Source organism: Sminthopsis crassicaudata, chromosome 1 (genome assembly GCF_048593235.1).
Source record: "Sminthopsis crassicaudata isolate SCR6 chromosome 1, ASM4859323v1, whole genome shotgun sequence".
NCBI lineage: Eukaryota > Metazoa > Chordata > Mammalia > Dasyuromorphia > Dasyuridae > Sminthopsis > Sminthopsis crassicaudata.
Genome location: NC_133617.1, coordinates 672345577 through 673442378, shown reverse-complemented (window position 1 = coordinate 673442378; position 1096802 = coordinate 672345577). Strand labels below are relative to the sequence as shown.

The following is a 1096802-nucleotide window of genomic DNA, read 5'->3' as shown; positions in this document are numbered from 1 at the left end:
CTTGCTAGCTCTCTCTGTTTGTTATCTTCCAAACAGCAGTCAAACACAGCTCCCTCATAGCTAGAAAGTGCTCATCAGAGCTCAGCCCCACAGGAGTTATTCACAGCCTGAGAGACAATTTCTGCCCCCTCCCAAACACCTTAAGGAAACATCCAACCTTCACCTACCATGTGTTTTTCTTCAAAGTTGTTAGGTTCATTTTCAGATTCATTACTACCCTTCTGTACCAGAAATGGGGCAGGAGAAGGAAGGAAAGGGGACAATTGAGAAATGCAGATTGGGAGAGGTTGACACTAAATGGCCATTCTTCCTGGGGACTAGCCTCTGGCCCTTGGACCCCAAATTGGCTTAAATTTCTCCAGAGGATTCCTGTTCTCTTACCCTTCTCCTAGGTCAATCTTATTTTCCCCTCCCGCCACCCTCCCCACCAGAAGCAGAGTCTCCAAGATCCCATGCCTTCCTCCCCCCTTTCCTGGCCCTTACAGAGTCTTTACATCCCATGGGGTTTGGAGGCAAGTGGCTGTCTCCTCTGATCAGCTTTGACAGCTGTGGCCTGGTCTAGGCAGGAGGGCTAGCTACCACCTATGAGGTCATAAGGACTTACTGACAGGGACTTTGCATTAACTCAGCTGTGTCCTCAATCACAACAAATTCCTTCCCCTTCTCCCCACCCTTATGAAATGGGAAGCTTCTGATTAGAGTCAGACTCTTAGTAGAAGAACAAAGGCCCAGGTTGGACATTGATCATACAAGGTGCGGGCTGAGGGGAGGGGGAAGAGATCTGACTCCAAGATGCCTCTTTAACGGGGCTTTAAGATTCTGTAAAGTTGAAAAGCATGCACTCAGAAATTAGCTGGCTGTCTATTGCCACACTAACTCCATTCCCTTTCGTTTAATGGCTTATTGCAAGGTTCCTAGACTTCTTAGGTTTCAATAAAGCTTTCAAGAGCTCTCTCCTCCCTTCATCTTCATCTTCCATCATTCATGCTCTTCTCCTGACCCCTGTCTCATGATGAAATGGCCTTACTCCTCACCAAGGAGAAGAGGATCCTCTACTTTAAGTGATCCCACCTCATTTCTTCTGATAGATTGTCCCCTCTGTTGTCCCTAGTAGAGTAGATAATCTCTATCTACCGGTTCCTTCCCTACTGCCTACATACATGTCCAGGACTCCTCCATCCTGAAAAAACACTCGATCCACTCTTGCCAATTATCCTACATATCTTCAGCCCTTTATATTAAACTGAAAAAGATCTACGATAGATTCCTCTACTTTTCCACACTCTTCTTAACCTCTTACATTCTGGCTTTTGATCCTATCATTCCACCAGTATTCTTTCCAAAGTCACCAATATTCTTAATTGCCAAATCCCATGGCTTTTCCTGATCCAGCTTCTGTTGACTTCCAGCCTTGCAACAGTCTTAACAAAGAATCTGCCACATTTTGAACTTTTGGAACAGCATACATTAGTCCTCTTATTCAATCTTGCAGTTCCCACAAATTCATTCTTTCCCATTCTATGAATCCCTCAAAGAGATCTTTAAACTGCTATACTCTGTTAACATTGAACAACAATTATATCAGATGGCTTCTGGAGCCTTTTATCACACATCAAGGAATCAACCCAGACCTCTCGGAAACATTGAAAGTCAGAAAACTGTTTTATGTGAGTTACTTCTTAGACACACCCCACATCTCATCCTTGCAATGAAAGCATGGATCATCCTGCTGAGGTTCTCTCTATCAATCCTTTCATCTTTCAGGCCCTGTAGAGTAACCAGAATGTTCAACTGAAATAAGATGACCTCAGCATTGGGCCCCCACTTGCCCCTATCCTATGAGCTCTGCCACAGAAGCATAGATCTGGTATTCAGATATCAATCACTTCCTGACTTGCTGCTTTGCAGTGTCCTGCCATATTTTCTTTTTTTTTCTTTTTCTGAGGCTGGGGTTAAGTGACTTGCCCAGGGTCACACAGCTAGAAAGTGTTAAGTGTCTGAGACCAAATTTGAACTCTGGTCCTCCTGAATTCAAGGCTGGTGCTCTATCCACATCGCCACCTAGCTGTCCCTGCCATATTCTCAAAAAGGTCAAAGGGAATTCCAAACAACACTAATTCTGGAGGTAGTTGCTGCATCCAAAATGAATGAATAAATGAAAATGCACTGAGGATACAAATACAAAAAAGTCCCTTCTCTCAAGGGAGCTTATGTTCTAATTGTTATCTGACACTTCATGAACTTTCTTGGCAAAGAATGGAGTGGTTTGCCATTTCCTTCTTGTTTAAAAGATGGGGAAACAGAGGCAGAGTGAAGTGAATTGCCCAAGATCACACAGCTGGTTAAGTATCTGAGCCATATTTGAACTTAAATGAATCTTTCTGATTCTAAGTCCAGTGTTCTAACCACTGCACCATCAAGCTATTCTTTATATTCTAATAAAGGGAAATAACACTGGCAATGAGAGAAAGGAATTTTCTAAGGTCTAGGGAGTCAACAGAGATGGTGGGCTGAACTATTGGTGGAGAATTGTCATGGCTTTTTCAGAAACAAGGTAGTTGTGATTTGATTACCATTCCAAAGCCAAAGGGGGAAATGAAGATGGGATGGAGTTAGTGCATGGCGGTATGACAAGTACATGTGGAGCATGGTCTGGGCAGACTTGGAAATAAAGTGAGTTAATTAGGCCTCATTCACCTACTCAACCAACCAGGGGCACTCAGCCCCAGGGTAGTAGATTAACTCCCATACAGAACAAATAGGAAGCTCTGGGGGGCTGGTCCAATCCAGAGGGTGCAGTTCCAGAGCCACAGCATCTATTTAGGTCACAACCCATCAATATACCAAATATGGAAATGTTATTCCTGTCATTCCAGCTGCCCTGTGATAGACCGTGAAGGCATTTTCCTTAAATATGGTTTCTAAAATGACTGGGATTTGGTGAATCACTTTGGATCCATTCTCTAACACATGCTGTCCATCTTCACTGTCACTGCTCTAGGAGATCCTGAGTCCCAGGACGTGGAGCCTCATGTCTTTAGCATCTGGGGTGACTTCTGTCCTCAACTAAGCTCCGTTTCCTAAATCGGAATTCCAATTGAAGTTCCCTTTGGAAATATGGCACACCTTTGTATTATCTTGAATACATCTCTCACTTCCCAATGAGCATCCAGGTCCTGCTGGTGGTACTCTAAAAGCTGATGGGATTCTTCCCCTATCCTTTGTCCTTCTAAACAGAATGGTATTTGCCCCGATCCTATTTTTGACAAGTTTTCTTCAAGGTCCTGTCCTTATATCTATATGATCAGTGGAGGACTCTTCTCCTTTGCTTATTTGCCATCCCTCCCCTATTCTTTGAGGGAGGCAGTGAAAAGTGCAACTGCTCTGGAGTCCACCTTTCTCTGACACTTAGCATCTATGTAACCAGGGAAGGTCATTTAATCTCCAAGGTCTTCTGTTCCCTCATCTGTAAAATCAGGGAATCAGACTAGATAACCTTCCAGATAGATCAATGATCCATGAGCTCAAAGATCAATTTGGAGCCTATTTTCTCTGTAACAACTAGCATTTATATAGCCCTTTAAAATTTGTAAAGCACTTTACATATATTCATTCATTTAGCCATTATAACAATCCTGTGGGGTAGGTGCTATTATTAAATCAGGTTATTAAATAAAGCATTTATTAATTACCTACTATATACCACTGTGCTAAGCCTTGGGAATACAAAGAAAGTCAAAAACAAGACCAAGCTGCAAAAAGCTCAATCTGGTGGGATAGAAAAGGGGATAGAAGGATCATAGACACAGCTGTATACAAACAAGCTTTGCTGTTTGGGATTTTTGGAGTTTTCTTAGCAAAGATACCGAAGTGGTTTGCCATGTCCTCATTTTGCAGATGAGGAAACTGAGGCAAACATTGACCTGCCCAGGGTCACCTAGCTAGTAAGTGTCTAAAGCTGGATTTGCACTCATGGAGATGAGTCTTCTTGATTCTAAGTCAACTACTCTATCCACTGTGCCATCTAGATGCCCACAAACAAGATATATGAGGATAACCTGAAATTCATCTCAGAAGGCATTCAGTTAAGGAAGACTTCACAAAAAAGGAAACTAAGGCAGGGTTACACAGCCAGTATGGTCTGAGGTAGAAGTAGAACTCCAATCTTCCTGACTGAAAACCCAGCACTCCATCTAATGTCACATGGCTAGCTCACAACCAGTCATTTCCTCCATTTCTTCTCCCTCCACCAGTGCCTGCACCACTGCCTCATCTCTATCAGCTAGAAATCTATGATTCTGCAGATCCTTACTCACTTGTTCTGTTTTGACTTGCTTCTGTGGGTTATGCTGCTCCTACCAGCTTCTGGAGCAGACCCTCTCCCTGTATTCCAAAGGAGATGATCATTTCCCTTTTTCACTGATTTCTAGCATTATCCCTGCATATGCTTCTTGCATTCTCTGCTGGCCAATATTTGCATGTACATCAGTTCAGAGTTCAGAGTCTTCAGATCATGCACAAATGTGGGGGCAGTCGAGGACTTCCCACATTCCCGATCTGAGAACAATCTGATTTTAAATAAGACCACTCCTCAATTCACTGCTGACTCTCTTATGGTTTCTGGCCTCAGGATAAGCCTGTGGAGGAAGCTTCTGAGACAATAGTAATAATCTGGTCAATGAAAACTAAATTCTTTCCCACCCATGAGCCACAGAATGAGCGTATCAATGCTAAAAAGCTGGATAAGTGTGTCTCCTTGCCTCTGTTTCTCTGCTGAAATTCCCTTAGAATTCCAGCCTACTTTTGTAATGGCGTTACAAATACTTTGCCCCTTGACTAGGAAAAAAAAAAAAATAAATGTAGGGACAGTCAGAGGAGCTGCCCCTTTACTGCTCCCCAGGAGGGCCCCCATTTTTTCTGACTTAGTAGCTAAAGTACTTCTGTAGTCATTTCATCCTGCCTTTCTCTGGAATCTCCTTCAGGGGAACATGGACCTTATCCTGAGAAGATTTCTTGGCTTGGGCTAGTTTGTGGCAGGTTGAGACTGAAGCATCCAATTTTTTTTTTCCTTCACTCGTCAGTCTGTGCCCATGAATTCTTCCATTTTTTGGAACTGACTTTTCTTCATAAAAAGATCAATTTATCTTCTATCACTATCAAGAATTTTTGAGTGATCAACTCTCTCTAGTACATACAAAACCAGAATATCTCCCAAGCTTATCTTATTACTAATGATCATAGGTAATTCCAATAATTATAAAAAATTCTTTCCCATGATTTTATAATGTCCTTAATTTTATATTCTGAATCTATTCTTAAATTTCTGATTGGCTTAGAGGTAACCTGGGGATAATAGAACTGGCCAATGGTCCTAATCCAGTGCACCCAAGGGGCAAATCCCAAAGTTTATTTAGGGTATTCTTCAGGCCTTGATTCTCTGGTGTCTAAACTGGAATCGAAGGGAAGTTCCAGTTAATCTGGAATACTAAATAAGTACTTCTCAGACACAGCTACCATGTGGGCTGAGAAAGTGGGACTAGAAATAAACATATGGTCACTGTGGAAGGATATAGTTTTCAGGCCTTTCTCCAGACCTCATAAACTTGACTGTAACGCCCACCTCCGGTCTCTCCCCCTCCAATCTGTACTGCCAGATCCATCTTCCTTCTTTTTTTATCCAAAACTTATGGCCTCAATTTGTCTAAAACAGAATCTTAACCCCCCACCCCCAAGCCTGCCCACCCTGCCAATGTTCCTGTCAACAGCATCTCCCTCCTTTAGCTACATAGGCTTGAAGATTCAGCTGCAGAAACACTGGTTTTCTACAAAATGCCTGGCAAACGGTTGACTAGTCTTTGAAGACAAAGAAAAGCCCCTAAAGGACTCCCTTTTGTTGGTCAGAATAAGGCTACAAACAGTCTGTCCCACATAGTTGGGAGCCCTCTACTTCCAGCAGCCAAACTGATTTGGGAAGAGTTCTGATGGTTTCAGGGAGGTGATCAAAGACATTTTTTGATTATGTTGCACTTATGGGATGGTGAGGAGTCTAGAGTCTTTGTCTCTTCCTGTAAAGTCCAATAAAGTTTGTTGGTGCTTCCTAAAGGATGGACTTTGTTGAGGGGGACTGTCACCTAAAATGTTGGCTCTTTTGTTCTACAGATTGTTGGATGGCTCTGGCCTACATAAAAGGGACCTATAGTCAGTCCCATTTGGCTTTCTCTTTCCCCTTTTTTCCTTTTACTCAAGTATAGTAGGTATCTTGGAGGTAAGAGAAGAAGCTCCTGCTGGAAGATTCACTAATGGCTGGACCAAAGAACAGTGTGCTTGAGCCCACCTGGCCCAAAAGGTTCAGAACTCCCCCTCTTTCCCTTTCTTGGCTCACTGGATAGCAGTGGTGAAATATTGAGAGTTCCCAGAGGATGGAAGGGGGTGTCTGCCGGAATTCGTTTAGACCCCCGAGGAACAAGGCCTGGAGAAAACCCTAAGCAAACTTTGGGATTTGTCCCTAGGTGCACTGGATCAGGGCCATTGGTCAGTACTATTATCCTAGGTTATCTCTAAGCCAATCAGAAAATTCCCTAGAGCTGTAATGAGGTCTTTTAATTCTAAAAGTAGACTCAGTATAAAACTAAGGACGTTATAAAATCATGGAAAAGACTTGTAAGAATTGGAATCATCTCTGCCTGAGAGGAGAGGTTCTGAATGCCTTGGAAAGGCAGTATCATAAGCTTCTGGCCTCCAGTGGGGGCAATAATGGAGAGGAGAACGTTGGAGTCCAAAATAAATGATGTTCATGAGCGCTGCATTTCTAGCACCCCCTCCTCCCGAATAGTCTCTTCCCTCTGGGTTTGGAGGTATCCACATTATGCTGGTTCTCCTCTCCCTAAATACTTTGTTTCTTTTGTGATCTCACCGTCTTCTCCCCCCCCCCAATCCCTTATTGTGGGTGTTCCTTGGGGGTCTCTCTTTGGTCCTCTGATCTTTTTTTTTTTTTTAGTCTTTTATTTTCAAAACACCATGGATAATTTTTTAACATTGACTCTTGAAAAACCTAGATGGCAAGCAATCCACTATATGTTAAATATGCTAAAATATATGTGAAATCCAATACATGCATACATTTTTTTTAAGAGTATCCCATACTTGATGGGATGTACATTTTATTTTTTTCTTATTTTATTAATTTTATAATTATAAATTTTTTGACAGTATATATGCATGAGTAATTTTTTTTATAACATTATCCCTTGTATTCATTTTTCCAAATTATCCCCCCCCCTCCACTCCCTCCCCTAGATGACAGGCAATCCCATACATTTTACATGTGTTACAGTATAATCTAGATACAATATATGTGTGTAAATCCAACTTTCTTGTTGCACATTAAGTATTAGATTCCAAAGGTGTAAGTAACCTGGGTAGATAGACAGTACTGCTAACAGTTTACATTCACTTCCCAGTGTTCCTTCTCTGGGTGTAGTTGTTTCTGTCCATCATTGATCAACTGGAAGTGAGCTGGATCTTCTTTTACATGCATACATTTTCATATCATTATCTTGTTGCACAAGGAAAATCAGATCAAGAGGGGAAAAAATGAGAAAGAACAAAATGCAACAAAAGAGAGTGAGAATGCTGTGTCGTGGTCCACACTCAGTGCCCGCAGTCCTCTCTGGCTCCCTCCGTCACAAGACCATGGGGCCTGAATCACCCCGCTGCTGGGCAGAGGCACGTCCATCACAATCGTCCTTCCTTACCCTGCCCCCGACATCGGCGCCCTCTCGGGGACGCCGGCTGCTGTTGGGAGAGTGGGAGGGACTGGACGCGTGCCTGCGGAAAGCAGGGCTCACAGACGTAAGGGGGCTGCGCCGCCAGCGGCCCCAGGTCAGCTCTCTTCCACTAGGCGCCCAGCTCCCAGGAGGACTTCAGGGTCCTCGCGGAGAGAGCCCTGGCCCGAGGGACCGAAAAGGCCCCAGCCTGGCCTCTGTTGCCGGGGCAACCTTCCTACGAGATCAGAGATATAGGCCCGGCTGGAAAGTGAGGGGGTTTAGATTAGATGACTTCTTCCCGTGCAGGGCTGCCCCCCCGGACATGCCCGCTTGTTCCCGAATGCTCACGCAGGAGGCGCCCGCGAGCTGTCTCCCAGACCCAGCCACGAGCAGGCCTCTGCGTGCGGCGGAATAAGCCAAAGGGGGTGACTGGGCGGGGGAAGCCCCAAGACAGCACCGAGTCGGGGTGAATGACTGACAGCCGGGACCAGGGCGCTCACAAGGTTGCGTTTTCTAAAGAGGCTTTCCTGCGAACGAAGGAATGATAAAGCTCGGCCGCGTAAAGTCGGGGTCAGGTTTCCCGCTCAGAGGACTGGGAGAGACTGGGGGCAGGAGGACCGCGCCGGGGAGCGGGGCGGGGTCAGCGTTCCGGGGCACGGACCTAGTGAAGAGAAGTGACCGGCGGCCGCCAGGGGGCGGCCCAGGACAGCGGCCCGGCGGGGCTAGGAGGGGGAGGGGCGTCCCTGCTTCCGGGCCCAGCCGCCGAGGTCCCGCGTTTTCAGGCTCTGACCGGGCTGGCAGTTTGGCGTCGGGGCCCGCGGTGTTGATTGCCGTTACCCTTGGGAAGGAGTTGCAAGGAGGAAAATTTAGTCACAATGTCGAGAGAATTTTCTTCACAAGCGAGTGACCCGGAGATGCGGCGCGCCGCCGCGGATCCCCTTCCCGGGGAGTCTGGGGCAGAGGCCCGGCGGCCCCTCGTGGGACCCCGGCGTGGATGTAAAAGGCCGGGCCGCGTGCTCCCGGGGCCACTGACGGAGATTCTGGGCCCCGCAGCCGGCGCCCGCCGCTCCCTGCTCTCCCCACTCCCCGTCCGGCCGCCTCTGCCGTTCCGGCCCAGCAGCGGCTCCCCCGAAGCCCGCGGCCTCAGGGACCTTTCCTTTCCCTCCAGTCTGGAGTGAAAACTGGGCTGGGGGAGTCGGGGACGGCGGAGGGGAGAAGTCCTCCCCCACGGGCAAACAGCGCCAGGCAGGAGGAAGCGGCCCCTCTCAAAGGACGCTGCGGCCGCAGGGGGAGGGCGCTGAAGAGCCCTCTAATAACCGCAGTAGAATCTGAGCAGTGCCCCCAGAGAGGGGACTGAGGGCGGACCCCCAAAGCACTCTCCCTCTCTTTGTTGTGGCTTGCTTGCATTTCTTTCTTACTTTCCCCCTTTCTGATTTGATTTTTCTCGTGCAGCAGTTGTATAAATATGCACCCCTCTATTGGATTTACATATATTTTTGCCATGTTTAACATATATTGGATTGCTTGCCATCTAGGAGAGGAAAATTGGAACACAAGTTTTTTCAAGGGCCAGCGTTAAAAAATTATCCTTTCATATGTTTTGAAAATTAAAAACTTCAATAAAAAAGAGTCTGTGTAGTGTTTTGTGTTACATCAGAGATGTGGACGCCTTTTGGATCAATAATCAGAAGAAAGAATAACCAACGAGAGCCCGTAGCCAAGGAATGCCGGGAGACCTAGAGGAGGACCATCCCCTTCCCCGCTATCCCATTACGGGAATTCCCTTTGGATAAAGACAGACACAAGACCCTCACAGCCGGACTGATGGCTGTGTTCAGCACGGCGCAAGTGAATGCTCCCCACAGCGAGATAGGGAGCACGGCAAGAGATGGTCCAAATGACTGCTCATGAAAGAAAGACCCATCAGCCCAAATCTGAAACTCTCTCATCCATCAGGTTGGCAAAGATAAAGAACAGTGAAAAGTGGCAGTTATCGGAGTGCTTGTGGGAGGTCGGACGGCTACGCTGGTACATTGTTGGTGGAATTGTAAACTAGGCAACCACTCTGGTAAGTTATATGAAATTAATTACACTCCAAAAGTCACTAAACTGTACATATCCTGAGCCAGAGACACCACTGAGGTGTGTACTCTAAAGAGTTCAAAGAGGAAATAGATTCCTCTAGGCAAAAATAGAGAGAGAAGCACTTTTTGTTGTGGCAAAGAATTGGAAATAGAGTACCTGTCAAGTGGGGAATGGCTGAGCAAACTAATGTATGAAATGTCACAGCGTGTTTTACACCTTAAGAAATGACAAATAGGAAAAATTCAGAGAAATTTGGGAAGAGTAAAAGGTACAGAATCCAGAGATCAGTTTGCATGGGATCCACAAAAGAAAAACAGCCTTGAAAGACTGATCTCGTCTACACTGAACATCATGACTTCAGAAGCCTAAGGAAGAGGAGGACACGCATCCCTTGACAGACAGGTGATGCGCTAGAAACACCTTGAGACGGACATTGTCAGATGTGCTGATGTGCTGAAAAGTTTTGCTTGATTCTACATATAATGAGGTGAGAGCTTTTTTCAGGAGGGATGACTTAGTGATAGAGATGCCGAAGGAAAGCAGCATCAAGGAAATTTACAGAAGAAAAGAAAAAGTTCAAAAAGGAACAAAATAGACCGGTTTTGTTACTACACAAGAGGACCGCATATGGAATGGTAGAGTTGGGTATTGTTTGGGGATTTTGTCGTTGTTTAAATCGGGGGCAGCTAAGTAAGGAAGTGTGCAGAGCCCTGGATCTGGAGTCAGGAAGGCTCATTTTCCTGAGTTTCCTGAGGACATAATTTAAATGACCTATCCTCTTCTGCCTTTGTGGGGAACTTGATATTTAGAACATTTTCTTTTACCAATATTAAATCTATCTACAATGTGGTGAATATCTATTCTCTATATTCTCTGCTGCCTATGAACATGCCCCAAATCTACTCTATATTTTAAAAAATATTCTTCACTTAAGCCTGCCATCCCCTCAAGCTATCACCCTGTGTTTTTCCTCTCCTTAACAGGCCTAGAAAAAGCTGACTACACTTTTTGTTTCCCTTTCCTTACCTCCCACCCACTTCTGAAAATCTTGCCATCTGGCTTCCAGACTCACTTAGTGGAATGAAACTGCTGTCTTCAGGATCATCAATGATTTTTGTAAATTGCTAATTCCCTTTCATTCTTCACTTCTCTGCAGTTTTCAATACTCTTAATAAGTTAATTAGGCAGCTAGTATTTATTGAGCTCCCATTATGTGCCAGACACTGTGCTAAGTAGGGGGGGGATACAATCTCTCTCTTCTTACACATACTCTTCTTCCTTAGGTTTCATAAAATTAATGTCTCGGATCTCCTACTTGGCCCACTATGCCTTCTCAGTCACTTCTGCTGGGTCATCATTCATATTTCTCCTTAAGCAAAGAGATATTGGGGGCAGCTAGGTGGTACAGTGGATAGAGCACCCGCTTTGAATTCAAGAGGACCCGAGTTCAAATCTGATCTCAGACACTTAACACTTTTTAGATGTGTGACCCTGGGAAAGTAACTTAACCCCAGCCTCAGGAAAAAAAAAAAAAAAAAAAAAAAGCAAAGATATATTTTAGATTTCTGTCTTTGGCCCTTTTTATTCTCCAGTTATCTCGTTGCACAAGGAAAATCAGATCAAGAAGAAAGGAAAAGAAAAACTGAGAAAGAGAACAAGATTCCAGCAAACAACAGAGAGAGTGAGAATGCTATGTTGTGTTCCACACTCAGTTCCCACAGTCCTCTCTCTGGGTGGAGATGGCTTTCTTCATCACTGAACAAGTGGAACTGGTTTAAATTTGAATCCTCTCATTGTTGAAGAGAGCCATGTCTATCAGAATTGGTCATCATATAATCTTTATTTATTTATTTTTGTTTATTTAATTTTTATTTTATTTTATAATTATAACTTTTTTTTGACAGTACATATGCATGGGTAATTTTTTACAACATTATCCCTTGCACTTACTTCTGTTCAGATTTTTTCCCTTCCTCCCCCAACCCCCTCCCCCAGATGGCAGGCAGTCTTATACATGTTAAATATATTACAATATATTCTAGATACAATATATGTGTGTAGAACCGAATTTCTTGTTGCACAGGAAGAATTGGATTCAGAAGGTAAAAATAACAGTTTACACTCATTTCCCAGTGTTCCTTTTCTGGATGTAGCTGGTTCTGTCCATCATTAATCAATTGGAATTGGATTAGCTCTTCTCTATGTTGAAGAAATCCACTTCCATCAGAATACATCCTCGTACAGTATCATTGTTGAAGTGTGTAATGATCTTCTGGTTCTGCTCGTTTCACTCAGGATCAGTTGATGTAAGTCTCTCCAAGCCTCTCTGTATTTCTCCTGTTGGTCATTTCTTACAGAACAATAATATTCCATAACATTCATATACCATAGTTTACCCAACCATTCTCCAATTGATGGACATCCATTCATCTTCCAGCTTCTAGCCACTATGAAAAGGGCTGCCACAAACATTTTGGCACATACAGGTCCCTTTCCCTTCTTTAGTAGTTCCTTGGGGTATAAGCCCAGTAGTAACACTGCTGGGTCAAAGGGTATGCACATTTTGATAACTTTTTGGGCATAATTCCAGATTGCTCTCCAGAATGGCTGGATTCTTCCACAACTCCACCAACAATGCATCAGTGTCCCAGTTTTCCCACATCCCCTCCAACATTCATCATTATTTGTTCCTTTCATCTTAGCCAATCTGACAGGTGTGTAATGATATCTCATTATGCATTTCTCTGATCAATAGTGATTTGGAACAGTCTTTCATATGAGCGGAAATAGTTTTAATTTCATCATCTGAAAATTGTCTGTTCATATCCTTTGACCATTTATCAATTGGAGAATGGCTTGATTTCTTATAAATTAGAGTCAATTCTCTGTATATTTTGGAGATGAGGCCTTTATCAGAACCTTTAACTGTAAAAATGTTTTCCCAATTTGTTACTTCCCTTCTAATCTTGTTTGCATTAGTTTTGTTTGTGCAGAAACTTTTTAATTTGGTGTAATCAAAATTTTCTATTTTGTGATTAATAATGGTCTCTAGTTCTCCCTTGGACACAAACTCCTTCCTCCTCCACAAGTCTGAGAGGTAAACCATCCCATGTTCCTCCAATTTATTTATGATTTCGTTCTTTATGCCTAAATCTTGGACCCATTTTGATCTAATCTTAGTATGTGGTGTTAAATGTGGGTCCATGCCTAGTTTCTGCCATACTAATTTCCAGTTTTCCCAGAAGTTTTTGTCAAATAATGAATTCTTATCCCAAAATTTGGGATCTTTGGGTTTGTCAAACACTAGATTGCTATTTTTATTCACTATCTTGCCCTGTGAACCTAACCTATGCCACTGATCAACTAGTCTATTTCTTAGCCAATACCAAATGGTTTTGGTGACTGCTGCTTTATAATACAGTTCTAGATCAGGTACAGCTAGACCACCTTCACTTAATTTTTTTTTCATTACTTCCCTTGAAATTCTCGACCTTTTGTTGTTCCATATGAATTCTGTTGTTATTTTTTCTATGTTACTAAAATAGTTTCTTGGAAGTCTGATTGGTATAGCACTAAATAAATAGATTAGTTTAGGGAGTATTGTCATCTTAATTATATTCGCTCGGCCTATCCAAGAGCACTGAATGTCTTTCCAATTATTTAAATCTGTCATCATATAATCTTGTTGCCATGTACAATGATCTCCTGGTCCTGCTCATTTCACTCAGCATCAGTTCATGTAAGTCTCTCCAGGGCTCTCTGAAATCATCTTGCTGGTCATTTCTTTTTTTTTTTTTAATTTTATTTATAAATTTTTTTGACATTATATATGCATGAGTAATTTTTTTATAACATTATCCCTTGTATTCATTTTTCCAAATTATCCCCTCCCTCCCTCCACTCCCTCCCCTAGATGACAGGCAATCCCATATATTTTACATGTGTTAAAATATAACCTAGATACAATATATGTGTGTAAATACAATTTTCTTGTTGCACATTAAGAATTGGATTCCTAAGGTATAAGTAACCTGGGTAGATAGACAGTAGTGCTAACAGTTTACATTCACTTCCCAGTGTTCCTTCTCTGGGTGCAGTTGTTTCTGTCCATCATTGATCAACTGGAAGTGAGTTAGATCTTCTTTATGTTAAAGATATCCACTTCCATCAGAATATATCTTCATACAACATTGAAGTGTACAGCGATCTTCTGGTTCTATTCATTTCACACAGCATCAGTTCATGTAAGTCTCTCCAAGCCTCTCTGTATTCCTCCCGCTGGTCATTTCTTACATCTGCTGGTCATTTCTTAAAGAACAATCCACTTACAGAACAATCCATCAGTTGGAGAATGGCTGAATAAATTGTGGTTTATTTATTTCATATTATTAATATAGAATTAATTCCACTATTATTAATTCTATAACATTCATAAACCATAATTTATTCAGCCATTCTCCAGCTGATGGGCATCCACTCAATTTTCAGTCTCTAGGCACTACAAAAAGGGCTGCCACAAACATTTTTGCACATGTAGGTCCCTTTCCCTCCTTTATGAACTCTCTGAGATACTGATTCATTAGAAACACTGCTGGGTCAAAGGGTATGCACAGTTTGATAATTTTTTGAGCATAGTTCCAAATTATTCTCCAGAATAACTGGATCTGTTCACAACTCCACCAACAATGCATCAGTGTCCCAGTTTTCCCACATCCTCTCCAACATTGGTCATTATCATTTCCTGTCATCTTAGCCAATCTGAGAGGTGTGTAGTGGTATCAGAGTTGTCTTAATTTGCATTTCTCTGATCAACAGTGATTTGGAACACCTTTTCATGTGACTACAAATAGTTTCAATTTCATCTGAAAATTGTCTATTCATATCCTTTGACTATCAGTTGGAGAATAGCTTAATTTATTATAAATTTGAGTCAATTCTCTCTATATTTTGGAAATGAGGCCTTTATCAGATCCTTTGGATATAAAAATGTTTTCCCAGTTTGTTTCCCTTCTAATCTTGTCTGCATTAGTTTTGTTTATACAAAACCTTTTTAACTTTATATAATCAAAATCATCTATTTGATGATCAATAATGATCTCTAGTTCTTTCGTCACAAATTCCTTCCTCCTCCACAGTCTGAGAAGTAAACCATCCTATGCTCTTCTAATTTGTTTATAATATCATTCTTTATACCTAGATCATGAACCCATTTTGACCTTATCTTGGTGGATGGTGTTCTGTGTGGGTCCATGCTTAGTTTCTGCCATATTAGTTTCTATTTTTCCCAGCAGTTTTTGTCAGATAGTGAATTCTTATCCCAAAAGTTGCGATCTTTGGGTTTGTCAAGCACTAGATTGCTATAGTCATTGTCTATTTTGTTCTGTGAAGCTAACCTATTCCACTGATCAACTAGTCTATTTCTTAGCCAATACTAAATGGTTTTGGTGACTACTGCTTTATAATATAGTTTTAGGATCAGGTACAGCTAGGCCGCCTTCATTTGATTTTTTTTTTTCATTAGTTCCCTTGAAATTCTTGACCTTTTGTTCTTCCAGATTAATTTTGTTATTTTTTCTAGTTCAGTAAAGTTTGATTGGGAGTTTGATTGGTATAGCACTAAAGAAATAGATTAGTTTAGGGAGTATTGTCATTATTATATTTGCTCGGCCTATCCAAGAACACTTGATTGATTTCCAATTGCTTAGATCTGACTTTGTGTGGAAAGTGTTTTGTAGTTTTACTTATATAGGTCCTGACCCACCCTTATACAGTTCCTGACTTTCCCTTCAGCCCTTATATTTCTAATCCAAAACCTAGCTCCTACTGTAACTTGCACCATCCCATGGGCATCTTAAACTCAATGTGTTCAAAACAGAATATATCTTTCTCTCTATATCCATCCACTCCTCCTATTATGTCTATCAAGGGTGCTGTTATCCTTCCAAATCTTTCAAGTTCACCACCTTGCAGTTATTATCTACTCTTGGGTTTGCCTCATGTCCCCTGTCCAATCAGCTTCCAGATCTTGGTACTTAATACTTGTTTACTGATGGATCGATCTCTCACATCTGACCTCTTCTCTCCACTCACATGCCAGTTCAGACTTTTATCCCTCTCTTAGGCTACACCAAAAGCCTCCTTAATTGATCTTCCTGCTTCCAGTCTCTCCTCTCCCCAGTCCAGCCTCTCCCCAGCTGTCAAATTGATATTTCTAAAGCACAGGTCTGGTAATGTCAAGAAGTCTCAGTACATCTCCATCTTCTCTAGAATAAGATACAAACTCCTCTGTTTGACATTTAAAGACCCTTACAGTATGTCTATCTTTTCAGAATTATTTCAAGTTATTCCCACTCATGAAACTTATGTTCCAGACAAACCGGACTGTTTATCGTTCCCCATAAAGAGCAGCCTATCTCCCACCTCCATACTTTGGCACAGATTGTTTGCCATGATTGGGACATTCTCCCCCCTCAGCTTTATTTCTTGGAATCCCTGACTCTCCAAAGTTGAGCTCAGATGCAGCTTTCTACCTAAAGCTATTTCTGATCCTTTCCCCAGTTATTAGTTATCCCCTCATCCCCACCCAAATAACTATTTAATTTATTTACTTCCTTGTGTATGCATCTCCTCTGCTCCAGTAGAATTTAAGCTCTTTGAGCTTTATAACCAAACTCTGAGTTACAGTACTATTTCTTGCCTACTCTCTCTCCTAAGGCCTGGTGTGGTGCTTTGCACACAGTAGGCACTTAATACTTGCTGAATTTGAGCTCGATTTTCTTTAATGGGCCCTTCCAACTCTGGCATTCTGGGAAGAACATCCCCTCTAGTTGGTTCTTCTCACCCTTCCTGTCTGGTCTGGGGAACTTTCCATTTGGAGGTGCTGAATTCTGGGGCTGCTCTGTGCTTCTTCATTGCTCTCCTGTCCTTAATCCCTGGTTCCCATCTAACCCAGGTGCTAGAGCATCCCCCTCTGTGAGCATACCTCGGGACCAAACCTTTCTTGGTCAATTCCCTCCAGCCTTTAAGGCCCAGAACAAGAGATGCTTTCCCAAGCATCTCAGCCTGAGATCTCTCCCTCACTCAGTGTTTCTGGTATCCTCAGAACCTTCCTAAAGACTTGTGCACCAGCTCGGTAACTGCATAAATATATGTGTATTGGATTTAACAAATATTTCTGCCATGTTTAACATATATTGGACTACTTGCCACCTAGGGGAGGGGGTGTGAGTAAAGGGGGAGGAATTGGAACACAAGGTTTTGCAAGGGCTAATGTTGAAGAATTGTCCGTGCATGTTTTGAACAATAAAAAGCTTAAAAAAAAAAAAGAGCAAACCGAGACAAAAAAAATGCACAGATGCCCTTTCCTTCTAGCCTCATGTGCCTCATTTCTTTGCTTCTCCAGGTCTTGACACTAGGATTCATTTATAATTTATAATAGCTGAGATTTGTACAGATCTTTAAGGTTTGCAAACTTTTCCACACACATTTCATTTGCTCACAGGATTACTGATTTAGAGCTGGAAGAGACCTTCAAAGGTCATCTGGTTCAAGCGCCTCATCACAAAGGGGTAAAAAAGCAGAGTATAATTCAGGTGCTCTGCCTCTTCCCACATCACCCACTTCTGGGAGGTTGCATTGTTTGGGCTGCCTTACCCAGAGAAAGCTTTTCTGGGCCAGGAGCCAGGAGCCAGCTGTAACAACTGGTGATATTATGGCCCTGGCTCCCTGTGGCCTCCTGGTCACAACAAAGAATGCTGTCATCTAGGTATCCTATCCATTATATAGAAATTCCCCTCCTATGCCTCTACCCTTTTGATTAAAGTGCAGAAAGGCCATGGGTTTGGATTTAAAAAAAAAACAACTTTATTTACAGAAATTACAAAATAAACCACAGGATACATTATTTTTTCAGGAAGACTGAATGCTCCCTCCTCCCACCCTTAAAATAACTTATATAAAAAATTAAAACCCCTAGGACAGAAAGGAGGGATTAGGAGTTGGGCCCAGAGCTGGAAGCACCTTTGATGTGCAAGGACCGGGGAGAGCCTGGCTCCTCTGTTTCCTCCCATTTGGGAACTGCCTTCCTAATAAACCCTTTGATCTTAGATCTGTAGCATCTCTCCTTTTGTCAAATCCACCTCCCCAACCCCAGCCCCTCCCCTCCCTCAGGGTTTCCATTTGACACTATTGGGTGAAACCAAGCCAATGCCATAATCTCCTGGGCACCCTATGCTCCCAACATTCTGCAGCAGCTTCTGACCCTGGGCCAAAGTTGTTGGGAGGTAGGGTTGTTATTACAACCCATGGAGATTTAGGGGAGAGATAACAATGTTTGGATTAGAGAAATGAGGTGATTTGGGGGTTATTGCAATGTTCCAATATACATTTGCTTGGGTCCTGGGACTAAGGCCCTGTGCTATCTCCTCATCTCTAATTGTGGAGTTGGGTTGTTTGGGACTCAGCCCTCAGAGTGATGAAGTTGTAGAGTCTACCACTTCCCGGCCATTACATACGGTAGGGACAAACTGGGAGCCAGAGCCTACGGAGAGAAAGCAGAGAGGTTAGTGGTGGGGACAAGGCGTTTCATGAATCACACAGGGCAGGAGAGAGCATCTACTCTCCAAGGGGGTGCTTTCTTGGGCTCAGAGGAGTCCTCTCTATGGTGAATTTCAGGGAAGGTTCAAAGGGTCTTTAAACTAAGGGTCTTCTGCTACAGAGACTTCTCTCTTTTTAACTCCTTCCTTTTTTCTGTTCTATTCTCAGTGAACAATCATTCTATTTTTCCCAAAAAATAAAATTAAATAAGATCACAATATGGTGACTTGAGAATGTCTTCAGAGTTCAAGAGAATAAAGGAAAATGAACTGGAGGGGAGGGGACATAATGGGCCTGAAGGGAGAGTGGGTATAGATCACGTTCTGATGGGAGACTGGGATTCAGGAATGAGGAATAACCTGTGCCCTAAGGAATACATATGGGAATTCTGTGATGATGGGAGGTGGGAGGAGGATGGTCTGGGATTGCCAGGAAGTCCAGGGTGCACAGACTGACCGTGGGAGATGCTGGAGCCGGCAGCTGTGACACTGAAGCGGCTGGTAGGTGCTCGGTGGCTGACTACGTTCTTCTGTGGCTGGAAGAGGATGATGTGAAGCTTGGGGGTAAAGAGGCAGCCCAGGACCACGGAGCCACTGAGGCTGACAGACACACACATGGTTGTGGTCTGCACCTGGAGGGAAGGACCAGGAATCAGGGCTTCTGTGTTGCAAGCCTCCCTGCTTCCTCCACTCCCACAAAGACTACCCATCTCACCCCTTGGGATCCCGCTATAACTTCAAAGTTAGAAGAGATTTTGGAATGTAGAATGCTATAATATTGTTCTCACTTATAAAGGAGCATGTGAACAGAGGGTCAGAACCCAGGGAGTTTGCCTGGGATTGCAAGATCTAGAAACAATGTGGTAGGAGGTCAATGAAAGGAATTAGGTGTTAGTCTAAAGAAGAGAAGGTTTAGGGGGTCATGAAAGCTGTCTTCAAATTGCACATGTGTAATATATATATTGGATTACTTGCTGTCTGGTGGGGAAGGGAGAAAATTGGGAACACAAGGTTTTGCAAGAATGGAATGTTAAAAACTGTATAAAAAGCCATTATTTAAAAAAAAAAAGAAATAAAAGAAAACTATCTTCAGTATCTGAAGATTGTATAGAAAAAGGGTAGGAGGAAGGAGGAGGAACATATCACATCTGTGACTGGGAGAAAATCTACATCATAAAAAGACCAAACTGACAGCAACTTTGATTACATAAAATTAAAAATAATCTGCGTGAACAAAATCAATTTAGAAAAAACATCTCTGCAAGGGTTACTGGAGCCAGCTTGGCCAGGTTTGCAAGCCCCAATTGCTCAATTTTCAGTCTAGACTTCAGAAAGGGATGGACAAAATGCTGATAATGTAAATTAAACTTAAAAGTGTGTCCTACATACATTTTCCCCTGAAGAAGTGTCTGGCAAAAACGTTTACCAGGACACTACTGAAATGGTGAAATGATAAAAGCCTGATATCATAGATATAAAAGGAACCGACACAAACCCATGATTTAAGAGCCATATCCAAGTGTATAAATGATCAACGGATATGAACAAATGATTTTCTAAAGAATTTCAAGCTACGACTGACCATGGGAAACCATTCTCCAAACTGTTAAAAATAAAGAGAAATACATAAATAAAAGTAAAACAACTCTGAGGTCTCATCCCACTTCCTACACATTAACAAGGGTAAAAAAATTTGCAACATTTACACAAGTTCTCAAAATTGGCGTCATCCTTGATCACTGAAAATATCCAATCAATCAATTGCTAAATCCTGTCATTCTTCCCACCGAAACATCTCTTGCATATGTCCCCTTCTCTTCACTCACACAATCACCGCCCTAGTTCAAGCCCCTTTCACTTCTTTCCTGAAATAATGAAATAATCCGCTTTGTCTCTTCCGAATTCAATCCATCCTCCATCCTCTGAAAATGTCACGCCCCTATGCAATAAATTCTAGTACTTCCCTCTGACTTCTAGGATCACACATAAACACATCTCTGTGGTGTTTAAAGAGCTTCACAATCTAGCACCTTATCTTTCTGGTCATCTTGTTCAATACTTCCTGCTGCATCCTCTGTGGAGCAGTCCTACTATATTTCTCACACAATCTTCCCTCTTCTTTGTTTGGATCTTACCACAGTTGCTCCCATACCTAGAATGCTTTTTTTCCCCCTTAACCTCTTCTTTTCAGAGAATCCTTGACTTCCTCAAGCATCATCTCTTGGAGGATGACTTTTCTGGTCCTCCCTCTCTACCCTCCATATGCTTCCATATCCTCATTTAAAGCTACTTTCCATCTATGCTATATTTATTTTTCATGCACCAATTTTAATGACAATTTTATCTTCCTATTAAAATATAAGCCCCTTGAGGATAGGGACTATATTTTTCCTTTTTCTTTGTATTCCTAGCACTCGGTAAAATGTCTGGCATATAGTAAGTGCTTAATAAATGTTTGGTGATTGATTATGGGAAAGCAGGAATACTAGCACTCTGTTGAAGCTTTGAACTGCTACAACATTTCTGGATAAAAATTTAGAATCATATGAGAAAAATAACTGAACTATACATATTTTTAAACTTGATATTATTAGGCATATACCCAAAGGAAGTCAAAGACAGAAAAGAGGAGATTCTTTGCCTCAATTGCTGTCCAGCCTTAATCACTGAATGGGTTGTTGCCTCAGTCAAAACTGAGACCTGTTGAAGACTTTAGCTTAAAAAGCCCAAGGTTTCCCACTACATCCAGGTCCATCTTCAGTCGTCTTGATTTATATTCTGCCACTGGACCCAGATGGCTCTGGAGGGGAAAGTGAGGCAGGTGACCTTGCACAGCCCTCCCTCACTTAAATCCAAGCCACTTGCATGTCATGGCTTCACTTCCCTGATGTCATAGCCATCTTCAAGAATGAAGGACAAACAACAACAAAGGCAGAAACAACAAAATGTTCAGAGCAACACTTTTGTGGTAACAAAATACTGGCAAGAGTGACCTTTGATTAATTAGAGAACCAAACGCACTATGGTATATGAATCTTATGGGATATTATCATGCCATCAGACATGACAAATATAGGAAATGAGAGAAGCATGGGAAAAGTTGAATGAACTTACATAAAACAAAAGACTCAGAAGAAAAAGAACAAGGTACACAAGAGCTGTAACAATATAAACGAATACAAATAAACTGAACTCAAAGTTAACTGACGAAAAAAGAACTAGATCAATGATGGTCCAGGAGAACAGTTCATCAAATATAGAGCCTTCCTCTGAGCAGAGCTGGGAGAATATAAGTATAGAACACCATCAATATTGTCAGATGCGGTCACAGGGCCAGTTTTTGTTTAGCTGTTTTTCTTCATATAAAGGAGGGTTCAATGCTGATGGGGTGAGGGTAGATCCAGAAATAACTGATTTGAAACCCAAAGAAATAAAAAATGCTATATTTAAAATAAAAAGTATTATAGAAAAATAAGAGAAGAAAAGGGAGAAAGAAAGAAAGAAAAAAAGGAAGGAAGAAAAGCAGGAAAGAAGGAAGAAAGAATGAATGAAAGAAAGGAAGGAAAGAAGAAAAAAGGGAGGGAGGAAGAAAAGAAGGAAAGGATAGAGGGAGGAAGAGAGGAAAGAAGGAAGGGAGAAAGGAGGAAGAGGTAAAGAGGTAGGAAAAGGGAAAGAAAGAAAAAGAGAAAAAATTCAAGAAAAAGAGAAGGAAAAAGAAAGGAAGAAATGGAGGGAATAATGAAAAGAGGGAAGGAAAAAAGTAGATGAGAAAGAAAGAAAAATAATTGAATGAAAGAGAATAAAAAAGAAGAGGGAGAGGAAGAAGATGGAAGGAAAGGGAGGGAGGGAGAAAGGAAAGGAGAAACAAGGAAAAAAGCAAAAGAAAAAGAGAAAAAAGGAAGGAAAAGAAACAAACATAGGTAGGGTAGATAGGTAGATAGACAGACAGATAGATCCAGTTCTGCTTGGTGCAAGAGGGCAGAACTGGAACCAGGGAGGATCCAAGAGATCAGGAAAGGCAGATTTCAACATACGAAGTTAGAATTTCTTAACAAGTAGAACTATAAATCACAAAGAAACGGGCAGCCTTGGAGCTAAATAGTGAGCTCCATCACTAGAAGTATTGGAGCAGAGTATTTGTCAGGCATAATGTGGGAGGGCTTCCTGAATCAGACAGAAATCAGCCAGATTAACAATGACCTGGGACACTGAATCAGGGTTTGCTAAGCACTTTATAGCCTCGCACCCCCACTGTGAGACAAATGCCATCAGCAACCCCATTTTACAGATGAGGCTGCCCAGGGGGCTTGAGTGACTCGGCTATGTTGCACAACCGTGAGAGACCAGCAGGGAGGTTTGAGCTCCACTAGCTCCCCAACTCGGCTGGAAGAAAGGTCCCTTCCAACTCTATTGTTCTGGAGCGAGACATGACCTTCCTTAGTTCTAACATGAAAGAGCCTAGGGGTCAGAAGACTTGCATTTGAGGTCTAGTTCTAAGGGCTTCTCTGAGACTCACGTTCCTTGTCTAACACAGGCAGGCTATCACATGCTCTTTCTATATTATAAGGTGGTTTTGAGGAAAGTGCTTTGGAAAACCTAAATGCCGGGACATTTGAGTAAAACAGAAAATTGTCAATTGTCAGCTGGAAGGGGCCATAGACATGGCTATATCCTGTTCGTTTTTAGAGATCTGTATGCAGGTGTTTGGGGGCAGTTAAGTGGCGCATCCCAGGCTTGAAGTCAAGAAGATATAAATTCAATTCCAAACTCAGGCAATCACTAGCAGTGCGACCCTCATCAGAAAAATGAGCTGGAGAAGGAAATGGCCAACTCTCCCGTATCTCTGCTGAGAAAACCCCAAACGGGGACATGAAAAGCCAGACAAGACTGAAGTATTTAGACCATCAGAAAGACCTTTCTGAGGAATAAGCCAGTCTTCCTGTACAAGCTTCTTTTAGAAATTGGTAACAATAATAATATCTGACCTTGACTTGTGATTTTAAAATTTGCAAAGAGCTTTTGTATTTTAGTTCACTTGTGTTTTAAAATAACCCGATGTAGGGAGGTGGTGATCTTATCTCCATCTTCCAGGCATGAGGAGTGTAAATAACTCACCTGTGATAAGAGCCAGGTAAGTGCCTACAGAGACCTGGAGCCCGGACTCCCATCACCGCGCTAGGGTGTCAGAGGTAAAACTGACTGTGACATTTAGGGTTGGGATGGACCCCACACATCATCTAGTCCGACTGTTCCATTTGACAGATGAGGAAACTGAGTCCATCCAAAGCCCAGTGTGGGGGGCGAAGGAAGCTGCTTTGAGGGGTTCCTGGTCATGATTTTGTTCGGGCAGAGTCTGCTGTTTGAGTTAGCAGTCAGAGAGAGCAGTGTGGGGGCAGATGGAGGAGGAAGGATTCTAGAAATTACCTGTCCATGCTGCCTCCTCAAACAGGCCCACAGAGGACTGAAATAGCTCGGGGATCCCTAACTTCCCTCCTCCAGCACGCACTGGACTTAACTAGGATTTAGACCTCATCTCAGACACTTAGCGGATGTGGGAAGCTGGAGACATCGCCTGGCCGCTCCGGCCGGAATTTCCGCTTATATAACATGGGGGGGCGGGGCCTTTCCCCTGGCGTGGTTCGCTCTGCCTGTGGGACCCTCTGCCTCCCCCGCTCCTTTCTCTCACGCTCCTCCTGTTTCTGGGTGCCCCTCTCCCTCCGGGTCCCAAGCCGGGCCCTAGACTCGGCCGCGGGGGAGGGGGACACAGCCGATCTCGGAGTAGGAGCTCCTTGCGGACTGGTCCTCATGCGTGTCCCAGACGTTGGGCTCGCGCCTGGCCGCAGCGACCGTTAGGGAATGCTTGTCCACTGGCGCATCTGGCATGAAAAACCCTGGGCTTGAGTTCCAGAGCTGCCAGTAGCTGTGAACACCTCCCCACCTCACTGTTTCCCTGGCTTTCCTCATCTGTAAAATGGGGATAATAACACTCGTGTGGGAAAGTATGAGGAAAAAAAGAACCCGGATGGGCAATGATCAGGATCTACAGATGGGAACTCTCTTCGCTTCATCCCTCAGCACCGGAACCTTGCTCCCGCCGTCCCCGACCCCTCCTCTTGTTTCTCCCCCTGAGGCTGGGGTTACGTGACTTGCCCAGGGTCGCGCAGCCAGGAAGGGTTAAGCGTCTGAGACCACATTTGAACTCGGGTCCTCCTGAGTTCAGGGCCGGCGCTCCATCCAGGCGCCCCTGCCTCTCCCCCCCTCCAGTTGGCCCCTTCTCCCACGCCTTCGGCCTTAGTGGGTCCCCGGCAGCGTGACCCTTCACCCCGCTCGCCTCGGTGGCCGCTCCAGCACCTCCCCCGCCCGCGGCCCGGCCCCTTACCCGGTAGTCGCTGGAGGTGACGTAGAAGATGGGCAGGAAGGCCAGCCAGATGATGCACGTGGTGTACATGGTGAAGCCGATGAACTTGGCCTCGTTGAAGTTCTCGGGACACTTGCGGGTCTTGAAGGCGTAGAGCGTGCAGAGCGCGATGAGCAGCACGTTGTAGGCCAGGGAGGCCAGCATGCTGGAGTCGCGGTGGTTGCAGCGCAGCGTCACCACCTCCCGGCGCTCGGGGCCCGTCTCCTTGCCCGTGCCCGGCGCCTCCACCAGCAGCCACACGCTCACGATCAGCAGCTGGCCCGAGATGAGGGCCAGGCAGATGGCCACCTGGGAGGCGGGGCTGATGAAGCGCGGGCGCCGGGCCCCGTCGCGGGCGCCGCCGCCGAAGATGCGCGCGATGCGGTTGGTCTTGGTGAGCAGCGCCGAGTAGCAGACGGAGAAGGCGGTGCCCAGGCCGAGGCGGCGCAGGGCGCACACAGCGGTGGAGGGCTTGGCGATGAACACGAAAGTCATGGAGTAGCAGAGCAGCACGCCGGCCAGGAGGATGTAGCAGAGCTCCCGGCCCGACGCCTTCACCACGGGGGTCCCGTTGTGGCGCACGAAGACCCCCAGCACGAAGAGCGTGGCCACGAAGCCCAGGCAGGAGATGGTGACCGGGCCCAGCGCCCACGCGTCCCCCCAGCGGATGTACTCCTGGGGCAGCTCGAAGCAGCCCGACAGGCTGGCGTTGGGCCAGTAGCCCAGGCCGCAGTCGGCGCAGGTGAACTCGTCGCGCAGGTACTCGTAGGGCTGGCACGGGATGCACAGCCAGCAGCAGACGTCCCCGGGCTGCACGCTCTTCATCTCGTTCTTCAGGCACGGCTCGCTGCAGCGGGACGCGGGCAGGCCGCCGGCCGGGCTCGAGGCCCACGGGATGAGGCCGGTGTCCAGGCTCAGGCCCTCGGCCCAGTAGCCCACCTTCCGGTAGCGGTAGCGGCCGCCGGCCGCGCGCAGGTACGTGAAGATGTTGTAGCGGCCGATGCCGTCCCCGAAGCGGTCGAAGCGCACCTCGTTGTGGGTGTCGGCCGGGCGGAAGGGGGCTGCGGGAGAGGGGGGCAGGGGGGAGAAACCAGGGACCTGAGTCCGGAGCTCAGCGCCGCCCGCGCATCCCTAACCCGGGCCGGGCTCCGCCCTCCTGGAACCCAGTTCTGGGCCCCTCCCAGCTCCAGACCCAGCCCTGACTCTAAACCTGAGGAACCGAGTCCTCCAGAGCCCAGTTGTTTTTTTTTTCCTGAGGCACTTGGGATAAAGTGACTTGCCCAGGGTCACACAGCCAGGAAGTGTAAGTGTCTGAGGCCGGATTAGAACTCGGGTCCCCCGGACTTCAGGGCTCTAACCAGGGCGCCACCTCGCGGCCCCAGGAAGCTGTTTGAGGGGTTCCCGGCCATGATCTTAGTTGGGCAGAATCTGCTGTTTGCCGTAGCTCATTGCTCCTAGTTCCCAGACCCCCCAAACACAAGCCCAGACCGGGATAGTTCCGTTACGGAGCCATAGCCTCGATCAGCCCAGGCTGCAAGCCGCAGCTCCCACCTGGCACCTAACGTGTATTTCAACATATTTTACAAGTATGGGACTACCCGCCATCAGGGGAGGGGGGAAAGGTGGAACAGAAGACTTTGCAAGAGTCAATGCTGAAAAATGATCCCTGCGTAGTCAATACGCGCGCATTTTGTCAATAAAAAAGCTTTAATAAAAAAATAAAAACTTACCCAGTCTCCCAAATGACTCCATACCGACACCCCGCCCAGCCCCCAACACAATCCCGGCTCTAATGTAGCACTAGCTTCATTCCCAACTCGGGTGTGTATCACTTCCTACCTCAATTTGCTCATCTCTAAAATGGGTATAATAGTATTGACTCTGCTTGGAAAGCTCAAATGAGAAGACATCCACAGAACCCTTTGCCAACTTGAAAGCCAGATTGAAATGGCAGCTGTCGTTACTTCTGCCTCTGGGCAGAAAAGATGAAGCTTTTCTTACTTTCTCCCGCTGGCCCTTCAGCTATCTGCAGACTGACTGGTTCTCCCTGACACTTCTCTCCTCTGGGCCAAACACCCGCAGTTCCTTCGGGGATCCCAGCATCCACGGGCTCCGTATTTTCCGCAGGCTGGCCTCTTCCTCCGGTGGGGTCCCCGCGGGTTAGTCCCTACCCAGGACCCGACGCTTGGGATAAATAGCAGACTTCTCACCTCTCATCCGGGCCTATCAATGCAAACTAAGCTCATTCGTTAATTATGTTAATTAATGCATCTTTGGTGACCCGCGTCTCGCGATTATTAACAATAGCTAGCATCTGTAGAGCACTTTAGGACTAACAAAATGCTTGCAAATAGGATGCAAAGCGCCCAGGCAGGTGGGAGCTGTGATGGCTTCTGTCTTACTGACAGAGATGGGAGAGGGGTCAAGTGCCTGATTTGGCCTCGCACAGCTAATCTGAAGACAGATTTGAACCTGGCTTTTCTTGACTTTAAGCTTTCTGTCCACTGTTCCACCTCTCTGCCTACGATTGAAGCTTATATTGAATTGAAACTGATCCAGTTATTTCTACACTTTCTGAAATCATGATCTCTGTCTCATTATTATTATTATTATTATTATTATTATTATTATTATTATTATTATTATTATTATTATTATTATTATTATTATTTTGAGGCAGCTGGGGTTAAATTAAGCCCAGGGCGAAAAAGCTAGGAAGGATTAAGTGTCTAAGACCATATTTGAACTCAGGTCCTCCTGACTTCAGGGCTGTTGGGTTTACCCACTGCGCCACCTAACTGCCCCTTTCTGTATATTAAAAAAAAAAAAATTAAATAAATTTAAACTGGGAGAACTTCAGGAGATATGGACTGCAGATGGAGACTGATGTTTCCATACCCTGACCCTAAATCTGGTCCTTCACGCCAGCCAGCACCAGCTTCTCCTCTGGATATCCCTCCAGGTTCACCCGAGCCTCTCACACCTGGAATCCAGAATCCTCCCCTTTCTGTCTCAGCAGCCCCAGGGAGTGTTACTGATTGAAGGAGGGAGTCTTGATCAGTAAATGTTTAGTATGGTTCTTGTTGCCTAGGACCCTCTTGTCTTCATCCTGAGCTTAGGAGGGGGAGAATCCTCTATTTTAAATGTTTTCCATGGCTCAAGTCAGCTTGAGCTCCCCTCCTCCAGACCTCCCTTTTTAGGTTATGATCACATTTCCGAACACTCTTCTCCATCTCTCTACTTTCCAAGGACAGAGCTGTGCTTTGAACCTAACAGAGAAGTTATTTCTAATCTTGCCTCTGCCATTTACCTGAGTGACCTGGGACAAAGCTCTTGCCTTCGCTTTACCCCAGTTTCCCCCATCATTGAGACATGACAAGACTAGCCGGATATGTTTTCTGTCACTACCTAAGGTGTCCTGTTAGATAGAAAGTAATCTTCTCATACCTCTGGATGGAAGTATCCATATGGAAACCAAGCCATCAGACAGACGGTCATCCCTGCCATTCAACCTCCAGTGCTTATCTAGCTCGGCCTTTGGCTCAGTGTTCCTTGTACTTGACTTTTCATTCCAAACAAACTGGCCCCCTTGCTAGCTGTCCTGCCTTCCTCTGTGCTTTCTTTGTGTGTATTTAGGCAGGCTATCCATCTCTTACGCACAGGCCGTGTGGCTTAGGAGAAACGGTGCTGACTGGGGATCAGACAACAGGCCCCTCGGCCCCTATTCCCCTTATACATTTTATCACTTCCGTCAAACTCCAAACCAGACGATAGGCCCTTAGTATGGTATAATTATATCGTGGAGATATAGGTACTAGCACACATGTAACAGTAATTGGCTTACCTTGGATTCACCTAAACTATTGCTCAATACTACCAATTGTGGACCTGGGCTGAGGAAATGACTTCTCAGACCAGTGATGTGGTCAACTGCAAAGTGAAATTTGAGTAAGATGGCCTCTTAGATTCCTTCCAGGTCTGTACCTAGAACTCATTCTTTCCTCTTCTCCATACACTGAAATGTTCCCTTCCTTCCAGGCCCTCCTCAGGTGGTATGGGAAGAGTCATTCTCCATCTGCTTTCAGTACTCCCAAGGTTATATTCATTCCATGTGATACTACAGAGTTCTCCTAATAGCATCACCTGAGGAGGGCCTGAGAAGAAGGGAAAATTTCAGTGTATGGAGATAAGGAAGGATTGAGTTCTAGATACAGATCGGGAAGGAATCTCAGAAGCCATCTTACCCAAATCTTCCTCTTTAAAGCTGACTGTTCTCCAGTCAAGGAAAAGGCTCTCTCCTTCCACTTTTTTCCTCACATTTTGTCTAGCTCTCCCCTACCTCTCTCCCCACCCCCATCCACTCACATTATATCCTCCACTCCATTAAAATATAATTCCTGTGAAAAGTAACCACAACATTTAAAAAAAAACATCTCTGTATCCTTAGCACCAGGTCAGGGTATTGCACACAGTAGGTACTTAATAAATGTTGAAAAATGGAATCAACACATTACCATCAAACTTGACGTTGAGCATGAAGTCTTTGTAGAGCCGCTTCCCGTTGACTGGCCGCATGGCGTCACAGAGATGGGTCGTGTTGGGACACAAAGCCTGGTGCATGTTGTGCAGGCTGTGAGCCATGGCATACACAGCATTGACCACAAACATGATTTTGGACTCCTGCTCGAAAGGTCCCGTCTTGAGCGAGTGGCCCCCGCAGTCCCGCCGGCGGAAGCTGCAGCCAAATTTCTGCTCCCAGAATTCTCTAAACCAAGGGTTCCGGCTGTTGTTCCACGGATCGAGGGCTCGAAAGTAGGTGGCAAAGTCACTGATGGGATAAGAGGCCAGCTCGATGGTGAGGGCCCCCTCTGCTGCTCCCTCGTTGCCGGCTACTACACTTTCTAGGGCCCCCCAGCCATCACTGGCCACCCAGGTGAAGGAGGCATTGAGGCGCTGGGCAGCCGCCAGAAGCTCCCGGGCATCCTCTGAGCGAGCAAACACCACAGCCACGCGGGCACTGGGCTTCTGCATCAGGGCCCGGACCACCCCCTCAAAGGCAGCCCTGCTCATGGCTCGGCCCACCTTCTCTGAAGTGGCCACGCAGATGTTGCGGGCTCGGGCTTCCAGTTCAAAGGCCTCGATGCCAGTCTCCCCGTAGTCACCCTCTGAGGCCACGGTAGAGACGTAGGTCCAGTTGAAGAAGCGGAGGATCTCAGCCATGGCCTTGGCCTGGTAGAAATCTGGAGGCACCGTGCGAGCAAAGTAATCATAACGAGACTTGTCGCTGAGCTTAGCGCTGGTTGACGCATAACTGATCTGTGGGATCTGGAAAAGCCGGAGGAGGTTGGCTACCTGGAAGAGAGAGCAGGGGACAGAGAAGGGTCCCCAGAGTTTCAGACTGATGATTTATTTGATACCTGCTGGGGATCAAACTAGGTTCCTAGCTGACTCACTCCCTGGAAAGGACCTCCCAAGGAATCTCTCCATTCCTTGGACACATGGCTTGTGGCTCCACCCTTCCCACCCTGCTTCTTGAGCTTTAGTGACCTGCTCTCACCATCACTGCTCTAGCTTTTCCTCATCCAGGTCCTTCTCACAGTCCCAGTTTTATTAGCAGGACTTAGCTCTCCCTCCCCTAGAGCCACAGGGGTCTTGCTTCTTACTCTAGAAGTCTGACCCCTCCAGTGAGAGACTAACTTCTAACCTTTTCTTTCTCAGTAGTTGGCTAGAAATGAGCAATCTAAGTGAAAATCGCTGAGTCAGAGTCACTCTTGTGACCTCATAGATGACCCTGTAACCCATTTTCAGACTAGGCCAGAGATTCTTAAACTAAGGTCAAGAAGACGGCTGAACCATCATCTGTCTGGAAGTCATGGGAAGTCTGCTCTCTGTAAGGGATGGACCTGGGGTGGTGGGCAAGAGCCTGGAGGTCCTCATAATTTCAGGGAGGAGAGGGCTGATTTGAACCAAGGGTTGATCTTCCCTGAGGTAGGGGGAAGGACCAGTTTAGCTCTGGAGATCCCTGAGCAAATCCACAATGGAGATTTTGGGTCCCTTAGAGTCTGGGCTGGGGTGTGAGATGTTGGGCAGCTTCATTTCCTCCTCTTCACCCCATCTTCTCCCTCTCCTTCCCACAAGTCGACACAAAAAAAGAAAAAGAAGGAGCCAGAAACAGAAGAATCAGAAAAGGCAGAAGAAAAAGAGGTAAGCATCTTGGAGGAGGCAGGATTTTTGCTTTGAGTTGGATAGCCCGAGGGAGCAATAGAGTGATTAGGAAAGAGGAAAGAGAAAAGGCTTATTTGTTTTAATTAAAAAGACTATAACAGAGATTTGGGAGAAAAGCTTAAAAAAGATTGATGGAGAATCCATAACAGAGCTTGATGGGATAAGGGCTGGCCAGGAAAAGAAAAGGAAGAGGAGAGAGGGGAGAAAAGAACAAAAAAGTAGAGGAGAGAGAGAGAAAAAAGAATGGGAGGAGGCAAGAAGGAAGAGAAGAAAGAAAAGAAAAAAGGAAAGCTGGTGGAGAAAAGTGGGAGGGAGAAAGAAGATGGAGAGCAGAGAGGGGCAAAGGGAGATGTGAGTTAGGAAATATAGAAGAAAGCACATAGCTGCCCTCTTCGATTCAAATTGCCAAGCCAAATACAGTCCAGGATATTGAAAGAACTGCTGGATGTGATAGTTAAGTCATTAAGAACTGTCCATGAACTTGGATTTTGTGAGCAGCTACAGGACTAGAGGAAAGCAAATACTCAGATTTGAGAGAAGGGAAAAAAGAATAGAGCACGAAAGCTTTGGGCAGTGGAGGGATAGACCGTATAATTAAAGGATTAGTTTGGGAATATCTGGAAAAGAAAGCAATGAAAGCCAATAACTTCAAGACATCGGACCAAAGTAGGCTCATTCCCTTTTTTTGACAGAATAATTGGACTGGCAGATCAGGTAGTTGTGGTCAACTGATGATTGACCTTGATTGGACAAAGTCTCTTCCAGACAAGATAGAGAATTGTGGGTTAGACAACAGTATAGGTAGAGTTTGAGCTGATTAAATATCTGGACCTAAAGAGGGTCCTCAGGAGTCAGGAGTCCAAAGAACTCTACTGTTATCCATCTGGTCAGCTAAGGATCCCTTAGAGCTGTAGAGGAGGCTGGTGTCTAGAGCAAAGGATGTAGAGGTTTTGCTCTCAGCAGAGCCTATAGAGAATTGTGCAAAGCACCACACACAAGGAAGGATGTTTTAACTAGCTGGAGGAGCATAACTAGGGTTTGGGAGGCTAAAGATCATGTCACAAAAGGATTGGTTGAAGGAACTGTTTGTCTAGGAGAAGAAAACCCTTGGGCCCAGAGAGGAAGACATGACCCTTATTTTCAAGTATCTGCAACCCTGTTACATAAAAAAAGGCTCCATTTGATTGATTTGTTTGAATCTGGAGGGAAAACTAAAAGTAATGATTTGAAAGTGTAAAGAGGCAGTTAGCTTCCTCCATGGGAAGGGAGAACTTCTGAACAATTAGGGTCTCCAAAGGTGAAATGGATTGTCTCCAGAAATGAGTTTTTCTCCATTTGAAATCTTCAAGTGACAAATGAATGACCCTTGTTGGGAACGTTGCATAGAAATTCTTGATCAGGTCAGCTATGAATTTGGGCTAAGTGCTGTTTAAGGATCCTTCCAGGTCTGAGGAGAGAGAGAGAGAGAGAGAGAGAGAGAGAGAGAGAGAGAGAGAGAGAGAGAGAGAGAGAGAGAGAGAGAGAGAGAGAGAGAGAGAGAGAGAGAGAAGAGAGAGAGAGAGAGAGGAGAAGAAAAAAGAGGAGAAAAAGGAAGAGGAGAAAATAGAAAAGAATGGGGAAGAAGAAAAGGTGAAGAGAAAAGGAAAAGGAAAAGAATGGGGAGAGAGACAAGAGACAGGCAGAAGAAAAGGAGAGCGAATAGGAAGAATGGGGAGGGAAGAGGCAAGGGAAAGGAGAAAAGAATAAGAGGGGCAGGAATTGGGGAGAAGGGAAGCAGAGGAAGGAGGAGAGAAGAAGACCGGAGGGCAATGAGATGGGAGAAGCAGAGATTGCAGAGAAGATAGGGCCGAGTTAGGGGAACGAAGAGAAGGCTTAAGATTCGTGCATCCCGGCTAAGTTGGAGGCTCAGGACCGGGAGAAAGACCGCCTTTCCCCCTCTCCTCCAGGACAAGAAGACCGAGGCCGCCATCAAGATCCAGGCCTGGTGGCGAGGCCTGCTGGTGCGCCGGACGCTGCTGCACGCCGCCCTGAGAGCCTGGATCATTCAGTGCTGGTGGCGGGCTGCGCTGGCCCGCGCCCTGGACAAGCGCCGCCGGACCATGCTGCTGCTTTACTCGCGCCAGGAGGGGGCCGTGGTGAAGCTGCAGGCCCGGGCGCGCATGTGGCGCATCCGCCGCTGCTTCTGCCGGGCGCGGGCGGCCGCCTGCATCATCCAGGCGTACTGGCGCTGGTACGCCAGCCGGCACCGCAAGCTGGAGAGCAACCACACGACGGCAGAGCACTTGGAGATCGATATAAAGATTCTGGTTTAAAAATTCCGGGGCCCTACGGACTGGGGTAGCTGGGGGGGGGACCCCGGCGGACTCACCTCTTTCAATAAAGAGTATGCACTGGACTGGTGTGGCTCAGCCGCCCGCTCCCTTTCGCCTCTCCTCCTGGCCCCGGGGAGCTCGGGACCGGGCAAGGACCTTGGAGAGAGCCTCTCGTCGGAACCAAAGTGGAACCAACGCCAGAGAGGATCTGCCCAGGCAGGTCGCGGGGACCTGGGGTCCCTGTCCTCCTTCCCGAGGGAAGATCCCCACCCATTTCCCCGCCCTTCCCCAGCCTTCTCTCTTAATTTATAGGAGACTCCTTCACATCTGCCTCTTCCTCCCCCAGCAGAGTAAGTCCAGGAATCGTGGCTGCCCGCACTTGTTTCAGTTAGGAATTGTCCTCTTTCCTTGGCTTTTCTCGCTCCCTTCTGCCTCAGCTGTACTTTGCACAACTACTGCCCGTCTTGGGGTGGGGCCAGCCGGGTTTTGGGGGTCTGTCCTTGGCAAAGGACCACCGCCTGGTGGGGTGCCTTAGGGACTGGACAGCTCCAGCTGAGAATGAGGTAGCTGGCGATGAGAGGGGTGGGGGCAGGGAAAGAAGGGGAAACCCTGGTCCTGGACCCTGTCTCCCCAAGGGCCAGAATGGCAGATGGTAAGAGCAGACAAGACCTCAGCTGGGCCTGCATTGGCTCACCCGTCCCCAGGGGCCTCCGAAACAGGATTTCCTCTTCAAACCTTCAGACAGAGCTAGATGCTGAGGGAAGGAGAAAGGGACTGTATGCATGTGTGCGCACGTGTGCATGTGTGTATGTGGATGGCCTGGCCGCCTCCTGCACATGTGGGTGTACCTGCTATAAGGGTGTCTTCCCACGCCAATAGCTCCCCTTATATCCCAACCCTCTGCTTCCTACTTCTGTCCCGCCCACTCATCCTATCCAGGCATCTGTCGACCCATCTCTCCACGTTTCTGTCTTTGTCTGGCCCTTCTTTCTGCTTCCATCTCTAAACTATCTTCCCGTCTTTGAGTCCGTCTCTGCCTTCCGTCTCAGCTTCCTCTGGGAAGCCGGGTCTCTCGCTACCTGTGTCTGTTTCTATTCAGAAGCATCAGTGGGATACTGGAAAAAAACACAGGGCGGAATGTCATGAAGACTGGATCAAATCTTGCCCGAGACACTAGTTCAGTGACCATTGGCAAATGACTCCACCTTCGGAACCTCAGATTTCTTCTGAAACTTGGAGAGCCTCCGCCTCCCAAGCTGGTTTTGAGGATCGGATTCGGTCCATTTTTCTCTTCCTGGTTTCCCTTTTTTTTTTTTTTTTTTTTTTTTTTTTTTTTTGCTCTGCCCCTGTGTCCTACAAGCTCTACTGCTCTCCTCTCCCTCCCGCCCCAGATGTTTCTTGCCGGGTCTTTCCGTTTCACGACGAGTCAGGCCATCTCGATCCCTAGTTCTCCGGGTCTCTCACTTCCCTGTTTTGCCCCCATCCCTGTTACCGAATCCTGCCCGCTGAGTCTGCCTCCTCACCTCCCCTTCCACCGCACCCTTTGTGTCCGTGTGTCTGTCTGTGCGTGCTTCTCTCCCCCTCTCTGTCTCCATTAGGGCTGTCTAAAAATGAATGGGCTCTTCGGAAGCTCTTCCAGCAAAGGCTACGAGCAGCTCAACCCCCCCCCCCCCCATGTAACGGGAATGGATCTGACTAGATGCCCACCGAGGGAGCTTCGGGAGGCTGACTGCGCTTTCCCTTCTCCGTCTCGTCTCTCCGAGCGGGCTCTCGGTGACCCGCTCTCTCCCGCTCTCCTGCACACACGCTCCCTCTTCGCCTCGGACTCCTTTTGCTATTTGTCCTTCTACCTCCTTCTCTGTTGTGGCGTTTTATTGTCTCTGTCTCTGTTTTGTCTCTGTCTCTGTTTTATTGTTTCTGTCTCTGTCTCTTTGTTTCTGTCTCTATTTTACGGTCTCCGAGTCTCCCGGGTCCGCGCCCCTCCCGCGCCCGCCGCTGCCCTCGCCCCCGGCCACGACCACTCCCCCCCTGCCCGGACCCTCCTCCCCGCGGACCTGGATTGAGACGTCGCTGTAGGAGCCGCCGATGACGCCCGTGATGGCCGTGGGCGGCTCGCCGTGGATGGCGTAGGAGCCGTCGGGGCACACGTGGCGGGAGCCCGGGGGGCCGCGGCTGAGGGAGGCGCGCACGAAGTCCAGGGCCTGCTCCAGTGCGTGCGTGTCGGTGGAGCAGCTGTCGAGGATGTGGGCGCCCAGGCGCACGCCCGGGAGCAGCCGCGGGTCGCCGTTGATGCGGTCCAGGGCGAAGAGCATGGCCTCCAGTCGCTGCACCCCGCGCTGTTCGTTCACGGGGCCGCCGCACTCCCCGGTCCCCCCGGCCCCCGGGACCCCTTTCTGGTGCACCGGGAACAGCCCGCCCAGAACTAGGTCCCCCGCTAGGCTTAGGGTCTTCTTGCCTGGGCTCCCAGCCCCCGCCTCGCTCCCACCCTCGGCTCCCCATGGCAGCCGGCAGCAGCAGCAGCAGCAGCAAAAGCAGAGCTGGCCCCATTTGGAGGGCACCTGACCGAGGCCCGGGATGGGGCCAGGGAGAGGAGACAGAGGAAAAAGAAGGGACAGAAAACAAAAGGAGGAGAGAAATGGGGAGAATAAAGGGAGAGAGAAGAAGTGCAGGAAGAGAAAGGGAAGAAAGGAAGGGAGGAAAGGAGAATGGGGAGCAGAGACGGGAGTCAGAAGGGAAGAGGGAGAGGAGAAAAGATAAACAAAGGAGAGAAAGGGGAGGTGTGAGGGGGAGGAGGAGAGGAGGAGAAGTGATGGGAGAAACAGGAGGTAGGGTGAGGAGAAAGGAGAGAAAAACAGAAAAGGGAGGAGAGAGAAGGAAGATGAAACAGGTAGGCAGGTGGGGAAGAGAAAGAAGAAGGAGGAGAAGAAATAATGAAACGCTAGAGGAGAGAAGACAGAAATGAGGGAAGAGAAGGAAGATGGGACAAAAATTCACTGGGAAAGAAGGAAAGAGGACTTTAGATGAAAGTGAAGGAATAGGAAGTAGTGGGTTGGGAAAAAACCTAATAGGCTAGAGTGAAAAAAAGACAGGATTAAAAGGACTGGGAGAGGAGAGAAAGAGAACAGCCCTGCAGAGAGACAGAAACATGGAAGCTGGGTGAAAAGGAAAACCCAGTGGGCTTCCCCAACACTCCCACCTCACATATTCAATCACACTCAAGAGAAATGAGAGTTTGTCCTCCCTTCTGTGAATCCAGGACCACAGGAAAAACAAAAACAAAAACAAAAACAAAAAACCAAAAAAAGATTATTCATCAAGCTAAAGGGGTGACAGTAACTGGCTTCTGATCTATTTCTTGGGGTCCCATTTCTTCCTCTTCCCTTCAGTTGAACACTATGTGGTCCCTGATCTTTTCCAGGGGCTGACATGATGGGGAAAGAGAAAAGTGGGGAGAGGGAGAGAGAGAGAGAGAGAGAGAGAGAGAGAGAGAAGAGAGAGAGAGAGAGAGAGAGAGAGAGGAAGAGAGAGAGAGGAGAGAGAGGAGAGAGAGAGAAGAGAGAGAGAGAGAGAAGAGAGAGACAGAGAGAGAAGAGAGGAGAGAGAGAGAGAGAGAGAGAGAGAGACAGAGAGAGAAGAGAGAGAGAGAGAGAGAGAGAGAGAGAGAGAGAGAGAGAGAGAGAGAGAGAGAGAGAGAGAATTTCTCAACTGGCCTGGAAAAGCTAAGGAGACAAGGCCTTGGTCAGAAGTGGAGGGTAAATGGTACAACATTCTTAGATAGCTGGTATAAAAAGCACAGCCTCTGGTAAGGACCTCACCATAACCTCACTGTATGCTGAGAATTCCTAATCTGTGTGATTCAGTGTCTGGGCAATGCCTAGGCAGAGGCTCTTTGAAGAAGAGGAAGAGGGCCTGGACAAAGATGGATGAACCCAGATGGCTTTCCAGTATCATATGGTCCCCTTCCAGTCTGTTTTTGCTGATAGATTCCCAATAATTGATGGGAGTGGGGAACGAGACAGAAATCAGGCATTTCAAGCTCCTGTATAGTTGACTGCTATGGCCAAGTGACTGCATACAGGTGTATATGGCTGCCTGTGGACTTACAGGTGGGTGTGTCCATATGCGTTTGTGCATGTCTTTTTCAATGTGTGTGTATGTGTCGGATTGTGGGTGACTCAGGTCAGAAATGTGGGAGAAGTTGGTTAGTTCCTATACTTTCCCTGAGGCACCACAAAAGCACCAAAGGCTGGGGCTAGGTCCTGTCTGTTACCCTCAGGTAGAAGGGCGGGGTCGGGGAAAGGAGATGCTGTTTCAGTGACTCAGTTTCCTCAGCCCAGCAAACATCCCCACCTGTTCTCTGGCTCCTCTCCCCTTACCCCCCCCCAAACAATTTTGCGGGAGAGTTCTTTGTCACCAGCACTCACACACAGCTCTCCCTACTCACACACACAGACTTCTTGATGCTCACACAGTCTGGCAGCTACATGTACACACACTTCCCTGGAAAGTGTCACCTTCCCATGGTACATGACTCTGGAAGCTGAGGTCCAAGGGAAACGAGGGACTTGTTCAGGGCCACCTGGTTGGGCTTGAAATGTTCTGACAATCCACCCCAAGGTTTCTGACGTCCCCTAGGGCCACCTGTCCTAGCTGTTGTCTCCTCTGGCTCAATGGGGAGCCTCATCTCTGCCCCCCATTTCTATATACGGGGTTAACCCCCTTCTCTCCATAAGAGACTATAAGACACTGTGAGGATCCAGGAATAGGAGCAGAGACAGAGAAACGGAGGAGGCGGAATTAGAGACTCTAGAGACGGGGATCCAAAAGGGGTGACAATCAGAGGAGGGGGGAATGGACGTGGGGGAGGGGGAACAAGAGGAAGGAAGAGAGACGGATGGGGGAGAGATAAGAGACAGAAACCAGAAGTGGGAGACAGGGAGGGGGGTTGAAAGGACAAGGAAGAAGACAGAACCGGGGATGTGGGGGAGAGGCTCAGAGACGCTGACGGGGGAGAGGTGGCCTGAGAAAACGGCAGAGACACTGAAGGGAGACAGAGGCAGTGATGGAGGGAGCAGCTTGAGTCAGAGCCCTGAGGTAGAAGAGGAAGGCAGGACGGGCTCATCCTCTCCACCTTCAGGGGCTCCCGGGACTGGACAGGGCGGCCTGCAGGCTCGCCTTACCTGCCTCGGCTCGCTTCGGAGACGGAGCTCAGCTCGGCGGCGGTCTGGTTCTGGGCTCCTGGCTTCCCGTCCTGGCTCCGGCTCCGGCTCCGGCTCCGGCTCCGGCCCGGGCTCCGAGCCGCTCTCCCGCCCGCCCAGCTCTCGCAGCCGCTTTCATTCCCGCCCGCCCCGCCCCCGGCCCCTCCTCCCTTTCCTCCCCGCTGGCTCTGCCCGCTCCGTCACTCCTCAGGCCCCCCCTTTTCCTCCCTTCTCCCCCCTTACCCTCTCCAACCGCCCCCCACCCTCCCTTTCTGCGACTTCTTCTCCTCTCCCCCCTCCCGCCCCCCCGCTCGTTGCTCCTCCCTCGGGCCCCAGGAGCGGGCCGCCACCTCCCCAGCCCTCCCCCTCCGGAGCTGTCCGGGCCCCGGTGCTGAACTCCTAGCTAGCCCGGCCGGCCGCGCCTTTGGAGACCTGCCCAGGGAGGGCGTCCCCGAGTGCCCCCTCCTCGCTCCGGACCCATCCCTCAATCCCAGCCTGGCCACTTTACGTCCTCTGGCCCTCAGCACCAGGGCCTATGCTCCTGCCCAGTGGCATTCCCCTCTCACTTGGAGAGCAGCTGAGGGCGTGGGGTCACTCCCTGCGCCCCCACAGCACCCTTTCCCCGTGCCTTCCCTGGAGGGTGAGCTTCAGTGACCCGTAGACAGACAGAAAGATGCCCCAAGTCTCAGAAAGCCGGGCCGGGCCCCTCTGTCAGTCCATGGGACTCTTCTTTTTATCTGTAAGTGACTGTGCAGGTGGACGCCCCACAGACATGTTCGGAGGCCCGTGCTTTACCTCTTCTGATAATGTGATCCCGAGGCGTTCCCGGGACACCCGTGTCAGTGCTCCACGAGCTTCTCCCTGTGAACTGCTCCCGCTCCCAAGGTGGGCCTGGCCGTGCCCCAGCCTGCAGGTGTGCCCACACACGCAGGGACACAAATGTCTGTCCCTATGTGTGTGAGCCGAGGGCAGGGAGCCATGGCCCCGCCGGCCTCCTCCTCCACCACCAGGCAGCTTTGCTTCCAGGAGCACTACTCCATCCTTGTCCAGGTCTGGGGTGGGGAGAGGAGGGAGCAGAGGAGCACTTCTCTCACCTTTCTTCAGCTCCCCCAGCCCGAGAATGGGGACCCAGGTTTCCCAGGAGACAGCTGGGTGGCAGAGCAGCCTTGGGATGGGAGTAAGGTAGGAAGCTATAGAGGAGGAACCCGGGCTTTCATGTGCAAGAGATTAGCCATATTCTGATTGGCTGTAAAGAGTAGAAGTTTCAGGGATAAAAATTTCCATTATATGTTAAAAAAAAAAAAAAGCCAAAAAACTACACAAGAAAGTATCCCTAGACTGTCCTGTAAGGTAATGAGGTCTTCCCACAAAGCCTGGATGACCAATCGCCAGTAACAGATTCTGTTCAGGTTTGGGTTCACTGAGAGGTTCCATGGGTCGCTTTCCACCCAGAGATCATGTGCTTCTGTGGAGGGAGGGACTCGGAGAGAGCCAATTTGCCTCAGCTGTGGGGTACCTGCTAGGGGCAGTAGAGATGGGAAGCCCAGGGAGGGCAATAACTGAGAGGAGATTCTTGACTCTCCTCCCCTCCCCCAGAACCTGTCCAATCCTCTCTCTTCTGCAGGCAGAGGACTTAGACTGCTCTTAGGCTGTCGATGCCACACCAAAGGGCATCGGGCAAATGGGGCAGAGAGGATGGGGGAGCAGAGTAGTCATCCCATCATCCTGAGCACAGAACCCCTCTTACCAACAGGCAGATCCAATGCTGCCCTTCCAGATGGGGGCCTCATAAATGTGCCAATGGGCACACAGACACGCTAATGGGCACACAAGATGACCCTAGTGGACAACAAAATGCCAGTCACCTGGGGAAACAATCATGCTGATTTGGGGGCCATTTAAAGGTGGGGTTCATTCCACCCAACTCCCTGTTTCCCTAAGTCATAGGAGAATAGACTTATAGCCCTAAGGGACTTAAGAGCCCATGGATTACAGATGTGGAAACTGAGGCAAGAAGCACCTGACTTGCTAATGCTTGGACAGATAGAATCTGAAGTCAGGCCGTCCTCTTAACTTCAAACTCAACACTGTTAACTACACCCTGACACCAGGACAAAAACCCCAGACCAGGAAGCCTTGCAGCAGAGGGATGAGACCCCTAAGCCCACCAGAAGCAGCTGGGGAGAGTGGCTCCTGCTTGAGTCCTATGGATAAAGCCCCCGGGGTTAAGGAAGTAAAGAGCTAGCACACAGACAGACATACACCTGAGACCCTTGAACTAGGAAGGCACAAGCCACCTGCACTCTAAGCCCTCAGGAAATGTCTGTTCCACACCAGCCAGCCCCAAGTGTGTGGGCGCTGTCCCACCAGCTGTAGGGTGTCTCTGATACCAGTCATTAAATCATAGTGGGGTGCCTGAGGGGCCTGAAAGGCAGAACATCCCCAGTAGCCCAGGCTGGGCCTTCCACTCAGACATTACCTCTCCTCCTAAAATGGCCCCCCACCTACTCCAGAAGTATGGGTCTGAGACTAAAGGACACAGAAGGCAGACAGTGTGGTGCAATGGTGAGGGTCTATCAAGGCACTTAGGTTCATGGGATACTCCTTGTGTGACTCCCCAGGATCTCAATTTCTTCTTCCATAAAATCAGAGGGCTGGACTAAATGGTCACTGAAGTCTTCTGTCTCTGGATCTACAACCCTTAGAAAACAGCAGGGGACCCCAGCCCCCTCCCCATGACAGTTCTGGCAGTGAGTTCCTGCCTTCCACCGGGAGATCCTGGAAGTGTCGTGTCCCTCCAGTGCAGCCCTGTGCGTGGTGACCCTGAGAGAACTGGCAAGAGTATGATTGACAGCAATCCTCAGGGGTCTTGGGCCAGTAAAGAAATCTGCAGCTTGAGTCTGAGTGAAATGAAAATCATCTGCTTTATTCTGGATCCTAAAAGTCCCAATGTGAGTCTGAAAAAGAGACTGATGAGGGAGGGGCAAGGAGGGAAGAGACTGTACTCCCTCCAGCTGGCTGGGAATAACAGGCCAGGGAGAGAGGAGAAAGAACAGAGCAAAGAGCTCGGGGTGCAAGGGACCAAGATAACCCCCAGCCTGGTCAGCAGGTGGCAGCCCCACGGGGTCAGCTGGGGCTGCACTGGGCCCCAGCCCTCAAAGCGAGAGTCTAGGGGAGAGGGGTGAGAGGCAGGCCTGGCCGGGCCAGGTCAGAGGTGGGGAAGAACGAATTTGATCAGTTCCTCTTTGATTAAGCCCGAGGAGAGGGGAGCTGAGAGGCAGAGGCCTGGACCACAAGGGGCACCTACTCTTCATCCTTCTCCGGGGTGCTGGGCTCCTTGGCCCACTTGGGCCCGGGGGGCTCAGCCTCATGGCTAAAGCGAAGGTCACCCGAGGCTCCTTCTCCCTCCAGGTCAAGCTCTTCGAAGGAGGAACCACTGGCCCCTGACTCGCTGTAGCTGTGCTCGCTCCGGTTATCGGCGTCATCCCAGCCGCGACCCGCCACACCGGGGGACAAGGTGGCGGCCGAGTTCTCACGGCTCCCGGGGCCCGCGTCCAGACTGACAGAGCTGGTATCACTCAGCGTGTCAGCTCCTGGGGCAGGAGGGAAATGGAGAGGCTGGTGAGTGGGGGGCCGGGACACGGCACAACCCGGGATTCCTCTGAGGAATCTGGGGCTTCCTGAAGGCAGGACTGAGCCCACCTGAGAAAGTGTCCAGGCAGAGGATCAGTACAAGTGGGAGAGGGGACAACTCCCCCATTGCTGGACAAGACCTATGAAAAAGAGGTGTCCCCTCTGCATTACTATCAGCCAAAGTATTTCTGCCCCTGTCATCGAGGGAGGGAAGGGAGAAAAGGAGGGAGGGAGTGCGGCCCTCGGCTAAGCTGGCCTACCTCTTGGTGTTAGCCATGGTTCCCTGCATTCTCACAAAGCCCCAGCTACTCCTCCCAGCTCTTAGCTGATGAACCTGGCTCTTTCTTAGCTCTAATGTTCTCTTTGGCCCTGGGGAGTGTGGGGTGGAAGGGAGAACAAAGGCACACTGAGAGTCCCCACCTTCTCCCCGATACACTGTTATTTTGCCGAGGGTCTAGGGAGCAACAAACCAGAGATGTCCCCTGGTTAAAGATGGTGCAGAGAAAGAACATAACTGAGCTGGCCATGCACGGGCCCCTTAAGAAGCTGGAATCTGGCTGTTGAGAAACAGAGGCAGCAGGCCCATGAGACTTTTGTGTCTGGGAGAAAACTAGGGAAGAGATTTGGGACCCTTTGGCCCGACTTGACCTCAGACCAAGGAGCACAGGACGTGTCCCCTGAGAGCTAGAGTAGGAGAGACCAGTCAGTGCCCAAAGATGTTATCTTTAAAGCCTCAGCAGCAGCCTGTCCCCTCCTGATATCCCCACGGCTCCAATGCATCCCTTAGATTTGCAATCCCCAAAAGGGGCTACCAAGACCAAGAAGCATGGGAGTTCCCTTTCCCCCAACCTGGAAATCCCAGTTAAATTGCCATAAAGGGCACTTTCTGCTCCCTAGGATGAAGCACCAAGGCCTGACAGGCATTCAGGCAGCAGGTAGGATCGAGGAGGAGGAGGAGAAGGAGAGGAGGGAGGGAGAGCTAAGAGGCCCTGGCTAGTGGTGCTCAAGGAGCAGCAGGGAGGTGTGGGAAGGAGCGCTCCCCATATCCACATGTCTCACTTCTAGTTTTTTTATCACGCTGCCTTGTCTAAAAATTGGCCATCTTTCCCTTTTGTGGGGAAGGCTACTGGATAAAAGGAGAAAATAGGAAGGGGAAGGGGGAAGCGAGTGCCCCCGGCCTTACTCTAGCAGAGGCAGAGACACATGGGGAACGGGGAGCTGCCTTTTCACCGCCACCTCGGCCGGGTGCCTAGCCCAGGTGTGGGAGCACTGGGGAGGTGAGAGGTTAGCCGTATTCAGTGAGCATTGATGCTTTCCTGGTTCTCCGTCTCCATGGTGATGGTGACAGAGCCCAGAGCCCAGGCGCTGCTGGGGGTGTAAATGCTCAGAATTTCGGGCTGGTCTTGGATTTTTGGTTGGTCTTGGTTAGAGCTCTGTGGTAGATCCAGTTGGAAATCGGGATGGGATAATGGGATGGGGCACCCCTGGATCCGATGGAAGGTCAGAATTAGGGTTACATTAGCTGCTGGCTTGGGATCTTATTGGAATCCTACAGGGTTGGGCTCAAAAGTCAATGGCATATGCCGACTGACCACATAAAATGACTCTGCTATTCTGAGACCCCATCGGTTCTGAAATGCCAGTCAGACCTCCTGGGAAGGCAGTGCCTTTCCAGGTGATCTGAACTGTGGGGGGGGGGGGAGAAGAGATCTGTGGGGGCTAAAGGGGGTCCACTCATCTCTGGGTTAACTTTTCCTACCCCCGCGGTGCCAACGGATTGCCCCCAATGCCAGGATGTCCCATGGAGATGGGCAAGGTAGGGGCAGAGACTGGAAGGCTCTATCTGTCTCTGGAGCCCGCCTGGTCCCTTTCCTTCTCTCCTGCTGGTCACCCCCTACCCCCCACTCCCATCCCAGGGGCCCAAAGATCAGAAGACAATCTTTCCTCAGCCCTGAGGCAGGACACCCGCTCATCAGCAGCAACACATGTCTCTTTAAATAATAATTAGCGCCCCTGGGGGCCAGCAGAGCTGGAGTAGCTGCCGAACTCCCTCCTCTCCTCTCAGGGCCACAGACCAAAGGAGAGCAAGCATTTGGAGAGAGGCAGAGGAGGGGGAGGGGGAGGAGGAGCAGTTTTCTCCAGTCTTATTAAACTGTCATGTCCTTCCCTCCTGCTCCCTCCACACAGGCTCTCCTGGGATCTGGGTGCCAGGGGAAGCTGGCAGCCAGCCAGTTGCCCATTTTTCACATCCGCCCCCACCTTCTGCCCCACCCCCAGACCCAAAGATCTCAGGCAAATGGGGACAGTGTCTGAGCGCTGATGGGGCCGACTCTGCAGCTCCAGTTCAGGTCTAGGGGGCCCTGGAGGAGTGTCCCAGGCAGGGGCGCCGTTCTCTTGTGCCCTGCCTCCTTTGGGTGACACAAATCCCCTCCTGTACCCTGCTTGTGTCCCACCTACCCCTGTGGCCATCACAGGATCCTCAACCTATGGAGTCCCCCTTCTCCCCGTCTGCCAAGGGTGAGGGTGTCCCAGGAGAAAAGGGACATGTCTTTGAAAGGGAGAAGCAAGGACTGCATCTCCCTTCCTCTCCCCCCGCATATCCCTCAGTGATGGAGTGAGTAGGGGCTGGCAAAGTCTGGGTCTGATTCTCAGGCCTCACGCCATAACAATAAATAGGCTAAGAAAAGGGGGTGCTTTGAACTCCCCTAAGGACTGTCCCTACCCCCAGATTCCTGAGCTGCTTTTGCTTTGATAGGAGCTAGGGACCGCGATAGGAGGGACTGCTGTATGACAGTTTAAGCAGTCTGCAGGGTTCCCCTTCCCAGCTCACTTCCAGGAGGAGCCGGGGAGAGATGGGTCAAGCGAGCCAGCAGAGCCAACCCACCTCGGGGCAGCCACTCGGGCCCTGGCACTCTCTCAGCCTTAGTTTTCAGGAGGGGCCCCTGTGTGTCTGGGGAGGACCATGGGGCCCCGGGACCTGGCGGCCAGACTCCTGGGCCTGCTTCATTATGCTGGGCACGTGCCACCTCCACATTCTATCTGCAAGTGCTGGCTCTTCTTCCCTACCTGTTTCCTTCAGACAAGGGGCAGAAAGAACCACTTCCCGTGCCTGTCTCAGCCATGGGGTGTTTTAAGCAGAAGAGCCCCCGGAGGGAGCCAGGGAGCCTTTTCCCTTCACCCTTCTCAGCCAGATTGCCAGAGTTCCAGCCGCTACTGGAGGAACACAAGGGTCACTATTTAACCCCTAACCCCACATCCAGGCTTTCTCCTGCAGCCCGCTTAATGTGCAATCAAATATTCATCTCCTCTCCCGGCACTAAATAATACATCAATGTAATAGCAGTGAGAGCCAGCTAATCACCCCCTTTCACCTCCTGTGTCCCAGCCATGGGGAGAGACAGGCGGCGCAGGCCGGGCGCCCACCACACGCTGCGGGGTGAGTGGCACGCACCTGGCAGTCGGGAGACCGAGATCCCGCCCAGGGGTGGGCAGGATGGACCTTGTCAGCACGGAGTAAACCCATGTGCCCTCCATGCCAGGGGGCCAGAGAGAAATGGGGGAAGGGGAGAAAAGGGCGTTAATGACAGGCTTGTGGGGGGATCTCGGCCCCCGAGGGAGCCTGGGGGCCGCAGCCAGCTGGAGGGGGGAAGGCAGAGGAGGGATCAGAGTGCCAGGCAGTCCCTCAAGAGCCCTGGCAGGCTGTGTTTGGGAGAAGAAGGACTGGGGGGGGGGGAGGAAGAATGAGGGTGGGTGAGATTGGAAACTCACGACTCGCCCCAGCCTCTCCTTATCTGCTCTCATCCTGAGGTCTGCTCTGACCTTGTGCCATGTCCTATGCCCACAGCAGGGGCACCGAGGATCTCGAGGCCGGTTTGAGGGCACTGTCGGACTGGGCTGTGCCCCAGGGAGGTAATTAAGTGGCAGATGAACCTAATTGTGTTAGACACCGATCCCTGGGGAGCAAGTCACTGTCTCTGCATCCCCCCTTGCACACACTCTCCCCTGTTTTCCCCAGTGACCTTGGCAGCCGAGGAGCCACGCTACCGGATGAGGATGATGGGGGTGATGGCTACAGACAGAACTTTCTGCCCCCTCCGGCAGGAGCCCACGCCTTCTCTTCACTATACTCCTGCTCCCTCCAAACCCCAGCTCTACTTAGCTGTGACCTCTCACGGGTCACAAGATGAGCTGCTTAGGCTTGGCCCCTCGGGTCTACTTGGGACTGCCAAAGCAAATTTCTTGTTCAGGCCAAGAGGTCACCACCCAGACTATGCTAAGGACTGGGGTGAGGGGAGCGACCTTTGGTCCAGTCCTTTGGGTCTGAGATAATGGTCGGCTAATCCCACACCTTCTCCTTCCCTTCCCCCAAATGGAGCAATGGACGGTTGTTTTCCCAAGGTGCCTGAGGGGCATTAGCTGGGCTAGGACGGGGATACAGGCAGGGCTATGCCGGGAAACATTTAACAACTGGCTTTCTGAAAATGTAAGACGCCTTTTCATTTTAATCTGCATTATTATCGTTCCTCTCTCCTTTTCCTAAGTTGAGCTTATTTGTAGTGAGGGCCAGTTTTGGAGATGTGAATATGAGGAACTTAAGCTTAACTAAGTCAGTCAGCACAAGCTGATTCCTCTGGGTGGATGCTACTGCAGACTCTCTTGATGGCCTGTATTCCCAACTATGGGCCCCTAACAACCAGGACATGATCTTCCCCTCTTTTTTTCCCAGATCTGGAAGTCAAACACCTACTGCTGCTGCTTCTTCCTTTTTTTTTTTTTTCCCCTGAGACTTGCCCAGAGTCACACAGCCAGGAAGAGTTAAGTGTCTGAGATCGGATTTGAACTCAGGTCCTCCTGACTTCAGGGCTGGTGCTCTATCCACTGCGCCACCTAGCTGCCCTAAGTACCTACTTCTTTAACTGATTTGGATCCTTGGAGGCCAAAGGGTCAGGCAAGGGCCCAATAGGGAGGAAAATTAGCCCTCCCTCCTCTGAGTCCTCCAGGCGACGGTGCCCTATTTCCTTGCCGGCTTAGGTCCCAATGCTCTTGAATGTTGCTTTCAGTGGGAAACTGTTCTTGACCAGGGCGCTTGCGGAATCGGGCACTTGTCCACATTGTCAGTGTGTGGCTGGCGGTGCTTTAGGGTTCAGCATGTATGTCTGCCTTGTCTCTCCGAGAGCCCCCGCTATGTCTGCTCCTTCCTCCACGTCCCCTCGAGCGCATTGCGCACAGCTGGGGACCCAGGCAGCGGCACCTGAGGCAGGGAAGGAGCAGCTCCCCTCCCCCCCACAGGGTACCTGTGACATCAGTCTGGGCATCATCGGTCTCGGCAGCTGCTCGGCTTTTGCGTTCTGTCTCCTTCACCTCAGGCACATAGAAGTCACCCTGACGAGCCAGCGGGCACACGAAATGGATCTGGTCCTGCTGGTAGATCTCCAGTCTGGGGTGGGCACAGAGTTTCCGCTCCTTGGGCAAGGGGAGGAAGAAAAAAACGGATTGAGATGCCCACAGTACCAGCCTGCAGGGGGGATGTTGGGGGCGATGAAGCACAGGGAGAGGTGACAGCTTGGGGGCACAGAGAGAGACAGAGATGACCAGTGGGAGTGGCGTATTTGGGAACTGGACTTACTGGTGCCACGGAGGGCCTTCTGAGTGTGAGGTAGGTAGGAAATAAAAGTAACATAAAAGAGGAGAAACGAAGAGCATCAGGGAGACATTAAAGACAGACTGGAAAAGCAAAGGGAAGGTTTGAAGGGGATACGGACAAGTAGAGAAGTGTTATTATAATTTTGATTTAATATTTTAAATATTTGACTTAACTTTTAAAAACCTGCCAAAAAAAACTCAGTTCAGTTTCTCCATCATCCTCTTTTTTTTTGTTGTTTATTGGATACTTGATGTTTGTTCAATGTCTGAGCCAGAAAGAAGCTGGGCGGTTTGAGACATGCTTTTGTCACTTCCTCTAGTCTGACCTTGGCAAGCGCCTTCCCCCCTTGGGCTCAGTTTCCCCCTCTGTATACGAAAGAGTTGTCAGATACAGCCTTTGCAGCTTCTTCCAGTCCCCAAGATGTATGAAGTACAGAAGCGACTGATTTTTCTGGGCCTGTGAGGCAGCCACCCTAAGCCCAATGTCTCCCCCTACCCCATGCCAGCCCACGAGGTATAAGGGGCTCAGTTAGGCAGGAGGTTAAAGCCAGGAGGTTCCAGAAGCCCCATTTCTGGAGACCTCTGTGACCTGTAGCCACAGCACCCACACTGCACAGAACAGAAATCTCAGAAAGCTTCTCTGGCACTGCCCCTGCTCCCCCACGGGCACTGCTCAGCATTGGCAGGAATGGTGCTCCGTGGGCCAGGGGTCCTCAAGGTTTCACCCCTCCCACAGAGATGTTGGAAGGAGGCGCAGAAAGAAGCCGCGGCCCTAGGAGTGACTGTGCAGGGCAAGGCCAGCAGCGGGCTAAACGGGCCTACTCTTCCCAAGATGTGCCAACAGCCCAAGACAGGAAGCAAAGAGGTCTCTCCTGCTCCCAACCCTGCAATCGGGGGGGCTGCCGGCCCCAGCTGAGCTCAGTGGATGGGAGAACATCTAGGGAGACCGCCGAGAGCGCCCCGCCCTGTGCTTGGGGGCCTGCCTCACTGGCCTGGGTGGGAGGATAGTGGCTCCTCCAGGAGGGGACCAGAGCAATCCGGAGGCTGGCCTGGGGAAGAGCCAGCTTCTTCCTGCCTGGGAGGACAATTAGCCTGTGGATCACAAAGAAGATTACTGGGCCGGCCTCGGTGCTGTCAGCCTGGCATGCCGAGTTCCACAATGAGCTATTTTTAGCGGCCGCACTCACTTCCAGCTCCCCCAGAGCCCCCTGCCCCGGGATGAGGGGAGGAGGTCCTAGCCGGGGGAAAGGGCCGCTCCCAGGACTCCGTTCCTCACTCTGGGGCCAGAGGCAAGGGAGAGGGAGCACAGGTGGATTTCTTCTTTTCTGGGGAGAGAAAGGAGAGGAGATCTGATCCCTTCCTCTGCTTGATCAAAATCTTTCAAAGAGATCAGGCCTACCCAGGCTGGGCGCGAGGCCCTTTGCAGCCTATTCTATGGAGCCTTGCCCAGGCCCTTGGGGGAGGGCCCCCTGAAGCACAGGCCACAGTGCTGAAGCCCACTCAGCTCCATCCAGACCCACATGTAGGAGCTGCCTGAAGAGGAGCTGCCCAGGCCCTGGCACTTGGGAGTGGGGGGAGAGGAAACCCCCTTTCTCAGCCACTGATCTTTACCCTTTTCTTGCCGGCTGCCCTTCCCTGGAGAGGGGAGTTCATCACCTGCTGTGGAAGCCCTGCTCAGAAAAGGAGAGAGTGAGAAGAGAGCTAAATGATAGTTGGCCCTTGCCTCATCAGCAGGAGGTCACAGCGGGGGAGGGTGGGACAAAGAAAACAGGCATGGCTGACCCCCTGAGGTCCAGTTAATGACTGACCTTCTCAGAATCTCTGGCTCAGCCCCGGGCCTCCAGCTGGTGCAAAGGGCAGCAGTAGGCAAGGCAGCCCCACAGCTGGAGCCTGAGACAGAGCTGGCGTGATGGTGCTAATCCTTCAAAAGGCCATGTAAGGCCCACTGATCAGTCTGGGTGTTTGGGGACAGTCTTAGAGGCTGAAGCTCCCGCTTCCCATCCCCCAGTACCCCCCAAACTCAGACCATCCCGCTCTTCAGAAAGCTCTGAGGACATGAAGGAAGCATAACCTTCTGTTATCCTCTCCCAGAGTCCTGCCAGCAGGGATGGGCTACCTTGGGTTACTTCCCCTGTGGTGACCCCATACCACCTGCTCTCCCTTAACCCCCTTGCTGGCAAGTGGGGGGAAATTCTGTGGCTGCTGAGCACATCTGCCTGCCTGGGAGAGCCCAGGCTCTGAAGTTGTTCACTACGGAGGGATCTGTTGTCATGGAAACCGCATCTTCTATCCTTCCCGTGGCTTCCATCTCAAAACCATCAGGGATAACAGAGGAACAGAGAAGAGAGAAAAAACGAAAGGCCTGGCAGGCCCAGGCCCAGTCTCTCTCCCTCCCCTTCTCCTTGGATCCTTTCAGGCAGCACACATGGGGAGCCCCTGTTCTCCTGGCCCCCCTTCCTCTGTGCCGGCATCCCCACCTCTGGCTTGTCCCAGCCTGCAAAGGGGGGCCCTAGAGGAACTTTCCCTTCCTGCCAGGGCTGCCCCGACACCCTGGTCCTGCTCCTTATTCTGCCCAGGGAGCCGCTTGTCAGAATGTGGCACCGAACTAATTAAAATTTCATTTACGGCTCAACTGAAATCATTAAAACACAAGCCAGGTCCTGTCATAATTTACACTCGAGGGGAAGGAAAGGAAGAGAAGATGTTAAAGATATTTGTTCTTCCTGGGTACCAGCCTTGGGAGGATAGCAGAAAGGTGAAGCTAAAAGGGGGTACAATGCCCCCTTCACCTGCTGGCCCTCGCCCCTGAAAACCTGACCACCTCTTCTCCCCAGAGCCCGGCTGATGAAGAAATAGCGTCTGATCCAAAGAAATAAGCAGCTGCTCGCACACACAAGGAGAATGAGGGCTCCAGAATCCTGCCTTTGTAACTCTGGGCATGTCACTCAATCTCCGTAGGCCCCGACACCAGCCCAGGGTCACCTACAGGTCAGTCAGGACCTAAAACGAAGGCAGGCTGGCAGTTCACGGCTTAGAGGGGGGCAACTCTGCCTGCCTGTGCCAAGGTGTGGGGCTGTGGCCTTGGTGCAGAGGAAAGGGGAAGGTGAGGGTTCAAGAGAGATAGGGATGTATGATCTCCCAGGCCAGTGGAGGAACTCTTCCTGGGTCATCGATCAATTGACTAATTAGCTGACAAGCATTAACCGAGCAATTTATTATGTGCTGCATGCCAGTTACCTGAGCATTTGGGGCAGAAACAGTCCTTATCTCCAAGAGCCTCATGCTCTAACAGAGGAGAGAGCTCAGGCATCACTAGGAACATACAAGAGTGGCTGAAAGGTCATCTTGGAAGGAGACCCTTGTAGCTGGGGAGAGGGAAAATCCTCTTGGAGAAGGTTGGATCTGAGCTGAATCTTGGAGTACTCCAGGGGTGGGCGCTGGGAAGGGGGGCACTGGAGGTTCAAAGGCACCGGTGGAAAATCGGGCAAGTCGGCCTGACTGGCCTGGAAGGTAGTGATAGGCCAGAAGCCTGGGAAGGTGAGCAGGGGCTAGGTTTAAAGAGCTTTAGAGACCCAAAAGAGCAGGAACAGCTGGCTGTGGGGAACAGGGGAAGGGACGTGTAGGGATAGGATCAGGTTACTCTAAGTCCAGGTGAGAGGTGCTCCCGGACTGCATGGGGAGGAGGCTGATCTGAGAAGAGACAAGGGTTCAGGTCCAAGAGATGCTAGGGAGGAGATGGAGAGGGAGGGGAGGAGGAGGGCCAAGGCTGCAAACCTGGAAGGATGGGGGTACTTGTTCTTGGTGGTGTCCAGAAAGTCTGGAGGGAGAACACAGATGAGAAGTTCTGGTTTAGATGCTCTGAGTGTGAGAAGGCCACAGAGTGGCCAGCAGGCAGCTAGCTGACAAAGCAGCACTGGCGCCTGAGAGAGATAGGAGGGCCGGGGACAGACATCGGTGAATCCTCTACACAGAGATGACAGAGAAAACCATGAGAGTTATCAGAGAAAAGAGGAGGAAAGGTGCACCTTCAGCTTCAGGGGGACCAAGAATGGTGCACTCAGGGCCGAGCAGGAGAGATGAGGAGGCTGTGGTCCACAGGAGTTGCTGAAGTGGTCAGACCCCAGCAGAAGGTGGGGCTAAGGCTGAGGCCTATTTCTGCTACCTGCCTACAGACTGTCCAGGGTGGTAGCTCTTGGGGACCTCAAAGAAGGGCAGTCCCTGGGCCTCGGAGGGTGGTCAGTAAACCAAGCCCCTCTTGGTGACCAAGTTTTTCCTTCCAGATTGCTGGCTAGGCCCTGGAACAGATCTTGCTGAGGACCCTGGGAGCTAAGTCCCCAAAGGGAGTGTTTTTCACTAACAGGAGCCTTAAGATCCCAAAGGGAAAGAGGGAGGAAGGATGACAGAGAAGGAGATGGCAGGGTCACATCCACAAGTCCACTGGGCTGTCCTGAGTGTTCTCAAGTGGTGCTGAAGAAGAATCAGTCACAAGCAGCTAGGTCAGGGGTTAAAGGAAGAACACTTTCCTCCAAACTTGAGGAAGTCCTCATGTTGTCCCTAGTGCTAAATCTGCCTTCCTCCCATCTCATCTTGGAGCAGAAAGCCTGAGCAAGGAGCCACCTAGGAAAAAGATGACGGGGACTGTGTCCTTGCCCACTCTGCCATGGTGGGAGTCCCTGGGCAGCAAACCACCCAGCTGGTAAGCAGCTGTTGCATTCTACCCAAGGGTGGTGGCATTTCAGTAGTGGGTGAAGTGATGCACACTTATTTTTAATTATATAGAGAGACCCTGCTATATACACGCCCCCACATCTCCCCAACACACAAGGAAATGCACAAACACACCCGTGCGCACACGTGGGGGTACATGTCTGGGCATCCCGAGAGACCCTCTGTGTGACATGTGCAAAATGCCACACCTCAGCAGGGGGCTGCCTCACAAACACGGCACATCCTTATTATCCTCCCTACCCTGGGAGCTTCTGTCAGCTCCTCGCAGCCCCACTCCCAGTGGCCACCAGGCCCTTGCTTGTCGGGGGGAAGCGGCTGGCCAAGTTACAATTAAACAGCTTGAAAAGCCACATAGGAAATGGGAATGACGTGTTAAAATGAAACACTTCCCATCACCTCCCATCTTAATGCCCCTCTGCAGGGCAGCCCCAGACCAGGTGCCGTGCCCAGTGCCGGGAGCACCAGAAGGGAGAGAGAAAGATGGGGGAGAGAGAGCAGGGAGTGATGGGAGCAGCGTGGTCATGGAGATGAAGCTGGCAAAGGAAGGGGAGAGGTAGGTGAGAAGGGAGGAGACGCAGTTGAGGTGGCCGCCACAGAGATGAAGGGAGAGGGGAAAGCGGAGGCAGCAAGGCCGGGCGGAAGCCGCTGTGCCAGGCCGAGGGGCCCCACCTCCCAGTTTTTCATTTTCACCTCAGAAAGGCAGCTTGCCATGCAATTTACACCTCCGTTCGACCTCCTAGAGTTGCCCAGAGCCCAACTCCCTTAGAGAGCCTGAGGAGGGAGAATGGAGGCAGCTGTGGGCTAGGGAAGAGGGGGACACCCCCGTTTCAGATGCAGCCCCTCAAACTCCCAAATGCCAAGAAGTTAGAGGAAGGGTGGGGAGAAAGTGAGCCGTGAGCCTGCTTCTCCCAGCCTCCAGACAGCCTCTCAGGCACAGAGCCTCCCCTAGGCCAAAGCTCCCCCTACTCACTGCAGAGAGCCCCACAGGCCACAGCTTCCTGAACCCCCCAGAGAGTTGCCCAGGGAGCCAAAGGGGCTAAAGGCAGGGGACTACAAAGGGAGGGAGGCCGGGAAAGGACTATGGTTGTGATGGACCTCAGCAGAGACCCCCGGCTGAGCTTCAGGGATGCACGGCTCATGGGAAGCCCCCTTACCACTAGGAAAACTGTGTTTTGGATGTGCTTTTTAAAAAAGGCTGCTCTCTCTCTAGAAAGTTCTGTGAGCAGCACCGTTGTCCCAAATGGCAGAGGCGTTTCCCTGGAAGGGAAGACCCTGTGGGCCAAAGTGATGACTAACATCGGCTGTGTCCTTTGAAGGAGAAAGGACCTTGGGTCAGCTGAGCCCTCTCATCCTGTGCCTAGGCTGACGGAAAAGTCGCTGATTGATTATCCAGCAGAGGGAAAAGCTGTTCTATGCAGATGGAGCCATGAAGCAGAGTAACTGGGAACCAGGAGAGGAATAAATGCCAGCGGGAAAGGACAGGTGGGCAATTGGGGGGAGAGGGAGCAGGGGAGAGCAGGGGCTGAGCTTCCGGTGACAGCATCAGTGCTCTCAGTGGGTGGGGCGACTCTGGGCAGGGAACAAGTTCCCTTTCCTGGGCCTCGGTGTAACCAGCTGCATCATGAGGCGGCCGGGCCCCTGACCCACCCTTGTCTGGGGATGCACTTTAGGGAGGTGAACCAAGGCCAAGCAAGCCCAGGAAGCAGGAAGGCACAGCACCTCTCTGCTGGGACTCTAATCCCAAGGCTATGGGATAAAGTTATTGCAAATTTCCTTATTTTTGTAAGCTGCCTGATCGTGACATTAACTGTTGTTCATCTGGGTCCCCACTGCAGGCAGACAAGCCACATGTGACACGGGAACAAGCCCCCTGCCGCATCTGGACAAGTGAAGATGGCCAAAGACTGATGCTAGCAGCCCCTAGAGTAAAGAGGTGAGAATCAAGTTCAGCCATGAGCAATGAGGTACGTGGGCCTGTTCCAGGGAAGATGGAGGGAGCAGCGGCAGGCTGCCCGATGCTGTTCAATGTCACTGCGGCAGGAAGTCTCCAAGGGAGAGGCACGAGGAGCTTGTCTGGCCTCGGTAACTTGCACAGAAGGGCAGGCTCACCAGGGCAGCAAGTTGGGAGGGAGAGCCCAGAGGACAGTCAGGAACCAGAGATCCTAACAGAGCAGAGCAAGGGCAGAGGCTAATCCGAAGTCCCCGACATTTTCTTTGCAGTCTGGTAAACCCTAGAGACGACCTTGGAACAATGCTTTTAAATAACATAAGTAAATAGTAAGTTCCAGCTAGGAGTTAGTCCCAGCTAGGAGTTAGTCTTTTTATTTTCAATCCTAGATTATGGATTCTCTAAATTCTATCCATGGACCCATGGCGACCATTGACCCTGGGCTGAGCACCTTGGTCTCACAGGTGAAATTCAATAAGGGTAAATGAAGTCTCATCTTGGATTCAAAAATCTAATGGCCAAGTATAAGCAGCTTGTCTGAAGCAGGAACGAGGAATTTTCATGATTTGTGGGCACAAATCACAATAAAAATGACCAGCATGCTCGGGTGAGCCTGTACTCTGTGAAAAAGACCTGAGTCCCAAGACTGGGAAGACGACGTCCCTCTGGAGCCGGGGCCATCATCCCTTTTGGGAGACACACTAAGAGGCCGCTGCTGAGAGGAAGAATTCCCAGGAGGGGAACCAGAAAGGTAAAGGGCCGTGAGCCCGTGGCAGTGGAGGATCGGTCCCAGGAGCTGGCGCTACAAGCTACAAGAGAAGCTTCAGGAGGGAATAAGGAAGAGGATGCTGGCCACTTGCCAGCATCCCAATGGCCACCTGCCACGTGGAAGACAAACTTCCGCTTGGTGCCAGAGAAGAGGCCCAAGAGCAACAGCAGAGGTGCAAAGGGGCAATTTAGGACCGAGAAGGGACTAGTTTCTTCAGTCAGAGGCATCCAAACATGGGCCAGGTGACCTCCGGCCGGGCGTGCTCCAGCAGAGATTTCTCCTGGGTATGGGTTGGACTTGTTGGCCACTGAGGTCCCTTCTAAACCTAAACATTCTGAGCTCTGTGATTCTGGAACTAACTGAAGGGTCTAAGAGAATAGGAAAGAAGGGGGCGAGCCTGAGAGCCAGGGCGGAGTGTGGCTAACAAACTCTGCATTAGTCACTGCGTGACCTGGCTCTAGTGATGCTGTCCATAAATCATTGAACCTCTCTGGGCCTCAGTTTCCCTATATGTGAAAAGTCTGTTTTGGACAACCACTAAGGTTCCTTCCAGTGTGGGCTGAGCAAGGGAAAGAGTGGGTGAAGGGACAGGCCGTGGCAGAAACACCAAGGAGGCTCTGGTATTACTTTTAGTAGGCAACTCTTGATTGTTCAATCAGCAAATCAATCAGTAAACATTTTTTAAAGACCTACTATGTGCCAGGCATTCTGTTAAGCACTGAGGATACAAAAAGAGGCAAAAGGCAACTCCTTTCCTTCTTGGAGCTCACAATGGGGGAGAAAACAAGCAAACAGAAAGGTACAATATAAATAGGAAATTATTAATCCAAGGAAAGCTCTAGAATTAAGAGTGGGGTACAAAAGGACTCCTGGGAACATGAGATTTTGGTTGCAATACAAAGAGAGCCAGGAAAGCCAGGAGGTGAAGATGAGAAGAGTATCCCAGGCATGGGGGATGGGAGTTTTGTTCATGGGGCAGCCAGGGGGCCACTGTCATTGGATCCAAGAGAATGTAGTGGGGGACTGAGGTGTAAGAGCATGGGAAGAGAGGAAGGGGCCAGCTCATAGAGGCGTTGAATGACCAACAGAGCTCCCTGGAAGTGACAGGGAATCTGTTGACAGTTTGTGGGAGTGATGCGGGGCTGACAGGGGAGTGAATGGTCTCAGCCATGCTTTAGGAAGATCAGTTTGGTGGCTGCATGGAGGATGATGGATGGAGGGGAAGACCTGGAGCAGGCAGATCCCCGGCAGCTCCTGCAACAGTCCAGGCACAAAAAGAGAAGGGCCTGTGCCAACTTCTCAGTGGGCACATTCAAGAAATGTGGCAAAGGGGAAGTGGACAGACCCTGGCAACACTGTGGATATGGGCAGCGAGAGAGAGGATGACTCCTAGGTCTTTGAGGCTGAGGAACTGGGGATATGGTGGTACCTTGATCAGTAACGGGGGTAGGGGATTGGTAAATAATGATAATGAGTTCAATTTTAGCCCTATTTAGCTTCAGATGTCTCCTGGGCATCCAGTTGGAGCCGTTTGAAAGGCAGTTGGAGACATGAAATTGGAGGTCAGCAGAGAGTTTGGGGCAGGAAAGGTAAACTTGAGAATCATCAGCATAGAGGCGATAATTAATTCCACGGGAGCTGATGAGATCACCAAGGGGAGCAGTGTAGAGGGACAAGAAAGGAGGGCTGGGACAGAGCCCTGAGGGACACATATGATGAGGTGGTGGGATCTGGAGGAGAAGCTAGCAAAGGAGAGAGGGAAGGAGCAATCAGATCAGTGGGAGAACCAGGAGGCGTGGTCTGAGAACCTAGAGAAGAGAATTTCAGGAGGACAAAGTGATCAGCAGTTTCGCAGGCCACCAAGAGGTAAGGGAATGAGGATGGAGAAAAGGCCCCTGGATCTGGCAACTCCGAGACTCTCCATCACTTTGAAGAGAGCAGTTTGGTGGAAGGACAAGATCAGCAGCTGGGCTGTGAAGGGTTGCGGCAAGAGCAAGAGGAGAATTATATGTGGATGGAGGAGATGTGGGCACTTATGGGGGCAAGAGGGGAGGAGCCAGCCGATGGGAATGGAAGGGCAACTTACTGGGGGAGATGGGTTGGAATGGGATCCCTTGGGTAGCTCGAGAACAAGGACAGAGGGGATCCCTCTTTGCCCACTTCCCTCTGTACCAGTCTGGCCTAACTTGGGGCTCATGTCTGTGCTCCCTGCTGGGCTGATTACTACTCATACTCTGGGTGCCCGTGCTTTCTCTGGGCCGGGACCAAAGGGGTGATCCACTCCTATTACCGGGCTTTTCATCCAGAGGGGGAAGGACACATGGCCAGATAGCAGTAATTGATGATACCTGCAGACTCCAAAGCGGTTCTACTCTGTCTCTCACCTTATAAAACCTCCTCATTAGGCGCAGTCAGAGGGATGGAGGCTGGTTTACCCCAGACAGGAGGGGCCGCTTCTCTGCAAGGTCTCTGTGTAAGGCCTACAGGCAGTGGGTCAGCGTAAATGACGTCAACACCTGTGGGCCGCCCACCGGCCAGACTGTTCGCCTGCACATTGCATTTCAGGTTTCAGCGTGGCTCCACTTTGTGACCCCCAGAATGAGACCCATCAAGCAGCGGGGACATGCACACGCGTGTAGCTACCGTGTACAACTCTGCTCACGGGGCGTGTCTGCCTCTCCCTCAAACTGAAGGCGGATCATCTAGTGAGAAACTTCCTCTTGCAGATAGCCCCAAACTTGCCTAACAGGAGGACACAGCGCCAACTAGCATTAGGTAAGGGAGACACGGGAGACAAAAACGAGGGCCTCTGACTGGGAGGGCGGGATGTGGAGGGGTGAGAGAAGAGCAGTGTTTCCTGGGACCTCCGTAGCTGCCATCTCCCTTCACAAGCCAGCCCCGCACCAGGGGCCGGGCAGAGGGGACACCTTCTCACACCACCTGAAGTCTCATCGACCCAGCATGAGTGAGGTCTCACTCCCCACAACACTTGGGCGGTGACAGAGCCTCTTCTCTCCTGCAGCTCCCAAGCAGGTGTTAACTCTACGCGGTCCATGCCCTGGGACCGGGAGGTGATGGCTTCAATCAGCCAGAAGCCAACTGCGTGCTAATTTGCTAACCCAAGCCCTGGCTTGTTAAAGATGACTCTCATTCAATGCCCAGCACCCAGCTAGGTGGTGAAGAGGATGGAGTGCTGGGCCTGCACTCATCTTCATGAGCTCAAATCTTACTTCCTAGCTGTGTCGGCCTGGGCAAGTCACTTCTCCCTGTTTGCCTGATTCCTTACCTGTCAAATGAGCTGGAAAAAGAAATGGAGGAAGCCTCTGGTATCTGCCAAGAAAACCCCACCCGGGGTCAGGAGGAGGCAGACCAATGAACAACTGCACACAGACACAAGGGCCCACGCGCACCACTTGGAGCTCTCAGCCCTGGCACACGGGGCACAAGCCGGCCCTCACCTCAGAGAACAAACTCCCCTGCAGAGGGAACGCCGGGCCTGCACGGGAGGCCGGGTCAGGAAAGCAGTCCCAGCCTCTGCTTCTGGCGCAGCTCTGCGCCACTTTCCCCTTCATTTAACAAGCAGGGATTCACTGAGCTCTCATTACGGGCAAGGATCAGATAAGAAGCCCACGGTGCTGGAGTTCTTGCCCAGAAGGCACTTACTTTCTGTTAGAAGATAACAGCTTGTAAACAGGCACTTGTGAGCAGACTTGAGGAGAGTCGCCAGTGACCAGAGGGCATGGGAAAGGCTTTCCTGAAGAAGGGCCCAGAAAGGCTGGGGAGACCGTACTTTTGCTCTGAGGCAGAGATGGAATGCCAGGACCTAGGGCCAGAGAGTGGGCCACAGAGGCCAGGAAGGAGCAGAGATGAGAAAGAAGAGGGCTGGTGAGTGAGGCCGGGGTTGGGGGCTGGGCGCTATGTGCTGCACCATGGCTGGGTCATCCTGGCTGCTGGGTTCTTGGGGATCTTTTGGGGATCCTTCCAGACAGCTGACTGCTCCCAGCATGCCCCAGGGGATTCCTAGGCCCAAACCCTCTTGCAGGAGGCCATTCCTGTCCCCTTCCCTTAGCTCCTTCAGTCCAAGGCCAGGACTCCTCCTTCCAGCTCTTCCTCAAGTCTTCTTTCTCCTTTTCCCTTTTCTCTACCCCCCCAGATGGTTCCATTAGATTAAGAAGGCGCACAGAGGCCCAGAGAGAGGCGCAGGCTGTGCGGCAGAGCTCAGGGAGCAGCAGAGGGACTGGGGCCTCCTCAGGCCTCTCCTTTCCCCATTTCCACAGTAAGGGATGGAGAATCAAGACAGGGAGAAGTAGGGGTGGCCCTGCCTCCCCTTCTCAAAGAGCAAAGGCAAATACTCAAGGGCCTTTGACTTCAGTTCCTTCATGTTGGTTCCTGGATCTGAGGGTCCTCCCTCCAGGCTCAGCAAGTGTTCCCTGGGACCAGAAGCTAACAAAAACCATGTCCCGAGGAGCCAAAAGAGAGGCCGGATGCCAGAAAGCCCCCCCCCAAGATGGCGGCTGGTCCTGGTCAGGGGGAACTCCCTGCCTCCCTGAGATATCCTGTGTGCATCCACAGACCTGGGAGCTTCCTGCTGGCTGTCTCCAGCCCTGACTTGCGGATCAAGACTACACAGATCTCATGGACTTTTCCATCTTCAATGCGCCTGGGGCTCCCTGGGGAGGGAGTTTTCAAAGAAGTGACATCACTACCTAGAATACCTAAAAAGTCTTGAGAGCTGGGAAATGTGGCAGAAGTATCTAAAAACCAGACACTGGAATGGCCTTGGACACACTTCCATTCCCATGGCATTTTCACAAAAGGCCCGCACTCTCCCAGCTGGCCCTTCACATACACAGTGCCCAGCATGGCAGAGACAAAGGGCCTGTGCCATAGGTGACCTGTGGGCACATCACAGGGTCAGGGCAGGGGGAAAGCCCCCTTCTGCCACCGGCCCCAGCTCCCCAGCAAGGGCTTCTTAGAGAACAGAGAATGGAGAAAAACACAGACAGATCCCTTCTGCCCAGCTCCCAGAGATGACTCGTCATGGGAACTTACATTTGGGCCTCCAGGTACCAGCCAAAGGGAGAGGGGTCTGCCAGGAGGATTTTGCGACATACCAGGTGGGCCACCCTCCTTGGTCTCCCCGGGCACCCTGCCATCCCTCTCCTGGCCATTTACAAAGGGACGGCCGAGAGTGCTCAGAGCTTGTTTTCTTGAGGCCAGGAGCCTGGCACGCACACTGGCACCTCTGGGTTTTCACAAGAGGGGGCCCAACACCAACAGTTACCTTCTCCCCCCCTCACATTCTGGAAGATATTTCAAACCGCTTTTTGTTCAACAACCATCGCTAACCTCAGAGGTTCTGCCTCGCGCCCACGAGACTGGCAGGGACGGCAGAAAAGGAAGATGATAATGTCGGGAGGCCCTGGGGCCACACCAATATTCGTATGCATAGCGGTAATCAGTGCAGGCATCTGGAAAGCACCTGGGAGTTGTGCCCCCATCTCCTGAGCCAACTATTCTAGCACTCTATACTCTGGGCACCTGGGTGTGCCGGGGAAGCCGGGAGGACACACGTTCACATCCGGCCTCAGACACTTGCCAGTGGTGTGACCCTAGACAAGTCACTTCGCCCTGTTTGCCTCCGTTTCTAGAAGTGAGGTGAGCTGGAGAAGGAGATGGCAAACTGTGCCAGTGTCTTTGCCAAGACAAGATTGAAAGGACTTGACAACAGAGGTAAAAGAAAGAAGGTCCCACAAAGACAGAGCCTGTTTACAGTAGCCCTTTTCATGAAGAGGCCCCAGTTCCTGAGGAACGCCTGGACAAACTGTGGAGGACAGAGCCTGCAGAGTTAATGAGGAACGAACCTCCCTCCCTCCCCGTATGCTAGGAAGACCCTGCTTGAGGTGAGTAAGACCTCATCTGTCCTGCTGACTGGATGGCGGGGCCATGGATGCCAAACTTCCCCTGAAGGGAAAATTCTGGCTCAGATGTTGCCTCATTTCTCAACTGGTGTCATCACTTGGGATTTCTGTGACTTCTTCAGCAAGTCTGCTCAAGTCCTTCTATGCCCTGACTCCTGCCACCCATAAATGCCACCCTCAGCTCTTGGCACTCAATAAATACTGGCTACTGAGTGTCAGAATATGATTGTCATAATAAATGACAAAGGGAACCACTTCAGACTTTGCTATGGACTGATGCAGAGTGAAAACCAGGAAAAGAGTTTATACAATGACAGTCATACAGAGAAAAACATCTTCAAAAGATTCTATTATTCTGATCACTGCAATACTAAACCACTGATGATGAAATCTCCCATCCTCCTGCAAGAAAGAATGCATCTAAAAATGCAGGTTTGGGGAGATGGCCAAAGAGAATCTGTGAGGCTGGACTATGCATGATTGTTGTGGGGGAGGGGTCCTATTTTTTAGCTTGCTTTGAATTGTCCCCTGAGGAGGACCAGTGAGAAGGAGAAATAATAAAAGCATGTAAAAATAACTTAAAAAAAAAACCCATTGGTTTTTTAGATTGGGGAAACCTTAACAGCCTTGCCCCTACTTCATTTTCCATTCACACTTTGTCCCGGCTCTCCCTCCAATAGCTCCAATGACCTGTCTTCTGAAGAGCCTGGCCTCTTGAGTCCACTAGGTTGGTCCAGCTCTGGTCCTTCTCTTGGTGACTATACCCAGAGGCCATTGGGGTTCTTGCTAATTGAACCCCAGGAATCACATCGTGCAGATCACAGAAAGAACAAGAGAGGGAAGACAGGGAGCAGCTGTCTATTCCTCTGCCAACTTCAGAGTAGCTGGAGCTTCCCAGTCAGAGGATGGCCCCCCACAGATTCTGGCTTCTGGCTTCTGGCTGGGTTAGTGGGAGAGGAGGAGAGGACTTTAAAGGCTGCCTTCTGCTGAGGAAAACTGTTTGATGGGGCCCCCTTGTTAATCAGATAATGGTCCGGGGGTCTGGAGAGACAGGGAGCTGATGGCGGCCCAAATCATGATGGATGCTAAGGAACAAAATGACACTTTTGCCAATGAGACCCTTGGCTGACACTTAGTGGGACTGAGCATTGGATAGCTCTAAGGTTCCAACCGGACAGGGTTCATTCAGCACTCCCAACCCCCACCCCAGGTTGCCGTCATTATGTCCGGTCAGTTCAGTCACAACTGACTCTTAGTGACCTGTTTAGGGTTTTCCTGGCAGACACTGAAGTGGTTTACTCTTTCCCTTTCCAGCTCACTTTATAAATGAGGAAACTGAAGCAAACAGGGTGAAGGGACTTGCCTAGAGTCCCCCCAAGAGGAAGCATCCAAGGCTGGATTTGAACTCGGGAATCCGCCTTCCTGACTCCGGGGCAACTTCCCCACCCCCTCCACAGCAGTCCCAGCAGCAGCTGGAGGACAGGGCAGAAGCCTAGATGGCAGCCCCAGTCTCTCAGCCTGCTCCCAGCCTGCCCCTCTGTGCTTCCTGTTTCAAGCCTGCCACAAGGCCAGACAGAGGAAGGCAGCCTACCTTGATATACGCGTCCAGGGCGGGATGGACCCTGTGCACAGCCAAATGGATGGACAGCGCTGTGGTGTAGGGGAAGACGGCAGTCACGACGTGGCTGGGAGCTGGGAAGGAGAAGATCTTAAATCCAAACTTCTGGTAAAGGCGGATGAGCTCGGGGGATGGCGACTCTTCCCCCTCGCTCAGGATGCTACCCACAGCGTAGCGGCACTTCTCCGGAGGAACCTGCAAGGAGAAAGCAGGGTTTCAGGTGCTTTGCTCACAGACAGTGAGGCCAAGGTACCCAGCAAAGAGAACAGAATCAAGCCTCACGCTGCACTAACAACAGCCGGCCTCAAAGCTGCGCTTCACCCCCCATCTTCCACTGCAGCCTCCAACGCAGAGGAGCGGTTCAGAGGAAGGAAAGCAGCATCTGTTTGTTGTGTGCGGCTTTGTGCCAAGGACAGTGCTGGGCCTTTTACAAGTATTTTCTCACTTGGTCCTCACAAGAACTTGGAGGTAGCTGCGATTACTTCCATTTGACAGCTGAGTAAACTGAGGCAACAAGAAGTTTAGCCAAGCGTCCCTGACTCCAGGGCTCTGCCGACCAGCTGCCTCCAGACCTAGTTTGCAGAGGACACTGGTTTCCCATTGTCAGTCAGGAGACACCTGCTTCCCCAGCCTGGACACATGCAACACTAGGAGTCGGATCAGAGATGGCCCAAAAGAGGAGGAGGGAGGGAAGGGCGCCCTGGGAAGCAGCCCCTCCTGCCCAAGTCCCAAGTCTCGGAGGGCCGAGGCTCTGCCGCCATCCAAAGCCAACCGGCCGGCCTGCAGATGGGGTAAGAAGCTGGAGCCAACAACCCAGAGAAAGATTCCCTCCCTGCCCCCAGCCTCCCCCCCACTCTAAGGAGTTCAGAAAGCTTTGCGTAGAGCCAGTGGCTCAGACCCCGAGTCTGACAGGAAGGAGAACCTGAGGAGACAATGGCTCAGAGACATTGAAGGAAGGTACCAGACAGGGACACTGACAGACTCATGGAGGCGGACGACAAGGCTCAGAACAAAGCCATCTCTTCAGATGAAGGTTATCAGCTTAAAGGTTGAGAACTCAAAGGTCTTTCTTCAGTCCCTAGCAGTTTCCTCTGGGAGCACACTACCCCAGCAATCTCCAGCCCTTCCCATTGGGGTCTCCAGGATCCTCATGTTTTTTCTCCTCTCATGTCCCCAGCTTCAAGCTCGCTTGCAACCTTTCTGATGGGAGCCCCATGCAGACAGTGTGACTCAGTCCCATTGTCCTTTCTCGTAGTCAATCCCTGTTCCATCCCTTCCTGGATAAGGCAGACAGCATCCTCCCCCCCCCCCCCCACCGGCTTTCCATTTTCTGATTCACCTTCTGCCTCCTCAGCTTCTCTGAGATCATCTGGGGGCTAAGCCCACGAGCCTTCCCAGCCCTGCTTTAGGGATTCCTCGTCCCTATTTTGCACCTGACAGGACTTTGGAATGGGGCTCTCCTCTAACATTCCTAATAGGTCAAAACCTAATAGTTTCCCCCCCCAGACTTCCCATGTTCCCATGACACAAAACTGTCTGCAATCCTCCTCAACTACTCCAGCAGGCTCCCGTTCTGGGGGGGCTACTCCGCATCCCCTCCCAGCTCCATTCTCCACTTCCTGTCCCTTGTCATCATGGCAGCTCAGACTCCTAACCGCCTGGGGCAGGGAAGCTCCAGCCCTCACTCCTTCCTCTGGAAAGCCCAGGTTTTTCTGTAGCTTGCCTCCATAAGCCTCTCCCAGATGGCCTGGAATGGAGCCATCTATGCCCTAAATCACCGTCCCACACCCAGCATCCCTCAGCTCTGGTCTGAGCCCTAGCTTGTACCCACTCTACCCCAGTGTCCCTCTTTTCTCCCACAGCGCCCACCCGCGCCTCTATTTCTGGGGCCCCAGCCCTCCAGGAAGCCTCTGGACTCGATAAGCTTGGTTCTGAGCCCTGCCATATGCCTGCAGCCACCTCGACCCCCTCAGTCCATGTTTTCTCTCCCAGAGTGACGCCAGACCAGGCCATATCACCCAGGGGACGGACTGGATGATTCGGCTGGCTCGGATGCCCCAGAGGGCCGTGCAGTCAGAGCTGCGGGCACTAGAGGGAGCATCGGCTCCTTCCCAGTCACCTTCAGCCAGAATAACCACAAAGCCTTCTGCTAACCTGGTGCAGACCTCTAGGCCTCAGAGGCCCAGAACAAATGCCTCCATTCAGAGGCTCTGAGCCATGCTTGCCCAGGCTCAAATGGGCTGCGAGACTATCCCAGGCTGAGAAGTAGGGCTCTCTGGAGATCCTCCCCCTGGGCACTCCTGAAGCTGCTCTTCCATCTATTAATCAATAAACGTTTATTATGAATTACACTGGCTGGCACTCAGCGGAGCGCTGCCCTAGAGGGACAAAGCCCAGGCTTAGCAGATGCTAAGGTAGGGGTACGGGGGTGCACAGGCAGGATGCCTGGCACCCCAGCAAGCCCCAGGACAGGCTGGCCCATCCTTCCTAGGCACCTCGGCTTCTCAGAGAAGGCCACATCAGGGATATTACAAGGGCCAAATTTGTTTCCCAACTGCGTCCTCCAGGAATCTTGGACAAATGCTGAGCCCATTTCCTTGAGGGCCAGGAGCAGACTGAGCCTAGCAAAATGGCCTCCTAGGAACATTCCCTCAAGCAAAGGAAAAGTCAAGGAGCTCAAACTATAGTCCATCAGAGTCTTTTTTGCTCCAGGCTCTGACTTTATTTTGGCACCAAGGGGACAGATCAGCTGGTTTCCTCCTATGACAAGCTTCCCCCTTGCCCCAGCCTGAGCACAGACACACCTGGAGGTCTGCTATGGCCCAGGAGCATTAAGCCTTTTCCCCAGGAGAAGGCCCAGGCAGGAGGAGGGGCGCCCCTCAAGCAGAGGCACTGCTGACTGTTTGCACAGCTGGGCAGCTCCTTGGCCAAGCTGGAATCAGAGAAAGGGCATTCGGGGCCTCAGGACCTCGGGTTTGCCAAAGCTGCCTGAGAGCATTTGCTTGAATTCCCACCAGAATTAGAGGGGAGCTCCAAAAACCCAGCCACTACCTCAGGAGGGGGTGACAATTCACTCCCCCAGAGCACCCCTTGTCTTCCCAACAATTCTGGGCCAAAGCGTCCCTTTCTGGCCACAGCCAGAAATGGAGGCCGCAGGGCCCTGCCCAAGGGGAGGCCTCCTCCTGGGTCCCATCTATCTATCTGGAGAAGACACAAGAGACCTCTGACCCCACAAGACAGTCTGAGGGATGATGAAATTGAAACTATTTCCACTCATATGAAAGTGTTTCAAATCACTATTGATCAGAGAAATGCAAATTAAGACAACTCTGAGATACACCAGTCAGATTGGCTAAGATGACAGGAACAAATAATGATGAATGTTGGAGGGGCTGTGGGAAAACTGGGACACTGATGCATTGTTGGTGGAGTTGTGAAAGAATCCAGCCATTCTGGAGAGCAATCTGGAATTATGCCCAAAAAGTTGTCAAACTGTGCATACCCTTTGATCCAGCAGCGCTACTACTGGGCTTATATCCCAAGGAAATACTGAGAAGCGGAAAGGGACCTGTATGTGCCAAAATGTTTGTGGCAGCTCTTTTCATAGTGGCTAGAAACTGGAAAATGAATGGATGTTCATCAATTGGAGAATGGTTGGGTAAATTATGGTATATGAAGGTTATGGAATATTATTGCTCTGTAAGAAATGACCAGCAGGAGGAATACAGAGAGGCTTGGAGAGACTTAAATCAACTGATGCTGAGTGAAATGAGCAGAACCAGAAGATCATTATACACTTCAACAACAATACTGTATGAGGATCAATTCTGATGGAAGTGGAAATCTTCAACATAGAGAAGAGCTAATCCAATTCCAATTGATCAATGATGGACAGAATCAGCTACATCCAGAAAAGGAACATTGGGAAATGAGTGTAAACTGTTTGTACTTTTGTTTTTCTTCCCAGGTTATTTTTACCTTTCGAATCCAATTCTTCCTTTGCAACAACAACAACAAAATTTGGTTCTGCACATATATATTGTACCTAGGATATACTATAACATATTTAATATGTATGGGAATGCCTGCCATCTGGGGGAGGGGGTGGAGGGAAGGAGGGAAAAATTCAGAACAGAAGGGAGTACAAGGGATAATGTAAAAAATTACCTATGCATATGTACTGTCAAAGAAAATGTTATAATTATAAAATTAATTAAAAAAAAAAAAAAAAAAAAAAAAGACAGTCTGAAGAGATTAACTCCAGGAAGTGCCTCAGCAGGAACAGACCTGCTTGTGGTTTCCTCCAGAGGGAAGACATTCTCTTCCCTCCCTGCCCCACCCCCACGGACTTAGCAACTTGGTCCTACCTACCTTCCCAAACTGGGAAAATGGCTGAGCAGGCTCACCTAGGAGGAACAGACACTTTGTCACCTGCCTAAAACCCCATCCAGCTGTCTCCTCTCCTCTTCTTTGAAGTAGTGGGCCACCTGGCAACTGCCCCTCAGCACAGGCCAATCACAACTTTATCACTAACCTTCGGGGAGGAATGCCCCTGGGGGGGGGTTTAGGATTTCTGGGCTAAGAAATTCCCCTCGGAATCCAGAGCACTGACCCTTAAGCACAGAAACCACTTTTTCCTTCTCTTTTTTCTATTCATTCATTGATTCTTGGAAAGGAGGTCAGGGCAGCAGAACCCCTACCAGAGAGGAAGGGGGGTGAGTTCAGACGTGAGGATTGGCTTTACTCCTAGAGAAAGGAAACCGAGGGAGGGCTCATCCCCAGCTTTCTTAAAGGGCCTCATGTCCACTGACCCCTAGATTCCTGTCTAGTTCTACCCTTGATGATAATAATTTCAAGGTTCTCCCAAAAGGTCAGGCCAGTGGTTAAGAGGCCTTCTGCCCAGGGAAGGACCCAGTGTCCTATTGGTTTGACACGTTAGTCAAGTTCCAAGAGGTCTGGGAATCCAAGGGCGCTAAAAGCCTCAATAGTTCTTAGGATCCAAGCATGTCTCACCAGATGTTATTTATTCCACAGCTGTCTGGTCCTGACTCCCTGACCTCTGACCTCCTTCCTTTTCTCTTTCCCTATCACAGTCAAGGCCCAGCCTAGGGAGATTCCCCCAAGAAGCAGGGCAGAGGGGAAGCAGGCTGGAGGCAGGTGCCCAACCCCTCAATGAAGGAGCCCTGATTAAGTGATACAGGCAATCCCTGCCCTCAAGGGGGTTACAATCTAATGGGATAGATGGCGCACCAACAATCATACACACAAGATGTTGTTGTCAAGTCATGTCCGACTCTCCGTGACCCTACTGGGGGCTTCCCTGGCAAAAACACTGCAGTGGCTGCCATTGCTTTCTCCAGCTCATTTTACAGAGCAGACTCCAGGGGGAAGTGACATGGCCAGGGCCACACAGGGAGGGACTCAGGAAGAGACTGCCCAAGAGGTATATAAGATAATGGGGGGGGGGTCTTGGAGGGAAGGCACTCCCATTAGGGACTTCTTGCAGAAGGAAGCCAGGAGAGGAAGATGAAGAGGCAGAGGATTTCAGGTATGGGGAAAGCTGGTGACACTGCTGAAGAGCCAGAAAATGGGGGGCCAAGGAAAAGCCTCTTGGATCTCAAAGCTGGGGATTCTGGGGAATGAGGGACTGGCAAGGCAAGAAGGGGCCAGATTAAAAAGGGTTCTGAATGCCAAGCAGAGGGTGTGTATTTGCTCCTCAGGGTGACAGGAAGTGGCAGGAGTTTGCTGAATCCTGGGGGATGATGGGTAGACCTGTACTTTAGGAAGGTCTACGGGACATGTGGGTGGGGGGACCTCTCAATAGGCTACTGTGGTAGCCCAGGTCAACAACTCAATAAACAGCTATGAAATCTTTCCCCTGTCCAAGGTACGAGGCAGCTGGGCTGCGACACCAGTCATTCTGGAAATGACTTCACAGGTCATTCAGCAAAGGACATCATCCCAAAGGATGGAGCTGGCCTGGGTATCAGACAGGTGCTGGGTGCTCTACTGCCTGAGCACAGAGCCTACGCTGACAGTGACGTGTGCTGTGAAAGAGGAGCAGAACAAGAATTCCAACTCTGCTACCTACCACCCGGATGAGCCTGAATCACACTTAAACCACTGAGTCTAAATCTCAATAAAATGTAATTGGATAAACCTTATTCTGCACAGCGAAAACAACACCTGGAATACCTACTTCCACGGTACGTCAGTGTGAAAGCACTAAGTGCCTGCGGACTATTACCACCCCTTTATTTCAAAGTCAGGGAATACAAAGTTTTGCTATAACAAATCCCCTTCTCTTCTCTTTTCTTCCCTCCCCAAAACTGTACCTCTGGGTCTCTGGAAGGATCATGGGGATGTTCTCAGCATCTCCAGGAAATAAGAGGCTACCTCCAGGTAAAGGAAGAGGAGGGGTCAGAGCTCTGGATTATGAAACACTAGCTCAGCTACTCAAGGCTCTTTCATTCTTCTGAAGGAAAATGGGCACAAAGGGACAGACCAGCTCCCCGAGAGCGTCAGTTAGCAGAAGGGCATGCGTGCTTCTCCCCTGTGGCACTGAAAACACCCACAATCCATGCTCAGGGAAGGGTCAGCTACAGAGCAGAGTGCCCTCACTGCGCTGGGGGGAGAGAGCCCGGAGGGGGAGTTCAGCTTGCTTCAGGAAACCCAATTTGAGGCCTAAGGAGGGCAGCGTTGGTCCCCTCTTAGTGATGATACCACCCTGGACAGCTTCCCCACAGAGGGGGAGGAAGCCAGCAGAAGCAGGAAGCTGGTGGGTGGCCCAGAGGGGGGGGGGTCAGGGCCCAGGTGGCAGGCCTGTAAATAGCCAGGAGAGCCAAATCCCGCCTCTGGCCCACAAGGTAAGGTGAGCCGAGCTAGGTCTCACCAGACCTTACCTGCCTCAACCGGCAGCGCTCCTCCACTCCAGGAAGGTTGCACAAGGCCCAGATGGGCACTTAGCAGCCCCTGGGTCCCTTCAGCCCCAGGCTCAGGCTTATGGGATGGAATGGAGGGGGTGGGTAGAGACAGGTGTGTGGAAGAAAGGGAAGGAAGGGGGTAGAGAGAATTCTGTCCTAGTTGGAGGCCAGAGCCCTGGGTCTTATCTCACTTAGCAGGCTAGCCTTAGGGATTTTGCTTTGTTGTTGGGCCTAGAGTAGGGAGAACCTGAGTTCAAATCTAGTCTCAAACACTTATTAGCTGCATGTCATGTAAACTGTCTGCCTCAGTTCCCCCATCTGCAAAATGGGGGCAGTAATTGCAATTGTGAAGATAGAATGAAATATTATCCACAAAATGCTCAGCATAGTGCCTCGCACATAGTAGGCACTTAATAAATGTGTGTTCCCATAAAGGTTTGCAAGGGTGAATGGTGAAAATTATCCATGCACATATATTGAAAATAAAAAGCTTTAAATAAATCCTAAATCAATTAAATAAATAAATACATAAATGTGTGTGTTCCCTTCCCTCTGGGGATGGTAGCCCCTGGTTTTCAACTGGTTTTAGCTTGGCCCTCCTCCGCTTTTCCAGGCAGTAGCTCTCCCTCCTCTGAAGCCATTTAGAAGAGGCTTGGCTGGCAAACCACAATGTCTGAGGGCTCAGGGAAAGATGGCCAAGGAGATTTAGGGCACTACTCTGACTCTCCCTGGTGCCCTCAGGGACCCAGCCCACCCCTCCTTCAGCCAGAGAGCAGGTCACTTGGGGGAAGGGAGATGGGGAGGCCCGAGTCCTGGAGGAGAGTGGAGAGCAAGGTGACTCTAAGAACTCATGCTCCACCAAGTCCCCGTCACACACATGCCTGAGCGAGAGCCAGCTTCACCCAGGGCAATGTGGCTGAGTGCAAGAAGTTTTCCTACCCACAGGCAAATAAAGCTTTGTGCTAAACACACACACACACACACACACACACACACACACACACACACCAAAAACAAAAACAAAAAAGGAGAAGGCCGGGACACAGCCCTCACCTGCCACATCCCACTGCTATTTAAGAGAATCACACAGCCACTTAGGGCCTCAGTTTCCCTTTCCCTCCCCTCAGGCCCCAAGGCAGCAAGGCCAGTGATTAAGGCTGTAGAGCCTCCCCTACCACATGAAAGGGCTGGTCGTGCCCGCCTTCCAGTGCCACCTGTAAATGGGAGGGAGAGGGAAAGAGGTGGGCGGAGTCTGTGGGAACCTGAGAGGGAGGAGCCTAGGCCAGCAGCCCTGATTCTAATGTAGAAGGGCACGGGGCCCAGGCGTCTCTCAGTCCCTCAAGGAATAGTGCAGTCTGGCCACCTGCCTACCCCAACCAGTGTACACCGGGCTAGCCCACTCTGCTGAGACAGCCTCAGGCCCAAGGGGGGAGAGACAGACAGAGGGACAGAGGCAGAATGAGACAGAGCGAGACAGACAGAGGGACAGGTGGAGAAAATAAGAAACAGACAGAGACAGAGGCCAACGTCTAACAAAAAGGACGGGCTTGTTAAGAGTCTAGTTCAGGGGTTCTTAACCGGAGGTTCACAGACTGCCTAGGGAGATTTCAGGAGGTTCCAGAACTTAAATGAGAAAAAAAAAATTTACACCTTTACTCTCATTAACTTCTAAAACCAAACTTGAGAATTCCCTTCACTATCCACCAACATTATTCTGAGAGGGGCCACATCCTTGGATGGAAGTCTGCTCTGATCCAGATGGAGCTCTGGGACCCAGTCACGTCACCCTCGTGGCCGCTACCTAGAAGGGGGCTGGTCCTCGCCAGAGAAGCTAGCCTTCATTCTGTGACCACTTCTGAGGGGCAGAGTGAGGCAGGTTACAGCTGGAGGCTCTTGTGAAGCCATATTTCCCCATTTCCAAGGCTGCAGATCCTCACCAAGGGAGCAGGGAGGATGATTGCCGGCAGTCCCGCCTCTTGGAGTAAGTAGGGTGAGGGGTGGATACTGAACGCTCTGGACTATGCCAGAGGTCGGCTCCTGACACTCCCGGCAGGAAGGGGTCCTGAGGAGAGGGTCTCTGGCGCTGAGGTCACCTGAAGGGTAGGTGCCACAGGGTCATCAAGGCTTGGCTGACTCACAAGAAGGATTCAGATGCCTTCTGGGACAGGAAGGGCTGGGATCACAGAAAATTTCATCTGTCTCCAACTGAAACCTGGCCAGTGGGATTCTGTTTTATTTCATTTGTTTGGGGAGCTCAGGCAAGGGGAAAGGAGAGTGGCTTAATATATTTCTCTTTTTTCTTTCTATACATGGGGATGGACAGAAGCCAGAGCCAGAGAAGCAGACCCAGGCATGCCTTGTTTAGGTTTTTGGGGGCCTAGGAGGAAGGGCCAGGAAAAGAAAGACAAGAGAGGAGTCCGACTTCTCTGCCCTAAGCTAAAGAACTGGGTCACAAGGCCTTGTGTGGCCACTCAGAGTCCTGTGAGGGCTGGTGCCCAAGCAAAAAAAGAAGTCTCCTCCTGCCCTTAGCACCATCTGTCTTGGCTGCTTTCATGGTGTCTGAGGCGTGGTGAGGTCATGATGTCTGGGCCACAGGACCCCACACGACCACTGCTGGGTCTGTCTGTAACCTCAGTTCTTGCTGGGGCCTTTTCCTTCTCAGCGCTGCCATGTGGAGTTTCAGGCTGACAGACTTGTGGGCTAATAACAGGTGGCCCCTTCCCCTCTGCCCCTTCTGCTTTGGCCAAGGTGGCTCTTTTTAAGGTTCAAGTTGCCTTGGGCCAGGGCCTGACCCGGGCAGGGTGAATGGGAGCCCAGCAGCGTAGGTGGCCATTGGTAAGGAAGATTGCCCAACTCTCCCTCCCCAGAAGGTGGGCGGAGGAGGGGGGTCCCTGGCACCCGGGAATTTCCCATTGATCTCCGGACAAGAGCAGTCTGGCCCGGGCACAAAGGCAAAGCTCGGGAGTATAGCAGATGGAACCACCACCGCCTGCCAAGTCCTTGCCACCCATCAGAGGTGGAAACCTGAGCCGGGAATTCCAAATCCTAGGCTCGGAGCCAACTCTGGGTGTGGGGAAAGAGTAGCCTGAGACGGGCTTGGGGAGCCCTGCCTGCTGAACTGAAAGCTTCGAGATGCCAGCACACCAGGCTGTGGGCTGCACCTCCCCATGCCACCAAGGCCACGTTGGAGGGCCCTGACTCACTCCCCAGGAGTCCAAGCCAGCCAGACGCCTACAGAGGGCCAGGTGGCCTGCTGGCCGGCCCCAGGGCAGCGATGTTGCTCAGCCAGTCAAGCATCCTGGGTAGCAAGGGCGGCGTGGTTCATCCCACTACCCAGCCAGGTCCAAGACGACAGGTGAGGGGGCACAAGAAAGGCTATGCTAAAGCACACATCAGGGGTAAAGAGAAGGAGGGCATCCAGAATGGGAGGATTCTGATACCCACCTAGTGGGAAAGGCTGGCACTTTTCAAGCTCCTATTCCCAGCCCCCACCAGCTAGTTCCTATGTCCAAAGGACTTAGCTCAGAAAAGGGAAGAAGGTACAAAACGAAGGAAGCAGAAACATACAAATCCCAGCCTTACCCCCAGCGGGGTACATAGCTGGGACAGGGCAATGGAGAGAGCCAGGAGGGTATGGGTGTGAGAAGGAGTTGTGGAGGTACCAGAAGTGGGTATGAGCCAGCTCTTGGAGGCGGCAGGAGGACTGCTCATGGAAGGCCTAGGCCAGGACACAATCTCAAACCCATAAGGAAGCCTCGCAGAAAGCCCAACACTCAGGCAGGCCCTCAAAGCAGTGCTGGCAGAACCAAATCCTGGGTTCAGGAAGAAGCAGGAGACCCCCCCTCCCAGCAGCTCCCCCAGCTCAGGCTTACCGTAAGGGGGTTGTCATAGTAGACCCCAATGGAACTCAAACGTGGAGAGATGCTGCAGCTCTCCGTGAACAAGCGGCCCGACTCCTTGTAGGGACCCACATGGAACTTGTAGGCCAGGGTGATGTTCCGGATCGGGGGAGAGCCCGCACTCACTACGACATCTTCCAGAAGCCCAGAGTACACAGCAAAACCCAACAGGGTCAGCAGCAGGGTCAGCACCAGGGCCGCAATCAGGCCCAGGAGCAGGAACTCCGACATGGCTTCTGGGCCCTCCGCTCCCGAGAGATGCTGTAGAAGAAGAAAGGGCCAAAGGACGTGAGGGAGGTGAGTGATGGCAGTCCCCTGCCTCCAGTCCAGGCAGCTGTGGCCTCCCTGACTCTGGAGGCCTCAGTCCTTGGGCCCGCCACAAGAAGCTATGAGCCAGGAGGAGGAGGAGGGGCCAGGACTGTTTACTGCTGGCAAGATGACCCAGAAGGTAGCAACAAAGGGTGACAGAAGCCACAAGCCTCCTTATTTCTTAATCACAATCACTGAGGCTCTGAAGGCCAGAGTGTCATCACATCATCCTCAACTTGAATCACAAGGAAGGCAGTAGGACTGGCTTCAGGGAGGGAAACCTAACACCCAGTCAAGTGACAACAGTGCCCAGAGTGATGGTGGAGCCCAGAGGGAACCGGCCTCTGTGCCCTTGCCACAGGCAGGCCGGCCAGCAAAAAGGAGACCTGGCTGTCATGACCTTCGGCTGTGGGAAAGTCTCCCCACCTCCCATCAAGAAGGGGGTGGGAGAGGATGGACTCTCAGCTCTCAAAAGACTATGACTCTCAAGTCCCCCTTCCTAGTCCTGTGGTCAGAAACACCTGGGGCTGCTGCAGTCAGAAGAGGACCTAGAGAAAGGAGGCAAAGACCCAGATACCTATTAATAACAAGGATGCTGGGAGACACAACACCCCAGAGAAAAAGCTTTCTGCAGCTCTAATTATGATGATGATACTTTACTTCTCTGCAGCTCAACTTTCCAGCACTCTCAGCTCTAGAAAAGAGCCACAAACCAGGCAAAAAGAGAGTCTACTCGATACCCTATTTCCTTTAATTTTACATGGGTCAAATAAGCTTCACCCTCTGTTTTTTGAGCCCACGATAAATTAGAAAGCAAGAAATCAGAAGGTGGCTGCAGCAAACAAACGTACTGAGAGAAGTAATAACTTGTCAGTGGATGATGCCGAAAAATAAAAAACTTATAAGTTAACATATTTACTATGTATTGGTCAACCTGCCATCTGGGGGGAGGGAAAAATTGGAACAAAAGGTTTTGCAAGGGTCAATGATGAAAAATTACCCATGCATATGTCTTGTAAGTAAAAAGGTATAATATAAAATGTGGTTTTCTAAATCAATAACCTGCAGGGATCCTTATATACAGTTTTGTTGGTCTATTTCTATGAATCTGATACCACTGGTTTAAGAGGGCAGGATAGTTAAAATTTTTGATCCTGAAAGAAAGTAAAGCTGAAGCCATTTAGAAAACCTGGCTATCAAGGTCTTACTTCTTAGGAACTGTAGAGGTTTCCTGTATAATTAAAGAGAGTAGCACTGGAAAAAACAAACAGGTCTTAGACTGAAGAAGACTTTGAGTCCCACTCTTAATAGTAAGAGTTACTTATGAAACTTACTAGTTGCGTGAATCACCACTATTCTGGCTCAATTTACTCATCTGTAGAACAAAACCAGCGCCCTTGCTCTGCTCTAACACCCACTGCGGAGCGATGGCAAAGTGCTCTAACACGGGCACAGCAAGACACTCAGGGTTACAAGGGAGTTTGGTGACGACCTCATCCTGACTCTTTATTTTCAGGGAATGAGCAAAAAGAAGCCCAGGTTAGTGGGCCAGTCAGGACCCAAAGGTGGCAGGAAGGGTTCTCCCAGCTCCGAATCCAGAACACTTTCTACCCGACTGGAGCTACTGCCAGCAGGGAGGCAACGGTTATCAATCAACAGAAACAAACCCTCAAATATAAACCAAAGGTGGTCTTAGGACACCACCATCTTACTTCGCACAATCACGTGTTTCCATTCAGGTTCTCATGGATCTCAATTTCCTTTGGTTCTTTCAGCCCCTACCCAACTGTGGCTTTGGCGCAGCCTGCTGTTCTCGCTGCCGCCACAAGCCCCGGCTTCCAGAGAGCCCCCGACCTCAGCGACCATGGTGCAAAACCTCAGAGAGCCCCATTTCCGAGGAGTCCCCAGCAGCTTCCTTTTACCTCCAAAGTCCTCTCCAGGTTTCTGTGGGTGGCTAACCTCCGGTCACCACTGATTGGCTCCTCCACACTTCAGGCCCCCTGAAGCCATTGGTTCCTCTCACCCCAACCTCGCTCCAGCCTCCTGGCTCCCCCCCCTTGCAGGCAGCCCCGCACTTCCTGCAGGAGAGAGTGCCAGTGACTGGGGCCATCACGGAGAGAGCTGCACAGCAGGAGAAATCCTCGGTGGCTCCGTGGTTACTCACCCAAAAATCACCAAACACTCAGTCCGTGGTCTCTGGCCCGCCTGGGCCAGCCCCCCCCCCCCCAAATGCAAGGAGGACTACGTGCGCACAAGTCCGGGCCTCGTAGTGCAGGGGCAAACGGGCCCAACGCCTCCGGGGGTTAATGGCTTGAAGCTATTTTGCTACAGGATGACTCCCACCCGCCACGTTTAGCCTTCCGAGGGGTGGGAGGGAAACGGGGCACAATTCAATCAGAGCCCTAACTCTCGAGCACGGTTCGAATCCCACCTGTTTGTCACACAACACACACACACCCACCCACCCCTCTCTCGGACCTCGGGATTTGAGTTCCCTCAGCTCTGAGATGAAGCCCCAGCTCTGCGGGACCCACAGCCCCCGCCTGGCGGTGCTTCCTGCTGTCCCCCCCGCTGTGTTAAGGGCCACACAGGTGGGGAGATCCCCTTTTCTGGCACAGCTCCAGGCACCCCCGTACCCAGAAACAAGCGCCCTCCTGTCCCGGGCTGCTCTTACCGACGAGGGCTGCGGGCCGGCGTCTGCCCACACCAGACGGAAGGCCGGGCCTGCACATGCGAGGCTGCGGCCGCCCTCAAGCAGAGCGCCCCTCCATCCCCCCAGGCCTCGCTGCTACTCCTCCCAGACAGCTGGGCTGCCTCGGGCCGGCGGCGGCTTCCTGGTTCCCCGGGATTCACGTGTGCGGTGACAACAGCAGGCAGGAGAGGGCGTTCCCAGCTCTTAAAGAGCCCCGGCCTCCAGGAGAACTTCCGAGGCCGTCAGAGTTGGGACTCCGCGCCGTCCTGTGCCTGGGGGGACGGGGGCGGCCGGGAGGGACCTTCCCGCGTTAGGGGCTCACTGCCGGCGGCCCGGGACTCCCGGCGGCCCGGGACTCACGTCCCGAGCAAAGCTTTTCCAGTTTCTGGCAGGGGGGACAAGACCGGGAGAGATGGGAAGGGAAAGCGGGCTCCGCGACGGCGAACCCGGGCGCCGGGAGTGCGGGGAGCTCCCTGGGGGTCAGGGCGCCGCCCTGGAGACCCCCCCCCCCCGACCTGGGCCCAGCCGGCGCCTCCAGGATGCGGAGGGCTCCAGAAAACTCTCCCCAGAGCGGGAGGGTGTCAGCAGCGTGGCGGGATTCTCATTGCGGCCCTTTTCTGGGGGGGAGGGGCGCCGAACGCTGCCTGGTGTGAAGCGGCGCCAGTCCAGGCCCGGTCTCCCTGAAACTATTCGCTCCCTGCTTCCCTTATCTCCTAAGTATCTCGGTGGGGAGAGCCCAGCTAGTATCTCCATCATTCCAATGCGCCCCCTTGGGTTGGGGAGGAGCTACAGAGGGGCAGAGTTATATCTGAAAAGTTAATGTAACTTAATTCTCCTACGGAAAGGCGACTTTCTGCCCCCCATCCTATTTCTGGGGACCCTGGAACTTCCTAAAGCAGCAGAAGATCCACAAGTGATCACACCTTGCGAACGTGCAGAGAGACGGGTGAGAGGCTGGCTGGGAGGGGCTTAGCCGGACTGGGATTTCTCCGGGGCCAGGCCTTTCTGGGTGTCCCCGCGCTCTGCGCTAAGTAGGCGCCTAATAAATGCTGACTGACTCCTTGGGGGAGGGAGGGAGGGACGTGTACAGAGCAGAAGCCCCGGAACCAGGGTCAGCATCAGTTTAGTCCCCTTAAACCGAGGCCGCCTGATGCAAATTCAAAAGGCTTGCTCTCGGGACCCCAAAACTGAAAGAAAAAACCCGACCACGAGCGCCCCAAAGGGTGTTTTTGCAGATGGGGAAACTGACTGAGGGCTGCACTCGCGCTAGTCCCAAGGTCACCAGCTCCCCTTCTTGGCTTCGCCCCCCGTGGGGATACCTCTCCAGGCCATTTCTGGGGGGGTCCTGAAGACCCTCTCCCCCATTAGCCGGTAGCCCAAAGTCTCTAAGCAGGACGAGGACACGGGGGGGGGGGGGCTGTCTGTTCTCTTTCCCGGTCTCCAGGCCTCGGGGGTGGGGCTCGGCAGGGGACCCAAGGGCTGAGGTAGTGATACCCCTCCAGCTTAGGGGCTGTCTGAGCGGGGGCGTTGGGTGGGGCCCTACGAATTCGCACGGCTGGCCCATTCTGCGGAAGGGAAAACTGAGGCCCCGTGGCTCGCTCGGGGCGGCCTGGAGAGCGCGGAGGGCGGGAAGCCAGGGGCTAGACTCCCCGCTCGCAGCGCTGCCCCTGATCCCGGCCCCCGACTTCGGCCTGCGCCCTCCCCCCGGCCCGTCCTCGCCTCACCTCGGCTCCCTCCCGGCCCCGCGGTCGTTCGGGGGTCGGCGCGGGCAGATCCCGGGGCTGAGGCAGCCGGAGAGCCGTGCGCGCCCCCGGGGCTGGCGGGCAGGCGGGCGCGTGTCCGGGCCGGCGCGAACGCGCTGGGCGCCCGGAGAGGGGAGGGCGCCCGCGGTCGGGAAGCCGGGCGACGGGGAGGGGCGGTTGGTGGAAACCCGGGAAAGGCAGGGGGGGTCGCCATGGCAACAGCCCTCCCCTCCCCCCGCCAACTCAAGCCGGGCCCCGCCCCTCCCCGCCCAGCGAATGAGGTCGGGGCTATGGCCTCCAGACGGCCCGGGCCGGGGGAGGAGGGGAGCCCTAGCAACATACGCCTGTGCCTACCTCCACCCCGCCCCGAGCCGCGGGGAAGGGACCCGGAGGACGGAGGGGTTGCGGGGGGTTAGGAGGGGAGGAGACGGGGAAGAGGAGCAGCCGTTATCTCCTCCCAACCCCACTGTCCCCCGGCCGGGCCGCCCTCCGTGCCCCGCCTCCAGTGATGCTCAACTTGCCTGGCCTTCCCGGTGTGGCGCAGCGGTCCCTCGCTCGTGCCCCCCTCAGGACTCCCATGGGGCTCTGCTCGGCCAGGGCAGCAGCCGGGGCCTGGGGCTTCCTGCACGCAGGCAGCTCGGCCTGGCTCCGTGCATCCGTGACCCCGCGGTGAGCAGGCACTGCCCGGCACGGGTGCCCGGCCCTGGTAATGAGTGCCCTCTGCATGCGGGCGAGGCCCGAGGGGAAAGCATGACCGCTCGGAGGGTGACTGGTCCCCCGCCGGGAGTAAGCGCCCTGCGCCCGGACCTCACCTCGAGCCCCCCCAGGGTCCCGCCCTGTGCCCAGTTTTAGTGGAAGGTAGTGAGAGAAAAAGGGAGGGGGAGGCGCGAGGAAGCCCTTTTAGAAAAGGTGAAAATAAAGAAAATGGGGAGGGATCCGCAGCCATCCGGAGCAACGGGAGAGGCGGAGAAGCAGGGTGAGGGGCCAAGGGGGAGGGGAGCGGGGAAGCGTTTCCGAGCCCCCATTCCGCTGATTAGTATGAAGTCGCTCCCCTGTCCGGGCGCAGCTGTGGCGGCTCTCTCCACGTAGGGCTCCTCCTTGTGAGGGAATGGTCCTCCCTCTCTCGTGTACAGTCAGGGCGCTTAGGGAGGCCCGGACTGGTAAGTTTCTCTTCCTTCCTCCGCCAGGCCGAAGGATGGAGACTTGGGGCTAGTCCGGCTCAGAGCGGAGGCAGAGCCTGCCCCAGGACAGGAAGCGGGGAGCGGGCGAAGCTGAAAATGTGTCCCACAGGCCCGACTTCTGTACATGGAGCCCGCTGCCCACCGCTGTTGGCGAGGCAAAGGTTGCGTCCGGGGTCCTTCACTTTCCTATTAACCGGATTCACACCCACGGGGGCAGGGATCCCAGCAGCCGTTTGGCGGGCCCTCTGGCCCTGCGGGGAGCTGGGCCGCACTTCATCTCTGGAATGCTGCCCCTGAGCGCCGGCTCCAGGCCTTTTAAACTGCTCATCTTTCCCTGAAGCAGACTAGCTGGGGCAGTAGGGACGGCTCCGAGGGTCGGTGGTGGAAGGCCACTGTAGGCGTATTTAGCACTTAGAGCCAGCTGGGCAAGCTAGTACCTAGAGCATCCAGAAGAATGACTGCCCTGCGCTGCTTGTGTAAGCCCTGTGCAAGCCCCTTAATCTGCGCGAGCCCACCGGTAAAGTAGGAGCAACATGGCGGCTGCCTTGCAGGTAGGTGGGTCACATGAGGCAATGTTGCCAAGTAGTTTGCAAGCTCTTAAGCCTCTGACTTGACCCTCCTCCTCCTCCTCACCAGCTCCTCCCAAGGGAATGGGACCCTCCCTCCCCCCTCCCTTTCCTTTGCCAGGCCGCGACTGAGCCTTTGATCCTCTTCCATCTTCTGGAACTTGCTGCGCCCATCAAAGCCTCTCCCCTTGCCTGGGTTCCGTTCCTGCCAACGTTGTCTCCCTGACCTCTAGTTCTTTCATTGCTCAGTGTCCAGAAAAGGCCGTCTTCCTTGGCCACCTTCTGCCACCGCTGACCCCCCCACTTTGTACCAGCCACGATGGACCAGCTGGCTCCCAAACTCCCCACGCCGGCTCCCACTTTGATGACTTGGTAAATATCTTCCCATTTCACCTTTGTCTTTTTCTTTTTAAACCTGTTTAAAGAGGTTCCCCATCCTCATGTCCCCATTGCTCTTCCTACCTCCCCAGAGCACTTTGTATGGCTCCTTCCCTTGTCACCCATCCCCTACCCTGGATCACACTCACCTATGTATTTCCTTTGTAAAACCTGAGGGCTGGAGGGCAGGGACTCATTTAAAAAAAAAAAAAAAATCATTGTATCTTTAGTACCTAGCACACAGTAGGCATTTAGTGACCACTGATTAAGTGCATGAAGGAAGGAATATTGATTCCCTCTAGCAGCTGTGGGTTGGAAAGCCCTTGTGTCCCCTGACCCCTGGGTCACTGGTTAGACCCTCTTAGCAAGGAGCTTGGGTTCTCTGGGTCAGAGCAGCTGTCGGGAGGGCAGCCCTTTGGACGGGCCACAAGCTCTGCCCAGTCTCCCGTGGGTTTCCTTTTTCACAGACGGTTCCCAAGAGGAGCCTCCTGCAGAGCTGCCAGAACCTCAGGCTTCTTCCCTCCTGGCTCTCTCCTCCTCCGGGAGCAGCGAGGGGGAGTTAGGACCTAAGCCCAGGAGGAGATCTGGGGGTCCTGAGCAGCACAGGTTCAGGGATATCTTCCAGATGCTGCTGCCGCCTTGGCTTTTCCCTGCTTACAAAGGCTTACCCAGTGGGAATCCCACCATTTATAAGCACCGGCCCCTGAAAACCACCAGAGGGCAGCCAGAACTTCCTAAACCAAGTCTTCCAAATGCCTGCACCCAACACCCCCTGCTGCTACCCCAGACCTTGGGGGGGACCATTGAGCAGGCAGGAGCCCTTCTGTACCTCAGGGCAGGTGCTGCTCTGGGCTCTGGGAAGCAAGGGGTCTGCCTTCTGTGTTAATATTTGGGGGGCCTGAGCTCACAGATGCCAGGCCACCTTCTGGGACCGGCCTTGTGCTTCGGCCTAGTCTCTCACTCCTTAGCCCTGCAGCTGTTCTTCACACCCCTCTACATTCACTTTCATGCACTTTCCACAGCCCAGATTCCACTGCCTGATGCCCATGATGTTTTCTGGGAAGCCAGCCAGCCAGCCCTTCTCCCCCCACAGGGCTGCCTTCTCTTTGGTGTCCCAGCTTCCAAGCCATTGTCTGTCCAGACAAAACTGACTCCAGAGAGAGCTGCCTTTTTTTTTTTTTTTTATTTTAAATTTTATTTTACAAAAGGAGAAAGAAAACCGATAGGCAGTTATACTGACTTACAATTGTTCTGTTTGCTTTTTTAAAAAAAGTGACATGAAACACAAGTAAAAATAAATACGTCATAGAAACGACCAGTTGTCCATCTCTGGAGCAGGAGACGTCCTGCCTTACAGAGAGAAGAGGGAAGCACATGATCATTCGTGCGGGACAGCCGGCCCTGCTACAGAATCTCTTCTTTTTAATCCCCAAAGGCGGACCGCAAACTAAGATGGCATCCAAAGGAAAAGAAAACTGAAAATCAAAGCCAGGTACTGGGTCCCAAGTGCCTCCCCACCCCTACCAGTGGTGTGGCTTTAGTGGTTGTCCAGTACATTCCCCTCTCTGCCTCCCTTGAACCTGGTCCGCTGATTAGTCCTACCCCACCCACCCTCAGTAGATGGTGCTCATCAATTCAAGTTATAGAAAAAAAATGTCAGTCCTGGGGGCCAGGGGCAGGGTTCTTCTAAAGTCTCCCTACCCCCCATGCTGTTCATATCCTCCTAAGTGCAGTTTAATGAACATGTCCAGATTGGTCAGGCTACACTCTTACAGCTACTAATGAGTCCTAGGTTACATCACAGTATGAGGTCCTGAGCAATATACTTTTACCCTCAAAACATCCTTATGGAAAGACGAAGGAAAGAAAACATGTCACTTCAACTGCTGTAAAGACTAATCTGCCCCTTCTTAAAATGACAAATCACAAATTATAGGACCTCTTAAAAAAAAAAAAATGTTCACAAAGGCACTGGGCCAAGGCCAGTGGATATCTTGTTTTCATATAGCCGAGTGCCCTAATTTTGGTTTGAGGGTTCGTGAAGGGTAGAAGTTACAATCTGCTTGGCCAAGAATTTAGTAGTTTTAAGATGCAGTTGTCTCTGGTCTAGGGCAGAGTAATGGGACAGGCACATCCAGCACTATGCCCTTAGGCAGAAAGAACTGACAGCAGGGAGAAAGATGGAATGATCTTCCAGATGAATACCCTTAGGACCAGTCCAGGGCTAAAGCCTTGGGTCCGAACCAGGGGCAGATTACAGCCAAGTCAGAGAGCTTCCTCTCTGATCCTCTGGAGAGATGGAACTCGTCCTGGCTTGGGTCAGGCGCCTGTTTTCAGGGTGTTTCAAACTGGTGACTGAATGGGGCCAGTTTTCTTTGTGGGTATGACTTTGCATGAGAAGGGAAGGCTTTGCCCACCAAAGGGAGAAGTTGGGTGTTATCAGTCATTAAGAGAAATTGATAGGGTTTAGGAAGGTCATAGCCATGGAAGGTGAGGAATGGGCTCTTTTCTCAGATGAAGAGAAGAGAGGAATGTCAGGTCCGTATCGGACATTCAATTAAAAGACACGACTCATGCTCAAATAGTGCATCTTATGTTATTAACAGGATCCAACAAAAGAACCTGGGTTCTTGGCAAGGTTCTGCTAACATTACTTTAAAGGTAAGATCTAGTAAATTCCCACCAAGAGAAATTGTTAGTTTGGTTCACTTTTTCAACCAGGAAGCAACATTGGACTTTTGAAATGTCTAGTTTTTCCCCAATCCATGCTCCTGGATGAGGGAAATGTGGGGAAATAATGGATATAGGGTATGAATTAGGGGTGTGCGGAAATCACCTTGAATTTTTAGCTAGAAAGCAGTGTCTGACTGGGAGTTATCTCTAGCAGCTTAGATGTTACTGGAAACAGTACTCATATTTAAGGAGTACAGAAGCCAAGTTAAGTCAGAATCAGAAGTATATTTGCATTGGATGGATCTGCTCTGGAACACATTTATTCCTTTTCCAACTAATACATGAGCCATAAATGTTGGTAACATCTGAACCAATTCAAGACCACAAAGACATTTTAAAAAATGGAAGAGTGTAGTTCAAATCCAAAGTTAGTTTCACTACAGTTTTCTTGTGCCCTTATGAGGAAGAGCAAAATCTGTAAGCAGCAAATCTACAATAAACCAGATGTATATGGTTTCAAAGGCTTAAAAAAACAAAACAAACAACAACAAAAAAACCCCACCCCAACCCATAGATGTCATCAGCCTAAGAATTACCTTGGATACACTACCTTCTTTTACTAAACAATCTGGACAGTGAAAGCTACTGCCATTTGTCCCTGCCTTAGTGAAAGCAGGCAAGAATATGTTTTTCATGGCCTCCATGACACCATCTGCTTCCCTCACATACATATACACAAACATACATGACAGACATAAACAGAAAGGCAGCAGTAAAGACAGGGTTTTTTTTTCTTTTTTTTTTTTTTTCTAAAAGTCATTATAAAACCCTCAGAAACTCAGATCCCTCAACCATCCCACTTTCCCACAAAATCCACAACTGTAATCATCAAAGGTGGCCGCTTTGAGCAAGACCAGCCTCCCAAAGCTTTGGCCTTCAGTGATGGAGCAGGTATATGTGACTGTGAGAAGTAACCCCTGGTATTGCATGTGAGAGGCAGCAGTTAAGTGCCCCCCCATTACAGCCAACCTTGTGAAACCATGCATGACCTGGCAAATACCAAGGGGTCTTGTACTTCTACGAGCATCAGTTTCTTATCTTGTAGAGGGATCTGTGATCCTGGTCCCTGTGCCAGTTCCACCTCATTAGCCTGTCCACCAACTCTAGTGACAAAGTGGTGATACAATCAGTGTCAGTGGACATGCAAAGAGGCAGTAGGAAAGACAATCTCTCCTCCCAAAACATAACTCAAGACCCTTCCTGTTATTGGGTCTTTGGAGCCACTAGCACAGATCAGGTAGTAAATGAACCCAATGGGTCCAGATTAGTTCTCTTCTACTGTGCCAGTTTAAACCTGAGCCTGCTCCAACGGAGCCCTTCACTGTCAACTCATGGGAAGTGTCTGAAAGAGAAAACACTGGTTTGAACTGCTATTCTTAAATTAATCAAAAATAACTTGCATAGCTAAACTGTAGATCTAAGGCTTCTATGAGTAGCAGAGTTAGGTATGTCTGACAGAATGCCTATGAAAACAGAGAAAGCAAGCTCTAAGGTTCCACTTTTGGCATTTTTAGACAACAGTACGTACATGTGCACTGGTATATATGCACACCTCCCTATCATCCATCTTCTCTTTTTCCCCTTCGGAATTATCCAGCACACCTAGTCCTTTGAACGATGAAAACAGTGTTTGGACAGAAAATTCACAAGAGATCTCAACTCCTGGGGTCAGTGTAGTCATAATCTCCTCAAAAAGCTGGAAGGAGACAGAAATGACCCACTATAAGACATGGTCATCAGCTCCAGCTGTCCTCTGGGAAAGCATGTCAGGCAAAGGCTTTTTGTCTGGCTCAGCCTTCTCACCTCAGCTGTTGACAAAATCTTAGTAACTCAAAAACCCAACACCAATCCTAAGAAAGGCAGCATTCATACTTAGACACTGTCACTAGGAAAAAGTCATTCTGGAATGACCAACTGGCTTCTAAAAATGGAAGTCAAACCCTGGGATTCAGAGAAGGGGAGAAATGGTGTTATCTGTTCCTTCCCACTGGATATACTTTAGGAGCTGGCAATATTCCTTATCCTGAAAGTAAGTTTATGTTCCCCTCCTTCCAAATTTACTATCAACAGTAGACAAGCCATGAGGAACTTAAAAGGGCAGCCAATGCTCCAAAGCCTTAAGTTACTTTCCTTTCCAGGAGTGGAATACACTGGAGGTCTCAAAACCAGGACAAATGTTACCAACCTTCTCATTTTGCAGCCAATTTCATGTTTCCACACTAATCTTAGGAAATCAACACCTAGAAATGCATTGGTCCTAACTACAGTCTATACTTTGGTCAAATCCTCTAACTTCCATCCAAGACTGATTCCCTGTCCATATAGTATTTCTCACAGACAACCAAAGGGTCAGGGAGACCTTAAAACTCCCCATCCCCATTTGCTTCCTATCTTCCCCCCCCCAAATCCCTCCCCTAATGTAAATGAAAAAAAAAAATGAAAACCCCCAATAATAAATAATTGCCTTCATGAAATAAATTAACATGGAGATTTCTAATGGAGGAGGGAGCAAAGACATACCACTAGGCCAGGTAGTTGGGGGTTCAGTCTTATAAACTCTCTTGAGTTCCCACTGATCCCACCACTGAGGAACTCCACATATGGCAGTGAATCTTCCCTCCTTACCACCCACTCCCTCACAGGATACACACACAGCTTCCCTTTGGGAAAGCAACAGCTGCCCAAAGACACAGACATGTCAAGGAGAAACACAACCTGGCAATGTGTAATCTTTGTATTTTTCTTCAAATTCTAAAGCAAATGCAGCACTAAGAATCTGCATCTCAGACAGTGGGTCAAACCAGGTCTTCTCAGTCGCCCCATATCTAGATGGAAATAGTGAAAAGGCAACTCTTCCAACCCTGAGCTGAGTCCCTTCTATTTTACCCACTGTTCAAGCTGGAAAGAAGCCACTACTACTATTTATTTCACTTAAAATTTCAAGTTCTCCCCAGCCCTTATTCCCTAGAACCCTCCTTTCCTCCTACCATGCTGTCTGTCTCTCTCTCCCCTCTCTCTCTCTCTCTCTCACACACACACACACACACACACACACACACCCCATCTGGCTGAATTCCTGCTCCATCCCTAAGAAATGACCCTATTTCACATGGGGATCTCAGTCTACTCTCTGTCCCTTTTGCTTTTGTTCTCCACCCACCCACCCTCTTGCCCTCCCCAGACCAAGCTAAATCACCCAGTAAGGCAGCTCTCTTGAGAGGGCTCCCAAAAGCCAGAAACTGGATGGAAGCCTCCAGACATAAGCCAGAAGAACCAATCTTCACATGGACTCTCCATTCAGTCAGGCAGACAGCACAGGTTGGAGAGACAGGGAGAAAGGCAGGATGTTCTATCTCTGGTCCCCAGTCCTCAAACTCCCTCCACTGTAGCAGTATGGATTTTCTCCTTCCTTGCTAAACAGCACAGAACCCCTGATATTTAATGACAGACAGCCCCTGTCTGCCTTCTCCCTTTATGGGCCCTATCTTCAGAGCCCCAGACTTTGCCTTTCAATCCCAATGGGAAGCCCATTGGGGGGGCCAGAGTGAGGTGAAGAGGGATTCCCTAGCTATTTCCCTGTGATTTCTATCACATCATCGTCCTTGTCCTCGTCTTCATTGGAGCTGCACCCCACCTCTGAGACTTCGTGGGAGTCAAAATGAGGCACCTGGGACCGTAGGAGACTGCCCGCTGGGTACCCCGAGTGGGGCGACATATAGCCTGGGTAGACGGACATGCCCCGGGCAAGGCTGCTGGGCAGAATGGTGGAGGGAAAGGGTGCAAACATCCTGGGCTCGGGCAGGAGAGACTGTGTGAAGGGGAGCGAGTAGCTAGGCAGCATCCCCGTCACAGAGGGGTTTAGCATGAAGGAGGGGACACTGGCAGTGGCTGAGGTAGCAGCAGAAGAAGAGCTGACTGGGCCAGCTGGCAGGAGGGGGTCAGTAGTCACTGGGAATACCAGCGGGGAGTCTGCCAGCAGATTGGGCAGCTGGTAATAGGAGGAGCCAGTACCCATGTAGAAAGAGTTCCCCGCCTGGGGGGTGAAGGGATGGGTAAGGTTGTGGTTTAAAGAGACTGGTGGCATGGCAAATCCACTGGAAACTGGGTACCCGTGTTCATACGGCTGCACGGGGGCTGGCAGCTGGCACTTTTTGGGCGGCCGGCGGGCTGGCTCCTCTGTGGCAGATGGTGAGGCCGACTTGCGCTTGTTGCCCCGTAAGTCCAGTACTGGGTGCCCATCACTGGGCTGGCTGGTGGCCGGGAGGGAGAGGGCCAAGCAATGGCTCCCTAAGCGAGGCTCAGGCCCTCGAGCCGTCCCAGGGACTGCGTTACTGTCTGTAGACCGGGTTGGGGGACCGGAGGAGACGGGGTTGGTGCTAGGTGAGATGTGATGAGTCTCTCGAGCAGCTGCAGCCTCTGCATACTGCTGCAATTCACTGATGATCTCAGGGCTGTCGGGGGAAATAGGTCTGGCCAGCTCCTCTGTGTTGGGGGGTTTGGGCGATGAGGCACTATGTCTGCCATTGCTTGTGGACTCTAGAGATGGACCCTGGGATCCTGAGAGCAAAACATATCCAGGAATTAGAGAGGATACAGAGAAACTGAGTGCACTCGAAGTGCTCGGGCACAAGGATCACACCTACCCTGGACTCGAGGGAAAGGGCCAATTTGCAGTGGGGGTGGCTCTAAATCTAAGATCAATAATCTCTTCATTAATCTCTGCTACCTGGTCTCAAAAATCTTCTAAAAGTCTTCCATACATATTGAGTATCCTCATACATACTGAGTGCAAGGCATCACAGGCCCTACTTCTAGGGCAGAAGCCACTATACCTGAACCCTGGGGCTAAGTTAGATTCAATTTTTTCCCCCTGAGGCTGGGGTTAAGTGACTTGCCCAGGGTCACACAGATAAGAAGTGTTAAGTGTCTGAGCCCAGACTTGAACTTGGGTCCTCCTGACTTCAGGGCTGGTGCTCTATCCACTGCGCGCCCCCTACCTGCCCCAGTTAGATTCATTCTGACCAGGCTTATTTCTCTTTGGGAATGAAGAGAAAAGAACGGTCAGAATGTGACTTAGTCCAATAGTTAAGAGTAAGAGGGTCACACAGGCACCTGAGGCAGCTGTCCGGCGATCATCAGCCTTTGGTTTTCCAGTTGTCCTGATGGCAAAAATCCTCCCATCACTGGTCCGGATATATGTCCCTGAAATGGACAAGAAGACTAGATAAAACTGCCATGATGTATCTATGACATAAGATGTTTGTGAAGTAGTTAACAGTGCCAGGACCATAGTAGGACCACATACTTAATAGCATGTTCCTAAACTTTAAATTCTTGTCAGTACAACACACCGGGGACAGGGTGTTGGGGGCAAGGGTGTGCCGAAATAGAAAATGGGCCAAGCCACTAAAACTCTGCAGCATTAAGACAAAGTCCAGGTCTCACCTTGACTGGCTTGGTGAGGGGGTATGGGGAAGTCATTATTGGAGTTCCCCACATTCATCACAACTCCAGACCCTATCCCTAATGCTGTTTTACCGCCATCACCCACTTCTCAATCCTCCCCTCCCTGCCAGCGAGAGAGGTCTGTGCTCCATTTGCTTTTTTAGTTTTCAGGACTCAGGCTGAACTCTCCAGAAAGCTCTACAAAATGGATAATGCACTGCCCTTTGTGCTGTGCCATGAGACTCATTTTGGAGACCCATGTGTTTCCCCCACTAGGTTCAGCAAGAAATGAAAATTTCCTTGCTAGAACTCTGGGAACTCATTGGAGTTGATCAAGGTGACCTGATGGGCCTTGTCTGAAATATTCTCCAAACCCAGACTACAGACTACAATCTTATTCAAACTTTTCATATCCAAAATTGTTTGATTTCCTTTAGCCCATCCTATTTACTCAATTCCCCACATCCTCCCCTAACTTGGGAATGGCATTAGCACCAGAGGCAGCTGGTCTACCCAGACCCTAGGCTCTCACCCTTTGTCCCACGGATGATATGAATGCTCTCCCCAGCGCTGATTCTTGCCTGCACATCTGTGGAGCTGTTTGTTCCAGGAATGACAATATCTGGTAGATAAACCAATACCTGAGGTTATAAAGTTATATATCTAGACTAATTCATATTGATGGTTGGGAAAGCTAATTTTTTTCTTCTTGAGGGAAGATGATCACTGCCATAGAGGAATCTTACACCAAGGCGATCTCAAAACCCATTACTCCCAAGAAGGCTATGTATCTTGACTGACCCCATTTCAGAATTTTTTAGTATTTTCTAAATTCAACCAGTACTTTATACCACACAAATAATTATGTACCAGCTTGTATTTTTCATTTCATAAATGTGCATAGTGAGTCTCAAAAGTGGGGAGTGAGTGAAGGATGAAGTCGGTTTTCTTACATCCTTTGTAAGACTCAACAAAGGACTGAATACATAGTAAGTACTTAATACCCATGGAAGGAAAACATGAGCCAAGCGAAAAGGGCATTCCTGGGATTGTGCCCGAACCACTGACCTGTAGTAGTAACAATCTTCTGCACAAGGACCCCTGCACGCTGTAAGTAGTTGATGGGGAAGTTAACTGCTGGGTTGGATGCGGAGGCGGATACGGCGCTGCCCAATGGGACATGCCGGGGCATCATGGGGATGGGGGTGGACTGCACGGGGCGGACACTGGCCACAGGCTTGTCATCGCCTTTCAGGCTTGGCCTCCTGAGAGAAGATGAAGACCCAGAGGTAGTCAACATGAAAGGCTGGTCTTACTCTTGCTTGGCTGGGTTTCAAGAGTCCCTTCTAAATAGGATGCTCTAACTTACTTGGAGGGACAACCTTTGATAATGAAAACAGATTAAGAACCAGAAGACATGAGTCTATGCCTGGCTCTTGCTTTGGGGCCTTAATTCATTTGGCCTATTTGAAACTTCAGGCTCCTCAGCAAAAAATAATCCTTACTTCACAGAAGTATTATGATCATTAAATGGAATTAATGTGTAAAAGCACTTTGAAAACTACAAATTATTACATAAATACAAAGTGCTTTGCTATTCTCTGAGCTGCTGATCGTTCGGTACCTGGCTAGGGACATACTCCCTCTGACACAGAAATTAGGAAAGGAAGAAAAAAAACAGTACTAATATCTTCCAGTTTACCCATCCACAGGGATTTTTTCAGTCTTCAGTAACATCTAACAAGCAAAAGAAAACTACTTCCTAGCCCCTCTCTCCTTTGTGACAGGGGCATAATTGTCCCAAGTAGGACATTTTTTTCATCTGTCCCCACCCCTCCATCACACCAACTTCTTCATATCTACCTGCTACCCCTCCCTCCCTGCAGCAGGATTAGATCAAGAGACCAGGTTAATGGCAGGTTTTTCATCACATATATTGAACAACTGAGGACACTTTTCAACATAGTACCAATTCAGTTACCAGCCATATCCCAGAGCTCACAATCATTAGGAGGGACTTGCAGTGCCTGGCCAATCCAAAAGGGAAAAGGAAAGAGGGGTAGAACACAGGAAAAGAGGGAGTAGAAAGGGAAAAGAGAAAGAGAAAGAAACTTTCAGAATCAATTTAAGCACTAAGAACTAGATGTTCTAGAAATGATTTTGGGGGGCAAGGGGAGATGTTAGCCTCAAATGCTGAGTGGAAATAGATATTTCTCCACTAACTAATATCCATGTAATATTACTGTAAGAGAATGTGAAAAATTATTTTTATAGGTTCTCTTTTCTGGGTCAAGGTGTTTTGATGGTTGAGTTCTACCTACCTATGTAGCAGGTAGTAATAATTACTAAGTTGAAAATTATAGAATATCAAGAGCTAGAACTCTGGAAATCACCTAATTACAATAAAGATGAAGTTGAAAAAAATATATCTAACTTCTTGAATATTTAACAAATGGAAAATTTGTTTCCACAAACTATATGGGAGTACTATATGCTCACCATGCTCAAACACGAAACACTAGACAGGATAAATTACTGGACTGATTCAGTAGAGCTTATCAAAACTGTTTTTCCATTACCAAACACAGACAGGTGAGCAATTAAGAGAATATAGGTATTAAAAGTTATATACATGTTCCAGACACTGGCCTTATATAGTTACTGCTGGTTGTGCTGTAGCGTAAATATTGGTACCAGTGCTAAAGGAGAACCTCTGCCCATAATCACCAACCTCCTGTCTCAGTGACTGAAGCTCAGCAATAGTGGCCAAAGAGCATCTGCTTGTGTAATTTGTCATTTAATCATTAAGGTGAGGGGATTGGCACAGAGGGTCTCGAGATCCTTTTAGCTCTGGATCTTTGATCCTATGGCCAGCCTGTGTTTTGAGCATCCAGCCTGGAGTCAGGAAGGAGGAGTCCCATTCAAATCTGGTCTCAGCTTAAGTAGCTATGTCATCCTGGGCAAGTCAACCTCTGTCTCAGTTTTCCAATTTTCCAAATGGGGATAATAGCTCTCTTCAAGGATTATGGTGAGGATCAAAGTACTTAGCTTCAAGGTGCTGGGCACATAGTGCTAGCTCAATATCAGCTATTACTACAATCACACAATTTTGACCATCTCTCCTTCACAATGTTTTAAAAAATGAACAGATATGAGAAACTAAAGACATATTTGTGTCCCATGGAAAGCAACCTGGCATTGGAATGGGAAAAGCCTATACTTAAGAGTCACAGGGTGTAGGATGAATTCTCACTTATGGGGAGCAAGTTATGTCCTTTCTTTGGCCCTCAGTTTTGTAGATTGATGTTCATTATGGTCCCTTCCCATCTCTCAACCCTGTGATCACTTCTCCTGTAAAATAAAACTACAAACTGAAATAAGCACTAAAAAAGAAAGCAGAATCCCAAACATTTTTTGAATGGATGCAGCTTTTAGCCTCTCATTTTGGTTACACAATATATTACTATTTACCTATTTCAAGCACAAAGGTGAAAACGCAAACAATTTATGCTTTAGATACTTAAGAATTACTCATTTCTAAATAATGGGCATAAAATATATGAGCCAAAGCACAAAGAAATGATAAATTAATGTTTATGCTTCTAGATACTTAATTATTCGTTTCAAAACACTTAATGGGCATAAAAATATATGAGCCAAAGTAAAGAGAAAAATACATCAATGTACACTTTCTGAAAAACCTTAATATTATAAGATAGTCATCCACTTAGAAAAAATGGAAAACACAAAATATATTAAAATTAACAATTTATTTTTAAGTCCCAAATTATTCTACAAAGATATAATGAACGTGGCTCCAGTTACTTTCTCTTAAAAATTTGACATTTTTCATGTAAGAAACTTTGAAAATAGCAACAAAAATGTACGAAATCAGTAAAATTCCTGAGCCCATGGATAAGGAGAAAGTCACTATCCTGAATATGCATCAATGTAATATACCAAACTGCAAAAATGGGCAGTAGATCTGGTTACTGAATAGGAAGGTGAAAGTTGGGAACCACATTATTGTCTGAAAATGAGAAAAGAAAACATAACTATATTATAAAGAACCTTATCAACAGATGTTTGAACAGTTCTAGGTGTTATGCCCAAGTAAGTCTGTATACTGTGCTCAGATAGAAACTCTTATATCCAATAACCAGCTTCCCAGCATAGCTCTTGAAAGATTTGGACTCATTTAGGCAAATTGCCACTGAGAAGGCAAATTATATCAGTGATGTTACATCAGGGTAATAAGGTAATAATAATAAGCACATATGAAAAGAAAGGAGTTCCAGTTTCAGCTCATGTCAAAAAAAACTTTGAGGAAAGCACATAACTTCATTTCTTGGGACCTAGAGACCAGAAATTCAAGAAGCCCCACCCTTCTTCCCTTTGCAATAACATAAGCACAAACTGCTTGAACAATTCTGCTAAATATACACAGTATTCTAACAATGAAAAGTGTAATCTTAAAAGTTGTTTTGTCTTAAGGTTCAAAGAAAGAATATATTAAATCATGGTGGTAGCTCCTGGAAGCCTCTTAGATTAGGAGACTTACCAGTTTCTCTGGCTGAAGGCAGGGATACTGGTCAGGCTCTGGTCGCTGGCAGGATAATACTGAGCATAGGATGGACGCGTGTAAGGGACAGATGCCCGCTTCTCCTCTTCATAGCTTTTTTTTGCAGCTTTTTTCTCTGCCTTGGTCAACTTGTGCTCCTTGCGATCCAGGAGCAGCGATTCATGCTGGAAAGGCTCCTGCAGAAAGGGAGGTTTACACACTTCTTCCTACACAACTGACCCCCAAAGAGCACACAAGTTCCCCACAGTGTAATGTAGCTTATTGTATTAGGAGTGATGCAAAGGGAAGACTTATGAACTAATGCATGATGAAGAAAGTACCAGGAATCCTTCTCCCCTTTCCTCACCTCTCCCCAAGATTAAAATGTGAATGGAAAGAACAAAACACTGAAACAATGCATAACAATCAAGTTTAGTCACAGAGAAAAGGAGAAAAATCTTTCTGCCTTGGCAGAGGCAAAGGACTAAGATTATGACACATTCACTACACATGCATCAATTCTGTGATGGCCATTTTTTTTTTTTTTGAGGGTTTGTTTTTTTCCCCCTAGGCCTGTGGGACAAGAAACAAGGAAGATATATCTTTAGAAATGAAGATATAAAAACAAAAAATAACAAAATGTTTTTAAGCAGCTGGGTCTGTCTTTCAAAAGTATAAATGAAAAACTACTTCAAAATAGAAATGAAGTTCTGTTTTCTCCTACCCATGGCAATTCTGAGTAAGAAAAAAATGGATACTTTCTGCCACTATGACCCATACTCCTGGGATACAGGGCAGACGGGGAAAGAAGAAAAATGTTATAGAGGGAGTCCCATTTTTGCTTTCTACACAAACTACCACCACCACCACTGGAAAAAGCAGGATTAAATCACAAGTTCCCGAGAAAGGAGGGTCTATGTATCCTCTTTGCCACCCTGATGCCAACACAGTGTCTTATATAAAAGTCAATGTTTGATCATTGTCTGATGAAGCAGACTGCCTTGGGCAATAGAGGCAGAAATTTAGAATGAGCATATCCACTCCTCAAGGAGTGTTCTTTTTTTATATATCCTTTCAGAGGAGTTCATACACACCTTGGTGATGAGGTGAGGGTATTTGAGACAGGCAAGCTGTAAGACAGAGTCCTTGATTTTATTCATGTTCAGTGACAGCTGGGCAGGGTCTGGCTCCTCTTCCACAAAATGCAATAGGTTCTCTACCTCCCTCCGAGTAAAGTTTAGTACTGGATTTAAATCATCCACCACCCGATCTGAAAAGGGAAATGACATAAAGTGTGTCAGGGAAGCAAGCTAATAAATTGATTACAAATGCAAAATCAAAGAGCTGAAGTAAAAAAAAAAAAAAAATTATTTTTTTTTTTAAATGGCATCAATTCAAGAATATTCTACACTAGAAGACTAGAAGAGTAAAAGGAGGTACTATTTAGGACCAAGATTATAGGGAATCCTAAGTCTGAGGAAAGAAGCTGAAGAGAAACTCACATGCCAGTATGGCATCAATTGAATAGTTCACCATCAATAATTCAACAAATTAAAATCAAAGCCCTGCACAAAAGGGCTTTAAGGCCGAGAAGATAGTATTGGTGTAAAAAAGACTGTAGACTTTCAAAGTTCAAAGCCAAAATTCCCATATCCTCCTTTCCCTTCCCCCTACCTTTGACTTCCTTGCATCCTCTAGTTCATGGGTATCATGCTCTTGGTATTCATATGGTACAGCTGGGAGGGGACCCACCTGACATGCCCTGCTTGGAAATCTGCCGGTCATAGATTTTCTTCTCCAGTGTGTAGTCAGACACCAGGCGGTAGATATGACAAGGCTTCTTCTGCCCATAGCGGTACACCCGGCACACTGCCTGAGCATCGTGACAAGGGTTCCAGGAGGCATCAAACACCACAACTCGGTTGGCACCAATTAGATTCACACCCAAGCATCCAGCTCTTAAAAATACAAGTCAACAAGCACCAGACTCATCTACAGAATATTCACTTATAAAGGAAATTTGCACATCAGTTTTCATATTGTTTTTGCCACTAATAGCCCTTAAAACAGCATTAACTACTCTTGTCCTGTGGCACTCACGTGCCATAACATCCTAGTTCTCTGCTGCACCTCAGGAAAAACCACTGTCAGCATGTTACCAGAATCTGGACTGTTCTCTAATCCTCAAGTGTTTTTGGTCCTTCATTTTCAAAGAGAACCAGTGACATCACAGGGGATGTGATATGCATAAATTGGGTGTCAGTGGAGCAGAGTTGGACAAAACTGTCAGTGCCTCGCGGCAGAACAAATGTCGAGGCCATGGCTGCGGAGGCCTACCTATGGTCTAAGAATTCCACAACACCCGCTTCAGCCATCTTCATGGTCACCAGAACAAACTCTTCTCATTCACCCACTCCTCGGAGGGAAGTCTTCCCGTGCCAGGGCAGACATTCCCATAAATCACCAACGGGTCTGAGGCTTGTAGCTTACCCTGGTTTAGCTGGTTTGCTGAGATGGTTTGCCAAGGTGTGGTCACTGCCCATGTAAACTTCTTGGAGCCACAAATGCGAGTCAGGTGACTTGGGAAGCCCCACACCAAGAGTGCCAGTCCTCTTGAACACCCCAGACATTTCCCCCCCTTTGTAATGGCCAAAGACAGTCTTTGAGTGTGGGTATATGGAATAACATACCACTACTTATTCTAGCAGTCTTTTAAAAACACTTTTCTATCCATTATCTCATTTGCTGGTGTAAGGTAGGGGAAGCAGGTATGGCCATTCTCAAGAAGTTTCCTCTGGAATTTAAGAAACTAGATACTTCCATTAGACCTCTCATGAAAAGGGCATCATTACAAACAACTGTTCTCTCCCTCCGCCATAATCTGTACAGCACCTTCTTTCTTGACTCTCCAACAAGATGATATCCTCTTTATGTTCTTTTCTTGAACTGAGGACCAAAATAGCTGAGACAGATATTTAATAGATGCCCTAATGGTGACCCTTTCAAGCAGAAGTGTTTCAGAAGAGAGTTCAAAAAAGGTTCTATCCCCTGCTAAATTCCCTTCAACTGCCACACCCCAAGACCCTACTCACCTTGTAGAAAGAAGGAAGAGCCAGACGGAGCTGTTGTTGGGATCATTAAATTGGTTGATAAGACGCTCCCTTTCAGAAGCCGAGGTGCTACCATCTAGTCCTGGGAAGGAAATGGCAAGGACTTTGATACCGAGCTATCATAAATACACAGAGACTATACTAAAATCTTTCCCATCCAGCAGAATTTCAGGTATTATCTCGTTAATGGACAGATAGATACACTCAATAGGAAGAGACAAGAGAAAATTTTTCTATGTTTTTAAGAATCTTAAGAGTGAAAAGCTAACAAGAAAATAATGTTCAGCATAGAACTCACCTAGCCAAGAAAAAAAATGCAGTGCCCCCAAGACCCAAAGGTACTCAATGGAAGGTTCCTATTCTCAACCCTAATGTCAAGGCACCCATTCCCACTGGCTTCCTGAACATACAGTGGACAGGCAGTCTCCAAGTTAAAAAAAAAAAAAAAAAAGAAAAAAAAAGAGCAGCATGTGGTCAAGTGAAGGACATGTTAAAAGTTGGCACAAAGTACTTGACACAAAGCTGTAGGTTCAAGGCATCCAAGAAAAGGAAGGGAAATCAGTATAAGCCAGAATTACATGGCAGTCAGTCAAGAGTCATACTTTGGTGCTGATTCTAGTAAAATAGACTGGGATCCAGAGGGTGATGGGCTCTAATTAATTGGCTCAAGTGTCACATTAATCTTTTCTCTTAGTAAAATGGATAAAAGAATGTTGACCGGGGCTGGTAAATTACCAGCTCCAGAACTAGGAAGCTCTATGCAATTACATATCATGACATTGGTGCAGGACATTATGGGAGGGAAAATTAATCACAGACCAATAAAATATTAGAACATAGATGTGCAAGAAGATACTTCTAAAAAGTGAAGAGCCCTACTTTAGCATCCAAGGTTCTCCATAATTTAGTTCTAACCTTTCTTTCATGCTTTTTTTTCTCTATTTTTTTCCCAAAAGAAATTTACTGGGTTTGCTGGTACACCCTTATAATCCAAGTTACTGGGGAAACTGAGGTTGGTGATCTCTTGAGCTCAGCAGTTCTGAGCGACGAGGTTCATGCATCAATATGCTAAGCCCCTGGGAGCTGGAGAGTGGTAAGAGACACCAGCCTGCCTAAGGTCAGAAATGGAGGTGAAATGTTGATCAGTAGTGGGATTGGCCTATAAGAAGTATCTGTACATTTAGGCTGAATAAGATGGGGGAAAAGGGGGAGAGAAAAGGAAGAAGGAAAGGAAGAAATAGTAATTTCCTCACTTGTTCATACTATTTTTCCTGCTTCAGATAATCTCTTTTCATAGACTAATAGGCTTAGAGCAGGGAAAGGACCTTAGCAACTATCTGATTAGATTCCATTTTACAGCTAAAAGACTGAGGTTCAGAGAGCTTAAAAGACTTCTCCCTAAGCTAATACAGGTACTGGCAGAAGGGAAACTTGAATTCAGATTTTTGGACTCAAGTCTAAGGCTATTTCCATTGAACTCAAACTCTACTCTTTGCCTACCTACCTACTCCCTCTAATCTTTCATAATCCAATGTATTTCGCCCTCTTCCATGAAGGCTTCTCTGAATGCTGCCCAGTGATCCCTACCCCCTAGAGTAGTCCTTGTCTATATCTCTCATGTAATATTTAAATATAATGCCCTCTATGATTAAATTCTTATGCCCACATTTTTTTATATTAACTAGATTGTAAACCCATTAAGGCCTGGCATTGTTTTATATTCCTTTTGGTTTGTCTCCATAGTATGGTGCTTTGCACCATGTATCTTGCCAATAGCTATTATTAATACCTGGATGCTGAAGTGAGCATAAAAAAAGATAATGAAGAAGGAAAGAAAAAAAAAAGGATGAAAATACCATTCTAACAGACATTCCCCACACTGTTATCTGATCAAACCAATAGGAATGAACTCACGATAATAGCTGAGGTTTCGAATCCAGTTCTGATCTCCTTGACCATCTGAGCCAGGCAGGCAGGGCATTATTCTCTTGGCCAGGAACTCTTCAATGACAGACAAGGTGGAAAGACTCTGACTGAAGAGAATAACAGGTCACCTCAATAAAACCTGCCAAAAGTCATTTTGTCCAGAAGCAAAATATTCCTCAAAGTTTTTGTAGATGTTCTCTGCTCTTAAAAATAAATGAACCATCCTAAAACACTAACACAAAAAGATCTCTGGAGCGAGCCTCTTCTCAGCCAAGAATCCATGAATACAGATCATATTTAAGACTAAAAAATATTCATTTCATATCTGTACAAAATTGTCAACTTCAAATCTATAGTTCAGAAACCAAAAAAAAAGCTTCATCCTTGTTCCTTTGTCTCCTTCTATTCATGCATCATCAAAGAATTCTGCAGTTGGGTACCATGAATGGCAGATGAGTATGCAGACAAATCAGAACTCATTATGGTGCTACAAGCAACCTTGTAAACCCTTCAAGGAGAAATAGAAGTCTTACTGCCCTGAAGAAGGTATTTGTCTTTCTCAACTCTGCAGTCTACAAAAGGGGGCCAGAATGCTTTTCAAAAACAATATTACCCAATTTTACACTTATCTGGCATGGATATAACTCTGCTCAAGACAGATTAAACCAAAAAGCTGATAGTTTACAGTCACATTTAAATAGTTATTGATGTCAGGGCAGCTAGGTGGTGAAGTGGATAGAGCACCAGCCTTGAATTCAGGAGGACCCGAGTTCAAATCTGGTCTCAGACACTTAACACTTCCTAGCTGTGTGACCCTGGGGAAATCACTTAACCCCAGCCACAGGGGGAAAAAAAAAAAGCAAGAAAAAATAGCTATTGATGTCTGGTTCTATCATTAAATTATACAATAAAATATTTTATTAAATTATGATGTAATACAATGGGAAAAAACTTTAGATTTTAACTATCATTTTTTCCTTAAAGCCCTTTCTGGGTAGTATTAAGAGCTTCCAAAGATGAAGAATTGGAAGCTGTTTAAAAAAAAAAAAAAAAAAGCAAGTCAGTCAACTCCTATGAGGGCCACTGTGGTCCTCATATCTTCAAGGATAAGTCTTGTTATAGTTGAATAAATGAGACCCCTCTTTTAAAAACTTCCTTGAGAAATAAAGCCATCGCTAGAGAAATATCCAAATGTCTAAAACTATGGAAAGTTCTACAGCTTCTTCTGAAGAATTATAATGATAAAGGTTAGCTCTAAGGAAGAGATATAAGAAGACACTTCCTGCTGCACTTTTGCATTGACATATAGGCCTACCAGGTATCAGCTATTGCATATAATGTCATATTTTTTTTTCAATGTGTTCATTGGTTGTTTTTTCCCCCCTCTTTTAAAAAATTCTTTGTTATTATAACATATAATTATAATTATAAGGGATGAGTCTCTGTATAGGGAAAAGGGAAAGGACACTGGAGGAAATTAACATGATAAAACAACAAAAGATTGAATAAAATGAAAAAAAAATTATGCAGTGGGTGAGAGGAAGTGACATCTGTCTCATTCTAATTGCTTTATTTCCTTTGGAAATATGTGAAATCTCACCAGGTTTTTTGGGGAGTAGCTAATATTCTTACCTGAATACAAGGATCTTGTCCCCAAGTTTCACACTTTCTTCAATTAAATGGAAGAGCAGCACCATTTTGGGTGAGTTCTCCAAGACACCTGTCTGATAATCACATAGGATGTCCTTGGCCTAAAGCAGAAGAATCAACAGATCAGAACAGTTCCAAAGCCAGTTTATTTATTTTTTTCTTATATATATATATATTTTTCTTTTTCTTGAGGCTGGGGTTAAGTGACTTGCCCAGGATCACACAGCTAGGAAGTGTTAAGTGTCTGAGACCAGATTTGAACTCAGGTCCTCCTGAATTCAAGGCTGGTGCTCTATCCACTGCGCCACCTAGCTGCCCCCTATTTTTTTCTTTATTAAAGCTTTTTATTTTTCAGAACATATGCCTGGACAATTCTTGGACATTAGCCCTTTCAAAACCTTGTGTTCCAATTTCCTTCCATTGCCCCCACACTCTCTATTAGAAGGCAAGTAGTTCAAAACATGTTAAACATTGTAGAAATATATGTTAAATCCAATATATGCATACATATTTATACAATTATAGTGCTGCAAAAGAAAAATCAAATCAAACCAGTAAAGAGAGAGAGAGAGAGAGAGAGAGAGAGAGAGAGAGAGAGAGAGAGAGAGAGAGAGAGAGAGAGAGAAGCAAAATAAAATGCAAGCAAACAACAAAAAAAAGTGAAAATGCTATGTTGTGAACACACTCAGTTCCCATAGTCCTCTTTCTGGGTATAGGTGGCTCTTTTGATCACAAGATCATTGTAACTGGCCTCAATCATCTCACTGTTGAAAAGAGCCACGTCCATCAGAATTGGTCATCGTATAGTCTTGTTGCCATGCATAATGATCTCCTGATTCTGCTCATTTCACTCAGCCTCAGTTCATGTAAGTCTGCCTCCAGGCCTCTCTGAAATTATCTTGCTGATCATTTCTTACAGAACAATAATATTCCATAACATTCACATACCTTAACTTATTTAGCCATTATCCAAATAATGGGCATCCACTCAGTTTCCAGTCTCTAGCCACTACAAAAAGGGCTGCTCCAAACATTTTTGCACATGTAGGTCCCTTTCCCTCCTTTGGATCTCTTTGGGATATAAGCCCAGTAGAAACAGTGCTGGGTGTCAAAGGGTATGTACAGTTTGATAACTTTTTGATAGTGGTATCTCAGAGTTGTCTTAATTTGCATTTCTCTGATCAATAATGATTTAGAGTACCTTTTCATATGACTAGAAATTTCAATTTCTATTTTTCTAAGTTTCAATTTCTTCATCTGAAAAATGTCTGTTCATATCCTTTGACCATTTATCAATTGGAGAATATCTTGAATTCTTATAAATTTGAATCAGTTCTCTATATATTTTAGAAATGGGGCCTTTATCAGAACCTTTGAATATAAAAATGTTTTCTCAGTTTATTGCTTCCCTTCTAATCTTGTCTGCATTAGTTTTGTTTGTACAAAAGCTTTTTAACTTGATATAATCAAAATTATCTATTTTGTGATCAATAATGATCTCTAGTTCTTCTTTGGTCAAATTCCTTCCTCCTCGCAAACTATCCTATGTTCTTCTAATTTGTTTATAATCTCATTCTTTATGTATAAATCATGAACCCATTTTGACCTTATCTTGGTATATACAGTGTTAGATTTGGGTCTATGCCTACTTTCTGCCATACTAGTTTCCAATTTTCCCAGCAGTTTTTGTCAAATAGTTAATTCTTATCCCCAAAGCTGGGGTCTTTGGGTTTGTCAACTATATATATATAAACTATATTTGTTACTATAGTCATTGACTATTTTGTCCTATGAACTTGTTATTGCACTGATTGACTATTCTATTTCTTAGCCAATATCAAATGGCTTTGATGACTGCTACTTTATAATATAGTTTTAGATCTCGTGCTATCTTCATTTGCATTTCCCCCCCCATTAATTCCCTTGAAATTCTTGACCTTTTTTTCTGCTAGATGAATTATGTTGTTATTTTTCTAGGTCAGTAAATAGTTTCTTGGGAGTTTCATTGGCATAGCACTAAAGAAATAGATTGGTTTAAATAATATTGTCATCTTTTTTATATTCACACGACCTATCCAAGAGCAGCTGATATTTTTCCAATTGGTTAGATCTGACTTTATTTGTGTAGAAAGTGTTTTGTAGTTTTGCTTATATAGTTCCTGACTTTCCTTTGGCAGATACATTTCCAAATATTTTATACTATCGACAATTATTTTAAATGGAATTTATCTTTGTATCTTTTGCTATTTGATTTTGTTTATGATGTATAAATGCTGTATGTTAATGTTAATGATGTATAAAAATGCTGATGATTTATTTTATATCCTGAAATGTTGCTAAAGTTGTGGATTATTTCTAATAGTTTTTTAATTGATTCTCGGGGTTCTCTAAGTATATCATCATATCATTTGCAAAAAAGTGACAATTTGGTTTCCTTATTAGCTATTCTAATTCCTTTCATCTTTTTTTTCTTATTGCCAAATCTAGTATTTTTAATATAATATTGAATAGTAATGGTGATAGTGGACAACCTTGTTTCAACCCTATCTTATTGAGAATGGTTTCAATTTATCCCCATTACATATGATGCTTTTAAATAGATGCTACTATTTTAAGGATAAGTCCATTTATTCCTACTATACTCTCAAGTGTTTTTAATAGGAATAGATGTTGGATTTCATCAAATGCTGCTTCTGTATCTATTGAGGTAATCACATGTTTTTTGTTAGTTTGGTTATTGATATAGTCAATTATGCTAAAAGTTTTTCTAATATTGAACCAGCCCTGCATTCCTAGCATATGATCATGGTGTATTATCCTGGAGCTGACTTTCTGTAATTTCTTTGCTAAAATTTTATTTGAGATTTTTGCATCAATATTCATTAGGGAAATTGATCTATAATTTTCTTTCATTGTTTTCATCCTACCTGTTTTGGTATCAGTGCCATGTCTGTGTCATAAAAGGAATGTGATAGTTCCCTATTTTTTCAAATAGTTTATATAGTATTGGAGTTAATTGTTCCTTAAATGCTTAATAGAATTCACATGTAAATCCATCTGGCCCTGGAGATTTTTTCATAGGGAGTTGATTAATAGCTTGTTCTATTTCTTTTTCTAAAATGGTACTATTTAAGTAATTTATTTCCTCTTCTGTTAATCTGGACAATCTATATTTTTGTAGATATTCCTCCAATTCACTTAGGTTATCAAATTTATTGGCATAAAGTTGGGCAAAATAACTCCTAATTATTGCTTTAATTTCCTCTTCAATTTGATTTTTCTCTTCTCTTTTTCTAATCAAATTAACTAAAGATTTATCTATTTTGTTAGTTTTTTCATAAAATTAACTCTTACTTTTATTTATTAATTCAATAGTTTTTTTTTTTACTTTCAATTTTATTAATCTTGCCTTTTATTTTTAGAATTTCAAGTTTGGTATTTGATTGGGGGTTTTAAATTTGTTCTTTTTCTAGCTTTTTTAGCTGCAAGCCTATTCATTGATCTTCTCTTTTTCTATTTTATTCAAGTAAGCATCTAGAGATATAAAATTTTCCCTAATAACTGCTTTGGCTGCATCCCATAAATTTTGGTATTTTGTCTCATTGACATTTTCTTGGATGAAATTATTAATTGTATCTATGATTTGCTGTTTCACCAATTCATTCCTTAGGATGAAATTATTTAATTTCCAATTACTTTTTGGTTTATTTTCCCTCTGGCATTTTATTGAATGTAATTTTTATTGCATCGTGATCTGAAAAAAAAAATTCATTTACTATTTCTGCCTTTCTGCATTTGATTTTGAGGTCTTTATGTCCTAATATATGGTCAATTTTTGTATAGCTTTCATGAACTGCTAAGAAGAAAGTATACTCTTTTTTTGTCTCCACTCAATTTTCTCTAAAGATCTATCATATCTAACTTTTCTAGTGTTCTATTTACCTCTTTGACTTCTTATTTATTTTGTGGTTTGATTTATCTTGTTCTGAGAGTGCAAGGTCGAGATCTTCCACTATTATAGTTTTATTGTCTATTTCTTCTTGCAGCTCTCTTAGCTTTTCCTTTAGGAAGTTAGATGCTATACTATTTAGTGCATATATGTTTAGTATTGATAGTGCTTCATTGTCTATACTACCCTTTTGCAAGATATAGTTTCCTTCCTTATATCTTTTAATTAGATCTATTTTTGCTTTTGCTTGATTTGAGATCAGGATGGCTACCCCTGCTTTTTTTTACTTCAAATGAAGCATAGTAGATTCTGCTCCAGCCTTTTACCTTTACTCTGTATGTATCACCCTGCTTTAAATGTGCTTCCTGTAAATAACAAATTGTAGGGTTCTAAGCCAGTTTATTTATAAGCAATAGCCACCCTTGTATCAAGATACTTTCTAAATGCTAGTATTCTTGCTATTATTTGGCAAAAGGTAAAAACTGCTCCCCTGTCTCCATGAACATTTCCTCCCCAAACTAACACTGTATCACCACCTATCACCTAATTATTCCCCCTCCATGTTCAACTTGTCAGCGCATAAACACTTATTAAATACTAATGATATGAAAAGCATAGGAAAGCTGTCTCACTGCTCCTTATCCCTCTTCTTTGTCTTCCCCATGACTTCCAGTGCTCCATCATTTCTGGCCATCACTCTGGTCCTACCTTCAATTTCGTGTGGTGAACAAGTTCAAAAATTTTTATTTACCTTGAATCGGTTATATTCCTGTTGTTTTTCTTCAATAGAAGTTAACTGCTTTGAAGACAAAGACCATTTTTTGTTTGTCTTGGTACCTCCAGAGCCTAGCACATCATCTAGCATTTCAAAGCTGCTTACAGGTAAAACAAAGGGCCTTTGTCCTCAAAGAGCCAACACAGAGATCAGAGAGAGAGCAGTTTTTCTGAACTCACCCATTCATAAGTGACAACTTGGTTGGCTCGCTCCTGAAAGGGGTTGAAGCCGCCTACCCCCTGTAGGAATTTGCTGTTTGTTGCCTCTCCCCCTGAAGATACCAAGGTGCTGCCCTCAGTTTTGACTTTAATTCCCTGGGTCTGGCAGCGGGCATTGGTCCCAGCTGTGCTGAGGTCATCTACATCCAAGTCCTGTTCATTGGCAAGGTTCTCTTTCTGAAGGGCTTCATGTAACACATCAGGATGATTCCAGATCTGAAGTCCATGAAAAGAGATGAGTAATGGGAAGAATTAATTCTCACCTCCTACCATTTCTCCCTCCATCCTCTCTATCCCTCAAGCTTCTGCTGGCCATATGCATGCGCGCACACACACATATATGAGATGAAAATGAAAATTCCTTTTGATTAAGTAGTTCTAGTTCCACAGTGTAATTCATAGAAATGAGAGATATGGAGGGACATTAGGAGAAATTTTAATGATATAAAAACAAAATATGATTTTTAAAAAAGAAATGATGGGGGCAGCTAGGTGGCGCAGTGGATAGGGCACTAGCTCTGAATTCAGGAGGACCCGAGTTCAAATCTGGTTCAGACATTTAACACTTCCTATCTGTGTAACCCTGGGCAAGTCACTTAACTCCAGCCTCAGGGGGGGAAAAAAAAAGAAATGAGAGATTTGTTCTCAAGGGATTTGTTTCTTTGTTTAGTCTATAGACAGAAAGCTGGAATCAAGAGCTAAAGTTTTGTTGCTGTTTGTTTCACTCTGGGACCTCTGGAAGCTAGATATTCAGTGACTAAGAGTCTCCAAATGTAAAATCAGATCCATTTTTGAAATGGTATGAGTGAGTAAAGGATTTCTGCTCTGGGAATATTTTAGATTCTAATATACATATGACAAAGAATTCTGTGCTATTTTTATTTTCTCGTCACTGATATGAGGCTGCGAGGACTGACTGCTTGACAAATTTCTTCTGAACCTCACACCCACCTATATTGTTCGATTTGGCTAAAGCAACTTTTTGATTTGGGTAAAGTAACTTTTCGTGGGAAATAAAACACAATGAAACAGCTCAAGCTCAACTGCTCGCATTGGTTAAAATGAAAAGGTTTTCTTCTTGAAGACACCATTGTGTTTCTCACAGGGACTTCTTAAGTCTCTGCCTTTTTTCTTGCTTTTAGGACTTCGGAGAAGGTTTATCTGACCTTGCACTGTCCTCAACTCTCAGAGGTAGAATCAGCCTAAAGCAAATTCCAATCCAGTTGAATGCAGAGATAAGTGAAAAAAACAAACAAACAAAAAAAAACAAAAACAAAAAACACTGCCCAGCCTTTCTAAAATATGAACTCATCTAAATCTCCCTGTTGTTAACACCAAAGACTGGACAGCAGCGCCCCACTTGTGTATAGAGGGAAAGCCAGACTCACAAAGGGGATATGATCTCTCCAGGGTTACAGCAATTCACCACTGGGAGACTGGCACTTGGAAACCCCTAACCTTCCAGGCCTGCCTGGTCACTAGGCAGTGGGGTCTCATTTTACTTTGCTTTTTAGTAGGCAGACACTAGAGCAATGCAATAATCTTAACATCCCAGTGACACTAATTTCAATTATATCTTCCTAAAGGGCTCTACTTTTCTTACTCCCCCTACTCACCTTGCAGCACACACAGAATGCCTTGAGAGGGTTGAGCCCCAGCCAGCCACTGTTGCCAGCATCACGGAAACGATTCATGAACTCTGTGTACAGAGCCCGTTGAATTTTGGAGAGTCTCACTAGGATTACATGCTCTTCTTTGTATGGAAGCTGTATCTTCAACACACTGTGGCCTCGCCTAGAGAGGCAATGCCAAAAGCAAAGTGAGAAAGCAATAGGAGAAGGTCATGGGCTGACATAGAATAAAAATTAAATATTCATAATTAGTTCTCCCTTTAGGGACCTTTATGATTTACTGTGGCTATTCATTAATGAGCTCTAAGTTGCCAAACTTGAACAATTTATCACTTCAGGGTAATGTCTTGACTTGGGCATGAATTACATTCAAGTGAGACAGAGTTGCATAAGGTTGTCGGTTTCTGTCTTCCTGAGCCATGAAGTCCAGGGGTAAGGCAAAAGTCAAGATGTCTGGCAATGGCCCGAGATGCAGTGGATGACCCTGATGTCTTCAACATCTGACTAAGCTCTAAGCACTCTACGGTACCTGTTTTCGCCACATTAATGGCCACTGGAACAAATTATTCTCATCTATCCATTCTGCTGGCGGAAGGTAGCCATCCCCCTAACTTACTGATGGGTTTGAGACCCCTCAGTTACCTTTCAACCTACTTTAGCACATCTTCTGAGATGGCTTTTACTGGGAGGTGGTCACTTGAGTATGCAACAGTTTCTTGAAGCCACAAATGAGAGTTGGGTGATAGGTGGTAAGCAGCTCTGAAAAGGACTTGGCAAGCCCTCACACTAACCCTCCATATACCTCCTAACATTCCATATACCTTGATGATATAAATGATATAATGATTTGATATGGTGATATAAATAAAAGATATGATATAAATGAAAGAAATACAAAAAAAAAAAATCCTCACACACACAGTTTAGATTCTTTGCAAGAATGTAAGGCAATGAGGCTGCTACTGACTCAAAGTCAATTAGTAAATTAACTGCAAAGATGAAATGTATAATCACAGCCTCCTGTTCTCCAAGTTGCTGTTTTCAGTATCCATGACACAAGAGCATGCACATTCCTTTTCCAAGACTTGTGATCCTACTTTTCCTTCTATTAGGTTACACTTTCTTCCTTTTTTCCACCTAGCCTTAATCCAGACATTCTTTAAAAGCTGGTCAAGTGCATGTTATGCTTCTCTGGCTCCACAGCAATTAACACACAAATAAACATTCAATTAATATTTGTGGATGATGGAGATGGTGAAGATGACAGCAGGATGATTAAAAAAAAACCCAGGAGGGGAGGAAGATTCTGGGAAGATGATGGAGTAGGTCAGAAAATTTCAAGTTCTCCAGATTTCTCCCACAAACAGACAAATTTGCACCTCAAGGCAAATACAGACTGGTAAAAAAAAAAAAAAAGGAGATAGGGTAGAACAGGGTTCCTCCTGAGAAAACCTAAGAAGACTGGCCCCAAAACAGGTTTAATAAGTGAAGTGCAAAACCTCTAAGGTAGCTCCCCAGAAACAGCCAGTGGGAGCCCTGAGGCTACCTGGGTTTGGTGGGAGACTCAGTCCAAACCACAGAAACTTTCCTCTCCTAAACAGCCTGAGGAGTTGGGGGTCCAAGACCAGGAAGACTGGAAGAACCTCTACTGATTAGGATCACTATGCCCAGCTGTGTTGCTAAAATACTGTCCTGGGTGAGAAGGAACCAGAATGCCTGAAAAGTGTAGAAGCCGTGAGGCAGGGATGCTGCTGGCTGCAAATACTTGCAGGAGTGTAGAGCTTTTGATGAACTGGCAAAGAAGAAAGAACCTAACCACAGAAACTTACTATGGGAACAGAGAAGATCTGGTTTATCTTCAGAGAAGGATATAAAAAGGTAAAATTTTAAAAAAGAGAAAAATGACTCTTCTATTCTCAAAGTAAAGTTAAATGGCTATCTTCCCTGAAAGAATTTATAGAATTCAAAGACTTTAAAAATCAAGTGAGACATCAATTGATTATACGATATCAATTCTGATGGACATGGCTCTTTTCAACAGCAAAATGATTCAGGCCAGTTCCAATAGCCTTGTGATGGAGAGAGGACTATGGAGACTGAGTATGGATCACAACATAGTATTTTCATTTTTGTTATTGTTTGCTTGATTTTTGTTTTCTTTCTCATTTTTTTCCTTTTTGATTTGATTTTTCCAGTGCAGCATAATTGTGAAAATATGTATATGAGATATGTTTAACATATATTGGATTACTTGACATCTGGGGAGGGATTGGAGGAAGGAGACAGAGAAAAAAGATTTAGAACACAAGATTTTGCAAGGGAGAATGTTTAAAACTATGCATGTATTTTGAAAATAAAATAAAAATGAAGTGAGAGATTTTGAGAAAAAACTAAAAAAAAAAAATCAAGAAAAACAAGATTATTAAAAAAAAAAGTTAACCAACTAGAAAAGGAGATACAGTGTCTTTAAAAGAAAAAAACAAAAATTTATTTGAAAATTAGAATTGGGAAAGAAGAAACCAGTAAAGCTGTAAGAATCCAAGAAATAATAAAATGTAAAAAATGAAAATATTGAACAGACTATGAAACATTTTATAAGAAAAACAACAGATCTGGAGAACAGATAAAGGAAAGAAAAAATAAGAATAATGAGACTACCTGAAAGCTGTGACTAAAAAAAAAAGAGCCTTGAATAAATGCAAGAAATAATCCAAGATGAATTCTGATGGAAATAGCTATCTTTGGCAATGAGAGAATCCAATTCAGTTCCAATTGATCAGTGATGAACAGACTCAGCTACACCCAGCAAAAGAACACTGGGAAATGAATGTGGATTGCTTGCATTTTTGCTTTTCCTTGCAGGTTATTTTTACCTTTCTAAATCCGATTTTTCTTGTGTAACAAGAGAAATGTATAAATATGTACACATATATTGTTTTTAAGATATACTTTAACATATTTAACATGTATGAGACTGTCTGCCATCTAGTGGAGGAGATGGATGGAAGGAAGGGAAAAGTTGGAACAGAAGTGATTGCAAAGGTCAGTGTTGAAAAATTACCCATGCACATATGTTCTGTCAATAAAAAGCTATTAAAAAGAAAGAAAAAAAGAGAAAGAAATAATCCAAGAAAATTGTCCGGAACAGAACAGAAGGTGAAAGTAGAAATAGAAAAAATCCAAGAGATCCTATGTGGAAAACATACAGGAATATTATTGCCAAATCTTGAAACCACTAGATCAAAGAGAAAATTTTGCAAGAAACAAGAAAAACATAATAGAAAATTTAACATATGAGAAACAATATCAAAGATTAATTTCAAAGAACTCACCATGGACAAAACATTTATGTTTTTTTTTTTTTTTTAACATGGAAATGTATACCAAATGTTTAAAATTGATATCAGTAACTGAGCAGTGCAAGAGTGGGGCAGAGTTGAATATGATCTGACTCTAAAAAGTAAAACTGTCTAGTATAAGTGAATATATATGTACACAGATATATGTAGATAGATATATGGATGTGTGTTATGTGTATGTGTATTTATGTTTAACTGTAGCCTATTTGGGAGAAGTTGGGCAGGGGAGGAAGGGAAAAAAAAGAAGTAAAAAGTGCGTAGCAGAGAACAAAAGAATAACCTACAAGGAAGCAAAAGAAAGATGGACATTCATGAATATAATCTCTTCTATTATAAATGCTTTCTTGAAATGGAAATTTATTGTTATATATTTTGAATCCTCCCTACTTTCTTGCTGGACATATGACAAAGTTTTGTTTTTTGTATAAATTTTTCTTTTCTTTCTTTCTTTTTCTATTTGTTTTTTATTTTGTTAAACAAACAAACAATCCAGGAGGCTTCTTTAGATTTCTATAAGTTATACAAACAGTTTAGAAATGTGAAAATCATATCATGTGATACTACATTATGGGATAAAAGAAATTTTTACTCTAATGAAGTGCAATGGCGGTCTAATATGTACCAATTTTCCCTTGGCATAAAAAGTATGTATTCCTGGGGGGAGATTCCTACTAACCCCTAGTTAGTCTCATCAATAAGCCCACAAACTTTGTCAGCTCATCCTCTTATGAAGTTAGACACAATGGGGAAATGTTACTTCTGTTTTTGAGGAACTGGTACTACTAGTCCCAGGACACAAGCAGATTAAGTGTTTATCTGTATAACTGGTTTCATCTTTCCAATTTTGCTGCCTGGTCACTAAGTATGCCTTCCATACTCAAAATAAAGTATCAGGAATCCTCTTTAGGAAGCCTCTAAAAGGAGTGGCCATAAATTTTTTTTTACATAAAAAATTTTACATATTTTATTTTTACATAATTTTAAATTTTAAATTTTAAATTTACATAAAAGATTGCTTTTACATAAAAGCAATCTCAATTTCTAGAAGTGTGAAGACTCTCAAAATGACTCACCTCTGCACAAATCCTTCCAGGAGGCTATGAAGAACATGGCTTCGATATCGCATGAGACGAACATCCTGAGGAGTACTGTCAATACACTGCCCATTGAGAATGGGACGCTCAAACATGTTGCTGAACTCCTGCCGAGTACCTAGGAAATCAGGGCGTACAAAGTCCACCATACACCAGTACTCAATGAGGTTGTTCTGGAGAGGGTATCCAGTCAACACCACCCGTCGGCGAGACCGGATATTTTTTAGGGCCTGGGATGTACTGGCATGGCAATTCTTGATTCGGTGCCCCTCATCACAAATCACTACATCAGGGCCAGGGCGAGAAAGGGCCTTCTCAATGCCTAAAGTGAGAAAAAAAGAAGCCCCAAAATCAAAGGTTATTCCTTTTTTTCAGCACTCTGGAGAGAAATTACTTTGTGAGAAAAATGAAAAAACTAGAAAACAATACAGGAACCTTTACACCACTTGTGGAAGACAGACAACACAAACACTCCATTCTCACTCCAGCTTTTAAACTTCTTTTTAGGAGCTGTATTCTTCCCTCATTAGAATATTAGCTCTTTGAGGATTGAGGCTCTTTTATTTCTATTTATATTTGTATTCCCAGAGCTTAGGGCACCGCCTGACACAGAGTAAATGCTTAATAAATCCTGGTTGACTTCTATGTTTGGTTTCATGGAATGTCAGCTATATAATTTTCATAGCCAATATAGTTTCTCAGCAAATTTGTATTGGCTATAACAGTAAAATTCAACATACCTTCTTTAATCCCCCAGTGAATAGATGGCAGATAAGGATTTATAATATGCTAGGAATGGTCCCCAAGATTAAAAATGGATTCTGACCAAACCCAACATAAGCAATGGATACAGAGAATGGTGCCCTGCAGCTTGTCCCTCCAGGCTCTTGGTTATAAGACAATCTAGAACCAAGAGGTGAAGGCCAGAAAGTCAATGGCTTTTGTAACCTTTACTGTGCTCATCCTACTTCTACCAGGACATTTACAACCCTAAGCTCAAGCTCAAAGGTCTTAGCAGATGAATAGATTCAAGACACTGAAATAAGCTTGAAAGACACTGAAATAAGGCCCTCCCTGACCCCAGCAAAAGCCTCCAAAAGAAGCTGGCTTTGCATGTAAAACAACTTTGCTCTTGTGGGCTTCTCAAGCTTCTTCTCAGTAATTTTTCATCATCCCCACTCAGCAGATCTAGAAAGTTACAAGACAGTGAAGGGCTCTCCCTTCAAACTATGTAGCTGGCAGGTCAGCAAACCCCGACCAATCCTCTCTCCACTAGGCTACCCAACACCTCAGCTTCGGGGCAAGCACTCCCATTTACTGATGACACAGGTCATAGAGACCAACCCACCTTTCATGAGCTCTTGTTGTCGATCCTCCTCATCTAGGTCGATGATTACCGGACAAGCAGGTTTCTTGGTTTTCTTCTTCCTACCTGTAGCAAAGGATTTCTTCAGGGAGAGGAGTCGGTACATTTCATACCCCATCAGCAGCACCCCGCCCTCTGACACCCAATCAGTCACCACCTTAGCACGAGCAGCCGTCGTCCTACAAAAAGGAACAGACAGAAATGACTACTGCTTTTTCAGATTCCCCAGCAGCATTCACCAAAACAGACACCTACAGAATAACATTTATTTTACATCTATGACTCTAGAATGGCAATGACTTCAAATATCATCTAATACTACACACACACACACACACACACACACACACACACACACAGTCAAATGCTCAAAAATCTGTCCTTCTCTCTCCTATCATTCCTCAAGATATACTATTACTGAAGCGAAGCCAGGTCATTTAAAAAAGTAAACCAGTAGGCACAAGGACATCCACTAAACATTAAGAAAATCAGCTATGGAAAAATCCCAGGCCACAATATAAGATTCCCTAGATAATACCTAAAAATAAAATGTTATCTATGTCAGAAATAATAGTACATCAAGTGGAGAGGTAGAGTATCCAGCAAAGGTCAATAAGTAAGCATTAAGACAATTCTAAAGATATGCATCCTTGTAATATAACAAGGACTGGACACTAATAATGAGGTATCTGATCTTAGAAAACAGTAAGCAAAATCAAATCACAGTTACCACTATACAATGAAAATCTGCTAAGACAGACAGACTTTGGCTAAGAGACAATGGACCCACTTGGAGCTTCTGAAAGATGGGAATGTACCCACTCCAAATTTTTGTTATTCCTACAAGGTAGAGGAAATTCTCTAATATTATTCATGAAAAAACAGGTGTCCTAACAACTTTTCCCTTCTCACCTAAGTTTTAGAAGCATTGATATCCTTTTTCTTCTCCCTACCCCATATCTCACCTATCTCACCTTTTAAGACACCAATAATAATTTCTTTCTTTCTTTTTCTTTTCTTTCTTTCTTTCTTTTTTTTTTTTTTTTCTTTTTTCCTTTTTGGCTAAGACAGTTGGGGTTAAGTCACATAGGGTCACACAGCTGGGAAGTGTTAAGTGTCTGAGGTCACATTTGAACTCAGGTCCTCCTGACTTCAAGGCTGGTATTCTATCCACTACGCCACTTAGCTGCCCTAGCCAATCATAATTTCTTGAAAGCTACGCTTTTAGCTAAGGCTAGAATTTAAGCCAATTCCAATAGAAATGAAATTAATCTCAAAGAAGAGCTATATCTACATTGAACATATGAAAAGGAATTTATTTTAACCAATTGAGGGAAAGGACATGCAGAACATGAAGCAATTTGATTTTGGTCCTTACATTGAATCTTTTCCTAAGACAAATGTTAAATTCAAAAATTAGCACATATAGGAAAAGTAATGGCATGTACATTTTCCGTTTATGGTATTCCCTTAGAAACACTAACTACTACAAACCTAAGAATCAATCAATACGCAATTAGTAACTACCTATTCTGGACTAAGAATTCTGCCAGGTAAATGCAAAAGCAAGAAATTAAAGAGTTTCTGTCTGCAAAGAGATTATATTCTATAGGAATATGTATACATATAAGTACATATAAAATATAAATATGAGATGATTTTTGGGCAAGGGACTATCATTATTGAGCTGAGATTTGAAGGAAATTAGGAATTCCAAGAAGTGAGGGGGGAGGACGTTCCAGGCATGGGGGGCAAACTGGACAAAGGTGAGGACCCTGAAGAGAGAACACTGTAAGGAACACAAGGAAACCATTTGCTGTTGTTGCTGTGCCAAAGGGTGAAAAGGGAATGAGTGTATAATAAGGCTGAAAAGGCATGTCAAAATCAGGCTGGGAAGGGCTTTAAATGATAACAAAAGAATCTAACTTGATGGGACAATTTTTAAACCTTACTGAGTAGGAAAGACAATACCTATGCTTGAGAAATATTGCTTTGTAAGCTATGTGGAGACAGATTGGAAAAAGCAGGCGACAAAATGAAAATCATTTAAAGCACAAGTACCAAAAGAGGCACCAGCAGAGAGAGCCTACAGTTACATAAGTTTTTTGTTTTTTTAAAAACCAAGAAACCTGGAATAGAATAATTCAATTTAAGAATAGAGTGGCTAATTCTCTAATTGATAAACCGTCAAAGGATATGAGCATACAATTTTCAGATAAAGAAACTGAAACAAGAAATTGAAACTACACAACTCTCAGATTGGCTAAGATGACAGGAAAAGATAAGGATGAATATTGGAGAGGATGTGGGGAAAACTGGGACACTGATACATTGTTGGTGGAACTATGAACAGATCCAACCATTCTGGACAGCAATTTGGCACTATGCCCAAGAGTTATCAAATTGTGTATACCCTTTGATCCAGCAGTGTTTCTACTGGGCTTATATCCCAAAGAGATCTTATAGGAGGAAAAGGGATCCACATGTGCAAAAATGTTTGTGGCAGCCCTTGTTGTAGTGGCTGGAAACTGGAAACTGAATGGATGCCCCTCAGTTGGAGAATGGCTGAATACGTTATGGTATATGAAGGTTATGGAATATTTTTGTTCTGTAAGAAATGATCAGCAGGATGGTTTCAGAGAGCCCTGGAGAGACTTACATGAACTGATGCTAAGTGAAATGAGCAGAACCATTATACACAGCAACAACGAGATTATAAGATGATCAATTCTGATGGACATGGCTCTCTTCAACAATGAGATGATTCAGACCAGTTCCGATGGTCTTGTGATCAAAAGAGCCATCTGCACCAGAGAGAAGACCGTGGGAACTGAGTATGGCTCACAACATAGGATTCTCACTTTTTTTGTTGTTTGCTTGCATTTTATTTTCTGGGTTTATTTTTCTTGTACAGCAAGATAACTGTATAAATATGTATGCATATATTGGATTTAACATATTGGACTACTATGGACTACTTGCCATCTAGGGGAAAAAGATAAGGGAAGGGGAGGAGAAACTGGAACACAAGGTCTAGCAAGGGCTAATGTTGCAGAATTATCTATGCATGTGTTTTGAAAAATAAAAAGCTTTAATTAAAAGCAAAAACAAAAAAGAATAGAGTAGCTAATATACAAAAGAAACAAAAGGAAATTAGGATGGAACATATGCAAACAAAACACTGTTGAACATCAGAGTCTCAAGAGAAGTTGAGACTTTTGTAGTATCTGACTGCTGGATGAACTGAATTTAAAATAAAAGTATGTTGAGCAAATAAATAAAATGAAAGGAAAATTAGGTAAAAAAAAAAATTAGAGACCTACTTGTGCTCATCATTCAGAATGTGGACTTTAAAGTAGCGTGGTTGAATCTCTTCAGGTTTATAGTCAGCGGGTAGAGCTTCAGAAGCTGGCAGCCACATGTTGAATTCTGCCAGCCAATTCTGAAGAGTGTTTACCTGTCAAAAGTAAAACAACAATGAAAGAGGAAGGGCTGACTTTATTATATCTGATATGTTGATATGCTTTGTATTTTCTAATAGCCCCTATGATATGCATCTAAAAAATGAAAGTGTTTGAAGAATCAGTCCTTTTTCCAAAGAGGCCAGTTCAGTTGAAAAGATATTAAAATTTGTGGTGCATCTTTTTTTTAATTATACTATAGAGATTAGCACGTTCAGGTGCAACACAAGCAATTAAAATACCTGCTTATTCAAGGTACGAAGCTCTGTAAGTGTTGGGCAAAGGTAGCAGATTAGAAGGAACTCATTTTGATGCTGGCACATAGTCAATGCCAAACATAGTTAAACTAGATTTAACCGGGTCCTTACCGGTACAATAGCAAGGACAGTCTTGGCTTCTGTATGTCGGAAGAGGACATCTAAGAAGGAGATCACCTGTAGAGTTTTCCCCAAACCCATGCTGTGAGCCAGAATACAGCCAAATCCACTGCTGGTTTTAAATCTCTCCAGGGATTCCACCAAATTGTCATATAGGAATCGGATTCCACCAATCTAACATAGGACAGAAAGGAATCATAAGAACATGAAATGACAAACAACATAAGTGACAAATTGTAGAATTTGGAGCTTTCTTTTTTTCCAGGGCAATGGAAAAACAATGTTAAGGCAGTAAGTATTAGAACAGACATTTGGTGTCTGTAATCAACATTTCATAACCCTTTCAAGCAGACTCTTGCTAAGAAGCAAAATGGGAGAGATGAAAGCTGAAGTTCTAAGCCAGAAATTTATGAGTTCTGTGACATTGTCACATCACTGACCTCTGTGGATCTCAGTTTTCTCTTCTCTAAAATGGGAATAATAATAGCTCTGTTAAGCATCTCAGGATTGCTGTGAGAATACCAAAGGGGAAAAAATGTAGGTACAATAAAGTGTTATATTATTATTGCTGATAATTAAAACAATTTACAGAGGAGGAGTGGTCTTTGAGAAGAACACCAAAAAGTCAACCTTAATGAGAGGACAACATTCATTATTAAAGCACACTTAAAGATGTACTAGGATTGAACTTAATCTGGAGCCAGATAATCTGGCTGGACCCCAGCTCTGCTGTGCACTAACTACCCTTTGTGATTCTGTATTAGTCATTTAACAACTCTGGGCCTCACTTTTCTTATTTGTGAAATAGGGAGGTTGAAATAAGTGAATTTCCATGTCTCTCCCTTTCCATATTCCATAATTCTGAATATAAAATTTTAAGTTTGGAAGGGACCCTTGAGGTCACTGATTCCAACCTCCTACCCAAAGGAGAAATCCTTTCTAAAGAATTCCTGGCATAATCAATTCAGTTACCAGTCTCAATTCTCAATACCTTCAGTAATATTATACTTGACTAATCCATTGGGAAACCTATTTCATTGATAGGTAGTTCTAGTTAGAAATTTCTTTTCATCTATCTAACCAAAACCTGTCTTCCTGTAACTTCTACCTCTTGCTTCTAGTGGAGAAATACAGAAAGTCTCTACTCTTTCCTATACAGGTAGGCTCATTAAATATTTTTAAAGATCTATTCACGTCTCTTGAAGGAATCATCAATAAGATAAAGCAAACTTCCCAACTACTTTTCTCAGGGAATTCAGGCTATTATTATACCTTATAGGATTTTCATTCAAATCTATTTAGCAATAAGACTAGAAAATGAGTCAATGGTCAAATCACAGTGATACCGCATCCCATCCCACCCCTCTTTTCCCTCAATTATTCCTGAGGCTTCTCATCTTATGAATCTTAGATGAAATTTTAGAAGATCAGCAGAGAAGGGATTTTCTATACAACTCCCAAGTGCTCAGAAAGTCTCCATTTATTAAAACAACAAACAAGCAATGAGCAATATCAACACCAATGAGAAGCCCTTGAAAGGAAAGGAGAGAAAAGGATCCCAAGACTTCCAATACCTGATGAGGTTTCACTGCACGTGCCAACTGTGGAGCTAGGAAGATATTTTCCTCATTGGGTGGATGGTTGATGTTGACAATGACCTGCCCCATAGCATCTGACTGATTTAAAGCATCATTCACATGGGAGCCACTGCTCTCCTCTGTGGCATCGCCATCCCCTTCATTGGCAGAATCACTACTGTCCACAATTTGAAGGGCCTCATCCTCTCCGGAACTCAGTTCGATCACTTCTGAGATACCAGGAAAGATTTAAAGGGATTTCAGTGATCATTTCCAAAACACAAGAGGATAGAAACTTTGCTCTGTTTGCTGTAATTCCTGAAAACAGTAAAGTCAATTTTTCCTTTCTCTTACTTCAAGTTGAAGCAATGATGTAATTCACATGTCAATCAGAGGATAAAAGAGAAATGTATATAGTCAGGCCCAAACTATGGTGGGAAGTGGGAGGGTTGGGAACCTCATTAATTTAGATATCTTGCAAATGAAGCATAGGAAGTCAAGACTAAGAGAAACAAAATACTTCTTACCATCTTTAATGCCATGGAGTATTCCCTTTGTCTCCTCCTCACTGCCACTGCTGGTGCTATCCAAACAAATAACTTCTTGAGCTAAGACCTGAGGGGGGAGCTGGGAAGTATCACCTGCTCGTAAAACAATTTCCTCTATGGAAAAAACAGAGTAATGGTTGGGGACGAAAGTCAGTTGATTAAAACAGATTTCTCTGAGACACAATTCCCTTGTTTTTGCCTCTTTTTACTAGTTCCATTGCTATCACATTAGTATGTTTTCATCACCCAATGGCAATATCTGGACCAGATCTTGTCACACTATTTCAAATCTCTATCTCTAAAGAGATTCTTGATTGTTGATGATATTCAACTTCCCAGGAGAAGTGGTAATAATATTCATGTGAAAGAAAGGTCTTCAGACCCAAAATTATAGAGGGAAAGTTGAGGAAAATCTCAATTTGGAAGATATATTTCAGTGTCTTCCTGGATGTTTTAAAGGGTTTATTCAGTCGTTTTAGTTACATCTGACTGTTTGTGACCCCATTTGCGGTTTCCTTAGCAAAATTACAAAAATGATTTGCTATTTTCTTTTCTAGTTTATTTTATAGATGAGGACACTGATGCAAACAGAATTAAATGATTTGTCCGGGGTCATACAACTAGGAAGTATTTGAGGCTGGATTTGAACTCAGTTCTCCCTGACTCCAGGCCTAGTACTTTATCCACTGTGCCATCTAGTTTGTCATTTTAAAGGTTGCAAATCCAAATAATTATTTCAGAAATGTTGATTAATCTTAAGATGCCTCAAAGTCTCCACTACATTTGAACACTTTTCTCTAAACTGCTGTTAACTACATAATCCCTTTCCCTCTGATTTTCTGGACCTCTTCCTGGCATTTTCCTTCCCCCTTTTTTCAATACATTTTTATGGTTGTCATCTTCCCCCAATAAAATGTAAATTTCTTAAAAGCAGAATCTGATTTGTTCACTTATACTTAGAAAGTACAGTGTCTGGCACACAATATGTATTTACTATACGATCTGTCTGTCTTTTCTTTTCCCTATCCTATAATCCACAAAGGACATAGGCTTTGCTCAGATCTCTACCATTAGAGAAGTAGAAACCTCTTTTAAAAAGGGGACAGTGAGGGTAGGATTTAATGCCTTAAAATTATGAATTTGGTCCAGGCATTCCTAACTTAGTTTTTAAAAGAATACTTTCATAAATGTATTTCACTATAACTTATTTCCCTTTATAAGTCTATGTATTTTATTTTAAACACTTAAAAATATTATTCTGGGAAGGGTCCCTTAGACTTCACTGCCTTGCCAAAGTGTCCCTGACACACAAAAAGTTAAGAACTCTTGGTTTAGACATAATTAATATCATGCCATCTTTTTTTACCTGGAAGGTACTCTAGTGGTACAGTAGGGATTGGAGCAGGATAGTCCTTCCTTTGCTGTTCTAGCCGTTTTCTTCTCTCCAATTCTTCCTGTTGAGCTGCTTTGGTGACTGCCTCCAATTGATCCTCCCGTAGCAGCTTTCTAAACATTCAAATAAATAAGAGAAATAATTTTAGTTATACTAGTAAATTCAACTAAAACAACTTTATGGCAAAAGGATATTGTGGATGTAAGTGAAAAATAAGGAAAAGAAAAGATTATTATATTTATTGTGTAGTTTCAAGACAGTGTGTATATTCCCTAGTAGGCTAAGGAATGGAATTTGGTAATCTAATATTGGGGAAATCATTGAATCCCTATACATTTCATATTATTTAATTATAAGAGAAGCCCACACCTTGATAAGCCTTAGCAGATAGGCAGATAAGCCTCAGATATACTTCATATGATTCAAGGCTATCATTTTGACCACAGAAGTGAAGGTCTAATAGGATGAGGGAACCTCTCAGAGTTCTAGAATTCTTTTTAAATGCTAAGCAGAAAAAAAAAATTGCACTGGTTTCCATCCATCATTAAAGCCCAAGACACTGTTTAGCCACGAGTAACACAAAATCCTAAAAGATCAAATCAGCACGGTGTAAATTCTGGCAGGACCTGCTAATGTCGTAAAGGCTTTAAGTACAGGGCTAGTAATGATCCATATGTTTGTTACCCAAGACCCAGCCTAGCTAAATCTGGAAAGGTCTCTAAAAGGACACAAAGGTGATACATTTTTCAGAGATGGCAATCTTCAGAAACCAAATTTTATAAAGGACTTATTGTCTGAGTTGAGGAGACTACCTCCATCAATAAAATTAAATTCTTGAGTTACTGACATATCTAGGCTACATGTTCTCATGTCATTTGGTAACGAGAAAGTTAATTTCCTTGTCTGCTCTCTTTAAAATCTCTTTAAAAAAAGAAATCAAGACACATGAGGAGAAATTCACATCCTAGACATTTTTCACCTATTCTCTGTTGCCTCATATTAGGTTTTTGATAATAAGGATATGCCTATATTCCCCTGCTATGATTAAGATAAATTCCTATCACATCAGAATTTTTTGGCAATTAAGGCCCAATAATTGAATACATGTCTTGGGATTACTTGAAATATAAATTAAGATCCAGATTGAAAATACTGTCTATAAGTTTCTCTTTCAGCAGTCTGAGAGATACTTGCTTCATGAATAAGCCCAATATTAATATTACTAAGCAACATCCGTCACAGAAATGAATTTGCTATGTAATGCAATAGGGAAGGGATTGGGGGGAAGCAATAAACAGATGATGCTTATTATATAACTATCTCTATCTTATCTTAGATAACTCACCTTATGTTCCTCCTCATATGGGAAGGTTTCTGAGCCCTCTTTTTTTTGGTGTCCTCAGAGGTCAGGTTCTTGCGCTGGTTCTGACCAAGACGCTCTGCCCTTTTGCTCTGAGATGAGGTAGTTGAAGTAGAGTGCTGCCATTCCCCATCTTCCTCAGACTGGGTATGTTCAGTGCCATACATGCCTTCTCTGGACTGGTCTAACAACAAAGAGAAAATAGAGTAGATGTTATGGACCAGTTTCTACTTGACCCATACAAAGTCCCTGAAGCTCAGGGAGGTGGTGGAAGCTACAAGTACTGGCCTAGAAGTCTCTGTATGACAGTTAAACAGATTATGAGAACATCAATACTGATCTTGGAGCTTCTCCTCAGAGATAAGCACCATTCAAATAAAAAGTTTGCTCTAAACTGTGACACTGGAATTTTTCTGATTAGCAGAATAAAATATGAATTGGAATATCGTAATCTGGTAAAAAGTAGCCAAATTCATACATCCACACCCATAGTCCTTTATTTCAACCTCCAATGACCCTTAAGTTACATAGATACTTAGTGCTTTGCAAAGATCAAACATTCAGAAACCATCTTTGTGGCTTCTACCTCACACCCCAAGTTGGTACTCTAGTTCCTACTGTTGGACCCTACATTCCTGACTGGTCAGAGTTCTGTATAACTAGACAATACAGATGCATCACACTAGTGCTCTCTGGTCACTCCCATGCCATGCTGCTCCCCACTTAGCAACTTCCACCACCAGTTATGGGAACAGTAATCAAATCAATGCTACCATTTCTGGAAAGGTTAAAGTTAAATATCCCCAATCACCACAGAATTCCATTCACCAATCCTTGTGATCCTTATCCAAACATCTTTTCCTGGACCCCACTCCTCTAAATATACAAGAAATGTCTTCCCCTAATCAAATATAAAGTCCTTAAGGCTGAAACAAATTAAAAAAAAAACAAAAAAAAAAAACTCCTTAAGGCCAAGGACTGTCTTTGCTTTTCTATCTCCAGTGTTTACAATTGTGCCTGGCACAGAGCAAGCACTTAATATATGCTTTTTTCATTCATTCACAACTTATCCAATACTTGATTATGTACCTAATAATGGCTTACATTTAAGTTTTGCATTATCTTTGATCTTCACAATATCCATCAGCAGTCCAAATGATTACTCCAATTTACTTTTTAAATTCAACTTTATTTTCCGTTCCAAATTCTCCATCCCCCCCAGTAAGAAAGCAAGAAAAACAAAACCCATTATAATTATGTATAGCAATGCAAAACAACTTTCAGTATTAGCCATGCCTTGCCCATGTCACCACCCCAAAAGGAAAGGAAAGGTAAGAAAATATGATTCAAACTTTCATTCTGATATATCAGTTCTCTAATTACAGGTGGATAGCATGCTTCATCATGAGTTGGACTCATGGCTGGTCACTGGACTGAACACTGAAGTTTTAACTAAGTCTTTTTAAAAATTGCTTATCTTGGGGCAGTTAGATGGCTCAAGTGGATAGAGCACCAGCCCTGAAGTCAGGAGGACCCGAGTTCAAATTTGGTCTGACACTGAACACTGCCTAGCTGTGTGACCCTGGGCAAGTCACTTAACTTCAATTGCCTAAGCAAAAAAAAAAAAAAAAAAAAAAAAAGGTTGCTTATCTTTACACTACTGCTTTAACTATGTGAACTGTTCTCCTGATTCTGTCCACTTCACTTTGCATCAGTTCCTAATGGTATTGATTTTTTTCTTGAAAACATTCCTTTCATATCTTACAGCACAATAGTATTCCTTAACATTCATATACCATAACTTATTCAGTCATTCTCCAATTGATAGACAACATCTCAGTTTCCAATTCTTTGTTACCACAAAAAAGAGCTGCTATAAAATATTTTTGAACATATAGGTCTTTTTTACTTTCTTTGATTTCTCTGAGGTATATATCTAGCTTCAATACTACTTTGTCAAAAGTAATAGAACCTGTGTCTCTTATTTAGTCATGAACTCTTCCCCTTTCTGTAAATCTGACAGCTAATTTTAATCATGTTCTATGACTTTGATTATGTTGACACCATTTATATCTAAATCACGTACCCATTTTGGTTTATCTTCATATACAATGTGAAATATGAGTCAGTGTTTAGGTGAATTTTAAGTTGAGATTTTGTCAAATGCTCAGATCTTTGGGTTTATCAAACATAATATTCCTGAATATAATGTTTGCTTCTGTATGTTGCGTACAGGATACTTAATACTGTATACTTAATTTATTCTACTGAAACTTTTCTGTTTCTCAGTCAGTACAAATACAATTTGTAATATATATTTTAAGATCTGGTACTGCTAATCTCTTTTCCCTCTCCTCTCTGTCCTTCCTCTCTCTTCTCTCTCTCTCCCCCTCCCTCCCTCTCTCTTTCTCTCTCATTTTTCATTGATTTCCTTGATATTCTTAAACTTTTATTCCTGTAATGAATTTTCTTATTTTTTTTCTAGGTCTATAAAGTAAATCTTTGATAGTTTAATTGGCATGAAATTAAACAAGAAAATTAATTTGGGTAGCATTGTCATTTTTATTGTATTAGCTTGACCTACTCATGAGTAATTAATATTTCTCCAGGTAATCAAAATCTGTCTTTATTTGTGAAGAGTATATAATTGTGTTTATATGTTTGTTGTGTATTTCCTGGTAGACAGAATCAAGTTATTTCATATGGTCTGCAGTTATTTTAAATGGAACTTGTCTATCGCTTTGTTAGGTTTTGTTAGTAATATAAAGAAATGATGATAATTTGCATGGGTTTATTTGCTATCCTGCAATTTAGCTATCTTTGTGATTTTGATTAGTTTTTCAGTTGACTTTCTAGATTCTCTAAGGAAGCCACATCATATCATCAGCAAAAAGTGATGGTTTTGTTTCCTTATTTCCTCAATTTCTTCTCCTTGACATTACTATTGTTAACATTTCTAGTACAATATTGAATAATAAAAGTGATAATGTACATTCTTGCTTCAGTCTTGATCTTACTAATAGCTTATCCACATGTGCTTGTGTGCATGTTTTGTTTATTTTTAATTATAGCTTTTTATTTACAAAACATATGCCTGGGTAATTTTTCAACACTGACCCTGTAGCAGTTATCTTGCTGCACAAGAAAAATTGGATCTAGAAGGAAAAGAAAAATTCAAGCAAACCATAATAGAAAGAGTGGAAATGCTAGGTTGTGGTCTACACTCAGTTTCCACAATCCTCTTCTTGGGTGTAGATGACTTTCTCCATTACTGAACAATTGGAACTAGTCTGAATTAATTCATCATTTTAGAGAGTCACATCCATCAGAATTGATCACCATATAATCTTGCTGTTGCTACGTATAATGATCTCCTGGTTCTGTGGATTTCACTCAGCATCAGTTCATGTTAAGTCTTCTCCAGGCATCTCTGAAATCATCCTGCTGATTGTTCTTATAGAACAATAACATTCCATCACATTCACATATACAATAACTTATTTAGCCATTCTCCAACTGATGGGCATCCATTTAGTTTCCAGTTTCTTGCCACCACAAAAAGGGCTGCCACAAACATTTTTGCACATGTGAGTCCCTTTCTTGCCTTTATGATCTCTTTGGAATACAAACCCAGTAGAGACATTGCTGGTTCAAAGGGTATATATAGTTTGATTAACTTTTTGAGCATAGTTCTAAATTGGTCTCCACAATGTTTGAATTCTTGTATGTTTGGGGGCAGCTAGGTGGCGCAGTGGATAGAGCACCAGCCTTGAATTCAGGATTCCCCCTTTCCCTCCCCCCATTCAAATCTGGTCTCAGAAATTTAATACTTCCTAGCTGTGTGACCCTGGGCAAGTCACTTAACCCCAGCCTGGGGAGGGGGAGGGAAGGAGGGGAAATTCTGGATTCTTGTATGTTTTTAAAAGAAATGAGTGGTTTTTTTGCATTTATGGAAATAATCATGTGGTTTGGTTGTTTTGTTGCTAATGCTGTAATTTATGTTTATAGTTTACCCAATATTGAATAATTCCTGCATTCCTAGTAAAAATTCAGCCTGCTCAAAACCTATGATCTTTGTGGTAAATTGCTGTAAAATCCCTGCTAGTATTTGTTTAAAAATTCGGTCTTAATAGTCATCAGAAGAATTGGCCCATAGTTTTCTCTGTTTGGACTTTCCTTGATTTAGCTATAAAGATCATATTTGTGTCATAGAAGAAATTTGGTATGTTTTCTTTACCATTTAAAAAATAGTTTATATAATATTAGAATTAATTGTTCTTTAACTATCTGATACAGTTTGCTTGGAAACAGATCTAGATTTGGGTTTTTTCCTCATTCAGGGAGTTAATTTATGGATTACTCAATGTCTTTTCCCTAAAAATATGGGTTTTTTCCTCATTCAGGGAGTTAATTTATGGATTACTCAATGTCTTTTCCCTAAAAATATGGGTTTTTTTTTAGTATTCTTATTTCTCATCCTGTTAATTTGGATAATTTGTACTTTGGGCTTATTACTATTTTAAGAACTAGGAAAATGAAGCTCAACAAGGATTAAATGACTTGTCCACCTGACTATGATTCAAGTTTCCTAATTTCATATCTAATGTTCTTTCCCACAATACCATGCTACTTCTCACCAGAGTCAAACCCAAAGATTTTTGAACAGTGGAACTTTTGTAATGGACTTTGTAAAATATCCACTATATATAAATTGCTGAAGAAAAAGATAGTGTAGCATGATACAAAGAACAGTAAATTGGGAGTCAAAATTTCTAGGCTTCAATTCTTTTACTAGCTAGCTATATGACTTTGGATAAGTCATTAATCTGTTCAACTCTCGGTATCTTCATTCATCTCTCTTTTTTTCCCCCCCTGAGGCTGGGGTTAAGTGACTTGCCCAGGGTCACACAGCTAGGAAGTGTTAAGTGTCTGAGACCAGATTTGAACTTGGGGGGTCCTGAATTCAAGGCTGGTGCTCTATCCACTGCGCCACCTAGCTGCCCCTCTTCATTCATCTCAACAAACATTTATTACTACATGGATACTATGAGCAAAGAAGGTAAATAAATAACTGACACAAGGAAGTGTAAAGTAAGCTCAAAAATGTAGTATGGGAAATTTAAAAAAAAAGGTTAAATAACTTTCACTCGTGAAATGGTAGTAGTTGTTCAATCATGGTCCATCTCTTTGCCATCCCATTTACAATTTTCTTAGCAAAGATACTGTTCATTCTCCAGTTCATCTTACAGACAAAACTGGGGCAGAGTTAATTTGCCCAGGGTCACAAAGCTAGTTAAGTGTATGCTGATAAATATATGAGGCTGGAACTGAACTCAAAAAGATTAGTCTTCCTGATACCAGGCCTAGCATTCTAGCCATTTAGCAGCTGCTAGTGATGGGCAAAATTTTATGAGGAAGGTGGTACTTAATTTGGCTCTCAAGGAACAAAGGGAAATAAAGTAGGATGGGAGTTCATTTCAAGCCTAAGGATCAATTATGTGATCAAAGTACAAGATCAGACTCAAAACAGGCCATTTTGAGTAGATCATAGGAGTGAAAAAAACAGTAAAAGATAAAGCTAGTCACCTAGACTAGAACCAAACTACAGAGGGTTTTGAATATCAGCATTTTATCTTTGACTCAGGAGGCAGAGGGAAGCCACTGAAGGTTTTTTAACCTCTATTCTAATAACCATGTCACTCTTAAACTCAATAAACATCAGTGGCACTCCCTCCTCCCAGGCTCTTAAAATATAAGCTCTTCCCAATCTGGGTCCAGGTTTATTTTTCTAAGGTGATATTCAATATTCCTCCTCAAAAATTCCATGGGACAACCAACTGAATGGACTTCCTGTTCCTCTAGAACCTACCATTCCATCATCTGCTTCCTTTTCTTTGCCTAAGCTGTCCCCACTGCCATGCTTAGAATGCTCTCCTTTTTTTTTGACCAACTCTTAAAGCTACTAATTGCCTTTCAAGTCAAGTAACACCTATTACAACTAATATATAGGGGAGGATTTGATTATCATCTCTACATTCTGTGTACATACATACATAGACTCCTGGATTTACTTATTTGTTAACTATCAACTATCAAGCAAGAACTAATTCATTTCTATATTTGTATTCTCAATGTCTAGTATAGTGTTTGATACATTATAGCATTATGGAAGCTTAATAAATGCAACTTAGTTACTTGAGTGAATGATTTAACCAGAATGTCATTATTAAGATTATATGTTCATTGATATGGAAATTATTTTGGAATATGTGAGAAGAAAATGGAATCCTAGATTTAGAATCAAGATGGATCCTAATGTCATCTACTCCACCCTCCTTCATTTTGCACATGAGGAATGAAACCCAGAAATGCTGTGATCTGTCCAAGGCCATACAAGTAGTTAAGGTGGCCAGGATTTAAGCCTCAGTGCTCTGACACCAAACTCAGCACTTTCCCCAATGTACTGGGTAGTATACTATAGGAGTCAAAGCGCAAGAAGAAAGATTCATATTAGGTTAAAAGAGATGAGGGCCTGATTGAGAGTGACTACAGAGAGAGAACAGAGAGTTAGGATACAGGAGATACTGTGAAAATAGAGATAAGATATGTAGGCTTCAGTAAAGCACAGCTAGGATTGTAACAATATAATAATAATATTAGAAAAAGGGAAAATTTTGGAGTTCATTGTTAAAAAGAATGTGTGGGACTAGATCTTTTCTTGTCATTTATTCTATTCATCTATGAATTCAAATCAATTCACAATTACTAAGTGTACCATCTAATAAAACACTGCTATGCCATGGAGATAAAATAAAAATGTCAGACAATAATTATGTATAAAAATGCAAAGAGGAAGACAGACTTAAAAAAAAAAAGTAGTATCTCAGTTGAGCCATGAAAGAGCAGTTTTAACAAGTAGGGTGGAAGAGCTCATTTCCAAGTACAAGTGATAGTATGAGTAAAAGCACAAAGGCAGCAGGAGATGAGAGTGGGGGGTTGACTGGAAGGGAATAGTACACTACAAGATTGGTAAAGTAGGCTGGTGGCTGATTATAGCAAGACTTGAATGTCAAGATAAAGAATTTATACTTTATTTGGCATGTAAATGAAGAATCACTGAAAGTTCTAAATTTATAGTGTCAGGAAACTATATTTAAGGGCCATTTTATACACTCAGATACTACCAAAGGGATATCAGAAACTCAAAAGACAATCTTCCATGAAGTCTCTGGAATGAGATAAAATTGTAAAGGTCACATGCTGCTGAATACAATGATTTCTTGACAGGTCCTATAGAATTGGGATGAGTGCAGGAGGACAAACTATCTATCTGGCTGTTATTTTGGCAGTTTCCAGTATGTTTTCCCACTTCCCGATAGTTAAAAAACTTCTCCAGAGGGTCCCTCCTGGCTATTCCATGAACAAGATACTCCATCTCTCAGTTTTTGGAATTCTCCCTGGCTGTTCCCTGTACCTTGAATGCTCTTCTTTTTCTACTCCAACTACTGACCTCTCTGGTTTTCATTAAACCAACTAAACTCCCATCTTCTATAAAATTACTTCCCTAATCCCTTTTAGTTTCAGTGCCTTCAGTCTCTTAATTGTCTCCTTTGCTTCCTGTATTTAGCTTGCTTTGTTTAAGGGTTGTCTTCCCCATTAGACTGTAAACTCCTAGAAGTAAAGGATTGACTTTTTTTTTTTTTTTTAATCCCTAGCATTTAACACAGTACCTAATTTGCAATAAGCAATTAATGTTCATTGGTTTTCTTCACAATCTACCTAATCCCAATCCCACTGTGCTCTCACAGACACTTCTCAGGTAAGATTGTCTTTTGGGAACTTTTCAATTATTTGTTTCACTCTTACTCTGTGCAAGAAGTAGCAGCAAAGTAGAGGGGACACAATTATAGATTTAAAATCTGAACCACCTGTTTTCCAATTCCACTTTACTAGGCTCTTACGAAAAAGATGATCATCGGTAAAAATGTTCACCTCTCTGTTCTTAGTTACTAAGACTTATTTGCTAAGGGATATGATCTTTGTATATGAGTTCCCATATCAAGGAAATTACAAATTAACCTACCCAGGACATTATATTCAGGGTGGGAAATACAAAGATGAAAAACAATAGTTCAAGGGGGTAGGTAAGAAATATTTGTGTGATGTCACACAAAGGGCTAAAAGCACAAACTGTTTTTATAAAATACAATTTATAGCTGGAGGTTGGAAGGGAATTAGTAATCCTGACCAGTGGTGTTAAACTCAAATAGAAATACAACCTTCAGATGTATATTGACTTAGAAGACCATATGCTAAATATTATTTGTGTTCTATTGCATTTCTATTTACTTTATTAAATATTTCCCAAGTAAATTTTAATCTGCTTCAGTCCACACTCAAACCCACTCAAGTGGGGTATCTTCAACAGATCTAGATGTGGGAGAGAAGAGTAGGAAGGGAGAAATAGGAAAAATGGGCAAAGGCAAACAAGATACATTATCAGGTCTCTATCATATATCTATTCCTAAAATAGGAAGACCAGTTATAAAATCAAGAAAATAACTGTGACTCAATCTTCACCAGCTCTTTCCATTCAACAATTCTAGCACAGAAGATCACCTCCATGATTGATCACAGAATCATAAATTTAAAGCTGCCCAGAAAAGGGCCTCAGCTGCAGCCTGGCTTGGAGGGTATAGAGTTGACCCCAAGCCAGGAAGATTCAAATCCTACTTCTGAGAGATCACAGTGTAGTGATCTGACAAATTTTTTAATCTTAGAGTGCTCCCAGGAAAATCTCTTAATGCTACAAAAAGTAGATGGGTTTTATCAGGGGTCCTGGAGTTCCTCCTTCAGGGGAGACTCCCTATACTAATGAAATTTCAGGTCCAGCAAAACAAAGATATCCGAAGTCTGGCCCACAGCAGATCATAGGATTCAGAGATGGAAGGAACCTTAGAAATCATTTCATCTAACTCTTTCACTTCATAGAGAAGTAAATTGAAATGATAACCATCATAACAATATGTAACATTTACACAGTACCTACTATTTGCCAGGTACTGTACTAAATACTTAACAAATATTATCTCATTTGAAACAAGGGGAAATTACTTGCCCAAGATCTGAGAGCAGGGCAATCAGATCAGAATGGTGATATAAAAGATATAGCATAAAATAAGAACTGTAACGTTACAAAGAAAATAAATTATATTGAAATGGACCTCCAGAAATCTATTCATATATTTCTTGGAACCTTAGGTTAAGAACCACCGACAGAAAATAAAGATCTAGGATCTAAACTCAGGTTTTCAAGAATATAATCTTTGCTTTTTTATACAAAGGAAAAACAAAAGACTTATCTTAAAAATGCTTATGATGTGAATGGAGGGCTGATTTCAGCATTATGGATAAGTAACTAAGGAAGGCTGTAATGATACATGGGGTTCTCATAATACTACTAATGCTTAAAGTGATGGAGTGGAAGTAAAAGACAGTAGGAAGCACCTAGATTCTAGATAGTTAGCACTGGCATCCTGCAAAGGGAGCTAACTTCATCTTTCAAATATATCCAAATGTTGTATGGCAGGAAAAAAAGGAAACTCCAAAACAGAACTGTGAGACTTTCAGATAATTCTTTTCCAGTTCCATTTGAGTTATACTCACCACACTTCTCCATGAAATATAACAAGGGAGAGAGTGAAAGGCTGTTTACTTAAAAAAGAAACTAGTCATTCCTTCAGGTCATTTGATAGTTTAGGATCCTCCCACCCAGCTTTAAGTAAGAGATAATACTTAACAAATGTTACACAATTCATTTGTTTATTGCTTACACTTTCCTACTTGGCCCACTTTTGTTAATCCCTTTCCCTTCTCAGAGGAAAGGCCATCAGATTCCTCCTCCTCACAGCTAGTAAATATCAGACACCCCTAGATATTCAGAGACTTCAAAGAAAGAGGGACAACCACAACCAATTAACTACTTTCACCTAAATTTTTAATCTGGATGCCAAGTGCTTTAAAATATAAACTTAACTTATGTTGTGTGCGCCACATTCCAGTGTGAGCATGTGCTGTTTCTTTCTTTACATTCTGCTTAGCTCAACCCCAGTTTCTTCAACCCCAGTGTTTAAGACTCCCATTAAATGAGAACTCACTATTCTGGGGCATCTTTAAGGGTTAGGAAGTTCTTTTCTAATGGTACTGAAATATACTATTGTTCCTATAATTTCCACTGATACTAGTTCATTTTAGGGCCAAAAAGAACAAGTCTTATTATTCTTCTAGAAATGAAATCTCTCCAGTTTCTTCAAAGGACTCTTGTAGGTCAGTCTCTTAGAACCTTCACCATCTTTGCTAGGTTGGCAATATTTTTTATAAAATGTGGTGCCTAACAAGATTAGAAGGGAAGCAATAAACTGGGAAACCATTTTTACAGTCAAAGGTTCTGATAAAGGCCTCATTTCCAAAATATATAGAGAATTGACTCCAATTTATAAGAAATTAAGCCATCCTCTAATTGAAAAATGGTAAAGGATATGAACAGACAATTTTCAGATGATGAAATTGGAACTATTTCTACTTATATGAGTCTTCCAAATCACTACTGATCAGACAAATGCAAATTAAGACAACTCTGAGATACTACTACATACCTGTCAGATTGGCTAAGATGACAGGAAAAAATAATGATGAATGTTGGAGAGGATTCAGGAAAATTGGGACACTGATGCATTGTTGGTGGAGTTGTAAAAGAATCCAACCATTCTGGAGAGCAATCTGGAACTATGCCCAAAAAGTTATCAAACTGTGCATACCCTTTGATCCAGCAGTGCTACTACTGGGCTTATATCCCAAAGAAATACTGAGGAGGGGAAAGGGACCTTTATGTGCCAAAATGTTTGTGGCAGCCCTTTTCATAGTGGCTAGAAACTGAAAAATGAAAGGATGTCCATCCATTGGAGAATGGTTGGGTAAATTATGGTATATGAATGTTATGGAATATTATTGCTCTGTAAGAAATGACCAACAGGACGAATACAGAGAGGCTTGGAGAGACTTACATCAACTGATGGTGAGTGAAATGAGCAGGACCAGGAGATCATTATACACTTCAACAATGATACTGTATAAGGATGTATTCTGATGGAAGTGGATATCTTCAACAAAGAGAAGATCTAATTCAGTTCCAGTTGATCAACGATGGACAGAATCGGCTACACCCAGAGAAGGAACACTGGGAATTGAGTGTAAATTGTTTGCACTATTTTTTCTACCCAGGTTACTTTTACCTTCTGAATCCAATTCTTACCATGCAACAAGAAACACACATATATTGTATCTAGGATATACTGTAACACATGTAACATGTATGGGATTGCCTGTCACCAAGGGGAGGGGAGTAGAGGGAGGGAGGGGAAAAATTCGGAAAAGAAGTGAGTACAAGGGATAATGCTGTAAAAAAATTACCCATGCATATATAAATATATATATATATATATATATATAAACACTTTAAAAAATAAAATAAAAAAATAAAAAATAAATAAAATGTAGTGCCTCAAAAATCAATATTGTATTCTACATGTTGTCTAACAAGGGTAAAGTACATCAAAACTAGCACCTTCACTGCATAGGCCACCATACCTTTTTTGATACAACCTAAGATTGTATTAGGTTTGGGGAATGCCATATTAAGCTATTGCTTAAATCCAATACAAACCACAGAACTTTTTCACAAGAAATGCTATATGGGCATGCTTCTTTAATTTCTATTATTATGAAGCTGATTAAAATTTTTTTAATTAAAATTTTTTTAAGGGTAGAACTTTTCCATTTATTTAATTTTATCTTTTTATTCAGCATATTGTTCTAGTCTACCATATTTTTTGACTTATCACCCAACATATTAGCTGCTATTTGTGTCATCTAGAAATCTGGTAATCACATTATCCTTCAACCATGGAAATCATGGAAGTAATGTAGATGTCAGAGGCAGATCCCTGGAGGGCCATATAACTAAAGCCCTATATTCTAGCTGACATCAGCACATCAATGACTACTCTTAAGCCCCATCTTTTCTCATCTCTTTTTCAGGGCCAAGTTGGGTTATTCTAATTATACAACATTCAGTTTGGGTTATTGTGGTTGTTCTTTTTATTTATATTGATGTAGTCTTTTTCGTGTTCATTGTTTCTTCCATCATATTCATTTAGGACAATTTTTTTCATTCATATTTCAGCTTATGGCATTCTCCTGTTTTTAACTCTTTGCCTCCACACATGGAGCCTTTCTGTTTCTGCCTTCTTTGTATGTAACGTGCCTAGAAATGGATTTTTTGGGTCTAAGGATATGGTTGTCATAATTACCACTTTAAAAAGCATAATTCCAAACTACTTTCCAGAATAACTGGACCAATTCACAACTCCACCAAGGTATACTGTCTTTCTGAAGAATCTTCAACATTAACTATTATTATGTTTTTTGTCATCTCTACCAAATTGCTGGGTGTGAGACAAAACTTAAGTTGTTTTCATTTACAATTCTCATATTATTTAGTGTTGTTAATCATTTTTGTTTGTTAATCATGTTGTTAATAATTCACAATTTTTCTTCTCATGATTCTTGGGTCTATATTTTTTTTAGAACCCTATGAGAAATATGTGATGACAACATTTTTTTCCCTAACAAAAGCTTCCTTCTTCTGATTCTAGTTGCAAAAAGATTCATATAAAACCTATTTTCTCTTTTTGGGTCACTTCTATTTCTGGTTTGATTAAGAACTTTCTCACAGTCACTGATATAGTGACTTTTGCTAAAAAGATAGCCTTTTGCTATCAAAAAAAAAAACATTATCACAAAACAAATTTCCATAATGGCCATCTCAAAAGAAAAATTGTCTCATTCTACATTTTAAGTCCTTCACACCCTTATAAGAGGAGAGGGATAATATGTATCATTATTAGTCCTTTAGAATCCCAGTTGGCCAATACTTATTATCAGAGGTCCTAATTCTCTCAAAGTTGTTTGTATTTTACCTTATTGTCTTTGTCATTTTTCTCTTTCTGTTCATTTCAATTTGCATCAGTTTTTATACAAATTTTCCTGAGTCTCTTTAAAACCATAGCTTCATTCTTTCTTAAAGGAGAATAAAATGCCAAGACATTTCATAAGTTGTTCACCCCTTTCCCCAATTTATGGGCACTCCCCTCAGATTTCCATTTTCTGACACCACCAAAAAAAAAAAAAAAAAAAAAAAAAAAAAAAAAGTAGATACATTTTTAGAGTGTACTTTATTTACAACTATTCCCTACCTGAATTCCCCTTTCCCTCCAATTTCTCTATTGAGGGAAATGTGTTTTTGTATACTTAAGTCTGTGTGTGTATATTCTTCAGTCCTCTGACCAGTTTAAAAGTGCCAGCTGCTACTCTGCCCCATTCCCTCCTTATTTGTATAGATGTAAATTTGTATACCCTAATTGTGAAAGAATTTTATTGAATCTTTCTTTCCCTTCCTTCTACTGTACAACTCTTCTCTTTCCATTCTTCTCTCAAGATCAAGACATGACAGAACCCAGGCTTTGTCTAATTAGTCTCCCTCTATGAACCCTGATAATAGGGTTCAAAGGGAACACATGTATCATTTGTATCGTCTCCATATATCTGAATGTAAGCAATTTATCCTTCAGTCTTTTATCATTGATGTTTAAAAGAAAAAAAAAACAAACTGCTGACATCTCTTAGAATTTGAAGTCAAAGTGGAAACAAAAATAATTTACTGGTTACTTCCCCAAAGTTTCCAAATGAAATGAAAATTCATTTTTACTTTTTTTATATCTCTCCTATTCCTGTGTCTTAATGCAAAGTTTCTCCTCTGCTCTGGAAGTCTTCTATTTCTTGGAAATCCTCAATTTCATTTTTCTCTCTGGAGTGTTATTCTCAATTTTGCTCAAATTATTCTAGGTGGTAAGCTCATGTCCTTTACCATCTAGAACATTGTATTAGGCTCCTTCATCCCTAGCTACTAGATTACATGTGATTGGGGAGAGGGATTGCCTTTTTTTTTTTTTTTTTTTGTATTCATATTCCTACCACTTAGCATAGTGCCTGGCTCAGAGCAAGTGCTTAAAAAATTCTTACTGGCTGAAGTGATTCTAACTAGGTTCCTTGGTTTTTGAATTCTTTCTTTCTGGTTGCTTCTAAATCTTTAATTTGGAAGCTCTGAATTTTGGTTATAAAATTTCAGGAAGTTTTCATATGGGGGCTTCTTTCTGGAGGTAACCAGTAGATTCTTATTTCCATTTTGTCTTATGGTTCTCAGAGATCTGCGCAGTTTTCTTTTTTTTCTGGTTCTAAGAGGTCTGAGCAGTTTTCTTTTAAAAATTTCTTGAAATAGAATGTCTAGGTTTGTTTGTTTTTTTTTTTTGGTTATGATTTTTAATGGTTTAAGAATCTAGTGATCCTTCATATTCTGATTGAAGTGGATATCTTCAACATAAAGAAGATCCAATTCAATTATAGTTGATCAATGATGGACAGAAACAGCTATACCCAGAGAAGGAACACTGGGAATTGAGCATAAAATGTTTGCACTATTGTATTTCTACACAGGTTACTTATACCTTTGGAATCCAATTCTTACCATGCAACAAGAAATTTGGTTTTACACACATATATTGTATTAAGGATATACTGTAACACATTTAATATGTATGGGATAGCCTGTCATCTAGGGAAGAGAGTAGAGGGAGGGAGGGAGGGGAAAATTTGGAAAAGTGAATACAAGAGAATCTTGTAAAAAAAAAAAAATTACCCATGCATATGTACTGTCAAAAAAAATTATAATTATAAAATTTAAAAAAAAGTAATGTAGTGATCCTTAAATGTTTTCTCTTTGATCTATTTTCTAAGTCAGTTTTTGCTATATTTTTCCAGGGGGAGGGAGGAGGGTTTCAGTCTTTTGACTTTGTTCTAACATTTCTTGTGTCTCATGGCAACATTATCCTCTATTTGGCCATTCCATCTTTTAGGGAATTTGCTGTTTGGACAAAATTTTGTGCCTCTTATGCCAAGCTATTAATTTCCTTTATAAGTCTTTCTTCCATAACTCAGATTTCTTTTCCAACTTTTTCCTCTGGCATGCTCATTTCATTTATAAAAAATCTTTAAAAACCAAAAAAACTATTGGTTCATTCATCTCTGCCAGGAATTCTGGTTGAATTTGTAATTTATGCCCAAGCTGTGTTTCTTTATGAGGCTTTGCTTGTAAGTATTTTGGAGTCATCTTGGGTATGTGTCTTGGATGTCCCTGTCACATTTTTCTTTTCTTTTCTTTTTTTTTTTTTTTTTTTTTTTTTTTTGTTGCTCATTTTTCCAGCCTTCTTCTGGACTTCATATTAGAACCAATAGGATCTAAGGGATAGCTTCGGCTGGGGATGTAAAAACTTTCACTGTTTACAATATGGTCTGGTTCAGGGCAAAGTCTGATTGCTACTTGGTCTGAGCTCTGCAAGTTTCTGACCTGGATTTGGGTCTAAACAAAGTAGACCACTGCTAGCCTCAGCCATTATCAGCTAGCTGGGAAGTCCAGCTGGTTCTGATGACACATTGCAGTATCCTCATTGGTCTAGGATCCTGGTTTTTATTATTCCACTGCAGGCTTCAGATGGGGCAAAGAGTCAAGAGCTGAGATCTTGCTCTGCTCCTCAGATCTGAGTCATGCTACTGCCTAGGGACTCTTCCCTACCAGAATACCATCCCTAGGGACAGGTCCTTTACTCAGTCTGCTATTGATCTATGGCCTCATACTGAGTAGTAAGTAATAAAACCACCAGTTGACACCTATTCCCTGATCTTGTACGGATAGGAACCTTTCTCTTGGTCTGGTGCACAGCATCTATGTACTTTAGTGCTTAGCTAAATGAACGACTAATTCAGACCCCTTTTTATCTGTCACTCTATGCTGAATTGTGCTGCAAACATGATTCACTGTGACTTTTGTGGATTTCCCCCATCAGGATTTGGTGCATTTTCTACAACTATTTGGAGCAGGCTTTTTTTTTTTTTTTTTGACAGGGGAAGAGGGGGGGCGGGGTAAGGAGAGAAAAGAGTTAGGGAAGCTCACCATATTTCACAAAATTGGGATATATACACACACATACAATCCCAAGGCACTTCTCAGGCACCATGATTTTTCAAAGCTCTCTGACAATAGTTCAGTAATCATATCTGCCAGAAACCTGGGTTATATTTTGTCTAAGCTTCATGATTTTAGCTCACTTGTGGCAGGTAAGTGTTCCTAACATTTCCTTTCTCCTGGGTTCAGAAACCCTATATATTTTGCCCTCATCATCTAAATAATAATCATCATTGGGAAATAAAGGTTTTTTGTTTTTGTTTTTAAAATTTTAACTCTCACTTCATTTGGAATTTGTAACAATTTGGACATAGTATGTGAAATTCTTTCTGAAAGAAAAATTTCTCCTTTCTAGAAAAATAAGGGGAATACACTTATTATTTTAAAAAAAAAAATTAATTGAAGTACACAAATTCTTTTCCAATGAATCCTATGATTATATAAAGGGAAACAAGCTCCATATACTCATATACTTTCAATCTAGCCAGTATATGATTCATTTATGTTAAAGAATATTGATGAAATCTTCATGTTTATGACCGTCATGTGGGCTCTAATTTGTAATTTTTCATTACTTCATTTTATTAGTAAACAATTATATCTTATTTTATAAAATTAAACTTTTCACTAAGTAAAATTAAACAAGTTCAGTATTGCAGAAGAGTTCACTTTTACTATACTTTGTAAAGGTCAAGTAATACTCCAAGTCAAATATCAGCATGAAATTTAAACCCAACATTCTAATGCTTTTGATTTTCTAATCCACCAAATATGCTCATATAATGCCCAGAAGAGAAAATAAAATCTTCCCTTTAAATGGCAAGAATAAAGTATAAAGAGATGGGGGGGGAGGGGGAAGATTTCATCAAGGAAAAAAAAATGAAAGCACCCATGGTTAGTTATAACTGACCATATTTCTTTCAAGTCTGGATTAGACAAAACAGTATTTTTTTTTTGGTCCCAAATACTCATGTGCTTTCTCTATCCAGGCCCCACTGCTACACATGTTAGTGACTAATGAGACCCATGTTACATAAACACTTTAAAGAGCACTTACATAAGCCTCTGCAGGAATGCACTTATGAACACTAACACCTCAAACTCCAAGAGGCAAACTGTTGTCTATTATCACAGAAAGGGAACTCCAGGCCATTTATTTTAATTACAAGATACAAATATCACTAGTGCTTATACATTTTTTTATTTTTAAAATACCTTTTTGGCTTAAATTTTTTTCTTTATTTGAAAACACACAAAAGTGCATTTATGTGTAAAATATAGAACACAAAAAGATGACTGTATGACACTGTGGATTTCTATTCTATACTTCTTTTTAAAAATTTTAAAGCACATAATAAATTCAACCTGTTATTTTCAAAACTATCCTGCTTGGTTGTGTTTCCTTTTGTTCTCATCTGTGCATTTTTTCTTAAAACCTCCTCCTCCTCTTCTTTTTTTTTTTTTTTTTTTGGCGGGGGTGGGGGTGGGGGGAAACACGACCCTATCTCCAGAGCTGCTTTTTCTCTCTCCAAATTGAAAGGAGAAAAAAACAAACAAACAAACAAAAAAAAACCAATAAGCATGATTAAGGAAAACAAATTCATATACTGGCTATATATGAAAATGCCTCTTTCTGCAGATCTATCACCTCTCTGTCAGGAGGCGAGCAACATATTTTATCACAGGTCTTGTGGAGGCATGGTCAATTATTCTGCTTGGTCATTTTTTTGACTAAAGTTAAGTCTTTAAAAACATTTTTTTAAAAATGATGTCATATAAATTTGCTAAGGTTCTGCTTACTTCATTCTGTATCAATTCATATTTTCCAGGACTGAGATCAGCTCTTTCACCATTTCTTATAAAACAATGACATTCTATTACATTCATATACCATATTTGTTCAGATATACAATGATGGGTACCTTCTTAGAACTTACCAGTATTTACTTCCCTCTTAGCCCCCCCCCACACCTTTATCTCTTAAAACCCATAGGAAAGAACCAATCTAACCCCAATTCACTGTTTTGTTTTTTAATTAACTCTCTTCTAGAATATTGAGAGAAGTCTGAAAGGAATAATTATTCCTTCTCCCCCATTAGAACATTAGCCTCTCATCATCATATAATCCCTTCTAATTGCTCAAATAACTTTGACTTTTCTAGATTTCTCTAGACTGATGTTTGCATTTCAAAAGTTTGAAAAGTCTAACCTCTCACAAGGAATTTTAGAAAGTACTCTATTCTAATAAAGATATATTTTTTTCTAGTTGTGAAGATTATACTCAACTTTTCAGGGCAAGTTATTTTTGGTTATAAGTCTACATTTTTTGTTTTGAAGAATTATATATTCCAAAATAACCTCTCATTCAAAGTAGAAGCTACCTGATTTTGCATAGTTTCTTAGTACTTGAATTTCTATTTGGCTTCTTGAGGTACTGTTTCTTTGATTTTCAAGCTCTGGATATGGCTATGACATAACTGGAACTTATTCTTTTAGGTGGTAATAAGTGGATTCTTTTCACTAGTTATTTTGTTTTACTTATTTCTTGCTTTCTCACAAAGCCAATTATTTGCTATCTAGTCTAATTTGATTTTCAGGAATCTATTACTTAGTAAGATTTATTACTTTATGTTCTAAGCTCTTTATTTTAGTTTCAATTTTTCCCTCCAGAACTTTTCTCCCCATCCTTTTCCTTTTCTTTCTTACTTTTCAGATATTCATATAGTTCTGATAGAAAATCCATTTTTTTCCCTCTTGGGTCTCTGCTTGCCATTTTAATCCAGTTACTCTCTTCCTACAAGGTTGTATTTTTGTATCTTTGGATCTCTTGATTATTCTTTATATCAGTCTGAATCATCTTGTGTTTACTCCTCTCCAGTTTACTCACTTTCTTTAATTGGGAATTTGTTTCAGGCCAAGTTATGCTTCCTGCTGCTCTCCTAGGGAAAAAGGTCAGCACTGCTTTGTCTCAGACTGGGTCCATAGATACCTGAATGTACTCTTTCCAAGGAGACATCTCTCTGGATGTCTATGGTTCAGAATGCTAGATACTCTGGGAATCCCTGGTCTGAGCAATGCTGCAACTGCCTAGATTGCTTCTGCTCATGGTCATTTCTCTAAGCTTGCTGCTCTGAGTTTCTGACCATCCTAAGGAATTCTGAGGAACTCCCATCTGTTACATTTGCTTCCAAATTTGAATGAAGCCCCGCTGGTTATAAGTGAATTTGGTTCATCTCTGGTCTCATGGAAGGCTCTTGTCTTTTTTTTTTTTTTTAATTGAAGCTTTTTATTTTCAAAACATACAAGGATACTTTTTTTTTTTTTTAACAGTGTCCCTTGCAAAACCTTGTGTTCCAATCCCTCCCCCCAGATGTCAAGTAATCCAATGTTAAACATGGTAAAAATATCCAATATATGCTTACATATTTTTACTTGCTGCACATGAAAAATCAGATCAAAAAGGAAAAAGAAATGAGAAAGAAAATAAAATTCAAGCAAACAACAACAAAAGTGAAAATGCTATTTTGTGATCCACATTCAGTTCCTACAATCTTCTCTCTAGGTGTAGATGGCTCTCATCACCATGAGATCATTGGAACTGGCCTGGATCATCTCATTTTAGAAGAGATGTGTATCAGATTTGATCCTCATATAGTATTGTTGTTGAAATGTAGAATGATCTCCTAGATCTGCTCATTTCACTCAGCATCAGTTCATGTCAGTCTCTCCAAGCCTTTCTGAAATCATCCTGTTGTTCATTTCTTACAGAACAATAATATTCCATAACATTCATATACCACAATTTATTCAGCTCTTCTACAATTGATGGGCATCCATTCAGTTTCCAGTTTTTTGCCACTATGAAAAGGGCTGCCACAAACATTTTTGCATATATGGGATCTTTTCCCTTTTTTATGATCTCTTTGGGATACAGATCCAATAGGGACAAAACTGGATCAAAGGGTATGCACAATCTGATAATTTTTTGAGCATAGTTCCAAATTGCTCTCCAGAATGGTTGGATCCATTCACAGTTCCACCAACAATGCATCAGTGTCCCAGTTTCCCACATTGGTCATTATCTTTTCCTGTCATCTTAGCCAATCTGACAGGTGTGTAGTCATACCTCAGAGTTGTCTTAACTTGCATTCCTTGATCAATAGTGATTTAGAGCACCTTTTCATAAGACTAGAAATGGTTTTAATTTGGAAGACTCTTGTCCTTTCTGGTGGGTTCCCTTTCCTATCACCTATAGGTTTCTGGCTACCTCTGTGAAATTTTAGAGTAGAACAGATCATTTCATATAGTTTCCCAATGGATTTTTTAAACCATAATCTATCTTTATTTTTCCCATCACAAATGGGACAAATACATGTTGTGTAGCATAAAAAAAAAATCCTTAGAAGAGTCAGGATACATTCATTCTAGTTTCAGCTATGCATAGATTAATGACCTTTGGCAAATCACTTCACTTCTTACTTTCCTCCTTTGAAAGGGGGAGGGAGTTAGATTAGATGACCTCAAATCATTTCCAGCTCTTAAAAAAAAACAACCCATGATTTTATGAACTACACTACCAACAACATCTGCCCCCTTATTCTTCCTAAGTACCAGAGAATATGACGACTGCAAATGAAGGACTGGCCAAATGTATTCCCTTCACAATGACAGCTATACAAGCTAACAACTCCTTTAGAATCAAACATGTAATTATAAAAAAGAAACAAACTAGTTATCATTAAGCATTTAAAGGTGACTAGGGCTGGTATCAATTAAATCCAAAGAATGAAAGAACAAACTCACTAGGAGAGAGTATTATATTTGGAGCCAAACTAGGATATGAATTCTTGCTCTGTTATTTATTACTTCTATAACCCCAACAAGTCACTTTCTCTTTTTGGGCTGCTCTTCATCTATAAAAGGAGAGAGGTTAGAATTAATTATCTCTAAGGCTTCTTCCAATTCTAAATCATATTATCCACTAAATGACTTCTGCTAATAATAGCAATAGTAGAAGCAACTCAATAGTTTAAGGTTTTCAGAGTATATATCATATATTATCCCATTTGTTTCCATAAAGCAATGCCTATAAGAAAGTTTTTTTTTTTTTTTAAGTGACTAAGAAAGAAAAGGTTTCTCAGAAGTAAGAAATGAAAGTAATTCACAGAGGGAAAGAAAAAAAATTTTAAATGATGGAAATATCTGACACATTAAATACAAGAAAAGGTGATGTTTTATCTAACATTAAAATTATCTAGGACTAACTTGGTCACAATTCTTGTATAATATTCTATATTCCTAAAAATATCAGAAACTTAAGAAAAGTTGGAGCAAAGGTACTCAGGACACACTAAGATGCTGTTGGTTAAGCAATAAAATAGCCCAATTGCTCTGAAAAACAATTTGGCATTATGTAAGTCACTAAATTTTTACTTGGAAATCTTAATACTCAATATATATTCCAAAAAAGTTGAAGATAGAAAGGTTTCATGGATACCTAAATGCCTATTTATAGTAGTCCTTTTTCATGATGGCCAAAAAAAAAAAAAAAAAAAAAAAACACTTTAAAAATTAAGTGCATGGCTATCAATAAGGGGAGAATTATAATATGAGTGTGATAGAATATTATCTTGTTTATAACATTTATTATAAGTTACACAAGTAAGAACCAGGATAATGAAATACATGATGACTATAATAATGTAAAAAAAAAAAAAATACTAAAAGGCAGGCAAGTTGAGATAAATTATTGCAATGACTAATCTTAGTTACAGAAAACTGATGATGAAATACACTCTTATTTTCAATAAACAGGAGAGGAATGTTGATGTAATGAACCTTTTTTGGTTAGTTTTGCTTACATTTTTTGTTATTGCTGAGATAGTTATATTAGAAAGTTAAAGTTTTATCATAATAAAAGGTTTCAACTTTTTTTTTTTTAAATAAATGAAAGCTGAAGATAGATAAGATATTCAAAACTGAGGATTTAAGTAAAAGACACTTCATATTAACAGTTTGCCTTTGATAGCTGCCAAACTTAGATCCTTCAGAAATCCAGTAATGTATTATCTGAGATGTCTATCAAAACTTTCAACAATGGTTTAAATAGGTTTGTGTTAAAAACATAAACAAATACAAGAAGGCAGAGGCAAATCTATATTGTCAAAAGACCATAAGGCAATGATAGGATATCTAAGGCAGGACCAAAGGGATGAGGAATAATATAAAATGATAGTATTAAAGCCTGGCTAAGAAAGGGAATGCTTCAATTTTATCTATCTTTAAATTTCCAAAATTCTGACAAAGTGGGCACTTAATAAATGGTTTTTGATGAACATTTATTAATCATCTACCACAGTTTATTCAGAAAACAGCAAACGGGATTTTTCTTGATGTAATCAGCATTTCAAGTTTCAGAAAATACCAACAAGTCTGAAGGGCTTGAAAATTAGCCAAAAAAAAAAAAAAAAAAAAAAGGAAGGAAGGAAGGAAGGAAGGGAGGAAAAGAAACCAACAAAAGCCCAACTAAAGAATGCTCTGCTTCAAAAACATATAATGATCTATTTGGAGAAATAAAAAATTCCAATTATAGATCCTCACTGGAAAGGAGAAACCTACAAAGCAGGAATATCAAAGGGAAATAGTAAATTGTAAACGACTTTGTAACATGATCTAAAAGCAAAGGGGACCAATTCAATTTTCAGCAATACAATGAAAGGCCTTTTTCATCATGGAAAAAAATATAGCTTATCTTCCACTCACTTCTAATCAAATAGCAATGCTATATAGGATACCTTACCATAATTTCTACAAGTCGATAAACTGAAAGTATTTCAGGGGTGATAATTACTAAAATATCAATAAAATCTGAGGGAATTAAATGTGAATGAAAACAAGCATATAAATAGATGGAAGAAAAATAAACCTGATGGTATTGAAAGAATACTGGATGTAGAGTCATCAGATCTAAATTTGAGTTCAATTTCTGATACTAATTAGATGATGGCCTTGGACAAATTAATTTCCTTGAGTCTGTGTTTTCCTGGTCTGATGAGGAAAATATTACCTAATATTACCTACTTCATAGGTTTGATGTGAGAAATATGCTTAGTAAATCTTAAAAAACATTATAGACATATTAAATGGCTATTACCATCATCATCACTGTTGTGGTGTTGGCTAATTCTAGAATGTTAGGGCTAAAATAAGCCTGAGAGATTAGAAATAATCTAATCCTAAAGGCAAATTTAGAGGTTAGAAATCTATCTATATAGGTCCCTCTCTTCATCATCCCAAAATTAACCAAGGGTTCTCTAGATGAATTCCAGTTTCAATCTGAAGTCTATAGCATACTTCACTTCACCTCCTTTATCCCCAAATAACTCTTCACACCACTGGCTCTATTGACTGGGTAATTCATCCTTTTTAAGAAAATTATCCCTAATTTAATTTCCTTTGGATGAACAATATGCTCCATAAGGAAAAGGATTTAAATCTTATAACCTTTCCCCAAAGCCCAGCAGATTACACCACAAAGAGTAAGCTTAATAAATGGTGAATAAATGAATTTCAAAATTCAAACAAAACTAAAAGTATAAGAAGACTTTATCATGAAAAGGACATGTAAGCAGAGGGAAGCAAGAATTTCAAACAATTGCAATCTATTCTCTTCTCAACTTCCTCTTGTCATATCACTGACATAACCTGAAAGCAACTTGAAGAAGTTCCTTATTAACTCCATGGAGATGCCATAAAAGCTTCAGAATAAAAAACTCAAGAGTTGGAAGCACCGTTAAAGATTCAATCTCTCAATTTACAGATGATAAAATGGAGAGTCAAGTAGTCAATTAGGAATTAAAATCACTGAATTTAGACCCAGAAGGTACTTAAAGATCATCTAATCTTCTCATTTTAAAGATGGAGACACTAAGCCATAAAAAAGTGATGAAAAGTGACTTGATAAAGCCTATACTGATAAGAAGTAGCAGAGCCAGGCTGGTCCTGTGACTCCAAGTGTGACTGCTTTCTTCTGTAGCCCTTGAGCCCTCCTAAGAGAACTGCTGTCATCTGAGTTTACTGGCCTTACTCACTTTGGATATTGTGTGTGTGTGTGTGTGTGTGTGTGTGTGTGTGTGTGTGTGTGTGTGTGTATAATGTGTAGGGTTTAAAAAAATTTAATATACAAAAATATCAAGATAGAATAAAATGGTCAAATTAGGAGCCACTGAGGGGAGTGCTTACCATACAGTGGTATGCTGACCAGTCTGGTAAAACAGGAACTAAAATTTCATTTTGTAACTCACATTCATCCAAATGAAATGAAGTTACATATGATGTAAAATACATCTAATAATTCAATTATTAAAAGCATTTTTCCACTTTAGACTTATATAAGAAAACTGAAAATTAGCTTCTTTTTTTTTCCATCCTCAATTTCTTTAGAATTATTTGTATTAGAATCACTTAATGCAAAAAAGTCATCCATCATGATTTCAGAGAGGCCTAGAGAGACTTACATGAACTGATGCTAAGTGAAATTAGCAGAACTAGGAGAACATTTTACACAGCAACAAGAAGATTATGTGGCAATCAACTCCGATAGAGTTGGCTCTTTTCAACAATGAAGTGATTCAGGCCAATTCCAGTAGACTTTCAGAGAGCCATCTGTATCCAGAGAGTGGACTATAGGGACTGAATGTGGATACAACATAGTATTTTCACCTTTTTTGTTTTTTCCTTTTTCCCCCCCTTTTGATCTGATTCTTCTTGTGCAGCATGATAAATATGGAAATACATATAGAAGAATTACACATGTTTAACATATATTGGATCACTTGCTATCTAGGGAAGAGGGAAAGGGAGGGAGAAAAGTTTGGAACACAAGATTTTGCAAGAGTGAAAAGTAAATTCCCCTCTCTAGGCCTGCAAAATGGGAATACTATTTGAGAGATGATTATCTTTGTCTTGCTTGCCATATGTTTTATTTTATAAACTTATAAACTTATAAAATAAAAAAAATGTGAAAGTATTACTAAGATTACTAAGTATTAAATAGAAATAGGATTTTTTTCCCTAATTAGATCTTCCCCTATTTATGCATGACAAGCCAATTCTTTCCCTCTACGTTTTTCTTTACCCTCTCACCTTTAACCTAAAAATAATGAGAACTCAATCTTTTTATAGCATATTAATCAAATATTATTAAAAATACACCATGGGATGAGATTTACTTTGAACAAAGCACTTTTCCAACAGTACTGTGAAAGATGTTAAATAACTATTATCTCCCTATTTGAGATGAAATGCTGAGTGCCTGTTATACAGAGAATTAGGGCCTGAGAAAAATCCAAACTTTGGCTCCTGATTACAAATTCAGAATTCTATTTATTCTACCATGCTATGTCTCATTTGCTTATTGTGGTCACTAATGCACAAGATCAAGAAAATGGATGCAAGACAGAATTTCTGATGTCTTCCAAATATCACCTTTACAGAAAAATGGGCAGGCATCAAAGCTATGTGGATTGATAAGTAGGGCATACCAAAAACCTGCAAAAAGTTCAAGATGATATATAATGATAACTACCATCATACTTATGGCATTAGTTTTGTTCTGCATTCTGAGGGTGGTAATGTTTGTTTCTAAGAGGACTAGTGAGTGACATTTTATGACAAACTAGGAAAGAATCAGAATTCCTGAGATAAAGGTAGAAGATAGAGAAGGAGAAGGGTGTATAATTATTCAGGCTGGTGTTTTGAGGGATCTTATATTTGGGGGAACTTCTTGAGTTACTGCCTGGCTTTCTAAGTTAAGGTAACAGGATCTCAGAATCCCTTTTTGCCAAGGTACAAACAGAAATCAAGTCTCAAATCCAAAAGGTAACAATGAAAATCATATCAAACCATTTCTTGCTTGTCCTCTCACTGAAAAACAACTAGAAGCTCAGATGACACCAGGCTCTAGAATTACACAACTAATGCGAAAGAATCCACTGGATTCTATACCATGAAATGAGATTTATTTTAAACAAGCAGTAATTTTGGTGTTGGTTTCACTTTAGGGACAGTAACAGTTATACATATATGCTCACTCACTAGACTGTTAACACCACCTGACCCTAATGAGAAGAAAGTGGATTGAGCTGGTTTACCTTTCCCAACTTGAGTTCCCTGTCAAATAAGTGCTGGATTTCATGGCATACACAAGTGTTTCCTCTCTTTTGTTGTGTTTTCAATTGTACAGTTCTTTAAAAAGGAATATTACTCCAATGAAATGTGCAAAATTTGTAGCTCTTAAAAAAACACATTTCAAGGATCATTAGAGATATTGCAGTAAAGAAACTGTTTCATTTCAAGGAACATTCAAAGGCACAGTTAAAACTACTGGTTTCACTGAAATGTAAAAGAAGGTGAGGTAGATAATTTTTTTTTTTTTTAAAGAAAATACTACCACACCAAAACCTGAGAAACTACTGCTATGAAATAGTCTAGTTAATCCTCAGAAAACAAGCAAAAATCTTTGGACAGACATGGAAGTTGAAAAGGTTATTATTCATTCTTCTATAATGTAGTATAGGCTTCTTGAAGCTAGAAGAATAGCGAGATTAATAAAACAAAAACAAAAACAAAAAAACTAACCCACTGATTACTGTTTGTTATGAAAGAAAAAATTATCATAGGGAAGACGACAGAAAAATTAAAGTGCTGTAATTTTTACCAGTAAAACTCACTTTTTCATGTAAGTTTATACCAAAACTTTTGTTGGAAGTCCAGATAAACCTATACAATCGAAACATCTTCACCAGATTGTACAACATTCACCCACAAAAATGTCTGGGTACTTTTATTTATAGTGAGCCTGGAATTCTTGCTCTATTGAAGGAATAGAAAAGCACCCAGAGACAGAATACTACAATGTAGCCTTGCATCATGTAATATTTTACAAAAGGTTAGGGAATTTATCCATTAAAAAAACAAAAACACTTCACTGCTTCAATGGGAAATTTTCATGATTTAAATCCCATTAAAATTCTATGGGCAATAATCAAAGCTAATTTTTTTTAAACAGACTGTTTTGTTAAAGGCATGCCCAATAATGTCCAATGTGATAGTTCTTTGAGAGAGGAAAGAAGTGGTAAAAGAAAATTCAGGTGATATAACAAAAGATAACAAATTATTAAAATGTATAATAGGATAAAACTGGTTTCATAATAAATCAAAGAACGATAAAATATGTGAACTCAAAGCAAAATTGTGTAAAATAGGTAATTGTTGCGAAAAGCAGGACATACTGAATATTAAGTTTTTTTAAGATATAAAAGTTGTAAAGCTTATTGTTGAAGTAAATACCTTTAATTATTTTACTCTGTCCAAATTAATTTGCAGACTACTATATTATTTCCAAACTTCTGAAAATGACTGCTAAGTCAGGTACCATTCTCACTCGTCTAAACAGCATTGCTCCCATTTTCATTCTCTCCCAATTTAAAACACCACACGTTAAAATCCAAGAAAGCTAAATCCTACCTGGAAACTTCTGCAACTCATCCAAAAGTAGCATACTGCAGGCACTTAGTTGACTGAAGCTGATTCTGAGACAGAGAAGAAACTGCCAATGCTCTCACAGAAAGGGTTAAAGTGGTAATAAACTCCACACCTCTTCCCAAATCAGCAGTCCTTTAGGAATTATCTCCAGACTTAAGAGTCAAGATCTTGTTAACTCTGTAAGCAAAGCTAAATATTGGGATCATCTCATTGTAGGCAAGAAGGGAGGAAAGGCAATAATTTCTTGGTAATTTCCCTCTATAGTTGTCCAGTAGGAGGAAGAAGAGGAGAAAAAAACAAACTGGAACTAAATCCAACTGCTGAATATTCCTGGAAATGTTCAGAAATGTCATCTGAAATTGTACTTTCCCCACCTGGTGTTCAATACAGAAAGGAATAAAGCTGTACCAAAACTCACTCCATGCTGTCTGAGCAGGATCACTCTTATGTAACTAGTTAAATGCATCTGCGTGGTGCTCAGCTGGAGGCCTTACAAATAATAGTGTCAACCTGATCTCTCTTTCCCTGCCCTGCTTATAAGCTCAAATCAGCAACACAGCCTAAGGTAGTTGGGGAAACCAATCACCAGCTACCAAAGCAGCCCGGTTTATGTTAGTTAATGATCCATAAGCTGGAAGATGACTAGGTCCACCCCAATAGAAGGGATTAATTTAAAAGGCAAAGTAATGAGAATGTGTATAATGGGGAAAGAGCAGTCATATCTCTTTTTTCCCCTCAAGCTTAAATTAAAGTTGGACACTGGCATTCAGATCAGATCCCATTTTACCCAGGCTGCAATCTACTTCACCTGGTGGCAAAGACCTAGAATATAACACAAATCCTCAGATCACTATTCAAACTCTACTTTGACCTGTGCAAGGGAAGCTACAAGAAGAAAATGGGGCTATCATTATACCAATGGAGAAAAGTGTGAGAGCAAAAAAGTTGAAAATTATTATTTCCCTTATATATAATCTGAAATGATAATTCTATAAAGTGTTCCTATCTGTTCTGCTACAGAGGAAAGAAATATTATGTGAATAAACAGAAAAATCACCAAATCTCAAAGATAGATGGAAGAGACCTACAGAACCCAATCCATACTCTAGTAAGAATCCCTTCTACACAGGGCAGCTAGATAAGTAATGATTAGAGAACCAGTCTTGAAATCGGGAGGAATTAAGTTCAAATGTAGTCTCAGACACTTAACACTTTCTAGGTGTGTGACCCTGGGCAAGTCATTTGACCCCAATTCATTCTGGGGAAAAAAAAATCCCTTTTACACCAAATCCAATCAATTTGCTGAAAAACAATCAGCATGAAAGGAAGCTCACTCTTTTCCTAGCAGTTCACTCCACTTTTGCAACTGTTAGGAAGTCATTAGGAAATGAAGTTTTTTCTTATTTCAAATCTAAATGTGCCTTACAAAATAAACCCATAGCTTCCTCTGACCAAGTAGAACAAGTCTTGACCTTTATTCCATGGGATAGATACTCAATTAGTTGAAGATTATTATCCTCAAGCTTTCCTCCAGGCTAAAGTAATTGTCCTCAAGGTATCTTCATAGTATGAATTTTGCTCTGGGATGCTCTCTAGTTTATTTTTTTCTCTCAAATCAATATGGCTAGTATTCTAGTTCAACCCCTCTTCAATCAACAACTCAACTACTGAAATAGTCTAATATCAAGTTCATTTCCTTTTCTAATTCATCCTTCACTCAGTTGTCAAATTGATATTCCTAAGGCACAAGTCTGACTATATCATTCCTCTGCTCAATAAACTTTCCAGAATCAAATACAAATTCTTCTGCTTGGCATCTAAAGTCCTTCACAACTCAGTTCTAACCTACTACATCACTCTCCTAATTGTCCTCTGGCTATAGATGACCAGTATCTTTCCCTAGTTTCTCTCTTGGGCTCCAGGCTTATGAATCACTAAATCAAATGTCTAGTGGACACTGAAAACTAGATGTCCTTAGGACACCTCAAACTTAACACATCCATTAATGGAACTCATTACTTTTTCCTCCAAACCAAAATTTCCAAGATCAATCCATTATTGGATCACATATAATCCTTTTATTTGACCCAATATCAACTATAAAGCTCAAATATGCCTCTATTATCTCTATAGATTCAAATACAAAATATTTTGTTTTGGAATTTAAATCCCTTCATAACTTAGTTCCCTTCTTATCAGTCTTTACATTCCATCTGCCCCCTCCCCCCAACACTGTGTTCCAATAACACTAACTTCCTTGCTATTCCTCCCACAAATCTCTGCATTTTGACTGGTTACTCTTATGCCTTAAATTCTCTCCTTCATTTATCTCAAGATTTCCTTGGCTTACTTCATGTCTTAGCCAAAATTCTATCATTTACAAAAAGCTTTTCCCTAATCCCTTAATGCAAGTGACTATCTTCAATTTTAAATTGTATGCAGGCTGTCAGTACAGAATTGCTTGCACAGGGTCATCACCATTAGACTGAGAAATCCTTGAGAGCAGGCACTATTTTTTGGCTTTCTTTTTATCCTCAGCATTTAGTACAGTGCTTGCCTGACAGCAGACACTTATAAATGTCTGTTGACTGACTAGCCCTGTGCTCCAAAAGTTCCTGTACATTCCCCTCCCAACCCCTTTCTTTTACCTTCTTCTTGCCTGATTCTTACCCTCTCCCTTTTGGAACCTGATGTTCATTTATAAGTTGATGCTGAGCAGGGTTTTTGGCTTTTAACTAACTTGTAATCCAAAGATAATTGCTAGAAGACCTTCACAGTAACTTTCCCCCCCCAAAAAAAAAATCTTCATTCTTCCTATACTTCTTATTCTTACCTTATTCCATTCTCTTTGTATTTACTGTTTCCTTCCCTGAAGCCCACAAAAACTCTCAAATTTACCTCAACATTAAAAAATCTCTCAATAGCACTTACTATCTACCTCAGACATTACTGTGCATTTTCCCTCCGTTGTGCACATTCTCTCCAGCTAAAATCCTAGTTGACTAGTCAAGTCAAAGTCAACAAATATATATATATATATATATATATATATATATATATATATATATATATATATATATATATATTAGGTACTTACATTGTGCCAAGCATTGTGTTAAGTCCTAAGGACAAAAACAGTTTCTGTGCTCAAGGAGTTCACAATTTAATAAGGGAAATAACCTATAAACAAATATTTATATACAAGATATACAGGATGAATTGTAAATAATCTCAGAGTATTGACACTAACACTGAGGGAGACCAGGAAGAACTTCTTGTAAAAGGTAGAATTATAGCTGGGACTTGAAGGAAGCCAGGAAGCCTGAGGCAAAGCATTGCGGCCATGTCCCTGGAAATGCCTGCAGTCAGATGAAGTGTCTAGTTTGAAGAACTGCAGGAAGGCCATCTGGGTTGCAGATTATATATTGGGGTGTAATGTAGAAGACTGGAAAGTCGGGGCAGGGGTGGGGGTGGTATGAATGCCAAATAGAGGCTTTGACAATTGATCCTGGATAAGGAGCCACTGGAATTTGTTGAGTAGGGGAAGTGACATGGCCAGTGATTAATTTTAGGAAAACTGCTTTGGTAGCTGAATGAAGGAAGCATTAAAGGGACAGACATAATTCAAGCAGATCAACAAGATACTGAACTGTTCACAGATGAACCTGGCCTGTACCAGGTGGTAATAGTGTCAGAGGAAAGAAAGGGGCATATTCAAGAGATGTTGGAGAAATAAAATCAATAGGTCTTGAGCAACATATTATGTTCTATTATGACCCCCGCCATTAGGGAAAGCCCCTCTGGAGAAAGGGGGATACAGAGCTCCTTGTAGCTCTTGTATTCTCCCAGTGGATCTGTGGTGCCTTATGATCCATGGAGGGATGCAGCTCGAAACAAGTAGTCCCAGCCAGGGTGCCCCAGTTTACAGCTTAGGAAAGGGGCCACAAAAAGGTCCCTGTTTGGGTCAAGAACAAGCTCAATTCTTTGGATCCCCATCAGGAAAGATCATGCTGGCAGCAATCAGGTAGTAATGTACCAATCACACTTTAATAAGGCATAGAGAGTACAGAGGCAGAGAGTGCAGAGAATGGGGTGGGAGACAGAGGCAGATGGCTCCAAGAAAAGACAGAGAAGGGAGAAGAGCTCACTGTCACTGTCAGCAGAGTTCGGAGAACTTGGGCTGCATGGACCTGTGGCAGATAGAATAGTACTCAACTCAGGGTTTGGAAGTCTAATTCTTATAGAGTTCCAGGGGTGCCAGAAGACCCAGCTCTTCACTCTTCAGCACCTTGAAGTTTGCTCATTAATATTAATATCTTCTAGAAGTTATCAGTGCTGCCACTTTTCTCTAGCTTTATTGTGCCTATCTGAACCTGAGGAGCCATTACTGGAACAGAAGGGCCACTCTACTGGAGTCTAGCTAGCTTCTCCTAATTTAATACATAGTTTTTGGAAATGGCTGTAATTAATTTAGGAGATAGTTTTGGGCAACTGGGTACTATGTTTCCCTTTACAATCCTTGGTTCCAATTTCCTATTTCTTGCTATCTTGTACTTGCTACTTATATACCTACTTATTACCAGTGGGATGGGACACAAGGGAGAGGGTGGGCAACATAACAAGATATAATTTCAACACAGATTTGATATAAGGGGTGAAAATCTGAGGAGTTGAGGGTGATACCTAGGTTCTGAGTCTGGAGGATAGTGGTGTCATCCTTAGAATGCTTAGTAGAAAGCTTAGAAACAGGGATGAGGGTGGGTAATGAATCTGGTTTTAGACATATTGAGGTTAAGATGTACAAAGGACATCCCATTCAAGATGTCTACTAGGCAACTGGAGCTTAGAGAGCCTGCAAGTCATCAATAACATAGAGATAATCTTTCAATCTATGAGAGCTAAACAGATCACCAAGTGAAATAATATAGAGGAAGAGGATTCAAGACAGAATCCTGTAAGACACCTACTACAGTGAGCTGCTGAATGAGTGGATAAATATCCATTAAAGGAGATTGAGAAAGAGTGATCTAGAAAGTCAAGTCATAAAAACCCACAGGAAAAAAAAGGAGTATTAAAAAGAAAAAATGATCAATATTGTTGAAAGCATAAAGTTAGAAATCAAACTGCATAGAATTAAGAAGAAAGTAAAAGAAAAAAAAGTGAAGGCAATGAATATAGATAGATGGCCTTCTCAAGAAACTTAGGCAAAAAGAGATCTAGGAAAATAACTAGCAGGGATGAATGGATGGAGAGGATATTGAGGATGAAGGAGATATGCACATATTTGCAGGCAATGGAGAAGTAGTCAGTGGATAGGGGTGTGACAGAGGAGAAAAACTCTTGGAGAAGACAGGATGGAATGGAATCATTTGTGAATAAAAAGGGACTAGCCTCGATAAGAAAGATCATTTCTTCATGTGAGATGTGAGATGAATGAAGAGATAGTGGTAGAAGGCATCTGGGTGATGTGAAATGAGAAAGGGGGAAAGGGAGCATTTTGTGGATGGCTTCAATTTTTTTTTCAGTAAAATATGAAGCAAAGTTCTCAGCTGGGAAAGTGAGGAAGAGGGGAAATGACAGGAAATTTGAGGAGGGACAAAAAAGTTTTGAAGAATTGCTCTGGTGAGAGGAATAGTGTGTCAATGAGGGAACCTTAAGGATTGTCTAATGGGGTAAGCATTACTTCAAATTATGTAATATAAATCTGTAGTGTACCTAAGTTAACAGAGTTGCAAGATTTTCTTCAACCTACATTAAGCAGCACATGTATAGGTATGAGATAGTAAAAGTGGTTTAAAGATGAAACTTGGCAGGGAACCCTTAAGGACATGATAAGGGAGTAACAGACTCAAGGAAAGTGGACATTGTAGAATTGAACTGGTTCATTTAGGAGTAAATATGGAAAAAGAAGAGTAGGTAGCTAGTGCAGGAATGATGGCTTGGAAGAGAATGAAGTTCTTTTTTTTTTTTTTTTTTTAAATTTTAACTTTTTAAAAAAATGTTTTAATAGTTTTTATTTACCAGATATATGCATGGGTAATTTTACAACATTGACAATTGCCAAACAGAGAATGAAGTTCTGAGGGATCAGAAGTTACAGTACGGATGAAGAACAGGTTTTGTTGTGGTAAAACAGAAACAGAAGTTGAATGACAAAAAATTATGATCTGAAAAGGAGATGTCAGTGAACATCAAAGTAGGACATTTATGGATGATGGCAAGATCAAAGGTATGAACATCTTTGTGTGTAGTTAAGGAATGGTGAAGAAATGAGTCAAGGGAAATAAGTAAGGGAAAGGACTAGGAACTTAAGGCATCTGAGGGAGAATCAATATATGTGTTGAAATTAGAGGGAAGGATTTGAGGAGGAAAGAATGACTGAGTCAGGAAGTGAACTCACTGAGTAAAGAAGGGGATGAAACAGTTGTCTGGTAGACAATAGATATAGAATTTTGATTGGGTGAAAGACATGAATTGAGCAAATTTCCAAGTAGGAGAGAGAACTGAGTAATAAGATAGTAGGAAATTATAATGGGGAACAAGGAGTATTCCAACTCTCACTCCTCTATCAGTAAGTGGTGTGGAGCAAATGAAAGTGTAGTATGTACTGGAAAGGATGCCCAGGGAAACTGTGTAATTAGGAGGGAGGAAAAGATTTAAGATAAAAATAAATCTGTTGCCAAAGAAGTAAGCATTTGAGAGCACAATGTTAAGAATGGGTAGCTTTGGGATGGGAAGTTGGGGATGGTGTAGGTAAAGGGGAATGGGAAAAAGGGATCAGGTAGAGGGAAATGGAGTTTGAATGATGATCCAAAGGGTAAGATTCAGGGTTCAGAATCATTGGGATGTGGAAGGTTAACAAGGAAAAAATATTAAATTGTTAAACATTAAATGAGATTTTTAGATACATCCACAAATCCCTGGGTTTTGTTTTTAATAAGTTTTTATTGATATTTTCAGTTTTTATATCACAATATACTATCTATTACACTAGTATCTCACATATTGTTCATCATCCCATTCCCCAAGAACTATCTCATGATAGTATTTTTTTAAGAGAAGAAAAAACATTGCAGCAAAATATTGAAAAAATATAGACATGTGCAATGTTGAACATTTATGGATCTTCCTCCCACCTCCGTAATGAGATTGGTTGGATATGTCTTCTACTCTCTCTTCAGTCAAACCCAAAAGTGAATAAAATAAAATTATAAAGATTAAGTGGGATCCACTTGATCTTTATAATATTGTTATATTCACTTCTAGGTTTTTGGAATGTCATTTTTTCCATTTCTATTCTAGTGATTACTTGTATATTGTTTTCTTAGCTCTGCTTACTTCACTCTACATGTATTTCTGTATTCATCACTCACATCATTTTTAATAGCATAAGAACATTCAGTGACATTCACCACAAAGTATTTAGGCATTCCCTCATTGATGGCATATACTTTGTTTCCAATTATTAACTATCACCAAAATACTGCTACAAGTATTTTGGAATATATGAGATTGTTTTTCTTATCAATAGCCTCCTTGGTGTAAGAGACCCATAATGGAACCTTTGTATCTTGCCACTGGACCCAGATGGCTCCAGAGGAGAAAATGAGGCTGGTGACTTTGCACCACCCTCCCTCACTTACATGTCATAGCATCACTTCCCTGATGTCATGGACCTCTTTTTTAAGGAAAGACAACAACAACCTAACTCACAATTTTTCTCTCCTCATAGTAGAAGACGTCAACATACATTTTGACTTTTCCTAAAACACTCTCATCACTCAGTTTCACAGCCTACTCACTTCTTATGGACTACTCTTTACCACACCTTAGCTGTACACTTTGATCTTGCCACAAATGTACCCTCTTACCATGTTCAAGAATTACCACCTCCATGTTCAAGAATTTTAAATCCCTTTATCCAATCATAAGTTACTGCCTCTTTTCACTTCTCCCTCTGCCTTTCTTTGAAAAACTACTCTTACACCATTACCTTAAATTCCGTGATCTCTAAATTCTCTTCCAGGTCTTTTCTCCTGCACAAGCTATTCTTTTCTTGACATCTTGATAAATCAATTCAATTCTACACTGTTCTCTTTGAAATTCCCAAACATCTTTTCATATCACTGATTAAGCCTGGCCAAGGCTCAGCCTTGGATCCTTCCTGCCATTTGTTAACTTCACTCTTATATTTACTGAATAAAGGTGGGGAAACCCCCCCCAAAAAAAAAACCTAAGCCCTTTACAAATTTATATTATAGCTCAACTAGGCCCCTATAGCTGCAAGGCAATCCTATTATGCCTCTCTTATCAACCTACTCTTCTCATTCTCCACAATTAACCTCATAGCTTCCCCCACTTATTCACTCAGCTCTAATTCCTTTAATTTCTTTTTCTTCTCTTATTGCTAAAGCTAACATTTCAAATACCATGTTGAATAATAGTGGTGATAATGGTGAAACCTTGTTTCACCCTATCTTGTTGGGAATGCTTCTAGCTTATTCCTATTACATATAATGCTTTCTGATGGTTTTAGATAGATGCTATTTACCATTTTAAAGAAAACTTCATTTATTTCTGGACTCTCTAGTATTTTTATTAGGAATGGATGTTGTATTTTGACTAATTCTTTTCTTCTTCTATTGAAATAATGATTTTTTTTTTTTTTTAGTTTTCTTACTGATATGACCAATTATGCTGACATTTTATGATAGTGTATATTTTCTCAGTTCAGCTATGAAAGGGAGAAGCAATATAGGATAGTAACTTGAGGGGATGTAAGAGTTCAAGTGAAGGGTTCTTTTTTGGTTTTGTTTTTGTTTTTTAAAGGATTAGAGGGATTTGGTGACATTCGAAGACAGCAGTGAAGGAGCCAGTGGTTAAAAATTGGTTGAAAAATTTTGGGGTAGGATGAGAGATTATCAAAAGGACAATCTTCAGGTGAAAATGGGAAGGGCAAGGGGTTGCTATAGTCAAGAAGGGCCATCTCATCCTCCTAAATTGGACCACAGAAAAAGAATATGGGGAATGAGGCTGAGATGAATTTTGTTGTTGTTTGATTGATTTTTTTTTCTTTCTTATCCCCCCCCACCCTTTTGATCTGATTTTTCTTGTGCATCATGATAAATGTGAAAATATGTTTAGAAGAATTCCACATATTTAACCTATGGATTATTTGCTGTCTAGAAGAGAAGGGAAGGGAGGAAGAAAAATTTGAAACACAAGATTTTTAAAGGATGAATGTTGAAAACTATCTTTGCATGTATTTTGAAAATAAAAAGCTATCATTTAAAAATCTTTAAAAAAGAATAATTTCCTTCAAAAGGTTTTGGGAAGATCAAATTAAATGATACACATACAAAATATATACAGAATAAATATGAAATAATTTTGGGAGGAATACACCAAGGACAGGGAAGGGAGGTTACTGAAATTTTTCATATAAAAGACTGATGCTTAAACACCAAATATTCAGAGTTCCTTTTAACCTTTCTCTAGATTCTTCCACACAGTTCACAATTCTCCTCTCTGCCTCTTCAGATCTCTCAGTTCAATGATTATTATGGTTATCACATCCAACCTCTACATGAATAGAAATCACTTCGACATTCTTGCCAAGCAGTCATCTTTCCTGACTAAAGACCTCTCCAGTGAGAATAAACATTTTCTAAACAATCTGAGTGGTCCCAAAGCACAATTAATTGGCTGAGACAGTTCTTTTTCAGAAATTAGCTTCTCTGAAACTTTCACTCAATGCTAATAGGCAGTCTCAGGACTTTTGAAAAGCGTGATGTCTAAGTAATCCAATTAGTCATCTCCTAATTGTTGAAAATTACTGAAAGGATAGAATTGAAGTTTTTTGGGTAGGCTGAAAAAAAGTTTCTAACCAGCTAATCATAAACTATTCATATCATCAGAGACTGTAATAAATAAATTTGGGGTAAATAAAGGGTGTATTGCTTCTTGTGCCCATCCCCTCAAAAAGGAGCCTCAAGAAGTGAAACAATGAGCCAGTAAAATTACAAGAAACAAAATGCTCAATTGAGGCTCAACTGGTTAAGGCAGAGAATCACGGATTACTTAGAAAAATCATTTAACCCAATCACTTCATTTTACAGATGAAGAACTTGAGGACATGATGGTAAAGGATTTTTGGTCCAAGATCACAAATCAAGTTAGAGGCAAAAAAAGTATTAAGCATATCTCCTAATTCCTACTAAAAGTAGAAGATCTTTCCACTATACAAGGCTGCCTTTATGGTTGTTAAAGCAGTAACAATATTTTCTATCCACCTCACCAAAAACTATTTGATCAGAAGACACTGGCAGCATGAAACCTCTTTCTTTTGTATCCCTGTATTTGTATTAAAAAAAAAAAATACTTTGCTGTGATCTCTCCCTATGAATTTTTAAAAGAAACCGAATAAATAAAATATATCAAGAATTTTCTGGAATAAAATATCTACTTAAAATATGCAAAAACAAGAAAGGGAATTCCTCTACTCAGAAACTCCAAATACTTACCATTTTCATCAAGCAAATCTTCCTCATCATCCCCATCATTTCCCTCCTCCATTGCCTCATCTTCCTCCTCCTCCTCCTCCTCCTCCTCCTCCTCCTCCTCCTCCTCCTCTTCCATATCCTCCGGCTCCAAGTCTGGGTCCAAGTCTGGATCACTCCCTGAGATTGACTCGTCTGACATGGCTCCCAATAGTCCTCACTGTGCATTACCTACTCATGGTCTACAGTGGGACAGACCTATGGGGAAAAGTAAAGAAAACAAGAAAAGAGCTCAGAATTCCCAATTCTAAGGCATCACAAGCTCACAATAACCTCATCTAGAGGCAATGCACCAACAGACTGAATATTCAGAGAATAGTATTTTCAGTTCCTCTCTTAACCAATTCTGTCCCAGATTCTTAGTGTCTATCATGCCCTTTTATTTCATTTTTAAAAAGGTTTCTTGCCTTTTATTTGTCAATACCTATCACCCCAACTGAAACCTTTTGTTTTTCTCTTAAAACCTCTTTCTCCAACTGAAATCTTCCCAGAAACAAATAAAAACATTTCAGCAAAGACCGAAGATATAGTTACTATGACTAACCATGAGACACAGAGTATTCCATATTTCATATCCATAATTCCCATTTTTCTATGTGGTTTTTAAAAAACTCAATTCTCCAAGACTGAGACAGTTCACTATAATTCATCAAGTTTCACTGCTTGTGTTATTATTTGCATTTATCAATCCCTTTTAAATACCAAGCCTTACACATACAAACCATGCCATTCCCTTTTAATCTCCCTACCCAGTTAAAGATTATTATATATCTGGACAATCATTCTGAAGTTTGGGGTTAGGGGAGGGAGAGAAAAGAACAAACAGAACAGCAGAGACTTGCAAGAACAGATTTCCTGAAGAAACATATAAAAAGCCTCTTTCCACTAGTGTTATAGCTGTTTTATACAATGCCCCCTCCACATGTTTACACTTCAACAGTCTCCATCCTGTACTTGAGAGATATTACTTCAATTTTTTTTTTTTTTAACTTAAGTTCTATTTATTTCAGGTCCCATCTCTTCTTATAACTGTAGACTTCAGTGTTTCTTCTACTTTTCTTAGCCCTTAATTGTGACTACCTCTCTTTTGATATTTAATCTAGAATACTAGAATATCAAATTATAGTAACAGATGTCTAAACATATAGATTTTTTGTCCTTTTTCTTTTCTCTTATAATCTTTACTTTTATTAAGGTCATTATTTTTCCCAGCAAAAAAATAGCTGAGATAGTCTTTTTATAAGGATGTCACTTCCTAACAAAACAAATACAATATGGTTGAAATATTTTAGGCTCAGATTAAAGCTGAAACATAACTTTTGAGTTTCCTTAGGAAAAAATGGAGAAATTAGAACAAGTTGGATATATCACTTCCCCCCCAGTTAAGTGACTTGCCCAGGGTCACACAGCCAAGAAGTGTTAAGTGTCTGAGATCAGATTTGAACTCAGGTCCTCCTGAATTCAGGGCTGGTGGTCTATCCACTGCTCCATCTAGCTGCCCCAGATACATTACTTTTTAATTAGGGAATCATTTTAGAAAAAATAAAGACAAGTTTACGACACCTAAGATAAAGATAAACAGAAAATAATTATGGATATGAGAGTGAACTGTCTGGCCACCAAAAAAAAAAAAATCAGTTTTTCAAGAGAAGCAAACAAAGAACATCTGTGAAGTGATTTGGTAATAAAATATAATAATAATTACTTCCATAAAACATCTGTAAAACGCATTTAGGCAAAGAGATGAAAGCTCATCTATAAATACAAATTAATGTTCTATTATATTCCAGAGTTACAAAACAGATTTTTAAATCTCTTGGCAAGGGTTCTTTCACATGTTTTGGGGTCCATTTGTGGCTGTTAAAAAAAGGAAAAAAAAATTAAATACTAACAGCTTTGGATGCAGAATCAGCTTCTAAAATATTTGTATGATGATAAGAACTTGCTATAAACTGATTCATGTTTGGAACATAAGAATTACTTTGTTTTGTCAGCAATTACTCCAAGAAAGAATAAATATTTTGCTTTCAGAGCAACTATGTTGACTGATTATGGAACAGATGATTGTGGACTAGATTTTAGGTAAAGTTTTAATTAGCCTCTACATACACATAATCTGAATGGTGATAAAATTTCAAAAGACATTTTAGTGTGCTGAAAAGATCATATGCTTAAACTTCTGTGGGCCTCATTTAAATAAGAGGACTTGGTTTGGCCTAGATAATGCTGTAGGTCTTATAAACCAAGTAAACCAAGGCTTCTACATACTCCACAAATGAAAGAAAGTGCTTTTAGCCTACCATCCTGGCCTAGGTAAAGCCCAAGACACCTTTTAGATAGGTGCAGATAACTTTCATCATATTGTAATAAATATTGCATAATCCAGAACATACAAGGCAGCATAAAAGACAAAACTAATACACACAAAATGACTCAGCCTTTCTCATTAACCTGGGCCTTCAGAACTACACTTTCAGAATGGGAAAAACTATCTTTACTGAAAACAGCAGAAATATTCAAGCCATTAGGCTGTCCTCTGGCCAACAGAACTAAGAGGAGTCTTTGAACTCACTCCACTGTTTGCCTTACTACTTACATATTGAACTAAGAGTATACATTCAATTGTTCTTCCTAGATGAATGTTAAAAAAAAAAAAAAAAATACAGAGCTTGTAGCTGTTGCTCTCTAAGATATCCAAACAATAGAAAAATAAGAGTTTATGGGGAAGGGAAAAGAAAGAAAATTAGCATTGTAGCATTCGATATTGTCCACCATGTGCCATGAACTGTACCAAGTGTCTTTCACCAATGTCTCATTTAATCTACACAAGATAGGTATTATTGCTATCCTTATTTTTCAGTTAAAAAAACAATTTAGAGATAAAGTGATTTGCCCAGGGTCATACAGCTACTAAATGTCAGAGGCAAGATATGACTCAAGCTTTCTTAACTCCAGATCTGGGGCTTTATTTACTGAACCACCATATGCCTCTTTATATTATTAATAATAACATGAGCAAAAATACCATTAGTCCTTCCCTCCACAGGAAAAAAAAATAGGGCCTGATGACCAAGACCTAAAAAGCCTAAAAGTGATCACCTATTAAGTGATCACCTATTTGAGATCAGATATCCATTTTAGGATTTTAGGAATTTAGTAATTTCCACTAGTTACATGCCAACTAGATCCAACTGCCTTCTATCTAGCAGTGGTTCTCAAACTTTTAAAAAATATTTTTATTGTATTAAAAAGGTTTTGTTTCTGTAGATTATATTTACATTTACCACATTAGAAATAATTTTGAATTTTTAGACCCTCTGAAAGAGGTTTCAGAAACCTCCCAGGATTCTCTGGGCCACACTTTGAGAACCACATTTTGAGAACTAATTTAAGAGAATTCCTTCAATTTGAAGAGCTAGAAAAGTGATCATATATGTACCTCATCTTAAAAAACATCTATATTTCTGAACAAAATTATGTGAATCACATTTAGTAAATTAACTACTGTAGAGTACTAGTTTGGTAAAGTTTTAATTAGCCTCTATATATACATAATCTGAAAAGTGATAAAATTTCAGGATTCATTTTAGCATGCTGAAAAGATCATATGATTAAACTTCTTTGGGCCTCATTTAAAAACAGGGGACTTGGTTTGGGAGAAAGAATCCAGAAGTGAAAATAAAATAAAATTGAATTAAAAAATAAAATTAAGAAAGGATCAGAGATTAAACTTGTAATTGCACTTACTTAGATACCTCCTAGTGAGGATTTTCCTCTACTAATTGCAGGTCAGTATCTTCTCTGCAATTTAAGAGCACAGAGAGGTTAAGTTTCTTGACTAGAGTTTTTGTTAAGTTATTTGTCACTTCACTACACTATACTGCCTCTCACTAAAAAAAAAAAAAAAAAAAAAAAAAAAAAAAAAAAAAAAAATTATTATAGTTACAGGACATTCTGCTTTGCTTTATTACAGTGCTGTAGTTAGTAGGCATATTGTATATATTGTTTCTATTTAACTTGGAGTTAGTTTATGAAAATCTTATCTTATTTCTCTGAATTTCCTTATAACAGTTGTCTCTTATGGACAGTAATATTCCAATTTTAAAAGATACAATTAACTACAACAAGGCAGACGGGAAGATCAATCATAAAAAATAAATAACAACCACTGAAAAATTATAAAGAACAAACATGGCTTCAAAGAGGAGATATGAGAGAATATCTTACCTGACCCCTTTAAAAGTAGAATATAGTACTGGGGCAGCTGGATGGTGCAGTAGATAGAGCAAGAAGGCAAGAAGACCTGAGTTCACATCCAGTCTCAGACATGTAACACTTTCTAGCTGTGTGACCCTGGGCAAGTCACTTAACCCCAATCATTTCAGCAAAAAAACAAAACAAAACAAAAAAGTAGGATAGTACCACAAATGTGATATAGTGACATTTGCATAAATTCATAATTTTTATGTTTTTCTTGTCTTTTTTTCTCTGTTTTTCTGTTTCTCTTGAGTTCTGTTTTTTGAAGATCAAATTTTCTTTTTCTTTCTGGTGTTTTCAATAGAAAAAATTGAAAGTAGTCCCTTCCTTCAATGAAGATGCATCTCCTCCCCTGAAAGATGATAGTCTTACGGAGTAGTTGATTTTTGGTTGTAGTCCCAGGTTCTTTGCCTTCTAGATTATGATATTCCAGGCCCTCCTATTTATTGTATAAGCTGCCAAACCTTAGGTAATATCAACTATTGCTCCTTGATACTTTTTTTTTTTTTTTCTGGCAGCTTACAATATTTTTTTCCTTGAGATTACAAGTTTTACAACAATGTTTCTTGGGGTTTTCCTTATAGGATGATCTCTTTTCAAAGGTGAACAATGGATTCTTTCAATGACTATTTTGCTATCTGGTTCTAGTATATTAGGGCAGTTTCCTTTAATAATCTCTTGAAGAATGTTATGTAGGCTTTTTGGGTCACGGCCTTCACATAGACTAATAATTTTTAATTCTCTTTCCTGGATCTATTTTCCAGGTCGCTATTTTTCCAATGAAGTATTTTATGTTTTCTTTCATTTTTTTCATTCTAAACTAAAAAAGGTTTGTTTGAGTCTCCTTTTTCTCCCCTTTTTGTTGTTTTCTCTTTTTTTAATGTTTACACATGTACATTAATTTAAAAAAATACATTTCTTTATTAACCATGTGATAAAAAAATCCACAAAAGAGAAAAACAGAGAAAAAACAAAAAAAAAAAAAAAAGGGGGGGGGGAAACTGAAGATAGAACGTGTTGATTGATGTTCGGTCTCTATTGTTCTTTCTTTAGATGCAGATGGACTTTTCCATCCAAAGTTTATAGGGATTGTCTTGGATCACTGAACTGCTGAGAAGAAGCAAATCATTCATAACTGATCATCATACAATCTTGTTACTGCGTACAATGCATTCCAGCTTTGGTTCTACTTGTTTTGCTCAGCATCAGTTCATGAAACTCTTTCTAGGCCTTGCTAAAATCAACTTGTTCATCATTTTTATAGGACAATAATATTCCATTTCATATATCATAATTTATTCAGCCATCCCCCAACTGATCTATTAAATTCTTTGCTACCACAAATGGGGCTGCTACAAACATTTTTGCACGTATGGGTCCCTTTCCCTCTTTTATGATCCCTTTGGGATATAAGCCCAATAGAAACACTGCTGGATCAAAAGGTATGCACAATTTGATAGCCTTTTGAGCATGGTTCCAAATTGCTCTGCAGAATGGTTGGGTCATTTAACAACTCCACCAACAATGTATTAGTGTTGCAGTTTTTTCACATCCCCTCCAACATTTATCATTTTCTTTTTCTGTCATCTCAGCCAATCTGACAGGTATGCGGTGTTACTTTCGCTAATCAATAGTGATTTAGTGCATTTTTTCATTGACTTTAAATAGCTTTAATTTCATTATTTGAAAATTGTCTGTTCATATCCTTTGTGTTTGATTGATTCTTGATGTCTCATAGAATCATTAGCTTCCATTTTCCCAGTTCTAGTTTATTTTAATTTTATTATAGCTTTTTATTTACAAAACATATGCATGGGTAATTTTTTCAACATTGATCCTTGCAAAACCTTCTGTTCCAACTTTTCTCCTCTTTCCCCCCACCCCTCCCCTAGAACACAAGTAGTCCAATACATGTTAAATATGTTAAAGTATATGTTAAATACAACATATGTATACATATTTATATAGTTATCTTGCTGTATAAGAAAAATTGGATCTAGAAAGAAAGTAAAGAAAAAACCTGAGAGGGAAAACAAAAATGCAAGCAAACAACAACAGAAAGAGAGGAAATGCTATATTGTGGTCCACATTCATTTCCCATAGTTCTCACTCTGGGCGTAACTGGCTCTGTCCATCATTGATCAATTACAACTGAATTGGATCTTCTCATTGTCGAAGACATCTACTTCCATCAGAAGTGGATATATCCTCATATAGCATTGTTGTTGAAGTGTAGAATGATCTCCTGGTTCTGCTCATTTCTCTCAGCATCAGTTCATGTAAGTCTCTCCAAGCCTCTCTGAAATCATCCTGCTGGATGATCATTTCCTAGAGAACAATAATATTCCATAACATTCATGTACCACAATTTATTCAGCCATTTTCCAACTGATGGGCATCCATTCAGTTTCCAGTTTCTAGCCACTACAAAATGGGCTGCCACAAACATTTTTGCATATGGGGGTCCCTTTCCCTTCTTTGAGATCTCTTTGGGATATAAGCCCACTAGTAACATTGCTGGATCAAAGGGTATGCACAGTTTGATACCAGTTCTAGTTTTTAATGTATGATTTTCAGTTAGCTTTTGTATTTCTTCTTTCATTTGATTAATTCTACTTTTTAAGGTGTTTCTTCAGTTGAATTTAAAATTTTTTTTTCATTTGAGCAATTGTATTTTTTAAGGAATTATTTTCCTTTTCTAAGCTGACACTCTTATTGCATACCTTTCTCATTTTCTTTTCCCATTTTTTCTCCTACTCCTCTTACTTGCTTTTTAAAATCTTTTATGAGCATTTCTGAGAAGGCTTTTTCAGCTTGAGACTAATTCATATCACTCTTTGAGATCTCCCATGTGGATATTTTCTCTTTTTCTGAGTTGGTGCTTTGGTTTCCCCTGTCACTATATTATATATATATATATATATATATATATATATATATATATATATATATATATATATATATATATATATATATATATATATATATATATATATATATATATTAATATATATATATATATTTCTTTCTTTCTTTTTTCTATTTCATGACTTTTATGGTTGGGCTCTGCTCCTGTGGTAAAGGGGGTGCTGTCCCCCAAGCTTCCTGTGCAGCTCTGAGCCTTTGCCTTTGACTACAGGAACCCCCTGTGTTTGGTGTTTTGCTCACAACAGTGGAGAGGGCTACCTGCTCTTTCCAGGTAACAGCCTGGTTTCCTGGGTTGGCAATTTGCATTTCTGGGCTGCCTCACTAGTCTGCTGTTTCTGAGAGTCAAAATCTGTTATGATTAAGACCGTCTCACTGGCTTTCCTGAACACCATTTGGGCTGGGCTGAACACCCTTTTCACCCCAATGAAACTGACCTTTCTTGAAGTTCTTCCAGTCTATCTTTGAGCTCGAGAATGGTTTCATTTCTTTTTTTTCTTTTTTCCTGAGGCTGGAGTTAAGTGACCTGCCCAGGGTCACACAGCTAGGAAGTGTTAAGTGTCTGAGACCAGATTTGAAAGGGGTGGGGGGGAGAAGAGTCCTGAATTCCAGGCTGGTGCTCTATCTACTGCGCCATCTAGCTGCCCCCAAGAATGGTTTCATTTCAACAGACTGTTCAGAGGTTTGGTTGCATGTGCTTTTCAAGGGAAACTGGGAGAGCTTGAGCAGTTTCCTGGTTTCATTCTGCCATCTTGGCTTCAATCCCGGAATTCTTTGTCTTTAAAAATCATAATTTGTTATATGGGGTGGCTCCCTGGAGGAAGGAAGGAGATATACTGGGGAAATTTTTGGTGTTAAAAATGTTCACAAGAAAACAGATAAGCTAGGCAATATTGATTTGAACAAGTTAAATTTAATATACCTTTTTTAAAAAAAAAAACAAGTTGTATGTAACAGATATTCATGGAGTCACACAAAGTTTTCTTTTTCTATTCTATGTATGAAGAAATAATCACTTTTGTTTATGATTGTCAAATTCAAAACTTTTTTTTTGCTTGATAAAAAAAAAAGAAAAAAAACCTTATCAAATTACCTATGCATATGTACTGTCAAAAAAAAAAGTTATAATTATAAAATTAACAAGTTTTTTTTTCTTTTTTAAAATTAATTTTATAATTATAACATTTTTTGACAGTATATATGCATAGGTAATTTTTTTTTTTTTTAACCACATTATCCCTTGTACTCCTTTCTGTTCCGAATTTTCCCCCTCCTTCCCTCCACCCCCTCCCCTAGATGGCAGGCATTCCCATACATATTAAATATTTTATAGTATATCCTAGGTACAATATATATGTGCAGAACCGAATTTTGTCATTGTTGTTGTTGCAAAAAAAGAATTGTATTCGGAAGGTAAAAATAATCTGGGAAGAAAAACAAACAAACAAAAAAAATGCTCACAGTTTACACTCATTTCCCAGTGTTCCTTTTCTGGATGTAGCTGATTCTGTCCATCATTGATCAATTGGAATTGAATTAGCTCTTCTCTATGTTGAAAATATCCACTTCCATCAGAATACATCCTCATACAGTATCATTGTTGAAGTGTATAATGATCTCCTAGTTCTATTCATTTCACTCAGCATCAGTTGATGTGTAAGTCTCTCCAAACATCTCTGTATTCCTCCGGTTGGTCATTTCTTATAGAACAATTAATATTCCATAACATTCATATACCATAATTTACCCAACCATTCTCCAATTGATGGACATCCATTCAGTTTCCAGTTTCTAGCTACTACAAAAAGAGCTGCCACAAACATTTTGGCACATACAGGTCCCTTTCCGCTCTTTAGTATTTCTTTGGGATATAAGCCCAATAGCAGCAATGCTGGGTCAAAGGGTTTGCACAGTTTGATAACTTTTGGGGCATAATTCCAGATTGCTCTCCAGAATGGTTGGATTCTTTCACAACTCCACCAACAATGCATCAGTGTCCCAGTTTTCCCACAGCCCCTCCAACATTCATCATTATTTGTTCCTGTCATCTTAGCCAATCTGACAGGTGTGTAGTGGTATCTCAGAGTTGTCTTAATTTGCATTTTTCTGATCAATAGTGATTTGGAACACTTTCATATGAGTGGAAATAGTTTTAATTTCATCATCTGAAAATTGTTCATATCCTTTGAAAATTCAAAACTTCTTAAAAATTCTAAAATGGTATCTGACTAACAATTATGGCTAAGTATAGTGATCTTAATCAAAAAATAGGGGAGATTCATGAAAGATAAAATAATTTATCAAATAAAACAAAAAAGCTTTTGCAAGAACAAGATCAATGTAATTAAGATAAAAAGTGATGCCTATAGGGGAAAAATATTTGCATCATCATGTCTGAGGGGATAATAGCCAAGAGATGTTTGTATAAGAACATGCTCTATGCTCAAAAAGTTTTCAAACTGTGCATACCCTTTGACCCAGCAGTATTTCTGTTGGGCATTTTGGGATAGTGGATGCCCATCAGTTGGAGAATGGCTGAATAAGTTATGATATATGAATGTTATGGAATAGCATTGTTGTGTAAGAAATGATCAGGAGTATGATTTTAAAGAAGCTTAGAGAAACTAACATGAACTTATATTAAGTGAAATAAGCAGAACCAGGAGATCATTATATATGGCAACAACAATATCATATGACAATTAATTCTGATGAATGTGACTCTTTCCAACAATGAGATAACTGATGCCAGTTCCAATGATCTTGTGATGAAGAAAGCCATTTACACCCAGAGGGAAAGCTGTGGGAACTGAATGTCAATCACAACATAACATTCTCACTCTTTTTGCTGTTGTTCACTTGCATTTTGTTTTCTTACTTATTTACTTTCTTTTTTTGATCTGATTTCTCTTGTGCAGCAAGAGAATTGTATAACTATGTTTATACATATTGGATTTACTATATATGTTAACATGTTTAACATATATTAGATTTGCTTGCCATCTAGGGGGAAAGGAGGAGAAAATCTGAAACACAAGGCTATGCAAAAATCAATTGTCAAATTACCCATGCATATGTTTTGAAAATAAAAAAAAAAGAAAAGAAAAAGAAAGAGGTGTAAATTAGTCCAACCATTCAGGAGAACAATTTAGACTTGTGTTAAAAAAAAAAAAAAAGTTATGAATATGTCCATTCCTATTTTAAAATGTTTAACATTTTTATTTTCCCCAGTTACATGTAAAATTATACATACATATATATATATATATATATATATATATGTATATGTATATATAACTTTTGACTTCCAGATTCTCTCCTTTTTTCCCCACCCCACCCCCATTAAGGAAATATATGTAAAGTTACACAAAGGATTTCTATAAAAGTCATGTTGTGAAAGAAAACCTAGATCTCCCTGCCTTCCCCCCAAACACACACACACACACACACATACACACACCCCTTATGGAAAATAAAAGTTTAAAAAAATTATGCTTCAATCTGTATTCAGACATAATCAGTTCTCTAAGTATGGACAGCATTTTTTATTATAAAATCTTTAAGAGTAGTCTTGGATCATCATATTGCCGAGAAAAGCAAAGTCATTTATAACATTGCTATTACTGTTTACACAGTACATTTCACTTTGCTGGAGTTCAAGGAAGGCTTTCTAGGTTTATCTTGTTTTTTTTTTTTTTTTCTTCTGAGGCTGGGGTTAAGTGACTTGCCCAGGGTCACACAGCTAGGAAGTGTTAAGTGTCTGAGAACACATTTGAACTCGGGTCCTCCTGAATCCAAGGCTGGTGCTCTATTCACTGAGCCACCTAGCTGCCCCCTCTAGGTTTTTCTGAGAGCATCCTGATGCTCATTATTTCCCACAGAACAATAATATTCCATCATAATCCCATACAATTTATTCAGCTACTCCCAAATTGATTCTTTGCTCTGAGAGCTGCTATAAATTTATATATATATATATATATATATATATGTTCTTTTCCTTTTTAAAATGTCTTTTGAGATTTAGTGTTACTGTTAAGTCAAATATTATGTATGATTTTACAGCCCTTTGGGTACAGGTTCTTATCTTTGATTATTTATCAATTGGGGAATGGCTCTTTTTTAAAAAAATAAATTTGACTCAAGTTTTGCTTACATTTGAGAAATGAAGCCTTTATCACAGAGAATCTCCCCTTAACCTCACTATTTCCTCTCTTATCACCCTCTTTTCTTTCCATATCCCCTTTCCCTCCTAATTTCCTGCAAGATGAGACAGATTTCTACATCCATATTGAATGTGTTATTCCTCTTTGAGCCAAATCTGATGAAATTAAGATTCATCCACTCTCCTTCTCCTCTCCCCCTTCCAAGCGTCCACTATAAAAAAACTTACTTTATTATAGTTACTTTATAATGATCCATCTCTCCCTTTTCCATTCTCCTAGTACATTCCTCTATCATGCTTTGCTTTTATTTTTTAAGATCTTATCCATTCATATGCAACTCATACCTATGCTCTCTGACTATATATATATATATATGACTATATATATATATATATATATATATATATATACCCCCTTTTAACTGCCATAATAATGAGAAAGTTCTTATGAGTTACAATTATCATCTTCCTATATAGGAGTATAAACAGTCCTTATTAAGTCCCTTTATGATATCCCTTTTCTAATTACCTCCTTATGCTTCTCTCCTAGATCCTATAACTGAAAAATCAAATTTTCTTTTAGCTCTGGTCTTCTCTACTTTATTGAATATCTGTGTCTTTTTCCCTGAAGGATTATATTTGTTTTGTTGAGGGCAGATAATTCTTGGATGTAATCCTAGTTCCACTGCTTTCCTAAATAGCATATTCCAAGCCCTCTGATCCTTTAATGTAGAAGAAACTGCTAAATCTTGTGATTCAGCCTGTGGCTCCACTATATTTAAATTGTCTCTTTCTGGATGCTTGCAATATTTTCTCCTTGATCTAGAGTTCCAGAATTTGATAATAATATTCCTGGTAGTTTTTATTTTGAGATCGCTTTCAAAAAGTTAGAGTGAAAGGAAAGAATAAACAATGATTCTTTCTATTTCTTTTTTATCCTCTGGTTCTAGAATATGAGGCAGTTTTCCTTGATAAATTTCTTGAAAGATGTGCCTAGGCTCTTTTTTTGATAATAGTTTTCAGGTTGACCAATAAATTTAAAATTATTTCTCCTGGATTTATTTTCCATGTTAATTGTTTTTCCAATGAAATATTTCATATTATTTTCTATTTTTTCATTCTTCTGGTTTTGTTTGATTGTTTCTTCAGTTCTCATAAAGTCATTAGCTTCCATTTGCTCAATTCTAATTTTCAAGGAACTAATTTTCTCAGTGAACTTTTTGTACCTCCTTTTCCATTTGACCAACTTTGCTTTTTAAGTCATTCTTCTCGTAAGTTTTTTTTTTTTTGTATTTCCTTTTGAACTATTTTCAATTCTCTTCTTCAAGTTTCCTCTATTTTGTTTTCAAAATCCCTTTTGAACTCTTCCATAGCCTAAGACCAATTTTTATTTTTCTTGGAAGCTTTGGATATAGGAGCTTTGACTTTGTTCCTCTGAGTATGTGTGTTAATCTTCCTTAGCACCACAATAACTTTCTATAGTCAGAATCTTTTTCTGTTATTTGCTCATTTTCATATCCTATTACTCAGCTTTTAGTTGTTCATTAAAATAGGGCTCTGTTGCCGGGTGCACTGTTCCAAACTTCAGCAGTTTTGTGCAGCTGACTATATGCAATCTTTTTTGCCCTTGATCTCTAAGGAGTGTCCCCACTCCACTGTGGCTGTAAGTTCTAGTGTGCTAAAGAAACAGAATCCTTCTTCAGTGATAGTAAAGAGACCTCCTTGTGAGCTGAGGCTTCCAGAAGCTGCCTAGCCACAGCTGTCCATGCCCACACCTGATCTGCTGGTTTCCCAAAGCCCTCTCATTCTACTGACAGACCTTTCCTACTGATCTTCCAAGTCATCTTCAGTGTCTCTGGGCTGAGAGGTCTAGAAATCCCCAACTAGAAACTGCCACTGATTCAGAGGCCCCAAGGCCTATTCCTGCTGCTGACACAGGGACAGGGGAGGGGCAGGAGCCAGAGCTGGGGCTAGTACTAGGTCTGTGCTGGCAAGGCACAGGACTGCACAAGCTGTACTACACACGCTGGGCTCCTTCCTTCATGATGCCACAGACCTTTCCTACTAACCTTCTATGTTGTCCTCAGCTGGAAAGTTGTTCCACTCTTGACTTTTTGTGCGTTCTGATGCTCTAAAATTTGCTCAGAGTCATTCTTTGAAGGAATTTGAAGGACAGCTCAGCAAATCCCCTCCTTTAACTCTGCCATCTTGGCTCCATTTCATATGTTCATATCCTCTGACCCAAAGACCCTATTGCTAGATATACCCTTAACAAGGTCAAAGATAAAAAGAAAGACTACCTATACATTTAAAATATTCATAGCAACACTTTTTTTTTTTTGTAGCAGCAAAAAATTAAAAATAAAGAAGGTACCCTTCAATTGAGGAACTACTAAATAAATTATACTATATGATTAAAATGAAATAGTATTGCATTAAAAAAATACAGAGAATAGAGGCAAGACCACAAAGAAACATAGACAAATAGAACCGCTTGGAAAGCTACATGTTGAATTCATATTTAAAAAGAAAAGCTGTACATAAAAGGGATCTACAAGTTAACATACAATACTCCTTTTTTTCTGTTAAACTGTTTTTGGAAATATTAATTTTATTAAATGTTTGTTAAGTCCAGAATTTTAAAAAATTGAAAAATAATCACTGCATTAAAACAAAACAAAAGAAACAAAACAATGACTATCAAGTACTCAGATGCATGAGAAAACTTATATAAGCAGAACCAGGAAAACAAGACTATAATCATGCAAATAAAAAAAAAGAAAAAGAAAAACCAAACACTGTATAATTATAATATCCAATCTCGACTCCACAGAGGAATTGAGAAAATGTACCTCATTTCTTTCTCTGCTGAGATATAGGACTTTATGTATATGGATACAGCTAATATGGTAATTGGTTTGGTAAACTATTTTTATCTTCTAATCTCAGTTCTAAAAGATGGCTTGCTAAATATGAAGGAAAAAAGGATACATTTGGAAATGAAGGTGATGTAAAAACAAAATATATCAATAAAAATAAGATTAAAAAGGTATTAAGAATGGAAAAATTCAATTTTGATAGAAATATGAATAAATAGACACACTTACAAAAAGTGTTGTTGAGACAATACGTTGTTTCAGGATTATTAGAGAGCAAATTGGCAAAATAAAGGAAAAGATACAAGAACTTATTAAGCACTTACTATGTGCCAGGCACTGTGCTAAGCACTGGCAATACAAAAAAAGAGGGAGAAATGCTCCCATTCTAATGAGAAAGACAACATGTAAAAAAATTTATACATATAAAATACATACAGTGTAAAGAGGAGGTCTCTAGCAGAAGGTGGGCTCTGAGCTAAATTATGAAGGAAGTAAGGGGGAAGCAGAAAGTAAAAGTGAAGAAAAAGAATATCCCAGGCACTGGGAAAAACCAGTGAAAAAGCACAGAGTGGGAGTGTGAGGAACAGTCTCATTTAGACTACAGAAAGAGCCAGAATAAGAAGGGCTATAAAAAGCTAAAAGGGATTTTATGTTTTATATTTGACCTTAGAGATAACAAGAAGCCATTAGAATTTGCTATTGGGTAGGAACTGGGGAGAGAATAAGGCAGGGGGACATGGTCAGACTTGTGTTTTGGCAACTGAATGAAGCATGAATTGGAATGGGGAGAAACTTGAGACAAAGAGACCAATCAGCAGGCTACTGCAATAATACAGAGGTCAAAATGATCACCATTCTACACCAGGGAGGCATATGTGAGTGGAGAGAATGAGACATATGAAAAATGTGAAGTTAAAAAAACTTAGCAATAGATTGGATGCATAGGTTGAGTTCTAATAAGAAGTTAAGTTTGATACTGAGGTTATAATCTGGGGCAACTGAGAGTGGTGATATCCCTGACAACAACAGGAAAGTTTGGAAGAGGGAAACAGGGTTTTGGATTGAAAGATAATTCTGTTTTTGGACATGTTGGATTTAAGATGTCTATAGTACAACAAGTTACAAGAATTCAATAGGCAACTGGTGATGAAATACTGAAGATCTAAAGAGAGGTTAGGACTGGATTTAAAAAGATAAAAAATTCATTGGCAGAGGAACTCATAGGAATTGAGATTATCAAGAAAGACAGTAGAGAGGGAGAAAAGAAAAAGGGCCCAGATTTGGAGCCAGGTGGGACGAATCCTGCTATTGTCTTTTACTACCTCTGAGACTTTCTCCTAGTAAATTAATCCCTATGGGTTTCTCCTGTATATAATAACAGTGTTGAACTTCATGAAATCAAAATATCTTTCTCAATTCTATATCTACAATCCTAAAATATATCTAATTAAGCAAAAATATTCAAAGCTACTTTATTATTTAAAAAAAATTTTTGATAGCTTTTGTATGTATATTGCCTTAAGCTACCCTCTACATATTCTCTTCTCCCACCTACCAAAGACCCATCTCAATATTTTTTTAAATAAAAAGAATAATTAAAAAAAGGGCAAAAACCAATTGTTACATTGAAAACATTTGTGATACTTTGCTACCACTGCTACCTCTGCAAAAGAATGAAGGGAGGTCTTCTCTTCCATTTCTTCTTTGAAGCCATGCTTCTCGTTTGTAATTTTGCAACATTTATTTTCAATTGTTTCAAAGTGGTCCTTTCCCTTTATGTTTTTGTAGTCATTGTATATATTGTTTTTGTATCAATTCATATAAGTTTTTTCATGCTTCTCTGACTATATGTCAATCGCTTGTTTTTTCTTACACCACAGTAATTTATTTCCTCATATTCACACATCACCTTTTGTTTAACCATTCCCCAATCAATAGGTAGCTATACTTTGTTTCCAGTTCTTTGCTACCATAAAAAAAGTTATTTTATTTCTAATCAGAAAACCTGGCCTCAATTAACAGGCCTAGTAAGAGGAAAAGAATGAATAAGGTGTGGTATCACTGAATTGTGAAAAAATAAAACACAAAGAAATATGGAATGATTTAAATGAAGTGATACAAAGGAAAGAGAATTAAAGCAAAAAACATACTGGTTATAATTACACAAAAACAAAGCAGCAAAATGTTATAGTATACATAAAATTAGAAGAGATATAAAGTAAATAAAATTTTAATATTTGTTCAAATTAAAACTACTTTCTTTTATCAAAATGCAAATGACTGTGATTTAGTTCTGCTTTCTTTTGAGACAAAAATTTTAACAAAACTATTTTCCAAAAGAGCTGAAAAATTGTACAGCACGAAGAGGTATTGTGTTTTTCATTTGATCTTGTAAAACTGAAGTTCTTAGACTCTATGAACCTGTTGTTTTTAATACTTTAATATCGAAATTTAAAATTTTTGTTTTCTTTATAACATTATGTGATATGCATGCTTTATTACTATTTTATGCACTTGAAAACATTATTCTGGGAAGAGATTCATAAGCTTTAATCACACTGAGAAAGGGATCCCTGACACAAAAGAGGTTAAAAACCCTTGCTGGAGAGAAGTACACATATCTCAATGAAATCATGTATCCATACAAATATAAAGTGGCTACAAATATTAAAGTGGCTTCTTATTAGTATTGTTTAATAGAAACAATGACAGAGAATTACTCATAGTTGACATATTCTTGTCTTCTGACATGAAATGTATTCCTGAAAACTTATAATTAATAAAACCAAATCCTCTCAGTCTCCCAATATGTAAAATGAGTAGTTTGACTTCAACCCACTGCTAAATTTTTATAACACTCCTATTAAGGATGCTTTTTCACAAAGGAGAATACTTCCTCTTTGATACCAAAATAATGTTTTGGAATGCAACAAATTACCCCTTAATTTTCTAATCTGCAAACATGAATATTCCTGTATAAGGTTTTCTCAAATCAGTCCATTCCAATAGAATACCTAAGCAATGTGTTTAGGCATATAGTTTTCTTGTGTCTGACATAAACAAAAGCTGTCTTTTTTGGCTTTACCAATACTTGGGCATTGATTGAGCTACTACTTGTCTATTTATAAACACAAGAATATACTTTGGATTCCATTTCCCCAAACCATAAAATAGATGATAATGCTTAGTCACTCACCTTTCTTCTAGGGGTGCTATAGGCATTAATTGTTAACTAATAATAGTTTCTATTTGTAAAGTGCTACATAAAGGCTAAGGAATGGTTTCTGGGTTTCCTAAGTATTATAATAAAGCTGCCATTTACTTCAAAGCAGAAACTTAATTGTACCTTTAAACAATTAAATGTACTTTTGGAATTAACAATAAAATGCTTTGAAGCTGAAAAGTCATGTAGCATTTTTTAAAATTGACAAATGAAAAAAAAAACAAACCTTAGTTGGACAGAACTTAATTTTGACATTAGGATTTTTTGGGGGAAGGAGTGCATCTTAGTAGCAACTGATAACATGAATTGGAAAAAAAAAATGACCACTGATGATTATTAGTGGGCTAAGCACCTCCAAATAAGTACTCATTCTAGTCTCATAAAACAGTTATCTATCCCACTCTCCTCCAACTCAATCCCTTAAGCTATACATTCTAGTAATTATAATCAAGAGGTTCTATTGGTGATTGGTCAAATTATGAAGTCAAGAAAAAGGAAGAGTGAAAGGAAAAAGCATTTACTATGTGTTGGTAACTTCACTAAGACATTTGTAAATATCTCATTTGATTGTCCAACAAAGCTGGAATGATCCTCATCTTAGATGAGGAAACTGAGGCTGACAGAGGGGAAGCAAGTTGCCCAGGGTCACAGTTTGGAATTGTCTGAGGCTGGATAAGAACTTAGGTCTTCAAGACGCCAAGCCCAGTCCTTTGTACACTGTGATACCCCCTAGACCCTTCAAAGTGATCAACAAAGAGAAAAATGGGAATGCCGACACTGACATCAGAACTGTAAAACAGCCATGGTTAGAGGGGGACACAACAAACTTTCCTACCTATCACTGTACTAAAAGCAAACACCCAATGAAAAGCATCTCAGTACAAAAAGTGAATAAGAAGTTTTACCCTGATAAAGTACTAAATGCTCCAAAGTTAATTAGTAGCAAATGATTTTCTAACTCTCATATTCAGGGAGAAACAGCACAGGGTTAAGCCACCAGAGGGTTAATTGAACCCCTAGGACTTTTGCAGAGAAATGATGTACAACACTGTTCTGGGGGAAAGGAACAGGGTGGCCTTATAGCTAGCTCTCCTTTCCTTCCCCTCAGTTCAGTCCCAGGAGCTTCCCAGAATAGTCATTGTTGATCAGGTCTCATTCGAGCTTCTTCTGGAAGAGATTCAGGTCTAACTACTGAGGCCCAGATCAATGACCAAAAATGAACAAGCAGCAGAGAGAAAATAAAAACACACCAGCTTGCCTGCCCTGCTTCCTCATGAAGCTCTGACCCAATTCTGAACATTCTACCAAGGGAAATTATGTAATCTATCTGGACCACAGCCTTCTCTATTATCTTGTGGCTGGGTTACTAAAGCTATTCCCAACTTCTCTCTCTCACAGACATGCAAGGTTTAAACACCATGTAGACTGTATATGAGACACAGGCTGAACCCATCTAAATTATTTATTAGAATAAAGAAGTGACAAATGAATATAGGCTAACAGAATTGGGAAAGAGAAAAGAGTCCATTAATAAAAGCCAATACAGTGCATGAACTGAAATGATAAAATAAAATGGCTAGGTGAATATCACACCAAGGTTCCTTTCATTTCTAAAAGCTCTAAAATTCAAATAAAGCAAAACGCATTTATTAGGCACTTATGTGCCAGGCACTAAAGACAGAAAGAAAAAAAAATGAAAACAGTCTATGTTCTCAAGAACTGTATATATGAAGTAAATGCAAAATAAATGCAAGATATTTTAGTGGGATGAAAGCACTAGCAGTTGGGGGAATCAAGAAAACTTAGATGTAGAAACTTCCCTAAACTTCAAAATGAATTAGAGATTCTAAGAGGTAGAGGAAGTTTTAAGAAGAGAATACATACTAGGGATTGGGGCCAGACATCACAAAAACAAGGAAACAGGAGAGTCTCAACTGTGAGTAAGGCTAATTTGGCTACATCACACAACAGATTAAGGAAAGTAATACATGTGTTATAAAGCTGGGAAGGCAGAGGAGGAAGAATCAACAAAATGTGACAACTAAGTGAAAAATGTGGAGCTCTGAGGTGGAGGGTATGGACGAGTGAAGAATCAAAGATGAATCCAAAGTTACTACTCTGGAAATGTGGTGGTGCTTTCAACAGAAATAGGGAAATTCAGAAGAGAGAAGGAAGAAGGAAGAGTTCTTTTCTTGTCATATTTAGTTTGAAATCCAATTCAAATGTCCAAAATACATTTGGTAATGCAGAGCTAGAGTTTAAGGCAGAAATTGGGGAAAAATCTAACAGTCAACTGCACATAGATCATTAAATCATGGAAGCTGACAAAGAAGGGTATATGGAGAAGGGTAAGAAGGAAACTCAGCCAAAAAAAAACTCTGAGAAGTAGGAGAACCAAGAATCTCAAAAATGCAGACAAATGAGAATAATCAAATGGGAAGGAATTTAATCGTTTCAAATGTTGCAGAGAAATCAAGAAGAATGAGAAAAAAAGATTATCAGATTTAACAATTAAGAATAAACCATACATATCCTTTGATCCAGCAGTGTTTCTATTGGGCCTCATCTCAAAGAGATCTTAAAGGAAGGAAAGGGACTCACATGTGTAATAATGTTTGTAGAAGTGCTTTTTATAGTGGCAAGAAACTGGACACTGAGTGGATGCCCATCAATTAGAGAATAACTAAATAAGTTATGGTATATGAATGTTATTGAATATTATTATCCTGTAAGTAATGTGCAGCAGAATGATTTCAGAGAGGCCTGGAGAGGCTTACACGAACTGATGCTAAGTGAAATGAGCAGAACCAGGAGATCATTGTATATGACAACATCAATATTATAGAATGATCAATTTTAATTAATGTGATTCTTTCCAACAATAAAATGACTGATGCCCGTTCCAATGATCTTGTGATGAAAAGAGCTATCTACAGCCAGAGAGAGGACTGTGGGACTGTGTTTTTTACTTGCATTCTGTTTTCTTATTGATTTACTTTCTTTTTTGAATCTGATTTCTCTTGTGCAGCAAGAGAATTGTATAATTATGTTTATACATATTGGATTTAACATATATTTTAACATCTTTAACATATATTGAATTGCTTGCCATCTAGGGAAGGAGGTGGGGAAAGGAGGAAAATCTGAAACACAAGGCTATGCAAAGGTCAATGTTGTCAAATTATCCGTGCACATGTTTTGAAAATAAAAAGCTTTATTTTTTTAAAAAAAGTATCATTGATAACTTCAGAAAAAGCAGTTCTATTGAGTGATAAAGGTTGAAAGTCATATTGAAAAGGATAAAGAAAAATTGGAGGGACAGTGTGATAAGAAGCCAAGATAGCAGAGTAGTAGGAACCAATATGATGAGGTTCCTGACAAACTTACTCAAACCGACGTAGAAAATGCAACAGATGAAATTTGATGGGGAAATAAAAGAAAATAGCACAGTGAGTCATTCTGCTAGGCTCAGTCAGCATTAGGGACATAGAGAAATCTATGACCCTGGGACACAGGCTAATGAACACATCTTATGCAGAATGAGGCTGTGTACCTATATAAACAAAAGGCCCAGAATCATACAGAAATACTGCAACCAAGACAGATGAGGTTGATCATTGGTCACCCACAACTCAGTTCCGAGTCATGGATCAAGGGTGGACTTTGAAGTGGATCTGCTCTCACCTACCATTTTCTCCCCTTTCTCCCAGGAAAGCAGTGTGGTGTGGCTCAGATCCTAGGATCAGAATAGGGTCCAGTTTCTAGCTTCTAGTCCACTCTAAAGACTAAAGAAGGAAAATCAGGGCAGGAATCTCAGATCACTGAGGAACTTCAGGTTCTGTCACTCAGAACTAGCAGAAGTTCCCAGCTAACTGATAATGCTAAGTCCAGTAGCATTCTACTGTTGCTCAGACTCAAATCCAGGTCAGAGCCAAACCCAGAGCTCTGACAAGCAGATAGTAATCAAGACTTTGCCCTAAAGCATATCACCCAGGGAATACTGAAAGTTTGCAGGTCCCAAATTTGAGCTATCCCTAAGATCCTAGAATAATATTATCCACTACCCTTAAAAAAAAAAAAAAAAAAAAAAAAAAAAAAAAAAAAAAAAAAAAGTAACAAGATCAACCCAGATCTTCCCTCCAGAAGTACAAAGAGCCTGGCTCTAACATCAATTCTAAAATCAAGGAGAAGGCTGGAAGAATGAGCAAAAAAAAAAAAAAAAAAAAAAAAAAAAAAAAAAAAAAAAGAGAGAGAGAGAGAGAGAGAGAGAGAGAGAGAGAGAGAGAGAAAGAGAGAGAGAGAGAGAGAGAGAGAGAGAGAGAGAGAGAGAGAATGAGAATTCCACCATTACAAAAAAGAAACTATTATAGTGGCAGGAAAGCTCAACACACAATTCAGAAGAGAATGACTCCAAAACAAATACAAACAATGCTTCAGAGTAAAACATAATCTGGGTAATAATTAAATTAGAATTCCTGAAAGAGAGAAAGCAAGAATTTAAAAATGTTTAATAAATGAAATGAAAATGCTTGAGGAAAACTTTTGGGAAAAAATGAGAGCTATAGAAAAAAGAATTGGAAAGAAAATTAACAGAAATGCACAACCTTGTTGGGGGGAAGGAGAGAAATACTTACTGAAAATTCAGATGAACCAGAAAAACAAACAAACAAACAAACAAACGATTTCATGAGAAAATGGGAAAAAAAATTTAAAAAAATTTTTTTAAATAGAAAAAAATGCAAAGTATCTCGTAGCAAAAACAGCTGACCTGGAAACAAGTCAAGGAGGAAAAATTTAAGAATCATCAGACTACATGAAAACCACAACCAAAAATAGAGAATACACATCATATTTCAAGAAATTTAAAGAGAAAAAACTGCCTAGGATCTCTTAGAAAAAGAGGACAAAGTAAAAGAAGCAGAAAGAATATATTGCTTACCTCCTGAATTAAATCCCAAAATGAAAATTTCCAGCAATACCACAGTCAAACTTTAAAGATCACAATTTAAAGCAAAATATTGCAAGCAGTTAGAAAGAAGTACTAAGGAGCCATAGTTCAAGTTCAGGGGCTGCCCATCCAGTTGGGGAATGGTTAAGTAAGTTATGGTATATGAATGTAATAGAATATTATTGTTCTGTAAGAAATAATGAGCAGGCTGACTTCAGAAAGGGCTGGAAAGTTATATGAACTGACGCTGAGTGAAGTCAGCAGAACCAATAAAACTAATTGTACTCAGTACACAATAACAGAAGGATTATGTAATGATCAGCTATGATAGACTAAGCTCTTTTCTTCAATAAAGTGATCCAAGACAATTCCAATAGACTTGGGATAGCAAATGCACTGAGTGTGAATCAAAACATGGAATTTTCAGCTTTTTTTTTTTTGGTTTGCTTTTTCTTTTGCATGGTTTTTCCTTTTTGATCTGATTTTTCTTGCACAACATAACAAATATGAAAATATGTTAAAAAGAATGGTACATGTATAACCTGTATCAGATTGCCTGCTATCTCTGGGAGAAGAGAGGATAAGGAAAGAAGAGAGAAAAAAATTTGGGAGACAAAATTTTACAAAAAGGAACGTTGAAAACTTATCTTTATACATATTTTGAAAAAATAATACACCATTAAGAAAAAAATGCATTTCTCTCAGGGAAAGAGAAGGATTAGTCCTAAGCAAAATAAACTAAAAGGAGATACAAAAATATTTATAGATTTTTTTTTAAATAGCAAAAAATGAAAATCTGAGGAGATGCTATTGTAACATCTTGTAATGAATGTAATGAAGATCTGTCTTGCTTTACAACACATGATTATAAGATAGGTTTTTATTTTTGCATTCTCAGTTAGTAGAGGGAGGAGAGAAGGAGCAAAGCAATAAAAAAAATAAAGGAAAGGAAATGAAATAAAGGGAAAGGGGAAGGAAGGAAGGAAGGAAGGAATAAGGGGTGAGGGAGGGAGAGGGAGGAAGAGAGAAAGGGAAGGGAGAAAGGGAGGGAAGGGATGGAAGGGAAGGAGAAGAAGGGAAGAAAGGAGTGAGGGGGGGGAAAGAACTGCATTCTCAATTGGTGGAAGAAGGAAAGAAGGAAGATGGCTAGGGAAAACATGGGCATGTGTATAGGCAGATAGGCAGCAAGAAAGGAACCAAAAAGGGAAACAATGAAGACAACTGTGAGGAAAACTTGATGCAAGAGGTAGGGCCAGATACACATATTGGCCTTGATAAGAAGGATCACGAAGAGAGAATGAAAGATAATTTCAAAGGGGGTGTAAAAAATAGAGAAATGAAGAAGTTCTTTACTCTGTGACATTAGGCACAATCCTCAACTGAAAGGAAGGGAAGGAATGGTGTTGGTAGCCTGAAGAGAAAAGATTTGCAATGATAAGAAAAGAAGGGAAGCAATAAATTTGGGGAAAAAAATTTATATCCAAAGGTTCTGATAAAAGCCTCATTTCTAAAATATCTACAGAACTGACTCAAATTTATAGGAATTAAACTACTTCCAACTGATAAATGGTCAAAGGATATAAACAGACAATTTTTAGATGAAGTTAAAATCATTTAATCATATGAAAAAATGCTTTAAATCATTATTGATCAGAGAAATGCAAATTAAGACAACTCTAAAGTACCATACACACCTCTCAAATTGACTAAGATGAAAAGAAATCATAATGATGAATGTTAGAGGGGATGTGGGAAAACTGGGATACTAATACATTGTTGGTGGAGTTGTGAACTGATCCAACCATTCTGGAGAGCCATTTGGAACTATGCCTATCAAAGGGCTATTAAACTGTGCTTATACTTTGATCCAGCTTTGTCTCTACTGGATCTATATCCCAAAGAGATCATAAAAAAGGGAAAAGATCACATATATGCAAAAATGTTTGTAGAAGCCTTTTTGTAGTGGCAAGGAACTAGAAACTTAAGTGGATACCCATCAGCTGGAGAATGGCTAAATAAGTTATAGTATATGAATGTTTTTGAATATTATTGTTCTGTAAGAAACGATCAGAATGATATTTTCAGAGAGGCCTAGAGAGACTTACATGAACTGATGCTGAGTGAAATCAGTAGAACCAAGAGAACATTGTACACTAAGCAACAAGATGATTGTATGATCAACTCTGATGGACTTTGGCTCTTTTCAACAATGAGGTGATTCAGGTCAATTCCAATAGACTTGTGATAGAACAATCTACATCCAAAGGGAGGACTATGGGGACAAAATACTATTTTCACTTTTTGGTGTTATTTGCTCATTCGTTTGTTTGTTTTTTCTCATTTTTTCCCTTTTTTCTTGTTTTTTCTTGTGCAGCATGATAAATGTGGAAATATGTGTAGAAGAATTGCACATATTTAACAAATATTGGATTACTTGCTGTCTAGGGGAGGGAATGGGGAGAAGGGAAGGAAAAATTTGGAACACAAGGTTTTTCAAGGGTGAATGTTGAAAATTATCTATGCATATGTTTTGAAAATAAAAAGCTTTAATAAAAAAAATTGTTACCCTCTTTAAGTTCACCCAGAAAATTAGAGAGTTTGAAGGAATCAAACACCAAGCAAATGTGAGCCAAAAAATCACCCTATGAAAAAAGAACTATTTACAAAAACAGGACAAATAAGATCACAGATAAAAAGGAACTTAAAAGTTATCCAGTGTAAACCACTCATTTTATAGATGAGGAAATAAAACACCAGATATGTTAGATGACCTGACCAAGATCACATAGACAGATTCCAATTTTCAAATACCATAGAGCAGAATAAAATCCTTTTAAGTAAGGCAAAATTTTAATCAAGTTCATAAGTTCATATTTCAACAAAATATGCTGTTTTTATTGTTAAACACACACACACACTCACACATCCCTAACTTGCATTTCTACAAATTTCTACAAAGGAATTTTGGGAGTAATACAAGATAAGTCTGTTATCCTAAGAAATCAGTTTATTTAGATCATGTATCATAGATCATTTTGGCAGTCGAGCGAAGTCTATGGACTCCTCCTTTGAATAATATTTTTAAGTGAATAAAATAAAATACAAAGATTACAAATAAAACCAATTAAATTAGTGTTATAAAAAGCTATTTTAATAACTCACAGACCAAAGTTAAGAATTCCAGATTTAAGCTAAGTGTTCTCTTCCATCATTCATATGAAGATCCTTTGTAAACAGTGGGAAAGGGTAAGGTAAAAAAAATAATAATGATAATGATTTTAGTAAGACAAGAAGGAAGATTTTAAAGGGCAAGTTAATTTGCATGGATAGAAAAACAAAAAGAGAAATGAAAAGGATGTCACAAAGAAAAAAATCCTCAGATAATCATAAAATTTTAGACTTGGCCATCTAATACAACCCACATCCCAAAAGAAACTTACTATATCACAACTGATAAGTAGTCATCCAAAGTCTTTCCTTAAATATCTCAAATAAGGAAGAAGAAAGTCTCACCACTTCCAGAAAAGTTGCCTATCCTACTATGTGACAGTTTTGTTAGGGAGTTTTTCATAAAATCAGCCTAAATTAGGTTCTTTGAAAAAATCCCACATGTAGAATTATTGGAGATTATCTGCTTAGCAAAAAATTAAAGAAATTATCAGATACCCAATAAAGTTTGTCTCATTTGGGCAGATTCCATCATAACACAAAACATAAAAATTGTTTTACCAGTTCATCAGCAAATATCACGTACAATGGAGTAAAAGGTTTACTTAATACCATCAACACCAAATCTTTCTTGTGCCATTGACATACTTTACTAGACTACACTTAAGCATTTAATCTGTGGCCACAAAAAAAAAAAAAAAAAAAAAAAAAAAAAACCAAAAAAAAGTTATTTTATTCTGTAGATAGAATAAACTATTGTAATTCAGAAATTTTGACCTCATTAGCTCAAAAAAATCCAATGCAAAACAATAATGAACTCCTTACAATAACAATTTTGCTTTTTAGGAATGACGAAAATGAACAGTACAAACTAGCACTTCCAATATAAATAACAATCTCAAGAGAAAACTTTTAAAACTGAACAAGTATTTATTGGAGAATTAATAAAATTCTAATATTTTAGATTATTTATATAGTCAGCATTCCTAAGATTCATTCTCATGCGGACATTCTCCCTATATCTAAAGCCAGAATAAAAATGTGCAATGAAGGAAAAAGAGATAAGTATTGCCCCCCCCCTCCAAAATAAAAAAAGAGAGAGGAGTTAATTCTCTTTCTACTAATTAGATACCACTCAAAAAGAGAGTTTCACTCTGAAGATGAACAAAAGAAACTAACAAAGTTAGTGGTAGTACTTGCAGATTATTATACAACAAGGACTACTGGCAGCAGTAACTCATCTTTATTAATCCAATAGTATCTGAACACTCCACAGCATCTCCCAGCATTCAGTCCTCTTCATTTCACTATTTAACAAAAGCTTTGGAACACAGGAAAATCCATAATAAACAATTTCAACAGTATAATCTATTAACATTTACTGACCCCTATTATTATATGTCTATTTTAAATTAAGTTCACCTGCTGTATATTATTTGACACTTACTTAGATGGCATAAAACAAAAAAGCTTAAGTCTAATTAGGGATATAATAAGGTTTCATTCTTTATAATGAATCAAATGTAAGGATTATTGAAATAATTGTATACTGAAAAATATTCTTGAGAATTACTACTCATATAAGATGATGAAAAGTATCCACCCAAATTCATAATTCCCTGCACTACTATTAGCATTAATAACAAAATGTATCATTTTGCACAAGTATTTACTCTGTAATTAAGGTTTTCCCTTATTCTGCCCTTAAGACTTTGAAATCAATATTTGCAAAAGGAATTCTAAACATAAGAACAGCAATCATGAGAAAAAGAGACCAACAAAGAGAACTCCCAATGTCACCTTTTAGTGTTAGAAGAAACTTTGGAAGTCGACATACAGACTCACTAAAGTGTGTGCCAAGAAAGACCAAGTGAAGAAGAGTAGAAATGTCCTCTTGCTAAATATATACACTATATACAGGGAGAACAAGGTTAACTCCTAGTCAGTAGGAGAAAAACAGAGGTCAACACTTGTCAAACTATTCAAATTAACCCAGTATTCCAAAACTCTTTTTCTTGAATCAGATGTAGAAAGACTTTGAAGAAAGTACCTCCACTGTTAAAACAAATTTCAATCACTATCAGAAAACAATGGGAGATTACATGAACTATATTCTTTTGGCATTCAATACTCTTCCATTTAAAACAAGCCTCCTTTAATTAAGAAAAAAAAAATAATACACTTCTTCATTAAGCTGGAAATTCTGATGACTCATATGCTGGTTTGCAAAGCACCTGCAGGCTCTGGTGAGAAGATGGAGATGGGTAGCTAGAAATATAGTAGCTTCTTTGGCTCTACCGTCTTAGTTTGGTTCTTGATTCTCTTCTATTTATTCACATAGTAAGAAATTATTTATACCTATCTCTAAGATTGGGGAGGGATTGTGAGGAATTTAACAAAATACTCAGAGATGGTGATCACTATGCATATTAGCTAGCATAGTGCCAAGCACTTTACAAATATTGTCATTGTGTCCTTTTAACAACTTAAGGAGATAAGGCAGTTATTTTTCCACATTTTATAGAGATGAAATTGAGTCAGAGGTTAACATATAGGGTTCACACAAGCTAGTAAGTGTTTGAAATTGGATGTGAACTCATATCTTCCTGAGCCTAGGTCTAGAACCCCATCAACTATGATACCTAGCCATCTACTATACCAACAAGTTTGATATGAAGAGTAATATCCATAACAAAGTTTTAGAATGCTAGTAATTATCTCTTTCATCTCCTTTATTATTAGGATAGAATCTATTATTTTTAGCTCATTACGATCTGTTTTACTCGATAAATTAATATTTTATATATATATATATATGTATATATATATATATAAAATACTTGGTAAATAAAGTAACCTTTCTTCACACATGAACAAAAAGAATCTTAGAGAAGCTGAATCATGCCAAGAGTTTCACGTGACACTACAATAATTCTTACACCTTCTCTCTATGCATGACTTTTAACTTGGGGCCCTATTGTTTAATCTCCCTAGATAGGTGTTTATTTTTGGTTAAAGAATCATGGATAACAAATTCTACATTTTTAGTTATATCTAACCAAGGAATTTAATACTAATGAACTCTGTTTACATGTAGAGAACAAAGTACAATGTTAACTATTTCCTTATGTAACACTGGGACAAATGGTTTCAATACTTTTGAAGCTATTCTTGTCCTCAGATTTGCCAGGATTTCCAGAAACTAGACATTACTTTCCCTGGCACTTCTCAGCAATCTCAAATCAAAGGATTATCTTTAAGATTCAAACTAGGAGAAATCTGTGATTGGGCCAAAAGAATATGCTATCTGGAGATAACAGACTTATAAATGATACCATAGAACTAAATCTTGAATCAATTACTTATTTCATTTTCCACAAGTCAATCTCCTTAGGATTGTCTGTGCATGACAGGAAACAGATGACTTTACAATGATCTGAAAATAACACTGGGTATAAGAAATCATCTGGGAGCATTACATACTAAACGTTAGCGGCTAGAAAGAACTCATGATTAGTTTCAGACTAGTCAGTAACCACTCTAACTGCTGCATATGCACAATAGGCCTTTTTCTTCTAAGAATAAGAAGAGTTAATTCTTTAATGCTCTACATACAACAAAAAATAAAAATTCAGATAACAAAATAACTCTTGGAGCAATTACCACAACTTAATTACTGAGCCCTAATGAATCTTTGAAACAAACATGTTGAAAAGAAAAACAGTGTTTAACCATAACATAACAAATAGAGGCTTAACCTATTACCCATTTAGCTAACATCCATATAATATAAATTCTAGCATGAGGCACTCATCTCTTTTCTGCTTTTTCTCTGTGGTAAATGCCAACGTCTGGAAAACTATCTTGTTAATGAAATCAAATTTGCTCCCAAACTGCATTCCTTCCCCAGGTACCTGATTTAGCTTGAAGACTGAAAGAAATGGTTCTATCAGAGGAAAAGTATCAGGTGACTGGTTTTTTTTTTTTCATGGTCAATGAAAATTGATGGCTAAATATTTCACCATCAGATCATTAGCAATTAGCAATGTTTAATTAGCAAGGTATCTATCTATTTAAAACAATTTTTCTGTGGCACAGTTGATTTCAATTACATATGGTCATATCCCTACTTAAGCTTGAATGATTCCTCATCTAAGGCCCAGTAGGCTGAACTCTATTCCTAGGCAACTAACCTTTTGCACATTCATTGAGGCTCAATGTTCTATCCTGAATTTATAAAAAACAAAATAAGTTGTTCCAAAATTGAGCTGAAACAGGCCAGGCCAACAACTCTGAGCATTCCTTGCTACTCTAAAGAATGAATAGTAAAAAGAGCACTGGATCAGGAGACAAGAAATTGGATTCTAATTTTGGAGAACAATTTGGAACTATGTCTAAAGGAATATAGAATTGTGCATGCCCCTTGATACAGCAGTGTTACTACTAGTTTCCTATCCCAAATGGGAAAGAGCCTACATGTACAAAAATATTCATAGCAGCTCTTTTTGTGGCAGCAAAGATTTGGAAATTGAGGAGATATCCATCAATAGGAGAATGGCTAAACAAATTGTGATATATGAATGTAATGAAATACTATTGTGCTATTAGAAATGATAAAGAGGAAGATTTCAGAAAAATCTGAAAAGACTTACATGAATTGATGCTGAGTGAAGTGAGCAGAAGCAGAATAACACTGGACACAATAACAGCAACACTGTGCAATGATCAACTATATCTGACTTAGCTGTCCTTCAGCAATACAACATCTAAGATAATTCCAAAAGACTCATGACAGAAATGCTAACTACATTCAGAAAAAGAACTATAGAGTCAGAAGCATACTATTTTCACTTTTTTTTCTTTCTCTTGTTTTTTCCTCCCCTTTGCTCTGATTCTTTTTTCACATATGTTTAACATGATTGTACATATTTAATGTATATCAAATTGCTTGCTGTATTGGAGAGGGGAGAAGAAGTAAAGAAAAATTTGGAACTCAAAATCTTATAAAAATAAATGCTAAAAACTCTTTATATATAATTAGAGAAAAAAATACTATTAAGTGGGGAAGGGGGAAGAAAAAGAAAGAAAGTAAGATTCTAGAACCAACTCTATGTGATCATAGGCAAGTTACAGGACAAAAGCTGTAAAGTTGATAAAGTTGGTCTGGATCAACAATGTGCTAAATAAACTCAAATACAAATGATCATTGCAGGGCACATATTGACTTAGATAACCCAAATCAGTATTTATTCTGTGCATTTTTATTTCTTTTATTAAACATTTTCCAATTACATTTTAATCTGTTTCTTGCTATGGTCCAGTCTAGCTCCTCTGAAGGGCTCAGAATAAGTCCTTGTCAGAATAAGGAAAGGTCCTGGCCCCACATTGGGAGCCAAATGTAGCGAGCTATCGTCTCCAGAAGCTGCCAGATCGCTCTCTGGGAAGAGATCTGCTGTGTCTACTCAAATCTCTCAGATTCTTCTTCCTGTAACGAACCATTGTCTCCAGGCAGTTGCTGTTAACTCTTGTCCAGAGAAGTGACTTCCCTTCCTGCAGAGAGCCCCGTCAGGCCTGATGTAATGCAGAGACTTCTCCTCTTCCTGGAGTGCTGTCCTCCAGCCCTTGTCCTTCCCCAGTCCAATCTGCTCTCCAGGCCCAATGTTGCCTCTTTTATCCTCCCAGAAAATGGGCGTGGGATAATGCAAGGGCTTCTGGGAAGAACCACTTCAACCAATGAGCTTGCTCCTTCTAGGATTCCTAAGGTGTAAACTCCCTTTACAAGTCTGAGCCAGAGAACTGTCAAGTCAACCTGAGTTCTCACCTTGTAATTGTCCAGACAACCTGAGTTCTCACCTAGTAATCCTAACAATTTCTGGCTAAGGCTCAGCCAGGAGCTATGACTTTGATGCCTTTGGTCTAAATAATAAGTAATTAAAGTCTCTTTCAGCCAGCTAGGTGGCACAATGGATAGAGCTCTCAGTTCAAATCCAATTTCAGAAACTTTGCTATGTTACTTTGGGCAAATCACTTAAATTCTATTTTCCATAGAAGGAAATGGCAAAACACTGCAGTATTTTTGACAAGAAAATTCCATGGACAGAGGTCCACAGGTTCACAAAAAGTCAGATACAAATGACCAACAAAAAGTCCCTTTCAGGCAATCTCAGATGCCTTTGATCACTGGGCCCTGAATCAGGAAGATCTTAGTTCAAATCTATATCTAGATACTTATTACTCTTTGTGTAATTCTGAGAAGAATAGACCAAATACTAAAAACAGTCACAAAGAGAACAACTCCTTTAAATAAGCATAATTGAAAACTAACTCAACAAAACAAATACATAAAAACTAGAACTGGACAAATGGAAAAGGAAGTATAAAACTTCAATGAGGTTTTCAACTACTGGGCAACTAAAAAGCTAATGACTCCAGGAAACATCAAGAAAGAATCAGACAAAATCAAAACAATGAAAAAATACAAGAAAATGGGAAATACCTAATTGGAAAAACAAATGACCTGGAAAATAAATCCATATGAGTTTATTGGAATACCTGAAAATCATATTATTAAGATATTATCAAGAAAAACTATTGTAACATCCTAAAACAAGAGCATAAAATAGAATGGAAAGAATCTGCTGACCAGTTCCTAAAAAAGCTTCCAAATAAAAACTCCCAGGAATACTATAGCTAAATTCCAGAGCTCCCAAGTTAAGAAGAAAATATTACAAGCAGCAGAAAGAAACAATCCAAACACTGTGGAGCTATAGTCAGGATAAAAGATTTAGCAGCTTCTACACATTAAAGAATCAGAGAGCTTAGAATGTTAATAGTCTAAAAAGAAAAGGAGCTACTAGGATTGCAACCAAAAATCATCTATTGCAAAACTTAGTTATCACCCTTTAGGGTGAAAGATAGAAATTTAATGAAATAGAGAGCAAGGTTGAGGAATGTCCTGCCAAAGAGCAGTATAAGGTGCTCGATATTATTTTAAATCTCAGCCTCTTAAGGTAACCACAACCTCCCACTGCTTGAGTTCTTTAAGTAGATGATATTGTGTAGCCCACAAATAATGTAATAAATATCCAAATATTCTTTGTCAAAAAAAAAAAAGAAAAAAGTTTTTCCACCTGAAATAGAGGACTTTCAAGCATTCCTGATGAAAAGACCAGAGCTGAAAAGAAAATGACTTTCAAATACAAGGCTCAAGAGAAGCATAAAAAAGTAAACACAATAGAGAAATCACAAGGGATTCAATAAAAGGTTAAATAGATTATATTCACACAAAGGAAGATACTTGTAATTCCTAAGAATTTTATCATTATTAGATCAGTTGGAAGGAATATACACAGAGAACACAAGTATAACTTGACTATGATTAGATGACTTAAAAAAATTAAGGGATGGGAAATAAGAATAAACTGAAAGACAGGGAAAGGGAGAGGTAGAATTGGGATAATTATCTCACATAAAAGAAAATAAAAAAGAACTTTTACTCTAGAAGAGATCTTTGGGGGGAGGAAAAGGCAACGCATGAACTTTATTCTCACAAGAATTGGCTCAAAGAGGGAATAACATACACACTTGGCTATAAAAAATCTATTCTGCTCTATTTAGAATTAGATGGAAAGGAAAATAAAGGAAAGATAAATTGGGAGAGGTTGTGACCATAAGCAAAAGACTTTTGAAGAAGAGAAGGGTAAAAGGAGAGTGAAGGATAAACGGGAAAAACTAGATTGTAGGGAAAACACAGTAATCATAACTGTGAATGTGAAAGAAATGAACTCACATATAAAAAAGAAATGAAAAGCCAAGTGGATTAAAAATAAGTCCACAATATGTTGTTTCCAAGAAACACACTTGAAGCAGACACATTTATACACACAATAAACATAAGAAGAATCTAATATGCTTCAGTTGAAGCAAAAAAAAAAAAAAAAAAAAAAAAAAAAAAGGTAGCAATCATGACCTAAGAAAAGGAAAAACAAAAATGGATTTAATAAAGATAGATAATCACAGAAACTACATTTTGCTAAAAGGTACCACAAATGATGAAAAAACATCAAATTTCCTTTCTCAGAACTCAATATATCTAATTAAAAAAAAAAACAACAACAACACAAGAAATTAAGAAGATAAGTAAAATTTTAGAAAAGTTAAATTTGATAGACTTCTGGAGAAAATGAAGGGTAATAAAAAAGTATATATATTTTCTCAGAAGTATGCAATATTTTCACAAAAATGAACAACGACAGAATAAAAACCTCACAACCCAATGGGGGGAAAAATAGATCTTTTTCAGATCAAATGCTATAAAAATTACATTCAATCTAAATATCTATGCACACTTTTCACTTTTTTGCTTTTTTCTTTTTTGTACATTTTCTCTTTTGTTCTGATTTTTTTCATAACATGACATATGGAAATATATTTAAAATGATTGTACATGTATAATCTATATCAGATTGCTTGCTATCTGGGAAGGAGGAAGAAAAAATTTGGAACTCAAAATCTTACAAAATTTAATGTTGAAAACTATTTTACATGTAATTAGAAAAATAAAATACCAATAAGAAAAAAAAATAAAGAATGAAATAAAATAATAATAAGCTATGGAATCACAGATTAAAAAAAAAAAAAAAAAAGAGGATTCTGGGAAGATGGCAGAAAAGGTAAGTGAATTTCAGACTCTCTAGATTTCACCCAGTGCAGAACAGGTTTGCTCAAGACAAACATACACTGGTGAAAAATCAAGAAGACTTGAGGCAGAACAGAAGGGGACCTCTTGGTACAACTCAAGGAAGTCTAAAGAGGACCCCTAGTCCTGCAATTAACCAGTGTGAAATGCAAACTCTTCCAGGTTAGCTCCACAGAAACACCAAGTGGAGAACCCTGGGGCTAGCTGGGTTTGGTTGGGACCTCAGCAGAATGCATAGACTTTCACCTCCCAGACTGCATGTAGAGCTGGAGATCTAAGTCCAGGAAGACTGCACGAATCTCTGCCGATAGGAACACCAGGCCCAGCGGTATTGCTGAAATAGGTCCTAGAGCAAAAAGGAATCAACATTGGTGAGTGCAGAAGCAATGGGGCAGGGCTGCCCATACTTGTACGAGGGTGAATCTCTTGGTTTTGAGTTCCAGGCCAGAGGGGAGAGCATTTTTGTTACAAAACCTTTTTAATTTAATATAAATTCTTCTCTTATCTTGAAATCTATCAAGTAGAATAATCCATGTATTTCTAATTTGCTAATGCTATCACTTCATATCCAAGTCATACCTAGTTTCTGCTAAACTGTTTTCAGTTTTGTCAGCAATTTTTGTCAAATTAGTGAGTTCTTGTCCCAACAGGATCTTTGGGTTTATCAAACACTAGATAATTATGGTCATTTACTGTTATGTATAGTATAGCTTATTTATCCCAGTGCAAAATGCTTGGGACAGTATCCCCTATGCCACAGAAGCACAGCTTTATAAAAATGAGCAAAAAACAAAAAACAAAAAAAGAATCCTGACCATAGATAGCTATTATAAAGACAGAGAAGACAGGCCAGAAGAGGCCAACAGTGTCAAAAGGCTTGTATGCAAAAACACAAAGGGAAATATCAATTGGTCTCAAGCCTAAAAAGTCCTCTTGGAAGAGATCAAAAAGAATTTAAAAAGAGAATTAGAAGAGTTATTCAGGAGAATAGGTAGAGAGAAATTGGAAAAAGAAGCACAAAAATTGACTAAAGAAAACAATTTCTTTATAAATAAAATTGTTCAAATGGAAAAGGTACAAAAGCTAACTGAAGAAAATAATTCTTTAAAAATTAGAATTAGACAATTCGAAGTTAATGATTATGCGACATCAAGAATCAGTCAAATAAAATCAATAGAATGAAAAAATGTTTTGAAATTGGGAAATATCTCATGGGAAAAACTACTCGCCTGGAAAATAGATCAAGTAAAAATAATTTAAGAATTGTTGGACTAACTAAAAGTCATGATTAAAAAAAAAAGTTTGTATTGTTCAAAAAATGATCAAGGCATACCAATCAAACTGCCAAAACATTACTTTATAGAGTTAGAAAAAATAATAACATCAAGGGAATTAATGAAAAAAAAAAAATGCAAAGAAAGATGGCCCTGTCATACCAGACCTAAAACTATAAAAGCAGCAGTCATTCAGAATAGAAAAGAGGGCAGAAACACTAGGGAAAAAGCTAAGAAATGGGAGGAAAGGTAATGACAAGGCAGTGGGTGGAATGGGTTAAAAAAAAATACTAAGAGGAGAGAGGAAGGGTAGTAGGTGATAAGCTAGTGGGTAGGGTGAGTAAAAAACAACAACACAGAACCAAGGAAAGAGAACTAAAGTATATTCAGGGGAGAATATAGGATGGAGGAAAACATAGAGCTAGTAATCATAACTGAATGTGAATGGGATGAACTCTCCCATAAAAAGGAAGCAAATAGAATGGATTAAAGAACATAATCCTACAATATATTATTTACAAGGAACATTTTGGACACAGAGAGATAGATACATACAGAATGAAGATAAAAGGCTGAAAACAGAATGTATTATGCCTCAGCTGAAGTAAAGTATTCTAATGAGGGCCCTCAATCTTTCCCCCATAGAATCAGACAAATCTAACCAAAATAAAAAATAAGCAGGGGTCATCGAAATCATGTAGTACTGGCTAAGAAATAGAATAGTGCATCAGTGAAATAGGTGAGGAGGTACACAAGAAACAATAATCAATGACGATAAATCCAAAGACTCAAGCTTCTGGGATAAAAATCCCTATTTGACAAAAATTGCTGGGAAACTTGAAAATACAATGTCAGAAACTAGGCATTGATCAACATCTCACACCCTATACCAAGATAAGGTCAAAATGAGTTCATGATTTAGACATAAAATATAGTACTATAAGCAAAGTAAAAGAGCAAGGAATAGTCTATCTGTCAGATGTGTGAAGAAGGAATTTATAGCCAAAGAAGATCTAAAGGACATTATGAAATACAAAATCAATAGTTTTGATTATATTCAGTTGAAAGGTTTTTGCAACAAAAACCAATGCAGTCAAGATTAGAAGAAAAAAAGAAAGCTGCAAAATAATTTTTATAGCAAGTGTTTCTGATAAAAGCCTCATTTCTAAGATGTATAAAGAACAGACTTAACTCAAGTTTATAATATAAGTCATTTCCCAAATTGATAAATGCTCAAAGGATATGAACAAATTTCAAATGAAGAAATTAAAGCCATTTATAGTCATATGAAAAAATGCTCTAAATCATTATTGATTAGAGAAATGCAACTCAAGACAATTCATAATCTCTCAGATTGGAAAAGATGATAGGAAAAGATAATGATAAATGTTAGGAAATGTGGGAAAACTGGAACATATGTGGGATTGTGAAATGATTGAATTATTATAGAGAGGAATTTGAAACTATGTCATTTATGGTAATCAAACTGTACACACCTTTTGATTGATATAGTATTCCATAATCAGATCCATATCCCAAAGAGATCATAAAAAAGGGGAAATGGTCTATATGTTAAAAAAATATTAAGATCAAAGAATATTTAGTGGCAAAGAATTAGAAATCTAGGGGATGCCCATCAATTGGAGAATAACTGAACAAGTTGTGCTGTATGAACATAATGGAATTACTACTATTCTATAAAAAAGTGATGAGGAGTTCAGAAAAACCTGGAAAGATTTACATGAACTGATGCTGAATGAAGTGAGCAGAAGCAGGAGAACATTTTACAAAAATAACAGCAATACTACTATGCAATGATCACCTATGATTGATTTAACTCTTCTGAGCAATACAATAGACTGTTAAAACAAATTCAAAAGACTCATGATGGAAAATGCTATCCACATATCTTCAACATAAAGAAGATCTAATTGACTTCCAGTTGATCAGTGATAGACAGAAACAGCTACACCCAGAAAAGGAACACTGGGAATTGAATGTAAACTGTGTGCACTACTGTCTTTCTACCCAGGTTACTTATACCTTCGGAATCCAATTCTTACCATGCAACAAGAAAATTGGTTTTACACACATATATTGTATCTAGGTTATACTGTAACACATGTAAAATGTATGAAATTGCCTGTCATCTAGGGGAGGGAGTAGAGGGAGGGAGGGGAAAATTTGGAAAAATGAATACAAGGGATAATGTTGTAAAAATAAAAAATTACTCATGCATATGTACTGTCAAAAAATTATAATTATAAAATTAATTTTAAAAAGACAAAAAAAATGCTATCCACATTCAGAGAAAGAATTGAATGCATACTAAAGCATATTATTTTCACTTTTTTTTTCCTCTTTTTGTGACATTTCCCTTTTGCTCTATTTCTTACACAACATGCCTAATATAGAAGTGTTTACATGATTACACATGTATAACATATCAGTTTACTTGCCATCTTGGGTGGTAGGATGGGAGAGAGGAAGGGGAAACTCAAAAACTTATAAAAAATGAATGTTGAAAACTATCTATATATAATTGGAAAAAATTAAATCCTATTTATCCAACAAAAAAAATTGTGAGAAAAGCAATTTCCAAACTTAAAAATTAATTAATTAACAAATGGAAGATAATAGCTTTTTTATAGTTTCTAGAACTTCCTGGCACGTCCTTTTGGTTCTTCTTCAAGCAATGGTATTATTTTTTATTGTTTACAGACACCTTTTGATGATATAAACTATAAATGCTTTGAATATAAAGTACATAAACATATTACTGATCATGAGCCCAGTTCTAAGAGTCACTAGTATTCTCATTCTGTAGCAATAAATATGTGATGCCTTCTGTTATATAAGGTGGAAGACAAGCTTGTGTCTGAGAGAAGGCTGATTAAAAACTGCCAGTAATACACGAACTTCTGTGAAGCAGTTGAGCCAAAAATTATGGAACTTACTCTGCTGCTTTCCAGTTTTTCAGAGAAGATAAGATGAGGAGGCATGAAGATGAAGAAAGCAATGACAATGATGATGACAATGACAAACTTTTGCCCCTGATTTAAAGGCATGTAACCAATTATTCCCTACCTACAAAATAAGTATACTAGGAATCACTATTTTAAAACTCCAATTTAACTTTAAAATGACACCTCTTTTGAAAAATTCTATAGTATTGTGATCATAGCACTAAAAAATTATTAGTAAACACTGCAAAACTTAAATTGCTCATTAAAAATTTGAAAAGTCAGGATTTTACTTAATGAGACCTCATTTTTATTTTCTAGGTCAGAGAATCAATCATCTCCCTCAGTATTACATATAATGTGGCCCTTAAATAATTGAATTCCACTACATGAAGTTCATTTTGTTAAGGCACAGAGGATTCACAGCAAAGTAGAAGAAATATTGTCTCTGAAGTCAGAAGCCCTTGGTTCAAATCCCATCTCTTACATTTGATGATTTGTTTAAGGTATACCTTAATCTGCCTGAACATCAGTTTCTTTATCTGTAAATAAAGGTAACTTAGAAGATCTTTGAGGCACCTTCTAGATCTACATTAAGATTTTTATTATAATAATCCTTGCCTCAAAAAGCTTACTATATATATATATATATATATATATATATATATATATATATAAAACAAGAGGATCTGGTGAATGACATAGTTGAACATGATAAGGTCAAAGGAAAGACAGTGAAAGTGTTTTAGGGAAATGGGAAAAGGAATTTTCATTTTTAGCTAAAACCAGGAACTCATTCCTACTAAAAGAAAGGCTTCATGAAAAAAGTGGAATCTAAGTTGGCCCTTTTAAAAATAATAATAATAAAAATAACTTCTGTACTGATTTAAAAGAGCTCATTTCTGGAGGAAGCATTGAAACGTCACAAAACAAAACAAAAATTTAAACCCAAAGACCAGACAAGAAGTATTCTTTACAGGCAGCATAGCTAAAGGATGTTGATGTAATAGTGTGTGTAAGAAAGGAGCCAGAGAAAGGAAGTCAGTGAGGACAAAAACAAACAAACAAACAAACAAACAAACAAAACCTGGTAGTCCAATAAATTCAAACAGATTTCCCCAAAGGGTATCCAAGATATAGGGATGACTAATATTCTCTAACACAGGTTGGAAAACTTTTTCTGTATTGGGCTAGATAATAAATATTTCAGGCTTTGTTGGCTAAGAGGCAAATTCAAGAATATTATGTAAGTACTTATATAACAATGTGCCAAGAGGCAAGGTTCAATAATCTCATATAGGTGTACTTATTTAATAAAAGAAAAAATTTCTGAATTTCCAAAATTTTTTTTCAAGAAATTAAAATAATAATTAATTATGTATATTTTTGGTAATACAGAACAACTAGGAGATGAATGGAATTATTTTAGGAGGATAACATCTTGCTTAACTGGGGTTCAAAGTTAGTGTTTGTTCCTATAGCAGGATTGATTGTGTTTATTTGTTTATGTATTTGTAATAAGAGATGTCATCTATAATGAGATTTTTACATATTTCATATCTTTAACCAAATCTATCTGTATAAAAAGTCATGTTTAAATACTAATGCCAAATCACCTACCTATGGTTTTAATTGAATAAGACACACACACACACATATTCATCTCTTGGAAAGGCACTTATAGAATTCTATTACAATTTATACTTGCCTTTTAACATGTTATTTATTACATTGTGGATTAATCACTTCCAATTGAAGATTAGGTGAAAGCTCTTCAATGGCAGTTAAATGGTTTTTCAAATAAGGAAATTTCTTTTGCCCATGTGTTGAGGTCCAAAAAAATGCAGGCTTTTGGAGCTATAGTTTGAGTTCAGAAAATATATGTGCTGCAAATTTGTCTGAGAATGGAGGTCAATCTTGAATTCTATTTCTGAAACACCTGCCTCTGATAAGCAAGTTTTCACTTTATTTTGCTAGAACACATGCTTCATTAAGTCCATTCTACTTCTTAGCCATCTCTCCACTATATGTAATTACCTTTTTGCTTGTACTTGAATTCCCAATGCTTAGCATAGCACAGTACCTAGCACATAGTAAGGGCTTTTAAAATGATCTAATTATCTTGCCTTACCAAGACCACATTATTGGTATTTTTCCAGCTCTTCTCCAAGAAGCAACAGCAATGAAGTTCTAAGGCATTCCTAAATGAGAAGCTACAGTCATAGGGATTACTGTATTTGGAAAAAATAAAGAGAAAAAAAAACGCATAATAACCCCTTGAAAGTCTAACACAGTGCCTCTTCCTTATTCCTTCCAACCTAATTTTTTTAAATCGCACTAGTATTTAGATTAGTTTCAATACTTATAAAGAACATACTGACGCTTTTTTTTTATAACCTCCAATTATAATCATAATAAAATTATTCAACACTCCTGAATAGGAAAAGCTGCCAAAATGCCCTTAAAACATGACTGGTTGGTTGCTCTTTAAGATGTTGCCAGAGGCACATGTTTATCATAGAAAATCAAAACACCTTACAAACATCCAAATTAAACAAATATTGCATCTCACAGAAAAATATGAAACAATCACAAATGGTCAAAAACAAGACAGATATCTTCTATCTTTTGATAGTATCATCAGGTCCCAATATCACTAGATTAATTCATGTTCTTAACATTATTGAGTTTGTCTATGAACGTTGCCTCACCTTAACCAGCTCTTGCACCATCTTGGGATGCTTCTAGCCAAATCCACTAGCATTTCAAATACAAAAAATCCTTTGCCCTTCTAGAAAGTTAGCACTATTGATAGCATGAAATAGATGCTCAGAACAAAGATCAGTGGTATTTTAAAGGTAATTGTCAAATGTTTTGCCTAACTTAATGGAGTTGGGGAATGAAGATAAGGAAGAGAATCTAAAAATCAAAGTTTCAAAAACAAATGTTAAAAAAAGGTTTAAATGGAGTTAGAAAAAAAATAAAAATATTAACTTTTAAAATAAAGACAAACGTCTACTACTTAGGATATTTGTTAACAAGACAGATGAAAAGTCAAGCCACTTAAGCATGACCTATCTAAGCAGATTCAAACGTTTCCTTTGCAGATTATACTTTTCAAACAGTGATTGATCCTACCTGTACTAAAACTTAAGATGCTTAGACAAAGACAAGCAGTTAAAATGAGAAATAAGACCATTTATTTAGTGATTACTAATATCACAGTACAGTACATCATATACAAATACAAGCAAAGCAGTCCATGCTCTTTACATGGCAATGGGAAACATCACAAAGCAAGCTAGAAAATAGAGAAGGGTTATTATTCTCTAGGATACTGCTATAGAGAGGAGCAGGAGGGAGGGGTGGGCATAGGAAGGCTGGGTCCTGACAACACAAGCTGAAAACTCAAAGGCAAGTATTCCAAGAGTAGAGTTCAAGGTTGAAGCAGTGGGACAGGGAATAAATGCTGAAGAGGACAGCCAGGGTATGAACAGCATAGTGAGTAGGTCCTAGGTCAATCTATTTAGAAGCTTTCTTTCCAAACTCACTCAGGGCCATCATCAACTAATATTAAATACTTGCCACAAGTAGGACCCTGTTCTAGACACTGGTGTGGACACAAAGGCATGACAAAATCGAAGAAATATATAGGAGTTCATGTCTCAAAGCAATTTAAGACAATCTATCTGGGCCTATAGGGTACATATGAAAATGATAAGCAGCAATATTGGAGGAGTTGTAATGCTTTCACTATCAATAATAAAAAACAGCAGAAACATATACATAGTTTAATATATCCATTTCCACCTGCTATCTTATTTGATCCCACAACCACCATGTGAAACATGTAACATTTACAGCCCTGATTTATGAATGACCTCAAAGAAGTTAGTCACACAGCTAGCTAGTCATGAACCAAACCAGGAAGAGTTCCAACTCTCCTAATTCCCAACCAAGAACAATAAAGGCTTACCTTGCCTGATAGCAATCAGTCAGAGGAAAAGAGGAAGGGAATAAATATTTATACAGCATTTACTATGTGCCAGGAACTGTGCTAATTTTACACTTTTACAAATAGTATTTTCTTTGACCTTCAAAATAAACCTAGGTATTATTATCATCCTCCTATTTTACAGTTGAGGAAACTGAGCCAATATCAATTAGTTTAGTGACTTACCTTAGGCAGGCTTTGAACTCAAATTTTTCTGACTCTAAACCCAAAACTATAATCTAACTCTGGCACCAGCTATTTCAGATGAAACAAATAACACAGTTTGTACATGAAACAGGATAAAATAGAAATGGTTCCATGGGACTGTAGCAGCCTTAAGCTAAAATTTCCCATCTGAAAAAGCCTTATAAGTGGACAACGGAGGATGAAATAAGTAAAACTGATTAATCTAACTTTATTAAAGCAGATTTGGGAGGACCCCCGCTTATAGTAGAGTTTGATTATAACATCTCAAATGCTGGTTGGAACAACACTTTTGCAAGTTGTACTCTTGCTAGAGTTCAGAGAAAGAAGCAAAGGAGGGTCAAGGGTTGACTGGGCAATTTGACCAGAGAACTATTTATGAAAAAAGTACATCTTTGGCCTAAGTCTTGAAGGAAGAGTGGGACTTGGACAAAGAATACAAAGTTGATTCCAGGCAAGAACATCTTGGACTTAATATGACCTAGATGGAACAATATACAGACCAATTCGGCTAAAAGAGAGGGTGCATGTAGGAGTGAAATAATAGGAGATAACACTGGAAAGTTACAATGAGAACAAAAGAATTTGAATGCCAGGCTAAGGAAACTTTATCCTATAGCCAAAAGGCAGCCATTGAAGATTTTTAAGGAGGAGGCTGATAAGTATAGAAAGGGAAGCAATTTCTAAAATAGAGAACTGACTCAAATTTATAAGAACACAAGCTATTCTTCAATAAATAAATGGTCAAAGAATATGAATGGACAACTTTCAGATGAAGAAATTAAAACAATTTCTAGTGAAATGAAAAAAATGTTCTAAATCACTATTGAGTAGAGAAATGCAAACTAAGCCAACTCTAAGGTATCATTTCATACCTCTCATTGGCTAAGATGACAGAAAAAGATAATGATAAATGTTGGAGGGGATGTGGGAAAACTAGGACACTAAATACACTGTAGGTAGAATTGTAAACTTTGTTCCAACCATTCTGGAGAACAATTTGAAGCTATGCCTATCAAACTGTATATACCCTTTAATCCAGCATTGTCTCTAATGGGTCTGTATCCCAAAGAGATCATAAAAAAGGGAAAAGAACCCACATGTACAAAAATGTTTACAGCAGCCATTTCTTGTAGTGGCAAGGAATTGTAAACTGAGTGGATGCCCACCATTTGGGGAATGGCTGAATAACTTTTGGTATATGAATGTAATAGAATTAATTTTCCATAAGAAATAATTAGCAAGATGATTTCAGAAAGGCCTGGAGAAACTTACATAAACTGATGCTTAGTGAAGTGAGCAAAACCAAGAGAACATTGTACACAGTAACAAGATTATGTGATGATCAACCCTGATGGATTTGGCTCTTTTCAACAATGAGGTGATTCAGGCCAATTCCAAAAGACTTGTAATGGAGAGAGTCATCTGCATCCAAGAGACAGGACTCTGGAGAATAGATGTGGAACAAAATACATAATATTTTTTACCTTTGTGGTTATTTGCTTCTTTTTCTCATTTTTTCTCTTTGATCTGATTTTTCTTGTTCAACATGATAAATATGTAAATATGTTTATAAGAATTGCACATGTTTAACCTATACTGGATTACTTGCTTTCTAGAGGAAGGAGAAAAATTTGGAACACATGGTTTTGCAAGGGTGAATGTTGCAAACTATCTTTGCATGTATTTTGAAAAATAAAAGGCTATTATTATAATAATTTTTTAAAAAAACAAAAAAAGAAAAAACCTGAGGTGTTATAATTTTGACATTTGCATAGTAGACGAGATTACTTGAAAAAATTTAACAGAAAACTTTGTTTAATGAGCCTATAATTATTAATATTAAGAATAAAACAAAACACATATATCCTTGACAAAGATATTTGTTAAATCATGAAGGATGTTCAAACCAATCCATACTTGAAGGGGAACTCACTATTGATAACTAAATCATCCAAATGAACCTGTTAGCAGATGACATTATTATAACCATCAAATCCCAAAACATTGCAGAGCAACCTGAAAGAGATCTCTAATCACCTGAAAGAGTTTGGCTTAACTATACACACAAGAAAAAGCAAAGGAAGAATAATGCCTACTGTTCAAACTATGCATGCAATCAAATGGTCAGCTACTTGTAGAGCTAGTCCATTAGCACATTAATCTTTAATAGTACAAGTAGACAACGAAGTTAGCTAAACTAGCTTACATTCTAATCTTTTTAGGAGTGAAAATTAAAGGGGCTAATTCTTTCTCATTCTTTCTGTAGCAAGAACATTCATCTTTCCTCTGCTATCATGTAAGCATTAGGATCACACAGCACCTTAGATATCTATTTCAACTCTTCCATTTGATAAAAATAACTGAATTCCAAAGAAACTAAATTATTTGTCCAAAATTACTCAGAATAATTTAGTATTCCAACTAAGGCCAGATCATGTTATCTCTAAGTGGCTCCCTAAAGGAGCTTCCATGATAGGATATTTTGCCTGTAGGATAAGAGAATTCTGATTTGGCATTTCAAAATGTCTCCAATTTCTCTTTACCCATCAAAGTCTAATTATACATTACTCATCATCTATATTTCAACTACTCACCTCCTTCACTGTTCCCCATACACAACAATTCATTTCCTTCTTCTGTGCCTTTATATAAGATATCCCCTTATTTTTACCTCTTGGAATCTCTAATTCCTCTTTAAGGGCATCTCATGTACCAAGTTCTTTAAGACCTTGATTACTATTACTCCCCATACAAAGAACCTGTAATTAATTTGCATTTATTTTGTATATTTATTTGTAATTACTTATATATGGTTCATGTTGTTTGCTCTTTCCTCCTCCAATAGAATATAAACTCCTTGAACTTCAGACTATCTCCTTTTCGTTTTTGTATTTCTCACAGTGTCTGACATATAGTGGATGCTTAATAATTTCTTCTGAATTAAAAAGAATTAAAGGGAATAGACTGGATTGCCTTTGGTGAACTTAGTTTCTTTTAATGAACCCAAGCTTCTCCCTGAAATAATACCATATCTTTTTGACACTAATATTCTTCTAATGATATATGGCTGTGAGTCATGTAATATAATAATCTCTGCAGAACTGAAATACAGGATCACCAAATGGGCAATGGAGAAGCAAATGGTGTGAGCAGGATACAATACATTACAAGGTTAAAGGATTTAATAATCAGAGAAATATATACCTGAGGGAAAAAAAGACAGGAGAAAAGTCATCTAATGAGCATGACAAATGATGGAAAACGCATATGCTTCACTGCAATCTATGCAATTTGAAGGGAAATAGTTGAGTGGATTCCTTGTTATAGATTTAAGAAAAGATATAGGAGTAGCAGCATAGGCTGGGTAGACTGAATGAATAATTTGCAAATTAGCAGAATGAAAGGTATACTCACATATAGTCTCATAGGAATACTAGGATATACTTTTGAGGGAAAAATTAGAAGATAAAAGAAAGAAAAAATGAAGTTGGGTTGGGTTTTTTTTGAGCATATATAAATAAGATGTCCTTTCCCTAATCTGACCATATGTCCTTCTACCTCTTATTTTCAGCTGCTTTCTGATTTGACTTGTCTTAAAATTAAAAAAAAAAAAAAAAAAAAAAAAAAAAGCTTTTTGCATCACTGACTCAAATCGCCACTCCCATCCATATACATCACCAATTGAAGTCTCCTTATAACAAAGGAGAGTCACGCTTACAAATCAAGACATTTTTCTGTCTGAAAATCTATGCCTTATATCACAACCAAAAAAATGCAGCTTTGTGCCATCATCTATCCTGTGAAATTACAAAAGGCCACTGCATTTATAAAATGAATCTTTCAATGTTATTTTCCTTATATTACTATGAGAATTTATCATTTGCTTCTCTGCCTATCCAAGACCATATCCTGGTCAGCCATTTCATTGCTCTCTTACCTAACACGCTAAAATCCCTTATTCACATGACCTTCTACCATATCTTTCATGTCAGTGGTTAACCCTGGGTCTTTCCCATTATTTACTTTCTCTGTTCCTATAGAAAGATGACCTGGTTGACTATAAATTTAAACTATCTAAACTCAACTGAGCCCTCAAAGTTCCTATGAAATTTGTTTTTATTTCATTAATTCCCTTTGATATTCCCTATTATGGCTGTTCCAAACCTTTTCCACACTCATATAGCCTATCTAGCTTCTTCATTCCCTCATCTACCACTTTGCTAAGGAGATAGGGACTATCCAGCATGAATTCCCTGGGCTGTTCTTTTTTTTGGGGGGGGGCTGCTGTTCATACCTCAAAATTCCATTACTGCAACCACACTTTTGTCATTCATTTTTGCTTCAGGAATAAGCATCATTCCTCTTAAGAATAGTATTAATCTCTCCCACATCACTGAACTCTCTTCTGCCTATAAACACACTGACAGTTAACAAAAACAAGTATTCATGTCCATTAAAAAGCACAAATATAATTTGCCACCATCTTTCTTCTCTTTATTGAGAAATGCTACAAAGGAATCATCTGCTTTTTCTTCCCCCACTTCTCATCACTGGCTCACTCAGCCTCCTGCAATCTTATTTCTATCCCCAACCAATCCTTTACTATAAATGATTTTTCCAAGGTAATCAATGATCACCTTGATCAATTTCAGATAGCCAGTAGGTATTGGAGGGAAACTTACAACTAAGTTACTTGGCTTCAAGTTAAGCTCTCTATGTACCAGGTTAAGGATTGCTGTTATTTGTTATAAGTTAAATATGTATCCTTTTAAACATATTTCCATATTTGTCATACTGTGCAAAACAAAACAAAAAGTGAAAATACTATACTTTAGATCTACATTCAATCTCCATAGTTCTCCCTCTGGATACAACCCAAACCTAATAGAATTATCTTGGATCACACTGTTGAGAAGAGCTAAATCTATTATAGTTAATCATCACATAATCTTGCTGTTATTGTATACAATGTTCTGGTTCTGGTCAATTCACTCAGCATCAGTTCTTGCCAGGTTTTTTTGAAATCATAGGATTTGTCATGGGATAAAAATTACAATCATTGCTAACTAATTATGAATTTTAAAAAAATTTGTCATAAGAAGGGATTCATAAACTTCCTCAGGCTGCCAAAAGAGCTGTAAAAAAGGTCAAAAACCCTCATATTATGCCATGTTTCCTCTCACTTAATGCAATGTCAATCAAAATACAAAGGATTTCTTGATATATTCCTCAGGGAATTCCAGTTCAATGAATGAATTAATTAAAAGCAATTTTATGTTTTTACTATATGTATCAAGCACTGGAACTACAAATAAAAAAACTAAACACAAATCTCAAAAAGCTTCTATTCTATTTTTGTGTGTGAGGCAACTGAAGTTAAGTGACTTGTCCAGGATCACATGATAGGATGTCTAAGGCCAAATTTGACTTTTAGGGTCAGTCTTTCATCCCCTTCGAGGAATAAAATTTCTATTAAGGGAAGAAGATACTTAGGAGGAATAGTGACCGGGGAAATGTGTTTTGGTCCGGGAAGTTACAGAGGTAAGTGGAGCCAGAGGAAGCAGATGGTCTATACTTACCAAAAGCAATGGTATAATTGTTTGGGTTATGGTTCCTAGAAGAAGAGAAGTGATGAGGAGGGGAAAGTGCATACTTTATGATTGGGCAGAAACTCATTGTCAAACAGGAAAATAAAGAACTCTTAAATGTCTTAAGTCTTCAAGTATTTACTTTCTTTTTTCTTTCATGTTGCTAGAAAACCATCATGTGTTATGTACTTTCTATCACTCTTTTCCTCCCTGCCCTAACATAAGATTAATATAGACACAGAAAAACTGAAGATTTAAGAAAATTCAATTTGCATTTTCCTCCCAATAAGCAACAGCAAATATATCACAAAAATCAGTCAAATATCAAGAGTATAGAAAAGAAAATTATGAAAAATTTTAAAAACTCACAAATCCACCCCTTACTCCAGTTTTTCCTTCCTGCAAAGTCCTATAGCAAAGGAAGAAAAAAAAAAAGGGGGGGGGGAAGTGGTAGCAAATGGCAGACAATAAAATGTGAGCAACTCCTTACCATAGGCATTGGTGAGTAAAGGTTACCACTCCGATCTTAAGTCATAAAAAAATATAACAACAACCGACTAAAAGATAAAAAATAAAAAGGTATGGCTCAGACCCTAGGACAAAGCAGGGTCTCACTTCCAATATCTAGCCCACCTGCAGAGGAATAACAAGGGCTGAAATTCAAAGTCAAAGGAGTCTAAAATTCTGCTTCTCTGAACTAAAAGAGCTTTCCAAGTTTTGGCTGATGAGGTGGAATCAGCAGCATTCTACTTTTGCTCAGAAGTAAACCCATGTCAGGAACTTGCAGAGCACAGACCAGCCATAGATCAGAGAACTCTGAAAGCAGTAAAAGCTTTCAAATTCCCAGCCTGTCCTGGAGATCCTGGTATAATAACACACCACTCAATATCCCAAGAAAGCAGCAACAGGACTAGCCCTAACATCTTGTCTGAAGTCAGGAAGTAGGCTGAAAGAACGAGCAAACAAAAAAGAACCCCACTACAATGACAGGGAAATTCAACACAAACATTGAAAAGAATGATTCCAAAACATCTGAGTATTGCCTAACAGAAACAAATAGCTTAGACACAAAATCAACTAGAATTCTTGGAAAAAATGAAGCAAGAATTTTTTAAAAGAGTTTTCTCTAAAAGAAATGGGCAAGTTTGAGACAAAAATTGGAAAGAAGAAGAGTTATGGAAGAAGGAATGGACAAGAAATTAACAAGTTTGGCAAGAAGTATAAAATCTTACCCAAGCAGCAAACTCTAAAAATTCAAATAGACCAAAAAGAAGCCAATGATACCATAAGGCAATAAGATATTAAACACAATTAAAAGGCTTTTTTAAAAATAATGGAAAAATCAGGTATCTTTCATGGCAAAAACTGACCAGGAAAACAGATCAAGGAGGAAAAAAAAAATATATCTAAGAATCACTGGACTATAAAAACTATGACCAAGAGCTTACACATAATATTTCAACAAATTTTAGAAGAAAACTGGCCAGATCTCTCAGGACCAATTGGCAAAGTGGAAATATTAAGATCCCACTGGTCAGATGCTAAAAAGCAGTTCCCTAAATGAAAAAATCCCAGAAACATCAAACTCCAGACCTAGTCAAAACAAAATACTGCAAGCAGCCAGAAAAAATTAATTCAAGTACCAAAGAGCTACAATCAGCGTCACAATTTCACACTATAAAGGAGTGGAACATTTGGAATGATATTGCAGAATGCAAATAGTATCATCATTAGGGTTCATAGAGGGAATCCAATCAGACAAGGCCAGAGAATAGTTCAGTTACATCTTGCTGATGTTAGAAAAGAATGGAAAAAGAAGGGGAAAAAAAGGTGAGGAAAGGGTAGAGAAAGGAAAAGGAAATTAGGGAAATTTTTCTCACATGAAGATGTACAAGTAAACATCTATATAATCAAGGAAGAGGAAATGAAGGAATACAGCTGACACAGGAAATTCATTAATAGCCAAAAGGAAGAAAGAATATGCATATATACACTCATGCTCTCACATGCACAGAGTACAGATATATACTCATTCAACAGGTTTATAGGAAGGAAAGTGAAGAAGGGGGAATTAGAAAGAAAAGAGATTAAGAAAGGGATTAGTTGCATCGTTGGAGGAGTTGTGAAAGGATCCAACCATTCTGGAGAGTAATCTGGCACTAAGCCCAAAGAACAAAAAAATTGTGTATACCCTTTGACCCAGTAGTGCCATTACTGGGTCTATATCCCAAGAAAATCATAAAGGAGGGAAAAGGCCCCATATGTGCAAAAATGTTTGTAGCAACTCTTTTTGTGGTAGCAAAGAACTAGAAAAGGAGTGGATGCTCATCAATTGGGGAATGCCTAAATAAACTCTGGTACATGAAGACAATGGAATATTATTGTTCTATTAAAAAAGATGAACAAGCTCATTATAGAAAGGCCTGGAAAGATTTACATGAACTGATAGTGAGCAAAATAAGCAGAACCAGAAATACATATAGTAACAGCAAGAATGTGTGATGATCAATTATGAAAGGCTTGGTTCTTCTCAGTGGTTCAGTGATCCAAGGCAGTCCCAATAATCTTTGGATGAAAAACACTATCTGCATCCAGAAAAAGAACTATGGAGACTGAATGCAAATCAACACAAATTATGTTCACTTTTTTTCTGCTTTTTTTTTCTTCCAGTTTTTTTTTTCCTTTTGCTCTGATTTTTCTCTTCCAGCACATTTCAAAAAGCTAAGCTTACTACAATAAAAATACAATACAATAAAATAAAGAGATTAGTTTAAGCAAAACAAATTCTAAGGATGTATAAAAATATTTATAGTTCTTTTTGAGATGACAAAGAATGGGAATCTGAGTGTCCATATATATATAATGTGTGTGTGTGTGTGTGTGTGTACACACACACACACACACACACACACACACACACACTTTTTTTTAAAAAGACATGCCCCAATGATAAATTTTGTATCACTTAAATATACATATTGGTAAAATATGTATTTTTCTTGCTTCCTCAATGGGGGGAAAGGGAAAGAAGAACCTAAGAGTAAGGAGAGAAGGTGATATATTAGAAAATTAAATAAAATTTAAGTAAATCACACAAAAAAAAATAAGACAAGAAAATGAAAGATTGTACTTATCTCAATGTGGAAGAGAAATTACTTTTTATATGTAGCAAATAAAAGAAATTTCTCCTTTTATGACATAGACATGGTACTGATACCTAAACCAGGTAGATTGAAAACTAAGAAAACTATAGACCAATCTCCTTAATGAATATTGAGGCTAAAATCTTAAATAAGATAATAGCAAAAAGACTTCAGAAAATCATCCCAAGGATAATACACAATGATCAAGTAGGATTTATACCAGGAATGCAGGGCTGGTTTAATATTAGGAAAACTATTAGTATAATTGACCATATTAATAATCAAATTAATAAAAACCATATGATCATCTCAATAGAGGCAGAAAAAGCATTTGATAAAATCCAACATCCATTCCTACTAAAAACGCTTTAAAGTACATAAATAAATGGACTATTCCTTAAAATAATAACAAGCATATATTTAAAACCGTCAGTAAACATCATATGTAATGGCGATAAACTGGAACCTTTCCCTGTAAGATCAGGAGTGAAACAAGGTTGCCCACTATCACCATTACTATTCAATGTAGTACTAGAAACGCTAGCCTTGGCAATAAGAGCCGAGAAAGACATTCAAGGAATTAAGAATAGGAAATGAGGAAATCAAACTATCACTCTTTGCAGATGACATGGTGGTATACTTAGAGAGCCCCAAAGACTCTGCTAAAAAGCTATCAGAAATAATTCAGAACTTTAGCAAAGTTGCAGGATACAAAATAAATCCACATAAATCCTCAGCATTTTTATACATTACCAACACAATCCAAGAGCAAGAGATACAAAGAGAAATTCCATTCAAAATATCTGTCGATAGTATAAAATATTTGGGAATATATCTACCAAAGGAAAGTCAGGAATTATATGAGCAAAATTACGAAACACTTGCCACAAAAATAAAATCAGATTTAAATAATTGGAAAGACATTCAGTACTCTTGGATATGCCGAGGGAATATAATTAAGATGACAATGCTCCCTAAACTAATCTATTTATGTAGTACTATACCATCAGACTCCCAAGAAACTATTTTAATGACCTAGAAAAAATAACAACAGAATTCACATGGAACAACAAAAGGTCGAGAATTTCAAGGGAAGTAATGAACAAAAAAATTAACTGAAGGTGGTCTAGCTGTACCTGATGTAGAACTATATTATAAAGCAACAGTCACCAAAACCATTTGGTATTGGCTAAGAAACAGACTAGTTGATCAGTGGCATAGGTTAGGTTCACAGGGCAAGATAGTGAATAAAAATAGCAATCTAGTGTTTGACAAACCCAAAGATCCCAACTTTTAGGATAAGAATTCATTATTTGACAAAAACTGCTGGGAAAACTGGAAATTAGTATTGCAGAAACAAAGCATGGACCCACATTTACCACCACATACTAAGATAAGATCAAAATGGGTCCAAGATTTAGGCATAAAGAACGAGATCATAAATAAATTAGAGGAACGTAGGATAGTTTACCTCTCAGACTTGTGGAGGAGGAAGGAATTTGTGTCTAAAGGAGAACTAGAGGCCATTATTGATCACAAAATATAAAATTTTGATTACATCAAATTAAAAAGGTTTTGCACAAACAAAACTAATGCAAACAAGATTAGAAGGGAAGTAACAAATTGGGAAAACATTTTTACAGTTAAAGGTTCTGATAAAGCCCTCCAAAACATACAGAGAATTGACTTTAATTTATAAGAAATCAAGCCATTCTCCAATTGATAAATGGTCAAAGGATATGAACAGACAATTTTCAGATGATGAAATTAAAACTATTTCCACTCATATGAAAGAGTGTTCCAAATTAACTATTGATCAGAGAAATGCAAATTAAGAGAACTCTGAGATATCATTACACACCTGTCAGATTGGCTAAGATGACAGGAACAAATAATGATGAATGTTGGAGGGGCTGTGGGAAAACTGGGACACTGATGCATTGTTGGTGGAGTTGTGAAAGAATCCAACCATTCTGGAGAGCAATCTGGAATTATGCCCCAAAAGTTATCAAACTATGCATACCCTTTGATCCAGCAGTGCTACTACTGGGCTTATATCCCAAGGAAATACTAAAGAAGGGAAAGGGACCTGTATGTGCCAAAATGTTTGTGGCAGCTCTTTTTGTAGTGGCTAGAAACTGGAAAATGAATGGATGTCCATCAATTGGAGAATGGTTGGGTAAATTATGGTATATGAATGTTATGGAATATTATTGTTCTGTAAGAAATGACCAACAGGAGGAATACAGAGAGGCTTGGAGAGACTTACATCAACTGATGCTGAGTGAAATGAATAGAACTAGGAGATCATTATACACTTCAACAATGATACTGTATGAGGATGTATTCTGATCGAAGTGGATATCTTCAACATAGAGAAGAGCTAATCCAATTCCAATTGACCAATGATGGACAGAATCAGCTACATCCAGAAAAGGAACACTGGGAAATGAGTGTAAACTGTGAGCATTTTTTTTTTGTTTTTCCTTCCGAATACAATTCTTCCTTTGCAACAACAACAACAACAAAATTCGGTTCTGCAGATATATATTGTACCTAGGATATACTATAATATATTTAATATGTATGGGAATGCCTGCCATTTAGGGGAGGGGGTGGAGGGAAGGAGGGGAAAAATTTGGAACAGAAGGGAGTACAAGGGATAATATTGTAAAAAAAAAAAAAAATTACCTATGCATATGTACTGTCAAAAAAAGGTTATAATTATAAAAATTAATTTTAAAAAAGAAGGAAAGAAAATTTTAGGGACAAGATAGATGTGATTATATTAATGAAATTATATATAAAAACTATAGAAAAATATAGTCAAAATTAGTCAAAGGAAAGGAAGAGAAATACTGTTGTCTCCAGAAGCTGCCGATCGCTCTCTGGGAAGCGATTTGCTGTGTCAACTCAAATCTCTTGGACAGATTCTTCTTCCTGTAGTGAACTGTTGTCTCCAGGCAGTTGCTGTTAACTCTTGTCCAGAGAAGTGACTTCCCTTCCTGCAGAGAGCCCTGTCAGGCCTGATGTAATGCAGAGACTTCTTCTTGAATCCTGGCTCTGAATCTCCTCCATATATTATTTTCATATATATAATTGAATATATATATAGAAATATCTCTCTATATATATAGAAAAAATTCTTCCCTTCCTACAGAGAGCCCCGTCAGGCCTGATGTAATGCAGAGACTTCTCCCATCTCTGGAGTGGTGTCCTCTTTTATCCTCCCAGAGAATGGGCGTGGGATAATGCAAGGGCTTCTGGGAAGAACCACTTCAACCAATGAGCTTGCTCCTTCTAGGATTCCTAAGGTGTAAACTCCCTTTATAAGCCTGAGCCAGAGAACTGTCAAGTCAACCTGAGTTCTCACCTTGTAATTGTCCAGACAACCTGAGTTCTCACCTAGTAATCCTAACATCTCCCCCTTTCTTTTGATTTAGAACATAGGATAGTCATGACCTTGAAACATAAATCCATCAATATGGGAGGCATTACACAGAATTACACAGATTACATAAGCACATAGTAACATACTAACATAATACATGCTAGAAGTATATAACAAATAACATGATCAAATAATCATAAATTGAAAATTTATAAATGTCCATAAGTCCATTGTCCGTTAGTCTCATCTTGTGTTAGGAAATCCAATGATTCCTGCTGGTTTTAAAGTTCTTTAACAGTCTTTTTATTAGCCATGCTCTTTCAGTGCCAGATGTTTCTTAGATTTTTTCCTTTATTTTGAGGTCTTTCTCTTTGTCTGTCTCTCTCTGATGGACAAGGCGAACACGACTCGTTGGCACCCACCTGATTCCTTCTCCTGCTGAAGAAATACAAGCAAACCCTCTATCCCAGGCAGTTAACCTATCTAATTACCTTCTATTTTCTAAATCTCTTCTCATCATCTGGCAATTACATTGGAATTGTTTGCACTGGACACAGCCCTGTTGGTTTAAAAGGCCTGTATTCTCCCCAAGTGTAATCCATTTTTGCAATCTGATTGCCTTTTGGCTCACTTATTAGGTAATCCCTTTCTGCCATGTAATTGCTTTTCTGCTGGTTGATTAAATCAGAGTCCTGGCCTTCTAAAGGTTCTTTGGGTGTAACATCAGCTGCCATCATGCCCCAAGTCTTTTTTGCCTGGGGCCCTGGACCTGGGCCCCTCATCCCATTTCCCTGAATTATTCTACACTCTGATGCCCAATGGAGTCCTCTGTTGCATTTTGGACATGGAGTTTTAGGTCTTCTTTCACCCTGTCTTCTCACTGTACCTCCATACCTACACTGAGCTCTTAGATGCCCAATTTTTCCACATTGAAAACATCGCCGAGTTTCTCTAGAAGTCCCTTGCCAGGAGGAACCCTGTCTTTCCACGTTCATCATCGTCTGGGTGTAAAAAGCATTTGTTCCCACTGTAGCACAGCGTCTTATGATCTCCTCTAAAGGAGCATCTTTGTCTAATCCCCATATAATTATTTTGCAAATCTCATTGGCATTTTCCTTAGCCAGATGTCTGGTCATTATTTCTGTAGCTGCATTTTCTCCAATAGTTCTTTTGACAGCAGTTTGCAAACATCCCACAAAATCTGCAAAAGGTTCATTGGGACCTTGCTGTATTTTAGTGAAAGCCTCTCTGCGATCTTTCTGTCCAGGGAGGACACCCCAAGCTTTTATTGCAGCCTTAGCAATTTGTTCATATATTGTCATGGTATAATTAGTCTGTTCTGAATTCTCTCCATACCGACCTTCACCAGCCAAGTGCTCAAAAGTGAATTGTGTGTTAACTCCTATTTCCAAATTGCATCTGACTTGAATTTTACATAATTGATGAAATTCCGCAAGCCATAATAAATTTTCTCCAGGTTCCAGGCATGTCCTTGCTATGGATTTCCAATCATTCGGGGTTAGGACTTCATAAGACAAACCATCTAGTAACATTTTAACATAAGCTGATGTAGCCCCATAAAGGGTACAACCTTTTTTCAAATCTTTAATTTTATTCAAATCTAAAGGTGCATATTTTCTCCTTTTATGGCCTACAGAGTCAATCTCTTCAATCACAGGATATGCATGTATAAAATCACTTATATCCTGTCCTTCTCTCTTAGCTTTAACCAATGCTTTTTCTAATCTTGTCATAGGCTTAGACTGCTTCACAGACAATTCTGTTTGTGTTTCTGCCTCTTCCCCTCCTTCTTCCTCCACCTCTGAAGGTGGGGTTGATGTGGGCCTGTCAATAATCTGCTCTCTAGGTAGGGTTGAAGCTTCTTCAAGAGAATCATACCCTAATTCCTCATTTAAATCCTCTTGCTCTAGGGCAAGATCTTGATCTCTCCTTTTTTCTTCACACTTCCTCCTCTGTTCATTTTTAAAACTTTTCCTTCTCCTACAACTTGCTTGATAGTTTAAGGCTAATTGAACTATGTTGTAGATATAAAATACCTCTGCAGAAATTGAACGAGGCCCATTTTTTGCATGAAATTCTTTCATTTCAAATCCCACTAGCTTCCATTTATCTACATCTATCTTTTCTTCCTCTAAGAACCAAGGGGATGTGCGTCTTAATGCAGCCAAGAGTTTAGCAATCTGTACCCAGGTTACAAGTAAACTCTGCTCCTCAATTATCTTGATTATACTCTCTATAGTATATATATATATATATATATATATATATATATATATATATATATATATATATATATAAATTTTCAGAAAAGGAAGAATAAATTTTAAAATCACTTTGCAAAATGAACAAATGAAATGAAAATTTTAAAGAATTTCATATTACCATATCTCACACCTATCAGAATGGGCAGAAAAATTAAAAGAAAGGAAACAATTTTTGCCAGGGTTGAAAAGAAACAAGCAATAGCAAAATCAAAGAATATTTTAGAAAGAAAGATCATTTACTTAATATTTACCAAGCACTGTGATGAGCATAAGGAATACAAATAAAAGCAATCAAGATAGTCCCTACCTTGAAGAAGCTTCACTACTGAGAGAAGGTTATAAAGGGAAGGGAAGGGGAGAGCTACAAGAATATGATTTCCCAGTAAAGAAGTAAGGTGAAAGTGAGATTCCCAAGTCTCAATAAGATCTTTTAAAAACAATTTCCAATATGGCAGTACAAATAAAAATTACAAAAATAATCAAACCTTTTGTCTAATAATTCTATTTTAGAGATAATACTTACAAAGTATTATTAAAAAACAAATAACTATCTGTTCAAAGATTAAAAAAAACTGAAAGCAAGTTTAGACATATAACAATAAAGTAACATTTAAGTTATGATACATTAGTGTAACAGTATCAAAATGTAAAGTATAAGAAAAGAATAGAGTACTCAATAATTACAACTGTAAGACCCCCCCAAAAAAAGATTGAGAATGGTCAGATGATAAAAAATTCTAAAGGAGAGTTAAGTGATCTAATGGCTACTATAACATTTTATGGATTGAAATTAACTTATACAAATGTAAAATATTATAAAATAAGTTTAATTGATTTTACTGATTTAAGCATGTTTTATTATAACTTAATAGTAAAAGCCCATAATCTTATACATTGCAGCCAAAGTAATTTACCTTAAACACAAATCTGACATGACTTCTATTCAATCAACTCTTTGGCTTTCCATTGCATTTGGGATAAAATATAAATTCCTTTTTTTAGCTTTTAAAGCCCTCCAAAACCTGACAATAATCTGTCTTTCCAGCCTCTCTAGACATTAGTCTTCTTCTTGTATTGTCATTCAGCCGAATTGCCTCTCTTTTCTGATCCTCAAATATTCCCTCATCTCTATGCCTATGCTCCTGTCATCCCATATGCCTGAAATGCACTCTTGTTAATTCTACCTCACAGAGTTCACTCTCTTCCATTAAGGTTAAGCACAATCCTCTAAATAAAGTCTTTCTCAATCCATACAATTGGTCATGTCTTCCAGCCTTTATATTTAACTACTCTGTATATATTGGAAGGTCTTTCCTATTTTTGTACAGTGCTTATCTGACATCATAGAATTCATACTAGAGAAAAACTTTATGAATATAATAAAAATGGGAGGGCCTTCTACTGGAACAGCATGCTTGCTTGGCATCAGAATATCTATATTGGGGAGACCTCCTGAATATCATGAACATGGGAAGGCATTCTATGTGAATGCCCAGCTTAAGCAGAACCAGAAAATTTACCTTATGCGTGAAATGAGTGATAAGTCTTCTGCCAGGACAAATAATGCACTCAACATAAGATGTTTATACTAGAAAGAAATAATAAAATACTTATACCTACATATGCTCCAACTTTCACATTTATATAGTCCTAAACTTATTTTTCCAAATCCTGGCTCTAACATTCAACTCAAGAGCCATCCAGGGAGTCTTTCTAGTCCCCTGACTTTGCCTAGAAGTTTCCATTCTAAGATTAACATTCATCTACTCTCCATTCATCTTATATGTTCTGGTTTAAACATGTTTCCCTGGGAGTAGCTAGATGGCACAGTGAATAGGTCTTAACTGTGGGACCTTGGGACAAGTCACAACCCCAATTACATCTCAAAAAAAAACAAAAAAAAAAAACCCAACAACAAAGATTAAAATAAAATAAAATAAACACGTTATCCCTCTCTTTACAATGTAAGTTTCTTGAAGGCAGGATCTGTTTTTGCTTTTTTCTTTATATTCTCAGCAAAGTAAAGCACATAGCAAAAGCCTAATAAATGTCATTTGTTTGATTAAATGTTTATGCTGTGAATATTTTTTATGTACTTTCTGTATTCCCCATTAGAATGTCAGCACCTTGACAGTAGGGACTGTTTCAGTCTTTGTACTTATAGCAAGCACAAAGCAAGAGCTTAATAAATGTATGTTGAATGGTTAATTGAGGAAAATGAGAAAAAAAAAGTGGAAAAAAACTAATAACTAAGAAATAGGCCAACAATGTATGTGCCTAAGGATTTCAAAATTTAAGACTTTCCAGAAAAGTTAAGTTTTATGTAGACAAACAAGTCAAATTCCACAGCACAGATTCAAATTCATCGGAAATGTTTCCTATATAGTATACTGAGATTTCCTTCAAATTGAAATATGAAATATTTCCAAATGCTTCTCAAATTTTACTCTCTCTCCATTTATATTCATAATTTCTCAGAAATTATTTTTGTCTCTATGTTACATAGTAAAACCACTAATATAGCCACAATTTTGCTTCTACTAAAATTCTCTCTCATGCTTTCATTTCCTCTCACCTTTACAAATACAACTTCCTTCTCTGTTGCATCTCAGTTCTGAGTAGAAAGGAAATGTCTTTGTTGATGCAGTTGGGAACCAAAACGAGCTTTCTATCTCTCACTAGTTCATCCTTTTATGTACAGAAATATTAATTCATACTACAATGATTCTTCAGTGCTTTCTTTTAGCTATATACTCATCTGTTGTTGAGGTTCAACAGTTTTCATTTGTATCCAACACTCCCTGATCCCATTTGAGGTTATCTTGGTAAAGATTCTAAAATAGTTTGTCATTTCCTTCTCCAATTTATTTTTCAGATGAGGAAACTGAGGCAAAAAAAGGTGAACTGACCTATCCAGAATAACACAGCTAATAAATTTCTGAGGCCAGATGTGAATCCAGGAAGATGACTCTTCCTGAATCCAGGCCCTGGGTTCTATTCACTTTGCCACCTAGCTACCTTACTCATACTCATACCCTTTGCGTTACTGTACATATGACAGGATCCTTTCTCCTCCAGTAGCTACAGCCAGAATTCCAAGTCTATTGATTAGAGAAATGCAAATTAACACAACTTTGAGGTATTACTTTCACATCTCTCAGATTGTCTAAGATAACAAGAAAAGATATTGATAAATGTTGGAGGAGATGTGAGAAAACTGGGACACTAATACATTGTTGGTGGAGTTGTGAACTGATCCAACCATTTTCGAGCGCAATTTGGAACTATTCCCAAAGAGTTATAAAATTGAGCATACTCTTTGATCCAGCAGTGTCTCTACTGGGTCTGTATCCCAAAGAGATCATAAAAAAGGGAAAAGGACCCACATGTGTAAAAATGTTTTTAACAGCCCTTTTTATAGTAACAAGTAACTGGAAAGTGAGTTGAGGAATGGCTGAGTAAGTTATGGCATATGAATGTTATGGAATATTATTATTCTGTAAGAAACGATCAGCAGGATGATTTCAAAGAAGCCTTAAGAGACTTACACGAACTGCTGCAAAGTGAAATAAGCAGAATCAAGAGAACATTGTAGATGGCAACAAGATTATGTGATGATCAACTGTGATGCATTTGGCTTTTTTCAACAATGAGGTGATTCGGTCCAATTCCAATAGATTTGTGATGGAGAGAACCATTTGCACCCAGAGAGAGGACTATGGGAACTGAATGTGTATCACACCATAGGATTTTCAGCTTTTTTTGTTTGTCCTTTTTTTTTTTTTTTTCATTTTTTTCTTTTTGATATGATTTTTCTTGTGAAACATGATAAATATTTAGAAGAATTGCACATGTTTAATCTATATTGGATTATTTGTTATCTAGGGGAAGGGGGAGGGAAAAAGGGGGAAAATTTTAGAACACAAGGTTTTGCAAGGGTGAATTTTGAAAATTATCTTTGCATGTATTCTGAAAATAATTTATGGCCAAAGTCTACAAAAGTATGATGGTGGCCATAAGATCTGTGCAGGACCATTCCTTAACAGCCACAAGTCAACCACTAGTAATCTAGATCCCCATACTAGGATCTCTCCTTTCATGGGTCTGGACCCCTCCAAGCTCCTGGATACATAGCCCATTAACCCCTTCAATGAGTAAAAAATTACTAACTACAATCTTTCCAATAATATGGAGGATCACCAGACTTTACTATCTACCCTTCCAACACACTCTAAGAATCACTGGGCCTGAAGCTGAACTCTCTCGTATATGTTCACTGCTCCCCAGTTAGAATGTGAGATCTCGGGCAGCAGAAACCATCTGGCTTTTTCTACTCATATTGTGCTAGCCACACAGTGAGCACTTAAAGGATTTTCATTTTTGAGCTACATGGATAGTGTCTTGGACCTCTAAAAAAAGGAAGAGGCCTCAAACCTTACTAGCTATATGACTCTAGGCAAATCACTTAACCCCTCTCAGTCTCAGTTTCTTCATATCTCAATTGGCAGTTCTGAGGATTTAATGAAATAGAAAATAGAAATAATGAAAATAGAAAATAATAATTTAATTTATAATTTATAAATTTATAATTTAATTTAAAATAATAATAATAGTGAATATAATGCTTTAAAGTTTGCAAAATGCTTTATATATTTTATTTTCTATCCTATTCCATGTTTTTTAATTCAATTCAATAATCATTTATCAGTACACTGACTTCCAACATGATTACTATGGGAAAAAATTCTCTCAAGGTGTCTAACCTTGAAGAAATGGACTAGGAAAAAAACAAGCAAATTAGTGTAATACTATCAACTTCTCAAAAAAAAATTCAAAAAGTATTGTCTCATAGAAAAGTATAATTTTCAGATATTAAAGACAAATATATTCTTTTATACAATATCTAGTTCAGAAGTACATTGTATAAAAAAAATAAACCCTTTGGAAGATGACAGAATGGTACCCAGTTTGGTCTCCAAAAACAATGAATGCTACATCCAAAGATCTCAAAATATAGATATCTTATTCTGAATTACATTAAAACCTATTGAGAAAATCATGACTTCAGAGAACTAACAGTAAAGCATCACCAAGCAGAGAAATGGGGATAAGCTGAAGATATGGAATGAATCATGCATTTTTAGACAAGGCCAATGTATTGAATGGTTTCTGCATAATTATATTTTGTTACAGTGAAAGGTTCTATAAGGAGATGTAGTTATAAAGAAATGAAAAATAAGAAATTTTCATATATTTTTCTATTACCCCCAAAAACTACCCTACTGGGAAATTGCTGTCAAAAGACTGCATGAACAACAACCAAAAAAAGGCAAAGAACTCCCCCTTCTTTCACAAGAATATAAAATGTTTGCCATTTCAGTCATGTCTGACTCCTTATAACTCCATTTGGGGTTTTCTTGGCAAAGATACTAGAATGGTTTTCCATTTCCTTCTCTGGCTCATTTTAGAGAAGAAACTGAGACAAACAGGCCAGTGTCACATGGCTGGTAAGTGTCTTAAGGTCACATTTGAACTCAAATAGATGAGTATTCCTAACCTAAGACCTGGTGCTCTATCCACTAGGCCACCTAACTTCCCTATTTGCCAAATTTTACAGACAGCCAAGAGAAATTAAGACTCTTGTGTAAGAAATGACCAGCAGGATGATTTCAGAAAGGCCTGGAGAGACTTACATGAACTGATGCTGAGTGAAATGAGCAGGAGCAGGAGATCATTATATACTTCAACAACAATATTATATGATGATCAATTCTGATGGACATGGCTCTCTTCAACAATGAGATGAACCAAATCAGTTCCAACAGAGCAGTAATGAACTGAACCAGCTACACTCAGAGAACGAACTCTGGGAGATGACTATAAATCACTACATAGAATTCCCTATTTTTGTCCACCTGCATTTTTTGATTTCCTTCACAGGCTAATTGTACATTATTTCAAAGTCCGATTCTTTTTGCACAGCAAAATAAGTGAATGGATATGTATACATATATTGTATTTAACTTTTACTTTAACATATTTAACATGTATTGGGGAAGGGGTGGGAGGAAGGAAGAGAAAAGTTGGAATAAAAGATTTTGCAATTGTCAATGCTAAAAAATTACCCATGCATATATCTTGTAAATAAAAAGCTATAATAATTTTTAAAAATTAAAAAATAAAAGTTATTATTAAAAAAAAAAAAAGAAAAAAGAAATTAAGATTCTGTCTTGGGTTCTCCTTTCTCAAAACATTCTCGCTTGGTGATATCAGTTACTCCCTTGGGGTTTCAATTAATATTCTCATGCAGATAACTTATATATATATATATATATATATATATATATATACTCATCTCCAATCTCTCGAACTCCAGTCCCACATCATCAGCTGCCTGTATAACAGCTTCTACCTTTCATTAGCTATAACATGACCAAAATAAACTGATTAACTTTACCCTAAAACCTGCCCCTCCTCCAATATTGTCCAGATATCCAGGTTTTCAACTTCAAGTCATCCTTAACTCTTCTCTCTTTTCATATCCAATCAGTTGTCAACTCGTCATTTCTATACTCATGTCTTTAGCATCAATTCCCTTTCTCCCAATTGCACATGACCACTACCCTTACTGAAGCACTCATCACTTTTCTGTTTATTTTAATCAATCAATAAACATTTATTAACACCCCCATACTAAGCAATAAGGACACAATAAAAAGGAGGAAAGAGCAAGTCCTTGCCTTTAAGGAACTTACAATTTAATGGGGAAGACAACATACAAAAATATACAAAGCAAGCTATATATAGGATAAATAGGAAATAATTAACAATGAGAAGGAATTAGGATTAAGAAGAGTTAAATGCTTCCTTTAGAATGTGAGATTGTACTTGTGATTTTAAAATAAGTCAAGGAGGGTCAATAATTTAAGGAGGAAGAACATTCCTGGCATGATGGAGAATGCCTGGAACCAAAAGAGACGGAGTGTTTTATTTATGGAACACCTAGGAGGCCACTCCCTGGATCAAAGAGTATTTGTTGGGGAGTAAAGTGTAAAAAAGACTGGAAAGGTAAGAGAGGGCTAAATTTTGAAGGTCTTTGAATGTCAAACAATGCACTTTAATTGTTCATAAAACAAAAGGAAGTTACTAGTTGATGAAGTAAGGCAGTGCTACAATTGGGCTTTCACTTTAGGAAAAAGCAGTTGAGTGGTTGAAAGGAGGATGAATTGGAATGGAGAAACTTTTGAGGCAGGGAATCCTACCAGAAGATTATTGTAATAATCAAGGCTTGAGGTGATGGGCAGCTAGGTGGTGAAGCAGATAAAACTTCATGCCTCGAGTCAAGAAGTCTCTTCTTTCCGAGTTCAAATCTGGCCTCAGACATTTACTAACTCTATGATCCCAGGCAAGTTACTTATTCTGTCTGCCTCAGTTATTACTTTATAAACTGGAGAAGGAAATGGCAAATCACTCCAATATCTTTGCCAAGAAAACCCAAAAGGGATCACACAAAGAGTCACATACAGCTGAATAACCCAACAATAACAATGAGGTGATGAGAAAAATGTCAGTGTCAGAGAATGGGGGAACATGTGAGTGATGTTGCAAAGACAAAATCAGGAGGCCTTGACAACAGCTTGGCTCTTGTAAAGGCTAAGAGATATAAGGAATCCAGGCCAAGCTGACTACTAGATTGTGAACCTGAAAAACCAAAAAGATGGTATCACTCTCTACAATATAGGAAAGGGGGTGGGGAGAGGAAAGATAATGAATTGTTTTAGACCATGTTGAGTTTAAAATGTCTACTAGACATCCAATTCAAAATGTCTAAAAGAAAGAAATGTGAGATTGGAAATCAACATAGAAACTTACTTTGAGAATCATCATTAAATCCGTGGATGCTAATGAAATCATCAAGTAAAGTAATATAGGAGAAGAGATGAGGATCCAAGGCAGAACTCTGACAGACCCCTATGGATAGAGAGCATGATCTGAAGGAAAATCTAACAAAGAAGACAGAAGGAGCAGTTAGATAGGCAGGAAGAGAGAGTGATGTCCCAAAAGAGAGTATCAAGATGGAGAGACTGATCAAAGTTTCAAAGGCTGATGAGAAGCCAAGAAGAATTAGGATTGAGAAAAAGGTCATTGGATTTGGCAACTAAGAGATCATTAGTAATTCTAGAGAGAGCAGTTTTCATTGAAATAATTAAATCTGGTTAAGAAGAGAGTGAGAGGGGGCAGCTAGGTAGCACAGTGGATAGAGCACCAGCCTTGAATTCAGGAGGATCTGAGTTCAAATCTGGTCTCAGACACTTAACACTTCCTAGCTGTGTGACCCTGGGCAAGTCACTTAACCCCAGCCTCAGGAGAAAAAGAAAAAAAAAAAAAAAAGAAATGTTAAGAAGAGAGTGAGAGGAGAAAAAATGCAAGAATCTAATGTCGATGGTATTTTTGAGAAGTTTAGCTACAAAGAGCCAAAGATATATAAGATGATAATTAGCAAGCATGGAAAAATTAAGTGAATGTTTTTTTCCCAGCATGGGAGAAACATGGGCATTTATTGTAAGCAGTAAAAATCCAGTAGTTAGAAATTAAAAGTGATAAAAGATGATAGAGGGCAATCTATTCAAAGAAATAAGATAGAACGTAATTATTAATAAAGCCACTTTATCATGTGAGATAGGTTGAGAAGGAAAGACTAGAAAAAGGTACCAGAATAATAAAAGATGAGGAAGAGGGAAGAGGGAATTCACCTGAATGAACTAATTTTTTTTCCTGTAAAATATGAATCAAAAGTTCTTTTCTTTGAAAGTATAGGATGTAAAAAGTTTGAGGAGAGATGAGAAGGTTTGGAGGAAACCCTGTGGAGAGTGGGATAGTGAGTTGATATAGGAAATAAAATAGGATTGCCTAGTGATAGCAAGGACCCCAATTGATGCTGTGAATTGTAAATTTGTTGTGGATCGAATCAGAATAGTTTTGTGAATTTTCTCCACCTTCATTCAATATAGTACATGTGCAGTGTAAAAGAGTGAAGGTAACAAATGGTGAGAATGATTCAAAGCTGAGGTTTGGCTGGGAAGAATCAGTGATATGATAGAGCTAGAGATTACAAAAAGGAAGAGCAATGTAGAGTTGAATTGGTTCACCAGTGAGACAAGATAAAGAGAGAAGTGCCTAGGAAAGGGGAAATAGCCTGGGAGAGAAGTGAAAGGTCAAGGGATTGGAGATTTTAAAAAACCCATATAATAAAGAGTAGGGTTGTGTAAGGGAAGGCAGAGGGAGAGGTAGAAAGCCAACAGATTTTGACCAGAAAAGAGGATTTCAGAATTCTTGAACATGAAGGTGGTCCATCTACAGGTGATAGCAAGATCAAAGACCTTTGCGTATGGCTGAGAAGTAGCTCATAAAAAGTGTGAACAGGTTAAGGAACTAAATAGTTAGGATATCTGAAAGAAAATCAATATGTATATTCAAGTATGAGAGCAGATGTTGGGGAGAAGAAAAATTATGTCAGCTATCAAATTCACTTAAGAAAAGGAATGACCTGGGGATCTGTGGACAATAGTGACCAAGATTTTGATTGGGTGGTGGATATGAATAGCATGAACCTCAAAAGAAGAAACATTACTAAATGAGGGAAAACCTAGAAGTAGCAGTAGGACATGACACTATGAAGGTATGGATGTGATCTTCCAGCCACCTAGAAATAAAAAAGATACAAATGCTATTTCTAACTAAAATAGGAATCCATAAATGGTAACAATTTCAAGAATGAGCAAAATATCTTTGTTGTTGTGTTGTAATATCTTAAATGTAAAAGTTTCTCTTCATGTTATAAGGCAATGTGGTATAGTGGAAAGAGTGCTAGGGTTGAGGTCAGGAGAGATCTAGATTCAAATCTCAAGTCCAACATTTACTAATTATGTAAATATGAGCAAATTACTTCTCATCTGAAATTCAAATTTCTAAATTGCAAACTGGAGACAATATACATACTACTTACATCCCAGGATTAAGTTTATAAAACTTAAAGCAATATGTAAATGTGAGTTATTATTCATTTCACATAAAAAATTCACCAGAGAGCAGGTCTGATTTATATCTAAGAAATAGGTTAGTTCCTTTAGAACCACTTCAGACTCCTATTCATTTCATTCATCATTTTTTAAAATCTCTAGTTCTAATATTATACCTAGTATGGATAATTCATAGTCCTCTATTGAAGTACATGCATGTTCTATTCTCCATAAATGTTCTATCAGAGAACATGGAGAACAATCAAATTAACATATAATGAAAAAGAATGAGGAATCTGCCCAGCACTGAGCTTTTCCAAACAGGATGAAAGCTAGAATGACACTACCAACAAAACTAAGCTGAATTAAGAACCAGATTAAGAAGTTACAGAGAACAATTTGCTGCATGGCATCTCAGTGATGTTTTTGCCAATGAGGATGCTCATTCTTCCTAGACATGCAATTGATGACTTCTCCATAAAAACAATCTATAAAGGACCCACAAGAATGACAATAGAAATCTCAATATGGATCATTGCCACCAAGAATTAGATAGAAGATAGAAAAAAATGATCTTCCCAATCGTTTGATTAACATTTTTTATGTAATTCGATCCAGAATTAGGCAACTCCCTTCATTAAATCAAGCTATCTCATACCTGCATATTTGATCACCATGAGACTATAAATATTGTATCATTATTTTCAGTATGACTAAAAGAGCTCAGGAATTTCCTCCAAGAAGGATTCTGAAGCTTTTAACCAAAATGGAACCCCAAACCTTTCTTTAAGCAAGGCAATATTCCCAGATAATAATGTAACAAATAAACTAACATTTGGAACTTCTCAGAAAGAGAGAATGAACCTTCTGGATGGGAAGTGAAAGATGTTTTAAACAACTTGTGTCCTCAAACACAAATTATCAATTTCTTCAATTGTTATAACTACATTCAGTCACAAAGTAGAATTTCATTTTACTGTATGACACCATTGATTAGTTGACACAACAACAATAAAAAAATTTTCAGGTTTACATTATATGTAGCACAATTAATTAAAAGGTAAGTGATCTTCAAAAAGCTTAATTTTACTCCTATCATTTGAAAATAACTTCTAGGGGGCAGCTAGGGGGCGGCTAGGTGGCGCAGTGGATAGAGCACCAGCCTTGAATTCAGGAGGACCTGAGTTCAAATCTGGTCTCAGACACTTAATACTTCCTAGCTGAGTTACCCTGGGCAAGTCACTTAACCCCGGCCTCAGGGAAAAAAAAAAAAAAGAAAGAAAGAAAGAAATTGAGAATGTAATTACTCAAAGACAAAATATACTAAGAATAAAATCTTTGCTTAATGCATTAGCACTGTGTATGAGATTATACTTTACAGCAAATAGGCAGACTGAATTATAGCAATGCAAAAAACAACTTTGTGTTCACACAGGGAATTATAACTTCATATTTCCTATATAGATTTTAAATGGATAACCAATTTTAACTAAAGAAAGAAATATTCTACAATGACAAAACTTCTAATTCTTAATAGATTTTAAAATCTATTTCTTTTTAAAAACTCTCTTTGACCTTCAACTAGTTCAGAAAAGGGAAATAAACTAAGAATTGTTTTTTGAAAGTCAGGAAAACTACTATCACTAAAACAGTTACACTTTTACCAAAGCATTAATAGAAGCAGCTATGTGTCACAATATAGAGAGAGCACTGAGCCTAAAATCAGGCCTCAAATGCTTACTAGCTACATCATTCTGCACAAATAATTTAATCTAGGTCTGCCTTAGTTTCTTTAACTGTACTTTACAAATGGAATAGCACACAACTCCCAAATTGTTGGAAAAATCAAATGAGAAAATATTTGTAAATAGTTTAGCATCTTGCCTACAAATAATAGGTACTTCGTAAATGCTTCTTCCCTCTTTCAATGTCTCAAGAGACGTGTCCCCAAAGGGATGACAAATGGTCTTATCTCAGTTTCATATATCTACAATTCCTATTAAACAATAACCCAGGCTCTACACTGACACTCTGGCCCAAAATTAATTCAGAAGATACAAAGTAGCTAACTTAATTTTCATAATATTACTTTCAAATTTAACCTAGTTTCAAGACTCTTGACGATGTAGGATCCTGAGCTAGTCATTTAACCTCTTTGCCTCAGTTTCCTTATCTGTAAAGTGGAGATAACAACATTACTTACCTCATAGTGTTATGAGGATCAAATTAGTTAATATTTGCAATGTGCTTAGCACAATGGTAAATAACAGGTACTCTGTTCCTTCCTTTTCTTTAGGAGTTTCCCTATGAGCATAAATCCACACACAGAAATATACTTTCAAAAGCTTACCCCAAAATTTTGATGAATGGTATCTCAGGATTAAGTTGTTCAGATACTTTGGAACAAGTCTGGAAAAATCAAATTTTGGGGCTTGCACACTATATCTTGTGAAACAGCCTCTCAAAGGAAAAATTATCAGACACAAACCCAGTATGTTATTTAAAAGCATCTAATATTACTGGGTGTTGACAAACTACTTTGAAAGTTACCCTGTGGAACCAAAATGATAATCAGCATGATTCAAAGTTGCAATCTCAGAGATGAATGATGGGAAAACATAGTTTTGTGTCCTTCTGCCTGCTGAGACTTTTTAAAACAATGATTATATAGAAACTCTGAACAATGTTACCTGGCTATGTCAAGATAGGTTTTTAAATTAAAGTTTGGATTCTGAAGAAGCAAACAGAAATCTATATAGAGACTGAACTCCCTGGAATTCATGAATACAGAGTGGCCAGTTTTGATCGTCATCCTTCAATAACAAACAATGGCTGCATCAGTGAACAGAAATTATGAGTCATTCAACTCCAGAACAAAGGAGGAAAGAAAACAGCCAAATATCATCCTCAGAAACAGGCATTGAGACACATAAGAGAAATGAGTTACTAAAAACGGTACAAACATCAATACCCCAGTTTTAATTTGGGGCACAAAGTTAAATAGTTAGCATCGTATTTTCTGCCCAAGTTTCCAATTCAAGCCACCCCTACATCATCACCCTTACTGTAATCCTTCAAAGTACAGTTCTTCACCATTCGCTCTCCATCAATCCACCTAATAGATTTCTCCTCTGTTGGCTCTCTGAGCTTCGGTGACTCCAACAGGTTTGAATGATCCACTCCACTCTGAGGTCAATTCAACATAACCGGATACCCATACCGCACGTCTCCTCCTACGCAGATATTGGGCCATCTCCCAGAGAACCCCAACCTCCCCAAGCTGGTCCCCCTTGCCCCCATCTCACCAACAACCACTCCACTGTTCCCGTACTTTCGTCTTCCATAGCGGGCCGGCTAGCCTCTCCCTCCACGGCCTCTCCGCCACTTTGTGTCAAGATGACTTTCCTCTGACCCACCGGAGCCCCCAAGAACTTTGCTCCCGGACCGAGCCTCCTCGGGGCTGCAGCCATTGGCCCCTCTCCGCCCTCCAGCCCCGGGCCCCGGCGGCCTCCATCCAACTTGGCCTCTCCGGGTCCCTCCACCGCCCAGTCTCACAGACGCGGAGTCCCTGGAAACCCTTCCTCCGAAGCGGGAGACGCAGGAGTCCCCGTGCAGGGGTCACCGGAGCGCTCCAGACACAGTCCCCCGCCCCCACGACCGGGGGACCCCAAGATCAGCGCCATCCCGAGGCCCCCCCGCCCCGGCACAACCCCTCCATCAGCTTAGTCCCCACAGACTAGAGAAAGCCGCCCCGGGAGGCCCCGTCTCACCTCCCCACGCCGGGGCTGAGCTGTCCCCGGCCGGGCTGGGCCGCGCCGGGCCAGGCCGGGACTGGTGAGCCGGGCTGGGCTAGGCCGGGCCGAGCCGCGGCGCGCGGAGCTGCGAAGGCCGCGGAGAGCTGCGAGGGACGGCGGCGGCGGCGGCGGGGGGAGAGGCCCGCCGGGCCCGGGCGCTGCTGGCTAGCTCCCTCCGGCCGCGCGGCGCCTCTCCTCAGTCGGCGGCGCTCGCAGCCTCCGCTCGGGGTCCGCGCCAGAAACCTTCCCCCTCCCGGCCGGCGTGACCGCCAGGGCCCCCCGGGCGGGAAACAGGAACCTCCGACAGGAAGGTTCCGCTGAGGAAACCCTACGCTCCCCCGCCAGGGGAGACAAGGGGAAGAAAGGGAGGGGGAGGCCCACAGAGAACGCGAGGAGGAGTGGGCTCCGAGGGAGCGGCCAGGCCGAGGGGCGCAGAGCTGAGTGGTCCGATTCCAGAGGGGCCGCCTCCCCGCTAAGGCCCCCAAGCCCAGCTTCGAGCCTATTACCCAGCGCCCAGGGGGGCGACCCGGGCTCGGGCTGGCGGCGGCGGCGCTGCTAACAATGGCCCACATTGCTGCAGTCGGGGGCCGCCGGCCCGGGTGAGGGGGCGCCTCCAGACACCCCCAACTTCGGCGCGCTACACGCGGGCGGTGTGCGAGTGTGTGTAGTCATTAAAAATACGTCCGCGCAGAAGAAACAGATTCTGCACTTTGTGTGTTTACATGTGCTTTTATTAAAATATATATACACAGGTAACTCAGGCTCTGCAAAATATACACACAGGTAACTGAGGCTCTGTACTTCATGCATGTGTAATGTGTGTTTATTAAAATATACGCACACAGGAAACAGGCTCTGTACTCCATACTTGTGTATATGTATGTTTTATTATTTTTCACCTTATTAACCCTATTAACCATTACATTAAAAAATGTTCCAAATCACACTTTAGGGTGACCTTTATACTAAAACAGCATTCAAGGTGCCCCTTGCACAAGAACTGGCAACTATAATGGAAAAAGGAAACAGTGAATATTGGAAGGACAATGGAAAGCCAGGTACCCTAATGCTCTGTTGATGGAAATGAGAAAAATCTCCAACTTTTCCAAAAAACTTTTGGAATTTTTAGGAACAAAAGTCACTAAAACTGATAATACAGTTTGACTGAAAAATCTCTCTAAACATTCTTGGAGGAGAAAGAAAGTCCCCTATTTACCAAAATATTACAACAGAACTTTCTGAAGTAGCAAAGAACTGGAGTCAAAGTGTACACCAATCAGATGAGGAAATATCTAAAAAGTTCTATGAATGGAATGTAATAACATTGGGCCACAAGATATTAACTAATCAACAAGTATATATTTAGTGCTTACTATGTAAAGCACTCGATAAACACTGACAATTTTAAAAAGTAAAAACTGTCTTTTCTCCTTTAAGGAGCTTACATTCTACTGGGGAAGGCAACATGTCTGAATCAGAACATACAGATTAGACAATCTCAGGAGAGAGAGAACTAGAAGAGATGGTGCTTTAAAAGCTTTAGTCTTAGAAGAATACAAGGACTCCAAAAGGAAAAGTATTTCAAGCTCAAGAAGAATGCAAAGACACATAAGTAGGATTTGAAATGGCTGTGAATGAGCAGCGTCAAGTAGATCAGCTATACATAGCTGGACTCTAGAAATGTTTGGAAGAACTTATAAAGGTGGAAATATAGAACAGACCAGTTGTAAAAAAAAAAAAAAAAAAGTACTTTACAGATCCAGAACATAAAAGAGACCCACTAAAGTTTATTTATTTATTTATTTATTTTTATTCTGAGGCTGGGGTTAAGTAACTTGCCCAGGGTCATACAGCTAGCAAGTGTTAAGTGTCTGAGACCAGATTTGAACTCAGGTCCTCTTGAATTCAAGGCTGGTGCTCTATCCATTGTGCCACCTAGCTGCTTCCCCACTAAAGTTTATTGAGTTGAGTTGTTAAAAGCAGGTTTAAATTATTTTGGCATTTGAGTAAAAGGATGGTGAGAGACTTGAAACAGATATAAACCAATTAGAAGGCTGTTGTAACAATCTAGCAAGAGGTGAAGAGGTTTTGAACTAGGGTATTGCCTAGGTGAATAGAGAGTAGGGGACATAAAGAAAATGGAGGGTTGCCCCTAATTTGTTTTCAAGGAGTAGGAGAGCCTCTAAGCTTCACATTGGCTAGGACTCTGGGAGAGGACAGAATTATTATTTTTTAAATTTTTACAAACACTTTATGCATAGGTAATTTTCCAGCATTGACAATTGCAAAACCTTTTGTTTCAACTTTTTCCCTCCTTCCCCAAAATGGCAGGTTGACCAATACATGTTAAATTTATTAAAGTATAAGTTAAATACAATATATGTATACATATCCAAACAGTTATTTTGCTGTACAAAAAAAATCGGACTTTGAAACAGTGTACAATTAGCCTATGAAGGAAATAAAAAATGTAGGCAGACAAAAATATAGGGATTGGGAATTCTATATAGTGGTTCATAGGACGACAGAATTATTGAAGAAACTACCATCCTATGAGAGCTTATAAAAGACTTCAGAGTCTACTTTTATGCTTTTAATTTTTAAATTTCCCTTTGTACTGTTATTCTGGATTGCTGTGAGAGAATAGGAGGAAGGCTGAAATGTTATCATTTTGGCATTCCTGAGTAGAACTATTGTAAGAGTTCTGTGTTTTCTGTATCCATTTATGTGCTTCCTGTGAATTTGCCCTTTCTGTTTGAGGAAACAAAGACTAAGGGGCAGCTAGATGTTCTAGATGTCCAAATGACTAGAGAACTAACCCTGAAGTCTAGAGGATCTGAGTTCATATCTGACCTCGGACACTTAACACTTACTAGCTGTGTGACCCTTGGAAGTCACTTAACCCCAATTGCCTCTAAAAAAAAAAAAAAAAAAAAAAAGGTTTTAACTGATGCTGAGCAAAAAAGCAGAACCAGGAATATATTGTACACAGTAATAACAAGAATGTGTGATGATCAACTATGAAAAACTTGGTTCTTCTCAGTGGTTCAGTGATCCAAGGCAATTCCCAAAAAACTTTGTGTAGGAAATGTGATCTGCATCCAGAAAAAGAACTATGGACATTGAATGAAAATTATCACATGATACATTCACTTCTTTTTTCTGTTGTTTTTTCTCTCCCTCTTGTTCTGATTTTTCTCTTTACATGATTCATAAAGCAATGTGTATTTAAATTTTTTTTTTTAAATCCCATGCGCAATATTCATTTACTCCCTTAATAAGTACGTATATGGAATGTAGGGAACACTTTTTTTTTTTTTTTTGGCAAGGTAATTAGGTTAAGTGACTTGTCCAGGGTCACATAGCTAGTAGGTATTAAATGTTTAAGGCCACATTTGAACTCAGATCCTCCTGACTTCTGGGCAAGGGCTCTATCTACTGCTCCATCTAGCTGTCTCTCTAGGAATCACTTTTTTTTTTTTTTTTTTTTTTTAATTATAACTTTTTATTGACAGAACATAGTCCTGGGCAATTTTTTTACAACATTATCCCTTGCACTCACTTCTGTTCCGACTTTTCCCTTCCCTCCCTCCATCACCTCCCCTAGATGGCAGGCAGTCTTATACATGTTAAATATGTTATAGTATATCCTAGATACAATATATGTGTGCAGAACCGAACAGTTCTCTTATTGCACAGGGAGAATTGGATTCAGAAGATAAAAATAATCTGGGAAGAAAAACAAAAATGCAAACACTTTACACTCATTTTAGGGATCACTTTTTACTAATATCTGTGAAAACTTAAATATGAGCTTTGAATATTTTCCCAGGATAAATTCTGGGGGGATGGGGGATGGGAAGAGAGGAAAATCAAATAATCTTTAGGGATAAAACTCCAAGTCTGGACATGGGATATGGAAATTGGGAAGTCTAGGAGGTCCCTAAGCTAGGAGTTAAAATAACTTTAATGAAGGCACACAGCAGGAAAAAAAAAATGAATGGGAGACTGGGATGGAGCAAAGAAATTGAGACAATCCCTATGCTAAGGTAAGGGAGCAATATCACTCAATAAGTAACAATCTCTGAGAGCCTGAGAGCAGCTCAGGGAGATTGACAGATGCCCCCAGAGTATCCTGATAGTTGCTGGTGAAAAACAATCTTATAGTTTGGGAAAGAGTTAGAGCATACAGCAAAAAGCATATACAGTTATTAAGTACTTGCTATTATTTATATGCCAGGCAATGTGCTACATAAAAATATAAGCAAAGATTATCCTTGCTCTCAAAGCCCCCATTCTAATTGGAAAAGACAACACAGAAAATGCTGAAAAGGAAAATTTATAATTAGGGGATGGGGTGGGGCAGGGTGGTAAAGTCTGGAAAATGAAGAATAACTGTTCTGAGCCTTTTCTCATCATGGGGAGGTTCCAGGAGGAGTTTGCCAATGAGACAAGGAGGCTAGGGATGAAGGCTTGGGATAAAGAGTGCTAAAGCAAGGTCTATCATGGCTGCTAGGGATGAAGGCAAGGGATAAAGAGTGCTAAAAGCAAGCTCTATCATGGCCTCCAGATTCCAGTTAAATAACTATTCAATTCAAGAATCATTTCCCTTAACTATGTACTCCTCGGTCTTATTCTAGATACTAGAGATACAAAAATAAAAATCAGAACCAGTCCCTGCTCTCAAGGATCTTAGCGTGGGTATAGATAGATGTAACAGGTATGATGTTGCTGACATATGTACTCTAGCATCTTGCTAATGGGGAGGCAATACCAAAGCTTGGCTACTTGGTCCCTGTGAGGTGGGGCTTTGACAAAGATTAGTGAATGGATTGGAAAAAAAGTCACCCACTCAGTAGAAGTCAAAGTCTCTTATTTCTGTCTTCCTCTCTTTGAAATGTGTGATTGGAGACTCCAACCATTTTCTCTTAGACTTTCAAATGGGGAAAAAGGAATGTTTCTCCCCCCAGTGGCAGATGTAGCAGCTACACAGACATGGCAATGACAACATATGCTTGTCACAATGAGCATGACACTAGATTCTCAAGGCCCTGACTGCCTTCTCTGCTCAGTTTCTTTCCCTGAATATAGATGATAGTCGATCTTGAGGAAGATGCATGTTTTCAGCCTCTATTGCCCTGTTGTGAGCACAAAAGGTCTGGAATCCCAGAATCAGGTGTTACCTAGCTGGAGATGATTCTTATTGTGTATGAGGAATAACAAGCTCCTCTGGCTGGGGCACAGTATGCTCAAAGAGGAATATTATGTGATTTGAAAGATAGTTTGTAATCAAGTTGTAAAGGATTTTTAATGCCAAAATATCTTAGAAGCAATTATGAGACATTGGAGTTTATTGAGTAGAGGCATGAAATGGTCAGATCTGATCTGAATTTTAGGAAAATCATTTTGACAGCTTTGTGAAAGATGGAATGAGGTGAGACTAGAGATGGAGAAACTAATTAGGAAAGTATTCCAATATTCTAGAGAAGGATTTGAACTAGGGTAGGGGCAACACAGAAAGAAACAGATGCAAAAGATCTAGAGAAAAAATGATAAGATTTGGCAAAGTATGTGAGTAAAGTAAAACTTGGAAGGTTGACAGCATCCTTGAGAAGAAACAATGAGTTCTGTTCTGGACATGTTGAGTTTGAGATGCCTAAAGGACAGCCAGATCATAGTGTTTAATAGGCAGTTAAGTCATATATGAACTGAAAAACTTGATAGACTAGGCACCTCTTTTTAAATAAATATCACCCTTATAGAAGGAAAGAAGGAGAGGAAACATGAAGAAACAGGATTACTAGATGAAAAGGAAGGAAAAAGAAGATACTTATGGTGAATGATCTCTGTTTTCTCAGTAGAGTATGAGATAAGGTCTTTAGTTGCAAAGATTGGGGGGGGGTTAAAAGTAATAGAGTTTGAAGGAGAGGAGACAGGTTTAAATAGCTTCTGTGGAAAATGGAGTAGAGAATTAATTAGAGACAAATAAAATAGCCTTGCTACAAGGAGGGTGCAATTGAGATTAGATAATAAACATTTGTAATGCCCCCAGACAGCAGTTATATAACTTGGTCTAGCTCTTTTCAGCAGTAGTACAGGAATAGAAGCAGAAGAGGCAGATGGTAGAAGTATCAAGGAAGAAAAGATTGAAGAGTAGAGGAGAACAGAGTTTTGAATGAGTTAAATAAAGGGTCTTACCTGACAAAGGGGTGAAAGTCAAACTGGGCAAAGATAATAGTACAGGAAATTGCTGAGGAAGAGAGACAATAGTGTGTTTAATACTAAATGTTTAACAACCAACTTGGGGGAGTGGGAGGCAAAGAATGTGACACACTCACAAATTTAATCTGCATTATTAATATTTTCTCCATTACTTTCTTAAGTCTAGAAAAGGAACAAAACAATAATCAAGTCCCAGTCTGTAGCATTTAAATTGATAACAACCAGCTCTCAAGAACTGATTTGAGCTGATCTCATCAGCCTTCTAAGAAATAAATTTGAGAGTTTTTGATTATAGAAGCAGAAAAAAATGACATAATGGGGACCAGAATTTCTCACAATTGAAGTCATTCTATACTCTGTCACAAGAATGGTACAGCAGCAGAGCAGGAGAAACATATATATATATATTTCTATGCTGTGTCTGAAAGGCTTAGTTTAGTTTTAAGCTTTAGTAACTTCAGAAATCCCAATGTCACAAACTTCTAAAAAAAACTTACTTTGAAGGTTTAGCTATTTACATTTGTTTTTTACTTGTTTGATTTTGCAAATTTGAATAATTTTAATTTTTTTTCACAAGTTGGGGTTCCCCGCCCTCCCCAACACACATATCTTATCTGCAACAGTGTTTGATGACATTTTGTCAAGCTGGTAGATAGGTGGAAGTCATCCTTTATTTGGCCATCTCAGTCACTTGATTTATTCAACTTTTTCTTTGGGATAAGGGGGAATGGCAAGGAGAAGATCACATCAAAATCATCATGTATATATCCAAAATTCATTCTTTGGATAATTTTAAATCTAGAATTATAGATGCAATTCTTTTTATCACTAAACAGCAGCTGATGAGAAATTTTACCAAGTTTGAAAATTGATAGAGCAACATATGGCATAAGATGTTACATTTTAATAAAGAACATATCAATATTTTAAAATTGTAAATAATTAACCTTTAAATTTTTTTTGAAGTATTGTATTTATATAGTTCTGAAGTTCCTAAATATTAAAACTACACTTAGACTTTGGAGAATATCTTCCTTACAACAATCCTATGAGGTTAATAGTGTAGTGTAATAAAGTATTATTATCCCTATTTTACAAATGGGAAAAACTGAGGCTTAGAAAGATTAAGTGACATTCCTAACACAACTAGTATATGTTACATCTGGCATTCAAATTCAGTTTCTTTTATTTCAAAACTTTTTGTAGTATTATATGTTTGCCACTTCTCACTTTTCCCTTAATATATAGCTCAACATTTGATTGATGTTGGCAGTACAGAGGGCCAAAAAATATACCCTAACTCCCAGCTTCCTAAACTATAGTTTGCAATCCATATAGGATCTTCAAAGTGAATGTGGAATTGGCAAAATTACAAGTTATAATATCAGTATATGTTTGATGTATAAATCTATTTTATAAATACCCAGGGTTAAATAAAAATGTCTCAGACAAAAAGTTTTAAAAATCCTACAATAATGGATCACTGGGAATAACTAAAATCCTTAGAAGTTTTTCCTTAAACACACATACATATACACAACACAGACATCCCTTTGTTCTGCCAAATTGCTCCATTTATATACTTACCACAGTTTTCCTTAATTATTTGTCATCTGATACCTGTACCTAATTTGTCATCATCAATGACAACACTTTATTAAAGAAATCTGTGATCTATTAAAATAAACAGTCTCTCCTATTAGATTTGATCAGAAAACACTTTCTTTACACCAACCCTAAGAGGTAAACAGTTAAACCACTATTACTCCATTTTACAAATGAGGAAAACTGAGAAGTAGTAAGTGAAATAGTAAAAAAAATTGATTTGTGTAAGCCACCAAGGTTTGCAAATTAGTTGCTTTTTTAAAGGAGAAAGTAAAAGATTTTCAAGAATTGCGAAAGATTAGGACTTCCATATTCAATTAAAATAAAACATGAGCAAGGTTCAGTCTTGATACAAAGATACAAAATGACAGTTTCTCACCTCACAGTTGATAATCTATTAGGGAGATACAATATATAAATAAATAAGTTTAAAATGTGTGATAATTGCAAGACAGGAGATAATGTGGGTAGGGAAAAGAAAAGGAGAGATGTAAATAAAGCACTTTGGTTAAAACTTAGAAGGGAGTGAAAAAATTAGCTAGGGAAACTCAGAAAATTCTGCACAATTTAGATCACAAGTAAACCTTGAAAGAAGGAAAGGATTCCAGAAAGGTGAAGATAAGGAAAGAATGCATTCCAGACAAGAAGGAATGGCCCACGTGATAGCAGGAGACAAGTCAAGTTTAGCAAACAGCTAGCATACAAATTGGCTGGAATGTAGAGCAACATAAAGGGAAAGGACAGAATATGAAATAAAGGGGGAAGGGAAGGTTGGAGTCATACTGTGATAAGCATTAAATGACAAGTTTAGGAGATTATATTTTATTCTATAGTCATAGAAGCCAAGTTTTTTGAGCAGCAGAATGAGTTAGTCAGTCAGTCCTGTGCCTTAAAAATATTATAATGGCAGCTCTGAGGATGATAGAATGGTGAGAGAAAGTCTAGAAGAGCAAAACCGATTAGGAAGCTATTACAATAGCAGCCATTTCCTGACTTGTACCCTTACATTATTAGTGCTCCTGCCAAGTCTGGGAACTCACCTCTACCTTTGGAATCCCTAATTCACTTCAGATTTTAACTCAAGGTTCCCCCTTCTGATGTCATAAAAAATAGTCCTGGAATTAAGAGTTAGAGATACTGGGTTCAAATCTCATTTCCTACATTTATTACCTATGTAACCTAAGGCACTGATTCTCTTAGGGCCTCCATTTTCTCATCTCTAAAATTAAAGGGTTGAATTAAATTAATTTGATGGTCCTTTATAGTTCTAAATCTAAAATTTTGTAATAAACTCGAGGGGCTGGGATTGTCAAGGGAATTTTTTTTAAAGGATAGAAGAGACTTAAGTATATTTGTAGCCATGAAAGGAGGCAGGTAGAGAGAATGATCAAGGGAACAATCTCTCAAGAGTGACAGATGAGGAGATCAAGGGCACAACTAGGAGGAAAGAGTGATTAGTAGTTTCAAGAAGTCCAGAAAAATCAGAGATTGAAGACAAATGTTGATTAGATTTAGCAATTAAAAGGTCACTGCCATTTTTAAAAAATGTAGTTTCATTTTCAGTAGAGTGAAGGAGTTGGAAGTCAGAGGACAGAGAATGAGGAATAACAGGTAAGGAAATGGAGACTGTGGGTGTAGATGGGTGGATGGGTAAAATTCAAACAGAGACCAGGGCTTCTAAACCATACATAAGAATTCCTAAGGATGTTGACTTAGAAAACCATATATTAATATTATTTATATTCTACTATAGTGTTATTTATCTTGTTACATATTTCTCAATTACAGGGTTTTAATTTCATTTTAGCCTACTGGAAGTCTTGCCAGATGCAATGCAATCCATGGCTGTGTTTTTAATACTTCTGGTATAGATGTCTTTCTAGGAGTTTAGTACAGTGAAAAGAAGGCAAACTTAGTTATGTGAGAATCATTGTGAGGTAAAGAGAGGGATATTAGCATGGATTTTAGAAGTAGAAGGCTCAGAGTTAAGTCCTGGCTCAGACACTTAGCTGGGTGATTTGGGGCAAGTCATTTGTCCCCTCTGAACCTCCATTTCTTCACCTATAAAGGAAAGAAGGATACTTGCAAACACTATTTAAATATGAGATTGTATTCACATCAGTAGTAAAGCAAATATAATATTGGGAAAATATCAGACAGAGCAGCTAGATAGTTCAGTGAATAGAGCACCTGCCCTGGAAGTCAGGTGGATTAAAACCCAGCCTACGATACTTAATTAGATATGTGACCCTTGTCAGGTCACTTAACCCCAATTGCATTGCCCCCACAAAAAAAAAAAAAAAAAAAAGAGTATTCAAAAGGCTCCAGATTGATTTGCTACCTTTTTTTCTAATCTGAAGCTTAGTTCAATTTTTCATCTTTATCAAATACAAGTCAGTATTATAGACCCTACTTGGGTCTATAAAATAAAGGGATTGGAATAGATAGTTTCTATCCTATCCTACATATGAACCAGTCAATATGTATAATACATATTATGTTTCTTAAGTTATGACCATTAAATACCTAAATAGTGCAATATCTATCTATCTATCTATATCATATGTAGGAGGGAACACACAGTGGAGTCTGAGTAAAGATGAACTTATTCTCTGGACTCCTTGCTAAGGGATGTGACCTGATATCAGTTTTTGGCTGGTTCTCATGTGACTTGAGACTGTGTCAAAAATAATAACAAAAAAAGTCACAACTACGCCAGTCTTTAATAGGTCATAAAGAACTATGAGAAAGTCCCATCTTCCTCTCTTGGATAGAGACCAAAGCCACTGGTGTTCTTTCCGTATATGTACAGGCCAGCATTTACTTGGACTCCCAGAAAGGCAAGGGAAGTTATTTCTTTCCTTTTTCCTTTCTCCTCTTTCTTTCCTGCCCTTATTGCCATGATAACTGCAGCTGTCACATAATAATAATTAAAATGTGCTTCTTTAGTTATGCGAGCCTGAAGTGGGACTTCAAGCCCTAATTGCCACTTTTGCTTGGTGATCCTTTCCCCAATATAAGTCACAAACCAACTATCTTTACAGATGGACATTTTCAGCTTTGGCAGTTAACTAGTGAATTTAAGGGACCAAAAGCTGGTGGCCCAGTCACAAGCGAATCTGACAACTTCTTGGAAGAGATGACTGCCACCAGGTGGATGCTATAATTATGAAAGGGCCAAGAAAGCCCAGGCCATGCCTGTCTGGCCAGAAGATCTAGACTTGTGAGTTGTTCACATGTTACAGATCCAAGATAAATGTGAAGTATCTATTTATCAACCCAACAAAGTTGTATTTGCTTTTCAGAAGAGCATAAAAGTAAGGATGAGTTACTGTTCTATATTTAAATTATCAATGCACTCTTATGCGTCCTTTGTATTTTAAACATTTCCTTTGGAAATAAATAGCTATCGTATTCCTAATATCTATAGGTACACTTTTTTTTTTTTTTTTTTTTTTTTTTTTGGAGAGAACCTTGCTAATCCCATTTAGGGGAGACCCTAAATATTTGCCATACCTAAGTGTTGTTTGAGAATTGGCTACTCACTCAAAAAGAATGTCTTCCCTAAGCCCACTGACCATGTTGAGGGCCTCAATCAGAATCGATTCCAGACTTTTGGCCTGGTCTCATTGGAGGGTGCATATAATCTTCAATGCTTTCTGGAGTAGAAGCTACCTTCATCTGCCTAGTTTTTCATCCATCCCTTTGAGATTCCCTTCTCTAGGACTCCTAAACAGAAATGCCCATTTGAAGCTGGGGACCCAAGCCCCATTAAGCCTGTATTTTCTTATAGGACGGGTATTTGAAGGAAATGGTCTTAGACCTCAGTTCTCCTAAAGAGACATTTCAGGTGTGGAGGAGAATTGTCTTCAGAACAAAAGCAAATAGTAAAATCTCTTGGACCCTTGAACATTGTTTCAGGGATCAGATCTTTACAGTGGAGAAGAGGTAAAAGGTGGGTGGTGAATGAGGCAAAATCAGGGCCAAGGAGCTAAAACACTCATATATACACACTGGGCATGGAATTCCCCTCTTTCTACCTCTACTTGGCAACAAAGGTGGGACTCTGATTAGTATCTTTGCAACAACAACACTGCACACTCTTCCTGATGTTTCTTGCCCTTTGTGGCTTCTTCTTTCTCTATAGTTACTTCTTTGGGGATTGAATAATCTTGGTATATAAGAGTTGGGAGAGTCCTTAGAGACTCTCTAAATCCATCCCTTTCTTCAAGTCTCAACTCAGGTGCCATATTCTCCATAAAGCATTACCCAATCTGCTAAATTGAAAGTAACCTTCATTCCCTCTACTTTTCAAAGCATTGTGTTTAAATCTTTCTTTTGCACTTACCCCAGTCTCTTTTGTAACATCACTAGGGAGTATTGGTATAGCCTGGTCAACTTACATTATTTTTTTTTCCCCCTGAGGCTGGGGTTAAGTGATTTGCCCAGGGTCACACAGCTAGGAAGTGTTAAGTGTCTAAGACCAGATTTGAACTTGGGTCCTCCTGAATTCAAGGCTGGTGCTCTATCCACTGCATCACCTAAACTTACATAATGTTAAGACATGAAGACTTGATTAGACTTTAAATCTTCCCACTAAAAGTGTATATATATTCTTGCCTTATTTGGGATTTTGAATCTGGTTGAGGAGATAAATAGTACCAAGGCTTCAGGTACTTGGTTGGCCCTCCAGTTAATACATTATTAGGGATGGTTGTTTAAATCTTAGCTACTATCATTGCACACTTGAACCTAGATTTTAAGAGAAATCAGAGGAGGACCAGAGCTGACAGGGTAAAAGGAGCTGAGCTTGGCTGAGCTGAGTACAGATCTTTGTGATATTAGAAGTGAGAGAGGGATTATACTTATAATGGACTTGAGAAGCCTTCCTATCTGTACAGCCCCCTAGGGAAATCTTCAACCCCAGATGTGAAAACTATGGAGAGATCAGTGACAGCAATGAAACAGTTCCTCAAGTAGACCAGATGACTGAGAAGACAGTATTCAAAGGTTAGTGGGAAAAAGACAAAAAATACTCAGCTCAATCTCTTGAAAGTTTCTTGTATAACCACTTGGGAAAATGTATGAATAAAGTCAGGAGTCCCCTAGCATTAAATAAAAAGCTGAGGCCAGCTGCCTAGCTGCAATCTAAGCAAATCTCATGCATGGGCAATCTCTCTACCTCCCCTGGCAAAGGTTCTTTATGAAATCTGAACTTCAGAAACTCCAAGTCCCACTCTATGAGGTGTCCATGAGCAAAAAAACTATGTGTTTGGCCCATAAAACATTGCTCCTCCCATTTTCTCACATTTGGTTCACTAAAAAAAAAAAAAAAAAAAAAAAAAAAAGAAAGAAAGAAAGAAAAAGAAAAAAATTCAGGGATCTTATAATACAAACTTACAGTTAAACATATGTGCTCAGGAAAATTATTTAAGGTGATATAAATGTATTTTATCTGCCCTCCCATCATCTCAATTTAGTCAAAGAAAATAATCAACACACTTAGAATGGGCATAAAGAATGAGATTATAAATAAATTAGAAGAACATAGGATAGTTTTACCTTTCAGATCTGTGGAGGAAGAAGAACTAGAGATTATTGATCACAAAATAGAAAATTTTGATTATATCAAATTAAAAAGGCTTTGTACAAACAAAACTAATGCAGACAAGATTAGAAGGGAAGCAATAAACTGGGAAAATATTTTTACAATTAAAGGTTATGATAAAGGCCTCATTTCCAAAATATATAATTGACTCTAATTTGTAAGAAATCAAGCCATTCTTCAATTCATAAATAGTCAAAGGATATGAAAAGACAATTCTCAGATGAAATTGAAACTATTTCTAGCTATATGAAAAGATGTTCCAAATCATTATTAATCAGAAAAATGCAAATTAAGACAACTCTGAGATACTACTATACACCTCTCAGATTGGCTAGAATGACAGGAAAAGATAATACTGAATGTTGGAGGGGAGGTGGGAAAATTGGGACACTGATACATTGTTGCTGGAATTGTGAATGTATCCAACCATTCTGAGAGGAATTTGGAACTATGCTCAAAGAGTTATCAAACTGTACATACCCTGTGATCAAGCAGTGTTACTACTGGGCTTATATCCCAAAGAGGTCTTAAAGAAGGGAAAGGGACCTGTGTATGCAAGAATGTTTGTGGCAGCCCTCTTTGTAGTGTCCAGAAACTGGAAACTGAGTGGATGCCCATAAATTGGAGAATGGTTGAATAAGTTGTGGTATATGAATGTTATGGAATATTATTGTTCTGTAAAAAATGACCAGCAGGATGATTTCAGAAAGGCCTGGAGAGATTTACATGAACTGATGCTGAGTGAAATGAGCAGAACCAGGAGATCATTATACACTTCAGCAACACTATATGATGATCAATTCTGATGGATGTGGCTCTTCAACAGTGAGATGAATCAAATTAGTTCCATTTGTTTAATAATGAAGAGAACCAGCTATGCCCAGCAAAAGAATTCTAGGAAATGAATGTGAACCACTACATAGCATCTTTACTCCTTCTGTTTTTGTTTGCTTGCATTTTTTATTTCCTTCTCAGGTTATTTTTACCTTATTTCTAAGTCAAATTTTTCTTATGCAGCAAAATAACTGTATGGATATGTATACATATCTTGTGTTTAACATATACTTTAACATATTTAACATGTATTGGTCTACCTGCCATCTGGGAGTGGGAGGGAGGGGAAGGAAGGGAAAATTTGGAACAGAAGGTTTTGCAAGGGTCAATGCTGAAAAATTACCCATGCATATATCTTATAAATAAAAAGCTATGATAAAAAAATTTTTAAAAAATTAGAATGACACCTTTTTGGATTTTAATTAATCAACTCTCAATCTTGCTCCAAACATTCACAGACCAATACACTGATGGTAGAGCATATCTACCATGCTAGGTAAATTCGCATAAAAATTAAAGTAAGTTGGATACATTTCATTTATTTAATTTGGAGTGAGGAAAGTCAGGAAAAAGAAGATTAGAAATAACTATACCCTCTACTTTCAAAGAGGGCTACTGCAGTAACATTTTTGAAAATGCACAGGAAGAAACATGGCAGTTGAAAAGAAAGCACAAACAAGCAGGACAGCTTATGCCATGAAATGAAGAACCATAGTTTTGTGTAATCTTTTTAGCTTTTACTATGTACATAGAAATGCATTGTGTGTATGTGTATCTAAGTTGAAAATTTTAAAAAAATCAAAGTAAGCCAGATGCTTTGGCTGGAAACTAAGAAATGAAACAAGCATTTCTCTTCCATTTTTGCTACTCATTGGCTAAGAGGGAAAATCAGGAAGTGAATGTTTGACAGGAAAACTGGAAAAATTGTTTTCATGATGGACAGATGCAAGAAGAAAAAGAAGAATCCTGTCGACTGAATGAGAACTTCTCATGAGCCTCAGAGTCACTTCTTTAACATTCTTTACCCTGTGCCCACATTTCTGTTTTTATCCTCAGCTTCTTCCTAATTGTTCATCTTGCTAATCAGGAAAGAGTCCCATTAAATGTGTTAACAGGGTCTGGCACATGTGCAGAGTGCCTCTCTTGATGTCTTCTTATGTAAAGATTCTGAGAAGACTTCTTCCAGGAGAGTCATGATGGAAGTCCCTGAAGAGACTCCAGAGCATGTGTATACATTTCTAGTCAGCTAAATTCTAGGCAGCTAAAAATGTGGGTTAGAGAAGATTCTTTGGTTGCAGAGGCATTTTAAAAAAAGGCTAAGTTAGCCTCTGTCCTTTCCTTCTGACTAATTCTGTTCATGATTGGGCTTTGCCTGTGATGTACAATGAAATACAACACTATAAAGGGAGAGAATTTAGTTCCTTCTCCCTACCTAACAAACCACGTGGCCTTGAAAAATAAACATCTCTTGACCTTTGTGCTTGTTCCTTCCCTTTCTAGGTAAAGAGAATAGAGTCTCTAATTAGGAGAATGAGGGTCTAGACTTCCAGTGTGTGGATTCTGCAGCCAATTTTTTTTCCTTCTTTTTTTTTTTTTATTAATTTTATATATAACTTTTTTTGACAGTACATATGCATAGGTAATTTTTTTTTTTTTTTTTTTTACAACATTATCCCTTGTACTCCCTTCTGTTTGAATTTTTCCCCTCCTTCCCTCCACCCCCTCCCTAGATGGCAGGCATTCCCATACATATTAAATATCTTATAGTATATGCTTGGTACAATATATATGTGCAGAACTGAATTTCGTTGTTGTTGTTGTTGCAAAGGTAGAATTGTATTCGGATTCTGCAGCCAATTCAACATTCATGGCCAGAGAAGTAAGGGTTAGTCTTGGGATCCGATCCAATGATAGCAGAGGAAAAGCCTCCTCTGATAGTCATGCTACATCTGGATATGAACTTGAATCCAGGTTTTGTGACTTCAAAACTCGATGTTTCAACATGAAACATATGGGGAAATGTTTAAGATGATTGTACATGTATAATTTAAATTAGATTACTTGCCGTGTTAAGGAGCTAAGGGAGAAAAAATTTGGGAAATCAAAATTTTACAACAAAATGAATGTTGAAAACTATCTTTACATGTAATTGGACAAATAAACTACTACCAAAAAGAAATTTAAAATAAATAAAATAAAATACTTCCTGGATAACACACACACACACAAACCTGATGATTTTCCTACCACATTTCTTCCTCTATTGAAGAATGTTAATGATGATCTATTTTTCTCATAAGGAAGATCATTCTATTATTGAACTTCCCTTATCATAAAAGGTTCCTATTTGTGTAAGATCAAAATTCAGAATAATTAGGATAGCTCTTTTGTGTGTGGGACTATGGGGGTCATTTCAGGGACCCCATATAAGACCTAATCCTATTATCAAAGGGTCCTTCCCTGGTTAGCTCCCTTACATTTGTAAATTCTTATTCTTAGTTTTGCTTTCTTAGGACCAAGAGGATGAATTCTGTCCCCTTTCCATAGAAGAGCCCTTCAGATATTTAAAAATAGCAATTATGTTACACAATCTAATCCCTAAAGAGAGAACTTTTAGAAAAAGGAGGGCCAAGGAGTCATGAGCCAAATATGGTATCTCTCTGCCTCCTTGTCTGTCTGGGTATCTGCAAATGTTGTACTGTGTCTTAGAAATGAAGGGTTTTGTTCTACTCAATAGCAAAAGAAAAAAACTTGGAGTTTTCCATGGAATGGTACATGCTTGAGAGACCACGTACCAGACATATTTTGCAGTCAAATTTCCCAATTTGCTCTTTCAAAGTCTGGGTGACTTTGACATTAAAAAGATTGGATTTAGTGTGTCCAATTTGTAACATTGAGGTTCATAAACATGAGAGGAACTCCTGAGCCTGAAGCCACTGTGTAGATGAGGGAAAGACACTATCTTTCCTAATGCCTCTTATTAAGCTGATCCTTCCTTTCTAGAACCTTTCCCTGAAGTATCTGGAAAGAACCTCAATGGTAAAACCTTCTGCCCAGCACAGGAGTCCCTCCTATGGCTCTCCTGAAGGTGGTCATCTAGTTTCTGCATAGCCACTCAATAGGAAACTCATCACCTTAACTGGATAATTCTATTTTGAGACAGTTCTGATGGTTAGAAAGTCCTTTCTTAGACTGAATTAAATCAGTGTCTCTGAAACTCCAGTTTAGGACTCTTACTTTTTCTGTGTACCAAATAAAACATGTCTAATTCCTCTTTTCCATAGCAGACATTTGCAGACCCATCAATATGTCTCTAAACATAGTCCCCTCTTTACTTCTTTAACTTAAGCCCTTCCGAGAGGTAGCATGCGATGGGAAAAGAAGGAAGAAGTTGCTCAGAGGATCATGGGATCAGTATAAGGAAACTTTAAGATCATTAATCAAACCCTTTCATTTTACTGATGAGAAAACTATCAGTCAGCCTATATCCCCAAAAAATCTTAAAAGAAGGAAAAGGACCCACATGTGCAAAAATATTTGTGACAGCCCTTTTTGTAGTAGCAAGAAACTGGAAACTGAGTGGATGCCCATCAATTAGAGAATGGCTGAAAAATTGTGGTACATGAATATTATGGAATATTATTGTGCTGTAAGAAACGATCAGCAATGATGGACAGAATCAGCTACACCCAGAGAAGGAACACTGGGAAATGATTGTGGACTACTTCCATTTTTGTTTTTCTTCAGGTTATTTTTACCTTGTGAATCTAATTTTTCTTGTGCAACAAGAGAACTGTACAGATCTGCACACATATATTGTATCTAGGATATACTTTAACATGCTTAACATGTATAAGACTGCCTGCCACCCTAGGGGAGGGGGTGGAGAGAGGGAAAGGAAAAGTTGGAACAGAAGTGAGTGCAAGGGATAATATTATAAAAACTATCCATGCATATGTTCTTTCAATAAGAAGCTATAATTTAAAAAAAAAAAACAAAAAAAAACAACGAACAATCAGGAGGATGATTTTAGAAAGACGTGGACAGACTTACATGAACTGATGCTAAGTGAAATGAGCAGAACCAGGAGATCTTTGTACACGACAACATCAATATTATCCGATGATCAATTCTGATGAATGTGACTCTTTCCAACAATGATATGATTGATGCCAGTTCCATTGATCTTGTGATGAAGAGACCATCCACACCCAGAAAGAGGACTGTAGGAATTGAATGTGGATCACAACATAACATTCTCACTCTTTTTGTTGTTGTTCACTTACATTTTGTTTTCTTACTTATTTACTTTCTTTTTTTGATCTGATTTCTCTTGTGCAGCAAGAGAATTATATAAATATATTTATACATATTGGATTTAACATTTATTTTAACATGTTTAACATATATTAAATTGCTTGCCATCTAGGGAAGGGTGTGGGAGGAAGGAGGAGAAAATCTGAAATACAATGCTATGCAAGGGTCAGTGTTGTCAAATGATCCATGCATATGTTTTGAAAAAAAAGGAAAAAAAAAAAGGAAAACTGTCAGTCAGTGAGTCAACAAGCATTTATTAAGCATCTAAAAGGTACAAAGTGCTAGCTAATAGCTTTGCCTTTCTTTATAAAGAAAGGCAAAGGATGGTTCCTCCTCTCACAGAGCTTATAGCTTAATCAGGAAAGTAACATGCAAACAATAATATAATATATAAAAATTATAAATAACAACATATAAACAAGTTATAATCAGAAATATTAGAATTTATCAACAAAGGGAAGGTATTGGCATAAAGGATGATAAGGAAAGACTTCTCATAAAAGATGTTGTTTGAGCTAGGACTTTAGGTAGGTAACTTGCCCAAGGAATGACTGGTAGCAAAAAGCAGAGTTGGGTATGAAGATGAGACTATGACTCTATATTCCAAGTTCTTTCTACTACACAACGACTTGAGTACTAGTCTTGATTGCCACTAAGCAGCATTGTGGTATTGAAAAAAGTCCTTTACCAGAATAGTGTGTCATAATAAGAGCATTGGATTTGAAGTCAGAGGACCCAGGTTTAAATCCTTCTCTGCAACTTTAATAACCACCTTAAACCTCAGCTTCTTCATAAGCTTATAATACAATTCTGCAAAATGTTTGTTTTAATGAGGTTTAAATATCAGCCTTAAAGAGTATGAGAGTTTGAGAGTGAGTGTGAGAGTATATGTGTATGTGTATAGTCTTGCCTAAATTGAGGAACATAAAAGCATTTAATTAATTTCTCACTAATAATAGTTATTTGGCTTTCTTTCATAAATTTGTATATTAGATGACCTTTTACCTTCATATTATTTCTACATAGCATTTTGTTTTCCCCAATAACATATAAAAGATAATTTTAAAATTCATTTTTGAAAAAAATCTTGAATTCAGGCAATTTCAATAAACTTGGGATGGAAAATGCCATCCGCATCCAGAGAGAGAACTATGGAGACCAAATGTAACTAGAAGCACATTCTTGTTTGTAGTATGTTTGTTTTTTATTTGTTTTTTTTGTCCTTTTCATGGTTCCCCATCTTTGGCCTGATTTTTGTTGCACAACATGACAATTATGGAAATATGTTTAAAAAGATTGCACATATTTAACCTATTTCAGATTTGTTTCCTGTTTTAGAAAGTGAGGAGATAAAAGAGGGATGGAGAAAATTTTGGAACACAAGTCTTATAAAAATGAATGTTGAAAACTATTTTTATATGTATTTGGAAAAATAAAATATTGAGAAAAAATTGAAATTCTCAATTTTCTTTATTCCTTCCTCAGCTTCTTATTCCCTGAGATAGTAAGCAATTTGATATATGTTATATATGTGCTATCACCACTTCATAGTGTTTTCAAGAAATGACTAAAATTTCTTTCTTTTGCTGATAGTCCATCTTTTTTTAAAAAAAAATTGTTAAACTCAACTTAGTAGAACATGCAATTTGAGGAATAAACCAATCTTTACCTTTTGAAATATCAAATTTCATTTTGTCCTTTGATTTATCATAAGCAAAGAGAAGTCTTGAATAAAGTGAATGGGTTTTCCTTTGTATATGAAGAACTTTTTCTTGGCTGGCTGTTATATTTGTTGTTTGACATTCAAGTTTTGAAGTTTGGCATCATGACATTTCCTGTAAGTTAAACATGGAATTTCCTTCTGTGGTTCTTTATGAATTATAGTTATCTGCATATTTTGCCCTTTGTTGTTAATGCTTCTAGAAAACTTCATTGCACAAATTCCAAAAATAAAGGATATAAATTAGTGTAAAAATTAACACTCTCAAGGAAAAAAAAAAGTTTTGAGTAATGATGAAAAATCTCTCCAAAACAGGAGATTCTCTGAAAAATAGAATGGCATATTTGGATCCAGTGTCCTGGAACATAAGAGTACATAGATGGAATAATGTATAAAAAGACTGAGTGGGAGGAGGCCATGTAATGAATACCTTAAAAGTCAGACAAGATTTTATGTTTGCTCCAAAAGATAATGGGAATCACTGAAATTTTTTGAGTAAGAGGGGAACATGACCAGATCTGTGCTTTAGGAAAACCAATTTGGCAATTGGATGGTAGATGAATTGGAGTGGGGAGAGATTTGAGGAAAGGAGACTAATTAAAAGGCTATTGCAATAGTCCAAGTATGAGATAATAATAAGTGCCAGTACCAGCATGTCAGTTGCTTGTGAATGGAGAGAAGAGGATATATATGAGAGAAGTTTTTAAGGAAGAAATGACAAGTCTTAGTAATAGTTTGGGTATTTGGGATGAGTGTGAGTGAAGAGTTGAAGATGACAGTGAAAGAACATGGATGAAGATCCAGAAAAAGGGATTCTGAAGAGTTGTCATACAAGTTGAAAGATGACTAGGAGAAAGCAGTGCTACAAAAACTTAGCGAAGAGTCAATATCCAGGGGGTACAAGGGAATCAACAGTGTTAAATTAAGGCTCATAAACTCAACTAGCATGACAATTGAGAAAAATCCATTTGACTTGACAATTAAGAGAAAAACTTGATTACTAACACAATACTAATACAATAATTAAGAGTAACCTTGAAAAGAGAAGTTTCAGTTGAAGTCAGACTACAGATGGTTTAGAATTGAATGAGAGAGGAAATGGATATATTAAATGTAAAAATCTTTCCTGAAGAGCTTGGTCTTGAAGGATAGAAGAGATATAGGATGATATAGACATGATTGGATTAAGTTAGGGTTTGTTTGTCTTTTTTAAGTGTAATTAAGACTGCCCTGCCCTATGCTAGGTCAAAATGGGTGTTCTTTGAAGAGACCAGAAAAGATATCTTTAAATTTAGTTTCTTCCTCTCTCTTCTCTTCTCCAAGAGAGATTTTAGTTCTTGCCACAAGGGGAAGCAAAAGTTAGAGGTCAGAGGCTGGCCATTCTGCTCCTTCTCAAAGAGAGGAGATATTTGTCTAGAATTATATTTATATCTTCCCAGTTTCTAGTAGAGAAATCCTGACAGAAGTCTTGTTAAGGAAATAGGTGAGGAAGAAGATAGAGAGTAACTCTGAAAGAGAATATCATTTCAGTGGGCAGAGAGTTACTGCTATGCAAAGGGGAGCATGGCATGGCATGTTAAGTCCTCTGCAAGGACTGAGCTCCAACTTGGTTCATTTTATGGCTAGAAGTTGGGGGCAGTTCTTGATTGGGGCTGGGTGCAGCCTGGGCTGGAATCAGAATAGAAAATCTTGGAATTGAATGGGTGTCTCTGGACTAATCTCCAATTCAATGGGATTAGAATCTCCAACTCTAGACTCAACTAGCCTCACCTAGATAACAGAGTGAAGCTGTTTGTCCTATTTCCCTTGGGCGGGGTCTTTTCAGAGGTCAGAATTCAAGGAGATTTTTTCCTTGAAGGAATTTCAGAGTGAGTGTTTTGGAGTCCCCCTTTCAATTCAGGGCTCCCCTCATCAAAGAGAATGGATTTTTCTTATTTTTCCTCTCACCAACTTCAATCCAATCCCCTACTGCAGACCCAGTAATTGCCACTCTAACATTAAGGAAAAGAGTTCCATATCAATAGACTTTGGAGCTGAGAGTTACATAAGACTAGGGGAGAAATGGATATTTTTGACAAAAACAAACTGTGAGGTAACTGTGGATAAGGTGGGTCAACTAGTGGTCAATCATGGAGTCACTTCTCTCAGCCCAGGCCTACCATTAAGCCAATCCTCACACAAATTTAAAACAGGATTCAGTAACTCAATTTTTATCTACTGTAATAATCTGTTAGGAAACTGATACTTAAGCCTCATTAGAACATAAAACAGGTTGCAGTTCTACTAATTAGGAACTTTGCATTTTACCTCTTCTCTGTATTGTCCAAACAATTCCCACTACATATCTGATTGATATAAAAGTCTAGTTTGGGCAAATCTTTGTCGATGACGGTCCTTTTTTGATGCAGAAATTTCACCTACTACCAAAATGAGTTTCATTTATTGGACCTAGGATTCCACATCTCCAAAATTCAAGATCCAGCCTGGACACATTGTCCAGGAAAGGAAACAAAAGTAAAAGAGGCAGCCGGAGGTTCAGAAGGAAACTCATGTAACTGAATCTCTGTTTCAGAACCTGGTAGAGTATGTAGAGGAGAGAGCATAGGCCATTTCCTCACCTTGTAATAGGAAATCCAGTATTTGCCATCTGCAGAGTTAAAAGAAGAGAGAGGCTAAATAAAAGGGCCAAGTTGAAGGGTTGCTCCCTTTTTGTGAACCTATTCCAGTATTAACAACTGCTGCTAATAAGGGGCCTTTGTTACCTAAAAGTGCAAATCTTTTAGCATGCTTCTTTGGATACAGGATGATTCAACAGTGCTATGAATGCAACAAGACAAAATTCTATAGGAAACTAAACCAAAGATAATTTTAAGTTTAGAGTTTTTGAAATATGGAACAAAACAATAGTAAAAGTATATATAAAACACTCTTCCTAAAACCAATTACTAATTTAAGTTGATTAAAGGTGAACAAAGAGATATCTCTGTTAAATGGATTAAACAAAAGAGCAATCTCACTTTAATTTGGTCACAAAAAAGGATAAACTTTCACTATTGATTTCAGTTTCAGAGGCTTAAGATACCTCTTTGAAATTTCTTCTATCCAAAGCAGATTAAGTAGATCTTTGATTAAAATGAGATCAAGGATTTCAGGTCATATCAACACTCATTTATTAAGCATTATGTGCCAAGGACTTTGCTAAATGTTAGAAATATAGTCCCTTCCCTCAAGGAATTTACATTCTAATGGGGGGAGGGGAGAGGAAGAGGGGAAAGAGAAAATGTTACATAACAATACCACATAACAAAAAACCCTTCTTTTCTATTCTCATGGTCCTATTATTTTTTTCTTTTTCCTCCTACCAGTTCTTGCTTTCCTCCAATCAGCATCTGCACATAAGTATATTCCTTAATCCCAATTACTTCTGGGAAACATAGCTTATAGTTCAGATGAGAATATTGTCAAAATATTATTTCTTGAGATTTTTTTACTACAAGTGAAATTTTAATGCGATATGCTTCCACTAGGAGAAAACAATGAATGAAAATCAAAATATCACAAATAGATCTAGACAGAGTTAGAAGAAATCTCAGAGGTCATCTTTTTTAAACTCCTCACTTTACAGATGAAAGGATTAGGATATAAAGGAATTAAGTGATTTCTCCACCACCACAGAAGTAGTGAGTATTAAATGTAGAATTTGAAGCCAGGTCTTCTGACTCTAGAGTCAATGCTCTTTCCACTCTATACTCTGTTACAGAATCTGGTTATAAATTTATAATTAGTGGCAAAGGGGAAAGTGTTTGTGAGTTGCTGACATTTTTGAGCAAAAGACGTATCTACCCAGATCTGTGTTCTACCTTTGTGCTGACTGAACAGGGCTCAATCTTAAAGGCTTACCAAAAATAATATTTCTATATGGCTTCTTTCCTTACCAGATTTCCCCTAGGAACATCACAATTTAGCTAATTTCTAGAATCTCTAAATTTGTTCATCTATTAGCAATCAAGAAAACCAATAATCATTTTTGAACATAAACATTTATTACCAAAAAAAAAAAAAAAGGACAAAAAAAGATACAAATGAGACTTAGACCTGAGTTCAGTGCTGAGGAACATACCAATAGTAACATCAATAAGAAGACCCAGTTTTGCACTGAGTGCACTGCTGTCCCAAGCACAAAAGTACACCATCCTGTTGGATGGTTGCTCCACCTATTCTGCTATCCCTGCTCCTGCAGGTGCCATCGATCATCTCTTTCAGCTGCTGCTATAGATTGTTGCCTTAGCAATTGTCATCTGCTCTTGCTATTTATTGCTTCTGCTGACAGCAGTCTACAATTCTATAGTCTCATGAGAATGGCCTCAGTGAAAACTACTTATGCCTAAATCTGTTATGAAGACAAAAAACCTTCCCTTTTGGTTCCCATGAGCTGATTCCCTTTTCCAACAATTCCTGCTTTCCTCCAATCAATATCTGCATTCCATGTTTTCCTTAATCCCATTTACTTCTGGGAAATGTAGTCTTTTAATATCCTCCATTCAACTCATTTAAGTGTCTGCTCCAAGGGTAGGAGTTGGGGGACGGATGCACTTGCATAAAATAGTTTAGCTTAGCAGTGAAAGAAGCATTGGAAGGGGAGGAATTGAAGGTAGAAATATTTGTTTGGGGGTTACTGTAATTATCTGAATGAGTGTGAAAAGTTCAGAGAAAGGAAAGTAATGATGTAGATCGAACCTAAAGAAAACTATTCAATGTCTGTGCCCAAATTTGACTTCAGAGATAGATCTGAACCAAAAATGACAACATAAGAACAGCATTAATATTAAGAGTTTACTCTATAGACAAAAGAAGGAAAATTCAGGATATTGACTAATAATGCTTTTGGAACTATCCAGACTAGGAAAAATCCCCCTTTTTCAGCAGCCAAAATCAAAGAAACTAAAGATTAGAAAGGCAAACTACAAAGTAAAATTAATGTTGAAATGGTTAAAATTTATAGCTATAAACTATTTATGCGTAGGGATCCAAATTTTTTATAATGAATAATTTCATAAAAGCTGTTATTTGTTAACAGTGTGAAACAGTCAAAAAAATGAATGAAATCTTAGGTGAAATTAAAAGTTGTTCGGTCATTTCCAATTTCTCATGGCCCCAATTTGGTGTTTTCCTGGCACAGATAATGGAGTTGTTTGCCATTTCCTCGTCCAGGAAGAGAGAAGGAACTAAAGCCAACAAGATAAAGTGACTTGCGTAGGATCATACAAATAATATTTTTGAGCTCAGGGCTGGCACTCTACCTACCATGCCATTATGCTATCCTTAGATTAAGAGAGATGAATATAAATACAGAAAGAGGGAGATGATGCTTCCCTGGTCAGATCATATCAGCAGCACTGTGTTCAGGTAAGGGTGCCACATTTTGGGAAGAACAAGTGATCAACTGGAAAGCATCTTGAGTCAATGATCAGCATGATGGACAGTCATGAGGTCATGATGTAGGAGGACACTCACATTTAAAATCAGGGAGGCAAGTAAGAAGACAGAATGACAGAAAAGAGATAGAGAATTGGGAAAACAAAAATTATACCAAGTGTTAAGAAGGGAATATCATAAAATATTAGATAATCCATAATGAGACATGTCATTGAAAAGAAGGAAAAGAGGGTAATGGGAGGGGGTATTGGTTTTAGCAAGAGGAGTTATTGGTGACCCAAAAGAAAGATGTTTTAGAAGAATTTATATTGGAAATTATGAGGAACTGGTTATAGTGGATATAGACTATTTTTTAAAAGTAGATGATCAGGATAGAAGAGATATAGGACAATAGTTTAAGGGACTCAAATGATCAAAAAAGACTTTTGAGGTAGAAAAGATTTAAGAATGTAGGCCTCAGCTCAGAAGATCTTAGAGAGAGTTGAAGAATGATATGAGGGTCATATTTGTTGCCAAGAGCTCCCTTAAAAGGAAAAAAAAAAAAACAGGAGAGCAGAGCAAGGAAGAGCTATCCCATACCAGTTAGGTCAGTCTGCCTGGCTATAAAATATTCCTGAAAAAATACATTGCAATTATTTTGTGGTTCATAAAATAATTAATCTTGTACAGACCTTGTGGAGTCTAGAAGAATGTACTCAGTCTATTAACATTATCAAAAAAAAAAAAAAAGACTCTGGGAAGGGACGTTGGATAATGATACATATGAAAAAAGATTTGGGTAACAATTCAGATGATGAGGAACCTATATGTTGATATCCTTTTGAGAGTCAAGGAAGAGTCTTAAGACTAACTTATGTACTTTATATGATCTATATATTTGTTCTTCTATATGCAAATTCAATATGTAAGACATGTATTTTCTTTTTGACTTTCTACTGATCTGTAGTACTATCATACTGATCACCTTGCCTCTCTACCAGTTCAATTCCCATGCTTCCTTGTCAAATGGCTAATAAATTTGTACTGTGTGCTTACAGTGTTTCCCAGCCATAGTTGACCTCTGTGCTATGAAGAACACAAAAATAGGAGAAATTATATTCTTACTAGACTCAGGGGAAAAAGTCCTGAGCCACTTGCAGTTCTCATGTGGATATTATACACTTAGATATCTGCTTTTGTACTATGTATCTGAGATATTTCCCTGTGATTATATGTCAATTAGTATTTATAACATATACCCATAGATATTATCTATGTACATAGTGAGATTTTTTGGAAAATACATTTTAACAATTGTTGAATCTAAAACATTTCCCACAGGGCTGTATGTGAGTTCTCAGCATGATGACATTATCAGGTGAGAATACTGACTGTTAAGGAGACTAAACAGGATAGATAGATGGTTTTTAAAGTGTTTCAAGAGCTTTATAGATAACTGGATCGAAACAGTAAAATATAAATGCACTCAAGCTAAAGATTGTCAATAATGCTCTTCTTGTCTATCTTTTAGACTACAAGGATGAGGCAAGAGCAGACTGTTTTCCACTCTGCCTTGGAGGGTCTCACAGGGATGTCACTGAGACAGCAGAAAGAATTGCACAGTAAACTTTCACCATTCATCAATTGCAAAGTGTTCTATACACTTTCATTTTATTCATTTAAAGGGAAAAAGGAAAATTAGATGATCAGTCCCTTGAAAATAACACTTTTTTTTTTAAGTAAATGTTTTGCTATCAGATTTATGTTTCAGAAATGTCAAATGTATCAGTGAATTTAGGGCTGTCTATGCTCCTAAGTGGGGCAGCTACCTCTCTTTACCTGCTATTAGTTTATTTGTTTCAATCATTATCATCTGGGGTTCTATAAGAATAATATTTACGCAAACTTAAGGAGTAGGAACAGAAAAATTGAGTAAGAATAGCAAGAGTTAATCAAGGATGAAAGATGATAGAGAAGAGCAAAAAATTAAATGTGAAAGGGATTCAAAAGTAGATGGGAGGATATTTTTAAAGAACTGCTCACTGACTCAAGATCAGATAGGAAAGAAAATGAAACTACAGCAGGGACTCAGGCTGGATGTTAGGGATAAATCAGGGTCATAGGAAGGATTTATTACCTAGATTAACTCAATTATTTTACATATGAGAAAGCTGATTCATAGAGATGTGATCTGCCTAAGGTCACAGAGGCAAAAATTGTTACCCATGAGATTTGAACCTATCTCTATTGACTCCAAGGCCAAAATTCTTTTCACTTTCTAAATGAGGCAAAATTTACAAGGAGCAAATTGAAAGAGAAAGGGGGTAGAGGAGCTAGAAGAATAGGAGTTAGTGATCAAAGAGAAGAATTTCAGAACTTGTAGGTAGTTCCAGTTCCTACATAAAGAGCTAAGATCTAGCTTTTGGTACTATTGCCCCTATTTCAAATACCCTTCCATTCACTCTTTCCTCTTCCTATCTAAATCCTATTCATACTTGATAGTTCACAGCTTAATTAAGTAGGGCAACCTCCTCAGGGATTACTCCATCCTGTGAGACTGGAACATTCTGAAATCTCTGAGCTCTTAGAATCTGCTACACACACTTTACACCTTGGGGCTCCCCACACCAACCTCCACCCCACCTCCACCCTGAGCCTAATAGAGCCATGATTTCTCCTCCTCTTGTGTCCTCCACAGTATAAATGTCAGCTATGGCTGACCCCCTAGTAGGCGAACAGTATACACTTATTAAGTGACAAGGAAGCTGTTTGGATGGTGGTTGTTGTCCTTTGTTCTTGAAGAGGACCCAAAAAGACATCACTATATGAGTCAAGTTACAGTGTGTCCAATGTGAATGATCAGACCAGCATGAGCTTGGAATGCTCTGTCCCAGGTCAGACCCAAATAGTCCCTATGAACAGGTGGCTTCTTTAACTTCACACATCTCAAGTTTCTCCTGGGCTAATTTAATTCTGCTTTGCACAGCACCTTCTCTGATAAAGGCACCCCATGATGGATGGTCCTGTGCCAGCGGCTTCCATGTCACGCAAACAATCTGAAGTTATTAAGAAAGATCTTGAGAGGTGGTTAAAAAACTGACAAGGGAGCCTGGTAGTTGTGAAAGGAGAGGGGAAAGATCAGCCTACATAGGTAACATTTATGCCAAAGTCAAGGCTTTTATAGTTTGGAAATCATAACCTAAAGGAGACACATAGTTTGATCCCATGTATTTCTTCAAGCAGAGACTGAATGCTGAACTCCTTGGAGATGCTGCCTGGGATACTGAACAGTTTAGGGATTGAACTGGATTTCTGAGGGGATATCTACTCTGAAATGGTGTAAATGTGCAATTCTTCCCTGTTCCATATATATTTGGCAGTAACAAATGAAAATTTTTGCTGCCTTCTGTGCTCTAGTGGGAAAACAGTTAATATAAGTGTTGTATTAACATAGGCACCCATTAAATTTTCAGAGTTTTGGCCAGCCAAGTAGCTGGCTTTGCACACCCCTTGCCACCATTAAAGAGCCACAGCTAGAACAGGTGAAGAGTTTTGTCCTAGGATACTGACATTCAGTTGATCACTATTCATTCTTCCATTCACTCAGTCACAAGTATTAAGGGTTTATTTATATGCCAGATGCTATGCTAAGAATTGAGGACACAAAGAAAGGTGAAAATTTGGATGTTGACAGCATTTGAAGTCTTTTTTTCAATAGCATAGAAACAAGTAAGCTGAACACCCTCATTAGTAAGAATTAGTTATGATTGGAAGCTATCAAATGATGTACTTCTTTCCCATCTTCCCTAGGGACCACATCCTGAGTGAGTTCCTGCCCTGATGCTGGTTTTTTGCCGCCTCTTATATTTATACCATTTAACTGAATTTGTATTAATTGATATGGCGGCATGTTTTATATGTTTGCCCCAGGAACAATAATTGCTAATTATAGTTCTGCTTGCCACCCCTGTCGACCTTTCAATTCAACAATTATAATTAAAAGCTTATTTAGTGTTAGGAGTTCTTATTTGTGCTAGGAGTTTGGCCAGAAATCACTAACCAATAAGAAGCAATCTTAGATGATTACATAAGAGAAGGAAGAATAATCAAATAGGCATAATCTCTTAGCAGCAGAATATACAAGCAAAAAAAAAAAAGGTTATGATGTAATCTGCTCATGGAAGCTCAACATCAAGAATCTTAATCCCCTTATTAATAGTGCTCTTTTGCTTTTAAAATTTCTTTATGTAACTTGTATTTACTTTGACTTTTCTATGTCTAGAGTGTAGGTCCCCAAAAGGGTAGAGACTGTTTCCTTTTTGTATCCAGTGCCCAATAGAATGCTTTCTACATGGTAGAAATAAATGCTCTGTGGATTGACTTGTAGAATTGAATTCATAACAACCCTAAATCACAGATTCTGCTTTTTTCTTATTATGACTTCTAAAGCACTCTGGCATTATTATGTAAAAAAAAGTCTTCTAAGCTCCCCAGAGAGCTCCTAGATATACAACCAGCTATTATATTTTCCTATGATATCAAATATTAAATCAATTAAATTTTTTTCTTAATTTCACATTTCAAACTACTTGATTTTTAAAAATGGATATAATAAATTTTATACATTAATTTCAATAATGTCCTATCTGTGCTTTTTTCTGAAGTTCCCATTATTATTTTCTCTGTATTTAGAAAACTTTTATGATAGCTTTTTTTTTTTTACTGGCATCACTATTGTATATCTTCTTCATTATTTGTATATTTTCATACTTTTCTCATATATGCAAAATTTTAAAAATAGTAAATCCTACCCCCCTTATTCTTCCTTTCTTCATTAATACATTCCTCCTTTCACCTTTTACTTCCTTTTTCCTTTCTTAAAACTCTCAGAACAGAACTAGATCACCCCAAGTCCCTGTTTTTAAATTAACTCCCCCAAATACCCTTTGAAGATATTATACCTCCAAAGAGCACATCATCATCATTAAGCCCCTTTCAGTCATTGAACCAAATTTACCTATCAAGGTTACTCTGGATTGTTGTGATTGTATTCTTTGTTTTTTTATTTCCACAGCTTCTTATTTTAAATAATAGTTTTTTATTTTCAAAATATATGCAAAGATAGTTTTCAACATTAATCCTTGTTTCAAACCTTCCTTCCCCCACCCCAGACAGCAAGTAATCAAATATAGGTTAAAATGTACAATTCTCTTATACATATTTCCACATTTGTCATGCAGCACAAGAAAAATCAGATCAAAAAGGGAAAAAAATGAAAAAAAAAAAAAAGCAAGCAAACAACAAAAAAAAAGGTGAAAATACTATGTTGTGATCCATGTTCAGGCCTCATAGTCCTCTCTCTCTGGGTGCAGATGGCTCTTTCCAGGTGATTGTATTTCAAAGCTCTTAATCAGTTCTGGTCTTTTCATCAGAAATACTTTAAAGTCCTCTATTCCATTTAAGATACATATTTTCCTTTGTAGAATTATATTACCTATACAAGGTAAGTTATTATTAGGTGTAAGTTTAGCTCTTTTGCCTTCTGGAATATTGTATTTCGAACTTTCCTCTCATGCATAATAAAAGCTTACAGGTTCTTGTGAGATAGTGATTACCGTTCCTTGGCACTCAAACTCCATCTTTCTGGATATTTGCAGTCAGTATTTTTTCTTTGATATGAGAGATCTATATTTCGACTTCAATTTTTCTTGTCTATCTTACCCTCTGGAAAATTTTCACTTATGATTTCTTTAAATACAGGATCCTTAATTATATTATTCATGGTTTTCAGGAAATTTGATTTAAATTATTTCTCTTTAAGCTGTTTCCTGGTCTGTTGTTTCTATATAAAATAACATATCTCTGTTATATATTTTTTCAGTCTTTTAATTTTGTTCTAATATGTCATTGATTTCTTTGTGGTCTAATTTAGTTTTGAGGGAGTCTATTTTTTGGGAACAGTTTACTATTTTCAGATTAAGATATCCTTCCAAATCTTTCCTCAAAAGCTTTTATTTAATTTTTTTTTTCTAATTTCTTGTTTCATTTCTTCTAGGGAAATCCATTTTCCCCATAAGTCTATTTCAGTTGTTTAAGAGTTATTTTCTCTCTTTTTTGGTGAATCATTTAGATTTAGAATCATTTTTTTCTCGATAATATTTTGTTTTTCCAAAAATATATAGTTATAAACATTCATTTTTGTTGTTCATATTGTTACATATTTTTCTCCCTCTCTTATCTCCTTTTCCTTCCCAAGACAGCAAGCATTTCGATATAGGTTAATTCTTTTAAACATATTTGTCATGTTGTGCAATAAACCAAAAGGGGGAAAAACTATAAGAAAGGAAAAGCAAACAAATAACCTAACAAAAGAAAAAAGAAGTGAAAATACTATGCTTGGATCTACATTCAGCTTCTATAGTTCTCTCTCACTGGATACAGATGGCACTAGAACACATTTTTTTTTTTTAACATTAGTAATTGTTTTCTATAATTTATTCATGAATTCAGCTTTAGTTTCTTGAATGGAGCTTTGTATCAGGGCCAAAGTCTACCCTTATGTTCAGCTTTTGTCTCTTGGGTTTCTGTGCTGATCTCTCTTGGGTTTCTGTGCTGATCTCCCTGTTCCGAAGTTTATTTCCCCTAGATCTTCCATAATCAAAGGGCTAGCTCTTCATATTTCTCTGGCTTCTCAGGATAGAGTATTAAAGACACCAGAGCTTCTGGGTCTAGAGTAACTTCATGGGTGCACTGGGCAGCACCATGCTCATTGCTTTTCTATTTTTCTCATGTGTTTTCATTTTAAAGTTCTTAGTCTGTTCTGGTCTTTCCCGACTCACAAACCAGCTGTTTTTCTAACATATCTAATGAATTGCCTTTAAAAAAAATTTATTCCAGTAAATTGACTCTCCATCATCCAACTACTCTCCATCAATTTTTTTTTTCTCATCCTTCTTATATTTGGTTATTAAACATTTTCCAGTACACCACTGGGGCTAGGCAAGCTGCCTTTTGCATTCTCATCTGATCTATAAAATTGTATACTTTTTCTGTATACCCTATCAATTTCTAATTTATGTTCTATTGATCTGTGTACCTGTCTTCTCTTCCCTTCTGTACCACAAACTCTTTGAGTGCAGGGAAATCAACAAATGTTTGTTAAGAACCTGTAAAACTTGCAACAAAACATACTGTTGTTTTTGATGCAAAGCTAGATATGACTTAAATCCTGCTCTCAAAGAGCTTAAATTCAGGAAGGGGGAAGGAGCAAAAAGGACAAATAATTATCATTTGGGGTCCAGGAAAAAGGTACAAAAACTCTGAAGAGGAAAGATTCACTTTCCCTTGATGGAGCAGGGAAAGGTTCATGGGAAAGGTTGGATCTTGAAGAAAAAGTGTGCCTTCAGCAGATGCAGATGGGAGGATGCTGATGACAATGGGTATGACACACGAACAAAAAGACACAAAGATTGTAAAAAGAAAGGCTGAGAAAAGAAAATTGATGGACAGTGGTTCATTTTAACTGGAATGTAGAACAATGGGGGATAATATGAGAAAGTGGGAAAGATACTTGTAGATTCCAAGATTTTGAATGCTTAAGTGGTAAATTTAATCTTTTCGTTTAACAATGGGAAACCACCAAAGCAGATTGTAATTGCTTAATAAATGTCTGTTGTATGTTTAACCTATATTGTATTACTTGCTGTCTCTAAAGGAGGGGAGAGGTAAGGAGGAAGGAAGAAAAATATGGAACACAAGGTTTTGTAAGGGTGAATGTTAAAAACTATCTTTGCGTGTATTTTGAAAAATAAAGTTATTATAAAAATAAATATCTGTTGAATGATAACTGTTTACTCTGCCCTCTTGAAAGTTACTGCAAATCATAACAATGGTAATTCATATTAATATAATTTTCAATGTTTTCAAAGCACTTCTCTTAAAACAATCCAAAGAAGTGTATAATACAAATAATTTTATTCACATTTTAAAGACAAGTCCACAAGTATTTATTAAGCATTTACTGTGTTTTGGGTAATGTGCTAAGTTAAAAAAAAAAAAAAAAAAAAGCAAAAGGCAGTCCCTGCTCTCAAGGTCCTCACAGTCTAATGTGGAATCAGCTTACAATTACATTAACTATGTACAAACGGTAGATATATTGCACCATTGAAGATGATTTCATAGAGGAGGCACTAGCCTGAGATTTGAAGGAAACCAGGGAAAACCAGGAAGCAGAAGTGAAGAGGGAGAGTGTTTCAGGCATAGAGGATAGCCATTGAAAATTCACCAAGTTGGAAGATGAAATGTCCTATATGCAAAACAGCAAGGTCAGTTTGACTGAATTATGAATTATTGTGTAAGTACTGAAAAGGTAGGAAGGGCCACATTTTGAGGGCTCTAAAAGTCAAAAAATATTTTGTATTTGAAAATGGAGATAAAAAAGAGCTACTGGAAATTTTTGAATAGGAGGATGACATGATTAGACCTATATTTTAAGAAAATTACTTTGATAAATAAGTGGAAGATGAATTTGAGTGGAGAGAGAATTAAGACCCGGCAGACTATTTCGATAGTCAAAAGAAGGCAATGAGGGACTTGTACTAGGATGAATCCAGTATCAGAAAAGAAAAGGAGGGCATAGATGAGATGTTCTGAAGATAGAAGATAAGTCTTGGCAATAGATTGGATTTGGTAATATGGCAGAAACTAGGAATAGACCACCATCTCACATTCTATTCCAAGATAAGGTTAAAATGGATTCATGATTTAGATATAAAGGTTTATACCATAAATAAATTGGGAGAGCAAGGAATAATCTACCTATCAGATCTTTGGAGAAGGAAGAAATTTATGGTCAAAAAAGAACTATAGAACATTATGAAATGCCCAATGGATAATTTTGATTACATTAAATTAGAAAGTTTTCGCACAAACAAAACAATGCAGTCAAGATTAGAAGGGAAGCAGAAAGCAGGGAAACAATTCTTACAGCTAGTGCTTCTGATAAAGACCTCATTTCTAAAATAGAGAGAGAATTGGGTTTATATCCCAAAGAAATCATAAAAAAGAGGAAAGGACCCACATGTGCAAAAATGTTTCTGGCGGCTCTTTTTTGTAATGGCAATGAATTGGAAATTGAGTGGATGCCCATAAATTAGGGGAATGGCTGAATAAGGTGTGGAATATTATTGTTCTATAAGAAATGATGATCAAGCTGATTTCAGAAAAGGCTGGAAAGACTTATATAAATTGATGCTGAGTGAAGTGAGTAGGACCAGGAGAGTTGAGTACAGTAACAGCAAGATTATGTGATGATCAACTATGACAGATTTAGCCTTTCTCAGCAATGTGGTAATCCAAGACAGTTCCAATAGACTTGGGATAGAAAATGCCATCTGCATTCAAAGAGAGAGAACTATGGAAACAATGTAGAACTTAGCATTTAGTGACATTAGTGATACAGTATTGTCACTTTTTTGTTTGTTTATTTGTTTTTTCTTATTTTCTTCCCCTTTTGGTCTGATTTTTCTTTTACAATATGACAAATATGGAAATATTTTTTAAAACAATTGTATAAGTATAATCTATAACAGATTGCTTGCTATCTTAGGGAGGGGGAGATAAGGAGAAAAAAATTTGGAATATAAAATCTTACAAAAATGAATATTGCAAACTTATCTTTATATATATTTGGGGAAATAAAATACTATTGAGAAAAAAAAAAACAGATTGGATTTTGGGGGGGGGTGAGAAAGAGTGAGGAGTTGAAGATGATAAATAGATTCTGAGCCTGACTCAGAAGTGGTGACATTTTCAATTATAAGAGGGGCGTTTGGAAGAGGAAAAGCATTGAAGGAAAAGATAATAAGTTCAATTTTGGATGTGTTGAGTTAAAGATATCTATGATACATCCAGTACAAAATATCTACCAGGCAATTGAATTTGCCAGACTGGAGGTTAGGAGAGGGGTTAGAGCTGGACAAGCGAGAACTATTTGCAGGAAGAGGATTATTGAAGTCATATGACCTAATGAGATCTCCAAGAAAAAGCCTAAAGAAGAGAAGGTGAGAAAATAGAAGATTTTGATTACATTAAACTAAAAAGTTTCTGTACAAACAATACTAATGCAAACAAGATTAGAAGGGAAGTAACAAATTGGGAAAATATTTTTAAAAGTAAAGGTTCTGACAAAGGTCTCATTTCCAAAATATATAGAGAACTGACCCTAATTTATTTTTTTTATTTTTTTTTTTTCTGACCCTAATTTATAAGAAATCAAACCATTCTCCAATTGATAAATGGTCAAAGGATATGAACAGACAATTCTCAGATGATGAAATTGAAACTATTTCCACTCATATGAAAGAGTGTTCCAAATCACTACTGATCAGAGAAATGCAAATTAAGACAACTCTGAGGTATCATTACACACCTGTCAGATTGGCTAAGATGACAGGAACAAATAATGATGAATGTTGGAGGGGATGTGGGAAAACTGGGACACTGATACATTGTTGGTGGAGTTGTGAAAGAATCCAACCATTCTGGAGAGCAATTTGGAACTATGCCCAAAAAGTTATCAAACTGTGCATACCCTTTGACCCAGCATTGCTGTTATTGGGATTATATCCCAAAGAAATACTAAAGAGCGGAAAGGGACCTGTATGTGCCAGAATGTTTGTGGCAGCTCTTTTCGTAGTGGCTAGAAACTGGAAGTTGAATGGATGTCCATCAATTGGAGAATGGTTGGGTAAATTATGGTATATGAATGTTATGGAATATTATTGCTCTGTAAGAAATGACCAGCAGGATGAATTCAGAGAGGCCTGGAGAGACTTACATCAACTGATGCTGAGTGAAATGAACAGAACCAGAAGATCGCTGTACACTTCAATGCTGTATGAAGATGTATTCTGATGGAAGTGGATATCTTCAACATTACGAAGATCCAACTCACTTCCAGTTGATCAATGATGGACAGAAATAACTACACCCAGAGAAGGAACACTGGGAAGTGAATGTAAATTGTTAGCACTACTGTCTATCTACCCAGGTTACTTATACCTTCGGAAGCTAATACTTAATGTGCAACAAGAAAATGGTATTTACACACATATATTATATATAGGTTATATTGTAACACATGTCAAATGTATGGGATTACCTGTCATCGGGGGGAGGGAGTGAAGGGAGGGAGGGGATAATTTGGAAAATGAATACAATTTTTATAAAAAAAATAAAAATAAAAATAAAAAAAAAGAAGAGAAGGTGAGAATATCAAGGTCTGGGGGGGTAAGCAGTGATCCAAAGATAAATTGCATATCTGGAAAAGAAAGAACTCCCACTCCAACATTCTGATCACTCATTGTAATGTCAGTCTTCTTGGTTCCTTATTCTTAGAATCATGGCAGTCAGGTCTCATCCTTCTACAATGGTGATAGAAATGTCACTGGGATCCTGAGTCTTCCTGAAGACTTTCTTATTCCCTTTTGTCATCCTATTATGGAAGAAAATTAAGTTGCCCTGGAACAATTTACTCTCTACAAAGGCATGTCTGCTCCTCTTCAAATCATTATTTAGACAAGATTGGACTACAGGATGAGATCAAAATTTATTATTTTTAAATACAACCCTGGGAGATGATTTTCTTTGCTCTCAGCTTTGGATAAAGCTATAAAGCTGCTCAAACAGAGAGAATATTAGGTAAATACAAATGTGATGAGGACTGGTGCCGACACAGATTGAGCATCCAACTGATAATGGAGGTGGGTCAGGGAGCTCACTTCCTGGAGAGTTCCTGGAATGGAATGAAAAGGAACGGAATGGAAGGGGAAAATCATTTATGTAGCATCTGCTATATACCAAGCAACATTCTAAGCATTTTATAGATATTATCTCCCTTTCAAGAAACTCTTTAAGGTAACTACTGTTATCATCCCTATCTTATAATAATACACATCTTATAATAATAAAGTGTCAGAGAGGACTAGGGAGATTGAATGTGAATCTGAGCATAACATTGTCACCTTTTTTGGTTTATTTGCTTTTTCTTTCTCATGGTTTTTTTTCCCCTTTTGGTCTGATTTATTTTAAAAAACATGACAAATATGGAAATATCTTTTAAAATGATTGTGTGTAATCTATAACAGATTGCTGTCTTGGGGAAGGAGGAAGGTAGAGCTGGAGAAAAAATTTGGAATACAAAATCTTCAGGTCTTTTTGACTCCAGGAAAGTGCTCTATTCACTGAACTGTCTCTCTAATGAAAATGTCTTGGAGAGTCTATGGAGTACATAGAGATGTCCTATAACTGGTTCCAGTATGGTAACTAGATGATTAGAGAATGCACCTTTCATCTGACTTAATGTTTAGAACTAGGGACATCTAAAAAAACTTAACAGTATATCAGTCAATAAGCACTTGACTTAGTGTCTTCACTGTATTCTCTGCTCCGGTAATTTGATTTCTTTGCTAATAGAGTCTGATGAAAGTCAGTGTTATAAGGGGAAAAGCCTTTGGATCTTCTTACCATCAAGATTAAGTGGCCCTGAGAAACAGGCCTCTGACCTTGACCTTGCATTTGTTCTCTTCTACTTTTGATGAAAGGATTGGAAAACAGGTATCCCAGTATTCTGGTGTGAGGGTTTTGCAGTCCCCTCCACATCAGTGCACAAAAGAATAAGAAATGACTTTCAGGAATGACTTTCTGACAGCTCAACAGTTACTGAGATGAGGGTACATCCAGAAGACTTAGTGAAACCAATAGCACATAGGAAGTGAGCTAAGTTTGAGCCCACACATTTAAAAAAATTTTTTTTTGTGGCAAAATGTTTTATTTTTATTTGTGCCTTTCTTTGTAGTTACAGGGTCTACCATTATGCATGAGATACAGTGAGTTCTTTTTTTTTACATTTGTTTTTTTTTTTTATTATAGCTTTTTATTGACAAAACATATGCAGAGGTAATTTTTCAGCACTGACCCTTGCAAAACCTTGTTTCAACTTTTTCACTCCTTCCCCTTACCTCCCTTCCCTAGATAGCAGGTAGACCAATACATGTTAAGTATGTTAAGGTATATGTTAAACACAATATATGTATACATATATCCATAGTTATTTTGTTGCATGAGAAAAATCAGACTTAGAAATAAGGTAAAAATAACCTGAGAAGGAAATTAAAAATGCAAGCGGACAAAAACAGAGGGAGTGGAAATGCTATGTTGTGGTTCACAATCATTTCCCACAGTTCTATCACTGGGTGTAGCTGGTTCTCTTCATTATTGAATAGAACTGATTTGGTTCATCTCATTGTTGGAGAAGGCCACGTCCATCAGAATTGATAATCATACAGTATTGTTGTTGAAGTATATAATGATCTCTTGGTCCTGCTCATTTCACTCAGCATCAGTTCATGTAAGTCTCTCTAGGCCTTTCTGATATCCTCCTGCTGGTCATTTCTTACAGAACAATAATATTCCATAATATTCATGTAATACATCTTAGTCAGCCATTCTCCAATTGATGGGCATCCACTCAGTTTCCAGTTTGTGGCCACCACAAAGAGGGCTGCCACAAACATTCTTGCACATACAGGTCCCTTTCCCTCCTTTAAGATCTCTTTTGTAGTAGAAATCCTCCTGGATTCAAAGGGTATGCACAGTTTGATAACTTTTTGAGCATAGTGCCAAATTGCTCTCCAGAATGGCTGGATGTATTCACAATTCCACCAACAATGCATCAGTGTCCCAACATTCCACATTATCTTTCCCATCATTCTAGCCAATCTGAGAGGTTGTCTTAATTTGCATTTCTCTGATTAATAGTGATTTTGAGCATCTTTTCATATGTGAGCCCACACTTTCAAGAGTTTGAGGTGAGATAGAGCAAAGAGTGTGTGAGTGTCTGTGTGCGTGCATGTGTGTACCCCATCCCCACCCTCCATAAATATTAGGGCAGAATTGTTTATAATTCTGTTATGGCTTTATCTTCCAAGCAATTATCCCTTTGTAAAAGTTAATCAATATTAAGTGGTTAAATGGAAGTTGGACTTTAGTCACAGACTCCTAATAATGGGAGAAACACAGTCAGTGGGGGAATCAATCTAATGGCAGTAGAAAGGAGAAAACTTCAAGTCCTTTAGGGAAACATTTGTACCCGGAGGGTTAGTCTGGAAGAAGGAGGTCAGAGAATATTTGCTATATGAAATATTAATTAAGAATCATAGAAATTATTCTAAAAACATTTTTGTCATTTTTTCTCAATTGCAAAGATAGAAAAGATTATCAACAATTCTATCTTCCAAAACACGTATTAGAAATAGGAAAGGGAAATATTACTTAGAACTCAATAAGCCTAAAACATTTGGAAGTATGGGAGTCAGCAATAGTAACATCAAAAGCAGATGTCAATTATGCTAAAGAATTACTAAACTGTTTATAGCAGCTCTTTTTTTGGTGACAAAGAATGGAAAACTGGAGAATCTCTGTCAATTAATGGCTGATCAACTTGTGATATATGGTTGTAATGGAATACTAATGTAATATAAGAAATACCATGAATTTCTTATATTATATTAGTATTCCATGTAAAATATTAGCACTACTGTCTATCTACCCAGGTTACCTATACCTTCGGAATCCAATACTTAACATGCAACAAGAAAATTGGATTTATGCACATATATTATATCTAGGTTATACTGTAACACATGTAAAATGTATGAGATTGCCTGTCTAGGGGAGGGAGTAGAGGGAGGGAGGGGAAAATCTGGAAAAATTAATACAAGGGATAATGTTATAAAAAAATTACTCATGCATATATAATGTCAAAAAATTTATAATTATAAAATTAAAAAAATAATTTCATGGCAAAAAAAAAAAAAGTATTCCAGATTTCAGAAAACCTGGAAAGACTTATGTAAACTGAAGTGAACAAAACCAGGAGAACACTGTATATAGTAACAGCAATATTATATTATAATCAACTGTAAATGATTTAGCTATTCTCAAAAATGGTCCAGGATAATTTCCAAGAGCTTATGATTAAAACTGATATTTACCTCCAGAGAAAAGACTGATAAGAGTCTGAATGCAGATCAAAATATGGTATTCTACACTTAAAAAAAAATTGTGGCTATTTTTGGTCTGTGTTTTCTTTCACAATATGATTAATATAGAAATATGTTTAATGTGATTGCTTATCAAATTTCAAATTGTCTATATCAAATTTCTTACTGTCTTAGGGAGAAAGAAGAAGAGAGAGAATTCAAAACTCAAATTTTTTAAAATGAATGTTAAAAATTGTTTTTATAAGCAATTGGGAAAAAATAAAACATTTAAAATAAGTAAATACAAACTAATAAAATAACAAAACTATTTTAAAAAGAAGAGAATTATTATAGATCCTGTTGCTATAATTTATAGATGTGGAAAATACAATGAATAGATCCAAAAATATAACCTAGAAGGAAAGAGAGCTCTACACCTACAAGCAGATGTTCAAAAGAACAAAAAAGATTTTCTATGAGGACATAAATATCTGAAATGAAGTGAGAGATTTTAAAAAATGAAATAAGATTCCCAAAGAAAGGATTGGAACAAGAGTAAGTTTCTGTGAAGTAATAATCATTTCCCAAATAATAAGACTCCCTAAAACTAGAATAGACTAAATGTAAATCAATGATTCATGACAATGAGAAATATTAAAAACATAATCAAAAAGTAAGATATATGCTGTAGTAGCAACTGACCTGGAAAATGGATCAAGAAGATATGATTTTTAAGAATCATTTTACTCCCTAAAAAATACTGAATGAAATATTTTAAGAAATCAAAAATGAAAAAGTTGGAGATCAGAACCAGAGGTCATAGTGAAATAGATACATCAATTATCTATTGAAAGAAAAAATATTGGGGAAAAAAAAAAAAAAAAAAACTATTGAAAACTTCCAGAAAGAAAGTGCAAGAACCAAGAAACCAGTGTCAGAGATTTGAAATACTATCTCATACCTCTCAGATTGGCTAAGATGACAGGAAAAGATAATGATAAATGTTGGAGGGGATGTGGGAAAACTGGGACATTGATGCATTGTTGGTGGAACTTGAAATGATCCAGCCTTTCTGGAGAGCAATTTGGAACTATGCCCAAAACTATAAAACTGTGCCTACCCTTTGGTCTAGTAATCTCACTACTGTGTCTGTATCCCAAAGAGATTTATAAAAGAGGAAAAAGATCCACATGTGCAAAAATGTTTCTAGTATTTCTTTTTGTAGCGATGAGGAATTGGAAATTGAGTGAATGCCCATAAATTGAGGAATGACTGAATAAGTTATGATATATGAATGTGATATTATTGTTTAAAAGAAATAATGAGCAAGTTGATTTCAGAAAAGGCTGGAAAGATTTATATGAACTGATGCTAAGTGGAGTGAGCAGAACCAAGAGAACATTGAGTACAATAACAGCAAAATTATGTGATGATCAACTATGATGGACTTAGTTCTTCTCAGCAGTGCAGTGATCATCCTAGATAATTCCAGTAGTTTTAGGATAGAAAATGCCATCTGCATCCAGAGAGAGAACTATGGAGACTGAATGTAGCTCTAAGCATAAGAGACTGAATGTGGACCTAAGCAGAATATTGTAAACTTTTTTGTTTATTTCTTTTTCTTTCTCATGTTTTTTCCCCTTTTGGTCTGATTTTTCTTTTACAATATGACAAATATGAAAATACATTTAAAATGATTATACACGTACAATTTATAACAGGTTGCTTGGTGTCTTGGGGAGGGATGAGTAGAGGAAGAGAGAAGAAAAAAGTTGGAACTCAAAATCTCACAAAAATGTTAAAAACGATCTTTACATGTATTTACTATTGAACAACCAAAAAAAGAAACCATAGTCACACAGCTTCTATAAAACAAACATCATGGAATACAAAATTTTTTGGAATACAATTTTCTAAAAGAAAAAGATAAAATTATAATCAAGAATAATTTAGTATGCAAAACTGATTATAATCCCACATGAGGGGGTGAAAAAGACTGGTAGTAGAAAGAGGAATGTTGATCAGTTGCTGATTAAAAGACCAAAGTAGAAATGTTGATATATACACACAATCAATTAGCATTATCTAAGCACCTATGTGCCAGATACTGTGCTAAGCACTGGGGGTACAAGGAAAGGCAAAAGAAAGTTTCTGTTCTCAAGGAGTTAAGAGTCTATTGGGGGGGGGAATATAAAAAAAACAACAATAAATGTACAAACAAATTGCATACAGAATAAATTGGAGATAAGCAAGAGAGGGAAGTCAACAGAATTGAGAGGAAGTGAATTGATTTTGTTCTGATTGGTTTTAAGGAAGGAATGAAAAGGGAAAGTTTAAAAAAAATCAGAATTGTGGGAAGAAAAAAGGAGAATGTAGAATTTACTTTTTCTCAAAATGAGTATGAGAAGAGTTTATAGATATGATAGAAGGAAAGGGGGAACAGGCATTAAGTGAATCTTACTCCTCTGAACTAGACAAAAAATTAATATATAGAAATATTTCAAACTCAATAATCAAAGAGGGAAAATTAGAATGTAGAAAAGTAAAGTAAACTTCAATTTCAGAGGATGGAGCCTTGAAAAAAAAGACTTAAAATAGAGAAAGAAAGAAAATAACTTGAAATTAAGATGGTACCTATGAATTGGGGAATGGCTAAACAATTTGTGCTTTATCAACTTGGAACTAGGCCCAAAGGGGTATAAAGCTATGCATACTCTTTAACCCAGTAGTGCCATTACTGGATCTGTATCTGAAGGAAATTATAAAGAAAGTGAAGGGCCTATATGTGCAAAAATTGTAGCAGGTTTTGTTGTGGTGTCAAAGAACTGGAAAATGAATAGATGTTCATCAATTGGAGAATGGCTGAATAAAAGTTATGGTATGAAAGTAATGGAATATTATTGTTCTATAAAAAATGATGAACAAGTTGATTTTAGAAAGGCCTGTAAAGACTTATATGAACTGATGCTAAGCGAAACAAGCAGAACTGGGAACACATTATACACAGTAACAGCAAGAATGTGCAATGAGCAACTATGAAAGACTTGGTTTTTTTCTCAGTGGTTCAGTGATCCAAGGCAATCCCAATAAACTTTGGATGAAAAACACCATCTATAACAAGAGAGAGAACTATGGAAACACATATATGTGTAAATTAACATATGCTATGTTCACTTTTTTCTTCTTTTTTTTCTCCCTCTCATGTTTTTACCATTTTGTCCTGATTTTTCTCTCCCAACATGATTTATAAGAAAATATGAATGTACATGTATAATTAGAAAAAAAACTATACTTAGCTCTTAGGTGGGCTATACATATTTTTTAAAAGGCACATTAAAAAAATTATGTTTAATGAATGTGATAAACATTGTTACATTGTAAGAAATCATGAAAGAGACATTACAAGAGGGACATTTTCAGAAGTACCTGGGAAGATTTGTCTGAACTTTTCCAAAGTGAAGAATGAAGTTTCCAGTAGAATAAGTTATATGAAAACAGCAATGTGATAAAGATTAAGAAGGCTGATCAAAGAAAAATGACCAACTATGATTCCAGAGCATGATGTTATAAGCATCCTGCCAGAGAGAAGACTGATTCAAGATGCAATCAATCAGCATGCATTTATTAAGTGTTTTCAGTTTGAAAGACGAAGTGCTGAGTATACAAAGAATGCAAAAACATGGTCTTTTCCCTCAAGGAACCTATATTCTAATAGAGGAGGCAATATGAAAATAGCACGCATGCATACACACACATTTATATATATATATATGCAAGAGAGACAGAGGAGGGAGATAGAAAGGGAGAGAAGAAGGGAGAAGAGAGGGAGGAAGGGAAGGAAAAAGGGAAGGAGGAAGAGAGGGAGAGAAATGGATAGAAGGTATTAGAGGGAAAACATTAGCAGCTAGGGATGGGGGATTCTCATGCAGAAGGTAGGATTTGAACTGAGTCTTGAAGGAAACCATAGGCTGCTAAGTGGGAGTTATTCCAGAGATGGAGTACATCCAGGGCAAATACACAGGAAATCAAGTATCACGTGAGGAAAAGCAATTTGGCCAGTATGTGTCATTAGATAATATAGTATTGAGGGAATTTGGATTTTTTTTTTTTTATATTATTCCCCTGCTCCCAAATAGACTCTTAACTCCTTGATATAAGATATAAGAGAGATGCTAAGTAATCATGGATAGAGTGCCAGATCTGGAATCAGGAAAACGCATCTTCATGAGTTCAAAATTTGGCCTCAGACATTAGCTGTGACCTCCTAAGCAAGTTACTTAATCCTGTTTGCCTCAGTTTCATCATCTGTAAAATGAAATGGAGAAGAAAATGGCAAACCATTATAATCTCTTTGTCAAGCAAACCCCAAATAGGTCATGGAAAGTCAATGACTCAACAATGAAAACTCAGCTTTAAATGCTAAACAGAGGATTTTTACATTTGATGCTAGAAGTATAATAGGGAATCAGCAGAATTTATCGAGTAAGGGAATAACATGGTTTGACCTGCACTTTAGAAAAATTACTTTGGCAGATGATTAGAGGATGGAATGGAATGGAATAATGAGAGATTATAGAAATAAGAAAATTGGGAATTAGGGAGGATTTGTAGGGAAAGATAATGAGTTCTGCTTTCAATGAGTTGAAGTTCAAAATTCAGTTTGAAACAAGCTAGATTAGTTAGAGAGTTAGAAATGTCCAATAGTCAGCTGATGATGTGGGACTGAAGCTCAGGAGAGAAATTAAGACTGGATATACAATATTTAGATCTGGTAATCATTTTAATAGAGATAATATAATGAACCCATGGGAGAGCTGCTATAGTCAACAAGAGAAAATTATAGAGGGAGAAGACCAACAAAAGTGTTTTGGCATATGGTACATGTTAGTAGGCTTGCCCTGGATGAAGGCTAACAAAAGATTCTTGATCAGACATGTAGGCGGAGAACCAACAGAAAGCAGTGAACTGAAAATGCAAAAATAGAATTCAAGAGAAGAGGGTGATGAACAATGTCCAAGGTCACAGGGAGGAAGACTGAGAAAAGACCATTAAATATGGCAATTAGGAGCAGCAGTGAATAGAATGCCAGACCTGGAGAAAGGAGGACATGAATTCAAATCCAGCTTCTTCAGACATCCTAGGTAAGTCACTTAACCTCCCACCCCTGCCAAAAAACAACCAACAAAAGATCTGACAACCAATGGATCATTGGTCATTTTGGAGACAGCAGTTTCAATTCAATGATGAGGTTGAAAATTAAACTGTTGAAGTGAATAAAAGGAGAAGAGTAGAGCTAACATAGATAGTTTTTTCCAGGATTTTAGCTGATAAGGGGAAGAGAGATATAGAATAATAGCTAGTGATGATGGTTTGGATAAATGATAGTTTAAGGATAGAGAAAATATGAGCATATGGTACTTGTAGGGAGCAGAGAAAGAGCCAGTGCATTGGCTAGATTATAACAAGTCTGCTAGAGAAGACAGGATGAATAGAACCAAGGATTCACATAGAGGGATTTCCCTTGGCAAGAAGCTATTCATGTGAGGTCAGGATGAACAAGAAGATAATAGGAAATGATGTTTGAGTAATATGAAATGAGGCATAGGGAGATCTTGGATAATGACCTTAATTGTTTTCAATGAAATATGAAGTGAGGTCTTCAACTAAGAAGGTGAGGAGAGGAGGGAGATATCTCAGGTAATGGCCTTAATTGCTTTCAATGAAGTGAGGTCTTTAGGTAAGAAAAGGCATCGAGAGGTTTAAGGAAGAATGAAAAAGGGGTTTGAAGAAATAAAAGGAATGAAAAATCAATTAGAGAGGGATGAAAGGATTATTTGTAGCAGTGAGGACCAGTTAAAATTTGTAGTGGATTCCATCAGCAGTTTTGTGATTCTCCAGCCCTGTTCAGCAGCTCAAGGCAGTGTATGATAAGAGTAATTAATTTAAGGTTGGAATTTATCAAAGCATGATCAGCGATAGGAGATGCAGGGGGAGAGAGGAGAGGTATAGAGTATAGTGTGGAACCTGAACTAATTCAACAAGGTTTGAAATTGGAAAAGGAGTGTGTGTAGTCAAGGTAGGGATGACAGCCAGGAAAAATTGAAGGTTGGAAGGATTGGAGATCACATTGAAGACAAAGGATAGAAAATCTTAAGACATAATACAACAAGAAATATGGAATGCTAAAGTTTATTATTCCATAAAAGAATTTCAAAATTTATGAATGTAGAACAACAAAAATTGTAGATGATGACAAAATGATTAGTCTAAAATCATTTCTGGGTGTCATTGAAGTGGAGTGGAGAAACAGGTAATGGGAATTAAGTAAATTGAAAAACAGGGAAATAAGGACAGTTGAGGATAATCAATATATAGATTTGAAATCTCATATTATAGCAAGAATTAGGTAAGAGAGAAAGACTTGAACAATTAGTGAATTCATTGAAGAAGGAAGAAGATTGTTCCTGGGGATCAATAGATTAATGATCATTAAGATTTAGTTTGGGTGATAAATTTGAAACCTCAAAAAGAGGAACTGTGGTAAAGAGGGAGGAGAGGAGTCAGAGATGGTGATGGAGGAGAATCTGAAAGTAGCACAGTGGGGAACAAGAAACATTCTAACATCATCTTAACTTGGTTGAGAGTTATGAATGAAAGTGCAACTACTATTGGAAAGAATGGTTAGGGAATGCATGGTCATTATCAACAAGTCTCAATGAGCAGTCCAAAAGGAAAGGAATAAGGGAAGGGGTTAAAAAGAAAATGATTTTATAGAACTGCAAAATGTGTCAAACATTTTCAGATATGGACATTATATTAATTCGTTTCACTTGATCATGATTATTTGTTACTTTTTTTGGGGGGGGAGGCTTAATAATGATAAGAGGAGAGGGCTAGCACCAGAGAGGCTATTCCTAAAAGATCATTGGATGATTTTTCTTACTACATGGCAAAAACAGAAGGAAATTCAGAAAGGAACAGACAAAAAGGACAGAATTTAGTTTTGAAAAACATGAGTTTATTATTGTACACTTTTTTTTTAGAATAACAAGCTGTGCAGAATAGATATTTGTGGTTTCATATACATCCTTTTTATGTTCTACTTTATATATGAAAATATTCTCTCTTTTTTGGTGTTTGTTAAATTCAGAATAAAAAAATAAAACTTCTAAAAGGCAACTCAACTCAGATTAAGTGTATGATAAATTATCCCAGAGAACAGATAAAGAAACATACTTCCTACCTTCTCGGTAGACAAAGGGGTGGGGAGGATACTACAGGCATATTGCAAGATGTGGATACTGTTGCTTGGCTGCCATTAACTTTTTCTTTAGATAGTTATTTTAGGGGAAGAAAGGAGATACAGTGGGTAATGTCTGCATAAAAGCAGCTATCAGAAACTTCTATACTTAAAAAAAATCAAAATAAATAATGAAAAAATTGAATAAGGTATTCTCTAATCTTACAATCTGATTCCAAAGTTCATGGAATGAAGAACAGAAAGAGAAAGAACCTATATAGCCCCAAAGCCTGCCAAAGGCCAACAAACTAGGAGGAGTTTGGATTTTTCATCCATGGAAGGTCAACCAGACTAACAGTGAAATTGGAGTTCCAACTTCATGAGACAGTTCAAGGAATGGAGATGTTAAATATGAAGAGGAAAAGACTCAGGGGGAATATGATTAATGTTTTCAAGGATGTTAAGAACTGTGAAGAGCAATGAGACTTATCCTACTTGATCCCAAAAGATACAACTGGGAGCAATGGATGAAATTTATAGAAAGACTAATTTCATCTCAAAATAAGAAAATCTTTCCTAACGTTAAGAGCTGTCTGAAAACAGAATGAGTTGACTTAAGGAATAATGAGTTTTCTTCTCCCTCAAAGTTTTCTACAAGCAAAAAGTGGATGAGTGAACTGTATAAGATAATTGTGAAGGGGTTACCCATCAGGGTAGGTTGAACAATGACCTCTGAGGTCCTTTTCAATGTTAAGATTCTATACATCTTTAGGAACAGTGCAGCAATCCAGTGGTGATCATAGGGCCAAGTGCACTTTCCCCCCAACATTTCAAAGGTATGACTCTCTACCCCCATGCTCTTGACTCTTCACCTTGCCCAAGCATGCACTATTTTGACCTGAGAAAGTATCCTGGGGAGAGGCAGTCCTTGGTTCCTCCAGGGCCTAGAAGGGCTTTATTTAATTACCAGGTCCTCAGTGGCTTCTTTGTTTAGCATTGAGTGTAGCAGGAAGCCTTTCCTCCACTTGGGGACCCCTTTTCCATAGGGGTGAATGGCCAGCTTTGTGACTTCACAAGGCATGACCTCTGTGACAGGCAGGGTCCTGATGGACATGGCAGCTGGCCTCCAAGAGGGTGGGGATGACCGTCAGCTGGCAACATGTGAAACATCATAGAGCCTGCCCCTGGAGGGAGTACCCGTGAGCCTGCCCCATCACGGTAAGAGCAGATGACGCCCCCTCCTATTTAAAGAACCCTTGAGAAAAGGAGAAGGCACAGAAAGCTTGATCTGTCCTCTCTCTAGCTTTAGCACATAAACATTACCCTTTGGTCGCCTGGGGCTGTCATCCATCTTTGGCTTTCAATGTCCTCCTTTTTGTCCAGCTATCTGTTTAGCTGCCTCTCTGGAAAGATAGGTCCGTAGGAAGCCCATGGTGCTGCTGGCAGTTAGGTATGGAAGCCAGTCATGGCTAAGGGACGTCCTACTAGGCTTCAGCAGGCGCTCAGAGCCAAGAGACAGCATTTGCCCTTCTGCATCTCTCTCTCCAGTCCATACCTCTGTGTCTAGTAGGTCCATTGTGACTGCAATGTGGAGAGTTGCCATCTCCACCCAATGCCCATGCTTATTCTTATTATGACATCACAGATGACCTGTTGAGCAGCCCCTCAGGGGAAGCAGGTGAGTTTCTGACATTCACCATCATGGCTCCCACTCAGGTTGCAGCGGAAGGCATGTGTCCTAGGGGAGCCTGGGAGGGGTACTCCTTCCCTGGGAGTCTCTTCCTGAAGGGAAGGGAATGACAGGGACCTGAGCCTGTGGGGATGCATCCATAAGGGTCTTGGTCTCTAGGACAGGGACAGGCCTTGACTCTGAGAAGCTCTGGGAAGTCATCCAACCCTACTTCCCATTTCGATCTGATTAAGTGATCTTATTTTAGGCCCTTGCCAGCACATAGGCCTTTCCAGGGGATCTTAGAGCTCTGGCCCAAGGATTGTGGACTTAATTAGGCTCTTTGATAACTTAAAAGCAAAGTGTTTTGTCTTCTGTCCTGTCTCCTGTCCTAAAATCAGAGCCTTCTGAGCCAGACTGACTGCAGGAAGTCCTCATTTTCTTGCTCTCAAATGGTTCTAACTATATCTTTGCCATAATCTCTGGCACTCTGTCTTCTCCAAGATCAGATTCATTTGTAGGCACAGTCAATTCACTCAGAATTAATCATTAGTCCTAGAACAGATAGCTCAGATAAACAAAACCCACAGCTAATTTGTGGTGGTAAGAACATGAACTTTGAGTCAGGAGGTCTAGATTTGAGTTATAGTTCTGATATTAGCTATATGAGTTTGGGCAAATGATCTTACCCCTCTGAGTAACAAGGTACCCATCTGTAAAATGGGTGATAATAATATTTGTACTACCTATCCAGGGAATACTCTGAGGAGAAATTGCTTATGAATCTCAAACCACCATAAGAATATGTGATTGGATTTAGAGAAAGAACTTATCTAGTCTAAAAATCCTTTCATATTTTTATTGTTTAGTCATGTCCAACTCATAACTTCATTTAGGGTTTTCTTGGCAAAGATACTGTAGTGGTTTGCCATTTTCTTCTTTAGTTCATTTTATAAATTTTATAAGTAAACTGAGGTAAACAAAGTCAAGTGACTTGACCAGGATCATACAGCTAGTATGTATTTGAGGCTAGATTTGATTTAGGAAGACGAATTTTCCTTTCTCTAAATCCTGGCTTTCAATCTACTACACTATTTAGCTTCCCCAGTCCTCTCAGATTGAGGAAATGAGACCTAAGAAAAGTTAGAGAGATTAAACTCATTCAAGCCATCACCCCCAAACTTTAGTTTATTCAATAAATAAATTCTAATCAAAGTCACATCAGTATAGAGAATTTCCAAATAATTTCTGTTTATCCTTGGAATGCATTAAAAATTGTTTTTGAAATTTTCTTCCTTGCTTCTGGCTTGGTTCAGGAGAGTGAGTCTGCTTGGATAGGATCAGAATACAGGAAGAAAGAAAGAAATGTTCTAGGGGCAAAGTAGGGCAAGCTAAGTTTTCAATGGCTTTGAATAAAAGTGAATCCATAAGCAAATAATTGAGAACTAGCCATAGTGTCAGGCTTCTCTTTCGATGAACCTTGTCCACAGATACCAACAAAGGGGATCTTCCTTCTGATTTCTCTTCTTATTCTGGGTCAGCAGTGATTTAAGAGGGAAAGATAGAGGAGAAGAAAAAGAGCCCCAATAATGCACAAATGAGCCCATTATATCCTTTTAAACTAAAAAGTTGACTGATATGGCTTGTCTCATTCATCCTGAAACCCACTGGGACTGGGGGTGATTTCATTCTCCCCATTTTGCAGGTGAATGAACTGAGGCCCTGAAGGGTTAAGTGAGTGGATCCCTTAGTGAATCAGTGGTTGAGCATTGCTGAATCAGAGAGTTCCACTGAGCATTAAGGGGTAAGTCTGGGAACCAAAAATCAATGGATCTCCATGATCCATTGGAGATGGGTGATCTGACCATACATAAGTGGAATGGGAGGAAGCAAATAGGTGATGCTGAAGACAAGTGGGACCAAGAAAGCTGATGTATTTGTGGGAAAAGCTGGGTTGCTCCCAAATCTTAGGGTTAATCTGGATAAATAGGATCTCCCATTGGAGAGGGGCGCTCTAACCATAAGTGGGAGGGAAAGAATAGGTGACACTGGGATCAAGTGGGACCAAGAAAATTGATGAATTTGTGGCAGAGATTGGGTTGTGTCCCAAGCTTAGACCAATTTGGGAAAATGGGATCTTCTGAGTCCCAGAGGGCTACAGAGGCAAGGGATCCTCCCTCTCCTAGCCTTCTGCAAAAGAGGAAAGATTTACTTTTGGCAGGATGATGGCCAGTTCTGGGCAACCCATTTTAGGAGTGATGCTGGAAAGCTCAAGAACAGAAGGGTACAGGGGTGGTGAGAGAGCTGGAAATCACACCCCATGAAAATTGGTTGAAGGAACTGAGTATGTGTAGTTTGCAGAAGGGAAGATCTAAGGGAAGCAAAAGGCAGCATCAAAGTGGAAAAGACACTGGATTTGGAGTCGGAGAACCTACAAATAATGAATTCTGGCTCCTTGGATGATCTTGGGCAAGTACTTTCCCTTTTTCTTGGTTTCAGTCTAATCTGCAAAATGAGGGATTTGGACTAGATCAACCCAAAGATCTAGAGATCCTAAAACCCTAATCATTTGAAGAGCTGGATCCACAGCCTTCTGTTTAGATGCAGAAGACAGGATTAGGAACAGTGAAAAGTTATACGAAAAGATTTAAACTTACAAAGAAAAAAATCTTCTTAAGAATGGAGAGGAGAAAAGGATTAAATAAAGGAACTCTGGCAGTTCACCTGGGACCCCCTTCCCAGCTCCTGAAGGGCCCGAGGTGAAAGTGGGAGGAGAGCAGAAATGAGAAAATAAAATAAAAATAAAAGCTAGCATAGTTCTTCTTAGTTTCTGAAAGAAAATGTGCCGGGCCATATAATGTCTCAGGCACTAAAAACAAACAAGTTGCCATCCACTGTTCCTATTTTTCTAGATGGATGGAGGTCATAATACTAGAAAGGATATGTTTTTCTCTGGCTTAGATTTGCAAAGGCAGGATTGTTAATGGGAACTAAGGAGTGTGAGCAATCTGAGAAGTCTCATTTAATGAAAAGCAGATGGGATCCTTGATGAATATGGTCTCTCTTTTTTGCATTTCCTTCTTTCTTTAGTTGGGCTGGAGAGTTTCCTGGCCAGTGGGGGAGTTGCTATAGATCGAGGGAGCTCCTAGACTCTAGATCTGACTTTACCACTAATATTCTTTTATTATTTATTATTACATCCTTTATATATAACATATTATTAAATTATTATTATTATTAATTTCTTGTTAATTAGATAAACTCCTTTCCCTCTCTGTGCTTCAGTTACCCCATTGGAGAAATGAGGAGATAGGGCTAGGTGACGTTCTCTAAGGTCTCTTCTCCTCTCACCTCTACCTTTATACCTTCTTTTAAAGTACAACTCATGCTTTTTCTGATTGCCACACTAACCCATGTTTCCCTTTCCTCATTTCTGAAAACTTTTACATGTTGTATATTTGAGAAGCAGTGTGTATATTTGAGAGGGCTTGGGTTCACAATGTAACTGGGGAAGTTGTTCGACTACTTAGTGCTCCAGGCAATATCCCTCAGTCCCCATCCTAAATTGGAGAGTATAAAGATTTGCCTGGATAAAAAGGATTTATTCACCAAGTGTTTCCCATACCAGGAAATCACAGGCCTGGTCTCATTAAAGCTATTTTATAGTCACTTGTTTTCTTTAATAGAATGTATTCAAAGGCAGGGAGTATTTAGTTTCTGTCCCTGATTCTATAGTAGGCATTTAATAAAAGCTTTATTGATTGGTCAATCCTATTAGGGAGAGAATGATGAATAAGACACAGTCCTTGCACTCAGGGAGATCACAGTTCAGTAGAGGAAATCTGAAATGAATACATGTCAGTCAGCCAGCAGACATTAAGTACTTTACTACATGCCAGAAGAGGTGCTAAGTGCTGAAGATACCCAGAAAGGTGTTAACAAGACTTCCCCTTAACAAGTTTACATTCTAATGAATGAGACAACATGCAAACAACTATGCAAACAAAATATATACAGAGTAAAAAGAAGGTTATTTCAAAGAGAAAACACTAGCAGCAAGAGTAACCAAGAGATGCCTCCTACCTTCACATAATTACAATGCAAAATAAAAATGTAATAAATGCATTAAAGGTGCAAATAGTGCCAAATAAAGAGGAAGGAAATTTTCAGGAGGAAGTAGCATGTGAGGTGGCTTTAGAAAACTTCCATTGTCAGGGATCTGAAGACATCCCAAGAGTGGAGTGAGTAAAGTCCTAGAGGTTAGAAAACACAGGATATTTGGGGGGAATAGTAAATAAACCAGTTTAGCTGAAATATAGAATAAGTAAGGGACAGCTAGGTGTTCAATTATTTTCCATGTCCAACTCTTTTTTTTTTTTTTTTAATAATTTTTATTTACCAGATATTTGCATGGGTAATTTTACAACCTTGACAATCGCCAAACCCCTCCTTCCAATTTTTCCTCTCTTCCCCCCTCCCTCAGATGGCAGGTCGACCAATACACGTTAAATATGCTAGAGTATAAATTAAAAACACTATATGTATACATGACCAAACAGTTGTTTTGCTGAACAAAAAGAATCGGCATGTCCAACTCGCCGTGATCCCATTTAAGATTTTCTTGGCAGAGATTCCCAAATGATTTGTCATTTTCTTCTCCAACTCATTTTACAGAAACTGAGGCAAATACAGTTAAGTGGCTTGCCCTGGATCACACAGCTAGTAAGTGTTTGAGGTGGATTTGCATTCAGATCTTCCTGACCCATGCCAGACACTCTATCTATTGTATCCCCTAGCTGCCTAGAGCACTGACCCTGGAATCAGAAGGACTCATCTTTGTGAGTTCAAATCTGCCCTCAGACACTTAATCCTATTTATCTCAGTTCCCTCATGTATAAAATGAACTACAGAAATGGCAAGTCATGCCAGTGAATCTGCCAAGAAAATTCCCCTCCCCCCCCAAAAAAAAAGGCTCATGAGTCAGATACAGCTGAAAAGGTGATTGGATAAAAGAATATGTAAAGGGGAGTAAAGTGACCAGATTAGACTGGAAAGGTAAGATGGAGCCAGATTGTGTCATGCTAAGGAGTTTAGACTTGCCTTAGTAGTCAGTCTGGAGTTACTTAAGAAACCAATTAATAGGCTCCTGGCAGAATGGCAAGGAAGACCTAAAATTGGGTGGTAGCCATGGAAGAAAAACATACTGAGGAAGTAGAATCACTAAGATTCTGGTTGAATGTAGGAGGTTAAGGAAAGGGAAGGGTTCATCATTTCCATCAATTCTAGTGACCTGCTTTGGTGAATGGGAGGCGGAAGAACCAGGAGCTTGAGAGGAGGGCACAAGTTTAAGGGAAGAAAGATAATTAGTTCCATCTGGGACATGTAAAGTTTGGGGCACTGGCAGATCCCCAAGGAGGGGTATGTAGCTCTCAATTGGAAAAGGTTTCTCCTCCTTCTTGGCTCTAAGTCAAAGATATGAGATCCTGGTCTGGTGCCCCCACAAGAAGAAATTGTGTGAATAGCTGGGATAAGTTGAATTTACCTTGGGCCTTCCAGAAACAGCAAAGGGTTAAAGTTTGAGTGATATACTGATTTCCTTTGCCTTTGGGCTGGAGTCTCCAGAGGCAGACCAGGAAATTGGCCTGGGATGAAATGACCTAAGATATTGAATTTCTTCTTTTCAGGACCCAGACTAAGGGCTTGAAAGGACTTTGCAGCTGTCTAATGCCTAATGTCTAATGGCTAATGCCTGTTATTTTAGCTGTTAAAATGTAGGGGGGGGGTAAATGTAGGAGGGACAAGAATTATTAACTGTCTTTGAGATTTATCCTGCCAGGTCAAGGGAGATGGGAGAGGAAATTCAGAACGTAAATAATGGAACATAGGGAGTTTAATTAATAAACATTTCTTAAGTGCTTCCACTAATGTCTTACTCAGAAATATCATCATGGAGGTGACTATTTTCTCAAGGGCTATTTCAGCTCTGATAGGCCCAAAGAAGCTGGAAAGGCCTTTAGCATAGTACTCCCAATAAAGTTCTGAACCACCAAATTGGCCACAGGGTGCTGAAATTTTTGGTCAAAGCAATGCCCAAAGATCTCTTATTAAAAATAGAGAGTTAGTATTTACATTGAGGGCAACATCTAGTAATGTGCTAGTAAATGTTAAGCATCTGCTCTTTGAAAATGTGACATTTTAAGTTTAATCTACACCTGTTAACATTTTCTCCTTCACTTTCTTAACTGAACAATCAACAAAACAATAAATCAAGCTCCTATTTGTTGCATTTGCTGATTTCTGAATTGTAAATGCTCACACAGAAAAATTTAACAATCAGCCAGCACACCCCTGGGCATTCCTGTTTCCTCACCAGGTGAAATTACCAGTCACTGAAACATTGAGAGAATTACTTTCCAAGTACAAAATTATGGGGGGGATGCAAAATTTTTTAAAAACAGGCTCTGTTCTTGAGGCTTTTAGTCCAATGAGGCAGAGGAAGATGGGAAGAGGAGGCTACCCTAACCCAAGGACAAAGGAGAGCAAATGCCATAAGAAAATTGTAAAATAAATGAATGGTCTCAGCTAGAGGAAAAAGAGTATAAGGGAAGAATTCACAGATGATTTAGCATCTGGCATAAGCTTTGAAGGGAGGGAAGAGGGAATTACAATTCAAACTCCCTTCCTCACCTCCCCTCTCCCTAATAAACATTTCATGAGAAAAAATCAAGGATTCTTAACTTTTTCTGCATCATAGATCCCTTTGGTAGTCTGGTGAAACCTACGCCACTACTGAGGATAATGCTTTTAAATGCACAAAAGAAAACCAATTACGTTGAAATACAATAATAACTAATAAACTTTCATGGACTCCAGATTTAGAAATCCATCCTAGGAATAGGAACAACAAGAGCAAAACAGAGACAGGAGAATACAGGACAAGAACTGGGGGGGGGGGAAGGGGACGGTAGCCCTAATTTCTCACCTGTGCTTCAAACCTGTTTTTCCTTTTGGACTTTCCAGAATGCATGTGTCTTCTAGGTATTTCAAATTCAGTATTTTTTTAAAGTATTTATTTAGAATTTTAATTTTCCTCAAATACATGTAAAAAATTTTAACATTAAAAAAATTGAGCTTCAGACTCTTTCTCCCTCCACTTCCCCCTTATTGAGAAGGCAAGCAATTTGACATAAGTTGTATATGTGTAGAGATGAAAAACATATTTCCATATTAATCATGTTGTAAAAAAAAACATAGACCAAAAAAATCTGCAAAGAAAAAGTTTTTAAAAAGTATGCTTTCTGTATCCAGACTCCAATAGTTCTTTCTCTGGGGATGGATAGCAGTTTTCATCATAAGTCCTTTAAAATTGTCTTGGAAGACTGTATTGATGAGAATAGCTAAACCACTCACACTGTTATATAATAACAGTTATTGTTATATAATGTTACTGCTTCATTTTGTATTGGTTCATGTAAATCTTTCTAGATTTTTTTGAGACATCTTGCTCATCATTTCTTATAGCACAATAGTATTCCATCATAATTATATACCACAGTTTGTTCAGTCTTTCCCCAACTGATGGCTATCCCCTTAATTTCCAATTCTTTGTCCCCAGAAAGGAACTCTGCTACAAATATTTTCAAACATATAGGTCCTTTCCCTTTTTGTTTTTATCTCTTTGGGATACAGACTTATCAGTGGTATTACTGGGTAAAAGAGTATATATGGTTGTATAATGCTTTAAGCATAGTTCCAAATTGCTGAACAGAATGGCCAAGCTCAATATTTCACTTTTTGTTGTTGTTATTTCTCTTTTTTTGTTAAAATTATTTATGGGGCAGCTAAGTGGTGAAGTGGATAGAGCACCAGCCCCTAAATCAGGAGGATTTGAGTTCAAATCTGATCTCAGACACTTAACACTTCCTAGCTGTGTGACCCTGGGCAAGTCACTTAACCCCAATTGCCTCAGGGAAAAATTATTATTTTATTTTCCCTCCGTTACATGTAAAAACAATTTGTAACATTCATTTAAAAAACTTTGAGTTTCAAATTCGTTCCCTTCCTTCCTCCTCTTCCCCTTTTCCTCTCAATTAAGAAGGCAAGCAATTCGATACTGGTTGTACATATGTAATCATGGTCAAAGGCAAATTCAATATTTTAAAAAGAGATTATTATGTCTCCCTACCTGCTATTCTCTTTCCAATTCCCCCAATTTCTGCCCCTCTAAGTCACCCAGGTTTGAAACTTTCATGCCATCTTCAATTCCTCATTCTCCTTCACCCCCCAAATATCTTATCTTGCCAGTCTTGTCATTTTTCCCACGACAATATTTCCCTTTTCTGCTCACATAGTCACCATTCTAGCTCAAATTCTCATCACCTATGACCTGGACAAATGCATGGTCTCCTAAATAGCCACCCTGCCTACCTCAAGTGTCCCCCCTCTCCAAAGCTCTCTCCATAGAGATCTGATCATGGCGTCCCCTTCTATATAAATTCTATTGGTTCTTTATTACCTTTAGAGTCAAATGCAAACTCCTCTGATAAATATTTAAAGCCTTTTACATCCTGGCCCCAACTTGACTTTATTATGTGAGACTCTCCTCCATATGTTCAACATCAAACTAGTTTTATTACTTATTCCTCAGATGCAATAATTGCTTTCTTTTTGCTCATTTGCACTAGCTATACCCCATGCTTAGATTGCATGCCTTCCTCATCTCTGCTTCTTAGAATCACTGGCTTCCTTCAAAACACAGCCAAAGTGACATTTTCCACACAAAGCCTTTCATTCCCTAGCTTCTAGTACTTTCCCCCATCCCCTCAAATCTTCTTCTTTATTTTCTTCTATTTTATATTCTATTACATATCTTCTATTTATTTTATGTGCAATCTGCCTTCCATAGAAGGATGGCCACAGAAACCTTTATGTGAAGGCACTTGTTTATTGTATGAGAAGCCTACCCTGTATTTTCTAAGTTCCTATAGTCTTGCTTTTGTGGATGAAGCCAGTTATATCTATATTGCCTTCTGATACAACATAAGCTCTTTGAGGACAGCGATTGTTCCATTTTTGTTTTCGGGTATGGGGTGTCTGGCACTTAGGAGGGACTTATTTAAATGCTTGATTATTGGTTAATTGATTAATTGGTAATTTCCAATTTGGCTAAAATGATAGATTGTGAGAAGGGAAGTGTATGAGATGACTGGTCAAGTAGGTTGGAACTAAGCAATGGGTGTTAGTGGAAAGAGCCATGGCTAGAAATCAGAAGATCTGATTTTTAGCCCTAGCTCTGCTACTTACAAGCTGTGGGTCATGGGAAAAAGTCCCTTTCCCTCACTGTATCTTAGTTTCCCCCAGAATGAGTACATTGGAGTAGTCAGGGGTTAGCAAACTATGCCTACTTCCTCTTTTTGTATGGCCAGTTAGGTAGGAATGTTTTGTTTTGTTTTGTTTTGACATTTTAAAATAAAGTTTTATTGCATTTGACAATGTAAAAAAAAAGCCAAAAACCTTAACTGTACAAAAGCAGGCAGCAGACCATATTTGGCCCTTGAGCAGTACTTTGCTGACCCCTAGATTAAATGTTCCTTCCCCAAAGGCCCCTCCATCTCTGATATCCCATGGCTCTATGAAATGCTGGAGTTAAAAGACAAAGCCATCTGTGACAAAAGTTCAGGAAGATTATGAGTAATGAATTATCTCAAACTCTTCTCTTGCTCTATCCCCAACTACAAATATTTTGGCAAAGGAAAATGGCCCTTTTTATTGTGGTCCAATGTAGGCTTGCATAAGAAACCTTAAAGTCTCTCTGAGTTCATACTCAGTAACTGCTGTGGTGCTCTTAACCAAATTAAATATCAGACTCCAGAGAGCAAGAATTATATCCATACTGGGGTGTCAGCCTTAACCTGGTCACTTGGGAACTGGGTGTGTGGGGAGCGAATAGACAAAGACTTAGGGTATGGAGAAATATTGGAACATTTGAAGACTCAGAAAACAGCATCCCTCCCCCTGCCCCAAGGCATGTACCAGGATGTGTGGCCACAAAGCAGAAGGAGGAGGGAGGGAAGTGAGCTGAATCTAGGACTGGAGCCCATAAAATTGGGGCCCACGGTGCTTTTGAGCCTGGAATTAATCTACTGAAAGACTTTTTAAAAAAAGAAAGAAAAGAAAGAAAAGAAAAAAATCTACCTCAGTCCTAGTATGCTGAGGGAAATGGAGATAGGACAGAAAGGGGAAAAAGGAAGACTATTAGAGGAGACTCAGGATAGAGTTATGGTTATGTTTAGATGGCTAAGTGCACCCTGGAGCATTGTTCAACTCTCCTGTGGTTCACCTACAGGAAAAAGCCAAATCTTGCAGGGCCTTATCTAATCCACCAATAAACATTTATTAAGCACCTACTTTGCTCCAGGCTAATTTGTGTTAGTGTTTTTGTGCTGAGGTGTCAAATGGATGAATATTTATGGATGAGTATGTTAGTGTGTCTGTTTCTATAAAAACATAACTATATATCTGTCTGTGTAAACACTCATATATATTTGCATGTATCCCCATGTATGTGGCTCTACATGTATGTCTTTTATTTCTGTTATAATGGATATATCTATATCCTGAGACATGGTTTCCCCAAACACACATAGATACATTTTCCTTGCTTTTAGGGCATTTTTCTCTTCTAAAGACAGAGGGATTTCCATTATAATTTATAGTTTTCAAATCTATTTCCTTCTCAACCCTGATACTAAAATTATGTGCCTGGCTGTGTGCTTATATACCCATATACACCCACCCCACCCACATACATACATACATATATATATATATATATATATATATATATATATAAAATCAATAAATCTGGAAGGTAAAGACCCTTAAGGTGAAAAAGGAGATTCTCTGCTTCAATTTCTATCTAGCATCAATCACTGAATAGGTGCAGCCTCAGTCAATCTGAGACCTGTTGAAGGCCTTAGTTGTAGAAGATCAGGGTCTCCCATTTCATCCAGGGCCATCACCAGTCGTTCTGATATATATAGCTCTGGAAGGGAAAATGAGCACAGCCCTCCTTCACTTAAATCTAATTTACTTGCAAGTCGTGGCATCCCTCCCTGATGTCCCTTAGAGAATCAGGGACAAAGAGCAATCTGTGTATGTATATCTCTATTTTAAAATATATGTATATGTGTACATATACACACATACATACATGCTTGCTAGGGTATGTGTATATATACACACCTATACATTTATATATGTATGTATGTGTATTATACCCCCCCATACAATCATGTACATGCTAACACTTTGGATAGTAATAACTCAAGGACAATGTGGTAGAGTAGATAAAGGACTAGTCTCAGCCAAGGGTTATGAAGACTCAGGTTCCAGTGCTGCTTCTGAATAACTCTTCCTGCCTCTGCTCTTAGTTTTCCTCATTTACTTTAAAATTCAATTCATGGAGCCAGGAGGACTTGAGTGCAAATGTAGACTCAGACACTTGGTTATATAACTCCAAAAATTCATCTACTACCTCCAAAAAAAAATCATATGCAATTCAAAACCTACTTCCATAAGAGGAGCTCCTTATCTTTAGTAAAGGGAGGCTGTTTCTTGGATGAAGGTTGAAGGAAGAACCCTGAGAAAATAAGCAATTGTATCTGTTATCTAAAACTAACTAAGGCTTCTAGGCATTTCTTCCTGGGATCCTTCCTTCCCTAGAGCTCTGTGTCTGCAGATTCGCTCTCTTTTTTTCCAGCCATAGGTTTGTATCTAGTATGTCAACTGTTCCTTAGGTTTGGGGGTTTCCTCACCGAGAAACCGGCTGCCTCTAGGATTTCTGAAGGGTAACAGCACCATCCAGGGGCCATTAGAAATAATGCAAGGTACTTAATTACTATGCAAAGTAGATTTTCATCCCTCCTAAGCCTGCCTGACATAGGGATATTTATTGCTCATGTGACAAAATTTCTCAGAAATCTATAGCTCCTCATCTCTACTCTGGTCCATGCTGTGGCTCAGATTTCCCAGATAGAGGCAGTATCATGAAATCACACAAACTTGCTTTTCATACGATTTCATTTTAAAGATGGTTTGTCAAGAGATCTGACTCTTCTCCCTTTCACCTCCCTACCCTTTTTTTAGACGAGGAAAAGGAAGCACAAATAAGTTGTCACCTTCCTGAGATCACCCAGATAACAAGTACCAGAGATGATAACCCAGGACTTCCAACTCCAAATCCAATACTCCTTTTTTTTTTTTTTTTCCCCCGAAGCAGTTGGGTTTAAGTGACTTGCCCAGGATCACACAGCTAGGAAGTGTTAAGTGTCTGAAGCCAGATTTGAACTCGGATCCTCCTGACTTGAGGGCTGGTGCTCTATCCATTGGCCACCTATCTGCTGTTGCCCCCCCCACCCCATGCTTCTTCTGAGACACAATATTTCTGGTAACATTCCTAAAGACCCTCCCTTATTGCCCCCCATTCTCCTTAGTTTCAGTCATTTCTGCCACATGGAGGCTCTCACAAGTTTAAACTCATCTATGCAACTTAGATTTCGACTCTTCTTTACAATTCACCAGTTCTCTCCTCTGTTTTCTTGAGAGAAGTAACACAAGGATTCAACCATTCTTTTACAAACTGAGAAATTGAGACTCACAAAGACGTGACTTTTAGGTATCACACAGTTTAGTAAAGGTCAGAGTTGGAATTCAGAGTTGAAAGAGAACTTTGAGATCACCTGATCCCACTGTTCCCTACTTTATTTTTTGGGGTGTGCCTCCCTTTTTATAGATAAAGAAACTGAGGCACAGAGGTATAAATTGATTTTCTCAAGTTTACACAAGTAGTGAATTTCTTCTAGCACGAGTATAAATGTGTATGTGTGTGTCTGTGTGTGTGTGTGTGTGTGTCTCCCTCTGTGTGTGGTGTATCTTTAAAGTTTGTAAAGCATTTTATAACTATTACCTTGTTTTATTTTCAGGATAACCTTGGGAGGTAGGTGCTATTATTGTCCATATTTTACAGATGAGGAAACTCTATCCCACAGGTTAAGAGATTTGCTCAGGTTCACATAGCCAGGAAGTGTTTTTGAGGTCACACTTGAACTCAGAGCTTTCTTACTTTTGATCCAGAACACACTATTCACTTCTCCACTGGGCTTCAAGGCCAAAATTAAAAATCAAATATTCTTTTTTCTTTTCTTTTCTTTTCTTTTTTTTTTTTTTACTGTATCATTTTATATTTAATATACACAATTACCAAGACTCCATAGTCTTTTCCCTCCACAAAAGCAAAGGATATTATTTCAGTTTGGCAAAACCATGTTCTGAGAATGACAAAAATCAAATTTTCTTAGTCCAAATCAAGTGTTCTTTCCATTATATCAAACTGCTTTATAGTTAATGGCTAATTAGTGACTTGGCTGAATTGCCTTTCCCAGATATATTTGATTTTAAAAGAAAATGACCAGGAATAACTAATATTTAACCCAAAGTAGAAAATCAGTAATAGTGGACTTTGATGGTATGAAGAGGTATTTGTGAATGGCTTATTAACATCGTAATTTTATAAGTGTTTTTAACTTTATTTAAGTACTTTCCCTATCTATTATCTCATTTCCCGTTCCAAAGTTTACCCTTACCTTCATGAGATCAGTAAGAAGACAAGAGATTATTATACCAATTTCACAGAAGAATAAACTAAAGCCTAGAATGGGGTCACTTTAGTTTACACTGCCTTTAAGTGGCAAAGCTGGGCCTATGTACCTCCCAGTCTCCTAGTCAGAGTTCTGTTTACTGCTATGTTCTACTTTTATCTTTGCTTTCTTTTTTCCTTAGCCAGACTGCTCCAGGTGACTACAGTCAGTTATTTTTTCCCATGTTCAGAGTTCAACCACTATATTGTCTAGAGTCCTGCTGATTATCTGGCTCAACAAATCATAGTGACTGTTAAGAGCCGGGAATTTAGCAGTTCCTATAGGACATCTATTGATCCAAGAGACATAAGGAAAAAAATTTTCTCAGAGAAGTAAAAAAGGATATGAATTACTTGCTGTTCAGTAGTTTTAGTTGGGCTCATTTTGGGGCAAAGAAGTGGTTTGCCATTTCCTTCTTGAGCTAATTTTACAGATGAGGAAATCCTCAAAAACAAAACAAAACAAAACAAAACCCTCAGGGTTAAAAGACTTGCTCAGGATCTCATGGTCAGTAAGTATCTAAGGTTACATTTAAACTCAGGTCTTTTCATCACCTAGAAGCCCATAATTATTTATATTTCCATTTAATAGATACTAAATGTCCGAATATGAATGTGTTCCTAAATGGATATAGTGGTGTACATGCCTATTAATAATATCACAGTGTTCCTATAGTGCTTTAAGGTTAACAGGATGTTTTCTTTACAACAATCCAAGTAAAGTGCTAGGATTATTATACCCATTTTTTAGATTAGGAAGCTGTCTCAGAGAAGTGAAGTGATTTATAACATATAGACATACAGCCAGTAAGCAGGACTTGAACAGACACCTGATCACAGGGGAATGTCTCTCTCTACTATTTCATTCTCATGCTATTTGAGTCAATAATTGTATATTTGACTCCCACTCATAAGCTTCTTCCTGACCCTGTGGAAATATGAGGTGCTATCAAGGCATTAACAAAGAAAACTAGCAAATCTCTCCCCATTAGTTTTGATTCTAGAATGAAAATAATCTTAATCCTTCTTTTCCAAGATTTAAATGAGTTCTCCCCTCTTCAAATTTCTAACAGTACTTGGATTTTACTTTACTTTTTATTTTTTTCTTGAGGCAATGGGGTCAAGTGACTTGTCCAGGGTCACACAGCTAATAAGTGTCAAATGCCTGAAGTCAAATTTGAATTCAGGTCCCCCTGACTCCAGGCTGAATGTTGGCTTTTGTCTTTCTTTTGTAGTTGTCTTACCTTGTCTTACTAATGTCACATACTTGTGTGATCTTCTCTTGATCTGCTTTAAAGTATGTAAATCTATTAAAGATAGGGATTAGTAACAGCAATAATAGCTAAAATTTTATATAATGTTAACTAGGAGCCAGGCTTTGTGCTAAGCACTTTGTAGTTATTGTCTCATTTGTTAACTCTGGAAGGTAAGTGCTATTATTATCCTCATTTTTTTACAGCAGAGAAAACTCGAGGAAAATAGAAGTGAAAGTCTTGTTCTTTAGTCTTCTCAGTTGGATTTCATTCTTCATGACTCCATTTGGGATTTTCTTGGCAGAGATACTGGAAGGGTTTATCATTTCCTCCTCCAGCTTATTTTACAGAAGAGAAAACTGAGGCAATCAGCAATGTCTGAGGATGGATTTGAATTCGATCTTCCTGGCTCCAAGCCCAACACTTATCCATCACACCACCTAGCTGCCCGTGTATATTATATTTTATTATGTTATGCTATATCCAGCTTTGTACCTTTACTGCTTAGCACAGTGCCTCTAGATAATTTATGTTGGAGGAGGAAGGAGTAGGGAGTGAATTCTGGGCCTAGAATTTTGTCAGAATAGAGAATTCCTAGTGTGGAAACATCATACAGGATGTCTCTGTAACCTACAGTCTCAGCCATTGTATGCCTGGCATGTAATAAGCACTGTATAAAATGCTAGATTTCTTAGAGATAGTCCAATTTCTCACACAAGTAGTGAGGGTCAGGTTTCAATTCAAAGCCAATTCTTTCCACTAGATTAAACTGCTTTAGTTAACAGTTAAATAATGATAGATGGTGCAGCAGTTAGAATGCTGAACACTTAAGCAAAACTGAGTTCATCTCAGCTTCAAACATTTACTTAATTCCATGACTTGAAGTGGCAAATCACTTAGCACTCAGCCTCAGTTTCCTTATCAGTAAAATGGTTATAATAATAGCACCTACCTCCCAGAGTTGTAGTAAGGATTAAGACAGGTGCTCGCTCCATAAATGCTAGCTATTATTGTTACTTAATTAATTGTTATTTCAAGGATTGCCACTAGGGGGTGAACGGAACAAACATTTATTAAATACTACTATTTGCCAGGCAGTATGCAGAGTGCTGTATACATATCTCATTTGAGTTTCCCAACATCTTTGGGAGGCAGGTACTATGATGTAAGCGGCAAAACTGTATGTAAATTGTTTTTTTTTTAATTTGGCTTTTTATTTACCAGATATATGCATGGGTAATTTTACTGCATTGACAATTGCCAAACCTTTTGTTCCAGTTTTTCCCCTCCCTCTCTCTACCTCCTCCCTCAGATGGCAGGTTGACCAATACAAGTTAAATATGTTAAAGTATAAATTAAATAAAATATATGTACAAAAAGAATCAGACTTTGAAATAGTGTACAATTAGCCTGTGAAGAAAATCCAAAATGCAGGCGGACAAAAATAGAGGGATTGGGAATTCTATGTAGTGGTTCATAATCATCTCCCAGAGTTCTTTCACTGGGTGTAGCTGGTTCAGTTCATTCCTGCTCTATCGGAACTGATTTGGTTCATCACATTGTTGAAAATGGCCACATCCATCAGAATTGATCATCATATAGTATTGTTGAAGTATATAATGATCTCCTTCTTGGTTCTTTTCATTTCACTCAGCATCAGTTCATGTAAATCCCTCCAGGCCTTTCTGAAGTCATCCTGTTGGTCGTTTCTTACAGAACAATAATATTCCATAACATTCATATACCACAATTTACCCAACCATTCTCCAATTGATGGACATTCACTCAGTTTCCAGTTTCTGGCCACTACAAAGAGGCTGCCACAAACATTCTTGCACATACTGCATGTAAATTGTAAACTCTAGTTTACAGCTGAGGAAAATAAGGTAAGCATAGGTTAAGTAAATCAAACAGCTGATCCCAAGCCCAGCCTCTGTCCCCTCCATCATCTAGCTGTCATCAGAGAGCTCACGCTTAGATAAAGCATTTATGGTGGGATTTGACATTTAAGGGGGAGGGTGATTCTGGGAGGCATTTTTAGGAAGGGCTAATATGTTACATTTCATTAAAATGTTTTACTTCAATTAGCCTCTGAGACTAACTTGAATGAATTGAACTCATTTTTTACTTTGTTGTCTTATTTTATTAGGCAATTAGGTGCATAGTTGATTGAGCAATGAGCATTGGGCCTGGAATCAGGAAAGCCTGAACTTTTATATACATATACATACATATATGTGTGTGTGTATACATGCACACACACATATATATTTATACACACATATGTTCAAATAATTACTGTGAAACCAGGCACTTAATTCTTTTTTGTTTCAGTTTCCTTAATTGTAAAATGGAGATAATAGCACCTAGCTCCCAAGACTATTGAGAGAATCAAATGAGGTAATATTTGTAAAGTGCTTAGCACAGTGCCTTATTAATAAGTGCTATGTAAAAGCTAGCTAATCTTTTTCTTCTTCTAAACTTCCCCCATCCAACCCCTCAATTGAGCTTAATGGACAAGGAGTTATAATAATTTCACAGATGCAAGAACTTAAATGACTTGCCCAATATCATACAACTAAATAGCACTTGAGCTTAGGCCCTCCTAATATCAAAGCCAGCCCTCTACTTGTATTTTAGATTATGTCATGTTATGTCAGCTAGGTGGTACAGTGGATAGAGAATAGATAGTACTAGACCTGGAATCAGGAAGATGAGTTCAAATCTAGTTCTTAGACATCTACTAGTTGTGTGACCCTGAGTATCCTGATTGCTTCAGTTTTCTCAATTATAAAATAAGCTGGAGAAGAAAATGGCAAACCATTCTTGTATCTTTGCCAAGAAAACCTCAGAAGAGGTCATGAAGAGTTAGACGTGACTGAAATGACTGAACAACAAAATATTATATCAAATGATATTGTATTGTTATATTATTACCATATTATATCTGCCCAACATACAGTAAGTATTTATTTAATAAATGTTTGTTTATTTGAATAACAATAATGATAAATTACATTTATACAGTGTTTTCTCATTCTTTTGCTTCCTGGATCTCCAGAACAAGCCCAGAATAGATAGTACAAATACCCTTATCTGTGCTTTACAGAGAAGAACACAGATGCTCAGAGAGGAGAGGAGATACACACACATCAACATCATACATCAACAGTAAGATAGGCAATATAAAAGTTATTATTCCCATCTGAGGCTCAAAGAAAGTGGCTTGGCTCTGAGACTAACTTATGTTAGCTTAAGCAAGTTCCTTTCCATCTCCAAGCCTATTTCCCCATTCATAAAATGAGTGGATTGAGCTGTATGATTTCAGAATTTTCTTTAAATTCTAATATTCTTTAAAACTTGACCCACATACTAAATTGGGCATATAGTCCATTGAACTATAATGGTTCCTGAATCCACTGCTTTTGTAGGAAAAGATAAGACTTTAAACCACATCTCTATGAATCATTGCCTTTTTGATTGTTTTGGCCCCTTCATTGGCTCTCTATCCATTATATTTGACTGTTTTAAAGAGTCAAAAATCCTAATGGAGCAAAAACCACGGGGACTATTTTGAAACAATGCTCACTATGTCAGATATCACTGAGAATCCCCCAAATTGGTAAACCAGGTCCTTATTGGGCACTTATCATGTATGAGGCAGGACTTGGTCCTAGAGGCATTTACTCAAAACTAGGAAATTTGGACTCCTATTATCTGAGAAATCTGCTCACCTCAAAGCTAAGGAGGAAAAAAATCGATGATAGAATAAGGAATGTCAGAGCTGTCATAAGATCTTTTACCAATTCCACCCCAACACCCTCCTTTTGTTGGGGGGACTAAAATCTAGAGTGAACACATGATATCCTAGGGGTCACTCAGTGGATAAGCGGCAACTTCTGATTGCTTTGCTTTCCCATATCTGTTTCCCCATTTACAAAATAATCTTTGCATTCTGTACCTCATAGCCATTAGTTAAGTGAATTTGGATGAGTGACATTTTGTCAGAAAACAGATCCAGGAAATAAATTGACTTGTGCAAGGTAAAGAATCAGTGGCAAATCCCAGGCTGGTACTTGGTTTTCTTGACTTCTTGCCTGGCAATCTTTTCCAATGTAGATGGAATGAGCAGTAGTATCAGAAGTCCTACATTCATTTCTTGCCTCTGAGATTTTTGACCTGAGTGACCTTTAATAATTCTCTTTGGCTGCCATTTCCTCCTTTATAAAATGGGGAGTTGAAGAAATGTTGCTATGGTGTAGGAAATGATGAGCTGGTTGATTTAGAAATATGAAAAGACTCAGATATACTAAGGAAGGTAATTCTAGAGAAATAGATGAGAGGAGAAATTAAGCATAGTATGGTCTTACATATATATATATGTAAGAGAGCATATGTGTTTATATGTCTATGTTTATAAATATATTTGTATATGTATCTATATTGACGTTTATGTGTAACTTATATGTGGGAGGGGGGGAGGAAAAAATAGAGTAAAAAGTACACATCAAGAACCAAAAGCAAGGAACCTGGGAAAAGCTAGATAGCTTCGAAAACAATGTTTATTTATTATATGTTTTCTTGAAATGGAAATTTATGGTTTCATATTAAGTTTTCTCTTTTGGTTTGCTGTGTATATGGTAATTCTTTTTCTTTACTCATTTTGTATTTTAGTGTAAATTTAAAATATATCAAAACATTTAAAAATTACCAAAAATTTAATAATTTCACCAAAAAAATGAAGGAATTGGGCTGGCTAGCCACTTCATTCTGTAAAGTTATTATTCTATTATAGATCTATGGTTTATAACTTTGTATAGTCAAATAATGATAGCTAGCATTCATATAGACTTACTAAATACTTTGCAAATATTGTGTTATCTTCACAACAACTCTAGAAGTTAAATGCTATTCTTATCCCCATTTTACAGAAGAGGCAGACAAAAGTTAAGGGACCTGCCCAGAGTCACACTGATAATAAGTGTCTGAGGTCACATTTGACTTCCAGACTTCAGATCCAGTTCTCTATCCACTGTACCATTTAACTGACATCCATTACCCTTTGTGAAATGAATGGAGGGGCCTCGGGCTCTTGGAAGACTATTTCACTGGGGTAAAAAACTCTTGGCAAAATCCAGCAAAATGGAGAAGCTTTGAGGATAGGCCAGGGCTGGGGAAACTTTTTTCTGCCAAAATACATTTGGATATTTATAACATCATTGGTGGGCCATATAAAAGGATCAACTTACAGAATTCAAGCAGTGGGAGGAACATCCTAGTCAGATGAAGAAAAGCTCTTTATCAAGAGTTTGGGCCACAGAACTTCATAAGATGGTTCAAAATAGAATTTGGCCCCTAGTCTTGTGTGGCCCCTTTCTACTATCAAACTGGGAGTTGAAGTAGAAAACACAGGCAAAAGAGTTACAAAGATCTAATCTCATAATGCTCTCAATGTGTGTTCTCTGTACAAATACCAACTTGACACATTACCCTTGAAACTAGAATGTATCTGTATCACCATTCTTTTCTTAATTTTAATTTTTTTATATTTGTATTTTGAGGAAATCAGGGTTAAGTGATTTTAGCCCAGGGTCACAACAGCTAATAAATGTCTGAGGTCACATTTGAACTCAGGTCTTTGTGATTCTGGCTGTTGGGCTATCCACTGAACTACTGAGCTGCCTTCCCTTTTACCCATATTATGATTCTGTTGAGAATGAAGTTAGGAGTTATAAGGAAGTTAAAACTTGGGTGAATGAGAGCTCCTCTTTGGAGAATTCCCCTCCCCCCCCAAAAAAAAGAACATTGATGGAGTTGGTTTCATTGTGTATACAAAGGAAATAATAAACATCATTTTTGAAGATATTTGGTCAACTCTTCTTCTAGGACTCATGTTTAATACAAACACATAGATTATTGTAAGAGTAATTATATCTCATAAGATACCATACATTGCAGGAGATGAAGAAGTAGAGGAGTTTTAAGACCTCAAAAAGAGGTTCTCCAAATTAAGCCAACTAACTAGGTCCCAAATCCAAACAAAAGGATTGTTTATTGAGATTTTCTTAGTCTCTTTTACTGGAGCCTCTCCTAGATCACATTTGTTTTCCCATCAGTGTCCCACAGAATTCTGTTCTGGACCCTCTTCTCTTTTCCCTCTAATCTACTTCTCTTGGTGATCTCATCAGCTCCTATAGATTTAATTACCATTTCTATGCTAATAGAATCCTCCTCCCGATTTATACTCTCCAGTGGCCCCCTATTGCCACCAAAATCAAACACAAAAATACTTGTTTAGCATTGAAAGCCCTTGATAGCCTAATAGCTTCTTCCCCTTCCAGAATTGTAGTATTTTATTCCTGAATACATACTCTTCAATCACCCGTGACAATGATCTGAGTATTGCACAAAATAGGCTTCTGGTTTGTTTGTTTATTTTTTTTTTTTCCTGGCTAAGCCCAATGCTATTGCTCATCTCTACTTCCTGACTTCCCCGGCTTCCTTTAAATCTCAACTAAAATACCATCTTTTATAGGAAGCCTTCCTCAATGCCTCCTAATTCTAGTGCCTTTCCTCTTAATTATTTTCTCTTGATCTTGCACATAGTTTGTGCATATGTGTTTGTTTGCTGTGCCCTATTAGTCTGTGAGCTCCTTGGGGGCAGGCACTGGTTTTTGGGGAGGTTTTGCCTTTTACTGTAATCTTCAGGGTTTAGCAGTGTCTAGCACATAATACTGGAATCTCTTCAGTCTCTTCAGTGAAATGCAAAGCAATATGAAAGATATTGGATCTAATCCAGAAAGACAAAGTGGATAAAACACATTTCTCAAATTAAATGGATCTCCTTTTGTATTAGTAGATGTATGTTGAACAAGTACTGCAGAGAAAGAATGAATAGAACTAAGGAGTTTGTGACTGTCAGACTGGATGTATTTGGGAAATTAAGTACTATTACCTTGATTCAGATTATTTCCTATAGGAACTTCTTCACTGTCACTATTTTCTTAAAAATGACAAATAAATCAAAGGAGAATAAAAAGATACATGGTAAGTATAAGTAACAATGAATTAGATATAAGTAGTGGCATAAAAGAAATAAATTCATAAAATTTATAACAATGTAACAGAGTAAGTAGCAAGTTGGGAATTAAAGCTATGTTTTTTGACTCTGAAGCCAATTTCCATTCAAACATTTCACCTGAGAAGGTGTAGGATGGATGTGGAACAATGGATGGACAGCCTCAGTTAAAATAACAATAAACAACTCAGTTTTCTATATCACTGTGACTTTTATCACAAATAAAGTAGGTAAAAGGAGAATTACCAGAAACTGAAGTTCAGAGGTCTGAGGTCACACAGTTATTAGTTATGGAAGATGGGATTTCACTCCAGGTATGGAAATACATAGTCTGGTACTCAGAATCAAAAAGTGGACATCCTCTATGGGGGACCTTCAATAAAACATTATATTGGATAAAATTTCAGGAAAACAAAACATGAGACAAAAATAAAATAGAATGAAGTAGTGTGGATCTGTTACAACCTGTTGAGATAGAGGGAACGCACACCCTGAGAAATCACATATCCACCATATTCAGCTACATTTAGGGACAGGGCAGGGGATGGTGAAAGCTATGTTGGAAAAACCATTTGCAATCAAAGCGTGGAGAAAATCAAAGGGAGCCCTTAGTTATTTTGTCTTTAGCTGAGTGATGGAGAGAGAGAGAGAGGGTCTAATACTCTATTATCTTGTGTTGCTATCTTGACTTTGTTTCCTGTAGATTCCCCCTAAGCTTTTGACTTGCTATTTATGCCTCTATTATTGGAAACAGTTTGGCTTTGTGCTTTGGACTATGCTCTGATTTCTCATTGCCCTCTTGGAACTTGGCCTTAGGATCAGACCCAGGGCCTTATCTCCTCCAGTTTGTTAAATTGAGACTAGCATCTGTTAATCCCACCCCATCAGGTGCTGCTCCTCCCTTCCTTCCTGTCTTCCCTCAAATCCTGGGGTAGCAATGCATGGCACCTGTACAGTATTAACACTTTCACCAAGAAGAGGGAGAATGTGTTTAATGTGGAGAGCACTAAAGGAAGCAATAAAAAAAAAAAATTGAAATGGACCATGAACTTATAGTTTGTGTAAAGCTCCCTCCCCCTCTACCTATTCCTTTTTGCTCTGGAGACATAGAGAGAGGTTTGTTTTCCATCATGGACTGAGGAAGTTTTCCTTTGGACCTTCCCTTAGTGAAGACACTAGGGAAGAAAGTTGGTTTTTTGGTTTGCTTCCTACAAGGGAGTATGAGTAATGAATTTTCATTAGGAGCCATAGGAGGACATCAAATGTTTGAGGACAGATCAGCTAGGGACCTGCTTATAAAGAAGGCATAACTAGGAATCATAAGGACAGAATATAGCTTACAAACCCAGCATACGGAAATGCGCAATGGAAGCTGGGATGCTAGACAAGGACTCAACTCTTTAAATTCATCTCCACGCCAGAGTACCCACCCGCTAGCTAAAGAGAGAGACTGAACTCATGATTTCTCTACAAGATTCTAGAATCTGAAAGAGTTTGGGTCCTAAATTAGTTGGGGGAAGAAGTTAAGAGCTCATTCTGCACTGACTGATAGTTTTTTTTTTTTTTTTTTTTTTTTTAACTTCAGTTACAATTTTGTTCTTTGTTAGAACAAATTTGTTCTGAATGTTAGTGTGGTAAGCTACTAAAAACCCTGGCCTCAGTAAAATTCAGAATTTCCAAATTTTTGGCCTGAAATGGGCAAATTACTATGGAAAGTTCTCATCACTGAAACCCAAATTTGTGCGAGTCCACAGAAAATGGACCACCATGAAACACAGAAGCAGGAGGTGATTCATTCCAAACAAAGCAGTCTTTTCAGAAGCAACTTTCTGTATTCAGTTGGTTCCTTAGCTGATTAAAGGAGAGATCAAAGTCAACACCAAAATGGAAGGAAAAAAATTATATTTTATATATAAATATATATACATAATAAGATATAAAGGATATAATTATATCTGCTTTAAATTGATCTCTTCAAGCAAACTCTGGAAAATGAAAATGGATAAAAGTAAAGACTTTTCCTTGCTTACCATTTCTTAGAGAAGTTTAACTAATACAAAGTTTAGCTAATATAGTTGCCAGAGGCAACTTGAAAACTTGAAAACTACTTCAGTTTGGAGTCACTTAATTTCTTTAATATGCAGGGATTCATGGCAGTGAAGGGCAATCCAGGTTGAGAGTACAAACTCATTAAAAAAATATTAGGAGGAAAGTGACTGATGATTATGAACAGCAAAACCTTAGAAAATAGAAAAGGAATAGAAGGGAAAATGAGTATAAAACAAGTTTGGTATAAGATTCACCTAAACCAAATTATCCTGAGTGCATTTATCATAGAGAAATGTAAACCTTAGAGATTGCCTTGTCCAACTAGGAAGGAGGACAACAAATAGATATAAATGAAACATATCTGTCACTATTTTTATAATTATCTATTATTTAAAAAAAAAAAAACAACAGTAGGAGAACTATTTGGACTCTCCCACCTCTGTACCCAGAAGGATACTGGAGACAGCTTATCAACTCTCAAGAGTTATAACTGATGCTATGCCACTGAGCACTTTCTATTACTCAACTATATGAATGGATTTTGTAGATATGAATATTATCCATATTGATGTAGATTTCAACACATACATGCTTGCTTATCCTCTGCTCTGGTCCACATTGTATAAATTTGCTGCAAAGATTTTTTACAACATGTTAAAGGACTTCTTTACTTTCACTTTATTGTTTGTTGAGTGTTTTAAAAGCATTTGATTTGATAGAAGAAAAAGTCTACCTTTAAGGCTTTCTTTCAACAATGCATGTATATACCATTCGTAGATCAAAATTATTCAAGAATTTTTGGGAGATTCTTTGGAAGCAAAATAAATGGTTTTAGTGACATTTTGATGACAAATATCTAGTAAAAAGGAGAAAGTAATACTGAACATTTTATAGTCTACGAAGCGGTCCTCAAACTTTTTAAATAGGGGGCCAGTTCACTGTCTCTCAGACTGTGGGAGGGCCGGACTATAGTAAAAACAAAAGCTCACACTCTGTCTCTGTCCCTCAGCCCATTTGCCATAATCCAGCCGGTTACATAAACGTCCTCAGTGGGCCGCATCTGGCCTGAGGGCTGTAGTTTGAGAACCTCTGTTCTACTGGAAGAGATCCTTTATCACTCAAAATAATTTGAGTATGAACATAGGAAAAATCGAGTATATGAAGAAGATTTATTAGCCATATTAAGGCCTACAATTAGATGAATAGCCTATAGAGATTCTCTCTCTCTGTCTCTCTCTCTGTCTCTCTCTGTCTCTCTCTGTCTCTCTCTGTCTCTCTCTGTCTCTCTCTCTCTCTGTCTCTCTCTCTCTCTCTCTCTCTCTCTCTCTCTCTCTCTCTCTCTCTCTCTCTCTCTCTCTCTCTCTCTCTCTCATCTATTTGCCTTCCTGTCTTGGATAGATAGGAGAGATTGATAGGTTGGGTCTAAAATTAAGCAGGAAGAGAAATTGCCTTTGGGAATTTTGCCCCATTTTTCTTTTAGAATTAAAGGCTTATCTTTTTAATTTCAATATTCCACTGGTACTGTGTAACTGTGATTCAATCATTCAGTTTATCAATCCACAAGCTTTTATCACATATCAGGCAAAGTGTGAGGTGCTAGAGGTAAAAAAGATAAAATGGAGAGTTTATATGTTATAGATGGAGATGACATTTGTATGTATATATATATATGTATATGTATATATATATACAAATAAGTGTAAGGTAATCTTTTGAAGGGAAGGAGGGTGAGTTGCAGAAAAAAATATCAGAAAATATAGGAGGCATATAAAGAAAACTAGGGGTTCTTTGATGTCAAGGGGAGGTAAGAGTGCATTCCAGACATGGGGAAGGAGACTATATGAGGGAGAGGAACCTGTACAAAGGCACAGGGAAGGGAGGTAGAATGTTATGTTAGAGAAACAACAGGCTATTTAGGCCAGACAGAAGTGCAGGAAGGGAATAACATAATTAACAAAGTTGAAAGGTTAGTGGGAGTTGGGCTGTGAAGGTCTTTAACTATCAAAGAGGAGTTTGTATTTTATTCTAGACTTAGAGATGATAGAAAACCAATGGAATTAATAAAGATCAGACCTATGTTTTAGGAAAATTATTTGGAGCAGTACAAGGACTAGAGTGAAGGGGGCAGGGAGGGCTATAGGAGGTTGTTATCACAATTGTTCAGGCAAGAGTTGATGAGTTCTTGACCGTGGGTGGTAGCTGTGTGAGTGAAGTGCAGGGAACAGATGTGAGATGTTGTAGAGATATAGTGGACAAAAGGCACAAAATACTCACCGCTGAGTAATTTAAAATGTGAGCGTAGTGTAGTGGAAAGGATACTAACTTTAAAGTTAAAGAACCTTGATTCTGACTTTACCTCTAATTATTACTACTGGTGTGATCTTTAGCAAATCACTCTATTTTCTAGGGTTTAGTTTCTTCATCTTTATATTATCTCATCTGCTCCTCACAATAACTCTGGGTGACAAATGCTAATTATTATCCCCTTTTTACAGTTGAGGAAATGGAGGCAAAAAGCAAGTGACTTGCTAGGATCACAATTAGGAAATATTAGAGAACAGATTTGAACTCCTGTCTTCCTGATCTAGGACACCCATCTCCTATGCCACATAGTTGTCACATTGTTAAAGAGAGGGATGGCCTCTGAATTTCCTTCTAGCTCCAGAGCTATGAATCTATGAACCTGTAATACAGTGCATATTAGTAGGCTACAACTTATCATGAATAAGAAATTTCAAAGAAGAAACAGAATAAAAGATATCACCTATGAAATGTATGATTAAAAATAACATAAATAGGCTGATCATGTCATGAAAGTGAAGACCAGTGGATGTATAGTGTGTTCTCTTAGTATCCTGGACATTCCAATCAGTTCAGCCACATGGCAAGGAGGAGGGCCCTAGACCACAGCACAGAAGAGGCCAACCAGTCTTCGTTCTAAACCATAACTATGCCCACCTCAGCAAGGCAGTGAAGGCATAGTGTCCCAGAATGAGATAGTATCGAGACACTGCACTTTCTACTTTTGTCATAGTCAGCAGAGTGAACCACATTTGTTACTCTGCTCGGTCTTCCATTATGGCAAGTAAATGCCTATCTTCTACATATCCCTATGGCATTCTACCACAGATTTTCTTTCAAATCATTCATGACTCTTCTGCTTTTTAAAAAAAATAATAGGTTTTCATTTTTCAAAGTACATGCAAAGATAGTTTTCAATATCAAAATCTTGCCTTCCAAATTTTCTCCCTCCCCTTTACCCTCCTCTAAACAGCAAGTAATCCAATATAGGTTACATACGTGCCGTTCTTCTAAATGTATTAATGACTCTTCGAATTCTAAATCCACCTAACTGTACTATGGTTTCTCATCTACATCTCTTAAGATTGTTGAAAAAACTTACTAAGAGACTTATCTACAGTATTTCCCTAGATCTATCAGCCTGGAAACTTAAAAAAAAAAAAAAAATTTAAGTAATGAAATGAGTTCAGTATGACTTATTCTTCTTAAAAAAGGAATGATTAATATCCTCTCTTGTTATATCTCACCTTCATTTCCGGATATTTTATTCCTCCTACCCAGGAAGCTTTCCCCTGTAATCAAAAAACCCCCCAAATTTAAAAGTAGTTCAGCAAAACTAGCTAACTGTTCCACACACATAGTCCTTATCTTTTACAAAGAAAGGAGGCAGCAACTTTTTTCTTCCTTTATTTCCATTACATTATTACATTATTTAATTAGTTTGATTTACAACCTCCTTCCTTCCTTCTTTCCTTCCTTTCTTCCTTCTCTCTCTCCTTTGCTTCTTTCTCTCCTTTCTTCTTTCCTTCTCTCCTTCCTCCCTCCCTTCCACTTTCCTTTTTCTTGGTTCTCTTTATTCTTCAAGCTTCTCCTTTCTTCAACAATTACATTCCAGTGCATTTTTGCCACACAACTTCTTCCCCAGTTGATGGACATGAACTTTATTTTCATTTCTAGGCTACTACAGAATTTTCTTTTCTTTCTTTCTTCTAAGTTTCTTTTAAATCTTTTCTTTCCTTTTTTCCTTCCTTCTTCCCTCCCTCGATTCCTTCCGTCTTCTCTCCCTCCCTTCCTTCTTTCCTTCCTTTCTTCCTTTCCATAATTCCAAAATTGCTTTCCAGAATGACTGGACCAATTCACAGCTCCACCGGGAAATCTTTTTCACTACAAATTTATGAGCTCTAGAATGCATGTATTATTTTCATTCTATTGAAGGGGAAACAGGATGAACAATGTGGCCAGGATCGAACAGCTAGTCAGAGCGGGAGGCAGGACTGGGAGCACGTTTTTTGGGGGTCCTTTAGGACATCCTGTGAGGAACTAGGGAATTGCACCCAGATTCAGGATTTCACCATCCAGGAGATGTGGGTGGAGTATTTTTAACCCCGAGCCAGAGTCCGCCCTCGGTTGCATAAAACTACAATTCCCTTGGGTCCGTGCGGTGATGGGCGGGAAAGCGCTCTTACGTGTCAAAGGGTCGGAGAAAGGAGTGGAACCGGAAGGCCTGCTGGGAGAAGAGCCGAACTCCATTTCCCAGCAGCCTCCGGGCCTGGGATAAGAGGAAGCTCTTATCTCCTCTCCGCGCGCGCGCGCGCCGGAGGCACGTAGCGTGGGTGACGCGTAATATGTGGGCCGCTCGGAGCCGCGGTCGCACCGTGTGTGTGAGTGACTGAGGGAGTGAGGCACTGAGGAAAGAAGGGCGGGAGGGAGGGAGGGGAGACTGCTCGGCGGGGGTCGGGAGTGCTGCGGGAGACCCCGGGAAGGTAAAGCTGACGGCTGGGGATTGCCGGGGGAGGGGATGGGGCGCGCGCCCGGGGCGGGCGGGAGAGGGAGTCAGGGAGCGCGCGCGGGGCGGCGGCGGCGGCAGTAGCAGTAGCAGCAGCAGCAGCAGCAGCCGCGGGGGGGAGGGGCGACACCTGCACTGCCGGAGGGGAACCGGTGCCGGGGGCTCGGTGTCACTTGGAGCCGGCCTTCCCTCCAGCCTCGTGGGGGCGGGGCCTCAGCACTCCCTCTCCTCCCTCAGATCAACCTTCTCCTTTTCCTTCCCGATATCTTCTTCTCCCCCCCCCAAAAAAAAAACTTCTTGGGGAGTACCCTCTCCTCTCGGGAAGTAAACCTTTTTCTCTTCCTGTCCTGATCACTCTTTTCCTCTCTCCTCTTCCCTACCTCCTCTTTCCTGCTGTCTTCCCACCCTCTGTTCTCTTCCTCCTCCCCTCCCCCCGCCCCATCTTCCTTTCCCCTATGGGGTGGAGTGGAGGGGCATTGTTTCTTCCCTCTCCTCCCTCGAAATCCTCCCCAGCGTGTACGTGATGTGGGTCGGGGGGTCCATTTTCTCCCCTTTCCTACTAATACCCGCCTCCCACACGGCTTCCAATCCCCTCGGTTGGGACCGATTGTCTCTTCCCACGTTTTCCCCTCCCCTCCCCTCCATGACCCTGTCCCGCCTCACTCCTGGACTAGGATTGGGGGAGGAGACGGGGGAGGAGCCGAGGGCGGCGCTTCCTGGTTACTTGTCTTCTCCTCCTCCTCCTGGTGGGCCGGGAGTGCTGGGCAGCTTAGGTGGGTAGAGTTCTGTAAACTGCTGTGAATGGAAACAAACGAAATCCCGAACGAAATCCTCCGGCTCGGGTCCGCAGAGGGCTCCACCCTTCTTAGAAATTGGCCATCTCCAGCAATTTTTCTTTCCCTGTGATTCCTTAAGAGGTCTTGAGTTTAAAATGTGTTGATCAAGTTGTAATTTTTTGTTGTTGTTTTTGGAGGAGTGATTTTGTCAGGTGCCTTGAATTTTCAGTGAGGCATTATTAATGAACGATGCTCTTACTAAAGAATTATACTAGTGACAGCTTCCCTTGTTTTAGTCTTTATTATATGCTAGCTGAAGCATTTATTGGTTGTCTCAAGCCTGTAATTTTGTTCTTTCTCTAGTTTGTTGGATGTTTAAATGTTTTACTTCACGTTCATTTAAAAAGGAATTGAGATTGAGTATTTTTCTATGTATTTGTGCTGTCAAGATCTGGACTTGGTGTTTGGAAATGAAATGCCTTCACTCGTTTTAGTTTGCATTGGAATTTTTGAATGTTGGGGGTAAGAGAGGCAAAGAATCTTCTATTTTGGCAAGGGTATAAAAACTAATGTTCTACAGCTTTGGGATCGTTTCTGGCACAGTAAATGTCTCTTGATGTATCTCTCCATCATTAAAAAATAATTTTATGGCAAGTATAATCACATTAGTTATCAATTGTTTTGAATTTACAACTACTTATTTCCAAGTTCATTGAATTCAATGGAATGGAATTCCATTCAATGAATGAAAATGAGATGGATTTTTAAAGTTGAGATTTAATTTGTGGGTTTTAAGTGATTTCATGGTTTTAGTGATTTGGAGCCCCACTTCATCCCAAGTAAAACAACTTGTAAAATAAAGATCAATTATAAATGTGATATTTTGCTTATCTTTAAAATTACCATTAGTTGGATTTTATATAAGGTGAAACAACTAAACAAATGTTTTAAGTTGGGTATTTTGAATGGACAATAGTTTTTTTCCTTTTTTAGGGTCAATAACATTTAGCTAAACAGTTGCTCCTTGGTAAGACAGGTTTGGGGATATCATTTAAATATTTTATATGTTGCAAAGGGTCAGGCTGACTTTTTTTTAAAAAAGGAAAAACCTAAAGGATCATCTAGGGCAGTTAAATGGCACGGTGGATAGAGCATTGGGGCAGAAGTCAGGAAGATCTGAGTTTGAGTTCAGTCTTAGCTGTGTAATCCTCAGCTATGTGAACCCGGACAAGTCACTTAATCTAGATTTCCCTCTCTATCCTCATCTGTAACATGAACTGCAGAAGGAAATGGCAAACCACTGTAGTGTCTTTGCCAAGAAAACTCCCAAATGCTGTTCAGAAGAGTTGTTCATGACTAAAACAATGACAGCAAAGAACCATCTACTCCACAATTTCAGTCAGACCAGAACATCAAGAGAAACCCTGCCTTTTGTTGAATTAAACCATGAAACAATGTATAAGTGAGGCTTAACTAAAGAGAAGAATATTAACTTGACACAGAATCAGTTCTGTCCATGGCTTAACTATTGAATAGTGCTGGAAAAACCAATGTGGAATATCCACTTAGTTTTTTTTGTGGTTCTATTTTTCTTCTGTAAAATAGGTAGAACAGTTCTGGTCATCCTGCAGTGCCTTTCTCAAGGGGAGTTGTGAGCAAGGCGCAAGTAGAATTATAAGGCAGTCTCCTCATCATGGGATCCCAGATTTAGACTGGGAAGGGACCTTAAAAACCATCTAGTCTATTTTCATTTTGCATTTGAGAAAATTGAAGTCCAGTAGGATTAAGCAACCTGCTGAAAAACACATAGGTAGTAAATTCTAAAATTGGAAGTTGTAGCCTAGTCCGTTGACTCAAATCCACCACTCTTCTACTGTATGAGATTGTCTTGTGGTGTCATGTTTAATAATACAGCAGTGCTCAGTTTACTCAAAAAACTAAGAATAACAGCACTAAAACTTTAAGGTTTGCAAAGATTTGAAAATTTTATCTCATTTTATCCCTGTGATAGCACTGGGTGCAATTATCTCCATTTTACAGATGAGTAAACTGAGGGAGACAGGTTAAGTTTGACCCTTGTGCAGGGTCATACAACTAATAAGGGTTTTGAGGCCAGTCAACCCATAGGCCTTCTTGACTTCAGATCCAGTGTTCTTTCCACCTTATACCTCCATGGCATTCTTACTTATTTTATCTTATTTCATTCAGTTTTAGATAATATTGTTCAGTTTCATTTTGGAATCTTAAGTTCATGTTCAGCTTTTTTTTGAAAATCCTTTAAAGATTTACCTTAAATAAAATAAAATAATATAATATACAGTATTGTTATGGAATAAATGGTATAAGAATATCAAAACATTTATTAACTTGAAGAAATGAGTTAATGAAATTCATATACCTATTTTTGGTGAATTCCCTTCTTGGGAATGATTATTAAATATAGCTCTATAGTGTGAAATGTGAGTATATCAGGGTATAGGAAAATTTAATTTGATCTTTGTGTATTTATTGTATTTTATTCTTTTTAAAAAAGAAAATCAAAGACATCTGTTTGAAAAAACTTTAATAAATCCAAGTGCTTTTTGATCAGTACAAAATGTTCACGTAAATGTTTGGAAAATATGATTTAAATATGTGTTTGTTATATAAATCCATTTCTAAGTGATATGTTAGAATTCCTTTGTAAATAACAAAAGCTTATTAAATTAGACACGTTTTAGTAGCATATCTTCTCTTACAGTGGATTTACCTGGCATGGAATTAGTTACATATGAGCATTGTTTTCTACTCTGCTATCAAAATTTCACCCACCAAACAGTTATTTCCAAAGTTAAAATTATTGCTGAATATAGATTAATTGGAAGTTCTAACATAATTGTTTGCAAGAATTTCTGGAATGCTTTCATGGATTTACATATACGAGTCCTTTTGTTGAATTGTGTTTTTTTTTTCCCCCTAGAAAATTTATATTGACTGGATATCTAATTGTATGTTCTAGCTACTTAAAACCATGAAGAAGCAGCTTCTTATCAGATTAATTTTTACCATTTACATACTTTACTATTTTCTCTGTACTCCCATTTTGGCATAGAATCATGTTGAATGTGATGAAAACAGTTGCAGGAGAATAGGTTTGGTATTATTTAAAAATAAATCAAATTTCTTTTTTTAACTCAAATATATTGTAGGGTTAATGAGTGCATATGTTTGAGAAATCATATGCATGTTGGAAGAATTTAGAATATTAGTTGATAAGTTCCATGGTTGGTTTTCTATGCTTTTTGATGAAGGAATGATTGTTGTTGCTCAGAAAAACTAGAATCCTCAAGTTTGATTCAACATGTATTTATTAAATGCATACAGCATGCAAAGTAGGTAATGTATTAGACATTGGGGAGACAAAGACAAAAAGGACAACCACCTCATGTTTCATGGAGCTTGCATTGTACTTGGGAATATGGTAGTTAAACAGATACAAGATAATTTCAGGAAGGTGAGATTATTTACAACTAGAGGAATCAGGAAAAGCTTCCTATAGGAGGTGGCAGCTGAATTGAGCTTTGAAGGAAACCTAGGGATTTTAAGAAGGAAGAGATGAGAAAGGAAGGCATTTCAGATAGGGGGGAGACAGTCTGGGTAAAAGAAGTCCCAAAGGAAATGGAATGCCAAGTTTGTCATCTGCCCAGTGAGTCTTTGCCACAGAGGTCATGTTTTGAAACTTCAGAAGTTGTTTAAGGCATAGAAGTTTGTTTTGGTTGTGCCTAGGATGCTCTGCTGATCAATTGCATGATGCTTTTCTAAGGTAGTTTCCTTTCCAGTAGGCTGAATATATTACAGCTAATAGGAACAATGCAGATAATAAGGTGCCTCTTAAGTTAGCAATTGCCTTACAATACTGGAGTTAGCATCCTCTGGGATCATTCCATCTCTCTTCCTTATCTTACTATCAGATATAATTTATAAATTGTAAAGACTGTGAAATAAGCCTGGTGTATATACTCTGAAGCATAAAAGAGGTTTGTGAGAAAATAATAGAGTATTTAGTCAACAAGGAAGATAGTTTTTGTAATGTTTAAAATCTGCTGGAATTTAAATTCAGAAGTTGTTAGCTTGTTTAAAAAATTTTCCTTTTGAAATGATTTTCCAGTGAAAATTCATATTGAGAATTGATATTAAAGAAATTCTGCAGAAGGAATGCTTCTATATATAATTCAAAGTTAGGCTTTTTGGTTTTTTGGGTTTTTTTGGCTGAGGCAATTGGGGTTAAGTGACTTTGTCCAGAGTCACACAACTAGGAAGTGTTGTGTCTGAGGTCAGATTGAATTTAGGTCTTCCTGACTTCAGGGCTAGTGTTCTATCCATTGCGCCACCTAGCTGCCCCAATTCAAAGTTTTTTTTATTTTTTATTTTTTTTATTTTTTAATTATAGTAGGATACAGTATGATGTTTAGGTTTATTGCTGGTTCAATTGAAAATTGATTTTGTGGCAAGTAAGTAATAATCCTACACCAATCTGGTAAGATTTGTACAAGTAGTGTCAAGAGGCAGTCTGGTTTTTAATTTTAATTGTTAACCTACTTATTTCTTTGACCATAATTCAACATGCTGTTTAGTTGTATCTTCTCTGGACTGTGAATAGCTGTGAAAAATCAACCAGATGTTGACAAGTAACTGGGTGACTTAAAAAAACAACAACAAACAAACACAACCCAAAGACAAGCAACCAAAACAAAACCATGACATTCTTTTATTTGTCTTTCATTTTATTATCATCCTTTTCTTTTTCTCCTTGGGAAGAAAATAACACTCTTATTCTTTTCAAGATTTAAGTTTGTTTTATTTCCCCCTTACTTTTCTGATTTCCTTTTCCTGTTTTCTTACTCTTTCTTACTATTGACCTTCTTTGGAGAGCTTCTCTTTTGAATGAATGAAAATTGTTTTGAAATTACTTCATAGTTCTGTGCTTCTTTTCTTTCATATTCTGAATTATTTTCTCCAGAAGATCTTCCAACTAAAGAGAGATTTTGGTGAATTGTCTGTGTTCAAGTTTTTAATTTGTCAAAACTTTTTTTTTTCTCTTCTATTCAATTTAGTTATAGTTTTTCCCTGGTAATTTTAGCAACTTATTGCAGTGGAGGAGATTATTGGCTATGTTATTGGCTATGTCTGCAGTCATGTCTTACTTCGAAGTCATGACTTAACTCTCCTGTGTTTAGAATTTTGACTTAATCTAATATCTTAAAATTTTTTAAGGGGATGAAAGGGGAGGGGAGAGGAATAGAGACAGGAGAAAGTGATAGAGAGGAGAGTGAATTGAGTGCATTCTAACTAGAGACTGTTAAAATGAAGTATTTTTGCAAATGAACTTGAAGCCCATCTTTCCAGCTGTGACACTAGCTATTTGATATTAGATTAATATCTCTAATTTTAATTTTCCTTTTTTTTGTAAAAGGAATGAATGAGTAATATATTTACTAAATGCTTATTATATACAGAACACTGGAGATACAAATAGAAAATTAAGACTGTTTCTGTTTTTAGGGATAATAACTTGTGTCACCTACCTTATAGGATTATAGTGTGGATTAAATAAGACATGCAAGCAAAGCAGTTATTAATCTTTTGGAACTTCTTTTTAAAACTCTCTAAATAGAAAGCTTATCACTTTTTGTGGGTTTTCTCAATATCTTGCTCTTTAGGATTTTATGAATGATTCCCTCTCTGTTTGGGTACCTCTTTTACTTTGACTTTTATTTAGGCTAAAAACAGTCTTTCAGTTGTGAGAGTGACTCAAACTCTTCCTCAATGCTTCATCAGTAACCATTCTAGATGGGAACATTATAGTGTGAATATTTCCTGGATGCCATTGTTATGAGTCTAATAATCTTGGCTGCATTTGTTTTTTATTGTGTGTGTGTTTTTTTTTTTTTTTTTTTTTTTTTTAGTTTCTGTATCTCATTCCCTTATATGCTACACCACTTCCTAGGTCTAATAGTGATGTTAGTATTTTGCTTATATCATGATAATGCAGGTTGACTTTAGTTATGAGTTATCTATAAAAGATTGGACCTAAAAAAATTCTAGCTTTTATTAGGGAGTAATTTTGTTATTTGTTTTTAGTTGTTAATTCTTCATTTTGTGAAAAGATACCTTTTGAGGACCAAGTTTAATGAATATAGATATTTTTCTTGTTTCCTAACAAATTATTAAATAATATTTTACAATTAACATTAATTACTGTTTTTTATTTTATCAGTAGAACTTCTGAGCAAAGAGTAAATAAAACTTCATTTCTTCCAAATAACTCTTCAAGTATTTAACATGTACAATTTTCAGTTTTTATAATAAACAAGTTATATAGTTGGATGGTTATTCTCATTCTACAGATAATTTTTTATGTATGTACCAGTTCTCTTGAGTGGTTTAACTGTGATGTCAAAGAATTGTTTGAGTTAATTTAGTATTTGAACTCTTGACTTCCAGTATAACTTTATTTAGATTATGCATTTTTTAAATAGCATGATAATTTCAAGAACCTGAAAAGATTTTTCTGGTCTTAGAAATAAATATATGATATTGGATTACTTACTGTCTAGGGGAAGAGGTGAGGAGAAGGAAGGAAAAAAAAAATTTGGAATACAAGGTTTTATAAGGATGAATATTGAAAACTATCTTTGCATGTATTTTGAAAATAAAGTTATTAAAATAAATACTTATGTGGATAAAAGAATAGAAATCACCTCATTTTATGGTTAGAGAATCTATACATGTATTGCTATGCATAGGTTCTCAGATTACTGAGTGCAGGTTAGATATATATTTTATTTAAGCTTAAATAGGGAGTTAGCTAGCAGACAGAAATAGAACCCAGATTTTCTCATGACATGACAGTCATGTGTGACTCTTGATGGATCATACTGTCCATGGGGTTTTCTTGGCAAAGCTAATGAAATGATTTGCCATTTCCTTCTCCAATGGATTAAGGCAAACTGAAGTTAAGCATATTGCCCAGGAATTACACAATCAGTAAGCATCTGAGGTCAGATTTGAATTGAGATCTTCTTGACTCAGGCCTTGTGTTCTATCCATTTTGCAACCTAGCAAAATTGTAAACATGTTATACAGTATTGTACTTAGAGCCTTCCTTATTTTTAACTTCAATTGGAATTAGTGAAATATAGATTAGTATGTGAAGAAAATCACCCTGATGATAATATAATTTTTGGGAAAAGCTAGCTCATCTGATATATAAAGATGTATTTGCTTGCTTATTTGAATTCTACTTTTATAATCCAAGTCAAAATATTTTAGGGAATCGATGGTGTGATCATCTTTTATTTTTTCTCTCAACTCCACTGTCGTGTTCAACTTCCATCTCCCTTTACTCATTCTCATCATGAGCATTCTTGGAAGGGAATAAAAAATAGACAGTTATCATGGAATATCTACTTATTTTGTTTTTGTATCTAAAGCAACCATAATTTATTTTGCTTTGTGTGGCAGGTTCTCAAACATTTTTCTTTGGATTGCTTAGCTAAGGTGAAAACATAAACAACAAACCTTCCTATCTAATCTGCTGGTGTTCTCCTGTTCCAGGCCTGGTACTTTTTTTACCCTTTGATACTTTTGCTCATAGGTTGGTGATAGGTTAACTTTTCTGTGGTAATTCTGAGCACTGTTCCTTCATCTCTGTTCTGAGAAAGAACTGAAGCCCTCACCAGTCATTTACCTTAACTTCCTACTTTTAGAATTTGGCCAATTCTATGTCCAACTCTTTTTACTTTCCTAGGCCCATATTGACACTTGAGCCATCAATATGAAGAGAAATAGAGAGGGAGAGAGAAGAAAGGTCTTGTTAGAGGCTTGCTTTCCTGTTGTCTCAGATATGTAAGGCAAGGACATTCAGAGGGTTCTTAAATATTTAAGCCATCTTAAAAATAGTTATATCTGTCATACTTTTTTATGGAAAATCAGTAGATGTGTTTCTTATCTGTAATGATGTTTTTCTGAAAAACCTCAATGTAATCAAAACTTTGGATTGGTTTTTGAATTAAAAAAAGCAGAAGTATTAGAATTGGAAGGTACTTTAGAGATCATCTAGTCTAGTCTTAATTATGGTGAGAGATAACTGAGGCTCAGAGAGAGATGAAATATATGTAAGCTTATAAAATTAATGGCAGAACAGGGTTCTCCAATCTAGTACTTTTTTCTACTGTACCATAAATGGAGTTATCTAAATTGGCTGAAGTATTGATTAAATCAGTGGGAATCCTAACAAACACCTTTGTCCATTATTTTGGAGAAATGTTGACGTACTTTTTTGGGTCTATGCTCATTTGTTATATTCTTGCTTCCATAGGCCAAGCCATGACTTCAGGATCAGTGCACGTGGACTCCAAAGCTGAGCTCACTACCTTATTAGAGCAGTGGGAGAAGGAACATGGCAGTGGGCAAGATATGGTTCCTATCCTCACCAGGTAAGCCCATTTAAATGATTTCAAGGCATTCTTTGCAAAAGAATTGAAAAGTAGAGGTCAAGCCAGAGAAAGCTTGTCATTTGAACATTAGATTGGATTCACTGAAGCATAGGGAAATAAAACAAGTTTGTTCTTAGTGGCAAAGCAATAAAGGGGAGATTCTTCATTCAATCAATGAAGAAATAATATATAAGGGAGAAAGAGGAAGGTAGTTTGGGCAGATTTGCCTCCTTCCCCTACTTTAGCATTTATTAAGTACTTACAACTTCCGTTAAATACATTAGTTGTTGGGTTTTGTCTTTTTTTTTTTAGATTTCAATTTAATATTTTATTTTTTCCCTAGGTACAAGTAAAACAAAGTTTGACACTTGTTTTTAAAACTTTGAGTTCCAAATTCCCTCCCTTTCTCTTTTCCCAGCCCTACTTCCCTCATTGAGAAGGCACGTGTGAAGTTATGCAAAATATTTGCACAAAAGTCATATTGTAAAAGAAAACATTTCTACCTCCCCTCCCCAAAATTCCCAAAACTTCAAGGAAAAAAAAGTGAAAAATAAAGTATGCTTTAATTTGTATTCAGGCACAATCATTTCTCTTGGTATGAATAGTATTTTTTAGCATAGGTCTTACAGAGTTGTCTTGGATCATTGATATACATTGGTTCTAAAGGAGAATGGAAAGATGTTTGCTGTAGAATATTTTGTGGAAATGGTGAGTAGATTACAAATTTTAGCTGGGAAAGAATAGAAATTCAGAAGAAGGCATAATGTTTAGCTCCATTAATGTGATCAGCTGATTGGCATGTATCTTTGAACACCTACCATGTGTTCAGCTTAGTACTAGGTGTTGTTTATTAAAAAATGGGTAAACCAAACATTTCTTTCAGGGAATTGAGATAACATACTTGATATAATATAAAATTGTAACAGTCAGGAAATAAGACAGTAGATAATCAAGTTTTAAAATTATGTCTTACTGATTATAAATGCTACTGCAGTTAAGAGACCTTAATCAGGTAAAAAAAAGTCACATCATTTCCCTGAGTCTCACTTTTGATATCTGAAGAATGAGAGGATTGAATTAGATCTTTCCAAACTCTAAAATTCTGTGGCTGGAGGAATCTGATAGCAATATAGTAATAAAATGGTATGTATTTATTTATAAAACAATTTTTTTCCCCAGCAGCCCTGTGAGGATAGGTTGGGTTAAGTATGTCTTATTTTTATTTTTAGATGAGGATATTGGCTCATAGAGGGGAAGTGATTGCGCATATTTGTAGTTGTCAGAAATAGGGTTTTAACTCTCTAGTCTTCTGACTTAAGTCTAAAACTTTTTTCATTATACCATTCTGCCTTTCTAGTAGTCAGAGAAGGCTTTGTAGAAGAGGTCTGGAGATGTGGTTGGAATAGGTTTGAGGTTAGGAAGAAGGTAAGCCATATAAGAGGAAATATAATACTATTAAGATGGGAGTGAGCATGGTTTATTTATGAGTAACTAGAGATTACTAGGTAACTATAACAAAAATTATGTTTGAGAATAATAGGAAATAATATTGGTCAGTAGAGTTGCATATGATTATAGGAGGTCCTTGAAAGCCAAGCAGAGGACTTTAGAGTTGGTGTAGTAGAGAACTGTTGGAGGATTTTGAGTCTATGATGAAAGGCAGTTTTTAAGTAAGGTTTAAACAGTGTGGCAACAGTACAATAAGATTGATATAACAGGCTGAGCCTAAAGTAAAGGAAACTTGCCAGGAGCTACTGTAATAACAGGTATGAGATGACCTAGACTGGTGCTAGTGGGACAAGATAGTCAGAAATTGTAATGATGCTGAGATAAGAACTCACTGTTTATTTTCACAACCATTTACAACTCTTCTGACTAACTTTCTTTACATTTGTATAATTTGTTTGCTTTTCTATTATGTTTTTCCAAACAGGAGAAATTTCTTTTTCTGCCAATAGTTTAGTATCCATTTATCTATAGCTAATCTAAATAGTGGCAAGAAGACCAAGTAAAACCAAAAGAAGACATTCTACTAACTAAAACTCTTCAACATATTTGGATAAAGCTATATAATGAGTAGTATTGGGATGAGATTGCACAATAACATTGGGTTTAAGTGTTTTTTTGTTTGTTTGTTTGTTTTGAGAAGACCTGATGTTTCTTGGTATAGGAACTTCAAAATGAACAAATACTCTCCCAATAGAAATAAACATCTGCTTTGCAACTCATACTTTGAGATGTATTATAGTTTATAGTACTGGCCTTAGAGTCAGGAAAACCTAGTAATAAATGTTTATGTAATAATTGAAGTTTTGCAAACTCCTTTAGATATGCTATTTTATTTGATCCTTCCAACAGTCCGGTAAATAGATGCTATTTTTGAAATCCTCATTCTATAGGTGAGGAGACTGAAGCCACTATTTATTTGCCAGATTTATAGTTATAGAGACCAGTGGAACTTTTCAGATTTTTAGAGAATACAATACTCATCTAAATCAAATCTTTTGGGGCAGATTTCTTTGTCAATTCTTTGTTAACAGTGGATAAAGGACTATAAAATAGCTCTTGAAAAGTGTAATTTTTGTAGTGTAACAGTTAAGGATAATTTGTAATCTCTGAGAAGCAAAATGTTCTGTCTTTTAACATATAGAGAGCTGCATCTTAAGGAGTGGAGCAGGAAGTAGTGATATTTTATCTGATCATTGTAAATCCTGCATATTTTGCAGACAGTAATCATTGGTTTTATAGTAGGAAGAGAGGTAATCCTCATAGTTGTTGGCCATTCTCTTTATATTTTTCTTCAAAGTCCTACTGACAAATGTTGGACAGTTTTTTTTGGCTACATTTATATATGTTTCTTGTCTGACATATTCTTCACTAAAGTTTCCTGAGTTAATTTCCTAAGTCAGGGTATTGGTGCTAAGACATAGAGATTGACAAAAAATATTCTTGGTGCTTGGTAGTCTTAAGGAATTAAAACTCTGTGGTTTACAATAAGCTTCTATACTGATTGTCCATTAAAGACCAATAGTTATTCTCCATAGATTTTGTCATAGAATTTTAGAATATTACTGCTGGAAGGAACCTTAGAACTTAATGCTGTTTTTCTCATGGTGTCCACTAATCTCTCCAGTCTTCAGTTTCACTGGTTGTACTGTTTCCCTTCCTTTCCCAACTTGACTTTGGCAGGCTGATTCATTATATTATGCTCTGTTCTTGAGTCCTGTGTTTCCTTATCCTATTTTTTTTTTCTTTCCTGAGGCAATTGGGGTTAAGTGACTTGACTAGGCTCACACAGCTAGGAAGTGTTAACTATCTGAGCCCAGATTTGAACTCAGGTCTCCCTGACTTCAGGGCCTGGTGCTCTATCCACTATGCCACCTAGCTGCCCCTCCTTATCCTATTTCTGATCATGTCCTGCCAAGGCCCAGTCTTGTATTACTCCCCCAATTTGTCGTGTCTTCTATTCTTTGTATCTGAAGAGAGCTAAAAAAAAAAAACTATGCTAACTTAGTCTACTGCAGATTTATGTTAAATATTTTCAATTGGGCTTTTACTACAGAAAGGCAGTTCTTTTACACTTAGCTAATTAATTCAGATCCCATTTACCACAGCACCTTTTTCAAACCTCATTATTCCTCAAACTTCACAAATTTTCTCCTTCCCTCACTTTCTTAGTTGAGAACTTTTCCTGATAGTTCATTGAAAAAATTGAGTTTTGCCTAAGCAAGAAGGACCCTGTCTTCATGTGAGGAAAGGAGAGGGGAGAGAGAAGCGTCTAAGTGAGGTGAAGTCAAGAGAAGAGGGAGGCGTAGGCAAAACTCCCCTATCTGCCCATATATTCTCTATATCCTCTTTTCTGCAGTAGATTGTCCCTTCTATTATCTTCTTTCTTTCATTTTTGCTTACTCCTTCCTTTTGTGACTAAATTCCTTGAGAAGCCATTGACAATTAGATCTTCCATTTCTTTGTCTTTCACTGTCTTCTTACTTATAGTTTGACTTCTATCCTCATCTTTCAGTTGAAACTTTTCTCTTCGAAGTTATGGTTAATCTCTTGCCAGATCTATGGGCTTTCCTCAATCTTTATCCTTATTGACCTATCTGTGGTCTTTGGCACTATTTCCTTTTCTGAATTTCCGGGTCTCACTTGTTAATCATGGTGGCCCTCAGGGCTCTTTCATAAATCCTCTTCTTTTTTACACTCAGCATTTTTCTTGGTGCTCTCATCATCTCTGGATGTAATTATCATGTCTGTACAAATGATTCTCTGATCATTTTGTCTAGCTCTTACCTCTTTCCTGATTTCTAGTTTTAACATTTCCAATTGCCTATTAGACTTCTTGCACAGATATCTTTTTTTTTTTTTAAATAATATTATCCCTTGTATTCATTTTTCCAAATTATCCCCTCCCTCCCTTCACTCCCTCCCCCCCCATGACAGACAATCCCATACATTTGACGTGTGTTACAATATAACCTATATACAATATATGTGTGTAAATACCATTTTCTTGTTGCACATTAAGTATTAGCTTCCGAAGGTATAAGTAACCTGGGTAGATAGACAGTAGTGCTAACAATTTACATTCACTTCCCAGTGTTCCTTCTCTGGGTGTAGTTATTTCTGTCCATCATTGATCAACTGGAAGTGAGTTGGATCTTCTTTATGTTGAAGATATCCACTTCCATCAGAATACCTCTTCATACAGCATTGAAGTGTACAGCGATCTTCTGGTTCTGTTCATTTCACTCAGCATCAGTTGATGTAAGTCTCTCCAAGCCTCTCTGTATTCCTCCTGCTGGTCATATCTTACAGAGCAATAATATTCCATAACCTTCATATACCATAATTTACCCTCCAATTGATGGGCATCCATTCAACTTCCAGTTTCTAGCTACAACAAAAAGAGCTGCCACAAACATTTTGGCACATACAGGTAGGTCCCTTTCCACTCTTTAGTATTTCTTTGGGATATAATCCCAATAACAGCAATGCTGGATCAAAGGGTATGCACAGTTTGATAACTTTTTGGGCATAGTTCCAAATTGCTCTCCAGAATGGCTGGATTCTTTCACAACTCCAGCAACAATGTATCAGTGTCCCAGTTTTCCCACATCCCCTCCAACATTCATCATTATTTGTTCCTGTCATCTTAGCTAATCTGACAGGTGTGTAGTGGTATCTCAGAATTGTCTTAATTTGCATTTCTCTGATCAGTAGTGATTTGGAACACTCTTTCATATGAGTGGAAATAGTTTCAATTTCATCATCTGAGAATTGTCTGTTCATATCCTTTGACCATTTGTCAATTGGAGAATGGTTTGATTTCTTATAAATTAGGGTCAGTTCTCTATATATTTTGGAAATGAGACCTTTGTCAGAACCTTTACTTTTAAAAATATTTTCCCAATTTGTTACTTCCCTTCTAATCTTGTTTTGCACAGATATCTTAAAAGCATCTTAAAATTCAACATGTCCAAAATAAAAGTCATCTTTATTTCTCCCAAATCCTCCCTTCTTTTTAACTTCCTTCTTACTCTTGAGGGTACCATCATACTCCCAGTCATTTAGAAGTGCAACCTATATGACATTCTTTTTAAAATTTTACTTATTTTTAATACACACTGCTTTATGAATCATGTTGGGAGAGAAAAATCAGAACAAACAGAAAAACCATGGGAGAAATTAAAAAAAAAAACAAAATAGAAATAAAAAGTGAATACAGCCTGTATTGATTTACATTCATTCTCCCTAGTTCTTTTTCTGGATGCAGATGGCATTTTCTGTCCAAAATCTTTTGGGATTGCTTTGGATCACTGCACTACTGAGAAAAACCAAAGCTTTCATAATTGATCATCATCCATTTTTGCTGATTGTGTACAATGTATTCCTGGTTCTGCTTGTTTTATTCAGCATCAGTTCATGCAAACTAGATGTCATCTTTGACTCCTCACTTGCAATCTGCACCCTTATGTCCTTCTCCCCCCCCCCCCCCACATATGTACATAGACTATTGCAGTAACCTGATTGACCCTCTACCTCAGCTTTTTTCTGCTCCATTCTATCTTCCACTTAGATACCAAAGTGATTGTCCTAAAGAGCAGGTCTGATCATGTCATTTCTTGACTTAAAAAACTTCAGAAGCTGCCTATTGCCTCCAGGACCAAATATAAAGTCCTTTTTTTAGCTTTTAAAGCTCTTCACAACTTGGGCCCCTTAATCTTGTATTTTACTTTCCTCCATGTATTCCATGAACTAGTGACACCAGTCTTTTTGCCATTCCTTTGAAACTTCATTTCCTGACCTTTGTCTGTGCTTAATTTTTTTCCTTTACTTCTGCTTTCTGGATTCCCTGATTTCCTTCACATCTCAGGGAAAAAAAAATCTGCCTTTTATTAGATGCCTTTCTACCTTTTACTTCTCTCTTTCCTCTGCTGAGGTCTTGCCCCTGATATTCCTCCATATCTCACATCTCACCCTATATGTTTTGCTTGTATATAGTTTTTACATAGTAGTGTTTCTTCCATTAGAGAGTGAGCTCCTTAAGGACAGATAGTTTTTGCCTTTCTTTGTATCTCCAATGCTTAGTATATAGAGTAAACATTTAGATGGTTGACTGACTTTAAATTGCTCAGGAGTTGGTACTTGACCACAGTTTTCCCTTTCAAATACTGTGATCAAAATTTTGTATATCTAGTGTTGGAAGGGGCCTCAGAAACCATCTAGAACAATTGTTCCATTTTTTAGATGAGAAAACAGGCCCAGAGAGATGAAGGGACCTGATTAAGATCACACAGGAAGTAATAAATAAAAGCAGGATTTGAACCCAGGTGCTTAGATTCCAAAAACCTGTCAGTCATTCATTGCTCTTTCTACTCTACCAGGTTGCCTCCTGCTTTATCCTATTTCTTGCTGAATCATCATTAGTAAAATACTGAAACTTTACCCCCTTCTCCACCATATATATAAAAAAAGATAAATTGAATAGACTTTTTCTTTGTTTTTTTTGATCTACTAAATTACTATGAGTAATAGAATTAAGAAAAAAAACTTTTAAAATTAGTTCTACTAGTAAAAATGTGTAAGCACTATTAATAATAAGAATTAGCATTTATTTAACAGTTTAAGGTTTGCCAAGTGCTTTATGATTCAGTGGATAGAGTGCTGGCTCTGGAGTCAAGAGGACCTGAGAAACTAGTAGCTGTAACTTTAGGCAAGAGGAGAAAACCATAAATGCAATCATGGCAGGTTAGACATGATTGAAACGATTCAATAGCAACATTTTATATGTTGTAGCACCTAAATACATCTATTGCTTTAAGGTTTGCACTTTGTCTATGTTATTTTATTTGATGTTCATAACATTTTAAAATGAAATTATTATCTCCATTTTACAGAGTAGAAAACTGAAGCTGAGGAATATTAAGTTGAGTTATCTTGACTCACACAACTAGTAAGTGAGGAGGTTGATTTTTGATCTCAGGTCTTCCTGATTCCCAGTCAAATCTACATTTCACTATACCAACCAGTTTAATGGTAGAATCAGTTCATTAAAAAAGACTTTTATGGCTTTCTTGCAGCATCATGTAGTTATGATATAGTAGTAGATGTAACTAATTTTTTACTTGAGTTATTATTTCCTAGAGCTAGAAGTGAGTTGATTTACATTCAGTCTCCATAGTTCTATCTCTGGATGCAGATAGCATTTTCGATTTAAAGTTTATTAGGATTGCCTTGGGTTCCTGAATTGCTGAGAAGAAACAAATCTTTCACAGTTGATCATCTCACATTCTTGCTATTATTATACATAATGTTATTATTATACGTAAGGTATATGTGTGCATATTTGCATATGTAATTATCCAAAATGTATTCCTGGTTCTACTTGTTTCTTTCAGCTTCAGTTCATCCAAATATTTCCAGGCTTTTCTGAAATCATCCAGTTAGTCATTTTTCATAGAACAGTAATATTTCATTACTTTCATATACCATAACTTATTCAGCCATTCCCCAAATGACAGGCATCTACTCATTTTCCAATTCTTTGCCACCACAAAAAAAGCTGCTACAAACACTTTTGCACATGTGAGTCTTTTTCCCTCCTTTATGGTTTCCTTGGGATGCCAATAATTGCAGGTATTATAGTTTTTGTGAAGAAAAAAATCTGTATCTATTAGGAAGTTAGCAAAACTTGTTTGGATTGGCTAAACAGAGGTCAGTGTAGTGACTAGTGGAAAAATCATGGGTATTCATTGGAATTTGAGAGTTAAGGCTCATGTAGTAGATAGAGCATAGTCTACCTATGTTATTTTGTTCCTTACTGACTCCCTTGGTTGTCAGAATTTGGTAACACTCTTGGATCATAATTTGAAGATATTGTGCTGAGAGAAGTAGGAGGAATGGATTAAAAAGGGTCTCAATGCATTATGTTATCTAAAACTATGGAAGTCTGAATTCCTTTTTTATCTGTGGGTCCAGACCAGTTAGTGTGGCAATTATTGTAGAGTTCAGGGTTAGCAAGCCCTTGATTTCTTATCTTTTCTAAAGAGGCTCAATTGAGGTTTGAATTTCAAGTGTTACTTTACTATTCTTCCTCAACTTAAATTTTTTTTTTTTTTTCTTTTGAGGCTGGGGATAAATGACTTGCCCAGGGTCACACAGCTAGGAAGTGTTAAGTATCTGAGACCAGATTTGAACTTGGGTCCTCCTGAATTCAAGGCTGGTGCTCTATCCACTGCGCCACCTAGCTTCCCCAACTTAAAATTTTTTAAATGGTAAATTTGAAGTTTTTTTTTTAACCTCAGAAAAATGTGATCATTCTTAATTTCTGGTTGCACTTCTGGATCTTAGCTTGTGATTCTTTTTTCCAATTTGCTCCTGTTCTTTCCTGATTCTTGGAGTTTGCCCCTTATTTTTCTTTTTTTTTGTAAAAATGATTATTTGAATGTGTTGCTCTTGCTTTATTGTTGTATTAAAGTGGTTTGGACAAAAACCCCCTGCTCTTATATGTTTGCTTCAGTGCTATAATGCTTGTGTTTGAAAAGAAGCGACAAATCTTGCTTATGTCTCACTGTAATGGTAGGCTAATGTTTTATGAAAAATATTCACATATATATATATATCAGGAAATTTCCCCTTTTCCTATTTAGGGGCTTTCTTTTTACAAATGTGATTTCAATCAGTCAATAAGTTTAAGTTCTTGCCATGTTTCAGGCACTGTGCTTGGCTTTAGGGATACAAATAATAAGAATGAAAAAAATCAGTACTCTGAAGGAGCTTATGTTCTAATTGGTTGACTGCTTGTCATAGGGGAAGTTGCATTTTTGGTGTGATTGTCAGTTTATGACTAGAATGTTTTTCTCCTTTTGTATTAGGATGTCAGAGTTGATTGAAAAAGAAACTGAAGAATATCGTAAGGGAGATCCAGATCCATTTGATGATAGACATCCTGGTAAGATCTTTTTCCTGATTTCTTGTGTCTTGATCATTGTAATATAAGCAACCTGCCGATGGAAATAAATGTTGCATATTATTAAATTGCCTTTCCCAATTACTTTGATTAGTTTATATCAAATTCACATGTTGCCTAGTTTGTTTCTGAGGAAAATGGGAGTGTCTTTAGATTTTTGCAAAGTTTCTAGAAATCTTGAAATATGGTAAAAATGAAGGGAGAAGAAAAATAGTAAATTTTTTTGGGAAAAAAAGCATGTGTAATGCTTAACAGAAGCATGTTGTAACCCTTTGAAGGTAGGATACCTTTTACAGCTCAAAAAGCATTGTTTAGAAACTTTGCTTAACCTGATTGGCTCATAAAAGGTTCATATTTGATTTATGTAGAAGGATGTATGAAAAATTTTAAAATTTGTTTTTTGTTTTGGTTTTTTCCCCTGAAAACCCCAAAAAATCTGTGCAGTGAATTTCCCCCCACATTCTTTGTTTTTCCCCCCATAAGCTATTATGCTTTTTAGATAATGACATTTTGAATATTTTAGGGTTTGGTTAACTTTGGCAACAAAGCAACCATTTATTCTATAACAACATTAATTATAAACATTAAGTGCCTACTGTGTGCTAGACATGAGGTTGATACAAAGTTTAGATAAAATATTTTGTGACATCTGCTGTCATGGCATTTGTCTCAAGAGTGTAAGATGTTACTATAATGTACAGTATTGTTACAGAAAGTCTAGCAGCATCCTTGGGATATAGTGCAAAGACTGCTGGCCATGAAATTCAAGAAACAGTCCTGAAACATGGGCCTGATTCTGCATAAGCCACTTAGTTTCCACAACTCCCATTGGACAACAATGAGAAGGCTAAACTGAATGATCTGTGATCATGAACTTACAGCTCAAAATCCTAGGCATTTAGAGAGGCTTTGCAAGAGAATGTTGAATAATGTAATCTAAGTTGTGTAGTTGGTGATAGATCCTAAAAGAATGTGCATATCTCTTGACTCTTTAGATTCTAAAGCTTTCTCTGCTAGATTATACTGTTTATAGTAATTTTGGTTTTTATTTTGGGCTAATTATAATCCACTATGGCACAGTGGATAGAGTTGGTAGGCTTGGAGTTAGGAAGATTCATCTTCCTAAGTTCAAATCTGGTCTCAGGTACTTCCTAGCTGTGTGATCCTAGGAAATTAGTTTTATCCTATTTTTGCCTCAAGTTCTTCATCTGTAAAATGAGCTGGTGAAGTAAATGGTAAGCCACTCTAGTATCTTTGCCAAGAAAACTTCAAATGGGGTCACAAATGATTGGACAGGACAGAAAAGACTTAACAGCAAATTGTAATGGAACTTCACAATTCCTCCCTTAGTATGTTGCCAAATAGTGGTAGCATTGGTCAAAGAATAGATAGATTTCAGTGACATTTCTACTAAATGCTCTCACAGTAATTCAGTCTGATGGTATAGATCCTGAAGTTTTATTAGTTATAGGGAACTTCATTGCTGTTTTTAGAGGCAGGTAGGTGATGCAAATGGACACACTGCTGGACTCAGGAAGACCTGAGTTCAAATGTTGCCTTATACAGTTATTAAATGGATGACACTGGACAAGCCACTTAACTGCTCTTTGTTTCAGTTTCCTTACCTGTAATGCAGAAATAATAATTCCTATCTCTCAGGGTTGTTGTAACAATAAAATTTAATAGTGTTTGTAAAACACTTTTTAAATCTTAAAGGGCTATATATTGCTAACCATTGTTGTTAATTGCTGTTGCTGCTGTTGTTTTCTCTTCCATTGCCTAGTAGTTAGAACTATTGACTATTAACTTTTTATTATCATTTTCCTAAAAGTCTCAGATTTGGGAGAAATTTAAATGCAGAATATAAGTCTGGTAAATAGAATGCTAGTTGAATTAACTCATTAAACATTTTAAACGTGTCTACTATGTGCAAGTAATATTTTAGGGTTTGGAGATACAAAAAAAAATAAAACTTTCTTTTCCTCAAGCCGCTTACATAATATTATTATTATATTAGAACTGGAAGGATTTTAGAGGTTATGTTCTCTAGTTCCAACTCATTTCATTAAAAAAATTTTTTTCAACTACAAGTAAAAACAATTTTTTAATTTTTTAAAAATTGCGTTCTCAATTTTCTTACTCCCTATTCTTCTCATTGATAAGACAAGCAATTTAATATAGGCTATCCATGTGCAATCATCCAAAACAGTTTTTCATATTGGCTATTTTGTGACAGAAAACAAAGACAAAAAAACCCTTAAGAAAAACAAAGTTTTAAAAAAGTATGCTTTGATCTTCATTCAGACTCCAATCAATTCTCTCTCTGGAGATGGATAATTTTTTTCATTTTAAGTTCATTTGTACAGTCTTGGAACATTGTATTACTGAGAATAGCTAAGACATTCACAGTTGATCATCATAAAACATTGCTATTACTATTCTCTTAGTTCTACTCACTTCACTTTGCATCAGTTCCTAGAAATCTTTCCATGATTTTCTGAAAGTATCCTGTTGCTCATTTCTTATAGCATACTATTCTATCACAGTTATATGCACCACAGCTGATTCATCTGTTCCCTGATTGATAGGGTAGCCTCTCAATTTCTGATTCTTTGTCACCACAAAAAGATCTGCTCCAAATATTTTTGTACAGATAGATCCTTTCCCCTTCCCCCCTTTTTAAAAAATCTTTTTGGGATGCAGACTTAGTAGTTGTATGACTTTGTTAAAGGGCTATGCATGATTTTATAGTCCTTTGTGCTGTATTGTTCTGTATTGTTCTTCAGAATGTTGGATCAGTTCATAATTTTACTAACAATGCTTTAAGTTCAGATTTTTCCCATATCCCTTCCAGTATGTTATTTTCCCTTTTTTGTTATATTAACCAATATAATAGGTGGGAAATGGTTCCTCAGAGTTATTTTAATTTGCATTTCTCTAAATTATTAATGATTTAGACCATTTTTCATATAACTATAGATATCTTTTATTTCTTCTTTTGAAAATTGCCTGTTCATATCCTTTGACTATTCTATAATAGCTTTTTATTTTTCATAATACATGATAAGATAGTTTTCAACATTCACCTTATAAAACCTCGTGTTCCAAATTTTTTTCCCTTCATCTCTCCTCCCTCCTCCTCTAGACAGCAAGTTATCCAATATAGGTTAAACATGTGCAATTCTTCTAAACATATTTCCACATTTGTCATGCTGCGTGAGGAAAGTGAGATCAAAAGAGAAAAAAATGAGAAAGAAAAAACAAGCAAACAAATAATAACAACAGTAAAAAAGGTGAAAATACTATGCTTTTATCCACATTCAGTCTCCATTGTTCTCTCTCTGGATATGGATGGTTCTTTCCATCACTAGTCTATTTATTCTTTGACTATCAATTGTGGAATGACTTGTATTCTTATAAATTTGGTTCAGTTTTCCTTATATTTGAAAAATTAGGCCTTTATCAGAGAAACTTTCTGTAAAATATTTTTTGTCAGTTACTCTGTAAACATGGTTCTGACTCTGCATAAATCACTTTATATCCACAACCCCCCCACTAGACAGCCATGACAAGTCTAAACTGAGTGATCTGTGAGTAGGTCCTTACAATTCAAAAATTCTAAGCTTTCAGAGGCTTGCAAAAGAATGTTTTTCCTCTCTTGTTTATTTTTTTTTTCTCTCTCCTTTCACTGTGTCCCTCCTAAAAAGTTTTGCTTCCTTTGCTGCCTTTCCCATTTTGCCCTTTCTTCTTTCAGCCTTCCTCCTCCTATTTGCTTTCCTTACTACTTTCTTGTATAGTGAGCTAAATTTCTGTACCCAACTGAGTGTGTATTCCATTCCCATTTTGAGACAATTCGAATAAGAGTAATAAGGCTCAAGTGTTGTCCATCACATCCTAAACCCACCTTCCTCAACACTGTAAAAGCTCTTTTGCGCTTTTTATGTGAGAATTTATCCCATTCCAATCTCTCCGTTACCCCTTTTCCCAGTGCATCCTTCTTTCTTCTTAATTTAATTTAATTTAATTTAATTTTTTTTTAGATGTCATCCCATACTTGATATGAGTTCATAGGATTTTCAGTTATCCTTTTCCCATGTAGAAATATAAACAGTTTATCTTTTTGAATCCCTTATATCTTCTCTTTCATATTACCTTTTTTATGCTTTCGTTGAGTCTTGACTTGAAAGTCAAGTTTCCTATTTAGTCTTTTTATCAAGAATACTTTAAAGTCCTTTATTTCATTAAATATATCTCCCTCCTTTCACCCATTCTCCCCTCTACCTCCACTCCTCCACCAGAAAGGATTATACTGAGGTTTTCTGGGTATTTATTTCTTGGTTGTAATCCTATCTTCTTTCCCTTTGAGAATATTATATTTTAAGCCCTCCAATTCTTTAATGTAGAAGCTGCTAAAGCTTGTGTTATCCCAACTGTAGCACCACAATATTTGAATTGTTCTTTCTGGCTAGTTGCAATGTTTCTTCTGTAACTTGGGAGTTCTGGATTTTGTCTGTAATATTCCTAGGGTTTTCATTTTGATATGTTTTTAAGGAAGTGATTTTTAAAATCATTTAATTCTTAAATAATTTCTCTCTGATCTGTTTTCCAGGTTATTTTTCCAATGAGATATTTCCTATTATCTTTTGATTTTTATTTTGTTTGTTTCTTGATACCTTCCAATTGCCCTATTGTTAATTCATAAGGAATGATTTTGTTTAGTGAGATTTAATGTCTCCATTTCCATTTATACAATTCTAGTTTTCAGGGATTTGTTTTCTTCAAAAGTAAATTTCACATCTTTTTTGATTGGTTAAAATGTGCTTTTTAAGAATTTGTTCTCGAGTGAATTTTGTGGTGTTGTAGCGTTTTAACTTATTAATTTTGGAAAGTGCACTTTTCGTGTCTCCTTTTCCAAGCTGTTGATTCTTTGTGGCTTTTTGCCATGATTGTCATTTGTTTCCTTCATTTTTCCTCTAAGGATCTTATTATTTGATTTTGAGGAGCTCCTTATGAAGTGCTTCCAGGAATTCTTTTTGGGCCTGAGACCAATTCCCATTTTTCTTTGAAGCTTTATATATAGCTGTTTTGATTTTGTTGTCTTCTAATGAGTTTATGTCTTGATCTTCTTTGTCATCATAGTAACATTACCAGCAGGTTCTTCTTCTTTTTTTCCTTTTTGGACTTGCTCATTTTCCCAACTTATTTTTTTGACATAACTTTATGTTAAAATTGGACACTGGTCCTGGGATAGAGGGGTACTGTCCTAAATTTCAGGTAAGTTTTCAATTCTTCCAAGGTGGTATGATTCTTATAAGGGAAGATGTAGTCAGTCACTCTTCTTCTATCCTATAGTCTAGATTGTGAGTGGCCACAAGTATTCTTTTCCATCTTGCAACTGTGACTAGGATCTCCCACTGCCCTGTGGCCATATACTTTAGTGTATTAGTGCTCATCCTCATCCTGGGACTGCTACTTGTAACTCTATTTGGAAATGTGCTGGGATTCTGCACTCAGTGTCAGTGAAAGGTCTCTCACAGTCTCCTGACCAGTTGCTTGATTCCCTTGTTATCTGTGGGTTGAGAGCTCTGGAAATTACCACATTTTATGCCATCGTCCCCCCAGTTTGCTGCTAGCTTATACAGCCTGTATCAGTTGCATTTTACTTTCACCCCAATGAGGCAGATCTTTCCTGTTTATCTTCTAAGTTGTCTTGAATTGGAAAATAATTTCACCTCATCCTTTTATTTGTTCTCTTGTTCTAGAATTTGTTTTGAGGGATTTAAAGTTGTTTGGAGGGGAATTTGGGAGAGCTCAGGTGAGGCTCTGTCTTTATTCTGCCATTTTGGCTCTACCCCCCTGAGTCTTCTGGCTGTTATTTCTGTTGATGAGGAAGGAGGAAAGAAAGTTAGGAAGTCTCCATCTCATTTTTAAAGAGAAACTGAAAAAAGGGAGACACAGCTAGTAGACAGCACCAGCTCTGGAGTCAGAAGCACCCACCATTTACTAGAGTAAATCTAGCCTCAGACATTTACTAGTTATGTGACCCTCGCAAGTAATTTTATTTCAATTTTTCTCCTTTCTCCCCCCACCCCCAAAAGAAAGAAACCAAGGTATATAGAAATTTTGACTTGTCCTATGTCACAGAAGTAATAAATGGATAAGACCAGGATTTGAAGGCAGATTCCGACTTTAGATTGGGACCCCTTCCCATTGTTTTATACCTTCCATTTTTTAAAATTGAATTTTGTGAATAATAGGAATAAAAATGCAAACTATGAAAGAAAAAGTAATTTCTTAACCATTTAATTTTTTGGCATTTTTGACATTGTTAGTTTTATTCTCAAGTACAAGTAGATTGATTAGACATTTTGAAATGGGAGTACCCAAAAGATTCATATTAGACCATTTTGACTAGTTTTTTATGTAACTTTACAGAAATGAAAATACATTTAGTTGATATCAGTACATGCCTCAGAGTGTGATGAGATATGATCAAAATATGAGAAATGGAAAAAGGGCAGAATATTTTTTCTTTTAAAATTTTAAAATTAGTCATTCTGTTAATTCTGTTAATAGTAATAAACATGAAAGCTTAGTTTTTTAATTTGTAAAAATTGAGTCAGATTAAATGATCTCAAAGGTTTTTGCATTTAAAAATATTTTGTTTTTGATTTTTATTTTCTCTAATACACTTTTGTGACTTACATTTATAGTCAATAACAAAACTTTACTCTTTGTAGCTTCCAATCTTCTTTTTTTTTTTTTAAATTGTCAGTGAGGTTTTGTCATGTTGAGTCCTAAAAGGAAACTAAAATGATGGTCTTTATTAAACTAAATAATTAAATAAATTAAATTAAATTTTAATTTAATAAATTAATAGTGATTATTAAAAGTAAAAAAAAAAGCCACCTTTTTTTAAAATCTTAGTTTGGGCATATTTAGGGGAAATTAGATGGCACAGTGGTATAGAACCCTGGGTCTGAGGTCAGGAATATTTGAGTTCAAATTCAATCTCAGACACTCACTGTGTACCCTGGGCAAGTTACAACCTTTGTTTGCCTCCATTTACTCATCAGGAAAATGGAGATAATAATAACACATACCTCTCAGAGTAGTTGTGAAGATCAAATGAGATAACATTTGTAAAATGTGTAGTATAGTGTCTGATGTACATTAAAAATAGTATGAATTATTATTAATTATTATTATTACACATAATCTAAATCAACAGCTTGTTCTTTTTTGTCCATACTCAAGAGTGTAGATAAGAAAGTCATATGTCAGTGACTGTTATCTCTCTAGAACTTGGTGACCAAATTAGCTGGTGATTTTTTTGGAAATTTTTTTTTCCCCCCTGAGGAAGGATAGTCATGAAATTAGCCTCTTCTTCCAGTTGTATATTTTGTGCCCCTCCAAAAGTCTCTTTAACCTTGTTTTAACCTAGTATTTGGCTGGAGGATTTAAATAATTTTTTTTAAAGTCGTATAATACAGCCTCCTCAACTCTATTTTTTGTTAGACCAGAATTTATAAGATCGTAGATTTAGAGCTGTAATGGAATCCTGAGCAAGACCTTGTCCAACTTTCTTATCTTACAGTTGAAAAAAAATCAGAGACCCAGAGAAGTTATATGGCTTGCCCAGAGTCACACAGGTGAAATAAGTGAAATAAAGTAATATTTGAATTCAGATTCTCTGATTCCACATTTAGTACTGGAAAAATAACATGGTACACTTCAGAAATTTCCCTTTAAAATACCCTTTTTCTCTCTCTCTGTCTCTCTCTGTCTCTCTCTCTCTGTCTCTGTCTCTCTGTCTCTGTCTCTCTCTGTCTCTCTCTCTCTCTCTCTCTCTCTCTCTCTCTCTCTCTGTCTCTCACTTTTTTCTGCTTCCTTTCTTCCTTGAATTCCCAGATAAAATTTCACTTTCTATAGGAAACCTTTCCTGATTCTCCTTAATCTATTTTCCTTTCCTCTTTTGGTCTTCTCCACTTTATCCTGTATCTATCCAGTTTGAACATAATTGTTTGCATGTTGTATTCCCTGTTAGAGTGTGAGTTTTAGAGCAATGATTGTATTTTGCTTTTGTACTCCCATTGCTTGATATAGGGCCTGGCAGTGTGACCCTAATAAATGTTTATTGAATTGACTGACTATAAATTACTTCTGAAATCCAGTCAAATTTTTTTTTTTTTTTTTTTTTTTTTTTTTAGTTTTCTGTTCTAACCCCCCCATCTCTTCTCCTCTCCCTGCTTTCCTTTAAAAAAAATTTTTTTATCACTATTCTTCGTCTCCTTCCAAGATTCTGACTATGTAGAAGTAAATGGAATGGCTAATTCAAACCTTTGTTACCCCTTTTTGTTTTGCAGGGCGAGCTGATCCAGAATGTATGTTGGGCCACTTATTGAGAATACTCTTCAAGAATGATGATTTCATGAATGCAGTAGGTTTGCTTTTTATTTTTTCTTTATATTATAGTCAACAAATGTTATAATTTTATTATCTTTTGTAATCAATTTACTTTATCTTAGTGACTTAGCTTGTACCAAATGGGAATTAGAGGGGATGGATTTGTTTTATACAATGCTAGTTTATTTGGAAGAAAAGTATTAAATGAGTTTCCCCGGTAGTAAATTTATACATAGTTTTTTGCTTTTTGCTAAGTTATTTTCTCATTCATCTTAAAATTTATTCATCCCAAGATTCTTTTTTAGTTTGACAAGATGTTTGATTTAAGCATGTGGGTATCTACATCACTTCTCTATTCCTGGGGTTACAAGGTAAAGAATAGTGGAGGAAGTGTGGCTCATTGTAATTGTTTTTTAAGAGTCGATATGTTTTTGTAAAAGCATTGACCTGAAAAGTGTCAAAAGATTTTTTTTTTTTCCTTAATAGTGCCTTGTTTTCAATAATTATTTATTTAACTTTTTTGCCCTGTGATCTGTCTTGTGAATTGGAATTATGCTATACTGCAAAACAAGAAGTTTTAGTCATTCTATCCTTTTTGTAAATCTGTTAATATAAACTTATTTGGAATTCAGAGACCCTGGTTGTTGTTGTTGATTAGTCATTGCCAAGGATCTCTTGATATATAGTCTTCTAACACTTATATATGACATTTTTTGGTTTTGTTTTGTTTTTTTTTAATAGTTTTTATTTACCAGCTATATGCATGGGTAATTTTACAACATTGACAATTGTCAAACCTTTTGTTCTAATTTTTCCCCTCCTTCCCCCCTCCCTAGATGGCAGGTTGACCAAGACATGTTAAATACGTTAAAGTATAAATTCAATACAATATATGTATATATGTCCAAACAGTTGTTTTGCTGTACAAAAAGAATCAGACTTTGAAATAGTGTACAATTAGCCTGTGAAGGAAATCCAAAATGTAGGCGGACAAAATTAGAGGGTTTGGAATTCTATGTAGTGGTTCATAGTCATCTCCCAGAGTTCTTTCGCTGGATGTAACTGGTTCAGTTCATTATTGCTCTATTGGAATTGATTTGGTTCATCTCATTGTTGAAAATGGCCAAATCCATCAGAATTGATCATCATATAGTATTGTTGAAGTATATAATGATCTCCTGGTTCTTTTCATTTCATTCAGCATCAGTTCGTGTAAGTCTCTCCAGGCCTTTCTGAAATCATCCTGTTGGTCATTTCTTACAGAACAATAATATTCCATAATATTCATATGTATATGACATTTGTGATAACTGAGTGGGGAATTTCTCTTTTACATGATTGGCCCATTTCTCTTGTATGTCCTATTCCATAGTTGCTTAGTTGACATTTTTAAAATTATCTTTCATCATGTAATTTTTTTATCTTTATAAGTATTTCATGTTATTATATTTTGAGGGCACTGTTGTAAAAGATGTGTTTTCTCAGCTAACTTCTTCAATGCTGTAGACCTGAATGCAGCCTTTAGTAATTGAAAGGTTAGGTTTTGATGAGAGTGTTCTATCATAGTTTTTTGATGGAATTTATTACAACTGCCTTAATTTGCCTACATTGAATTTCTAACTAATATTATTCCTTTACTTCTATTAACAGTTGGTGAATGCATATGTGATGACAAGTAGAGAGCCTCCTTTGAACACTGCTGCTTGTAGACTCTTATTAGATATCATGCCTGGGCTGGAAACTGCTGTTGTCTTTCAAGAAAAGGTATCAAATTTAAAGAAAGGTGTATAACTTGGGAATTTCTAAAATTCTATACCATTATGTTCTTTATAATGTACACAGATTTTGCTTGACAAAATCTGTTGCTTTAATGTTTTTAGACATCTTATTTCAAAAAGTTATAAATTTAATCTTAATAAGACTACTCATGCAAACAATTTTTGGGGGGGAGGGGCGAGGCAATTGGTATTATGTGATTTGCTCAGGATCACATAGCTGATAAGGGTAAAGTGTTTGAGGCTAAATTTGAACTCAGATCCTTTTGACTCCAGGACCAATGCTCTATCTACTATGCCACCTAGTTGCCTAAAAAAAATCTTACGGTAAACTAAACTTGTTATTTGTTTTTAGGGGAAAAAAGTATATTGAATATAATATTATAGTGTCATTCTATTATTTAATCTTGAAATTTTTTTTTCTGTATAGTTTTTTCTCAGAATTTATTAAGTTTTGCAGTGTGCTATACAAAGAATATTTCGTTTTATTTTCACAACACCCCTCAGAGTTAAGCCCTTATAATCTTATTATTCACATTTTACATATGTGGAAACTGAGGTAGACCAGGTTATGATTTGCCCAGAGTCACACTGCTAGTGTGCATGAGTGCCAATGTCTTCCTACTTTAGGCTCAGTGCTCTTAATCAGTATTTTTTAATTTTTTTTTTTTTTTTTTTTTTTTTGGCTTCATATAAGCCTTCCCATAATTCTTTGTGTTTTTCACTATTTTCATTTCTTGTATATGACACATTAATGTTCCTTTATTATATCATATTATAGTTTAAGCCACTTAAATCACATAATTCTTAGTCATATGCTTTTTGCTAGATTTTTGCTAATACAAGTGATATGAGAAATATTTTTATACAATTTTTTTTTTTGAAAAATATTTTTATACAATTTTTTTTTCTATCAGTAATATCTATAGGATATAGTCTTACTAGTGGAATTATTGGATCAAAAGGTGTGAAAAATTTTGTAGTGCTTGTATTACATGTTGCTTTCCAAATGGATTTCACCAATGGTGTATGTTCATAATCAGTATAATATATCCGTTTTTATAAGACCATGCCAGGATTAAATTTTATCATTTTGACTATCTTTCTAATATAATCTGAATGTGGTATCTGAGTTGTTTTAATTTTTATTCTTCTGACTCGTAAAGAATTTGAACACTTTTTATGAAGTTTTTAAATGTTATTGATAATTTGTGGAATTTGTAATTATTTTGAGGATTATCTGTTCTTATCATTTGTGTAATTATCTGTTAGAGAAAGAATTACATTCATAAATTTCTGTTGTTTTCTTATGGATTTTAGCTCTCATGAAGTAAGCTATGCTCTTTCCAAATCTAGTTCAGCTCATAACTCCCTGGATTCCTTTTGGACCCTCACTTTTATGTTTACCCCTTTTCAGTTCCCTTTTAGTTATTAATCTTCCTCTGTTAGTATAAAAACTTCTTGAGGGCAAGGACTGTATTTTTGCTTATATTTGTATTCCCAGCACTTAAAACAGTGCCTGATATATAGTAACTACTTAATAAATAGCATGTTTGTTTGTCTATCAATCATTACAAAAATTCTGATGATAGACTTTGGTCAAAGTAGACAGGTATTTTATCCTAAATATTCAGCTATTATTATCTCGAAAGCAAGATTTAAATTTGGGTCAGATGAAGCAATCTGAAAATCTCAGTAGTAGGCATAAATTAGATGAATGTATTGACAGGCTTTCAAGTAGACTAAATGACACTAAAGTGTCTTAGCAAACAGTTCACCTCTTGGTCAAATGGTGATAGCAGCCAAATATAATCCCAATTTGAATTATAAACTTGTTTCTAAAATCATCTGATGAAGTTTGGTTGGAGTTATCACCTCATAAAAACCAATTTAAAGAAAGTTTGGCAAGAGATTCAGCTAAGCAAAATCATCCTGAAAGCATTTAAAAATGAAACTGGAAAGAAGACAATACATTAATTAAAAAGATCTGCAAAGATTTTTTTTTTTTTTATAACACTTCTCCATCAAGGGAGTAATTATACTTGGGACTTGAACATCCATAACTCCAGATGTGCTTATAGAAGATGTAGAAAGTAGCACTGAAGAGAATAAAGATGGGATAAAGCAGCTGCTGGAGACTGTATGATCATGAGGACGTTGAAAGATTGATTCTTACAGTATTTGAAGAGGGAAAGATACAAAAGGCATAGGAAAAATTTCTGTCTTCAGTACCCCCGAAAAAAAGGTGACTAAGAAAATCTACTTTCCCATCCATACAAACCTTTTCTTTTTTCTTTTTTTTTTTTTTTGGAGGGGGGGAGGAGCTGAGGCAATTGGGGTTAAGTAACTTGTCCAGAGTCACACAGCTAGGAAGTGTTAAGTGTCTGAGATCAGATTTGAACTCCATTCCTCCTGACTTCAGGCTGGTGCTCTATCCACTGTACCACCTAGCTGTCCCATACATACCTTTTATAAGAATAATCTATAAATGCTTTTAAGGGCATACTTGAGGAGGATATTAGCAGAGGTCAAATAGGCTCTTATAAGTGAAATTCCATATTAGACCACATATTTACCATCAAACAATTGATTGAAAGATGTGACAAAAGCAAGAATCCATTGTGCTTATTGATTGTTGACTGAAAAACATTTGATTCATTAGAGTAAAATACCGATTTAGACTCTTCCAATAAGATATCCCTCCTGCATACCTCAAAAGTAAGCAAGTTTCTTTGTAGGTGAATTCATCTCTGTTAAAAACAAGTGCAACAAAAAACTGCCATTTTTGTGTTTTGCTTTTGTAATGGAGGTTTTGAGCACAAAGTGTAAGTCATAGGAGTATTCCTTTTAGATGAGGTCCTCCATTCTTTTATTATTATTATTATTATTATTATTATTATTATAGCTTTTTATTTACAAGATATATGCATGGGTAATTTTTCAGCATTGACAACTGCATAACCTTTTGTTCCAATTTTTCCCCTCCTTCCCCCTCTCCCCCCAGATGGCAGGTAGACCAATACATGTTAAATGTGTTAGAGTATATGTTAAATACAACATATGTATACATATCCATATAGTTATTTTGCTGTATAAGAAGAATCGGATTTTGAAATAGGTCCTCCATTATTCTTAATAGACTTTGTTGGTTGTACTGTTTATATTAAATTTTGGAACACTGCAGCAGAATCTTTTAGATCAGATTCACCCCTTAAAAGAGTTTAACCCAATCACTCACAGAGGAAAAAAACCAATTAAATGAAGTGTTCCTGTTGTCCAGACAATGATTTACATTTAGACAGTCTAAAGAGCTCATGCTTTTTGATCAAATACTACAAATGGGCAATGAGTTGGGCCAAGAGATAAACTAGTAGAGAGTATTGGATTGGATATCCTATTAGAGTCCTTAAAAGAACTTTGTCGTTTCCCTTGGAACAAAGGGCTACCTGTTTAATTGTTTCATTGATAACTTTTGTTTTTACAATGCCCTAATTTCCAAATCTATCTCTCTTCCTTCCCCTGCTTTGTGGGGAAAAAGGGGAGAGGGGAAAATGAAAGGATAATCATGTGGCAGTGAAGACTTAATTGAGACTGAATAACATGATTTGGAGATGGTTTGGTAGAGTAGAAAAAGCAATGAATTTAAATTCTGAAGAGAACTGAGTTTGAAGCCCACCTGCTTGTTTGATCATGGAGAAATCCCTTAGAAACTTCAGTTTCCTCATTTATAAAATAGGGGTGATAATATCATGTACCTACCATACAAACTTACTGTGGATATTAAAGGAGCTAATTGTGTAAAATGCTTGGCACATTAGATTTTTTCCTTTTTTTCTGGTCCAGATCTCTGATTTCACTGATGTTAAGAACTTGTGTTATGCAAATTCATTTCATTAATGCAGATCAGGAATTGGCCTGTAATTTACATATAGTAACTGATAGTCAAAAGTCATGAACTTTTAAGTGACTTGCCTGTAAAGACATAGTTTGTGTTGGGGCAGGATTTAAAGTCTTTCTGTTATCCATTGCGTCATGCTTTTTGTCAAATATTAGAGGATTATCTATGTGTCAGCTTTTGTTGTTACTTACTTAGTGAGCCTAATCACATGCCAGTATGGCTTTCTTCAATAGTCTTAAATCTGAGAATAGGAGCAAACATAGTTGATGGTCATTACCAGAGTTAAAGATTGTGGAAATATAAGTGGCAGAAAAACAAGGGAGTAAGGGATTTGGGGATAGGCAGTATGTAGCTGAACCAAGTGTGTGGTACAGAAATGATGAGGGGTCACCATTTAATAAAAAAGCTGGAGAGATCTCTAGAGCAAAGCATAGTTTATTGTACATTCTCACCCTTTCTAGCAATCTAAGGGAGGAAATGCCTCCTGTAGGCAGGATTAGCACCTTTCCTCCCTAATGCAAATACTACCTCCTCCCACCAGTGACACTCATCCTCATTGGCTGAGAGTCTTACATTCTAAACTCGAGATCTACCCATGAAATTCAACTTGACCAATAAGTACATAGTTGCCCATATTTGACTGAAATAGGGAAGAAATGATGTCATGGGAGGATAGCAGGAAGGGGACTCAATTATGCCCTTGACTCAATCCTCAAAAGTCCTTGAGGCCTATTCAAACTCTGAAGTAGATGAAGCCTTACTCGATTTTCACAACTATCTTGAAAGATCTCACCTCATCTCATTCACAAGGACAGTGGGACCAGAGGACCGGTAACTGATGGGATGGAGAATCTTGAAGATATAATGAAGACAGTGTGAAGTTTAGGGAAAGTGGAACTGGGTAAAAAGTGGAAAGAGAGGTTTATCTAAGTTGGGAATTCAGGTTTTAAGATTATGTAAATGGCACAGTTATTAATGATGCTGAGTAGAATGTAAACTTCTTGAGGACAGAGGTTGTTTTCATTTTGGTTTTGTATCCCCAGACATCTAATACAGTGGCTGACACATATTCATTGCTTTTATCAGTGCTCATTGAATTGAATTTAAGGTATTTCCATTTCTGTAGATAGTGGAGGGTGGAATAAAGATTTTCCCTGAGAGTTGGAGTACAATGAACTGGCAGGCTAAGAGTGTGCAAGGGAAAATCACTGTATTTTAAAGTATTGTGACAAGTGTAGCAAGGAGCTCTCTTAGAAAGGAGGTTATAAGCGCTCTAGAGGTCAGTAGATTATAGCACCAAAGATATGGACTGGATGATAAAATACTCCATGGAGTCAGTCTCAAAAGAGAAGAGTTTTTATAGTAGTGGCAGAATTTGGGTCTAGAAATGAGGGTGGTTTGTAAGGAATTTGAATACTGATGCAGTATTCAATTCTGATGTCAGGAAGCATGAAGGAAGGCGCAATCTACAGAAGAAAGAGTAGTTTGATCTTCTAGAGAAAGTCAGGTTATGAGTGTCAGAATAGAAAAGTGAGAGAGAAAATATAGGGAAGTATTCTAATTACAGAATGGTTGTTCCAGAAGTTGTAGAGGAACAGGAAGATAGAAGAGACTAGGAACTGGGAAGGGATGGGGCTAAATGGGAATGAGAATGTGGACCGAAGTAATCAGGAAAATAGTTTTGACCTTAGGCTTTGACCCTATAATAATATAGGGTTTTGGGGAGATAATTAATTTGTTACATCTAAGGCAAAAGAAGATCCAATTGTTTGGCTTTTTTTCCATGCTCTAAGGTCTTGTGATGATGGAGAGCCATGTGGTGTATATAAAAGGCCTAATGTATGTCTATATTAATATTTTCAAGCATTTTCTCCAAACTCCAGGACGCTAGGTTGGTGGGGACTTTATCAGGGTGAACATTGTAATTGCTTAGGGTTGTAAATGGATTTGGGGGCAGTCACTTGGTTATAAAATTTATTTTTAGGAGGCACATGCCATTTTTGTATGTCTTTAGTGATGGTGATCTTTCCTTGGGGCAGTCCATGTTTTCTTTTGTTGTTTCATGTATTATGTGTTAACTAATCATGATAATGACTGGAAATTGTTCAGAAATGTTTTTTTAAATATTCAAGAATTTCAAAATAAAGTATTCCAATTTGTGGGTGATGATCTGAGTAAGGAGAGGGAATTGGAAAGAAAGGAAATGAGAAAAATTCAGAATTTTATCTAGCTGAATTCTGAAAAAGGTATACCTTCTGAATTGTTCTTTTTCCCCCTTAACTATAGGAAGGAATTGTTGAGAACCTCTTCAAATGGGCAAGAGAGGCTGATCAACCCCTGAGGACTTATTCTACTGGACTATTGGGAGGTGCTATGGAAAACCAAGATATTGCTGCCAACTATAGGGATGAGAACTCACAGCTGGTAATGACCAGATTGAAATGAATTTTGTATGGAGGTGGAGAAGGCTGATGATGCTTTGCAAATAGAAATTTCTTCCTGCCATTTAAATGTGATGCAAATGTCTCCCATTTGTAATTGGGCAGGTGGGATTGCTGCTGTGCTTGTTTTGCAGTTGTGGTGGTATAGATGTCTGCTAGTACACTGCTCTTTGCTCTTACCTTTTTTCTTTATTGTCTTATGTGATATACTTTCCTGAACTTTTCAGTATTGTGTTCTTTATCCTAATCACACATCTTTGCTTGCTCTAAGCATATATTTTGTCTTTTAAATAAATTACTTATCAGGCTGAGGATTTTTACTAGATCTTTAGAAAGAAATGCTTTGTTTTTGTTTTGTTTAAAAAAAAATAAGTGCAGGAATCATCTGTCACTTTGTGGGGAGGGGTAGGCAAATTTTAAGTAGTGTGGGAGAAAGGTTGATTTGTATAATGTCATTAGAGATGTTGAACCTATTTCAATACCTATTTCTAGTGCTATATGGACTTTGAAAATAACAGGTGAAAGTTGTTTGAAAGTAGTCACAATTTGTTTTCATAGGAATTACTTAAATAGTTGCTAATGTGTCTGATATCTATTTGGATACAATGGTATGACTTGCTTGGTTCAAATATCTGTAATCAATAATTAATATATAAGTAGGTATATTGATTTCTTTTATAAAATCATATATATTATTACATAAGAAATGAGCCACTCTTTTTAATCCTTGTCTTTATTGGATCCTGTAGAAAAATACATTTTTTCTCCTTTTTGTCAATACTTTATGCCTTCAGTTCAGTAATAGTTTGGCAGATGTTAATTACTTTTGCAGCTAAAGGTAAAGGCTCTCAAGGAAGGAATAGTCAGGGAAGTGGGAAATAGATGGGACTTGATTCTGATTGTAAGTAAAATTTTTAAGCCAACAAAGATAATACAGTTTAATTTTATTTATTTGTGGTCATGAGATTTAGGTCTTTTTTTTTTTTTTTCCCTCATTAAATTCTAGGGTTGCAGAATTAAGATTGCAGAAAAAGGCAGTGTTCAGTTATGTTGTTTACTTTTTTAAATTGTGTTTCCAGGTGGCTTTAGTGCTTCGGAGACTTAGAGAACTACAAGTACATGAAATGACTTTACGGCAGGAAAATAAGCGTCCCAGCCCTCGAAAGTTGTCTTCTGAACCACTGTTGCCACTGGATGAGGAAGCAGTTGACATGGACTATGGGGAAATGACAATGGATGGAGAACAGGAGGAGCCCTCCAGGGATATGGAGATTTCCTTTCACCTTGATTCAGGCCATAAGACCAGTAGCAGAGTGAATTCAGCCACCAAACTTGAGGATGGAGGATTGAGAAAAAGTAAAATGGCAAAACAGGGTGACAGAGATGGCTTCAGAAAGGCTAAACAAAAGTTGGGCTTCTCAACCTCTGAGCCAGAACGCATGTTTGTTGAACTCTCTAACAGCAGCTGGTCAGAAATGTCCCCTTGGGTTATTGGTACTAATTATACCCTTTATCCTTTGACTTCTGCTATAGAACAACGACTTATTCTTCAATACTTGACCCCACTAGGAGAGTATCAGGAGGTATGTATAGAAATATAAAAAGTTTTTTTTTTTTTTTTTTTTTTCTCTTTGAGATGAGTTTTCTGGTTTTTTTGGGGGAAGTGAGTTATAGTAAGAATTACTGTTGTGATAAGATGAGACATAAATTTTTCTGAACCAAATTAGCAAATTAACAAATATTTTTGTTGTATGTGTCTTTCCATTTTGTTGTTGTTCGTTATAATTTCTATAATAATAAATGGTGATAATTTCTTGAATTATGCCTCTTTCTGAAGAGCCTAAAGGGCTTCATTTATATTTTCATCTTCCTATGGAAGAATAGAAAAAGTAGGTCAAGTCTTTTATCCCTATAGGATGAAGCTGATGTTGGGAGGATAACCTTAAAGGATTTTTACTCTTTTTGTTCTTTCAGCTGCTTCCCATTTTCATGCAGCTTGGATCACGGGAGCTGATGATGTTCTATATTGATTTGAAAAGGACGAATGATGTATTGCTCACCTTTGAGGCCCTGAAGGTAAATTGTCGTATATCAAATGTACTGGATAGATAAAATTGGTTGGTATATTTATCATTTCTTTAGGCAGCATGTACACTATATTTTCATTGTATATATCTACAAAATCATTATTCCAAATGGCTGTAGCATAATTGTAATGACAGTGTTGTGACAATAACAAAAATTGCTGAAAAATTAATACTTATCAGACAAAAGGGATGATTACTTTTAAAAGTACTTTGAGTTTATTTGATTTATTCTATGTATTCTGTCTTTCTTGCATACGGTAGTTCTTAATAAGTTGTTGAATGAATGTCTCCTCCATAGATCAACTCTTTAAAAGTAGAGATCATTTTTTTTTCTCTTTTATAGTGTTTAGTACAGTGTTCTAAACATTATTTCATATAAGAAGGACCAGAATTTAAGAATACCTCAAAGGAAGGACTAGGCCACAGTTAAAAATACATTTCTTGAAAAAACAGAACAAAACTATAAAGGCAAAGAAATTAGATAATAGGATGAAGATTTTTACTTCAAAGTAAAATTAGAACACATTTGCATCAGTTGACTTTCTTGGTCCTTCTAGTATTAGAGACCACCTTCCTTCTTGACATCTTAAAATGTCAGTTCTTCAAAAGCCAAAACTATTGCTTTTTGTTTTTGTATTGCCAGTATTAATTGTTGAATTGAGTCACTTCTTTCCTGCATTGAGTCAGAGTAGTTAGAAACCTAAAAATAAAAGACTAATCAAGATTAGAGAAGAAATTAGAATCATAGCTTGAAGACCTTAGGGGGGCATCTTTAGTTGTTAGGTTCCATACTAGGTACTGAGTTGGTACTTAACAGTTCTCTAGCTCAGAGTTCACACATTTAGTTCACATTTAAAGGAGTTTACACCTTTAAAAGGAGCTAGCTCATTGGTTGTAAAGGAGTTCCCACAAGCCCATTCTCTGGGAGGATATAAGGAGCCAACATTGAGTCTGGAAGGAGGCAGTCTGGAAGAAGTTAGAGTCTGGATTGGGTCAAGGACAAGACTTCCCAGGAGAACTTCAGGGAAGCTGGAGGAGATTCAGAGCCAGGATTCAGGAAGAGGAGGATTGGAGATTCTACTGTGGTGCTGACTGAGGACACTTGGACAAGAGCAGATTCACAAGAACTAAAGGAAAAGCCTGCTCATGGAGATTCACAACTAGGATTGACTTCTGGGAAACCCACAATCCCACACTCTTGGAGGCAGAGTCTGATTCATTTCCACGTCTACCTTTGCTGGAGGCTCCAGAAGCCTCTCAAGAAACCTGTTCCCAGAGAAAAGGATTTACAGAAAAGAAACCTCCTCCCAGAGAAGGATTATAATTGAGAGACAAGAGAATATAACATTTAGTTATTGACATTGAATGGAAATGAAAGAATATACATAGACATATGACAGCTTGTTTATCGCTCCCCATTTCTTATGAAGTCCTTTTGCCTTTAAAATATACTGCTGCTAAAAAAAAATAGGTGTTACTTAAATGTTTTTTGATATTTGCTTTTTATATGACAATGAAGATCATTATTAGATAAAATATCAAATAATGTGAAAAATCAGTTTTCTTTTTTTTTTTTTTTCCTCTGAGGCTGGGGTTAAGTGACTTGCCCACAGTCACACAGCTAGGAAGTGTTAAGTGTCTGAGCCCAGACTTGAACTTGGGTCCTCCTGAATTCAGAGCTGGTGCTCTATCTACTACGCCACCTAGCTGCCCCTGAAAAATCAGTTTTCAAAAGAAAAACAAAAGGACTCTAATATGGAAGTTAGAGGGGAATTACCTTTGTTCTAGAGGCAATGGGTAGAAGCTATGGAGAGGCAGATTGAGACTGGATAGCAAGAAATCATTCTTATCCTATTGGAATGCCTTAAAGTAGAATGTGCTGCTTGGTAGAAAGAGTGGAATCCTCCTCCTTGGAGGTCTGCCAGCAAAGGCTAACAACCACTTGCTGCATGTATTACATGGGTATTTTTTTGAGGTATGGGTCGGCCTGTCCAACTTTCTAGATTCTGTGATTCTAGGACTCCTAGGCCACATACCTGTTCTGCCATTGAACAAACTCTGTGAACCTAGGATGTTCTCTTTATCATAGATCTACATCACAGTATAGTGGTGCCATTATTTTGCATTATAAAATTTGGGATGATGAGCCACTATAATATAACCAAAATAGTGGGACAAAGTTTGGCTTGGTTATATTGCTGCCAGACAAAGGGGCTGTTTTATTGTGAAACTCATTTAAAAAGCTGGAACCAGTTATATTATATCTTAACATCAGTAGAGAATTTAAAAATGAGATGCCTCCAACTATAGAGAAAATGTGTTTTGTTCTTTGCCATCCAATACGGTAGATATTTTGACAGCTTCTCCAACCATGTTGGAATCTCAGGATCCTAGCATGCTGCCAGTACTAGAGAACAAAGTGAAACTGACTGCATGGATCCATGGCATATGGAGGTGGGGAGGATTATTATTTCTAGTGCATTCTCTGAAGACTCAATAAGGGCAGAGGATGAAAGGTATTCATTGGAAGCTATCTAAATAATGTTTAGAATACTGTGCAAGGCACTGTGGGAAGATTAAAATTTTAAAAATTAATAAATAAGAAATGCTTGTAAGAAGTTAACGAGTTCAGGAACAGTTATTCAACAAGTATTCTATTAAATGCCTACCACTTGTGTATACAAGGAAGGCATTGGATTAGAGCCTAGAGATCCATAAATAAAACTTGGCAGACTTTTCCTATATGGAGTTTTATATTTTGCTATGGAGAATATGATTTCTATACAGATAAATGTGGTACAGCACAGAGAATAATGGTATAGAGTAAAGATCAAGATGAAGTGATCCTGAAATACTTTAGAAAGAAGAGAAAACACTTTTACATGCAGAAGTAATCAGGAAATACTGCATAGAAAGGGTGCCATCTGACTACAGACCCTAAAGGAGTCAAAGGAATATGAAAGTAAAAATGAGCAAAGAAGCATGTTATAGGCTTGGGAGATGGTCTGGGTGAGTATACCAAGGATAGAGGAATCTAAAAATCCTCCATTTTCAGGGGCTGCTGGTTATGGGCTAGCTTTGGCTTGGTTGGAGGAAGGTCACAGTAATAGCTCTATCTTTAGAATTCAGGGATCTCAGGGCCAAAGTCCTCAGTTTGAAGGCCTCACTGTCCAGCTGTTCTTTGTGGCCAACTACAGTAGTCAATAATGCCATGAACACTAAGGTCAAGAAGACCATGCTGTCAGCCTAATATGCTGGAGAACTGTGGGCCTGGAGAAAAGAGATCATAATAATAGCTGAAGTGCTTGAAGTTTTGTCAAGAGTTTTGTCATCCTTTCATTCAGCCTTCAAAACAGCCTTTCCAAAGAAACTTTCTTCTGTAGTTCTTCAGCACTTCCTTGCATAAGTCTTTATGGGAGCCAGCTGCTCTTATATTTCTTGATTAAAGTTCATAGTTACACCCTTGAATGTTAAAGGGCCATGGTACTGACTTGATCATCAGGAAAATGGAGCCATTCCTTTTTCCTGCCCATTTCTCTTTTGGGGGAAACCACCCTGAGGAGGCAGAGCCAGGAAGGAAGGAAAGTTAGGAGGGGAACACAAGGGTGCCGGTGGACCTTTCAATGCAAATGTTAAAAGAGTTTATTTATGCAAGAAACAGTAGTTTCTTGGGAAGTAGTTTTCTGGGAAGTAGTGCAGTAAATGGGCCATTTTGTCCAAAAACAAACCTGAACCTCAAAAGTCTGTTGTAACTAAGAATGTAATTGTGGAGCTGCTAGCTCAGGTGCATTTCTACAGAGGATTACAAAACGAAGTGACATACACAAATGATAACTGGCATATTAGACAGAAGGCTTTCTTTTTTTAGTTTTGTAATATACAAAGTAAAAAGAGCTGCTCACTTACCTTTAAACTCCAGAAATATTCATTTAACTTATGTAACTTAAGAATTAATTGTCCTAAATTGTGCAATGAATAGAATATTGGCCTTTAAGTCAGAAGAAACTGAGTTCGCATCCAGCCTCAGATACTTAACACTTACTAATTGTGTGACCCTGGCAAATCATTAACCCCAGTTGCCTCTCAAGACCCAAACAAATGAAAAAGAGTTACTGTCATTTGTACTTCATTTTCCAGCAGCAACAACAAAATAAAACTTTTTTTCAAAGTGTTTTTATAGGTTCTCAATTAATCCTTACAGGGACCCCATAAAGCAATTAGAAGGAATGTAATTATCCTTAGGTCTCTTCAGTTATAGTGTGATGTAATAGAAAGAACAGTGAACTAACCAACACTGAACTAAGATTTCAGTATTCATAATTGAACATGTGACTAAAAACATCTTTAGTGATAAGAATAGGTGTGCAGAATTTGCAGTTTTGTAGTTTGTTATTTAGAAAGCTTGAGCCTTGGTAATAAGGAATATGAGGATAATTAGTTGAAAATAGGGAAGAAATAGCCTGTTTCTTTTTTATTTAATAAGTGTTTGTTGAATTTGTTAAAAAATTTTATCGGTATTCATCATTAAATGCAGATTCTGTCTTGGTTCAGAAATTGTTGATTATTTTGTATATGGTGACTTGAAGCTAAGAAGGTGTGGCACAGTGAAGGGCTGTGAAAGGCTACCTCTTTAGAGTATTTGGAGTAGTCAATCCTTTTCAGGTTTCTGCAAGGCCAGAAATTGGGAATTGTGTCATTTTCTTTTTCCCCACCCCTGTGGTGGACCACAGAACAGCACAGGTAGCTTGGCATTAGATAGGGGGCTTTTTACAGGACTGATAACATTTTTGATGGGGCCTGTGTTAAAAATGGATTTCATTTGAGTCTTTTTAAAAATTACACTCAAAATTAGCCTTCTCTCTTTCTCTGTCTGTCTTTGTCTCCTCTCTGTTCCTTTGTTTCTGTCTCTGTCTTACACACACACACACACACACACACACACACACACACACACACACACACAAATCACCCACCCATCCTTCTATCCTACAAAGCAAGAAAAACAAAAACTGCTAAAACCACGTATAGTCAATTTCTGCATTTGCCATATCCAAAAATATGTCTTAGTCTGTATTTTGAATATCATCTCTCTGTCATGAAGTGGGTAGCACATGTTTATTATGAGTCCTCTGGGATTGTGATTGGTTATTGTGTTAATCAGAACTCCCAAGTCTTTCAGAATGCTTTGTCTTTTGTAATATTGTTTTTGTTATATAAGTGATTCTGATTCTGCTCGTTTCACTCTCCATAATTTCATACAAATCTTCTTAGGTTTCTCTGGAACTGTTCTTTTGATTTTTAGAGCATAATTATATTCCATGATTTGTTCAGCCATTCTCTAATTGATGGGCATCCCCTAAATTTCCATTTCTTTACCAGCAAAAAATGGTTGCTGTAAATATTTTTGTATGCATGAGCCCCTTTCCTCTTGACCTCTTTGAAGTATAGACATAGTAGTGGTATTGCAGAGTCAAAGGATATGCAATTAGCTTTTAGGGCATAGTTGCAAATTGTTTTTCAGAATAGCTGAATTAGTTCACATTTCCACTGATAGTGCATTAATTTATTTATTTTCCCACAGCCCTTTTTAACATTTGTCATTTTTCATATTTGTCCATAACCTTGCCAATTTGGTTAGTCTGAGAGGATATCTTAGGTTTGATTTAATTTCTGTTTCTTTAGTGATTTAGAACACTCTTTTATATGACTATTGATATTTTAGATTTCTTCCTCTGAAAATGACCTGTTCATATTTTTTGACCCTTTATCAATTGGAAAACATTCATGGTATCTTCAGATTGTAAGGATCCTCAGAACTGAGCTAGTTTTGTGTGTATTTCTGTGTTTTTGAGTGGTAAGTCTCAGTGTAATTGAGACAACCCATTCCATTTTTAGACAGAAAAGCCCTTTAAATATCTATTTGTTATTGTGAACTTTTATTTATTGATTACAGTTTAACCTTTGGGAACCTGAACTTATTTTAAACTTTAGCTTTATTGATACTATTCTTATAGATCTCTTTTACTCTTCTTCATCTTTTTAAGGATATGTGTTCATTGGTAAGCTCCCAGTGTACTGTCTTTGGCCTGTTTAAGATGTTTCCTTCCTCCTCAATGGGAATCAACTACTTGTTTTGGTAGAATTTTCATTTCTGAGAATCTTCCATCCCTTTTGAGCCGTCATACATTTGAAAATCTTAGGTGATGAGGTTATATTCATCTTTTGTCCAAGACATTTCCACTAAGCTGGAAGTTACTGGAGATGCTTGTCAGGAAACTGAGGCAGGAGACTGATTTGAATGTGATATATTCTCCTCTTAGATATTAAAAAGGAATATGGATTATGTCTTATCTATGTTTGTTTAAAGTTCTTTTAGGAGCCACTATGGTTCAATAGAAAGGATATTAGATTTAAATTAAAGGCTATTGTATAAAACACAATCAAATATTTATAGGCATCCCAGTGGCTAAAGTACCTGGATTCAGGAAGTCCTGAGTTCATCTAGCCTCAGACTGGGCAAAGAACTAAACCTTTGTCTGCTGAGTTCAGTTCCTTCATCTGAAAAGCAAAAATTATAATTGCACACATCTCTCAAGATTGTTGTGAATATAAAATAAGTTAATATTTGTAAAATGCTTTGCAAATTTTAAAGTGCTATATAAATGCTGGCTGTTATCATGATTATTATTGTTATTATTAAAATCAGTTTTTCTGGGGCTTCATTTTCCTCATTTGTACAAAAAGGGAGTTGGACCAAATGGGTCCAGTTTCCTTTTTAACCCTAAATCTAATGTTTTGTGATCTAGCATAGCACTATGAACATTATATACTTAATAAGTGTTTGTTGAATTAAATTGAAGCCTTTGCTACCATTGCTTTCTGAAACAAATAGTTAAATTCTTGGTTTTCCCAAATTAGATACATTAAATTTAAAAAGTCAGTTTCTGTCACATCTTTTTATAAAAGCTATAAAAGAAAAGTTTTCTCTCACTATGTAAACACCTAAGTTGTAGCCTGGGTGCCTTTGTCTGATTTTCAATTTCCTAATTTGAGTCAGTTTTATCAAGTCTGGCATTTGGGTCCATGATGATTTTGCTCAAGGCCTAAATTGTAAGATTGAGAAGTAGAGTATAGTCTTATACCTAAATACTAAAAACATTGCAGCCTACAATGGTACCTGAGTAAACTTTTTCCTCTGCATTATTCAACAAATTAAATTAAGAAAGTTATTAGCTGTTAATAAATAACTGTGACCTTTGAAAATTTTTTTCCCTTAGTTACATAAAGGCAGATGTTATCTGTTATTCTTATCTGGGAAGAGTAAAAGAAAATAACAGACAATATTTTTTGCATTCATAATGTGATATTGGAAAGACTTCTTAAGAGTTGAATGAATTGGAACTATAATTAGGAAGAAAGATTTCACCTTGTTGAATGTATATGTCAGATTTGATGCAAAATCCATAGGAAATTGAGAGTATGTGGTCTCTCTGAAATGGATTCTTAATAACATTAACTACATATGTATACTTGATAATTGTTGTAATTGTTTATTTTAAAATTAATTTTCCTGATATCCTAATATGGCAAAGGACAGTAGATTCATTAGTTGCTAACACAGTGGCAAAGATAGCTAAGATTAGTATATATACTGTTTATTATATTAAATGATAAAATGGGAAGATTGCCAGACTCCTTTGATTCCTTGCTTCATGAGACAGTAAAATAATTGAACCATAACATCTTATAACTGTGTAAGCCTTCTTATTATTAGTATCTGTTATCTCATTCTCATAGCAACCTGTGAGTTTAGTTGCCTTGGGAAAAATATTATGGTATTTGGCTTCTATTTGGGACAGGAAATTGGAATCATTATCCTATTCAAAGTTGTATATCAAAAGTGAGAACTTGTGTGTTATGTGGCCTATTTTGTTATTTGTTGAAGAGCCTTATATTAGTTTCACTTGGTCCATGCTAACTTTTGCTCTTTTTCTTCAGCACTTAGCATCACTTTTGCTACACAACAAGTTTGCCACAGAGTTTGTTGCTCATGGAGGTGTACAAAAATTACTGGAAATTCCTCGTCCTTCTATGGCTGCTACTGGCGTATCCATGTGCTTATATTATCTATCTTATAACCAGGATGCCATGGAACGAGTAAGTACAGGGTTCCCAAATATATTGTGATAATTCTGGAGGATAGGTTTTTTTTTTTCTTTTTTTTTTTTTTTTTTGACTATACAAGCACACTACAAATAATTTAGTAAATGTTGAGGGTATAATGGGGAGTTGGATTATAGCAAAAGAAGCTAAAGTATAAAATACTTGGCATTATGAAGAATTCCAGAACTTTCTGAAAATGTAGTTATTAATGAGGGTGAATATATGAGCTGCTTAAGTTCATATAAATATACATTTGCTTCAATAAATAGAAGACATTTGAAGTAAGGGAAAAATAAAGGAGTTAGGAACTTTGGAGTTTAGGCCAAATGCCTCCTGTCATATTAACAGCATTCTTTCTGTTCTTCTGAATACTTTCTTTTAAATTCTTATCTTCTATATTCTTAACAGTCCTGACCGATGTGAATTTATTTTAGGATGAAGAATAGCTCCCAGATTTCTGTTCCCAGGTAGTTTGTTTTAAAAAGATCCATGAAATGATTTTTTTCAGGAGAAGATAAACTTAAGGCATTTCAATAGTTTTGTCTTAAAAGGCTTCATTTTAAGTAATCTAGCTAAGCAAAACAGTTGCAATTAAAAAAAACAATACATTTTTAAATTGTCTGTAGTGTTTTTAGACAATTTTCTGTCCCCCCTCCCAATTTTTACTTTTCTAATTCTGTAGTTTTAATTTTTTTGTAAAATGGTGGTGCTTGCAAAATAACTGTATGGATATGTATACATATATTGTATTTTACATATACTTTAACATATTTAACATGTATTGGTCTACCTGCTATCTGGGGAAGGGGGTGGGGGGAAGGAGGGGAAAAATTGGAACAAAAGGTTTTGCAGTTGTTAATGCTGAAAAATGCATATATCTTGTAAATAAAAAGCTATAATAAAAAAAAAATTTGTGAATGGCTAAAAAAAAAAATGGTGCTGCTCAATAATACTTGTAGCTTTATGAGTCTTTGTACAGATTTCTCCATAATTTAGGTGAGGCACTATAAGTATACAGGCTTCCTTTTTATTCTTTACTTGATACTAGGGAAGAGAAGTGTAGTACTCTATATAGTGCTTTAAAATTAGCAGAGCCATTTTACATATGAGGAATCTAAGACTCAGAGATGTTAAGTGCATTGCCCAGGGTCACATAGCTAGAAAGTGTTTGAAGTGGAATTAAAACCAAAGTCTTCACACACACACACACACACACACACACACACACACACACACACACACACACACACACACACACAGAGTTTCCTCAACTCATAAAAATTTATTTAATCTATAATGTTTTTAGCATGTAGAATTCTAATAATGTTATAGCATCTAAACATCATTTATTTCTTTGTGAGATTACATTCAGACGTTCTGCTTTGAGATGCTAATAGTGTATCTCCTTCATGGCAGCCATGGTGATAGGAGTAGGTGTCTCCTCCCAGGCTATTGGTGGTGGCTCCTTTGGTCTAAAATGGAGACTTCACCACATTGGGTTCAAAGAGCAAGAATGTAATTTATAGTGATTTGGAAATTGAGAGGTTGGGATAAGGGCTCTGAGATAAAGATAATAGAGGAACTAATAAGGTGAAGTGTGGGAGCAGGTGACAAGTTTATAAGTATAGAAGAAGAATTGGATCTTGCTTTACTTTTGGGTATTCCTCTTTCCCTTGGTAGCAATGTGGTGAGGCAATAAGAAGGGAATGCAAGGAAGAGTATTTGAGGGTCGACGTGGTTGGATCAGATTTCACCTTTCTTTATATTCTAGGATAAGAAACTTGAAACTCCTTGCCTGAATAAGTCTCAATTTGTAGCAAGTATAACGATTTTATTTGATAAAAGATTTCTCATGTTTTATCTTTGTTTCACCACATATCTTTTCTTGGCAGGTCTGCATGCATCCCCACAATGTTCTGTCTGATGTAGTGAACTATACCTTGTGGCTAATGGAGTGTTCCCATGCATCAGGATGCTGCCATGCTACCATGTTCTTCTCTATTTGCTTCTCTTTTCGTGCTGTCTTGGAACTCTTTGACAGGCATGATGGTCTTCGTCGTCTGGTCAACTTGGTGAGAGCTAATGCTTTTGTTTTGGAACTCAGTGGAAAGTTTTTTTAAATTGCACTTCTCATTTTTTTCCTTTCCATGAAAAGGAAAGGAACCATATTTTTGGTTAATGGAAGATCTGGTTCTTTATCATTCAAGGTGTTTCAGTATTGGTTGTAGAAACCTATTCTTTCATGTACAAGTTTTACTAAATATGAATGTTTCTTATACCAATAAATAATGAATAGACTTTAATCCCAGATAGGCCCTAATGGAAGGCTTTTGTTTGGATTAATTTGTAATTTCCTTTTTATTCATATGTAAGCCTGAGTTAGGGATTAAGAAGAATTGAGGGTTGTTAGGTGAGGATATATTTATTAGTACTATAGGATATTTTCTATGAGTGGCCTGTTAGTTTATAAATAATAGCTACTTTTTAAGATCCACACAAACTATCACTAACTGTGTAAACTTTCCTGAGTCAGGTCTTATTAACACTTTAGTAAGTGGTGACTGGATAAATCACTGATAATGATATATAGCTTTGGTGGATCCACAATTTCATTGGTATGAGTGTTGTTCTACTAGCATATACTGCCACTCTTAATCCTCTCATTCTGTGTGATTTGTACTCATCTCCTTTCATAAATCATCCATAAAAGTCCCGTCCACTATGCTGAAAGCTTTGCTTTAGTTTTTTTTTTTTTCTTCCAAATAATTTGTGGATAACCAATGTTCTCTCTCCCACTCATGATAACATGTCTGGGCCTACCTCCTTTTTCAGTCATCTATGTCCTTGATGTTTATAGTTTTTATCTTTTGTGTGTGTGTGTGTGTGTGTGTGTGTGTGTGTGTGTGTGTGTGTGTGTACATCCTTCTTGGTTAATGTATTGTGGCCTGTTCGTATCCACCATGCATCTCTGTTTTTCTTTGTTTCCCAGTTTTGATTCTTCTAAGATCATGATGTTATTTATTCTTAGCAATACATATACCAGGGTGTGAATATTGGTGTTAGATAGAATAAGTAATAGTATTAGAAGGGAAAAGATGATTTCTTTTCTCAAAAGGAATTACTATTACTCAGTATAGGTTTGGTATCTCCAAAAAATCCAGTTTTGTACCTGGGAAGAATACATCTATTGTAATTTCACTGTCTTGAGTATAATATTTTGCATCTATGAATTAACAGTGTTAAGAAAGTATGTTGAGGGGCAGCTAGGTGGCTCTGTGGTTAGAGCACCAGCCTTGAATTCAGGAGGACCTGAGTTCAAATCTGGTCTCAGACCCTTAACACTTCCTAGCTATGTGACCCTGGGCAAATCACTTAAGCCTCAGAAAAAAAAAAAGAAAAGAAAGAAAGTATGTTGAACTTTTATGTTTTGAAAGTCTACTTACCAAAAAGTTAAAAGTTTTCCATTTCTTCCTGCTTTTCATTTTCTGTTGTCCTATTCTGTTCTCTCTACCTCTCTTCATAGATCAGTACCTTAGAAATTCTAAACTTGGAAGATCAAGGTGCTCTTCTGAGTGACGATGAAATATTTGCCAGCCGCCAAACTGGGAAACATACCTGCATGGCACTTCGAAGGTACTTTGAAGCTCACCTAGCCATTAAGTTGGAACAGGTGAAGCAATCACTTCAGAGGACAGAAGGTGGCATTCTTGTCCATCCACAGCCACCATACAAGGTGAGCCAGGAGTGAGAAGGGCTTATTATATACTTTCTTTTAAAAAGTGCATCATGAGTATGAGATACTTCAGTATGTTTTAAATATCTCAAATCAAAATGGAGATCATTAAAATGGGGTGGACTATTTTTGGCTTTGTCTTAATCCAAAAATACCTGTGCTTTCCAGAAGCAAAATATGGATACAGAATTTATAATCTTTTTTTTTTTGACTAGCTTTTTCAGTCTCAAAATCACTTCAACAGGGGATAGGTGTTTCATGAATTTCTGTTTAAAACATTTTCAAAACAAATCAAGTCCCCAAATCAAGCTGGTCACAGATAGAATAAATGTTTTCTGTAAAGTGACTAAATATTTTTATGAGAATATGTGGTGACATAATGGGAAAAAAAAGTGCCAGATCTGGAGTCTGTTCTTTTCTCGTCCAGTTCACTGGGTGATGGACCCTAGATAAATTACTTAATTACTATAGGTTTTGAGCCACTTGTCTATAAAAGAGATTATTGCTTGCCTTCCTTCCCTACCTCATTGGGTTGTTTTGTGTATCAAATGAGACTGTACATAAAAGTGCTTTATTATATCTATATATCTATTTACCCTGGACTTTTACTAATTGTAGGACTGTGGAATTTAAAAGATCTTATTTCATTTTTCATTGCTAAAACTGTCTGATTGATAAAAGCATCAGAGAATGTGAGAAGATGATATAATTCTTAATGATATGATCTATTTTCTCAACATGTAGGCATGTTCTTATACTCATGAGCAGATTGTGGAGATGATGGAGTTTCTTATAGAGTATGGACCAGCTCAGTTATATTGGGAACCAGCTGAAGTCTTCCTCAAACTTTCTTGTGTACAACTCATGTTGCAGCTTATCTCCATTGCCTGCAACTGGAAAACCTACTATGCAAGGTGGGACTGGAGAGTTACTCCTAAAGTTAGATTTATCTTTTCTTAAAAGATCTCATTGTTTGGACCAGGTTAACAAGGAAGACATGAAATAAAGTGATGTAAGGGACTTGTAATTCTGCCCTTACTCTTCCCTATCTCATTGAATTAAAAAACAAAACAAAACAACACCCATCTCCTTTACAAACACTTGTAGTGTTTTGCGCACACGGAATACTATATCTAGATTTGCTTTTTACTTGCAAGGGAAGACATAACCAAGCAGAACAAGGTCCAGAAAAGGGCAACAAACAAATGAAGCAAATGGGGGATTAGTACAGGAAAATGATTAAAAGAAACTTCTTTTTTGGAAGAATGGTGGCTAAAGAGAGAGGATCAAAATTGACAAAATCATGGAAGTTATTTTAGGAGGATGAAAATGGACTTGTTTGCCAGATCTCAGAACCATAAAACTTAATATTCAGAATAGATTTTGTAGCAGTTTCTTAAAGTTATTTGTAATCGTTTATCAATAAACATTTATTAAGTGCTTATCATGCCAGGCATTGTACTAAGTGCTGGGGATATAGTAAGAGGCAAAAGACAATCCTTTCTCTCACAGAGCTTATAGTCTAATACTTGAAATGTTAGGACAAGAAAAAAGGAAGTGTGTTCATTAATGTTGGGATTAGTCAACTCTTGGGATGTGTTATCCAAAAAGTAATATGAGCTAAAAATATGAGGATGATCACAATCTACTATGACATTTCTTATACATTCTTTTGGCTATATTATACTTGCTATTTTGCCAAGTTTCTTTGTCTACTTTTTTTAGGAATGATACTGTACGCTATGCTTTAGATGTTCTGGCTATTCTTACTGTTGTACCAAAAATCCAGCTGCAGTTAGCTGAATCAGTGGATGTGTTAGATGAAGCTGGATCCACTGTCTCTACTGTAGGTAAGTTGAATTTGTGTTTTTTTTTTTATCAGTTAATCACCATGCATTTATTAGATATATATCATATACTAGACATAGCATTCAATCCTAGGGATACCAAGACAAAGACGAAATAACCTCTGTTTTCTAGGAACTTGTATTCTGTTGGGGATGGTAGCCCAAGGATGGGGAAAGACAGCACACATATAATCATTAAAAGTTAAATACAAGATAGTTTAAAAAGGACACTGGCTGTTGGGAGGATTAAAAAATGTTTCATGAAAAGGTAGCACTTGAACTGAGCCTGGAAGCTAGTAATAGTTCTAGGAAAGAGAGAGAGTGTTCCTGGCATGAAGGGATAGCCAGTACAAAGGTCCAAAGAGAGGGTTTAGTTTGAATTTTTTCCCTCTGTTGGTTGGTGGCCTGTGTGCTATTCTGATTTAAATTTCCAAGTAGCCATGATGAGTCTGTAGTTTGTGCATGGCACACAGTGTAGGCCTGCTACAGAAGCACTGGATGGATCAATTGATGTTTCCTTAATAACATGAAGGTGTTCTTAGGATGTTCATTAGTAATAATGCCCCACTGTGTTTTTTTCACCCATACACATTTTTCTTTGAGACTGTAGGGTAAAGGGTTAAAGAGAATTTCTTTGAAATACAGGACATTTAGAAACCTTTAGGAAGAACTTAATATACTTTTGAGGCATGTTACAGAGTTAGGGTCTCTGACATCAGGTCATATGCTGCTACTCACTATCCATATGTCTGAACAAATCATTTCTCATGTGAGCTTGATTTTATTCACCTGTAAATTAAAGTTAGCAACACTTTTTATAGCTTCCTTCCATGTTCTTATAAGGTAAATTCTTTGAAAAACTAAGGATACAGAAGATATGAATTACTGTTGTATGTAGCTTACCATGCTTCTGAATACCATTCTAAAGACCACCTGAAGTGAGTGACTATGCCCTCACTCTTTAGGTTATTTAACATAGATTGAATCTACAATTGGAATTTCTGTAGCAAAGAAGAAATATCTTTGTTTTGTGATTTGAAAATTCAAGTTGTTTTCTACAGTATTAAAGCAAAATTAACACAACTCTCAGTCTGTTGTTGGTGTTCCTCTGAATCTTAATATGAGTATCAATTTGAAATATTGGGGAGAAAAGGATAAAAACATTTTGTTTTCTCCCAAACAGGTATCAGCATCATCCTGGGAGTAGCAGAGGGTGAGTTCTTTATCCATGATGCTGAAATTCAGAAATCTGCTCTTCAGATCATTATCAATTGTGTGTGTGGCCCAGATAACCGGATCTCTAGTATTGGCAAGTTCATCTCTGGAACCCCTAGGCGAAAGCTGCCTCAGCCTCCAAAAAGCAGTGAGCATACGCTGGCCAAGATGTGGAATGTGGTACAGTCCAACAATGGTATCAAGGTGCTCTTGTCATTGTTGTCCATCAAGATGCCCATCACTGATGCAGACCAGATCAGAGCGTTAGCGTGTAAAGCCCTAGTAGGACTTTCTCGCAGTAGCACTGTCCGGCAGATCATCAGCAAGCTGCCTCTTTTCAGTAGCTGCCAGATCCAGCAGCTGATGAAGGAACCTGTTTTGCAGGATAAACGCAGTGACCATGTCAAGTTCTGCAAATATGCTGCTGAGCTAATTGAACGTGTATCTGGAAAGCCCCTCCTTATTGGTACTGATGTCTCTCTTGCACGGCTGCAGAAAGCAGATGTGGTAGCTCAGTCTAGAATCTCTTTTCCTGAGAAGGAATTGCTTCTTTTAATCCGAAATCATCTCATCTCCAAAGGGCTGGGAGAGACAGCAACTGTCCTCACCAGAGAGGCTGATCTACCCATGACTGCTGCATCTCATTCCTCTGCCTTCACTCCCGTCACAGCTGCTGCTTCCCCTGTTTCTCTGCCTCGTACCCCTCGCATTGCCAATGGCATTGCAGCCAGACTAAGCAGCCACACCAGTGTAGCTTCCTCTGCCTCATCTGTCCATTCTCAGTCACGGCCTCCACAGGGTCCACTTGCCCTGCCTGGCCCTTCTTATGCAGGCAGCTCCCCTTTGATTGGCAGGATCAGTTTTATCAGGGAGAGACCATCACCCTGCAATGGCAGGAAAATCAGAGTGTTACGGCAGAAATCGGACCATGGCGCCTACAGCCAAAGCCCAGCCATAAAAAAGCAGTTGGACAGACATCTTCCTTCCCCTCCCACACTGGACAGTATCATCACAGAATACCTTAGGGAGCAGCATGCTCGCTGCAAGAACCCAGTTGCCACCTGTCCCCCCTTTTCTCTTTTTACCCCTCACCAGTGTCCTGAGCCAAAACAAAGGCGGCAAGCGCCAACAAATTTTACCTCGAGGCTAACCCGCAGAGCAGCCTTTCCAAAGTACGGAGGGGTAGATGGTGGGTGCTTTGATAGGCACCTCATCTTCAGCAGGTAAGAAAACACTTTTAACCTCTTAGGGAAAGGGGGATAATCTTCAGATTGTAAAACAAGCATTATGAGCCTAGATTAGTCAGCCTAAGTAGTTGTTTTTTAGCTGAATTTTTTACAAAGTCAACATACTTGTGTGACTATCTGTGAGACCATATAGTAATTCTAGGCTCCTTGTTATGTTGTTGATATCTTAGACATACTAACTCTGCCATGTCAGGACTACTGATTTCTCTAGAACCTATTGTAATGAGCTGTCCTGAACTTTGCCTTCCTAACTTGTTTCTTGTCTTGGTTCATATTGGTTTTTATTCTTTTCCATTAAGAGTTGTCATATGAGTTCTGGAATAGTTTTTAAAATCCCCCAAGCACTAATTTAATATATAAATTATTTGTTTTTGCTTAACTCTGAAAATGACAAGTTTTTTTTCCTTTCATTTAAAATGGAAATTTTAAAAGAAATCAAGCAAGTTTTTTTGTCATTATAAAATTTAAAAGTTTAACTATTCAGGAAACATTCTGACTATACCAGCTCTATGCCTCAAACCAATGTCTCAAGTTTCTCTCTGTTTAATATAGTTTGTCTCAGTTTTCTTTTCCTTAGAACTTTTTGATGTATTGTGGCTGATGAATCTGTGTTTTTTCTAGGTTCCGTCCCATTTCAGTGTTTCGGGAAGCAAATGAGGATGAAAGTGGCTTTACCTGCTGTGCATTCTCAGCCCGAGAGAGGTTTCTAATGCTTGGCACGTGCACGGGGCAGCTAAAACTTTACAACGTGTTCAGTGGGCAGGAAGAGGCTAGTTATAATTGTCATAACTCTGCCATCACTCACCTTGAACCATCCAGGGTAAGGCTAAAAGCCTTCCTGCCAAGATCTGATTGTTTTTTCATTGTTCTCTTCTCATTGTGGAAGCCATGTCAGTAAACTTTTATTAGTTGTGTTAGTAGATAGGGAAATAGAGATCGCTGTTGTGATTTCATAAGTATAGGGTGCTCCCAGGTAAGGAAGCTTCTTCTCCCAGTGTAGGTTGACACCTTCACTGTCACATTTGCTTCCTAGAGTTGTGTAGAGCATTGACAGGTAAAAGTGACTTACACGGAATCAAACAACCAATATGTATCAAAGGGGGGCTTGAATCCAGTTTTATTCTAGTGCCTCAGTACTTGATATAGGTAGTAAAATTTTCTGATTCTCTTGCAAAGTTTTGTCCAAGTGGAATTTAAAAGTTACTTGGAAGAAAAATATTACATAATTCCAATTATTACTCTTCTCATGGTGTGAGTGGTTTTTCCCCTCCAAAATAGAAAAGATAAACATTATCAGGAAATCATTATTAGCCCTAAAGGTAACCCACATTTTTGAGACTACCTAAAATAAATATTCTCAAATTGTCAAGTTCTTAGAAAGTGCCTTCAATAATAGATTTATTTTTTATTGACCAATACTACAGACATGATTTAAAGGAATATGACATGATTTAAAAGGAAGTGGAATAAATTTGAAAACTTTTTCTTTTAAATGAGAATGTTTTCCTTCCTCCCCAGAATGTTTTTAGTATGATTATTACATATAAGAAGATTGGGAGTGGATATTATTGTCTCAGGAAGTTTAGTTAAGTCTTTCTAAGGTCATTTTGTGAGAATATAGTTATATCATGTAGCTTAGTTGTGTTTCTAAATCTAATAGGAATTGTCTGTTCTCTGTTGCTTTATAAAAGTAGGCTAGAAATGTATTTTCATAAAAATATTTTCCTATGTTGGTTGTAATGAATTAATGTGTAAAAAGCACTTTGCAAACTTAAGTTCTATGTAAATGTCAGTTAACTATTTATTAGTTTGTTATTGTTACTTAACTCAGATTTCCTCTTTTAGGATGGATCTTTATTGTTAACATCTGCCACTTGGAGCCAGCCCCTCTCTGCACTCTGGGGATGAAATCAGTGTTTGATATGAAGTGAGTATACACTTTGTCAGCCTGGTCTCTATGCCTTTAAAGGGGTTAATAGGAAAAGAAGAATATTAGTTGTTAACTACTTCTGAATAATCTTTAATCCCCTAAATTTTTAGCTTGATGGATAAAGGAGGAAATTTACTCTCTTCTTTCATTCCAGAACTGTTTTTTCTCAGATTGAACCTACCATTGCAATGTTTAATGCAGCGTGGTGTAGTGGAAAGAGTGCTGGAGTTGGAGTTAGGAGAGACCTGGGTTCAAATCCCACCTTTTGACACTTACTTTCTGTGTGACCATAGGCAAGTCACTTAGCCAACCTGAGTTTCAGTCTCCTCAAATATAAAATGGGAATAATATCTATATCACATGATTATTATAGGGTTTCAAATGAGATTATAAAACACTTTGTAAACCTTAAAATGCTATTTAACTGTCAATTCATTATTCAACAGCAGTCTTTTCCCCTTCCCTCTCCCCACCTCAGTCAGCTGAATAAGGCACGTGTCACACCTGTTTCCTATACGAACTTTTAGCATGGCAGTTGGCTATCTTGCTGCCTCTGCACATGGGTAGTTTAATGCTTGAATAAAAGGACTAGAGTTCTGCTAGGCTTTTTCATAAAAAGTTTACTTCTTTTACAGGCTAAGACCTGTTATGTTAGCACTTTTATTTTACTCAGACAAATTAAGGTAGGTCTCTCTTACTAGACTTTTTTCCAGATCTTCGAATATTTTCTTGTTATCTGTGGGAGTTAGTGAACTTAAATTTAAGTTTAGTTGTGTAGGAACTTGGGGAATTAACTTGGTTACAAGTTTTTAACTTAACCACTGCAAGGATCAGCTTCCAGCAAATATGATATATCTGCTACTTATTACTTGCCTGCAGGCATTCCTTCACAGAAGACCACTACGTAGAGTTCAGCAAGCACTCGCAAGATAGGGTCATTGGCACAAAAGGGGATATTGCCCATGTAAGTACTTTTGATTTCCTAACTTTACAGCTTATCATGTACTTGTGTTTCATATAAGATGCTTCTGACTGGAATACTATACTTAGGCTATGGATCTAAGTGTAATTAGAAAAGTAGTTCTAGGCTGTATAAGAAAAAGTTAAAAACTGAAAAGCTGACATTTTCAAAGAAAAGGGGGGGATTCTTTGGGGTGCTTTTTCCCCTTTCTTTATAGCACAGTGCCTAGCAGATAGTAAGTGCTTAATATATATATATATATGTTTGTTGATTGTGTAGGTTAAATATGTTGGCATTTAAGCTGCTGTGAGTATTTGGACATTTTGCTTGAATTAAAGTTCTATTTGGGGGACAAATATGTTATAATATTTCAAGGAAATCTTATATTGTCCATCTTCCTTCTCCCCAAAGAGAGAGAAAATCCCACTCTCCCCTCTAATGAATGGTCAATAGTCATTCATTGAATAGGAAAAGGGAAACATGCCATGTTTCCCTGGCAAAGGGACACAATGTCCTTTCTCTAAGATGGTGATAGGAATAGAGAATTTCTTTCTACTTATCTTGAGGGCAAGCTTGACTCTTTTTTTTGTTTTCTTTTCATTTTTCTTTTGGGAAAGGGATCGCCACTGAAAAAGCCATTTGTTATATTTTAGAATTTTAGCAAAGATATAAATTGGTTTCTTGTTAATGGCAAGTTGGGAGAACTTTGGGGTTTTAAAAAACTTGTCAGAAATGAGAAGTTAAGAAAAATTGAGTTTGCAGATCTTTTTGTTGTAATTTAACACATGAATCTGATATATCTTCCTCACTCCTCTTTTTTTTTCTCCAAAGATTTATGACATTCAGACTGGCAACAAGCTGTTGACTCTCTTTAACCCAGATCTTGCCAACAACTACAAGAGGAACTGTGCCACGTTTAATCCTACAGATGATCTAGTCTTAAATGACGGGGTCCTCTGGGATGTCCGCTCTGCACAGGCTATACATAAGTTTGACAAGTTCAACATGAACATCAGCGGTGTTTTCCATCCTAATGGACTGGAAGTTATTATTAATACTGAAATTGTATCCTTTACCTTTAATAGAACTTCTTTAGTTATAAATCCTTTAAAGTTAAGATCTATTTATGGTACAGAAAGCTGGATGCCATTTTTTTTTTTTGTTTTTTTTTTAAACTAATATCCATTTAGTTCAGTTTTGTCTCTTGTACTGTTTCATAGGCTGAGTGTGTAATGTGTTAGATCTGGGAAACAAGTGAAAAAATCTAGTCAATCATCCAATGATTTTTTGCAAATGTGGAGTAATTGTCTTGTATAATACAGCAAAACTTATATAAGTGATTTGATTTTTAACTTTTTTTCTATTACTATCCAGATTTTAATTAAGGCTGAAATACTGCTTTCAGCAGTGTAATTCAAAGGAACTTATTAAAGCTGTGTTGTGCCTAAATTTTTTAAAAAACAACCTTGCAAATATCTTCAAGTTACCATTGGCAAACTGTAAGAAATAATTCAAGCTAGAAAAGTACAGTTTTCATTTTTTAAAAAAAAATACATATTTTTAACTTATTGCTTGTAAACTCTTTAGAAAAAATCCAACATGAAAAACATCTTTTAAAATTTGCATCTGAGAAATTAAAAACTGAAATTCATGTTACATGTAGGTAATCTTCTATCGTTTTGAGGGGCCCTTGAGCCTACAGAGAACTTTGAGAGATTTTTAATAGCTGATTATGTGTTTTTGCTACATTACTGGAAAAAATGACTAAACTTTTTTTTTTTAATTTCCTTTTCTTATTGAGCTACAGTGAAGTTTTATTTCAAATATATTATTCTTTACATAACAGATTAGAGGAAAAGTCATCTTTTTTTTTTGATAGTTCTTTTGTGTACAGGAATGTAGATTGAGATACTTTCCTCTGATTCAAGAAACTATATAACATCTGCTTAATGTTATGAGGTGGCTCTTGGTCTAGCTTCCAACTTTTCCATGTATTTTTACCATCATTGTTCTGGTAACATGGAAAGGAGTTGAGAACCTTCACTCTTTAGAATCAAAACTTAGAAACTAAGAAATAAAACAAGCTTTGTTGACTTTTACCCATGGATCTTAGAATACGTTTAAGAAAATAGTTTTTATTGGAGTTTTTCCTTCACTACTATTCTTTCAGTGGGACCTTCGAACTTTCCATTTGCTTCACACAGTCCCAGCTTTGGATCAGTGTCGCGTGGTTTTCAACTATACGGGTACAGTGATGTATGGAGGTAATGAACATAACTTTTCCATTCTTCCTCTTCCTGTCTTTCTCTCTTTGTCCAGCTGCTAACCTTATTCTAGAATACTGTGTAGTTTTGCTCTTGGAATATTTCTTTCCTCTACACAGAAAAGCATTTGGAAATTCATGAAGTAAAGTACTTTCATAAGACAGCAGGATAGAAAATTAAAACTTTTTTCAAAGTGCTGATTTAATATACAAATTGTAATGCTTAGTAACGGGACTCAAAGATACTAATTATGTGTAATAGTGATGTGAAATCTCTTGGAAATTAATTTCCAGTCTTGGTGTCTTCTTTACCTTCTGTAAAACTTATCTTTATAATTCACTTTCTACTTAACAGTTTTATGATGTTAGAGAACATTGGTTGTACTGCTTAAAACATTTCAGCAGGGGAAGTAGACCAGTCAAGTGAGGAGAATATTATTTAAAGACAAACTATGTAGAAATGACCAGGAGAATATATCCAGAAGAGTCATAACCAAATATAGTGGATATTCCATCAATATGGTTATTTAAAAAGATAATATTGTCTGTACTTAAGATTAAATTTAAATTTTGGGGTGGGTGGGGCGGTTTCTCTTCTCATAAACTAGCTATGCTACAGGCAGATGATGAAGATGACTTAATGGAAGAAAGGATGAAAAGCCCCTTTGGGTCATCTTTCAGAACTTTTAATGCAACAGACTATAAGCCAATAGGTAAGCATGAAAACCCATAGTCTTCAATATGCATGTTTTGTGGGAAAATGTCACCTTTCTCTTTTTTTTCTTAAGAGGACTTTAGGTATTTATCTATTCCTGGAAAACACAAACATACGCACATATGCACGCACACAGGCATGTGCATTACCATTTTTTTCTTCTTCTTTTTTTTTTTTTTTTTTTTTTTTTTTTGGCTGAGGCAATTGAGGTTAAGTAACTTGCCCAGGGTCACACAGCTAAGTGTCTGAGACCAGGTTTGAACTCAGGTCCTCCTGACTGCAGGGCTGGTGCACTATCCACTGCGCCACCTAGCTGCCCCTTACCATTTTGTTTTTGCAGTTATTTTGGTTCCGTATGAAAAAATGACTAACTCATAAAGAGGGAGACATGTCAAGTTTGTTCCAGCTTTTTTGTTTAAAAAAAAAATATATGATGCTTTTGCTTTAAAAAAATCAAGGGGAGGTGGAAAATGGAGCTTAAGATTTCTGAAAATATGTTGAATTCTTTAAAAGAAAGAGAAACCAATAACACAATTCCCTGAGTTTTGCCACATTCTGTTTTCTAGCTACCATTGATGTGAAACGGAATATTTTTGACCTGTGCACTGATACCAAGGACTGTTACCTTGCTGTTATTGAGGTAAAGGATGCTTAGAGGAATATATATTATCTAGATTGGAATTTATTCAGAGTATTTATAGTTGATTCTTTTATGCTATATTAATGTTATGCTTATATTGGATGATATTTGAAAAGTGTGTTATCAGTGTCTTGCTGTTATCAGATATCTTGAGTGGTCCATCTGTACCTGTTTTCAGGTACAAAATCATTTTTTTTAGAGGATGGATGGTTGGGAGGTGAGGACGCATTATGTCTGAAATACTCAATATAGGAGGAATGTATCATATAGTTTTCTCACTATAACTTAGAAAAAATATCTAAGGTTATCTTTATCAAATCATCAACATTGTAGTATCAAAGTACAGGAGAACTGGTGTGTGTGTGTGTGTGTGTGTGTGTGTGTGTGTGTGTGTGTGTGTGTGTGTGTGTAAGTAATTGTGATAGCACCTAAGCCTTCTTGTACTGCTTTTCCCTCCTTTTCTGTGCTCTAGGTATATTATAACATTTGCAGTCTGCTTAACAACATTTATTATTACAAGCATCACTTATTTTGATTGACACAGGGAGGTAATTGAAGGAAGTAGGTCAAAGCTGAAACAGATACCTAACTCTACGGTGCACTGACTTCATATTTTGTGGGGTGGATTTTAGAATCAAGGCAGTATGGATGCCCTGAACATGGACACAGTATGCAGGTTGTATGAGGTGGGCAGGCAGCGCCTGGCAGAAGATGAGGATGAGGAAGAAGATCAGGTGAGTGGATTTTATTGGAATATCTTTCTTTCAAATTTAAAAACATGGTGAGAACCATTATTTTTTATTGCTAAAGTATTTCATGATGATGGTAGTATTCCTTTTTGGAAGTCTGATTCAATCTAACTAAATTCTGTTATAACCTGTCGTCATTTTTTAGTAATTGAACACTGTAGTACAAAAATTGAATGAAATTAGTCATGGTTATTATAAATCTTAGCTGCTAATAAGAGATAACACTTTTAAATTCACATAGGTTAATTTGTACACAGTGATGTTATATAATAAAACTCAGCTTCTGTTACAATAATTACCCATGAATAACTGTCTAGTTGATGTTTTTTCTGGTTTGTTCACATACAAATAATGTTATATGAATAGTATTGTTACCTTGTATTGAGAAATAACAATTAAAATTGCTCAGATATGATGTGGTATGATCCAATTGAATGTCTCAGTATTTGAACATATTTTCTCAGTATTATGGTAAGTAAACTTTTTCATTGAAGTAGTAGCTACTAGAGAGTTTCTTGATGTTTTGGGGAATTAATGAAATATTTTATGTGGGGAGCTATTTCTGAATTCTGAATTCAATCTCAGTCATCTTTGACCTTCATCTCTCTTCTCTCCAATCTATTCAGTTGCCAAAATCCTATCAGTTATCTTTCATGGTATCTTATGTTTATTATATCTTGGCCTTTTCATTTCCTCTGCTTCTAGCATAGGCTTTCAGCGAGGTTTGTTACCTCACACCTGGACTGTTTTCATAACCACCTCACCAGGTCTCCCTGCCTCTAATTTCTACTTTCCAATATGTCTTTTACACAATTGCCAAAATATTTGTTCCAATGCATAGGTCTAATTACATCATTCCATTGCTTGAAAACTTTTAGTGACTGCCTAGTACTTATGGGATAAAATATGAATTTCATACATTGGCACTTGAGTATCCTCTACAGTTTCCAACCTTCCTTTCCATTGCTATTTTACACATTCTAATATTTCAACCAAATTGTGCTATAAGCTATTGACTTATACCTCTGTTCATTTTCATAGGCCATCCCTCATATATTTATTGAAGCCCTTCATTTCCTTTAAGACCCCACTCACGAAGCTTTCTTTGATTCTTCCATCTGAAAGTGACTTCTCCTTCCTCTAATTTTCCATAACATTTATCTGGAAGTTCTCATTTGCATTTATCATATGTTGCCTTCTGTTATGTTTTTTTGGATACTTATATCTTGTTGGAGTATAAGCTTCTGGAGATTAGGCTTTGTTATTTTAACATTTTCAATACAAGGCATAGGGCAGTATGTATAGCAGGCACTTAGATGTTGAATTGAATTTTAAAATTAGGAATTGTTTTGGTAATATTTTTAGGGAAATTGACATGGCTGTGGAATGTTTGGGTATATATTTTATAGATCTGATATTTCTTGGCAATGTGTGCTTTGGTTTCTCATGATTGAGAATTTTAGTATTTTTTTCCTGCAGCTGTTCTTGATGTATCATATTTTCTTCCAGAAAAAAAAAAATTTCCTATGTATTATACTTTATCTTCTCAAAGAATAGTATATTTCTTAAGGGATAAATAGAACATTTGAGAATCAGTTATCTATTGAAGATTTTGACCCATTGGTTTTAAGATGAGAATTTCCCTTGTTACAAGTTTATGTAGCACGTGAGGTAACATTTTGGTCAATCTGAGGTTCATTTCCTATTTTTCATGGCGTTTTCTGTCCTCTCTATCCTATCCTATCCATCTATCCACTTATCACTATCTTTTCTTTTTTCTTCTTCTGTGCTGCTTGCCTTATCTGTCTATCTTATCTGTCATGTTTAGCCTCAAATAGTGCCTGTCATATGTACACAAGTTAATAAATGCATATTGAATTAAATTAAGATCTTGTGCCATTTTTTCCCCCTGGTTTGTTTTAAGTGGGCACCAAAAAAAGACATAGAGTAGAGGAAAGAGAAGGACAGAATCACACAATACATTACTAACAGAGTTAGAAGGAACTCTCACTTTTTAGCTGAGAAAGCTCCTTTCTTACAAGGTTAAGTGAATACATATTACGCTTTTGCTAATATAATATTCAAATATTTGCCCTTTATAATCTGAAGCAGGATGTGAGTATTTTGCTTGTCTTTGCATTTTGATTATTCCTTTAACCCAGGGAGATCAGAATGATTAATTATCTAAATATTTAAGGAGTGCTTTCTCTTCAACTTTAAAATGCTATTGCTAGGGGGCAGCTAGTGGTGCAGTGGATAGAGCACCAGCCTTGAGTTCAGGAGGACCCGAGTTCAAATCTGGTCTCAGACACTTAACACTTCCTAGCTGTGTGACCCTGGGCAAGTCACTTAACCCCAGCCTCAGGGGAAAAAAAAATGCTATTGCTATTGGCACTCACAGTTTGTGTTGCTCTCAAGATGAATAGCAAGTGTTCCCTTTTGTTTCATATAACATTTTCTTACTGGTTTCCATACGTCTTGTCCAAGATGGAGATTTTTGATTGATTGTAGAATGTCTCTCTCTTGATTGCAAGTGCAAATTATTGCCCTTCTCTGGGTTAGAGCAGAGCCTTATTTAGGACTTGAATGCATAGGTGGAACTAGTCCAGTAGCCCAAACCAAATTATTTGGTTTCTTTCTGTGTGAGCTAGGTGCCTCAGCTCAGAGATGCCACCATGGCCAGGCCCACAAAACTCTTTTCTTTATTGGTCATTTTTGCTTTTTACTTTGGTATAAAAAAGTTTTCATTCATTAGGGAACTAAAGTGAATATGATATAAAAGTACCAGTAAAATACTTAAAATTAATAAAATAAAACACATAGTGCCATATACATGTATTTACTATAAATAATAAGAGAAGGAATTTCTATCCAAAATATACAGGCTTTATATACTCATGTTTTAGCCTGAGTCATTTATCAAATGGTAGCAGCTGTTTTTATGCTGCTGGGTTTGTTATGTATTAGAAAATATTTGTTCTCTAACTGCAGAGCTTAAATGAAAAAAAAAAAACACAAGGTACATTGGTTGGATAAGTCCTAAAGCTGGTTGTTTTGAAGAAGCACCAGGGAAAAGGTCAGGTGATCTGACTGGCACCATAATTGTCTAATCATTTGCCATCTTACTATTAAAATCTTAGCTTCTAGAGTTCCCTTGGAAAATCATTTAGTTTTTGCTTTAGACATTTTTTGACAGAGAAAACATACTGAAAGAAATGAGCAAATTGATCAGAGATTTAGTATAAATAGTCTACCAGAGTAATTTTAACTCATTAGGCCTTGTGTGTGGGACCCAACAGTAGCAAGTCCTCATCTGTTTTAGAATATTAGCCTGTTTGTTGAGTATCACAATGTTGCATATTATATCTCATAGAAAGGACCTTCATTTAACAAATTCAAACTGTATAACACTATATGCCTTCTGAATCATTATTCTGTCACTATTTTGAGGCAACATAGCAACTAATTACATTTTGGTGCTTTGGGATTAGGCAAGGTAGAAGACTATGTCTGTAGGGGGTTGGGGTGGGTGGCCACATGAGAAACTCAGTAATGTTATTGAGTGACTAAAACTTAGACTTGTTAAAAGAATAGTACCGAGCTGTTCTTTGCTTTGGATAAATTTCATAGTAGTACCAAGATATAAACAATACTTTGGATTCATAAATTTTATCAGTGGGGATGTATCACAGAAATTGTAACCTTTCTATGCCATCATATCCTATGCAATTTTTTTTTTTTTTTTTTTTTTTTTTTTTTTTTTTTTTTTTTTTTTTTTTTTTTGAGGCTGGGGTTAAGTGACTTGCCAACAGTCACAGAGCTAGGAAGTGTTAAGTGTCTGAGATCAGATTTGAACTTGGGTCCTCCTAAATTCAGGGCTGGTGCTCTATCCACTGCGCCACCTAGCTGCCCCCTATCCTATGCAATTCTTGACTGTTTTCACATGCATTTTCTGGAAGGGATTTAATTATTCTACTGGAGGTCTTACTCTTGTTCTTTTTATATCTTGGGGCTTAACCACCATGTTACTGAGGCTATTTGTTTTTGCTTTCTATGTGAGTTTCTACCTCCTTGTGTAATCACATGTTCTTGTAGTATTTTTAATGCATCTTAACTTTTGTTGGTACACATATACTTTACTTAAATGTATCATATGTCTTTTAAGTTATTTTTAACTTTAGTTTTTTAATAATCAAGGCATTGCATGATTTATGTTTCTGGGAGAATATATTTGCATTGGAGGTGAGATTATTATACTGTTTTTTAAGTCCTCTAGAATCATTTAATACACAGTTTTCTAAATTCAAGCTAATCTGATTTTTTCCTTTTATTTTCAGTTCTGGGTTCAGGCTATTACTTGTTTTTGAAGCTTTGTAGTGTTGTAGAATTCAGTGCAATTGGCACAATGTCATCAATGGATCAAATCTTTGACCTCACAATCACTGTTTGGATTTCATGCAAGACTTAATCTATTATCTAGAAATAGAATAATTTTATTCCATTAAATTGGTGAATGCCTTTTGTGAACATCTATCTGCTTGTTTGATACTTTATGTAGTCAGTATTCAGCAGATCATTGAACAAACTTATAGTTTGTGATCTCTGCAGTCATCTGTTTAGTGTATTGTCTAATTTTGAGGTTTGCATGAGACATGGTATAAAGAGAAGGCTCTTGTGTTCCTTATACTTTTCTTTTATGTGAGCATAAAGATGTGATGATTGGTTTAAAACAAAACAAAGCTGCAAAAACCTAATTTTATTCCCCAATACCTCCCCCTTTTTTATTGGTAAACAAACCAGTTATGATTCTTTTTGCCTGCTGAGCATTTTTAATGTTGTGGGCGTTCCTTATTACTTTTTTTCTATATGTATTATTTGTCCAGGCCCAGCTCTTTTTTCAGGTTTTATCTTCTTGAGTATTGTTGCCATTTCTTCTCATAGTACATCAGATAATGGGATGCTAGAGAGACTAACTGGGCCAGTTGTATCTTTGTTGCCGATAACAATAATAACAATATGTCTTTTATATGTATTCATACATATGTATGTATGTTTCATTTTGCATCTTTTCTCTTCTAGTTTTATTTACAAATGTCAGCATAATTTGACTCACTTAAGGTTGTGCTAAATTTCTCTTAGGACTCATTTTCTCAATATTTATTTATATGTTGAGACCATCCTCAATAGGTTTGGTAGGTTTCTATAAAGTTTAGCAGTTTATCAAATAGTCTACTAGTGTTGCTTTGGGATGCCACATCTCTGCTAGCCTAGGAGATTTGCTGACTGAAATGACTTCTGGATTTGTTCAGTTTGGGCCTTGTAGTGAATGTTTTCAACTGGTTAAGATTTTAAGTAACAAATGGCATTAACACTTGTATTTTTTTCATTTTCCAAATTGTTGGCACAGAGGCACAATTATTGCCTTTGAAAACCTTGTAGATCTAAATTACCAAATGCCTGTGTTCACCTTTTTGAGAGATCTGAGTTTGCAGTCTTTTCATAGTAGGTGTTTCCAGTTATATTATAGATGGCAATGTAGTCGTGGTTTAGTTCCTCTCATGGTGTGTCAGCTAATAACTCAAAGATCACATTTTAAGTATAGTTGAATTAATGTGTATGCTGTTACAATATGATTTTAGTTCCTCCTGTGTTTTCTTTCCTGCCAGTCTGTTATCATTAATTTAGAAGAGGTCCATATAAGATCTTCTGTGATTTTGTGTTATATTTTGTAGGTTGGTGTAGCTTTTATTTCCTTCTTTCCCATCTCTATTCTGTCTTTTCCCTCTCCCTCTTCCCCCCTCTTTCAATAACTACAAATTTTCTGGCTACTGATTATAATTTCAAGAATATGTTTTTTAAAAGGCTATAGTGCTTATAGCTTTTTGTGATCTCTGCAGTCCTCTGTTTAGTGTGTTGCCTAATTTTGAGGTTTACATGAGACATGACATGGTATAAAGAGAAGGATCTTAAGTTCCTTACACTTTTCTTTTATGTAAGCATAAAGATGTGATGATTTGTTTTAAAATAAAACAAAGCTGCAAAAGCCTAATTTTATTCCCCACTTTTTTTGATGAAAAAAATTTTCTTTCCCACCTTCTATCTGTTCCAATTGAAAAGAACAAAGAATAACAAAACTCTTTTTAAAAACAAAAATACATTTTAAAGCAAAACAGATTTCAACATTAGCCATATCTTATATATATAATCTCATTCTGTACCCTGAGTCTATCACTTTTCTGTCAGCACATAACACCGTGCTTGTCATATGATAGACACTTAATAAATGTTTATTGATTGCTTGGTTGATTGTCAGGAAATGGGTAGCATGCTTCATCTCTGAGATCATGGTTGCTTGTACATTGTGTTGAATAGAATTCTTAAGACTTTTAATCTTTACAGTGTTGGTGTTATATAAATTGTTCTCCTGGTTCTTTTCACTTCTGTCTTTATAAGTTTAGGTCTTCTCAGGTTATTCTGAAATCATCTTTTCCTTATTTCTTACAGCACCATAATATTTCATTATAGTCATATACCAAATTTGTTCATCCATTTCCCAATTATGGACAATCTTTAGTTTCTAATTCTATTTCTTTGCTCTCACCAAAAGAATAACTGTAAGTATTTATACATATGATTTCCTTTTCTCCTTCTTTAATTTGTTTGGGGTACCAGTCAAAGGATATACTCAATTTAGTAGCTTTTTGGGTATAGTTCCAAATTGATTTCCAAAATGAAAGTACCAAACTCCAGTTCTAGGAAGTTGCAATTCTTTGATTTGAAAAAAGATATCTCCCATCTCCCCATCTTCATGTGTATTTCAAAAGATAATATGCAAATTGGCCTTTTCATAAAATAACTATTTTCTTTCTATAAAAGTGGGAGGAGAGGTCATATAAAATATTAGGGTAAGGAAGGAGGCTAGTTGAATAAAAGAATACTGTCTCAGAAGCCATTGGACACTGGGATTAGAATGCCTCTCGATAGATTAAGACCCATTAGTGAGTGAAAGTTACAATTATGTTTTCTTCCTCTTCACATACCTTCCCAGATAGCATTCTTTTGAGGGCTCAGAGGCAGGAAAAGAAAAAAGAGAAGGGAACTGATGAATTCATTGTTTTATTGTGAGATGATTAATTATTCTTAGGGAATTCTCAAAGGAGTGAATTGATGAGTTCTGACATCTTGGATCAGGAAGAGAATTGTTTGTCCTTCATTCTTGAGGAGGAGGATCATCATATGCAAGTGAGTTAGATTTAAATGAGGGAAGACTGTGGAGTTGATGCTGGCGTAGCCCCCTTTAAGATTCCTGAAGGCCAACTTTCTGGCCAAAAAAAAAAAAAAGGATTAGAAATGCCTTGAGATGCAAAAGAAGGTCTCCAAACCCAGCATCTGCTAAGGAAGAATTTTAAAGTCAGGTGTGTCTAGAATGTGGACAGGTAAAAGCTTTTAGTTTTCCAAATTCTTGCAGCCTCTCTCTTATCTGTAGAGACAAGATAGTGAGACAAAAGGAGATTAATCGCAGCAATTCATAAAGAATTGTGCCAGAGAGTAGAGCTCTAACAACGATCCAGGCCTGAAGTGGCTTGGATGTCCACTGCAAAATAGGAAAAGAAAATATCTTTTACCTTTTCCAGAGTTCCATTCAGTATCCAAATTATGTCTAGTTTTCAAGGATTTTTGTCAGGGAACCAAAATGATGAGGTATATACCTCAATAGGATTAATTGAGGTCTAGTGGCAGGATTGGGGTACAGGGAGTCACATGGAGCTCCCCTGCAACCCCTTAGGATTCGGTGCAAGGATACAAAGTTAAATCAGGTCTAGTGGTGGCGACAGTCCCCTGTAAATGAATTTACAGGCCCAAAAACCTAGATTGATAAAAACAAGGTTTATTGCAAGGTTTGGAAGCAAGATTAAAGTCTGGTTAGTAAAAGGCATTAGATAGAGGAAGATATATGCTGAAAGCGGCGGGACAGAGAGTCTCTGATGCAAAGCATCTTTGCTGGCATCTTTCAACTCTCTGACTAGGGACAACTCCACTTAGGCTGTTTTTATCTGCTTTAAGGAGTCTAGGGAAGTGGGCAAATTCTTGGTGGGCTTTTCAGATAAGGAAGAAACTGTTTGGGGGAAACCTGAGCAGATAATTGGGGTTGGGTTATCTGAGCAGATCATTAGAATAGGGGCTGAAAACCCAAGCTAGCTCAGATCCAGTGGGGGCTGGGTACAAGCCCAAACTGACTCAGATACATATCTTGTAAATCAAAGGTCAGTCCCAAAGGAAGTTGTACATCAAACAAGGAATCTTAAAGGGAATTATGCCCGCATCAGAGTTTATCAGCCTCATTTTCTCCTTCAGAGCCATTTGGGTTTAGCAACAAAATATAGATCAGGATGATGATCCTGGATGCAGTGGGACACCTTGGCCTTTTTAAGCTAGTGTCTTTAACAGGTCTCAGTTTGACTGAGGCAACTATCCATTCAGTTATTAAGGTTGGGTAACAAATGAGTTAGAAAATGGCCTTTTTTTTTAACTTGGTCCCAAAAAATATCAATCTGGGAGGGGAAGACCTTTGAATTTTCTGGCCAAAATAGAAATGATTGCTATTTACTTTAACACTGAACTATCAGGCCACAAACATTGACCAAATGGTGATTGATCTATTGTTGGCCAATCAATGAGAGTCACAGTGATTTGGGTTGAAGCAACTTGATCCTTAAGAAAGAAATCTAGCCCTTGAGCAAAATTTACAATTCCATTGGGTAGAGCACCTGTAGTAAGAGAATGGAAAGGAAGAAAGAAGGAAGAAAATATAGGAAAGGTGAGGTGGGTGCTCTGAGATTGGCAGTCTGCTTAGGGTGTCAAACTTTGAACAAGTGAGCCTCTTTTATGGAGTCTCTTTAAGTACTTTCTAGTTATACAAAGTGAAAAAGATACCAAATGTTATTGCTTGCCCTTACCTTCAGGCAGTCATTTTTAAAGGTGAGTCACCTTAATTTTATGAAATACTAATTTGCATGAGTCTGATGATTATTAGTAGGTCAGCTAGCTGGTGCCATAATGCCTGTAGTCAGGAAGACCTGAGTTCAAATCCAACCTCAGACACTTACTAGCTGTATAACTCCAGGCACATCACTTAACCTCTAATTGTTTGGGTTTCCTCATCTGAAAAATGAGGATAATAACAGCACCTATATCCCATTGTTGGTGTGAGGCTCAAATGAAATAACAATTGTAAAGCTTTTAGTATAGTGCCTTACACATAGTGGGAGATATGTAAATGTTAGCAATTATTATCACAGTATTTTATGAATGTTGATTAATTTTTTTTCTCCATATTATCAATTGTCTTGATAATAATCAGCTTTCTTAAGTGTTATTTGAGATTTCTTTGGATTATAGATGGCAGATAAAATGTCATTGATTTAGGTCTTTTGTAGTATTAGCTGTTTAGTACTCTTCTTTTCCTGGGAAGTGTTGTTAAGAGTAGGCTTCAAACTAAAAGTCAGTCCTGAAATCTGTTCCTTGATGGTGAGCTGCTTATGCCCCTCTAAACCCTTTACTTTCTTGCACTTTGATTTATGACTAAAGAGCAGATGTGTATGTGGGGTGTGGGGATGAAAGTAGAGGTAAAGGGGGGATATATTTTGAACAAAGCTGCTCTTTATAACTTAGGTTTGATTGAGTCACATTGGCAGTTATGGGAATTTGTAAAGTGTATGACACTCAATCACATTTCTCTATTCTTCTGTGGCTACCATAATCTTGCCACTTTCTAAGTCCCTCATCTCTTTTGTTTATGACTGGCGTGCCTTTGTGCTATATTTAATAGCTCTAGACTGGTTGTTTTCATATGGATCTTTTACTATTCAAAACTTTTTTTTTTTTTAACCAAATATAAAAAAAAATTTTGTGTTCTCAGATGTTAGTAGTTTGACTTTGAACATTTGTTCATTTTCTGTGGTACAGGAATTGGAGGTTTGAGTGATCTCTCTTTGCATGTTCACTTATTATTTTAATAAATAAAAAATTTAAAGTGTGAGTGACCCCCTGCAAACCGACAGAATGATAAGATCAGAAAATAACACTATATTTTAATGGTTATCTTTTTCCTTTCACTTTAGATTTTTTTTTTCCTTTAAAATTTAATGATTTGAAGCTCAGAATGACTTAGCCCTAGCACTATGGAGTAAGCTAGTACTGTTTTCTCATTATACATGAGAAAATGCATACACAATTTTAATTTGGAATCAGCAAGGCATAAGTTATCCCAGAGGTCATATGCCTGCAAATCTGAAAGGTAATTTGATTGAAACATAAATAAGTAGATTACTATTTTTGATTAAATCTAATTGAGACTACAGCTGTTTCATAGTCAAGTCATTAATTTTGACATTGACATTTAATGAAAAGAAAAGTTTAAAATGAAAATATAATGCTCTTAAAGTATATACCTCTATAGAAAGTAACAATTATTAAGGTAAGAAGGTTAGATATTTGCTGCCCATAAGATTTAGGCATTTTGAAAAGTCTTCAAGCAGAAGTCATCTAATTATTGTTAAGCTTTTTTTTTTTTTTTTTTTTTTTTAAATTAAACCTCAACAAGAGAATAACTCTATCTTTTCTCCACTCCATTTTGGAATCTATGACACATTGTATGCTGTGTTTCCTGTATTGTGTCCGTCCATGTGTCCTCTGACTGCATAGAAGCGGATGGTAAGATTCTTTACTCCTCTCAATCATAGTCATAGTTCAATATATTTAATCATAGTCATAGTTCAATATATTGTTTCTGATAGGCCAAAATTTCCTGGTAAAATTAAATGTATGGGTGTTAGACATTACTGGGGGAGAGGGGTGGACTGGGGAGGATGCAAGTATTTGGACTTGTAATGAAAAGACGTTTGAGAGTGTTTAACACTCAGAAGCAAATGTTGCAGAAAGTGTATGGAATAGAATTTTTATTTTGTAAAAGACAGTCTGGCTAAGTTAAGATGTTAGGATTAGTTCTGGATCATATATGAAAAAAATAGTCTCATCTTTGCTTCTAGTTCTTAAGGCAGGCTGTTCTATTAAATTTGTTTAATAGCTTGATTTGCCTGGAAAAATAAAATTAATGCTACTTCTGTCAGAAAAGTAGCTATTTAATTTTCAAAGAGAAGAGTTTTTGAATACTTTCATTAGAAACAGATGCTACATCAAAAAAAGAAAAAATATTTATTATAAAATAAATCTTGATTATCTCTATCAACTGTAACTCATTAATAAGCTATTTGTGTTCTTGAAGGAAAATATTTCTATTTAGAAGGCCTCTTTACCAGAGAAGGAACCTTTAGTTGAATGATAGCAAGTGTCTTAGAAAAGGAAGACACATTTGAGAATTTTAAATTTTAAATAAGATCAATAGATGATGATAGTGATGCTAGAGTATAGAAGAGAAATAGCTAAAAGGAAGGAAGAAAGTAAGATTTTTAAAAATTAGATATGTCCCAACTAGGAGCATGTCTGAGGAGCAATTAATTATTGCTCAGCAAAGAGAGAACAGCTGTTGGATTTAAAACGACTAAAATAAACAAAATGAATTTTCAGTTGAACAAATGTAGAGGCAGATTGTGAATTTTGAAAAACCCCTAAATTGGTTAGAACCGATCTCTTCTGATTTAAATAAACATTGCCTCATTGCTGATTTGTGATTGTGAAATATTAAGTACTATTCTACAGATCCTGTTTGAAATGGGTCACATTGGAAATCATTACTAAAGAGATAGATTCTAGCATTTTATATAGGTCTCCATTAATCTTCTGCCCAATTGGACAGGAATTCCAGAATAGAAAGTAGTGGGTCTAGTTTGATTAAAGGAATCTGGAAATCCTGGATATCTATAGACATCAAATATGTTATTTTTAAGGAAGAAAAGTCAAAAATAGATTTGAAGACAGTGCTGAAATAGACTTGTTTTCTCTTAGATACTTTAAAAAAAAAAACTTTTAACACTGGTTTGTTGAATCATTTTAAATTTTACATAGCTAATCCTTAATACTTATTCCCAATATTTGAATTCAGAGCCCAGTTCTATACTTGGACCTGGCGGCAATGTATTGGACACAGATATAAAGTGTTTATATAATAAGCCTGTTTCCAAGTTACTAGAGAAATGCCTTGTTTGACTCATGATAGGGGGAAATCCTGGATGCTGTTTTTTCTGTCTAGCCATTTTGCCAGTCTTTCACTAGTAAACTTTGATACTTAACTATGAAAACTGGATCACTTTACTGCTGCCTTACACTTAGAACAAGAGGGATTCTCCTGAAATCTCTATTAATTTTCTAGGTAAGTTTAGATGAAGTATTTATAAGAGTATTTTGGTCTCAGAAGAGTTTGATTCATAATAGGTATTGTATGTGAGTATTTTAGAAGATAAGCTAGTAATGAATGTTAAATAATTTTTAAAAAGAAAAGAAAAAAACTAATTGTTATTTAAACACTTGAGTTTAGTTGATAAGTGAATGTTAAAAATAATTTAAAAAATAAACTGGTATTGGTTATTTAAACATTTTAGTTTAATTGATAAAGCAACAAGACAGATTTTCATTTGTTCCTCTTACCTCCTTTTCTTATAATTATAACTGATTTCTGTGAGTCGTCTTTGATGGCTACATATAGAATTAGTTAAAATATGGGAAGATGAAATGAAAAGTTGAATTTGTAGTATTATTGAAGGCCCACATAGATCCTTGCCTCATTTCCACCCAAGTTCGGGATTTGAGAATTTGGAATTTTGTCTGCAAAGCTAGGCTTTTCAGAATTACTTTTAGGAATTAGGCTAAGAAAACTAGAGGTTTGTGAATTTCTCCTTACCCAGTTTTCCTGGCTAAACTAAAGATGTTTAAAAATGTTGTGAGATGTTAAATCTAGAAATTTGTCTTACTGAGCTGCTTTTCACAGGTGACTTTTAACATTTTGCTCTAACTTTGTATATTTTCATTTAACTTGGGATTTTGAAAAGCTGGTAATTATTCCATCAGTGCATTAACATCAGGGAACCTTGTTCTTTTGTATGTGCTTGCTTTTTACACCAACTGTTTGTTGTGGTAATAGGGTAAATGCTGGTAAAAGCCACAAAAAGATGTTGGCAAAGAGAGCTGCTTTTCCATCACTTGTAATCTGGTTCTTGTATTGGTTTTTTTTGGTTGGGTTTTTGTTTTTGTTTTTGTTTTTGTTTTTGTTTTTGTTTTTGTTTTTGTTTTGTTTTATTGTGGCTTTGGATTTGGCAAGAGTCATTTTTCCTTGTTTTGATCATTTTTCTTGTGTCATTATTAATTAAATTTCTGGTATTTTTGCAGTGATTTGACTTTACTCCCTCTTGATTCACTTGAGTTTAGTGAATATTTATTGATAATCCACAGGTCATTTTGTGTTCAGTACTCAATGCTCTAGTTCTCAAGCTGGCTCCATAGTTGGTACCATCCAGGAATTAGATGCTTCAGTTTTACATGTGCCATCTTTCTTTGATCTTCATGTGAGAACATATTGCGCTTCCCAGTGTTGTGTTTTTATTTCACCCATTTGGTTACTTCTAAAAATCTGTAAGCTCATAATAATAATTAGATGGTTAAAAACTCTTACTAAAACAAGTTCAGACATTTAGGCATCATAGGGGGAAAAGCAACTAATAAAACTAGTAAATTGTAGTGTGATGAATGACGATCAGAAGCATGTGTGGAGTTTTAAAAATAATGGATATTCTAATTTTCTTGTTTTCTTATTTGGAATTTATTCCTTACCTTCCTCACTTGTGGTTTTTTTTTTGGGGGGGGGGGCAAATTACTGAGAATCATATTGAATGCAAATTACAGCAGAGATTAGAATCCTTTTGCTCTTCCAGTTTGGTAATTGTTATTTGAACCATCCCCAGGACAGAAAGTTTGATGACATTCCTTTGCAAAGTTAAACATGGCGACAAGTGGCAGGATATAGAATTTGCAAAACCCTGGGAGTTTGGGGAGCACGTTGTGCTTGGTTGATGAAGAAAGGGAAGCCTCGGGTGTTGAAATTGTGTTATTACTTGGGGTCTTTCTCCTGCATTGCAGTTATGATAGAATTTGTTGTCTTGATTTATGTTAAAAATAAGTGGGATGTTATAGCTGCATCATATTCAAACAATTGAAAGGATCTAGACTAGGACATTGAAAATGCAGTGTGATCTTGAGAAAATGAATTTAAGTACTAATTTGTTTCTAACTGGCATGTGTTTTCTTGGTTTAAAAAGGCAGAATTTACTTGATTATTGAAAAAATCTTGTTTATTCCTATTCAAATAATTCCTATTTGAAATTTTTTTCCTACTTTGAGGCAGGAGAATAATGAAGGATGAAGGAATTCTCTCTTTCTTTTGACTGGATTTTTGTATGACTATGAATGCCTTGTTTGGGTACTTTTAGGTGAACTGCTGAAGATTGAATAGAGATTGAATTAGCTGGATAAAGCAGTCTAATACTTTGAACTGGGGATCTTTTGGAGGAGATATGTCCCTTCTGTGCTATACTTTCCCATGGGTAGGCATGGCTGGTGTATCTCAGAGTTATCATTTGTACTTTAAACCAGTACTAACCCTGAAATTCATCAGAATTGGGAGTAAGTTACTCCCCAGTTAATTCCCTCATCTTTTACATGCAACATGTTTGGGAAAAGCTAAAACTGATGCTTCTGTCATATATTTGGTTTTGAGGCATTTGTCCTAATGGGAAGTATTGTTTTCTTTATAGGAGGAAGAAGAACAGGAGGAAGAAGATGATGATGAAGATGATGATGACACAGATGACCTTGATGAACTTGACACTGACCAACTGCTAGAGGCAGAGTTGGAGGAGGATGAAAACAATGAGAATGCTGGCGAGGATGGCGATAATGATTTCTCTCCTTCAGATGAAGAGCTGGCCAACTTGCTTGAAGAAGGAGATGAAGGGGAAGATGAAGACTCAGATGCTGATGAGGAAGTTGAATTGATACTGGGAGACAGTAAGTATAGACAGGACTGTCACTCTGATCCTAGGAAGCATCAGAGAGTATTTATTCCTACATGCCAACCCAGATGGAGAGTCAAACATGTCTTCTTTGCTCTGCCCTCAGCTGCTAATCGTACATTTCCCTTGGAGGAAAGGCAAAATCAGCAATCTGTGTTCATTTGCTATCTCAACACCTAACCTGTGTAACCAACTGGCCATGGTCCCTAACCTTCAGAGGACTAAACTTCCTAGATCAGATGGAAAAAGTTTAGTTATTTGTTCCATCTGAGGGGCACGTCTGAATTCATCAGAAGAAGCTCTCATGAACAGTTATTCATTTCTAAAGAGATAAAGTGATAGAGTCCATTGTGTTGTTCTTTTCCTCTCTGCTATTGGCTCCTCCCTCTTAGAAGTGGTGGGGTACATTCTCTCTTCTCATTTCTTTCTGTTCTGCTTAGCACTTCTTCCTCTTTTGCCTTTTTCTCCTTTTCTTCCTTTTGATGAATAAGCCAACAAAGCTTTAAGTAGTAAATTTCCCATTAGGACCAAACTGGATGGCCCTATATGCTTCTGAGATAGGGTTGTCCCTTATCTTTGCTTAGGAGTCCTGTAAAAGGCAGCTAATGATGTAAAATAAGATCATTTTTACAAGTTAGCTGAATTGTCAACACTCATTTAGGGCAGACTCCCATTTAGGCTGCTCACCAGCCCCTCAGTAAGATGTGCACATCACTGGCAGATTCATTCATGCTGTTCTTCTGTTTCGTTGTAGTGCTTCACTGCCCATCTGTGGCCAAACTCATGAATTTTGGGGAAATAATCCCTATGATCTCCAGCGGGTTTTCTTATATATAGTCCAGTCAGCACTTTTAAAGGTGGTAGGTATTATGTCCAGAGAGAAGAGGACACAACACAGACCTAATTAAAGCCAAGCCTCGCCATAGTTGACCTGTTTTTATAATGGATGGGTTTGGTGGTGGAGGGAAAGGTGGTGGGGACAGAAGGGAGGAAATCATTTAGTTGGAAGTGTAATTTAGGCTTTGCCCTTAAACCATGATATAAAGACATTTTCTGGGATAAATCTTGCTGGTTCTGATCAAAAGAATCTAAGACCAACTAGAGGAGACTGGCTTCTGTGTAGCCATTTCCATGAGCCTTTCTTTCTGTTGCTGTTTTAAGGAAACTCTTTTGAGGGGTGGGGGTGGGGGGAGTTGGGGAATCATAACTCCATCTGTTCTACTGAGAGAGTGGAGAGGGCTGTTTATCAGCCTCTGTTTCCTGCACTTGGAGATTGAGATGCCAGGACAGACCAGGAGATGGGGCAGTACTCTGGAGAGACTTTGCCTTGTCTCAGGAAGGGTTCCTATTCAGCAGAGGGTTTTTTGTTTGTTTGTTTTTTTTTGGTTTTTTTTTCTTTTGTCAGAGGACCTGAGAGAGAAAGGAAGGGGTGGGTGAAGCATATCACCATTATTGTTAAAAAAAAAAAAAAATGGGGGGGAACAGGTTCTAGAAACATTTTTGTTGTACTTCCTAAATGGACATGGGGTATAAACCATATCGACATTGTCAATTTTTAATTCACTTAAATGACAAGGGATTAGTGAGGCACATTAAAAGGGGTGGCAAGCAGCCGTGGCGGAGAGTAAAGTCCAGCTCGTGGTGGTGCCAGCTAATGCAAGTGAGTACTGCTTTAATTTTTTATTTTTTTAGTTTGAATGCAAGGCCACCAAAATTTGGGTTTGCCTTGTTAAATTACTTCCTGTTGTAGCTACCAGGGCACCAAGCATTTTAGTTCTGGAACTACTTTCTCCCAAGCCAAATCAAGTTTATAGGCACAGTACTTACGTTGCTGAAAGAGGAAAAGCATCTGGTGTAGAACTATAGCTTAGGAAAGAAGAAGCTTAAATTATCATTCTAATGGGTGCTGGGGGGAGAGGGGAAGGTTGGGGTGGTACAGGTAGAGAAAAGAGTTGACAGTGAGCAGAGAGAATAGCCCAGACTATATCCTTAGTCTCAGCTGGAGTTCAAAGGTAGATTGTGTTTGGGCCACTTTGCTTTTCAAAGTTAGGACTATGCCTTGATTTCAGAGTAAGAGGCTTGGGCATTGCTGTTGTCCTGTTCTAGCTCATTCAACTAGTTAGGGGAATTTGCTTTAGGATCAAGTATGTTCCTAAGACTTGCAGTGTCCTAAGAGGACTTTTCTTGAAATTTTCTTTGGTACATGCTGCCAGGCAATCAGTTTAATCTTAAAAAAAAAAAAAAAAATTAACAGTACAGGCTAAATAGATAGGAAGTCATGTATAGCTTGAATTATATTGATAAGTGTGATGGTAAGGAGGTCTGGCAAAATATTTATATAACAATGTATTTTCAAAGTGTCTTTACCTCTCAAAGATCCCTTAGCTTTGGGTTGCTCTCATTTCTTCATTTAAGAGATCAATCAAAAGTAGTGGGGCTCTTGAAAGCCAGTCTTCTTACATAGTTTTTGAGGATCCACTTCTACAGTATCAAGAATTGGACCAACTCTTTGAACTTCCTCTAAAGGATTATGTCTACATGAATTCCCTTAATTGACTTTTCTTTTGTGTCTTTAGACATCTCTAAAGCTTTGGGGAGGAATGTCAAGTGCTTGGGTATACATGAAATAATAAACTATTGGCCTCCTTTCTCTTCTCTGAGACCCCAGCTTCTTTGTGGCCCTTTTCTAGACTGTTGGAGAAAAGCTTTAGCATATTGATAAGATACCACTAGTGATTTCCTTCAGTAATTTCAGGCCTGTATTTTCTGATCTTCCTTCCTTGTTTTCTTAACTCTTAGGAGATCTTTGCTTCCTGTCCCCTTTGCTTGATTGTGACTCCTCTGACCCAGGGGCAGTTACTTTAGCCATCTAGCCTCGCTCAAGAGCTTTATTGTCTACTTCTCCTGGTCACAGTATGTCTTCTTCTTGGAAGTGATATTTGGGAAAATGTTTTGCTTTAATTGTAATTTCCAAAACAACAACAAAAAATGTAGTTGTAGTATCAGAAAAAGTCTGAAGAATAAAACTTACCTGATCTTTACCCATTTAGAGGCTTTATGTCTATTGAGAAGACAGGAGACAGTATGCTTTTGCTAGTCATCTAGCTAAGATAAGAAGCCATTTCTCTAGTCAACTCATTTCCTTCAGTAGGAATTACAGGTCTTGGTGAAAATTTTTGTTTTCTCATTCATTGATATGCTTTTTTGTTTTGTGAACAGCCAATAAGGGTGCTGAACCAGAGGCAGGCTTTTTCCTCTGTCCTGCTTGACTTCGAATAATACATGACCCCCCCTTTAAGTAGCCACTTAGAACCCAGAAATGTAGAGATAGCTAAGACAATCAGAATTGGCTCCTTGTATTTCCAATCAGTGCTATATAAGAGTGCATTAGTACAGCCTAGCAGATGTGAGGGGAAAAGGAGATAATGAAGCAGGCTATTCATTTTTATATCCATAAAAGATGCTCAAGGGTGTGTCCTAGGTGGGCATGTTTTTTTGAGAGGAGGAGCAAGTCACCAGGAAATCAAACTCCTACCTTGAGTTTCAAAATAGCCTCTCCTTTGGCATTGCTGTGAGATGGGTAATACTCCATAGATAATTGATGTTCCCTTAGGGCTTATAGTTGTGAGTGTGTAGAGGCCATCTTCTTTTAGAAGATGGTGCTGGTAATAAAGAGGCACACTGATGTTGTATCTCAAACTTCTGCAGGGGGAAAAAAAAAGATTTGATGAGTTTTGGATCAAAGGAGGAGTCTTGAGAAGTTTAGGGGACAATATCTAAGTTCCTTCTTGCTACTGATGGTCCCCATGTCCACTACAGAATCTTTAGGACAGGAGAGAGAGGTGACTGAATGAGAAACCAAAATGGAGTGGAATAGTCAATTTAGGAGGAATTGTGAAAATTGGCTCTCTTGATCCAAGCAACGCTGAGGTACGAGGCCCCCCAGTGTAAGTCTTACATCTTAAGAACATTGGGTTGAGTGACATTGTGTTTTCTGTCCCTCAAACTCAAGGTAGGAGTATTAGGATCCCTTGGGCTTGATTGCAGCTCTGTGATATGAAACCTTACAGCAGGTCTGATCTCAGGGCCAGTGCCATATGGCAGGGGTACCTGCTAAAGCTACATGTGGCAAGTCTTCTGGGACCACTGAGTATCTCCTTTTTATTAGGGTTGAGGTTCCCCTTTGGCTGGATAGGTTCTTCAGAAAGCACAAATGTTCCTAAGAGCACAGAGAGGTTAAACTTCCTGTGGGCTCTTTTTAAAGAATACTGAACTGAGATTTCCCAGGGTAGGAGATAGTTGCCAGCAACAGATGTGCTCGCAGCTGCCAACACCATGGAGCTAATTGGTATGTTTTCTCCTTTCTTGAAAATGGTAATTGACCCACTCAGGGAGGATAAAGGTAGACCACAGTACTTTCTGAACATTTCCTGTAAGTTCAACATATAACCTTCTTTTTACCTCCCTTTTTTCTTCTCTGCCTTTCCAGCTGATAGCTCAGATAACTCTGATTTGGAAGACGACATCATCTTATCTTTGAATGAGTGAAGAGTGATCATCATATGGATGCCCACTGAAGAAATTCTATTCCTGGCAGGCAGGAGACCAAATGAGCAGCGAATTCAGAACAAGCCTCCCTGACACCTCTTCTCCCTTCTCTCCCATCCCTGTCTGTGTCCCTATCCCAGGGATATGTTTTTCAAGAACCTGTAGGCTTCAAGCTTGGAGGGTTTTGGCTTAAGCAGAGAATCAGTTGTGCCCAACAATGGCCATTCAATAAAGAGATCAGGGGTTAGGCCCTTTTTCTGCCTTCTTTTCCCCCCACTTCCTCCAGGATGGACAAATCTTTCCCTAAGGAAAAGCCCCACTTCTCTGGGGATATTTCACAATATATTTTCTTTGTACAAAGTTCTTTACTAAAGAACAAGAAATAGTTTTATATAAAAGCAAAAAAAAAAAAATTGCAGGTGTTTATAGCAAAGAGGGTGTGAACTTATATCCACCGGGTACCTTGTCCCTTAAGCTTCATTTCCTTTGGGAGAAAGTGATGCCCAAAGATCAATACAAAGAGGCGTTTTTACACAAGTATTTAAAATGAAAAGGAAAATCGTGGTTTCTTAAATTGATAAGGATTAAGACTATTTTATTATAAATATAATATATGATTTTTTTAAAAAAAAAAAAGTTTTGTTGCCTCACATGTTGTCAGGATGTTGGTTTTTTTTCCTTGACTTGAGGTGCCTTCGTGCCAGAGCTGGGGAAGAAGGCAGGCATTGACTGCTATTTGTCATGTATATGCACACATTCATTCACCCACCCTCATGGAAGGGCAGGCAGGAGCAAGTCCTGGCATTTTGGTCATTGTGGATACCGGTTTTGTGGAGATGAGGGAACTTGTGATATAAGTTCACTCCCTCTATTTTTTTTTTTTTTTTTCATGATTCAGTTTTTTTTTTTTTTTAATCTTTTTTTTTTTTTTTTTTTTCCCCCTTTCTCCTGTGTGGAAATTACAAATCAAAGGCCTTTTTCTTTAATGTAAAGTGTATTTATTTAAAAAAAAAATACAAAATAAACTACAAGTCTGTCTTTGTTTATGGCCTTTTACCTATTCTTTTTTTCAGCAATAAGTGGGTTCTTTACCTCCCAACATAGACAGTTCTTCAGCTCTGCAGGGACAGCAGTGGTAGCAATGTGGTGAGAATCTGTGCTCCCCCCACCCAAGAACTTCACTGAGGCACAGAGCCTGAGTAATTCTAGCCAGCTTCATGCTGCTGTCTGTCTTTTCAGATAGCTACTTCTTAAGAATGGGTATAGAGTGGACCAGTCCCCCTCCCCCTCGCCATGCTTTGGCTTTGAGAAAGTGCCAGATATGGCCAAAGCTAGAGTGGAGCTGGTGCCAGTTGATCCCTGGAAGGTGGGATGGAGAGAGGGTTCCCAGGAAAGGCAGTTGTTAATTCCAAAGCCATAAGACCAGAAAGCGTTTGAGCCTCTGCCTGGATCCCTTCAGTTAGTTACTTATTGGTCACTGTTAAGCTGAGTAGGTGGAATATGGGAGAGGAGCAGCTAAGGGCTGCTTGGGTGCCTTTGTAAAGAATATTTGAAAAGAGGGAATAGGATTGGCCTTATCAGAAAATGGACAGAAGTATAAAAAAAGGTAATTCCCCTTCAATCACAGCTACTTTGTTCTTAGGAGAAAAAGTAAAGAGTTTGATGAGATACTGAGGTAGTGGTACTATGGTTGAAGTGGACAAAGAAATGTTCTGAAAGCCGGAAAAGATCTGGATTCAGTTTCTGACACTGATACATGGCTAACTGGGCAAGTTATTTAAATTCTTAATGCCTTCCTTAGGTAAACTGTAAGCTGTCCGTTGCTGAGAAGTGCCACTTTTGTTTTGTTGGAGGGAGGACTTTTCTCCTTTCAGAGTTCCCCATATTAGTGAAATCACAAGTCCAAACCTTCCCTGTCCTCTTGATCTCACCACTCTGATCTGAGTGCCACCAGTCCTAAGCATCTTTTGATTCCACTACAGCAACAGCTTCTAGACTCCTTCCCCAACTTATTTATGTTGTAGGGATGGGGATAGAAAATTAGGGTTATGAAAAATCGTTTTAAAGTTAAATGATAATTCAGACAGCTGGAATATGGTAGTCCAGGATATATCAATTATCAGGTCCATATTACACAAATAGATTGTGATTCCCAAGAGGATAGCAAAGGCTGAGACACTAGTTTTACCTTCCTTAAAGCTAAAACAGGAGTTCAAGGGTAGAATTTTACCAATTCAACCTTCTCCAACTAACTTCACTAATCTAAGCAGCATAAAATCATCTTCCAAGTTTAGTCACTCAGTTAACACTAAATGTGCCAGGACTATATTAAGTACGGGGGACACAAAGAAAAGTAAGACACTTAAGTTCTAGAAATTGGGAAGCCTACAACCTTTGAGCCAAATCTAGTCTGCTGCCTGTTTTCATATGATCAGGGAACTAAGAATAGCTTTTGCCTTTTTAAATATATAGTTTTATTGTATTTAGAAGTCAGATTTGGATTATAGAACTGGCATTATGCCTGAATTATTATGTTGCTTTGAGTAAGGGTCTTCCTCTCAGCCCTCAGCCATAAAACAAGGGGAATTTGCCTGTTATTATTCTTAAGGTTTCTTCTAGAGCTAATTAAATTCTGGGATTACAATTCAGTGAGAATCTGTAAGGTTCCTTCAGCCAACAATAGGACTTCACTGTGTTTCTGAAATATGGCTGTCTCCGACTGAAACTTGGAAACATCCTTTGGGGATGATAAATGAGAGGCAGTGACTCCCATCGGAAAAGCTGGATTTGGTTGACTTGGCTACAGCCCCTAGAGTTATTCACCTTGGAGACACAGCCTCAGTGAAAGGCTGAATAAACAACTTCCTACTCTTTCCTTTGGTTATCTGAGCTACCAAAAACCCAAGGCCACAAAACTAAGCTACCCATAAAGAAAATACGCGTTTATAGATGTCAGTGTTCTGGTGTTTTGTTTTATTTTCTATCCAGATCTTGAGTCTGACATAGTTTACTTTGTAGCAGCAATAGGCCCCTAGGATTGGGTTCTAAAGATGAGTTTTGATAAAAATCGAGCCCACAGTGCCCAAAAGGACCACTCATGGGACTAAGACAAGTGGGGAGATGGGGAAAAAGGACCTGGTCACCTGAGAAAGGGTGAAGAGGGAAAAGGCTAAAGGGGCCTTTGGTGAGGAGCAAACAAAGAATAATTTGACCCTGCAAAAAAGAAGAGCGGCCTACTTTTTAGTTCAAGCTGAGAAGTGAGCTCTTTAATCCAGATGATACTACAAGAAGGAAATGAGTTTTACAGCATTAATCAAATTCTAGGTCACTCTTCAGCTTGGCAAACTGCCTTGCACTGCCTGCAGGAGATACTGACCGTGTCTTGTCTCTAAGTCATCCCTGTGCTTCTGTCCTAGATCTGGGCTTCAGGCATTGCTTAAGAATGTTACTCTGTTATAGGGTGGCCTTAAGCACCTACCTTAGGAGAGACTTTATATTAGTTTGCTCCTGACCAAAAGGATGGGGACAAAGCCACATCCCTAGGGAGTCAGTTTACTTATCTAGTAAGATGCCATAAGGATCCAGCCAGTCATTAACAGAACACTGATCTGGTTTAAGTATCTTCCTCAAGAACTAAAGGATTCTATTAGGTGCAGCAGTCCAGTATGTGGTCTCATAGCCTCAAGTTCTGACTGAAAGCTCAGAATCCCAGCTTGTCTGCCTGCCTGCCCTCATATTCCCAATTCTCTGCTGAACGCAGCTGCTTCCTAGCTGCCTGCTGAAAGAAGAAAGGCTTCCGGCAAAGAGGTTTGGGCTAGCAGGTTCTCTCTCTAAAGCTGTCACAGTCAGAAATGGATAAATTCTGAAACCTGGGGTTCCTTGGTTATTCCTGGAAAATGCTCCTTGGGATTCACTCCTAAAGGACAGGCGTTAACATGGAACCTGTCTCCTGGTTATCAGATAAACTTCAAGTTTGCTGAAATGAATACCAGATGGCCAAGAGTACTTATCAATCTTTTTGCAATAATGAAACAAAACAAAACAAACAAGCCTTCAGAGCCTCTTCCACTGGAGCTCTCATCTTCCTCGGTGGCTATTTAGCACTCACTTTGTAAAAATTCTCTCCATGATGAGTTTTCTAGGCAGTTAAAGTCTAACATATCTGGCTCTGTCGTAGGATAATTGTTTCTGTGCCTCAATGGCACCTCTATTATAGTGCCTTTTTGCCCCAATATTAATTTTCTATCCTGGATGAGTCTTTGGTGTTTTTCAGAATTTTTCAAAGATGTGAAGATTCTTTCCCCACATGATGGGGAAGGATGCATTCTGAAAGGCTTTTTTTATTCACACAGCCTCATAAAGCTGCAGACCATAATCCTGACTCCAGTCTGCCCACTAATTTGTTCAAGTCCAGCACCTAGCAAAATTCATCATATACATAGTACATGCTGAACTTAAAATGTTGAACTTAACTGAGCACAGCCTATTTGTAAGACTGAGGCAGGTGCTACACTGAGCCTTGTGAAGAATTAAGAGGGAGGCCATGAGCTGCTTTCAAGAGAACATTTAATCACAGACTTACTGACTAAAAAAGATTTTCAGATATCCCCACTCCCAATCAGTGCCCTGTTCCTGTTGCCTCAGATGTCAATTATAAACTGCCAGAAGGCAGGTGTTTGTGTCTCCTGGTGTTTGGCACATGGCTTTGTACACTGCAGGTCTGATTAGTGCCAGCTGACTTGGTTAGAAATAGTTCAGTCATACACAATGGACTGTTTACTGAATTGCTAGAGCCCGTTTGAGCTATATTTGCCATGCCTCCTCTTGTACTCTGGAGTCCTGGGAAAACCCACACCTCCATAGCTTAGAAACTTAGAGGGATCCTATCTCTTAGCAGAAGTTCTTTGTAAGTCAGGTGAGGTTTTGGCCGGACAAGCAAATTAACACACAAACTTTTTTTTTTAAGAGTTTTCTGCTCTTCCCTTGAACCTAATCTTGGGAAAACTTCCTATTCCCTGCAGTTTTATCTCCCTCCCCCTTTTACAAATCAACTGAATATCTACATTTCGATTCCACAACCCAGTCTGCTTCCAAAGCAAAAGTAACCGAGGAAGCTGCTGTGTCTTTGGTCCACATGATGTTCTAGTTTGAAACATAGCCTGAACATGGCAATCCGCCACCTGAAGGACTATACCCACTTCTGCCAGGCATGGATTACAGGACAGTTAAGTGTGTCACCAGCACTGACAGTGCCTAACAGGTTCACCAGTACACTGCCTAAAAAGCATCACCCCCTGCTTTCTTCAAGTTCTTGAAATGAAGCAGTTTATACAACAGCTGAAGTACATCAGAATGACAGCTACATTCTCTTAAAGGCTAGATGGGGGAGGGAACAGCAGCTTTTTGTTTTAGTGGTTAAGACACGAGTCTTTGTCACAGTTCCAGGGAAAAGGGCCCAGAGTATACAGGTTTTCCTGTAGATTAGATAATTAAGTTTCAGTACTGGCTTTTTGCATGCTCTGTGCAAGTCACGATACCTAAAAGTTGAGGTGGAGATATCGCAGGCCCAAAAGTAGATCAGGCACTGATCCATCTCTATTTAAGAAGACGGAACTTGGGGGGGAAAAGCTGTGTGTGCGGAAGGGACATCTGTGCGATTAGCGGGAAAACCTCAGAAGGCAGGGAAGTGCCACATGCTCCATTACTTCAAAGGAAACTTCATTAAACCAGTACACTGCACAGGGTTAAAAATTGATCCTTGGACAAAGGCTTTACTGACAACTTTCCATACAGTTAGTTAAAAAATAAAATACAGAACACACTGGAAAGTGTTTCATACATTAGAAATCAATAAAATGGGAATACCTTCAAATGGGCATAAAAAAAAAAATAATTGAGTTTTGGTGGAAGGGGCTCTGGCCTTCACCAAACCAACCATAATAACTGGGCAGAAAAGCCAAACCGAGAGCAGAATTGGCTTTAAAAATAACTGTTTTCATGACACAAAGAAAACACAAGATTGGGAAAAGCCAGGTTTTGGCTAGGCAGTGTCTCTTACTATAACTATCACCATATGCTCTTCTTCTAACTTCCCCAATGTCCTTAGAGCAGACTGGAGGTACTGCTGGGAGAATTCACAGGGAGGGAAGGCATAGAGCATGCCCGTGTTGTCTCTGCCCTTGGTCCCTCCCACCGGCAAGCTGATCACCCCAGCAGCCTGCTTCTGTTTCAAGTATGAGACCAGATTCCTGAGAAGCCTCCGCTGCAAGCCTGGCTCTACAGCATGGGTCCCCTCGGCTCCAGGCCCTCCTGGAGAAGCTTGAGTGGCCAAAAGTACCACGTAACCATTGGGGCTTCCCTGCTTGATTCTCCGAGTGACCTCATCCAGTTTGGGCTGGTCTAGTCGAAGTCTTTGGGCGATCTTGAGCTGGGTCAGCTTGCTCCCTGAAGCATGGTCTTTGAGGAGGCCACTGATCACTCCCAGGTCCCCCTCTAGAATGTGCATACAAGTGGGGAAGCAACTATTTTTCAACACCAGGAGCCCGTTCCAGCCCAGTTGCAGGGTCTGGGCATACTCAGACAGACTCTTTAGCTTTTTGGTCTCCGGTTTTGGCTCTTCGGCGGGTTTCGCCTCCGTCTCGCTGGTTCGATGATTGCGCTCGCTGTCCCTCTTTTTGCCCTGGTGAGAGTCTGGTCCCCGCTCCTCGGCCCCGTGCCGGTTGTTGGGCAGGGAGTTGCTGGGCTCCTTCTCTGGCCCAGGCTCACTGGTATGGTTCTCTCTCCGGGGCCTCTCTGGGCTCCGATCCGAGGGTGGCCCAGAGGCTTTGGTTCTGCCTCTCTCCTCATACGGGGAATGGGTGGTGCGGCCGTGGTCGCTGGATAAGCTCCTCCTCTTTCGCCTCTCTTCCCAGGGCTTCGGCAGGCTCCTGTCGCCCTCGCTGCCCCACCTCTCCCCACTGCGGCTGCGAACCGAGCGGCTGTAACTCTCCAGGCTATTCCGGCGGTCTGTGCTTTTGGAAGGGCTGGCCCAGTCGCTCTCCACAAAGCTTCTGTCACGGTCTGAGTAGAGAAGGTGGGGGGGAGTCCTGTCTCGGACCCTCAGGTCAGCCTCCAGGTTTCGGTGCCTGCTGTAACCCTCTGGGAGTAGCTCGTAGTGCACCGGGAGGGGTGCAGCCTGGCACTGCTGGGGGTATCGTGTCTCCTCCGCTTTGGCGAAATCCACGCGGAGCCTCCTGTCCGGTCCCCCCAAAGGAAAGCCCCTCATTTGCACACAGGCAGCCTGTGCCGCATCCAGGCTTTCATACTGGATATAAGCAAAGCTGTCCCCCTTGACATGGTCAATAGTTCGAATGCTCCCAAAGCGGTCAAACTCCCGGGCCAGGGCAGCCAAGGAAGTATTGGGCCCCAGGCCTCCCACCCAGAGGCGGGTAGTGGGGTTAGCTTTGCCGTAGCCAATCTTAATCGGGTTGCGCCCCACCACCCTCCCCGACATGGCCACCTTGGCCCTGTGAGCCATGTCCAAGTTCTGGAACTTGAGGAAGGCGTAGGCGCCCCCCTGGCCTCTGGCCGGCCTCTTGATCACCACCTCCTCGATAATGCCGTATTTCTCAAAGGCCCTCCTCAGCTCCACCTCGGACACGCTGTGGTCCAGGTTGCCGATGAAAAGGTTGCGAGTGGCCCGCTGGTCGTCCTCAGGCATCAGGTCCTCCTCACATACAGCCGGGTACCCGTAGGGGCGCCCTCGGTCATCGTACAGCCCGTAGTAGTCCAGGGCCCGATCCCGGGAGAGGCCCACGGCAGCCGCGGCGGCTGCTGCGTCCAGGGCAAAGGCTGCGGCGGCTGCCGCGTGCCGAGCCCGGGGCTCCCGCAGCGGGGGCGCGCCCACTGGGGACAGGGAGCGCTGCTTGTACTGGTAGCTGCTGTGCAGCGGCAGGTAGCCCAGCGTATCTGCAGGGGCAGGGGGCCCGGGCGGTGGCGTGGTGGCGGCGGCCCCGGCGCTACTGCTGCTGCTGCGCCGGCTGCTGCTGCTGCTGCCTCGTAAGTACACGGGCTCCACCTTGAGCGGCCGGTCATAGAGCAGGAGCTGGCGCGCTCGGGCGTGATGGCGGGCATCGCGGGCGTCCTGGGGGTGTCGGAAGTTCACATAGGCCACTCTGCCCAGCTCCGGGGTGTGCGACAGGCGCAGGCTGATCTCGCCGAAGCGCTTGAACTGGTGGAAGAGGCGGTCCTCCAGGTGCTCGGCGGGCAGCGCGGGGCTCAGGCTGCTGATGAGCAGCGTCTTGTACTCGGGAGGCGGCGGTGGCGGGGCGGGTGCGGGCGGCGGCGGCGGGGCCGGGGTGGGCGCGGGTGGCTCAGGGAGAGGCGGCAGCAGAAGCAGCGGGGACGCCCCGGGGGACGAGGCGGACGCCGAGCCGGACTCGCCACCAGCTTTGGCACGGCCACCACCGCCCCCGCGGCCGCCGCTGCTGCCCGCACGGTGGTTGGAGTCCCCGGAGCCTCGGCCATCGCGGTGGCTGCTGCTGCTGCCGCTGCCGCCACGGGGCTTATCACGGGCGCGGGCCGGGGCCTGGTGCTTGGCGGGGCCGGAGCCGGAGCCGGAGCCAGAGCCGGAGCTCTTGTGCGTGGCCCGCCGGCTCCCGCCGCTGCCTCCGCCCGAGTCGGGCTCCCCGCGCTCCCGCTCGCGCTCCCCGCGCTCGCCGCGCTCCCGCTCCCCGCGCTCGCCCCGCTCCCGCTCCCGCTCCCCGCGCTCCCGATCCCGATCCCGTTCCCGCTCCCGGGGCCGCTTCGCCGACGATGACGACGACGACGCCCCGCGGGCCCCCGGGCTCGAGTCGCGCTCGCTCTGCCGCTTCATGGCGCCGAGGCCGGCCTGGCCTGGCCGGGCCCCCTCCCTCACAGCGCGACCGGGCAGCGGCGCGGGGGCGGCGGCGGCGGGGCCGGGGCTGGAGCAGGAGCTGGAGGAGGAGGCAGCGCCCCCCGGGCCGCCATCTTGGACAAAAGGACTGAGCGCGGCCGCCGCGAAAAGGCGGGGGAGGAAAAGCGCAGGGAGGAAGGGGAGGGGACAGGGACAGGGACAGCGCGGCTGCGTCATCAAGGCGCGCGGCTCGGAGGCCGGGGGAAGGAGGAAGGAAAGGAAGGCGGGCGGGCTCACGTCCGATGGGAGAGCCCTCCGCCCTTTCGTCACTTCCCCCTAACCTTCCTGGGCCCCGACTCCACTCTTCAGCGGCCGGATCGTGGTCTTTAGCGCCACCTTTCGGCCAGCGGGTGGAACAGGTAACCTGCTCGGCTCGGGCTTTGTCCGTCAGTCACCTTGGCAGGCGGGGAGCTTGGAAGATGCACCGTTGCGGTGCTTCGTCGGGCCGGCTAACAGCCCCCTAAGTGTTTTGCCAGTTTGATCCTCAAAACAATGATCGGACATATTAGTTCTCGGTCGTGTCCGACCCTTAGTGACTCCATTTGGGAGTTTCCTTGGCGAGGTTTGCGTTTCCTTCTCCAGCTCATCATGCAGATGAGGAAACTGAGGCGATTACACAGCGTCACCCAACTAATGTCCGAGACCCATTGGAATTCAGGTCTTCCCGACTCCAGGCCCAACATTTTATCTACTAATTGTTATCTACTACTCGGAGACATTTAAGGGTGGCTTCTCCTCAGACCCTTCCCTTCCCCAGGACCACGGCTGAAAAAGTGGCAGGGCTCCCGCGCTCTGTGGGAAGTGTCTGCAGGGGGAGGGAGTAGCCGCCGGGGACTGGATCCCTAAGCCTCGAGCTTTTCCTCCGCTCCGCGCAGCTCGCTTCCCAGGATGAAGCCCTCCTGGGGCCGGGGCCCCGGCCTCCGGAGCTGTCCCCACGCTGAATCCCCGGCGCGTCTCCCTCCAGTGCCGCCTTGTGCGGGAGCCCCGGCAGTGCCGGGCGGGGAGAAGTGGCTTCCCGAGGCCACTCTGCTGCGGCAGGGCAGGGATAGCCAGACTTGCCGAGAGGAGCCGCCTTTTACCTTTGGGGGCCCTACGGGGCGTTCTGGAAGAAGACATCTGCTTGCCTGCTCTCTCCCCGGTGCTGCTGGGCTGACCGGGTGTGAGGAGAAAGTGCCTAAGGAGCCCTCCCTGCCTGCCGAGCCTTAGGGGTCCTGATCTCCAAGAACTGGGGAATTCAGCTGGGGGCAAAGGGACCGTGGAAGCAAAGGGAGGCTCGAAGGATCTCCGGCACATCTGGGCAGCTGGGTGACTCCGAGTCCCCGCGGACTGCTCCGATGCCCACTCTCCTACTATTCTTGCTATCCATCACCACCCGTTGATCCTTCCACCTCCCATTTGACCTTTTTCTGTCCCGTGGCTGGCATCTCTTCTGGATGTTGATCACAACCCTTCCTTCCGCACAGTTACATGTAGAGGAGGATGATCTGCTTCCGATGGTCTCCAACTTGGGAAGCCTGGAGGATTCAACTAAGCCCCCGTTCACTTCCTGAGGGGTAAAAGAGCCCTAAGGTCATGGCACTTTGGGACATCATCTACCAATCTGTTTGATGAATGTGGAGATTGAAACCCAGAGAGGTTAAATGATTTGTTTTGTCACATACACAGCACAGACAAAATTCCCACCCAACTCCTTCAACTTTTTTGTTGCAAATGTGTTATCCTATGAGATCTTCCAGGAGCCATCAGAGCTCGTGAGATAATGGAAGTTTGTGCTTCGAAAAGCATTAAAGGACTAGACCAAAAATACTGCACAATTTAAGACAACCCATCATATCTATTTTGTCATTTGGTTCTCTAGTTTATAAAAAGCCTGAGCCCATAATGGAAGTAATATTCACAATTTATACATGTTAATAGACTTAACCACAGTCATACAAATTGGTGGAACTTGCTGGGCCAATACTGCCAATAAACCCAACTGCAAGAATTCCTTTTTTTTTTTTTTTTTTTGAGAGGCAGGGTAGCCTCAGAGAGGCTAAAGAAATGGATTAAAATGTAATTTTGGATTGTGAGACTACTAATGAGGACAGCTCAGGGACAGGTTATGAGTTGTCTGAAGTTTTCTAACAGCTGTGGATATCTAGCAGGCAAGAGCTTCCCCCTTCCCATCAGCTGGTCTATCTGAGCAGAGTTTGCTGAGAAAATAGAAAATTGGAAGGTCACTGATAGTAAGTGAACTGATGGAGACTGTAGTGATGAGGTTTACTGACACCATTGGATCAGCTATTAGGAATAGGAAGAAGGGGCAGAATGGAAGGCCCGCCCCCCATCCTCACCAGACATCTTAACAATCCAGAATTCTGGTTCTCAACTTTTCAGAGGGCAAGCTTCAGGTTCAGACTGTGGTTTAGAAAGGGGAGAATACCACTTGCTCTGTAGGGCTGCTGTGAGAACCAAATGAGAAGAACCAGCTGATTTGGAGTACATGAAGCATGACTGTTGGACATTACTACTTTAATCGTATGAGGTATTTTTGTAACAGTGCTTGTTCAGTTTGTCATGTCCAAATCTTCATAACTGTACTTGGAATTTTCTTGGCAGATACTGGAGTGATTTGCCATTTCCTTCTCCAAGTCATTTTAGAGATTAGGAAACTAAGGCAAAAAGTGACTTGTCAAGGATTTGAGGTTGAATTTAAATTCAGGTCTTTCTGACTTCTGGCCCAGTGCTCTATTTGCTGCACAAGACTACAAACCTATCATGGCCTCATTTATATATATGCATTTTACATTTTTTTTTCTCCTGTGAGGCAATTGGGATTAAGTGACTTGCCTAAGGTTCACACAATTAGGAAGTGATAAGTATATGATCACATTTGAACTCAAACCCTCCTGATTTCAGGGCTAGTGCTCTATCCACTGAGTTATGATTCCTTTGAAAGTAGTACTTGTGTACTTTACTCCAAATTGCAGGGATGGTCTTTGTCCCTTGAATCACAAGAGTATATTGTAGGAAAAGTTACTAAAGCTAGTAATGACCCAGAGCTTTCTTTGAAGGGTTCAATTCAAGATAGTTTGAAACTATTTTCTGGCTGATCTCTAGTCCAAGCTCTACAAATTTATTGTAATGGGAGACTGAGAAAAATACATATGGTTTAATATAAGTTGTTTGTGCTTCTGAGAATCTCAGAGCTTTTCAGCCATTTAGGCATATACAAACAATCAAGTTTGTCTCTAAACCCCTAACAAGTTCCCAACCACTGAGAGAACATGGGTCACAAACCCTAAATCCACCCACCACTTCTCCTAGGAAACTACTCTTTGAAGGTATAACAATATTTATATTTATAAAAGAGAAAACCTTTAACATTTCCAGTCTTCTTGTTAATCTTATCAGTAATGGGAGTTTTTATCTCTTAGGGGCTGATCCTGGGGTCCCCTCATTATATCCAGACACACATTCACTGGAAGGTATAAAAATCATGGCAGCAGATGACCTTCAAGAGCATATGAGAGGAGATCTCTTTCAGAAGAGAAAATGAAGCTGTATAACATGGAACACAACAAGGACTAGCTCACTTACAGACCAACAATGAACCAGTTTGGTGACAAGACCAAGGAAGAATTAATTGAGATGACTCTGGGTTACAAATCATCTTGAAAGAAAACTCAAAAATATTAATATTCATGAAACCAAGCTCGCAGAGCAGCTGACTTGAGAAAGTATGGTTACAGCTTGCCATGTTTTCACTTGTGAGCAAGCAGTCTGGTAGACTGCAGTTGAAAGCAGGAAAATGTGTTTATTATGGGGCTTTATCAGTATGTCAAGGAAAACAGTGGCATGCATTCTGAGGACTCGAAAAGAATGTAAGTAAGCACAAGGCCGAATTTATCTATTGCCAATGATACTGGTCTTGCTTACATTTCTTCAGGTGCTGAGAAAACTCTCTAGAATGCTTTTATGAGACCTGTCTTTGTGGCCCATCAATGCTCGACAAGATAGCTTCTCATTTCTAGAGCTCAGGGCCTCTATTCCTCACTTAAGGAACTCATACAAGAAAATTGCACAAAGGTATTGAAAAAGAGGGATAAAGTACAAATGACTTACTGCTATGGGTCATTAGTCATGGGGGTCGGTATAGCTTTGAAGCAGAGATCAAGCACAACAAATATTGGATTTTCAAGAATAACTGGGAAGAGAATTGGGGGAATTCAGGTTACATGCACTTAGCTGAAGACCCTGACAACTGTGGTATTTTAACTCAGGCCAACCACCCAATGGGAGTCTCAGAAAAGGAGTCAAGTGACATTTTAACTCCTATGGGATTATTTGAATTTTACTTTTTTGTGCTCTTGTTTTCAGAACAGAAGGAATCATATTTCCAGTACTGTCTTCATGATGGATTCAAAATAAAACTTTAGCTGTTATCTTACATGTGACTCAAATTTTACAAACCTAAACAACACCGGTCTGATTTTTAATCTCTAACAGAATATATAAAATGAAAGGACAAGTGACCTGTGGACATTAAACTTGCAGGCATAGCAAGAATTCATGCTAGTATATATTTCTGTCTTGTCCATAAGAATCACTTGAGAGATTTTGTCAAAAGTCTTGCTGAAATCTTATTTGCAACCTTGGCCCTGTCTCCTAGTTCTATTAAAAAAAGAGATGAGGCTAGTTTGTCATGACTTATAATTGAGAAAGCTATATTGGCTGTTTTGGTCACTGCCTTCTAGGTGTTCCCTAAACATTTTACATTCTTTTAATGGTGATCTTTAATCCCTAGAAAAATTCTAGAACAAATCAATCAAATTCACTAGCCTGTATGTATTCTGCAGATTACATTCTCTTTCCTTTTTTGAAAACTAGGACACTGCCTTTCCTCAATACCATAGTGCTTGTCCAGCTTCCCCAGAATAGAAAGTAACTAAAAATTCCCTGATGGAAGGATAAAAAACAACAGCATGGCTCAAAAGAATGAAATAAACATCAAAAGAAATCAGGATGGAAACATCAGGCTCTCCAGGATGATAGATCATCACTTAGCACTTCCAAACCCCCCCCAAAAATCCCAAACCAAAAACAAACTCCCCCAAAACCACAACCCAAAATAAAACCATATCAAAGACAAAGATGGGGCAGCTGAGAGCTGTTCTTTAAAACAGCAGTCTGAAAAAGGGCAGGGTACTTCAAACTCAGATTGTAAGAATATGAAATCTCTAATAAAATGGAGTCTGAGATGAAAGACATGACATGAAAAAAATCATATTAGGAATTATAGTCCTTTTTAGACCTCTATTCTTCACTTAAGGAACTCATACAAGAAAATTGCACAAAGGTATTGAAAAAGAAGGATAAAGTACAAATCACTAAATTTCATAAGCCTGACTCTGGGGGGAAAAAGTTCCTAGTCACATAATTTCAAATACTATACAGAAATAGGAGAAAATCCTTTATATTCCTGGGGGGGAGGGGAATCTCCTCTTCAAATTATTAAAGCAGAATATTATATTTTGAAAAGTTATTCTTGTCTCCCCCCCAAAATTCCCTCACATTTTTGAATTATTTTCTGCATAAATGATAATTATGATTCCTTGAAATTTTCAACTTACTATATATACATAGTGAAATATATTACATTTTCCTGAGAGGGCAGTATAGAATAAAATGATTCATTTGGGGACAGACTCGGAGGGGCACAATCTGTTTTCACTTTGTATCAATATCCTACTTTTGGGCCAATTATTCAACTGCACTGTGCTCAACACTTGACTAATCAGAACAAAGACAACAGAAGGTGATTGAGATTGAGACACAGGCTCACAAGTATCTCTTATTTTTTGCTAGAAAAGCCGGGGCTTTATGAACCATGGATACCATTAAAAAAAAAAAAAAAACAAAAAAACGCCTCACAAACCTTTCAATGTATTTTTCCAGGGTCTGGGCTTGTACTGGCCTTTCTCAGAAAGCTTCCTCCTGATCACTGCTGAGTCTGCTTTTTAGCATAATGGGCTGCACAGACCTCTGAAATTTGGGGGCAGCTTTATCTAATAGAACAAATCTTGGCTAAGAGACCTGGCTCCACTCCTTAATATTTTGTAGAATTCTTTTCTTTTATGGATGTTTTCTTCTCAACATAATGGGTTTAGGTTTGATGATCTCAAAAGTTCTCTTAGTGCAACAATTCATTTTATTCATTTCCCTGCCCCAATAACTTATGGTCCTGCTCTTGAGAGTCAAAGGAATCAAGTAAACATTACAGGGAAATGATGGTGCCTCATACAGGAAAATATGGAAACTACTTCATAGGCAAAAACTGGAGGAATCCAACATTTCTTATTAAAAAGCACCATTTATCTATCATGAACCATGGGAGGTCGAGGTGATAATCAAATCAAAAAAGCTTATTGCAAGAATCCAGTTTCCTGGCAGGCAGGACCAAAACTGGTTAATTGTCTACAACATCTCTGGATATAAAGTCCTTCAACAGAGTCCAGGGAATGGAACTAGGATTTCCATAGTAAAGAGATTTCTTGGATGAACAAACTCACTTTTCTATTGCAGGACAATTTTTAATCTTGGAACTGACTACAGCCCTGAGAGGTCAACTGGTTATCACCAGTTAGCAGGATTTGAACATTCTCTGTTGTACAATTATAGTCATTTACCTGCCCTTCTCTAAGTATGATCACCCTAAGTACAACTCTGATCACTACGCCTCTGTCCCTTATGTTCTAGATGAGACTAGTCATTGGAATCTGGCTCCTAAGGAACACTTTTGTGGTAAAGACAATCTTATCAGAGCCGAGAATGGCATGGACTCCGGCAGCTAGAAAACTAATTTTCTTAAAACTTTAATAAAAAATTCCCATACATATTTGTGAAGTCCTAAATGAGGAAACAACAAAAGAAAACAACAAAATGAAGAAACAGTACAGAAAGAGACGCAATGGAGCTGTAGAACCAGCATCTTGAATCAAGCCCCAGGTTTCAGATCTGACACCATCAGGAGCCCTCTTAAAATAAATTACAAAAAGACTGTTTGGAAACAGATTAAATGTGATTTCTTCTCAGATGCCTACATAGCATTGTGCAAACTAAAGATCAGTCCGTGAACTAGCAGCCTTGGGGGCATATTTGGGCATCAGTTCATTAATTTTGCGTATGTAGTCTGATTTTTCGGCACAGCCTTTACACATTTCACCCCAGTCATCCAGGATCTTCTTCAACTCCTTAACTCTGAGTTTCTTCAGGTCCACTGTGCTCAGGTCAATCTGTTTATCTGGAGGAGGGATGAGGGACATGTTAGTAACTAAGAAGAGACACAAAGCTTTTATCTCCTTTCACTCATTCCACAAACCTCTCTTCTCTTTCACTTCCATGTAGTCACTTAAAAGAAGGTAGCCTTGCCACTTAGCAACAATGTTGTAACAAAGGTAGCTCATAGGTGAGGGAGGAGTAAGAAGGCAATGTTAATTCTCCAAAAAGGAATACTGGTCCCTCACTCAACAGAAACCAGACCTGTTCTGTGGGAGGCACTGAGCTAGAACAATGGTAAAGCCTGGCAGCCAGGACCTCAATACTTGATACTATGTGCTTTTAATAGCCAATAATAAACCGTGGGAACATCTAACTGTATCCTTTTGGCAGCCTTTTTCAGAAGGCCAGGCAATTTCTAAAACAGGACACAAAAGAAGCAACTCACACCATGTTTTGATGCTGTTAAAAGTAGGAAAAATCTCTATCTCAGAAAGAGTACTTTTTGACTTTTGACTCCAAGTGTCAGTCTATGTTTTTATGAACGATTAGTAGTAAGAAAAGGAAAATGATACTCTCAAAGTTATTTAGACAGAAAGACTACTGTGAGATCCAAGTTCTGCTAAAATAAATTAGCTGGTGAGACCATCACTTATGCTAAGACAGATAGTATCTGAGAGAGCCTAGAGCCAGAAAGACTTCAATTTAAACTCAGCCTTAGAAATTAACTAGCTGTGTGACTCTTAGTCAGTCACTTAACTTGTCTTCCTTGATTTTCTCAACTGTATAAAGTGAAGATAATAGCATCTTCCCCTCAGGGAAGGATCCAACAAGATAATATTTGTAAAACACTTGGCTTAGTGCCTGGCACACAGTAAGCATTTAATAAATGCTTCTTCTTTTAAATAAATGCTTGTTTTCTAACTCTGATGATTAAGAGGTAAAGGACAGGTCAGAACTCACCATATTTGAGCTCACAGATTTGACTGTCTTTTTTCTTTAGCTTCTCACAGATCTTCTCAACAGGAATGTGATGGCTAAGGGGTTTGGACACTTCATTGATGATTTTGGTGGCTGCATCACTAGTGGCTCCTATATAATAGCACTGGAGAAAGAAAGAACAATTGCTTAAGAACTTTTACACACATCAATTTCAATAAAAATTACCTCATTGAATAACATCACCTAAGTCTGACAGCAAATCCATACCCAAAGTCTTTTTAAATAGAAGGGATGGAGATCTAAAGATAAAATCTCATAGTCCTCCTTTAGGGTCAAGTTTAGCCATTTATACTTAACACACTCTTTGGTTTTGATTTTTTTTTTTTGGGGGTGGTGGTGATGGTGTAACAATTTTTTTTATAGATACCAATCAAGCAACATTTATTAAGTGCCAAGATGTTGTGCTAAGTGCTAGGAATACAAGGAAAAGTAAAAGACAATCCCTGCTCTCAAGGAATTTACAATCCAAAAGAGGTGACAACATGCAAATAAATACAAAGTAAGCTATATATAGGGTAAATAGGAAAGGCTTCCAGCAAAAGAGGAGATTTAAGTTAGAACTTAAAGAAAACCAAGAAGTCATTAGGTGGAATTGAAAAGGGTTGGCCCATATTAAATAACAGTCAATATTACATAGTCAAACTTTTTTTTAAAGTAGTTTTTAATCTCAAATATTTCTACTTACAGGCTATATTTTATTAGCCTGCTTACTTTATTCTAATATCTGCTTTGTTCTAGGATGAATTTAAGTCACAATCATTCACACTTTTAAGTATCAGATCTCCAAAAAAACCCCACCAAAACCCCCAAACCAACAAATACAAAACAAATAAAAAACATCTCCTTTTCAGGAACTTCTAACTTCAAGATTTTTTTTTTCCTCTTTGATCACAAGAATAAACTCATTCTGACTATATATATGAAAATGTCTTTTTACAAGTTTTTTGAAGTTACAGATTATACCAGTCCTGAATCACTCTAATTTGTATGGTGATAAGTGCTATGGGGAGAAAGGCTGGTTGGGAAAACAATGGAATGCAGATTAAATTCTTTACCACAAAAGGAAAACTTTTTTTATCAATGAGTTTTGCATCAAGACCATCTAGAGAAGGCCATGACATGACATATTACTCACCAAACGGTTTTCTTTTCCTTTTGCATCATTGCAAAATTTCATAAGTTCATTTTCAATGTTGCTTGGGGAGAATGTAACATCTCTGTCCTTAAGATCTTGGTAAAATTTTCCCAGGAAAGAAATGCATACTGTATAAAAAAAAAAGAAAAAAAGAATTATAGCAGTCATACCCATATTGTTCCAAATATCCAGACTTGCCTTCTAAAGATTAACTATTTCTTTTTAATATGTATTAGACTTCCTAATCATATCTGTGGGTACATAGTATCAGGTTTTGATTAATGGAAGAATGACAGACAAAAGCTCACTTGTGTTCTTTACACCATAGCATATATAACAGTTAACCTGATAATCCATGATAAGTATCAAATGAGTTTTAAAATGATTCCTAAAACATAACATATTCACATTTTTAACACAAACCTACTAGAAGGATGTCTTTACCTAAAGGAATGGGTCTCTAGTAGCATTCTAGGTACAATGATATGGAAAAATAAATTTGGGGACAGGGGTCCATTTGGTTGCTTGCTGGTCTGCCTATTACTTAGGATGGCTGTTAAGGGCTGTCTAAACAATGCATCAGAGACCATAAATATTCTAACAGCTTCCTGATGCAAGCATTCATTCACTCTATGCATCAAGTACTTAATGACCAGGTGGCCTGAGTCCTTTCCCGTTCTGGTTTTAGTTTCCTGACTAGCCCTGCAGATTGGGTTGAGTTCTACTCCATTTGCTTATCATATAAAGTACTGGACACTCCGGAATCCACTATTTTTGTAGAAGCCAAACTCAACAAACAGAACAGGCTTATTTAGGCCAGTATTCTCTTGGGTCTAAGAATCAAAGGTATTATAAGATTTTAGAGCTAGAAGATCCTTAAGACAGCAAGAGTTCGGATTAGGAAACTGAAGTTCAGTGTGCAGAAGGGGTTTGTCCATATTCACATTCTTCAATCCACCATTTATTAAGCACCCACAATCAAGGAGCTTGACAGAGAAGAAAGGACATATACCTTAATGATGTAAGTTAATATGAAATATACACAGAGTAATTCTGGGATGGAGGCACTTGTACAAAAGCCTTTGAGATGCCAAAGAGAAGACAGTTGCACGTGGGCAATATGCAGCAGAAAGTCAGTTAGTTGGATGCACAAGGGGGATCATGTGAATTACATCTAGAAAGACAAGTTTGGAGTCAGACCAGGAAGGGCTTTTAAAATAACAAACAGAACAGGCTATATTTAATCTTAGAGGCAATATCAAATCATTGACAGGCACTTCTCAATCCCCATACTTCATATACCACCTTCCACATAAAGTCATTTCTTCCCTAACTACTCTGTACACACACATATGAGTATATAAATATATATAAATAGTGTCTCTCCAGATAGAATATAAGCTTCTCAAGAGTAAGAACTGTCTTATTTTTGTTTTACATCTGTCTTTAGTGCTGGCACACAGAAGGTACTTAATAAAATGCTTATTGGTTCCTGACATGGGAAAACTTATGCTTTATAAGGAAAAGCCACTTTGGTAACTGAGTGGACGATGGATTGGAGGTGGAAGGAAATGGAAGCAGGGAGACAACGCATGAGGTTACTGCAGTTATTGCGGGAAGAGGTGTGAAGAACTTGAACTATGCTGTCATGTGTGTGAGTGGAGAGAATATTCCAAGATCTGAGATCAGTCAAAAAGTCTCCCCAACATGGAATAGTTCAGAGGTCGGCTTTGGATGATGGGCTAATATGGACTGATTCTAAAAAACCCAAAAGTTCTACCACAAGAGGAAAGCTTTTTTGGGACCCAATAAGGATGGCCTTTTAGCTCCTAAGGTGTCAATGCGTTCTTCTGACAGTAGCAGATTTGTGCTAATGCACATATATTCTTTCTAGGAGCCCAACAGTTGTATAATGGATTAAAATGACCTTTTATCAAGGGCCCCATCAAACAATGGATATTCTACACATCACTTTATGATGTTTAAAAAAAAAAAAAAAAAAACCAGCTGCAGCCAGGGCTTCTTAAACTTCTTCGTTCCTTATCCTTTTTGTCCAAGAAACTTTTACATGACAGGCATACAAATCAAACACTGAGAACAAACCCTATTTCCTTGACTCCCATATCGGGTTATGACCCAGTTATGATCGGGCTGTAGATACTAGTCTCGGATATTCGTGTTTTACTACTTAAAGTGACTGACAATTTGGGTAACTTTAAAACTTCAGTTTGGGGGCACCGTTTTGCCAGGGAGGGGGGGAGTTCCCTCCCGTATCTAATTCGGGAAGAAGACAGGATCCGGATTCCCCCACCCCGGGACAGCCTGTCTCTCCAGGAGCCTCGTTCTGCAGATTAAGAGGAGCCGGGCGGAGGTCGGGCTCGGCAGAGGAAAGGCAAGGGGGAGGTTTCCGTTGGTCTCAGGGGGACGATCCACCTCGTGCCGGCTTCAGCTCAGAGGGACACGGGGTATGCGGGGTGAGGACAGCCTAACTCTCCTGGCGTCCCTCTGCTCGCCTATCAGGGCCGGGAGCCCCCACTTTCCTCCCGGCACTGGGCGAATAAGGCGGTCCGGGCGGGACTGGGACGCCCTGGTGCCCTTTCCACACGGGGCGGGAGGAGGCTCACGAGGCTGCAGGGGGAGCCCGCGTTCTTGGGCCTCAGTTTCCCCTTCTGTACAATGGAGGCGGACTCCCCGAACCGCTCTCCTCCCGGCTAAGCCGGCCCCGAGAGCCTCCCTTTTCTCGGGTTCTCCGGTCCAACCCCACCCCACGGGAGGGCCCGGATCCTCGGGTTCCCTTGGGCGGCAAGCCCCGGCCCAGCCTCGTCCCCGCTGTCCCCGGTTAGGTCCGGGTCTCTGTTTCCCTCACCTTCGCAGTCCCCCGGCCGCAGCGCCCGGCTCCCTCCCAGCAGCGCCGTCAGGGCCAGCGCCACAGCCAGCCCCAGGGTGGCACACATCGTCCTGCTCTCGCCGCCGCTCGGACTGATACCTCCCGGCAGCCGGGTCTTCTCCAAGCGCCGGCTCCAGCACCGCCGCGACAGCCCATTGGCTGCCTCGCTACGCTCCTTCTTACGTTCCGCTCTCTCATTGGTCACAGCTCACAGAGCCCAGACGAGCGGCTCCACGACGCCGTTTCTTATTGGCAGTCGCTGTCATCGGCTCTCAGCCCGGGACAGTTGGCGGCCTCTGATTGAAGGAGGGCGGGATGTGGAGAAATTTGGCCGCTTGGCCCATCGGCTTCCCGGAAACGGAATTCTGGTGGGGGCTGCCATCTTGGGGAAGGGCAGCTTGGTAGTTGCGCCCCTCCGTGGAGGGAGGACAGAAGCGGGAGAGGGCAGCTGAGCGAGGTTGGGGCGGGGAAAGAGGAAGTGCTCCTCTCCGTGGGGGAAAAACCTACATCTCTGAATGTTTAGATTTGCCCGTTCCTTAGACCCCAGGCTCATTTTCCATTTTGTCTTCGTTCCTCTCTAGTCCGTCTCCCACCTGCGTGTGCTCTGCCGTAGGCTAATTCAATGACAGTAATTTCAATAAAGCGCTGAGGGCCGCGGCGGATGAAGCTTGTGGCCGGGAGGAGGGAAGCCCTGAGTTCGAATTTAGCTTCGAACTCGTAGGAGCGGGGCGACATTCAGCCACCCGTGCCTCGGTTTCCTTATCTGTAGAACGAGGACAGTAACAGCCCCTGACGCTCCCGGCTGGTTGCGGCCTCCTCGGAGGCCCGGGTTTCTAGTTGCTCTGCACTCTTCCCTTCAGCGAGCAGCCTCCATTGGCTTTTCGGAAAGGGAACGTCACTGTGGGGGCTGATCGAGGACAGAAGCAGTTAAAAACTCAGATCTGGACGAGACGGCAGCAGTTAGGGACACTCAGAAGTGGCCAAATTACTGACGCACCAAATGCCATCTCGAATGAACGGATGGATGCCAGTTTAGAGCAGGGGCTCTTAACCTAAGGTCTGATAAAAAATAAACCGCACTGGGTACGTTTCGTTTTATGCATTAAAAACAGTGATCCGAGAGGGGTCCATGGATTACACGAGAGGTGGGCCCGTGACGTCACAAAAGTTCAGCGCCGCGGGGTTAGAGGGCATTCTCCGGAGATCCGGGCTGGGTTTACGGCTCGGATGCCGCGCTCGTTCCACTTACAGACGCACCCCCGGGAGGAATAAGCGGTCCGGAGTCAGCACCCAGCGAGGAGCCAGAGAGAAAGCGCAGCCAGGCGCGTTCGCCGTAAAGAAAGACTTTCCTACCGCGGTACCGTCCCAGAGTGGGATGGGCGGCGTCGGCGAGCGACAGGCCGGGCGGCCAATAGGCAGAGGCCTTGTGGAGGGAAGTAAGGGTCGGTCCGTCTTCAGCTAAGTCTGCAAGCGCTCCAGAACCGGGCGGTGGTAACCCCCGTCTCCCCGGCGGAGAGAAGTGCCCTGCCTGGGGGAGGGGCAGGCAGAATTGTCACGGGAAGAGCTGTAGGCTCTTTTTCACACTGCTGGGTATTTTTGACTTCCAGATTTGAGAGAATCTGAAGGAAAAGACTAGAAAAAAGCTCACGTGAGATGTTGGCAGGCCATCATTTCTTTCCTCAGTTTGCCACATTAGAAACTGGGAAACTTTCCCGTGGAGTGAAACACAGGGCTCTCTCTTGGTCTGCGCCTCCCAATGGGAGAGCTCCTTTTGAACTGCTTGATATATATTTTATGTGTACTTTTTACATTTCTCTTTTTTCTACCTACTCAGATAGTAGATTTTCTTTGAGAATTGCTATACATGTGCATTGTGAAGCCAGTATTTGGAGGAAGGAGTCAAACCTCAGACAGAGAGTTTGGGGTCTTCCCCAATACTGAAACAGTGATGAGGAGTGAGCTTGGACCTGGATGCACATCCCCTAGCCTAGTAAACTTTAACGGAGAAGGCGAGGAGAGCAACGTGGTGCCCCCTACCCTTTGCCCTCCTTCTTCCCCTCCTGGTGGGGAATAAAGCTGTCTCTGGAGAAGGGTGGGGGGAGCAGCGGTCAGAGATGTCGGAGACAGCCCTAGCACATACTCAGCCTTACCACACTACATACCGGGCACTGCGCTAAGTGCTGGGCCCACATGAAGAGGTGAAACACTTTCTAGAGACTTACATTCCGATAGAGGAAACAGATATAAACAATTACCTAAGAGAAGATTTAGCCAGGATAAATCAGAGGTAATCTCAGGGAAGGTCAGATGCTGCCTTCACTGGCCACTGCTTTAGCCATGCATCTTCTCCTTCCACAGTCCTCATCCAGGTTTTCCCATAAATTCACCACAGAGTACTCACAAGCTAGAAGCTTTTCTGGGAATCCTTTACTATTTTCTGTGGGCACTAGTTACTAGTTAACTAAAAAGTTAAACAACAGTTTGGATCTCACAAATGTTTGAATTCCCTAGACCTTGGCTTAGCAGTGTGCTAATGGATATTCTCTTCTATGGATTTTTGTCAGGATTATAATTAGGATGGAATGATTTTGACCCAGAGTGGATGCATTTTGAGGGGACTAAGAACACTCGTGCCCTTCGAAAGCAGAGAATGAGAGTTGAGCTCAATGGTACCATTGTTCCATCTCTGACTTGCTGGGACGCTCCAGAGGAGGAGTAGGACTCGAGCTCAAGCTCTGGTTCCATCTAGAAATAGAGATGGAAGCCTGGCTCTGGCCCAAACCAGCCGTTACCCATAATGCTGTGAACCCAGATACCTGATCAGTGAGGAAGGTGAGAAAGTGTGTACTGCCGCCTGTATCTGTCTATATTAGAAGGTTGGGATTGATACAGGCTCCTGCAACTCCTTGAGTAGTGAACATGTGGGTGAAGCATTTAGGGTCCTAAACTCAGCTACTTCTCCTGAGGATGGAGATCCAAGACCAGTGCTCTGGAAGGACTGGTGCATCTGACTGATTCTAGGTCATGTCTCACATAAAAAAGCAGCTCATTATTTAGATGTTGGCGTCTTTAGAATGTGAACTCTTTGAAGACCAAGTCCATTTCTATCCATTTTTGTATTTCTGACAATTAGCAGAATGATCTGGTGAAGTAAACCCAGTAGATGCTTGTTGACTGAAAGAGCACTAAGGATCAGGGAGACCGGGTTACCTTCTGATACTAACTCTGGTTCTCTGGTTCCTCCTCTATCGAATGAGGGGTGTGTTGCTCCCATCATTTCATCTGCTGCTTCTAGGTTATGCAGGTTATGCAGGAGAGCATGAGGAAGTATGAGAGTGACAAGATTTCCATCTTCCACACAGCAAAGGAGGGCTGCCAGGGACAAACTCCAGAACTTAGAAATGGAGAGGGAATGAGACAAATCTCTTAGCCACCAGAAACTTGAACTTAAGAGCACACAAAAGTATAGTAGAGTAAAATGGTGACTGAACACTGTTTCAAGTCCGATTCTTTTTGTACAGCAAAATAAGCGTATGGACATGCATACATATATTGTATTTAACTTATACTTTAACATATTTAAAATGTATTGGTCAACCTGCCATCTGGGGGAGGGGGAAGGAGGGGAAAAGTTGGAACAAAAGATTTTGCAATTGTCAAAATTACCTATGCATAAAATTTTTGTAAAAATTAAATAAATTAATTAAAATTTTAAAAAATTTTAAAAAATTTAAAACTCATTTCAGGGATTGTACTTGAAAAAAAGATGGTGACCCAAAAACCTTCTTGGTACTGGGGCTTGCCACTGAGTTTATGTTTCCCCAGCTCCTCAGATGATGAGATGTTGAAAAGAGATGCAGTCTGAGGTCCTTGCCAGTGATAGGGCCATGAATAGAAAAGCATTGAACATCACAACTACTCTATGCTATAAGGAAGCCAGAATTCAGGATTCTGAGTTTTCAGACCTAGTCTGAATAGTGGCAGTAATAAAGTTATAGCGTGTGTTTGTTTATAATGTGTGTGTGTGTGTGTGTGTGTGTGTGTGTGTTTATAATGGAAGGAAATAAGCAAACTGAATTATGCTTTTCCTAAAACTCCTGGGATCAATACTACTTGGATGCTAGTAGAACCTGAGTAAGCGTTCCATATAAACATAGTTAGATGGAACAAATGTGTCATTATACATTGTTGCCTTTAGTGATTCTGTATCAATAGCAAACCACTGAATATACAGTATCCAGGTTAGTCCCTTTGTTCTTGTGTGTGGGGGTTAATTCCATTATATCAGAATCATGGGGCTGGAGTTCAGGGAGTTATAGCAAGTGTTGGATGGCACTTCTTTGGCATTTCCCTTCGTAGGGTGGAGTGCTGACAGTCCCCTTCACTGGGCATGCATCTTCTCATTCTGAAGTTCTCATCCATGTTCCATAAATTCATCATAGAGTATCCACATAGAGAATCCTTATTTATTTTTCATGGTACTCTAACATAAAAAAGTTAAACAACAATTTAGATTTCACAAAGTTTGAAATCATTTCACAAATTCAGTCAAAGTGAATGTGGGATATCTCATATCACAGTCTTTCCTATTGAATAGAACAGGCTAGAAGCTAGAAGTGCCAGCTGGTGGTCTCTAAGCTCTACCATCTTGGGAGATAGGGGTTCATATTCAGTAAGAGTTAAATGAGTCTTCCTGGGACTTCAACCAGTCACGTCCCTTTTCAATAGCAGTTTTGTCTTCTGTAAAAGGACAGTTGGGCTACTTGATCCCTGAGAGGTTTCTTCTAGTTTTAACATTGTCATTAGATTTTGAAAGCTTTGTCAGAATTGATTTCAAGGCCTCTTTCATATCCCTTTTCAAAAATATGCTTGCTGAAAGGGCTAACATTGCCAAGGAATGAGGCTTCTTTGATGCCAGATGTGAAGAAACAACTGACCTTAGTTCCTTGTTATCAGGAATAAAAATGGGAAGGTGCCATATGTCTCTCTTCTCCCTGAAGTATGGAGAAGTTTTCCTATAGTAAATTCCTGGTGTCCAGAGATCCCTGACCATAAGGAATGGGATCTCCCTTCTGTCCTACAACTGAAAATATCTTTTGTATTTGCTCCAAGTGTTAAAAATCCTTAGTTATAGCTCTAATTATCTTTTTCAAGTAGAATCTTGCCTAATGCAAGAGTTTTCTAATTTAATTTCAGCATTTTTCTAGAAGGAGGTAATAAAAAAGGCAATGGAGATAAAGGGTATTTGAGAAAAATGATTGATTTGATTGATTTTAGAAGATAAATAGTGGAAGATACCTCTTTTCCTCTAGATGGTGGTAGTAAACTGTTGTTATGGGGAGGATTTTTACCGGGAGAGGTGAATGTAGTGTATCTGGAAATGGCTGCAGTTTTAAAAATAGTATTTTAGCTATTAAATATACCTTATAAATAATACCTTAATAAACAGGGCAGACTCTTTAAATAGATGTTGCCATTTTCTTTTTTCTTCTTAGTTATCCCCTGCACCATTTGGAACTATATTGCAAAACTATATTGCAAACCTTTTCAAAATCTTGTTATAGATACCCTCTCTTTCCCCAACTTAATAAAGATCTTTCTGCTCCCCTTCCCCACCGCAGGGGAGGGGCTTTCTCTCCATTGGAAGGTCCCTTCCCTCCATCGTCAATCTTGTTGACTTTTGTCTTTGACTTAAAAAGCAAATATTCAATGTAACAACATATGATACCAAGGAAACAGTAATGGTTTCATTGGATACCTAAATTTTGTAGGCAAGTCATTTTCTTCTCTGAGCTAAGGTTTCATTGTCTGAAAATGTGGACAATATTTTTCACTTTACCTGCCTCACAGGATTGTAGGAAAGAAAGTGCTTTACCTATAAAAATTCAAGTGCCTAGTTTCAGGATTATTAACTATGACAACAGTCACAATCAAGGATCAAGTTCAACATATCCTGTAAAGAGGAGGCTTTTAAAATAGGGCTGAGAGATAGATCCTGTCATCATCTCCATACTTCCATTAATCTTTGATCTTTTTATCCAATGTGTATGTGTGTGTGTGAGGGGGAGGGATAGGGAATGGATGGGGAAGGAAATGTTGATCATAACTTGCTTATTCCATGTAATTCTTACATAGATCTTCCTATAAATCCTTCATGGGAGATCCATATAGCAAACTTTACTCACCTTTCCCACAATATTTCATAGATATGAATGTAGCACTTAGATTGTTCATCTGTTATTTCTCGAATGGGTTCTATTACTGGCCCATTTTTTTTCCAAGGCACATGTCCATTATTATGTCATTTCTCATGGGTAATATACAGTAGTAGCTACCTAATTTGATAATGCAGTTATCCTTGGGGGTCACTAGCAATTTTTATTTTTTAGAGATTGAAGTGTTTCATGATCCGTTTGATCAAATGAAACAATATATGCATAGCACTTTATAAATCTAAAATGATATATATGTATATGCAATTACTATCTATTATGATTCTCAGCCATAGAGCATTGCTGGAAGAAAATTGTATTAAAAAGAAGTTTTTGTGGAAGGGAACAGTTTCGACTCATTGAAAGTATAGCATGATTACACTTGGAATCTGGTTCAGTATACTATATACTTATTTAATAGTGGTCTCAGTTCATTATCTATCTGCAGTTTTAAGATACATTTGTTGGACCAAATCAATGGACTGCTCCTTAAACTAGCTGTCACAATATGGACAATAGGTATTTTAAATCTATTCATCAGCACGCTCTAGAAAGTATATTAAATCTCTTCCTCCCTTTCTCCACCTCTCCTTCCTTTTCCCCTCCCCCTTCTCTTTTCTTTCTCTGTGTCTCTTTGTCTCTATCTCTCTGTCTCTCTCATTCTCTGTGTGTGTAGCTAAGGACCAGACTAATAAACTATGTAATGGGTTCATTGGAAAATTGGCCAATAGTTGACATGTTCATGGTAACCAATGATAATTTATTTTTATTATTTCCATAGCCAAACTAAAATAGTACGTCGAAGGAATTTGCTCGTTAACAGGGGCAGGAAATGGACTTTGTTCTGTCATGGCTTTTTAAAAGCTTATTTTATTTTATTTATTTTATTATGATTTTAATGAACATTAACAATATCAAAGCAAAGAAAAGCCAAAAAAGGGAGGGGATGTTATAGGAAACTGTAGGCTTCTGTTATTGCACGATTTCTTGAAAGATGATAGGGCAGCCCAATACTTACCCCATCTTTCAAATGAAGAGAACTAGTTTCCTTTTCCTATAAGCCTGTGCCATTTGCTTCTTGGGATGATGAAACTCCAGGGCCTGGCCTTTATTCCTTTGGCTTTGAAACAAAGAGTCATGAATGAAAGAGGTTTGTAGTTCATTTTCCTTATTTTGTTCTTTTGTTTCTATTTGGATTACCTATACTGGGCTGGGTATGAAGATCTGAATTGAGGTTCTAGGCACAAAAATGTCCTAGAGAGAACTCTCTGGAATCCCAGAGGGAATGAGTCACTTATTTTCCAATTTAAAAATTTTCCAGTTTTTAAGTCAATCTGCCAATCCCCTGAATGGGTTCTCTCCAACAGTAGAGTGCATAATCCACCCATGACTCCTTATCCCTAAGACTTTGGTCCAAGCTTTCTTCCACTGGGGTTCCACCCATTGTTCAGGAGGTCTTTTGTTAGGTCTACAAACATTATAGAACCAGGAAAACAATTAACACAATGACTAAAACAATGTAAATAAGAACAACAAAACAAATGAAACTGATTGTTGTGAAATTATAATGACTAAGTTTGTCAATAAAGATAACATTTAGGAATGCACCTCAACTCCATTTTTATAGCAGTGAGAAGCTATGGTTGTAGAATATGCAAATAAAGTTAGATTTGATTGACCCTGATTAGAATTTTTTTTCTGAAGTTTCTTTTCTTTTTTATTGTTTTCCTTTTTTATCCTTTGTTAAAAGAGATGCCTCACTTGAATGGAATGAAAAGGAAAGATACATGTAATATAAAACAAAATATATCAATAAAAAAACCCACAAAGTTTGTATTACATGGGTCTTAGTAATACAATATTTAGATTCTCCTGTGATTCCTCAGCTTCACATTGACAGCATACTTCCTTTTCTGATCATAGTCTTTGGATATCTCCTTTTATGCTATTTCTTCTAAATCTTCATTGGTATAACTCTAACTTATTTGAACTTACCATATATCTCATCATTGCTCTGAGTCACCTGCAATTTTGATCCTTCAGAGACTGTGGTATTCTATGATTTGTAGTTATGTGGCCTATTTGAGAAGAATATAAATGTTAAAAATATAGGTTTCTGTTTCAGGGAGAAGCCTGAGGTTGTTGAAAGTGTCAGTTTCTTGAATGCAATCCACCCAGTTCTCTTTTTAACTCCATCTATAGTGTCCATGATATACGTACTAATGGAAGGCTTAAAATGCATATTTTCTATACACTATGTATTCTTTACTTAGGTTTCCCCCACTGTGTTTGGCCAAATTCATTTGAAATTTGAGTGGTAGTTGATTTCTTTGGGGGAGGTCTGTAATTTTCCAGTACTCCTCATGTCTATCTCCTGGCTTCCTTAAAGTCTCAGCCTAAGCCCAACCTTCTGCAAGAAGCCTTTCACAGGCCTCTGTAAGCTCAGTAGTTGAGACTACCCCCATTTTATCCTGTATATATCTTATTTGTTCATAGTCATTTGCATGTTGTTTCCCATTACACTGTGAGTTCCTTGAAAGTAGGAACTGGTTTTTTTTTTAAATAAACTTTTCTTTGTATCCTCAGTATTTATCACAGTGCCCAATACATAATAAATATTTAATGTCAGTTGACTGACTGACCATCTTGATACAATCAGTACAATGTCATCTACAAATGAAAGCATCTGTAGTACCTTAATACCTCTATGAAATTTCTTTCACTTGGATTCCATGAACATACACTATGACAGAGACAAACATCTTTGGTAAACCTACATCTCTATGTTTTATGCTTTGATATCTCTGCTCTTTGCATCTATCCTAACAAGCTCTATGGAGGAACAACAGCTCCTTCTTCTCTACTTGGTTCCAGGGAGCATTCAGTTAAATGAACTCTATGTGGCAAAGACACAAATCTTGAATTCTCTGGGCAAAGTTGACCTTCCATCCATCCAGTTTGAGATTGCTGTTCATTTCTCTCTCCTCTTTTTTAGAGATCTTTGGGGATGCAGCAGCCTAGAGTAGTTTATATCACTCAGGCTAGTTGCCTTGGTGGAAGACAGGGGAAGAGTATTTTCTAAACTCCAAGAATAGTAGGACTGATGCCAGATATACTTTAGGGTACTTGGGAGAGGAGAGGTGAAAGTTATAAGCTCCTCATAAATGGATCTACAATGGAAAATAGAGACAGAGCACATGTGTTCCTATAGTCATTTGAAAAGAGACCCTTTGTGTGAGCAGGTGTTTTTTATTTATTTTTTAAACAGGGTTAAAAAGGCAGAAAGTAATCTGGTGTGGAATAATAAAAGAGCTTTAAAACTATGTACCTCTCTCTTAGGACCAACAGCTAGAGAGGTAGTTACCTAGAAGGAAGATAATGAGCATCATCTGTGGCAAAAGAGTTGAACTGTGGGAAGTAGCACAATTGAGTGACTGCAGAAGGGAGAAGACCCATCTTACTGCCCAGGAGTGATAAATTAATGGCATGGTGCCATTAGGTACGAAAGGAATTTGTGATCATGAAGCCCCAGCAAAGCTTCATCAAGAACAAGTCATACCACATGACCTCATTTCATTTTTTTTTTTGACAAGGAGACAGTGTTGTAGATGAAGAATACTGAGATTTGGTCAAATCATTTAACAAAATTTCTCATGTGACTCTCATGGAAAAGAGGGAGAAATGTGGGTTAGATAATGGTATCCCAAGGAGGATTCAGACCTGGTGGAATGGCTGGACCCAAGAGTAGTCATGTATAGTACAATATCAGCTTGGAAGGAAACCATTGGTAGGATGCCTCAGAGTTCTGTGCTCATTGACTCTTGGGAGTTAACATTTTTTTAAAACCAATAGCATGGATGAAGATATATCTGATGTGATTATCAATTTTGCAGATAACCACAAACCTTGGAGGAATAAATAACGTGACAGGCAAAAATTTTAAAAAGTAATTTGACAAACTAGAACATTAGGCTGAATTTAGTGAGACCAAGTTTAGTTGGCTTTGTTGTAAAGTCTTGTTTTTATTGTTGGTAAGTCATTTTTCAGTTGCATCCAACTCTCTGTGACTGCATTTGATGTTTTCTTGGCAGAGACACTGGAGTGGTTTGCCATTTTTTCTTCTCAAGATCATCATACAGATGAGGAAACTGAGGCAAACAGGATTAAGTGACAACTCAGGATCACACAGCTAATATCTGAAGCCAAATTTGAACTCAGGAAGATAATTCTTCTTGTCTCTAGGCATGGCACTCTACTCTAGATGCCCCAAAGTCTTATACTTGAGTTAAAAAACAAACAAACAAACAAAAAAGCAACTTCAAAAACCTAAGACAGAAGAAGCATAGCTACACAGAAGTTTATTTGAAAAAAAAAACAACCTAAAATTTTTTAGCTAATACAAGCTCCATATAAATTTAAAGTGTTGATATAAAACAATCCAAATGGTATAATATTAGGTTCATTGTGAAGGATATTATTTAGGAATGGAGAGAGGATGGTTCTATTTTTTATTTTAACTAGACATTGGGAATATTGTGTTCTGTTTGGGGCATATTAGGGGAATATTGATAAAATGCAGAGAATCAAGAATAGAACAACCAGGATGGTCAAGGGTCTCAAGATTATGCTATATGAAAACTGTCTGAAGCAATTAAGAATCTTTAGGTTGGAAAAAAGATTTAGTGGGGCAAAAAACTGCATCCAAGCATTTGAGGGGCTTTTGTGTGGGAAAGGGATTAGATTTAACTTTGATTTGTCCTACAAGGCAGAGTCAGGAGCGATTGGTGGAACTGCTGGAAATGGAATTTACAGAGAATGATTTTGACTTCTTTTAAGGAAAACCTAATAACTAAAGTCGTCCAAGAGTGGAACGAGTTACTTTGGGAGGAGGGGATGGATTCTATTTCATAGAAGTCTTCAGGTATATTGTCAGGTTAAATATATTCAGATTTGTAGTAGATTCAATTCAAGCAACATTTATTAAGTACTTGCTATGTACAAAGTACAGACACTTGGGATACAAAGGCTAAAACAAAATAATTCCTGCTCGCCAGGAGTTTACATTCTTCTGGCCCAAAATAGCTTCTTTCCTTCCTGTTTGAAATTCTGGGCTATGGTTAATATCAGTGTTGCTGAGCCCACATCATAAGCTGGGAGCAGAGGACAGTGACAGTAGGAGAGTTTTGGAAAAAAAATACTACTAGAGAAAGATCCATATAGAGCAGATATTGAGGCCTTAAAAAGGGACAATGATATAAAGCAAATCCTTACTTTCCTTATAATTTCAAGTCACAAAGGCTATTACAAGTCTCTAAGCATATAATGGACAATTGTGGTAGACATATGGGCTCAACTAGTCTTGTCTTATGTCCTTTGTCTATAAAACCATTCTATATTTTGAAGCCTTGTGAATCTGAGTGCTTTTTAAGGGAAGGTGCCGAATATTCTTAGAGAACTGCTGAAATTCCTGCACTGCTCTAGGGTAAGGGACATTAAGCCAGAGAAGTTCCCAAGGTGTACCCTGGGCCCTTATGTCCTTAGGGAACTTCTGATACAAAGGTTATAATAATTTCATAAAGTTTACTGTAGAAGAAGATCAGGGCAGCTAAGTGGCTCAGTAGATAAGTCTCTCAGGGTTAGAGTCAGGAAGTTTGATTTTTCTGAATTCAAATCTGGCCTCAGACCAAATCTGGCCTTAATAGATGTGTGATGCTAGGCAAATCCTCTCTCTGTCTGCCTCAGTTTTCTCCTTTGTAAAATGAGATGGAGAAGGAAATGGCAAACCACTCTATTATCTTTGCCAGAAAAACCTCAAATGGCTTTACTAAGAGTCAGACACAACTGCAAATGACTAAACAATAACATAGAAGAAGTTGCATGTCTCCAGGCTTTCTGGTTAAAGCTCTAAAAATGAGTTGAACAGGTGAACGTAGTCCCCAAATTCACCAATCAAAAGCATTTCCTTTCATAAACTTTTACCGTTAGTAAACTCTTCCTCCTTTTTTGCTATTTGACAATTATAGAACAGTTGTCATGTGAGGTTTGAGTTAAATGACCTCTTAACCAAAGTGTTGGGATTTTGTGGTCTTCTCTAAACACAGTCATTGAATATTCTAGAATACAGGTTGCTAGGTCTGGAAGTAACCCTGGATCACCCGAACATGGAATCTTAGACATCATCTTCTCTAACTCTCTCATTTTACAGAGGTGGAAACAGAGAATATAAGGAGGGACTTGTCCAAAGTCTTTCTAATAGTGAAGCCAAAATGCTAACACAGGTTTCCTGATTCCTAGGCCAGAACATGTTATATTCCCTTCTAGATTCTCTTGAATTCCTCCATAGGACCCAGCCTTTCCCAGGTAGAACTCTGACATTTCAGATGTAGATTAAACAAAGCATTTTGCATGTCTTCAAAAAAAAATTTTTTTTAAATTCCTCTCCCCCAATTGCCTTTAATCATTTCCTAGATTTCCAGGAACTGATGATGTTGAAGCCACCTCAATGTTGTTACAAATGCTATTCAAAAAGAGAGTTAACTTGATAATGACCAAGTGGCATATGGCTTTCACTGCACAAAAGTTTAATAGATTCATGTTTTTTGCCCAAAAGGGATTGAAAAAGCAGCCCTGGATCACTGTGGCTCTTGACTGTCACCTTGTGGAAATGAGGAATGTTCCAAGTTTCCTAGCAAAAAATTGGCTCTGAAGGTAAAATGGAGAAAAATTACCAGCCCATTAGTCAGCTGATGGCAAGAAGAAATACTGGAGTACAAGGGAAGAGTTCAACTAAAGTCAACTAAAGAAAGGTAGGAACTGAAGGAGAATATGGGAACTGGACTAGATCGTAGATTACAGCTTAATGTTAACTAGATTGTAAACTCTCTGAGGTCAGGGATCAAGTCATTTTTCATCTTTGAAATCACAGTGTCTCAGCACATGGCCCGGCTCTTAATAATATGCTTTTAATAAATGCTTGTTCTTCAGTCGAATTTTTCAAGTCCCTTTAAATTTTGAAATCTTAAGATTCCTATTAGTGAAGACATTGGGAGGAAAGGCATACTGTGACAACAGAAGGGAGAAGTGATTGAATAAATCATAAAATATGAGAACCCAAGAATACTTAGAAGATTGTCTCGTTCATCCCTCCTCTTTTTTTTTCAAAATGGGGAGAATGAGAGGCAATTCCTTGTGAATGGAGCTTTCCTCACTTCTACAATGAGAGTGAGAGTCTCTTCTCCCTAGGCTTTTTGGACAGCATTCTCTCTCAGTCTTCTACCTATCTGACCTCTCCTTCTCAGTCTCCTTAAGGCTTTGTCCTGCATCCTCTTCTCTTCCCTCTCCATATTATCTCCCTTGCTGATTTTATCAGCTCTCATAATCCAGTTATCATCTTTATTCAGATAATACTTTTCTTTTGATCTCCTTTCTTGAATTGCCATTTGTCCCACTGACATCTCAAATTGGATGCCCTGTGGGCAGCCTATATTCAGCATGTTCAAAAATGAACTTGTTATATTTCCTACAAATTTTCCCATTTTCCTAACATTCCTATTACTTTTTTTTTTTTTTTTGGCTGAGGCAGTTGGGATTAAGTGATTTGTCCAGGGTCACACGGCTAGGAAGTGTTAAGATCTGAGCCCAGATTTGAACTCAGGTCCTCCTGGAGAACATTTCATGCTGTATAGGCATCTGGGTAGTCTGAGTATCATTGAGATATTCCTGAAAGGCCTAGGAAGTGTTGGGGGAAAACAAAGGTTATGTTGACTCCTACAAATATAAGAGAAATAGATTTTAGGGCTCTATCCACTGCACCACCTAGCTGCTTCACTTTTCTATTACTCTTGAGTGTACCACCATGCTGTCAGTTACCCAGGCCCACAACCTAGGTGTCTTCTCAATTCCTTTCTCTCTCTCTCACCACCTACACCCATTCTGTTCTCAAGTCCTGTTGATTCTACCTTTGTAACATCTCATCTGTGTCCTGCTGTCTCCTCTGACACAGGCCTTCATCATGTCCTACCCAGGCAGCTACTATAGTATTCTGGTTGGTCTTCCTGCCTCAAGTTTCTTTCTAATCCACTGCTCTGCTGTCAAACTGATCTTCCTACCTCTCTCTCTGATCCCCTATTCAATAAACTCCAATGGCTCCCTATTGTCTTCATATATAACCTGGTTCCCTCCTATTTTTTCCTTTTTTTATACTTCATTCCTATGTCCTCATTGGTCCAGTGACACCGGTATCCTTATTATTCCTCATGTAAGATATTCTATTTCCCAACTTTGTGCATTTTCATGGCTTTCCCTCATGCCTGAAATGTTCTTCTCTGGCTTCCTTCAAGTATAGGCTGAAATCCTACTTTTGGCAAGAAGCCTTTACTGGTCCTCCTTTATGTTAGCACCTTTCTTCTGAGATTCCTTAAAATTCACCATAAAGATGTATGCATACTCATCTATCTTGCTTGTGTGCGGTTGTCTCCCCATTAGAATGTGTGTTTCTTGAAAGCTGGGGACTACTTTTGCCTTTCTTTGTGCCTTAAATGCTTAAAACAGTGTCTGCAGTTAGTAGGTACCTGATAAATGCTTCTTGTTGGAGTTTGGGTTCAAGCCCCGTTCAATGCCAGCGGGTCTCAAACATTACTATATGCACCAGAAACTGAACCCCTGACAGGACAAAGGGCAAAGTGTTTGAGCTCCCTCTGCTTTTCAATATTTCTTTGAAGAATGGAAGATATAAATGATTTCTGGTCCAAGTGTGTCACACAGAAACTGAATGGAACTAGCCCACAGCAAGATGCCTAAACCTGGATGTTGAAGAATAATTCTATTACACTGGGGAGAACAGGGAGGGAAACCAAGCATCTTTATGCAGCTGCAGCCCTTTTTCTGGCAATGACTTCTTGTTTGTTCTTTGTTCTTGAAGACACTATGACCCTAGGGAGGGGATGCCACGACATGCAAGAACATTGGATTTAAGTGAGGGAGAACTGTGCAAGGTCACCTGCCTCACTTTCCCCTCTAGAGCCACCTGGGTCCAGTGGTCAGATGAGAAATCGGGATGACTGAAGATGGCCCTGGATATAGTGTGAGCTCTTGACCTTTTTAAATGGGGGCCTCTGGCAATGATTACAGAGGGCAACAAGGACACAGGTCATTCTCTTCCCTCTATTTTCTAAATATTTCAGCCTCAAGCTAGTTAGACAGGCAGCTCTCAGTTCTCTAATGACAAGTTTTTAGAACGGTGTTCAGGAAGAAAAAGCGGTCTACTTGTTCAGAGAATCCCTTCTTCAAAGCACTCCTCCATTTGTCTGGCCAGGCTGGCTGAAAAGATGGCTGAAGCTTCCACCTCTGCTTTTTTGTAGCTTTAACTTTTCTTTCTTTCTTTCTTTCTTTCTTTCTTTCTTTCTTTCTTTCTTTCTTTCTTTCTTTCTTTCTTTCTTTCTTTCTTTCTTTCTTTCTTTCTTTCTTTCTTTCTTTCTTTCTTTCTTTCTTTCTTTCTTCCTTCCTTCCTTCCTTCCTTCCTTCCTTCCTTCCTTCCTTCCTTCCTTCCTTCCTTCCTTCCTTCCTTCCTTCCTTTCCCTCCCTCCTTCTCTCTCTTTCCTTCCTTCCTTCCTTTCTCTTTCTTTCTTTCTTTCTTTCTTTCTTTCTTTCTTTCTTTCTTTCTTTCTTTCTTTCTTTCTTTCTTTCTTTCTTTCTTTCTTTCTTTCTTTCTTTCTTTCTTTCTTTTCTTTCTTTCTTTCTTTCTTTCTTTCTTTCTTTCTTTCTTTCTTTCTTTCTTTCTTTCTTTCTTTCTTTCTTTCTTTTCTTTCTTTCTTTCCTTCCTTCCTTCCTTCCTTCCTTCCTTCCTTCCTTCCTTCCTTCCTTCCTTCCTTCCTTCCTTCCTTCCTTCCTTCCTTCCTTCCTTCCTTCCTTCCTTCCTTCCTTCCTTCCTTCCTTCCTTCCTTCCTTCCTTCCTTTCTTCTTTTTTTTTTTTGGTGAGATGAGTCTTCTTGGCAGTTTGAGGAAGCATATGGATTGACTCTATCAGAATAATGTGTTTAAGTAATTGAAGGAAATGCTAAATTTTAGAAGTTAGTGAAAATAAAGATGTATTTTTTCGTTATTTTTTTTTTCACATTCAAGTTCATATGACCCTAAGATCTATTCATGGGACTCCCTGCATAAAAACCTCTCATAAGTGGATCTTCAGGGTCTTAGGATACTCAAAGGATTTCTGCTTTGGGGAGCTAAAATTGCTCATTCTTTGCTAGACACCAGATCTATGTGAAGGGTATTCCTATATTTGGTGGCAGGAAGAGTCACTAAAAGACTATTGAAGGAGAATATCTAGAGTGACTTTCATCACAAAGGCCTTGGAGGAAGCTCAGCCACATCCCAATGAATATCTCTCTACTCATAGGGTCAATATCAGGTAATCATCTTTAATTTCACATCACAGCAGTAGAGTGAAGAGGGGAGGGAAAGGAAAAAAAAAAACCCAAACAAACCAAATAGGGGATATTTACATCTAAAATTCACATCACTTATTTGTTGGGTCCAGAACATGCTATCACAATATATACAGTAAATACCTTTGAGGACATAGGTACAAATTTTTTTTTTCTTTTAACTTTGCTTTCCTGTATTGTTAAGATAGGGTTTTTTTTGTAGGATTTTTTTTTAAAACATGACTACACAAAAGAAGTGGTTAGAGGTTTTCTCATTTTAAATAAGCACAGAATGCCAGAGATTAAAAACACATTTACAGGGCAGAGTACCTGTGAGACATCACAATCTATACATTTTTTGCTCAAATTCCTGTACAAATACATAGCATTCAAATGAAATATATACAAAGATGCCTGACAAAATGAAAATCAAAAGATCATATGATCTTTTCAAAGGAATCTCACCTCTGTTTTCCACACCTTCCCCTACCCCTCCAACTTGACTGGTTTGCTGACAGGAAGTAGTTTGGGGATGGGTCCTTTTTACCCAGTTAAATCCAGGAAATATAGGGAAAGGAAAACAATCAATCAGTTATCTGATTCTATTACATACAGCAAGACTAACTGGACCCATTATATACCCTCCATAAATACATGGAATAGGTAGAAGAACCAAGAGACTCATACCTTTGGTGACTGGCTTATCTTTCCATCAGACAGCTCTGTGAAGGAATTCAGAGCTCCTCTGAGACCAGTCAATTTTCTTCTATCCACGGATCACCCAACATCCAGCCCCAGAATCACCCAAGCCCTGGTGAACACTATCTCAGGAACCCCAGTCAGCCAATGAAACAAAGGCTGGGTCAGAACAACCTTTGTCTCCACCTCTAATTCCCTGAGAAGTAAGGTTGACCTCCTTTTTCAGTCATTAATACAATAAGAAACCTCCTTTTGTTTCTGCTCCTTATTCAGCCCTGCTAACTAATGCTACTACAAGAGTATTTTTTTTTTTTTTTTAGAAATTCCATAACTCGTGCAAACAACTGCACAGCAGCCCCTAGTGAAACAGATTTTTCTAAGTCCCTTTCCCTGTTCACGAGAGGGAAGTGGTCAGAGGGGAATGGCATTCTTACTGTGAATATGGGTGCTCATTTTGCAAAAAGATGAGTTAAGCAACAGTCTTTTCTGCTTTGAAAGGGGAAGGGATGAGGGTTTAAAAACTAGGCACCAAAAATGCTGGCAGATCACCCGGCCAGGGTCCAGTATAGTCACAAGGAAAAACAGGGTGGGAAATAGATTTGAACTCCAAAGACACAGAAAGCTTTGCCATGAGCAAACACACTTTGACTCACACTAATATTAACTTCAGCAAATGAAAGAAACATTAAAAAAAAGTGTTGTTCATAGACATTGTTATTTTTTAAAGTAACTTAGAAGCACCCTGATAAAATACTGTTATACCCGTCCACCCCATTTCCCCAAATATTAAACCAGGATGCTGGTTTTCCTGACCTGATTAAAGTTTCTTATATAAAGACACTGTCGTCCACTAGGGCTTCACAGAGCTCTGATGTCCTTTCTTAGGCTGGTGAAGCCATGGAGAACCGTTCTCGGGGCTCGCCCCCCACAACCTTGAACACTGTGTTGAAACGCCACCCTGAACCAGTGGCAGAAGGCAGCAGTGTTATGTGGCTTGGGCTCCTTAGTAATAGGATACCACCTCACCCTACTCCCTTTGCCCCCTCTGGTCCAGGGGACACCATTAATGAGAAGGTAATTTCATTTGCTTGGGGACAAGTTTCTGAAGAAGACAAAAACGTGTACTTCCTAATCCATCCCACCCAGTAGCCGACTGAGCCTGAGTTTCCTTAAGCCTGTTCCAGCAGCCCCGCTGGGCCACCAGTCTCTTTTACACAGAGGTAGTGTTGAAAATCCCTGACTCTGGAGAATGGACTACATTCTAATCGCTTCTGAAAGATGAAAGATTTCCCAGCTGCTGAGACCTAACGGCCCCTGGCTTACCCCAGTAGGACTTGCCAGTGGTGGAAGGACCTGGTGGATGGCAGCCCAGTCAGAAGGAACAGCCGTCTGTGCCCAGGAAAGAACCCACCCCTGGGCCACAAGCGGAGCTTGGCTCTCTCCTTGAGAAAGGTGGTACGGGAAATCTTTCTTACGTGGTGTATCACCCAGCCCTGCTCTCTGATAACTAGACCCTAAGCAACAGTGTTGACAACTGCCCAAGACTGAGCTGGAAGAAGCCTCCGGGAGTGGGGTTGGGACCTTGGGAGCTACCCAATCCTTGCTGGCCCTGCAGCCAAACTGGGGAGAGGCCCTGCCTCCCAGGGTGAGGAAGGTGGGGAGGAGCATTAAAAAGGAGCAAATGTTCAGAGCTCAAACTAAGGGAGAGAAAACTAGAGGAGGCGGCGGGGAGGTGAGTGGAACCACGGGGCCTTCGGCAGCCCCTGTGGAAGGCCAGCAGTATGGCTAAGATGTAGAAGTCAGATCAGCAGAGCTGGGCCAGCCTACGTCAGGCCCAGGAAGCCACATATGCAAACATTCCTGGAAGAGCTGATTTTTTTTTTTTTTCTCATAGTAGCCCCTTTTCTCCTGTCCACAGACCTCCTCTAAGTTTGCCATGTGCAGTCTACACGATCCCTGAATGTAACCACGAGCTTTGCATCTCTATAGCAAAGAAAAAGGTCCCTAGTGCAATGACTACTGTGCGTTTCCAATCCCAGAGGGGCCAGTTTGTGGAAGAGGATGCTTCTGCTCCCCTTCTGGTACTGAGATACTCCAATGTGGCTTCTGTTTGTGCAAGTCTCTACGGCTAAAGGTTACATCCACACACGTCTGTGTGGGCTGGCAACTGCAGAAGGAAGAAAGCATCCACTGCACAGAGGAAAAAAAGGAAAAGAAAGCTCCAATAAAAAATTGAAGAGTAGAAAATAAACTAAAAATAAAAGCAGCAACACTGCATGCTGGCACCATCTCTGTACACAGGCGAAATGTGAGTTCACTGCAGTAGAAGTATAGAATTGGTTTCTCTCTCCTCTGAGTCCCACACCTTTCTAGTTCCCCTCTGGGCGACTTGCTCCTTAGACCTGGAGTAGTTATACGAGTTCCTCTGCTCACAGTCTCCTCCTTGTCTACTGCTCGCTGATGCCGTGCTCCCAGGCAACCCTGGCTTGCTCTTCCTTGATGCTTCCTGGCGGCAGGGAGACTTTTCGATGCAGGGGCCTGTGTTTGTTGTCTTCCTCTTCCAGCATCATCATCCCCTCCTCGTGCTCCAGCGGGGGGTGTCGGGAATGATATGGTTTGGGGGGAAGAGCAGGCGGAGGGTCCATGGGGTCCTGAGGGATCACACCACTTGGGGCGGAGTGGCTTCGGCACGGCTGGGATTTGACCGACTCCAAGACGTCAGGTTCTGAGAGACTGTAGCGGACAGGGAGGTAAGGGGTCTCCAGGTCTTCGTCGGTGTTCCACGCCTGGCTGGGGACAGAGTCCATGGTGTCTGTGCGAGGTGGGACCTCTGAAGAATGCCCAAAGTTACTCTCACTCAAGGAGGACACGCCACTGCTGGCGCTGCCCGAGAGCGTCGAGTTGCTTCCATCCAGTCCAGACTGGGGACTTGTGGGTGATGCAGGGATGGGATGGAGAGGAGACTGTCAGGAATGAAACAAAAAAGGGTCAGTAAAGCCTTGTCAGGCAATTCTGTGGGTCGGCTCATCCGTTATGTGTAGGGTGACAAGTTTATTAATAACGTTTAAAGACATCATCATGGATAATAGCAAACATTTAGTGAGATCCTGCCATGTGCAGATGCCAAATTAAATCCCAGAACACTGAGACCATGCTGTCACTTTGAGAAAGCCTGGCATTTTTACAAGCTTGCAAACTGCCAGCAGTCTACCTCTTCCTAGTTACAGTACAGGGATCAACCAGTAAGATCCACTTCCTTTCTTGTTGCTCTGTCAGGAACTGTGGATTCCATCTGTACAATTGGTGTGCGCTTTGGTAATCTGGCCCTCCGAGCTGTCAGGCAGGGCACTCTGGGGAGAAGATCTGGGCTTCAGACTACTCTGAGCCTAGTGCTCTTTATGAGGCAGCACAGGGCAGAGAAGAAAGGCTCTTCTCCAGTCAGTCTCCAGCAAGGGGGAAGCAAGGTTTACTTGCTGATCACCCAGGGCAGTCCATGGTCATCCTGACTGCCCCGAGTCTGGCTCCCTTTTGGGATTACCCAGTGACCCCCAAGATGCTTCAGCATGACCCACGATTCCATCTGAGTGAGATTCGTAACATTTCTAGGCTAACCCCTCTAAGGCCTCAGTAGGGTTGGGGCACCCTGCTCAGAGCAGTCAGGCAGCCAGCTCTAGTCTTGTAGAACTAGTTGGGAGGTAGATAAACAGAGAACAGGGTCGACTTTGCTCTGCCCTTTTAACATAACGTCTCTTTCCATGCCTGCAAAGGAGGTCCTCCATCCTAGAACATTTTCCCTTTTCTGTTTCTGGGGGTCTCTAGTTCTCTTTAAGGCTGTGTGTTCCTAGATGCTTTTCCAGACCCCCAAGAGGAAGGGAGCTGGGTGTGCAATGGACGGAGGGCTGGGCCTGGAGTCACAAAAATGCTGAGTCCCAATCTGGCCTCGTGTGCTTACTAGTTTTGTGAATCTAGGCAAGGCATTTGACTTCTGCTTGCCTCAGGTTCCTTAATTGTGCAGCGGTGACAAGGACTGCACTTACCTGGAAGGGTAGTTGTGAGGGTCAAATGAAATAATATTTGTAAAGTACGCAGTACAGTGTCTGGCAAATAGTGGTTGCTATATAAATACTCCTTCCCACCTCTCCCTCCCCTCAGAACTACTTTGTATTCAATTAGTGTGTATTTTATTTCTGGACCTAAATACACAAGAGTTAGGAAGACCTGAATTCAAATTTGATCTCAGATACTTAACCAGCTGTGTTCCCTTAGTCACTGAAACTCTGCCTCATTTTCTCCTAATCCCTAAAATGGGGATAAAATGTGGGCAGGATTGCTGTGAGAATAAAATGGGCTAATATCTAACTACTTAGCACAGAACCTGGCATGTACAAGGGGCTATATTAATGCTTTTTCTGTCCCTCCTCCTCTCCCTTTACACAGGGCACATATTGCTTTTCCTCTAGTAGAATGTACTCTTTTGAACAGGAGCAGTTTTCTTTTTGGTTTTAATCAGCGTAGTGCCTAGTACATATGTAGCAGGTGCTTAATGCCTTCATTTTTCAGAAAATAAGTGACTGGGAATGAGAAGCTGAGCTAGGAGCTGACCACAGCTTTTCTGATTGTGAGCACTGAGTTATCTCCACTCTCCCAAGTTCCACAGGCTGAGATGCCCCCATGTTACCTTGCGCAGCGTCCGGGCAGGAAGGGCTGGCGGAGCGTCGCCGAGGGGGTGATGGAAAGCGTCAAAGTGGAGAGCGTAGTGTCCTGAAATAAAAGAGAAATTCATTCTCAATCAGGGGATGTCCCTTCTGTATGCCACAGAATATTATAATCTAGACCTATCCTGATCAGTAGGAGAGATTGGATGAAGCTTGGGGGGCTTTTCCTCCTGTTCTTTTCTGTTTTTTAGGAAGTTTATGGCTGAGAAAGGCCCCTCTTCACTTCCCAGTCCTGAGATGGAAGTGCCCCGGCTCACGAAGGCTATGTCTGGAGGTTGATCTGTTGTCTCAGAGCTGACATGAAGACCTGGGCAGCAGCAGCGGGGACTTTCTGCCCCTTCACTGCTGAGAAATCTGGGCCAGATCACAGGCTGACAGACACCAGGCCTTGGGGAACTCAACCAGAATTTCTGTTGCCTTCAGCTCCAAAGTTGCTTGTGGTTGAGGCATCTGCCTAGTTTGTTGCCCTGGCAAATCTACCTCCGCTGTTCTTACCCCAGAGCACTGGAGTTCTTACCACAGCAGCTGCACTTCTGTCTAATGGTCTGCAGGGGAATACGGCCCATCTTCTCTGCTTCCCTCCATCTCTTTTCCTGCAGGGAAGCTGCTTGCCTGGGCAGCTCTCATCCTTGTGGTTTACTGAGGCCCGAGAGCAGGGACTATTTGGGGGACCTTCTGTCAGTTTTCTTACCATGGGGAAGGCTTCGAGGAGGCACTGGTGGGGCCAAGATGCTCCCCACATGGGCAGACAGCAATGGCAGGGCCTCTCGGGTTCCACTGTCCAGACTCCAGCTACTGGGGGCTGTTGACACAGCTGAAGGATGGAAACAGATGGAATTGGGGTGAGCTTACATTAAGAGATGCACTCACAGACGGATGGGCTCTTCTCCAGCTGGGAGTTGGCCCCCGGATTTCTGAGGTCGCATTGGGCAGCCTACTGAGATTGAAGACAGTGGCCGGAGAGAAGAAATTTGGCTCAAAGGATGGGATGGCATCCAGGGACTGTTAGGGGTTATGAGGACCAGCAACATCCTCAAGTGTGGCGACATTTGATAGATTTTTAAATGAAGGGCAATTGAGAGAAAGTATGGTGACGAACAAGCGGTAGCAATCTAACCCAAGTGGATATTTCCTTCTATTCTGTGCAGAAGAAGAATACAGGTTTTGTGAGAAGACAGATGCTTCCCACCATTCTGTCCTCCCAAGAGCAACAGATCTTCTAAATCAAGGCTTACATGAAAATAAAACTTAGGAATCCTGGCACAGAAGGAGCTGCTTGCTGTTTTTCTAAAACCTCTCACCTGTAGCACTGAATAGGCATAAGAAACCTTTATTTCTGTTGGGTAAGGGCTGGCCAAGAAGATGTGCTACAGCTGCATATGCCCTTTAAAATCCCAAAGTGAGCTTCAGAACTGCACTAATTCCTCATCCTGTGGACTTGGTTTCCCTAGAAAGGCTTTGAGTTCATCAGATACTTTGACAGAAAGAGTCTACAGCTTGGTAGTAGCAGCCTGACAACACAGAAAGAGCCTGCTTTGGATGTCTCTTTGTTCACAGCTTGAGCTAATATTGTCAAATTCTACTGGTCTGTCTAGCCTGGGACAAACTGCTGATAATGATGCTAAAATGTACAATTCCAGTCGAACAAAGTTACTGAACAACAAAAATACTAATACAGGGTCCAGAGAAAGGTCTTTAAGGAGTTTCCCACATGGAATATACAGTAGTGGCTTTGAATTTTGGATAGATGTCTATATTGTGTCTGGGATAATGTAATCTTATGAAGACTTACCTCCACCAGAGGCTCTAGAGTCTTCAATTAGCTAACAATGCCACGTTATGGAATCTACGACCAGCCCAAGGATGGATAAAGGTGCCATTGGGGGCAATGTGGCTTTTAGATTTATTAAAGATACTGGCTCCCTCTGGTATTCTCCTCTAGACCTAACAAGCAGCTAAGGAACCTGGAGCCTGAGAAGTCTGCTTTGTGGGGAACAGGGTGGCAAGTACTATTCCCTCAACCAAGTAGGGAATAGATACTACTGATTCCACCCATGGTGGTCTCGTCGTTGGGGTAGACTTCTCCAAGGATGCCAGAAAAAGACAGACCCACAAAGAAGTGCAACATACTTCTTCGGATCATGGAAATAATTAGCAGCCAAAAGGATCATGGAAACTATTAATATATAGACAAAGAATCTCAAATGAGCCTAAGGGGTTTGCCACTTTGACTCCCTACAGAATAATGAGTTCTCTAGTTTGATTGATGGTGTAGGCAGTGGTCCTCAAACTTTTAAAATAGGGGCCAGTTCACTGTCCCTCAGACTGTGGGAGGGCCGGACTATAGCAAAAACAAAATCTCACACTCTTGGCTCCGCCCCTCAGTCCACTTGCCATAACCCTGTGGGCTGCATAAACGTCCTCAGCTGCCTTATCTGGCCCATGGCTCGTAGTTTGAGGACCCCTGGTGTAGCGTGTCAGGTGAAATGGGAAGTAGCTTCCTATAGGGACCATCATAACACTGAAGTTCCTGGCTGAGAACTAATTAGAAACTGGCTTAGGAAGCTACCATGGGTTAGGCATAAAATTTTTTTTAGGAGAGAACAATGAGAAATCCCAATCCTTCCCTTTTTCCTCATCTACATTTAGTTTATCCTCAGCATTTGCTAAGTTATGTAGCATGCCATCATAGAGCTATCAAAGCAAAGAAGGAAAGATCAAGGTGGGAAGGTCTCAGTCCTACAGCAGGTAATTGGGAGCATTAGAAAGCAGGGTTAATTAGGTTTTTTAGTCAGCTGCTTGTAAAATAGCTTGAAAAACTATTCTAAGGTTTTTGATTAACTACAGGTAAAATTTAAGTCTTGTTTGAACATTGATTTTGTGGCTCAGGATCTCAGAAGCACAGGCCCTACTTTACATGACCAGAAAAGAACTGCATAAGAATAATAACAAGTACTTGGAAGAAAGAAGCTTGTAATCAGAATCTGGCTAATTTTGAGAACAAGATAGTGGAAGGGAATCACTAGAGTCATTTCATATGGAACTTTTCTGGTTGCCTTTTTCTGCTTGAAGCCTTTTAAGCAGTGTGATGGATCTTTGGTACTTGGTGCATAAGATCTAGAACCGAGATGATAAAGGGATTCTATGATGGAATTGTTGAGAGATGTAGAGCTAGAACAACTCTGGCATTTCTATTCAGATGGGAGTTGAGTTATAAAAAGGAACACATTTGTTGAAGTTCCTTTGCCTTTAGCCTAGCTTGAACCATGAGGAAGAGAAGGAGAAGCTTCTGGGGAAAGACAGTGATGAGGAAAAACCTAAAGCTAGCAGGAGTAGGTGTAAGTATTGGCAGCTGGGCTCCCTGTGAGGAGTGCCCAAGAGAAGCAGAAATCTTCGGAAAGGGGATGGTGGTGATAGTGAAGAGAAAAGCATGACCCAGGGCTTGGAAATACAAGACCACTTGACCCTAAAATGGTAAACGAGTAGTAGAGAGGCCCAGGGACAGGCACGGTGGGTAGCAGCACACATAGACAGCTGGGATATGCCCTATTCTCACCAAGAGGCTATAGGAGAGGGAGCCAGGAACCTTGGGAGATGTGTGTATATGTGTGAGGATGATTTCTTACTGACTGTAATAAAGTTGCAGTAAGCTCTTGGTAGCCTCAGCTACTCATAGGAGTACTGAGCTAAAAACAATCCAAATCCAGATGTTCCCCGGGAAAACTCTGGATGGGGCATGAGTCAGTGAGTGTGATTATTGAGAAGTCTCCAAGGTATGAACTCAGGTGCAGAGTATAACTGTGAATCCAGGGCTGCTTTGAGCCATGGGTACATTAGAAAGGGAGTGTTGAAAGGTATGTGAAAGCCTTGACCTGGGCAATAGTTACTGTGGCTTACAGCCATACACTGGTTAGAACACCGATGACTTCAAGGTGATAAGAGTGAAAAAAAAGTTACATCTGAAATTTTCTTTTTGACTGATTATCTAATTTTTTCACCTCAATTATAAATTTCTTTACATGGAATCACTTGCCATCAGCTCAGTCTCAGTAACTCAGTAACTTCCTTTTCTTCCAGGGTTATGCTAATTAGGCTTGGCAGATGAGCCACCCTTTTCTTGCACACTGCCTGAAATCCTGGTTCTTCTTGCTTGTTGGAGCAGCATACCTTGCATATGTAAATTTATCTTCTTCTAAAAGCAAGCAAATCCAGGTATTAGGTCATGGAAAGTTTTGAGCTTATTAGCTTTTCCCCTCTGTGAGGCAGCTGTTTGACCCATTTTGGTTAGATAAGGGGAAAATGAATTTCCCTTATACAGGTGTTCCAAGTTGGTGAAAGATGCCTCAGTCCAAGATAGTCTTCTTGGGTACCTTCATGCTGGACTTTTGACAATCAGGAAGGAAGGTGACTTTTTAGGGTGACCATCCCAGAGTTTTGAAGCTTTCTCTTCCTTCAAAGAGATGTCCTTTCGAGCTCCAGAATCCAGTAACTATAGATGCACTGATGGTCATGGATAGAGGCATTCATGAATTGGTTTTTCTTTTACAGCCACACGAATATCTCTCCTTTAATTTTATTCAAAGAAACAACAATAATGATGAGGAAAACAGACAACACTTGTGGAGGTGTGGAAATGAAAATGCGAGGACAGTTTTGGAGGGACAAGTGCTGATGGCCCTGGGAAAGGGGATTCCGGGGAAGTCCTGACATTGATAGAGAGGAAAAGGAGATGTTAGGGCTTCACATGCTGAGGAAAATATCTGAAGGGCTATGTTGGGAAAATGAGCCATTCAAGTATCCTCTACCCAAAGATAGGACACCCTTCGTACAGGGCCACCCATTCTGACTTTGTTGGCTCCTGGGCCAATCTTGGTGGTGGTGGTGGTAGTGGGGGAAATCCTTTGAGGGGTAACCTTGAAGCTCCTAGATGAATTTAGGGCTGCCTGGAGGGAAACGGCCTGTTCATCTTTCAGAAGTGACCTGAATACAGATGGCTGTTGTCTCTGCCATTCAAATTCAAGCCCCTTACAAGCAAGAGAAAGTTGAAAAGCATGTGAATGCTTCCTTCCTTGATAGGGCCTCTTCTAGGTCACATTTGTAGTTCTGGGGCTAAACCTGAATCCTAGTATGCCCTAATGGGACTTGTAGGGTGTGAAATGGTTCTGTAGGATCAGTCACTACTGTGTTCCATATGTTGAGCCTGTGCAGGCAATTCACAGATCCCCCCTATTCTCTGCTCCAAGTACCTCTGCCTCTCAAGACTACCTGCAAGGTAGGTTTTAGGGAGAGCTGTTGGTCTTGCAAAGGAAAGTTCTTCTGTACACTTTGGGAAGGAGGGGAAGATTATGTGCTGGATTACTATGATTTGGGGGGATGGGGATAATCTTTGATTGGATTGGTGATAATAGACTCAGAGACTACATAATAATAAGATGAAGCACAAAAGCCCATCATTCAAATAGGAGCCTTCTCTTCTGCAGTGTGCAACAGGGGCTGCAGAGTCTGGGAAGGGACATGGTTTAACAAGTTCTCACAGGGACAGGTACTTAACTGGAGAGGCAGAAAAGTGAAGTCCCCCTTTTCATCGGGCATCAGCCTGGGGAACTGGAAGTGGACAGAGGAGTTTAGAAAGTTTAAGAACTAGGAAGTTCTCTTTTATAGATAGGCCTTGCTCTGCAGCTTCTGATTCCATCTATTTGGTATTCCTTTCAGAAGGTATTCTGAGCTGGGTATGTGGAGGTGGGCATAACGGGAAAAGGGAGGCAGGTGCTAAAAATAAGTACTAAGAGAGAGTGCCAGTTGAGAGATCAAGCCTAGGGACCAGGAAGATTCACAAGTCTCAAAATGGAGTTCAGGAATAATGTTCACACAGTGGTTTTTTTTTTTTTTTTAATAATGAAAGCTAGACTCTAGAAATGGGGAGCAAGAAATGGTAGGAGTCTCCCTGAGAGCTAGATGCTCACAATGTGGCAGCGAGAGTCTCTGATGGTTTAAGCTGGAGACATGGGAAGGACTCAGACAAACTTCAACAAGAGCAGTGACACCGGCACATGGTTACATATGATGGTGAGGTCTGCACACATTCAGACACATCCACAGCCCACCCAGAGCTGCTCTAACTGTCCAATGAGTAGCCCTTGGTCTGTCAGTATTCTAGCTGATGGAGTTCAACCATTCTGGGATGGGAACACACTTAGGAAAAAAGAGAACGTGGAGGAGAAAGAATACCTTTTTCAGCAACAGATAGATTGGGGTCACTGCAAGGCTTACAGGGTCCAATCATTTGCTGGAACAAAGCCCGCTGGAAATTGGGAGGCTAAGAGAGGAGGAAAAAGCACAGAGAGGTGAATACCAACAGCCATGAGTTGGTGCAGTGCTGTGGGCTCCAGAATCCGGCAGGCTAACATCAAAGTTTTCACACAAACTCTCAAAGCACCCCAGAAATACCCTTCCACTACAGTCAACTCTTAATTTTTGAAAAATGAGTGAATGACTTTTGGCCACCTATCCTCCACTGTCTAGTAGTTCCCAGGCTACCTGGGAAAGGAGTGGCCCTAAAGACTGAGTATATCCATCACATGCATTGACTACTGAACTTTAAGTGCCTGCTATGGGCACAGAGAACTGAGTTTTCTCTGTTCTTTATCAAAATAAAATCTAAACCTACCTTAGTTCCATCTGTCAGCTGTTAGGATGGGAACTGGGAAGGAAACTTGCTTACACAGTCTTACTCTGACTATCAGACTATAAACAGTAATGGGCCTGCCAGAGGAAAGGGAAAGGGAGTTCTACTTGCAAACTGGATCTCTTTCACCAGGCAGCCCAGGGGTTGTGCCAAAGGTCTCCAGGAGCATGAAGATTTACAAGGGGGGCAGAATAGGGATTGATCTACAATATCTCCTTGTTCAGGTTCTCCAGACAGGACAGCTTAGAGATTTGCAGTTGACAAAGTGACAACCAGGGAGGGAGGAACAGTAGGGAACCAGAGGGCGAGGAGGATGGCACTTTGCTTCAGGGACAGTGACATATCTGTATGGAGGGTCTCCGAGGCCTTCTCAAGCCACAGGGAGCACACCCAGAGTAATCAGTTTGATTGTTTGGCAACAAAGAGAGTCCAAGAGGCCAGCTACACAGATGGATAAATGCATTCGCAAAGGCAAGGACATCTTGGGCAACTAGAACTGCCTGGAACTTTGGTGATCTCATAGATAAGTAAAAGCTGGCATTTATCTGTTGCTGTAGGTTTGCAAATGCTTTACACATATTATTTCACTTAATCCTTACAACAACCCTGGGAGGTAGGGGCTATTATCATCCTCATTTTACAGATGAGGAAATTGAGGTAAATAGAGGCTAAGGGAATTGCCCGGACTCACAGAGTAAGTGTTAAGGCAGGATATGGCTTCCCAACTTCCTGGCCAGTGCTCTATATACCATGCTACCTTCCTGCTTTAATAGTTAAATTCTGAGAACTTTTCCTCAAATATATCTTGCAGGGACATTGCAAATATTAACCAGTTCTACAAAGACCAGAAAAAGAGAATGGCACAGGTGGGCTGCTGTTTAGGAGTTCATTAACAGGAAAGAGTAAAGGCGATGGCACCCTTGGCATCTGTCTGGGACCCCTGCCTGACTCCCCCTACACAGAGCCATGCGCATGCCCCCAAAGTGCAGGAGGAAAGGCGAGTCCCTCCACTACCTGTCCATGCTCCATGACTGCCGCAGGATACATGGCGCTGCTTGGGCGGTCCCTGTGAGCGGGCAGCAGCATCATCAGCTCCCGAGAGTGTCGGTACTTATCTGGCAGAGAGGGAGAGCCTGTAACCAAGCGAGAACAATCACGCACAGATGACAAACCACACACGAGAGGGTCCCAAGGAAGCCAAGCATCCCAGGGGCCTTGACAACTCTCCTGGGTCTCAAGGGAGGATGCTCTTCTTGGGAAAAACCATGGAGGAGTGAAATGAGTCATGGTACCAGGTGGTAATGGGGAGCCCAGCTGGCCACCACTGCGACAGATAACACAATTTAGGTCTGGAATGAGGTCTCAACACTGGCCAGGTGATCGAGTTTTCCATCACCAGAAAGAGAAACACTCAAGTTGGCCTGGTGGCAGTCTCAGTGGGAAACCTGGGGTTCTGGGTCTGCTGATGGATTGTGTCAGGGGCACACAGGAGGGAGACAGAGTGGGTCTACAGAGACAGTATATGACGAGAAAATCATACAAAGAGATGGAAAGACACTTAGACCACACATTCACATGTTCTTTTAACCTTTAAAACAATGCTTCCCACATACTTACCCGGTTCAAAGAACCCTGACCTTGGGTTCCATTAATACCCCGACCCCTCTGGATTCTGACCCCAACCAAGCGGACCTGAGTTGCTACCTGCTTCAACTCCTTGGGTGTTCTGGGATCCCCGGGCCAAGATGTGGGGAGGTTTGTTCTAGGATCACACCCATTAGCAGTATCTAGTGCTGGGCCTGGCATGTTTATAAATTTGATTTATTGCTTCAGCGCTTCCAAGTCAATGAAATCATGATACCAATCTGAGAGCTCTGGGCTTTGAAAATGTGCTTTACAGTTTACTTGGCTCCCGATCGTGAACTCTGAAGAAAAGACTTTTTTCTGCTCCTCTTGCTAAGCTCCCTAGCCACAGCAACAATTCCCTGGAGCCACCGGCCGTCAATGTTAAGTAATAGCTCTGAGGGAGGCCTGGGAATGCTGAGCTCAGTAAGGCACAATTCTCACTGATTCATGTTTCTTGAGCAAACACAGGTATGCTACCTGAGAATCACTCTCAGGAGAGCGTAAAAAATAAATGCTGTTACAAATAACTGATTAGCTTTTCCTGAAATCAGCCTGCTATGAATGGCCTCTCCAATGCTTTGAATGAAGAATACAACTGGAGGTGCACACAGCGCAATTATCATGGTGCCTGATACCTGGGGTTCTCAGAAACCACCCGTGTTAGTTCGGACTGAATGGACCAGCTTCCCCAGAGATAAGATTTGGCTGAATGAAGCCATTCCACCTGTGCTTGGCTGTTTGCCCTGAGTAAATCCGAGTGCCAGCCCTACCCTAGGAAGATGGATGGGGAGCTGCTTCTTTCCCTTGGCACCCTAAGGCCAATACAGAACAGCTTGTGTTCTTTCTCTAGCTGATAGCTGAAATCTGGGGTTGCTGTGGGCAAAGTATTTCCTGTGGGGGCACTATGCCTCTGAAACTCACTGTTCAAGCTTTCCTTTTGTTGAGAATACAATTTGTTAACTGAATTTGGCTTATGATTGATCCTTCCTAATCAATTTCTTCCAATAATCCTTAAGAAATTTCTCATTTTTTTATGTGTGAAAGTTCAGTCTTTTGAGAGAGTAGCTTTTTTTATTTTTTTTAACAGTAGAACAGGAGATATTAATGACAAAATTATTTATGCAAATCAGTGTGTTTGAACTTCAATACCTGTTTTAGGTTTTTGGCTTTTTTCCCCCTTATTCACATTTTCTGAGAAGGTGATGTTTACAAACGGATTTTTAGGAATTTGGATTAATTGATACTATTTCATTTTAATCTATTCCATTATTTCCATTTAGAACTTATTTCCTGAGAACAGAGAAATCTTGGAGAAATTAGAAAGCCCATAGAATTCCTATAGTGTCTTCTTGACCAGAAACTTAGGGCTTCCAAAGTATTATTTCCTGGATATCTGTGCTCTCTGCCCATCTCAAAGGCAGACAAACTGGGCACAGAAGGAAAAGCAAATTTGGGGTCAAATCTTGAAAGGAAACTAAGATGGTTAACTGTGAATGTTACTACAGTTAAGGAATTTCGTGGCGGGTGAACAGAAACTTTCAAATTTTGGCCAAGGAAGATGAGTAGCCAAGTGGACAGAGAATATAAGGACTAAGTCCAGGGACTTGTGTTCTGCTGAGTTAGGTTAGAGAGCTGGAGAAAGCACTGACTTTGTGAGTTCTATCAATGTCCCCAATTTAGTACTTTCATCAATAATGTATTTGTTCCTTGAAAACCCTGAGCATCTTTTGTTTTTCCCTTCATTTCCTTTCTTCCATGGTCATACCTATCATTTTTCCTCAAACAAATATTTTACAGAAGGAAGGTAATGGTAAGTTTCCAGAAACAGCCTTATGCTGAATAGGAGCTTAACTAAAACCAGAACTGTAGCTAATTGATTCTTTGTACCAATAAATGTTTTATTCAGCTAGGCTATTTACCTAGATAAAAATCAAAGGAAAGATAAACTAAAATCTGTTTAAGAACTTGGAAATTGGTCTTCATAAATTTGTCCACCAGAGGAGGCTATTGGCTTAAGTTTTGCTTAAAAAACTCATTCCTTTGATTTCCAAAGCAACAAGAAACCAGCTTGGAGGACTGAGTTGGTGATTTTGGGGACAGATGACCACAGAAAAGGAATGATTAGAAATCCCAGGTCCTCCTTGTGTGTATATTAAGGAGATTATTGATGCTAGACATCCCACGGGGCTTTGCATGTGACTACCCAAATGGAGGATTCTTCTCATTCTTAGCTTAACAGTAATAATTTCTTTGCTACTTCTCTCTTGACCATAAAGGCTTTTGATCAGATTTCTTTTGCATCAATTTTTTTTGGTATCGTTTAGAGACGCTCTAAGGCCCTTGCTCTTTTCTCTTCATTATGAATCACTTATCTTCACAGACTCTACTGGCTGAGTTCTCTCCTCTGCCTGGCCTTCAAAATGACCCTGTCTTCTGATTCCCTTTGCTCCCAATGCCCAGTCCTCCAGAAAGCCCCGGCTACTACACAAAAACAATGTTTCACAGAAGCTCATCCTAATTGAAGACTATGAACTCTGGAAGACTGTTTTAATAACTGAGCAAGAAGTTGGTACCATTATTGACAGTCCCCACTTAGTCAAGCAGCTCAGTCTCTGACACATGAGAAAAACAGGCAATAATGCCTTTAAAACGTCTTTAAAATGTGCTCATTAATTTAAAAAGATGCCCATCCTAGAACCAGCCACAATGTTGGTGTCCAATGAGGGTATGAAGGACTTGGTCTTGTTCCTGAAACTTATCAGGCCTTGGTTAACTTTGCATGGAACTAATTCTACCAAATGAAGCCAATCTAAGGGATCTTTTGTCCTTTAGCTCATGGGAAGGTAGTGTGGTATAGTCAACCCAGGAGAAAGTCCTGGCCATTAAGCTTCCGAGCTGTGGGATCTTGGGCAATGAGAGCTGTTGCACAGGTTGCAGCTCCCCTCTTCCCCCAAGCTTTCCCCTCCCCCCACCCCACCTACTTGGCACCTCTTCACCTCAGATCCCCTTCACATCTCAGCTTTACAACCACCTTCTGCAGAAGACTCTTCCTGATCCTGCCAGCTCTTTGTACCTCATCCTCTCTAGGCTCATTTCATTACCTCATTTATTTTGTATGAGCTTATATATGCCTTTTTTCCTCATATAGAAGGTAAGATTCTTGAGAGCAGGGACTGCTTAGATTTTGTCTTTGTATGTTCAATGCTTACCCCAGTTCCTGGAACATAGTGGGTGCTTAATAAATATTTGCTAATTAAGTTATCCAGATTCTTTGTGTATGAAATGGAAATAATATGTATCCCTTACCTTATAGGTTTATTAGGAGGAAAATAAGCCTTAAAGCTCTCTAAAAATGGGAGTTTATTATCTGGATACCACTCCAATTTATTTCCATAATTCAACAGTCACAAAAGTCACTTAGTTGGAATTAAGGACTACTTCCAAATTAAGGAGATACAAGTTGCTTAGTTTTGATTTTTAAAAATCACAATAAAAACAACTGGATGGTGAGCTTTGTAAGGAGCCCCTGCTTTATCCATTTCCATATATCCTCAATGCTCAGCATGGTATGCATGCATCACCTATCAAAAATGAATTTAAAGATGTTTTTTCTTTGCTTGCCTTTTTTCCTTTTTCTTTCCAAAAGACTTTTCCAATGCGTTTCCTTCACATAGAAGGACTGCAGTGAGATTTGGAAAGGCTGAACATAACTTTGGGTAGACAGAACATCTTCTTAAGGATCGGCAGAACTAGTGATGAAAATTTGTTGTTTGAGTTCTGTCTGGTATAGTTTAATATGTTGTAAGTGCTGAACTCAACTTTTTGCTCAGCAGATGATTTATCAAGGTTTTCTTCTTTTTCAACCGAAAATTCACTTTTTGTTTCACCATATTTCTTCTTAATACTCAACATGTTCCCTTCTCTGTGTCCACAGTTTCCACAGCTATGGATCATAGGATTCAATTAAATCCAACAAACCTTTGTCGGATCATAGATTCAGGAATGAAAGGAATCTTAGAAGCCAACTAGTTCAATCTTACTTAATAGATGAGGAAACTGAGGTCCAGAGAGATGAAACAACTTTTTCAGTCACAAGTGGTAAATGTACCAGAGCTGAAATAAGAACCAGGTTTTTGATTTTGAAGCCAGAACTTTTTTCCAGTATATCATGCTAAAGCTATGGAGCTGCCCAATTAGCCATCTTTAAGTGTAAAAAATATTTCCATGAATTCTTCAGGTTCTCCTTTTAATTTTATCTGTGACTTCCTGGCATAGTGATGGATTATTTCTGTTTCAATCTCCCCTCCTCCCCAGTCTGGACCTTTTTGACTACCGGTTTTATTTCCCAGCCTAATAACAATTATGGTACTCCTCCCTTCCTTGTTTCTGGCATCAGGTCTGGATTCAGGGAAGAGGAGCAGTTAGTTCATAAGTGAAATGAATACTGTGGGATGAATTTGAGTTTTTTCACAAATTCCTTTATCATCTGACTTTATCATCTTCCCTCTAAAACCTGCCCCTCCTAACTTCTCCATTTCAGAATGAGAGAAGCTCAAAATGAAAAGGGAAGACATTTAATTCTTTTCTTGAGCTGATACCTTACTATCTTCCATTAATCAGGCTGGACTCCTCACAGTGATTGTTCTAAGCTTTTTCTTTTCTCCTCAAGTTTCTTGTGATGTGACTTTCCCCCCACCCTTATAGCTAAGAACTTAATTTTGTATTGTATTGGGAAAAAATTAACACTGTTGACATTATTTCCCTCTTCTGCTCTGGTCTCCAATAAAGAGATGGCTTTTCTCTTCACCTTGATTCCATATCCTTTCTCTTAACTGTCTTGTGCTCTTTTCTCTACATTTTCTTGTTTTAAAATTATTTTAATAGTATATTATTTTTCCAATTACATGGAAAGATGGTTTTCAACATTCATTTTTGTAAAGTTTTAAGCTCTATTTTTTTTTCTCCCTTCCTCCCTTACCTCTCCTTTCTCTTAGATAGCAAGCAATCTGATATAGGTTACACATGTACAATAATTTTTTTAACATTTCCATATGAATCATGTTGGGAAAGCAAAATCAAAACAAAAAGGAAAAACCAGGGGAAAGCAAACAAAACAAAACAAGAAAGGTGAAAATTGTATGCTTCTATCCTCATTCAGTCTCCATAATTCTTTCTCTGAGTGAGGATGACATTTTCCACTTTAAAGTCTATTGAAATTGCCTTGGATCATTGTATTACTGAGAATAGTTAAATCTATCATAGTTGATCATTATACAATGTTGCTGTTACTATGTACTAGGAACTCCTGGTTCTGCTTGCTTCATTCAGCATCATTTCATGTAAATCTTTCCAGGATTTTCTGAAACCAGCCTGCACATTTTCTTTTCTTTTCTTTTCTTTTTTTTCCCTGAGGCTGGGGTTAAGTGACTTGTCCAGGCTCACACAGCTAGGAAGTGTTAAGTGTCTGAGACCAGATTTGAAAGTGGGTCCTCCTGAATTCAGGGTTGGTGCTCTATCCACTGCACCACCTAGCTGCCCCCCAGCCTGCACATTTTCTTTTGGTACCCTCCTAAGATACCTTAGACTTAATTATTATCTTAACAGTGACCCTCAGATCTCTGTAGTCCTAGGTTCTCTCCTGAGTTTCATTCTCACATCATCAATTGCTTATTTGTTAGACAATTCAAGCTAGATGTCCCGTAGGCAGTTCTAGTTCATTGTGTCTAAAACAGAACACATTATCTTTCCCTCTAAATTCACCTCTCTTTTAAACTTCCCTGTTCCACCCATGGGGTACTCCTCTCCTAGTTCCCCAGAACCACAACTACAATATCATCCTTTTGTCCTAACTTAACCCATATATCCAGGATAGTAAGTTGCCAAATTCATAATATTTTTTGCAGTTTTCCCCTTCTTCCCTCCATACTACTCAAATAGCTCTATAGTTTCTTTGCCTGAAATTTCTCTGAACCTCAATCCATCTTACAGACAACTTCCAAAGAGATTTTTCCTATGTCTGTTCATGTGACTCCCCTACTACATAAGCTGTAGTAGCTCCGCTATCACCTGGAGGATTAAATATAACTCCTGTAGCACTTTCACATACTGGCCCCATCCAACCTTTTAGCTTTATTATACGTTACTCCTTGACATGTACATTATAATCCAGCCAAAATCAAATTCTTTCTTTCCTCACATGGCACTCCATTTCCCATCTCTATGTAGTTATAGAGGCTGCTCCTATCGCTGGAAGTTCATGGACTTCTTCCTCGCCTCTGCTCTGTGGAATTTCTACCTATTTTTCATCAAGGCTCAGCCCAAGTACAATTTCCCACATGAAGCCCTTCCTGATTCTCCAGCTGCTAGTGCTAACTCTTTAAAATTACTTTGTATAACTGACCAGCAGGATGATTTCAGAAAGGCCTGGAGAGACTTACATGAACTGATGCTGAGTGAAATGAGCAGCTCCGGGAGATATATATGTGTATCTATATCTATATCTATATGTATATATCTATATAGATATATATGTATACTTCAACAACAATACTATATGATGATCAATTCTTATGGACATGGTCCTTTTCAACAATGAGGTGAACCAAATCAGTTCCAATAGAGCAGTAATGAACTGAACCAGCTACACCCAGCAAAAGAACTCTGGGAGATGACTATGAACCACTACATAGAATTCCCAATCCCTCTAATTTTGTCCAACTGGATTTTGGATTTCCTTCACAGGCTAATTGTACACTATTTCAAAGTCCGATTCTTTTTGTACAGCAAAATAATTATTTGGACATGTATACATATATTGTATTTAATTTATACTTTAACATATTGAACATGTATTAGTCAATCTGCCATCTGGGGGGGGGAAGTAGGGGAAAAATTAGAACAAAAGGTTTGGCAATTGTCAATGTTGTGAAATTAACCCTGTATATATCTGGTAAATAAAACTATTAAAAAATAAAATTACTTTGTATCTACTTATATATGTATAAGACCATGTATGAGGATCTATATATATAGTGCTTGGCACCTAAGTGCTTATTAAATGTTTGTTGACTGACTGATTGACTGGAAACCTCAAAATCCTTTCTGATTCTTTACTATCTTCCACCTCTCACATTTTAACAGTTAAGTTTTGTCTATTCCACCTCTACAACATCTTTGCCATCTTTCCCTTCCTCTCCATGCCTATTAGCACAACTCCAATCCAGATCTTCATTCTTCCATCACCTGCACTATTATAAAAGCTTCCTAATGTTGTCCTCCCTGTAATTTTCCACCTTTCCTAAGCATCTTTTAGATAACTGCCAGAGTAATCCATGTTATGTAGAATTATGCCCTCTTGTTCCTCATTCTAAATACCTTTAAACTCCTTAGCCTGACATCTAAGGCCCTTCACGATGTGATTTAAACCTATCATAACAACAACAATCATCATCATCATTACTGATATTTTACTTTGTGACCTCAATGCCTCAGCCAAGCTGGATAGCTGGTTGTGATCCTGTCCTGCCCTTTTCATCTTCCATGTCTTTGTACTTTCTGTCCCCCATGTGCAGTGGGTATAATGGCCCTCCCTTCCCCCCCTCTCTGTCTACTGACATCTCTTTCCTCTTTATGACCTAGTTTCAGTTCCTTTATGAAGTTCCACTTCCTTTATGAATTGTTTTTCCATCCATCCAATTAGAAACTGAGATTCATCCAATATAATATAAAATCATTATAAGAGATCCTTTCTTCCCCTTTCCCGATTCATTTGGCTTGAGTTCTGTTCACTTAATCATTTACTAACAACTATTATAATTATTTGAACATATGTTTCCTTCCTTCTATAAGCCCTTGAGAGAGCAAGGCCTATGCCAGCATCTAGTTCATCCTTTTCTCTCTTTCTTTTCACAGTCAAATTCATAGAAAGGATTGTCTACAACCAAATGCTTCCACTTATCAACCCGATTTCTCCACCTCTTGGAATCTGGTTTCTGACATTACTGCTCGACAGAAACGACTCTCTCCAAGGTTCCCCATGACCTCTTACCTTGAACAGCTTTTCTATATATTTGATCTCTTTGAACACTACTTTTGGACATTACTGCTAACCCCCTTTTCCCTTAGAATCTTTCTTCCCTTGGCTACATGGTTTTAGGGTCTGTTTTCTTCCTGGCAGCCTTTTCTGTTTATTATCCTCTTCTTCTTGACCAAGTAGAGGTATCTAGGCTGGGCTTGCTTCTCTTTTCTCTTTAAGCTCTTTTCCTTAGTGATTTTATTACTTCCCATAGATTCTATGATTTCTATACATCTAATTCTCAAATTTAAATATTTAGCCCTGACTGCTTTGGAACTCAGGTTTGATATTTCCAACTGTTGGTTGGACAGTTTGATCTGTATGTTCTGTAGGTATCTCAAGCTCCAGATGTTTAAAATGGAAGTCATTCTCTCTCAAATCCATCTCTCTCTTATCTTTCTGTCAATCTTCAAATACAATCAGTTGCCATCAATTGTGCCTCCACAGTCATTGTATCATCTACCCCTTTACTGCCACTCACATCCTAGCCTTTGATCCTACTTCAGCCCCTCATCACTTCTCATCTAGGATCCTGGGATAGGTTTCTCTGATTCCATTCTCTCCTCTTTCCAGAACATTTTCCACAGCTGCCTGGTATGCAGTAAGCACTTAATAAATACAAGTTGACTAACATCTGGAAAATTGACACGTCTAAAACAAAGATGACCATTTCATTTCCCTCTACTAAAACAAAACAAAACAAAAACAAAAACAAAACAAAAAAAAAACAAAATCCCAAACCAAAATTTTCAATGGATTCCTATTTCTTCTAGGGCTTGTGTTTCTCAGCCTTGTGCTTCAAGCCCCTCATAACCTAATTTCCAATTACTAATCCAGCCACATTTCAAATTACTTCCCTTCATGTACTTTGTTCCAGTCAAATTAGCCTTTGATAGATGCTTGCCATGTACAATCTGGATATTCACAATGTTCTCTCTCTCATCTCTATGTTTTTGCATGAATCACTTCTTATGTCTAGAAGATATTTTCTTCTAACTTCCACCTAATAGATGCTCTAGCTTCTTTCAAAGCATACCTTAGATGCCATGTCTCACACAAGATTTTTCCTCATCATCCCAGTTATTAGCAATTTCTTCCTCTTGTAATTATTTTGTGTATCTTAAGTAGATGTTGTATACATTATGTCCCTCCAGTAGAATGTAAATTTTTTTTGGGGTAGGGATGTATTGTCTTTGTATTTCTAGGCTTTAGAATACATGGTCAGTTTATTGAATTTAAATGGAATTCTTAAAATCTTGTTAGGCCTATGGATATCAAAATTTACTGCAGCTACTTTACTGTTTATTGCTATTGTTTATTGCTGTCTATTGCTATTTTTCAGAATAAGTTTAAATGAAGAATAATTCTCTCTTTAGTTTGAAATCACTTTCTCCTAATCTGTAGGTCAAATCACATTATTCCATTCATTTCTATTGCCTGGTCTGCTGACCCCCTCAGGGATATATCTTGCTTACTCTGACTAATTTTCATTTCTTTGTAGATGTTTCCATAAAAAGGTCAGGGAATTAAACTTACCTATGGGATCTAGCATCAGAATATGAAGGAGAGCTGATTCTCAGATAGAATATTCACTTAATTAAATGAAAAATTGAGTCGTATTTGGCCAAGTAAACAGTCTTATGTAGATGTCCTTCAGAGATAAGCTATTCTAAATTCAAGAAAGTCCTAAGCACTTGGTAACATTTTCTCTATTTAGTTTTAGCCTTAATTTTGCTTCCCAAACTTCATCTTCTCAAGACAAATGCCTCACTCATTTTAATTCTGCTCTTTCTTGTGAAACATAGAATATTAAAGCTGGGAGAGCTGTTAGAGGTCATTTAATCTCTCAATCTTTAATAGATGAGAAAACAAAGGTCTGGAGCTTTGAGGTGACCTATCCAACGTCACACAGCTAAAAAAATAGCAGAGCTGGCATTTTGAACTTGTCTCTTGAATTTAATCCCAGGACTATTTTCATGACATTAGTTAAAGTAGGCAGACAGTTGAGTTTGCCATTAGTCTAGGCTATAGGAGTGCTGAAATCTCCTCTTATGTGACTCTGATCTGAATGTCTGGCTAGCTCATGTGACTCTATATCAATCACAGCAGTTCAAAGAAGGGTTTGCAGCCAGTATATCATGCAAAATCACAGCATTTCAGAGTTGGACATTCTATGTTCCTAGCTAGAAGAGAGCTTTCCTTTTATGGCTGAGGGAATGGGACTCCACTAGGCTTGAGATGGGATCCCAGAAACTTTTAGTGTTTAAAAACCAACTCATCTCTGAAAGTCAAAATGAATATAATTCAAATCCCAAGCTTATCTTAACAGCACAGCCATAGAAATCAGAAGACTTGTAGAATACTGCTTTCCTGGCTACTCTCCTTATTCACTTACCTCGGGCACTAGGTGGGGCAGAATTCATCATTTGGGATGGGGCTGAGTGGGTAGAGCTCAGACTGGAGGAAGAAGGGCTGGCCTGGGATGAGGATAAAACAGACACGTTGGTGATTGAGCCCTGGTACCTGGTGTTGGGATAAGTGAGCTGTAGGAAGGAGAGAAAGTAGCATGAAAGAAAACTAAGAAATGGGAACTTTCCCACTAAGTTTCTACTTAACAACATATTCATCTTCCTCCATTGTGAAGGGGGATCTCCAGGCTCTCTATACCTCATCTGGGCCAGTGTGGAAGAAGAATGTAATTATATAAGAGAAGTCCAGCTTGTCTAGCGCACATCCACAGATAAGAGGGGAAATGACTCATTCTACTCAGGGGAGTCCTTTTTCTACTTATGATGCTCATGGTACATGTAAAAGCAATGAAGCCTGTAAAAATGCCATCATGAAAGGAGATCTAGTAGAGATTTGTTATCAGTGTGACTGCAGCCAGGATTAAAGTTGGCCAGAAGTCAGAGCCTTGCTTCTTAGGGAAGACGGACTGAACTGATGGAACAGACTGATAGATGTTGTGGGAAAGGAAGCCTGCATATTTTCTCTTTGGTCAGTAATTTAAGGATGGAAAGCTGAGGAATGGATGTCTTTTCTATGGAATCATTACTGAAGACAGAGGGATGCAGAACAGAATAAAGGCTCTTAGGTATCCTATATATTCTACATTTCCCATGATTGCATTATGGTGTTACCTGCATGTGATGGTACATGTCCTCAGGAACCTCTCCCATGGAGCCATCAGGCAGAATCACCATGTTCCCTGTTTCACTGGATGCATGAGAGGAGAGAGAGGATGATGAATGGCGGCCTGATCCCATCAAGTTCATTGGGCTACAATTGAGAGGAACAAACAGGAAAGAGTTATGGTATTTATTTATATAATATCAATAGAATATATTTATATGCATATTATATTATATAATATATTTTTCAATGACCAGATTTGAATCTACACATGGAAGGGAATGTTTAAGTTATATATCTTTAGAGTAAAATATAAATAATTTCCTCATCAGTTAATTATCTCTATGGCAGAGGTCTCCAATCAAATGCAACTAACTGGTAAATAGAAGACTGACAGCTGATCTGACCTTAGTATGTGGGACATTACTAGCAGGGAATCTCATAATATCAAGTAAGCACTACCTTCACCCTGTTGACCAAATTTTATGCCAACAGAGCCTTTGTTTGGTGGAGATGAAGGATAGGTCACCTGCTGAAGAAAAATCTAATAATCTTGTTCTCTGGCTATAAGCCAGAGTCACTGCTCACATTTGGCCACTAGACAAGGAGGGCCACACCTCATTTGCCAAATATGGCAGATGGCAGCCTTTCATTTCTCATAAGTCAGGGAACATTTCTTGCTGTGGGCAAGATACTGAAAAGGAGGTCTTCTGGGGGTGAGTTATGTTTGGGCCTCCCACAAGATGGGTGGGTACAAGATACCCAACAATTTGCCTTTGGAAATCCTAAGTCTATCCAAGCTTTTTTCTTATGGCTTAGGTCCTATTGACACTGCTCCTTTTATGGCCATCCTTTATCCTTTAGAAATCTCCAAAACAGCTTGGAGTCTTTTACTGTGGCGAAGAGCCTTCTAGGTCCAGGGAATCCAGCTACATTCAGACTTTATCCTGACGTTGCTATTACTCTTAATGAGGTGAACTCCAGTTTGCTGATCATATTTATTAGCTCTGGCACCCAGTCCAATCCTGGCAGGTTCTGTTTGGGATTTTGTATAAGTAATGGACATTCCTGGGTCAAGGAGAGTCTGCGGAATTCTCATTCTTTGGGTTCTAGAAGTCCTTCAGGGCAAGAGGAAAGGTTCTCTCACTGTAGATCCATACCTGTGACGATGCATCATCTTGATGGTTTCTGGGCTCATTGGGCTATGGGACACCAGAACAGTCCCTCGGGTTGTATTAGTGCCAGAACATGATGGACTCAGTTTATCCAAACCAGGAAACTCCTGTGAACAAAGGGATCACTAAACATCACTGGGTTGAGGTATGTGAGAGAGGAGATGAGGGTTGTGGTGTGTGTGTATATCAGGATTTTAATAAGGATGAAAGCTTTTAAGAAGTATATTTTGTTGGTTGACAGTCAACTACTTTCCCTAAAAACAAATCTCTTTATGCCCACTTAACTATAGTGTGAGTTGAATAGTAAGCATGGAGTAAGCTGGATATCAATAATTCATCAAGAATCACTTATTTATTAAATAGCTCCTAAACAAGGTGGAAGGACAGGGTTAAAAAGATCATTGTATGAACTGTCTTTTAAATGAAATACTTTTCCTGAGTTGAGCTGTCTGATGACACAGTCATTAGGGTGGAAGAATAGAAACTCTCTGTCAGTAAATTGAAAAATAGCACAGTTTTATTTTCACATAATTAAATTCTTATTAAGATCCCAGACAACTTGGCAAGAAGGACTGACTGCAAAGTCTATTGGGGACTACACATTTGTTTCACATTTCTGCTGTGGTTATGGAACTAATTTCCCCTTGATCATCTGGATTCAACTCTGTGCCCAATATCGGTCCACTTTCTGGTGGTACACACATTTAACCTCTTATCAAGAATAGGACAAGTGGCAAACAATGCTACCCATGAATAAAGGGGATGGCTCTCCTAATCATGCAGCTTAAAGAATTCACATCATTATAATAGCTTTCAGAGGCAAGTGGCCATATGTATTTCTGCATTAGAGGCTGTTTTGTGCAGATTACAAGCAAACAAGTTCCTTCTTCCTCTTGCCACACTGATTTTAAGCATATGAGAAACTCACATGTTACGGGAGAGATTGTTTTCTACTTAAGGAAATCTTTGTGTAGATCCAGTTGTCTCAGATCTACTTTTGAGAAAGTGCTTGCCCTCTTTTGCCCAAGATAATAAATGTGACATGGAAAAAGCAAACCCCACTAATATTTAGAGATAGAATTTATACTTTGTCTATTTTTTTTCAAGTAAAAACATCTCCAGTTCTTTTGGCTGGTGACTATTGTATGAAATGGCCTCTTGTGCTCTCATCATCCTGACTCTCTTCTTGACCCTTCAAAAAGCATAGTGACATACTCTGGTTTGTCTGCGTCTTTCCTCAATAATGTCTAGAACTGAACACAATATGTGATCTAACAAGGAAGAATAGAGATAACTTCTGTCATTCTGAATATTATGCCTCCCTTCTAATTGTCTGTATAGCATTAGCTTTGTGAATGTCAGGTTATGCTGTAGATTGCTATGGAGCCAAAACCCCCAGAGATTTGGCGCATGAAGTTACCTAGTTACTCCTCTCCCCTCCTGTACTTGTGAACTTGATTTTTTTGAGAACCAAGTCTATTAACAGTACACATCTATCACCATTAAACCTGATTGCTTTGGGTTCAATCCACTGTTCAAAGCTTGTAATCTTAAAACTAGAAGAAATTTTAGGGCTCCTCTAAGTTATAAGGTAATAATTTTGGAGGTGTAAGAGAACTTAGAAATCATCTCATCCAACTCTCTCATTTTATAGATAAGAAAATGGAAACTCAGATACGCAATTTCCCCCAAAGTCACAAAGGTACTAGCCAGGATCTCAGTTCAGACTCAGGTCTCCCAACTTCAAACCCAGCATCCTTTCCATTGTAACACTATTTCAATCTGTCAATTTATACCATTTTAAACTATTCTTCTCAGCTGTGTATCTTCAAATTTGACAAGCATTCCTCCATTAAAGTTATTGATAAAATATCTGAGCAACACAGGGCCAAGAACAAATCTCTGAGGTACTACACAGGAAGTGTCCCTCCAAACTGATATTGATTTTCTTTGGGCCTAGCCATTTAACCATTTCTGAGTTCTTCATACTGTATATTGTGAATATCTTGTCATCTTTTCTATAATGATAATACAGGAGGCTTTGTTGAAAGCCTCTTAAAGTGCTTTGATATGTCCCATATAGATGCCCTGGGAAAGTAGCAGATCTTTTTACTACTTATCTTAAAGGTTGAAAAATAACTGCCTTTCTTCATCCCAAAGGATTTTACAAGATGGCTATCTGAACAATCAGGTTGCCCAACTCCACACATCCACCCTAACAAAAACCTGAAATTTTTGCTAGACCATATAATAATCACAAAATCCATTGAGGAACTGCTAATGACTTCTATCCCTGAAACTGCACAAAAAGTCAGTCAGAAGCCCAATAAGAAGAGGGATGCTACCAGCAAGGGTAATGACAGTGTAAGCAGAGAAACCAGTAGCTTCCTGTTACAAGTAATGACTGCAAGTAGGCTGAAAACACATGTAGACACATAAGGTTCTATGTCTACAGGAAGCAAGGGAGGAGAGCTTCTTGAGAAGCTCTAGGGTAGGGACCATGGTAGAGATAAAGAGTGGCTGAATCGTCTGAATTTGTTGGTATCTCTGAAACAATTGCAGAGACTCAAGGGAAAAAAGTTAATTTTCTACAAGGACTATATGAATGCCTAGAAGAAATGAAGGAGAAAATGAAATAAAAGCTCCAAAGAAAAGAATTGGAAGAAGAATAAATGGTTTTGAAAGGAAAAGTGATAAGCCTTATCCAAATTATGAATACCTTACTTGCTACCAAACTAACCAGATTTCCTGAAAGTTAGAATGGACTAAATAGAAATCAATGACTCTATGAATAGACAGCAAGAAATAGCAGGAAAAAAGACTTCTTAAAAAGAAGAAAAAATAAGATATCCAATTTTTAAAAATTGATCTGGAAAATAGAGCAGGGGAGATAATTTAAAAATTACTGGACTCCCTGAAAATCACAATGTTAAACATAGCCTGGATATGTTATATTTTAAGAGATTTTAAATGAAAACTGCCCAGACCTAACAGAACTAGAAGGAAACTAGAAAGACAGAAAGCATCCAGATCATCTCTTGAAAGAAAGCCCCAAAAGAATTCACAGAAATGTCATAACCAAAATCCAGGGCTTCCATGTCAAAGGAAAAATGCTACAAACATCTAGAAAGAAGTACTTCAGATTTCAATGAATCCAATTAGGACCACAGATATTTTGACTGCTTCTACTATAAATTAGTATCCCAAAAGGTAAAAAAGATTGACTTATAACCAAGAATAATTTAATCTGCAAAACTGAGAATAGTCTTAAAGGGAAAAATGGATCTTTAATGAAATAGGAGGCTTATTTTTAAATATTTCTGCTAAAACCAGAGCCAAGTAGGAATTTTGGAATATGATCTCAAGAATCAAGAGAGACCTAGAAAGGCAAATTTACTTCAGTAATTGGAAGAGCAATGTAGCAATCCCATTCTAATAGGGAGAGAAGAAACAAGTGTCCCTTCAGACTTAATATCTTGAAAGGGTAATGAGAAAATTTAAATAATAAAAACAAAAGACCTAGGGACAGATTGTGTTTTCAGCAAAAGATGGAAAGAGAAGGAAGGACAAAAGATATAGATATTGGTATAGAATGGGGAAAGAGAGGGGTAGAACATGCTCTATCTCATAATTGAGATGTGAAAATATGGAGGTAATGGGCACACAAATTTCATTCTTGTCTGAAATGGACAAAGAAGGGTCGAACATACACACAATTTGGTTTAGAAATACATCAGATTGTCAGAGAGAAACGAGCAGAGATGGAGGGTTAAGAGGGATGTAATATGGGAGAGTGAAGAGAAAAAGAAGGGAATCACTGATCACCATTTCCTGGCTCTTCTTCCTCTGACCATTCCTCCCTGGTATCACTTGATGGCCCCTGTGTATCCCTGTCACAATTCCTGGGAACACAAGATGAAATCTTCTCTCCCTCTACTGAAAGAGCTACATTCTTACCACTTCACTCCAAAGTATTCAGTACTCTTTCCTACTTCTTTTCTGTGTCACATTTTTTCCATCTTCAAACCTCTTAAATGAGGAGTGTGATGAAAAGGGTATTTGATGCGAAGTCAGATGATTTGGGTTTGAATTCTGCTATTTACTTTATGTGTGGTTGATTAAGTCACTAAATCTTTCTTGGCCTTAATTACCTAATCTGTAAGATAAAGGAGCTAGACTACATGATTTCTAAGGACCCTTTCTAGATCAAAATCGACAGTCTCAATTTTCCTGTTTCTTCATCTCTCTTTCCTTCCATTTCTTCCTTGAAGCTTTCCCCCATCCTTTCATTCTACTTCATTCTACTATATCATCAGTAGAAAAGAAATATGTTCTTCACATCTTTCATCTTTTCTTCTGGGATGGAGACCAACCTGTATATTCTGCAGAGATATGGGCTACTTTGTGCTGAAAGAAACAAGCAGGCACACTCTCTGAAGGTAACTGTGAAATTGTTCTTATCCTTCATAGTTGTTGAAGTCAGGTATTGAGTTCTGCTTTCTTTTTGTTAGCTGTTTCTACTCTCTGCTATGGAAAGTAATTTGATATACCTGTTTGCCGGACTGAGGGATCAATTATCAGGAACTCCAGTTTGAGATTCAACTTATCTGGGATAAGCCTCCCAGTGCTAACATTCAGTTGCCTTAAATTGCCATTCACTATAATTTTTTCTCCACACTCCAGTGAAAATAAAAGCAAAAAGAAACCAATCCAACTAGACCAAGATCTAGAAAATAGGAGTAAGTAATAAATAGTTGCTGAATTTAATTTAATCTAGTTATTTATCTTGTATCTTCCAGACCAAGAATTTCATATAGTTATTTCTCTGTACCTTGTCCCTCGTTTTTTGCTACTTAAATAATATCTACTTAGCTACTTGACCTCCTATTCCTGCAGAAATGAATAACTGGCATTTAGAAGAGTTGAAATGATTGTGTGTGTGTGTGTGTGTGTGTGTGTGTGTGTGTGTGTGTGAGAGAGAGAGAGAGAGAGAGAGAGAGAGAGAATCTGTGAGCCATCCTACCATTTAACTGCAACTTCCTTGTATCTTTTTATTTCATTTATTGTGAGAATGCCAGTATTGCTATGATTAAACTTCTCTAGGAAAAGCTTAATTTGCAGATCACTGGAGCTCATATTTAGAGTGTTCAATGGTCTCAGGGTCCTATTCTGTGTGACCCCATTTGGGTTTTTTTGGGCAGAGTTATGTGACTTAGCCACAGTCACAAAGCTAGCAAGTGGCTGATGGTCTTTCTAACTCTAGATCCAAAACTCTGTTCACTGAGCCACCGAACTGCCCCATATTTAGAGTACCAACAATGAAGTGGATGTTTCTAAATGAATTGAAAATGGTGTGATTATCAGCACTATTTCCTCTCTTTGGCAGCATTAATTCATCATCACTAATAAGAATGAAAGGAAGCTGCCCAGAACTGAGGACACTTAAATGTTTTCTTTGTCTCATGGTTGGCCACAGCCAAATAGTTTATGAATCTCTTGGTACTCCACACTCTCTGGGCTGGTCCTCAGATAGCAGACATGGTCTGTTGGTGGGACCATGTAAGAACCCTTTCTAGCATGGGCAGAGCTTGGATTCTACAGGTGATTCTTTGAGAATTCAAGTTGCTGCCATACTATAAAGATGGGTTGAAGTAGGACTTTTATGGAGGTTCTGATTAATGAAAAGAGTCTTTACTCAGGTGCCTGATGGAGGAGGTGCTAACATCAACTCTTATCTATCAGCCAAAACTTCAAATAATATGCCCAATCAAGGCACCCATTTTTGCAAAGGCAAAGCCTATTTATTTATAACTATCAACCACTTATTTTTTCTTTCTTATCTTTTTCTTTTAGTGTTATCTCTCATTTTCATTTTCTGCTGTGTATCTATTATAGGATAAGTATTCACGAGGAGATGAGTTTTTCATTCTTTTTTCTCTCTGAATTTGATGGGAGTGGTTACAACTACGCATTTAAATTTCTCAAGACAACTGAATTAAGAGATTATCTTACATGGTAGAGACTGGCTCGCATCATCTGGAATTGATCAATTAGCTTCTTATGTAGAGGGCGCATTTCTGGATGAACAAACTTCTCATGAACTGCTAGGCCCACTCCAAGGACATGGACCTATGTCAAACAAGATGAAAACAAAGATAGTGAACCATTCTGTGAAGCAGGGAAGCTGTCCTCCAAAAGCATGCAGTGACCATACACCTTCCCAATTTCCCAGTTAGGTCACATTCGTTCTTTAGCACTGGCCTAATGTAACTGTGATTGAATCAGCTGGACTCATCTTCCTTTCCAGTGGTATGCTGAGAGGTACCTGTTCCTGCATGAGCTCCTTGAGTTGTGTGATTTTCTCTGCATCCCCTGGGTGCTTGGTAATATAATCTTTATCAAAGAAAGCCTGCAGGAGGATGGAGAGACAGTAGTGAGTGACAACATCCAACAGGAAGAATCCCCTCCTGTCTCCTTCCCATATCTTACATCTCCCCCCCTCCCACCACTCAGTTCTGGGTCAAAGAGTTTTAACTGGCAAGGTTTCTGGAAACATTAAATCAATCAATAAAGGATACTCCAATCTTTAGTCTAGCCTTATAGCCTCCAGGGAAACAGAAGTGCACTCTCACGTCAAACTTTGCCAGAAAATACAATTAGAAAGTCAGTTGAGATACTTGACAGAAACACTTCTCAGAAAGTCCTAGCAGTGATTTTCCTTTTTGGCTTAGGTGCTCCAAGCTCTGAGGCTTCTTCTCCTCCTTGTTTAAACCTCCCCCACCCAGTGGGGTTACTTTTAGATTCTTGGCCAAGAAAAATGGAAGGGCTCTTCTGAGCCTGTCAAGGCCGCTCCTCTGTCAGTCTGAGTGATCACTGTTTGATAGCACGAGGCATTTTGTGGCAGGTCCGGCTGGCCTTTGGAATGCATAGCCAAGACTGGAAACCAGACACTGGGCTCCCTCACAAACAGGGTAACAGACTACTACTGTGCTGGCTCTGCTTCCCGTGTGCCTCTTGGAGGCCATTTAACATTCTTCCATGACTAAATGGTTTGCCAAGTTGTCAAAGAGGAGTGAAAAAACAACAACAACAAAAAAAAAAACCATCTACCCTGAGGACTGAAAGTCCTTTCCTATGACCTGCTCTGCATGCTACAGCAAACAAAGAGGGATGGGGCAGATATGTGGGGGAAGGTCAGTCTTTGGGGGCTATGGTCTCGCTGGACAGCTCTGCAGCTATCTGACTAGCTGGCAAGGGCAAGTTCCTAAGTCTTTGAGGCAGAGAAATAATTAGCCAAGAAATGGCTTAATTAAAACTATTTCTATTGTTGAATTATTGTTGAGTTGAATAGCTAACAAGGATACTATTTCAGGGGCTACACTTTGATTAGTAAGGCCTTTCCTGACCTAGTTTTTTCTTTTCACCTCCTGTGGTTATTGCCTTCCTTCTTTTATTAATCTGTATTTACCTTGATTTGACTTTGTACATATTTATATGAGTACAGTTTATTTCCTCCAATAGAATGTAACAGGAATTATTGAGGTAAGTACTATGTACTCATAAATCTAATAGGTGACTACTGATTAGCAGGAAGACTGGATAAAGTCTGACCTAAGCCGGATTACTAGTGTGATGATATAAAAATAATTTTTATTTCTTTCTTAAGTCTGCCTGGATTTGATGCTTCTGGTACAATTTATCACTATCATGCATCACTATCATGCATATCGGGGAGAACTAATTCCTACAGACTGCTCACCTCCTGGTAGCGGGCAATACCACCGTTCACAGCAGCATCTATGACTCCGTTCAGGCACATGCTGAGCAGGTTTATATTACCATGCATTTGTTTGTGCTGATACTGGCTGATCAGCGTTCGAAGCTCCTGGTTCTTGTTCTCAACAACCTGTATGGCATTTTCCAAAGGGCTCACTTCAACCTAGAAAGCACACAGAACATGGATTCATCCTCTTGATATTGTGTAGACCCCAAACCTGAGAACCAACAAGGAATCTTAGAGGTTGTCTAGAACAATTCCTTGCCCAGTGCAAGAATTCTCCCATTCTAAAAGCCCCGATGAGTGGTTGTCCACCCTGTACTTGAAGATTTAATGTGGGCAGTTCATTACCTCTCAGTGTAGCCCATTCCATTTTAGAAAATCTCTATTTCTTTAGTTGTTCCCAATGTCATAAAGGAAAAGTTATTTACTTCTTAAGTCTAGTTGGTACTGAGAAGCAAATTGGTTGCTCATACCTGTCTTTTTTTGTGGCAATATCTGGCAAAACTTGAATTTAAGCTTCATCTCTGCAATTATTTTGGAATATTATGGCATTTTACATCTCAAACATTAATCATTTTTCCCTTTCAATTTGTAGGAATTTGCAAGTAAGCTTTTTAAAAATAAAAACTTAGCATGAGCAAACACACTGATTCACCATCACTATTTTATGTAAATGAATTTATATATTCATAGATTCCCCAGTACCTTATCCCTCAATTACATTTGTTCAGTACAAAAACACCTTGCTTCAGCAAGCTAGCAGCAATGACTGGGGTGCTGATGCTTGGGATGAAACTGTATCACCTACTGAAGCCCCACTACAAGCAACACATCATTTACCAGCTCTCTTCTCTCTACTTCAAACCATCGAGAGATTCCAGGCAAACTGTGGGTCAGGGTCAGAGTGGTACGCTCAATCCACAGACTCTGTAGAGGACAAAGGAAGGGCAGTGGCAGTGAGGTAGATGGAGTACACTCTGGGCTCAATCAAATGAAATTCACATCTTATTAACAACATTTTACCAAGGAGTCCGAGCAATCCCAACTTCTTGAAAACCTGGGGATTGTCCCTAGTGATCAACTGAATATATCCTGACCTTGCTCCTGATCCTTCCTACCTTGAATTCGTTGTCCTTGTCCTTCGGACCTTTATGGAAAGGCCTGTCATACCGGAACTTCTTAACATTATTGACACGATAAAAGCTTTTAATTCGATCAGGTACTCGATCCATCTGAAGGACATCTACATAATCTGGAATTGGTGTCACTGCATAGATTTGCAGATCTGAGAAAGGTGAAGTTCAAGGAAACATAGACTTTGCGGAGACCAACTTTTGACTGAAAGAAGAAAGATTTGGGGGCATTCAGTCTGGGCGGCTGCTTTTTGTTACAATAAAAGGTATGAAGGCAAAGAAGTATATTTCCCTTGCTCTCCATCCTTTCTCCACAGGGTTTCGGGTCCATAGATAAGTGTAGAAAAGCCTCAAGAGTGGCACAGACCAATGACTTCTGCCCAAAGTTTTTATGTTCTTGACAATTTTGATATGATGAATTAGGCTTAGTTCTAGTGACCACCCATTCCACCCAAGTTCATAATGGTGGTATGCTTTCCAGTTTATTTTAAGAAGAAAGAGTGGGAATGGAGAAATTTTAGAGACATGGAAGAGAGGAAATGGAGAGTAGGTCTTCTTTTAAATTGTTGGTAAACTGTTTTTACTGGCAAGCAATCTTAAAGCAAAATACTGTTTGGAGTCCTTGCTGGTAAAATACCAGATGGGAGGACACTTGCCCTGCCTTCTCTGGAAAAAACCTGCCACAATTTTATCAACTGCCATCTGGCTCTCTCCACAGAGGCTGCTAAACAGTGTTACTGTGTCTGCTGCATGTTCATTCATACCGAAGATTTTCACCATAGGGACAGAACCCCACCACTACCAATCTGCCTTGAAAAGGATGGTAAAGAAATCCTCACAAACAGGAGTGGGAGGAGAATAATTGGTGAATATGCTGGCTGGATCCATGACCCACATTGCAAAGTGCTCTCTCCCAGCCAACTGGGTGGATAACTTAGAAACACAGAGTATGGATGAAATGACTGACTGGTCAATCATATAGGTAAAAGCCAAGCAGCACGGGCCAAGATTTTTTGCCCCAGATATAGCAATGATCATCCATTTTCTCTGATGTTGAGCAGCTACCCAGGGCTAAGACATTGCTGACATCTCTTCGGTTTGGGAGATAATTGTATCAAATGGGAAGTTTGATGAATATAAGTACATGGGCTGCAAACTTGTGTTAGATCATCCAAACTAGAGAGCAGATGGAAAGAACTAAGCCCTGGTTTTCCAGCAACTAATAGCAGCATTTTACTTCTTGGGTTCAAAGGATACACTGGGCATCACATTGCAAGATGGAGTCGTCTGGGTGGTTGGGGTGCTGCATGGCGATGGCATGAGGGAATTCGCTCAGCATCCTCTGTTGAAAGGCTTCCAGCCTCTCATAGTCATGGCCCCGACACACATACTCCTTATTCTATAAAAAACAACAACAACACAGGAATAAGTCCTTTTGCTTCTCTGAAATGTTTCCTTTCATCCCGAAGCCTTTCATTAGCAGAGAAGTGCTTTGTAAATGGATCAGTATCTCACACAATTCCCCCACTAAACCTCACAGATCTAGAGTTAAAAGGGATCAAAGAGCTCATCTAGTCCAATGCCATCATTTTAGAGATGAAAAAACAGGCCCACAGAAATTGCACAGTTCGCAGAAGGTTACAGAGTTACGAAGTGGCAGATGGGAGACTTGAGCCTGGATTGTCTGGCTACAGATCCAGTATTTCTTTTACTACACAATCCTGCCCATCTCACATACTATTAAACTTCAATCAAAATGAACTGATTGCCATTTTCTGAACATGTTCTTGGAGCAGCTTGATGATGAATGAATAGAACACTCATCTTCATGAGTTTAAATCTAGTCTCAGACATATACTAATCTGTGTGATCCTGAATACATCACGTATCCCTGTTTGCCTCAGTTTCCTCATCTGTAAAACGAGCTGAAGAAGAAAATGACAAACTATTCCAATATTTTTTCCAAAAAAAAAAAACTTAAATGGGGTCACAGAGAGTTGGACATAACTGAATAATATAACACAAACATGTTCTATGCCTTCCTGCCTCCATGATTTTGTTTACATCATTCTTTAGTCTGCTCTTCTCCCTAGCTCTTCTCTTTCATTATCCATGGCTTCCTGAAGCTTTTCTTGATCATCCTATGAGGACTTGATATCTTTTTCTGAGCTATCCCTACCTTGCCCCATCCCACCCCACATTTCCCAGTACTTTGTACCACTCTTCTATACTTATTACAAGCTGCTTTTTGGGAGAGTTATTTTTAATTTTATTTCCTCTATCATACTGCAAGCTTCTTAGAGACATTACTATGCTTTATCCATTCCTCTTCCCCTCAGTGCTGGGCACAGAACATAGGGGTACTTAACAAATGAATAACTCAATGAACAAACCATCACTGTTTTAATAAATGCTTCTTTTGGCATCGCATCTTATCAAGTGGCCCTGGCTTGCAGACACGGTTTCATCTTGTTCATTTTGGAAGATGGAGAGGGCTCTTTCTCCTTGTGTTACTTAGGGTCATAGGAAATTAGTTAAGTAATGATTTCTTCGGAGCCAAGGAATGTGCTTCCAAGACCATGCCACAACAATGAGAGATTCATAGAATCTCAGAGTTGGAAGGGAGCTGGGGGGAAGTCATCCAGTTCAACCTAGAATTATACAGAAATCCGTTTTGACAACATCTCTAACAAGTGGCCGTCTAGGATTCCCTTGAAGATCTCCACTAATAGGGAGTTTATTATCTTCTTAGGCAGACCAATCTCCTTTTGGATATTTTCCTTAATGCGAAGCAGAAATCTCTATCTCCAACTTCTATTCATTATTTTTAGATCTGCTTTCTGTATTCAAGTAAAAGAAATCTCTTTTTTACATGAAAAGTTTTCAGAAACTATTATATCCCTTAGGAGCAATATTAAGAATTTCCTATTCTTCAGACTACATACTTCCATATTCTTTCAAGCAATCCATATATGGCATGATATTAAGCCTGTTCCAAATTGGTTGCCTTACTCTGGATGTGCTCTAATTTGTCAAGATTTTTCCTAAAATAATTTCCTAAAATTTCCTAAAGTATCTTAATTACCTCTCAGTTTGCCACTCCCTTCAGAAGTCTACCCAAAACAGGAGGGATCTTTCTAAGACAGGAACCAGTCAGATATTAATCTAGAATCTTACAAATATTTTACAGAAGACATTTCCCAAACCAGCCATTTAGGAGATGTTTTCTTGTGATACTCTTAACCTTGTCAGGACATAGAATTTCCAAACATTTGTCATTTTCACTCAGAGAAAAAGGAGGAATTATTGAAAAGGTGGATCTAGATGACTAAAATGATTAGAACAGAATAAGAAGGAAGAGGAAAATGATGAGGTCGGGAGAAAAGCAGCCTCAATTTATTACTGAAACATGTGAACAGTAAAGTTCACAAAGCTCTTGCTTGATGAATAGACTGCTTCTCTGATTCCTTCTGGAATTTGAAGCTAAGGAAGTTGCACAGTCAATCCTTTCACAGTTATTCACATCACAGATGTATTCTAACCCTTCAGTAGGTACTCTTTAATAAGGCTAAATAAGATAACCAGAAATTCTCTCCCTCTCCCCCTTCTCAAGGGGAAAGATGGTTTTGTTTGTTTCTAAAAGAATAGATAAGTGTCTTTATAAGGATAAGGGAGGCAGACAGTTTGTAGGTACCAAGCTGATGGCATGAAAATAATGGGTTATGTTTGTTCCTGGTGATGCGAATGGCGAAGGACCAATCTAAGCTCCATGGATAATGTATGAAAAACAGGAGGACACATTTTCTAACCTTGGAACCATCAGTCACACGTCTACACTCTAGAGAGCTCCAATGCCTCACAGGCAGAAAATCTGAGCAAGTGCTGCTGTTTTCACTGCATATTCAAAATGCAGAAAGTATGTTCTCTGTGTGACATATGTCTTATGCTGTAATATCAATCCTAGAAGCTGATGAGATGGAGGATACAGAGTGTGCTGAGACCAAGGAAATGTATACACACCATTCAGAATCCCTGGCTTTCGTTTGGCTTGGAGAGGCTCTGGCTAGAGCCTGAGTCTTCTGATACCGTTTGCTGAGAGAATGTGAGGTGTCTTAATCATGTATGGATTCTCTCAAAGCAGATCTGCATGTCCTTACTAAAAAATAATTCACTAAAAGTGGTTTGCAGATGGACATAACCCAGATTCACCCCAGGGTCTGCACTGCACAAAATGAAACAAACCCTGGGAAATGGATTTGTCACACTTAAGTGAGCCTGAGTAGTGTGGAAGCCAGGCTGGGCTATGAGAAACAGATGACATCAGAGCCTTGAAATGGCTAACAATCTGAAATTTCTGAGCAAAATTTGGTTTCTAGTACATAAATTGTGGTGCTAAACATGAAGAAATAAGTGCTAACTAAGCACATTTAAAAAATAGTATTTTCCCCAATTACATGTGAAGACAATTTTTAAGCATCCATCTTAACAAGATTTTGAGTTCCCTGCCTCCATCCCTTTTCTTCTTCCTAAAATGGTAGGCAATGTGAAAAAGGTCATTAAGCATGTTTGTAAAAAAACCAAACAAACAAATAAGCAAAAACCAAAAATGATGAAAAGGACTAGAACTATTTTATTGGGATTTCCGGGTAAGTATGTTGTTTGAAATGCATCTTCACTTAATCTTCCTTTTCACTGGTCTACATCTCCATTGTTATCCTATGATCTATTCTGATGCTTACAGCTAAATAGACCATTTCAGAAATTTTTTTACATGATGCCCATTAGAATGAAAGGGGAGATGAAGTTTCTCTGTTACTTTATTAATTCTTGCCTGCTCTGCTATTAGGAACACGCTGTGGAATATAATTAGAGCATTACTGAGGATTACAATTAGATATGATGTGCTGGTTGTCCCTGTCAATAGCACCAAAGTCAGGCTAACTCTCCTGTTAGTTAGCCATGCAAGGAATGTGGTTACATTGTTTTTTGAAATGTAGTAAGAATTATCGCTAACAAAAGACCAGCTTCACTGTGGATCCAGAAGCTCTTCTATTAAGAATAACCAATGCTCTTTTGCTTATTGACTAGAACTATTCCCCTAAAAATGCAAACCTAAAATAAATTATCCTAGTTGCATCTCTCAGTTATAGGGAATTTCTCATCTTTCTGGGCAGAGAGCTTGATGTGAAAGAGAAAAGCTTAAACTTGAAAGCAGTGACACTAATATCCGATGTCAATGGGATTGATTACATAAGAGAAGCCTCTGGGAACCTGTTCCTGCTGTCTGCCTTGTTTGAGAAGAACCAGACTGTCTTATGGACCAATGCTCTTCAAACTTAATGGATCATTCCCAGGGGTGCATTGGAGACAGCCTAAATGACATTGTTATCAGAATTCAGCATTCACTACAGGCCAGGGCTTCATTGATTGTTTTGTTGATTATCTAGACTTAAGAAAATATTAATAATGCAGATTGAACTTTTAAGTGCATATCTATGCTTTTTTTCTTTTCTAGAGAGTATGGTTGTTAAACATTTATGAGCACATACATATTTAACAATGAAATATTCTTGAACATACACTTCCAACATATGTATATTTATTTATAAATTATATACATACATATATATAGTACTATTAAGTATGTTATAAAGCATTTATAAAAACATGAATTAAAAATTTATTTTACTTAGTAACAATACAAAATTTTCTATCACTAAAATTTAGTGATATACATATAATTTAGCAAGAGTTATGTCAATGAACTCTTGTGGGTCTTTGGTCATTTGAGTCATGTCTAACTCTTTGTGACCCCATTTGAGGTTTTCTTGACAGAGAGAATTTCTTTCTCTAGCTCATTTTACAGATGGGCAAACTGAGGCAAACAAAGTTAAGTGACTTACTTGGGGTCACACCGCTAGTAAATATCTTAAGCTAGATTTGAACACAGGAAGTTGAGTTTTTCTGACTTCAAGGCAGGCACTTTGTACGCTAACTATGGTGCCTCTACGTGCTTGATTAGGGGTAGGAATAGGGCTAGGACCTGTGATTTCATTGGTGCAGGAAATTCTTAGTCGAGGAAAATCTCTCTACCATTGCAGGCTAGCAGAATTTTTTTTTGTATCATTATCTTGTAGAGTTGCCTACAGCACAAGGAAAGTGATCAAATTATTTAGAAATACTTTAAGTTCTAGTGAGACTCTGTATTTACTTACCCGGAGGAAAAAAGGGAACTTTCTTCCATAGAAACCAACTCTAAAGAACTCAGGCTCCAGACGTTGCTGCTCCATAATATTATCATAGTAGGTCGCTTCCATTTTCTGTGAATGGAAAATAAATGAGTTTCACATATACTTAACAAACCATCAGTTTGCAAGTCTTGGTGTACAACCAGTTTTTATAGCACAGAATCTTTAGCATCTTTGGAAGGAAGTACATCACTCACACCTCACATAGAATAATAGCTCACAATTCCACAGTATTTTTACACAAGTGCTTTTCCCTTTGAGGACTGATATTAGGTAGTAGAATACAGGTCATCCATAACCTTAGATGAAGTCATCTTTATCCTGCTTGGTCCTTGGCTGCTCACCGCTCAGCCCATATGGAAAAAAGAAATTGTTTGACAGTTATATAGTTTGAAGTGACTTTCTAAACAAAATTGTTTTTAACCTCAGAAGCTGATTTATGTACTATGACTTAGTTTCTATTCACCACGATAGTAGGAGAGGTGATCCGGTCTCAGCTGTCCTAATTCAGACAGAAAAACTAACTCCAATTACGTTGGTGGACAACGTATGTCAAAATCTTGGTCATCATCACCCAATTCTCCAGGTTTTCTAGACTAAATACACAATTCATTGTTTAAAGTAAATCCAAATCCTAGAATTTCTCTTCTCAGGACCAAAGGGCCTGATGTTAACCTGAAAGGTAGAAGGAGTTGCAGACTTCTATTCTATTCTATTCTTAGCTTCTGCTGGCCTACATTTGGTAGACCCTTCAAAGAAGTGAATCAACTACTTCAATTTCAAAGAGCTGTGGATTTGTTTTTGGTTACTCCTTCCATTAGTTTAGACTAGAACTCCTCAGATCACCTCATAGACAGTCTTAGGCCAAAAACTGTCACCCTACAGACAATCTGGAGGTCTCTCACACTCTTTGAGTTCACTGTTGAGTGAGTCCAAATCTGAAGGCTTTCCTGACTGGCTGAACCTGACTTGCCACAGCCTTCAAGAACCCAGGGTGAGGCTATGGAGTAGAACTCTAGGATAGAAAACAAAAAAATAAATGTACTGTGCTTCTGCAGTCAAGCACACATTTGGGATGCTTGAATGGAAGAAAAAGGTCCTGAGAGGACAGGACATAGCTCTTTGGGTATGATAATGATACTGCCTGAGATTTGTTGATAATTACTGGATACCAGAATTCAAGGCTTGTGCTAACAATAAGAAAATAATTCATTCACCACAGTCTCAAAATCCAAGGGGAATTACTCATTTTGTCTAAAGGGTACCAAAGCAGTTTGCGTTTTGAAGTAGGAGCAAGATTCAGGGGATTTGAAAATTCTTCTATATCACACCCACATTTAAAACAAAGTTTTATGGATGACCTTTTTTTTTTCTTTAACATAGACATTTTCCATAGTCTTTACCATAGCCATCTCCCAGTATCCTGCACCCCATAAATTGTCCCTTTAACACAGAAGTACAGTGAAGCAAACCCAGTCAATGCTGTGGCCACATTTGACAGCACATACCATCTACCAGACTTTTAATCCCTTACTCTGAACTGAGATCAAGGGGAGAACAGGCAGCTTAGGATGGAGGATGGAAGATGGAGCACTGGACAGGAACTAAGAATACAGCGTTCTACTACATGTTTCAGTTGTTCTTTCTGGGTAGTTTCCTCCTCCACAAAAAGTGGTGGCCTCTAAGTACCCTGCCAGCTCTAAAGCTCAGAACTATACAGAGTACTCCAGATGACCACAGCAGAAAAGGGGAGGACAGTTGCCTTTCTTGATCTTGACCATCTTTTCCTAAGTGCTCCTTATGATCATGTTTTGCTTGCCACTATGAAACTAAATTAAACTCATAGTCCAATAAAATCTTCAAATCTTTTTTCAGATAAATGTCTATCTTCCTATTTTGCATGTACATACAAGCAACCACTTTACAAGTATGAGAATTTACATTTACCCCTCTTGAATTTCATCTTATTAAATTTAGTCCAACACGATGGTCAAGATCTTTTTGGATCCTGACTCTTGTCACTTAATGTGGTTACCTTCTCTCTTAATTTTGTGTCATTTGTGAAATGGAAATGTGTGTTTCCTATGCATGGATCCAAATCTTTGGAAAAACTGTTAAGCAGCCTCCCTAATTCCTGCCATCCAGCCTGTGTCTCTCAAAAGTTTGAGGGACTTTGCCAAATGTTTTGCTAAAGTCTAAGCAACTTCTCTCTATAGAATCTCCCAGATCTCTTGGACTAGTAGCCCAACCAAAAACAAACAAACAAACAAAAAAAAACGAGTTTTGTATAGCTTGATATAATTGCTAAAGCATTGAATTTGGGGTTTAGAATACCTGAGTTTGAATCTCACCCAGTTAGTTGTTGTGTGATACTGAGCAGTCAGTTAACTAACACATTTTAGTTTCCCCATTTGTAACATAAGGGATTCTGATAATATTTACCTCACGGAGTTGTTGCAAAGGCCAAATGAATTATGGATGTAAATTTTGTGTACTTCCAAGTGCTATAGAAATGTGAGCTGTTGGTGTTGGTTAAATAATGCTGAATCCAGTGATCATCGTTTACTTTTCTAGAAATTAATTAACCACATTTTTCTTTGGGGGGATTGGGGAAGGAGAGAGAAAGGACTGAAATCAAGCTGCAAAGGCCTATATTTTTTCTTGCATTTTTCAAAACTGGGACATTTGCTCTCCATTAGTCTCGGAGCACCTCTCCTATTCTATGTAATTGTTAAAGATCACTGACAGTGCTTCAGTAATCACATCTGCCAGTTTTCTCAGCACTATGGAATGCAATTCATCTGGCCTGATCATTTGGACTAACTAAGGCTAAGTAGGTACTCTCTTATATCTCTATTTTATGGAACTCTATTGCACTGGGCCTCGAGTATGGAGGACTTGAATTCCACTTCAGCCTCAGACACTTGATAGCTGCGTGATCCTGGACAAGTCATTTCAGTTTCCTTATCTGTAAAACTTCTGGAGAAAGAAATGGCAAATCACTCTAGTATCTTTGCCAAGAAAACCCAAAATGGGGTCACTAAAATATTGGACAAGATTGACAAACAACTAAACAACATGTATCTTGGATTAAAATCCCTATTATCCATTTTTTCCTATCCTTTCTTATCCAAAGATTAATGTCCTTAGCAGAGAAGACAGAACCAAATTGACAAGAACTAATCAGTCCTGTTTCCTTTCTGTTATCCCTTGTCATAATCCATCCATCCATTTACCCTGAATCCTAACTTCTTGATTTCCATTTTCTATGTCTTTATTTGCAACTTGTGAATTGGGATCAAGATTGAGCCTGCGATTTTACTGGTATAGAAAGCTCCCAGGAAGAAACTTCCTTCTGCTAATGAAGGTTACTCCTTATATTTGACAAATGTATGAATAAAAATGATAAAGATGGTGAAATTTTTTTCATGGTCTGAATCTGTGACTTCATTGGTACTAGGCTCTCTTAGTGAAGACATCCTTTCTACCATGGATTAGCAGCTACTTTGCAATTTAATAAATTTAGGGAGATATTCCAGGCACGGAGAGAGGCATTCCCAACAGTGATCACACAGGCAACCAGTGTCATAACCTTGAACCTGGATTTTCTTGACTTTGGAGCCAACCCTCTGTGCACTCTGTCATATTCTCTCTTAATAACAATAACAATGAATGATAATAATAGATTAGTATTTGACTTAAGGCAGATTTTGGACCTAGTTTCTGGAATATCAAATCCAAATTCATCTTTTTCTATTATACTCAATTTTTTTTCCCCTGAAAATGGCCACCCGGGGCAGCTAGATGGCGCAGTGGATAGAGCACCAGCCTTGAATTCAGGAGGACCCAAGTTCAAATCTGGTTTCAGACACTTAACACTTCCTAGCTGTGTGACCCTGGGCAAGTCACTTAACCCCAGCCTCAGAGAAAAAAAAAAAGTTCCTATGAAAATGGCCACCCGAAGAAGGCATTCTTAAGGGTCCTTTTATATATGACGTCTCTTACATGAAGCCATTTCAGCCCACTCCTGGGCATGTTGGCTGAAGTCCTACTGGATGTGGAATCCATAGTGTAATTTGGATGTTGGTTGCATACGGCCTTGTATTTCTGGTTCCGATTTTTAATGTGTAATAATCTTATGTTTTTTACTCTGCTCTATTTCTCACAGTCTATGATAAAATGGGGCTAGGATCATAAAAAATGTTTAATAAAGGAGCATGGAGACTATTTGATTGGGAAATCATTGACAATTTTCTAAAGTAAAACTGCCCGGATTGTGGTACTTTTCCAGAAGCCCGTGTCTGTGGACCGTAGGAGGGGAAGACATATATTCTCTACTTACCCGGATCCAGCTAAGGCTCTGGTAGTCATAGAGACTTTCATACTGACACGCAAGTTCCCGGCAAAGTGGAATCCCAAATTCCCAGCTCTGTAACACAAACAGGAAAATGGTTTCAGGATCACAGGGAATCATATCAAGAAGACTAGGAAGATAGCTTGACATTTCCCAGATAATTGACTCCAAACCTAAATGCAAAGAGCCAGGTGCTTCTTTTTCAAGATTCACATTTCCGTTACAGATGTCTGTCCCCTGATACGGACTATGTATCACCAAGTAGAAAATCAAAGTCTAAGATGCATTTCATGGACTTATCCAGATCTCATAACTCACTCTTTGGGGGGAAAGTAAAGCACAAAATGGGGCCTGCTGAAAACTCCTACTTCAAGAGCCTTGTGGGAATGCCAAATATTACAAAGAAGAGGCAGGCACTGGGGCTGCATGTTGTCATGGTAACGAGACCATGAAAAGTAGCACACTTGGCTCGTGTGTTGGGCTTCAGTAAATGGTGCTTGGTTCTATTTCCACCTTTCTTATGGGACTCTGGGTTTCCTCTTTCTTAGTACTGGAAGTACACTTGGAAAATTTCCCTCAGTTTTCTATTTTCCATTCTATTTGCAATCGCATCAAGGAGAAGGAAAGCACTAAGGACTTCATTTGGGGTCAAGTCTCCCAGAAATCCATCATAATTTCTATCCGTTGAAGAAATTTATGCTCTATAGATAAAACTTACACAGCTAGTTGGAGAAGATATAAATGTGCCAAAATTAGTTACAAATGCCCCCATTCTCATTGACCCAACAAGTCATACATTTGTATAGTGGGCTTTTCCATCCTTAGGTCACTGGTTTCCAATACGAAGTATTCTTTAGTCTCCTCTCAAGCTAGAAGTAGTATTTCCAGACAATGGCAAACACTGGGAAGCCATCCACAAGAACAATTATGTAAGTGCCAGTTAAAGAGAATAGCAAACAAACATCCTGGCCTCCTGAAAGAGCAGTTTTATTGAGCTCACTTATGATTTGAATGATACTTTTCATTAGGTATAAATGGCTTTTCTGGCTGGAGAGTTTAAATAGTAAAGAAGTGAGATGCTTTGTTGCTACCATTGATATTATTCTCTCTTTTTTTTTTTTGCTGAGGCAGTTGGGGGTTAAGTGACTTGCCCAGAGTCACAACGCTAGGAATATTATTCTCTTCTTTTTGTCTAATGGGCATTTGAATTCTAATTTCAAGGCCTGACCCTAAGTCAGCCCTCATAAAGATTTCTAGCAATTATAAAGGTAGCTTAGTAGAAGACAAAGTTATGGAGGGAAATTTGAGATTTGGGGTTAAAATATTAGCGATAGAGCTATCACCTAGGTAACCCTACTAGCTGCAGTCACATGTAGGTGTTTAATGTCAGCCCACATGACTTGCTTCCATATACACTCTTCCTTCTTCCCTGGCTATTTTTTAGTCAAAACATAGAAGAAGCTTTTCTAAAACTCATAAGTACAATCTGATTATTTCCACCAGTTCTGTCAGAAGTCTTTAAAACTATGCCTATAGAGGACTTAAGTGATATTTTATCACATTGGAGGCAAGGTATACAGAAGAGAATACAGAAAAGAGTACCTGCCAGATGAATTGCTGGTTAAGAAATATAGCAATGATAGACTTTAGGCAGGGATGAAGTGTACCAGAGATTGACAAGAATGTATCTGTTGTCTCACAAATTTCATTAGAGAAGCTTTAAACTAAAAGAGAGAGGGAAGGGAGAAAAATGCCTACATATATTCATCAAGATACATACCCACATATAAAGAGAAGCTAGAATATAGAAAAAAGAACAGTTATTCAGATACCCAGAAGTTCAAAGGAGACAATCCAAGAAAGGATCCAGTAGTAAAACACATGGTCTTAGATGTTTATATACAAATACAAAAAGTTTAGGCAACAAGCAAGATGAATTACTGGTCCTTGTACAATGTGGCAAAGTTGACTTTAACAAGTTTCACTGAGAAAGGAGAGACCCATCACTGGAATGTGACCCTGGACAGGTGTATTTTATTCAAAAGAAATAAGAAAAAAGTGGCCTGTTGTAGGGAAAGCATTGCATATTAGGAAGGTATATTTAGGTGAAGAAATTTAGGAAGTTAAGAAGGAAAGCATGGTGGAGACTATTTGGATGAAGATCAATGTCTCTTGGTTCTGCTCATTTCACTCTTTATTATTTTCATGCAAGCTTATTAATGTTTTTTTTAAAGATCAACGAAAGCATCATTTCTTATAGCACAGTAATATTCTATCCACAATTATATACCACAGTTTTTTTAGCCATTCCCCAATTAACCAGCATCCCTTAAATTTTCAGGATTTTTTTTTTTGACACCACAGAGAGCTGCTATAAATATTTTAGAACACATAAGTTTTTTTTTTCCTTTTCTCTTAATTATCTTAGGAAACAGACTTAGTAGTGGTATTGTTGGGTCAAAGGGTATAGGCAGTTTAAGAACTATTTGGCCATGATTACAGATTATTTTCCAAAATGGTTAAATTAGTTCAGAACTACCAACAGTGAATTAATGTAATATTGTTTTAATAACAATGATGAATGACTAAATGATTTTGACTACTATAAACACCCAAATTAATTACAAAGGACATATGAAGGAAAATGGTATTTGCATCTAGAGAAAGAAATGATAAACAGAAATATATATGGAATAGTTTTACATGTATATACATATTTGTATCTAATGGTAGCCCTCTTTCAAGGGAGGGGAGAAAGGAAAAAAGGAAAAAAAGACTTACATGATAACTTCATTATATATATATAGCAAGTAGTACAAAATAGATTTGCAGTCTCATGTATGATTTTTTCCCCTAGTCTACTATGTTATACAAATGCTTGTTTTTATTTCTTAAATTCAGGATAAAATAAGCAAAATAGAAAAAAAAAAAGAAAAACAAACACAAATGATATTGTTATCCAAGCATATTACAGACCACTTGGACAGAAAGTGGAACAAGATGAGAGGCCTGGGAAATAAACAGATCCCAAGTTTGAGACAGAGGCATAATAGAGTGGTGATGGGAAATCTCAATTATCAGATTATATTCTGGAGTTATTTCTCTACCAAAAACAGAGTAACTAATAACTTTTGTAAATTTATAGGGTCACAAATTTAGAGAAACATGAACCCTTGATGTTATCTAGTTTTCACTTTACAGCTGAAAAAAATTGAAGTTTAGCCTTAAGCTACTAAATTGAGTTAGCCTTAAGCAATTTTCTTTAATCATGATGTTATCTTTCAAAAAGTAAAAGAATCAATAGAGTTGAATTCCATTCTGGAATTAATACTTGCCAATGGGGAGTAACTGGTTGCTGGAGTGGCAATGATCAGAACCTGGGTGAGGGGAAGTAACTTACTTTTGAGAGCTTATGATAGAGGAGGAGACACTTGGTATCAGAAGTGCTAAAGTTTAGAATGAACTAAATCATAAAAGCTAAATATAACAAAAAGGTCCTGAATTTTGTTTTATTTTATTTTTTTGCAAATATCAGGGAATAGAGCAAGATCAAAAAAAAAAAAAAAAGATAGGACTATTATTCAAGGACGGTGGAATAATGACCGAAGACAAAGTGAAGACAAAGCTGCCAAATTATTATTTTGCTTCTGTTTTCTCTGCCAAGGACATTGACCTCTGGGCAAGAAAAGACATAAAAATGCTGAATATTAAGCTAATACTCCAGATAATCAAAAAGATGGTGGGAGAACACTTAATTAGTCTTGATGAATTCGTTACTTGACCCAAAATGAACTACAATCGTGGACATTAAAAGAAGAGATGAATGTGATTACTGAGCCACTCCCAATGACTTTGAAATCTCAAGGGGAAGTAGGAAAGGTACCACAGAATTGGGGAAGGAAAAATCCCTCACCCCCCAAAAATGAAAAGAAAATGGGGATGTGCTAACTGTAAGCCAATGATATGATTTCCATTTCTGAGAAAACTTTAGAATGTAATATTCAATACAGATGGCTCTCTTGAAAAGCTCTGGCTATCCATTTGGAATTCTGTAAGAAAAATGACTGAACTGTTAGACCTTGGATGTAGTGATCCCTCCCTGGGCATCTTTTCCATATAAGTCAAAAACCTTTTCCACGATCCAATATAAACCAAAATATTTATAGCAGTCCTTGTTATTTAAAGCATATCAAAGCACTATCCCCTATGGTGGTAACAAAGAACTGAAAATAAAGTGGATGTCCATTAATTGAAGAATGGCAGGAAAAACTCTGGCATGTGAATATAATGGGATATCATACTATAAGAAATAACAAAAGATAAGGAATTTAGAGAAAGATTGGAAGACATAAATTGATGAATGAAATAAGCAGAAATAAGAGAACAATATATCCAGTTATTGCAACAATATAGTGAAAAAAAATCACTGAAAGGAAGAGAAACTCTGAGGTGCTAGAGAAGAGCTCAAGAAACATCTATTCCCCTCACAGCAGAGAGGTGGAGTCTCTAGGACAGTGTACTGCTGGGGTAGCCAGAAGGGTGAAAGGCCTGGATACAATACCAAGTGAGCATCGAGTGAAGATGCTGGGGATATTTACCCTGGAAAGAACATAAGAACTGCCTTCAGATACCTGAAAGTCAAGAAAAGGCGTCAAACTTGTTCTGCTGCATCTTCTTCCACAGATGAGGTACTTGTTGTTTTGTATCAACAACTTTGATATGTTTCTCTACCTGAGTTCTCTTTCCCCTTGGGGTGACTCCTTCCCCATAAGCATTTTGATTTTGTGGCATTAAGTGACTTGGTTTCAAGTTCCAGGAATGGAATAAAGGTTCCAAAGCCTTTTCCTAAAGAATTAATTGGACTTATCTAGTAATTCCTAACTATGTGGTACAGTAGGAATTGTTAAGGTAGGCATTCTGCATGGGTTATATAGAAAGTGTAGCATAAACACATACTGAGAGAGAACAAAGAATGCTGCAAATCCAAGAGGATGAGCTAAGGGATTTGCATTTGTCTCTGAAAACCCAATCTCTAGAGTTCCCTAATGCAAAGCACTGTCAACAGTGGCTGGATGGGCTTTAAAGTTCTTTGCAGATTACTTCTTACTCTGTTTTTTTCTTCCATTCTAATTTTTTATTAACACTCAGGCTGGTCATGATCCTCCTTCATATTCTCTAAAAACTAAGCTGCTAAGTAAGATTTGAATTTATTTGTCTGCGTATTATTAGAGATTAAGATTGGAAAAGATCCTATTACACACACACACACACACACACACACACACACACACACACACATGCCTGCGCCCAACCAGATTGGTTTGTAAATATAGAACTTGCTCAATGATCTTTGCTAATTAAAGGAAATATGCAAAACAAATAATCTAAAACTCACTTATGTGTGCTCCCCCAGACCCTTTTCCCCTGTGAATGCAGTGGTCCACAAGGGATTGTTTGAGGAGGCTTTGGGACTGACTGGTTAGGAAGACTGGTTAAGGAGGAGACAGGTAACTCTGGGCGCTCTAGGTCTTCTGCAGTATGGATAGCACAAGCATGGATGCGAGCTCTGAACAAACACTTTGGTATTTATACTTGATGATATTATCATGGTTATTCTTTCCATCAGTATAGATTATAACCTATTCATGCTTTCTAATCCTTGTTCACTTTTCCCTATAAATATACCACGGAAGATCTATCCAATACTCTACAAATCTTAAGTTTATATAAAAATCCAAAGGAAGTGAATGTTATTTGAATTTCAAGAAAGCTCTTGTGATATCCCTAATTGTTTGTATATATATTATATGTATCCATCCAAACCTAAAGGGCTTTTTGTGAACACAGAGGAGTCTCCTATGTGATGGCAGCACCAAGAATTCATTCTCTATTTTCCATCATTTGGGCAGAAGCCATTCAATTTCAAAAATTTCCTTTTTTTTCAAATGATAGTATTCTTAAAAATTTTTTCCATTAATAATGCCAGAGTCTTCAACCCCTGCAGCTCTCTGGGTTGTCCTGTTTCAATTTGACAAATTTGCTTAAAGATTAATAAGAAGAAAATGTTTCTCAAAGGCACCCAATAATCCCTTTAGCCTGTGGCCCACATCCAACCTGGCCATCTACAGAGATTCAAATTAGCGACACTCTCTCCCAAGTTCACTCAAAAGGAGGAATAGGACAAATAATGAAGCAAGAAGTTTTTTTGGGAAGCTGAATCAACAATATGTATAGTCTTCTAATCCTAGCTAAGTGCATTTGATGGTTCTAATAAAACAAATTAAAGAATGCTGCACCTGGCTGGGACAAAGGTCAGTCTGGAGCTAAAGAGAATGCCAGTCAAGAGGCAACATTCATTTTGCTTTCTTGCATCAAAAATGCATTAGTTTGGATAGCCCACATTTACATTTATTCTTGTAGATTAGAAAATCAAATCACTTCTTCATGGTGCCTCTAATAAATACAAACAGAAGAACTGGAGCCTCTGTATAAAGAGTATCTGTAGTTATCATGGTATAGACATTGCACTGTGTGAGCTCGCCTCTCTCCTTCTCAAACGTGAATCTGGTAGTTCTGCTTTTCCCTCACATTTCCTCGTCCAGGGCTAAGTGTGCTGTCTATCAAACCTTTGGGTGTGCACCCATACAAGTACAAGACACACACACGAATACATGATGCCCCCAACCAAATAACTATCTCCCTTTCTTCCCATTCCTTCCCCCTTCTCTCTCTTTGTCACTGTTTCCCTGTCTCCATCTCTCTTGATGGGAATGTAGTTGAGAAGCCAGGCTGCTAAAGGAGAGGACTGTTAGCGGTAAGGGGGGGGGTTGTCCTTGGGGGAGTCACCCTGCACATAGCACATACCTTCCCTTTGTTGAAATAGTGAATGATCTTTCGGCATAATCCCTCTTTTCGCTGCCACTCAGTTTGGGATGGATAATGTAGGAATTCCCGAAGTGGCCGGTCCTCCCACTGGAGCAATTCACAGTACAGAAGCAGAGTAAATGCAGCCTCTGTGAGAAGACAGAACAGTGTGCCTTCAGCCAGGTAGCTTAAAATGTCTTAATTCGGAAGTCCAAATTATATGTTGGCACACCGGGCAATGCTACAATCAGAAATACACAAATCCAGGAAAATGAATAAGCTCTGTAGATCTAGGAAAACCCTGTAAGGTCAGTCCCTTACATTTTAAAAGATCACAATACCACAGAAATTAGACCCTTTGGAAGGGACTCCAGCAGCCATTTTATCATACAACCTATCCCTGAAAAGGAATCCCCGCTATAATATATCTGAGCAATGTTCATCTCACATGGGGATACAGGAAGAAGATGGGAGAGGAGAGATACAGAGAAAAGCTGTTTGGCCAATTTGGCTTCTGGTGAAATGTCCTCAGTATGTCAGAACCAAAGCTGAACTGGACTCACCTATGATTTTCCCCTATGTTCTCACTCAACTAACAAGCAGTTCCAGTCTTAACAATTAATCCAGGCAGCAGAAATTGTCTTAGATGGCTTACCCTTATTTTTTTAAATTAATTTTATAATTATAATTTTTTTGACAGTACATATGCATGGGTAATTTTTTTTAAACAACATTATCCCTTGTATTCACTTCTTTTCCAAATTTTCCCCTCCCTCCCTCTACTCCCTCCCCTAGATGACAGGCAATCCCATACATTTTGCATGTGTTACAATATAACCTTGATACAATATATGTGTGTAAATCCAATTTTCTTGTTCCACGGTAAGAATTGGATTCTGAAGATATAAGTAACCTGGGTAGATAGACAGTAGTGCTAACAATTTACATTCATTTCCCAGTGTTCCTTCTCTGGGTGTATTTATTTCTGTCCATCATTGATCAACTGGAACTGAATTGGATCTTCTCTATGTTGAAGATATCTACTTCCATCAGAATATATCTTCATACTGGTTTACCTTTCTTAGGCCTGCAGGTGAACAATGGCCACAGACAGACATGGCATCACAGGCCAGTTTTTGTGACACTGTTTTATCCTGGTTCCCCTCCTAACTAGTCGATTTCCCCTTATTTGTCTCCTTTGCAGGATCATCATTATCCTCTCACTTTTATTTCGTGTCCTTTTCTCCCCTCTTCACTCTTGGTGATCTCCTCAACTCCCAAGGGTTCAACCACCGTCTCTATACACTGACTCAGAACTACATAATGAAATTCTCTCTCCTGAGCTCCAATGAGACCCACACTATCTGATGGACACTTCCAATGGATGGTTCTATGAGTACCTCAAATTCTACATGTCCAAAAATATACCATACTATCTTCTCCCCAAGCCCACCATTGAGGCTCCCCAAGTATACAACCTCAGAGGTATTCCTAAACCCTTAACTCTTCCTTAAAGCCCATATCCAATCAGTAGTCAAATTTTGTTTTTCTTGCCTCTCCATCTCTCATATTTGTCCCCTTCTCTATATTCAAGGTCTCTACCTTAGTCAAGGCCTGATTCACCTCTTGCCTGGACTGTTGTAAATGACTTCTTTTCAGTTTCTGATTTTATGTTCTTCCCTCCACTTTTCTCAATCCATTCCTCACACAGATGCCAGCGTAATCTTCCTAAAGCATGGGTTTGACTATGTCATTCCCTGTGTAACAGTCAATAGCTCCTTAATACCTCTACATTAAGATAATCCTCCTTAATTTGGCATTTAAAGTCTTGTGCAATCTAACTCATCTGCTTGTGGACACTTTCTACTCTTCCCCTTCAAGCATTTTACATTCTAGATAAACTGACCTACTTTCTATTCCCCCAGCTTAGCATTTCATCCTCATCTTTGGGCCTTTGTACATGCCTGGAATGTATTTCCTTCCCTTCTAAGAATCCATAGCTTCAGTCTATCAGTGAAATGGAAGTTCTCCTGGGGTCAGTCATTTTCAGTCATATCCAACTTTTTGTGACCCTCTTTGGGTTTTTTTTTTTTGGGAAAAGATACTGCAGTGATTTGCCTTTACCTTCTCTAGCTCATTTTTCAGAAGAGGAACTTAGGCAAAGAGGTGAAGTATCTTGCCTAAGGTCATACAGCTAGTAAGTGTCTGAGGCCAGCTTTGAACTCATGAAGATGTCTTCCTGACTCCAGGTCTGGCACTCTATCCATTGTGTCACCCAGCTCAGGTGTCACCTCTTGATTCCACCTACTTTCTCCTTCCTCAATTTACCTTGTATTAATTTATCTGTTTACATGCTGCATCTCTCTTTAAAACATAAGCTCCTTGAGGGAGGGAACTGATTTTCCTTTCTGTCTTTCTATTCTCTCTCAATGACTAGCTGAGGGCCTTACACATTGCAGATATTTAACAAATATTTGCTCGCTACTAAATATCTACTCATACCAAAACATCTAGCTTTTTTCTCCAATATTTTTGAATAGGATAGGATTTTTTTCCTGTTTGTTGTCAATAAATTAAATGGTGAAATGGAGGTTCACCTTTGAATATGGAGATACATCATTAAAATGTTTTTAGTTTCTCCTTTGATTTCTTTGCCTAATTTATTTGCACAGTCTTTCTTCCCATCTTAGCATCCTCTAATATGATTTAATATTGATTGAGTATTTTATTAATCTTTACTAAGCGAGCCAATCCTTTCCAATCCCACACTCAGCCAGTACTACTGTCTGGAAATTACTCTTTCTCCTTCTTCACTTTCATTTCCAAATAGCTTGGTTTTTAAAATGGCATCCAAATGAAGGGGTGTGAGTGCTTGCTATTGTGTTATTGGGCTTATAGCCCAAAGCGGGGAGTCCCCTGCTCCAAGTGGCCTGAGTTAACACTGATGCCCAGTGCTGAGGCACTGTGCCATCTCACTGAAAGAGGAGAAAATTAGAAGTATTTAAAATAATACCAGAGGAATGATGTGGTTCCCCAAATTCTAGGGGATGACGCATTGAATTAGAGCCACTGTTCAGGATTCTTATTAATTAATCTGACTAACTAACCCTTCCAATTTCATTTGAGCATTTTTGGTAAGTTCCAAAATTGGCAAGGTAATTCTTTCCAAAGTCTCCTGCTCAGGAAACTTGCTTCTCCAGACTAAATGGGATTCTTCTAGTTGTCCAACAAATCATTCTCAGAGGACAGTAACAGTTCCCTTTAGCATCCCTGAGGAAGGTGTCTGGCCAGGATGCTGCTCATGTAACCTCTTTTCTCTCTATTGCCTCCACGCAATAGGGGCTCCATACACAAGCTGAGGACTTCATATGAGTGTCCATGTTTCTTCAGTTCTGACCCTCTGGGCAGGAATGGCAGGCTCTCCTTTTCATGTATCCCTTGCATAGTCCAGCACCTTTTATATAGCTCAGTCCATGCTGTCTAGTTTCTCCTTTTGAAGCAGAAGCTATAAATACCTCCTGTTATTACCTTCTCTTAGTGCTGTTAAAAAGTAGCTTATTTTACTGTCCTAAGAGCCTGGGAGGAAATGGAGGTTTTAAGGTTTCATTTCTGGCCAGTTGCTCTCCTATTCATGGAATGACATCCTAAAATGTACAATAATCTTCTCCTGAGATCTGGAAAATGACCAGAGAGTGAAAATCTTTGACCTTTACAGTGGACTCTGGAACAACACGTTCATCCAAGTTTAGCTTTTGGGGAAAATATTTTATTTCTTCTTTTAGATTTGAGGTTAGGAATTAAAACACAGTGGTAAGGTGTGAAAGACTATTAGAAATCAGATTATGTTATGCTATGCATATAGGGAAACAAAACCGCTCCCTGGGCTTTTAACCAACTTTTCAATAATTTTAACTTTAAATTTTGCAGAAAGACACACACTTGGCATCTCAGGAAATTGGGTAACATTCTCCACCATCAGTTAAATACAGGAATTGTTTTGTTACTAAATGACAGTGGGATCCTCATGAGAAGGGCTGGGATTTTTTTTTAAACATGAGGTTACTGTTTGCTATGAGAATTGTGATTGTATGGTGATTTTGTCAAGCTCTGGATTTTACTTTTTTTTCCCTGGGGGAAAGTACAAAGAATGATTGCTCTCATACAAGTCCAGGGGCAGAGTCACAGAGTTTAGAAGGAAAGATGGAGTCATGATGCACCGGGATGATTGAGGACATCCTTGGGGACACAGTGGGTGGGGCAGCAGAGAAGAGAAAGAACAGATTAACACAGACATTGAGAAGCTGGGGCTGTAGAGAGGTAGTAATGTCAAGGCTTGGGAAGGGAAGAAGTTGGTTCTGCCTTCACTTCATTTCTAACACTGTGCTACTTCCCTTGCCTCTTCCTCTCTCACTAATATGAGATTATGGCTGGGATACCAAGAAGGGGAGTAGCAAAGTGAGAGGAATGGACCCATTGGTCCTTTTACACCCTTCCTGGTGGCTGGAAATCATGGCTTGACTCTTCACCTTCCTCTGTTCTATCCCCAGTTTCTGAGTCTGTCAGTGAGAATTGTCCATGTTTTTCCCTTTGTCTGGGGGTGGGGCGGGAGAAATAGCCAGTACTCACCAGTATAGTTTTCAGCCTGTAAATGCATGTCACACAGTTTGTGGATATATCGGATGTACATTTCCTCTTTGTTGATCTCAGATTTGTAAAAGTTCTGTAAGAGTGAGATGAAATTCTTATTTAGAAGGTTACTGGAATTCTGGGACAAGAAGTCAGTTTCTAAGCTCACTCCTGTGTCCAGTGCAAGCCACCTAACAACACTAGTGGAGTCCTGGTGGGGGTATTCTCACTGAGGGGCATTTACACTGAGAGGTCAGGTATGAGCCAGGAGAAAGAGAGAGGGATGCAGGAAAAGGATATGGAAGAGCTTTCACACGGAATGTTAATTGCCTGTTGAGGAAAGAAAATGTTCAGAACAAATATTCCTTCACTAACAACTCTATTGAGTAGGTCCTGGGGCCTGTGCAGCAGAGCTGGGCTGACAGTTTCCCTGTCCCAGGTGGAAGCATCATCTGTGCAGGTGAGAATATACACAAGAAGGGTTGCTGGTTTTGGCTCCTTCATTTCAAAGATAATGAGCAAATATTTTTTTCCTTCACAAATTATGATAATTACATGCTAGAGAGCATGAGAGAGAGAGAGAGAGAGAGAGAGAGAGAGAGAGAGAGAGAAAGAGACAGAGAGAGAGAGACAGAGACAGAGACAGAGAGAGACAGAGAGAGACAGAGAGAGAGACAGACAGACAGAGAGACAGACAGAGAGAGAGAGGGGAGAAAGAAAAGAAGAAGAGAGATATCTAGGCAAATTAGACTAGACATTGGGAGAAGTGATGATCTACTTACCATCAAGTTAACTGTGCATCCAATCTTCTTATTCTCAGTTTCATCTCCTTTCATGCAGTCCCTAGAAAAGAAAGCTCAAGTGAGATTTTTACAATAGAACTAAAATTCGAGCCTGAATCATCACTGCACAACAACTGCCTCTGCTACCAACCCCCTTGCTATTTCTAGGTCTCTCAGACCACTGGCCAAATGCCCCTCTATAGCTGATCTTGAAGTACTGCTAAACACAAATGTGCACAGCTTAAGGGACTATCAGCCAGGTCTATAAACTTGAAGGCTAAATCCCTGAGTTATGGATAGACAGAGGCACAGATCTTTCAATTAAAGGGACTGTTGACCTTGGCTTAGGCTCAGAGGGGGTCTATCAATCCCCTTTGAGTGTGTTTTCACCAAGCTCTCAATGACTCAGAAAACAGGATTCCTTCCAACCTGTAGGAATAAAGCAAGTAGAAGAAAAGGCCTGGCCTTAGCCACTTTGGTCCCAGAACCAAAGAGAGAGACTTGGCTTTCCATTGATTTGGGCGCAATATAGGAAGACATTTTTATAAGGACCCCAGAGCAGAGCAACATGCCTCTTGGTATCCTAAATACACCAGGAGATCTTCCAAGACGAGGTAAGTGTCCTCTGAGACCCCTTCTAATTCGAAAGTCTGTAATTCTATGACAACTGCAGCCAGCAACTGCTAGAAGTGGTGGGGAGAGGACTTGTTCCTGTTTGAAATAGTTCATTTTATTTAGTTTTAGCTTGTGCCGGGATGCACACTTAGCTCAACCTGACCAAGGCCATCTTCTCCAACATGGCCACCCAAGTTGTTGTCCAATCCTTGCTTAAAGACCTACCTCAATGGGGAGGGAATCCCTACTTTCCAGGAAAGCCCTGTCTGCTTCTAAATCATTCTACTTGTTAGATTGTTCCTCCTTCTTTGAGCCAGGGTTGGTTTCCTTGTTACTTTTACCCATTGCTCCTTGTCTTGATTTCTAGTGCCAAGCAGAATGCTTGTTGGCAGCTATCCTTTCCTCCCTATGTCTCCTTTTCTCCAGGCTCCAGTTCCTTTGCCTGATTCTTACATGGCATGGGTCTCAAGGTCCTCTGGGCTGGCTATTCTCCACTGATGCTTGTAAAATACAGCACCTTGAACCGATATGTGATCAGGACTGAGTCCAGAGGAGCTGTCTTAATACCACTTTTTTTCCCCCCAAGAACCAGATGCCCTTCCTTATGCATCTCCAATCACATTAGCTTGCTTGGTTGCTTTATGAAACTGTTGATTCTTCTTGTGCTTGGGAGCCAGTAAAACCTGCAAATCTCTTTCAGAAAAACTGCTGTCTAGTCACATCTTCCCATCTTGTAAAGCGATTATTGTTGATACCAAGTAGTGACTTTATATGCACTATTGTTAAATTTCATCTTGTTCGTCAATAAAGTACAATACTCTTGCTAGTCAGCATCTTTTGGGATCTTGACTCTGTCATTCAATGTGTCAATTGTCTCCCCTCACTGCCTCACTCTATGAAGGCTTTGTGCCTCCAAATTTGATAAGCATGACATTTTTGCCATTGCTATCAGTACAAATGTTAAATGGCACAGACTCAGTCACATATCCCTGAGGCACTCTACCTGAGACTATCTTCAAAGTAAACACCGACAAATGTTGACTATTAATAATTGCTCTTTGAGTCCAGTCATTCAGTCAGTTAGAAATTTACCTAACTGGTGCAGTACACATTTCCCCACATGAATAGCACAATAAAAATAAGGAAAAAATCCAACATAGGTTGGTCAGAGTCTTTGGTAAAATCTAAGCAAACTATATAGCATTTTCCTGATCAACATCTAGATATTAGAGACCTGTTATTGACCAGAATTCACTAGGCTGCACAAGGCAACAAGCTGTAAATTTGAGGTCTTGTTTTTCTCTAGTTCAGATTGAGTTTTCTTCACATAAAAGACACATGCTGATACAGCACAGTGTTTGCTAGTTTTGACCCAGAAGGCAAAGGAAAGAACAGAAGAAGAGAATTCCTTCAGAGAGTCTATTGAATATCCTCAGGAAAGGAAGAAGCTGGTAAAATGAGAGAGAGCGAACTCAAAATCCCCCTGGTGTGGGACAGTGAGCATCTCTTAAAGCCACCAAGTCTCTGTAGCAGCTTCCACACTGGACATGGCTATCTTTCATCTCTTCTCCAGCTGGGAGACATGGCTATCTTTCATCTCTTCTCCATGGCTGGGAAAGAAGGTAAACATTCCCTCTTCTGGAGGATTCAGCAATAACCCTGACAATGGTGATGATCCCTTGGGGTAGCACTTGTTACCTACGACCAACTCTCCTGTATGTAAAGGGCTGATGACCAAGTGCATGCTTACCCTTCCTCAGATTGCCTTCTCTTTGGCCACTACCTGAGAAAGAGAAATGCTTAAAGCTCTTTCCTTGTTTATTTAGCACTTTGGCATGAATTCTGGTGAATAATTATATTTTTGGGTAAAATGAAGTTAAAGAATTCTAATGAGGCTCTCATTTGTCATGGCTGCTAACAAACGGTAGGCAGAACAGCCTGCAGTTTGTTAAGGGCAATGGCCAAAGGTTTAGCTGTTGTTCGGCTGTTTCAGTTGTATCCGACTCTTGGTGACCCTATTTGGGGTTTTCTTGGCAGAGATACTGGAGTGATTTGTCGTTTTCTTCTCCAGACGAGGAAACTAAGGCAGCCAGGGTCACACAATTAGTTAAGAGTCTGGGGCCACATTTGGACTCAGGAAGATGAATCTTCCTGACGCCAACCCCGACACTCTATCCACTGAGACACCTGGCTGCATGAGACATGTCATTTAATCTCCCCTACTCAGTGTTTTACTATGAGATAGTTACCTGCCTCTGCTCTCCTTGAGGGACTACATAAGAGGGCACACAGAGGAAGTTTTCTGAGGTTAATCTTTTCTGAAGAAATATATTAAGAATATTCAAGGTATTATTTCTAAGGACCCCTCTCAAAGCTGCATTTTAGGTAAATGCTGCTATGTAGCCATAAACAAAGTTCAGTTATCACCAGACAATTCATTCCTGAGCATCCTCTCCACCCCAAACCCCTCCAGGGATGATTGAGTCATTCTTCAGTTATACTCCAGTCCTGTAAGGCCATCTATATTCACACAGCACTCTCTTAAGGACCGACTGCACCAAGAAAACTTTGTGCCTTCATTTTTTACTGTGTCTTTGGACACAGAATCAGATCACACCAGCCCTTTGTTGAGAAAAGCTAGCTCAAGTGGAGCCCTAAGTATCCATTCTGTCCTTTTTTTCCCCAGACTTAGTTCAAGAACCTATAGCCCATATCCCACAGGAAGGAATGTCTAGTACCTGGCAAATAATAGACTCTATTTTCTGTAAATAATTTGAAATTTTTACCTGGTGCTATTTTCTACTTGACCACAATCAGACTTTTTTTTCAACTTGGATGGCTAAACTGAAAAGTGTACTGTTAGTAAGGTGGGACCCCAAGGGGCCTATCTACCATGCCTGTGAATAGCCAAGTAGCACTCGTGTTTACTATTCAGTGCTTTCCAATTTTCCCTCTTATAGTTATAGCTAATGTTTCTTCAGGAACATAAAAATATGCGTCTAGGTTTACAACAAAAGAGAAACTTCTTAACAGTCTCCAAATTTTACAAATCCACTTTCCCCTTTTTCTGCTAGGCTTGAATGTATTCTATCCTTTATTAGTTTGGAATGGGCTAGGTGTTGCTTTCCCCACCAAGTTTAATTATTTTTAATGAGCAAAAATCTATTTTCTATCTCTTTTATTTTCTGACTCTCACAATAAAAAAGAAAAACAAAATCCTTGAAACAAAAAGTCAAGAAAAATGAAACCCAGCATTTTTCTTGTCTGAAAAATGTTTACTTTGTACCCTGAATCTAACTGCCTCTCTGTCAGAATATGAGAACCATCTTTCATGAGTGGCTAGCTATTGTCTTATAGAGACCTCGGGTTGGATTAAATTGGTCTCTCAATCTGAGGGTTCCTTAGAGTTTACCTAAATGTCTTAGATAATTATGGAACTTGAAAGCCAAGACCCCCAAGATCAAGATTCTCAACCCTAGAAACTCAGCAGGTTCTTTCCCCAGATTTGTCTCTTTCTGTTTGTAACTGCTTGGGACACTTCTTGAACATTTTTGAGCACTGGTTCTAAGATTTAGGAAATAGAGCCATTCCCTGATAGCCAGAAGATCATTGATGTACAATTATAGAGATGAAAGTGCTTTCAAATCCTCAGGGAAATCTGTATTTCTATAAGACCAAAATAAGATTTTTAAAAATAAAACCAAAAACCTCTTTGCTTCTCATCAGGTTACCATCTAGACTCTTCTATCATGCCCCAGAAAACTTCATCCTGGAAGACCCCTGTAATTCACAACTCAAAATACCCTTAACCTCTACAGCCCTTCCCTCCAATTGGGTAGCTCCTCCTAGAACTTTCATTTAAGGAGGAAACTCAGGCTAGCTGTCTCTTCATTTCTCACCAAGCTGAAATCTGGACATCATACCCCAAGCGCCAGCATCTCCCCAATCCCTTTCAGCTCCCTTTTCTATGCTGTCTTCCCAGAACAGAATGTAAGCTTCCTGTATTTGTATTCCCGGTGCTTAGCGTAGTCCTGGGCACATAACAAATGTTAATAAATGCTTGTTGTCTGATTGACTTTTGAAGACCCCGTTCACAAATTTTTGTTGCAGTCTACAATTAAGGTCCATTATCCTTCCTTTGGAATGTGCCCATAGCTTGTATGCCCAGATTGCGATGGGAAAACACCCATGAATTTCAGTTACCATGTTTTTGTTTTTCGACCAGTACTCACTTGAATACTTATTTGCTGGATTGAAATGTTTATGGCAAAGCCCTCGACTGTTTCTTGTTTAGTGTCCCCAATGACAGAAAGACTACCCTGCTAGGAGGAAATATTTCTGGGGAGAGATGGAATAGTGACAGAACATGTTGGTTATCATTTCAAGCAATTGACTCAGCAGGAGTGGGAGAGGCAAGGAACTGAAAAGCAATGAGGAAAAAAATGAAGAAGCTTGAAAAATGACCCTGAGAGACCCTTGTCTGGCTCCTAGGCAGAGCTTGGAGGTACCTAAATATAAATGAATGAAAGGAAGACTTGGTCTCCAAGGCCAGGTCCCATTCCTTGATAATTCTATTTATTAGTCTGAAGTATCAAATGATAGAGGTCATGTTTGTGGTTAGGATCCCATTAAGCCATGGGCTACATCACTGAACTACAGGATTTGCTCTTCACTCTCACTTCCAGACTGCCTCTTGGCCACCATTGGTCAATAATCTCTTCCTTTTATGCGGGTTACTTCATTCATTTTTTGGGATTAGTGAAGTGGCACAGTGGCTAATGCACCAGGCCTGGAGTCAAAAAGACTCATCTTTCTGAATTCAAATCCCTCATATTTTGGCATTTTAATATACTTGCTGATGTCTCTGTGACATGCTGTGATGTCCTGGCCTCTCACTTCACCAGCATCCTTGACTTCTAAAACTGGGATTTGGCTTCATTTCATCCCTTCATGGTATGGGCAGATCTTGTATCCCACCATTTCTATCATTCTTCTACCTCTGAATTCCAAAATCCCCATCTCTAATTAACATTATAAGCCTCATTTTACATCCACAATCTAACATTCTTCTTCTGAGGGAAGGGAAAGATATTTTATTATTAGACTTTCAAAGTCAAGATTGATTGCTACATTGATCCGAGTTCAGATGTCTTTTAATGTGTGTTTTTTTTTACATTATTATAGCCATTGTGTAAACTAATCAGCGGTTCTGCTTATTTCATGAGTACATGCAAGTCTTTCAAGTTTCTCTGAATTATTCATCTTTATAATTTCTTATTGCCTGATAATATTCCATGATATTTTCATACAAGAAATTGTTTACTTATTCCTTGATGATAGACATTCATTTTGTTTCTAATTCTTTGCTACCACAAAAAGTGCTATTATAAATATTTTGTATCTTTCACTCTCTCTTTGATTTTCATGGAATATATGCCTATTTACAGCATCACCAGGTGAAAAGATATTAATAGGATACTGATTTTCAGGTTTACTTTGTTATCCAGAACGGTCAATTCTAACAAAAGTGTTCCTATCTTTCCATGGTATCTCCTACATGATATATTTGCATCTCTTATTATTTTTGCCAATCTTATGGATATATTGTTATTTTTAAAATAACTTGCATTTCTTTTATTATATTAATGATGTGGAGCACGCTTTATTATGCTTATGGAACATCTGCATTTCTTCTTTTGAAAATGATCACTTTTGAGCACTAATCATTAGGAGAAAGATTCTTGATCTTATATACTTGTATTTTTCTCCTATATACCCTAGATCTCAGACCTTTCTCAGACATATCTCTTGTGAAGATTTCCCACCAATCAATGGCTTTTTTTTCTTATTATTATTATTTCTTCTCCTTGGAAAAGCTTTTAATTGTTTATGTACATTTGTATGTTGTTTCATCCAGTAGAACACAAGTTTCTTGAGGGCAGAGTTTTTCAGGTTTTTTCTCTTCATTTCCCTAGTATCTAGCATATTGTCTTAATAAATACTTGTGGACTTGAACTGAAGAGATGAGTTTATCCCTGCATACTCTGCACCTGCTTGAATCATTGTGGCATTTCTCATTTCAGCAATCATTGCAGGCTGTGAGAACTACCTCTTTGTCTCTTGTGTCCACTTGTTGAGAAGTACTCCCCTCTGCTCCTGCATATGTCCGCAGCCAAGAGAAGGCGATTGCTACTTGGGGGATGGATTTTATCTCTTTATCAGCAATTGCTACTTGGGGGATGGATTTTATCTTTTTATTACTGTTCATCTTCAGCAAGCAATGTCCTCTTCCTCTGTCTCCCCAAGGTGCCCTTTCCCACTACCTGAGCCCTGCTGAGACAGTAATTAAGGGACTTCACTGGCACTTAGAAGCTCTTTCATAAAGCCTTGCTTGTTACTAGACAGAAGATGGCGATTTCATGAAAAACATCACTATCATGTGGAGACCCAGAACTTTCTTTCTGTGAAGATGCCAAAGCATTGAACTCATGATTTTCATGGTACATAATGAACAAGTATACCCTAGCTGTAGAAATGGACACAGAGAGAAGATAAACTCCACAAAGCAAGCAGTTACTAGGAAGACTGAATAGAACTCAAGTGTTCCTTGTTCTGAGTACACAATTTTGGACCAGATGAGATTTTTCTGCCCATTTATATTCCCAAGGCAATTATGCATTCAGGAAACATGCAGAATTTGCCTTCTCTCCCTGTCCTATTAGACTCTGCTCTCCTTTTCTTCTTCCTCCCAGTGCTCCCCTCCCCACAGTTTTATTTTTTTATTTTATTTTTTTTTACAAAGAGACAGATTACTCATATTCTAGCCTGTTAACCCCGCCCCTCCCCATCACCTTCATGATTTCTACTGATTCCACTATTCATTTCTTTCACTTGGGACACAATTGCATAAGGACCACACAAAGTGCTGGTAGACCTAAGGGGTTATTTTTAGTCATCCCTAGGCTGCATTAACCCTGAAAGAATATGTTTTGTGTGTCAGGAACAGAATCCTGATTGGTGATTTCCATTACTGATAAAGACAGTTCTCTCTGAAGGGCATTAGCCATCATTTTAAAAGTCATGAGATGTTAGCCCAGAAAGGTCAGACTTGTGTTGTAGAAGAGTACCTGTAGTCAAGGAGGCGCTCCATGAGACGCGTGACAGAAGTGACAAATGAGAGGCCTGTTTCTCTCCATGTTTCCTGTTCAATTTTCTCTAGTAGACTGTTGGAGAGAAAAGGACAGCTCATGAGACTGTACTCCACATCCCAGTGAAGCAGCAGAGAGACAGAGGGAGCGCCCATCTCTGGGAGACAGCAGACTCACCAAGTGGAAGCCTTACCTCGGGTAGGGCCCAAACAGCTGAGTTCTACTCCACGCAGCAGGAAGCAAAGACAAGGAGGTTACTAAGCTGATAGCAAAGAATGAAGATCCGCTGTCCTCTCCCATTGCCCCAGAAAAGGTTATAAGCACAAGAGTTGTGCCCTAAAACAGACGGGCTCAGAGCACACCTAGGGGGGACAGTGTGGATCCGAACAGCAGAGACAGAGACAGAAATGGTGAGAGTGCAAGGGATGAAAGAGTAGCAAAAAGAGACCAACAGAGAAAAAGGGAGGGAGAGAAAAAAAGGAAGAAAAGAGGGAGAGAGAGAGAAAAGAGAGAAAGAGAAGGGAACAAAAGAAAGAAGAGAGAGGAACAGAGAGGGAGAGAGAGGGGATAAAAGATAGAGACAAGAGAGAAAGAAAAGGAACAAAAGGAAGAAGAGAGGAGAGAGAGAGAGAGAGAGAGAGGGAAGAAGATAGAGACAAGAGAGAGAGAAGGGAACAAAAGAAAGAAGAGAGAGGAACAGAGAGGGAGAGAGAGGGGATAAAAGATAGACAGGAGAGAAAGAGAAGGAACAAAAGGAAGAAGAGAGGAGAGAGAGAGAGGGAAGAAGATAGAGACAAGAGAGAGAGAAGGGAACAAAAGAAAGAAGAGAGAGGAACAGAGAGGGAGAGAGAGGGGATAAAAGATAGACAGGAGAGAAAGAGAAGGAACAAAAGAAAGAAGAGAGAAGAGAGAGAGGGGGAAGAAGATAGAGACAAGAGAGAGAGAAGGGAACAAAAGAAAGAAGAGAGAGGAACAAAGAGGGAGAGAGAGGAAGAAAAAGGTAGAAGAGGGGAAGGAGAGGAGGGAGAAGAAAAAAGGGAGGAAAAGGGAGAAAGTGAAGATAGGGAAGAGAGAAGAAGAAAGAGGGAAGAAAAAGGGGAGAAAAATAGGAGGGGGAGAAACAGGGGGAAGAGAGGGAGAGAGAGAGAGAGAATGAGAGAACAATGATAGACATATTCAGAGCTATCCCAAGCTAATATTGGCATTACTTCACAAAAAACATTCTGAGGAGTTCTGCACTCCCCTGCTGCCTGGAGAAGCATGCAAGAAGGCACTAAAGAAATGTCCGCTTTGGGAAAGAAGAGGTTTGTCTTAGTCTCTGACACACTGGGTAGGCTAAAGATCAGAAAGCATTTTTCTCATTTTGTGGGAAGCAACAAATCATTCTTCAGTCGTATGTTCTAGGATCTTGTCAGGAATCCAAGTCCTCTCTAACCTTTACAAATCATTATTAATTCTCTGATCTTCAAATGAATTACTGCATAGTATTTATTCAATCAACAATTTGGGAAATTAAATATGTTTACATGGAAAATTGGCTTTGAAAGCTGGCCTCAGAGTCAGAAAGACTCAATTTAAGGTCTTCCTCTGACCTTTAGAGACTTTGAGATTCTGGCTGAGTCACTTAACCTCTTAGGATCTCAGGAAACTCTGGAAGACCATCCCAACTGCAGGGCAGGTGCTGATCTATGGCAGGGAGAGTTTCCTTACATCCTGCACCATTGAAATCGCAGGTCTGGTCCAAAAAAGAACAACTTTTGCATATTTGCTATTTCAGCAAAAGGCTTTCTGGCTTGTAATTACACCACCACTTAAGTAAAGAAAACCTTCAAATTTCAAACCACAAGTGAGATGAGAGGGAACTTTTTTGCTGTAATTGTTTTCTATTTTTCATTCTTTAGGATAATAAAAACAACATCATTTATCACTTATCTTTAAGTGGGAGACCTCAGGGAAAGAAGATCTTTTCTTCTTTCCTAGCATATTACCTGGCAGGATGTTTCCTATTACAGCACAGAGACCAATGAGAAAATCATAAAAACCCTGGAATGTGTGGTCGGATCACCTCTTGTAGATCATGAACCTGAGTCCCAGAGATGGGAAAAGGCCTTACCCATTTAAATTTAAACAGTGAATGGCAAAACTTGGGTTAGAGACCAAAACTTCAAAAACCCAGGACTCGAGTCTTTTTTTTTTTTTAATTCAATTACCAAGGATTTATCTTCTCTCCCTCTAGTTTCCTCATTTCCCATTCTTGACCCCCCACTCCTTCCCCTAAGAAAAAGAAAATCCTTGTAAATTATGCACAAAATAAATCTCCTTCTAGGCTATGATCAAAATGTGAGTCCATTCTAGTGATAGCTTTCTAGCTATCATTGTCTAGTAGCAGAAGTTCCTCACTATCTACAAGAAAGATCCCATTCCTTAGAGGAAGAATTGAAGACCGTAGGCTGGTCTCTCATAGATATAGGACAATAATGCAAAACTGTCCTAGAGAGCAAAGAATCTCTTTCTCTTTAAAATAGAGAGACTTTTTTGGGGTATAGAAATATGAAATAAACACATTTAGCTGGTTAATTCTTATGAGACAAATGCCAAAGTGATGTGATATCGGAAATATAACTAGGCAATTAAGACAAAACAACAATTGTCTTGTATGAATGTTAAACCCATCACATAAGTCACCAGTTGTTGTCTACATTCTATCTAGGTCAGAGGAAGGCCAGTTCCGGAGTCCCCACCCTTATTGAGAGAAAACTAAGATTTTTTTCTGACTGTTTCTGATGTTGAGAATGACCCTGAGCCCGCAAGGGGATTGAGGGTCGACATGGCTTACAGCAGACTGAAGAGCTCCCTGTAGTTCTCATCTCCTTTCCCTTCTGATACCAAGCTATCCAGTTTATCGATTAGCTCAGCTTCCACCTAGAGGAAAGAAGAGATTTCTTAGGAGAGGACAATAGGGAAAAAAATTCAGCCACCATTATGTGGGAATTGTTGTTCCTGGCTTTTGTTCTCTTCGTGGTGTTTTTCGTGTTCCAAACAAACTCCAGTTGGGCCAGATTGTTCCATAACACTACAATACCATGCCCCTGAGTCTGGAATACCACCTGCCCTGTTTATTTCACTGAAAGATGAGACCTATATAAGTGCCAGCTATCCTTTCCCTAAATCAAGGCAAAAAACAAGCCCAGTCTGGTAAGAAAGGCATTTTTAGTTCTCAAAGAAGGTTTTGTTAAGCTGTTTTCTTTCATTTGCAACAATATCCATATACTGTCTTTATGTGAAAAAATAATTTGGCTGGAACCTTATCCTCTTTTACCAGCCAGTCATAAAGGAGAGCTCACTGGGAGACTAATCTACAGCATAATTGCTGACATTAGTTTGTTGTGATTATATGAATGAAGGAGAGAATAAGAGGACCGTGGAACTTCCCATTCAGCAATTCACCTTGAAGAGCCCTCTTTCCACAAAGTAGAAACACACTGGATCTAAAATCTTTTGTGCTGCTGTTATTTATAAGTCAATTGAAGGTGATGAATTTTTTTCCCCAAATTCTAAAAAATGAGGTGCAATAGCATCTCTGTTCACAAACTATTCCTTTCAAGGACATAATGCGCAGTAACTGTTTATTAGCCTTTTACAACACTGAAATCGAAAGAGGGATTGGTCATATGTGAAATTAAATCAAATCTTTCCAATCTTGGGATTATTTTTGACTTTCTTCTCCCTCACCCTCTTATAGTTTATTATGATTTACTATGGTTTACTGAGGAATCTCCTTCTATAACATCTTTCACTTATGTTCCCTCTGTCTTAGTCCCACTGCTCCTCTTCTAGTACATGCTCCCATCCCCTACCCCTATCTCCCCCCCAAAACTGGATTGTTTTGGTAGCCATTTGCCCTGACTTTTTTTTGGTGAGGCCGTCAGGATTAAGTGATTTGTGTAGGATGACACAGCTAGTAGATGCCAACAGTTTGAGGCTGGATTTGAACTCAAGTCCTCTCGACTCCAGTGCTCTATACCTTGATTTCTTGTCTTTATTTCTTGATTTCCTCCAATTCATTCTTTGCATTATGGCCTCATTAACTTTGATCATTCCTCCCGAAATTTTCCAATCCCAAACTGCTTTGTCTCACAATTTCTACATTTTTAAAGTAAATTTCAAGCTTCCTACCTTAGTATTCATAATGCCCCTAGAATAGGTATTGTCCTATTTTTCCAGCTTCAGATTTTAGGCATATACAACTCCAATAAAACTGGACTACTCTCTGTCCTCCTTACATTCATAAACTTTCTAGTCTCCATGACTTTGCTTGTGATATTCCCTATATCTGGAATTCTCTCCCCTCTTCTTCCAACTGAATTTCTGTCTAATTTATAAAGCTCAACTCAAAGGCCAACTACATTTAAGGAAGGCTTTCCTGATTTTCTTCCCTTCTTTCTTCCAGGCATATAAGGTCCTCTTCTTTGGACCTTATGTAACAGTTTGTTTTTGATAACTCTTAAATGCATGAATCATATGTTCTATATTATGATTACATATTTTGGTCATATTTTTGGGACTCATATTGAATGGTGTCAAACCCCAATAGAAACAGGAGCCATTAATTCATACCTAAAGATTTCTGCAGGCTTCCTATTGATTTAATTTCAAAATGTAACATTACCTATATTTTATTGAATTTTTATTTATTTTGTTAAGTATTGCTCTACAGGATTGCTCTGGGTATGACACCTCTACAAGCTTCATGAAAGTAGTGACTGTGTCTTCATCATTTTAATTGTTTTCCAACCCACAGAAGAGAGCTCTATATGTAGTAAATACTCAAGAATTATTTGTTGAATTGAACCTTCACAAAGCTTTTGGAAAGGAGGGTTGTATTTGTCTATTTTGGATAGATATTCCCATTTGCATGACATGATCAAGTACTAGAATACTACAAAGTCTTAATACTCTTGCCCACTTAAAAGAGTTTAAATCTTAACATTCCACATAAGAAAAAAATAAGTGTTGAATGCCAAATTATGAGATGCAACTGGATGGGCAGCCTATTGAACTTGTCCTTCTGTGTGAATATATTGATCAGGTATTGCAGATGAAACAATGAGTTGGACTCAGAATTTAATAACAGGAGACAGTTGGCCAGATTGTATTTGGAAAACAGTACAGTACTTTAACTGATTTCAAGCTTCTCCCTAGCTATAACAACAATAGAAAACTCCCATCTTTTTTTTTTTACATCAATGGTCATGTAGGTGACCCCAAGAATGGTTCTAAGGAGTGATGCATAGTGGTCCCAAGTAGACTGCAGCATCCTATCTAGGATGGCTAAGGTGCTAAAAGTGGCATAAAATATTACCCAGGGTTAGAAAAGGAGATTTGGTAGGGCCTATTTATGCAATAAAGTCTGGAACAATGAATAGTGAGAGTGCGACAACAAGATTTAGATAGAAAAAGTGACACATTTGCTAAATGATGGGGATGGAAATGAATCTACTTCAATATTGCCAGGAGCACAAAATTCAGGAGAGATTTTGGGGAGAGGTCTAGAATTGTAAAGAAGGGAAGACAAACCTCATATCTCCAAAGTAAATATATCTAGGCTAAATGAAAAGGGAATCTATTCAAATCTATCACATTATAATTTGCAATATCGACTAGTTTACATTTATAGCAATTGCTTTTATTCTGACCATTAGGAAAACCAACATTTCTAAAGTGAAATCTTGATTTCCCCATTTATTCTCCACCAATGAGTTTTATATCCCAAAGGCTCTTCCCATGCATCCAGACAAGGTTTTCTAACTACCAGAGTTGCAACCTTAATTTGAAAAATCAAGCTGTGTTTGGTTTGGCGAACATGTTCTGTTTGCGATTGTTTTTTATTCAGGGAGAACTCAGAGGGTCACCCTGATGCAGAACTAAGTATAGCTCAAATTGCTTTGCTCTGCAGTATGATCTATGACAGTGTATAAGAACTCAGCATTGGATTTTACATACAGTAGGAGCTCAGTAAAGCTCTGTTGAATTGAAAAATTGATTGGTGACTTGGATTCTCTTGAAAAACAGTTTTTTACTTTGATCAGTAGACACAGGCTGGTATACTGCAAGAGGAAAGGTTGATGCTAAAGACTGAAAAAATAAATGTCCTTTCCTGAAGAGGCAGTTGACCTTTGACTTTGGATGAAATCAGAGGCAGATGCTGGTCATGGATTATTCTTTTTTGAGTTCTGTGTAGGTTATCCCTTCACTTGCCTATGAACTGTCAAGTCACTACAGAGAAATGAGACCAAAAAGAATGATGAAGGGACAAGTTGTCATTGGAAGGGCAGAAGCACATAGCTTCAGGGGAAATAAAAAATCTTTTTCATAATTGCTATTTCTCTTGACTTCATCTGTGACCAGAATCTTTGTTCAGAGAATCCAAGAAAGCTACCCTTTGGGGATTTCCAGAGATTACCCAGTACATCACTTTGCCTTCAAGTAAGAGTTACTATTGTAGGAGGGTGACCCTCTGGCTCTTTCTGCAATAAAAAACTATTTTAAAAACATATTCTGTAAACCAGAAATTTAATGTAGTATACTTCAGAAAGGATGACAACCTCCCGATACATCATGGGTACTCTTTGTTTCTATTAGTAATCTGGAGATGAAATATCCTCTCTGTCCTCTCCTTGATCACACTTAGGTCTCTTACTTCTTTCTACTCTCAGTCCTAGCCCTTCCCTGCATAAATAAGCTAGGAAAATTAGTTCACATTTTCAAATCAGTCAAAACAAATCAAGACAAAACAAACTTGTGAATAGAGCCTTAAATGTCAAATCCTTATCTAACTGATGGATACCACATAATCTCTCACCAGGGAGCAATGAACTTGATGGGCCTGCCTCAGGAGGTCAGGGTCTAAGAAGAGAGGATCCTGAATGACCCTGAGAAGTTGTCTTACCTGTTTGAAGTTGCCATTTTTCCTCTGCTCCCAGTCCATCATATCATGAAAGATGGGGATCATGATATTACGAACCTCTGGCTGCGGGACTAGGGTAACACCCAGAAAAGGACCGATCATTCCCGGAATAAAGTGAATTTTATGTTCACCTAGATGGCAAAACAATTTATATTCAGTTAACGTCTAATACTTTCCTCCTACATAGGATATAAAATACTAGGTTGTCAATTAACCTTTTGGGCAATAAAAACTCTTAGAGCAAAGCAGATACTCCAGTTAAGAGTATTTGGAGAACTAATTCTTTTGCTATCTAAATTTCATGGGTGAGTTCATTGTGGTTCTGTTAGACATACTATATTTCCCTTCTTGGAAACCTCAAAGTTGTTTCTATGAATTCCCTGAAATTCCAAACAATTTATTTATTCTCAAATCAAAAAGTTGAATAGGTATTGGCTACAATGGACTTTTGTCTTTATTCTCACATAGCATGAAGATGTTGAAACAATTCCAAAGAATATTTATTTCAGACTCAATTTATTTAGCTTGATACTTATTGCTTTCAGCTTTAATTAAAGAAGACCCTACTCTGATTTTGCTTCTGAATGTATGTTATTGAACTGAACAGGTTTAAATTTTGCACCACCAACATTATACAATATACAACATCTTCACAAGCTTCCTCACTCCAACTGAGCATAACTCCCACGCAACTGGGTCATGGCACTTCATTAGTTGTTACTAGGCTGGAATAGAAATTGGGATATTTAAAACTAGAAACACTTCCATGTGACTTTTTTTCATATTTCATACTTTTTCTGAAAAAAGATTGGTCTCTTTATTAAGAAAGATAGAAACATATATACGTAGACCTACCTCAATAAGGAATTAAATCCTTTGGAGAAAGTCTTTTATAAGATTCGAATGTACCAAATTCTTGATTGGAAAAATAAAAGAGCTGTGTAACTTGTTTGCTTACTGTGATTGTGAGTGGAACAGAAAAGAGGCACTTTAGTGTATTTGTCCAGATCATGGCTGGGCTGGTCAACAATAGGAAGTCTTAGTTTTTTCTTTGGACTGTGAAAATGATACCTGGGAAAATAACATTCTAAGAATACTATTGTCACTCTTTAAAAAAAAACTAATGAGGAGCAAACTGGTTTTGTGGGCCTGCTTACAGTGGGGATGACTTTTTATGGCCTTTGCAATAAGGCAAAGAGATCTTATCACTATGTTAGTTTATCTCATAGCAATGAGAAAACATCATTTACATCAACCACATAGCCCCCAAAGGCATGAGGTATCTTCAAGATGAAACTTTATTAACTGTGCACTGAAAAGTTTGATAAATAGTATATTTTGAAAGTTTATCCAGTGAACACATAGTAACAAGATGGTACATCTGTGATGCAGGGGGGAACCTGATGATGGCACTGATTATCTTGAGTTTTTGAGGATTTTAGGACCATTTGGGGGCTAATGTTAATTCATCTATGTCAGAAAGAATTCAGTTGAATGAGAGAAAATTAGAATATTGATGATTGATATTCTGGTTGGTAGCATCACCCTGATATAAGTAAGATATCAGTTTCTTGATTTCTCTCTCTCTCTCTCTCTCTCTCTCTCTCTCTCTCTCTCTCTCTCTCTCTCTCTCTCTTCCTTCCTTCCTTCCTTCCTTCCTTCCTTCCTTCCTTCCTTCCTTCCTTCCTTCCTTCCTTCCTTCCTTCCTTCCTTCCTTCCTTCCTTCCTTCCTTCCTTTCTTTCTTTCTTCAAAATTGTCTCCCTCACATATCGCTCTTCCTAAATTGTCACTGGCCTAGATTTCTGACTATAACAGCTAAGTGACAATAGGAGAGCTTTGTGATAACTTAACCTAAGCTGCTGGAGTCATGTACACCACCAAAAGCAAACTTCACTTGGTAAAGAAGATGGGATGTGTCACCAGGATGACAGCTCTTTTGGCACTCAATCTGGTCACTCCCGATTTTAATAGTGAAAAATTGATGAAAGAATTATCCATAAGCCATTCTAAAGATTCCTATTCTGAACATACTACTTGGGAAAGTTGTAGTAAAAATTAGAACCACAGAAAGGCTGTAGTCCTCTGGAGAAGGAAAAGCTCAAATTTATGAAAAGCAAAGTTAAGTCAACGTTACAGTCAGATCTTAAAGCTTAGCCCACAAAATTCTCTTTTTTCACATTCATGAATTCTGCAGTTTGGTAGCAGTGACCAGAATTGATGGCCTGATTACATTTGGCATATGTAAAAAAATAGTTTCCTATATTTCTTTAGTTTTCTATATTTCTCATCATCTTTAATTAATATGACATATTTACACGGTCTAGACAAATTTTAAATAAAGCTTTAAAAAACAAACATTTGTGTATAATTCTTAATAACCTAATAACCAACTAAGTAATTTCACTTGGAAACCAACCTGGCAGAATTGTTTTATTATTTTCTAATTGTTGGCTTTGTTCTTTTGGCAACTTAGAAGGAATGTAACTCCCAGTTATTTATAGTAGGTAGTGCATTTCACAGCCAGATGTGCTCTCATTGAGTCCTGAGAGCTTCCTACATTAGGGGTTCTTAACCTGGAGTCTGTGATCTTTTAAAAATATATGTTGATATGTGTATTTCCATGTAGTTGATTTCCTTTGTAATCCTACATTTTATTTAGTATTCTTTAAAAAACATTATTCTGAAAAGGGCTTCACTGTCTTTAACACATTGTCAAAGGGTATCTCTTGTCCCAGATGTTAAAGTAGTATTTTATTCCTACATTTTGTCAAGAATTTCCTGTTAAATTAAAAGCTACAAACCCAAGCCCATGACATATGAGTTCCTAATAAATGTATCTTAAGACTAAAAATAAAAACAAAACTACTATCATTAGATCATGCAAAAAATATACTCTTATTTTCTTCTTGTCTTTCTTGACTCCAGTTCTCAAAAATTCAGGCTGGATATTCTTGAGACTAAGTCTAGACTATATTTCTTAGAAAAACTTTTCCACTTTTCCCCCCACTCTTCCCTGGTTAATTAGTGACATTCTAGAAAGCCTATTTTTTTTCCTGTGGATTCCACACTTGCCATAGACTGTGCATACTATGGACAAAAACAGGTAAAAGACATAGCATGAATATTATTTGATTTCATTAATATTCATAGGGAAAGGGACAGCTAAGTGGCACAGTGGATAGAGCACCAGCCCTGAAGCTGGGAGGACCTGAGTTCAAATCTGGTTTCAGACACTTAAACACTTTCTGCTTGTGTGACCCTGGGCAAGTCACTTAACCTCAATTGCCTCAGCAAAAAGCAATATATGTATATGTGTATATATATGTATATATATATATATATATATATATATACATCTATAAATAAATATTCATAGGGAGAGTGATGATTTCTGTTACCCATATAATTTGGTTTGTATAAGACACAGAAATAAAGGAGGAAATAGTAGGGACCTACCTAAGTTCTGCCACATGCTGAAGAGTTCATAAGCCATCATCACTCGCATGTCACCATATCTGGGAAAGATAATACACATTCCACCTATTACAGGAATAAAGCACTCAGCACAGTGAAGTCAGTCGTTAAGCCCTGTTTACAAGCTTTGTAGAATGCTGTGTCTATGGTCAGAAATTCTCACACGTGTTCCTTGGGGATGATTCCATGATGGTAGTTATTTCCCTGACCACATGAAGGAGGTCTCTCATGGAAACATAACCACATCTGGAGCTGTGGTGGTGAGTGAGGGATTAGGACACAATTGTCTTACTTGTCTAGAATCTTCTTCCTCTTGGCTGGAGTGACAATTTCTAACTGGAGGCTTGGTTGATTTATGAACAGGACTGCCAGGCTAAAATAGGAATTCCACACCTAGAGAGTAGGAACAGAGGAAATGTGTGACAGTCTGAATTTTCCCCCCTGGCCTTGTAGAAAAAGCACTTAAAATATCGTCATCTAGCATAGATTTTTGTATTGCCTTTTTCAGGTGAGATTTTTGTTTTTAAATGTCAGTGTCAATCATGGGGACTTGGTGTTAGAAATAGTCAAGGGATCTGAATCAGTTCCTGAAGTTATTCACACGCTAAGTGCCATATAGCACATCCACAGAGGCTTGCTGGGCTGCATTCTTTGGGGGACTGGTAAACACAAGGTATCTGCCTCCTGCCACTGCCTCCTGGTGTAGGAGAAGGTCACAACACATTGGGTCATGAGGTACCAGTGATACTTGGGAAGAAGAGAGGGAATTGAGAAACTAGTCTCAGTTCTGTAGCTCTAAAGGAAGCAAATGAGGATCTACTGGAGAACCTACCTTAAAATCAAAGTCTGTGTCTGTGAAATTCTTGTGCAGCGCAGAAGACAGGTACTGGACAGTAGTGACGATGATACTGCAGGAAAAAATGACAAGGATGGTGTTAATCCAGATAACAGTTACGTGGTAGGGTTCAGTCCATGAAACGCTCAGGAATGGGGCCTGGATCTACATCATTGTGTGACTCACATCCTTTTTCTTGAGACCCAGAATTTAGCTTTCTAAAAGGCTAAGGAGAGAAAAAAAGTCATTCTGACACATTTGAAGAATGATTCTGTGCTGAAATGATCAGAAAGAAAGGTAATCTTAGTATCAGAATAGGTCATTTAAAAGCTCTAAGTCACTAGCTATTTCTCCTTTTTTTTTTTTTAATGGACTTTTATTTTTTGTTTCCATGTCAGGACCGGAATACAATACTAGTCCCACAGATCATATTAAACAAGGCCATTTCTGAGACCAGTGTCAGCAGATAAACCCAGATCAAGATGGCCACATGAATTGCACACAGGATAGCAAAGCAGCCTTAAAGTTTGCAAGGGACTTTCTAATCTCTTTTGAGCCAAAAGGAGAACAGGACAAAAATTATCACACCGATTTCACAAATGAGGAAACTGAGGGTCAAAGAGATTTCTAACTTGACTCATAGTTGATTAGTAGATGACCTTGGAGCTCAAAAATCCTTTTGTGTTTATTTTGCTTACATTTTGCATGCAGTTATCCATACATGTAGGATTCTTTAGGGAATGCTCATGGATTTATAAGTGAAAAGGACCTTTACATCCTCCAATTACCCCATTTTATAGTAGAAGAACCTGAGACACAGAGGGGGCCAAGTACTTGTATCCAAGATCACAGAGAGTGGGGAGCACAGTGGCATTTGGATGTAGGTCCTTTGACTTCAAATATTGAATTTCTAGAACATGAAACAAGAAATGGAAGTATCTTGAAGTCAGGGACTTTGTTTTTGTGTTTGTAGCTCCAGAGCTTAGCATAGGGCCCAGCATATAGCTGACATTCAATAAATAAACGCTTGTTGAACTAAACTGACTTGAACTTCAGTCTTTTAACATCTGATCTGGTGATCTTTTCATCATACCATGATGATAGTAAGTTTTAGTGCCACAGCTCTTTCTCTAAAGATAAGTTAAATGAACATTTAAGGCCAATCTCAAATCATATTCCTCCTCTCCAATTTCAGGTATTCCTGTTTCCTTGACCCATCTCTGGAAGTGGCAAGGGTATAGCTGAGTACAACAGGCAGTTTGATGGCTGGGAAACTTCTCATTTTAAAGGACATATGATTGGTAACTGAGTGCTATTAGGGAAATTACTGCACATAATAGGTGCTCAATAAATGTTTGAACTGAATATTTATTGTGGTTCTAGTCATTTTTCAGCCATGTCTAACTTCATGACCTCATTTGAGGTTTTCTTGGCAAAGATACTGGAGTGTTTTGCCATTTCCCTTTTTCAGATCACTTTGTAGATGAGGAACTAAGAAAAATAGGGTTAGGTGACTTTCATAGGGTCACATAGTAAGTATCTGAGGCTGAATTTGAACGTAGGAAGATGAGTCCTAACTCCAGGCCGTGCTCTATCCACTGTGCTGCCTAATTGAACATTTAAATATTTGTTAAATCTTTTTTTTTCCCCTGAGGCTGGGGTTAAGTGACTTGCCCAGGGTCACACAACTAGGAAGTGTTAGGTGTCTAAGAGCAGATTTGAACTCGGGTCCTCCTGAATTCAGGGCTGGTGCTCTATCCACTGCGTCACCAAACTGCCCCTTATTTGTTAAATCTTAACAGGAACCCAATCTAGTAAAGAAAAAAATGCCAGGGGGTTATTCTCTCAGTAATAAGACCCAACACTGCTACTTTTCAGGGCTTAGCTTCAGTGTGCAAAGGTGTTTCTTTCCCTCTGCCCCCGCCCCGCTCCTTTAGCTATCACAATGCAATCCTATTTAATTCATGGTTTCCTCTGGGCTACTGTTTCTCTTAGCAAGGTTTGGTAGTAGACAGGAGTTGCTCTCTATGAATCCAGGAACTCACTCATTCCTCATCTAATCCTCATCTAATCCTTCATCCATCACTAAGCATGATCAGGGTGAATATTCCATTTATACTTACTTGCTTGTGAGTAGTCTCATCACCATCCAGTCCCGAGGAAATACACTCATCTTCATCAGGTTCCGAAATACACAGAAGATCTTAAGCAGGAACTCCTGGTATAGGAGAAGGTCATAACACGTTGGGTCATTAGTATCAACACATCTACCTATTTTCTTGGGCTCTAGTAGAGTCAATGGTGAGCCCTAGCCACCTAGAGTCACTTTGTCCTTCTGGAATTTTGGCTATCTCCTAACTTTGGGGTAGGTGGCTTCCAATTGATCTAAGTGTGGCCAAAGACTCTTGAGAAGATATGGTCATTGTGTGGGTTGGTCCATGAGCAGTACTTTGCATACTTAGCTTAATGCCCAAAGGTCTGCTGTTGAGAGATATTCCACATGAATGATTTGGGTTTGTTTTCTTTGTCCATCTACTGATGAGCTGTCCCTGGGTTGTACATTATACATTATGCTGCACTGTTTCTCTTATTTTAACTTGTTACCTAAGCCTCAGAATGCTTCAGCAGAAATAAAGCCATAAACCTCCATTTCAGATTAGGAACTTATCAGCAGTTTCTATTTTTCTCCTTGATATTGGAGTTCTATATAAGAGATTGGCTTTTACCATGTTAGTTTAGGGAAATAAAGCCCTAGGGCAGGTAGGTGAAGCACTGTATACACCCCTGAGTTGGGAATCAGGAAAACTCCTCTTCATGAATTCAAATCTGGTCTTAGACATTTACTAGCTGTGTGACTTTGGGCAAGTCACTGAACTCTGTTTGCCCAGCTGCTCATTTGTAAAATAAGCTTAAGAAGAAAATGGTGAATCAACTCTAAGAAAATCCCAAATGGGGTCATGAAGAGTTATATATGACAGAAAAATAACTTAACAAAATGGGTGTCCTTGCAGTGAGCATTGCCATAGACACACATTTTTCAAATTCCAAGTCAAGATCAGATAATGCACTTGGAGAAACTATAGCTTGGATGCCAAGGACTCTACATAAAGCAGCTCCTTGTGCGACAGACATTCCTTTAAAAGACAGGTGAGAAATGTAGCAAATATGAGTAGTTAACCGTATGAGAAGGCTAATGAATCTTGGTGGCTGTACAGCTGGATAATGACAAACGTGGCACCATGTTCTATTAGGGAACTATTCTGAAACACTCAACTTCTTTGTGCTTCCTGCTCTGGAGTTTGCAATTCAAGTTGCTGCAGCCATATAAAGGATAACGGTTAATGTGGCAATTGCCACTTTCCTACTGCTGACATCTTGGAATTGTGTATTAATGAAGGGAAATTATTCTATTAAGTCACTCAGTTACCACTGGGAGAAGTTGACAACCTGCAGTTTGAAGGAGATTATAATACCAGTTCCAAAGAAAAGCCGGATAGCTGTGTCTTCTCAACAATCCTACTTCATTTATTTCTTTGAAATACTAATCTTCTCCCTAAAAACTGGAAGCTAAAGTCAGTTTTCCATTCTTTTGTCTTCTCTAGCCATCACTGTTTAACAACCTAACAGACTGTTACTATAATATCTCGCCTCCTCCTACCTTTAGCTCATCCTTGCTCTGAAAGTTGTCCAGTAAATGTTGAAAATGTGTGTCTGACATCTGACGGAGTAGGGACAAGAGGCAAGACACATATTCTCCCTGTCAAACAATGGGAACAGACACACTTAGCACAGACAATTGCAAGAATTATTTCCCCAAAGTCCACCCAGGTCAAGGGAAAAGGGGTGGGTTTGAAATGGCCCCAATGTCCATGGAAAGATGGTGAAAACTATCAAGCTTTAGTGGTAACTAGATGGTACAGTGGATAGAGTTCTGGGCCTGAAGTCAGGAACCTTATTTTCCTGAGTTCAAATCTGGCCTCAAACACTTCCTAGCTGTGTGACCATGACTAGGCAAGTCACTTAACACTGTTCACCTCAGTTTCCTCATCTGTGAAATGAACTGGAGAAGGAAATGACAGACCACTCAAGTATGTCTGCCAAGAAAACCCCAAATGAGGTCACAAAGAATCGGACATGATTGAAACAAATGAACAACAAAATCAGGTTTTAAGGGAGCTTCATTTTCTGGTAAAGAAGTCTAAGTCTGGGGCAGCTAGATGGTGCAGTGGATGGAGTACCAGTTCTGAAGTCAGGAGGACCTGAGTTCTAGCCTCAGATACTTAATACTTCCTAGCTGAGTGACCCTGAGCAAGTCACTTAACCTCAATTGCTTCAGAAAAAAAAGAAGTCTAGGTCTGCCCAAAACAGGACATTTATTGCAACATAAACAAGATTGGACAGCGTCCTCATATCATAAGATCATTTAAAACTATCAACCCATAATGAGGAAGCATCTCAAGGTGAGAGATTAATGATCTTCCTCACAATTTTTCCTTGCAACAGGTTTTTCAGTTAACACTTTGCATGTATGGGCCTCTTCCCTTATTGTGAGGATTCTCATCCTGCCCCCTGTGGAGCAAAATTTCCCATAGAAGACTTAGACCACAGAGGGCCTCTGTGGTTCCATGGGTTTTCTGAAACTTAAAAGGCGAGGCAGCAATTAGAAAAAGAACTACACAGAATTCTAGAAAGTAGGAAGTTTAAGGGCTCAAAGACTGGAGATAAATAAGAAAGCACTGTGGAATGGAAGGCAGAGAATTTAGGGATAAAAATGAGAGTCCTTAACACTTCTTCAAGTCAGATAAGGCTCAAAGCGGCACTCAAAGGCCAAAATAATGGCAAGTCTGGGGTAGGACAGAGAATGAATAAAATAGCCAGAAAGATGTCTATCCTGGAAGATATGTGGGAAATAACTTCATTGTACATAATTGGTTTTTTTTTTTTTTTAGTACTCTTAAGATCAAGGGAATCTATTCGGATTCAATAGTTTTTGATAAAGAAATACAATTATTGTATATGTTTAAAGTTGAAAGAACAGTGGATAAAGAGTTGGATTCAAATCCAAAAAGTTCTGGGGTCGAGTCCCAACGGGGATGTATACTTGTGGAGGTAGTTTCCTCACTGGGAGTTTCTTCCCCCATGAAATCACAGATCTAGACCTATCTCAAATGAAGCTATATTTGTAAACAGGGCTCAGCATTTTAGTGCTTGCCATATAGTAGGCACTCTTTAAATCTTATTCCCTCCTATCTATGGATAAACACAAAGAATCACACATAAAAAGAACTTTAATAACTACAGTCCAAGCTCCTTGCTTTGGCTCTTTGTGAATATGTTTATAGGATTCCTCTAAAACAAGAGAATTCCTAAATAGAGGTCACTCAGGACACCAAGGGACCCTTTTATAGCAGGTGCTTACCAGTTATAGGCAGAGTGTCTTGTTGCATGAGACTGAAGTTGCTTCTCTTTCTGCCTCTTCCCATCCCCCAAACTCTCTTCTCTTTCCCTGGAATGCTTAGAGTTTAGCCTTTTCCCACAGAGGGTTTAACTCAAGAGATTAATTTTAATCCCCATCTGCCAAATGGAAGACTTTTTAAAAAAAGGGATTGCCAGCAATATCAGTCTTTCCTACTCAGAGCATCAGGAATAAAACGTCCACTCTGGAGCTCAGCAGTGCCAGGTCTTTCCTCCCTTCTGTTTCTCTTCTCCTCCTGGAATCCTACTCTCTCCTGTTTCTGCATTAAATCATATCTGCATGGCTACTATTTTCTAATAATTGTATATTTTTATCTCATCATATTTTTTGCCTAAATCTCTGATGCTCGAAGTTTAGTGACTGACAGCACAGACAGAAGCCAGAAGCTTCTCAACAAAAGCAAATTACAACTGAGCATCATTTTATCTTGCACATGACATTCACTTCTGCTAAGTTAGTATTCCATGATGACATCCAATAGCAGATTAGGGAGAGATTTTCTTTCTCACCCTCTCAGCATAGCACCTGGGAATCTTTCCGAACTGTCTCCACACCTTGGAAAATGACTGAATCCAGAAGTCAATGCCAGAAAGCATCAGGAAATTCAAGAGAGCTTTCCCTATAACCAATCCATTTTTTGTTTCTCTTCTAGAGAGGCGCAAATCTGAAATTGTGACTGGTTTCCGGAAGAAAGAAATGCCCCGTGACTCAAGAAGGAAAGGAGTCATGCTCTGATCAGTCATGCGGAGAGATGGCATGGGATGGAGGCGGTGGTGAGAGGGGTTGGTGAAGGGAATAAAGGTTAGAAAAGCAGGCAAAAGAACCTGATTGTTAGTTACTAACAGTGATTTCGGCTGTGCACTGCGGGCACCGCTGCCCCCTTACCGCCTCCTGAGACTGCGATTTACTCATGATAGTGAGCAGAGTCTGTAAGAGCACATCCAAGAGGCTCTCCACCATCATTTCAACCTCCTCCACTACATCTGCTTCCTGGAGCAAGCAGCAAGAAAGCAAACTGTTAGCATGTAGGAGACGGGAAAAGCCCCGTCGGCAGCACTTACGAAGGTAGTCATGTTAGGCACTGTCTTCTTGCTAGGATGTTCCACACCTGCACTGTGGCTGGGTTAGAGTTAATGGCCAGTGTACCTGGAAAGTCTAGGAGATAAGGGGAAAACCCCCTTAGATGTTTAGCAGAACATTCACACTGAAGACAATCTCAGGGCAGCCTCGTCTTCACTCATCAAACAAGGCAGAGGTGGACAGTTATCAAAGTGGGAAAACAAAAGTCTGATTTTAATCTCTACATCGGTTTCCCTGAAAGAAAAGCTATGAAGGATTTTTAACACTGAATAAAGCAAAATTCAAATGATCAGATCAGCCTCTACCCAGCGATACAATGATTGTTAAGTATAGAACAGTGGCAGATTTATCACTAACAAGCATTGAGGTATTTGGGTCCCTTTCAGGTCTTTCATCTCCTTCTAAGTTTTCTCCTTGGGAGATCCCAACCATTTTCAGTTCTCTGTCTGCACTTACAAACCTCAGTTTGGTAATTAAAGTCCCTCACCATCCAATCTACCTTCAGACTCATTTCACATTATTTCCTTCCACACTACTCTAAGGTGTGGCCTTTTTACTCATAAGTGGCTCTCCATTACCTATCTCTGGGCTTTGTTCTAACTCTTAGGACATGTTTGGAATGCACTTCCTCCTCAATTATGAAGCTTAGAATCCCTAGCTTCCTTCAAGAGTTAGGTCAAATGTTACTTTCTCCATGAAACCTGTCCTGATTCCCCTGCCTCTCTCACATTCTGTCCCATACTCAAATCAGTCTATCTACATTTTACTTACATGTGAGTTGTTTTCCCTAGTTACCTGAATGTATAGAGTTTCCCTTTTGGCTTTGAATAGCCAGCAGCTAGGTGCTTAATAAATGTTTACTTGTTTTACTAATTGCTGTGAGTTGGTCACATCTCTACTTTTCTATCTCCCTTCTTTGTGTGCCATTATCCATATCTGTGTCTTTTATTTCTACAAATAAGATGTAGACCTTATCACCAATTCAAATTGACTTGGGAAAGATGAAATACCCTTCCTTCTCAAGTGCCTACTGGTAATTTTCCTCTTTACAATACACTGAGATTGGAATCATTTTTGGTCCTTCTCCAAGTCTCTCATATTGAATCTTCAATCCTATTGTTAATACTTTAAAATTTTTATACAAAGAGTCTTGTTACCTCTTGGCTAGATCTCCTTGTCCCTTAGAATTTTTCTACTACTGTTTTACTACATCATCTTACTAGACTATAGGCTTCATAAAAGCAAAGACTATTTCTTAACTAAATTTTCCCTTTCCTTCATAGTGCAGCACTATGCTCTCTATATGGAATACACTTAATAACTACTGAATAAATTCTTAGCTATCAATTTGATCATCTCATTCTAATAGCTCCCTTTAGCAGTCATAAGTGACCTACAGCACAATTTTAAAAACTTTTCTTCATAATTCTTCTTTTTCTTCTTTTCTTGTTCTTGTTCTCCACCTCCTCTTCTTCCTCCTCCTCCTCCTCTTCTTCTCTCCCTTCTTATATTTCTCTTCCTTCTCTAACTCTTCCTCCTCCACTTATTTCTTCTTCTCTACATCTTCCTCCTCCCCTATTTACCATTAAAGGGTATGCTGGCTCCTGCCCTAGAATTTCCCTTCTCACCTGTCAAGTAACATTCATGCTACTTCAACTGAATCTGAAGTCCCTCCTTATCATAGTTCATTTCTCTGAATCACCTTTGCCTTCTTTTACTCTCAATGGCTCAAACTCTGTACATTTCCTTCAAATCCTTTTTGTTTCCTCATTCCACTTCTGCCTCAACATTTTCTCTATAGCTCATTCATGGGACCAATGGGTACAATGGGTACAATGGGTACAATATATCAGAGTTTCCATTCAGAGAACTTCAATTTAAAGTGCGATTCTTCCATCAAACTTCCATTGGTTTAATAAAATAATATAATTACCTATAACTGTGGTTATACATAATCTCCTGCTTTAGGTTTTGAAAAAAAAGAAAGGAAAAAGAAAGGAGAGACAGGGAAAGGTGGAAAGAAAGGAATAAATGTTATAATGAAAGCATTATTCTTAAAGGATAGTTAGTTGTATAGTTCATCTTATTTTCTTACATCCCCAGTGAGCCAAGTTTGAATCTTTTCAATTCTCAGCTTGCCTTGTACATTGTGGGTATTCAGTAGTTATTAAATCACTATGTCTCTGCTTCTCTCTGACCTCTGGGCTGTCTTACAGAACTAAAGGAAGATACTTTCTTCCAGGAAAGATTTAAGCAACTTGGCCCAACCTCATTGAAGCCATTTTGAGGGAATTCCTAGGAACTTACCAGAAATCCATAATTAATCTCTTTCAGGAAATACATTGAGAATATCAACATGAGACTTTTCAAGTCCTATAGATAACTGATATAGAGCTGGCAGAGGGAATTTAGAAAGTGACAATCTAATATAGATTTGTAGAAATGGAGTTCTTTTTTAAAGGAAAGAACACACTGTTAAAAATGCCAGAAGGTGTGTGTATGTGTGTACACACCCATAACACAGAGCTCATTTACTCCAGGATTCTCTCATTGCTAAGAGAAGCTCCCTTGAATGAATAATGCGCAGAGCAGTTCTTCTTGGTCTATGTCTGCTCATGGTAAAAACAGATTAGAGCTAGACCAGTGGAAAAGGGAGCCCATTACCAACGAACTGGTCTTGATGATGGAGAAAATGCTGCTGAGGATCCCAGAGCAGATCAGCAGCTCCTTTTGTTGCCTTAGGTGTAAGTGGATATGATGAAGAACCACAGGGAGAAGGATGCGTCTGGATTCTGCAAGAAAAGAGGCAGAGAATCCTAAGGTGACCTTTGGAAGAGGGCTGGCCATTTGTGTTAGCCTTGCTTGCCCAACCAAGCAGACCTAAATGGCTGCAGAAACAAGTCACTTGTGTCTGTAGCTTCCAAACAGGGCTGGGACTGGGTGATGAGTAAGGTTATTTACTTTTTTTTTCTAGAAGAGTCTGAAAGCCAAGCAGACACTTTTGAACATCTCATTTCCTCTGGTGAGCCAATTTCTGTTTTTCCAACAGAAATGATCGACAAACCACCCTACTTCCCTTCTACTCTCATTTTAAACATTGCCTGTAATGAGTGACATGTGGTACAGGGTGAGTCAGGGGAAGAGCTTCTGAATGAAATTATTTCAATGACAAACCCCTAAATTAATAGCACATCTCACAGTGAAAAGTCCATTTAAATAGCACATCTGGCCTTAACTACATTGACTGGATGTGGAGATTTGATGTGAATTACCATTTGTTCATCTCAATCCAGTTCTGAGTGGCCCTGCATACATATCCGCTTATACCCCTTCTCTATTACAGCTGCTAAGCACACAACGATTTCACCTCAATCTGTTATTGCTCTGTTTCAATAGCAATAGACAAAATGAGGGCACATCCTTTGATAATCAGAACAACTAATTGCCAAAATTTGTTCTCCTGCATGAATTTAGATGACTATCTTTTTTTCTTTCTCCTAATATCATTTCAAGTCTCATTTATTCAGGGCATGAAACAGCACATAGAGCCTTGGCTAGGTTCAAGAAACTTGCTTTCTCTACATCGGAGGTTTCTAACCTAGAGTCCATGGCTCCCTAAGGGGTCCAAGAATAGATTTCAGTGTGTCTGTGAACTTGGATGTGAAAAAAATGCATCTTTATTAATCTATAATTAAAATTTATAATTTCCTTTAATTGTGAATGTGACAAATCATTGTTCTGAGAAGGGGCTGATAAACTTCATTTAGACTGCCAAAGGTTTCCATGACATAAAAGGGGTTAATTATTAAGAAGCCCTGTTCTCTAGATTAGCTTTGCCTCTAACTCACCGCTAACATCTGGAAACCTTATTTTTTCCATCTATGAAACGTTGATAACAATATATTCTGTATGTAGTTCACAGCAGTGATGGGAGGTTGAAATAGGATTAGAGAGACAAAAATGCTTCAGAAATAATAATACTATCCCCATGAAAATAGTACCAGCTTCAAACTTCCAAGGAAAGCTAGCTCTATATAGGAAGACAAGCACAGAATATTGTATTTCTGGTATAATTGGGAGGAAGTGTGTGTGGGGGGGTCTGGCACATGTGCAGATGTTGAGCTGGTGCAGACTTGGGGAAAGGAGGCTGATCAGGTCTGTGCATGCGCCAGCTTTATTATTATGATAAGAAAAATGTTTTTACTGTGAAGGTTATGCTGATAACAATTATTTGAAGTATCCTATAAGTTGTTCATGGTTTTTTGTTTGTTTTTTGTTTGTTTTTGTTTTTTACCAGAGAAGGAAAACAGGCGGCTATCTACTGTGCGGGCAATAGACTGAAGTTTCACCACGTCCATGGACTGGCCAATGTGCACCGTACTGGGCATACTCCCCAGAGTCCCTCTCACAAATTCTGCCACCTCCTGCACGGTGAACATCTGCAACAGCTCATCAAAGATAGCGGGGAAAGAGTTCAGCAGAGCAGCCTGCAAAAGGAAATCAGAGATGCTGTTATTGGCAGTCAGGCTGTACATGCTGCTAGCTGGTCTATGACTGTCTATGGTGGCAAGGCTTGGACTGACATGCTCACCTTATCTTCCCTACTGGTTCTGAAAGAGGGCAGTCTATGGGACACGGGAACTACTACTGAGTTCTTCTGTCAGTTAGATGGTATAACTTTTTAAAAAGTTTGTTTATTTTTAATACACATTGTTTTATGAGTTATGTTGGGGGAGAAAAATCAGGGCAAATGGAAAAACTATGGGAGAAGAAAAAGAAACAGAAAAAAGAAGTGCACATAGGATTGTTGATTTATATTCAGTCTCCTTAGTCCTTAGTTCATGTTTGCAGATGACATTTTCTGTCCAAAGTCTATTGGGATTCCTTTGGATCAAAGAACTATTGAGAAGAACCAAGTCTTTCATAGTTGATGAATGCACATTTTGCTATTACTGTGTACTAGTTCTGCTTGTTTCACTCAGCATCAGCTCGTGCAACTCTTTTCAGGTCTTTCTAAAATTAACTTGTTCATCATTTTTTATAGAACAATAATCCATTACCTTCATGTACCACAACTTATTCAGCCATTTCCCAAATGACGGTCATCCACTCCTTTTCCAATTCTTTGCTAAGATGATGTTAACTTTTAATATGAAGTAGAAACAGTGGTCACAGGAGGACAGCAAGACCCCACCTCTGAATGGCTCACTAAGTGATTTCTTTTTTATTAGAAAGATGGGGAAAAGTCTTAGGACTTTTGTAACTATTTTTACACAGCACCCAATTAAGAAAAGATTCCCTTTGTTTGGAAGGCAATCTTGAGTTCCGAGGTTTTGCTCCTGAATAGATTTAGAGATGCGTAAGCCTTCCAAAGGAAGTGGCTGGTGTCAGAAAGGAGACCTGAAGCCGCTCTGTATGTCACAGCTCAGGAGTCTGCTAGCCCCAGGCCGACCATAGTGAACTTGAAAGCTTCTTACTTCTCCAGGAGGAATGAAATTATTTTCAATTATGCAAATAGAAGACTCTGCAAATTATCTCCTTCGCAAGGAATTACCACCACTCTCAAGGGTAAATCCAAAATGGCCAGAAGTTTGGAGTTTTTCAGGCATGAAATTCTCTAAAGAGGATTGTGTTAAAAGCAAATACTGAAATTTCAGAGTTGAATAGAATCATCTAGCCAAAATCTTCATTTTAACAAATAGAGAAGTCAAGGCTCCCAGAGTTCAACTTCATGATGTAAAAGAGTATTTTAGTATTTTTAGTGACTGAGTACAGAGGAAGGTGCAAGTTTTCTCGTGCCCAGCCAGGGAACCCTTCACTACACTGAGCAGCCTTTTGATGGCATGGCACAGTGATTTTGGGGACCCACATGGGAATATTTCCCCAATAATGTCAGGGACAGTGGAGAGAATTCTTACTACCTTCAAAGCCTAGTCAGACCAACTTACAAATTCCCCAGACTTTCTTTATTGGGAATAATTATGGTCATGATGCCAAAGATCTGTCCACATGGCAAAAAAATGGCCATTTGTGTTAGTCCCTTTCTTCTTCTCTTAGGCTTAAGATCTGAGCCCCAAATTTAGAGTAGCTCTTACTCTTAAGGTCTGAGATCACTAAAGCAACTAGAAAGAGGAGGAACACCAGTTCTATAAAGGACAGAGGGGAAAGACTTATGGGATCACCAGGAAGCTTCATTATAGGCTCTCTCATCTATTAAGTGACATTTACTCTGCAGTAAGGCAGGGCTGGCTGGCAAATTATGTGTATGTGCAAATTTGACCTAGAGATTTCTGAGGTTTCTGTTGGGTATTAAGACAGCCCTTGTTCACAAGGGTCATTAGGTACCATATGTCTTGGCTTTCTATCTTCCCTGTTGAGCATAGGGTCCTGTGACAGCAAGGGGGAATTTCTTATTATGGTTAGAACTAGGTCCAAATTATACCAGTGAAAGTTTTCAGACATAGGAAAAAAAGAGGAGGCAAAGAATTCATTGGTATTCCTAAGAGGTCATCACACTCAAGTTTTTGTCCCTGGAAGTATGAACTCTGCTGTGCCTTGTTCACAAGGATGAGAGAGAGAAAATTATATTGTTGAATCTCCTGTGCTACACATGCTTAAGTCATCTAACAGATAAATCAAAGACATAAAGGAAGCTAAGGAAAATTTCAGCCCCAGCAAAACATTATGAGTGGAGGTGATAAAGCTGAATCTCTGCTTATTATCTTGACAGAGCCAAGATGTGGGACAAGGGCATTCCTGAAATTTTCAGAATTAAATTTGCTTTTGCCAGTTTCCTGTATGCTTCCAAAGCTTATTCTCTGGATAAGAGGAGGAACAGTTGCTTTGAATCTATATGGAATGTTGGAATAGCAGGAGCAGATGGGCTGGGGGAGGGGAAAAGGTCACTCAATTCACCCATCTTGAAAGGTATGTAGGAGAGCTCTAACTTACAGAATTAAATGATGACCTTGAGATAGCCCTGCTGTTCTGTGAGGTACAACTGCCAGCTTTGTTCACCTGTCCTCTGAGATGGAGAAGCCTGGGTGGCAATTGGAGGCAGGGGTAACAGAGTGGCAAGTAGAAAACACAATGTAGACTTTTCAGATATTAGATATGACAGTTTGCACGGGTAGAGCTAACTGATCTAAGGTGATGAGGAAAGCTATCTGATTTCTTTTTGGGAGGAATGGAAACCAAATGAACATTTTTTTCAGCAGACTTGCTTCAATGATATATTCATATTGTTAAACCAATCCCATGGTTTTTTTTTATCTCCAACAGAAATGATACAGCAACACAAAAAAGAAAGCCTGAGTGGACTCAGGGAGAAAAGGTCTGTAGAATGTCTAAGGCAGCGGTCCTCAGACTTTTTACATAGGGAGCCAGTTCACTGTCCCTCAGACTATTGGAGGGCCGGACTATAGTAAAAACAAAAGCTCACACTCTGTCTCCACCCCTCAGCCCATCTGCCATAACCCGGCGGGCCGCATAAACGTCCTCAGCGGGCTGCATCTGTTCCGCGGGCCATAGTTTGAGAACCCCGGTCTAAGGCTTTCCAGTTATCTCTTGCTAGAACTAAGATGTGCTGATGCAAGTTCATTAATTCACACTGTGATTACTAAGAAGATTCAAATATCCAATATATTTTCTGCCTGGTAGTCTGGTAGTTGTATGTTAAGTCTTAAGAGTATAAAGAGGTAGAAAAGTTGCATTCATTTTTTAAAAAAAATTGAACTTGTCATTTCTTTGGTATCAGGAAGTTCCATTTAGAAAACTCTCACTACAGAATGGCAATTATTCTGAAACTTGTGTTAGAAGGATGCTGTGGGTCTTGGGAGATTAAATGACTGGTCCAGCGTCACCTAGCCAGTACATATGAGAAGAAAGACTTGAACCCAGCTAGCTCTTTTTGGTTCTGAGCCTGGATCTCTAGCAACAACGTCATACTTCTCTTCATCCATTCTTCTCTAGAGATCTATTCAGCTGGAAACCAATGCATACTATATTGTATAATAAATTGGAAAGTTCTGCAGAGGTACTTCCATTTGAGTGGTAGGAACACAAAAGAAACTCTCAATTATGATTAAAAATCTGGTTCCAGAGCTACATTGTAACTAACCTGTGTGAAAAGGAGTGTTTCAGAGCTTCGGCTATCCAAGCTCAGGACAAATCGGATGGATTGGAAAAGTTCTTGAATACTGGATCGGAATTGTTCTTCTTCCATTCCACAGGTAGCTCTGGAGTAAAGTATTCGAGACTGGACAATGAACTTGAAAAGGTATTCCAAAGCCTTAGGGAAGCAAGAAGAGAGTGAAAATGAAAGCTATAAAGAGAGAAGGAAAGGAAGTAGGTAGTAAAATGGAAGAGTTAGTAAATTAAAATTTGGTGCAATGTAAAATTATAATGAGCAGAATTGTATTTTCTTTTAGAATGTGTTTTCCAAAAGACAATTCTCAAAATGACGATAAAGTTGATTGCCTCTTTCTTATAGGTGAGCTCATCATATGGCTTTAAAACTATTTTCTTGGGTACTAGTATTATGGAACCATGGACTAATATTGGAAATATATGGATAGAAGGAAAAGGCAGAAATTTGGGCTACGTAAAAATTAAATTTCTGCTAATTTCTTTTAATGGGTTTGGGAATAAGCAGCACCAATAAAAATAATGGTAATCTTTCTTTGAATTTATATAGTATTTTTATTTCAAGGAATAAAGGCATCATCTTCTCTTCATAAGAGTAGCCTAGGGTCTGGCAATGGTATTTATATTTTACACTCATGGGCACAAAAATATGGTGAAATGACTTGTTCAAGGATGTTTCACAGCAGGCTGAGCTCACATTCCAGATCTTTCATTTCTCAGTCCAGCTGTTTTTCCACAAATAGTTCATAAACAACATGAAAGATAAAGGCATCTAATTTATTTCTGGAACTAAGCTAGAGTTTGTGATCTCTCTTAATGTCCACAAGCAAAAGGAGACTTTTGCAAAACAGGCTAAAGATGGAACAACAGGTTTGCTTATCCAAAAAAGGGGCAGATTTCCTAAGATAATTGAGACTCTTGGCTGTGATGAAATCAAAGAGACATTAGGAAGAAACTCATCCAAGAAAGGAAGGTTGGAACAGTTGATTGAAATATATAGAAGAAAACTCTATTCTCAAGCTTCTCTATACATGACCTACCTATCTGTCAACGGGATAGCAAAAGAAAATTCAGTATTCTGCTGCTCATACAGAGCTCTCTTGGCACTGGGGACTCTATTGGGGGAAAAATTGCCTTCTATTCTTTTTGGATCAGGAGATTATTAAATTAGAGTCATAGTATAATTTATTCTTTGTTACATGTGCTACAAGCAATCTTTTAACTATTGGCCTGTACAAGCATAGTCAAATTTGTTATTTTCTAACATTGAAGAACTGAAATGAAATAAATATAAACAAAGTACAACAAATTGTATCTCTGTCTAAATGAATTGTTATTTTAAAGAAAAAATGTAAAACCAGTAAAGTCCCCATAATTAACATTAATGGGCAAAAAAGTACTTTGAAGTATAGGATTGTGGAATTATTGACATTTGTTATTCACTTAATTAGTATGATAAAAAAGAAAAATTTGAAAACCCCTGAAAATTTTAGCATAATATTAATTTGTTGTTTTCAATTACTTTTGATAATTTTTCATCTTTAATTTTTTTTACAAGTTTAAATTTCAGCACTCGGTTATCCCTTTAAAATCTGAATATCCTTATCTGATCTGTATTCCATAAGGCTAAGTGAGTTATGCAAATATCAGGCCAACCACCTTCCAAATATATTCAATTTTCAAAAATAGGCTATAAAGAGTATTAAGCTATGAAAGCAAAATTTAGATCATGTCCAGTTTATGAATTGGAAAAGAATACTTTTTTGTTTATAAGGAATAATGTACATTTTCCTGATACAAAGCAAGTGGTATAATGCTAACTGACATATAGTTAAGTTCCCCCCTTTAACATGTTACTTTACAATTAATTTTACCATTGATTATTAAGTCACTTGTGAGAATCAAACTTGGTGAATAGAAACAAGAATATTAAAGACAAAGTTTGCTAAGGGAAATAGTGGGACAAGATCCATATTCTTAGATAATAATATCCCTTGCTTTTCTCCTGGAAGGAGAATTAAAATAACAGAATAAATATGACAATTTCTGAATATCATCAGGAGAATCGATTAGACCTGATGAAGTAACCCCATTTATTAGACACAAGCATGATACCTACCCTCATGGCTTCTTGAATATGGTCCTGTCGAACAAGTTCTGCTGAGCGGTCCATGTACCACTTTAAACAACGGATCAGTTCTCTGTGGAAGAGACACATGAATGTTGGAGTGGCAAAGCTTGAAAACTTGGGGCTGGCAGCCTTTGATTTAGGATCATGTACTAAAGAAGGCTGTCCTATGCAGTGAGCGTTAGAGGCAAGAGGTAGATTTATGATAGTGATGTATAAATATGTGATAGGAAGGATTAGGAAAATATTCTATTGTAGAATTAGTAAACAGGTTTTAAATCAGTAAATTGTCAATAAATCAACTTCAGGGATGAAAATGAAAAGCTTCTCTGACCTTAAGAAATAAAACTGCATTGGTAGATTTCAAGTCTACAGCTGGCCATGGGAGAGATAGTTTGGGGATGGAATAATTTTCCCTTCATTCCCAACACCACAGCATATGAAATGGTTTCCTCTTTTACCTCTTCATAAAGACAGGCAGCATCATTTATTTGTTTATTTATGATGCAGTTGGTTACTAATTTGGCCACAATCTGCCATGCTTTTCCCTCACTGAAAAGGATTTTTTCTTTGTCCCTCTCATATTGGGGTGGGAAATCAGTGGGCTATGAGATACTGGGGGAGAGCCAGACATTGTTCTTATGAGCAGGCATTCTCACCAGACTGTGTGGTTCTTCTGGAAACATTTTCTTATGACAAAGACCTATGACTACCCAATAATGTTCCTGAACTCTTCTGGTTCTTGGAGATAGGACAAAGTCTAGATTTCAAATGCTTTCTCCTTAGGAAATCAAGATACTTTAAGAAATATTTATTTTAGAAAGCAAGATAGAGTAATTTCACAAAGTTTTCGTATTAAATATCATCTGACCTTTGATAACCACTAAATTGGGATTTTGATCCCTTCTACCTAAAAGACAAAAGGCCAAACAAACAAAAAAAACCCAAAAAGATAGTGGTCAAATGGGGCTTACTTGTATGCCAATGCTCCAGCAAAGTGCTTCTGGATGTATGTGTCCATCACAGGCCGAAAATGGAAATACTTGCTGTCCCGGAGCAGATTAATGATGAACACCTGAAGGAGATTACAGAAGAGTATCATGACTCATTAAGAGAATTAAACAAAACCCCTGGAAGGTTATGGGAGTGGACATTCTTGATTTATTTAAGGAACAATGAAACATTAATATTTTATCTACTTGTACTCATAAATATTTTATTTCAGTAATTTATCTCCTCAAGGGCCATGGGTCTCTATCTTTAGACCTTAAACACCACTCTCTTCATCAATGTAATACAGCAGAATGGAGAACTTATAGACAATATCTTCTAACATACCTTGGGATGACTACTTACCAGGGACTGAAAGACTAAAAGACCATATTTTTCAGTATTATCATCCAAAATCACAAATAGTGTATCCAAGATGTCTTGCAGAAACTGAAAGAGTATAAAAAACAAAGGGAATTGGTTTCAAACATCCTACTTCATTTAATTCCTTAAAAAGAAAAGGAAGAATCCAGTACTTTAGCTGGGCAAATTCCTACAAACAATCAGAACTAGTATTTTAAAAAACAACCACAAATTGTGCTGAAAGATAACTTGTGTTATAGAGGTCTTTAGAGTATATGAAGACACTGCATAAAAATATCTTGAGTTCTATCAAGGTTCCCCCTTTTTGAATGAGTGCTAGATTAATTGATTATAAATGATTTATAGTTAATTAAGAAGAAGAAAAGACCTAAAGATATAGGAAACACATATGTGAACAATTTGAAAATGAAACAATGAATTTTTATTAGCCTGAAATCTTGATGGAATTGTGTGTGGCTCACATATTCTCACAATAAATTATATTAAAGCACAGAGTTTGATTGTAAGTAAAAAAAATTCATTCTCATACAAAAAGGTTCAACTTTATGACGTAAGACATAGTATTTTGGTAATCAGAATGTATGTTATCGCTTGGCTATATAATAATAGCTGCTTATATTATGTACTACTTTAAGGAGACTATGCACATTTACAGCAAGAGCTTTTTTAGTAAAAAAAAAATTATGGGACCCAGGGAGGAGGAAGTTGTTAGGAAAAAAGAGCTTCAGGTGAAGAAAGGAGATCTGGTTGGCTGGTTTCTTTTGATCTAGAGCACTTATAGTTCCAATATAGAAAAAATCCTCAACAACAATGAAGGCAGAATATGATAAGAATCTAGAGGTACCATATTCCTATAAAAAAGAACAAAATAAGATGAAATGAAGCTAACATTCTGCTGATCAAAATCTAATCTTAGAATGGCAGTAGGTTCCAGTAAGTTTAACATGAATTAATGATGCCAAACTGAAATCTACTGGAAAGATATACTTCTTTTCATGGTGGAAAATACACACTCCCTATTGCAGGCTTCTTTTTGTGAATATTCCTTCTGTCTTATTGGTTAAAGATATATTTTCTTGTAATGAAAAATATGCCCAGGGTACATGGGAATTTATCTTAATGGCAGAAGTCCAATATGATTCTAAAAGAACTTTTTTTTTTATTCTGTAGGAACTTAAAAAAAATTATGCCCATCTGGTCACTTGGTGGAAATGAAATTCAAAATGAGTTTCCAGCAAGCACTAGAGTAGAAAACAGGTTTTCAAAGTCTGATTTTGACTCAAAGATTTAGAATAAAAGGTTGAATTCAGTCCTATTCGACTGAATCTCATCTTCTTGTGTTTATTTTAATTTTTAATTAAAGTATTTAATATTTTCCCCTACTTATATTTAAAACAATTTCCCATTTGTTTTTAAAACTTTTGAGTTTCAAGTTGTCTCCCTTAAGAAATCACATGTGAAGTTATACAAAACCTTTCTATAAAAGTTATGTTGTGAAAGAAAACATAGATTTTCCACTCTAATGAAAAAAAACTCAAGAAAAATAAAGTTGAGAGAGAGAGAGAGAGAGAGAGAGAGAGAGAGAGAGAGAGAGAGAGAGAGAATATCCTTCAATCTGTATTTAGACACAATTAGTTCCTTCTCTGGGTACGGACAGGATTTTTATCTTATGTCCTTCAGAGTAGTAGTGGTCCATTATACTGTTGCTTCTTGTAATTTTTAAAAAGCATGTTGAAAGTGACCTCCCTATGCCAATTTGGTGCCTTGAATGTAAAAGGCTCCTTGGTTAGAGAAAGAGAGGCAGTGGGACAGAATACAAAGAGCTCTGGGTTTGAAGTTCAAATATTTTGATTTGATCTATCTAGAGCTCCTTCTTAAATACTTATGATCTGGAATAAATCTTTATTCTTTATGAAAAGATAGTGGGACTTTTGGATCTCTACACTCCCTTCTAGTACTAAACATATAAACTTAGTAACTGTCTCAAAGCAAATTGACATTACAGACAGGGATGAATAAGATCTTTTAGGATGCATTTCAGACTCCAAATCCCATATTTAACTTCTAAATCTCAAAACGTATTTCAATTAAAAAAGTATTTTATTAAAATCCATTGTCTAGGGTCATATTCTTAGGAAGGATGGTTCATCTCAGCTTCAGTGAGTGGTAGAGACATTTTTGGAGCCAAGAAAGGACAAGACCTCATTCAAGATTATACATGATTTTTGAAAAGAACCCTAGACTGGAACAGTAGCTTGTTATCATGTTCCCAGTTTTCTCTGGATCAGAAGATGAGAATTATGGCTAAGGCTTCAATTTCAAAGTGATCTGTGAAAAGTGGCTATCTTCACAGGGAAATCATGGCAGTTCATTTGGATCCAAGGTTGGGGAGGGGAAGCTGGGATGGAAGAAGAATAAGGACTATCTGAACAAGTGATAGCTAAGTTAGTTATTTAATTAGCATTTGTTGAGAATAAGAAAAAATGGTTAGACATCTAGTTCTTTGAAGAGGGAGTCTACAGAGCAAGAAGAGACAGTGGTCAGAGAGGAGAAAGGTAAAACAAATCCAAGGCAGCCTCAACACAGAGTACTTGTTTTCCACTGGCCACAGTAGTTTTTACCAGCATTTATTTTGTCATTTGAGAAGGAAACATACAGGACTTCTAGAAAACACAGATAATAATTCAAAGGTTGATTTTAAAAAGCAAAAAAAAAATATTAAGGAGGAATGCACATTAAAAAGAAAGAGCAAATTTGACTAAAAAGCAATCAGCTCTCTCCCCTTTACCTAACATTGTACTCTGGTATAATGGCAATACTGAGAGAAGTTTAAAGGAAATTTTGATGATGACGATTAGAGAGAAGGGCAAAAAGATATGTTTCCTAGCCTTCGATGCTCAAATAGCATGTGCACAATCTCTAAAGTAACGTCAAAGTTAAGGCATTGAGGTAAGACTGCAGGAATACCTTAACAATTTCTTCCCCACTGACATGCCGGAGGCGCCCCAGAATGTCCATGATTCTGTCTGGATAAGCTTTCCACTTCAGCAAAGCAAGGAGATCCACTATAAATCAAAATAACATGCCAAAATATTTATAGCAATATTTTCTGGGTACTGGAACGAAAAACAAAGTTGTTCACCTACTGGTGAATGAGTTGTGTGGTTCATAAGTGGAATGTAGTATAACAAAGGATGACCTAAGTACAGAGGGAGACTTATGAACTGATGTAAGGTGAAATAATTCAAACCAGGAAAACATTATATACAATAACTAAAATTATGTGCCTTAAATGTTGGAGTTAGTGTTTAAATCTTGTTCAAATTCCAATTCTATTGTACTATTCACTACATCATACCCTATAAGTGACAATCAAAAAAGCCAACTGAAAGGCTAGTGCTTACGGTTTGGAGCCCAATTTCAGTTTCTCCAACAGGATGAACATAAGACTTCAGTAGGCAGTGAAATAACTTCAACCCTTTTCAGTGCCTGAGAAGACATCCTGAGTACTGAGTGCATCCAAATAATTCAGTCAATTTGGAATTTGACTTAATTCAATGTGTACTTATTAAATACTGAATCTACTCTGCAGATAAAAATGAGGAAAAAATCTAAATGCCATAAAGATCCCTTCCCTCCTATTTTGTACATCCCCAGTGAAGCAAATCAGGAAATAAATGTAGCTGACAAATCTGACCCTGTTGAAAACCCCAAGTTAGACTGCCAAGAACTTGATGGGGTTAGGTACCCCCAGGTTCATTACCATACCATTTTGAGTGAGTTTGGTGGAGGAGAGCTGCGTGGAGATAGAAAATGTTTCTTTCGTGCTGCGCTGGAAGATGAGGCTGGAAGGAATATTAGGACAGCCGTTGTAATCTTCTTTGCAGCATGGGAGGCCCAGGTAGAGTGCGTGGTTGTTAAATGTACTATTCTCATCACACTGCAGTTACAGAGAAAAAACAAGACATGCCAACTGAGAAGTTCTTCATTTTCAGGTCTTAATAGCAAAATCCAGTTATCCAGAAAATTTAGCTCTTGATCCTCCTCATTATCTTTAAGTCCGATATATTTAGCTTTATGTGTCCCAGAAAGATGGTTTCTTGTTCAAACCTCTTCCAAGCCCACTAGAACTTCTAAGAACTCTTGTGCAGAACACACATATGGTCACAAAGATTACCATTGTTTTTTGTAGAGGGTTACAATTAGTGGGGGATCTCTGGGTGAGGTTTAAGACCCTTCAGCCCAGAGGGAACCTGCTAACAATGTCTGGTTTGGCTCCCCATCTCCCTTAAGGGCTCTCAGCCTTCTGGAGAAATCAAGGGGCAGTGCAACCTGTGTGGAGATTGAGGCAGAGTGATACCAGGTGGAAGAGTGATATCAGGGGGCAAACTACATACAATAGCAAGTTGTTTATGTGGTCCCACATGCATAGGATTGATTTTGTTATGTTATAAAAAGGGGAAAGTCCTTGAAATAAACGGACTCAATTTTTTCCACCATCCTTGGGAGTCCCACCTCATCACTCCTCCACTAGGAAGATATATTTTAATCACTCCGGTGTGGGAGCTCTAGAAAGCAATGATACATTTTGTCATCCCAACTTGGGGTCTTTAGAAAGCAGGACTCAATATTTTAATTACCCCCAACTTGGGAGTTCTAGAAAGTAGGACACAACAGTTTTTCCCAGTAAAGAGACTATTAGAGGTAACCTTAGGCTGTTCATTGTATTTTCAGAGGTTGTATTGCCAAGAACTAAAATTGGGGGTGCTGTAGAGCATATATGCCCACATTAGGGAGCAAATTCTGCTATGGACTCTAGAGACAGATCTACCACGACAATTTGTGGAAAGTTAATAGCACATGGATAATACAATTTCATTCTTCTGGCTGAAACATTGTTCTGAATATATCTGCTTTGTGTGAATGTGCATTTTTTTTAAACAGATCACAAAGCACTTCAAAGAGAAATGGTTTCAAGGAAGTGGTTAACAATGCTGCCCTTGGTTTGGGATACAAAGAAGGCTCTGGTGGATCTGAGGTCTCATACCTTATATACATAGAGCTCATGGATATCATCGGATAGGGTGGTTCCATCATCTCGCATCAGAGGAGTGAATGCAAAGCCAAACAGTTTCTTCTCTCCTTTGTCTTTTGCTATAATAAGAGTCAAGAGATGACTGGTTATTTTTTCCTTTGTTTTGCTTTTCAAATAGATTCCCCCCTCTTACACTATGACAGCTCCCATTCTTTTTTTGTTTTTCAGGCATTTCATGGATTCAGGTATGAAAGTACTCAGGCAATCCTTCACTTAAGCCTGTAGGTGCCTAATCTTTCTAGACCCAAACTCCTACTCTTAATAAAACAGGACTCTGAAGGGCAAGTTAAACAACCACCATAAGAAAAAAATACCCTGAGGAGAAGTGAGTTTCTTAAAGAAAATGAAGCTGGGGATTATCTACTTCAACAGAAGGGCCTCTATATCTGACATCCTAGCCGTGGACCATTACTTCTGAAATCTGGAGGAACAATTTCCAACAATATTATATCCCTTGAGTTTGGTTTCTTGTAAACCTTTCCCCCTGTGCTTCCAGACAGTTATGTACTCATGGAAAAGGGAACCATCACTAGTGCTCTATGGGGAAGCCATTAAGAAATTTTACTCACTAGAACAATGTCTGAATTCAAAGCGCAGGTGGGAGCCCCGGAACCTATCTATAGGGATGGGTAATTTGATGATTTCCCCCCAGCGAGGGCTGTTACTATGGTAGAGGACAAAGGAGTGGTAAGAGGACCTGCTGGGCTCTCCTGAGCCAAGGCTGATGCAGTCCTAGAATAAAAAACACATAAAATCAACATCAAAAGAAAGGCTGCTTGAAGGACAAAGTAAGAAGTTATATCCTATGGAAAAAGCCATCCATATCCAGAGATATAACTAGGGGGATGGAATGCAGATAGAAGCATGCTGTTTTCACCTTTTTAGTTTTTTCTTTCTCATGGTTTTCCCATTTTGTTCTGATTTTTCTTTCACAACAGGACTAATGTGAAAATGATATTTAATGTTATCGTACGTGTATAATCTATATTACTGTCTTGGGGAAGAGAAAGGAAAAATATTGGAACTCAAAATCTTACACATAATTGGAAAATACTATTAGAAATGATTGTTAAAAAAGAAGCTGTATCCTAGACACATAGCTGAGTCCTTGTATTTTTGAGGAACACTTCATCTGGAAATGACTCTTCCATTTAATTCCTACTCCCAAGGCCATCCTACATCCCAAGGGCCAAAAAATTGAGAAACTTTAATTCCCTGGAATCTGACATCCTTAGTAGCAAGTTTTGTAGCTGATGCTAAACCTTTATGCTCACACACTAATAGAATGGTGATTGTTCAGGATGTTAATCTAGGACAGAAGTCACCTAAGTATAGCTGCCTAGCAGACTGAAAGAAAATGGAGAATACTTAAACCCATCAATGTAAACTGCTCATTCTAGTTTAGAAAAGAAAACCTCAAACCATATAGGATAGTGGGACAAGAAGAAATCAATAGCATGGGAGATTTCCTTAGATTAGAAAAAGTCAATTAACAAAAAAAGAGCATCTTTTTCCACTGTTGCACAATGTCCCCAAATAAACCCTCTACTTTGAGTTGTCTCAGTGTAGGGAAACCAAATTCGAATTTATTGTTTCTCTTCTATGGTTGCCTCATCTTTAGATGAGTGACCTAAGGGTGTTCAAGGAGATAGCGGATTTCTTCATGAGGAGGCACTGAAATAAAGTTCTATTATGGGAACAATGAGTTTAAACTCATGATAGCTCCTTATAGCCACAACATTGTACTAATAAACACCTGAACTATATCAGTAGAGCAACAATACTATCTACACTTGACTGAAGATAAAATCCAATTTACTGAAGTCTCTTAAGGAAAAGAGAGCTGAGGGAAGCTTAATGGTTATCAAAGGGAAAAAAGGGGATTGGATGAGGGGAGTAAGGAGTTGTTCTTTTTCTTCACAGGAAGTATTACAAGAAATAATGGGTTCAAATTGCATGAGGGAAGATGTATAGCAACTATTCAGAAGAATTTCTGTAAGGGCTGTGAGAGAATAAACTGGGGAGATTATGGAGTTTCCTTTAGAAATTAAACATTATAACAACAAACAAATACATTTGGGCAGATGACTACCTATCTGGGATGGTTGAGGCAGGGATATGAACCAGGTGAACTGACAGGTCCTATAGTTTATTCCACAGGGCATCCATGCCTTCGACTGTTACGTCATTGGCCACACATACAAGGCTCAAGCATGCTATTAGTTGTTTTCCTTACCTTTAAAATTTCTCCATCTGCATAGAGCACATACATGGTCACTTCGATATTCTTTTGTACACTCTTCCCACCCCTCTCGAAATCTCCCTTTTCCAGGGTTAGGTAGAGGTCATTTCGGATATCACCTGTGGTGAAAGAAAGGCAAGCTTCTCACAAGGAGCAGAAGTCATGGTAACTCATGATGATGACAGAGATCAGGCCTCCCTGTGTTGTTCCTCTGAGACATGTGCCGGCACCCAGTGCATTCCAAGCCAGGGGTCAATAACCATGGACATTCCAGTATCAATGAAGCAGAATTTAGGGTGGTTAGTCATGTTTTCTTTAAGTGTTAATTCATTCTCTGCACTGTGACTTGGATGTAAGAGAACATTCTCCTGGCCTGAAGGTGAATAATCAGTCTAATAAACCCTCCAATAGAACAGCCTAAAATGAGTATCCTACTTAAGCTTCAAACTGGAGGAGATTTTGGAAAGAGTGGGTAATGCACATGCCAATCATCCCTTACCCACTAACTTTTCCTTTCCTTCACTCTGCAAACCTTAATTCAGAGCTTCTCTTACTCTTTGGAAAGGCTGCTCGCAGTTCAAACCTTTCTTTCTCTTGAGCAAGAATACTAAGCCTCCTTCCTGCTGGATTCTTGGCTCAGAAGCTGGTTCCATGCAGGTGTGTCAGGCAGAGGGCACTGGGCACGACTGCCAATTTTTCATCACCTTGTTTGCGAGTGTTCTTGGAGCAGATGATTATATCCAGAAACACAGATGCTAGGTCAATGGAGGCAACATTCTGTCAACCCTTGTGGGCTCAGCTCCTCTAACCTCCAGCCCACTTTACCAGTCTTTACTTGTGTGTAAGAGACTCAGTCTTAAAATTCAAAATGGCCCAAGTAATATGCTTGTCCTTGGGGGGATGCTGATGTAAGGGAAAGCAGTGACAGAATACCTGCTGATTATACATGTAAATACATACAAAATGTTCATATTTAGGCTGTCCTAGCTTCTAAATTTAACACTTAGCAGAGTTTCTTCCACACATTCTAAAAGAGGGCTCATGACTTTCAGGAAAAATAGGCAAGGCAGGAAAAAAAATCTTCAAAGAAAGAAAAAGGCAAATAATAAGAGGTAAGGCAAAATGGAAGGTGAATTAGCAGCTGAGGAAACCCAGTAATGAAGTAATGGAATGTTCTGATAGCAAAGGTGGAACCAATTCAGGCTGTCAGATTTTAATACCTCCCCTCCTCCATTTTCATACTTGGAAAATCAGAAATCTGTTTATTGACTACAATTACAATGAGACAAACGGTGTTTATTGTCTGGCACTTTAAGAACTTTCTAGGTTGGTCATAATTTCTAGACTCCTCTTATATTTTACATTAAAAACTTAAATGTTCCTGCCCCTTTTCTGCCTTGACCACATCTAAAGATTTCTGGACTAATAAGACACGACCAATGTGTTACCTGTTTGTAAGAACAAAACTGCTCTGAGGGCTGAATGTGCAGGACAATCTTATCTTTTCAGAAATGACTTCATTTCTTTGGGAGGGGGCATCCATGTGAATTGGAATCATAGTGCTTCCTATTATTCAGATTATTCTCTGAATCTTTATGAAGTTGAGAGTTGCTGCTTCTCAAATTCACTATTAGGAAATATTAAAACTCAAAACCAGAAAAAACCAGTCCTTGACAAACAGCTGACTTCTCAGAAACTAACCTTAATTTTTACTTAAAGACTGATCATAATGTGGATCTATAAACTGACCAAAATACATATTCATAAACTAACTAAAATTATATTCAGAAACATGTCAGAAACTGACCATAAAATATATTGATAGATCTAACCAGAATGCGTACTCAAAGTGTGCCGATGAGGCATATGCAGAAATGGAAAATCATACAGGTTTAGAAACTGACCATAAGGCATACTCAGAAAACGGATGGCAATGTATTTCCAGAAATCTCATAAGCATTTTCTTGAGCTTGTGAAAGCTAAAATGTCTCCAAGACTACAGTAATCAAATTCAGTTACCCAGAAACCTACAATAAAGGGAAAATTACAAATTTATTTCTAATCGGGTCACTGTTTCAAAATGTAGGGTAAAAGAAGGAAGGAGCTTGTTAGGGAAGAAGCACATAAATTCAATTACCAGTTAAGGCAAAACACCTTTCACTTACTGGTTTAAGATCTTAAAAATTTACCAAAGTGTCAAAAATTCTCTAGAGGTATAATATTTATGTTCTTCTATGCACATGTCACTCTGCGGCAGGTCAAATGGCCTAAACTGTAGATTATCCCTACTTCTTCATCTGCTTCTATTATTTTGTCCCTCCTGACCTCTGCTCAACGACGTCTTTGTTAGAGATTAAATGTGTTAGAATAAAGTGTTTAAATCCAAGGTCTCTGTGGAGCATCTTTAAAGCCAGGAGATGATAATGGCTCTCACTGCAAGGGTCTAATGACACAGTAGGGGATACTCCCAATCATGTGATATGGAAACATCAAAAGACCTTCTTGCCCAAAATATCTCTCCTGTTGTCCTGCCATGTTCCTGAAATTACTATCATTAGAGTCAGGCATTTGGATGTAGGTAAGACATTATTTTCAGACAATGGCATGGTTCTTGTTAAATGGAACAGGACTGACACAGAATGAGAACACTAACCCAGAAATGATTCTTTTCACAAATCACTTATGCTGGGGACAAAAGACAGCTATGTGATGACAGGGACTAGAGAAGAATAACCTGAAATATGGAATGGGACGGGTGAGGGCAGGGCCTTAGACAGACATCAAGCAGGTACATATGCAGCAGGCCCTGGGAACAAGCACAAAGCGGAAGTGGAAAAGGATGCAAGAAGTGTATGAGTGTGTTTATGGAGGGTGGGGTGGAGGAGAAGGGACAGTGTAGATGGACTTCCCAGAATCTCGTGAGTATCTAGCCATTCCCTTTCTCAGAGAGAGATTTTCTCTACAATAACCCAACAAGTGTTCCACCTCTCAAAGAACTTCCATGATGGGCAAGGCACGACAACCTAAGGCACCCATTCTATTTTTAAACAACTCTGACAGTTTTATAATTTTGTGAAGGGTTGGCTCTGCTAATAATCTTCTCTTTAGATCATAATCCCTCCTAGAAACCTGCTTCTTTTCCTAATTTTCTATCATTTCCTTAGACTGGCTAACGAATTTGTGGTACCTCTAGTCTCTCCTTAATCTGCCTCCATTTTGTTCATTACTATGTATATAGTAGGTGCTCAATAAATATTGATAGACAAATAAATGGTTTTCCCCCCAGAACCTCAAAGACAGCTAAAACCTATTTTTCATGAGGAGAATCAGAACAAAACATTCAAGTGACTACGTGGCCTTTCAAAGCTAAACAGCTATATAAGTGATGGCTGTCAACACTACTTCTGTTCATGGGAGGATGGAATTTCAGAGAGAGTGTTAATAAACAACAGCTCTATTACCAGGGCTGTCTATGTTCACCAGTTCATGTCAAAGAAGTTTTTGAGAAGTCTGTCACATATGGCCATTATTAATAGATATAATAATTACAACAGTATAATCTGAATAGGGCTAGATTAAAAAAATGTACTGAAAAATTCCTAAAATCTTTTTTTTTTTTTTTTAAAGCTTACTTGTCACAATAGTTAACAAAGATGAAAATTCTGCACAGTTGATTAACAGTGCCGTGAAGGAACAAAATGGTTATTCTATGAGCAGAGTAATGATAATGGTTTGTTTAATTTTTATGGGCAGAACTGGTCTTTATGAAGATAAATATTGTTATGGCAAGACTAAAGCTCCTAAGCTGCCTATTGTTTTTCTTTCCTATATCCACCTCTGTCGATAATTCAGAACCAGGCAGGTCTAATTTAGGAACTAACTCAGCAATAGTAGATTTTTGCAAGAAGCTTCATCCAGGATATTTTAGATATTATCTGGGTTTGGTTCTCAGGAAGTCTTATCATGGGAAGATCACAGTTACAAAAATTAGGCTCAAGTTCTACACCTCTGCCCCTTACTCTATTACTTTGTACATATCACGTCTCTCCTCAATTAAGTATCTATAATTTCTGCTCTGCTTCTCTGCCAAGGCCTTTGGGAAATGTAGATGAGATAATGCATGAAAGAAATGTCTATAAACCATAATGGTTTCATTAAACTTAGAAATAAATGATCTCTGAATCTGATCAGCAACCTTCTCAAAGAATGCTTACGTAGAACTCATCCCTTGATGTATAGAACAATTTTCCCATGCGGTTCGGTGAAATGCAGAGAAGGCTTCTGCATGCTCTCCAAACTCATTCACTTTCAACCTACAGAAAAGAGGTTAAATACTGGTCTCTCTTCCCTCATCTGGACAATTGGGAGTACAGAAGTGAGTTCAACTTAGCATCTTTTCTTGAGGGGCAGGAAGCAAAGGGAGTAGACTGTTAAATCAGATTGCTTTCTTGGGAAATAATACAGAGTTCTATCTTTTGAGAGTTTAAAACATAGAATCCATATTTTTCCAAATGTTCATTAATGAGAGCTCTCTACTTTAAAAGTCAATTTATTCTAATTAGCATGGTTAACACTGCATGGTTACATTTTGAGGAGGAAAATAGGACTGGTCCTAAACTAGTTTCATCTGTGTAAGGAACTTCTAGGCCCTAAAGTAAATGAGTAACTGAACTAGAGCTTACACCCATGAAAAGAAGTCTGGCTCATTGGGTTAGATGCCTTGCCCAAGGTTACCAGCTAATATGAAGCCAGTTTTCTAGACTTTTAAGACTACTTCTCCATCCACTGTTCTGCCACAAGGCTATAGGACCTTGTTTATTCCCTTCTTGATGCCAAAAAGCCTCAAATTCTCTTCACTTTCCCCTCATAGAGTAGATGAGTGGATTCCACAAACATCATCGAGAGACAGTGGGCAGTTAGGTGGCATAGTAGATAGAATGTAGGATTTGGAGTCAGGAAGTATTGAGTTCAAAATCTGGTCTTATATTTATTATCATCAATCTATTTATCAATCTATAAATCAGGCTATTTAACCTTGAGCAAACTGTCTGCGTCAGTTTCCTGATCTGTAAAATGGAAATAATAATAGCACCCATCTCCTGGGTGGTTGTGAAAACAAAATGAGACAGCATTCATAAAGTGCTCTGCAAACTTTAAGATGCTTGCTGTTATTATTATTATTATTCTTGTTATTAGACATGCCAAATTTTTCTTCAGAGACTTCTGATTATAATCCCATGAACCAACCTGAAGCAGTTCAAGACATCAGCCTTCCTTAGGAGCACATTTGCTAGAAACAGTTCTTTTATGTTATGTGTGTCCAGAAGAATTTGAAAGAATAAATAGTAATGAACTAAAAAAGGCTTTTAGGATATCCTTTTATTCTCTGCTACTTGAGATAAGAACACTGCTCAAACCCCCCTTCACTAAGATGAGTAATTGGTCTGCCTTTTTTAAAACAAAAATCCCTTCATATACTTGTAATTTGTTCTATTTCCCTTCTTCCTTGTGAGTGGATTCACCACAAGGGTGTTCTGAATAGATGAGAAGCCTTTAGTCTTTTCAGCTAGGAACACTCCTCTGGCTAAGATTTACTGAAAGTCCAAAGCTGTCCAAGTCTTCAGGGCTGGGCCATCAGTTTCTCTCGCTGGATCTCTCCCGATAGGTCTTCTAATCTGCCCAAGGTAGGGGAGGTTGGTGAAGGGTGGAGAATGTATATGATTTCCCCCCAATATTGCAATGATTTGTTACCTTCACCAACATTCCATGAAAAAAGTGGAGATGGAGAAAAAGCAAGCAAGCAGCAGACATTGAACAGAAAAGCAGGAACTTACACCCAACTATCTTCATCTCTGCATCAGAAAGAAAGGGGAGACAATGAAGGGATAACACAGAGAGAACAAGAAAAATTAAGACAGAGAGAAAGAGAACAAGAGAAAGAAACATCACTCACAGATCAATGATGAAGCATGCACTTTTCATCAGAGGCTCAGAGTAAGAGGCAGAGTGTACTACTAAGCAGGTGAATAAAGGGAAGGGTATCCTTAGGAAGACAGACACTGCCATGCGTAGGCAACTGATTTTTCAGCAAATTCAGTATACAAATCAAGGATCATTCCAAAGGCAAGCAGCACATGGCCTGGTCCACCCCATATCACCCAGGGAGAGGCAGTCCCCTTTCCTACCCCCCTCCCTAACCCTTCCCCAGGATCAAAGCAATCTTATTCTCTGAGAAAACCTCAGTCAGCAGCTAGAAACCCACACTCAACCATAGGGCTAGTTCAACTGAATCCTTTTTCCTGAATGACAAAGACAGACACAAGAACATTTAATTATCAGCATGATACTTGGCTCATGTCACAACCAAGTTGGAAATTCCAGGGTTAGAGATTAAGCCCAAGAGGTTCCAGAGGAATTAGTAGCAATGTTCTCCAAAGGCACTTCGGGGCCCTGATTCTCCATGAAAGGCTGGAGATCAGAAGTGTTGATGTAGTAGACATGCCAATCTTCCTTAGCACCTCATGGGTGAGCATACGGCATGCTGTTAGTTTTTAGTTTTCTGTATTATACAATATTACATAGAGAAAGAGAAGGTTACTCTCATAAGAAAATGCTGGTTCTATATTAATTGTCTTTAAGTAGATTAGGGAAAAGAGCTCTTGCCCTTTCTTAACCCATGATATTTGTTCGATAAAATGGATTTAATTTAATAAATTTAATTTCTGTAATAAAATACCCTTAAAACAAAATTGATTTAATAAAATAACTATAAAATAGATTTCAAATCATTCATTTCAAGTTATAGTCTTTTAGGTTGATAGTATTAAGAATCTGCAATGAATCCTGGAATGAAGCCACACCACTCAAGAGAGCCTTGTTTATCTAGCGAGCTTAATCTTTCCTGATTATCTTGTTAAGAAAATCTGTAAGGGACCAAAATTTTTGCTATAAAGCTATTAGCTTGTAATGCACAAAAAGATGAATTTAAATATAGGTAAGGAAGAACATAAACATAGAAGCAAAAATGACTGATGGACAGCTATCCCATCAACAAAAGATAGGGGGTTCAGTTAAGGAAAAAATGATTTACTGGAGAAAGTATTTCTAAAACCTTCATTAAAATTAGCCTTTTTAATCAAAGATGATATTCTCAAGGCTATTATTTTCTGTGCCACTATCAATCCAATCGTTTATGGCTCATGATCAAAATTTTCTTGCCCACATTCTCATATCCTGAACAAAGAAGGATGGCTATTTGGTGGTAGGGCCAGAAAGAGCATTTGAAAAATACCTGTCATAATACAATAAAGGTTTTACTGTCTTAATACTGGTGGATTAGACAGTGAGAGAACATGATGTAAGACATTGTGGTATGACTGTAGACTTCTAGCACTATAAATATGCTCTGGCCATAATCCCAATTCTTCTTGCATTTCTTCTGAAGGTGATGTATGACCTTCAATTAACTGCCAACTCACCATAGTTTGAAGATGTGATTCTTTCCTTATCAGGAATTCTAATAAGATTCTAATATTTTCACTTGGTCTTCAAATGATGAGAAAATCGCCTTCACCCACCTAGCCATCATGGCCCCATTTACTGTAATTACCCAGGCTAATTGTTAGGACACTAAGCAGCAGCTCCACTCACTTTAGTGGCCATTTCCTTAAATACCCATTTGCTGCAACTATAGCTATTCACTACTATAAAGCTGTGTTGTATCAGAGGATAGGGGAGAATAACATTCATCTGTTTTACAGTTGTGAAGTGGATAGGAAATCACTGGAATGAGGCTATAGGACAGACAGCTCTATCATCTGTCTATTCCTACTTAGAAGATGATTGCTGGCTCACTGACACTGGGGAAAGGTGTTGAGATGGATGAGTTGATCTGTCATGGAGAATTTGTCATAGTCAGCTTTTCTCTCGAGATAGTTTGAGCATAGTGCTATAATGCCTCGGTGCTATAATGTTTTGCTGAGCTATGGGATCTCAAGCTCCCTGTTTAAGAGGGACTCAGGAGATATGAGGAGGCTAATAGATGGGAATAGGTCCCAATCCTGGTGATAATAATGTGAAAAAAGTATTTTTTCTTTGCCCAGTAGAGACTCATGAAGAAGGGTGTGGAAGCAGAGTAGGCAGATGCAGCCCACTTCCAGGTCTCAGGGTACTCCCAGCTTTGCCATGACTAGGCTAACTCTAAATCTCCAATTTAACTGACCCAAGAATCTATTTCTCTTAGCAGGTACAGTTTGGTTGTCCCTAGAATGGGCTGATGGGGGTAAATGACATCAATTTTTTGCAGACTAACTTTAATGATATTCCATCAGTCGTCATTCAGAGGGCACAATTCATCCTCTTCTCTTATTTCAACTCTTCTATGGAATGTATCCATAAACATTTTACATACCCTGGTATGCTGATGAGGCAAAGGGACATCCAGCTGCCTCATCAAAGGACCTCTTTTCTCAAATGTGATTTTGAAAATATCTCTTGAAATGAAATTCTGCTTAAGAATATTTTGACTGAAAGATGCTTCTCTCCTGTTCCCTTTCATATCATTTTATGCACATTCCAATATGAAGGCTTAAGATTCATTCTCTTCATATACAAATGCTCACAACTTTTAGAGGAACCAGATTTCTGAAACAGGGATGAACAAGGAAGAAACACTATGTGTTTCATTCAGTGCCATCTCAAAAGGGATTACTATAAAAAATGTAGGATAAGATGGTTACGAGAACAATAATAAATAATGGCATCAGTTCATTCTTTAGTAAAATGGTACTTATAAAACTTCATTATTGGTTCTTTGGTTAGTAGTTAACACAAGGAGTAAAGGATCACATGAGTATCTGACTGGGTTACCTTAAAGGTCTACAGCATCTTATCAGAATATCTTGGTCCTATGACACTTGATTCTGAGTCTCCTCCTTTTGGGTATTTATTTGTATATATGCACGTTTAAACTGTGGATGCCTAAGCAGCATATTTTAATGTAATACTTTAAATGATCCTAGACTAAGTCGATTTTTAAAGAAGATTTTTCTTAGTTTTCATACAGCACAATCATTCTTGTCAAAATTACATTCCTATAATTTCCCATTTCTTATCCCTTGAAAAACAGGACACTTGTGGTTGTTTCCCTGAAAGATTGGTGACATAACAGGAAGGTGAAAATCTATCTTTGTTGACCTTGATATATACATTCTTTCACTGTAGAAAGCACAGAGGGTGTCACATAAGAAAACCCATCTGTTGTGTCTATCACTGTAGCACTTTTGAACATTGTTCTGTATGATTTTATGAGAAGAATCCAGCAGCTACAGTTAACAGATGATTTTATTGATGGCAGGGTCCCGTCCATTGGATCTAAGGATAACGCAGAATAGATCTATTGACCAACCGTAGCTGAAAGAGCTGACTTGATTCTGTGAGCACCCATTGGGAGCCCCCAGAGCAGTTCTGCCTACCTGGCATGATGACATCAGGGAAACCCAATTTCCTGGTAACTGCCAAGCCTCTGTTAAAGATCATAGGGTTTTCCCTCCGAACCTGGTCCATATCCCCACGAAGAAGCTGCAAAGAAATTATAAGACCTGCAAGAAACAAAAAACTTTTTTTCAGGGCCACAATTTCATCTTAATAAGAAACTCACAATTCCATCTTGAGTCATATAAGGTACTAGTGAGAATAATTCAGGAACTCCTTTCATAGGAAAATATATAATATGCAGAGTTTTTCTTTAGAAAGCCATCATGCAGAAAATATAAGCTACTCTGCAGAAATATTCTGCTATTCAGAAATACCTCGAGGCATAAAACTAACAGAACATGGGTCAGAGTGACCTTGACGAATCAAGAAATGGTTTAACAAAAATAGGATGGAAATTTTGACAGTTTCTATGCAAGGGGGTCCTCTTAGGGAAAGCCCCAAAGAATCCACAGAAACAAGATGGACAGACTATTTAGAGATGAGTATGCCAAAAAAGAACTCCTGGCCAGGGTGTACCACTGGCTGGAAATGTGGGAGCAATGTTATAGATTGTTTTTTATACTGGGAAGTATGCCAAATTCTGGAAGGCAGTAATTCTGTATTTAATTTTTTTCCCTCCCAGACATCTTCTGATTATATCCTTAAATTCATCTGTCTCTCCCAACTCCTAATTCCTTCTGAAAATTCCTTCACCCTTCCTATAATTCCAGTCCACTACACGTGCTCTGATGTCACTTTCCTCCACCAAAATTATCACCTTATGGCTGACTAGTTCTCTTCCCTTACAATTCTTTCCCATTTGCCAGCCATGACATAGTCAGAATGGCACTTTGAGGTATCTTTAAAATCTCTTTTTTTCATTCTTCTTGATATGCTACCAAATGTAGAAAAAGTCATGTGATTGTACCTAGGCAAAGCTATATGGTTGTACCAACTTGCTTTGATACAAATTAATGTAGTCTAATTTTAAGAAGGCTTTCATTGTTGTAAGGAAATCCTTTTATTTTTTCATGATTATCTGTTGTATTTTTTACAGCAACAATTCTAAACTTTTTCTTTTATCCCTAAGATAAAAGTATTCCTTTTCCTTTTCCCTTTCCATCTTAGTTTACTGAGAATATGGAAGCTATTAGTCATGGTCCTCTTTCTTCTTTCCTATGACAAATGGCCAAATTCTCCTATATCACTGTCCTATTCTTTTCTCTTTTGCACTAGATCTTAAGGAAGAGATATTCCTTCTCATTGTTCTTTCCTGTGCTTTTTATCCAGATCCTCTGGTCTCCTATGGGATCCTGCTTCCCTGCTTTACCTTATCTTCACTACTTTATTCACTACATCCTGCCCTACAAAGTGCCCTGGGCTTATCCATTCTTCAAGCAAACAAAATCCTGAATTAATCCTACCAAATTATTGTCTTTTATCACCTCCCCTTCACAATGAAAAGACCTACACTTATTGCATTTAAAAAAAAAATTTGGAACTCTACCACTCAATTGAAATTACTCTCTCTGAGACTACTGAAGAATGCTCTTTTTTCTTTTTACTTGATTTTTTTATGCTATCCACCACCTTCTCTTTCTAGACATTCTTCCCTACCTTGGCTTTTGGGATAGTTCTACCTTGGCTCTTCTACCTGTCTACCTTCTTTCTCTTTTGCTGGATCATCATCCATTTCCCTTTCCCCATTTCCTGGCTCTGTCTTGGGCCTTTTTCCCTCCCTAAACTCTCATCAATATTATCATTTCTGTGCAGATGACATTTTATACACACACACACACATACACCCACACACCCACATGCAAATTTAATCTCTGTCTTTCATTCCAATTCTGTGCCATTTCCTTCATATTTTATATATGAGGAAACTTAGGCAAACAGGGTTATACACCTTGCTTAAGGTCACACAGCTAGTCTGTGGCTGGATTAGAACTCAAGGCTTCTTAACTCTAGGCCCAACATTCTATTCAATGTGCCACCTAGCTGCCTCAAAAGACCTGATGAATCTCTCCAGCTGAATGTTCCAATTACCTGATAGATATCTCCAATCAGATGTAACACTGACATTTCAAATTTTCCAAGTGTGAAAATGGGATTAACAATATTTTTCCTCAAGCACATTTTTTCTCTAACCCCTTCCCCAATTTCTGTTGAGGACACCACCATTCTTTCAGTCATCCATATTTTCAATCTCAATCATCCACTCCACTTTTAATTTGTTGCTCTACCTGGTTTCAACTCCAAGAACAACATGCTCTCTTCCCCAAGAAAAGCTCATTCATCACCTCTGAACTCTTCATACTGTTAATTCATATCTTGATTAACTCTCTCTCTTTCTACTTCCCTCTGACTGGAGGTTGGAAGGCACAGTATTATATTCCTCCCAAAGCCTTCTTTAACAGAGAACAGAAACTGGATTTTCACTTCACTGCTACTTCGCACCTGCTGCCTTTCCTGTTTTTAACTGCAAGGGAAAAGGTGTTTATTCTGGGTACTTTCTGGAGTCCTGTCCCTCTCACTCTATTTCCTGTCTCTCTTGCATGTTGTTTCCCCTTTTATATTATAAGCTTGAGGGCAGGGGGAACTTTTATTGTAATTAATTGCATCCCCAGTCTTAGCACAGTGTCTGGCACAATTAGTGCTTATATTGATTGAACTGGATCTTTGACTCTTCTCTTTCTTTCATTCCTCCAGATCAAATCAATGGCCAAAGCCTTATAAGTTTTACCTCCATAACAGATCTTTTATCTGTCCCTTTACTTCACCCACCTCCTTAAATTAGACCCTTTCAACATTCAGAAACATTTCTAGTTGGTTTTTTTGCCTAAACTTTCTCTAATTCTTTCTTTTCAGTTCATCCTCTCCTCATCCTCCAATTCATTCATGCCAGAAATAGTATTCTCAAAACAGATCTACCATTTCATTTTCCTGTTCTAAAATCTTTACTGGCTTCCTGTTGCCTGTTGGCTCAAATACAAACTCCCTTGCTTGTTATTTAAAGCCTTCTAAAACCTGGCTCCCACCTACCTTTTCAGGCTTCTTTCACCTCACTTCCATTCACTCTATATTTCAAGCAAATTAGTCTCCTCACTCTTCTCTGAATGTAGTACCTTCTATCTCTGTGCCTTTGCATACACTGGCACCTATACCTAGAATACTGTACTTCCTTATCTCTGCCTTTTAGAATACTTTGCTTTGGAATTTTAAAATAGCCCTGATGAAATTAATGAGTTTCCCTCTATGGCATCAGAAAGTAGTTACTTTAAAATACTGGCAATGAGACATTATTTATGACTTTCAGAATTATAATTTGCTTTGAGAGTTGACTAAAATAATGACAAATGACAAATGCAAACAATTCTTGGTTAGAATGGATTCTAGAATCCATTCTAGAAAAAGGAGAGATGGTCAGTAATTTTTTTTAAATTCTGTCAACCAATAGGAATTTATTAAATGAATTACAATGTCACAAAGAGTCAAATATGACCGCAACAATTGAACAATAGTAACTTTGTTTAGACACAGTGTTAATCACTGAGAATGAAAAGACAAAGCCCAATAAAATTTAACTATGCCTGCTCTCAAACTGTTTACATCCTACCTTGAAGACAATATGGGTCCATGTAAATGTAGAAAGAATAAATACAAAATGTAAACAAGAAAGTCAGGGAGGCAGGATATTTATGGCTAAGTTGAGAGGAGCAAGAATGATTTTGTGTAGAAGATGGTATTTGAGCTGAATTTCCCCCACCCAGATTGCATTTGGGAAATTTCACATGATTTTAATGGTCCTAATTGAGTTAAATCCTGAAAGAAGTGAGGGAATCTGTGAGATTGAAAAGAAAGATGCAATCACATTTCAGGAATGGGAATATATAAATCAAGGGAATAGGAATAATGTATATTGGAACTGGAAAGCTGTATTAGGGTCAAGCTGTGAAGAGCTTAAAAAAACAGATGGAGGTCCTTATACTTTTTCCTAGAGGGAATATGGCATCACTGAAGTTTATGAAATAGAAAGGGAACATTTTCATACTAGGGCTTAAGACAAATAATTTTGACAGCCAAGTAGAAATGGACTGGGGAGAGATTTTTTTCCCCCCCTGAGGTTGGGGTTAAGTGACTTGCCCAGGGTCACACAGCTAGGAGGTGTTAAGTGTCTGAGACCAAATTTGAACTTGGGTCCTCCTGAATTCAAGGCTGGTGCTCTATCCACTGCACCACCTAGCTGCCCCCGGGGAGAGATTTAATTGAGAGTTTCTAGCCATGGTCCAGGTGACAGGTGATAGAGGAATAAACAAAAGTGGTATCTGTGTGAGTAGTGAAAAGTAGATAGATGTGAAAGAGAGATATGGAAATTTAGGAGTAGAGTGACCTGCCCAATATCACTTAAGTCATAAATGAAAGAGCTAGGAATGAGACTCAGGCCTTGATTCTAAATTTTACTGATGAGTTGTCCTATTCATAATTTCCAAGTTGTTTCATGGTTTTCCAAACTAGTAACTTTAACTTAATTCCACAGAATGACTTTTGGTTCCTTTAATCATCCAACATGAGAACAATAAAACTGACTTATAACTACCAATTTAAATTTAATGTTATATATTGAATTCTGTTCCATTAAAAGTAGTTGGTCAAAGTGACATCTATATGGGACATTTGTGGGTTGGTAACATGCTGCCATATCAATTGATCTGTGGAATCTTCTACTTGTTGAATGGTTGAATGGGGATTAATTACCTAAATTAATCTCAGCCCAGCTGCTAAAATAGCTCTGTGGCTAATATGCAAAATATAAAAATACATATTTAAAATATAGGAAATTGCCTGTTAAATGCTTAATTTAACTATAGCAGTTCTTAATGACCTCTATGTGAATGTGAATTGCTTCATGTTGAATGACAGTTTATCTGATATCGAAAAAAACTAAATGAAAGAGATGTGATTTTTATTAAAGGGAAAGAGAGGGAAGAGGGAAGGAGAGAGAACAGATAGACAAAGAGAAAGACAAACAGAGAGATGAAAGGAGGGAAGGAGAGATGAGAATATGTTAGCATTACTGGAGAATCATTTATTCTCTTAGTACCCACAACCAAAAGAGAAATTTTTTTCTGTAATTTTAAATGATATCTTTGGGGAAAAAGTATCTAAGAAACTTTGAAAGTGATTGCATTGGAAGTTTTAAATTAACTGTCCATTGAGCTTAACTCAGATTGGTGATGGGATAAAGTAAAGGAAATTTATTTTTAAAAAAATGGATCTTCAATTGAGTAGAATAATACAATGAAGCAAGATTCAGAATTTGGCCAGCAATATCCCTCTAGCAATTTAAGAAATACCCAGAAATAAATCCATCAGGGTACAGGTGAAAGAGAATTAATTTGCAGATATAAATTCATATATGTCTAGAAAAGTGGTCTATTAATCTCCAGGAATTGTTATACTATATATCCCTAGGCTTTTTCTATATTTGTAAAAATTGTTTTTCAAGATGACATTGGTAACTTTTCCCTCTATAACTGAGGATTCTTGAAGACCTAACTTTGTTGCAGATAGAAGACTGTTCAGACTCCCAGAGCTGTGAGGCTATCACTGTCATATTTAGTGGCCTTGAAAGCAGCTTTGGATACCCACTTAGGTCTGTGTCATCCTGTCTGACTCTTGATTTTCACTGAAGTAGGCAGATGAGACCAAGAGAGACAGTTAGGAAAAGTGACACTATATAACCAGAGACTAAGTTTACAATTTTTTTGTAGAAAATGAAATTTGTGGCAATCTAAAAATTTCCCACACATTGAGGCTTAGATAAAAGCACAACTTTTCACCTTTTCCCCAGATTAGGGATGTCCCTAATCCTTGTTATTGGAAGAATAGTAATCTTGATGCCTGGTAAAATCATTAAACATATTCACTACATATTGTTTATAATAGCCAAATAGTAGTATTGTCTCATTGTTACTTTTCTCAAGCAAGCAATCATCCATTAGATCATTAGCGTCCTGAAGACAGGGATCATCTTTTGTCTCTTCTCCCATCCTCAGTGACTGCCACAGTGCTTGGCACATAGAAGGCACTTAATAAATGCTTACTGACTATTAAGTGCTCAATACCTCTAGACCTCGAACAAAACCAAAGAAACAAATTAATGTGTGTAGGTGTGCATGTGTACGTATTGTGTATGTGTGTGTGAGATTATCACTGCATTTACATTATACCTAGAATTTTAGGAATCAGTGTAATCCCAATCTTTTTAAATGTTTGGGGTACAATTGTCCTCTGAGGATGCTCCCTAATTAATATGTTCTTACTCATTCTCCTTGTCTTAAATATGTCACATGAGTTTTAAATCATTTTTGTGTCGGAAGTCTAGTAGTCAAGGGCATCATTTTATGAATAAATAAGTAAATAAAACAAAGAATGTAAAAGAGATGAAAGGGGAATGTGTTTCCATAGATACCTTGGGACTTTTCCCTCTGTTTTAAATCTGGCTTTTGTCCAATTTTTCTTTTCTTCCTATGTCAGAGAGAGGTTTATTGTGTCAGCCCATTCATTAGACCAAGGTTCTGCAATTCTGAACACCTAGGACAAGGTGCTCCTTAGCATTCCGATGACAATGACAGTCATCACTTTGTATCTAATCCCAAAGTACACATACAAGAAAAAGCAACCCTAGCTAAATAAATTATTCAATAAGGATGGATGATACCCATACTGCAATATGTAAGTGGAGCCAAACGTGCCTTCCAGAATGTTTCTCCTTCTGCAGCCTCTGGCTCAGAGCTGCTCCAAAGATCCTCCTACTCAGATATCCATTTATATTTATAGAGCAAAAAATAAGCTCCTTCTGACAGTCAAAATTGTCTAGGAAGTTCTCTGCCTGCAAATGGCATGTTGGTTTTATATTGTCATTCAAGACCAACTCATAACTCTCAGAAAAGCGTGTGTAAGTTTGAGGACAAAAAAAGGTTAAGAAAAGATCATTATGAAATAATTAGTGAAAATGGCAAAAAACAAACATCAAATTCTGTTGTGAATTCAGCAGCCTTTAAGTGCAAGATGATTTCAAGAGTCTTATATTTTTCAAATGACTATTTTTCAGATTTAATCACAAAATAACTTTCCATTCAATTTAAGAAATAAAATCTTGTTCATGTTCATAACCATCCTTAGTTTTCAAGAACAGGGATTTCAATGGCTTCTATTTGAAAAAGTTCACAAAAGAGATAAAAGTCACTTAGATGGAAATTTTTTTTTCTATTTTCATCCTATGTCTTATATTGCTATATTCATCATTGACACTAATATGATTTCCTTATAATACGCAATGAGCAGCAACTGAAAAAGACTTTTTTCAGTGCCAGTTTTATTCTGAGATGGTGGTTTTCTTCAAGAAAACATAAGTCTTAGTTGGACAACTCCAAAGACACATTTCCTCAGCCTAGACAAAGAAAAGGCATAATTAGGCTTGACCTCAAGTCATGTATCCAGAGTATGACAAATGAAGCATAAATGTTTAGGAAAGGATATTGAAATGACTGCATAGCCCAAGCCCCATCATGCAAAGTTAAGCAAATTAGCCTATTTAAAAAAACAAAACAAAACAGATTACCGTAGTTGGAACTGGGTGCAGTGTACTTTGTGCTAGACTTTCGGATGATATTTTCATGGACCTGGTACCATTCATTTTCATTGTTGCATCTGAAATAAAATTCACATATGTTATGATAACTGTTTCATTTTATTTTGATATAAAAGGAGCTTTATGGGTTATCTAAATCAACCCTATCATTTTACTGCAATGCAGATAAAGTTAAGGGAGCTGTCCAAAATCACACAAGTAGCAAGTAGCAGAGCTAGGATCCACATAAATGTCTACTGACTTCAAAATCAGTTTCCCTTAAACATGGGGGAGGAATCCTGAGTAAAATTGGCTGGGTGTCCCAACAAGCAGAAGTAAAATTCTTTTCCTGGCTATTCATTTGGTTTGGGCAAAGAAAGAACTGAAGAAAAAAGGGGGAAAGAGAGTTCTAATGTTGACATTCAAAGAAAAGGCACAAGAAGACAATAGCACAATGATCTCTCTCCCCAAATGATAACACTGTACCTTAGACTTTCCTGACATTCACTGGAGATTACTTCAGATAATGAGAAATCTCATCATCATGCCAACATTGTCTACCAAACAGTCTCTCAATTAGTTACTCTGAGTTTCTCCTTGAAAATACCATTAAAATAAACTAACAAACTCCATTTGATGAGAAGGTTGTCACTTCCCCAGCAACTATCAAGGACTCTGTGTGTTGACTCAAATACCACACAAGATTATTCCTTATTTACACAGTCCAATATGATACATCTTTCAAACGGGAACTCTAGGTAAATAAAAATTTTAACATTTAAATGCACCTTTTAGTTTAAATTAAATCCCATAGGTTTTAAGATGAAAATGTTTAGTTATGTGGTAACCAGGGAAGATTGTCACATGTTTAAAACTATTGACAACCACTGATAAGAGATTTTTTTTTTTTAGTCCTTTGTAGATAACCTGTATGATTACAGTTGGGTTGCTGTAAATTAAGTCAATCAACTAACAGGCATTTACTTATTAAACACTTACTATGAATCTAGCAATGGGTCAAGTACTGGGGACCCACAGAACCCTGTATCCCCAAATAATCCATCCCCTCAATGACTACATTCTAATGAGGAAGACAACATGCACTTAAGGTTTTTTTTTTTTTTTTGTGTGTGTGTTGTTTCAATTCCATTTGACTTTTCATGACCCGAATTTGAGGTTTTCTTGGCAAAGATATTGGAGTGATTTGCCATTTCCTTCAAGAGTTCATTGTTTCAGAGGAGAAACTAAGGCAAAAAAAATTATAGGTGACTTGACCAGGTGTCTGGCCCTGCATTCTAACTCTTGAAGATGAGTCTTCCTGATTTCATTGCATTGGCTACTGTACTACCTAGCTGATGCCATGTGCATAAGTTAGCTCATACCAAACACAGAAAAAATGAAAAACAGTCTTAAATGGGATTGCAGTAGGAGGTAGGGGAGGGGTGAGAAAGGCCTCCTGCAGAAGAGGATGCTTAAGTTGAGTTCAGGGATTCCTAAAAGTCTGAACTTAGGAGGGAGAACATAATTGAAGTCAAGAGCCTTGGTGACTATCTATAATTTGTAGCCTCCTCATTCCTATCGGCTGCCATAGTAGGAGGGAAGATGTCCTGAAAAGGGATTTTTTTTCTATTTAGTCAGATTCCTTCTAGAGTTCAGAGTGAAAGGTTCTGGCAGTACCTTTAACTCTTCACTATTTAAATTGTACTACGTCTTCACTTGTCAAATCAATCAATACATGAGAGACTTGTCTAGGTGTTAACAACAGGGAAAAGACTAGTTTCTCTGTTGGGTTCTCCTTGTCACTTTCCAAGCTTACTAGAGCAGTCATCACTTGCTTGAAATGCAACCTGCATAAAGGTTTCTGGAAACCACATTCATTCCTGGGGCAATACAGAAAGAATAATGACAAAAGAAAATGAAATGAAAATCTTTTCCTCAAACTAGAATGTTCCTAGATCACTTAATAATGCAAGGGAAAATTGCACCAACAATTTAGGAAGTACTGAAATGCAAATTTTATACATATTTTACTTGGATTTCATACTTTATTTTATTCCTTTGTTAACTTTAGAAAATTCACCTTTCCTCAGAATTTGTTTTATTACCATGAAGAGAACTTATACCATTGTATTGCACCTGAATATTGCTGTTGTTACTCAGTCATTTTAGAAGCCCTATGACCCAATTTGAAGTTTTCTTGGCAAAGACACTTGAATGGTTTGCCATTTTCTTTTCCAATTCATTTGGATGAAAAAGCTGAGGAAAATGGGGTTACATGATTTGTCCAGGGTCATGCAGCTAAGAAGTTTCTAAGGCTGGATTTGAACTCAGATTTTCCTGACTCCAAGTTGGACACTCTCCTGGTAGATGTAAGCTCTTTCCTTTTTATGTAAGCCTAACCTAGTGGATTCTTTAAAAATGCTTATTGAATGGAATTATTGATTCATATTGGTAAGACAGTATCAATTGGTTCTGGCTTTTCTACTTTTGTTTTTAATTTACAATCCCAGTCAAGTCTGCTGGCTTTCCACTGTAGAATCATAGGAAAAAGTTATTGGAGAGTGCCTTGAGGCACCATCTTACATATCTAAGGTGTACAATAAATCTTTATTAAATGAAGGTAAGTGCTCAAATAAGGTAAGAATTCTCTGGCTCTCCTCTTTGCCTTTACAGAATGTAGTTTATAGCCAAAGGAAAAAGACAGAGTATCAAATTTCAGGAAGCAACAGGCTCAGAGCCTTCTAAGCAAGGATTATTTTCTTGTTATTCACTGAGAACGAGTGAAACATGACAGAGTGTAAATTACCTGCATTTTCTTTTTAAATTATGCAATATCCAGGAAAAATTGAACTGGATAAATCAATCTTTGTCTTATCAAACATTTTCATGTTGCAAAATTCTCATGTTTACATTTTGCAACATACTTCTCTAAAAGGCAAGTGGCCATTTCTTTCTTTTTATAATAGCTTTTTATTTTTCAAAATCCACGCAAAGATAATTTTCAACATCCACTCTTGAAAAACCTTGTGTTCCAAATTTTTCTCCCTTCCTTTCCCCCTCCCCTAGACAGCAAGTAATCCAATATAGGTTAAACATGTGCAATTCTCCTAAACATATTTTTACATTTATCATGCTGCACAAGAAAAATCAGATCAAAAGAAGAAAAAATGCCACTACAAAAAGGGCTGCTACAAACATTTTTGTACACATGGGTCCTTTTCCCTTTTTATAACCTCTTTGGGAACAGGTCCAGTAAAGACACTGCTAGACCAAAGGGTATGCACAATTTGATAGCCTTTTGGCATAATTCTAAATTGTTCTCCAGAATGATTGGTTCAATTTACAACTCCACCAGCAATGTATTAATGTCCTAGTTTTCCCACATCCCCTCCAACATTTATCGTTATCTTTTCCTGTCATTTTAGTTAATCTGAAAAGCGTGAAAATTGTCTTAATTTGCATTTCTTTAATCAATAGTTATTTAGAGCATTTTTCATATGATTAGAAATGGCTTTAATTTCTTCATCTGAGAATCGTTCATACCCTTTGGTGATCATTTCTTTCTTTTTTAAAATAACAGTTTTTTATTTTCAAAATATATGCAAATAGTTTTCAACATTCATCCTTGCAAAATCTTGCAAAATCTTGTGATCCAAATTTTTTCTCCCCCATCCTTCCACTAGAAGTAATCCAATATATGTTAAATACATGCAATTCTTCTATTTTTCTTCTTTTTCTTTCTATATTTCCACAATTATCATGCTGCACAAGAAGTATCAGATCAAAAAGGGAAAAAAATGAGAAAGAAGCAAAAAACAAGCAAACAACTATACAAAGGTGAAAATAATATGTTGTGAAGGTGGTCATTTCTTTCAATCAATAGTTATAAATTATATTTTTCAGGTGTTTAAAGACTGGCACTTTGTAAAAGAATAGTGTAACTCTCAAAACTCAGAATAAGCTTAGGTGAGAAAATATGATAAAAATAAAAATTTCTTTGAGGGCAAGAAGAAAATTAAATTAGGGATAGATTTATAGGTCATAGGGAATGGGAAGATGATAAAAAAAAGCCAGAACAAAGGGAACTACTCAGATGTTTGAGGAAACTCTAGTATAGGGTAGAGAGGGTACTAGACCTAAAGTCGGGAGGACTTAGAGCTTTCTAATATTTTTTGTCCCTTTGCCAGTCACCTAACCTCTTTGTATTTACCTCAGTTTCCTCTTCTGTAAAATGGAGATAATTACAGGATTTACTTCACAAGGTTATAATAAGGGTCAACTGAAATATTATATGTAATGTGTAAAACTACAAAACTTTAAGTGTTATGTGAGCTATCAAAGAGGGTATTTTTGACTCAAATTATGAAACAAAAATTGAACCAGAAATCAAAAACTGAGATAATCAAGGATATGGTAAAAGAACATTTATCTAGCTTCAGGAATAATTATTTACATTTATGGATGACTTTAAGTCTTTTAAAGTATTTTCATTATGATAACCTTGTTAGGTATGCCAGTGAAAATGTTATTATTTCCATTTTACAGATGTGGGACCTGAAATTCTGAGAAGTTTAGTGATTTGCTCATGAACACATTTTATAATTGAAAGAGGTCAGACTTGAATGTGAGTTTTCTGATTCCAAGTATAGCACATTTCCCACTGTACTATCTTTTCTTTCTTGATGAGTTGATTTCCTAGGCCCAGATAAACTAAGTGCTAGATGTTTAAAGAATTGGCAGAAATAATTTTGGGGACATTGACAGTTTTAAAAATTCATAGAAAATGGGAGGAGGAGGCATTGTCTCTACTTTTTTTAAAAGGGAAAAGAATAGAGTCAAACCAGTGGGTTTTACTTCAATGTCCATAAAATATTCTAAACACAAATAGCTTCATTCTCTATTTGGTCATTCTAATTTTCAGGGAGTTTGTTTCTTAGGTAAGGTTTTGTATTTCATGTGTCAGACTGTTAATTTCCTTCCCAATTCTTTTTTCCATAACTCTCATTTCTTTTCCAATTATTTTTTCTAGTGCTCTCATCTAATTTACAAAATGGTTTAAACTTAAAAAAAAACTTCTTGTTTCACTATTAGGAATTCTAGTTGAAATTATGCTTAAGTTGTACTTTTCTTTGAAGCTTTATGTATAGATGTTTTGGCAGCATTTTCTTCTTTTGGATTTTATGCAACCCTATTACCATGATAGCTTTTTATGGAGGTTCTTTTCTTTTGTTAGTTCATTCTTCTAATTTATTTTCTGACTTTGAACCTTTATGTCAGGACCAGGAGCTATTCACTTCTAGAAGAAATGCATTCAGCTCTTGGCTGAGCCCCAATGGAATACTGCAGTTATTTTCTTAGGATATTAAGTTTTGTGTTATTTTTGTATTATCTCATGACAAAATCATGTCAATTTGGGGCTCAGCAAGCTTTTAGTGCTTTCAAAGTGATTGGATACCATGCAAAATCTATTTACTGAACTCCTTGTCCTTTGGAAATTAAGTCAGGTCCATTTTTGTTGTAGTATTGACAAAATTCCTCTCCTAATAATTTTAATTCTTCTAGATCCAATTCTTTTTCCATAGAAAAATGAGGACATATGACCTGCACAGTTTTTAAAAGTTCAGTGATCTCCTCCAAAATTATAATCAATCTTTGGCTTTTCATAACCTTGACAATGCTCTCTAAATATTTGCCTTGAACAGAAACAGAAGGCTGTTTTCTAAAAATTTGCCCCATTTTGCTGAAATTCTACTTTATCTCTTTAACAAAGTTTCCTTGTTTGGCTCACCCTTATTTGTGGGTCAGAGAGACTTTTCCACTGGAATCAGGATCATGTCTGCCTCACGTTGGGCGCCAAAATGTGAAGTTCTGTTGTCTCTAAATTGTAATCATTCTCTAGGGGCAGATCTCTTGGGGAGCTTCTGGAGCCAGCCTTAGTTTTAGTTTCAGTTCACTAATCCCAAAATGCAACCAGGAGTTAATGTCGATATCCTCTAGTGTGTCCTTCAAAGACTTGAATCTTTTCCTGGGGTCTGGATAGCTTTAATAGTTCTTGTCAGAATGTCTCTAGCCAGCTCCAGTTTCTAGGTCCCTCTGAATCCAAAGCTTCCAGCCATTATGAAGGTAGATGAGGGAATGAATCAGACTCTGCCTCCAAGAGTGGGAGTGTGGTTTTCCAGAATTCAATCCTAGATGTGAATCTCCCGGAAGTCCATGAGCAGGCTTTTCCTTTAGACTTGTGAATCTGCTGGACTTGCAAATCCACTAAATCCTTGCTCTGAATCTCCTCCAGCTTCCCTGAAGTTTTCCTGGGAAGTCGTCTCCTTGACCCAATCCAGACTCTAACTGACTCTCCCCACTGAATCCTGGCTCCTTTTATCCACTCAGAGAATGGGCTTGTGGGTACTCCCTGGGCTTGTGGGAGCTCCTTATAGAACCAATGAGCAAACTCCTTTAAAGGTGTGAATTCTGAACTGGAGAATTGTTAAGTACTATGCTAAATTCCTAACACTTGTCTAAACCTTACTAGTTCTTGATCTGGCTTTGGATCTGAGCAACATACCTTTGGCTTTTCTTCTAATTGGATTTCCAGCAGATTGCTATTAGACTCAATCTATCAATGACAATTTCTGAGGTATAAATGCTAACACTGAAAATTTAACAATTGTTTCTTTGTGAGTTGGGAAGAGCCATAACTGGAACAACCTATGCCATTGAGATGATGCTGCTGTAATCTCCTGAGAGTCCTGCCCTTTTCCTCCTTGAACAATGGCAGGAGAAGAAATGTATTTGAGGCCAGGTACTCTCCTTATTATTAGCATCAAGAGGGTAACTGAAGGTGCTATTGTGAGTAGACAGTTGCACTGTAATGGTGGAAAGAAGACGCAGGAGAAGAAAGCAGAAAGAGGCAGGGTGGACAAAGTCTAACTAGCAGCTAGTAACAAAAGCAAATCAGCTAAAAAGCTACATATGAACCAAAGGACTAAGTTCTAGCATTCCAAGATTTTTGATTCATCTTCCCCCAAACAAGCATATCTTTCTTGCTTCTTGTTACAGGTGCAAAAATTCCCATTACAACTCTTCTACCATTTTTACTTCATTTATAGACACAGGAGTGAAGGAAATCTCATTTAGGATTTTATTATTATTGTCCACTCATTTCAGTTATGTCTGACACTTTGTGATCCAACATTTGGGGATTTCATGGTAAAGATTCTGGAATAGTTTGCCATTTCCTTCTTCAGCTCATTTTACAGATGAGCAAACTGAGGCAAATTGGGCTAAGTGATTTGTCCAAGGTCACAAAGCTAGTAGTAAGTGCTAATGGTGAGGTTTAGAATTGGGGCATCTAAATGAAATTAGGGTTTAATTGAGGTCTAGTGGCAGGTTCGGGGTATAGGGAGTCAAATAGAGCTCCCCTGCAACCCCTTTGGATTCGGTGCAAGGATACGGAGTTAAATGAGGTCTAGTGGAGGCACAAGAGTCCCCTATAAAAGAATTTATAGACCTAAAACCTAGATTGATAAAAGAGGTTTATTATGGGGCTTGGAAATAAGGTTAAAGTCTAGTTAGTAAAAGGTGAAGGTAGAGATAAGAGAGCACCAGAAACAGTGTTCCAGTGGGCAGAGAGTCTTTGGTGCCAGGTATAAGGCTGCCATGTTAGGAACCTCTGCAAAGAGAGGACTCCAGCTTGGCTCTTTTATAATGAGAGATTTAGCTAAAGGGGCTTGTGTGTGGAGTCCCAATTTGGCTCTTCACTGGGTTTCAGTGATGCCGGGAATTTGCTTGGTGGTGGTTGGAAAACCTGAGCAGATCATTAGGATGGGGGCTGGGACAGCCCAAGTTCGCTCAGATCTGATGGGGGCTGGGAGAGCCCTATCTCCTACTGGAATTCAAAGGGGTGCTTTTGACCAGAATTTGTGAATCAAAGGTCCTAGCTTCTTGAATTGATCAGCTAGGAGGGGCTGGGAATCAGAAAGGAATAAATCAATCTGAAAGGATTAGTTTTTTAAAAGGACTACAACCTGTATCATTTGAAGCTAGATTTGAATTCAGGTCTTACTGATTTCAGGACTGGCACTGTATCTGCTATGCCACCTAGCTGTTTAATATTAACTTAATACAATTGCACTTTGTAGAAGTATATACTTCATATTTTTCAAAAGCACTAAATTTTTCCTAATAAGTAACCTGTTTTGCTTTTTTAAAATTGTTACCAACATTTTTTGCTTTTAAATTTAGTTGGTCAAATGTATATTTGCAACGACTATAGTCATTTCTAACACTGTGGTGACCTTAATCATTTCAAGGCTGCAAGCTAGCTATTTTTTATTCCGCAGCCTTTACCTTTTACAAGCAATGCATTTATTAAGACCACATTTAGGCCAAACTGCATTACCATCTGTGTCTGACAAACAGAAAAATCTTCAGCACCTATTATTATTTTGCCCAAATGACCAGCCTTATACAGCAATAAACCATCACCTTCCTAACCCCAGCTACCCTAAGATTTTGCATTGAGTATAAACAAAATGTTTGTATTTCAAAACTACCAAAAGGAATCTCTAACAAAATTCCTGCTTTACTAATGAAATGTAACACAAACAACTTTCACCTCCATTATCAGCCTATTATTTTCTTAAGCAATTAATTACATTAACCTTTTCTTTTCCTTCCAGAATCCTAAATTTCTTTAGAAATTATTTTTAATAGTATTTAATAGTATTAATAAAAATAGAAGTATAAAATAACTTCTAGAGAAATTATTTTCCTCAAAACAGACAAATAATTTTTTTGGCATCTTTGAAGTCTATTTAATCTAGTCAATAAATAACTTGAACTATGAAGCTTTTCTTATAAACAAATACTTTTGCTGATTTTAGAATAAATAACAATATATGCCTTCTAATTAGTACGATTTTCTTCCTTAGAACTTACTGGCTTTCTAAAATATTAGATGAGCCAATTTAGCATTTCATTTTAAATCATAGGAATTGGGGTTCAATGTGGTTATTTTTTCTTCCCACTATTTGTTTATTTAGCAGCAGCTGCTTTCTAAATGGGTGATTTTGTGATCAGTAATTGCACCAGAAAAGTGCAAGATATATATCCTACCTAAAATTAATATACCTGAACACAAATTTACTCATATTGAATCTTGGGATGAGTTGGGTTCTTGGTTTTATAGCAAAATAAAAGAATACAGTTACTGGCCCTTTCCTTCTAAACCCACTGGTCTAAGAACCAAAAGTCAGAATTCAAATCAATGAATAAAGTAGACGTCCAGGAATAGAGTCTTCTATGAAATCTCATCATTCATACTGTCCCAGACAAATGAATGACTGAATGTCAATAATGAATTTAGCATGCAGAGGATGTAGGCATGATTTCATTCTAAGGCATCAAATTAAGTTTGCTTTTTCTCCATTAATTTATACTTTATAATTGAACAAATTCTGAAGGATTATTTACTAGCACTTCTAGGAGTTAAATACCTCTGGGGAATGTTTGGAATAAGTTAAGATGCTTTTACCTTCTCCTTTCTTTTTGTTTTCACTTTTCCTTGAAAACGTGATAGAATATAGCACAAATACATGATTAATTTCTATATTGCTACCTAGAAATAATGTAATCACATGTGATCCAGTTCCCTGGATGAATAGATAACTTTTGCTGATATGTGGCCCAGGATGTATAAAGAAAAAGCATCATAACTATCTTTATCTTGAAAAGCATTTACAAAGTTCTAAAAGACAAAACGATTCTAATGTGAATTTGAGAAAAGAAACCTCATGAAATAGAGCTTTTGTTCAAAGCACTGAAAAGAATAGATTCAGGTAGTCAGGCAAAAGTGAGAAATGAGCTACAGTATTAAGAATCAGAGAGACTTTGAGTCCCTCCTTTCAGGAAAATTCATGTAAATATGGATAATAGTTCAAAATAAGGAAACAATAGATTAAAACTCCACCATGACTTTTGCAACACCTTGTATAATAATTTAAAAAATAGGTCAAAAATGAGGGAAATTATTAGTTTGTGAATATTTATTTCCTTTTTTGTAGTTTTGTAGTTGTATTAAATAGTTTAAAAATTAAATTAAACCTTGTATTTTCCTAATCACTGAATTTATTGTTATCTTTGAAAGATAATTTCACTACAGAAACTATATGCCCTACAACCCAAGGGTTGGGGAATAATTAATCACTCAATCAATAAACACTTTTTAAACTTCTATTATATGCTAGGGATCTCTAGCAGTAAGGAAAGGGTTGAAAAAGTTTACAAACGTACATTTATTTTGAAGAAAATGTTCCCTAGTCTGTTTGAGAGAACCTTTCTTTGAAAAATAATATACATTGGAAACAAGTGTTCTGATTGTTCACATCATGGATCAGTTCTTTTTTGACATGTCTTTCCAATTTTAGACTAATCTTCCTGACCCCTGCTTCTTTTAACTCAGCAATTTTCCTATTAGTTGCTGATTTCCTACCAGGAGATCTATGAAAAAATGTCATGTTTCTCAACTTTACATATCAGTATTCTTTGGTGCCATACTATCAAATTATCTCTTAAAACTAGAGAGATTTATACTTCACTTGAATATAATGATAATTTTATTCTCTTCTACCAGTTGTATAATATATTCAAATGAATAATGATTTTTTAAAGTATAATGGTGGATTCATTAAATCTATGACATATTGTTGAGAATATATCTAATACTGTGACATGGTATTCTTTGATTTTTTAAAGAAAAATCAAGTTTTCAGTTTAAGTTTGACTAAGAGATGTGTAATTTATTGATCATTTTGAGCCTTTATTTTTTAGCATGGTTTAAGGAATAATTGCCCATATTCATTTTTAGTTAGCCACCAATAATGCAATTCCCTCAGAAATTTGAATGAATTTAGAGACCTTTCAAATAGAAAAAAATGTTAATTGCTTCAGTAATAATGGTGAGTAGTTTTTTGATTTCTTGAAAAAAAAAGCTATCTTCCTTGCACATACCTAATTTGTTGCCAATCCCACAATATCTCTCTCATACATCTCTTTCTATTGCCCAGCCACCATCCTGGTGCAGTCCATTATCAGCTCACATCTGGATTACTGCAATAGCCTTCTAATTGATTTTCTTACCTCAAGTCTCTTCCCACGCCAAACCATTCTTCATTCAACTGCCAAAGTGATTTCTTAAAGTTTAAGTCTGACCTTGTAACACCCCTCTCCCTTGTATAATAAACTCCTGTGCTTCCCTGTTATCTCCAGGATCAGATATAAAATCCTTTTTTACTGTGAGGTAACACCTCTTACCTGTTGGACTGGATAACAAGACAAAAATGGAAAATGATAAATGCTGGAGGGGAGTGTGGAAAAATTGGGACAATAATGCATTATTGGTATTATAATATAATTACAACAAAATTATAATACAATTACAATAATAATACAAACTTGCCCAACAATTCTGGAGAATAATATGGAATTATGTCCAAAGGGCTATAAAATGCATATACTCTTTGACCCAATATTGTATTTGTATCCTAAAGGGGGCAAAAAAGGAAAAGGACCTACCTATCTGTATAAAAATATTTATAGCAGCTCTTCTTGTGATGACAAAGAATAGGAAATTTAGGGTATATCCATCCTTCTGGGGGGGATGGCTAAACAAGCTTTTGTATGTGATTATGATGGAATACTATTGGGCTCTAAGAAATGATGAGCAGCATGCTCTCAGAAAAATCTGAAAGACTTACACATGAATTGATGCAAAGTAAAATGAGCAGAGCTAGGAGAACATGTATATATAGTAATAGCAGTACTATATGATGTTCAACTGTGAATGACTTAGCTTTTCACAGCAATACAATAATCCAAGACAGTCCCAAAGAACTTGTAGTGAAAAATGCTATCCCGCTTCACAAAGAGAATTGATAAATTCTTGAGTGCAGACAGGGCTTATTTGGGCAACATGGCTAATATGGAAGTATGTTTTGCATGATTTCATATGTATAATTGATATCACATTGCTTGCCTTCTCAGTGAATAGCAGCAGGGGCTAGAGTGAAGGAAAGAATTTGGAAAGCAAAAGTAAAAAAAAAAAGAAATGTTTAAAAAAATCTCTTTTGCTTTTAAAGCTCTTCACAACCTGGTACCTTTCCAGTTTTCTTACTCTTAACTCTCTTCATTATTCTCTTATGATTCACTGACTTTTTATTGGTCCTTTCATGTAACACTTCACCTCTTACTCTTCTTCTCATTGACTGTTCCCCATTCCTATAATATTCTCCCTTATCACTTGTATTTACTGGTGTTCTTTGCTTGCTTGAAGATTTAGTTCAAATTTCACCCTTTGCAGAAGGCCTTTCCTGGGTTCCATCATGGCTCATGCCTTCCTTCTTGATCCACTTCTATTTATACTGTATATATTTTGTATGCACATTTTTTTGCATGTTGTATCCCCCCAATACCACGAATGTGAGATTCTTGGGGGCAAAGATCATGTTTTTTTTTTTTTTTTTTTTTTTTTTTTTACTTTTTTTGCCTCTCCATTATTTAGTAGAGTACTTGGTGTATAGGTGGTCCTTAATAAATGATTGTTGATTAACAATATTCTATTGGAATGACTTGGTTTTCATCAGAAAAAGGAAGGCTCAAACTAGCAAAAAAAGAATTGGGAAATAATGATTTAAGATACAAAAACATAATTTCTGCACAAAATTAAATTTCAGATGATTGTTGGGGGGGGGGTTGATCAGAACAGGAAGAGCCAGTGACTATCAGAGGGGCCATTATTTTTTGTTCTCTCCAAAGCTCATGAGAATTGTCATGAAAAGTCCATTGCTAAATTCTAGGCTTAGTCTCTGCTTTGTGATTCCCTGATTATATGAGAAGAACATTCAGGAATGGTAACTTTCTCTACCTAGTGACAGGAATTCTGAATATTACTGCCAACAGCTACTCATGCTCTAAAAAACCTTTTGCCATTTATGCTCAGATACTATTCCCTCTCAATTTTGAGATCCTCTTGGTTTCTAATATGGAACCAAGTCAACTTCTCAGCATACAGAAGGTATTCACTAAATGTTGAATTGGGAAGGGGTTTATGAATAAATTTATAAATAAGACAAACATTTCTTGGTATTTCTGTACTTTGAAAGGGAGCAAAAAATAGTGAGCTATCAGTCCTGGAAATGTCTACCAGATGGGAATCTTTTCATAAGCACAAGGATTATAATCACAATAACCCTAGGAATTTGCCAGGCTTGTGTGATTGTATTCTAATACTGCCAATCTTCCAATTGGATTAAAAACCCTTTAAGTCTTAAATATATTTAGCATCTGATTCCATTTTTGCTGGATCCAAAATAAAATTCTATGTCCTTGTGGTGACATAATTTACTGTGTTTTTTAAAATTGGTTTCATCCCTGCCAAGCTAAATTCTAAGTAAAAGGCTTTAGGGCCAATACATTGTACATAGTAGGTGTTCAATAAATATCTGCCAACTGAGCTCATTTCTGTTTCTTATCAATGAAATCATGCTATTTAGTCTTGGAAAAGTCTATGGGAAGGAGAGAGCAGCAATGAAATTTAATGGAATTAAATTCACCATGTAAGTGATCAATAATTTACAACTTTTTATTTTGCTAATCAGTCAAAGAACATAAGGACAGAGAATAATAGCACTCACTCTGTGCCAAAAATGCTTTACAAATATCATTTGCCCATAAGAAAAATATACTTCATTGCCAATAAACATTCCATTATTAGTTTAAACAAGGACACTAAGATCAATCTGTCAACATCAGTGGGTCAACATGAACCTTTCTGGATGGGCTCCTATGGTCTATGCCTACTCATTATTATCCACATAATATCTGCTTAAATCTTGAAGACATTTTCTGATCCATGTACCAAAGATACCACACTGAAAAGAGAGTGCTGATTTGCTTTCTGATCACCTTAAAAGCCTGGTTTCCTGACAAATAAGATAAAAATAATTCAGCTTCACACTATATGGTAGGCAATTACAGAAGGAAATCCTGCCAAGGATTGCCTGAGTTAAGTGTTGAGTTCTCTTTGGTAGCAAAGGCATGAGATACTAATGGATGACAACCTGAAGAAACTATGAAACTATAATGAAGTTGTATTTAACTTTTTAAAAACATCACTTATTTTTAAAAATTTTTGAGTTCCAAATTCTCTCCTACCTTCTCCTTTCCCTTACCTACCAACCAAGAAGACAAATAATATATTACTTATATATGTGAAATCATACAAACCATTTCCATATTATCCATGTTGTAAAAAAGTGAGAAAATTATCATCACGAGTCCTTTGGAATTGTACAGGATCATTGTATTGATCAGAATAGCTAAGTCTTTCATGTATGATCATCATTACTATATTGCAATTACTGTTGATTTTACTCAGTTCATTGTGCATCAGCTTAATATATGTATTCCTATGTTTTTCTGAAACCATCTTGCTTATCATTTGCTACAGTGCAATAGTATTCCATCACAATCACATGCCACAATTTGTTCAGCCATTCCCTAATTAATGGGCATCCCATGGATTTCCAATTCTTTGCCACCACAAAAAAAGCTTCCATAAATATTTTTGTACATATAAGTTTTCCATTTAGCTTTAAAATCTTTGGAGATACAAACCCAGTACTGCTATTATTGGGTCAAAGGGTATGCAGTTTTATAGCCCTTTGGAAATGTTTCTAAGTTTTTCTCCAGAATGGTTAGACTAGTTAACAACTCTTCTAATAGCTCATTTTCCTTCGTTCTTTCCAGCATTTGTCATTTCTGATACTTCAGAGTTGTTTTAATTTGCATTTCTCTAATCAATAGTGATTTAGAACATTTTTATATGACTATATATAAACTGACTATTCATATTCCTTGACAATTTATCAACTGGGAAAAGGCTCTTATTTTTATAAACTCGACAATTCCCTATATATTTGAGAAAATAGGCTTTTATGAGAGAAATTTATTATAAAAATTTAAAAATATTACTTTATTGTCTATGGTACCTTTTTATCAAAATTATCTCTTTCTATTATATCTCATATGAGGTCTATTTTTGCTTTTGCTTTGTCTGAGATCATAATTCCTGCCTTTTTTTACTTCATTTGAAACATTACAGATTTTGCTCCACTTCCTTACTTTGAGCTTCTTTAAAGATTTCCTGTAAACTACATATTGTTAGATTCTAGTTTTGAATCTATTCTGCTATTCACTTCAATGGATGAAGTCATCCCATCGCATTCACAGTTATGATTACTGTTCTGTCCTTTTCAGTCACGTTTGATTCATTGTGGAAAAATACTGAATTGGTTGCCATTTTCTTCTCTAGTTTATTTCTTTTCCACTATTCTTCTCCAGTTTCAGATGAGGAAACTGAGTCAGATTTAAGTGACTTGTCCAGGTTAAACACAGATAGTAAATATCTGAGGGCAGACTTTAACCTAGGAAGATGAGTTCTCCTAATTTCAGGCCTAGCATTCTACTCACTGAGTCACCCAGTTGTACAATGATGATTACTATGTATTTCCCTCCATCCTGTTTATTATTCTCTTTTTTTATCCTCTCTCATCTCAGGTCTATTTTGCTTCTGAGTACTGCTATCCTTAATTTCTTCTCTCTTTTATCATCACCTCCCCATTCTTTCTTTTATCCCTTTCCCCTTCTTTTTCCCTATTGGGTAAGATAAGTTTCTATACTCAACTATGTATGTGTGTGTGTGTGTGTGTGTGTGTGTGTGTGTGTGTGTGTGTGTGTATTCCCCCCCTTCTTTTTCGAATCAATTCTGATGAGAATGAAATCCTTCATTGTAAAGGCTCTTCTTTGTGCACCTCTATTACATGAGATAATTTCCCCATTCTATCTCTCCCTTCTTCCTTTTTTTTAGTGCATTCCTCTTTTTTGGAGATCATTTAAATATAATCAACTCATACTTTTGACCTCTGTTAATATAGATTATTTCTAAGCATCCTAATAAATAAAAATATAATTTTCTTTACAATAATACATAACAACTTCTCATAAAATTTAAACAGTTTAACTTCATGTAGTTCCTTATTATTTCTCCTCCATATTTATCTTTTTATTCTTTTCTTGAATCTAATGTCTGAATATCAAATGTTCTGTTCAGATCTGATCTTTTCATCAGGAATGCTTGAAAGTAATTTATTTCATTAAATATCCTCTTTTCACTTGGAGGATTATATTACTGGTTAGATTTTTTTTTGGCTGTAATTCTAGCTCCTTTGCCTTCTGGAATATCATATCCCAAGCCTTCTGCTCCTTTAATGTGGAAGCAGCTAAATCTTGTGTGATCTTAATTGTGGCTCCATGATGTTGGAATGGTTTATTTTTGGTCTCTTACAATATTTTCTTCTTGATATGGTAGTTCTGGAATTTCATTTTGGGATCTATTTCAGAAGGGAAAGTGGATTATTTCAATTTTTATTTTACTCTCTGGATCTAAAATATCAGGGAAATTTTCCTTGATAATTTTTTGAAATATGATGTTTAGGCTTTTTTTAATCAGAGATTTCAGGTAGCCTAACAATCTTTACATTATTTCTCCTTGATCTGTTATTCTGATAAGATATTTCATATTTTCTTTTTTCATTCTTTTGTCTATGTTTACCATTTCTTGACGACTCATGGAGTCATTGTTTTCTAGTTGCCCAATTCCAATTTTTAAGGAATTGTTTTCTTCAGTGAGCTTTTATATCTCTCTTTCTACTTGGCTAATTCTACTTTAAGGAGTCCTTTTTTTTCCAATGAATTTTTATGCCTTTTCCCATTTGGTTTATTTTTTTATTAAGTTGTTATTTTCTTCATTTTTCTTTTGCCTCTTTTACCAAGCTGTTAATTCTCTTTTCATAATTTTCTTGCATTATTCTCATTTTCCCCAAATTTGCCTTTACCACTTATCACTTTTTATCAATTATTTTATTTTTTCTGGTTATGCATAAATATTAACTTTTTAAACACACATTTCTTTATGAATTAGGTTGGGAGAGAAAAATGAGAACAAAAGGGAAAAACCACGAGAGGAAAAAAAAAACAGAAAAAAGTGCACATAACATGTGTTAATTTACATTCAATCTCCATAGTTCTCTTTCTGGATTCAGATGGCATTTTCTCTCCAAAGTTTATTGGGATTGGCTTGGATCATTAAACCACTGAGAAGAACCAACTCTTTCATAGTTGATTATCACACAATCTTTCTATTACTGTATACCAGTACTGTGTATTGATTCTGCTTTCACTCAGCATCAGCTCATGTAAATCTTTCCAGACCTTTTAAAATTAGATTGTTCATCATTTTTTTACAGAACAATAATATTACATTACTTTCATATGTCATAACTTATTCAGCGATTCTGCAATTGATAAACTCATTTTCTAATTCTCTGCCCCCACCAAAAAGGCTGCTACAAACACATGTGCACTTGTGGGTCATTTTCCCTTCTTCATGATTTCTTAGGGATACAGATCCACTAGAGATACTGCTGGGTCAAAGGGTATGCACATTTTTGATAACCCTTTGGGCACAGTCCCAGATTGCTCTTCAGAATGGTTGGATCATTTTACAGTTCCACCAACAATGCATTAGTTCCACTCTTATTTCTTTGTCGAACTCTTCCAGGAATTCATGTTGGCCTTTTTTCTTAGCATTTTTCTTTAAAGCTTTGTTTTTAGTTGTAATAACACTGTTATTTTCATAGTTTACTTTATAATCTTCCCTGACATCATAGTACCTTCTGATGGTCTAGTTCTTTTTGTTGTTGTTGTTTGCTCATTTTTCTAGCCTATTTATGGATTTTTGAACTTTATGTTAAAGTTTGGATGTCTCCCTTGGGTGGTAAAGAAGCACTGCCCTAAACTCCAGGCTTTTTTAATGTTGCTGTTTTCAGAGCTAGTTCAGAGGGGTGAGTTTTCAGTGCTAGGTATTGTAATCTGGGGAGAAGTACGTTCACTATTTTTCTAGTTTGTGCTTAGGTTAAGACTCAAGAAAGACCCCTCCTCTTCTGCAGTCACAAGTTCTATCACTCCTCCCAGCTCTAGAACTAGAGCTCTTCTGAAACTACAAGAGCCAGTGCTCAAACCCAAACTTCAGGTCTGTTTAAAGTGTATAGCATTCTTCTACCTGTACTGCTACTATGAAAAGAGTTCTTTTTCCTCAAAAAGGCTGAATATATTGTAAGAATTGCTGGAAGAATTTCAGAATTGTCATGAATCTCAGCAGAAGTTCTAATTCTATTATGTTTATCAGTTTTCAAGTACTTTGGTTCAAACCCCTTTAAAATTAAAAAATTACTGAGTACCTCAAAGAACTTTTGTTTATATGAATTATATCTACTGACATTTACCATCTTAGAACTTAAAAAAAATGATTTACAAAAAATTATTAACTCATTGAGAACAATGGTAAGCCAATTATATGTTAGCATAATTTTTTAATGAAAAACTACAATTTTCAAAATTAAAATGATAGTAGAAAGAGTGATATTGTTTTCAGTTTTGCAAACTATTTTAATGTCTGGCATTAGAAGACAGCTGGATTCTCATATCTGCTTCTGCATTCAATCTGTTGTGATATGTTATTTTAGATGAAGTACATGGAGAAAATTTTGCCTCACACAGATATGTGTTGGAAAAGAGAGGAGTATTTTAATAGACTTTTAAGATAATTTTGGATATTTTTTCTTTCATACTATACTAAAACTTGACAAGTAGTAGTTTCTTAAAGATTATAGAATCTGAAACTATATCTATGACCTTTTTATACTTGCTTACTTTAAAATCCATTAGTTTATCTTGCACTTTGAATGAATCTTTTATCTATGCATGATTTGATAATATTATGTATTAGTCATTTGGAAAATACTGGTTCACTGAGATGTTGACATGTTTCATTATTCAATATCAAAAAATCACATTTGTAAATAACACCATTGATCTCATCAGCAAAGTCTTTAAGTAGTGGAAAGCTCTCAGGCTTACTGTGGTGGATATGAGTTTTCCAAAATTCTAATTTTTGCTTGTAAGCTTGAATTTTATCATTGGCAACAAATATTGTCAGTTGTTTTCCTTGAAGTTCATTTTTTCAAGAAAATGCCTGCCAAATATCCCAGTCTGAATAACCACAGTTTGTCTGTCAATCATTCTTTCAAGTAAAAAATGGTGTTCCAGGGGAAAAAAGCAGCTTGTTCAGCTTGCAACCCAAATGATTGTACATGTGTTTTTCTTTTGAGACAAGATTCTTATTGATGCAGGCAACAGAAATGCTTTATGCACACTTCCTATTACATTGCCCAGAATATTAAAAATTACATGTACCTAAGGGTTGAGATTTAATAAAACTATTCATGCTTATTGCTTCATCAAGAACATTCTTAAGAAAAACTGACATTTTTTGCTGTTGTTTGTGTTGCTGAAGAACTCGATGACTTCTAACACAATTTTGCCATAGTCAGGCTGAATGTAAACACAGTTGTAGCAGAATAAATCATGAGATTACAAAACATTATTCAATACTTAGAATATTTCAACACCATTTGTGTTTGTAGACAAGCATTCACATAAAAGATTTGCTTCAATGATCAGTTTGTGTTGAAACTAGACTGATACAAGCAAAATAGCAAGTTTAGTCAAATGAGAGATTAACTCAGCTTTCATATTTGCAGTGAAATCTTCAACTAACAGGTCATATAGCCTCTGAAAAACTCCACTATATACTCATGAGAGAATGAAAATGAATAAAGGAAAATCACCTGGTATTTTTATGATTTAGCATTGATATGAAAATAGTTTTGACATTATGGACTCCCTGAAAAGGCCTTGAGGACCCTCAGGGGTCCCTGGACCACAAATTTATGAACCACTGCACTAATTGTTAGGAAGATTTTCCTTATGTCAAGCTGAAATTTGCCCATCTCCTAGTTCTTAGCTTCTGGGGCCAACATGATTCAATTGGGGCTAATCATGTTCATTCCATCTTCCCTATAACAATCCTTTATATAATTGAAGACTATCATTATGATACCCCTCAGTCATTTCTCCAGGCAAAACATCTCCAATTCCTTCAAAAGGTCTTTTTATGACAAAGTTGCTTATCCCCCACATCATAGATGTTCTCTTCCTAGAGTAAATTGTCTGACTAAAAAGATAAAGCGCTGCATAATAAAGTTTTTATTTGCTGACCTATCACATAGTCAGGATGTGCTTCTTTCAGTGACTTTATAGCAAAACATTTACAAATTATTAAGAATATAGGACTTTAAGATTGGCCTTAAAACAGCTAAAATCTTGTAAAAATACAAAGGTTCATCACAAGAAGGCTGGTTATCAGGTGATGACTATTTTGATCACAATTTATGACAGGGAATACAGGAATACTGATCTGGAGCAGTAGAGGGATTAATCACACTAATCTCTTTTGAAAAATTAAAGAAAAATAAATGTTTTACAAATAATACATTGTCAATATTAGCGTACAGTTTGTACATTATGACTGACTAAATTTTAATTCATATTAGTAAACAAGTACAATTAACAAACCTGAGAATTATACATCTTTCCCCAAAGTAATGGCTTGGTCTGAATACTCACCACACTTTCTCCTTAATCTGGCTAGTATAAATGTAGAGGTCAGCCTGAGATCAAGGCTATTTTCAGCGTATGCCTACATTTTTCCTGTGACAAAGATGTCACTTTAGAAGTATGGTCTGCATTTGGGCATAGCTTATAAATAGATGAATAATGTAATTGTAAATCCATAAAACTTTTATTTTGATTAAATAAAAATGCATTTCCATAGAATATGTCTGAATTTCTCACATCTTAAATTTCACACCAAGGAATAATGTGTAGTCAACACATCTATTTACTAAAAGCAATATTCAGGTTAGATGAATTTTCTGAAAGCCAAATTAATTTTAATCCACTATAAATCAAATATGTGCCATTTGACAATTTAAACACAGGATGACACTAAAATAAGTAATGACCAGAGGTCATGACTCCAGAAAGGCTGAGAAGCAATCTATTGGGGTCTTATTGAATTACATTCTTAATGCAGTAGCCAACCCCTTCTCTCAGTATCATCTCACTAACTCGAGTGACCTCCAAGATTGCCTGTGGTGTTTATTTTCTGAACTGGGATTATGATCAAAAGAACACTTTAGGATGAAATAACAAGGCTGTTTCTTAGCCAGGTCTCATTGTCCTTACAAAATGTTATTGTATAGTACATTACATATACTGTTCTAGAGAATCCAAATCCTGATGAATAGAAGCTATAGCAATTTCAGGGAGTTGGAACAATAAAAAAATAGTTCTATCTGCACTCTATAGCCAGTATCAGTCTTATAAGAAGGGGCTACGTGACCATAAGCAAGTCACTTCATCCCATCTGCCTTAGTTTCCTTATCTGTAAAATGAGCTGGAAAAAGGAAATGGCAAAGCACTGCAGCACCTCTGCCAGGAAAACCCCAAATGGAATCATGAAGAGTTGGACACAAGGGAAATGACTCAGCCACAAAATCCCAACTCTTCTACTATGTACAGGGACTATTTATTACAATAGACTTTTAACTGGTCTTCTCATCATCTTTTCCCACTCCATTCCACCCTCCATGCAGCTGCAACCTGATTTTCTGAAAGCATAGATATGATTATATCTATATCTGGAAATATGTTTAAAAGAATTGCACACGTTTAATATATATTGGATCATTTCCCATCTATGGGAAGGGTAGGGAGAAGGGAGGGAAAAATTTAGAACACAAGATTTTCTAAGGGTGAATGTTGAAAATTATCCATGTATATATTTTGAAAATAAAAAGTTTTAATTAAAAAAGATATGATCATACCATTCCCCTACTGATAAACTCAAATAGTTTCTTTTAAAATTCTAGGATCCAATATAAACTCTACTTGGCATTTAAAATTCTTCACAACCTCCCCTTCTTTCTGTCTTTTAATATGTTACTCCCCTCTACAAACTTCTTGGGCCAATTATACCAGCCTTTCTGTTGTTTTTCACAATTCCTTCCACCTACAGTCTTTGGACCTATGTACATGTTTCCCCCTTCCCTCCCTGCCCTCCCTTCCCCCCACCTAGAAGGGGAGTGGGGCTCTCCTTCCTAGGAATCTCTGTCTTACTTTGTAATTCAACTTAAGCACTGCTTTCTATGGAAGGTCTTTCCCAGTCCCTCTCTTTTTTCTTCCTTTATCTCTAAGGTTATCCGGCACTTCTATTGGACATACTAATTTATGAATACAATGACTCTCTCATTAGAATACAAATTCTTTCCTGGGTATTTACTATGGTACATGCCCGTAATCTCTGTCTCTGGGGGAGGCTGAGGTTAGAGGATTGCTTGAGTTCAGGATTTCTAAGCTGCTGTTGGGTCTGGGTATCTACACTAAGGGTGGAAACAACATGGTAAGCCTCTGGAATGACTGCCAACAAATTGACTAAGGAGAGGCAAACTAGCCCAGGCTGAAAAAAACAGAGCAGATTAAAGTTTCCATGTTCATTAGCTTTAGGCTCAAATGAGAAAAGAAAAAAAAGACAATGCATTCTTTGAGCATAAGCACTATTTGTATGCACAGTGCTGGCACACAATAAACACACAATTGATAGCAGGGAACATATTACAGTCAAAATGTTGCATAAAAAGGTCATGATTTTGTTTGTTTGTCATTTAGGCAAATCTCTTTCTTATCATTCTGTTGGGAAGACAAAGATTCAATCATTTGCAAAAGAAGAAAAAAAACTTGATGGCCACAAATGAAATGTCAAGGATTCTCCTTGTCTCCTTTCTTTGAGTAGAATAAATGGATCAATCAATCAACAAGCTTTGATTAAACATCGATTTTAGTAGATACCCTGTTGGATGCTGGGGATCCAGCAGATGAAAGAGACAGAACACCTATTGTAAAGACAAGCCCCATGACATGGCGCACAGTTCTCTCCTATCCTCAGGGAAGGAATCAGCATAACACAAAGCATCTTAAAGATGAATTCCCACTTTTAGGCAGCAGCAAGAGGAGAGAATATATCAATGAGAAGATTTGTGACCTACCTGGAAGATCTATGTTGCCATTCTCCCAACCATTTCTTCCCTAACCTGCTCTAGTTTTAATGACATCTTTTCCTCCTAATGTCTTCTAGCCCATATTTTCCACAAGCTTCCAGATTAATCCTTTTTTTTAAATAAAACACATTTTTCCAGATTAATCTTTTTTATAAAATATATTTTTATTTTGTTAAATATTTCCAATTACATTAATTTTTTTTAATCTGAGTTCCAAATTCTCTCCTTCCTTCCTATCATTTCCCTGAGATACTGAGGAGGCAACTACTGAGAAGGCAATCAATATGATATCAATTTTACATTGATAACATTATATATCATGATTTAGGAATTCAAATCCTAATCTCAGATACTGCTTTCTTGAGCAGCTGACTGTTTCCCAAATTAATTTCTCCTGATATCAGATCTGGCCTCAGACATTTACTGGGCCAGTTACTTTATCCTGTTTGTCAGTTTTCTCATCTGTAAAATGAACTACAGAAGAAAATAACAAAGACTCCAGTATCTTTGCCAAGAAAACCCCAAATGGGGTCACACAAAGTTGGACATGACTGAAATGATGAACAACAACAATATTGTAAATCATAATCAGAGATTCAAATCCTAATCTCATATACTACTTTCTTAGTCAGCTGACTGCTTCCCAAATTAGTTTTTCTTTTCTGAATCTTTTGCTTTCAATGAACAATAGTGAGGAAAACACAACTTGCAAACTTTTGGTTTTCAGTTTCTTGTCCAAGATTTCATAAATGTTGGCAGTGCATTTTAGGTTCCTTCTAACTGTGCCATTTATGCCCTTGTGAATCTCCAAAAGTGGCCCTGTCACCTGATTTGATATGTCAAAAAATCCCAAGAAAGTCAAAAGAATACTTTTATTGCTATCAGTGGTTCAGTATTCATGAGCAGAAAAGCATCATTTGTTACTACTTTTCTCTGTCTTTTCACCTCACTGGGTGCTCTCTCACACAGAACTTCTGTGGCTTTCCTGGATCATTCTTTGAAGGACAAATAGCTTCCTCCTCCTCAGAGCATCTCTTTGGATGTCTCTCTTTGGAAAGTGCCTCCAATTTCTTTTTACTACCGGAATGTGCATCTTTCTTTTCCCTCCTCTCTGTTCTGATTAGTGATCTTTTATTCTTTAAACTCCTGGCAAGGATCAAGTCTCCCTTCTTCTACCTCACTTCATTTCCTACTGAAACTTCATTTTTCTTTACAGATAATTTATTCTCTGTAACAAACATCCTTTGAGTTCCTTCCCTTTTTATACTGAAGGGAACTTGGATGTACATTTAGAACACAGATAACCATCATGGCTGCATTGGACACATAAACAGCACAAAAGTCCATACAAGTCACCGTAAAATTTCCTTTATTCTCAAAAAATGCTGTGATTCAGCAAGTTTAGTTCAACAAAACAAGACTGAAATGTCTTTTTAAACTTGTTTGTTGGGGTGTATCCTGGTTAAAACTTTTACATTTAATAATTGCCCCTAAACCCTAGATAATCCCGCTTGATTTCCTTTCCTTGTCTTCAACATCTTCACATCATTCCCCATTGCCTTTGCATCTCTGCCAATTCACCCTACTTGTGCCACTTCCTTCTCTCTCTCTTTTTTGATTTAACCACTTTCTTTTCCTTGTTGAGTCTATCCTTCATTCCCTGTAGCTTAAGTCTTCTGGATATTTTTTAATCCTCTTAGATATTCTTTAATATTGTCCATACCATCCTTAATTGTCTTTGATTCAACTCTTCTTTCAATACAAAGGTAGATGTTGGACCAGTATCTGGGCCTAGAAATTGTTTTTCAAATTTCGTTCATTTATTCCCAAATTTCACTGAATTTCTCTTCCCTAAATTCAGCTTCTGACCTCTTTCTCTATTCAAATTTCCTCAAGTCACTCACAAGATAACCTTCTCCACATTCAGCTGAAGCATTTCTCTTTTCTCTAGTTCTTCCAAAGATTAGAAATAAAATGACTTTCCAGGAATTTCTTTTTCTGACCACACAATGACTAAGGAAGGTCAAATACTAAGGTACCGAAGAGTCACAGGATCAGAGAAGTGACCTTGGATGTCATATAGTCCAGTGATATCAAACTCAAATGGAAATGGATCCTTTCAAGCAGGCTACATATTAACTCCCCCAATGATCTATTACCAATTAATAATTTAATAATCAATTAATTGCTAATTATTATAATCAAATTATTATCTGCTATATTGTATTTTTATTTTGTTAAAGAATTGCCAATTATATTTTAATCTGTTTCTGGCCATTCTTGGGAGTTGATACCAATGATCTAGTGCAACACTCTCCTTTTAAGTAAATAGCAATTTGAAGTGATCAAATAATTTGCCAAATGCATAAGTGAAAGAGCTGGAACAAGGTCTTCTGAGTCTAAATATAGCTATTTTCCCTATACTTTCATGATCTGCCTTAGTGGAGGATGTACACTTTAATGAGATCCCTGACCATTCCAGTAAACCAGTCTCTCATGGGAGAATATGAAGGGAAAACAACCTAAAGGAAGGAAAATCTAATGATTTTTTTTTTTAAGTACTCTGGTACCTGAATAGCAAGAATTGGCTCTGTATCCCTGGTGAAGAATGCATATTGAAAAGAAGACTATGAGAATATCAAGAACTGATTGAATCTTTTTTAAACCAACCCCAGTGATTAAAACTGCTCAAAAGTTTTTAAAAAATCTTTGCAAAGCCTCATCTTCAGTATATGTTGTAGTGCTGTCAATTAGCTATGAGCAAATACTTTAAGCTTCCAGCTCTAGTGAAATAACAAACATCATTTCCCCTGGAAACCCATTTTAAAATATTTGTAATAAGAGTTGGATACATTATGTTGATATAATATGTAGGTTTAAGTCCTGTACTAGTCACAGGAGAAATTCTTATACTGCCCACAATAACCATTTTCCAAATAATAATCATTTAAGGGACCTGTTTGAAAATCTGAATTTTAAATAGCATTGTTAAGTCAGGGAAAAAACCCTTGCCTACATCTTAATCTCAATTTACTCTTTAACAGAGCTAATAAATACTACTTTCTCTAGAAAGGTCTCTCTCATTTATAGTCTGACTAAGCTTTTAGATAGGCAACTTACTGCAATTTCATTTCTTGCGAAGTGACATACTGGAATTAGTATCAAGGTTGGTTGTTGCTTTTAAAGAAATTAAGTTTAAAAACATGACTTCAACAATACATTAATCAAACCTAATCTGAATTAAAATTTCAACTATAATCATTAGTAGGAGATATATGGAGAGAAAAGAAAATATATAGTATGTGTAGGTAGAAAAGGGGAAGCTGAAGATGGTCTGTTCCATTTAACTCCTTATAAAAAGAAAAAGGTAAAGAATTAGACCCTCACAGCTGGAGTAATGTTATAATATACAATAACTTAGCCTGTCACAAATGCTACGGCAGAAGAAAGAAAACAGACAATGTTTTTAATGCAATTAATCAGATGCTTATGATCCAATAAAATGTAGCATGTCCTAAGTATCCAGGAAAGGAAGCCAAAATGAATTTAGAACAGATTTTGTCAATTTTTTCTGAAAGAGGTCAAATGTAGTTGATGGTGTCAAAACTTAATCTAAGCAGAAACATGTATAAATGTTAACTAAGTCAGAGCTCGATGATGCATTAGCTACTGAAGAAAGTTTTGCCATTATGTAGGGAAAATCTGCATCATATAATAGCTAGAGTTAGGATTAATTTATTAAATTAAGATAGGGCTAATTTATTAAAAGAAGCAAAAATGATAAGAGAGAAGAAATTGATTTTAAGTTCTCTTAGATGGAAGAGAATATATTGAAAAGTTCATAGAGATATCTACTGATATTTTTTATTTTCACAAAAGTTTTTAATAAATGAATGTACAGTACAATACCTTTATTTGATGTTTTTTCTTCAATTACTTCCTCCAGTTGCTTACTACTAGTCAAGAAGAAGTATATTGCTTTTGTGAGAAATGTAACTGGCTCATTAGCACATTTTCAAACCAGCCCCATGAGTAGTCTAATAATGAAGTTTATAATTTTGTTGTGGTAAACTGATGGAGAGTAAATCTCAGCTCTTTATAGAATTTGGTTTTCTTTTACTAGGCCAGGGAAATATGACCCATTATCATTCTCTGACGGGTTTCACATAAGGGATCAGATCCTGGAGCTGTGAATTGGTTTGGCAATCCTGAAGAGCAATTTGAAACTGCCCACCGATTTATCAAACTACGGATATTCTCTGACATGGATATATATGGATACAAAGAAATCAAAGAAAAAAAGAAAAGAACCATTACATTCATTTCCTGCCAGAAAGATGCAAAATGAGGTACACATTTTTGGATCTGGCTCATGTGAGAATTTATTTTACTAGGCTATGTAGCTATGTATTAAGAGATTTAAAAAATGTCCTTAAAAGGGTCAATGAAATGATATTGTGAAGGACAAATAAAAAAAAAACAACCTGGTTATTTGAAAAAGAAAAAAATGGAAAAAACATACAAACATCATCAGATTCAAAAATTCAATGAAGATTTGATATGGAATACTTGACACAGACATTAAATTATTAACTTAATTATTAAGAAAGGGAAATTATTAACCTAATTAGCAGTTTATTAACTCAATTATTTTATTAAATTAGCTTTATTATTAGTTAAGAAAGGGAAAATTATGTTGAAGAGAAGAAACACAAAAATTGCAAAACCTTTACTCTACAATGTAGTTCTGAAAATCTATATCAATGTATATGGGTAGCCCTATATTATTGAATAATAAATATAATATAAATTGCATCCTTTACTCACGTGTAAACTTTAAGAACAAAATCTTTTTCTTCCTTTAATTCAGAAAGTGACTGAAGAACATCTACGATGCTTAAGACTGCACAGCCATAAGGGCGTCGGTAGTGTAAATGGGCAGGACCTTTCTTAGAATCATTCAGCAGCATACGACCTAGAAAATGTCAAAAAACATGATTTAATCTGGTTTCAATTTCTGCTTATGCCAGTTGATAACTGATTTATACATACTCATATTTGGAACATAAGATAGCACAGAATATCAGAGCTAGATGGGAGTGCAAACCTCTCTTAGACTAAGGCTGGTAAACTTTTTAGATAAAGACCCAGGTAATTATTACTTTAAGCTTTGAGGATCAAGAGGCAAAATAAGGGATGATATGTAAAAAGAGAGAAAATAAATTTCCATACATTTTTATTAAGTTAATAATAATAATTGAGCAGCACTTTTTTGGTAATACAGATCGATCCACTAATGAGAAGAATGGAATTCTTTTTTTGGGAGGAATAATATTTCACTTAAATAGGTTTCAAGGTTAGTGTTCCCTATAATCAGAATTGATCATAAATGCCATTTCTTAATGCTGATCTGTCTGAGATTTTACATGTTAAATTTTTGAAAATGTCTTTTCACACAGATAAGTACTAATAAATCTTGATATCAGTACATAAGCAAATGATTTTAATTGAACATATTCATAGCTTGGATGGCATTTATAGAATTCTATATTCAAAACTTTCTTTGTCATATGCCAAGCAGCAGTGCAAAGTAAATGAGAATACCACATAAGGTCTTTGTTGTTCCTACTTAATTCTGCCAATGTAGTGTAAAAGCAGGTCACAGACAATAGGTAAATGAATGAGTGTAGCTGGGTTCTAGTAAATTTTTATTTATGGACATTAAAATCTGCATTTCATATAATTTTTGCATATCATAGTATTCACATCTCAATTTTTTTCAATCATTAAAAAAAAGCAAAATCCATTCTTAGCTTGTGGGCTGTCCAAAACAGGTGGCAAGTCAGATTTGCCAACCTTTATTCTAACAATAACAACAATGAAAGCTAACTTTATATAGTGCTTACTTTGTGCCAGGCATTCTGTTAAGTGTGTTTATTATCTTACACACAACAGCCATGGGAGGTAGGATCTATAATTACCTGCATTTTACAAATGAGGAAACTGAAGCAATCAGGGTGAAGTGCCTTAGGATTACACAACTAGTAAGTGTCTGAGGCCAGATTTGAATTCATATATAATTGGACGATAATTTCATGTACAAGGAAACGTCACCCCTAAGGAGGGTGAAGAACTTCAAAGGGGTAAGTAATATTTACTATTCTACTGTAGCCAAACCACATTTGAAATCAGGTCTTTCTGTTTCTAGGTCTACATCTTTGTCCATAGGGCCACCTAGCTGCCCTCACTTCTACTCTGAACTAGATCAACTAGTTTCATTTGACTGTTGGAGAAAAATCTATAATCGAAGTCTTTTAAATATCAGTCCAATGTTTCTTCAATTACAGTTGGATTTCAACATACTAGACCTTCCTTATACTCCATTTTTACTTTATTCCTTGATAATACAAAAATCTGATTACATGTGGATTTTATAGAAACGTGTACCCTGGGAATGTTAAAAGATTTATATTAGTAATCTAAACTTTAGTATATTGGCCAAGTGGCAATTTATGGAAGGATAAGGATAACAACTTGCACTTCTTAGCCAAAGTTATTTGATCTATATCATACTTCAGGGGATTGAGCCAGATCCTTACTCCACCTTAATATGAAGAAGAGAAGTCTTTAGTAAGCAGAGGATATCGGTTTTTATGCTTACCATAGCTTCCTACAACATCAAGAGAGCATTCATATAAACACAAAATATAGGTTGCTGTAAGTTCTTCATTAAGTAAAGTCCACTAGTCCCAGCACAGTAAGTAGACCTTTGTTTTGCTAACAAGAAGTTGTAAAACATTTGCCTGTATGAATGTATAAATACTCTGTACCATAAGGAACAATCCAGTCAGTTGCTTCCCAGAAAAGCTCACTAGGGACATTAATCATACCAACAATATCCAATCATAATAATAAAAATAAGAATAGTAAACACAATGTTTTTCCTTTGTCTTCAGTGTAAAAAGATTCAATACAAATAATAGGGTAATAGATATAGTATTATCATTTGGAGGAAACAGCATGTGTGTGTGTGTGTGTGTGTGTGTGTGTGTGTGTGTGTGTGTGTGTGTGTACAATGTGCTTGGTAATTGGTTAATACCATTTCTTTTTTTAAAAATTTAAATTAATTTTTTTAATTGACAAAAATCAATCATTTTTCTTTCCCTCTTCCTTTGCACACTCCCTTAAACTAGTGCTATTTCTTATTTGTTCATGTAGGAGTAAACGATTCACTTTTTGAAGGAATAATGAGTATTCTTTTAATGTTAAGTGACCTTTTTCATGCCATTAATTCGATGATTTTCTAATACATTTGTCATGGTACCCTTGGGAATGTGTATAAGGTGGTATTTAGATTGGATCTGGGGATTCTGGTAAAGAAGATAATTAATTTGAGCCTATTGGAAAGAATCATCTACCTCCAATAACACAGAAAATGGAAAGAAGGCTCTTATGAGCTAAGTTGGTCAGGCTAATGCCATAGATAGGACCTGATTCAGTGGAAGGGAAAGAAGACAGGCTGAAAGGAAGGACACAAGTAGAGGTGCAGGATTCATGACCTAGAGATATTTATTCTAAATTTACTAATTTTAATGGATAAAGCATACAATACCTATTCGGATCACATGGGCAACTATATATAAATCCCTCTTCATATCTTTGCTGCTCAGATCCTAAGGAAAGAGAAAAACATTTAAGCATATCCAATGAAGCATGTTCAAAGAACTGAAATTTTTTTTTCAGTTTCTAAGTACGGTGGTTTTGTTACATTTTTCATATGCTATAAATAGATAAATTTAAGACATAAAAGTAAGTACTATTTTACAAATAGCAAAATTCCTGTGTTCCCATGCCTGGTATAGTTTAGGATGTTGTATACTTGAATTGGTATCTGGAAAGTTCAAATCTATAATACTTAGCCAATTAAACATATACAAGAGAACCTCTTCTATTTACAAAATGGAGAGTATTGGAATCACATCCTTGTTCTAACTTACAAATATTTTTATTTTCTACCCCCTTAATAGTATTTGCTTTTTAAAAAAATCAATTACATATAAAACCCACTATTTTCAGTTGAAGTTTAGAGACTGAACAATGTCTCATAGATTACCATTTAATGCTTACATATGTAAGAATAATGAAAATAAAGCAACTCTATTCCAGCATGCACTGATATACATTCAAGGGGAAAGATGGAATGCATGTGAGTGCATACAGCTTCAAGAAAATAATATTTCCATATACACAAGGCATCTAAACATGGATAAGAACTTTATAAATAGTAAAACTTTACTAATTTGGTCACCACTGGTTATGCAGTATTTCAGATACAGTACATGTAATTTTTCAAAGTGAAAATATTGAAAATAATCTTTTAATTTTTTAGAGAGTTACCTGCAAGGAACAATATATTGTCCAGAATACATGTCTTTCAAATAAGAGTTTAGAACTGCCTGTTGCATCATAAAGTACACTTATATTTGTAATTTATTTTTTAATGAAATAAGAGTACTATAATCTGTTTATGTCTTATGTACTATGTTTGAAAGTGAAAACTTTGTTTTTAATTCTCACTGGTTCATACTATATATACTTTAGTATGAACATGAAGAAAAGTTCTAGTTTTAAATTAATTTGTCCTGCTAGGATGAAGTGTTTAGATCCCAGATAGTTATTCAATTTTGCTGGGTATCCAATAGGAAAATCTGGTATATTTATATTAATGTAGAAATTATTAGCAGATATGAATAATATTGGGACCAAGCATCCCAATTATATCATACAAAGGCTATATATATATATATATATATATATATATATATATATATATATATATATATACTAACTAGATGATAATGATGATGATAACATTTATATAGTGCTTTCTATGTGCCAAGCACTTTGCAATTATTTATCTTATTTGAACTTCACAACAACTCTGGAAAGTGGATGCTATTATTACCCCCATTTTATAGTTAAGGAAATTAAGGCAAACAGAGGTCAAATGCTCTAGGATTGCCTTAGGATTACACAACTAGTAAGTGTCTGAGGCCAGATTTGAATTCATATATAATTGGACGATAATTTCATGTACAAGGAAACGTCACCTCTAAGGAGGGTGAAGAACTTCAAAGGGGTAAGTAATATTTACTACTCTACACTGTAGCCAAGAAATTTGACTGTAAGACTCTTTGTAAAGAGAACTGTATTTGATTTAGGATTAAGTGGAATAAAAAGGTCAGTCAGAGTGAAAGAAAAGAAGAGGGGTTATCTCTCTGTGTGTGAATGTGTGTTTGTGTGTAGAGTTGTGTAATGTTATATAGTTATATAGTAAGGATCAACAATGATGGTAGACTTGGAATATGTAAATGATCTACTCTTTTAGTAAGCTACCTGCTAATGGGCAAATAAAAGCTCACTAAATGTTTCTTTTATGACATCCTCAAGTTACTCTGTGTCCTTAAGGATCACGCAAAAACTAACAAATAATAACTATAACAATAATGATAAAAAGTAGTCAAGTTCTTACACCTCTGTGGATGTCTTTTGCATTGATACAATCTTTTGAGTGGAATATAAGGTATTTTGGACTCCTGCCATTATTCTGTATTTTTAAAAATGGAATTAGTATTTGAATACCATTATTACCAAATATAAAATTAAATATCAAATTAATTTATTGCTATATGTCATATTATTTATTTAAATAGATATTAGACAACTGTTTTGAAATACAATTGAGATGGACTACTAGAGGACAGGGCATTTTCAAATGAAATGTTTCCTTCTGAGTTTAAGCTAATATGACTCAAGATGCCATAAAATATTATTTATGCTAATTACCTCTTTGTGCTTATAGCCTTAATAGCATATTACCATAGAAAGTCAACATAATAACCAGTTCTTCCATGTACACTCAAAGTGGAACTTTCCTGCTATTGTTTCTGGTTATTAATTATAACAAAAAAAAGAGACAAAAGTAATTTCACATTGAATAAAAGATGCTTTTGTTTTTGAGGTGACTGGGTAGGATTCCTATTTAGACAACACTTTATATAGTACCTAGATTTCAGGATGGTACTTAATAGGTATTGTAATGATAAAAGTAATAACAAAAATAATTTTTGGCAAGTGTTATAAATGAAAATTGCTGTTAAGTTAGTTTAACAGTACATTAAACTTCAACAGTAAAAGCTATCTTGTTAAATGCAAATTAAATGCACAGTTAAACATAATTCTGGGTTGATAAAAACATTGGTCTTTAATAGTGAATATCAAGTATGATTGATAATATTAACATTTAAGAGACAAATGGAAAAGAAGGGAAGGAAGAAGGACATAGGGAACTCAGTATTATCCCACCCCAGAGTCTTATACTCAATGAGTAGCTTTTGAACTAAATGCACTTCAAGTCTGAACTCGTGTCCAATCACAAAGAATCAGGGAGTTTAAATCTCTGCCAGCTAGTGGACAGAAGGTATGTGTTGGGAGGGGACAGGACAATTTGATTTAAGGGAGAGAATATGGAGCTCAGTTAGGCTATACTATGAGGTGTTAGAAATACAGTTAAGTTTTACTTATTTCTTAGGGATGGCATGAAGATTTTTTAACAATAAAATAAAATACCAATCTTGTGGAACAACCCCACATAAAAAAGTAAATATAACCATATAATGATATCATTATAGAAACCATCAAGTTAGATTCCCAATGTAAATGAATAATAGGCTAAAATTGTATTATTTGTGTTGTCAACTCAAATAAGATATTTTTACTATTATCAAAGTAAAAAGTATTATATGCATGTGACTATATCTTATTTACATGTATATAGTCACTCATATACCACACACCATGAAGAATGGGAAAAACAAAACAAAACAAAACTAGCACTTTTTAAAAAAACATAGGCAAATATAAAATTAATTTGAAATATTTTTCCTTTACTAGAGAAGTACTAAAATCTAATACATCTGGAAAATTTCAAGAAATGAGAATCCTGTGACTCAAAATATACAGTTTGTAAATTAGAAATTTAAAGAAAAGCTAAAATCTGTTTGAAGAAAAATAATAATAGTTAATTGTTAAGTTTTTGGGGAATATCTATATTGCTCCTTTTCTGTGCCTACACTATAAGAATTTCAGTAGCCACTCTTACATTTATTGGACATTGATTTTGAAGTTCTGTATCATATATGGCAATTCCAAATGTTCTTTTGCCTGTAGTAGTGAATCATGCTTCTAGATTAGTCGATAAGGTAGTTTCTACTTTAAAGTAATGGCTCTGTAAAGCTGGTAATCATGTTTAAGGATCCCCATGTGTACTATAAAATTATGTTAGGTAACTTTACAAAAAATTCCAACAGCAAAACCAACTTAGTCATTGTGGATAGGGAGCAAGAGAAAAAAAGTGAATGAGAATTGGAAATATCCTTAAAAGTGGTAGGGTACAAGAATATTCATGATTCATTGATTTTTTTTTCCATCACACAAATTGGAATCACTAATTCAATGTGTGTGTGTATGTGTATGTGTATTGGTGTATGCTAGAATATGGGCTTAGATTTAAACATATAATAAAAATGTTATAAAATGATATACTCAATATTCTATAATCACTCTCAAATGCCTGTCATAATAAAGTTTATTAAAAATAAAACATTGAGAATGAGGATGGGAATACACTCAGATTTCTATTTTCATGCTGACCAAAATCTTTAAACTATTTGCTACTTTGTTCAACTCTCTGTCTCTAAACTGAAATGCTCTTAACTAAAATTAAATTAAAGATAGTTGCATATCTTCTTCCTATCTCTGTCAACTCTAGAAGCTTACTTTGGGGCAAACCTTTCCAGTGGTTTAACCTATATCTTTGAAGACGTCCTTTTTTCTTTCTTTCCTTCTTCTCCCAGTGAGAATAGGAAATTGCTTACTATTCTCATTTTTTCTTTTCCTGAATAAGTAATTTTAATTTCTCTTCTGTTTTTTAATAGTTCTTATTTTTCTACCCATTATCTTGTGGAATACTTTCCTAATTTTTAATATATTGAACTCAAATGGAAATCCATTATATCACTGTGATTTATTAATATGAATTTTTTCATTATTGGGTAAATTTTCAATATACTTTATCTCTTCAACTACAGGTGTAATAAACAAGCGATTGAACTACTTTTTTGACTTTTAAAAAAAGTAGAAAAAAGAGTAAAATTTAGGTGGAAAAAAATGCAAATTTTTTCCTGCAAGATCCACATCACATTCAAGTCTCTGAAATAGTGCCATTTATATTTAAGATGTACATTGAGCCTGATGATGGCTAATACTTTTTATATTGGGATAATGCCACAAATTAAAGAGAAAAGCAATCAAAACGGGGAGTACCATAGTATCTTTGTATTAAATGGATTTTCTCTAAAATCGTAAATTTTGTCCAAGCACAGAGTATTCACAATAGTCAAAACTATCACAGAACTTTGTACTCTTTTTCAGCAAATCAATTGATTACTCAAGCAAATGAAGCATACTAGCTATTCAATGCATAAATAAATGGTGAACATATGAGAAGCAATTTGGATAATGTCTGGGCAGTTTCCTGATGACAAAAACCTAGAATATGTTTTTCTAATGAGAACCTCACTATCCCTCAGTTTATTGACATTTCTAGCTAGTGGAGCTTTGGGAGCAAGTGCCTTGAAAATAGGTATAATGAATAGGAACCATTTGTGATGGATCAAAGTGACACATACAATAGAAAACTCAGATCCCAACAGAAAATGACACCAGGATTTGGTAGCTTTAAGAAAGTAAGTTTGAGTAGACAACTTTAGAAGGCATTTCTAATTCCAAGTTAAAAGTATAATACAAAAAGATCGCCTCCCTTCCAATTTTAAGTGTTTAGTTTACATATTGTAGAATAACACTTAAAAATCAGCCAAAGGGCACTTGAAAGTATTTGTTTAATCACACAAATTCAATTAAAACATATAATTTGTTGCAATCTTCTTAAAACATTTCATTATTATGTCAGAAACATACTTATTTGCTCCAGTATGTAGGGAAAGTAAAATATATCAGTTTTGGGGGTGACAACATCCACAAACCAAAGCCCTTGATTAGAAATGGCCCAATCCACAGAGCAGCAGAGAAAGAGAATTCTCACATACTGTAAAAAGGGCACACATTCGATCTATCTTCTCTGGGTTCCTTGGCCCACCATTCTTGTTCAGTCTCACCAGAAACCGCTCACTGAAATGTAGGAAAAAGAGAGAGAGAGAGAGAAAGAGAGAGAAAAGAGACAGAGAAATATGAGGGACCACAAACTATAGAACAAAGACTTGGGCATGTATAAAGAATAATGTATAATCTCAGAAATCCTAAACACTCATGGAATTGCACTCAATGATAGGTGGGCAGGGCACAGTGTGGATGTAATGCCTTGTTAGACATGCCAGAGAGGCAGAGTGATCTGGTGGGGAGATTTGGACTTTATGTCCAGAGAGACTTGGCCCTAACACTGGCTCAGACACTAGTTGTATCACCCTGGGCACTTTGTTTAACTTTTGAGCCTTATCTGTAAAATGGGGATAATCTTTGTAAAGCCTATCTCACAGGATTATTGTGCTTTCTACATCTTACATTTCATGAAGATGTCATCATTGTTAATAAATAACAAAACTACAATAGTGATAATGATATCATAGCAAACACAGCTCTTTTTTTTAAAACATAAAACAGACTTGTGTAGAATAAACATTTTGATGCATTTCAAAAACAGGGCATTATTATTTAACCCTTTAATGACTTTTGTCTTTTAACTTGCTTATAAATTCCTTAGGAAAAGGATCATATTTCACCTGTATCCCTTCCAAAGACCCAAGTTCAATGTTAAACACAGGTAATTCACTAGAAAATTTTAAACTAAGTCAGGCAGTAAGCTCATCACAGCAAAAGAAAACAATACGTGTTAGAGCACATTCAGGAGAACATGAGTTCCAATAGAACACATGATGTTCCCAAAGCCTTAGTACGGGTTTAAGCTTTAAAAGTTCTAAGAGTCACTTAAGTTTTCATATCTTAAATCTGCATTAAGACTTTTGGAATACCCTGTATAAATAAGTTCCTTAAAGATAGTTCATTTTGTTTTGATATACTTGCCCTGGAAGTGCCCTGCTCTATCTGTCTGTCTGTCTGTCTCCCTCCCTCTGTCTCACTATTTCTCTTGAGCCTCTTTGCCTCTGTCTCTCTGAAAGACAGAGAAATATGGACATGTGATTTCATTAGTATAGGGAACTCTCAGAGTGCAAAATCCCTTCATTGATGAAAGTGATCAACTTATTTGCAATTTATAATTTGAGAATTATTAGGGCAATGAGAAATAAGTGACTTTCCCCCCTCTCCCACATCTTTCATTACCTGCCAGGCATCTTCACTTACATATATCATGCATATATCTAAAAATCAGCTTGTCCAAAGGAGAACCCATTAAATTTGTCTCCCCCCTACTTTTCCTCCTATCTTCTTTTGGTCAGGATATCACCAAGTTTCATACCCTTATGAGGCATTTTTGACTCTTCTCTCTTCCTCAACCCTCCAAACCCATGATATGTTTAGTTGCCAAGTCTTGTCAATTTTACCTTCACAGCATTCCCTTTTTTTGTCCTGGTCTCCACTCATCACCACACTTTCCTGCTTTAGGTTCTCATCACTTCTAGCCTGGACTATTGAAATCGCTTCCTTTTGAATGACTCCATCTCAAGCTTCCACCTTCTAATCTGACTTGCTGACAGCTGACACAGGGTTATTCCCATAGCTTGGATCAGACTCTCTCACCCAAATGGTCAAGAAGCTTTGGTAGGTTCTTCTTACCTCTAGGATAAACTACAAAATGTTCTTTTTGACACATAAAGCCTTCTCAGTTTGTCAGTAGACAAGCCTCATTCCAGTAACATTGGTCTACTTGCCTTTCTCTGGATACAATATCCCATCCCTCTCTTGTATACCTTTGCCCAAGCTCTCTCTTATTTTAGAAATGCTCTCATTTTTAACCCATGCTTCTTGGGATTCTATATCCTTTCAATACTCTCAACTCAAGTGCCACTTCTTTCAAAAGACCTTTCCTGATTCCTGCAGTTTGTTTTGTATTTATTTGTATATATTCTGTGTTTATTTATTTGTGAATATGTGATATATCCCATAGTGTCAGCCAGATAGCATAGTGGATAGAGTCCTGAGCCTGGAGTGAGGAAGATGTGAGTTCAAATGTGCTCTCAGACACATAGTAGCTGTATGTGTGATCTTGGGCAAGTCCCCTGATTCTGCCTCAATTTCCTCATCTATCAAATGAGCTGGAGAAGGAAACGACAAATCAATAAATACCTTTACAGGTAACAAATAGTCAAATATGACTGAAAAATGATTTAACAACAAAGAATAGCCTTAATAGAATATAAGAGCATTGAGGGTAGGGAATAACCTCTATTGAATTCTAGTAGAGTGCTTAGCATATAATAGGCACTGATTCACTGATTAATTGATTCTGGATTTTAAGGCCAGGTCTTCTACCCACCATATCATACTGTCTTTCATGCTAGGGGGAAGAAGTAGTTAGGAATACTATTGAGATGGAGGATGTATTACGAGTGGAAAAAATAAACAGAAAGAGTAAGGAAACACCAATTAATAGAAGGCTTAGGCAGAGTGAAGATAAAAGTTTTATAATATAAAGTAATCCATATGCTTTTGGTAGGAAGTTGATGAGCATTTCAAATAATTTGTAAAACTAAGTCAACATATTTTATTTCAGTAAAGTAGTATGCAAAGAGTGATCGGTCTGGATTCAGGAAGACCTGAGTTTAAATCCAACCACAGACACTAACTTCATGACCCCAATTGGACAAGCCACAATTACTGTCTGCCTCAGTTTTTTCATCTGTAAAATGGGAATGATAATAGCATCTGTCTCTCAGGACTACTGTGAGATAATATTTGCAAGGCGCTTTGCAAAATTTAAAACACTAAAGCAGATAAATGCTGTTATTACAATCATTATCTCTACCCTCTCCTCAAGTTTATGTTCTTGCTAGCCAAGCCTCAATATTTCCATGTTTTTCTTGGAAAATGCATATTGTAAGTATATGATCTTCACGAATTGTTCTATCCTCAATCTGTAACAATCTGGTAATAGTTTCTCCAAAATTAGCCAGGATGGTACTTAGGCAACAATTATACAGCTCACTAATGAAATGAAGGGATTAGAGTAGGTTATCTCTAAGGTCACTTCCAGGTCAAATCTATATGATAATCATTAGAGTGATTTATTTTTTCTTGATCCTCTAATTATGTGCTTGGAATATATATATGATAACAACAGAATTGCAAATATTATGCTAGGATATCAAAATATGTTGTCATTTTAACTGTAAAGGTTGTTATGGAAAGAGGAAATGGGAATAGTAAAAGTTTGAACGAATAAGGGTCAGAGGAGGGGTGAGAAGACAAAATATAAGGAAAACTTCAAAAGGCTGAATGCTGGGAGCTCCTATTCAAACCACATAATAAAGATGAATGAAACAACTATCTCTGGCTGCCTATAGCGCTGGTTCTAAACCATTAGGACGCTCTTTCTGTTCAAAGCATAAGAGTTGCATGCTGAGGGAGGCCGCTCATGTTGACCTGATTCCAAGATGTGTTCCCCACCAGATACATTGCAGCTCTATTCAGCAGAAGCTCTACATTTTACAACTTTACAACCTGATTTCTCCCTTATGGCAGACAAGTGGGGGACTACTAGATAAGAATATCTGATACAACAGCAGATATAATCACTTATTGGATGTTTTTGTTTTTTCCTTTGGCATGAAGGAATCAATCTGGAGGTGGACTGGAAAATGTTTGTGAAATAAATTTAAAAAGGCATCAACAAGAAATATTTTTTAAAACCCAGAAAATGGGAAAGCTGTAATAGAATTAATAAAATGAATTCAACCAACTCAATAACAATAAATTAATTCTTTAATCCGCTTGACATTTTAATTCCCAGATGCCCTCTAGACTGCACATGGATGACCTAGAAACTCTGGAGCAGCACATATTTGTAAAGGAAACAAATAAAAAGTCTCACAAACACTGGTCTTTTAGGAACTTTAAACATTTTTCTTTTTAATGTTGAAAAGATAAGGTGAATTTCCATTACATGAAACAAGCTTCTTAGTTGTCTCTCCCAGATTGAAATGGCAGTGAAAGTGATTCAGACAAATGTTTGTCATTGGGGCACACTGGGCACATGGGCACAAAAGAAATAACCAAGAATGCTTGGTGTGTCTGTTTAAGAATAAAATAGTTTGCCTTTAAGTTATCATTTAAAGGTTGCTCTTTCCTTCTCTTGTGGAAGTTTGACCAACTTCCTCCTTTGCTTCTCTTCTTCTAGTGGCATATAGAGGCAATTTTACTATGGTGATTCATAACCAGGCAATACATATCTTCAGGATTAGTCTGTTTGATTTGTCTGGCTAAAGCACTATCAGATCAATCGCTCAGGAATCCAGAAGAATCAAGCTTGCAGGAATCCAGAAGAGTCCTTCACATAGGCAAAGTGCCTAATTCCACTCTGCTATGGTATCTTCTTACCAGTTAGAGTTTCTTTGGGTCTCTCAAGCACAAAATTTTCTAGCAAACAACAATTGGGTGATATTCATTAGATAGTAGATGATGGCTCAGTGGCCAAGATTTGGGATCGTACGACCAGATTTTCAAGTTAACTAGTAGCTGAATCTGCAGGAGATCTTAACCATTTTTGTGTCATGGACCACTTTGGCATTGTCTGTTGAAGTCTACTGAATTCCTCAGAATCATGTTTTCAAATTATATTGAAATATAATTATTGGAACACAAACAATGAATTCACGAACTAGAGTAAGAAATACTAAAAGAGTAACAGGATCAAATTTACATGTAGATTTTTTTCCCCCTAATGATTATGATTTTTTGAGAAAATGACTAAATTTGGAAATTGAAAATTAAAAAGTTTTTTATCAGTCCATATTTAATTACTTTTTGGGAGCTATATAGAGGAATGAATATACTAGCGATATAAATAGTAAATTCAATTCAATAAACATTTATTAAATGCCTATTGTATGTAAATATAATGATAAAAGTAATACTTAAAAGGCTTCAAAAAGTACAAGTCATTTTATACATTTTTTCATCTCTGCCTCACAACAACTCTGTAGGGTAGGTATATGTTATTATTCCTGTTTTACAGATAAGGAAAATGAGACTTGCAATTGAACAATTAGTGAACAGTAGGCACTGGCTTCAAACCAAAGCTTTCCTGACTTAAGAGTCCAGCCCTCTGCCCCCTATGCTCAGTAGTCATATATTTTAACAGTTTGAGCCAAATGACACTAGACATAGTATAATATATAAATGCTTGAAAGAATATGGGGTTAGCGTGATAGTGTTTGGCAATATACCTTCATCAACAAAATCAATGCATGGCCAAATGTCCATTTCAACATAATTAGTTTCCTACACAGTCCTATGTATTTTATTTAATCATTTGAAAATGTGATTCCGAGGAGTCTATAGGCTTCACCAGACACTACCAAAGTAATCTTTGACACAAAAATGGTGGATCTCCTGCAGGTTTAGCTGCTAGTTCACCTCAAAACCTAGTCATACAAACTCAAATCTTGACCACTGGGTCATCATCAATGACTCTTTTGTTGCTTGCTAGAAAATATTGTGTTTGAGAAATATTGTGTTTGGATATGGTGCCAAATTAAGCCTCTTGCTCTGGTTCTTAAAAAATCCAAACAACCCAACTATCCTGACCCTTAGAAATATGAAAAGCACTAAAAATGAATAATGTACCAGGAAAGGCTCATAGAATAAGTAAATTTAAACTCACCAGAAGCTCACTAAATTGAAATCAGAGTGGAATAAAGAAGGTATATTTACCATCATCTAAATCAATATGAAACACATATCACTGGTCACACTGGGCTATTGTAAAGCCACAGTGAAAGAAGCCAACTAAAACTATTGGAAATGGAGTTAAAGAAGGGCTAAGGAGAAGCTATTTAGTCAGCAGCTATAAGTTCCTCTTGGGATTGCTAGGCAGAGCAGTGGATAGAGCATCAGGTCTATAGTTAATAAGATCTGAATTCAAATCCAGCCTTAGACACTTAGCTTCCTAGGAAAGGTCATATAACCCTGCTTGCCTCAGTTTCCTCATTTGTAAAGTGAGCTAGAGAAAGAAATGGCAAATTACTCTAGTATTTTTGCCAAGGAAACTCCAAATGGAGCCATGAAGAGACAGATGTGACTGAAATGACTTGAACAATAATAACAGCAAAAAAGAACCTATTACAAATAGGCCAGATTTCAACATAGTCCTTGCCAGAAGAGGCAGGCACATTTGCTGATTTTACTCTGAATGACCCTTATCCTAGAATGAGCTACAATTAGATGAGAGACTTGGAAATGAACAGATCTAGAAGCAGCAAGTTGGGGTTATTTCTAGGATGTACTGAAACACCCTGCTAACTGTTCAAGATTCCTTTAGACTATTTGTTTTCTATAAAAGAGATGGCCACAGAAAGCACAGTATTCATTTTCAAATCTGAAAATTTATTTTCTTACATCATTCAAGGAAGGTTTAGTTAGCTGTGCCAAACTTGTGATTGCTAGAGCCAATGTGAAGCCCTGAGGAGGAAGCCAGTGATCCTAACAACTGCTGCCTAGAAAGCACCACTAAATTGGGATACTTTGGAAATGTGGTTGTCAGGGGAAAAATGTTGCTTTTGTGCCCATGATATCACTAAATGCCAAGGAGACCTTATGACTGCTACAGAGCCTGCTCTCTAACCCTCCTTCTCTTCTGAGCCTGGCATGAAGACAAAATTTTTTCCAAAGATGCAACCTCTTGCATCCCATAATGACTCTGAATATTTTGACAATTTCTAGCAATAAAAATTAAGTCATCTGCAACAATAATAAAAATATAAAATATTTTAAAGTCCAATATTAAAAGTTCAGAGGTCAGTTTGATTGTTTCAAGTAAAACATACTTGATCTGGCGTGGGGATGACCTTGGGTTCTCCTGGGCTAGGCTAGGGGAACTTCTCATTTGGTCCTCTGTAGGGTTCATTCAGTTTGGAAAAGCTTTAAATGTGGCTGACGATGAACTGTCAGCTGTTTAAGAACCAGACAAATTAAATTTGGAGAGCATCATAAATCAGGTTGAATGCAGGATGATGAACTTTTTGGTCACAGGAATTTCTGAAGACCAATAAATAAATCGATAAGCATTTATTAAGGGTCAACTATATTCCAAAAATTGTGCTGAATGCTGGAAATAGAAGGATGAAAATGAGACAGTCCTTGCTCTCAAGAAGCTTAAATTAGACTGGTTATAGGAATTTATACTTGTACCAGAATTTGTTTAGCCATTCTCCACTCACTCACTTCTTCACCAATTATTCGTGTCAGCCTCCTATAAATGTCTTCTTCCTTTTAAGGAAGTTATTCTTTGGAAGGTTACAAATAATCATTAATTGCTTAATTATTACTATTAATTATTACATTCAATTCCTTTTCTTGGTACTTTTCTGCTTCAACTTTGATATAGTGTTTACCATTATTGACAGCTTCCCCCTTTTTTGGAATTCTCTCCTTTTTAGGTTGCTGAGATTCTGAACCACTTTCATTCTTTTCATACACTCCTAGATCTTCCATTTTTCTCCTACATGTATCTGTTTTCCAAGATTCTATCCTCAATTTTCTTATCACTCAATGCTCTATTTTGCTTTTCTAACCCATCCTCTAAATTCCAACTATTAACTATATAAAATGATTGTCTCCCAAACTCCTGTTTCTAATTCCAAATTGCCTGCTGAATATCTTAATTTGTATATATGTTGAAATTTCAAACTCAGTCTTTCTAAAAGAAATTATCTTCTCCCCAAAATATATTTTCCCTCCTTATTTATTTATTTCTATTAATGACTCCATCATTTTTTGAGTCAGCCATATTCAAAATCTGGATGTCCAAATGACTGGTTTTTACCTAGATCATTATAGTCACCTTCTAATTGATTTTTTATCTCTATTTTCTCCCTCTTCCAGTCTATCTTAAAAATGCCTCCAAGTGTCATTTTAATACACAACTCTGATTATATTACTACCCTATTTAAAAACCATCAGTGGTTTTCCATTAATTATTAAATTAAACTCAAACTCTACAGACTGGCTGATATCTGAAGTTCTCTGAGATCTGTCCCCAATTTATTTCTCCTACCTTATCTCTCATTATACCCTTATACACATTTTGTGATTCAATGAAACTGGCATATGTTCCTTATCTTTCCAACATGCCCTTCTACTTTCTTTTTATTTTTAAAATTTTATTACTTAAGAAATAAAACAATCATTCTCTTCACTTCTTATCTTTGCACCTTTAGAGATAGAAATCCCATCATTTGGAATATCCTCTTTTCCTTCCCACATCATGTATCACTTGGTTTAAGTGCTATCTCCTCCTTGAAGCCTTCCTTGATTTCCCTGGCTAGAGGCGAATTGTATAGTCCTTCATTTCCTGAAACATTTTATACATTTCTGACTTTACTGATCTAATGGTATTTTAACTACCCACATGCATGTCTGAATTCCTCTCAGCATGAGAAATTTGAGAACAGAACACCTCATAGTTCTATCATAGTTCTATCACCTCATAGTTCCTAACATTTCTCTAATTTTGTGGCACCAAGTAAACCTTTCTTTGTACAGTGAATTTTAAACTATCTCTAAGCATATAGAGACTTTATTTTCAACATAGATACTAGCTGTGTGACCTTGGACAATCATTTGCCCCTGTTTGCCTCAGTTTCCACATATATAAAATGAGTTGTAGAAAGAAATGACAAACCATTCCAGTGTCTTTGCCAAGAAAAGCCCAAATGGGGTCACCAAGAGTTAGATATCACTGAAACAGGTGAACTGGTGTTTTTACTTAAGAGAACCAAGAACAAGGAGAATGAAGAAAATCAATTAAAGGTCCAGAAAACAGCAGTTATGCAAAATAAAATCTGTTCTGTGGGTCCTATGGGCACATTCATCTAAGCTTTGTGGACATAGAGACTGTATTCTGGCTCCAAGCTCACTCAAAAGCAGAGGAAAAACAACTGGATGGCTTAGATGTAGCTGCCTGGGAGCACCCATTTACTCTCCCTCACACCATTATAGTTAAGCAATTTGAAATCCCATTGCTGCTCCCTTATCAAGGGAAAACTAAGGGCTGAGGAAGCTGTCACTTATAATGTCCAGCTGAAGTTCCTCTCCCTGCCCAAATACAACTGGAATTTGGTTGGGGCCATGTTACAGACGGAGAACCCTTCCTGTCAGCGTTTGTTAGTCTGACTACCAAATTCAATATATGTATTTCACTTTCAGGAGTCTATCCACACAGAACAGGCATATCCACATTGTCAAGTTGTTTTTCAGATGTGTCTGACTCTTTGTGTCCCCATTTGGGGATTTTCTTGAAAAAAGACACTGAATTGGTTTTCTAGTTTCTTCTCCAGCTCATTTTATAGCTAAAGAAACTGAGGCATACAGGGTTAAGTGACCCTTGTCACCTTGTAAAGATGTGACCAACTCCTGCCTCCTCAGCAGCAACACCCACAAGACTCACAAAAGATTATCACTATCAGAGTCCTTGGCGATGTCAAATGGCTCAACATCAATATCAATTTAAAGGAAATGTCATTAAAGAAGATGTATTACCATCGGCTTTGCCAGTATATTTTAAATACCATGGGACCAGCCTACAAGCCTTGCAGCTGAAACCTCCTCTAAGTATTATCTTCCTTATTAGAATGTGAGTGTCTTGAATTTAGGGACTATCTTGCCCTTCAATTTGTACCACAGAGCTTTGCACATAGGAAGCTCTTAATAAATGCTTTTCTATTCATTTGACAAAGGTAGAATACAATAACACATTTCCAACTCATTTGTTTCTATTTAGCCAGATGGGGCACAACTAATAAATGAAAAGTAAATTTGGCAGTTGCTTCCTAAACCACTCACAAATGGTGAAAAATACTGATGGCTCAGACATACTAGAGATGTTGCCTTTAACAGCTGATACAAATTTGTATAAAATAAGCAACCCTTGAAAAGGGAAAAAAAGCTTCAGTGGAAAATTCCAAGGCAGGCTAATATTATTTTTCTCTTTTAGGGTTTTTGAAACTGGCAAAGTTTTAATGCATATTTTGGCAAGATGTTTTTCTTGAGGATAGTTTTACTTTGATAATAGGTGGGGTTCTTAAAATTTAATAATGACCACCAGTAGTCTGGAAGTGTCTATGGTCTCAGGAGTCAGTATCTTGGTGAATAAGAGAAGGAAACGTTCTTCTGAATTTGTTTTTAGAGTATAGAACCTACAGAGGTGGGCGGGTAGATGGCATAGTGGACAGAATGAAGAGCATGGAGTCAGGAAGACCCTAATTCAAGTCCAGCCTCAGATATTTACTGTGTGACCTTGGATAGGTCATTTAACCCTGTTTGCTGTAAGTGAATTGGAGAAGGAAAAGTATCCACTTTGCCAAGAGTATCCCAAATGGGGTTATGAAGACTCAGTCACAACTGAAATGGCTGAATGGCAACAATAATGAACCTCCAGAGGTGCTTGGATGATGTGCATAGGTGATAAGTTGCCCATATTTGGGACTGACTTCCTTATTAAGTCAACAATTTGCTAGACTTACAATTAGTTACAGCTATTTTCAGGTACATGATTTTATCCTGTCTCTAGTTTCTTTCTTTTTTTTTTTTTTTTGTTTCTCAAATGTCTTTTCCCAACCAGGAACCCAAATATTATATAGTGTGCCTGATTAGCATTGGTGTCTGTGGCTACCATGTACTCAGGAAGCAATAAAATCCATCACTAAACAATGGCAATAAAAGTTTAAATCTAAATATTTATAAATAATATATTAACATAAATCTCAAAATTAAGGCATGTCTAGAAATATTTTGTTTTAATCTTGTAACAACAGCAAATTTTTAAACTGCCTGAAAACAGACGTTATATTTAATATAACTTTCCAAATAAAAACTGCATAGTACCTTATTGTCACAGTCCCTGTTTGATCATAGGGATCATAGCTTTAGAGCCAAAAGGAACTTTAGAGACTGTTTAGTGTAACAGACTGATTTTACTGAAGAGGAAGTGAGATCCATCGACAATGACGTGACTTGCTTAAAATCACACAGGAAAGAAAAAGGCAGAACCAGCATATCTTTATGTGTGCTCGAAGTTCAGGTTCAGCACTGTTTTCAACACACTCTACTGCTTCGATTGATGATGAAATAACATCACTTACTTGCTGACAAATAACTTCATAAATAATTTAGTTTTACTGGTACCTGAATTGTTTCAATTGTGCTTGAAAATGAGAAATTATCATGGCAGTAGAAGAAGCAGGACAAGGGATTTTTTCATTAATGAGGCAAACAGTCCCACTTGTCAAGCTTATAGACTCTTTCCCTTTTAGCCCAACAGAAAGCTGTTTGGCATTATTCAGGGTTGGGCAGAGAAAGGGCTTGTTGGCATTGGAATAATTATCTAAATATCTAATGGTTTTTATTCTGGTTTCTTTCTTAATAGTGGTATTTCTTTTTTCAAATCAGGAAAGACCCTCAGGATTGGAGCTTTTGTAGCTTTATTCAACTTTGTTATTGGATTTTCTTTTAATAAGACTTTTCATAGGAATGACCAACTTGCACTTTTAAAGTAGGCATTAATCTCTCCATTTCATTTCTTAGCTCTTCACTTTTGCTTCCTGGCATATTTCTATGACTGGTTCACTTCTCCTCATAGGGTACTTATATTTTTGCTTGTCTGTGTTGGAAACAAAAATGAAAGCTTTTAATCACCAGCAACCTGACATGCTGTCTGATTAATTTGTTCTGGAATCAGTGTAGTGTGAGCTGCTCCAGTTTTTGGTACAACTCATTATTATTCCTCTGGGTCACGTAGAAAATGGTGAGTTCTGTCTCTAGTAATGCATCTTCTTCTAGGATATGAAAATGTTCCTCAGTGAAAGGGAAGGAAGACAATGGCCCAATCCTGAGGAGGCATTATTAAAACATGGGTGGCATGAGTCTTTTTAGCTACTTTCTCCCATTCATTTCCTAGATAGATGAACTACAACCAGCAGTAATAGATATGGGATAGATAATAAATGTGGGGTAGATATGCAGTCCTGGCCAAGATTTCTCCTTTCTATGGTCTGGGTCTTTGGATGTAGGAGACAACTATCTGCAATAAGGGGGGAAAGTCACGATAAAGCCTGGTAAGTCTACAGACCCTTGCAATGGGATTTGCTATTCATTTACCTGAATAGTATCTTATGATGGGGGGGGGAGGGAGGGATGGAGGGACCAAAATGGAGAGGGAAGGAAAGAGAAAAGAGGAAGAGGGAGAAAGGGGAAGGGAAAGAGAGAGGAAAAAAAGAAAGCTGTGTTTTCAATCCTCAGTGAGTCAGTTCATTCTAGAAGATGACTATGACATCAGGGATTATGCTGTGAGGTGCAAGTAAATTGGATTTCAGCAAGAGAGGGATGTGCAAAGTCATCAACTTCACTTTTTCTTCCAAAGCCATCTGAATCTAGTGGCCAGAAACAAATCAGGATGATTGGAGATGGCCCCCTTCCTTCCCTCCTTCTTTCCTTCCCACCTTTCTTCTTTCCCTCCCTCCTTCCCTCCCGTTCTTCCTTCTTTCCTTCCTTCCTTCCTTCCTTCCTTCCTTCCTTCCTTCCTTCCTTCCTTCCTTCCTTCCTTCCTTCCTTCCTTCCCACCTTTCTTCTTTCCCTCCCTCCTTCCCTCCCGTTCTTCCTTCCTTCCTTCCTTCCTTCCTTCCTTCCTTCCTTCCTTCCTTCCTTCCTTCCTTCCTTCCTTCCTTCCTTCCTTCCTTCCCTCCTTCTTTCCTTCCCACCTTTCTTCTTTCCCTCCCGTTCTTCCTTCCTTCCCGTTCTTCCTTCCTTCCTTCCTTCCTTCCTTCCTTCCTTCCTTCCTTCCTTCCTTCCTTCCTTCCTTCCTTCCTTCCTTCCCACCTTTCTTCTTTCCCTCCCTCCTTCCCTCCCGTTCTTCCTTCCTTCCTTCCTTCCTTCCTTCCTTCCTTCCTTCCTTCCTTCCTTCCTTCCTTCCTTCCTTCCTTCCTTCCTTCCTTCCTTCCTTCCTTCCCTCCTTCTTTCCTTCCCACCTTTCTTCTTTCCCTCCCGTTCTTCCTTCCTTCCCGTTCTTCCTTCCTTCCTTCCTTCCTTCCTTCCTTCCTTCCTTCCTTCCTTCCTTCCTTCCTTCCTTCCTTCCTTCCTTCCTTCCTTCCTTCCTTCCTTCCTTCCTTCCTTCCTTCCTTCCTTCCTTCCCAGCAAAGATGCCATGACCTGAAATAGTGAGAAAGGAAGGCTCTTTGGGGTATTTCTGTTTTCTATTGTTGGCCCTCACTTTCAGGTTCTGAAGATGATCCTCAAGCCATTGAAATCATGGATACAGAAATGTAGGCAGGGTGAAGCTAGCCAGGCAGGGACATCCTGAGAAACCAGGGAGTTTGGGACACATGTGCAAAGTAGGTTTGGATTTGGAATTGGGACTGTGCTGTATGGGAACTAAATTAAGATATGAACCCAATCCTTTTCTCATCCCCAGAGGGTGAAATGGTGGAAATATGGAAGCAGGATTATGTCTCCCAAGTGCTGTGGAATAAATTTGTATTTTGGGGATTATCTCTTTTTGAAGGATATATTTCTATGTAAAAGCAAATGCTAAATGTAACTGAGATTCAGGGACCACTCTTTACAACTGAGGGAGTAACATGGGTGGGGGATGGAGGATATCTTCTTATTCCCTTATGGGTACTGAAGAACCCTGAAGGAGGGAAGTGACATATAATATATTCAGTGTTAGGTGGTGGAGTCCACAGTAATCACTATTACAAATCTAGAGGTCACTTCCTTCCTAACCCATACCCATTTTCCATCATATTTTTTTTCTCAGAAGGAAAATAAATACAAACCAGCATCACTGGCCTGGAATGAGAGGAATTACTTCAAGAATAGTGAGCAGTCTTGAGAACTGAGGCTAATTAACCCTCTGAGTTTAATCACATCTTTTTTTTTTTAATCATTAGCTCTTCAGCATTATATGGGCAAAAACCATGGCCTCAATAGTGCCATTGATGTCAAGAAGTCTTGGTGGAAATAACAGCATCCTGTCAAGAAGTCTGTGTGTCCAATCTGGCTATTAGCACACAAAAAGCAATTTGGGCCAGGATATAGTGTTATTGAGTAAGGAGAAATGAACTGTATAGAGCAAAGCTTCTCAGAACTGAATGTGGGGGTCGTGAAATTATGTTTTAATATCAGTAAATGTTTGATTTGTATACCTACTTTATAAACTTATATTCCTGATGTTATGTAAAAAATTTCTTGGGCAAAAATAGGTCATGAATGGAAAAAAATTAAGAATTTTTCCCGATTGAGGGGGTCATTGGAAATCTCAGATGCCAAATGAATCCAATTCTGAGGGCTGGAAGGAGCAATAGTGTCATAGGACATTATAAAATAAAAAAATCACCAAGACTGCATTTGCTTTGCTTACGGTGACTTTTTTTTTTGTTTATTTGAGATTTAGTACATCTGAAGTATAGAATTTTTTTTTCTAACTCCAGAGATGAGAGAGCTTCCTCAACAGTGAATGTCTAGCTTCCTTATAGGAAAATGACATGAACATAGAAACATTAGAGAAAACAAACTTTATGATACATATGCAACAGCTGCAATCAGTGAATAGACCCTCACTTGATGATGAAAATGAAAGTACTTCTAACTAAGAGGTAAAGACCTTAAAAATCACTCACTCTGGAACATTCTAAGAACTAGATTTCAGTTTAGTTCAGATAATTATATAACTACATACAGGTACTATTATGGATACTCAAGATCTCTTGTAGAAATAGCCTCTATTTTTCCTAGAGTAATCATGAAGAATCAAGACATTTGGATTTAATGTAGCTAAATGTAAACTCTGACAAGAAATTGCTGCTTTCTGACTTGTAACTTGCAATAAAGCAGGTGAACAGATGCCCTGCTCATATAGAAACAGTTTAGAGACATGGTGGTTATATATCACATACACACTAGCTTTTAACCCAGGGCTCTATAAATAATTTAGAAATGACTAGATTTTATGTGGGTTGTCAGTGGGATACTGAACGAGTAAATTTTAAATACTTCAAAGAATATGAGGTTTGACTAAAATGTTAAAATTAACATTTAAACAAACACACTAGAACCTAATACCTCCAAATGAATATTGTTCCCTTCAAAGAAGTAATCTTGATATGATATGTCCCTAATCAGTGTTGCCGAAAAGATGCAGCTTTTAGGACTTTCTTTGAGATATCTTCAATACTGACAATCTCTCCTCTGAAAGCTAGAAACATCCAAATACCAGTCAGCTTAAAGCATGTTGAAGATGAATGACTAAACTGAATCACATTTTAGAGGGTTCAAAATGAGCTATAGCTCTCTTTTTAGTAAAGTACTACTGAGGATGTTTTTTGGCATGGTATTTAATCATAAAAGGTCATAGCTAAAAGAAACTTGAGAAATCATTTGGCTTAACTCACTCATTTTGCCAATGAGAAAATGGGTCTAGAAAGGCAAAATTATTTGCCTATGGTCACATGGTGGCCGGGAGAAGCCTACTTATTCCACTATCCACCACACTTGTTGTAAATGGCTCTGAAACTCAACTACAAGATGCAAGTGATTTTTTGTTATTGCTATATTCCATTCTGCTGGTAGCTGACATACCTCAATTGCTTGCTATCTTCCCACAAACAAGCTACATCAATCTCTATATAAGGTCACATATTTAAATTAAACTAGCACTTATTTGCATATATTTCTTAATTATGTTTATATGTGTGTAGATGTTTTCGACTGTCAGACTTTAAGTATTGGAAAAACATGTTGTTGTATTGAGATGATTGATTTTTTTATGCTCAGAAAATATAATACAATGAAAACACTATCTGTATCAATTTTCTTATTCATTGCCAAGCTAATCAAGCTATTAAAAGATTAATTTAAATCTTGAAAAAATGATGTTGAAATTTATCCAGGGAACAATAAAAAGTCAAGCATCTACAGGGGAATAATGAAAAGAAGTGAGAAAATAAGGGTATTAGCAGTACCAGATTCGAAGCAAATTCCAAAACAGTAATCACTGAAATAATTTGGTACCGATTAAAATGAAGAGGCATGATTAGTGGATCAGATAGATGCTCAACATCCTGAAGTATTAATGTTCAATACATTTTAAGACCTCAGCTACTCAGGTAAGGACTCACTATTTGATTGAAACTGTAAGAAAATTGGAAAGCTGATTAGCAGAAATTAGTTTTAGATTAAGACCTCACTATGTACTATGTACATATACTATGTACATATGTACTATGATAAAATCCAAATGGAAACATAATCTAGATATAAAAGATTTTGTCATAAGCAAACAAGAGGGATGGTTTCAGAAAAAACAGGGAAAACTTATATGAATTGATATAAAGTAAGCAGAAATAGGAGAACCATGTATACAGTAAAAACTATTGTGAAGACAATCAACTGTGAAAGACATATTAACTGTGATTAATACAATGGCCTATCCCAATTCTTAAGGCTCATAATGAAAAATGCTTTCTACCTCTAGAGAGAGGACTGACAGACTCAGAGCATACAACAAGGCATATCTTTCCTTATTTCTCTTGCTTTTTCTCCTCCTAACCCCAGCACATGTCTAATATAGAAATGTTTTTCATGACTTCATATGAATAACAGATATAATATTTCTTCTTGTCTTCTCAGTGGGTATGGAAGGGTAAGGAAAGAGAGAATTTAGGACTGAAAATGAAAAAAATTAAAAAGAAAAAACAAATTAGAGGAGCAAGAAAGAAATGACATTTCAGATTTATAGACAGAGGAAGAATACATGATCATATGAAGGAGGGATAGTAGCACAGAAGATAAAATGGACAATTTTAATTATATGAAATTAAAAAAGTTTTTACAAAATCCAATTCATATAACACTAGAAAAGCAACAACTAACTGAGAAGAATCTTTGCAATAAGTTTCTCTGGTCAAGGTCTCATTTCCAAGATATAAAATGAACTAATTCAAAATTATAAGAACAAAAGTCACTTCTCAATTCATAAATGGTCAAATGATATGAACAGGGAATTCTCAAAAGAAGAAACTCAAGTCAACCATAGCCATATGGAAAAATGTTCAAAATTACTTATAATTTAATAAGATTAAATTGAAGCAACACCAAACTGACAAATATTGGAGATGCTTCAGGAAAATAGGCACATTAGTATATTGTTGGCAGAGCTGTGAATTCTGCTGCCATTCTGGAATCAATTTGGAACTATTTATTCAGCAATATCTTTACCAGGATTATACCCTAAGAAGATAAAATAAAAAAGGATAAGTTCTATAAATTCAAAATATTTATAGAAGTTTTTTTTTTTTGTGTGATGGCAAAGAACTAGAAACTAATTTTGGTATACTATTGTAACATAAGAAATGATGAAAGTGATGGTGTCAAAGAAAACTAGAAAGACTTGTATGAAATGCTATAGACTGAAGTTGTTAGAACCAGGAGTATGATATATATATATATATATATATACATACATAAATATATATAAACATATATATGTATATATAAACATATATATGTATATTATATATGTATATATATGTTGTTTTTCTTTGCAGTATTATATATAGATATACATGTATATCATATATATATATATATATATATATATATATATATATATATAAAATACTGAAAAAAAACTTTGAAAAATTTCAGAATTTTGATCAGTGCAATGATTCACAATGATTCCAGATAATGAAGAATACTACCTATTTCCTGATGGAGATGATATCTACTAAAAATACAGAATGTGACACATTTTTGGACATGACTAATGTGAGAATTTATTTTATTTGACTATGGATATTTTTCCAAGAGTTTTTTTCTTTTCTCTGTTTCAGGAGAAGTATGGGAAGAAGAGAAAATAAATGCTTGTTAATTGGGGGAACCCTCAAATTTATTGTTCTTTATACAAAGTTAAAAATCTTTATCTAAGAATCTAGGTTGACAAGAGAGCCAGCAGAAAGAGTAGCTAGCTCCAGAGACAAGTCTATAATGTTTAATAAAAGCTAATAGAATTCAACTGACTATCCTTTGCCAAATGTGCTTCAAGGGAAAAATATAGTAACAAAATTCCACCCTAGAAAGCAAGTTGTAGCATCTCTCCAATTACACACAGGTATTAGAAATTTACATAGAGACCTAGTGCATTATATTAGGATAAAATTTTCTTTTTTGCTATCTCCCAAGAGGCAATGCTTACTTTTAAGCATTTTATGTAAATGAGATATTATTCAAAATTCTGAATGTTCTCATTTGCTTTATATAATCTAGTCTCTTAGGTTAAAATCATCATCTAATGCTACTTCCATCTCTCATCTTTTTTTGCTAAGTCAAAGTAGAGGAACAATTTAGCAACTTTTTCACATAATTCAAAGGAATTTCCACAATGTTTGCACTCTACTGTGGAATAGCTTATCATATATATTTGTGTCAATTCTCTACATATCTTAGAAATTGAACACAGATATTTGATAAAAAAATTTCTTTCATTTGATATTCTTTCTTATTCTAGCTCCATTGATTTTGTTTATGCAAAATCTTTTAGATTTTATATAATTTATTTTGTCTTTTTTGATTAGTAATCATAATAATGACAGGTACCTTTTTCTATAATCTTTTAATTTTTTCATGATGAAATGGGTATGGGCATTATCCTTTTTCCCTTGTATTCTATTCATCTTCTATGCAGGATCCAAGTACCCACCCATTTGTTTTGATTGCTCACACCAGTTGGATAAGGTGGGAGTCAGCAACACTAGTATTTCCAGTGAGATGCTGGGTCATCATGCCTTATCATCTGCTCTACCTCTGTACCTTCCAGACCCATATCCCTGCCACCTGAAGTACTGATGTAGAGGATTCCTGGGCCTTGTCATCCATTGTACCATTACCCCTTTAGAACATTCATTTTTATCTATTATCTGTCCCAACCAAAGTGTGAGCTTCTTGAGAGCAGAGACTACTTTGACTTTTCTATCTGTATCCTCAAATCTTAGCACAGTGCTTGGTTTATATTGTTGTTTAGCCATTTCTTTGTCACCGCATTTGGGGGTTTTCTTGGCAAGGATACTGGATCATTTGCCATTTCCTTCTCTATTTCATTTCATGGAAGATAAATTGAAGCAAACAGGGTTAAGTGACTTATCCAGCTAATAAGTGTCTGAGGAACTTTGAATTCAGGAAGATGAATGTTCATTCTATCCACTGTACTACCTAGTAACCATAGTTGGGCACTTAATAATTATTTTTTCATTGATTCAATTAGTTATTCATTCTTATGGTTTGAGATGTTGATCTAAGTCCAAGCTTTTCAACTCCACTCCTTTTCTTTCTTTATTCTTTTTATTCCCATTTCTGACACCAAGTTACCCTAACAGGACCTTCCCTAAGCACTTTTACTTTCTCTGTTGGGTCAATACCTACTTGTCCATCTATCTATTATACTATCACTTTTACATCTCTCTTTCTTCTACCTTATCATCAGTTTAGCACACTATTCAAGCTCCATGAATATTAAGCAAAGATAGTCCGAGAGACTTGATCAAATTGAGAAAAAAATTTGTGACTTTCTATTAGTCAATCAAACCAACAAGCATTTATCAAGTGACTACTATGAGAGAGACATCATGCTAATCACTGGGGAGACAAAGTAAGGAAATAGCCATCTCCATCCTTGAGAGATTCCTAGAGTCATTCCACTTTTGACCTAAAATCAAACCATAGGACCACAGGACTGGAAAGGACCCAAGAGACCATCCCGTGTAGACTCTCCCTTTCACAGACAAAGTAACTGAGATTCAAAGAAGTTAAATGTTTTTTTCAAGGTCACACATCTAGGAAGCAGAAGTTGGAATGTGAATCTAAGTCTGCTGCACAAATTAGGCCCATGGACAGATGCAGGACAGAGCTAGGCAAATGTCGAGGACATGGGGAGCATAAGGAGGTAATAATTAAAACATTACTTTTCATAAAAGCATATTGTAATGCCAGAAAATCCTGACCTTCCTGGCAAGCGGGTATTTAATTTGTAATATCCCCACTCAAATGTGTCCCAAGGATGGCACAAAGCCTCTGGCAGACAGTAACAGTAAGAGGGGGGGATAACTTTCAAATTTGGCTAGGGGGCACAAATGCCTTGTTAGGGATCCTCCTATAGGCATTGTTCCTGAATAGAATATAATAATAATAATGGTAATGTAATAATAACTAACATTTACATAATGCTTTGAAGTTTGCAAAGCATTTCACAAAAATTATCTTGCTTGACCCTCAAAATGACCTTAGGAGGTGTTATTATTTGAAGTGAATATGATATTGAACCTCATATTGTTATCCTTATTTTACAGGTGAGAATATTGAAGTAGAATTCACAATGTCTGAGGCTGAATTTGAACACAGAATTTTCTTGACTTCAGGCTGGTGCTCTATTCATTAACTCTAATTAGCAAATATTTTGTATCTCTGGCCCAAATATGGATCAACTGCCCAAACAAAGTATGTTTAAGAGCACTTTCAATGGTTATTAAAGCCCTTATCATGTGTAAGTCATTCTACCAAGAATATGAAGACAACAATGAGACTGTCCTTGACCTTAAGGAGCCTGCTATTCTCCAAGGGTGGAGAATGTGGGTGGGAAGTCATTAGGAGTCAGAAGGAAGAACCTTATCTATAAGGGCTGGCAATATGGTAGAAGTGAAAGATCTTTGGATTGGGATCCAGACCTAGATGTGTCAACTTAGTACTTTGTGTAGGATCAACCAAGGAACATTTATTAGACTGCTGTTATGTGCATGACACTATACTGTGGGATACAAATAAAACATTAAGTAATCCCTACTTTTAAGGTTGATGAGAGCATAGATTCAGAGCTGGAAGGGACCTCTGTGACTACTGAGTCCAAGCCCATCATTAGGTAGCTAGGTGGCACAGGAAAGAACTGAGTTCAAATTCGGTCTCACACGCTGTATGACTGTGTGATTGTAGATGAGTCATTTAATTTCTGTTAACCTCTGCCTATTTTCTCATTTGTAAAATGGGAATAATGACAGAACCTACTGTAATGATACCATATTTATTTTCAAAGCACTTAACATGGTACATAGCATCTAGCAGGTGCTTAATTAGTGCTTGCCCCTTTCTTGCTTTCTTATAGATAAGGAAACTAAGGTTTAAGGGAGATTAAATGACTTGCCTACAGGTCACCCAGGTAGGAAAAAAAGTGAGATTTGAACTTTAGTCTTTCCTCTGTAGAACCAAAGCTCTTTTCACAGGATTATCTGTCCAGCTTTCAGTTGAATCATATGAAAAGGAGGGGCTTGGAGGCTCTCTAAGGTGTCTTCTAGGTTTCAATCTTGTGAAGATTTATGGCTTTTGATGACCTGAAATAACCCCAGATCGAAGGTTCAATCTGTGTTAGTATTTTGCATTCTGTTGTGGAGCAGGTTTCACAAAGGCATCTTACAGAAAGGCACTCCAAATTTGTGAGGGAAATGAGGTTGGCTCTGAAAAATAACCCTAAGCAACCGAGTTTGCTTCCTAGTGAATTCCGGCTCAGTGCTGCTGAATGATTCAGTTCGTCTGTTGGCGACGAGCCACAGGGCATTAGGGGCCTGACAGATGAGCTATTTCTGCAGTCGCTGGGTTCCCATAGAAATACAAAATGGGCTAAAATTACTACCTGTCACCTGAGCTAACTACATTTTAACAAACAATAACAACAAAACCTTAATAGAAGCCTCGATGTTTTGGGGGACTTAATGCCTGGAGATGCCTGTAATCCTCATTTGTACATTTGAAGCTTGGCGTAAAGGAAGGAATGCAGGCGAGCTTGTGATGGAGGAGAGAGCGGAGCTTGCGGTGAAATCTGAGGAAGCTCCTGCTTTTCATAAGAGTCCTCGACTTGCGAGGGAGGAGAAGGGCACTGGTGGACCTCTTCTCAGAATATTGTTTTTAAATAATTAAATGAAAGGTTAAACTTCAGTTAAAGGTTAGTGAAAATAAGGTGTGACCATGGTCAAGTTGCTCATCTAGCCAAACTCAGATTCTTCTTCCTCAAATGGATATAATCATGCTGGTATCACTTACCCCCCAAGTTATTTTGAGGATTAAATAAAACTAATGTAGCTAAAGTACTTTGCAGACTTTATGGGACACAATAAATATCAGCTGCAATAATTATTATTATAAATGTACAGACAAAATTAGATACAATTTTTATATGCAATATGTTTTTTTTTTTAAATTAAAGCATATGCATGGGTAATTTTTCAACATTGACCCTTACAAAACTTTCTATTCCAAATAGGGCAATATGTTTCTTAGAGAATTAAAAGATTCCTTTGTAGAGAAAAACAGGAAACATTTCTATAATGACTATTCTTTTTTTCTTTTCACTAAATTATTTGTATAACCAATATATATCAGAGTGGCAGCCAATACTGAGTATTTAATTCATAAAAATTCCATCCTTTTCAGGTTCACATTCCTCATAGAAATCACATCTTCCTCAAATTTTGTACAAATTTCCCTTTTGTCCCATAAAATTCAACCTCATGTCATATTTACTTGTGTAGGCTCCCATCTTTTTACTTTATCACTAAGAATGGTCAATTTTTATGTGGATGACAGAGAGGCAGTCACAGTTGCCAAAAAACCCAAGTAAGGTCATGAATGAGACCTTTTTTCTTTTATGAGGTTGCTAGATGTTAGTTTATATAAAACAGATAAACTAAAGCTTCTAAACTAATGTTTCTAAACTAAAGGAAGTTGATTTGCATTTTTATAAAGTAAACTAGGAAAATCTAGGTACTACTAAGCAGGCTGGTGGCAACCAAGTTACATATCATGACATGTCGTATGTCAATACTATCAGGAAGGAGAATTAGAGAGTTAGTTTTATGCAAGGGAAGGTGACCTTTGTTCATTTTTGTACCTGTACTGCACTGTCCTGGGCTCAATGATGAAAAGGAAAAAAATAACAGTAAGTTAATATTATTATTAAGAAATATTATTTCATTTCATTCTATACTGAGAGGTAGGCACTATTATTATTCTCATTTTACAGATGGACAAACTGAATCTAACATAGATTAAGTGACTTGCCCAGGATCACACATGCAAGTAAATGAGACTCAGTTTTCAGCCAGGTTTTCCTGATTGCAGAACCAGCACTCTATCCACTGTACCATTCAGCTGTCATGTCAGGTATGAGTAGCAAAAAGAAGGCCAGTTTGGCTGGAGAACAGAATGTGAGAAGAAAAGTAATGTGTAATGAGGCTGGAAAGCTAAGTTGGGACAAGACCTAAAGAACTTTGGATGTCAGACAGAGTAGTTTATATTTTATTCTAGAAATGATGGAAAGTAACAGATTATAACGAGTAGGGAGGGACAGGAAATTAGATCTGCACTTTAGGAAAATCACTTTGGCAAGTATGAGGAGAATAGTTTATAATTAGAAGATAGAACACATGGAGCCCAATTAGGAGCTATTGCAATGGTCTAAGCAATAAATTATGAGAGTCTGAACTAGAATTGTGGCTATAGAAGTAGAAAGAAGTTTATGGATCTGAGAGATGTCACAAGGTCAGTAACAGCTGTCTCCTTGACAAAGTTTTCGGAGCATTTTGCTATTTTCTTAAGTGCGCCTCTTTCTTAAAAAATGTTTTTAAACATTTATTTTAAAAATGAGTTCTAAACACTCTTTCTCTTCTTCCCATTCCTCTCCCAACCATTGAAGAGACAAAGAATGTATTATTAACTATGTGACAGGTGAAAGCATATAAAAACATTTTTATATTAGTCATTTTGCAAAACAAAACAACAGCCCAAACAAACGAAAAAGCAAGAAACATAGAGTTGTTTAAAAAAAAGTTTCTTCAGATCTACACTCAAAGTTTATCAGTTCTCTCCCTAGAGATGGATAATATTTTTTCATCCGAGTCTTTTGTCTTGGATCATTTATTCATCAGGGTAGCTAAGTCTGTCACAATTGATCATCATTTACAATATTGCTACTACTCTCTACAATGGTCTTCTGGCTCTGCTTACTTCCCTTTGCATCAGCTCACATAAATCCACACAATTTTACTCCGTCACAATCAATATTAGGTATGCCTTTTGCCTAGGATTGGCAGTCAGAAGTTCAAGATCATGATACACATTTTAAAGGGCAAATTACTTGAAAGCTGAGTCTATAGCGATTTCATTTTTGTATTCAGAGTAAAAGGCCTAGCATTTTGTACACAGTAAAATAAATAGTTCTTCAATTGAATTCATTTTCTTTTCTATAATAGTAGATGATAATTGACTAGAAGAAAGATATATTGCCAGGAAGGCTTTGTAAGATAGATTTTGACATATGAATAGCTTAGCAAGTCAAATGAAATACTTTTATATGCACAGAAGTACAAAGAGCTGAATTATTCAGTAAGGTCAAGTATTCTATGAGCTAAAGCAGAGTGGACAACAAAAACAGGACCATTTAAGGATTGGCCTGAAGAGACAGCTCAGGAAAGATTTTTCCAGAATTTGGTATTGTTTTTAAAGACAATCTCACTGCTGGATTGGGGGAAAGACAGAAATCAGGAGTAAGAAAGCTTTTCTATAGAATTCCCTGGGACTCACATGTAATTGCAACAAAATAATAGATTAGGAGCATAGGCTGGATGTCTTGATAATGAGAAAATCAGATGATTTTAAAAAAAGAATGAAGCAGCTGAAATATCCTTTAAAAATATAAAAGACAAGAATAATGATATAGAAAAGATAAATTGTGAAATACATGGAAAAATATGGATAAAAAGATATAGAAAAATCATGGAGGTCAGCATGGCTATCAGGGTTGCCACAAAATGTGATGAACTCAGGAGAATTAATGATTTCTGGGATACTTCTCTGAAAAAGCTTCACTTTAGATGAGGAGCTCTTGTTTTGTGCCAAGGACTCCTCTGTCAGTCTGGTGATGCATATGGATCTCTTGTCAGAATAATGCTTTTAAATGTATAAAATAAGATATATGGGACTATAAATGAAAACAAATAATAGTGAAAATAAAGATCCATTTTCTTCCTTATGCTAATTCATAGATTCTCCAAAATCTACCTATAAATTCTATCCATGGATCCAAGAGTAAGAAGTTTTGTTTTTGTTTAATCAAATGATGGTTTGAACTAGTAAAATTTTAGGACATATACTTAATAGTACAAAAGAATTTTTTGGAAGATTGGAATTCTTTCCTCAATGAAATCAGAAAATGAAAGTTTAATTTTTGAAGAGCACAGTAAAAAGGTCACTTTACATTTGACTTACAAGTTTTTTTTTCCCTTTTCTCAATTTGCCTCAAAAAACAGTAAATCAAACAAAAGTCAGGCAAAGCCATTCCTCAGTGAAGGAAACCAACTCTCTGGGGTTCTTAACATCCTCAATAGCCTTATGAATTTTACATTTCTTTCTCCCTATGAGTTCAATCCCATGGCATATTTAGATCTCTCTACAGCTCAATCTATATGAGTGTAATGACTAATTTCTCTCTTAATTTTTTCTGTCATTTGGGCCATGATGTGAATTACTTAACTCAATTCAGCTATAAAGGTCAGAGCTGCTATCTATTGCTCAAGAGATTCAAGGATTCTGGGGGTCACATGAACCTAAAGGACCCCACAAAATCTATCTAACAAGTCTGTTACATTATTTTCATGACAACTAACAGGTTTGATTAATTACAAAAAGAATATTTATGATATGGAAGTAGGAGCTTCTAAGACAGAAGAGTAATATTATAAGTATCTACTTCATTTAAATGTATGAGAGATCCATTTGCTAAGAACCAACCTTCCTTGCTTCCTTCCTTCCTTCCTTCCTTCCTTCCTTCCTTCCTTCCTTCCTTCCTTCCTTCCTTCCTTCCTTCCTTCCTTCCTTCCTTCCTTCCTTCCTTCCTTTCATAGATCTTTTACTTTAGCTTACTCTTGCCATAAGGTGTACATCCTCACTTCATTTTGTTGCTAAGCATGTGGGACACTTGGGTTTTTGCTACTGACTATATATTAAAAGGATAAGAGAATGTCCAAAACTGAAAGAAACTCCTAAGGGAATTTAGTTATATCTGTACTAAAAACACTCCCCTGGCAAATGATTATACCAGCACAATCTTAACCTGAGGACTTTAAATGATGCTGCGACTATAGGCAATTTGCACACAATTTTAGAAGAGATCTTAAATGAAGAAACTAATACTCAAAAAAATTAAGCATCTTACTCAAAGCCACCACACCCAATAGATGACAGAACCACGACTTGAACCCAGATCTCTGGATTACCATTTCAATATTTTTGTCTTCTTGTTTCCTTCCTAACTCACTATAATCCTGGTATTCCCACTACTATACTGAAATAATTCTCTTGAAGATTACCAATATCTCTAGTTAAATCCTTTTTTAAATCTTTGTTTAACCTTTCAACAATATTTCACACCATTTACTACCCTTCTTCTTGAATGGTTTCTTTCTTGGTCTCTCTGGCTGTGTACCATTCTGGTTTATTCTTTACCTCTGCAATTGTCATTTGTTTGTACTTAATTTTTCTCCTGATGGAAATGATTCTAATATGTCTCTTCTTTGATGCAGTTATCTTATAAAATACAACAAAAAGACAGAATAATCTTTATAGTCTTTTTTCCTTTATGAGACAAATATAAATCTAAATGTATACTTGACATTTTCTACTAGTAGCAAAAAGGGGCCTTAGGCAAATACTATCTCATTTCACATATCAAGGTAGGGTTTAATCGAAACTCAAAAAATGATTTGTGAATATTTAATTTTACACAAATATTGATAAAATCCCCTGTTTATTTTTTAACACCATAGTAGGGACTTCAAAATGGAGAAGGGTCTAGTTTTCTTGCTAATTTGCTTCTCCATTGCTTAGTCTGGTTCCTCAGGAGTAAAGGAAAATTGACAGTCTATCTATGGCAACATTTTCTATGAGTACAGCAATTTAAACAATTCTTATGATAAGCCATCCACAAGAGGGAAAATAAATTCTACTTCGTGAATATTAGTTATACCCTGCATAATATTTTTGTGATCCTTTAGGATGTCTAAAGATTACCTTTGGAAAGTGATTGCAGACCAAGTTAATGTCCAACCCATAATAAAAGTTTAAAGCTTTATGGTGATAGAAATCTAAGGAGATACCTTGAGATACTGTTTATTTAAGATATAGTAGATGGAACCAAGAATAGTGTAAAGAAAGAATATTGAGCTGTCATGATCATATTCGGAAGCTAAAAATGTGTTTTTTGAAGGAAAATTTTCAATGTCATCAATTTAAAGGAGGTATTTAAGTAACTAACTGACTTTCCCCTGCATTTAGACTGAAAGATTATAGAATTCTCTATTATTAGGACATCTTCAAATGATTTTAAATATATCTAGAACTTCTAAAATGTGTGGTAAATTTTTTCTTTTTAATTAGGTTCTTAGTTAAATAGCACAGGGCATAGTTGGAAACTCCACTAAACCTAATCATTACATCAAAATGAAACCTTCAATTCAAATGTACTCCAAGTATCCATATGGGGGAATTAGTTGGTCATTTGATCTATGGCCACAAACTGAATTGAAAAAAATCTTGGGTGATCATTACATATGTATTTACAGTTGGTCACAACAGAAACTGGGAAAGAATGAGCTGGAGCCAATCTATTCTCATAAACGAAAAACAAATTAAGGCATATTCCCCTCAGAATCTTTTGCATCATATCTCACCATATATGAGAGATATCATATTATTTTTACTTGTATAAGAATGAAAGTATGGGAAAGAGCAGGTACCATGAAATATTCAAGATACTATTTTATGCTGTAATATTAACATTTAGAGACTTTATTTCTATGTACATTAAACATGATGGCCATAAATCAAATAATGTTCTTCAGTTTTATAGGAAGTAAAATCAAAGCAAACAACCTTTTAACATTAAAAGCCTCTCAACAATAAATAAACATATTGACCTTCGATATGTGTTTCAATAGGAGGATGCTATTTTTCCTTATGCCTGAGCTTCCCAAAATATCCTTGTTTACAGCAAAAATAAATCCATGTCAGCCATAGTCCTACCTGATCTGCTTGCCTTCTCGCATGTCATACAAGGAAAAAAAGACATCTGTATCTTCTCCAATGGTATTGTAGGTGAAACTCTTTAGACTAAGGAAAAAGTGGTGTGGCACTGGTATCCGGCAGGCTTCTCCATGACGTGGACGAATGGTATCTACCTGTGTGGAAGGATGCAGTGATATTTGACATATTTTAATGACATTTATTCAAATAATTAATCAATAAACATTTATTAAGGGTTTACGATGTTTCAGGCATGGTGAATAAACACTAAGGATATGAAGAAAAAGGAAAAATAATCCTTGCCCTCAAGAATCTTACATTTGAATGGGGGAGATACCATGAATTGATAGATAAACTGATAAATATTTACATAAATTGATAGATATTTTCAAAGTAGATAGAAGGTGGTGGTGGTTGTTCAATCTTCCTTCTTGAAGAGGACCAATGATATCAGGAGGTAATAGAAGGACAGCATTTCGCAGTCTAAAGTGACTGGGAAAAAGCCTCCTGAAAAAGGTGGAATTTTTGCTAAATCTTGAGTAGAGCCAAGGAGTCTGAGAAGTATAGCTAGGAAAGGAAAAATGTTCCAGACATGGTGGGGGGTGGCAGTTAGTGCAAAAGTAAAGAGACAACTACATGTAAGGAAATTGCAGTTATATGGAAGGAAAGGCAAATAGATCAATATGAACTTGTAGAAGTGAATAATGTGTAAGAAGACTGGAAAGGTAGAAAGGGCCAGAATGTGAGGAGCTGCAACTGCCAAATAGAGGAGGGTTTAGCTGTTCCTAGAAGTAACAGGGAGCTTCTGGACTTTATTGAGTTGGAGGTAGAGGAGTACCAAAGCCAGTCTTGTGCTTTGGGAAAACCGTTTTGGCAGCTGTGTAAAGAATGGATTGGAGTGCAGAGAGTCTGGAGGGAGTGATGAATTAGAAGGCTACTGCAGAAGTTGAGATAAGGAATGTGATGCAGCCTTGAGTGAGACAGAGTTTATGTTAATGGGAAGACAGGGATATATCTCTACATATGATGTCATAGAGAAAGAAATGACAAGGTTTGGTAATTAACTGGATAAGTAGGACAGTTGAGAATGAAGATCTTTCTATCAGTGTGCATGAATGAGCAAAGATGATAGAATCTTAGTGTTAGAGATAGATAAGACTTTAGCAGAGACTAGAATACAGGTCTCTTGGTCATAGACTGGATATTTTACTAGTTTTCTTTTTTAATAAAGAGACCTCTGTTAATCTAGAAAACATTTTCATTTTTACTTATATATCTATAGTTAGATACCAAAACTTTAGATGATAGCAGTCCTTACAGAAGTCTGTGCAAATATACCCTGATAATACTTTGTAATTCTGCTATATTGGGATAGGTTAGTGAAAGTTAACTAAAATAACCCCTTAGAAAAATCCTTATATTTATACAGTTCTTGAGATTTTCAAAGACTTTTATATATATTATCTCGCTTGAGGTAATACTAAGTGAAGCTATAATAACATCCCTGACAATGAGACTCTTTTTAATAAAGGGGCACGCAGATTAAAGGATTTCTTATTGCTAAAAATATGGCTACATTCATTTTAGTTTCATTTAAAACACATGCAAAAGACACTGCTTGTTAGCTATAAGGGGATAAATAATACTGATTAGGGTCTGCACTAAGGTAGCAAAGAAACCAATTAAAATTGTCATTTAAAATATAATACAAAGAATGGGAAGGCCAAAAGGCTAAAAAGATGAAGACTAGAAATAAAAAAGAGCAAAGATGAACAATAACAAAACAATTGAAAATATGAAATAGGAGTTACTGAGTTGCTATTGGCAACTGGATATTTCAGACTGATGAGAAGGTGGGGATTCTTGTTACTGAATCAGGTTCTAGATTAGTGTCAGTGCCATGAATAGCTGGTGCTGTTTGGAATATTTATGGAAGGTGCTGGTATCTGATCATTCCATCATGTGAATAACAAAGCAGGTAGGTAGGGAGCTAGAAGCCAAGAGGTTGATTTAACATTAATGTTGCTCTGTTGTTGGCCCCTCTCAGAGAAAGAATTTCTGGGGAGTAACTCTTTTTTAAATAATAGCTTTTTTATTTTTCAAAATACATGCAAAGATAGTTTTCAATATTTATCTCTGTAAAACATTGTTTTCCCGAATTTTTCTCCCTTCCTCCTAATTCCCCCCACCTACAGAAAACAAATAATCCAAAATAAGTTAAATATGTGCAGTTCTTTTAAACACATTTCTTCATTTCTTATGCTACACAAGAAAAATAATATCAAATAGGAAAATAATAAGCAAAACAAACAAACAAGCAAACAACAACAAAAAAGGCGAAAATCCTATGGTGTAATCCACATTCAGTCCCCATAGTCCTCTCTCTGGATGCAGATGGTTCTCTCTTCACAAGTCTATTGAAATTGCCTTATATCACCTCATTGTTGAAAACAGCTAAGTCCATCACAATTGATCATCACATGATCTTGTTGCTATATACAATGGTGGGGATCAACTTTTGGAATAAATAGTAAACAACCCCAAAGTCTGTTGATAGACATCATGTCCCTTTCTAGCATTATGTTTGATTTCATGTTGTACTTTGTGTATATTAAGAAAGCACTTTTGTATTATCTTTTTTCCTTCTTACCTTATTCCAATCTAGTAGATAAGATCAATTATTATTATTTCCATGTTACCAATGGAGACATGGATAGCTAGAGCTACAGAGCTTGCTCTAGGGTGAACTGTGAATCTGTAGCCTAACTGGGAAAAACATATTAAAGTACTATTTCCCTTAGGCTAGCTAATTTCAAGGCTAGGTTAGAGCTAAAATTATGAGGCTATTATATATTCATAAAAGGGTGACTTTACCAATCTCTGATTACCTGAGGAGTTCCCAGTATTATGAGGAGAAAGGACAGTTTTTGTGGAGTGAGCCCAACGCTGCCAAGAGATTATGTGTTATTCTTAAGTAACTGCCAAGCTGCTGCCCATGAAGGCCTGGAGGCTGGAGCAGGGAACCCAACCCTTGAGAATGATGACATACTCAAAGATCAGTTGATTTATGGGTCATGGACACTATGATGAAAAGTGACTTCAAACAAGAAGTCAATTATTTCCTGATACACTCTCATATCTTAAAAGAGGGCAGCCAACTGAAAATGTTAAGAAGCTTTTTTTGAAGTCAACTTACCTGGGATGTACTTTGCTGTACACTGTGCCGGCTAGATAAGTGCTAGAGCAAGAAAAGAGAGCAATCGTTCAATCAATTAGCAGTTGTATATTTTCTGAGTAACAAATCCCTTCCCAGCACAGTGTGATATATAAGTTCCTTGTATATATTTATTTTAAAATTTAAATTAAATTTTTACTTCATCTTTCTACAATACCTATATTATACAGCAATTACCATAGTGTTCCAAATACATGGATAAACCATATTTCCTCTCTTCTTCATAATTCCCATCTTCCATATATGTCTCAGGAAAGAATTTTGTCAAGGTATACAGTTTTATAGACACACACACATTATTCTCTATCTCACCATCCTCCCAGTGGTCTCATTTAGAAACATATAAAACTCAGTTACTCAAGAAACTTTCATATTTGAACCTTCCCCTAATTTCTTAATTGGATTCTTAGCTTCATCCTGAATACAATGAGCATTTCTCCTGCCTTGGCCACCTTAATTATGTGAAATGTTTTTTGTTTTCTCTGCTATGGAAATCTTATCTGCCATTCAAAGCTCTGCTATAGAGTGAGCTGTACAAGGTCAAGGATCATATCTTATCTAAACTGTGTCTGTCCTCAGAGTCTATTACAGCACTCTCTATATAATGGACCTTAAAGTATACATCAACAATCTCTTCTCCTCTGTGGAGCACTCCCTTAAATTACTTGCATTATGTTTAAAATCATAGACATTTCTGGGAGCCCTTCCCCTTCATCCAGATTGAACCTTCTCTTATGACAAAGAAAGACGATTAGCAAAAACATTAAATACAATAACTTCATCAGACAATGATGTATACAGCTTTCTGACTGAATAATTCATGCAAAAATCAGCTGAGAAACCTGAGCCCTAGGTAAGTAAAGCCATTTGCCCAGGTCACAGAGAAAGAAAGTAGCTGAAGCAGGATGTAAATACAGATCTTTTCAGTCCAGACCCAGTGCTCTTAGACTTAATGATACTTGCGTTCTGTAAAAGGTGAAATAATCTAGGAAGGGAACTGGGCTAGGTTATGACCAATAAAGTAGAAGTGGTAGGTTTGTGACAGAGGAGGAGGATAAAACGGTATATAATACACACCTGCTAAAATCTGGAACAAGAGAATTCAGAGCATTTGAGAAAAGCACATGTAAAATTTCATTGTCTAAAGTTTTATATTCTTCTTCATTCCAGTCTCTGAAGGAAAGGTGGCTCTTGCAAATTCAGCCTACTTCTACTTTTTATCCTGTCCCCTCCCATCTCCCATCCCTTCCCATACTCCATCAACTATTCCCTCCCTCTCATCTTGGTACATAAGGAGGATTCTAATGACACAAGTGGAAATAATTCTGAAAAGGAAAGGAGGAGCTGTCTGGAGAGGCAGATGCAGATGCACAGGAAGTGCACCAACCAATGTATTTTAAAAAGCTGGATAGAGGAGGGGAGCCAGGACAGGGACTGAGAATGAACACAGTCACAAAACAAGGACCTCTAATGGCAGGATTTCTGTTGCTGAAAGAATGAGTTGAGGCTAGAGTTAAGTACAATAAAAGGTTATAAAAAATTATGTCTGGAGAAAGAGGAAGAGCAAAGAAGGAATAGTACCAATTCTCCTCTAAGAATAGAGGAGAAGATTATGCCAGAAAGAAAGCAAGACTACTTAGCTCTTATGCTTTTTTTCCCTATGAAAAAGACCAAAATATGAATTGGGAAGAGTAACATAAAAAAGGAAGTTAAAACCTGGGACACATGAGATTGACAAGAGTACATTTATCTTGCTCAGTTCAAATCAGCAAGCTTAGACAAATTCCATACTTAGGTGCTGAAAGAATGAGCATATAACATTACTATGTTCAATGATTTTGGAATAAATAAAAGGATCAAGTCTTTAAACTGTAGGCTATGTGTGAAAAGCTGATTGATCATAGGCCACGTTAAGTTCAGAATATGCCAGGCTAATCTAATTTCCTCTAGGTAGGTTAGTAATCAGGGGGATTCTATAGCATTGCTGTATATTTGTATAAGGAATCCATAAAAGTTACTTTAAATTTTTTAATTGAATATTTTTTATGTTATGGTGACTTTCCTTAATTGTTCTACTTTCAAAATCCAGAATTTATCTGACTAAAAACTCTTAGTCTTCCATCTCTTCTCTCACTTTTCTTAAACCTATTCTTTGTCCTCTTCAAAACAATCAGTACTTCTACTTCTTTTCATTCTCTCAGTCTGTCAGTTCTCACTGTATCTCTTTCTTTTCTTCCTCTCTTTTCTCCCTTGACCCAATGATCTAGCAATTCAATCATACTCTCTCAGTTACCTTTGACTTCCTTGTTCCCTTGACTTTTCAACACCTTACTAAACTCAAATTCTAGCTTTGCCTCCATAATCAGCTCTCTCTAATTCTATTCACAGGCTGCTGGATGACACCACGGTAAAAGTCATGTAATCATGCCTGGATGCACTATAACATGTTATCGGATCTTAACTGGTATAAAAGCAATCCTCTTATCCTTCCATGATTATCACAATCTCTATAATGTCTACTGAAAACCTTCTCTTTTCATCTCAAAACACTGCCTCTCCCTTCCTTTTCAGCAGAAGATCTTAATTATTGTTTTGCTGAGAAAACTGAGGCTATCCATCATGAACTCTATCTTCTCTCTGACTTTATACTTGTGTCATTTTTCTTCCTCTGTACTCTCCTCCTTCATTCCAGTCTCTGAAGGAAAGGTGGCTCTCATCAATTCATCCTGTTCCTTCCCATCTCCCATCCCTTCCCATACTCCATCAACTATTCCCTCCCTCTCATCTTCAATCATGATTTACCTACTATGTAAAACCATGCCCATCTTTCCTCCAGCATTAAAAATCCTTCCACTGACTGCATCATCTCCTTGGTCCAGTATTTCTTCTATCTTTCATAGCCACATTTCAAGCAAGGATCCCGTATACTTGTTGCCTCTATTACTTTATTTCTTTTCCCTCCTGGGCCATCAATAATTCCATGACTAAAAAGTCCAGGGTATTTGTGTGAGTCCTCTGTAGCTTTTGTCATTTCAACCAAGTTCAACCCCCTAGACATTCTTTGCTCTCTTAGTTTCTATAAGATGGTTTCTCTTGGTTCTCTTCCTACTTCTATGACTATTTCTTCTCAGTCTCATTTACTGGATCATCTTAGTTTCTCTACCAATTAAGTGTGGATATCCCTTAAAGGTCTGTCCAAAAATCTCTTCTTTCATTATTATTTTCCTTTGTGATCTTATCAGTTCTCATGGGTAAAATGATCTATCTAAGCAGATGACTCCCCAAATCTATAGCCAGCTCTAATGTCTCTCTTGTGTTCTAGTTCTTTATCACTGATATCCGCTGGACTATTTCACCTGGATATTTCATAACTATCTTATATTCAACTTATTCAAAATGGAACTTTTATTTTCTTCCATTCCTATCCTTATTCCAAGTCTCAATATTTTTATTGAGGACACAAACATTTTTCTAGTCACTGTTTCATAACTTCAGAGTCATTCTCAACTTTTCCATCTTCCTTCTTTTCCCATATCCAATAAATTTCAAGTTTTGTCTGTTCCATGAAATCTTTTCCCTCTTTTCTCTCTACTTATTTTTTTTTTACCTCAATCCATATTACCTCTCACCTGAACAACTATGAGTCTCCTAACTGCTCTTCTCATTTCTAGCCCTTCCTTACCTCTAATATCTCTTTGGAATAGCTATCAAATTAATTCTTAAAACACGGATCTGAAATATTCATTCTCCTATCCAAAAATTTTCAGTGTTTCCCCAATGCTTAAATCCTTCGCAATCTGTCTCTTGCCTGCTAACAGTTTTGTTTCTCTGTTTCAGTCTTACTAGACTGCTTGTCATTCCCTATATGTGACTTATTTGTCTCCTGATTCCAGACCTTTGCCCAAGTGGATCCTCAGGTTTGAAATGCCCCTTTTGAGCACTTCTAGAAAACCTTAGAATAATATAGCTTGTCTTAGATTTCTTACCATTTTGTAGAGATCAGAGACACTAATTTGATCAGAATCCACCACTTCAAAGTCCTTTCGAGGAACTAGGTCCAAGCCCAAATGCCTATTAAAGAGAGAGAAACATCAGAAGCACATAATATAAGTCCACATCTATCTATTTTTTGTGGTTATATAAGGGCTCCATAGTCTATGGTCCTTGGAACCCAGAGATTCAAACTTCTTGTTGACAATGCTGAGTTGATACAGTGAGCTTTGCTCAGCAAATGAAGCCAGGGATTTTGTAACTAATAAAATGTCAATTTCTAAGTTCTGTTTCTCCTTGTAATTTCAATTTAATTATTCATCTGATGACATTTTTATAGCAGATTCCTTGAGTGAATTAAGAGTGAGTTCATAGTAGACTAGTAATCAGTAATTTACCATAGCTTTCTTTTTTCTTACTCTTATAAACTATTGACTTGGCTCTGCTATACCTAAGATTATTCACCAGATATGAAAACTGCAGAAGGACCAAGTTAATCTGTCACAAAGTGAAACATGTTAAGAATACTACCTAAAGGTGTTAAACCAATATGGAGATTTTAGAGGATCTTAGTTCATTTTCAACCTATTTGCATTAATATTGGCATAATTTTCTTTAGAGAGACTTGGCCATATGTAGCTATAACATTTTCAGAAAATCTGCAGTGCAAGTTATTACAGTGGAATTATATATTCGCAGAGTAGGTTAGGTTCTAAAGTCAGCACAAGGGTGAAATTGCATGTAGTCAAAATTACCTTTGGAAAATCATTAAAACACCCATAAGTATGTTGTATTTTTTCCCAATTTTATTTTATTTTCAATTCCAAATTCTTTCCCTCTTCCTACTCCTCTCCTACTCATTAAGAAGGCAAGAAATATAATATCCTTTATATATGTGAAGTCATGCAAAACATATTTTTGCATTAGCCAACATTCTGAAAAAAAGATAAAACCAAGAAAAAGAAACAAAGAGAAGGAATGTTTCACTCTACACTCCAGTTTCATCAGTTCTCTGGAAGGTGGAGAGCACTTTTTATCATGAATCATTGTGCTGGTCAGTGTTATTTAGTCTTTCATAATTGATTTTCTTTATAATATCTGTTACTGTGTAAACTGTTCTCCTGGTTCTGTTCACTTCACTAGTTCATATATGTCTTCCTAGGTTTTTTTTATTTTTTACAGTAAAATTGTAACCCATCATCTTCATATACATAACTCATTTGGACATTTCCCACTTGAAGGTCATCTCCTCAGTTTTTAGTTCTTTGCCACTATAAAAAGAATTGCCAGAATTCTTTTTCCTTTGATATCTTTGGAGTGTTGACTTAAAAGTAGTATTGCAGGGTCAAAGGATAGATTTTCTTTTCTTTTCTTTCTTTCTTTCTTTCTTTCTTTCTTTCTTTCTTTCTTTCTTTCTTTCTTTCTTTCTTTCTTTCTTTCTTTCTTTCTTTCTTTCTTTCTTTCTTTCTTTCTTTCTTTCTTTCTTTCTTTCTTTCTTTCTTTCTTTCTTTCTTTCTTTCTTTCTTTCTTTCTTTTCTTTTTTTTTTTTTTTGCTTTTTGGGTATAGTTTTAAATTGCTCTCCAGAATAATGGGACTAATTCACAAGCTCCATCAGTGTGGCTATTTTTACACATTCCTATAGCATGTGTCATTTTCTTTTTCTGTGAAATTAGACAAGCTGAGGGGTCTGAGGTGCTGCCTCAGAGTTTTTTAAATTTTTATTTCTCTAAATATTAATGATTTAGGGAACTTTTTCCAGTATAGTATCTTTTATGCAGATATCTACTAGAAAGGAGCTAGGATATCTTTAAAATAAGATAGTTGGTATCAGAAAGTAGTAGGATCTAAGATAGTTATAATGAAAACAATTAGATAATGGAAACCAAGATATCTATACAAAGGAAAAAAAATAGATATAAGGAAACTAATGACCTGGGAAAATAACTCTTAAAAAATTTTACACATAAGTGTTATGATATTTGAAAATATTATATATTTGTTTTGTCTTCTTATTTTATCAGGAGGCAAGACAGAACAAAGAAGTCAAAGGAGGGACTTTTTAACCAACCAGGAGCAAATTAAACAACTAACTGAAGCTAATGCTTATAAAAACCTGGTGTTTTGCAAAGCATCTTACATGTATTATCTCATTTAATCCTTACAAAAACCATGTAAAGTAGGTGCTCTTATAATTCTTCATTTTACAAATGGGGAAACTGAGGCTGACTGAGAGAAGTTGTGATTTGCCTAGGTGTCTGGAGCAGGATTTCAACTCAGATCTTCCTGACTTCAAATCCAATACCCTATATCACTTAGCTGCCCTAGACTGTTTGAAAAAATAGAAAGTTTTTGATTATGATGAAGAAGAAACCTGAGAATCACACAGTATGGTGGAGGTTGTGGGAATGTTTCTCATTTCATCATTATATTGTGGAACATATAGTAAAGAATGGACACACAATAGTTAAACCATTATCTCTTTCTTTCTGTGGCAGTTGTAAAGTTGAATTCAAATAAGTTTAATATACATATGACTTGACTGCCCTGTTCTTATGAAGATGTATTACGGAGTTCTTGTAAATAAAAGAATCTTTCTCATACAGGGTTGATGGGAAAGGACAAAACAGGATGGTTTTACAGCTGATGGATGAGGAAAAAGAACCCATATATTAAGAAAGGAGAAGCATGCATTCTTATCTGTCCAATAAGATTGCAAACTTCTCAGGTCAAAATGCTGCCATGTATTTCTTTCTCTTTCTCTCTAACATATGGCATGATGCTAGCAGGAATTTAACAAAGACTCATTGGGTAAGAAATAAACTGAACTTGATGAATAACATTATGAGGAAGAACTTTCCACTGTTCTTCTTATCACACAATTCATTAACAACTTGATGACACAGTGAACTTTACTAATTATTGTATAAGGAAATCATGGAAGATGGAAGATATTTTTATCCCTATCAAATTTATACTGAGCAATTTTTGCATATCAAGTTGCTAAAGGTTAACACCAACACTAATGCCAACCAGTCAATGTTGCTAACACTATGTGATAGGAAATTGCTAAGGAGAACAAACCATTACAGTCTACTTTTAACTGATATTAGCATTTCTAATTCTACAGGTTCTTCTTGTGCAAAAATACCTTTTACTTATTTTAAAATGTGACTATGTGTTCTCCAAAGTACAGAAGTTATTAATGATATTCTCATGATGAAAAGAGCAAGAACCTACTGTTAGCTTCATAAACAGAGTCACGACATGGTGTGATGGAAACAGTATTAAATTTGTGAATGAAGAAGACCTCCTATTCCTAATTCTTACATTCATTAGGTATAAACGACATATAACAGGAAACTTAGAGACCATGGCAAAGTAATTTTTTCCCTGAGCCTTTTCCCCTCATTATTTTTAAATGGAGTATCAATACTTGCATTCTTTACCTTGCCAGATTGTTATGAGGAAAGTATTTTGACAACCTTAAAGTTTTAAAGAAAGGTCTAACTTTGTTATTATTATTATCCTAGAAATTATTGGCAAAATAATTCTGAAAACCAGGCAAATTATTTTAAAGATAAAACTAAATCCAGTGTCAGTACTGAGTTCCTTCAACACATATAAATGAGATGGTTGATTATAGATTCTGTTTCTCTCCCTCAAGGATCTAAGTCTCAGAGCAACTGTGGACCACATTCCATTTCTTTAATCTGCTGCTTTCTATTTCTTTGAAATAACTTTAGATCTGTGGCTTCAAAAATTGTATTCTAAGTCAGTAATATTTCACTGGAAGAATAAAAATCTGGTAATATTCTCATTCAATAGCTTTCTTGCTTTGAAGACCATCTGAAATTTTGGAAAATTTGAAAGTTATTCTCCAATTATGGGATGACATAAAATACAAACTTGGGAAAGTCTGATTGTTATAATCAGGAAGCCAAGAATTACAACACAATGACTTGAATCAGAATATTGGAGAGGATGCTTTATTGATGCAGCATGTAATGATCCTTGATATGTCATAATAATAATATTGGAGCCGAGGACACCCTCTATAACTGAAGAGTTCTCAAGTTAATCCTCACTGTTCCCAAAATTTAATACCATGATATCCATAGGCCAATAAGTGAAAGTTCTAGAGCTCATCAAAATTCTCCATATCTATCATCACAGCAATCATTACTATAATTAGGATTTTTTTTCTTTCTTCTGTTAGTTAGTATACTCTTGGAGATAAGTAAGAGTCTAGGAAAAGACAAGTTAATGGCTCTTATCTTGTCATTGTCCTGCTATATACATGAATATAACATTTTGGTCTTATTTAAAAGTTTTATGAGGCAATAAGGACTCCCTCTCCTTTGATTCATCTCAAATTCAAATATCTGTAATAAGGACCATAGTCAATGTCGTTTGAGAAGTGTTCCTTGATGATAAGAAAGGATGCATAGAAAAAGAAAGCATACATAAAGAAATCTCCTTTGAAGGGAGTAAAATTGCTATTAAATTCTTCAAATGTAATGATTCACTTGAGAACTCCAGTTATAGAACATACCCTTGGCTCCAATACCATCACTCAAGAATACAAAATAAACTTCACTACAGCAGGAAGAATACTAGATGTGATCTCTTCACCTTCATAACTTTGATGAGAAATATGTGAAAGCCAACTCTCATGACAGCACATTTTAGCAGATTTAACATTAGGCTAAATCTCAGAACTGTCATCACTGGTCATACTTCGATTCCCTCAGCTGAGAAGTGAGTGAGAATAATACTTATAAAAAGCCAAGTCAATGCTTACAAATAGTTGTTTATCTACTGTTTGTGTGGAGTGAGTAGGAAAGACTATTTCCTTGGACATTCTGCTATCTCTGCCAGAAATGTGTGTGGGCTGACTTATTAGACTTATTTATAAGGCTGCTTTACAGAAATGGCAATACATAAATTCAAAACATGCAGCAGCAGCAAGCTTTTGTGGCTGGAGTTAAAATGAAAGATACAGTTCTTCATTTTTATACAAAAATAAGTTATAGTATGGGAATATTCATTTCTGAGGTCCTTCTACTATCTATCTATCTATCTATCTATCTATCTATCTATCTATCTATCTATCTATCTTTCTTTCGATCTATCTGTCTGTCTGTCTGTCTACTTACCTATCTCTGACTCTACCACCTAGTTCAAAGCACTAAAAAACTTTCATTCATAATAGGCTTTAAGGTGAAGGAATGACATTATTATATTATATCAGGAACATCTAAACAGGTAATACTTTCTTCATCTTTCAGAGGTTAAAGTATAAAATATTTATGCTTTGACTTCAGAATCTCTTTATGACACTTAAGTAATCTGTTTAGTAGTATCACTAGATAATTAAGGTATAACTTCTCTCCCACTTCTCATTTACATCCAGTTCCTGACCTCTGAATATATGCTTTTCATTCAGTTATTCCACGTCAGTGCTGTCCACCTAAAAATGACTTATGTGATGAAATCCCACAGGACTTAGGTAAGTTTTCCTATGATATTCAAATTCACTTAATTGATTCTTCTATGGTTACTCTGGGAAGATAACAAAGATTTCCTCTTCATTTCAGCTTCAAACTAAAAATAACATTTTTTGCTTATTTCTGTTTTTGTTTTTTTTGTTATTGTGGGATTTAAGAACATTCACATTCCATTTTTGACAGAAAAACTAAACCCAAAAGAGTTTAAAAAAACTAGATATGCTTTAAATATAGCTTAAGATTAAGGGCATTTAAGTAATTATGTTCAAATATGCTACTTAAAGGCAGAAGTTATATAGAAAGCAAACAGGGTTGGAAGCTTAGAGTTCAAATTCTATTTGCTATTTAGTAGTGTACATCACTGAACAAGTCAACATTTCTCTGAGCTTTAAGTTTCAGTCTTCTTTTCTGTAAAATGGAGATTTGTACTGTCTCTCTGACATGGTTGTTTGGGAAGAAAAATGCTTTATAAGCCATATAGCTCATGTAAATGCAAATCATCAAATCATTACTATTGTTCTATTGGCCTTTAGATACCTTAAATTCCATTATTCATTAGGCCATTCCTCAAATAAACAAATTTCATTTATCCATGGGCTGGTGGCATTTTGTATACTGAATAACTGCATCAATTCTATGTTTGAATTCTAGCTCTGGCACTTACAACCTGTATAACTAGGCAAGTCATTTAAGAGCTTTGGGACTGTTTTTTAATCTATATAATTAAGGAGTTGGAGTAAATTGTATGTGAGATTCTTTTCAGTTTTAATTCTATGCTCCTATGATCTTGTTCCATTTTGAACTTTTGTTTGGAAGCATTTGGGGTTAATTGATTCTCTTAGTGTCACAAGCTAGTAAATGTCTGAGGCCACCATTTTGAATTTTTGGATTTTACTGCTGTGCAGGATTCTGAAGGCCCCGAGATTATTTTAGTTCCAATTTTCAATATTTGTGGCAAATGCATATTTTTCCTCTGACAATACACAATTTAAGTTTAATGGAAGCTTTGAAAGAGATACCTGCATGTGATAAATTCATAAAAAGGTCTTTTATTTCATTTAATTTCCATGTGAACTCTCATGTTTTTGAGAAAGTAGCATCACAAAGTATCAGAGGCAGATGTTTTTAAGTGTCAGATAATATTAATGAACTAATGCAGCTTGTTTGTATTTAGTGATGTAGAATCATTATACTCATGAGATTATGGGATAAGGAAAATCTTTTAGTAGGAAGGTATTTTTTTGAGATAGAAAATACATTTGTTGAGTGCCTACTGTGTGTTAGACACTGGCTAAGAAGTGAAAATATAAATGGAAATATAAATATAAAGAAGGAAGACAGTTTCTAAATTTCTAACTGGAAAAGACAAAGCATAAAAGGCAGCCAGAAAGGGGGTCAAGAGGGCAAGGCAGAGAAATCCCGAGTCAAGAGTAGAAGTAGGCGTGAATATAGGGATATGTTGAAGAAAATTAAATGTATAATTTTTACTTTTTGAAATTTCTATGCACACCTTCAACATTTCTTTAAAATGCTTACAAATTTTGCTCTTGCAAAGATTTAATCATGTAAGTACAGGTTTGTACCTGTTAACAATCTCCAACATTTAAACTTGGTATAGCATTAAACTGCAGATCGGTTTTATAGCTTTACAAATTAAATAAGTGAACAAATACAACACAGTTTTCAGGGACTTATTTTCTCAGCATCAGACTGAAGCATAACAAGCAAATCTCATTAATGAGCTCTTAATTGCCAATCTAAAGGCTCTTCTCCATCTTTATTCTTCTTGCCATTGTGGATCACTGTCTCTTCCTGGACATTCTCTTTTCTTTAGATTTTTATAACATTGATCTATCTTGGGTTTTCCTTCCTATGTATATGACTACTTCCTCTTAGTTTCCTTTGCTGGATTGTTCTCTTGGCCATATCCATTAAATATGATCTCATCACCTCCAATGGGCTCAATTATCTCTGTGCAAATGATTACCAGATTATATAATTAGTCCTACTCTATCCAAAATCAAGATCTCAAACTCAAATATGTTTAAAAAAGAGCTTATTGCCTTCTCTCCTCACCTCCCCATTCCCAACAATCTTTAATCTCAGTCTCTGCTATTACTAGTCAAAGGCACTACTATGCTGCTAGTTTCTACTATTGGTAGGTACTACTACTGGCACTCCTTGATTTCCCTCTCGAACTCATGTCACGGATTTCACATGTTGCCAAGCTGCCTTATTTCTATTTTTATCACATCTCTTGTATATTTGTCTTTCTCCCACACAACCACCAAACTTTGGTTGAAGTTCATAATAGAATATGGCAACAGCCTTGTCTTCCTGCTTCAAGTTTCTTTCTACTTGAATCTACCTTACATTTAGATGCTAAAGTGATTTTTCTAAAGAGCACAATTAACCATGTTACTCTCTCCTCTTACTTTCTTACCTCTAGGATCAAAAATAAATTTCCGTTTGGTATTTAAAGCCCTTCAAATCAGGCCCCTTTCTACATCTCCAAACTTCTTGTATTTTTTTCTTCCATCCTCTCCTGTATGCTATGATTCTATAATAATGGACACTTCATTTCTTAACTGTGCTTTTTCATTGACTGTCCCTGATATCTGGAATTCTATCCATTTCATGTACCGACTTCTCTGGGTTTTCTTAAATATTCATTCAAATACCTCTTTCCATAGAGGGTCTTTCCCAGTCCTTGTAATTTCTAGTATTTTTCCTTCTGAATGTGTGAATCCTGTGAATGAATACTGTATCCACATAGTTTTTCCTATTTTAGAATATGAATATGCACAGGGACTATGCTTTTATTTTCTTTGAATCTCCAGAGCTTAGCATAGTGACTAAAATATAGTAAGTACTTATTAGTGCTTGTTGACTGACTGACAATTCTGTCATAAGTTATACTGTGAAAATTCTGGTTTTATAGATTTTTGTATCTTTAGATGTACTGATGGGAAAAATGAAAAAAGACAGTGCAAAGGAATTATGATTTATTTGTACCTTGAAAATAATTGATTTCGTTTTTGGAACTCTTATCCTTCTCTGTAAAAGCGGACAGAGACAAAGTCTCCATAGAGTTATTAGAGAATGTATGTTGTCAATATTTTTAATTAGAGCATCTTCAACAGGGTCTCCTATCTATCACTATTTTCCAATACTGCAAAGGAGCTAGATAAAGAGTCCTTGCCTCTTTGGGGGCATCAAAATACTATCCATGAAATCAGGCAGCAATTGAAAGGTTAAAAAAAATCAGGGTATTTTTGGATCAGTGCTTTTAATTACTCTAAAGGTATCCTTGAAAGAAGGCCCACCTTTGAAATAACAATATTCTTCTGCTGATATTGTATAGTATAGTGACAAGTCTCCAAAGAATTAAAGTTGAGTAGTGATTAATCCTGTCTTCCACCCCTAGGAAACTGCACAATGAACTAGAGATGGTGCAATCAATTAATTGACAAGAACTTGCTAAACACTCATCATGTGGCAGGCATTCTCCTAGGTGTATCTGCTCTTCTTGATCTTATAGTAAGTATACCAGAGTAAGAGTTTTTTTTCAAACATGGCTCATATGTGGATTTACTTTGTGAAAATTTTCTATTCAGGATTGTGTGTGTGTGAATTGGTGAGATACTAGGTAGTCATAGAGATTTTTTTTTTTTAAAAAGAGTATCAATAATAAAATACAAAGAATTAAAAAGGTCAGAAATTCAGACAAAAACAAATGATAATTTTGTTACTCCCAAGTTAAATTGAATACTCACTTTTAAAAAACCAAAACTCTATATAAGGTAAGATCATAGATTCGTACATGCTATTCTGTTTTGTTCTTCTTTGCCTATTACATATTAAAATATTTGCTGATTTTCCCCTGGTTGGCTCATTCTCAAAGTAGCCCAGCTTCCATTTTTGCCCCTTGTGGGCTATCTTTAAGAAAGACCACATGGAGAAAGCAAAGGAAGGAAAACAGGAAGGGAAAAGAGGGAGAGGAATAGTGTGTCACTATGTAAATCCTATGTGACTTGTGCTCCTGTTTTCATCTGGGGAGGGAAGGTAATCAGCCTTGGGTGCCCAGAGCAGCAAAAATTACTCTGCCAGTTTCTTCTGCCAAGGAATTTTATCCTTGGGCCCAGAGGAAAACAATTCACACATAAGCACTGGATTCATCTTAGGATATATAAATTTTTTAATATATTGCAGTCTTTACTACTTTATGCGATTTTCTCCTAGCTAATTTATTTATAAGTTGACATATATGGTGTTATTTTAGAAAGTTTATTTTAGAGGAATGAACTGTCATACTCATACTCAAGTATGACTAACTAGGAGAATAACAGATCAAAGTAAGAAGATACTTGGCAGAATTTTCTTCCATGTCCTGTCTTCTACTCAATATAGTAAAATGATTGTGCTAATTAATTATATTTACTTTAATCCTTAAGGTAGTTTTGTATGATCTTTTTTTCTTCATGGTCTCTGTTAGTCAACACAATCTCAAAATTCTTTAATAAAACAGAACTCCACATGAATAAGACCGACCTGTTGTATCATGGAAAACTATTATTTTGTGCTTCGAATGTATCCTTTAGGAAGAAGTATGACACAGCACATACCATTTAGATCTATAACTCTTGGGCTTTGCATAGCCAAACATCACATACATAGAATTCCCAAGTTGACTTTTAGATAGGTTTGTTTTCAATTGAGATCATTATTTACATATTAATTTTCAATCAAATATTTATGTGCTTCTCTCCCCCCTCCAATTCCCACTGTTCTCCATTTTCTAAAGACCCACTTATATAACGAGTGATTTAAAAGAAAAGTATAAGGATTACAATACCAATGGAAAAGTAAGAAAAAGAAGGTTGCAGGTTCTGGTATAATTTTCCTATCCCAAAGCCTCAGATTTTCTTTGCAATTGCTATACAAATAAATGACACTTTAAAAATATGACATGACAAAGAATATTTGGCAGCACAAAACCCTTTTTTGTGAAATTTCTTCAGATTCTTATTCATTGTACATAGATTTAAATATTCAAAACTATAATGTAATAAAAATAAAAATGATAAGTATTACATATAAATATTATATATATGTATACATAAATAAGTAATTTATATGGTGCTAGAAGGCTTGCAAAGCACTTTCCATGTATCTCATTTTATCCACACCACAGTCCTGAGAGATAACTTGCCTGGGGTCACTCAACTAGTAATAGATAACATTAACATAAGCGCTCATGTGTGTCAGGCACTGAGTGAAGTGCCTTACAATTATGATCTCATTTGGTCTTCACAACAGCCTAGAGAAGTAGAGGCTATCATTTCCCCCATTTTACAGATTTTAGAGAAGTTAAGTGACTTTTGCAGGTCTTCCTGACACCTGATATTCTTTCCTGCTTCTCTTTTCCTTTCTTTGACCTCAGCTGTTTCACTTAATATTTTCTGTTCAGTTATTGGTCATGTTTAACATTTTGGGGCTCTTTTGGGGTTTCTTGGCAAAGATACCGGAGTGGTTTGTCATTTCCATCTCCAGCTCATTTTACAGATGGGGAAACTGACACAATAGGGGTAAGTGACTGCCAGGGTTACACAGCCAGTAAGTGTCAATATAAGAGACAGAAAAAATTCTGTGTAAGAAGGGTCATTCTCTAACTAAAGAAGCTTTACCACCTTGCAAATTCAAAGAGAGTTGAATAATTATAAAGTAGTTGGAGAAAGTGTTGAAGTATAATCATACTTACTCATTCCCCCAGTCTAGGCGCACTGTGATGTGTCTCTTAACCTCTCGCACCTGATCCTGAGTAAGGTGACCAGAGAGTAGCTGCCTCCGAAGGTCAATAAGTTCATTCATTACATGACGTAATTTGTAGAAAAGATCTACTTTGTGTTTCTGTAAGGGAATTTGAGGGGAAAAAGAGGAATAGGAAAGGGAGTGGAAAAAAAAGACAAAAAGAAATCAAATTAAAAATACAAAATACACTCATTTTTCTGATCTGCAAAATGGAGATTCAAAGAACAAAACTGTTTATTCAACTCTTTTCCATATAGACTTAAAAACTTTGTTAATCCCTCATGTGCATAAGATTCCATAAATATATTCACAGTTTTCAAAATACATCAGGAAAATGTTGGCTAGAAAATTAAAATAATGTAATTTTACAATGCATTTATTTCTTGATTGTTTAGATAGTTTAGAGTCTAGGCCCTTATTTTTGTTTTATTTTCCAGGTTTTATGTTTTATTTTACATGACCCTATTTGGGTGCATTGTACTTTTAGACAAAATCAAACCATTAAAGCATAATCAGAAATTTTAAAAAGAGATGGACTCCACAGCTTAGTTCCCTGAAAGCAGCTCTGGAACCTGCTGTAGCAACAAGTTTTTATAATCATAAATACCTATTCAAATATATAGTATGGAATAGATAGTTTTAGTAAATATTGGTAAAAAAACAAAATAAAACAAAAAATGATTGTAAATGCCAAGTTTGTGTGGGTGGGGGAGGAGATGGGAAGGTCATTTTCTATAAAGACTGTGGTCAACATTAAATTTCAGATCACACCATTAAATTCACAGTAGGTTCCCAAAATTCATCTAGTTCTCTAAACAGAATTTTTTTTCTTTTTTAATTTTTTAAATTAATTTTATAATTATACATTTTTGACAGTCTATATGCATGAGTAATTTTTTTATAACATTATCCCTTGTATTCATTTTTCCAGATTTTCCCCTCCTTCCCTCTATTCCCTCCCCTAGATGCCAGGCAATCTCATACATTTTACATGTGTTACAGTATAACCTAGATATAATTTATGTGTGTAAATCCAATTTTCTTGTTGCACATTAAGTATTGAATTCCGAAGGTATAAGTAACCTGGGTAGATAGACAGTAATGCTAACAATTTACATTCACTTCCCAGTGTTCCTTCTCTGGATGTAGTTGTTTCTGTCCATCATTGATCAACTGGAAGTGAGTTGGATCTTCTTTATGTTGAAGATTTCCACTTCCATCAGAATACATCCTCATACAGTATTGTTGTTGAAGTGTATAGTGATCTTCTGGTTCTGCTCATTTCACCCAGCATGAGTTCATATAAGTCTCTCCAAGCCTTTCTGAATTCATCCTGCTGGTCATTCCTTACAGAGCAATAATATTCCATAGCCTTCATATACCCTAATTTACCCAATCATTCTCCAATTGATGGACATGCATTCATCTTCCAGTTTCTAGCCACTACGAAAAGAGATGCTACAAACACTTTGGCACACATAGGTCCCTTTCCCCTCTTTAGCATCTCTTTGGGTTATAAGCCCAATAAGAGCACTGCTGGATCAAAGGGTATGCACAGTTTGATAACTTTTTGGGCATAGTTCCAGATTGCTCTCCAAAATGGCCAGATTCTTTCACAACTCCACCAACAATGTATCAGTGTCCCAGTTTTCCCACATCCCCTCCAACATTCATCATTATCTTTTCCTGTCATCTTAGCCAATCTTACAGGTGTGTAGTGATATCTCAGAGTTGTCTTAATTTGCATTTCTCTGATCAATAGTGATTTGGAACACTTTTTCATATGAGTGGATATAGTTTCAATTTCATTATCTGAGAATTGTCTGTTCTTATCCTTTGACCAATTATCAATTGGAGAATGTAAACAGAATTTCTAATAAGTATTATTAGCACTAGAGTTTTCAACCTCTTCCGCCTAGGAACAAATTGCTTTTATTCTTGATGACTAATTACGAGTATGAGCTTCATAAGAATAAAATGGAAACATTTTCATACACTTTACTGTGAACATCTGTAATATTTTTGTTGCTCAGTTTTTTCCCCTCATATCTGACTCTTTATGACTCCATTTAGAGTTTTCTTGGCAAAAATACTAGAGAGATTTGCCATTTCCTTCTCCATCTCATTTAACAGATAAGGAAAACTGAGGCAAACAGAGTAAGTGACGTGCCCACAGTCACACTATTAGTAAATGTCTAAGTCTGGATTTGAACTCATGAAGATGAGTCTTCCTGATTTCAGGTCTGGCATTCCACTGTACCACCTTTTGTTTATTTGTAATCTTACCTTTTTTTTAGTCTATTTCCTACCCTGAGACAATTTCTAAGTGATATTACAAAATGAATAATAAGTCAGAATTTAAAAAAAATTAGAATTATATATGTTTATAAACTAACCCTAGAAGTGAGAGTGTCTCCACATTTTTCTTTGTTGGAAATAAATGCAATTTTCTTTAGCCACTGATGTTAATAAACTAAAATCTCTATTTTAATTCTTTCTTTGTAGAAGTTTTTCATTCAAAACAAAGAGGAAAAGGGATGGTGGAGAAGCACTACTCATGTGAAGAAATTAGGAATGAGAAAGAGGAAACTTGATGGAGAGTATCTGAATGAAGGTCAATGAAGGAAGAGAAATAGATATAGTTTTGTTGCTGCAATATACTCCAAACAAAAAGAGAAAACAGGTGAAGAGTCTTATAAGATCTTGTGGTTACAATTATCTAGATATCTACTGGATCATGCTCTCTCTATATATATCATTTGTAGAATCATTATTAATTTCTTGACTTATCTTAATCAAAATTTCATCCTTCAGAAGGAGAAATTCAATTGTGAATCTTATCCATATTAACAGGATGGAACTGACTACAATTGATGGGAATGCTTGGTGGGGGCAAAGAGAGAAAAGACTTCTGAAAGTTTTTAATGGAGAAGAAGAGGAAACCTGAATCTTGTCTGGCATGTGATCCAGATTTGGAGAAAGCAAATTTCAAAGAATTCTGAGAAAACCTGGAACTAAACTGTTGGGAAAAATCAGACTAAGAGGAATGTTCAGGAATGAAGTGCTTTCCATCATATTGCCTCCTTATGACTTCCGAATTTCTTCACATAAATATACTTTCTTCAGATATAATGCTTCTCCAACAAACCTCTCTTTTATCTATTGCCTTTTTTGTGTATATCCCTATCGAGAACTCCCAAGAAAGTACTGAGGAAATGATTACAAGTAGGAGAAAATGGGATTTGTCTAAAAAGCCTGAAACAGGTACACAGAGAACATACTGATTAAACACCTTACATTAAAAAGAAAAAAAAAAAGAAATGTATCAAAGAAGATAGAAGCAAACTCAGTTAATAGGATGAAGATAAGAGCATGTCATGGTCCTGTGAAAATAGCATCAAGAATTCTAAAGCTCAGAAAGAGCTGAGGCTGGCAAGAGAAATTCAGGAAAATCCAAACCATCCCCCTCAAAAACCCCCCACACCAAAACTATATTTGAAATAATTAACAGGTAGTTGATTGCCAAGATATGGAAGAAAAGACTAAAAAGAGTTCCTTACCATACTTTATAAATTTAGATGATCATATAAACAACATCTTTAGGTATTGAAAGAGCTCCTAAATGTGACTGCTGAATAACTAACAATGATATCTGAATGATCAAGGAAAATGGTACCAGGGACAAAGATTTTTACGGGCTAATGTCAAAAAGGGAAGAGAACAGAATTTATTAACTAGAGGCCAGTGAGTTTGACTTTGACTTCTGAGATAATTCTAAAATAGATCATCAAAATGATGTGGGTAAAAATTTAGAAAGGAAAGAAAAGATTACAAAGACCTTGCATAGTATCATCAAAAACAAGTTAAGTTCTATCAACATTAGATGTCAAACTGAACTGCAAAGCAATAATCATTAAAATAATTTTTATACTGGTTAAAAGAAGAGAGAAAGATCTCTGGGGAACAAAATAGGTCCACAAAATAGAAGAAAACAAACACAGTAAGCCCAAAGTTTACAGATACTATGGGAAATGATCACTGTTTGAAAAATTTGCTGGAAAAACTGGATAGTCTGAGAATAATTAAATTTAGACCAACATGTTACCCAATAAGACAAGATAAGCTCCAAATGTATATATCACCTAAGTATATATAAGATTATATCATAAATTAGAAGAGTGAAGAAACCATTACTTTTTAGATCTATGGAGACAGAGGAAAAATCAAGTGATAGGAAGATTCACACAAGATAAAAAAAGCTACAAACAAATCTAAAACAGTAAAATCAGAAGGGGAATAACTGACTGGAAAAATTTTTTTGCAATGTTTCTTTGATGAAAGTCTCACTTTCAAGATCCATAAGGACCTGATTCAAATTTACATGATTCATAGCCATTCCCCCAATAGAATAGTGGTGAAAAGAATGTGAACACACAGTTACCAGAGAAAGAAATTCAAGCTATTACTGTCATAAGAAAAAATGCTTTAAATAACTAATAATTAGAGAAATTCAAATTAAAGCACATTTGAGACTTCACTTTATGCCTATGAAACTGTTAAAGATAAGAAAAAGAGGAAAATGATAAATGTTGCAGCACTATTAGTAGAACTGTGAATTGTTCCTGGCATTCTAGAAAGCAATTTGGAACTGTGACAGAAAGTTACTAAACTTTGTAGGCCCTCTGACCCAATTGTACCACTATTAGGCCAAAGAATGAAGATGTCTACACACAGAAATTTATATCAGCTCTTTATGGTAGTGCCAAATTGGAAACTAAGTGGAATGGCTAAATAATTTGAGGCAAAAAGATGTAATGAAATATTGTTGTGCTATACAAAATGATAAACAGTCAATTTCAAAGGAAGTGAGAAGACATATGAATTGATGCAGAATGAAGGGATCAGAACAAGGAGAACAATTTATGCAGTGATAGCAATATTATAGAAAAAAAGCAACTTTAGAGTCTTTAGAACTCTGGTCAATAAAATAATAAATCATGAGTCCCCAAAAAATGAACATATAATATGCCAGAAGAAATGAACTTAAAATGCATAAGGAAATGTACATTTTTATACATGGCCAAATATGAATTCATTTTGCTTGACTTTGTAGATAGATACTGAAAGATTTGTTTTGTTTGTTTTTAATTTTCTCAATGGCAGAAGGGTTAGTGGGAAAGACAGATTAATTAAAAAAAAACTCATTGCTTGAAAAAGAAATACAATGATAACTGAAAGATCATGGTACCAAGGGCAAAGATTATTTAGGGCTAATTTTAAAAAAGAGAATAGAATTTAAAAGCCAGAAGTCATCTGGCTTGATTTTGACCCCTGTAAAAATTCTAGAAAGGATCTTTAAAATCATGTTGGTAAAATTTTAGAAAGAGAAGAAAAGAATAAAAAGAATAAAATCCAATGATATTTTCAAAAAGATAATAGAAAGTATAGATTAAAAAATAGATCAAAAGTAGGGATTGTTTTAGAATTTTATTTATAATTTCAGCAATTAATACAGTGCCTAGCACATGGTAAGTGCTTAATAAATGTTTGTTGGTCAATTCTAAACTAATCTTATTTCCTTTTTTATGGAATTTTTAAATTGCAGATAAGATATATGGATGCAATTTATTTAGATTTTAGCAAAACTTTTGATAAAATATTACATTCTAACCTTGTGGAGAAAACGTAGACCTATGGAAAAGATGATATGGATAGTTTGGCTAGACTTAAAGTATGCTTGATGATTAAACAACTAAATGGCAAGTATTCCTTAGGGAAGTTCTTTAGTAAACCTGTGTTTGGTTGAATGATGTATAACATTTTTATTAGTCATGTGGATAAAAGCAAAAATGTCATTGTTATAAAGTTTTCAGATGAAAGAATCTTTGGAGGGATGCCTAATGCATAGGTAACAAACATAAGATCTAAGAGGATCTTGACAAGATAGAATATTGGGTAAAAATCTAATAATAATAATTTTATTAGGTATACATGTAAATAAAGTCTTATATATCATTGATACAAAAAAATCAATTTCACAAATAAAAGACTGAGGCGATATGGTTACACAGTAGTTGTCCTGGAAAAGATATTAGGGTTTTAGTGGATCACAAATTCAGCAGAGTCAACAATGTAACAATCTGTGGCAATCAAAAAAGCTGGTGCATCCTTGGGCTATGAGATAGGGGAAGACTTTTTGCCATTACTAAAACTCACCTGGAGGACTGAGCTCAGTTTTGAATGCCATAGTTTAAGAAGGACATTGATAAGCTGAAAAATGTCCAAAGGAGGGGAATCAGTATGTGAACCTTGAGTCCATGCCACAAAAGAACTGATCAAAGGAACTGTCTGTTTGGTTTGTTTGGTCAGGAGAAGCACGATAGTTATCTTAAAGTATTTGATGGGCTGTTTTGTGGAGGAGAGGTTAGATTTGTAGAATCTGGGCAAAAAAAAAAAAACAACAGTGGTTGAAAAGAAATGACAGGTAGAAGAGGAAGAAAAGTTTTGGCTTGATGCCAGGAAAATCTTTCCAAAATATACAGTTCTCCAAAAGTGGAAAAAGCCCTTTGAAAAGTGATGGGTTCCCCTACTCTGGAAGTTTTCAAACTGAGGCTTATTGGGCATCTTATGGTGGGGATTCCATTCATGGCCAAGTTGGACTACACTGCTTCTGATTTCTCTTCTAACTCTTAAATTATGTGTTTCTGTGACGTTTTCCCTGAATATAATCATGAATGCAAATTACAAACCAGTAGCATCAGCTAACTCATCTGGGAAGTTGACAACCTATGATAAAAATGTCAGAAAGACAGAATTACAGAATTGGAAGGAAAGAAAGGGTCTTAGAAATTCTTTATTTCAACTTGGATCTCAAAATCTTTAACAAGTTGGCCATGCAGTCTCTATTTGCAAACTTTTATATATGGGGAAATTAGTTCTGCCCCAAGACTTTTCCCTTACACAGGACTGACATATGTATCTAGATTGCCTCTTTTCATTGGTAATAGTTCTGCCTGTAAAGGTCAAAAGAAACAAAACTAATCCCTCTTCTATATGACATTTAATTTATGTAAATGATTTTATATAAATGATTTTAATATTTTAATAGAAATTTTAATTTAATATTAAACTTGAGAGGGCTATACTTTTTTTACATGATAACTTTATTATAAATTTAAGAGGAGTAGCAAGTTGTACACAATAATTTGCAGTTTAATGTACAACCATCTTTTAAAAATTATACTGTTATGGAAATGCTTGTTTTAGTCCATAAATTAAAAACATGTGTAAAGTTATTATTTCCCACCAAGACCTGTCTTAATTTAGGTGTAGGATGGAACAGAAGGTTAAATAACTGACAAGTTGATAACCTTGGACTGGAAACTAAGATTGTTGTGCCACAGTTCCCTTTTATTGTCCTGCCTCAGTTTCCCTGAACTGTCCAAAGGCTATACTTTTTATAGGAATTTATTTCTAGTTGGAGGATCCTAAAAATTAATCTAATAGCATCCCATTTTGGGACAAATACATTCATTTTTCAATTAATTATCAGATTGAGAGTATTCAGTAAGTTCAGCTAGAATTGCTTTAAAAATAAGAAAATATACCAATGCCAATATCCCAAACAGCAAGATGATAGAGAAAATACAGCACCTGTGGATTTAAATGAATTTAAGTAGGTGTTTAAGTCCTAGATTGTTGTACTAAAGCTAACACAGCATGTATTGAACACACACACACACACACACACACACACACACACACACTTTTTGCTATCAGAGGATCAACATTTAAAGGAAAACATTTAGAAATGGTTTGTGTAACTCTAAGTTATTAGGCTAGGTGGTGCAATAGATAGAGTACCAGGTCTGGAATCAAGAAGACCTAAGTTCAAATCTTCACTTCAGACATTAGCTGTGTGATCCTAAACACAGTCACTTAACCCTTGGTTTTTCAATTTCCTCATCTGTAAAATGACTGGAGAAGGACAGGAAAATGGCAAACAACTCCAATATCTTTGCAAGGAAAACCCCAACTAGAGTCACAAAGAGTCAGCCATGAGTGAAAGGGCTAAATGCCATGGAGACAGCCATCAGACTTTAGAAATGGGCAAATAAACTGCCTCAGAGTTCAGCAGTTTGTTAATGTTTTCTGAACATGGCTTTTGGAACCAGTAAGGACCAATGAGGCTCTTAGAAATCTTCTGTTTTGCAGAATGAGGACAGTAGGGAGGATCAAAGATATACATTTGATCCCTGCTGCTGCTGGGCTACTGTGCTTCCTGCTTAGTTAGGGGAGGAACAGATGGAAGAAAAGACAGCTCTGACCCTCCTAGCTGGGAGCTAGAAAGTGTTCAGTGCTTATTTAGATCATTTATCTAACAATCAAGTTCCACTTTAAATTATCATGTATGTCTATGTTTCTGATTATAAATTGAAAAATACCTGGTGGCCACAAACTTTCAAGAGATTAATAACAGCTTTTAGAGAGATTGGGGAAGAAGTTTTGACTCTTTTAAAGAAACAGGAGACAATATTTCTTTTTCAATACAAGTTGAAGATAAGGGGAAAAGTGTATCCATATACTCTCTTAGCCTTGTGAACATGTTAATAAGAATGAAATATATTTCTCCAAATTACTAATTTTGTAACTTTGTAGACTGGAAATAAACACAATTTCTGTTTTTTGCAGAGATTCACTTATTTCATTTCTCAACTATTGTTGTTGACTTTTTTCTAGTCCAATATAAAAAAATTTTGTAAGCAAACATTATTCATTCATTTTTGGGTGGTAAGAATTATTCCTCCAACTTTTCTTTAAGCAAGAGAGGTATACTTTAAATATAACCCAGAGACAAATGAAAATTTCCTATGTGTTGGGGAACTTATAAATAAACCATAATAACATAGCTCTTTTTAAAAATTAGTACTAAATAAAATTCTGAATGTTTTCTCATTGTATTTCAATGGTATGCTATGAGGGTAAAGGAGAGGACTACCCAGATCAGGTACTCTCAACCATTTTTAGTCTTCTTATAGTCTGGTGTTCAAACTTGCTCTTCCCATACTCCCCATTCAACAAAAAGAAACAAACCAGAATTTACTAAGAACATATATCAAAGAAATTAAAAGGTTCTATGAATTTGTCAAGCCATTCTGAGAGTGATTTGTAACTATGCTCACTAAATTACTGAATTGCACATACCCGTTGATCCAGAATTACCACCAATATATTTGTACTCCATGTAGATTAAAGAAAGAGGAAAAGGACTCACATGTATAAAAATATAGCATCTCTTTTTGGAACAATTAGAAACAAAGGAGGTGTTAATCAACTGGGGAATGGCTGGACATATCATAACATATCAAAATTAAAGAATATCATTTTGCAGTAAGAAATTATGCAAGGGACAGTTTCAAAGAATCCTGAGAAGACCAAGGCAGTTATTGTAGTTATCTTCAGTGTACAGAATGCTGGGCCAGGGATAAAGTTCAAATCTAGTCTCAGATACTTAGTAACTGTGTGACTCTGAGCAAGTCATTTAACCTTGTTTGCCTCAGTTTGCTTATGTGTAAAGTGAGCTAGAGAAGGAAATGTATCTTTGACAAGAAAACCCCAAATGGGGTCATGAATACCACTGAAATGACTGAACAACAAAAATGTACAGAACCAGGAGAATAATTTATATAAATTAGCAATACTACAAAGACAACTTTCAAATACTTGAGAACTCTGAAAAAAAAACACGATTGACCATGATTCTAGAGAATTAATGAAATATGCTACCTGCCTCCCGAGAGAGGGGTAATGGAGCAAATGTGGGAAAATATACATTTTTAGATATGGCCAAAAAAAGTTTTTTCTTTTGTTTGACAATGTATATTTGTTCTAAGGGTTTGATTGTCTTTATTTATCCCTTAAAGGGGGACTATAGGGGAGTAGAAAAGAGAGAAAACAAAAACTTGTTAAATGCAAGAATTGTCATTAAGTTGTTAAATTTTATCAGAATACAGTCAGACAAATTAGAAAAACTTGATTCTGTTTCTTGTCAACTAAGTTTTATTCCTGATATAATTTTTGAAAGATATATTTATATATCAATCTTCCAGTTTATTTCTTGCTTTGTATTTGATTGAGAACAGAATTGAGAATACTGAATTACAGAGATAAGTTTCTATAAATAAAATTAAATTTAGCCTTGTGAGCATGTTTAATAAGAATGAAACATACTTCTTCGAGTTACAAATTTTGCAACTTCCTAGATTGGAAATCAATTCAGTTTCTGGTTATTGCAGGGATTCATTTGCTTCATTCTTCACTCAATCATTGTTGTTGATTTTTTCAAGCTCAATATAAAAATGATTTTGTAACCAAAATTATTCATTTGGTTTTGGGTGATAGGAACTACTCTTTCATCTGTCTCTTTCCATTTTTCAGATGTTCTATTATGATCCCTCCCTTTTTCATCTCAGCCCAGCCTCTTCCTTGTTTTTCTTCATTCCAAAAATCTTTTCATTAACACTGCTACTTTGGAAATATTTCTGTAGATAGATATTTACTAAACATCCTCAATACTCCTGGGGGTATTTGAGTCCCACATTAGAACTCCATGATCTAGATGCAAGGCAATAATATTAAAATAATCACATGAAAGGAAAATTAGTTGTTTCATCAAGAATCCCCTTTACAGTCTTCCTGAGAAAGATTCTGGGAAGATGTTGGATTAGGTTGGTAAATCTCAAGCTTTCCAGATTTCCCCACAAACAGAACAAAGTTGCCCCTCAGAGAGAACATAGACTGGTGAAAAATCAAAAAGACTTGGTGCAAAAAATGGGTCCTCCTGTTCTGAAGATCAGATCTGCACCTACAGGCTAGCTCCACAGAAACACCAGATGGGGAACATGAGGGATAGCTGGGTTTGGCTAGAGTCTCATTGGGAATCATAGAAACTTTCACCTCCTGTATAGCTTTAGGAGTCTGAATCCTGGAAGACTGAAGAATCTTGACTGATTAGGAATGCTGGGCCCAGCTGTGCTGCTGAGATGGGTCCTGGGCAAGAAGAAACCAGCACACCTGGTTTATGCAGTGGGGCAGGGACGCTGTTGGCTGCCAGTACTTGCAGGAAGGAGGAATTCTTAGTTTGGGGTCCAAGTTCAGAGGGGAGAGCTAACTTGACGCAAGAGACACAATCCTTCTACCCCATGATAGAGGTACTTCCACTAATGCTTCTCATTAAGAAAAAAAATGAACTGGAAAAGAAGAACCTAAACATAGAAACTTACTATGAGAATAGAGGAGACTGGGATTCATATTCAGAGTAGGACACTAAAATTAAAAAAAAAAGCTTCTTCTACCCCTAAGAGTAACATTAAATTGCTTCCTACCCAGAGAGAATTTGTAGAAGACTCAAAAAAGAATTTAAAAATCAAATGAGAGACATTGAGGAAAAATTAAAACAAAACAAAACAACACCATCCAAGAAAAACAAGATTATGAAAAAAAAAACAACTAGAAAAGGAGATACAGTCTTAAAGACAAAAATAACTCTTTGAAAATTAGAATTGGGCAAGGGGAAGCCAGTGAAGTTATAAGAGACCAAGAAATAACAAAACAGAATACAAAGAATGAAAAAAAAAATAGAACAGACCGTAAAACTTCTTCTAAGAAAAACAACAGATCTGGAGAATAGATCAAGAAGAGAAAATATAAGAATAATTATCTAAAAGCTATGACCATAAAAAAAAACTTGACAGAATAATGCAAGAAATAATCCAAGAAAACTGTCCTGGAGTAGTAGAGCAGGAGGGAAAATAGAAATATAAAAAATGCACTGATCACCACCTTCAAGAGATCTTTTATGGAAAACCCATACATTATTGCCAAATTTTGAAACCCCCAGATCAAAGAGAAAATTATGCAAGAAACAATAAAAAAATTCAAATAGGTGAGAGCTACAATTAGAATTATTCAGGACTTATCAGCAGCCACAATAAAAGATCACAGGCCCCAGAATCATATATATTGACAATCAAAAGAGCTAGGCCTATGGCAAAAAATATGTTCAGCAAAATTATCCATACTATTGAATGAAAAAAATGCACTTTAAAAGAACCTACAGATTTTCACGACTTTCAACCTCAATAGAAAATTTAACATACAAGAGCCAATATCAAAGGTTAATTTCAAGAAACTTCATATGGAATTGTTTATGTTTTTTACATGGAAATGTATACCATATGCTTAAGATTGACACCAGCAATTAGGTAGCTCAAAAAATATTGGGACAGAGTTAAGGTAAAAATAGTAATTATGTTATACAAATGAGATACAGAGGAAGAATAGACACAGAAGCATTAGAGGGGGAGGAGGACTCATGGTTTTGAAAACCTATTCATATCAGAATGGATTAAATAGTAGCATTACATAAATACATGAAAAGTATTGGTATATTAATCTATAAAATCTATGAAGAAATCTTTATTTCTATAAAAATGTTATAAAATATATAAAGAAGCTATAGAGAATCTATATCTATAAAGAAATAAAGAAGGAGGGATGGGCAATGGGGAAGCAAAGTGTGAGGGAAGAAGACAAGGGAAGGATTCATAGTTGGGGGAAGGTTAAGTAATACCGTGTTTCCCCGATAATAAGACACTGTCTTATTATTTTTTTGGGACTAAAAAACACCAGAGGGCTTATTTTCAGGGGAGGGCTTATTTTATCCTCCATCATGCCCCTTTTATCCTCCATCATGCCCATTTTAGCCTCCATCATGCCCCTTTTATCCTTCATCATGCCCATTTTAGCCTCCATCATGCCCCTTTTATCCTCCATCATGCCCATTTTAGCCTCCATCATGCCCCTTTTAGCCTCCATCATGCCCCCTGAGTGCTTATTTTATTCTCCATCGCTTACTGAACTTACCGAGTTTTTAGATGGTCCTGTCTCAGCTCTACTCCGCGGCGCTGCTCTCAGTAGCGCCAGCAAGCAAATCACCAGGGAAGAAGAGGATGACGCGCTCACTGCTGCAGCTCTGATTGGATGCAGCTCGGAGCGCGACGTGCGTTTCACCCGGGAGGGGAGGGCGGCGCTGCTTACTGAAGGTACCGCTACGCAGCATATAGCGCAGGGGATCACCATGATGACCGTTTTCATAGTAAGTTCGACAGGGCTTATTTTCGGGGGAGGGCTTATTTTAGCGGAATATTAAAGAGTATGTGGGTGTCTTATTTTCAGGATAGGTCTTATTATCGGGGAAACACGGTAGCAAGGCAAGTTAAGGAGCATAATTAAAGCAAAAAGGTAGTAAGGATAGGAAAGATATGTGTATGTGTGTGTTGTCTGTATATGTATACATAAATATAACCTTGCTTAACTATAGCCTGCTTCAGGAATATGGGAGGATGAAAAGGGAAAAAAGGAATAAAGTAAAAAATATGTGCAACAGAGAACAGAACAACCTACAAGGAAGTAAAGATGTATACTCATGAATATAATTTCTTCTACTATATCCTGTATAGTATTATAATATAGATATATACTATTATAGTATAGGTATATACTATATCATATATATATATGTGTGTGTGTGTGTGTTTATGTATGTATATATATACATATATATATATAATATAGTATATACCTATATCATACACACACACACACACACACACATATATATTCTACTATATATCCTTTCTTGAACTGGTAATTTATTGTTATATGTTGTGTCCTGCTTTCTAGAGCCCCCAAGTTGGGGTGACAAAATGTACCATTGCTTTCGAGAGCCTTCACACTGGGGTGATTAAAATTTACTATCTTAGAGAAGTTCTGAGGTGGGATGCCTGAGGTTGGTGGAAATATGGAGTCTGTTTATTCCAAGGACTTCCCCCTTTTTATACCCTCATGCCCTTATGTAACAAAAACAACACTGGGCAGATGCTAAGAATATACTGTGCACATGGGACCACATATACAACTTGCTATTGTATGTAGTTTGCCACCTGGTATCACTCTTTGCCACCTGGCATTCTGCTTCAATTACAACGCAGGTTGTCACTGCCCACTGACTTTTCAGAAAGGCCAAGAGCCATGAGGGGACATGGGGAGCTGAATCCGACATTGTCAGCAGGTTCCTTCTGGGCTGAAGGGTCTTATACCTCACCCAGAGTTCCTCCACTGACTGTGACCCTCTATGGTTCTATATTTTGAATCCTCCCTGATATTCTGCTAGGCCTATGACAATATTCTGTTCTGTTCTGTTTTATTTTGTTTTATCTTGCTTTTCTGTTTTTTTCTTTTTTTTTTTAAAATTCTGTTTTTAATAAAATTAATACAAAACCAAAAACATTTCTGAGAAAAGACATAGCCTCTGCTTAAGTCCCTGAATCCAGATCAATCCAACAAGGATTATTATATTTCTCCTATGTGCCAGATACTGTATATTCAAGACCAAACAAATAGATGCTTGTGTTAAAGGACCTCATAATTCCAACAGAGAGATATGATATGTAAGTAATAGTTTGATGAGGGTGAGTGCTCTCCTCTTAGGGTGGGTGTTGGGAAATGCTCCCTTTTGAAAATGCACATGTGTTGAGACTTGAATGAAAGCAGGTGTTTTAAGAAAAGATCAGGAAGAAGTGCATTACAGGTATGAGGAAAAAGTCCAGTCAAAGTTATAGAGATGGGAGATGGAATATGGACTTTGGTGAACATTTAATAAGCCCATCAATCTCCTGTTTGCCATATTTAGCTGTCTAAACTAATTCGATATGAAACCTAGTAAATTTAGTCTTTAGGAAGAAAGGAATGTATTTCATCATGTGAGATTTAATTTAGTTCTTAAAATGAACAGATTTATTATGTTGTTTGGATAGCTTCCCTTAGAAAGGCATACTGCACTATTTTCTATTCTAATTCCATCTTTTTGTTTTTCAGTCATGTCAATATATGATACCATTTGGTATTTTCTTGACAAAGAAGTGGTTTGCTATTTCTTTTTTCTGTTCATTGTGCACATGAGGAAACTGAGGTAAACAAGGTTAAATGACTTGCTCAGGGTCAGCTAGTAAGTGTTTGAGGTCAAATTTGAACTCAGTTCTTGACTCCAAGCCCTGCACTCCATCCACTATGCAACCTAATTGCTTATTGTGATAGCTTTTTAGGGGCAACAGTTTGAAGAAATAACTTATGAAAGGATATATTGGTATTCTTTAGTCAGACAATTTCAATCATGCAAAAACACAGCTTACTTCTTTAGAGAAGATTGTTCACCACAAAATAAGGATAACAATGTTAAAACTAGGTTTTTATTCACATTCATTTTCTTTTTTTTTGGTCATTATAGTCTAATATTTAATTGGTGCAGATACTCATATATAACATGAAATCAAATTATGAAAACATAGAAGGCTTTTACCCAACTTATTCAAGAATGTGTTTGGCATTGCTAAAAGTTCAACATTTGAATACATGTCAAAAATACCTGCAGAATTTTAGCATAGATGTGGAAGGTAGTCAGCGGAAATGACAGATTTAGACATATTAGACTACATCCTGGTATATTTAATGAAGCAAAAATGCCAAGAAGAATTTGCTTTATCATTGTTAAAAAGTTCCTACTATAAAACTGAGCTTTTAATGCTCTAGAATTTGGAATTCAACAAATCGGTATACTTAGGAGAAGAGTAGTTCCTGCTAAGGGAGTACAATGGCTAAGAGGGCTCTTCCTAAAACTTCCTTGGGGAAGGTGCATGCTTCTAGTAAATGGAACTGATAACTTGAAATATACAGGGAGATTATTTTGTTTCCTTGAAGTATGAAACACCAGGCTCAAGAGGAATTGATGTCCAAGTTTTACCTGGCTCCTTTCGCTGACTTCAAGGGAATATATTCTTGGCTATTTATTATTTTAATGTTACACTTTTTAAGTTGTTTTCTTAGTTTTTACTTAGAAAAGTTGGTTTCAATTGTGCTTTGTGCTAAAAGTTGGTTTCAATTGTGTTTTGTGCTCTACTGGGGATTGGTACATTTAAGAAAATATATATTTATTTGAATCCTCTTTCTACTAGAGCATAAATTCTACATTGTTGGAGTTAATTTGAATTATACTCACTGTACCTTTCCTTTGCATATAGTTGACATGTTATGAATAATAATTTAATGACTATATATGTAACACCCCCAAGTAAGTGGGATAGTTCCCTGATAGATATCCCTGTGATTCTGATACATGCAGGGAGACTTGACTCCTGATTGGCTGAGAGATATCTAGGCCCAGGATGGTACATGTGAGCTTGTGAAAAGACTTCCAAGAGACTGAGTAGAAAGAGAATTGGGAGAGAAGGCAACAATGCACAAGAGCTGCAGCCATGTAACATTTCTTGATTTATAGTCCTATATAGTGACTATAAAATACATAATGTATTTTAGTATATAATATGTATATAAATATAAATATATAAATGTATTATAGTATATAATAATATACTATAGTATAGTGAATCTCTTTTCTGAATCAAATAACCCATTTAGTCTAATGTTTACTACTGTCTATGCTAAAATGTCTAGCTTTCTCAATTTTTGTTAAATAGTTTGCTTTGGTAAACTTTTGCTAATTCCATGTGATTGTCTCATACTATGTTCAGCATCTACCAGGAGGGGATTAAGCAGGGAGAAAGTTAATTGTTATTTTTGAGGTATGCTTTCCCTGAAAAATAGTTCTTATTCTGAATGTCCCAAAGAGCATCCTACATCCAGGCTGGCAATATTTGATTTGCAGCAGATACAACTTTAACTTCATATCCCTCTTGTAGATAAGAAAGCAAAGGAGTTATAACCCAGTCATAGCTGTCTCCTAAACTCCACACAGACAGAAATCACAGTCTCCCTGGGAGCCATTGAGTGGAGTGTGCCAGATATTATCTATCTAAATAGGTCCCTGCAATACAACTATTCTTGGTCCTTCTACTTCAGATGCGACTCTTAAATATAAATTAACACTAGATGAGTGAATGGGATCCTTACTTATGGCGATCTTAGACCAAGCAAGCATCGACAACCTTGAACAGACTTTTAAATAGCTTGTTGGCAGTGGGGGAACTTTGAAACTAAGCCCTCAATATTTAAAATCTCTGCTTCCAAAACTGGATGACTTCCCTAAATAAATCTAACAAAGTTAATATTAAAAGAGAAGCAATTACATGGAAATGAATCTTTACAGTTAGGGCAGCTAGATGGGATAGTGAATACAGCACTGGGCTTGGAGTTAGGAAAACCAGAGTTCTAATCCAGCCTCAGACACTTTAGCTTTGTGATCCTGTTCATGATTTGTTAACCATGTTTTCCTCAGTTTCTCACCTGGAAAAATGAGTGGAAAAGAAAGGGCCAAACACTTCAATTTCTTTACCAAAAAAACTCCAAATGGGGTCACAAAGAGTTCAACGTGACAAACAATAGCACAAAATCTCTGCAGCAAGTTTCTCTGATAAATGTCTCACTTCCAAGAGATATGTTTCAAATTTATAATAAAAGGGATATTCTCCAACTAATATGTGGTCTAAGGATATACTCAATTAATCAATAAGCATTTATTAAGCACCTATTATGTGCCAAGCACTGTGCTAGGGATTGAGGATGCTAAAAGAGGCAAAAATCCTTGGCCTGAACTGAACAATCTAATATCTATACCAGACAATTCTCACAGGAAGAAACCCAGGTTATTTAAAACCATGCGAAAAAATGAAAAAAAAAAATAGAGAAGTGAAAATTAATGAAATTCTGATAGCAAAGATAGCAAAAATGGAAAATGATAAATGCTGATCAGGTTATGAAAAACTGGGTATCTTGTTGCATTTTAGGGGACCTGTGAATAGATGTGAATAAATTCTAGTAAGCCATTTGTAAAGGTTACTAAATAAAAGGTTACTAAACAGCATGTATCCTTTGACCCAGATATCCTACTGCTAGGCCTATGAACTAAAAAGATCAAAAAGAGAGGAAAGAGGATCTTTGTGCACAAAAAGATTTATCAGATCTTTTTATGATAACAAAAAACTGAAAATTAAGAGTATGCCTATCATTTAAGGAATAATTAAATTAATTATGGTATATTAATATGATGTAAAAATATCATTTCTTATAGAAAAGAGAAGTTATAAAAAAGAATATGGAAAAGAATATATGAATAGATGAAGAATGAATAAGCAGAGCCAGAAGAACAATTTTTATTCTAATGTAAATATTTATTAGTTATAAAAATGAAGAATTTTGAAGATTTTTAGAAACAAATGAAGAATGAAATGAGCAGAACCAGAATACAATTTATATAAATATAATCACATTATGAAGGCAAACAACTTTAAAAACTATAAGAACTTTAAATGTACAGTAGGGTGATTATTTATGATTCCTGAGGAGTGATAATGAAACAAACTATCAATTATAGAGAATATGAGACATATTTAGGCTGCAGAATGGCACATATATTTCTGCATACAATCATTGAGGACATTTGTTTTGCTTGACTAGGAATATTTGTGATAATTTCTTCTTATTTCAATGTTTTTGGGATAGAATAAAGGGAAAACAGATTTCTTGTTTTTTTTTTTTTAATAGATTAGTAAGGGAGTGCTACAGATGTGAAGTGTTTCATGCACTTTCAGATGAAGTCATGGGATTATTAGTTTTAATTAACTTTTTACTTTGTTAGAAGAGACTTCTCATAAAGTAAATTAATTTGTAAATGTTTGTAACATAAAAAGAAAAGAACTTTCAGTACAAGTCCATTGATTGGGGAATGGCTGAACAAATTGTGGGAATTAATATAATGCAATATTACAATGAATTTAGGAAGTATGAATTAAATGGCTACTCAGAAGCACGGAAAGCCTCATATGAAATAATGCAGAGTGAAAATAAACCCAATCCAGAAAATAACATATATAATGAAATAATGTACATGGAAGAGTGTATATGGAAAGATAACAACAAAACAATAAAAAGATGTGTTTAGATTATAATAATATGACCAAAGAGACCTCAAAGAAGAGATGAGAGAAAATAGTTTTCCATGCTTCTTTGCAGGGGAGGAGGATCACAGTTGTGAAACATTTCATATAACATTGCCTTTTGGATATATTGCTAAGTTTCTTAAGGCACAGTAGCATTCCATTAAACTGATATGCAATACTTTAGCCATTTCTCAAATGACAGGCATCCTTAATTTCTAGTTCTTTGCCATGACAAAAAGAGTTGCTATAAATGTTTTTGTACATATTATGGGTCCCTCTTTTCTTTCTTTGATCTTTTGGGAATATTGCCTCTTAGTGACATTTCCCAGTCATTGGGAATGCACAAATTTAATAACTTCCTGAGCATAGTTCCAAATTGCTTTCCAGAATGGCTAGATCAATTCACAGATCTGCCAGCATGGCATTAATCTGCTTGTTTTCTTGCAACCTTCCCAAAATTTAAATTCCTTTTTTTAAAAAAAAACAAAAAACCAAAACTTAACCATTGATACATGTAAAGTGAACCTTAGAAATGCTTTAATCTGCATTTTCTTAATTGACTTGGAGCGTTTTTTTATATAGCTGTTGAAAACTTAAGAGTTTTTTTTCCCTCTGAAAACTGCCTTTTCATAATCTTTTATTATTTGTCACTTGGGAAGTGACTCTTTTTAAAAACAATATCTTTAAATAAGTTCCTTATGTATTTTGGAAAAGAGACCTTTATCAGAAAACTTGTGGCATAATTTTTTTCCTCAGTGTTTCCTTTCTAATTTTAGGTAATTATAGGTCTTTAAAATTTCATATAATCAAAATTTCCATTTCATCTTCTGTAGTGTCTGTAATTCTTTTTTGATCATTAATAGTTATCCTATCCATAAATATAAGAGACAAACTATTTTTTGCTGATCTAATTTACTTCTAATAATACCGTTTATATGTAAATCATGTATCAATTTGGAGTTTATCTTGGTATGTGGTGTGAGTTTTGGGGCAAGGCTTAGTTTCTTCCAGATTGCTTTCCAATTTATCCAGCCAATTTTGGCAAATAGTGAGTTTTCACTCCAATAGTGAGTTTATACAAAACTAGACGACTGTATTCATGTGCCTCTCTATGTTGTGTGTACCAGTGATGCCAAATAAAAATGGATCCCTGTGAGCTACATGTTGATTTCAAAAAATAAAAAACGAATATTATATTTGCTATACTATATTTTTAAAATTTATTTTAGTGAACATTTTCCAGTTAGATTTTAATTTAGTCCAAGATGTACTCACTAGTTTTGCTGGAGCACATAAGTCTTGGACAATAAGTTTGATGTACATAATCTTTCCCACTGATCAACTTCTTCATTTCTTATCTAGCACAACATAGATCTGATGATTCTTACTTTGAGATATGATGCTATTTAGCCTCTTTATTCTCAATTTTTATTATATCCCTTGAAATTCTTGATCTTTTAGTTTCTCCAGATTACTATTATTATTTTACAGTTTTCTATTTTGTTAATGATATTGGTATGGCATGTAATAAGTAAAGTGATTTAGGCAGTATTGTCATTTTTATGATATTCACTTGGATTAGTGATAAACAACAAATGCTTCTCTAATTTCCCAAATCTGTCTTTCTTTGTATAACAATATTTTATAGTTGTAGTAAAATAGTTCTTATGTGTATCTTGTTATATACTCCCATAAGTTATATATATATATTCTGTAGTTATTTTAAATGGAATTTCTGTCTCTCTATTTCTGTTTAGTTTTGTTGGTAATTTGAAAAAGGCTGATGATTTAAGTAAAAGAGACGATTCTTTATATATTTGAAGAATGTGCTTGTAAATACAATTAGCTGTGCAATTTTGTTTTTGTTTTTGTTTTTGTTTTGGCTGAGGCAATTGGGGTTAAGTGACTTGCCCAGGGTCACAAAGTTAGAAAGTATTAAGTGTCTGAGACCATATTTGAATTCAGGACCTCCTGACTTCTGGGCTGATGCTCTATCCACTGTATCACCTAACTGCCCCACTTGTGCATTTTTTTCCTTTGAGAGTGCATTTATTCAATTTCCTTTTCTAAGAGTGGGTTAATTCTTCTATTTTCTGCTCTTTTAACCGGGTTATTTTATATTTTTGTTAATATTCAGTTTTATTGGCAAATAATTGAGTAAAACTATTTCTAATAATTTATTTTATTTCTTCTTCATTAGTTGTCAATTCATCTTTTACATTTTTGACTTTTTAGTTTTCTTTTTTTTTTTTTTAACAATGAAATTAGTTATTAGTTTAAATGCTTTATTAGGCTTTTTAAAAAAATCATCCATAGATATATTTAATCATTCCATGTTTTTTCTTTTGATTTTGTTAATTTCTTCTTGGATTTTTTAGGATTTCTATTTTGGTTTTTAATTAGTTTTTAATTTGTTGATTTTCTAATTTTTTAGTTGCATAAACAATTTACAGATGTGATAACAATGTCTCTCTCTTTTAGTTGTTTATTTTATTTAATTAAGTGTTTTTGCCATTGCTTTATTTGAAATCATGATCTCAATTTTTGTCTTTTTAAAATTTCAGCAGAAGTATAATAGATTTGCCTTGAGCCCCTTATATTCATTCTATGTCTTTCTGTTTTATTTCTATTCTGCCTTCTGATCAATTCAGCTATCCTACCTTAGCACAATTTCAAACTGATTTTCAGTTTGGTTGGATTAATTCATTTTACTGAAGTGTATTCTATCTTTTCACAATTCTACCAATATTGACTATTCCCCACCTTTTGTCATTTCTGCCAATATCCTAGGTGCTAAGTAATATCTCAGACTTGTTTTGGTTTTCATTTTTGATATTAGTTTTTCAGTGTATTCGTTCATAAGATTATTATAGTTTTCAATTCTTCATAGAAATGTTTGTTCATATCCTTTGGAAATTGTTCTTTATCTATAAATTTTGATTAGTCTCAGAAATACATTAGATATTAAGGCCCTTCTCAGAAATGTCTGACACAATATTCCCTGCCTCCCCTATTGTCAATTTCCTTTCTTAGACTAAGACACCCAGATGGAAGAGTGGACAGATCATTAGAACTGGAATCTAGAAGATCTGAGTTCAAATCCAATTTCAGATAATAGCTGTGAGACTATCAGTCATTTAGATTCTGTTTACCTCAGTCTCCTCATTTGTGAAATGCTAATAATACTAACATCTATCTCCTAGGATTATTCTGAAGGGCAAATGAGATAATAATCACAAAGGGCTTAGCATAGTACCTGGTACATAGAATTATATAAATGTTAACTATTATTAGCTATTGTTATTATTCATGCAAGATAATTACCTATTTTATCTTGTGGATAATTTCTCTCCTTTTGTTGAGAATTCTCCCCCTAGCTACAACATTAAAGGTAAGAGATTCAGTTTTTTACTAATTTTTATACAATGTGACCTTAATTTTCAAGTGTCACATCCATTCTGAGCTTATTGTGGCATATGAGGAAAGTTACTTGTCTAAACCTATTTTTTGCCAAGTTACATTCTATTTCTCCCATCAATTCTTGTCAAATAAAGGATTCTCACATAATTAATGTTCTTGATTTTGCTGAACATTAGTTTATTGAGTTCAATTGTATCCAAGTTGATGATAATACAGATCTGCCCCCAAACCAAATAGACTAACAAACCTCGCCCACAACACAATGCAAAATAATAATGGGAATAGCAAAACAGCTGGCATAAGGCAGAATTACAAATAATGACAAGCTTTGCAGGTACGCAGACCAATCATAGACTCTCAGAACCCCACAGCTGTAAGATATCTCAAAGCTCCTCTAGTCCATCTACATTTGAATTCCTTCCAACTCCTTCCAACATTTCTGGCAAATAGCCACTTTGTCTCCACCTTAGCACCTTAGATGATCTGGAATCCATTACATCAGAAGGCATCCCATTGCACTTCAGGACAGTTTAAGTTGTTTGGGAGTTTACATTTACATCAAACCCAAATCTACCCCTACATAAAATTTTATACCCACTGTTCTTAGTCCTTCCTTCTATGGTTAAAGAGAAGAAGACATTTTATATCTGATAACTGAAGAGGTCAAAAGAGAGAGCCCAAGACACAAATGATTAACAGTGAAATTCCTGTCTTAGAAGAGGTTAAAGGAGATAGCCTGAGACACAAATGACTAATAGAATTTTACATCCTTATGAGAAATTCCTGTCTTATTTACAAGTCTCTCAGGAACCTCTTTGATATACAAACATCTCTATATTTGAAGAAAGCAGAAAAGTCCTTTTCAAATACAAACTTTGTTTTATGATCCTTTTCGTGTATAAAATGAACTTCCAAAATTCTATTCTTGGCACTAGGCTTTTCTCTGCCTTGTGCCCGCCGACTTTGCTGTGGCATCCCCTTTCAGGCAATTTGGCCTTTCTCCCTGGAGGCCAATTGCCTGTCTATCCCTTTCCTAACCAATAAAGATTTGTTTTAACACAGCATTGAGTAGAGAATTAATTCGCTAAACCGGCCTTGGTACTTTGGGAAGGAGGAGAGACAGAGGTAATCAGACAGGCAGAAAGGACTGACCCATCTCAGCTTAGAGCATCATTTTCATCCTCATCATTAACCTTTCAAACCAGCTTGAAGGCAGGTATCATGCCCTACTCTCCTCCCCCCAATTCTCTCTTTTCCTGGATAATCATTTCCAGTTCCTTCAAACTTCAACTAATCCTAATATGGGATTATTTTCAGTTTTTCAGTATGTTCTTTGTTCTCCTTCAAGCAGAAGGATAGTTTAATCTATTTGCAATTTGGACAGAGGAAATCACCTGTAATATGTTATTTCTTTTCTGTGTTATTGTAACAAAGGGAGTTAAATTCATCAGCCGTATTATGCTGATATATGAAGAAAAACAATATGTAAAGCCTTTGTAGGCTGAGAGTCAATTAATTTTATTTCAAGGTTCAAATACAACGAATAGAAGATGAAAAGGTACTGTTCTGCTAAAACTTAATTCTTTTTTAAAAAAATCCTATTCTTCCTGAATTAAGAACTGTCATCAATGAAGAACAGGATGGTGACTAATATTCAGACCTGTTATCACCATACTCTGTAATTAACAATGAATCAACTTGGCCCTAATTTCTGAGTTTCTCACACATTGTTGGAAAGAGAAATTAAAATTCTTCTCTCTTTTCATAAAAGATAAAAGCTTATTCCTCCTCTTTTTCACAATTATCATTGCCTAGTTTTTAAACATCTGAGTCAATTCCCTTTTCTTATTAAATTCATGGAGATGATTAGATTGTTTGTTTGCGAGAATATAGTTACTTAGCATAGACCAGGTGCTCCTGGGTATCATGAATAAACATACTCATAAAACCACAATCTCTAAAGTGAAAAAAAAGGGGTAGTCAACTGCAATAGAGCAACAGTTTACTTTAGAAATTTGTTTAGTTTTTTGAATTAAAAAGAATTCTGGATACCATAAATGAATACCTCTATAATTAGCTGAATTAATTTCAGTGAATAATGTAGAATAGTCCCAAGATTTGATTGTCAATAAAGTGGTTACCTATAGTTTCTTAAAAACTGATTTGGTGACTACATTAAATTAATTTGGTCTTTAATAAGTTTTACATAGCTCTAAATATTTTTTCATATGTGAAGGGTGACTAAAAGTAATATGACTGACATTTTAACAAATATAAAAGATGTTAAGAACAAATGGCTAAAGTTGTAACATATACAATGCAAGGCTGGCTTAACATTAGGAAAATGTAATTAATCACACCCCAAATCATATTTTTATTTCAATTAAAGCAGAAATACCTTAGAAAAAATAAAAATCATATTTATGCTGAAAACTCTACAAAGTATAGGTATAGAGGAATCTTTTAAAATTATTATAAAAAGTATTCATAATTGGAAGATTCCATAATTTAACAATTTGGTGATATATAACAAAAATTTCCCATGTAAATGTGAAGCAAGAATACCTACTTTCCCACTATTATTTGAGACAGTTCAGAGATGGCAGCAATAGCATAAGGCAAGAAAAATAAAAGTATAAACATAGGCAAAGAAAGGGCAAAACTATCTCTATTTGCTTATGTCATGGTGCTTAGAAAATCAGCAAATAAACTAACTGAGATAATTATTAGTTTCAGCATTTTTTTTTGGCTAGAAAATAAACCCACAAAATAACAGCATCACTCTATAATAATAAAATCCAAAAAGCAATAATTAAAAGGGAAAGTCCCTTCAAAATAGTTATAAAATCCATTAAATTTCTGATAATCAGTTTACCAAAGTACACTGAATGCTTCAATAGATTCATTTATAAAATATTTTCTATATCAATAAAGGATAACAAATAACTGGAAGATCATTTAGTGTTCTTAGAAGTTTCACATCAATATACTAAAAATAAGAATACTACCCAAGGTAATTTGTAGTTTTAATGCATATTAGTTAGATTACGAAAAAGATAGTTTAGAGAACTTAATAAAAATTCATTTGAGAGAATAAAGGACCTAGAATTCAAGGGAAATGATGAATGAGGGCAAGGATGAAGATAGAATAGCAACTCCAGACTTCAAATTATATTATAAATCTTAAATTCTCTTCTAATTCCTACTGGTTAAGAAATAGAGAAATAGATCAATGAAATACACTAGATATGAGAAAATAAGAAAAATATAACTCAATAACTCACTGTTCAATAAACACAAAAGCACAAATAATTTAGGAAAGAGATCCCTATTTGATAAGAATGATCAAGAAAACTGGAAAGAAATCTGGTAGCACAACAACAACAATGAGAGCAACAACTAGATTTTAAGTAATATCTTATATTTCATAATAAATTCAAATTTAATTTAATGTATAACATATATTAAAAACCATACCCACAAAATAATGGGACAAGAAACAGATTATATACTTATCACATTTATGAATAAATGTATTCTCAATTAAAATGGATAGAGCAAAGAGATAAAAAAAGGGTAGAACAAAAAATAAAAGATTATTTTGATTATATAAAGTTGAAAAGCTTTTGCCAACAAAATTAACACATATAGGATAAGAAAAGAAGTGGCTGAATGGGAAGACATTCTAGTATCAAATATTTCTGATAACAATTAGATATCAAAGATATATAGACAAACTACCAGAAATATAAGACCAAAAGCCATTTCCTCAAAAGATAAGAGGTCAAAGGATACAAAAAACATTTTCAAAAGAATTGCAAACCATCAGCAATCATATGAAACAATGCTCTAGTTCATTAATAATAAGAGAAAATTAAATCAAAAAAGCCAATTGTTTACTTCACATTCAGCAAATTGACAAAGATGACAAAAGATGGGAATGATCAAAATTGTAAGTCTTATAGAAAGAAAGAAACACTAATGGATCATTAGTAGAGCTGTGAAGTATTCCAAATGCCTTCTGAAAATTCTGAAAAGTAATTTGGAATTATGCAAGTAGAATGGCTAAAATGTCTAGACCTCTTGACCTAGAATTTCATTGCTATGTATCTACTTCAAAGAGATCATTGATAAAAAGAAAGGCCATTCATCAACACAATATTATTAGCAGCATTTTTTTTCTCATGGCAGTGACGAACTGGAAACAACATAGATGTACTTTTACTGCTAAAAATTGTAGTACATGGGTGCAATGGAGTATTACTGTATGCTATGAAAAAAGGAACAATAGCAATAATAACTAACATTTATATAGCTCCTACTAGTTTGCCGGATAATGTGCTATTGATTTACAAATATTACCTGTTGAGTCTCATAATTATCCTGTGAAGAAAGTATTTTTATTATCACCATTTTACAAATGAGGAAACTAAGGCAAATAGAAGTTAAGTGATTTGTCTGTAGTTACACAATTAGTGAGTGTCTGGGGTTGGATTTGAACTCATTCTATGTATAATGCTCTATTTACTCACTGTATCACCTAGCTGCTTCAAGTCAGAAAAGCATGGAAATATTTACACAGATGAACTACAAAATGAACTTAAATACTGTTAATAAAAGGGCAGCTAGGTGGCACAGTGGAATCTGAAAGATTTATCTTCAAAAATTCAGGTTAAGCCTCACGACACTCACTATGCAACCCTGGACAAGTTACTTAATCCTGTTTGCCTCAGTTTCCTCATCTGTAAAATGAATGAGGGAAGGAAATGGCAAATCACTCCAGTATCTTTGCTAACAGAACTCCAAACAGAATCACAAAAGTCAGACATGATTGAAATGATAAAACAATGGAGTCAGTTAAACAATAAGCACAATTACAACCATGTTAACGGGAAAAAAAACCAAAAAGCAATTGATGATAAAATTGCAAATTATAAAGAATAAGTTTGACACCACTAAAGTCACTCTGAGAGGGTAATTTCTACCTCTGAAAATATATCAACAAAATAGAAAAATAGAGGATCTATGAGCTCAGCATACAATAAGCAGAGTTGAAAAATTAACTCTGCCAGTACTATAAAAATGACAACAGTACCTAAATTAAATTACAGATCAAATGCCTTATGAATCAGCCTGCCAAGACATTATTTTGTAGAACCAGAAAAGCTATAATAAAATCATTTGGAGGAACAAAAGGTCAAGAACCTCAAGGGAAATAATAAAAAAAAAAAGGAAAGAAGGAGTCCTAGCAGTACCAGAGCTTAAACTATATTGTCAAGTATTAATTATCAAAACAATTTGCTACTAGTTAAAAATAGAGAAGTTGATTAAGAACAGATTAGGTAGACAAGATTCAGAAGCAATTGAATACAAAATCATACATGCATTTTAATAAATTCAAGGGCACAAACTATAGGAGTAAGGACTTGGTAGGCAACAAAAACTTCTAGGAATATTGGAAAGCAGCCTGAGAGAAATGAATCTGCGATCAGCATTTCACATCATATACCACAATAAGCTCTAAATCAATACATGACCTAGATATAAAAGATCTTATCGAAAACTAAGTAGGAGACTGGGGGAAGACAATTTTCAGAACTATGGATAGATGAACAGTTCCTGAACAAAGGACAGAAAAGCTTAGTAGAGATAAAATGAACAGCTTTGATTAAATAAAATGTAAAAGCTCTGTCAAAAATAAAAGTAATTCAGCTAAAATTGGAGGCAAAACATATAACTGGGAAAAATATTTGTAGCAAATGTTTTCTGATAAAAATCTGATAACAAAGATATATAAAAAATAGATATAAATATCTAAGAACAAAAATATTCCTCAGTAGGGTAAAGGATAATAACCATCATTTTTCTTTTTTTTATACTTGTGAGATTTTTTTTTTGTTTTAGCTTTTTATTTACAAGATATATGTATAGGTAATTTTTCAGCATTGACAACTTTTGTTCCAACTTTTCCCCTCTTTCCCCCCACCCCTTCGCCTAGATGGCAGGTTGACCAATACATGTTAACATGTTAAAGTATAAGTTATACAATATGTGTATATATGTCCATACAGTTATTTTGCTGTACAAAAAGAATCCAACTTTGAAATAGTTAGTGTACAATTAGCCTGTGAAGGAAATCAAAAATGCAGGAGGACAAAAATAGAGGAATTAGGAATTCTATGTAGTGGTTTGTAGTCATCTCCCAGAGTTCTTTTGCTGGGTGTAACTGATAACCCAGCATTTTTTCAAGGGAAAGAATATAACTTATCAATAATCATATGAAAAAGTATTCCAAGTCAATAATAATGTCAGAATTGTAAATTTTAAGACTTAGTATCAATTTCACATTGGCAAAGGTGCCAATGTTGACAAAAAAGGAAAAAAAATGCTGGTGGGGTTGCAGGTAAATGGGCTCTCAAATGCACTACTGGTGAAACTATGAATGAATTCCGCCATTTTGGAAAGCAATTTGGAACTATATCCAATAAACACTAAACTTTAATACCCTTTGAGCTAACATTAACCCTACTAGACTAACCTCCAAAGAAATAAAAAAAGGAGGAAAAGACCCCACATATACAAAAATATTTATAGCAGTGGCAAAGAATTGGAAGCTAAGCCAGGGTGCTCATCAGTTGGGGAGTAATTGATCAAATTATGATATATTAATGTGATAAAATATCATTGTACCATATAAAATGTCTAAGGAAATAGATATGCAAAAGCCCAGGAGGTTTTGCATGAACTGATACATAGTAAAACTAGTAGAATTAGGAAAACTATTCATCTATATAATGATCAGGCCTCCCATCTCTTGGTGGATAGGTGTAAAATGAATCACAAATTTCCAAAAACAACAAATAGAACCTAAATTTATTTTGCCTATTGAAGTGTGTGGGAAGGAGCAGAAAGTAGTAACAGTAATGCAGATAAACTCGGAAAACAGCAATAATCAAATATTTTAAAAATACACAGAAAACAAAAAGAAAGAGGTTCAGAAGGGGATTCAGAGAAGCAAGGTAATATTGGTACTACCCTATTATATTTATAATATTGTGACTATGCAAATGTTTATGTATGCATATTTTAGTTCAATTATGTAATGTGTTATATATCTCTATATGTGTGTGTGTGAGTATGTGAACATACATATATTATAAAAGGGACTACAGAACAGAAATGGCTGCTAGGTAACACAGTAATTGATAGAGTTCCTGGACATGGAGTCAAGAAGACTTGAGTTCACAACCAGTCTCAGGTATTCACTAATTGCATGACTCTGGGCAAGTCACTTATCCATGTTTGCCTTAGTTTCCTCAATTGTAAAATTAGCTGGAGAAGAAAATGGCAAAATACTTTGCCAAGAAAACCCAAATGGGGTCATGAAGAGTAAGATGCACGAAGAGTATAATAGCTTAACAACAACAAAAGACAAAAACAATGGAGTACAAAGCTTCTGGCTCAAGAACTGATTCCATTTTAACCCAATTCAACAAATTTTTATTAAGCACTTACTACATGCTAAGACACTATGCTTTCCACAAGAGATGCAAAGAGGAAAGATTAAAGATGATTTCATCTTTGTCCTTAAGAAAATTACTATTTGAAAAATTTAGACTTTAACCTTTGGGTGGTAGGAGCAACTGGGTCACTTGTGTCATCATATTAAAAAACTCAACTCTGAATAATAGAGAAATAAAATGAAGTCACTATCATTTCAAATTTTAAAGAATCACTCGGAGGGGCACTGTTAAACACAGTCTCCAACAGTGCTTCCAAAAATGTATAATAAGTATTAAATGTGTAGAGAAGCTGCTTAGAAAGCTTCTTATGGGAAGTATGAAAGATGGGCAAAATGGTCCTAAGCCAGAAAAATGTCATGAAAAGTATAAAGAATGATGGATTCTTAGAGGAGTCCCATATAGCTCAAAAATATCTTCATGCCAGCATAGTGTAGGATTTTGGCTGGTTTAATGTTGGTATACCCTCTTGGAGATTTCATTCTTCTTATCTGTAAAATAAAGGGGTTGCACCAGTCCCCTTCTTCCAACTAATATACTTATAACAGGATGTATCAGTTATTATTTTCTCCCTTACTGTTTTCTGATCAAATTAGAGAATAAGAGAGGCTTTGCAAAACTTAAAACACTCTAAAATATTAATTATTATTATTGTCATCTATAAGATATCACCTGCTGAGAGATAACTATGGTGGAACAAGTAGAGAGTAGGTTTTGGAGTCAAGGGATGTCTTTGAGACATCTGGGTTATATGACTTTATGAGTCACTTAACTATCCAAGATCTCAGGAAAGATTGCAGAGCAATTGTCTACCTACGTTAGGAGATAGTGCTTCCTTACTGAGAATTTCCAATACTAATGAAGTCATAGGTTGATTTGGAAAAAAGAAAAAAAAAGTCACTTATATGCACATCATCTTATTTGTAGCAATAAAGTAACTCCTTAAGTTTACTTTGTATGCAGACTATTAAACCTATTGCTATTTAAATTCTGAAGTAAAATTAAATTCTAAATCTCACAGCGATATTGGCAAGAAATATAAAAGCATTTGCTTTGGGGAGATCCCAGATATAATAATAGGAACATTTGTATGGGTAGACCATATTGTGACATTTCTACCACCCATTTTCCAAAAATCCAAGAATTCACTATATGTTTCCCACTAACATAGGCTGTTTCTTCATGTGAGAGTATTAATTATGTCATGTATATACTTACATGATATTCACGTTAGGAATGATTCCCATTTATTTTATTAAATCCAGCATATCTGAATTATTACATGTTTAAATATATCTAGTGTATCATAATTTTAGAGACGGAAGGGGCATTATAGTCTAGTCAGACCTCTTTGTTTAATAGATGAGAAAAGTGAAACCCAGAGAACCTAATTCATTCACCTTAAGCCATGCAAATCATAAGTAGGACTGGATTAAAATCTTTCCACTATTCAAATTTAGCTACTAATTCAATATTTATTAAACATACTAAGTGGAATGGCCATCATTGTCTATTAAATTCATCTCTATATATTTGATCTGTAGGCATCATTTATTGATAGGAAAATATTATTAAATTAAGTTATAAATATCCTCCACCAAAATAATCTAATTTTAGTTTTAATCTTATTTCAACAAAATAGGGTTGCATGTTTATTGTGATATCCAGGCAGTAATAATATTTAGTCATAAACAAAATAATTGTTGGCATACTATGGGCTTTTTACATGTTAACATTTAACAAAATGAAACAAGATATGGATTTTTCTTTCATGGTGTTAGGAAAAAAAAGAATGATCCTATTTTCCTCAATGCCTATGAAGTCAAGGGGCTGATGACTTACATTACAGACATAGCACGAAGTGGCACTAAAAGGATGTCTGGAGCTCACAAAACATTGCTTGGACTTCTGTGCACTCACAACATTTATATTGAAATAGCAATTCAACAAACATTTGTCAGTTGTCATGAGTGTGTGGGTGTCCTAGTAACTGAAGAAAACTTTGTACTATGAAAGGCAGAAGAGAAAGGAAAATTCCCTGTTCTTTAATTTAAAATTTCATTCTTTTCAGTATTTAAAATCTGTGGCTTTTACTTTTGTTAACTCACAGATGTTCATACACATTTTTGATATTACATAGGGAAGAAAGAACAGGAGAAACATTGAATTGTCTGTACTTCACAAGATATTAATCCCTAGTCCTTTATATTTATTACCTTTGCTAATTATTTGCATTTTAATGATCTTTGAAAAATTTCATCGTTATATACCATTTGCTTTTGCAAATCTTGTTTTTAACAAGACATTATCCAATGTATTATTTTATCAACCTTCTTCCTTCTAGAACCTAGAGCTTTCTATATAAATTCAGTTCATCAAATATTTTTAAGCACTGACTACATGCAAAAATCGATAAGAACCCATACGCTCAAAGAGTTTACAACCAAAGACACATAAAAAAAATTTATGTAACAAGGTAGACTGTAGTAAGTATGAAACAGAGGTCCAGGCAATAGGCTGTCAGAAATCTAACTCTACTTGACATTTTAGATCTGGAACTTGGTAACTATACTTCTTAGTAAGTTAAACTTGGGATCCCACATTAATATGGATCTTATGATTTGTTTCTTTTCCTACTATTTCTTGCCAATTTTCTTACATGAATTATGACAAAATGATATTCAGTTCATTAATTATGATATTCTGGACACCAATAATTCTGATTGTTCCACTAGAATTTATCTTCAAAACTGGATGGAGCTGCTTTTAGAGTCCTCAAATATTCTTACAATTTTGTTAATTTTTTATTATGCTGAAATTTATTTGTTGTTCTTTCTCTGAATTTTTAAATTCTAATCACCACTTTCTTTTCCCATTTTATTCTATTCTAAACAATTAGGATATAGTGAATTTAAATTCTTTGAGAACTAATTTCATTTGTTATATATTTTAATTATTTTATTAATCATTTCAAACACTCTTGAGGTTACTATAGTTATTTATCTTTCTCCTTGTCTGTATAGTATTTAGTCATTGTGTTTATTTCTCTAGTTTGCTAGTTTCCTGCAAAGGTTTCTCCATAAGGATTTATTTTCACTTCTCTTTAAAATTGTGATTTTAACTTATATGGCACATTCCTTTCTTTTTTGACAACAAGGAAGCAAAAAGGAATTGGGCATAACAATTCACTCAGTAATCCTGCAAAAAGTCCCATGTTTAGATTTCAAGAATAAATAAACAAAAGGAAACTCTCTCAATTGTTATTTTCAGTATCTTCAGTTTTGAATATTTATTCTCTCTTAATTGTTTTTGCCTCTCCATTTTCCCACACCTTTCCTAGCTCTTTTCTAGTTTGTATTATTATCCCAGAATTTCAGTCATTTGTCATGAAAATTTGTAAAAAAAAAAAAAATGATGAGCTCCCTCTGGAGAATCCCTTTTGTTCTTAATTCCAACCCCTTTCTGGTAATCTCTGCAAGTTTACACTGTGATCATCTTCTCTCTTACTCTAATTTTCAATATCTCCTTTCCTACTAGTTTCTCTGCTTACTTTGCTTAGTCTCATTCTTTTTTTAATCAATTTAAAAATATTTTATTTTTTTTCAATTACATGTAACACAATTAGCATTCATTTAAATTTTTTAAAAATTCCATATACTCTCCTCTCTTCTTTCCTCTCCCCCATCATTGAGAAGACAAGCAATTTGATACAGGTTGTATATGGGCAGTCATGTAAAACATATTTCCAGATTGGACTTGTGGAAAAAAAAACCACAGACCACAGACTGACACATCACCTCCCCCTCCCCCGGACAAAAAAAAAAGTAAAAAAAATATAATTCAAACTGCATTAGTTCTTTGTTTGGAAGTGGATAGCCTTTTTCATCACAAGCCCTTCAGAACTATTTTGGATCTTTGTATTGCTGAGAGTAGCTAGATCATTAGTAATCAAATCATTTTGCAACATTGTAATTACTATGTATAATGTTCTCCCGGCTTTGCACACTTCACTTTATATTAGTTCATGCAAATCTTTCCAGATTTTTCTGAAAGCATCCTTCTCATTATTTCTTATAGCACAATAATATTCTAGCACAATCACATACCCTAACTTGTTCAGCCATTTCCCATTTGATGGGCATCCCCTCTATTTCTAATTCTTTGCCACCAAAAAAAGCAGCTATGAATATTTTTGTACATGTGTCCATTTCTTTAAAAAAATCTTTTTGGAAAACAGACCTATTTCCACATTCCATACAACATTTGTCACTTTCCATGCCTATCATTTTAGCTAATCTGAAAAGTGTGAGCTGATATCTCAAAGTTGTTCCAATTAGCATTTATCTAATCAATAATTATGTAGAGTATTTTTTAAAAGGGTTATAGATATCCTTGATTTCTTCATTTGAACACTGCCTATTGATATCCTTTTGCTACTTATCAATTAGGGAATGATTCATATTCTTATAAATCAGACTCAGCTCTCTCTATATTTGAGAAATGAAATCTTTATCAGAGAAACTTTCTATAAAATCTCCCCACCTTAGTTTTCTGCTTTTTTTTCTAATCCTGGTTGTACTAATCTTGTTTGTGCAAAACTTTTAAAATTTAATGTAATCAAAGTTATCCATTTCATATTGTGTAATGTCCTCTGTCTCTTGAGTGGTCATAAATTCTGATCAGTAAACTCTTCAATGATCCCTAATTTGCTTATCATCTTTTATGTCTAAATTGTGCACCCTTTTTGACCTTATCTTGGTATATGGTGTGAGATGTTGGTCTATACCTGGTTTATGACAAACTACTTTCCAATTTTCTTCACAGATTATGTTATATAGTGAATTCTTTTCCAGAAACTGAGTCTTTGGGTTTATCAAACACTAGATTACTGTGGTCATTACCTACTAGGTATTGTATACCTAATCTATCCTATTGATCCACCATTCTATTTCTTAAACTGGTATACCAAGTTGTTATTGTTCAATTATGTCAGGTTCTTCATGACGTCATTTGGGGTTTTCCTGGCAAAGATTCTGGTTCGATTTACCATTTCCTTCTCCAGCTTATTTTACAGATAAGATTCAGGAAAATGAGTCTCTCTTATCCTAAGCCTGGCACGCCATTCACTTTGTCACCTACTTGCTCCAGGTAGTTAGAATGCAAGGTATAGTAGATAAGAGTGTCATGCCTGGAGTCAAAAGATGAGTCACTTACTAGTCAGTAGGGTGACTGAGAAAGTCACTTAATCTTGTTTGCCTCAGTTCCTCATCTGTAAAATGAGCTGGAAAAGGAAATGGCACACAATTCCAGTATTTTTGCCAAGAAAATTCTAAATAGGGTCCTAAAGAATTGAACACATTTGAAAAATAACTGAACAACAACATCAGAATAGTTTTGATGATCACCACTTTGTAATCCAGTTTGAGATATGGTATGAGTAGGCTCATTTCTCATTTCCCCCTCAATTCCTTTGATATTCTTGACATTTTGCTCCTTCATATGTATTTTATTATTATTTTTCAGTTCTATAATTTTGTTGGTAGTTTGGTATGGCACTGAATAAATTTAGATTAAACTGTCATTTGTATTATATTCAGACTACCCATGAACAATGAATAGTTTTCCAATTGTTCAAATCTGACTTGATTTATGTGAAAACTGCTTTGTAATTGTATTCATATAGCTCCTAGGTTTGTTTTTGACAGATTCCCAAGTATTTTATATTGTCCATAGTTATTTTAAATGAAACTTTTTATTTCTTGCTCTTGGACTTTGTGGCTAATAAATAGAAATGTTGATGATTCACTTGGGTTTATTTTGTATCCTATAATTTTGCTAAACTTGTTTATTTCAACTAATGTTTAGTTGCTTTTCTACATTCACTAAGTAGCTCATCATATCATTTGCAAAGAGTGATAGTCTAGATCTCATTTAAAAAATAAAACATTCTTTTAGGTACACATCCCTTCAAACTATTGTCCTATATCTCTCTTTTTTTTCTCCCCAGCCAAAGTCCTTGAAAAAACTAACTACATTTATTGCCTCTATTTTCTCAAGTCTCACTCATCTCTCAATCTTTTGCAATTTGCCTTCCACCGCTACTAACTGAAACTGACTTCTCAAGGTCAATGATGATCTCTTTATTTCTAAATTTAATGATCTTCATCCCTGTTATTATGAACTTCTCTTAAAAGTACTATCCACTCCCTCCTCCTTGCCTTTTCCTGATGCTGTTCTCTCCTGGTTCTCCTCCAATTGATCTTATCTTTCATTGTTTCATTTGCAGGATTATCATTTATAACTTACCCTCAAAACCTGGGGGTGTATTTATAAGATTCTTTGCAGAGTTTTCTTTTATTTTCCTTTCTTTTTTTTTTAACTATGTCTCTAGGGCTCATGAAATTATTATATCTATGAAGATAACTTCTAATATAAATATTCTACTCTCCTCTTTCTCTTGGGCTGTAGTATCACATCTCCACTTGTTTATTAGACATCTTCATTTGGATATCCCTTTAAAATCCCAAACTCAGTATGTCCAAAACAAAGTTAATTATCTTTGCCCTTAAACCTAGCCTTCCTCCTAACTTCCTTATTTCTGGCAAATGTCACATCATTCTTTGAGTCCAAAATTTCATTCAAACATGATTCTTTACTCTTATTCATCCTTTATCCAATATAGAAACCAATTGTGAGGTTCTTGTTTTGATTTTATTCTTCATATTAGTTCACTGTTCTCCTCTCAAATAGCCATTGGCCTACCTTAAGATTACATTACTTTTTACTTAGATTACTGAAATAGCTTTCTAATGAATCTCTCTCTATCCAAACTTTTTCCTGTCCAATTGTCTTACACAATCATAAAATGAGGATTGGAAGGGACTTCAGTGCTTTTCTAGTTTAAATTATGCACAAAAGAAATCCCCATAATAGCATTTTTGACAGATGGTCATCTAGTCTGAACTCAAAGGCTTCCAAAGAAGGAAAATCCACTATCTCTGAGACAGTCCATCTCACATTTGGACTACTTTAATTATTATGATGTTTTTTTTTTCTGACAGAAAGCCTAGGATTGCTCTCTGAAGTCCTATCAATTGCTTCTCGTTTTGACATCTATGGCCAAATAAAATTAGTCTAGTCCATCCTACACAAAACAGCTATTTAAATACTTGGAGAATGTGATCATGTTTCCTTAATCCTTATCTTCTCTAGGCCAAACACGTCCAGTTCCTTTGGTCTCTACTGAGAGACCTAGGCAGAAGGTGCTTTATCATTCCACTTCTTGTTTGGAATTATCTAGCTTATCAATGTTCTTCTATTTGTTAAATTAATCATTCTAAAGCATGTATTTGACCATGCAAATCTTTTTCCCCTTCAGAAGCTTCAAAAGCTCCCCAATCCCTTGAAGATAAAATACAAACTCTTCTCTTTGGCATTAAAGCCATTCACAATATGGCTCCAATTATTTCCCCCTCAGGCTCATTATACTTTACTCCTCTCTGCACATATTCACCTTTCCAACAAACTGGACTACATGATTTTCTTTATTAGCAACATTTCATCTCCTATCTCTTTGCTTTTGCACATACTGTCTTCTCCCTCATACTTTGTGTCTCTTGGAATTCATAATTTTCTTTAAGTCTTAGTTCAAGTACCATCTTTCACAAGAATCCTTTCCTGATTCCCCAGTTTTAATGCTCTCCTTTCAATTGCTTTGTATTTACTAATTCACTTTAAACTTATTTGTGAAATGTAAGGCCCTTAAATTGGGACTCTTATATTTTTTGTCTTTGTATCTCCTTTAATGAGGGTATTAGTGAAGTACATGGCAGGTGTTTAATGAATGCTTATTTAACTGAATAAAAATACAAATGAATGCAACAATATAAAACTCAGTTAAATATCTGGTCACTAGACTGTTCAAGTTGACTATAGTCAAAGATAAGTCTGCATTTCCTTATTAAAAAACTATATTGCTTCATCATCTACTGCAGGGCTCTCAAAGCTTTAAAAACATGGATATAATGTGTTATTCTATGTTATTTAATCTTACTACTTCAAATGAACTGTGATTTCATTGGTGAAGCTACTCCTCTTTATATCAGAACCCTTCTATTTCTTGGCAGATGGTTTCATGAGCTGCTAAATCCAAAAGAAGTCATCACCCGGTGTCTAACCTTCTGGTGATAAGCTTTTCCTAACACCACTAGGCTGATCCTCAGATGGCAGGCACAGAGCCCTTTGCCAGACCTCTACTGGAAGCTTTACAGGTTAACAGGATCTGCCAGACTTTGCATTGTGCTGCCACAGAACTTAGAGAACCCTTGCTCACCTCTGTGCTGGTTTGAGGTGAAGACTTCAGTGGAAGTGATATTGTTACTTTTAACTTTTAAGCCTCAGACACTTTAGACCCAACACAAATACCAAGTTACATCCGTATTAATCAATGATAATAACTGATATTTACATAGAATCTTGTTGTTACCAATAATAAATCAACCAATTGTTACTCATATTTGCATTGATGTTTTCACAGAGATTATTCTAAGGTTTTCATCACAGCTTTAGCTCTGTGCCACATATGCAGTAGTGGATTTCTCTCCAAGATTTTATCAGATAAATTCTTTAGAAATATTTTGCTTAATTGATAGCACTAAATGGCTCACTAAAATAAGCTGTAATTATAACTTCTTTTTTTATTTGCAAAGAAATCTTGACACCATAAGTTAATTGGGCTTAAATTTAAAAAGAAATTAGTTGAACATTATCATTTAAGTGCAGATTAATACAGAAATAATCCTTTCTTTAAAGCTCACATTTTAGGCTGAATATTTCAGTTCGAGAAATTAAAAGCAAGAGACTCCAAAGAAGAGAGGAATGCTAATTGTCTTTTGTGTAGAGATATTCAGGCATATCCTAGCTCTAACTTAAGGTATTAGCCTAGATAATTACTAAAGTTTAATGAAAGTCCTTTAGTGATTGAATCAAATTGTTTTGTATTTAAAAATAATTCTTTTAATTTATTTTGTACTCCCAGTTTTAAGAGAAACTTGGTATAGTGGAAAGAGTCCTATTCTAGCCCAGGGAGGAGATGTCAAATTTTGTTTATCTAATAAATTATGTAATTTTGTATCTATCACTTTCCCTCTGTATGCCTCAGTTTCTAAAAGAAGTATATTAGATTAGATGGTCACTAAGGACCTTTCTGGCTCTAACATATTATAGTTTTCTTGTTTCATGAATAATGTTTGACAAACAATGACCATCTGAAATAATATTCTTAGGGCTAATCTCTTAAACACACAAGATATGCACTTCTTGAGGAGCAAGTACAAACAAAGAAACAAACAAACAAAAAAGCTTAATCTTAAACAGTATCTATCAACATAATAAATAGAAAATCTACAATTCATACAGTATTTCAACTTGCTTTAAGTCAGTGTTGAAGCTATTAGAACTGTTAGTTTGAAAAGATTTCATCTGTTTTAATACAAAGCAATGCCAAATTATGGCAAGAGAAACAAACATGCTATCTCTCTTTAAAGGATGAGAAATATGGAGAAGAGCTTTGATCATCAATTTATTATCTTTCTGAAGCTATTCATTCTTTAAGGTCTAGCTCAGAAGCTATCCTTTCCATGAGCTTTCCCTGTCCTTCCACATTCAGAAGTGACCTCTGTTTCTGATCTTTCATCGTATATGTCACATACTTATTGCACTTTTATTTTGCATTGTCTTTACAATGCAATGTTTACATGTTTTTTCACTATCTAATTTAATGAATTAAAAAATAAAGGAGGAACTTTATTTTATAGATCTCCCTCATTCACTTGAATATAGTAGGCACTCAATGTGATTAAATAATTGAAATATTCACCTTAATTATTCAAGGGTAAAGGACCACATTCAAAACAAGTTTTTGAGCTACTGGTGTTGAGCCTCATCCCATTAATTACATATTTGTATAAATCAAAGAAGTTTAACCCTGCTCCTCACAAAGTTATATTTAACTCTGCTTAGATGAGTAAATTTATAAAATGAAGCAGTCTTCTAGTTGTACTTGTTACAAAAGTGAGGTATTTGGTATTTTCAAAATTGCCTGAATTTATTAATGCTAAAAGAATTATATGCAGGTGTTCTTTTTGGGTGCAGATTTGTTTAAAAAGGAAAATCCAATCACAATCGGTACTTCAAAACAACAACCACAAAACAATAATAATTAGATGGTAAAAATAGAAAGCAATAGTAACTTAGGAACCTGTTAAAATTCTCTCATCAAGTATACAGATAATGATGGCAACTTTGAAAAGAGTATCATCAATAGCCTGATTAGTATTGTCTCTCATTTTAGTCAAGGGTCTTCCAGGAATTCCTGTGTCAGCTGGATTTAATATTATTTCTTCATTAGGCATAGTGCCTCTCTCTTTTTTACAGGGAACTGTTGTCATGGAGAGAAATAACAAAAACAGCCATATACAAGAGGAGCAACATGGTACAATAAAAAGAAACTGACATTAGTGTTCAAATGCTGGATCCAATACTTATTATCTGACCTATGATAATTTATTCTAGAAAATGGGAGTAACAATACTTATGATTCCTACCTTACAGAGTTGTGGTAAGGAAAACTCATTATGTAATGAGTTGTTTACAAAAGTTCCTTATTTGAGGTACAAGAATGTTTAATCATGTTTAATAATTTTCCTAGGAGGATATTCATATTCATGATCCTATTCAAACCTCATTTTGCCTGATTGTAGATATTATCTATATAGTTTGAACAAACCAATAGGCAACTAAAAGTACTTCAATTAAACATATGAAAAGTTGGTTCTTAAATTTAGGGATTTACTTTAAACTTTTAAAATAAGGACCAATCACTGTTTTTGACTTTGCTTGTTATACTTATGGTCAAGAAGAAGTTTCCATTTTCCTGATTGGAATCCAGTTTCTATACTTCCAAATTCTCTCCTCATCCTTAAAGGCTCAAGTGACACCTCTTCCATGAAGCATTTCCTGAACACTCCAACCCAGTGATCTTTGTTTCTCTTATGAAAGGATTTAATGGCTATTCCATTTCTCTGGATTTAATCTTTCTTTATTTTACGTAGTTATTTATCTTTTCATGAATATTTAAAATTTGACTCCCTAATGAGAATTGTTTCCTTAAGAGCAGGAATCATGTTTTACATATCTTTGTGTTTTCTAACAGCACATAGTGCAGAGTTGGGAACACAGAACATCTCTTTAATTATTAATTGATCTTTGCTTTTTAACCAAAGTGACTATCACCTGCTGTTTTTTCTAGTTATCTACACAAAGTTATTATTTTCTTATTTACTCCTTAGAATTTTTCTTTTGTACCTCCTACCTGAGGATTTCAAACCATTTTAGTATATAGGACCTTCCCAGGTAACTGCTACCATTCATTCTCTGCAAAGTGCTCGGCAGACCTGAATTATATTGTGATAAACAATACTACAATCTCATGTTTCTGGTTATTTCTAAACTTTTGGGGCAAATGTATATTTTCATTTGATAGCAAGTGTGAATTATGGATAGTGGTTGTGAAGCTGCTAAAAATCCTATGGCCAGGTTTTGTTTAAATATGAAAAAAAAATAATAGTTGCCATTGCTCTTCTAGAGAGTTTCATCTTATGTTTTTATTTTAATTTCATTATAGAAGGATGAAGAGAATGTTCAAATTGCCTAACATTTCGAGATGAACTTATTAAGTTAGGGTTTTTTCTCCTATCAAATAGCTAGAGGAAGAGATAAACAGAAAACAAGCAAATCAAGAATTTAATTATTTTTATATCAAGAAAGAAATTTAGTGATTATTTTGTTAATCCTGATATCAAATGCTGAATTGTTCCTTGTAATAGTCTTCTCTAAGATGTAATGTTCTCTGGGAGCAGGTTTCTTGGGGGGTCTCTGGGAGCAGCTTTGCTTTCAGTTCAGTAATCACCCCAAATGCAGCCAGGTATTAAAGTCCAAATCCTTTATTGTCTACTTCAGAGTCTTGTCTCCTTCACTTGGGGCTCGGATAGTTTTTCTGGAGGGCTTCTGGATCTTGGTTTCAGTGGAGAAGCGAAGGAGAACAGCCTGCCACTACTTCTCTGTCTTCCTTAGTTCTCCCCAACTGCTTCTGAATCTCTGGGACTGAATCCTGGTTGAGGCTCCTAGCTTATATATATGCTCTCTTAAAGGTGTGAATCTTGTAGAACTCTAGTAAGTACTAAGTACATATACTGAACTAGAGAACTGTTAAATATCATGCTAATTTAGATTAATTCCACTGACTTAGAACCTTGTTTCAAGTTCTAGCCCATTTCTTGCTTTTCTTTTTTAGCTTCATTTTCTGATTTGTTTGTCATTTTAGTATACAAATGAAGTAGTAATATGAATTCTCAGATCAAATCAGGTTTTTTTTTTTCTTGCTGGCAAAAGTTTAGGAATTTTTAATCATTTTTTAACAATGTCTCTAAAGTTCTCATATTTGGGAATGAATAGTGAAAAACCCATTTTGTAAACTGTCAGAAAAACCAGTTTCAAAAAGTTATGACTGAAGTTAGAGCTTTGAAGGTTTCAAAGTAAATGCTATCAGCCAATATTTAACTCTGAATCTTGATGACTTTCATACAATTCAAGGTTAATCATTAAAAAAATCATAGACTTTCTCTTTTTCCATACATGAGAGCTATATTAAGTTGGTCATTACTGCATCATCAAGAATATAAAAACTATGGCAAAAAAATGCTCAGTTAAGACATTAGACTCTTGTTTTGCATAGTTAGAAAAGTCGATAAAACAGTATGCATTAATTTGAGTTTGTGTTTAATATTTGCTTCCATGAAGAACAATCCCAAATACAAAGCTCTGGATATTTATATCTCTCTTTTTTTAAACTGAGAAATTATGTTTCAACACAGAATACAAACCTTAAATGATTTGCCATTACACTCTCCATCCCTCACAAATATGCCATCCCTGAAAATAGTTAAGTTGAACAGCACAAAAGAGCAATCTACAAAGCACTGAATGTATAAAGATAAAATGAAAAATGGATCTGCTGTCAAGAAGCTGCCATGTTACTTACTCAGCAAAATGGCTGAGTGAAAGATTGTAGTTGGTTCTTGATCACATCATCACTACCACAAACAGAAAAACAAAAACATCAAGAAGTGAAGAAAGTATACAACTCTTCATAGCTTAATTCCTGCAGAAAACAATAACAGCAGGTCCAATTTGAGGTGAACCACTCATAGCTGGCATTTTCCCCTTACTGCATGTATACTGAGCCCGGAGTTCCTTGATGGGATCTGTGCACTAGCAAGGCATTTGTCTAAATAATCATGGTTCTCTCAGTGTCTTACAGTTTCTCCTTGGCAGTTATTCAGCCAGGTATTCCCCACTCCTTAAGACACTTTGAAAAATGATTTTAAACTGAAAACAGTGGCTGGAAGGGTAAGGGCAGTACAGCGGAAAAGAAGAATAGGTCAAGAGGACAGAGGGTCATAATACTACCTAGAACTGAAGGCAAGGGGCCTTTGATAGAGGTATAAAACCATCACCACTGGCATTCCCAAATAGCTAAAAATGTACCAGGTAAACAAAAAAGCAGCAAAAATAAGAAGGAAAAGAAAGGATACTTCAAGCAAGGTGGATGAGTGAGAAGAAATGACTGATGACATTTCCATCCATTATCGTAAGGTGACAGAGTAGAAGAATGATAATATTTCAGCAGAGAAAGGAAAGGGACAGACTCATCATAGGAGGGCAACATAGATAATATGGCAAAGAAATTTATAAAAAAATAAAAATGAATTAACAAAACCAATAAAGATGAATAAATACTAGAGAGGCAAGGGCATGTTTGTGTCACAATAAACTCACCTGGACTTTGAGAAATAAAAGAGGCAACTGTGAGACATTTTAGAATGACTTGGGAGAAAAATAAAGTTATTAAAAGAAGCAACACAAGAATTTAGGGGGAAAATTAGCATAGATAGGTTTGCAGGATCATAGATTTGGTGTTAGAAAGAAACTTGAAAGTCATCCAGTCCAATATCATCTTTTTGCAGAAGAGAAATCTTAGATACAGAGGACAAACAAAGACAGTAGAGTAACAAAAAAATTAGCATCTAGCTCCTCTCTCTATCGCCTTGACAAAAATCTGGAGAATTCAGACTGCATTCTGGCTGGGAAAGTCAAAAGGTCATTTTTCCAGCCCATGGTAGCATAGGAAGATGTGCAGAGAGGTTATTAAATTTTATGGAGGAGGTCTGTCTGGTCAAGAGTACATGGCCACAGAGCCTAGAAACTGAGACAATGCTAAGATAATTCACTAGAAAGAGATTCCAGTAGATTGCTGCGCTAGTGCTGGGTATGTGAACAAATATCATCCGGCAGCTAAGTTGCTCACTTCGTAGACCCAGAATGGAGAAAGGTGGCTGTGAACAATGGTGCTAGCTGTGTGCTGAGCCCAGGACAAGCCCAGAACAAGGAAAAATATAGTAGTTGTCTGGGTGGCTTGGATCCCCAGGGCAGAAGACAGTGTCTCAACCCAAAAGAGAGCCAGAAACTCAAGTCACCAGACCTTGAAAAGCCTCTCAATGGGCCAACCATAGCTGAGTAAGGGCAGTCTGCTAAAATTTCCAACCAGAAAAAAGCCAAGAAACCCAAAGCTGGGTTAGAAATTTGTAGAATTCAGACTAGAAAGTTAGTAAACAGACCTCCTCCAGACCACACCACTTTGGGGACACCGAAAGTTTACAGGCTCTCAATGGGATCTGTGAAAGCAGCAGAAGAATGTAAGATTGGGTCAGATTCCTCCTTTTGCAACAGAAGCTCCTCTAGTGTGAAGAGACCAGCACTAATATAAATGGAAGAATGAGCAAACAAAAAGTAATCTAATTAAAAATCAAATGAGTTATTTGTAAAATATTTAGCACAGTGCCATCATATAGTAGGTACTATATAAATATTAGGTGTTATCATTATCATCAGCATCATCATTATTAAGAAGTCTTATGGCAACAAGGAAGCTCAAAATACAACAGAAGAGAATGACCTAAAGAAGTGTACACAAAGTCTCAAAGAAAAATGCTTGGACATAAGCCCAATAAGAATCTCATAATATGCACCAAAATAAGTTCAAAATGGATATAATGATTTAGAAATAGTGATATCATAAACAAAGTGGAACATGGAAGAAATTATGTGTCAGATCTATGGATAGGAGAAAAGTTCATGACCAAACAAGATATAGAGAGGACCATGGAAAATAAACAATTATGTTTACATAAAATTAAATTTTTTCACATAACTAAACCAATGCAGCTAAAATTAGAAGAAAAGCAGGAAACTGCTTTTTCTTTGCATTAAGTTTCTTTGGTAAAGGTCTAATTTTTAAAATATATAGGAGATATATGATATATATCTACATATAAAAATTTAAAGATACATATTCATATATAAATATATGTTTATATGAATAAAATTTACAAAAAAGAATCATTCTCCAATTGATAATGTTTAAAGGATCAAAGATTAGTAGACAATTTTCAGGGGAAGAAATCTAAATTCTCAATAGCCACATGAAAAATATTCTAAATCACTAATAAGTAGAAAAATGTGAATTAAATAAACTCTGAGCTATCATCTTATTTTATAAGACTGGCTAAGGTGACATAAAAAGAAAAATGACAAATGTTGGAGAAGATGTGGGAAAATATATGCTAATGCATCGTTGGTGTAGCTATGAACTAGTCTAACCATTCTAGAAAAAAAAATAAAACTATGCTCAAAAAGCATACCCCTGGATCAGAAATATACCACTATTATGCCTATTACTCAAAAAAAGAGGAAAAGGATCTATATGAACAAAAAACAGAGTTCTTTTGTGGTAGACAATAGCTGGACACTTAGGAGATATCCCTCAAGTAGAACGTGTCTACAAGTTATAGTAAATGAATGTGACAGGATACTACTATACTGTAAGAAATTATAAAAAGGATGGTTTCAGAAAAAACTGGGAAGGCTTGTATGAATTGATGCAAAGTGAATAACAGCAATTTTTTTTGGTAGCACAGAAATCTATTTATTTGAGTTGACAGTAAAACAGCAAAGAAAGAAAGTACACACAGAACACATAATTGAGAGAGTAAAATAACTCTCCCATTGGCAGTGAGGTAATATAGTTCAATTAAGAAAGAGTCCCAGATTCCCCTAAGTTTTTAGTTTAAGAGGTCAGAGACATAGATATGATGGAAACTGCTAATACTTCTCATATAAATTTCTTCTCTGGCTTACTCTCCCTTCAGCAACTTGAAATAAGATTATATTCCAGTTTCTCTCTTGAAATTGAAAGCCAGAAGTGACTGTAGAGCCCTAAGAGATGCAAAGAGACTAAATAAACTGAAGTTCTCCTTTCTCCTGCTTTCACCAACCCCTCCCTACCCTTTTTGCAGGTGCAGGACATTGATCTCCACTAATAGGAGAATTCAATACCAATAGTTGTTGGGACTTGGGTTACATTCCTTTCTTTGCAAAGATCAGCAGAGACAAGTCCAAAACTTGTAAATGTAAATGACAACAAACACAAGCATCAAAACACAAGCACTTTAAAACAACAAGGTATCTAAAGTAACCAATTTTTGGTACTATGTAAACAGAAACATTCATTTCCTACAAAATGATAATATTCCATGACATGAAAATACAATGATTTGTGTTCCATACTCATTGATTAGGAACTCTTTCTTCACAATTGTTTGTCCATACAATAATACTGTAATGAATATGTTTGTAGAATTTTTTTTTGCTATCAATTACTGCCTTCAGAGTATAAATCCAGTACAGCATCATACCATTAAAGGGTATAAACAATTCTAAAATTTTTCTTTTCTAATTCCAAACCACTTTTTATAAATCAATTAATTCACAGTTATGGTAGCCTTAAATTTGGATGCTTCTCATAATTATCTTATACAAATGAAGTATAACAAAAAAAAAGACAGTTTACCTTGTAAATTCTCTAACTCTTCATTTCCTGAATCTGTCTGGCCTTCTGTGATCTTTCTCATGACACATTAACACAAATTTCAGTTACTGAAGAAAAACTCAAATTATTTTTATGGTGGATTTGATTAAATCCAGAGGAACAGTAAGCCCTGTCTCATGCCTAGAAAGCTGCTTATTGTTAAGGTTGGATGCATGGCAAATTCTTAAGGAATCCCAAAATGCACCCAGATCGCTGATGATGATCTCTGTATGTTCCCATGAATCCAGAATGACAGGTGAAGAATATGAATGGCTCAACATAGGTTACCACTGTCATTAATTAGTCTATAATTTTCTTTCTCTGTTTTTGTCCTACCTGGTTTAGGTATCATACTGTCACTAATTAGGAGGGAAAGTCACACTGATAATAAGATCTTTACCAATATTATAAAAACTAGTAGCATTTGTCATCTTATTGGATATTACAGGTACTGCCATATATAAACCAAATCCAAGGCTATGAATAAGGATATTCATAACCAAGCAATAGTACTAAGAGAAAGACCACATCAAGACTTCTATCTTTTCAATCATATTGTATCTGGGGTAGTTCCTTCCAAGTATCGCTTTAACTTCTATTAGATCCTTTGTGTATCATGAACCACATACATTCCCTTTTTTGAGGAAGGTTGTATTTGGGAAGCTGTGGGAAAATAATTATTGAGGAAAGTTACACAACTGGTCCTGAAAAAACTGAATCCTATACATTTCCAAGCAACTATGACTGTAAGACTCAAGTAACACATAACTGTATGATCACAGGAACATGACATAACCTTTCACTTGCTCTGATCAATTAAGACTGTAAGATACAAGTAGCTGGTATGTGTTGGTAAAGAAAGCTTCAACCCCAGGTAGTTCCCTACATTGATCAAATCCCAGATCTGTGCCAACTTATAAAAAGCCCAACAACAAACTTATTAAAATATAAATAAAATATATTATTTGAAATAAAGATCACTACTAGCAATGGCTGTTTCAATAGAACACAGGAATAAATATTAGGAAAAAATCTAAGCAGAGGAAAATTATAAGTAATGGTCAAACTTAACCTATAAGGCTAAATGGCTTTGCCAAGTTAGCACACATTTATTGTGTCAACTATGTGCCAGGCATTGTGCTAAAATTCAAGTAATGGCTCTCTGCTCTCAGGGAGCTCATAGTCTAAAAGAGGAGACAACATGTAAATAGCTATGTTCAAACAAGATACATACAGGATAAATTGAAGGTGAATCTAGAAGGAAGGCACTAAGATTAAGGAGGACTATAAAAGGTTTTTTGTTTTGTTTTGTTTTTTGCAGAAAATAAGACTTTATCTGAGACTTGAAGAGTCCTAACAGAGAAGTTGGAATGTGGAGGTAAGAAGGGAGGGCATCCAAGGTCAATGAAAAAGCCAATTAAAATGCCCATAGTAGAGAGATGGACTTTTGGATGTGAGGAAGCAGTCTGATTAAATAATTCAACCATTGCATAGTTTTCATTATTCATACTAATCCTGGTCAAGTTATGGAAGGAAATCACCTTTCTACCTCTTTAGCTTTGAACTTCACACAATGCAAGTACTCTCTCCCTTGCAACTTCTCCCTCAGATTTCCTGGTTCCTCTCAGAATCTCCATTTTAAAGAGGGCAACCAAAACATTCATGTCTTCATTACATTTCAGGCTGCACTCCTGACTCCTTTCCCAGATATTCTCCACAATGCCCAGTTTAAAACTTGGATGACTGGCATGATAAAGTATTTTTGATAGTAATAGGAAAGTTAGAAAGAAGAGAAGGTTTTGAAGAAAAGATGATGAGTTCAGTTTTTGGCATCCTGAATTTAAGATGTCTACAGGTCATTTGGTTCAAGATGTCCAAAAGGCAATTGGAAATGCAAGACTTAAGGTCAGGAGTGAGGTTAGAAATGGACAAATAAATTTAAGAATCATCTGTATAATAATGATCATTGAATACATGGTAGTTGATGAGCTCAACAAGAAAAATAGTCTAGAAGAAGAACAGAAAAAGGTAGAGGACAGAACCTGTAAGTCAAAAAGTCATCTTTAGCATAAAATCAAAAGGCTGAAAAAGAGAAAGCACTAGTTTGTGAATAAAGTGTTAGCTAGTAAAGAGAAGGTTTAGCATTTCATTGCTAGGTAATATGTTTTCAAGCATCAGTACCTTTCAAGGACCCAAAATTAGTAGTGTTCTTCTAAATGCATTTCTTTTGGTGGATAGGAAGGATCAAATTTTAGTAGGGAAAACACTATGCATGAACAGCTTTATGATGTTACTACTATATTGCTCTTATTAATAAAGTTTTAGCTTGAGAGTAGAGCCATGAAATATAGTTAGAATAACCTTTTTCTTTTTATTGGTTTTATGATACAAAATTTAATATTTCCCTTGTAAAATATCTATTCAATGAAATAGAATTACTTTTAACAGCTACAACATGACTGATATAGGGGGAAGGGAAAGGATTACGTTTATTGATAAAGATGATACCCAGAAGTCAATATCCATCCAAATTAAGTGGAGAGACAAAGTAAATTGTAACATATACAAATTATTATGAAGTTTCAAAAGGGCTTTATTTGCCTTGAATGGGAAACCATAAATTTATGAAAGTAGTTATCCCAAGAAAGCATGAGTGAGTAAGAATATATGATCTATGTGATTTTGTATTCATGCATATTAGTAATGACATGGATAAGAGATATCTTAAATTCAATATATTCAAAACTGAACTTTTGATCATTCCCCCTGAGCTTCCCTCTATTTTATAAACTTCTTCACTCTTGTTTAAAGTGCCATTAACTTTTCAGCTTTCCAGGTTCATAAGTTTGGCATTTTTCTAGATTCTGTCCGTTCCTTTCTCCCCTGCTCAAAGGCCACCTTGTTCAAGATGCACTTCACTCCATATATCCATTCAATCCCCCAATAAGACCATATTTCTTATCTGATCTCTGTTTGACATCAGGTAGCTACCACTTTAATTTGGGCTTTTATCATCTACAACCTAGATCAGAAGTCGGAAATTATTATCCACTAGCTTTTGTAGTGAGATAATAATAGTTGTTATATGTTTTTCTTCTGGCTAACTTATTTTTTCTATTTTTGTTATTTATCCTTTTATATGTAAAAATTTTTTTGACATTCATTTAAAAATCTTTGAGTTCCAGATTGTCTCCCTTCCTCCCCACTGTTAAGAATGAAACAATTCAACATAGATTATAAAGGTTTAGTAAAACAAAATATTTCAAAAATAGTCACATTGTGAAAGAAAACAGACCAAAAAAACCACTCAAGGAAAACAAAGCTAAGAAAAAGTATTCTTCAATCTGCATTCAGACATCATCAATTTTTTTTTGAGGATGGAAAGCATATTTCATCATATCCCTCAGAGTTGACTTGGATCATTGTATTGCTGAGAATAAATCATTCATAACTAACTTTCTTACAATACTTCTGTTACTCTGTACACACAATACACAGTAAATTTTACTCTGTATAAGCCCATGAAAGTCTCTCCAAGTTTTTCTGAGATCCTCCTTCTCATCATTTCTTATAGCACTACAGTATTCCATCATAATAACATAACACAACTTGTTTCCCCATTCCCCAATTGATGGGTATCCCCTCAAAATGATTTTTATATTTCAAAATACAATATTGCTGTTGCTTTGTGAACAGTACATTTCACTTTGTATCAGCCTATGCAAGTCTTTCCAGGTTTTTTAAAGAACATACTTCTTATCATTTCTCATAGCATTATAGTATTCCATCATAATGACATACTACAACTTGTTGTGCCATTCCCCAATTGATAGGTATCCCCTCAAGACTGGCTTTTATGTTTTGAAATACAATAAAACTTTATCTATCCTTAGTTCACAAACCATACCAAAACAGGTGGTAGACCAGATTTGGCCAGAGAGCTGTAACCAATGAGCCATAGTTAGCTAATTCTTGGCCTGGATTATTGCTACAGACTCCAAATGATTCTCCTTGCCATAAGCATCATCTTACCACAGTGCATCTATATGTCATTTAAAAAAGTAATTTTCCTTAAACAAAGAACTGACCATGCAATTTCCTCATATAATTAAGTCTACTGGTTACCTATTGCCTTAAAAATAAAATAGAAAGTCCTCTGGTTTAGTTTCTAAAGCTCCTCACATTTTGAGCCCATGTTATCTTTCTTATATTACTTTCTATTCTTCATTCTGTGAACAGTCTTCTCTTTATCACACACAAACTCCACTCTGTCTCTCATCTCTGTCTCTGCAAGACCCTTCTCTTTGTTTCTGCCTCACAGAGCTTCTCTCTTTTTTTAAGATGCAACTCAAGGACTATCTCTGTATTCCTGATTCCTCTAACTGCTAGGTTTTATATTATCTCGTATTTAACAACTTTGTACAAATCATAATATACAAGTATATTGGAACATTATTGTGCTGTAAGAGATGACAGAAGTAATGATTTCAGAGAAACCTAAGAAAACTTGAATAAATTTGTGTAGAGTGAAGTGAACAGAATCAAGATGATGTTAAAAAGACAAACAACAACCGTGAAATATTTGAAAACTCTGACCTATGCAATGAACATGTTGCTAAAGGACCAATGAACTGTATTATCTTCCTTCTGACAGAGGAGATGGAGTCAAAATGAAGAATAAGACAAACCTTTTTGGACATGGCCAGTGAATAGATTTGTTTGGCTTGGCTACATAAATTTCTTCAAAGGGTTTTATTTTTCTTTTAAATTGGAGGTATGAATGAAAAAAGAAACCTATTCTTAGCTTAGATTATTGACCTGGAAAAAAACAAAAAACAAAAACTAACCAACTCATGGCTTGCTGAAGCAGAGGTAAGAGATAAGAAGCAGTGTGATGAGCTCCCTTTCACAAACTCCTCCAAACAAATCTAGAAAATGCATCAGGCCAAATCCTGATGGGGAAATCCAGCAAAAGTAACTGTGAGTCATTGCTCGGCCCAGTTCAACCTAGCAAGACTAAGAGGGAGAGCTGTAGGCAGTAATGATGGCATCAGTCTGGGGGCCCATCATAGCTGGAACACTCCAAAGCCCAGAGAGAATCTTCCACCAGAGCAAGAGGAGGTTCAGGGCTCCCCCAGACTCATACAGGACATAGAAGTGGGGACAGATGCAGACCGACAGTTTTATTGCCTTACTACCAGGTCTAAGTCACAAATACAGGTGGAGTGAGCAGGGGACCTGTGCGGGAGAGCAGTGTTCACAGGAAGGGGGTCCTGAGCAGCTCTAGGGAAAGAAGGCTGTTCATAAGCCAGCATCAATAGCAGGGGGCAGCTCAGACTTTAAGCTTAGAACAGGTCTCATTTTAAGCATTCAGCCCAGCTTGCAGAAGAATACAATCAGAGTTGGAATCCCAGGTGAACGGGGATCCTACAATTCTGTCATATATTTGTTATCGCCACTTCCCGACTCCAGACTTATTGTTAGAGCTGGTGTTTACTACATCTATGGAGGGAAGGTCTGGGCTGGCCCAGCTGCTGCTTTCTTGGGGTATTGAATATTGTGTTAACTCAGGATCAGATGGGAGAGTTGCAATATTTCAGTGTTCCCAAAGTGATCTGATGCAGGGCAAGGTCTAAGTCTCATCACCATATTGTGAAGACTTTGATTTCCTGCCTTGGGGTTGGGATCTGGGCAAGAGTAGGCTCTATCCCTATCAGTCAGCTATCTGTTATAGGTGTAAGCTTTCTTCCTGGACCTTATGAGAGGCATTCTACCCTGGCCGCCAGCAGTCCTACCCTTATCTTAAGACTTCATACCGAGAAAGCCAAGTTTGTTCTCTGATACTATCTTTTTATCGATCTCTTTGCCTGTTCTGATTTCCCAGACACTTGCCTTAGTCTGTCAGCGTGCCTCCATTTTGAAATCTAGCTGCTTTCTGAGTAAGGAACTTTCAGTCTCTAGGATGTGCTTCTTATTCTTATAAAGTACGTTACCCCATCTTCTTTTTGCTGGCAGAAGCTCTGGAGCCTTACCTTTATCTGGATCATGAAACATAATAGCCAGGTTCTGGAATCCAAGGACCTTTTTAATTTTTTTAAAATAAAACAAAACAAAACAAAACTAATGTCTTTATAGCCCCAAAAGTCTTATACATCTCGTACGCAGTAGGTTTGTTGCTTGCTTGCCTTGAAAAAGTCCAAACTTACTACATGGTTCCAAAATTATAAGAATGGAATGAACTCCTTCTATGTTGAGCTCTGGATCAAATTTGCCAACACTGGTTTAGATTTCTTTTTGTTTTTCTCATTTCATTTTGAAGCAGTTTTTTCATTGTTCAAAGAATACTTAATTTTTTTTCTTGATAAACTAGCAAGAAAGTGAGCATCCTTATACTATTCTTTTATCTCTTCTACTTTTTATAGAAATAAGCATATTTTTTCCCACACAGTAGTGACTGGCTCCAGAAAAAAACATACTTAAGAATATCATCTCTTTCAGTCTAAGAATACAGTCCCTTTGTGTCTATAAAACTGATACTATTAGTCCTTTATGGTTCTCATAGCTAATTCTCACTAACTACCATGACAACTAGCCATGACGTGCAGAATTCCTAAACAATTCTTTTAAATGATAGGCTTTTTCCTTTTCTCTGGCTTTTCTTTTCTCCCATAATTTGGTATTACTTATCCAAGTCCACTCAATTTATATTTAGGAAATTCCCACCAATGACTACAGCAGTTTCTTTCACCTATTAGCTGTGGAGAATGATTTTCCAATAAATGATATTTCCAGACATTTTTGTCTTCTTTTCTCTCACTTTCATCATCTTCTCTCACTTACTTCTGTTTGTAGCATATAACTTAGCATTTATATCAACAAGCATTTATTACTATGTCAGATACTATCTTAAGAGCTGGAAATACAAATAAAGCAAAATTAAAGACAACTCTTGCCTTTGAGGAGCTTACAGTCTAAAAAGGAAAGCCAACATGGGGAAGGAAGCTAAAAGAAACAGAAATTTCCCTTGATGGAAGGGGATTATGGATAAAGAAGTCCTAGGAGTTAGGAGCTAGACTGCAAAGGTTTGTACTGTCTTATTTATTAATGTGTTTTAGTTTTTTTTCCCCCATCCATATTATATACTTCTTAAGGCTGGACTCTACTTTCCTTCTATTTCTCACAGCCCCATAACAGCACTTATTACATAGTAAAAATTAATTGTATTTCAAAGTAAATATTTATTGTATTGAATTTATTAAATCAATGAAAAAAGTTTTATTAGTTTTCTACTATTCACTAGACAATATTAGGTGGTTGGTAAATGATTCCTAATGGATTTTGTTAATTTTATTATTACATATGTTATAAGTTATATAGTATGTGTTCAAAGAATACCCAACTGAGATTAATGTAAAGCACTTTGTAAAGTATAGAAAGATAGGCAAACATTTAATAATTTGGGGAATAAAATGTTAAGCCTTAAGACGATTAAGTATAATATATAGATTTCAAAATAATAATAATATTAATCCTTCAGCATTATTTAGTGAACATTCTGGGCAAATACTTATCTCTGATTTTATATAGTTTATGTGGCAAAGCCATAAGGTAAAGGGGATTTAGGATAATTCTGTATATATTTAGGGAGAAATCAGTAATCTCATTGTTGATAAAATTATGGAGTTATCTGATAAATCACTAGGAAGCTCATAAGGATATTTCAGAGAAAAAGGGAAAAAAAGTATGTGAGGAACCTAAGAGGGAAGAAGAATGGGGATAGAAACAAGGTGATCCCAAAGCAAAGTTCCTGTCTGTGCTAAACGAGTTCAAGGTAAAAGGGTCTATGTAATTATTAACATAACTATAAGAATTCTGTTAAGAATGATGAAATTTGGGTTGATAGCAGAAATAATATGTGAATTACACTATTAAATACCTGACAGAATAACTAAAGATCAATTTAACCACTGTAAAATGAAATCAGACAAAAATGAATAATACATTTATCCCAGCTATAGACATAAGAAACATTTTTATCAATCAAAAAAAGAAAGAAATCAGGAAAAAATTACTTAATTTGATTATATATAGATAAAAGGATTTTATGCCACAAAGAATGATACCTTCATAAGTAAAAGAAAACAAACTGGGAAATGTTGGCTATAAGCCTATTATATCAGTTATATACTTTTACACAAGCATTTATTAAGTGATCATAACTTATAATGAATTGGAGATTAAAAGACAAAAGATAAGAACAGTTCTAGCTCTCAAAGATAGGCGTTATCTTTCAGGAAGACATTAGCTTTCATGACTGGAATTTTTTGAGTCTGAACTTACATCTCCTAGGAGAAGCCAAAATATTTACATTGAGAGAAGGATGAAAGAATTAAAACTGAATAAGGGATGTTACTATATGGCCAGAAAAGACTTCAGGTGGGAGGGGGCATCTGAGTTGAGTCTTGACATCAATCCCCTAGTGATTGTAAGAGGAGAGATGAAGAGCAAATACATTTCATGTTTGTGGGACAAGTTGTGCAAAGACAAGGGGGAGAAGAGATGGAACTCCAACTAAGAGAAAGAGCTAGCTGCTGATAGACCAGTTTAGCTGAAATAAAGAACTTATAAAAAGGAGTAATGAAAAATATTGGAAAAGTAGGTGGGAAGGCAGATTGTGAAGGACTTGAAATTCAGTTCTGAGGAGTCTGTATTTTATCCAAAGACACCAAGGAACCGAGGATTTCTAAGCAGGGGGATGACAAGAATAAATGCTTGTTGAATTGAATTATCACTTGTTATCTATGAGAGATTGGGGATTCACTTATCTCTATCACATCCTAATCTATAAAATGAGATGGTCAGTCTAAATGACCTTCAAGGTTACTTCCAATCCTAAATCTGTGATCTGAAATATATCAGTTAGAGATCTGACATCCAGAACCTGTGAAGAGCTAATACATGCCTATAATGCACACTCCAATAGTCAGATGACATCAACAGAAAAGTTTTAAAGTAGGAAGTAAAAGGTTGTTGACACAGATTGTTGACCATATGAAAAGATGCTCAGATTTCACACTAATTAGAGAACAGGAAACCAAGAAAACTTGGCCACTATAAACATATTCAAATAGAAAAAACAGATGAAAATGATCAAATTTAACATTAATAGGTCTTGAGGAAAACAAACATTCTGATGATGTTCTTGTGGCTATAGATTGTTGGGAAAAACATTTTGGACACAGCTAGCATATACATACATACATACATGATAAAAAAGTATAATTTTTGATCCAGTGATGCATTTATTAATACTTTACCTTAAAATTACATTAAGATAAAAAGGTATCAATATATAAAAATATTCCTTGTTATACAAAACAATCTATACCTGTGGATAAATATATTCAATGACTGTCTAAGTAAATTATGACATATTAATATAACAGAATATAAGAATTAATATAACAGAGTAATACAAATATAATGAAATATGATAACACATATGTGCAAATTATGATATGCAGAACCTGAACTCTATAAACCTTAACTTACAACTATCAATCTGAAAACAAAACCAAAGTTACGGGAACCTCAAACATACAATAGTGAAGAAACTGAGAAAAAGAATTTGTTTTTTACAGTCTGTTAATATGTGTTTGATTTTATGCTGTTAAATGATAAGAATCTACAATTACTTGTTTTGGGGATATATTTTAGACTTGAACTTATTTTAAAAATTCCAAAGCTTAAAGAAACTTTAAAAGATAAGAACTGACAAATGTGTATTTTATTTTTGTCTCTGTGGTTTGTGGGAAAGGATAGAAATGACATTAAGATTTCTTGAAGCTCTCTTTATCTTCTTTCCAAGGCTTTATATCTCCATCTTTGCATCTTTCTTTTCAAATGTTCCCTGTCTCCTCTCTCTGCTGTGTAGAATTGGAAACATGACTTCGTTCCAAACTTGGCTAGTGCAGAGTATGTTGGAAGAGCTGGTGTCTGTGTTCTTAGTTAATGTGTTATACTTGCTTCATTAACTAGATTTTATTGGACTTAATCTCTTTTTATAAAGTTTAATCAGGATTAAATGATTCTTTTCCCATGATGAGCATTCTCCCCAAGACAATATAAGAACTTTATGAGATTATCTTGTAAGGAGGTTTAGATCACTCTAGTCTGTCTGCTGGGAGAACTTACTTTCCTATTCCACCCAACCTGGTCAAGAAGGATAGGGACTTCCTGCTGAGGATAGGTGACAAACCTTTAAGACCTACTCTAGTAAAATCCTGGTTTGAACCAGCTAACTAATGACCAAAAAACCTAATGAGAAATTAGTGACACCTTCCATCCAACAATTACATAAAAGTTACCCAGAGCCCAGTGGCAAAAGAAAAGGGTCCCTCCAAAAACTAAACTCCTGCATGAACAAAGGCTAATATAAAGGCACTGTTTCCAGAGCACAGCAAAACTCTAGAGCTGTAAGAAATTCCCAAGGTGGGGACCTTAGAAATCACAAGTAGTGGCAGTACTGTCTACTGCCAGTAACCACTGCAGCACTCAGACCAGTAATTCATTGGCTCTAAAGTCCCTACAGCTTTGTCCTGAGACAATAGAGAAGTCTCATGGAGATTTAACATTCTGAACCTCAAAACTCCAAGGAGGATGAATCCTGAGAAGCAGAGGTCACCACAAGAACTCAAGTCACCTAAGGTGAGTCCAAGCTGACCATCCTATGTGAAAATTCAGCAGAGGGCATATCCTGACCCTGGCACAAAGCCCTAATTCAGGAAATGGAGAGATATATAAATCAATGAAAATCATTACAAATCTAACTCAGTAACTTTTTTTTTCTGAAAAAAAAAATGGATTGTCTACAAGGAATACATAAATACCTAGAAGAAATAAAGCAAGAGATAATGAAGTAAACGTTCTTATGCAAAAATTAGGAGAATATATAGCTTCGAAGAGAAAATGGAGGCAGCTAGGTAGTACAGTGAATAGAGCACCAGCTCTGAAGTCAGGAGGACCTGAGTTCAAATCCAACCGCAAACAAACCTTGACATTTACTAGCCATGTGATCCTGAGCAAATCATTTACTCTGCTTGTCTTGCAAAAAAGAAAGAAAGAAAGAAAGAAAGAAAGAAAGAAAGAAAGAAAGAAAGAAAGAAAGAAAGAAAGAAAGAAAGAAAGAAAGAAAGAAAGAAAGAAAGAAAGAAAGAAAGAAAGAAAGAAAGAAAGAAAGAAAGAAAGAAAGAAAGAAAGAAAGAAAGAAAGAAAGAAAGAAAGAAAGAAAGAAAGAAAGAAAGAAAGAAAGAAAGAAAGAAAGAAAGAAAGAAAGAAAGAAAGAAAAGTAAAGAAAGAAAAGTAAAGAAAAGAAAATGGGAAACTTTACTCCAGGAATGGGCTTCCTGAAAATTGGAATGCACTAAACAGAAACAAGTAACTCCATGACATAGCAAAAAATATTAAAACAAAATGAAGAGACTGAAAAAGCAGAATAAAATTTAAGATATCTGAAATAAAAAGCTAAGTGATTTAGAAAATGGGTGAAGAGGAGGCAGTGAGGTGGCTACAACACTGGACCTAGAGGCAAGAGTCCTTAAGTTCAAATATAGCCTCAGACTTAGCTATGTAATCCTTGGCAGACTGTTTAACTTCTGTGTGCTATTAATAGTGATGTAAAAATGCAATCGAAATATATTCTTTAAAAAATCACAGGAGAGAACAAAGTAATGTTCAGAAGGAAGCACAGACAAGTAGGAGATGTTTGAAAGCAATGGGCAGAATGTATGATATAACGCTCCCTCAGCTTTGTTCCACCACTCATCAGGCACACTTGCCCTGTTCTGGCTCTCCTCACTGGGGAAATGATTTAAAATGGCCAGAGGAGCCCCAACCATATTTGTTTCATCCCCAGTCCTATGAAGGACTTCGTTCTTCTCAGTGGTTCAGTGATCCAAGGCAATCCCAATAGTCTTTGGATAGAAAATGCCATCTGCATCCAGAAAAAGAATCAAAGGGACTAAACATAAATCAGCACATGCTATGATCACTTCTTTTTTCTGTTTTTCTAATCTCTCCTAAGATTTTTCCCTTATTGCTCTGATTTTTCTCTCCCAACATGATTCATAAAATAATGTGTATTAAAAATAAATAAATTTACCAGAAAAAAAATAGCAGGGGCCAAGGAGGCTCTGGTTACAGATATTATGTAATACAAAATGAGGAAAAATCCTTCCTGAATCAATATCATCCTTCCAATGGCTGTATTTACAAAGATACTTTATCCTTGCTGAATCATAATTGTACAGTGCACATCTATTTGTATTCATTTTTGTTATAATATTAGTTGTGATCATGTCAAACATAGCATAACAACTTCTGATAGATGACCTAATTAGATGTTTCTTTTAAGAGAGCTCTTATCTTTTCTCAAGTGTTTTTTAAAAAGCATTTCTGAAAACATTTTGAGTTTTATTTTTCCTTTTCTTAATAAACCTAGGTTGCTGTTTTGTTTTGTTTTTTTTAAGCAAGAATACTTGGGAATTTGGGGTCATGATTCACTTTTATTTAAAGACCTTTATGTCAGTGTTTTCTAGAAACTAAACAAACCAGGAAGGTTTGCTTTTGGGTTTTTTAAAAGTGCTTTAACCTTCAGCCTTTTAAAGGCAGGATTGTACCTGGAAAAGGGTGAGGAAAGGCAGACTATCTTGAGATATCTAGAAAAGAAATTGCTTATTTGTGCTATCTACTTTTGTTGTACACAATAAATTACGCAGAAACAGACTTGCAACTTTCCACAAAGAAGTTCTTTAAAATGTTCATTTTCATTGTCTTTCCTATTGGAATAAACATGTATATTCCATGGATGTTGTATTTGTGGTATTTAAGAAATCCTCGTGTACAGTTGGTTTTGGGTTTTGGTTTTTTTTTTGCTTCATAAAGGATGTTGTAGAGGATAGATTATGGGGTACAGAGGCAGAAGACGATTTCAAAAATAGCCTCAAATAATTATGAGCTTTGAAATCCTGGGCAAATAATTTAACCTGTTTGCCTCATTTTTCTCTGTAAAATGGGGATAATAATAGCTCTTATTTCTCAAGATTATTAGGAGAATCAAATAAGATAATAAAGAGCTTAACACAGTATCTAGCATATAGCAGATGCTTATTCATAATTTCCTGTCTATTGCCTACTAAAAGACCATCTGACATGGGGGTGGGTGGAAGAATTATGTGAACTCTAGTTTGTTTTTTTATTGATATTTATTTATTTCATAGTTTTCATGACTTATTTAGGTCAATGATATGAATATTAAATAATCTCAGGATTTCTGTGTGGAAAAATCAAAAATCTTTTTAAAATTCTACCATCTTAAAGGGAAAAAACTCCCAAAGGAATGTTCACTTAATCCAGAACAATCAAAACAAGCATGAGTTTTCAGTTAAACCCATTAGAGAAATAAAGGTGCATATTCTAGTAGAGGAGGGGTCTGTCCTATTTTACAAGAAATAAATTGCTTCCAAGATGGACTTGCCACTGTGAAGTTGCCATCTTAATACCTGTAGAGCAGCTGCCAGAGCCCTTGACCTTGATGACACAGAGAAGCATCCATATACATCAAGGAAGGGGCAGCAGCAATACTTGTTTGTTTGTTCGTTTCCATGGGGATTTGGGGCAGCATCATGAACCACTCCCAATAGCTAATGCCTGGCTAGACAAAGAGCCCCTTCAGTTCATGCTAAGGATAGCAATAAGGAAAAAATGCAGAATGCTTTTGTAAAACTTTTTTTCCCCCAAAACTCGAAGCCAAGTAAGAATCTAGAAAACAGTCTTTTGACTAGGCTGAAGAATCATCACTGTCCTTGCAGAAAAATATTTTCAGTGAAGATTTTGTTCTGGGGTAAAAACAATGAATCATCTAATCCTGTTGTTCAGAGGATGTACAGAGAAGAGAAGAGTTTAGAGAAGAATACTAATGTTGGAGGATATGTTATTTCTTTGTTTCTAGTGTTTTTCTCCCCTTGTCCTTATTACTTTTAGACAAGTCAATGATCTGCTCTGAACCTTAGCGTCTTCATTTGTAAAATGGAATGGATAATTCTTGTCTTACTTCCCTGAAGCTATAAGGAAATTAGTTTATAAACCATAAAACACTAGGTAAATATAAGTTGTTGACTACAATTTCTTTGCTCTCTGGGCTCTTGTTATATGATAGCATACAAAAGAGATCTCTTATTTCAGGCAATGGCATGAAGTATATATGGCATGACATGTAATATGGAAATATAATATGTAAAATAATACAAATCATATATTTGTAAATGTAGTCCTATTTCAAATGAGATATTCTGAGTCTCAGGGAGCCTGAGCCACTAAAGAGTCTGCATAAAAGAGAATTCATATCCACAACAGAGCTTTGCTCTTAGGAATCCAAAGGTATCAGTAGGTATATGTTTCTAGGAACTCAAGAGAATGAACGTCTACTGCTTATGTTGTGTGCTGGATATCTTTGGATTTCTCTTCCTACTTCTTCTCCATTGCTGTATTAGAATCCATCTTCCACACTGCTCGGGCATCCCAAAATGTTTTTTTTTTTTCTGGGCTCTTTATGTGCTGGTGATTTCATTGGCTCCAATATCATAGTGTCACCTCCCTGTTTAACATCCCTATCTGAATGTTCCGAGGGAGCTCAAATTTGTAACAGGTCTTGCTATCTTTCCTCCACTCTTCTTCCAAATATCCCCATTGCTATTGAGGACTCTGTCATCCTTCTAGTCACATAGGAGTTATCATCTTCAGAGTTATCCTTGAATTTTCTCTCTTCCTAACTCCTCATCCAAAATAACATTTAACAATCAAGTCTTGTTGGGTCTATCTACTTATCTCTGGTATTCATCCCATTATCTTCCCTAACACAGTCACTACCTTCTTTCAGACCCAAATTATTTCTGTTCTGGACCATTATAATATCCTCCTGATCATTCTTCCTGATTTCAGTCTCTCTCTACTGACAACCTCCAAATAATTACCAAGTAAATACTCCAAAATTGCAGGTTTGTCCATGGTATTTCCTTACTAAAAATCTTCAGTAGTTCCTAGAATGAAATATAATCTGTTCAGTATGGCATTTAAATATAAATGGCTAACATCTACTTTTCAGATGTATTTTTTATTTTCCCCTTCTATAAACTATATGTTGTGGTACAGGAGTCACCTGCCAGTGGCTGCTGGAGGTCTAACTCAGACCTGGAGAATGGAACTCTTCATGTGAGAGGATGATGATGATATAAAGAGACCAAGAGGCAGTTGCATTGTCTGACCTCTCTCCTCTTCCCTTTTGACTCCAATTTATTTCGTTCTCATTTCACAAGGAAGGTCTGTGTTAGTAAAGGCTGCTTTGAAATCCCTTTAAGTGTTATGATTCACAGATGTGGAGACTTCAGAGAATTGACCTGCTGCTTCACCTAGGCATGGTCCTTAACACTATATGTTGTAGCCCCATGGTTCTCAAAGAGTGCACAATGAACATTTAGCTAAAAATATAGCAAAAATTCATCTTCTTCAGCCACCCTTCCAACCCAGCTATAGTTGTGTATTCTTTCTCACCAAACATTAAGAAGGTCTTAATCTGTAGAAGAATGAAGAAGGGAAGGGAAGTGGAAGTGGAGGAATCCCAAGTCCAGATAATGGGTCTGGATGCCCAACTGTCTAGAAGCAATTCTTCATAGTCAAGTTAAACATTCAGTGTATTAAGCACAAAAAAAGTTTGAGAGCCATTGTTCTTGCCTCAAATGACTTATTTGTCAGTTACCCAAACATTTTACCTCTCATTTCCATGCTGCTGTACCTGCCTAAAATATATTCATTTAGTCATTCTCTTCTCTAAGAATACCAAGTTTTCCTCAAGGTTTTGCATGATCGCTCTCTCTCCTATAAGAAACCTATTGATAGCTTTGGTTATTAGGGTTCTGTCTATCTTTAAATAATCTCATTTTTATTTAGAATTGAAGTTCACATAAGGTAGAAATTTGTCTCTTCACTGCTTTAAACATATATAGTAAGAGGTTAATAAATCTTTCTTAAGTAAAATTTGAAATGACTATAAAAGCTTTTTTTTTCTTTCCTCAAAAGGAAGGTAGGATGAAGTAGATAATTATCCTTCCACCTCGACCAATTTTTTTGTGTACACATCTAGATTTTCATATATCATTCTAATATAAAACAAGAAATCTGTATAAAATAGGAACCTACAATATTTTTCATTGAGCTGATTATTCTTTTGACTATATTTGCACAAGATTGTCTTCATTATTGATAGTAAATGTTAAAAATAGTAGCATTTTTCATTTATGACTTAATCTCTGCAAAGTTTTCACTATTTAAATTTTGTTTAACTTTTAGATATTTTTGAATCCATTTTAAAAAGAGTATTTAAAATGTTCTCTGAAGAAATGCTAGCAAAAGTAAGAGACTTTAGACAAAAGCTTTCCTTAAAACACAAAGTATTGTCCCTTTAAAGATTCAATTAAAGAAAACTTATCCTCCCTATTGGGAACTTAAAGAAAATTTAATTAACCCTTCTAAACTATATTTTATATCAATATCACTAGAGACCAAATAATCTCTCTATATCAAGTCAAACTAACCTCTACTTTATTTCTATTTCAGACTGTGACAGACTTCTAGTGGGTTGTTTCATTCCTCATATCCCTAAGATTTGCAAAAGAGCATGGGTTATACAGAATCATATGAATTCAAAGGATCTGGACCATGTTGGTAGAAGTCTCTTGGGAGAAAAGGGAAAAATGGCTTTGGAAAGGTGAATCTGTTTAGTTAACTGACTTGTTAAATGCATGTAACCCCATGTCTGGGGTTGCAAGATAACTGTAATGTGATATAGTTATGCTATTTTGCTTCCTTAGTTAGTTTGCTGCTATAAATATTCAACAAACAAATAGGTGGACCTGAGATAGAAATCCTCATATTCTTGAATTCAAATATGGCCCTAGATACTTATTAACTATGTAACTCTGTTAACTTAATCCTGTTTGTCTCAGTTTCCTCATCTATAAGATGATCTGGGGAAGAAAATGACAAACCACTCCAGTATCTTTACCAAGAAAACTACAAGTGGAGCCACTAAAAGTCAGAAATGATTGAAAAAATGACTAAATAACAACATAGAAAACATATAAAACTAGGCTGAGAACTACTGGTAAGTTTTTGGAAGAAAAGACCAAAAAATAAGCATCCTATGACTGGCCTAGTGAATACTGTTTCCCATCCCATCTTTGCTTAAAGTTTCTCATGACAAATATCTAAATATTTAATTTTTACAGAAGGTTTTTGAAGTAGAAAACAGAAATTAAGCTCAAATAATCTAGGACAATGCCCTCCTTGCTTTTGGCTCCAGTGTAAGTAGCTCTGCAAAGATAGGCAATCTTTAGAATGTTAATTAGGTGTTCTCAGATCATGGAAACCAGGGGATAGTTAGAAATTAAACAACATAAATCTGTTGTTTAGTAGACAATTTGATCTTAAATATTAAGCCAACACCAATTTGACTTTCCATTTAAAATACTTTATCTTGCCAAATGCTGAATATACCCTTTCCTGGTGATGAGACTTCTGAAAAGATTGGTTTTCAGAGTTAAAGAACAGCTGCTTATGTTTTTAATTTTTTTCATAGAATTCTAACACACTAACAGCAAATTTTTCTTAAGTAACTACATTAATTTAAAGAAAAATTAAATAAATATATAGAAACATAGAAAATATTTTTAAAATAATTTGTTCACATGCTAATTGGTTGTATTTTTGATTGACAAATCTAATGTGAATGCTCATAAAATTTTCCACTTAAACCCTCCAAATCAACGCTCAATGCTCAATGATATAGTGATCAATATGAGATTTTAGTATGTCAAATTAGGTCTGAGTTTCTGAGAATAATTTATCATGCATTCTGATAAAACAATGCTTTGCATAGGTCTTGCATATTGTTGGTACTCAGCACAATTTTGCACTGCAAAATTAACTTTCAAGCAGTTTTTTTTCCTTCTTCAGCATTTGGTTTCAGACAATGATAACATGAATTCAATCTGACCTAATATTTTACAAGTCAAAGACAAAGAAAGAACTTAAGAATTTCTGCAAACTCTCGAGAGACATATCAGTGTTCACCTATCCTGTATTGCCATAAGCACTAATATTTCCCTTTAAGACATTGGGCTTTTCTCTCTCTATTATAGATGTAAGATTTGCAAAATTCACCCAGATGTATCTTTGTTAATAAGGAATAAAGCTTATATAAGGTACATTCAATAGAAACAAGATTACTATGAATTCAGTATGTAAAAAGAAAGAAAGATCACTGCCTCCAAAAAAAGATAAACATCAAAAACCTTACAATGATAAGCTCAATGCCATTGGGAAGGAATCTATATAGGTGTTAGATGTGGGCCAAAACCTAATTTCACTCAAAATGTTTTACAGTTTTTCCGGTAGTTTTGTCAAATAGTAAATCCTTACCCCAGTAGCTAGAGTCTTTTGGTTTTTTAAAACTAGGTTTCTATATGTATTTGTTTCCATATGTTATGTATCTAATATGTTTCACTAATCAGCCCTTTTATTTGTTAACCAGTATTAATCATTTTGAATATTATTGCTTTGAGGTATAATTTGATATCTGGCACTGTTAGGCCACTTTCCTTTACACATTTTTTTTCATTATTTCTTATGAGATTCTTGAATTTTTGTTCCTCAAGGTGAGTCGCATTATTTTTTCTTGCTCTATAAAGTACTTTTTTGATATGATACTAAATAAGTAAGTTAATTTAGGAATCACTATCACTATTTTAACTAGATCTACCTACAATCAATTAATATATTGTTTAAGTCTGTGTTTTATAGTTGTATTGATACAGCCATATCTTGGTAGTATTTCATATTTTCTTTAGTTATTTGAAATGAAATTTCCCTTTTTATCTCCTTTCACTAGGTTTTGGTGGTAATACTAAAAATGTTAATAACATACGTGGGTTTATTTTATATCCTACAACTGTGCCAAAATTATCATTTCAACTAATTTTTAGTTGACTCTATTGTCCAAAGCAATTAGCTTGTTTCTTCTTTGTCTTTTCCTATTTTGTCCATTTGTTTTTGTTGTCATAGCTATACCCAGTATTTCTAGCATTATAATAAATAATAAAGGTGATGATGGACATCTTTGCTTATCCCAATCATGTTGCAAAAAGCTTTTAGTTTATTCTCATTATATATACAGCTGGCTCTTGTTTTTAAATTGACACTATTTATATTAAAGAAAGGACTATTCATTCCTTTGCTTTGTTAATTGTTTTTTTTTTTTTAAACAACAAAAATGGATTTTGTATTTTGTCAAAAGTTTCTTTGCATCTATAGAGAAACATGTGGCTTTTATTACTCTGATCATTAACATGGTCTACTACTTTCAGAGTTTTCTTAATATTGAATCAACTCTTTAAGAAAAGTTCTGGATTCAGATTCAAGATAGAGAATGAGATATATTTTTGGACATGGTTAATGTAGGAATTTATTCTGCTTAACCATGTTTAACTGTTATAATGGTTTTGTTTGTATTCTTTTAAAGGGAGAGAAAAGAAATACTTTTAAAAATTGTGCATTCCTCATTATTGTCTTTATTTTTTCATCTTCTCCTTGCTCCCCTTTTTAGAATTAAGAAAAAGGTAGAGTGCAGTCTGTGGCCCTAGTGATTTATACTTGATATAGTCCCACTATGTGTTCAGAGAGATACAGCTGCTGTGTCTGTTTGTTTATTTTGTCTTCTATTGACATACAATAGGAAGCACAGACCATTTCCCATATCAGAAGTTTTTGTTCAAGTATTTAAAACTGGACACCCTCCTCAGTACCTAAAGGCTTCGGGCTGTCTCTCTCTAAAACGGTAATTTCCTTATCGTAATCTGCTATTCTTCCTTGATCTTTTTTGGAGTAGTCCAGAAGAGAGCTGCTTTGTACTACTTTCTCCCAATTTACTTTTCTGGTTTTGTTTTTTTTTTTTTTTACTAATAGATTGAGCAGTTCCTTGATATTACTAGGTAACCAACTTATATAAAATAAGTGAAATCAACTGATATATAACATCCATTGTTTCCCTTTTTCTTCTTAATGAAAGGAACTACTCTTGTCCTTTTCCAAGATGAAACCCTTTCTTCTTAGGCCAACTGACAATTTGTTCCATATTATTCCAATTCTATCAAATGTGTGTAGCAGGGCAAGGATGTAATTGGAGCAAGGTCTGACATATTGTTTTATACCAACTGCTGCCACAATAATCAGTAATGTGGTGAATAAATTAATGATAATTTCCTGATAGCTGATGGATAGTTATTTCAATTATAAAATAATTTAGGAAAAAGAAACTGTCTTCAACACGAATTTAATACTGCTTTGACAACAGCATCAAAAAAGCTCAAAATCTACTGTGACAATTTGTTTTAAAATTTATTCTTTTGAAAGTCAGTTTTTACAAGGTTAAAAAAGGAATGCTAGCAGAGAGAAGCAATATTTTTAGGAGAAAAAAAACCTGATGTTATAAATCTGTGTTTGAACATTGTTCTAATGTCTATATGTCATAACAAGCAAATGAAAGAATGACCCTTTTCCTCCAAGGGGCTATGTGTCAGAATTTATTCATGAGCATGTAATTCTTTGTATTTAGAAAGTCTTAAGCTTTAGTGATGATGGAAACATTTTGAGAAACCTGTTGATGACTTAAAAAAGTGGAAACAAAGATGATTTTCTACTTATAAAGCATCTATAGTCTCTATAATTCTCTATAGAAAACTTTGTTCTTCTTTTCATTAAGAAATCTGAAATTACCAATGTCACTTGTCAACACAGAATCATTGGATTCTAGAGTTTTATGGAAAGACCTCATTTGCCATCTTGTATTACTCAAAACCTGAAAAGAATACCTACTATAATATTGACTTAGAGACCTCCAAAAAAAGGGGAATCTTTCACATCCTGAGTCATTCTACTTTTTCACAGTTCTATAAATTATAAAGTTGCATTTCCCCTGACCTCAAGCCTAAATCATCTTCCTGTAATTTCCTCACATTGCTCTTGACTTTGTCCTCTGGAATCAAACAGAACAATCTTTCTTTCATGGGACATTTTTCAAAAGTTTGAAGATAGCTATGATGTTTCCTTTGAATCTGTTTTGAAATCTAAGGGAGGTATCTTGTACAATTAACATTAGGAGGAGGATCCTCAACCAAAGGGCAGACATGATCATAAGAATGAAATAGAGAATTTACTTATACAAAATGAATTTTTTTGGCAATAGCTAAATCAATACAGGAAAACTGGAAAATCCTTCTATAAAACATCTCTGTTAATTTTTAAATCTAAGATATAGATTATTATATCTCTCTATATACCATATCTAAGATATGAGCTATATAAGACTAAGAACTATTCCATAATATATAAAATGTCAAAAAACATGAAGTTAAAAAAGAGAGTAACTATCAATGATCATATGAAAAATTGCTTCAAGTAATTGATTTTAAAAGAAATACAAATAAAAAGAATCCTGATGTTTTATTTCACATCAGTTTTCTTATTGTTCAACTGTTTTCAATCATGTCTGATTCTCTGTGACCCCATTTTAGGGCCATTACTTGGCAGACATACTGGAGTGGTTTGCCATTTTCTTCTTCAGATCACTTTACAAATAAGGAAATTGAGGCAAATAAGCCCAAGGTTACACAGCTGGTAAGTTTCTGAGGCCAGATTTGAACTACAAAAAAATGAGTCTTCCTGATACTAGCCTCAGTCTCCATCCACTGTGCCACCTAATTGCCCACACCAAACTTGTAAGAAGATAAAAAATTTAAATACCATATATTGGATAATAGACACACTAATATACTCTTGGCGAATTGTGAATTGTTTTAAAACTTCTTAAAATAATTTGGAATTATTTAAGCAAAGTCATTAAACAGCTCATACATTATGAAACATCTTGAGATCCCACTATTGGGAATATATTCTAAGAGTTACAGAATAAATTTATGTATAATAAAATATTTTGCTTCATGAATTTGCATGCCATCCTTGCACAGGGGTGATGCAAATCTGCTCTATGTGTTCCAACTTTGGTGTATGTGCTCCTGAAGCAAGCTTTATAACGAAATATTTCTAAGATAACTTTTCTGTGGCAGCAAAAACTAGACTACAAGGAAAGAAAATTAAGTAGTGGCTGAACAAGTTGTATGAATGTCATATAATATTAGTATGCCACAAAAATGATGAATGTAAAGAATTCATAAAAATTTTAAAAGATTTGTATGAACTCATAAAGTTTGAAAAAGCAGAACAAAGAAAAGAACATATACATTAACTATAATTAAACAAAAGATTAGTGAAATAAAATTAAATTATGAATAATTATAATGACATCTTCAATCTTGAGAAGAAATGAAAAGAACTTTCATCTTTTAACTGTCAGATATAATCATTTCATCAGTTAGTTTTTCTTAATTATTTTTCTTTGTTACAAATTTTTGGGGAGAATCCAGAAATGATTGAAATGAGATAAAAAAGTTTCCCTAGCATTTTTCTTTTATAATAGTGTATAAATACATAAGCACACATGCATATGTACATATACATACATACATATATATGAATACATACATTCATACATATATGTGTTCATCACATTTATGAAAGTTTCATTTATTTTTATGTTTTTAGTGTTTTAAACAAAAATAAGTGTTGTATTTCATCAGATGTTTTTTGTACCCATTGATGAAATCATGTGATTGATTATTCTTGTTTTTAATTAATAATGTGTTTTGTTCATGGATATAGTTTCCCAATGTTTTACCAGTTCTGTATCCTTGATATAAATTCAACCTATTCATAATGACTACTTAAAAATATACTGATATTACCTCTTTGGTAATACATTATTTTACATTTTGTAGTTATTAGTCTATAATTTTCTTTCTCTGTCTTATTTTTTTCTGGCTTGAATATGAGGACCACATTGCTCACATAAAAAGAATTTGGAAAGATACAGTCTAGCTCTGTTTGTCAAATGATTCATATAATATAACAACTAATTCATCCCTCTTGTATCCCCTATACAGATACCTTATTTAATATTAAAAAGAAGAGAAAAATAGTTAACAAAAAAAAAACCAGTGTTTCAACTGAGTCTGATAGAATAAGTGATATTTAACACCTATCAATCAAGGCAAGTACAATTTTCATCACTTCTGGACAAATCTAGTTATTATAATTACACTATACAATGCAGTTTCAATTTGTTATTGCTGCTACTTTCCCTCCCCTCCACTTACCTTGTTAATTGAGTATATTATTTTCTTGGTTCATTCTGTACCAGTTCATAAATTATCCCAAGCTTTCTTGAATTAATATTAATCATTTCTTCTGATGAAATAATATACATATGAAAATACATTTCTGTACTAGTATTTGTTTAGCCATTCAACAATTGATAACTATCTACTTCCCAGTTCTTTGCACTACAAAAGTGCTGCTATAAGTGGGAAGATGGGACCTTTATTTTCATATAAATAAACATATATGTCTTCCATGGAACATATGGCTAGCCACAGGATGTCTGAAACAAAGCTTGTCTACATGATAGGGTCTTACTGGTAAACAGCTTTTAAAAATCAGTCTAAAATCAGAAATCTAGATTTTTAGAACTTAGAAACAGCTCAATTAACTACATATTAATATATTTAACCTTCTGCATCTCTTTGCCTGTTTTGGGAGTGTGTAATAAAGTTTTGGAATTGTTTTGATTTATATTTCCCCTTTTGTTAGTAATTTTGGCAATTCTTTCATATGTTTAATGTTAAATGTTTACAGTTCTTCTTTTGAGAACTTTGTTAATATTTCTTGATGACACCTACTGAGTCTTAATCTTAAATATTCCTGTTACTTGTCTATATACATCTTAGATAAGACACTATTCTAAAAGATATGTTATAAAGATTTTTCCTATCGACTGCTTCCATTTATCTTAGTTGAATTAAATACATTCTTGAAAAATTCTTGTTTAATTTTAATTTTTTTGTAGTTTTAAATTAACAAGTATTTATTTTCTCTCTGTTCCACTTAACTGCCATCTCTATTTATAAACAACAAAATCCAAAAAAACCCAAACAAACCCTTATAACAAATTTGCATAGTCAAGCAGATTCAATTAACTCATTGGCCACTCCCAAAAATTATATCTCAGTCAACATTTTGAGCTCATTAACTCTTAGTCTTATAATTGATTCTTTGGAATTCTAACTTGTTACTGCATTAACTGAGATCTAAAGTTTTTCAAAGTTGTTTTTTCTAAATAACATTGTTGTACAATTTTGTTTTGTGATTCTGCTCATTTCATTTTGCATTATCTTGCACAAGTCTTCCCAATTTTGTTCAAAACTGTCCACTTCATCATTTATCACTGCACAATTAATTCCATTCATATGCTTTTCCCCCCATAACTGGCACCTCCTCAGTTTCCAGTTTTTTGTTACTAGAAAAGTTGTCATAGGGACTTTTTCCTCTTTCTTTGATCTCTTTGGGGGTATGTACAAAAGAACTTTCCAATTTCATATAATCAAAATTGTAATAATTTATAATCTCTTTATCTGGCTTAATAACGTACTCATCTCACCAAGATACATTAGCATCAGCATGTTGTCTAAACATGTAGGCACCCTGTAAATTAATGTTGCTTATGTTATAGGGTCTAACTTTAAATCAAAATAAGAGGGAAGTATTTTAATACAAGAGGTCCTCTGTAGTAATCAAGAAAAATCAAAGAGAATAAATGTAGGGAAAACTATATATGTAATGAAATTACTTCTCTAAATAAATTATGGAATAGCAAATGAAATTCTTCAAATACCCATGGCTATATTCCCAATATTTTATTGTGCTGTTTCTCAACTAGTCCTTGGCCATATCACATTGAAATTTTTTACAACATACTTGTGATTTTATTGTGATAGGGAACTCCAGTGAGGAAACCCTCTCTAACAATGTAGATAAGCACTTGTTCATAGTTTTAAAGGGTTATTTGTTAAGAAAACAAAAGCCAGAGAGAATTTTGGAGACTGAATATAGATCAAAGCATAGTATTTTCAACTTTTTTGTTGGTTGGTGGCTTGGCTGTTTTTCTTTTCTCATTATTTTTTCCTTTGATCTGATTTTTCATGCCCAACACTATGAGTATGGAAATATGATTAAAAGAATTGTACATGTTTAACCTATATCGAATTGCTTGCTATCTAGGGAAAGGGGGAGGGGGAGAAAAAATTTGGAACACAAGATTTTGCAAAGGTGAATGCTGAAAACTATCTTTGTATATATTTGGAAAACAAACAAAACTTATAGTTTTGAATATAAATATACAAAGCATATCATTCATTTTTACTGATTCAGCTCTCTTCTACATAAAGCTCCAAATTAGGATCCATTGGATATATCTCCAATGGATAAGAAGCTTGAAATCATAAAAACCAGAGTTTGAATCTGGCCTCAGACATTTAATAGCAGTGTGGCCATGAACAAATAACTTATTTAGCCTCAATTTCCTCATCTCTAAAATGTAGATGATAATAGCAATTACCTTAAAAGGTTGTGAAGATTAAATGGGATTAAATATATGTATAATAGTATGTATATATATATATATATATACATATATATGGATAGCTTTACAAACAATAAAGTCTATATAAATGTTAGCTGTTATTGACATTCTGAGGTATAGTGTACTTTTCCAGTTATTATGCCCGTTCATGTCCTCTACACTCTAATCAAACTGAACTAATTTGAGCCCCTGGCAATACACCCTGTGTTTTCTCATACTTGTGACTTTGTTCATATAATCTTTCACATGTCTCCATCGATTCAATTCCTACGGATCATTTAAATGCAATTCTTCTCCAGGAAGTTTTCCAAGATCACCCCGAGTTCACAAGCAGCTGCCTTCCATCCCTTGCCCATTTTGTTTTACAATTCCCCAATGTACTCATGTTCTTAGGTCTTACTGTTCTTAGATCTTAGGTCTTATTGTTCTTCATTTGTGTCTGATTTTTCTTGTGCAAAAAAAATTGTACAAATATGCACGCCTATATTGGATTTTACATATATTTGTATCATGTTTAACATATTTTGGATTACTTGCCATCAAGGGGAGGGGTGGAAGAAGGTGGATAAAAATTGTATTTTCTCGGCAAAAATACTGGAGGGGTTTAAAATTTCCTTCTGCAGCCCATTTTATGGATGGCAGAATAACTGAGACAAATCGGATTAAGTGACTTATCCAGGGTCACACAGTCAGTAACAGACCACATTCAGGAAAGTAAGTCTTCCCTTCTGAGCACCATGGCACCTCCTCGTGGTCCCTTAACTTCTCTAGTAGGCTCTAAATTTAAAGATATCTCTAGCACCTGTCACAGTGCTCTAGCTTACAGAGTTAACTCAATAAATGTGTGGTGAATGAATTAAAAATGAAGACTCAATTTTATATAGTACGTTACGGGTTTCAAGGTGCTTTGGTGATCCCCTGCATTATTATTATCACCTCATCTTGTGAGATGAGTAGAACAAGTATTTTATCTGCATTTAACAGATGAGGAAAAAGATTAAAGGAGATTAAATGAAGCTAAATACTAAGTAAAACACATCAGGTGGAGTCTCACTATTCACATTGATCAGCCAATAAGCATTCATTAATTAACACAGCTAGTAAGTTTTTTACTTGAATTCAGGTCATTCTGACACTATTTTATCCACTAACCCATCCCCCAGTTCTCCCAGTACATCCCGGGCAAGGATGGCATCCTGGGTGAGGATGGCATCCTCTCTCTCTCTCTCTCTCTCTCTCTCTCTCTCTCTCTCTCTCTCTCTCTCTCTCTCTCTCTCTCTCTCTCTCTCTCTCTCTCTCCCTCCAATATAGGCGTGCATATTTGTACAATTTTTTTTGCACAAGAAAGAAAATAAGATTCAAGCAAACAACAAAAAAGTGAAAATGATCCACACTCAGTTCCCACAGTCCTCTCTGGGTATAGATCATTGGAACCAGCCTGGATCATTTGAGAGATATTTCAAAAGAAAAATAACAGGATTAGATGGGGAGAGAAAAAGAGAAAGAGAGACAGAGAGACAAAGAGAGACAGAGACAGAGAGAGAGACAGAGACAGACAGACAAAGAGAGAGAGAGAGAGAGAGAGAGAGAGAGAGAGAGAGAGAGAGAGAGAGAGAGAGAGAGAGAGAGAGAGAGAGAGACAAAGAGGCAGAGACAGAGAGAAAAATTAAAGATGGGACCCAGGCTATAAGCTTAGAATGATGATGGTACTCTAAATAGAGTTAGGAAGAAGGGAAAGTTTTTGGGAAAATAATTAGTAGTTTTCCATATGTTGAATTTAAGATGTCTAGAGGCAAAATTGGAGTCAAAAGAGAGGATAGATAGAAAAGAAGATGAAAGTCATCTATGTAGAGATAATAAATGAAACCAGAAGAGCCGATGACATCACCAAATTAATCAGTACAAAGTCAGAATAGGGCTCAGAATCAGACCTGGAAAGATGCCCAAAGAGAGAAGAGCCACCAACAGAGAAAAAGAAAATGTGGTCTGAGTGATGGGGGAGAATGAGGAGGGAGCAGGGTCCCAATACCCTGGAGAGAATAGAGTACACAGGAGAAGGTGATAAACCATATCAGAGGCTACAAAGAGGGAAAGAAGGATGAGGAATGGGAAAAGGAATTCAAAGATCCTTGGTAATTCTAGACAGAGCAGTTTCAGTTAAATGATAAGACTGGGAGCCAGAATGCAAAAAATTACAAAAGGGAATGAGAGGAAAGAAAATGTAATTGTAGATAAGAAAAGCTATTCTAGATAGGTTTCTTAAAGAACTTAGCCACTAAAAGAAAAAGTAATCTAAAATGATATCTAGCCGGAATGGGTGGATCAAGTGAGGATTTTTTTTTATAATGCAGGAAATATGAGCAGGGAAATAGCCAGTAGACAGGGGATGATTAAATATTAGTGAGAGAGCAGGGATGATAGAATGGACAATCTTCTGGAGAAGACAGGGTGGAAGGGAGTCATTTGTATGTGTAAAGGGGTTTGTCTTTGCAAGAAGAAAGGTCACTTCTTCATATGAAATAGGAGTGAAGGAGGAGACAGCGGCATAAGGTATCTGCACAATGTGAGATGAATAACATGGGGAAAGAGACAGTCCTCAGTGAATGGCCTTAATTTTTTAGTGAAATATGAGGCAGAGTTCTCAGTTGAGAGGATAAAGAAAGGGCCATTGTTGGGAGGCTTGAGAAGGAATGAAAAGGTTTGGAAAATTCACTGTACTGAATGGATAGTGAATCAATTAAAGAGTCGTAGAAAAATTTGTTTATGAAGGACCAGAAGAGATAATATGTTGTAAACATGTAGTGGATCCAGTCAACACAATTTGATGATTTTTCTCCAGTTTTGTTCAGCAGCATATGAGTAGGAGTGAAGGTAGCAGATGATGAATTGGAAGGGAAAAATCTTATATAGAATAAAGGGGAGAACTGGTTCACTAGGGATGGTGAAAGGGGAAGATGGGAAAAGGAAAAGATGGTAGCTAGTGCATAGGTGAAGGAATGATGGTACTGTGAAATAGGGAAGGGAAGAGGAGGAAAATGTTTAGGTAGGATGACAATAAGTTCTAATTTGAGTATGTTGAATTTGGGGTGCTAAAAGGATTTCCAGGTGAGTCAGTTTTACTGTATTGTTTTCCTTCTGAAGAACTCCATTCCAAATCTTTCTTCAATTCCAACTCTGGGTTCCTTATCAATAATGTACATTCATCTAAATCTATCTTCTATACAAAAATTTGAACTCTATCCTACTCTACTAAACTGCCAATGAAGAATCAATACAGGTGAAGATAACCAGCAGGTACTGGCAAATATGAGACTGGAAATCAGGAGAAAAATAAATAGAGGGATCAGAATGTAATTAGATATAAATATTTAGGAGTTATCTGCAAAACACTAGAGCTGATGAGATCAAGATTAAATGTAGAACAGCAACAGAAATATTATATGATGATCAATTCTGATGGATGTGACTCTTTCCAACAAAGAGATGATTCAGGCCAGTTCCAATCATCAACACCCAGAGAGGTGCAATAACTGATTGTGTATCACAACATATCATTCTCACTCTTTTTTTTGTTGTTGTTGCTTGCATTTTGTTTTCTTATTCATTTTCTCTCCTTTTTAATTTGATTTTTCTTATGCAGCAAGATAATTGTATAAATATGCTTACATATATTGAATTTAACACATTTTAACATGTTTAACATATAGTGGATTGCTTGCCACCTAGGGGAGGAGGTGGGGGGGAAAGGGGAAAATTTGGAACACAAGGCTATGCAAGGGTCAATGTTGAAAAATTATCCATCTAAATGTTTTGAAAATAAAAAGCTTTTAAAAAAATTAAATGTAGACAGAAAAGAGGAGAGGGCCCAGATAGAGTCTATGGGTACCCTAATCCATAGGAATTACGGTGATAGGAACATGATGAAACATGTTGATGGTCCTGCAAGGAGATTGAAAAGGGGTAGTCATATGACTTGCAACAGTGTAAGCCAAGTCTATATGTCTCAAGGGTCAATGCTATAACATGGCCACTAAGGATCGAAAGAACAGTGTCCCAATGTAGTTTATTTTGATGTTGTTGAATCATTTCAGTCGTGCCCAACTCTTGGTGACGCCATGAGGGATTTTCTTGGCAAAGGTACTGGAGGGTTTTGCCTTTTCCTTCTCCAGCTCATTTTACAGATGAGGAAACTGAGGAAAACGGGGAAGTGACTTACTCAGGATCCCACAGTTAGGAGATTTCTGAGATTGGATCTGAACTCAGGAAAATGCATCGTTCTGATTCCAAAGTCAGCACTCTATGCACTATGGCACCACCTAGCTGCTCTATTTCAGTTTATTCTAGCCATGTAAATTATCTATAACAAATCCAAACAAGCTTTGAAAGAGAAGGAAATGCATTTAAGAGCATTGCAAAGAAATAATCCTAAGAAAAATTGCACATGTTTAACCTATATTGGATTACTTGCCTTCTAGGGGAGAGGGGAGGTGGAAAGGGAAAGAGAAAAATTTGGAACACAAAGTTTGGCAAGGGTGAATGTTGAAAACTTTCTTGGAATATATTTTGAAAAATAAAAAGCTATTATTAAAAAAAGAAAAAAATCCTAAGGAAGAACACTAAATTTTATGAACACTGAGAGGAATATGTGTTGGATTGATAGGTTCCCATATTTAGGACTGGAAGGGACAGAGGTCATGTAGTCCAATCCCCTTAGTTTACAGAGTAGGAAACTGAGACACAGAGATATGCTTGATGTTACACAAGTGCTATGCAGGTTTCAAACCCAACCCGCTAATTCCAAATACTTTGCCCTTCAGAATTATTCTGATTTTTTTTTGAGGGAACAGAAATACTGATATATTTACTTCTGTTGCATTATTTTGGCTAGAGACTAGAAGTTAGCTCAAAGATTAAATGAAAATACAAATGGAGTACTCACAATTTACCAAGCAGAGAGGACTTCCTGCTTGGATAAGAGCCTGAGATTTCAGGATGGACTTAATGTGTACAGACTAGAATGCCCAGGTAGGTTAATGCTACTTTGGGGTTGGGTAGGGAAATGGTTTGAGATGAAAGATGATATTTTCAAGTAGGTTATGAGGGAAGATGTTATAAACTAAGAAGATATCAGAAGGACTGAAGCAAGATGGGGGAAATTATAGCTAAATAGATTACATTAGGAGATAGAATTACCATTTAGTCAGTGCCTAGGTAATATTCTTTAATTTGCACTTATAATTACTTTACTCTGGGGTATTATTTCTAAATTTGCATATTCTCTTTTTTTCCTTAGAAATAAAACCTAGAAAATGCAATCTTATGGTCTAAAGTGGGAGGCAGTGATAGAAGAGGGACAAATAATTAGAGAGTGTGTATGCAGATTGCTGAGGAAGACAATTTAGCTCAGGGCCCAATAAAGTTCAGAAAGATTGGCGCTACTAGTTCGGATTTAGAGATCAGCAGTTAAATTATTTGTCCTTACATTTTCCACGATTTTGATTTTTGCTTGGGAGGACAAGTATTTTGAGTCACAGATGAAAACTCATGGGGACAAATGTAAGGATGATGGTGCTTGGGTTACAGAAAGTTTTGTATATTCAATGAAATTTAAAATCCAGGTCAGATCCTCAGATCCTCTACTTTTCCTCTGTTATTATTTTTTTCATATGATTGTGTGTTTGTGGAAGAACTCTGAAAACATTTATTGGAAGCAGACACTTTCGATTAGTGTAATTAGCTGGGGAACAGTAGATAGGGTGGGTATAGTTAAGAAAAAAAGGGATTAGTGGATTGGTACAATGCAAATAGACCCAAAGCTGGTGAGATGTTTTTGAACCCAATTGGCACAGATGCTTTAGATGATACTGATTAGTAATAAATCTTTTGAGTATTTAACAATAAAGCAACTATACTTCAAGAGCTAAAGGTACAATAAAGCAGTGATCCCAAATGTTCTACCAGCATCCTCAACTACTTCCCCATGAAAAAAATCCAATGAAATGTAAGCAAAATAACCTTGTACTTACGGACCACTGAAGAAAAGTTTTCCTTATATTTAATGAATGTTTCATATGTGGAAATAGAGTGATTTCAAAATAGAAAAAAGACAGCCTTACTAAAGTACTTTTCTTTCTGTACTTTTTCAATAATATGTGATTTTCTGACCAATTTGGTTTAATATAATAATATGTATTCATTGATTTAATATGACAAACTAAAAATATAATGTATTCTACTTAAATGATTTTTATAATATACATAAAAATGAAAACAGATGGCTGTGAATTTTGAATCTTCCATTTACGTTTATTTCAACTTCTAAAAGTATACCAGATGCCAATCTTTTTGCCAATAAACCACCATACAAGGACAATTTAATTTTCATAGCACTGCTCCTATTACATTGTTGTTAGTCGATAAACATTTTTAAGCACCTACCAGGCACTGTGCTTAACACCAGGGATAGCAAGAAATGTATCTAATGGGGGAGACAACATGCAAATAACCACACAGACATTATATATATATATACATATATATATGCATATATATGTATATATATGTATACATGCATATATGTATATAAACAGATATATATGCATGTACAATATAAACATATGCATATATAAATAGATAAGATCAATGAAAATAATCAACAGAGAGAAAGCACTGGAGCTAAAAGGTAATGGAAAAGGCTTCCTGTAGAACTCAGATGTTATCTGGGAATTGTATGTCAGGGTTTGAGGGGGTTGAGAATGGAGTAAGGTATAAAAAATTTGGAAAAGTAAGAGGGGGCAAGTTGTGAAGGACCTTGGATATTAAATGGAGGATTTTATATTTGATCCTGCAGGTGATAGGGACCCAGGGGATTATACTGCAGAGAGGGATGACATGTGCTTAAAGGAAAATAGGAATTTAAGTTTTTTAATTGAAGTGAATTTCAAAACCCAATTTAAAGAGAAACTGAGAATTGTTCATAAAATAGGTTTTCTCAATAGTTCTCTGTGTGTAAGTATATAGAACTCCAAGAAAGAATAATATCTCTGTGGGCATTTAATGTGGTAAGAAGGATCTTGAAAATCTCTGATTCTAGACTGTAAATTTGAAATACAGTAAAGAAATGCATTTATGACCCTTTAAGTAGCCCTGAAGACACCTTAATTGACATTCTCTGCTACTATAATGCTTTCAAAGGACAAAGGTCATCTACCTCAGTCTGTATTCCAATTTCATCTACTTTAAAGAACATGCAGAAAAGAATATTACTCTCTTCCTCACTTTTTATAGCTCCTTTCAAAGACTAGGTTTTATGATTTTTAGTTAATAATTTCATTTCTTAACCTAGTTGTTTCCATTTGCTGGTAATTTTTTTTGTGTGAATCTGAAGAGTAATGTGTATTTACGTCCCCAGTGATATTTTTAAAATTAAGAAATATTTTATTTTGAAGATTTAAGTATTAAAGACAATTGAACCTATAAATATTATACTGAAATTCAGTGGATAAGGCAGCCAGGTATAGCGGAAAGAGTATGAGTTAGAGATACTCGGGTTTCTATTTGCTCTCTGATTATTATTAGTTACATGATCCTATATCTATGTCATTTTATTTCTCTGTGCCTTAGTTTCATCATCTGTAAAATGGGAATGACAGCATGGAAGATCTATAAGTACCTTAGTTGGTATAATCACAGAAGGCTCAGACACCTCAATTCAATCAACAGAGATGAAGTTTTGTGCATCTAAGAAAGATGGTTTATGTGCTATGATCAGTATGAAGTGAGGATCCTTCTGGTGGGATCAAGAAAGAAAGAAATGTGATTAACTGATAGGATTAATCATGTCTATGCCAAGAGTGACAATCATGTGAGGAAAAGCAGCTTTGGGAATGTGAACCTTTATAACAGAGAGAAGTGCTAGAAATGGATTAATTGAGAGTAATTCTCAGATCCTAGTGGAGATACATCCTAGGGGAACTTCATGAGTACTCAATGAAGAGAGAAAACTTTCAGTATCCAGGAACTGAGAATTGTGAATCCCTTTTTTGCCACATGGATTCTCTACACATATGACTCATTACCTTGGCACACATTATCCCCAAAGACCCTGAGAAAGCATTAATTGACAATCATTCTATTAAAATGCTCCATGGAGTTAAATTTCTGAAACACTGGGACTCTTTCTTATCAACCCACTGGCAAAATCCTGCACGCTAATTTTAAGAGAGATGCTACAAGAAACTATTAATGCAACTTGCTTGTGTAAAAATCCTCAGTTCAAAGTAAACAATTTTCAAAGGCATTCTTAAATGTTTGTGCATTATTCCCAGAACTATTTCTGGTTTGTTATTGAGAGATTCCTAAGATGCCAAAAGCCACAAGGTGGTTTTTAATTGATACTACGGAGCTTGACTCAAGGTCCTTGCTTCTCACTAGATACTTACCACATAGAGTTGCTTCCAGAGACTAGCCCACTCTTGTAGTGTGGCTGTGACCTCTGTCACAATAGAATCTTCTAGTGGAACAACAGTTTCATATTGCCTACAAAACAAACACAAAATCCATATTAGTGCTTACAATATTGCATACTTATTTTCTGGGACAGAAAAGTCAGAATATTCTACACATACTTCTTTTTCCAATAACTTAATTCCTATTAAAATTCTGTACAAAAGTCTGTATGTTTGTACCTCTTCTTGCCTAAAATCCTTACCATTGGGGGCAAAAGATTATAATAATTTTTAGTGAATTGTTTATAAAATGAATTTATTCTATATGTATTTATGAAAAGGATCCCATTTTTCACTTCATCCATTATCATGGTTTAATGGTAAGAACTTTGCTTTTGGCATTATAGAATCTGGACTGAAGAGCTGCATTTTGTCATCTTTGAAGAGTTAGTCATCTTAAAGTCATGGTGAACTCTTAGTGATACTACTTAGGATTTTCTTGGCCAGAGTATTGGAATGGTTTGCTATTTTATTCTCCAATTCATTTTACAGATAAGAAACTCAGGAAAATTGGGTAAAGTGACTTGCTCAGGGTCACAAAGTTGGTAAATTTCTGAGGCCAGAAGGCCAGATTTGAACTCACTAAGAGGAATCTTCCTGATTCCAAGCCCAGTGCTCTCTTCACGATGCCATCTAACCATTACCAGTGTTAAGTTTTAAATAGCACTTAATCCCTCTGTCTTCCCATGTGTAAAATTAAGAGGGTGGGACAGATCATCTCTAGTAGAGTGTTTCTTAAATCCTAAGAATTCTGATTGTTCTATTGTTCTATTCTTTTTTGTTTCCAAATATAACATAAACTCCTGTGGAGGCACATGGCATAAAATATCAGATGCTGCCCAGAGGAAATCGTGCATTGCATTTAAAAAATTTAATAAGCTTTATTTCTCTTTCCTGACTTCAGCTGGAAATGTTTATGCTATTTTAGTTTAGTTTAGCTGATAAAAGTTTTGTTTTTAGGAAATAATCAGTAAGGCTGAAGTATTCATAAATTCACTTTTTCTGTCATTTCTTTCTTGCCAATAATGACTTGTCAGTAATAAGAGAAAATTCATTTTATTAGGAGCAGCAAAAACATCTCTTCCTATTTTAAAGAAAATGACAAAAAGGACAACTATGTTTAACACAAGTCTTACATTAATGTCAAACACTATAGACATTTAAGAAGATAATTATATTCTCCTAATAATGCACTGATATTCTAGTGAACTATTCATATTAAAAAGCAGAACAAAGGCACATTGCAAATGATGTTGAAGTTACCCATATTGGCCAAACTACAGCTTAGCTAAAACCAAATTTCTGTCAGTTTATATATTAATATTATATATTAAATGAGACACAATGCTTAATCAATTTTCTTTATTACACTAAGTATCTAAATTTAATTCAGTTCTGCTCCCAAAAAAACCCATTATCAAGGGCCAAAGTTCTGTAAACCTCCATGTTAGATTCTTTAGGGGGAAGATCCAAAGAAGTCAGAACCTGTCCTCAGGAAGTTTACAGTTTATACAGTAAATAATAAACTAAACATATAAACATAAATATACACATCACACACATATATTTTTGCTCAAGAGTTTTTTTGATCCAATTAATAAAATCACTCAAACATATATTAAGTACTGACTATGTACAAGGTACTATGGTAAGCTTTGAGAATACAGAAACAAAAATGAAATAGCCCCTGCCCATAAAATTTTACATTCTAATGGGATAGAAAATGTGTACAATATAGGTATAGACAGAATATATATGTATACATACGCATGTATGTATGTATTTATATGAATGTATACACACATATACTTTGTACACTTGTACAAAATACTATACTGTATTTATTTCTTTGTATACAACGGTTACACATATATGTGTGAGTATAAATATGTGTGTTCAAGAGTATATATATATATGTATTCATATATTTATATGTGTATAAATATACTTATAAGTGTATATAGTATGTATGTAGATAGATACACACACACAAGCTAGTTTTGAGGAGTGTTCTAGCAGTTAAAGAGATCAGGAAAATATCTTCAGGGAAAGTCGAAATTCCAAAAGGCAAAGTGAGGAGGTACAAGATGAATCTTGGACAAAGCCATAGATTCACTAGCTCCCATTTTTGAACCTTTGCACAAGACCTTAGCTGTGCCTGCTTCCTTACCCCAAACCCTTAGTTTTTCTTATTTCCTTCAGGCCTTGGCTTAAATCTCATTTAACCACAGGATATTTTTCCTCCTAATGTCACCTGGTTAGATCTTCCCCTTTTAGACTGTCATCTATCTATCTATCTATCTATCTATCTATCTATCTATCTATCTATCTATCTATACGCACACATAAATATATATAAAATGCGTGTGTTGTGTATTTATGTGTATATATTTTGTTTATTATTTTCATGTTGTTGTGCTATTCGAATTTAAGATCCTTGAAGGCTGGGACAGTACTGAGCTCAGAGTTCTCCTTGATATTCTCTTGTCTCTAGGATTTCATTATGATGTCCTTCTCATAATTCTCTATCTATTTTTCCAACTACTTTTCAGTTTCCTGTCTTGGGACTTTCATTTGCATTATGTTACAATGGAACATTCTCTTATAACAAAAGCAAAATAATATTATTTTCAAGAAGCCAAGAACATGATGAACCATAGAATGACATAAATTCTAAATATATCCTTTTATATTTGTTAAATGTCACAAATGGATTAACTGTATTACTCAGCACAATATCAAACTTTGGGAGATTATATGAAAAAATTATGCTTTCTCCACAGGTCTCATATAGTACAAAACAGAACAAAGAAACAAGAAATATAAGTTGGATCTGGTTTTATGGCTAAAGAAGGCATGTAGAAAATTTGAAGGGACAGGATCATAAGGTATACATTTGACGTGATATAAAACATATTTCTATGTAAACCGGGTTGCAAAAAAATCAAGAAAAATCAAGAAATAGAAAGAAATATGCTTAAATTTAGTCAGAGTTCACTAATTCTCTTTGTGTAGGTAGATAACATTTTTCATCATGAGTCCTTTGAAATTGTTGTGTATACTGTATTGATCAAAGTAACCAAGTCTTTCACAGTTGATTATCATTACAATATTGTGTGCAATGTTCTCCTATTTCTGCTTACTTCGCTTAGCATCAGCTTTTATAAGTCTTCCCAGGTTTATGTGAAACAATATCTTTCACCATTTCTTCACAACACAATAGCATTCCATCACAATCATTTGCCACAATTTATCCATCTATTTTCCATTTGATATCATCACCTCTGTTTTCCAGTTCTACACTACTACAAAAAGCACTAATATAAACTATTTTTGTACATATGAATCCTTTTTTAAAAAAATTCTTTGGGGTACAAAACTAATAGCAATATTTGTGGATCAAAATTTTTAGCTCTTTGGGCATAGTTCCAAATTGTTTTCCGAAATAGTTAGACCAGGTCATAGCTCTACCAACAATACATCCAAGGAATTTTGTAGCTAAATTCCAGAATTTCCAGATCAAGGAGAAAATACTGCAAGCAGCCATAAAAAAAAAATCAAATATCGAGGAACCACAAATCAGGATTATCTAGGATCTAGCAGCTTCTACTTTAAAGGATAGAAGAGCTTGGAATATGGTATTCTGGAGGGCAAAGAAACTTGGACTGCAGCCAAAAATCAATTCTCCAGCCAAAATAAGCTTTATCTTTCAAGGGGAAAATGGACATTCAATGAAATTGAGGATTTTCATTTATTTTTGATGAAAACAAAATTTGATGAGATGAACAAAAATGTTGATCTTTAAATACAGAACTAAAGAAAAGCATAAAAAAGTAAAAAGAGAAAAAATGTTTTTAAAGGTTAAAATGTTTACATACTTAAATGGGAAAAAGATATGTTTAACTCGTGAAAACTGTATTTTTGTTAGGGTAGAGAGTGTAGGTATAATTTGACTTTACTGTGATGTTATAAAAAAGAAACTAGGGGTATAAAGGGATTGTACTGGAAGAAGAGGGATGAGGAGGTTAAAAATGGTGTAAATTTCATTTCATGAAGAGGTAAAAAAGATCTATTACAGTTGAGGTAAAGAAGGGAGGGAGATGAGCATTCTGTGCACCTTAATATTATAGAATTTGGCTCAAAAGAGACTATAGACATACTTAGTTTAATATAAAAACTTGTCTCTTTCTATAGGAAAGTAGAAGGAAAAAGAGGAAACAAAAGGGAGACATAATAGAAGAAGAAGGGGAAAGAAATAAGAAAGGAACTTAAAAGGGGAGGGTAAATTGAAGGAGGTGGTGGTCAGAAGCAAAACACTAATGAGAAGGGAAAGGGGGAAATGAAAGAGAAAATTTTAACTTGGGGAAAATAAGATGGAGGGTAATACAGTGTTAGTAATGGACAGCAAAACAATACTAGTGGGGGATTTCAACCTTGCTCTCTCAGAACTAGACAAATCAAAGCACAAAACAAACAAGAAAGAAGTTAAAGAGGTAAATAGAATTTTAGAAAAGTCAGGTATGATAGACTTTTGGAGACATCTGAATGCGGACAGAGAGGAATATACTTTTTTCTTGGCAGTACATGGAATCTACACAAAAATTGACCATATATTAGGGCATAAAAGCCTGAAAATAAAATGGAGAAAGGCAAAATAGTAAATGCATCTTTTTCAGATCATGATGAAATAAAAATTACTTGTAATAAAGGGCCAGTAAAAAATAGACCAAAATTAATTGGAAACTAAATAATTTAATCCTAAAGAATAAGTGGGTGAAGCAACAAATCATAGAAATAATTGATTATTTTATCCAAGAGAATGACAGTAAAGAGAAAACACAATAAATTTGTGGGGTGCAGTCAAGGGGAGATTAAGAAAATTGAAAGTAAGAAAACAATTGAATTAATAAACAAAACTAAGAGTTGATTTTATGCAACCTCCCCAAATAGGTAAACCTTTAGTTAATTTCATTAGAAAAAAGAAAGAAGAAAATTAAATTGCTAGTATCAAAAATGAAAAGGGTGAGTTTCCACTATTGAATAGAAAATTAGAAAAGGCCCTACATGTGCAAAAATGTTTGTAGCAGCTCTTTTTGTAGTGATTTCAGAGAAGCCTGGAGAGACTTACATGAACTGATGTTAAGTGAATAAGTAAAACCTGGAGAACATTGTACACACAGCAACAAGATTATGTGATGATCAATTCAGATGAACTTGGCTCTTTTCAACAATGAGGTGATCCAGGCCAAATCCAATAGACTTGTGATGGAAAGAGCTATCTGCATCTAGAAATAGGACTGTTGGGACTGAATGTAGATCACAATATAGTTTTTTCTTCTATTTTGTTGTTTTCTTTCTCATTTTTTCCATTTTTGATGTGATTTTTCTTTTGCAGCATGATAAATATGGAATCGCACATGTTTAACATATATTGGATTACTTGATGTTGAAGGGAGGGGATGGGGAGAAGGGAGGGAGGGAGAAAATTTTGGAGCACAAGGTTTTATAAGGGTGAATGTTGAAAACTATATTTGCATGTATTCTGAAAATAAAAAGTTAATATTTTAAAAGTTTTATTTTTAACAGAAATTTATTTTTCTTGCCTTAATTAGAAAATTCTTAATTAGAAAAAGGTTTCATGTAACAAATATGTACAGTCAAGCAAAAAACCAAAAACCCTCAATGACTGTGTTCAAAATTCTGAATTCTTAAATAAATCAACTTAGAGAAGTGGATAGTATGCTTCATCACTAGTTCTCTGCAATTAGAATGATCACTGCTTTTATTTTAAACCTCAGAACTTATTTGCCTTTAGAGTATTGTTGTATACATTTCCTCCTGGTTCTGTTTACTTCATTCTTTATCACTTTATAAAAGCCTGAAAAACTTTAATAATATATTAATGCTACAATATAAATTACTCTTGTTCTACTTACTTCATTTTGTATCTGTTTATACAAGTCTTTATGTGTCTTTGAAATAGCTTATTTTATCATTTAAGACAGCACAATAGGTTCTCATCAAATTTTGCTAACATTTCCCAACTGATATGCATCTACTGTTTCAAGGTGTTTTTTTTTACCATCACAAAAGAGCTGCAATAAATACATTTATATACATAAAGAACCATTTTCTCTTTTTTTAAATCTTTTTTGGGAACAGACGTAGTAATAGTTTAGATGGGTCAAAAAGTATGTGTTCTTTGGTAATTTTTATGAATAATTACAATTGTTTTCTAGAATGGCTATACATATCCATAGCTCCATCAACAATGTCTGTTTTTTCCATAATTCCTGTAATGTTTATCATTTCTTTTTCAGTTAATTTTGCCATTTTAATAAATATAAAGTAGAAACTCAGAATTGCTTTACTTTGCATTTCTCTAATTAATTGTAACCAGTAGCACTTTTTTTCATATAGCTATCCATAATTTGTGCTTCTTCCTTGAAAACTGCTTGTTTATATCCTTGTAACATTTATCAACTGGGGAATTGCTCTTTTTTATAGATTTGAATTGATTCCTTATATATCTTGGAAATTAAATCTTTGCTGGATAAAATTACTACAAAGACTTTTTTCCAATTAATCGTTTCCCCTTTAATCTCTGCTTTATGGGATTTGCTTGTGTATATTTTAAATCAATTAATAATTTAATGTGTGGAATTAAAAATTATCCATAAATTTTTAAATGAAAATTTCTTAATGTCAAATTATGAAGCATTTTAGTTCTCATGATAAAGGACTTAAACACTTATTAAGTGCCTACTAAGTATAAGGTGTGATGAGCAGAGAAGGAGTTCTAGGGAAGAGGGGATCTGTTGTAGAAAAACACAGACAAATTATGGAATACCATGCCTTGGGAACATAAAGTAAGCCAGATTGTCAGGAATGTAAAGGAGAAGAAAAGGATTAATGTGAGTTTAGTATATAAAAGTAAGCTGGCGCTGTCTCCTTAATACCAATTTGAAGATATTGAATTCTGTCCTACAGCCAATAAGAAGACCCTAAAGGTTCTTCAGCAGAGGAGGCTTATGTTCAGATTTGCACTTAAGGAAGATTATTTGAGGATTTTATTAGAGAGGAGAAAGACTGGAAAGTGATAATGCAATTGGAAGAGCACAGAGACTTGTTTTATCATCATCATCATCAAATCTCACATCAGGAATAGATGCTTCATTGATGAGAGGTCTAAAATCTTTCAAAAGTTATTTCAATTCTTCAAGAATGTGTTGTGACCCTGTAGATATACTCTCTTATGATGAGGATCACCAGCTCTTGCCTGAGTTGCTGTAGAAATGTATTACCTTGTGGCCAACCTTGAAATAGGGATATTGGTTCTATTTTAATTCCACAAATTGATTAATTAAATTGTTCATTAATTAAAATGTACTACAAGCAAATCCCATAAAGTTAAAGTTAAAAGAGAAACATTTAATTGGAAAAAAGGCTTTGCAGTAAATTTTTCTTCTGAAGATTTCATTTCCAAGATATATAAGGAACCAATTCAAAAAGTATGATCTATAATCCCTTTTATAGGGCCTGACACTTATTACCTTTCAAGATTGGTAGCAAACCAAAAATGTTCCTCCACTAGTAAAGCATTCAAGATTTAAGAATAACCTCCATACCATGGAGGTGGGAATAGGGCATTAATCAGATAATGTATAATCCCAGAATCTCTTTGTTTGTTTGTCATTTTGACCATATTTATACATACTACCTTTGTGATTTTGAACATTTCGATGAAATTATAATTTTCTAGTGCATGTTGGTTGTTGGTTGTGTGGTTATTGTTATTCATTCTCAAAAAGGACCAAAATGAAATTACTATGTTAAGAGTTGAAATAGAGTATCCAACTGTGGCTGATCAGACTAATATATGCTCATGATGCTCTGCTACATGAGGTCCCTATGAATATTTGAGATGGAGTCTCTAACTTTGTGCTTCTTGTATTTCTTCTGGACTAATTCAGTTCTGCTTTACTCATACAGCACAGACTCTTCTCTGATGAGGGCATGTCATACCAGACAGTCCTGTGCTAGTATCTCCCATGTTATACAATCAATTATAAAGTTCTTAAGTGAGGCCATGAGAGTGTCCTCGTATTGCTTTTTCTGACCACCTTGTGAGCACTTGCCCTGTGTGTATTCTCCATAAAAATTATGTTTGGCAAGCATACATACATTTGGCTTTTGAATAACGTGGCCGGCCCAACAAAGTTGTGCTCTCTGCAGTAGAGTTGGAATGCTTGGCAGTTTAGTTTAAAAAGGGACCTCAGTGTATGGTGTCTATGCTGCCTGGTGATCTTCAGAATCTGCCTGAAACAATTCTAATTCCGTTTCCTGGCATGGTACGGGTATATTGTCCAGATTTCACAAGTATACAACAATGAGGTCACCACAATAGTTCTGTAGATGTTCAGTTTGGTAGTCAATTTAATACCTCTCCTCGCCTACACTTTCCTTTGGAGCCTCCCAAACACTGAACTAGTTCTGACAATGTGTGGGTCAATCTCATTATCAAATGGACATCCCTGCAAATTGAACTTTCCACAGAATTCAGAACTTCACTATTTACTATAACTGATGGTTCCACATATGGATGATGTGTTGCTGGCTGATGGAGGACCTGTGTTTTCTTGGTGTTAATTGTCAGATCACAATTAGCAGAAGCAGAAAAGAAGTAATCCATCTCTTGTTGCATGTCAGCTTTGGAAGATGCATTGAGTGTACAATCATCTGAAAACAAAAAACTCTCTCCACTTTCCTTTTGGCTTGTAGTCTTTTTAAGTCAAAGAATTTGCCATCTGTGTTGTAGGTGACTCTGATTCCATGTTTGTCCTCATTGAAAGCATTTGTTAACATGGCTGAAAGTATCATAATAAAAAGCATGGGAGCAAGCACACAGCCTTGTTTTACTCCACTGGTAACTGGGAAAGCTTGAGAGCATTGTCCATTGTCTAGAATTTGGGTAAGTACGGCATAGTGAAATTGACATTCTATACTGATAAAACTTCTCTGGGCAAACAAATTTTGCCATAATTTTCCATTAGACCTCACAACTGATAGCATCAAAGGCTTTGGTCAGAAATACAAATGTTATATACAGACCTATGTTCTGCTCATCCCATTTTTCCTGGAGATGTTAGGCAATAAAATATCATATCAACTGCTCCTTGGCCCCTATAGAAGACACAGTGGTTCTCAGGTAAATGACCCTTTTCTAGGTGTAGGGTCAGCTTATTAAGAAGGACTCTGGCAAGAATCTTGTCAGCAATGATTAAAAGAGAGACCTTTGCTGTGAGATTGTCACAGGACAATCATCCATTCTCTTAACCTTAATAAAGATGGACAATGGAGGCATCCTTGAACTCCTGGTGCATAACATCTTCATGCCATATAATATGGAAAATTTCATTCAGCTTTTGTATGAACAATGGACCCTCCCCCACCTTAAAAATCTCAAGTGGAATAGAATTAACACGTGGTGCTTTACTACAAGAAAGTAGACTAATGGACCTCTTCTTCAGTTGGAACTTCAGCCAGGAAGTGACTGATTTCAACTTGAGATAAACAGTCAATAGCTTCAGCACTGATTGATGATGGTGTGTTGAGAAAACTATGGAACTAGTCAGCAGTTCTTTCTAGGATCATGTCCTTATCATTAATCAGCGTGGCACCATCAGCACTGAGTAGAGATGCACCAAAGGTCTTTGGCCTATAAATAGCCTTTAGAGCATCACAAAAATGTTTTGGATTGTTACTATCAGCACAAAACTGAATTTCATCTGCCTTCTTACTGAGCCAAGAATCAGGCATTTCTTTAAGTTTCTATTTAACTTTGCCTATGATAAAATTGAATGCTACCTTCTTAAAGATGTATGAACTATCCTGCTGGTATACTCTATGGAGTTTTTATTTTTAATTAAGCAACTTCGGAATTTCCTCATCATTTTCATCAAACCACTTTTGATGTTTGCAAGTGTTCTGACCCTTATGAGCAAATGCAATGCTGTATACTAAATCTCTGAAAGCTGCCCACTTCTTTTCTCTTCCATTGTTGCCAATTATATTAGCTCAACGTGCCCTCCAAGTTGACAACAAATTGTTCCCTCTCAGAGAAGCATTCTAATCTGTTGACATTAGTTCTTCTAATAGCCATTTTACCTTGAGATGACAGTTTTTGTTGAAGATGAATATTCAGCTTGCAGAGGATAACTCTATGATCAGTTCAGCACTCTTTGCCCCATATTGACTTTGTCACTTTCACATTCTGTCTGTATCTTACACTCATTGTCCATTAAATGTCAATGTTTGTTGTGAAGGTGCATCCATGAAGTTTAGGTAAATTTAATACAGTCTTGGTGATGAGAAAACCATGAGATGCACAAGTCTTCAGTGGTACATGACTACTGTTGCTGCTGTTTCCAACTTCATTCCTCCTTCCATGTCTGATAGTCTGAGCCTACTCTAGTATTAAAGTCACTCAGAATGATAAGCTTGTCCTTTTTTGATACATTCACTTCCTAACTGAAGTTGCAACTGAAGAAGAAGTTTTGAATGCCATTAGGCACCGTGTGTTAATTCTATTCCACTTGAGATTTTCAAGGTGGGGGAGGGTCCATGGTTTATACAAAAGCTGACTGAAATTTTCCATATTATATGGCATGAAGATGTTATGCACCAGGAGTTCAAGGATGCCTCCATTGTCCATCTTTATCAAGGTGAAGAAAATGGATTGTTCTGTGACAATCACACAGCAGAGAGCTCTCTTTTAAGGTATTCCACATCTTCATGAATTTTTTCTTTGACTTCATCAAAGTTTGTTATAGTGGAAGCACAGGCACTGATAATGGTGGCCAGGTGTTTTCCTACAAGTGGTAATTGCATTGTCACAAACCTGTCATTCACTTCTTTTGAAAAACATGTAAGCTTGTTTAATAAATTACTATTGATTGCAAACCCTACACCAACTTCACAGCATTCCCTTTTACTGTAGCCATTCCAGAAAAACACGTATCCAGCTCCAACTTCAACAAGCTGGTCTTTATTTGTCAGCATTGTTTCATGGGTTGCTATTTGGATGTGATACCTGTTGAGATCTCTTGTAACTATAGCTGTTCTTCTTTCAGATCTATTGGATTTTGTGTTGTGAATAAGTGTGCACACATTCCATGTACCTATGGTGAGCAGAATTGACTTTTTGGAAGTTTTTGTATATTTTCCAATATCTTGATCACAGGGTGGAATCCCCACCTGCCATGGAAATCAAACCAGGGTTGGGTAAGCAGACAGTTTTTAGGGCTTGTTTTCTAGCATTGTATGCATGGAGGTGAGCAGTGCAATTCTTCAAAGGCTGCTCAGAAACCCCAGGATCTGCTGACTCCCACTGCTGCTTCCAGTGAGAAAATGACCCTATAACACGGGCTGCCTGTATGGTGGTTGTGACTATAGCGCCCAATGTATCCACATCTGCTGCTTCATCATTTGCCCATTACCACAGGGCTTTGAGGGTAGAAACAGTAAAATGGTACAGTGATTTCTTTGGATTCGTGTGTAAATTGGATTTAAGTGAGGCAAAGTTGCATGAAATTGTCAGTCCCACTCTCACTTCCACAGCCACCACTGTCCAACGGCAGAACCGTCAAGACTGGAAATGACTTGAAATACAGTGGATGTCTAACCAAGCTCTAAGCACTCCACAACATTTACTTCATCTGCCTTCATGGCCATTGGAAAAATTGTTCTCATCCACTCATTCTACCAGGGGAGTCTTTACATGATTAGGGTAGATGCTCTCACTAAATTCACCATAGGGTTTGAGATCCCTTAGTCACCTCAACCTAGTTTAGCCAATCTGCCTAAATGGTTTACTGAGGGTATGGTCGATGTACATGCCACAACTTCTTGTAACCACAGGTGAAAATTAGGTGGATCAAGTAGACAGATGGAAAAGATGGAAAACCAGCCCTGTAAAGAACCCAGTAGCCTTCACTGCAAAGGTACTAGTCATCTTTAAATAGGTCCTACATCCTTCTACCTGTAGGAGACTTGGGATTTGTTAAAGGATAAATGCTTAGTTTTCTAATGAAGTTCACTTGAGGTTTTACTTTAAATATACAAATATTTGCAAATATTTTAAAAATCCATTTTTAATTTAAAAAGTTGTAAATACTTAAAACTACAAATATTTATGTTTGCATTGTTCATCTAGGTCTAAAAATCTAGTTTCCACATTGAAAAATTATTAATGTATATCTTTTCCTTGTTATCTTCATCATTCTTCCTGTTTCTCTTTCATATATACATAGATATCTTTGCTCAGGAAGAGTACATTGTAATTCTATTGTTTAGAGTATCATCTTGGAAAGCAATGAAGGAAGGAGGAAATGCAGGGAAATCTAGATTCTAGTTAACTTTGCCAGTAATTTCTTCATAATTTTGGATAAGTCATCTTTATTTAGCAAATAGTATTGGATGTTTTCAAATAAATAATGAAAAGTTGCCAAAATTAGCAATAAGCTAGAATTCAAATACTCTTAATATATTAATCTTATACTTGTCTCCTTTCTTTTTTAGAGAGAACCTCTCAGGAAAAAGGGGGAAATGGTAAGTAAAAATAATAAGCCACTTCTTTTCAGATTCTAGCAAATATTAATTTAGACCAACACCTGGTTGCTACTCTTCTGGTCTAAGTATTGCATGTTGCTGACCTCGTTTTTAGTGTGATCAACAGTAAATTGTGACTGGACTCAGTCACTGTCAGCCAGTTGAGAAGTTCTACTGGCTCAGTGACACACTTAAAGGCTTCTCTTGGATTTGAGATTCCTGACGTGGCTATTTATGGCTTTTGAAATTGTTCCTTTTGTGCTATGCTGCTTAGGGCATCCCTACCTGAGAATGCCATCTTCGGGTCCAGGTTTCCTCGTCATTTTGTGACCCAGAACTGAGTACTGGGTGAAGATAATTGCAGTATATAAACATAGGCTGGAGCAGTGTCATAACGAATTTCAAATGCCAAGTTGATGAGACCAAATTCTATCATAGAGACAATGGGGAGCTCCTGAAGATTCTTCAGCAAGAGAGAGATATGGTCCAATTTGTTCTTTAGGAATATTATTATGGGAACTATTTAAAGAATAAATTGAAGGAGATCAAGACTGGAAGTTGAGGATGCAATTAGGAGGTTGTTGCAATAATTTCAGTGGGAGTTAGCACATATCATTGTCCAAGTGTCTTAATGGTCTGGGAACACCTTTATAAGGATCTGTGAGTTTTGTGTCTTCCAGTGAACAGATGCTTCTGAATCCTGATACTGCCATGCAATATATTAGCTACTTCTTCCACTTTGTAATCTGAAAATTTGTTAAAGTATCATGTAAGACTCTATCAAAGCCATTCACAAAAATGTTAAACAGTTCAGTCAAAAACAGATTATTGTGCCACTCTACTGAAGATAGCCTTCCAAGCTTATACAGAACTATTATTTATTAATTTTTCTGTCTGATAAAAAGTTCAAAATCTCCCTGATAATATATACCATCAAATGAGTGACATCTCTCTAGATTTTGAACAAAGATAGCATGAGAACAGATCTCTGGTAATCAGAGAAATTTAAATGAAAAGAAATCTGAAACAATTTATATTCATTAAATGAGTAAAGATAGTTAAAATGATAAAATTAAGCCATTTAATATGTGGAGAAATCAGCATGCTGTCACACTGCTAATAGAACTATTTTTTTTTTCTTTTGGGAAAAATTATAGTAAAATAAAGCAAAATATATGTATTATATCATGCTCATTTCCTTGGACTCAGTCATCCTAATTCTGGAATTTAAAAATGTCAGCTATAATAATAATAATAATAGTTATTATTATTAATAACCCTAAGAATACTATTATGGTGGTGTCCTGTTGTTCCCATCAGGCCTGACTCTTCATGATACTCAAAAATATTCTCAGTGATTTCATTTGTAACAAAACAAAAGGCTGGATACAACTTGTGTCCAATGATTGGACTATATGTTGTCTTACCATATTTGTCATTTTTGAAGAACATACAGAAAAATGAAAAGGTATATAAGCAATTTATAAAATGACAACAACTGTAAGGGAAAACCCATCACAATATAATCTTAATATATAAATAAGTCAGAAGGGAATATAGAAGTAAATAACCATTTCTGTTCCTTTAAAAAATATGTTAATCATATGCCATGTGCAACACAATGTGCTGAGGAGGAGGATACAAAGTTAAAAATTCTCTAAGAATTTATATTCTCCATACAATACTCAGATAAAGAAATACATGAATTTTGAGGAGACACCTGGCAAGATCAAGGAAAGCTCCACAAAGGTTGGGCCACATGAGAGATGAGAAGAATTCATAGGAGAGAAAGAACTGTCAAGTTGAAGGAAATAGCCAATAGTCTACCTTGCAGTTTATAAAGAGAAGTAATGTTAAATAAGTCTAAAAAACTGGTTTGGAGCCAGGTAGTGAGAAGGCTTAAAGGCTAAACTATGGATGTGAATTTTATCTGACAAGAAACAAGAAGCCATAAATGATTTTTTTGAGCAGAAGAATGATCTATTCTCACCTGTGCCATAGAAGGATAATTGTAAAAGTGATATGGAAAAAAATGAGAAAAGCATAATACTGGAAACCAGGGTACTAATTAGGAGGGTATCATAATATTACAAGATGTGAAGACAACCCACAGTAGAATAGATGCAGATAGTAGGTGATAGTGACATCCAAGATATGACAATCTCTGTGGGTAGATAAGAGACTTAAGTTACAGGTCATGGGACATAAGAAGATTGGTGAACTTATTCAAAGAATAATCATTATGTATAATGAGATACTGAAATGTGAGGATGAAAGTAGTGATGGAAAGGAAGATTTTCAGATAGGTACTATAGTCCTTGAGAAGGGAAGAAAAGTAAGTTTGAATTAGAGAAATATATTTCTAAATTGGGGATTGTGAAAAATTAGGATGATCAAAAGTGATTGTGTAAAAGAGACAAAGGGAGTATCTAGGAATGGTGGGTTATAAAGAATATTAAGTGTCCTAAATGATTTGAGAGGGATAAAAGGATTGTAATTATCCCTAAATCTTATACTCTAACACAGGCATTTTTCTAGAGAGTGAGAAATAGATTTTTTTAGCAAAAAAATGGAAAAGAGTTTAAAAGAAAGATATCTGTGATAAAAAGTTCACAATAGAAATAATTAATAATATACAATGATATTTGAAAAATTAAAAAGACATAGTGGTCCATAAGACAGAGTCGTTATAAAATTTGGTGGTATAGAAAGGCAAAAGTAGTAAATGTATCCTTTTCAAATCTCAATGCAATAAGAATTACATTCAATAAGGACCACAGAAAGATAAGACTAAAAATTAATTGGAAATTAAATAATCTAATTCTAAAGAAAGAGTGAGTTAAACAAAAAATCATAGAAACAATAATTTCATCCAAGAGAATGACAATGAGAGAACATTCCAAAATTTATGGGATGCAATCAAAGCAGTTCTTACGGGAAATTTTATATCTCTAGATAGATATAGAAAACAAAAAGATAAATGAATTGGGCATGCAACTGAAAAGCTAAAAAAAGAACAAATTAAAACCCCCAATTAAATACTATATTAGAGTTTCTGAAAATCAAAGGAGAGATGAATAAAATTGAAAGTAAGAAAACTATCAACCTAATTAATAAAATCAGAAATTAGAAACAAAATAGATAAACATTTGGTTAATTTGATTAGAAAGAAAAAAGAAACAAAATAAATTACCATTATCAAACATGAAAAAGGTGAACTTAACACCAATGAAGAAGGAATTAAAGCAATAATTAGGAACTTTTTTGCCCAATTACATACCACCAAATTTGACAATCTGTCTCTGGGAAAAGAAGGAATTAAAGCAATAATTAGGAACTTTTTTGCCCAATTACATAGCACCAAATTTGACAATCTATCTGTGTGTGTGTGTGTGTGTGTGTGTGTGTATGCATGTGCATATATATATTCGTGTGTTTTCCCTGGTTTTAAATATAAGAAAGATACTTAGGTATAAGAAAAAATGGATTGCAGAGGGACTACTCTTGAAGAATGGTAAACTGAATCCAATTCAGCAATGAATAAATATGGCTGCTCTGAAAGTAAGGGAGTGATACATCTAATTATTCTACACAACAAAGTAAATCTGTGAAAGGAATGTTTTGTAGCATCTATTTTAAGTCTATTTTAAGCTCATTATACCCAAGGACTGAGGGAAAGAGGGCAGAGAGTTTCCCAATTTAGAGAGAAGTTTTGGTATTTTGTTTCTTGCCATATATTTTTCAGTAAATATCACTTTGTAAAAATTAATTGATTCTCATTAGTCATCAATGATATTGAGTAAATTAACTAGTCAAAATAGTACTGGGATGATAACTGCAAGTTGGATCATATTGAAAAGATAACTTGATGACTGATGTTGGGAGGAGAACTACTGAGTAGGAGCTCAAGGATGATGGTATCAGAATAACTTCCCCCAGACCCTTGAATTCTAATGGGAACAGAAACCATTTTGGGGGGATATAAACTGCCAGTATGACTATAAGCGGGGAAAATGAACCTAGAGCCTATGTAATTTCTACAAATCTTTCTGCTATAATAAGGTACTCTTAGAGTTCAAATTGAATAAGAGAAAGATATAAGACTGCGGCCTACTTTTGTACAGTCTAAAACAAAGCTCCCAAATGGTCCAAATTTTAATTCTAATCTAAAAGATGGAGAACAAATAATATTGCGTTCTTTTCCGTAATAACAAAGCTTAATCTATCTTTCATCCTAAGCTAATTTCAGTAGCTTTTCAGAACAATATTTCATTTTATCTCTTGAATAACAACATAATAATAATGAAAGAATTAGACAGTTGGGAAAGATTTTAAAAGGTCATCCAGCTCAACATCTAACAGTTATGTTCTTTAAACATCCAAGACAGATTGTTGTCAATCCTGTTTTTAAAGCTCTCCACAGGCAAACCTTATCAAAGACCAATCTAATTTTTAATCACTCATAAAAACGAAGATATTTCTGCATGTGTCAAAAACATTTGCTTCTATTAACAAAAGCAATTTTGGTTGAACATTATCTGGTAGTTCAACATTTATACTGTAACTTGTAATTTTGAAAATTAGTTTGTTTTTACATGCCTTTATAATCTTTCCCATTATTAAACAACAATAACAGCAAAGAAACAAAAGTCTCACCATAAACATGCATAATCTAGCAAAACAAATTCCCACAATGACCATGCCAGAAAGATGTGTATCTCTTTCTGTATTTCATGTTCATGTTTTTTTTTCCAGCAGTAGAGTAGCATGTATTATCTTCAGCCTTCTGTTTTCATTTATCATTGCATTGATTAGAGATCTAAAGTCTTTTAAAATTAAAGTTTTAAAGTTGTTTTTCTCTACAATGTAGCTGTCATTGTATAAACTGTCCTCTCAGTTCTCATTTCACTACAACAAATAACAGCTTTTCCTGATCTCTTCTGAAAACTGTCCATTTTGTCCAATGATATTCCATTACATTCATATTATATAATTTGTTTAACCATTCCTGAATAGGACAGTATCTTAGTTTACAATTTTTGGCTATCACAAAAAGAGCTACTATAAATATTTTTGTACATATCGGTTCCTTTTCTCCTTTAATTTCTTTGTGATATAAAACCTGATAGTGATGGAGTTGGGCCAAAAGAAAGGTATAATTTAGTTACTTTGGAGAAATAACTCCAAATTACATTTCAGAATGAGTGGATTAATTCACAAGTCCACCAACAATGCATAAATGTGTCTTTTTGTTCCCCACAGCTCTTGCAACAATTGTAATTCTCTTATTTTTTCTTCTTTGTCAATTTGATAGATATGAGGTAAAACAAAGTTGCTCCATTTTGTATTTCTTTTCATTATTGACTTAAAGCATTTTATTTTAATACTATTTTATTTTTAATCAATTACATGTCAAGACAATTGTTAACATTCATTTCTACAGTATTTTGAGTTCCAAATTTTCTCCCTTCCTCCATTTTCCTAAAATGATAGGTAATTTGATATAGTTTATATATGTTATCATGTAAAACATATTTCCATATTAGTCACAAGTGTGAAAAAAGAAATATATTAAAAGGAAAAAAAATAAAAAAATTATAAAGTAAATAGATAAGCTTCAATATGCATTCAGAGTCCATCAGTTCTTCATCTGAATGTAGATAGCATTTTCCTTCATTAGTCCTTTGTACTTATCTTAGATCATTGTGTTGCTGAGAAAAGCCAAGTGATTCATAGTTGACCATCACACAATGTTGCTGACACTTGCATACAACATTTTCCTGGCTTTGCTCATTTCATTCTGCATCAATTGATACAAGTCTTCCTAGGTTTTTCTGAAATCTATCTGTTCATCATTTCTTACTGCACAATAGTATTTCATTACACTCATATAACATAGTTTATTCAGCTATTCATCAATTGATGAATATTTCTTCAATTTTCAATATTCTGACACCATGAAAAGGGTTTCTATATCTCTTTGCTATATATAGACCTAATACTGATATCGTTGGATCAAAAAATAAGCACAGTTCAGTTGCCCTTTACCACAGTTTCAAATTACTCTCTAGAATGGTTGGATCAGTTCACAACTCTACAACAAAGCATTAGTATCCCAATTTTCCTACATCTCCTTCAACATCTGTCATTTCTTTTGTCATATTAGCCAATTTGATAAGTGTAATGTAATACCTCCAATCTGTTTTGATTTGCATTTTTCTAATAGAAAGTGACCTAGACCACTTCTTCACATATAGCTATGATTTCTTAAACTGAAAACTTCCTGTTCATATCCTTTGACCATTTATCAATTGGGGAATGGCTTGAATTCTTATACATTTGATTCAGTTCTCTATATATTTGAGAAATGGAGCCTTTATCAAAGATTTGTAAAGATTTCCCAGTTTTGACCTGTATGTGCCAAAATGTTTGTGGCAGCTCTTTTTGTTGTAGCTAGAAACTGGAAGTTGAATGGATGCCCATCAATTGGAGAATGGTTGGGTAAATTATGGTATATGAAGGTTATGGAATATTATTGCTCTGTAAGAAATGACCAGCAGGAGGAATACAGAGAGGCTTGGAGAGACTTACATCAACTGATGCTGAGTGAAATGAAGATCGCTGTACACTTCAACGCTATATGAAGATGTATTCTGATGGAAGTGAATATCTTCAACATAAAGAAGATCCAACTCACTTCCAGTTGATCAATGATGGACAGAAATAACTACACCCAGAGAAGGAACACTGGGAAGTGAATGTAAATTGTTAGCACTACTGTCTATCTACCCAGGTTACTTATACCTTCGGAATCTAATACTTAATGTGCAACAAGAAAATGGTATTTACACACATATATTGTATCTAGGTTATATTGTAACACATGTAAAATGTCTGGGATTGCCTGTCATCGGGGGGAGGGAGTAGAGGGAGGGGAGGATAATTTGGAAAAATGAATACAAGGGATACTATTATAAAAATTACTCATGCATATATACTGTGGAAAAAAATTCTAAATAAAAAAATTACTCATGCATATATACTGTGGAAAAAATTCTAAATAAAATTAAAAAAAAAAGATTTCCCAGTTTTTTGTTTTCCTTCTAATCTTGATCGTGTGTTGGGTTTTTTTTGGATAAAACCTTTTATTTTGATATAATCAAAATTATCTATTTTACATATGCAATGCTCTCTACCTCTTTTTTAGTCATGGATTCTTCCCTCCCTACAGATCTGACAATTATATTATTCCTTGCTCTTCTAATTTGCTTATGATGGTCGCCATTTAAGGCTAAATCATGCACCTTGTCGCGGTATACAGTGTGAGATACTGATCCATACCTAGTTTGTTTTATTTTCTAGTTTTCCCAGAAGTTTTTGTCAAATAGTGTGTTCTCTGGGTTTATCAAACACTAGGTTCTATAGGCATCAACTGCTGTATTTTGTGTTTGCAGTTCTACCAACAATGTATTAGCATCCCAGTTTTCCCACATCCCACAGTCGTCATTACCTTTTCCTGTCATCTTAGCCAATCTGAGAGGTGTGTAGTGGCATCTCAGAGTTATCTTAATTTGCATTTCTCTGATCAATTTAGAGAACCTTTTTATATGATTAGAAATGGTTTTAATTTCTTTATCGGAAAATTGTCTGTTCAAATCCTTTGACCATTTATCAATTGGAGAATGGCTTGAATTCTTACATATTTGAGTAAATTCTCTATATATTTTAGAAATGAGTCCTTCCTCAAAACCCTCAAATTTAAAAATTTTTCCCCAGTTTATTGCTTCCTTTTGAATCTTGTCTGCATTAGTTTTCTTTGAACAAAAGCTTTTTAACTTAATATAATCAAAATTATCTATTTGTTGTTCAATAATGAGTTCCAGTTCTTCTTTGGACATAAATTCCTTCCTTATCCACAGATCTGAGAGGTAAACTATCCTATGTTCTTCTAATTTGCTTATAAAATCATTCCTTGTGTCTAAATCATGAACCCATTTCAACTTTATCTTGGTATGTGGTGTTAGGTGTGAGTAAATGCCTAGTTTCTTCCATACTAATTTCCATTTTTTCCAAGCAGCTTTTGTCAAATAGTGAGTTCTTATTCCAAAAGCTGGGGTCTTTGAGTTCTCAAACACTAGATTGTTATAGTTATTGACTATTTTGTCCTGTGATCCTAACTTATTCCACTGATTGACTACTCTATTTCTTAGCCAGGACTAATGGCTTTGATGACTGCTGCTTTATAATATAGTTTTAGGTCTGGCACAGCGAGACCACCTTCATTGGCATTTTTTCATTAATTCCCTTGAAATTCTTGACTTTTTGTTCTTCCAGATAAACTTTGTTGTTGTTTTTTATAAGTCTGTAAAATAATTTCTTGTGAGTTTGATTGGTATGGCGATAAATAAGTAGATTAATTTAAGTAGTACTGCCATTTTTATTATATTAGTTTGGCCTACCTATGGGAACTTGATATTTTCCCAACTGATTAGATCTGATTTTATGAAAAATGTTTTGCAGTTGTGTTCATATAATACCTGACTTTCCCTTGGCAGATAGATTCCCAAATATTTTTTACTATTGACAGTTATTTTGAATGGAATTTCTTTTTGTATATCTTGATGCTGGACTTTGTTGGTAACATAAAAATTCTAATGATTTATATGGATTTATTTTATATCCTGCAACTTTGCTAAAGTTGTGAATTGTTTCCAATAATTTTTTTAGTTGACACTCTAGGGTTCTCTAAGTATACCATCATCTAATCTGCAAAGAGTGATAATTTGGTTTCCTCATGACTTACTCTAACTCCTTTAATCTCCTTTTCTTCTCTTACTGCCAAAGCTAACATTTCTAATACAATATTGAATAGTAATGGTGATAGTGAGTAATCTTGTTTCACTCCTGATCTTATTTGGAATGGTTCTACTTTTTCTCCATTACATGTGATGCTTTCTGATAGTTTTAAATAGATGCTACTGATCATTTTAAAGAAAAGTCCATTTGTTTCTATACCCTCTAGTGTTTTTAATAGGAATGGGTGTTGGATTTTATCAAATGTTTTTTTATCTATTGATCATTTGATTTTTGTTAGTTTGATTATTGCTATAGTCAATTATGCTAATAGTTTTCCTAATATCTAACCAATCCTGCTTCCTGGCATAAATCCTATTTGGTCATAGTGATAATAAACCTGAGGATGACTTTCTGTCATCTCATTGCTAATATTTTATTTAAGATATTTGCATCAATATTCATTAGGGAAATTGGTTTGTAATTTTCTTTCTCTGTTTTTACCCTACCTGGATTAGCTATCAGCACCATATCTATATATATATTAGGACTGATCGCTCTTTAAATTTTGGTGCAGTGTGGTGCAGTGGATAGAGCACCAGCCCTGAAGTCAGGAGGACCTGAGTTCAAATCTGCCCTCAGACACAACACTTCTTATCTGTGTGACCCTGAGCAAGTCACTTAATCCCAATAGCCTCAGAAAAAAAAATGTTGAGTAGAATTCATATGTAAATCCATTTGGCCCTGGAGATTTTTTCTTAGAGAGCTGATTAATAGCTTGTCTATTTATTTTTCTAAAATGGGACTATTTAAATAATTTATTTCCTTTTCTATTAACCTGGGCAATCTATATTTTTGTAGATATTCCTCCATTTTACTTAGATCTTTAAATTTATTGGCATGTAGTTGGGCAAAATAATTCCTAATTATTGCTATAATTTCCTCTTTATATGTGGAAAGTTCTCTCTTTTCATTTTTGAGACAAATAATTTGATTTTCTTCTTTCCTTTTTCTGATCAAATTAACTAAAGGTTTATCTATTTTGTTGGTTTTTCATAAAAACAGCTTAGTTTTATTAATTCAATGGTTTTGTTATTTTCAGTTTTATTAATCTCCCCTTTTATTTTCAGAATTTCAAATTTGGTATTTAATTGATGGTTCTTAATTTGTTCTTTTTCTAGCTTTTTCAGTTGTAAGCCCAATTCATTGATCTTCTCTTTCTCCATTTTATGCAAGTAAACATTTAGAGATATAAAATTTCCCCTAATAACCACTTTGGCTGCATCCCACAAATTTTAATATGTTGTCTCATTATTGTCATTCTCTTGGATGAAATTGTTGATTGTGTCTATGATTGGTTGTTTCACCCATTCATTTGTTAAGATTATTTAATTTCCAATTAATTTATGGTCTATTTTCTCCTGGCCTTATATTGCATGTGATTTTTATTGCATCATGATCTGAAAAATGCATTTATTATTCTTGCCTTTCTGCATTTGATTTTGAAGTTTTTATGCCCTAATATATGGTCAATTTTTGTAAAGGTTTCATGAACCACTGAGAAAAAAGTAAAATCCTTTCTCTCTCCATTCAATTTTCTCCAAAGATCTATCATATCTAACTTCTAACATTCTCTTTACCTCCTTAATTTATTTCTTATTTATTTTGTGATTTGATTTATTTTGTGATTCTTAGAGAGCAAGGTTGAGATCCCACACTAGTATAGTTTTGCTGTCTTTATACTTGCATCTCTCTTAACTTCTCCTATAGGAATTTCCATGCTGTACCACTTGGTGTATATATGTTTAGTATTGATAATGCTTCATTATCTATGGTACCCTTTAGTAAAATATAGTTTCCTTCCTTATATCTTTTAATTAGGTCTATCTTTGTTTTTACTTGATATGAGATCAGGATTGCTACTCCTGCTTTTTCTACTTCACCTGAAGCATAATAGATTCTTCTCCAGCTCTTTCCTTCACTCTATATGTATCACTCTTCTTTAAATGTGTCTTTTACTTTTTCTGAGATCAGGAATTTTACATTTGCTTTTAAAATTTTTTTACATCAGTTGAAGCATTATACATTCTGCTCCAGACTCTCAGCTTTATTCTGTGTGTGTATCTCTTTCAAGTATGTTTCTTGTAAATAACATATTGTAGAATTGTGATTTTTGATCTATTCTGCTATCTACTTCCATTTCCCTCCATTCTATTGATCCTCCTATTTGTCCTCCCTCTTTTTACCCTTTCTCTCTTCACCAGTGTTTTGTATCTGTCTACCACCTCCCCAATCTGTCTTTCTTTCATCATTCCTCCTGCTCTTTACTAAATCTACTTTCGTCCTACTTTCCTGTCTGGTAAAATAATTTTCAATGTTCAACTGATTGTGCATATTATTTTCTCTTTGAGCTAATATCAATAAGACTAATGTTCAAGCAATGCCCATTACTCACCCTCCTATTCTCTTCTCCACCATAATGAGTTCATACCTCTTCATGAAATAATTCAATTTATTCTGCTTCTCCTTTCTTTCCGCAACCAGTGTACTCTTCTTTTTCATCTCTTAATTATTTTATGCCATTCCCTCAAATTTACCTTACACCTGTACCCTCTCTATATTTTTTTTCAAATTGTAGTATTAGTGATACAATGTTTCAGAATTACAAGTATCATCTTCCCATGTAAGAATGTAAAAAGGTCAGCTCTATTGAATACCTTGTATTTTATTTTCCCTTTTAAACTGCTTATCCTCCTCTTGATTTTGGAGATCAAATTTTTGATTTAATTCTGATGTTCTCCTTATGAAAGCTTGGAATACTTTTATTTCACTAAATAACTATTTTCTCTCTTGAAGTATTATGTTTAATTTCACCAGGTAGGTCATTCTTGTTTGTAGTCTTAGTTCCTTTGCTTTCCAGAATATCAAATTCCATGACTTCTGTATAATCTTGATTGAAGCTCCCCGATATCTAAATTGTTTTTTCTGGCCACTTGGAATATTTTTTCCTTGTCTGGATAGTTCTGAATTTTTTTGGGGGAGGGGAAATCTCTTTCTTGAGGTGATTGGTGTATTCTTTCAATACCCATTTTGCCTTCTGTTTCTATGACATCAGGGAAGTTTTCCTTGATAATTTCTTGAAAGAGGCTGTTCATGTTCTTTTGATTATGGATTTCAGGCAGTTCAATGATTCTGAGATTGTCTCTTCTAGATCCATTTTCCAGGTCAGTTGTTTTTCTCATGAGGTATTTGCATTGTCTTCTATTTTTTCATTCTTTTGGATGTTTTTGGTTGATTCTTGATGTCTTATAGAGTCATTAGCTTTTTGCTTGCCCAATCCTAAGTTTTAAGAAATTGTTTTCTTCAGTTAGTTTTTATACTTTCTTTTCTATTTGGCCAATTATACTTTTTAAGGAGTTGTTTTCTTTCCCTGAGTTATTGACTCTTTTTTCTTAATTCTGTTGAATCACTCTCATTTCTTTTCCCAATTGTTCTTCTGCCTTTCCTGTATGATTTTAAAGCTCCTTTTTGAACTTTTCCACAAGTTCTTTCTGGGTTTGAGACCATTTCCTGTTTTTCTTTGGGATTTTACCCATAGATATTTTGATATTGTTGTCCTTTTCTGGGTTTGTGTCTTGATCTTACTTGTCACCATATGGTCTATGACCAGATTTTTTTTGGCTGTTGTTTGCTCATTGAGGTCTTTTTCCATTCTTTTCCATTTGAACTGGAATTCTAGGATAGAAGATGAACTGTTTCTGGCTTTTTTTTTTTGCAAGGGACTGCAGGCTCTGACTACTCTACTAGCCTGGTAGCTTACCTGGTGCTGAGAGCTAGGATTCTAATGTTGGTGTCCGATATGTGCAGAAGTCAGTGGGCTGTTTGTTTCTGTGTTTCCTCAAGGATACACTAAAGCAGGTGGCTCCTGGCCAGATGAAGTGTCTACTTTCCTAAAATTATGCTGAAGCACCTGGTAGGGAGTGGGGTGGTGGGAGTCATGTTGTAGGCTATCTGTTTGCTTAGGCACCTTAGGGTTGTTGTCTACCTGTTTGCCTGAGGCTACATTGAAGCATATGGAAGTCTGCCTGGTTGCCCAGGACTGAGGCAAAGGCAGTTCTCAAAGCTGAGTCTGCCCCACTCCCCTGGCTATGCTGAGGAATGTGTAGAGTCCTGGTGTTGGCATTTACTTGCTCCACTGCACTGGGGCTCAGGATTTACCATTGGTTTGATGAGGTGGGGCTTGCTGGATGCTTCCTGTCCTGGGATGTGCTTCCCTTTTACTCTAGTGAAATATTTTCACATTTTTTGGGGTTCAAAGAGTATTTCATCCCAATTTTTTCCTAGTTCTGCTGTTTCAAGATTTGTTTGGGGGTGCTATTTGATAGTTGTTTGAAGATGAATATGGAGAGTTACAGTGATTTACTGCCTACTTACTCTGCTATCTTGGCTCCCAGAAGTATCGATTTAAACCATATTTTAATGTGGTTGTTGATAATTTGAATTTTTCCTTTGAAAATTGCCTCTTCATATACTTAGATCCTTTATTTAAGAAATAACTTATGGGGAATACTACATGTAGTTTTATACATTTGAATTAAGTCTTTGGATATGAGACCATTTTCAGAGAAATTTTGTGCAAAGATTTTTCCACACTTACCTGTTTTCCTTGTTTTGACAAAACATTTTAAATTTATATAATCAAAAATGTATACTTTACCTTGTGTTGTCCTCTCCCATACTCTATTTAGATACGAACTCTTCCCCTAACTTATGTGTGAAAGGTAACTTTTTTCCTTGATTCTTTAATCTGTTTAGGATGTAACCTTTTATATCTAAGACATGCATTAATCTGGAGCTCTATTTGGGGCATGTTGGTATTAAAATGTTGGTATTAAACTTCTGTCATAATATTTTATGATTGAAAACTAAAGAAAACTAGAATAGTCTCACTTATATGTAATGCTATAAAATGATGAGTATCACTTGCAACTAATAATGTAAAATGCCTTCTTTTAAAATAATCAATAATAATGATTTATTAAGTAATTAAAACATTGATTCAGACAACTAGGTGACACATTAGGCAGAATACTAGCCCTGAAGTCAAGAAGACTTGAGTTCAAACCAGCCACAGACACTTACTAACTATATGAGCCTGGGCAAATCACTTTATCCTGTTTGCCTCAGTTTCCTCATCTGTAAAATGAGCTAGAGAAGGAAATGACAAACCATGCCAATAATTCTGTCAAGAAAATCCCAGATGGTGTTATGAAAAATTGAATATGACTGAGACAACTCAATAACCACAAAACATTGACTAAAATATAAATGTTGAAAAAACTCAAGTATCTATATGTATGTCATGATCCATGTTATTTTCTTATTGCATAGACAAACAAATGAAGATAGTCACAATGTCGTTAAATAAAACAATAACAATAATGGCACAGGATTTGGAGTTAGGACACTTTACTATGGAGTTCTAATCATATGACTATGGAAAGTATTTAACATTTGTGTTACTTATTATCAAAGTAGTTGAATAAATGAACAAAATCATTTATTAATCATATACTTTGTGGTACTTTGCTAAATGCTAGAGATACAAATAAAAAGTGATAAATTCTCCACACTTAAGATGCTCATGTTGTAACAGGCAAAAACCACACATATAGTTAGTTACCTGGTGGCCAATGATGGCCATTTGGGAAATCACAGGAAATGTGAGTAGAATGGTGAACTAACATATCATTTCCAGAAATAAAAGTAGTACTTATTTTATCATTGCTTCCAGTTGCATGGAAAGAAATATATTTCTAACAAGAGTGGCATGACTAACTTCCATGAGTTAGGAGCCTTCATAATTCTTAGTTAGTCATGTAAATATTGAATTCTTCTTTGAGTTGTCTACTCATTCTTACTTGTAGGTCTGGGTTCATGATGATAGATCATCAGCACAAAATTATACTTAAAATCTCATAAGGCTACTGGAATAACCCTATTGAGAGACAATAAACTCTCTACTTAATTACTCTAGCGCTTGAACCTCCCATCTATATTTATTTTTGCACAACCAATCACTCACAATCTAATGAACATAAATAATGCACATATTACAAAACCAGTCCTTCATAATAGTGACAATTCTAGATCTTAAAAATAAAATTTACTTAACAATAATGCAAGAGAAATATCATAGCTGATCACTTACTAAACCAGTGAATAAGTAATACAACATATCACAATCTTAGTATATCACCCACTAAAACAGTTGGCCAATTAAATTAGTTATCTTTTCTACTGCTCTGGAATCACTTAGCTAAGCTTCTGCCAGCTGTCTGGTTTTAGGTGCTATAACTCCAATAGAGAAGCTTTTTAGGTTTCTGAAGAATTTTCAATTCTCCTTCTCAGATGCCTTTATCTTGTTCCTCCCTCTCTTCAAAGGTTAAAATGAGGAACTTTTGAATGCCAATAACTCAACTTTCACTTAAAAAAGGTAACAACTTCCTATATTTCCTCAAGCAAAATCAACAGCTCTTTTAATTACGTCTAAATACTTATATGATTTCCCCCCTCTCTTTTAAACTATTCTTTTTAAGTGATGAACAGGCAGATTTCAGAAAAAACCTGGAAAGACTTTTACAAACTGATGCAAAATGAAATGAGCAGAACTATGAAACCATTGTATACAGTATAACAACATTGCATGATGATCAACCATGAATGACCCAGCTCTTCTCAGCAACTCAATGATCCAAGACAAGTACACAGGACACACAAAATAAAATGCTAATTCACATCCATATACAGAACAGATTGACTTTGAATGCAGATTGAAAAATATTTTTCACTTATTCTTTTTTATTTTTTCCTTTTGATCTGTTTATTTTTTGCAACTATGACTAATATGGAAATATATTTTATGGAATAGCACACATATAAACCATATTAAATTGCCTACCACTTTCAGAAGAGGGGAAGGAAGGAGAAAAACTTGGAACTCAAAATCTTGTAAAAATTAATGCTAAAAATTTTCTTGACATGAAACTGGAAAAATATTATTAAAAATTAATTATCCTCTTAAATCATTAAATAGTAATATACCAATTAGCTGATATATAATTCTAATGTTCTAAGAACTCCATATGGTTCTACAACTCTTCTGATGTCCCTAAAACTGAGTTTTACATTAATATTTCTCTAGTTGTCAATAAATAAAAAGTTCTTTCTCCACTTCTTTAAAAACCAAACTATTCATGCAAAAGCAAGGTAATTTGAGTCTTTTCTACAGATACTTTTTGATGCAAAGCTACTTGAATCCTATCTGATTTCTTTATACATCTCTTTAAATTTTTAAAAATTACATCAAAATTCTTTTTATACTTCTTTTAGGCATTGCAATGTTTACCTACAACAGTGACAGCATTCTATATTCTTTAACAGTTGATATATATCTCTTCCTTCATGTAAAATATGTTTTTGATTTCTTTTACAATTAAACTATTTCATATGAACCAAGAAGAATCTTAAAGAAATGGCATCAGAGAGAATAGCAAGAAGATGACTAGAGTAAATATCTGGATGGGATGTGAAACATGGCCTAATAAGAGGAAGCTAAATATATGTGCGCTATGAGTTGTGAAGAAAATATTTCACAAAGCAACTCACTACATATGTGTATAATTTTTAATCACTATTTGGAGGACTGTTACTTTAATTTCATTGATATATGGAACTCCTAGTGAGGAAACTCTCTCTAGCAATGCACTTTAGTTATAGTATTGAGTGGAGGGGAGGAAGATAATCAGAATTTGTCAGTTGTACAGGATCACAAAACCAGTACATGTCAGAGGCAGAGGATGAATATGAGGCCAGCTTCCTCCTCCCTATGCTCCTATTCTGTTTTATCATCATTTAAAAATTAAAAATTTAAGGATAATAAAGGAGAAATTCTTCTGACAATAGTCTATAAATTTTATACTTAAGAAAAACAAACTACTTACCCCCTGTTGCTGACAATTGCCTTTTTCAAATGAATGTAGTTTGCAGGAAAGATCCCCTGAAAAATAGATAAGTTTCACATCAGAAAAAAAAATTATGTTGTTTTCATCTCACCTTGACCAAACTTGAATAGACAACTTTCTACATAAAGTAACTTATTTTCCCCTAAGGTTGCTTCCCTAAGGCAATGCACAGGGAATATATGGATATCATGTATATACTACATGGAAACTAAACACTAGTCAACAAGCAAAATTATCTTCATCCCAGGGCATTTTGATCTTCAAGAGAAGGGAAGAGAAATGGCTTTGCAATTTTATGATCTTTTCATTCTACAAGTACAAACTTGGGATCACATTTATAAACTAAGATGGAATGGATCAAAAGTATAGGAATTACAAAGATTTCATCTAGTTAGCAATAATAATTAATTAATATATGAAGCAACTAGACCAAAGATTGGGATGAAACAAAGAATCAAATGACATAATAAAAGGAAAGCAAAGCTCTGAACAGAACTGGAGCTAAACTAAAAAAGGCAACAGCAATTAAGAGGACTAGTATGTATTTTATTTGGGAAGAACTGGTTACTTTTTCTAATTCACCAGTCTTGTTGAGCAGATCTTAGATAACTTCTGAATTCATGAATCATTCATCATTTAGATAAGAATGTTGAAAGAAGTTATAGATAGAATTCTTTTGATGTAGGTACTGCCTTCTGGTATTCACAGGTCATTAGCTCTATCTAACTGGAACAATTTTACTATGTCAGCAGAAAAAAGGCCAGTCTAGTAAGGCACATTCCCAACCATTCTTTTGTGTACATACACAGAAACTAAAATTTATTTAACTATGATAGCCTAATTATATAACAACCATTAATACACCAAAGGTTCTCCAAAAAATAGCATATTGATTAGGTTGGTTTTAAACAACTATCAAACTAGTATATTTTTTCAGATGTAGACAACAATGTAAATGAATTTCCAAAGAAATACTTCATAAGTTATGTTGTAATTTCATAGATATATTTCATTAGAAGAAAATGTGATGGTTCATAAGTGGTTTCATTTTATAGAGGAAAAAAATCTAAATAACAAATTTGTAGTTGAGAAAGATGTTTTATAGGCATGAAAATGATTGAGGAGAACAAAAGGCTGCCACACAAAACACAGAAAATTCCATTCAACAACTTCCCTTCTAGTGGGACACACCCCTCCTCTTATGGACAAATTACATTTGTGGGACAAAAACTCAGTATTTTGGATAGGACCTCTCATTTGAGAATATGGGAGATATATTATCTCTAACTAGAGAAATCTTTTTGTATTCATTATGTAAAAATTTTCAAGGAATATCTTGTACCATCCTTATATTACTTTTTTCAGTGGAAAACAGTAAGAATCAACAGTGAAAAGACAGCAGAACTTAACCTTGCATTCCTTGACATTCTTTCCCTCTCATTGCATATCCACTGATAGAACATGAAACTGAGTGTAGGAAAAAGCCCCAGAACCCCAAGGAGCTAAAATTCTACAGGGAAAATTTAAAAATGGTAATTTTAAAACTGTTTTGAGATATTCTTTCAACTAGCAGAATTCTCAACAAGGTCAAATGGAGTTTCTTAAGGAGTATAGATTAGCTCTCCATAGGACCTGATATTTAATTGGTGTTACATTAAAATGGCCTTCCTGCTACTAGAAAGTAAATTGAGAAATGAAATATACCTATCAAACGCAGTGAATATGAAATTACAAAATTTTGAAATTAGTTAAGAGTTCCACTTTATTTTTTAAGTCTGCATCGTTACATTAAATGTATTTCTAAAAAGAAATTTTTCAACCATTTTGAGAGTTTATTATTTTTAATGTGATAATTTTTCAAAATCAATGCAGAATTGGAGTAAAGATAGTTTGAACTGATTCTTTAAAATTGTTTTTCTTATAGGCAAAATAGCAAAGGCTCATGGCACATCCTCATGACAACTTTTGACATTTTTATGACTCCATTATTCTACTAATTAAATATAATTATTGTGATGTTTATACAATTTAAAATTTTATTAATTAGATATTCTTCAGAAACAGGAATGGATTAACAGCTCTGGAAACTAAAGGATACCAAAGCCCTACTATATGATCCCCAAAGATTTCTATTCTGTTGGCTAGGCTCCCAAATTGTACTAAGATGTTCTTCTTATATCTCCAGAAATCTAAGAACATGTTCAGGTAAAGTCCAATTAAACAGAGATTTGGTCTGCAGATGAATTTTTCTATAGCAAACACACAAATCTAAATTCCCAGGTCTGAGAAGTAAAAACTTGTTCATGTTTTTTTAATTGCAAACTTACAAGCTAAATAATATTTGTAAAATACTTTAAAAACTCTAAAGCTGATACAAATGGTGACTGTTGATCAATCAAGTAGTGTACTTATGTGTACCTGCCATGTGATAGATATTATGCTAAGTACTATTATTACTGTAATTCCTGATTTGTGAACTCACTTTCAACAACACTAGGCTCTTTTTTCTTATCTTTTCTTCTTTCCATGACTCACTCATGACTTGGATCCAAGAGACACATGATTTTTCCTCTTCTGTATTGACCTACCTTTGTTTAAATTTCTCTTGCTGGGAAGTCCTAAAATTTCTTTACCTGCTTCTTACACCTGTGCATTGAGCTTAATTTCTCATTTCCCTATCCCTAGTATGATAATATATCTGATCAGAGTTGGAAGGTTCAATTTTTCTGAAAAAAGCTAATTAGCAAGGACTGCTAATTTCATCACTAATATTAAGCTCCTTTAAACAAACAATTCTCAATCTTCAGTTACTATTTATCTTTTATATTTTCCTTGTTGTTTCATGACTCCTGCCCCATGCTGTACCCATCTGAGATTCTACTCCTTCTTAAAACACCTTTTAGTACATCAAAGGAACTTATCCTGTCATAAAAAATAATACTTTGGAATTCTGGACATGACTATTCCTATTTATCTCTACTATGAAAAACTCCTACTGAGCAGCCAATTAATAAAGTTGAGAAATATTTAGGGATGTAAGGAAGAACAAAATTGAATTAGGAGATTAAAAGTCATTCCTACCATCTCATGGTGAGCTAAGTAGGGAACAAAGCTGAACTAAATTCTTAAAAATTGGTGAAGAAAATGGAATCAAATATTTACTCCATTAAGTTTCCAAGTAATACTGTATCATCTACAGGATGGAAGAAAATGGTGGACATCATTAACATTACTGGTTAAGATGTCTTGTTTATATGTTCATTTTGAAACTTAAAGGGCTAAAAGAGAATCCCTTTTCTCTGGAATATCAAAACAGAATTGGTGCCAGGCAATGCCATTCACTACTAAACATAATTCTTAGTTAAACAGTAGATTCATAGTAACCATGATTCTGAGCAAGAAAGGCTACCTTCTTACATTTGATGAAAAGAAATGTATGGAAGACATTCTGAAATACTGTAAAGTGTAAGATTCCTATTTCTATTAAGAACAGGATATGGAAGGACAATTAGCTGTAATAGAGAGGTTTGATTCAACATGAAAAATTTTTCTTGAGACTGCAAAAACTATATGATTCCTGTAATGCATAATCAGCAGAAATGACAGAGATGACTTCATTGGCTCACCACTGTCTCTAGGTCAAAATACAAATTCTATAACACAGCATTTAAAACTCACAACAATCTGGTTCTGGCCTACATTTCAAAACTTATTTCATATTATTCCCTTCATGAACCCTGCTTCTAGCTATTCCCTAATTTAGCAACCCTGTGTCTTCACACAGACTGAATTGTTTTCCATTTTTTCTTCACTTTGCTTCTCAGAATTGTTATCTTCATTCAAGGCTTAACGCAGATATCTATGATTTATATAAGTCTATGATTTGCTGTTTCACCCATTCATTCTTTAGGATGAGATTATTTAGTTTCCAATTATTTTTTGTCTATTTTCCCCTGGCATTTATTGAATGTAATTTTCATTGCATTGTGAAAAGGATGCATTTACAATTTCTGCCTTTCTGAATTTGAATTTGAGGTCTTTATGTCCTAATATATGGTCAGTTTTTCTATGGGTTCCATGGACAACCGAAGAAGAAAGTGTACTCCTTTTTGTGTCCATTTAGTTTTCTCCAAAGATCTATCAAATCTAACTTTTCTAGTGTTCTACTTACCTCTTTAACTTCTTTCTTAGTTATTTTGTGGTTTGATTTATCTAGTTCTGAGAGAGCAAGGTTGAGAACTCCCACTATCATAGTTTTGCTGTCTATTTCTTCTTACAGCTCTCTTAACTTCTCCTTTAGGAATTTAGATGCTATACCACTTGGTATATATATGTTTAATATTGATATTGCTTCATTATCTATGCTGCCCTTTAGCAAGATATAATGCCCTTCTTTATCTCTTTTAATTAGATCAATTTTTGCTTTTGCTTAATCTGAGATCAGGATGGCTACCCCTGCTTTTTTTTACTTCAACTGAAGCATAGTAGATTCTGCTCCAACCTTTTACCTTTACTCTGTATGTATCACCCTGCTTCAAGTGTGTTTCCTGTAAACAACACACTGTAGAATTCTGGCTTTTAATCCAGTCTGCTATCTGTCTCTGCTTTATGGGGGTGTTTACCCCATTCACATTTATGGTTAAGATTACTAAATCTGTATTTCCTACCATCTTGTTAATCCCAGATTGTGCTTTTCTCTTTCCTTTTCCCTTCATCCCCCTCCCCATTATTAAACTTAGGAGTACCACTTGCCTTACACAGCCCTCCCTCTTTAGGATTCCTCCCTCTCCCTTAGAATCCCTCCCCTTTCCTTAAACCTTTCCCTTTCAATTTCTGTATTGCCTTCTATTTATCCTACCCTTTCCCTTTTTACTTTTCCCCTCCCACTTTTCAATGAGGTGGGAGAAGTTTCACTATAAACTGAATATGTCTAATATTTTTCTCTTTGAGCCAATTATGATGAGAGTAAGATTCACATTATGATCATCCTCCTCCCTTCTTTCCCTCAGATATAATAGGTTTCCTTTGCCTCTTTGTGAGATGTAGTTTCCCTCTTTTTACCTCCACTTTTCCTTTTTTTCTGGTACAATTTCCTTTCCACCTTTAGATCCTTTTTTGTATTATAACAGTAAACCAAATTATACATATACTCTTTCTGTATACCCATAACAGAAATACAGTTCTTAAGAGTTCTTTTTACTTTTTTATCCTTCTTTTGAGTCCTATATTTGGAGGTCAAACTTTTTGTTTAGTTCTGGTTTTTTTCATCAGAAATATATGAAATTCACCTATTTCACTGAATGTCCATCTTTTTTCCGTGGAAGAAAATGCTCAGTTTAGCAGGGTAGTTTATTCTTGGATGCATACCAAGTTCCTTTACCTTTTGGAATATCAGATTCCAGGCCCTTCGATCCTTTAATGTGGAAGCTGTTATATCCTGAGTGATCCTTATTGTGGCTCTTCGGTATTTGAATTGTTTTTTTCTGGCTGCTTGTGGTAATTTTTCCTCAGTCTGATAGTTCTGGAATTTAGCCACAATATTTCTTGGAGTTTTAATTTTGGGATCTCTTTCTGTAGGTGATCGATGAAATCTTTCAATGTCTATTTTACCTTCTGTTTCTATGACATCTGGGTAGTTCTCTTTGATGATTTCCTGAAAAATAGTGTCTAGGATCTTTTTTTTTTATCATGTATTTCAGGGAGTCCATTAATCCTTAGACTGTCTTTCCTAGATCTATTTTCCAGGCCGGTTGTTTCCTCCATTAGATTTTTTACACTTTTTTCTATTTTTTCTTTTTTTTTGGTTTTGCTTAACTGATTCTTGCTGCTTTAATGAGTCATTCACTTCCATTTGTTCAACTCTAAATTTCAGTGTGTTATTTTCTTCATTTACTTTTTTATTTCTTTATGTACTTGTTCAATTGAATTCCTGAATGAGTTGTTTTGTTCTATGGAATTTTTTTCCATACCACAAATTTTGTTTTTTAAGAAATTATTTTCTTTTTCTGTTTCACAAATTTTATTTTTTCTTGGAGTTGTTTTCTTTTTCCAGTTTATTAAATCTATCTTTTAAAGAGTTATATGCTTTTTCCATATCACTATGTCTATTTTGTGTTGCCTTTTCCAAACTTTCTTGCAAGGCTTTCATTTCCTTTCCTCATTTTTCCTCTAGCTCTCTTTTAAGTTTCTTTCTAAGTTCTTCTAGGAGAGCCTTGTGTGATGGGGACCAAGTTATTTCACCCCTTGGACCTTCATCTGGAGACAATCTGCATTTAGTCTCCTCAGGGTTTGAAATCTGTTCTCTTTCACCATAAAAACTGTCAATTAATTGTTAGAATTCTATTTACTTTTTTACTCATTTTTAAAAGTTAAGTTAAGGTCTGCCTTTAGGGCAAGAGAGCAAAGACACTGCGCTGGGTCAGTACTGATTTATTCCTGGTGCTGCTCTTTAGCAATGCTCCTGGGGTCTGTGCTGTCTGCCCAGGTGTTTGTGGTTAGAGTCTGCTCAGGCACTCTGAGACTGCACTGTTCCCGGACTCTGAGCTCTCTGTGCTGGCGTTTGTGGTGAGCTGCCCAGGCCTTGCCTTCTTTCTCTCACTTCTGATTGAAGCAGAAGTTCTCTGGCACCACCACACTGAGACTGTTCTGCCCTGGGGCTCTGCTCTGTGTGTGCTGGGGTTTGTGGTAAGCTGTTTGTGTTTTGCTGCCTCTCTCTTATTTCTGATTGAAACAGACCTTTTGGCAATCTTTGAAATTATCTTCTGCTGATAATTTGTTGTACTCCCAATATTTATGGCTAATTCAGAGGCTGGATTTCATAATTATTGTGAGGGTTGTAAAGAAGGTTAGAGAGAAATGTGTTTTGTCTCTGCCATCTTGGCTCTGCCCCTGGAAGTCTCCCAAAGAGATCTTAAAGGAGGGAAAGGGACCCACATGTGCAAAAAAGTTTATGGCAGCCCTTTTTGTAGTGGCAAGAAACTGGAAATTGAATGGATGCCCATCAATTGGAGAATGGCTGAATAAATTATGGCATATGAATGCTATGGAATATTATTGTTCTGTGAGAAACAATCAGCAGGATGACTTCAGAGAGACCTGGAGAAATTTACATGAACTGATGCTAAGTGAAATGAGCAGAACAGGAAATCATTATACATGGCAACAACAAGACTATACAGTGATCAATTCTGATGCATGTGGCTCTCTTCAATGAGATGATTCAAACCAGTTACAACTGTTCAGTGATGAAGAGAGCCATCTACACCCAGAGAGAGAACCACCATGGGAGCTGTGTATAGACCACAACATAGTATTTTCTCTCTTTCTGTTAGTATTTTCTTGCATTTTGTTTTCTTTCTCAGTTTCTTTTTCTTCCTTCTTGATCTGATTTTTCTTGTGCAGCAAGATAACTGTATAACTTTGCATAATATATTGGATTTAACATATATTTTAACAAATTTAACATATAGAACTACCTGTCAATTAGGGAAGAGGGTGAGGAAAAGGAGGGTAAAATTTAGAACAAAAGGTTTTGTAAGAGTCAGTGTTGAAAAATTACCCATGCATATGTTTTGTAAATAAAAAGCTTTAATTTAAAAAATAAATAAAAATAAAAATTGTTCTATCGGGGAAAGTAAGAAGAGATAATAAAGAACAAGTACTTTTTAAAACTAACATGACTACATTGGAAGATAGAGTTATCATTTAAAAAAAAACTTATTCTGATTATATTAATATCATCTTGTGAGCCAGGTCTAAAAATGGGTTTGACCTTCATCTTTTCCTTCTAAAAAGTATAATAGTTGCTTCCTCCAGGAGTTCAATCCATCTTTTCTTTTCTTTTTTTTTGCCATTGAAAGCCTTTAATGAATTTACATAGTTTTGAAAAATTATTTTACATTTGTACAGATATATAAAATGTGCATTGTAACACATATATTTATATGTGTATACATATATGTATGTGTATATTGTAGATGTTTATATATGTATATACACTTGCCTGGATGGCTATACATGTTCAATCCATCTTTTCTTACTGTACATAAAACCATCCAGTCCTTTCTATAGGTTTTTTCCTTGCACATCTTGAACTAACAAGATTATTTTCTGGCAAATAGAGACAAGAGAGAAATGCTGTTCAACAGAAACTCTAATGTAGCATGATAGGAACAAAAAAGAATAAAAGAATAAAAGAAAAACAAATGACATGAGGCAATGTATTATATTTTTACTTTGTTCACTTTAACATAAGTATTTATTGGGGAATATAAGAATACAATTTTAATAAAATAGTAAGGCATAATTGTGAATTAAAACATTTTGATATATAATCCATGGAGGAAAATGCATTATTTTCTTAAGAGCTTTAAATATGTAAGATATGAAACCATTAAAGAACCTCGCAAACCGATTATATTTGACAATTCACCGTGTTTTAGAACAATTCCTATCTTACATCATCTAAGTAGTAAGTTAAGCACATCTCCTTGATCATAAGCAATTTACTTCTATACCATCTAGCCTGGTCATCACCACACCTCACTTTTTAACTGGCATTTTGAATTAGGATAAGTTGCCAAGGCACCCTCCTGAAGAATCACATATGCACCTTGGACAGTCTACTGATGCAAATAAGCAAGCAAACAGTGAGCCAAGAAAAAAGTCAGGCCAGGTTCGATACAGAAATGAATCACCTCACATAATATTTAGCAGGATACATCTTGATTCAGGAAAGTCTCAAAACTCTTTTGGACTGACTGTCGATAGACTATTACTGTTTTCAATCTGTCTTCTGGTTCTAAGAGTCTGGGCAGTTTTCAAATCAAAATTTCTTGAAGTAGTATATCCAGTCTTTCTTGTCATGATTTTAAGTTAATTTTTAGTTTATATTTCCTTGATATGTTTTCCAGATTAGTTGTTTTAGATATCATATTTTTACATATTCCTATTCCTTGCTATTTTGTGATTTTGTTTTAATATTTCTTTTCACACTGAATTATTTTCTATTTTGGTTCATTCTAAATTTTCAGATCACTCAATTTTTTGAATGAGGTCCTTGTGACTAGGATATCTTTTCTCTGGATTTATTATGAGGTTATTATTTTCCTTGGAATTTACTCCCTGGGACTTGGTCCAAGGTCCTTTTTCATTGTATTCAATGCTTTCCATTGTTTTGTAATTTCAGCAGCATCACTGTCTAGGTTTTGAGGAAGGGATGCAATGTTCATTCTGCCTAAATTCTCCTTCATGCCACAGCGGGTCAGGACATTCCAGAGCACTCTGCTAGTCTTTCTAGACAAAGATAGCTTTTTCCTCAAGTCTTTTTAGTCTTCTACTGAGCTTCAGGGTGGCAGCTCTCATGGTGGATACCTGCCACGAAGCTTTGGGGATATCTGCAAGGTTTCAGAGTTGCCCTAGAATGGTTGTTTTCTAAGGTCATCTGCCTGGAATCTAGCTCACACTCTAAAATCGCTAGGTTCTAGACCATGCTAGACTTCTCCAGTTACCCTGAAGGTTCTTTGTGCCCAACTTCCTACCTTTTGATTTATTTAATTTAGGGTTCCTACAGGGATTTTAGCAATAATTCTAAACATCCTTAATCTGGGTGAAAGAATCTACAGGTGGTTATTCTAATTTTTCCTACTAACAATGCATTTTAGGTTTTATTGAGATATCTGTGAGAAATATGGGCTCCTCTAGGTCCTAACATCACCATTTACCTTCAATTCCCAAAGCTCCATAAATCAGTTACACTAATCAGTAGTGAAAAGATAAAATAGAACATCAATAGAGTTATCTCATTGTTATTTTACAAAGAAAAAAAAATCTTTCTTATATGTTTTTTTAGAGTAAATGAAGAACATGAATGAGAAAAAGGAAAAGTATGTCAACTGAAGGAATGGAATGAACATAGATATTTAGTTGGGAATATGTATGTTAATTTAGAGAAAGAATTAGGTCAGTGTAAAGAATATTAGTGAACGGCTGGGAAAATTGGAAACTAGTATGGCAGAAACTAGGCACTGACCCACATTTAACACTATATAGCAAGATAAGATCAAAATGGGTTCATGATTTAGGCATAAAGAATGAGATTATAAATAAATTAGAAGAACATAGGATAGTTTACCTTTCAGACCTGTGGAGGAGGAAAGAATTTGTAACCAAAGAAGAATTAGAGATCATTCTTGATCACAAATGAAAAAAAAATGATTATATTAAGTTAAAAAGTTTTTGTACAAACAAAACTAATGCAGACAAGTTTAGAAGGGAAGCAATAAACTGGGAAAACATTTTTACATTCAAAGATTCTGATAAAGGTCTCATTTCCAAAACACACAGAGAATTGACTCAAATTTATAAGAAATCAAGCTATTTGATTTGAATCAAGCCATTCTCTAATTGATAAATGGTCAAAGGATATGAACAGACAATTTTAGATGAAGAAGTTAAAATCATTTATAGTCAAATGAAAAAATGCTATAAATCATTATTGATCAGAGAAATGCAAATTAAGACAACTCTGAGGTACTACTACACACCTCTCAGATTGGCTAAGATGATAGGAAAAGGTAATGATGAATGTTGAAGGGGATATGGGAAAATTGGGACACTGATACATTGTTAGTGGAATTGTGAATGAATCCAACCATTCTGGAGAACAATTTGGAACTATGCTCAAAAAGTTATCAAACTGTGCATACCCTTTGATCCAACAGTGTTACTATTGGGCTTATATCCCAAAGAGATATTAAGGAAGGGAAAGGTAACTTTTTGTAGTGACTAGAAACTGGAAATTGAAAGGAAGCCCATGAATTGGAGAATGGCTAAATAAACTGTGGTATATGAATGTTATGGAATATTATTATTCTGTAAGAAATGATCAGTAGGATGATTTCAGAAAGGCCTAGAGAGACTTACATGAATTGATGCTAAGTGAAATAAGCAAAAACCAGGAGATCATTATACTGTAACAACAACATTACATGATGATCAACTCTGATGGATGTGGTTCTCTTCAACACTTCAACTGATTCAAACAAGTTCCAATTGTTCAATGATGAAGAGAGTCATCTACACCAAGAGAGAGAACTATGGGAAATGAGTGTGGACCACAACATAGCATTTCCACCCTTTCTGTTATTGCTTGTTTGCATTTTTGTTTTCCTTCTCAGGTTTTTTTCTTTCTTTCTAGATCAGATTTTTCTTCTGCAGCAAGATAACTGTATTAATATGTGTATATATAATACATATATTGGATTTAATATATACTTTAACATATTTAACAGGTATTTGACTACCTGCCACCTAGGGGAGGAAATGGGGGGAAGGAGGGGAAAAGCTGGAACAGAAGGTTTTGCAAGGATTAATGTTGAGAAATTACCCTTGCATATGTTTTGTAAATTAAATAAATAAATAAAAAACAACCAACAACCACAACAAAAAAAGAATATTAGTGAGATCTGTAGTCAGGTAGGAACAGATGTAGTGTCATCAATAAAAAGCATTAATAAATAGTTTAGAAACTATAGATCAAATGACAGACAATAAGGTTACTTATTATCTGCATACTGATGAATGAATAATACAAAGTATACATGAATATATGAAAAATGCTCCAAATTACTAACAATAAAAAAAACAATTAAAACAACTGGAATTCTATCTGACCTTCACCAGTTCAGCAGTGATGATCAAAAAGGACAATGGCAATTGTTGAAGGGGGCGTTAGAAAGCAAGTGCAATTATTGGTAGAAGTATAAATTATTCTAATCATTCTGGAAAACAATTGGCAGCTATACCCCAAAGTTACTAAATAGTGCACATTCTTTGGTCCAACAATACCAAAATTATTAAAATAGAGACCTCAAGGAAGTCTAAAAGACATATATATACAAACATTTGTAGCTGAACTTTTTGTTGTAGCAAAGAACTAGAAACATGGTATGAGGCTCTCAACTGGGGAATGGATAAAAAAAATAAATTACAGTAAAGAATTTAATGAAAAATTATACTACCACAATAATGAATAATAGATTCAAAGAAAGTTGGGTAGATTTAATGAACTCATGTAGAATAATGTGAAAAGAACCAGGAAAACATGACTATATTAGTATACTGAAAAACAACTTTGAAAAACTCAAAAACCTTAAGGAATACAATGACTAATCTTGATCTCAGGAGTCCAATAATAAAGCATGCTGACCTCCTCCTCCCAAAGAATTGAAAGACTAGATGTTTATGATGAGAGAGATATTTTCAAATACAATCAATGTGTTGTTTTGTTACAAGGTAGTCAATTTGGGGAATGAGAAATATTGATGATATTAATGTTATCCATCAAGTTACTTTCCATCCACCCTGTATTTATCTTTTCTGTTCTTATTTACATGCATTGTCTCTCCCCTTCGAATGTAAGTATCTTGAAGTCAGAGAAGAGTTCTGTTTTTCTTATGCCTAACAGTTTACATAGTTCCTGAAACATTGTAAATGCTAATTTATAAATTATTTAATAAATATCTATGGAGCGACTCATGCAAGAAAAAGAATAAATTATTAATGAAATATTTGAAAAATACATAGAAGAGAGCAGAAGGAAGTTTGAATGGGGACAGAGACAAGTGAGTCTTTATAATTTTAATTTTATAATTAATAATTTTAATAATAATTTCATAATTGTACATTAAACTTTATAATAATATAATATAACAATAAGTATGATTTTATATAATAAATATATAATAAAACAGATTTATATAATAAGTTTATAATAATAAATTCATAATTTTAAATTACTCACCTTTCTTCTTTACATAGTAAAATATTCATATTATATTCTGAATGAAAAATTACATTCAATGCAGAATCTTTTAGGGTCAAATTTAGGATCAAATCAGTCAATATTTATTAAGTAGCTACTATATGCTAAATGGTAAGGAAACAAAAAAAGGCAAAAGATAGTTCCTGTCCTTGAGGAGCTTATAATCTAATGATTGCAATTGAAAAATATAGCATGGGTAAGTGGGGGAAAACCTGGCAATGAGAATAGCTAAGAGGGAAATGCTATAAAAATATAATAAAATAAAGGGATGAGGTTCAGTGTAGAGTGCTAGGTAGGGACATGGAATGAGAAAAGTGACACAAGAAAAAATCAGGACAAAATACTGGCAGGACATGAGGTTGTACTAAATGGGGGAAGGGAAGAGAGAGGGGGGGGGAAGGAAGGAGAGAAGGGAGGGAGGAAGAGGGAGAGAGAGGGAGGGAGAATGATGACAGGAATAGAAAATGACTGTTGAATATAGAGGCCAGAGAATCTGGGACAGGTCATCACCATGAATATTAATAGGGAAATCAAGAGCAAGTTTATAGTTAAACTTATTGTTGTTGGAATACCTAAATTTAGCTGATAAAGTCTCTAGAATTGGAAAATTTATACAATATTTCAGTAAATTCCCAGGTTAAAAAATTAGTTAAAGAAACTCTAATGCCCTTCCTGGCTGGATAAGCCTCCACTTTAGTCATATATGAAACAACAAAAAAGCCTTGGGAAATAGAAGAAGACAAGATATCATAGAAAAAAATCAGAAGTTCTTAGCTTGCAGATGCAGCATCTGCTATTATATAAAGCTCAACTCCTACACATCATTTACGTTCAGTGATTTTAATTAATGTTTCTTTTCTTTCTTGGTCTTTTTTTTTTAAAGTAATGTGCTTAAGAGTGCCATACAATGTACAAAAATAGTTGCTGCATGAAGCAAAATGTTTGATCTCCTCCAAAAATGAGTAGCCAACATTTTGAATTATATAATAAACAACAGTTGTTTTTTTGACGAGGACTCTTTGTGAAGAGGCTTGACTACTTTCGTTCTTATTATCTAGTAAAGTACTAAAGATAACATTTTCATGTAACATATAAAGACTTTTAACATTTAATTGTCAGAAAAATAAATACACTTTTGGTAACAAGATGGATGTTTTTTTCTGGTGAATAACTTTATTTTTTTATATTTTATTTTTTAAATTAATTTTATAATTATAACTTTTTTTTGACAGTACATATCCTTGGCTTCCCCAATGGTTGCCTCTCAAGCTAGGCCAATGACTGACTCATACTGCCAACATAAAATTCTCCATCTCTTTGCCATCCCAACTCCATTCTCCTCCAGGTCATCTTCTTGAAAGACAATAGGGTTATTTTCCTTTCCTTGATATTCTTTTATTTCATCAGAATATATCATATCTATCATCTCTCCTCAATCTTCCTCCCTTCTCTACAATTTATTATCACGAAAATAAACTTGTAGGTGGCTCACTGTGAGGTTCAGTAAAAGGTATTTCAGGACTGTTTTTCTACCATCTCTTATATATAATTTCAATTTTCACCTTTGTCTTCTTCTGTACTATTAGAAAGAAAAAATCTCTTAGTGATCTCTCTATTATTTTGTTCTTGTTGTCCTTGGTTTATTTACCTTTCTTATATTTCTAACATTTTGGGCATTTGAAAAGCATGCTTCCTTTTTTTGGATTTAACTTTTTTTTTTCATGAATGGGTTGGCTTAGATCTGCAAGGAATATAGTTACCTTTGGTTGAATTTGTACTCAATTAGTTGATTTGAAGGTTGTGTTTTCTTCAATATCTTACCTGTTCATTTAGCTATTTATGTTCAAGTTCTTTAATTGAGTTTTCTTCCTCTTGAAATCTTTGGAAGTTTCAGTTTTCCCCCAATAATTTCCCCCTTTCTTCACTTTCTACCTTCTTTCCCTTTTATTATAGTTTGCCTGAGAGGCAGCCCTCAAAGCTGTCTCAGGCTGCTTACATCTTCATTTCATTTCATCCACTCTGTACCAAATGTCTTCTAGAGAAATGAACCCATATGAATGGCAGTTTCCTCTTTCTCAGGCTTAGTGGAGGACTCAGAATACATGCTGGTATTTTTCCCCAATTCCTTTTACTCCTCATTCTCTAGCTGAGTAATATTGCAACACTAAGTGCTAGTATCTTACCGTCTCAGCTAGATCAAACTTTTGTCTTTTGGTTTGCCACAACACTGAAATTGGGGAGAAGTGTAGAATCAAATTCTGTTGCAAGCCTGCCAATGAGCTTGTACAATTCTTACAAATGATCATAGAGGAAAGGTCAACAAAGTTGCATAAGTATCAGCCTTTTCTGCTGTTAGTTCACTGGGTTTTAAATTCAGTTCTTGGTATCTTAGACTATGGAAAAAGATGAAATTTCTTCATCTTTTATACATAATTCTGATTTTAAAGAGGTTTAAGAGGTTAAGAGTATCAGAGAAAGTCCTCCATCTTATTGGTCATGTGAACTCAAACTGTTTAAAGGTCAGTTATTTGAAGACTGTATCTTGCAATATATTCAGCAAATACATTTTTAGTAACCTTTGACAGACAAACTTCATTTCTAACATCTCTCATCAAAATCCCCTTTGCATTATCTATGGGCATGACATTATCTATGTCATGCCCACTAACTGTAGGTATAGCCCAGGGTTCTATCCTGAGCTTTCCTATTTTCAATGATCATCTCTATGCAGATGTGTGTGTGTATGTGTGTGTGTATACATATATATATATATATATGTATACACACATACATACATATACACATATTTGTGTATGTGTGTACATATTTTATTCATGGTCTTTCTCCTCATTGATGTGTTACCAATTAACTAATGAATTTTTGTAACAAGATGTATAGCTATCTCAAACAAAACCTTTCCAAAACAGATTTTTTTTCTCTCCTTTCCCCCAAACTTCCTAAATAGTGCTTTTAAAATGTTTTTATTGAAGTCAGGAAGACCTGAATTCAAATCCAGCCTCAGACACTAAATACTTCTAGCTGTGTGATCCTGGGCAAGTCACTTAACCCCAATTGCCTCAGGAAAAAAAGAGAAAAATGTTTTTAATGGTGTCTTTTTATATTACTTAGATTTATTTATTTCTGTCTCTCCCTTTACTTCCCACAAAGCTATCCTATATAAGAACTTTAAAAAAGATGAAAAGAATATAAAGAAAAAAGTCAACAAAACCAACAACAAATACAAGTTGTATATGCAATGTTCTACATATCTATCTTCCTGCAAAATAAAGTGTCTTCTCATATTCCTTCCTTGGAAACAAGTTTGTTCTTTGTAATTTCAAAAATTTCATCTGTGATTTGTTTTGTTGTAGTTGTGCTTTCCATTTACATTGGTGTAAAACATTCTGTGTATTGTTTTTATGGCTCTGTTTATTTGAATTTGCATTAGTTCATGTTAAGTTTTTTAATGCTTCTCTGTATTTGTCATATTCTCATAACACAGTAATATTCCATCACGTGTAGGCACGACAATCAATGGACATTGCTTTGCTTCTAGTTCTTTGGTAATACAAAAAGTCTTGCTATAATTAATTGTATTTATTTATAAAAAGCTAATGCATAGCTCTATCAATAATGCTAGTTCATCAGTCTTCACAAAACTTTTAATTCTGACTTTTTCTATCTTCTGCCATCTCTGTCATTTTTCTGAGTATGTGGTAAAACATCAGAGTTGTTTGTTTTTTTTTTTCATTTCTCATGCCTTTAGTGATTCAGAACATTCTTTAATATTGTGGTTAATGGTTTGCAATTCTTCTTTTGTAAAGTCCCTTGACTACTTATTCACTGGGAAATGGTACCCATGCATGCAATCATGTATGTTGTCTACATATCTTGAATACTAAACCCTTATCAGAAATATTTAACTAAGATTTTTTAATTTTCAAATTTTTTAAATTTAAAAAATGTTTAAATGTCTGTGTCACAGAGAAATTAATTTTGTAAAAATTTTTATAACTTTATATAACCAAAATTGTCTATTTTATCCTTTATAATTGCCCTTTTCCGTTATTTGATTAAGAATTTATCTATAAATGTAAAAGGTTGGTTCATCCATAGATGTGGAAAATATGATTGGATTATTTCATATTTTATGGCATTATCTTTAATATTCAGGTTTTTAAAAATACATTTTGAGTTTATTGCAGAAAATGGTATAAGATGTTGGTCAAAGTCTAATTTTTTCCAGACTTCATTGTAGTTCTCATCAAATACAGAGTTCATTCCTTGGCATTTTGTGTTTGGAGGTTTACAGAATACTAGGCTATTCTCCTTAATTCTGATACTTCTTTGTCTAGTCTGTCCCATTTATATGCTTTTCTACTGTTTAATCATTAGCAAATAAATTTGATGACTGCTGCTTTGTAATCCAATTTGATAACTATATATGTTATTTCCCTTCCTTTGTTCCTCCCCTTTTTTCATTGTTTCTCTTGATATTATAAATATTTCATTTCTGCAAATGAATTGTTTTTTATTTTACCCACCTCTATTAAGCATTTCCTTAGTAATTTGCCTATTATAGTATTAAATCTGTAAATTAATTTTGGAATAATTTTTATTCGATTGGCTTGGCACAGACATAGCACAATTTTACTCTAGCTATTTAAATTGAGTTTTTTGTATCGTTAAGGAAATTTTCATAATTGAATCTATATAAATACTGAGGGTATTTATAGATTAAGTCCCAAAATATTTTATACACTTTGTAGTTATTTTGAATAGGATTTTCCATTCTATTATTGACTCTTGGACTTTTGATATTCTGTGAAAATGCTATTGCTTTTTATAGGTTTAATTTTAATCTTACTACTTTGCTAAAGCTGAAAACACTACTGAAGCTGCCACCATCTTCCAGGCAACTTTGTTTACAACCTAAATGCCATTCTCAAGTCCTCCTCTATCTATACATGAAATCAGTTGTCAAATCATTTTGTTTCTCTTTCCACAGCATCACTCACATGTTTTCCGTTAAGATAACCCGTCCTCAATTCAGGCTCTTGAGTTCCTCTTATTCAGGATCCTATAATTGTACCCCATTTAGTTTCTTTGTAAGTTTCTCTTCACTCCAATCCATTCTCCATACCTTGTTCAAAATTAATGCTTTCCTAAAGCACTGGATTAATTTGTCATCCCCTTCCCCAATAAACCTCAGGATTTCTCTATTACCATCTCTGTTTGACATTCAAAACTTGGGCTTTTCTCACTTGTATAGTATCATTATCTCTGCCTTCCTTCTGTGGATTCTATGTTCCTGCTATAATGACCTAATACTTGCTCTATAAACATGATGCTCCATGTCCCAGCACCACGCCTTGTATTGAGTGTGTTTAGAATGCTCTCTCTCTCCTCCTATCGGCTTTTTGGAATCCCTGATGAACTGATACTTGTTTCAAGTCACATCTTCTATATGAATAATTTCCTGATCACTATGGCCATTAGTGCCATTTCCTCCAAAACAATCTTATATTCATCATGTGTGTGTATGTATATATACAATGTGTATATGTGTATACACACACACACACACACACACACACACACATATATATATATATATATATACACACACACACACATACATACCTCTTACATATACACACAATCTTGGAACAGAGGAAATAATTCAATGAGTACTGTTCAAGCATATGATCCCAGGAGAAAATAGAAGCTACTTTAGCATCATAGGCCATTTTCAAGGTCAAAGGATTTGAAGGTAGAAATAACCATAGCTCATCTAGTCCAGTTTCATTTTATAGATAATAATATCTGACAATTATAAAGAGTCTGAAGATCTGTAAATCATATCTTTGCAAACATTTAACCTTCACAACGACCTATTAGATCTCAATAAATGTTTGATGAATTAATTTGGCTCTCCCATTTTATGGTAACTGCACAAAAAAGTCAAAAGTCTGTACAATTTTAAATGTTGTAGAAGTGAAGTGGGTTGGGTTCTCTTTAAGAAACTATATTTCCTATTGATCTGTGATTCCTTTCAGATTCCTAGCCCTTTCTGGCTGAGGCATATCCTTCCCAGATAAAGTTGTCTTTCCTGGATACCAGGCCTTTGATTCACAAATCCTGGTCAGAAAGCATCCCTTTGAATTCCAATAGGAGATCCAGGCTTGTCCCAGCCTCCCCTGGATCTGAGCCAACTTAGGCTTTCCCAGCCCCCACTGGTTCTGATCTGCTTCAGTTGTCCCAGCCCTGATTCTGACTTACTTGGGATGCCCAGCTCAGGCTTCCCAATCCCCACTAAGATGTCCAATATAATAAGCTTCCCTCAATTAAAGTCTTTGCAGATGGATCTCAGTGGCTCACTCAGCTACCAGGATTTTCTGTCCACTGAGAACTTCATTCTCAGTGCAAAACTCTGTTTTCCATGGATCTGCCACTACAGAAATCAATATCTAGGTAAACTGATTTCTATCCAACAATAAACTTTCATTTTGCAACTAATATTCGGGAATGAGTGAATTCTTTCACTCCTAGAACCTGCAGCCAATTTAATGGGGATTCTTGATAACTCTCTTAAAGACACTAACCTCTAGACCACCAGGGATCTAGACCACTCAAATAGCATCAGAAGTGAATTATAAACTGGGGAATAGTAGTCAGTTACTTACATTTATGAAAAATTTGCTCCATGTATTCCCATGTAGATGTCATAAAATACCTGTTACAGAATGGGAAGGGAGAATAAGGCTCATTGGGAAGCCACATCAATCTGGATAACTTAAGATACTCACAAGAGCAACTCTATCCCCATTGCAAAAATAAGCATTACAGACTTACAAAGGGGTTGATGATATGGGCCTAAGAAAGATAGAGGAAAAAAATATCCCCAATGGGTCATAATAAGAGCATGAAAAACAAATTCTTTAAGGGACCTAATAATTAATGTGATGTCCCTACTTGTCATTTCCATTTTCTTTAGCAAGTACCAAACTTGGTAATCATTATTTGTCTGGCATCTGACTTCCATGATTTGCAAATATAAATACCATAGCAATTAGAAGGAAAAATCCTTCAGAATGAACAAGAATAAAATTCAGTTCACATTGTGCCTCTAGTTTTTCATGATGTTAGATCCAAAATAGATTCCTTCCTCTAAGCCTTGTATTTCCTTTTTTTTTATCTTAATCAAAAAAGAAACCCAAATGAGGCTAATCATGGCCGAACAACTCATTTTATCTCCTTAGCCAACATAACACATCAATACCTAAAAACTTATTTAACTCTTGAATTGGAAGAACAGAGTGTCACATAGTAGCTGCTAAATAAATACTTATTGACTTGTCAGTAGGCATTAAGCAATGCACCAGAAGACATAATTACCATACTCTTCTGTGCTAGTGAGGAGAAATATTTCAGCAGGAGACTCACTACCCCTGCAGGAGGGAAAGAAGATCAGTTCTACAAGAAAATTGAACAGAAAAAGGAATCTATTACTGGTAGCCAGAGATCAGTTGTTTCCTTGACTCCTAGTTTGTGTGTAGCGGTCATAATGATGACAGTGAATGGGGTGACTGGCTCCATTTTTGTGACCTCTTTGTATACGCTGACTCCATTATATACAAGCTATAATGCTTGAACTACAGGAGAATACAGCCATGTTTATATGGCTCTTTTAGTAAGTGAGCATATTAGGTTGAATTTGGTGAGAGCCCTAGAAACATGAGAAAGTGGAGAAGGCACTGAACTAGTAGTTTAAAGACCTGCTTTTATATCCTGGCTTTGCTACTTATTACCCATGTGATCTTGAGCAAATAAATAATTTAACTTGAGGCAGCTAAGTGATGTACTGGACGAGGAGTCAAAAGTCATATGTTTAACTGCCTCAGACACTTAATATCTGTGTGATGTTGGAAAAGTCATTTGACCTCTCCCAATTTTCCCATCTCCTAAAATGAGCATAATAATTTTAAGTATCTAAGAATCAAATGAGATAATATATGTAAGCTACGTTAAAAAAAACTCTAAAGCTCTACATAAATGTTAGCTCTTATTACCATCGCTTTATTATTTTTAACTTTAATTTCTTATACTTGTATATAATATCTTTAAAATAAAGATTCAAATGACAGATGCAATGTAGGTTACAAAGATATGACTTATGAACATTCAGGCACTATACAATTGTCTTCTATTATTATGTGTATAATGAAGAGGCTGAACTCTAGGATCATTTTTACTCTAAATCCTGCGACTTGAAAATGGCCTAGTTACACTAAACTAACCCCTAGTTTTCCCTGGGGTCATATTTCTAACTAGTATTGGTTGAAGTATTTCTTCCTTTCCAAAATCAGGGGATGAGAAACATCTTCTAAAGGAAAAATCTCTCCTCATTTACTGAAATTGTCTCATGAGGGAAGGTTGAAAATGTAAGTAGGTATGAATAACTGAATGTAGTTTTTAGTCTTCTATTAAGAAAATTTTGCAATAAGCACTTTGTTCTGCCTTTACAATTAAACATGTCATTTGTGAGAAACATCAACACCTATTGTAATATTCTCCTTTATGAAGGTGAGGAAATTCTATAAACATTCATTCTTCTCTTGCATCAAATAAACATAAGATGTTTATAATTACTATTTTGTTATTTTCTTTCTTTACTACTCTGATTTTTGTTGACATTTGCACACCAAAATCATGGAAAGATTGGTATTTACATTAGTGAAAGAAATACCTATATTATTGAATTCATGGACCTGAAAGCCATATCTAAAAACTAATTGGTTCTTTAGGAACAAATCTTGTGTGTGATATTACAGTCATCACTTTTATTATGTGAGGTTTATTAGTTAGATACTCAAAAGACTCCTACAATACTTTAACTCTAATTATTAAGGAATATCACAAGGTAATGAATTTATAATTTTATCTATGCCTATGTATTACACAAGATATATGTGTATCATAGTTTTATATTCTAGTCAACATTTTATAGTTTTAAGTTTATTACTTTGGCACTCCAAAGGTTCTTAGGATACTGTCTGCAGATCATTTATGTTGCCAATGTTACAATTGAACAGAACAAAAAGTCTTTGGCCAGAGATCAAGTTAACAGAAAGAAGTCAACATTAATCTCTACTCTCCTAGTTACTTCAAAATATCAGGGTTCCAGGAATTGCAATGATGGAGGCATTTTTTAAAACCAACATCAATCACAGCCTCTCTGAAACCTATCTTTACAGACTACTATGATTGAAAAATTTATTCTCCTAAACCAAACAGAGTGATAAACATCTCTGATCTAAGTGAATTGAAGCTACACATGACAGATGAATAGCCAGGTACCAGCATCAAACTACAATCCTTTAAAACTTGATGAAACTTGTAAAACTCTTCACTGAGCTGTCATCATTCATGAATCTAAAATCACACCAAGAGTCAGTTTGTTGGAGGACTCTCCTTTTTTCATAGAGTGGAGAGAAATGAAAGAGAGAGAGAGAGAGAGAGAGAGAGAGAGAGAGAGAGAGAGAGAGAGAGAGAGAGAGAGAGAGAGAGAGAGAGAGAGAGAGAGAGGGAGGGAGGGAGGGAGGGAGGGAGGGAGGGAGGGAGGGAGGGAGGGAGGGGGGAGGGAGGGAGGGAGGGGGGAGGGAGGGAGGGAAAGAAAGAAAGAAAGAGACAGAAGAAGGAGGAGAAAGAGGAGAAGAAAGAGGAGGAAGAAGAGGGAGGGAAGGAGGGAAGGAAAAAGAGAGAGAACCTCTTGCAAACAAACAGTATTCCTAAACATGTTGAAAGAACCATAATAAGATTTTTTAAATAGATTTAAATAGATTTTTTTACCCATGTGGTGCAGTGGATAGTGCACTAGCCCTGAAGTCAGGAGAACTGAGTTCAAATCTGGTCTCAGACACTTAATACTTCCTGGCTGTATGATCCTGGGCAAGTCACTTAACACAACTGCCTCAGGGGGAAAAAAAGAAAAGAAAAGAAAAAAAAATTTACCCAAGTATGAATTGTTCATTTTCTACTTGACTCTCAGCTCTTGAGAATCTTGGCTTTTTTTTTCTCTTATGTCTTCAAATAGCGAATATCTTCAGAATTTTCTTTCATCTACTTGATTCACTGTCACTACCTTCTCATATGACAACTAGATTGCATAGAGAATAGAGTGCCAGGTCACAGAAATACTCATCTTTCTGAGTTAAAATCTGGACTCAGGCACTTGCTAGATGTGTGTGACCCTGTGTAAGTCATTTAACTCTGCCTTAGTTTTCTCATTTGTAAAGTGAGCTGGAAAAGGAAATGCCAAACCACTCCTGACCTTTGCCAAGAAAATCCAAAATGAGATTTTGAAGAGGCAAATATAAACAACTGAAATAACTGAACAACAACAATCTTCCTTTACTCTGGTTAAAGGTTTTTACTTGATGCTAAAGTTCCCTTGGCTTATCTCCCAGCTCATAGGCAATTGAATAGAAGCAGCTCTATAAATGAATCTATATTCAAGAAGTCCTGAGTTCAAATCCAGCTTCAGGCACTTACCAGTTGTTACCTTGGTCAAGTTATTTAACCTCTGGCTGCCAAAACTTCCTTATCTGTAAAATGGGGATAACAATAGTACTGACTTCTCAGAGCTGTTGTGATGATAAAATGAAATAATATTTCTAAGTCACCATGCAAACTTTAAAATGATATATAAATGCTAGCTGGCAATAGCAGCAGCAGCAGCAATAGTAGTAGTGGCAGTAGTATCATTGTACCTAAGCAGAACATTTGTTTTTAGTCTTCCTTTCAGCAGAAAGATAACTCCAGAAGTATGTAGGTGGAAGTGGTAAAAAAAATCCACTTTATTTTTCTTCTACCCTTCTCCTAAAACATTTTCTGTCTTTTCTCCTCAAAGCATAAATAGAAAGACAAGTGCTTTTAAAAACATTTTGCTATTTGTAGCCATAATAAGTATTTGAACATATTTTAGAGTTGGTTGGTACTTTCATCCTTAAACTTTTCCAAAGAAATTAGTTTGAAAAAAAAAAGAAATTAGTTTGATTGATGCTATTCTTATCTATAAATAATCCCTACCATTTTAGATTCTTTTTTTTACCTTAGGGGAAAAGCTGGTGTACCCCAAACTCTGCCCCTGTCCAGATACTTATTAATTAGTAAAGTAAGCTTCCACAGAGGCATCTTTACCTCTTGGTAAAGAGGTATGGCAGTCTATTTAAAATAATATGATAGAGATGATGTGGTCCTCCAAATTTGTCCATATTTGAGTAATGATATGAAACGTCCTTTCAAATATGGATTTCTAATTTTCTAATTTTGTTTAGAAAAAAGTTTCGTCTCTGACATATTATAGATGCTTCTTTCTTTTAATGAGTTCCAGGATGATGACTGGTGAGGAACAAGGTTGTTATTGCTGTTGTTATTGTTGCTGCTATTGTTCAGTCATTGTACTCTTGTCCAATTCTTTATGATCCCATTTAGAGTTTTCTTGGCAAAGATACTAGTTTGTCATTTCCTTCTATAGATCATTTTACAGAGTAGAGAACTGAGGCAAATAGGGTCAAGTGACTTGCCCAGAGTCACACAGCTAATAAGTATTTGAGGTCAGATTTGAACTCAGAAAAATGAGTTTTTCTGACTGCAAGCCCAGAACTCTATCCATTGTGTCAGCTAGCTGACAAGCACCTCTAGTTAACACATTGGGCTCTCTGAGCATAGACATTAGCTGTAGAGAATAAGAGGGTAGGACTGCAATGGTTTTAACTTCCATGAAGATTGGTTGAAAAAGAGTCATAGAGGATCCTCCTTATAATCAAAGCTGCTGAAGAGCCATTTAAGTCCAGATGGACACATCTTCTTTTGTCTTTTTTGCCCTGGCTTTCAAGTTTATTGGTGATGGATGGTGGGGAAAGGACTAGGTTTTATTCATCTTTCTCTCCTTTAAAATAAATAAAATATCTTTACATAGTAAATATTCAATAAACTTTTATGACATTAAATTTGTCAGTAATTTCAAATAAATTGTCACCATATTGTACTTAACAGTTACTTCTGACATGTAGAATTACTCAAAGCTTCTTAAAAACTTTTTTCTAATTGCAACCTCTTTCTTACCAAGAAATTTTTATATGATCCTGGGGCATATCGGTTTATGAAATAGGTATTCCAATCAAATATATACTGATAATAAATCATAAAGAAAATTATTTTAAAACAATTCTTTGACACACATATAATTTGAACATTTGTTAAAGACAAAGGAAAATTTGCACACTAATGAAATGGATGTACTTATTCATTTTTACACCAAGAATTAAATCTTGAAAGACTATATGATACCTTTTACTATTGCCAAATTTTTCATGATCCCAACAGTCAGTTACATGACTCCATGTGCAGTCTCAACTCACACTTTAAGAAGCTTTTGAATAATATACTTAATAGAGTTTTAAACACAAGGAATAAAAGGCTAGAATCTCATATAGGTTGCATAAAATCTATTTTTGAACACAGTGTCTAAAATTAAAGCAATAGAACTCAATTAAAATGAAAAAAACAAACCTATCAAAAATCTGACCCTCTCCCCAACTCCTGCAACACACATATCCCCCCACCTCAACTCTAATGCTTTAAATTAGGATTTATTTTTTTAATTTATGAAAATTATACATTAACAATTAAGAAATATCTTATATTCATATATTTTAATATAATATTTTATATTTATATTTATATTTATTTTAAATATTTTGTGGTAATATAAATGAATCATAAATGAAGAGAGTCAAAAAACACAAAAATTAATTCATTTCATAACATTATTTGAAATTTTATTATAAAGAAAGAACATAATGCAGTATATACTTAATCTTGACCATGGAACTATAAAGCTACAATTTTGGGTAATGTTAAATATATTCAGTATCTAGATTACAAGAGAGAAAGTAATAGCAAGAAATTTCTATTATAAGCAGTAATCAGAATAATTACCAAAATCATAAGCAATCTTCCAACTCTTACAAAAACAAGCATCATTTGTTTCAGATGAAGAAGCAGTTATGTTTCCTAACATATCTTGATAATCTACAAATATAACCATGTGCATAAAACTATGCAAATTTTTATTAGGGTAATACTACAACAAAATAACATATTTAAATGTTTATACCCATCCAAGTATGAAGCTGAGGGAAAAACAAGGGAAAATATTTCTTCCTCTTCCCTCCTTCTTTGGAAGATGGGCCCTGGTAATTTTTTACTTTCTCACTGGGATAAATCATCAAGCAGAGAGCTTTTTCACATGTGTAGGGGAAAGAAGGATGAGAGAGTGAGGCTATGTAACCCAACAACCTAGGATTATCTCAGCCTGCAAAATGCCTTATTTTAACCTGAAGGACAGAAGGAAACTTTAAAAACCAATTTAGTTCTGCCTTTTGGAAAGTATATGCAAAATAATTAAATCAAATCCATAAGATTCTCTCTTGGTTTAGTTCTACTCCCAAACCAGAAGAAAATCTGGTATTTTAGGACCAGGACTCAAATGATAGTCTTTTATGTATCACTGGATATCAAAACCAAATATTTTTTTCTCCCTTTGGTAACTCCTAATCATAATTAAGGATATGGATTAATTAAAAGCAGCTAAAATTGATTGTTTCATTTAAGAGTTTTAAAGTGCCATTTAAAATAATAAACAACTTTAAAGAACAGAAAACCTTGGTTTCTTTATGGTAAAAAAGGAAAAGAAAAAAACAGCTTCATTAACTGTCTGGATTCTTGATCAAAAGAAAGTTCACCAACAGATAATCTTCATGCTCAGATCATAACTCTACTGTCTAAATCATAAGTCTACCTTATTGCTCCTCTCTCCTTAAGCTTCTCTTTCTATGTTATGCATGCTGCATTCACTGTTGTTCCTACTATGGTCCACAAACTCTACTCAAAATGCCTACCTTGTTTTCAAGTGCTACTCTTGCAAAAGCCCTCTAGTGTTTTTCAGGGTAGAAAGAAGATAACTCTGTCATTTCAAATTACTTACTAGGAATCCATGCAACCAGACTGCTACAAATATATCACCAAAATGATCAACCTGTTTTGTTTTATTTTGAATCACATTAGACAAACTCTCAGAAAGTTTTAATTAAGATGTGTTTCACCAGTTGGTTTCTCTTGGGAAACTATCTGTTATGGTTGGTAACATCATAATTAGGCACCTTTCCTTTTGCTTCCTATTCTACTTTTTCCATATCCTCTCCAGTTGTTGTTTTTTAATGAAAATCTGATAGTCTTTCAAAGATCTAAAACTTACATAAAGTAGAGAAACAATAACTCAAGCCACAATGATAATATCCTACTTAGGTGAAAGTCAAAGAGGACAGGTGGTTCACAGAAACTTGAGTAGAAAGGTATTCTAATTCAGAAAGGCAGATAATGTTTGGTGTCAGTTAATTTTGCTAAAAGGAGAGGACCTTAGGAAGTGAGAATTCAAAGGAACATCAATGTTTTTTCTAGCCTAATATTATTTTAAAGAGGATAAAACCAGGACCAGAGAGAGATTACTTAATAAATTCACAGATCATTTTATCCAACCTCTTCATTCTGGGGTCCAGAAAGCTAAATAATTGACGTATTCAAGGGCATATTGGTAATATGTAGCAAAAGCAGGACTTGAAGCCAGATGGTTTGATTCTGCAGCTAGTGCCTCAACAAGATATCTGGGGAAGGAACTATTTAAAATATGTGTATATTTAAATAACAAATCTGTTCTAACACTAGCTAGTGTTATAGCCTTGGGCAAGAGAATTTTACCTTTCAAACTTTTAAGTTTTTTCATGCATAAAACAAAGGACATAGACTAGCCATCTCATAAGGTTTCTTCTAATTCTGATAGTTTGACATAAGCATTGCTACTAAACTTTATTGAAGTTGTGTCATGTACTTTTCTGAGTACATTAATTATTAACCTCTAGTTCTAAATTAAAATTTGTTTAGAAGTCAAGAAGATTATGAGGTTGACGATGGGAAGGATCATGTCTTAAGTGTTAGTGTTATTTCTTCACATAGTACACTGAAAATGGAGTCCAAATAGGATATTTGTCAATAAGAATAAAGTAACTTCATATTTGTTAATTTTAAGTCTTCTTTGAAAATGTTCTTTCCAGAGAGGTGATAAATTCAAAGTATGAAATGAGCATACATTTTTGGAGATAGCCAATGAATGGATTTGCTTTGCTTGACTTGGTTCTACACTCCTAAGAAACAACACAATTTTTCTAAACTTCCCTGGGCTTGGGTCAGCTTAACTTAGCTCTGGGTCAGACGATGCTTGTCTAAATCTTCAAACCTATTGCTTAGGGAAAAGATGGTATGAAAGTCCTGCATGTCACAACAGTCCTGTTGCAGCTTGTCTTGTAGGTTGCTTGGGAGACCTTGGACTTTAGGCATGAGATCCATGAAGACTGACTGCAATTTCAGAGCAATGCTCCAGGGCTTATCCAGAATCAGGAGTTCCAAGAGCTCAATATCATCTTCATCCTCATTTTCTGACCGATTCTTACTCCACTTGATCCACAGTCAAATAGTGCCTTATGGTAATTCTGCTGATCCTTGGAACTTTGCTTTCTTCTATAAGTCAATTCAATTGTTTCATAAAGCTGGTACACGAATTTTCTGATGTTGTTCTTAGTGCCTCTCATATTTTTCATTGCATTTTTATATGCCTTTCTTGTTAAAAGGATTATTTTTCTTTATTTGGGAATGGGTTGAGGGAAGAGGAGGCTAGCAATAGTGTTGTCCCAGAAAACAAGAAAAGAAAGAAAAGAGGGGGTAATTAAAGTATTTTTTAAATACACAGAATAGAAGGCAGTTTAGAAGGAATTACAAAGAATGCAGTTTTGAAAAAAATGTGTTGAATATATTACTTACTTTAAAAAATCAAGCTGTGTGTAACAGAAATTTAACTATTTGTTCTACTTTGTATTTTTTGGTGTTTGCTAAATTCAAAATAAAAAAAAAAACCTTAAAAGCTCTTGGGATGGTCTGGATTGAATTAATCTTATAACAGGATCCCTACATGTTCATTACATCTTTAACCACAAATGACTGATAGTTTAGGCTATTTGCCTTTATTTTTTTTCCATTTCCTTTTTTTTAAGGTAAATATAATTTGATAAGTTGAGATAGAACTTATCTAATATCCACCTAAGACAGTCATTCTAATTGTAAATATAGTCAATTTCCTGTGTATGTATGTGTGTGTGTGTGTGTGTGTGAGAGAGAGAGAGACGGAGACAGAGACAGAAACAAAGACAGAGAGAGACGCAAAAAGATGAGGCGGGAGGGTTGAGATATATTGTTTAGTGTTAATCATGGTTAGACTCTTCTGAATTTCTTTTTTAAGAAATATTCATTGTATGTATGTATGAAGATATTAAGAGAGCTATAATTCTTTAATCTGCTTAATTTCTTGATTCAAAATCATACTTTTCTATATCATCTCCATAGAAATTCTCCTCTGATACCTTAGCAAGGCATGGAAATTATTCTAGATTAATGAATTCTAAGTTAGTGGTGGTAGGTCATAAACTCTAGGAGGTACTATCTTGCTAGAAAGTCATTGAATATGGTCCAGATAACTCAGTTCTAATTTAACTATAATATAGATAGGATCATTACTGTATTATTCATTGTATGGCTACAATGTAATGAATTATTAAGCCATAGAAGGTCATAAAACAAATAAGAGAAGGGGAAATGACCATCAGTATTATGTAATTTATTTCCATTTTATTTTTTAAAACTTATTTTTATTTCTGAACTTAAACATTAAAAGAAAGCATTTTCATAGACATAGAATATGGAAAAATTGTATATGAAATTGTGAATATGCATTTCACATTTCATACTTGTAAAAATCATATAATAATTCTACACTTTCTTTAAAACTGTTCCTTCTAAACTTTCCTATGTTCCATTATGTGATTTCAAAAAGTATTTCATTGGCCCTCTTTTGGGGAGTATTACTAAGGTTAAGCCAACCTCCATTTCCCACCTTAATCCTGTTGTTCTTCAAACAGATCTGAATGTATGTGATACTACAGGTCATATACTAAGATATAAGTATGAATTTTGCCTTTTGGACTACTGTATTCCAAGATATTATCTCATTTATAATAAAAGCTGCCAAGTCCTGTGTGATCCAAACTGTAGTTCCTTTCAATTGAGCTTCTTTCTGGATGCTTGCAATATTTCTTCTTTGATGTAAGAACTTTGCACTTTGGCTATGGCATTCCAGGGATTTCTTCTTTTGGGGTGCTTTTTAGGACGTGATCAGCAGACTTTTTCTATTTTCACTGTCCTCTGGATCTAATAGAGCTGGGTAGTTTGTATTTTCTAAACCAAAATTCAAGTTGTTTCTTAATAAAAATATTTTCAGGAAGTCCAGTGATTTTTCAGGTATTTCTCTTTGCTATTTTCCAGGTTAATTTTTTTAATATCAAATATAAATTTTTTCTATTTGTAATATTTTTATTTTGTCCTAATGTTTTTTGTTATCTTGTGGAATCTTGATATCTATTTGGTCTATTCCAGTTTTCAGGGAGTCTATTTTACCTAAAGCTAAAATGCTTATATAATCATTCATTCTCCTTCTAATTCTTTGTGTTTTTTTTTTTTAATTTCTTGCTTCATTTTTTTCTAGGTATTCATTTTGTCTTAGTGGAAATTTCATTTTTTTTCTTTGAATCCTTGCTTATAATTGTTATAATTACTTTCTTCTTTTAGAGGTTATTTTTAGACATCTCAGATCTACATTTGCTTTTTTTACTCATTTCTACAAATTTTCTCCATTTCTCCACCTCCTCTTGTGTTTTAGGTGGGATAGTTGATGCTACTTGGTCCTTACCTTGGCCCCTCTGGCATTCTGTGTTGACCTCTACCTCCTGAGCTAGACATCCTCGTTATCCCCAATCAAAGTACTGGACCTTCAGAGCCCTCTATAGTACCTCAATAAAGAATATCAGGGACATTGAAACCCCTGAACTTGAGACACCTCTTTTTTAGTGGAGCTGGGCTGCTGCTTTGATCACTGTTATTCCCTGGTTTTTCAAAATTTCCTCCCCTAAGACTTCCTGATCTCCCTGAGATTTTCTCAGGGAGCTATCCACCCTAGCTGCCTCTGAATACAGAGCCTTGCAGGCCATGCACTTTTCTGACCTAGTACTGCTCATACTGGGAAGTTGCAGGCTTTTTTTCCCCCTACACTGGCCCTTGCTTTACTGTTAGCACTCTTCCACATTTCTGGCCAATTTTTTGTGTAGTTCTCAGATGGAAGAAGTTGCTGTGTTTTCTCACTGGCTTCCTTGATGATAATTTGTTGTGCTCTGATCAGGACTCTGATGAATTAGGTATGTGGAAATGGAATGGTCTACTTTCCATTAGAGCAGTTATGTTGGCTACAAACTCCCACCTCTTCCTCCATTTTTTCAGTAAGAGTGGTGGAGGGGAGCCAATATGGTTGAGTAAGCAGTAAATCGCTTCCAAACAACCATAAAATAACACCCTCAAGCAAATATTGGAAGAGTAGAACCAGTAAAAAGACAGGGTGAAACAAGGTTTTAGTCCAAGAAACTTGGAAGATGAGCAGGAACAGTCTGTTTTACTTGGGCAAAAGGGAAGCACAGTCCAAAACAAGAAGCACCATAGCAAGCCAAAAATAAGCTCCATCTCAGCAAACTAGTAGCACAGCTCAAATTTAAAAGAAAAGAAAAATATCCAAAAATATGAGCAAACAAGAACAACAGCAAAAAGATCCAATCATAGGAATGTATTGTAATAACAGGGAAGATCAAGAGACAAACTCAGACAACTTCAACAATGTCGAAATCCCTATGGGCAAAACCCCAAAGAAAAATAGGAAGTGATCTGAAGCCCAGAAAGAACTTATGAAAGAGCTCAAAAAGTTACTTTAAAATCATATAAGAGAGGTAGAAGAAAAATTGGAGAAAGAAACAAAAATTACGTAAGAGAATTATGAAAAGAGAATATCTTGAAAAAATAAAACAATTGCTTAAAAAGTAGAACTGGTTAAATGGAAAAGACACAAAAATCCACTGAAGAAAATAACTCCTCTAAAAGAACAATTAGCCAAAGAGAAAAGAAAGCACAAACACTAACTGAGGAAAACAACTCTCTAAAAGTTAAAATTAAGCAAATAGAAGCTAATGACTCAATGAACCAACAAGAATCAAACAAATTCAAAAAAATAATAAAAAACTGAAGAAAATGTACAATACTTCATGGTAAAAACAAAACAAAACAAAAACAACTGATTTAGAAAATAGATCCAGGAAAGATAATGGCAGAATAATTGGACTATCTGAAAACCATAATCAGAAGGAGTAACTGGAGAGCCCCTTTCAAGAAATTATCAAGGAAAATTGCCTTGGTGTTAGGATTTTTACAAGGTGCTAAGTCACTGGAATGAATAGAGACCATTGATTTGATCCTACAAGGAGATGTTATGGCCCAGAACTTGAAACAAGGTAGGTACTGAATGGAATTGAGGAGACAATGATTAAATGTAATTTAGCATTGATTTAATCCTACAACAAATAATGGTTTCCTAGTGATGAAATGATTAGTGTATACTCAGTGAGCACCATATAAGCAAGAAACTCTCAGGGTCAAGGATACAGAAGCCCACAATCCCACTCTTGGAGGCAGAGTCTGATTCATTCCCATGTCTACCTTCCTGCTGGCCGAAGGCTTTGGATTCAGAGGAAGCTAGAGATTGAAGCTTGCTGGAGACATTCTGACAGGAAAAGATTCAAGAGACTTTGAAGGACACAATATAAGATCCAGACTTTTAACTCCCGGCTACATTTTGGGGATTACTGGTACTGGAACTAAAACTAAGGCTGTCTCCAGAAACTCTCCAAAGAAAACCTCCTCCCAGGGAAGGATTATATTCTAGAGAACAGAAGAACACTAAATTTTGGCCCCCGAATAGGGACAGACAAGATCCTGATTCCAGTGGAAAAGCCTCTGATCCAGATCTCAGTGGAAAAGTCTCTTTGACCCAAAAATAAGGGTAACAAGGAAACTTTGTTAAAGAGCTAAAGTAGAATTCCAGCGAAATGGGGCAAATTTTTAGAAAACAGCCTTCTGTTTCTGTTCAAGGAAAATGTTTAGAGAGCATTGTCAAGATTATGAAAAGCCAAGGATTGATTATAATTTTGGAGGAGATCAGTGAACTTTTAAAAACTGTGTAGATCATATGTCCTTGTTTTTCTCTGGAAAAAGAATTGGATCTAGAGGAATGGAAATTAGTAGGAGAGGAATTTTGTCAATACTACAACAAAAATGGACCTAACTCAATTTCCAAAGACACACTTCAAACATACAATAAAATTCAACTGGCTTTAGGAAATTATATAAGTTATAGAATAAGGAAAAAGAAGAAGGAGCAAAAGGGGGAGGTGGTGAAAAGGATGAATCAGATAACAATGGAGTTAAGTCTGAGCAACAGGAGCATTTCCCATCTCCTCCCTCAATTAACCCTTCAGGGGTGGAGGAGGGGAAGAGGCAGTGACATAAACAGAATTGCCTGTGAAGCAGCCTATGACAAGATTTTTAAAAAGCATTGGTTAAAGCTAAGAGAGAAGGACAGGATGTAAGTGATTTTATAGATGCATACCCTGTGATTGAAGAGATTGACTCTTCAGGTCAAAAAAGGAGAAGTTATACTCCTTTTAATTTGGATAAAATTAAGGATTTGAAAAAAGGTTGCACTCTTTATGGGGCCACATCATCTTACATTAAGATGTTACTAGATAATTTGTCTTATGAAATCCTAATCCCAAATGACTGGAAATTCATATCAAGGACATGTTTAGAACCTGGACAAAACTTGTTGTAGCTTTCGGAGTATCATGAATTATGTAGGATTCAAGTCAGATGCAATAGGGAAACAGGAGTTAACACACAATTCACTTCTGACCAACTGTCAGGTAAAGGTCAGTATAGAGAGAATTCAGAAGAGATCTCTTCAGAACAGATACATAACAGTGTATGAGCAAATTTCTAAGGCTGCAATAAAAACTTGGAGTTCCCTCCCCAGACAGAAAGATCGAGGGGAGGCTTTCACAAAAACAAAAACAAAACAAAACAAACAAACAAAAAAAACCACAAGGTCCCAATGAACCTTTTGCAGATTTTGTGGGATGTCTGCAAACTGCTGTCATAAGAACTATTGGAGAGAATGCAGCTACAGAAATAATGACCAGACATCTAGCTATGGAGAATGCCAATGAGATTTGCAAAAGAATTATATGGGAACTAAACAAAGATGTTCCTTTAGAGGAGATCATAAAACGCTGTGCTACAGTGGGCAACAATGCTTATTATACTCAGACTATGATGAACATGGAAAGACAGGGTCCCTCCTGGCAAAGGACTTCTAGAAAACCTCGTCGATGTTTTCAACATGGAAAAGTTGGACATCTAAGAGCTCAGTGAAGATATGGAGATAGAGTGAGGAGACAGGTGAGAGAAGACATAAAACCCCATGTCCAAAATGCCACAAAGGCTTCCACTGGGCTTCCGAGTGTAGATTGATCTAGGGAAATGAGAGGCGGAGCCCAGCTCCAAGATATCAATCAAAAGATAGGTGGGGCATGATGGCAATTGAGGTTACACCCAAAGAGCCTTTAAAAGGTCAGGACATTGATATGATCTATCAGCTGAAAAGTAATCACATGGAAGAAAGGGATTATCTGATTAGTCAGCCAAAAAGCAATCAGACAGCAGAAATGGATTACAATTGGGAAGAATACAGGTTTTTTAAACCAACAGAACAGTGTCCAGTGCAAACAGCTTCAATGTTTATGCCAGATGATGAGAAGAAATTTAGAAAATGGTAAATAGAAGGAAATTAGGTAGGTTAACTGCCTGGGAGAGAGGGTTTGCTTTTATTTTTACAGATAGAGAAGGAAATAGATGGAAAAGGAAACAGATGGGTGGCAACAAGCACCTGGAGAGAGACAGAAAAGGAGAAAAACCTCAAAACAAAGGAGAAGATCTAAGAAACATCTGATGCTGAAAGAGCATGGCTGATAAGGAGACTGTTAAAGAGCTTTAAAACCAGCAGGAATCATTGGATTCCCTAACACAAGATGAGACTATTGTAGGACTTTAAAACTTGCAGGAATTATTGGATTCCTGGCACATGAACTAATGGACAATAGATTCCTTTTGGACTATTTCTAGGACTTATGGACATGTATAAATTCTCAATTTATGATTATTTGATCATGTTATTTGTTACATCATTTCTAGTATATATTATGTTACTATGTGCTTATGAAATCTATGTAATTATGTATAATATCTCCCATATTGATGGATTTATGTATACCTGTTTCAAGGTCATGACCACACTATGTTTTAAATCAAAAGAAAGGGGGAGATGTTAGGATTTTTACAAGGTGCTAAGTTGCTGGAATGAATAGAGACAATTGATTTGATCCTACAAGGAGATGTTATGGCCCAGAACTTGAAACAAGGTACTGAGTGGAATTGAGGAGATAATGATTAAATGTAATTTAGCATTGATTTAATTCTAAAACAAATAATGGTTTCCTAGTGTGAAATGATTGGTGTATACTAAGTGTGCACCGTATAAGCAAGACTCTTAGGGCCAAGGATACAGAAGTCCACAATCCCACTCTTGGAGGTGGAGTCTGATTCATTCCCACGTCTACCTTCGTGCTGCCTGGAGGCTTTGGATTCAGAGGGAGCTAGAGACTGAAGCTGGCTGGAGATTTGGAAAGAGACAGTAAAAGACTTTAACTCCTGGCTGCATTTTGGGATGATTAACTGAACTGAAAGGAAGGCTGCCTCCAGAAGCCCCCTAAGAGATCTGCCACCAGAGAACGATCGCAATTTAGAGACAACAGAATATTCACACCCTGGTTTCCTAGAATCAGCAGGCAAAATAGGCATTGAAGGAATATATCAATCATCTTTGGAAAGAGATTCCAAAATAAAAACACTGTAGTCAAATTACAGAACTATCACTGCAAGTAGTAAAAAAAAAAGAAATAATTCAAATACCAGAAAGCCACAATCAGGATGACACAGGACTTAACAGTGCAACGTGAAAGGATCAAAGACAATGGAACATGATATTCCAGAAAGCAAAAAAGCTACCTACCTGGTGAAATTAAGCATAACACTTCAAGAGAAAAAAATTAGTCATTTAATGAAATAGAAAGATTTCAATCTTTCATATGGAGAAAACCAGAACTGAACAAAACACATGATCTCCAATATCAAGACCCAAGAGAAGCCTAAAATAATGAAGAGAGGCAAAGAAAACATAAAGGATTCAATGTAGCTAACTGTTTTGATTCCTATATGGGAAGATGATAGCTATAATTCTTTAAAATTGTACCAGAAGAAATATACATAGATAAAGAGAATGGGTATAAGGTGAATATGAGGGAAAAAACATACAAAAAAAATTAAGGGATGAGAAAGAGAAGTACACTAGGGGCAGAAGGAAGGGATAGATAGAATGGGATAAATTATTTCACATGAATAGGCATAAAAAATCTGGGACAATGGAGGTAAAGATGGAAAGGCGGGCAATTGATACTCCTTAAATTTTATTCTCATCAGTATTGTCTCAAATAGAGAATAATATATATAAACAGATGAATGTAGGAGGAAAAGAGGTTAAATAAAGGGGAAAGTGAGTGACAGAAGAAATAGTAGATTGGGGGAAGTAATAGAAGCAAAACACTGATGAAGAGGGAAAGGGTGAAAGGAGAGAGAGGACAAACAGGGACAAAAATAGGATAGAGGGAAATACACAGTTAGTAATCATAACTGTGAATGTGAATTATGAACTCTTCCATAAAACGGAAGCAGATAGAAGAATGAATCAAAAACTAGACTCCTACAATATGTTGTTTACAGGTAACACACTTGAAGCAGAAAGGCACACACAGAATAAAGAGAAACAGAATCTATTATGCTTCAATTGAAGTAAAAAAAAAAGCAGAATTAATAATTCTGATCTCAGACAAAGCAAAAACAAAAATATATCAAATTAAAAGAGATTAAAAGGGAACTACAGCTTGGTAAAAGTTAACGTAAACATTGAGCTAACAACAATAATAAATATAAATACACACACACACACACATATATACTATAGCATTTAAATTCTTAAAGAAATTAAGTGAGTTACAGGTTCATGACAAAAGAAGAGATATAGAGCATTATGAAATGTAAAATATATAATTTTGATTATATTTAAATTAAAAAGCCTTTGCACAAACAAAACCAATGCATCCAAGATTTAAAAGAGAGGAGAAAGCTGGGAAACAAATTTTACAGTGTCTCAAGTATATAGAGAAGTGAGTTAAATTATAAGAATACAAGCCATTCCCCAGCAGACAAAGGATATGAATAGGCAGTTTTCAGATTAAGGAATCACAGCTATATCTAGGCATATGAAGAACTGCTCTAAATCTCTTCTGATTAGAGAAATGCAAATAAAAGCATTCTGATATATCACCTCACAATTATCAGATTGGCTAACATGACCAAAAAAAGGAAAATGATAAATGGTGGTAAGATGTGGAAAAACTGGGGCACTAGTGTCCTGTTAGTGGAGTTGTAAATGATCCAACCATTCAGGAGAGTATTTTGGAACTATGCCCAAAGGGCAAGCAAACTGTGCACAATCCTCTGATCCTGAAATACCACAACTAGGTCTATATCCCAAAGAGATATGGCAACCTTTTTCCTGATAGCAAAATATTGGAAAGTGAGGGGATAAGTGAGGGGATGCCCATGAATTGGGGAATGGCTGAACAAGTTGTGGAATATGAATGTAAAGGAATACTATTTTGCAATAAGAAATTATAAATTGGCAGATTTCAGAAAAACCTGGAAATAATTGTACAAATCAATGCAGAGTGAAATGAGCAGAACCAGAAAAATATTGTTCACAGTACCAGCAACATTGTGTGATGATCAATTATGAATGACTCAGCTTTTCTCAGCAACACAATGAACTAAGACAAATAGAAAGGACTGATAAAGGAAAATGTTGTCTATGTCCAGATAAAGAATTGATGGATTCTGAATGCAGATTGAAGTATATTTTCTAAACATTTTTTTTCATTTTGATATGTTTCTTCTTTCACAACTGTGACTTTCACAATGTATAATCTACATCACACACATATATCACATGTATAACCTATAACAAATTGCCTATCATTTTTAGAAGAGAGGAAAAAAGGAGGGAGAAAAATTAGGAACTCAAAATCTTGTAAAAATGAATGCTAAAACTATCTTGATGTGTAATTGGGGAGGAAATCCATAAAATGCTATTTTTAAAAAGTGGTGCAGAAGCAGAAATAAGTAGAGAGATTATTAAGAATTAGAGAGCTTTTAAACTTTCTATAAATAATACCTTAACTTCTGGCATGATATTAGATATTAAATTATCACTGAACTATAGAATGGTGTTTAAGGCTGGTACCTTAAGCCACATTTATTGAGTATTTGCTATATAAAAATATTTTAAATGAATCCTATTTATATGCTTCTTTAAGACTTATAAAGCATTTCACTTAATAAGCATTAAACATTTATTATGTATAATGTACTTAGCTGGGCCCTGAAGAAGCAAAGAGAAATTTTTTGGGTTTTTTCATATCCACATGGGATATAGAAAATAAGTCTTAAATTTGGATTGTGACTTGTAGTCCACTGGTAAGTACAGGAGCAGAATTACAAATGTAGGTCTACTGATCTCAAATCGACCAGTCTTTCAACTATATTACATTCTGTGAACTAGTCAGTAGGGAACAATCACTATTGAGATGGTCCCTGCTTTGGTGAAATTCACAATCTGATAATTTTTCTTTTGTACTAGAACTATAATTTTATTGGTGTGAAAATTCTCTTTACTTGATTCACCACTTTCCTCTAATTTAGTGGCCTGTGGAACTAAGAAATAAAGGGGCTTTCCTCTGGGATGTAAAAATCTAGAAAAGAAAAGACTTAGGGATAATAGATGGTTACTATCACATAATTCAAAGATGATTGGCCTTGGTCTTCTTGGCTCCAGAAAGCAAAACTAGGAAGAATGACTAGATATGGCAAAAACAGATTTGAGCTTGAAATAAGGAAAGCTTTCTTAACAATTAGAACTATCAAAAAATCAAATGGATTCCTTCTGTATGTAGTGAGTGGGTTCTTTCTTCCCAGAGAACTCCAAGCAAAGATTGGAAGAACTCTTATTAAGTATGTTAAGAAAATGAGTTTTATTTAGGTATAAGTTGGGATAGATGGTGTCTGAAGATGACTTCTAACTCTGAAATTCTGTGACTAATCTGACAATGATAATATGTATGGATTTGTCATTAGAAATAACCTTGTGCCATTAGAAAATTATGAAAAGGGTAAATTGAGAGAAAAAAAACAACCTAGGAAGATGTATAAGAAATGGTGCCGAGTACTCTAGGAAAAATAAGAACAACGTAAACAGTAACGTGTATGTGTGTGTATATATGTATATATACATATATATAAACACATTTGCATATATGTGTAAAGTTCTTGAATTGTGAGGGACCGGTGGTCTGCTCAATTATAATCCTTCTCTGGGAGGAGATCTGTAAAATCTTTTTCTCTGTGCGCAGGTTTCTTGGGAGCTCTGAATCTCCTCCAACTCTTGTCCTTCCTCAAATCAGACTGGTCTCCTTTCAGCCTGCCTGGCGTCAAAACTCTATCCCAGAGTCAATTCTCTCAAACCCAATGCTGCCCTTCTTTTATCCTCCCAGAGAATAGGCATGTGAGAACTCAGTGGGGCATGGGGAAATACTTCCACCAATGAACTTGCTCCTCTTAGAATTCCTAAGGTATAAACTCCCTTTAAAGGCCCGAACCAAAGGTCTGAGCCAGAGAACTGTCAAGTCAACCTGAGTTCTCACCTTGTAATTGTCCAGACAACCTGAGTTCTCACCTTGTCACTGTCCAGACAACCTGAGTTCTCACCTTGTAATCCTAACATCTCCCCCTTTCTTTTGATTTAGAACATAGGGTGGTCATGACCTTGAAACATAAATCCATCAATATGAGAGGCATTACACATAATTACATAGATTACATAAACACACAGTAACATAGTAACATAATACATACCAGAAGTATGTAACAAATAACATGATCAAATAATTATAAATTGAGAATTTATAAATGTCCATAAGTCCATTGTCCATTAGTCTCATCTTGTGTTAGGAAATCCAATGATTCCTGCTGGTTTTAAAGTTCTTTAATAGTCTTCTTATTAGCCATGCTCTTTCAGTGTCAGATGTTTCTTAGATTTTCTCCTTTGTTTTGAGGTCTTTCTCTTTTTCTGTCTCTCTCCAAGGGACAAGGCAAATACGACTCGTTGGCACCCATTTGATTCCTTCTCCATCTGAAAAAATACAAGCAAACCCTCTCCCCCAGGCAGTTAATCTATCTGGTCCCTTCCATTCACCACTTTCTGGCTCTCTCCACATCACCTGGCGATTATCTAAGGACAGTGGAGCTGCTTGCACTGGATACTGCCCTTCTGGAGGGTAATAAAACCTGTCTCCTGGAGCCAGTGCATCTTTGTCAAAAATTAGTAAATTAATGGTATAGAGAACTAAATTTAGAAGTTCTTTAGGGTTACCTGTGGCTCCCCCTTCCTTCTGTTTTTGGAGGAGTGTCTTAATGTCTCTGTTTCTTCTCTCTACTATTGCCTGACCTTTCAGATTAAAAGGTATTCCAGTAATGTGTAAAATCTTATACTGCGCACAGAAGTGCACTAAATGTTTAGAACTATATGCATGTCCATTATCTGTTTTTATTTCTTGTGGCACATTCATAATTGCAAATGCTTGGATAAGGAATTCAGTGATCACTCGGGCTGTCTCTTTTGCTGTTGGCACTGCAAAAGTGAATCCTGAAAAGGTATCTACTACCACGTGGAAGAAAGACAGACGACCAAAAGATTTATAATGGGTCACATCTATTTGCCAGATTTTATTGGGTCTCAAACCACGAGAATTCTTCCCTGGAGGGAGTGTAGGAGCGTGGAAAGGAAGACAAGCTGTACAGCTTTTTACTATGCTCCTAGCTTCCTTTCTTGTTATTACAAATTGTAAACGTAAAGCTCGAGCAGCCTGATGATATTTAGAATGAGAATCTTGTGCTTCCTGAAATAAAGGAGTACTGGCTAACATGGTTAGAAGGCTATCTGACTTTGAATTTCCATCAAAAATAGGACCTGGAAGTCCACTATGTGAGTAGACATGCAAGATATAAATCTTGCCTGAATGCTTTCTCACTTGCTCTTGAAGTTCTTTAAAGAGCTGATAAATATTAGAGGCTGCAAATTTTATTTAGGCTGTGTCAATTCTTTGTACTACACCTACTGAATAGGCTGAATCAGTAATTATATTTATGTCTCCTGGGTAATAAGAGCTAGCATGATAGCAAATAATTCATTCTGTTGAGTGGACTGAAAAGGAGTCCTGACTACTCTCTTTATGGTTAAATCATGAGAGTATACAACACAAATATTTTCTTTGGAGGCGTCTGTAAAGATTGTTGGTCCTTTAAGAGGAACCTTAGAAACCTTTTCTTCAAAAATCCATTGTCAATTATGTAGTAGCCAGGTTATCTTTAATGGAGACCCATGTGCAAAATTTGGAGCTGTGGCCAATAAAATTTGCCATTCTGGGATGGTCTCACAGCATACATTAATTTGTGCATTAGTATAGAATGTGTATATTTTTTCAGGACTTATTTCAGATAATTGTATTACTCTCTTAATAGCCTTTAATAAAATTCTAGCCACAAGCACTGGGTAAGGAGTAAGGCTTTGTTCTGGTTGTGCTGGGAGGTTCATCCACTCAATCACACTGTCTCCTTGATGAAGGACTGCTGTGGGTGCCTCTTTTGTAGCAAAAACTGATATTTCCAAGGGTTTTTGAGTGACTCTTTCAACCACATTGGATAAAGCCAGTTCAACTTCTCTCAAAGCCACTTGTGCTGCTTTTGTAAGCTGGCATGGTGAATTTAAAGCACTGTCTCCCCTTAAAATGTCATATAGAGGTTGCAGTTGATTGGTAGTTAGGCCTAACACTAGACGTAGCCATTGGATATCTCCTATTAAATTTTGGAAATTATTTAAGGTGTCCAACTTCTCTGTTCTTAAAGAAAGCTTTTGTACTGTGAGTGTCTTAGGATATACTTCATATCCTAAATATTGAAAAGGAGCATGTCTTTGAATTTTTTTCTGTAGCTATATGCAGTTTGTAGTACTTTAGTGTTTCCATGGTCTTTTGTAGACATGCTTCTAACATTTGTTCCTCAGATGCACATCCCAAAATATCATCCATATAATGTAACAATATTACTTTTGGAAAGGCTTTTCTTACTGGAACAAGAGCAGCAGCAACATACATTTGGCACATAGTAGGGCTGTTTTTCATTCCCTGTGGCAAAACTGTCCATTCATATTTTTTATAACACTAATTAACACTAGGCACTGAAAAAGCAAATATTTTCATATCCTCCTTATCTAGAGGGATAGAATAGAAACAAACCTTAATGTCTATAACCCATAAAGGCCATTCTCTTGGCAACTGAGTAGGAGATGGAAGTCCAGGCTGAAGAGTTCCCATAGTTTCCATCTGTTCATTTACTCTTCTTGGATCAGTTAACATCCTCCATTTTCTTTTCTTTTTTTTTTATAATTTTTTTCACAGTATATATGCATGAATAATTTTTTTTATAATATTATCCCTTGTATTCATTTTTCCAAATTATCCCCTCCCTCCCTCTACTCTTTCCCCTTGATGACAGGCAATCCCATACATTTTACATATGTTACAATATAACCTAGATACAATATATGTGTGTAAATACCATTTTCTTATTGCACATTAAGTATTAGATTCCGAAGGTATAAGTAATCTGGGTAGATAGACAGTAGTGCTAACAATTTACATTCACTTCCCAGTGTTCCTTCTCTGGGTGTAGTTATTTCTGTCCATCATTGATCAACTGGAAGTGAGTTGGATCTTCTTTATGTTGAAGATCTCCACTTCCATCAGAATACATCTTCATACGACATTGTGAACAGCGATCTTCTGGTTCTATTCATTTCACTCAGCATCAGTTGATGTAAGTCTCTCCAAGCCTCTCTGTATTCCTCCTGCTGGTCATTTCTTACAGAGCAATAATATTCCATAACCTCATATACCATAATTTACCCAACCATTCTCCAATTGATGGACATCCATTCATCTTCCAGTTTCTAGCCACTACGAAAAGAGCTGCTACAAACATTTTGGCACATACAGGTCTCTTTCCGCTCTTGGGATATAAGCCCAATAGCAGCAAACATCCTCCATTTTCCAGATTTCTTTTTCACCACAAATACTGGGGAATTCCAAGGACTTAGAGAAGGCCGCAAGTGTCCTTGGTCAAGTTGTTCGTTCACTATGTCTAATAAGGCCTGAATTTTATCACTTCTTAAGGGCCACTGTTCTACCCACACTGGTGAATCAGTCTTCCACTGAATAGGAACCGGTGAAAGTGCAGGTAGGCCTTCAACAGCAGCCCTGCCTAAAAAGCTGAAGTGCTTATTTGTAATCCCATCTGGTGTAAAATGTCTCTTCCCCACAGATTGATGGGGATTTTTTCAACCACAAAAGGAGTAAAAACTCAGATTTCACCTTCAAATATCCATCTCAAAGGCCTAGCACTAACTTCTGCTGCTATTGGTCCTCCTACCCCAGACATGTAGGTGTCTGCCTTAATCTTTGGCCAGTGACTGGGCCAATTGGCACCTCTAATAACTGTACGATCTGCACCCGTGTCTACCAATCCTTCAAATGGTATTCCGTTTATATAAATAGTAAGCATAGGTCAGTCAGCTGTCACAGCTGCTGTCCAATATATTCTTGGATTTTGTTCATTGGAGTCAGAATCTGGGCGACTATCACCAGGTTGCTTATTAGGGGTACGTAACAATAAACCTGATGCTACTACCTCTCCTGGTTGATAAATCACACATTGTCTACCTGTGTTAGTGACTGGGATATTGGCTACACGTTCTCCAGTTTCCCACATCAGTGTATGGATAGACACTGTTTTGTAGGCACTCTCAGAAGGTGAAATGGTCAAGCCTATTGTGCCTGGAGGCAAAGAATCCATAGGCTCAACAGGAACAGATTTCACTTCTCCAGGGAGTATCTCAGTAGTCTCTACTGCACACAACTCTATTTTTCCTACTTTCAATCCCTTTCTTCCATCTGATTGCCTTTTGGTTGATCGATCATGTCTTAAAATTCTCTGGATGGAACCTCTGCTGCCATCATGCCCCACTTGGGGGGCTGAAGCTGGGCTCTGCCTCTCATTTCCCTGGGTCAATCTACATTCGGAGGCCCATTGGAGACCCTTATGGCATTTTGGACATGGAGTTTTAGGTCTTCTCTCACCCTGTCTTCTCACTCTATCTCCATATCTACACTGAGCTCTTAGATGTCCAATTTTTTCCACATTGAAAACATCACCGAGTTTCTCTAGAAGGCCCTTGCCAGGAGGGACCCTGTCTTTCCATGTTCATCATAGTCCGGGTGTAAAAAGCATTTGTTCCCACTGTAACACAGCGTCTTATGAACTCCTCTAAAGGAACATCTTTGTCTAATCCCCATATAATTCTTTTGCAAATCCTAACATATATCAACTATATGCATCTACATAAATATATATCCATTTATACACATACATACCTAGACATATATATATATATACATACATATACATATATGTGTATTTGTGTGCAGGTATGTATATGTGTATATAGATTCACTACAACTAGATTGACACACATATGCATCTATGTCTTCTCTTAACCTCTCTTTGTACCTCTGCCACAGTGAAGAGGCCATGAGAGTCCTCTCTCTTTAGAAGATTAAAACTTCTTATAATTTTTGTTTCTTGGCATCTTTAATCTTTAATATGGCAGCTTCTGGATTTCATTTGTATACAATCAGATATAGAACACACAAGACATAAGTTCTGTCTACTTGGGCTCCCACTATGGCGATTGGAGAAGTGGTAAAGACTTCTTTCTATTCTTCATGTTCTTCTTTCTCTAGAAAAGCAGTAATCAGGATGGGCTGGTAATGAGTGCCGCTACCATCCTACTGAGAGATCCCAAAATTTTCTGTCCATATTTTTTAATGTTATTCACATCATAAGACTAATTAAAGTCATTAGACATTTCCTGAGTGCACATTCTCTTCATGGCCATGTAGAATCATCATATCATGAATAAGAGGTATTTCCTCTTCCTTACAGAGCTTAACTTCTGGTAGGGGTCAGTGAAATAGACACATAACTATAACACAAAATAGAATATAAAAGAATAATTAGAAAGTTATGAAGTCATTCATTCATTGTTTGTCCTTCATTCTCAAAGAGGACCATAACATCAGGGAGGTAATATCACGATTTGCAAGTGAGTTGGATTTAAAGATTGTGCAAATTCACCAGATCATTTTCTTCTCCAGAGCTCTCTGGATCTGGGTCCAAAGGCAAGATATTGATCAGGATGACTGAAGATGGGCCTGGATGCAATGGGAGACCTTGGCCTTTTTTAGCTCACTTCTTTTACAAGGTCTCAGTTTGTCCTAGGCAATGTTCATCTAGTGATTATGGCTAGATAAGAAATGAGGTAAAAATGGCCTCTTTTATCTTTGCTTACTTTTGTTAAAAAAAAAAATCAGACTGGGAGGAGAAGACAATGAGGGTTTCTGATAAAAAAAAATGGAAATAATTGCTATTTATACTCACTTTTAGCCACCAGAGCCCAAAATAAGAGAAACTGAGGATCTATTGTTGGCCAAATTGATTGGTACAGTATTGTTGAAGAAAGGTTCTTAATCCTGTCTAGAAGCCCATGGCATCATTTTCTCCCAGGCTAATGATCATCAAGGAGATTCAACTGTCACTCCAGAAACTTGTTACAGATGTATTGATTATCATCTTATACAAAGAAAAATCTGCTGTATGTGAGCAAGAGACCTACAAAAATAAAGCTGTCAAGTCTTCCATATATTGTTTATGGAGGAATAAAGAAACATTCTTGAAAGAATTTATTGTTCCTCCTTGGTAAGTGTAAGAAAAAAGAGACTAAGAGTAGTTGCAGAACAGAAACAATTTTTAGATTCTTTCCTTCTCTTTAAAAAAAAATCAGAACAGAGAAAATTTGAAGAACAAAACAAATAACTGAATCTGAATACATAACCATTCTGCTATTCATGTTGAAGTTGTGATTTTTCAGCAATTCAGCTTCACAATCTTTGGCCTTGTATGTTAAAAATAAATCTTCATTTTTTTCTTAGAGTTTATTCATATTTTCTTCTGTATCATTACACTGGAAACGGCATTGTTTATAGTTCCATAATTTCAGTCCATTTGAAAAGATTATTTATTCGTAATGAGTTTGTCAAATTCAGCGAATAAGTCAAAGGTGTCACATAAAATCATCCAACTTTGAACAGACCTTGTGTTAAATTGTCAGAAACTGGAAGAGAAACAGTCCTTCTCTTTGGAGAAACATAAGGTGCTGCTTAAAGCTTCTAATTTTATGGCAGAAAGTTTCTTATTTATTGTAGAAACTGAAAAATTGACTATCTTTAATTCTTTTGAAACACAAGAAACTGTCTTTAGTTTTTTGTTTTTGTTTTTCAAAATTTTCTGTCATTATGACTTGAGATGGAAATGCTGGAATGACTCCTCACAATTTTAGAAAGCCTAGTCATGCAAGTTAATACAGGAAATTCTTCACTGGGAGTTCCCTATACTAATGAAATCACAGATCCAGCCCAAATTAAAAGCTAGGTTAAAGTGATAACCTACCAATTTATTTGTGGTCCAATTTCATTCAATACAGTTAAATATTGTGGGATTATATATTATACACACACACACACACACATATATGAATATAGATAGATAGAAGAGGGACAGATGATCCCAGAACAATCGGTGTATTAAATCACAAAATTCTCTCGCTTTCCTATTTCTTATTGTCTTTGTTCCATCTCTGATTTATTCCTGCTTTGGCTCTTTTTTGGTAGCTCAAGACTCAATTGAATCATCTTAATTGCTCATTATCCATGAATCATATCTGCTCTTAGAACAGGAAACCCCTTGTCAAAATTCTTAGAGGTACAAAAAGCATAAAGTGGATACTTCCATATGTACATATGTGTATATACTTGCATGCAATAAAGAAAAAAAATTAATGCAGTCTAAAAAAGTTACCTCAAGAAATAAAATCAATCAAAGAAATATATTGAAAAAATGTTATTTTCTTAATAAACCATATTCAATTGGTTTATGGTAAATGACTTGTGGAAAATGATTCAATACACTACTTAAAAGGAAAATGGGCATTAACTCCTTGCCTTAGTAAAGATAATCACTGGATAAATGTGTCTTCCACCAAATATGATATCCATAAAGTGGCAAATGGGTACAAATGCAACACTAATCCTTGAAACAGAATATAGTACAGCAATAACTACCTATATAGAAGTAAAGGAGGATATTCTAAAATGTTATAATTCAGATATATTCAATAACTGTTGTTAAAGCTGTCTTGGAAATGAAGATCATGAGGATATTTGTTTTTGGAATATAGTCATCACACTTTATCTTGGCTTTAGAATTAAGCCAACTACATCATGAGTAATGACCATATAATTATACAATATCATACATTTAGTAGTGAGTGCAAATTAAACTTTTTTTCTCACAATAGGCTATTGACTACATTCTTTCTGGTTTTAAGAATATTCAGCCATCCAAAAATATTAGACGTTTATTACATGCCACACCATGTTCTATATGTAGAGACACTGAACTGAAGATAATCGTGAACAAAGGACAATGTGAAAAACCATCCAAAAATCTGTCCATGAAGCATACAAAATGTATCCCTAACTAATGCAACAAATTATTTATAAACAGTATATGCTAAAGATAGTTCCTATTGTTCCTAATGAACATATATGAATGTGACATTATCTGTGGGTGGTATATAATTAGAAAAAACAATACCAGTTTTTGCTTGTATTTCAATTCTATTAAATCAAATGTTTTTGGAAAGGAGGAAATCTAAAACATTTTTGCCACTATCTATAAAATACAATGAGAAATCCAACTTAAAGCCTTGGACACAGGTCCTGTGGTCCCTAATATTTAGTCAAAACTTTCTAATCAAGCATAACCTAAATGTTATCTTTGTAGATGTGCTTCATCAATATCAATGTATTCATAGTGATATATGCATAAATGCTTTTTCTTTTCCTCTTTTTAAGTTCAAAAAGTATGCTGAAACTCACCAATATTTTACAAAATTCATATTTTTTGATAATAATATAATAATATCATTTGGCAATAAGTGAAATTTTTCTTTACATTTCTTTACATTACATTTTCTTTACATTCTTTACATCTACAACCCAAAGTAGATAAAAGAAGAGCATTAGGAAAAAGATTGGGTTGGGAAGGGAGAGAAAGAAAAGAAAAGAAATGGGACAGTATTTCCAAAAAATTCTTTTCCTGTTAGAAGGAGACTCTTGGTGGTGAAGCTAAAGCCATAAATAGGTTCATGTTTTCACAGGGAGAAAGCAAAAGGTTTCAAGAAATTAGACATCTTATCTCTCATTAATAAGGGTTCTCCAAAAGGCTTAGAAAAATAGGGTCGATTAAAGTTAGAAGGGTCCTTAAAGGTTATATTTTACAGATAAAGAAACTAAGGTCCAGGAAGGTTAAGTGTTTTATAAATAGTAGAGGCAGGATTCAAATCTAAATTCTCTAACTGAAATACTCTCTTTTTCTGGGAGCAGTTTATCTCCTAAAATAAACAAAAAATTCTGTCAAAGGTCCTCAAAAAGCAATATATGTTGAGGGATAGACTCCATAACCAAGGCTCTCTCTAATGCAGCACATCTGGGACCAGGAGACTTAAGGAGAGACTAAGTTAAGCAATAACAGTGATTATTAGGAAAAACCCATTTCAGATCATATGTTCCTAGGAAACCAACACACCGGTCTAGGTGATTGATTATCTTTGCATACAAGGGCATTTACTACATGCCACCCCAAGTTTTATATGTAGAGACACCGAACTGAATGTAATCATGAACAAAAGACAGCATGTGAAAAATTTTTCAATAATCTGTCCATGAAGCATAGAAAATGTTCTTACAAACCTGGTTTTAAGAAGCCCTTTTTTGGCAGGGGAGGGAGGGGCAAGCATTGATCCATTTATTGCTTTCATTATTTAATTTTTATTTCTTAACTTAAAAAGTTTTTATGGATTTTTTTGTTGGTTTTTTACATGACAAAATGGCTGATTGCTATTGCTATCTCTCTTTGAGAGATCTATTGTTACAAGGAAGAACAGTTAAGGAAAACTGATGATGTAATGTCTTTACCTGAATGCACATCAAACATTTCACAATAGTGAACTTCCTCCAACTCTGTATTTGGAAAATTTAACTGAAATATATTTTCCCCCATAACTCCTAACTTCATTAAAAAAAACAAATTCTTAACACAAATATGCATAGTCAAGTTCCCTCAATGTCTATGTATATTTGTTTCATAAATGAGTATGGATATATATGTATATATATATATATATACATATATATATGTATATATATATATACATATATATATGTATATATATATATATACATATATATATATATATACACATAAATATCCATATGTCTCATTCTGTACCCTAAATTCATCATCTCTCTGCAATGCACAGAAGGTTTCTTCACAGGTCCTCTGAAATCATAAATGGGCCATTATATTCATTATAGTTCTAACAGATCTCAGAGTTGTTTGTTTTTACCAAATTGTTGTTATTATATAAATTGTTCTGCTGTTTTTGCTTACTTTTCTCTGCTTCTGTTCATATTTCCGTGTCTTTTTGAAATCATCAATTTCCTCATTTCTTATAGCAGAATAGGATGGTATTGTGTCACAATTTATCTGATCATTCCTTAATTAACAGGCATGCTTTTCCTTTCAAATTGTTTTGTTTTGGTTTAGCCAATTTGGTGGTCTTTCATTACGCTTCTTTTAAGCACAGACACCAATATTCTCCTCCTCTTAGCATCAGCTTTAGATCGATCTTTTTTTCTGGATGACGAAAAGAAGGAAAAGCTTTTCCTTTAATTCTCGATTAAACTCAAGGATGTCTTCTGGTGTAATGCATTTAAGTCTCTCTGTTTCACTTTTTCCCCTCAGGAATCTCCTTTTGAAGAAAAAGAGAATCTTTTTTTCCTTTCCTCCCTCCCTTCCTCTCTCCCTTCTTTCCTTCCTTTCTTCATCTTTTAAAATATCAACAATCCCTGATAGCTGAGCTGAGGTATCTTTTTCTTCACATTGAAGTGTTTCTTTTTCTCTTAGTGTGTGGGTTTTGTTTTAATCATAGCTGGAATGTCTGTCACTTTCATCTCTTTCTATCAAGGACTCAAATGTCAGTTGAAGTCTTTTAGTCTTTCACTCTCACTTTTACTTTTCTCCTCACAAATAACTTGTTACTGCTTAGATCTGGAAATTTTTATTTTCATCCTAAAGGCATCACTTCTCATACCTTAGTCTTCTTCCCCCTTTTGCAGATGCATTATTTTCTTTACCATCAAGAATTTAATTTTTTAAAAAAAAGTAACATAAAGCAAAATTACAAAAGTCTTTGTCATCTAAATGTATTAAATGTTATTATATTATCTAAAATGATATTCTTTATATATATCTCAATCTTTCTTGCCTTTTTAAAAATCTATAAAACATTTATAGATAGCAGAATCCTCTTTGAATTTATATATCATTCAGCATAATACTAAGAACACACTAATGTTAACACCATGCAAATAACATAAAATGACCATAAAATGCTTAAAATTTCATGTTTTGTAAGTTTTCAAAACCATAGATACATGCGGTCATAAGTATAAAAACAGTCATTTCAAATGTTCATAAAAGATTTACTTTAATCCCTAATTATATTTGGAATTCAAGACAATAAATATTACTAACAAAATTAAAGCATCAACTGGCTGACAATAAATTCAATTTGGTTCTAGTTTCTCTTTTAAAAAATCAACCTCTTATATGGAATCTCTAAGAGAATTTTGTTCCTTCTCGATCTTGTTTTTCTTTTTTCTTTTGATGGGGATGGGGAAAGGGAACCTGTGATTTTACTGTGATGAGACATTCCTGGGTGAGAAAATGCCTTCTATCAATCTAGGTTACCACTTTTGGTCTTAGAGGGTTGCTTGGAACACAAGAGCACAGTCTGTGTCTAAAAAAGAATTGTGAACACACATCTTTCTGGTTCCATTCACTATGTCAGGATAGCTCTCCTTAATGAACTTTTGTTAGAGAACTGATGACCAATACCAGGTGATGGTGTAATTGATGGGGAAAATCTGCAAATATTAGAAATGTAAGAATTTTTCCCATGCTGATTCCCTTGGAAACTACTGTCAGAATGAACATTCTGTTGTACTGATTAATGGTTACAATTCTGAGTAGAATTTGCTTTTAAAAATCAAACACAACAATCTGGCTCTTTTTAAACAGTAAGCAAATAGCTTCTGAACAAGAAGCCATAAATTGCATACCCATGATTTAATATAGTATAAGTTAGAATTCCAGAGAAAGAAAGCTTCTTACACTATCGTAAAATGGAGGAATGATTATCAATGCACTTATAATAGTGACTCAGAAGAACTGTTTGCTAAAATAAATACTAATTCTTAATGGAATAGGCATGCTTAGAAAATATAGTGTAAGAAATGAGACTTTTTAATAAAATACAAATGTTTCATGGTTTTCTCAAGAGAACTTGTCTCAAATGAGATGATATAATAAAATTATTTTTAAAATTTTCATTTTAAAAAATCTGTCAAATTATATAGTGTCATAAGTCCATGGCTGTGAATTTACCAATTTGTAATTTTTGCTCGAACTGCTTACAGCAAGGTCTTATACTTAAGAACAGGGCTTTTTCTTAGGAAAAAAATACATATTCTACAGCTGTGACCATATTGACATTTTCCATCCCTTAAATAACCTTCTTAGCAGTGTTGATTCAGAGAGGAATGTGGTCTAATAATGTCATTAGAATGATAACTATAGTTATCAGGAGAAAGTTTCCAACACTCCAAAAAGAGAAAGCTGCTTCTGTAGAACACAAACATTTTTACATGAAAAAAAAATGCAAAAGAGAATTTTCATTACCTTTACATTAGGTTTCTTTGTTGAAACTCCTCTATACCAACCTAAAGTAAGAAGAAAAAAAGATATTAAAAGTATGCCATATGAGCTTTTTTCAAGACATATTTGAAGTACATAGGTAGAGTATCAATACTAAGTATCAATACTCAAACTATCAATTAAAGTTCTTCTTCAACTCTGGGTTTGGGCCAGATGTTTGCTTTTATAGAAGATCATCTACAGTAAATATGACACTACTTATTTACTATTTAGTCACATGACTGAAAGCAGCTTAGTTGTGGAAGAATCATAGACTTAGGAGTTTGAAACATTATCATTTCACAGAATCCTACAACTGAGGAAATGACCTATTCAGTGTCAGACGGAATGAATGAATCTCTGATACACATCCCAAACTTCCTAATTCCAGCTTTCACTATGTTTTCTCCTCCATCGCATTACCACTCAATTCTTCCTAAGGCTTTCACATTTCTTATTCCCAGGATTTCAAAGACTCACTGGTTCATAGCACTGAGAGTGAAGAATCTGTTCCAATAAATTGGTCTCATTTTAGCCCTTAAAAAAACAGACCAAATAATGTAATATTTCATTTTTCAAAAGCAGTTAACTTATATGACCAATGATCAATTATGATTTAAGAAGATGAAGTATAGTTCCCATTTCTTGGCTAAAAAAAATATGGTTTAGAGGTACAAGATAATGTTCAGATTTAGATTTTGGCTTGACTATATTTATTTATTAGAAGGGAGGATAAAAATTGAATAAGCCATAAATGGATTTCCAAAGAAAAAATGAAAAAAGATAGATTTATATGTGAATTCTGCCAAAAATAGAAAATGATTATTTCTAGTAAAAAATAAACATTTAAAATAGGCAAAATAATAGGCAGAAATTGAATTCTATTCAGTTCCTTGGGGGTTTTTTCTCTACTGCCAGTTAATACCCTTTGACCATTTATCATTTGGAGGATGGCTCTTTTTCTTATAAATTTGGCTTAGCTACCTATATATCTTAGAAATAAGATCTTTGTCAGAGAAATTTATTGCAAAGATTTTTCACTAATAATTAGAAAAACATAAATTACCAATTCAGATGTATCATCAGATTGGTAAGGATATCCATCAGATCAGTCAAGGTGACAATAAGGTGACAAATGCTGGAGGGGTCTTGGGAAAACAGGTACAATAATGCTGTAATGTAGGAGCTATGAATTAGTTCAACCATTATGGAAGGCAATTTGGAACTATACCCCCAAAGCTATTGAACTTTATAAATCCTTTTGAATTAGTAATACCATTATTAGATTTATACCCCAAAGAGATAAAAGAAAGGAAAAAGGACCTAAACTTACAAAAATATTTATAGAAGCTCTTTTTATGATGGCAAAGAATTGGAAACTAATGCATCAATTATGCAATATTTGGTTATAGTATATGAATGTGTTAGACTAGTATAGTGCTATAAGAAATTATGAAGGAGATGGTTTCAGAAAAACTTGGAAAGACTTATTTAAACTGAATTGGTATACCAAGCAAAATCGGCAGGACTAAAAGAGCAATTTCTATAATAACAATAATATTGCAAAAATAATTAATGTGAAAAACTTAGTAACTGATCAATTATAGAGGGCCATAGACAGTGGAGAACCCTAGGCAAAGTATAAGACCCTTTAATCCAGTAAAAGGAACCCTGCTGACAGTGTATGGTTAGGCCCCCCATCTATTCCCAAGGACTCTCAGCTTTCCCGAGAAGTTAGGGGTTGTTGACAACCTGTGTTGTAATTAAAGCATAGTGATACCAAGTGGCAAAGAGACATTTACAAATAATAGCAAGGTGTTTATGTGGTGCATGTGCAGTATACAGTAAGCACACGTGCAGTGTGCTATAGTTATGTAAGGATAAGGCTGAGAGAATTTAGAATAAATGGACTCCATGTTTGATCATGTTTTCCTGCTTCTTCACTCCTCACCTACGGTCAATCACTCAGGCTAGTACCAGGATGCTCCAGAGAGCTAGTCTGGACATTACATTCAATAAAATGACAAATCACAATTCCAAAAGATTCATGATAAGGCATGCTATCCACCTGCACATAGAGAGAGCTGATGAATTCAGATTGCAAACTTAAGCATTTTTTGAACATGGCTGATATAGGAACTGGTTTTGCATGACTTCATGTTTGCAATAATTTGGTTCTGTTTTTCTTCTCAATAAGTGGGGGAGGGGAGAAAGACAGAGGATGTGGAACTGGAGATAAAATAAAATTGAATTTTAAAAATAAAATTTGCTTGGCTCAAAAATAACTTGGAAACTCTATTCATTTATACTGCTTAATCTAACAAATAGTTTTTATCTATCTCTATCCATAGATATAGATATAGATAGATACATCAATAGATAGATAGATAAATAGATATTGGAACCAGAAGCACAAAGATAAATAGATAGAATTTGCAGAACAACATCAAAAAAGGATTCCAACTTTAATATTCCAAGAAATGCGACTGCATTATTCCAGAACTCTATTAGAGAAAAGAAAAAAATAGTGCTACTGATAAGGAAAAAAGAACAATGTACAATGAAGAACCCTAGCCAGAATCCCACAGGATAATGTTTCTGATATGAGAAATAGATTGTAATATGATGTAGTAGTAGGTAAAAGAAGAAGCCTAGATCCAAGAAAATTAAATTTATAGACCTAAATGTAATCCTTCTAGAAATCACATGATTTTTAAAAAATTATTGATTTCCAAGAATTCCTGTAAAGAGAATCAGTGATAAACAAAAACTGTGCCAGCAAAGTAAATATAACAGATAAGATAAACTTAGAAATTTTTTTTAAGTTTTGAACACATTAAAAGGATAATGTTGGTAAACTGTGTAATACTGAAAAAGAGACTATTGCCTTTTGGGAATCCCATCATTTTTAATTATCAAAAAGGGACATGATCAAGGATGTGGAAGGAAGAACAGGAAAAGCATTGGGTAGGAAGAAGGATGAAACATCATTGAGCATCACAGGAAAATATTCTTCACATGAAGGAAGGATATGAGAGTGAGAGGAATCTTATGAACTTCACTTTCAAATGAACTACATAACAAGAAGTTAAAAACAGTAAAAATGTCAACATTAAAAAACAGGGGAATGGAATGGAATTTAATGGGATGGAGCTTTGAAAGGGAACACATTAGCTAAGAAAAAAATAAATTACAACAAGTAGATAGTTGATTACCAATAGAGAGAAAAAGGCTGAGACCCAGCAATTTGAATCTGGGCCAGGAGAAGAGGAAGAAGACTAGGAATGAATTCCCCCCCCCAAAAAAAATACACATTTAATGGTAATTTCATTGTCTTTTTCTTTCCTATTTTCTATCTGGGCCATAACATCTCCAGGTCTTGCTTTTGCTCAACATGATGCCCACAACATTTTATACCTTCTGCTTTTTGAGCAGGCTTCCAGAAGCTCTTGGGTTACACCTCCATCAACCACAACTTCTTGCTTCTCTGATATGATTTGGGTGATCTAGAATTCACTGAATTACTGGGCCTACTTTACTGGATGCTAAGTGGGGCCTAGGACATACACATATTGCTGTTGAATAGATTTCTAGTGTTCCCTGGGTAAAAACACTGACAGATACCACCTCCTCCCTCCTAGTGGAAGAGATAGAAATAAACTCTATTTAAAATATCTAAAAAATATACCCATTAAGTATTTATAATTCAAGCTACTCAGATACATTTAAGACTTAGATAAATACAATTTTACAACATTTTATGGAAGCAATGGAGGACTCAAATAATTGGAGAGATATTCATTGTAAAGTGTTAGGGCATAAAAATTATAAAATTACTAAATGTATAAAATTTAATGCTATACCAATTAACTACAAAAGATCACTTTATATAATTAGGAAAATCAGTCAATAAGCATCTATTAAGCAACTGCTATATACCAAGCACTATTCTAGGTGCTGAGAATTTTTTTAAAAAAGGCATAAGACATTCCCTGACCTTAAGGGGATCACCATCTAGTGGGAAAGCAGCATACAAACAGGAAAGTACAAACCAGCTATAAACAGGAAAAATAGGGAAAAAATGTTAGAAGGAAGGCACTAGAATTAAGAAAGATTAGAAAAGGCTTTTTATAGAAGGTGGGATTTTACCTGGGACTTGAAGGAATCCAGGGAAACCAAAAAGCAGAGATGGAGAAGAATATTCTATACATAGGAGAGAACCAGTGAAAATTCCCAGTCAAAAGGCAGGACATTGTTCAAGGGATAGTAAGAAGGTCTTTGGGATGGTAACAAAGAGTATATGGGAGGAGGAGATAGTGTAAAGAATAAAATATTGGAAATGTAGAGGAGGGGTAGCTTATAAAGCCAAACTGAGATTTCGTATTTGAGCCTGAAGGTCATAGAGAGCCAGTGGAATTTATTGAATAGGGGTTTGACACAGTCATACCTATGCTTTTGAAAAATCTCTTTGAAAGGGTAATGGATGGAGAGGGGAGGGAAGGTTATGACAGACCAAACAGCACGCTATTATAGTACTTCAGACATGAAAAAATAAGGGCCTGCAAAAAGATGGTGAATTAGACTTGCTCTGCAATGATTTATATTTAAATAAATTAATTAAATATATCCATTTAATATAGCTTTTCAGTAATTCCAATTTCTATGAGTATTCTTTGTTTAATTGTTTCCATTCACTTCTCTTAAATAATTATGGTCTGCATTTTGTTTCTTTTATTTTAATTATTTTGCTTAACATTGCTTCTTAAAGATCTGTCCATATTTATTTAAATTCTTTATATGTATTGATCTTAGCTGCCTTATAATATTTCATTACATTAGTATGCTTTAATTAATTATGCAAGTTGTTTACAGGTTTTTTTGCAATTTCAAATAGTGTTGATATTAAAAAAATTTGAATATGTAGCTATTCAGGGGATAACAAAGAAGTATGATTATTTACATAATTTATGTACTGTTTATTATGTATGAACAGATTGCTCCTTAAGAAAATTTTTAAAGATTTTAAGATTTTAAAACTTTGAGATTCCACCAATAATTAAGGATTTCATCACTTGTTCCTCCCAAATTCATTAACACAGTTTCATGTTTGTTTTATTATTCTTGCCAATTTGATAATTGGGTTGATACCTCAAAATTACTTTTTGCTTGTGAACCTGAGCATTTTTTCAGATGATTGACAAATGAAATGCCCTGTTTTCAAAACTGTCTGTTCATCCATTATGTATCCATTATTTCCTAAGAGTTACCTTTCTACTTTTTAAACACCTCTTTCCATATTTTAGGTGCTAAGATTTTTGTCACATTTGTAACAAATACTTCCCAAAATGTAATTTTACTATAAATTTTATTTGTATGAAAATTTTTACTTTAATCTATCTTACTCCTATTAATTTCTTTTATATATATATATATACATATACATATATTATCCATATTTATGAATATGTATAAGTTTTTATCCAATTGTGTTCACTGAGTTATATGGTGTGGTATTTGGATCTCAATTCATTTTCCAATAAACAACCAATCAATTTACCCAAAAATTATTTTCCTGTTTTTACTCAAAAATCCTTTCCCTATTGAAAGGCTTCTCTAATCTTAGCAAATAGCAATTAGATATATGTATGTATGTATTCGTGTATACAGCACAGTATATATAAAGAAAAAATATTTATGTGCCAAGCACATAGGTTGGCATACAAATGCAAATAAAAGAAAGACAATCCCTGCCCTCAAACAGTTTGCATTCGAATGAAGAAGACAACACCAAAAAATGGAGATGAAAAAGAAAAAGGGCAGAACATCAGAACTAGAGCTAGGAGTGGTATAAAAGATGGCTAGCCTGAGTTGTTCCTCAAAATATAAGAAGTATAATATTAATTGGATTCATGTAATATTAAATATAAGAATAAAATGTTATAGTCAATATAATAAATTAAATATTATATAATAATACTTAACATTGTATTTAATATAGCAATTTGAAATTAATTATATTAGATATTTAACATATTTGTATCATTTTATAAAATACATATTCAATAGAATAATTAATGTGTTCTTATTAAATATGTGCTAGAATAAGTAATATTATTTATTACACATAAAATTAATGTTTAAGTAATTAATGACCAATTACATAAAATTCTAAATTCTTTGACAGTTAAATAAATGTGTATTGGGAGAAGAGTTGGTTTGTTTGTTTCTTTTTATCAAACTTGGGATTTCTGTCATATAAGGAACTCCTGATGAAGAACTCTCCCTCTCAACAAAGATTGACATTAATTTTGCCATCTATATTTAGGATATTGAGAGATTAAGTGGCTTGCCTGTGTTGCACTGTCAGTATATGTCAGTGGTGGGACTTGAATGTAGGTTTTTCTAAATCCCAGTCTAGCTTTCTATCATCTATTACATACTTTCTCTCTAATAGAATTATATAATTATATATAATATATATAATTATATATAATAGAATTATAGCAAGCAAAAAAGAGAGAAAAAGATCTGTGTGTGTATGTGTCTCTCTGTCTCTATCTTTGTTTCTGTCTCTGTCTCTCCCCCCCTTTTCCTCTTCCTCTCTCTTTCTTTCTCTCTCTCTCTCTCTCTCTCTCTCTCTCTCTCTTCTCTCTCTCTCTCTCTCAATTCAGATCATTCACATATTTATTATTTGGTTCAATTTATCTAGGTCTGAAGGAGAATTGATGTGTCAATTGATGTGTCAATAAAATTATAATTTTACTATTTCTTTTTGTAACTCATTTAACTTTTCCTTTAAATATTTAGATGCTGTGCCATTTGGTATAAAGAATTATAAATCTGTACATACTTTTGACTCATCTATACTACTACCAGGTCAGTGTTCCAAAGAACAAAAGAAAAAGGAATACGACCAGTTACACACACACACACACACACACACACACACACACAGTTGTAAAGAACTGGAAATCAAGGGAATGTTCGTTCATCAATTGGGGAATGGATGAACAAGTTGAAGCATATGACTGCATGGTATATATATTATTGTCCTATAGGAAATTACTGAGGGGAGGGAGTGGTTTCAGGAAAACATGGGAAGACCTATATAAACTGATTCAAAGTGAAATGAGCACATTATACATAGTAACAACAATATTGTAATGATCAACTGGAAAATGCTTTCTACTCTGAGCAGTAAAATGATCCAAGATCATTGATTCTTGATTCATGATGAAAAATGTTGTCCATCACCAAAGAAACAATTAATGAATTGTGAATTAAATTGGAACATATTTTCTCTCTTTATTTCTCTTGCTTTTTTGTAATATGACTAATGTAGAAATGCTTCACACAATTTTATATGTATAACTGATACAGTCTTTTCAGTGGGTGAGGAAATGGTGGTATATAGGAAGATAATTTTCAACTCAAAAATAATTTTACAAAAAGGTTACAAATAAATATATATTATTTTTTAAAAGAAAAAATAAGATCATTAAAATTTTGTTTTTCCCTCAATGTGATTATACTCAGTTTTTCTGGATACTTTATTTTTGGTTGTAAGCCTATCTCTGATGCCTTCTGAAATATTATATTCAAAGCTCTCCATTCCTTGGTAGCAGTGTCTGTTAAGTCATATATGATTTTAACTGTAACTTCTTAATACATTAATCCTATCTTTCCTGTTAGATGCAGTAATTTTTTTTTTTTTTTTTTTTTTTTTGCTGAGGCAATTGGAGATAAGTGACTCACCCAGGGTCATATAGCCAGGAAGTAGTAAGTATCTGAGGTCAAATTTGAACTCAACTCCTTCCTAATAGAATTATAGCAAGCAAAAAAAGAGAGAAATAGATCTCTGTGGGTGTATGTCTCTCTCTGTCTCTATTTTTTTTCCTATGTCTCTCTCTTTGTGTTCATATATCTCTCTGTCTCTCCCTTCCTCCCCCTTTCTCCCTCCCTCCTTCTCTTCCTTTTTCCTCCTCCTCCTCCTACTCCTCCTCCTCCTTCTTCTTCTTCTTTTCTCTCTGTCTCTCTCTGTCTCTCTCTGTCTCTCTGTCTCTCTCTCTCTCTTTTACCAAGGCGGTGTTCTATCCAATATACCAACCATCTCTTGTTAAAGAAGCTGTTAATTCTTTTTCCAATTTTTTCTTCCAATCTCTATTTCTTTCTTTCTGTTTCTCTTCATCTCTGTCTCTGTCTGTCTGCCTATCTGTCTGACTCTCTTCCCCACCCAATAATAGTCATTTAATTATATAGCAATTTGTGATTTTAAAAAAGCCCCAAAGGAGAGAGTGCTCATTTGTCCTGACAGAAAGGGGCTAACTTTGACTCCAGGAGTTTCTGTTAACCTATGGAAGAGGTGATATACTGACAAGAATGAATGTATCATCATAGTTCTGATCCCTTATTCTCACCAAAATCAAAACTTTTGGTGTTTATATTGGTACTTGACACTGGGTCCTTTCTTTATCTAACAGGCTTTGACCTCTTAATTGTTTCCTGCTGTGGGGTAGGACTTTCCCTCCAGGAAGTATAATTTGTCTAAGAAGTCTTTGTGGTACTTTTATTTTAATTTTCATTTTATTTTCAGTTCCAAATTTTCTTTCTCACTCCACCTCCTTACCAACCAATTGAGAAATCAAGAAATACTGTTGTTGTTGTCCTTCATTTTTGAAGATGACCAAAATTACATCAAGTCATGTGAAACATTTCCTTATTAAATAACTGAAAAAAAATGCAACAAAATGTGCTTTAATCTTCACTTAGCATCTAACAATTCTCTCTCTGGAAGTCAATAGCATTTTTCATCACAAGTCCTTTGAAACTATTATGGATCATTATAGTATACTATTACAGTATAGTATAACTAAGACATACACAATTAATTATCATACTATTATTGTTACAGTATACAACATTCTCAAAATTGGCTTATTCTATTTTGAATCAGTTCATATAAATCTTCCAAGTTTTTCTGAAACCATCCCTGTTCTAATTTCTTATAACACAATAGTATTTCATCAGAATCATATACAATCGTTTGTTGACCCATCCCCCAATTGATGGTCATCTTTTCAGTTTCCAATTTTGTCACAACAAAAAAAAAGAGCTTTTTCTACATTTTTTCTTTTTCTCTGATCCATTGGGATATAAACCTAGCAGCAGTATAACTGGGTCAAAGGGCATGCAAAGTTTTGCCCTTCCTTATATACAGTTATAAATTGTCCTCCAGAATGTTTGGATCAGTTCACAGTTCCATTAATACTGCATTAGTGTACCTATCTTTTCATACTTCCTCCAGGATTTGTCATTTTCTTTTTCCATTATGTTAACAAATCTGATGGATGTGAGGTGGAAGCTCAAATTTGTTTTAATGTTCATTTCTCTACTAGAGCATTTTTCCCTATAATTACTGGTAGCTTTGATTTCTTCTTCTGAAAACTGCTTGTTCATTTCCTGTGACCATTTAACAACAAAGGAATGACTTTAAAATATACATATTTATTAAAAATTGCATACATTAAAAGGTCAGGGGGAAATAGGCCAAAAATTAATTGGAAACTAAATAATCTAATCCTAAAGAATGAGTAGGTGAAACAACAAATCATAGACACAATCAATAATTTCACCCAAGAGAATGACAATAATGAGACAAAATACCAATACTTATAAGATGCAGCCAAAGCAGTTCTTAAGGGAAGTTTTATGTTTTTAGATGTTTACTTGCATAAAATAGAGAAAGGAAAGATCAATGATTTGGGCATGCAACTAAAAAAGCTAGAAAAAGAACAAATTAAAACCCCCACTAAGTACCAAATTTAAAATTCTGAAAATAAAATGAAGGATTAATAAAATTTAAAGAAAACTATTGAATTAATCAACAAAAACAAGAGTTGATTTTATAAACAAAAAACAAAAAACAAAAGCAAAATAGATAAACCTTTAGTTAATTTGATTAAAAAAAGGAAAGAAAAAAATCAAATTGTTAGTACCAAAAATGAAAAGGAAGAACTTTCCACTGATGAAGAGGAAATTAGAGCAAGAATTAGGACCTATTTTGTTTAACTATATGTCAATAAATCTTATAATCTAAGTGAAATGGATGAAATTACTTATAAAAATGTAGATTGCCCAGATTAATACAAGAGGAAATAAATTACTTAAATAGAGCCATTTTGGAAAAAAGAAATTGAACAAGCTATTAATAAACTCCCTAAGAAAAATTCTCCAGGCCAGATGGATTTACATATGAACTCTAACAAACATTTAAAGAACAATTAATTTCAATACTATGCAAACTATTTGGAAAAATAGAGACAGAAGGAGTCCTATTAAATTCTTTTTATGACACAGGTATGGTGCTGATACCTATACCAGATAGGGTCAATACAAAAAAAAGAAATTATAGACCAAAATTATGTATGTATGTAATGAGGAAACCAAATTATCATTCTTTTAGATGATATGATGGTATACTTTGAGAATCCTAGAGAATCAACTAAAAAACTACTAATTGACACTTTAGTAAAGTTGCAGGATACAAAATAAATCCACAAAAATCATGAGCATTTTTATATATTACCAATGAAGTTCAGCAGTAAGAGATTAAAAAGAGAAACTCCATTTAAAATAACTATAGATAATATATTTGGAATCTACCTGCCAAGGCAAAGTCAGAAGCTGTATGAACACAATTACAACACACTTTCCACATAAATAAAATCAGATCTAATCAATTGGGAAAATATCAAATGCTCCTGGGTGGGTGGATCTAATATAATTAAAATGACAATATTACCTAAATTAATCTACTTATTCAGTGTAATACCAAACTCCCAAGAAATTGTTTTGCAGAAGTAGAAAAAAATAACAAAAATAACATCTATAAGAACAAAAGGTCAAAAATTTCAAGGGTTAAAAAGATAAAAAAATTTCAAGGGTTAATGAAAAATGCAAATTAAGAAAGCCTAGTTGTACCAGACCTAAAATTATAGTATAAAACAATGGTCAGCAAAACCATTTGGTACTAGCTAAGAAATAGAGTAGTTGATCAGTGGAATAGGTTAGGTTCACAAGACACAGAATAATTATAGTTATCTAGTGTTTGATAAACCCAAAGATTCCAGGTTCTGGAATAATAACTCACTATTTGACCAAAATTGTTGAAAAAATTTAAAGTTAGTATGGCAGAAACTAGGCACTGACCCCAAGATTGAAATAGGTTCATGATGTACACATAAAGAGTGATATTATAAGCATATTAGAAGAACAAAGGAAAGTCTACTTCTCAGATCTGTGGAGAAGGGAGGAATTTGTGACCAAAGAAGGACTGGATTACATTATGGAATGCAAAATAAATAATTTTGACTACATTAAGTTAAAAGCTTTTGTACAAACGAAACCAATGTAGACAAGATTAGAAGGAAAGCAATAAACTGGGGAAAATTTTTATATTCAAGGATTATGATAAAGGCCTCATTTATGAAATATATAGAGAATTGGCTTAGATTTATAAGAATTCAAACCATTCTCCAAATGATAAATGGTCAAAGGATACGAATAGATAATTTTCAGATGAAGAAATTGAAACAATTTCTAGTCATATTAAAGGATGCTTTAAATCACTATTGATCAGAGAAATTCAAATTAAGAAACTCCTGATATACCACTACATACCTTTCAGATTGGCTAAGATGATAGGAAAAGATGACAAAAGTTGGAGGGAATGTGGGAAAACTGGGACATTAATACATTGTTGGTGGAATTGTGAAATGATCCAACCATTCTGGAGAGCTATTTGAAACTATGCCCAAAGTTGCTACAAAACTGTGCATACCTTTTCACCCAGCAGTGTTTCTACAGGGCTTATATCCCAAAGAGATCTTAAAGGAGGGAGAAAGACCCACATGTGCAAAAATATTTGTTGCAGCCCTTTTTGAAGTGACAAGAAACTGAAAACTAACTAAATGCCCATTAGCTGGAGAACTGCTGAAAAATTATGGTATATGAACATTATGGAATATTATTTTTCTATAAGAACAATCAGCAGGATAATTTCAGAGAGGCCTGGAGAGATTTATATGAACTGATACTAAGTGAAGTGAGCAGAACCAGATCACTATACATGGCAACAGCAAGATTATATGATGATCAATTCTGATGTACATGGCCCTCTTCAAAAATGAGATGATTCAGACCAGTTCCAATGATCTTGTGATGGAGAGAGCCATCTGCATGCAGAGAGAGGACTGTGAGGACTGAGTGTGGATCACAACATATTTTCACTCTTTTTGTCATTGCTTGCTTGCATTGTGTTTTCTTTCTCATTTTTTTTCCTTTTTGAACTGATTTTTTTTGTGTGTGCAGCATGATAATTATGGAAATATGTATAGAAGAACTGCACATGTTTAAAATATATTGGATTACTTGACATATAGGGGAAGGGTTAGGAGGAAGGGAGGGGAAAATTTTGGAACACAGGATTTTGTAAAGGTGATTATTGAAAATTATGTATATGTTTTGAAAATAAAAAGCTTTAATAAAAAATAAAAATAAATTTAGATCAGTTTTTAAAATATTTGTGAAATGGAACCTCTATCAGCGTCTAGCCCTACTTTCCTTCTTTCCTAATTCTGACTGCATTTAAAAAAATTAATGTAATGCAATAATATTATCCATTTTACTTCCCATAATTTTCTTCGTATTTTCTTTGGTCATAAATTCTTCCATCATCCATAAATCTAAAAGATAATTTTTGCTTGCTTATGATATTTCTCTTAAATCATGTACCCATTTTGAACTTAGATTCTATGTGGTAAAATGTTGGTTTATGCATAGTCTGCTTTCTACTTTTCTTAACAGATTTTGTCAAATAGCAAATTTTTGCCTCAGTAGCTGGGATCTTAGAGTTTATCAAAAACTAGGTTACTGTAATCATTTATTTCTGTATATTGTGTACTTAATCTATTCCACTAATCAACCATTCTATTTCTTATCTAATACCATATTGTTTTGATAATAATTACTTTGTAATATTATTTGAGATCTTGTACTGCGAGTCTATCTTCCTTCATTGTTGTTTTCATTTATTCTTTCAATATTCTTAACTTCTGTTCCTTCCCATGAATTTTATGATTATTTTTCTAGCCCTATACAATAATTTTGATAGTTTGATTGGTATGGCAGCAAATAAATTTAGATAGCATTCTCATTTTTATTATATTTATAATGTTGACTTGGCTTACCCAAGAGCTATTAATATTTCTTATCTCTAGTCACCTTCTGCAAAAATCTTTCCCCAGTTTTTAAGAATCTTAGTGGCTTCCAACTTGTCGAAGTTTTTATTTTTTTTGTAGTGGCAAATAATTAGAAAAATTAGGTGGTAACTGTTAATTAGCATATGACTTTAAAAGTTATCATATATATATATATGTTTATACATTGACATATATTTGTGTGTATATATGTGTATGTTAACATATATGTGATGGAATACTGTTATGTTAAAAGAAATGATGGAGATAGTTTCAGCAAAACCTGGGAAGACATGAATAGACTGAACTTGTGTACAAAGTAAAGTGAACAGAATTAGAGCAATCTATACAACAAGTGATATTATAAAGACAGACTTTAAATGAAACATGCTGTCCAATTCCAGATAAAGAGATGAGTGACTCAGAGACCTATTTTGAGGATGACATGGCCAAAGTATAGATTTATTTTTGCTTAATTATGTGTTGTGATTTTTTAATAGAGTTTTAGTCTTTTTTGCTTTCTATTTTTCTCTTTCTTAGGTTCAGATTTACAGGGTATTGTCAGCTAGAGTTCCATCTTGAGCTTCTTTGTTATCTGGAAAACTTACCATTCCTTTCTGTGATTTTTGGTGGGTACAAAATAGTCTTCTGTTATTTGAATTGCCTTTTATTTATACTTAAAAGATATTTCTCCTGATTGCTTGCAGAATTAGTTTCTTGTCATTAGAATTGTTAAAAAAAATTAACCACCATGTTTCTTGGCATTTTTACCATATATTCCTCCCTCTTCTACAACAGAAGTGATTTATGTTTGCTTTCCATTTATTTTGTATGTTCAGAAGTTCAGGGAAGTTTTCTTTTTAGTATAGTATCTGGCATATAGTAGACCATTAATAAATATTCATTTAACTTAGTTGCATTGAATCACAATTTGAATTTTCCCCATTATGTTGTTCAGGTGTTATTTAAAAAAAAAACCTTGAAATGTTCTTCTGGGGCATCTGTACTTCTTAAATATCTATAAATCTTATCTCTAAGATCAATGAATTTTGTTTGTGCAGAAATCATGTTCTCCTTTAACCTTATTGTTTTTGCTTTTTATTCCATATTTTCCTTTACTTCTGTATATTTGCATTTCTATTCAGTTATTTTCTTTTATTTTTAATGAGGATTATCACAGAAATTCAAGTTTTTATGCCAATTATTTCTGCTGTGTACACTATAAATTCTGCATTCAAAATTTTTCTTTTTCTTTTAAACTATTTTGACCACCTTACTCTTGTTTCATGCTCTCTTGTGAATTCATAGGATCTTCTACCTCATCAAGTTTTCATCATCTTCTGCCTTTTCATCAAAGGAAAATCAAGATTCAACTTCCTTTGCCTTCCAGTATTTCTTCATCAATGTCTGTACTTAAATAGCTAAACTGGAGGTCATATTGCTTCTGTAGTTAACATCTTTCTTCTTAGTTTATCTTCTCCTCAAGATCCTTAATGGAGTTCTCTTCTTCCCAAATTTTTTTCATAATTTTGGGCCCCCCAAACTGCTCACTTTGATGACTCTTTCCCTCTTTTGATTAGGGGTTCCTTAGGGGCTAGTCCTCAAAGCTGCCTCAGGGGATGAGTAATTTACCACCAGCCTCAATCTCTGCCCCGAATGACTTCTAGAGTGACAGAATTGGCCCTAGTTAGATGCTGGGCTCTTTCCTTCACTTTGCTTAATGGAGTGCCACACAGTGACATGAATGGGCCCTATTCTAGTTTTCTCTGTTCTTCAGTACTCTGACTATGCTGTGTTGCAGCCCAGAGCCCTCCAAAACTGCTATCCCAACTAGGACAAAATTCTGCCTTTGGGGCCCCACCCCATACTAGGAAGAAGTGTTTGCCTACCATCATTTCCAATTTGGGATATGAGTTTCAGATGTCTCCCCAACAGCTCAAACAAAACTTAACATGTTCTGGAAACCAAATTATTTTATTCTTTTCATTTTTCTTGCCTATCAGTGCCACTTCTATTATCCTATTCATCTATGTTCTAAATCTCTAAATCATCTTTAATTCCCATTCTCCCTCCTATTCTATATAAAGTCACTCTCATAGTCCTCTCAAATCATTCTTTGAAATACATCTCCTATAAGCAAACCTCTTTCTCTATTTCAACTGCCTTAAGCCTGAGACAGCTACTTTTATTTTATTCCATGATTACTGCCACAATATTTTAGCTAGCCTGCTTGATTCAAGTCTGTAATATTCTCATTCTATCTATTCACTTACTATATCAAGTTTGAATTCTTCTCCTGGTTTATAACTCCCTATATAATCTGATCTTTGGACAATACTAGTCATTAACATAAACAGTGCATTCTAGACAGACTATCCTTCTCACTGCTCTCTGAATATAGAAGGCTAATTACTATCTTCAAGCCAATGTTCACCTTCTGTTTTTTTAAATGTCCTGTCTCCCCTCATACCTATAGAAATTTTGTTGGTCCTCTAGAATTGACTCAAGTGCTAAATCCTCCCTAAAGCCTTCTCAAGAGCTACAGTGCTCCAATCTAGTTTAAGTATTCTCTTCATAGTTTCTATTCATAGTCTCCAACAAAATGTTAATGTGTAATTCTTAGATATTTGTTTACATATGATACTATTTTTAATTGTTTAACTTATACAAGGAACACATACACACATATCCCTTTAGGGAAAAGATCATACTTTTGTATTCTCCATGGACGAGGATATAACAGTGGGCACATAGTAGGTGCTTACTAAGTATACACTAACATATTTTCACTTTCTATTCCCAAACTAACTTTCTCCATTAGAAAATATAAACTTCAGGAAATAATCTAGAAGAGAAAAGCAAGAAAAGACTCAAATGCTTGCAATCAGGCTATAATTTCGATAAAGATTCCCAGCAATTTTCATTTGAATAGAAACAGACAGTGATTATGCATGGCAAGACTTGACTCCTAGCCAGGATTTTGGCATCTCAAAGAAAATTTTGAGCATATATCGCAGTCAGAAACAAAAAGTAGATGGTAGATGATGTCAAATGTTTGGGTAGACTTTCCTTTCCATTTGGGTTCTAGAAGGATGTTGGGATTGTGTTTACGTCAATAAAATAGTCCTAGACAAATAAAGTTAACAACTATACCGCTTTTGACTTGTGATTATACTTCCTTCTAGTTCTTGAAGAATTGAAATGGAACACAATACAAATCAAAACAGAAGCAAGTTCAAGAGTTGTAGATGATCAAAATCTCCCATTTGGTCTCAGAGCTCAGTATTTCTTTATTAATAATTATAGATTACTTATGCGTGAGACCCAGGAGCTTCTCTGTTCCTCCTTATAATTCAAATAAAAGGAATATGCTGGGGAAGGAAGGAAAGGAAGGAGTAAATGTAGATCTCAAAGGAAATAAAGTTATAAACATGTTTATATGAGCAGAACTGATAGTAAAAATCAAATAGAAATGATGCACAAATTATACATCAATTAGCATTAGCGGTACTTTTCAATTAAAAAATAACCAAGAATTGTCTATATTTTTAAACTGTTGGTGAATCACCTCATGTTAGGGTTGAAAGGGACATAATAAATTATCTAATACAAAGTCCTCATTTTATAGGTGGGGAAAGTAACTTGCCTAAAGTCACAGAAATCATAGCAGAGCTGGGACTAGACTCTGATGTCACAATTCCTGAGACTAGTGATTTTTCTACTATACTGCATTGCCCTCTAGGATCTCTTTAAAGGATAGATAGATAGATAGATAGATAGATAGATAGATAGATAGATAGATAAGTATACATGAATATATTATAGACATATACATTTCCAGAAAGTTCAATCACTCCAAAGAGTCCAAGATCTATCTTTTATTCTTATAAGAAATAAAAAAACTAATTTCAGCATGATTACTTAAATTTATATAAATGCTTTTACAGTAAAGTGTGGAATTTAAAAAACAGAACATAAGCCAAGTAGTCCAAATATACTTAAGCAAAAATCCAGGTACAGTACACTCAGCTGGATATACAACATAATCAACAAGGCAACTAGGCAGGGCAGTGAATAGACGATGTTGGATTAGATGGAATGACTATTCCTCAGATTTAGAAATGACAGCAAAATTTGAGGAATATCTACCATACTGACAACAAAGTCTGGATCTAAAAGGACTATGGTACACTACAGGATGAATTCAGTAAGATGAAAATCATTAGGAATACATGTAATCTTAGGCTATAAACCATCCCCTTCACAAGTACAAGATGGTGGAGACATGATTAGATAGCAGTTGTTTGAAAATGATCTCGGAATTTTAATGGACTGCAAGCTCAAAATGAATCAGAAATGTGATGTGGCAGTCAAAAAGATTTAATGTATTTCTGGGCTGAATTAAAAGGACAAAACTGCTAAGAACAGGAAGGTTAGTTCCTATGCATTGTGCTGTTGTCAAACAACAAATGAATTACTTAATTCTGGGTTCCATGTTTCAAGGGAAATTGATAGTTATAATGTGAAGAATGCTCAAATGTCAGCCAGGATCAGTTGAAGGAAATGGGAATTTTTTTCTGTGGAAGAAAAGACTCAGAGGAAAATATAAAATAATAGTTTTTTTTCCTTTTTTTCTTTTTTAATATTAGAAGGGCTATCATGTGATAAAAGGATCAGACTTATTTTACTTGTCCCTAGCAAGCACTTAGGTGGCACAATGGATAGAGTGTTAGGCCTAGGGTCAGGAAGAACTCAACTTCCTGAATTCAAGTCTGACCTCAGATATTTTTTAATTGTGATACCCTGGGCAAGTCCTTTAACCCTTTTTGCCTCCATTTCTTTATCTGTAAAATGACACAAAGGGATCACAAAGAGTGAAAAATGACACAGCAAAAACAAATTATTCCCCCAGGGTAAGCGAATTAGGAGCAGTGGATAAAAGTTATAAAAAGGCTAATTCAAGCTTGATGTCTTGATTCCTAAGCTGTCCCCAAGTGAGATGGGTGGCTTCTGGAAATGGTGACTTCCTCTTCCATGGCCTTTGAAAGAGACTAGATGACCACTTGTTGGGGATCTTAGAAAGGGGATTCCTTTTGTACATGGATTGAATTAGACAGTGGCTGAAATTACTCTCAGTTCTGTTACTCTACAACTGGATGCCAAAAAAGGCTTCTTCAAGATTGAATCCTACGATTGTCAGTTAGCATATGAACGCTCATATTTGTGTAAAAGTGTGCATTGCCCTTAACAATGTTTCCAAGGTAGATAACCTTCTTCTAATTATCTTTCTATTAAAATAGCAAGTCCTTGATTACCTGTTTCTTCATATCTGTTTCTATCACCATTTTCTAAACCTCATTCTGTCTCTCATGATTTGAGTGATAACATTTATGACTAATGAACTTCATCACTTATTTTATTAATCTTTCAAATTCAATTTACGTAGAAAAATATTCTAGATGGGCTTCTGACCATTTTATAAATGCTTAAGAATATATAAGTATATTAATAAAATATATACATATTATAGATAATATAAGAGCAAATCAGCGGTGCAATGGCTAGAGCACTGGGCCTGGAGTCAGGAGGACCTAAGTTCAAATTCAGCTGCAGACCTGCACTAGCTATGTGACCTTTGGCAAGTCATTTCACCCTGTATGCTTCAGTTTCTTCATGTGCAAAATGATCCAGAGAAGGATATGCAAACTACTCCAATATTTTTGCCAAAAAAACCCCAGATGATCACAAGAATTGAACATGATTAAAATGACTGAAAAACAACATATATGTGTGTATATAAATATAGATGGGATAGAAATGAATTCAGATTAAATCATAGCTACTATAATATAATGCATACAAGTGAAATGCCAGAATCAAAGATAAACTCTACAGAATTCTCAATTATATTAACAAATTGCAAAAGTATCTATTTCTTTAATATTCCATAATTCCATTTCCTAATTCTCACAGTTGCTTCAATATAGTTAGATCATCAAAAAGGACTATAGCCATGTTGTACTTATATAATTTATGGCTTGAATGAATAGTTTCATTCAATGAATAGTTTCACTCTTGGGAGGGAATCCATGTAGCTAGAGAGCTTACCAGTACAACCATGATACAAGTCTTTGCCATTCTAATAACTGCCATTTATACCCTTTAACCAACCAGTGTTCAGGATATTTTAAGTTCTTTTCCTCCTCTTGTATCAAGGGGGTGATGGAGAATGGATAGGTGAATAATGAATGGTAAGGGGCAAATGTGTTTTTCACTGGCTTTAAAAAGAGAAAGTGTAGATTGAGGTTCAGACTGCCTGAGCTCTGGAGAAGGAAAAAGGCAGATTCAAACTGAGTTGACAATAAGTGGGTCAAAAGTAAAAATCTGGGATTTTTGGTTAAGAAGATAGAGTGGGAGTTTTTCATAGTCATCTGACAAGCCTATTTTGAAGGAGAAATAAATAAGTAGATCCAGAGGGTTTGCCTAAAAAGGGATAAAAATGTGAAAAACATCCCAGAGTTTTGACCTTGGCTGTCTTATCCTAAAACAAGGCTTCTTAAACTGTGGGGTCACATAACTGATTGTGGGGGTCATGAAATCATAATTTATTACCAACAAATGTTTGATTTTATATCTGTTTTATGTACGTATATATTCAGGTTTGCATAAAAAGTACTCTGGTAAAAAGGGGTCACAATTAGAAAAAGTTTAAGAAGCTCCGATCTAAAAGAATTTTTAAAAATTTTCCTGTGCTGACACACACTTAGAGACCATGATAACTATAGCATAACAATATACATACATATTATACACATATTATGTATACACATATGTGTGTATATGTATATACTAGATGATCTATGAATATCATTTTATTCCAATTTCATTCTTCAGCCACCAGACTGGAGTGAGTTGAGCCTGGTCCATACCACTGCTAAAAGGATTTATAATCTTTAATATTTTTGTATCCTTAGAACCTAGTATCATACCTGGAATATAATAGGTATTTAATAAATGCTTGCTGATGGAATGTTGTCTTATAATCATAAGTGCTTGCAGAGGAGCTAAGGGAGCTTATTGAGTGAATGAAATGATCCAGATATAGAATTTCTATTGATTTTTCTGGGCAGGGATAAACCAGAGATAGATCAGAGAACATTTGAGAAAAGCCATGTCCTGCAACTAAATGGTTTCTTGTGTCAAACAGGATGTTCTATGTTATAAGCAAATGAAGGTGGGGAATTATGTAAAGATGTTGCTATTAGTAAATCTAGATAGCTATTGTGACCAGGAACATATTTTGAGTAGTTGACTGGCCATGGCTGATAGCAACAGATCTTTGGGAGCAGATTATCTGAAAATTCAAGATTTGAAGAAATAGGAACATGATTTAAACATTTTTATAAAGCTTTTCATTTTCATACACATGCATAGATAGTTTTCAACATTCACCTTTATAAAATCTTGTGTTCCAAATTTTTTTTTCTCCCTCCCTTTCCCTAGTCCCTCCTCTAGATGGCAAGTAATCCAATATATGTTAAACTTCTGCAATTCTTCTATATATATTTCCACATTTATCATGCTGCACAAGAAAAATCAGATCAAAAAGGGAAAAATGAGAAAGAAAACAACAATAACAACAATAACAAAAGTGAAGATACTATGTTGTGATCCATACTCTGTTCCCACAGTCCTCTCTTTGGGTACAGATGGCTCCCTCCATCATAAGACCATTGGAATTTGTCTGAATCACCTTGCCATTGAAAAGAGCCACATTCATCAGAATTGAACAAGACTTAAACATGTTATATTTATTTTTGGAAAACAAAGTTTAATTAAATCCATTTCAAAACTCTCCAAGACTTCACCAAAGCTGGAAGTTCTGGAGTACATCCACGACCCCAAAGCAGGTGATCAAAAGCAAATTGTTGAGGGCAGGGGAAAAGGGAAGAGGAGTTCATGTGGGAAAAAGAAAAATATTACTTGTGAAAAATGAACAAATAAATATAGTAGTTGAATTTGACTTTCACATCAAAAAATCAACATATTTTCAGACAATCTTTCCAATCTGAGCTGTTAACTATATAAGCATTAAAACACTTCATTTACCAATTCACACCTATCCAATTGGTTAAGATATCAAGAAAAGGTAATGACAAATGGGGGAGAGATATGGGAAAACTGAGACATTAATACATTATTGATGGAGTTGTGAACAGATCCAAATGTTTTGGAAAGCTTGATCAAAGGGCTATAAAACTGCATACCCTTTGATCCAGAATTGTCCCTGCTGGGTCTGTAACCTAAAGAGATCATAAAAGAGAGAAAAGGAACCACATGTACAAAAAATGTTTGTGGCAGCCCTTTTTGTAGTGTCAAGGAACTGGAAATTGAGAGAATGACTGAATAAATTATGAGATATGAATGTTATGGAAGATTATTATTCTATAAGAATAAATCAGCAGGATGATTTCAGAAAGGTCTGGACAGACTAACATGAACTGAGGCTGAGTAAAGCGAGTAGAACCAGGAAAACATTGTTCACAGCAAAAAGATGACGTGATGAACAACCATGATGGACATAACTCTTCTTAGCAGTGTGGTGATTCTAGACAATTCCTGCAGGCTTGTGATGGAAAATGCCATCCACATCCAGAGAAAGAACTATGGAGACTGAATGTAGATTAAAGCATAGGATTTTCGCCTTTTTTGTTTGTTTGCTTTTTCTTTCTCATGGATTTTTCCCTGTTGCTCTGATTTTTCTTGCACAATCTAACAAATATAGAAATATGATTAAAAGTAGTGAACATGTATAACCTATATCAGACTGTTTGCTATCTTGAGGAGGGGAGAGGTATGGGAGGGGGAGAGAAAAAAATTGGAACACAAAATCTCACAAAACTGAAAAACTATCTTTGCATATATTTGGAAAAATAAAATCCTATTGAGAGGGGAAAACCTTAATTTTATATAGCAAGAAAATATCCCAATAAAACATTTTTCTTTCAAATTACTTTGTTACTTCTTTTAAAGGAAAGTAATGCACAAATGTTTCTTTTCTTTTCTTTTTTATTTTTTTTTCTTTTTTTTTTGTGGCAAGGCTATCAACATTAAATGACTTGCCTGGAGTCACACAGCTAGTAAATATCAAGTATATGAGGTCACATTTGAACTCAAGTCCTCTTAATTCCAGAACTAATGCTCTATCCTCTGTGCCGCCTATGAAACACAAATGTGCTTCAATTTCTGTAAGTGATCAAAAATTTCTTCCTAGTTAATGCAAGGAATTGAAGTTAATCAGGAGTCTAAACTATTCTTTCTTGTCTATTACTTTTCTCAGTCTTTAAGATCATTAGAGCTTCTAAAATATGAAGAAAGGATAAATGAAATTCCCCCCAAAATCATTTTTTCTATCTGTCATCTCTTCTAAAATATATCCTATGGAGAAATATAAAAGTAACATAATTCGATATTTTTGAATTGGCAATGAATTCCCAGTTTAATATTAGCAGTTAATTATATCAGGAAGAGATTGTTCTGCAATCTAGTTGTATAATGATCCCTAGCCATAAGTCCACAGAACTGCAGGAGACCTCAGAGGTCACTTACTCCAATTCTTTCATTTGACAGAGGAGTAAGCCTGGATCCAAGTCCCCAGACTGTGACCCCTTTCTTCACCTGAGTGACTTCTTGGGGAGCCTTGTGTCAGCTTTGGTTCCTGCCTGTTTTCATCCCTAGTCCTTCTCTAGTCCTCCTCAGGTCTTTCTCAAATTACCAGCTTCCACCTTCTGGCCAGATTCACCCATGCCTTGTCCTCACCTACCTGCAGCTATGGCGGCAAGTCTTGTCCCTACAGGATTCAATATCACTACCTGACCACCTCGCATCTCTCAGACTGGCTAAGAAGACAGGAAAAGATAATGATAAATGTTGAAGAGGGCGTGAGAAAACTGGCATATTCATGCACCTTGGCGGAGGTGTGAACAGGATCCAGCCATTCTGGAGAGCAATTTGCAACTATGGCCAAAGGGCGATAGAATTGTGCATACCCTTTGATCCAGCAATCTTACTCCTAGGTCTGTATTCGCAATCTTACTCCTAGGTCTGTATTCTAAGAGATCAAAAATGAGTAAAAAGGAACCACATGTGCAAAAAAATGTTTAGCGACTCCTTTTATAGTGATAAGGAACTGGAAATGGATGTCCATCAACTGGAGAATGGCTGAATAAACTATGGTATATGAAAGTATTGGAATATATTGTTCTATAAGAAATGATGACCAGGCTGTTTTCAGAAAGCCTGGGAAGACTTGCATAAACTTAAGATGAGTGAAGTAAGCAGAACTAGGAGGACATGGTACATTGTAACAACAAGATTATGTGATGATCAACTATGAAAAACTTGGCTCTTCTCAACAATACGGTGATTCCAGGAAATTCCATTAGACTTGGGATGGAAAACGCCATCAGCCTCCAGAGACAATTAAAGAGACTGAATGTGGTTTGAAGCATACTGTTTCACCTCTTTTTGTGTTTTTTTCTTTCTTGTGGTTTCTTTCCCATTTGGTTTGATTTTTCTCTTACAACATGACAGATATGGAAATATGTTTAAAAGTATTGCACATGTTAAATTTAATATCACTACCTGTTATGAGCTGGGTCTTTAACAATTTAACCACTTCTCTCCCTCACTAACCTCTCTCTAGCCAAATTACTCTGTCAGGAATAATTTCTCAAGACCCCTACACCCTCATACTCTTCTCATCCCAGTTACAAGCCCCATTCCTTACCTCCTAGCCTTACTTGTATTCCCCTCAATGTCTTTCATATAAAACCTGCCTCCCCCTCTTACTGTGCTCTCAGAATGCTTGTTTCAATGTTAACAGATTTGTTTTCATCTTAAATCTTTTTGAGAGGCAGCTAAATGACAGAGTGAATAAAGTGCTGGGCCTCAAGACAAGAAAATGAGTTCAAATCTAGCCTCTGACACTTGGTAGATATGTAACTTTGGAGAATCCCTTACCCTGCCTTTCTAAGTTGTCTTATGTATAAAATGAGAGAAAATAATAGCACATATCACTTCCCAGGGTTGTTATGAAGGAAAACAATGAGACAATATTCACTTTGCAAACCTTAAAGCATTATATAAATGTTAGCCAATATTACTAGGCAGAAGGAAAAAAATGAAATGAGAATGGATTATGATCAAATAAAGTAATTTCACAGTTCATGAACAGGGAAATCTAACATATTTATGAGTGATGGCAAGACCAAGAGGAGGAGCATCTATGTGTAACTGAGAGGAAGAATACATCATGAGAACTGAGTAGATTAAGGAACTGGTAAGTTAAGGTATATGAAAGAAAATATATGATTCACTCCTTATGGCCAGTGAGACTTGGGGTATGAGTGAAGATGGAATGGAAAAGGTGGCCAAAGATGCTGTGTCATCAGGAGGTTAAGCTAGAGAATGAAGGGAATAGGAGGAAGAGAACAACATTTAGTAAGTATCTATGATGTGAATAGGTACCATGTAGATTCAAATTTGGCTGAAGTCACATCCAGTACTCTATCTAAAACACTGTCTAGCTGCCCTATCTCTGTTCTCTATCCTCACACTAACTTCTAATCCCTCATTTCTTATTTCTTTCAAAGGCCCTCACTCCTCCATTAGTTACATTCTTCTTCCTTTTCTACCTCAAAACCTTGGTGAAACAATTCACCCTGATTATCCTGATCATTTCTTTCAAGACCCAACTTTAGATTACTCCCACCATTCATTGCTATTGTTCCTATTCATGTGTTACTCAATAAAACTGGAGAAATTTCAGAAACTATTGACTGGGTCCACAACAAATTTGTGTTACATAAACTCAACTAGGCCTTCATCACAACAAGCAATCCTTTTATAGCTTCCTAATAAATCCACTATTCCAGTCACCAAAACAGCTATTCCAAACTTCTTCTTTCTTCCCAATGCTATGTCTGCCAAAACAAATCCTTCTATATGGTTCATTTATCCTATTCCATGCTGCTTTCTCCAGAAGATTGCCCCTTCTTCCCATCTTCGCTTTCCACTAATTTTCAGTCTCTCTGCAATTACTGCTTGCTTCCCTATTATCTACAAATACGCCTTACCTTTTTCCTCAGAGTTAAAAAAAAACACCTTATTTGGTCCAATTATCTCAGCTAGCTATCATCCTCCCTTTTGTGGTTCAACTTTGAGAAAGCCATTTATAACAAGTAGCTATACTTCTCTCACTCTTTTCTAAATTCTGAAGTCTGGCTTATGAATTGATTGGTCAAGTATAAATTTTCTTTTCAAAATTACCAGTGCTCTCTGAGTTTCTAAAACCAATGGCCCTTTCTCAATCTTCATCTTTCTTGACCTCTTTGTAGTTTTTGATAACAAAAACTTACCTTTTTCTTGATAACTTTCTTTTCGCTCTCTACTCTTCTACCTCTACATTATCTTATTTTGTGATGTTGACATCTCCCATATCTACACAGATGATTCTTAGATCTAGTTATCCAGCCCTAATCTCTCTTCTGATGTCTTCATCTGATATCACTAAATGCCTATTAAACATCTTAAATTGAATATCCTATAGATATCTCAAGGATGTCCAAAACAGAACTCATCATCTTTCCTTGAAACTTTCTCATCTGCCACAATTCCCTATACTGCAGAAGACACAACCATCACCACCACACCTATCTAGGCTTATTATCTTGGTGACAAACTCATTTCCTCATGTATTCTCACCCCCACATATCTAATCCATTGCCACATCTCACTTTTTACCTTCAAACATCTCTTCTATTTATCTTGTTCTTTCCAACTCATACAGATGCTACCCCCTTGCTCAATCCTTAATCTCACATCTGGACCACTGAGAGGAATAATAGGCAACAATTAATTCCCACAGTGGTAAGAACAACAGTAAGTGGGTTCAAATCCCATTAGGTGGATTGTGGATTAGATTTCTGGAAAATTTCTTTCCATGATGGGTTCTATGTAACTCTACCAGCAGACATAGGGAACAGAAAGAAACTTCTCAAAATCCCTTTCATATCTAGGCATCTATGATTTCCAAAATCTGCAACTACTGGCAATATGTTTTAAACTCTAATCCAAAATGTACCATGAATTTTTCTGGGAAGATAACCTAAATGTAGTAGACTGCATTTTAAATCTCTGAAATGGAATTTCTTCCATTCATGTTACTTGTAGAAATTAACAAAGAATGATTAGAAATAATAAGCAACATGTTTATCTTTATATCAACCACTATTTTTGGTAAAAAGTACATTTTTAAAAAGGTATGGACTTTACAACATTCTACTTAAGTACCTTTCCAAGAAATAACCAAGAAACCTACTGATGAGAAGCAACTTTGTCACTCATACAGTAGAAATACACGCTTAGCAACAGCTTCTATCTATGAGAACATAATCTTATTTTGAATTACATTCAATTTTTAATTACCTAAATATGGATTATCTACTTCCTGGACAATTCTGTATCATTTTAAAAATCAACCTGGGTTGCCTGTCATACAGCAATTCCCTCAGAGATATTTCCATTACTATTCATTCATTATGAGTATTTGACTAATGAAAATTAAAATAATGATTTAAAGATAATTAATTTAGAAGTGAAATCTATTATAAATATATTATTCAACTCATAAACTATTCAAAACATAAAGTATTTTAGACAAGAACACAGATTTTCTTTCCTACTTCTTCCAAACATGGGTAATTGAAAGTGTATTGCATAAAAAATATAATTGTACTTCAAAGATTTCAAAGACTGAAACTTCAATCACAACTAATATTGTGTTACACATGGACACCTTTTTAAACCTTTCAACATAAAATCATAGAGATACTGAATAAAAAGGGGCCTTAGAATGTCAGGAAGTGCAATTCTCAGCCTTCAATAAAAATCTTACTAAAATACCCCTGACAAATGGTAAATCAGATTAATTTCTATATAACCATATAACTATATATATGCTTCTTACACATATTGGACTTTTAGTCCTATACATAAAATTACCTAGATATTATCATGTTCAAGGAAATATTGTCATCAAAATAATCCATTTCAAATTATATATAGATTAGCCTTTATGACCAGCATATTGGTCAAACAAGGATCTACAAATGAATTTGCTAGAAAGCATAAAGTCTCCACAGTTATTTAAGCACACCCAATTAATTCTCCAAATGCCATACAAATGTACTGGACAGAATGTAAAAATCCAGTTCCAATAAATAGTTAATTTAAAAACCCTGATCCATGACCTTCTTAAATACTAAATTAATATCAATAGTGATTGAGCTTCCCCCTCTCCCCACTTGAAAGTGGATAAGGATGGAATTTATCTAAGTATTCTGATCATCTGATATATATTATGATTTCAAAATGATAGCTCAAAATTTGTTAGTTTAAATGCTTTTTTCAATATTTAAATATTCTTTGCTTTCACTGATGTGGTACTCCCACTGCATACACAGATTATAATTCTTTCTGACTGAGCAGAGGTTTTTAAGACTATCTCTATCTGAAAAAGTCCCCACACTGACACCAAAATGATGATCAACCTCTCTGAATTTAATGAGACTGGTATTCAGAAACAAATGTAAAGTCTGTTGGTGGGTCCTACTTGAATAGTTGAAGATCTTTCAGATTAGAATGAAGAGAAAGAACATATGCTTTAATGGCATAGAATTTGAGAAAGCCTCTCTGACACCAAGAAATGTCAAATGGAAAAAAAGAGTAATTTCATGATGAATGAAAGTAGATACTGTTTACACACTCTCTTCTTATTCCATCATACTAACCTTCACATTTTTCCAGAATCTGAACAGTTTCTCCTATTTCCAGGACTAAGCCTTGGGGTACAGATCCACGAAAGCTGCATATCACTAGAAAGGCAAGAATAAATATAGAAGTTAGGATTTTTAAAAATGGAAACATAAATCTTGATACTGAAATTAAATACTAAATTCTTTTTTAAATATCCTCTCTGGAAATATATTTCTTTCTCATAAGTAAGACACTACCTAATTAAGCTACTCTGAGAATAAGGTACATTAAATATTACAGGCCATGAAAGTATCATTAAATTATGGTAACATAAATCAAAGTATCATCACCTTACATCATATAAAACCTTACACTTAAAAATTCATTTGCATACATTATCCCATCCTATGAGAAAACAAGAATGGTTAGTATGATTGCCTTTTTTTACAAATCAGGAAACTAATGTGTGATGTGAGAGAATCTCATCTTTGATTTTGTCTCATTTTGTGGTGTGCATTTTTTAAGGTCACAACCTAAGTCACTTTCTGAGAACTGAGCTCATGTCTCTCAACTTTAAGAGTCCAGTTCTCTTTCTACCATACTCTATTATCACACTAAAATGTTATTGCTGGGTGCTAAATATATATCTGAATATTTCTAATAGCACTTGACACAACCAGAGTCACTTTCTCTTTCAGTAAAATCTAGCCCACATGTTTAATTTTTGCATTTCAATATAGTTAAAAATACTTTTTTTTTTTTAAAAAAAAGAGCAGCATTAAGAGCTCTCCTTTCTTAACATGAGTGTTTGCTAGGACTCTGTTTTGAGCTGTTTCTCTTATCAATGTGTGATCTCTTAGCTATCTCATCAGTTCTTATATGATCAAGTGATATTTTTACATGACATAAAATCAATATATGTTAAGCCGTAATTGCTATTTTCAGCTCTCAAACATTTATCAGAGCACAGACACAGAACTGGAGAAGTAATCTTAAAGGGCAAGATCAAGCTCCTCTTTTTACAGATGAGACAACTGAGGAACAGAGAGATTAAGTGACACCCTATATCACAAGCTACAATTTGAGGCTCCAAATACATCCCCTCTAGCTATTAGAGTACCATCTCCTAAGGGATTTCTCAATAGCATCTCAAACTCAGTATGTATAAGATAATGTAGTTTTTTCTCCCTATCAATCTTCTTGTTTCTGTGATAAGAAAAGCAAGATCATTTAGTTACTTACATTCAAAAAATACATATGAATACCCCCATACCTATACCCACATTGTATCCTAGATTCCTCCCTCTTCCTCTTGTCCATCTCTAATCATTTGTAAGTCTTGTTACTTGTATGTTCATAACATATCTACTACACTCATAATTAATTCAGGCACTCATTAACATTTACTTGGGGTTAAAGAGCCTTCTAGTGGAATTTACTAGTTTTATTATCTCTGACACTGTAATTTCTCTTCTTCAAAGTTGTCAAAATAATCTTCCCAATCCCAAGACTTGCTATGTCGTTGTCCTGTTCAAAAATCTTGAGATGCTGCCCACTGACTGAGGATAAAATATAAACATCTTAGGGAATGTGTAAAGTTCTCCAAAATCTTGTTTCCACCTATTTTCTGCCTTATTTCATGTTTCATACCCTCCCCCTTTGCAAATTCTTCATTTGAACTACTTTAGTCATTCTCCAAACTTAATACTCTATATCGTGCTTTTATGTATTCTCCTTTCCTATCTCATAGTCTTATCAGGAAGAAATCATAGCAAGAAATCAGTTTGTGAGCATCAGGATTAGGACAGCAAAAATGAAAAAAATTTTAAAAAATCATTTAGCTGAATCAATACAGACACAATTTATTCAGCATCAAAAATATTGAGTAAAACAAGTTAATCAAATAAAAATGATCAAAAGAAGAAACTGTGATTGATGGTAGGTTTGACTGGAATAGTATCTGGTAGCCTTCTGAAGTCCTTTTAACCCTTTGGTAAGATGAATACATCAGAGGATTATATAAGGTGAAGACCAAAAGAAGCAATCTTCTCCATGGAACTGCTGTGTCCCTGCTTCTATCAACCCTTACTAAATTGTTCCAAATAACATTTCAACATCTTTTCAGTTTTAATGATTTATTCTAAAGTTCTAAAGTTCTAATGATCTATTTTCCTAAAGCTTCTCTCCATTAATTCCCCACATGACATTTTATTTAACATCCTCTTGTCAACTAGTCTTCCAAAATGACCAATCCAATTACCCTGTTATTGCAATAAGAATAGCATTCATATTAATGGATGACTCGCAAAAATTTTCATCATTAAAGACTTTTCTCTGTGAGCAGACTTACAAGACAAGTATAGTATTAGGAGACAGCTGAATTTCCACTTCAACTACTGACAAGAGATGCTCACCATTCCCAGAAAACTATATAGAAAGCACTTAGCCAAAGTTATTATTACACCAAAATTTGATAAATCAATTCAATTCAAACATTTATAAAGCTCTACCAAATGCAAGTCACTATGCTAAGTATCGAGATGAAAAATACAAAAATGAAAATAGTCTCTGATTTCAAAAACATCACACTTTAATGAGGGGAATCAGAAGTGTGTGTGTGTGTGTGTGTGTGTGTGTGTGTGTATAAGTGTAATTACAAGATAGAGCATAAAGAGGCAAAGTAGGGACATCAATATCTGACATTTCTGGGGACTTTAATTTTAAGTTTTCAAAGTATTTTATAGCCATTATTTCCTCTTGTTATCATATTAATCATTGTAATAATAATAATGTGTTGATAGTTAATATTTGTACAGTGATAATTGTGTCATATGTGGTGTTAATAAGTGTTTTACAAATATTATGTTATTTGATACAACAACATTAGGAGGTAATTGATTTTTTTCCATCAATAAACATTTATTAAGCATCTTCTATATGACTAAGCACTGGGGAGATAAAAGGAAGCATAAGATAGTTCCTATCCTAAAGATGCTTACAATGTAATGGGGGAGACAACATGCAACAAATATATATGAACAAATTGTATAGAGGAGAAACAGAAAATTACTAAGAGAGGAAAGGGGGACTGGGGGAAAGCTTCCAATAGGTGAGATTTTAGTTGCAACTTAAAAGAAACTAAGAAAGTCGGTAGGTAGAGATGAGAAGGGAGAGTGTTCTAGGCATGGTAGGACATCCAGAGAGAATGTTCAGAGCCAAGAGATGGAGTGTCTTGTTTTGGAACAGCCAAGACGCTGGTATTACTGGTTCAAAGAACATGTGATGGGGTGCGTGGTATTTAGAAGTCTGGAAAAATAAGAGGGACCCAGGTTATGAAGAAGTTTGAAGATTTTGTAATTGATCCTAGAGGCAATAAGAAGGTATTGGGGTTTATTGAGTAAGGACATAACATGGTCACATTTGTACTTTAGGAAAATCCCTAGAGTGGATGAATGGAGGATGGATTGGAATAGGAAGAGAATTGAGACAGACAGATGCAAAGATGATTATTGTAATAATCCAAGTGTCAGGTGGTGAGGATCTGTACTGGAGTAGTGGTACTATCAGAGGAAAGAATAGGGCATTTCGAGAAATGCTGCAAAGGTGAAATAGATAAGCTTGGAAATGAAAAGTGAGATAGTGATAAATTAAAGATGATTCCTCATTATTATTACATATTATATAATTATGTATCACTTTCCATATACATATAATATATTATATATTTGATCCTCACAATAATGTTGGGAGGTAAGTGTTTTTTTTCTAAATCAATAAACATTTATTAAGCACCATTTATGTAACTAAGCATTGGGGACTTAGAAGGAGACATAAGACAGTCTCTACTATAAAGGGGCTTACAATATAAAGAGGGAGATGACATGCAAACAAATATATATGCGCAAATTGCATATAGGAAAAACAGGAAATTGCTAAAAGTGAAAAGGAACTAGAATTAAGGGGGATTATAGAAAGGCTTTTTGTAGGTGAGATTTTAGTTGTAATTTTAAAAAATCCTAGGAAAGTCAGTAGGTAAAGATGATAATATATATTATATATTACATATAAGGAAATGCAGGCAAATAACAGGTTAAGTGACTTGCTCAAAATCATACATCTAGTATCTGATGCTGGATTTGAACTGAGAGCTTCCTGACTTTAGACCCAGCAATCTGGTATCTGAAAACATTCCTTTGTAATTAATAATCAATCAACAAGTATTCATTACTTTCTACTATGCTCTAGACACCAAGAATACAAGTACAAAAAAATTAAATCATTGCCCCTCCATAATGAGCCTGACTGAGACAATAAATATGTTTAAAAATATGAGTCTATATACAAACATCAAAAGTTAAATAAAAGATGGTTTTGGAGGGGAGGCACTAGCAGTTTCCCATATGCATATATCAGGAAAAACTTTATGCACACAAAATGTTCAAGTTGCAACTTAAAGGAACAAGATTCTGTTAGGCAGAGATAATGAGGGAGTGCATTCCAGGCATCAGAGCCCAATAGGAGGAGGCAGAGATGGGAGAGGTAGCATTTTGAGTGAGGAAAAGAGAAAATGGCTGTTTGCCTGGATTACAGACTGTAAGAATAAGAAGAGGAATGTACAATGAGGTGGAAATAGTGGGTTTGGGCCAGGTTGTAAAGGAGTTTAAAAGCTAAACAAGCGAGTTTATGTTGTGTTCTAGAAGCAACAGAAAGCCAGTGGAGTTCGATGAGCAGGGGAATCACATGGCCAATTCTGTGCTTAAAGAAAATTGCTTTATCAGAAAGTATGTAAGATAGATTGGAGTGATGAGAGCAGAAGCAGGGTAACTAAATAAGAGTATGTTATAATAATCTAGGCAGGAGTGAAAAGAGCCTGGACTGGTGTGTGTGTGTGTGTGTGTGTATATATATATATATATATATATATATATATATATATATATATATATATATATATATATATATATACAGAGAGAGACAGAGACAGAGAGAGACAGAGAGACAGAAAGAGAGACAGAGACAGAGAGAGACAGAGAGAGACAGAGAGAGACAGAGAGAGAGAGAGAGAGAGAGAGAGAGAGAGAGAGAGAGAGAGAGAGAGAGAGAGAGAGAGACCAAAAGAGAGACAGAGACAGAGACAGAAAAAGAGAGAGGCTGGAGACAAAGAAAATGACTTTTGTTTTGAACATATCTCATATGTCACCAGGTCATCTAGTCTGAAATGTTCAAAAAGAAATTGGTGGCCTAGGAATGAAACTCAAGAGAGATACTGCGGCTTGATATATTGTTTTGTGTATATACTACATTTATCATATTTATTTTAATAAATAATGGGGAAACAGAAGTTCAGATAGATTAGGTGACTTGCCTATTGTCAGACAACTATTAATTATCAAAGCCAGTATGTCAATTCTGATTTTCCTGACTCTAAGTCTAGAAAAATACATTTTGGCTGGGATAAAGGGAGTGTATTAAAATTTCATGAAGGTAGAAAGGAGTCCAGATGGGAAAGTGAGGGGTCATTTCAAACTTCCTACAAAACCTCTCCTACAAAATGACCATGAAAAATGCCAAATTGAATTCTGAAAGGAAGAGCCAAGAAAAAGTCAGTGAGTCATTTTTGTAGGTTAGAGAAAATGACAAACACCAAAGCTGTGGACATGGGATAAGGGTTGGCCAGAAGTGCCAATTGGGAAAAGAAATGAGAGCTATGAAAGAAAATTGTGAAAAGAGGAGTCATAGCTTGGGAAAAGAAGAAAGAAAGTAAAGGAGGGAGGAACGGAGGGAGGAAGGAAGGAAGGAAGGAAGGAAGGAAGGAAGGAAGGAAGGAAGGAAGGAAGGAAGGAAGGAAGGAAGGAAGGAAGGAAGGAAGGAAGGAAGGAAGGAAGGAAGGAAGGAAGGAAGGAAGGAAGGAAGGAAGGAAGGAAGGAAGGAGGGAGGGAAGGGGAAGGAAGGAAGGAACGGATATGTAAAGTTCTGTTGTCTCCAGAAACTGTCGATTGCTCTCTGGGAGGAGATCTGCTGTCTCAACTCAATCTCTCAGCCAGACTTCTTCCTCCAGAGAGCCGCCCCAACTCTGGCCCAGACAAGAGGGAAGGAGGGAAGGAAGGAAGGAAGGGATGGAGGGAGAGAGGGAAGGAGGAAGGGAGGGGGAGGGAGGGAGGAAGGAAGGGGAAAGGAAAAGGGAGAAGGGGAAAGGGGGAAGGGGAGAGAGGGAAGAGGAGGGAAGGAAAGGGGAAAGAGGGGAATGGGAGGGAGGGAGAAAGGAAGGAAGGGAGGGAGAAAGGGAGGGAGGGAGGGAGGAAAGAAGGGAGGGAAGAAGGGAGGGAGGAAGGGAGGGAGGGAGGAAGGGAGGGAGGGAGGGAAGAAGGGAGGGAGGGAGGGAGGAAGGGAGGGAGGGAGGAAGAAAGGAAGGGAGGAAGGAAGGAAGGAAGGAAGGAAGGAAGGAAGGAAGGAAGGAAGGAAGGAAGGAAGGAAGGAAGGAAGGAAGGAAGGAAGGAAGGAAGGAAGGAAGGAAGGAAGGAAGGAAGGAAGGAAGGAAGGAAGGAAGGAAGGAAGGAAGGAAGGAAGGAAGGAAGGAAGGAAGGAAGGAAGGAAGGAAGGAAGGAAGGAAGGAAGGAAGGAAGGAAGGAAGGAAGGAAGGAAGGAAGGAAGGAAGGAAGGAAGGAAGGAAGGAAGGAAGGAAGGAAGGAAGGAAGGAAGGAAGGAGGGAGGGAGGGAGGGAAGGGGAAGGAAGGAAGGAATGGATATGTAAAGTTCTGTTGTCTCCAGAAACTGCCGATTGCTCTCTGGGAGGAGATCTGCTGTCTCAACTCAATCTCTCAGCCAGATTCTTCTTCCTGTAGAGAGCCAATCCCTCTCTGGCCTAGAGTAGAGACTTCTTCCTCCAGAGAGCCGCCCCAACTCTGGCCCAGACAAGAGGGAAGGAGGGAAGGAAGGAAGGAAGGGATGGAGGGAGAGAGGGAAGGAGGAAGGGAGGGGGAGGGAGGGAGGAAGGAAGGGGAAAGGAAAAGGGAGAAGGGGAAAGGGGGAAGGGGAGAGAGGGAAGAGGAGGGAAGGAAAGGGGAAAGGGGAATGGGAGGGAGGGAGAAAGGAAGGAAGGGAGGGAGGGAGGGAGGGAGGGAGGAAAGAAGGGAGGGAAGAAGGGAGAGAGGAAGGGAGGGAGGAAGGAAGGAAGGAAGGAAGGAAGGAAGGAAGGAAGGAAGGAAGGAAGGAAGGAAGGAAGGAAGGAAGGAAGGAAGGAAGGAAGGAAGGAAGGAAGGAAGGAAAGAAGGAAAGAAAGGAAAGAAAGGCAGAAAGAAAGGGAGAGAGAGAGGAAAGGAAGGAGGAAGAAAGAAAAAGAAGGAAGGGAGAGAGGAAGAAAACAAAAATACTGAAGAAAATAATTCCTCAAAAATTCGAATTAGTTAAGAAGAAGCTGATCACTCCATGAGACATAAAAAAACAATTAGAAAGTCAAAAGACTAAAAAATTAGAAGAAAATATGGACTCTAGACAGAATTAATGAACAGTGCAAATTAAAGCATAATTTTTTCACATCTTTAATTTTTTTCTATTTTTGCAATATGGCTAACATGGAAATATGTTTTGTGTGATTTCATATGTATAATTGACATCTTACCTTCATAATTCATAGGTGGGGGCTAAAGGGCAGGGAAAGAATTTGGAAATTTTGAAATTTTTTTTAAATAAGTAGATAATAAATTTTTTAAAAGAAAAATGTTAAGGAGATGGGTAAAATTTTAGAAAAAATAAATGTGATGGATCCCTGGAGAATATTAAATGGGAATAGAAAGGAATACATGTTTTTCACAAGTGTACATGGCACTTTCCCAAAAGTAGACCATATATTAGGGCATAAAAACCTCACAAAGAAATGCAGAAAAGTAGAAGTATTAAATGTACTTTTTTTCTGACCATAATGGCATAAAAATTATATTCAACAAAGTGCCTTTGAAGCACTAATTAAAAATTAATTGGAAAATAAATAATCTAATTTTAAATGAGATCAAAGAATAAATCAAAGAATAATCAATAATTTCATTAAAGATATTGACAACAATGAAACGACATATGAAATTTGTTGGATATAGACAACAACAGGGAAAATTTTATATCTCTAAATATTTATGTCAGTAAAAGATAGAAAGAACAGTTCAACAAATTGGGCATGCAATTAAAGAAACAATAAATCAAAATACCCAATTAAACAACAAAATTAAAATACTAAAAAAATCAAAGAAAAAATGAATAAAATTAAAAATAAAACAAAACAAAAAATGATAAATTAAACTAAGAAATGGTTTTGTGAAAAAATAAATCACTGGTTAATTTGATTTTAAATTAAATAAAAAACCAAATTACCAGCATCAAAAATAAAATGGTTATACACAACCAATTAAAGATGAAATTAATGCAATTATTAGAAGCTATTTTTCCCAACTTCGTGACAAAAAAACCTGATAATCTAAACAAAATGAATGAATATCTAGAAAATATATATTGTTCAAAAAAAAGCATTAGAACTTATATAATCCGAACCTAGAAAAAAGAAATAGAGCAATCCATAAATGAGCTTCCTAAGAACAAAATCTAAGGACTAAATGGATTTACAAATAAATTTTACCAAACAATTAATTGTCTGAAATAAACAGTTGGAAAAAATAAGTAAAGAAAGAATTCTACTAAATTTTTTTCTTACAGAAATATATCTATATTTATCTATCCATCCATCCATCCATCTGTTTTGATACTTAAACCAGAAGGAGCAAAAACAATTTTTAAAAACTACAAAGCAATTTTCTACTGAATATTAGTGTAAAAATGTAAATAAGATATTTCAATATAGATTATAGCAATACATCACAAAAATCATACATTATTATTGGGTTGGATTTACACCAAGAATGCAGGACTGGATGAATATTAGGAAAACCATAGGCAAGATTAAATATATTAACAGCAAAAGCTCAAACAGTATGTAATTAGACCAATAGATGCAGGAATTTTCAGTTTTTGACAAAATACAACACTTATTCCTATTAAAAAACAGAAAGCATAGGAAGAAAAAGAACTTTTTCTTAAAATGATAAATACCATCCATCTGAAATGAAGATCAAGCATTTTTCTATAATGAGGAATAACAGAAGCCTTTCCAATAAGACCAAGGGTGAAGCAGGGCTATCCATTATCATTATTATTAGTCAGTATTGGACTAGAAATGCTAGCTATAGCAAAAAGACAAGAGAAAAAAAGAAGGAATAAGCATAGTTAGCAAGAAAACAAACCTATCACTCTTTACAGCTGATATGATGATATTCTAAAAAAAGAACTCTAGAGAATCAAATTTTTTTTAAACTATTCAAAACAATGAACAACTTCAGCAAAGTTACAGGATATAAAATAAACACAAATCTTTAGCAATTCTATATGTTACTATTAAATACAGAGGGCAGGGCTAGAAAGAAAAATTTTATTTAAAATAACTGCAAATGGCATAAAATAGATGTAAGTTCATCTTCCAAGACACACACACAATCTATACATACACTATTCAAAAATAAATACAGATCTAAGCAATTGGAAAACTATTGATTGATATGGATAGGCCAAGTAATATAACAAAAATGACAATAGCACCTAAATTATTTATTCAGTTCCATACCAATCAAATTACCAAAAAAAATTACTTTATAGAAGAGAACAAAATAATAACAAAATTCATCTACAAGAACAAAAGGTAAAAAACATCAAGGGAATCGATGAAAAAAAAATAGGAAGGAAGAGGGACTAAAAATACCAGATTTAAAAATATACTACAAAATGGTAAGCATCAAAACAATTTATTACTGAATAAGAAATAGAATGGTTGGAACAATAAAATAGATTGGGTATAAAAGATACAGAAAAAAATGAACTCAGAACCCCAGTTTTTGATAAACCCAAAGATCCCAGCTATTGTGGCAAGAACTCACTATTTAACAACTGCTGAGAAAACTAACACTCATTCTATATAACAAAATAAGCTCAAAATGGGCACAAGATTTAGACATAAAGGGCTATGTTATAAGTAATTTAAGGAAATATAGAACAAATCCCCTGTCATATCTCTACTTATAGGAAGAGTTCATTTCAAGAGAAATGATTATAGGAAGTAAAATTGATTGTTTTCATCACATGAAATTAATTTTTTCCCACAAATAAAACCAATGCAACCAAATTTAGAAGCAAAGCAGGAAATTAAGGAAAATTTTTTTCCAGTTTCTCTGGTAAAGGAATCATTTCTCAAATATATAGAGAATTAAGCCAAATTTATAAAACTAAGAACAATTGTCCAATTAATAAACAGTCAAAGGATATAAACAGACAATTTTTTCAGAGGAAGAAATCAAAGCTATCAGTAGTCATAGGAATGCTCTGAATGACTAAAATTTAGAGAAAAAAACAAAAATATTAATAATTAGAGAAATGCAAATTAAAAGAACTCAGAGATATTACTGCACACATATCAGAGTAGCTACCATGACAGAAAAGAAAAATAAGAAGTTTTAGAGGGTGTGTGGAAAAATAGTACATTAATGCACAGTTGGCAGAGTTGTAAACTGGCCCAATATTTCTGGAAAACAATTTGGAATTATGTTCAAACCATGCCTATTCTCTGACCCAGCAATATTCCTACTAAGTACATAGTCCAAAGAAACTTTTTTAAATGACTCATATGTACAAATATATTTTTAATAAATATTCTTGTGGTATTAAAGAATTGGAAACTAAGGCAATGTCCATCAACTGGGTAATGACTGAACAAATTTTGTTTATGATTCTGATGAAATAGTACTATGTTGAAATAAATGATGAAGAGGAGGGTTTCAGGAAAACCTGGGAAGATTTATATGAACTTATGCTAAGTGAAGTGAACAGAACCAGGAGAACATTGTACATGGTTAACAATATTATAACAATAATTAATTGTGAAAAATAACAACTCAGAGCAATACAGTGATCATGATAATTTCAAAGAATTCAGGTTGAAAAAACGCTATCCATCTCCAGGTAAAGAACTGACAAACTAAGTACAATTTGAAAGCTATTTTTCTTGTTTCTTTTTTACCCTGAAACACAGCTCACATTTTGCATGTAAATAAGTATGTTTTGCATGATTTCATATATATATATACATATGTATGAAGTGAAATAATTTGGAACGTAAATTAAACATTAGAAAAAAAAAGTAAACTTCATGGAGCAAATTGCTTCTGAGCCAATCCTTGAAAAGGGGAGGGGGGAAAGAAAGGAAATAAGCATTTATTAAGCACCTACTATTTGCCAGGCAATGTATTAACTCTTCAAAAATATTATCTCATTTGATCCTCACAATGGATCCTCACAATTGTAGATAGGTACAATTGTTAATTGCATTCTATAAATAAGGAAGATATAGGTTAAGTGGCTTGTCCAGAATTACACATCTTCTTAGTACTTGATTCTGAATTCAACTTCAGTTCTTTATAACTCTAAGTTCAATGCTCTATCTACTGTATCAGGATTTCAACAGAGATAAGGAGTGCCTTAGGTGATAAACTACATAGACACACAGAAATCAGAACATAAAAGTAAATATTATAATTAATAAACCAATGTGGCTATATTCTAGAGTACAAGAAAAGGAGCAGCATGAAATAAATGAAAGCTTAATTATTAAATTAAAGAAAGATGGCAGATGATCTTAAACACCAACATAATAAGGTTACATTTTATCTTAGAGAGAATCATTGATGGGTTTTGGAGTGACGTAATCAGATATATACATGAATTGTTTTTTAGTGTTACAAAGATCTTGGTACACTTTATTTTTCTTGAAGTTTTTTTTGGGGGGAGGCAGATCTATGTTTTCTTTCACAACATGACTTTTATGGAAATGTTTTGCATAACACCACATGTGCGTTCTTAAGTGATGTGGGACTGGGGAAGAAGAGAGAGAATACGGAACTCAATGTTTTAAAAACAAATGTAAAAAATGTTTTACATGTAACTGGGGAAAATAAAAATATTAAGTGAGGAAAAAAATCATACAGTGTAACAAAGAATAAATTAGAGGGAAGAGACTAAAAAAAAGAAACCCAATGGAAGGTTATCAGAATAATCCAGGTAAGAGGTGAACTGAGATTCTTTTATTAAATATTCAGACATTTGCAAGTGCTTCATTTCACCCAAATATTGAAATATAGAACTGAGAGTGTTGACTTTAGAGCTGTGCTAAAATTGTTCCAGTGCACAATACTACCAAAGTCAATTACACTTTCAGAGCTATACTGATTAAATTACCAAAGAGATATTTTTATAGAACTTGATAAAATGACAAACTTTATTTAGAGACATAAAAGATCTAGAATATTAAAGGAAATGAAAAGAAGAGAATCAGATGTAGACTGAAGTCCAGAAGTGATATTCTCTCATTCTGGTCTCTGAAGCAGTGGCTGATGATTGCAGAGAGGCAGATTCAATTCATTAAAAGAAAATATTTCCTAAAATTAAAGCTGGTCAAAAAGGAAAAAAAAGGTTGCCTTGGGAGATAGTCAAGTTATCCATTGGAGAAGGTCTTCCAGTTGAGATTGAGTAAACTGTAGAGAGGATTTCTATAAAGAGGGTTGGTCTGAATGATCTTAAGGGTCACTTCTTACTTTGAGATTCTATGGAATTTTTTTTCAAAGCTAAGGAAGATGGATATTTTGGGAAGAAGGGGAAAAGTAAGAGAAGAAACTTAAGAGAATTTATATCATACAATTTGAATCTTAATATGGATGAAGATTCAGATTTTTAAAAGTCAAACTTTAGGCACTTCACACAAATTCAGTCTAAACCATCAGGTCTGATGAGCCTTTTCTTTTCAAACAAGTTTCCAAAAGTTGGCAGAGAGGGAAGAAATCAGAAAGGGAAGCAAATGACATTTGGTGGGAGGGTGGGGGTTGAAGAGAGAACAATGCTTTCCCCCTGTAATCACAGATCTATTTTCAGGCCTATAATCTGTTTACAGGGTATCATGCAGCATAAAACCTATTAATCAATAGTTTGGCTATGTTTCCTACTGTGTTTGCCAGATGCTTTATAATGATTTTGTGAATAAGGTGCCAACTACAGCTATGCTCTTTATTATTATTACTTCAGTTTATTTAGATCAACTGGTCTAGAGGGTTAAGGATTATCATTTAAATTGTTAAGTTAAAAAACAAAATTCATGGACCCTTCAGGAGTATAAGAAATTAAATATTTAAAAAATTATTAATAATTTATTTATGAATATTAAGGAATGACAAGTAGTTCAAGGGTTAGAATATAAAGTTATAAATCAATGTCACTATACTGTTTGGGGGAAATTTGGGGGCTAAGATACAGGTAGGTCACCCCCTAAAAATAAGAATCATGGAAAATAACATAGCAATTTCAGTTATCTGCAAGACTGAAACACCAAGAACACTAATAAGGTAACAGCTCAATGAAGCAAAAGCTGAGAACACTAGTTTATAAATCTCCACCAACCAGCATACTCTCCCCCCCCCCTTTTTTTAGACTGGGGTTAAGTGACTTGCCCAGGGTCACACAGCCAGTTAGTGTTAAGTGTCTGAGATCACATTTGAACTCGGGTCCTCCTGAATTCAGGGCTGGTGCTTTATCCACTGCGCCACCTAGCTGCCCCTGCCAGCATACTCTTGAGAGAGTCCATGTCATACAGTTGGAATCTTAATATGGATGAAGATTCAGATTTTTAAAAATTTTACTTAGGCACTTTACACAAATTCAGTCTAAACCACCACGTCTGATGAGTCCGGTTTTCTTCTCAAACAAGTTTTCAAAAATTGCCAAAAAGGGAGGAAGACAGAAAGGGAAGCAAATGACATGACCCACAAGTCTGCAATAGAGCACAACTCCACTCCCAGCCCTGAGCCACAGAAGGCCAAAAGGCAAAGCTTGTCCTAGATAGGACTTCAGTGTGGCAACACTCTTACTCTCTTGTAGTGCTCAACCAGAAGAGTGAGGATTGGAGGGAAGGGGCAGAATACTAGCATGTGTATGGATCTATTAAGCCTGAAAAAAAACCAGAAAGGATTGGCATCCAGCTGGTGCCAGATATATCTAGATAAGAGTCATGTGGGGCAGAGATCAAGGCTGAATGAAACACATAATGTCAAAACTGAGGCAGCTTTGGGGTCCACGCACCTGAGGGGAAACACTATCAAAAGGGAAGGAATTCAAAAATGAGTAAGAGGGGATATAAGGAAGAAAAAAACTGAAAATAACAAAGATTTCAGAGAAAGAAAATTCAGTTAAAACTTTGAACACAAGCAGATACACCAATAGAAAAGATGTTATTGCAAAAGAGAATATGACCTCCAGAGCATTTAAGTGAGTCCGCAGATCCATGAAAAAAATTACAGCAGGCCATAGACTGTAAGTTTCTTAGGGCTAGGGGTTGTCTTGTTTGCTTGTGTTTGTATTTTCTGAAATTAGAAGAGTGTTTTTCATATAGTAACTGCTTAATAAATACTTTTATTGTCTATCTTTCTATGTGAATATAACTGAACTACTTCTGAAATATATTGTAGTCACTATTATTATTATTGTTTGTTTGGTACATATAGAGAGAAGGAATAAGCATATATTAAATGCCTAATATGTTCCAGGCACTGTGCTAAAGTTTTATACTTATTTCATTTGCTTCTCAGAACAATTTTGTGAAGTGCTATTCTTATTCCCATTTTACAACTGAGGAAACTAAGGCAGATATCTCAGAGCTACAGCAGAAAGCAGAAGTGACTTTCCTGACTCCAAGATAAGCATTCTGTCTAACTTTAGGCCACATAGCTACATCATCAGTTTCTATTGGTTCAATAACTGCTCAAGGAATTAGAAATAGCTTACATAAAGGTATAAGTTCATTAAATAGCTGAAATCTCAATCATTCTATAAGTATCTAAGGCACTGGAGCTCAGAAAATAAAATTTAAATAGACCCTACTCTGAAGAAATTTACATTCTGTGAGAGAAAATAGATAAGAAGAGACAAAATAAATACAAAATATAAATTTGAATCTTAGGCTCTTAAAACTCCATTTTCAAATGCTTATGTCAATGAATGGGAAAAAGAATGGATATAACGTCAGTCCTGATTACAATTTTAAACTACGATTACTATTGTTAATAGTAATAATAACTAGCATTAATATAGGGCTTTAAGATTTGTAAAGCACTTTAAAAATATTATCTCATTTGATTTCATGACCCTGGGATATATGTGCTCTTATCATCCCCATTTTACAAATGAAGCCCATGGAGGCTGCTCAATGCCACAAAGCTAGCAAATATCTGATGTTGGAATAAAACTCAGGTCTTTCTGACTCTAAATCAAGTATAGCTCTATAAGCTAACTGCATGAAAAAATTGGAAGTATTTCCAATATTATGTTTTCCCCAGAACTAGAATTATGTATTGATTGATTCCTCAAAAGATTATAAAGTGTCTATTATGTACAATGTGCAAAGTACTATGTTTTCGTCAATTTGTTTAATCACTTATTTCCAGGCCTTGATCATATCAAAAATATAGTAGTAACATTTCTGACTATCATATGATATACTACAGGGTATTAATAGATCCATGGACTATTTCAAGAACTGGCACCAATATTACCCCAAGAGACTCATATAGACCTTATCCAAAGAAAATGGAGCCGGGTAAGAAGACAGCATCAAGGTAGAAATCCTTTGGTATACTGAGAGAACAGTAAGAAAGAACAGTAAGTGGCAGAAGAGGCTAATCATGATGGTAATGGTAAAGTCCCAACATGAGCCAAGAAAGAGCTGAGCTGTTATTGTTCCATCAGAGCCTCCAGGTACAGAACCTCCTCAGACTGGAAGAGGTCACCTCTGGAATGTTAGACTAAACAATCACAAGCAAACCTCTGGATGCCTTATGGAATTATAGGAGCAAGAATCTTGGATGCCAAGTGGACTTCAAGACTGATGGGGCTATTCCATGATCTAATATAGCCCTGTAATAAACTTAGTCTAAATTATTATCATGTATGGTGTCAATTGGATAAGACCAGCCTCTAACTATAAGTGGCTGAAGGTGCACAAAGCAGACTAGAGATAGGAGAGTCAGGACACAAACAGAAGGTCAGTCAATCTCAAAGTGAGAAAAATGACATTTGCAAATGGAAGCCTTGACTCCTCACTATCTCTAGAAGGAGGGCTTAGCATGTTAGATCAAAGGCAGGTCTTATATACCACAAGTGGAATGGATTGTGACATAACATTTTTAGGTCTTGAGTTATTGTTCCTATAAACCTGGGGGAACAATATTGTCTCAAGTTTTGAGGGTTGTACTCATCTGCAAGGCATAGAACCAGAGTTCTGTGATAGGAACAGGAGTGCAGTACCTAAGAGTGACAAGGGATAGATATTGTGAATATATGATGGATGACCCTGGGAAATAAGGGGAGCTAAATCCCTCAGGGAATACCTGCTGGTAGTCCAAGCAATACACTTTGTAGAGGGTGATAGCATCCTGGCACAAAGGATTATTCAAACTCAAGACACAGACTGCTTGCTGGTCCTCAGTCTGAGAAACAGGATATCTCCAAAATATTCTGACCATGTCTTCCATTGGCTTAACCCTAGGGCATAAACAGAACCTCACCCCACATCTCCTGCATCTCACTGTTCTTCTCTAGGACCTTCTCCATAGTTTTGCTCATAGTCCAGTTGGGGAAAAGGTTCTGTGGATTCTGCTTCTTTAGGAAGGGACAATTACCCACCAAAGCACTCCCTCTACACAAGGGCTTTTCTAGCACAAGACAGGTATTTCAGCCTTCTAAACCACATCCCATACCTCCTCCAGTTCCTTCCTTCTATGATTGACTCCAGGAACTCAAAGGACATGACATCACCAGGCACCATGAGGATGGGTCTTGAGAGAGGACCCTGAATAGATTAATCAACAGATCTCTCTCCAACCACTGATACTCTACTTTGAATTCATTTTCCATAGTTCACTTATATTCTTCCTCTTCCTAATTCTGAGCCTCGGTTACTGATATACAAACTTACTTCTTCCTCCTTGACTAGTTCATTACTACTATCCTCCTCAACCCTATACTATTCCCCACAATATCCCACTCCAGATTTTCCTGTCCCTTCTACCTTGTCCTGTGGAACGACTAATTCATAATAAATTTTTTAAAATTTCTCTTAAGCCTCACTCTATCTCATTTATTCCAACTTCTAATACACTGGAAGACACCAATATCCTTACCATCCTTCTAGTACCAGTTTTACATTCATTCATATCAGATATACTTTATTTGTGATGGAAGAGACTGAATCTTAGATCCCCACTTCCACTTCCAGATTCTTCATTTATCACGATCAATCAGCAACCTCATTCTTTGAGGTTCATACAACCCAAATTTATCACCTATACAAGATGCTGGTAGCTGTTATCTATCAACATCTAGGATATTCTCCTTCTTTCTCCAATTCATTATAAGCGTGGCTACTAGTATTTCTCTTCACTCCAATTCCTCTCTCATCCTAGGAGACTTTGATATTGAGGCCCCCTTAAATACCATCATTTCTAATTTCTTAATTTATTTAATTCCCATGACCTACTATATCTCAACCACATTGAAAGATGGCTGTGTACCCTATCATCAGTCAGTATATTAATATTTATTAAACTCTTGTAATTAGCCAAGCACTATGGGAATACAAAGAAAGGCAAAAGGCAGGTCACAGTCTAAGATGGAAACAAAATGTAAACAATATGTACAAATAAGGTATGTACAAGATAAAATGGAAAAAATCAATAGAGGGAAGGCACTAGAATTAAAGGGAAATCAGGAGAGGCTTCCTTCAAGAAGGTAGGGTTTTATCTGTGATTTAGAAAAAGGCATAAAGAGAAAGAACATTTTAGACATGAGGGACAACCAGTGAAAATATCCAAAGTCAAGAGAGGGAATGTCTTATTAAAGACATTCACTCTAACAAAAGGTCAATGACATTGGATCAAAGAGTATGTGGGGAGAGTAGAGTGTAAGAAGAGTGGAAAAGTGGGGGGAGAAGGCAGAGGATCTTCTATTTGATTCTGGGAATGGTAGAATATTTGATTCCGGAAATGACGGGGAGCCATTGCGATTTATTGAGGGAAGGTAACACAGTCACAACAGAATTTTTAGGAAAATCACTTTTGACAGCTGAGTGAGGACAGAGTGGCGACTTTTGGCAGGGAGATCAAGTAGCATGCTACTGCAATAGACCAACCATGAAGTCCTGTAGTAGAGTGCCAGAGAAGAGAAGAGGGTATATGAGAGAGATATTACAAAAATAACATTGTCAAGCCTTGGCAACAGATTGGATTGGGGGGCAGAGAGAATGAGGAGTTAAGGATGACATCAATATTATCAGCCTGGGTGACTAGGAAGATGCTGGTACTCTCAGCAGTCATAGATAAATTAGGAAAAAGGGAGGATTTCAGTAGAAAGAGAATGAATTGAGTTCTGGACATGAAATTTAAGACATTTACAAGATAGCAAATCCAGCACATTAAATAGTCTTAAATGGTCCTAAAGGTTAAGAGAGAGATTTAGGACTAGAAAAATAGATGTGAGAATCATAAGCAAAGTGATGATAATTTAATCCAAGGGAACTGATGATATTACCATGCAAGATACTATAGAGGGAAAAAAGAAGAGGGTCCAGGACAGAGCCTTGTAGAATATGTACAGTTATTAGGCATGATCTGGATAAAGATCCTGTAAAGCAAACAGAGAAGAAACTGTCATGTAGGTAAGAGAAGAACCAGATCAGAATCACATCATGAAAACTCAAGAAGGAAGAAATATCAAGGAGCAGAGGGTGATTGATCACAAAAGGCTGCAAAGAGGTTAAGAAGAATAAAGACAGAAAAAGGATCATTAGATTTCAAAATAAAGAGATCGTTACTAATGGTGAAAAATAGAATACTTTTTTTCTATTCTTTATTTTTCCCTTTATTTATTTACTTAAATAGCAAACAGAAAAAAAAAAAAACTTTGCCATATGCACAGCAGAAGATAGGAAAAGATTCAAAATACAAAACAATGAATTTCCATTTCAAGAAGGCATTCATAAGTCTAAGTCTAACCATATTTTTCTAAAAATAGAATAGTCTTAAGTATTCCACTTCCACTTTAATGAATTCCAGAATTTCTTTATCAAATCATAATATTTCATCATTCCATCCTTTATAATCCCTTACCATATTTTTCATAATGATCATCAATCCTGATGTTCTTTCCCAAGGTCATCAGCCTTGCACTGACTACCTTCCTTACTCTACACTGTCTTCTATTCTGGTATCCTTTGCACTTTTCTTTACCGTCAAATCTTGGGTTATTCCAATTATCTGCCTCCTATTCATGTGCTAAAGAACTGTAGAACGGAAGAATGCCACAATATCACAATGACCCAATCCTCTACAAAGTTGTCTGCTCTGAATTGGGACTTCACTTTAGCAAAATAGTTATTCTACTTCTTTCTAATTATCCCACTTTCCCACAGTTGCTGCTCCAAAACTTATTTGTATGCAAGATTTATATGGCACCCTTTGCCCATATCTCTGCTGAGGACTTTGCTTCCATGTCACTAAAAAACTGAGACAAGTGGCTAAGAGTTCCCTCTTGTTTTCTCCTTCTTATTTATCTCTTATCGCTCAGACACTTTTCCTTATCTTTCTCTTCCTTCATTCCTCATTGCATTAATATATATTCCTTCCATATTCCCTATTGTATTGCTCCCATTATAATCCCCCCTTCTAATACTTGATCTGTCCCTGTCTATTGGATCTTTGCCTATTGCCTACAAACACATCTGTCTCTCCGGTACTTACTTGATTCACTTGATTTGACCATTTTCACTAATTATCATCCTATCTTTTGTTCCACTTGTTGGCAAAAATTCTCAAGAATCATCTATAGGAGGTGACTCTGTTTCCTCCATCTTAATCTCTTCCATATCCTCCTGTAATCTGGCGTCCAACTGCTTCATTCAGCTAAATTATCCTTCAGATTTGCCAATGAGTTTTTACTCACCAAAACTAAAAGGTTTTCTCTCCATGCATCTGTCTTTGCTTTTAGCAATCTGTGACAGTGTTGTCTTCCCTTCCTAGATACTCTTCTTGAGTTTTTGTAATACTGCTCTTTATTGTTTCTCCCACTTTTCTTACCATTCCTCAATCTTTTTGCTGAATCTTCATCTGTATATCATTCTTGCTAACTCTGGGTGTCCCCAAACTCTTCCCTGGATCCTCATCTCACCTTCCACTATACTACTATACTTGGTGATCTCAACAGCTCAGGTGGGTTCCATTATCATCTCTTTGCAGCCAGGTCTCAGAGCTACACATTCAATCCTTTCTCCTAAATGTTCTCACTGCATTTTGGACATCTTAAACTGGATGTCCCAGAGACATCACAGAATAAACATATTCAGAGTTCTGTTTGAAGATCTCTTTCAAATATAACACAAAACATTAATACCTAGTCTCTGGATCTAGCAATTCAGTTAGTTCTGAATTGATCTAATTGCACACTCACCCTTCCATCATTTCTACAAGAATAGTAAGGGATACTTTTTAAAAATCTTTCCCAAAGTCTATATAAAATGTATCTATAATGCTCCCCTGATCTACTAGTTTAAGAACCTTTTTTAAAAAGGATTAGTCTGGAATGATCTGTTCATCAAGCCATGCTGGCTGGCTGTGTTCATCACTTTCTTTTACAGATGTTTACTAACCATCTCTTTACTAATAGGTAGCAGAGACTAACACACTGACTATTCAGAGGGACATAGAGGCTTTCCTGAGACCTGACTTCAGAAGATGATGATACCTGTGTTCTGGTGGGCCCTTACCACAGGGTGGCCTGTGTCCTGGTCACTTCCAATGACACAATGTGCTTTGGCCTCTTGATAAACAGGTATGAAACCAGAAGCTTCTAACTGGTTCCCATATTACAAAAGAATCTTCACACATAAGAAGAGAAGCCAACGAAAGAGAGTTGGCACAGATAGAGAAAGAAGAGCTGCTCATTCAGGAAACTTTTTTTTTCAGGACACCTTAAAAGGAGCAATTCCACCCTCTTTTTTATCTCACTTTTTGAGGTTGGCCTTCTCTTATAATCTCTTTTTTCATGATCAGAATTCTAAATCTTTTGGATAGGTTCTCTCAGGTAAAATGTGAAATGATATTAGAATCCCTCGAACAATGGAGAGGGTATTCATAAGTTCCCTTGCCATATGTCCACCCTATAACCAGCTTTTTTGGAAAATCTCCAAAAGTGGGCTACAAACACATTCTAGAATGTTTCTGAGAGGCAGTGTTACAAAATGAACAGAGTCAGCCTTAATAAGGAAGACTTGGGTTTATGTGCCATCTCTAACATGTACCAGGTGTGCAGCCCTAGAAAATCTTATTGACACAAGATATTTTGCAGAACACTTACTTAATGGTCTGCATTGACAGAAGGCATTTCTTACCCAGGAGTTCCCTACCTTAAGTCTTGGGTCTATGAAAAAAATTAATTTTTCCTAGGAATAAAAATTAAGCTTATTGGTCAGAAGTTTCAATTAGGGACATTTGTCCTCCGATTCTATAGTGCCACACCTCTTCTCCAATATCTTTTAAAATATCCCTGGCAGTGTTTCAACAATCATGTTCTGCCATTTTCTTCAGTTACTGAGGATGTTATTTATCTGGGCCAGATAACCTGAATTCAAAAAGAAAAGGTGGTTGCTCTGCTACTCTCTACTTATTTCTATTAGGTATCAACTTTCCATTAGTTATTTTTGTGATATGAAATATGGAAGAAGGTGAACTATATCTGTGTGACCAAATCATTGGGATTAGAAGAAAACAACAAATGAATTTGCTTAGCTGGAGCAAAGTATAAATCCAGGTGTAATAAAAAATGAGGACAATTGAGTAAAGAAAGAATCAATATCAGAGTATCTTATACTTTAAAATGATAATTTTAATGTTAATTTAATTATTAGCAAATTAACTAAAGGATCAATCAATGCCAAACCTCCAAGAAGACAAAAGCAACGTATTTCATCCTTTTGCCATATTTTTGCCAAGATTGATACAAAGCAACTAGAAAATAAAATGGACTACAAGACATATAGCTTTAATAATAATAGTAATAAAAAAAGAGATTACAAAAAGTAGCAATAGTGAAATCTAAATAAAAGAATAAAAACATAAATCAAGAAAGAAAAATACAAAAGTTGGTGCAATAATCACAGTATAAAATCTCAACCTACAGTTTACTTAACTGGAAAGGTGTCATTATGAAATGTTATGATTACAGCATAATTACAGAGAAGTATTCTGTCTCAAAGTATAAAAAAAATCTAGAAAATTTCAGTAAGCCATCTCTTAGATTTGGAATATGATCATTTTAAAAATTAGTAATGGTAAATAAAATATAAAAACCTAGAAAATTACCAAGACCACTTCTTATTAGATAAAGCAAATAAAACTATATTATTAAGGTAAAACTTTTAAAAATTAATCATTTTCCTTTAGGACTTAGAAGAGATAGTTCCTGAGGGAAATTTACTAAAATCAAGCCCACAAAGTCTTCTTCCAATTAGATATGGAATAAAGAATCTGTTTAGTTTGAAAGGACACATTGCAAATACTTGGAGTCAAGAGATTCAAATTTTTAAGGAAAAAGAGAACAAATCCTGCCATTTCTCTTCTTAAATACATAGTGTTGTGTTAGAAAGATTCCAAACACATCTATTTTATTTTTTTATTTTTTTCATTCCTTTTTAAAATTAATTTTATAATTATAAATTTTTGACAGTATATATGCATGAGTAATTTTTTTATAACATTATCCCTTGTATTCATTTTTCCAAATTTTCCCCTCTCTCCCTCTACTCCCTCCCCTTAGATGACAGGCAATCCCATACATTTTACATGTGTTACAGTATAACCTAGATACAATATATGGAGTAAATACAATTTTCTTGTTGCACGTTAAGTATTGGATTCCGAAGGTGTAAGTAACCTGGGTAGATAGATAGTAGTGCTAACAGTGTACATTCACTTCCCAGTGTTCCTTCTCTGGGTGTAGCTGTTTCTGTCCATCATTGATCAACTAGAAGTGAGTTGGATCTTCCTTATGTTGAAGATATTCACTTCCATCAGAATACATCCTCATACAGTATTGTTATTGAAGTGTATAATGATCTCTTGGTTCTACTCATTTCACTCAGCATCAGTTGATGTAAGTCTCTCCAGGCCTCTCTGTATGTCTCCTGTTGGTCATTTCTTACAGAGAAATAACATTCCATAACATTCATATACCATAATTTACCCAACCATTCTCCAACTGATGGACATCCATTCATCTTCCAGTTTCTAGCCACTATGAAAAGAGCTGCCACAAACATTTTGGCATATACAGGTCCCTTTCTCTTCTTTAGTATTTCTTTGGGATATAATCCCAATAACAGCAATGCTGGGTCAAAGGGTATGCACAGTTTGATAACTTTTTGGGCATAGTTCCAAATTGCTCTCCAGAATGGCTGGATTCTTTTACAACTCCACCAACAATGTATCAGTGTCCCAGTTTTCCCACATCCCCTCCAACATTCATCATTATTTGTTCCTGTCATCTTAGCCAATCTGACAGGTGTGTAATGATACCTCAGAGTTGTCTTAATTTGCATTTCTCTGATCAGTAGTGATTTGGAACACTCTTTCATATGAATGGATATAGTTTCAATTTCATCATCTGAGAATTGTCTGTTCATATCCTTTGACCATTTAACAATTGGAGAATGGTTTGATTTCTTATAAATTAGAGTCAGTTCTCTATATATTTTGGAAATGAGACCTTTATCAGAACTTTTAACTGTAAAAATATTTTCTCAATTTGTTACTTCCCTTCTAATCCTGTTTGCATTAGTATTGTTTGTACAGAAACTTTTTAGTTTGATGTAATCAAAATCTTCTATTTTGTGATCAATAATGATCTCTAGTTCTCCTCTGGTCACAAATTCCTTCCTCTTCCACAGATCTGAGAGGTAGACTATCTTTTGTTCCTCTAATCTATTTATTATCTCATTCTTTATGCCTAAATCATGGACCCATTTTGATCTTATCTTGGTATATGGTGTTAAGTGTGGATCCATATCTAATTTCTGGCATACTAATTTCCAGTTTTCCCAACAGTTTTTTTCAAATAATGAATTTTTATCCCAAATGTTAAGATTCCAAACACATCTAAAGTCACTTTCCTTATGCTACTGATGTCTAGAAAGGGAAATAAAAACAACTTCTCCCATTATAAGAAAGAACCCCATAGTTTCACAAAAAGATGGAAATCTCTCACATTTCCTGAGGAATGAGAAAAATATCTCCTCTGTTTCAGCAGCAGTTTTTCTGAACTACTCAATATCTGAGAAAGAATTCCTTGGAGTTTCTGAAGGTATGTAAAGAGATTCTTCAATGACTGTTTTTCATTCCTCTTCTCCATCTTTTGAGAAATATCACTTTTGAATTGTGATCATATATGTAGGGTTATAACCTAAATTTACATGAATTTTTATATGAATATCATCTCTAATGTTCCTATTAATTCTAACATTACATAGTAATGTAATTTTGAATATTGATTCCAGTTCTAAAGCACACAGAATAGAATGTCTTTAGAGAAATGTTTAATTATTTCACTTGTTCCTTCTTGAAAATTTTGTTATTTTCTCTTTAGAACTTTCCACTATTCAATATTCCCCAGATAAAGAATGTATTCTGTTTGGGCTTCATAAAATTTTCCAAATCTTTAAGGGGCGAGAAGAAACTGTAAGAGTTGAGTCTCTTTCTGATGAGTGGATCATCTTACACCTCATAGGCACAGTGTATGTAAGAGTATTGGCCTAGCATCAGAAAGACTCATTTTCCTGAGTTCAAATTTGACCTTGGGCCTTTCCTAGCTGTGCCAACCATGGGAAACATACTTAACCCTGTTTTCCTCAGTTTCCTCATTTGGAAAATGAGCTTAAATGTCAAGGCACTCCAGTACCTTTGCCAAGAAAATACCTAAAGGGGTCATGAAGAGGTTGACACACTTGAAAAATGACTGAACTATAATATAACAAAGGATATAAAATTTTGAACACGATCTTTCACTTCTGGTTTAAGATATGTAGCTTTAAGTAATTTACTTACATATGTAAAAGCCATGAAGAAAGCTGAATCCTGTCAGCAGAGACTAGGAACTTGCCCCATATATAGATTGCTTCTCTATATTTTTCACAGCCACTAATTTGTGTAAATAAGAAAACCTTGGGGATTTTTTGTTTTGTTTTACTTTGTTTTGTTTTTTTAATAAGGAACTCTGAACCCCAGAGATGTCTGGTAATTATTTGGCTAATGGCTAGCCTGCAAAGATAAAGATTTTAGAAATAAACCAGATGATTATCCTAAATTAGGGAGAGGTCCCTCAACAAAGGTATCCATCCCTAAAAGAGGAAAAGGCATTTAAGCATAAACCTCTATTCTCCCACCTCCTGCCTAAAAATTGACCAGCTTTAGCCTCTCTGCTCCAAGGAAACACCAACTTAGAGGGGAAATGATTTGTAACTACCAGTCTTCTTATTCCATGTCTTTGATAAAAGCTAATTAAGTCAAATGGATAATATTAATAGACATAAAGCAGTGAGGGCTCAAAAGCTACAGTTTTAGAAATCATTATCCACAGAACTAGTATTTGAGGAAATCTCCCAGACTCTGGACCCCAGTACTAAAAAAAACCCAAAAACAAACAAACAAACAAACAAAAAAATAACATCTTAGTACAGAGGAGGGATTATTCCAGCAGCAGCATTTTCATTCTATTTCATTTATCTTCTTCTCTTAAGAATTTTATCCTACTCACATTCTAAGAAGAAAAAAAAAACAAACTCTCTGTGAGTAATCAGAAGAACAGATGACAACAAGGATTAAAATATCAATTTACCCATTCATTCTGGTTTATCACACATCTTACTAATGTGTGCAACCACAGAGACTATAGATATTCTATTGCTATACCTTTAAGAGCTAAATAGAATGTTCAAGAAAAGGAAGTTGGGGCTGGAAGTTTGGAGTTATTGTTCTAACTGTCATTTTTTCTACTGTTTCTCCACAAGGAGCCAAGGGTTAACTTTGATCTATGAGGAATACATGATGAAGGCTGAAAAAACGGTGAGAAGAAACTTCTTTCTTGTGTAGCAGGAGGCTGGTGGGTAGTTCCCAGTATTCTTGGCTGATATAATCCCCAAGGTGGAAGATGCTGGAGAAGATGCTTTCAGAAAGACATAGTGTAGATTTGGGGCCCCGGCCCAGGAATTCTGTCACTGGTTCTGGTGTGTGGGGCACTTAATGAAAAGGGGTCCTTTTCTTTGTGTCATCAGAATGGGGTGTATTAAAAAAGGCACTAATTTCTTCCTTCCTTCCTTCTTCTCCCCTTTCCCTTTCTCTTTTTCTCTTTGTCTTTCTCTTTTTTTTCAGTCTCACAGCTTCCTGCCTACCTGCATTTTAGTGAAAAAAGAAGATGTATCCTCAAGTCCTTTCCTTTGGAGGCTCACAAGTGGCCAGAGAAGTCTGTGTGGGTTTATTTTTTCGCCTTCTAGAGAAAGGAATGCAGAGCTGTGAAAATAGGCATGACTTTGTGAGCTTTGAAAGGTCAAGAGAGTGAGCAACCAGAAGATCCAAGAGCAAAATCCAGGGTTTTGCAGCTAACCAATCTGGCATCAAAGGCTGAAGAATGACCTTCAGCACTCAGCCCCAAAATTGGTGATATATGGACTCAGCAGCAGTTATATGCATTTTGACTTGGTGAAGAAAATGCTCTGTTGAAGCTGAGTTGATACCGAACCCAGTGCACAAGATGGTAAAAGGAAAAGTGCCCCTCTTCCTTCACCAGGTGTTGGATGGGGATAGGGAATGTCTGTATTTCTATTCTTGCTATGGAGACAAAAGTAAATATCCCTCTGTAAAAGCTAATTGATGTTAACTGGCTACATGTAACTGGGGTGTTAATTCCTGGAAGTTAACAATGGGGAAAGCACAATGGAATGGTGGAGGTATAGGGCAGCAAAGATGTAGCCAGTTTCACTCTGAGTACTGAACTCCTCAATGGGAATGGGAGCCTAGATAAGGATGCCTCAGAGTTGACATTTTCTCTATTTGTCAGAAAGATCTTAACAGTTATTTTATGAAGAAACATCACAAAGAGAATGAAGAGTTGGTGTGGAACATGTAGCTTTCAATGCATTTCTGAAGAGTCTGATGACTTGAAAGAGGAGAAAGAAAAAGGATTAAAATTACTTATTTCCTGGGAGATTGAATTTAACTTTTAAGAAAAAAAGCATGTCCAAGAGACTTGGTATCTTGATTGAACTGAATAGTGGAACTGTGTTTCTCTTAAGTGAAGAAAAATTATCTGCTGTTATAGTGAAGGTTTGAAGTAGCTTAATAAAGAAATATTAAGCACAGACTATGTGTTGTATAAACACTGGGGATAAAAAAAAAAGAGGCAAAAGACATTCCATGAAATTTTCAATTTAATGAGGGAAACAACATGCAACAACACATATACACACACACACAACACACAACACAAAATTAATGGGGAAGGCACTAGAATTTAAAAGTATTAGGAAAATATAGGATTTTTAGTTGGGACTTAAAGGAAGCCAGTCAAATCGGTACACAGAGATAAGGAGAGAGATCATTTCAGGCTTGAGGGACAGCTATCATCTTATTTAGATCCAAAATAGTGGGAATAATTATATAGGTTCCTTTTATTGATTTATTCAGATTCTTAAATATTTATAAGAGATTAAGGGATCTAAGTTATAAGTGCAACTACCATTGGGGGAAATGTTTTTTTTCTATTTTATTCAATAACATTTAATAAAGAGTGGTGGGAGCTCGACAACTAATTATTGGGGTATGAGGCTGCAATTTTAATATCCAAATTTCTGGCTTACTCTAGATTTTCAGTAATATTAAATATGGGAATGATTCAATAGTAGGCTAGGGTGTTACCTACAAATTAATGTAGCTAACCTTATAATTCTCACTACATATATAAGTATTTATTAAACACATACTATGTGTCAGACACTGTCAGGTGCTGGTAATACAATACAAAAATGAACATAATTTGTCCTTTCAAGGAATTTATATTCTCTGCTCTGACAAGTATGTATATGCATATGAATGGAGAATTTTATATATATATATATACATATATATACACATACACATATATAGACATATCTAAAATATGTGTATATGTATATATATATATATATGAATTTGAGTGTGTGTGTGTGTGTGTATGCATAGATGTATAGTGACAATGATATATTGAGTATCTTTTACCCACAAAGCTATCTATGGACTAGATAATGGGGTAACAAAAATACCTAATCTCAAAGTACAGTCTACCAGTAAAGATTCAAGTGTAGAAATAATAGAATGTATCCTGTGATTCAAAAAAAGACAAATTATTCTGAAATAACACCAGGCTCTCATAGTCTTAGCAGAATCTTATTGATAAAGACACACACACACACACACACACACACACACACACACACACACACATGAAGTTCAGATAAGTAGCCTAATGGTCTTGACCACAGAAACCCACAGGAGCAGAGGTATTCCAGAATCAAATCCTTAGTCATACTTGACTGAAGCCTTTGAAGATATTTCCCTAACTAGATCTGTACTACTTGCTCTCCCACATGATGCCAAATTTTTATATTTTACTACCACTGATATGCCTCATCACTATATAAATCCTCTATGACCTACTACATTCCATCTTTTAATGCTTGAAATTCCATCTTGAAAAAAAATTATGTGCTATGGACCCTCATGACATTTTGAACTGATATTCTGTTTGGGTCTGTAATTCATTGTTGCACTTGTATAATCTCTCCTTTTTGGAGTTGAGAAATAAAATAGCATGTGATATAGCAACAAACACCTAAAGGGTAGTTCCAATCTAAAAAAACAAGTATCTATGCCCACTCAATGTTCGAGTTCTCAGAATCAGTGAATCAAGAGATCCTTCCCATGAGACCATAGGACAATTTTAAAGACATTTTCATTTAATTCTCTTAAAATAATACACAACACTTTTGCCTCATTGCCTAATGAAAAGTAAGAGAAACATTTTCAAGTATGGGACAAGAAAAAAAATCTGTAGTAACAGTTAATAAACTTTTAACTTTTCTGGATGTACAAGAGAATCAAAAGTTAGATTTCTAATGTAAGCTTTTCAACTTAAGAGAAAATAGAATCTAAAATCAGGTACAATGTGGTACAATTAAGCTCCTCAGAGTCGAATGAATGAAATGAAAGATTTTTTTCCCCATAATTAGAATCTTGTAATCAAATGGCTCAAGAAAAAATGATCCTTCAAACTGACCAGTAGATAAATAGGAATAAATGAGATGTTAATAAGAAGGTCATCAATAAGGATAAGAAAAAAAGCAAAGAAATTATCTCTATATTGTGAACTTGTTACTTAAAAATAATTCAATTATTAATCAACTATTTGTTGTTTGGTCATGTTGGACTCTTCCTGCTCCCAGCTGAAGTTTTCTTGGCAGACACTGCTGTAGTTCGCAATTTCCTTCCCAGCTCATTTTACAGATGAGGAAACTGACAATTAAAAGACTTGCCAAGGATCATACAATAAATGTCTGAGGCCAGATTTGAACTTAGTTCATCTTGGTGCTCTATCCATTGCACCACCAGCCCTATCAACCAACTACTCTTTATCAAATTTCTACTATGTTTCAGGTAGTATGCTAGGTGCTGGGATACAAAAAAAAATGATACAGTCCCTACATAAAGCTCTTAAGGGGAAAGACAATAAAACCATAGATAAATATTTGCAGCATAAATAACAGGTGAATAACTACAAATATATACAAAGTAGTTAAATCTATAGACAGTACTTTGGAAGGGAAGGCATGAGCATTTGATGGGAACAGCAAAGGCTTCACAGTACAATGTCCAAGCTGTATCTTAAAGGAAATAAAAGGATCCTGCAAGATGGAAGGAGGAATGGAGTACATTCCAGACATGTGGGCTATCACATATACAAAGGAAGGAGTACCGTGAGTGAGGAATAGGCAGAAGGCCAGTTTAATCAGATCACAATCACAGAATGCAAAAGGGAGATTATTGTCCAATGAGACTGGAAAGAAATGAGATTTGGAGGCAAATTGTGTACTTTATATCCATTATTTCATCTACCCCTTATAACAATCCTTTTCAATCAACAATCAAAAAGCATACATTAAGTGCCAACTCTGTAGTAGTCACTGTACTAGGTGCTCGGGGGACAAGTACAAAGAAAAAATAATCCCTGCTCACAATTCTTAAAATGGGAATGACAATATTTATAGATAAAATAGATTGTAAACACACACCTAGTGGTTAAAAAATTTTTTTTTAAAGTTTGGGAGGGAAGGTACTAACAGTTGCCCCAAACTGCATAATTAGAAAATTGGGAGAAAGCTAATGAGTTCTGTTTAGAGTTTGTTGAGTTTGAGAAACCTAAGGGACATCCAGTTCACAATGCCCAAGAAGACTCCATCCAGCTTCTGAAATCACATAAATCAGCAAGAAGAAAAAGTGGTAAGTAGCTAAAGGAGTCATAATCCTGCTCCTTAAGAAAATGATCTTATGCTATAAATGTTAGCAATAAATTAGAACATTTGGCAATTACATTGACACTGGCCCCCTTCCAAGTTGCTTGAAGTTCTACCACAGAAGATTTTGGATGTGTCTGTGCTGAGTAGGCACCTGCTGGTATATCCTGGGAACCCGTGTCCTACCTTCTTTAACAAATTTGTTCTATCTTATGTCCTAATCATTGTGGTACTCCTTAATTTCTCTTGAAGGAAAGTTATTCTTCATGGAATTCCATTTGTTCATATCAATCCACCCAAAACTAACAGAAAATAGGCAATTCAGTTTATAAATTATATTTCATTTTTCTATATCCTCCAGTAGAATATTTATGGAAGACACTGAAAGTGGCAGGCAAAGTACTTAGCTCTTTGGGAGATACAAATATATATATATATATATGTATATATATATATATATGTATAAGGGGAGAAAGAGACAGAGGGAGACAGAGAGAGTTAGAGAGTTTCCTAAATTAAAGAATAATTATAGAATTATAAATCATACAGTTAGGTGTCTCAGTGGATAGAATGTCAAGCCTGGAGTCAGGAAGACTTGAGTTCAAATCAAACTGAAGATACTTTTTATTAGCTGTGTGACCCTGGGCATTTAAACCTCTTTGCCTTGGTTTCCTCATCTATAAAATGAGCTGGAATATGAGGAAATAGCAAACCACTCTAGTATCTCTGCCAAGAAAACCCCCAAATGGGGTTGCTAAGGGTCAGACATGACTGAACTATCACAAATAAAATTTAAAAACCTATATAATTTTAGAGACATAATAGCATGCTGATATAAATTTAATAAAACATTCTCTGGGAGAAAAACTTACTCCAAGACACACTTTTAAGTTTAATCTCTATTATTTACATTTTCTCAATCATTTTCTTAAGTCTAGGTAATTAGAACAAATCAAGCTCATGATACCATTTGTCAATTTTGGCATTGTAAATAGACACAGTCACAATCTAACCAACAGGCTTATAGGAACTGGTATCAGCTGATTCCAGTACAATCCTGGTAATGAGAAACCATCCAGTATTTCTAGTTCAAGTTCCTTCTTTTACAGAAAATAAAGGCCCACAAAGGAGAATAAGTCAAGGCTTGCCAAGAAATTCCTAATTAGGAATTTTTTATTTAATTTAAATTTAATTTAATTTTTAATAGTATTTTATTTTTCCAAATACATGGAGAGATAGTTTTCAACATTTACCTTTGCAAAACCTAAGTGTTCCAAATTTTTATGCATTACCCCCCATCCCTAGACAGCAAGTAATCTGATATAGGTTAAATATGTGCAATTCTTATTTCTATATTCATCAAGTTGTGCAAGAAAAATCAGATCAAATGAGCAAAAAAAAAAACAACACAAGAAAGAAAAAAAAAACAAGCAATGAAAAACAATAAAAATAAAGGCAAAAATACTATGCTTTGATCCACATTTAGTCTTCATAGTTCTCTCTCTGGATGCAGATGGCACTTTCTACCACAAGTCTACAGGAATTGTCTTGAATCACCTCTTGTTCTAAAAGAGCCACATCCCTTCTCTTGAGGAACTCAGTCTAGTGAGTAAGGCAACAAGCTAAGGACAAACAAGCTACACACAGGATAAACTGGAGATAATGGAGATGGGAAAAGGCTTCCTGTGAGAATGAGGGATTTCAGGTAGGCCTTGGCAGAACCCAGGGAAGCTAAGAGGCAGAGATGAGGAGGGAGCACATCTCTGATCAGGGAAATAGTAGAAATGCCTGGAACTAGAAAATGGAGTGTTTTGTCTGGGAAACAAAAAGACCAGCGTCTCTGAATCATACTAGATATGGTGGGTAGAGCAAAAGTGTCTAAGAAGACTGAAAAAGGTTAGAGTCAGGGTTGGGCACCAGCTTATGAGGGCTCTAGAAGTCAGAGGATTTTATATTTGATCCTGTAGATGAGAGGGAGCCATTGGAGTTTGCTGGATAAGGGCTGGAAGGATGTGATATGATCAGACTTCACTTTAGGATAGCATTTGGACAGCGAAGGCAGGATAGACTGGAAAAGAAGAAGCTGAGGAGAGATATCCCCATGTGCTATTACAGTAGGCAAATAATCAGGCAATAATCAGGAAACCTCTCCCAAAATGGTGGCGCAAGAAGGGATAAGGCAAACACAAGAGATGAAGGCCAAACTGACAAGATTGAATTCTGAAGAGAAAGAGCAAACGCATAAAGAATAGACAATGATACCTAGATTTTCAATCTGAAGGCTTGTAGGATCCTCCACAGTAACAGAGAAGTTAGAATGAGGAAAGGGTCTGGGGGAAAAGAATGAGTTCAGTTTGGGGTATAAGTGCAGGAACAGGAAGAACACAATGGGTTCCAGTTTCACTAATAGGAAGATTCACGATATCATTGAGAGAAACAGGGAGATTGGAAACAGAAACTTTTTTGGTATGTTCAGTGAAAAGCTTGGTATAGGCCACATGAATCTTAGACAAAAGCAAAGTATGCAAATAAAAAAGTTGGAAACAGGATATTTGAGATTGGAAAACTGGGAAGGGAATAAAACTAGAGATTCCAATCTAAGTCAAACATTTTCAATGTTTTATTGAAGAAATTCTATCAGTTACAAAACAAAATAATCCTTGGAGGCATCTGCCTCCATTAGGTAATAGATTTGCATGTAAATATATTGATTTCTATAAATTTTTGGGACTCAAGAATTTTCATTTACTATTTCAAAAGATATCATCTTGATATGACTAACAAAAAGCAACCTAATCCAAGTTATTTACTTTGTTACTCCAACAACTTTGTATAATATCCCTATCATAAAGTAGTTCAATTTATATGCAGAAACAGTTTTAATGTCTGTTTAATACCATGAGTGTCATTCCTTACTCCATGGAAATGCAAATACAACCTTTCTCAATGAAAGGATAGGCTGTTTACTACTTCACTGTAATAAAAAAAAAAAGAAAAGAAAAGAAAGGAAGGAAAAAAAAGAAAAGAAAAGAAAAAGGAAAAGGGAAAAAAAAAGAGATGTCCATAAGACATCTCACAAAACCTCAAAACTTTTAGAAACAAGGAATTCAAAAGAGAAATACCACACAGATTAAAACAAAACAAATCAATTTCCTATTAGAACTGAAACAAAACTATTTCCTAAGAATACTTAATAAAAGTAATTTGCATTTTAGTTTTGGAGGAATGCTTATTAAGAGTTGGAAAGTTGAGTCATCCAAAATTCTAGTCCAATAAATCAAAAATTCAACTATTCCAAGAAATGCCAATGAAAATAAGTTTAATTAATTTTTAAAAAGAGAATACTAGTTCTTTTCCTATTAATCTATAGCCCCAAACACCTATTTGGAAAGCTTGAAAATATTAAGACATTGTCCTTTATGTGATTCTCTTTGCCTAAGAAGTAGTAGCTTTGGTTTTGCCTTTTTCTTTTCCTCTTATTTAATACTGTAATGTAATAGTAGAGTACATTTGTTCACAATTTATACCTCTTTTTTACCTGCAAACATTTATAAGGCAAATAGAAGTATTATTTACAACAATCCTAATGTGTATAATGTTCCATCTTATTATTTTTTTCTAAAGTCTTAGCTTTCAAATTAAGATTTTTGATTCTCCTCATATAGCATATATTATATTAGGCAGTTCATCAATGTTTCTTGATGATGAAAGTAATAAAAGAAGTTATAAGTCTCTTTAAAATCTTTGAAATTAATTCTTGAAAAATCCTCTTGAGAGGAAATATGCTGGTCCTAGAGTCAGGAGGCCTGGATTTTAGTTCAACTTTGCCACTAATTAATTAGCTGTATCTCTGTATCTCAGTTTCCCCATTTATAAAATAAGATTAAACTAAATGAGAACTAAATTCTTACCTCTTCCTCTAGTTCTATTTTACAGCGTTATTGAGAGAATCACATGGGATGATATATACAAAGCATTTTGCAAACTTTAAAACATTATATAAAAGCTATTTACTATAATAATAATTATTATTTTTAAATCATATAATTCTATATGAGGAGTTATTCAGTTGGTTCAGTCATTTCTGACTCATTATGGCCTCATTTGGGTTTTTGTTGGCAAAGATACTATAGTCTCTTGCCATTTTCTTCTTCAGTTTGTTTTACAGATGAAGAAACTGGGATTAAGTGAATTACTTGGGGTCACCCAGCTAGTAAGTATCTGAAATTAAATGTTAACTCAGGAAAATGAGTCTTCCTGACTTCAAGTCCAGCACTCTATCCACTATACCACCTAACTGTCCTAATTCTATATGAGAGGTTCATCTAATACTAAATGTTTCATAGAAAATTCTTCTCAGGAAATATCATGTCAGGAATAAACTAATTTTTATTGAGAGAATGGCAATTTATATGTTTTTCTCTTATTTTTTCTCTCTATATAGATAATTTTAAATAGTCTTTAAATGATTTTTTGACTTCTAAATTATCTTCCTTGAGAAGGCAAGCAATTTGATATAGATTATACATGTGAAATCATGAAAAACATATTTCGATATTAGTCATGTTGCAAAAGAAAAACAAGACCATAAAAAAGTTTTTAAAAAATATTCTTTTATCTATGCTCAGACTCCATCAGTTCTTTCTCGGGATGTGGATGGCATTTTTTTCAGCATAAATACTTTGGAATTGTCTTGGCTCATTGTATTGCTCAAAATTGTTGTTCACAGTTTATTATATAAAATAACTTTTATTGTGTACAATTTTTCTTAGTTCTACTCATTTCACTTTGTATTGGTTCATGTAAGTCTTTCCAGGTTTTTCTGAAAGCATACTGCTCATCTTCCTTATAGCACAATAGTATTGCATCAAAATCACATATCACAATCTGTTGAATTATTTCCCTAATTAATGGGCATTCCCTCAGTTTTCAATTCTATGCCTGCTACCGCAAAAGAACTGAGATACACACACACACACACACACACACACACACACACACACATACACACACACACACATACATACACACACATATGTATGTGTGTATATCTATATATCTATAAAAAGATATGTGGATAGATAATTAGGTAGGAAGGTAGATAGATGGTTAAATCAGTTTATACCTCTATCAACAATGCATTTTGACCTTATATTGCTGTACAGCATGAGGTATTGGTCTAAACCTTGTTTCTACCAAACTACTTTTCAGGTTTCCAGCAGTTTTTGTCAAGTCATGAGTTCTCATCCTCAAAGCTTAAATCTTTGGGCTTTTCAAAAGGTTAGTTTACTGTGGTTAATTACTATTGTGTACTGCTACCACTCTTTCTTAGCCAGTACCACTTGTTTTGATGATTAACTGCTTTGTAATACAGTTTGAGATCTGATACTGTGAAGCCACTTTATTTCATTTTTTTTCATTGATTCCCTTGATATTCTCCACATTTTGTTCTTCCATATGACTTTTGTTATTACTTTTTTCTATCTCTGTAAAACAATTTTTGATAGTTTGATATGATACTGAATAAGTAAATTAATTTAGAGAGAATAGTTATTTTATTGTATTTTTTCGTATTACCTCAACTTACCTATGAACAATTAATTTTTCTCTAATTGAATAGATCTGACGTTATTTACATGAAGTGCTTTGAAACTGTGTTAATAAATTTTCCTGCCAATATTGTCAATAGTTAATTTAAAATGGAATTTCTCTTTCAATCTTTTGTTGCTGGACTTTATTGGTAATATATAGAAATGCTAATTATTTGTGTGGGTTTATTTAATATTCTGCAGTGGTTAATTGGTTTAACTAGTTTTTAGTTGATTCTCTAGCATTCTCTAAGTACACCATCATTATCATCTGCAAAAAGGGATAGTTGTGTTTCCTCATTGCTTATTCTAATTCCTTCAATTTCTTTTTCTTTACTGACAGCTACAGTTAGCATTTCTAGGACTATATTGAATAAGAGTGGTGATAATTGGCATGCTTGTTTCACCCCTAATCTTATTGGGAAGGCTTCTAGATTATTTCCATTGCAGATAACGCTTACTGATAATTTTAGATTGATACTATCTTTTAAGGAAAGTTCCATTTATTCCTATGCTTTCTACTGTTTTTAATAGGAATAAGTGTTATATTTTGTCAAAAGCTTTTTCTGCATCTATTGAGATAATCAGATGATTTTTGTTTTTGCTATGGTCTATTATGCTGATTGTTATCTTAATAGTGAACCAGCCCTTTAATCCTAGTATAAATTCCACCTGGTCATAAAGTAAGATCTTTGTGACATACTGCTATAATCTGTTAGTATTTTACTCTGGATTTTTATATCAATAGCTAGTAGGGAAATTGTTCTATACTTTTTTCTTTGTTTTTGTTCTTCCTAGTTCATGTATCAGAACCAAATTTGTGTAAGAATTTTGTAGAACTCCTTTGCCTATTTTTCTAAATAGTTTACATAGTATTAGAATTGATTGTTCTTTAAATGTTGGTTGAATTCCCTTGTAAATCTTTCTGGTCATGTTTTCCCCCCCTTATGGAATTCATTTAAAGCTTGTTTAATTATTTTCCATGCTAGGATTATTTATGTATTCAATTTCCTCTTCTGTAGTGACAACTGAAAATTTCCAAGAGACAAGCTTCTGGGGAAATAGGCTTATTTTCTCTCTCTGTGAACAAAGAGGCTGAGCCTATTGAAGCTCTGATATTTATAAAGTCTTTTGGAAAAGGGATATACCTGAGGGTGGATGTCAATCTTAATTAACTAAAAATTATGAGAGAATAAATATTATAATGAGAAATGGGTTTATTCCAATGTGGACCTTCAGGTGTATGACATTCAATACTCAAATTTGGTCAATGAGATTTATCAGTATCTATATGACTCATCTAACAAAAGGAAAAATCCATATTTTCCAATCATGTCTAAGTAAAAAAATGGACAGGATATCCAATCTTCACCTATGCTTCAAGTTTTTTTTTTTTTAAACTGTCTTTGATTAGAGTTTGGTCTTCCTGTCTGGGTAAGTCTTGCCAATTTTCACAATTGTTGATTTCTGGATGAGGAATTGGAATACCCTTTAGCCATAATCCAATAATTGGTTATTAATACACAAAAGAAATAATCATTTCTCTCACTGTTAATCTGGGCAATTAATATGAGTGTGGATCAGAACATAGTATTTTCACCTTCTTTGTTGTTGTTTACTTACTTTTTGTTTTCTTTCTCATTTTTTTGTTCTTTTTGATCTAATTTTTCTTAGACAGCATGATAAATGTGGAAATATGTATAAAAGAATTGCACATGTTTAACATATACTGGATTACTTGATGCTATATATTAACATATATAGGATTACAAAGTTTTGCAAGAATGAATGTTGAAAGCAATCTTTGCATATATTTTGAAAATAAAAAGCTACTATTTAAAAAATAAAAATGGAATTATTTAGTTTCTAGTTAATTTTTAATCTTTATTTCCATAGCCCTTTATTAAATATAATTTTTATTGCAATGCAGTCCTAAATACTTCTGTTTTTCTGGATTTGGTTATGAGATTTTATGCCCTAAAACATGATTAATTTTTGTGCCATGTAGATAAGAATAAGGTATACTCCTTTCTATTCCCATTCATTTTCCTCCAGAGGTCTATCATATTTACCTTTTCCAAAATTCCATTAACCTTCTTAGCTCCTTTCTTTTTTATCTTATGATTGGATTTATCTAGTCAGCCAGAGAGAGAACCGTGGGAACAGAGTGGAACACAACATAGCATTCTCACTAGCTCTGTTGTTATTTGCTTGCATTTTGTTTTCTTTCTCAGTTTTTCTTTTCCTTTCTTCTTGATCTGATTTTTTTGTGCAACAAGATAACTGCATAAATATGTATATATATATATATATGCATATATATTGGATTTGACATGTATTTCAACATATTTAATATGTATTGGACTACCTGCCAGTTAGGAAAAGGGGTGGGAGGAAGGAGGGGAAAATTTGGAACAAAAGGTTTTGCAAGGGTCAGTGTTGGAAAAATTATCCATGCATATGCTTTGTAAACAAAAAAAAATTATGTCAGGAGCACTAAAATCCAAAATGAATGAAAGAAAAATCAGGTATTAAATATGTAGTCAGTTCTGCTATAATGTGATCTTTGCATTCCCCCAAAACACCAGTTATGCAAAAACATATAATTAAAAAGTACAGAGTTTAGGAAGAAAATGGGTTTAGGAGAACATTGCTCAAAAACTTCATTAGCAACATGTTTCAAAAAAGAAAAGAACCTAATAAAATGGTAGCACAGTTTTTTATATGTTAAATAGTTAAGAAATATGTAAGTACTACAAAAAAAATATAGTAGTGATGGCAAAGGAAAAGTGGGTAAGGGTAGTACAGCTCAAATCACTTCTGCCCACTGCTCCAAGGGTACCAAAAGATACTAATAAATATGGCATTTTATCTTGACAAAAACCTGAAATTTGCTTGTTGAAGTGGGCATTGGAAGAATTAAAGCTCATGAAATTATTGTAAAATGCTGTAGTTTTCTGCCTTCTTAATATTTCTTGAAGAAGAAAACAGACCTTATGCTCAAAATATTGTCTAATAAATCATTCAAGTTGAACAAATTCACATTTCTAAAACACACATTATAGCAGAATTGACTGTACTATGGCCAGGCACTATGCAAAGACAAGCCAACCAGGACAGTTCCTCTCCTCAAAGAACTTATCTGGAGTCCTAGAGCAGTTGATCGACATGATCTTATCAGTAAAAGTTATATTGATTTAATAGCTTTTCAGAAAGGGGTTTGGGAAGATAGTAGAGGGAAGAGAAGATGAGTGATATGGTAGACTGAAGACTGGATTTATTCTGACTCTGAGCCCAGAGTTATAGAAGTGCAATATTGAATATCTACCTGGAGGTGGATCCTGGCAAACAGGCAGCATGGCATGGGAATGATTGGGAATTATATCACAGTTCAAAATGAACTCAGAAGAAGAACAAAGAAGTGATAAGAATTCAGAGTTTATGGGATGTTGGCCAGAAGAATAAAGATGTATTTTAAAATTCTTGTTTCTGTTTTCTTTTTCAAAGAAGATTCATTTTGGTCTGAGAAAGACAGATATTAAAAAAAGAGTGGAGGATACCACCGTGGTTAACAGAGAATGAAAACAAAATTTTTTATTTAGTAGATATTGCAAATGCAAAATAAATGAAGAAATGGTCATGTCTTTAGTTTCTCACAATAGATTCACTGAGCTGCATTCTGGGGGAATAAATATCAGCCGTTTAATTAGTGATCTCTGAAGGAACTTAAACAATGAGAGAGGTACCACAGGACTTATTTGAGACATTTACCCAGTTTAAAAAACTAGAAAAGGGAGGAATCTTCAAAGTATACCTTAACTTCTATTTTACCCTCAGTTCCAGGACACATCATTAACAGAATATTGTGAACTTTTAGAAAGGGGAACAGTTATCATAAAATACCAGCATGGCTTCATGAAGAGCAGGTCATGCCATACTAACCTCATTTCTTTTTTTGATAAGAGTAACTAGATCAAGTGAATGTTATGGAAATAGTTTAATTTGTTAGCAGCAGAGTATTTGCTACAAATTTTACTGCACTTATGGACAGAAGTAGAAATTTGGGTAAGGTGATAGTACTTTAGGTGGAGTCAGAACTAACTTACTGAATGGATCTATAGAGTAATTATTAATGGGTCAATGTTAATTCATCTCCCAACTCTTGACTTCCCAGACTCCATGCCCCTACCCATTCACCTTTCTCCCATTTAGCTCCGTTTTGTGAGTTTGTCTAACTCTGAATGTAAGTATCTCAAAATAGCCATTGTCTTTCTGTTTACTGTATTTATATCTCCAGTAGTTAGCACAGTGCCTCATATGTAAGTGCTTAATAAATGCTTGTTACCCATCCACTTTCCTATCTAAAAGGATAGCAGAGTATATTAAAAAAGAGAATCTGACAGTCTATTGTTTCACAAGAGGTTGACAAAGGTTCACACAGTTAAAATTATGGGCCAAAGCAAAATCTATTGTGCTTAAGCTGAACTTTAAAAAAAAAAAAAAAAAAAAAAAAAAAAAGTATATCTAGCAATAATGATGGGGGGGGGGGTGGAGACTTTACCCTGCCCCTTTCAGATCTAGACAAGATAAAGAAAAAAAGTTAATGATTTGACTAAAATATTAGAAAAAACTAGATTTAATAAATCTCTGGGAATTACTGAATGAGAATAAAAAGAATTTAAATACTGCTCAATTATATATTGTATTTTTACAAAAACTGACAATGCATTAGGACAAAAGATCTCACCAAAAAAATCTAGAAAAGCAGAAATTCTAAACATATCACTTACTGATCATAATAAAATACAAAATTATATTCAGCGAAGAGTACTTAATAATTATAAAGTAATTGTTGATTTACATGATTCTAAAGAACTGGTAAGTCAAAGAAACAATTATAAATACAATAAAAACTTCAAAGAAATTGACTGAGACAACATACCAAAATGTATGAGATGAAGCTAAAGTAGTTCTAGAAGTTAAATTATATATCCAAACACTTTCATTAAGAAAGAAATAACAAATCAGTGAATTATGCATCAAATTAATAATAAAAAAGCCCCAAAAACAATTAAAAATTCCTAACAAATAAATTAGGAAACAATTTTTTAAAGGTAATAAAAATTGAAGCAACAGACTCCTGAACTGGTAAAAATAGGAGTTGTTTTTAAACTACTATGATAAATAGATACCCTGATTTTTTAAAAGAGAGAAAAAACAAATTGTATCCAAAAAATTTTATAAATTTACAACAATTAAAGAATAAAGGGAATTATCAGAAACTCTTTTCCCTGATTATGTTAGCAAAACTAATAATGTAGAACATAATAGATGAATAACTACAAAAACACAAAATGCCTAAATTAACAACAACAAAAAAGAAATATACTACTTAAATACCCAATATCAGAAAAAGAAATTGAACAAGTCATAAATGGACTCAAACCTCCAGGACCAAACGGATTTGCAGATGAACTCTATTAAACGTTCAAAAAAAGAACTAATTTCAACATTATATAAATTGGGTATAATAAAAAGGATAGAAAGTAAACTTCTAAACTCTTTCTAAGACATAAATATGTTCTTGATGCCTATATATAAGCATATAAATAATATAAATAATAAAAACCATAAGATTGCATCCATAGGTATTGGGAAAAGATTTTTAATAAAACCAATATTTCTATTAAAAAATCTGTAAAGTTAATAGGAATAAATAGACATATATGTTATGCAGAAAAGCATACATATATTTTAAGAACATAGAGCTTGTATGTAATACAGAAAAATTAAATGTCTTTCTGATTAGATAAGGGTTAAAGCAAAGCAAGAGTTCCCAACATCACCACTATTATTTAATATAGAACTAGAAATGATAGCTAAAACAATATGAAAGAAAAAAATTAGGGAATAAGTAAAATCAAAGAGAAAAATATGGTTTTTTGCAGATATATGACATTGTACTTAGAAAATTATAAAGTCATTTAAATATTAAATGTAAATAATGATTTTAGCAAAATTGCGGGATAAAATATGAATCCAAGGAAATCCTCAACATTCCTATATACACCCAAGAAAATCCAAAAGGAAGAGCTAGAAAGAGAAATTTCATTTAAAATAACTTCAGAGTCTATAAACTATTTGAAAGTATATCTATCTACAATGATTCATCCATGAACTTTATGAGTCTAACTATAAAAAAAATTTTTTTACAGAAATACAGACCTAAATAATTGAAGAAAATTGGAAGGTAGAGAAAAGGAAATAAGGAGAAAGGATAGACTGAGTCAATATGATAAAAATGATACTATTATTGATATTAATTTACTTTATCAGTCAATGCTATATCTAATTTCCAAAACAATATCTTAGAGACTTAGGAAAAAATTTGAAAATTATAAAGGAAAAAAAGGCCAAGAGACTCAAACATAATAATGGGGGGGGAAGTATGAAGGAAGAAAGCTTATTAATACCAGATTTCAAACTGTATCACAAAGCAGTTAACATTAAAATGATTTAGAATTAATTTCAGAGATAACTGGATATAGATAACTCTATATTGAGATTGCAAAGTGAGTAAACAATTTATAGAAAACTTTATAGAAAAACAATTTTGAAAGACCTTTCAACTAGCCATGAGTTTCAACTTTCAGCTAAAATTATACCTATTTCAGTAAGCCTTTTCTACTCTTCCTTAAATTTTGTGCTTTTCCTCTGTAACTGTCTCCAATTTACATTGTGTATATTATGTTTGTTCTGATTATTTGCATGTAGTCTTCTGCATAAGACTGTCAGCTCCTGGAAAATAGGCACTGATTTTTCCCTTTCTTTGTATACCCAGTGCTTAGCATAGTGCCTGGCGAATCATGGCAGTTCATAAATGTATGCTGACTAGTCAGATTGATCCTAAAATAATGAAGATGAAATATACTATCTTCTTACAGAGAAGTGATGAACTTAAAATGGGAAAAAAATTTCATAAATGATTAATATGAGAATTTGTTTTGCCAGACTACATATTGAGGGTTTTATTTTTTCAGGCTTTTTTCTTTTTTCTTTTTGTTTGTTTAGTGGTTGGGTGAAAGTGGGAGAGACAGATTAATTTTAAAATGCTTCAAATTAAGACAACTCTGAGATACCACTAAACACCTGTCAGATTGGCTAGAATGACAGGGAAAGATAATGCAGAATGTTGGAGGGGATGTGGGAAAGCAGGGACACTGATACATTGTTGGTGGAATTGTGAATACATCCAGTCATTCTGGAGAACAATTTGAAACTATGCTCAAAAAGTTATCAAACTGTGCATACCCTTTGACCCAGCAGTGCTTCTACTGGGCTTATATCCCAAAGAGACCTTAAAGAAGGGAAAGGGACCTGTATGTGCAAGAACGTTTGTGGCAGCCCTCTGTAGTGGCCAGAAACTGGAGACTGAGTGGATGTCCATCAATTGGAGAATGGCTGAATAAATTGTGGTATATGAATGTTATGGAATATTATTGTTCTATAAGAAATGACCAGCAGGATGATTTCAGAAAAGCCTGGAGAGACTTACATGAACTGAGGCTGAGTGAAATGAGCAGGACCAGGAGATCATGATATACTTCAATAACAAAACTGTATGATGATCAATTCTGATGGACGTGGCCCTCTCCAACAATGAAATGAACCAAATCAGTCCCAACAGAGCAGTAATGAACTGAACCAGCTACACCCAGTGAAAGAACTCTGGGAGATGACTATAAACCACTACATAGAATTCTCAATCCCTCTATTTTTTGTCCTCCTGCATTTTTTATTTCCTTCACAGGCTAAATGTATACTATTTCAAAGTCCGATTCTTTTTGTTCAGCAAAACAACTGTTTGGACATGTATACATATATTGTATTTAATTTATACTTTAACATATTGAACATGTATTGGTCACCTGCCATTTGGGGGGGAGGGGAAGGAGGGGAAAAATTGGAACAAATGGTTTGGCAATTTTCAATTTGTAAAATTACCCATGCAAATATCTGGTAAATAGAAACTATTAGATATGGAGAAAAAAAGAAAAAAAATTTAAATGCTTCTTATTAAAACATTGAAATAACTATTTAAAAATTTTAAAAGCCTCTTGATTAGACTGGCAAGACTATAACCAAATATGTTTTTATTAATCTTTGATTAAAGGTACTTATCCTTAGCCAAAAGCCATCATGACTATATTTATATTTGTAATGCAGAAAAATCCTCATCCTGCTATCACTTACTTATCCAGCTATTCACTTCCTAAATCTACTCTCCTCATCTGAATCCCTTACCTTCAATTTATCATGAAAATATCACCAAAAGTGGCCCAAATTTCAAAGTGGTCAATTTTTTGTTTAGGACCTTCTAATCCTTAGCAATTGTTTCTAGGTTCCTTGTGATGGCATCTTTTGTTCCCACAGAAGTAAAGGTTGTCAGTTTGGATAATTAAAGGAATCATAGATTTAGCTGTCATTTAATCAGCTGCCATTTATTCAAACTATTAAATGCTAATTTATTGACTGACCGAAGCCCAGGAGCTTGTGACTTGGCCAAGACCTCATAGAATTTAGCTCCAAGTTCTCAGACATAAGAACCAGTGTCTCCCAGAATTCTGCCTCCTTAATCTCTCCTGTCAGAGACTTCTCCATTACATTTTAAATACATTCCTTATGAAGTCAGCCGACTTCTCTGTTGTTTCTACCATGTTGGCAAACTGCTGTAACAGTAGCCTTCAGTAGATTGTAACTCACAATCACTACTCATGTTTTAATGCTGTCATTTTTACCTATCGCTTCACGAAAACTATAGATACACATTGTCATTCCTAGAATCACAAAAACTTGCTTTTCCAGAAATAGTGCAACTTCATCTTCTACAATTAGAACCTGATAGGCTCAAATGTTCAGTAGTCTTTCTTGTCTCATATTCTTTAATCTTCAACTTCCTGACACAGATAAGTATCCCACTATGCTGCTTCTCCTCCTGCATAACTTGAAATTGGGGTCCCAGAGAGCAATTGATTACTTCTCTCTGTGTGATAAGAATAACTTTGATGGCCTGGGTTTCAAGTAGTGTCATTAAACAAGCCTCCACCAGTGTGCTTCCTATGAACAACTTGCCAATAAACTAAATTAGTTGTTCATGAAAGTATTAAGATGGAATAATAAAAATTCAATTAAAAAATTTTTCCCAAACTGGGACACTAATCCATTGTTCGTAGAATTGTGAACTGATCCAACCATTCTGGAGAGCAATTTGGAACTGTGCCCAAAAGGCTATCATTGTGCATTCCCTCTGATCCAGCAGTGTCTCTACTGGGCTTGTATCCCAAAGAGATCTTAAAGGAGGGAAAGGGACCCCCATGTGCAAGAATGTTTGTGGCAGACCTCTTTGTGGTGGCCAGAAACTGGAAATGGCTAAATAAGTTATAGTATATGAATGTTATGGAATATTATTGTTCTGTAAGAAATGACCAGCAGGATGACTTCAGAAAGGTCTGGAGAGACTTACATGAACTGATGCTAAATGAAGTGAGTAGAGCCAGGAAAAATTTATACACAACTACAGCAAGATTATATGATGATTCATGTAAAATGTATGGGATTGCCTGTCATCAAGAGGGAGAGAGGGGATAATTTGGAAAAATGAATACAAGGATAATGTTAAAAAAAATTACTCATGCATATATACTGTAAAAAAATTATAAATGAAAAAAAGAAAAAAAAAGATTATATGATGATTAATTCTGATGGATGTGACTCTTCAACAATGAGATGACTCAGACTAGTTCCAACGGTCTTGTGAGGAAAAGAGCCATCTGCATTCAGAGAGAGGACTGTGGGTACTGAGTATAGATAACAACCTAGAATTTTCATTCTTTTTGTTGTTTGCTTACATTTTGTTTTCTTTCTCATTTTTTTCCTTTTTGATTTTTTAATTTTTCTTGTGCAGCATGATATTTGTGGAAATAAGTATAGAAGAATTGCACATGTCTAAATGGATTTTGCAAGGTGAATGTTGTAACTGTTGTAAATTATCTATGCATATGTTTTGAAATTTAAAAGTTTTAATTAAGAAATATATATTTTCTCCAAAAGTCTGGAACATGTGGGCACAAACTTGAAGAACAAAGGTAGTAAGGCACATGTGTAGAAAGTCATATGACAAAAAGGCAATTCATAACTTCTAATTACTAGAAAATTCTTTTCACCCTTTATAAAGTATTCATGAAATTCCCTTTAAGTACAGCTCTCTTCTGGACTTTGTTGGTATCTTTAAAAGTCAATTGCCAGTTTTTATCTGCACTTCAAGGGTCAAACTCCATGAAGCTGTCTTTCCTCAGCTGACTACAACTCCCAGATAGATGTGTTATATTCTATTGATTTGGACTCTCTGATTCCAGATGTATACCATATTTGCTGGTGATCCAATCTCTTCAATGAGATAATAAATATGAAGGGGAATCCCACTTATCCATTTCCCTGAACCAGACCTCTTCCATCACTAGACTGGCCTGTCACATGATAGATTGCTGGTTTTATACATAATTCCCCAAAATATGTCTGATTCTTTAAGACAATCATGTTTCCTGTGTGACTTCATCTGTTTTTCCAAGGAACAAAACTTTATAATCTTCTCAGATTGATAAAGGTTTTGTTCACCCCTAATATGTGCATTTCTAGATTGATGCCTCAACCTTTTGAGACTACATTAATTAGATTTGATTGCAAAAATTTGGTTCAACTCTATCCTTAAACTAATTTTTATGCTGTTGCAAATCTATTTCATGTAAATATGACATTCCACATATAATCATTAAAGTAAACATTAATTTGCTAATAAGTAAACAAATGAGCTACCAGTTAATCTAACCAGTATATCTACTCTCAAAATAATCCCTTCCCTCAAATTCCTGGCTTACTTGGATAACTCAAATAGCACCTACTACTAAGGTTTTTCTTCTTTCTCTTTCATGTTAGATTTTCATTTCTTTAAAAATAATCACCTTCAATGAATTACTTTCCAGAATCTTTAAAGAAGTCAACTAAATGAAGAGGTATCATCACCTTTTCCCACTTACAAGATAAGCATCAATGAGATTACTCTCAACAAGAAACACTCAGGGAGGGATATTTGATGAGATAGATGCATGTATTATCGTAACTTTTCTTTTGTGATGAAATAATTGTGTTGCCTCTGTGTGTGTTCCAGTGTGTGTTCCTGTGTGTGTGTATGTACACAATTTCTTTTCCTTATGTAGAGATTTTTTTTTTTATTTTACTACGTAATTCAAGAGCAAATAATATCCATCCTTCTTTATACTTCCAGCATAGAGAGGGGAATGTTTATGTGTGCCTTGTTAGTCTTAAGGAGAGTTTTTTTCTCTTCTCTTAAATTAATCTAAGCCAGCAGCTTACTAGCAATTAACCTAAAGTGCATGAGGTTCTCTACTAAGTATTTTACCTACAAATTTCCTGAACATTTATATGCTTTATTTCTTTTCTATTTTCTGCAACTCAAGGTATTAAAACCTTGTACTGGAATGAATAGTATGTATGTATTTCTTTTAACAATGGCTTCTTTTTAAGTGTTTGTGGCTCCTTGATCATCATCATGGTCCTAGAATTATGAGTTTGAGCCAGATTTACCCCACCCACTGTCTCTATTTATGAAAGCTATACATTTATAAATTAATGCTAATAAATGCATTTACTTTAAAATAAAAATTTTCATCTTATATCTATTTCTTTGCTCTGTAGATAAAAATGGGTAGTGAACAATCAACAAAATTTGGTTAATAAAAATAATAAACTATTTCAAATTAAAAAAAACTTTTAGATTTGAGAGGCTAAGAAGCTTGCTTTTTAAGGTATTCTGATTTTCTTTTTCTCTTATCCTGCCTCTGAGCAAAGAGGAACTTCCTTTCACAGATCCAAATTCACAGCTCTAAATCCAATGATAGCTAAATTCATCCCTTGATTCCATGAACCCCATGTGGTATAAATCTTAGAAACAAGAAAAACTAATAGGCACTTCCTAGTCCATATAAAGAAGCAAGGTTTATTCTTGTATATAGGAAAAATAAAGAGTTCCACCTTCTAGCTACTGTACCATGTTAAAAATCTGCATACCAGCTGTTTGAATTTACAATGCTGTAATCCAAATTAAATCCAAAGCCAGAGATTGCCCATAGGGGGAACATATTATTATTATTGTTCAGTAATTTCAGTCAGACTCTTTGTAACCCCATCTGGGGTTTTCTTGGCGGAGATACTGGAGTAATTTGTCATTTCCTTCTCCAGATCACTTCACAGATAAGGAAACTGAAGCAAACAGGGTTAAGTGACTTGGCCAGGCTCACACAGCTAGTAAGTGTCTGAGGCCAGATTTGAACTGAGGACGTCTTTTTGACTACAGGTCTGGTGCAATATGCACTATGGTGTCACCTAGCTCTTCCCCTAGAGAAATATGACCTAACTGGAAATACTCTGGGGCTCATCATTAGCTACACTTCCATTCATTTGTAATTTAGGACAAACTAGCTTCAATCAAAAAATTGTATATATAATCAACTTCAGTTATGTTGTTTTATACATAGATTTTTTAAAAATTTTCTGCCAATTTTTCATGAGATTCATTTAGAAAGTACTGCCAAGTGATGGGGAAGACCAATTTAATCACTGCCCCAACCCTAATTCAACATTCTTTTCTTTTTTTCTTTCCTCCTTTTTACTGGTAGTATTTCCTACCAGTAATTTATTCTATTTCCAGGTCAATTCAACAAACATTTATTATGTATGTATTATTATATACAGCCTACCCCATAATGTAATTTTCCATGCATATATGATTTTCTGTGTATAAGTAAGCAGTATACCTGCCCCCCATGTGTGTGTGTGTGTGTGTGTGTGTGTGTGTGTATGGGTGTTTGCTGGGGAATACTGAACCAATTCCTTGTGTGGAACTACACCAATGAACTGCTTACTATGTTACATAAGCAGCAAATGCAATCCCAATTTTTGGAGACTTACAAGCTAATGAATTGTTAGAAGTTTAAAATTCTGTTTTTGTTGTTTTATGGGAATAACTGACACATTCTTGAATTCTGTGAAAAGTTTGGAAATGTAGACTTTCAACTATAAATAATGGCCATCTCTAAAACTATCCCCAAGATTGCTGAACCTTCATTAGGCAGGCTCACCTACCTTGGGAAAATGACTCCTTATACAGCCATGTTCAAAATTGTTGAATACACAGAAGAGGCTGAAAAAACCCAAAATGATTAATCACGATCTTATCAATCTATATCCGGCCAATCATTTCACTTCATATCACTTTCTACCCCCACCAAAGTCATGGACACTGATTGGGTCATAAGAAAAGTGTTTTGTTTTGCTTTTCTGGAGAAAGGGAAGAGGAGCTGAGTTAGAATCAGCTAAAGTATAACTGTCAGAAAATTTTTGATGCCTGGTTTGTGATCACTATGACTTTTTCTAAAATATACAAGGTGCTCCAAAAAGTTATAGTGCAGTTTTAAATTGTATAGAAAGTTATGTTTGCTATTTAGGATTATTGTAACTTCAAGTGTCATTCTTTCTTTGTGAATGTAAATGAACTGAAATTGCTTGCAAAAAAAAGATACATATAGTGATCAAAAAGCTCTGAGTGAACGTTAACTTTTTTTGGGGGGAGAGGGGCTGAGGCAATTAGGATTAAGTGACTTGCCCAGGGTCACATAGCCAGGAAATATTGAGTGTTAACTTTTTTCCTTTTTTTTTTTTTCCTGAGGCAATTGGGGATAAGTGACTTGCCCAAGGTCACACAGCTAGGAAGTGTTAAGTGTCTGAGGTCACTTTTGAACTGGGGTCCTCCTGACTTCAGGACTGATGCTCTATCCACTGCGCCAACTAGCTGTCCCAAATGTTAGCTCTTTACAGTACCTAAAACATGCTTTAGAATCTGGAGACCAGCTGAAGAATTATGGCTAGAAATTTAGGTTACGGACTTACATAATGGTCCTTTTATTCTTTGTTTTTTACCTTGAGGTTTCCTATAAGTTAATGACCAGCCATGCACAGGCATGGGCCCCTGGATCTGGAAAATTTATAAATCCATGTTTTACAAATAAGCCAAAGTATGGAAATAAGGGCTCTATCTCTAGGAGAACTGACTAAACAAATTTACAATGTCAGTCATAGAGTGAGTTACATTGATTTGGAAGCTAATGGAGAGTGACCTTAAGACAGTGATATAATAATATACGCACCCATTGTCACTAGTCCCCCCAAGGCAACTACTAGCTATAAAGAAAACAAGGCAATGTTAAATGTTTAAAGAGCTAAACTGTGATCTAAGCAAACATAAAACAAAATGCCAGGTCAACTAATAACATTGAAAAGGAAAAAATATTAAAACCCGAGAAAGCAGGACTCAATTTGAAGGTAATCAGTGTGGGAAAGCTACTTTTTCTGACTCAACCAGTCTTCCTCCAATTTGGGCATTTTATAATAAGCCAGTTTGTCACTTCAACAAGGCAATCTTTTCATACCTTCCTAATTAATTCAATATCCCACTCACAACAGAGGCTTTTCCAAACCTTTTCATCCTACTCAAACCTCCCATAATATCACCTAACCCCTTCCTGTCAGTTGAGAACCTTGCCTCATATTTTATAAAGAAAAAAAAAGGGACCATTCACCAAGATATCCCACTTCCCCTTTCATCCCATATCACTCAAATGCCTTCCTGATCTATCTCCTCCTTCATTGCTAACTTATATGAAGAGATGGCTATTATCTTTGTCAAAGAAAACCCCTTTACCATACAAGGTGATCCCATTCCATCCAGTCTCCTCTAGCAGACTGGTTCCTCTGTCATGCCCATTCTTCTCACTAATTTTCACTCTCTCCCTGTCTATTGATTACTCCCCTGCTGCCTATAATATATGCTAATGTCTACCTTTGAAAATTCTGTCCTTCTTCACTATTAAGCTATAACTTTCCATCCTTTTGTGGCTAAACTTGAGAAATGTGCCTGTCTACAATTATTCCCTCTCATTTTATTCTCAATTCTTGGCAGTCTGGCTTTAAATCACCTCATCATTCAAATGAAACTACTCTCCAAACTGATGTCTTAATTGCAAAATCTAATGACTTTTTCTTAGCTTTCATTCTTCTGGATCTCTCTGTAGCCTTTGGCACTGTCAATCACCCATTCCCCCTTTTCTTTGAGAATAAAAAGTTGTAAGACAGATAGGAAGAAAAACCAGGAGAGAGCAATAGCAGAAAAATGAGAAAAGTGAATATTTAGGAGGTCACAAACAGAATGAATGCCGGTGTTCTTTATTACATGCTCCTCCCTCTCCCCCCTCCGCCCTTCCCACCCTGCAACGGGTCAGGATAGACAAAGCTCAGAACACCCTCCTGACAGCATCTTAACAAATGGTTAGATCATGGATTGGAACAACCACTCCCAGGATAATCTTCCTAAAAGTTTTCATGGTATCAACAATTTTCAATGTGAATGTGCCCTGTTGCCTATAGGCATTAATTGATTTAATCACTAAGTAATTATTAATTTTACATACTAATAATACTAAAAAGAAAAATAAGTTAGTCTCAAATTTTCAGGTGTATGCGTATGTGTAAAAGACCATATCTATAAACAAATATACATTGTACACACACAGCAACTTCAATTCATGTTTAATACACTATTTGGACCAGTTCAACTAAAAATAGCATATTCCTATCCCATACATGTCACATATGGAAGAGAATAAAAAATATCACAATCCAAAAAATGCATAGCATACAGCGGAAAGCATAATAGATTTGAAAGTAAGAAATATTCAAACACAAATATCTGGTAGTAAAAAAAAAATACTCCTATGAATATTTGGGGACACCTGGGGCCTTTCTTTATCATTATCATTTCCCAGACATCTCACAACATTTCCTACAATCCTTTCATTATATTTATGTTCTTCCCACTGTAAATCTGAGTCACAAGAGCTCTGATAGGTAAGGTCCTACCTTGATCAAAACCAGGCTTCATCAGTTCTAGTCCTTGTATACATCATGCAACTGGGTCAGTACCACAGACCCTTCCCAAATGTCATTTATTTGTTTTCTTCTTTCAAGTTAAAACATAAGCAATCTAGGGACTTTGTTGCTTGCTTTTATTTGCATCATTAGTACTTAGCACTGTGCCTGCACCTAAGCACTTCTCTCTCTTCTCTCACCTCTCTCCTACTCCTCCTTCTTTCTTTTTTCTCTCTCACTTTTTCTCCTTAATTTCTGTCTTTCTCTGTTTATCTTTTGTCTTTCTGTATGTGTCCCTGTCTGTCTTTGTGTTTCTGTCTGTATGTCTATGTCTTTATCTCTGTCTCTCTCTCCTTTCCCCATTTTCTTAAGAGTACATTCCAAGGAATCTCTGGGTCAAAAGACAGGAAAAATATAGTCACATTTTTACACAATTCCAAATTGTATTCTAGAATGGTTAGATTAATTTATACTTCCAAAGTAGTACTATGTCAGTCTTACAGTCAATCCTTCCACATTGACTATCTCCATCTTTTGTTATCTTTACTAGGATATGAAGGATCTTCAGGATATGAAGTAAAATTTCACAATTCTCGCAATTTGTATTTCTATTATGATTAGTTTTTGGAATAATCTTCTGAATGGTTAATTTGCAGTTTTTCATGTGAGGGTTATTTATTTATATTCCATCTTTGACAAACTCTTAACTAAAGAATGATTCGGTTTTATAAATTTATTATTAGATCTTTATCATAAACATATGATGCAAAAAATTTCTCCTTATTAATCTTTTGTTGATTCTTTTCTTTTTCCAACACCACTGTTAACTTCCTAATCACTGTCATCTTCCCTGTTTCACACCATCATACTCCTGTCAAAGAACCCACATAACAAGCAAATATAGTGAAGGAAAAACAAATCAACATGTTGTCCACGTCCATTGCCAGCTCACAGTATTCATGTTTTGCTTTGCAACTTGCCTTCTATCTTGCAGGTCCACTGTCCACACTCGAAGTCCAGAAACCACATCTGAAAGACCTAAATTATTCAATTCAGCCACTTCCTGGAGCCATGCAGCCTCATCTTCCTTCTAGTCATTTTTTATTCTCCCAACACTTGGGTGCTTTTCTCCTCTTCCACTCTCTGCCTCTTGTTCTGGTAAATGTAACCAACAAAAAAGGCTCTATTGCCAGAGTGCCCTAGAGTTTCACTTCCCATCCTTGTGACTGCCAGGACAATACATCCCTTCTCTAGGTGCCACGCCCCAATATGTAGTGTTTCCTTCATTGGAATACTATGGACTTGAGAACAGGTACTATCTCAATTCTGTATTTGTATCTCTAATACTGCACAGTTCTTGACACGTGGTAATCGTTTAGTACATGTTTTTCCCATGGATTCATATCATTCTGAAAAAGTATCCTTCATGAATGTGATAGCTTACCACTTCTGTATCAAGAGCCCCCCCAAAAAATCCCCCAAACAAACAGAAAGCATGAGTTGGCATCCATGTTGCTCAGAACTGAAGCCTTTCAATGTTATCTTCCTTTACATTATTATACATGGGCTTTGGATTTGGAATCTGAAAGGTCTGGGTTCAATCTTCCTTAAGCACTTGACGGTTGATACTGGGCAAGCCCCTTTAACTCTCCAACCTCAGTTTCCTTATCTATCAAACAAGGGGTTTGGACATGATGGCCTCAGATATTTTTAAATAAAAGTTAATTATTGTGACCATAGTGTAAATTATTTTCCTGACAGTGATCTTCTCTCTTACTTTCTTGATTTTTATCATTTTTATCTTTATTTTATGTTTAGGTTGCATATCCATCATTTGGAACTCTTTTATTACATGGCTTATGGTATTGATGACCAAATTTTTTTGGTAAACTCCTTTGCAAATTCTTGTCAAAAAAGGCAGCTCCTCCTGAGAGTTTGTATTTACTGAGTATGATTACATCTAATTTTTGCTCACTTAATTTGTTCCACTGTTAGATTTGTGTATATTTTTACTAGTACTGAATAGTTTTGATGATTATTATTAAAAATATAGATTGAGGCCTTGAAATATCATTTCCCATTCCTTTCTCCTCTACCATTTCCCTTAAAAAGTATTTTATAATGTTTTCAATATCATTTTTATAAAAAGGATAGACAGCTATAAGCTGGATGGTGTACATTTTAGAGGATTCATAACTAGCTTAATGACTAGACAAAAAATAATCATTAATATGTCAACTTAGAAAAAGATCACAAATTTAGTGTCTTAAAAGCCTTTGCTTATCCTTGTGCTACTTAATATTTACCCATTTACTATATGTTAAGCCCTATGCTAAGTGTTGGGGATATAGAAACAAACATTCCAGCCCTGAAGGGACTTACATTCTAATAAGAAAACACACATAGGGAATTGGTGACTAAGTTGTAGTATTTTAGTTGAGAAAGTTATAGGTGCTATATAAATAAGAAAAATAAATTAGAGGAATAAGAATAGACAATGAGGAAACAAAACTGAACTCCCTTCCTTTTTTTTTTTAAACAGATGATATAATGGTTTACTTAGAGAACCCTAGAGACTCAATAAAAATCTAACCAAAACAATGAACAGCTTTAGTAAATTTTCTGGATATAAAATAAATCCACATAAATCACTTGTATTCCTATCTATTACCAACAAAACACCGTTGGAAGAGATAGAAAGAAATTCCACTTAAAATAACTGCAGACAGCATAAAATTTGGGGGAATCTATCTGCCAAGATACATTCAGGAATTATATGAACATGGTGATAAAAAACCCTTTTCACAAAGAAAGGCATCAACAAAGACAGGTCTAAACAATTGCTCATGGGTAAACCAAAGCAATATAATAAAAAGGACAATACCTCCTAAATTAACTTACTTGTTTAGTGACATAGCAATCAAACCACCAAAGAAATATTTTACAGAGCTAGGGAAATTAATAACAAAACTCATTTGGAGGAACAAAATATTAAGAATATCAAGAGAATTTTTTTAAATCAAAGAAGGCAGCCTAGTAGCACTGGATCTCAAACTATAACAAAACAGTTATCATCAAAACAATATGATACTGAATAAGAAATAGAGTGGTTAATCAATGGAATAGATTAGGACACAATATACAGCAAATGAGTGAAATACCCTACTGTTTGGTAAACTCCCAAATTGCAGATGTTGGGCAAAAACTAAACTAATTCACATAATTTCCTGGGAAAACTAGAAAGCAGTCTTACAGAAATTAGGAACATAACAACTTCTCATACTGTATGCCAAGATAATATCAAAATGGGTACATGATTTAAACATAATAGATGCTCTCTTATGCAAATTAGAGGAGTGCAGAAAAAATATGTGTTATTATCTATGGATAAGAGACAAAAGACAGGATCATAGGAGATAAGAGAGATGATTTTGATATATTAAATTCAAAAAGTTTCACACAAATAAAACCAATGAAGTCCAAATTAAAAGAAAAGTTATAAACTGGGAGAAAAGTTTATCATCATTTGTCTCATTTAAAGGGAATTGAGCCACCTTTATTAAAACAAGAGCCATTTCCCAGTTCATAAATGATCAAACGATATGAACAAGTAGTTTTCAGAAGAAATCAAAGCTATCAACAATCACTGGAAAAAATGCTCTAAGTCATTAATAATTAGAAGAATGCAGACTAAAACAAGGTACTACCTTATACCCATCAGATTGATTAACAAAATAGAAAAGAAAAATGAAAATTCTGGAGGGAATGTATGAAAATGTTGGTGTAACTGTGAACCGGTTTAACCATTCTGGAGAACAATTTGGAACTATGCCTAAAAGATAATAAAAATTATTTATACCAAAAATACCCCTATTAGGTCTAAATCTCAAAGAGAGAATAAAAGGAAAAGTAACAATCTATACAAAAGTATTTGTAGCAACTCCTTTTGTTGTAGCAAAGAATTGAAAACTGAAGGAATGGTCATCAATTGGGGAAAGGCTGAACAAGTTGTAGTATATGATTGTGATGGAATACTATTGCGCTTTTTAAAAAAAATGGTAAAGGGTATTGTTTCAGGAAAACCTGGGAAGATTTACATGAGTTGATGTAAAATAAAGTGAGCATTACTAGAACATTGGAATGTCTGGGCTAGCTTTCTGGAGGTCCTCAGGACAGGCCTTAAGTCTCAGCAGGATAGTCACCATGAGAATAGTCAGGAATAGAGTCTAAAGTCTTTATTGTGTCCTTCACAGTCTGTGTCTGTCACAGTCTGACCTAGTCTTGCTTTTAGTGGAGGACAGCAGGAGGCAGGAGAGCCACCAGGGGGATGGTCAAAGGTGGAATGTCTCATTTCCAGTCCTTTCAGTCCTTTATACCCTATTACAATTACATAATTACAGCATACTGAATATGTGTGAAGTAGAGAACCATTACATCATCATGCTAAGTACTAAATATATGTATACTAAAGAACCATCATCACATCAATTCCACTGAGTTAACACCTTGTTGTAAGTATCCTTATCTCAAGTATACTTCTCCAGAGGTCAGGCCCTCTACAAGTAACAGCAATATTGTTATGATGATCAAAAGTGAAGGATTTAGCTAATGTGATCAATACAATGATGCTTGACCATTCCAAAGAATTCATGATGAAAAATTCTATTCTCCTCTTGAGAGAGAATTCATGAAGTACAGATTGAAACATTTTATTTCTTCTTGTTTTTTTTTCCCAAGATGGCTAATGTAGAAATGTTTTGCATGACTTTATATGTACATTGAGTATTGTATTTCTTGTCTTCTCAATGGGGTCAGAGAGTTAGTGGAGAGAAGAATTTGAAACTGAAAATAAAAAATTAAAACTAATAATAAACAAGGAAATTTTAAGAATTGTGAGTAGAGGCACAGGGGGTAGATTTTCAGGTCCTATAACACTGATAGTGTTAACTTGATTGACTTTCTTGAATAGGAAAGGAGAGTGATGGGGTTTGTGAAACATGGCAGCTTGCAAGAAGATGGTGAAAGGATAAGGTAAAGCACAATAAGGTGAAGAACAGCCAGATCAAATAATGACGAACTCCAGAGGATCAATGAGGAAGCGAACTACTTACCTCTTGATTAGATAAATCAGAGTTTCAAGATGCAGAAAAAGACACATTTTTGGGCACAGAGCCATGTAAAGATTGGTTTTACATTATTGTTGGGGTTATCTAGATTTAAACTTGACTGCTGAGGTCTCTAGTATTCTCAGGAATATATGAAGATGACCATCCAGAAATACCTCATTCTCAACTAAGAGAGTTAAATGAGAAAAAAGTTAGAATGGGAATAAAGCATGAAAAAGAAATCAAATTGACAAGTATTGTCAGCTAAGACCCCCAATTTATATTTTCAAATGACATGATGATCGACACAAAAGGTCATGTGCTTTCGCTGGAATTGGAAATTCCCATCAACACAAAGTACAACCAATCTGGAATTTTCAGTATTAAATAATTGTCTGAAACTTTGGAAGCTCTGGTTACTTGCTTGCGGTCATACAGATAGTAAACATGAGAAGCAGAATCTGAATTCATCTTCTAGACTAAAAAGTTGAGCATTCATTTCATTGTGGTCTTCTGTCATTAGACATGACTACATAGTATAATTCTGAAAGGGTCCACAAAATAATTGAAACACATTATTAATAAGGAAGGCCTGCAAAATTTATCATCCAAACAACTTACCCACTTACCTATCTATACATATTTACATAGAAAAATAATTCACTAATAATTTGTTTAAATTATAAAGAAAATACTTTCTAACAATTAAAGCTACCCAGAAATAAAATTGTGATCTAAAATAATATATGTAAAGATATTTGCAAATCTAAAAGTACTACATAATTGGTAGTTATTGAAATTTCATCCTCACTTATTGTCTATATATATATTCTTCCTTTACCACCTCTGCTCCTGACTCTAGATTTCTATACCTCTGCCTCAGCAGCTTTCTCAGCCTGGAATATGCCTCCATTCTGGAAACCTTTCCAATCTTTATGGTGGTACTCAATCCATCTGTGCTTACCTATTTCTCCGTTCCACTCACAACTCTTTGGACTGCTCTACTTTGTCCCCTCCCTTTTATGTGTCTTCTTCCATTAAAATGTAAGGTCCAGAGGCAGCTATATGGCACAGTGGATAGAGTACCAGCCCTGAAATCAAGAGGACCTGAGTTCATAGCAAAGAAACTTAATACTTCCTAGCTGTGTGACCCAGGGCAAGTCACTTAACCCCAATTGCCTCACCAAAAAAATTTTTAAATAAAAAATAATATAAATTCCTTGAAGTCAGGAACTATTTTTCTTTTTGTTTGAATTCTCATTCCCAGAACATAGTACAGTAATAAATCATTGTCAAATGTTTTTACCTTTATGTAATTAGCTTAAGACAATATAATAAAAATATCCATACTTCCCAAATTATACTTCAGCAGATCTGTGATCTCACTGATGGAAATTACTTTCAACAATACAGATTTTAACTTATCAATGATTGTTCACCTTACGATTTTGTCCATATCTTCCTATAAATCCTTTATAAATGGTCTCCCCAACATATGATGAAATTTCTCATAGTCCTTTTGGCAAAGGAATACAAAAGCTATATTACCATTGATTATAATATGACCAAGCAGTCCCTTTTCTTTTCCAACCATATGCCTAATGACTTATTTTGCATTGATTCCCTTGAACAATTCTCGACTTGACTTGTGTAGTTTATCCATCAGCAACATAATTTCAGCTTTGTCTACTTAGCTGTCTTCTGCAACTTATTTCCTCTAGTTGGTCAAATATTTTGTATTTAGAATTTTACTATGGCCTTTTATCTTTACTTCTCTCTATCTTTTAATTGTCCAAAAGATATGACCCAGTTTGAGCACAGTAATCTTTGCCAAGAATATCTTCATTTAGAATGACAGCACGCATTACTTCCAATATATAATTCTTCTTTAAAGTTTTGTAGTTAATGATGGACATCTTAAAACTTAAATGGGCATCGATCTGTTGCTCTCAGCCTGGATTATGAGGAATGTTGATCAAGTTTAGAATGACTTCCTTTTGAAAGATTAATCTTCTGAAAGTATTTCTACAATTTGAAAAATTCAAATGTTAATATATTCAGAAATCGACACATTATAGTCCTCTAAGCTAGCTGACTTATTTCTGGGAATGTTATATACCAAAGATTTATTTTATTTGAACAGAATCCTATAATAAATTTCTATTTCAGTACATAAAAACTCAATATACAGAAATTTGAGGTTATGTAATTTATAAATCAGTGAACTGATTTTATACACATTACTTGAAAATCCAATTTAGAGAACTGTCAGACATTTAGGGCATCCTTTTACAGTAAAAGGCTGTTCTGATATATCTTGAGTTATTTCCTTTGATGTGCATCATGAAAATAGGGGATCAGGAAACTTGGCAATATGATATAGTAGAAAGAATCCTGATTTGAAGCCAATAAACTTTGGATCAAATCCCAGCTCTTTCACTTACTACCTTACAACGTAAGGCAGTCATGTGACTTCTGAACCTCAGTTATCTTATTTAAAATTGAGGGGATGGGATTCAATGACCTTTACAATCCATTCTAGCTCTAATCTGATAATCTTATGATACTGTTACAGTACATATATGATTCTGCTGCCTTTTGGGTGATGACTTCAGATTGTTATTCCATAACATTCAAACTAATAGCAAAACTGGAAAAACATTGTTAAACAGAAGGATCAAGAATGCAATTTCTCAAGGCAATCCAGTCCACTTCTCTTCTCCTTCTCCTTTTCCTCCTCCTCCTCATCATCATCTTTATCATCATCATCAACAACTATGGCCCTAGCTCCTTGTTGATGTATATAGTATTTGTCCAAAGATACATATACCAATAAACCAAACATAAAAGTTGTCTATCCATCTATCATTCCTTGCCTTTTGAAAACTCTAGTTCTATTCAAACCTTAATCCAAATGCTTCCATATAAGGTATTTCCTGATTCCCCATGCCAGTTGTAAGCCCCTTCCACTCGACAAGAAGAAATCAATTCTGTAATTCACACTTTCAACTTCAAGGCTTATCCGATTCTTTTTAAGTGTTACCTTCCCTCATTAGACTGTGAGTACCTTGAGGGCAAAGATTGTCTAAGGCCTTTCTCTGTAGCTTGATACCTAGCACAAAGTAAGCACTTAATAAATATTTATTGACTATAATCCTTCCAAAATTATTTCATCTTTATTTATCTGTGTCTCTTCCCCCTCTTTCTACAAAAGCCCCAAAGGACAGAACTTTCATTTTTCATACCTAAACACAGAATCTAGTATATAGTAGGCTCTTAAGTGCTTGATAAATTGAATTTATTTAAACAGCATTTCACAGTCTGGATAACAGGCAATTTACCCAACCTTCCATCCAACAAACCTGACAAAAATAACTAAAAACAATAAAATTCAACTTTTTTTAAATCCAATGATCCTGCCACTAAAGTATATTCTAAATATGTTAACAAAAGGGAAAATAGATGAACCCAATAAAAAGAAAATGTGTGAGAACTGCTTTATATGTAATAGCAAAAAAGTAGAAACAACCAAAGTCTAATAAGTTAGAAATAGCTAAATAAATATATAATTGATACACAAATATAATAATATTATGGAAACATACAAACATTTGAGACACAGGGTATCCCCAGGATCTTAAGTGGCAAAAGCTTAAAACTTCACTAAGACTTTGGATAGTTTTTGGATGGGCCTATATTTAAAAAAACAAACAAACAAAAAAACCCTGCACCAAGACTTTTGTGCAGTTTTTAGCTATGAAAATTTTAAACTGCTCTGAGCATTTTGAAACACTGTATATAGAAATTTATAAATACATATGACTACAATGAGAGATAGATGACAGATATACAGACACTTAGATAATTGTCCAAACCTGTGATTTCATTACTATATGGAATTCCAAGGAGGTAACTTTCTACCAACTTACAGTTTTAGGTATTGTCTTTAGCAATGAACGAAATGAATGAAATTCATTTAACAATGAATTATTTGCTCAGGTTCACAGAGCCAGAATATATCAGAGGAAAGACTCCAACCCACATCTTCCCAATTCCCAGGTCAGCTTTCTTTCCACTACACTAAGCTGCTCTCCAATAGATTACTGCACCATTAAAAATGACATATTAAGAATATAAAGAAATATGGAAATTTTTATTCAAAGCAAAGAAGATAACATACACAATTGACTATATTTAATAATAATAACTATAATAAAACTTTTTAAGTACATGGCTGGAAAGCAGATCAGAAAGAAATTGGGAACAAAGCAGCTCAAAATATTATTTTTCACTATTGTTTCTACAAAAGGAAACCTATGTTTTATTTATTTTTCTATGTATTTGTTAAAGTAATTTTTTTAAAAATAAGAAAATATGGGAAACAGTTTCAGACTCAGTCTTAAATATAATGGGAGTAAAGAGACCATTTTATGTAGAGAGAAGATAACTAAGTAAAATTTCTACAACAAAGAAGCCAAAGGATCTTGGGATCACAGATTTAAAGAAATAAGAAACCTTAGCAGTCTTGCAATCCAAGTTCCTTATTTTGTAGATAAGAAAAATGAAACCAAAAAAGGTTAAAAAATGGTATTGCCCCCAAAAGAAGCTTCTCCTGGATGGTAAAAGGATAGTTACAGGAAAGTCAACTCCTGACTTCTTTCATTTTTTTTACTACTATCTCTAGTCTCTAACATGGTGCCTGGCACATAGTTGGCTCTTGACAAATGGCATCCATATGGAAATCAAAAATAATTTTCTTTTCTGTAAAATCTTTTTAAAAAATTAGAAAAAATTCTGCAGTGACTTACATAAAATATACTGCCTTTATATTTTTGCCATACCCAAATTTGCCAGTTAATGTTATTCAATCTCAACTGGGTCCTGACACATAATTAATAGGCAATTTATTAATTCAGCATTTCACTCATGCACAGAAGCTTTTCCAAACTTTTTCATCCATTCTCAAACCTCCCATGGCTTGCCCTCTTCCCACTATTTTAACTGAGAACTTACTATTTTACTGGAAAAAAAAACTGAGACTATTCTCTAAAAAACCTTCTTTTTCTCTCCTTCTCATCTGTTATCTCTCAGATGACTTCTCCAATTATAGTCTCTTTTACTTGTCTCACAGGAAGAAGGGTCTCTTTCTTTGCAAAGGCAAAGTCCTCTACAAATAAAAATGATTCCATTATATTGAATTTTCTCTACTTATCACCCCCAATTTCTCACTTATTTTCAATCATCTATCTACTGACTTCTATCCTGCTGACTACAAACAAACCCATATCTCCTTCAACCTCAAAAACAACTTCACATGATCTACCTATCCCTGCAAACTTCCATTCTACATCTCTCCTCCCTTTTATGGCTAAACTTGAAATGGTCATTTATAATATATGCCTTCACTTCCTTTCCTATCACCTTTCCTCTCATCTTAAATTTATATAGGCTCGGGCAGTCAAGTTGTAAAATAAAGAGAACACAGGACTTGGAATCAAGAAGACAAATATAAGATCAAATCCAATTTCATTCTCAGCTTCTTGCCAACTGTGTAGCCCTACCTAAATCACTTCATCTCTATCTGTCTTAGTTTCTTCATTTGTACAATGGGGATAACAATAACATCTCACAGGGTTATTGTGAGGAATAAATAAGATATTTTTAAAATGCTTAACACAGTATCTGGAACATAATGTGCACAGAAACGCTTTTTCCCTATTCCCTTCCCTTACCTATAGTCTGATTTCTGACTTCAGAGTTCAAAACAAAACTATTTTTTCCAAAGTTATTAATGATGCCCTAATTGTGTAAACTAATGGTCTTTTCTCAGTCCTCATCTTTTGTGACATCTCTGCACCTTTCATTATTATTATAATTATTTCACTATTATTTCAGCTCTCCTAAATTCAAATTTCATCTCTAAGCTGATGATTTTTAAATCTACTTACCTGGTCCTAACCTCTCTGTTGGCTTCCAGTCTTACATCTCCTACTGTCTACTGGACATCTCAAGCTGGATAGTCATCTTAAACTAAACATGGCCAAAACTGAATGCATTATCTTATACATACAGGTATGTATGTGTATATGTATATACATACATATGTGTGTATATAAATATAAATATAAATATAAATATATGTATATATACACACACACACATATACACCACATGAAACTTGTTTGTACATTGGGGAAGGGAAGAAGCATTTAGATAGTATCTGCCAAGCATCATGCTAAATGTTTTACGATTGTTTGTATGTTGTCTCCCCCTCTAGAAAGTTTCGTCTGTCTTTTGTCTTTCTTTGTGTTCCCAGATCTCAGTACAATGCCTGACACACAATTAGTGCTTCATAAATGTTTATTGACTGACTGACCCCCAAGTAACCATTATCTGTATTCAAAGTACAGGCTGATATCTTTCCCAGAAGGGAACTTTTTCAATCTTCAGGCCATCATCAGAAAGAATGAAACATTCCTTTAAACACCACAAACACACACACAGAACAAATAAAATGGATCTACATAGTCAAAGGAAAAATTTGATCTATGTCAAGAGGCTGGAGAATAGAAGAATATGAAACATGATAAGAAAGCAAAGAATGACTTGAATAATTGGTGCTAAGAAAATAAGGCTCTCTCTGATAAAGAAGGATCTGAACACTGTTAAAAAAAAAAAAAAAGCAGCTTCCAATTATCCAGAGAATGATAATATGGATTTACAAGTGCTTTTGCAGGGAGATCAACCAATAAGAATAAAAGGAAGAAGAGGTTAGTGTTGGCTAATGACTGACTCCCTATTGAGGAGTAGTAAGGAAACTATTTGTCAAACTGATTATTAGACAGAAAACTGTTTTGTTTTGTTTTGTTTTTTACCAGAAATATCAATCTAGAAAACAAGGCAGACCATTTCCTAAAACTTGTCAAAATGGATGGTTACTACTGATTTTTGGTGATTCTCAAGGCCAGAAAGTATCTAGAAAGCCCCGCTAGAGATTACAGTCTTAGGTCTCCACCCAAAGGACACAGGTAGTCTTTTCAAGATTGAGAGATTCATTCATTCTTTCAACAACATTTATTGAACATGTATATTGCATTAGCATGGCCTTGGAATCTGGGGATACAAATATAACCCTCCCCTCCAAAAAAAAATACACTTGTGCCTTCAAGCAGTTTGTACTCAGTCGAGTAAAAAGCAAGTAGTACACAAATCACTGAAGCATTTATTAAGATCATATTATGTGTCAAGGATTGTGCTAAGGGATGGGGATAAAAAATAACACAGATACTTTTATGCAAATTATACAAAGATTTATACAATATATGTTTTATACAAAGTAAATAAAAAGTACTAGCACATGGGGAAAATCAGGAAAAAATCATTTAGAAGGTGATACTTGAGATCAATTTTAAAGGAAATAAGCAATATGAAATACAAAATAATTTCTTGAAAGATGAGAATACTAGAAATTAGAAATATCAGGACAGGTATATTGTAGGAGCAATATTTCAACTGAGCTTTAAAGGAATTAGAATTCTGTAAAATGGATGTGAGAAGGGCATGCACTGGCCAAGCCTACGCAAAAGTACAGATAAAAGATAAGAGCATCATATCAGTAGAACAGCAAACCTAAAAGTTTTTCTTTTTCTTTTTTTCTGGACACAGTGTATATCAAGAAGAAGATGTATACTAAATCTGGAAAAATGATCTTGAGCTAGATCAAAGGCAAAGTATTAAAAAGAGAAAGTTAAAACCAGAAAGTAAAAACTAGTTAAGATTGATCTATAAGAAAGGGATTTGGATTCCTGGATGAGAGCTTAAATATGATAAGTTACTGGCCAAAGGAGAAGCAGAGTTAAGATGGCAGATGAAAGATATAATTTTTCCTTAGATCTTCCAAACCTCCATGACCACCCAGAAAGTACCCCTGATCAAATTTTCAGTCTGGGATAGTCAAGAAAAAGTCACAATGAGTCATTTTTCTAACCCATAACATCTTAGGAAGATAGGGATGGAGGTTTATGAACACTGGAGTGGGAGATGATTAGGAGTACAGCACAACAGCAGCAGAATAGAGAGCATTCTGTCCAGAGATGGTAAGGAGACTGAATATCAGGGTAAGAAACACCTGGGCAGAAAGAGTTCCCAGGGGATCCCTTACTAGCACTGGGAAAAGGAATAGATGCCATCTGGAAGCTCTAGTGACCATTACCCAGTTCTGGGTCACAGTTAACATGACAGAAAGGAGCAGTCATGGTCACAAGGGAGCCCTACCTGTATAAGATGGAAGGAACAAGTGTCAAAACCATAGCTGCTCTTTTCCCAAGAACAGAGGGAGAAACTAATTTCTAATCTTAAATACCACACAAAACTCTGCAGTAAAATAAATTGGGGCAGGAGTTCAAAACCAAGGGGGACTCTACAGTTTAGTTCAGTTAGTCTGAACCTATTAGGACTGTTCAATGGGCTAACCAGATGGTGTTGTTCCAGCATACGTTATGGAAAGTCAATCACATATAAGAAAACAGATCCAAATCTGGGTCAAAACTTGAGGACTAGGGGGCAGCTAGGTGGCGCAGTGGATAGAGACCAGCCTTGAATTCAGGAGGACCAGAGTTCAAATCTGGTCTCAGACACTTAACATTTGTAGCTGTGTGACCCTGGGCAAGTCACTTAATCCCAGCCTCAGGGAAAAAAAAAACAAACCAAAAACTTGAGGACTAAAAGTGAACAAACTTCTCTCTAGATCACAAACGTTGGAAATACTGAAAACTTGCAGACCCCCAGAAGAAGCTGAGAAAGTAGGGAGAAAGATGTAAATGGCTAGCTCAGGTCAGAATGCCCTCTCTCCAGCAGTGTGCAAAGCACAACACTTACAAAAAGTGCAAAGTCAAGAAATATGCTAGAAGAATGAGCAAGCCAAAAAATAAAATTCTAAACCAAAAATAACTATTAGTGTGATTGATAAGTTCAAGACACAGATATAGAAAAAGACAATGACTACAAAACACCTACAAGCAAAGACAAAAAGAAAAATTCAGATTGGACACAAGCCTAATGAAAATTGCCAGATGATTTTTTAAAAATAAAAAGTACATATTATATTTTTAAAAATCAGAATGGTTAGTGGAAAAAAATGGGAAAAGAAAAGAGTATGCAAGAAAATTACGAAGAGAATTAACAACTTGGTTAAAGAGGTCAAACAATTGGTTTAATTAATTAACAATTGGTCAAATAGTAAAATAAGTACAAACCATCACTGAAGAAAATTAAATCTTAAGAATTAGAATTGGTCATGTGAAAGCTAATGATTCCATAATATGCTGAGAAATAGTAAAACAAAGTCAAAAGACTGAAAAAATAGAAGAAAATGCAAAACATCTCATGAGGAAAAACAACTGACCTGGAAAATAAATCAAGAAGAAATAATTCAAGAATCACTGAATTATCTGAAAGCCATGAACAAAAAAGAGACTATACATCATATTTCAAGAAATTATAAAGTAAAACTTCCCGGCTATCTTAGAATCAGAGGACAAGTAGAAATGGAAAGTATTTCCCAGGCATTCAGTGAAATAGAGGACTTTATTTATTATTTATTCTTGATGGAAAGAACTAAACAGAAAATGTGACATTCACATACAAGACTTGAGAAACATAAAAAGGTAGCCATGAATGATTGATAATAAGGGATTAAACAAGATTAAACTGTTTACATTCTCATAAGGGAAGATTGTATATAGCCTCTTGTAACTTTATCATCAACTAGAATTTTAGAAGGAGACCACTAAAATAGAGGGCCTGGATGTTATCTTACTATGTCTGGATGATCTCAGAACAAGCATGGAAAGGTGAGAAAGAAGGAAGTACTGAAAAAGAGGTGAAAGGATAGAAAAAATGGAGAAAACCATGCCACATAAATGGCCTACATGGAGAAAAGTTTAAATAATGGGGTGACTTGGGGAAGAATTCCCATCTGAGAGAATACACCTACACATACACACAAAGAAGGGAATAAAAATATTCAACAATAAGTAAATAAGAAAAGGGGTGGAGAGAGAGAGAGTAGATTTTGAGAGGAAATTGTCAGAGGCAAATAAACTTCTGAAAAGTTAACATTTATAATGGTGAATTTGAATGGGATAAATTTATTAAATGGAAAAGGAAAGAAAAACGGATTATAAATCAGAATTCAACAATATGTTGTTTATAGGAAACACTTTTGAAACAAAAATACACAGAGTTAAAATAGGGGCTGAAATATATAATTCTTCAGCTGAAGTAAAACAGGGAGAAGTGACAATCATGATTCAAAGCAAAATTTAAAAAAGATCTAATTAAAAGTGATAAGCAGGAAACCTATATCTTACTAAAATGTACCATAGACAACAAAGTAACAGCAACACTGAACATATAGGCACCAAATACCATAGCATCCAAATTTCTGAGGGAAAAATTAATGAGCTATGTTGTTGGTGTTGTTGGTCCTTTGTTCTTGAAGACATCTGGGAGGGGATGCTATGACATGCAAGCAAATGGGATTGAAGTGAGGGAGGGCTGGGCAAGATAACCTGCCTCACTTTCCCCTCCAGAGCCATCGGTGTCCAGTGGCCAGATGACTAGAAGCAAGATGACTAGAAATGGCCCTTAATGAACTAAAGGAGGAATTAGTAAAACTATAATAATAGGGGAATCGATTTGAATCTCTCAGACCTAGATAAATATAACCATAAAATCAACAAGAAAGAAGTTAAGGAAAGGAATCGAATTTTAGAAAAGATAGATATAATTTAACTCTGGAGAATTAGGTTTTTGTCGTTTGGTCATTTTAATTGTGTCCAACTTTTCATGATTCAGTTTTGGGGTTTTGTGGGCAAAGATACTGAAGAGTTTGTATTTCTTCCTCTAGCTCATTTTTTTACATATGAGGAACTGAGGTAAACAAGGTTAAGTGACTTGCCTAGAGTCACATAGCTAATAAGTGTTTGAGGCCAGGTTTGAATTTAGATCCTCCCAACTTCAGGAACAACATCTATTCACTTCACCACCTAGTGATGTCCCACCCTTTTCCTTCCAGACACAATCATTTGATCCCACACTAGGAGTCTAGCAGAAGGAATCTTTATCTCATCTTGGGATGAGCAGGGACCAAATTATATAATGTACACCAAACTCCTCTCTTATTCAATTTGAGTTCCCAGGATTGTAAATCCTCCAGTGATTGGCTCCTGTATCTTTGAAGCCCTCTCCCTGATCCTGATCTTACTACAAACTATTCACTTTCTCTCTCTTCCCCTCATGCAACTCCTATATATCTATAACTACAAATACACCATTATTTTCGTTGACACTTCTCTGAAAAAAGAATTAATCTTTCAGATATACAGCTTTGAAAAATAAAAGTTGAACAGCTCATTGTTAACCAGAAGAAGATCTTGTATCTAGATGAAATCTTATAAATCTAGTCAAAAAGACTGTGAACTGAAAAGTAAGGGAAAAGAAGAAAAGTGCCTACATAGATTCACCAAGTTAGATCTTATAGAGTAACTACAATGTAGAAAGAAAACAGCAGCAGACATCTAGAACTTTATAGAAGACAAAAAGCAAAGAGGAACCAGTAAAAAAAAGTCCGTAGCTTCAGATATAAATACACAAAAGTACAAAAGTGTGCCAATTAAAATGGACTTATCTAACATAAGGAAGTAAATTTGACATCACAGATATTATTGAGGTTTGAGAGATTACAACATTACTGGAACATGAGTGTTGAAAGGTATGTAGCAGATTCAAAAGGAGCATGATAGGTAAAGGGGAATGAGGAGAGTAGCTTTATAATCCAAGAAGATGAACTTATTTCAGGAACATGATGGAGAGAATTTAGAGATAGATTAAGAGTCAGAAACAAAAGCAAAACTTTCATGGGAAGATATTATGGAACAACTGGGCAAAAAGAGAAAATAGAGGAGAAACTTGGGAAACATATCACAAGCCTAAAAAGAATGATATAGTAGAGAAGGGGGACTTCAGTGATCTAAATAGAGAAGAAAGGAGGGAATACTAAAAAAGGGGACTTTCAGTATTCTTATCTAATCACAATAAAGGACTTAAAAGAAAATACTACTCAAGATGTTAATTTCACAACATTTTCAAGTAAATTTCACAATATTTTCATGCATTACCTATTTTCTCCATTAATAAACTGGTACATACAACTCACAAAATACTACAGAAAAAAATCATTTTCATAAAGATCAAAGTAGCATGTTAATTTACAGAGTAATATATTAACAGCATTTTCTTAAGTGATTACAAGTTGTTAAATTCACAGACACCAATAGAGGGAAATATCACATTAATTTTATTAAAGAGAGAGACACAAGGTAGTTACATAATTGTTATTATTAACAACATATTTCTGCATAGCTTTAGGCTTTAGAGAGTTCTTTATTTAAATAGACCCCCAGAGGAATAATTCAATTATCATCTCTATTTTACAGTAAAGGAAATTAAGACTCAAAGGCATTAACTGATTTGCCTAGTGTCAAAGCCAGGATTCAAACTCAGGATTCAATTTATAAACTTGGAACCAATCTTTCTCTGGACAGTTTCCCTTCATCAGTTCTCTCCTAGTCTTCTCTCAACAATGTTTCTCCATCCTTCCCATGGTATCACCAAAAGTTACAGACAGGACTTATAAGTATAAGTTTACTGAGTAGAGCTGTGAAAATGTCAGCAATAGTTTTAAGACACAAGAAATAAACTGAAGATGTAAAGATAGGTAAAGAAAAAAATAAAACTATCTCTACTTGCTGATGACATGATGATAGCTATCACATAAAACCACAATATTAAACTGTTATTAAGGTTCATATTTCTGTGTTCACATCCTTATATTTTATGATCTCATCATGAAATCTTTTATGATCTTACATAACTTATCAATGTGTTTATTTAATAACTGAATTCATCTTTCTCATGAATCAATTCTGAAATAAGTGTAGGGTTCTGTTTTTGGCCTTATCTATTAAATAGTTTCATCTACATTTCACATTGTGAAGTATTAAATTTACAGGTGATACCAAGTTGAAAAGAACAATAGATAGTTAACAGGAAAAAGGTAAAATGCAGTATTTAGGTTCAAAAGATAGATCATATAAAAAGAAAATAACTGATTACAAATTAAAGCTATATTGATTATACTATCAAAGGGACACTTTACAGAGATAAAAACAATAGTAACAAAATTCATTTGGAAAAACAAAAGATCTAGAATACCAAAGAAAATAATAGAAGAAATGGTTAAAATGAGGAGGAACAGCACTTCCAGACATCAAAATATATTATAAAGCAGCTGTCATTTAAATTATTAGATATTGATTACAAAAATGAAAAGTTAGATCAATGACTAAGAGAAAATTAGAAAAATAACTCTAACCCAGTGTTTGGTAAAACATAAAACATAAATTACTTAAGAATCAAATTCTTATTTGTTAAAAATTGCTGGGAAAACTGGAAAGCAATCAAGTAGAAATTATATTTTGACCAACATTTTATGCCATATTCCACAAATTATTTAAAATAGGTCCCTGAATAAAATACTAAAACTCACATCAAAGAAGATTAAAAGAAATGTATTTTATATCTTCCATGGTTTTGGGTAGGAGATTAATTATTAACCAAACAAGGGAGAAATGCAATCATAAAAGATAAAATATATAATTTTATTTCCATGTGATTCAAAAGGTTTTGCACAAACAAAATGAATGTATCTAGGATGATTAGGAAGTAATTGATTTGGCAGGAGCGGGGATCCTTATATCAAATATCTCTGATAAGAGTTTGATATCTGAAGTATGCATAGACCAAAAGCCATTCTCCAATACAAAAGTAGGAAAAAAAGATATGAATAATAGTTCTTAAAAAAAAAAGTACAAACTTTTTACAACCATGTAAAAGAATGTTTCAAATGGCTAACAAAGGAAATGCACATCATCAGAATGTCTTTGGGTTTAAAAAAAGTTCTTTAAATAAACTCTGGTTTATCAAATGATAGAAATTTACATCAAAATAAAGTTCTCTGAGCCTGCATAACTGGCAAAGATGACAAAAATGTGAATAATCAATGATGGAAGAGGTGTGAAAAAAGCCATAATAAAGCATTTTTAGAGCTTTGAAATAGTCAAACTGTTCTGAAAAGTAGGAATTATGTAAATAAAGTAACGAATATGTTCAGAATGACCCAGAGATTCCATTAAGCATGTGCCCTCCAAAGGTCAATAATGAAAAAGAAAAACTCCATGTACACCAAAATACTTACAGTAACACTGTTTGTGGTAGTAAATAATTGAAAGCTCTGTGAAAATGCTAAACAAACCATAATAAGTAAATATATATTCATACTTTAGAGATATTGGGTGTTTGGTTCCAGACTACTGTGATTCAACAAATAGGACAATAATGTGAATCAAAGAGATTTTTTGATTTCCCAGTGCATATAAAAATTCTGTTTATATTATACTGTAGTGTATTACGTTTGCAATAGTATTATGTCTCAAAAAAAAAAACAATGTAGATTTTAATTTTAAAATACTTGATAGCTTAAAAAATACTAAGCATCAACTAAGCCCTTAACAAGTAATAAAGTTTTTCAAAAATTTATTTTTCTCCAATTACATATTAAGGGGAGGAAGGGAATGAAGGAAGGAGAGAGAGAGGGAGGGAGAAAGAAGGAAGGAAGGAAGAAAGGGAGGGAGGGAAGAAAAGAAAGAGAGGGAGGGAGGGAAAAAGGGAGGGAGGAAGGGGAGGAGGAAGGGAGAAAGGGAAATGGTATGTCCCAGTCTACATTTAGATAATTTTATTTCTCTCTTACTGGTGGATTGTCTTGCCTTGATGTTGATCACTGCTGACTGATCAGGGTGGTGGTGATTGTTAAAGGTTGGAGTGGCTATGACAATTTCTTAAAATATGACAACAGTGAAGTTCACCACATCAATTGATTCTTCTTTTCACAAAAGATTTCTCTGTAGCATGAAATTCCATTTTATAACATTTTACCCACCATAAAACATCTTTTAAAATTGGAGTCAATTCTTTCAAACCCTGCTATAACTTTATCAACTAAGTTTATGTAATATTTTTCAACACTGTTGTGTCTTGAAGAATAGGGAGGCTTGAGGAGAGGAAGAGATGGGAGAGCATTCAGAATACATGCAACATTAATTAAGTTCACTGTCTTATATGGGTACAGTTTGTGGTATTCTTAACACAATTACAATAGTAACATCAAAGATCATAGATCATCATAACAAACATAATAATAATGAAAAGTTTGACATATGAAAATTACCAAAATGTTTCACTAAGACACAATGTGAATACATGCTGTTAGAGAAATGGCCCCCAAAATGTTTGTGGCAGCTCTTTTTGCTTTAGCTAGAAACTGGAAAATGAATGGATGTCCATCAGTTGGAGAATGGTTGGGTAAATTATGGTATATGAAGGTTATGGAATATTATTGCTCTGTAAGAAATGACCAGCAGGAGGAATACAGAGAGGATTGGAGAGACTTACATCAACTGATGCTGAGTGAAATGAACAGAACCAGAAGATTGCTGTACATTTCAATGCTGTATGAAGATATATTCTGATGGAAGTGGATATCTTCAACATAAAGAAGATCCAACTCACTTCCAGTTGATCAATGATGGACAGAAACAACTACACCCAGAGTAGGAACACTGGGAAGTGAATGTAAATTGTTAGCACTACTGTCTATCTACCCAGGTTACTTATACCTTCGGAATCTAATACTTAATGTGCAACAAGAAAATGGTATTTACACACATATATTGTATCTAGGTTATATTGTAACACATGTAAAATGTATGGGATTGCCTGTCGTCGGGGGTAGGGAGTGGAGGGAGGGGGGGGATAATTTGGAAAAAATGAATACAAGGGATAATGTTATAAAAAAAATTGCTCATATGTGCCAAAATGTTTGTGGCAGCTCTTTTTGTTGTAGCTAGAAACTGGAAGATGAATGGATGTCCATCAGTTGGAGAATGGTTGGGTAAATTGTGGTATATGAAGGTTATGGAATATTATTGCTCTGTAAGAAATGACCAGCAGGAGGAATACAGAGAGGCCTGGAGAGACTTAAATCAACTGATGCTGAGTGAAATGAGCAGAACCAGAAGATCACTATACACTTCAACAACAATACTGTATGAGGATGTATTCTGATGGAAGTGGAGATCTTCAACATAAAGAAAAACCAACTCACTTCCAGTTGATCAATGATGGACAGAGGTAGCTACACCCAGAGAAGAAACACTGGGAAGTGAATGTAAATTGTTAGCACTAATATCTGTCTGCCCAGGTTACATGTACCTTCGGAATCTAAAGTTTATTGTGCAACAAGAAAATGGTATTTACACACATGTATTGTACCTAGACTATATTGTAACACATGTAAAATGTATGGGATTGCCTGTCATCAGGGGGAGGGAATAGAGGGGGGGGGATAATTTGGAAAAATGAATACAAGGGATAATATTATAAAAAATATATATATAATAAAAAATTTTTTTAAAAATTGCTCATGCATATATACTGTGGGAAAAAAATTCTAAAAAAAATTTTTTTAAATAAAATAAAAAGAGAAATGGCCCCAATGAACTTATTATTTGATACAAGGTTGACACAAATCTTCAATTTGTTTAAAAAAAAAACAGAAATATCTGTGAATTGTAATAAAATGAAATGCAATAAAACAAAGTATATCTATAGTAGAATATTACTATGCTATAAGAAAAGACAAATGTGATAAATATAGATAAGGATGAAAAGACTTTCATAAACCATTTAAGCTGGTCAAGTTGACACAAAGGGAAAATGATAGATGCTGGAAGAATTATGGGAAAATGAGCTATTGGTAGAATTGTTTTGGACATAGCCATTATAAGAATTTGTTTTGAGTCGCCATACATTCTTGTAGTAGGAGTTTTGTTTTTCTTGCATTGTTAATTGAGGAACAAGAGGAGTGGGGGGAGTAGGAGAGAAAGAAGGCAGATATCCATTTAAAAACTTTAATATAAAAATTTTCATTGAAAAACAACTGTGTAAGAAGAGCCAAAATAGCAATTATTATAACAGTATAAAAAAAAACACAAAACAATCAAAACTAAATGTGAAATTATAAAGAGCAAGCTGAATCTCAAATAAGAGCTATGAGAAGACACTTTCCTTCTCCCTCCTCTATAGAGATCAAGATAAACAGTTGTGGAATATTACATACAATGCTTTTTTCACATATACATATATATATATTGAATGGTTTGGCTGAAATGTTTTCTCTTCTTCCCCCTTTTCATTCTTTTTGAAAAATTATTTGTTATAAGGGAAAATCTAGACAATGCAAAAATATGTCAATAAGCATATTTTAAAACCAATTACACAAATACAGAATAACAAAAATCTCAACTAAGAGCAATTTACAAACAAAAAAAGGCCAAGGAGTTTTAATTAAACACAAATTCACCATTTGAAGACTGATGCCAATGTAATCTTAGACTGTACTAGTATCTAAATCTTTAATTATATTTTTCTCATCCTGCCTTTCACACCCCCAAAAATCTATTGAATAGCATGATCTCATAATTCTTTCTAAAGTTGTTGAGTCAGTTTCTAGTTCAAAGTGATTCTACATTGGAAGAGGTAAAAAGTAAACTTTGCACTAAAGACAGAAAATATCTGTATTATATAATTCAGTGTTATGCAGCTATTTTAAAAGAAATATTAGCAAACTGAGTAGATCACTAGGATGGTCAATGGGTCCATAAACCCTGTCATGTTTGAATATGCTTCAAATTCTATCCAAATATTCACTCTGGGCATTTATTTGTAACATGCCCCTATTCTATTCCCTCTACTCTACTAAATCCCCTGCGATTATGTTCTGGCTGATTTAATTCTCTAGGCTTTGGAACTATTGCCCTATAACTACATTTTTATGATTGGTAAGTCAGAAAGCTCCAATATGTGTGGCTCTCGATATCTAGATAGCACTAGAACATGCTTTATACCTGATCCAACCATCTCAATATGCCATCTCCTGGATATCTGCCTCTAACATCACTTACCTTCATCCTACCTCTTGTTTAACGTTAATCAAATTAATTCTACCAGAGCTCTGACTTACACTCGATTCTACTCATCATTTTAGGAACTGTCAAAAACAAGACACTTTCTTGGCCACTATTCCCTTGTACAATTAAGTTGCCCCTATATAAATATAAGCTCCTTGAGAACAGAAACTATATTTTTTTCTTTTGCATTTCCAGCAGTTAACAGGATATGAGCACATAATAGGAAGTTAATAAATGCCTATTTGTTTAGAGTATGTAATTGAAGAAATTAGACCTTGTTTAATCAAAGGGAAGAAAAAGACTAAGGAGGAATATCTATAAGGTCTAAAGGATTATCACATGAAAAATAAAGCAACCTTGTATGTGATTCCAAGGAAAGAGCTACAGCTAATGTTGAGGTAAATTGGTCTCAATGCAAGTAATAACTTTTTTAGGACTATAACTGTCTAAAAATGTTTTATGTAAATAGGTAGCAAGTTGAGTATCACTGAAAGTATTCAAACAAGGATTAAATGATCATCTGTAAGAATCATATAATGTTTTCTTTATGATGTGGAAAATTGCATTGGATCTACAGTCCTTTCAACTGAAATTTATGATTTTAAGACAAAATTGTGTATTTTATAAGAGCCTTTGAAAAACCTGATTTACAGAAGCAGCTCCATGGTGTAATGGATAGAGCACTGGCCTTGGAGTCAGGAGGACCTGAGTTCAAATTCACATTTTAAATTTAACACTTACTAGCCCAAGTATGTTGCCAATATATATATATATATATATATATTTACATCCATAAAATTAGGCAAATAGCAATCAAATGCAAGATTTAAAAACAGTATTTATTTTAAAACATAACTTTCATTATGAACATTTTTATTCTTTGACCCTTCCTAAAGAATTCCATTGCCTTCCAATTCCATTACCACTCCAAGACAAGAAAGTGTTTATTCTGCTTTATAAGTCTTCCAACACCAGAAACATAAGGCCTCATTGCCTTCTAAGCATAAGAGTAGATATGAAATTCTTCTCTTTGAATTTCAATGTCCTTTATAAATGGCCCCATCCTACTCTTCTTCCCTACCTTCTCTTTCCTATCACTTCCCAAAGCAGAGAACTACTCATAGTACCTTGTATAGGCAATTGTCATTTCTGTTTGTTTTGCTCAGTATTAGTTCATGAAAATCCTTCCAAGCCTTTCTATAATTAGCTTGTTCATCATTTTTTATAAAACAATAACATTCCATTACCTTCATATATCATAGTTTTGTTCAGCCATTCCCCAACTAACAGACATCCACTCCTTTTTCAATTCTTTGCTACTACGAAAGAGCTGCTACAAATATTTTTGCGCATGTGGGGCCTTTTCCCTCATTTATGATTTCCTTGGGATACAGACCCAGTAATGGCACTGCTAGGTTAAAGAATATGCACAGTTTTATAGCTCTTTGGGGCATAGTTCCAAATTGCTCTCCAGAATGTTTGGATCATTTCACAACTCCACCAACAATGCATTACTATCCCAGTTTTTCCACATCCCCTCCAACATTTATCTTATCTCTTCTTGTCATCTTAGCCAAGCTGAGGTGAAAGGTGCTATCTCAGACTTGTTTTGATTTGCATTTCTCTGATCAATAATGATTCAGAGCATTTTTTCATATAACTATAGATGGCTTTAATTTCATCATCTAAAAACTGTTTGTTCATATCCTTTCACCATTTATCAATTGGGGAATGACCTGTATTCTTATAAATTTGACACTGTTCTTTATATATTTTAGAAATGAGACCTTTATCAGAAGCACTGGCTGTAAAGAGTTTTCCCAGCTTTGTAATTCCCTTTTAATCTTGTTTCTATTGGTTTTGTTTGTGCAGAAGTCTTTAACTTAATGTAATCAAAGTTGTCCATTTTGCCTTTCATTATGTTCTTTAGTTCTTCTTTGGCCATAAATTCCTCCCTTCTTCAAAAATCTGATAGTTAAATTATCCCTTGCTCTCCTAATTTGTTTATGTTATTATCCTTTATGTCTGAATCATGTACCCATTTTGACCTTATTTTGGTAAGGGGTGTGAGCTGTTTCTGATAAATGTGTGTGCCAAGTTTCTGAGATATTATTTTCTAGTTTTTCCAGCAATTTTTGTCAAATAGTGAGTTCTTATTCCAGAAGGAGTTTGGAGATTTATCGAATACTAGATTACAATAGGCCTTGCTCATTATGTCATGGGTATCTAATTTATTCCATTGATCTACTACTTTATTTCTCAGCCATACCAAATGGTTTTGATGACTGCTGTTTTATAATACAGTTTTAGGTTTGGTACTGCTAAGCCATCATCTTTTGTATTTTTTTTCATTAATTCCCTTGATCTTGACCTTTTGTTCTTATTTGTTATTATTTTTTCTAGTTCTGTGAAATAATTTTTTGGCAGTTTGATTGGTATGGCACTGAACATGTAGACCAATTTAGGCAGAATTGTCATTTTATTATATTAGCTTGGCCTTGCCATGAACAATTGATATTTTCCCAATAATTTAGATCTGATTTTATTTGTGGGAGAAGTGTTTTGTAACCGTGTTCATGTACTTCTTGGGGTGGTCTTGGCAAGTAGAACCTCCAAGTATTTTATTTTATCTACAGTAATTTTAAATGTAATTTCGCTATCTCTTGCTGATGGGCTTTGTCAGTAATACGTATAAATACTGATGATTTGTTTGGGTTAATTTTATATTCTACAACTTTACTAAAGATGTTAATTGTTTCCAATAGGTTTCTGGATGATTTTCTAGGATTATCTAAGTACGTCATCATATCATCTGCAAAGAGTAATAGTTTTCTTTCTATATCATTGCCTATTCTAATTCCTTTAATTTCTTTTTCTTTTCTTATAGCTAAAGTCAACATTTCTAGTATAATGCTGAATAATAGTGATGATAATGGGCATCCTTATTCTTCCCCTGATCTTACTGGAAATGCATCCAGCTTTTCTCCATTACAAATAATGCTTGCTATTGGTTTTAGATTGACAGTGCTTATTATTTTAAAGAAAGCACCCTTTATCCCTATGTTCTCTAGTGTTTTTAATAGAAATAGGTGCTGTATTTCGTCAAAAGCTTTTTCTGAGTCTGTTGAGATTATCATATGATTTCTGTTAGTTTTGTTATTGATACAGTCGATTATGGTAATAGTTTTCCTAATATTGAACCTGCATTCCTAGTATAAGTCCCATTTGGTCATAGTGTGTTATCCTGGTGATAAATTGCTGTAATCTCTTTGCTAATATTTTATTTAAAATTTTTGCATCAATATTTATTAGGAAGATTGGTCTGTAATTTTCTTTCCCCATTTTGGTACTTCCTGGTTTCTAAATCAGTACCATATTTGTGTTACAGAAGGAATTTGGCAGGACTTCTTCTTTACCTATTTTCCCAAATTGTTTACATAGTATTGTGACTAATTGTTCTTTTAAATGTTTGGTAGAATTCACTTGTGAATTCATCTGGCCTTGGAGATTTTTTCTTAGGAAGTTCATTATTGGCTTCAATTTATTTTTTTTAATGTGACCAGTTAAGTAATTTATTTTCTCTTCTGTTAATCTGGGCAATTTATATTTTTGTAAATATTCATTCATTTCTATGAGATTGTCAGGCTTATTATCATACATTTGGGCAAAATAGCTTTTAATTATTGCTTTAATTTCTTTATTATTGATGGTAAATTCATCCATTTCATTTTTGATGTGGGTGATTTTGCTTTTCTTCTTTCCTTTTTAACCAAATTAACCAAAGATTTATCTATTTTGTTGGTTTTTTCATAAAACTAACCCTTAGTTTTATTTATTAATTCAGTGGTTTTCTTAGTTTCAATTTCATTAATCTCTACTTTGAGTTTCCAAATTTCTAATTTGGTATTTAATTGGGAGTTTTTAATTTGTTCTTTTTCTAGCTTTTTTAGGTGCATGCCCAATTCATTGATCTCCTCGTTTTCTACTTTATTCATGTAGCTATTTAGAGATTTAAAAAAATTTCCCCTAAGAACTGCTTTGGCTGCATAGATTTTGGTATGTTGCCTCGTTATTGTCATTTTCTTGATGAAATTATGGATTGTTTCTGTAATTTGTTGTTTGATCCACTCATTTTTAAAATTAGATTATTTAATTTCCAATTGGTGTTTAGATGATTTTCCCTGACCCTTTATTAAATATAATTTTTATTACATTGTAGTATGAAAATGAAGCATTTACTGTTTCTGCCTTTCTGCATTTGATTGTGAAGGTTTTATGTTCTAATACGTGGTCAATTTTTGTGTAGGTGCCATGTACTGCAAAGAAAATGATGTATTTCTTTCTGTCCCTGCTCAATTTTCTCAGACATCTGTCATATCTAGTTTTTTTGTTTTGTTTTGTTTTGTTTTGTTTTGTTTTGTTTTGTTTTGTTTTAGGATTCTACTAACCTCCTTAGTTTCTTTCTTGTTTATTTTGTGGTTAGATTTTTTTTTTATTCTGAGAGGAGAAAGTTGGGTTCCCCCATTAGTATAGTTTACTATAGTATAGTTTAGTATAGTATCTCTTTTTTTTTTTTTTTTTTTTTGTAACTGACTTAAAAATCTTCTCTAGGAATTTGGCTGCTCTGCCACATGGTGATAATATTGTTACTTCTTCATTGTTTACGGTACCCTTTATCAAGCTATACTTTCCTTCCCTATATCTTTTAATAAGATTTATTTTTACTTTTGCTTTATCTGAGATCAGAATTGCTACCGCTGCTTTTTTTTTTAACTTCAGCTGAAGCATAATAAATTCTTTCCCAGCCTTTTACCTTTACTCAGCATGTGTTTCTGTGTGTCAAATGTGTTTCTTGTAAACAACATATTACAAGATTATGTTTTTTTAATCCATTCTGCTATTTGCTTCCATTTTATGGGAGAGTTCATTCCATTCCCATTCACAGTTCTGAATACCAGCTCTGTATTTCCCTCTATCCTATTTTCTCCCCTGTAAATATTTTTGTTTTCTCTCTCTACCCTGTCCTTAAGTCATGGTTTTTTACCCACCCCACCCACTGTTATATTCTATCACCTCTTCCCCCCTTCTCTTACCTTTTTCCCTAATGTTTCTGTCCTTCTATCCTGTTCCTCCCTTTTCTTTCCTCTTTCTCCTCCTATTTCTTTATAGGGTTAGATAAATTTCTATACCCAATTGAATTCCCTCTTAGATGCAAAACTGATGAAATCAAGCTTCAGACCATGTTCACCTCCCTCCCTTCTTTCCCTTGATTATAATGGGTCTTTTGTGCCTTTTCATGAGAACTAATCATCCCATTTTATCTCCCCTTTCCTCTTTTTCCAGTACAAAACTTTTCCTATCCTTTAGTGTCTTTTCCTTTGATGTCATCAATCAGAATCCATTCACAACGACACCCTCAGTCCATGTGATGCTGCACTCTGCCTGCTCTAATGACAGATACAATTTTCAAAAATTATAGATATTGTTTTCCCACCTAGGGATGTAAATAATTTAATCTTTAAATAATATATATTTTCCCCTATTTACCTTTCTATGCTTCTCTTAAGTCCTGTGCTTATAGATTAAATTTTCTTTAGTTCTGGTTTATTCAATAGAAATAACTGAAAGTCGCTTACTTCATTGAAAATCCATCACCTCTCCTGAAATATGATGCTCAGTCTCTCTGACTAGTTAATTTTTGATTGTAACCCTAGGTCCTTTGCCTTCTGGAATATGGTTTCCAGATCTTCTATAATCCTGACTGTTGCTCCTTGATATCTGAATTGAAGTATTTTTCCCTGAGATTGTAGTGCTAGAGATTTGCAACAATGTTCTTTGGGGTTTTCCTTGTGGGATCCTCTTTTTGAAGGTGATTGATGGATTCTTTCAATGAGCATTTCCCTCTCTATTTCTAAAATATTGGGGCAGTTTTTCTTAATGATATATTCAAGAATGCTATCCAGGCTCTTAGATTGGTCCTGGCCTTCAGGTAAGCCAATAATTTTTAAATTGTCTCTTCTGGATCTATTTTCCAGGTTGTCTGTTTTTCCAATGATGTATTTCATATTTTCTTCCACTTTTTCATTCTTTTTAGTTTATCTGACTGATTTTGCTATATCACAGAGTCATCAACTTTCTTTACCCCGTCTAGTTTTTAATGTGTGATTTTGTTATCTTTTGTATCTCTTTTTCTACTTGATTAATTTTACTTTTTTTTTCCCTTTTCTTTCTTTTTTCTTTTTTTTGCTGAGGCAATTGGAGTTCAGTGACTTGCCCAGGATCACACAGCTAGGGAGTGGTAAGTGTCTGAAGCCCGATTTGAACTCAGTTCCTCCTGACTTCAGGACTGGTATTCTATCTACTATGCCATCTAGCTGCCCTTGTTAATCCTACTTTTTAAGGAGCTGTTTTCTTCAAACAATTTTTTCCTTCTTTTTCCAAGTTGTTGACTCTCATGCATACCTCCCATTCCCTTTCTCATTTTTTCTTCTACTTCTATTATTTGTCTTTTAAAAGTCTTTCATGAATATTTCTTAGAAGGCTCTTTGAGCTTGAGACCAATTCACATCACTCTTTGAGATTTCTTCTATGGACATTTTGTCCTCTTCTGAATTGGTGTTTTGATCTGCCCTGTCACTACAGTAGTTTTCTATGGTCAGGGTTCTTTTCTGTTTTTTGCTCATTTTATTACCTTTTCTTTAGGTATTTCCTCTTTTTTTTTTTTTTTACTTTTATAGTTGAGCTCTTCTACTAGGATAAAAGTGGTGCTGTCCCAAGCTTCCTGTGCAGCTCTGAGGTTTGGCTTTGAGCATAGGGATCCCTTGTGTTGGCAGGTGGTAGCTTTGCCTGCTCTTTTCAGGAAACAGCCTGGTTTCCCAAAGTTTGCTTTCTGAGCTGGGACTGGAAGATCCCCCTCTGCTCCTCTACTGAGCCAGGACTGAGGGTCTTAGTTGGTGATTTGCTATGATTAAGATCCTCTCACCAATTTTCCCAGAGTCTATCTGAACTGAACTGAACACCCTTTCCACCTCAATGAGACTGACCTTTCTTGAAGTATTTTCAGTCTATAAAAGTGTTTTCATTCCATCAGACTAGAGAATAGTTTAATTTCATCAGACTCTGTTCAGTGGCTTGATTTCATGTGGTTTTGAAGGGAAACTGGAAGAGCTCAAGCAGCTTTCTGGCTTTACTCCTCCATCTTGGCTCCTGTGTGCTTTATTTTTGTGATTTTCTATATTTTTTGTTTAAGAATCATATAAAATATTTTAATGCATCCTTGGAGTTTGTTTTGCTTCAAACTGATTTCTCTCTCCTTGATCCCACATCATAATCTACTATCCCTCAAATTTCTCTTCCTTTTTTATCTTCTTTTCCTATTTCATTGTTAAGTGAAATTTATTTCATTTAACTACACAAATGTATTTCCTCCTTTTGACCAGTTTAGAAAACAGTAAGGTTTAAGCTACCTATTCTCCCTATCCCTTTCTCTTTATATGAATAGATGTCTACTTGTCACCCGGATTATGTGGGATAATTTTCTATAACCTTACTCTCCCTACTTCAACCACACCCCTCTCTGCTTTCATCTTCTCTCTTCTCCATCCCAATCTTCCCCTCTCTTTCCATTCTTTCTTTAAGATCAAGACATAATTGCATCTTTTTCAGGTCTCTTTTAATGTAATCACTGGAAAACTCTAATAATGGGATTCTGCGGAAATACATGACACCTCCCCATATTTGAATGTAAACATAGTTTATATGTAGTTAAGTCCTTTATTACTGTTCATTCATGTTCACTTTTTTATGTTCCTCTTCACTCCTGTGTTTGAACCTCAAAGTTTATAAACAATGCTAGTCTTTTCATCAAAAATGCTTTCAAGTATTCTATTAAAAATTCATTTCCTCCCTGTAGCATTATATCATTTTCCCTCAGAATATTATACATTCATATCCTTTCCCTCCTATAATATTGAATACTAAGATTTTTATTCTTTTATAATTGTTGATGCTAAATCATCTGTGATCCTGACTATAGCTTCTTAGTGTTTGAATTCTTTCTTTCCAGATATCTGCAGTACTTTAAAAAAAAACTGTAAAGTATAAATTTTAGCTATTATATTCATTAGAGTTTTCATTTGGGAGTTTATTTCAAGAGGTCATCAGTGTATTATTTCTATTTCTATTTTGCACTCCACTCTGGTTCTAAGAAAGTTGAGAAATTTTCTTTTAAAACTTCTTGAAACAGAATGTCTAAACTTTTTGTTGTTGATAATGTTATTGTTTTTGGTCACAATATTCAAATAGTTGAATCATTCTTAATTTTTTCTCCTCAATTTGTTTTCTAGGTAAGTTTTGTTTTGTTATTTTGAGGGGTTTTCCCTATAAATTATATATATTTTCAATCCTTTGATTTCATTTTAATATTATTTGTTGTTCCCTGAGTCATTGCCTTGTGTTTGACTTTAACATTCATGGACTTCATTGATTAAGAAAGGTTTTGTCTCTCTTATGCCAAGCTGTTAATTCCTTTCTCAATTTATTCTTCCAAATCTCTTATTTTTCCAAATTTAATCTTGAATACTGTTATTTCATTTATAAATATTTTTGAAATTCTTTTAAATTATTACTTCATTTCTCTCAAGAATTGTAGTTTGATTTTCCCCCAACCTATGTTATTCCTTAAGGCTTTGCTTATAGATATTTTGGAATCATTCTCTTCTTATGGCTTTGTGAGTTAAACTTCCCTATCATCATTATAGCTTTTTATGATGGCCGCCTCCTTTTTTCTTAACTCATTCTTTCCAGCCTACTTCCTGACTTCAGATATGAAGTTGTGATGGGTTGGCTTTATCATACTCATGTAAGAAAGGTCTGGGCTTGTCTTTTTGTTGCTTTCTTGGAATATGATTGTTGTGTTATTCCAGGATCTCAGAAACAGGGTGAAGACCAGAAAAATTGTTAGTGCTTTCAAATTGCTTTAATCTAAGGAAAAGTTTGATCACTATCCTACTGGAGTGAGCTCTGCAAGTTCCTGATCTGGGTCTGAGTCTGAGCAACAGTAGATTTCTTTCTCAATTGGTTTGGAGTGATAGAATTGCAGGCTCCCGTTGGTCTAAGATTTCTGTACCTCTTATTTTTCTGTAGACTATACTATAGATCCTGTTTGCACCATTGCTGCTCTGGCTTCTGAACATTCTCCTTTCTAAGTACACTGCCCAAGGTCTTCCTCTCCAGGAATGTCATCTCCATGCACAGGTCCCAGCTTAGTCTGTTCTAGATTTATGATCCAAAACTGAGTAGTCAGTGACAAAGTTACTAGTTTGCACTTTTCTCCATCACAGTGCTTCAGTAAAGAACTGAGACTTTCTCTTGTCCTTATGCACAGCCTCTCCCTGAATAATAGAGTACCTATATGGCCCCAGACCCCAATTCTGCAGAACTTCTTAACTGTCTCTCAATGCCAAAATGGGCTGGACAAATGACTCACTGTGACTTTTTCTGGACTTACCAAACAGGATTTTGTCTGTTGCATTTCCTAGATCTGTTTAATGGAGTTTAGTGAAGATAAGTTCCACTATACTGGTTCCAATCACTCAGCCATCTTGGTTCTGCCTGCTCATTATTAATTTTAGTAGTATTTTGTAACTACTTATATGTGTTGAATGTCACATCTTAACAGATTAAAACCTATGTAGTAATTTTAATGGAATTTCTCAATTATTTCTTCTTAGAATCTATTTTTGACACATAGAAATGTTGAAGATTTTGTAGATTTACTTTTTAATCCTACTCCTTTATTGAAACTATTATCTCAACTAGTATCTTTCCTGATTCTCAAAGATTTTATAAATAACCCCTAATGTCATCATCAAATAGCAATGTTTCCTCCTCTTTATCAGTGTTTATGCCTTTAATTTCTTTCTCTTTTTTTAATTACTGCTAGTATTCTTATGCCCATGACAGTAACATTGGAAATGGGAACATCCTTGCTTTACTCCTATACTTACTAGAAAAGAGTTCTATAGTTTCCCTATTGCAAATAATGCTAGTTTTTTGATCTTAGATAAATATTTTTGTTCATGTTTAAAAAACAATCCTCCATCTATTTTGGTAACTTTAGCATAATCAAACTTTTCAACACCCATTGATATAATAATAATAATAACATAATAATAATCACAACTAGCATTTGTTTAATATTTTACGGCTCTTAAAGTATTAGTAAAGTGAAGGCAAATATCATCTCATTTGAGCTTCACAATAGACTAGAAAATCAATGCTATTAATATTATTATTTCTGTTTTACAGAAAAAGAAATTAAGGCAGAGGTTAAGTGACTTGTTAGTCACAGCTAGTCTGAGGCCAAATTGAAAAGTCATGGCTTTCTAACTTCAGGCCTGGTGTTTTATGCATTATGGCACCTACTTGTCATGTGATTTGTGCTATTTTTTTTCAAAATGATTATTCTATTATTATTAATGTTGCCCATCCTTTGTTCTAGAAGAGGACCCAAGATATCATGACTTGCACATAAACTGAAATTAAGTGAGGCAGAGTTGCACAAAAATTGTCAGCCTCACTTTTTCTTCCAGTCATTCAAGACCAGTGGCAGAACAAAAGTTAGGACTACTGGTTATGTCCTGGGACACAGTGGATGACCTGGGCATCTTCGATATCTGACCACTCCACAGAACCTGCTCCAGCCACCTGAATAAATGTGTCTGTTGGAGCAAATTGTTGCTATTTGCCCATTTTGCCAGGGAGAGTCTTCACATGCTTGAAGCAGACATTCCCCTAACTCACAAGTTTAAATCTTGTAGCTTATCCTCCACCTGGTGTAGCCCATCGGCTGAGAGGTTTTACTGGGCTGTGGGCTCTGTTCAGACCACAATTTCTTGGGGGAGAACTAAGGTAAATGAACATTTTTGAAAAGGACTTAGCTTGAAGCCCTCATATCAGAGGTGCTAATGCTCTCTGAACACCCCATACGAGTGAAAAACTGCAAAGTTTACCTATTTCATGCATTCCATTGTTTACTACTTATGTCACTGATATCTAGTTATTAGAATTCAAGTTCCCATAGTATTCTTAAAATTCCCTTATCCTAGTCTCAACTTCAAGTTTAAGGGAAAATAACTAAATAAATAAAGGAAATAAAGCATAAATGGAGTATAAAAGATTGTTTCAAAAGATTACTTAGTTAAAATTTTCAGGTAAAATGCCATTGGAAATACAAAATATTTTCCACTTTTTTACACAAAACAATAGCCATCCACATACAAATATTGTAAGCATCTTTTTATTTGTCTTTTACCTTTTAAAATGTCTTTCTCACTATGTCAGTATTGGAATATATTATATTAAGTCTCTTCTACAAATTATAAAAAGGCCTTGAATAAAAACATAAGTTAAATTTGACACTCATAGGAATATGAAATAGACACAAATGCCCCCAATTATTAAATAGAGAGTAACTCCAAATACTGTGTATGAGCAAAACAAAGAAAAATAAGAGAGATTACATAGAAAGGCTTCATATTTTGAAAAAAAAAAAAACTTGGATTTAATGATGAAGAATGTCAAGATAGAACAAAAGAGAAGACTTGTAAGTATCTCCATAATCAGGTTTGCTTGTTAGGGTGAAAACATGAAGTTATAATTCAAACCCAAATATAGACTTACATAATATAACCCAAAATGGTTTACATACTGAAGATAATTTCAAATCATCTCAAAGACAACAAACAATCAGAAAAAAGATTCAAAATACCAATCATAGGAGATAAAGCACAAAGATTTTAATCCAAAATATCAAATACCACTATCTTTCAACAGCCACTCCTTTGAGATACATATTTAATCTGACCAATTTTCAAGTTTCAGTTTTCTACTTAACACATTTGAAGAAAGAAAGCTATAGAACACAGATAGGAAAGCCCCATATTAACTAAGGAGTTCTAATTAACATTATTGAGGTTTATTTTAATGAATTCAATTGTCAATGTAAAAAGCACAGGATCACATTTTCCTTTCTGGCCTGTTCCAAAATAATGTCTAGCACCCAATAGTTTGCTAGTAAATGCACAATAACCTGCTCTCAAATAAACAAGAAATTATACATGAGACACTTCTACATTTAACCTGCATTATTAATATTTTTCTCCAATACTTTCTAAAGTATAGACAATCAACAAAAGTACTGATCTGCAGCACTGGCTAGTTTCTGAGGTGTAAATATTCAGTGAAAATTAACAATCAGCCAATTTACTTAGGACAACACTGGTAGCACTCCTCTGAGCTCACTCTACCAATGGCATTGTAATGTTGGGTCCTCAAAGGGTACTTAACAATTCACACTGGAGTATGTGAGAGTAAGTATAAGTGAGTGTGTGTGTCTGTGTGTGTGTGTGTTCATGTAAAAGAGAGGAATTATTTTAGCCTCCATCTATTATGCTCTCAAGTTGCTTACTATGGAGCCAAAGCTAAGTAGCTATAATGAAGGGGTATCTAGGACTTCTGATTTGAAGGATAATTTAAGTCACTTCCCAATCTGAACCCAGGGCACATCTGTGTTTCTATAATGTTGTTGTTGTTTTGCTATGTGGGTTTTTCTTTTTTGGTTAAATTTTACCTATTTATATAGAAGGAAATGGTGGTTCAATGGAGTGTTAGATTTGAAGTTAGGAAGATTTGAGCTGAAATCCAGCATCAGATATTTACTAGCTGTGTATCTCTGGACAAGTCACTTTATCTCTCCCTCAGTTTTTTCATCTGTAAAATAAGTATAATAATAGCAGTTATCTCCTAGATTTGTTGTGAAATCAAAATAAGATAATATCTGTAAAGCACTTTTCAAACTTTAAAGTGCTATCTAAATGCTAGATTTTATTATAAATAAAACTAAGGGCTGATTCTTTGCAAAAACTAAAAAAAATGTTTAAAGTGCTAATAAAATTGATATCAGTAAATATAAAGAGAGCAGAAAATCAAATCAATAAAATGACAATCAAACAAGACAAAGTCACAACAAAATTTCACAAAAATAGGAACAGAAAATGTCGATCCCCATTTATAAAAACAAAACCCTTATAAATTATTGACAGAAAAGTACCTTTTTAATATCATAATATATATGTAAAACCCAAAGCAAATATCATGTACAATTAAACATTCTAGAAGCTTTCATGATAAATACGGGAGCAAAGCAAGGAAAGCCACTATTTCTACAAGTATTTGATATAGTTCTAGAAATACTAGCACTAGTGATAGAGCAAAAGAAAGTAATTATTGATGAAAACATAAAAAATGAGGAGATAAACTCCTACTGTTTACTAATGATTAAATTTGCTTAAAAAAAATCCTAGGGAGTCAGGGAAAAAATAAGAATATAATTTCATCCTTTTGCAGAGATAGGGGGCCCAGAAATATCATACACTTCACTTCACATATTTTCAGACTTTTTGATATATTATTGCTTTTCTTTTTACTTTCTTTCAAAATTATTTATTATATGGGATAATCTTCTGAGAGAAAGAGGGATACAAGGGGAAACTGTGGTGATGTTAAAAAACTAAAAATGTGTTTTTAGAAATAAAGGGCTTTTTATATTTAAGTTCAAATGAATAAAAATTTTTTTAAATAAATTTTAATAAAATTTAATTTAATAATTTAAAATTTAATAAAATAATTTAAAATTTTAATAAAATTTTTAATAAATTTTGAATAAAAAAATTTTAAATGGGAAAAAGTGGGTTGATGAGGGGGAGAAAAATTAAAAGTGCAAAGCAGAGAACAAAAAAAACTTAGAAAGAAGCACATAAAAGTAGAGTAAATGAAAATAATGTGAAGTACTTATTACATAGTTTTTTTTTAAGTACACAGTGTGAAATTAAAATCCATAGTTTTATATTGAATCCTCTTTTTTATGTTATGCTATGTACATAGAAATGTTCTCTTTTTTGTCATTTTGTACTTAAGTTCAAAATGAATTTTTAAAATTTTAAAAGAAGTGCACACAGAGAGCATACATAGCCAAAGCATAAATTCACAGCTTCTGCCTGGAAGTCCTTGTCTACATCTATAGAATCTTAATGAAGTTCCTCTTAAGGAGGTATAGCCATCTAATTAGCTTTGAAGGTTGATGCTTTTGTAGAATTCTAAGGCTGACATCTCTTGTTTGTTTTCTGTCATCAGTTGCTGCTGTTCTGGGGACAATGCTATGGACTTTGATGGAAAAGTCTAAATCTTCTGACCTTTTAAAGAACACAATGTCAACTTTTAATTGAAACTCCCTCCTCATTCTCCTTCTCTTCATTTTCTATTCCTCCTCTTTTCCTTAAGCAATTCTCTTCCAGAGATTTGATTGGAATTGTTCCTCCACTAGGTTGACCTACCGTTGGAATATCAGATTATAAATTAGCCTAAACTTTTAGTAGATAGTTTCAAGAGATGTCTAGGAACTGCTCACACCTAATTTTCAGTTTGATTGATTGATCCCTTAATGAAATCCAAAACATTCTCATTTGATAAACTGATTTCCTGACTCTAACCAATTTCCTAATGCTAAATGAATATTATTAACCCTACTCTATGTGGACCAACACTCTTATGATTCCTGTCTCTCCTAAATGATATATTCTTCAGTCTCTTAAAGTCTGATTTCTGTTCTGTAGATTATTTAATTCAAAGGAAAAAACCTGCCCTTTTCATTTTAAAGATAAGAATACTGATCCCCAGAAAGTTAATTATTGAATATTACATGATTAAACGTTAGAACCAGAAAAGACCTTAAAAGTTTTCTATTATAATCCTTTCACTTTACAGATAAGAAAAATAAGTTTTAGAGAAGTTAAATGGAATTCATCCAAGATCATAAAGTAGTGAATGACAGAACAAGATTTTAACCCAATCACCAACTTCATTCTTTGCACAACAACATGAAGCACTCCACATGTATCATGGTGGTGATATGTAAAAGCAGAGCTGAAAGTAAAGTTCAAGGCTCCTGATGATCTCTTTGATGACTTATCTTTGAAGTTACTCCCGACTTACTTGTTTTCAAATCTAATGGTGTGTTCTATGGAACTCCTGCAGGATCTGACCCTGTGACTGCCCCTCCTTAATGAAAGTAGCTTCTCTCTTGGACTCATGACACCACACTTTTCCAGTTCTTCAATTCAATGAGCATTTATTAAGCTCATTTTATGTTTGGATGCTCTCTGTCCTGGGGACAAACATAAAAATAAAAATGTCCTAACCCTCAAGGAACATACATTTTAGATGGAAGGAAGTCAAACACAGATAAATAAGTTTACTTGAATTCGAGGTAGTATGGTATAATAACACAATAGGAGAAATCAGGGCAGGTGGTGTAAAAGCAACATCCTCTCCCATACAGACTATAATAGTTTGTTTTTTTCTCCTTTCATCTTTAAGTTTTGAATGGTCCAAGGAAGTAAGGCTTAAACAACTGAGGTTCCTTCCTGACTACCTAACTATAAAGGACCAGAGGACAGGAGGTAGGGGGGAGGGGATTTTTTATTAAGCATCTATGTCACAATCAGCACTTTGCTGAGTACATTACAAATATTATCTCTTCTGACTCTCACAACAACACTGAGGGAGGAAGAGGTTAAACGACTTATTAAGGCTCACACAGCTAGGAAATGTCTGACGCCAGACTCTAAGACTAATATTCTACCCACTGTGCCACTTTGATCAGCAGGCCATCATCATAGGGATAAAGGCAGAGAATGACACTCAATTGAATTAATACTAAATCCTTACTGAATATACTTCCCATTCATTAAGTAAGTCTTCTCCATTAGCTGCTAGCTGATTATTTCATTTCAAAATCAAACCTGAACCAGCCGGCCAGCCTCAATCTTTCTCATAATAGTTAGTGTAAGTGGGGACCTGGGCAGACTTTTGCAAAAGAAGGGATTTGAACTGAGTTTTGAAATAAGCAAGAAAGGAAATAGAAATGAAGAATGAAAGAATGACAGATATGGGAGACAGTAAGGAGAAAAGCTTTGATTCAGGAGATGTGTATTAAGTTCAAGGAACAAAAGGACCAATGTTATTGAACTATAGAATTCATGGAAAAGAGTAAAGTGCAAAAAGACTAGAAAAACAGAAAGGTTCCAGACTTCTATAGATTCCACACTTTTATATTTGACTCTGTATATAGAGAGGTGACATGGTCAGACCTGTGCTTTAGGAGAATCAATTTTACAACTAAATGGAGGCTGGACTTGATGGAAAGATACTTGAGGCTGGAAGAACAATCAGAAGAGTATTGCTAGAGCAGGGGTAAACTGATGATAATTTGCAATAGGACAGAGGTTGTGTGAATGAAAAGACAAAGGATAGGAGACATATATAGACAGAAATTACAAGACTTAGCAATAATTTGGATATGTGGATAGGTTAGAGTGAGGAAGCCTGGAGCATTGATAGGATAATAGTGCCCTCAACAGTTTTAGGGAAGTTGTTCAGAGGGGAGAGTCAAGGGAGAAAGATAATGAGGTTAGCTTTGGAAATGCTCATAGGATATCCAGTTCAAGATGTCCAATAGGTAGTGGTTGGTTTAAGACTAGAGGTTAGGAGAGATCAAAAGAAAAATAGGAAAAATGGATATATAAATTTGGAAATTTTATACATACATATATGTGTACATATATTTGTGTATACATATAATTTATATCAACATAGGTAGCTGATGAGAGTCTAAAAATAGAAGAGAAAGAGATAGGATAAGTAGCCTTTGCTAGATCTTTACTTCATCATCATTATTATAATATTCCAGTTCTATTATAGCATTATCCTAAGTCTGCAGAAATCTCTCCCATAGTCCAGCAGCCTTCTCACCTTGGAAGAAGCCTCTGAACCTAAGGTATTCTCATCCTGAAAGATCCTTCTACCATAGAGATCCCTTCCTTTAACTGGTGAGTTCTTCCTAGAATTTCCATTTTGAGGAAGTTTCCAGGCCAGCAATGTTCCTCTACTCTAAACTCCCCTAGCCCAGCTTCTGACTGCTTCATCATGTCTCTGTGTAAATAGCTTCTTTACCCCATCAGAATGTAAGCTCATCCCTTACAGATCTCATGAGAAACAAGATGAAGGACTAGATACTTTCTCTTATCCCTAAGACCTCTCAAATCTCTCCAAAACAAATTATGTACCAAAGAAAAAACAATTTCCCCGGACCTCATTGTCTAAGATACTCAGAATTCTAAAAAGGGTTAAAACATCGAACTGACTTTCACTGATTCTGATCTCACTCAAGACCCCTCCTCTACCTCCTGTGCTACAAGCAGAGGCTGCACTAGCCAACCCAAGGATCCAACCCCATGCCTGCTTCCCTGTTCCAGGAAGACCCTGGCTCCAGGCTTCAGGAGTTCATTCAGATATGATGAACAACTTAACTAGCTCAGTTACTAGCCTTCAGGAGTAAAAGCCTGCTTGGGGGAAGGGAGTGGTCCCCACTTCTATAGCACCAATGCCACAAAGCTCTGACGTGTCACTGCCAAGGTGGACAATCATGTACAATAGAGAAGTTCTCTGCTGGTGCTGGGTCAGGGAACTGAGCCAAACAGAAAACAGAAAAGGATGGAGGGAGTGGAGCTGTGTGGCACTCCACTAAGCCTGAGGGAAAAGAGCTCAACATCCAGCTGGGGTCAGAGACCTAAGCTGGGGAACTGTGAATTGCCCAGTGTTGAAAGAGTCTGAAAGAAACACTTTGAGATCCAGCCACTAAAGAAACTATCTTCAGAGAGGACAGTCAGAATGTAAATAGGAGAAAATAAAGAGGAAAAAGAAAAGATTGAAATTGCCAAAGATCCCAGGGGAAAGAAAACTCAAAAGACATTTAACAAAAGCTGTTAAAACCATTGAGAAAGCATTAACAATAGAAGGAAATGTGGTCTCCAGATCTAGTAAATGAGTTCAGGCATCTGTGAATAAATATGGCAAAACAAAGGAAAATGATTCAATATTTGATGAGACAGAAGACCCTGTGGAAGATGAAGATAACATGGAACTACAACAAAATCATCCAGAATGGTTCAAAAGAGATGAGAGATGAAAGCAAAATTACACCTTGAATAGCAAAAACAATAGAAAGAATAGAAAAACTGGAATCTGCAATGGCAAGTCTCACAAAAAAAGTGAAGAACAATCGTGAACAAAAGAAGCAAAAAAACACAATAACTTTTAAAGAAAATATAAGCAAAACATACGAATCTTAAAGACAGAGCATCATATAGACAATCTAAGGATCTTAGGTCTCCTAGAAGAACACAACAGGACAAAAAAAACATTAACATCACAATGTAAGAAATAATAGAACTCAGAACTTCTGAACATAGAAAATGAAATACCAATTGAAAGAATTCAAAGATCATCTCCAGAGAGGGGAAAAAACCTAAGACTACAAACTCCAACACATATAATGGTTAAATTTAATAATTCTAATAAAAATAATTATTGCTCAAGTGATTAGGAGAAAAACCTTTAAATACTAGGGAAAGGGAATGATAATTCGAGGCCACAAGAAAATATAGGCAGAAATGTAATAATGTGTTCCAAAGAGCAATAGAACTCAGGATACAGTCCAAGGTGACCAAAACTGCAAATCTAACCATAATCATAAATGAAAAAAATGGTCATTAAATAATAAAGATGTTTTTGAAACAGTTTTAGAAAAAAAAACAGAACTGAAGAGATCATCTGCTTTTCAAAGAAGCAGCCAAGGACAATAATAGCAGCAAAGTAACATCAGAAACCAGTAAGACAAAGAGACAAAAGTGGAGGTAACAGTAAAGAAGCAGGTAAAAGGGATGCAGGAAGGTGCAATTAGGTAGCACAGTGGGTATAGCACTGGGACTTCATGAAAAGTATCTGGCAACACTGTTCCTATAGGGAAATAATTTTTTCAGGGGGACTTTATTACAAGATTGGAAGGTACATTAAAAGGGGGAAGGGAGCAGAAAAATAGGGAGTAATGTATAATATGATCAAATCAAGTACTAGCAATAAGGGCACAATAACACCTAAGGTATCATAAAGCAAAGCACCCACAAACTGAGGAGAGGGGGGAGAAAAAGATTGAAAAGGAGGAAAAGGAAGGAGATCTTGCTTTGGTGATTACACTGACCAGAGATGAAAAGAGATGATCTGAGAAGGGGGAAGGAGCCCTCTACTGAGTGAAGCCTGGGGCACTTAGTGTTTGAAACGTCTATAGGTTCCACCTCAGGAAGGAGTAGGCTGGATTTTCTGGGAACTGACACTTGGAGAAGTGGGAGAGTATGGACAAGGGAAGAGATTTTGAAGCAAATAGTGGGGGAGAAGTAGCCATGGCAAGGGAGCAATGAGAAAAGGACTCTCCCATGAGGACCATCCTGATACCTGCAGTAAAGGGCAATGTTCTGAGACACAATAGAAAAGAGGAAACTGTGGGGCACACCCTACAAGGCTGTGGCAAAAAGCACTTAGAGGGAAAAGTCTGAAATGTATACCTTGTAAGTTTTGATTGCACAAGAAATACAGCGAAAAAAGAAACTCCAGATAATTACAGGGTCATGAATCAGAAAATGATGTTCTAGATCAGACAAAAAGAAAAAATGAATAATAAAGTGAATAAAGTCCTTTTTGGAGAGGGGCACAAAAAGTAAAATTTAAAACACATGTGAACTAAACTCATTGAAATGGAGAAAAAGGAGAAATATACTTGATTAACTAGGAAGAAAAAAGAGGGACTAATAAGAAAAACCCCAAAGGGAAAGTGGTAACAAAGAAGAAGAGGGGGTTAGGAATAAAGGAAAGAGAGATAATGGGAACAGAGCCACCTCAAAAAAAGAACAAGGTACAATAAATGGAGGAACATAGTACTATGTTTATAGCAGAAAAAAGAAAAATCATAACTTGAAAAGATATTGGGAACAGATGGAGGAAAATATAAACCTAAGTCCCATAACTTTAAATGTGAGTGGATTAAACAATCCAATAAAATGAAGAAGAGTGACAGATTTGGATAAGAAAACACAACCCTACAATCTGTTGCTTATAAGAAACACATAAAACATAAAAACATACACAAAATAAAACAGAGGATAGAAAAAATTATTGTGCATCAAGAGAACCCAAAAAACCATGAATTGTAATCATGCTGACAAAGCAAAAACATTCAAAAATAAATAAGAAAACTACATTATGCTGAAAAGAACCATAGACAATAAACCAATATCGGCAATAAACTTAGATATTCCAAATACCTTTCCACCCAATTTATAAAGGAAAGCAAACTTGAGCTATAAGAAAATAAATAGTAACCTAAAAGTGACAAGAAAATTCAATATCTCTCTTAGTTTTGGAAAAAATCTGACATAAAAATAAATGAAAGGGAAAATATAGAACCAAACAAATTTCTGGGAAAATGAGTTTTTTCAAAACTTAAGGAATCTTCTAAATGGTACAGCAAAAGAATATATATATTTTTTTCTGCACCAATAGATATTTTACAAAGACTAACTGTATTTGAGGGCACTGTGATATTTCAAACAAATTTCAAACAAAAAAACAAAAAAAAAACCAGTTAATCCATCCCTTATAGATCGTAAAACAATAAAAGTAATAATTGGTTCAGCGATTACAAACAAAAGATACGGACCCAAATTAAGATGTAACAATGAAATACTAAATAAATGGATCAAAGAACTAATCATAGAAATAATTAATAACTATGTAAAAGAAAAATATGATAAAACAACATACCAAAATTTCTGGGATACAACAAAGCAATACACAGGGAGAAAATCATGTCCTAACAAATATATCGTGTATGTATGTATGTACTTGTGTCTGCATGTATATATGGAATATAAGTAAAATGTATATTAAATAAATAAAATGAAAAAGAGGACTTCATGAGGCCTCAGAGGTCATGTAAATGTGAGAAAAGAGAGCTGTGACTTTTTTTATTTCCAACTTTGATAGAAGGAAAAGCTTCTGTATAATTAAAGATTGCCCAACAGTATAACCAACTGTTCATAGAGGTGATGAGTTGCCCTTCAACAGTGGTCCTTAAGCATCCCATCATGTATTTTTAAATGGATCCTTAGCAATGGGTTAGATCACATAAGAAGCCTCTGATATTCTTTTTGACTGAGATTTTATGATTACTTACCTAATGAAATTTAAATATGAATCTAAAACTCTCTCTCACTGCAAATAACTTCTGTGCTCTAGGAACAAATGGAACAATCCTAATCTCTCCCACAAGAAGGGTTTACAAACACTTGGATATAGCTATGGTCTTCTCTTCTCCAGATTAAAGATCTTGAAGTCATTCAGCTAATATTACTTCATCAAGGGTCCTTCACCACATTGGTTGCCTTTCTCAAATGCTTTCCAGCTTATCAAAATCTACCTAAAACAATACTCCAGATACGATGTGATCAAGGTAAAGTACTTCAAGACTATTATCACCCAAGACCTCTTGGAGCAGCCTAAGCTTACATTAGCTTTTTTGGCTACTGCTATATCACACTAATGACTCACATTGATTTTGTCATTTACTAAATCTGTTGATTAACTCTAATTTATTCTATTTGCATGAATTGTTTCTATATTGTTTACTCCCTTGAAGTGTGAGTTCCTTATTACACTCAGCACTTTGGTTAGCAGATAATAGGTTTTCATAAATGCTCGTTGATTTGGCATTACTTGCCACTAAAATCCTTAGATCTTTTTTTAATCTAATTGATATCTTGCCATACTTCTTAAAGCTTGTACAAATAGTTGATTTTTTTGAACTCTAAAGAAAATAAGTGAAGAATTTCATTGTTTTTATTAAATTTAGTTTATAGTTCTAGTCAGATGAGATATTTTTAGATCCAATGTATCTGGGAACTCTACTAGTTTGGTATAACTTGGAAATTTGTTAAATACTTCATCTGTGCTTCTTGGCTTCTCTGAAAAGTTCTTCTTACTTCAAATCTCAACTAAAATCTCCCTTCTTTAAAAAGCCTTTCCCAGGGGTAATAATGTAGTGTAGTGGATAGAGCACCAGTCCTGACATCAGGAGGACTTGAGTTCAAATCTATCCTCAGATACTTTTAACACTTCTTAGCTTGTGACTTTGGGCAAGTCACTTGTTCCTAGCTGCCTCAGCAAAAAAAGAAAAACAAAACCTTTCCCACTATTCCTTAGTTTTAAAATCTTCCCCCTGAGATTACCCCAACTATTACCAGGTATCTATAACACAGATGTAAATATAGATAGATATATTTTTTTGCTTGTACAAAGTTGTTTACATATTGACTTCTCAATAGACTATAAGCTCCTTGATAGTAGGGACTTTTGTTCATTTGCCAGTCCCTCTATTCCTACTACTTAGGACAGAATATGGCATGTAGTAGGGGATTAATATATGTTAGCCAATAATAATTGATTGATCTATATTTTTATGCAAGTCATGGCTATAATATTTCAACAGTATCTGGCAAATAAGAGATCCCTAAACATTCCATTAGACACTTTCCAAACTGACATTAAGCCATGAATAGTTTCATCAACATTAAATTCTCCACTGCCAGCTCAGCCTCAAACCTACTCAATCAGCACACTGATTTGCTCCATCTTCCTGTATTAATTTGTTCCACCTTCCTGTATTAATTTGTTCCACTTCTACCCACCAAGACAGTAGCCTCCTTTTCCTACCCTTCAGCATTTTCCATTACCCCTTTATACTTTGTCTTCCCCTACGGAAATTGAGAGCAAGGGCTATCTTGTTTTTTTTTTTCTTTTTATGTGCCCAAAAGTTAGCATAGTATCTTGTAGAGTAAATACTTAATAAATTCTTTTGTATCTAATCATGCTCTGTGGAAGCTTTAGGTATTAATTCCCAATTGAATCTCTTGGTTTGGACATGTATAAAAATTTTGGTTTCTATTACCATCAATTAGTTCCCTTCAAAAGCCCTAATTTATAGAGAAATGCAAATTAAGACAACTCTAGGTTACCATCTCACACCTCTCAGATTAGCTAAAAAGAAGAAAAGATTGAGATAAATGGAAAACTGGGACATTAAGTCATAATTGGTGAAGTTGTGAAATAATCCAACTATCTGCAAAGCAATTTGGAACTCTGCCCAGAGGCTATAGAACTGTACACATCTTTTGATCCAGCAGTTTTAATCCTGAGTCTATATGACAAAGAAATCAGAAAAGAGGGGAAAGGACCCATATGTGCAAAAATGAATTAGAACCTAAGTAGATGGGGAATGGCTGAACAAATTATGGTATATAAATGTAATGGAATATAATTGTTCTATGAGAAATGGTGAGGAAGCTGATTTCAGAAAAGCCTGGAAAGACTTACATGAACTGAAGCTGGGTGAAGTAAGCAAAACATAATTCATAGATTATATAACTATCAATTGTGAGGGACTTGGCTCTTGAATAAGAAGTGATTCAAAGTCATTTCAATAGACTTGGGATGGAAAATGCTATCTGTATCCAGAGAGAATTATGGAAATTGAATGTGGATTGAAGCATTGTATTTTCACTTTTTTTTTTTTTGTTTAGTTGGTTTTTTTTCTTGTGTTTTTTACCTTTTGGTCTGATATTTCTTGTACAACATGACAAATATATAAATATGTTTAAAAGGATTGCACACATTTAATCTATATGCTTGCCGTCTTTGGAGTGGGGAGAAAAAGGAAGGAAGAACAAAAATTTGGAACACAAAGTCTTAAAAAATGCATGTTGAAAACTATTTTACATGTATCTGGAAAAATTAAATATTAGTGAAAAAAATCTTTTAAGAAAAGAAATACATTTAAAAAATCAAAAGCCCTAATTTATAATCTGGGAAAGTTAAAAACATTTGACTCAACAACAATGGCAACTAACTAAAAGACTGAATTACACAAGTTGTTATTTTTTCCACAACATTTGCAAATAATAACATTTATTAGCGGGCTTTGCAGTTTTTAGGGCTTCCATTATTTTCTTTTTTAAATTACCATAGGTACTTTCTCTTGGAAGAATTTTAATAAATACTGGTTCAATGAGTTACCAATGCAACTCTTATGATCTGCAGATGCATGAACTCAGTGCCATAATAAGCACATGATACCTTTGTCTTCAAGAGTTTAGTCCACTATCCATTTACTCTTCCTTTTGAATATTTTTTTCTCCAGCCAGCCTAAATTTTTGTAATAAAAACTGAATCTCTTTTTCAGGTTATATCTTTTTAATTTAAAAAAATTTTATTTTGGAGGGAAAATGAGTGAATAGAATCAAGTAACCCCGCCAAGTCTTCCTGTTCAGTAACCAAGTAGGGCTTAGTCACTACCTCTGGGTACCACATTCTACTCAATTTACTAGGCAAAGTGGATCATAGGATCTGGAACTAAAAATAAGGAATCACATAAGTCATTTACTCAAACCCCCTCATTTTACAGATAAGGAAACTGAGACCCAGAAAGACTCAATGACTTTCCCTTAGTCACACTAGTAGTAAATATCAAAGTCATGATTTGTACCTAAATCTAAATCCAGTGCCAAGAGCCCTGGACCATACAATGTGATTTTTAAGGGAAAGAAGAAGAAAGGCACTAACATCAAGAAGATTTTTTAAAAGCCTAAGATAGAAGCTGGTACTAGCCCTTTCCCCAGATCTAATCCTTGGGAGCTGACTCTAGAAAGAAATGAGTTATTCTAGAAAAAATACATGGGAAGAAAGTACAATCCAGGTTAGAGAAACAGCCAGTACAAAGACTTGGGAGATACAGTGCCAAATACAAAGAACAGCAAGATCAGATTGTTTCGAGAGTGTACATGAAGAAGAATACTGAGATTAGAAAAAAATGGATAGATTCAGATGGAAAAGAATTTTGAAGCCAAACAGACGAATCTATATTTAATCCTGGAGACAATAAGGAACCACTGTAGTTTACTGACCACTAATCAAGGAAAAGGGGAAAATTATGGCGGTAAAAAGGCCATAGAAGGTCATTTTCAGTAACAACAACAACAAAAGCAAATCTCTACATCAACAACACTGTCATGAGAAAAAGCTAAAAATTTGAAATAAGTGAGTTACTATTTCTAAGTTGATAGATTTAAAGGAAAATCATGGAAAGAGATGCAAGCTTAAGGAAATAGATGAGTTTTCTCACCTAATCTGCTTAGAGCCTTCTTACAAGATATAAAATAGAAAGAGGGAGGAAGGGGGGTTTTCTAGGCATGTAGGGCAGCAAGGACAAAAGCAAAACCTAAAAATAGATAAGAAAATATTAGTATCTGGTTTATGAATACAATTTATGCACTTCAATATACACTATGTATATGTTATCGAGGAAGAGAAAAAATAAGTTGGGAAAAAATAAGATGGCCATATATGAAATTGGACATTGCATTTTCATTTTCAAGAAAAAAAACTGAAGAAGATAGCTGTTAAAAAAAAAAAAAAACTAAAAAGGATTCACACATATTGAGATATATAGACATTTTCCCAATTGGTGGTTAAAGGATCCAGGCAGGCTCACATAATAAGAGCAACAAGATAAAAAGCATGCAGCCTGCATTGTCACTCCTTTCTTTCTTTTAGCAAGGCAATTGGGCTTTGGTGATTTGCCCAGAATCACACAGCTAGGGAGTGTTAAGAGTCTGAGGCTGGATTTGAACTTTAGGGCTGGTGCTCTATCCACTGCACCATCTAGCTGCTCCAACTCTTATGATGTCATGAGCACACTGAATGAGCCTGGATGAAGGTCATATAAGAGGAGCAAACATGGCAGGGTTTCTAATCTTCATCATTAGAAGAAATAGACCCATCTTTTATATAAGTGTCAAAGTAATCATCCAAAGATTGAGATCTCTTCATGACACTCCCAGTTCAACAATTTCCAGTGGTTCCCTATGAACTTTAAGATAAAATATAAAATCCTTGGTTTGGCTTCTAAAACCCTTTCACAATAAGGCCTATTCAGATCTATTTCACATTCTTCCATACTCTACATTTCAATCAAATTGGTCTGTATCCTGAATTCTACATTGAACCTCTTTTCTTTTATATCTTTGCACAATCTGTCCCACATTCTTGGTCTGCAGACTCAACTCATCTTTGCCTCAGAGAACACTTATTTTCTTCTGGAGTTCAACGTAGGTACTATATCCTATGGGAAGTCCTTTCTGATTGTTTTAAATTTGCAAGGAATCTCTCTCTTTAGATTATTCTTTATTTACATGCCTGTGTAACTTCTGTTTTCCTTACCTGTAGAATATAAGTTTATTGAGAGGAGAGACTTTTTCATATCATACTTACATCCCTACCCCCAAATAGAATAACTTGTACGTAAAGCGTATTTAATAAATTCTTGGTGTTATTTCTACGAAAAAAAAAATCTCCTTTAAGTTCCAGTCAACTAGAAAATGAACTTTTGGGGAAAAAACCATTTGTAAGTCAATGAATGATTAAATTGAGAAGGGTATAGGAGAAAGAAAAGACCAGGAGGGGAAAAAGGCTTCTGGAAGAAAATAATGAGAATAGCACTTCCTTGGCAAAGAGTATTTAAATTACTTAAATTAGCTTAAAGAGGAGAGTCTCCCTCCTTCCCAGGGAACAGGTTCCTTTAGAGCCTGGTGTCATATATCCTAGAGCACTTTAGCAATCTGGTGAGGCCTCTGGGTCCTTTCTCAATAAATTTTTTAAAAATACTTGAAGGAAAGCCTATGTATATATTCAACTAGGAAAGAGTAGAGATAAAGACGTACTTAATTTTCTCATCCAAGTTCAGGGACCCCTCAAATATATCCACATATTTCAGGTACCATGAATCCCAGGTTAAAAACTCAAACCACAGAGAATGTCTTCCAAGTAATGATTTCATTCATTCAACAGACATTTCAGCAACACATATTGTGTGGTCAGCATTTTGCAATTCCAATCTAAGGAAGCAGTGGCTTTCTTAGTCCAGACTAATAAAGAAACATCAATAACCTTACCCCACCTTCTAGACAGTCTCAAATATTGAAATGCTTTAAGACATATAGCACACCAGATTAAAAAGCTTTTAATTGCTTTGTATAACATTGTGTTTTCTTTATGTACAAAAGAATCTTTACACAAACAGTAGTGATTCCAAAATAAGAAACAGAGTATGATCCACTACTTTAAGTATTAAAGATTAGTAGTTTATTCTTGAAACACTGTAAAATGAAAAATTAGTTTTAAGAACAAGTTTTAGAGTTGATAAATAAACAATCAACTCTTTTATTTCACCAAAATGTCTATTTTGTATGCAAGGAGATGCTTCAAGGCAAAGGGTGAAGTCTAGAGCTGGATCTTGGCCCTGCCTTCTTCCTCCAGTTCTCCGATGCCTTCTCAGCTGTCAGAGTGGAGGCAAAGGTCCCATTCTAGCTCCAGATGTATTTCCCCTTATTTCAACCCCCTTCCTGGTGACAACTATATTAGAATATATTACACACAAAAAACTTTCTGAAGTTGCATTTTTAAATAAAGTAAATCTCCTGTCAAAAAAACATTGGTTTTCCTATAATCATAATATTTCCAGTTTCCAAAGTGAAATTAGTGTTGTCATGGCACTTTGCCATAATCGAAACTTACAAAATGATATCACAACATACAATTTTATTAAAACTTTCCAAAATATTTGTTTTACTTCTGCCAATTTCATGCTTTTGAAGCTAATTTTAGCTGTATGTTAGTGTAAAACAAAAAATCAGACTTAAAAAGGTGATATGTATTAATTTATGGAAATATGTCATGAAACACATTTGTTTAAACAGATTTTTCATTTATAATAGAAGCATCAAAAAATAAGGTTGTAGCCTCAATATGTTAATGTGGCTTCAACAGAAAAACTGACAGGTGACACACATGACAAATTTGCAATAATTCAATAACGTATTCTTCTACATAACTGACATGCAATTAAAATAACACTACCTTGCTCCTAAAAACCCCAGATTTTGACATTAATTTTAAAACAGTATTTATACTTTTAGCCCAATTCAATTTTGAAAGAATTCTTTAGAGCTTGACTTAAATCTAGATTAAAGATGACCATAGAATAAGTAAAGCCAAAATGTTCGTTTCTTGTTTATGTTCTTTAAAGAGGTCTAAATATTTTAAAAAGCACTTGTTTCATTCAACACAATTCAACATTGCCACAGATGCAGAAGACTTTCTAAATATTTACATTTCTTTAGGAGAATATGAATGAAAAGGAATCAGCAAATCTTCACAATTTTTTGTATGCAGCAAACCGTCAATACTATAATCCTTTATTTTGATACCTAAAATCCAAAATAAACAAGCTCACCAGTTGGAGAATCTATAAAACTCAAGTGGAGAAAATATTGAGGCTAATCTTAAGAACCAAAGTACCATATTATTGAAGAGTTTGGTTTTTCTCTTGACAAAATTCCGATACCAAGCTTCATCAAAAGTGCTCCAAGCAAATTTCTCAGCAGTCACTGCCTGCACTGCCCATCAAGAGAATGCAGCTTAATCCAAAAAGCCTTACTAACTTTAAAAACGGCCATCGTACAAACACCACATTTCATTGTGTACTGTCTAATGTTTCTTTCTGTTCCTGGAAACAAGCACCTGCTCTTAGCACCGCATCGCTTGCGCCCCCTAAAGTCCCATTTCTCTGATTCACAAAGTCCCGCTCATCAAGATGATCAGAGGGAAGATTAAAATGGGGGGAAGAAAAAGAGGAAAAAATGCGCCGATTAATAGATTAAACCGGTGAGACAGAGTGATTATGTTTGCCGACTGGACGCTCGGAAAGCCCGGCTTCCCTATCGAAAGCAATAGTTGAAATGGATTTCTGAAATACTGGTGGACTGGAAATGCCAAGAGCCACCACCCCAGCAGACGATTTTCCGCCACACAGACCGCACCATGCCTGGTTTCAAACGCAGCCAGCGGCCGGTCCATCTCCCTCTCATCCTAACTCGAGGGCCGCAGCTGCCCCGCGACCTACGCCAGGAGCGGGGGGTGAGGGGGAAGCCTATAGAAGTGGAGGAGGAAAGTGGCGGGGTGGGGGGAGTAAGAGAAGAATCGTCAGGGCTGTGGCGGCTGAAGAACCGAACCAGGGGGCTGCAGATGTGACAGACGCAAACATCATGGTACAACACATGACAGGACTCCGAGATGCTGAGGCTGCTGATGCTGCCATCAGCTACATATGTACGAGTGCCATCCTCGCCTCTTCCTCTCCCCAAGCAATGGGGAACCATGCAACGCGCCCCCAAACACACACGCACACACGACACCCCCCCTCCACCCCCGCTCATAATACTCCGTCCTTCTCCAGCTCTCCCCCGCACACTCCTCTGCCCCTCCCCCTCACCCCTGCCAGCCGGAGGTGGGGAGGGGTCACTCCCTCTGACCCCCCAGCCTTGGGGCGGTGCAGAATGAGGGGTCACCCCAGAACCCCCACATCCCGAGGAAGGGGAGGAGGGGTCACTCCCCGTGGTGCCCCGCCGTTCCAGTCTCGGGGAGAGGGGAAGAGGGGTCATTCCGCTGACCGCCTCCCCCGCCAGGAGCCCGCTCAGGGGACAAGGGGTGGAGGAGGGGTCCGCACCTACCTACGCCGTATTTCTCCTCCTCGGTGGGGGTCCACATGGCCAGGCCGAAGGAGCCGCTTCCCCTGCGGGCTCAGCGCCGATCAACAGTTTCCCTGGGCGCGGGGGCGGCTGCCCGGGGCCGGGGCTGCCGCCGCTGATGCTGCTAATGCTGATGCTGAAGCCGCTGCCGCGGCTCCGGGGGCGGCTGGCAGCCCGGCTGGCTCCGGGCTGGGCTCTGGGCTCCTGCGCCCCGGCGGCGGCGGCGGTGGCGCACTCGGAGCCCGCCGGGGACGGCGAGCGGGCTGGCGGTCAGCGACTCATGCCGGACAGAATCCGAGGCCGGGCGGGATGGGGCGGGAGGAAGCGGAGGTGGAGAGCACCTCCGCGGGCTCCGGAGGGAGGAGTCTCCCGGCCCACCCCCCGGGCTCTCTCCCCCTCCCTCTAAAGCGGCTCCGCAGCTCCGGGTCCGCGCAGGCAAAGGACTCGCTCCCTCCCGGCAGGCAGCCGCCGCCGCTGCTGCTCCCTCTCTGGCTCCCGCTCCTCCTTCTCCTCTCTCCTCCGCTCTCCCCTCCTAGCGCCGCGGCTCCCTCACTCGGCAGGATCCTGCGCATGCGCTCCCCGACGCCTCGCGCGGGGTCTCGCGCACCCGGGCTCCTGCCTCTGGGACCCAGCACGCGACCCGGGGCCTCACACCTCCGCCTCCCGGCTCTCTCTTCCCTCCCCTCTCAGCTCTATCCCTTTTGCCTCCACTCCAATCGGAATAAAGGGAAATCCGCAGGAGGTGAGTCCCGCGGAGGCCCAAGAGAAGAGATGGTGACCTCGGGGGTCGTTCCAGAGCAACTGTCACTCTCCGCTCCCTGCCTCCTCCAGCCTCGTCCCGCAGACCCACACCCCTTCTTTGCACCCTCTGCCGCCCATATCGGCCACCTGTGTGCAGAATTTGGCATAGGGATCGGGGCCATAACATTTCCAGAGCTTCATCCCCTGATCCTAGGATGTGAGAGGATCAGAGAACGTTAGAGCTGGCAGGTGCCTTAGAACACGGATCATAAAAGCTGGGAAGGTCATTAAGAACATAGGCTAGACTGTCAAAGCTGAGAAGAACCTGGGACATCGAACATAGGATGTCAGTCAGAGAAGGGGCCGTTAGTTACCCAGTCCCAGATTTTATAGATAAACTGAAGCCAAGGTCAAAACCACAGTCAAGTCTTTCGATATGAATTTTTGCCCCGGCTGGGTACCCCCAGTCCTCAGCTCTCCGAACCTCGTGAGCCCGGAGTTGAGAAGAAGGGAGATTAAGAGGCAGGAAATGTGGAAGAGGGGAGAGACAGGACCTGTGGTAATCGACTGATTTTAGAAATGGCCAGTCTGGAAGACACCTTAAAGAGCACCTAGTCTAACCCTTTCATATTATGGGAGGAGTAACTGAGGAGTAGAAAGGGGAAGCTATTTGCTTGCGTTCACATGGGAATTAAAGATAGAGCAGGAAGTAGAATCCAAATCACAGTCCAGTACTCTATCCATTTCACCAAGAAGGTCCTCTAGTATGTCTCTTAATGAGAAGTAGAGTTTCTAGTTCCTCCCACTTAGTGAAACCCACACACTATGAATTGTTTTTAAAGTTAGCTTTTCGTCAATTTCAAGATGCTGGGTGAGTGGCATGTTCTCTTTTGTGTTACCAATTTCTGTGGCTTGTAAGTAGCAGAAATTGTGGTGGATTTCTATATTCCCTCGAACCCATATGTCAACAGTAATTGACCTGTATGCAAAACACTGAACCAGACCCTGAAAAGAAATGAAATGTAGTTTAGCCACTTCCCTGCCTCCATGTAGCTTATAGTCTAAGGAGGAAAGAGTCACCAACACAGACAATTAAAAGCTTGTTGTAGGCAGGACTTTCGTTTTTGTCTGACAAAATTACTTTCCACAAAATAAGAGCATGATAAACATTTGAGTAGGAGAGGTACAAAGTCACTTGTAAAGTCTAAAAAATGAGGTCAAAATGAAAGATGGAATAGAATCTTTCCTGTTCCTTGGGGGAAGCCAGACCTAGCTGGATGCTGATGTTGAATCACAAAGAGCTTATGCTTAGGCAGCAAGTATGGAGGGGTCAATCATTAGTTGTTTTTTTATTGTTGTTGCTTTGTTTTGTTTGTTTTGATATCCCTACTTACCTAGAGGAAGACATAAGAGACTAAGAGGAAACCAGAAAGATCCTCCCTGAGGCAGCAGTCTTCATTTCCCTCCTGTACTGTAGCAGCACCAACCTTTCTGCTGTTCCTCACACCAAATTCTGTTTCCCAGCTCTGGGCATTTTCACTGACTGTCTTCCCCATGGCTGGAATGCTCTCCCTCCTGATTTCTCTGCCTTCCAAATTCCCTGGCTTTCTTTAAAAGAAAAGACTTCAAATCCCACCTTCTGCCATAGGCTTTTCCAGCTCTCCATCCCTCTCCCGACTGCTAGATCCTTTTCCCTGAGACTATCTCCTATTTCCACTATATATTCTTTGTATGTACATAGTTGTCTCTGCCATTAGAATGTGAGTGCTTAGAAAGCAGGAATTGTTGATGCTTTTCTTTGTATCCCCAGTGCTTAGCACAGGATCTAGAAGAAAGGAAGCATTTAATAGATGCTTTTGACTGTGACTATAGGCAGGATAGATTCTGCAAATCTCTTGATTTATTTATCCAGTTTCACTAGTACATTGAAAATCTCTGATCTGGATTCTATATCTATCAGTAAATCCTGTAATGTTATCTCTCATGACTTTCCATCTTGCTCCTTTTCTCATCGTCCCCATAAACACAGGATATTTTAGCCTTAAATTTTTTAGAAAAAGGGAAAGGGATAAAATATAGTGAACTACAGTGAAGTGTTACCTATTGCTTCAATTTCCTCTCACTACTCTCAATTTTATGCCCTGCTTTGCTACCATCTCAAAGTTCTATACCAATCCAATGACCTTTTCCCTCAGTCAGTATTCTCCTTGACACTATAGGCACCACTACCACCCTTCCTTAAACTCTCATCTTCAACTTTAAAAAATGTTTAGCATTTTATTTTCCCCAGTCATATGTAAAAATATTTTCAACATTTTTTTCCCTGAGGCTGGGGTTAAGTGACTTGCCCAGGGTCAGGCAGCTAGGAAAAGTGTCTGAGATCAGATTTGAACTCATGTCCTCCTGAATTCAAGGCTAATGCTCTATCCACTGTGCCACCTAGCTGCCCCCTCAACATTTGGGTTTTTTTAAATTTTGAGTTCCAAATTCTCTTCTCTTCTTCTCACCCTCACAATGAGAAGGCAAGCAATTTACTATAGGCTATAAGTTAAAGATATAGAGTGGTGCAAAATATTTCTATAATAATCATGTTATAAAATAAAACAGATCAAAAAATCCTCAAGAAAAATAAAGTTAAAAATGTTCCATTTGGTATTCAGACATCATTAATTCTTTCCCTGGAGATGGATAGCATTTTTCATCATAATTCCTTCAAACTTGTCTTGAATCATTGTATTGCTGAGTATTCTAAGTCATTCACAGCTGATCATCTTACAATATTGCTGCTACAAATGTACACAGCACATTTCACTTTGTATCAGCTCATGTAACTCCTTCCAGGTTTTTCTGAGAGCATATTGCTGCTCATTTCTTATATTACAATAGTATTTCATCATATTCACATACCACAATTTACCATTCCTCAATTGATGGCATTCTCAGTTCCTAATTCTTTGCCCCAAGAAAAGAGCTGTAAATGTTTTTGTACATACATGTCCATTTCCTTTTTCTCTTTTAATTTCTTTTGGGAGACAGACCTAGTAGTGATATTGCTAGATCAAAGGATATGCTTTCAACCTTTTTATTTTTTTTTTTTAGTTTCTGCTCTCAAAAAAAATTTTTTATTATAGCTTTTTATTGACAGAACATATGCATGGGTAATTTTTGCAGCATTGTCCCTTGCACTCACTTCTGTTCCAACTTTTCTCTTCCCTCCCTCTCCCCCCCTCCCCTAGATGGCAGGCAGGCTCATACATGTTAAACATCTTAAAGTATATCTTAGATACAATATATGTGTGCAGATCCATACAGTTCTCTTGTTAAATAAGAACGATCAGATTCAGAAGTAAAGATTCAGAAGTAAAAACAACTAAGAAAAGAAATTCAAGGAATCCACATTCATTTCCCAGTGTTCCTTCTCTGGGTGTAGCTGATTCTGTTCATCATTAATCAAATGGAACTGAATTGGATCTTCTCTTTATCGAAAATATCCACTTCCATCAGAATACATCCTCATACAATATTTTTGTTGAAGTGTATAATGATCTCCTGATTCTCATTTCACTTAGCATTAGTTCATGTAAGTCTCCCCAAGCCTCTTTGTATTTATCCTGCTGGTCACTTCTTACAGAACAATAATATCCCATAATATTCATATACCACAATTTACCCAACCATTCTCCAATCGATGGGCATCCATTCAATTTCCAGTTTTTAGCCATTACAAAAAGAGCTGCCACAAACATTTTGACACATATAGGTCCCTTTCCCTTCTTTAAGATCTCTTTGGGATATAAGCCCAGTAGTAGCACTGCTGAATCAAAGAGTATGCAGGTTTGATAACTTTTTGAGCATAATTCCAAATTGCCCTCCAGACTAGTTGGAGCAATCCACAACTCCACCAACAATGTATCAGTGTCCCAGTTTTCCCACATTCCCTCCAACATTCGTCATTATCTTTTCCTGTCATCTTAGCCAATCTGACCAGTGTGTAGTGGTATCTCAGAATTGTCTTAATTTGCATTTCTCTGATCAATAGTGATTTGGAATAGTCTTTCATATGAGTAGCAATAGTTTCAATTTCATCATCTGAAAATTGTCTGCTCATATGCTTTGACCATTTGTCCATTGGAGAATGGCTTGATTTCTTATAAATTAGAATCAATTCTCTATGTATTTTGGAAATGAGGTCTTTATCAGAACCTTTAACTGTAAAAATGTTTTCCCAGTTTATTGCTTCCCTTCTAATCTTGTTTCTATTAGTTTTGTTTGTACAAAAGCTTTTTAATTGGATACCATCAAAACTTTCTATTTTGTGATCAGTAATGATCTCTAGTTCTTCTTTGGTTATAAATTCCTTCCTCCTCCACAATTCTGAGAGGTAAACTATCCTATGTTCCTCTAATTTATTTATAATCTCATTCTTTATGCCTAATTCATGAACCCATTTTGAATTTATCTTGGTATACAGTGTTAAGCGTGAGTCCATGCCTAGTTTCTGCCATACTAATTTCCAGTTTTCCCAGCAATTTTTGTCAAATAGTAAATTCTTATCCCAAAGGTTGGGATCTTTGGGTTTGTCAAACACTAGATTGCTATAGTTATTGATTATTTTGTCCTCTGAACCTAACCTATTCCACTGATCAACTAGTCTATTTCTTAGCCAATATCAGATGGTTTTGGTGACTGCTGCTTTATAATATAGTTTTAGATCATATACAGCTAGGTTGCCTTCATTTGTTTTTTTTTTTCATTAGTTCCCTTGAAATTCTTGACCTTTTGTTCTTTCATATGAATTTTGTTATTTTTTTCTAAGTCATTAAAATAGTTTATTGGGAATCTGATTGGTATAGCACTAAATAAATAGATTAGTTTAGGTAGTATTGTCATTTTTATTATATTCTCTCAGCCTATTCAAGAGCACTTAATATTTTTCCAATTATTTAAATCTGACTTTACTTGTGTGGATAGTGTTTTGTAGTTTTGCTCATATAATTCCCGACTTTCCTTTGGCAAATAGATTGCCAAATATTTTATTCTATTGACAGTTATTTTAGATGAAATTTCTCTTTGTTTCTCTTGCTGTTGGGATTTTGTTGGTGATGTATAAATATGGTGAGGGTTTATGTGGATTTATTTTGTATCCTGCAACTTTGCTAAAGTTGTGAATTATTTCTAATAGTTTTTTAGTAGCATCTGTGGGGTTCTCTAAGTATACCATCATATCATCTGCAAAGAGTGATCATTTGGTTTCCTCATTACCTACTCTAATTCCTTTAATCTCTTTCTCAACTCTTATTTCTGAAGCTAGCGTTTCTAATACAATAATATTGAATAGTAACAGTGAGAGTGGGCAACCTTATTTCATTCCTGATCTTATTGGGAATAGTCCCAGTTATCTCCAGTTTAGACATATGGTGCTTACTGACGGTTTTAAACAGATCCTCCTGACTATTTTAAGGAAAAGTTCATTGATTCCTAAACTCTCAAGTGTTTTTATTAGGAATGGATGTTGGATTTTATCAAATGCTTTTTCTGCATCTACTGAGATGATCATATGATTTTTCTTAATTTGGTTATTGATATAGTCAATTATGCTTATTCATTCCTGGTATAAATCCTACTTGGTCCTGGTGTATTATCCTGGGGTTGATTTTCTGTAATCTTTTTGCTAATATTTTATTTAAGATTTTTGCATCAATATTCATTAGGAAGATTGGTCTATAATTTTCTTTCTCTGTTTACAACCTAGCTGGTATCAGTACCATGTCTGTGTCATAAAAGGAATTTGGTAGGACTCCTTCAATCCTTATTTTTTCAAATAGTTCATATATCATTGGAGTTAATTGTTCTTTAAATGTTTGGTAGAATTCACATGTAAATCCATCTGGTCCTGGGGATTTTTTCTTAGGGAGTTGATTAATAACTTGTTCTATTTATTTTTCTAAAATGGAACTGTTTAACCAATTTACTTCTTCCTCTATTAGTCTGGGCAAGCTATATTTTTGAAGGTATTCTTCCATTTCATTTAAGTTATCAAATTTATTGGCATAAAATTGGGCAAAGTAACTCCTAATTATTGCTCTAATTTCCTCTTCATTAGTGGTAACTTCTCCCTTTTCATTTTTAAGACTAACAATTTGGTGGAGTTGTGAAAGAATCCAGCCATTCTGGAGAGCAATTTGGAACTATGCCCAAAAAGTTGTCAAACTGTGCATACCCTTTGACCCAGCATTGCTGTTATTGGGATTATATCCCAAAGAAATACTAAAGAGTGGAAAGGGACCTGTATGTGCCAAAATGTTTGTGGCAGCTCTTTTTGTTGTAGCTAGAAACTGGAAGTTGAATGGATGTCCATCAATTGGAGAATGGTTGGGTAAATTGTGGTATATGAAGGTTATGGAATATTATTGCTCTGTAAGAAATGACCAGCAGGAGGAATACAGAGAGGCTTGGAGAGACTTAAATCAACTGTTGCTGAGTGAAATGAGCAGAACCAGAAGATCACTATACACTTCAACAACAATACTGTATGAGGATGTATTCTGATAGAAGTGGAAATCTTCAACATAAAGAAGATCCAACTCACTTCCAGTTGATCAATGATGGACAGAAATAACTATACCCAGAGAAGGAACACTGGGAAGCAAATGTAAATTGTTAGCACTACTGTCTATCTACCCAGGTTACTTATACCTTTGGAAGCTAATAATTAATGTGCAACAAGAAAAAGGTATTTACACACATATATTGTATCTAGGTTATATTGTAACACATGTAAAATGTATGGGATTACCTGCCATCGGGGGGAGGGAGTGGAGGGAGGGAGGGGATAATTTGGAAAAATGAATAAAAAAAATAATATAAAAAGACTAACAATTTGATTTTCCTCTTTCCTTTTTTAAATCAAATTTACTAAGGGTTTATCTATTTTGTTGGTTTTTTCATAAAACCAATTCTTAGTTTTATTTATTAATTCAATAGTTTTTTACTTTCAATTTTATTAATCTCTCCCTTTATTTTTAGAATTTCAAATTTAGTGTTTGACTGGGGGTTTTTAATTTGTTCCTTTTCTAGCTTCTTTAGTTGCAAGCCCAATTCATTGACCTTCTCTTTCTCTATTTTATGCAAGTAGGCCTATAGAGATATAAAATTTCCCCTTATTACCGCTTTGGCTACATCCCACATATTTTGGTATGATGTCTCATTATTGTCATTTTCTTGGGTGAAAGTGTTAATTATATCTATGATTTGCTATTTCACCCAGTCATTCTTTAGGATGAGATTATTTAATTTCCAATTATTTTTTGTCTATTTTCCCCTGGCTTTTTATTGAATGTAATTTTCATTGCATCGTGATCTGAAAAGGATGCATTTACTATTTCTGCCTTTGAATTTGAGTTTTTTATGTCCTAATATATGGTCAATTTTTGTATAGGTTCCATGACCTGCTGAGAAGAAAGTGTACTCCTTTCTGTCTCCATTTAGTTTTCTCCAAAGATCTATCATATCTAACTTTTCTAGTATTCTATTTACTTCTTTGACTTCCTTCTTATTTATTTTGTGGTTTGATTTATCTAATTCTGAGAGTGCAAGGTTGAGATCTCCCACTATTATAGTTTTGGTGTCTATTTCTTCTTGCAGCTTTCTTAATTTCTCTTTTAAGAATTTAGATGCTATACCACTTGGTGCATATATATTTAATATTGATATTGCTTCATTACCTATGCTGCCCTTTAGCAAGATATAGTGCCTTTCCTTATCTCTTTTAATTAGATCAATTTTTGCTTTTGCTTGATCTGAGATGAGGATAGCTACCCCTGCTTTTCTGACTTCACCTGAAACATAGTAGATCCTGCCCCAAACTTTTACCTTTATTCTGTATGTATCACCCTGTTTCAGGTGTGTTTCCTGTAAACAACATATTGTAGGATTCTGGCTTTTAATCCAGTCTACTATCCACCTCCACTTTATGGGGGAGTTTACCCCATTCACATTTATGGTTAAAATGACTAATTCTGTATTTCTTGTCATCTTGTTAACCCCTGCTTATGCTTTTCTCCTTTCATTTCCCCTTACCCCCATCCCCAATATTAAACTTTTGAGCACTACTTGCCTCTCACAGCCCTCCCTTTTTAGGATCCCTCCCCCACCTTAAATTCCTCCCCTTTTCTTACCCCTTTTCTTCACAATTTCTGTATTGCATACCGCTTAGCTTACTCCTTCTCTTTTCACTTTTCCTCTCCCACTTTTCAATGAGGTGAGAGAAGTTTCTCTGTAAACCGAGTATGTCTAATATTTTTCTTTTTAAGCCAATTTTGATGAGAGTAAGATACTCACTATGTTCACCCCCCTCCCTTCTTTCCTTCAGATATAATAGGTTTCCTTTGCCTCTTTGTGAGATGTAGTACTCCCACTTTACTCTTTTTCTGGTACAATTTCCTTTTTACCTCTAGTTTCTTTTTTATATTATAACTGTAAAACCAAATTATACTTGTGTTCTTTATGTATAGTCATAACAGAAATATAGTTCCAGAGATTTCTTTTTACCTTTTTATCTTTCTCTTGAGTCCTATATTTGGAGATCAAACTTTTTATTTAGTTCCAGTTTTTTCATCAGAAATAGATGAATTTCACCTATTTCTTTGAATGTCCATCTTCTTTCCTGGAAAAAAAATGTTCATTTTGGCTGGCTAAGCTATTCTTGGCTGCATACCAAGTTCCTTAGCCCTTCAGAATATCAGATTCCAGGCCCTTCAATCCTTTAATGTAGACACTGCTAGATCCTGAGTAATCTTTATTGTGGCTCCTCTATATTTGAACTGTTTTTCTCTAGCTGCTTGTAGTATTTTTTCCTTGGACTGATAGTTCTGGAATTTACCCACAATATTTCTTGAAGTTTTGATTTTGGGGTCTCTTTTAGTAGGTGATCAATGAATTATTTCAATGTCTATTTTACCCTCTGTTTCTATAATATCTGGGCAGTTCTCTTTGTTGATTTCCTGAAAAATAGTGTCTAGGCTCTTTTTTCATCATAATTTTTCAGGAAGTCCAATAATTCTCAGATTATCTCTCCTAGATCTATTTTCCAGGTCTGTTGTTTTCCCAAGTAGGTATTTAACATTTTTTTCCATAGTTTTTTTTTTTTTGTTTTTTTTTTTTTTTTTTTTTTGGTTTTGCTTGACTGATTCTTGGTGTCTTCTGGAGTCATTCATTTCCATTTGTTCAATTATGATTTTTAATGAATTATTTTCTTTATTTACTTTTTTATTTCTTTTTGTAATTTTTCAATTGAGTTTTTAAATGAGTTGTTTTGTTCTATGGAATTTTTTTCCATTTTGCCAATTTTATTTTTTAGAGAGCTATTTTCTTTTTTCCAATTCACTAATTCTGTTTTCCTTGGAATTGTTTACCTTTTCTAATTCACTAATTTTGTTTTTCAGGGATTTGGTTTCTTTATCCACTCTATCTTTAAATGAGTGGGATGATTTATCCAGACTCTCTTGCCAAGCTTTCCTTTTCCCATTTTTCTTCTAACTCTCTTGTAAGAACCTTTTAAATTTCTTCTATAAGAGCCTTGTGTGGTGGGGACCAAATCATATCCCCCTTTGGGGATTCATCTGGAGACAATCTGTTTTTAGTTTCCAAAGGGTTTGAAGTCCATATAGAAGCTATCTATAGTTAAAGTTTGCTTTAATTTTTTACTCATTTTGATAAAAAAGACTCAAAGAAAACAAACAAAAAAAGCAAATGCAGTCTGCTTTTTGGGCAGTATGGTATTACCAAGCATCCTCTACAGACTGCAAGAGGTAGTAAAGAAGTAACAGGGGAACATGCAATGGCTTTACTGCTTGCACAGTGGCCTCTCTGTGAGACTCTGAGAGCATGCTGAGTTACTCTGGGTGTTGGGTGAGTGTGGTCGGGTCCCAAAAGACACCAGTATTTCTGGATTTAACTCTTTACCCTCTGTGTTTATAGCTTCTCTGCTGATCTACCGACTTTCTGCCAGGGCAAATTAGCTTACACTGGGTAAAGTTCTCCATGCAAATTTTTCGATGACTGAAATCACACCCCATTCTCCTCCAGTCTGCTCAGCATTAGCTGCCTTCCATGCTCTCGCTGCCTGCCTGTGGTCTGTGCCTGGTCTAACTGTCCCCACCCACCAGCAAAAACAAACCTTTTCTGGTGAATTTCGAGGATATCTTCTGTTGGTAATGTATTCGTGGTTTTTTCAGGCAAGCACTAATTCTGAGGCCGCATCATGAAGAAAAGTAATTGGAGAGCAAGAAAGGGCTTAAATAGATGCATGTGTCCTCCCCACCATCTTGGCTGGAAGTCATGCTTTTAACTTTCAACATATTTTAGTTTCTGTCCTATTTCTCTAGCTCCTTCAAAAACTTTTCTTCCTCATTAGATGCCCTCTGTGTAAGGCTCATCATTATTTTATTTTCTCTCAATGCTTCAACTATCACCTCTGTGAATGGGTATATCTTAAGTACAAATCTTTCATTCATGTTCTACTTCTGTATTTCCAGATGCCTATATGTCATCTCTACTTGTATGTCTTTCCTATAGATACCTGAAACCAAAAGAACCTGCCTAAAACCGAATCCTTTGGCCTCCTCAGAAACTGGGTCCCCTTTTCAATGCTTTCATCTTGGTCAAGAACACTTCATTTTTCTACTTTCCAGGTGTAAAATGATAAAGTCATCTTTGATTACTTTTTCATCTCCCATCTTTTCAAGGGTAACCTCAGATATTACCTTCTTCATCAAGCCTACCCTGTACATTTAAAAATTATCTTATTCTTAGAATAATCGTCTGACTTTCACAAAGAGTGGTGGATTCAAAAGAGACCATTTAAAAAGTAAACTGTGTAAATTCAAAGTATTATTATTATTTGTACTGCTTTTGTCATGTCTCTATCCCATGCTGCCTTGTGTCCTAATTATTTTTGTACATATGTGAGGCAGCATTGTATCAGGGGTTAAGTGCTAAACTTGGAGTGAAACTTCAGACATATCTCTGACACTTACTAGCTGTATGATCACGATTTGTTTCCCTACCTGCTCTGAACCTCATTTTTTTTTTAATTTCTAAAAATGCAGATAATACTTACACTGAGTTATTATGAGGTTCAAATGGGATAATACATTTAAATTCTCTATAATCCTTTGAATGTTATATGAATGTCAGTTATTATTGGATATCTTATTTCCTTTACAAGTCTAGGAATTCCTTGGGATCAGGAGTCTTCTTCTTTTTCAAATACACACACACACACACACACACACACACACACACACACACACACATCACATGCATACACTCCACACCACTTAGCAAAGGACTTTGCCCACAATAGGGAATGAGGTAGGGAAGGGAAGAGGTCTCATTGATGTTTGCTGAGTGAATGATTCATTAAGTGCCATTGGTTCTTTCTTCATAATGATATTTTGATTCATCACTTCCTCTTTATTCCCATGAGCTTTTATCTTGTCCAGGATCTCATAATTCAAGCTTGGATCACAGAAATCACATCCTGATCTCTCCTCTCTTTAATTTATTTTATACACTAATGCAATATTTGTCTTGCCAAAATTGTTCTTTTCATCATGTTATACTCTCTCTCTCTTTCTCTCTCTCTTTGTCTCTCTCTCTCTCTCTCTCTCTCTCTCTCTCTCTCTCTCTCTCTCTCTCTCTCTCTCTCTCTCTCTCTTTCGTCTTAAGTATCTATAAGTTGCCTCACTGATCATCCAGTGAACAAAGTATAAACTCCTATCAATCATGGTTCTTTATATCTTTGCTTCTTCAACCTTTTATATGTGTATACACACATTTATGACTGTATGTTCAACTAACATATATTCTGGTCTCCTTAATTTACCTCCTTCATAGTCTTCCCCTATAAATCTACTTTTCTATTCCTTGATCATGCTAAAATACACCTTCCATATTTCTTCAGAGCAATTAACCAATAAATCAATCAAATTAATTTTCATTTAGTGCCTACTGTGTACCAGGAATTGTGCTAAATGTGGAATATACAAAGACAAAATGACTATCTCTCTTCTCAAGGAGCTTATATTCATTCAGTCATCATGAATGTACCTTCCCCCTCCCCTCACATACCCAAATAGTTGCCAGGTCTCTTCCATTCTATCTTCCTATCCTTTTCCTTCCTTCCTATCTTTTACTTCCACTTCCTTCTCTTCACATAGCCACCATGCTAATTCAGACCCTTATAACCTCTAACATAGAGGTTATAATCTGCAATAATCTCCTAATTAGTCCTTCTGCACTCTTCAATTCATTCTCCACAAAGTGATCATTCTAAACACAGACCTAACCATGACATTCCTTTGCTCAATAAACTCTTTTGGCTCCCTATTATTGCTAGAATCAAATAAAAACTCATCTGCAATTGAAGTCTTTCACAGTTTGACTCCAATCTATAATCCCAGTTTTATTTTTATCTCACTGCCCTTCTCAAATTCTGTATGTCATGTTTATTAGTTTCTTTACTATTCTAATATATGCCATTCTAACTTCCATCTCTGGGCCTTTGTATTAGTGGTTCTCATACTGGAAGATACTCTTTTTCCTCTGCCTCTTGGAATCTCTAGATTCCTTCAAAACTCAACTTAAACCTCATTTCCTACATAAGTAATGATTCTGCACATCCTTCCACCCCAATTATCTTGTATTTATTTTGCATATGTTTCATACCCCTCAATGCCTTCACAATTGTATGATTATATGATGCTCTAGAATAAATCACCTCTCTCTCTCTATTTCTATCTGTCTGTCTCTGTTTGTCTCTGTCTGTCTGTCTTTCTTCTCTCTGTATCTCTCTCTATTTCATACATAATACACAGATACACACACACACACGCACACATACACACAATTTAATCTGAATGCTTTTCATATATTTGTTTTCCTTGGTGCCATTTCTATATTTCTTATAAGCATCCCAGCCTATAATGTTTAGATACAAGTAGTTTCATTATCCTTGATATTGGAAATTTTTTATTTTAATTTTTGCAAATCTTTTCCATTTTTCTTCCACATATAGTCCTCTTTCCAGTTCTATCTTTGAATTATCTTGGGATGACTTTGCTTAGTTGGATATCTTGCCAAGATTTCTTTAGACTGCTTTTACCTTCTGTTGCTTCTTTCTAATTTATGAAACCATACTGTCCAGAAATGTCCATCATCTTTCTTCGAGAAATTTTTAAAGACAATTTTTATTCTATTCCATCATACTTTTGATAGCCATCTCTTTCCATTTGGCCAATAAATCAAATGTTTGCTTACCAAAGTTTTTTCTGGTCTATTTTTCTCTTTTTATTATAAAACTTGTTACATTACTTCTATAAACTTATTTTGAATAGGAATTATTTCATTCTTTATACTTTTATTCCCAGCACTAAGGAAAATGCCTCATCCATAGTAAATGCTTAATAAATATTTATTGATTAAATGATTAAAATTATTATAGTCAGATCAATGTTATTTCTGCCATTTTCCATTTTTATTTTCAATAACTTGTTTAAAAATCAGAAATCAATTTTCCTAACTGTATGCCATATTTTTTATCACTATTAGTCTTTCTTTTTCTTTATTGTAATTTATTACCTTAGCTTTTATAAATGAATGGTCTGACTTTATATAGACAGCTTATGACTGTTATACCATAATTAAGCCTTTTCATATCCATTAAAATATTATCAGTTTCATTTGTCATCATATTATTTGTTGTTCATCACGTCCTGCTCTTACCAATTTTTGAAGAAAGTAGATATTATATAAGGCTTCTGTATGACCTACAAGTCTTTGGCCTTTTTCATTATTTTCTCCTAAAGTGTTTTCCCATATATTTTTTTCTGTGCTTACATTTTCCATCTTTGCATTGAAATCACCAAGTATATGTTGATTTCATTTGGAGAATCTTATCAAGTTCTTCATAGAATTTCTCTACTTCTTTATCCTCAGCAACCACTGTTGATGGATAAGCTGAAATTATTTGTGTGGCAAACTTTATGTAAATATTTATCATTAGTAATTTGATATATGATGACCATATGTCTCAAGAAATAATATTACTTGTAGTTTTGGGGTATAGAATAAAAATAACTCTACCATTTCCTTCTTTTGTATCTCCAAAGAATACTTATGAACTATATTTCCATTTAGTGGTAGCTCTCTTTTGGTTTTCTTCATAGAAGGATCAATACTGATATGAATCACTTCCTCATTGGTCTCATCTACTTACTTGGTCAAGGATCTCACACCTAAGTTATTGAGTCATTTTAATAATTTCCTTGGCAAAGATCTTATTATAATTTGCCATTTCTTTTTCCAGTTCATTTTATAGATAAATAACTGAGACAAGCAGGGTTAAGTGTCTGAGATCAAATCTGAACTGATGCAGGTGAGTCTTCTTGATTCTAAAGCCAGTGTTCTACCTAGTGAACCACCTAGTTTCTTAAAGTACCAACAATCAAATCAAAGGTTGTTAATGATCTAAAAACTGTTATTTTTAGCATTGGCTGTCCCCTTTCCTGGCACTCTGCTAAAGACACTGCAGAAGCAGATAAGGGATGCACAAGAATAAAGCCCATTTGAATTTTTTTCTTTTTCATTAGCTGCTATGGTCAAACAAATTTGATGACTAAGTTTATACTCCTGGGATAAATGACTCTGATAATAAATATCAGGTAAGACATAAAACAGGGAAATATATGTTTATCAAAAGTATTCACTATGGTGATGAAGGAGATCCAATGTAGACAATAGATCAAGGTCCTCCATATGCTACTGCTTGTAAATAGCATTTTATTGATTCCATCAAGCCCCAAGACAATGAGTAGCCTCCTGGAAGAGATTTTAAATCACTGGAGGAAGTTTGTCTTCTCTGACTACATATGAAAGTCCAAATGGATGAAAAATGTCAATTGCCCAGATTTTAACATGCTTCTAAATAGATACCCTAAAGAGTATAAAAAGAAACCCTATAGAGATTTTCAACAATATGACTATCTAGGACAGATACTTAACTGAGCCCTGAATTGAAAAGAAGAAGGAGAGCAAGATGAATTACTTTCAAGAAGTTGCAGAGCATTTCTCTTCTCATACTTTCCTAGGACAGCAAACGTCCATCTTTTCAATACAAACATTTTACCATGGTTGCTGTAATGGTATCAAGATCTAAAACACAATTCCCTCCAAGCAACTAAAGATAAATACTTACACCCAGAGCATAAGTAATCTATATCATACAATCATCAACAAACTATGAAGAACAGAAATATAAGATGTAACCAAATAATTCTATGACAAAAAGAGAAAATTGACTGGTTATGTGGCAAGAGTAAAGGATGATAGGTAGATGGGCAGAATGCTCTATGATGTCCTCACAAGAAAGCTGGACCCTTTGGGGAACTCATGGGGAAAATATGGATAACATTTGCTCAGGGTAGGCAGGAATGGATGGACAGCAATCTGCATTTTTCCAAATATCTGAAGGAAACACTGAAATTGATCCACAGGTTTACTCGAGTATTTAAGTATAATTTACTTATGAGTATTTGTATATATGTTAACTCTCCCTTCAGAAGGTAAGCCCTTGAGGACACAGACCCATTCATTTATGCCCTTTTAATCCAGAACCTCGCACAGTGTGGCTCAAACTAGTCACTAAATTATTGATTGTTGACTTGTTGAAACATTATACAAAAGGAAATAATATATACATACAGAAGTGCAAAATATATGCAATGTATATGCAATACAATGTAAGGGTTTTTTGAGAGAAGGGTCTCTTAATAGGGAAGAGGATCCTGAAAAGACTTGAGTAGGATGTAGCATTTGAGCTGAACCTTAAAGTAACCTAAGTGATTCTAAGAGGTGGAGGGGAAAATAGAAAACTTATCAGCCTTGGAGAACAACGTGGGAGAACAACAAGATGGGAGAATGGGATGTCATGAATAAGGAATAGCAAACTATAGTTTGGGTGAGGGGGAATAATGGTAGGCTAGAAACAGATAATGACCTTCATTTTACCAATCCTTAATAATAACAACAGCTAGCATTTATATAGAACAGCTAGGTGGGGCAGTGGATAGACTCATTGAGTCAGGAGGATCTGAGTTCAAACCTGGCCTCAAATACTAGCTGTGTGATACTGGGCAGGTTCCTTAATCCCATTTGCCTCAATTTTCTCATCTGTAAAATTAGCTGAAGGCAGAAATGGCGAACCACTCCAATATCAATTTTTTTACAATTATTTTGGCAACAATCGTGGAGTAGTTTGCCATTTCCTTCCAAACCCCAAGTCCACTATTCTATCTGAAATGCGACCCACCTAGAAGCTGCATTTTTCAAAGCCCACTCAACTCGTTATTGAAGCCTTGTCTGTCCAGCACTCCCCTAGCAGATGAAAGTACTCTCTCATCATAGCATTTCACCTAGATGTCTCTTTTGTACTTACCACACTCTATCTTGTTACTTGCATACTCATCTTCTCCCTCACTCTAACATTAGATTAACTCTTTTAAAGCCAAGCCTGTGTCTTATCTGTCTTTGTATTCCTACTATTGAATAACTTCTTGACAAACATCTATTGAATTAAAATGAATCTTACCCTTGAAGCCTTCCTTCCCTGTCCTAGATGACAATGATTTTTTTCCTTCTCCTAAAGCTCTTGTTATCTATACAATTCAATCTCTCACTTAATTCTATTCTATATTAAATCTTTTGCCATCTCATGCATATAAGACTTATGTTCTTCAACTTGACTTGGATCTCTTCCTCCTGTTTATACTCCACAGAACCTAGCACAAGGCTGGGCACAGTGAATACTATGAAATAAATACTCATTGATTTGATGTGATAAGTCCAAACACATGAAAGTGAATATTTATTTTCAAGAGTTGATTAATCTCCTGTTCATTCACCCAGTCATAAAGCAAAGAACAAAAATGGATTATATCATAAACATGGTGTTCAAAACAGAAAATAGTGTTCAAGTTTTTTTGGAGGGATTGGGAGAGGAGAAAAGAAGATGGTATCTAAACCTGTGGTTTAATTTGTATAAGAAATTCCTGGTTTGGAAATTCTCTATAATATAGACGAAATACAATTCTTCTTTCCCCAAACAGGGTTCTATATATAATAGACTTAATAACCATCTGTTGAATGAATGAATGAATGAATTTTTCTACTGAGTTTGTCCTTGAAAACAAAGCATCAAGATCAGCCATAATTCTAAAAATTTATTTAATTACTTGTATATTCTAGGTTTGTGATGAGAGCATTAGCTAAACTATCATCCAGAAAATTCACTTCATCCTTCCCTATCTGAATCCATTTTAAGCATTCATCAGACACTGAGGTAATACCTACATTGTCCCATTATAAAGCCTATTGCATACTATGAAAAGATGACTCTTAAATGACAGAATTAGAGGGCTGACCTAAAGACCATGTTCTTTTAATGAAATATTCATAAAATAATAATTATTATAGCCATGTATCTCATGAATCAGAACTTTGGGTAAGATGTCACTTTCTTAAAACCTCCTTTGATCCTGTAAACCAAAAATTAGTTTTTCCTCTTATGAAGTCCAATATTTTATTTATACTCTCTCATAACACTTGTTATACTCTGGTATATAATAGTCACAAGTGTTTGTGTTTTATCTGCTCTAATAAACTAGAAGCATTTTGAAGGCAGAGGCCATGTCTTATTAAGTTTTTTATCTGAGTGTACCTACTATTGAATCCTGTATTTAGCGATGCTTAATAAATATCTGGCAAATGAATAACCCATCCATTGCCTTAATTAGACCATTGATGAAAAAATGGGAAAAAAATGAGCCATTCATTTATAATGAATTAAAAACATAAAAGTTTAGAAGTTGAGTTATTGGTTAAATTTTCTTGTTACAGACAAATTGGCTTTAATTTAAAAACTTGTTGAGGCATTTTGTTGAATAGCTAAACAAAAGACGAATTTAGTAGAAACATTTATCTGTTATGCAAGGAAATCTATAAGCTATTGGAGATAGTATGTCACTATTGAACATCATTTATTGTGTTGAACTGATTACTTACAGAAGATTAATTACAACTTCTTGAGTGCGTTACCTTTCAAGTTTTCAGGAGGAATCCTTATAGAACTGGTGACTATTGTTGGCATAAAACCCACCCCATGATAGGTACTGATTATCTCATTCAATACTCTAGAACTCCAATGAATCTATGATCTCAATGGCCAGTATTCCTTTGAAAGTTGAAGATCACAAATCCTTCATGACTCCCACTCTGTGTGTCTCTCACCCATGTCCTATTAGTTAGACACTACTGGTCCATCCACTATGCTTTAGGTGAATCACCCTTGCATTATCTTTACATTGTGTAGTCATCAACAGAGCACTATTCATTTGTCTGTCTTTTTTGCCTAGTCATAGTTTGATTTGGTAACATACAGTGCTAAAGAGACAGAGGAAAGGCAGTATCTTAAGTTTCTTCATGTCACTCAATAATCAGTCACTTAATTGATAAACATTTATTAAACACCTATTATGTGACATCATAGTAATTCCCAATTATCTTTGGCAAAATCACATTGGAACTTTGCAAGGCTTAATATGGTAATGATGTGGGTTAAGATTTCTTTCTAATTCCCAGTCCCCATGAATCCCAATGGGAGATATCCTGGCTTTCCCAGCCCCCACCGGATCTGAGCTAACTTGGGGTATCCCAACCCTCATTCTAATCTGCTCAGGTTTCCCCAACCCCCACAAACAGCTTCCTCCTTATCTAAAAACCGCATTGAATCCTATTTAAATTCTAACCCTGGCTGAAGCTCAAGCCAGAGGCCAATCTGGGACTCCACCCACAGGCCCCTTTCAAGATTACCAAAAGCCCCTGGAGTCCATTCTTTGCAGGAGCTCCAAATATGGCATCCTTATGCTGGCCATGCCAAGGGTTCTTGTCTGCCTGGCGCCAGCCCTGGCCCTGGTGTCTTTCTTCTTTACTCTTACTTCCAAACTCCAAATAAACCTTTTTTTTATTAATCTAGGTTTTCGGGGCTGTAAATTCCTTTACAGGGGACTCTCATGCTGCTACTAGACCTCATTTAACTCTCTATCCTTGCACCGAATCCAAAGGGGTTGCAGGAGAGCTCTATTTGACTCCCTGTACCCCAAACCTGCCACTAGACCTAAATTAACCCTAATTTCATCTAGGTACCCCTTATCTAACTTTCATCAGTAACGTTTCATCTCTTCCTTCTTATTGGTTTTATAATGCCCAGAGGTTATAGACCTCAGGAATTTAAGGAATTAAGCTGATGACTCAGGTAATAAGGTAATATCTTGCCACTAAGGTAATGTTTTCGGAAGAGCATTCTGGAGGTTCTGGCTTGCCAGACTCAGCAAGCACTTTGAGAGCACTGCATATAATATTCTTTCTCCCTGGAAATTACTGATACCCATACAGAAACTCCCACAAGCACCACTCTACTCCTCTTCAAGCAGTTAACTTGGTACAACTACTAAGAGTAGCTGTCTAGCAGGAAGCAAACTGTGTTGCAGTCAGTAAAATGCTGTTTGATATATTGCCTTCTAACTTGCCCCCAAGTAGGAAAAATCACAAGAGCCAGGTCCTAGAGCTCACTGTATGACAGGTAGTTGTGTGCAAATATTCCAGCTCTATTTTGTTTAGTCGCAAGATTCTGAGAGCCCAAAGCTATGGAATCAACAGCTTCTCAGACAACTTGAGTTTTTTTCTTCTTTGTTTTGGTTTGCCTTTTGATGACATTTATTCTTTAGACCTTTACAACCCAAAATTCTGCCCAATCAGTTAAATTCACTGATTTGATTTGAAGATCTGAAAATGATCTGATTTGCTTATTCAGACATCTTAAAACAACCATTTCTTCTTCTGGATCTGCTATCTTTCCTTAAAGAAATGTAGGCTATATATCATGCCTCAAAGAAGTCAGTAAAATCAATCCATTTATCAATAAGAAAAATGAGGCCCAGAGATTGATCACAAATGCAGTGATCTGTCACAAACAAAATGTCAGAACAGCACTTGAACACAGCTCCTTTCACTCCAAATCTAATATGTTCTTTTATTGATGAGGAAAATGAGTCTCAGAAGAGTTAGTAAAGACAGTACAGAAAGCTGACCCGGTCTGAGGTCCTTTTGGGTCAGAAGAACTGAAATGACTTGGAAGATATTATTAGTCTCTGCTTTAGAATTTGTTAAATCCTAGTGTGCTGTGGGAGGAGGACAGAGGGTGTGAAAGAGAAACAGATTAAGCAGTACAGTATTTAATTATTTTCCCTTTAAAAAATGACAAACTTTAACCATCTGTTTTTATTATACCAACCCATTCAAAATATTATTAAAATAATAATTCCTTGGATTTATCTAGTGCCTTTCCAATGAGAAATGCCCCCAACTGTTCTACTTCTGATCTACTAGAGATGGAGAATCAGAAAAGATTTGGATCTGTCTAATATTATTGAATCACAAAAGGAAGCTTTTTGACAGATCCTAGTGAAGGTTTTTCCTGTATATCACCGTATGTGTTAATGGGAGTGGGTCATAAGTGTTTTGTAGGGAGTCTCCAGGTAGCCTCCACTGGGCCTTACTGTTCTATTCCTCCATGACACAGCAAAATCACAAAACCATAAAATTTCAGGGTTGTAAGGGCCCTGAGGCCATCAAGTCTAAAGCCCTCTTTTCATAGATGAGAAAGCTAAAGCCTCAAAAGGTAAATAAATGGCTTGTGTTAATAACACATGTAATAGGTAGAAGAATCGTTTTTGAATCCATGTCTTCTGACACAAAATCAAGACCTAAAGAATAACCCCCAGAAATTCATCCACTCTCATCACCAAATAACCCCCAACGTTTCAAATTAGGGACAACTTCTCCTTAAAGGAGACTCTTGGGAATCGATTGAGATCGCTCATGACTGAAGAAAGTAGATAGAGGGTTCAGTTATGTTGTTCTTTTTATCCTTTGAGAGAAATAACTATGCTTTTGAATTTCTGCATTAAATCACTGAGGAAGAATTGAAATTAAAAAGCTTGGAGAATAATTAGCAACAGAACGTTCTAATGCCATGAAATGGGTTTTATGGGCCATATTTCTAATATTAATTGTGTTGCTGTGTAGCCAAATGGTTAAATTATCACTCCAATACAAAAAAGCTCAAAAGAGGAAATCAGGCCCAAAATAGCACAGATATTGCAAATCAGGGCAGAGATAATCTTTTTATGCATAAAAAACAACCACTTACAAAGCCATCACCAATCCCCTGACATTAGATACACAGGGAAGGTTTTTTTTTGTGTTTTGCAGAAAGCAAATTCCAATTCCCTACTGCTAAGGACTTAGACATTCCAAGACACATCATCCTCTAAGGTAAAAAGAGAAGAAAAATCAATGCCTTATTTCCATTTGCTGTCCTTCTTTCTACCCTTGGAATGTTGGGAAGTTAACACAGGCCTTTTCTCCACCCTCCATCCCCATAATCTAGGAATCCTTCCTCTTCTTCCTTTTCATAATCTATTTATCTCTCAAGGTTTAGCTCTAGACTACTCCAGTTTAAGGGACCTTTCTTTTTCTCCAAGTTCTCCTAACCCTTAAAGTCTTTAAACTATTTGTGCTCTTTTGCATAGTACGCTTTTTGGTACATATCTATATATTTCATCTCCCCCAGACTATATTGTAATTTCCCTAAGAGCAGAGACCATCTGTTCTTCTGCATCCCCCACAGTAAATGACACAGGGCTGAGCAGACAGAAGATGCTTGGTGCTCATCATTTAATTTATTACCAGTCATTATATTGGGACAGATCTTGCCACAATGAAAGCATTCACCTTTTCTTCATACTTAGGATCATAAATTTAAAGCTAAAGTGACCTCAGAGACCATCTAGTACAAACCCTTAATTTTATGGGTAAGAAATTTGAGGTCCAGAGAGCTTATATAACTTTCCCAAGATTACAAGTAACCATCAGAAACAGGATTGAACTGGCTTCCTTTGACTTCCAAGCCAGTACTTCATGGTATTACACTACCTCCCATGCCAGCTAGTCTATGAAGTTATATGATGAATATGATGCTCCTATGAGCCAATCATGAGAGTTATTTCCATCATGGTACATGGGCAGCTTTACCCTTCTAAAGTGTCACCCAGACCTATTTAAAAAGATAATCAAGAATGTCAAAGGATAAAAGAATCACATGATCTTAGAATTGGAAGAGACCCAAAAATTCATCTCATCTCACTCATATTCTGCAGGAATGGAGAACTCAAAATATCCTGAAACATCCCATTGTTTCTACAGCTTTAATATTCAGTTTTTTCTAAGTCAAATATTTTTCATGATAACTGCCCATCCCAATCATTTCCCCAAATCAGTCTTTTAAATCATCAAAACATATGAACCAGCTAATAAAAATGAGGATCTACTATGGGCTCAACTCCAGAATTACTATGAAGATGCGCTCTCTAAGTGTTTTCTCCAAGCTAAATATCCTTTTTGCTTCCATTTATCCTTATACTTTCCCTGTCTTTTATTTCTCTTGCTTCTATTTTCCAAATAGTTCTTTAAAGAAATACCAGTTAAGCAAGATTTGATGATATTACTTCCTACATCTTTCTCTCTTATCTCAAGGCTGCTTCAGAAGCTTCTCTAGTTCCTCTAGTTCTTCAAGATTGTTGTCAATTTTCCAGATGTGTTTTCCCTACTAGATCTTCATCCTCTTCGTTTACTTTATGGTGGAGTTGTATCCAGGAAATCTGAGTTCAAATCCAGTATTTGGTATCTATTTAGACAAATCATGGTATATTTTGGAGCATCCATTTCCTTATCTGTACAATGGAAGAATAATATTTGGATTACTACCCTCTAGGTGATACTGAAGATGCAATTTGTATATATAAATGATCTGCAAATTAGAGCTATTATGGAGAGAGCAGCACACTCTCTTGTTCCTTTTCTTCCCTTTTTATTCCCACTGAGTCTATCCTCCTGAAGGGTTGAAAAAATTTGTATCTCAGGAAAGTTACAGGATCACAAGAATGGAAAGGAATTGAGGGATTAGGTAATATAGATCCTTCATTTTATAGATGAAGAAACTGAGAGATGTTAAGTATTTTGCCCCAAGACATACAAGTAGTGATTATTAATGCCAGAATGCAAACCCAGATTTTCTGTTTCCTGGGTTTCCTATCTCCCTTTGCCTTCATATTAGAGTCATGTTTACCTCTACTCTGAAGATGAAGGGAGAAATTTCATAGACAAAAATACAAAGCATTGATTTGTCCTGAACCTGGTTCAAGGACTAGCTTCTATTCCCTTCCTAAAGAAATGTGACGTTTAATTTCATATGAGAAGATTTTGTAAAGCACTTTCATTAAAAACAACAACAACAACACAAAACCTTATGCCATTGATTAAGGTATTCAGGGACCCAACAGTGAGAGGATTAGCCCCTGTAATCATTATGTCACTGGTGAAGAGTGTAACTCTCAGAAACATAGACTGTTTTGCCTCCAATTAGCAGTACAGATGATGGATCTGCATTTAAAATATGTGGTCCATAAATAATGAAGAGATTCTGGGCAAGGTTATACTGATCCTAGTCTAGCTTTCTCTGCTGGAAATATTGGCATTTTCACCACTGCAGACTGCATAGTGATAGCATGAGAAATGATGACACATTCATTAGTAACTTTCTGACACATGCTTACTATTTTCTCCATATTTCTCCTAACAATTTGGATGGGAACTATCCCATTCAGCAGTTAACATTTAGCCCCTTTTGTCTTCTTTTTCCATTGCCAATAAGGGACTCTGGAGATTGAATCTTGAGCTTTCCTCAGCTCATCTGTTCTTTTTAAACAGAATGCCTTCTTTTCTCAAAGACTCTTAGAATGTTAGAATTGTTTCTAGCTTCCCCCAACCCAGCTGGGCTAACAAGCCTGAGTTTTTCTTCTTGGCAACAGTGACTTAGTTCAATACTAGCCCAATTCCATGAAAGTTAACACCTACAGGTATGAATTCCAAAAAAGGATTTTCATAATGTTATTGCTTTTTTTTTTCAAAATGAACTATTCAGTTTGTTTGGTGAATGGCCACATTTCCTATACATCACCTAAATCTCAGTATTGCAATAATTATGATTAGGGGATGCAGTGGTCACTGTGGCAACAGGATTAAAGCTCAGCACATAAGGAGTGAAGGATTCCTCAAGTTTGATACATCCTGCTGATTGTACATGACACCATGTCACAAGTGGAGGCAGGAAAATTGCATACAACTGCATACAACTGCATCAGTTCTGTATCCTTGCTGAATATCCTTTCCATGCTATTGTTAAGCAAACCTATTTTTTGTTAAATATTAGACAGTATACAAGTACCTCATTTCATTCTGTTTCCAAGACTAAACCAATAGACTAGCCTGAATCAAGCCTGGTCCAGAACAGTATTTTCTCCATCAGATTTCACCCTCTCCTTAACTTTTTGTCCTGTATGAGTTCTTGATCATGTTTTCCTCAAGATTTTCCCCCAGACAATCTACTCAGTGTTCTAGATTTCTTTCACTATGTTGTTTTCTTTGCTGTCCTCTATTTTGAATTCATTGAACAGAGATTTAGAGTAACAATTGTTAATTTAATGTTTGCAAATTATTCAAAAGTTGCATGGCTCTTAGTTCTCCCTGATCTCTTTCCCACCATTCCACCACCACTACTGGAAGTAAAAGGGGGCTCCATTAGATACAGCTAAATTTTTTCATGATTGTTGTCACTGTCAAAAAATAAATCACCTAATGGCCAACCTACTGATAAATATCTGGCTCTTCCATTCCGTTGACATAGCCGTCAAGACCTCAGGTATACCTCTATACCACAACAAAACATCATAGTAAGACTTTGTGGTGGATCCAGAACCTAGCTAGAGAATAATGTTTATCATCATTTTATATATATAGATACAAGGTCCTAAGATAATGATGCAATCGATTTCTTTCATTCTATACTGGTTTAAAGGTCAAACATGAATTTCTTCCCATTATTGTGCTGTCTCTCGTCACAGAGACTCTTTTTTTTTCAAGTATTAGTCACAGTGCTAGTATCAAATTAAATATTCCACAGCAGTTATTTTTAGAGAAATCCTTTCCTAACTCTAGGTGGTGCAGTAAATGTGTGTGCATTAGAAGCTTGGTAAGACATGCAACAAGAGTTTAGAGCAAAATCTCATTCCCTGAACCAGTTCTTTCAGAAAACAAAAAGGCCAGGACATCATGGCCTTGCAGAGCTGTCTACATCTCTAGACAAACTCATTTCTTTTTTAATTGATCAAATCTCATACATATATAGAGAGATATGTATGAATATCTATATACACATCTCTGTTTATGCATCTATATTATCCAATCCTGGGATTATCCAGGCTATTTCTTTAGTGAAATAATGAAACAATAAATATGTATTGAATACTTACTATAAGATCAGCCAGTACAACTCAGCAAAATTGTGAAGCAAGGGAAACCTTGTCTTTGCTATCCTAGCCTTTCCATTTGATATTTTCCTTCTTCCATCTTACTTTCTCCCTCAGCCCCATAAAAACATGACCTTAGGAACAACTCTAAAAAATTCACATAAAGGTCTGACAAGTAACTGCTTATGTTATTACTTTTTTTCAAAGAAAACTTTGACAAGCCAAGAAATAAGTAAGCCTAAGAAATGTGAGAAAATAGAAAGATCACTAGATTTGAAGTCAGGATACGTATGTTCTAAGGTTATACTACTTGTATAATCTTGGGCAAATTATTTAACCAACTTTCCCCAAGTGAAAATGAGTAGGTTGGAATAAATAATATCTTAGGTCCTTTTTAATTCTAAATCTTATGATCTTGTGAAATTGATCTCTAATGATTTCATTGGGGTGGGTGAAATTTCTGATGAAGAGGGAAGGATAGTCACTTATTTTAGTATTCTGAAAGATAAGGAAGCAGAATAAAAAGTCATCTGAATTTAGGATTAGAATACTGAGTTGAAATTCTGGACTCCCCATCTACTATTTAAGTAAGCAAGTTACTACTTGGGTTTCAGTTTCCTTATCTGTAAAATTAAGGTATTGGAATTATTATTTCTAATGTCCCATCTAGTTCTATATTCTATGATTCTATTTCTCTGTACTCAACATTGCCCTGAGCTAATTAAAATAATAATAATTCAAATTTTGGGTAGAGGTCCTGCCCCCCAAAAGCTTATGTCCTATCAGTGGAGACATGGATACATAAGATTATGCATGAAATAGATAAATAATGACTTGAAGAGAAAGCACTAGTAGTTAGGTTTCATGAAGAAAGTAGTACTTCGGTTAAATCTTGAAGGAAACTAAAGGTATAGGCGTAGTTTGGGTTAGTGGCTGAGGCAAGAAGGACTATGAGACATTTTGATGACTGAGTTGACAGAACTTGGTGATTCACTGGATATAATTATTGAAGGGATGAGTCAAAGATTCTAAGTCCAGGTGCTTAGAATAATGGTGATACCACTGATATAACAAGACCAACTAGGGAGTGGACAGAAGAAACATGACAAGTTTGGTTTATGAATATGTTGAGTTTGAGATGGCAATAGACTTTTACTTCATCATTTCAAGACATTTTATTTCACTGGTGTGTGTATTCTCTCTACAGACACAGATCACAACTCCTCCATGGTTCATAGCTTATTATTTTTCTTGTTGTTTTTTTTAAGTGAATTTCTCAAAGGCCAGTCGCCTGGTGAATGGATCTCTCTGAATTTAGCACGGCTAACCTCCAGGGACCAACACAAAATCCATCACTGGTTCCATCCTAAATATTTTTCCAACTTGTTAGAACTTGCCAGAGATAGTGTTTCATGGTCAATACTTTCCAAAATCCAGTGTCATTTCCACTCTAAGATGAGACTTCTGAGGAATATTTTGGTCATAAGTTAATCAATATTTCATTGGAAATTCTAAAAAACAGCTAAAAACATGAACTGAATCTCAGGTGAGAAATAGAAATGTGGGAATTATACACAAAGATAAAGCTGTGAGTTTTCTGGGCAAGCGAACATACCAAAAAAATATAGCAGAGGGCCAAGGACTAAGCTTTCAGATATATAAGAATCTAAAAGAAAAAGAAGGAACCAGTGAAAAAACAGATTTCAGAAATAAGAAAACCAGAAAGGTAAAAAGAGAGATGAGAATCACAAAGCAGGAGTTGGCCCAGTGACAAGATATAAAGATGCCTTTCTTCTTTTTTTCTCCCTCACCCTTTGACCTAGTTCTCAGTCATTTAAGTGACCATTTATACTTCCATATCCAAGTGGAGGGTTTCTTGCCAAGCAGTTGCCTGCCACAATTTGGGTGAGCATTCATAGCACCAAGAGCTGAGTGGGTAGGCTCACTGGCAGCATAAGTAAGTTCCTTTAGTGAATGTTAGTGTCCTGTGTTCTTGTGCACAGAAATTTTTATGGTCTCAGTCACAGAAAAGTAGTGACAATACCTGGCTTCTCTTTACATGGGGAACATAAACCCCAACACTTCATTCCAGAGTCCTACCAGCATCAGAGCTCTGTGGGGAGACAGAAGTGTGGACTTCTCAAGTACTATACTTACTTTGGGGGGGAGAGAATTGTTTCCCTTTTTCTCTGTCTGTCTTATGTTCCAAGCTGGTTCTGTTATGGAAGAAGAGTAACTTGTAGTTTTGCATCGGTAAGCATGACCATGATGCTGGTTAATCACTCCACAAGCAACTCTCCACCCTGGCAAGGGTGTCTAGCGGTCCATCCTGAACCAGTAACTCCTAGAATTCCATCCATACCCTCAGCTGCTCTGATCACCTTTCAACATCTTTAGGAAATATCTAATGTTTCATAAGAGAAAAGCTGAGAAAATCTGACCAACAAGCGAGCAAAAGCCATATAGACAGTGTGGTGCAATGGATAGTCTCCCTGGAGTTAAGAAAGCTTGACCTATGACTCACTTTCCTCATTTGTAAAATAAGAATAATAATAGTTGTACTCCTTAATGAAGTGCAAATAAAATGGCAAACCTAAGATACTTTGCAAATGTGTTTTACTATTATTTTAACCCTTGTTAAGGGCCTCAATATCAGAAATAGTCATGTTTCTGACACATGCTAGATACATGACCACAGACATATCATCTTTAAATTTCTCATGGCCCCAGGCTACTCTGTAAGGCTATTATTTATCATCAAGAATACCTAGAGGTCCTGCTAGCTGTTGAAATCACAGATTGCAGATGGGGGAAAAAAATGTTAAAACACTGAGAAAAGATTTAGTTAAATATGACCTAATTGCCTATGACAAAGTTTGAGGCTCCTGTGTCTTTAATTCTTATATACCCATTGGTCCATGATATTCCAGAGTTATAAAATAATTAGTTTCCAAGGGCTCATCAGTCTATAAAATACCCTGGATGCCTTCTCTTCATAGACCCAATATATTGAGTTTCACTACAAAACTCAAAAGTGTGATAGCTTAACCAAGGCTAGAAGTCATAGACAGGTACCTTGAAAATAAAAATAGTAGTAACAGTGATAGTAGCAGCAGCAGCAGTAGTAGTAGTAGTAGTAGAGTAGTAAGTAGCATGTGGATAGCTCTTTAAGATTTCTAAAATACTATAAATATCTCATTTTATCTTCATAATAACCCTTGGAGCTAGATACTATTATTACATCCATTTTTAGAGATGGGAAAACTGAAGCAGACAGCAGTTACTTGATTTGTTCAAGGTGACAAATACATAAGTTCTGACGATTAATTTAAATTCAGGTATTCCTGACTCTAGATCTAGTGCTCTATCTAATTTGCTACCTAACACAACACATATTTGTGATTTGACTGAAGGAGTATAAGCCATGGCAAGAGACTTTCTAAAAAGTAAGTTCAAAATCTCTTCCACTTTCAATGGAGTATATGAAGGTTCTTTCTCCTCTTTTCTACTTGAGTAGGGTCATATGAGGGAAAGAGAAGCATTCTTTTTAGCAGCACAAACATTAATTCTTCCTCTCTTTAAGATGATTCCCTGACTTCATGAGTACTAAAGGCCCTGGAAAACTGAAACTCAAAATATTCCTGGTGATCTGGCCTGAACTCACTTAAAGGACACTTTGATTGTAACTCTCAGGGACCTTTTTCTACCCGTCCTTCAACTTCATCCATCATATGCCAAGGAACAGATTAATAAAGAATGTCAAGATTCCCCTTTAGGCCTATGTAGGTTGTCACTGCCAGATGATAACAGAGGGAAGAGTCAAATTCTCCTTCCTTTGGAAGCTCACTCCTTAGCTAAAATGCTTTCTTTGCCATCAGTTGAGCTCTTCCTTCCTGGAAGGCTCTTGCACCTTCCTCCAGGGCTGCTGTCAGCTGGATTCACACAGGTGATTGTTCCCTTTCCTGTCACTTTAATTGATTCCTGACATTAAGGCCAGGCTGTGTATTACAGGGCTTCGTTCAGTATAGGAGAGGGGGAGCTCAGTTTTCTCCTTGGATTATCAGCTCTTTTTAGTCATATTGGAAAGACTTTTCTGACTTCAGTGGGAAAATATGGAAACTAAGCCTTATTTCTCAGGCTTTAATAGGCTCCATACATACACCAGGGATCAGGCAGTGGGAGAGGCAGTGGTGAGGGCTAGGTAATTACCAATAATTCCATTCCTCAGTACACCTTGAGATGTTCTGAAAACAAACACAAGGGACAGTAAAAGCTGCATCTGTATTTCAGGGGGAAGAGGCCTTAATTGGTATATGATGTGTATAGAAACAACATAGCTCTCAAAATTCTTGTTCCTTTCTTTCAAGACACAGGGATTTATTTCATATAGACAAGCCACCATAACCAAGACTCCAAAACTTAGGGGACTCAGAGCTGGAGATAATCTAGTTTAAGCCTCTCACCTTACAAATAATGAAACTGAAGTCCAAGAGAGGGAAGAAGTGATTCAAAATTACTCAGAAAAAAGAACTAGAAGCAGGATGGGATGAGGGAGTCTGGGATGTAGATCTTTCCAGTTCAAATTCAAGGCTCTTTTCCTTGAGCTCACACTTATTTAAAAAAAGAAGAAGAAGAAGAAGCTCCCCTTTCCCTCATATTAACACTATTTCCATGTTTCTAAGTGGCTTTGAAGTAACCCTGAGCTGCTGTGCCGCTCTGGAAATGTCTGACCTTATTAACATGAGGCTCCCTCGAATCATTCTTCCTTGTCACCATTTATAGAACATTAACTACTATTACAAGGTTTAGGATGTGCAGTTGGAGATGAGACTAATGCTTGTTAAGGGAAGCTGATAACAAAGATCTAGCTGACAAGTCGTTTCTCTGCCCTAGCCCTACTTTAACCTGCCAAACAGCAAAGTTCCTTTCCCAAAGGGGGCTGCACCATGGGTCCTGTGCTAGCTGGAGCTAACATTACATGCCCCAAATTACAGTGGACTCCTCAGAGCAACATTATTCTGTCCCCCAAAGCAAAAGAGAATATGGTCTTTAGTAATTCTATTTTGGCTTCAGGATTATCTTAAGTGGCTATGGCTACAATTGATTTGTACCTAAGGAAAATCTTTCTAATTATTCCTTTGTCATTTTTCCCCACATCAGATCAACAATAGAGCTTTTTTAAAATCATGAGATGGAGATAGAATTGAGACTTTCCTTAATATATGATCATAAAGCTAGGTGGGACTTGAAAGATGTTTCTAAAAATTTTAAAGAGTCAGATGTGACCAAAATGACCAAACAATACCATATGTGCTTGTGGAAAAATATCCCTAGGTAAATAGGGGGAAATGTTTTATTATCATTTTTATTGTACTTTAGCAGGGATTTGAACACAGATTCTCTGTCTCCTGGATCCTTATCTAATAGAAAGATACTAATGGAGCCCACTTCATTGAGGGGAATTAAAACAATAGTACATATGGGGTAAAAGGTCTGGGATGTTTAGTAGAATGTAAATTCAACTGGAAAGGTCAAGATGAAATGGTATCCAATAAAGTTAATGTTAATAGAAATATGAGGCAAGTTATAGTGATTTAATACAATACCTTGGTAAGACCAAGATTGTGTTTAATCAGAGCATAATCCCACATGTTAAGATGGATATTAATAAGTTAGAAAACATCCAGAACAAATAAGATGTTGAGAGAACTAGATACTCAGTCACAAGGAAATACTTAGCCTGGAGAAGAACAAACCTCAAAGGGCATGGTCATGAGTCTTCAAGTTTTCAGGGCTGACTCATGAAGGAGGAAGAAGACTGTTTTGATTTTCTGCAGAGAGCAAAACTAAGTGTAATGAGTGGGAGTTGCATTTAGGCAGATTTGGACCCAAATCAAGGAAAAAACTTATTCTCAATGTGGCCCAGAATGGAATGATTATTAGTGAGTTCCTCTTTGTGGGAGACCTTCATCTAGAGGGTGAATGATCATTTGTCAAGGATGCTATAGAACAATGAATGAGAGGAGGATTTCTGCTCAAGGACAGATTGGATCAGATGCCTCCTGAGGTCTCCTAAATCTGAAATTCTGTGATCCTGTAATCCCATAAACCCTTAAGGGATTAGTGGTCTGAACCTGCTTTCACCTGGTAAAAGGGTCACTGGAACACACATCTAAGTATAGAATTAGTGAGAAAGACAACATGATGATTTTGCACAGCAGGCTTTCTCTTCTGTGGTGTGCAAAAGCACAGCTGTGTAGGAACAAAATCGGTTTGCTTAATGATCCCAGTAGCTTATTTATTGTTCCATGGAGCTTTTTTCAGTAAATACTAAAGCCTCAACTGTTCTCAGGGTTCTTTGTGTCTTTGTAACACTTTAGGACTCATCCTAATTCACATCAAAATTCTCCCACTAGAGGCTATTCAAGGTTCAATATAGTTTGTGACATGAGGTTTTTTAAAAACAATAGCATGTTATCCACTACTTATGTATTTACTAGTCAGATAGAGAATCCAATTAGTTAAATGGACAGGTATTTAATGAAATAGTACAATAAAAATGACAATAAAACATTTCCCTCATGCCCCTAGGAATATTCTTCCATAAGTATATACGTTGTTCTTGTTATCATTCAGTCATTTTGGTCATGTCCGACTTTTCATGATCCCATTGGGGGTTTTCTTGGCAGAGATACTGGAGTATCTCTCCATTTTCTTCTCCAGCCCATTTTACAAATAAGGAAACTGAGGCAAACAAAATTATGATTTGCCTAGGGTCTTATAACTAATAAGAATTTTCCTGGCTTCAGACCTGGAGCTCTATCCATGGTACTGCCTAGCTGCCCTGTAAATACATATGCTATCAATAAGAACATTAGACACACATATGGCATGTGACTTATACATGGAAAGACACAAAGTAGAAATATAAGTGGCTAAGGTATATAAGTAGAGGAACAATTCATATCTCCTATGAACTACTGATATCTTCAGATGGTACCGTTATGCAATCCTACTGGGCCTACTGCATGCTAGTCTCATAGGATGGTGTCTACCAGGTATGAAGACTCTATCAGACCATGCTCCCTGGCAATCTTGAATGGCAAATGCTCAACAATGCTTCACTGGGCATGAAGTTATGGAGTTTCTCTTTGCTTCTCTTTGCTTCTAACTTCTGGTTTCATCTGGATGCTTCAGCTAATGTACTTCTTATCCTTCCCTTGCTTTAGGACTGAGAGGGGCTAAGCTTTCCCAGAGCTGGCTCAATTACAAGAACATCAGGAAATTCCTATTCATCAATGGATAACTCATCTCTAATATTCTGTTAATCTTTATTTCTGTTTTGTATATGTATGCTTACTATTTACACATCTGTGCACATTATAGCCTTTCAGTAGAGTATAAGCTTCTTGAGAACAAGGGGTTTTTCTTTCTCTTTCTTTTTCTTCTTTCCATTGTTTTTTCCTTCCTTCCTTTCTTATCTCCTTTCCTTCATTCTTCTTTCCATCCCTTCCTACAAAGGGCTTTCTTCCCCCCCCCAATCCTTCTTTCCTGCCTTTGCATCCCCAACAACACACAAAGAGCCTTACACATATTAAGTGCTTAATAAATGTTCATTGAATGGAATGGAATGGAGAGCCCAGTTGGAGAATCCAACTTGTATTTGTAGTCATCCAATTTGTATTTTTTCTACATTTTTAAATTTTATACTTAAATACAAAATGAAAATAGAAAAAAAAAACAATTGCCATGTACAAAACAGACCATAAGAAGGGATTCCACATAAAACAATAAATTAACATTTCAAGAAAACCTATATAACATACATTATACATTGTTTTCAAAGTAGTCCAGCTTTGTTTCCTTATTGGTTTTCTTTTGTTTTCTGCTATGAACATTTTACTTTATTTTACCCATTCTTCCCCCTTCCCAACCATAAAGAAGGCTACAATAAAGTGTGGATATATGAATTTATGTAGATATGTATAAACATAGGCCTATCTACACATATGTGTACAATTGTGATCATCTGCTTCTATGAAGATGAATAGCAACTTCCTTTATAAGTCGAAGTCTTTCCATGTATTTCTAAATCACCAGTTCATCATTTCCTACCCCACAGCAATATTCTTTTCTGAATTCAAATAGCATCTTCCTTTATGGGATCTTTGAGGTTAATTTGAGTATTTATAATTGTCAGTATGACCTGATTGTTCAAAGTTGTTCTTAAAACAGCACTGATGTTACTATATAAAATATTCTCTTGGTTCTGCTCATTTTGCTCTTTATTATTATTATTATTTGCTTTTCTAAAATCATTGAGCTCATCATTTCTTGTGGCATAGTAATATTCCATTATGAACATATACCACAATTTGTGACTGATACTCATGGTAGGACCTGACTCATGAGTTCAAATGTTGCTATGTGATCCTGGGCAAGTCACTTAACCCCAACTGCCTCTCAAAAAAAATCCCAACTAAAAAGATAGTTTTCTTATCTCATTCCCTATTCTGATTCCTTCAATTTCTTTTTCTTTTCTTAATGCTATTGCTAGGACTTCCAATTATTGAATAATATTGGTGATAATGGCATCCTTGCACCATATCTAATCTTACTGGGAAGACTTCTAGCTTATCTCTATTATAAATAATAGAGAGGATTTCAGGTAAATAGTTATTATTAATTTAAGGGAAAAGTCCATTTATGCCTATATTTTCAATTATTTTTAATAGAAATGAGTCTGTTCTTTATCAAATGCCTTTTCTAGATCTATTGATATTATAAGGTAAATTTTGTTACTTTTTTTATTGATATAATCAATTATGTTAATAGCTTTCCTTATATTAAGCTATCCCTGCATACTTGGTATGAATTCTTCTAGACCATAATATATAATATTCCCAATATATTGTCATAATCTTTTATCTAGTATTTTATTTATGATTTTTGTATTCATTTTCATTAAGGAAATTGGTCTAGAATTTTTTTTCTGTTTTCACTTTTCCTAGTTTAACTATCAGTATTATATTTGTTTCATAAAATAAATTTTCCTATTATTCCAAATATTTGATTTAATATTAGAATTAATTAGGCTTTAAATGTTTGGCAAAATTCACTTATAAATCTGTCTAGTCTTGGTGCTTTTTTCTTAGAAAGCTCATTTATGGCCTATTCAATTTCTTTTTCTAAAGTTAGTCTGTTTAATATTCTGGTTTCTCTTCTGCTAATCTGAGAAGTTTATATTTTAGTAAATATTCTTCCATTTCACTTAAGTTGTTAAATTTATTGACATTTAGTTGGGCAAATTAACTCCTTATAATTTCTTTGATTTCATTGTCTTTGGTGGTATGTTTATTCTTTTCATTTTTGATACTAGTAATTGAGGTTTCTTCTCTCTTTTAAAAAATCATATTAACCAATGGTTTATCTATTTTGTTGATTTTTTCATAGTATCAAATCCTGGTTTTAATGTTTTTCTTACACATAATCTGTAAGATTTCCATTTTAGTGTTTGGGTATTTTTAATTTATTCCTTTTCTAGTTTTTTTTTAGTTGTATACCCAGTTCACTGATCTGCTTTTTCTCTTTTTCATTGAAATAAGTACTCCAGATATAAATTTTCCTCTGATTTTACTTTTGCTGTATCCCATAAGTTTTCTTATGTTTTTCATTGTCATTTTCTTTAATGAAATTATTGGTTGTTTCAATTATTTGTTCTTTAACCCATGCATTCTTCAAGTTTAGGCTGTTTACTCTGAAGTTAGTTTTTCTTTTTGGGGGGTGTCTCCATGGATCCTTATTAAATGTAATTTTTATTGCATTGTGGTTTATAAAGGAAGCATTTAATATTTCTGCTTTTTTAGCAATAAAATTTTTGTGCCCTAGTATATGGTTAATCTTGTAAAGATACCATGAACTACTGAGAAAAAGGTGTATGTATTTTTTGGTGTTTCCATTCATTTCTCTCCAGGTAGCTATCATATCTAACTTATCTAAAATTCTATTAATTTCCTTATCTTCTTTCTTATTTATTTTATGGCTAGATTTATCTAGTTCTGAGAGGGGAAAATTAAAGTTCCCCACCATTATAATACTATTATCTATTTCCACCTATTTAACTCTTAAAAATTTAGATACTATGGTATTTGGTACATAAAAGTTTAATATAAATATTGCTTCATTATCAATGATACCTTTTTAATCATAATATAATTTCCTTGTTTATTTCAGCTTTGACTTTCCAATATGATTCTACCCGTTTTTGTTTTTTTTTTTTTTGCATTAGTTCTACTTCATTCCTCTTTACTCCTTTATTTTAACTCTGTGTGTATCTCATTTCCATTTTATGGGTGAATTAATCCCATTCATATTCAAAATTATAGTTATTATTTGTGTAGTATCCTCCATCCTATTTCTTCACTATTATCTTTCTCAGCCTCTCTTTTTACTCTATCCCTCCTCTAGTTAATTTCTAACAACTATCTTCCTGTCCATACCCTCTCCTTAACCCTCTTCTTCCTTGTTCTATTCACTTCTCCAAGGGTTCATCTCTTTTATTCTTCCCCACCATCTTAAATCTTAATCTACATACTCTTCTGTACATTCTGTTCCTTCACCCTCTTCTTTCTTTATAAATTTAGCAGAATTTTATACACTTACAGATGTATATAGTGTTCCCTCTTTAACCCAATCTGATGAGAGTAGGCTTCCAACACTACCAGTCCTCTGTTAGGAAAGGCTTTTTTGCTTCAGCATCCTCCTCTGAAAATCAGTACTGTTTTTCTCTATTTCCATAGTGGCTGTGTATGGTTGGGTTCTTTCTCCTTTGCTTGCTCATTTTTTTTCATCTAAAATTTCTTAGCAGCTTGTTATTATAAAAGCCTCTACTCTGGCCTCAGGTTCTTCTTTCTGTTATTTTTTTAAACTTTGTCTAGGAACCAACTTTGGCATTCTCTCCAAGACACAGCTATGGCCCCCTATAATGGAAATCTTATTCCCTGAGAGCCCTCCAGCAGATATCATTTTTTGTTATCCCCTCTGGCTTGGTACCAAAAACTGAATTCTGCTCTCTTGTAAGTGTCCACATCCAGCAGCATCCCTGCCCCCTTTGCATTTGTACTCACCAAGCATGTGCTGACTCCTTCTTGCTTTCAGCAATAGCTTGGGATCGTGTCTGGGCAGCATAGCTAGATCTGGTGTTCCTCAGCATCAATCTTCCTCTTCCCAGATGTCCTACACCCACGCACAATCTGTGAGGTGAGAATTCCTATGGCTGTGGTTGATTCTACCTCCCAACTCAGGGGCTCTCAGGTCTTACTGTTGAGATATCCAGAGGTGTTTGCACTTCACAGGTTGAACCTCCATCCTGGAGTCTTTCCTTAGGTCTTTTCCAGTTGTTCCAGGAGGACCACTGCTCTGCTCCAACTCTTGTTTGTTTTTGCCACTTTACATTACCCTGAGCCACTATTCTGTTTTGTTTGTAGCGGGAATCTGCAAAGCTTGGAATTTTCTGATTTACTCTGTTATCTTCACAGAATCCTCTTTAATAATCCAACTTGGCTGAAATGTAGAGTTCACAATGGGAAGAGGTAGGACATATAGCTGCAAATGTTAGAGGAAGCCAGATTGTGGAAAACCATAATATCAGGATGGGACATTTCATGCAAAGGATTTATATTGTGAAAACTTGGAAGATTATTTTGGAACCCAGCCATATGAAAGGCAGTTAAACATCAAGAAAGACTGGAAGCAAGAAGACCAATTAGTATTGCAGTAGTCCTGGCATGAGGTAATGAGGACCTGAACTAGAATAATAGCTGTAAGGGTAGAGAGAATTAGATGAGAAATGAAACTGACAAGACTTGGTAACTGATTGGATATGGGAGATTTGAGTGAGAAAGAGTCATTCTGTCTCTAAGTTTGTGAATTTGAATATCTAAATGGGTAATAGTACTTTAAACAGAAATAAGTAAAATATAAAGTTGGGAAAGAGGTGGATCTAAGTGAGGGGGAAAGACAAAGAGTTCCATTTTGACATATTCAGTTTGAGATGTCTACCCCATATCCAGGAGGACATACCCAACTGGTAGGTGATGTATGATTCAAAAGGGATGATCTCTAATAGTAATTTCAGATCATAGATGAGCTATGATTAAGTTCTCTTGGATCATGATTTAAAACCAAACTCCCTCCCCAGAAAGATCCCTTCCTTTGGGTACTACCAATTATCTGTAACAAGATCTGTATATCAGTCCTATGTCTTCCTTAAAAAGAAGAACTTGACCAAAAGAAGGGAATTTCTAATAGTGAAATTTCAGGTGCTGTGCTTTCAGGTTAGGAGTATGATGATGAAGAAACAGAGATTTGGCACTCTGCGATGACATGTTGTAGTGGCCTCTATCAGCCTATATGACCTGCTCAAGGCTGATTTTTCTTTCATATTGTGTGTCAAAAAAGGGATTTATTCTCTGACCAAAACCATATCAGACTTTTTTGAGAGAAGAATTAGATACAAACCAGCATCTAAAAGAAACAAAAAGACTCCAGAATGAGGAAACATTGTGCAGGTGTAGCAAGATTCACATAGAACTGTTGTCATTTTGGATAATATACTCCATAGGTGTTTTCGTTTGGTTTGTCATAGAGAGAAGTTCCAGTTAAGGGTTGACCTTATTCATAGGATTATGAAGGACATGGAAGTCATAATTGTGAGAGTTTGCAAAAATTCTTCAGGATGAAGAAGCCATATCTTTGTAGCTTTTCCTTAGAGGCAGCTGGATGGTATAATGATTAAGAACAGTGATTCTGGAGTCAGGAAGACTTGAGTTCAAATACAACCTCAGAAACTTAACTAGATGTTTGATCTTGGGTAAATAATTTAACCTTTATCTGCCTCAGTTTCTTCATTTGTAAAGCTAGGAAAATATTACTCTCATGGGATCATTATGAGATAATATTTGTTAAGTATTTAGTACAATGCCTGGTACATAGAAGGCACTTAATAAATCCTTGTTCCCTTTCCTTCCCTCCTTCTCATCCCAGGAACATTGCTCTCCCATTGGCAGCTCTTGTTTCTGGTGTCGAGACTTTTTTCCGTTTTGGAGGAGCTTGAACAACAAAGAGATGAGTAGCTTTTCCCTTTATGTTTCCTGGCTCATTGTACCCCAAACTCAGCGTAAACTTCAGGAAAAAAGTCTTTAAAAAACACCCTTAGATTTGACTCATGTCTAGGAACTTCCCAAAAGAGAATAATGGAACTGTCCAGAAAAGTCACTCAATAGAGAATCATATCATAAATATGATAGATATCATAAAAACAATGTTTAACGTACAAAAGGTCATAATACACACATTGACAAATAATTTAAACAGAAAAGAGTTATCACAGGACAAAGCATTCCTAGGAGCTCATTTGTTTTGATAGAGGTAGAAATGCATATGATCCATAACCTCTATCACACTCCCCGGGAGATATGTGGGACTGCTGAATATTTCACCCTACCCTCACAGAATCAAGGATTCTTAATCTGTGTGCAAAAAATAAAGATATATTGCTGAATAGCAGAATTTCAGAGAAGCGTATGTGTAGAAGAACAGGCAAATAGAATCCATATTATCCAGGGTCTTGAATGCCAAGCTAAGAAGTTTGTATTTTTTTTTACCATAGTGTCTCTCATCCCTCCTTTTACTTTTCCTCTTCCCCAAACTGAAAGTTCCTGGACAGGAGAGTTCTGTGTGCAAAGTGGCATTCTAGCTAGGAAATAAGATGATGATGTGGTTCGGACTTTAGATAGGGAGGTTTGGGCTCTTGATGCTCATCTGATGATATTTCCATGAACTCAAGCTTCTGAAGAAAACATTTCAAGCATAACAAAGCTAATGAAGAGGGTACCCTGGGAATGAGTTACCTCCCCTGAGCCTGGCTCTTTAGGGAGAGACATTCTCTGGCTCAGCAATGAAATATTTGCACCCTGGGAAGATACAGGAGTCCCCTATTGGCCCCAGTGGTCCTTTTTACTGGGGGCTGTGTGAAAGATGATTGGTAAATGAGCAGGAAAAGATGCCAAATCAGTAAGTTTAAAAGGAGAAACAACTTCTGCTTTCTTTCTGTGTTCCTCTCTTTCAAGTATACTGGGACTCTTCCAGCTCTCCCCCATATTCACTGAGAGGTGTGGGGGGGGAATCTCTGTCTCTTTCCCCTCCCCAGTAGCCACTATAGCAGCTATCCAAACATGGCCGTGAAGAATATGTGTTTGTCCAGGTGAACTGGAAACGGGATCTCAAGCTACCTCTTCTGTTTCGTGTTCTTTCTCTGAATATGGACAACTGAACAGTGATACTGAGACAGACTTTCCTAGCCTTGGAGACCCATGAGCTCAAGAGATCTAAAGTAATGGAAAAGTCTGGATGTTGGTTGCTCAATAGCAGGTGCCTTCTACAGTTACACTCTTTTCAGAGGTGAGACAAGTGTCAGGAGAATAAACAATCCATGAATGGCTGGCCAGAAGATAGAGACTATGAAAGAATTGCTGTGTACCCTCTGTCCTACGTAAGTGATTCATTATATTTGTTGATATTACAAAAATCGGAAATTTGATGACAACCTGTTGGATAAACTGTTTCACATGTTGTACAAAGAGGTTCAGAATAGAGTCCCTCAGAAAAATCTCTGATATTGTATGATGGTGATAGCAGGTGAGAACACTAATGATCACTTTCAGGACTTCATTGTTTTTTCAGAAGTTAAATAGCTTCCTATTGACAACTAGGTACAACTCATAATCCTTAGACTAACGTTCAAGGCCTTATACCCAGAAACTCCACCCCCTTTGCCATCCTCTTCATCCTTTAGAGATCTCACTCAGATGCTTCCTCCTCCAGAAAGTCTTGCCTGATGCTTCACAATTAGTAAAGACCACACCCTCTACTCCCTCCACTGCAGACTTCACATAGCACTTGCTGTACTTCTATGCTGAACTTACTAAACCAAAGAAGAGATTCTTGCTTCAATTGCTACCTAGCCTTGCTTCAGTTGACCTCAGTCAAACTGAGCCCTTTTGAAGACCTTCATTTAAAAAAGCCAAGGTCTCTCATTTCATCCAGGGACATTTCCACTTGTCCAGATGGCTCTGGAGTGACTATCAAATCTTTAACTTTAGCTCTGCTCTCTCTCCCAACCTCCAGTTCCCTGTTTGTAATGGTGTTCTGAACCAATACTAGGCACTAGTAATGCAAAGACAAAAATAAAATATTCCTGCCTCAAGGAGATTGTTATATATGGGAAAATACCATGTATCTCCATTTAGATATCCAACAAATTACTTGAAATTTAACATATCCTAGTAAAATTTCCTATTTTCCCCAAAGTCTATTCTTCATTCCAATTTCCCTGTTTCTACTAATGATACCACCATTCTTCCAATTACACAGCTCTAAAACCTTCGAGTAATTTTTAACTCTTCCATTGAATCTCACTCCTTTATCTAATCCATTACCAAGACCCGGCAAATCTAACTAGACAATAGCTCCAGTATCCATCTCTTCTTTTCTACTCCCACCACAACCACTTCAATTCAGGTCCTTGTTACCACTTATCTGGACTGTTATAACAACCTTTTAAATGGCATTTGAGACTCTGGTCTATTCCAACACTCTCTTCCTAAGGCTTTTCCATCCACTCTTTATTTGGCTAATTGATTCATTTTCCTAATGTTCTTTCTGGTCATGTCCCTTCCCTACTCACAGCTCTTTAATGGTTCCCCATTGTCTACAGATGACATATTAATTCCTGAACATGGTTTTCAAGCATTACAATATGACTCCAACATACTTTCCTAGCTTTATCTAACCCAACTTCTTTCATTTATTTTACTCACCAAATCCATGAGACTCCATAGTCTCTTCTCAACCTGCCCTACTTTGTATCTATAATTTTGCTTGCATGCCTGGAAAAGATTCCCCTCCTTCCAAACTGTGTCTGTTAAAATTCTTCTCTTCCTTCAAGATCCAAACAGGTGCCATCTACAGCATATGGTTTTCCTTGTTCTCTCCTCCCAGTTGAAAATGATCACTGCCTTTACAAATTAATCAGAGCACATTACCTGGACCATTCCAATATATCTCATTCTCCATTATATCACTTATTTATATGCATTTCATTTGCTTTCTATGAGATTGCAAGTGCATTGAGAGCAGGGGCTGTGTGAGAGATGGCTTAGAACTACTAATATTCTTGATGGAAATGTAGAAAGAAATTATATAAATTCAATAAAATTCAATAAATATTTATTAGGTGGCTTTTGTGAGCAGAGTACTCTTTTAATCACCAGATGACACTGATAATTACTCTCTGGGGAGTCCCACACTTATCATGGTTTTTGTATGCTCCACTGGACAGTCATGCTAAGTGCCATGATGCTCTGTACAATTTCCAGAGTCAGCCCCTTTCTAAGCCTCATCTCTGCCTTTATTGAATAGCACTGTCTTATCTGGATATATTTGTGAATTTGTGGATCTATTGAATTAAAACTTTCCTCTGGGCCCCAATCCACTAAAAAAATTCACCTCCTTTTCTGAATTTGTTGGAATCCCCCCCCCAGATATTTCTAGTCAGGTAATAGTGGAGGCAATAATGGAATTGACTTGCTGCAGAATGTGTGGAGACTGTATGTAGCATTTATTCCTAGAACAGAATTGAAAATCAAATTGACAGAACTTGATAACTGGAAAATAAAAGTCAGTATAGTCTAGTGGATAAAAAGCTGGCCTCGGAACCAGGACTACCTAGGCTCAAAACCTATCTCTGACATAAATTGGCTGTATTATCCTGGGTGAGTCACAACCTCCAAGTGCCCCTAAGTATCTCTAGGATTATAAATTGCAGAGCAGTTTACAAATTTCATTGGGAATGACACCTCTATACTGGTAAAGTAAGCTGAGCCAAGAAAATAATACATACAGCAACTACAACAGTGTCATTGAAACAAACAGATTTCCCCAAATCAAAAGCAAATGTAACAAAATTATAGAGACCAAGCAGAAATTGGATGAAGAAATATGAGAGGACAGGTCTAATTCGTCCAAAAATGTCACATCTTGCATATGTCTTCAGACTTTTTTTCAATGTATAGAGCAGCTTGCAATTTTTTTCTTAAAAAAATACTATTTGCTACATGGAATAGCTTTCTGGAAGGTCGAGGGAGAAGAATATTAGAAATAGCTGTGAGAATATAAGAAATAAAAGATATCAATAAAATTTTATTTTGAAAAGAAATTGCAGATCTGGTTAAAAAAATACACTAACAAACAAAGCACAACAAACCTATGAAACATCTATCAAATGCTTTTGCAAACCTGTCATTCTGCTAGACTTGGAAGTCTCTCATATATAGAATTCTTAGGAAAGAGCTAGCAAATATAGTTTGCATAGAATGCCTGTTCAGTGTTCATCTCACTAAATAAATAGTCATACACTCTGAAAGAATTCTAATGCTGGGACTTAAGACACAGGGAATAGATTGGGGTCCAGGAGGACTCAGGCAGGGGAACCCCAAAGCCTAGGGTAGTGACATTCCCCATCCTAAATGCCCCGTCCTGGCAGAGATCTCCAACCTTAACTGACCATAGCTAACCCATCACAGAGTAGGATGTGAGCAGTGCCTATAAGGAACTGTGCTGCTGTCATTGGTCCTGACATCTGTCTGTGTGTCTGTGTGTCTCTCTCACTGTCTCTGTCTCTCTCTATCCCCTCTCCCTACCCTCTGATCTGGTCTTACACCTAGCATCCAGCTAATTCACTTGTATCTCCTTCTTCTCATTTCCTGGCAACACTCCTAGTCCAAATCCTCATTATTCTATGTGGCAGGATGAAGAACAATGCTTCTTCAGTTGTGTTATGTTTTAGGAGAATCTGAAGTTTAGAACAAATTTAGGTAAGAGTTTATGGAGTTCAATAGAGGAGGAAAGCACAGATAAATATAGAAGAAAATCATATGAAAAAAATGAGAGAAGTAAGATACCAACCTTATGCCTGAGGGCATTATCAACAGGAGATGAGGAAAGGCTTCCTAGAGAAGGTAACATTTGAATTGGGCATTCATAGTATTCCTTAAAGGGAATGTATACCAGACCTGATTCCCAAGTGAGTGACTGTAAGTTGATTGGTTTTTTAATCATGTGAAAAGGGAAATTATCATCCAGAACAAGCAAACAGCTTGGCATTGTTTGCCACCGTCTTCGGTTTTGTTATTTGGCATATCCTCTTTGAAAATGAACCTCATTTGTCCATCTCTAATAATAGGTTTCCACATATAATCATGCATCAATCAATATATGGATCATAGAAAACTACTTGCTTAGGTACCCTCCAATTGATAGATGGGTTCCTATTGGTAGACTCTCAAAGGAATGAATGTCTTCTTGTTTCTTTTAGAATCTCCAACTACAAAAAATAAATCAGAACAATCCAATATAAAGAAACTCTACAGCTTCTTGTCCCTCCCCTTTCCTTCATCCACAAAGGCACAGCCTTAAGCTGATCTCATAGGGAACATGTCCCCAATCTGATTGGAGTCAGCCAATCAGACAATGAGGATTTTGAGGGGGATGGAAATGAGGGTAGTCACATTCATTTAGCGGATTTCATGGGCCATCATAATCAATTGGTCAGAGAAGAAAGCACATAACTGATCCAATTAAGTGGCGCCATTTTGATCTGAGGCTTTTTTTATCAAAATGTGGGAAGGCCTTTTTCCTGCATTCCCATTTGATAGTTTTTGGCAGCTCTAGCTCTTTGTTTCGTGAAGTCTGTTTGCATCATGCCCTGGATTTTTGTAATGAGATGTTTCAAGGAAGACAAAGCTAAGCTATCTATTCAGATGAGAGCTAAAAGTGGGGAATCCAGGTTTAATGTGGATAAATTACATATATATTTCTATATCCCACTTAATACTGAAAATATTCAGAAAAGCATTAAAGATGTGTCTAGTATAGAGGAAGGAAAGTTCCTGGGCTCAGAGATAGGAAAATAGAGTGTTTTATTCTTATTGCTTCCTTCAACCAAAAAGCTCTCTCCAAAGTTACTGATGACCTCTTAATTGCCTAAATCGAATGGCCTTTTCCCATTTATAATCTTTCTTGACATCTTTGTAGCATTTGACATTGTTAACTGTTCTTTCCTTGTGAGTACTATCTCCTGTCTAGTATTTATGGCCTTCTTCTCTCTTGGTTCTCCTCCAACCTGTCTGATTGCCCCTTTGCTGGATCGTCACTCTCATCATTATTGTTCAATTGTTTTTCATTCATATCTAACTCTTTGTGACCCTATTCAGAGTTTTCTTGGCTGGGGTGGTTTGCATTTACTTATCCAGCTCATTTTTACAGATGAGAAAACTGAAGCAGATAGGGTTAAATGATTTGCTCAGGATCACACCGCTATTAAATGTCTGAAGTCAGATTTGAACTCAGGAAGAGGAGTCTTCCTGATTCTAGGCCCAGTACTCTATCTACTGAGCCACATTGCACCCCTAACTGTAGGTACATCTCTGGATTCTGTCCTGGTTCTATGTTTTCTCACTTGGAGACCTCATTAGCTCCCATGGACTTAATCATCTTCAGCCAGATCAATATATTTAGCCATTGTTTCTCTTTTAGGCTACAATCCTATCACATCAACTATTTATTAGACATATGGAACTCATGGGCAACTCAACCTCAGCATATTAAAAACAGGACTCATTATGCCCCCCTTCCATCAGGAACTCACCCCTACAACCATTCTTCTAGTTACTTAGGTATATAACTTTACTGTCATCTTTGGTTCCTGACTATTTCTCATTCCACATATCTGATCAGTTACTAGATCTTGCTGTTTCAATCTTTTTTGTCACATTGATAATATAATAATAATCTGCCACCCTAGACTTTTGCAATAGCTTCTCAATTGTTTTTCCTACCCCAAGCCTCTCCCCATTCCAATCCATAGCTGCCAAAGAGCCAGACCTCCTCTGCTCAATAAACTCTAGTGGCTCCCTGTAGCCTCCAGCCTAAAATACTCTATAAGATGCTGTGGGGAAGAAAAAGAACTATAGATTAGGCTAGGGATCCTGCCTGAAGGGACTAATAATATAGCTTGGTAATGAGCATTTTTCAGTAGCTTTCTATTTGATTACTGAGTCAAATTCAAATTTCCCTGCTTGGCATTTAAGAATCTTCACAATCTGGAGCAATCTTATGTTTCTCCTCTTCCCATATTCTATATTCCAATTGTAGGTGAAATTCTATGTTCATCCAAACACACTTTGAGCTCTTATGCTCTTTTTTATGCCAAAATTGTCCTTCTTCCTCCTTTTTCTCTATTGAAAATCTTTTGTTGTTGTTCAATCCTGTCTCACTCTTCATTATCCCATTTGGAGTTTTCTTGACAGAGATACTGGAGTCATTTGCCATTTCTTTCTCCAACTCATTTTAGAGATGAGGAAACTGAGACAACAGGGCTAAGTGACTTGCCCGGAGTCACAAAGCTAGTGAGTGATTTGAACTCATGAAGTTAACCTAATTGCCATATTTAAATGTCACCTCTTCCAGAAAGCATTGGGTAAAGGGGGTTTGGTCAGGAGCTTCTCCAATCACCTTGATGAGTTTACAACTCCATGTGCCTTTACTTGGAACTCAATAAGCTTAGTGAAAAGGAAAGTTTTGTTCCCAAACTTTTCATTACATCTATTTATAGGGAATGTAAACCTGCCAGTAAGTGTCTTATTAAAAGGACAAAAAGATCATGCAAACTTGATTAAGCCCCAGCAACTGGGGCTGTTCACTAGATGGATTGGTTCACTCAGAAACCCCAAGTATGAGGATTTGAGTATTCTGTTTTCTAACTAGAGAAGGGGAATTCTTTGGGCTTTTTGCCAATTAAAAAGAACATTTCCCACAGGGTCCCTGGTGCTAAGAAGAATAGATTTAAGGGACTTTATATGTGATATCAAGTAGGGAATAATGACCACTGCCATTCTATCCTCTCTATTAAAGTAAGTGAAGCAGTGTATTCCCAAATGGAGTAGAGTATACCTACTTAGCAGCTCTAAAATATTTCTCTTTTGAGCAGGGTGCAAACCATAAGGTGGCACTATGGTCTCTTTGTGGGAGAAAGGGATTTACCAGAATGTTGGGGCATTGCCTAAATGACAAACTCAACTTCAATCCTTTTCTAAGGCAAATCCAAATTTGAGAGTACTGTTTTCAGAAGACTTTGGGAACTTAACAGAACCATGGTGGGACCCATAAGAAAAGGAAAACTATCTTTATCATTTGAGGGCTAGTTTTGAGTTTCTCTATGTGTGGGGTTTTTGTTTTCTATGGGGCAAAATAAATATTGTCCAATATCTTATATGCATTTTGTTACCTTAAGTTCTTATATAGGAATCAGAGACCCATGCATATTTGTAAAAACCTAGATTCCAGTTTCATGTAAGCTATATTTGGAGATTTCCAAGAGTATGCAATATAGGTAGGAGGAAATCATGAGTCACAGCTATACTAATCTTTTAGGTCATCCCAAAATTGAATCCAGAACATATTTATGATTCTGTAGCACATGTGCCTTTTAAAAATTATTATCATCTTATTTTAGCTATTTGTAAAGAGGTAGTTAGGTAGTGCAGTGGATAGAACCTGTGATTTGGGGGGTTAAGGCATGGTTGGAGCCCTTAAACCTTGATATTTTGCTAAGTTTCAGTGATCAAAATGTATATTCCTTTGGGAAGACCCAAAGGTAGGGATATGATATCTAAGTGTTAGAGAATACTCAGTTTAAAATAAAATATTCCCTACCTGCATAGAGTTTATAATACAGTAGGACAATGATATGAATTTAATTCACAATATTACATTATAATGTTGCCAATCAAAGACAGACAAACAAAATAAGGTCCAAGTGGAAAGATTGTTATTGACTGGAAAGGTTTCAAGGATAAGATGTGATGATTTGTGCTTTAAAAGATTTTTTTCTAGGAATAAGTATTGAATTGAATTAAATCAAACATTTACACACAAGATAACTAGCAGCAGGCAGCATATTCTAAATACCCAATGAGTTAAACCAACTGTAGTTGCTAGAATAAGGAGTAAGGATTCAGGGCTGGAACAATTTCAGAAGACTTCATGGAAGGGGTAGGATTTAGATTGGATTTTGAAGGGAGGATGGTACTAGAAAGGTAAAGGAATGGAGGGGGGGTATTTATGTGGTTGTGGAGTTAGGTGTGGAGAAATGGGATGAACCAAAGAATTGAGGGCATAAAATTATTCTTGGCAAGTTTAGGATATAATGTGGAAAGAGTAGGTTACTAGACAGACAATGGGGAAGAAAGAAGGATTCCTCTCAGGACACATACTATATCCATAAATTAGGGCTTCCCAGCACAATTATATCCATAAATCTGGTCTTTCCTGCACAAATTGAACTATATATTCCACTGCTCATCTTTAACTAAATTCTTTCCAGGATTCCTACTTATGGTTCTGGGCAAAGCTACCAGAAATATATAGGGATTAAATTTATGATTTGGGCTTCCCAAAGCTCATAGAATTTAAGCTGAAAGAATTATATAGATGATCTAGCCCAATATTCTCATTTTAGAGTTTAAGAAATTGAACTTAACTTGCCCAAGGTCACAATTCTTAAAGTCTGTGGCAGAAATGGGATGGATATACAGGTCTTCTTCATCCTGGTCAAGGTTATTGTTTTACAATGTAACATCATTTCAAAATGAGGCCTCTTGGTTTTTAAGTAATTTTATTCATTCATCGTTAAGGATGCTAACAAAAGAATCAGACTGTCTTTTATGCAGAAGCAAAGCAAACACAATAAAAATACTTTCTCCTTGACAAAGAGTAGACATTTCCTTGCATCTATTACTGACTAAGATCAAAGGATTTTAAAGTCAGAAGGGACTTTAGAAAATAACTAGTCCAATCTCCTTTTAAATACCGAGGAACACAGACTCAGAAATCAGATAGTGAGTAAATGGTAGAACCCAGAGCAGGCATCTTTTCACTTCTTACTCCAAACCCACTATTTTTTTTTCCATTGTGCTTTATCAGTGCTCCACTAATGTCATCTAGGTGGCATGGTAAGGAATGTACTAGACTTAAATACCAGAAGATCTGAATTCAAATCCTGCCTCAGACATTTGCTGGCTATATAACTCTTCAGCCTCAGTTTCCTCATCTGTAAAATGGGGATAATAAAAGCACTTACAGCATAGAATTGTGTTGAGGAACAAATCAAAAGAGAAAATAAAGGTGAAGCACTTGGTAAACTTTAAAGCACCAAGGAATGCTAGTTGTATATGTCTGAATGCATCAAATAATCACCCCTGCCTTTCTACTTCTAAACCAAAAAGTAGAAAGGAGAACAGAACAGGAAATGATGGTGGTGGGAATGACATTTGAGGTGGTGAGACAGTATGATAAACTTACCTTGAATCAGGTGAAAGGCAGGGACAGGGATGATTAAAGGATGGTCACCTACTAAGGAGCTGCCTGGGAAGCTCATAGGATCCCAAGGCAGGAATAATCTCAGAAGATCACCTTACCCCTATTTCCTTTCTTAGGCAAAATTAGTAATATGGTAATGGTCTTTCCCCTTTTAGGCTTCACACATTTACTCTGCTTGCACTGTTTTCTATTACAGTTATCTGGGTATGAGGCACATCTTTCTACTCAACCATAAACTCTACCTGTTTTGTAAAAATGGACCTGAAACTCACTCCTTCATACAGTAATCCAGGATGTATCTCTGTCCATGAATAAATTACACCCCTCCCCATCCCCGATGCCTTATTTCTTCAATTGCCAGGATGCACAGACCATCAAATGTGAGTTTTCCCAGTCTTTTTCCAAGCACTGGGCAGAGTCCCACTTAAGCCATCCCAGAGCGATCAGAATCTCTCTTGTGTCTAAAGGCCTCCAGAAAAGGAAACTCCACAACCTAATTAAGAGCATCTGAGGCCCTGTGCAGAGAAAAATGACTCGACAAAATCCTACTTTGAAATAATCAAAAGCGAGATAAAAAACAATCCCTAAACTAGATGCCTTTGAAGAACAAGTAGAAGGGGAAGATTTGTAAAACATTGGATGACTGTTGCCCTATGTGGGGACAGTGAAAGAGGAATTTGGAGGGGGTAGGGCAGGAGAGGCCAGGAGAGGTGAAGATTTCAACCTGATCCTTAAGCCAAAGCTTGCCACTGCCACTGCCACTGCCCTGCTTCATAAGTATAATTATGGAAACCTTTTCCAGTCTCCTTGAATTTGCCTTTGCAGCCATCCAAGCTCAAGAAACCTCAACATTGGAAGCCAATCCCTGTTCCAGACCTTAAATAAACCTCTCTAGAGAGAAAATTTTAGAGAGAAACTGGGGGCTATATTCAAGGTCATGCAGATCATATTATAGATCTAGAATTAGAAGAGACCTTAGACAATATTTAAGAAAAATTATAAAATAAAATACTTTCCTCACTTCTTTGCAAATGATACAGGAGGGTGGAGATTGACAGACCCCACCTCCTGGTAGCCTTTAAAAATCAGTTCAGTAAGGCAGAAACTAGAAGAAGATCCCTACCTCCATCAGAAGAAGACTCAGGGCAGAGGCAACTATCTCAAAGGAAGAAGCCTGTTTGGGAGTGAGGCTTCTGGGGCAGGTGGGCAAAGTTAGACACAGCACTGCTGAAACTCCCCCAGTACAGTTCTCAAAACATATCTCCATTCTCTCTAGTGTGTTTTGGAAGGGGGACGGATGGGAAAGTCTGTTTACTTTTCTTTGTTTAAAATGTTTACTTTGTTTTTATATACAGTTTTAACCATAGGTCTTTGCTAATCTGGGTGTATTTAATGGAAATACAGAAAGCAGGTGAGGGAGGACTATTCCCAGAGAAGGAGAGTCAGCTTAAACACTGAGGTAAGGAACACTGCCACGTTTTGCTGTCAGTCTCTGACTGAGGGCTTGGAACTACAAAAGATAGAGTTACAGGTTCTTCGATAACAATTTCCTCTGCAGAGGAGGAGCATTCTCATCTAGCCAGTGAGTCAGCAGTAGGGTGAATGGGGCAAATGCATTTTATATATTTTAACTCTTTTGATGCTCATGATAACCCTGTGAGGGGAGCAATATTGTTATCCCTTGTTTATGGATGAGGAAACTAAGGCTGAGATATCAAATGATTTGCCCAGGATAACATAACTAAGAAATCTTTGAGATAAGATTTAAAATCAGACCTTCCTGATTTCAAGGTGATGCTCCTTCCAATCTACGACCTCATATGGGGTTGAATAGAAGACTATGCCTTTTTTTTTAAACAAAAACAATTTAAAATCTGAGGGGAAAGATCATTTCCTACCAAAGTAAGTGGGGGAAGTTCAAGAAAAACTGAATTTAAAAGATGGTACTTGAACTATAAATGAGCTCAATATATCAAGAGGAAGAAGGAATATATTCTGGTCATAGGGAACAGACTGAGTAGGAGGTAAGAAAGTGTAGGTCATGCTTAATAGACAAAAAGGTGAGAGGGAAAAACAAAATTGTCTTCACTTGGGAAGGGAAGTGGCCTTTTGATCAAGAAGAATTTCAGGATGTCTTTGAAATATGTATAGGGGGGAGGAAATGAGGGAAAGATCATATGCTGGAATATTAGGAATTGTTGCTTATAGATGTCTTTCTGGAGCAGGATAAAAGGGTAACAATTGAAGGAGAAATGAGTAGCAGGATGATTGATTGGAATAGAGAGAGGTTCTGATCTAATATCTTGTCCATTTCCTAGCCCATGAATGAGAGAGTGTTACTGCATACCTTTCTAGAAAAGAAAGAGAGAGAGAGATAAGAAAGAAAGAAAGAAGAAAGAAAGAAAGAAAGAAAGAAAGAAAGAAAGAAAGAAAGAAAGAAAAGAAAGAAAGAAAGAAAGAAGAAAGAAAGAAAGAAAAGAAAGAAAGAAAGAAAAAGAAAGAAAAGAAAGAAAGAAAGAAAGAAAGAAAGAAAGAAAGAAAGGAAGGAAGGAAGGAAGGAAGGAAGGAAGGAAGGAAGGAAGGAAGGAAGGAAGGAAGGAAGGAAGGAAGGAAGGAAGGAAGAAAAAGAAAGAAAGAAAGAAAGAAAGAAAAGAAAGAAAGAAAGAAAGAAAGAAAGAAAGAAAGAAAGAAAGAAAGAAGAAAGAAAGAAAGAAAGAAAGAAAGAAAGAAAGGAAGGAAGGAAGGAAGGAAGGAAGGAAGGAAGGAAGGAAGGAAGGAAGGAAGGAAGGAAGGAAGGAAGGAAGGAAGGAAGAAATAGAGAGAAGAAGAGGAAGAGAAAGAGTTAGGGAGGAAAAAAGGAAGGAAAACAAAGAGAAGTAAATAAACAAAGAGAAAGAAAGAAAAATAAAGAACTCATATTTTTCCTAGCCCCTTCCTTTGTTCCCCAGAATCTTGCTTCTTTAAATTTATTGCTCAAATTAGGAAAAAAACAACACTTCCAGCTCCAAATTTCTATAATTCTATGAGTCTAAGAACAAGAAAGCAGGATAGTAAAAGAAGAAAATTCCACTTTGGGAAAGTGCTATTGATGTCTATGAATAAGAATACTATTTTGTCTGGGTTGCAGAAAAGGAGATCTCCCACCATGGACATAAACACACACACACACCCGCACTGCAATCCTGCACCTTCTGTTTCTTTCTCTATTTTCTTGAACTTTTGAAGTTTTACACATCTTAGGTATCTTGTGCTGTGCCCTTAAAAGGACTCTCAAGCTACTTTTTCTTTTCCCCAATCCTACGTCTCCTAGGAAAAGGGAGGAGAAAAAACAACAACAGGAAATCTCACTCTAATTTGGGACTGTTCCATATTCCAGGTTTAGTGATATTTAAAGAGTTCTAGCCTCCATGTAGCCCCTGCTCTACCAAAGCAGAAACCATAAATCAAATAGCAAAGTGTTTCATAAATACAGAATAGCAAAAGAAACAAGGGAAAATTAAGTAGTAAAATAATTCTCACCACTACCACTTCATATGTTAAGGGACACAATCTTCCACAGTCCTGAGCCAGTGAGGAATGGAAGACTTGAAGGAAAATTCATAATTATTGGGGGCAGGGAGGGAGAGGGAGAGCCTTTTTATTTGAGAGAAGGATCTAGTGAATTAATGGATTAGTGATAAATATTTTGAAAAATCATCAATAAAACATTTTTAAATGTATAGAGAAGTAAGAAAAAGTATAAAACATAAAAATTACAAAGAGACAATTTATCCTGTTAAAGTTAATATAGAAGTTTTTAAAAAAAAAAACACCTATATATAGCAGAATTTCACAGTTCCCCATTTAATTCATTTTCTTGTTCTTCCTTGAATGTTGCAACATTTATGTTGATTGATTAATTGATTAATATGGTCACAGTTTAAAATATTACTTTAAAAAAGAAAACTCATGAACCTAGATGAAGACGAATTTACTGTGGCTAGAACATCTCTCATGATTTTTCTCTGGGTGGTTTTCTGCTCTTCCTCATCAGCTAGGCCTCTTGTGCTTCTATTGGCTTTATGCTGAAGCCCCTCTTGCCACATCCATTAATTCTACTTGTGCATCTTCTGAGTGGTTTCTTCAATTAGCCTCTACTCAAACTCCCTTCTACCTTCGTATCTACTTGTCTCTGAAGCAACCATTCACTGCTTGTCAGCCAAAACTATAATTGCCATCTCTCAGGGCTGCATCTTCTCCATTTCATGGGGGAAAGTAGAAGGGAAGAAGTATTCTTCCTCTTGTTAGATTGTTACAGGCAAATAACATCTTTTAAGAGACAATGGATGCATTTTCTGTTCTTTTGTTAGTCAGGCCCAGGGCTGCAGCCAAAAGTCATCTATTGGAACTTTTGCTATTTTGTCCCCCCTCTACTGAAGATCCCCTGTTCTTGCTCTCATATAGGTTAGGTTAACATATTTTCTTCTGATTCCTGCCAACTAATGCCTATGCCGTGAAATTTCTTTAAAGCTTTGCTTTGTTTCACAAAAGCAGTTAATAACCTTGGATAGAGAGGTAGAACTAATGCCCTTTGTCCCTCATTCTGTTGTGGTGGCAAAAGATGATGCCTTTTACAAACAAAAAAACATATGATTTCATGAAAAACTTGAGGAGCTCATGAAATCATGAGGAAACAGACCTATAAGATTTTAAAGCTGAAAGGGGCCTTACAGTTCATCCAGTCTGACCCCCTCATTTTATAGATGAGGCTTAATTCTTCATAAGTCTTCTCTCTGTTTCTCATTTCAATTTATCTTGTATATAGGTTGTTTGTACATTGCATTTTGGCTCTTCTATTAGATTATGAATTCTTTGAGAGCAAGGAGTGTCTTTTTCTGTTTCCTTAATGCCTGGCACATAGTAGGCTACAAATAAATATTTTCTGACTAATGAATGACTGAGACTAAAGAGGTTAACTGATAGCAATAGCTAGATATTAAATAGAAAACTTGGGATCCAAGAAAAAATCTCTGCCTCCACTTTCTTTTCTCATAGACTAATGAACAGGATTTTCTTAAGGTCTTAAAGTCCCTCAGAAATTCTATCACCTCTAAAATTTGTTCTTTCTGCCTAGATAAACATGATAGATTTTTTAAAGTTTTATTTTTTTTATTTTTAATAATAGCTTTTCATTTTAAAAACACATGCAAAGATAATTTTCTACATTCACTCTTGCAAAACTTTCTATTTCAAAATTTTCTCCCTCCTTCCCTACCTCCATCCCCTTCTCCTAGACACCAAGCTATCCAATATAGATTAAACATGTGCATTTCTTCTAAACATATTTCCACATTTATCATGCTGCACAAGAAAAATCAGATCAAAAAGGGGAAAAATGAGAAAGAAAAAAAGCAAGCGAACAACAAAAAAGTGAAAATACTATGTTGTGATTTACATTCAGTCCCCATAGTCCTCTTTCTGGATGCAGATGGCTCTCTATCACATCTCTATTGGAATTTCTCTGAATTACTTCATTGTTAAAAAGAGTCAAGTCCATCACAGTTGATGAACATGATAGATTTCCATGATTCTTCAGTATATCCATGAAACTCATTTGTTCTCCATATCTTATCAGAAAATCTTTGTAAAAGAGTAGGCAGGACTCTTTAAAGAGGAAAGAGAATTACATTTTTAGGGAAGTCCTTTATTTGTTTTCTGCACTTTTGAGAAGAAATAAAAGCTGTCCCATATACCATATGCATTGTTACCTTGAATGTTTATATAAAAACCAGAAATCCTTTAACCCAGAGCTATAGAAATCCAGGCGTGCTCCATAATCAAGCTGTATTTTCAAGATTTCTCAGAGAGAACTCTGGGTAGAAGCAAAAAAAAGTTATGACTCAACAAGCCATCTCTAAGAGATTGAGTCTATAATATGGAAATATGTTTAAAATGGTTGTACAAATATATATATATATATATATATATATATAATCCTAACTGTGTGACCTCGGGCAAGTCACTTAATTCCAATTGCCTCAGGGAAAAAAAGAAAAAAAAAAAAGATCCGAGTGTAGGCAATGGTGTGGTAGCATCTTGCACTGGCTCTGAAGAGTTAATTGTTGAATTTTTGTGAGATTTCAGACCTTGAAAATTACCAAATGCTGTAAATCAGGACTTGATTCATTATTCCATTGAAGACTTATGAAAATGATGGAGAAAAAGATTAATAATGTAGATTAAACTTAAAAGTTTAATGGGACAGCTAAGTTGCACAGTGGATAGAGTGTCAAGCCTGGAGTCAGGAAGACCTGAATTCAATCTGGCCTCAGACACTTATTAGATGTATGACCTGGCTGGTCAAGTCACTTAACTCTGCTTCCAAAAACCAAAGAACAACCAAAATAAAAACAGCTATTCATATACTTGTTTTAAAAAAATTTACCAGTTGTTAAACATTTACCAGCACACTCCCAAATCTGGTATCATGCTTATATTATTTTTCTGGAAAGCTGGTTGTTAAAGATTTACCAACACATTCCTGAATCTAGTCCACGTAAGCTCAGAGCTTAGGGCATTTGGCTATAGGTTATATGTACATGATCTCATTGGATCCTTGCAGCAATCCCATGAGGCAGCTAGTGCAGGTATTATTACTCCTAGGATAGCAAAGAACTGACTCAGCCTCATGAATTGAAGTGACTGCCCCAAGTTTATGCAACCAAAAAACAGCCAAGATTTAGATCCAAGCCTTCATCTTGCATAGTCAGTTCCCCTCCATCACACGATGGTATCTGCACGAGTGCCATTCGTTCTGAGCATCATGGTCCATCAGGTTGGAGAAGCTAGACTGCCAAGTACATCTTTTCTCTCAGTATTAGTAACTCCAAGAAAAAGTCATTGGTGAGAGGAAGTAGAGCTCTAAGCCACCTGAGATGGCCACTCAGGGCTAGAGTTCCAAGCACATAATTACAGCAAAATGTTCAGCATAGTTCCTATTTCCCAACAGCTCTTCTGGGGCTCATCTCCCCTTGATGCACACCACAGAGCTCCAATTAACATTAATAAGAATCACATGAACTCATTAAGTGACAAACAGAACCCCCCCCATTCTTTCCCATACGGTGAGGGCAGGGGGCTGATTTTCCTATAGCAGCTGCCTCTGAGAGTAGAGTTATTTCTTATTGCATTTTTATGCTGTCGAAAGAGTTATGATTACCTGATTCATTGGTGCTAATAGCCCCAATGAGCTTTCTTTCCACAGTTTAGCAAGTTTAATTTATTGCCAGAGTTTAGATATTAAGTGTCTCCAAGGGGCTGATGTTCAGTCTGCAGGAGCTGGTTTAGAAAAGGTAGGATGAAATAGAGCCATACAACCTAATAGAAATACTCAGTCCAGAGCTAAGGAAAGAAGATGACTTTGGTTGGCAAGCCTATCTAGACACACCCAACATATAATGGTTGGTCTTAGGAACTACATTAAAGAATGGATTTTGATTCAAGTACATAAAAACCATTTGAAGAAAGCAGAGGTGTTTACAGCGTAGCTAGGTGGTGAAGTGGATAGAGCACTCGGCCTGGTGTTAGGAAGGACTGAGTTCAAATTCAGCTTCAGATACTTACAAGCTATGTGAACCTGGACAAGTCACTCAACCCTAATTGCCTCAGTTTCCTTATCTATAAAATGAGCTGGAGATGGAAATGGCAAACCATTCCAAAAAAACTCCAGATGGGGTCATAAAGAATTGGACATGACCAAAAAAAAAATACTCAGTAACAACAAAAGAAAGAAATCTCAGACTATTAGAGTTCAGAAGGGTCTTCTAGATGTCACCTGATATCATTTTTCAAAAGAGAAATTGAGATCCAGGGAATTTAAATGCATTAATCGAGCAGTAACCTATAGTAAATTGCAGAGCCCAATGTTCTTTCCATAGCACCAGATTATTTGTGCCTTGTAGGTAGTGAGTGAGCTGTCCATCTCTAGAATTTTTCAAATTGAGACTGGATGATCACTTGTTAGGGATGTTGCTGAGAATATTTCTGGGACTTATAAAACCCAAATTTTTTACTTGATTACAGGTTCTGAAAATAGCACAGGAATATTAGTGGAAAGGGAGAACTCTTTGGGTTCTCCTTAAGGAATCTGGAGTCAAGAATCTTAAACTACAGATTTATAAAATATTTGAGCTAAAAGGGACTTGAAAAATCATCTAACCCAATCTACTCATTTTATAAGAGAAAAATGAAGTACTGAGAATATGAGATATGCCTAAATTTCCCTAGAAAGACACCTTTTAAGAACAATTTGATTTAGAGGATATTTAAGCTTCTGCAGAAAGGATCTCACTTTATATGATTTTCAGGACATGAGAACCTCCTTTCTCTCCACATGTATAAGCTTGCTATGAGCGGAAGAGTGAGAAGTTATATTCCAGACAATTCTTTTTAAAATAATCATGCTTCCCTAATTAAATACTCCTTGGTCCTTATTAGAGAAGGGCTATAGGGAGCAGTGATGTTCTCCAATGATAGCCATGGGTAATTACAGACAACTCTCAATCATCCAGGGGCTACTGAGTCTGGGAGTGGATTATCCAGGTTTTGCTCAGGCTGGAATTTATTATCCCTCCTTTTTATCTCTGATTTTCTTGTTTCTTCATTTTTCCTTAGTCATCCCTTCAGGACAGAGTGGACACTGAGGGAGTGTGGACTTAGTCCAAATGGCTACTCCAAGAAAAAGATTTGGCTCGAGAGGAGGTTGGCACTCTTCAAAATAAAATGGGTTTTGGAAGATGCAAAGTACCTCAAAAACCAAATAGTCCATAGATTCCTATTCTTTTTCTATGTCATGGATCCTTTGTCAGTCTGGTGAAACCTATGGGTTTCACCCATATATGGTGACATAATAAGAATCACAGAATTCCCAGAACACAGTTCTCTTCCCAGAATAATGGGTTGTTGTCTATACTAATAATGGAAGGACATGATCCATTTCAGTTAAAAACCAGTGAACCTCTACCCAAAGGTGTTCTAAGTCTAGAAGCAAAATATTGTTTGCCTATACAGGTTCACAGACCACGCCACCCTTACACACCTAAAATCTACCAATGATTAAGAAACTCTGGTCTAGTCCAGACTTTTTAATTTAACAGATAAGGAAATCTCGGTCAACTTGAGAGTGTAATGGAAAAAGCTCTCCTCTGGGGACAGAGGACTTGGGTTCAAATTTTAGATCTGCAGCTTCCTCTGTGTGTAAGCTTCCTCCCTTCTAGCTTGAAATCCTATGAGCCAACGGCTCTGATTCGAGCATAGCAACTGTCTGTTCAAGAGGATGGTTATCGGTGTCAAATGAGGCAATGAGGTCAAGGAGACTGAAAATTTATAGTTCACAGGATTTAAAGCTGTGAAAGCCCTTCGAGACCATTGATGTCCTTATCTTTCTCCTCACCCCCTGCCATGATCCCAAATAATAGAGAATTAACCAAAGGGAGATCACTCTATGAATCAAAGTGGAAAGGGCTTTGCTATAAAAAGATATCCAGGCCCCCCTGCTCCCCACTCCCATGCAGCCAGGACACACAAAGTCTCTGACCAGCATCTTTCACCCTGGAATTGGGAACTGTCACATGGAGCTCCAAACAGGTATAAGAAAAGAATATATAAGGGAAAGATGATCATATTAGGAGCTTTATTTCTCCAGGCTTTATTCTGTATACTAGTGAAATCTGAGTCTTTAACAAAGTAGAAAGAACAGGTACTTTCCAAGGAAACAATCAACAGTCCAACATAGCTTTAAATAATAGCCAGGTGCTGAAATGTTTTGTGTAAGGGGAGGGAGTTTGGGGGAGTGGTTTGTCATAGATTTTTTTTTTCTTGGCTATGATTGCAAGAAGGGGAAATATTGTTGGCTCTGCCCCTCCCCCTTCAGTGTCACTAAGTGCCTCCTTGAGGCTTATCCAAGCTTCGAGGCAATTTGCATGGCCCAGATGTAAGCTTCCAGGGACATCACAGGAGTTGAAAGAGCAAGTGTATGTTTTTATCCCCAGCCCTGAAAAGACAGTTAGATTTGTAAAAACATGTCGGGGACACTCAGCCAGGATTCTGGGTTGGGGAAGGTGAAAGGAATTACTCATCCTTGCCCAGCTAGGAACAAAAGTGGGGATACTGGGAGAGAGGAGGGATTGGGGCAGGGACACACATGCAAGATTTTAAGGTGAGACCCTTTTAAGTCTGCCAGGTGTGAAAGATACCTTTCAAAATAAAATGAAGTCTGTTAATTATCTCTCCCGGGGCATGTTGGCCCTACCAACAGAAGGGCAACCCACCCCTATCCTCCAAAAAAGCAGCTGCAGAATAGACTGAAGCTTTAGCAGACGGCAGCAGCAACATGATGGAAGAAGAAGCAAATCGAAGCTTTGTAGTCAGAGAGGAACAGCAGCCATGGAGGCCGAGTAGAGCAGCAGCACTAAGGAGAGCGCCGGCCAATGTTAAGGGGGCGAGCTGAGGGATATGGAGCTGAAGGAATAGACACAGCCAAGCTGCTGGGAAAAACCATGAGATCAGTATCACCCAAAATGCAACCAATGTGAATGTGAGAGTGTTGTTTGCCCTTTTTTTTTTTTTTTTTTTTTTTTTTTTTTTTTTTTGAGGGATGTTCCCCACTGGCCTGGAAACCACTAGGAGACTGCATTTGTGTGTGTGTGTGAGTGAGGAGTGAGAATCCTCCAAGCAAATAGAAGCCACCTACAAATCCCCACTCTCTGGGGGCTCTAGATATGAATAGGCAGCGATTCCTGGCCTCAGGATTGGAACTGCAAGCCAATGGACCTGGCAGTGGATTGCCCTGAAAGGGTCAAAACTATCCAGGCAGTGATTAAGCTGAAAAGTAATGCTTTGGGGGGTAATCTGTTCAATATGTGTCAGCTGAATGTGGTGTAGAATTTCCTAATAAAGGAGCTAAAATGTTTATCAGCTCTTATATGTATGTTGGCCCAGAGGCAGACTCACAAAAGGTAACATTCTGATTCTTCCCCCAAAGTCCCCAAAGCCAAAGTAGCGTATAACAGCTCTAGCATATGGCAGCAGCAACTCCATGGAGAAATAATGTGACTAGCAGATTCAGAGGAAGTAGGCAAATTCAGTGAATGGCAGCTAAGGAGATAAAATGGCAGTTTCATATCACAGAGTAATAGATTTAGAACTCTAAGAGACCCTAGAGAACACTGAGCCCAAGTCCTTCATGCTACCTGATGAGGAAAGTGAAGAACAGAGAAATGAAGTGACTTTCCGAAAGCCACACAGGTAGAATGTGGTAGAAGCAGGATTTAAACTCTTGTACATTGGTTTAATGCATTATTCTTTCCTCTGTGTATACCATACTGTCTCTAGAGATAAGGTGGGGTGCCAGATGTAGCAAAAAAAGGAGCTCAGGGACCATCCCAAGGGACCTGAGAAAGATGGAGCCAAGGAGCAGGGAGGTTCAACCAGTTGCTAAGAGACAGAGCCATGAGAGGTGTTGTAGACCCAACCTAACCCTTCTTAATCAAAAGTCAGGAGTTTTCTAGAAAGTGCTCACTTCCTCCATTGGGAAGAAGCCCTGAAGGAGTTTGTAGGGGAGAAAGCAAAAATGTTTTTATTTCCTATGTGGTATTTTCTTATTATTTCCTTTATTAGTGCCCCCGATGATTCTCTAAGACTATAATTTTTTTTGAAATTATGGAAATTATGACTACAAATGTAGCCTCTGTTCACATTTATTCTTTTGGCTACACTATCTTCCTGTTGCCTAGTATAGGAACAAATTGAAAATAAAGGGGAGCATGAGTCTTTTTCACATGAACTTCCACATCTACCCCATTGCTTTTTTGGGAACTTTCCTTTATAATTTCACATATAAACTCTTGTTAGTTTTAGTCTACTATTCTGCCGTGCCAACAATTTTGGACATATTTATTCCACCATCCGATCCTTTTAATTATCATCCTAAGCTTTGGGTTATCTACAAACTTAATGAGTACATATGCCTTCCTAACTCGAATTTCAAATATAGAATTCAAAATCTGCTTTAGTTGATATTTTTTCTGTATGATCATACAGTCTTTCTATATAGTTTCCATTTTTCTTCATTATGATTATTTCTATTTGTGTCATCAGAACTCCATTATTGTACCTCTTCTTTCAAAAGGTAGCATTGTAAATCATAGATTCCTATATGCACTTTCACTATACTCCTTGAAAATCTTTGATACAAGGTCCTTATCAGCAGCCAGTTTCCCCAAAATGTTCTTAATCAGGCTCACAATAATAGCACCTGTCTAAAACTATAAATTGTAGAGAAAGTTCCTCACCAGCTCACTGATGAAACACAGATCCATGGAAAAACAAATGCAATTTCCTTTACTATTTTGTCTTATTTAAATGCTTTACTATTTCATGTATGTTTCCTGGCTGTTCTGTTAATAGAGAATGCTTCTGGCTTGGTGTTTTGTTTATATTTCCATTAAGAATTACTAGCTAAAACATCTCACTTTGAACTTATATCTGTGAAAGATTCCACAGTGATGTGGAACCCATGTTATAAATGCAAACTGAATTTTGTTAATTGAGTCCTTTCCTGAGAGGCAGTTTTATTATAATGAATGTAGCTAGAGATCTTTAGTCTTTCTGCTTGGCTGACTCAACTAGCTTTGGAAGGGTTAGCCCTTCCCAGTGTGGGAATCACCAATCTCTATACACTCTATGCACTGATCTCTGTACAGTGATACACTGATACCATACATTCTCTCTATAGTAACAGCCTTCAATAGGCACCATACTTTACAGTTTACAGAGGGCTTTCATACACTAGGCTAATTTGATTTTCATAACAGTTCCATAAAGCAGGGAAGGCATGGGGTTATTGTCCCCCATTTGAAAATGAGAAAACTTGAGTCCAAGAGAACCTAGCACAAAATATTTAAAGCAGCTATTTTGCTGCACTCATGATGGAATAGGTTGAGGCCGATATGTCACTTGTGTATGTTTAGGAATTTTATAAAGCATCAATTGTCTGCATTAAGATGGATACAGCTATGGTGAAGCCTTGGGAGCAGAGGGCCCTTAAGCTGCCTAAAGAGGGTAGAGGGGATTCTCTCCATATTAAAAAATAAATGGAGCAACTTAAAGGTTCTGTACTGATCAGTGGTAAAGTGGGCCCAAGAGTGGCTGCTGTAAATTCCAGCCTGAGCAAATTAAGGATACCCGTTCTCAAAATAAATAAAGTAGCTGATGCAGATCATCCTGGAAAGGACCTGTGAGTTCCTGTGAGCAAACCCCTCTTTTCTGCAACTGAGGAAATTGAAATGAAATAAAATAACAAGTGGCGGTCAGAATTTGAAACCAAAAAGAACTTCAAATCCAACACTATTTTTACTTCACTTTAAGATCTTCAGAGGAAAGATTTGCAAATCTGGAGTCAGACTAGTTCAAAGAGAAAATCCTCTGTTTGGAGTTCAAAGTCCTTCAAATCCCATCTACACGGTCTACCACCCCACACGTTCCTGGAATTACGAGGCAATTCAGTGACTTGGTCCTCCTTGATGTTATTCACACTAAATCTTCCGTCTTCTGGTTCTGAGCATTTTCATGGGATATGATATTCTCCTTTCCTGATTTCCTATAAGATTCAGCTAAAATCTCACTGTTTATAGGAAGCCTTTCCTGATCCTTAATTCTGACTCTTTTCCTCTGTTAATTAAGTCTAATTTGTCCTACGTAACTTGTTTGTACAGAATTGTTTGCAAATTGTCTTCCCCGACAGACCATAGGCTCCTCTGGGGCAGGAACTGTCCTTTGCCTTTTTTTTTTTTTTTTAATCCCCAATGCTTAGGGTAGTGCCTGACTCATAATGTGCTTCTACACACACACACACACACACACACACACACACACACACACACACTGAAAGACATATATGGGTACATACATACACACATACATATGTGTGTATTTAATATTTTTTTTTCCTGATCAGAAAAGTATAAGTAAGTCATTCAACTCTGAGCCTCAAGTTCCTCAAGCTTATTATGGAGAGAATACTTGCCCTCCACCTTCCAGGGTCTTTGTGGGAAAAACATGTTGCAAAATGGAAATAAACACTGTAGTGAGGGGCTCTTGGAAAGAAGGATGGAGTTAAGTACCATGCTCACACAGCATTAAGCAAGTGATAAAATCCTGAGATTGCATCATGTAGTAAAAGAACCTGGATCTTAACTAGATACCTGACTCACCAAATAGACCTTGGGACAAAAACCTTCTCTGATCTGGGGATTTGTTTTCCTCTTCTTTAAAACAAGGGGTTTAAATTAGAGGAACTCTGTGGTCCTTTCCAGTTCTAAAAGCATATGTGTGAGTCCTAAGCTAGCTTTTTTTTTTCCTCACTTCACTATACTTTATCTGTCTCTGTTTTTGTCTCTGTCTCAGTCTCTTTCATACTTATTCTTTCTTTTCTTTTCTCTCTCCTGGTCTGTGTCTCCCACTCCCTCCTCCCTCCTTTTTTCTTCCTCTCTTCTTTCTCTACCTCCTTTTCTCTCTTCTTTCCTATATCCTTCCCCTTTGTTCTTATTTCTCTTCCCCCTTTTCTTTCTCTCTCTTCTCTTCTTTCTCTTTCCATTCTCTATTATCTCTTTTCTTCTCTCTTTCCCCCTTCCTTTCTCTCTTTTTTGTCTTTGTTTTTCCTCTTCCTTTTTCTTCCCCTCCTACTCTTTCCCTTTCCCTCTCCCCTTCTCTCCTCCTCTCTCTTCCCCTTTCCTTTTTTCTCTCACTCTCTCCTTTCTCTCACGTTTCTCTCTCTGTCTCTTTGTCTCTGTCACACACACACACACACACACACACACACACACACACACACACACACACACACAATTTATGAGTTTATGGGTGTTCTGCCAGTAACTGAAGTCTGGAAGGGGATGACTATGGATTAGCAATGTCACTTTAAAATTCTGTTCCTTCAGGCAACAGTGTGAGAAAGGCCCCTGGCCTTTGGTTAATTGCTCTCCAGGGAAGAAGGGTCTCCCTTTCCCTCCCCATCCCCCATCCTGCCCACCCACACATTCCCGCCGGGCTGCCTGCTGCTGAATGTGTGTCCCCATGGAGATTAGCAGTCAGTACTAAAGATGGGGGGGGGGGGGGAGAATGCCTGTGAGAAAAAATAGTTGGGGGCTGAGAGAGACAATGAGAAAGCCAGCAGGGGAGGAACTCTGCCTGGAGGAGAGGAGGGAAAGTGATGAAGGCAAGGTTTTATAGGCAGTTTAGGTGTTAGCCAACCCTTCCTCACCAAAACACTGGCCATCAGAGAAAAATTCCTTTTTGCCACAGCAACTCCTTAAACTGTCTAAGGAATAAAAAGAAGGGCACTGATTGTGACTGAGGGGGGCAGGTATTAACTAAATGTAAATTCAGGCCCTAGTTCCAGGTCCTCTTCAATTCTAAGAACCAGGGAGCTGGAAATAACCCAGAAGCATTTTGTAGCATCCTAAAATTCTTGGCACCATCTTATAAAATTGGAAAAATGAAAACTAAGGTCTGGATTCCTAACCTTGTTGTGTCACCCTGACATGATCTGATTTTTTGGTGCTCCCCACTATCTCCAAAAAAAAAATAATAATTCTCTTCGGAAAGGGAAAAAGTCTCTGATATCTATTTAGAACAGCAAGGAGTAGTGGAATGCAGCTTAATATCCTAGTGGATATAATGCTAGATTTAGAATGAAAAAAAGAGTTGAGTTTTAAATCCTACCTCAGATACTTAGTGTGTGACCCTGGATTAAGTCAGTTAACTTGTCTACTTCAATTTCTTCAACTAAATGAAAATGGAGATAATAATAGCATCACTTTCCGGGATAGTTGTCTCAAATGAACATTTGTAAAGAAAGTACTAGCTTTATATATATTGTCTCATTTGCTCCTCACAATAACCTTACAAAAAGTTAGCTTCTATTTTATGCCTGTTTACAGATGGGTCAACAGAGGTTGAGGATGTAGCTAGTAGGGGTAGAGACAGGGACCAGACCTATGAGTTCATAGGGATAGGGAGTTCCTGGTGAAAAACTTTCTCTACCAATGTAGGTCAGCATGATTGTTCCAACATTTATAGTCTTAAAAAATAGCATTGAGAGGTTAAATAATTTGCCCAGCCACACAATGATGTGTCAGAGGAGAGAGCAGAGCTCTGATAGTCCTGGTTCCCAGACCACTTCTTGATCCACTAAATCTTGCTGCCTCTTTCAAGTAGTCAGCCCAGGTCTTCCATAAATCAATCCAAGTCACAATGCTTGCACTTGAGTCCTTCTATTGTCCTCACTGTGTCTCAATATCCCCAACTATAAAATCACAATAATAATATTTGTCTTATCTTTATCCCCAATTTTTAAAGCCTTTAACTGATTTGTTAAGAAGTTGTTTTGTCACTATTTAGCAAATTTAGAATAGGTTTCCCAGGATTTCAGTGGCATGGGGTCTCCCTCCCAGAACACAAGATGAACCTTATCATGCCCTTGTTGATGGTCTAGATGATCTTTGTGAGTTGCATGGGCTTTCCTCTGGGTCTCTTGACCTCACATGGATCAAGAGGAGAATCCATTTGTGCTCTTTGCTCTTAATGTGTGTCCAACATACTTCCTAATTTAGTCACATGTCTCTTTGATATCTTTAATTGGACCAATTTTTGCATATAATTCTTAATTGATAATATGGTTGATAATTAGTAACAAAAAAGCTGAATGTATTTGAGGAATAGCAAGTATTCAGTTTGAGAATGGGGAGAAGTAAGAGATAAGACCAGAGAGCAGCTAGAATAAGGTTGTGGATAGAGCAACGAGTCAGGAGGACCCAGGAATTCAAATCCAGCTTCAGGCATTTCACACTTAATACTTCCTAGTTGTGTGACCCTGGGCAAGTCATTTAACCCCAATTTCCTTGCAAAAAGCTCCCAAACAAAGAGGCAAGATGAAAGATTGAAGACCTTGGCCATCTGACCTATTTATAAATTGATATGTTGATTGGATTAAATTTAAAAGGAGGAGAACTTTGAAGGCATGGTAATTTTTATTTTCAGTTACAAATTCCCCCCTACACTCATTGATAAGGCAAGAAATATGATATCTATTATACATACATACAAAGTCATGCAAAATTTCATACATTTTTGTATCAGTCATATTTCCAAAAAAAAGCAAGAAAAATAAAGGCAAAAAATATGTTTCAATCTGCATTGAGTCCATCAGCTTTGTCTCTGGTGATAGGGAGCATTTTTTATCATGAATTCTCATGGATCATTGTATTGATCAATTACTAAGTACAGTTGATCATGTTATATTATATACGTTGTTTTCCTTCTTTTGTTCACTTCACTTTGCATCAATCCACATAAGTCTTTCCAGATTTTTCTGAAGCCATCCAAAAGGGGGAATGACAGAAAAGTTTTGGGAAGCTTTGGAGAAAAATTCAGAGAATTTCAAAAGCGGGAGCAGATCTAAGTTTGCTAATCTTACTCCTTCAAAGCAGTGCTTGCCAGAGTCACTTAAACAAAAGAACAAGACTGAGAGGGGTTGGTCAGTGACAGATGAGATCTCTAGAATGCTGAAGTCTTTGGAGAATTCCAAAAAAGGAGCAAGTCCTGCTCTGCCCTTTCTGGACAGAACAAACTCCTTGATAGGCTAAATAATTTCTAAGCCGTACTCATAGGAAAGCAACAGGAACTGAGACTTGGTTCCCAGAGGGTCTGGTTAGAGAAAGCAGGCCTTGTGGGTGGGCTGGAGAGGAGGAGGGAAAGGTGTCAAGAGCAGAGAAGTTTCTACCAGCCCTCAGGCTCTGATGAAGTCTTCTGGTCTTGAGAAAAAACAACAATAGTGCTGAGGAATATAGCTTTCTGGGTTTAATTATTTTCTGTTCATGTAGTATAAATTAACAGCTCCTATTGGCTTTAAATCATCTGCATCATTAACTGAACACCCAGCTACATGGTGGGAGTCTCATCTCCAAGGGATGGTTAAATTGATGCCATTATACAACATCTAGAGGTGACACAGACCAGCCTATGGCAAACAAAATCTATCTGGAGTGCTGGTTGTCTGGAATCAAGTGGGCAAAGGGTCTCTCAAAGGAAGTTGGAGTAATTTGTGGGGGGTGGGCAATGGTGCACTATTCAAACTCTCAAAAAACACGCCATAGTAGAAATAACACTGTATCAGGAATCGGGAAACTGGTTCTAGGCAGAGGTTGGCTAGTGTGTGACCTTGGCCAAAATCCCTCTTTATTTGCTGATTCACTATAAAGAGCTGAGCTCTCCAACTCCTTCTCACCAGAAGTCACAGAATCAAAGCTACTCAGGATTTAGAGATAGAAAAAAAAAAAAACTTGGAGCTCCAGTTCAGCCCCCTCATTTTATTTTTAAAAATGTTTTACTGTTGCTTAAAAAAAAAAAAAATCAACACCATCTTTAACAACACTGCTTTCCCTATTCCCCCCACCCCAGAGCTTATCTTTGTAATAATGGATAAGTGAATAAAAAAAAACAAAAAAAAAAAACTCAACAACAATGGTCCCATTGCCCATATTTGACAGTATATGCAGTATTTTGTATAGGGGAGTTTCCAGTTTCTTTCCTGAGACAAATAAATACATTTCATCTCATTCTCCTGGGCCCAAGATTGGTCACTGTCACTTGCCTGAATCTTGATGGCTTAGGGTCGTTTTCATATACTTAATTGTACTTAGTTCTGCTTTCTTTGCTCTATCAGTTCATACAAATTTCCCCATCATTTCTCAATTCCTCAAAATCATTATTTTCTACAGTGAAGTATATTGTATCCATCTGCCACCATGCTAAATCAATTCCTAATTATCAGGCACTCATTTTTGTTCTCAGTTTCTTGCTACCACAAAGTACTATTTTGAATATTTTGGGGTATATGCAATGTTTCCATCATGCATTGACTTGGCAGTCCTCTTGTCTTACAGATTAAGAAATTGAGTCCCACAAATAAAAATGGCTTGCCTAGAGTCATAGCTAGCTAAAAGCAGAGACACAAACCCAGATTTGCTCTAAAAATGTGTTTTTTAGCAGTGGATTCCCCAGAACATTCCACTATAATATTGAGTGGAGATATTTATTTTATGGCACACATTGAATAAAAGGCTGTCATCTGTGTCCCTCCTCCTCCACTGTTTGTTATGAAATACCTCCTTGAGGCTTTACCAAAGCTTTAGGACTACTCACAGAGTTCTGGAGCTAGCTGCTGGGGATATTAGAATTGAAAGGACAAATGGAAAGCCATGCTAGTTATGTATTACTAGCTCTGGAAAGACTTAATGGAAACTATGGGCTTTGAGGAGAGGCACACAATCTGAACTCCAAGATGGGGAAGATGCTAAAGGCATTTATTCACTGTAATCCAGCTTGGAGTGAATGCTGGCAACCAATGGAGAAGGAGGAAGAGAAGGAGGAAGAGGAGGAAGAGGAGGAGGAGGAAGAGGAGGAGGAGGAAGAGGAGGAGGAGGAGGAAGAGGAGGAGGAGGAGGAAGAGGAGGAGGAGGAAGAGGAGGAGGAGGAGGAAGAGGAGGAGGAGGAGGGGAGGAGGAGGAGGAGGCGGCAAGGTATTGACAACAGCCTAAACCATTTGAGTGGGGTCAAAGAAAAAGCTGAAAACATATTGATTAGCCCCGGAGCCTTGTTGGTTTGGGGCATCCTCCCCCAAAAGGTGTTAATACTACTCCTACCCTTATCCACAGGAAGAAGTCACAGCTTCAGATGGCAGTTCTAACAGAGGATAACAACAGCTCCATCCCTGAGACTCCCCAAAGCAAAATTCTCTTCCCTGCTTGGTTCTTCCTTAGACTCTCCCCAGAAGAAATGAAAAATCTTGAAATTGGGGATTGTAAGAGAAGCAGAATTCCCAAGTAGAAAGTGTCCATTTGAAGACACACGGCCAGCAGGTGGTGCCACACTCACAAGAAACACACTCCATGTCTTCAGTTAATAACTCACAGGAATAACAGTTGGAGAGATCATCTAGACTAACCTTTTCATTTTAGATGAGAAAATTAAGGTTCAGAGAGGAACGCGTGTGTGGTTAGCAAGTGACAGAGCCAGGAAGCAATCGCAGGCCTTTTGATGCCAGTTTTAAGTGTAATCTCTCTCCCGTCACTGCTGGGGACCAGGTTTGGGGGCCATTAGTCAGAACACAGTCTTCTCTGAATTATGTATCTCCAATGTCCGATGTAGCAGACGTGGGTTTCCCCACTCTGGGTTAAATTCGGGTGGCTCCCACTGGTGTCCCAGTTTTAGAACTGAATGAGACCTCTGAAATCATCACATTAATCTGATGAATCGACTGCAGATTCTTTTCCACTTTATTTTTCTTGCTTTTTTTGGTAACATGGTTAAGATGGAAATGTTTGCATGAGTTCACATGCATAATTGACATCCTATTATTTGCTTTCTGAACAAATGGAAGAGATTGATTTTTAATCAGAATTTTATTTCAAAAAGAATCTTAAAAGTAAAAAGGAAGGAAAGAAGAAATCATCTCATATCCTTTTGCGGGTAAGAATACAAACCTAAATAAATAAATAAATAAATAGATAGATAGATAGATAGATAGATAGATAGATAGATAGATAGATAGATAGATAAATAAATAAATAAATAAATAAATAGATAAATAAATGAATGAATGAATGAATGAATGAATAAATAAATAAATAAATAAATAAGTGAATTACCTTTAGTAATGAGGGGCAGTCAGGCTTGGAACTCAGGTTTTCAGATTCCCAAGTCCATAGAAGTGAATTTGATGAGGAGTAAACTGAGGTTCTAAACCGAGATGGGTCAGTTCCTTTCTTCCTGGGTCTGGTTATCTCTCTCCTTCCCCAAAGTAACCAATGGGCTGGTTCGGTAGCAAATGAATTTGCTACTCAATGCTGTATGGAAACAAAGTCTTTATTGATAGTAAAGGGATAGACAGACGTTTGGCCTCCAGGAAGACCAAACTGCCTGGGCACAAGGCTGGTATAAACCGAGTGCAAGGCTTGATTCTACCTTTGCTGTTTTTATCTGTTTGAAGGGGCATATGGGTGGAGCAGGTTGATTCCTGGAAGACCCGATTCTTGGTGGGCTTTTCAGATAAGGAAGAAACTGTTTTGGGGAAACCTGAGCAGATAGTGGGGGGTTGAGAAAATCCAAGCAGCTCAGACAGCTCAAAATGGTTTGACAAGATCTTGTAATCAAAGATCAGTCCCAAAGGAAGTTGGAGATCAGACAAGGAATATCAAAGGGGGCTACGCCTGCATCAAATTGATAAGGATGATGGAGATTTGAAAGAGCAACCTAGTGGGAAGTTTGTGTGGGGCCCACTTTGTTTATACAGAGGGAACAGAACTAGGAGCAATTTTACCTCCCAAGCACTGTTCCACAGGGCTTGCTGCTCTAAAACCAGGCTCAAGGTTTACCAGTATGTTTGGGAGCAAGTATAGAAGAAAAGGAATGGTTTGGGCTTCTAAGGATCTTTAGTCTATAGCTTTAAAACTTTCTTCTGTTTTAAACTCAAACACAATGCATGGGAACGGAGCTGAAGAGGAGGGGAAGGCAGGTCTGTTCTGAATGGGTTTAGGAAAAGTTTGTGCACAGTTTGAGTTTGAGATTGCAAGGGGCTATTATTGAAGGACAGTTGTAGGAGCTATAACAGTTGAAGGCCATATTCGCTAGGATGGATACACAAGATAGATTACCAACATTCCCTACTATCCCCCAAAGAAGCTGTTGTAATATATGAGAACATTTGAAGACAGAATTAAAATTATTGAGTTTGAGGAGGGGGCTGAGGCTGTAGTAGTGAAAATTTGGTCAACAACACAGCGCAGTGATATGGGGAGACCAAAAAGAGTCAGGAAAACCTGGCACCAATACTTACATGCTTTGGGATGGAGGAGTTCATCATTTTCTTTTTTCAGTCATAGTTTCCATTTGTAAAACAGGGATAACACTACCTATGCATCACAGTAGTGTTATAAAGAAAGCAAACAAACAGCTTAAACTCCTAGATCACAAGCTTCCTGAGGTCCAGGGCTATGTCCTCTATACTTGAATCGTGGTCCTCACCTCCATCTTTATAGTCTTTAGTTCAGGTGCCACCTGGTAGGAGTATCTTTTATTTCCTTCTCTGGGAAGGATCACCTCAATAGGAAGAACTCTTTCTTGGTTTGTCTCTATATCCTTGGGGCATATCGTAGGAGCTTAATAGAAGTTGAATGGAGTGGTCTGACAAGTTTAATAACTATTCCCACTTTTACAACACTTTTAAGGTTAATGAAGCACTTTCCTTATAACAATGTGAGTGGGAGAAGGATTATTGTCTTGATTTTACAGATGAGGCAACAAAACAAGAGAGGGAGGAAGTCAAGATTATCCCAAAGCTAAGAATGTCAGAGCCAATTCCTCAAACCTGGTGCAGCAACTTGGATAGCACCTCATCCGGGCTCCAGGTAGCTTGCTCCTTAGAATGACCTTGATCTAACCTGGAGGCATTATCAAGCCTCCAGACAGATCTGCTTTCAAACCATCCCAGAAAGAGCTGCCTTCCCTTCTTGGGATTCTGTATCAGGCCTCTCCTTGGAAGGGGGCTGGAGGCAGCTGGGGATGACTGTAGGCACTGATATCAAGTTGTTAGCTGATTGTCTGGCCTCTTCTGTGATTTTTAAAATACAATATGCATGTGTGCCCATGCACGTGTGTGTATGTGTGTGTGTGTGTGTGTGTGTGTGTGTGTGTGTGTGTGTGTGTGTATTCCAACCTGTCCCTGCCTCCCCAATATCCCTATTGCCAAATGCAATCTGGCAGCTGCTGAAAATAGCTCTGAGCTACAGCAGGAAGCCCCTGAAGTCAGCAGTACTGCATTCAGCAGGGGAGGGGGGGAGATATTTATATATCCTTGTGGGGGGAGTGTGGGTGTGAGACACATACACACTTCTTAATTTCACTGACCTTGGTATGCCAAGCTGCTGCTGGGGCTACTCCTGCTTCTGCTAGGTTCAGCAGGGATACCTGGCTTACGCCCTGAGATGGTGACTCCCCAAAATGCCTGGGATGGGATGGCTAGTGGGGAGAGTCATAGTGCAGAAAGGGTCCCCAGCCCCATTTCCCCAGCATGCTTCAGCCTACTCTGGGAAATGGATAGCAGCTAAGCCCATGGCTGAAAGGTCAAAGGAATACACAGGACTCAGGATGAAAAATGATAAAACACAATTTAATAGAAATCAGTAGGCGAAACTCCTAATGGCTTTTTGAATAGGAACTGGTAGATGTTTTCTAACCTCAGGAGGCCCAGGCCAGGAAATGAGCTCCAGGTTAGCCCCATCCACCTGAAGCTCCCTTGCAGCAAATGCAGGGCAGACTTTGTATGTCGCTGCTAAGAGATCCTCTAGTCCATACCCATGTCCTCTGGAAGTCCAGGCTGACCCCTTCAAACTCTCCTGAAATTTTAATTAGCAGGCCCTTTGGCCATGAGCCAAACCTTTAATTCAGAAAAGGCACCATCTGATTAAAACAGAGCAGGATGGCCCAACCTACACACGTCCCCCAACATACATACTCTCTCTCTCTCACACACACACACACACACACACACACACACACACACACACACGAAGATAATGTCATCTTCTAGTCCAAACAAGGGCCTGAGTAAGGAGAAGATAAAAACCAAATTTGCATAAATATGCATAGAAAACAGATAATCCGTTTTCTCCCTGGGTTTGGTTTAGACAAAGGAATTTAGCTGGTATTTTGTCACAGTGACATTTGGCAAAGTTGGAATGAATTAAAAGCATCCTTCACCCCCAACACTCTCTCCAAACTCACCTCAGAATCCCCTCACCCAGCCCCACCATTCAGTTACAAAGACCAGGTAAACCCTAGCACACAGGGTTACTGTAGTCCTGGTAAACCCACAACTTCAAGAGGAGTGAAGAATCATCTGGGATAATCTGAGACCAGGGTAAGGCAAGAGGGCTACAATGGAGGCCTCTTCTCTTAGATTTTCTTCTACCTGAAAGTGTCCTTTGAGGCAGGTTGGGCTGGTTAAGTGTTAGAGATATAACAGAGGAAAAGCAAGCAGCCATCCTCCCCCCCACAACAGCCACCAGCTTCCTCCTCTCTCCAACCAACAGTTCCAAACAATGTGAAGAGAATGAGCATGGCTTGAAGAGAAATTCTGCAAAGGTTTTAAGAGAAAAAGGGGAAGGAGGGATAGAGAAAGAAAGGAAGCTGAGAGGGATATGAAGTGACCACCCATTCAGAAATCATGGATCTCAGGCAGCACTCAGGCTGTCTCTGTCATTGGGCAAGGTGTCAACTCTGTTCTAGGGCCACTGCGCAGTCTAGATCCCTTCTCTATCTGATAGTTTCCTCATCTTCATGGCAGGGAGGGGACAGGAAAAAGGATAGAACAGTGAAATTTGGAACTTTAGCTTCCAAAGTGGATTTAGTGTGGTTAGGAAAACCTATAAAAATGAAAAAGGGGGGAGAGAGAGAGAGAGAGAGAGAGAGAGAGAGAGAGAGAGAGAGAGAGAGAGAGAGAGAGAGAGAGAAGAAGAAGAAGAAGAAGAAGAAGAAGAAGAAGAAGAAGGAGGAGGAGGAGGAGGAGGAGGAGGAGGAGGAGGAGGAGGAGGAGGAGGAGGAGGAGGAGGAGGAGGAGGAGGAGGAGGAGGAGGAGGAGGAGGAGGAGGAGGAGGAGGAGGAGGAGGAGGAGGAGGAGGAGGAGGAGGAGGAGGAGGAGGAGGAGGAGGAGGAGGAGGAGGAAAAGAAGGAAAAGGAGAAGATGAAAGCCACATCTTAATTAGCTCCAGCTCCTCAAGATATTTTGCTTTGCAAAGATATTTCAAAGGTTCCTTTCTCCTTGAGGGGATACCTAGGGAGTAATGAAGGCACTAACATGAGAATATTAAGTCCCTTCCAAAGACCCTGGAGAACAGCCACCCCACCCAACACCAAATAACTAACTCTTGCTGCTACAAACAAAAAAGACCAACTAAAAACTTTGACCCAACCCTCTCCCTCTTGCCTTGGTGTATGGCTAAAGCTGTGGAGTCCCAAATACCATCATTATCGCCACAATTTTTAAGTCCCATACCACACTTTGTAAAACTAAAAAAAAACATTTTCACTTAAAAGGTCAAATGCCTTAAAACCTAATTGTCCTGAGTCTTGGCAGAAATCTAAATCTCTCCTTGCTCTGCTCCTGCCAGGCCTGGCTCACAACACTGCAAGGCCCAGCCCGAGTCATGCCCCAAATGATGGGGAGGATAAAGTTGGTCGCTGGGCTGCTAGACATCACTCAGTGTCCCTGGCCCCTAAGTCCTCAGGCCTCTCTTCTCCTTATTGGTTGTTGCAGCCTGTAGATGATGTGGAACCACCAGCCTGCTTCTTTCGTCGCTTGTTAAGGAGCCGGTTGTTAGAGGTTTTCAAGTCTTTGATTTTCACCTGGTCGTAATCTACCCGCATAGTGGCCAGGGCACTGGTCATCTCTTCCTGCAGTCAGGAGACAGAGATGGATAGGGGAAATGGGTATACTTTATACTGTATTAAACAAATTAGTAAGAAAGTTTTTTTTTTAATTAATGAAAAGCTATCTTTTTCTCTCTTGTTCAAAAAGAAAAACAAAACCTTTGCTAAAAATGTGCATAATCTAGCAAAATAAAATCCTAAACTGACCATGTGCTCCCAAAAGCCTCAATCTGCATTCTTAGTCCATCACCTCTCTGTTAGGAGGCAGGTAGCACAGACTGGCTAAACCAAGATCTTGTATTGTGGATTCATATGAATTTAGATAGTAAGGGTTGAAGGAGAAACACAGCTTAAATCTGTGCTCAGTATATGAAAACTTAAAAATGTGTAGTAACATGCATTTGAAGTCTCTGAAATCTGAATCTCTTCTCTGGTAGGTCTTTTCCCTGGATATCGTATGACATGGCTGATCTCTGGCCAATGGTCAGCCAATGTTTGTCTGTGATTTCAGCAATGGCATCACTTACTCTCTGCTGGCTCCTTGGGGCAGGGAGCATCTCCCTTTTGTGTTTGTATATTTAGCACTTAGCTTAGTGCCTGACACACAGTAAACTCTAAATAAATGTTTATTGATTGACTGATTGATTGGCTGTTCTGGGCTGGATACTGATGTTCTTTTTCTCAATTTATGCTATCACAACAATCTCCCAGTCTGGCTCTAGGCCTTCAGCAATTACCTAGAGTTGAGAAACCCCACCCAGACTCCTAAGAGCCTCAGACAAATCCACCGACTAAAGCCTTGTTATTAGCTTAGGATACAGGAGGCCCAGCCCTTCCCCTTCAAAGCGCTTTTTCCTTGGGGGGTAGTGAGGAGAAACAGACCTTCACTTCATCCCAGTGGTCTTTGTCTTCCTGCAGGACTCGGGCAGTGTGAAGAGGGGTTTGTGGTACCACCATTGATTGCTGGAAAAATCAGAGCACATGGATTGTCTAAGCTGGAAGAGAACTCTGAAGAATCTGTTCACCCCCTTTATTTCACACAGTGGAGGCCAGGAAGTGATTTGCCCAACATCCTATAGCCTGTGGGTAGAGAGACTAGTAGGAAACTCAGACTTCCTATTTTCTTGGGATGGAATTCTTTCTACTGTAACCCTCTCACACCATGTTTATTAATCCAACTTCCTCTTTTAAGCATAGGCTAGGGAAGGTCAGACCAATACCTGCTATTTCTCAATTTGGGTCTTTGGTGTTTGCCCCAGTGGAAGGAAAAACTTAGGGACTTCTGCTCAGCTCTTGGGGTTGCTAAACCTCTTAACTTCCCCATTAACTAGGCCCTCCCATATGGGATTCAATATGCAAGGATGCTTGGGGCTTATTAACAATACTCAGAAGACTGAGCATGACTGCATTCATTCCTCCCTCTCTGAGATCAAGCCTCATGTTCTCCTCCCTTGGCCAAAGTGTGGGGCCCCTGTTCCTGGTCCCAGAATACAGGAGGATGCTAGTCTTTCTCTTTTTTGCTGTGAAGTGAACAGGGATCTCTCAGCCTAGGGATGAGTACTCAAGAGTGTTTTGAGTCACTCCCTTGATGAAAGAATGAACTCACATTAATCCAAGGATGGTTCATAAACTGAGTAATGGTCATTCTTTCGGTAGGTTCTGTCTTTAGCAAGAGTCGGATCAGTTGCTTGGCTGGGAGAAAAGATAAGACAAAAAAGGTGATGTGTGTGTGTATATGAGAGAGAGAGAGAGAGAGAGAGAGAGAGAGAGAGAGAGAGAGAGAGAGAGAGAGAGAGACAGAGAGACAGAGAGACAGAGAGACAGAGACAGAGAGACAGAGACAGAGAGACAGAGACAGAGACAGAGAAAGACAGAATTGAAAGGAAGAGAGGAAAAAAGAGAGGATAGATGAGTAAATGTGAGAGAGCAAAGAAAAGAGGAGAGAGAAGGAAAGAAGAGGCCAGAGAGAAAAGGAAGAAAGAAGAAAGGAGAAGAGAAAGAAGAAAACAGTGAAAAGAGAATGAAAGAAAAGGGGTAAAAAGGAAAGAAGAGAAAATTTATTCATCAACATTTCTATATTGTACAAGCCAAGTTCTCCTTTTCCTCCTCCAAAGAGCCCTCCTTGCTGGGAAACTTCTCGGAAGGAGGGATAACAATGAAAACTCATAACATTAGTGATCAGATCAAGTATAATCAACTTTCACATGTGAATTATTTGCAGAAAATCTTTAACTTCTAGCCAGTCTGTCTTCTTCCCAGTCTAGTGGGGAAAATCTGCCTTGCATGAATACTTTCAAAGTCTATTGATTGGATCAAAAAAGCCAATCCTCTTTTAGTCAATAATCCTATAATACAGTCTCAGAAGAAAAATCTATGATCTCAGTATGACCCCCCCCTCCTTGCTCTAGATCACCTTTATATCTTCTTACCTGACCCTTACTTCCCTTGAAAGTCAAGGTAATTTGAGAACCACTATCTACTCAGGGTGTACACCGGGGCTTCTCACGAGAAAGAGACATGGGACGCACACACATGCACAATGAGGGAGGAGACTGGATTTGGAGAGACTTAGATTTGCTAAGGATCATGGAGCCAGCTGGGCTGACTTAAGGGACAGCTGTCCTCTCCTTGCTCTCCCAACAGGGTAAGGCAGTGTTAGATTAAGGATGGCAGTGTCCAAGGTTTCCCCTAGCAACTCCAATGCCTTACTTCCATGGGAGGGAAGAGAGATTAGACAAAAGCCTCTGACTTTGGCTCAAGTACAGAATGCCAAAGTGTATCCAAGAATATCATATCTGGGAAACCCCTTAGACACTATTCTGACTCCTTCATATAACAGAGTACCAAAGTGAGAACAGGGGTGGGAAAATAGCAAGTTAGTGGCTGAACTGGGACTAGAACCCAGGGCTTTTTTCCACCATGACTCTAGTAAAGTACCATTGTCTCAGCCTTTGATGATTCCTACATAGGCACCAAAACTATTCACTTATGCATGTTTTTTTATATGGCCAAATAAATGCTCTTAGTTATAACACAGTTCTGGTTTAGCCTCATGTTGAGTGCTTTCCCTAGAAAATAAATTTTATAAAGTCAGTCAGTCTAGAAAGTTGCCATGAATTGAGATCTGACCCCCCAGCCCCCAATCAGCTGTATTATTGAAGGGGCCCTGCTGCCCCACTGAACCATGAACAGGATTAAGCCTGTGCCCCAGTTCTATTGCCAGAAAACAAGGGATAAATACTACCCTGCATTTCTATAGTGCTTTATACTTTCCAAACAAAGTTCTTTCCCATCTATTACCTCTTTTGATCCTTACAACACCCCTATAAGGTGAGGTGGGACAGTGTTGTTGTTCAGTCATTTCAATTATATCCATATCTTTGTGACCCCATTTGGGGTTTTCTTGGCAAAGATACTGAAGTGGTTTGCCATTTCCTTCTCTAGCTCACTTTATAGATGAGGAAACTGAGGCAAGTAGGGTTAAATACTTGCCCAGGGTCATGAAACTCGTAATTATCTGGGGCTGCATTTAAACTCAGGTCTTCCTGACTCCAGGTCAGACACTCTATCCCCTGGGCCACCTACCCAGATGCTAGGCAGACAGAGGCAGGTATTTTAGTGGGAAAAAGCACAAGACCACTCAATTGTTAATGCTTTCTCCCTCCTAGAATCACCTTGTTTTAATTTATCTGCTTTTACATTGTATCCCCTGATGTTTTTATCTTTGAATTCCCAGTGCCTTGTACATAGCAGGTGCTTTTTGAAACTGAAATTCAAACCCCAGCTTTCCATGAAATAGCTCTGTGAGCTCAGCCAATTGTAAAAGCGTAGTCTTTGTAAAAGAGAGGGTTGGACTAGATGGTTTTTGTGGTCCCTTACAGCCCCAACTCTCTATAATCTATTACTGCATTTATCAGATGAGGAAAATGAGACCCAGAGAGAGAGGAAGCTACATGTCCAGCCACCCAATGAGCTGGAATTGAGAAACAGGTGTTCTGCCTGCCTGGCGGCATTTCCACTCCACCCTGCTGCTTCTCTATTTTTAGTTGGCATCTTAGGTGGCTGTTCTGGTTTTAAATGGAAACCACTGGTCCCTATAGTCCTTGGGGAAGGGCAGTGCCCACCAGACCACATTCTCCCCCCCAGGTTCAGAATATTACAGCTGCTGCTCTTCCCCCAGTGACCAGCCTGGGTTTTGGGGGAAGGGAGAGACTGAGCCTTTGGCCCCAGATTTTTATTTAGCTTCAGTGGCAGTTCAAATGGAGAGAAGAATATGGCCTGTGGGTTATTTCAGCAGAGTGTTCCCATTAAATTAGACCGTACCTTATGCTCTTCAAGGGCTAAATAAGACATCTTGCCTGTAAAAAACTCATCTTTTTCTCCAGGGCATTCAATATCCCCTTTCCCCAACCCAACAGTCTCAAAAGAGAGAAACTTAACTCAAAGAAAAAAGTCATCAATTTACTCCTAGATAACTGATTTACTGTGAGAGTTATGAAAGCTTATTAAATCAGAACCTTCCCCCCCCCTAAAAAAAATGCAGCAGTCCAGTCCCTTAAGGAGATAGGACTTTTAACATTTATATCATGGCTTTGTCACTAACTTGCTATGTGATCCTGGATAAATCCCTTTCTCTGTGCCTAAGCTTTCTCCTGTGAAAAATGAGGGGACTGACCTAGATGATGCTTTGAGGTATGCAGAGAGCTCTGCTAACAAATTCCTTATGAGGTAAGCAGAGCAAACCTAACCTCTAGTTTACAGTTGAGAAAACTGAGTCTTTGTGATTTATCCTGGTCACGGTGTCTGAATGACCATGGCATGCTGCTTCTACATCTTTCCAGTAATCCCATTCTGGGATTACCATCTTTTCAGGCATTAAGGTCTGCCACTCTGATTGCCTTCTCCCTCATTCCCAGTCCCAGAGCTGATCGATCTGTTGTAGATCCCGCCTCAGCAGCATGTTAGAAATTTGTCAGACTTCTTTCTATTAGCAAGACTACCAGTGCCAGCCCTCATCACATCTGCCTTGGACTACTGCAGCAGCTCCTTCACTGCCCCTCTGCCTGCAATCTCTCCCCTCTCCAACACATCCTCCACAGGGCTGCCAAGGGGATAGTCCTAGAGCATGGCTCTAACTGTGTCACTCCCTGCTCGAGAAGGTTCAGGGATTTCCTAGTGTTTCTAGAAACTCCATTGTTTGCCATTAAAACCCTTCACAATTGTGAACAATTCTATTTGTCTTTCCAGAATTATTTCCCCCCAAAGAGGTGCAAGTCAGAAAGCTTCCTTTCAGATTTAAAAACAGGAGCTATCTCTTATATGAGATCTTTTCTGATCCTTGTTGTTGTTAAATGTCCCTCCCCTCACCCAACATCTTTGTATTTAATATCTATTTAATATTGACTTATGTATATTTTGGTCCTTTCTACCTCCCAGTAGGATATAAACTTCTTCAAGGCAGGGACTTTGCATTTTTATCATATTTTCAGAATCTAGCACAATGCCCTGCACATAAGAAATGCTTATTATAAGTTTGTTGGATAATCTCATCATTTCCACATTATGGGAGCAAAGCATTACAGTGGATAAAGTTTTAGGCCTGGAGTCCTAAATTCAAATCTGGCTATAGATACTAACTATCTATTATTTTAGACAAGTCATCTCAGTCTCAATTTCCTCATCTATAAAACAGGGATAATGACAGCACCAATCTTGCATTATGAGATAATTATAAAGCATGTAGCATGGTATCTATTACAAAATAAGTGCTATATGAGTATTAGCTAGCGTGATTAAGATCCTTATAACTATAACCATTAGTAGCATGTATCAAGAAGAGAGAGAGAGTGAATGCATTTTATAGAGAGATGAGATGCAGCAGAGGGTCATACCTTCTTCTGAGACATCAGACCACTCAGGATTGGGAAATCCATACTGCCCCATTCGAATCCTTCTCTTCATTCCAGGGGAAATGGCTTGGCCAGTATTGGAATAGAATGGAGGGAAGCCACAAAGACTATGGGAAAAGCGAATGCAAATGTTAAGTTTTATCTTTGTGGGGTTATTAGTGAGGGATTAGGTTGGGATATTAGTGAGGACAGGGAAGGAATAATACCGACATACCTGATCTACGGCCCCTTCCATAGGTGGCCCACCCAACAAAGAGTATTTAAATAGCCACAGGAAAGGGGTAGATGGATGAGACCAGAAATAAGATCCCTAAAGAGTAATATGAACATTTTGAGATTAGGCTTGTTTTCTTTGGCCCCAGAGAGCTGAACAAGGAGTATCTGGATGAGATTTCAAAGTAGTGAGACTTAATATCTAAGAAGAAACTTCCAACCAATGAGAGCTGTCTGAAAATGGAGACAGACGGTTCCCCAGCATTGGAGGTCTTAGAGCAGAGGCTGAAAGTCCATTCTTTGGGAATGCTGCATAAGGGATTCTGCTGAGGGGCGGGTTGGGTTGAATGTCCAGAGGCCCCTTCCTGCTCTGCATCCTGAGATTTTGGTCACTGAGAAGCTAAGAATTCCACAAATCATACAACAGTTTATCAGCTGGACAGGAGCTGAGAGGTCATTTAATATAAGACCCTCGAGGAAATTAAGCCCAGTGAGGTGAGGTGACTGGCATTATTAGGTCATACAGGTGGCCAACTGCGATCTGAATCCAAGTCCTGTGACTCCCAATTCAGTACTCTTAGAGACGGTGAATAGAATCCCAGGATGCGAACACGTATTCAATCTATTTCTTGGAGCAGGGGAGCACAAATGAGGCTCGTTTATTTGGGGAGGGTTTTATGGCATTAAGCACTGGGAAACTGAGAAAGGTTTTCCACCTTTATTACCTCAATTATTATGTAGTCTTATTCTCTCATTTTACAAATAGGAGAAATGAAGAAAAGACACTGAGATATCACCCTGCTCATTTGGAATACAGACAGAAATAGGACGTAGACCTTTCTGACTCCAGGACTTTCTGACTCCTTTCTGACTCAGGCATGATGCCTGAGGCTATAGCAAACCATTACCTAGTTCAAAGTTAGGAAGAAAAAGAAGAAAGAAGAGGGAAGTGGGGGAGAAATGGGGAGAAGAAAAGAAAGGAAAGGCAAGAAAAAGGAGGAGAGAAAGAGAGGGAAAGGAAAACTGTTGGATAAGGGAAACTCATACCAAGTGGAAACCCCCAGAGCTACTTCCCATACTCACAGGATATACATGATAACCCCAAGTGACCACATGTCACATGACTTGTCATACTTCTCAGGACCCAGCACTTCAGGAGCTAGAAGGAAACAAAACCAAAAGGATGTTTTGTGACCCTGCATCCCACACATGCCAGAAAAGCACTCTTGCAATGGGAAAAGCTGTCCTTGAGGACACAAACTCCTATTACAGACAGCCAGCCAGATCCTTGGTCATCTTTTTTGACCTCAGGGTCCTAAAGTATGAATAAATAAAGAGAGGTCAGGGTTGGCTCCCTCAGCTGATCACATAACATGCCACATAACTTTCAATAACTATTTACATTTTTCTCCTGTATTTAGAAGCAGTTATGATTTAGGGGAAACAACACAGGATTTAGAATCAGAATGGCAGCTAGCATTTCTATGGCATGTTAAATGGCAAAGTTTTCTATTTATTATTTCATATGATTCTTACAACAATCTGAGGAGGTTGATGTTATTATTATCTCCATTTTACCAGATGAGGAAACTGAGGCAGGCAGAGAATAAGTGACTAGGCAAAGATCACACAGCTAGTAAGTGTCTAAAGCAGAATCAAACTGGGGTCTTCCTGATTCTACATCTAGCACTCCATCTATGTCTTACCCCTCAGAAAACTAGATCCTCTTTATTACCTATACAACTTTGGACAAGTGGCTCTCCTTTCCAAGCCTCAATTTCTTCACCTATAAAATAACATTAGAATTGCCCATCCTTTCCAGCTTACAGGGATGCTATAAGCTCCAAAGGAGGTCCAAAGGAATCCTAATAGACTTTGGATAGTAAATGCCATCTGAAACCAGGAAACCTGGAGGAGAATGTAAAGCAACATATGTTATATTCACTTCTTTTTTTTTTTTTTTTTTTAATCTCTCCCATGGTTTTTCCCATTTGCTCTTATTTTTCTCTCCTAACATAATTCATAAAGCAATGTGTATTAAAAATAAATAAAAAGAAGATTTAAAGAAAGATCCAAAGGAAGTAATAATATACATAGCCTGATTTACAAACTGTCAAGTGCTACATAATGTCAAGAGAATCACAGTGTTGTTCTTCTATTCTAATTTGTATTATATTTATATATGTTCGTATATCTCCTCTATCAGACCATAAGCTTGTTGAAGGCAAGAAATGAATCCAATTTAATTTTCTCCTGCTTCCCAACAGGGATCCAGTGCACTGTGCATATCAAGTGTCTAATATCTGCTGATTAATTTGCTGAATTAATGAATAAGAGCATCCAGAGGAATTGATGAAGACACTAAACTAGATTCAAGTGGGAAACTTGTTTTAGGCCCATGCAGTGTCTCTCACTATTGCCAAATTTATGCAAAAATAGGGAAGGGGGAAAAATAGGTTTAAATATAGACCCAGTCTCCTCTGCTCAGATAAGTGGCTCAGTTGGAAGGTGCTGCCAAGAACCGTCTGTTGGGGCTGGCTGACAAGAAGCAAGCTTTCCTCCAGTGTAAGAGGGATTCCAGCTGATGTGCCAAGCAGTTGAGGGGGAAGGTAGAAGGCAGAGATGACCCAGAGGAAGGTGGGAGTGCTAACTGGTCAGGAAGGCTCTTACCCACATGCCCACAGGTTCTGTGGGTGAGTGGTGGGGGTCAGTAGAGAAAGGGCAAAGGAATTTAAGTTCACGTGATCTTAATTTATAAAACCCAGTCCCCTAATCTAACCTAGTAAATTTGGATTCCAAGTCAGAGAATGTAAATTCTGTGTCACTAATGTGAATTTTTGAACCAAATGAAATAAATAACTCCCATTTCTAAGACACTTTTAAGGTTTACAAGCATTTTTACCCTTTTGTGATAAGCAATATTATCATCCCTATTTATCACATAAGCTATTTAATAAAAAGGTGATAAGGCAAAGAGAAGAATAGCCTCTCAGTATATGTAATTTTCTGAGACTATAAATTATAAGTGACTTCTCAGTCTGCATCTTCAAGGGGTTCTCATACTCTTCCAGCTCCTCCATGGATGAAATCTTAGGTAAGGCCTAAGGGTGGGAAATAAGTTGAAGCTTGGAGGTGTGCAGGGGAGTACACCCAAGTCCATCCAGCAAAGAGATAGAGGCTGTCCTCCAACCCAGGATTTCTGACTCCCATCTCTTCTTTGCATTTTGCTGCTTTTTGAGGAAGCCAGCAGGTCTTTGTAACTCTGGGAGGGCTCTTTGAGCCTGAGGTAACATTAGAGAAGATGTTTTGGAAGAACATGCTCCATGAAAGACAAAATCTGAAGAACCTTTAGGAAATTCTTTTGCAAGGAGAAGAAATCAATAATACACAGCAAAAGCCCCTCATCTATCTGTTCAGTAAAGTGGGGTCTTCTGTGAAGAAGCTTTTACTCCAGAGAGACTTGATTGTCTTTTTATAACTGAATTTTTTTCAAGCCAATCAATAAATTGCTTCATCAAGCAGCCTATGACTGACCACTTAGAGCGAGCACACCTGCCCCCATATCTATTACATATGGGTTATACAGAATTTTCAGAGCTGGTACCCAGAGAGAATTTCATAATAATGTTGAGAGGGCTGAGAATGTTATATTCATTCAACTGCTAAGAAAACAGATTCAGAAAAGGGTAAGAGATTTACTTGGCACATAGCAAATAATCATCAGAGTAGAGATTTGAATCCAGAAGCTAAGTGGCACAATGGATAAAGTGCCTGCCCTGGAATCAGCAAGATTCATCTTCCCAAGTTCAAATCTGGCCTGGGGAGAGCCCGGGCAAGTCACTTAACCTTGTTTGCCTCAGTTTCCTCATCTGGAAATGAGCTGGAGAAGGAAATGGCAAACCACTCCAGTATCTTTGCCAAGAAAACCACAAATAAGACGGTCACAAAGAATAATAACAAAACTCCTGGCTCCTAATTTATGCTCCCCAACCCCAAATATTAGAAAAATTACATTCAATAGACCAAATCAACACTAGGAAAAGTTAAGATCTGGGATCTGAGAAAAGTGACATCTTTTCCTAAGACTCAAAAGCAAAGACAGAAATGCCCAAACATTGAATCATGATCTCTCCAAATATCAATGGATCTGAAAAGAATGAGTGGGTGTTGAGGGGATGGGAAAAGCCTGCTGTTCAAAAAGTCAGAGTTGAGGCTGAGGCCCCTGAAACTTTGTGCTTCCCTTTCCCCCTCCCACCCACCCTATTGAGAATGTGCCTCATGAAAAAGAACCATTAAGGTTTCAAAGTTACAAAGACCTCAGTTGCCCAAGCTTTCAACACAAATGCAGAAGCAGAGCTGCTCAGGCTTTTCTCTGCAGCATGACTATGGACTAAGTCATTGCCACAGCCCACAAAAACTGCCCAGTAGATTAGAAGAGAAGAAAAAGAAGAGTCTGCTCCTTGTCATGAAAAGAATACTGAAGAAGAAATCAGGAGTCTGGGGGTCCAGTCGTGATTCTACTGCTAGATAGATAAATAACCTTAAGCATTCTCCCCCATCTGTCATTCTTGTTTTCCCCATCTCTTCTCACCACCAAAATGAGTTTCCTGCCCAGGTCTTATTTTAGGTAGAATCCGGTGTGTTTTTCCATAATATAAATTTCAGGCAGGAATTTAAAAGTATGAAAAACACATCCCAAGTTTGGTGTTAACCCTTTTGGCTGATGGGATTCTTTTACCACATTTCAAAAGTGTGACTCAGAGCCAGGATTTTTCATTATTTGTTTTCCAATTACAGTCCTAGTGACAGACTGTGTCTGTTTTCTGAGGACCAGCCCTGCTAAGTGAGGAGAAGCTCAACATCAGAAAGCTGGCCATTTAGTAATAAATTCTTTGGCTACAGCAACCCATGAACCCGAGAAAGCTCCCAACAGCTTTTAGGCTGGAGTAGCCCTCTGCTGATGTGAAAGTGATGGTGGCAAAAAAGGGGATGGGACAAAGAATGCTAAGAATGTTATGGCTCTAGACTGTCTAAACACTAATCCAACAACTGGCACGCTAAATGTGAGATTTGTCCAATAAAGAAAAACTAAAGTGATCATATCAACCTTGACATTCTCACTCTCAGCATAACAAGGAGATAAAAAAGAAGTTGCTGAAAAATGAGAAGATGGCTTCTGCTTGGAATTAAAGATAAAAAATATGGGAGGAATTGATTTTACCACATGTGCAGGGACAACAAAGCATGAAACATCATTTCATGGGTCATTCAGTTCATCTCTAGCACCCCAATACAAAGTATAAAGAAGTAATAAGAGTACAAAAAAAGAAAAAAATGCAGGAAGAGAAGTACTTCAGACCAAGTACACAGACAGATGACCAAACTGAGGCCATTTGCATCAAGTCTGCTCATTCTATCTGGGCCATGCATCTTAGATGGATAGGTTTTAAAGCTGGTTCAGGAGAATGCAAATCTCAGTCACATAAAAGGGATTGTCAATTTGGGGAAGTTCCAAGATCCCAAACTTCCCTTTCAAACTAACGTCCATATTTTCAGCACTCTTCTTTAGGTAATGCTATAAGACTTAAAATCATGTACTTTCACCATCTCCAAAGCATTAGTTGCAGGTTATCCAAAGACCTACAACAAGATGAAAAGTCATTCCTGGAAAGAATGCAGGATATTACCAATAAGTAGGATAAAAGATCTCACCCAAGAAATGTATGACTGGAAAAAAGGCAGTGGTATGGGACAGAGACAAGATTGTTTGCATGCGTTATTGGTATTCCACGTGAAGGCTCCCAAAAGAGAGTTTATGGGAAGATATGATCAAAGATTTCTTAGGATGAAAAGATGTGAATGGTTTTAGATCTGCTATGATAGAGGAAGAACCTAAATGAGTCAGAATACCAATTTGCTGAAGTGTTTTAAATCATAGGAGTCAAGTATGGGGAAACTTTTCTAGAATTTCTTGAAGACAGAACTTGGATGTTTAACCACTTGACCACCCCATGATGGATTGTAACTGCAATACTTGTGGCATTTGCTTAGCACCAAGACAGCAGTGGGGAGAAGGCAGAGACAGGTCAAGGAGATGAAGCTTTTGTTCCTCAGAGAAGTCCAGAGAAGAGCTGGTCCCCTTTGCCTTAGTTTTGGGGGAAGAGAAGATATATTGAAGACACATTCTTGGATACAGAATAGTAATGGATGTAGAGTCAGAAGACTCTGCTTCATATTCTGATTCAGCTGTTTACCACTTCTATGACCAATGCATGTGAATTCTCTGGCTCTCACCTAGTCATCTCATCTGTAAAATTAGGGAGCTAGATTATAGGGGCTCCAAGTTCTCTTCCAATTTTAAAACCTAGGATCTCACATCTATTCCATGAATTTTCTTCTCCTTGGTAGTAGGGATTGGTAGGGAGTTGGCTCCTTGGGACTCACCCACATAATAGGGAGTGTAGCAGGGTGTCTGGAGGGCATTCTGAGTGGTCTCCTTGGCAAACCCAAAGTCTGTGAGCTTGAGCACTGAGTCTTTCCCTTTGGAAGTATAGAGTAGATTTTCTGGCTGTGACAAGAAAGAAAAAACAATGATGTAACACATTTCAAGGGAGCAATGGGGTCCCATCATAGATCCTCCCATCAGGATGGAAAGAAAATAGATGAAAATTTACTTATCCTCGTGAATATGAGCTTGAGCCCCTGCTGGATATCATTCATCAATATTTACTTCTCTCCATTCCCCTAAAGCCACAATTAATAATGGCCAGCCCTTCACAAAGTCAGCTCTATTCTTACCCAGTCTACCTCCAGTCTTTGACTCAAGTGCATAAGAGGTTAGCTACCAATATGAGGCAGCACCTATTATGAAGAAGAGCATAGGAGAGAGATTCAGAGAGAAGTTTAGGACAAGGAGCTATTATCCAAGGGCAGGGGCAATCGGGGAAGGATTCCTGGACATGAGATGTTAGCTAAACATTACAGGAAAATAAGATTTAGAGCAGTAAAAAGAAGGGCACCACAAGCAGGTAAATGGAGAAAGTGAAGATACAGAAGTGGGAAAAGTGATGTGAATGGGAATGGGGAGCAGTAAATAGATCAATTTGGTCGGAACAGAGGATACCTTGAACTGTAGCAAGAGATAAGGTTGGTTAGTGTTCTGTGAGGTACAAGTAGGCTATTGCTATGGAATTCTTGTACTTACAATGTAATGTTGTGAATTAGAGTAATCTGTGAACTCCTAGAGAATTTTTATAAACACTATACTGTGTAATTCCCCTAGGATGTAGCAGAGTTCTCTGCACATAAATGATTGCTGAATTGGATTGAACGGGACTCATATTATGAAGGACTTTGTTCATTGAAAGATTTTGGATTTTATCCTGTGAGTCACAGAGAACCACAAAAGTTTTGTGAATGAGAGGTCCTGTGCTGCTTCCCAGGGCTATCCTCAAGGTGACAAAAATCTATCATCTCTTGCTTCTATGTCTGCCAATAGAGAATATGCTAAACTTCTCTGGTGGCTGGTAAGTCTAAATATGAAGCCCATACCAACCTCCGACCTTGAGAGGGTTGAGCCAGTTCCAGGGCTCCTCCAGCAGTTGGCACATTGTACCAACCATCAGGGTTCTCTGAGTCTGGCACCACTGAAGTTAGGGAGCTCTCACCTTGACGTCCCTATGAGCAATGTTCATGGCATGCAGGTACTGGATGGCTGTACCAATGTCCCTCATGATTTCCGACGCCTCTGGAGATATAAATGTGTCAGTTTGATTCAATTTATGAAATGTCCAGGTTAAATTCAGTTCCTTGTGTCCCCCAATCCTTCAAAATCCCAGTATTATGATAGGGAAACCCAACCTACCCAGACCAACAGAAAAACTATCCAAATTGGTCGAATGAAAGTTAGCTCCAGATCCTGTCTCTAAGTCTATGAGCCAAAGGCCAGATAAGACCCTTCAAAGGCATGGTTCAGATGCCTGCTAGAACATATTTAAGGATTTCACAGAAATGTATATTTACTATCAAGTAGACGTGAAATGGAGTTCCCCCTGGGTAAGTCCCTAGAATGGCCCTTGGTGGGGTATTAATTCCATAGTCCCTTTGACCCAGAAACCTCATTCTGATGAGAACCCCCAAATGGAGCTTTTGGGGAGGCCAAGGATGCTTTCATAATAAAGGAATGAGCAACAAACACCCAATCTTTCCCCAAACTCCCTTGGAGAAGTTTGTCCCCCAGGAATATATCTAAACTTCTCCCAAGCCCATACCTTTTCAGATCAAAAGGGTCTGAAGAATAGCATGGGCTGAAATAATAAGATAAGAGAATTTGGGTCCAGAAGACCCAGAAGGGATATTGGATAAATGTTGTTTTGACTTTTTTCTCCTCTGCATTTTAGAGGAAAAGAAAAGATGGGAGGAAAGTGGTTCACTCTGGCCTGAAAGTCAGAACTTTGAAGGGCAGTCAAAAACTGGCACTTGCCATAGACTTTCCTGGGAGGCCTGTCAGATGTCTCATACCTCTCTCTGTGAAAGCCTGGTCGCCTCGCTCCTGGATCCTGCTAAAAAGCTCACCACCTTCCATGCTGCAAGAGAGGGTGGATCCATCATTGAAGGCCAAGAAAGCTGAGAGCAGGAGTATTCTATGCCTTTTGTTTTGTGTCTTTGTTCTGTTCTCTCTGTCTCTGTCTGTATGTCTTTCTGTGTGCTTCTTTGTCTCTCTCCCTTTTCTTTCCTCTATTCTTCTCAGCAAAAGACAGGCCCCAGGGAACAGTGGCCTCCAGGGTCAATGCTCCACTGCCACTGGAGAGAAGTTGAGAACCTCAGGCTCAGGGACAGAAGATTGAGAGCATCTTGAGCCTGCTCTGACAAGCAGTCCATTTTCTCTTCCATTAATACTCAAACACTTGGGGCGCACATTTCTTTTAGATTACAAAATCCTGCATCACAAACTGTCTTTTTGACATTTCAAACCGGAGATTTCAGAGACATCTCAAACTCAATGTATTCGAGAATGGCTGAAACCACAGAGGGCACTAACATCTTTTCAGGCAGCCAGGTGACAAAGTCAAAGTACATCTCTGACTTGTCATTTTCACTCATCTCACATATTAAATTATTTGCCAAATGTTGTCATTCCTTGTAATTCTTGTGCATGTTTTCTTATTTCTACTCACAAGTTTCCATTTTACTTTCCCCATGGCGATCCATACTCCACACAATCACCAAAATGATTTCCTAAAATCCAAATACACATCACTATACTACCCAATAAACCTCCAGTGGCTTCCTATCATTTCCAGGTAAGATCTAAATAAAGGCTTGAAATTTAAGACCCTTTATAAGATGAATTCTTCCTATCTTTCCATCATTCTTACATATTACCACCTTTTCTGCTTTCTACAATCCAGTCATATTGGCGACTTGGTGTTCCTTATATATAAGGTTCCATTTCCTATCTGTCCATCCTCCATGATTAGAATGTTCTCTCTTCTCACTTCAGCCTCTTAGAATCCCTAGTTTTCTGCAGAAAGCTTTTCTTGGTCTCCTTCTCCCTTTTTCAAAATGACATTTCCCTCTCAGGGTTAACCTGTATTTACTTTGTATGTATCTTGGATATTTCCATATATGAATGTCACTGGATGTAAGCTCCCTGATGTCAGGGGCTGTATTCAGTTTTTCTTTGCTAGAATTCATCATGGAGCCTGGAACATAGTAGGCACTTAATAAATGCTTGTTGATAGATTAATTTTCATCTTTCTTCCTTTCAAATGCTTTCAACATGTAAATACAACTCACCAACACTTGCTAAGGGATCTGAAGGGGCAGAGCTGATTGAAATTGGATTAAGAACTCAGTGAGAGTGGTAGAAAAAGAAGTGGGTGAAAAAGGAGAGAGGAAAGAAGACACACAATATGTAGGAAACAAGAGAATGAAGAACATGGGAAAAGCAGAAAAATGAGGAAGGATAATGACAGTGAGGCTGGTGGGGTGGTAGATTAGTGGGGGAAGTGGGGAAGATTGAGAAAGTTGAAAGCCAGGCAAGAGCTAAGAAAGAAGTTAGTCCAACAAATCATGAATGAATCATAGACTTGAGGACAAAATGTCAAGTCCAGCTAGGTCAATCCATAACTGAACCAAAATTCTCTACAACATACTCAACAACCTCTGTTTAAAGATTTCCAGATAAAGGAGAACCATTAACCATGGAGGCACCTTATTTCAGTCTGGAATAAGGGTTAATTCTTTAAAAGTTTTTCTTACATCATATATCCTTTTGCATTTTTCATCCATAACTCAATTCCTACTTCTAAAACAAAATAGAACAAATCAAGTCAATTCCTCCTCCATACAACTGCCCTTTCAACACCTAAAGGCAACTCTCATCTCTCGAGACAAGAATTCTTTTCTCCTGGGTAAACACTGTCAGTTCTTCAACTGATCATCATGTGCCATGAACTGGAGACCCTCCGCTCTGCTGGTTACCTTTGCTTATCTCAGTTTAAGGAATGTCCTTCCTACATTGGGGTGCCTGGAATAGAACATAACATTCTAGATATTGGCAGAATACAGCAATGCTGGACACTATTCCTCTTTTTTACAGAGATGTCTCTGTAATCTCCGGTTTGAAATGTCAAAAAGACAGTTTGTGATGCAGGATTTTGTAATCTAAAAGAAATGTGCGCCCCAAGTGTTTGAGAACAGATGTTATTAATGGGAAAAACATTTCTTTTTTACATTTAAACCAAATACTTTAGTATTCTTGTATGAAACAGAAACTGATGAAAAATTTAGAAAGGAAGAAGTTAATGTTTGGGAAATGTATATGTTTGGCTTGACACATTGTTGCAGGCTAAATTCTTGTGAAGGCTTTGAAATTCTCTCTCCTTTGAATAGTGGCAACTCCCATCACATCAGAGTATTGAACAGATCTATACAGAAAAACCAGATTAGGAGATCTCCTGAAGTAACTTAAGTAACATTTTACTACCACAATGAAAAGAGTAGTGGAAAGTCTAAAAGGATTTGTACTTGAAGATTTCCAGTTAGCAGGACATTATGTAGCAGATTCTATAGGCAAAGCTATTTCAAATCTGTTACAATTTGGAAAACTGTCATGTAGCTGAGCCTAGCCAGAGATGTTGAATACCCTTCTTCATAGCAATGGCACAGTGTGGGGATGGGCCAGCTAGACTGGAAGTCAGTAAGATGGCTTCTTTCTTTTAATTCCCATTTTCCAGGAAAAGTGGTATCTAACCAAGCCTCCCCATTTTGATTTTCAAGCCCAAGCTTAATACTTTACATTCATCCCTGTTAAATTTAATCTTCTTTGACTGAACATAATGTTTATGGATTCTATATCATATAATAAGTGCCTGGCCTACCTTTGAATCATGTGCAGATCTGATAAGCATCTCATTGTGTCTTTATCCAAGTTATAGAAAAAAGAGTTGAATAGCATAGGATCAAGTAAAGATCCCTGTGACTTTTCACCAAAGATCTTCCAATATGACTTTGAAAAACCAATGACTACTCTTCAATCTATTTCACATATCTCTACCCTTCCACCTGTACCCCATAAGAATAACATGCAACGTCTTATGAAAGGTTCTGCTAAAATCTAGGCAAGCTACAATCGATGTCATTCCTCTAGGCTCCCAATCTAGTGAATCTTTATGAAAAAGGAGGTAACACCACTGTGATATGACTTATTTTGGATGAGAGCAAGCTGGCTTGACAATTTCTTTCTTTTCTGGGTGTCTCTTAATTATCCATTTAATAATATGTTCTAGAGGGAAAAAAATTATATACAAGGGTTCTGATAAAGGCCTCATCTCTAAAATATATAGAGAATTGATTCAAATTTATAAGAATACAAACCATTCTCCAACTGATAAATGATCAAAGGATATGAACAGAGAATTTTCAGATGAAGAAATTAAAGCCATTTCTAGTCATATAAAAATGCTCTAAATATCTATTGATTAGAGAAAAGCAAATTAAGCAATCTGAGGTAGTAGTACATACCCTCAGATTGGCTAAGCTGACAGGAAAAGATAATGATAAATGCTGGAGGGGATAGGGGAGAATTGGGACGTTAATACATTGTTGATGGAGTTGAGAAATGATCCAGCCTTCTGAACAGCAATCTGGAACTAGGTCCAAAAATCTATCAAACTGTGCATATTCTTTGATTTAGCAGTATTTCTACTAGATCTGTATTCCAAAGAGATCATAAAAAAGGGAAAAGGACATGTACAAAAATGTGTGTGTGCCTTTTTGTAGTGGCAAGGAACTGGAAACTGGGTGAATGAGGAATATTACTGCTTTATAAAAAATGATCAGCAGGATGATTTCAGAAAGGTCTGAGAGACTTACATAATGCTAAGTAAAGTAAATAAAACGAGAATATTGTCTACAGCAATAACAGGATTATGTGATGATCAACTCTGATGGATGTGGCTCTTTTCAACAGTGAGGTGATCCAGTCCAATTCCAATAAACTTGTAATAGAGAGAGCCATGTGCATTCTCACTATGGGGACTGAATATGGATCACAATATAGTATTTTTACTTACTTGTTGCTGTTTGCTTGATGTTTTTTCTCATTTTTTGATCTGAATTTTTATGCAGCATGATAAATGTAGAAATATATTTAGAAGAATTGCACATATTTAACATATATTGGATTATTTGCTGTCTAGGGAAAGGGGTTGGGGAAAAGGGAGGGAGAAAAATGTGGAACAGAAAGTTTTGCAAGTGTGAATGTTGAAAATTATCTTTACAAATATTTTGAAAATAAAAAGATATTATTCAAAAAATAATATGCTCTAGAATTCTGTCAAAGAATTGAAGCTAAACTGACAAGCCTAAAAGTTTTCTTATTCATTCTTTCTCTTTTTTTGGAAATTATAACATTTGCCCTTTCCAAACTCGCAGTGCCTTTCCCATTTTACACAGCCATTCAGAGATCTTGGAGAACTAATTCAGGGAGATTGGAGGGTACTGTTCCTCAGAGCCCATGATGGGAGACTCCTTAAGACTAGCTAAGTGCTTTCAGATCTTCCTGATCTCATCTCTCTACTTTACCTAGGAATTTCCTTTTTCTAATTCTTTGCCAGACTTGTCTCACTCTGATTTTAAGCACCCTTGACACTATTTTTACAGAGCAATCCCACATGTTTGTATTCATTCTCTGTTTCTGTTACCTGCTCATGTTTTCATCTGTTCTATGTCTGCTTACGATTCAATTTGTTTTATTAATTCCTGTTACATCCAAATTGGTCTTTTTAGAGCTTTTCAATTTCCCCTTCTCTCTTCCTCATTAGAATTTTTTATTATCTTCAGAATTTTATTCTTGAGGGTTTCCCACTCTCCTGGGCTAACTTCTCCTAGAGAATATTAGGCTATTTTTCCTGCCTCTGAACCCTTGGAAATCTGTTCTTCATAAAAATTCAAAAGGCACAAAAATATAAAGTCTTATATGTAGGTCCAAAAAACAGCAATGAGGAAAGTATAATTAAGAGGGCAATTTGGAAAAGATCTGTATTTGTTTTGTTTTTAAGAGGAGTGCAGGTTCAGTAGTGTGACAAAGCAGCCAATAAAACTAATGAAATCTTGGGCTGTATAAAGGCATGTTCAGCTTCCCGGTGACTGTCAATTAAGTACTATGTCCTGGTTGGATCACATTTAGAATTCAGTTCTGGGCACCTAAACCTAGAAAGGACATTGGTAGTAGATGTTCAGAAAAGGATAACCAAAGTAGTGAAGTTCCCTGAATCCATGTCCTATGAGAATTGATTGAAGGAATTGGGGATGTTTAGCCTGGAGAAAACACAGGTGAGGGAGTGATTAAGGGCTTTCAAATGGAAGACAGAGATTAGATTTATTCTCTTTGATCTGAGAGAGCAGAACCAGGAGAAATGGAATAGATCAGACTGCCTTGGGAACTGAGGGGTTAGTTCCCCCTCCTTTGAGGTCTGCAACAGAATTTGGATGAGTTGAGCATTTCTCGATTGTGTTAGAGTTGGTATTTCTTTTGGGCATGGATTTGATTAGATGGCTCCTGGGATACTTTCCAACTGCAGAATTCTGATATTCTACTTAACTCAATTCTATAAGCATTTATTAAATCCCTACCATGTTCCAGGTACTGTGGCTACAAAAAGACCAACTCTACCCTCAAGGAACTTACATTCTAATGAGGAAAAATATATTCATAGCTACAGTTAGATAGAAGAAATGCAGAATAAGTGCAAAATGATGTTGGGGTGTTTGGGGAGAATACTAATGACTGGGGAGATCTAGAGAAGCCTCTATTGCAAGGCTATTCCAGCTCTACCATTTTAGTGTCTGACATTCCTGGGTTCCCATAGCTAGAAAAGTTGATACCCAGGACACATCCTCTCTACCCTTCCTAATGGTTACTCATTCCTTGCCTGCTCTCCTCCCACCCCAGAGGAACCTGACTGGACAGAAGGGGGTGTAAGCTTCAGGGTCAGACCGTAGGGACCTCACCATTCCATGACAATCAGGAGGCACCTCTTATTGTGGTGCATGTTCTCATAGATGTCCACGATGCGCACAATGTGGGGTCCACCTGAGGCCTGCCAGTGATGCTCTACTTCCTGCCGAGCTTTGGGACTGTCATACAGGAGCTAGAAAGAAGAAGAAGAGCACAGAAAGGTTTACACTCAAATATTCACACTGTCCCTGCTGCCTCCCTTCCCCCAGTGCCTCTGCCAGCATTACGACCAACTCTTAAACCACGGACTTCCCAGAGCAACCGCCCCTTGTCCAGAAATTCTGTTTAAATCTGAGCCTCCCAGACTTCAATAAGTTAATATTTGGATTTCACATAGCATTTCTCTGAGATACTCAGTAGGTAGTGCATATCTCTGTTGATATCTTAACTGAACTCCACATATCCCCCAATATTCTGTATATAATAAATATGTGTTGAAGTGAATTTCTTCATTCCTTTCTAGGTTTCACTCCTAATTTCCCTCTACTTTCTCTATAATGTCCCAGAAACTTTTTCGTCCTAGAAGCTCATTTTACCCCTGGACTTTACACAGTGGAAGTACCCCCCATTTCTGAAGCCTTCTCTCTCTCATTGGCTGGTTTCTCTGAGACTCTCCACTTTAAGGACAATACCCCAACTTCATTCTTCTGCAATTTTGCTCATTTTTGAAATCTCAGTGCTGAGCACAATACCTGGGGCAGGGTATCTGGCACTTAATAAAAGCCAGGTTTGATTTGAATTATTTTGGGTTGTTCTTCTATGAAAAAAGAGGACTCCTAATAAAAAATCACAACTCCCTGCATTTATAAGAATCAGACTTGGGGAAGGAAGACATGCATGGATGTGAATCTTTATTCTGATTCACACTGGAAGTATAATCTTGGCCAAGATACTTCATCTGTTTCTGCTTGCGTGAAATGACGTAAACATATTACATACATACATACATGTGAACTTTGATCATTATCATCATTCTGGAACCAAAGCAAATAACGCACCATTTAGTGTCTGACATTCCTGGGTTCCCAAGGCTCTAGAAACATAAAGGCAGAGCTCATAACCAGGGCACTTCCCACCCTTCCCTTCATGATGGCTTCTCACTCCTTGCCTGCCTTCTTCCTGCCTCAGAGGAACCTGGCTAGCTCATAGTTGGTGTGAGCTAGTAAAAATCTGAAGCCAGATTTGAACTCCGGAAGAAGAATCTTTCTGACATCAGGCCTGGCATGTTATCCACTATGAAAATCAGCTGCTCCGGGTTTTGTGAGAAAGGCACTTTTATAAATCTTTTGGTGGTCCATACTGTTTTACATGGGTATCATACATGCACTTGCACATATATACATACATTATGTATGAATTATAATATATAATCATTAATATGCAATATAGAATAGTTATAGTTAAAATGTACTATATAATCATTATAACATATAAATAATATAATAAATAAATGTTATATATAAAACATTATTATACTACCTTGCATGTTTTCCATTACTCTGGGGCCTTATAGCAAGCTTGTGAGGTAATTAGTATGGGTATTATTATCTCCGTTTTACAAAGGAGCCAGAGCAGAGAGAAGTTAAGTGATTTTGCCCAAAGGCATATAGATTCTAAGTATGAGAGCCAAGAATTTGCACTAGTTCTAAAAGCAGAGCTCTGCCGGATGCTTTTAACTTTCTAAAGTGTCTTTAAATCTATCATGTCACTTTATTCTATAAATAAGCAGGGCAGGCACAATTCCCCCCCATTTTACAGATGGAGAAATCAAGGCTACAGCAGATGAGCCCACTGGCCACAGATTATACAACTCACTGGAGTTGTCCAGGCCTCCTGACATCAAGGACCCGGCTCTTCCTACCATACTGTGCCGCTTCCAATTGCATGTTTTGATCTAGCTCGCCTGTGACCGAGGGAATGTATTTGTGAGATTTGGGGACACAAAGCAGAGCTAAATGGATCATACTGAGATCACATCCAAAAGCCTGGCCTCCTGCTGCAACCAAATGAGCCGAGCAGACCCAGAGACACCCGGCCAGTGATTCCCTCCTAGGCCCCAGATGTTACTCTGTGTGATCATCTTGAGAGGTTGAATCTAATAAGATGAATTTAATGGGGATAAAAAGTCCTCACTTGTGTTTAAAGGAAAAAAGAGTCAGCCGAACAAGTGCAAAATGAGGAAGGATGATTAGTTATTCATTTGAAAAGAAAATCTGAGGCTTTTGTTGGATTGCAAGCTCAATCCTAATCAACAGTGATCCACGGCAGCCATAAATACTATTTAATTCTTAGGGTTGTTTTTTTTTTTTTTTAACCTAGCACCGGTGCTAATCATAGGTTATTAGAGACATAGATAGTTAGAAGGAAAAGGACCTGAGAGACCACCTAGTCTAACCCCTTCACTTTCTCACCCTGAAGGGGGTGATTTGATTAAAGTCACATGGAGTTGGTGGATAAACTAGGAAAGACTAGAAGGCTCTTTTCAGTTCAGATTATTTCATTCATGGAAAATAGAATCTATTTTCTAATGGTTATGATCTCAAGCTAGAATGATCTCATCATCAAAGCCATGTTCAAATATAATTCTTTATCTCAGAGGAAAGTGAAGGTATGGAGAAAGACCTGATTTATAGGGGAAGTGATTCTAGGCAGAAGTAGAAACAATTATCAACCGAGGTACCTACCATCTCCAAAGCACTGACCTATAATCTGGGTTTAGGATTAGGGCAACCACTTTAATATAGACTTAAAAAAACTACATAACTGGTTTATCTTCTGAACTGCAGAGAGAATTCTGCTCACTGAGTCTCAGTACCCATTGCAGTGTGCCAGACAAGAAACACTGAGACATCTAGGATTCTTGTTTGCCCAAGCATTGAAGAGCAAGGAGGCAGCCATGAGACCCTGGTCGGAGAAGTCATTTATCAGAGAGGGATGTTTATCTCTCCTATTGGTGGTGACTCATTTCTCCCAGAATATGAGAGGCGCTTCCTAGCCCCAAGAAGCCTCTTGTGATTGGTTGCTGATTACTGATTGCCAGAAAACAGACCTGGAACAGATGTTATCCCTCCATTCCCAGACTGGTTTCGTGAGGGAGGATCTCCATACCACAGCAGTAATGAAAGAAGAAAAATTTGTATTTCTAATGCCTTTATAGTTTGCAAAGAGTTTTCATCACAATGCTTCCATGAGTTTGATAGAAAAGGTAATATCTCCCTTACCTATGGGGAAACTGAGGCACAAAAAGAAGAGGTTATTTACCCAAACTTATGTGCCTAGGAGTGGTAGAGGTAGGACTAGCTAGATCTCCTTATTTGGCACGATAATGCAGATGCCCTTCTTCCCTCAGACAGGCCAGGGGAATCCCCATCTTTGAGCTCTTGCTCACTTCTCCCCCTTTTTTTATTGCCTTGCTCCTTCCTGTCCATTTATTCATTTCTCATACTTGAAGAAGTTCCATTTCCTCCATGAAATCTTCCTCTAATTTGCAATCTCTTCCTTATCTTAACTGTTCCAGCATTTTTATTCTACCATCAAGTTTAGGCTGTTTCCTATTAGAACCAGGAAGAACCCTGAATCACTGACTTAACTGGATCTGTATTGTAAAGAGGGGAAGGGATTTGTCCAAATTGTGACCTGATTTTGGGAGCTCTGTGATGAATTCCCAATACTATATTTTCTTATCCTCTGTTTCCATGCATTTATGAATCACTTATTATGTGCCATGCACTATAGCAAGGAGTAGGAATGCGACTATAAGCAGAAAGAAAGATAGTTTCTGCCTTCATGGAACTTAAATTAACAAGAGTTCTGTCTCTCAACTAGATTGTAAAGGTATTCTTTAAGAGCAAGGGACAGGAATGGAAAAATCACCAAATTCCCAGGCATAAAAGCTGGGATGGAGAGCTGCCTGAAACATTTTCTAGCCATGTGACAGCTGTAAGTCACTTCAAATCTTAAGAGTTATTATGTGGGAAGTGCTTTGTAAATTTTCAAATATTATGGAAATGTAAACTGTTCCTGGTAGATATCTCTATATCTCCCAGAACCACATCGGATGGTGGTATTGAAGATATTATAATTTCTCAATAAATGTTGCTTAGATTCACTGATTCCAAGCAAGAAGTCAGAAAGAGGTCAAGTTTCCCAAAGTTTCTTCCCTAGAACTGTTCACCACCAATTGTTGCATCAGTGGCTTGATCTGTATACTGGCTGTGGTTATAAATCATGATTGACAGCCACTGGGAAATCATGATGGTGGCCTGTGCTTCTGATTTCAATACACAGCTCCTTCTGTTTATACCACCAGTATTCTATGATGTGTTTTTCTATTACAAATAGAATTTGGATTATTTTCATCTTGAAATTACACATCTTCCCATCCCAGCCTAAAATGATGAGAGCTCCTTCCTGATTGGAAGCCATCCATAGGTTTGGGCTTTTGTCCCTCACTTTATCCCCATAGAATCAGGAACCCTGGGAAAGACCCACTAGCTTCATTGAATTTTGTTTCCCATGATAGATAAGGCACATGATATCACAATTGGTCCGATCAACTAAGTGGCACAATGGATAGGATGCTGGGCCTCAAATCAAGAAAACTCATCTTCTTGAGTCCAAATATTGCTTCATATATTTACTGGCTGTTTGACCCTAGGCTTGTCACTTAACTCTATTTGTCTCAGTTTGCTCATCTGTAAAATGACCCGGAGGAGAAAATGTCAAATCACTGCCATATCTTTGCCAAGAAAACTCCAAATGGAGTCAGAAATGATTGAAATGACTAAACAAGAACAACAAATGCCTCATTTCTCCTCTGGATAATGAAATCATTGCCCACTGCCAACCCCTGTCCTCCAGGTTCTGAAGCCATTCTGCAAAGAGGCATTCCTATACTCAAGGAACAGATTGTATTACAATTTTACTGCATTGGTCAATGTCCATAGCAATACTTACAGAAAAGGGGGGGAAAGGCATAATGTGATCTGGGAAATAAGTTGTAAAGAACAAAATAAAATATGACAATCAGTAACATTTCAGAATTAATTCCAGACAAGGACTAATCAAACTGAGATATTACCACATTATTTTAACTGCATAAATAATTCCCCTTCTAAATGAAAAAATGGCCCATGCAAAAGAGAGGTTCTAAAAATTACATAAATCTTCATGTTGGAAGTTAGAAACCATTAACATAACTTCACCTTGCCTAATATTCTAGAATATTAGTATTTGATTATTGTGAGGAATCTTGTTTTTATTAGTGAGAAGTTTCCTTCACCAATGCATATTGTAGCCTGATATCCAAGTGGCCTCCATGAATCACTGAGATCAAATAAACTTGTCCCTGATGGCTTACTGTAGAGCAATGGGTTACATCATTCCCTTGAGCCACTGCAAGCTCATCCTCAAAGTCTTTCTAGCTTGTGAGACCTGCCTGAATTTTTCATTCTACCAGCAGATCCTTTGTTTAGCGCTTTTTTTTCCCTGAGGCAATTGAGATTAAGTGACTTGCCCAGGGTCACACAGGTAGGAAGTGTTAAGTGTCTGAGACCAGATTTGAACTCAGGTCCTCCTGACTTCAAGGCTGATGCTCTATCCACTGCACCACCCAGCTGCTCCATACCAGCAGATCCTTAAATAATCCAGGTTCACCTCCATGCCATGATGAGGTACCTAGAGAACACTCTAACCTTGGAGAGACTTTGGTAGGATAAATGCTGATTAAAATTACCTGTGAAAATTGAAAATTCTGGTGTGATTCTAGATAAATAGGGAAGAATAAAAGGCAATGTGAAAAGACTTCACAGGATCAGGTTAACTAGACTGAAGAAGAGTGTTATCTATCATATTATATATATATATATGCATATGTGTCCCCCAATAGAATGTTGGCTGTTTTAGGAACAAGGATTGTTTCATTTTTATTTTGTGTGCCTAGTGTCTAGCACAGTACTTGGCACATGGTAGAGACTTAATGTCTGGTCTTTGATGGTGATGGATATGATTTTGAAATGGATTTCCATAATGACTTACTAATTTGAGTTTGAGGAGCTTATGAATACCTGGTTGCAAAGAGAGAACAAAAGGATCACTTTTAATTATCCTTTGTCCCTAGAAAACACTGTATCCTAGATAAGTGCCTCTTAGATGAAGCATTTAACTAAAAGTCCCATCATTAGCCTTTTAATCAATGATTGCTTTGAGAAGTGACTACAATTTCCCTATGGGAGAGTTAAAGTTGTCAATAGTATTTTTTTAAAAGTCTATCATTCTGTAGCTGAATTGAGAACCCAGGCTGGTTCTTGGGTTAAACTTCAAGTTTATTTAAAGATTTGAATACAGACCCACAAGAGAGGAGGGGGTATGTAGCCAACTATAGAGGACCAAAGCTCTACCATAATTAGCACTGTCAGAGTGCAGAGAGGCAAAGGGATGTATTTTTAGAAAGTTCTATTGAGCTTTCCAGATTTATAATCAATCAATAACCAATTCTCTCTTCACAAAGTGCTTCCTTTTTATCAAGTCCTTTTTTAACAAAGAATTTAGGCGATAGCCCTACCATTACAGAGTTCTGGAGAATGGTCCGTAGGTGGCTGCCATTTTTTTGTGTGATGGAATTTGAAGAACACTCTCCTGGTATCAGTGACTGTGGTTTTTATGATGATAAGGAAGCAATTCCAGGAAAGCACCAGTAAATGCCTGCTCAGATAGTTAAATATGTGGGCAATGATTCATTGGCTCATTATTTATAGCCTCCTGAAAGTGGCTGAGTTCTTTTCCAAAAATCTCCCACTTCAGCTTCTAAATAATTATGGTGCTCTGTTCTCAGCACTGACAAGAGTGGAGCCGCCACATTTGCACTGCCTCACCTAGCCCTGGATTTACTGAGGCAATGGCACTTAAAGAAATGAAATCAGGAAGTGGGGGTTGCACTGGCCAAATGTGGGAGAAACCTGCTGGTTTCCAAAGCTGGAGGCAGCACAATTTAAAGGCACTTGGGGGTTGCTTTTTTTTTTAATCTCCAAAAGAGGAAAATTCTAAGAGAATGAAAAAGAGGGGAAAGGGACAATTCCAAATGAGTTATGGTATTATTACTTCCCCCCAAAAAAAGATCTTTATAAAAAAATTTCAAAAGCAGATGTCCATTTTTTCATCTCTATAAAATCTTTATAAGAATAGTCTACACATGTACAAGGGCTTTCCTTGATGAAAACATGAAGAAACAGGAAAGCTCATGAAGATGATTTTTTTAATAGTAGATTCCATCTTCAGAGTAACATAGCTAATTGAAATACATGGAGAACACTAAATTGCACTGGAGAATCTAATATCTATCTCACATCACACATTAATTAGGAAAAATACACACTTTTAAAGGCTTTTCTTAAACGAAGTATCTCTCCATGTATACATAAAATACATATGATGCCATGAGACTAGCTCTGTTGGAAATAGCTCTGTCCAGTGATCTCCTGAGTATCACGTAAAGCATAACAAGGAGATATAAGCTTCACCAAAGTCTTCAGGTCATAGAGGAGATCTTATACCAAATCCAAATAATTGAATTTTCTGGTGATGAAAAGATATTTATAGAAGCACTTGTTTGTAGAGCATATTGTCCTGATTATACTAAGCTCCCAGCACACTATAGGGTTTCTTCAGCAACAGCCATGGTTGTTGAAAGAAGTGATCTAATAATACACATTGGAAAAACAAAGTAGATAAAGCATATCTTATTAACTCACAGGATAGATATGTAGAGTATATACTAGACACATACATGTAGATATGTGTGCATGTATACATACATAAAAAATAAAGATACACATATACATACATATTCATATATGTGTGTGTGTGTGTGTGTGTGTGTATAAAATTCTTCAGCATAGGGAACTCCCAGGGAGAAATTCTTTCTGTCAGTACATATCAGTTACTGTCCTGAATCTTAGACTCTTGAAGAATTGCCTTGGGAATACTGAGAATGCCTTGCCCAGGATTATATAGCCACAATATGTCAGAAGCTACAGTAGAATTCATGTCTTCCTAACTTTGGAGCTAGCCTTTTGTCCGTGCTTCTTTTGATATATATTATATCATACACATATATGGATACTTTATGCATAAAGATACATATATCTATAAATACATACATATAATATCACAGATAGCATAGGTAAATCATGAGCTCAATCCAGAATAGCCTAGAAAGAGGCAAGAGAACTAGACTGCATTTAAGAAACTGTCCAACACTTTCAATTACCCTAAACCATTTGCTGACACAAAATTAAATGACAACATTCCCCTGGAGATTTTATTTGGCTACAAATCACAAGACACTATGATTTCTGAAGACAACCTTGCAAGTGATCCAATAATAGTGTAAAGACACACAATGAAGAGTAAGCAGGCTATGACAATGTCTTATGGAAAAGCAACATAAAAGAGACCATCAGGGTAATTTATGAATGGAAAAGTAGGTCCTCAAGTCATGTAGGAAGAGTGAAAAGCAACCGACTAGGCTCTGTAAGTGCTGGACTGATAGCCACAAAATCTAAGAAGATGTAGAGGAGTTTCAATGGTAACTGATAGATAGACTGTTCACATAGCTAAGGTCATGGATCCAATGAAGTACTCTGCAAAAGGGAGATTCGGAATAGCAGCCTCTTGGGATATATGAGAAAAAAAAATAGTGGGGAAATGTCAGTGTAGAGAAGGAGAAGGAGTTGGTAAGAGCCATCTAGAAGTTATGCCCAAAGAGGAGGAATGGGACAGTGAAAGGCAGAAAGTAGGGACATGGAAGGAGTATGCGGGATGTGGACACCAGAAAATATAGTCTCTGGTTAACAACTTAAGCATCATGATCACATGACTCCAGATACCAGAAGAGCATTGCCTTATTAAATGGCTTTAAAATATGAAGTTATCACACTGGAATAAGAGACCTTTCTATTCTTATCTCTACTTACCTCTATTACATAATATATATATATATATATATACACATATATGTAATATGTATATATATATATATTATATAATAGATATATTCATATATATATTTCTATTCTTACCTCTACTCACTACTTGCAATGACCTAAGCCTCAATCTATCCCCAACAATTACATTGGAAATAAAAATTAATCAATTGATGAATTTTTCCTGAGTCTTTACTACATGCCCAGTTTTGTGCCAGGTATTATAGAGGACAAAGAGGTAGCAGGAGAAACAGGCTCTACTCTTGCAGAAGTCATAGACAAGTTAGGAAGAAAAGAATCCCTCACAAAATATCAGAAAAGGGCAATGAATGCTGCGAGGCAATGTGTCGAAATGTGGATGGTGAGTTAGACTCAGACCCAGGACTAGCCAAGTTCATACACATCAGGTGGTGTTTTGTTTTCCTTTGTCTTTCAATATTGGTTCATGGATGTCTGGACTCATTTAGCTGATAGATAGGCCATGTCCCCTCCCTTGAGTTGGGAGACACAGAGAAGAAGAAAGGCCTAAAGAGGAAAATGAGAGGCAGTCATGACTGCCTTAGGAGAAAAATAATTCAGTAGCCATCATGCTCAGTCATTCATTGCACACATATTCCATGGATAAGGGTGACTTCTGGTATTTGCTAGAGTCAAATGCTAACTAGGCAGTGAATACAGTTATAGAATCATGTAAACAGTATGTAATTGTGTGGCACACAGTTAAACCCTTTCAAGAAATACTTATTAAATGCCTTATTTGAATATTAAATTATTAAATGGGTTCAGAACTTTGTTCTGAGGACTCTGAGGAGAGTTACATTTTAAATAAGCTACCATTACCCTCACAGAACAATAAAGCAGTTTGGAAAAAATAAATATAAAAGCATAAATATAATAATAATAAAATAATAAATAAAAGCCCTAAATTCAGAGTAGGATAAGAGTTAGATGGGATAAGAAAAAAGGGAGAGGCCAGAATGAGCTACAGTTCTTAGTCCCTAAGAGGATCACAACAAAAGACCAGTCAACCTATGTCATGTCTGAAGACTCCTTAAAATTGTGGGTTAGATCTATAACTAGCACAGTAGATCAGAGCTTTGTCAGGTAGATGAGACAGGCCTTCCCTACTGCTCTTTAACCAATTCTAAAACAAACATTTCCAGTAGTGACTGTCAGCTTCCAGCCTCAAACCTGGACTCTCGATGTCCTGTGTTGCCCTATGGTATCCTGCTATTAGTATGAAGGTATAGTTCAGACTCTGAGAAATAGGAAGCCCCCTCCCCACACAACAAAACATATGGTTGGACTATCTTAGGATCACCAATCTTTGAACTCTCTCTCTACACCTGAAGTTCATTACAGGGTGAAGTAAAAGGAGGTCTCAAAGTCAGAGCATTTTTAAGTCCATCTGAAGTCTTCTATTGAAACTTAGGCTACCCTGACAAGCTGAGAGCAGTAACCTGGGGGCAATATGGTACTGAGAAGAGTAAATAAGGTTCATCACCCGAACTACAAGTGAGGGTCAAGGAAACATGAGACATACACAGAATAAGAAAGGAGCACAGAATGTTTGTTTAGTAAAGGGTTACTTAGAACCATCTCGCCCCCCACCCTGCTCCCCAGCCCATGAGGAGCTGCTGGTGAGCTTCAGTTAGTGCTGACAAATTACATAGATTAAGAGCTGTATGCGTGGTAGTTAGATGTCCAATATCAGAAACCTCTCCCTGTGCCTCCTTTTGCTACTAGCCTGTTCTAAGAGGGTTATTCTGAAGACTCAGGGGTATATTTTATTCATTCATTCATTCTGAGAAGTAGGAATACTACTTTACATACTGGTTTATGTGGAATCATTTGAAGGACCTCAGGAATTCCTCCCATACTCACACACAAACAACAAAAAAAAATGCCTTTCCATTCTTGCCCCCATGCCTTCCTGCTTCTGCTACTGCCTGAAATTCCATCATTAACAATTCATTCTGGTTCACAGAATCAAATGATTCAGAAATGGAAAGGACTTAAATGATCAGGATTTATTTATCAATAATTATTAGGTCTGATCATGTCATCCCCACCATTCTCATCCCTTGTATTCAATAAGCTCCAGTGGTTCACTTTCAGTGGCTCCATATTATTTTCAAGACCAAATACAAAGTTCTCTGAACTTCAGATATCTAAAGTTCTCCTTACAAACTGGCCCCTTCTTGTTTTTTCATTCTTAATGTACTTTACTATGCCCCATATATCCAATAAGAGCAGCTAAGTGGTGCAGTAGAGAGAGTGCTGAGCTTAGAGTCAGAAAGACTAATCCGCCTGAGTTCAAATCCAGCCTCAGACACTTATTAGCTGTGCGATCTTAGGCAAGTCACTTAACCCGATTTGCCTCAATTTTCTCATCTGTAAAATGAAATGGCAAATCACTCCAGTATCTCTCCCAAGAAAACCTCAAATGAGGTCACACAAAATACTGGAACAACAACACTCTACATTCCAGTTACACTGGACCACTTGTTCTCTGCACATGACACTCCATGCCTTTGTCCTGACTCTCCCCCATCCCCCTTCAAGTCCTGGAATGTTCTGGTCTCATTCCCTCCTCTTACTTTCTCCGATCTTCTCCTTTCAGACTGATTTGTGCCTTCTTTGTATATATTATGTACATGTCGTGCACATTTCCTCTCAATAGTTAGAACTGAAGCTTTTTGAGGTCAGGGACTGATCTTATTGCCTGTCTTTGTAAACTTGGCTGTTGACACAATGTCTGGGATATAGTAGGCACTTCAATATTTGCTGAATGACTACAGGGCAATCTGAATGGGAATGGGGCTTTATTGTCCTAACTCTACTAAGAGTCTTGATTTTATGATTCCCTGAAAGAAAGAACTGTCCTGGTCCCACATCCAGAGAGTGAATCCTTACAGTGTGTGTGCAGGAGATCATTGTGCTCTTGAATGCCTTCCGGCCAGAGAGCCATGATCACAGAAATCTTGTTGACAACAATCTGGCTGCCAGGATGGACTCCTTGTCTTGTTGTTCCCCCCCCCATTTGTCTTCTGGGTTCTTTATCCTCCCCCTCTCATCTTGGCACTGTTGGGTACACAGCTTTAGTCATCATTTTCCAATCCTGCCAGCAAGAACTATTGGCAGGAGTGGACAGCCAGGTTTCTCAAATGAAAGGAAGCCTGGGGGGCGTGGTGTTCGTGAGGAAGCCTCTCAGAGAGGAGAGTCTATAAATGAAACTGTCTTTGCTGGGAAACGTAGTTATGAAATTAATTGCTTAGTCATGATTGCTAATAAGATATAGTCTCCTTACTTCCAGAGATGCTTCAGACACATTATTTTGCCAAGTATTTGTGAGGGGGAGAGAGACAGAGAGAGAGAAAGAGAGGGAGAGGGAGGGGAAAAAGGAGGAGAGGAAGAGGGAGAGGGAAAGGGAAAGGGAGAAGAAGAAGAAGGAGAAGGAGAAAGAGGGAGAGGGAGAGAAAGAGAGATAGAGGGAGAGACAGAGAGAGAGAGAGGAAGAAGAGAAGAAGAAAAAGAGAAGAAACCCACACAGAGAAAGAGATACACACACACACACACACACACAAAGACACAAAGAGACAGAGAAATCACAATATAAAAAAGAGCTCTTTCCCCATTTTGACTCTCAATTTTTTATATGTCAAAAGACAGTTAAGTTAAATAAAAGACTATTAAATAAAATAGCATAGAGTTAGAGGATCTGAATTAAAATTCCACTTCTGATACTCACTATCCTATGATCTTGAGTACTTAACTTCCAAATGAGGATATTGGACTAAATAGATTCTGAAATTTCTCCGAGTTCTAGGCTATTAATCTCAGTAATCAAGTGGCTTCTGAATCCTCTTTCAGTTCTATATTTCTGTTTCTATGATCCAAAGATACCTCTGGATCTTGACTATAATTCCTGGCTGGGTTAAGTGGACACCTAAATGGCTAAACCAAAATCACACAAGCAGACTTATTTTCCCTCTTCTAGCTCACCATGCCCATAGTTGGATAATGTTCCCTAGAAGAAGTGAAAAATATGAATTGTATTACCTAGTATCATTGAACCATGAGTCAGAAGCAGCTTTTATGTTCATTTAGTGCAATTCTTCCCAACTCTGCTCTACCTAGGGATGGACACAAAGTCAGAGGCAAGAAATTGACCCAATGAAGGACTCCTGATGGGAGTCAGCTGTCAGCTTGGTCTTGGATTCTCAGTACCAAGAACATAAAAAGGGCCCAAGTAAATGCTTGTTGAATTAAGTCTCCCCTCAGAGGTTAACACAGATGCACCAGGGAGACTGGGGACTTTTAATCCCATTCATCTAAAGAGAAGAACCAAAGGAGCCATTCCTCTCTTGCTCTAAGGAATACACAAGGAAGAACCCAAAGAGTCAGGGAGCAGAACTGACTTCTCTGCAGCACCTTTCTACTTCCCACATCCCACAGTTAAGAGTGGCAACTTTCTCCTCTCAGGACATGTGTGGACTTTGGGAGAGGAGTTAGGATCTAAATTGCTTTTGCACCTGCCCATAAGATCACTTGCTGGCTCCCATAGATGAAAAGGGAGTTTTTTGAGGTTATAATTGGTAGAATATACAAAGAAACAATAGCATTGTATTTCATCCAGACATATACAATTTCCTTTGATATTAGTCTATACTTTTATGTATAGTTGTTTGTACATTTTTATTATTTTATGCAAATTAATAGCATGCAATAGAAAAACCAAATAATAAATATTTCTGTGTCTTTAAAAAGCACTTGTTATAATGTCCCTATGTAGCCTACTAACTGGAGGGAGGACCCTGAGACTTCCATTAGTACACTGAATTAGTTAAACGAGCACACTATCTCCCAGAAAGTCAGTTAGAACACGGTGGAAGGATGATGTGACATGGTAGGAAATTCTTGAGAACAGAACTGTCCTCTTTGTCTTTGTCCCCTTGATGTAGCACAATGTCTCAAAATGGGTGAAGAAAGATGGAGGACTAAAGGATGAACAGTTTGTACCTTGTGTTCCATTATTGTAGGACAAACAGTACAGAAATGCAGACTGGTAGATAAGATGAAGCTCCTTACCCACAGTAGGAACTTAGTAAATGTTGGATTGGATTGGGATAAGAAGGGTTAGGAGAAGAGTGGCAGGATAGCAATAATAGGTATGTGGCAGACAAGTTCTGAATGAATTCTATAATGGAGAGGATGCAATTAAATAGCCCTTGTCTCCCTCCCCTTCCTTTTCCCCCACCAATCAGGTATTCACTGCTTTGACAGAAGAAAGAAAGGAGTGTTTTGTTTCCATTACAAGAGATTTTTCTTTATTATGAAATGACCTGGCACATACTTGTTTTAGCTAAAATAGGTACAGAACCATAGGCATGCTGCCACGTGGGGACCCTGGCTTTTGTGTCCTTCAAGCTAAATAACTGCTGATTCGGGATGACAGTTGAGGTACAGAGCAGTGGAGTGGATAAAGGGCTAGACATTAAGTTTTAGTCTCTGGTGCTGGCTCCTGAACCCAGTCTAGATGTAGCTAGATGTTATGATGGGCAGAATACTAGGTTTGGACCAGCTGTGTCACCTTGTCATTTCACTTGTTTGCCTCAGTTTCCTCAACTTTAAAATGGAGTTAACAAGAGCACCTCCCTCTCAGGTTTGTTGTGAGTTATGTGTTTAGCATACAGTAGACTCTTAATAAATGCTTGCTGTATTCTTTCCTAAATAAAGTTTTTGCACCCACGTTTAACTAAGTAGGACATCAGAACTGCACTTTTAAGGACCATAGGGGGAAATTCATCAATCACTTAGAAAGGGGCCCTCTCCCTCCTCACACACCCCTTTGCTCACAACTCCAAGATCTTCATTCAAACATTGAAAGAAGCCGATGTTGCTGCCCCTCCCATGACTCCCAGCTCCAGGTTGGGTAACCCACTCCAGAAATAGCTACTCTAAGCTGCTTCTCAGCTGTGGCCAGGAAATGCAGAGGAGGGAGGCAAGGAGAAAGTTGTTTTCTGCCATTTACTGACGTCCCTGATCCAATTATTGAGACATTAATGACTTGATCCATTGGCTTCAGGCTTGCTCTCTATAAGATAAGAGGGATGTGGTTGTGTTGAGAGACAGGATGAGGTGAAGCAGGATGGGGGGCAGGCAGTCAGAGAAAAAGGCTTCTTGGAGAGAGATTCTCTTACACACCACAAACCCCCAGGCTCCCATGAGCTATTCCTGGGGCACTCAACAGCTCCAGAGCTCATCCTGGCACTAATCTTCCACACCTGAGATGAGAAAGAAAAGTACCCAAGCCTACACTGACAGAATCCTAGAGTGAGAAAGAAAGAGCTGGGACAGTATGACCTTCAATGTCAACCATGAAAAGCTAACTAACCCCTCTTATTCACAGGCAAATAGTAAGCACTTAAAATTCTCTCTCTGTCTCTGTTTCTCTCTGTCTTTCTCTCTCTCTCTCTCCCCCTCCCCTCTCTTCCCCCTCTTTCCCCCCTCTCTCTCCCTCCTTCCCTCCTCCCTCCCTCTCTCTCCCTCTCACTCCTCCCTCCTTCTATCTCTCTCTCCCTCTTTCTCTCTCCCTCTATCTCTCCCTCCCTCCTTCTCCCCTTCTCCCCTCTCTCCCTCCCTCTGTCTCTCCCTGTCTTTTCCCTCCCCCTTCTCCCCTCTCTCTCTCTCTCCCTCTTCCTTCTCCCCTCTCTCCCTCTCTGTCTCTCTCTCCCCCTCCCCTCTCTTCCCCCTCTTTTCCCCCCCTTCTCTCTCTCCCTCCCTTTCTCTCCCTCCTTCTCCCTCCTTCTCCCTCTCTCTCCCTCTTTCTCTCTCCCTCTATCTCTCCCTCCCTCCTTCTCCCCTTCTCCCCTCTCTCCCTCCCTCTGTCTCTCCCTGTCTTTTCCCTCCCCCTTCTCCCCTCTCTCCCTCTCTGTCTCTCTCTCTCCCCCTCCCCTCTCTTCCCCCTCTTTCCCCCCTCCTCTCTCTCTCCCTCCCTCTCTCTCCCTCTCTCCTCCCTCCTTCTATCTCTCTCTCCCTCTTTCTCTCTCCCTCTACCTCTCCCTCCCTCCTTCTCCCCTTCTCCCCTCTCTCCCTCCCTCTGTCTCTCTCTTTCTCCCTCCCTCACTTTCCCTCCTTCCCTCTCCCTCTCCCTCCCCCCCACTCTCTCTCACACACACACATTGTTCCACCCACCACCCACTTCCTCTATCAGTGTCAGACAGATTCTGCCAGCTGACCAAGGAGAGCCCACAAAAATGGTACAGGTAAGAAAGTGGCTAAGGTCAGTGCTTCCCACCCATCTCTCACCAAAGTTACACTGCTATTTTTTCAGATCAAGCTTAATTTTAAAGGAATTGTTGAAAGTCTCAGCAAATGGTTTTATGGGAAAAAAATCAGTCACCCAGAAATAAAGAGCTTTCTCTTTTCTTGGGACTGACTGTGTTATGGCAGAGAGAAAGGGAAACTGTTGGAGGTGGGCACTTGTCAGAATGGCACAGCCAAAAGACTGAGCTCTGAGAGTTGCAGTGGGAAGGTGAAACATGATTGGGGAGGGGGGAAGTGTGGAAGAGAGAAATAGCAGGGAGAACAAGAGGAGGCCAGGCAGGAGGACAGGCAAATGCTTCTGATGACCACACACCTGCCTGACTAAGGAAGGATCTTGCCCAAGTCCTGGTCTGCACCAGAGAGGAGGGAGAATCATTCCAATTCCTGAATCTCCTTCCCAGGCTACCTCTCCACCGCCACTCATCAAGAGAGGGCTATATTTAGGAAAAGCTATTTCCCCACACAGATTAAAATAGGCATTTCTCATTGCTACCAGTGCTTGGATAAGAGAAGAAGGGGAGAGAAAGGGCTTTTAGTTCACAATGTCACTGGTTCCCCCCTCCTTAAAAAATTAAATAATAGTGATTATTATGAAATTCTTTTGCTTAAAAAACCAGAGAGCACAGATGCATACAAAGCTGTAGCCCAGACAACACCTCTGCATGTTCAAACCCATTGCAAGCGGAGTCATTTAAAGGACCTGATTGCCAAACTGAACAGAACTGGTTTTCTCTAACATCAAGCTCTCTGGTTATGGCTGGCAGCTCTCTTTAAGCAGCTCCACTGTTTCCTCAGCCCCTGTGTTACCAAAGACAGGAGATCCCTTGTTGGCGGCATGGAGTTAAACTCTTCCTTCTCCAATCCACTACAGGAGACTCATGTTTTCCAAACATCATTTTGGGGACAGCAAGATGGTACCACAATTAGAGCTCTGGACCTGGAGTTAGGAGGAATGCAGTTCAAATCTGACCTTAGATCCTTAATAGCTGAATGACCTTGAGCAAGCCAATTGCCTCAAAACCAAAAATCTTCATTTTTTAAGAAGCACTCTTCAGCTCAAGAACATATAGGGTGAATGTAAAAGAATTATTTAAACATATGTTTTGAAAAATAAAAAGCTTTAATAAATTAAAAAAAAGAAAAGAAATCACTCCATAATGCCAATCACATCAAATTCTAACTTCTCAACATGGATTTCAAAGTCTCTAAAATCTGACCCCATCCCAATCAATCTATCCATATCTCCCCTTTCCACCCCCCCACAACATGCTCCATTCTAGGATCCATGCCAGGCATTTGTTGCCAATTCTATGTCTTCTTCCAGTCCTCCTTTCCTCCCAGACATCTTTTAGGACTACTCCATCACATAACTGGGGAGCCCCCTTCCCTGAGCTACTACTCTCTTTGCCTTACCATCACTATAAAGTCTCTCTGATCTTGAATTATTCTCTGCCTGGCGTCTGTAGGGGACTTGAATGCCCAACTAGCCTGAGGCCTCCACAAGTCAGCTGGACTCATCAACAGGACAGGAGGCTAATTAAAGGTCCAGGATGCCCATCAGCACCCCATACTTAATCTTGAGTATGAGGAAGTCCAGGAAAAAATGGAAGGGAAGTGAAACAAGCTGGAAGAGAGGGACGCCTTTTATACCAAGTTTTACTTTGGATATTGAAATTACATTTCTGGTAGAAAACTATTTGATTTTGGGGAATTTTGATAGCCAGCCAGTTAATGAAACAGTCTGATGTCATGGAAAGAACATTGCACTCTGAAGTGGGCTTCCCCCACTTGTTCAGGTGTTCAGTTATTTTCAATCATATCTGGAGTTTCAGGACCCCTCTAGAGAGTTTTCTTGGCAAAGATACTAGAGTGGCTTGTCATTTTCTTCCCCAGCCCATGCTATAGGTGAGGAAACTAAGACATCAAGCGACTTGCCCAGGATATCACAGCCAGTCAAGATCTGGAGTCTTCCCCCACTCCAAGCTAGTACCCAGCTATGGCACCAGCTCCTCCACTTACCGTGGCCAATGCTTTGCATGTCTCTGGGCCATGGTCTCCTTCTCTGCTAAAAAGGAAGAAGAGCTCACTTGCGCTTTTACTTCATAGGATATGAGATAATGTCTATAAAGTACTTTGTAATTTAAAGCTATAAATATCAGATATCTTCAGTTGTTCCTTTTAATCAGAAACTGGAAATAGGGAAGTTGCCACTGTCATTCTGATCAAATTATAGGGAGTGGAAGAAGGGAGGGAAACTTAACAACCAGTTAGTTTGGCAGAAAAAGGCTAGCCCTGGGCTTCCGTGAGAGGCAGCTAGGTGACACGTTAGATAGAGTGCTGCCCCTGGCATCAGGAGGTCCTGAATTCAAATCCAGCCTCAGACACTTAACTGAGTCACTTAACTCTGCTTGCCTTAGAGTTATAAGATGAGCTAGACAAGAAAGGGGCAAACCACTCCGACATCTTTGCCAAGAAAACCCTAAATGGGGTTACAAAGAGTCAGACGTGATTGAAAAATGACTGAACAAAAAGCCTTGGCCCAGCCTGAAAAGGTCAATGGACTCCCAGAGGAGAGTGACCTTAGCCTCCTGGAGACAGACAAATTCCTATCACATCCGAGGTTAAGTGGCAGTCCCCCAGAGAGAAGGAGTAAGGGACTCTAGGCGAAGCTGTGCTCGTGCATCAGCAGAAGAGCAAGAAGTCTAATTTGGGATGGCATTTCTGTATACTCATTTCCAAGCTTCGGCAAAAGGAGTTATTTTGAGAGGACACTTCTGAGCAGTCCCTCCCCATTCCACACTCCCTTCCCTACCTGCCCCCCTCAATTCTCTCTTGCTGCCTCCTAGGGCTCTCAGGCAGACGGTTTTATTCTTTACAAACCTTCTTCCACCCTCATTTGTGAAGCTGCTCTTTACCCACTCACCTCCATCAACTATGTCTAGTCACAGTATGGGACAGTGGGAAAACCATAGTAAAATTGTTACTTAGTAATCATAGTAAAATAAAAAGTGATCATAATAAAATCATAAGCAATCAGAATACAATTAATAATAATAGTATAACTATCATTTATACAATATTTACAGACTAACTATAAAGTGATGTATATATAGTATTTCTTTCGATCTTTAATACAACTCTATGAGATAAGTGTTAGTTTCTTCATTTATAAAATGGAGATCATAATAAAGTCGGAAAAAGTTAGGACTTCTCCAAGTTACAGAGTTAGTAAGTGTTTAAAATAAACCTGGATCTTCCTGGGTTCAGCTTGAACCCTGAATTTGCATATACAATTCTACAACTGTACCTTCAATTAACATGTAATTGTATGTGAAGAAGCGGAATGAGACAGGCTTTGGAGTTCAGAAGTCTTACTTCTAATCCCACCTCCAATGGGATAAATGTCAATGCATTGAGAGGGAGAATTTTTTTCACTGGGACGTTTCTCTAGTCTAAAATAATAATATCTATGATTGTACATATATCTGTGTCTATATGTTGTTGTTCGGTTATGTCTGACTCTTTGTAACCCTGAGGATTATAGGATGCCAATACTGATCATGAGGTTTGTTTTTTTTTTTTTTTTTGGCAAAAATACCAGAGTGGTTTGCCATTTCCTTCTCCAGTGGATTACGCGTAGTTAAGTGACTTTCCCAAGATCGCACAGCTAGAAGGGTCTAAGGCCAGATCTGAATTCAAATCTCCCTGACTCCAGTCCCAAGCTCTGTCCACTTAGCTTTATATGTGAATTATAGAACAAAGACCCTTGTAGCTCGTAAAGCTTCATATAATACTGACCTTGGTCCTGGGGATGCCATCCTAGCTAAGAAACAGGAAATTAAAAATTAGCCTTATATCAAAGCTAAAGTCCAATCAGAAAAGGGATCAATGTGGGTAAATACCTTCATTTTTCTGGATCTTGTCACTGGACTTGGGGGCCCTTGACTAAATGGTCTGAAAGGTCTTCTAGTTCTAGGGCTCTGTAATCTCTGACTTTTCTCTTATATGACTCTTGTTCCTGCCAAGAATGAGGCATATGAAAGTCACTTTTGCTTTCTTTGGAAACCTGTTTATAATCAGCATGATTAGTCTGTTCCAAAAAGTGAATAAAAAGTAATATGGGAATATTAGAAAGGATTATGGTCAAGATGCAGGATCCAATCTCAACTCTGCCTTTCCCTCCTTTTGGGATCTTGGGTCAGCACTGCCCTCCAGTAGGCCTCAATGCCCTTCTCAGTAGAGAAGGCTGGACAGGACAGTCTGTGATTTCTTCTTGTTCTAGAACTCAATGACAACTTGCAGGAGGAGGAAGGGTGGTGACATAGGAATCATGCAAATTAGTCCTTCCCAGCATTGGAGGCCCTTCCAAGCCTGAGGGAATCCACCTCTCTAGTCTTTGTCTCACATCATTCCCCTCCAGGCTTGGACCAAACTGGACCATTCTCTGTGCTCTGAAGTCACTCTCCTACCTCCCTGACCTCACTCACACTGTTTCCTGTGTTAGGAACCTCCTTCCTCTTCCAATTTTTACTCATCCTTTAAAGTCCAACTCAAATCCCACTCCCTCCATTCCTTGATCTTTCTGATATGTTAAAAAAAAAAAAAAAAAAAAAGGTTACCTTCAGATTTCACATTTATTTGTTCCCTTCTAGTGCACTGTATGCGTACACTTGTCCCATGGGGTTTTATTGCCTCTAAGATTATATGCTCCAAGGGTACTAACTGTGTTTCAGCTAAACTTCCTATCTCTCTCCAGCACCTTACATAACAGTTTTAAGATGGGAGATCCTTAATTCATGTCTGCTGAATGAATAAACAGAACCAGGAGATCTCTGTCCTATCCTAAGCTCTGTGGGCTGGAATTTGATCTCTAAGGTTACTCCTAACTCTAAACACCTTATGATTCTATGTTTAAAAACAACTCACCTCTGAGACTCCCAAAGGCACCCTCATGCTCTCAAACAGAGCTGAGGGCCATTCCCTTCCAACCCATGGCACCCAGTTTTTCAAGGACTTCCCCTCTGCCTCCTTGTCCCCAAGGCTGCTCGGTTGCCTTTTAATTATGAGTGTCCACAAGATCCTCATCTGCTGGCCAGCCTGGCAGACTTCTTCCACCCCCATCCCTTCTATCCTTTCAAATCTTCTCAGCTAAGCTCACCTCTCCCTCAATTAAATCGAAGCCTCTGGCCAAGTTTCATTCGGGCTTTAGAAGGAACACCTACTTCTTCCGGGGAAAGTGGGCTGTTCTGAAATCCCCTCTCCAAATGGAGAGGTGATGTCACATTAAAGATCTGGAGACTCTGGTTTGTGCAAAAACCTGGAAAAGAAGCAGCTGCTGAACGTCTGTTGGGCTGAGTCTGGATCTTCCTCCTGGTCTCTTTCCCAACCATGGCAACCAGCACCCACCTGGGTACACAAGCACTCTCAGTGAAGACCAGCTGAACCAACAGAGGAGGTTCTGGAACAAGGCCTGGGTAATAGGGGGGCTTTGCACTTCTTATAGAAAAAAATATGCTTTTTCTCATAAAGAGATCAACCCTCGTCACTTCCCCAGACCCACAGCTCTCTCCCTTCACCCTACTTGGCTGTCATTACTTATTTTCTACACAAGCATTTGCTAATTGCATTTGTCCTGGCTTCCTTCCCATTAGAGGATTTTCTTGGTAAAGTAACCAAGGATGGGCTCTCCTTTAACCTTGGTTATACTTCGAATCTGAGGGTTAAGGATCACCTAAAAGGAATTAACTTATTGTCTGTTGTTGCAGGAAGAGAAGGATGGAGATAGGGGAAGAAAAGGAATAAACATTTATTAAGCAACTAGTATGTACTAGGGCCTTTACAAATATTTTATCATTTGATCCTAAAACAAACCTCGGAATAGGTCTATTGTTATCCCCATTTTACAGATGGGGAAACTGAGGCAGACACATTTTTTAAGTGGTTTGTCCAGAGCCACATTGCTAGTGTTTGAGGCTGGATTTGAATTAGGATCTTCCTGACTTCTATTCACTGTATCATCTAGCTGCCTGAAAGGCATAAATCTGGTAAAAGCCTGAATTCTATACCAAACCCACTCTGGGCATCTGCAGACTCCTTTTTCCCTCATTTTATCTTGCATTTTTCTTCCTTGGGTGTTTTGAAACTACTTGAGGATTGAAGACAGTAATATAAACTCCCTGAGAAGGAAAGCCATGTGATACATAATGTTCCAGAGATCCAGAGCCAGAAGACCTGGGGTCAAGTCCGGTTTCTCCTTATTAGCTATAAGATTTGGGCAGGATATCTTCTTTGTTCAGTGGGTGATCCTTCTTCATAAAGTAAAGGGGCTTGGATTAGATCCATCAGGAAGTACCTTTCATTTGAAGTTAATTTATTTTAGCAATACTCACAATATAGCACTTTAAGGTCTGCAAAGCACAGCAGAAATGAATTTATAGAGCACTGAAGAACTAGGACCCATGACAAATGAGATAGAGGAGGAAACTTTTTTCTGATCCTCAGAACCTCTCCAAAATTAGAATTATACATAAGAGGTAAAGCAATTTTACCTATCCACATAATCTGAGATGCCAAGAACAACAATGAGGTAAAAACCTAAACACCTAAGAAGAGAGAAGGCTAATCCTTTTCCTTGTGAGGGATTAACATGCTCACTCTGTACCTCTCCTCCACCACCCACAAGCTGGTTCCTGAGCTTGCCACAAAATTTAACTCTGCCCCAACCTCTTCCCCTTCTATGCTGTGTGCTGGAAAACCAAAGGGCAGAAGCTTACTCTGGTTAGGATGGAAATGTAGAAGTGATCTGAGCTCCAACAGAGTCTAAGGCACAGAGGGAACTAGGAAGGATGTCAGCATGCGTTGACGCCACTAAACCTGATAAGAAGGGTCCAGTCAGGGTGTATGTACCCTCTCAATCACCTGGAGCAGAAACCAAGGCCACTGAAATGTGAATTCCCCAGCAAGGGAGGAAGCTGAAACAGCTTTGGAGTCCAGTCACCAAGTAAAGAAGCCACCATCAATGAAGTTAGAAAGTCAGCACTAGGGGAATATAAAGAAAAAAGACCAAAATTACCAAAGATCTCAGGAGGAAGAAAACTCAGTTAAAGACCTTGGAACATAAGCATAAAATGTTTCCTGATAGGAAGACTTTAATAACAGAAGGGAATATGGCCTGCAGAACAGCTAAATGAACCCAAACATACACAAACAAATATTGTAAGATAAAGGAAAATGAATTAGCATCTGATGAGGCAGAGGAACTCGTGGATTCACAAGCATGGAACTGCAGCAGGAAGTTAGTGAATGTTTTAAAAAGAGAAACAAGAATTGGAAAAAGCAGAATTTATGGCTTTCACAACAGAAATAATTGGGAGAACAGAAAAACTTGAATCCTCGATGGCAAGCATCATCAAAGAATCACAAGAGAAAACAAACGATTGATCATTCAGATACACTGAAGTGAAAAACGACCTGGAAGTAGATGAGCAAAAAGCAATGTTAAACAAAAACACGATCACCATGCAAGCGGAAGATATTGATTTTACACACAGGATATGTAAAGACAACTTAAGGATAATGCATCTCCCAGAATAGGACAAACCAAAAAACCTTAATACAACATAATAAAAGGAATAATATATATTAAAAAAACTGCCCAGACTTTCTGATCATAGAATACAAAATGTCAATGTAAAAAATCCAAAGTCGTGTCCATGAAACAACTCTATGCTGTCAGTCAGTGAGTTAATAAGTATTTACTAAGTACCTATGTACTGTGCTAAATAAATAAACCCTGGAGGTAAAAAAGAAGTAAAATCCTTGTCCACAAGGAGCTTATAATCTAATGCTACAAATTTAACAACAGAACAACACAAAACCTTGCCTTAATCCTAAGAGATTCTCAGGATAAGGAAATGTCGATTGACAAGCATTTGTTAAGGCACTTACTGTGTGCCAGGCCTTGAACTAAGTGCTGGAGATACAAATACAAGCAGAAAGAAATACTGTCTCTGTCCCCAAAGTGTTTATACTCTAATGGGAGAAGAAGTACATAAAAGGAGGCTGAAAAGTGGGCAGAGCAAAGCTGAAGGAATTGGTAGAGAAAGTCTACATTTTTACCCTAGAGAAGATTGAGATGTCTAACCTTGGCACCCTTCTTAAATGGATATTTCTTTTTTTTTTTTTTTTTTTTTTTTTTAATTTTTTTTATTATATATATATATATATATTTTATAATATTATCCCTTGTATTCATTTTTCCAAATTACCCCCCCTCCCTTATTCCCTCCCCCCGACGACAGGCAATACCATACATTTTACATGTGTTACAATATAGTCTAAGTACAATACATGTGTGTGAATATCATTTTCTTGTTGCACAATAAACATTAGAATCCGAAGGTACATGCAACCTGGGCAGACAGATATTAGTGCTAACAATTTACATTCCCCTCCCAGTGTTTCTTCTCTGGGTGTATCTACCTCTGTCCATCATTGATCAACTGGAAGTGAGTTGGATCTTCTTTATGTTGAAGATTTCCACTTCCGTCAGAATACATCCTCATACAGTATCGTTGTTGAAGTATACAGTGATCTTCTGGTTCTGCTCATTTCACTCAGCATCAGTTGATTTAAGTCTCTCCAACCCTCTCTGTATTCCTCCTGCTGGTCATTTCTTACTGAGCAATAATATTCCATAACTTTCATATACCACAATTTGCCCAACCATTCTCCAACTGATGGACATCCATTCATCTTCCAGTTTCTAGCTACAACAAAAAGAGCTGCAACAAACATTTTGGCACATATATGTCTCTTTCCGCTCTTTAGTATTTCTTTGGGATATAATCCCAGTAGTAGCGCTGCTGGGTCAAAGGGTATGCACAGTTTGATAACTTTTTGGGCATAATTCCAGATTGCTCTCCAGAATGGCTGGATTCTTTCACAACTCCACCAGCAATGTATTAGTGTCCCAATTTCCCCACATCCCCTCCAACATTTGTCATTATTTGTTCCTGTCATCTTAGCCAATCTGACAGGTGTGTAGTGGTATCTCAGAGTGGTCTTAATTTGCATTTCTCTGATCAGTAGTGATTTGGAACACTCTTTCATGTGAGTGGATATAGTTTCAATTTCTTCCTCTGAGAATTGTCTGTTCATATCCTTTGACCATTTATCAATTGGAGAATGGTTCGGTTTCTTATAAATTATGGTCAGTTCTCTATATATTTTGGAAATGAGACCTTTGTCAGAACCTTTGTTTTTAAAAATATTTTCCCAATTTGTTACTTCCCTTCTAATCTTGTTTGCATTAGTATTATTTGTACAGAAACTTTTTAGTTTGATGTAATCAAAATCTTCTATTTTGTGATCAATAATGATCTCTAGTTCTCTTCTGGTCATAAATTCCTTCCTCCTCCACAAGTCTGAGAGGTAGATTATCCTCTGTTCCTCTAATCTATTTATTATCTCCCTCTTTATGCCTAAATCATGGACCCATTAAATGGATATTTCTGGGAATAGTTATCCAATCACAAGGAGAGGTCACAGGGCAGAGCGTACTTACAATGTATGAATTCCAGAGATGAAGTGACCTTCCAGAGTGAAAGGGTTTCTGATCATAGAAAAAGTCTGAAATTCAGCCTGAAGAGGAATGAGACATGGCTGGCTTAAATGCGTGGAGGTTTTTGGAAATGGCTTCTAAGAAATGACTTAAAAATCACTTCAGGATAAGTATATTAATGGAACTGAGCTAAATCAAAAACCCTAACAACATGAAAAGGAGGGCAGCTATGTCCTCACCAATGTGTGGAATCAAAGGATTCCCAAATAGAATCCCCAAATAGGCACTGAAGTCTAATGGTCTATGAAAGAAGAGAGGTGGGTGGTTACCGGAAAAGAAAGATCCCACTGTGCTAGAAAGGGTTACAAGATTCTGAAAGTGCTCGAAAAAGCGATCTCAGTACTGCAACATCCAAAAGCCACAAGCCTGTAACCACTTTACCTTCTTCCTTGAGAAAAGTTTCCCAAACTATGTTATTGAGGAACTTCTTTCATCAGGGAACCCATCTCTAGTTTTACAAGGTGAGTCAATGGCAAACGGAAGTTAGTTCATTTTATAGCCCAATCCGTAACTACCCAAAGCACAGTATTACTATTTTGCTCACAGGGTTATTACTAATTGCCTCCTATCTCCATCCCCATTTCTGGACATCCCAACTGAACACATCCAGATTCAGGTTTATTCATTCTTTTTCCATCTTCATGTTTTCTATCAACCATTTATCCTGGTCGCTTAGGTAAGTTGAAAATCTAAGTATTATCTTTGATTTTTCCATTTGCTTCATTTCTCCTGCCCGTCTCATGCAACTAATTGTTTGCCAAGTGCTACTGATCTGATTTCCTCAAGAAACAAAATTCTATTCCCTTCCTTTCAGGTCTGACTACCATCACCCTAGTCCAGTTAGACCCACCTTAATCACCTACTTAGACTACTAACCCTCTCAACAGACCTTCCTACCCCAAACTTTCTTCCTTGCCAAACCATTTACTGACAGCCAAACTTCCTTATATAGAGATCAAGGCCCATCACTCCTGTGTATTTTGAATCCCAACTACCTTCTGAATAATATTCAAAAGCCTCCCCAGTGAATGTACTTCTTGGTCCACCTAAACTGCCGTCTTTGTCCACCTCTCAAAGTTACACCTTTGCTATGATGTTTCCTGTGCCTGAGATAAGCTTTTACCTTTTCAACATATGGTATTTTTGCCCATACTTTAAAAATCCAACTCAAATACCAATTCCCCAAAGAAGCTCTTCCCTGATCTCTCTCCCCATCCCACACCCATTTTCCCCTTTGTTTTCATTCTCTGATATCTTTGTCACTTACTATTTCTTTATGTTTTGGACTAGATTGTAAGCTCCAAGAAAACAAGAATCGTTCCTTTTCTAAATTTTATAACCCTTCCCACTCCCACATCACATTAAACAGTTTTCTGGACATGCTAGGTCCTGAACTAATTTGGGGTCAGATTTTTCCTCTACCTTTTATCCAAGGAACAGCAGGAGCAAGAGGGAGTATGGACACTCATCTAGAAACTAAGAATGGTCCTAATGCTAATGGTACAGGAATACTAATATTGACCAGCATTCCAAGGCCTTGAAGCCACTGTTTTCTTTTGAATCATCCCTACCCATTAAACCGGATGCTGCTGATCCTTCTCCCAGAGCCAGTCAGAGCTCTGATGAGTATGTTAAATATTATGATGGTATCAAATCTAGCTTTTCAGCCACATGCTCAAATTATAGGCTCAATCCTGCCCTGTTATCCATTTCTACACTCATTTTTCTTAGTTTCCATCCTAGTTCAGAGGTAGATAATTGAAGCAAATATGGATTAGCTGGGCTCATTCCAGGCCAAATCTCATTTCATTAAGTTTTGACCATGTCCCCAGTCTCTCTGAATCTATTTGTCTCTCCTCCTTAATAACATCAGCCATGGATTTGTAAATGCCAAGTGTCAGTCAATTCCCAATTTTCCAACATTGGCTTATATATGTTACATATTATTTAAAAGTGACAAGTTTAGAAGTCCAGGTTAGATTTCCCTGACATAAGAGAGATTTAAGGTTAAGTTTCTTCCCTTGCTTGTCACAGGTTTCAAAGCTGGGAAAGCTCATTGGAAATTATCCTAGTTCAATCCCTGCAGTTTTAATAATTGCTAGCATGTGTGTGTGTGTGTGTGTGTGTGTGTGTGTGTGTGTGTGTGTATTGCTTTAAGGTTTGCAAATCCCTTGGAAAATATTAAATCATTTTATCCTCACAACAACCTGAGAATGTGGGTACTAGTATTATGCTCATTCTATAGATGAGGAAACAGAGGCAGAATAAGGTTAAGTCACTTGCCCAGAATCATACAACTAGTAAATGACAGAGGCTGATTTTGAACTTAAATATTCCTATGCCCAGATTCTGTGCTACATATCTACCTCCATATTATTTTATAATAAGGAAACATATAGGCCAGAGAAAATTGCTTTGCATAAGTCACATAAGTCATAAATAGCTCTTCTTACTTCAAATCTAGTGCTTTTCTCTACTACAGAAATTCTAGGCTCCTTCTCCCATTACTAATTAGTGGCAAGTCTAGGAATGTAGGATAATTATATAAATGTTTAAAAAAGGGAAATAAGAAAACAAATCAACCTTAAAAGAGGAAGACAGACAAGATATCAGAGTGACTAATCTACTACTTCTCCATTTGGCCAATAACTTTCTCTTACTGTTCGATTATATTTCACCTCCTGCTTTTCAGAAGCTCTTTCTCTCTTTTGTCTTGGTCTAGTAAACAGGCCAAACTGGAAAGTCAATAGCCCATCTCAAGATGGGAAAAACAAAATGTCAGAATCAGAAAGGGGCTTAGAGATTTTCTAATTCAACCATTTCATTTTACAAAATGAGAAACTGAGACCCAGAGAGAAAAGGGGGCATTCTTACGTCACAAACCAGTTAAAGGGAAAGAGATCTGGCAGATTTTAATGCAGCTATTGTGCTGTATTCTTCACATGGTGATAGATTCCAATACTCAAGCTCTAAAGAATCCCATTCTTGCTCAGAACCAAAGGTCTCAGACCCAAAGACAGTAAAGAATGGCCAAGTGACTTAAGAATAGGAACCCAACAAACACAAGAGGAGCAATTTCTGCCTCTCCTTGACTACCCTCTCCTCCCCAATCACAGGATGAGATCATTGCTTTTGCCTGCTTGCCAGGAAGCTCTGCAGGGAAATATTCTCTGCTGGTATTACCAGCTCTGCAGATGGCTCACACACAAGCAGGAGGGAGTGTCAGAGAAAGCCTGAAGTCAGCCTATAGGCATGAAATGTTATCTGTCTGCAATAGACTTTCTAAAACTTCTCTGTGTCACTCTGAAAGGGGTGGGGGGAGTGAGGCTCTAAAAAAGATCTTTATATAAAACTCTATTTGCAGAAAAAAGCAACACACACATATACTCGTGAATTTTCAAGTTTTGCTAAAAATATTCAAAGTTTGCTTAAATTGTGATCCCCACAATCTGGATAAATCTCCACTACTCATTCTGCTGAAAACAAAGGCAAGACCCCATATGCTTCCCCTGGTAATGACCCTTCTTGGAAAGGACAGGAAAGGTCTTGATCATATCTGAGTAGATTAAAATGAAGAAAAGGAAAGCGTGAGAAGAAAAAGGGGGAAGGAGCAAGGTAAGGAGGGAAATGAGTAAAGAGGTATCAGGAAGGGAAAAAGGAAAAGAAAGGAAGATAAAATGGGAAAGGGAGAACAATAGGAAGAGAGAAAAAAGGAAGAAATAAAGGTGAAGGGAAGGAGGAAGCAAAAGATGGAGGGAAATAGTAGGGTCGGAGGATAAAGAATACTGCAGAGGGGTCTACTCTAAAGAGAGACTGTTTCTCCATGTTCTGGTGAAGGCTTCTTTAGTCTCCCACAGAGAACTTCACCTCAGGTTGTTAACTCACGGCATTGAAGGAACTGCTCTGACTTTGGCATGAGGTTAGCTGTTTGTGGTTGGAAAGGCTGGGCCTGGAAATGATTCCCCAGCATTTCTTCCCTCTTTTCCTTCTTTCCATTTTCTCTCCCTTTTTGATTCTTCTCTGCCTTCCTTCCTTGTCCTCTTTCCTTCCTCTAAAAGTCAAAGGTTTTTAACACTTTTTTGTGTCCTGAAGCGTATAGACTCCTCCAAATCATGTTTTTAAATGTATACAATAAAATAAGATTACAAAGGAAGCCAATTATACTGAAATGTTGTAATCAAAATATTTACAAACCCCCCCAAAATTCATAGACCCTACTTTAAGCTCTGTTCTCTGGGGAATTTCCACTGAAATGAGATTAGGAGTTGGCAACTGAAATCAGAAAAGACTTCATGCAGAGAAATCTGAGAGATCTGGGATATGTTTAAATGTATAAACCCCTTGTTTCCTAGGGAATTTTCCCCTTCTTATATTCCCATGTTTACTCACCCATTCATTCAATAAGCATTTGTTAAATACATACTGTGGACAGAGCCCTTTGATTTTTTTTTTAAAGATACAAAGTTTAGTTAAAATATGGACCCTGTCCTCATGGAACTAGGAGGCAGAAGGAAGAGACTGAGGCAAGACAAAAACAGAGAGTTATAATAAATAATCCAACCCTTGATTGCTCCCTTTGCCTGTCTCGTCCATTCATACTGGAATTATTTAATCAACCTGATCCACTACAATTTTGTCATTGGACTTCAAATGCACCCTCAGTAAAGCATCATTTTATTATTCTCTTAATTGATTCTCTTTTCCACTTTGCAGAGAGAGGCTACTGTTAACTTCTTCTCTGCTAAACCTTCTCACTTCAACAAACATCATCTTCTCAACTGAGGATCCCACCTCATACTTAGCTGAGAAAACAGTGGTCATTTACCATGAACTCCCTCTTAGTCCCTTCTTTATCTCACAAAACCCTCTAATAGCAGACGTTCTCTCAGTCTCCAGACTCTGGCTCTTGTTACTAAGGCTAATCTCTCAGCTTCGATCCCATCCCCTCTTGTTTTCTCCAGCAGAATGTGTCCCTCAATCTTATCTTTTCTTTATAATGTTCCATCTATCTCTGTCTACTGCATCCTTCCTTGTTATCTTCAAACGTGCCTGGGTCTCCTTATCCTACAAAACAAAACTAAACAAAAACTGTTCACTAGGCTTTACTATCCCCTAAAGTTGTCTTTTTATTTCCTTTATACAACCACAATCCTAGCAAAAGGACCTCTCTGACCATCTGATATTCTTGATCTTTCTAAATGTTGCTATTTCCTAAATATTTTTCCTATGAATTTTTGTTATACTAATCTCTCTTAGTTTTCCCTCTTTTTGAAAACTCATTCTCTTTTGCTCCTTATAATAGAAGAATATGATAAATATGGTGAACTGGCAGATGGCGCAGAGAGATCAAGAAGGAGGAGCACTGAGGAATGACCATTGGGAAAAATCATTAAACTTATTCATTTTGGAGAAAGGACAATTTCAGTAGAATAATGAGGTTGTAAGCCTTGCAAAGGGTTGAGTTGTGAGTGAATGGAGAATAATGAGCTTTTTCTAGGAGTTTGGTTGAATTCAAATGGAGTCACAAAAAGTTAGACATAACTGAAATGACAAAACAAAGTACTCTATTATATCTTCCACCCTCTGATTTTCTCTTTTATATACACTCACTGAAGACCTTATCAGCTTCCATAGATTTATCATCTCTTTGCTGATGATTCCTAGATCTATAAAATCAGTCCTACTTTATCCTGAGCTATATATCGTCTCATAGTACCATTAGATGTTTCAAACTGGATAGCTCATAGATATCTCAAAGTCAACATGCTCCCAAAAGAACTCATATTTTCCTCACAATCTACCTCTTCCAAACTTCCATGGCTTTCTCTGTACCACCATCCACCCAAATTTGTAACTTCCCTCTTCCTTTAGATCCAATGGGTTGTCAAATGTTAGTTTCTATCTCTACAATAGCTCATATTTATCAATTTCTTACTATTCCCACAGCTACCCTATCAGTGTGAGCACTCATCGCTTCTTGCCTAAGTTATCTTAGAAACTTCTAACTGGTCTCCCTGCCCCGCCAAATCTCCCCCCTCTAAATCATCATTCACAAAGTAAAAGTCAAAGTGATTTTTTAAGTACAAATCTGACTGTGTCATTTCCCCTATTTCCATCCTGATTAACTATATATTCCTTTATTAAGGCTTTCTGGAGGAGATGGCATTTAAGTTGAGTATAAGCCAATTCAGCAGGTGAAGCAGGGAAATGAGAACACTCAAAGCACACAAATGGGAAAATTTAGTACATTTTCAAGAGACAGAAAGTGGTTCAAATTTGTCAGCGTATAGAGTATATGTAAAGATTAGCGCAATAGAAAGAAGGAGAAGTGACACTTAATTATAAAAGGCTTCAAATTCCAAGAAAGAAGTCTAAACTTAACATTGAAGGAAACAGGGAACTATTGGTAATTTTTTGCAGAGAAATGATATGTCCAAATATCGTCATAAGGATGATTAATCTGGCAGTGGTGTGAATGATGATGGCACAGGCAGCGGAGAGAGCAGAATATGAAAAGCCTATTGAAATATTAGAGGTGGTTAGTTATGAGGGTGGTGTCAATGGAAACAGAGAAGAGGGGACCAGTTTGAGAACTAAAATATAAATAGAATGAACAAGATTGCAGTTAAAATGTGCTATTTTCTGCTTTTATTCTGATTTCTCCTCTCTATAAATCTCTCATGCCTAATGTCTCCTCAGCATCACAATTGTGGGTGTATGAGTTTGCATACATGTGCATGCATGCCTTCAAGTGTGTTTGTGTATATGTGTATGTGTGTGCTCTGTGTGCATAGGTTGATACGGTTTCTCACCTCAAGAAATTCAGTCTAATGAAGGAGATATACATACATATGTATATTTATATATTTATTCATATATACATACATATAAATAATTGTATATATTTACATATGTATGTTTGTGTATGCCCCCTCCTAGGCTGGGAATTCCTCAAACTCAGGAGCTGTATTGATTCAGATATCCTGCATATTATAAGTGCTTAATAAGAAGTGGTTGAGCTGAAAAGAACTCATCCCCAAAAGAGATGGCACAGTTTGGAAACAGAAATGGGGTTTAGGCTCTTTCAAAAGGATTAAGGGGGGAAATGGAAGATAATTTCCCTAATTAGTTACTGGGAACCTGGGGTTCTTTGGAATCAGTTCCTACTCCCCTGTGGCAAGAACAGGGAGCAAGATCTCCAGCAAAGGCATCAGATTGAGGAATCAGACAAGGAAGGGCCCCTGGAACAACTCACGAAGGCCTTGCTGATGGTCTGATGGAGTCTACTGTGTGGACAGCTTTCTGGCATAGTTCAAGCCTCCTGTTTGAGCAGACAGTCGGCAGCTCTCCCAGGGAGGCTAGCTTTCTGGCAAGGCCACTTCAGCAGCTCATTAGCAGCTGGGGGAATCCCCAGGCAGATTTCCTCAGAAAAGGCTTCAAGCAGTGTCCTCTACCTCTCTCCTGCTGGAGCTGGGCCAGTAAAGAGATGCTTCAGACCAAGCTGCTCTTCACACACAGAGGAAGGACAGGCAGGTGAAGTCTTGAGGATGAGAAAGAGGGTCCTATCATCTGAGCACACATCTACTCTGTCTCACTCCTCCACAGGGCAGTAAAGAGAAAGAGAAAGGAAGGATGCTTCTGATTCTAATAATCTAATAATTATATCAAATTGTAACATTCAATTCAATAAAACTGATTAAGTACACACTAGGCAAAGTGGAAAGAAAGAATTTTAGAGCTGAAAAGGACTTTTCAGAGAAATGAGTTCATTATTTCATAGATAAAGAAACTAGGAAGAAGTCAAAGGAAATTTTAGCTTATTAGGAACGGAGCTTCAGAGAGGCAAAGAGACCCTTGCAGTATCACACACCAAATTCTCTTTTTCTCTGTCTGGGAAGGAAAAGGGGGGCAAAGAAGAGGGCAGATATGAAGCAACAACCCAGATCTTCTGATGCTCTACTCCAGTCCCCCAGGCTGTCAGATACTTAAGAGGGAAAGTGAAAGGGGGAACAGCCCCCCAAATAGAACCACCAGCCTGTTTGATGGAGCCCTTCTTGCCCAACATGACATAGAACTCAACCCAGAAGATGGATATAGCAGGATATAGCCAGGTATGCTCCTCCTCAGCTTGGGCCTGCTTGAATGGGAATGTCCAGGAATGCCAGCCCCCTGATTAATGGTGAGGGCCAATCCTCAAATGCCTTAAGGACATTTAGTCCCTAAAGTAAGAGGGGCAGAGCTCAGGATCTGGAGTCTAAATTCATCTCTGGAAGAATCATTTAACCTCTGTTTTGCCTCAATTTCTTCATCTGTAAAGTAGAAATAATACTAGCACCTAACTTCCAGAGTGTGTGAGGATCACATAAGATAATATTAGTAAAGCATCTAGCACAGTACCTAACATATAGTATCATATAATATAAATGTTAGCTATTTTTATTATTACTATTATTATTAAGATTATTTGTGGATTGAGCACTAGGTTTGGAGTCAGAAGGAGCTGAATTCAAATCCAGCCTCCGATACTTATTAGTTGTATGACCTTAGCCAAGTCATCTTGCATTTAGCAAAGTATCTATCCTATCGTTATATAAATGTTAGTTCTTCTTTTCTTCTCCTTTTTCGTCTTCTTTTTTTCCTTCTCCTCCTCCTTTTTTTCCTCCTTCTCCTCTCCCCATTCTCCTCTTTCTTTCCTTCTCCTTTTTCATCTTCTCCTTCTCTTCCTCTTTTCCTCCTCCTCCTCCTCTTTTTTCTCTTCCTTTTTCTTTGTCCTTCTTGAAGTGTATCTTGACATCAAGGAGGTTATCCATGACATGCAAGTGAATTGGATTTAAGTGAGGGAGGGCAGTGAAAGATTACCTGCCTCACTTTCCCTTCCAGAATCACCTGGATCCAGTGGCAAGATATAGATTAGGATGCATGGAAATAGCCCTGGATAAAATGGGAGACCTTGATCTTTTTAAGCCCAGTTCTTTAACAGGTCTCAGTTTGACTAAGACAAAACCTATATTTATTAAGATTATTTGTGGCTAAAGCACCAGGCATAGAGTCAAGAGAACCTGAATTCAAATCTAGCCTCTGATACTTGCCCATGTGTGACCCCAGGTAAGTCAACTTCATTTCTATTTTGCCTCAGTTTCCTCATTTGTAAAATGGCAATAATGACAGCACTTAATTTTGACAGTTTTTGTGAGGATCACATGAGATAATAAATTGTAAAAGTGCTTATTACAGTGGCTGGTACATAGTAGGCACTGCATAAATAACAGCCATTATAATTATTAAGGAGAAGAAAGGGGAGAAGCCTTGATGAGGAGAAAAGTGAAGAGAGGCAGATCTTGATATCAAAGGAAGACTCTGCCTCAGGAATTCATACCTGCAATAATAATTTTGTGCAAGTAATTTCTGGGCTCTCTGGGCTTCAGTTTGCTCATCTTTAAAAATAGATTAAATCACCTCTAAGTTACTACCTTCTAGCTCTAAAACCTAACCACCCCTTCTCACAATAAAACTCACCCTATTAGTGGACTAAAAAGAAAAAAAAGATTTAAAAAAAGGAAAAGAACCCATGTGTACCAAATTATTTATAGCAGTTCTTTTTGTGGTGGCAAAAAAATTGGAAATTAAGGAGATGTCCATCAATTGGAGAATGGCTGAACAAATTGTGGTATATAAATGTAATGGAATACTGCTGTAGTGTAAGAAATGATGACCACGCTGATTTCAGAAAAACCTGGAATGATTTTCATGAACTGATGCCGAGTGAAGTGAACCGAATCAGGAAAACATAGTATGCAATAATAGCAACATTGTACAACAATCAACTAAGATACTTTGCTCTTCTCAGCAATACAATGATCCAAGACAATTCCAAGGGGCTCTACATATCCAGAGAAAGAACCATGAAGCCTGAAGAGATCGGAGCATACTAATTTCTTTCTTTTTTTGTGGGCTTTTCCCTTTTGTTCTGTTTCTTCTTTCACAACATGACTAATGTGGAAATATGTTTGCATGATTGCACTTGTATAACCAATATTATTAGATTGTTTGTCGTCTTGAAGAGAGATGAGGAGAGGGAGAGAGAAAAAAATTTGAAACTCAAAATCTTATAAAAAAATGAATGTTGAAAATTGTCTTTACAAGTAATTAGAAAAATAAAATACTATTTACTCAAAAATATATTTTTAAAAAGGGGAAAAAATGGGGGGGGGATATTTCAAGCCAGTCCCTTCACCCTCCTTGCCAGAGTTTCCTGTAAAAGGCAGGCAGGGTGGGGCTGGTTGGATTATTAGTAAGATCTGAGTGTTGCCCCACAGGGCAATCCTCTTACCCCATCCCACCCTCGCTCCCCTCCCTCTTCTTCATTTTCTTAAGTCAAGCTTCTATTCTAACACTGGGGTGGGCAAACATCTTTCTCTGAGTATGTGTGAGGGTAGACAAGCCAAACTTGAATAAGATACAGTGTTTCCATTTCACCACAGCTGGTGATGAGGAAGTTCTCCCTGTACAATTTGTAGACTCTTCACCCAGAGCTGCTGCTACTCTGTGTCCCCTCAACAGGCTTCAATATCCATTCCTCCCCACCCTTCCATCCCAGAAAGAGCCTGCATATGGCCAGAACCACCTCTCAACAATTCTTTTAATGACCATATAGGTGGGCAGCACCTCAGAGGAGATAGGGGAAAGAATTATGTCCTGGGCCAGATTTACCTTCCTTATTTTCAGAAAGAAGGGCCAGCTATACCCCATGAGCTCTGGCAGAGCTAACTTGTGACCCATTCACAGCAAGTTCAGAGCAACCCTGGCCAAGATAATGAAAAGGATCAGGAGATCTTACAACTAAGCTTCTTAAACTGTACAACTAAATATGGGAGTCATGAAATTATGATTTATTATAAGTAAATATTTGATCTGTATACCTCTTTGATATGTCTCTATAACTGGAATTGTATTAAAAATTTCTCAGACAAAAAGGAGTCATGAGCAGAAAAAGTTTAAGAAGCCCTGGCCTAAAACTACTAATACCCCCCTCTCTTCCCCCCCCCCCAGCCCAGAGCTTCCAGTTTCTCTCTCTTCTTAGGCCTTTAATTCATAATATGGTGACCAAAGAGAGCCTGACTAGGATAGATGAGAAGTCTTAAGGGATATATGACCCCAATATGCCATCCTTCACCTTCCGGTATCAGGTTCCTAGACTTACCACCAGAAGGTGGTAAGGACTCCTAGGAAAAGAGATTTAGAACTCAAACATCCCTAGAAATATGTCCAACCTCATTTTATAAATAAGCGGTTCTAATGACTTCTGCCTGTATGATCCTGAGCAAGTCATTTCATCTCTGGGCCTGGTTCCTTGCCTAGAAAATAAGGTGGTGAGACTCGATGACCTCTAAGGTCCTTTTCAGCTTTAAATCTAGATTCCATCAAACTGAAGACCAGACAAGGAAAGCTATTTGAACTGATAAGCAGAAGAACAAGGATTCAAATCCAGAACCAAGTTGTCAAATCCAGTGTTCTTTCCCTCTGTTCCTGCTGCACTCCAACTTTGTGCAAACCACTTTGGGAAGGTAAGACTTTAAAAGACTTTAAAACACACACACACACACACACACACACACACACACACACACACTGCTCACAGTCTGGTGGGGGAAGGGAAGCAAAAGAAGAGAAAGAAGGTCACTGACACAGATAGCTATAGTACATGCTAAGTGTATTCAAGAAATATCAACAAAATGCAATCTTGGGGATGGGATGGGGTGATAGACCTTTACTTACCAAGCTTACAGAGGTTTGCATAAGAAGATCCATTCTGGCAATAGAGGATGTGATAGAAGAATGGTGAAGAGAGAAAAAGGTGAAGAACATCAGTTAGGAGATTGTGTTAAAGCCCAGACAATGGTAATGCAGTCCTACACCAGGGTAGTAGCTGTGGGAACATAAGGTGATGGAAATGAAAAATATGGAAATGGGCTTCTCAGTGGAATATGATTCCCTGCAATGAGGCTGAGGGGTAGGCTCTCTTTCACCCTCAGCCTCTTGAAGCCAACAGCCTATATCTGTGAGAGGGATGATCAAGTGAACCTGAAAAGAGTCACACCTAACTGACCCAAATGGGGATCACATTCATGACCTCCATTTCATCAGAGAGAGGGTGTGGTATAGTGAAAAATTAAATAGAGTAATAAGACCTGGATTGCAGTCCTGGACATCCCACTTAATAGCCATATAACTTTGCACAACAATAAGAACTACTCATATTTGTATGGTACTTTACGAAACTTTCTTTACAATAACCCACGGGCAAGTAATTTGACCTTTCTGGGCTTCAATTGTTTTCTTCTATAAAATAAAGCAAGACAGATAGACCTTGTTCATAATAATTATTTATTAAATGCTGCATGACTGCCTAAGTTCTCTGCTAGTTCTAAATTCTATGATCAGAGACTTCAAGATATGATTGTTGAATGATGGAGACAGACTATCCAAGATATGATTGTTGAATGATGGAGACAGACTATCCAGCTCCTATACATCTATTGTGGCAAATATTTGAAATTCATACCAAAACAAATACTGATCAAAAAATGCAACGAAAAACTACAGTTAAGTGACTAGTTTAACCCCAGAAATGAAAAAGTCAGTCAGAGGCTTACACGCAATAATGAAGGGAGCTACCAAAAAAGTCAGTGTCAATACAGATGAACAAGTCCATTCTTCCCAATGTGAGCATGCGTCTCTATCTGAAGGCAACAAGAGTAAAGGACTCAAGTTGCTCAAAAGACCCCAGAATAGCCAGAAATCCACAAGGAGTGGCACTAGCTAATACAGATTGTTGTGCAGCAGCACTCAAAAAAGGGACATCCAAATACCCAGGTTTCTGACAATCTCTTCTGAGATGAAATAACAGGCCTTAAAAAGACCATTGCTCTGAACCTCAAAGATCCAGAGAAGCTTGACCCCAAGAGAGAAAGATTGTAGAGGAACCCAAATGTCCCAGGGCTGATTACCCCCCTGAAAAGTACATGAAGGTATCAACTTGATGCCTTTCCTAATGAGGATGGGATGGGAGGAAGGAGGAGGGTAAAATATGAAGTAAAAGATTTTTGTAAAAGTACATCAAGAAGCAGTGCTTGGTTGTGACATAATGCCACAATTTAGGAACTAAAGCAGGAAAGATAAGTAAACCAAAGAGGACTTTAACCAATAATTACTGTAGAGCTAGAAATGCTCCAAAATCCAGTCTAGAAGAAGAGAATAACTCTCTTCTAATATATAAGATATATAAGAAATATAAAGTTAAAAATAGATTTTCCATAAGAACTTCATGAATACCTAAAAGAAGCAAAAAATTAAAGAAAAAAATAAATAAGAACTCTGGAAGAAAGAGTTAGAAGATTAATAAATAGCTCATAAAACAAAGTAGTAAACCTTGGCCAAGAAGAAAACTTCCTGAAAACTGTGTAAACTAAAGAAAAAAAAAAAAAATCAATGATTCCATGAGGCAGCAAGAAATATTAGAATAACATTAGAAGATTGAAAAAATAGAACAAAATGTGAGATATCTTAAATAAAGCCAACCAACTGGGTAAAAAAAAAAGAGTGATAATTAATGAATCAACTGAATATCCTGAAAAACATTCTTTTTAAAAAGCACATCATATTTCAAGAAATCACACATACACACACACACACACACACACACACACACACACACACACACACACACACACACACACACACTGCCCAGATCTATTATCAGGCAGCAAGTAAAGTGGAAATAGTCTACTGACCACATCCTGAAAAAAATTCCAAAAGAAAAAGTGTCAGAATACTATAGCCAAAATCCAGAGGGGCTGGGCAAAATAAAAAATAATGCAAGCATACAGAAAGGAAGAGTTTCAGTACTAGGGAATAAAAGTCAGAATTATATAAAACTTGGTAGCTTTCAATGAACAAGAGGAGATCTTGGAATAAAATATTCCAAAAGGTAAAAATATAAGCAAAGTTGAGCACAATTCTATAGGAATATAGCTCATTCAAACACTTATGATAAAAAAGATCAGAGCTGAGGAGGAACGCTGACTGTACAAAACAGTCCTAGAGAAACCTAGAAAGATTATTTTGTATAACTGGAAGGGGCTGTATAGTCATAGAGTGCCAACATTCTGAAAAGGGAAAAGATCATGTTCTTTTAGAGTCTTAATATTTTTAAAGAATATTGAGGGAGTTAAATAAGAAAAGAAAAGGACATGGGAGTGTATTGGTTCTGTTGTAAGGTTGGGAAAGAAAGGAAGAGAAAGAGGAATATACTATTTTAGAAAGAAGGAAGAATAAGTAGAACTGGCTATTTCTCACAAATGGGATACAGGAGAAGAATTAGCATGAAGAAAGGGGTAGAAGAAGTGGGCATCAATCTTATTGGTACAAACAAAGGAAACTTCCACACAGAGTTTGCTGTGGAAATACTGACGAGTAGGGGTGGGGAAGGCCTAATAAGAAGAGAATAATCTTAAAGGAAACAAACTCCCTGATCTTCAACAGGAGATTCAAGAATTCAAAGCAAGGAACTAGAATCAAAGGAGGTAACTTTCTTTTTTTTTTTTTTTAATTTATTTAGATTTTTTTCCCACAGTATATATGCATGAGTAATTTCTTTTATAATATTATCCCTTGTATTCATTTTTCCAAATTATCCCCCCCCTCCCTCCACTCCCTCCTCCCGATGACAGGCAATCCCATACATTTTACATGTGTTACAATAAAACCTAGATACAATATATGTGTGTAAATACCATTTTCTTGTTGCACATTAAGTATTAGATTAAAGGAGGTAACTTTCAACTGGAGAATAGTTGAACAAATTGTGATAAATATAACGTAGCACTGTAAGAAATGCCAAAAGAGATCTCAGAGTCCTGGGTAGAACGAAGTGATGTAGAGTGAAGTGGGCAGAACCAAGAGAACAATTTATACAAAAACAGCAACATTAAAAAAAAAAAAAAATTTTTGAAAGACTTATGAATTCTGATCTATGTAACAATCTATTACGCCTCCAGAGGACTTAGTATGAAATATGTTACCTCCTGTCAAAGAGATGGTGAAACTCAAGGTACAAAAACATATTCATTTTTGGATATAGCCAGTGTTTAGATCTGTTTTGCTGACAAGAAATTCGGTTCTGGACACATATATTGTATCTAGGATATACTATAACATATTTAACATGCATAAGACTACCTGCCATCTAGGGGAGGGGGGGAGGGAGGGAAAGGAAAAGTCAGCACAGAAGTGAATGCAAGGGATAATGTTGTAAAAAATTACCCATGCATACGTACTGTCAAAAAAAAGTTATAATTATAAAATTAATTTTAAAAAAAGATCTGTTTCGCTGGATTATGCTTATTTGTTACAGAAAGTTTTTCTTTTTCAGTTTTCCATTGGAGGGATGGGAAAAGAGAAGACAGAGTTAGCAAGTAGTGCAATTTTGAAAATAACATGACATTATATTTTTTAAAACAAGTGGTATCAAATGCAGATTTGTGACTTCAAATATATTCCTCTTTTTTCATGTTTTGTTGCATGTACAGAAATGATATTTTTCCTTGGGTATTTAAATTCGGAATAAAAACCTTAAAAAAAAAAAGAAAAGAAAGAAAGAAAGAAAGAAAATCTATGACTCCACTGTTCTGTTAACATTTGGTATCCATCTGGAGGGGAAGGTGACCTTGCACAGTCTTCCCTCATTTAAATTCAATTTACTTGCATGTCATGGAATCACCTCCTTGAAGTCATGATCCTCATCAAGAATGAAGGACAAACAACAACAACAACAGGCAACTACCAATGAATTCCATTTCATTACTATGAAACATGGTCTTTTCTCCTAAAGAACATTCTCACATGTCCCTTGCACTCTGGTGTGAGGACTCTAGTAGCATGCTGTTTGGTCCGTTTCCAAATATAAGTGAACCCACTCTATCTACTTCCACAACAGGTTTGCCTAGAAAGACAGCATCTTGTTTCAGAACAAAGCTAAAACCCTAGAGGTTTGAGCCTCACCTATTTAATTCTGCAATACTAACCATGCACACACCCAATCTGTATTAACAAAATTGACCTTAAAAGCAGCTTAGAACTCTAACACTTAGGGGTAAGCAGAGATAGGAAGGACCTTGAAGATTGTCTATCTCATTTTATAGATGAGAAAACTTTTTTCAGAGACTTTTTTTTTTTCAGAACTTCTCCTTTTTGAGGAGACAGAGAAGTAGGGAAAGCTGAAAACTATTCTATGGCCAATGTCATAAATCAGGCTCTTCTACTTAGGATCTATGTCACCCTAGTCACGTCAGGAATTTAGACTACATGACCTCTAAGTGTTCTTCTAGGTTTAAATTTATGATATTATATCATCTCAGCTTATTGTACAAACAAATGGGGAACCTGAAGCCCCAAAAGGCAATCATGCTTCAAGGTCACATACAGAGTATAAATCTAAACAAGAATCTTAGTTTTCAGTCCAAAAATATTAAGTTCCTACTTTATTCCCAGAACTATGCTAGATACTGAGGCAGTCTCTGCCCTCAGTAAAGGAGTCTTTATTCCAATAAAAGGAATTCATGTTCCCAGATAAATAAATTCAAGTATATAAATGTATATAGATGTATATAAAATAAGCTCAAAGTAATATAGAAGGTGAGGGGGGACATCAAATGGAAAAATCAAGATAGATCTCTTTAAGGCAGTGGGACTTGAGCTGTACCGGTGTTGGAGCAAGAAGATTCAAGTTCAAATGTGAAGCTGAAGTCATTCAACCTCTCCCAGACTCAGATTTCTCATCTGAGGATGATAAAATTGGCTTTCCAGAAATCTATGTGTAGAGCTAGAGGTTTCAAGTGTTCCAGGTGTGGAAGAGGAGCATTCTTGGTAAAGAAGACAGTCTGCACAAAGACACGGGGACAGTAGATAGAATGTTGTTCAGGAGGAATGACAAATAGATTTGCTGAATTTAAGGGCAGAGTTCATTGAGAAAGAAGGAGAGAAGATTAATGTGTAATCAGCCTGGAAAGTTAGATTAAAGCCAGATTGTAAAGGGATTTAAATGCCAAGAAGAGTTTACATTTGATCCTAGAAGTAATAACTGAGGGCCAGTGGAGTTCATTGAGCAGGGGAACTGACATGGTCAGACCTGAGGAGGTCAGAGCTGGAGAGGGGAGATGGGAAGTGAGATAACCAAATAGACAATGTTACAATAGTCCAAGAAGGAGATATGATTCTACCAGGAAGGATGTGGTACTGTCAAGAAGAGGAGAGATGCAGGAGATTCTGAAATAGGGTTAATGCAGATGTGAGAATGAGGAGTCATGGTTGACTTCAAAGTTTTAAAATAGGCTGATTAGAAAAATCATGGTGCCCTCAATAGAAATGGAGGTCAGAAGGATGTAGTGAATTTAAGGCAAAAATAACATTATAGTTGAGCAGTCTAACAGGAACTTGGTGATGAGGATACTGATGTTCAACAGAGAAATATGAGCTAGATATATAGATTCTGATGTCATCTCCATTGAGAACAGGTGAGCTCAAAGGAACTGATGAGATCACTGAAAGAATTGTAAGGAAAGTAAAGGAGGAGGACTCAAAATAAGTTTTAGGGATATATTGGCTCATCAGGGGAGGGATAAAAATGATGATCCTACAAAGGAATCTAAGAAGAATCAGTCAGATACAAAAGGAACCCCAGATTGGGTAGGAATGAGAAAACCCAGGGAGGGGAAATTATCCAGAAAGTGGGGGTAAAAAACAATCTTAAACAGTACAGAGAAAGGAAGAAAGATGGGCACCAAAAAAATTCAAAGGCAGTCTCAGAAAGGGCAATTTCAGGTGAATGGTGGAGAAGGAAGTAATTTCATTTATGGTATTTCTTGAAATAGAACTTGGAAAAACCAGATTTTATAAAACCCATTGGAATTCAAATGGAGCTACTTGACCAAGACTTAAATCCAAATCACTTTGGCTCTCACTAATTGAACAATAAGAGGTCCCAGGCCAAGTCTCACCAGCTGATAGTTTGGATTTTGATGACTCAGAGTGAGTTGTAAATAGTGATTTTTCTGTTCTGATCAGAAACTCTGAAGGTCTTCTCTCCTAGTTTGACTTTTTTAACAAGACAAAGTAATGCAGTTTTTGGCTCATTTCTTACCTAGCTTTAAATCACTGAATGGATATGTCCTCATACAAACTGAGACCTTGGAAAGACCTTAGCTGCATTTGGGGTCATCTTCAGTTGTCCCGACCTATTTCTTGCCACTGGACTCAGATAATTCTGGAAAAGAGTGAGACTGATGACTTTCCACAGCTCTATCTTACTTAATTAAATCCAATTCACTTGCAAAAAAAGACATCACCCTCCAGGTATCATTGGTCCTCTTTGAGAATAAAGGTCAAACAACAACAACAATCCCACTAAGTCTCCCAACTCTCCAAATAACAGAGAGCAAAGAGAAAAAGAGCAAAAAGGAAAACCCCAAGATAAAACAGTTAGCAGTAACAAGTCGAGAAACGAGTAAATAAGAAGATGAAGATAGGGCTGTTACTAAATCTTTTCTGCTGCTTGCCTGTCTTCTATCATCTGCTAGGGGCTTAAGGAGATAAAAATCTCCTGGCTTCTCAGAAGAGAAGCTTTGCCTGACTAGAGGGCATTGTTATATTTTAGCTATAAGGTAAAAAGAAAAAAAAAAAAAAAAATGCAACTTCCCCTACAGCTTGGACTTTGCTACAATTAGACAAAATTTAATCTACTTAGAGTTAAAACAACAGTACTGAACCTCCAGGCACCAGGGGCATCTGATCTGGGAGGTCGGAGGGAGTAAATGAGTCCATTGTAACAACCAGCTCCTTTTACACCATTCACTCTCTTTCCAGCAAGGGAACTGTCTTTCCCATGTCGAAACAATCACAGCAGTAACTAGGGCTTGGATGAAAAACCTCCTAGGAGCCTTCTTAGAAATAGCCCCAAGAAACAGGGAAGAAATGGGACTTTTCAAAGGATTTAGTCCCAACTGAAGACAGACACCCCATGCTATAAAAATCTTCAGTATTGTCAATCTGTTCCCTGTTGGGCTCCCAGACCTCTCTACCCCGAGCCTGCCATCTCTATCTCCTACACTCCTGATCATGCTCTTCCCTGACAGGTGTTTGGGGAACACAAACTCATTTAAATTCTGTCCTGAGCAAAATACAATTATGAAGGGGCAATGTGCTGCAAAACTATCATATATCATATAGCACATTCTAAGTGTTAATATAAATTACTTCAGAGATGTAATTAGGCAGGCACAGGAGGCCATTAGAAGCTCAGACAGCCTCATGGGAAGGCTTCTGAAGTAGGACTTGTATGGGGAAGGGGAAAAGAAAAAACACTTCCCTCATTCACTGCCCCCACTCCAACAAACCTGATACATATATCTCCCAGAATAAGGAAAGCAGGTAAGTCAGAACTTTTCCATCTATCTGGTCTGGGATCTCTTGAGCTGGTTATTAACTAGTTCACAACAACAGCAGCTAAATTGTTAACTTGCACTAATCCCTTACTTTCTATAGGCCTCAATTTCCCCACTTATGAAAAGGAGGGAGATTACCCTAAATAACTTCTCAGGTTCCCTTCCAGCTCCACTGTGAGATAACAGGGATTTCTGTGTCGCAATTCCCTCTGACAGTCTGGTGAAACCAATGGACCCCTTTTCAGAATGATGTGTTTAAATACACAGGATTATAAAGGAAGCCAATTATCTTAAAATAGTTATTTTTTTTCCAAAAACTCAAGACTTCAGGTTAAAATTACCTATTTTATGCCAATGGCAACTCCTATTTTTATAGAACTTTCCTCCTAATTACCTTGTGACAAAGATAATACAGATGATACTCAAGAAAGATGATGAACCTTGTCCAAGGTGACAAAGCAAGGACATATGAAAGCCAGCTGTTATCTCTATTCTGCTGCTGCCTACATCCCTGTAAAATTTCATCCTACAAAGATATGTATGGCTGACCTTCTGGCCTTCATTTACTGGAACAGCCTTGATTTCACAAAAATAAAATACATTTTAGAAATTGATATTTTTTGTCAGGGTGGGCATTTCAATTTTTTGCTTGGAAAATATGATCAGCATATACACATCTTGCCATGTGGCCAATAATCTCATGGATAAATTAGAACTTGACAGATTGGAGAATAACATTTCTGGAGCCCTCTGAGTTGGAGAATCATTAGGAATCATCAGATCTTTTCTCTGAGCTATTGCTTCTTCCAGGGAATAAAAACAAAAAACAAATCTTTACCCTATAGGGAATGATTTATTTGGGTGTTCATAATGGAACTCTTTCTCTCAAAGATAAAAGAATGAACCCAGTTGAATTATCCCTGCAGGACCCTGAGGCTAGAAAGGAGCTGCTGAGATATGTTACCATCCTATAGACAAGATAGCACCTGAAAACACTGAACACAATGATTGGACCTTCAGAGTCTTCTCTTCTTCAGGCTAAACTTCTTTGGTTCATTCATACAATATTCACATGGTCTGGACTCACTAGCCTAATGGAAGTTAAGTGGTGCCATAGTATACAAAGCACTGAACCTGGAGTTAGGAAGAAATGAGTTCAAATCTGGCCTCTGACACTTATTAGTTGTGTGATCCTGGATGAGTCACAATCACAGTTTCTTTATCTGTAAAATGGGGAAATGGGATAATAAGAGCATCTGCTTTTCAGGATTATTGTGAGGATAAAATGAGATCATATTTATGGAATACTTTGCAGACTTAAAACTCTATATAAATACTGGCTATTATCACAATCCTGGTTGACCTACTCTGAACACTCTACAGCTTATTATTATCCTGAAATTGTGGTACCTAAAATTGAACACAATATTCTGGATGATATTTCTCTTCCTTATTCCCAGAAACTATGCCCTTTTTAATGTGTCCAAAAATGCAACAGCTTTTTTGGCTGTCAAATCACTGATGACTCCTCTTCAGTATGCAGTCCATTTAAGCCTCCAGATTTTTTTCAAAACACTACTAGCAAGCCTACTCCCAATTTGTACTTGTAAACTTGATTTTTTTTTATAACTATGTAAGATAGTACATTTATTCCTACTGAATTTCAGTTTATCATTTAGATTTAGTCTTTAAAAATCTGTAGGAGTTTTGTCATCCAGAGACCTCCAAACTTGATGTCATCTGCAAACCCAATTAGCATGTAATTTAGCATGTCTTTTCCCAAGTCATAGGGCCAAATCCAAATCCCAGGGATACTAGACTGGTGATCTCCTGATGGTGAACCATTTACATTTATTCTTTGAGTTCTGCCATGCAACAAGTTCTGAATCTATCTGATTGTATAACCACCTATTCCAAATCCCTCTTTATCTTCTCTACAAGAATAATATGAGATGTTCCATTAAAAAATATACTAAAATATAAAAAACTATAGGTATAGTATTTCCCTGATCTGCCAGCTTATTGACTCTCATAAAACTGAAATAAAGTTAATCTGGTATGACTCACTCTTGACAAAGCTTTGCTAACTCCTAGTAACTACCCTTTCCTTTTTGAGATGCTTACCAACCCTCTTATAATGAGCCATTCTAAAATTTCCCAAGAATCAATCGACAAGCATTTATTAAGCTGTATGTATCAGACATTGTGAAAAGCACAAAGAAAACATTTTTTTTAAATGTTTAATTCCCTAACCTTCGGATCTTAAGAAAGTTGTATTTTAATGAAGAAAACAAAATATGTGAATAAGAACATACAAGATAAATGCAGAGTAAATAGAAAATAATTTGAGAAATGATGGCAGTCGCAGCTGGATAAAAGGAAATGAGGAAAAGCTTCCTGGAGGAGGGGGCTCTTCAGCTTGGTTTCAAAGGAAGACAGGGATTCCAGAGTTTAGGAAGGAAAGCATCCCAGGCATGGGAAACATCCAGTTCAAAGGTGACAGGAGATAGAACATCCTGTGTGAAGAATAACAAATATGTAGTGTGGCTACATTGTAGAGTGTGTGGAGGGTAGCAATATAAAACTGGAGAGATAAAAGAGATTAGATTGTGAAGAATTTAAAATGCTAAAAGATTGTATATTTGGTCCTGGGGATAATAGGGAACCACTGGAGTTTATTGGGTGATATGGCTGCTAACAGCTCTGTGGAGGAGAAATTTGAAGCAGAAAGATCAATTAGAAAAGTATTGCAATATATCTTAGCATGTATTTTGAGAAATAAAGTTATTATTATTATTTTTTAATTATTGCAATAGTCCAGACAAGAAGTAATGAGGGTATGAATGAACATGGTGGCTTTGAGTAGAGAGGGAGAAATAAATACAAGTGAGAGATGTTATTGAAAAAGAAATTCCAAGATTTGTTAACCAACTCAATAGATAGATTGAGTTAGAGAAAAGAATGACATTGAAATCTGCAAACTCTAGGTAACTTGAAGGATAGTAGTGTCCTTGACAATAATAGGTAAGTTTAGAAGGGAAAGGAAGGACAGGGAGGGGAAAGAAAATGAGTTACATTTGAAATAGTTATAAGCATATCCAGTTTGAAATGTCCAACAAGTAGGTGATGATGTGGTACTGATCTGGGAATCATCTTCAAAGAGATAACTCTTAACTCATTTAACTTGGTATTCATAAGTAAGATTTCTGGGGGCCAATGAATTTGGATGGAGAAAAAAAGATATCTTTATTTTCATTAAGTGCAACTGAAATTTTTTCAACTATTAATTTTTTTTCTGAGAAAGGGATCTATAGGCTTTCTCAGACTGCCAAAGACTTTCTCATGACACACATACACTCATACAATAAGAACCACTGCTAGAGAGAGAAAAGAGAAGGGCCAGAACAAAACGAGGAATACTCATAATCAATATGCATGAATATAGTAAAAGAGAAAAAGTTAAGCTTATGCTAGCCTATAGTTTGCAGATGTGCTCTTTCCTTCTTGGAAAACTGGGCATTTGTCCTTCTTTATACACACACACACAAACTCTCTCTCTCTCTCTCTCTCTCTCTCTCTCTCTCTCTCTCTCTCTCTCTCTCTCTCTCTCTCTCTCTCTCTCTCTCTCTCTCTCTCTGTCTTTCTCTTCTGGTTTTCATGATCTTTTAATATTAGTGGGTCTCCCATAGTGGAAGTCTCCCAGAAAAGGCTGGATGATACTTTGTTGGCTATGCTGGTGTATTGTAGAAAGGATTCCAGTTCAGTACTTATTGACCTAGATGAATTTGCCTCTGTTTATCTTTAAAGCCCATTTTAACCAGACCCTTTCCTACTTTTCCTGTTTTTCTTACTCTCCTCTTGAGCTCTAGACACTGGCCTCCTGGATGTTCCTTACACATCGCCCTCCATCTCCTGACTGAGTATTTTACTGATTGTCGCCTGGAACTGTTATTGTCTTCTCTATCTCTGACTCCTGGCTTCCTTCATAAATCAGATTAACTTCCACCTTTTGCAAGAAGCTTTTCCTGATCCTATGACCTTTTCTCTGGCCATCCCTACTTCACTCTGCCTAGATCTTTTTTATTTTTTATTTATTTTTAACACACATTGCTTTATGAAACATGTTGGGAGACACAAGCCAGAGCAAAAGGGGAAAACCATGGGAGAGAGGAAAAAAAAACCCAGAAAAAAGAAGTGAGCTTAGCATGTGTTGATTTACATTGACTTCTTAGTTCTTTTTCTAGATTCAGATGGCATTTTCTGTCCAAAGTCTATTGGTATTACTTTGGATTACTGAACCATTGAGAAGAATCAAGTCTTTCATTGCACATTTTTGCTGTTATTCTGTACAGTGTATTCCTGGTTCTGCTTGTTTCACTCAGCATCAGTTTATATAAATCTTTCCAGGCCTTTCTAAAATCAGTTTGTTCATCATTTAAAAAAAAAAAAAAACAATAATATCCCATTACCTTCATGTATTACAGCTTGTTCAGGCATTCCCCATTTGATAGGCATCTACTCATTTTCCAGTTCTTGCTATGACAAAAAGAGCCGCTACAAAGTTTTTTGCACATGTGGGTCCTTTTCCTTCCTTTATGATTTCCTTGGGATACAGACCAAGTAATGGCAGCTCTGGGTCAAAGAGTATGCACAGTTTGATAGCCCTTTGGGCATAGTTCCAAATTGTTCTACAGAATGATTGAATCATTTCACAATTCCACCAACAATGCATGAGTGTCCCAGTTTTCCCACATTCCCTCCAACATTTATCATTATCTTTTCCTGTCATTTTAGCTAATCTGAGAGGTGTGAGGTTGTACCTAGATCTTATTTGAACAGAGTTGTTTGCCTTATAAGATGAGGTTCCTTGAGAGCAGGGACTGCCTGGCACATAGTAAGTACTTAATAATTACTGACTAGATGGACTCTAAGATTCCTTCAAAGTCTGAGAGTTTATAATTCTGTGTGAGTAAGAAAAAAAAAAGAAGATAATTTTCAAAAGAAGCAGACATCATCTTTAGATATGGAACGGGGAGAAACAGATAAGGCTTGAGATTGAATATTGAAGGAAGGATAGAAATGGTGTCTAGGTGGCTCTCTAACTTGATTATATGTAGAGAAATTGGAAAGCAAGTACTGAGCCAAAATATTTCATCTGGAAGTAATATCAGAAATTAGTTAGGCATTTATTTTACAGATGAGGAAACTAAGGTGGGATAAGGCAGCACAGGGAAGGAAAGAATATATAGGAATGAAGTTACATAATCTCTCCATCTGTTGATACATTCTTGGTACCTCCATGTTGTTCATGGGCTATTCATCAGTCTGATGAAATAAAGGACTCATCAATATAGTAATCTCAGAAGTTAATGCTTTATAACACAGCTTTCAATACATGTGATGTAAACATATGCACACATACAAGGAGTTTTATCAGAGTTTGGTTCCAGCTTCTACAGAACCCTGAGATTTTCAGATCCTTTGGTGTAGCTGACATAGTTTGGTGAGGCTTTAAATCACCTTAAAGATAATTTCTTACATCTACATAGCATCTTACAGTTTAAAATATCCTCACATCTCTTATGCCTTCTGGGAGGTAGAAGGATATAATGGAAAGAGAACTGTCCAGGGAGTAGGCCTCAATTCCAGTCCCACTCTGACCAACAGGTCAATGAAGTCAGTATTCTTTCCTGGGACTCAGTTTGCCTACCTGTAAAATGGGAGGAGTAGGACCAGATGAACTCTCAGGCCTCTTCTAGCTAACATTCTACTGTACTTTAATCTATGTATTGACTCTGACTAATAGAACAAAACAAATATTATTATCCCCATTTTGCCAAGGAGGAAGTGGGAGCTCAGAAAGGGAAAGTGTGAACAAGCAGAAGTCTTATAGAAAGTTAGAAGGAGAGATAAGAACTTGATAGGAACCTGTCTGCAAATAAGTCTTTTCCAATGCCACCAAGGCAATTGAGTGGGTAGCTTGCAGAAGTAAGTTTGAACAGCCACAAGCTCCCTTCACCCAGTGCTGAGCACTAGGGGAGGAGCAATGCTTCTCAGCCAAAGGGTAGGGAGAATGTGGAAGCACCAGGGCAGCAGACTCTGAAACGTCTCCAAATAGGGAGAAACCATCACTTGTGAAGCCTCTTCCCTAATGGGAGTCCAAGCCATGCTGCTTATCTCAAGGGACTTGGGACTAGGGAAGCCTACTTTGCTCTCAAAGAACTATGTTCACCTACAGTCCAAAGTTCCCCATCAGAGGTCTATAAGCCAATCAAAGCTCCTCTTTTAAAAATTAAACATTTAAATCATGCAGTGATCTATCTTGCATTAATGAGTCTAACAATAGACCTAAGACTGGGGAACCACAACCACTGGGTGTGGAAACTCTGGAGAAATCCTCTCATCTATCTGGTTGCTGTCAAAGATACTACCATCTCTGGGCCCCCATGCTTTTGTTGATTTAATAATCAACTTGCTTTTGTAGCTGGCTAAAATCAACAGGTCTGTTAATAGAGGTTGGGGTGGGAAGAGGAAAGTGGGGAAGGAGGAAAAAGAGGATATTGTAAAACCAGAAAGTCCCTGAAATAACACCCTGCCCTCAAGCCCTCAGATATTCTCATCTAGCCTGCAGTGTAGACAAGCCACAACCTGCCATTAGCCACAACACCCAGTCCTTGAGGCACTGAGGAAGGCTCATTGGTTCCCACAGCATGGGAAATTAAATGTTTGTCTGACTCCTTGCATGGACCAGCTCATGACTTCTACTAGCCCAAGAAATATCTCTGTTTCTTTAATGGCCTTTAATGACTCACTTCAAAGGGATGTCAAGTTTGATTATGGGGTGTTGGCAAGAGAGCTGGCTTTGCCACTGAGGGACCTGGGTTTCAATAAGTAGACTCTGTCATTCATTAGCCAAGAAACTTTGGCTGTGTCCCTTCTGCTCTCAGTTTCCTATTCCACCAGGAAGAGACTGGGCTAGGTATCTTTAAGGTTACTTCTAAAGGCAGTTAGCTGACATAGCAAATAAACCACAGGACCTAGAGTCAGGAAGATGAATTCAAATCTCACCACAGACACATACCAGCTGTATGACTGTAGACAGGTCACTCTGCCTCAGTTCCTCATTTGTAAAATGGCCTAAAAAAGGAAACAGTAAACCACTCCCAAGTATCTTTGCCAAGAAAACCCCAAATGAGATCACAAAGAGTCAGGTACAACTGCACAACAAAGATCTCTTTTATCTCTAAATCTGTATTATTATACCATGACAAAAGTTTCCATTATGTCCAACACAAAGTTTTCTTTCTATGCTGTCTCCTCTGTGTCTCACTTGTGTATATGCAAGCCGATAGAGCTTCTTGATATTTCTTAATTTCATCCACATCCTCCCCATTTCTCAGATGTGAAAACTGAGTCCAATGACAAAGAATGCTCTGTCAGGAGTGCTAGCTGCAAGAATACTAGTCTTTTTTGCTGCTGCTCATTCTAACAGCATAGCCTTTGAATGAAGGCAGATTTTGGCTTTTGAAAGGAAGAGTATTTAGTAAAAGGGGGCAAAGACTTGAAGTCACATAACATGGGCTCCAGGGCTAGCTCTACCACTCACTAATTATGTGGCAATCCCTCTTATCTCTATTTGTCCATCTGTAAATTGGGTTGTTCCTTGTTTTACAGGCCTTACTAGATTGCTGCCAAGAGGATTAGATATGGAATTGTATTTGAAAGCATTTTAGAAGCAGTAAAGCCCTGTAAAAACAAACAACTGAACAGTCCCCATCTGTGCCAGTGTCTTAGCAGTCACTACTAATGTCAGAGACATTCTTCCTTATGGAGAGAGAAATCAAGAGGGGAAGAAAGTTCCTTACAAAGCTAAGTGGGTCCAGGGCCATTTGCCTCCAAATGAATCCATTTTCCTTAACTAATGGAGCCCAATAGGGCCCTTAAGGTCTAAACCCAGGAAGACTCAAACAGTCTGCAGAATGTAAACTTAGCTTTTAAGTACCTACCTCAAACACAATCACTTTAGGCTTGTAAAGCACATCACCATTATTCATCAGAAGCTGCCTGAATGAGACCTGAAGGGTCCCATGGAACTGGTGACAGAGGATAGACATGGAGGGAGGGAACAGTGCTTGAGCTCCATCCTCACTGTCCTATTTGACCTTATTTCTGCCCTGCCAATGGAGCACAGAGAAATGAGGAGAAGACATTGCTCCTTCTGCTGCCCCAGATACTGATAGTTCTTGCCAGTTGCATCTGTGCTGCAAGTCTTTAGGCAGTCAGATCTTTTATCTCCATGTGCCCACTCCTCTAAAATGAAGCTCTCTAAAATCTGTACCTCACTCAAATTAAATTCCCCCTCTAGCTAATTTCCTCACTGTCCCCCACACGCTACCCATTCCCACCTCCAAGCTTTTATTCAAAGTTGCATCTAAACACATAATTTGAGCTGCCATCTAGTCCAATTTATACCTGAAAATCATCTCCACTACCAACAAGAGTCCATCCAGCCCTCTACTTGAAGATCTTCACCCACAGCCTCTTAAAATGGCCTTTCCACCTTTGGACAACTCTAAATCTTAGGAGGCTGCCTCTCACCTGGAATATCATCTCTTCCCCTCATTCAAAATATGCCCATGATTCACATTGCAGCTCCAATCTCTTTTCCAGGAAACCCTCCCAGACTAATCTAGCTCTAGACCAAGAGCTAATTGTTCTATCAGGGTTCCAAGGGGACACAGCCCATCCTCACACCAAAGCAAGGACCAGGTTTAATACTCCCATTTCAGTATTTCTTTAAGGTTTACGGAAAGATTTTCCCCACAATGCCCTGAGAGGTGGGAAGGTATAATTACTTTCATTTCTCAGAGAAAGCAAGTATAACAAAGAGAGTAAGTGACCAGCCTGAGGTCACACAGCTGACAGGATTCAAAATCAGGTCTTCCAAGTCTAATGTTAGTTGCCTTTCTGCTATCACACCCACTTACTTTCTCTATCCTTCAATGAAACTAACTTCAAGGACTAGACAGAGAGAAGATAGTGCAGTAGAAAGAGAACTCAGAAGAGGGTTGTTGTTTTTTTTAAGCCTACCTCTGATACTTATTACCACAGTGACCAGGAACAATAATGACCTTCCTGACCCTCAGGTTCCTCCTGGGCAAAATGAGAGTAATAAAACTCATATGATACTTCTCTCACAGGATTATTGCAAGGACAAAATGAGAATGTATGCAAAGTACTTTGTAGAACCTTAGAGCCCAATATAAATGTCAGTTATTATTAGTAGACTGTTTGCCTTCAAATATCAGCAAGGCCATCATGGGAAAAGGGGATTCGATTTGTCCTCCTTGGCCCAGGAGGAGAGAACTAAAATAAATAAATAAAATGGGCAGAAACTTGTAAAAGGCAGATTTTTGTCTTAATAAAAAGAACAACTTGTTCAGAATATTTAACTACAATAACAACAACAATAATAAAGCATGTGTTAAGCACATTGTACGGGGAGCTCTGTGCTTAGCACAAAAAAAAGGCATGGTGTTTGTTCACAATGTAGTACATAAGTATGGAAGAGGGGTACAGAGTGTTAGGAGATAGCTAAGAAGGGAAACGGTCATTATTGACTAGCGATAGAGCAGGGTTTGGGAAGGCTTCCTGGAGGAGATGGCATTTGAGTGGTTCTTTAGAAGAATAAGATGAGATTTAAGAGGGAAAAAATTGAGAAAGGTATTTCAGAAAGAAGAAACATGGTTAACAAAAGGGAACCAGGAAGCTCTTGGTTTTCTAGCATGGTGATATCATTAACAGAAATAATGAAGTCAAAGCTGGAAAAGGTTGTAGAAGAGAGATAATAAAGCACATTTGTTTCATGCTGACTTTAAGGCACTGGTGGGACATAAGATAGAGATGTCTTGTAATGGAGATCTTAGAGATCATAGGCTCACAGGTCAGGACCCTCCAAAGGGTCTGGTCCAACCTCCTCATTTGACTGATGGGGAAACTGGGGCCCAGAGAGATGAAGTCACACGTAGTAAGAGTGCAAGGTGGGATTTGAACAAAGATCTTCTGATTTTGGAGTCAGAGCCTTATCTACCGTAATGTGCTGGCTCCCTTCATAGCTAAGAAAGCATGACAGGAGTGGAGATTAGATTTAAGAATCATCTGCAGAGAGGTGATTGCTGAGACTGGTGCAATCAGTGCACTTACCAAAAGAAAGAGTAAAGAACGAGATGAGGATCAAGGACAGAACACTGGGGAAAGAAACAGTGAAATCTATTTGGAGATAAAAGAGGCCGAAGAGTGAGGTGTCCCTGGAGTTGAGTGAGTAGAATGTATTCAGAAGGACAGATAGCTTCACCAAGAAGTCAAGAAGGACAAGGACTATAATATCAAACCACTGGATTGGTGATAAGATTAAGTCTGCTAGTGACCTCTGAGATAGTAGCTTTTATAGAGCCAGGGCAAAACCATATAAGTAGTTAAGGAGAAGGTGGAGAAAAAAATAAAGACCTCAGATAAAGAATCTCTAGAGAAATTGGACCCTGAATAGATAGAAAGAGATGGCTGGATGGGGTAGAAGGATCAAGAGAACTTTCTGGACCTCACAGGAAGGAGGTCCAGAAGAAGGGAAAGCAGGAGGGAGGGATATAGGACCAAGAGCACAGGTAGAAGATGGTGGGACTCTGTAAGCAAGTCACTTCATTCAACCTCAGTGAAGAATAGGGACGCTTTCCTCAGCCCCTGAACAATTCTTAGAAATTGAGGAAAGGAACTGAAATTTCCATCTGATAGCTTCAAACTCCTTCCCCATGAAACAGGATACTATTTTGCTTCAAATGTGTGTGTGTTGGGGTTGAGAGGAGTATGGGAGGAGAATCCAGAGAGGCTCTTAAGAAAATAGAGAAAATCAAAAAAGAAGCAAATAAGAGTAAACAAATTACCCTCTCTGAGATTTCATCTGCAAAACAGGAATATTGCCATGCACTCCCCAGGCCAGAGGGTTATTTTTGAAGAAAGCCCTTATAAACTCTAAAGTTGCTATAGAAATGTGAGCTATTATTAGGTGATCTGTTCAGGGTCACATTGCTGATAAGTAGTAAAGCTGTGACTTAAAAAGAACATAGTATTAGGAATCAGAATCTGCCTAATCCTAAACCTACCACAAGTGAAATTTCCATTACTTTTCTATTTCATGGAAACACAGATTTAGAGGTGAAAGGGCATCTGTTTCACCTGAATCCTAGAAGTAACCTGTCCAAGTAGCACATGCAGAATTTGAATCCAGTTCCTCTGACTCAGAATTCAGTCCTGTTGCTAATACTGTACACGTCCTCTCTTTTCTGTCCTTGTAGTTAAAAAGTCAAAGAGACTCATTTATTTACAAGAAAGCCTCTCAAGCATTTAAAAGCAATTGAGCTGTTCATTGGATATTGACAGGCTTGGACTGCGTGACCACTTCTACCTCTGACGCTGTAGGCTTGTATAAACTCTTGTAGCATTCCCAAGACCCTGACTTCTGCTGGGGAGATATGGCAGAGGAGGGACCCCCTGGTACACTCTATCTGACTCTCAGGCTGAGAATAGAGGCTTTCCTTAAGGTAAGATGGGGTAGAAGAGAAAGAAGAAGAAAGAGAGAAGTATAAAGAGGAGCTGAAAAGTTAGAGGCTGGCCTAAAGAGCAGATAATCCCTACCATGCTAGGGGCTCAGGTGGAGAGAGATCCGTGTGGGAAGGAAGGAGAGAGCCAGGTCACATCTCCTCCTGGGATCTCCACAGTACATGACACAGAGATGAGATGGTGGTGATGGATAACTCTGGGGACAGGAACCTTGCAAGGTTCTATTTAGGACTTGGAGTTTTAAATAGCCACTGAGCAGCAGGCCATCCTCTTTATTACACATTCCTAATGAAAGGTTACTCAGTCTCTTCTCCAGTTATCTGGCTTCCAGGACCTTTCTGGGAGAGATGGGGCATTCTACTCTATCTGGAAGTGATAGACATGAGAGCAGAAGAATGGAAACAGAAGGGATGGGGGAGCCTCAGACTCTGGTTCACTAAAGAGAACAAGAAGCAAGTTGTATCCTGGTATTCTAATCCCTTTCAAAAGACCAACAAGGTCTGATCAAGGAAAAAGAAAAAGGATGGTATAGTGGAAATAAACTGGGCCTGAGGTGAGGCTATGGAATACTGAAAAAAGGCCATCTCCAAATCTCAGTTTCCCTCTATGTAAAAACAGGAATGCTAATACTTGTCTACTACCTACCTTACAGAGCTGTTGTGAAAGAAATACTTTGTAAACTTAAAAACAGGAGATACATCAGAGATGTTGCTGCTACTGTTGTTGATACTGTTATTATTATTTTGGGCTAATACTTTGGAATTTGCCAGGCTGAAAATAGGAGCCAAGAGAACTCATTTTGGTCATTTTCCTCCCCATAACACCCAATACTGTGGCAGGTGATTCTGTGGATTTTGTCCAAGTTTTTTAAAAAAAAAATCTCATTAAGCTGCAGCATGAAGAACAATAAAGTTCTTTTAATTAGCTTTCATTTGCAAGAACCATTTGAAGTTGTGTAGCCAAGAGACCCTGTGTCTGCAGCAAGTCTGCCATCACAAAATGAAGACCAGGCCCCCAGACTGCAATTAGGAGTAGAGATTATATCTCAGCAAGGCTCAGGGTCTGTTAATTCCACTCAAGCAAACAATTATTAAGTGCCCATCATGGGCAATCCTCATCAGCCCAGTCTTTCTACTTCCTGTATGACTGAATGCTTGAATCAACCAAACTCTTCTAACTGTCCTCAGGAGAAATACAGGGGGAAAAGTAAAGGGTTTGGAATTGGGGAATTCTAAGCCCATGTCTACCACTAATTCACTGAGTGTCTTTGATAATTCTTTTTTTTCTCCAATTTCTCCCATTTAAAATGGGGCAATTGACTTCTGTGATTTTTATAGCCCCTTCCCTCACCCCAGTTGAAACACTCTGGAATTCTCTCTGATCCCAGGAACATTAATGCCATTTAGATTACACTGGCAAGGGTGAAAAGCTACCGTATTCAGACATCTACTTCACAATGGTCATGCTAAGACAATTTTATCCATTGTTTAATATCCAACTCAAGATACAGGAAGCCTTCTCTGACCACCAAGCTCCCAGCCCCCTTCCTTTCTCTGAGCCACTAGTACAGTGGTTGTTTTCATGACTTTACCTCCCTTTAAGTTTTTTTTAAGTGTTAAAGGGTCCTTATATTCCCCAATAAGCCACATGCTCATCAAGAGTACAGTGAGTCCAGCTCTGACACAGGGAGCTGAGAGAGAAATAAATACATTCAATAAATATTGGCTGTGAATTCCTTTCTTCTGGTTTTAAGCTAAGGCAGGGCATTTGACTCTTGAAGGCTAAGAAGTACCTCTGAGAAACAATGCTATTTAACTAAACACACATTTTGTAAGCATCTACTTTGGACAGCTAAGTAATGAGAGAGAGAAAGGTGAGGTAAGAAAAGGTCCTTACCACTGTAGACTTTATAGTGTAGTAGGTTTTCTGTGTATCTGAACAAACCAAACCTCTTATAGTACATATATAATAAGAGAAAGAAGACATGGTTTTTCCTTGCCTGATCCTGTAGATTTGTAGGGTCAACTTAGGAAGACAGGGAAGCTCCAGGAATCATAAGCGATCCAGTGATTTTCTTAAGAATCTTCTGCAACATGTTTAACAGATATTGGATTACTTGATGTCCAAGGAAGGAGGTAGGGGGAAAGGAGAGAGAAAAACTTTGGAACACAAGGCTTTGCAAGAAGGAATGTTGAAAACTATTTGGGCATATATTTTGAACATAAAAAGCTAAAAAAAAGTTTTTAAATAACAAAAAAAGGAAGAAGATAGCTCTTATAGAAAAAAAAATCTTCTGCAAAACACCATAGTGTGGCCCAAACCAGATTAAGACTGAAAAATATTTAATAAAATGAACAAAAATGAAATACAACATAATGACAATTTGTCATTTTTAAGTCAGCATGAAGCCTGCAAAATCCATTTCTATTTGAGATTGATAACCACTGTTCTAAACCATCTCTAACCAAAACTGAGGTCTGTCAGATTAGGAAAAAGAAAGTAAATAAAGGAGGAATTTCTTTTCTGAGAAAACTTAGGGTTCCTACACACTGAAGTTTCTAGGTGACTCTTAGAGGCAGCCATAGATAAATGGATTTGGGAGCAGAGAGCCCTGGTTCAAAATTTAGCCCCAACATTTCCTATCTACCATTGTGGGCAAGTCATAATTCCTTTGGGCCTCAGTTTTGTAACCTAAGTCTTGAGTGTCTTAGTATGAAATTATACAATTCACATTATTCAAATTTGCACTGCTTATTTCCATTGGGTTAGAACCAAGTGCCATATTCGACTTTGAATTCAAATACTCAAGTGAGAATTCAAATACTCAAGATCACTTCATGGGATTCACTGTTCATTTGAGTGGGCTTTGATCTCCAGTCTTTTCCAGATGAGCCTCAATATCAAGGTTAATTATTCATGTAATGAACTATCCAGCCTGTAGCTCACCAGCAGGCTGGCAAAAAGTAAGGCACGGCCAGACTGGATAGGTCTTCTTGGGAGCAGCTCTGGTCAGAGGGTTGCTGAAAGCATCCAAGGTCTCTGATGAGCCATCTGAATCCCCTCTTGTCTGAATTAATGGAAAGAGGCTGAGACAGAAATGGGAAAGGCAGGTCTCTAGTACCAGTTCTACTTACTTGCCTCAGGCAAACCACTTGACCTCACCTACTCTCGGTTTCCTCATCTAAAATGTGGGGGTTGGACAAGCTGATCTCTAGGATTCCTTTTAGCTCTGATATTTTATGATTCACCCACCCACCTTCTCCCTTCCTCCTACCTCAGCCCAGGCAACTAAATATCAGATGTTTTTAAACCAAGAGCTTTTGGGACTTGGCTTTCAGGCAGGTTTCCATTGGGTTGATCTACTCAAGGATATGATTCCAGGCTTCTTCCTCCTCAGCCTCTTCTCTCTAACAATTGATTATTTTAAAGCTGGAAGGATATGTAGTCCATACCTCCCCCATTTTACAGGATCACTGAAGTTAAGTGACTTGTCTAATGCAACGCTGTTAGTGGAAGACTCAGAACTAGAATTCAAGCCTTATAATTGAAGAACAGGGACATATTTCATTCTTTGTATTCACATCTTTTCAGGGCAGCTAGGTCTTGGTCTTAATCTAGCCTTACTACTTACTAGCTATGTGATCCTGGTCAAGTCACTTGTCCCTCTTTGTTTCAGTTTCCTCATCTCTAAAATGAGTTGAACAAGGAAATGGCAAACCACTCCTGTATCTTTGCCAAGAAAACCCCAAATGGACTCATGATGAGTTGGACACAAATGGAAAATGACTGATCAAAAAAACAACAAAATTCATACCCTAAGCATTTCCTTATGGAGAAGTTATTTCTAAGTCTCCTTCACAGCCCCAGCTTAAGTTCCCTCCCCCCTCCTTCAGGAAGCCTTCTCTGTCCACATCACCTCACAGAAATCTTTCCTTCCTCTAAACTCTTCTACTGTCTGCCCTGCTCAACCAGCAGTGGCCATCCACAGCCTGGTACTATTTAGTACGTTTTTCCTACGTTCAAGTCTTGTATTCCCTATACACTCTGAGCTCCCTAAATACTGCAACTACATGGCAAATGATTCTGCACGTTCTCCAATCTCTTCCCTCAGAGGACTTAGAACAAGGTCAGCACATGCTAGGGGTTTAATAAATAATGACTGAATGATTGGGCAAGAGAAGAGGAAAGAATGGAGGGAGAGAGAAAGGGAAGCAACTGATAGTTCTTCCCTTCTGGTTTCTAGTGATAGCTACAGACAGTAGACTGATGGCAAAAGGAAATAATAATTCGGTCCAAGAAGAGGCTATGGCCAGATAAACACTTCCGGCCATTGCAATCTCAAGGCTGGGCACAGAAGATAAAGAGTGCTGTCTTTAGAACCAGCTCCTACCAGTCATTAGGAAGTGTCCTGGGAAGCAGATGCCTAGCTTGACAGTTTCCTCCCATTTCTCCTCCCCCTCCTAAATATTATCAAAACTTGAAGCTCTCTCCAGGGTACCTTCTGGAGCAGGCCATAGCAGCAGAAAAGGCCTTTTGGAGGATCAGCTTCCAGAATGGATTTCTCAGAATGTTGGCACTGCCCAGTTGTTACTACCCATGCACTTCTTATAGCAAAAAGGAAGAACTTTCTGGGTCAAAAAGTAAGCCCTGCTACTGCAAAACAATTAACAGCAAAAAGTGTTTACACTAAAACAGCCCCTTAGAGTTTACAAAGGGTTCTCGTACAACATTCCTGTTAAATAGGTAATCACTTTTGGGAGAGATAGGAGAACAGCAGTGATTTCATCTATGCAGGAAATCTCTCTCCATTAAGACAAATAGACAACTCTTTTGTCTTAAGAGAGCTGCCCAGACCCACATGTGTAAAAATGTTTGTGCCAGTCCTTTTTGTAGTGACAAAAAAAACTGCCCATCAGTTGGGGAATGGCTGAATAAGTTATGGTATATGAATGTGATGGGATATTATTGTTCTGTATGAAATGACCAGCAAGATGATTTCAGAGAGGTCTGGAGAGACTTACATGAACTCATGTTAAGTGAAATGAGCAGAACCAAGAGATCATTGTACACGGCAACTTCAATATTATATGATGATCAATTCTGACGGATGTGGCTCTCTTCAACAAGGTGATTCAAACCAGTTCCAATTGTTCAGTGATGAAGAGAGCCATCTACAATCAGAGAGAGAGAGCTGACAGAACTGAATGTGGTTCACAGCATAGCATTTTCACTCTTCTTGTTGTTTGCTTGCATTTTATTTTGCTTCTCTTTTTTTCTTGTATGGCACGATAATTGTATATGTATACATATATTGGATTTAATATAAATTTCTACCATGTTTAACATATATTGTGCTACTTGCCATATAGGGGAGGGAGTGGGGGAAGGGGAGGGAATTGGAACACAGGGTTTTGCAAGGACAAATGTTGAAGAATTGTCCATGCCTATGTTTTGAAAATAAAAAGCTTTAATTTAAAAAAAAAAGGATAGAAAGTAAGGACTACTTGCAAAACAGCAAAAGTTATGGCTGGGTTTAAAAAAGAGAGTCAGAGAGAGAAGAGGCAGGGATGCTGCTGAGGAAACTACAAGGATGAGTGACTTGTAAAGATCATTATAGGTCAGAGGCAGGTCTTGAACTGTCCAGCCCTTTTTCTGTGACATCATTCTATACCTGTCCTTCAGCATCCTGAAAAGATTCATGATCTCATCTATTTGGATCCTTTCTCCATTAGTGCAGACTACAATCCTGTCTGCTTAAAAAAAATGTTTTTATGAGTTGTTGTGGTTTAAAAAAAAATTCATCTCTAAGAGTCTGAGTTTTCTAAGCTAGCTAGGCTGGCTTTCAGACAACAACCCATTTTGGGGCAAGAAGTCATAGAATTATAGATTTTCGAAGCAAAAAGAGACCTTAGAGGTCACTGAATACACTTCCCCCACTTAGAAGACAAGGGAACTGAGGCTGAGGGAGGTCAAAAAACAATTTAGAATCACAGCTAGTAAGTGTCTAAGGTGGGATTTGAACCCAGAATTTCCCTACACACTGAACCATAGCAGGTCTTATCAACAGTTATGTTCAAATAGTATAATTGTATGAAGCCAGGAAAAGTTAATAGAGGAAGATTTTGGTGAAGACTGGTAAGAATTGTCTACATCTCAGCATATTTAAGGTTTTCAAAGACTCTCTGTATACCATTTCATTAGATTCTATGAGACAAGGAGAGTATATATTACTGTTCCCATCATCTTTAGAAGTACAGAAAAATTAAATGTCAAACTTGACTAAAGGCATACAACTAGGTCAAAGGCAAGAGTGAGAATTCAAACTCATCTTCTGGCTCCTACCCCTATGGTCTTTCCAATAGATTGGTCCCTCAATGGCCACTTTGCTTTTTCAGTCTAGGAGCTAACAGGACCTAGAACAGGACCTCACTCACACCCATCAAGAATTCTGACATTGACAAGCATATAAGAAGGGCTGGGTCTCCCCTATCCCTGCCGATTTTGTCAGCTCCTCTTGCTAGAATAGGGGATATAAAAAAAAAGAGGAGGTTGGGGGAGGGAAAGATTGAAGAAAAAGATATATTCACTGATATTTAAAGTTCTCCCATGGTACTTTACCCTTTTTTTCTTAGATCCAAAAGGAAAAAAAAAAGCACTTAAGAGAGAATCATATCAGCTCTAGTTTCAAGGGCAGAAAGATATACTCTTTAGAAATTGCTACCAAAGAGAAAAAGAAGTTCCCCTACAGAGAGGGCCCCCTACATAACTTTTGTAAAGACTGCACATGTCTTTGTAACTGTGAGCCTCTTAGAACTAGCCCTGTGACTTTGGTCCCACCACATAGTGTTTTGATAAGTGCTTAAAAACTGGCTTTCTTTAATTAAAAAAATTATGCAGGATACATTTTAAGTGTTATTGGCATTAACATTTTCTCCATCACTTTCTTAAGACTAGGTCATCAATGAAAGGCCATCAAGCCTTGATTTGTAATGTTTGCTAATAGCGAAGTACACATGAAAATTTAACAATTAGCTCTGTCCCCTGCAAGAACTGGCTCTAACACACTCCTGAACCACATCCACCAAACTATGGCACCATCAGCTTAGAGACAGGAGAATAATATATCAAGAGTACAGCAAGCACAGGATAACACAGGGTCTCCACACTCCCTTTCCAGGATCCCCAACAACAATCACAGATTGAGCCCTGCCAATGAAAAGAATCACAAAATGTAAGAGTTGGAAGAGACTAGAGAAGATAATTTAATCTAATCCCCTCATTACACAGATAGGGAAACAGAGGTCTAGATAAGTGGGTTCAGGGTTACACAGATGATTAAAAAACAGAGCTAGATTTCAAAGCCAGGTCTCCTGACTCCAAATTCAGGGTTCTATCCATTACAGCTTGCAAGAGGGTTTCAGGAGCCATAGGGTTTATATATCAAAAGCCCTATGTTCCCGTCCAGAAACAAGAAGGCTGAAGCACTCTCCCATGACCTGAGTTTCCTCAACTGTAAATTGGTAAGCTCTACATCTACTCTCTACTTCACAAGGTAATGGTTAATGGTGACAACCAAATGAGTTGATAGGAGGTAAAAGAGCTTTGGAAAGTTAAGAGATGCCAGAAGGAAATGTCATCATTTATGGAGACAGGATGGCACTATCTACACAACCTTTACGTGGAAGGCAGGAAAAGAGTACTGGCCAGTCCCAGCTAAGTCAGTTTCCTCAGTGATAAATGAGGTCAATAGAGCTCTGTAGCTCCAATGTTTGGCTCCATTTTTATCAGGAAGGACTATCAGTGAATGTACCAGCTACACAGGCTGTAAGCCTGCCCTTTTCCCCTTACATATGGGGAAGAACAAATCCTTTCTCCCTCCCACATAAGTGGCCCCACAACCTCAGAATCTGGGCACTCACGAACCACGTGAAACCAGTCCCCTTGTGCCAGGTTCTCCCTGTTCAAGTCAATAAGCAATTATTAAGCACCTATTGTAAGCAGAATTCTGTGCCAGTACTGAGAAACTTATAGTTTATAGAAGTCTTTGTCCCCAGAGAGCTCACCATTTTCTAGCAGGAGGATGACAGACAGGGATAACTGTAATACATAGGACATAAAATGTGTAGTAGAAAGATGCAAAACAAAGCTAGCCTTGAAGGTCTGTCCACCACTGGCATGCTCATCTCTCACTTGTAGCTCCCTGGTTCTTCCTACCAAAGGTCTTAATCAAGATGGCTCTGCATTGACTTCCAATTCAGTCCTTGGGACCTCCAGAGAGCTCAGACTCTATGCCTTTAGCCCTAGAGGAATGCATGTCCCCAAGGGGAATGGAATCAATTCTGCTATCTCCATATAAAGAAAGTATCTATATATAAGTAGTCTCTATACAGTATGCTGTGGGCAGACAGGATGTGGAGGAGGCAGAAAAGATGTGGTCCCCGCCCTCTGGGAGCTTACAATGCAGTAGTGGGAGACATGGGTAACCCAGGCAACAGGGAGATTGAAGTATTTAAAAAAGGAACCAGCTTGATGTTGTATAAAGAACACTTAACTAGCAGTCAGGAGGCCTGGGTTCTAGTCCTGATTCTATCATGAACTAGTCAGGTGACCTTGCAGAAGTCATTGCCTTACTCTGGAGCCATTTCTTTCTCTTAAAATAAGAAGATTGGACAATATGGCCTCTAAAGTCCCATATAGCTTGGATACTCTGTGATTCTATGACATAGCAGGGACCTGCTGATTATACAAATGAGCCAAATCAGAACCAACCATCATCCAAGTCCAGGAATGGGCAATATAGTAAAAAAAAAAAAAAAAAAAAAAAAAAAAAAAAGATAATCTCTAGGGTAATAACATTAGACACTGGCAGAAGTCCTGTAAGGATGCTCGGGAAAAACAGTGTGGCTTGTATAAAAAAGTAACGATTCTCATCATTACAACAATAACTAGCATTTATATGTGTTTGCAAAGCATTTTACAAATATTATCTCATTTTATCCTCATGACAACCCTTGGAGAAAGGTGCTATTATTTTCCCCATTTTATAGAAACAGCAACTGAGGCAGAGAGGTTGCCTAGGGTCACACAGCCAGCTATTTTGGTACAAAGGACATTGAAAAGGGATTCTAAGAGACACAGACTCAGGCTCCATTACTCTGTGACTTTGAACAGATTGTTTGGACCTCACTTTTCTCATCTGTAAAATAGAAAATGGTGGTAATTCTACTACCTGCCTCATAGTTATTATGGCAATCAAATCAAGTAATAGTAAAGAACTAAAGTTGAAAAAACACTGTGTAATTGACTTTTTACTTTTCTGTCAGACACACTAGGATACCTTCTTTCTACCATCCCCCTCCATATTCTAGTAAGAAAGAACCTGGATGGCAGGTATTATGGAAAGAAAAAAATATCAGAGAATGTCAGGTTTGGAAAGAGTCTCTGAGAGCATGTAGTCTATTCAACAGAAATCCCAGCTATAATATTCCTGACAAATGGCTATTCAGCCTGTTTGAAGACATTCCGTGACAGGAGCCACGATGGACCATTCTGCTTCTGGACATCATTGTTAGAAAGTTTCTCCTTATATAGAACTGAGATCTGCCTCTGCAATTTTCACTCATGTTCCTAGTTGTTCTCTCTAGGGCCAATCGAGGCTTTACCACATAACAATCATATCTCCTCAAATCCCCTCATCTCTAGGCTAAACAGCCATAGTTCTTTAAACTAATCCTCATACAGCAGCTGTAGCATCTGCTGGCAGATAGACTGGGTGGGGAGGGGGAACGTGACCACACTCACCTTCAGTGCACACTTCTGGCCTGTCACCCTGTGGAAGCATTCCAAGACCTTTCCGTTCACACCCAGGCCCAGCACTTGCTTGGACAGCTTGTAATCATCAGTGACTGCATATTTCTTGGGCTCAACCTTGCCATGGGCCAGACTCCGAGGCCCACCCCTGGCATTCTCTTGGATTCCCATTCCGATGGCTCCCCCAGGACCAGGCCCTGAGGTCTCTTCTTCAGGTATCTGCTCCTCCCCTTCACCACTGGGGTCCATGGCAGGAGCAGGGACCGTGGGAAGTAATGACCACAAACAGGGCTTTTCAGAGAAGGCCCCTCATTCAGAAAGAGCCTCAGGCAAGGTAATGAAGAGAGACAGGTATGTGGCTGGGCCCATCACCTGAGGAAGAGAGGGAGAAGGTGTCAGAGCAGTGAGAAAGAATTTGTCCCACAACCTGACAAGTGACATAAGAACCAAAGAGTGCAGAGAAAAAAAAAAAATAGAAGAGGTGAAAGTGGGGTGTGTGTGAGAAGCAGGAACAAAATGAGGGCTCAGATGGAATAACGGGGGATTGGAGGGTAATGGCTGGGCCAACTTGGTGGGAGGGAGCACAGAAAGGGACAAAGTGGGTGCTAAGTACAGGGGAGACTGCAGACAGGTGGACCAGGGCCAAACGCAGGGGCCAAGTGGATGAGGACAAGGAGGCTGTGGGCAGGTAGGAGGGGGGGAACAGGTGGGAAGGCAGAAATAAAAGTGAGAACACAGGTGGAGTGGAGGACAGATGTGCCAGAGCCTGGGAGGGAGGGGGGCGGTATCCACGTGCGGAAGGGGAAGACTCCACCGGAGTTGAGATCCAGATCTGCGCGGGCCAGGTGAAGAAGCGAGTTGAGGCTGAGCCGAGATGACCGGGGTCGGGGGGACGCCAAGCAGGAAGAGGCTAAGGGTACACGCTCGGAGTGGGTGCGGAGGGCAAGGGAGAGGCTGGGCGCAGGTGCGCGGGGCTGCGCCAGGTGTGTCCCGACTAGGTGAGGTGCAGGGGAGGGGAGCTAGAAGCTCTTGAAATGGGAGCAGAGAAGAGGGGACAGGGAGGGGCAGGCTACCTGGCTGCGGCGGCGACGGCGGTGGCCCGGACTAGGGGGGCTGAGCCGGGAACTGGACTTGGAGCTCGGGCCACGGCGGCTGACAGGCACTGGCCTGGGGCCCCCACGTGACCCGCCCCACGCGTCATTCCAACTTTGGGCCCCGCGCGGTTAGCCCTTAAAGGGGAAGGCCAGGACCCGGGGTCGGGGACCGGCTGGAGAGTGGGAGAGGCGGGGCAGGCGGGGCCCGGGGCCTCTTACTCCGAGGGAAGAAAAGACAAAAAAGGAAACGAAATCCCGGCCCGAGCTCCGCCCCCGCCCCTTCCTCACTCCGCGGCGCCCGAGCTCCAGGCCTCCCGAACTCCGACCCGCCCTCGCGAAGTTTGGCTGCCCAGAGATTAGGGAAGGGCAGAAAAGAGCGGGCAGAGGTAGAACGGGACAACAGAGAAAGAACCCCCCCCCCCCATACACACACACACACACACACACACACACACACACACACATATAGTCACACTCTCTCTCTCTCTCTCTCTCTCTCTCTCTCTCTCTCTCTCTCTCTCTCTCTCTCTCTCTCTCTCTCTCACACACACACACACACACACACACACACACACACACACACTGTGCCAGAAATGGAAGGGGGGGTCTGCAGGAAAGAAGACGGGGAGCACCCGAAGCCACGACGGAAAGCGCTAGCGAAAACCAAAAGTTGTAGACCTGGGCAGGAGTAGAAACCTTCGGAAACCTTCGGAAACTCTACTTCCCTTGCCTTACGAAGAAGGAAACTTGGGCCATGGAGAGGGAATAAGTGACACGATCAAGGCAACGTTAGTAGCAGAGCTGGGACTCGAACGCGGGTCCTCCCGTGGCCAAGACCAATCAATCAAACAGATCAATAAACAGGTCTTTTTTCTACCCCAACTTGGCTGGCTTGTCTTCCTTCACCTCCTGTTGGGAAAAGGGTCAGATCGGGAATGGGGGTTCGGGGAGAAACACAGTCCCACCTTGAGGTTAAGACCCTCCTGGGTCTCGTAGAAGAGGATTCGGATTTGGGAAAACAGGGACGACAGAAAGAAAGAACCAGCCCCATCTAAATCTGACCCGCAGCAAAAAGGGAAAGCATCCTGATGCTGGGGCAGAGGCCTTTTCCCGCCCCGGGAGGGGAGGTTCAATCCCTAAGCCAGATGTGCCTTTGCTGCCTTCTCTCGGCCACCTGTGGGACTGAGCTTGAAGGTACCTTCTCAAAGACCGAGATGCTCTTGGTTGCTTCTCTCCATTTAACTTCCCTTTGCCTTGGGCAAGAGGTAGAAATTAGTCATAGGGATCTTAGAGGTCATCTGGTCCGACCATCTTCGCAATTAAGGAAACGGGTGTAAAGAGGGGCTCTAACGTGCCCCAAATCACACAGCCAGTAAGTAGTAAAGGAGTATTCTCACCTAAAATATGTTAAACCTCATGAATATTTAAGAAGCCCTAGTGTTTTCCTGATAATCCTGAGCTCTTTCCGCAGTACCCTGGAGGACGTCGAGTTAAGGTCCAGTCTCAGAAGGAGAAAATATCACAGTGTGTCAGGCACTGAGCTGAATGCTTTAAGATTATTTTCTCGTTTAATCCTCTCGAGTACCCTGTGAGAAAGGTGCTTTAATTATCCTTGTTTCCCCAGTCAAGGAAACAGACAGACTAGCGGTTAAGCGACTTGCTTAGGTAGGGTCACACAACCATCTCTATTCTCAGAGTTCTACCCACTGTATCATCTGTCCATCTCTGGGCAAGCTATGAAGTCCTTAAGAGCAGAAAAGTTCTTAGTGTGCCCCTCTCCCCTTCCTCCCCTGAAGGGATAAGTAGGAGGCACTGAAGGATTGTCAGAGCAAAGCTTCTCATCCACTTTTGGTGTCTACCTGTTTCCCAACTTTCACTTGTGGCTCTAAGAAGCTGCAGCCAGTTCCAGCCAGTTAAATATCATCTCAGCAAAGAAGTTTAATCAGGTTGAGGATTTTCCATGCACCTCAAACCTGTTGGCAAATTAGGGGGTGTCTACCCCAAGCATATGAAGATTTCTCCTGGTGCTGTGAGGGAATGAACAATTTGTTCCAAGGGCCATGAAAGTAGCTGAAGCAGGCTCTATGGAAAGCTTAGAGTTTGGTCCGACATCAAAGACATCATCCAGTTCTTTGCCAGTTGTCCTGACTTTCACCCTGCCTCTGACTTGTCTGAACTTAAATAAATCTAATTCACTAGCAAGTCAAGACTTCATCCCATGGTGGTATTGGTCCTCTTCAAAAACAAAGTAAGAACAACAAATCAGGGTCACAAAAAGAGAGAGAAACCAATAGAATAGGGTCATAGATTTATTGCTGAAAAATTTCCTGGATTGAAATTCCAGTAAGTATTAGCTTACTATATGTATGGGAAAATCATGTACCCTTCCTCTAAGGTCTCAGTTTCTTCATTTGTAAAATGAAAATTTGGACTAAATGGCCTTTTAAGATGCTCCTAGCTCTGGAGCTCTAATCTAATTCCATTTTTAGATGTGGAAACTAAATGACTGAGAGGAGAAGGAAATTGTCTGAGGTCACACAGTAAGCAAGTAAAGAAGCTAAGATTTGAATCCAGGCCCTTTGACCCCAGACTTCTAACTTTGCCATATTTGAATCTGGCCAATGGCTTTGAGATGGGCAGAGAAACAGGAATGATCAGAAGATTCATTAATAAGGTGATATTTGAGTTGAATAATTTTTAGGCTATCTAGTGATTAAAAATGGGACAGTGGTAGTTTCCCCAAAAATGTCATTGGTATCATATGGAGAAATACTTCTAGTATTGTTGGACATTCTAGAGATACTTCCTGATCTCATACTAATATTCAGATGGATCCTCCCCCTCTCCCCAATTAGGCAAACTGGATTATGGTATGTTTCAATTTCTGCAAAACTGATAGAGACATATCTAGGTTTCCCCTTATATAATACTGTATTAATATGGATTTTTCAGAAGGATTATTCATTTTTTAATTGGTTTATTCAGGTTTATTTTGGTCAGCAGCACCCCCTAGTGCATTTAAAGTAGTATTAATTTTTAAATTGATTTGCAAAAATTCTGCTTATTTACCAGCAGCACATCAATTATACAAAATCAAGAACTCACAGATGCAAAACCCAAAATCTATAAGATAAGCAACATTTCTTTGCTTTATGAAAGGATTTAAGTTTTTTATTGATTCTTTATGAGATTATTACAAAGCAGGATATCCATTTTTTAACTGACATATTTTGTTTTACATAATAGTCATTTCAGAATGCATATTTATGAAGCTTCATTTTGTTCTTTTTTCCTTTTTTATTGTTTTAGTCATTTTGTATATTGTAATTCTCATTCTACTTATGTAACTCTCCATCAGTTCATATGTCTACTCAGGCTTCTCTGAATTATTCATTTAATGATAATACTATATTACAATTCACTAATTTTTTTTATTTTTAGCAATATTCATCTATTTACTTTTCAGTTCTTTGCTACCACAATGAAGAAGGAAGAATTCAATTATAAAAATTGAACACTTAAGTCTTAAGCACTTTACAAATATTATCTAATTTGATCCTCATAACAAGCCTGGAGGTAGGTATTATGATCCCCATTTTACAAATGAGAAAACTGAGACAAACAAAAACTGAAAGATAAAAATGAGTTGCTCAGAATCATACAGCTAGTAAGTATTTGAGACTAGATTTTACTAGGGTCTAACTGACCCCAGGTCCAGTGTTCTATGCACTGTGGCACCTAGCTCCCTCCATACACACAAATAATGTTGCAATAAATTTTGGTATATATAAGACATATTTTTCTGCTTTTAATCTTCTTGTACTTATGGACAGTGATCTCTACTAGTGAGAGCTCTGCGCATTGATATCCTAGTAAATATATTCCTCTACTTTCAAGGCTTACAAGGAGAAGCATTTATTAAGTATCAGGGATGGTAGGGGGTAAGAGAAGGAGAAGGAATGCAAAGACAAAATGAAAAGCCCACCTTCAAGAACCTTACATTTTGCTGGAAGAATACAACCTTTATACAGATAATTAAAAGCAAAGTAATCTGAGGAAGAAAAACTCATTAACAACTAGCAGGAGAAGTGGAGGGGGATAGTGGTAAGAAAAAAGATTTCTCATAGGAGTTGTCACCTTGGATGAGTCTTGAAGGAAACTAGAGATTCTTTTTTTTTTTTTTTAAAGTATTTTAATTTAAGTTTTGGGTTCCAAATTCTACTTCTGTCTCTCTCCTCCATGAGAGTAAGCAGATAAAGGTTATACATTTGCGATTAGATAAAATATTTCCATATTGTCATTTGTACAATAAGACTTGAATAAAAGAAAAAAGATGAAAGAAAGTGAAAATTGCATGCTTTAGTCTGTATTCAGACAATATCAGTTCTTTCTGTGGAGGTGGATAGTATGCTTCATCATTAGTCTTTTAGGAGTGTCTTAGATCATTGTATTACTGAGAATAGCTAAGTCATTTATAGTTCTTCATCAATTAATAGTGGAATTACTGTGTGCAACATTCTCTTGATTCTCACTTCACTGTGCATCAGTTCATGTAGGTCTTTCCAGGTTTTTCTAAAATCAACCTGCTTGTCATTTCTTATAGCACAATAATATTTCATAAACCACAGCTTTATAAATTATTCCCTAATTGATGGGTATACCTTTGATTTCCAATTCTTAGCTACCACAAAGAGATGTGGAAAGGTAATGAGCAAGTATATTCCAGGGATGGGGGAAAGCTTATGCAAAATCACAGATGTAGGGAGGGGATAGAACGCTGAACCCAGTCCTTCATTAGAACATCCTGTAGGGGGCAGCTAGGTGGCACAGTGGATAGAGCACCAGCCTTGAATTCAGGAGGACCCAAGTTCAAATCTAATCTCAGACACTTAACAAACACTTCCAAGCTATGTGACCCTGGGCAAGTCATTTAATCCCAGCCTCAGGAAAAAAAAAGAACAACCTGTAGACTTCTGGAAAATAAGCAAAATTAAATGGTAGCAAATTGGAAGGTAGCCTGGGGCTAGATTGTGACACTACCAGGATGAAGAGTATTTTTGTCATCTTTAAAGCATATTTTCTATTTTATTTTTCATTTAACAAGCATTTATTTTCTTTAATTTCCATCTCACTGTATTGGGAAAAAGAAAACAAAAGTTTTTTAAAACACACACACACACACACACACACACACACACACACACAGGTGTGTCAGAGTCAAGCAAAACAAATTTCCACATTTGGCAATGTTCAAAAAGTATATGTCTTGTTCTCTATCTCAAGTTGCTTTGATATCATTCCAGAAGCCAAAGGGAGCCATTCTAAGAAGCAGGGAATAGTTAGACTTACACTTTAGGAAGATTCTTTTGGCAGCTCTAGGGAGAATGAATTGGAGAAACTGAGAACAAGGTGACTAGTTAGAAGGCCGAAAGAATCCAAAGAAGAGGTAGTAACTATGAAGTAACTATGGTGAAGTCCATGAGTGGAGGGTGATTGAGGAGAGATCTGGGAAATGACATTCCTTGGCAATTAATTAGATATGGGAGGGAGTGGGGAGAATGAAGAATTAAGGGTAACTCCAACCTTGTGTTTTAAGGTAAGATGATCAGTTCAGTTTTAGAGTTTAAGGAGTATCTGGCATGGGAGGAAGGTAGAGTGGGAGATATTTGGATAAAACCCATGATGCTGAACTATAGGGTATGGAAGATATTGGAGCCATATTTGAAGAGCTGAATGTCATCTTCATAGAGATGGTAGTTGATATTACGGAAGTGGATGAGGTTACTAAGGAGAAGTGGGTAAAGAGAGAAGAAGGCAGAGGATTGAAGTGAGCAGGACACTGATTCTTAGAATAATAAAAGAGACAGGGAAGCAATGGCTAACATAATCATTGAAGAGAACCACATTGTTTGCATGTGTATGTAATGCAGTTGTATACAAATGTGTATCCATAATAAATTTTAAATTCTCAAGTCAGGAACCACCTCTACTATTCATTTAAATTTCAGATTGTTAACTAAATGTATCATGAGCATAGCTCATACTGCTTTACTATAGTCTCCTTCATCAGAGTCTAAAACAGGATTGCCATATACATAGTTGGCACTCAGTAAAGATTTTTTTTTTTAATCAAAGTACTGAATTTTGGGGCCTTAGTATAGCAAAGGCTCTTCCCCATAAAATTTAAGATTCCCATTCACCCACCCACCCAGATGTTGCAGGAATGTGCCTTAGCTCTCACCCAGCCTCCAGGACTCTATAATGACCTGGGGTTGATTCATGTCAAATAGATAGGGATCACACACATTTCACAAATTTTTTAATAGCATTTACATAATATTTTGAAATGAGTAAAGTGTTTTATATATATATTATCTCATTTGAACTTTAGTCCTCCCTCCTTATCTTATCCCTTAGATAAGGAAACAGGCTGGAAGAGGTTAAATAATTTACCCAGGCCAGTAAAAGTCTGAGTCAGAATTTGAACTCTTTCAGATGTCAAGCCTAGTTCTTTCTCTATTATCTGTTCCTTCATAAACTTTTTATATAACACTTTGTGTAGCTTGGAACTAGGCAAAGGACAACCTCATTATATGATCCCCTCCCCCTCCTTCTCTTTGTTGTTGTTGCTCAGTCATTTCAGTCATGTACAACTGTTTTCTTAGCAAAAATACTGGAGTGGTTTTCCATTTGCTTCTCCAGCTTATTGTACAAAGAAGGAAATCATACCGTTAGTAAGGCTGGATTTGAACTTCTGGACTTCAGGACTCCCACTCTATCCACTGTCCCACCTAGCTGTCCCTCCCCTGCTTGTCTACATCTCATCTACCCATCAGGCTTCCTGTGAAAAGTTGGCATATGACAGAATCACAAAGTTGGCAGAGACCTTAGAGGTTATCCAGTTTGAAATAAACCTGAGCAGGATATCCTTCTATCTCACCGTCCCCTTCTATCTCATCTTTAATAAAAAGATTCAGTCTGCACTTGAAGACTTCCAGAGAGAAGGAA

At 37.4% G+C, this 1096802-nt stretch overlaps 9 protein-coding genes and 1 non-coding gene across 22 annotated transcripts; 2 read left to right on the top strand and 8 right to left on the bottom strand.

Annotated features, from left to right (window-relative positions):
- Positions 1 to 17690: 17690 nt before the first annotated feature.
- GRM2 (glutamate metabotropic receptor 2) lies at positions 17691 to 36030 on the bottom strand. Its single transcript, XM_074283372.1, is given in 6 exon segments — positions 17691 to 18390; positions 18903 to 19077; positions 24825 to 25903; positions 29357 to 30194; positions 35434 to 35889; positions 35891 to 36030. Coding segments are annotated over 6 exon segments (2658 nt in total). The 5' UTR covers positions 35927 to 36030; the 3' UTR covers positions 17691 to 18316.
- On the top strand, positions 30659 to 33462 carry LOC141551596 (IQ domain-containing protein F6-like). The gene is made up of 3 exons (XM_074283373.1): positions 30659 to 30732; positions 30981 to 31046; positions 33014 to 33462. Exons 1-3 carry the CDS (start codon positions 30715 to 30717, stop codon positions 33377 to 33379), a joined length of 450 nt encoding a protein of 149 aa, XP_074139474.1. The 5' UTR covers positions 30659 to 30714; the 3' UTR covers positions 33380 to 33462.
- Positions 36031 to 41482: 5452 nt separating the features above from the next.
- On the bottom strand, positions 41483 to 78587 carry TEX264 (testis expressed 264, ER-phagy receptor). 2 transcript variants are annotated; one of them, XM_074283370.1, is made up of 5 exons: positions 78385 to 78587; positions 73633 to 73920; positions 62811 to 63032; positions 47505 to 47673; positions 41483 to 42170 (listed from the first exon to the last, which is right to left on the bottom strand). In XM_074283370.1, exons 2-5 carry the CDS (start codon positions 73888 to 73890, stop codon positions 41881 to 41883), a joined length of 939 nt encoding a protein of 312 aa, XP_074139471.1. In that variant the 5' UTR covers positions 73891 to 73920; positions 78385 to 78587; the 3' UTR covers positions 41483 to 41880. The 2 variants fall into 2 exon arrangements, with proteins under 2 accessions (XP_074139471.1, XP_074139470.1); XM_074283369.1 differs by lacking the exon at positions 78385 to 78587 and adding an exon at positions 76643 to 77349.
- Positions 78588 to 86716: 8129 nt separating this feature from the next.
- On the bottom strand, positions 86717 to 279777 carry RAD54L2 (RAD54 like 2). 5 transcript variants are annotated; one of them, XM_074283364.1, is made up of 22 exons: positions 279545 to 279777; positions 159263 to 159496; positions 121046 to 121244; positions 119674 to 119813; positions 118287 to 118421; positions 117757 to 117989; positions 116174 to 116356; positions 115668 to 115801; positions 112327 to 112523; positions 110958 to 111300; positions 106511 to 106688; positions 104856 to 105110; positions 99935 to 100053; positions 98291 to 98409; positions 96359 to 96458; positions 95019 to 95224; positions 94361 to 94536; positions 93267 to 93463; positions 89774 to 89970; positions 89238 to 89327; positions 88373 to 88462; positions 86717 to 87817 (listed from the first exon to the last, which is right to left on the bottom strand). In XM_074283364.1, the coding sequence occupies exons 2-22, from the start codon at positions 159438 to 159440 to the stop codon at positions 86829 to 86831; spliced, it is 4458 nt and encodes a 1485-aa protein (XP_074139465.1). In that variant the 5' UTR covers positions 159441 to 159496; positions 279545 to 279777; the 3' UTR covers positions 86717 to 86828. The 5 variants fall into 5 exon arrangements, with proteins under 5 accessions (XP_074139465.1, XP_074139464.1, XP_074139466.1 ...); XM_074283363.1 differs by lacking the exon at positions 279545 to 279777 and adding an exon at positions 230196 to 230332; XM_074283365.1 differs by lacking the exon at positions 279545 to 279777 and adding an exon at positions 229731 to 229747.
- DCAF1 (DDB1 and CUL4 associated factor 1) lies at positions 279352 to 389676 on the top strand. The gene is given in 26 exon segments (XM_074283362.1): positions 279352 to 279439; positions 317909 to 318026; positions 327404 to 327480; positions 335865 to 335938; positions 337555 to 337668; positions 343864 to 344001; positions 345098 to 345601; positions 345993 to 346094; positions 354104 to 354262; positions 356161 to 356340; positions 357792 to 358001; positions 358746 to 358915; positions 359727 to 359851; positions 361032 to 362286; positions 362932 to 363130; positions 364156 to 364213; positions 364216 to 364237; positions 365120 to 365204; positions 366033 to 366266; positions 367372 to 367465; positions 368073 to 368177; positions 368746 to 368819; positions 369452 to 369553; positions 380273 to 380281; positions 384331 to 384583; positions 389078 to 389676. Coding segments are annotated over 25 exon segments (4512 nt in total). The 5' UTR covers positions 279352 to 279439; positions 317909 to 317916; the 3' UTR covers positions 389137 to 389676.
- Positions 389677 to 394880: 5204 nt separating this feature from the next.
- RBM15B (RNA binding motif protein 15B) lies at positions 394881 to 398168 on the bottom strand. Its single transcript, XM_074283368.1, has one exon. The coding sequence runs from the start codon at positions 397988 to 397990 to the stop codon at positions 395177 to 395179; it is 2814 nt and encodes a 937-aa protein (XP_074139469.1). The 5' UTR covers positions 397991 to 398168; the 3' UTR covers positions 394881 to 395176.
- Positions 398169 to 404891: 6723 nt separating this feature from the next.
- MANF (mesencephalic astrocyte derived neurotrophic factor) lies at positions 404892 to 410489 on the bottom strand. The gene is made up of 4 exons (XM_074283371.1): positions 410314 to 410489; positions 407448 to 407575; positions 406274 to 406415; positions 404892 to 405335 (listed from the first exon to the last, which is right to left on the bottom strand). Exons 1-4 carry the CDS (start codon positions 410399 to 410401, stop codon positions 405151 to 405153), a joined length of 543 nt encoding a protein of 180 aa, XP_074139472.1. The 5' UTR covers positions 410402 to 410489; the 3' UTR covers positions 404892 to 405150.
- Positions 410490 to 426770: 16281 nt separating this feature from the next.
- On the bottom strand, positions 426771 to 926088 carry DOCK3 (dedicator of cytokinesis 3). Of its 6 annotated transcripts, none has more exons than XM_074283356.1 (54): positions 925887 to 926088; positions 820634 to 820717; positions 792511 to 792551; positions 740247 to 740302; positions 710776 to 710872; positions 629592 to 629740; positions 618319 to 618403; positions 614294 to 614335; positions 611098 to 611252; positions 582852 to 582933; positions 577298 to 577358; positions 574513 to 574660; positions 546545 to 546633; positions 538917 to 539042; positions 529438 to 529562; positions 527771 to 527933; positions 527154 to 527260; positions 525875 to 526046; positions 525074 to 525171; positions 522089 to 522172; positions 521707 to 521807; positions 520724 to 520805; positions 518579 to 518749; positions 514754 to 514946; positions 513124 to 513251; positions 510223 to 510369; positions 507562 to 507660; positions 506027 to 506121; positions 503901 to 503976; positions 503361 to 503461; positions 503051 to 503109; positions 499576 to 499724; positions 495463 to 495548; positions 492820 to 492846; positions 492606 to 492701; positions 484864 to 484924; positions 484082 to 484175; positions 479456 to 479604; positions 472580 to 472666; positions 468205 to 468309; positions 463247 to 463388; positions 461975 to 462141; positions 461697 to 461783; positions 460836 to 461015; positions 459402 to 459485; positions 459089 to 459205; positions 453062 to 453183; positions 451910 to 452048; positions 451165 to 451312; positions 440084 to 440202; positions 438613 to 438700; positions 433076 to 433198; positions 432348 to 432430; positions 426771 to 430632 (listed from the first exon to the last, which is right to left on the bottom strand). In XM_074283356.1, the coding sequence occupies exons 1-54, from the start codon at positions 925921 to 925923 to the stop codon at positions 430117 to 430119; spliced, it is 6222 nt and encodes a 2073-aa protein (XP_074139457.1). In that variant the 5' UTR covers positions 925924 to 926088; the 3' UTR covers positions 426771 to 430116. The 6 variants fall into 6 exon arrangements, with proteins under 6 accessions (XP_074139457.1, XP_074139458.1, XP_074139460.1 ...); XM_074283357.1 differs by having other exon boundaries at positions 440084 to 440184; XM_074283359.1 differs by having other exon boundaries at positions 510265 to 510369.
- On the bottom strand, positions 698724 to 698825 carry LOC141552321 (U6 spliceosomal RNA). Its single transcript, XR_012485125.1, has one exon. It is a non-coding gene; the product is annotated as a U6 spliceosomal RNA (small nuclear RNA).
- A 74340-nt stretch (positions 926089 to 1000428) lies between the features above and the next one.
- On the bottom strand, positions 1000429 to 1090860 carry MAPKAPK3 (MAPK activated protein kinase 3). 3 transcript variants are annotated; one of them, XM_074283354.1, is made up of 11 exons: positions 1090760 to 1090860; positions 1088692 to 1089072; positions 1021843 to 1021982; positions 1015846 to 1015910; positions 1014993 to 1015072; positions 1013770 to 1013893; positions 1008409 to 1008484; positions 1007095 to 1007219; positions 1002810 to 1002895; positions 1002086 to 1002166; positions 1000429 to 1001227 (listed from the first exon to the last, which is right to left on the bottom strand). In XM_074283354.1, the coding sequence occupies exons 2-11, from the start codon at positions 1088947 to 1088949 to the stop codon at positions 1001075 to 1001077; spliced, it is 1188 nt and encodes a 395-aa protein (XP_074139455.1). In that variant the 5' UTR covers positions 1088950 to 1089072; positions 1090760 to 1090860; the 3' UTR covers positions 1000429 to 1001074. The 3 variants fall into 3 exon arrangements, with proteins under 3 accessions (XP_074139455.1, XP_074139454.1, XP_074139456.1); XM_074283353.1 differs by lacking the exon at positions 1090760 to 1090860 and adding an exon at positions 1089774 to 1090045; XM_074283355.1 differs by lacking the exons at positions 1088692 to 1089072; positions 1090760 to 1090860 and adding an exon at positions 1038967 to 1039011.
- Between the last annotated feature and the right edge of the window lie 5942 nt (positions 1090861 to 1096802).

Bases quoted from the DNA above. Each gene is read 5' to 3' on its own strand.
- LOC141551596 (XM_074283373.1), top strand. The intron at 31,047-33,013 runs GTAAGCATCTTG...CCTCTCCTCCAG, and splicing joins AAAAGGCAGAAGAAAAAGAG to GACAAGAAGACCGAGGCCGC.
- TEX264 (XM_074283370.1), bottom strand. From the start codon at position 73,890: ATGTCGGAGTTCCTGCTCCTGGGCCTGATTGCGGCCCTGGTGCTGACC. The intron at 63,033-73,632 runs GTAAGCCTGAGC...TTCTCCTTGCAG, and splicing joins ACTATGACAACCCCCTTACG to GTTCCTCCGGAGAAGTGCCG. The intron at 47,674-62,810 runs GTAGGCTGCCTT...CCCTTGCCCAAG, and splicing joins CCCTGGACGCGTATATCAAG to GAGCGGAAACTCTGTGCCCA.
- RAD54L2 (XM_074283364.1), bottom strand. From the start codon at position 159,440: ATGTCAGACGAGTCAATCTCAGGGAGTGATCCAGACTTGGACCCAGAC. The intron at 119,814-121,045 runs GTGAGTTATCTA...TTGAATGTTTAG, and splicing joins CATATGAGGAGGAACATAAG to AAAGCTGCTACGGGAGGATC. The intron at 105,111-106,510 runs GTGAGTAGGGGG...CATGGACTTCAG, and splicing joins CATTCTGTGTGTGCTGCAAG to ATCTGGAATCATCCTGATGT.
- RBM15B (XM_074283368.1), bottom strand. From the start codon at position 397,990: ATGAAGCGGCAGAGCGAGCGCGACTCGAGCCCGGGGGCCCGCGGGGCG.
- MANF (XM_074283371.1), bottom strand. From the start codon at position 410,401: ATGTGTGCCACCCTGGGGCTGGCTGTGGCGCTGGCCCTGACGGCGCTG. The intron at 407,576-410,313 runs GTGAGGGAAACA...TTTTTTATACAG, and splicing joins GCGGCCGGGGGACTGCGAAG to TATGCATTTCTTTCCTGGGA. The intron at 406,416-407,447 runs GTGAGTAATATG...TTCTTTCTCCAG, and splicing joins AAGGAAAAGAAAACCGTTTG to TGCTATTATATAGGAGCCAC.
- DOCK3 (XM_074283356.1), bottom strand. From the start codon at position 925,923: ATGTGGACCCCCACCGAGGAGGAGAAATACGGCGTAG. The intron at 529,563-538,916 runs GTAGGCAGAACT...CTTTCACCACAG, and splicing joins CCCTGATGTCATCATGCCAG to GTGATATCCGAAATGACCTC. The intron at 468,310-472,579 runs GTAAGTAGAGAA...TTCCATTCACAG, and splicing joins AGAGCCTTAGCTGGATCCGG to AAAATGGAAGCGACCTACTA.
- MAPKAPK3 (XM_074283354.1), bottom strand. From the start codon at position 1,088,949: ATGGACCCCAGTGGTGAAGGGGAGGAGCAGATACCTGAAGAAGAGACC. The intron at 1,015,073-1,015,845 runs GTATGAGACATC...TTATATCTCCAG, and splicing joins CCAGGCTTTCACAGAGAGAG to AGGCGTCGGAAATCATGAGG. The intron at 1,002,167-1,002,809 runs GTGAGTTCATTC...TGATTTTTCCAG, and splicing joins TGAACCATCCTTGGATTAAT to CAATCAATGGTGGTACCACA.